At 38.7% G+C, this 1,096,484-nt stretch overlaps 6 protein-coding genes, 2 long non-coding RNA genes and 5 pseudogenes across 18 annotated transcripts; 9 read left to right on the plus strand and 4 right to left on the minus strand.

The window, feature by feature from the left end:
- The first annotated feature begins 7,180 nt into the window (after positions 1 to 7,180).
- On the plus strand, positions 7,181 to 82,919 carry SRP19 (signal recognition particle 19). Of its 5 annotated transcripts, none has more exons than XM_037801041.1 (6): positions 7,181 to 7,555; positions 8,240 to 8,315; positions 10,294 to 10,365; positions 10,471 to 10,582; positions 63,729 to 63,790; positions 82,860 to 82,919. In XM_037801041.1, exons 1-5 carry the CDS (start codon positions 7,515 to 7,517, stop codon positions 63,746 to 63,748), a joined length of 321 nt encoding a protein of 106 aa, XP_037656969.1. In that variant the 5' UTR covers positions 7,181 to 7,514; the 3' UTR covers positions 63,749 to 63,790; positions 82,860 to 82,919. The 5 variants fall into 5 exon arrangements, with proteins under 5 accessions (XP_037656969.1, XP_037656970.1, XP_037656971.1 ...); XM_037801042.1 differs by lacking the exon at positions 82,860 to 82,919 and adding an exon at positions 63,943 to 63,961; XM_037801043.1 differs by lacking the exons at positions 63,729 to 63,790; positions 82,860 to 82,919 and adding an exon at positions 11,974 to 12,271 and having other exon boundaries at positions 7,182 to 7,555.
- REEP5 (receptor accessory protein 5) lies at positions 17,701 to 84,348 on the minus strand. Its single transcript, XM_037801038.1, has 5 exons — positions 84,131 to 84,348; positions 83,300 to 83,393; positions 55,962 to 56,100; positions 37,293 to 37,461; positions 17,701 to 20,220 (listed from the first exon to the last, which is right to left on the minus strand). Exons 1-5 carry the CDS (start codon positions 84,246 to 84,248, stop codon positions 20,171 to 20,173), a joined length of 570 nt encoding a protein of 189 aa, XP_037656966.1. The 5' UTR covers positions 84,249 to 84,348; the 3' UTR covers positions 17,701 to 20,170.
- Positions 75,987 to 77,292, plus strand: LOC119507850 (annotated as a pseudogene).
- A 65,219-nt stretch (positions 84,349 to 149,567) lies between the features above and the next one.
- Positions 149,568 to 234,811, plus strand: DCP2 (decapping mRNA 2). 2 transcript variants are annotated; one of them, XM_037801208.1, is made up of 11 exons: positions 149,568 to 149,792; positions 171,001 to 171,152; positions 176,051 to 176,178; positions 176,606 to 176,704; positions 183,012 to 183,164; positions 183,289 to 183,401; positions 183,505 to 183,612; positions 200,588 to 200,723; positions 213,128 to 213,238; positions 215,158 to 215,209; positions 227,435 to 234,811. In XM_037801208.1, the coding sequence occupies exons 1-11, from the start codon at positions 149,740 to 149,742 to the stop codon at positions 227,596 to 227,598; spliced, it is 1,269 nt and encodes a 422-aa protein (XP_037657136.1). In that variant the 5' UTR covers positions 149,568 to 149,739; the 3' UTR covers positions 227,599 to 234,811. The 2 variants fall into 2 exon arrangements, with proteins under 2 accessions (XP_037657136.1, XP_037657137.1); XM_037801209.1 differs by lacking the exons at positions 171,001 to 171,152; positions 176,051 to 176,178 and having other exon boundaries at positions 149,599 to 149,792.
- LOC119507907 (tetratricopeptide repeat protein 1-like) lies at positions 191,796 to 193,158 on the minus strand. Its single transcript, XM_037801210.1, is given in 1 exon segment — positions 191,796 to 193,158. A coding segment is annotated over 1 exon segment (879 nt). The 5' UTR covers positions 193,131 to 193,158; the 3' UTR covers positions 191,796 to 192,251.
- Positions 234,812 to 238,680: 3,869 nt separating the features above from the next.
- Positions 238,681 to 860,556, minus strand: MCC (MCC regulator of WNT signaling pathway). Of its 4 annotated transcripts, none has more exons than XM_037800700.1 (19): positions 860,202 to 860,556; positions 717,692 to 717,936; positions 629,367 to 629,584; positions 393,151 to 393,264; positions 374,283 to 374,425; positions 352,577 to 352,719; positions 336,496 to 336,659; positions 334,224 to 334,430; positions 317,629 to 317,775; positions 315,928 to 316,017; positions 314,761 to 314,909; positions 310,964 to 311,104; positions 309,204 to 309,307; positions 305,785 to 305,968; positions 295,193 to 295,427; positions 290,933 to 291,139; positions 286,924 to 287,024; positions 245,336 to 245,458; positions 238,681 to 243,970 (listed from the first exon to the last, which is right to left on the minus strand). In XM_037800700.1, exons 1-19 carry the CDS (start codon positions 860,348 to 860,350, stop codon positions 243,790 to 243,792), a joined length of 3,045 nt encoding a protein of 1,014 aa, XP_037656628.1. In that variant the 5' UTR covers positions 860,351 to 860,556; the 3' UTR covers positions 238,681 to 243,789. The 4 variants fall into 4 exon arrangements, with proteins under 4 accessions (XP_037656628.1, XP_037656627.1, XP_037656629.1 ...); XM_037800699.1 differs by having other exon boundaries at positions 629,367 to 629,590; XM_037800701.1 differs by lacking the exons at positions 629,367 to 629,584; positions 717,692 to 717,936; positions 860,202 to 860,556 and adding an exon at positions 568,266 to 568,880.
- LOC119508364 lies at positions 250,526 to 254,978 on the plus strand (annotated as a pseudogene).
- LOC119507557 lies at positions 283,792 to 290,692 on the plus strand. Its single transcript, XR_005211298.1, has 3 exons — positions 283,792 to 283,849; positions 286,432 to 286,572; positions 290,370 to 290,692. It is a non-coding gene; the product is annotated as an uncharacterized LOC119507557 (long non-coding RNA).
- Positions 417,202 to 419,377, plus strand: LOC119507558. The gene is made up of 3 exons (XR_005211299.1): positions 417,202 to 417,263; positions 418,389 to 418,525; positions 419,260 to 419,377. It is a non-coding gene; the product is annotated as an uncharacterized LOC119507558 (long non-coding RNA).
- Positions 455,687 to 459,564, plus strand: LOC119508365 (annotated as a pseudogene).
- On the plus strand, positions 604,499 to 605,311 carry LOC119507555 (annotated as a pseudogene).
- A 34,068-nt stretch (positions 860,557 to 894,624) lies between the features above and the next one.
- On the plus strand, positions 894,625 to 1,007,230 carry YTHDC2 (YTH domain containing 2). 3 transcript variants are annotated; one of them, XM_037800949.1, is made up of 29 exons: positions 894,625 to 895,006; positions 896,277 to 896,367; positions 902,728 to 902,924; positions 904,201 to 904,400; positions 907,502 to 907,668; positions 927,428 to 927,530; positions 928,379 to 928,535; positions 931,740 to 931,847; positions 933,779 to 933,927; positions 934,775 to 934,910; positions 963,069 to 963,195; positions 963,415 to 963,480; positions 966,184 to 966,362; positions 966,614 to 966,710; positions 966,791 to 966,878; positions 966,965 to 967,045; positions 968,977 to 969,059; positions 973,697 to 973,802; positions 975,385 to 975,504; positions 975,879 to 976,151; positions 977,509 to 977,635; positions 978,705 to 978,910; positions 979,263 to 979,458; positions 982,634 to 982,743; positions 986,497 to 986,789; positions 998,297 to 998,474; positions 1,002,613 to 1,002,816; positions 1,003,557 to 1,003,739; positions 1,005,018 to 1,007,230. In XM_037800949.1, the coding sequence occupies exons 1-29, from the start codon at positions 894,820 to 894,822 to the stop codon at positions 1,005,096 to 1,005,098; spliced, it is 4,293 nt and encodes a 1,430-aa protein (XP_037656877.1). In that variant the 5' UTR covers positions 894,625 to 894,819; the 3' UTR covers positions 1,005,099 to 1,007,230. The 3 variants fall into 3 exon arrangements, with proteins under 3 accessions (XP_037656877.1, XP_037656879.1, XP_037656878.1); XM_037800950.1 differs by lacking the exon at positions 902,728 to 902,924 and having other exon boundaries at positions 894,958 to 895,006; positions 1,005,018 to 1,007,229; XM_037800951.1 differs by lacking the exons at positions 998,297 to 998,474; positions 1,002,613 to 1,002,816; positions 1,003,557 to 1,003,739; positions 1,005,018 to 1,007,230 and adding an exon at positions 987,567 to 990,439.
- Positions 987,632 to 989,801, minus strand: LOC119508366 (annotated as a pseudogene).
- Positions 1,007,231 to 1,096,484: the final 89,254 nt, after the last annotated feature.

Raw genomic sequence — 1,096,484 nt, forward strand, 5'->3', positions numbered from 1 at the left:
AGGCTGAGGCTGCTGTTGGGTCACATGAAGCTAAAACCAAGAGAAACCTACCTAGTAAGGGGGTGGGGGGTGAAAGAGAACAGATATGCGAGGGAGGGATAGAGAGCAAGTGAGAGCATTTTGAAGGGAATAGTAATGTTACCTAAGATTTCTGGAACCAGCCAAATTACAAAACTAGCATTTAATTTAGTACTTGTATCATTCAGGATTCTTATAGCTGTTAACAAGACCTTCTCTAAATGACAAGACATTTATTTAAAGAATATTAGATTAGCTCACAGAATCAGCTTGAGGGCAGATTCAACACTCAAATATACCCCAAAACAACACACAAACCATACTGAGACTGCTTCAGTAAAGAACCAGTTGCTACCTCTAAACGCCCAAACACTTGTCACCGTTGTCATAAAAAATGATTACGTGCAGCACTTGCTTCTTCACACCGTTCACTTCTGAATGGAAATCTTGCTTCAGTGGACTTGTTTGCAGAGGCTAGGTTACATGCCTGTGGAGTCAGAAAGCTCACTTTTTTGTTTCTCCATTATGGAGACTGGATTCATAGAACATAAATTCCTCAAATCCACAGGGGTCATTTCAAAATCACTGTGATTTTGAAAGAAACTGTGACGTAAGTCTATGACAGTATTCCAGCTGTCTAAGAAATTAAAATAAATGGAGGATGTATTAAAGAAACAGTTTTGAACAATAAAACGGTTTAACTTTGAATAAATGTGTAAGTAAAATAATGAATCTCAATGTGAATGTCTGAATTAACTCAAAACAGAAAAGATGAGGTGCTTAATAAGTTTAATAATCTTAAATTCCAGATTATTCCAACCCAAACTGGGAAAGAGGACTTAAAAGGGGGGGAAGATATAAAAGGAAGCTACATTTCTAACCTTATGGTGTCAGTATCAATAGATACTAATTTACTTTTTTTTTTTTAATCTTCATTTTATTGAGATATATTCACATACCACGCAGTCATACAAAACAAATCGTATTTTCGATTGTTTACAGTACCATTACATAGTGGTACATTCATCACCCAAATCAATCCCTGACACCTTCATTAGCACACACACACAAATAACAAGACTAATAATTAGAGTGAAAAAGAGCAATTGAAGTAAAAAAGAACACTGGGTACCTTTGTCTGTTTGTTTCCTTCCCCTATTTTTCTACTCATCCATCCATAAACTAGACAAAGTGGAGTGTGGTCCTTATGGCTTTCCCAATCCCATTGTCACCCCTCATAAGCTACATTTTTATACAACTGTCTTCGAGATTCATGGGTTCTGGGTTGTAGTTTGATAGTTTCAGGTATCCACCACCAGCTACCCCAATTCTTTAGAACCTAAAAAGGGTTGTCTAAAGTGTGCATAAGAGTGCCCACCAGAGTGACCTCTCGGCTCCTTTTGGAATCTCTCTGCCACTGAAGCTTATTTCATTTCCTTTCACATCCCCCTTTTGGTCAAGAAGATGTTCTCCGTCCCACGATGCCGGGTCTACATTCCTCCCCGGGAGTCATATTCCACGTTGCCAGGGAGATTCACTCCCCTGGGTGTCTGATCCCACGTAGGGGGGAGGGCAGTGATTTCACCTTTCAAGTTGGCTTAGCCAGAGAGAGAGGGCCACATCTGAGCAACAAAGAGGCAACTAATTTACTTTTAACTTAGAAAAATACAAATTTGATTTTTTAATTTTGTGGCTATGCCAAGTGCTAAAAAGAAATTCAATTTTCCATACAAATCACAATCCAAAAGATAACAACCAAGACTAGTTGAAAAACCTACCAAAGAACAGGGAGGTAAAGGCAGAGGGGGTAGTAGCCACAAAGAAGCATAAAATGACAGAATAATACTAAACAATAACTGTATTAAACACATTATAAATGAACACTTATATCGGGTCAAGTAATAAAGTCCTCCAACTACATGCCATTAATTAAAAACACTTAAAATGATCCCAAAACAACAACAACAAAAAATCCCAAATATATAAAACTAAAAGTACAACCACATTTGCACAAGCAAATGCAAAGAAAGCTGTAATGCCAACGTTAACATCAAACAAACAATCCTGGATAAAGGGCTTCAAACATAATAAGATGAATAAACATCAGTTATGAACCTTTCTTAGATGCCAAATGATACAGCATTAAATGTATGAAAACTGAACTTACAAAGAAAAATTGACCAAAAAACAAACAACAACAAAAACATGGTACTAATGAGACTCTGTCAGTATTTGACAGATGACATAGATAGTCTGTACAAAACAAATAGGTTTAAAAGGTCTGTTTAAGAGGCAAAAATTTGGAATTTTGGGGGCAGGAATGGGGGACTGAGGAGGAGGGATGGGAAATGATAAAATGAAAGAAGAGGCAGCAAAATGGTGAGAGGTTACGGTCCTATATGGAGTAGCATGGGCAGTGAAAACTTTGGTGACATGGGTGCTCCAATGATTTCAGAAACAGATGTTCACTATTTCAGTGGGAACCTGACATTCTTTGCAAAATCTGTTCCAAATATTAATGTATGCACTTATTTTTAATTTTTAGAATCTTTTCTTAACAATTGCAATTACTTCATGATCACGTTATCAACATTTAAATCTAAATGTAAATTAGATCTCAATGCTCACTATGATATTACATGTCTTTCGCATTTTTTCAATTCTTTGTTCATTTAATTAATAGGTTTGTTGGAGTATTTCCTCAAATAATTTTTTTCCAGAAAAGCTAATTTGGGGATATACTTTCTAAATCCTTGCTTGTTTTAAAAATGTTTTATTTTTCCTTCATAAAAAGGATAATTGGCATCACAGTTTTAGTCACAATTCTTTTTCCTGAGAACTCTCAGTTTCTAGCATTTACTGTTGCTAAGAATTTCAAGTACTTGTCTGTTATTTTGTTGTTTTTTTTTTTTTCCATTATAGAGTTTTTATTTCCCAAGTGGATTGTTCTAGTTTGCTAATGCTGCCACAAAGCAAAACACCAGAGATGGATTCGTTTTTATAAAAGGGGGTTTATTTTGTTACACAGTTACAGTCTTAAGGGCATAAAGTATCCAAGGTAGGGCATCAACAATAGGGTACTTTCACTGGAGGATGGCCAATGGTGTCTGGAAAACCTCTATTAGCTGGGAAGGCACGTGGCTGGCATCTGCTCCAAAGTTCTGGGTTCAAAATGACTTTCTGACAGGATGTTCCTCTCTAGGCTGCAGTTCCTCAAAAATGTCACTCTTAGTTGCACTTGGGGTATTTGTCCTCTCTTAACTTCTCCAGAGCAAGAGTCTGCTTTCAATGGCCATCTTCAAACTGTTTCTCATCTGCAGCTCCTGTGCTTTCTTCAAAGTGTCCCTCTTGGCTGTAGCTTCTCTTCAAAACGTCACTCACAGCGGCAGCTGCACTGAGTTCCGTTTGTCAGCTCATTTATATGGCTCCACTGATCAAGGCCCACCCTGAATGGGTGGGGCCATGCCTCCATGGAAATATCTCATTAGAGTTATCACCTACAGTTGGGTGGGGCACATTTCCATGCAAACAACCTAATCCAAACATTCCAACTTAATCCCCACTAGTATGTCTGCTCCACAAGATTGCATCAAAGAACATGGCTTTTTCTGGGGGACATAATACACTCAAACCAGCACATGGATGTTTGTAGGATGTTATTTTTACTCTTGAAATGAAGAAATTTTTACCAGCAGAAGTCCAGCTGTGTGTCTTTCTTTCACAGTCCTGTCTTATAATCCTGGATCTTCAGCTCAGGGAAATGTCATGTGGTCTCTTATTACTGCTGTCCCTTCCGCACTTCCTTTCTCTCCCTCTTTGAAATATCAGAAGCGAAGCCATAATATAAAGAGTTTGGAGTAGATACTGAGTTGAAATCAACCAAATCCACCAAACTGGCCCTCTCCATCAGATACCAGTGGTCTTTGTATTACCTATTGAAGACAGTACTGTCAGTTCTTAATGCACTGTGTTCCTCAAGAAGTGGGAAGAACATCTGCACTCTACTTTGGCATTAAAATATTCTCATAAAAGTACCAAAGCAGTGCTGCTTATGTTCAGATGTTTTAAAGGATTTTTAATGAAACCATTGCATTAAAACAGTTTTTACTTACAGTTTACCTCCACCCCACCCTACTCCATAATACAGAAATGAACCCAACAGTTGCTGGATATGAAACATAGGCAATCCTAGTGGCAAACATTATGTTGTGCTTTGACTCTCCCCGATAGTGAAAACTCTGTCATTAAGTTAGGTTGGTCTGCCTAACTCTTGATTATCATACGAAGAATTCTGTAGAAACTGACTCCTGACCGTATGGTAGCTCATCTTTCCAAAGATGGCATAGTATCTCCCATCCCACATGTTCTTTTGCAGTGTGAGTCTACTGCCCCTCCTTTGAATCTGAGCTGGGCCTGTGACTGCTCTAACCAATAGAATATGGAGGCAGTGACATTCTAAGACTTCCAAAATCAGGCATTAGGAAGGCCTGGCGGCTTCTCCCTTTGTGCTCTGCAGGAAGTCATGTAAGAAGTCCTGAAACCACCATGCTGTCTGGAAACCCAACCTAACTACTTGGAAAGGCCATAACACATGGAGAGAGAGATGCCCAGCCAGCCCTCAGCTGTTCTAGCCACTCCAGCTGAAGCCGAGACATAGGAATGAATGTCAGTTTGCACTTCCTAGATCTAGCAGATGCCACTCAGAGCAGAAACAAACTGTTCCTGCTGAATCTTATGCAAACTGTAGCATTGTGAGCAAATAAATGATTGTTGCCGTTTTAAAGCACTGTTTTAGCATGCCTTTTTACCCAGCAATAGTTAACTGAAACAGGCAGCCATCCCATTAGTTAACCAAATAGGCCCAGGCATGTCTGACTTCCCTGATGGACTCAAACCATCCTGATGGGCTCAGGTTGGGGTGAACTGCTATGCCTAAGATTTGTGAGCAACTTAAGACGCAAGATTGTATTGTTGTTTATATTTGTAGCCCTATCCTCCTCAGAGTATCTGGTCCATGGTAGTTTCTTAATATTTTCTTGTTGGATAGGTTAGAGGCCACCAAGTAATCTGTAGCACAGATATTACCTAATCCACCTTTTCCCCTCATCATTTTTTCTGTCAAAGCTCACAGCTCATTTTACACCTCTAGCAGTCCTCCTCCCCTCCACACACATACATACATCACACCTCTTCTTCAACCCTTTTCCCTCTCCCTATTTCAATTCTTACTTGACTATCTTAGGAAAATTTCTCTTGTCCATTTTGATCTCCTCTTTCCACTTTTGTGTGATGGTTGGGTTCATGTGTCAACTTGGCTAAGTGGCCTAGCTGTCTGGTCAAGCGGGCACTGGCCTGACGATTGCTGTGAGGATATTTGAGGTTGGTTAATAAACCAGCAGGCTGGTTTGTTGGATCGTCAGTCAATTGACTGCAGCTGACTGATGACTCATCAAGGGGCGTGCCTTCCACAATCAGAGAATGCAATTGGCTGGATTTGGTCCAGGTGATCAGTTGAAGGCTTATAAGCGGGACTGTTAGAGAACCTTCACTTCTTCTTCGGCTGCTCAGTGAAGCATTTCCTGGGGAGCTCGCCGAAGTTGCTGGTTCGTTTCCTGAGGAGTTCATCGAGCACATTCGTTGAAAATCCCAGTTCATTTCCTGAGGAGTTCGTCGAAGTTGCCGGTTCGTTTCCTGAGGAGTTCATCAGAGTTGTCAGTTCATTTCCCAAGGAGTTCATCGGACATCTTCCTTGGAGTTGACAGTTTGTTACATCTCTCATTGATTCTGTCTTCCTAGAGAACCCTAACTAATACATTTTGTTAACCTACCCATCAGTGTTAATCAAGGTTGATAGGTTGAATTTAGTTGACACTTCTGTATGAATAAAAAAGATCTGAAAACAAGTGCCATCGATCTCAAAAGCCCTTTCACAATCTTCACAAGTTTCCATGTCCAATCTCATCCTTTAATTTAACCTGCCTTTGCAGAAGCATAAACACATTTTTAAAAATTGTATTTGGTTATTGTTTCTTTAATCACCAGTATGTTAACAGCATTGCTTTTTTTTTTTTTTTTCTTTTGTATTTGTACATTTCAGCAATAGTGTAGAATTAAATCTGAGTTTGGGGACTTACAATAAAATGAAACTCAAAAACATTAGCTCCATCATTCATTCCTTTAGTATGTATGAACCAGGAATTTAACTATCAATTTTTACATTGTCCCTTCTGTCTCCAAATACTCACTTACCATGGCTCCAAGAAACCAACTCCATGGTAAATAGGTTATTGCATGTATTAAGCCTCAGATTAGCTTTGTTCATTTTCCAGGCTTTTCATATATATAATGTTGATTTTTTGAAAAATGTATTTGAATTTTAATAATGCAACTAAAATGTGAAAGCAACATCTGTAAGCAGGCAAACTAAAGGTTGAATTCATTTCATCCCTAAATCTACCTTTATTATCATGAGTTCTTTTACAGGAATCATGTACACTTTAGAAAGCACTAAGATTTATTTATACCAACACCTAATTTGATCAGGTAATAAGAAATTACAAGGAAGACTGAGAAGCAAAAAGTGAAGAATTGGAGAAAAGTCAGTCTCCCAAGCAGACTTCACGCGTATGCTGCACCATCATTAACGTGAATGGGCTAATTTAATTACCTAACCTCACTGAGACTCAGGCTTTTGGGGGCTTTGATAGTTTTTTTTTTTTTTTTTTTCTTCCATTGGTTTGTTATTTCATCTGTAAAAGAGAATCAATACCTATATCATACTGCCCAGTCTTTTTTCAAAGTACCCGGGACATTTAAAGATGTGTAATAATCAGCCACTCTTAAAAAGATAGTGAAGGTATGTTTGGTTGAAAAGTGGAAATGTGATGATCTTCTGCAATCAATCTAAGGTATACAAAAATTTTAGGGTAGAAGTCCTCCAGACATTAAAAAGGTGTGGTCAGATTTTTAACATTTACAAGGCACACTGAAACAGTGCCAATAACTTTGCTGGTTCCACCTTATAAAAATCCATTTTGCCAAGCTGATGTCAAACTGCTGGGCCCTGCATAGGGTAAAAGTTACCCATAAAAGACATTTCCTTTCCTGATGTAACTTCCTGCATTTTCCCTCGGAACTGCGCAGCTTCCAAGCAGGGGAGAGCCGTCGCCCACAGGTGGGGTTACCTAACACTAACCAAACTCCAAGAGGAACCGAGCAGGTGGAACCGTGAAAAATTAACCCCTTTTCAGCTACGGTGCGGGAAATCTTTTCCGTCCACTGACGAGACCCTCTCTACGAGCCACGTCAGAAACCAAATAGCCTGACCCTGATCGACAGCTGCCGGAACAAACCTATATCGAAAAGCTGCGGATGCGGAGACGTCTCGGTAGGCAGGACTTCCGCCGGAAGAGAGGGCGGTCTCAGCCGTCTCTTCAGTGCGGAGTTTCCTTCTTACCTGCCGGGCTTAAGCTGGCTCTTTGCGGATTCGGGTGGAGATGGCTTGCGCCGCCGCGCGGTCCCCTGCGGACCAGGACAGGTGGGTCCTGGGGAGGTGGGTCTTGAGGAAGAAGGACATGCTGCGAGCCCACGGGTGCTGCGCCGCCCACCTGTGAGAACGGCCTTGCCGGTGGAGCTCGGCCCTGGCCCTTGTTCTTCCGCAAGACAAGCAGCGCTGGGCTCTTACCAAGGTCCCTTTAGTTCCAATCTCGGGCAGCGGGTAGGAACTAAACACGGTTCCACTCAGTGTTTCTCTGTGTGTGAGACAAAAGATTTTGGGTCCTCCGTGGGCATGGCATTAAATAACACGGAGTCACTGAGAAATCTGTTATTTTAATATTGTTTGATTACGTTAAGAAAGGCTCGTTTGGATTCTTTAAAGTCTTGAATACAACTAACCGTTTTTTTTTTTAGTAGGAGAGAGCGGGTCCCAGCCTCAGGAACTTAGCTAGTGTATCTTACTGAATAGTTATGGCATTGCTTTGTTGTTACTGTATACATTTTTTAAACGGTTACTTTCTCTAGAAAGTGATGTTAGTTTTTCTATCTAAGGTAGTCAAGTAACATACTTAGTAGGTTAAGTAAAAGCAACTTAAAGAGAAAATGTTAAGGAAATAATAGTACAGGTGTACCAGCAATCGTGATGGTGATGATGATGACTGAATGAATGAGTTTTGGGGAAATACTGCTCTTGTGATACCAGCTGTGCTTTCTTCTGTGGCAGGTTCATTTGTATCTATCCTGCTTATTTAAATAACAAGAAGACCATCGCGGAGGGGAGGCGGATCCCCATAGAAAAGGTGAGGGGAGACTGGCAACCCGATCCCTGAGGAGCGACAGTAGGTTGTTCTGTAGGGACACGGGGCTTCTTTTACTTAACTGTATTTCTTTAGGGCCTGAGAACAGCCCCTAAGAATTGGGGCGCTTTCCTTAATATTGGTGAAGCATAAAAGGCATTAATTCATAGCTGAAGAGATTTTTAAAATGGTTCTTCATGAGCGTGTGTTTGTAAAGAAGTGGAGATCGCCTTAACTTCCCCTTAATAAAGGAAATTAAAATTATGACATTGTACAACATAATGTCTAGAATGCTATTGAGTTTTTAAAAAGTATGTAATAAAAGATTTGAAAAAAAATCAGTCTTGAGTTTTATGTTTATTATTTTTTCACTTTCTTTTTTGAACGGGGTAAAGCTACTTTAAAATTATAGTTTAAAAAGAATATGATATCTGCCTTACACTCTTTGGATTAAGAAAATTTAAATTCTTAGTTGACCTGGTGGCTTAAGTTTAGAAAATGCTTAATGCCAAGTGAAGGATGTTTTTATTTCAAAATTAATGTCATATTCTATTTTTACTTGGTCAGAATAATGCCTGACACTAAGCCACTGTGGCAAAGGCCTCTGGTAGCAAGCTCTCGACAGTTTAGTGAAGGATTGAAATTACAGAGTTGAGGGAGTGAGATAAGTCTACAATTGCTGGATTTCATGTATGTAAATCATAAGTGTGCAGCTTAATTAATTTTCACAAAGTGAGCACACCTGGATAACCAGCACCCACATAAAAAAGAAAATATCCAGATCCCAGGAGATTCCTTCATGTCCCCTCCCACCTACTAGCCCTCCTCATATACACTTACACATACAAAGATAACCACTATCCTGACTTATGATACCAGAGGTTACTTTTAGTTGTTTTTGAACTCTATAAATATAGTTATACACTGTGTACTCTTATATCTGGCTTTTTTCACTGAACTTTATGCTTATGAGATTTATCCATATTTTTTAGTGTAGCTTGTTAATTCTCGTTGCTCTGTAGCAGGATTTCTGAACAGCACTATTGTTAACAGTTTGACCAGAAAATTCTTTGTCATAGAGAGCTGTCCTGTGCATTATAGGATGCTTAACAACATTCTTGACCTCTACCCACTAGATGCCGGTACACTCTGCTCCTGTAGCTATGACAATCAAAAAGGTCTTCATACATTTCCAAATGGCCCTTGTGTGTCAGAATTGCCTGGTTGAAAACCAGTACTCTGTAGCATTGTGTTGTATGGATATACCACAGTCCATTCTACTGTTGATAGATAATTTAGTAATTTCTAGTCTGGGACTAACGTAAGAGTGCTACCATGAACATTCCTAATCTTGTCTTTTGGTGAACGTATTTTTTTTTTTTAATGCTTTATTCCCCCCTATTATTTATTTATTTGTTTTATTTTATTACTCATCTGCCCATATAGTCTATCCAGGGAGTGTCAGTCACAAGGTTTTCACAATCACACAGTCACACCATAAAAGCTATATCATCAAGAATCAAGGCTAGTGCATTACAGTTCAACAGTTTCAGTTTCCTTTTAGCTTGGTGAACGTTTTTTTGCATTTCTGTTGGATATATACCTAGGAGTGGAAATGTAGGGCCATATGGAATGCATATGTTCAGTTTTGTAGATAGTGTTGAACAGTTTTATGAAGGGGTTTAACCAGTAAATATTCATTGAGCATCTCCTGTTTTCTAAGCACCATGCTAAGGGCTGAGGAATATACTGGTGAACAAAACAAAGTCTTTGCCCTATTGAAGTTTACATTCTATTAGAAGGGAGATGGACACACAAGTATGCATTGGTATTATTCCCAGGAATTTTTAAAATTAACAGATGAAGCAACTGTACCTAGTAAAAAAAAAGGAAACCTAAGGTTTTGAAAGGGTTTACGCAACAGTATAGCTGTACCAATCTGAAAGTAAACTGTTTGGTGTTTTTGTTTTTAACTGTTCAGGCTGTTGAAAATCCTACAGCTACAGAGATTCAAGATGTATGTCTGGCAGTTGGACTTAATGCATTTCTTGAGGTATGATGTTCTTTCATCACTTTTTTTCCTAATATCTTTCAGTTAACTTTCTTAAACAAAGCCAATGGTGGTTTTTGTTTTGTCTTGTCTTTTGTTTTTCATTAGAAAAATAAAATGTATTCTAGAGAATGGAATCGAGATGTTCAGTACAGGGGCAGAGTCCGAGTCCAGCTCAAACAGGAAGATGGCAGCCTCTGTCTCGTACAGTTCCCGTCACGTAAGTTTTTTTTAAATAAATGAATAGGTTTGGGAATAGGTCATTCCTGTACCATACAAAAAAAAGTTTCTGCAAACAGTGGTTCTAACTTAATTTAGGTTAAGGACCTCTTTGTGAATGTGATGACACCTACTAATCCTTTCTTTTAAAAAAAAACATTTTGTGAACATTTTATAAACCTCTAAAAGTCCATCATTGCTCCCAGGTTAAGAGTATAAAATAAATCATTAAATAGTCAGGTGTTAGTTACCTTTTCAGATTCTAGAGACCCTTGAAGTTTGCTAATAATTTTTTCTATCATTAATAAACCTAAAAAGTAATATTGAATGAAAAAACAAGTGATGTGCACAGTATACCACTAAGGTAAATGTAAATACAAAGTATTACTGTTGTGTGTTGATAGATGTAAGTAAAATGTGTTGGAAATGAACTAGAAGAATACAACCAGTCTTAAGACAGTAATTTACCTCATAGTGGGCAGGTTTGGGGAGTAGACACTGGGGGTTGATCAGAGAAGACTGTAGCTTTATCTTTAGTGTTTTATTTCTTAAAAAAAAAAAAACAAAAATAACAGAACAAAATTGGACATTGATATCCCGAAGTGTTAATTCTGGTTATTGGGAATATGGGTGTTTGTTTACATGTTATTCTTTACTTTTCTGAATTTTTAATTTCTAAAAAAGATTTTAATTAGAAAAATGGAGCGCTTCACTTAGTTTGTATTGTTTTTCACGCACAGTACCCCCAAATGACAATTTAATTGTTTTTGGTTGAATTAAAATACATTGGCTTTTATTTATCAAAACCTTTTAGGATTGGCAGGTGTTCCTAGAAACTTAGATTCTGACACAGAAGGTGGGAGATAGCATAAAAAAATAAACAGCTGAATACACTATTTCCCAAAAGACAGAAGTGCTTCAATTTGACCAGTAAATAAAAGAGATTTAAAAATTGAGGTTGAAACAATGTTGTTCCCAGTATCCAGTAAGAAAATAGTAAAATGATAAAAAGAGAAGAAAGCAAAAGGCTTGGTGTGTTGGGGTAAAAAGGCAACTATTGGAGCTGGAGGCTTCAGGTGGAAATTGCATAGATCAGGGATGCCTCTGTGCATAAATCATCTGAGCGTATGAGTAAGATCTATTGTAGCGTAATGACACTTGTTTTTGATTATAAGGACAGGGACCATGTGTTTTGACAGCTTAACAGTACAGTGGTTTTCTGACTCTCTGTTTCTAAATAATTATATTTAGATATAGTCCCCTTTGATCTTCAGGTGAAATACTAGGACTAAGACCAAAATTTTTGTTTCAAACTTAGTGTTTCAAATTTTGATTTTGTTCATTTAAATATTTTCAGCATTGTTCTCACTTTCAGTACTTCATTTTCTCCAGCAGAGGCCCCCTCTTGAGCAAGTTATCTTCATAGTCATTTGACTTCTTAATTCCTTCCTGTTTTCTTGATGTGATGGTTTTCTGGACTTTATGATATTGAAGTTAATGACTTTTTAATGTCTTATGTTTCATATTACACACTGAGCCTAACTTCTGGTTCCTAGGTAAGTCAGTAATGTTGTATGCAGCAGAAATGATACCTAAACTAAAAACAAGGACTCAAAAAACAGGAGGTGGTGACCAAAGTCTTCAGCAAGGAGAAGGAAGTAAAAAAGGGAAAGGGAAGAAGAAGAAGTGATTTGGTTATGAGAGCAAGTATGTGGTACTCGTATAGGAGACCTACATGGAGGCTGCCAGTTTGTACCTGAGGGAACAGAAGCTTTTTGTTTGCATCATTTAACTGAACTGTGAACATTTGTGCCTCCCAGCTTCAGCATCAGAGTTGACAATGAAATAAAGAAATCTACATCAGAAGTTTGCATCTATCTTGTATGCAGTATAAAAGAAAAAAATTTTTTGCCTCCCAACACAGAATTTTTGTGGAAGAAAGAAGCATATTTTTAAAAGAACAAAGGACTGTACCATAAGTTACTTGAAATCCTGTATCTGTTTATCCTCTCTGTAAACCAATGTTTCAGATAGATAAGTTGAATAAGTTTTGAACTACATATTTTGTTCACCTTCTAAGTTAATAAAATTTGAAACTGACTTTTGTAGCTTTTGCTTATGAACTAATTAATGCCAGGAGAGGAGAGAATTAAAGAGAATAAAATGGGTAATGGAAGCTTAGACAGTGTGAGCCTAAAACTAGAAGAAAGAGGTTAAATCACTTTTGGGGTCTATGAACAGCCAGTGAGTAGAGCACATTCTTTTAATCTGTTATTGTAATTGAATTGTTTAATTGCTAGTTTGTTAATGTGTGGGAAGTCCTGGATTTTAAGCTTTAGATTTGCTTATTTGGTATGTTTAAGAATATTAATTTCATTGGTGTTCTAAAATTACCTATGCTTCAGCGCTTTGAGGTACACTTACTTCAAGAAATTAAATTGGATTGGTGCTTCTGACTTTATTCCAAAGCACTATTTCTGAAAGTGGTGATTTTTGTGCAAATTTTAAGAGAATCCCTGCACAGCCATGTTTTTGTCTGCTGAGCATTTCCTTTGGAAACTGCCTTCCCTGACTCTGAGTGCTTCTGGAAGGGCTATTAATATCAGGACCACATTTTGACCTCAGGACATGACCCAAGCTAGGGAAGTGTATTATTTCTCAGGATTTTGAATCTGGAGTTAGAAACACAGAAGTACAGATAATGATGGGAGCTAAGATATCTAATGGTCAAGTTTCAGTTGTCCTGATTCGTGTTCTTCCTGAGGTGATTATTTAGCTCTTCCTTGAATTCTGTGAGCTACTTCATAGCCTTCCAGTAAATCCCTTTTTCTTTAAATTTTTTTATTGCTTGTAACCAGACAATCTCAAATGATTCCTAAATAAACAACAGAGTTGCAAAGCTTTAAAATGTGTTACCCTGGGCTGTATGAAGATAATCCTTGTGCAGGGAAAATATTAGGATTTCTATTGGTATTTATTTTTCATGTCCTTTAATGATAGCTGTGTTGTTAAATATTTTATAGTGAACATGATAGTGTAGCACTTTATATTTGACTTACACATAAAGATTGTGGAGCGTGCACAAAACATAATTCTGAGAAGACGCTTTGTGAAAGTGTTATCACTTAGGAATGTGTTTAGTGGTGTCACAGAAAATGAGGGAGTTAAGCAGAAGTTTTTTTTTTTTTTTTACATAATGTGAAGTCCAAAGGTAGGTTATTACAGGTGTTGGTTCACCTACTCAGTGATGTCTTCTTTTGTATCTTTCCACACCACCATCCATAACATGTTTCTAACATACCTGTCGTCTCGTGCTGTAAAGGGGCTGGCACGGACCCAAACATCAAGAGTTCAAGGCAGGAAGAAAGAATATTTATACTAGTCATTTCTGTACTCCCTTTAATAGGAAGGCAAAAGATTTCTCAGAAACCCTCCTAGCAAACTTTTATATTAAGTCTCATTATTGAGAATTGTACATGTCTACCTCTAGCTGCAAGGGAGGGTGGAAAAGAGAATACATAACGTTTTCAACCCTGTTCTAGTTTGCTAAGGCTGCAGAATGCAAAACACCAGAGACAGATTGGCTTTTATAAAAAGGGGGTTTATTTGGCTATACAGTTACAGTCTTAAGGTCACAAAGTGTCCAAGGTAATCGGGTACCTTCACTGGAGGATGGCCAATGGCGTCCGGAAAACCTCTGTTAGCTGGGAAGGCACGTGGCTGGCGTCTGCTCCAAAGTTCTGGTTTCAAAATGGCTTTCCCCCAGGACGTTCCTCTCTAGCAAGCTTGCTCCTCTTCAGAACATCACTCATAGCTGCACTCTGTTTAGTCTCTTTGAGTCAGCATGTTTTATATGGCTCCACTGATCAAGGCCCACCCCCGAATGGGCGGGGCCACACCTCCATGGGAACATCTCATCAAAATTATCATTACCCACAGCTAGGTGGGGCACATTCCAAGCAAATCTCTGCCCCACAAGCCCACAAAGATAATGGCATTTGGGGGACACAATACATTCAAACTGGCACAAACCCTGATAGTGGAGTGAGCCAAGGAAGAAAGCAGTTAAGAATTGACGCTGGGGCAGCCAACTTTAAAAGGTTGCCACAAATGAGACGACTGGAATCTGAAGTGTTTAGTTACAGGGCAATAAGAATTGTCCAAAAAAGCTTAAGGAGCATTGCCAAAACAATGAATTGTTTTCTCATATTTTTGCAATCAGTGTGTTATTTTGGATGTAAGTCCTTTACTAAATATGTTTTGCAACTATTTCCTGCATCTGGCTTGTCTTTTCATTCTGTTTAACAGTGTCTTTTGCAGAGCAGATGTGTTAATTTTAATGAAGTTCAACTTACCAACTTTTTCTTTCATGGATTATGCTTTTGGTTATCTAAAACTCACAGCTAAACCCTGGGTCACGTAGATTTTCTTGTTTTTTTAAGATGTTTTATACTTTTGTTTTACATTTAGGTCTTGGATCTATTTTGAATTAATTTTTGTGAAAGGTGTAAAAATCAGTGTCTAGATTCATTTTTATTGCATGTGGATGTCCAGTTGTTACATCACCATTTCTTTCTCCATTGAATTGCCTTTGCTCTTGCAATCACTACATCATTGAACTTTTCTTCTTTGCCAATTAAGTGAAAAATGGTATGTTTTATAATGATCAATACTGAGCATTTATTCATACGTTGAAATGCCATTTGTATTTATTTCATTGAACTATATTCATGTCCTTTGCCCACTTTTTAAAGACTTTACTATTATCAAAATTATACTTGAACATAATTTAGAGTCTACTAGTTTCAATAGTATTTGTTTTAATTTTAGGTATTAACTTCCCTCTGTGTACTCTGAGGATTTAGTTTTTCTTTCTCCCTTGTTCTCCACCATTTTCTCCTAGCATTCTATTATTATTTCATGGATGCAGTTTTTTTGTTTTGTTTTGTTTTGTTTTTACTTATTTCTCTGAGGGTGACTTACAGTCTTTTGTTTACCAAGTTCTTTTTTTCTCTTTTTTTTCCTGTTTTTATTTTGATCCCTGTCATGTTAAGCAACTTGCCTCAGATTTCTGGTTTTCTCTTTATATCTAAGAGAGAATGACAAGAAAGCCGTTAAGTTCTGAGCATATAAGTAGGGATTGCAAACTGTGAACTTTTTAAAAGGGTATTTGGCTGAGATATTTTGGGAAGAATTTCCAGCTTTACAGATATTTTCTCTTAGACTGGTCAGCTTCCCCAGAAAGGTATCTTCCAGTTTTCAGGAGGATAAAGGCATACCTGTCAACATTTTGGGAGTCTAGTGGGAGACAGCTGGGAAGGGGGTGGGGTGGGGGTGGGAAGCTGGCTCAGTGTTCCATCTATGTATAGTCAGTCAATCCCTGTTTTTAATAGTGTCCCTCACTCAACTCTGTTCCCCACTCCAGAAATTGTTTCCAGAGCATAAACCACCCGTCTTACCTAGAAGGGGATAGAGCCATTTTTCACCAGTCCTCATTTTAGGTCCTCCCAACATTAAGATGTGCTCTTTGCATTTTTTTCTGATATTGAGGATGACTTTATAATGAGATTTCTATTCCCAAAGAGACCAAGTGTGGTAGGCAGAATAAAGTCCTCCCACAAATATGTTCACATTCCTAATCTCTAAAACTTATGAATGGTACCTTACATGGCAAAAGGGGCTTTGCAGATTCAATTAAGTTTAAGATCTGGAGATGGAGAGATTATCCTGGATTATCCAAGTGAGCCCAGTGTAAATAAAAGGGTCCTTTTAAGAAGGAGACTCAGAATCAGAAGATGTGAGGACAAAATCAGAGCCAAAGAATGCAAACAACCTTAATAGCTGGAAAAGGCAAGGAAATGGATTCTCCCCTAAAGCCTCCTGAAGGAACACAACCCTGTCAACCCATTTTGGACTTCTCATCTCCAGAAATGAAAGAGAATTTGTGTTATATCATGCTACTAAATTTTGTAGTGGTTTGTCATAGCAGCAACAGGAAACTAATATACCAGGTGAACTAGGTAAAACAAAGAAATCCTGCAGACCTTAGCCTCATTAGTACTCTACCAGCTGTTCTCAACTTTGGCTACATATTAGAATCAACAGAAGAGCTTTTAAAGAATACCACAGTAGACCAATTAAATCAGAATTTCTGGTAGTAGAGGTAGATAGTCTTTTTAGAAAGAGATTCCCAAGTGAAGTCACATTTGAAAACCTCTGTGTACTAAGTATAAAGATAGCACTCAACCTAACCCAGTGGTTTTATTTCAAAGTATAGTTCAGGACAGTCAACATCACTGGGTAACTTCTTGGAAATGCAAATTTTTCAACTTTGTGCTATGCAGCCAAACAAAATTGTTTTAACAAGCCCTCCCTCCAAGAAATTCTGATGCATGCTAAAGTTTGAGGACCACTGATCTAACCAAAGAAACTCTTTTACCCACTCTTAATTGTTATTCTATGAAGTGTATATTATAAAAGACATTTATAAGCCAGTATTATAGTAAGGAGCCAGAAAATCTTTTAGTTAAGATCACTTTCAAATATTTGTACTTTCCTGCCATGCTAAATAGTATTGTAATATTTGATGGCTAAGGAGCTGAAATTGTACCTGTGTTATTCTAAAAACCATGATTCTAAACATACAGACATAAAGACATAGAAAAGCAGATATAGGAGACTGAGATCACCAAAGCATACCTTCCAGAAGTAGTCATTTAAATAAAATTCTCAAGTTCCTTTCTTATTTTCTTGGTGTCTTCTTAGAAAGTTCAAAATGTTTTAGAGGTACACATAACAAGTGTTACTATATCAAAATAATATATATAGAAAATACACTATCATGTCATATGAGACTTACTTGCATGCAATGCCATATGAAGGTAGAAAGTGGTTTAGATTTTCTTTAGTGCTAATTATTGATAGAAGTTTTTGGTTGACTGTGTTTTCTTTAGGGAAAGTCTTCCTTTGACAGGCACTAACCACCAGGGGAAAATTAACAGGCAGGTGAGGAATAGGGGTCAGTGATTAAAGCCATTCATCTGTACTTACTTAAGATATTGCTTATATGATTCTAGGTTAAAATGGAAAAAAAGCCACAAAATAAAATGAAGAAGCATGTAAATGAGATAAATGAACTTTATTTACATCCATTTCCACTCAATACATGATATCTTCAGGATAGGTGATAACTTATCTAAAAGCTATGCTCATTTTCTTTAGGCTGTGTGCAGAAGAATCCGCAGAGTAGGAGTAGCTTTGTTGATATGATGATTGCAGCTCTCAAGTAAAGGAAGCATTGCTGCAGGAATTCTTTCCATCTTTTTGAAGAATTTAAAATGTTAATTACCAATTTTGTAGCTTCCAAAATACCTGGAAATACCTTTCATATACAAATAAAAGTGTCTTCTGTAGCTGGACACAGGCTAAAAATTAGTTTTTCAATTATTCTAGCCCTGGAAATATTTTATTTGCAGAATCTAACAGAATTGCTCAACTCATAAATTCTGCCTCTAATATGTACACTTCAAATTCCAAAAACAGTAACTTACATTTCTTAAATTTCTTGCAAAAGCACACTGTAAGATAGTTATGCTAATAATGGAGCAAAAATTTTGCATTCAGCATATATTTCTTACTCTAGTAGTTTTTAAACTGATAAAAGCCCATAAGTAGTTAGGAATAGTAGAAACTTTTATGCCTCCCCATTTTGTGTGATTATATGTTCTGTATACTAAAAATTATATATTTTGTATACTAACAATCTGATTATATATTGTGTATGCTAGAAGTTGCTAATTTTCATTCTTCTGCCATCTTACTTATGGGAAAAGGGATTTAAATACTTCTGTAGATGGTACTTTATATTTTAACCTAAGACTTGATTTTCTACCAATACCAAATAATTGTTTGCTTTCTAAAAGTTGTTGTTTTGGGTATTTTTAAGGTAAGTTCAGTAAGATACCCTATAATGACCACTATTTTCCCCGGGAAAAAAGTAAATGTCATGATCCATATTATAATATTTGGGTGATACTCTGTCCTCTTTTTGACATCTTTAATAGTTAAAAACTAATAGTTAAAAACATCATTATAACCTTACCTGATTGTTATCCAAAGAACTAATCATCTTTATTTGTCTTATAAAAATATTTTACTGGCTGGATATTTAATCTCATTAGTTTTGTAATGTTCTTGTTTTAGTCTAGTGTAATTCCAAAGGATCTTAACAGTATGTTGTAAAGCTCCGTTTTTCTGGTCCAGACAAGTTAAGACCTTTGTAAGTTATTTGGGCTATCAAGTTGGAGGCATTAATTTTAACTTTTGTTCTGTAATTAATATAGTTATATGCAACTTATCCAAACAGAAAAAAGATGAAGGCATTTAAAATGGACTTCAAATGATTCTGATTTGGAAAATCTGGTGTTTGACCTTTAAAGGCCAGAGAAAGAAGGTGAAGCCAGTTTGACATGACCACTATTAGCTATAGGTTATACTGTGCTTTCCTTTATTCTCTCATTATTGCTTGTAGAGCTAGATGTCATCATCAGCATGTTGTTGCAAATGATATAAATAAGAACATATTTGTAGTCAGAGCTGGTCAAGTCTTTGGAGGTTCGTTAAACTGGTTTAAAAAATAGTAAGATTGGGAAAGAAACGAAACTAAACCAACATGTTTCTCAGTTTTGAAGGTGTTATCAGGGATGGTTTCCATTTAAACATCTTAAAAACAGACAAAGCTAAAGTTCATAAACAGATTTTTGTAAGGCCACAAGACAGTATTACTAATTCTACAAGGAATTGGGAGCTGTAGATTCTGATGCATGTGTAAATTTCCCCATTCATCAGTAGAATGACTAACAGCTTTACAAAGCTTTCCTGGTACTTAGCTGCTACAATGTTAGGAAAACAACCAGGTCAACCACTATTCAACCTCATTTTTTACTTAACTCTCTTAATCTGAAATATTTTTATTAATTTTCTGAAGTATTATTTAACAGATCACATCAGCACAATGGAACTTTCAGCTTTTAGCCTAAGTTATAAATGGCATGAACAACCTTCCCCTGGCCCCTTTCCCATGAACATTATGCATGTTATATAGTCAGACAATAACATTTCCCTATATATATATAATGCATGAATACATTAAAAACATGTAAGAATTATACAGAATTTTACATTACATAAAGAAGAACCATAAAGAGTATCCTAAATGTAAGTATAGAAAAAATGCATGCAAGAGAGCCCAGTGAAGTACACAGCCTGTGGGATATATAATTTTATTTTAAGTTTATCTTTCCTGCAGGACAGTAACATATGTCTTTCCTAGCTAAAGACAAAATTTTCAAAAAATTTAGATATTGCCCACTGCATTAAATTTAAATTAAAATGCTTCCAAAGTATACAGACAGTAAAAGCAAAACAAACAAAAACACCGCAAACTTAAAACACATTTTCCTTTTTTTAATATATCAAAAATGTTTCCAAGGCAACATTATTAAAATGATCATACCACAGTCCCTAACATAACATCAAGCTCTAACAGAAAGGTATAGAGAGAGCAGAAAGGTTTCATTCAGCCAGTGATTTAGGTGCTCTTCTTTTCTTCACCCAGTAAATTCACGGTAGCTTTTTTGGCTGGTAAGAGGGAAAGAAAATTACATTAAAGTTCTTTGCAACACAGGCTCTGTGCCTAATGTAGCTACTAGATAAAACTTACATGACATGTATGAGAATACACTGAAGTTTGAGGTCATGGCCAAGAGGATTTCCAGGAAGTGGGCAAAGTATCTACTCAGAGCATAAATGCTGAATACTTGAGCAAGGAAATTCTTCAAGTTTACCTAGTTCAGCCCTCTTGTGCCAGTATCTGCCCTCTGTCCTGTTTTAAGCATCAAAAAAAGCAGAGATTCCTAGGCACAGTGTGTTCCAAGAAATTCTTGTGTGTATCTGGTGCTTGCCAATAAGATTTAGCTACAAAACAATTCAATGGCAACTAGGTCATCATATCTGTCCCATGGTGACAAAAGTCAGAGAACCCAGAGATGACAGTGTGTGTATACAAATATTTTATACTCTGTCATCTGTGCTACCGTTTCCTCCTATGATGGGAAGTGAGAGTTTACAAGTCTTCAAGTTGGTGGTTGCATGAAGCAGATATTACTTTCATCAAGAAAATATCTGTACATCTGTGAGATACTAAGCCTTCCTTTTCCTAATTACCAAGTGGCTTGGAATGTGTTCTAAGCACCAGTGTGGCATATGAGATAGAGAGCAGGGGTGTTGTGTAGAAAAGCCTCCAGGACCTCTTTGTATTACAAATAGAATAAATCCAAATAAACCCACTCCAAGATGATACTGATCAGATTGCCATATGCTGAAGAGAAGGAGAAAGTTCTGAAAGCAGCGAGAAATGAATCACCATGTACAAGGCTGGAAGATATTTTCTTGATCAAAGTAATAGCACCTTAAAATAAACTGCAGCTGTTTTTGATAGAGCCCAGCGCCTCAGTGATGAGAGCAAAAGAGTCCCTTCTTGTCTACCAGCTGCCTGACAGCTGCTCTCCCTTTACTCAAGAAATTGCAGCCTCTCTCTTAACTAACCCTTAGTAAAAATTTACTTCCTAGTGATCCAGAAACCTTAAGAAAAGTTTAAATAATGTATCAGCACGTAAGTTCTCCCCAACTTATTTTAATTCTCACAACCTTGTTTAGGAATATATCATATCAAAGTAAAATTGGATTTTAGAGTACTGATATCCAGGATAACCAAGAAGCTAGAAAATGTGGACACACAAGACAACACCACCTCACCAAAGGCTGTGGGTTAGGCTAAGAAAAGAAAGCTCTTAAAAAGAAACTGTGTGAGAAGTGTCAGTCTGAGTCCACTTGGTCCCCCATGAGGGGCTTAGCGAGCCACTGCTAGATGCAAAATCTCAGATCACCAACCAGGACTTTCAGGAAGATGGCAGATTAGGAGAGGCAGAGCAAAATTCTCCTCTGTGAAAAAGACTAGAAAAGGGGCAGAAAGCACTCCAGAACAGGGTTTCCAGGGCAGAGACGTCTACACTACATAGTGGAGACCTAGCTGGAGAGGCAGAGAAAGTGCATTATTAAGGACTGGTGAGTGTGTTCAGCCTGGACCACTGTCAGGGATGGGTGGTTGGAGCCAGCTGACAAGCACAGGAGGGAGCAGCTTTCCACACCCTGTGCACCCTTCTCAGCAGTTGGCTGGGGAGATTACCCTTCATAGCCCCGTGGCCTAGAGCTCTTGTGCCAAGGACTGGCAGCTAGAGCCAGCTGTTAAGTGCAGAGCAAGCAGCTTTTCAAGCCCCATATACCCATCTGAGCAGTTGGTTGGGGAGATAGTCCTTCAGTCTCACACTGAGAGCTCCTGTGTCGAGGCCTGGCGGTGAGAGCCGGCTGCTGAGCACAGAGTGAGCAGTGTTCCAAACCCCATGCACCTATCTCAGCAGTTGGCTGGGGAGATAACCTTTCATAGCCCAGCGGCTAAGAGCACCCATTGAGGGAACTTGAAATTCAGCGGACTTGTGGTGACCGCACTCACTCTTCCTCCATGGAAGCCGGCAGTGTCCACAGCTGAGAGGCACGGGTGCTGCACGAAGCTCCACATGCCCCTCCCCAACTCAAGGGACTTGTGGGCACACAGTGGACAGGGACTGCAGTGCATTTGAGCTAGAAGGTGAGACACATAGCTCTACAGCCCCAGAGTGGTCCACCTGCAGCCCCGGGAATTGCCAGGACCATTGTGACCTGGAGCAGACTCCCTGCAGAACTGCACAGGGCCCGCCCCACTCTGGGCTGGCACTCCCAGGTGCACACAGAAAACTGGTGGACTGATTAGATTTCCAACTGGTTTGGATCCCACCCAGCGCACAAAGTTAGGGGAAAACTGGCTTGAGGGTAAGAAATGTCTCAAGAGCGACATCTTGAGGAAAAGGCAAGTGCGCTCCACCAAGTGGTAGCTCTGCCAAATTATATATAAATGCTCAAATAATCCTGCATTTTCCGAAATAATCTTACCAAGATGAGCAAATGCCCCAAAGCTATCAGAAAATCATAAAGCACCTGAAGAACCAAGATATGGACAAGCCAAACAAGCACATTAAAAAGCCAGAAGAGACACAAAATTTGGAGCAATTAAATAAATACACACAAATCTTCAAAACTTCAATGAGATAGCTAAAGACATAAAGGACATCAAGAAGACCCTAGAAGAGCATAAAGAAGAAGTTGAAAGAGTAAATAAAAAATAGTAATAACAGATTATCAAATGTCAAAGACAGAGAATCCTGAAAGCAACAAGACAAAAGCAATCCATCACATGCAAGGGAAGCTCAATAAGACTGTGTGTGGATTTCTCAGCAGAAACCATGGAGGCGAGAAGGCAGTGGTATGATATATTTAAGATACTGAAGGAAAAAACTGCCAACCAAGAATTCTATATCCAGCAAAACTGTCCTTCATAAATGAGGGAGAGTTTAAAATATTCTCAAAGAGACACTGACAGAGTTTATGAAAAAGATATCTGTTCTACAGGAAATACTAAAGGGAGCACTACAGACAGATAGGAAAGACAGGAGAGAGAGCTTTGGAGCACAATATTGGGTAATGGTAGCACAATAATGTAAGTACCCTGAACAGAGAAGACTGTGAGTATGGTTGAAAGAGGAAGGTTAGGGGCACACAGGACACCAGAATGAAAGATATCTAAAGACTGGGACTGTATAACTTACTGAAACCTAGAGTGGTCAATGATTGTGATTAAATATACAAATATGTTTTTACATGAGGGAGAACAAAAAATGTCAACTTTGCAAGGTGTTAAAAATGGGGCAGTATTGGGGAAAAATACAATCAATGCAAACTAGAGTCTATAGTTAACAGTAACATTGTAATAATATGCTTCCATTAATTGTAACAAAGACAATATACCAAAGCTAAATGTCTATAAGAGGGGGATATAAGAGACGGGTATGGGATACTTGGTGTTGGTTGTGTTGTCTGACTTTTTTATTTTGCTTTATTTTAACTTTATTGTTTCTTTTGTTCATTTTTAGTTGTCATTTTTTTCTTTCTTTTTCTTTTCTTTTTATTTTTTTCGCCTCTTCCTCTTTGTGGAAGAAATGGAAATGTCCTTATACAGATGGTGGTGGTGAATGCATAACTATGTGATTATACAGGGAACCACTGACTGTTTACTTAGGATGGTGTGTGAATAAAACAGAGGGATACAAGTGTTGGAGAAAATGCTGAGAAAGGGATGTACCTAATCACTGTTGGTGGGGAAGTAGAATGATGCAGCCTACCTGGAGGCAGTGTGGTAGTTTCAGAGGAAACTAAGCATGGGGTTGCCATATGGTCCTGCAACTTGGTTATTGTCTATATACATGGAAGAACTGAAAAGAAGGACACAAATGGACATTTGCACAGTGGGGTTTATGATGTCAGTATTCATGATTTGCCATGGATGAAGGTGGCTTAAGGGTACATCAACTGATGAACAGAATGGCGATCTGTGGTGTATACATACAATGGAATACTGAGCTGTTACAAGAAGGAGTGAAGTTGTGAGGTGAATGGACACTGAGGACAGTATGTTGAGTGAAATAAACCAGAAATACAAAGAAAAATATTATAATGTCTCACTAATATGGACTAACTATAAGGTGCAAACCCTGAGAATTGAGTCTCTGAGGGTATAGGTTATCAGGGGAAGGCTTATCGTAAAGGTTCCTAGATTGTAAGCTCTTACAGTAGTTAAATCTATTCCTGAGTTGTAATGGTTATCTCTAAATTCTGAGATGCTGAGCTCTTTGTGTGTAACCTGGTCGGTCCCTGGAACTCTGGGTATCTGTGTGACACCCAAGACTCAGAGCCAAAGTCCAGCAGCTATGAATGTCAGCATTACCACATACAGCAAATGGTAAGGAGTCTGAAAAGAGAGACCAGACTTCAATTAGCGATATGAACAAAACAGACTTGGTTAGGACTAAGATAAATCAGACTAAAGGGTAAAGGACAATAGTGACAGTGTTTTTAAAACTTCAACTTCTGTGTGAGACCAAAAGAAGACATGTTTATTAGGTGCAAAACCTATATTTTTTGTAGCATACTATATAATTTAACTTGTATGGTGAGTTTAACAAAACACCATAATTACACAGAATATTGAATAGGGAGTGAAATCTGATTGGTTTGTACAGGTTAATGTGAAGCCCCAGTACATCCCAGAATAATCTGGGCAGAGAATAAAAATGGATTCGCAAAGCCTCCTTGAGGGACTGGGGGAAAATGTGGAAACATTAAATTTCCCCACATGGGGAATTAATGATATTCTCACAAGCATTGGGGGCTATCAATTTAGAAGGCTGAGCCCTCGATCTTGGGGCTTGCCCTTATGAAGTTTGTTACTGCAAAGGAGAGGCTAAGCCTACTTAAAATTGTGCCCAAGAGTCACCCCCAGAGAACATCTCTTGTTGCTCAAATGTGACTTCTCTCTCTAAGCCAACTTGGCAGGTAAACTCAGTGCCCTCTGCACTGTGTGGGACATGACTCCCAGGGGTGTAAATCTCCCTGGTAACGTGGGACATGACTCACAGGGATGGGCTTGGCCCTAGCATAGTGGGATTGAGAAAGCCTTGGACCAAAGGGGGAAGAGAAATGAAACAAAGTTTCAGTAGCTGAGAGATCTCAAATAGAGTCGAAAGGTCATTCTGGAAGTTATTCTTATGCATTACATAGATATCCTTTTTAGTTTTTAGTGTATTAGAATAGCTAGAAGGAAATACCTGAAACTGTTACACTGCAACCCAGTAGCCTTGATTCTTGAAGACGATTATATAATCATTTAGCTTATACTGCGTAACCGTGTGATTGTGAAAACTTTGTGGCTCCCACTCCCTTTATACAGTGTATGGACAGATGAATAGAAAAATGAGGACAAAAAGGAAATGAATAATAGGGAGGGATGGGGAGTATGGGACCTTTTGGGTGTTTTTTTTTTACTTTAACTTTTATTCTTATTCTTTTTTGTGTGTGGTAATGAAAATGTTCAAAAAGTGATTCTGGTAATGAATGCACAACTATATAATGGTACTGTGAATAATTTATCGCACATCATGGATGATTGTTTGGTATGTGAATATATCTCAATACAATTAAATTTAAAAAAAAATAGCATGGAGGAGGTGGGGCAAGATGGCTGAGTGGTGAGGTGTAGGTTTTAGTTACTCCTCCAGGGCAGTAGGTAGAAAGCCAGGAACTACATGGACCAGACACCACAGAGTAATTTGACTTTGGGCATACTTCATACAACACTCACGAGCGTGTGGAACAGCTGAGATCAGCGAAATCTGTAAGTTCTCACGGCCAGGGGACCTGTGCCCCTCCCTGCCAGTCCCGTGAGAGGAGGAGCCATCTGTGCTTGGAATGAGGAGGGAGAACTACAGTTGTAGCTCTGATTGAAAACTCAGGCCACTGATCAAAACTCCAAACATAGATAGACTGAGACCAGACACCAGAGAATCCAGGAGCAATCAACCCAGTGGGGAGGAGATAGGGCTAGCAAAAACAGCAAAAAATCCCAAAAATAAAAACACACATTTTGGAGTTCTGGTGAACATAAAATGGAGAAGGGCAGGGCTCAAACAGAATCAGTCTCATATGCAAATCCAGAAGGCGAGGCCCCTTGTCTGAGGAGCTGGTTTCTCTGCTTTCTTGATTGTTCCTAAATGGCCGTAATCTCCTTGTCTCTTAGCATTTTAATAGCCCATTAGATCTGCACGGAGGGCCTTTCTTTTTTTCTCTCTCTCTTTCTCTTTTTCTAAAACAATTACTCTAAGAAACCCATTACAGAAAGCCTCAAAGACTTGCAATTTGGGCCCAGGCAAGAGCAGAGCTAAAATAGCTCTGAGAGACAAAGCAATAAGTCTAGTGGCTGAGAAAATTCACTAAACACCACAACTCCCCAAGAAAAGGGGGGCGTCCCCTTACAGCCATCTTCCCAGAGGGCTGGGAACGCTCCTGCCCGGTGCCAGCACCACAGCCCAGAACTGCCCCAAACAACCCAGTGTGACGGGAAGTGTTTCCAACAACATCTGCACACACCACAACATCGGGCATGAGCAAGAGCCTTTCATGCACCTGCAGCTAATTGTCCTGGAGCTGGGAAGGCGGAGCTGTTTGAAAAGAGGGAAATAAATACGCCCCATTCAGCCATCCTTTCAGCAGACTGGAACACCACTACACAGCCGTGTGGCCCAGAACTTCCCTTAGGGGATGGCTCTCACCTGTGATGTAGCAGCGTCTTCCCTCAGCAGAGGCCCTAGGAGGGCACTGCTTGGAAGAGGGACCCACTCACAAGTCCCAGGGACCATATGCCAATACCAAGGAGTTGTGGGTCAGCAGCAGAGACAAACTGTGGCGAGACTGAACTGAAGGATTAGACTATTTTAACAGCTTTATATCTCCAGGATCACCGGGTGATTTGACTATTAAAGCAGCCCTCCCTCCCTAATCGCTCAGACACATGGCCCACATTCAGGGTGGGAAGCACCAACTACACACGCAAACTTGGTGCACCAATTGGACACCACAAGACTCACACCACCCTCACCACAAAGACAAAGTTGGGGAGAACTGGCCTGACGGGAATAGGTGGCTTGTGGACACCACCTGCTGGTTAAAGAAAGTGTACTCCACGAAGCTGTACATCTGACAAATTGGAAATAAGAGTTTGAATCGGTCTACATATCCTAAAAGATCCCTATCAAGTTAAGCAAATGACAAGAGGCCAAAAACAGAAAATTTTAAAGCATATGAAAGAACCAGATGATATGGATAACCCAAACCCAAACACCCAAATCAAAAGATCAGAGGAGACACAGTACTTGGAGCAATTAATTAAAGAACTAAAGACAAACAATGAGAGAATGGCACAGGATATAAAGGACATGAAGAAGACCCTAGAAGAGCATAAAGAAGAAATGCAAGAGTAAATTAAAAAATAGACGATCTTATGGAAATAAAAGAAACTGTCAACCAAATCAAAAAGATTCTGGATACTCATGTTACAAGACTAGAGGAAGCTGAACAGCGAATCAGTGACTGCGAGGATGACAGAACAGAAAATGAAGGAACAAAAGAAAGATGGGGAAAAAATTGAAAATATCGAAATGGACTTCAGGGATATGATAGGTAACATAAAACGTACAAATATAAGACTCATTGGTGTTCCAGAAGGGGAAGAGAAGGGTAAAGGCCTAGGAAGAGTATTCAAAGAAATTCTTGGGGAAAACTTCCCAAATCTTCTAAACAACATAAATACACAAATCATAAATGCCCAGTGAACTCCAAATAAAATAAATCAAAATAAACCTACTCTGAGACATATTCTGATCAGATTGTCAAATACTGAAGAGAAGGAACAAGTTCTGAAACCAGCAAGAGAAAAGCAATTCACCACTTACAAAGGAAATATCATAAGACTAAATAGTGACTACTCAGCAGCCACCATGGAGGTGAGAAGGCAGTGGCATGACATATTTAAAATTCTGAGAGAGAAAAATTGCCAACCAAGAATTCTTTATCTAGCAAAGCTCTCCTTAAAATTTGAGGGAGAGCTTAAATTTTTCACAAACAAACGCTGAGAGAATTTGCTAACAGGAGACCTGCCCTACTGGAGATACTAAAGGGAGCCCTACCAACAGAGAAACAAAGAAAAGAGAGAGAGAGATATGGACAAAGGTTCAGTATTAAAGAGATTCAGTATGGGTACATTAAAGGACATTAAGAGAGAGAGGGAAAAAATGTATCTGACAAACATAAACCAAAGGATAGTGTGGCTGATTAAGAAATGCCTCCACAGTAATAACACTGACTGTAAATGGATTAAACTCCCCAATTAAAAGATATAGATTGGCAGAATGGATAAAAAAAAATGAACCATCAATATATTGCATACAAGAGACTCATCTTAGACACACAGACACAAAGAAATCAAATTGAAAGGATGGAAAAAATATTTCATGGAAGCTACAGCCAAAAGAAAGCAGGAATAGCAATATTAATCTCAGATAAAATAGACTTCAAATACAAGGATGTTAGGAGAGACAAAGAAGGCAACTACATACTAATAAAAGGGGCAATTCAACAAGAAGAAATAACAATCATAAATATTTATGCACCCAATCAAGGTGCCACAAAATACATGAGACAAACACTGGCAAAACTAAAGGAAGCAATTGATGTTTCCACAATAATTGTGGGAGACTTCAACACATCACTCTCTTCTATAGATAGATCAACCAGACAGAAGACCAATAAGGAAATTGAAAACCTAAACAACCTGATAAATGAATTGGATTTAACAGACATATATAGAATATTACATCCCAAATCACCAGGATACACATACTTTTCTAGTGCTCACGGAACTTTCTCCAGAATAGATCATATGCTGGGACATAAAACAAGCCTCAATAAATTTAAAAAAATTGAAATTATTCAAAGCACATTCTCTGGCCACAGTGGAATACAATTAGAAGTCAATAACCATCAGAGACTTAGAAAATTCACAAATACCTGGAGGTTAAACAACATGCTCTTAAACAATCAGTGGGTTAAAGAAGAAATAGCAAGAGAAATTGCTAAATATATAGGGATGAATGAAAATGAGAACACAACATATCAAAACTATGGGATGCAGCAAAAGCAGTACTGAGGGGGAAATTGATGGCACTAAATGCATACATCAAAAAGGAAGAAAGAGCTAAAATCAAAGAACTAATGGATCAACTGAAGAAGCTAGAAAATGAACAGCAAACCAATCCTAAACCAAGTAGAACAAAAGAAATAACAAGGATTAAAGCAGAAATAAATGACAGAGAGAACAAAAAAACAATAGAGAATAAATAACACCAAAAGTTGGTTCTTTGAGATCAACAAGATTGACAAGCCCTAGCTAGACTGACAAAATCAAAAAGAGAGAAGACCCATATAAACAAAACAAAGAATGAGAAAGGTGACATTACTGCGGATCCCCCCAAAATTAAAAAAAGTATAAGAGGATACTATGAACAACTGTATGGCAACAAACTGGATAAAGCAGAGGAAATGGACAATTTCCTGGAAACATATGAACAACCTAGACTGACCAGAAAAGAAATAGAAGTCCTCAACTAACCAATCACAAGCAAAGAGATCCAATCAGTCATCAAAAAGCTTCCCACAAAGAAATGCCCAGGGCCAGATGGCTTCACAGGGGAATTCTACCAAACTTTCCAAAAAGAACCATCTTACTTAAACTCTTTCAAAACATCGAAGAAAATGGAACATTACCTAACACATTTTATGAAGCTAACATCAATCTAATACCAAAACCAAGCAAAGATGCTACGAAAAGGAAAACTACAGACCAATCTCCCTAATGATACAGAGGCAAAAATTCTCAACAAAATACTTGCAAATCAAATCCAAAGACACATTAATAAAATCATATACCATGACCAAGTGGAGTTCATTCCGGTCATGCAAGGATGGTTCAACATAAGAAAATCAACCAATGTAATACAACAATTAACAAATCAAAACAAAAATCAAATAATCACCTCAATAGATGCTGAAAAGGCATTCAACAAAACCCAGCATACTTTTTTGATAAAAACACTTCAAAAGGTGGGAATTGAAGGAAACTTCCTCAATATGATAAGGGGAATATATGAAAAACCCACAGCCAGCATAGTACTCAATGGTGAGACTGAAAGCCTTCCCTCTAAGGTCAGGAACGAGACAAGGATGCCCGCTGTCACCACTATTATTCAACATTGTGCTAGAAGTGCTAGCTAGAACAATCCAACAAAATAAAGACATAAAAGGCATCCAAATCAGAAAGGAAAAAGTAAAACTGTCATTATTTGCAGATGATATGATCTTATATCTGGAAAACCCTGAGAAATCAACGATACAGCTACTAGAGCTAATAAATTTAGCAAAGTAGCAGGATACAAGATTAATGCACATAAGTCAGTAAAGTTTCTATATGCTAGAAATGAACAAACTGAAGAGACACTCAAGAAAAAGATACCATTTTCAATAGCAACTAAAAAAATCAAGTACCTAGGAATAAACTTAACCAAAGATGTAAAAGACCTATACAAAGAAAACTACATAACTCTACTAAAAGAAATAGAAGGGGACCTTAAAAGATGGAAAAATATTCCATATTCATGGATAGGAAGGCTAAATGTCATTAAGATGTCAATTCTACCCAAACTCATCTACAGATTCAATGCAATCCCAATCAAAATTCCAACAACCTACTTTGCAGACTTGGAAAAGCAAGTTATGAAATTTATTTGGAAATGGAAGATGCCTCGAATTGCTAACAACACTCTAAAAAAGAAAAACGAAGTGGGAGGTCTTACACACCCTGACTTTGAAGCTTATTATAAAGCCACAGTAGTCAAAACAGCATGGTACTGGCATAAAGACAGACATATTGATCAATGGAATTAAGAATTCAGAGATAGACCCCCAGATCTACAGTTGACTGATTTTTGATAAGGCCCCCAAATCCACTGAGCTGGGACAGAACAGTCTCTTCAACAAATGGAGCTGGAAGAACTGGATATCCATATCCAAAAGAATGAAACAGGACCCCTACCTCACACCCTACACAAAAATTAAGTCAAAATGGATTAAAGACCTCAACATAAGAGACAATACCATAAAACTCCTAGAAGATAATGTAGGGAAACATCTTCAAGACCTAGTATTAGGAAGTAGCTTCTTAGACTTTATACCTGAAGCACTAGCACAAAAGAAAAAATAGATAAATGAGAACTCTTCAAAATCAAAAGCTTCTATATCCCAAAAGCATTTGTCCAAAAGATGAAGAGGCAGCCAATGCAATGGGAGAAAATATTTGGAAAACATATATCTGATAAGGGGCTGATATCCTACATATATAAAGAAATCCTACAATTCAACAACAGTAATACAAACAGGCCAATTATAAAATGGGCAAAAGATATGAAAAGACATTTTTCTGAAGAGGAATACAAATGGCTAAAATGTTCATCTTCATTAGCAATCAGAGAAATGTAAATCAAGACCACAATGAAATATCATCTCACACCAATAAGATTGGCTGCCATTAAACAAACAGGAAACTACAAATGCTGAAGAGGATGTGGAGAAACCAGAACTCTTATTCCTTGCTGGTGGGACTGTATAATGGTACAGCCACCGTGGAAGACAGTTTGGCAGTTCCTCAGAAAACTAGATGTCAAGTTACCCTACAATCTGGCAGTTTCACTTCTTAGTGTATATGCAGAATATCTGATAGCAGGGACATGAACAGACATTTGCACACCAATGTTCATAGTGGCATTGTTCACAACTGCCAAGAGATGGAAACAATCCAAGTGTCCTTTAACAGATGAGTGGATAAACAAAATGTGGTATATACATATGATGGAATACTATGCAGCAGTAAGAAGGAATGAGATCCTGAAACATATGGTAATATGGATGAACCTTGAAGAAATAATGCTAAGTGAAAGAAGCCAGACACAAAAGAAGAGATATTGTATGTTACCACTAATGTGAACTCCCTGAACAATGTAAAGTCAGTGTCTTATAATGTAGAATAAAGGGGGGACCTAGAGATAGAAGCTACTGAATGGGAATGATAGCCTAATATGTACAGACATGCATATGAGGGTGAACTTAAAGATATGGGAATGGACAGGGGTGATTATGGTTTGTTAATGGGATTAGAAGTATCAGTGCTGCATTGAAGGCAAACATGATCAAAAATGGTTATTTAAAGGCATGTAATCCACAGATTAGCACTACAAGTATAAATGTTTGCATGATATACTTCTAAAGTATAACATCAGTACAAAGAGTTAACAGCAGTGGTATATGGAAAAACCACCCATTACAAATTATAGAATATATTTAATAGGAATATCTTACCAGCATTACAGTAATACTAGGGATGAGTGATTAGTGGTTTATAAGAGCCCTGGATTGTTTTGTGTTATAACTGTTTAAAACTGAGATTGATGGTACTGTGAACAACTGAATGTATGTTTTGCATGACTGCATGGTATGTGAATATATCGCAATAAAAATGAATTTAAAAAAATTGAGATCAATGATGATTGTACAACTAAGTGAAGATAATGCGCGATACTGATTGTTTACCTTGGGCAGAATACATGCTATGTGAAATTAGGAACCCCATACTTAATAAGTCAAGCCCTTCATCTTGAAGCTTGCTCTTGTGAAACTTAAGGCTGAAAAAAGGGAGGCTAAGCCTTCCTATAATTATGCCTAAGAGGCACCTCCAGAGAACCTCTTTTGTTGCTCAGATGTGGCCTTTCTGTCTCTAAGCCCAAATTGAGAAATAAATTCATTAACCTCCCCCCATGTGGCCACATGATTCCCAGGGGAGTGAATCTTCTGGCGATGTGGGACACGACTCCCAAGCCTGAGCCTGGCCCTGGCATCAAGGGATTGAAAATATCTTCTTGACCAAAAGGGGGAAAAGAAAAGTAACAAAATAAAGTTACATGGAGAGATGAGTAGAAAAATGAGGACAAAAAAGTAAGTGAATAATAGGGAGGAATGGGGGGATGGGATGTTTTGGGTGTTCTTTTTTACTTTATTTTTTATTCTTTTTTCTGTGTTATAATAAAAATGTTCAAATATTGATTGTGGTGATGAATGCACAACTATATAATGGTACTGTGAACAACTGATTGTACACTGTGGATGATTTTATGGTAAAAAGGAAAAAATAAGGTTACAGTGGCTAAGAGATTTCAAGCCGAGTTGAGAGGCTATCCTGGAGTTTTCTCTTATGCAAGCTAGAGCTAGATATCCCAAATGGCCACAATATGCCATGCCCTAACCAACAGTAGTCCTGAAATACCTAGGTCCATATCTGAGATTTCCGTAAAAGTTTCACCCATTAGGTTTCTCTCTCAGAAACTTAAATCCACCTGAGTGTTCCTATGCCAGACAAGGCCTAAAACCCAGAGGCAACAGCCTCTTTAAGAACAACAATCAGATGCAGCCCTCTTCCCCATAACGTTGACACCCCTTTTCAATATGAACAATTTAGGGTATACTGAACAATTTAGGGTGGTCTATGCCTAGACATCCCTGAAGATTGAGAAAGTGATTAAATGAGAGGAAGGAGTAGCAACAAACAACATGGGATTTAATAAAGGATTACAAATACTTAATCTTTATATGAATTTTTTTTTAGCTGCTAGGGTATTTGAATAGCTAGAAGGAAATAACTGAAAAGGTGGAACATAACATTCTATACAGCTCTATAGCTATTCATTAAGTTGTATTTTGAAAGTTATCACCTTTCTGTATATTTCAAAATATTTCACAATAAGGAAAGAACTGAAACTGTGGAACTGTAACCTGTAACATTCTTTGAAATTTGTTCTCTGCTTGTTAAATCGTACTTTTAAAGTTACCACTGTTAGGTATATATTTTAAATTTCACAATAAAAAAAAGTATTAAAAAAAAAAGAAGAAACTGCAAAGTAGGAGGATGTGAAAGTTACAAATAAGAAAACATAAACTTATTGACCTGAGCTGTGTGCCCAGAAACAGGGGTCTAGGGGACAGATGCCTGTGAAGGACAAATGGGGAGGACACATCACCACCACTGTGATGTCATTGCTGTTGAAGAACTGTCTTGGTAGAGATTCTCACTTTTCTAGTGGTCAGGTCACCTCTCATCTCCTACATTCGTTACCAAGAAGCTCTAAAAAATCCCCTATTGTATGCCCCTCTCCCAAATTCCTAAAACCCTTACACAGTGCCCTTGGGAATGCAATACTCATCACTAGTAACATCTCTTTTATCCTCATCCATCTCTCCAAATGTTTCCTTTATCTTCTTGCTGTTACAGAAATCTGGCTGTCCCCTGAGAACACTGCTTTCCCTGCGGACCTCTCAAGAGGTGTTTGGTTTTTCCCTCCCATGAGCCTAAATACCACTGGGTCTAGAAGTACCTTAGGTATTGTCTTTGTTCTTCATCGCCACTTTCAGAATCTCAGAATCTCATACCATTAGATTTTATCTCCATTAGCCTTCCTTTTTCCAGTCATCTCTGACCCTTGATCTACTCTACCTCATTTCTTGAAGATTTTAACTTCTAATTTATTGACACTCTCTAACACTACACTTGTCTAGTCCATCCTACCTCAGCTACTCACTCCCCTCATCCTTGTCATTACCAATAACTGCAATACCTCCATAATCTCAATGTCAAACATCCCACTCTCCATCACCTCAAATTTTTGCAGTTCATTCCCTCTATTATCCTGATTCAGGGTCCTTCCACCCCATTTAGTTTTATAATCCATTTATCCTACCACTTTTTCTACTGTTCCTCGCCCTTTAACCCAGCTTAAACTCCATGGTCAAACATTAAAACCATTCCATCGTCCCACTCACACTTCATGGTTCTTACTTAATAAAATAACCTTGACCCAACTCTCTACCTATTCTGCAGCTACACACATGTAGCTGAATGTGACTGGAGAAAAACATAATTTTGTTACCTGGTCTCAATTTAAACTCGTGAACACGAACTGCAAGTGAGCCCTTAATACTACCTGGCAATTACGTGTCAATATTCTGGTCCATTCACTCTCCTACTGTCCTAGATCATGGGCTGACAAACTAAAGCTAAAATATTTCTATCTGGCCTCTTACAGAAAAAGTTTTCCAACCCCCATCCTAGACAACTATTTCATACCTTCTCTTCTTTTCATTACCCCCTTCCCCATCCTTACTCTCAGTTGAAATTCTTCCCTACTTTACTAAGAAATTTGAAGCAATCTGAAAATCACTTCTATAAGCTCCCACCATCATATATACTACCACCTACCAGTCTCTACTCAATAAGCCCTGATTTTTCTCCTGTTAATATAGATAAACTGTTCTGCTCCTATGGCCAATCTCTCTATTTGTATACTAGATCTGATCTCATCACTAAATCCAGTGGTCAGTTCTCAGTCTTTATCTTACTTGACCTGTCTTAGCATGTGACACAATTGAACACTCCTTCTCTTTCACTTGGCAACACAGCTGCCACAAGGATACTACATGCATAGTTTTCTTGCTACCTCACTTGGCCACTTCTTACCGGTCTGCTTTGCTGATCATTTCTCATCTCCCCATTCTCTAAATACTGGAGGCCCCAGGACTCAGTCCTTGGATCCCTATGCTTTTCTGGCTTCTCTTCTTTAACTCCCTTAATGATCTCATCCAGTCTTATGATTAATATACCATCTATAAACTACTGACCTCCCCCAAATTTCTATCTCCAGCTCAGATCTGAATCCTGAACTCTAGTTGCCTACATCCAACTGACTGTTCCATGTGCATATCCAATACATAGCTCAAACTTATATCTAGAACTGAATTCCTTACCTTTCCTTGTAAACATGTACTACCCAGTCTCTACCAGCTTAATGGTAATTCTGTCCTCCCATTTGTTCAGGCTAAAAAGCTTGGCCTCATCCTTAACTTCTCTCTTTCATACTTCACACCTGATCCATAAGCAAACCGTATTGGCTCTTTCTTCAAAGCACATCAAGAATCCATGACTTCATATCCCTTACTGCTACCACTATGAAACAAGCCTCACTGTCACAATCTTTAGCCAGATCATTGTGATAACCTTTTAAATAATCTCCCTGTTTCCTCCCTCTTCAGGCTATTCTTAACACAGTGGCCACACTGATCCTGTTAAAACACAAGACAGATTATGTCGCTCCTCTGTTCAAAATTCTCCAATAGCATCTGTATCTCACTCAGAGTAAAAGCCAATAAGGCATTATGTGATCTGCCTACCAGATTTCTGCCCCTCAGCTTCTAGGATCTTGTCTCCTTCTAGTATCCCTTTAGATCACTCTGTTCCACCTCAGGGCTTTTGTACAAGCAGTCCTTCTATCTGAAGCACTCTTCCCCATGGTTCTTTCCCCAACCACTTTCAAGTCTGCTGTAAGATAGTCCTCTTGTTGAGGATTTTCCAAATTATTTAAAATTGTAACCTTCCCCCCAGGTCCTGGTACTGCCTGTATTTCTACCTGTTTTATTTTCTCTATCATCTGCTAAATATACCATATGACCTACTTTTAATTGTATTTATTGTCTATTTTTCCCTTAACTGATTGCAAGCTTTATGAGGTCAGAGTCTGGTCTGTTTGGTTCACTGGCTCATTCCCAGTGCTATTAAAATGCTTGGCACATATTACGCATCTCAATAAATATTTATTGAATGAATCAATTAGGGGAGCTGAGAAAGCATTCTCTTGGACCTGGAGCAAAGGAAATTTGAATAGTATGTTAAACAGATCAGCCTGAACTGAGTTAAAGAGATTGTACCTGAATATAAATATAGGTGATTCTCTGAAATCTCTGCCCACCACAAAGATTCTAATTTGCTGACTGAATGTTACATTGAGAAAGAAGCATGGAAAAGTAAATGATAACAGTCAAAATTTCTGTGACAAAATCACTAAGTAGCCTTGGCGGTTGGCTGAAGAAAGCTGATAGGACAAGAAGGCCAGGAAGCCTACTCTTTGGGCCCAGTGTATCACGTCTCCTCTGACAGGCTGAACTGAGTTTTCCTTGAGTCTTACCTTCTTTAGTAATGGCATCTGCAGTCTCTTTGGCTTTGTCTTTCAGGTCCTTCACCACACTGTCTACCTGGGACTCGTGCTTCAGGAAGAAAGGACGGATGATGCGCTTGTAGAGCAGTTCGGCCCCATTAGAAGGGCTTGGGGCCATGCACCACAACAGGAAGCCACACTGCACAGAATAAAAGCCAGTGTTACTAACAGGAGGGTAGTAGGCACTGAAAATACACACTGTCCGCCACTACTCTGGGGATGGGCATTGCATCTGGTGTTTCATCCAACGGTATTTTCAGTGTCTTCTGTAGGCGGGCTTTTCTTAGATGGAAAAAATGTGAAAAATAATGAGCTTGTAAGGAAAAGCTGAAAAGGAAAGGCAGAACACACCAGATCCAGCAGCCTAACTACATTCCTAATTAGACTACTTTTTAGTTTATAGCTATAAGAAGCATTTATTATTAGTCTTAAAATCAATTTTAAAAAAAAGCATTGTACTTATTTGCATGTATTAAGCCCTGCACAGTTAAGCCTAAAATCTACGAGGCTTGTTCTCAGGAGGCTTATGTTGGTTTATCTGTCCTGTAATAGAAAAGATATCCTGGCCATTTTTGAATTCTTCCCTTAGTGGAATCTCATTTTTTTGATAGATTTTTAGCCTTCAAGGATCTTTATAGTCAGCTGCTCATCATCTTTTACCTTGAATGCAGATATTACTCCTAACTCTTCTTTATGGATCTCCTTTGCCACTGAAATAAAAAATTGACAAGAATTCTGCCCTAATAACTTAAAAAGCAAGAAATGTCATAATACATTTAAAAAAATTTTACTCTTTATTAAAATAATAAATACTAACTCAACACTTCAAGTCATCTAAGCAGTTTATTCCTCCAGAAGATAGAGAAAAGGGAGATATCCAGAGTGATATGCTCATTTGCCTATAAAACTTAATAAACAACATACTGAATATTTTAGTTTAAAAGAATTCTAACTGTACAGTGTTCCACACAGCCTAGGTGAGTCTATATAAAACACAAGTCACTTCCTGGGATTCCAAATCTATAGTTTTTACAACTTTTTCAGGTAAAAACCTCTCTACTTCTTATGCCCTAAGTTTAACTCTACAGCCTTGGTCTTTGTTATTTCAAACCAAGGAATTTATTCAAATAAATCAAGAAGCTACAATGCCTCTCTAAGAAACAGTCTTTCAAGTTTGCTCTAGAGATGAAAGCTGTTAAGGACCTAACACTAACAGAGATCCTGAGCTTAAAATGCACATATCTGTGCCAAGAAGTTTACTCCATCAGCACCATATTAGCTCTGAGAAACTTGTACAACATTTTGAACTTGTATTACAATCAAAATACAAGGCAAAACCTAGGATCTCAACAGATAATTCTCTGGATTATCTGAACTACTGGACCCTGAAAAAGTAACATTCACATTCAGGAATTAATATTTGTTACAGATGCACAAGAGCAGAGATAAGCTTTTAAAATACATAGGTTATCAGACTGTATCAGAATAAAAAACGTACAGCTATATGTTTCTAATAAGAAATACACCTAAAACAAAATCATTTAGGAACAATTAACATAAAGGGATGGAACCCCAATGCTAACTCCCAAAATAGGTCATGTAATCATTAAACATTAGTAACATAAACATTATATATCAAAAAATAAGTAGAGGGATAAAGAAGGAAAACAGTTTACCGAGGAGATTAAAATTCCTTAACTTAAATATACCAGTATTTGTCAGAGTTCTCCAGAAAACAAAACCAATAGGCTATACATATATAATATATTTTAGAGAGGGAGAGGTAGTTATTACAGGAATTGTCTCATGTGACTGCAGGGATTGGCAAGTCTAAATTCCACAGGGCAGGCTACAAGTTGGGAATTTGATGGTCATGTTGAATTCCCCAGGAGAAGCTGGTTGGCTGAAGTAAGATAGAAGTTCTTCTTTCTCATTACTGAAATCCTCAGTCTCCCTTTAAGGATTCCAACCGAAGGATAAGGAGATTCCTCTCATTGCTGAAGGCAACCTCCTTTATTGATTATAGACATAATTAACCAATACATGCAGTGAACTGACTAATGATTTAAATCCAGGGAATACCCCTCACAGTAACACTGAGGCCAGTAATTGCTTGCCCAAACAATTGGACACCATTACCTAGCCAAGCTGACACATGAAATTAACCTTCACAATACCTTACAGGGTAGCCTTGAAGTATGTAAATTAAAAAGTGAGAAGTATAAAGATAAATGGACAAAATCCACAATTACAATAGATTTTAACACTTCCATCAGAAACTGATCTATCAAACAAACGAGAAATCAGAATACAAAGAAAACAAAATTAAAATTCTTGATCTAAAGATATACACAGCTTTCAATTCTAAGAGTGATTCTAACAGCGATTCCAAGAGTCAGTGTAGTACATAGAAAGAAACTGGGTTCAAATCTTGTTCTGGCAATTTCTAGCCAAGCAAACCTTATTCAAGTTACTGATTCTCTTAAGCCTGTTTCTTCCTCTATAAAATAGCTATTAATTGCAAGTTAAAAATCTATTTCACACAGATTTTGTGAGAATAATAAAATGCATTCAAAGCACTTAGCATAGTAGAGGCTTTGTCACTTTTCCAAGAATCTTGTTTTCTACCAATATCCATGTTACAGTGTCTAATTTATTAACTTTAACTAGGGTAAAATAAAATCCCAGAACTAACATGGATCCTTTTTAAACAAATATTTTGTAACTCTCATTTTACTGTCTGAAATATAATTCAAAGTAATGATATTCTTACACACATAATTACAAAAAAAATCTGTATAGTATCCTATGTGCAATATGAGAAATAAAATGAAAATAATTTATAATAAAACAGTATTTATTTCATTATGTAAATGTTCAAGCAAAACTATGTAGAATCTCTGACTATAACAACTACAAACAAAATTACCTCTATATATTCCCCAAAGAATGAATTTCTGGATTAGAAGGACTACACAGCCTGCATATATGTACATATGCATATATACACAGCCTGCATTCCATATGCAGCACACTCAACCAAAAGCAATTCGTTGCCACAATCTCCAAGTTAGGATTTAAGGCCAGCTCTTTCTTCACCCCTGCATACCCCTGATGTCAGACAGACTCCAAAGCTCATTAACTGAGCTCAATTCCTGGAAATGGGGGGATGTTCAGAATGAGGAAAGCAAAGAAAAGAGAAAAGCATGACAAAGGGTAGGGCAAAGATTCAGAATGCTATCTAGTACTCTCACTACACATGTACACATACATATTTCATAAAACTAACCCAAACCCCAAATTGGCCCTTACAGATACACAAGTTCTGAAGGTCTGAGCACTGAAATGGAGCCAATTCTTTGAGATACTCTCAGTGTGTACAGGTAGTTCCATGTTTACAATGGAAGCATCCCCTGGGCTAGACCAGCAGCAGCTGTCCTAGAAGAGTTACTCAAAGATATTGCCACACATATGCATTAACTCAAAATGGAGAACAACTAAGTGACTGCATTTTCCATGGGCTTTAGCATTTGTTTCCTTTTCTTAGTGCCAGGTTAATTACAGGTACATCCTGCAGACCTCCCTCTGGTTAACATTTCCCCAAGCCTTTTGGTTTTTAATATCCAAACTCCATTCATTTCCCAATGATCGCTTATATAGGAAACACTAATATATATCCAAAACTCAATACAACGTTTTAAACAAAAAGATATGCAGGAAGTCTCAAGTTACATTCTTGATAGAATATCAGAATACCATGTGGACCTTTTGAAGAACATGCAGTGTCAAAGAGAACTTGCCAAGCATTACTGTATACAAAACAATAGTTTCTCACCAACCATGTTAATACTTGGAAAGCAGGAAGTGTGACTTTTAGCATCTAACATCCCAATATGGCATCTGTTACCTATGAAAGTATTTTGCTGCATTTTATTTAATATTTAGGAAATTGGTTGGGTGTTTTATATTTATGTGTAATGCATTTTAATCTTTCCCATTTAAAACAGTAAAAAATAGGTTCCTAGTAGGTATTCTTGCATACAATGTCTGATTTTCAGGAATTATTGATGTAGAGGCAGATGCCATATTATAACCATAGGCCTCAAGATGAAACAGAAATGACTCACTGGATTAAAAATTAACTAATTAAGAGTTGGGGTCTGTTTTTTAATTTAGGGAAGTCAAACTTAATCTAAGGGTCAATTTTCTCTTCCATGGGATTTTTTTTTTTTTTTTTAATCATCATTTTATTGAGATATATTCACATACCACGCAGTCATACAAAACAAATTGTACTTTCGATTGTTTACAGTACCATTACATAGTTGTACATTCATCACCTAAATCAATCCCTGACACCTTCATTAGCACACACACAAAAATAATAAGAATAATAATTAGAGTGAAAAAGAGCAATTGAAGTAAAAAAGAACACTGGGTACCTTTGTCTGTTTGTTTGCTTCCCCTACTTTTCTACACATCCATCCATAAACTAGACAAAGTGGAGTTTGGTCCTTATGGCATTCCCAATCCCACTGTCACCCCTCATAAGCTACATTTTTATACAACTGTCTTCGAGATTCATGGGTTCTGGGTTGTAGTTTAATAGTTTCAGGTATTCACCACCAGCTACCCCAATTCTTTAGAACCTAAAAAAGGTTGTCTAAAGTGTGCGTAAGAGTGCCCACCAGAGTGATCTCTCGGCTCGTTTTGGAATCTCTCTGCCACTGAAGCTTATTTCATTTCCTTTCACATCCCCCTTTTGGTCAAGAAGATGTTCTCCATCCCACGATGCCGGGTCTACATTCCTCCCCGGGAGTCATATTCCACGTTGCCAGGGAGATTCACTTCCCTGGGTGTCTGATCCCACGTAGTGGGGAGGGCAGTGATTTCACCTTTCAAGTTGGCTTAGCCAGAGAGAGAGGGCCACATCTGAGCAACAAAGAGGCATTCAGGAGGAGACTCTTAGGCACAAATACAGGGAGGCCTAGCCTCTCCTTTGCAGCAACCGTCTTCCCAAGGGTAAAACTTATGGTAGAGGGCTCAACCCACCAAACCACCAGTCCCCCACGTTCGCGGTCATGCCAGCAACCACGGAGGCGGGGCAGGCGAACACCCCCGCATTCTCCACAGGCTCCTCAAGGGGGCACTACATCTTTTTTTTTTTTTTTTCCCTTGTTTGTCTTTTTTCTTTTTTTTCTTTTTTTTAACTTTCCCTTCTTTTTTAAATCAACTGTATGAAAAAAAAAGTTAAAAAGAAAACAAACATACAATAAAAGAACATTTCAAAGAGACCATAACAAGGGAGTAAGAAAAAGACAACTAACCTAAGATAACTGCTTAACTTCCAACATGTTCCTACTTTACCCCAAGAAAGTTACATAATATAGCAACATTTCAGTGAACTTGTTCCTACTACATCCATCAGAAATTAACAGACCATAGTCATTTCTGGGCATCCCCAGAACGTTAAATAGCTTATCTGTTCTTCTTGGATTATTGTTCCCCCTTCCTTAATTGCTCTCTACTGCTAGTTCCCCTACATTCTACATTATAAACCATTTGTTTTACATTTTTCAAAGTTCACATTAGTGGTAGCATATAATATTTCTCTTTTTGTGCCTGGCTTATTTCGCTCAGCATTATGTCTTCAAGGTTCATCCATGTTGTCATATGTTTCACCAGATCGTTCCTTCTTACTGCCGCGTAGTATTCCATCGTGTGTATATACCACATTTTATTTATCCACTCATCTGTTGAAGGACATTTGGGTTGTTTCCATCTCTTGGCAATTGTGAATAATGCTGCTATGAACATTGGCGTGCAGATATCTGTTCGTGTCACTGCTTTCCGATCTTCCGGGTATATACCGAGAAGTGCAATCGCTGGATCGAATGGTAGCTCTATATCTAGTTTTCTAAGGAACTGCCAGACTGACTTCCAGAGTGGCTGAACCATTATACAGTCCCACCAACAATGAATAAGAGTTCCAATTTCTCCACATCCCCTCCAGCATTTGTAGTTTCCTGTTTGTTTAATGGCAGCCATTCTAACCGGTGTTAGATGGTATCTCATTGTGGTCTTAATTTGCATCTCTCTAATAGCTAGTGAAGCTGAACATTTTTTCATGTGTTTCTTGGCCATTTGTATTTCCTCTTCAGAGAACTGTCTTTTCATATCTTTTGCCCATTTTATAATTGGGCTGTCTGTACTATTGTCATTGAGTTGTAGGATTTCTTTGTATATGCAAGATATCAGTCTTTTGTCAGATACATGGTTTCCAAAAATTTTTTCCCATTGAGTTGGCTGCCTCTTTACCTTTTTGAGAAATTCCTTTGAGGTGCAGAAACTTCTAAGCTTGAGGAGTTCCCATTTATCTATTTTCTCTTTTGTTGCTTGTGCTTTGGGTGTAAAGTCTAGGAAGTGGCCTCCTAATACAAGGTCTTGAAGATGTTTTCCTACATTATCTTCTAGGAGTTTTATGGTACTTTCTTTTATATTGAGATCTTTGGTCCATTTTGAGTTAATTTTTGTGTAGGGGGTGAGGTAGGGGTCCTCTTTCATTCTTTTGGATATGGATATCCAACTCTCCCAGCCACATTTGTTGAAAAGACCATTATGGCTCAGTTCGGTGACTTTGGGGGCCTTATCAAAGATCAGTCGGCCATAGATCTGAGGGTCTATCTCTGAATTCTCAATTCGATTCCATTGATCTATATGTCTATCTTTGTGCCAGTACCATGCTGTTTTGGCAACTGTGGCTTTATAATAAGCTTCAAAGTCAGGGAGTGTAAGTCCTCCCACTTGGTTTTTCTTTTTTAGAGTGTCTTTAGCAATTCGAGGCATCTTCCCTTTCCAAATAAATTTGATAACTAGCTTTTCCAAGTCTGCAAAGTAGGTTGTTGGAATTTTGATTGGGATTGCATTGAATCTGTAGATGAGTTTGGGTAGAATTGACATCTTAATGACATTTAGCCTTCCTATCCATGAACATGGAGTATTTTTCCATCTTTTAAGGTCCCCTTCTATTTCTTTTAGTAGAGTTATGTAGTTTTCTTTGTATAGGTCTTTTACATCTTTGGTTAAGTTTATTCCTAGGTACTTGATTTTTTTAGTTGCTATTGAAAATGGTATCTTTTTCTTGAGTGTCTCTTCAGTTTGTTCATTTCTAGCATATAGAAACATTACTGACTTATGTGCATTAATCTTGTATCCCGCTACTTTGCTAAATTTGTTTATTAGCTCTAGTAGGTGTATCGTTAATTTCTCAGGGTTTTCTAGATATAAGATCATATCATCTGCAAACAATGACAGTTTTACTTCTTCTTTTCCAATTTGGATGCCTTTTATTTCTTTGTCTTGCCGGATTGCCCTGGCTAGCACTTCCAGCACAATGTTGAATAACAGTGGTGACAGCGGGCATCCTTGTCTTGTTCCTGATCTTAGAGGGAAGGCTTTCAGTCTCTCACCATTGAGTACTATGCTGGCTGTGGGTTTTTCATATATGCTCTTTATCATGTTGAGGAAGTTTCCTTCAATTCCTACCTTTTGAAGTGTTTTTATCAAAAAGGGATGTTGGACCTTTTTTAGGTTCTAAAGAATGGGGGTAGCTGGTGGTGGATACCTGAAACTATTAAACTACAACCCAGAACCCATGAATCTCGAAGACAGTTGTATAAAAATGTAGCTTATGAGGGGTGACAGTGGGATTGGGAATGCCATAAGGACCAAACTCCACTTTGTCTAGTTTATGGATGGATGTGTAGAAAAGTAGGGGGGGCAGACAAACAGACAAGGGTACCTAGTGTTCTTTTTTACTTCAGTTGCTCTTTTTCACTCTGATTGTTGTTCTTGTTATTTTTGTGTGTGTGCTGATGAAGGTGTCAGGGATTGATTTAGGTGATGAATGTACAACTATGTAATGGTACTGTAAACAATCGAAAGTACAATTTGTTTTGTATGACTGCGTGGTATGTGAATATATCTCAATAAAATGATGATTAAAAAAAAAAAAAAAGGGATGTTGGATTTTGTCAAATGCTTTTTCAGCATCTATTGAGATGATCAATTGATTTTTCCCTTTCGAGTTTTTAATGTGTTGTAATACATTGATTGTTTTTCTTATGTTGAACCATCCTTGCATGTCTGGAATGAACCCCACTTGGTCATGGTGTATGATTTTTTTAATGTGTCTTTGGATTCGATTTGCAAGTATTTTGTTGAGGATTTTTGCATCTATATTCATTAGGGAGATTGGCCGGTAGTTTTCCTTTTTTGTAGCATCTTTGCCTGGTTTTGGTATTAGATTGATGTTAGCTTCATAAAATGAGTTAGGTAGTGTTCCATTTTTTTCAATGTTTTGAAAGAGTTTGAGTAAGATTGGTGTCAGTTCTTTCTGGAAAGTTTGGTAGAATTCCCCTGTGAAGCCATCTGGCCCTGGGCATTTATTTGTGGGAAGATTTTTGATGACTGATTGGATCTCTTTGCTTGTGATGGGTTGGTTGAGGTCTTCTATTTCTTCTCTGGTCAGTCTAGGTTGTTCATATGTTTCCAGGAAATTGTCCATTTCTTCTACATTATCCAGTTTGTTGCCATACAGTTGTTCATAATATCCTCTTATAATTTTTTAATCTCTTCAGGATCTGCAGTTATGTCACCTTTTTCATTCATTATTTTGTTTATATGGGTCTTCTCTCTTTTTGATTTTGTCAGTCTAGCTAGGGGCTTGTCAATCTTGTTGATCTTCTCAAAGAACCAACTTTTGGTGATATTTATCCTCTCTATTGTTTTTTTGTTCTCTATGTCATTTATTTCTGCTTTAATCCTTGTTATTTCTTTTCTTGTACTTGGTTTAGGATTGGTTTGCTGTTCATTTTCTAGCTTCTTCAGTTGATCCATTAGTTCTTTGATTTTGGCTCTTTCTTCCTTTTTAATATATGCGTTTAGTGCTATAAATTTCCCCCTTAGCACTGCTTTTGCTGCATCCCATAGGTTTTGGTATGTTGTGTTCTCATTTTCATTCGTCTCTATATATTTAGCAATTTCTCTTGCTATTTCTTCTTTAACCCACTGATTGTTTAGGAGTGTGTTGTTTAACCTCCAGGTATTTGTGAATTTTCTAAGTCTCTGATGGTTATTGACTTCTAATTGTATTCCATTGTGGTCAGAGAATGTGCTTTGAATAATTTCAATCTTTTTAAATTTATTGAGGCTTGTTTTATGTCCCAGCATATGATCTATTCTGGAGAAAGTTCCGTGAGCACTAGAAAAGTATGTGTATCCTGGTGATTTGGGATGTAATGTCCTGTAGATGTCTGTTAAATCTAATTCATTTATCAGATTGTTTAGGTTTTCAATTTCCTTCTTGGTCTTCTGTCTGGTTGATCTATCTATAGGAGAGAGTGATGTGTTGAAGTCTCCCACAATTATTGTGGAAACATCAATTGCTTCCTTTAGTTTTGCCAGTGTTTCTCTCATGTATTTTGTGGCACCTTGATTGGGTGCATAGACATTTACGATTGTTATTTCTTCTTGCTGAATTGCCCCTTTTATTAGTATGTAGTGGCCTTCTTTGTCTCTCAAAACATCCCTGCATTTGAAGTCTATTTTATCTGAGATTAATATTGCTACACCTGCTTTCTTTTGGCTGTAGCTTGCATGAAATATTTTTTCCATCCTTTCACTTTCAGTTTCTTTGTTTCCCTGTGTCTAAGATGAGTCTCTTGTATGCAACATATTGATGGTTCATTTTTTTTGATCCATTCTGCGAATCTATATCTTTTAATTGGGGAGTTTAATCCATTTACATTCAACGTTAAAACCGTGAAGGCATTTCTTGAATCGGCCATCTTATCCTTTGGATTATGTTTGCCATATTTTTCCCTCTCTCTATTAATATCCTTTATTGTACCCATACCGAATCTCTTTAGTACTGAACCTTTCTCCAAGTCTCTCTGTCCTGTCTTTGTTTCTCTGTCTGTAGGGCTTCCTTTAGTATCTCCAGTAGGGCAGGTCTCTTGTTAGCAAATTCTCTCAGCATTTGTTTGTCTGTGAAAAATTTAAGCTCTCCCTCAAATTTGAAGGAGAGCTTTGCTGGATAAAGTATTCTTGGCTGGAAATTCCTCTCACTCAGAATTTTAAATATATCGTGCCACTGCCTTCTCGCTTCCATGGTGGCTGCTGAGTAGTCACTACTTAGTCTTTTGCTGTTTCCTTTGTATGTGGTGAATTGCTTTTCTCTTGCTGCTTTCAGAACTTGCTCCTTCTCTTCTATGTTTGACAGTGTGATCAGTATATGTCTCGGAGTGGGTTTTTTTGGATTTATTCTATTTGGAGTTCGCTGAGCATTTATGATTTGTGTATTTATGTTGTTTAGAAGATTTGGGAAGTTTTCCCCAACAATTTCTTTGAATACTCTTCCTAGACCTTTACCCTTTTCTTCCCCTTCTGGGACACCAATGAGTCTTATATTCGGACGTTTCATATTATCTATCATATCCCTGAGGTCCATTTCGAGTTTTTCAATTTTTTTCCCCATTCTTTCTTTTATGCTTTCATTTTCCATTCTGTCATCTTCCAGGTCACTGATTCGTTGTTCAACTTCCTCTAGTCTTGTACTATGAGTGTCCAGAATCTTTTTAATTTGGTCAACAGTTTCTTTAATTTCCATAAGATCATCCATTTTTTTATTTAGTCTTGCAATGTCTTCTTTATGCTCTTCTAGGGTCTTCTTGATTTCCTTCATATCCCGTACTATGGTCTCATTGTTCATCTTTAGTTCTTTGAGTAGCTGCTCTAGGTGCTGTGTCTCTTCTGGTCTTTTGATTTGGGTGCTTGGGCTTGGGTTATCCATATCGTCTGGTTTTTTCATATGCTTTATAATTTTCTGTTGTTTTTGGCCTCGTGGCATTTGCTGAACTTGATAGGGTTCTTTTAGGGTTTGTAGACCAGTTGAAGTCCTTATCTCTAATTTATCAGATCTACAGCTTCGTGGAGTACACTTTCTCTAACTAACCAGCAGGTGGCGTCCACGAGCCACCTGTTCTCCACAAGCCAGATCTCCCCTGCTTAGCCTTTTTGGTGAGTGGGGGAGTGAGTCTTGTGGGGCCCAATTGGTGTACCAAGCTTGCGTGTGTAGTTGGTGTTGCCTGCCCTGTATGTGGGGTGTGTTTCTGGGCAGTCGGGGAGGGGGGGTGGCCCTAACAATCAAATCTCCCTGATGATCCTAGAGTTTTAAAGCTGCTGCAATAGTCTAATCCTTCAGTTCAGTCCTGCCACAGTTTGTCTCTGCCACTGACCCACAAGTCTTTGGTATTGGCGTATGGCTCCTGAGACTTGCAAGTGGGCCCCTCTTCCAGGCTGTGCACCCCGGGTCCTCTGTTGAGGGATGACTGTGCTATGTCACAGGTGAGTGCCGTCCCCCCAGGGCAGTTCTGGGCTGCTGGGCTGTGTTGGGAGGCTCCCAGTCTGCTCAAATGATGGCTGAATGGGGCTCTGTTAATTCACACTGCTCCCCCTTCCCAGCTCTGGGACATTCAGCTGAGGTTGCAGGGAAGGCTAATGTCCACGCCCAGTTTTGTGGTGTGTGCCTGTTATTTGAAGCACTTCCGTCACACTGGGTTGTCTGGGGCAGCTCTGGGCTATGGGGCTGGCGATGGGCAGGAGTGTTTCCTGTCCACGAGGATGGTGGCTGTGAGCGGACACCCCCCTTTTCTTGGGAAGTTGTGTTGTTTAGTGAATTTTCTCAGCCACTGGATTATTGCCTTTTGTCTCAGAGCTCTCTTAGTTCTGCTCTTGACTTGACGTGCCCAAATTTCAATTCTTTGAAGCTTTCTGTATTGAGCTTCTTAGAGTAATTGTTTTAGAAAAAGCAAAAAGGATTTAAAAAAAAAAAAAAAAAAAACAGGGCCCTCCTCAGAGATCTAATGGGTTATTGAAATGCTAATAGACAAAGCAACCAGGGCCATTAAGGAAAGGTGCACAGGGCAGAGAGATCAGCTTTGCTTCGGGATTTGCATATGCGCCTCAAGGCCTGATCTCTGCCCTTCCCCTTTCTGTGTTCACCAGAACTCCAAAAATCCTCTGCTTTTATTTTGGAGTTTTTCGTGTTGTTTTTTTTCTATGCCTGTCTCCTCTCTGCTGGGCTGGCTGCTCTCAGAGTCTCTGGTGTCTGGTCTCAGTCTATCTATGGTTGGAGTTTGAATCAGTAGAATGAGTTTCCGATAAGAGCAGCCACTGCAATTCTCCCTTCTCCTTCCCGGAGCTGACAGCCCCTCCTCCCCCGGGACTGAGCCTGGCAGGGAGGGGCGCGGGTCCCCTGGCCGCAAAAACTTACAGATTTCGCTGATCTCAGCAGTTCCACGTTTTCATGAGTGTTGTATGAAGTATGCCCAAAGACAGATTGCTCTGTGGTGTCCAGTCCACGCAGTTCCTGGCTTTTTACCTACTTTCCTGGAGGAGTAACTAAAACATACAGCTCACCAGTCTGCCATCTTGCCCCGCCTCTGGCTGTGTCCTCTTATCTCTTCCATGGGATTTTATGAAATTTATAAATTGATCTACTTGAAAAAAGTATATAAATATACAAAACAAGACAGTAGTAGTATCAAGTCATAAAGTTCTTACTGTTGATGAAAATCTCTGAAATACTATCTACCTATGCAGAAACTAACCCTTCAGCAATGCCAACAAGTTGCATATGGAAAGCAGGTTGTGTAATCCCTCTAGTCCAGAAATTCTCAACCTTTTGGAAATATACGGAGGTAGTTTTGTTTGTAGCTGTTAAGGCAAAACTACATATGACCAAAGTCAAGTGTCTACATTTTTGTACTTCTCTGACGTAACTACTTTGTAGACTAGAGTATTAATTTTGTTCTTTCAGGTACCCTCTAGCTATTGTCTTGAGACAGTAAAATAATTACTGCTCTCTTTCTACTGCTCTCTTTAGCTTTCTCCAGTTCTAAAATGAAATAATATTCTTGTATTAAAAATAAAGTTAATTACTGTTCAACTCTCAGGGTGATAGCTGCTAGCTTTTACAACTCCTTCTTCTCTATCTATTCAACTATTCTCTAGCCCAGGAATACCCTGAACTTATTAAAATCACCCACTTACATCTGACCATCCTTTTGATCACGCTTCCCTCAAAGTGCCAACTGATGATACTACCAAGAGCAACCACAAGACCACTCACCTGTAATTCAGACAAACAGTCCCTGCTACTTGAACTGGACTCTTGGTGCTACTTGGCACTGACACTGAACCTTTAAATTACAACAGGAAAGATAGTTCTGTCTGTAATTCTAACGTTGAGGCCATCAGATTTTCTCCCCAAAAGAGGTATTTTCAAGGTAGGGATATGCTTTACATGCAGTTAGTGGACTAACCTGGTCAGAACTGAGAGTTAATGCCAGAAAAAAATATATTTTAACACTCACCTCCTGATACACTGCACTGACTTGATCAGAAACAAGTCTTTGGAAGCCTTTGCAATGTAGCTACAAGAATAGTGATGAACTAAATTTAAAAAGAGACTACCTAGCATGCACAAATCACAGCTAAAATCAGAACATGTGAAGGGGAAGATTTCCCTATCTTTTTGCCTCCTACAAAGATTGAGAAATATGCTGTCAGTGGGTGAAACAGCAGAGGTGACAATCTGGATTAGGACTTAAACCTGCCAGAATTTACTCAACCTTGGGATAAAATTAAACCCTGGAAAATGGCTTTAATGGGGACAAATATGAAGTATAAAGATAATCATGGCAGTATTATTTACAATAGCAAGACAGATGTCCTAAATGTCTGTCAACTGGGGAATGGGTAGATTATTAAAGAACTAAGTGAGATATAGAATCATATATACTAACTGAGATATAGAATCATATATACTATGGTCTAAAGCATACATGTATGGTTAAGACCATACACACACACACATAAATACATTCATACACACAAGTACAAATACATACATATACAATTCTATGTATATTTATATAGAGAGACCAATATATTTGCACATGAAAAAAACTGGAAGACTATCCCAAAATGTTAACAATTGTAGGATTACAAATGTTATTTCTTCCCTATCTAAAACACCTCCCAACAAACACACATGAATGTAAATGTTGAGGGCAGGGATGTTGTTTTATTCACCACAGTGTCCTCAAAACCTAGAACAGAATCTGTCACATAAAGGGACTAAATAAATATTTGCTGAATGATACTACTTTTATAATAGAAGGGGGAAAATGGCTTTTTAGTGTTTTTAAATGTTCCCGGTCAAGGACAGACCTCAGCACGCACGATTCACTGTTTCTATTTCATACATTGTATATTATCTTCTCAACTAACCTTTGAGAGCTAACCATTCCTCTTATTTTTCTCCAATCTTACTGGTGGTTTTAAAAACATGGAAAAACTGCCAACATTATTAATTCTGCAAAAGATAAAATATTAGACATGTCCTTACTTGCAGGTCTGTTTTTCACACTCCTTGTTCTCACTGACCTCCTAATGCCACTCAAGTGCAGACTACTAATAGATGCATAGCTATTTTTCTATTAGGGAAGAAAATTTGTTGCAAAGCAATTTCTTAATGTACTCAAAACCCAAATATAAATGATTCAGTGATTATCTCTTATTTTAGATTCTCTACCTTTTGGGGTCTCTATTAGCAGAAGTAATCAGGAGCAGGCTGGAAGGCAGGATTACATTTCAAGCTTGATCAGGTTTCAGAAGTTTGAGGTCATGTATCAGTGTGAGCAGTTCTACTGACAGGGTATGGTTCACTGAAGGAAGCAAGGAGATTCAAAGGAAAAACCAATTTTTTTTTTTCTGTTAGAGACTACTTATAACATCACTACCATTAATAATGGTAATTATTAAGGCTTCAAAATGACTCAAAGTTTAAAATGTCATGCCCAAATTAAAGACTATAAAATATTTTTATAAATGCTAAATGTCTTTAAATAACAAAAACAAAAACTAAGCAATTTTGAAATCTTTAATGAAATCTCCCCATACACCAATTTTCTTTGTTTGGAAAGAAAAACTTTCAGCAGTTTTATAAGGCATTCTGTGATGATTCATTTGAAATTAAAAGGATATATAATGAGCATGTTTTCATTTCACTTTTTAAATTTTTTTAGCTTCATGTCTTTTTTTTCACCATAAATGGTATCATACTGTATGTAATGTTCTACAGCTTTTTATAATTAATGGATTATACAGAACTTTCAGTATCTATATATATGGATCTATTTCATCTCATGTAACAGTATGGATGTACTATTAATTCATTGAACCATTTACCTATTAATGGGCACTTCAGTTGTTTATAATTTTTAGTTATAACAAAAAATGCTGCAATTAATATCATTATGCATCCCTCTGATATACTTGTGAATATTTCCTTAGGACAGACACTCAGAAGTAGAATTGCTAGGGTATCGTTTTTTAAATTGAAAAGAAACTATTAAAGGGCCCCTTAAAAAGACTATTCAAATTTATATCACAGCCAACATCTGTTTCCTCATACATTCACCAATACCAGATATTATCAATCTTTAAATTATATGTCAATTTTAAAAGTAAAATATGGGATTTAACTGCTTTAATTCACATTTCCCAGTTCACTAGTGAGATATTTACTGACCACTCATTTTTTTATCTTCTGTGAAATGTTTATTCTTTGTCTTTTTACTTGCAGAATTTTTGTATATTCTGGGTATGAATTCCTTGTCTGTTGTAAATGTTGTAAACATATTATCTTAGAATGTCATTATTTTAAATTTATGTTGCCCATTGTCTTACTGAAGTTTAATTTTTAAAAATTTTATTTAGCCAAATTGATCAAATCTTTTTCTTTGTGATGTTTGCATTTTGTCTTGCTTCCATACTTAAAAGTTAAAAAACATTAATCCCTTACACTTATTCTAAAACAGGTTTTGGCATAGAAGTCCTGTCCTTGTGAGGCACTAAGGAAAATAGGTGGATCTAACCATGGGCAGTTACTCCCCACCCTTCCTGCTCAACACCTAGAGCTGTGAATTACAGCCCAGGTGTATATAATTCTAATACTGCTCTGAGGGTGGAGGGTCGCAAAGGGTGAAGCCTCAAGCTGAGGAGCTGTTTGGGGGGTAAAGAGTGATTAAATGTGGCTTTCCTGCTGCCTGGGATTCCTACCTTAGACTCATAGTACCCCCTACCCTGAGCCTGGGACTGGCATGGACTTGAGCAAGGCCTTCTTCCATTCCAATGCCTAACAAAGGAGCTGATATTTCTGGTGGAAAATAGAATCACAGGCCAAAATAATAAGATATTTAAGAGTACAGCCATTTCAAAAGAAAAATAACACAATCAACTACAGATTCTGGCAGGAGAAGATATAATAGAACTAACTGACCAAGAATTTTAAATTGGCTTACTAACAATACTAAAAGATATAAAATAAAATACTAACAATATGAAATAAGAATAAGAAAACACAAAAAAGCCAAACAAAAATGCTAAGTATGAAAAATATAATAGTTGAAACAAAGAACATAACATATGGCATAAATAGCAGATTGGATATAATATAACTGTGATGGTTAAATTCAATTTGGCTAGGGTATGGTGTCTAATGGTTTGGTCCAGTGAGCATTGGTCTGCTTGTTACTGTGACGATATTTCATAGGTGGGTTTGCATCCATAATCAGCTGATTCTATGGTTGATAGCATCTACAATCAGCAAGGGAGACTGCCCTCGGCAATGAGAGGAATCCCTTCATCCGATCAGTTAGAGGTCTTAAAGGCCAGAACCAAGGATTTCAGAGATTAGAAAGAATTTCTGCCTCAACTTAAGTCAGCCAGCTTTCCCTGGAGAATTCAGACTTAATTTCAGCATCACCTTTATTGGAGTTCCAGCTTGCAGCCTGCCTTACAAAATTCAGACTTGCCAGCCCCAACAGTGTATGAGCCCATTTCTCTGGATGTAAGTGACTAATTCAAACTGAGGAAAAAACTTGAAAAGTAAGAAATCAGATCGAGTAAATCATCCAGGAAGAAGGAAAGCATAAATAATAAATATATATTTAAACAAATATAAAATAGATTTTTAATAAATTAAAAAACAAAAAAGCTAAGACCAAAGAAAAAACAAAAAATATACATTCAGAATTACCCAGAATTAAAAGTCAAAATAATAACAAGATGGTGGTTGGGGTGAAAGAGACCAAAGAATGAGGGAGCTTACTGAATTTCTTTGGATATAAATATTTAAAGGAAAGGAAACAGAAATGTAGAAAAAGTAGGACAAAATAAGGGTGCTAGAATTGGGTCTGAATATATGTCACAAAACATTAGTTCCAGGGGAAATAAAAAACTGTGCAAGAAAACTACATGATACTATATGGCCCAACTATGGATAGTACTTAGAAAGTCATAATAATGTAAGCAGATAATATATATCTAAGCAAAATTATTATATAGATACATTAGAAGATGCAGTATGGGAAGGCTGCATGTGTGTGGCAGGGATGAGGGACGCAAGAGAGCCAAATCCTTTCTTCCAGCGGGAATCAAGCGCTAATGCATAAAATAGAAAAATCAAAAGGTGGCTAAACAAACATTTATACAGGTAAATGACAAAAAAATCTGCCATAAATGAAATGAAAATGGTTGCTTTTGAAGAGAGAGATATGGGAAGCAAGGACACAGAATGCTGTTTTTCCTCAAAAATCTTAGGGAACTATTTCAGTCCTTAAACTATGTCATGTGTAACTTTTATAAAAATGAATATTAAAAAGTAAAAAGGGAAAGAAGAAAATCCAGAATTCACAAGGGCTAATGTGAATTAGCCAACTCAAAAGCCTGGCTCTATGACCCTGAGGGATCATTTACATCATATGCAGCTATCTGGAAACAGGGCCTTTTCCATGGAAGACAGTTGAGGAATCAACTGAAGGCAGGGGTAAAGAACCATCGCATCAGTTAAAAGGTATGCACTTTTCATTCCCACTCATCTCTGTTATAAGTCAGGCATTGATAGAGGACCAATTAGGAATGACTTTCATTTCAACTTCCTGCTTCCTTTCCTCACTTGTTGGTAACTAAGGTTAGTACTCTGCCAAATGCCAGGTTTGGCAGGGCTGACCCCTGACTACTGCACCTGCCAAAGTCACAAAATGACTTCCTCAGAGAGATAATGCCACATCTTCTTTCTCCAAACCTATATAAGAAATAAGTATTTTTTTCCTCTGGAAACAATGACTCATGCTCACTACTGTGAATAATCAATGGACTGCCAAAATCTGCATTACTTTACATCAAATGTAGACAACACTGCATGAAGATGGGATATTAGAAAACTAACAGCGATGCTTGTGGTAAGTTACAGTACTTGCATTCTTTATTATCAAACATATCTTGAACAAAATTGCTTAGGTTGTTTCCAAAGTACTATACAAAGGAAGTTAGACATGTCAAATTCTGTCATCTTGTTTACAATGTGAGGCAGAGCCACAGATATTTGACATCCAAGCATTTGTTCCTATCCTTGTGTATAGGTCCTGAGTTGGAGTTTATTTTAGTGGTAGGAGACAAAGCAAATATAGATTTGGAAGGGACAGAGCAGTTCAGGAGAAGCCAATGTACCTTCAGCATGTAGTAGAAGGGGAACCATGACAGGAAGAGGTCAGAGAAGAATTCGGCAATGCTGAACACACCATATACTACCCAGTAGGTCAGCCACTGGGTATCATCTTCTTTGTTGGGACTCTCTATGGCTTTAATTCTGAAAGGCAATGCAAAAGAAAGTTGTAATTTAATAAGATCTCAAAGAAACATTGTCAAATATTATACTTCCACAGTCTGTCCTCCAAAGACCAACTGAAAAACTCGGGCAAATTTTTATGTACCATGTCAATAAATCCAAGAGCACAGCATAAAGACACAAAGCAATGTGCAGATATCAGCACAGGCCGTTCTAACTACTTGCTCCCAGTCTTCTGTTCAAAAAAAACCATCAACAGCTGTCACTGTCCTTGGATCTCCACCCTGGCCAGAGCCTCCACCTAGGCCGTAGGAGGTACCACCGGTGACTGGGAACTAGTACAATTCCTACCCCAAGTGGGCTCCAGCTGCTGGGGATGTATCAGGAGGAATTCTCTCATGGTAACTAGGTTCTTATGAACTTTTAATAATTGAGGTACATCATGGGCAAAAACAACCTTTCATCAACTGATCTAGCGACAATTACCATGGAAATAACTAGAACACTGCCTTTCTCTCTTTCTCAATCATAGGGACTTCTCTCATGACTAGGAACAAAGGAACTTATGGAACATAGGTTGGGCGTTTCCCAATATCCATAACATACTTCATAACAAACAGATGAAAACAAACATAATGGTGTCCATTTAGTTCAGACTGTCATTATGTGATCCTCAGGCTATGGTCTTTCATCCCTTCTTCAGTTAATAACATGACTTTTCTGGCACCAACTACTGCTTAAACAACATTCATTTTGCAAATGGATAGAAATAAAATAATCTTTTCCCTCTGAATCACAGAAATTTCTCCCAGTCATGGGAATCTCCTCATTGTAAACTTGAAATTCTATAGTTTGTTTATCTTATCCTAACATATGTCTAGATATTTCTCATAACTGAACTGGACTGAAACAGTAAACTGAAAGAAATCTAAATCTTGTTTAGCCAGTGACATCGGTTAGCTATTGAAAATTCTATCTGTAAAATTGGATCCACAAAGAGAAAGTCAGGCTGCAGAAATAAGCTCAGTCACTCACTAAGAAAGCCAGAGTTAATTAGAAGCAGCTGTGTGTGTTTTAAGAGACACGAACCAAAGGGGGAAAAGTAATTACTGAATGAGATAACTGCTAATGAATAAGGAAGGAGAAGGAGAGGATGAAGTGATAAGTGAATGCTACTTTGAATTTTAAGACTGGACAAAGATTTTCATTTTAAACACAAGAATCATATAAAATAAATTTAAGAGGTGATTATAAAAATAATGGCTATAACATGCAGATTAGGTCTGTTTTAGCTTCCTCAGATAAAAGGTAGCTAATGTAATAGAAGGCTAAAAGAAAAGTGTAGACAAGCATATTAACCAAAGAACTAACACAGTTCACCCTTTATTCTTGACTTGCTTTTCTCCTATGAGTTTTATTTGGTATAGTATGGTTTATCTATTTATGTTTAAGTGGATCTTTTTTAGTTATTGTTATTATAAAAATTTGTTTCTTAGATATTCATCTTGAGGAAAGGATATACATAGTTCTGTTTCACTTAAGGTCTTAGTTTTGTGGACCAAAGCAGTCCATGACTAAACTACGCCACTTCCAAAGGAAGCACCTCTCAGAAAATGTCTGAGAAAACAAACAGCTTTTTTAGAATATGACATAAAAACCTCAAAATGTGGAGTGATGTTAGCCACACAGTGACATAAGACATCACCTGGAAAAGTCTCCCCTCAGAATCCATTAATAAAAGAACAAATCCCACTTGCTTGGAACTCTGGAGGAGGAGAAAGACTGGAGAAGGACTCTACAAATGCTAAATTGAAGAAAAAGAAAAATAATCTCCTAAGATCAGGTAGGAGATTTCCATCTCAGACCCGCCAGTCCAGACCCCTCCCCTTCACTGGGTCCCATGCAGCTTGGGAATTGCACAGAGGCAGAAGGGCCTGAGTCCCTCTTGTATCGGATGCACACTATTAGAGCCAATCACAAGAGGGACCCAGAGCAGATGACAAGCAGCAGAGGAGTGCTGCATACAAAAGGGCACTTAAGGGAGGCGAGGGAAGAGAGTCCATGACAGAACTATTGGCAAGAGGTGCATGGCAAGAGGTGCACACATCGATCCAGTCTCTGTTTGTGGAAACACTTAACACAAAATGGGCCTTTTTTGATTGACCCTCTGTGCCAGTTTGAAAGTATTATGTCCCCCAGAAAAAGCCATATTCTTTGATGCAATCTTGTGGGGCAGACATAATAGTGGGGATTAAGTTGGAATGTTTGGATTAGGTTGTTTGCATGGAGATGCGCCCCACCCAACTGTAGATGATAACTGATGGGATATTTCCATGGAGGCGTGGCCCCACCCTCTTGATCAGTGGAGCCATATAAACGTGCTGACTCAGGGAGTCTGTGAGTGACGTTTTGAAGAGGAGCAAGCTTGCTAGAGAGGAACGTCCTGGAGGAAGCCATTTTGAAACCAGAACTCTGGAGCAGACGCCAGCCATGTGCCTTCCCAGCTAACAGAGGTTTTCCAGATGCCATTGGCCATCCTCCAGTGAAGGTACCCGATTACTGATGTGTTACCTTGGACACTTTATGGCCTTAAGACTGTAACTGTGTAGCCAATAAACCCCCCTTTTTATAAAAGCCAACCCATCTCTGGTGTTTTGCATCCTGCAGCATTAGCAAACTAGAACACCCACCTTTCTGGATTGACCCCATCCCTCCCTAGAGTGGAATACCCTAACAGAAAAGAAACCAGAGGCAAAAAAGCCTCAGAAAAAAAAAAAAAAAAAGGAGGGGGTTGGGTAGACTGAACAGCTGGTAAAACATACATAACAAGTCCCAGAACTGAGAACTGTAAGGAGAAGGGGCACTGAGTAAGAGAAATACTTTAAACTTATTATAGGAGCTAGAGCTAGGGGGAAATTCTGCACAAAAACAAAAAAGAACAGATCAAGATCACCAGAAAAGAAACAGAAGAAAGGAAGCTTTCTCCTGGAGGTGAAACAATTGCACAAAAAGTGCAATCTTAAAAATTGTACCACATATCCAAGGCAAGAATCTGAAGACCTGAGAAAATCTCAACAGTTACACATGGGCTACTCTAAAGATCCAGAATAAGTTGGATCAAGTGTCAAAGAAGAGCCTTGACACAAAGCTAATCAACAATAAAACCCCAAACCAGTGGGAGAAACAACCTTCAGACTTAGCACATCAAAATAAGCAGATGACCAGAAATTAGCAAAAAATTACAAGCCTTACTAAGAAACAGGAAGATAGGACTCAGTCAAGGGAGCCAATAAAAACTTCAGAGCAACTAATCTAAGAAAACAATGTGTAAGCATAATGCAGAACTTGGAAGTTTAAAAACAGACATAAAAGAAATGATGGGGATGAAAGACACAATAGAAGAGATTAAAAATACACTAGAGGAATACAACAGCAGACTTCAACAGGCAGAAGAAAGAATCAATGAGCTAGAAGATAGGACAATCTAAATCTTACAGAAAGAAGAACAGATGGAGAAAAGAATGGAACAAATTGAGCAGTGTTTCAGGGATCTGAATGACAGCACAAAGTACAAAAACATACATGTCATCAGTGTCCCAGAAAGAGAAGAGAAGGGAAAAAGAGCAGAAAAACTAGTTGAGGAAATAATGGCTGAAAATATCCCAACTCTTATGAAGACATAAATGCCCAAGAAGAGCAATGTACTCCAAACAGAATAAATCCTAATAGACCTACTCTAAGACATATTCTAATCAGAATGTCAGGCGCCAAAGATAAAGAGAAAATTCTGAAAGCAACAAGAGAAAAGCAATTTATCAAATACAAGGGATCCTCAATAAAACTATGCTGATTTCTCATCAGAAATCATGGAGGTGAGAAGGTAGTGATATGATATATTTAAAGTACTGAAACAGAAAAGCTGCCAGTCAAAAATTATTTATCTGGCAAAAGTGTCCTTCAAAATCAGGGAGAGATTAACAAATAAACAGAAACTGAGAGAGCCTGTCACCAAAAGACCTGCCCTATGGAAATTACCAAAGAAAGTTCTGAGGTTGAAAGGAAAAGACAGGAGAGAGTGGCTTGAATTAGTGGGAAGAATGAAGATTTTCAGTAATGGTAACTAAAAGGGTAAAAGCAAAACCAAATAGTACTAGATCCTAAATACACAACTCTACTGTTTAATTCCTATAAGAGTAGGAAAACAATTAAATAAGAAATAGTCATATTTCCTGATAGTGGGCACACAAAATATAAAGAGGTAAGATGAGAGAAAACCAACATAAAGAGGGAAAACAGAGGGATATGGAAACAGAGAACAGGTTTGCTAGTGAAGCTAAGTAGAAGTCTTTTCAAATCAGTAGATTATAGATGTAGCTTGTGTAATACGAACTCCAGAGTAACCACAAAGAAAAATATCTGTAAAATATACAGAAACAGAAATGAGAAAGAGATCAGTCAGATACACTACAAAAGATCAATTATACAGAAAAGGAGGCTCCAATAAAGGAAAAGAGAGAAAAAAAGAAGATAAGACATGTAAAAACCAAGGACAAAAGAGCTAAAGTAAGTACTGCCTTTATACTAATAACACTGAATTCTAATGGATTAAATTCCCCAATCAAAAGACACAGAGTGGCAGAATGGATAAAAAAGCATCAACCAACTATATTTTGTTTACAAGAGACTCACCTTAGACTCAAACACACAATTAGGTTGAAAGTGAAAGGATTAAAAAGGATAATGCATGCAAATACTAACCAAAAAAAAAAAGTGTTGTGGGGTAGCTATACTAATATCAGACAAAACAGACTTTAAGTCAAAAGCTGTTACAAGAGACAAAGGAGACTATACATTAATAAAAGGGTCAATCCACCAAGATGAAATAACAATCATAAATATTTATGCACCTAACCACGATGCCCCAAAATACATGAGGCAACACTGGCAAAACTGAAAGGAGAAATAGGCACCTCTACAAAAATAGTTGGAGATTTGATCACTCATAGTTGGAGATCACACTCATAACTAGATAGAACATATACATAGAAGGTCAATAAGGAAACAAAAAACATCAATAATATGATATGTAAACTAGACCTAATAGATATATATAGAACATTGTACCCCCAAACAGCAGGATATACATTCTTCTCAAGTGCATACAGATCATTCTCCAAGACAGACCACATGTTGGGTTACAAAAAAAGTCTCAATAAATTTAAAAAAACTGAAATTATGCAAAGCATATTCTCTGACCATAATAGAAAGAAGCTGGAAATCAGTAACAGGCAGAGAACTGGAAAAATCCACAAATATATGGAAGTCAAATAACATTCTTAAACTATCAGTGCATCACAGAAGAAATTACAAGGGAAATCAGTAAACATCTTGAGAGAAATGAAAATGACAACAAGACAAAACAAAAATTAAGGGATGCTGTGCCAGTTTGAATGTATTATGTCTCCCCAAATGCCATTATCTTTGATGTAATCTTGTGTGGACAGATGTTATCAGTGTTGATTAGATAGTAATTCTTTGAGTGTTTCTGTGGAGATGCACCCCACCCAGCTGTGGGTGATGACTCTGAATGGATAATTTCCATGGAGGTGTTGGCCCACCCATGTGGGGTGGGTCTGAATTAAATTACTGTAGCAATATATAAGACCAGACAGAAGGAGTAAGCTGCTACAGCCAAGAAGGAAACTGAATTCCCAGAAGCTGAGAGAGGAACTGCAGTTTGATGACAGCCGTTGGAAGCAGACTCTTGCTCTGGAGAAGCTGAGCGAGCACAAATATCCCAAGTGTAACTAAAAGTGACATTTTTGAGAAACTGCAGCCTAGAGAGGAACATCCTGGGAGGAAGCCATTTTGAAACCAGAACTTTGGAGCAGACACCAGCCACGTGCCTTCCCAGCTAACAGAGGTTTTCTGGACACCATTGGCCATCCTCCAGTGAAGGTACCCAATTGTGTGTTACCTTGGACACTTTGTGGCCTTAAGACTGTAACTGTGTAACCAAATAAACCCCCTTTTATAAAAGCTGATCCATCTCTGGTGTTTTGCATTCCAGCAGCATTAGCAAACTAGAACAGATGCAAAGGCAGTCCTGAGAAGGAAATTCATAGCCCTAAAGCCTTACATTAGGAAAAAAAAAAAAAAAGGAGCTAAAATCAAAGGCCTAACTGCACCCCTGGAGGAACTAGAGAAAGAACAGCACACTAACCCCAAAGCAAGGAGAAGGAAAGTAAAAGATTAGAGCAGAAATAAACAAAATAGAGAACTAAAAAATAGAAAGCATTAACAAAACCAAAAGTTTTTCTTTGAAAAGATCAGTAAAATTGACAAACCCTTAGCTACAGTGACAAAAAAAAGAGATGTAAATAAATAAAACCAGAAATGAGAGGGAAGACATTAGAACTGACCCCACAAAAATAAAAAGGACCATAAAAGGATATGAATAACACTATGCCAACAAATTAGACAACCTAGATGTAATAGACAAATTTCCAGAAACACACAACCTATACTAACTCAAGAAGAAACAGAAGATCTCAGCAGATCAATTACAAGTAAAAGACTGAATCAGTCATCAAAAACCTCCTAATAAAGAAAGCTCAGAACCACAGATGAATTCTACCAAACATTCCATGAAGAATTAATACCAATCCTGCTCAAACTCTTTCAAAAATTGAACAGGAGGGAACAGTCCCTAAAACTCATTCTATGAGGCCAACATCACCCAGATACCAAAGCCAGATAAAGACACTACAAGAAAAGAAAATTACGGGCCAATTTCTGTATGAATATAGATGCAAAAATCCTCAACAAAATACTTGCAAATCAAATGCAACAGCACATTAAAAGAATTATACACCATGATCAAGTAGGCTATATCCCTGGTATGCAAGGGCAGTTCAACATAAGAAAATTAACTAATGTAATATACCACATTAAAAAAATGAAGGGGGGAAAAAAACCCACATCATCTCAATTGATGCAGAAAAGGCATTTAACAAAATCCAGCATCCTTTCCTGATAAAACCACTTAGAAAAGTAGGAATAGAAGGTAACTTCCTCAACATGATAAAGGGCATATTTGAAAAACCCACAGCTAACATCGTACTCAATGGGGAAAGACTGAAAGCTTTCCCTTTCTGGAACAAGACAAGTGTGCCAACTGTCACCACTGTTATTCAACATTGTACTGGAAGTCCTAGCCAGAGCAGTTAGACAAAAAAAAAAAAAAAAGAAATAGCAGTCATCCAAATCAGAAAGGAAGAAGCAAAACTTTCACTATTTGCAGATAACATGATCCCATATATAGGAAGTCCAGAAAAATCTACCACAAAGCCACTACAACTAATAAACCAATTCAGCAAAATGGCAGGGTAAAAGGTCAGCATCCAAAAATCAGTAGTGTTTCTGTTGATGCCACATGCATAAGTTTTCCTTCTTTAAAATATACTAGTGGTTTTATATGCTTTACTCTTAAAGAAATGATCTATGCAATGCAGGGGGTCAAATAGTTTCCTGACATGTTAAGGCTCAATTTTAATGTGTCAAATTGCCCTTTTCATAAAGCCAGTGAAGATTAATATTGGGTGGGTAGTTAAAGAATTCAGTTTTATTTATTTTTATCTGTGTTTCAGGGCCATGCATGCATGGGTAAGAAACTGTCAGTGAAAGGGGAATTTATTTGACAATAATCCAGGTAAGTATATTTTTATTTGTATTTTTAGTTACTGCCCCTTAATTATGGAGCAATACTCTTTGTGTTAATTTAAGGTACATTTTTACATTTTCTCTGGATAGAGAGTTTTTTTTTTTCATGCTTGATTAAAGCATTTATTTTTTTCTTTCTAGGCTATGTCTATAAACAGTTACAGGAAACATCAAATTATTTTTGTTTTGTTTAATTTTTTTTTTGGTAGGTTATCCAGGGATGTTTTGGTTATTTGGCATTGTATTAAAATATTTGACATCTAAAATCTTTGGCATTGCAGATGATGTGAATGCATTTTTTGCTTATACTTCAATGACTTCATAAAAAAAATCAAATACTGAACTATTTGAGTTATTAAAATGTGAATGTTTAAACCAAATTCCAGAATGAAGTCTGCCCACTTATTATTTTATCTGTTTACTATAAAATAAAGTAAATGTGACTGGAAAAAAAAATCAGTAGTATTTCTATATACCAGTAATGAGCAACCTGAAGAGGAAATCAAGAAAAAAAATCCCATTTAAAATAGCAACTAAAAGAATCAAATATCTAGGAATAAATTTAATCAAGGATGTAAAGGACATAGAAAACTACAAAACTTTGCTAAAAAAAAAAAATCTAAATAAATGGAAGAACATTCCAGGCTCATGAATTAGAAGACTGAGTATTATTAAGCTGTTAAGTCTACCCAAAATGATTTACAGATTCAATACAATCCCAATCAAAATTCCAACAGCCTATTTTGCAGAAATGGAAAATCCAATTATCAAATTTATTTGGAAGGGTAAGTAGCCCTGAATAGTCAAAACCATCTTGAAAAGAAAGAAATTGGAGGACTCACACTTCCTATCTTTAAAGTTTATTACAAAGTTACAGTGGTCCAAACAGCATGGTACTGGCACAAGGATAGATATAGAGACCAATGGAATCAAATTGAGAGTTCAGAAATAGACCCTCACATCTATGGCCAATTGAATTTTGACAAGGCTGCCAAGTCCACTCAGTAGGTAAAGAATAGTCTCTTCAACAAATGACATCCACGTGCAAAAGAATGAAGGAGGACACCCATCTCACACCATATACAAAAATTAATTCAGAATGGATCACAGACTTAAATATAAGAACCAGGACTATAAAACTAGAAGAAAATGTAGGGAAGCATTCGGGATCTTGTGTTAGGCAATGATTTTTTAAACTTTACACCCAAGGAACAAGCAACATAAGAAAATATAGATAAATGGGACCTTATCAAAATTAAAACCTTTTGTGCATCAAAGGAATTTATCATGAAAGTGAAAAGACAACCTACTCAATAGAAGAAAATATTTGGAAGCCACATTATCTGACAACGGTTTAATATCCAGAATACATACAGAAATCCTACAACTCAACAATAAAAAGACAACCCATTTTTTAAATGGGCAAAAGACTTGAATAGACATTTCACCAAAGAGAATTTACAACTGGCTAAAAAGTAGATGAAAAGATGTTCAACATGACTAGGTATATGGAAAATGCAAATCAAAACCACAATCAGATACCATTTCACAACCAATAGCATGGCTACTATTAAAACAAAAAAACAGAAAATTAAAAGTGTTGGAGAGAATGTGGAGAAATAGGAACACTCATTCATAGCTGGTGGAAATGTAAAATGGTGCAACCACTGGGGAAGAGTTTGGCAGTTCCTCAGGAAGCTAAGTATAGCATTACCATATGACCCAGCAACCCCACTACTAGGTATATACCCAAAATAATTGAAAGCAGGGACTTGAACAGATATTTTCACACTGATGTTCACAGTGGCATTATTCACAATTGCCAAAAGATGGAAGCAATCCAAGAGAACAGATGAATGGATAAACAAAATGCGGTATATATATACAATGGAATATTATTCAGTTGTAAAAAGGAATGATGTTCCAATTCAAGCAACAACACGGATAACTCTAAGACATCATGTTAAGTGAAATAAGCCAGCCACAAAAGGACAAATATTTTATGATCTCACTGATACGAAATTAGAATGAGCAAACTCACAGAGTTATAATCTAGAATATAAATTACCAGAGGCTGGGTTGGGGTTAGGGAATGGGAAGTTAAACTTAATTTGTACAGATTTCCACAACATTGTCAGTATAATTAACAGCACTGAATTATATGTGTGCATGTGGTTAAAAGGAGGAAATATTAGGTTGTATATGGTACTAGAATAAAAATTAAAAGACAAAACATAGGACTGTACAACACAGTGAACCCAACTGTTTGTAAACAAGTGATCATAATAAACAGTACAATTATAATATTCTTTTGGTCAGTTGTAACAAAGGTACCACACTAATGCCAAGTGTTAATAATAGGGGGGCTGGGTATATGAGAACACTGTATTTTTTTACAGGATTTTTCTGTAAACCTTCAATTTCTCTAATTAACAACAACAACAACAAAAAAAAAAAAAAAAAACAAAATGTGATGGGACTATCATTACCTGATCTAGGGTCTTTCAAATCATTTTGACCACAACCCTCAGTAAGCATACTTTCTACATCATATATACACATATAATTATAAGCTAAAATAGACATTTCATGAAACAATTCTAGTATTTTCAATTCTATTCTATTTCATTATTTTAAAAAAGCTGATCAAGACCCACAGTTTGAAAAACAGAAAAACTGCCCTAACAGTTCAAGGTCATTGCTTTGAGGAATAAAAGGGATGGTTAGTTCCCTAATTTAACAACAATAAGGATTCAGAAGTTTTCCATGCCAATACATTGGAACATTAGTAACACTGAAAAGTAGAAACAAAAGAACTCAAAATTGAAGATACACATTGATCACAACTACACAGAAAACCTAGGCACATGAATGAAGATAGGAAAAGACAAAAGAGTTTTTAATATAACCTCTCATATTATTTATTGTTTTTATTTAAAAATCACAATATTCATTTTTAAAAGTGTCCACATGTCATAACATCATAAGATATTTAGAACAAGAAAATACCTAAAAGAGAATCTAGCCCACTCAGTTTACAGGTGAGCAAGCAGAGCCCCCAAGAAGGTGAAGTGCCCCAATCTAGTTATGGTTAGAGAAGACAAGAGCTTAAAGCATTGGTTTCCTGAAGGCTCTTGACTTATGTAGCTTCTGAACACTTCCTTGTCCAGGTGAGTGGACATGGCTGATTCTTCAACAACACAGCATATTAGCTTGTATATACACTGAATCATATTTCAACTCAGTGTATCAGAATAGCGACATAGCAACTTATAGGGCACCACAGGAAATTCAAGAAATTGTAAGATATAGTATTTGCCTTTAGGTCACTGGCAGTCTAGCCAAAATGACAAAGCTAATGAACAGAAAGGAGGTAGGAACATAATGATTATTTAATTTAGTATTTAATAACCCTATGAGATAGGTATTATTATTTTTATTTTTTGAGAGGAAGAAACTAAAGCTGAGAGAAAAGAAATAATATGTGTAGGTGTAGACCTGTTGTGGGTGGGACCTTTTGATTTTGTTATTTCAACTGATATGTGACCCACTCCATTCAAGACAGGTGTGAATCTTCTTACTGGAGTCCTTTTTGAGAGGACAAAAGATGGAAAAAAGCCCAGAGAGCTCAGAGAAGCCCCAGAGAAGCTGCAATGCAAGGACATATCCACAAAAGCTGAAAGAGGAAGCCACTGAAGCCAGAAGCTGAAAGCAATGAACCCATAAGAGAAGGACCAGCAGACGCTGGCCATGTGCCTTCCCATGTGACAGAGGGGTCCCAGATGCCGACAGCCTTTCTTTAGAGAAGGTATCATCCTGTTCATGCTTTAATTTGGACATTTGCATGGCTTAGAACTATAAATTTGTAAGCTAATAAATCCCCACTGTAAAAGTCAACCCATTTCTAGTATATTACATTCCAGCACCTTCTGCAAACCAAAATAGGCACTCAGCTCCAAGTAGCAGAAATTGGATTTTTATCTAAGACTAACTTCAAAGTCTCTGCCTGTTTCACTATTCCATACTGTTTTCCTAATCAGGAGAACAATTCGCCACCAGGTTGGATAGCACTTAGCAAAATATCTTGTATAATGTGGGTATTTAATAAATATTTATTGTATTAATACAAATTAAATAGGTGTTCACAATTTTATGGCTGGAAGGAATTCCACAGAACTAGTCCTATACTGGAGGAAGCCAAGGTTCAGAGAAGTTAAAATGGACAAAAAGCAGAAAAATAAAAGGAAAGGTTATAGTCCCCAAATCCAGATCCCTGAGGATCTTTCCATCTAACCTACTTACTTGGGTGGGGGGGGGGGGGGGGGGGGGGAGACCATGAGAAATGAACAAGAAGGTGCTCTATGAGTTGTTACCCTAGTCCACTGGTACTCAAACCTAGATGATGATCCACATCCATCTAGGGAACTTGTTAAAAATACACATGCGTGCTAATGAAGGTGTCAGGGATTGATATAGGTGATGAATGTACAACTATGTAATGGTACTGTGAACAATCGAATGTACGATTTGTTTTGTATGACTGTGTGGTATGTGAATATATCTCAATAAAATGAAGGAAAAAAAAAAAAGAAAAAAGAAGAAAAAAAATACACATGCTTGTGTTCCTCTTCAGATGTAGAGTTCAGGCTCCCTGGCTGGTAGAGCATAGTCATGTGCTTTTAGAAAGTTGTTCAGGCAATCCTAATGCATAGGCAGGCTTGTGAACCACCGGCCCAAAGTTCCAGTCTCACCACTACCTTCCCATGTCATTTCTGGGAGAGAAAATCCACATGGCCCAATTTGGATCCAATCAGCTGTGGCCAGAGGGGCAAACTACTCCTTTCTAGTAATAAGCTAGAAGACAAGAGAGAAGAGTTGGACATAGAAGGCAAACTGAATAATGTCTCTGCTACAATTAGGATCTGATATGATCTAGAACTCTCACTCGAACATTCTCAAACTTGTAATAGAGTCAAGGTAAAAGTATCTCCTTAAAGCAAAACTGTTCACTAAGAGTTCAAAAACTGCACCTGAGGCATATATTTGTATAGCTGGAATACTGACCTCCCCCAAGTCCTTTCAATCTCTACCTACACCCCAGAGGAGCACTGGAATTATCCAGACAGCAGCTGGCAACAGTTCCAACCAATTTCTACACAGACTGGACCACTGTCTTAAGAGGTGCCCTTTCTTTAGTGCTGCCTCACCCTCGAGTGGCATGTTACTGGGCTGCTCAGACACTGACACTGTCCAGAAAGATATACTTAAAATTATGTAAAGTTAACCCTGGGCACTAGGATGGCAAAATTTTACTTTTTTAAGGTCTTTGCAATGAGAATGTGTCATTTTTTATGACAAAAGGGAGAAAAATATTTATTTGGGAAAAAAAATGGGCCCCAGATTTTCTGTTACAACTTCCTCCCAAAAGACTGGTTAGTTTTCTCTATAGGGTTTTATTAAAAACAGAGCTACCTCCTGAATGCCTCTTTGTTGCTCAGATGTGGCCCTCTCTCTCTGGCTAAGCCAACTTGAAAGATGAAATCACTGCCCTCCCCCCTACGTGGGATCAGACACCCAGGGAAGTGGGTCTCCCTGGCAACGTGGAGTATGACTCCCGGGGAGGAGTGTGGACCCGGCATCGTGGGATGGAGAGCATCTTCTTGACCAAAAGGGGGATGTGAAAGGAAATGAAATAAGCTTCAGTGGCAGAGAGATTCCAAAACGAGCCGAGAGATCACTCTGGTGGGCACTCTTACGCACACTTTAGACAACCTTTTTTAGGTTCGAAAGAATTGGGGTAGCTGGTGGTGGATACCTGAAACTATTAAACTACAACCCAGAACCCATGAATCTCGAAGACAGTTGTATAAAAATGTAGCTTATGAGGGGTGACAGTGGGATTGGGAATGCCATAAGGACCAAACTCCACTTTGTCTAGTTTATGGATGGATGTGTAGAAAAGTAGGGGAAGCAAACAAACAGACAAAGGTACCTAGTGTTCTTTTTTACTTCAATTGCTCTTTTTCACTCTAATTATTATTCTTGTTATTTTTGTGTGTGTGCTAATGAAGGTGTCAGGGATTGATTTAAGTGATGAATGTACAACTATGTAATGGTACTGTAAACAATCGAAAGTACAATTTGTTTTGTATGACTGCGTGGTATGTGAATATATCTCAATAAAATGATGATTAAAAAAAAAAAAAAAAAAACAGAGCTAAAGTGAACATCAGACACACTCATTTAATTTGTCTCTTGAGGAAACAGCTAATTATTTCTAAACAGCTTTAAAGGAGGCAGCAGAGAAAAATGAAGATAAGTGAAGACTGTGGAGGCAGAAGGACCTGTGTTTGAACCCTAAACCTGACTCACACCATTTACTAGCTGCATCACCTTTAACAAGTTCCTTACCTCAGTTTCCTCACTGGAAAAATAGGAAGTAATTTAAATCACAAAGATTAAATGATATTATGTACATAAATAATACAGTACTTGGCACAGGGTGATCTTCCAATAACTAATAGAATGTTTTTATGTCTTTTTTTAGGTATTACAAGTTTACCCTAACTAGCCAATTAATTTTCAAAAACAACAAAAATACATAGCTCTTTCTAGTGCTATAAAATTCAAAACTCCCGTGACAGTAATAACCTGTGATCTCATGAAAGCACAAAATGAATACTACTCACTCATTAAAAAAAAAAAAGGCCTGATAAAAATATTATTTACCAACTGGGCATTCTAGCATACCAGACTTTTTAATTTTATATTACAATCATGCCATTTTGATTGTTTTGGCCAAGAGAGTACATTTGTTCCCATGACTCTGGATACCATATATAATGCTACTAACTTCCAGATGTGTATCTGGCAGCTCATAAATCCAACTGTCTGCTTAACATAGGATTATAATAGTTTTGTTTTTCTTCTTTAAGTAAAAAATGTTTTGCATACTTCCTGGCACATAGTAGGAGTTCAGTAAGTATTCATAGCTGTGCTCACCATCACCATCAGATTTTCACAAAATACTGCTGCTTCAGAAATTCTAGGATAGCAATGGGTCATTGTCCAGCAAAGACTCACTTCATATGTGTAGACACTGACTGTTCATTGCATATCAACTGGCCATTCCTTCCTCTTCTATTCACCAATAGAGCCCTGATTCTGTGTTCACATAGCTGGCAAGGATGCCCTATCTCAGGGAAGCTAGACAATTGACAAATCAAAGTTGGTCTGAATCACTTTTTCTGGTTTGCTAAAGGTGCCAGAATGCAATATACCAGAAATGAGTTGGCTTTTAATAATGGGGATTTATTAAGTTACAAGTTTAGTTCTAAGGCCATGAAAATGTCCAAAATGTTCAAGAAGAAGATACCTTCTTTGAAGAAAGGCTGCTGGCATCCGGGGTTCCTCTGACACATGGGAGGGTACATGGCAACATCTGTTGGTCCTTCTCTCCTGGTTCTGGTTTCAATGGCTGTCTCCAAATGTCTCTGGGCATTTCCCACTCTCACTTTCTGTGGGTCCTTCTTGCTTCTCCTGGGGCATTTTCTTTCTCAGCTTCTTTGAGCTCTCTTGAATTTCATCTGCCTTTTATTCTTTTTATAAAGGACTCCAGCAAGCTGATTAAGACCGGCCTTCAATGGGCTGGGTCACATTTCCATGGAAACAACCTAATCAAAAGGTCTCATCCACAATAGGTCTGCCCCCACATGAATGGATTAAAAGAATATGGCATTTTTGGGGTACATAACAGCTCCAAACCAGCACACCAGTCACGGTAATCCCAGTGTCCTTTGCTGGAACACTAACTTTCCTAGCTCCTCTGTAGTTAGGGGTTGTGCCGGTTTGAATGTATTGTGTCCCCCAAATGCCATTATCTTTGTGGTCTTGTGGGACAGACGTTTTGGTGCTGGTTAGATTTGCTTGGAATGTGCCCCACCCAGCTGTGGGTGGTGACTTTGGTGGGATACTCCCATGGAGGTGTGACCCCACCCATTCAGGGTGGGCCTTGATCAGTGGAGCCATATAAAACATGCTAACTCAAAGAGACTGGACGGAGTGCAGCTGTGAGTGACGTTTTGAAGGAGAGCAAGCTTGCTAGAGAGGAACGTCCTGGGAGAAAGCCATTTTGAAACCAGAACTTTGGAGCAGACGCCAGCCACGTGCCTTCCCAGCTAACAGAGGTTTTCCGGACGCCATTGGCCATCCTCCAGTGAAGGTACCCGATTACTGGTGTGTTACCTTGAACACTTTATGGCCTTAAGACTGTAACTGTATAGCCAAATAAACCCGCTTTTTATAAAAGCCAATCCATCTCTGGTGTTTTGCATTCTGCAGCATTAGCAAACTAAGACAGGGGTGTCCATGTAACAAAGTTCTGGTCAATGAAATCAAGAAGGAAATATTCTGGAAAGCTTCTGGGCAAATTTTCCTCTATTGATACAATAAGAGAGCCTCTTTGCTCTGGGCCTGGATCTCTGGTGCACCAGCCCAAAGTATCAACCCCCAAACTTATTGTATTAGATGATTCAATGTCTTCATTGCTTAACCCACAGTGAATGGCTGCAGTTAACTGAATTTTGATATAAAAGGTATGCAGCAAACAAAAAGGTATGCAGCAACCAAGTTTCCTAAATCAAGCTTAAGTTAGAGCTCTAGAAACTAGTCAGAAATATGTTTGCTGAGGTCTCATCTACCAATTAAATATATCAAAATATCTACACCTAATGCTTACCTGTAAGGGCAGGAAAGAAACAACCCACCACACTATAAAATTATTTCAAACACAAAAACATCCATCTGGGAAAACATCCACTTTTATGTGCTGTTAATTCAGATTCACATTCTTAATAAGCAAAATACACAAAAATGCTTTACTATATGTATATTGTATAACTTATTTATATTTGTTATGGGTTCTTGTCTTCCAGGACAGAGTCCATGCTTACTATGTGTAACATGCAACAGCATTCATAAGTCTAAGCAATTAACAAGTATAATAAATAATGTTACCCATTTTTAATCTAATATTTATTAATGTAAATATCCTAATGTATCAAGAAATTAAAACTAGCAAACAGGAAAAGCAGACATGGGGAAAAGGCCATATTTTCTATGTCTTTGAGATATTTCTGTCACAGTTTCAATTATTGAGATTTTCTTCCATCAGTGATAGTTTCCTTCTACCATTGGAATGGATGGTACAATCGCAAGCCAAATTTTTCATTTACCTAAATAAAACTAAGCAGTTTTGAAAGTACCTTAACTCTTTCTGACTCAAAGATTATTCCTGGTTAATGGGTATTTCAACACCTTCTCTCATGCCAGTAAGTTTTAAAATGTCAATTTCCTACATTAGAATGGAGTATATATGCAGATATTTTACATTTATGAATTATGCATGTATGTCTACAACGAAGGGTATATACAGCATAGATGATAAATCAAAAAACTCACTTAGAAGTTTTGCAAATATTCATTCCAAATGATGTTTTAAAGTTAGTGTCTAACAGGAAATAAGAATGTGGCTTAATTTTCTTTACTTCTCATAATTTTTCTTAAAATAAAAAAATGAAAAAAGGTAAATAAGATTTATTTTCTGTTGGTTCAAACCGAAAACCTGACTGGCTTCGATTTTCTTCACTGAATTCTTAGTGATAGGATGAAATATAATGGCCCAATAGGTGGTCTCCTAGAGAGGAACAGGAGCCCTGTCTGAGTAATCCACTACAGAATATCATTCAAACTAGCTGAATGACATAAAATCAAGTAATAGCTTCTTTTCAAAGCACTGGCTTTACTATTAAAACCAGTGGTATCCATCAATAAAGATTTTAATTTTAACAAGTCAATTACATTACCATTATAAAAGTGCATCAAAAAAAGCAGTTCATTAAAAAAAAAAATACATAAGGATAAAAGCTTTGAAAGAAGTACTGTTGGTAAAGAGCAGAAAGGAATCTGCTTCTGGTCCATCTGTTTTATATTTTATTTCTGATATTTCTGATGTGGCAAATTCATTCAGATGCAAGACATTGTATATACCAAGCACTTACAACACACCTGACACTGCACTTAAGCCCTGGGGCCACAACAGTGATTCTCAAGGAACTAAAGTCAACAGTTAAAAAATAGTTTCACTTCTAACTAACCAATTCATGTAGTGCTTGGGGAGAGGGTCTTATGAAGGAGGATATGGAGTCAGAGTTATGGGAAACTGGAAATCACAATGGAAACATAAGTTAAAAAAAATAAAGAATTAATATTTTAAAAAACCTTAAGTTTATACCCAATATATAGAACTTGTTTACCACTGTACTAAAAAAGGAAACTACAAACCATACCACATATTTGCAATTTAGAAGAACAGAACTTCATTGTGCTTTATTGCCCTTTCAATAATGATGTCTTAAAAAAATAATGATGTCTTAAGCTGCTGATTTAAATTACAGGAAAAAAATGATAAGAGAAACAAAGAAGAGTATGTAGAAAAGTCATTTAAAAGCTCAATATCATACAGTTAGAGAACTATGACCATAATTAAGCATATTTTTCCTGTTTGTATGTTAGTAAAAATAACCCCTCTTTATTAAGCACTCACTGAATGCCGGGCTCTGTGGTAAGTGTTTGACATATCTTATGTCCCCTTTTATATATAAGAAAATTGAGGTTTATAAAAGTTAAGCTATTTAACTAAGGGGTAATAGAGCTAGCAATTGTCAGTTCCACATACATATGCTTCCAGTTACTCACACCAAAAAATCACTTAGGTATATACTACATGTACTGTATGTGGTTCGTAAGTGATGCAGTTACCACAATTCAAACTAGCTGAATGACATAAAATCAAGTAATAGCTTCTTTTCAAAGCACTGGCTTTACTATTAAAACCAGTGGTATCCATCAATAAAGATTTTAATTTTAACAAGTCAATTACATTACCATTATACAAGTGCATCAAAAAAAGCAGTTCATTAAAAAAAAAAACACATAAGGATAAAAGCTTTGAAATTACTGTTGGTAAAGAGCAGAAAGGAATCTGCTTCTGGTCCATCTGTTTTATATTTTATTTCTGATGTGGCAAATTATGGGTAGAGTCCCATTTAATAGCAAATATTCCAAAGTTCAAGGTGGACTCTCCAAAGCTTAAATATGGACCATAATGTTTATGATACTTTTTGTTACAGGAGATACATACTGTTAGTACTTTCTGCAACCCCCATGACTGCTTTTGATTGCATTTATCAGAGACGTAATGTAGGAATTCCTGATAGTTCAAAATGGTTTTCCTTTTATCAGTGCCTCAAATTAGAAGGCAAAATCACACATTTTGAGACATAAACACTAGCTTGTTTCCATACCAATAATTAAAAGATTTTTCTTCTTCATGGAAAAAAGAAAGTAGGAAAAATTACAGGCACTCACTCAGAAAGTTGCATTTGTTTTTCACTGCAGAGTGTGCTGTCAAAACAAAAGAGCCAAAAAGTCTAATGGCCAAGAAAATAGACCATACAATAAAACTAATTTGCATATTTACTGTTTATACCATCCATGCCTAACCCTTTTCCCCAAAAGAGATATGAGAGAGCTAGTGGTAAAATATGCTGCTTAAATTTATAGAAACGGCCTTCTAAGATGGCTGTGTGGGATCAATCAAAAAAAAAAAAAAAAAATCATGTTCTTTTACTCTTTAATATAGTGTTCTCCTATAGTATAAAATGACCAACTTAATGAAATGAATAATACACAATAAATTAAATTCTGTATCTATAAAAGTGCATTTATAAAACACTTCTGACAGAGACTGCATTATAAAGAAAAAAAAAAAGCAGTCATTCAGTGGTCAAGCATTTTTATGTTTAATTACAGTGCCCTTAGCTTCCAAATGTCTACCGTTTTGTTTTATTAATGCAAAACAGAAGATTTGGTCACAGTAAAATATAATGATGTGGAAAGTTGACAGTATGCATCTCAGGGAGTCAGACATCCCCATACCTAGACTTGGCTTTACCCCAACAGTCCTGTGATCCAAGTCAAGTAACTTTAGTTTGTAGCCTTGGTTTCCAAATATGTTAGTTTGTAGCTTTGGTTTCCAAATATGTTAAAGGCTAAAACCCCAACAACTGGATTTATAAGACCCCTTCCAGCAAACATTTTATAACCAAAAACTAAATACTCTTGGGATGGTGGGTGAGTACCGTCCATCTCTGCCGTACTCCTCAGGTCTCCTGGCTGGGGGCACCAGCAGGGAGAACCCCTGGGGGTAGTGCCCCCCTCTTGGGCAGCAGCAACTCATCAGCCCTGCTGCAGGCCGAGGTGCTGGATCTGGACAAGGACAAGGTCAACCTGGAGGTGTTCAGTAAGGATGACTCATTGACGGATATGAATTCTTTCAGCCTGGTGATGCCAACATCCCCTTTATCAATGATAAACCAAATCAAGTTTGTAGATGAGCCAGAGTTGAGGGATCTCTTCATTACAGTTGATGAACCTGAAAGCCATGTTACTACAATAGAAACTTTCATTACTTACAGGATTATTACTAAGACATCTCGTGGAGAATTTGACTCCAGTGAATTTGAAGTTAGGAGACATTACCAAGATTTCCTTTGGTTGAAGGGAAAACACGAAGAAGCACATCCCACTCTGATTATTCTAACACTGCCGAAAAGTTTATAGTGAAAAGAATGGTGGAACACTTTAATGATGACTTCACTGAGACACGCAGGAATGCATTACATAAGTTTTTGAACCAAACTGCCGATCATCCAACTTTAACATTTAATGAAGACTTCAAAGTTTTTCTTACTGCACAAGCTTGGAAACTCTCTTCTCATAAGAAGCAAGGGTCTGGGCTGCTAAGTTGGATGGGGGAAACAGTAAGAGCTGTTGCATCCTCAATGAGAGGACTTAAAAATCGCCCAGAGGAATTCATGGATACAGATAATTTTATTGAAACATTTAGCCAGAAAATAAACTTGATAGGTAAAATATCACAGAATTTACATGAAAGAAAGGGAATATTTTGATGAAATGAAAGAATATGGCCCAATTCATATTCTGTGGTTGGCATCAGAAGAGGATCCAGTAGACAACCTAAAGGTGCTGCCAGCTGCATTGGTAAATGCTGTAAGGCCACTGAAAAACAGGTGTCTGGACTCTCAGAAGCCCTACTTCCTGTTGTACATGAGTATGTGCTTTATAGTGAAATGTTAATGGGTGCTTTGAAAAGAAGAGACCAAATATAAGCAGAACTGGATTCCAAAGTTGAAGCTTTGAACTATAAAAAGGCACATACTGATCTGAAATGGAAAAGTTCTCATATAGATTGTGGTGGTGAAAGCATCATTAAGCCATTATACCAGAAGCTATTGATTGTTCACTCAGGATGGACTGCATGGTGTGCAAATAAAACTGTTTAAAAACTAAACAAAGATACAAGTGCTGGAGAAGATGTGGGAGTGAGATATACCTATTCACTATTGGTGAGGAAGTAGAATGGTCAGGTATATGTTTGGAAGAACTGAAAGCAGGGACATGAATAGACATTTACACGCTGGTGCTTTTGGCAGCAGTATTCACGATTTACAATGAATGGAGGCAGCCTAAGGGTACATCAACGGGTGAACTGAAGGCCGAAATATGGTGTATACATACAACAGAATATTGAGCAGCTGCCAAGAAGGAATGAAATCATAAGGCATGCAACTAGGTGAATGAAACTTGAGGACATTATTTTGAGTGAAATCACCCAGAAACAAAAGGAAAAATATTGTAAGTCCTCACTAATATAAACTTACAATAATGAGCAAATGCTGAGAATTGAATTCGAGAGCATAGGTACCAGGGAATAGAAAGTGGACAGAGATTGGGCAATCGACAATACAGGACTGCAGAGTGTTCAACAAGGCTTAATGTAAAGGTTTGTAGATTGTAAACTCCTATAGCAGTCACATCTACAGTATTCCCAAATTTTGACTGATATTTAAGAGATGTTTATTTGGTACAAAATTTATATTCTCTGGAGCATGCTTATCTAATATAACCCATATGGTCAGTTTATTTAAACAACATGGTTGCATGGAACCTAGAATGGGGAATGAGAGCTTGTTATTCTGTACAGGTTAATATGATACCCCAATGCATCCCAGAGTACTTTGGGCAGAAAATAAAAATGTATTTGCAAAGTCCCCTTGAGGGTCTGGGGAAAAATGTCAAAATATTAAACTTCCTCACCTGGGGAATTCCTGATATTCCCGCAAGCACCAGGGAATCCCAATTTAATAAATCCTTGATCTTGGGGTTTGTCCTTATGAAACTTACTCTTGCAAAGGAGATGCTAAGCCTGCTTATAATTATGCCTAAGAGTCAACCCCAGAGAACCTCTTTTGTTACTCAGATGTGGACTCTTTCTCTCAGCCAACTCTGCAAATAAACTCAATACCTTCCCTCCTACGTGGGATATGACTCCCAGGGATGTAAGTCTCCCTGGCAATGAGGGACAGGACTCCCAGTGATGATCCTGGCCCTGACACTGTGGGACTGAGAATGCTGTCTTGACCAAAAGGGGGAAAATAAATGAAACAAAATAAAGTTTCACTGGCTAAGAGATCTCAGAGTTGAGAGGTCAATCTGGAGTTTATTCTTATGCATTATATAATATACCTTTTTAGTTTCTAGTGTATTAGAATAGCTAGAAGGAAATACCTGAATATGTTGAATGGTAAACCAGTAGAATTGATTCTTGATGATAATCGTATAACTATACACTTTTATCGTGTGACCATGTGATAGTGAAAATCTGGTGATGGGCACTCCCTTTAACCAGTGTATGGGCAGATGAGTAATAAAATAATGACAAAAATATATATAAATAATAGGTGGGCTAAGGGGTATCGGATGGTTTGGGTGTTCTTTTTTTTATTATTATTATTTTGGAGTAATGAAAATGCTTGAAAATTGATTGTGGCAATGAATGCACAACTATATGATGATGTTGTGTGCCACTGATTGTATACTTTGGAAGGATTATTTGGTCTGTGAGTATATCTTAATAAAATTGCATTTAAAAAAACTAAACACATAAAGTTATTTGATAGCTAAGTGGTTAAAAAAATATTAACTCCTAAAGCGATGAAACAGCAATGCAAATTCTCCTGGGACAACCCTCTGTCAATAAAATTCATGGCTCTGTAAATAACATCTGTCAAGTATGGTATCATACATAAAGCTCAAATACCCTCACAACCTAGACAAAGAACAACCTAAACTGACCTTGCCTAGATAAAAGAGGGGGACACATCAAGTTGTAGGCAGCAGTCTACAGTTACCTCTGAAATGTAAATGGATCCAACTAGAGTCTCCTTAACTTGATCACCTGGCCCAAGTATTAGGAAATGCAGGATATATATAGTGGCCACATGACTGAGAGGGACTGAGATAAGCTCCACTCCCAGGACCAAGAAGAGTGAGTACAGTAGACTTAGTCCAGCTCCACTTATTATTTCAATTTCTACAAAAAGTAGTCTCATTAGTGATTTTTGAAATTATTTTTAAACTTCTGATACATTAGTTCATTGTTCCTCAAAGTTAAGTAATTGTTAATGTTATTGATAGCCACTGAATACCTTAAAATGTGACATTTGTATATATATTTGTTTTAAACTATATTGGAGGAGAGTAAGTTGAAAATTGAGTCCTCATTCAAAGTCAATCCTAAAAACGAGAACTCCAGGACAGAAGGGCATGAGGGCAGCTATGACATAGAAAAAGGACTAACAGACCAAATCCCAGGGCCTTCATAAAGAGGAAAAAAGCTCATAAAAGTTCATAGGGGAACACAACAGAGCAGAGTATTAGGAATGAAATCTTCCTCCACAACTGCTTTAGAGCCCAGAAACAGTTATCACTTCTGTGTATATATTTTATATTCTGCAATAAAAAATACAATTTAAAAAAATACTGCCTGGACTGTGAGAAGTCAGGGATTAAAGGCTTCTGCCCACAAAGAGCTCAAAGGGAAGTGATGTACATAGAGAATTAGAGTAACCAGTAGGCCTGCACCCTCACTGAGCACTGGCCAGGCCTGCAGCTGTCTACATGCTCCCACATCCAGCAAGACCTAACCTGAAGCCAGGTACACCTGAGTCCCACTCACTGATTTCCTACGGTGATGACTCAGGAGAAAAACTAGGAAGCCAAATGAGCTTTTCAAAATTTCCTTTCTTTACCCTGCAGTCTCTAGGCCCAATACTGACCTTTACACACCATCTGTGTGCCCCACCCTATGTCAGTTCAAGGAGAGGAAACAGCAAAAGCAAAAGCTGAAAAGTGAAAAAGGAAGGAACCAGCAGTAGTTTGGCAGGAGCTCTGATAAATGCCCCCACAGAGCAGCCAGAGTGACCTGAAAATGTGCACTGTATCATATCACCCCCCATTTAAAACCCATCCAAGGCACTCAGGAAAAATGCAAACTCTCTAAAACTATTGAAAATAAAATGCATGCTACATTCATTGTCCTCCTGCCCTGCCTGATGCCACCAGTACTTCACCAGTACCGCCCTCCCCCGTACCCTCAATCCAGACCTTCCATTGCACCAGTTCCTCCAAGAGGCTAAGTTGTCTCCTGCCTCAAGGCCTCTATTCCCTCTGCCTAGCCCCTTCTCATTTCTCAGGTCTTAACTCAAATAGTATCTCAGATAAATATCTAAATAGGATCTTTCCTGTGATTCTTTACCACAGCTCCCTGTTTATTTCCTTTACAAGACTTATACTGTGTCATTACTTACCTATTTATTGCCTGTTTACCCCAGACTGTTCAAAGAGGATAGACAGCATTCCTGCATTAGTCCCTGCAATATTTAAAGTGCCTAACACAGTTCCTGGCACACGGCTGGCAGCTGATTTTTGCTAAATATATGGGACTTTATTTTTTAAAATTAACTCTGGCTGGGAAGCACAAGAATTACAATAGGCAAGGAGACCACTTGTGATGAGAGTGATAATGGACCATACTTCAGTCAACACTGATTTAAGTGCTACTAATACCACCATATTCAAGGACTTTTCTTTTGTTCTTTTGGATAATTATACTATCACATTGGTTAAGCAACGAACAGACTTGATTAAACTAATACAACATCTATTGCCTGAATTTTTATCTAACTGGGGGGTCTATATGCTTTATATTGTGCACATAATCCCATTTTTCCTTGAACCTCCACCACAAAGCAAAGCTCCTGGTAGGCCTCTAGCCTCTTCCAGGGTCGGCAGGACATTTCTCCCTCCCTCTACCCCCATCTTCAAGTGTAAAAAAACACAGGTTACTACTGCTGCTGCTCTATACCAGTGGCTCTCTATACAAACTGCACATTAGAATCCTTTAAAAATTGAAAAAGACTGAGAAGCCTTTTTAAAAATCCCAAGATTCAAGCCAATCTGTTCAGAACCAATTACATCAGACTCTCTGGGGGTGGGACCCAGGCATCAGTATTTTTTAAAGCTCCCCCAGTAATTCCAATGGGCAGCCAAGGCTGAGAACCACTGTTTAAGAGAAAAGTTCAAACACCCACAGAGACCAACCTCCACCTAATTCCTTTATGATCATAGAATTTTGTTTTTATTTTTTAAATGAAAGAGTTGGATTGACCAAAAGGAAACATCCTATAACTAAATTGCTCAGATATTATTTCCTGAATTTTTCCTTAATCATCAAATTCCATTTGTTAGATTTTTAATCCTTCCCAACCCCTATTAAGGTATTCTGCAAATGTCACTCTGCCTCAAAATATTTAAATAAAAAACAGGGACTAAAATATATATACTTACATACATTGTGCTATCTAAAGAAAAAATTTTTTTCTTGGTGAACAGAACAATTCTAAGATATGTAAAACCTACATATCTGCACTGTTCAGAAATGTGGCCTTCTCTACCATGTCACAGGATTTCTAGTAATAGACAGGAACATTTAGCTTCTTCTAAGTAAAAAGAGTCAATAATACTCAATTGATTATGTAGAAAATGAATAAAAAAGCGAGAACAAACAAATTATAAAGCTAAAATTGGCTGGTTTGAAATTATTTAAAAATATGACTAAAAATAGGCCCTGCTAGAATTAATCCACTTCAGGTCAAGGAGAAGCATATTCTAGTTCTGTCCACATCTTTAGTCACATCCAGTTCCACACACATCTGTATCTACATATCCCACCTAGGGCTAGTTCAATAACTTTCTGTAGCCCACACAAATAATATAATCACACCCACAGAAGCCAACAGAGGAGGTTATGTTTCTCCTAAGATCATGTACCAAATGGCAATTTTCCCACTGAAGTGAAAGGAAAAAAGTTCTTTATGCTATTCATTGTGTTTTAAAATCCATACTCCTTACTAGTTAAATATAATTCAAGCTGCTAAGTAATTACTAAACTGTCACCCAAGATCTATTCTAAATATGAGCAATAACATCTAAAGTACAAACCTGAAAAAAATGCTTTTAAATATTTCTTTTTAAAAGAACTCCTCTTGCAAGTAAAATACACAAACGAAAGGTAAAGAAATGTACTACTACTGGGTTACTTTATCTGTCATCATGGAGAGTGATGTGCAAGCCATTCTGAATAAAAGGTTATGTACAAACTTTCTGTATATACCATATATCAGTAGATTACATTTTACGGAAAACTTCTATTCTTGTATCTTTTTCATTTCTGGTCTGCCTTCAGGATCTTTTGGTATACAATTGAACGATATTTTGGCAGGTATTCTGGAGAGGTAAAAGCTCTTCTCAACTGGAAGACTAAGGATCTCCACTTTCAAAAGCAAGCAGTGTCCTATATTTAGTATGAATTTCTGGAGTACCACTAAGTGTCTATACCAGAGTAATTCAGTACCAGAGTAATACAGTAACTACTACATAGGTAATTTAATTTGAGGACTGTTCAGAACAGAACTTCTTCTAAAACTTGTTTCCTAGTTCTATTCATATATTAAAAATTCTACCTTGACCAGTGACAGATGCAAATGTAATACTGTGTTATCTGTTTTTATCCCTAGGGCTGAGGAAAGTAGCAGAGACCAGCTGGATGAAGGTAAAACACACAGGCTAACTTGAGAAAAGTTGTAGAATAAAAAAATGCTCATTTGCCAGGAGGAATAATTCCTGTTTGAATGAATGAAACAGTTAGGGAGAAGGAAGCAGCTCCCTACACCAACTGCGATCTCAACACCTGTAAAGGCAGGACAACTGAGTTATAACACTTTAACTGTTTGTGCATCCATTGAAAGCTACACTCTCTGGGAGTAGATATGATGAAAAATATCAGGAGATCCACTACCGATTAAGGCTCCAAAGTAAGTAACTTTAAGAAGTTAGTAATACCCTTTGATGCTTTTACTTGTCTACTTGGGAAATAGGATTAGACAATCTTCTACAAGCCCTGAATGGGAAGGGCAGTGAAGAGGAAGAAGGAGCAGTTGCAGGGTGAGCCACTTACGAGATGTAGGCTGGGTAGCCAAATCCTATCAGATTGCAGAGAAGAGAAGCTCCATAACCGAACACCAAGTACAAAGCCACCAGCCCGATGGTACCTGGAGACACAAGGAGAGAAATGGGTCGGGTAGCACCAGAGGAGCTGAAGCCGTGCAGCCCCCGTCCAACCTACGAGGCTTGCGAAGGTTGGGCCTGCGCCTCCGCGGGCTTCCCGTTGGGTCTTGGGGATACCCGGCAGTTTCCACCTTGTGTCCTCCCCAGCCCCCACACACACCACCTCTCCGCCAACCAGCCTCGGACGCCGAGCGCCAAGGAAAGTCGGGGGAGGCCGGAATAACCCCGCCCGCAGGGGGCGCCCGGCTCCGTGCAAGTTCTTTCAGGCCGGGATACCCGCGCCTGCCCGGGCCCACCGCTCCACCCCAGGGGACACCCCCTCCTTCGGGCGGGGTTTCGCGGTACTCCCGCCACCGTCCTCGCCCAAAAGAGGCCCTCGCAGTTCGGCGCTGGACCTGCCCACGGCCACGGCGCTCGGCCGCGAGGACAGACACGTCAGCGCCGCCCTTTGCCACTAGCTTCCCCCACCCCCGCCACTCGGCCTGCGGCCACAGACCAGCGACTCCCCAGCCAGAGCTGCCCACGCAGGGTCTTCGACCCCCTGGCCTTTGCGGGCTGTCAGTTGGGTCCAGAAGGACGCTGCTCGCCCCGTCTGTCACCGACACCGCCTTTCCCAAACCCTCTCCCCGCTTCCCTTGCCAGCAACAATAGCAGCTGGTGGCGGTGCAGCAGCGGCTCTCCGGGGTGAGCAAGCGGCGGCGAACCCCGGCCGGGCACCCACCGAGCGCGATGAAGCTCCTGTTCACGCCGGTCTTGGCCTCGAGCTTGGCCAAGAGGTCGGTCATGCAGTTCTTCTCATGTAGAAACTGGTCGAACCTCTGCCTCATGGCCGCAGACATGGTGGGGACCGTCGCGCCGCGGTCCTAGGGTTGCTGCTACTGCCGGGTGTACGCAGAGCGTGGCTGCGGGCAAGACGCGGCGGCTGCGGCAGCGAAGCGGGAGGGGCAGAGAACGCGAGGCGGCCAGAGCAGCCGCGTTGGGCGCGGCCTTTTTCTCCTCCCCTAGCCCGGCCCGGGCACTCCCCCTCTCTTCCAGCCCGAAGCTCCGCAGCGAGCGCCACACCCTGGACGGCTGCGAGGCGGGGTTCCCGACGGGGCCACTGCTCCACAGCCTATTAAGATCCTTGAGCCATTGCGGGTAAAAAGAGGTGATGGAGAGGGGATGTGAATTATGTCTCTTGTGAGCTCCGTTCTCAAATCCGACTAGCGCAAAAAGCTGGTAGGAAAGAGGAAGGATCGTTGTTTTTCCATCTGCAATTTAGTGGGACTGGTGTGAAGTACCTACATTCATATCTATGCTAAACCTGTTAAATCTATTTAGGTTTAAAGACAATTTAAATCTAAATATCGAAATGTGTGACCATTCTGAAAGAACCCTTTGGAGGCAGGCCTGCTTTTCCCTTCTTTACCAGAACTGGGCATAATTTTTTTTCACCTTCAGGTGACCCTTGAAGAAACCTAACATACCCTGTTCTGGGGTAGACCTTTTCCAACAAACTTGAACCTTTTCATGGTGGGCTGGCATTTGTTTGACGTTTGGTATCCTGGAAATGCTTCCAAACCTGCTCAGAGGAGATAATAGCTTGGGCTCACCTTCAAAGGAAATTACTCTGAAGAAGAGAGGTTCAAAGGTCCAGGCCTTGGAGCAGGGCCTCATTTTGTTTCCTTCAGAATTCCATGCCTACCCTCTTCTTCTAAATCAACACTAGTGTCACCTATTTCTAGGCTCTTACTTTCTCTCACCTGTATTATTTCACTAGACTCCTTTTGGAATTACTCTTTCTGACTCCTGCTACCAGATTAACCTTATCTAAAAGACTATTTTCTCATCATTGCTCAAGCTTCGAAGATTTCCCATTACCTACAGACTAGAGTTCCCAATCCTTACTACAGCATTCAAGATCCTGCATACAAACTGGCCCCCAGCATTCTGTTTTCTACTCTAAACTGCTCTTTCAAATTGACTTCATTACTGTACTGCATTCCACTTCCGCAAAAATTATCTTGCCGACTCATAGCTTCTTCCTTTTATGTTAATTCTCCTTCCTCTTCTTCCCTAGAGCGTCATAATTCAACTCTCAGCTCCCCATCACCACCCAGCCAAATCAGTGAGCAAATTAGACCACATAAAAAATAATAATAGGGTTATTGTGTTAACCTCCCAACTGGGTTGTCCATTTCTGCCTTTCCATCTACAGTTAATTCTCAACAGCAGCCAGAAGATCTTTTTAAAATATGGGTCAAATCATGTTATCTTTCTGCTCTGAACCCTCCAGTGGCTTCCCATCTGTGGAGGAATAAAAGCTGGGTCCTTAAAGTGGCCTACAATGTCATAGATACTGTGGCTTATCCCTCCCTTTTCAAAATTCACTTCCTACTGCTGGCCTCCTTGCTGTGCTTCAGACAAGCTAAGCTCACTCCTGCCTTGGGACTTTCACTTTTGTTCTTTCTCAGTGGTTCTCAACTGGGGCAATCACCACCCCCATCTTCCTCCTCCTACATATAGAAACATTTTTTTAGTTGTCCAACGGGGAAGGAGGTGCTACTGACATCTAGCAGGTAGCAGCCAGGGATGCTGCTAAAAAACACCCTATGTTGGATAAGACAACAAATTATCCCACATCAATGAATTATCTGGTTCCAATTGTTTATAGTTGCTGAAGTTGAGAAACTGCATTCTAAAATGCTTTTACCCCTACATAGCCACTTAACTGTCTGCTTCCACTATGCAAGTTGTTGCTTAAATGACACCTCTATGAGGTCCTCCCTGATCCCAGATTGCAACCGTGAACATTCTCTAGCCCTTTCCTTGCTTTATTTTTTTCCCTAGCACTTACTATTGTCTGATATCCTACATCACTTTTTAAACATTGTTTTACTTTCCTTAATAGATTATGAGCCCTATAAAGGCAGGCATTTTTGCCTATTTTTTTCATTTCTGTATCCCAAACACCTAGAATGCCCAACACATGTTCAATAATTATTTGTTGAATGAATGAATTTCTGGCATGTATTGTGCCACACAATATTCTAAGAGTTTACTAAATCATTTAGTATTCACAATAGCATGAGGAAAACACCATAGTATTATTCTCACTTTAGAGAAGGAAATAAGTCCTAACAATTAATAAACAGAACTAGAATTCAGACCGAGGCTCTTAATGCTATATTTACTGCCTAGCAGAGTAACTGAAGTTTGTGACCAGTTGTGAGTTGGTATAATTTCCTACTGAGTATTTATTCACATGTGGATGTTGGGGTCATGTAATTGAGTACTTAAAATAATAATAATTCACAATTGATAGTTAAAAAAATTTTAAGCCAAGGAGTGAAATCCTTTTATGTTATTCAAATTAACTTAGTTTTTTTTGTTTTTTGTTTTTTTACTTAAACAATCAGACTTTTAATAACGCACAGAGCAAAGCAAAGCTGTGACTTGGAAGCTAGAAAACCCATCAGGAGTGTCACATGAAAAGAAGAATGCAACAAAAAATGTAAGCCTTCTTTACATGAAACCAACAGTATCCCATCGGATTCTTTTTGGACAAAACTGGGTCAGGTTCATGTCCCAATAAGTCAGAGAATGAGACGTCCCTGAGGACTGAGACTATTCATAATTTTTACCAGATAATGAGAGAGCACAAACATTTGTCTTCCCTGAGCATGGAGGAGTGACTGATGTACACTGTGGAAACTTGTGAGGTAGAGAGGTGAGATGGCTTCTACCACAGAACTTAGCGGTGGTATGACTCTGGCACGGGTCCTGGGCACATTAGAATATGCAATGCAGGTTCTGAAGGCTGCTCCCATACCTGGAACTCATGGGGAATCTCCCTATGTGAATGTTCAGGTGCATGAGGTACAACTTAAGTCAACCGGCACTCTTATAATGTATTTCTATTGCTATTATATTGAGCAACTTGATAGCATATCCCCTTCAGATCTAAGGTCCTTCTCCTTTCTGGAATTTCTTGTACTGAATGAGACTGGATCATTGGCTGAAGGCTTTCTCACATTCCCTGTATCATAAAGTCTATCTGCTTGGTGAAGTTGTTGTTGTTCAATTACAGTAAACAAGTAACTGAAGGCTTCCTCACATTCATGAGGACTTTATCTGGAGTGAAATTTTTGGTGCTGAATAAGGGTATAATTTTGGCTAAAAGATTTCCAACATTCACTGCATTGATAAGGTCTTTCTCCAGTGTGAATTCTCTGATGGGGAATGAGGCTAGAGCTTTGTCTAAATGACTTTCCACATTCACCACACTCATAAGGCCTTACTCCAGTGTGAATTCTCTGGTGTTGAATGAGGATGGAGCTTTGGCTAAATAACTTCCCATGTACACCACACTCATAAGGCCTTACTCCAGTGTGGAGTCTCTGGTAATCAACAAGTTTCAATTTGCACCCAAAGGCTTTCTCACATTCACTGCACTTGTAAGGCTTTTCTCCAGTGTGAATTCGGTGGTGCTGAACAAGTTTGTAGTTGAACCTGAAGGCTTTCCCACATTCGCTGTACTCATAAGGCTTTCTCCAGTAAGAAATGTCTTATGCTGAACAAAAGTGTGTTTGTAGCTGAAGGCTTTCCCACATTGACTACAATCATAAAGCCCTTCTCCAGTGTGGACTCTGGTGCTGAACAAGTGTGTGTCTGTGGCTGAAGACTTTTTTGCATTCACCACACATGTAATGCCTTTTTCCACTGTGAAAGGCCTCCATGTGGTTGGTTACCACTGTGTGGCTTTGTCCCTGTAGGCTTGACCTGATTCTGAAGAAGGCCCACATTGGCTGGGAAATCCTTCCCAACCTCCCCACAAGTGAAGGGCTTCCCCCAAGCATGGAATATGTAACTCTTCACAAAGGACGACCTGTCCATGTCCTTGCTGAAGAATTTCTCACCACTGTGCTCCTTCTGGTGTTGGTAAAGATTTGCACTAAATGTTAGGAATTGTTTCCCACATGCCCCACATGTGTACCATTTCTGCCCAGGATGTGTTACTTGGTGCTCAGCCAAGTAAATGCCTTTCATGACAGGAACACACATCTCACAGAGATGAGTCTTCTGGATTGATGGATCTGACTTTGCAGTCCTTACCTGCGGCACTCTTTCCACTGAAACACTCTGCTCAGAAGGTGTTTCCTTATTCTCCTGTCCACACAATAAACTTAGTGAGGTTGTAAGTACAAAGTTCTCCATCATCACATGATGGTAAAGACACCTCTGAGACTCATCAAGGAGGCCCCATTCCTCCCAGGAGAAATACAGGGCCACCTCATCAAAAATTGCACTGCCTTGAGCAGGGCTCATCTCCGCAGTCACCGTTAGAGTCTATGGGCAGAGCGGGTCGTCGAGCGAGGTCATGAGTCAAGCGACCGGGCAGCGGGACCCGGGCACCACCGTCCCCAGACCTGTACTGGTGCGAGTCACCATGGGCCACCAAGCTTCAGACAGTGGTGACAACGACTTGCGCAATAGTAACAATGACTCCTCTTGCGCCGTCTCGGTCCCGTCACACTCGGACACAACTCAGCCTCTGGCAGCCTTTGACAAGGTAAACTGACCCGAACGCAGCCGAAATGACCGCCACTTGGTGGACTCCGAAAGTCCCGCCCAGAAGAGATGTGCACGCAGGTAACGCTCATCCTGGGCCTTCATTGGATCAGTCCCGTTGTCGCTCGGCGCAGCACACCCTGGGTAACGTAGTTCCTGCAGCTCCACTGGCCGGGCGGCCAGAATACGATCAGCACGAACCGTGATGCGCGCTGGGAAATGGCATCTTCTCCCTCCCTAGGGTGGTGGGGTGAGGGCCTTCGGGCCTTTTTAAAGGGGCCGCATTCAAATGTCTGCGGGGTGTTGCCTGGAACTAATCGTCAAAATGTCAAAGACCTTATTTCAGTCTCCACCGAGCTCAGCGTGCTCCCACAGCCCCCAAATAGTCATCCAGAAGCTCCCAAGGTTGCAGACTCACAGAGACATCTCCATGGGGTCGCTTAGACCGTGCCTGGGAGCAAATCAACTTTTTCTCTTCGCTCTGCCGGCGCTCGGATCCTGAAGCCTTCGGACCAACTTGGCAATTTGCTTCACGCCTGAAGTGCTGCCGGGCGCCGCCTGGGTCCCGGCGCAGGAAGCACCAGGCGACAACGTTCCGAGTACCCTCCCCGCTGCAGGAGCCGCTCCCTCCGCCTCCGACCTTCCCGGGGTCGAGAGCCGGTTTTAGCCTGGGTTTTAATCACCAGATTTTATACAGTGTTAACATTTGTACTTCACCGACTATGCATGAAGTATCTGAAAAATACTTTTCATTTGGATTTCTTTTGTATAAATATCGTTCCCTTCCCACTTTTCTTTTGATATAGATCCCAAATTTTTTTCTTTCCTCTGTCATTTGATTTACCTAACCCTGGTGAAATGAGGCAGTAGCGAAACATGGCGGTGAGGAGCACTGTGTTAGGATCACATTGCCTGGGTTAAATCCCAGCTCCACCACTTAGCTGTGTGACTTTAGGAAAGCTGCATAGCTCTCTGTGTCTCTGTTTCTTCATCTGCAAAACGGATAATTATAGTACCTATTTTACGGTTTATCATGATGATTAAATGAGTTACTATTTGTAAAGTTTTTGGAAGACTGCCTGACACAAAATAAGTGTTTGTTAAATTAAGAGAAAAAAATAGCCAGGCACTAAAATTTCAGTACAGAAATATTACATAATTCTTGCCTGTAGGAAATTACAATTAGGTTGGACAAGTGTGGGACCATTAGCTCATGTAAGTCACTACAGACCTCAGACCCTTTCATAGATGACAAAAAAAAAAAAAAATCAGAATATATGAAACATGCCTTGAGTCTCAGACTCTTCCCTCATTCATATTTACTGAGCGCGGTCCTATGTATCAGATACTGCTAGACCTGCGAAACTAGGCAGACCAGGTCTCCCCTGCCTATGAGTCCACAGAGAAGGCTGGAGTGCAGCAGGTTGACTTTGGCAAGTCTTAAGAAGGAAGTCAAACCAATTTGGGATGATGCAAAGAATCCTACTATACTTCCTGCGGTCAAGAGAAGAAAATTCTGCTGGAGACCTGTGATCAGGTACTTTTTCTTTAGTTCTGCACGGAGCGTTTCTTCAAATTAAGATAATTCCTCAACTATTTGAAGTCATAATACACTGTTATTGTAACTCTAGTATGTGTTAGGAAGAAGATGTAGAGCATAAATTATGGGGTAATCTACTTCTTCACACACACACCCACACTAACCTTGCATTTTTAAGGTACTCGGGCTTCCTCTTGAGCAAGGCACCAGTGAGGCAGCCAGCCTTCTCAGTCAGGAGACTCTCAGCCTCTGCTGGAGGAGGCCTATGTGACATGTCTTCCAAATAAAAAGGGGAAAAGACAAAGTAAACAAAACTTGAGATTCAGATTTGCAAGACTGTGGGAGGAAGTAGAGACTGAATATAATTTAAGGAAGAGTATTAAGAGAAATTAAATGTGAAGATTAGCATGCTTCATTGAATATATTTGAATTACATTTTATTTATTTGCCTCATTTGTCTATTCTTAAATTTTTTCTACTGAAAATATGGACAAAGCATTTTATTTCTCCTTTAATCAGCATGAAATTGAATTTTAGAAAATTATTGCTCACAATTGAAAATAAACCAACCAAAATGTCTTTTAGCTTAGCAAAATATTTTTGTTCTGAAATTAAATACCATTTGTCATTACTATTGAACATAAACTTAGAGGTTTTTACCAGGTGTCAAAATGCCCGTTATCTCACCATTTTTTGTACTCTGAGGGCACCTGCACAGGGAACTAAATAATAGAAAATAAGTCATCAAGTGGCTGTTTCACTATGTTCGAGATCAGTTAGTCCAGTTCTGGACAAACCCCGAGATTTGGATTTCATAGTGGGGTGGTACTGTGTTCACTGCCCTGAGGTATGGTTCCAACCACAGAGAACACTCTGGGTTTGCCTGATAGTCTACAGTGTGACATGAATTTTTGCTTTTCTTTCCATGTGGAAAAGAACAGAAGGAGTCGGTTTTGTGCTGCCCTTCCTGCCTAGGCATCAGGGGAATTGAGTTAACTTTAATAGAGAAACTAGCCAGCTTAAAGTGACTTTAAAACAACATAAATTTAGTTCTTTAGTTCTCCACAGACTGTTTCTTCAAATTAAGATAATTCTTCAACTATTTGAAGTCATAATACACTTCTGTTGTAACTCTCTTACGTGTTAGGAAGTTTTGTGGGTCAGAAGTCTGACACAAGTCTCACGGCAAAAAGCAAGATATCAGAAGGGCTACATTTGTTTCTGGAGGTTCGGGGGAGATCTATTTCCTTGTTCATTTGATTGTTGGCAGAATTCAATACCCTGTGGTTGTAGAACTGAGATCCCTATTTCTTTCCTCCTTCTTCACACCAGCAATGGCGAGTCAGTTCCTCTCATCCTTGAAATCTCTTCTTCCATCTCATCTCTTAGACCCATGTGCTTCCACTTCCACTTTTAAGGTCCCATGTGATTAGACTGAGTCCACCAAGATAATCAAGGATGATCTCCCCATCTCATGGTCTGTAACCTTAATCACGTCTGCAAAGTCTTTTTTGCCGTATTAGCACATTCACAGATTCCAGATATTAGGGCATGGGAATCCTTGGGGCTGGGGAGGGAGGCAGATCATTATCCTGTGTACCATACCACTCTTAGACAGTGGATCCATAACCTGTCTTAAGTTCCCTGGGGAAAATGAACACTTTGAAATCAGACATCTGGTGTAGTCGTTTCACTCACCCTGACGCCAGACCAGGATATCACACAGGGTTAAGACACAGGCCCCAGAACAGATGACCTGGCTTTGAGCCCTGACTCCATGTTCACTTGTTATGTGATGTGGAGAAAGTTCTATATCTCCTGAAGTCCCACTTTCCTCAGACTATAAAATGAGAATAATGTTGGTGTCTACCTCATGGGGTTGCTGGAATCAGCGAGACACTCCATGTAAGTACTTCATAGAATGCGTAGCCTCATGAAGTGCTGAAGAAATTTTAGCTAATGCAAAAGACATGTGTAAATGAAGTAGACAGCCACAAAGTTGATGCTTAAAATTCCACCATCATGTCTTATTCCTTTGATTCAAGGATTCAATACCTGTGAAAATCAAAACACTTTAGGAGAAATCACACATTTTTATCCATAATTTGCACTATAGGAGAGAAAGAGGAAAATGAAAATTTATAGTGAGCACTGATTTTGTGTTAGGCAACTTGTGCATATGAAGAAGAATCTGAGAGCATATTTTGGTGGGGTAAGGAGGCACAAAGTATCTGAGGATTAAAGGAGTAGGCTTTCCCTAGTTTAAAATAGTGAGGCAAAATTATTTATTTCTTCGTTTTGTCTGTGACCTTGGTCTAATCTGTGGCCAGGGAAAATGGATTCTCCCAGGCCTGCATATATTGGGTGAGGAACTGACCTAACAAATGACAGGAAAAAGTTAAGCTGTTCTCTGACACACGGCCTGCTGATTTACTCAGCTCTTTATCACAGTAGCCCTCTCTAAATGCTTCCCCCATCTCTACTCATTCTCTTTTAGCCCTTTGTGGATGGATTTTGGCTCTCAGTCCTCCAGCTCTTGGACATCAGTCATACTATGACCACATAGGTTGACCCAAGGACATGCCTCTTCCTTTAAATACATAAATAACTTTTGTTTTATTCTGAGCTCTGCCATACAGTTAGGGGAGAACAACCTGCCATGTAGACTTTTGCTTATTGCCCTAGATAGTCTCTCTAAAATCAATGCTGATGTGAATTTCTAATAGCTAACATTGGGCATTTGGAATAAGATTTTGGGAGGCAGTCTTGATTTTTTTCAAACCCTTGTTTTTCACAACTCTATCAGTTACCAGCATAACAAAAACACCCTGCTGAAAATGAGTATTAGTCTAAAAAATCATGACCTATTGTCTCCAAACATCACAAACCATTGTGTGTGTGTTTTTGTTTTTGTTTTGTTTTTAGCTTACACTATGTGAAAACCTTGTGGCTCATACTCTCTTTATCCAGTGTATGGACAGATGAGTAGAAAGATGGGGACAAAAAGTAAATTAATAATAGGGAGGATGGGAGTGATGGGATGTTTTTGGTGTTCTTTTCTACTTTTATTCTTTTTCTTTTTTATTTAATTTTGAGGTAATGAAAATACTAAAAAATTAATTGTGGTGATGAATGCACAACTATATAGTGGTATTGCAAACAATTGATTGTACACTTTAGATGATTATATGGTATTCCAGTTTGCTAATGCTGCCATTAAGCAAAATACCAGAAATGGATTGGCTTTTATAAAGGGGATTTATTAGGTTAGAAAATCACAGTTCTAAGGCCAGAGAAGAGTCCATACTAAGGCATCAACAAGATGATACTTTCACTGAAGAATGGCTTATGGTGTCTGTCAGCTGGGAAGGCACGTGGCTGGCATCTGCTCATCCTTTGCTCCTGGGTTGTGTTTCAAAATGGCTTTCTCCAAAAATGTCTCTGGGCATCTGTCTTAGCTACTCTCTCTCTCAGCTCCTCTGCGTCCTTGTTTCTTTCTCCCAGGATGTTTCTCTCTAAGCGTCTGGCGGCCCTCTCTTAGCTTCTCTGGGGCAAACTCTAGGCTTCATCTCTTAGTTTAGCATCTCCAAATGTCCTTCTGTCTACATCTCCAAGCATCTCCAAGCATCAGCAAGCATCTGATGTGTTTGCTATTTTAACCAGCTTTATAAAGTTTACAGAAAGCAACAAGTAAGCCTCTGATTTGATACTTCTGATGCTCATTCTTAAGTGAGTAGTTCAAACTTGGAAACACTGATAGTTCTAACTATAACTTCTACTCTTGAAAAGTAGTAATTGAATTTATGTGTAACACATTATGCTAAGTACAGTGGTATGGAGCTGTATGTATCCCAGAAAAAGATGTTCTTAAACTTAATCCATTCCTATGGGTGTGAACCTGTTGTAAGTAGGGAACTTTTGATGTCTTAAGATGTGACCCACCTCAGTCAGGATGGGTCTTAATTGAATTACTGGGGTCTTACGGAATGAAATTCAGACAGACAGGGAGAAAGCCACAGAGGGAACAGCCAGAAGCTGAAATCAATGGAAGGCAGAAGAGAAGGAAAATACCATATGCCTTGCCATGTGACAAGCTAAGGACCAAGAATTGCCAGCAGTCAGCCACAGTCTTCAGGGAGAAAACATTTCTTTGATGATGCTGTGACTGGACATTTTCCTGGCCTCAAAACTATGAACTAATAAATTCCTATTGTTTAAGCTGACTCATTGCATGGCATTTGCTTGAGCAGACAAGGAAACTAAAACACTAAGTATATATCGCATGCATGTGTGTTTATAATCCCACATGCTGGCATATGATATAGATTAAAGGAGGAGTCTCCATTTCTAAATTCTTTGGGAATTGCTTATTTCCTAGTTTTATCTAGGATCTTGGATTAATCTGTGGCCAAGGGAAATGGATCCTCTGGCCTGCACAGCTGTGGGTAAGGAACAACGTCTCCAACGTCTAAGGACCTTTATGCTTAGACGGTTTGATATTGAGGTTACAACTTTTACTTAATGTTAAACAATGCCATAGTTTGGACTAGATGCAAATATACAAAATAAGCCACAAAAAAGGGAACGTGAGTACAAAATTAAGTGGAGAATAGGCCATTTTCTTGATAAACTAACAGAAAAACAACATTGACTCAATTTCAGAGTAATCTTTTGAAAATAAATTACATTTTATAGTTGCCTCAAATAACTTTTTCTAATTTGTATTAATTCAGAGAAAAATAAAGGAAAATATCACCTTGGACTGAAGTTCTGCATCTGTTTGTATAGTGTGATTTCTTTTCGTTTACCTTAGATTGCATCTACACCGAGAGGAAAGTGAAGAGTTAAGCAATTATCTAAGGATTTTACCAGTAAAAATTATATGAATCATTACTTGGGCATTCTCCACCCCTTGAAATCCCTCTCCATTAATATTGGATCTAATTATTTAGATTTAATTTGTTAACAGTTTTATGTTTATTATCAGAAGGCTAGTGAATCACCAGTATTTAATAAATAACATTCATTCATTAAACAGTTATTTACTGTGCTAGGCATTGAAGATACACCAGGAGCAAAGATAGATAAGGTCCAAGGTTTATGGGTTTCATAGTAGATAATAACCATAGTAACATTTAATATTTATCAATGAGGGTTTAAAAGAAACTCTTTAATATCTTAACCTAATATTTACATTCTTCTCATCACTAAAGAGAAAACTGTTTTCAATAAAAAACTTGACTTGTTTAACATCTTATATTTATTCTCTCTTCACCAGTCTCCCTACAGGCTTGCAGCAAATCACTTACAATTCCATCTGTTTTTCTCTCCTCTGTTCCCTAGATCCAACAGGGGGAGGGGGATGACTTCATGGTTGAGTTATCATTTTGCTCCATTATATAATAGATTCATAAAGACTAAATTCACTGTTTCTCTCCTTCATCTCCCAGTCTCCCAGTGGGGTCAATTGTGAAATGGGCAGATGCAAGAGGAGTGGGAGAAAGCTAAATGTTGACCTGACCAACCATCAGAGGAAAATAATCTTTTTTTTATTCTATAGGGAGGTATTTAAAACTGTACAGACATTTTATTATTTTATTTTAATACAAAATGTGTTTAGCAATTGTTTGTCATACCAGTGAACTGACATCTGTTAATGAGATTCTGACATACCATCCCACATGAGTAATTCTGAGGAAGGGAGACCAGAGTAGTGTCCACCCCAAAATAGCTCTGGGACTGCAGCTTTGGGCAGAGCTATCCCTAGGCAAAACTGCATAGCAAGTAGAATCTGTTTATCCATCAACTCTAGAATCCATTCTATACACATCCATATAGTGACTCAGATATGCCAAGCATTATGCTTGAAAATGAACAAGATGCACTCCTTACCCAAAGAAATTTATGTTTAGCTCCCTTCTCCTGACTTTTTTCTAACCCCCTACACACCTCATCCTCATATATCCAGATATTTTATGACTTTGTAAGTTAGAATGATCTACATAAACTATATATTTCCATTTAAAGGGAATTGTGACTACATTTAGGATTTCTGTTTCCAAGTGACATGGAGCTTAACTGTTTGTGATTTTATTGACTTGGATAGTTATTTTTAATAAATTCAGCAGTATCAGAACAAACTGAAGTTGCCAAAAGGTGAAGAAATTAAGAGCCACAATCATTTTGTTGCCATTTTTATTATTTCTATAGTTGGTGAGATTGATTTCCTTTTTGCATCCAGAGAAGTGATCCAAAAATGAAACTTCCAAGGTGAACAAAGGAAGAAAACCTTTCAACAAACCCTTCTGGATACTCTGGCATTCATTTCTGCAAGGAAAAGGGCCTGCCTGGTATGTAGTGTATTAGTCCTGGCTAAACTGGAGAGTTTGCTTAGGTACCTCCACAGCCCCTAATGTGCCCTTTTCTCCTCTGAGGACCAGTACTCTTCTACTCTCACTCTCATTTTCCCTATGAAATATACTTTTGGAAAAGAATCTGAAATGTACTCATATTGAAATGTCACCTCTGCCCCAGGTATTGTGTCTAAATAGGAAACAAATCTTAAGGCAAAGCCAGGGCTAGAATGACCAAGTTTTAAATAAATCCCTATCTCTGCTTAGAGATGTGAATTCATAGCAGTAAAAGACTTTATGCTATAGAATTCTGGCCCTGTGGATATGGGTGCCCTTTTGTGCCCTTGTGGGTGTCTTTCTCTTCTATGTATCTATCTTTGGCCTTGCTTTTTATGCCTCTTTTCTCTCTTCATTTCCCTCCTCTTTTTATTGTAATTGATTATAATAAATTGAAAATATTTGTATTTCTTGACTTTATGAAATAGTTATATTTTCTGTAGAGTTTATATTTAGTGAAACACAGCAGTTACCTCCTCGTAGGTTTTGGGATTAACTATATTTTATATTTCTTTATAGCACTTATCACTAGTTGTTTTTGTATTACATGTTTATTTGTTGATCTGTTTATTATTTGTCTCTTCCAATAGGGTATAAGCTCCCTGACTGCTATATCCCAATTGGGTCCTCTTTTCAGTCCTTTACTTACCCTGCCCCAATCACAATCATTTCCCTTGTCCCTAAAAGCAGCCATATCTTGACTTTTATAGTCATCACTTCCTTGCTTTCTGTGTAATTGTCACCCCAGATGCATCTCTAAACCTGTAGTTTAATTTGCCATTTAGAAATATACATCTTTTAAGTCTCATTTAATGTACACTTTCCCTTCAATCCCCCCAATGCACCCCCACACTTTTCCTTACAATTTCGTTCTGGAAGAATCCGAGTTATTGACTGGGATTATACAGCTTCCCATGTCTGGATTTTGTGTTTGCATTCCATGGTGTAATTTACCCTGTTCTCCTGTCTTTTGTATTTTCTGTAAATTGGCAGTGGGATTATAGGCTTGATCAGATTTGGGTATAGTTTTGGGGCAAGACTAAAAGATATATTAAAAGACGTACTTCAGCAAGAAGAAAAGTAAACCCAGTGTATTAGTTAGGGTTCTCCTTGGAAACAGAATCAATGAGAGATGTCTCTGATTATCAAATTGTAAAAGTGACTCACGCAACTGCGGGAGCGCATGAGTCCAAATTCTGCAGAGCCGTCAATAAGCTGTCAACTCCAAGGAAGACATCCGACGAACTCCTCAGGAAACGAACCAACAACTTTAACGAACTCCTCAGGAAATGAACCGGCAACTTCGACGAGCTCGCCAGGAAATGCTTCACTGAGCAGCCGAAGAAGAAGTGAAGGATCTCTAACCGTCCGGCTTACAAGCCTCCAACTGATCACCCGGACCAAATCCAGCCAATTGCATTCTCTCACTGTGGAAGCACGCCCCTTGATGAGTCATCAGTCAGCTGCAGTCAATTGACTGATGATCCGACAAACCAGCCTGTTGGTTTATTAACCAGCCTCAAATATCGTCACAGCAATCGTCAGGCCAGTGCCTGCTTGACCAGACAGCTAGGCCACCTAGCCAAGTTGACACATGAACCCAACCATCACAGTCCACCCCTTGTCAACTTGGCAGTTGTACACATTACCTAAAACCATACCTTCAAAATGAACGTTACAGCTTATGCCATATGATAAGGGGATAAGACAGAGAAGAAAGCAAAGATATTTGCTTTACAGACAAATACAAACATACAAAACAAGAAGGAAATATTCATGCCATCATAGTCCTCGTTTCTGTAACTGGTCACGTGGCCGTAGTTCATATTTATCACGACCTTCTTCCACTACCCATTCCATGTTTCCTTTACCCTCAGCAAGCACTTCAGCTGGTCGTGGTTCTTTGCCTGGTGGGGTGACCCAAACCTTCATTCCTGAAGTTTCTTGGCCATTGGAAGTCCTGCCTGGATTGGGTTGTTGCAGTTTTCCATTGACTTGAATCTCGGGGCATGGTAGTACTAAGAGACGCCCCAGGGGATCTCCTGTATGCCAGGAAAACTCTTCTTTACTTCCATTGTGTAGTTGCAGTGCTATTTCCCCTTGATAGTCAGGATCAATCACCCCAGCCAGTACAGTAATCCCCTTACTTGCCTGTTGATTCAGAGGCATAAGAAGCCCAAAGTGGCCAGGTGGCAGCCTTAACTTCCAGTTCAATGGGATTATTGTTGTGTTTCCTGGTGGAAGCACTCCTCCTTTTGGAACCAAGACTTGTAGACCAGCAGAGCTTAAACTCGCAGGGACAGGAAGCAAAAATTTCCCTAGTGGATCACTAGGAGTGATAGTGAGTGGTGCTACTCCTGTTTCCACCCCTTGATTCCTGGACCCATGAATCCTGGCTATGGGAGAAACAGCACCATAGAGTGGACGCTGATTCAGAGCATACACAGCCTCCTGGAGAACACTGCCCCAACCCTGGGTATTGCCACCTAGTTGAGTCTTCAATAGGCCATTCCACCGTTCTGTCAACCCAGCTGCTTCTGGATGATGGGGAACATGGTAAGACCACAGAATTCCATGAGCATGTGCCCATCCCCTCACTTCATTTGCTGTGAAGTGGGTTCCTTGGTCCGAAGCAATGCTGTGTGAAATACCATGACGGTGGATGAGGCATTCTGTAAGTCCACGTATCGTAGTTTTGGCAGAAGCATGTTGTGCAGAGAAGGCAAACCCATATCCGGAGTATGTGTCTATTCCAGTAAGAACAAATCGCTGCCCTTTCCTTGATGGAAGTGGTCCGATGTAATCAACCTGCCACCAGGTAGCAGGCTGATCACCTCGGGGAATGGTGCCATACCGGGGAATGAGTGTGGGTCTCTGCTGCTGGCAAATTGGGCACTCAGCAGTGGCTGTGGCCAGGTCAGCCTTGGTGAGTGGAAGTCCATGTTGCTGAGCCCATGCATAACCTCCGTCCCTTCCACCATGACCACTTTGTTCATGACCCCATTGGGCAATGACAGGAGTTGCTGGGGAAAGAGGCTGATTGGTATCCACCAAATGGGTCATTTTATCCACTTGGTTATTAAAACCTTCTTTTGCTGAAGTCACCCTCTGGTGAGCATTCACATGGGACACAAATATCTTCATGTTGTTTGCCCACTCAGAAAGGTCTATCCACATACCCCTTCCCCAGACTTCTTTGTCACCAATCTTCCAATCATGTTCCTTCCAAGTCCCTGACCATCCAGCCAAACCATTAGCAACAGCCCAGGAATCAGTATACAGACGCACCTCTGGCCAGTTCTCCTTCCAAGCAAAGTGAACAACCAGGTGCACTGCTGGAAGTTCTGCCCACTGGGAGGATTTCCTCTCACCACTGTCCTTCAGGGATATCCCAGAAAGGGGCTGCAGTGCTGCAGCTGTCCACTTTCGGGTGGTGCCTGCATATCGTGCAGAACCATCTGTAAACCAGGCCTGAGTCTTCTCTTCCTCAGTCAACTGACTGTAAGGAACTCCCCAAGATGCCATAGCTGTGGGCTGGGAAAGAGAAGGTAAGGTGGAAGGAGTGGGGGCCATGGGCATTTGGGCCACTTCCTCATGTAACTTACTTGTACCTTCAGGACCTGCTCGAGCTCTATCTCGTATATACCATTTCCATTTTATGATGGAGTGCTGCTGTGCACGCCCAACTTTATGGCTTGGTGGGTCAGATAACACCCAGCTCATGATAGGTAACTCAGGTCTCATGGTAACTTGGTGGCCCATGGTTAAGCGTTCTGTCTCTACTAAGGCCCAGTAGCAGGCCAACAGTTGTTTCTCAAATGGAGAGTAGTTATCTGCAGAGAATGGTAAAGCTTTACTCCAAAATCCTAAAGGCCTGCGTTGTGATTCTCCTATAGGAGCCTGCCAAAGGCTCCAAACAGCATCTCTATTTGCCACTGACACTTCCAGCACCATTGGATCAGCTGGATCATATGGTCCAACCGGCAGAGCAGCTTGCACAGCAGCCTGGACCTGTTGCAGAGCCTCATCTTGCTCCGGTCCCCACTCAAAACTAGAAGCTTTTCTAGTCACTCAGTAAATGGGCCGGAGTAGCACACCTAAATGAGGAATATGTTGTCTCCAAAACCCAAAGAGGCCAACTAAGCGTTGTGCCTGTTTTTTGGTTGTAGGAGGGGCCAGATGCAGCAGCTTATCCTTCACCTTAAGAGGAATATCTCGACAGGCCCCACACCACTGAACACCTAGAAATTTTACTGAGGTGGAAGGCCCCTGTATTTTTGTTGGATTTATCTCCCATCCTCTGCCATGCAAATACCTTACCAACAAATCTAGAGTAGTTGCTACTTCTTGCTCACTAGGCCCAATCAACATGATATCATCAATATAATGGACCAGTGTGATGTCTTGTGGGAGGGAGAAATGATCAAGATCCCTGTGGACAATATTATGACATAGGGCTGGAAAGTTGATATAACCCTGAGGTAGCACAGTGAATGTAAACTGCTGGCCTTGCCAGCTGAATGCAAACTGTTTCTGGTGGTCCTTGCTGACAGCAATTGAGAAAAAAGCATTTGCCAGATCAATAGCTGCATACCAGGTACCAGGGGATGTGTTGATTTGCTCAAGCAATGATACCACATCTGGGATAGCAGCTGCAATTGGAGTCACCACCTGGTTAAGCTTACGATAATCCACAGTCATCCTTCAAGACCCATCTGTTTTCTGCACAGGCCAAATAGGAGAGTTGAATGGGGATGTGGTGGGAATCACCACCCCTGCATCCTTCAAGTCCTTAAGAGTGACATTAATCTCTGCAATCCCTCCAGGAATCCGGTATTGCTTCTGGTTCACTACTTTGCTAGGCAGGGGCAGCTCTAGTGGCTTCCACTTGGCCTTTCCCACCATAATAGCCCTCACTCCAGGAGTCAGGGAACCAATGTGAGGATTCTGCCAGTTGCTGAGTATGTCTATTCCAATTATGCATTCCGGCACTGGGGAAATAACCACAGAATGGGTCCAGGGACCCACTGGACCCACTGTGAGACGGACCTGGGCTAAAACTCCATCAATCATCTGACCTCCATAAGCCCCAACTCTGACCAGAGTGACATTTTGGGTCTCCAGGAATTAATGTCACTTCTGACCCAGTGTCTAATAATCCACAAAATATCTGATCATTTCCTCTTCCCCAATGCGCAGTCACCCTAGTAAAAGGCCGTAGGTACCCCTGGAGAAGGCTGGGAGGAAGATTAACAGTATAAATTTTTGGCAGTGTGACAGGGTCCTTCTCCAAGGGTACCCGGCCTTCCCTTCATTCAAGGGGCTCTGGATCTGTAAACTGTCTCAAGTCTGGGAATTGATTAAGGGGCCATGACTCTCTGTTTTTGTAATTCAAGGGAGACTTTTGTTTTCGTGGCCTAGAATTCTTCTGCTTATATAGTTCAAACAAGAATTTAGTCGATTGCCCATCTATTTTACTACTTGGTACTCCATGATCCACTAGCCAATGCCATAAGTCTCTGCAAGTCATATTATTTTGATTGCTGCTTTGAGCCTGTTTTCCATCATGGTAGCCATGCCCACCTTGTCTGTGGCGATTAACTGCAGCCACTTGGCTTCTGCTGACTCAGGACCCGATTATCCCCATTGTGTTTAAGGATTCCAGTTCAGTGACAGCAGTTCCTACAGTAATATCTGACCTACAGAGAAGGGCGACTACAGAGCTCTTCAGGGATGATGGAGCTAGTTTCACGAATTTATTCCTTACAGTCCTGGTAAAAGGTGTGTCCTCTGGACATTCCAGGGCTGTGTGAGCAGGTCTTCCATGATAAATCCACTCTAACTTTCCAATCTCTCTAAGCCTTTGAATCCCCTCCTCCACATTATACCAGGGCAGTTCTGGCATTTCAACCTCTGGTAATGCCGGCCACCTTTTGATCCATGTTTCAGCCAGCCACCCAAACAAACTGTTAACACCCTTTCTAACCCCTCGAGCTACAACATTGAATGTAGAATCTCTGCTTAGTGGGCCCATATCAGTAAATTCAGCCTGATCCAACCTTATATTCCTTCCACCATTATCCCACACTCTCAATATCCATTCCCACACATATTCCCCTGGTTTCTGTCTGTATAAGTTGGAAAACTCATACAGTTCTTTTGGAGTATAGCGTACCTTCTCATGGGTCACACTTTGTACCTCACCCTTTGGGGCTTGTTGGGACTTGAGCTTAGTTATAGGTCTTGAAGCAAAAACTGGTGGTGGGGGTGGGTCATGAAAAGAGTTAGAATTATCTCTCAAGTCATTCACCTCAGGACACTCTGTTGCATTTTCATCTCTTAAAACAGGATTAATCTCTCCAGACAAAAGAGTGAGGGCTGCTTCCTCAGGGGAGGTGATTACAAGATTAGCAGGCATTGAAGGGTTAATCTCCTTAGGTGGGGGTTGGGTGGCAGGCTCCTTAGGGCAGACTGGAGGCAGAGAAGCTGTTTCCCCAGGACAGCCCTCTACAGGTAAATCTAACAATGACCCAGCAGAATCCAGGGTTCCAATGTCCTCACTGTCATTATTATCAATCCATATGTCCCCATCTCAAGTTTCCGGATCCCATTCTTTTCCAATCAATGCCTTTACTTTAACAGCAGACACCCTGAGAGGTTGAGATTTTAGTTTACACTGTAAATGTGCTACTCACACAATAAGAGACTGCGTCTGATTTTCAGAAACCTCCAGTCTGCGGGCATAGGAAATAAGATTTTCTTTCAGGGCACAGATGGAACCCTTTACATCTGTCATACGGCATTCAAGTTTTGAATTTGAAGCCTTTAGCTCATCCCTTTCTCTTACAACTGTATCCAAAGTATCTAAGAGCAGCCAGCCAACATCATTATACCTCTTAATACTGCAAAACTCCATGAAAGTGTCGAAAACACTGTCACCCAGAGCCTCACTTCGTACTAGAGCACAATTAGGAGAATCAAATGGTGCTATTTTGCGTATTTCCTTTGCCAACTCCTGCCATGGACTGTTAGTACCCTCTTGATTATTGGAAATAGAGTCATTAGTGCCTCTGAATCTAATCAGAGTAGAAAACAAATTGTAAAAGCCCATTTTAAGATTCCGTTTCTCAAGAACCACTTCCGGTACCAAGTTGTATTAGTTAGGGTTCTCCTTGGAAACAGAATCAATGAGAGATGTCTCTGATTATCAAATTGTAAAAGTGACTCACGCAACTGCGGGAGCGCATGAGTCCAAATTCTGCAGAGCCGTCAATAAAACTCCAAGGAAGACGTCCGACAAACTCCTCGGGAAACGAACCGACAACTTTGACGAACTCCTCAGGAAATGAACCGGCAATTTCGACGAGCTCGCCAGGAAATGCTTCACTGAGCAGCCGAAGAAGAAGTGAAGGATCTCTAACCGTCCGGCTTACAAGCCTCCAACTGATCACCCGGACCAAATCCAGCCAATTGCATTCTCTCACTGTGGAAGCACGCCCCTTGATGAGTCATCAGTCAGCTGCAGTCAATTGACTGATGATCCGACAAACCAGCCCATTCGTTTATTAACCAGCCTCAAATATCCTCACAGCAATCATCAGGCCAGTGCCCGCTTGACCAGACAGCTAGGCCATCTAGCCAAGTTGACACATGAACCAACCATCACACCCAGGATGGAGAAATGAGGTGCAGCCAAAAATGGCGAGCACAGAAATTGATAAATTAAATTGGTAAATTAACTATTGATTGTAAAAAGTCATTTGAGAGTTAAAAAGCAATATGGGAGTGTATAATAAGTAGTTAAAGCAAGTTAATGGTTGCCTCTTGTTTAGGAGATAGAAAAAATGGATAACTTAAGACTTCATAGAGGGAGAACCTAAGATGGCAGCTAGGAGAGACAGGGCAAAAAAACACCTCCATGAAAAATACTAGATAAAAGCCAGAAAGTGACCTAGAACACCAGTTCCAGCGATGCACCAGCTGGACAAGGTCTGCTAAATCCACAGGGACTGTGCACTTGGTGAAACTGAGAGTCTGGTTTCTGAAATGAGTAAGTAAGCTGCTGAATATCTGGCAGCCACGCTGCAGTGTGGGGAAACTGAGGGTTGGCATTTGGAGGTGGACTAGTTCTTTTTTTAAAAAAAACCCAAAAGCGGCTGCAGATACAGCAGCAAGAACCACACAGTGAAGCGCGGCAGGAATGGGCTGTGTGAACGCCTCAATATCTGGCATGAAATATAGTCTTTCGCGCACCTGCTGCTAATTGACTAGGAGCGAGGAAAGCAGAGGTGAGCCAAAAGGGGAAAATAACCATGCCCCTTGCAGCCATCTTCCCGGCAGGCTGGGAACACTCCTGCCCAGCGCCAGGGCCACAGCCCAGAGCTGCACCAAGAAACCCAGTATGACGGGGGGTGTTTCCAGCGGCATGCACACACCACAGTGTTGGGCGTGGACAAGAGAAGGCAGAGCTGTGTGAAAAGGGGGAAATTGGCACGCCCCATACAGCCACATTTACAGCAGGCTGGGAACGTACCTACACGGCCTGGTGGCCCAGAATGTCCCTTGAGGGGCGTTGTAGCACAACCTTCCCTCAGCAGAGGCCCTAGAAGGGCATGGCTTGGAAGAGGGACCCACTCAGAAATCCCAGGGACCAATACCAAAGACTTGTGGTTCAGTGGCAGAGACAAGCTGTGATGAGACTGAAATGAAGGTATAGACTTTTTTTTTTTTATCTTCATTTTATTGAGATATATTCACATACCACACAGTCATACAAAACAAATCATACTTTCAATTGTTTACAGTACCATTACATAGTTGTACATTCATCACCTAAATCAATCCCTGACACCTTCATTAGCACACACACAAAAATAACAAGAATAATAATTAGAGTGAAAAAGAGCAAATGAAGTAAAAAAGAACACTGGGTACCTTTGTCTGTTTGTTTCCTTCCCCTATTTTTCTACTCATCCATCCATAAACTAGACGAAGTGGAGTGTGGTCCTTATGGCTTTCCCAATCCCATTGTCACCCCTCATAAGCTACATTTTTATACAACTGTCTTTGAGATACATGGGTTCTGGGTTGTAGTTTTATAGTTTCAGGTATCCACCACCAGCTACCCCAATTCTTTAGAACCTAAAAAGGGTTGTCTAAAGTGTGCATAAGAGTGCCCACCAGAGTGACCCCTCGGCTCCTTTTGGAATCTCTCTGCCACTGAAGCTTATTTCATTTCCTTTCACATCCCCCTTTTGGTCAAGAAGATGTTCTCCGTCCCACGATGCCGGGTCTACATTCCTCCCCGGGAGTCATATTCCACATTGCCAGGGAGATTCACTCCCCTGGGTGTCTGATCCCACGTAGGGGGGAGGGCAGTGATTTCAGAAGGTATAGACTTTTGCAACAGCCTTCAATCTCCAGTAACACCTGGGAGGTTTGATTATTAAAGCTGACCCCCCTCCCTAACCTCTCAGACACACGCCCCACATTCAGGGTAGACAGCCAACAACACACCCAAAATTGGTGCACCCATTGGACCCCACAAGAACCAGACCCCCACACACCACAAAAACAAAGTTGGGGAGAACTGACTTGAGGGGAATAGGTGACTCACGGATGCCATCTGCTGGTTAGTTGGAGAAACTATATTCCACCAAGCTGTAGATCTGACAAATTAGAGTTTCATCTTTGAATAATACTACATATCCTAAAAGAACCCTATCAAGTAAAGCAAATGCCAAGAGGCCAAAAACAACAGAAAATTTTAAAGCATATGATAAAACCAGACGATGTGGAGAACCCAAACCCAAACACCCAAGTCAAAAGATCAGAGGAGACACAGTACTTGGAGCAATTAATCAAAGAACTAAAGACAAACAACGAGAGTATAGCACAGGATATAGGGGACATGAAAAAGACCCTAGACAAGCATAAAGAAGAAATTGCAAGAGTAAATTAAAAAATAGATGATCTTATGAAAATAAAAGAAACTATTGACCAAATTAAAAAGATTCTGGATACTCATAGTATAAGATTAGTGGAAGCTGAACAATGAATCAGTGACCTTGAGGACCACAAAATGGAAAATGAAAGAACAAAAGAAAGAATGGGGAAGAAATTGAAAAAATCAAAACGGACCTCAAGGATATGATAGATAAGATAAAACATCCAAATATAAGACTCATTGGTGTCCCACAAGGGGAAGAGAAGGGTAAAGGTCTAGAAAGAGTATTTGAAGAAATTGTTGAGGAAAACTTCCCAAACCTTCTACACAATATAAATACACAAAGCATAAATGCCCAGTGAACTCCAAATAGAATAAATCCAAATAAACCCACTCCAAGACATAGTCTGATCAGACTGTCAAATACTGAAGAGAAGGAGCAAGTTCTGAAAGCAGCAAGAGAAAAGCAATTCACCACATACAAAGGAAACAACATAAGACTAAGTAGTGACTAATCAGCAGCCACCATGGAGGCAAGAAGGCAGTAGCATGACATATTTAAAATCCTGAGAGAGAAAAATTTCCAACCAAGAATACTTTATCCAGCAAAGCTCTCCTTCAAATTTGAGGGAGAGCTTAAATTTTTCACAAACAAATGCTGAGAGATTTTGCTAATAAAAGTCCTGCCCTACTTCAGATACTAAAGAGAGCCCTAGTGACAGAAAAACAAAGAAAGGAGAGAGAGATATGGAGAGGTTCCGTACTAAAGAGATTCAATATTGGTTCAATAAAGGACATTAAGAGAGAGAGGGGAAAAATATATCTGACAAACATAAACCAAAGGATAGGATGGCTGATTCAAGAAATGCCTTCACGATAATAACATTGACTGTAAATGGATTAAACTCCCCAATTAAAAGATACAAATTGGCAGAATGGATCAAAAAACATGAACCATCAATATGTTGCATACAAGAGACTCATCTTAGACACAGGGACACAAAGAAATTGAAAGTGAAAGGATGGAAAAAATATTTCATGCAGGCTACAGCCAAAAGAAAGCAGGAGTAGCAATATTAATCTCAGATAAAATAGACTTTAAATGCAAGGATGTTATGAGAGACAAAGAAGGCCATTACATACTAATAAAAGGGGCAATTCAACAAGAAGAAATAACAATCATAAATGTTTATGCACCCAATCATGTTGCCACAAAATACATGAGACAAACACTGGCAAAACTAAAGGATGCAATGGATGTTTCCACAATAATTGTGGAAGACTTCAACACATCACTCTCTCTTATAGATAGATCAACCAGACAGAAGACCAATAAGGAAACTGAAAACCTAAACAATCTGATAAATGAATTTGATTTAACAGACATATATAGAGCATCACATCCCAATCCACCAGGATACACATTCTTCTCTAGTGATCACTGAACTTTCTACAGAGTAGACCATATGCTGGGCCATAAAACAAGCTGCACTAAATTTAAAAAATTGAAATTATTCAAAGCACATTCTCTGACCACAATGGAATACATTCAGAAGTCAATAACCATCAGAGACTTAGAAAATTCACAAACACCTGGAGGTTAAACAACACACTCCTAAAATAAATGGTTTATAATGTAGAAATGTAGGGGAACTAGCGCTAGAGAGCAATTAATGAAGGGGGAACAATAACCCAAAAAGAACAGATAAGCTATCGTGGGTAAATTTACTTTCTGCGAAGGCCCAGGAATGACGACGGTTTGTTAATTTCTGATGGGTGTGGTAGGAACAAGTTCAGAGAAATGTTGCTATATTAGGTTATTTTCTTGCGGTAGAGTACGAACATGTTGGAGGTAAAGTAGCTATTTTAGGTTGGTTGTCTTTTTCTTACTCCCTTGTTATGGTTTGTATGAAATGTTTTTTTATTGCATATCTTTAAAATAATTTTTTTTATATAGTTAATTTTAAAAAAGAGTTAATTAAGAGTTAATGACAATCAATGCAATATATGATACTGGAGTGGATCTAAGAATGGATGAGGAAAGCTCAAAAGGGGCATAAGGAAAAACTGGAACATAGAATTTAAGCTTCATATCCATATTAATTTTCTTGAATTAACCGCAGTTAAGTTAATGACATAAGTGACTATCCTTGTTCGTAGGAAATGTACATGGAAGTGTTATGAGTTCAAGGAGCATGATATATGCAGCCTGCTCTCAAATGTTCAGAAGATGATAAACGGGTAGATAATTGATAGAAAGATAAAAGATATAGTTGAAAGAAAAGGGGGGAGGGAGGGAAAGAGGAAGGAAGGAAGGAAAGTAGGAAGGAAGGAAGGAAAGAGAAAGAAAGGTACTGCAAAGGTAGCAAAATGTAAAATTGGTAGATATGGATATCTGGGGGTGGAGGGGTGTTGGAGTTCTCTGTATGGGGTTTGTATTGTATTTGCAACTGTCCTATATATTTGAAATTATTTCAAAATAAAAATTAAAAAAAAAAATCCAGCCAAGGCGCATCTGCCTGTCTGCAGGATTCTTTTTTTCTTTTAGAAAATTCCTTTATTATAGTGCAAATAACTTTCAGCAGTGACATAATCATGCAATAACACATTTAGCAATGTTTTACACCATGCTGTAAATAAGAAAGTATTTCTTTGAAAATATGTCATAGGAATGTAATTTCTCTGTTAATGCTGAAAAACACCAGGCTGTTTCTGTCAAGGCAGTAGGGCTTCGTCCCTTTTTGGATTTTTAAAAAAATAAAAATAAAAGGATTTCCATTTAAAAAAAAAAGAAAAAAAAAGACTTCATAGAAAAAAAATGTAGAGATAAGTATGCATGTTAAAAATAGAGATACAAAAAAAGAAAAAGAAAAAAATGGAAATACAGTGCATAGCTTCCAAACCAGCAAAGGAGGAAAAAAGAATATAGAAAACTTTATCAATCCCAAAGAAGAGAAAAAAGAGTAAACTGAAACAAAGAAAAAGGATAGTGTAGAGAAGACATAATTTAAATGGTAAAAAAAAAAAAATCAGGATTACTATGTGAGTTAATTAAAAGAACTCATTTAGTAAAAGATTAAAACCATTCCATATGATTAAAAAGCAGACAAACAAAACTATATCTAATTCAAGTGGCACACATAAAATGAAACCAACCATCCAGAAATTAGAATATAAAAGGAAAAATATGACAATCAAATGCAAATCAAAAGAAAGATGATATAGAAATGTTAATAGCATTGAATGAAACTAGTAGCAAATAAATAAAGAGTAATATATTAAGATAAAAGGAATAATTTACCAAGAAAATATAACAATTATGAACCACAGTTGTGAAATAAGTAAAAGAAAAAAAATTATAGAATTTGTAGGATGATTAACCAAATCATAATCAAGTTGGAAGAGCTTAACACCCATTAATTAATAGATCAAGCTGGTCAAAAAATAATAATAAGCTTGATCGAATTGATAGATATATAGAGAGAACTTTGCCCATAACAAATAGAAAAGAGCTTCCCAAATGGTGGGCCCGAAGATACTGATCCTTGTAACCATGTAGTGGCAGGGCAGGCTCAGGTTGCTGAAGCCTCTGCATTGTGATGGCTCCAGCCGTGTGTCTGAGAGTGCCAGACAATATTAGCATTTCATTTTTGTGCAGTGAAGTTTAGAAGTTTACGACACAGAACTTAGAAACAAAATTCTTAACAATATATTAATAAACTGGAATATTTACCATAATTGACAATTTTAGGTCACACAGGAAGTTTCATCAAATTAAAAAAAATCAAATCAAGTTGACCATGTTCTATCATCACATACTAGAGAATGAACTGTGTACCTCAACTTGGACATGTTCTTGGGCTTGATCCACATTCTGGTGGGTGTGGACCCGTTGTAAATAAGATCTCTTCAAGATGTTACTCCAGTTAAGGTGTGGCCCAACTAAATCAGCTTGAGCTTTAATCCATATTTTACTGTAGCCCTTTATAAACTGAATGAAAGTCAAATAGGGAAAGAAGCCACAGGGAGCAGTCTGAAGTCAATGGAATCAGAAGACAAAGGCAGTGCCACCATGTGCATTGCCATGTGATAGAAAAGCCAAGGACAAGGATTTCTGGCAGCCAGCCCCAGTTTTAATGGAATATCAATGAAATTAATACAAATGCAATACTTGTGAGCAGCAGCTAAACTAATATTCTTTGATGGACTTGTAGCCCAATAAAAAGCGGAGCAAAATGTAAAAATGAGTAAAGCATTTAACTCAAATTAAAACAATAAAAAAAAAGACACTAGAGTAAATCTAAAGAATGTAGAAGGAAGGTGTGCCAGTTTGAATATATTATGTCCCCCAAATGCCATTATCTTTGATGTAATCTTGTGTGGGCAGATTTATCAGTGTTAATTAGATTGTAATTCTTTGAGTGTTTCCATGGAGATGTGCCCCACCCAACTGTAGGTGATGTCTCTGATTGGATAATTTCTATGGAGGTGTTACTCCACCCATTCAGGGTGGGTCTAAATTAAATCACTGGAGCCATAAAAATGAGCTGGCAAACAGAAGGGACTCAGTGCAGCTGTGAGTGACATTTTGAAGAGGAGCTGCAGCCAAGAGGGACACTTCAAAGAATGCACAGAAGCTGAGAGAGTATCTGCATATGAGAGACAGTTTGAAGACGGCCGTTGAAAGCAGACTCTTGCTCCTGAGAAGCTAAGAGAGGATAAATGCCACAAGAGCAACTGAGAGTGACATTTTTGAGAAACTGCAGCCTAGAGAGGAACGTCCTGGGAGAAAGCCATTTTGAACACACAACTTTTGAGCAGATGCCAGCCACATGCCTTCCCAGCTAACAGAGGTTTTCCAGACACCATTGGCCATCCTCCAGTGAAGGTACCCAATTGTTGATGTATGACCTGGGACACTTTATGGCCTTAAGACTGTAACTGGGTAACCAAATAAACCCCTTTTTGTAAAAGCCAATCCATTTCTGGTGTATTGCATTCTGGCAGCATTAGCAAACTAAAACAGAAGGCAATAATAAAGATAAAAACAGAAATTAATGAAATTGAAAACAAAGAAACAATAGAGGGCCATCAAACAGCTTATTCTTTTGAAATGAGTAAGAAAATAAATACAGCTGTAGCAGGACTGCTGTTCCAGTTTGTTAAACCTGCTGTTATGCCAAATACCAGAAATGGATTTATTTTTATAAAGGGGACTTATTAGATTACAAGTTTACAGTTCTAATGCCATGAAAGTGCCAAACTAAGGCATCAATAAGAGTATACCTTCACTGAGAAAAGGCTGATGGTGTCTGTAACAGCTCTGTCAGCTGGGAAGGCATGTGGCTTGCATCTGCTGATCCTTTGCTCCTGGGTTCTGGCTTCAAAATGACCTTCTCTGAAATGTCTCTGGTCTTCTGTCTCTCTTACTTCTCTCTCTCAGCTCTTGTGCATCCTTGCTTGTTCTCCCCAGGCATTTCTAAGCATCTGGGGGGTCCTCTCTTAGCTTCTCTGGGACAAACTCTGGGCTTCATCTCTTAGCAGGTCCAAACAGCTTTCTGTTGGTATCTCCAAATGTCTGGGTCTGTATCAGCCTCTGAACTCTCTTAAGGACTCCAGTAAACTAATCAAGACCTTCCATGAATGGGCAGGCTCACACTTCCATAGAAATAATCTAATCAAAAAGTCTCAGCCACAGTTGGGTAGGTCATATCTCCGTGGAAACAACCTAATCAAAACATCCCACCCATAATAAGTCTGCACCACAAGATTGGATTAAAAGAACATGCCTTTTGTGAGGAACATAATAGATTCAAACCAGCACAACTGCTTTAGACAAAAATGAGAGAAGGCAAAAAATAGAAGTATTAGGGGGAAAACAGAGTCATAATAATACATAAAGTAGAGATTTTCAAAAACATAAGAGAGTACTATAAACAATGTTAAGCCAGATGGTTTCTGGGTGAGTTTTAACAAAGGAATAGAAATTGTTAAAACCATTTTGGAGAGTTATTTGGCAATATCAAAGTTGAAGATATGCATACCAAACAATTCTACTTGTAGGTATATGCCTTAAAGAAATTCTTGTTTATGTACTAGAATAATCCTTTCAGCATCATTTTTGAAACTGGGAAAAATTTGAAGTAACTTAAATGTACATCAACAGGAAAATGGATTTGCTAAAATGAAATTTTAGATAGCAGTTAAAATAAATGACCTAGAGTTACCATATTACCATGTGATAAAGTGCAAGTACATATCGTGAAGAGAAAAAAGGGAGTGTGCAGAATGGTAAGTAGAGTATGATAGCATTTAAAACTTTAAAACATCCAAAACAATAGAAGATATTTTAGTTATTTATGAGTATATATATATATATGTGGTAAAAATAAGGAAAAAATGCTTGGGAATAATATTAACATTTCTAGAATATCTCAAGACATGGAGAGAGATGCTTCCAATGATTTAAAATAAATATGCTTATGGAGTGAGTACTATAGCAGTTAAGCCAACTTACATAACATGGCTAGGCTTATATAAGTGAAGTTTATACAAGTCAAAGGAAATAGTCTTTAGTCACCACAATGACACACATCAGTGTCTGCTATCAGTTTTCAGAATAGCTGCAGTTACATCAACAAGGCAGCAATTTATATTCTTGGGAAAACTGACAAATGGGAACCATATGTTAGTTTAGCTAAGTTGTCCTTCATTTTATTTGTCATTTATAAATACAACCCTAGTTAAGTTAGGTTTGCATGACTTAGAATTAATCAGTCAACGATTGCAACTTTAAGTGTCATTTTTGGCAAAGTAGGAAATTTAAAATAAATATAAGATATATTCCCTATATTCAAGGAACTTAAAAATCTAATTCTAGAGATAAGACAGAGAACAGTATAAAACTGAGTGACTTGTTTGTCATGTGCTACAGGAATTTAGAAAAGGAGATCAGTATGTGCTCTGGTAGCAGTTGGTGCAGTTTCATGAAGAAAGTGAAATCTGATCTGGGTTTTTTAAAGGTAGTAGGATTTACTCTGGTTCAGAGATGGAATTTAAAAGTAAGATCTTTGGGCTGCTCTCTTGTTCCAGATCTGAGGAAGATTCACTTCCATTAACCATTTGCACTGGATTAAAAAAGTAGCTCAATTCATAAAACATTAGTCCAGTGGGAAGTCTTGGAGTTCGATAAATGAGTGTTCAGGCCTTTCCCTGGCCCAACTCTTTAAAGATTGAAAACAATAATGAGAAACAGAAACCATCTCCCTTTCTGTCCTCCTCAAAGCCTGGTGCAACTTACAACAAGAAGCAAAAACCTTATCGATTGCACAATAGTAAATATTGAACAGATACTGAGGTTTAGTGGAAATTATGAAGAGTCAAGTTTCAAAGTCAGGCTTGACATTTACTTTCTCTCTCTCATTTCTTTCTTCCCTTTGTTTTCCTTTCTCTGGTCTCTTGTTGTCATTGACTGACTTCCTCTAGTGACTTATCTTGCACACAGCCTAAAATTTAGATGCACAGTCCCTTTGCTGTAGCAAACCTACTTCTGGGAATTTATATTGTAGATAGTACTCACGTAAGTGTGAAAGATAAATGTATAAAAATCTTTGAAGAAAAAAGCTCAGCAGTCTAAATGTCCATTAATAAGGAAATACTTAGACAAGATATGCTATAACCACTCAGTGGTGTATGTAGTAGACATTACTAGCACTCACCAATATGTCTTGATATCTCATGGGAGAGAGACACTTCCCTGCCCCTTTGAAGTTGCACTCGCCCATGTGTTTGCTTTGGCCCCTGAAATATGAGAAGAAGCATTTGAAGAGCCCAAGTGAGATTCTCCACACTCCTTTTTGCTGAGGCAATTATAGAAACATATGTGGGGATGTAGGGTCAGGAGACAGAAGCAGCCCAGATGGCTGAGCCTCACAGGGAGGACAATAGCCCTACAGAGTCACACAGACCACGGCAGATTTCACATGTACAAGAAATAAACATTTGTGTGTCAAGCCTTCGAGATTTTGGTATTTGCTACCACAGCACAATCTAGTTCATCCTGACTGATACAGTGCACTGTGCAGTCAATAAAAAAATGAGACAGATATATATGTGTTGAAACGGAAAATGTCTAAGACGTCTTAAGGTAGAAAAGCAAGGGACATAGCTATATATATAGGACATAACTATATATACTATTTGTGATTCTTATAAAAGTTATTATGTTGGTTTGGAGCTGTTATGTACCCCAGAAAAGGCCATGTTCTTTTAGTCCATTCTTGTGGGGGCAGACCTACTGTGGGTGGGACCTTTTGGTTTAAATTGAGATGAGACCCAACCAACTCAAGGTGGGTCTTAATCTTTTACTGGAGTCTTTTATGAGAGGATAAAGGACAGAAAAAGACACAGATGTGCAGAGAAATGTGAAATGTCCAGAGAAGCAAGAAAGCTCCATGGAGCTGAGAGAGAGAGAGCCATTGAAATCAGAACCCAGGAGAGAAGGATCAGCAGACGTCTCCATATGCCTTCCCATGTGTTAGAGGAACCATGGATGCTAGCAGCCTTTCTTCAGAGAAGGTATCCTCTTGTTGATGCCTTAATTTAGACATTTTCACATCCTTAGAATTGTAACATGTAACTTAATAAATCCCCATTGTAAAAGCCAATCCATTTTTGGTATGTTGCCTTCTGGCAGCTTTAGCAACCAAAACACATTTTGGTACCAAAGAGTTGGGTGCTGCAATTTGCAAATAACAAAAATGCTGGAACAGCTGTATAAATAGATAAGGAGAAGATTCTGAAAAAATTGTGAGATGCTAGAAAAGGACTAGATTGCTGTGAAGAGGCTGTTGGTAGAAATATGAACACTAAAGTTACTTCCAATGAGGCTGTGCCAGTTTGGGTGTGTTTTGTCCCCCAGAACGCCATTATCTTTGATGCAATCTGTGTGGGCAGATGTATTAGTGTTGATTAGATTGTAATTCTTTGATTGAGTATTTCCATGGAGATGCGACCCACCCAACTGTAGGTGGTAACTCTGACTGGATAATTTCCATAGAGGTGTGGCCCTGCCCAGTCGGCATGGGCATTGATTAGTTTACCAGGGCACTTTATAAGCTCAGACAGAAGGAGCGAGCTTGCTACAACCAAGAGGGACACTTTGAAGAATGCACAGGAGCTGAGAGAGGAATTGCAGTTTACAGAGACATTTTGGAGATGGCCTTTGAAAGCAGACTTTTGCTCCAGAGAAGCTAAGAGAGGACAAATGCCCCAAGACCAACTGAGAGTGACATTTTGGAGAGAAGCTGAAGCCCAGAGAGGAACGTCCTGGGAGAAAGTCATTTTGAACCCAGAACTTGGAGCAGATGCCAGCCACATGCCTTCCCAGCTAACAGATGTTTTCCAGACGCCATTGGCCATCCTCCAGTGAAGGTACCTGATTGTTGATGTGTTACCTTAGACACATTATGGCCTTAAGACTGGAATTGTGTAACCAAATAACCCCCTTTATAAAAGCCAATCCATTTCTGGTATTTTGCAAAAAGGCAGCATTAGCAACTGGAACAGAAGCCTTAGACAGAAATGATGAATATCTTATGGCAAACTGGAAGAAATGTGACCCTTGTTTTAAAGTGGCAGAGAATTTGGCAAAACTGAATCCTGGCATTGGAAGGAAGGTAGAATTTGAAAGCAACAATCTTAGAGGAAATTTCTAAACTAAATGTGGGAAATGCAGCCTGGCGTCTCCTTGCAGCTTATACTAAAATGCAGGAGGAAAGGGATAAGCTGAAAACTTAACTTTTGGGTACAAAGAAACCAGAAATTGATGCTTTGGAAAATTCTGAGTTTCTGAAAAGCAGTAGAGGACAGACACTCTTATACATTACATTTGGGCTATGAATTCAATATAGTCCATTGGGAAAGCAATCTGGCAGTACCAATTAAAATTAAAAATATATGTACCTTTGTTCCAGTAATCTCACTTCTGTTAATCATTTGAAATAAAGGCACTAGTACATAAGAACATGCACACAAAGACTTTATTGCAGCACTTTTGTAAGGACAAAAGACTGAAAACCAAGTGTATGCCCATCAACAGGGAAATGATTGACTAAATTGTGGTATAGGCACATCACAGAATATTTAGCAATAAAGAACATTATATACTCAATGAGTAGATCCTCTATCAACAGACTTGGAGAGATTTCCACTACTAAAAAAAGGAAATGCAGAGAAGTTTATAATTCTCCTTTAAAAGAAAAAAAGCAAGGAGAAAATCCCCATGTATATATGTTTATACAATTAATAGAATATGGAGAAAGGAATGCGAGGATACACACCAGTTTGTTAACATTGCTGGGAGTAGGGGGGTGGAATTAGAGGGAAGCAGAAAAGGAAAGGAAAGCAAGATTGGGATATAATCAGGACAGGGAAGGTAAGCAATAATTAAATCAGTAATTCATCATATGTGTGGCATTTGTTTATAGGGGGCCAATTCTTTCCAAATAAAGCTTTAAATTTGTGAAAACATATATATGTTTTTGTATAGTTTTTATGGTTGTTTTCTAATGATAGGGTTCTGGCAGAATTAGAGTCTAACCTCAATTAGTGTTGTATGCTGTGCCATCCAAGTTTAGCAATGCAAATTCTTTTCTCTGGAAAATTAAATATACAGACTTTAATGTAGGTACTGAAACAAAGCCAAAGCAGTCATTCTTTTGAAATCTGGCAGTCTAACTGCTGGTCATTATTTGTCCTTCTTTCCCAAATAAATACCTCTGAACAAATGACATTCAAAAGCCAGAGGTACACTGTGGATGATTGTAGGGTATGTGAATATATCTCAAAACTGTATTAAAAAAAAAAAAAAGCCAGAGTTAGATAATCTATAAGACCTATAGAAATTGCAAACTCATGGTTCACTTAACCTCACTGTCATGGAAATAATGGTATATACATACTATGTATGGAAATTAACAATCCATTTTGGCATATCAATAATATGATAGCCTAGACTTTTTAAGAATAAAAATTGCATATACTGTTTGTTCGCAGAGTGAATCCTTTCATTGATTTGCTTTCATTGATATTAAAAGTTAGGAAACTTACCACTATATGAGTGATGATGTTTAATTTTTTAACTCTCTTCATGGACATTTGTATTTTTAGTGAGGAAAAAGACTTTAGGACAAAGGAATAATATTTTAATATGGTATTTCCAGTATCAATAAAAATCCTTGGTGGACAGAGAGCCTTCTACCATGCAAATAACTGGAACTAAGAGAAAACAGCCCTGATCCTGTGCATTTGGCTCCCTGCTCTTAAACTAACTCAATTCATTGGTCAACAAAGGCCAGATGTAGACTCCCCAAGGTTGAATAGAACAATTGCCAGCATCGTTTTTGTTCATTTCCAACCTGATCTTTCTTTACCATGTCTCTGACTTGGAAAGGTTAGCTCCTCACCTAACACCAACTTCCACTTCCACTCCCTTTCCGCAAATTCTGTTTCTGCTTAGAACCATCTAGATCTAATGTTTGTACTTGGCCTCTTGTGTGCAGTTTGACCTTCCATTCTCTCAAACAGTTTTGATCTGTACTCATTCCCCTCCCTTAGCAGGGCCCTATATCAACCTTAATTGGGCTGAAGGAAAGTTACATGGGATGTAAAATTGTAAACAAAAAGTTGCTTGAGGAGTATGGAAATGGAATGAGGGCTAATTTGAGTGATTTTAAAGATTAAAGGAACTATCATTACAGATGGTCAAATTGGCTGCTCAGAGTGTCTCCAGTCTATGGGGCTTGGAGAAGTGTCTCAAATCCTGCATCTCAGATCTTTTTCAGTATTCCCCTCCATGATTTGTTGACTTTTTTTTATTTGTAAAAGACATGAATAATGTTCCTCTACTGTCTAATTCAGTTCTTGCCATTTTGACCTAGAGACTGTTCTCTGCAGATGTCATATGTCTTTCATGATGTATCGATTTTATTGTTGTAACCAGAGTGTTCCCACATTCCCCTGGTTTGGGTCGTCCTTGTTTAGTGTCAAATTAGCAGGATCTAAACTCTAAACTCACATTTCCATTCCCAAGGTTGCCTTCTTGCTTTAGGTTGCTGCTCCATTCCTGCCAATAACTTTTTGCTCTCTTATAACTTTGTTTTATGCTGCTTTGCTCTCCAGATAACCATACACTTCAAATGTAGGCATGTACTTCTCACTTGATTCCTCAAAACACAGTAAAACCAGATGGTGTATTAGTCAGGACTCATGGTTCCAGAGTTAGTAACTCAACTCAGACTGGTTTTAAAGAGCAACAACAATAGCACAAGAGAATGTATTGGCTAAGGTAATGAAAAATCCAAGGGATAGATATAGTCCAAGACTCAGCTGGGTGCCAGGGCTCAAACAATATGGTCAGAAATTGATTTTTCTTCATTTGTTGCCCCTGCTTTCCTCTGTTTTGGCTTCATTCTAATAAGTGGTAGCAAAGAAGACACAATAAACTCTAGGCTTACTTTCCTAACATTTTGGCAAGCCCAGCTGAAAGAAGGTATCTCCTTCCCAATAAGGTCAGCAAATATTTTAGGCTTCAGTCATTTGCAGCCTGGCTTGGGTTTTTAGCTTAATCTCTTGAATAATCACCGTGATCAAGGTGACAAAAGCTGTTGGAGATTGGGAGCTACGCTGGAGGGTTTGGGCTGAGGAATCAAAGTGATTCACAACACTTGGATGAAAGGGGGGAGTAATGGCTCCTGATGGAAAAACAGCTTCATATTACCACAGGGAAAATGGATGCTGAGGAGTAAAAGCTGGCAGGTGCCCGCTACTCTTGGATATTACCAAAGAAAATTACTGTGCAAAAAAGGAAGAAAACCTCCACTTTAAATTAGTGCATACGGGACATACTGGCTTCTAGACCGCCTTTGCAGAGGACTGATCTTGCTGTCACTCTCTGTGAGTGTCTGGTGACAGGACATCTTAGAAATAATAAATGATACTTGGGAGAATCCCTGACTTTGAGCCCCTACCCAGGCTACAGGCTCGCAACTCTCCCCACACCCTTTTTTTTTTCTGAAAAGAAAAGGAACTCCTTCTTCTATGCTCCTCCTCCCTATCTCAATTCCACTCAAAAGAAAAATAACATTTTGTATCACTCTGCAGCGCTGTTTTCCTTCCAATTGTTTCAAACTCTTCAGTCTGAAATAGTTTCTGGGCTTTAATTTCATATGATCACAAAGGCCTACTGAAATCTTTTTCCCAAATCAAAAGAGCAATCTCCACCCTCAAATGAGAACCACCTTTGACTCTCGATAAGAAAACTGCCTGTGTCAGTTTGGACTACTGACTGCATGTAGCAGAAAACCTCAATATCATGGCTTAAACAAAATAGAAATTTATATCTCTCTCTCGGTAAAAGAAGTCCAGAGATAAGTACTCTAGGACTGGTTTGGTGGCTCCAAGGTCCTCAGGGTCCACGTTGTCTTCTCCTTTATGTGCTGATGGCCTGTTGCTGGCCACAGGAAAGAGCAAAAAGGGGTAAACAAAGGCCTATTGCTTTCTCTTAGAGACATCGCAGAGGTCTTAGAATACTCTTCTGCTTCTATCTCCTTGGCCACATGTGGTTGCCACATCCAGTCATTTCTAGCTGTGAGAGAGGCTAGGAAATGTGGGCCTTTAATGGAGTCTTTTCAATGAAAGGAGGAGGAGAATGGATGGTGGAGGAGGCAGCTTGCAGTATCTATCATGTTGTTAATAGCTTCCAGCCATCAAGGTGTCTGAAACACATTCATATGAAACATATCATAAATATTTGACACCCAGGCAGATAATTCTGGCCGTAACAAGGCAGCATGAAGTATCCTTGTGGTGATGAAAATGTTCTGTATCTTGACTCGAACAATGTCAGTATCCTGGTTGTGATATTGTACTATGGTTTTGTAAGATGTTACCATCTGGCACACTAGATGTCTTGTATATTAGATGTCTTTTCTTACAGCTGTATATGAATCTGCAATTTTCTCAAAATAAAAAGTTTAATTTTATTAAAAGTCAACAGCATTTTTGTATGTAAATTATATCTCAAAGTGTCTCTTTTTTTAGTCAATTGCATTTTGAATTGGTGCATTCAATGACATATTTAGTATGTAGCTTCAACTATTATCAAACTATTTTCCTGTCAAATACTAACAAAACAATAAGGGGGGAAGTCAGGAGAATTTTCAGTAAGATCTTAATTTTTAAAAGTTTTTATTTTGAAAAAAAATTTTTCTTATAAAAATTTTTAAAAATATACAGAAGAGTGTAATGAAACTCCATGTGCCCCTCACCCAATTTCAATAGTTGTCAGCCTTTAATCATATTTTGTCTACTTGCCTTGCAATGTTTTTCCCTAGCTGGATTATTCTAAAGCAAATCCCAGACATCATATTATTTTACACATAAATAAGGACTATTTTAAAACTGGAGTCTTCCCATGTAAGATGAACAAAGGAGTTAAAAGTCCATAATTCTGATTTAATAAAACGAGCAATTTTCAAACATCATTAAAATTTCTATGTTGTTGATTCCTGGAGACAGGGAAGGGAAGGGATGGATAGAGAAGGGCAATAAAGCAAGGATACATATAGAGGGTGGGAAGCAGAATGTCTCCAGAAGATGTCCATGTCCTAATCCCTGGATCTGTGAATATGTTATATTACATAGAAAAATGAAATTATGGTTGCAATGGGATTTGGATTGCTAATCAGTTGATTTTAAAGTAGGGAGATTATCCTGGATTATTGGGGTGGGCCTGATATAGTCACAAGGGCCAGTAAGAGTGGAAGAGGAAGCAGAAGGAATGAGTCAGAGGGAAGTGACTATGGAAGATTGGAGAGTTGAGATCGGAGAAGGAATTGCCTTTATTTTGTTTTGTTTGAATTGTTTTTTTATTTTTTATTTTTTTATAAATTAAAAAAAGCTATTGCATTTTTAAAAATTAGCTTTAATGTAGTTATTTTAGGTTATTTGGTTTTTCTTTTTCCTTTGTTTGGTTATGGTTTGATAATTTTCTTGGGGTAGGGTGAGGAACATGTTGGAAACAAAGTAGTTATTTTGGGTTATTTGTTTTAATCCTTTGTTTTGTATGAAATGTTGTGTTTTTTTGTTGTTTGTTTTTAAGTTTGTGATAAAGTTAAAAAAAAAAAAAAAGGAATAGATCTGCCACTCCTGGCTTTGCAGATGGAGGAAGGGAACCATAAGCCAAGAAATGTCGGCAGCTTGTTGAAGCTTGAAAAGGCAAGGAAACTCTGTTAGTTTCTCCTTTGGAGCTTCCAGAAGGGAACACAGCCCTGCCAACACCTTGGTTTTAGCCCAGTGAGGCCTGGGTCAGACTTCCTACCTAAGGAACTGTAAGATAATAAATGTGTACTGTCTAAACTATCTGGTTTTTGGTACTTTGCTACAGCAACAACAAAAAAGTGAATGCACTGATTAAGATTGTACCACCATTTTGACAGTGCTGCAATGAGTACAGAGTGGAAAAGAGAAGACTAACTTTGAGGGAGGTTTTATGGTGTGGGGGAAGGGTTTCTTCAGAGAACAGAATCATTTAAGCAGAAAACAATTTAATTTCCCTAACTCCTTAGAAATGGATTCCTATGTATGGCAAAAGCCTCAGTTATACAGTCCTGCATGTGTACTGAAAACATGAGTCAGAATGAAAATAGAGAAAAGGAATGGATACCCTCTACTGGTAGCAAATAAAATACACTTTTAGTGTTTGGAATTCTGGTATCCTTGTATATTCTGGGGACAGTTAGGTCTACCCAGGCCCATTACCGGCAGGGCCTTTGTATTAGTCTGGAAAGAGAGGCATGAAATGTGGATCTGTGAATATTACTATGATGTAGCCATAAACCTAATTATAGGAATGCCATCACAGTGAGCTGAATGCAGCTCTATTCACAATAAGTGAAAAGAGTGGTACTTCTTCATATAAAAGGCCATGCTGGGTTTGTCTGTTTGTTCATTTTGTTGTTTTCAAGAGAATCTCTAATTTTAAAGAATTCCATATGAGGGGTACCATAAGACAAATTGCTTTTCCCAGATAAGATGCTTATAGGATCAGTTAAAGACATAAAAACAAACCAGCCTTAAGCATGCTTACTCAACAGCAAAATTTATTTTAAAATTCAGCACAATAATTAGGGAGAGTTAATAATTTAGTTCCTACAATTTTAGCCAAAAAAAAAAAAATCCTTAATTGGTAACATGGAATTCATAATAGGATAATTCTTAAGAACTGTTATAGAGATATACCTGTGATGGTTAGGCTCATGTGTCAACTTGGCCAGGTGATGGTGTCTGGGTGTCTTGTCAAACAAGCACTGGCCTGCTACTGCAAGGACATTTGTGGCTGGTTAATAAAACAGAAGGCTGGTTTATTAAATCATCAATCAATTGGCTGCAGCTGTGACTGATTACATCAATGAAGGGCATGTCTTCCACAATGAGAGAATGTAATCAGCTGGGTTTAATCCAATCAGTTGAAGACTTTTAAGTGAGATAGATGAAGGACCTTCACTTCTTCTTTGGCTAACCAGCAAAGTGTTTCCTGAGGAGTTCATCGAAGTTGCCATTTCACTGCCTGAGGAGTTCATCAGACATCTTCATTGGAGTTGCCAGTTTGCTGCCTGCCCTACAGAATTTGGACTCGTGCATACCCACAGTTGCGTGAGACACTTATATAAAATCTTATATTTATAGATATCTCTTGTTGATTCTGTTTCCCTAGAGAATCCTAATACAACTTGGTACCAGGAGTGGTTCTTGAGAAACAGAATCTTAAAATGGGCTTTTACAATTAGTTTTCTACTCTGATTAGATTCAAAGGCACTAATGACTCCATTTCCAATAATCAAGATGGCACTGACAGCCCATGGCATGAGTTAACAATGGAGATATGCAAAAATCACTGTTTGATTCTCCTACTCATACTCTTGTACAAAGCAAGTTTCTGGGTGACAGTGTTTTGGATACCTTAATAGAGTTTTGCAGAGTTAAGAGGTAAAATGATGTTGGCTTGTTGCTCTTAGATACGCTGGATAAAGTTATAAGAGAAAGGGATGAGCTTAAGGCTTCAAATTTGAAACTTAAGTGCTGTATGATAGACGTAAAGGTTTCTATGTGTGTTCTGAAAGAAAATCTTATTTCCTGTGGCCTCAGACTTGAGATTTCTGAAAACCAGACTCAGAGTCTCATTGTGCGAGTAGCAGATTTACAACGTAAACTAAAATCTCAACCTCTCAGGGTGTCTGCTGTTAAAGTAAAGGCACTGATTGGAAAAGAATGGAATCCTGAAACTTGGGATGGGGACATATGGATTAATAATAATGGCAGTGAGGACATTGGAACCCTGGATTCTGCTAGGTCTTTGTTAGATATGGCTGTAGTGGTCTGTCCTGAGGAAACAGCTCCCCTACCTCAAGTCTGCCGTGAGGAGAAGCTACCCAGCCTCAAGCCTGCTTTGAGGAAATGGTTTCCCAACATTCAGTCTGCCCTGAGGAGCCTGCCATCCAACCCTCACCTAAAGAGATTAACCCTTCAGTGCCTGCTAATCCTGTAATCACCTCCCCTGAGGAAGCAGCCCTCACTTCTCTGTCTGGAGAGATTAATCCTGTTTCACAAGATGAAACTGCAACAGAATGTCCTGAGATAAATTACATGAGGGATACTTCTAATTCTTTTCATGACCTCCCCCTCCCACCATAAGTCTTTGCTTCAAGACCTATAACTAGACTAAAGTCCCAACAGGCTCCGAAGGGTGAAGTAGAAAGTGTGACCCATGAGGAAGTACGCTATACTCCAAAAGAACTGTATGAGTTTCCAACTTATACAGACAGAAACCAGGAGAACATGTGTGGGAATGGAGATTAAGAGTGTGGGATAATGGTGGAAGGAATATAAAGTTGGATCAGGCTGAATTTACTGATATGGGCCCACTAAGCAGAGCTTCTGCACTCAATGTTGTAGTTTGAGGGGTTAGAAAGGGTGTTAACAGTTTGTTTGGGTGGTTGCCTGAAACATGGATGAAAAGGTGGTTGACATTACCAGAGGTAGAAATGCCAGAACTGCCCTGGTATAATGTAGAGGAAGGGATTCAAAGGCTTAGAGAGATTGGAATGTTAGAGTGGATTTATCATGGAAGACCTACTCACACACCCCTGGAACACCTTTTACCAGGACTGTGAGGAGTAAATTTGTGAGATTAGCTCAGTCATCTCTGAAGAGCTCTGTAGTCGCCCTTCTCTGTAGGCCAGATATTACTGTAGGAACTGCTGTCACTGAGCTGGAATCCTTAAACACAATGGGGATAATTGGATCCCCAGTCGGCAGAAACCACGTGGCAGCAGTTAATCACCAAAGACAAGGTGGGCATGGCTACCATAACAGAAAACAAGTTCAAAGCAGCAGTCAAAATAATCAGACTTGCAGAGACTTATGGTGTTGGCTAGTAGATCATGGAGTAGCTAATAGTAAAATAGATGGGCAGTCTATAAATTCTTGTTTATACTGTACAAGCAGAAGAATTCTAGGTCAAGTGAACAAAAGTCTACCTTGAATTACAAAACCACAGAGTCATAGCCCCGGAATCAATTCCCAGAATTGAGATACTTTACAGATCCAGAGCCTCTTGAATGAGGGGAGGACCAGGTACCCATGGGGAAGGACCCAGTTACACTGCCAAAAATTTATACTGTTAAACTTCCTCCCAGCCTTCCCCAGGGGGACCTACGGCCTTTTACCAGGGCAACTTTGCATTGGAGAAACGGAAATGATCAGATATTTCATGGATTATTAGACACTGGCTCAGAAGTGACAATTCCAGGAGACTCAAAACGCCGCTCTGGCCCACCGGTCAGAGTTGGGGCTTATGGAGGGCAGGTGTTCAATGGAGTTTTAGCCCAGGTCCATCTCACAGTGGGTCCAGTGGGTCCCCAGATCCATTCTGTGGTTAATTCCCCTGTTCCAGAATGCATAATTGGAGTAGACATACTCAGCAACTGGCAGAATCCTCACATTGATTTCCTGACTTGTGGAGTGAGGACTATTATGGTGGGAAAGGCCAAGTGGAAGCCGCTAGAACTGCCTCTGCCTAGCAAAATAGTAAACCAGAAGCAATACCAGATTCCTGGAGGGATTGCAGAGATTAATGCCACTCTTAAAGACTTGAAGATGCAGGGGTGGTGGTTTCCACCACATCCCCATTCAACTCTCCTATTTGGCCTGTTCAGAAAACAGATGAGTCTTGGAGGATGGACAGTGGGTTATTGTAAGCTTAACCAGATGGTGATTCCAATTGCAGCTGCTGTTCTAGATGTGGTATCATTGCTTGAGCAAATCAACATATCCTTTGGTACCTGGTATGTAGCTATTGATCTGGAAAATGCTTTTTTCTCAATAGCTGTTAGTAAAGAGCACCAGAAACAGTTTTCATTCAGCTGGCAAGGTCAGCAGTATACATTCACTGTGCTACCTCAGGGGTTTATCAACTCTCCAGCCCTATGTCATAATGTTGTCCACAGGGATCTTGATCATTTCTCCCTCCCACAAGACATCACACTGGTCCATTATATTGATGATATCATGTTGATTGGACCTAGTGAGCAAGAAGTAGCAACTACTCTAGATTTGTTGGTAAGGTATTTGTGTGGCAGAGGATGGCAGATAAGTCCAACAAAAATACAGGGGCCTCCTACCTCAGTAAAATTTCTTGGTGTCCAGTGGTGTGGACAAGATATCCCTTCTAAGGTAAAGGATAAGCTGTTGCATCTAGCCCCTCCTACAACCAAAAAGAGGCACAACACTTAGTTGGCCTCTTTGGATTTTGGAGACAGCATATTCCTCATTTGAATGTGCTACTTTAGCCCATTTATCGAGTGAGCAGAAAAGCTTCTAGTTTTGAGTGGGGACCAGAACAAGATGAGGCTCTGCAACAGGTCCAGGCTGCTGTGCAAGTTGCTGTGCCACTTGGGCCATATGATCCAGTTGATCCAATGGTCCAGGAAGTGTCAGTGGCAAATAGAGATGCTGTTTGGAGGTTTTGACAGGCTCCTATAGAAGAATCACAACATAGGCCTTTAGGATTTTGGAGTAAAGCCTTACCATCCTCTGCAGATAACTACACTCCATTCAAGAGACAGCTTTGGCCTGCTATTAGGCCTTAGTAGAGACAGAATGCTTAACCACGGGCCACCAAGTTACCATGAGACCTGTGTTACCTATTGTGAAGGTTAGGTTCGTGTGTCAATTTGGCCAGGTGATTGTACCCACGTGTCTGGTCAGGCAAGCACTGGCCTAACCATTACTGCAAGGACATTTGTGGCTGGTTAATAAACCAGAAGGCTGGTTTATTAAATCATCAGTCAATTGGCTGCAGCTGTGACTGATTACATTGACAAAGGGCATGTCTTCCACAATGCGAGAATGTAATCAGCTGGATTTAATCCAATCAGTTGGAGACTTTTAAGCGAGACACTTCTTCTTTGGCTAACCAGTGAAGCATTTCCTGAGGAGTTCATCGAAGTTGCCAGTTTGTTTCCTAAGGAGTTCACTGAGCACGTTCATCGAAGTTGCCAGTTTGCTGCCTGAGGAGTTCACTGAATATCTTCATTGGAGTTGCCAGTTTGCCGCGTGCCCTACGGAATTTGAACTCATGCATACCCACAGTTACGTGAGACACTTTTATAGAATCTTATATTTATAGATATTTCTTGTTGATTCTGTTTCCCTAGAGAACCCTAACTAATACACCTATCATGAGCTGGGTGTTGTCTGACCTGCCAAGCTGTAAAGTTGGGCATGCACAGCAGCACTCCATCATAAAATGGAAATAGTATATATGAGATAGAGCTTGAGTGGGCGCTGAAGGCACAAGTAAATTATGTGAGGAAGTGGCCCAAATGCCCATGGCCCCCTCTCCTTCCACCTTACCTTCTCTTTCCCAGCCCACAGCTATGGCATCTTGGGGAATTCCTTACAGTCAGTTGAGGAAGAGAAAACTCAGGCCTGGTTTGCAGATGGTTTTGCATGATATGCAGGTAACACCTGAAAGTGTACAGCTGCAGCACTGCAGCCCGTTTCTGGGATGTCCCTGAAGACAGTGGTGAGGGAAAATCCTCTCAGTGGGTGGAACTTCAAGCAGTACATCTGCTTGTTCACTTTTCTTGGAAGGAGAACTGGCCAGAGAGAGATGCATTGTACACTGATTCATGGGCTGTTGCTTATGGTTTGGCTGGATTGTCAGGGGCTTGGAAGGAACATGATTGGAAAATTAGTGACAAAGAAGTCTGGGAAGAGGTATGTGGATAGACTTTTTCTGAGTGTACAAAAAACATGAAGATATTTGTGCCCCATATGAATGCTCACCAGAAGAAAGTGATTTTAATAATCAAGTGGATAAGATGACCCATTTGGTGGATACCAATCATCCTCTTTCTCCATTCACTCCTGTCATTGCCCAAAGGGCTCATGAACAAAGTGGTCATGGTGGTAGAGATGGAGGTTATGAATGGACTCAGCAACGTGGACTTCCACTCACCAAGGCTGACCTGGCCACAGCCATTGCTGAGTGCCTAATCTGCCAGCAGCAGAGACCCACACTCAGTCCCCAATATGGTGGCAGGTTGATTACATTGGACCACTTTCATCATGGAAGGGGCAGCGATTTTTTCTCACTGGAGTAGACACATGCTCCAAATATGGGTTTGCCTTCCCTGCACGCAATGCATCTGCCAAAACTAACATCTGTGGACCTACAGAAGCCTTATCCACCATCATGGTATTTCACATAGCATTGCTTCTGATCAAGGAACCCACTTCACAGCAAATAAAGTGAGGGAATGGGCTCATGCTCATGGAATTATCTGGTCTTACCATGTTCCCCATCATCCAGAGGCAGCCGGGTTGATAAAATGATGGAATGGCCTGTTGAAGACTCAATTATGGCACCAACTAGCTGGCCATAACTTGCAGGGATGGGGCAGTGTTCTCCAGGAGGCTGTGTATGTTCTGAATCAATGTCCACTCTATGGTGCTGTTTCTCCCATAGGCAGGATTCATGGGTCCAGGAATCAAGGGGTGGAAACAGGAGTGGCACCACTCACTATCACTCCTAGTGATCCACTAGGTAAATTTTTGCTTCCTGTCCCTGCAAGCTTAGTCTCTGCTGGTCTACAAGTCTTAGTTCCAAAAGGAGGAGTGCTTCCTGCCACCTGGCTACTTTGGACTTTTTTATGCCTCTGAATCAACAGGCAAGTAAGGGGATTACTGTACTGGCTGGGGTGATTGATCCTATCAAGGGGAAATAGCACTGCAACTACACAGTGGAGGTAAAGAAGAGTTTTCCTGGAATACAGGAGATCCCCTAGGGCATCTCTTAGTACTGCCATGCCCTGTGATTAAAGTCAATGGAAAACTGCAAAAACCCAATCCAGGCAGGACTACCAATGGCCAAGAAACTTCAGGAATGAAGGTTTGGGTCACCCCACCAGGCAAAGAACCACGACCAGCTGAAGTGCTTGCTGAAGGTAAAGGGAACATGGAATGGGTAGTGGAAGAAGGTAGTGATAAATATGAACTACAACCACATGATCAGTTACAGAAACAAGGACTATGATGGCATGAATATTTCCTCTTTGTTTTGTTATGAGTATGTTTGTATTTGTCTGTAAAGCAAATATCTTTGTTTTCTTCTCTATCTTATCCCCTTATCATATGACATAAGCTGTATTGTTCATTTTGCAGTATTTAAGTTAAAGGAAATCAATTTTAATAGAGTCAATATCACCCAAGGACTTGCACCCTATTCTGGAGAGATTTAGTGTGTTTCCAGTTGTAGGCAGGACAGTGGAGTATTGTTAGGCAAAATATATGTCTGTTATTGTTCTCTATTTAGAGATAAAGTATGGTTTTAGGTGATGTGTATAACTGCCAAGTTGAAAAGGGGTGGACTGTGATGGTTAGGTTCAAGTGTCAATTTTGACAGGTGATGGTGTCCAGGTATCTGGTCAAACAGGCACTGGCCTAACCATTACTGCAAGGACATTTGTGGCTGGTTAATAAACCAGAAGGCTGGTTTATTAAATCATCAGTCAATTGGCTGCAGCTGTGACTGATTACATCGAAAAAGGGTGTGTCTTCCACAATGAGAGAATATAATCAGCTGGGTTTAATCCAATCAGTTGAAGACTGTTAAGCGAGACAGACAGAGGACCATCACTTCTTCAGTTAACCAGCAAAGAATTTCCTGAGGAGTTCATCGAAGTTGTCAGTTTGCTGCCTGAGGAGTTCATCGAACATCTTCATTGGAATTGCCAGTTTGCTGCCTGCCCTGTGGAATTTGGACTTGTGCATACCCACTGTTGTGTGAGACACTTTTATAAGATCTTATATTTATATATATCTCTTGTTGATTCTGTTTCCCTAGAGAATCTTAACTAATACAATACTACTACTACTAATATATATATATCAGTTATAGATATATAGCAGATAAACATTTCTGATTTTAAAATTCAATAAATTATTTCTAAGAAAATAAAAATCTTAAAAGAATTTAATTTTTCCCTATTTGTCCCTCAGGCAAAAGAACGGTTGTTACTACTAGCTTACAGCTTTGTTTTTTGGATCTGACAAATTCTATTTGCCACCTCTCAACTGCCCTGCTGCATTCTGTGCAAACCCGTGAGAGCATGGAAATTAGACATGACAGGAGGATGAGGAAGGAGAGGGCAAAAGGAAAGAAGCATGTTTCAGAGTTCTAGAGTCTGACTTGTTTTATATATACATTACATTTATATATAATATATTTGTACCTAACATATATTCATATATAATATATTTAAGTATGATTAATATAATATTATATGTATTGTGTATACAGAGAGAAAGAGAATAAGCTCTGTATTAATTAGCACTCTGGTGCTAGCATGAGGCCACCTTTTCTAACAGATTTCTAAGCAGAGCTTCACTCTTTCTTAAGATTTGGCAAGTTATTGCCTTCTCCTTGGCAACCTTAGCACGGATTTGGTAATCACTCATTCATTTGTACGATTTTCAGTTAACTAATGTTGTTAGTGTGCCTGTTATATGAGACTTTCTAAACCCTGGAGATTCAGTACATACGACAGGAAAAATGTTCCTTCTTTCTTTGAACCTACAGTATAGTAAGGGAGAGGGAAAAATTAATTGAAAAAATTTCAAATTGAGGAAGCATAGTACAAAGGAAACAAAGCAATGTGATAGATAATACCAGTAGAGACTGTTGAGATAGAATGGTTAGGGAAGGTTTTTCTGGAAAGGTGGTATTTGAGCAGTATATGAAGGATGAAAGGAGGAAATCATGCATTCTAGGCACAGGGAATGGCATGTGGAAAGAGCTTGCAGTATTTGATGAAGTGCAAGAAGACTAGTGTGGCTAGAGAGTAGTGAGAGGAAGATGAAGATGAGGCATAGGATGAATCTGGAGCATACATAGGTGCCCTGTAAGGTAAGCGCTTTTCTACCATGGCAAGAAAATTGGATTTTACTCTAAGGGTCGTGAATATTTTTTTTTAATCAGCAGATTTTATTGAGATATATTCATGTACCATATATTCCATCCAAAGTATAGATACAATGTTTCATGGCATCAGTTCATTGTGTCATCATCATCATCACACTCAATTTTAGACCATTTACATTCCAAAAAGAAAAATATCAGATACACAAAAAAGAAAACCCCAAACACCCCATATCCCTTATCCCCTCCCTCCATTATTGATCCCTAGTATTGGTGTGGTACACCTGTTACTGTTGATGAAAGAATATTAAGGTATTACTGTTAACTATAGTCTGTAGTTTGCAATAGTAATTTTTCCCCATATACCCCTATATTATTAACTCTTTGTACAAGTGTGGTACATTTGTAGTAGTTCATGCAAGAACTTATTTATATTTGTATTTGTAGTGTTAATCAGTGACATACATGGCTCGAAACAACCCCTTTCAACCAAATTCACCTACAACACAGCACTATTACTTATAATTCCAAAAATGAGCTACCATCACCTCTATCTGTTCCCAAACATTTAAGTTCAACCTCATTAATTCTGTACATTTTAGGTAACTGCTCCCCTTCTTTAGGTTCTGTATATCTCTAGGTACCCTATAATCTATATTTTAAGACTCTGGGTTTACATATTCTAGTTAATTCATATTAGTGAAATCATACAATATCTTTCCTTTTGTGTCTGACATTTCACTCAGCATTACGTCCTCAAGGTTCATTCATGATGTCACATGCTTCAGGACCTCTTTCCTTCTTACTGCTGCATAATATTCCATTGTGTGTATATGCCATATTTTGTTTATCCACTCATTTATTGATGGACACTCATGAAGATTTTTAAGCAGGAGTGTGATATGGCTGGATTTATGTTTTAAGATGATCACGCTTGCTCCTATGTGGAGGATGGGTTAAAATTAGGCAAGAGTAGAAGCCAGGAGACCAGCTAGGAGCCTATTGAATTAGTGCAAGTCAGAGTTAAGGGGGACTGGACTAAGATGAAGGAAGTTGAGGTCGAGAAAAGGGGATTAATCTTAGACAAGAAGATAGAAGGGATAGGACTCGCTAATGGACTGGACATGGTAAGGTAGGAGAAAGAGAGGATTCAAGGTTTACTCTTAAGTTTCTGGTTTGTACCACTGGATGACTAGTAGAATATATCAATTACAGTGATTTGGGCTCAAGTAATAAAGCTTTGGCTTAAAAAAAAATAAATGTTTGGGTTTGTGATAGTTAATTTCATATGTCAACTTGGCTAGTTTATGGCGTCCAGCTCTTTGGTTAAGCAAGTGCTGGCCTGAATGTTACTGTGAAGGTATTTTGTTGATGGATTTGCATCTGAGGCAGTTGATTGCATCTACGTCTGATGTCATCTACAATCAACAAAAGGAGGTTGTCCTCAGCAATGAAGGGAGTCTTCTCATCAATCAGTTGAAGGTCTTAAAAATCAGAACTGAGGATTTCATAAGTCTAAAAAAAGAATTTCTGCCTCTACTTCAACCAGCTAGCTTCTCCCTGGGAATTCAATTTCACCTTCATTGGAGTTTCCAACTTGTGGCATGCTCTATGGAATTCAGATTTGACAATCCCCATGGTCATGTGAGCTGATTCCTATAATAAATCTCCTGATATTTACATATCTATCTATCTATCTATCTATCTATCTATCTATCTATCTATCTATCTTCTGTTCATTCTGTTTTGCTGGAGAACCCTGACTAATACAGAGTTCATATAAGTTCAGAGCTAGGACAGACCTTGGGGTTCACTTATTCCAGGGGTTCTGGCTCCATTTCTTTACAAGTCTTTCAGGTTTTCCTTATTCTATGTGTTAACTGTTTCCTTAGGATGACAGTGAGATGGCTGTAGTAGTTCTAGGCATCATGTCATCCTATCCTGGCAAGACGGAATCCAATGAAAGAAAAGAGATTCTTTTGTCTTAATGTTTTAAGCAAGAGTCCTAAGATTCACTCTGATTGGACTGTGCAGGTGCATACCCATCCAGGGAATGGTTGTGTGATCAGTGAATGTGACAGGGCTCTGGATCTGGTGTTGGACTTAGGCAACTAGAGCCAACCCCTGGAAACAAGAGTGTGGCTAGCTTCCCCAGAAACATATGTGCTGCATGGGAGGAAGCCAAAGAATACACATCTGAATTAGGGTTCTATTAGGAAAGTGTAAGGGGTGAATTCAGGGCTGGCTACATAATTTGTGGGGCTCATTTTCACATTGGGCTCCTTGTTCAAAAAGCAGGTAAAAAGTGCCATTAAAGGTACTGAAATATAAGGGTTTTTCCCCTTTTGTTCCATGGTCTTTCTCTCAATGTGTCATGGTGTTTTCTTTTGATAGTTAATGTCATTCTAAGAAAAGAAAAATTAAAAATTTAAGTGATTACCATGCATTTTACCATTCACCATTTTATTGTGCACTGTCAGTGTTCAATGCAAATATACAAACATTTAACTTGTACATGGAATCACTGAAATTATACAATTCACATTTCGAAGTTTATACATGAATATGTATTTCAGACTTACCGTAACAGTGGAAACCCTCCACAAAACTAAGTCAACTGTTTTTATGTCTCTTCCTGATATGCACAGATTCTAGTAACACATTCTACCTTCAGCTTACTGCTGAATGAGTGAAGATAGAAAGGAAAAGGAATTATGGGTTGTCCTGTCTTTCCCTTTCCTTCTATGTCATCATTTTCAGCACAAGTGGCTAGCTAATACAGGGAAGTAACAGCAAAGAATATAAGGTTCCCTGATTGTTTGTGTTTCTTAAAATGCCATTGCCTTCTTTTTGCATTCAAAGAAAGTTGTTATTCATAGAAAGCAAGACCTTTTATGCCATCAATGATCCCACTTACTCAGTAGTAATTTGTTTATCTTGTTCTCACTTTGAGTCTTCACTGGGTCCACTGGAAATCTGTTCTCACTAGACATAGCAAATGCTACATACAAAGGGGGCAGCAAGGAGAGGGTGAACACACATATTGCACTTATCTCTTCTGCTCAAGTGCACCTCCCATTGTCCCATTCGATTTTGCTTAACAAAACACAAGTTCAAAAATAAAATTATTAAGCATTTCAAGATGGCGACAGCAGAGCATTAAATGAAGTATGGGGCTCTTCTGAGTGTTTTCTGTTTTTTGCATACTCATGAAGCTGGCCCTGGGAGAGGGGTGCTCATAGGTGAATAAAAATGTCCACCACAAGATGCATTTACTGAAAGGTGGAAGACTGATTAGGGAGAATAGTTTGTGTGTAAAAAATTAAGATGCTTTACATTTATTTATTTATTTATTTCTTGCTCATGCAGAATCTGAAGTAAATGTTCCTGGGTAGCTCTTCTCCAAGCAGTAAACTCAGGGACCTGTGCTCCAAGGGCCATTTGCTTCCAGCTGGGATGAGAAGGAAAGAGAGAATGTAAAAATTACATAGGAGCAGTGCTTGGAAGTTGGGTATGTCACTTCTGCTCATCGCACTGACCAAAACTCAGTTATCTGGTTCCACCCAAATGCAAGACAGTGTGAACGCAGGAAGAGAAAATGAGATTGGGCAGTATCTAGTAAGGCTACAATAGAAATAAGGGAGGTTTTTGTTTGTTTTTTGGTAGATGTTACTAAAGCACTTCACATGCTATTGGAAATGATCAGTAGAAGGAGAGAGGGGGTGGGGCAAACAGAGGAACAAATGCTCCTTGAATGTTGACTTGAACCATAAAAACTTTGCAGGGATGTAAAATAGCTTTGGCAGACTTAATTTAACCTCATGCAATTTATTTATTTATTTATTTTTTCCCTATGTTTTGTTTTTTAATTTAATTCTAGTATCATACATGCCATCTAAAATTACCCCTTTAGCCATATTCAAATATATAATTCAGTGTATTAATTACATTCCCAATGTTGTGCTACCATCACCACCGTCCATTACCAAAACTTTTCCATCACCCCAAATAGAAACTCTGTACAATTTAAGCATTATCACCCTCTTCCCTACCCCCATCCAGACCCTGATAAATGGTCTTCCAGTTTCTGACTACATAATTTGCCTATTCTCGTTATTTTATAACAATGAGAACATACAATATTCGTCCTTTTGTATCTGGCTTATTTCACTCAACATGATGTCTTCAAGGTTCATCCGTATTGTCATATGCATCAGAACTCCTTTTCACAGCTGAAGAATATTTCATTGTATGGATATACCACATTTTGCTTATTCATTCATCAGTTGATGGACCCTTGGATTACTTCCATCTTTTGGCAATTGTGAATAATGCCTCTATGAACATTGGTGTGCAAGTATCTGTTTGAGTCCCAGCTTTCAATTCTTTTGGGTATATACCTAGAAGTGGGATTGCTACATCATATCGTAATTCTATACATAACTTTTTGAGGAACAGCCAAAGTCTTCCATAATGGCTGCACAGCCTGAGACCAACAATGAATGACTGTTCCTATTTCTCCACATCCTCTCCACACTTGGTGTGCCCTCCATTTTTTTAAAATAGTAGCCATTCTAGTAGGTGTGAGATGGTATCTCTTTTTGGTCTGATTTGTAAATCCCTAATGATTGAAGATGCTGAGGATCTTTTCATGTACTTTTTGGCCATTTGTATATCTTTGGAGAAACGTCTGTTGAAGTTGTTCACCATTTTATAATTGGGTTGCTTGCTTTTTTGTTGTTGAGTTGTACAATTTCTTTATATATTCTGGATATTAAGCCCTTGTTGGATATAGGGATTCCATATATTTTCCCCCATTTTATGGGCTGTCTTTAGGTTTCATAATTAAGTCATTTGATTCATAAAAGTTTTAAAATTTTGAAGTCTCATTTATCTATTTTTTCTTGTGTTGCTTGTGCTTTGAGTACAAACTCTAAGAAACCATTGCCTAACTCAAGGTCCTGAAGATGCTTCCCTATATTTTCTTCTAGGATTTTTATAGTTTGGGTTCCTATTTTTAGGTCTTTGCTCCATTTGATTTTTGTTATATGGGAAATGAGGTATGGGCCCACCTTCATTCTTTTTTTTTTTTTATCTTCATTTTATTGAGATATATTCACATACCACGCAGTCATACAAAACAAATCGTGCATTTGATTGTTCACAGTACCATTACATAGTTGTACATTCATCACCTAAATCAATCCCTGACACCTTCATTAGCACACACACAAAAATAATAAGAATAATAATTAAAGTGAAAAAGAGCAACTGAAGTAAAAAAGAACACTGGGTACCTTTGTCTGTTTGTTTGTTTGTTTCCTTCCCCTATTTTTCTACTCATCCATCCATAAACTAGACAAAGCGGAGTGTGGTCCTTATGGTTTTCCCGATCCCATTGTCACCCCTCATAAGCTACATTTTTATACAATTGTCTTCGAGATTCATGGATTCTGGGTTGTAGTTTGATAGTTTCAGGTATCCACCAGCTACCCCAATTCTTTAGAACCTAAAGAGGGTTGTCTAAATTGTGCGTAAGAGTGCCCACCAGAGTGACCTCTCGGCTCCTTTTGGAATCTCTTTGCTACTGAAGCTTATTTCATTTCCTTTCACATCCCCCTTTTGGTCAAGAAGATGTTCTCCGTCCCATGATGCCAGGTCTACATTCCTCCCCGGGAGTCATATTCCACATTGCCAGGGAGATTCACTCCCCTGGGTGTCTGATCCCACGTAGGGGGGAGGGCAGTGATTTCACCTTTCAAGTTGGCTTAGCTAGAGAGAGAGGGCCACATGTGAGCAACAAAGAGGCATTCGGGAGGAGGCTCTTAGGCACAATTATAGGGAGGCCTAGCCTCTCCTTTGCAGCAACAGTCTTCCCAAGGGTAAAACCTACGGTAGAGGGCTCAACCCATCAAACCACCAGTTCCCTATGTCTGTGGTCATGTTAGCAACCATTGAGGTGGGGTAGGCCAATACCCCTGCATTCTCCACAGGCTCCTCAAGGGGGCACTACATATTTTTTTCCTTGTTTTTTTCCTTTTTTTTTTTAACCTTTTTTTCCTTTTTAAATCAACTGTATGGAAAAAAAATTAAAAAAAAAAAGAACAACAAAAAAAACATTAACCTCATGCAATTTAAAAGGAAGACAATAAAGAAATTAAGTATTGTTTTAAAAGAATTTAATGACAACTTTGTTGTGCAGATTAAATATTTTATTTGAAAGGAGTTTTAAACTATGTATGCTGTACAGATAGTAATTATTATTATTGAGTTATTCTCCCTAAAGCAGAATTTCTGCTGTGAGTTTAGAAGTGAATTCTGGTCTTGGTTCTGTTACAAACTGTCATTTAATCTTTAAAAGCCTCATTAATCCCTATCTGCCTATCCCACGTAGTTAGAAAGAGTAAATGAGATAACATATTTTAAAACTATAAAAGTTTGGTCAACACAGTAGTTTTAAAATTGTATCAGTATTATAATTTAAGAGCCCTAGCACCTCCCTTTCCGTCAACTCTAATTCCAATTTATCTGCTTCTTTCGAGCCAAAGACTGCTGGGGCTTGTGGATAGTTGGATCTGAATGAGGCCCTGGCTCCTTTGGAGGTCATGGCTCAGAGGTTCTCTGTAAGGGCTGCACCACTATGTGTTGTCCTAGCTCCTGGAAATCTGTACAGAAGGAGGCAGGGGTGGGGTGGGAAGTGGGCAAGAAAGTGACTTGGAAGAAGCTAACTCAACAAACCTCTCTGGACACTCTTGATATGGGAAATTAGTGTAGCACTGTGTGAGTGTTTGGGGATTTCCTGGCCCCTAAATGCCAAAATGGAGTTGTATAGCCACCCCTGAGCTGGGACAATGCAAAGAGATAAGGATCAGGAAGGCTTTCTCCAGGTGCTTCAGCAAGTGACCAGTAACTTGCTTGTTTCTATACAATTGGCCCACGGTGGTAAACACCACTTTGCCTTCCATCATTGTTTCCTACTATTATTTAGATAACTCTAAAAACTAGGCTTGAACTCCAAAGAAAAGAAAATTTAAGAAAAATAACCACTAAGGGGACTCCTAGCTAGAGAAAAGAAGCTCAATCAAAACAGACAGAATGTATATCCAGTAAAATACAACTGCTGAGGGGGCTATGTCCCCTCACCCTTAACACTCCATCCATGCTACCCAGACTTCCTACTGCTAGCACCAGCATTTTTTTTTTTTTTTGCCTCAGGACTTTCTCTGTCCACCAGAGACTACCTTGCTGCCCATGTGGCAGGCTGGGGTGCAGACCTCAGGAACAGCCCTCAACGAATAACTGATGAAAATTGGCATATAAATACTCCATCTTCCTTATCCCTTGAGTGAGGGTGTCGATCCTTGAAGAAACTTTAAGCCCTCAGAGTTCTCTAGCGGGATTAAGCTCCAGTTACCCACAATGTTATTTTCCTTGATAATGAATCCTTTACAGTCTTTCTGCCTTCCTTGACTCACTTTTCTGCTTTGTCTTTCCCAGGATTACCTCCCACACAAACTACTTGCACTCAAATCTTTGTTTCATGGTTTGCTTCTCAGGAAACACAAACTAAGATTGGTATCATCCAGGGGGATTGAATGAAGCAAATGAAATACTGCAGCCTGTGCTCCCCGATTTGGCTACCAGAATACTTTCAGCTGGGCTTTATCCCCCAGGCAGGATTTTCTATTTAGGGTATTTGTCTGGCCAGGAAGAATGACCGAAAGATGCTGATGCCATGTGTTCCCAATCAACAGCCCTCCCACATGCTCTGAGTTTCCAATCAGCTTTTTTAGCACTTGTCTCTTCAGCTTTTTAGTGTCTTATTCTTAAATGTGAGTGGACAGTCAAGAACCACCAGAAATCTTCTCGCGATAGGTGGAGACAAAATTAATAGCAAAAAGCAGCTAAGAGGAAAAAAAGACTATTCAGGGAGGTGAAAAAATTTTAATATTCTCAGAGACAAGAGAAACTATTATATCTATGAAGCAAGAATATGACACTACAAGGAAACATTTGAAGGAAAAAAGAGAACCCAGGAAAAGTAAAAATATTACAGCAGGCATGAAAAATTCTATAGATGACCTGAGGATAAATTTGAGGAATTCTCTGAGGAAGAGCAAAAAGCCAATAGAGTAAAATGGATTGAGATAGGCCTCATATATCATGCTAAGGGAGTTTGGGCTTGATCATATGTTCAGGGAGAGCTGAATAAAACAAAAACAAAACCTGGGCAGTTGCACAGGCTGACAATGGAAGCAGAAGTGCTAGTTAGCCAGCTCTTGCAGTACTGTCAGAGAAATGATGAGCAAATGAAGTAAAGATGGTGGGCATTTGGACAGAAATTAAAAGACAGGAGATTAAATGGTAGAACAGTGTGGGCAGCCAATTCAGCACCCGGCAGTCGGCCTAGTGGCACGGTCCCTGGGCCTTCATTACATGTCGTGGTGACCGTTCCGCAAGGCGGAGCGTCGAGTGGCACCTATGACTCCTGCCTAAAAGGAATTTGTTTCTTATGCTGTTTCTTATATGTTTCTTATATTCATACTGCCTCTTTTTCTCATTTGGTGTCTTTTGGGCTCTGTGGTGGTGGAATGCTCCCACACCTAGCTCCATTAATGAGCCAGCAGCTTACCCTGCATTAGCGTCAGCGTAGTGAAAATGCCTGCTCCTTTCTTAGAAAACAATAGGTCACCCTTTCTGCTCAAAATCCCCCTTCCCAAGCTTTGAAAGAGTTAGCTAGAAGAAATAAAAAGGTAATGATTAACAAACTCTAAAACATGAACACAAAAAATAGTTATAGGTTGCTTGGTACTAAATAATAGGAACTGTTATGCCTGTGCCCAAACACTGTGTCCTGCTACGCTTCAGGGAGTCTGTCCCTGCAAACCCACTGATCATTGGGTAAGAATAAATAATGTCTAAAATTTAGCCAAACTATTCTAGTATTGTATGCCTAAATGCTAGTGTGTATGTTATAGAAAATTATAAAAATAAAGCTCTGATGCTCTGCTTGGTCGGAGATTTCATCTTCCTACTCAGACACAACAAGGTGTCTGTCTCGTTTCTTCGCCGACTCCAGCCCCCCTATCAGGACCCTGACCGTTGCTGAGGGTTAGACCAGCCCTCGGCAGAACAGATTAAACTCAGGACCGGCAAGTGTTGTATGGGGTCCACTGGGTCTGATGTAGGAGAGGAAGGAGGAGAACATATGGATTCGAAGTTTCTCCAAGGATCTTGAATGGATTGAACTCCATTAAGATGAGTAACGAATAAGGAAGAACAAGTTGAAGGATGGTGAGTGTGTAGGGGATTGAATACAGATCACGTGTTCAGGTTCAACATTTTCTAAGATCTCACTGTGTGACAGATATTGGGACAAAGTCCTTGTCTTCATATTTGGGTCAGAGGTAAGCCACTTTAAAATGGTATACTCTCGGGGAGGCGGGGCAAGATGGCAGACTGGTGAGCTGTATGTTTTAGTTGCTCCTCCAGGAAAGTAGGTAGAAAGCCAGGAACTGCGTGGACTGGACACCACAGAGCAATCTGACTTTGGGCATACTTCATACAACACTCATGAAAACGTGGAACTGCTGAGATCAGCGAAATCTAAGCCCAATACAGAAAGCTTCAAAGACTTACTATTTGGGCAGGTCAAGTCAAGAGCAGAACTAGGAGAGCTCTGAGACAAAACGCAATAATCCAGTGGCTGAGAAAATTCACTAAACACCACAACTTCCCAAGAAAAGGGGGGTGTCCGCTCACAGCCATCATCCTGGTGGACAGGAAACACTCCTGCCCATCGCCAGCCCCATAGCCCAGAACTGCCCCAGACAACCCAGTGTGACGGAAGTGCTTCAAATAACAGGCACACACCACAAAACTGGGCGTGGACATTAGCCTTCCCTGCAACCTCAGCTGATTGTCCCAGAGTTGGGAAGGTAGAGCAGTGTGAATTAACAAAGCCCCATTCAGCCATCATTTCAGCAGACTGGGAGCCTCCCTACACAGCCCAGCAGCCCAGAACTGCCCTGGGGGGACGGCACTCACCTGTGACATAGCACAGTCATCCCTCAACAGAGGACCTGGGGTGCACGGCCTGGAAGAGGGGCCCACTTGCAAGTCTCAGGAGCCATACGCCAATACCAAGGACTTGTGGGTCAGTGACAGAGACAAACTGTGGCAGGACTGAACTGAAGGATTAGACTATTGCAGCAGCTTTAAAACTCTAGGATCACCAGGGAGATTTGATTGTTAGGGCCACCCCCCCTCCCTGACTGCCCAGAAACACGCCCCATATACAGGGCAGGCAACACCAACTACACACGCAAGCTTGGTACACCAATCGGACCCCACAAGACTCACTCCCCAACTCACCAAAAAGTCTAAGCAGGGGAGAACTGGCTTGTGGAGAACAGGTGGCTCGTGGACGCCACCTGCTGGTTAGTTAGAGAAAGTGTACTCCACGAAGCTGTAGATCTGAGAAATTAGAGATAAGGACTTCAATTGGTCTACAAATCCTAAAAGAACCATATCAAGTTCAGCAAATGCCACGAGGCCAAAAACAACAGAAAATTATAAAGCATATGAAAAAACCAGACGATATGGATAACCCAAGCCCAAGCACCCAAATCAAAAGACCAGAAGAGACACAGCACCTAGAGCAGCTACTCAAAGAACTAAAGATGAACAATGAGACCACTGTATGGGAGATAAAGGAAATCAAGAAGACCCCAGAAGAGCATAAAGAGGACATTGCAAGACTAAATAAAAAAATGGATGATCTTATGGAAATTAAAGAAACTGTTGACCAAATTAAAAAGATTCTGGACACTCATAGTACAAGACTAGAGGAAGTTGAACAACGAATCAGTGACCTCGAAGATGACAGAATGGAAAATGAAAGCATAAAAGAAAGAATGGGGAAAAAAATTGAAAAAATCGAAATGGACCTCAGGGATATGATAGATAATATGAAACGTCCGAATATAAGACTCATTGGTGTCCCAGAAGGGGAAGAAAAGGGTAAAGGTCTAGGAAGAGAATTCAAAGAAATTGTTGGGGAAAACTTCCCAAATCTTCTAAACAACATAAATACACAAATCATAAATGCTCAGCGAACTCCAAATAGAATAAATCCAAATAAACCCACTCCGAGACATATACTGATCACACTATCAAACACAGAAGAGAAGGAGCAAGTTCTGAAAGCAGCAAGAGAAAAGCAATTCACCACATACAAAGGAAACAGCATAAGACTAAGTAGTGACTACTCAGCAGCCACCATGAAGGCAAGAAGGCAGTGGCACGATATATTTAAAATTCTGAGTGAGAAAAATTTCCAGCCAAGAATACTTTATCCAGCAAAGCTCTCCTTCAAATTTGAAGGAGAGCTTAAATTTTTCACAGACAAACAAATGCTGAGAGAATTTGCTAACAAGAGACCTGCCCTACTGGAGATACTCAAGGGAGCCCTACAGACAGAGAAACAAAGAAAGGACAGAGAGACTTGGAGAAAGGTTCAGTACTAAAGAGATTCGGTATGGGTACAATAAAGGATATTAATAGACAGAGGGGAAAAATATGACAAACATAAACTAAAGGATAAGATGGCTGATTCAAGAAATGCCTTCACGGTTATAACGTTGAATGTAAATGGATTAAACTCCCCAATTAAAAGATATAGATTCGCAGAATGGATCAAAAAAAATGAACCATCAATATGTTGCATAAAAGAGACTCATCTTAGACACAGGGACACAAAGAAACTGAAAGTGAAAGGATGGAAAAAAATATTTCATGCAAGCTACAGCCAAAAGAAAGCAGGTGTAGCAATATTAATCTCAGATAAAATAGACTTCAAATGCAGGGATGTTTTGAGAGACAAAGAAGGCCACTACATACTAATAAAAGGGGCAATTCAGGAAGAAGAAATAACAATCGTAAATATCTATGCACCCAACCAAGGTGCCACAAAATACATGAGAGAAACACTGGCAAAACTAAAGGAGGCAATTGATGTTTCCACAATAATTGTGGGAGACTTCAACACATCACTCTCTCCTATAGATAGATCAACCAGACAGAAGACCAATAAGGAAATTGAAAACCTAAACAATCTGATAAATGAATTAGATTTAACAGACATCTACAGGACATTACATCCCAAATCACCAGGATACACATACTTTTCTAGTGCTCATGGAACTTTCTCCAGAATAGGTCATATGCTGGGACATAAAACAAGCCTCAATAAATTTAAAAAGATTGAAATTATTCAAAGCACATTCTCTGACCACAGTGGAATACAATTAGAAGTCAATAACCATCAGAGACTTAGAAAATTCACAAATACCTGGAGGTTAAACAACACACTCCTAAACAATCAGTGGGTTAAAGAAGAAATAGCAAGAGAAATTGCTAAATATATAGAGACGAATGAAAATGAGAACACAACATACCAAAACCTATGGGATGCAGCAAAAGCAGTGCTAAGGGGGAAATTTATAGCACTAAACGCATATATTAAAAAGGAAGAAAGAGCCAAAATCAAAGAACTAATGGATCAACTGAAGAAGCTAGAAAATGAACAGCAAACCAATCCTAAACCAAATACAAGAAAAGAAATAACAAGGATTAAAGCAGAAATAAATGACATAGAGAACAAAAAAACAATAGAGAGGATAAATATCACCAAAAGTTGGTTCTTTGAGAAGATCAACAAGATTGACAAGCCCCTAGCTAGACTGACAAAATCAAAAAGAGAGAAGACCCATATAAACAAAATAATGAATGAAAAAGGTGACATAACTGCAGATCCTGAAGAAATTAAAAAAATTATAAGAGGATACTATGAACAACTGTATGGCAACAAACTGGATAATGTAGAGGAAATGGACAATTTCCTGGAAACATATGAACAACCTAGACTGACCAGAGAAGAAATAGAAGACCTCAACCAACCCATCACAAGCAAAGAGATCCAATCAGTCATCAAAAATCTTCCCACAAATAAATGCCCAAGACCAGATGGCTTCACAGGGGAATTCTACCAAACTTTCCAGAAATAACTGACACCAATCTTACTCAAACTCTTTCAAAACATTGAAGAAAATGGAACACTACCTAACTCATTTTATGAAGCTAACATCAATCTAATACCAAAACCAGGCAAAGATGTTACAAAAAAGGAAAACTACCGGCCAATCTCCCTAATGAATATAGATGCAAAAATCCTCAACAAAATACTTGCAAATCGAATCCAAAGACACATTAAAAAAATCATACACCATGACCAAGTGGGGTTCATTCCGGGCATGCAAGGATGGTTCAACATAAGAAAATCAATCATTGTATTACAACACATTAACAAGTCAAAAGGGAAAAATCAATTGATCATCTCAATAGATGCTGAAAAAGCATTTGACAAAATCCAACATCCCTTTTTGATAAAAACACTTCAAAAGGTAGGAATTGAAGGAAACTTCCTCAACATGATAAAGAGCATATATGAAAAACCCACAGCCAGCATAGTACTCAATGGTGAGAGACTGAAAGCCTTCCCTCTAAGATCAGGAACAAGACAAGGATGCCCGCTGTCACCACTGTTATTCAACATTGTGCTGGAAGTGCTAGCCAGGGCAATCCGGCAAGACAAAGAAATAAAAGGCATCCAAATTGGAAAAGAAGAAGTAAAACTGTCATTGTTTGCAGATGATATGATCTTATATCTAGAAAACCCTGAGAAATCGACGATACAGCTACTAGAGCTAATAAACAAATTTAGCAAAGTAGCGGGATACAAGGTTAATGCACATAAGTCAGTAATGTTTCTATATGCTAGAAATGAACAAACTGAAGAGACACTCAAGAAAAAGATACCATTTTCAATAGCAACTAAAAAAATCAAGTACCTAGGAATAAATTTAACCAAAGATGTAAAAGACCTATACAAAGAAAACTACATAACTCTACTAAAAGAAATAGAAGGGGACCTTAAAAGATGGAAAAATATTCCATGTTCATGGATAGGAAGGCTAAATGTCATTAAGATGTCAATTCTACCCAAACTCATCTACAGATTCAATGCAATCCCAATCAAAATTCCAACAACCTACTTTGCAGACTTGGAAAAGCTAGTTATCAAATTTATTTGGAAAGGGAAGATGCCTCGAATTGCTAAGGACACTCTAAAAAAGAAAAACAAAGTGGGAGGACTTACACTCCCTGACTTTGAAGCTTATTATAAAGCCACAGTTGCCAAAACAGCATGGTACTGGCACAAATATAGACATATAGATCAATGGAATCGAATTGAGAATTCGGAGATAGACCCTCAGATCTATGGCCGACTGATCTTTGATAAGGCCCCCAAAGTCACCGAACTGAGTCATAATGGTCTTTTCAACAAATGGGGCTGGGAGAGTTGGATATCCATATCTAAAAGAATGAAAGAGGACCCCTACCTCACCCCCTACACAAAAATTAACTCAAAATGGACCAAAGATCTCAATATAAAACAAAGGACCATAAAACTCCTAGAAGATAATGTAGGAAAACATCTTCAAGACCTTGTATTAGGCGGACACTTCCTAGACTTTACACCCAAAGCACAAGCAGCAAAAGACAAAATAGATAAATGGGAACTCCTCAAGCTTAGAAGTTTCTGCACCTCAAAGGAATTTCTCAAAAAGGTAAAGAGGCAGCCAACTCAATGGGAAAAAATTTTTGGAAACCATGTATCTGACAAAAGACTGATATCTTGCGTATATAAAGAAATCCTACAACTCAATGACAATAGTACAGTCGGCCCAATTATAAAATGGGCAAAAGATATGAAAAGACAGTTCTCTGAAGAGGAAATACAAATGGCCAAAAAACACATGAAAAAATGTTCAGCTTCACTAGCTATTAGAGAGATGCAAATTAAGACCACAATGAGATACCATCTAACACCGATTAGAATGGCTGCCATTAAACAAACAGGAAACTACAAATGCTGGAGGGGATGTGGAGAAATTGGGACTCTTATTCACTGTTGGTGGGACTGTATAATGGTTCAGCCACTCTGGAAGTCAGTCTGGCAGTTCCTTAGAAAACTAGATATAGAGTTACCATTCGATCCAGCGATTGCACTTCTCGGTATATATCCGGAAGATCGGAAAGCAGTGACACGAACAGATATCTGCACGCCAATGTTCATAGCAGCATTATTCACAATTGCCAAAAGATGGAAACAACCCAAATGTCCTTCAACAGATGAGTGGATAAATAAAATGTGGTGTATACACACGATGGAATACTACGCGGCAGTAAGAAGGAACGATCTCGTGAAACATATGACAACATGGATGAACCTTGAAGACATAATGCTAAGCGAAATAAGCCAGGCACAAAAAGAGAAATATTATATGCTACCACTAATGTGAACTTTGAAAAATGTAAAACAAATGGCTTATAATGTAGAATGTAGGGGAACTAGCAATAGAGAGCAATTAAGGAAGGGGGAACAATAATCCAAGAAGAACAGATAAGCTATTTAACGTTCTGGGGATGCCCAGGAATGACTATGGTCTGTTAATTTCTGATGGATATAGTAGGAGCAAGTTCACAGAAATGTTGCTATATTAGGTAACTTTCTTGGGGTAAAGTAGGAACATGTTGGAAGTTAAGCAGTTATCTTAGGTTAGTTGTCTTTTTCTTACTCCCTTGTTATGGTCTCTTTGAAATGTTCTTTTATTGTATGTTTGTTTTCTTTTTAACTTTTTTTTCATACAGTTGATTTAAAAAAGAAGGGAAAGTTAAAAAAAAAAAAAAAACAAGGAAAAAAAAAAAAGATGCAGTGCCCCCTTGAGGAGCCTGTGGAGAATGCAGGGGTATTCGCCTACCCCACCTCCATGGTTGCTAACATGACCACAGACATAGGGGACTGGTGGTTTGATGGGTTGAGCCCTCTACCGTAGGTTTTACCCTTGGGAAGACTGTTGCTGCAAAGGAGAGGCTAGGCCTCCCTATGGTTGTGCCTAAGAGCCTCCTCCCGAATGCCTCTTTGTTGATCAGATGTGGCCCTGTCTCTCTAGCTAAGCCAACTTGAAAGGTGAAATCACTGCCCTCCCCCATACGTGGGATCAGACACCCAGGGGAGTGAATCTCCCTGGCAACGTGGAATATGACTCCCAGGGAGGAATGTAGACCTGGCATCGTGGGACGGAGAACATCTTCTTGACCAAAAGGGGGATGTGAAAGGAAATGAAATAAGCTTCAGTGGCAGAGAGGTTCCAAAAGGAGCCGAGAGGTCACTCTGGTGGGCACTCTTACGCACACTTTAGACAACCCTTTTTAGGTTCTAAAGAATTGGGGTAGCTGGTGGTGGATACCTGAAACTATCAAACTACAACCCAGAACCCATGAATCTCGAAGACAGTTGTATAAAAATGTAGCTTATGAGGGGTGACAAGGGGATTGGGAAAGCCATAAGGACCACACTCCACTTTGTCTAGTTTATGGATGGATGAGTAGAAAAATAGGGGAAGGAAACAAACAGACAAAGGTACCCAGTGTTCTTTTTTACTTCAGTTGCTGCTTTTCACTCTAATTATTATTCTTCTTATTCTTGTGTGTGTGCTAATGAAGGTGTCAGGGATTGATTTGGGTGATGAATGTACAACTATGTAATGGTACTGTGAACAATCGAAAGTACGATTTGTTATGTATGACTGTGTGGTATATGAATATATCTCAATAAAATTAATATTAAAAAAAAAAAAAAAAAAAAAAAGACATAATGCTGAGCAAAATAAGCCAGGCACAAAAAGAGAGATATTGTATGTTACCACTAATGTGAATTCTGTAACAAATGTACAATGTTTTATACTGTAGAATGTAGGGGACCTAGAGATACCAATTAGTGGAGGGGGAATGATAATCTAATAAGAACAGATAAACTATGGAGGGTAATCTCAAGGTTATGGGAATGCTCAGGAATGATTATGGTTTGTAAACTTTCTTGGATATAGTAAGATCATGTTGGAAGCAATAGAGTTATTTTAGGTTTTTTTTTTTCTCTTATTCCTTTGTTTTCTTAGGGGTTGTTAATTTTCTTGGGGTATGGTAGGAACATGTTGGAAGCAATGTAGTTATTTTAGATTATTTGTTTTTCTTACTCCTCTGTTTGGACATGGTTTATTAATTTTCTTGGGGTATGGTAGGAACATATTGGAAGCAAAGTAGTTATTTTAGGTTATTTGTTTTCCTTAATCCATTGCTTTGTTTGAAATGTTGTGGGGTTTTTTTGGTTGTTGTTTGCCTGTTTGTTTTTAATTTTTTGATAAACCAAGTTAAAAAATTGAAAAAAAATCAGTAGAAAAATGGGAGTAAAAACTAAATGACAAATAGGGTGGGATGGGGGGATGGTTTGGGTATTCTCTTTTCACTTTTATTTTTTATTCTTATTCTGATTCTTTCTGATGTAAGGAAAATGTTCAGAAATAGATTGTGGTGATGAACGCATAACTATATGATCATACTGTGAACAGTTGATTGTATACCATGGATGACTGTATGGTTTGTGAATATATTTCAATAAAAGTAAATTTAAAAAAAAAAAAAAAAGAAAGTGATCACCACTGTTTAGGAGAAGCTTAAATAAATAAAAGGATATTGACTGAAAAAAAAAATGGTATACTCTCTTCAGGTGTTTGTATGAAAGAAGGCACAGGGTTGTGGAGGCGCCGGTGAGTGTGTGTACACGATACTGAGTGATGGGAATCAGGAACGCACGACTGTGGGGATCCGGCCCTGGGGTGTGCCTGTACGACCTCCTGCTCAGTCACCGAGAGGACGTTCAGACCACGTCAGGGCTCCGGACGTCGGTCTCTGGGTCTATAGGAAAGATCTGAGCCCTCCTGATTTCCTAGTAGAGCAAACAGACGTATGATGCGCCTGCGCTTATCCACCCGGGCGCTCATTAAAGGCGGCGGGAAGTTGGTTTTCCGGGTAGCGACTTAGCTTGAAGACGGATTGGAGACGACGGACCAATAAACAAATGTCTCATTGGCTTAGGGTACGCAGGGTCCTGATTCTCCTGCTTCCCATTGGACCTTTCAAGCAGAGCAGGGGCGTTACTCCAGCGACTCCGCCCCGCTCTTTGGCCCAGCCTCGGGGTCCGGGGTTGAGGGAGCCGGACGGAAGTGAGCGGGTGCCGCCCCCGCCTCTCTGTTCCTCATTGGAGCCGCTGCTGCTGCCGCCGCCGCTACTTGGTCTCCGGCGAGCCGGAGTCTCCGTGCTGTACCCTCGGTCCCCGGCCGCGCGGAGCCGGGATGCACTGCTCCTGCTGTAGGTCCTTATCATGGAGACCAAACGGGTGGAGATTCCTGGCAGCGTCCTGGACGATCTCTGCAGGTAAGACGGCGTCCCGCGCTGACCCGGCCCCGGCTTCCTTTCGTCTCCACCTCTGCCTCGGTTTCCTGTCATATTCGCCGACCCTCACAACCCTCCAGGTCTTCTCCCCGCCACTCTTATCCTGTCCTCGGTTTCGGTGCCGCCGTTACCCGTTTTCTACCGTCCAGCCTTCTCAGACAACACGACCCCTCTTTTTTCGCCACAGCTTCCTTGTTTCTCACGGCAGCCTCCATCCTTACCCGCGGAGCACCCGAATTTCCTCGTTTTCTTAGTTCTCAAGCGTTTTTCGGCTGCCCCCTTCCCCTCCCATTGTTTTTTCTGCCTTTGACTTTTACTGACCGTTTTCTCCTCCTGCCTGCTTCTGATTCTCCGATTCTGTGGAAAGACCCAAGTGTTTTGAGTGTTAGAATCTCGGGAGCCCGGGCCCTCGCAGGGAGCAGTTTTCACATTTTCCCCTTTCCCGGAACCTTGTATTCTTAGACATCCTTGGCATTCTCTGTAAATTTTTACGAAAAAATTAACTGTCTTCTTCGATTCAAGATTTATCATTGGGACGAAAAACTTCTAGAGCTGCTTTTATTTTCATCCCTTAATCATGCTTCTTAAAAGAAATTCTCAAGCACAGGATTTTTAACTCACAATATAGGTTTAGGAGAGAAATTTGCTGCATTCTTCCCTCACTTTAGCTATGATTTCAGATAGCCAAACGCGTGTAAAATGTACTTAAAATATTCCCTTTCCATGAAGTAACAGTTTTCGTGTAATAATACCCTGAGTTGTCGCTGGTCTATGTGGATTGGGAAATAATTTAGATTACTGACGAGTAAAGGCTCTGACAAAAATAACACCAGTTATAGTTGCTGTATTTATGTCCAAAAGTCTAACTTTTTAGTAGTTGTGTCTCACGCTTTTTCTTTTTTTTTCAAATGGGAAAGAACTAATATTTATGGAGTTTATGCCGTGTACCAGGCGCTGGGTTCTTCCTTCACATATCGTTTTATTTAATTCTTAAACAACCCTGTTTGGTAGGTATAATTATTTCCATTTTTATCTGAACAGACTCAGGAGAGGTTTTAATTTACACAAGATCGCATTAATTGTAATTCAGAAAATCCAAGATTTGAAACCTAGGCCTTTTTCTTTTCAGTGCCTGTGCTTTTTCTCCTACACAGGCAAATGTAATAGGAAGTCAAGTCTGATCTTTTAATCTTCACAAAAGAGAAGTACGTGTAGATAAGTTAATGGACTAATTTTGCAACTAAAAAAAATGAATGGCACTGTACTTTTTTGATGTTTAGATACAATTTTGAGAATATGGTAGATTCAGATGAACTGCAAAAAAGTTAAAGGCACTTTCTTAGACATTTTTTAAAATTGAGATATATTCACATAATACACAGTCCTTCAAAGAAGGCACTTATTTTTTATGATCTCAAATTTAGTAAGAAAAAAAAGAATTTGATGTATGTATCTGGTGTGGGCAAATGACTAGAAGAACATGTACCAAAAGTGAGATTGAGATTATCACTTTACTTTTTCCCAGTTTCCAAGATTTTTAAAAGGATGTGCATCTTATGATTAGAAAATATTTAAAGATGTACATTTGGAAAGGCAAAAATAATTATGAATGAATTATTAGGTATTAATTTAGATTTAGAAAAAGGTATGATAATCACACATTTTACAAGGCATTTAAATTTCCTACTGGTGTTGGGTTTAACTTGCATATTACTGTCGATTACATCATTTAAAGAAATATCAGCCATTATGAAGGCACTGATTTTATGTGTGGAACTTATTTATTCACAAAATAATTATATTGTGTTTTGAAGACAATGGATTAAACATTAAAGATACTTGGTTTTCCAATGAGTGTATTTAAGCTATTTTCTTTGCAAATATTTTGGAATAGAATAACTTTTTTTTTCCCCAGGAAAAAAAAAATTTCAGTTGTGTTTTGGCTATAGAAATCAGGATAATGTGTTTATAAATTAGGGCTAGCTACTTGATAAATTAAAATGAAACCAAATAACCACTTCTTAAAACATCAGATTTTAGAAGTAATGCTATTTTCAGGTTAATGCACTAATGTTTATATTTGTTTAAAGACTTTATGTTAATTCAAGCTTTTGATGGTGAGTTTTTTTAAAAAAATTTTGTACTTAAAATTTTTTTATTTTCTATAAAAGTAAAGCTTAAATTAAAATAAAGCTTAAAGGTTTCATTTTTCTGCACTTCTTAACTTCATACTTTATGCACCTCTTGATTGCTGAATTGGTTTAAACTCTTGTTCTTCCTTTATTTGTTTCCCCCAATTCTACCGCATATTTGTATATATAAGAGGTGTTTTGTTTTTATTTTTTGATACTTATGTATTCCTGCTCATCTTGCCTACTCCATTCATTGCCGGTATTGATAAGTTTAGGACAATTGTAAAACTTGAGGTTGATTTTGATGTGAAAATTTAGAGCAAGAGACTCAAATTTTTAAAATGGGACTTTGTAATCATTAAACTGCTTAGTACCTAAGACGTGGAATGTTATTTTTCTAATGGCTCAGTATACAGCATTTCATTTACTGGAATATTGTGCAACCGTTAGAAATTCCTAAGGCAATTAGCAAATAGTAAACTGAAGGAAAATACTTGTTAGAAAAGATTTACACAGTATACCATTGTGTATAATATTTATTTAGTAATATGATGCCTTTTTGTTAAAAGTTTTTAGTAAGTGTGTGTGTATGTTTATGTATTTGTGTAAGCACAGAAAAAGTCTTAAAGAATATTCACCAAATTGCTAACACTGGTTACTTCTAGGTGGAGTGGATTTAGAAGAGAGAAGGGAATTCTTTGACTCCAGTGTTCTAGTGCATACGCTTTGCTTTATAATAAAAAAATTTGCATATGAAAAATAAAGTAAACCTGCAGCATTTTATGGTGATATTTGCCTTTGGTGCAGAATGACTTTTGACTTTAAAAGCCAAATGCAGAAATTTTCAATGCTATTTAAATTAGCTGGTTAAAATATTGGGAAGTGTTTTTAAAGTAAAACCTGAGAACTGCAATTTGGTAAGTTGTTTCTCTTTCAAGAAAATGCTTGAATTTTTAAAAAGCCCCTTTTTAAAAAATTTAGGTGGTAAGACAATTCTGGTATTTAAAGGAGAGAAGTATTTTCTGGAAGCTAATGCTGCTATTTTGGTGATAGCATAGATTAATTAAATAATTTATACTCATTTTCAGCTAGTCATTTTAGTGTTGAATTCTACTGAAGCATTTTTGTACTAATTGCAGTTCTTGTACTAATGTTCTATCTGTGATAACATTGAGAAGATGACATTTATGAGGTGGAGAAATTTTTTCCATAACTAATCATTGTGGAAAACATTTTATTTTAGCTATTACTATACACACACACACACACACACACACACACACACTTTTAAATCTTTAAAATAGATCAAAACATTCACAAACTAAAAGCATTAAATATGTGTAATTTTCAGGTATCCAAATTTCCTTTTTTCTTATAAGCTTCCTTAGAGAAGTCAACTTTTAACTCTTAAAAAACATACTCATGCATATGGCTTAAAAAAAAAATCAAACAGTACAGAAGAGTTTTGTAAATAAAAAGCAACAATGTCTTACCCTATTCCTTTCTATCCCTGCTCTGCTCTTCGGAGGCTACTTTTACCTGTTTTGTGCTGAATTTTTCTGGTGGATACTTCAGTATTTTAAAAACACTCGTGCTCATTTCTTGTTTTATCAACAAACTTGTTTTATCAACAAACAGGATTTAGCTTACCTTGTTAGATAGATATTAGGTGAGGGTTTAATTTACCACACCCACTTTTGCCCTAGTCTTACATCCAATATAGTTGCATCACTATGTTAATTGTTCTCTTGGCTTCCTTTGGCTTTAGTATACTTAAAATTATATTTCTGTTGTATGAATTTACAGATAATATCTCTTGACTCTACTTGATAAGATGAGCCAATTAGTGTGCCATCTTTTCTTCTGTTTCTCTTTCACCCATTCCCTCAGCTTCTATTCTGGTGAACTTAAAAAACATTAAAATTGTTAATATTTATATTCCATTTTTTAATCTTAACAGAGTCTGTACTTTTTTATGATGGTTGATTGCAAAAGTCATATAATTATAGCATTTGTTAGTATAACTATGTATATATTTTTCATTGTAGAGGCAAGTGATGAGTTAGGATTTTATTTCTTTTATATAGGGCCATAGTCACGGTTTCTTTGTAATCTTGAAGGAGGTTGTCCAAACATTCTCTCCTTTCTTACATTCTATAAATCATTTTGATGCCTTCTTTCAGTTTTTTTCTTTTGGGGAAAGAAGCATATGCTTTCTTCACTATTCGTGCATCCTTGTAGCAATTTTTGAAATCCACTTTTTTTGTTGGCTTTCTATTCTAACTGTTTTTTTTGCTTCACATGTAGACTATGTTTCACTTGTATATCTACCACCTCCATGCTCCCACACCCCCAAAGCTTCTAGCTGCCTTTTTTTTTTTCTTTTATCTGTACCTTTTTTATATCCTCAGTTGTACCCTCAATCATACTATCAATCCTATAGAATTCTTTTTTTTTTTTTTCCTGGAGACTGCCCTCTTGGAGACTTCTGTCCTCCTTTCCAGTCTGGACTGATTGCTTCCTAGACTTACTAAATGGCTGGCATACTAATTCCCTCTCACAGTTCTCCCAGGACGTATCCATTTTCTCTCTCTCTCTTTTTTTTTTTTTTTTTTTATTTTGAAATAAATTCAAAGTTATAAGAACAGTTGCAAAAACAATACTAAACCCATACACAGAATTCCATCATACCCTGACCCCCTCCCCCGATAGCTCAATCCACCAACTTTAACGTGCTGTCACATTGCTATTTCTTTCCCTCCTTCCCTGCCTCCCTCCCTATCATCCATCATCTATTGCTCTGTCTTCTGAACATATGAGAGCTAGCTGCACACATCCTTGAACATACAGTATAATTCAGGTATACACTTCCATGAACAAGAACATTCTTTTATGCAATCCCATTAAGTGCAGCTAAGAAGTACAAGAGATTCAACAATGATACGAAGCTTACATTCTGTATTTCCTTTTCCTTATGTCTCAGCTGTGTCCCTTTGAGCCACCTGTCCTCTATCCTCCAATCCCATCCAGGTTCATCCTTGGCATTCAATTGTCATCTATTTAGACTTTTTTTTTTTTTTTTCAATTGTGGAGACATATATACAGCCTAAATCTTCCCATTCCACCCTCTCCCTAGCCTTCCATTAGTGGGGTTAATCACCTTTAGAATGTTGTAATGCTCTTTCCCACCATCCATTACTAGAAATTTCCCTTCACCTCAAACAGCAACCCTACACTCATTTCTTAACTCCCCGTTGCCTCTTCCCCCATTTCTCTTAACCCAAACTCTACTTTTCATCTCTATGGTTATATTCTCTGATAATTTCTTTGTGTTTACTGTGGGGCTTAAAATTAACCTCTTAAATCCATATCAATCTTGTTTTTCTTTGATAACACCTTCACTTCAATAGGACACATAAACTATGTTCCTCTACTACTCCATTCCCCCACCTTTATATAGTTGTCTAATATTACATATTTTACCTTGAGTTCAAAACCACTGATTTGTCCTTAGAGTTTGTGTATTTTATATCATGTAGGAAGTAAATAGTGGAGTTACAGTTCAAAAATTATTGACTTCTATTTGTATTCCATTGTGGTTGGACAATGTGCTTTGAGTATATTCAAATTTTTTTTTTTTTTTAATTAAATTTCTTGAGGCTTGTTTTATGTCCCAGCTTATGGTCCCTTCTGGAGAAAGATCCATGATCACTGGAGAAAAATGAGTGTCCTGGTGCTTTGGGATGTAAGGTACTATATATGTCTGTTAAAATTCTCTGTATCTCTTTCTCCTTTCTTTGTTTCTCTGTTGGTAGGGTTCCCTTTAGAATCTGAAGTAGGGCAGGTCTTTTATTGGCAAAGTCTCTTAGGATTTGTTTGTCTGTGAAAAATTTAAGCTCTCCCTCAAATTTGAAGGAGAGTTTTGCTGGATAAAGTGTTCTTGGTTGGAAATTTTTCTCTCTCAGGATTTTAAATATGTCATGCCACTGCCTTCTCGCCTTCATGGTGGCCACTGAGTAGTCACAACTTAGTCTTATGTTGTTTCCTTTGTATGTGGTGAATTGCTTTTCTCTTGCTGCTTTCAGAACTTGGTCCTTCTCTTCAGTATTTGAGAGTCTGATCAGAATATTTCTTGGAGTGGGTTTATTTGGATTCTATTTGGAGTTCTCTGGGCATTTATGCTTTGTGTGTTTGTATTGTGTATAAGGTTGGGGAAGTTTTCCCCAACAATTTCTTTGAATACTCCTTCTAGACCTTTACCCTTCTCTTCCCTTTCTGGGACACCAATGAGTCTTACGTTTGGATGTTTTATTTTATCTATCATATCCCTGAGATCCTTTTTGATTTTTTTGATTTTTTTCTCCATTCTCTCTTTTGTTCTTCATTTTCTGTTCTGTGGACTTCTAGGACACTCTGATGTTGTTCAGCTTTCTCTAGTCTTGTATTGTGAATATCCAGAGTCTTTTTAATTTGGCCGACAGTTTGTTTTATTTCCATAAGATCTTCTATTTTTTTATTTACTCTTGCAATGTCTTCTTTATGCTCTTCTAGGGTCTTCTTTATGTTGCTTGTATCCTGGGCCATGGTCTTCTTGATGTCCTTTAAATCCTTTGCCATGTTTTCATTCCTCGATTGTAGTTCTTTGATTAATTGTGCGAGGTACTTTGTCTCTTCCAATATCTTGACTGTGTGTTTGGAGTTGGATTCTCCATATCGTCTGGTTTTATCATATGCATTAAGATTTTCTGTTGTTTTTGGCCTCTTGGCATTTGCTTTGCTTGATAGGGTTCTTTCAAGTTGTAAAAAAAAAAAAACCCTATCTAATTTTTCAGAAACACAGTTTCGTGGCATACACTTTCTCTACCCAGCAGATGGCATCTGTGAGTCACCTATAGCCCTCAAGTCAGTTCTCCACCTTGTCCCCGCGGTGTGTGGGGAAACGATTCTTGCGGGGTACAGTTGGAGAACTCAGTTTGGGTGTGTTGCTGGAGCCGTCTACCCTGAATGTGGGGCGTGTGTACGGGTGGCCAGGGAGGAAGGACAGTTTTAATATTCAAATCCCTCAGGTTCCCGGGGATTCAAGGCCGCTGCAAGAGTCTAAGCCTTCATTTCATTTCAGCCCCAGACCCTCTCTCTTGCTGTTCCACAAACCACCAGACTTGGCGTAGCATCCCTGGGTTCTTTGAGCGGGTCCCCCCGCCCAGCCGTGATCCTCCAGGACCCCTGCCGAGGGAATGCCATGCTACGTCACCAGTGCGCGCCGTCCCTCAAGGGAAGCCCCGGGCTGCCAGGCCGTGCCGGGGCACTTTCAGCCTGATGCAAAGATGGCTGAACGGGGCGTCTCCACACCCCCCTCCTTGCACAGTTCCTCCTTCCCAGCTCCGGGACAGCTGGCGGAGCTCTGGGCTGTGGGCACGGCCCCGGGCAGGAGATTATCCAGCCCTCCGGGGAGCCAGCTGCTAGCCGTGGGGTTTCTTTCTGCTTCCGGCTCTCCCCTCCGTTCCCCCGGCCCCAGGGGTATCTGCAGCGGGCTGTCTTCCAGGCCAGACACTGAGAGGCCGGCCCAGCCCCCTCTTGCTGTGTTTTACTGCGTGGTTCCCACTGTCGCAGCTGCAGCCGCTCCTGGATTTCCCTCCCCCCACCTTTTTTTTTTTTAAAAAACTGCCTGTCGGTCTCCAAACGCCAAACCCTGGCTTTCCCAGACCACCGCGTGGCTGCGGGTCTTCTAGCCAGCTTACTCACTCGTTTCAGAATGCAGACTTCCGGTTTCACCAAGTATATGGCCTCTGTGGAACTAGAAGACTCGTCCAGCTGGCGCATCGCTGTAACCGGAATTCTGGGTCACTTTCTGGTTTTTATCTAGTGTTTTTCACGGAGGTGTATTTTTGCCCTGTCTCACCTAGCCGCCATCTTAGTTTTCCCCCCCATTTTCTCTTTAATCTCTTGTTTTATCCTTTCTTGGTTTTCATTCTTGTTTTGCTGGTGTATATTCTAAAGTAATTTCTTTTGAGAAGATCATTAGGAGGTAAACCTTCTGAGTCCTTAATGACTAAAATGTCTTTTTCTCTTCTCACACTTATGCTCCTAGGTGGTCCAGGGTCCTTTGAGTACCAAGGTTCTAGGAGATAGCCTCAATGCTATCTTCCAGGGCTTTTGTTGAATTTATTTTAGTGATGATAGTTTTAATTTCTAAGGGCTCTTATGTTCTGTGTCTTGAAAAAGAAAAAAAGTATAGTTGCTCTGAAAAAGCAAGTAGTCTTTTAAAATTTCTTTGGAGACACTAATTAGTTCCAGCTCCTATCCCCCGCCCAACCCTTATTTTCTTTTCTTTTGATTTCTAAATTATACTTTCTTCAGGGTCAGTTTTTAGTTCATTTAATTTTTTCCTTCTCATGCCCAGGGTTCCCTTAGATGTTGGATAATTCTTGGTTGATTTTTCATAAATATGAGGCAGTAGAGGAGCTTATTTGTTGATAGGCTCTCCTTTTTGGAAACTATAAAGCAGATAGAAAAGTAATATGTAACGTAGCAGACTTCAAAAGATGGAATGAGACTACTGTAGTGTCAGTCTACTCCAGACTGAGAGAATACCGAAAAGTGAATATATGCATCTTGTATACTGAGAAACCTTATCCCTCTTCCCCTACTTAGCTCCCAGGATATGGCGGCTAGGTCTTTACCCTCAAGGTAGAATGGAAGATTCTTCCATAGACAGTGTGACCAGCCCAAGATGAAAGACTGAATGAGACTGGCATTGGAGTTTCCCAAATAAATGGCTCAGCCAAATCACGTTAAATTGTATCTCATAGTTTGACAAGCCTCCTAAGCTTAAATATGAATTTCTAAGAAAGATGAAAGGTAGAGATCAAAACTATTAGAAGAAAGCAACTAGGAAGAATCAGGACTGTGCAGGTAGAAGAAAACTTAAAAAAACAAAAACAAACGAACCCCAAACTTAAATTGATCTCCTTAGAAGTAGATTTTTGCAACCATGAAATAAGAGCAAGGATGCTCTGTAAAAGCATAATTCAAAAAACTGAAAAAAGCTTGTGGAAATTAAAAATATGAAAGCAGAAACAAAAACCTTAATAGAAGAAGTGCAAGATATTAGGAAGTTGCCCAGAAGTTAGAGGGGGTAAAAATCAGAGGTAGTAAATGACAGAGAAAAGACAAAAATGGTAAGAGGAACAGTCCCAAAGGTCAAAAAAAGAGAATGAAGGGGAGGAACTCATTAACAAAATAATTTAAGAAAACTTCAACACTGGTGGATATGAGTTTCCAAGTAGATGTGGTCCATAGAATGGCCAGTGCAGTGAATGAAAAGTAGACACTGAAATATTTGAAAATACTGGCAACAGAAGGAAGGTCCTAGAAGCTATCAGACTGAAAAAACAGGTCATATATGAAGGATTAAGCATCTGAATGGCCTCAGTCTTCTCAACTTCCAAACTGGAAGCTGGAAGAAGGGAGTAATGTCTTCAAAATTCTGAAGGAAAATGATTTCCAACCTAGAATTCTTTACTCAGAGAAGTGTGAGGATAAAGATGTTTTCAGATGTACAGTGTCTTAATATTTCCTTTGTATACTTCCTCTGGAAGGTGTGGGAGTATGTACATCATGAAAACAAGAAAGTAAATCAAGAGAGAGAGGAAGACAGGATACAAGAAACATGAGATTTAATGTAGAATAGGGGTGTAGGGAACCATAGAATACTAATGTAGAGATGACAGGTGTGCACAGGGTGTGGAGAGCAGCTAGTCCAGATTGAAACAGATCAGAAGGCTCTAGGAGAGTTTTCAAGATGAAACTGATGCGTCTGAAAGAACATCTTGAGAAAAAAATAGAAAATTGGTTGAAGGTTGAATTAGTGACAAGCAAAGGAAAAGACAAGACAATTATTAATCACAGGCATAACAGAATTTTTCAGGAAAGCAAAAAGTTACCATGTGGCTTAGTTGTGAATTGTGTGTGAAATCATAATGTAAGACTACTGCTCTGATCTAGTAGTACTTAACTGGAGGTGATTTTGCACTCCTCCACCTAGGGAGCATTTGACTATTTGATGATATCTGGAGACATTTCTGGCTGTCACAACTGAGGGTGGTGGAGGGTACTATTGACGCTGTGTAGGGGCTAGAGATGATGCTGAACATTTTACAATGTATAGAAGGAAAGCATCTCACAGTATATAATTCTCTGCTTTAAAATATCAATAGTGCTGAGGTTGAAAAACTTATTTAACCAAATCTTTAATGTAGTTTTGTTGGGAGAATGGATAGATGATAAAGAAAATGGAATGAGAAAGAGTTAATTCCTCCTCATCTATAGAAGCCAACAGAAAATATCCAAACTAAAAAAATAAGAAGTAGATGTAGAAGGGGCATTTCCCAAATATGGGTTTGTCATTTGACGTGGCCAATAGAAGTCACACTGAACCAGGCTGAGAAGGAAAAGAGGGTTTATTTACACTGGCGGGAGGACGGGGGGGGCGGGGAAGCTTTCCTAAATCACCCTGCCTGAAGTGTTTCTTCAATTGTTTTTTTTTTTTTAATTCAATTTTATTGAGATTGTTCACATACCATACAATTATGCAAATATCCAAAGTGCAAAATCAATTGCCCAGGGTACCATCGTACAGCTTTGCATCAATCACCACAAAATTTTTTCCCCAATTTTTAGAACATTTTTATTACTCCAGAAAAGAAATAAAGACAAAAAAGAAAACTCATTTCCTCCCCTACCCCTAATCATCCCTCCTCCATTATTGACTCATAGTATTGGTATAGTACATTTGTTACTGTTGATGAAAGAATGTTAACATACTGTTAACTGTAGTACATAGTTTGCAATAGGTATATTTTTTCCCTATATACCCCTCTATTATTAGCTTCTAGTTATAATGTCATACATTTGTTCTAGTTCATGAAAGGGATTTCTAATATTTGTACAGTTGATCACGGACATTGTCCACCACAAGATTCACTATTTTTTACATTCCCATCTTTTAACCTTCAACTTTCCTTCTGGTGACATACATGACTCGAAACTTCTCCTTTCCACCACATTCACACACCATTCTGCGCTGTTATTCTCACAATGACGTGCTACTGTCACCTATGTCCACTTCCACACACTTAGGTTCAACCTAATTGAACTTTCTGCTCATAGTAAGCAATGACTCCCCATTGTTTAGCCTCGTTCTATATCCTGTTAACTTATATTTTGTGTCCATGTGTTTTAATATAATTAGTTCATATAAGTGAGACCATGCAATATTTGTCCTTATGTGTCTGACTTATTTCACTCGGTGTAGTGCCCTCAGGGTTTCTTAATTAACCCGTTTTTTTAAAGATGGTTTTGTTCACCCACCATACTTTCTGTCCTAAGTAAACAATTGATGGTTCCCTGTAGAGTTACGTATTTATGTATTCACCACCATCACCACTATCTATATAATGACATCTCCATTTCTTACACAGTGAAGAGGGAAGAGTCAAAGAAGGTAGAGAGACAAAAGAAAAAGAAAAAAACTTGACAGCTAAAAAGCAGTGAAAAGGAAAGATAGAATTAAACTAAAGTAGAATAAAAGAGCCAGACATCATCACCAATGCCAAGGGTCCCATTCCCCTCCCTTATGTCCCCCTCTTATAGGCATTTAGCTTTGGTATATTGCCTTTGTTACATTAAAGGAAGCATAATACAAAGTTTCTGTTAACTATAGTCTCTAGTTTGCATTGATTGCATTTTTTCCCCAGTAACACCTTATTTTTAACACCTTGCAAGGTTGACATTCATTTGTTCTCTTATAAAAACATTTGTACATTTTATCACAATTGTTGAGCACTCTAGGTTTCACTGAGTTATACAGTCCCAGTCTTTATCTTTCTTCTTTCCTTCTGGTGTCCCACATGCTCCTAACCTTCCTCTTTCAACCATACTCACAGTCATCTTTGTTCAGTGTATTTGCATTGCTGTGCTACCATCACCCAAAATTGTGTTCCAAACCTCTCACTCCTGTCTTTTCCTATCTTCCTGTAGTGCTCCCTTTAGTATTTCCTGTAGCACAGGTATCTTGTTCACAAACTCTCTCATTGTCTGTTTATCAGAGAATCTTTTAAGCTCTCCCTCATATTTGAAGGACAGTTTTGCTGGATAGAGGATTCTTGGTTGGCAGTTTTTCTTTTCCAGTATCTTAAATAGATCACCCACTTCCTTCTTGCCTCTAGATTTCTACTGAGAAATCTGCACGTAGTCTTATCAAGCTTCCTATTTATGTGATGGATTGCTTTTCTCTTGCTGCTTTCATGATTCTCTTTGTCTTTGATGTTTGATAATCTGATTATTAAGTGTCTTGGCATGGGTCTATTCAGATTTGTTCTGTTTGGGGTACATTGTGGTTCTTAGATTTGTAATTTTATGTCTTTGATAAGAGATGGGAAATTTTCATTGATTATTTGCTCTATTATTGCTTCTTCCCCTTTTCCCTTTTCTTCTGGGACACCCATGACACGTACATTCATGCAATTCATGTTGTCATTCCGTTCCATGAGAAATTACTCATAGTTTTCCATTTTTACCCCCATCTGTTCTTTTGTGTGTAGGATTTCAGGTGTTCTCCAGTTCCTGAGTATTTTCTTCTGTCTCTTGAAATCTGCTGTAGTATGTCTTCACTGTGTTTTTCATCTCTTGTGTTGTACCTTTCATTTCCATAGATTCTTCCAGTTGTTTTTTCAGACTTTTGATTTCTACCTTATGTTCACCCAGTGTTTTCTTTATAGCCTTCATCTCTTTTGTTATATCTTCCCTGAACTCATTGATTTGATTTTTATTTGATTTAGCATATTTCTTTGAAAATATTTAATAGATTGTTTCATTAAAGTGAAACAGTATCTCAACTGTATCTTGATTGAGGTGTAATTTTGTTCCTTTGACTGGTTCATATCTTCGTTTTTCCTAGTATAGATTGTAGTTTTCTGTTGTCTAGGCATCTGGTTTCCTTGGTTACCCCAGTCAGATTTTCCGAGACCAGAATGGGTTCAGATCTCAGAATGGGGTATATTCAGGGTGTATCTTAGAGGAATGACAGGCTTTCCTGTGAGGTTTCCAGTTGCTGTGCTTTTCCTAACCTGCCCAGCAGGTGGTGCCTGTCAGCCCTTTCCTCCTGACTAGTGTAAGGAGGTGTTGCTGCCTTAGTTTCAGTTTTGGCTGTTTTCTCCCAGGCTCTGAGGTCTGGTTCTGAAGGGAAAGTGGGTAGTAGAGCTGGGCCCCATCTCCTTCCTCTTAGGGAAGATAGACCCCCTAGGGAGTTATTATCTGCATTTGAATAGTCTCTCTGGCTCTGTTATCTCCACACCTATCTGGGTCAGAGAGCTGTGAACTGAAAATGGCTGTGGCTCTGTTTTCTGAGCCCCTCAGGTTGAGAGAGAGAAAAAGGGATAGAAAGCCCCCTTTTAGAGCCAGTACACGGCCCTCCAGTTTCACTCGTTGGCCAGAGGTAACACCAGGTCTTGGTTCCCCCTCCCAGGACAGATGAGTCTTCTGTTTTTTTAAGGTAGGTCGTCACCAAAAGCCTCTGCTTGTTGGGGGTTTGTAGCTTGTATTCAGCAGCCTACATTTGTTAGTTAAAACCCCAGTTGGAGCTCAGCTGAGCTATATTCACTCGCTCCGAGAGTGCTGCTAGTTTCTACCACCGTGAAGTTTTGCAGCTTCGGGCTTTTGGTATGGTTCCGCAGCTTTTACTTACAGATTCTATGCTGTGATTTCAGGCATTCCTCCCAATCCAGGTTGGTGTACAGTGGACAGTCACGGTTGTCCCCCAGCAGTTATTCCAGATTATTTACTAGTTGTTCCTTGTTGTTTATTAGTTGTTCCAGGGGATTGACAAAATTCCACTCCTCTCTATGTCTCCATCTTGCCTCTCCAGTCCCTTTAATTGGTTTTTATGACCATCAGAGACCAAGAGAGTTAATCGTTTAATTAACGTGTAACAAGAGTGATAGGCCAAAGGCTTATATGTATCTGGGAGGTTTGAGGCAATCTCCCGGAAGTGATTCTTTAATTGACTAAACCCATTAAGAACAAAGAGTTAATTATTTCAGTTAACATGTAACAGAGGTTTTGGAGAATCAGTAATTTAGTTATTTTCTATTTCCTTTGGGAACTAGCTGACACCTGTGAAAGGTGCAAACTTTACGTATTGTTGTAGACTTTACATTTACATCTTGCTCTTTTGTGAGACTAAAGGTTTTTCACCCCTTGCCTACTTCTGTTTTAAGATTACATTTAAAAGCTGCTTTAGGTTACATTTTTTTTTTTTCTGGACTAAACACGTCTTTAAAGTTCACACACATACCACAGTGTATCAAATGTGTAGCAGAACAAACAGCAAACTGGAAAGGTGGCAAAGGAAAACTCATATGGAAAACCTCAAGTACAAACCGAGCATCACATGCCCAGGTTAGAAGTAAAAAGAAGGGTTGGCAGAGTATCCCTGAAAAGCTTTCCATTTTAAAAGAGATAAGCATAAATTTGATGGTTCTGTGTCAAGTACATTTAATGTCATGTTATACAAAGCATCACATAATATGGCATCCTTGTCTTTAAGAGAAAACACCACGATGCTTGTTTGAACAGCCATCATCACATGTAAAGTGTGGCAAAAGTCAGAAAATGTGAGTATGAAGTTCTGTACTGGTTTATGCAGCTGTGTTCTGTGGTTCATCCACATTGGTGGCTTCTGGCATGTCTGATGACTGTATGATGTATGTGCAAACAATTCAGGTTCCTTTTTTTTTTAACATTTTATTTTGGAATAAATTCAATGTTACAGGAACAGTTGCAAAAACCATACAAACCCATACACAGAACTCCAGCATTCCCTGACCCTCCCCGATACCCCCTGATCCACAAACTTTAACATGTTGTTCCACCGCTATTTCTTTCCCTCTCTCTCTCCCTCCCTCCCTATCATCCATCATCTATTGCTCTGTCTTCTGAACATGAGAGCAAGCTGCACACTTCCTTGAACAAACAATATAATTCACATACACATTTCCCATGAACAAGAACAATCTTTTATGCAATCCCATTAAGTGCAGCTAAGAAGTTCAAGAAATTCAACATTGATACAAAACTTACATTATATATTTCCTTTTTTTTTTTTCTATTGTCCCAATTGTGTCCCCTTGAGTTTCCTCTCCTCCATCCTCAGATCCCATCCAGGATCATCCTTGGTATTTAATTGCCATTATCTATTTAGACTTTTTTTTTTCCCACTTGTGGAAACATATACACAGCCTAAATCTTCCCATTCCAGCCCCTCCCTAGCATTCCATTAGTGGGATTAATCACATTTAGAATGTTGTAATGCTATCACCTTCCCACCATCCATTGCTAGAAATTTTCCTTCACCTCAAACAGCAACCCTACACTCATTTCTTAACTCCCCATTGCTCCTTCCCCCATTTCTCTTTGATACCAGCTTAACTTCTATAGGGCACATAAACTATGTTCTTATACTCCTCCATTCTCCCACCTTTATATAGTTCTTGTTAAAAATTACATATTTTACATTGAGTTGAAAACCACTGATTTGTCCTTAGAGTTTGTGTATTTTATATCATGTAGGAAGTAAATAGTGGAGTTACAGTTCAAAAAATTACTGACTTCTATTTGTATTCCATTGTGGTTGGAGTATGTGCTTTGAATATATTCAATTTTCTTTTTTCTTCTTAAATTTATTGAGGCTTATTTTATGTCCCAGCCTATGGTCCCTTCTGGAGAAAGATCCATGATACCTAGAGAAAAATGAGTGTCCTGGTGATTTGGGATGTAAGGTTATATGTATGTCTGTTAAAATTCTCTATATCTCTTTCTCATTTCTTTGTTTCTCTGTTGTTAGGGCTCTCTTTATTTTTTATTTTATTTTTTTTTTAATCTTCATTTTATTGAGATATATTCATATACCACTCAGTCATACAAAACAAATCGTTCTTTCGATTGTTCACAGTACCATTACATAGTTGTACATTCATCACCCAAATCAATTAGGGCTCTCTTTAGTATCTGGAGTAGGGCAGGTCTTTTATCGGCAAAGTCTCTCAGGATTTGTTTGTCTGTGAAAAATTTAAGCTCTCCCTCAAATTTGAAGGAGAGTTTTGCTGTGTAAAGTATTCTTGGTTGGAAATTTTTCTCTCTCAGGATTTTAAATATGTCATGCCACTGCCTTCTCGCCTCCATGGTGGCCGCTGAGTAGTCACAACTTAGTCTTATGTTGTTTCCTTTGTATGTGGTGAATTGCTTTTCTCTTGCTGCTTTCAGAACTTGGTCCTTCTCTTCAGTATTTGAGAGTCTGATCAGAATATGTCTTGGAGTGGGTTTATTTGGATTTATTCTATTTGGAGTTCGCTGGGCATTTATGCTTTGTGTGTTTATATTGTGTAGAAGGTTGGGGAAGTTTTCCCCAACAATTTCTTTGACTACTCTTTCTAGACCTTTACCCTTCTTTTCCTCTTCTGGAACACCAAGGAGTCTTAAGTTTGGGTGTTTTATTTTATCTATCGTATCCCTGAGATCCATTTCGATTTTTTCGATTTTTTTCTCTATTCTTTCTTTCGTTTTTTCATTTTCTGTTCTGTGGACTTCTGGGACTGTGAGTCGTTGTTCAACTTCCTCTGATGTTGTATTGTGAATATCCAGAGTCTTTTTAATTTGGCCACCAGTTTATTCCCATAAGATCTTCTATTTTTTTAATTTACTCTTGCAATGTCTTCTTTATGCTCTTCTAGGGTCTTCTTTAGGTCACTTATGTCCTGGGCCATGGTCTTCTTGATGTCCTTCCTTTGCCACGCTTTCATTCCTCGATTGTGGTTCTTTGATTAATTGAGCCAAGTATTGTGTGTCTTCTGATATTTTGATATGGGTGTTTGGATTTGGGTTCTCCGTATAGTCCGGTTTTATCATATGCATTGAGATTTTCTGTTGTTTCCAGCCTCCTGGCATGTGCTTTGCTGGACAGGGCTCTTTCAAGTTGTTAAAAAAAAAAAAAAAAAAAGCCAATCTAATTTTTCAGAAACATAAGTTGGTGGCGTACACTTTCTCTAACTAACCAGCAGGTGGCGTCTGTGAGTCATCTATACCCCTCAAGTCAGTTCTCCCCAACCTTGTTCCTGCGGTGTGTGGGGAAATGATTCTTGTGGGGTTCAGTTGGTAAACTCAGTTTGGGTGTGTTGCTAGAGCTGTCTGCCCTGAATGTGGGGTGTGTGTACGGGTGGCCAGGGAGGAAGGACAGCTTTAGTATTCAAATCCCACAGGTTCCTGGAGATTCAAGGCCGCCGCAAGAGTCTAAGCCTTCATTTCGGATCCGTCCCAGACCCTCTGTCTTGCTGACCCACAAACCACTGGACTTGGCGCAGCGTCCCTGGGTTTTCTGAGCAGGCCCTCTCTCTCAGCTGTGATCTTCCAGGACCTCTGCTGAGGGAATGCTGTGCTACATCCTAATTCTGCGCCGTCCCTCAAGGGCAGCCCTGGGCTGCCGTGCTGTGCTCGGGCGCTCCCAGCCTGACGCAAAAATGGTTGAACGGGGCGTCTCAGCCCCTCCTCTCTTCACACAGTTCCTACTTCCCAGCTCCGGGGCAACTGGCGCAGTTCTGGGCTGTGGGCACGGCCCCAGGCAGGAGTTTATCCAGCCCTCCGGGGATCCAGCTACAAGCCGCGGGGCTTCTCCCTCCCTCCGGCTCTCCCCTGCATGCCCCCGGTCCCGAGGGTATCTGCCATGAGCTATACTCCACGGCCGACACCGAGAGGCCTGTTCAGCTCGCTCCTGTCGTGTTTTGCTGCGTGGTTTCCACCATCGCAACTGCAGCCACTCCTGGGTTTTTTCCCCTTTTTTTTTCCTTTTTAAAAGAACCAGTCTGTCTCCAGCTGCCAATTCCCGGCTTCCCCACACCGCACCGCGGTTGCGGGTCTTCCAGCTGGCCTACTCACTCGTTTCAGAACGCAGACTCCTGGTTTCACCAAGTATACAGCCCCTATGGTACAAGGAGTCCTCATCCAACTGGTGCATAGCTGAAATCAGTACTCTGGGTCACCTTCTGGTTTTTATCTAGTATTTTTCACGGAGATGTTTTTTTGTCCTGTCTCACCTAGCCCCATCTTAGGTTCTCTCCTCAGGTTACATTTTGAAGCTAATTTACAATTTCCTGTTTACTTATAATTTTAAAGTTATGTTTTAAAAGTCACTGTTACGTAGACATTGAGTCGTGGGTAAATTAAATAAAACCAGATAAAAGAAGTGTGCCAGTTTGAATGTATTGTGTCCCCCAAATGCCATTATCTTTGATGTAGTCTTGTGGGGCAGAGGTTTTGGTGCTGATTAGATTTGCTTGGAATGTGCGCCACCCAGCTGTGGGTGATGATTTTGATGAGATATTCCCATGGAGGCATGGCCCCACCCATTCAGGGTGGGATTTGATCAGTGGAGCCATATAAATGAGTTGACTCAAAGAGAAGGAACTCAGTGGAGCTGTGAGTGACGTTTTGAAGAGGAGCAAGCTTGCTAGAGAGGAACGTCCTGGGAGAAAGCCATTTTGAAACCAGAACTTTGCAGCAGACGCCAGCCACATGCCTTCCCAGCTAACAGAGGTTTTCTGGATGCCATTGGCAATCCTCCAGTGAAGCATTAGCAAACTAGAAAAAGAAGGCTACTCTTTGCAGTGCTATTTGGATCTGTCCTGTGGGTGCCACCCAGTGGCCAGCCTGGGATTTGGGCAGTGGTCCGTGTTGTCATTGAGTTCTCAAAGTCTGGTGTGCTGTTTCTAAAACTAACCTAAGCATATTGAATTCTGAGTTGAGCACTAGAATTCATAAACAACACTATGGGGCCATTTCCTGAGCTGCCCCCCCTCTGCTATCTCCCTGGTACTGTCTGGTACTTGGGGCTCACCTTTTCAGTCCTCTGGCCAGGAAGTCACTTTGCTGCACACTTCATATGACTGCCCATCTTGGAACCAAGTGGCTGGAGGACAGAGAGAGGACAAAACCAGTGGAGGTTGGCCCTTTTCTCTTGGGACTACAGTTTTTACAAATGGAGAGAGGTTCTTGGCCTCTGTGAGTCCCCTTTACTGCCATATTTGTTGCCCCCTCTATAACACATGAGATTGCTTGGGGGTTGGGGCATGAGCGAAGAGAAAAAAGAAATAAGGGGGGATTTCCCTTATGTCTCTGTGTGTTTGGAGACCCCTTTAGACCCCTTTCTTGATCCTTGCAGCAAAATTAAAGGTCTCCTTGAGCTGTCTCTATCCCTGCCAATCTCTACTTTCAGGCCAACTCCCCACCCCACCATCCAAGTCAGAGAATACCAAGGGAGGGAAATGATAAATTCAGTTTGAATACTGGTTGTCTTTCCCCAGTGTTTCTGCTGCTATTTGCTTTTTGAAGTCCTCCAATAGGTGTCCTTTGCATTCTGTCTAGGTGTTAGAGCTGCATTTTATGGGAGGGAGGGAGCAGTGTGCTTATTCCATCTTACTAGGAATGGGAACATATGTTAGCATTTAAATGATTATTTGTAATTACCAATGTTTAACTATTAGTATGTGTCATCTTACTAGACTCTGGAAATAAAAAGATGCAAAGATACCATATGTTACCTTTGAATTGATTTAGAAGGGTTTATGGGCAGTTGCAGTAATATTCTGATAATTACTGTAGTGGAATGGGAGTCAGAAAATACAGAAGTCTGTTCAGGGGAGTCTGGTGTATCTACATAGAAGAGGAGTGTTTGTAAGTGTTGAATAATGAATTAGGAATTTACTTCATAGATACGAGAAGAGGTAGATAGATACATAGTATATGAATGGCAACTTCCAAGAAGTTGGCAGTTTTAAGAATTAGCTGTCACTGGGTGTAAAGAACCTCATAGAGTGATAAAAGACGTTGGGCAGGTATTGATCCCGAATACCTTACAGAAGAATTTAGATTTTATATGTTAAATTTTGTTCTTAGTGTATGTGCAATTTAAGCTCCTTTCACCCATAATTTTTCCAAATTGAAATGTAGATTACTATGCATGCATTTGCCCTATCATTTACTTAATCATTCCTCTATTAAAATGTTACATTATTATTGTAATTTAAGGGTTTTTTTTGAAGTTTGATTTGAAACTTGGAAACAGCCCATTTAACACCACAGCTAGTGAATAATGTAAGTGAGCAAACTGGGTAATACTACATTTGATTTTTAAGAAATGTGACTCTTAAAAACTGGTGGATTTTATTTATTTATTTATTTGTCATTCAAACTTTTTTTTAATTCAGTTTTGTTGAGATATATTCACATACCATGGTGTACATCATATAGTTGTGCATTCATCACCCCAATCTATTTTTGAACATTTTCCTTATACCAGAAAGAATCAGAATAAGAATAAAAAATAAAAAAAGAACACCCAAATCATCCCCCCCATCCCACCCTATTTTTCATTTAGTTTTTGTCCCTATTTACCTACTTATCCGTCCATACACTGGATAAAGAGAGTGTGATCCACAAGTTTTTCACAATGACGCTGTCACCCCTTGTAATCTACATTGTCATACAATCGTCTTCAAGAGTCAAAGCTACTGGGTTGGAGTTGGGTAGTTTCAGGTATTTACTTCTAGCTATTCTGATACATTAAAACATAAAAAGTGTTATCTGTATAGTGCATAAGAATGTCCACCAGAGTGACCTCTCAGCTCTGTTTGAAATCTCTCAGCCACTGAAGCTTTATTTTGTTTCGTTTCACATCCCCCTTTTGGTCAAGAAGATGGTCTCAATCCCATGATGCCGGGTCCAGCTTCATCCCCGGGAGTCATATCCTGCGTTGCCAGGGAGATTTACACCCCTGGGAGGCAGGTCATTCAAACTGTTTTTGAAGGTCACTACAAAAAAAAGGTCACCAAAATGCTTATAGGTAGAAAATATAATTGGTTGGCTGCTTAAGGTGACCCACTGTGAATTACATTCACTTAGATGAACTCTGTATGGTTTGTAAATGTGATTTTTGTGTGTTTTGTTTTTGACAGCCGATTTATTTTGCATATTCCCAGCGAGGAAAGAGACAATGCAATCCGAGTGTGTTTTCAGATTGAACTTGCCCATTGGTTTTACTTGGATTTCTACATGCAGAACACACCAGGATTACCTCAGTGTGGGATAAGAGACTTTGCTAAAGCTGATATCCTTTTTATTAGTGAAATGACTGTTTTCAATTCTTGTTAATAAAATATTTTGGCACCAAGTTTCTTTTGCTTGTCTTTGAGATTTACAGTTTATTAGATAAATCATAGTTGATTTCTAAAAAATGTGAAATACAAAGAGCTGCCTCAGTTTAATAGGACCCCTTGAAATGTGCCCTGATGATTAAAATTAATTCAGTTTTCTTTTTTGGGGGGAAATTAAAGCCAGCCTGTTTCTAGAACTGCTTTTTTTTTTTTTTTTTATTTTCCTCTTGCTGTTCCATTTAATCAAATGATCTTTAATCAGGTCAGTATCTTTCTGGGAGAGAAATTCCTTAAGTAATTGCATTCAAAGTAGTATTTATGGCTCTGTGGCAAATACAAAGAAACCCTTACCTTCAAAGAAGTTTCCGCCCATATACAAATAAGATGAATATGATGTCATAATATATAAATTATAAAAGATTTAATTGAATATTAAAGATTATAAGAGCTGTGTCACAAGGCAAAATATTAATGAATAGCTAATGGCCTTGATATTAAATGTTTTTAGAATTTGGAGAAAGGATGAAAAGATTTTAGGCAAAGCTATATTTTTAAGGGAATAGAGGATTTTTTTAGTAGACAGAAGTGGAGAATATGTTTCAGGGGAGGAAAAGGGCATGAAGAAAATTGGAGAGCTGGAACGTGTAAAGGATATCTTGGGAAGTAAATTATTTTAATTTGTATTGAGCAGAGGGTTCTTAAGGAAATAGGAGGTATGAATGGAAAGGCATATACAGGGATATTGTGGGAGTTCTTAAGTATTGAGCCAAGATGCTTTGATTTTCATTCTGTAGGTCACTTTTTAATCACAGATCATGCATTCAAGTGGAATTATTCTCACAAGTTCACTATAGTAAACCAGAGTTGGAGTAGGATTGAGGAATCTATGATACTTTCACACTCAGCTCCAAATCACTTCCCCTGAGCCCTGTGAAAAAAGGAACTCTTAGGACTCTGCAGAGAATGGGTGAAATGCTGTTCTAGACAATGGTTAACCATGGAAAGTTTTTGAGCAAAGGTAAATCATGGTACTCAAGTTCATTTGAAAATGATATTCAAGAAGATTTATTTGGCAGGATAAATTGAACTGTAGGATGGGATTGTTCACAGTACTTGAGATAGAAACAGTAAGGTCTTTAACAAACCCAAATTTGGAACTAGATAGCCTTTGGAGAAAGTGATACCTTAGCCAAGATCTATGTAAGGAAGTGAAAAAAGTTAAATATGACTGGATTGTAAGTAGGGAGATGAAATGATGCTGGAGGACTAGGGGCTAAAGTGTGTAGGGGTCTTGTAGACTATACTTATTAGAACTTTATATAGAGAAATACAAGATATGTTTTTTAAATTAAACTGTTTACTTTGAGAAAAACTTCAATTTTCAGAAAAGTTGAAAGAATCTTACAGTAAACTGCTGTAGTATCCTTCATCTGGATCCACCCATTGTTAATATTTCGCCACATTTGCTTTATTTCTCTTTATAGGGGTGTTTTTTGAAAGACAACTCTGGAATAGTGGGGGTGGTGATCTAGTTAAAGTGCTATTTCACTAGTTTATGAGAGAGATAATAGAAACTTGTGGTAGTATAGAAGAGGTTAAATTTGAAAGACATTTAGGAGGCAAAATTGATGATACCTTTGGATGTCTGAGAAGAGAGAGAAGGAAGAATCAAGTGTGGTACCCAGGTTTCTGGTTTGAGCAGTTGAGTGGACGCGTGTGTCGTTCCATTCATTGGAAAATAAAGGAGGAGAAATTTTGTGGGGAAATGATGGGCTTAGTTATGGACAAGGTAAAGTTCGTTGTACTTGTGCGTGGATTGGAGAGGCTGAATAGTATAAAAGTTAACGTGATTTCTGGAGCCAGATTCCCTGGGTTAGTATCCTTTCTCTTAAATTTAGTAGCTCTGGAACCTTGGGCAAATTTTGGGACTTTTTTATGCCTCTGTTTTCTCTTTCTTAAATTGTGCATAGTCTTGTGATCTTTCTTCTTCAGCAGTACTCAGCAATCTGAGTATAGGCACAGTATTTCTGGGTTTGCTCCAGGGTTGAAGTTTTGCTAGGGACCTGTATATACAGAGAACAATGAGGCAGTAGAGTTGAGGATATTGGCAAGAGATTGGTTAAAGTGATAGGCAGTGGACTTTGGAAAGAAAATAATATGTAGAATAATGGTATAATGGGCATTATTAAAAGAAAGCTATAGAAGGTTATGGCCAAGGTGTTTTGTTTTATTCAAACTGTCAGAATAGCTCTAGTGATGGCAAGGTCCAGAGTGTTGCTGAGAGAATTGTTTCCTTAATGGAAGTGCACATGAAGGACAAGGAAATCAAGGAACGGAGGCTAGAGTTTGAGATGAGTGTCCATGGGGAAATTGATATCATCTAAGTTAATGGTAGGATTTGGGATGGAAATTACACTGTACATTATTTATACTTAAAGCAGGTTTTTAATTTTTTTGTGAAAATGTTTGAATAAAAGACTATGTAAAACCATTGAATTGTTTTTACAAAGAGAATATGTGTAATATAAATGGACACATGCTTAAAATCTAACCAATCTAGTTTCTGTTCTTAGAACTGTAGCCCAGATTCAGGACTTAAAATATTTTGGTTTTGGGGTTGAGGAAATCAGATAGTAGTCAAATAAGAATTATAGTAAAAATTAGAAATGACAGTTGTTCAGTACATGTAGTAGGTTAACAGTTACTCAGTATACGGTGACTTTCTGTTTTTACATCTAATTTCTGTTAATGCATTAAAAAATGTTCTTTTTAAATTCCTACTCCTGTAGTTGAGTTGATTTACCGTTATGTAATGGTAGGTATAATGGAGGATAGAATAGGCAATGGTGAAATTGATGTCATTTAAGATTTGGTATTTGGTTCTGTCACTTGCTTATTATGTGTGGATTTGGGCAGGTTCTTGTTAATTTTAAGTGTGTCCTGAGCTGTCGTTGGTTGATTCAGTCAGCTTAGTTATTTTGTGAGGTCTTGGGCCCACAACAATGGATAAATGAAGTCTGTAAAAAGTTTCTAAACTTAAGTCAGTTGATTTATTTATCTCACTAAACCTTTTTTGTTATTCTTTTTAAAGCAGTTGTTTAATTGGTGGAAAAATGAAATAGCAGATGGTGGTTTCACCCCTTTGTAAAGGCACTGATTGATGCACATGGAAATTATTAGGGACATTGTAGGGAGAAGGAAGAAAAAGAAATGCTGTATAAGCATGCTGCTGCCTGAACAAATGAAGGTTATCTCTGTTCCTGGGGTATTTCTATATCAGTTTCTCTATGGTTAATTTTTTAATGAAAAAATTATCCATTTATTTAAAAATTTATACTTAGATTAAAAATGTTTCTGATGACTTTAAAACAAATAATGGATTTTATTAAACATCTGAAGCCAGACTTTATTGGGATATATACCTTTCAGAATCTTAGCAAGCCCGTATAGAAGTATAGGACTTTAATAGTAAATGTTGCATCCAAACTTATCTTTTTTTCCTCCTCCCAAAATGAAAGAATGGAATAATTATATTGAGATTAACTTCATTCCTGTCTTCTAATTGCATGTTGTCAAAGATGGTTGACTTCTTTGGGCTATTTGAGGGCCACTTTAGTTCTTAATACAAATATAAAACCCAAATGAGCTTTTAAATACCATATTGTAGAACTCATAAAATTCAAGTTAATAACATAAATTTAATGTGATATGTGATTTTTTTTTTTTTTTAACCAAACCTCACTCACAATGTGAGTGTTAATGCTGAATTTCCTCGAAGAGCATTTTGAGTTTGATGTGCCTTGTATACCACTCTTCCAACACCCTTTTCCGCTTCATCTGTGTAACCTTCCTTTCTGTAGCATATTGGGATGTCATTTAGCCCTAATGAATTATTTGCACATTAGATTGCTTCTGTTTTTTAATAGCCCACAGGAATGACATAGTCCTAGTGCCTGTATGATCTCTGAAATCAAGTAGCAGTACTTGATTAAGGTAGTCATCCAGATGATTGAAAGTATGCTCTTATTACATGTTTTTAGATTAACATCAAAATGAAAATGCAGAATATGAAAGTTTTCATAGAGAATTTGAAAATCCTTAAGAATATGTCCTTAGTTCGAGAAACACTATTATAAATTAAAATTTGATAACATATAGTATTAAAAGCCTGAAGCGTAGTTTCAGGGTTTAGATTTTTTTAAAAATTGTTTTACAGTGTCTAATTGGGGAGGGGGGAGAGGCATGACCAGTTACTGACCATATTTTCTTTAATACTTGGATTTGCCTTTCCCTATAATCCTTAGTTAAATCTTCAACTTATTTATTTATTTATTTATTTTTTTAATTTTGAAAGCAGTACATGTACATGGCAAAGAAATTCAAATAGTACAGAAGGGTATGGCTCATCCCTAGTCCTACTTTCAAAGTTTTTTTTTTTTGCTTTTCTGATGGTTTCTACCTCTCACCAATAGATGTATACCATACTTCTGTATCTTGCTATCAGTTTTAATATCTGTTGATTCCCTGATGTGTTGATGAATTCAACTCAGTGGGAAGTGTTTGAGGTGTTCATGTGGTCCTCAATTCATTTGTGTTGACTTAGGGGTCCAGGGCTGTGAGTACTGAAAACTTTTCTTGATACAGTTTTGTGTCCAGGCTAACTGCAGGAGTTGGCAATGACTTGTTCAAGAGAAAACAAATGTTCGGGAAAAACAGGTTTAACTTAAATGTGGTGAATATTTGAGTGATTTCATATAAAATTTACAGTTGATTTAAAATGGGTTTCTTTTTGTGTGTAAGTGCTCAAAAAGCTGTATTAGAGAGAAAGTAGCTTCCTTGACACTATTTATACTCTTCAGTCATTGTCCATTTTTGCTGCCTCAAGGTGAAGATGTGGAAAAGGTTTTGGATGAATGGAAGGAATATAAAATGGGAGTACCAACATATGGTGCAATTATTCTTGATGAGACACTTGAAAATGTGAGTGAAATAAAATAGCAAAAGTTTTTTAGTAAAATGGTGATCAGCTATTTTAAATTTTAGCCTATTAACAAAATACATTATGTAGTGTTCTGAATGGACTTTTAAAAATATACTTAGATTTTAGCACTAAATGCCAAATTTTACATATTTAGTTTGTTTGCATTCTGAATCTTAAGATTTTAGACTTGTTGAAATATGGCTTAATACAAAGAAGTGTTACTTGGTTGTTGAAGAAATATATGGGCAGAAATATATGGGCATTATGCCTTCCCTTATACCAGTAGTAGTATAATCATACTCATGGAAAATATTTAAACCAAGTACAGCATAAAATTATTGATAACAGTTATCTGATGTAAGGAGTATACCACCTTTGATTTTAGAAAAAAGGTAAGTTTTACTTTCATCTCTTCTTGTTTTGTAGGTGCTACTGGTTCAGGGGTACCTAGCAAAATCAGGCTGGGGATTTCCAAAAGGAAAAGTAAATAAAGAAGAAGCTCCTCATGACTGTGCTGCTAGAGAGGTGAGTTATCATTGCAGTTTGAAACATTTGGTTGTTAAGATGTGTTTTTTTTTTTGTTGTTGTTTGTTTTTTAGCCATATAGACTTACTTGTTTGGATTTGCATAGTTTAGAATTTTACATAGATGGAGTCATGCATTGTGTATTCTTTTCCTCTCTAGCCTTTTTTCACTCAGCAGAATTATTTTGAGATTCATCCATATTATCAGTAGTTCATTCTCTTTTATTACTGTGTAGTATTCTTTTGTATGGATGGATTATGATTTGTTTATCCATTCATTTGCTGATGGACATTTGGGTTGTTCCCAGGTTTTGGCATGTAGGTACAAGTCTGTGTGGACATATGCTTTCATGTCTCCTGAATAAATAACCAGGACTGGGAGGGCTAGGTAATGTAGGTGCGTGTTTCAGTTATTTATGACACTGCTGAATTGTTTTTGTAAGTGGCTGTACGTTCCCATCAGCAGTGTGCGAGAGTACCAGTTGCTCCACATTCTCTACTAAAGGATGCCCAAGGTTTCACAGTTAATAAAGTAGCAGAACAGGGATGCCAACTCTGGTGTTCTGGCTCTGGAGACTACGTTCTTTAACCATTACAATTATGCATTCAAAAACTATTTGTATGTGGATGCATGAGTCTTTCTAAACACACATTTGCAAACAGAAGGGATTTGTAATTTTTAAGTATTATTTTGAAATATTTGCCTTTCTGATTTAGATTATTAGTTTTTTTTTTTAGAGTTTTTGTTTTGCTCTGACATTCTGAGGAACCATTATCTTATTTCAGTCAAAAAAGTTCCCTTTGATAATAAGAATTAATCCTAACTTCTAAATTTCTTTTTGATCAAAATAACATAATTTTTTAGTTGATAAAGAAACTTGGCAGAAAAAACTAACCTTTAATTTCTGTTGATTTTGCATCAGAATCTTTAAAAGCAAGTTTTTTTGCTTTTATTCCCGATTTTTAAGTGAGCACCTTTGTCAAACAGAGAGCCAAGTTTTGGGATTAAGGTGGAGTGTTGTCATTTTTGCATTTTTGAGTGGTGATAGTGTTCAACGAGCTGTTCTAGGATTGCAGTATGTTCTTCTGCCACTTGGTGGTACTGCAGTATAACAGAAACATCATTGTTTGAGAGTGGGCAACCACCAGTGTTGAGGCTTAGTTGAAAACACAGATCTTCCATTGGTTATAAAGCTTTATGCTAATGTTTCATTATTCCTTTTTATTTTCAATTATATTAATATATAAGCAGAGTGTTTCAGTTTGCTAAAGCTGCTGGAATGCAATATACCAGAAATAGGTTGGCTTTTACAATGGGGATTTATTAGTTTACAGATTTACAGTCCTAAGACAATGAAAATGTCCCAGTTAAGGCATCAACAGGACAATACTTCCACTGAAGAAAGGCTGATGGCATCTGGGGTTCTGCTGTCACATGGGAAGGCACATGGCCAGCATCTGCTGATCTTTCTTTCCCAGGTTTCTTTGCTTTCAGATTCTGACTCTTTCAGTTTCTGTGGGTCCTTGCTTGCTTCTCCCAGGGCTTTTCTCTCCAAGTTCTCTTGGTATGTCTCTCTGTGAGCTCTTTCAGCTTTTTTGTCTTTTATCCTCATAAAGGACCTCCAGTAAAGGATTAAGACCCACCTTGAATTGGGTGGGTCATATCTCAGTTGAAACAACCTGGTCAAAAGGTCCCACCCTCAATAGGTCTGCACCCATGGGAATGGATTAAAAGAGCATGTCCTTTTCTGGGGTACATAACAGCTTCTGATCAGCACAGAGAGGTTTTGTTTTCTGTTTTCTAACTGCCAATTAGACTTAAGCTGATGTCTTACAGCACCTTCTTTTCTCTTGCTATTAAGTTATGCAGCTTCTCCACTTTCAGCTGCTAACATTTTTATTTGGTTTATTATACCATTCCTACAGTTACCTTAATGTTACTTTTTCACTATATATGGGAATCCAGAGATGTTTTTGTTATACTGAATAGCAAAATTTGGCATCTCCTAAAACATGGCCGTGTATGTGGGCAGAATTGAAAGAAGTGATGGCAAGTAGGCTTCTCAGGGGTAAGGTACAAATAATTGTCAGTAGAAAACTAAAGGCCATCTTGATTAGTAGTTTTCAATCTTTTCTTTGACTTTTTGGTTCACCTGTATTACTTTGGATTACTTCTGAATAGTTTTATTCAGTGAAATAGATTTAGGACAAAGTTGTAAAAATGTGTTTTGGATGTTGTTGAACACATGTTTTAAGATAACCTCCATTCATTTCCTGTTTTCAGTTGTGGAATCGTGTTTGATAACAGCTTTGCTGGTGAAACACCCATCTATCCTTGAAAACCAGCAAATGATAGCTGTGCATTTGTGGTTTCAAGATTTCATATTGTTGTTTGTTTTTTGCCAAAAAACAGTATATTTTATAGTAATGAAGTTGGCTTTGATATGCATTTATATGATTTGACCTTGATAGATTTTGGACTGAATATCTACTGTTAACGTTGATAGAGTTGTTGCTATCTAAAGTACATATCATATTCACATATTGATAGTTGCCCCGTTTTGGTCCTTTTCAGCATTTTTTTCCCCAATCCAAGATCCTAGCCAGGCATATGCATTGCATTTAATGCCTGTCTCTTCAGTCTCCTTTAATCTGAAACAGTTCCTCAGTCTGTCCTCAATACTTATAAAAATTAAACGTGTATTCAGTTAGATTGTATTGGAATACAAGGATAACGTTCTGCCCACAGGGAACTTAGATTATATAATTTACTCTTAGCGTAGTTTTTAATTGTTATACATTGACATTATTAGCTATGTGTACTTCAATTTCTGATAGTAAAAAGAAGGGCATTAAAGAGAGTAGCTATAAAAATAGAATTAAGAACCATATATAAATTATTTCTTAAACATTTTTGTTAAAGCTTAAAGACATAACACTAATCTTAACTGAATAGCTTGTTCATTGTATGCATTTACCTATGAAGCCACCATCCAGATCAAGAGGTAAAACATTGCCAGTCAGTACTCTTTTCCACATTTCCTGGAGGGAACCATTACGCTGATTTCTATCACCATTTATTAATTTTGACGTTTTTGAGCATCATATAAATGGAATCATGAAGTAGATACTCTTTTATGCTTAGCTTCTTATTTTCAGTATGATATCTGAGATATTCATCTGTTGCATGTATCAGTAGTTGGTTCTTTTTTATTGCTCTGTGTAGTATTGCATTGTACAAATAAACTGCAAATTTTTGTCCATTCCCTTTTGCATTGGACTGTTTCCAGTTTTTAGCTAATATAAACAAAGCTGCTGTGAAAATTTTGTGCATATCCTTTGAGGGAAATAAACCCACATTTCTCTAAGGAGAGGAATTGCTGGGTCATAGGTAGGGTTATGTGCATATTACCAACAGTTTTCAAGAGAATGTATCAGTTTACATTCCTACAAGCAGTGTATGAGAGTTCTAGTTGTGCCACATCCTAGCCCACACTTGGAATTAGCAATTAAAATATTTTTAGCTATTCTGTTGGGAATACAGTATCTTAGTATGGTTTTAATTTGCATTTCCCTGAAATCCAATGATATTGAACACCTTATATTCTTATTGGCCATTTGAATATCCTCTTTTATTAAGTACTGAGTCACATGTTACCCATTTTAAAATATCAGGGTTACTTGTTTTTTTGATATGTATAGAAGTTTTTAACGTATTCTAGATATGACTGTATTGTGAATGTCTCCTTTTGACTCTTAATGGTGTCTTTTGATCAAGAGAAACAATTTCACATATCATTTTGTAAACTTTTAAGTAACCCAATATTAATTGTTAGTTATAAATCTAATACTATCTATCCATCAAGATTGATTTACTAATCAAAACATTTTTAAGGTCTGCCTGAAAGAGTAGACTAGACCTGAGTTTCAAATAAGGAAAACCAAAGCATCTGAATGTAGGACTTATTCTGTAGTGACAAAGCTCTAGACAGTATGCATGAGTCATTAAATAATTCAACATGCTTGACTATTACATTACATTGTCTTATATAAGTAAATATTAACATTTTGGGAAGAGGGAAATGATGAAACCTCTGTCACTGAGCCTCAGAATTTTTTCTGGGGAAGTTATGTAGTTTTGGGATATTTGAATGTTAGTGATCTATGTTTAGCTGTGCCACCAAATTTGAGTATAGGGAAACTTTAGGACATGGGGCCTCTTTTTTTCAGTGTCACAAATGTACTCCTGTGTCTAGTCGCTCATTTCCAGAAGTAGTAAACACAAATAATGTCTCCTCTTCCTATATATCACAGAACAGTTTTCAAGTGAGCATATTCATCTAGTTTTTAAAACTAGAAACAAAGGCTTGATATTCTTAAGAGTACATAGAAATGGTGATAGAAGTGACTTAGGTGTTATGGAGAGAAAATAAATTAGAACACATTAATTTAATGCGTTTTTTTTTGTTGTGAACTTTTAACATATATACGTAACAGTGATAACTTTCAAGGTACAATTTAACAAGTAGTTAGAGAACAGACTTCAAAGAATGTCATGGGTCACAGCTCTACAACTTCAACTATTCTCATTATTGTAAAGTGTAACATACATAAAGAAAGGTGTTAACTTTCCATGTACAGCTCATCAGGCAGTTATATAGGTAATTTCAAAATTTGTTATGGGCTACAGTTCTGCAGTTTCAGTTCTTTGCTTATTATGCAATACAGGGTATATATGGAAAGGTGAAGACTTTCAAAGTAGAATTCAGTGAGTAGCTATGGAGCAAATTTCAAAGGATGTTATAGGGTACAGTTCCACCATGTCATTTACCTCCTTCCAACTATTCTGATACCCCAGCATCTAAAAAAAATACTTATATAACATTTCAGTATTCAGATACCTTTGTTAAATCTTATCTTGTTTGTTATTACCCCTTTCTCTCAATCTTTTTCTACATCTTCAGGGGTGTCTAGGCACTAAGCACCCTAACTTGTTCATATTGAAAGTTGGTGTTGACAGTGTGGGGAAGGAGGCTGCATCTGATTGTTTTTCTTAAAGAGGCTCTTGCCTCTGGGTTTTAGGGCTTGTCTGGCATAGGAATACTCTGGTGGATTTAAGTTTCTGAGAGATAAAACTTAGTGAGTGAATCTTTTATAGAATCTCAGGTAGGGACCTAGGTATCTGGGGACTACGTTTGGTACTGTGGCCATTTGGGTTGTCTCCCCAGCCAACTGCAAAGATGGCTGCATGGGGCATGGAACGCTGCCCTTTTCTCCGCTTGTCTGCCTGCTCCAACTGCCAGTCCCTGGCAGGGGGACACTTGGCCGTAGGTCTGTGAAGTGTTATCACCTGAGCCAAGTGCTGAGGAGAGTCCCTGGGGCGTGGAAGGCTGCTGTCCTCCGAGCCCAGAAGCTGGCTCTAACTTTCTGTTCTCCGGCAGTGTTCCAGGCCTAACACTCACCAGTCTTAAACACAGTCTCTTGGTTTCTCCAAGTATGTACTCACTATGGGTGTAGAAATCCCCGCCCAGCCGGTGGAACCCTGGAACTGCTGTTTTGTAGCACTTTCTGTCCTTCATCTAGTGTTTTTCACTGAGGAGGGTTTTGTTCTGTCTCTCCTAATCTGCCATCTTGGAATAGACCAATGACTTTTTATTTTAAACAGAATCTATTAATTAGATTGAGTATGGCTTCTCCGCTTGAAGAGAAAGGTGAAGGTTAGATGCTACATTAATTCCTTAGATTTCTATTCTCTTAGCTTCTTCTCTTCCCTGCACACTTCTCTGCCACTGCCAAACAGCTTTGAGAAGGTCCTGTCAAGGGAGGGTAGTTGTGCAACCGTTAATGCAGTTCAGTAGTTGCCAATTCTTTTTAGTTTACAACTCCCTCCCCCTCCCGCCCTCACCATTTGTGGTTGTAGCTGTACTTCGGGAATTTGTTTATATAAAGGGGTATTAATCACAGTCCAATTTTCACATATTTGAAAAATAGTTGTATTGTGTGTGTACAAGACCTTTCTTGGGCTATAGCTTGGTATACATACAGATTTGTGGACTCTAAAGTAAATCCATATGTTGTCCCCAGTGATATACTTCCCATAGATTGTAACACCGTTGTATTCTAATATCTGCTTTCGTTTACTAGATATGGAGACTTAACCTGGAATCGTCTTTCTCCCTGCCCAGTGTTTTCATGCCCTTTATTGCCTAAATATTTCTGAATTTTTGCCTTTTAAATAAATGAATTTTAATGAACTGGAGGTCTAGCAGTTGAAATTAAAAATCTGTATCCAAATTCATTATTTCTAGGTGTTTGAAGAAACTGGGTTTGATATTAAAGATTATATTTGTAAGGATGATTACATTGAACTTCGTATCAATGACCAGCTTGCTCGTTTGTACATCATTCCAGGAATTCCAAAAGACACAAAATTTAACCCCAAAACCAGGAGAGAAATTCGGGTATGTAATAACTGAAAGTATTTGTAGGTTGCTGGACAATATCTTATTTGAATGAAATAGGAAACTGCTGTTAGAATCTCCTTGATAATAATTAACTAAATGAATTACTTCTTCTGTATTGTAGAACATTGAGTGGTTCTCTATTGAGAAATTGCCCTGTCATAGAAATGATATGACCCCAAAATCCAAACTTGGTTTGGCACCTAACAAATTTTTTATGGCCATTCCATTTATCAGGTATGTTTATATTTCATGAAATATAAAGCTAACCTTCATGATTATGATAATCCGCAGCTTTATTTAGCCAGGTTTTAAAACTGAACCCTTAATGTTTCCATAGACCATTAAAGGACTGGCTTTCTCGAAGATTTGGAGATTCCTCAGACAGTGACAATGGATTTTCCTCAGCTGGTTGCACACCAGCTAAACCCAGTGTGGAAAAATTGAGGTAAAGAATAGCATTCTGATTTTCTGATAGTTTTTTTTTTTTTAATTCATTTTATTGAGATATATTCACATACCATGCAGTCATACAAAACAAATTGTACATTTGATTGTTCACAGTACCATTACATTGTTGTACATTCATTACCAAAATCAATCCCTGACACCCTCATTACCACACACACAAAAATAACCAGACTAATAAAGTGAAAAGGAGCAACTAAAGTAAAAAAGAACACTGGGCGCCCTTGTTTGTCTGTTTGTTTGTTTGTTTCCTTCCCCCACCTTTCCACTCATCCATCCACAAACTAGACAAATGGGAGTGTGATCCCTATGCTCCCCCCCCCAATCCCACTGTCCCCCCTCATAAGCCACATTTTTATACAATTGTCTTCAAGATTCATGGGTTCTGGGTTGTAGTTTGATAGTTTCAGGTATCCACCACCAGCTACCCCAATTCATTAGAACCTAAAAAGGGTTGTCTATATTGTGCGTAAGAGTGCCCACCAGAGTGACCTCTCAGCTTCTTTTGAAATCTCTCTGCCACTGAAGCTTATTTCATTTCCTTTCACATCCCCCTTTTGGTCAAGAAGATGTTCTCCGTCCCACGATGCCGGGTCTACATTCCTCCCCAGGAGTCATATTCTGCGTTGCCAGGGAGATTCACTCCCCTGGGTGTCTGATCTCACGTAGAGGGGAGGGCAGTGATTTCACCTTTCAAGTTGGCTTAGCTAGAGAGAGAGGGCCACATGTGAGCAACAAAGAGGCATTCGGGAGGAGGCTCTTAGGCACAATTATAGGGAGGCCTAACCTCTCCTTTGCAGCAACAGTCTTCCCAAGGGCAAATTCTGTGGTAGAGGGCTCAGTCCATCAAACCACCAGTCCCCTATGTCTGTGGGCATGTTAGCAACCATCGAGGTGGGGCAGGCCAATACCCCTGCATTCTCCACCAGCTCCTCAAGGGGGCTCTGCATATTTTTTTCCTTTTTTTTTTTAACATTTTTTTTTAAATCAACTGTAAGAAAAATTAAAACAAAAAACAAACAAACAAAAAAAAACATACAATAAAATAACATTTCAAAAAGACCATAACAAGGAAGTAAGAAAAAGACAACTAACCTAAGATAACTACTTTACTTCCAACGTTTTCTTACTCTACCCCAAGAAAGTAACCTAATATAGCAACATTTCTGTGAACTTGGTCCTACTATACCCATCAGAAATTAACAGATCGTAGTCATTCCTGGGCATTCCCAGAACATTAAATTTACCCGTGATAACTTATCTGTTCTTGGATTATTGTTACCCCTTCCTTAATTGCTCTCTACCGCTAGTTCCCCTACATTCTACATTATAAACCATTTGTTTTACATTTTTCAAACTGGTAGTTTTTAATACCGTAGCATTTTGCTTCTAAAGTTTGTATAGATATGGGATTCCTTTTTTTAGCTGCTATTTGGTTATTAACAGATAATAGAAGTATGTTTTTAAGGATTTTAATGAGATGAGAAAGGTTAATTGGAGTTGGAAAGGAGCTTCAGGCACATTTTAGAATAATACCCTCAAGAGGGTACCAACGTTTTAGATGAATAGTGAACACTAGGAAAAGAAAAAAAATAAAAAAATCTTCTGTGTTTTAATGTGCTTTTATACTGTTACTTCTCTGTTCTCATATCCTTATTTGAGAGATAATTGGGTTTCTGTGGAGGATTGGATGGAGGAATCCTGGTGTCTATTATTGTGTTGAGGAGATGAAAAGTATCAACATGTAATTTAAGTCTGAATGATACTGCTGTGATGACTTTGACTTGTTTTTTTTTCTTTATTTTCCTTAGCATAGAGTGCATTATAAAGAGTAACATGAGCCACAAAGAACATTTTTTGTTTGGAACTTAATTGTTCCCAAATAACAATTAAAGAGTATGCTTGGATGTACAATCAGTTGTTCACAGTACTGTCATATAATTGTGCATTCATCAACCCAATCCGTTTTTTGAACATTTTCCTTGTACCAGAAAAAGTGAAAATAAGAATAAAAAAATAAAAGTAAAAAAGAACACCCAAATAATCCCCCCCAACACAAATTTAATTTAGTTTTTTGTCCCCATTTTTCTACTCATCCATCCCCCTTTTGGTCAAGAGATTGTTCTCAATCCCATGATGTCAGGTCCAGCAGAATCTGATTCTTTTGCATAAGAATTTGTTCTTCATTTAAAGAGCAAATCTTTATTGAATTTGCTCATCCTGTTGTCTTGGGACCCTTAAATTTTTTTAATGCAGTTTTATTGTGATATATTCACATACCATACAAACCATCTGAATTATATAAACACTGGCTCACAGTATCATCATGTAGTTGTGCATACAACCCCATGATCAATTTTAGAACATTTTCATTACTTCAAAAAAGAAAGAAAAAAGAACACCCAAATCCTCCCACACCCCTTATCCCCCCTATTATTGACCCATAGTATTGGTGTAGTACATTTGTTACTGTTGATGAAAGACTATTAAAATATTACTGTTAACTGTAGTCCATAGGTTGCAATGGTTACATTTTTCCCCATATACTCCTCTATTATTAAATTCCTTGAAATAGTGTTGTCATTTGTTATATATCACGAAAGAACTTGTTTTTGTATTTGTACAGTTAATCCTGGACATTGTCCACCGCAAGATTCACTGTATTGTACATTCTCATGTTTTAACCTGCAGCTTTCCTTCTGGTGACATACATGAGTCTAAACTTCCTCTTTGAACCATACACCTTTGAATGTACACCATTTAGCACTGTTAATTATTCTCACAATAACATGCTACCATCACCTCTGCCCTTTCCAAACGTTTAAGTTCAACCTGGTTAAACATTCTGCATATACTAAGCAACTGCTCCCCATTCTTTAGCCTCATTCTGTATCTTGGTAACCTATATTCTATTTTTTATGTTTATGAGTGTACATATTGTAATTAGTTTGTATCAGTGAGATCAAATAATATTTGTCCTTTTGTGTCTGACTTTATTCAGCACAGTGTCCTCAGGGTTCATCCATGTTGTTGCATGCTTCAGGACTTCTTTCTTACTGCTGAATAAATAGTCCATTTTATGTATATACCACATTTTGTTTATCCATTCATCAGTTGATAGACACCTGGGTTGTTTCTAACTTTTGGCAATGGTGAATAATACTGTTATAAATAATGTGCAAATGTCTGTTCTCGTCCCTGCTTTCAGATCTTCTGGGTATATACCGAGTGGCAGGAATGCTGGGTCGTAAGGCAGCTCTATCTATACTTAGCTCCCTCAGGAACCACCAAGCCATCCTCCACAGTGGCTGTACCATTTTACGTTCCCACCGGCAGTGAATAAGTGTTCAGTTTCTCCACATCCTTTCCAACACTTCTAGTTTCCTGTTTGTTTAATAGCAGCCATTTTAGTAGGTATAAGATGATATCTTACTGAGGTTTTGATTTACATTTCCAAAATAGCTAGTGAAGCTGAGCATCTTTTCATGTACTTTTTAGCCATCTGTGTTTCTTCTTTGGAAAAATTCTATTTATATCTTTTGCCTATTTTTTAATTGGGTTGTTTATCTTTATATTGTTGAGTTGTAGAATTTCTTTATATATTCTGGACATCAAACGCCTATCAGATAATGTGATTTCCAAACACTTTCTCCTAATGAGTCAGTTGCCTTTTCACCCTTTTGACAAAGTCCTTTGAAGCACTGAAGTATTTGATTTTGAGGAGTTCCCATTTATCTACTTTTTCTTTTGTTGCTTGTGCTTTGGGTATAAAGTCTAAGAAACTATCGCTTACACTAGATCTTGGAGATGTTTCCTTACATTTTCTTCTGGGAGTTTTATGGTGCTGGTTCTTACATTTAAGTCATTTATGCATTTTGAGTTAATTTTTGTATAGGGTGTGAGATAAGGGTCCTCCTTCATTCTTTTGGTTATGGATATCCAGTTCTCCCAAAACCATTTGTTGAAGAGACTGTTATGTTGCAGTTGAGTGGGCTTGGGAGCCTTGTCAAAAATCAATTCACCAGAGATCTGTGAGCCTGTTTCTGAACTCTTCTGTTCTATTCCGTTGATCAATAGGTCTATCTTCATGCTAGTACCATGCTATTTTGACCATTGTGGCTTTATAATCTGCTTTAAAGTCAGGAAGCCTGATAAATCCCACTTCATTCTTCTTTTTCAAGATGTTTTTAACTATTTGAGGCCCTCACCCTTCAAAATAAAATTGATAATCAGTTTTTCAATTTCTGCAAAGTAGTCGGTTGGAATTTTGATTGGTATTGCTTTGAATCTTTAGATCAATTTGGGTAGAATTGACATCTCAATGACATTTAGTTGTCCAGTCCATGAACACGGAATGTCTTTCAGATAGTCAGGACTTCTTTGATTTCTTTTGGTAATGTTGTGCAGTTTTCTGTGTATAAGTCCTTTACGTCCTTGGTTAAGTTTATTCCTAGATATTTGATTCTTTTAGTTGCTGTTGTAAATGGAATTTTTTTCTTGATTACCTTCTTAGATAGCTCATTACTCTGTATAGAAACACCATTGATTTTTGCATGTTGACCTTGTATCCTACCACTTCACTGAACTCATTTATTAGCCCAAGTAGCTTTGTTGTCATTTTTTTTTCAGGATTTTCTAAATGTAGTATCTGCAAATAGTGACAGTTTTACTACTTCCTTTCCGATTTTTCTTTTCTTTTTCTTGCCTAATTGTTCTAGTTAGAATTCAGAGCACAATGTTGAATAACAGTGGTGACAGTGGATATCTTTGTCTTGTTCTTGGTCTTAGAGGGAAAGCTTTCAGTCTCTCACCATTGAATAGGATGTTAGCTGAATAGGATGCCCTGTGTCATGTTGAGGAAATTTCCTTCGATTACTACCTTTTGAAGTGTTTTTATCAAAAAAGGGTGCTGAATTTTGCCAGATGCCTTTTTTTTGCATCAGTCAAAATGGTCATGTGGTTTTTCCCTTTTGATTTGTTAATGTGGTATATTGTATTAATTGATTTTCTTGTGTTGAACCAACCACCCTTGTGTGCCTGGGATAAAAGCACTTGGTCACTCTGTATAGTTCTTTTAGTATGCTATTAAATTTGATTTGCAAGTATTTTGTTGAGGATTTTTGCATCTATACTTATTAGAGAGATTGGTCTGAAGTCTTGGTAGTGTCTTTATCTGACTTTGGTATTAGGGTGATGTTGGCTTCATAGAATGAATTTGGTATTTTCCTTCTTCAGTTTTTTGGAAGAGTTTGAGCAGGAATGATAATTTTTTTTTTGGAATGCTTGGTAAAATTTGTCAGTGAAGCCATCCAGTCCCCTGCTTTTCTTTGTTGGTAGGTATTTTTTAAAATGCAGTTTTATTGGGATATATTCATGTAGCATACAGTCATTCAAAGTGTACAATCCATTGTTCATACTATCATCATATAGTTGTGAATTCATCACCACAATCAATTTTTTGAACATTTTCATTACTCCAAAAAATGAAACTAAAAATAAGAATAAAAATAAAAGGAAAAAAGAACATCCAAAACATCTCCCCTCCTTGTTCATTTACTTTTTGTTCCCTTTTTTCTATTCATCTGTCCATATACTAGATAAAGGGAGTGTGAGCCACAGGGTTTTCACAATCACTCAGTCACACTGTATAAGCTATATATTATATGATCATCTTCAAGAATCAAGGATACTGGATTGTATTTCAGTAGTTTCAGGTACTTCCTTCTGGCTATTCTAATACACTAAAAACTAAAAAGGGGTATCTCTATAATGCATAAGAATAACCTTCAGAATGACTTGTGAACCCCATTTGAGGTCTTTGAGCCACTGAAACTGTACTTTGTTTAATTTTCCCCTTTTGGTCAGGAATGCTTTCTCAATCCCACGATGCTGGGTTCAGGTTAATCCCTGGGAGTCATGTCCCATGTTGCCAGGGAGATTTACACCCCTGAGAGTTATTTCCCATGTAGAGGGAGGGCAGTGAGTTTACCTGCCGAGTTGGCTTAGAGAGAGAAAGGCCACATCTGAGCGACAAAAGAGGTTCACTAGGGGTGACTTTTAGGCACAATTATAAATAGGCTTAGCCTTTCCTTTGCAGTAACTACCTTCATAAGGGCAAGCCCCAAGATCGAGGACTTTGCCTACTACAGTGGTAGTTCCCAGTGCTTGCAAGAATATCAGGAATTCCCCAGGTGGGGAGGTGAATGTTTCCACATTTTCCCCCAGTCCCTCAAGAGGGCTTTGCCAGTACTTTTTATTCTCTGCCCAAATTACTCTGGGATGTATTGGGTTCACAGTAACCTGTAAAAACCAACCAGATCTCACCCCCTATTCAAGGTTCCATGTAATTATGGTGTTTGAATAAACTGACCATTCAAATTAACTTATATAGCCTGCTACAGAAAATGTAGATTTTGTACCAAATAAACATCTCTTCCTTTGGTATCACACAGAAGTTGAGATTTTAAAACACAGTCAATGTCATCCTTTTCCCTTTAGTCTTGTTTACCGTAGTTCTACTCAAGTCCATTTTGTTCATATCTCTAATTCAGCTTCTTTAACATTTGTGGTGTGGGGTAATGCTGACATTCATAGCTGCTGAATTCTGGCTCTGAGTTTCACGTGTGACACAGATACCCAAAGTTCCAGGGTCCAACCATGTTGTACACAAAGAACTCAGCATCTCAGAATTTAGAGACAGCTGTTACAACTCATGAATAGATGTGACTGCTGTAAGATCTTACAGTCTAGGAACCTGTTTACCATAAGCCTTTTCAGATTCAATTTTCAGAGTTTGCACATTATAGTTAGTCCATGTTAGTGAGGGTTTATAATGTATGACTTTTTGATTCTGGTTTAATTCACTCAACATATTGTCCTCAAGGTCCATTCATCTAGTTGCATACCTCACAATTTCATATCTTCTTGCTGCTGCTCAGTATTCCATCGTACGTATACATCACAGTTCACCATAAAGCTAGCTCCATCCATTGCAAATTGTGAATTCTGCTGCCATAAACCACAGTATGCATTGTCCACTCATGTTCTTGTTCTCAGTTCTTCCAAGTATATACCCAGTAACCGGTGCAGGATCTTATGGTAACCCCATAGTTAGCTTCCTTTGAACCACCACACTGCCCTCCAGCTGAGCTGTGCCATTCTACCTCCCTACCAAACAGGTAATAGGTACATCCCTGTCTTCCCATTTTCTCCAGCACTTGTATCCCTCTGTTTATTTTTTAAACAGTTTTATTCTCACACCATACAGTCCATCCTAAGTAAACAGTCAATAATTCCCTGTATAATCAAGTAATTATGCATTCACCACCACAATCTATATGAGGACATTTCCTTTTCCTCCCGAAAGAAAGAGGAACAGGAGAAAAAAGATGAAGAATAAAAATTCAAAAGATAGAAGAAAAAAATAATTCAATGAAAAGGTCAGACAACAACACAACCACCAAGAATCCCATATCACTTCCTGATATCCCCCTTAGAGATATTGAGCTTTGGTATATTGCCTTTGTTACAGTTAGTGGAAGCATCTTATAATGTTACTGTTAACTATAGACTCTAGTTTGCATTGATAGTATTTTTCCCCCGCATCCAATTTTCAACAACTTGGATTGTTGACGTTCATTTGTTCTCCTTCTTTTAAAAACATTACTACATTTGTACCTTTAATTATCATTAACCACTCTAGGTTTCGCTAAGTTATACAATCCCAATGTTTGTCTTCTATCTTTCCTTCTGGTGTCATACGTGCCCTTAGCCTTCCTCTTTTAATCATACTCAAACTCATCTTTATTTAGAGTACTTATAATGTCGTGTTATTGTCTCATACCCTTATACAATGCTTTCTATTTCTGGATCTATATAAATAATCCTGTTGAACCTTCTGTACTCCGTCAGCATCAAATGTGCCTGATCAGTAACCTCTTTCTATCCCCTGATAACCAGTATTCTCAACTCTCAAATTTCTTTCATCAGTGTTAATCCATATTTGTGAGACCAGTACCTGTACTGATAGTCTTCATTTCTACATTCTTCTCCAAACCTCTCTCTCCTGTCTTCTCCTATCTGCCTGTAGTGTTCCTTTTTTTTTTTTTCCCATCATCACAGAAAGCTTTTATTACTGTAAGAGGAAACCAGAAAATGCGGAAGGCCCTGCATGGCAGCGTTGGTGGCATGTGTGTTCAGGGAGAGGGGATAGCAGGCGGGAACTCCATAAATCACATCTGGACAATCTCCCGTTCAACAGGTTTGCTCAGTTCAGGAGAGCCTTTGCTGGGCCTGAACACCTGTGAATTGCTCCATGGGTCTGTGCAGCCCAGGGGCTGGCCAAGCAGGCTGCCTTCTGGACGAAAAGGACACACAGCCAGAACCAGGGACTATGGCTACACAGATACCATCTCAAAATGGAAATCAAACCAGGCTTATTACATTAATAAGGACATCTCACCCTGATCATAAAACAAGAGGGAAAGGGGAGCTCTAGGCTCTACTGGATAGCCTTTCTTTTAGATGGGATGCTTTTTAAAATATTGGCAGGGCCTTTCCTCTTGTTAACAGCAAGCGGCACACAATTTCCAAGCCAGCTTTTAAAGCCATTATCTCTTGTTATCTGTTATTGTTTGGATTTTGAACAAAATTGATGGAGTAGGAGCCAGTAGAGGAATCCTGTTTGATCTGGAAATTTTCTGTGGAGAGTCCAAAAGGTCGGAGAACCAAGTTCCCAAGATCTTTTAGTTTACCAAACATCTCTTCCTTTAGTCTTTCATTACGTTCTTCAATTTGCTTAGGTAATCTCATACAAGCTTCTCGTGCTTGATGTACTGAAGGATCTTTTTCTAATATAGATTTATAGTCTTCCAAAGCTTCATCTAGCTTGTCCATTTTCTCGTACAATTCTGCTCTCCTCAACAGTGCCCTGATGTAGCTGGGGTTTAAATGGATTGCTTTGCTGCAGTCACTGATGGCCAACTCTTTCTTGTCCTGTTTCATCCTTGCAGCAGCTCTATTTGAAAACAGAATAGACCTGTCTTTTTGGAAGCAGGATGGGCATGTCTGAAGGGCTCGACTATAAGAACGTTCGGCTTCTATATTATCTCCTTTTTTAAATTGTTCATTTCCTTCTTCCTTTCGTCTAGTGCTCTCTTCTCTTCTTTTCTATTTCTCTTCATCTGGCATGTCCTTTTCCAGTTCTATTTGGTATTCTTCATCTAGTTCAGAGGAATTTGTATCATCATCAGGTTTGTCCTCAACCTTATCCACACCTGCCTCCTCCTCAAATGAATCCCTGCAGTCATGAAAGCACTCCTCTTCTCCCTGGTCCTCCTGGGGTTGGGCCTGAACATCCTTAGGCATCTTGCTCTGAGAATGCTGATCTTTGGGATTAGAAACTGGAGGGCTGACACACTCTGATTCCTGGGGATCTGTAACCTTCAAACCATTGAACAGATCCTCTGAAACCCTGCAGTTCTCTGGCTTCTCCCCCATGCTGAATTCAGCAGGGGAGGTGAAGCTGAAGAGCTTCACAACCTCTAGCGTCTTCCTGTAGTGTTCCTTTTAGTATTTCTTGTAGAGCAGATATCTTGTTCACAAACTCTCTCAGTGTCTGTCTGAAAATATTTTAAACTGTCCCTCATTTTTGTAGGACAGTTTGCCCGATATAGAATTCTTGGTTTCCACTTTTTCTTTTTCAGTATCTTAAATATATCATGCCACTGCCTTCTCCCCTCTGAGGGTTCTATTGAGAAATCTGCACATAGTCTTATCAAGCTTCCTTTGAATGTGATTGGTCGCTTTTCTCTGCTTGTTTCAGAATTTTCTCTTTGTCTTTGATGTTTAATAATCTGATTATTAAGTGTCTTGGACTCAGTCTACTTGAATTTGTTCAGTTTGGGGTACGTTGCGCTTCTTGGATGAGTATTTTTGTCTTTCATAAGAGATAGAAAATGGTCAGTGATTATTTCCTCCATTTTCTTTCTGCCCATTTTCTCTTCTCTTCTTCTGGGACACCCATTACACGTATGTTTGTGCATTCAATTTTGTCATTTAATTCTCTGAGATACTGCTCATATTTTTCCATACTTTTCCCTGTCCTTTTGGGTATAGCATTTCCGACGTCCTCTCCTCTAATTCCTGAGTCTTTTCTTGTGCCACCTCAAATCTGCTGTTGTATGTCTCCATTTTGATTTTCATCTCTTGAATTGTGCCTTTCATTCCCGTAAGTTCTGCCTATTGTTTTTTCAAACTTTTGAGTTCTTACTTATGATTGCCCAATGTCTTCTTGATATCCTTCATCTCTTTTGTCATATCATCCCTCAACTCTTTGCTTTGACTTTTGAATTTAGGTTGATTTAGGTTATTTGTTTGAAGATCTTTAATTAGTTGTTTCATCTTCTGTATCTCATTTGAAGTGTTAGTTTTTCTTTTGGGCCATATCTTTGTTTTTACTAGTGTGATTCATAATTTTTTGTTGTCTGGGCATCTGGTTTCCTTGATTACCCCAATTAAATTTTCCCAGACCAGAAGGGCACAGGACTCAGGAGGAGGCTGTATGCAGGATCAGGTTTCTCTGAGAGTGATATATAGCAGATTGTCAGGCCTTCCTGTGAGCCCTCTAGACTCTACTTTTCCTATCCTGCATCAGGTGGTGCTTGTCATTCCGCAGCTCCCCACCAGAGTAAGGAGGTATGGTACCTTTAATTCTCAATGGACCCTGTCCCAGTCAGGGACTGAGGGTGTCAGAAGTCAAGCTTAAGCTGTTTCTGGTTTTTTTGTTTTGTTTTGTTTTGTTTTTTCCTTTTTTGCCAGTCCCTTGGGTCTGAGTCTTTGAGGCATGGCTGCCACTTGAGTTACCACCCCCCCCCCCTTAGGGAAGATAAGCCATTTAGGGAATTATGTTATACACTTTTGTTTTTCCCTTGACTCTCTATCTTAACTCCACCTTTGCCTGGGTCATTGCTGACAATGGAAGATGCCTGAGGATTTCTCTAAGGAGCTACTTAGAATGAGTAGAGGAAAAAAGGGAGAAAGGAATTCCCCTTCTCAGAGCTAGTCCCCAGCCCTCCCATTCGCCAGGCAAGTACTGGAGTTAGTACCCTTTTCTTGGGACCTTTTTCAGTATTCTGAGCTCAGTGGAATCCAAAAGCTTTTGTTTTTATTTGTTTATGTATTTTTTTTTTTTTTTTATCAGCCCTTCCTACTCTCTGCCAGCAGAAAGCTTCAGGTTCATTTCCTGCTTCTTCTGCGTTTATCTGTGCTCATAGTGTGTATTCAGTAGTCCAGATTAGCTAATTAAACTACAAGTGGAGCTTGGTTGAGCTACGTTCCCTTGTTCCTGGTAGGGACTGCTGCTTTTTCCCACAGGGAAGTTTGGGGAGCCTTTCTTATAGTTCTGTGCTGCGATCTCAGCTGTCTACCCATTCCAGACTGGTGTACGATGTGTGTTCGGTCACAGATGTCCCCATATCAGTTGTTCCAGACTATTTTCTAGTTATTCCTGGCTATTTAATAGTTGCTCTAGGAGACTACCTAAATCCCACACCTCCTTATGCTGCCATCTTGCCCTGCCTCTGTTGGTAGGTTTTTGATGACTGATTCAATCTGTTTAATTGTGATTGGTTTGTTGAGGTCTTTGATTTCTTCTTTTTTAATGTAATTTTATTGAAATGTATTAACGTATCATCCAAAGTGTACAACAGTTGTTCACAGTTTAATCACATAGGTGTGCATTCAACACCACAATCAATTTTTGACCATTTTCTTTACTCTAAGAAATAAAAATGAAAATAAGAATAAAAATAAAAGTAAAAGAGAACATTCAAAGCATCCCATACTCCTTCACCCCCTATTTACTTTTATTAAAAATTTTTTTAACTGAAATGTATTCACATATCATAGTCATCCAAAGTGTAAAACAGTTGTTCATAGTATCATATAGTTGTGCATGCATCCCCACAATCAATTTTTGAACATTTTCATTACTCCAAAAAATAAAAATAAGAATAAAAATAAAAGTAAAAAGAACACCCAAAACATCCCATATCCCCATCCTCCATGTTATTTGTTTACTTTTTGTTCCCACTTTTCTACTCATTTGTCCATATACTGGGTAAAGGGAGTGTGAGCCATAAGGTTTTCACAATCCTATGGTCACATCGTATTGGCTAGATTTATACGATTACTTTTAAGAATCAAGGACACTGGATTGTAGTTCAGAAGGTGCAGATATTTTCTTGTAACTATTCTAATAAACTAAAAACTAAAAAGGGATATCTATATAACACAAAAATTACCTCCAGAATGACCTCTCGACTCCATTTGAAATCTCTCAGCTGCTGAAAGTTTATTTTGTTTAAATTCTCTTTCCCCTTTTGGTCCAGAAGGCTTTCTCAATCCCACAATGCATGGTCCAGGCTCAACCCTGGGAGTCGTGTTCCACATTGCCAGGGAGATATATACTGCCGGGAGTCATGCCCCATATAGAGGGTGGGCAGTGAGTTTACCTACCTTGTTGGCTTAGAGAGGCCACATCTGAGAAACAAAAGAGGCCCTCTGGGAGTGACTCCTAGGCACAATTATGAGTAGGCCAAGCCTCTCCTTTGCAGTAATAAGGTTCATAAGGGCAGTCCCCAAGATCAAGGGCTTGGCTTGCTAAGCTGGTGGTCCCCAGTGCTTGTGAGAATTCATCAGGAATTCCCCAGGTGTGGAAGTTTGATTTCCACATTTTTCCACAGTCCTTCAACGGGGCTTTGCAAATACTTTTTATTCTCTGCCCACATTCTCTGGGTTGTACTGGGGCTTCATGCTAACCTGTACAAATAACAAGGTCTTACTCTCTAGTCAAGGTTCCATGTTAAGTATGGCGTTTGAGTAAACTGACCAAACTAGTTAAATTATATAGTGTGCTACAGCAAATAATAGATTTTGCACCATATAACCATCTCTTCCTTTGATCTCACACAAAGCCAAAATTTTAAAACGTGATTAATATCATCCTCTATCCTTGTAGTCTGATCTACCCCAATCTCAACCAAGTCCATTTTGTTCATGTCTCCAATTGAGGCCTGAAGTCGTTTTCAGCCTCTTTGATAGTTGATTAATGGGGCAATGCCGACACTCACAGCTGCCGAACTCTGGCTCTGAGTCCCAGCTGCCACACGTACACCCAACACTCTAGGGACTGACCATATCACACAGAAATGCTCAGAATCTTAAAATTTACAAATAACTGTTACAACTCATGAATAAATGTGACTACTATAAGAGCTTACAATGTTGTAACCTCTACATAAGCCTTTTCCTTATAACCTCAGATTCAATTCGCAGAGTTTATACATTGTTATTAGTCCATATTTGTGAGGCATTATAACGTTTGTCTTTTCATTTCTGGTGTATTTCACTCAACCTACTGTCCTCATGGTCCATTTACTTCATTGCATACCTCATAACTCATTCCTTCTTGCTGTTCCCTCATGCAAAAACGTTCTTATATTTTGCATTTAATCACATTCATTGACCACTTTAGGTTTCACAAGTTATACAGTTCCAGTCTTTATCTTCTGTCTTTCCTTCTGGTGTCATACAGACCCCTAACCATCCTCTTTCAACTGTATTGACAGTCATCTTTGTTCAGAGTACTTAAAATATTGTGCTACCATCCCATAGTATTGTGCTATACATGTTTAGATCTATACAATCAATCCTCTAGATCATTCTGTACTCCTTCAACATCAAATGCTTGATCTCTACCCTCTTTCTATTTCCTCATATCTTCATTTCTGTACTCTTTTCCAAACTTCTGTCTCCTGTCTTTTCCTATCTATCTGTAGTGCTCCCTTTAGTATTTCCTGTAGAGGAGGTCTCCTGTTCATGAACTCTCTCAGTGTCTGTTTATCTGTAGGTATTTTAAACTCTCCCATTTTTGAAGGACAGTTTTGCTGGATATAGGATTCTTGGTTGGCAGTTTTTTCTTTCAGTATCTTGAATATGCCATACCACTGCCTTCTCACCTCCATGGTTTCTGCTGAGAGGTCTGCACTTAGTCTTATTGAGCGTCTGTTCTCTTTGTCTTTGACATTAGAAAATCTGATAAGTAAGTGTCTTCAAGTAGGTCTATTTGAATCAGTTCTGTTTGGGGTACGCTGTGCTTCTTGGACCTTTAATTTCATGTTTTTCATAAGAGTTGTGAAATTTTCATTGATTATTTCCTCTATTGTTCCTTCTCTTTTCCCATCTCCTTCTGGGACACTAACACGTATATTCATGCACTTCATGTTGTCATTCAGATCCCTGAGTCCCTGCACATATTTTTTCCATTCTTTTCCCTATCTTTTTCCTTTGTATGCAGGATTTCAGATGTCCTTGCTCCATCTTACTGATCCTTTCTTCTGCGTCTCCAAGTCTGCTGTTGTATGTCTCCATTGTGTTTTTCATCTCTTCTGTTGTGCTTTTCATTCTCATAAGTTCTGCCATTTATTTTCTCAAACTTACAGATTCTTCTGTGATCACCTAGTGTCCTCTTTATATTGTTCATCTCTTTCGTCACATTCTCTCTCACCTTGTTGATTTGATTTAAATCATTTGTTTGAACATCTATAATTAGTTGTTGCAACTTTTGAATCTCAGTTGAAATGTTAGTTTTTTCCTTTTATTGGGGCATATCTTCCTGTTTCTTGATGTGGCTCATGAGTTTTTGCTGGTGTCTTGGCCTCTCACTTTCTTGGTTGGTTTATTTACTCTTGAGGTTGTTTTCTCTCCTCTGCCTAAGGTTTTCTTGTTGGTTGACTTTAATCTCTGTCTTTTCCTTTTACTCTCCCTTGCCAGTTTTCAGATTGGCTCTGCCCCCCATTCTTCTCCCCAAAGTCAGGTGCCCACCGTGGCCTGACACAGGGATGGGTGGTTGGCACAGGGTACCACAGCAAGTTCAGTATGTGTGGTAAAACAAATCTGCTGGCTTCCAGTGGGGCTCTATTTTCCATTGGCTAGGAACACTTGGGTTTTTTGGGGGCCCTATTTTAACAGTTGGGTCTTCTCTATTTCTGAGTCCAAACAGGGCCAGGCTTCTGTACAGGTTGTGTAGACCAGCTTCTGTGTTCCCAAGAAAGGGTCCTTGCACTTTCTGGACTGTCCAGCAGATGGCACTGTAAGGGAACTTAATCATCCTCAGAGTCTTCTGGTTCCCTCAAGGGTAGAGGAAGGGCTATCAGACCCAGGGCTGGAAACGCGTCTTTGACCACATTTTCTCAGTGTCTTTCTCTCTTACTGATCTGGGCATTGAAATGTCCTTCCCTGTCCACTGGGTCTTCAAACAGTGGGTGTTTTTCACTGCTGTGAGATTTAAAATCTGTGTCCCTGGTGGTAGGGGTTCCATCTGCTGTTTTTGTGCCTTTCCTACATGGGGTCTGAATGAGAGGGAGGGGAGATGACCGGCTGGTCTTTGACAGAAGATTCCTACCTGATATTTCTTCTGTTTCTTCAATTTGGCATTTGCAGGGTCTTTCTCCAGTGTGTCCTCCTCTGGATTTTCAAACAATTCAGAATTGTCCTTTTTATCATTAAATCCCTGGAGAGGTTTCTCGTAGCTGTTTACGTCACATGTTGAAGACGTCACTTTGTCCTTTGATTTCTTGAGTCAGTGTAGGTTGTTTGTGTGTGTCTAGGAAGTTGTCCATGTCACCTGAATTGTCTTGTTTGTTGGCGTAGAGTTGTTTATGGTAACCTTTTATGATCTTTTTGTATCTTTTGGGTCCCTGGTAGTGTCCCCTCTCGTTTCTGATTTTATTTGCTTGAAGTGTCTCTTTTTGTCTTTGTCAGTCTAGCTAAGGGTTTATTTTATTGGTTGTCTCAAAGAACGAACTTCTGGTTTTGTTGATTATTGTTTTTATTCTCCATTTCATTAATTTCTGCTCTAATCCTTAGTTCTTTCCTTCTGCTTGCTTTGGGATTAGTTTGCTTTTCTTTCTCCAGTTTCTCCAATTGTTTAGATAGGTTGTTGGATTTAGCTCTTCTTTTTTAATGTAGGCATTTAGGGCTATAAATTTCCCCATCAGCACTGCCTTCATGGCATCCCCTAAGTTTTGATATGTTGTATTTTCGTTTTCATTCATTTCAGTATATTTACTAATTTTTCTTGCAAATTCTTCTTTGACCCAGGGATTGTTTAAGAGTGTGCTGTTTAACCTCCATATATTTGTTTTATTTTCTGATTCTCTGTTTGTTACTGATTTACAGCTTCATTCCATTATGATCAGAGAAAGTCCTTTGTATAATTTCAATTATTTTAAATTTAAGACGTTCTGTCCCCTCATGTTCTATCCTACAGAATGATTATGTGCACTTGAGAAGAATGTATATCCTGCTGTTTTTGTGTGCCAATTTCTATATCTGTCTGTTAAGTCCAGTTCATTTACCATATTATTTAGGTTCTCTGTTTCTTTACTGATCTTCTGTTTAGAGATTCTCTCCATTGGACCCTTAATTTTTTTGCTGTAAAAATATAGCCTAATGGACCTGTGTTAGGATCACATGCTATACTTTAAACACCCTAATAAGAATATGAGTTGTCTGTCCCATTTTGAAGGAAAATCCATTTATATTTTTGTTTCTTTCAATTAAAGTCAAAAAGAATTATTTTTTCAGATTTTTAAGAGTGCAGTCACTCATCAGCATGAGGTGTTATGGATGATTTAGAAAAGTTTGGAATTTAAAAGTATAGTTATTAATTCATTCAAAAATATTTATTGTATGTTAGGCAGTCTTCTAGGTCCTGGGGATAAAGAAGTAGACAAAGCAGACAAGAATCCTTGCTCATGTAATTTATATTCCGGTGGGGATAGATAGTAAATGAAGTTAAAATATGTAGTCTAAGACAAATTATCAAAATTTTAGAAGAACCTAGGAGTCAATATTTTCTTAATCTGCTTTTTCTTTTTTAAATCTTGGTATAGTCGAACCAAATTCCGCCACAGTCAGCAGTTATTTCCTGAAGGTTCTCCTGGTGACCACTGGGTAAAGCACAGGCAACAACTGCAGCAAAAGCCATATAATAATCATTCTGAAATATCTGACCTTCTAAAAGCAAAGGTGAGTGATACACATTTAACATTTCTCAGAATTTTAGGTCATTTGACTTTGAAATCTTATCTGAATTGAAGAATTGAAAATTAGTAGTTTTGATAGACTCTGAATGGTTGGTCGAAGCCTCCTTTGTTTCTGACTTGTGATTTGTAACAGTGCTGGGACTCCTTAAGCTTTACAGCATTGTTATAAATTCTGTGTAGAATTAATAGGAATTAACATCAGACTTTGATATTTATGTTACCAGTGGAAAGTTCATCTAAAAACAAAAATCATACTTAAGAAAAATATCTTCCAAATGAAGATAAGTGGGTGTACTGTAAAATGTCAATTTCAGTCTGTTCTTCCTAATATATTTTTAAAATGAAGAATGAAAATAAAAGAATAGTGACACCCACTTAGTAGAATACCTAAACTAAAAAAGATGAATAATAACAAATATTTGTAAGGATGTGAAACAATGTAGAGCTCTTATATATTTTCCTGGGAATATAAATTGGTAAAATTATTTGAGAAAATTGCAGTGTATACTCAAGGTCATAGGAATACTGAATGTTTCAATAATTCCACATATGTACCCAACAGAACTGTGTAGGTTTATCAAAAGACATGTACAGAATTTTTTTAATTAAATTTTTTTGAGATATATTCACATATGATACAGTGTACAATCAGTTGTTCACAGCACCATTATATAGTTGTGCATTCATCACCACAATCAGTTTTTGACAATTTTTGTTACCCACAGAGACAAAAAATTAGAATAAAAGTTAAAAAAGAACACCTAAAATATCCCATACCCCCGTCTCTCCCTATCATTCATTTACTTTTTAAAAAAAATTTTTTTAAAAATTCAGTTTTATTGAGATATATTCACAACCATACAGTCATCCATGGTGTACAATAAACCATACATAGTACTGTCATATAGTTGTGCCTTCATCACGCCAGTCCATTTTTGAACATTTTCTTTACATCAGAAAGAATAAGAATAAAAAACAAAAAAAGAACACCCAAATCATCCCCGCCATCCCACCCCCATATTCATTTAGTCCCTGTCCCCATTTTTCTACTCATCCATCCATACACTGGGTAAAGGGAGTGTGTTCCACAAGGTTTTCAACATGACACTGTCACCCCTTGTAAGGTTATAGTTATATAATCATCTTCAAGAGTCAAGGCCACTGGGTTGGAGCTCGATAGTTTCACGTATTTACTTCTAGCTATTCCAATTCACTAATATCTAGAAAGGGATATCTGTATAGTGCGTAAGAGTGCCCACCAGAGTGACCTCTCGACTCCATTTGAAATCTCTCAGCCATTGAAACTTTATTTTGTTTCATTCTGCTTCCCCCTTTTGGTAAAGAAGATGTTCTCAATCCCACGATGCCAGATCCAGGATCATCCCCAGGAGTCATATCCTGTGTTGCCAGGTAGATTTACATCCCTGGGAGTCAGGTCCCATGTAGCGGGGAGGGGAGTGAATTTGCCTGCTGAGTTGGCCTGGCTAGAGAGGGCCACAGCTGAGCAAAAAAAAGGCACTCAGGGGGAGACTCTTAGGCACAGTTATAAGCAAGTTTAGCCCCTCCTTTGCAGCAACAAGCCCCAGGAGGGCAAACCCCAAGATAAAGGGCTCAGCTTTCCAAACCATCAGTCCTCAGTGTTTATGAGAATATCAACAACAACCCAAGTGAGGAATTCCAACACTTCTGGATTTCCCCCCAGCTTCTCAGGGGGCCCTCCATATATATTTTTATTCTCTGCCCGAATTACTCTGGAATGTGTTGCTATTTCACACTAACCTGTGCAAACCTACCAAATCACACTTCCTGTTCAAAGTTCCATGTAATCATGGTGTTTGAACAAGCTGATTATACAAGATAAAATGTTTAGTGTACTACAGAAAATAGAGATCCTGCTCCAGATAACCATCTCTTCCCTTGGTCTCACATGGAAGTTGAAGTTTATAGCTGCTGGACTGTGGCTCTGTATCTCAGGTGTCACACAGATACCCAAGATTCCAGGGACTGATCAGATTATACACAAAGAATTCAGTATCACAGAATTTGGAAATAACTGTTACAAATCGGAAATAGATGTAACTGGTGTAAGAGCTTACCATCTAGGAAATCTTATAGTAAGCCTCTCTTGATAACCTATGCTCTTGGACTCAATTCTCAGAACTTGCACATTATGGTTTGCCCAAATTATTGACGCATTACAGTGTTTTTGTTTTCATTTCTGGTTTATTTCTCTCAACATAGTGTCCTCAGTGTGCATGCATCTCACAACTTCACTCCTTGTAGCAGCTCAATATTCCATCGTGTGTATACACCACAGTTCGCTGTTCTGTCAGTTGATGTACCCTTAGGCCACCTCCATCCACTGCAAGTCGTGAATAGTGACACCATAAACACCACTGTGCAAATGTCCATTTGTGTCCCTCTTTTCAGTTCTTCCAAGTATATACGCAATAACCAAGTTGCAGGATCATACGGCAACCCCGCGCTTAGCTTCTTGTAGAACCATCACACTACCCTCTAGATGGGCTGTACCACTCTGCTTCCCCACCAATGGTGATTGGGTACCTCCCTTTCTCCACATTTTCTCTGGCACGTGTATCCCTCTGTTTATTTTTTAGATAGTTTTATTCACACACCATACATTCCATCCTGTGTAAACTTTCAGTGGTTCCCTGCGTAATCACATAGTTATGCATTCACCAACACTATCTGTATAAGGACATTTCCATTTCTTTCACAAAGGCCAAAAAAGAAAAAGTAGGAGAAAAAATATGACAACCAGAAAGCAACGAAATAAAAAATAAAATTAAAATGAAATACAATGTCAGGTAACAACACTGACAACAAGAATCCTATACCCCTCTCAAATACCCCAGTCTTATAGACACTTAGCTTTGGTATATTTCCTTTGTTACAGTTAATTAAGCATATTATGATGTTACTGTTAATTCTGATTGTATTTTTGCCCCAGTATCACCCCATTTTAACACTTTGCAGAGTTGACATTCATTCATTCTCTTATGTAACAACATATTTGTACATTTAATCACACTCCTTGACCACTCTAGATTTCACTAAGTTGTATAGTCCTATATAACTGGTGGCCTTCATGCCCCTAACCTTCCTCTTTCATCTGTACTCACAGTCATCGTTGTTCAGTGTAATTACATCATTGTGCTACCATCACAAATATCACCCATCAAACCCTTCTCTCCTGTCTTTTCCCATCTGCCTGTAGTGTTGCCTTTAGTATTTCTTGGAGAGCAGGTATCTTGTTCACAAACTCTCTCGGTGTCTGCTTGAGAATATTTTAAGCTCTCCCTCATTTTTGAAGGACAGTTTTTCTGAATATAGAATTCTTGTTTGGCAATTTTTCTCCTTCAGTATCTTATATATATCATACCATTGCCTTCTCTCCTTCCTGGTTTCTACTGAGAAATCTACACATAGTCTTATCAAGCTTCCTTTGTATGTGATGGATCGCTTTTCTCTTATTTCAGAATTCTGTCTTTCTCTTTGACATTTGATAATCTGATTATTAAGTCTTTTTTTAATTAACTCTTTTTTTAAAAAAATACCTATATCAAACCTATATATAAAAAATACAGTAAAAAAACATTTCAAACAAACCATAACATAACAAGGGAGTTAGAAAAAGAAAACTAATCTAAAATAACTACTTTACTTTCAACATGTTTCTACTCGACTCCAAGAAAATAACCTAATATAGCAACATTTCTGTGAACTTGTTCCTGCCATACCCATCAGAAATTAACAAATCACAGTCATTTCTGGGCATTCCCAGAACGTTAAATTTACCCATGATAGCTTATCTGTTCTTATTGGGTTACCATTCCCCCTCTGTTAATTGGCTCTCTATCGCTAGTTCCCCTGCATTCTACAGTATAAACCATTTATTTTACATTTTTCAATGTTCACATTAGTGGTAGCATATAATATTTCTCTTTTTGTGCCTGGCTTATTTTGCTCAGCATTATGTCTTCAAGGTTCGTCCATGTTGTCGGATGTTTCATGACATCGTTCCTTCTTGCTGCTGTGTAGTATTCAATCATGTATATATACAACATTTTATTTATCTGCTCATCTGTTGAAGGACATTTGGGTTGTTTCCATCTGTTAGCAATTGTGAATAATGCTGCTGTGAACATTGGCGTGCAGATATCTGTTCGTGTCCCTGCTTTCAGATCTTCTGGGTATTTACCAAGAAGTGCAGTTGCTGGATTGAAGGGTCCTCTATATCTCGTTTTCTAAGTAACTGCCAGACTGACTTCCAGAGTGGCTGAACCATTATACAGTCCCACCAACAATGAATACAAGTTCCAATTTCTCCATATCCTCTCCAGCATTTGTAGTTTCCTGTTTGTTTAATGGCAGCCATTCTAATTGGTGTGAGATGGTATGTCGTTGTGTTCTTAATTTACATCTCTCTAATAGCTAGTGAAGCTGAACATTTTTTCATGTGTTTCTTGGTCATTTCTATTTCCTCTTCAGAGAACTGTCTTTTCGTATCTTTTGCCCATTTTATAATTGGGCTGTCTGTACTATTGTCATTGAGTTGTAGGATTTCTTTATATATGCAAGATATCAGTCTTTTGTCAGATACATGGTTTCCAAAATTTTTTTCCCATTGAGTTCGCTGCCTCTTCACCTTTTTGACAAATTCCTTTGAAGTACAGAAACTTCTAAGCTTGAGGAGTTCCCATTTATCTATTTTTTCTTTTGTTGCTTGTGCTTTGGGTGTAAGGTCTAGGAAGTGGCCGCCTAATAAAAGGTCTTGAAGATGTTTCCCTACATTATCTTCTAGGAGTTTTATGGTACTGTCTTTTATATTGAGATCTTTGATCCATTTTGAGTTAATTTTTGTGTAGGGTGTGAGGTAGGGTTCCTCTTTCATTCTATTGGATATCCAGCTCTCCCAGCCCCATTTGTTGACAAGACTGTTAGGTCCCAGTTCAGTGGCTTTGGGGATGTTTTCAAGGATCAGTCCACTGTAGATCTGAGGGTCTATCTCTGAATTCTCAATTCGATTCCATTGATCAATATGTCTGTTTTTGTACCAGTACCATGCTGTTCTGATTACTGGCTTTATAATAAGCTTCAAAGTCAGGGAGTGTAGGTCCTCCCACTTTGTTTGTCTTTTTTAGAGTGTGTTTAGCAATTCAAGGCATCTTCCCATTCCAAATAAATTTGATAACTAGCTTTTGCAAGTCTGCAAAGTAGGTTGTGGAAATTTTGATTGGGATTGCATTGAATCTGTAGATGAGTTTGGGTAGAATTGACATCTTAATGACATTTAGCCTTCCTATCCATGAACATGGAATATTTTTCCATCTTTTAAGGTCCTCTTCTATTTCTTTTAGTAGTGTTACTTAGTTTTCTTTGTATAGGTCTTTACATCTTTGGTTAAGTTTATCCCTAGGTACTTGATTTTTTTAGTTGCTATTGAAAATGGTATCTTTTTCTTGAGTGTCTCTTCACTTTGTTCATTTCTAGCATACAGAAACTTTACTGACTTATGTGCATTAATCTTGTATCCGGCTATTTTGCTAAATTTATTAACTCTAGTAGCTGTATTGTCGATTTCTCAGGGTTTTCCAGATATAAGATCATGTCATCTGCAAATAATGACAGTTTTACTTCTTCCTTTCCAATTTGGATGCCTTTTCTTTCTTTTTCTTGCCAGATTGCCCTGGCTAGCACTTCTAGCACGATGTTGAATAACAGTGGTGACGGTGGGCATCCTTGTCTCATTCCTGATTTTAGAGGGAAGGCTTTCAGTCTCTCACCATTGAGTGCTATGCTGGCTGTGGGTTTTTCATATATGCTCTTTATCATGTTGAGGAAGTTTCCTTCAATTCCTACCTTTTGAAGTGATTTTTATCAAAAAGGGATGTTGGATTTTGTCGAATGCTTTTTCAGCATCTATTGAGATGATCATTTGATTTTTCTCTTTTGATTTGTTAATATGCTGTAATACATTGATTGATTTTCTTATGTTGAACCATCCTTGCATGCCTGGAATGAACCCCACTTGGTCATGGTGTATGATTTTTTAAATGTGTCTTTGGATTTGATTTGCAGGTATTTTGTTGAGAATTTTTGCATCTATATTCATTAGTGAGATTGGCTTGTAGTTTTCCTTTTTTGTGGCATCTTTGCCTGGTTTTGTTATTAGATTGATGTTAGCTTCATAAAATGTGTTAGGTAGTGTTCCATTTTCTTCATTGTTTTGAAAGAGTTTAAGTAAGATCAGTATCGGTCTCTTTGGAAAGTTTGGTAGAATTCCCCTGTGAAGCCATCTGGCCCTGGGCATTTATTTGTGGGAAGCTTTTTGATGACTGATTGGATCTCTTTGCTTGTGATTGGTTGTTTGAGGTCTTCTGTTTCTTCTCTGGTCAGTCTAGGTTGTTCATTTGTTTCCAGGAGATTGTCCATTTCCTCTGCATTATCCAGTTTGTTGGCATACAGTTGTTCATAGTATCCTCTTATAATTTTTTAAATTTCTTCAGGATCCTTAGTAATGTCATCTTTCTCATTCATTATTGTTTGTTTATCTGAGTGTTCTCTCTTTTTGATTTTGTCAGTCTAGCTAGGGGCTTGTCAATCTTGTTGATCTTCTCAAAGAACCAACTTTTGGTGTTATTTATTCTGTTGTTTTTTTTGTTCTCTATGTCATTTATTTCTGCTTTATTCCTTGTTATTTCTTTTTTCTACTTGGTTTAGGATTGGTTTGCTGTTCATTTTCTAGCTTCTTCAGTTGATCCATTAGTTTTTTGATTTTAGCTCTTTCTTCCTTTTTGATGTATGCATTTAGTGCTATCAATTTCCCCCTTAGTACTGCTTTTGCTGCATCCCATAGTTTTGATATGTTGTGTTCTCATTTTCATTCATCTCTATATATTTAGCAATTTCTCTTGCTATTTCTTCTTTAACCCACTGATTGTTTAAGAGCATGTTGTTTAACCTCCAGGTATTTGTGAATTTTCTAAGTCTCTGATGGTTATTGACTTCTAATTATATTCCATTGTGATCATAGAATGTGCTTTGAATAATTTCAACTTTTTTAAATTTATTGAGGCTTGTTTTATGTCCCAGCATATGATCTATTCTGGATAAAGTTCCGTGATCACTAGAGGATGTGTATCCTGGTGATTTGGGATGTAATGGTCTATATATGTCTGTTAAATGAAATTCATTTATCAGATTGTTTAGGTTTTCAGTTTCCTTATTGGTCTTCTGTTTGGTTGATCTCTCTATTGGAGAGAGTGATGTGTTGAAGTCTCCCACAATTATTGTGGAATCATGAATTGCTTCCTTTAGTTTTGCCAGTATTTGTCACTTGTTTTCTGTTGCACTTTGATTGGGTGCATAAACATTTATGATTGTTACTTCTTCTTGTTGAATTGCCCCTTTTATTAGTATGTAGTGGCCTTCTTTGTCTCTCCTAACATCCTTGCATTTAAAGTCTATTTTATCTGAGATTAATATTGCTACTCCTGCTTTCTTTTGGCCGTAGCCTGCATGAAATATTTTTTTCCATCCTTTCACTTTCAGTTTCTTTGTGTCCCTGTGTCTAAGATGAGTCTCTTGTATGCAACATATTGATGGTTCATGCAACATATTGATGGTTCATGTTTTTTAATCCATTCTGCCAATCTATATCTTTTCATTAGGGAGTTTAATCCATTTACATTCAAAGTTATTACTTTGAAGGCATTTATTGAATCAGCCATCCTATCCTTTGGTTTATATTTGTCAGATATATTTTTTCCCTCTCTCTCTTAATGTCGTTTAATGTACCCATACTGAACCTCTTTAGTACTGAACCTTTCTCCATATCTCTCTCTCCTTTCTTTGTTTCTCTTTTGGTGGGTTTCCCTTTAGTTTCTCAATAGGGCAGGTCTCCTGTTAGGAAATTCTCTCAGGATTTGTTTGTGAAAAATTTAAGCTCTCCCTCAGATTTGAAGGAGAGCTTTGCTAGATAAAGAATTCTTGGTTGGCAATTTTCTCTCTCAGAAATTTAAATATTTCGTGCCACTGCCTTCTCACCTCCATGGTGGTTGCTCAGTAGTCACCACTTAGCCTTATGCTGTTTCCTTTGTAAGTGGTGAATTGCTTTTCTCTTGCTGCTTTCAGAACTTGCTCCTTCTCTTCAGTATTTGACAGTCTGATCAGAATATGTCTTGGAGTGGGTTTATTTGGATTTATTCTATTTGTAGTTTCCTGGGTATTTATGATTTGTGTATTTATGGTGTTTAGAAGATTTGAGAAGTTTTCCCCAAGCATTTCTTTGAATACTCTTCCTAGTCCTTTACCCTTCTCTTTCCCATCTGGAACACCAATGAGTCTTATATTTGGATGTTTTATATTATCTGCCATATCCCTGAGGTCCATTTTGATTTTTTCAATTTTTTTCCCCATTTTTTCTTTTGTTCTTTCATTTTCTGTTCTGTCGTCCTCTAGGTCACTGATTCACTGTTCTGCTTCTAGTCTTGTACTATGAGTATCTAGAATCTTTTAATTTGGTCGACAGTTTCTTTTATAAGATCGCCTATTTTTTTTTAATTTACTCTTGCAAGTTCTTTATGCTCTTCTAGGGTCTTCTTCATGTCCTTTATATCCTTTGCCATGTTCTCGTTGTTTGTCTTTAGTTCTTTGATTAATTGCTCCAAGTATTTTGTCTCCTCTGGTCTTTTGATTTGGGTGTTTGGTTTTGGGTTATCCATATTGTCTGGTTTTTTCATATGCTTTAAAATTTTCTGTTGTTTTTGACCTCTTGGCATTTTCTTAACTTGATAGGATTCTTTTAGGATATGTAGGCTGATTCAAAGACTTACCTCCAATTTGTCAGAGCTACAGTTTTGTGTAGTACACTTTCTCTAACCAGCAGGTGGCTTTCTGCGAGCCACCCATTCCCCTCAAGCCAGTTCTCCCGAACTTTTGTCTTTGTGGTGAGTTGGGGTGTGAGTCTTGTGGGGTCCAATTGTGGCACCAGGTTGGCGTGTGTAGTTGGTGCTGTCCACCCTGAATGTGGGGTTTGTGTCTGAGTGGTTAGGGAGGGAGGGCAGCTTTAATAATCATATCTCACTGGTGTTCCTGGAGATTTAAAGCTGTTGCAATAGTCTAATCCTTCAGTTCAGTCTGCTGCAGTTTGTCTCTGCCTCTGACCCAGAAGTCCTTGGTATTGGCGTGTGGTCCGTGGGACTTGCGAGTGGGTGCCTCTTCCAAGCTGTGCCTTCCTAGTTCCCCTGCTGAGGGAAGACTGTCTATTAAGTGTCTTGGCATAGGTCCATTCGGAACTATTCTGCCTTGGGTAAGCTGCGCTTCTTGGATCTGCAATTTTATGTCTTTCATAAGAGATGGGAAATTTTCTGTGATTATTTCCTCCATTATTGTTTCTGTCCCTTTTCCCTCCTCTTCTCTTCCTTGGACACCTATGATACATACATTCATGTGCCTCATGTTGTCATTCAGTTCTCTGAGATGCTGCTCATGTTTTTCCATTCTTTTCCCCATCTGTTCTTTTATATATAGGTTTTCAGATGTCCTATTCTCCAGTTCATGAATCTTTTCTTCTTCATCTTCAAATCCATTGTTGTCTCCATTGTGTTTATCATCTCTTATATTGTGACTTTCATTCCCATATGTTCTGCCAGTTTCTTTTCTAGACTTTCAAGTTCTTCCTTATATTAACCCAGTGTCTTTTTTATATCCTTCATCTCTTTCGCCATATCTTCCCTCGTCCTGTTGATTTTAGTTTTGAATTGATTTAGCATATTTGTTTGAAGATCTTTAGTCGTTTCGACTCCTGTGTCTCAGTTGAGGTTTGTTCATAGGAGTTCAAAGTTTTGTTCCTTTGACTGGTCCATATATTTGTTTTTCCTAATGTGAGTCGTAATTGTTTGTTGTCTTGGCATCTGGTTTCCTTGATTACCCCAATGAAATTTTCCCAGACAGGTGGGCCCAGGTTTCAGGAGGAATATGTAATTAGTATCACATTTCCCCGAGGAGCAGGTTTTCAGACTTTGCTTTGAGGCCCGTAGCATTGGTGCTTTTCCTTTCCTGTCCAGTGATGTGACTTGTAAGCCCGCAGCTTCCCAATGGTGGAAAGAGGTGTGGTCACTTTAATTCTCAGTGGACCCTGTCCTGGCTGGGCCAAGGGTGTCCCAGGGAACCTTAAGGTTTTTTTACGTTTTTTTCCCCCCAGTTCCTGGGGTCTGAATTGTCTGATTGAGGGCAGCCACCTGAGCTGGGCCCAATCTCCCTTTTCTTAGGGAAAATACATCCTTTAGGGAGTTATCTTTTATCCTTGAATTCCTCCTTTGTCTCTCTGACTCTGTTAACTCCACCCTTGCCTGGGTCTGGGCTGACAATTGTAAATGCCTGAGGCTTTCTCTAATGAGCTTTTTAGAATGAGAGGGAAAAAAAAAGAAAAAGAGCAAGAGTCCCCCTTTCAAAGCCAGTTCCCAGCCCCCCAATTTTGCCGTTTACCAGTGTTGGTGCCTGGTTCTCTGTCCTTTTTCTTGGGGGGGGAGGATTCTGAGTATTCTGAGCTCAGCCTCTGTTTTTATTTATTTATGTATTTTTTTTCTTTCGTCCATCCTGCCTCCTCTCTGCCATCAGGAACCTCAAATTCCTTTCTCCTATTTGCTCCAGGTTCATCTGTGCTTGTAGCTTGTATTCAGTAGTCCAAATTTATTAATTAAAACCTCAGTTGGAGCTTGGTTGAGTTACTTGCACCCGCTTCCGCTAACTGGTTTCTTTTTTCCTGAGGGAGGTATTTCACCTCAGCCTGCTGTGCCAGTGGGGGATGGAGGAGGGGTTCTGGCTCCACAGTTTGTGGAGCTTTACTTACAGTTTATTCTGCGATGTCAGCCATTCCACCCATTCCAGACTATTGTACAATGTGTGTCCAGTCACTGATGTCCCTTGACGGTTGTTTCAGACTATATACTAGTTCCTGGCTATTTACTAGTTGCTCTAGAGAACTAACTGAATTCCATATCTCTCTGTGCCATACCCACCTGCTGTACAGAAATTTTCATAGCCATGCTGTTTGTAAAAGCCCCCTAAGACTGGAAACAACCAAAATGTCCACAATAAGTGGAATGGATAAAATTAGTAAGATAATCATATACTGGAATACTACATAGCTCTGAGAATGAATAAACTATTGCTACACACAACATGGAGTTCTCTCACAAACATCATGTCCAGCAAAAGAATCCAATCATAAAAGTTACATGATTCCATTTACAAAAAGTTGAAAACAAAAGCAGAAGTAACCTATAATAATGGAAGTTAGGAACAGGATATGGCCTAAGGGGAACTTCTGTGCTGCTTGTATATGGATGCTCTCAGTCTAAAAAATTCATTGTGGTTTACTTTTTGTGTGTTTTTTCTATAGGTAATATATGAATAAATAGTTTCTTTCTAGACAGGGAAGTAGAATAATTTTTTGTGGCATATAAGATAGCGCGTTTTTGCTGGGTTTGAATTAAAAGGGTGGCGTAACATGAGTTACTGAAAGCCATATTCTCCTCCCATTTTTTATTTTAGGTAGCTTGCTTTCAAGCTCTTTTAGTAGCTGTTAATAATAAAGTTACTGTGGTTATGCTGTTTTAGCAAGTTCTTTTAAATATCTGTGTTTTCAAGATCTCTAAGAACAAATTAACATTTAAAAACTTGTTTTAAATTAAATTGTTAATTTTAAAACAAAATTTCACTCATGTTGAAGTATAAGTAAGATATAAACTAGTGCATGTTTAGATTTAACATCAGATTTTAGGTCTAAATTTTAGTATAATAGTCCATATTTAAAACACTACTCTTCATTATTATTTTGTATAAAAGGGATTGTTCATTTAATAATGTTCATTTGTTTATTAATAACTTAAAGCAGATTTTAGGGTAACAGTTGACCATATCTGCTGCCTACTTCCTGCTCTAAGATCTCTGGCCATTGGGTCTCAGGATTCTCTTCACAGAGAGGTTACCTTGGTTTTCAAACTTGTTCCCCTTTCTCTTTTCTATTCTTTATTTTCTTCTTCATTATTATTATTCATTCCATTTATGCATTAGCAACAAAAACCTGTTAGCACATATGGGAGAAGTTAAGAGGTGTGGAAAGGTTTGTATGGGACACATTATTTTCTATCTCATGACTTTAGAGGAATCTTGTTTTGTAACACACTATCTTTCCATAAAGAAAATATGTTGATATAGTATGGTTCCTAGTTTCACGAAGATGTTTTGGGGCTTTGCTAAACGCTCATTCAACCAGCTAAGCATATTCATAGGATTTTATTCTTTTGTCCTTACATGTACTATAAGTTTACATTTTATTTCTTTTTACTGGAAAAACAGAATCAAAGTATGAGGGGAAATGGCAGAAAACAGTATCAGGACTCACCTAATCAGAAGAAAAGAACAAATGGAGTCCACAATCATCCAGTTAAGCAGCAGAATCCCTTGATGGTAAGTTACAGTTCCCATACTAAGTAGGCATTTCACCGTTTTTAAGAATGAGGAAAAGGCATTGTCACAGCATGTTGGTGTTACTTGCTTTGTACTTGTTTTAGTTGATATCTTGATAGCACTAAATTGTATACTATTTTATATTCACAAACTAAAAATCCCTCTTCAGTCATTCTTAATTATAGGTTTGTAACATTGATTCAATTGCACATCTAATCTTTGCTTTTTATGTGGGTATTTATATGTATAATCAGCCTTCTTTTCTAGAGCAATTCATTGATTATTGTGTCTGTATTATTTTAAATAGAGATTGTGTTATTTTAATGAAGTTAAAAATTTGGGAGAGCTTTGGGTGTATTTTTTTTCCTTCAAGCTGTTAGAGTTTAGAAAATTAGAAATAAAAACAAAGCACTCGTAGCCAACACTGTAGTCATTAGACTAGGCCCGAAGACAAATAACTGGGAATGTTTTGAGATATTTTCTTCTACTCTTTTATTCTGTGCTCCAAAAAAGTGATTTGTAACTACTAGACTTCTTACCCGTTCTGTACATTCTCACATTTGAACGCTCAATTTTGTTATGACAGCTTCACCTATTTCTCATTTCTTTAACAGTAGGTAAAATGGTAATTTCAAATATTTAGCAAATATATTTCCTCTGAATTTCTGGGGTGCTGTTTACTTAACTTTGGGTATAATGACTCTACAGGTGACTACATGTTAAAGATCAATTTACTGTCAAACTAGTTGCCCTTTACTATTATTACATTTCACTCTGGTAAAAGTGTGACAGGAACAAAGGACGCAATTTTTTTAGATGGTCAAAAGAATTTAATAAAATTCAATACCTGTTCCTAACAAAAACTGAAGAGATGTCCCCTTAAAAATGATAGATAATACTGTAAAAATATTATTTACTCCCCATTTGATATATAAATTTAACTCCATACCAATCAAAATCCTCGTTGGTTCTTTGGGTAATTTCACAAATGATACTCAAATTCATTAGAAAAATTTTAATAGGTTAAAATTAAAAACTTTTTTTAATGAAGAAAGTTAAGGATCGTAGACAAATAACACGAACAGTTCATAAGAGAAGAATTAAAAGTTATAAACACATGAAAAATATTACATAAGTGTAATAAAAAAATCAATTAAAATGGGATGTCACTTTTTCCCATGAGACTGCTAGAAGTGAAAAGATAGATAACACATAGTTGAGTATCGTGAGTGTATTGGGAATGCTTAAAAATTGCTAATTAGTACAACCTTTCTAGAGAGCAGTTTTGCTGTACATATATCACAAGGTGGAAAAAAGTACTTGTTGCCTGGTTTTCCTAGAAGAGGAATTTAAAGAATATTCACTCCATTACTCTATATAACAATGAAAAAAATTGTTTCCTAAATATCCGAGAGATAATACTGAAAACAATCATTGTATATCTATGAAATAGAATACCATGTAGTCATTAAAAAGAAATGATGTAGATTTATATTAATGGAAAAGGAATGTTTCATAATATATTAGACTTTAAAAGCAGATTATAGGATAGTAGTATGTATAGTATAATTCCATTTAAAAATTACACAATTATAGAAATATATCCACACATTTTCATAGAAAAGAGCTGAAACGATATACACTGGAATGTTAATACTAATCTCTAGTTTGAGAGATTTAATGAGTAATATTTTCTTTTTTTCTGGTGTTTCTATAATGTACATGTAATCAAGAAATAAAAAGTTCTAGGCTTAATAAATAAAAGATGCAAAAAAATACAGTGAGAATGGAGAGGAGTATAATCCTGATATAACTTTCTTCCTGATGACAAATTTTTTAATCTCCTGATATTTATAATAAGTAAATTTACTAAAGATGATGTGTTTTGTATGTCTGTGTGTGTTTGTGTTTTTAAATAGAAATGTGAAAAAAGACTTCATCCACGAAAACTTCAGGATAATTTTGAAACAGGCAAGTCATTTTCTGACTTTTTAAACTCTGCCTTTTGGGATTTGGTTTGGTTTAGTTTTGGCCCAACTTCAGTTTTAGTGGGAGTGTGTGATGAGCTGTGATATGTAAGCAGGAAGAATTTCACATATTCTATAGAAAGAGTTCATATAAGTGGTCAAGTTCTCTTAATATAAAACTGGTTAAAATGAATATATTTAAAAATGAAGATGAAATTATTTGCCCTGTGAATTTACTATTTCTTTTGTGAATATCAAGTTTTTGTGCTGTCATGAGCATTGACGATAAATAATTGCTTAGGGGTAGAGGGAAGGTAGAACCGAGTATTTTAATGATGAGGAGATCTAATCCTTACATATATATGTAGGGAAGCACAAACTTCAGAAAGGAATCATTTCCCCCCTTGGTAATTTAATGTTGGTCAGCTTTTTAAAGTGGTACTCAATAGTTTTTACTAAAGAAGACACTTGATCTTCTGCAACCTTACGAAAAGTAGGTGTGTGATCTGATTTGAAAAGTAATACTAATGAATATAGAACACTCTGGTCATACTGATTTAATAGATGTCATTTGGAAGTGTAGTAGACTTTTATCTTAGGTGCTGTTTTGAATTGTATGAAATTCTCTGTGGAGTAAACAAGTATTCACCATCTAAATTTAAGGTTTTCATATGGAAGTCTAAGATATGAAAAGCATTAAAATTATATTTCTTGCAATCTTTTCCATGATTTAAGCAAGGTAAAATGATTTTAAAAGAGGCACTTTTCTTTATGAATTTGCTTATTCTGAGTATTTAATATAAGAAGAAGATGCTTTAATCCTACTTTGGAAAGTTAAGGTTAACTGAAGAAGTAGGACCTATCATTAAAGTTTAGTGTAGGGAAGTTATAGGGGTAGAAGTCCTCTTTTTTTGTTTTTTAATTAGAGAAGTTATGGGTGTATCTAAAAGTCATGCATAAAATACAAAATTCCCATATACCACCATATTGTTAACACCTTGCATTACTGCAGTACATTTGTTAAAATTCATGAAAGAACATTTTGATAATTGTACTATTAACTATAGTCCATAGTTTACAATACATTTACTGTTTCTTTTGTATAATTCTGTTTTTTAAAATATTTTTATTTTAGTAACATATATACAACCTAAAGTTTCCCTTTTTAATCACATTCAAATATGTAATTGAATGCTGTTAATTATGTTCACATTGTTATTCTACCATCACTACCATCCATTGACCAAAAAATTATGATCAAACCATATAGACACTCTGTACAGTTTAAGCATTAATTCCCATTCCCTACCACTACCCTGTCCCTGATAACCTATATTCTAGGTCCTGCCTCTGTGAGTTTGCTTATTCTAATTATTTCATGTCAGTGAGGTCCTTTTGTGGCTGTCTTATTTCACTCAAGATGATGTCTTCGAGTTCGATCCATGTTGTCACTTGAACTGGAACTTCATCCTTCTTTACAGCTAAATATTATTCCATTGTATGTATATACCACATTTTATTCATCCATTCATTGGTTGCAGGACTCTTGGGCTGCTTTCATATTTTGGCAATTGTGAATAATGCTGCTATGAACATTGGTGTGCATCTGTTAAAGTCCCTGCTTTCAAAACTTTTGGGTATATACCTAGTAGTGGGATTATGGGATCATATGGTAATTCTATTCTTGCTGAGGAACCATCAAACTGTCTTCCCAGTGGCAACATCAGTTTACATTCCCACCAACAGTGAATGAGTGTTCCTATTTCTCCGCATCCTCTCCAACATTTGTAATTTTCCATTTTTTAAATAGTAACCATTCTAGTGGATGTGAAATGATACCTCATTGAGGTTTTGATTTGCATTTCCCTAACAGCTAGTGATGTTGACCACTTTTTCATTTTTGGCTATTTGTATATCTTTGGTGAAATGTCTGTTCAAGGCTTTTGTCCATTTTTAAAATGTGTTTTTTGTCTTTATTATTGAATTATAAGATTTCCTTATATTCATGGTGTTAAATCATTATCAGATGTGGTTTCCAAATATTTTCTCTTGTTGAGTATGTTGTCTTTTTACTTGCATTATAAAGTCCTTTGATGTACCAAAGTTTTAAATTTTAGTGAGGTCCCTTTTATCTATTTTTTGTTTTGTTGCTTGTGGTTTGGGTGTAAAGTTTAAGAAACCAGTGCCTGACACAAAGTCCTGAAGGTGCTTCCCTCTGTTTTCTTTTAGGAGTTTTATAGTTTTGATTCCCATTTATGTCTGATCGATTTGAGTTGATTTTTTTTTTTTTTAATCTTCATTTTATTGAGATATATTCATATACCACGCAGTCATACAAAACAAATCGTACTTTCGATTGTTCACAGTACCATTACATAGTTGTACATTCATCACCCAAATCAATCCCTGACACCTTCATTAGCACACACACAAGAATAACAAGAATAATAATTAGAGTGAAAAAGAGCAATTGAAGTAAAAAAGAACACTGGGTACCTTTGTCTGTTTGTTTCCTTCCCCTATTTTTCTACTCATCCATCCATAAACTAGACAAAGTGGAGTGTGGTCCTTATGGCTTTCCCAATCCCCTTGTCACCCCTCATAAGCTACATTTTTATACAACTGTCTTCGAGATTCATGGGTTCTGGGTTGTAGTTTGATAGTTTCAGGTATCCACCACCAGCTACCCCAATTCTTTAGAACCTAAAAAGGGTTGTCTAAAGTGTGCGTAAGAGTGCCCACCAGAGTGACCTCTCGGCTTCTTTTGCATTCTCTCTGCTACTGAAGCTTATTTCATTTCCTTTCACATCCCCCTTTTGGTCAAGAAGATGTTCTCCGTCCCACGATGCCAGGTCTGCATTCCTCCCCGGGAGTCATATTCCACGTTGCCAGGGAGATTCACTCCCCTGGGTGTCTGATCCCACGTAGGGGGGAGGGCAGTGATTTCACCTTTCAAGTTGGCTTAGCTAGAGAGACAGGGCCACATCTGAGCAACAAAGAGGCATTCGGGAGGAGGCTCTTAGGCACAACCATAGGGAGGCCTAGCCTCTCCTTTGCAGCAACCGTCTTCCCAAGGGTAAAACCTGTGGTAGAGGGCTCAACCCATCAAACCACCAGTCCCCTATGTCTGTGGTCATGTTAGCAACCATGGAGGTGGGGTAGGCGAATACCCCTGCATTCTCCACAGGCTCCTCAAGGGGGCACTGCATCTTTTTTTTTTTTTCCTTGTTTTTTTTTTTTTTTTTAACTTTCCCTTCTTTTTTAAATCAACTGTATGAAAAAAAAAGTTAAAAAGAAAACAAACATACAATAAAAGAACATTTTAAAGAGACCATAACAAGGGAGTAAGAAAAAGACAACTAACCTAAGACAACTGCTTAACTTCCAACATGTTCCTACTTTACCCCAAGAAAGTTACCTAATATAGCAACATTTCTGTGAACTTGCTCCTACTATATCCATCAGAAATTAACAGACCATAGTCATTCCTGGGCATCCCCAGAACGTTAAATAGCATATCTGTTCTTCTTGGATTACTGTTCCCCCTTCCTCAATTGCTCTCTATTGCTAGTTCCCCTACATTCGACATTATAAACCATTCTTTTTACATTTTTCAAAGTTCACATTAGTGGTAGCATATAATATTTCTCTTTCTGTGCCTGGCTTATTTCGCTTAGCATTATGTCTTCAAGGTTCATCCATGTTGTCATATGTTTCATGAGATCGTTCCTTCTTACTGCCGCGTAGTATTCCATCGTGTGTATATACCACATTTTATTTATCCACTCATCTGTTGAAGGACATTTGGGTTGTTTCCATCTTTTGGCAATTGTGAATAATGCTGCTATGAACATTGGCGTGCAGATATCTGTTCGTGTCACTGCTTTTCGATCTTCCGGGTATATACGGAGAAGTGCAATCGCTGGGTCGAATGGTAACTCTATATCTAGTTTTCTAAGGAACTGCCAGACTGACTTCCAGAGTGGCTGAACCATTATACAGTTCCACCAACAGTGAATAAGAGTTCCAATTTCTCCACATCCCCTCCAGCATTTGTAGTTTCCTGTTTGTTTAATGGCAGCCATTCTAATCGGTGTTAGATGGTATCTCATTGTGGTCTTAATTTGCATCTCTCTAATAGCTAGTGAAGCTGAGCATTTTTTCATGTGTTTCTTGGCCATTTGTATTTCCTCTTCAGAGAACTGTCTTTTCATATCTTTTGCCCATTTTATAATTGGGCCTACTGTACTATTGTCATTGAGTTGTAGGATTTCTTTATATATGCAAGATATCAGTCTTTTGTCAGATACATGGTTTCCAAAAATTTTTTCCCATTGAGTTGGCTGCCTCTTTACCTTTTTGAGAAATTCCTTTGAGGTGCAGAAACTTCTAAGCTTGAGGAGTTCCCATTTATCTATTTTTTCTTTTGTTGCTTGTGCTTTGGGTGTAAAGTCTAGGAAGTGGCCGCCAAATACAAGGTCTTGAAGATGTTTTCCTACATTATCTTCTAGGAGTCTTATGGTACTTTCTTTTATATTGAGATCTTTGGTCCATTTTGAGTTAATTTTTGTGTAGGGGGTGAGGTAGGGGTCCTCTTTCATTCTTTTGGATATGGATATCCAACTCTCCCAGCCCCATTTGTTGAAAAGACCATTATGACTCAGTTCAGTGACTTTGGGGGCCTTATCAAAGATCAGTCGGCCATAGATCTGAGGGTCTATCTCTGAATTCTCAATTCGATTCCATTGATCTATATGTCTGTCTTTGTGCCAGTACCATGCTGTTTTGGCAACTGTGGCTTTATAATAAGCTTCAAAGTCAGGGAGTGTAAGTCCTCCCACTTCGTTTTTCTTTTTTAGAGTGTCTTTAGCAATTCGAGGCATCTTCCCTTTCCAAATAAATTTGATAACTAGCTTTTTCAAGTCTGCAAAGTAGGTTGTTGGAATTTTGATTGGGATTGCATTGAATCTGTAGATGAGTTTGGGTAGAATTGACATCTTAATGACATTTAGTCTTCCTATCCATGAACATGGAATATTTTTCCATCTTTTAAGGTTCCCTTCTATTTCTTTTAGTAGAGTTATGTAGTTTTCTTTGTATAGGTCTTTTACATCTTTGGTTAAGTTTATTCCTAGGTACTTGATTTTTTTAGTTGCTATTGAAAATAGTATCTGTTTCTTGAGTGTCTCTTCAGTTTGTTCATTTCTAGCATATAGAAACATTACTGACTTATGTGCATTAACCTTGTATCCCGCTACTTTGCTAAATTTGTTTATTAGCTCTAGTAGCTGTATCGTCGATTTCTCAGGGTTTTCTAGATATAAGATCATATCATCTGCAAACAATGACAGTTTTACTTCTTCTTTTCCAATTTGGATGCCTTTTATTTCTTTGTCTTGCCGGATTGCCCTGGCTAGCACTTCCAGCACAATGTTGAATAACAGTGGTGACAGCGGGCATCCTTGTCTTGTTCCTGATCTTAGAGGGAAGGCTTTCAGTCTCTCTCCATTGAGTACTATGCTGGCTGTGGGTTTTTCATATATGCTCTTTATCATGTTGAGGAAGTTTCCTTCAATTCCTACCTTTTGAAGTGTTTTTATCAAAAAGGGATGTTGGATTTTGTCAAATGCTTTTTCAGCATCTATTGAGATGATCAATTGATTTTTCCCTTTTGACTTGTTAATGTGTTGTAATACATTGATTGATTTTCTTATGTTGAACCATCCTTGCATGCCTGGAATGAACCCCACTTGGTCATGGTGTATGATTTTTTTAATGTGTCTTTGGATTCGATTTGCAAGTATTTTGTTGAGGATTTTTGCATCTATATTCATTAGGGAGATTGGCCGGTAGTTTTCCTTTTTTGTAACATCTTTGCCTGGTTTTGGTATTAGATTGATGTTAGCTTCATTAAATGAGTTAGGTAGTGTTCCATTTTCTTCAATGTTTTGAAAGAGTTTGAGTAAGATTGGTGTCAGTTCTTTCTGGAAAGTTTGGTAGAATTCCCCTGTGAAGCCATCTGGCCCTGGGCATTTATTTGTGGGAAGATTTTTGATGACTGATTGGATCTCTTTGCTTGTGATGGGTTGGTTGAGGTCTTCTATTTCTTCTCTGGTCAGTCTAGGTTGTTCATATGTTTCCAGGAAATTGTCCATTTCCTCTACATTATCCAGTTTGTTGCCATACAGTTGTTCATAGTATCCTCTTATAATTTTTTTAATTTCTTCAGGATCTGCAGTTATGTCACCTTTTTCATTCATTATTTTGTTTATATGTGTCTTCTCTCTTTTTGATTTTGTCAGTCTAGCTAGGGGCTTGTCAATCTTGTTGATCTTCTCAAAGAACCAACTTTTGGTGATATTTATCCTCTCTATTGTTTTTTTGTTCTCTATGTCATTTATTTCTGCTTTAATCCTTGTTATTTCTTTTCTTGTACTTGGTTTAGGATTGGTTTGCTGTTCATTTTCTAGCTTCTTCAGTTGATCCATTAGTTCTTTGATTTTGGCTCTTTCTTCCTTTTTAATATATGCGTTTAGTGCTATAAATTTCCCCCTTAGCACTGCTTTTGCTGCATCCCATAGGTTTTGGTATGTTGTGTTCTCATTTTCATTCGTCTCTATATATTTAGCAATTTCTCTTGCTATTTCTTCTTTAACCCATTGATTGTTTAGGAGTGTGTTGTTTAACCTCCAGGTATTTGTGAATTTTCTAAGTCTCTGATGGTTATTGACTTCTAATTGTATTCCATTGTGGTCAGAGAATGTGCTTTGAATAATTTCAGTCTTTTTAAATGTATTGAGGCTTGTTTTATGTCCGAGCATATGATCTATTCTGGAGAAAGTTCCATGAGCACTAGAAAAGTATGTGTATCCTGGTGATTTGGGATGTAATGTCCTGTATATGTCTGTTAAATCTAATTCATTTATCAGATTGTTTAGGTTTTCAATTTCCTTATTGGTCTTCTGTCTGGTTGATCTATCTATAGGAGAGAGTGATGTGTTGAAGTCTCCCACAATTATTGTGGAAACATCAATTGCTTCCTTTAGTTTTTCCAGTGTTTCTCTCATGTATTTTGTGGCACCTTGGTTGGGTGCATAGACATTTACGATTGTTATTTCTTCTTGCTGAATTGCCCCTTTTATTAGTACGTAGTGGCCTTCTTTGTCTCTCAAAACATCCCTGCATTTGAAGTCTATTTTATCTGAGATTAATATTGCTACACCTGCTTTCTTTTGGCTGTAGCTTGCATGAAATATTTTTTTCCATCCTTTCACTTTCAGTTTCCTTGTGTCCCTGTGTCTAAGATGAGTCTCTTGTATGCAACATATTGATGGTTCATTTTTTTTGATCCATTCTGCGAATCTATATCTTTTAATTGGGGAGTTTAATCCATTTACATTCAACGTTATAACCGTGAAGGCATTTCTTGAATCAGCCATCTTATCCTTTGGTTTATGTTTGTCATATTTTTCCCCTCTGTCTATTAATATCCTTTATTGTACCCATACCGAATCTCTTTAGTACTGAACCTTTCTCCAAGTCTCTCTGTCCTGTCTTTGTTTCTCTGTCTGTAGGGCTCCCTTTAGTATCTCCAGTAGGGCAGGTCTCTTGTTAGCAAATTCTCTCAGCATTTGTTTGTCTGTGAAAAATTTAAGCTCTCCCTCGAATTTGAAGGAGAGCTTTGCTGGATAAAGTATTCTTGGCTGGAAATTTTTCTCACTCAGAATTTTAAATATATCGTGCCACTGCCTTCTCACCTCCATGGTGGCTGCTGAGTAGTCACTACTTAGTCTTAATGCTGTTTCCTTTGTATGTGGTGAATTGCTTTTCTCTTGCTGCTTTCAGAACTTGCTCCTTCTCTTCTGTGTTTGATAGTGTGATCAGTATATGTCTCGGAGTGGGTTTATTTGGATTTATTCTATTTGGAGTTCGCTGAGCATTTATGATTTGTGTATTTATGTTGTTTAGAAGATTTGGGAAGTTTTCCCCAACAATTTCTTTGAATACTCTTCCTAGACCTTTACCCTTTTCTTCCCCTTCTGGGACACCAATGAGTCTTATATTCGGACGTTTCATATTATCTATCATATCCCTGAGGTCCATTTCGAGTTTTTCAATTTTTTTCCCCATTCTTTCTTTTATGCTTTCATTTTCCATTCTGTCATCTTCCAGGTCACTGATTCGTTGTTCAACTTCCTCTAGTCTTGTACTATGAGTGTCCAGAATCTTTTTAATTTTGTCACCAGTTTCTTTAATTTCCATAAGATCATCCATTTTTTAATTTAGTCTTGCAATGTCTTCTTTATGCTCTTCTAGGGTCTTCTTGATTTCCTTTATCTCCCGTACTATGGTCTCATTGTTCATCTTTAGTTCTTTGAGTAGCTGCTCTAGGTGCTGTGTCTCTTCTGGTCTTTTGATTTGGGTGCTTGGGCTTGGGTTATCCATATCGTCTGGTTTTTTCATATGCTTTATAATTTTCTGTTGTTTTTGGCCTCGTGGCATTTGCTGAACTTGATAGGGTTCTTTTAGGATTTGTAGACCAATTGAAGTCCTTATCTCTAATTTATCAGATCTACAGCTTCGTGGGGTACACTTTCTCTAACTAACCAGCAGGTGGCGTCCACGAACCACCTGTTCTCTACAAGCCAGTTCTCCCCTGCTTAGCCTTTTTGGTGAGTGGGGGAGTGAGTCTTGTGGGGTCCAATTGGTGTACCAAGCTTGTGTGTGTAGTTGGTGTTGCCTGCCCTGTATATGGGGCGTGTTTCTGGGCAGTCAGGGAGGGGGGGGGTGGCTCTAACAATCAGATCTCCCTGGTGATCCTAGAGTTTTAAAGCTGCTGCAATAGTCTAATCCTTCAGTTCAGTCCTGCCACAGTTTGTCTCTGCCACTGACCCACAAGTCCTTGGTATTGGCGTATGGCTCCTGAGACTTGCAAGTGGGCCCCTCTTCCAGGCCGTACACCCCGGGTCCTCTGTTGAGGGATGGCTGTGCTATGTCACAGGTGAGTGCCGTCCCCCAAGGGCAGTTCTGGGCTGCTGGGCTGTGTAGGGAGGCTCCCAGTCTGCTGAAATGATGGCTGAATGGGGCTTTGTTAATTCACACTGCTCTACCTTCCCAACTCTGGGACAATCAGCTGAGGTTGCAGGGAAGGCTAATGTCCACGCCCAGTTTTGTGGTGTGTGCGTGTTATTTGAAGCACTTCCGTCACACTGGGTTGTCTGGGGCAGTTCTGGGCTATGGGGCTGGCGATGGGCAGGAGTGTTTCCTGTCCACCAGGATGGTGGCTGTGAGCGGACACCCCCCTTTTCTTGGGAAGTTGTGGTGTTTAGTGAATTTTCTCAGCCACTGGATTATTGCCTTGGTCTCAGAGCTCTCTTAGTTCTGCTCTTGACTTGATGTGCCCAAATTGCAATTCTTTGAAGCTTTCTGTATTGGGCTTCTTAGAGTAATTGTTTTAGAAAAAGAAAAAAGGATTAAAAAAAAAAAACGGCCCCTCCTCAGAGATCTAATGGGTTATTGAAATGCTAAGAGACAAAGCAACCAGGGCCATTAAGGAAAGGTCCACAGGGCAGAGAGATCAGCTTTTCTTCGGGATTTGCATATGCGCCTCAGGGCCCTTCCCCTTTCTGTGTTCACCAGAACTCCAAAAATCCTCTGCTTTTATTTTGGAGTTTTTCGTGTTGTTTTTTTTCTATGCCTGTCTCCTCTCTGCTGGGCTGGCTGCTCTCAGATTCTCTGGTGTCTGGTCTCAGTCTATCTATGGTTGGAGTTTGAATCAGTAGAATGAGTTTCCAATAAGGGCAGCCACTGCAGTTCTCCCTTCTCCTTCCCGGAGCTGACAGCCCCTCCTCCCCCGGGACTGAGCCTGGCAGGGAGGGGCGCGGGTCCCCTGGCCGCAAAAACTTACAGATTTCGCTGATCTCAGCAGTTCCACATTTTCATGAGTGTTGTATGAAGTATGCCCAAAGTCATATTGCTCTGTGGTGTCCAGTCCACGGAGTTCCTGGCTTTCTACCTACTTTCCTGGAGGAGTAACTAAAACATACAGCTCACCAGTCTGCCATCTTGCCCCGCCTCCTATGAGTTGATTTTTGTATGTGGTGTGAGGTAGGGATCTACCTTCATCCTTCTGCACATGGACATCCTGTTTTCCCAACATTTGTTAAAGAGACTTCTTTCCCAATTGAGTGTACTGGGCACCCTTGTCAAAAATCAGTTGGCCATAAATGTGAGGGTTGATTTCTGAACTCTCAAGTTCAATTCCATTGGTCTATATGTCTGTCTTGTGCTAGTACCATAGTGTTTTGATTACTGTGGCTTTGTAATAAGTTTTAGGTTTAGGAAGTGTGAGTCCTCCAACCTTGTTCTTGTTTTTCAAGATGGCTTTGGCTATTCAGGGCCCCTTACCTTTCCATATAAATTGATGATTGTCTTTTCCATTTCTATAAGGAAGGGTGTTGGAATTTTTATTGGTATTGCGTTGAAGCTGTAAATCACTTTGGGTAAAATTGACATCTTAACATTTCGTCTTCCAATCTCATGAACATATAATGCCCATTTATTTAGGTCTTCTTTGATTTCTTTTAACAATGTCTTGTGTACAAGTCCTTTTACAACCTTTGTTAAATTTCTTCCTAGGTATTTGATTATTTTAATTGCTATTGTAAATGGAATTTTTTCTTGATTTCTTCTTCCGATCATTCATTGCTTGTGTAGAGAGACTACTGATTTTGGGGTGTTGTTCTTGTACCCCACCACTTTGCTGAATTCATTTATTATCTCTAGGAACTTTGTTGTGGATTTTTTGGAATTTTCTGTATCCCTGATCATGTCATCTGCAAATAGGATGCCTGCTTCCAGTTTAGATGACTGTCTTTCTTTCTTTTGCCTATTTGCTCTAGCTAGAATGTCAAGTGCAGTGTTGAAGGACAGTAGTGACAGTGGGCATCTTTTTCATGTTCCTGATCTTGGAGGAAAAACTTAAGTGTTTCACCATTGAGTATGTTAGCTGTGGATTTTTCATATAAGCCCTTTATCGAGTTGAAGAAGTTTCCGTCTATTCCTAGTTCTCTAAATGTTTTTATCAAGAAGAGGTGCTGGGTTTTTGTCACATGCCTTTTCTGTGACAGTTAAGTTGATCATGTGGTTTTTTCCCTTGTTTCTGTTGATGTGGTGTATTACATTAATTGATTTTCTTATGTTGAACCATGCTTGCATACCTGGAATGAGTCTCACTCTATGATGATGTATAGTTCTTTTAATGTGCCATTAGATTTGGTTTGTTAGAATTTTGTTGAGGATTTTGTCATCTGTATTCATAAGGGGTGTTGGTCTGTAGTTTTTTTTTTTTTCTTCTATCTTTATTCTGGTTTTGGTATGAGAGTGATGTTGGCTTCATAGAATGAGTTAGGGAGTGTTCCCTCCTCTTCAGTTTTTTTTGGAAGACTGAGCAGTTCCCGGCAATTCAGTAGTTGTTTTGGTATGTAGACTGATTGCTGGAGTGCCTTACTCTGCCATCTTCCCACTAGAAGTCCTCTTAATAAGATTTTTTGGCCATTTTAGATGATGGGGAAATGATAGACAAATAGTTAACTCTTCAAGTTACAGTAATTAGATTTATTTCACCAACATCTCTTAATAGCCATATACTCTGGAGCATTAAAGAAGGCATGGTGTAACTCAGTATACCCACGTCAGTTGGGTATGATATGAATATGTAAAACTTTGAGTTGTCTTGAGAAAGAAGTGTAAAGATTTTTTTTCACATTCCACATCTACTCTCCTAGTCTGGTCCATGCTCTATTAAAAGTAGTTCAGATAAATTGAAGTTGTGTTGTACCATGTTTTTGTAAATTTGGATTTTTCTTTACATTGATATATTCCCTGAAGATTTGGTAAGCTCCAGATTTATTATTGCTTACATTTTGATTTCTGTCAGGACTCTCCCATTATGGTGGCACGAGATACTCATATAGGAGAAAAACAAACAAGCTCATTTTGAAAGCAAGTAAATGTCAAGGGTCTTAAGGGCTGAAGTTAAGATTTTGAATGTTTGTGTGAAATAAGCAATAGTAGGTGAGAAAATCAGTTGAGCACCATTGTAAGTTCTACTTAGGTTAGATTCAGAGTGTAGGAAGAGAAACATAAACTTGATATAAAAATCAGAGGACGGCATTTGATTTCTTACAAAGTTACTGAGCTTATTTATTTTGTTTTGTTTTTTAAACAGATGCTGTATATGACTTGCCTTGCTCCAGTGAAGACCAGTTGCTAGAACATGCTGATGGACAGTCTGTGGCATGCAATGGACATTGCAAGTTCCCATTTTCATCCAGGGCCTTTTTGAGTTTCAAGTTTGACCATAATGCCATAATGAAAATTTTGGACCTTTGAAAGCAGCAGATGTGTTGTAGCAGTCCCAAGATCAGAGACCTGTTGCATTTGAGTAGGTGTCTCTTTGAGCCTTACCTTTCTCAGGTGTTTTAAAGAAACGCAGGGAGGCAATGATATTTCTGAAGAGATTGTTCTCTGTGCAAAAGAAAGAGTGAAAAGAAACAGAAGTTTGAACTGTAAATGCAATTGTAACCTTTTATACAGATGTACCTTTTCAGTGTTTGGCTAACTAGACTTTTTTTCCTTTTTTTTGAGGGCATTCTTTCTGTGTGATTGTGAATTTTATTTTGTATTTTGATCAAGAAAATAATGCTCAAGTCATCAAGTAGCCAAGTTAATGGGTATGCTCTATCTGCCCATTACAGTGATTGCAATAATAGTTTACTTATATTAAAATTAAGAGAAACTTAAAATGCACAAGTATTAAATGAACTTAAGTGCTGAAATGTCATAGAAGTCAGGATTGTAGGTCATCTGCTTTGGTGGCATTTTGCATATTTCTCTGCTTCTAACCACTTGGCTCGAATCCTCCTCTGCTTGGAGTCTTGTTGAAATGTTTCATTTAGAGCCAGCTTCTACAATATAATGTTCATGTTCAAAATGAACTCTTAGCACTTCATTAAAGGACAAAGTCTACAGCTTGGAAACAGGAATTGGGGCAGGGGAGTGTTGATGCTGTAATTTTGAGTTGTGCTACATGCAGTTAGTAAACCCGTTGAGACTGCTGGGGAGAGGGTAGCAGAGAACCTGGAGGCCAGGACCCACCAACTACTTTGGTCATGTCTTTACCATCCTGCCTCTGATCCTCTAGACTTGTATAATGATTTTGTTCTTGTGAAAATTTCTTCGATATTACAGTTGTGTAAATATATATGTAAAACTGATATTTTTAGATTTTACATTGTGTAGAAACTGATGTTGTATTAGTTTCCATTTGTGGTAGTAGCAAAGACTGTCAAGCTTTTAAAATTGGCATGCCGAAGCCTCTAGATGACGGAGCAGGGGGGGAAAGTACATGCATTTTAACCAAGTAAAAACAAAGTATTTCACTAGGGAGGGTCAAAACTTCAAAGTAATATACATTACTCACTCCTAGGAATGTATCTAGATCCTTCTTGATTCTTAATTCCAAATAGGGGTCATAATGCCCCTTTTAAGAAGGATTTCAGCGATAATTGAGGACAATCACCAAGACTTGAAGCGGGCTTTAGTGTTTTGGCTGCATCTGACCTCATTGAAGGTATTTCTTTGGGGGAAGGGGGATTGTGTGTGTATGTATGTGTGCGCACTTGTCATGTGGGTTTTTAAATCTTTTATAAAGTATGGTATCCAGAAAATACATCTCTGCTTATAAACATTATAGTAGAAATCTTCATTCTGTATAGTAGCCTATTTAATGGGGCTCTGTTTAACCCAGTGGGACTTGAAAAGAAGGCACTGTTGTAAGGAATTCACTTGGTATAACTTTGCTTTTAGCTTTTAAAGGGCTTAATTTTTAAAGAGAAATTCTGTTTATTAATGAAAGTATCGCCCTCTTGGTGCTCAGCTGGAGAATTCACAATTATAGCAGTGCATTTAGAATTAGGTTATCTAGAATCCTGCATCTTTTAATGTGACAAATTTGTGAATCTTTCTGTGACTTCTTTTTAAAAAAACAAAATGCATTTATATGGTTGTATTTGTAAGCTTTAGTGTTGTTCTTTTCAGAAATAGGATTTCTTTGCTTGGGTCTCCTTGAGCCATATTTATAATTGGTCCCAGCATTACATATTTCTGTCAGATTGTTAAGGGGGTGAAAATTTAGTTTTGCCTGGCAGGTGAATCATTTTCTCTCATTTACTAGTATCCACAAACCATTTAATTTTTAGTGTTTGTGTGTTTTCTTTTTAATTGAGTACTTTGGTCAGTCTTTATGGTGCTTAGAGTTAAATTTTTCAGCTCTCAGTACCAGAGCAAAAGAGATTAGTTACCAGAAGTATGGCCTCTACTGGTGTTGAGCCTCTTCAGGAACCAGCTGATTATCTCTTTTCAATTACAGGTAGTTTGACTATGGTTTAATGTTATTGCTATTGTGCTGCTTCATTTAATGCACTGTGGAACAAAATAAGGGTATTGTTGGGATGGGATTACGGTAATTTTAGGCTGTTAGATCTCTTGAGAGTTTGAGATAAAAAATGGTAAAAGATGTGAGTGATGTGAATTAACTATGCAGAATTTGTATAAGTTGGATGTACTTATTTTATGTACATCTGCTGTTCTTATTCTCTCAAACCTGCGTATTAGTTTCTCAGTGTTTACTTTGAGAAAGGCAATGCTTAGCATAGAAACTGCATTTCTCCTTTGAGAAATTTTAGGATGGTTTGAGTAAATCAAGTGATAAAAGTGTGCTGAATAAGCAATAATTTACTTTTACTCTGTGCTGCATTTTAAGAAGCTAGGTGAGAAGTTGTATTTGCTTCATTATGTTTATCTTTGAGAGAGAGAAATAGATCCTTGAATTTGCTTTTTAAATGTTCTCATGTTCGAACCGTATATATTCTAAGGTGCAGTGCACTGTGAATCTTTTATTTTTTTAAATTTTTGTAGGTGCTTTTATGTATAACTTCTATGATTTATAAGATGTTAGATGAATTGTTTTTGTACTTAACCATTGTAATCAAAAACGGATATGGTTTACATGCTTTTCACAAGTTTATGTTAAGAAATAGTAAATGAATGATTTTAGAATTTCATTGCTGCTCGCTTGAGAAATGAGCATTTGGAGAGTTCCAAGAACGGAATAGGACTCTTTTTAGCATGGGTGAAATTTAATTAACGATGTTTGAAAATTAAGTTGCATATTTTTGTTAATATATAAAGGCAAGTCTCCTATGCTGTCAAAGGTATTGTGGTGACTGCTTGCTGCTTTGAGCTTTGGAGATCCTTATTTTTCTATTAAATATCAGTTAGTATAAATAACAAATATTTATAGTAAAATTAATTTCATGATGTAAGATTGGGGCTTGGTACTTTTAAGGCTTTATTAATTTGTGTGTAATGTTAAATAAAAACTCAAATCTGAGTGAATAAAATTCTTCCACCATAGGAATTAAATAAATTCAACATGTTGTTTTCTCTAGAAAAGTTCAGGTTTGCATTAAAAACATTTCATTACCTGTTCCCTCACTTATCTTTGTTTTTGCTCCCCAGCAGTTAACTTGAATAGCAAGGAGCAAAGTCAGTTATAAAAATTAGACTTTTTACCAAGTTCTGTTTTTTACTATGATAAACCTCTCTTGGCTTTTTATCTTTACTTTTGTTCCAGTGGGTCCCCTGCCTGCCGAGAGATTTTGATTGACAGAGAATGTTGTATTCACTTGTTGAAATCTATTGTGTTTCTATATTTCATGAGGCAGTATTTTTGTGGTGTATTAATCATAGTTATAGTAAGATCAGATACATTAACATTTTTGTGATTGAAGACAAATAAATGTTACCTAGTAATTTTGATTTGGATTATTTTCTGGCCTAAGGGAAGGAGTTCATATGTATTGTAATTTTAGATTAATGATAAGCAAGATAAACATTATTTTGTCTGAAGGTATCCTTACTTTAAGTACCTGTCCCTGGTAAACAGGTATTAGCAAAACAATTTTGTTAAACCTTATTCCTGATAGCTTAGAAAAGTCTAGCATTTTATATTTTGTCCTAGGACTTTAAAGGGCACTTGTATAGTTGCCAAAAATTCTGAAAATGAGATTATGATGGGCTTTCTCAGTATCTTTTCCTTTCTGGAATTGAATTGCTGTTGAAGTCTGTACTCTTGTGTTATAAAGATGGCAGATTGTGGATGTGCAGTACAGTCTCTGTCCCATGCTTTCAAAGCAGAGTTCTGACTTGCAATTTCAAAAAATATGATAGGCTATTATAGAACAAAAGTGTCCTAAACGTAAAAGACAGCTATTGTTGCTGGGCCAAGAGAGTATAAGAAATTTTGGAAGGTGTATCAGTTCTTTAGTGCTATATGATGCACTAGGCTAGCAATGTGATCATTGCTTAGCCCAAGCATAGCCTAATGCACATGGCCTTTACCAAGCTTTTTCCAAAACTGGATAAAGTTAATTTTTTCCAAGTATGGTTGCCAAGCAATGCAGTGAATCTCAAGTAATTTTTCTCAGTTTAAAGACCAGTATTTCGGAATCTGGTCCTTCCTGTGATTATCCTTAACAACTGCTATCCTATAGGAAGAAAACCCACACACCCATAGTCAGTTGGGTGTATACGATTAGTTAATTTCATAATGGTAGTTGCACATTTATCCTGAATGGTGAGTAATTCCTTTTCATCTAGTTTCTTTGTGGGCAAGCAGTATTTATTTTTGCAATAGTATTCTGCAGTTAGGAAAAAGAGTAAAGCTAACTGTCCTGCATGGGAGTTGACATGGGGTTGACCTCCACTAGCTGAGTTGTTTGGACTATAACATGAGTACAAAGACGTGTGAAGGAAAAAGCTGTAATGAAGTATGGAAGTTTTGTCTTGAAATGTTAATAATTGAATCTTTAATCTGGGTCTCCAGATTAGTGAAATCTCTGGCAAAGAGATCGTACTTGTCTTGGGTCTCCTGTAGCTGGCAGAAGATTTGGCCTAGCTATGACAGCACCTTGAAAGCAGTGACCTAAAAGGAATGAACCTTGATAAGGTGCTTACATTAGCTGCATAGTGTTGGTCAAGAGGAAATGAATTGAATGCAGAAATCAATTGCCTATGATAATAACCTTGTCCCACATGGACCCTCCGCTTAGTGAACTTAAAGTTAAGTCTTTTAGTTCAGTGAAAGAGTCAGGCCCTGAATTTATATTTGCTGCTTTTTGGTGGGTGGGTCCTTGGAGGTATTTGGGTGTTTTTAGGTTATTTGCCACTGTCTATGAAGTCCTGAATTGGTGTTTTTGGTTTAACTGGCCAGGAAGGAGGCTATTGAATTCCCCTCTCCCCCCAACCCCCCTCCCCCCAATAAGTTTCTTGTCACTTCTGTGGAAGAATTGCTTTTCTCTTTTTATTTGTGCTACATTCCTATGGTGAATCTGCCACTATGGGACTTTGAAAGCAGTGATTCTATGTTTCTCTTCTTGTAAAGGTGATCTCATTTTAGCCCTTGGGCTACAAGCAGATAGAAGGGGTGTGGAGAACTGTGTTCTTTTAAATCTCAGTGCATGTAGCTAACAAAATGCTTTGGGAACAAAGAGCAAACTCCTATGTGGTTCTAGGGTGAAATGGGCAATGTTCTTTTGGTCAGTCTTTGACAGATCTTAAGTAACATTCTTAGGATAGTTGACTTTCTGAAATAGAATGTGACATTTTAATTTAATCCGCTTTTAATTCAAGGAGTCTGAGGTTCTCAGTCTGTAGCTACAAACTATGGTGTGAAACATTTTGGGCACAAATCTACATTGTTACTCATTTCTCAAGCTTTAAGAAATTAGCTAGATCTTTGTAAAATGGTATTTTAGCTTTGCTTTCATGATATTTAGGAATAGGTTATGGCAGCAAGTGAAAGCAAAGGTTCTCAGCTGTGAATGAAATTTAGAAAGGTAACTTTTGCAGCAGTTCAGTTGGTAAGTAGCAGTGGACTTGTATTCTTCATGTACTACACATATGATATGCACTGATGGAAAAGCACAAAAGACAAATCTGTAAGAGTTTTTTTGTGCATTTCACTACTGTCCCAGGGCACTGCTGTCTCTATTGTTCATTTTAGGTTTGTGTTTGGATCTTTCAGAGGTAACCATTTCATTTCAAATGCAAGTGTCCAAAGAACTGAGTCTTTAGTTTTACTTTTTTGATATTTCAATTTAAAGTTAGTGCAGCGGATAGCTAAACTATTTCCATTTTATACATATATTACAAGTTGTTTTTCTTCAGTAACAAATAGGGAAGGAAAATAAAGCCATGAATGATTTAGCTTATATATTTGCTTATAATTGTTTTTGAAGTTTGCTTATTAATACTTTTTATTTTTAAAAATTTCTTTGATAAGTATTGACTCATCCTAGATCTGTGTATAATTCAGACTAATGAAAATTTAAAACAATCTTCTTTCTGAACGAAATCAAATGAAATTATAATCCATGTATTAGTTAATTTAAGTGAAATCACTTACCTGATAAAAATGAGGGCATATTTGGAAAGGGAATAAGAATTCATTTCTTTTTATACCGTGCCTATTTCCAAAACAGGATTTGAAGTGGCTTTTATATTATGCTATGGAGAATAAGTAATGTTCATGGAAGATATGTAGTGTTAAAACACTTCTTGTGGGAGTTTTTAGTCTGAACTCTAAAAAAGATGACATTTATGCTCAGTCATGTTAAGCAAGTTATTTTATTTGGGACTTGCAAAGGTTGGCAGAAAAAATTGATGAAATAGTTTTACTAAATATGATACTCAATTGAGAAAACTGGATTTGAGAGTAAATGTGATAACTGAATAGATTACAGACTGTTTCTTCAGTAATCATTTTTGTTTTGTATGAAATTGACATTTAATTTTTGTCTAAGTTACAGCAGTGTTTTATTACTTTAACTTCTAGGACATTTTAATGCTTGAAGAAAGACTATATAAGTAAACCATGTAAGTGATTCTATAATGAAGTTCTTGGTGCTGTTTTTGGTTTATTGTCAAGCATTTAGAACAAAAAAGAAACCCAGAAATATGTTGGGTTTACCTTGTGTTATAGGAATTGATACCTTTAGAGTAGATTTATTATGTTTCTGGATTTATTAACATTTTGGTCAACAGTAGCTTTGTTTCTTTCTTGTGAGTGTTAATGATAAGGACTAATTTTCACTTATTTATATTGGGAGTGACTATCAAAAATAATAGAGGGTTTCTAGTGATTCATGTTTACGAATTGGAGTTTGCAGGACTACTGCACTTCCAAAGAAGACTAAAAGTGCCAGCTATACTCTTCACTGAGAAAATGAACAAAGTCCTATGTGTTAATGGTTATTATACTATAGCTTTCTGAAAGTTTTGATACAAATAACATCAGTTTAGAAATTAAAAACTTTTTATCTTATAAAATACATTTTGAGTTATGGAAAGTTTCCTTTATATTTTGAAACATTTTTACAGTTGATCTAATATTGGCTTTCTGTAAAGATAATGTGTTAAATTGAGACTATTTGTAATGCAATATCAATAAAGTTTGCTGCTTGGGCAGTTTTAGTTAATCTGATTTCTGCTACTGTTATTTGTTCCAAATATAGGTCCTAGGTTGTTCATATTTTGGATGCCATCTTTTGGACACTGGTCCAAGAAAATGACCAATAAACAAGTATGAGAAAAAAGTATTTTATATAATGGGGTAGAAATTTAAAGATAGTGAGTCTTGGCAAAATTGAAAACAAAGAAGTGGTATGTACTCTATCTCAAAAATTAACCCTTTGGTTGTGGCTTCAGAGCAAGATTATTGAGGAGGGCTTGAGATAAGAGTTAAGTATTAGATTACTGGAGGCCTTATAAAAAGAACAGAGGTCACAGAAGCAGGAAAGGAGAGGATGTTATCCTGTGACACAGAGCCAAGGACCCTCAAAGATTGCTTGCAGCCAGCACCAGGATGCTACTCTTCATGGGGAGAATGCAAGCCTTGCTGATATATTGATTTTGGACGTCTTCTAGTCTCAAAAATCATGAACCAGTAAATTGCCATTGTTTGCCAATCTTTTGTGTGGTATTTGTCATAGCGGCCTGAAAAACTAAAACAGTAATACACCACATAAACAGAATGAAAAGGTAAAAAACACAATGGTCATCTCAATTGATGAAGAAAAGGCATCTGACAAAATCCAGCGCCCCTTCTTGATAAAAACACTCAGAAAATTGGGAATACAAGGAAACTTACTCAGCATGATAAAGGGCACAAATGAAAAACCCACACCTAATGTCATACTCAATGGTGAAACACTGGAAGCTTTCCTTCTACGATCAGGAACAAGCCAGGGATGTCCACTTTCAACCTTGCTATTCAACAGTGTACTTGACATGCTGGCCAGAACAGTTAGGCTAGGAAAAGAAAAGGCATGAAAATTGTAAAGGAAGAAGTAAAGCTTTTCCTATTCACTAATGATATCCTGTATATAGAAAATCCTGAAGAATCTATAAGAAAGCTACTAGAATAAATGAGTCAGCAAAGTGGAGGAGTTCAAGATCAGCACACAAAAATCAGTGGGGGTTCTAGACCACTAGTAATGAACAATCCAAAAAGGAAATCAAGAAGAAAATTCCATTTACCATAGCAACTAAAAGAATCAAATATCTAGGAATAAATTTGAGGACATGAACGACTTGTATACAAAAAACTATAAAACGTTACTGAAAGAAAAGAGTATCTAAATAAATGGAAGGATATACCATGCTCTTGGATTGGAAGTCTTATTGTTAAGATGTCAGTACTACCCAAAGAAATCCACAGCTTTAATGCAATCCCCACAAAAATTCCAACAGCCTTCCTTTCAGAAATGGAAAATCCAATCATTAACGTTATATGGAAGGGCAAGGGGTCCCCTATACTCAAAATCATGTTAACGAAGAAAGTTGGAGGACAATGACAGCCAATAGATGAATGGAATAGAATTGAGAGTTCATGTATAAAACCCACACATCTATGGCCATTTGATTTTTGGCATGGGTGCCAAGTCCATTCAATTGTGAAAGAATCGTCTCTTCAGAATTGGTGCTGGGAAAACTGGATAGCCACGTGAAAAATAATTAAAGTGGAGTCCTACCTCACAAATTCAAAATGTATCAAAGACCTGAATATAAGAGCTAAAACTATAAAATTCCTAGAAGAAAATATTGGAGAATGTCTTCACATTGTATTAGACAATATGTTCTTAGACTACACCAAAAGCATGAGCAAGCAACAAAATAAAAGTAAATTGGTCCTCAACAAAATTAAAATTTTTTGTGCATCAAGACATTATTAAGAAGGTGAAAAGCCAACCTACCAAATGGGAGAAGATATTTGGAAACCATGTATCTAATAAGGGTTTAATATTCAGAATATATAAAGAACTCCTACAACTCAACACAAAGACAGCTCAATTAAAAAATAGGCAAATAATTTTAATAGACATTTCTCCAGAGAAGATATAAAATGATCAACAAGCACATGAAAAGATGCTAAATCATTAGCCCCATTAACAGAAGGCAGATCAAAACCATAGTGAGATACTATCTCACACCCACTGGGATTGCTGTTAATAAGAAAACAGAAGGAAAGTGTTGGTGGGGATGCAGAGAAATAGGAACAGTTTTGAAAATAGTTCGGCAGTTCCTGAAGAAGTTAAAACATAGAACTATCATGTGACCCAGCAATACCACTTCTGGGTATTTACTCAAAAGAACTGAAAACAGGAACTTACACAGATATTTGTACACTAATGTTCATATTACCATTATTCACAGTAGCCAAAAGGTGGAAGCAACCCAAATGTCCATCAGAGGATGAATGGATAAACAAAATGTGCTATATATATGCAATGGAATATTCAACCATAAAAAGGAATGAAGTTTTGAAACATGTTACAACATGGATGAATCTTTAAGACATCACGTTGTAATAAGCCAGGCACAAAAGGATGAATATTGTATGATTGCACTTATATGGAATTGTGCCAGTTTGAATGTATTATGCCCCCCAAGATGCCATTATCTTTGATGCACTCTTGTGTGGGCAGATGTATTAGTGTTGATTAGATTGTAATTCTTTTGAGTTTTTCCATGGAGATGTGACCCACCCACCTGTAGGTGATAACTCTGTTTAGATAATTTCCATGGAGGTGTGGCCCTACCCATTCAGCATGGGCCTTGATTAGTTCACTGGAGCCCTATAAAAGCTCAGACAGGAGTGAGCTTGCTAACAGTCAAGAAGGACACTTTGAAGAATGTACACGAGCTGAGGGGAGCTGCAGCTTCCAGAAAAATTTTGGAGATGGCCTTTGAAAGCAGTCTTTTGCTTCTGAGAAGCTAAGAGAGGACAGATGCCCTAAGAGCAACTAAGAGTGACATTTCTGAGGAGCTGCAGCCTAGAGAGGAACGTCCTGGGAGAAAGCCACTTTGAAAACAGAACTCTGGTGCGGACACCAGCCACGTGCCTTCCCAGAGAACAAGGTTTTCTGGACGCCATTGGCCATCCAGTGAAGGTACCCAGTTGTTTAAGACTTATTTTGGACACTTTATGGCCTTAAGACTGTAACTTTGTAACCAAATAAACTCCCTTTATAAAAGCCGATCCATTTCTGGTGTTTTGTGAAAAGGCAGCATTAGCAAACTGGAACAGGAATAATTAGAATTATGCAAATTCAGAGCTAAAAATAAAATTGCCTGTTACCAGGGGCCAGGGGTGGGGAATGGAGTTAATGTTTATTGGGTACAGAGTTTCTGGGGTGATGGTGTAATGGTTTTGGTAATGGATGGAGGTATTGGTACTATTACATTGTGAATGTAGTTAAAACTACTGACTTGTATATTTAAAAATGGTTAAAATCAGAAACAATGTGTATATATGTTACCTAGAATAATTAAAAAAAAAATTGTGCTAGGACCAGGAACTAGCTGTTATTGGATCACAGGGAAGGAAGAAATACATTCTCCTCCTTTCGAGACCTCAGTTATATAAGAGTAATTTTTACTTAGAGAAAGGAAATAAAAGGACAGTGACTAAGGTATTACAGCACTATCACAAAGTACAAAAGTACTTTGCTTTTTCTAACACTGCAGTAATACCCCTCCTCTAACAAATACGTTGCAGGGTTGCTTGTACTTCCTTGAACTCCTAGTGTTTGGTTTTATTCCTTGTTTCACCAGTTTTTAAAAAGGAGAAAAGATCCCTCCATAGATAACTTAACCATTTATGCCAGTTTGTAAGAAAGCAACCAAATACAAATCGTTGATAAATGAGGTTTCTTTGGTATTCGCTGTTTTGACTTAATATCCCACTTCTAGGCTCTTCTTTGACTAGGGCTCTTGATCTAATTTATATGTAGTTATAAACAAATAGTTTTACAGAAGAACAGCTTTATCCGTTAGCCAACACACTTAAAATACATCATGGCATTAGAAATATTTATTGAGAATATAAGAATGTTTGTAAAATATTATAAATCTCTGTATAAATAAATGAAGATTTTTTAAACAATCCTATATCAAATAACACAAAGTAGCTATTTCACAGCAGCTAAAACTAAAGGCATCTGGAAACATTTAAAGCGTACAAGAATCTTAAAAACTGCAAGGTATAGTACAGTGCTGAGAGGCAGCTTTAAAGTTTGAGACTATCAATACAAACAGTAAAACAATACTAACTAAATGCAAACTTAGTCACATGTGCTTTAATAGTTGACAGTACATTCAAGCAGATTTTTCTGTTAATTCAAGTGGTATAAAAGTAGCACGTTTTCAAAATGTAGGAAACCTAAATCCCATGCAAAGAAAAAAATCTTGACAGTATATTTAAAAACTGATTAGAAATAGAAAAGTTAACTGTCTCATTATATTAAGTTCAAACAAAAGCAGATTATTAGGGGCTTTCATTCACTTTCCAGTTCTACCTCGAGCACTCTAAGTGAATTTATATGAGTTCTACAAAAAGAACATTTTTCCATATGGATTTGATTTGCTAAAAATGCAAAAGTGGATAGTAGAGTGAGAACAACTAAACAATTAGCAGGGTATTTGTGAATGTAGGGGGATTTTGAATATAGCTTTTGTTGTATTCTGCTGATCTTATATTTTAGGTGATTAATGGATGAGTGCTTCGTAGTTAACCTTAGCATGGAAAGTCAAAGTACTACTAGTCAAGGATCTGGTTATCTGGTGACAGTTGCTATTGCTGGGTCAAAGTGATCTATTTATTTTTGTTCTTAGTCACATGTAAAATCTCACTCAGATTCAATGTGATAGAGAATTTATCCAATATAATCAATATATACATTTAACCAAAAATGTAATGGTCATTTGCTTGTGAAACTACACAGGTATTAGCAAAACAAGAATGCATGAACAGCTGCCATTCAACTTGCATCCTTTTTCATTCAATTGTATTTTAACAGCTGCTGCATGTTCTGTGGTAATAGCAAGCCAGCATTTCATGAATTGGTAAGTCTGGTTCTTAACTGATTCACTAAGGCATTTCTCTCTCAGTGAATGCAGATACATTTAATTAGTAACATCAAGTGTATGAAGCAGGAGGTTCTTCAGAAGGCCACAGGTTCAGAGCTAACTTTACTGAGCCTATTTAAACACAAGGTTTCAATTAACTGGAGTAGGATTTTGATAAATTTCAAGAAGAACTGCTTGTTCAGGAAAGGCAAAATTTTTCTTCTGTAACAAGTATTGCTTCTTTTACAAAGCAGTACCCAGAAGTAGAAAGGTGGTGATTTTTATTGTTCCTTGTCAAATATGCTGTTCTGTTGGGTAAGTAGAAAAATAATTGCTGTATGACTTACTCCCAACCCTGGAGTTTGCTGTTATTTGTTTTTAAATAGCATCCTACAAAGCTGTCATCCGCAGAAAAACAAAAATGTTACTATGCAGCATCCCTTTGCCCCTACAGAAAACCTTGGGAAGCCTATAGTTGCACCCTCATTAAGGTTCAAGTGCAGAATTTAAACCAGAGAAATTTATCTCCTTTTGGATGCTAAAAACTTTTCGCTATAGTTCTATTTGTTGCCTCTTGAAGTGGGTGCAGCTGTAAACTTACTGAACATGATTTTTCCACTTTAATTTTATATATAGACTGGATGGGCATACTCTCTATCACTCATTTGCAAATGATTTAAAGCTTAATGAAAAAGGACACTTTGAGAAATCATTAAAAGTTTTGGTGTATTTTGTAGTTATGTCTTTTATCACTTCATTTAGAACATAAGCATGTCAGTATTAACCCAAACTCTTAAGGCCTTTGAATTAAGGTAATTGATAGAATTAAAAAATAATAGCAGGATAATTTTTAAGGTCATCAAAAACACTTTTAGTAGAGAAAAGGCAGCCCTCAAAGGTTTTTAATTCATGCCAGTGAGCTAGTACAGCACCAACTGTGGGGCAGTTTTTTCACTTAAAATAATGTAATCTGTATTCAGCTAGAAACTAGGAAAATAGTTTCAAATTCTTCTCAGAGTAGTAATATCTTTACTGTCTGTTTTACCAATTTTTAAGAAAAAGCCTATACTCTGTTAAGTTTGAGACTGCCTTTGTTTCTAGAGTGAGTATTAAAGCTCTAAATTAGAATTCTCTGGGGTCTCTGTAAAGTACTGCTACAGGCTCAGAGGAAGACTTACTAAAGAGAACATGCATCTAACAGGAGGATTAGCAATTATGTTTAACTGGCGTTAACATTCCAGTTTCAGGCATCATGAACATTAACCTTCAGAAACCTGACATGCCAGCAGATGAGAATGAGTAAAAAACAGTTAATTGCCTCCATTGGCAACAATGAAACATCTAGTATACATCTAGGGCTGGAGCATGAGAGCCAGGGAGGGTGTGATATATCTCAATTGTCTGATTACATAAGATATTTAATCATCATAAATAACTTTTGGTGCAGATCTCAAAGAGGAATCTTACTGCTTACAAGTCCATGGCAACTTTGGTAGCTGGTAGACCCAAAGCAGTGATCGCACTCTAGCTAGGAACACAAGTCTCTTGCCTGTGACTTTTTGAAAACTCAGGTTTGTTTGCCTTAATTCAGTGGAACTGTGAAATGGGGTCCTTTTTTCCAATGCCCATTTCACCAAGAGCCCAAGACTTAACTCTGAACAGAGAAGGTGATTGCCTAAAAGGGGTAACTACTGAGGAAACTGGAACAAAATGATTAAAAATATGAAACTGAAGGTTTTTAAACCTACAAGCTAGAAACAAGTCATTGTTTATACCCCTGAGGGAGTATAATCAGCTCCTGTTCAGAGAAAAATTGAGGGAAAGCAAGGTTATACAAAAAGTTACCCAGGCACCTGAAAATCATTTATCTAATCAATGAGATTAATCAAGTGTCTGGTGGTTCAACTTCAACATGTATTGTTTGTTAGGATTTAAAAGATGCAAGGAAAGGAAATCAACCATTTAATAAATTCTTTTATTCTACACATTTATAAAAGTAACACTTTTGCCTGGGAAATAGTTTTCAGCCAGTCACCACATATTTTAGAGTAGTATATTGAAGTATAAACTCAAAATAAGGCCAGGTAGAATCAGTAATAGTGGGGGCCCAGAATGGAGGAGCTGAGATGTCTCTTGTCTGGAGGAATTACATGACCCTAAAAGTGTGGGTTCTCTGTTTTAACTTGGAGCAAAAATGGTAGCTATAGGTCAGCTAGCAGGATTTTATTCTGGCTTTAACCACATTTTTCAGTGCCTTGTTGGTGAAAAAGAAAACTATCCGTTTTGAAATCTGTTCATTCGATAAAAGCGCTATGAATAGTTCACCACTATGCACATCCCAGTTTGCTCAGGGAAAGACATTTCTTTAGGCAAGCTGTGAAAATGGTGAAAACCATGAGTTCATCTATTATATAGTTTTTTTTTTTTCAGTACTTTTTAGCTACAACATTTTCCATGAGACAAAAGCAAATTTATCCAGAGTAAAAACTGATTTAAAAAATTGCTTACAAGAACCAATTTGACTAAATGATAAATGCAAACAGAAATGGGAGCCAGTGGGCATTTTCACAAAGCACCCAAAAGCTATCAGATGATGCCTCCTCCCCCACCCCCCAAACAGGGCAGCCTCACTGTTGGCCTGAGAAAGAAAGCAGATTGCTTTTGGGATAGAACTGCCCTGCCCTTCCTTGGTGGTGGCTGGATTATCCCTTTCTGTCGTGCAGGAGGCTGAGGAACTCGAATCACACTCTTGAGAACAGACCTTTAGCTCATGGACACAGGTACTTGAATGCACTTGAGTTTGTAGTTAACTGGTGTTTTGAGAGATACCTTTCTCATTGGGGTCTTTGGCCTTTAAAATATAGGGCAGCTGCAGAAAAACAAAGAAGGGAGGGGTGAAACAGGAGTTACACTGAAAAAGGAATAAAGAATTTAAGATGTTAGACCTTCCTGAAAGAATTCAGATACTTTGGTCTTGCCTAACCCTGGCAACATTTTGCTTGAAATTTAACTTGTTTAAGCACCAAATGCAAACCATTACTGTGTCTCTTGGTGGGGAATGGAGGCCTTAGCAACCATCTGCCTACCCCTATGATGAAAGTAGTGAATTCTTGAACTGGGGGTTCAGTAGCAACCTTAAAATAGGTGGACCAGCTTTGTAAAACACTCATTGTTTGATAATGCACAGCCTCTAACTCTTAGAGAAATAGAGATGTGTCCAAAGCTATGTGGATCAGTTTTGATTTCATACAGAGCAGTAATTATGTCTGACTGGGGGGAATAAAGTGCTAAAAAATGCTTCTCTGCTTTTCAACCCCTGCCTCCAATATGAAAGGTAAAGAAAATTTTTATCCTTTCAATACAGAATTGTTCAGACACAACTCTGGGGTTGCCTTACTTCTAACTTGAGTGTCTCTGGATATATAATTGGCACCTGTGTGCCACCTTCCTGTGTGATCTGTAACTCCAAGATAGAGCCTTCTGAGTGACAGCCTGTATTTTGGAGTTGATATGCGGGACTTAAAAACCAAAGCCTTGTTGCAATAAGCAAACCAGCAGTTCTTCTAGATGTTGGACACCCCCCTCCCCCCAGCCATGTGTCATTTTCCTCTAAAGAAGGAAGAAAGGAGAAACTGGATGCAGAAGATAAGCCCACTGTTTACCAAAAAGAAGAATGGAAAATCCTATAAAGCGTATGACTAGGATCCAGTTGATGCACAGCCTCCAGAACTTGAAGAAAAGGTTGCAGAATGAACAAGTGAGTGCTGAGAGCAGAAGCAAGGTACTGCTTGAGCACGGCACACAGTATGCATTTACCACTAAGGGCCTGGGAGGGAACAGGATCCCACCCTGGAAATTGTCCATACAGTGTCAACATGGCAACTCCCCCCAGGGTTAAGACCAAGGCATTCCATTATCCAAGTGCTGATCTGCCTGCCAACCTTCCCTTTATTGGTTTTCCCAACAGGTACTCTGTTCCCTGGGGCCCTCCTCCCCTCAGTGGCCTGCTATAGTTTAGTTTCCACAAGCAGAATTGTAGTGCCTGAAAGCCTATTAAAGTGAAGTTTCATTGGTGTGTGGCCTTGAATTCTCCTCCTCCAGCAGAGCTATTCTTTGCTTGAGCATCCGCACTTGGGTCTCATGTCTCTCCACCATGGCCATCATCTGAGACTCCAACTTCTTCAGTTTGTTCTGATGCTTCTTCTTTGCTTTCTCATAGGCAGCCACTAGGTTGCTGTGTAACAAGGGGGTGAAATTAGAATGAAGATTCATCCTAAGTAGCATCAAGGCACAAGCTGTCCTGTTGCATGAGGTGACCAGGACTAGTAAGTACCACTTTGAAGTAGAGGTCACTCAACTCAGACTCTAGTCAAGAATTTGAAATCACATAGTTAGAAGAGGCATGGTACCAGTGTTTCAACACTCAGGGCCATCCATGTGTTGGTTTAACCATGATTTAGTCAACCCAACTGCTTGAGGCTTGTCACTCCAGCACCTCAGGAGGGGTTTTGAATGGAGTCAAAGCCAACAATCCAAACTAGAGAAACCTAAATACCATAAGCATTACGGTTCTTACCTCTGCATTCCAGATATCTGTTATTTAAATCTAAATAGTAGATCTATTTATTGTTGCATGCAAAAGATGGTCAAGTGTAAGTTACAGGAGAGGAATCCTTAGGCTCTGCACTCTAAATGATTTCACCTATGATGAGGGCAGAGAGGCTCCCTTTCCCCCTTACTGTGACGCCTCTGAACTATCCTTCTGGGAACCCTATGGGGTGAGGGGAGCCATGGCGGTGAGCCCAGCACTAGTTCAGAGTCCCATGTAATGTTACCCTTGTAGCAGCAGCTCCCAAAAGAGTCATCTGAGGAGCAACCCCTGGGGATTCCCAGGACCATTTGAAGGAGTCCATGAAACCTTTTATTTTCAAATTACTTATCTCTGTGAGGCCAGATTTTCTAGATGTATTTTAACCAAAACAACATATTGAATACAGAAGCAGATGTGAGAATTCCCCATCTTCTATTAAGCCAGACATGAAGGAGATTTGCAAAATTGTAAAAATAGTGCCACTCTTCTAATTTGGGGGGTGGGGGTGGAGTTAGGGGGTAGAGGAAATGTTTTTTATTTCCCCCTCCCCCAAAATTCCATTTGTGTTATATGTTGTGAGTTTATTTGTAAATGAATTTAAAAACAAAAATTTGACTCAGTTTTAGCCTCTAATGAATTAAGATGTAATTTAAGTGAACAAAAAGCTCTTTTGAGGATCTCAAATTTTTACGCATATAAAGAAGTCCTGAGACCACAAAGTTTGAAAAAAACAGATTTTAAAATTGCATGACTTCTCAGAACCTTTACTATATGAAAATGTCAAAAGGTGACCACAGTATGCATTTCCCAAATATATAATTTGGACAAAGGGATGCATCTTTTACCCTTGTACTAATGAACACCTTGGGAAGTGCTGTTCTAAGGAAGAACAGACTCTTAAAGAGTTGGTTCCCAGGAGGTATGGAAATGTTTTACCTGGTGCAGGCGAGTATCTAGATGCAGGCATCAGTCAAGACTTTGGAAATCTACTCAGAGGGAGATTGTTACCTGTTGGCCCGTTTTAGGTCATTAACAAACTCTGCTGATTGCTGGTGTCGGATTTCACTGCTCTTGGTGAGTCTTTCCAAGGCGCTCACTAGCTCTTGAACTCTGGCCTTCAACTTCTTTTCTCTATATCAAGGAGAGATGAAGTAAGTCATAAGTAATTTGAGATGATGGTGGGCTGGCTACTTCCCTGGCAGTGGTGGCAGAAAGGAGGGAGACGATTCAGCTTGCCAAGTCAAAAGGCTAGAGTATTCTCCCCTCAGCAGAGCAGGAATACCTACTCACCACCACATTCTCTCAGGCCTTTTCAGCCTGTTTCCTTTAATGATAGTGGTTCTTTAGAGATACTGTATGTGTCATAAGGAACAAGGCAGGAATTTCTCTTTCTAGTCTTCTAGGTGGGGATACTAAACTAATCTGAAGTTCCTTTTTGCTGTCTACGTACTGGATTCTCAGCAATGAGTGCAACCTGACTATAAATCCCTAACTTTCTCTCAGGCTCCATGCCCTTTCCTTCCTTTCCAAGTGTGCTAGGCACCTCCTGAACCATTCAGGGATTTGAGAACGCTTCTGTCATGTCTGGTTTGGGCTACCAGTCTTGGATAAGTCCCTACTCATTGAATTGACCTGACCCTACCTTGCAAAACAAAAGGTAGTTATGAATAGAATTGTTCTTCCCTTCATTTTAAACATCCTTGTTTCCTTTTAAAGTACTTAATTTATATTTGCATGTCTATTTTATTCCCCCCTACTTTAACAGCTTGACGTTTTAAGTTCCATGGACTCTTCATTATGTAACCAGTCCAAGCTAATTGACTTATAGAAGTCAGTTATGGGAGGCTTCTAGTGTCCAGTCAGTTTTCTGCCTTCATCTAATTCCCAGAGGAGCACAAGACCTGGGCAAGGAAACATTAATCAGCACCTTTCCCTGACCATCTGGTTTCATTTCCAAGGTGCCCTCCATCACATGTGCAGAGGGTTACTCTGCATAGTATTACACTCATCCCACTAAGCACAATCTGTAATGATCTGTTTTCTGTACCTGAGCTTCTCAGGCTCCCCACTAGCCCACAGGCTGATTGGTTTGTTTCCCCAGGGCATCCCCACTACCAAGCGCAGTGACTAGGATATAGCTTCTGAGTGATAACGGTGATTAGGAAAGCTTTAGAATAACTCAACTGCTGAAGGTATTAGGATTTATGGAAAGAATTTCTTTAAAAGGAAATCATTTAGAGTGTGAGGAAAATAATTTAGCACTTTTTAAAGGCAACTTGGAAATAACTAGCAAAATAAAAAATGAACACATGCCTTGAGTAAACAACTTGACTTCTAGGAATTTATCTTTCAGAGATAGTAATTCGTATAGGTACCTAAAAATACATGAGATACAATTAGTCCCTGCAGCAGTGGTTACAACAGCTAAGAATGAACAACAATCAGAGAACTGGTTAAATTAATAGAGGAATAACCATACTAGTAAAATGCTCTGCAACCATTTTAAAAAATGAAGATTGACATGGCATGGAAGGGTATCTGGCATAGTTAAATGAAAAGGGCAATTTCTAAGGGCTACAATTTTTTGTGGGGAAAAAACCCCCAAAATCTCAGTGTATATATCTGATAAACTCAAACGATAGATGAGAAGTGCTAAACTCCAAATTCAGCAGTGGTTAACTCATGGGAGGGGATGAGGGAAGGCTTTCATTTTCCATTTTAGAAAAACTTTTAAAAATTACAAAATTGTAAAAATTTCAGACAATGCAAAAGCAAGTAAAGAATCTGAGATAGTGTCAGAGTTTTTATGCTTCCCGTAAGAGGTGCAAATGGGAAGATAACCTCTGGGGGTGGAAAGTTTTCCTTCCTGGCTGCCCAGATGGTTTGTACCCTGATTCTCCCTTCCTGGTCCTTCAAATATCTGATAGCTAATGCAAGAGAAAGTCGAGCTCTCCAAACTGATGAAGAAAGGAATTGTAACACAAAAATCCAGGCATACGGTTAGAGTGAAGGGTGGAGGAGGAAAAATCTTTTAAGGAAGCCTAGCCACCAGCCCAGCTGTCATTTGACTCATTCTTCAGGAAATCCCACTGTGCTTGGGTCCATCCCTAAACCCCAAGCATGAAGGACAAATGGCTGGCAGGAGCCAGGGCATGCTGCAGAGCCTTCATGCAAGTCTTCTATTTGCTGAGGAATGTTTTTCTCCAGGGCTCAGAGGAAGCTGCTCTAACAACCCCCAGGAAATTTATTCAGATATGGTTGCAATTCCTACTAGAAACCCAGAGTGGCAGCATTCTCCACCAGAAGTGAGAATTGTGTCTGGACTGGGCAGCTCCTTTCTTTCCTCCCTCCCTCCCTCCTCAGCCTTCCAAGCAGCCCTCCCCATCTTAGGGAGATTAGGAGAACAGGAAGGAATTTTCCTTCTTTCTGGCTAAAACAAATTCGGATGAGTTATTCTACATTTTGTTGCAGTTTTGCTATTTTATCCTTCTAAAAGTTAATTGTAACTTACTTCCTTGTATGGGGGGGGGGGGACCATGAAGAGAATTTAAAATGTAACCATTAACTCAGTAAGAAATTCGTAATTAAATCTACCCAGAGCAATACCATTTCCCCCACCCCCATCACATCCCCATCCTTACTCCACTTCCTAGACAGGGAGAACATGGAAAACTAGCCTACCCCCAAGACAAAGGGCTTCCTTCCCCAGCACCCAGGCCCTAAGGGATCTTGATGGAGCTTTCAGGACTTGCAGAGTCCAAAAGAGAGAACCCCCAGGAAGGAGGAGCCCTCACCCCAGCTGGTGGGAAGAAGGGGTAGACTAGGGGTGGGGTGGGGGGTTGATTAGCTGCTGCCAGTAGCTAAGAACTTCCCTCGAGAACTCTCCAGAAGGGAGATGGAAGCAAACTACTGGTATAATCCCAGGACAGAACTATGATGCTGATTTATTTAAAGATGAGGCCAAATCTGAAACCTAGACCCAAAATAGGGGTTACTTTACAAACAGTGTTCATTTGAAAGAGGTAGATAACTGCAATAAAGGATTCATGACTCTAGTGTCACTCATCTGTATGCAAACAAAAAACTACTGCCAAGTAACTTCTCTAGGCCTGTGCTGTCCAGTATGGCAGCCACTAGCCACTTGATGGATTCTGAGCACTTGAAATGATGTGGCTGGTTCAAATTGAGATATGCTGTAAGTGCAAAATACACACTCCAACTTGGAGACTATTTAAGAAAAAATTACCTCTGATAATTTTTTAAAATATTGATTACATGCTGAAATGACAGTATTTCAAATTAATTCCCCCTATTTCTTTTTACATTTTTAAATGAGTGTGCCAGTTTGAATGTATTGTGTCCCCCAAACGCCATTATCTTTGATGTAGACTTGTGGGGCAGACGTTTTGGTGCTGATTAGATTTGCTTGGAATGTGCCCCACCCAGATGTGGGTGATGACTCTGATGAGATATTCCCATGGAGGCATGGTCCCACCCATTCAGGGTGGGCCTTGATCAGTGGAGCCATATAAATGAGCTGACTGAAAGAGAAGGAACACGCGGTGCAGCTGTGAGTGACCTTCTGAAGTGAAGCAAGCTTGCTAGAGAGGAACGTCCTTGGAGAAAGCCATTTTGAAACTAGAGCTTTGGAGCAGACGCCAGCCACATGCCTTCCCAGCTAACAGAGGTTTTCCGGACGCCATTGGCCATCCTCCAGTGAAGGTACCCAATTACTGATGTGTTACCTTGGACACTTTATGGCCTTAAGACTGTAACTGTGTAGCCAAATAAACCCCCTTTTTATAAAAGCCAATCCATCTTTGGTGTTTTGCATTCCACAGCATTAGCAAACTAGAACAATGAGCATACTCAAAAATTTAAGTTTACATATATGGCTTGCATTTTTATTGCTATTGGGCAAAACCATTAATGAACACTTGTCTGCACATTTTGATTCAGTAGGTTTGGGTAGAGGCCTAGGAATTGTAGTTTGAGAAGACCCCAGGAAAATATGTACACAAGTATTCACAGCATCACTATTTACAAGAGCCAAAAGGTAAAAACAACTTACGCTGCTTTTTAAAATGTCAATCGATGAATAAACAAAATGAGATTTTCATACAATGGTATATTATTCAGCCATAAAATGGAATGAAGTACTGACACCTACTTCAACATGGATGAAGCTTGAAAACATTATGCAAAGTGAGAGAAGCCAATCACCAAAGACCACATACTACATGGTTCCATTTACAGGAAATATTCAGAGTAGGCAATCTTTAGACAATGAATGTACATTGGTGATTGCCAGGGACAGGGTAGAGGGGGAAATGGAGAGTGACTAGATTATGTAATATTTCTTTGTATGATGGAAAAGTTGTATAACTTTGTGTGGTGTTTACACAACACTGTGTACTAAATGAATTGTACAATTTAAAATGGTTAAAGTGGTGAATTTTATGTTATGTGTATTTTACAACAATAAAAAAAGAGTACAGAGGTGATTCTTATTAGGCAAATTTGGTAAACTCTAGTACGGCAGAAGGGTTCATCTAGGTCTGAGGGATGAGCTTATGTGGTCTCTAAACTCTCTGAATTAAAATTTAAAATTACATGCATTGGTATGTTTTCCAAAAGTCTAAAGCTTTTGTTAGATTCTCAAGGGATGACTTGGAAAAAGCTAAAAACCACAACCTGCTATTTCAGGTCACTTAGAAACCTCAGCTGTTTATGTCCTGTTTCTTCTAGTTTCTAATTAAAATTTGTTTAGCCCTCAGTTAAGCATGAATTCATGTGTAATGGGTAGACAAGATAAGACAAATGAGCACCTTCAAAGTCTCCAAACAGATGAGAAAGTAAGAATGAAATACAACATGTTCCTTTGGCCCACTCAGTAGTAATGCATTCATACAGCACTACTGAGTATGAATGTTCCCATCTGCACATTTCCTTTCTTCCTTGTTTTCTTACTTCTACTGTATAGGCACTCATGAATATAAGCCTATAACATCAAGTTAAAAAAAAAAAAAAAAAAAAAAGGCAAAAATGAGTGGTGTAACCAAGATGGTGGAGTAAGATCCTGGAGTGTCCTCCCACAGATTTAAGCCCAAACTAGCAGAATCATCCTTCTAAGAATTCCAGAAAACAAGGTTACAGTAACTGGGTGAGCACTGAATCAAGAAAACAGTTAACTTAAAAATGGGAGAAAAACCTTATGGCACCCTTGCTGACCCTCCCTCAAGCGCCACCCCCCCCCCCGCCTCAGCTTGGTGCAAGGCCAGTCTGCACTTGCAGTGTGGGTCCCTGGTCCCATTTCTGGAGGAAGCAGAGTAGCCCTTAGGCATGTATTCTGGGTGCATGTATGTATATATTAGCTTGTCTGGTGGCAGCCTGAAGAACTGAACCAGGACACTCATTGCAGGTTTGCCATCCCAGAACTTGCCCAGCATGTGGAAGTGACCCACAGGACAACTGATATGCCATACAAAAGAAAATCACAGCTGCCTGGGGCAAAGGATTACCAGCTTCAATATCTACAATATGACATGCAGGACCCAGAGGAAATATTGTTTCTTTGGGGAAAAGGAGACATTTAGATACATATAAACGGGAATTCCTAAGGCCTTGAAAGGCAATACAAGTGCTCAGAAAAGACCAGGACAACACTATACTTTTGTCTTGAGCTGTTCTTTAGACTAACTGTTACGTTGGCTAAGTTCTGAAGGAGGAGAGCACACCCATGTGCCAATCTGAACAAAGTGGGAAAGGTGCTATCTTTTCATTCATTATTTTTTTCCTCTTTTTTCTGTTAACTCTTGGCAGTCACGGAAATCTCAGTCATAATGCCAGATTGATAAAACTTAAGGAACAGACATGCCAGGGACTAAAATCCAGAAATAACACACTCAAATATTAAAATGTCCAGTGTACAATAAAAGATTATAAGGCATGCAAAGAAAAATCTAGTGATGGTTCATACAAAAGAACAATTTGAAAAAGCATTAGAAACAATGAAGGAGACAGTACTTTGGACATAACAAAGACTTAAAAAAGATTGTCTTGAATATGCCCAAAGGACTAAAGGAAATCAGAAAAACAATAGATGAACAAACAGCAAATTTGAATGAAGAGACAGAAATCGGAAAAAGGAACCAAACAGAAATACTGGCACTGAGGACCACACTAAAATTAAAAAAAAAATTCCTAGAGGGATTTAGTAGCAGATTAGAAATGGCAGAAGAATGAATCAGTAAACATTAACGTAAGACAACTGGGAGGAGGTGTGGAATTTAGTTAGCACCCTAGAGCAACTAGTAAATAGCAAGGAATAACTAGGAAATAGTCTGGAACAACTGTTTAGAGGACATCCATGACTGGACCCAGCATACACCAGTCTGGAATGGGTGAAATGGCTGAGATCTCAGCATAGAACTGTAAGTAAAGCTGTCCAAACTGTGGAGCTGGCACCACTCCCCCACTGGCATGCCAGGCTGAGTGGGAACACTTCCCTGTGGTAAAAAGAAGCAATCTCTGCTGGGAGCAAGGGAAGGTAACTCAACCAATCCCCAAATGCAAGTTTTAATTAACAAATTTTGAATACTGAATACAAGCTATGAGCACAGATAAACCTGGAACAAGCAGGAAAGAAACCCTGAGGTCTCTCCTGGCAGAGAGGAGGCAGGGCTGATGGGAGAAAAAGAATAAAACAGAGGCTTCTGAAGTCAGCTGAACTCAGAATACTGGAAAAGTGCTGTGTCCCAAGAAAAGGGGCACACTGAACTGGTTACCAACTCCGGTCAACTGGCAAAACTGGGAACTGGCTCTGAAAAGCAGACTTCTTTTTTCTTTTTTTCTCTCATTCTAAGTAGTGCATTAGTGAAAGCCTCAGGCATTTTCAGTTATCAGCACTGACCAGGCAAGGGTGAAGTTAAGATACTTAGACAAAGGAAGAAGTCAAGAGAAGGAGATAATTCCCTCAAGGGCTTATCTTCCCTAAGAAAAGAGGGGCAGAGCCCAGCTCAAGTGGCTGCCCTCCCTCACAGAATTCAGACTCCAGGGCCTGGGTGGGGGGGAATACAGCTTAAGCTTGGGTTTTAACTCACCCTTGGCCCCTGGCAGGGACAGGGTCTGCAGAGAATTAAAGGTGCACCTCTTTATGCTCGTGGGGAGCTGCGGGCAGGATAGGAAAAGCACAGACTAGAGGCCTCACAGGAAGGTCTGATAATCTGCTGGGGCTCATCCTCATGGAAACTTAATACTGATTACCCCATCTTCCTGAGACCTGGGCCTGTATGGTCCGGGAAAATCTGGGGTAATCAAGGAAACCAGATGCTTAGACAACAAAAAATTATGATTCACACAAGGAAAAATGAAGATATGGCCCAGTCAAAGGAGCATATGTACACTTGAAGTGAGATACAGGAATTGAAACAACTAATTAAAGATGTTCAAACAAATCTTCTAAGTCAAGTCAACGAGCTGAAGGAAAATGTGGCCAAAGAGATGAAGGATATAAAGAAGACACTGGGTGAACATAAGGAAGAATTTATAAGCTTAAAAAAATAACGGCAGAACTTATGGGAATGAAAGGCACAATAGAGATGAAAAACAGACATAAAACAGATTTGAAAAGGCAAAAGAAAGGATTCATGAACTAGAAGACAAGACATTGGAAATCCTACACACAAAAGAACAGATAGGGAAAAGAATGGAAAAATATGAGCAGGGTCTCAGGGGATTGAAGGATAACATAAAGCACATGAATATACATGTCATGGGTGTCCCAGAAGGAGAAGAGAAGGGAAAGAGGACAGAAAGAAGAATGGAGGAAATAATCACTGAAAATTTCCCATCTCTTATGAAAGACAAAATTACAGATCCAAGAAGCAGTGTACCCCTAACAGAATAGATTAAAATAGACCTACTCCAAGGCACTTAATAATCAGATTATCAAATGTCAAAGACAAAGAGAATTCTGAAAGCAGCAAGAGAAAAGTGATCCATTACATACAAGGGAAGTGTGATAAGACTATATATGGATTTCTCAGTGGAGACCAGGGAGGCGAGAAGGCAGTGGTATGATATATTTAAGATACTGAAAGCGAAAAACTATCAACCAAGAATCCTATATCCAGCAAAACTCCTTCAAGAGGTCGCTGCCAAAGCAGCACAGAGGATGCAGGTGGTCTGCTTCTGAGCCGTATTTGACACCCTTGTCCTCACCAGATATGACATCAAGGCTCTTATTGGGAAAGGCAATTTCAGTAAGGTTGTCAGGATGGAGCAGAAAGCCACCAAGATACCTTTTGCAATAAAAGTGATGAAAACCAGAGAGAGGGAAAGCAGAGAAGCATGTGAGTCTTGCTTAGCGTCTTGAGGCAGGTTAGCCATAGCTACATAGTCCAGCACATGGGGATTTTTGAGGCACATGATCAAGTTTGCATGGTGATGGAGCTGGCCACAGGAGGTGAACTCTTCAATCAACTCATTACTCAGATCCTTTACAGAGCAGGATGCTGTCAGAATCCTCCAGATGGTTGTTGATGGGATCAGGTATTTGCATGCTTTGCAGATAACTCATCAGGACCTAAAGGCTGAAAATCTCTTATACTATCATCCAGGTGCTGAGTTGCAAATTTTAATCACAGATTTTGGGTTGGCAAACTCTGGGAACAAAAGTGACTAGATGATGAGGATGCTCTGTGGGACACTGGAGTACACAGCCCCCCCCCCCCCCCCGCCCCCCCCCAGGTTTTGCTAAGAAGACCTTATACCAGTGCAGTGGACATGGGCTCTTGGTATAATTACATATAGTCTACTCAGTGGATTCCTGCCTTTTGATGATAAAGCCACATAAGACTCTACAGGAAAATTCTGAAAGGCAACTATAATTATATGGGAGAGCAGTGGCCAAGTGTTTCCCAGTTGGTGAAAGACTTTATAAACAAACTACTGATTTTGGACAATAATCATCACATGCCAGCTGACCAGGCCCTGGATCATCCTTGGGTGATCACCATGGCTGCAGAGTCTTCCACAAAGAATCTTCAGAGGGCCATTTCATGGAACCTCATGAGGAAAGCTTCTCCCTACTCACAGTCCCAGATCTGCACTGTCTTCTAAGTCATATTATCCTCACAAATCAAGGGATAGGAGGAACAAGAGAGATGCAGAGGTTGAAGAATCACCACTTTTGTGATGGATGGACTTTAAAATCATTTTATCTATTTTAAGCCAGATTCATTAACTGCATCGACAAGAAGAGATCAATGAGGACCATTTCACCATGATTAAGGCACCCTAGGGCATCCATTAAAGATACAGACTATTTTTTAGAATTTTAGGTTTACAGAAAAATTGGGCAGATAGTGCAGAGAGTTCCCATTTACCTTCAGCCTCCCCACACCATTTTCCCCTATTATTAAAATCTTACATCACATTACTGTGGTGCATTTAAAATTGGTGCTCCAGTATTGGTACATCATGATTATTAACTAAAGTTAATAACTTACACATATCTTTGGATTTTGACAAATACATATCATGCCCTAACAATCCCCTGTGCATCACCTATTCATTGAGATCCCTTGAACCCCCAACCCCTGACAACAACTGATCATTTTTATGTCTCTATAGTTTTTTCTTTTCCAGAATGTCACATAGTTGAAATCATATAGTATGTAGCCTTTTTAGATTTGCTTCTTTCACTTAGCAATATGCATTTAAGGTCCTTTCATGTCTTTCTGTGGCTTTATAGCTCATTTCTTTTTATTGCTGAATAGTATTCCACGGTCTGTTTAGCTATTCACCTTTTGGGGCATTTTGGTTGCTTCCAGTTTAGGCAATTATGAATAAAGCTGCTATAAACATTAAAAAAAAAAAAAACTATCCTTCAAAAATGAGGGCGAGTTTAAAATATTTTCAGACAGACAAAAACTGAGAGTTTGTGATCAAGAGACCTGCTCTACAAGAAATACTAAAGGGAGCAATACAGGCAGGTAGGAAAAGGCAGGAGAGAGAGGATTGGTGAAGAATGTAGAAATGAAGACTATCAGTAAGGGTAAAAAGAGAGAGAGAAGAAAAGAAAAATAAAATATGACATATCCAAAAGACAAAATGGTAGACAGTAGACATTACATTGAGTGAAATTAGCCAGAAACAAAAGGACAGATACTGTATGGTCACATTAATATGAACTAACATTGATGAGCAAACTTTGAGAGCTGAAGTTGAGAACACAGGTTATCAGAAGATAGAGGATAGAGATTCAGCATTTGATGCTGAAGGAGTACAGAATGTTCAATAGGACTGTTCGTATAGATCCAGAAATGGATAGCACAATACTGCATGATGGTAGCACAATACTGTAAGTACTCTGAATATAAATATGAGTACAGTTGAAAGAGGAAGGCTAGGGGCATGTATGATACCAGCATGAAAAATAAGAGATAAAGACTGGGACTGTATAACTTAGCAAAACCTAGAATGGTCAATGATGGTGATTAAATGTACGAAAGAAAGAATTTTTTACATCAGGGAGAACAAATGAATGTCAGTGTTTCAAGGTGTTGAAAATTGGATGGTATAGGGTAAAAATACAATCAATGCAAACTAGAGTCTATAGTTTAACAGTAACATTGTAAGATGCTTCCATTAATTGTTAACAAAGGCAATATGTGAAAGCTAAATGTCTATGAGGGGGACTTAAGGGAGTGGTATGGGATTTTGGTGTTGTTAATTTAGGATGTTAAATTTATACCCAATGGAAACAAAGAAAATATCTGAAAAACATACACAGGAGGAAATGAGAGGTAATTCCAAAGAGCTCATTCTCAAAGGTTAACTAAATTAAAAAAAAAAGGAAGGACTGGAAGAAATGAGAAAAGAGGTCCAAGACTTAATAAAATGAAAGATCAAGAAGGCAGAAGTCCTAAATTGTCAGTAGTTACTTTAAATACAAATGCGTTACAATAAGAACAGATAAGCTATTGTGGGTAAATTTAATGTTCTGGGAATGCCCAGGAATGACTATGGTCTGTTAATTTCTGATGGGTATAGTAGGAACAAGTTCACAGAAATGTTGCTATATTAGGTTACTTTCTTGGGGTAGAGTAGGAACATGTTGGAAGTAAAGTAGTTAGCTTAGGTTAGTTGTCTTTTTCTTACTCCCTTGTTATGGTCTCTTTGAAATGTTATTTTATTGTATGTTTTTTAAAATATTTTATTTTTATTTTTTTTAATTTTTCATACAGTTGATTTAAAAAAAAGTTAAAAAAGAAAAAAAAAGGAAAAAATATGCAGAGCCCCCTTGAGGAGCTGGTGGAGAATGCAGGGGTATTTGCCTGCCCCACCACGATGGTTGCTAACATGCCCATAGACATAGGGGACTGGTGGTTTGATGGGTTGAGCCCTCTACCACAGAATTTGCCCTTGGGAAGACTGTTGCTGCAAAGGACAGGCTAGGCCTCCCTATAATTGTGCCTAAGAGCCTCCACCCGAATGCCTCTTTGTTGCTCAGATGTGGCCCTCTCTCTCTAGCTAAGCCAACTTGGCAGGTGAAATCACTGCCCTCCCCCCTATGTGGGATCAGACACCCAGGGGAGTGAATCTCCCTGGCAATGTGGAATATGACTCCTGGGGAGGAATGTAGACCCAGCATCGTGGGATGGAGAACATCTTCTTGACCAAAAGGGGGATGTGAATGGAAATGAAATAAACTTCAGTGGCAGAGAGATTCCAAAAGGAGCCGAGAGGTCACTCTGGTGGGCACTCTTATGCACAATATAGACAACGCTTTTTAGGTTCTAATGAATTGGGGTAGCTGGTGGTGGATACCTGAAACTATCAAACTACAACCCAGAACCCATGAATCTTGAAGACAATTGTATAAAAATATAGCTTATGAGGGTTGACAATGGGATTGGGAAAACCATAAAGACCACACTCCCCTCTGTCTAGTTTATGGATGGATGAGTAGAAAAATAAGGGAAGGAAACAAACAAACAAACAGACAAAGGCACCCAGTGTTCTTTTTTACTTTAATTGCTCTTTTTCACTTTAATTATTATTCTTGTTATTTTTATGTGTTTGGTAATGAAGGTGTCAGGGATTGATTTTGGTGATGAATGTACAACTGTGTAATGGTACTGTGAACAACTGAATGTACGATTTGTTTTCTATGACTGCGTGTTATGTGAATACGTCTCAATAAAAAAAAATACAAATGGGTTAAAAAGTACAATTAAAAAGGCAGAGATTATCAGAATCGATTAAAAAGAAGCATGACCCAACTATATGCTGTTTACAAGAGACTAAATTCAAAATAAAAGTAGTCTGAAAGTGAAAGGATAGAAAAAAAATATTCCATGCATATAGTATTTAAAAAAATGGCAGAGGTGGCTATATTAATATCAGACAAAATAGACTTTAAGTAAAAAACTGTTAAAAGGGGCAAAGAAGCACACTGTACATTAATAAATGGGTTAATTAATCAAGAATGACAATTATGAACATACACACATGTAACAACAGAGACACAAACTATATGAAGCGACACTGACAGATTTGAAGAGAGAAATAGATGGTTCTACATTAATAATAGGGGGCTTCAATACATTACTTTCAGTAAGGGAAAGAACATCTAGACAGAAGGTCAGTAAGGAAATAGAGGACTTGACCAATAACATAGACCAGTTAGATATAGTAGATATACATAAAACACTTCAGCCAATGGCAGCAGAATACACATCTTCCTCAACTGCACATGGATCATTTTTTAGGATAGAACATACACTAGGCCACAGTACAAGTCTTGATAAATGTAAAAGACTGAAATCATACAAAGTATCTTACCCAACCACAATGGAATAAAGCTAGAAATCAATAACAAAGGGAACAGTGGAAAATAAAAATATATATATATATATATATATCACACAATTCGACAACAAAAAGACAAATAAATTGAAAAGTGGGCAAAAGACTTGAACAGACATTTCCCCAAAGAAGATATACAAATGGCCACGAAGCACATGAAAAGATGTTCAACATCTGTGGTGGTTTAAAGCTGTTATGTTCCACAGAAAAGGCCATGTTCTTTTGATCCATTCCTTTGGGTACAGACTTAATGTAGGTGGGACCTTTTGATTAGGTTGTTTCAATTGAGATGTTACCCAACCCATTCAAGATAGATCTTAGTCCCCTTACCAGAGTCCTTTTTAGAGAATAAAAAACAGAAAAGTCCCCTGGAGGAGCTGAGACAGGAAGCCACTGAAGCCAGAAGCTGAAAGCAACAGAACCTGGTATAGGAGGACCAACAGACACCAGCCATGTGCCTTCCCATTTGACAGAGGTGTCCCAGATGTCAGTAGCCTTTCTTCAGAGAAGGTATAGTCCTGTAAATTTGTAAGCTAATAAATCCTCATTGTAAAAGCCAACTCATTTCCGGTATATTGTCTTCTGGCAGCTTTAGCAGTGGTATGATATATTTAAGGTACTGAGAAAAGACAAACTGTCAACCAAAATTCTTTATCCTTCAAAAATGGAAGTGTAAAAGATTCACAGATAAACAGAAAGAGAGTTCATCAACAAGAGACCAGGCTGAAAGGAAAAGACAGGAGAGAGAGGCTTGGAGTGGTGTGAAGAAATGGAGATTATCAGTAAGGGTAACTAAAAGGATAAAATGAGAGGAAAAAAACAACAAATCAGATACAACATTTATGCCAGTTTGGATATATTATATCCCCCCAAAAGAGCCATTATCTTTTTTTTCAATTAAATTCAGTTTTATTAAAGATACACAATCATCCAGGGTGTACTCACAGCACCACCATACAGCTATGCATTCATCACCCCAATCCATTCTCAAACATTTTCCTTACACCAGAAGGAACAAGAACAAGAATAAAAACCAAAAGTAAAAAAGAATGCCCAAATCATTCCCTCCCATACCACCTCCCCTTCATCTAGTCTTCCCCATTTCTCTAACCATCCATCCACACACCTGACAAAGGGAGTGCAATCCACAAGGCCTCCACAACCCCACTGTCACCCACTGCAAGCCACACTGCCACACAATCGTCCTCAAGAGTCAAGGCTACCTGGCTAGAACCTGACAGCTTCAGGTATCCACCTCTAGCCATCCCAATACACAAAAACCTAAAGAGGGTTATCTATATAGTGCATAAGAATGTCCACCAGAGTGACCTCTCGACTCCATCTGAAATCTCTCAGCCAGTGAAACTTTGTTTCGTTCCATTTCGCATCCCCCTTTTGGTCAAGAAAATGTACTCGATCCCATGAAGCTGGGTCCAGATTCATCCCAGGAGCCATATCCTGCATTGCCAGGTCCCACATAGGGGGGACGGCAGTGAGCTCACCTGCTGAGTTGGCTTAGCTAAAGAGAGAGGGCCACATCTGAGCAACAAAGAGGTACCCAGGGCAAGATTTTTAGGCACAATTATAAGCAGGTTTAGTCTCTCCTTTGCAGTAACTAGCTTCACAAGGGCAAGCCCCAAGATAGAGGGCTCGGCATACAAAACTGTTAGTCCTCAAGGTTTGTGAGAACATCAGCAACAATCCAAGTGAGAAAGTACACCTCCGCACCTTCCCCCATCTACTCAGTGGGAGCCCGAATATATATTTTTATTCTCTGCCCAAATTACTTTAGGATATGTCGCTATTTCACTCCAACTTATGCAAACCCACCACATCTCACTTCCCATTCAAAGCTCCATGCAATCACAGTGTTTGAACAAAGTGATTGTAGAAGTTATATTGTTTAGAAAATATAGATGCTGCACCAAATAAACATCTCTTTGCTTGATCTCACCTGGAAGTTGAAGTTTTAAAACACAGTCAGTCTTGACCTCCACCCTCTGGCCCAATCTGCCCCAGTCCCAACCAGATCTGCATCATCTATATCTCCAACTGAAGTCTGGGCTATCTTGTAGCTTTTTTTTTTTTTTTTTTTTTTTTTTTTGACAGTTGCTGTATGCACAAATACTAATGTTCATATTTGCTGAGCTCTACCTCTGAGGTGTCACACAGATACCCAACCTTCCAGAGACCGACTAGGTCACACACAAAGAGATCAGCATCTCAAGAGTTTGGAGATAGCCATTGCAATTCTGTAACAGCTTACAATCCAGGGACCACTACAATAATTGTTCCCCCAATAAGCTGTGCTCCAACATGCAATTCTGAGTCTGCACATTGTAACCAGTCCATATTGGTGAGGCATTACAGTGTCTGCCTTTGCTTCTGGTGTACTTCACTCAAAATGCTGTCTACAGGATCCATTTATCTCATGTGTCTCATAGCTTCACTCCCTCTCATAGTTGCAAAAGAGCCATGTTCTCTTAACCCAATGTTTTTGGGTGGAAACTTTTGATTGGATGTTTCCATGAAGATGTAACTCATCCAACTTGAGGTAATACCTTTGATTAGATTATTTCCATGGAGGTGTTACCCTGCCCATTCAGTATGGGTCTTAATTAAATCACTGGAGTCCTATAAGAGCACACAGACAGAAGGATCTCAGTGTTGCAGCTGAGAGAGACATTTTGGAGACAGCTGTTGAAAGTAGACTTTTGCTAGCCCAGACTTTGCCTGGGAGAAACTACGAGAACACCCCCAGATGCTTAGAGAGAAACATCCTGGGAAAAAGCCATTTTGAAACCAGAACCCCAGAGTAGATGCCAGCCACATGCCTGACAGAGCTGACAGAGGTTTTCCAGGGGCATTGGCCATTCTTGAATGAAGGTACCCTATTGTTGATGCCTTAGTTTGGACACTTTTATGGCCTCAGGAGTGTAACTTTGTGATCATATAAGCCCCTTCATAAAAGCCAATCCATTTCTGGTATTTTGCATAATGGCAGTGTTAGCAAACTGGAACAACATATAAAAACCAAAGGATAAAATGGCTGAAGTAAGTACTGCCTTTATAGTAATAATGTTGACTATTAATGGATTAAATTCCCCAATTAAGAGGCATAAATGGATAAAAAAGCATGATCCAACTATATGCTGCATACATGAGATTCATCTTAGGCTCAAGGACATAAATAAGTTGAAACTGAAAGGTTGGGAAAAGGTATTACATACAAATAGTAACCAAAAAAGAGGTGGGGTAGCTATACTAATATCAGACAAAATAGACTTGAAATGCACAACTGTTAAAAGATACAAAAAAGGACACTGTATTTTAATAAAAAGGGCAATCCACCAAGAAGAAAAACAATCATAAATATTTATGCACCTAACCAGGATGCCCCAAAATACATGAGGCAAACAGTGAAAAAACTGAAGACAGAATAACAGTTGGAAACTTTAATATACGTACTACTCTCATCAGTAGACAGAACTTCTAGACAGAACATAAGGAAAAGAGGGATCATGAATAATATGATAAATGAGTTATACCTAACAGACATATACAGAGCATTGCACCCTAAAGCACCCTATACCTTCTTCTCAAGTGTGTATGGAGCATTCTCCAGGGTAGACCACATATTGGGTCAAAAACCAAATCTCAATAAATTAAAAAATACTGAAATCATACAAAGCACTTTCTCTGACCATAATGGAATGAAATTGGAAATCAGTAACAGGCAGAGAACTGGAATATTAAAAAATTCTCACTGTTAAACAATCAGTGGGTGAAAAAGAAATTGTAAGAGAAATCAGTAAATATCTTGAGATGAATGACAACAAGGATACAACATATCAAAACTTATGGGATGAAGCGAAGGCAGTGCTGAGAGGGAAATTTATAGCCCTAAACACTTAATTTAAGAAAGAAGAAAGCTAAAATCAAAAGTGCACAGCTAGAGGAGCTAGAAAAAAGAACAGATAACTAAATAAAGCAGAGGGAAAGAAAATAAACTTTAATAAAATTTAATAAAAATATAATAAAATAATAGAAATAATTAACAAACCCAAAAGTTGGTTCTTTGAGAAGATCAATAAAATGGACAAACTTTTAGCTAAACTGACAAAGACCAAAAGGAGAAAAAGCAAATAAATAAAATCAGAAATGAGAGCAGGGACATTACTATTGACCCCACAGAAATAAAAAGATTCATAAAAGAGTAATATGAACAACTGTGTGCCAACAAATCAGACAACTTGGATGAAATAGACAAATTCCTAGAAACACACAAATAAACTACACTGACTCTAGAAGAAACTGAAGACTTCATCAGACCAATTACAAGTAAAGAGATTGAATTGGTCATCAAAAGCCTCCCAACAAAGAAAGCCCAGGACCAAATGGCATCACACGTGAATTCTACCAATCATTCCAAGAAGAATTAATACTTATCCTGCTCAATCTCTTCCAAAAATTAAAGAGGGAACACTCCCTCATTCTAGGAAGCCAACATTACCCTAATACCAAAGCCAGAAAAAATACTACAAGCAAAGAAAATTACAGACCAATTTCTCTTATAAATATAGATGCAAAAATCCTCAAAATACTTTCAAATCAAATCCAACAGCACATTAAAAGAATTATACACCATGATCAAGTGGGTTTTATCCCAAGTGAGCGGGGGGGGGGGGAGTCAATACAGAAAAATGAATTAATGTAATACATTTAAAAAATGAAAGAGAAAAACCACATGATAATCTCAATTGATGCAGTAAAGGCATCTCACAAAATCCAGCATCCTTTCTTGATAAAAACACTTTGAAATATAGGAATAGAAGGAAATTTCCTCAACACGATAAAGGGCATATATGAAAAACTGACAGCTAACATCATACTCAATGGTAAAAAACTGAAAGCTTTCCTTCTAAGATCTGGAACAAGACAAGGATGCTTACTGTCACCACTGTTATTCAACATTGTACTTGAACTTCTGGCCAATGCAGTTGGGCAAGAAAAAGAAATAAAAGGCATCCAAAATCGGAAAGAAAGAAGTAAAACTTTCACTATTTGTAGTTGACATTATCCTATTTATAGAAAGTCCTGAAAAACCTACAACAAAGCTCCTAGAGCTAATAAAGAAGTTCAGCAAAGTGGCAGGATACAAGATCAACAAGCAAAAATCAGTAGTTTTTCTATACACTAGTAATGAGCAATCCGAGAAGGAAATCAAGAAAAAAATTCCATTTACAATAGCAACTAACAGAATCAAATACCTAGGAATAAATTTCATGAAGGATGCAAAGGACTCATACAAAGAAAACTACAAAACAGTGCTGAAAGAAATCAAACGAGACCTAATAAGTGGAAGGACATTCTGTATTCATGGTCTGGAAGACTAAATATCATCAAGATGTCAACTCTACTAAATTGATTTACAGATTCAACACAATCTCAAAGTTCCAACAGCCTGCTTTGCAGAAACGGAAAGGCCAATTGTCAAATTTATTTGGAAGGTTAAATGGCACCAAACAGCCAAGAACATCTTGAAAAAGAACAAAATTGGAAGACTCACACTTCCTGACTTTTATTACATATTTGTGTAGCATATCACAAAGCTATACTGCTCAAAGCAGTATGGCATTGGCATAAGGATAGATGTAGTCACCCATGAAATCAAACTGAAAGTACAAAAATAGACCCTCACAATTATGGCCAACTGATTTTTGACATGGCTTCCAATTCACTCAACTGGGTAAGAATTGTTTCTTCAACAAGTTGTGCTGGGAGAACTGGGTTTCCATAAGCAAAGGAATGAAAGAGAACCCCTAACTCACTCCACATACAAAATTAAGTAAAAATGGATCAAACACCTAAATATAAGAACCAGGACCATACAACTCCTAGAAGAAAATGTAGGGAAGCATCTTGAAAATCTTGTGGTAGGAAATGGTTTCTTAGAGTTTACACCCAAAGCACAAGTAACAAATGAAAAAATAAATAAATGGGAACTCCTCAAAATTAAAGATTTCTGTGCAAAGGACTTCGTCATGAATGAAAAGACAACCTACTCAAGGGGAGAAAATATTTGGAAATCACATAACCCATAAGAGTTTAATATCCAGAAATATAAAGAAATCCTACAACCCAACAATAAAAAGACAAGCAACTCAATTAAAAACTGGGTAAAAGACTTGAATAGACATTTCTCCAAAGCTAATATACACATGGCTAAAAAGCACATGAAAAGATGCTCAACATTCACATTCATCATTGTGATTAGGGAAATGCAAATCAAATCCACAAGGAGATATTATTTCACACCTACTAGAATGGCCATTACTTAAAAAAAACAAACAAACAAACAAACAGAAAACTACAAGTGTTGGAGAGGATGTGAAGCAATAAGAATACTCATTCACTGCTGGTGGGAATATAAAATGGTACAGCTTGCTGAAGAAGACAGTTTGGCAGTTCCTCAGGAAGCTAAGCATAGAATTACCACGATTCAGCAATCCTGCTACTAGAGATTTACCTAGAAGAGTTGGAAGGCAGTGATTGGAACAGAAACTTGCACATCAACGTTCATAGCGGCATTATTCACAATTGCTAAAAAATGGGTGTAACCCAAGTATCCATCAACTGATGAATGGATAAGCAAAATGTGGTAAATATATACAATGGAATATTATTCAGGAATAATGTAAAAAGGAATGAAGTCCTGATGTATACAACAACATGGAAGAACCCTGAGGACATTATGTTGAGTGAAATAAGCCTCACACAGAAGGACAAAGATCATATGGTCTCACTGTTATGAACTAATTAGAATAATCAAACTCAACAAGTTAGAATCTAGAATATAGGCTACCAAAAGATGGACTGGGGTTAGAGAATGGGGAGTTGATGCTTAACTTTTACAGAATTTATCTTTAGGTTGATGGCAAAGGTTTGGAAATGGATGGTCATGATGGTAGTACTTTATTGTGAGTGTAATCGACGGCACAGAACAATAGAGGTGAATGTAGTTAAAAGGGAAAACTTTAGGATGTATATATTACTAGAATAAAAACTAAAAGATAAAACAGGACTGTACAACACAGTGAACCCTATTATAGATTATGGACCTTAGTTAATAGTACAAGTATGAGTGTTATTTCATGAATTATAACAAATGCCCGATGCTAACACAAGGTAGTAATAATATGGTAGTATATGGAAAAATACATCAATGTAAATTACGGATGATGGATAATACTAAGATTTTAATAATTTTTCATCAATTGTGCCAAAGGTAACTACTGTTATAAACAGTACAATTATTTTTAAAATGCCATCAATTGTAACAAATGTTCCACACCAATGCAAGATGTTGCATGATTGTTTTATAAACCCGCAGCTTCTCTAATAAAAAAAAAAAAAAACAATACTGTTTCTATACCCCATTAATAAATAATCTGAAAAGGAAATCAAGGAAACAATTCCATTTGAATAGCCTCTAAAGAATAAATTTAACCAAGGATTTAAAGCATCTGTACATGGAAAACTATGAATTATTGCTGTATGAAATGAAAGAACCTAAAGACGTGGAATAGATCACATGCTCTTGGGTTACAGATCTAATACCATTAAGATGTCAATATTACCCAAAGTGATTTACAGATTCAACACAATACCAATCAACATTTCAACAGCCTTTTGCAGAAAGAGAGAAGCTAATCATAAAATTCATATGGAATGGCAAGGAACCCTGAATAGCCTAAACATTTCTTGACAAAGAAGAACAAAGTTAGAAGACTCACACTTTTAAAATTTTTAAGAAATTTTACATAAGATTTAAAAAACTTATTACAAAGCTGTAGTAATCAAAACAGTGTGGTACTGACACAAGGACAGACATATAGACAAGTGGAATAGTGTTGAGAGTTCAGTATAAACCCACACATTTATGGCCAATTGGTTTTTGATGAAGGTGCCATACCACCCAATGGGGAAAGAACGGTCTCTTCAACAAACAGTGCTGGGAAAACTGGATATCCACATGCAAAAGTATAAAAGTGGAACACCTACCTCACATCTTACAAAAAATTAAAATAGATCAATGACTTAAACACAAGCACTAAAGCTAGAAAACTCTTAGAAGAATACACAGGGAAATTTCTTCAGTACCTTGTATTAGGCAATGGATTCTTAGAGCCACAAAAGAAAAAAAAAATAGACTGGACTTTAACAAATTAAAAAACTTTTTGGCATAAAAGGACATTATTAAGAAAGTAAAAAAACAATCTATAGAATGGGGAAAAGAGTTGGAAACCATGTATTTGATATCTAGAATGCATAAGGAACTGATACAACTGAACAATAAGAGATAAACAGCCCAATTACAAAATAGGTCCAGAACTTTAATAGACATTTCAGCAAAGAAGATATACAAAATGGCCTTTAAGGCTGTGAAAAGATTCTCAAAATCATTAGCCATTAGGGAAGTAAAAATCAAAACCATAATGTGATACCACCTCAAAACCACTAGAATGGGTATTATTTTTAAAAAAAGCAAACAGAAAATTATAAATGCTTGTGAGGATGTGGAGAAATAGGAATCCTTGTATATTGTTGGTTGGAATGTAAAATGGTGCAGTTGCTATGGAAAACAGTTGGTGGTACCTCAGGAAATACAGATTACCATATCACCTAAGAATCCCATTTCTAGTTACATACCGCAGAGTACTGAAAGCAGGGCTTGAACAGATATTGTATAACAATATTCACAGCAACATTATTCACAATAGCCAAAAGATGGCAGCAACCCAAGTGTCCATCAACAGATGAATGGAGTAACAAAATATGGTATATACATTCAATTAACTATTACTTAGCCATAAAAAGGAATGAGGTTGTAATACATGTGAAAACATGGAGGAATCTTGAAGATATCCTTGAATGAAGCCATATATAAAAGGAAGGATATGATTCCATTTATATGAAATAGGTAGGATATGCAAATTCATAGACACAAAGTAGAGCAGGTGGAGGTAGAGGAGGAAGAACAGGGAGTTAATGCACGAATGTCGGTAGTGTCTTTGGGTGATGGAAAATTTTCAGGAATGGATGGTGTTGATGGTAGCAGAACATTGTTAATGTGCTTAATGGCACTGAATTGTATGAGTGGGAGTGGCCAAGATGGGAAATTTTACATTGTATATATTTTACCACTATTTATTAAAAAGACTAAAGAGACAATGATAATTAAGTGCAATACATGATCCTAGACTGGATCTAATAACAGAGAAGTGTCCAAAAATACATTACTGGAATATGGAGTGTATACCAATGCTAAATTCTTTGAACTTGATAACTGCGCTTAATGTGGCTACCCAAGGGAATACCCTTGTTCTTTGGAAATACACCTACAAGTGTTAAATGGTAAAGGAGTGTGATGTATGCCACCTACTTTCAGAGGTTTTGAAGAGAGACAGGTAGACAGCAGAATGATATCACAAATGTGGCAAAATGCTAAAAGTTGGTAAATGTGGATATTTAGGAAGGAGGAGGAAGTTCTCTGTATTATTTTCATAATATATTTGCAAATCTGTAAGTTTCAAAACATTTCAGAATTAAAAGTTTTAAAAAAATCAAGAACAAAAAAGCCAAAAAATATCCAAAGCAATTGTGGATTATAGTATTACTATGAAAACCCAAGTCACCCAAGAATACACCTAGATATCATTGACAGGTCTTTCCAATCATATATTTGGCCCTCTCACCAAAAATGAGTGCTATGCCTGATCACAAAAGATCCTCTGACTCTTATTCTAACCACTGTCAAGGAGGTTTTTTTTTTTTAATCGAAATTTTTACCCAATTACAAGCAGAATATAATGAAAATAAAGGGAATTTCAGAGGGAGTTTCAATGTAATAAAAACCAAGGTGCTACTGAGGCAGTACTTGTCCATGTATCTGAGAAGCCTGGAAATACGGCTTTCTGAGTAATAAGTGAGGAGGCTGTCTTTTCCCTAAAATAAAAAGACAAGCAGCTATACTTTGTGATTAGAGAAAGCCCAAATGAGGAGCTGCAGGAGTCAACAGGGCTAGAGCCCAGTCCTGGTGAGCTGGTGAGTGGGTTTGCAGCTGGGCCAGGAAACCTTTCAGAGGAGCTGTAATCAGACCAAACCACAGGGAGTCACAGCCACATAGCCACAAGGCCTGGAATTTCTCAGTAATTGCTAATTATACTGAATTAGTCATTGAAAGAAATGCCTGCATATGATGTTGTTTCTTCCTCACCTTCATTCCCTCTTTAACCTCAGTCAGGCGTCTGTCTCCACTGAAACTGTTCCCCAAAGTCACCCATGATCTCCATGTTGCCAAATCCAGCGGTCACTTTCTGTCCTCATTTTACTTGACCTATCAGCGTCCTGTGACACAGGGGACCACTCCCTCTTCCTTGACCATCTTTCTCTCTTGGCTTTTATGAGGCCACAGTGCCTGGATTTCATACTATTTCACTGGCTATCACCTCAGTCTTCTTCCCTCTCGACTCCACCTTGAAACAGTGGGAATTGTGGCATTTCTTTTAAGAAAGTCCTCTCTTCAAATGTTTCTCTCCATTGCCATTTACTTTCCTGAAAACTAACCATAGGCTCAAATCTTCCAAATCATTATCTTCAGACCTTCCCTCAGAACTCTGGACTTGTGTATGTGCCATCTCCACTTAATAGACATCTTCAGTTTAACATGTCCAAATCAGAACTCTGGAAATGCCCTCACACATTCTTCCTCCTGACATCAGCCAAGGGTGACACCATTCATGTAGGTGTTCAAACCAATCTTGGAGTGCTTCTTAATGGCCCCCTTTCCTTCATCCTCCACATCTGTTCATGAGCAAACCCTATCGACCACATCTTGCCTTCTTTCCATTTCTGCTACCACTGCCCTTGTTCAAGATGCCACATTTCTCCCCTGGGTAACCAACAGAGCCTCCTAATTGGTTTCTCTGCTTCCACCTTTGCACCCCTCTACTCTGGTTTTCTCAAAGCATCCAGAGTAATTTTTTAGTAAGACAAATTAGATCATATTATTACCCTTTCATATCTTCCACCTGCATTTGGAATAAAGTGTATGGTTTTGCCTTGACCTGACCCTGCCTCGCCAGTCTTTGGGTATTACACTGACCCTTGCTCACTACCCTCCCATCATGCAAGGATCCTATCAGTTCTTAGCACACACCAAACTCTTTCCAACCACAGAACCCTATGCAATCAGCACCCTCTACTTGGGATGCACTTTCTCCACTCTCTGCTCCTTCTCCTCCTTCCCATCTCTCAGCTTAAATGTCATCTCCACAGAGAGGCCTGCTCTGACCACCCCATCTAAACAAATTTCCCAGAGTGATGACATTGCAGTACCTTGTCATTTCCTTCATATTTTTCAATGCAATCTATATTTACTTTAAAAAGTATAAATAAATCCCCAGTTACTATATCACATCACCCTATTTATTTCCTCATAGTAATCATCACTATCTATAACCACTTATTACATTTTTTTTAAAATTTTATTTTGAAATAAATTCAAACTTACAGGACAGTTGCAAAAACATTACAAACCCCACACACAGTACTCCAGCATACCCCAACCCCTCTCCCCTGATACCCCAATCCACCAACTTTAACATCCTGTCACACCACCATTTCTTTCTTTCCCTCCCTCCCTCTCTCCCTATCTATCATCCATCATCTATTGCTCTGTCCTCTGAACATATGAGAGCAAGCTGCACACTTCCTTGAACAAACAATATAATTCACATATACATTTTCCATGAACAAGATCATTCTTTTTTTTTTCTTTTGTCCCAACTGTGTCCCTTTGAGCCTCCTCTCCTCCATCCTCAGATCCCATCCAGGATCATCCCTGGTATTTAATTGTCATTATCTATTTAGACTTTTTTTTTTCCACTTGTGGAAACATATATACAGCCTAAATCTTCCCATTCCAACCCCTCCCTAGCATTCCATTAGTGAGATTAATCACATTTAGAATGTTGCAATGCTATCACCTTCCCAGCATCCATTACTAGAAATTTCCTTTCACCCCAAACAGAAACCCTACACTCATTTCTTAACTCCCCATTGCCCCTTTCCCTATTTCTCGTAACCCATACTCTGCTTTTCATCTCTATGTTTATATTCTCTGATACTTCCTTTGTGTTTACTCTGGGGCTTAAATTTAACCTCTTAAATCTATAACAATCTTGTTTTTCTTTGATCCCAACTTAACTTCAATAGGACACATAAACTCTGTATTCCTATACTCGTCCATTCCCCCACTTTTACGTAGTTTTTGTCAAAAATTACATATTTTACATTGAGTCCCAAACCACTGATTTATCATTACAGTTTATGTATTTTAGATCCTGTAGGAAGTAAATAGTGGAATTACAAATCAAAAATACAGTAGTATTGGTATTTATATTTATCATGTGATCTTTACTGGAAATCTTTATTTCTTTATGTGGTTTCAGTCAATTGTTTAGTGTCCCTTCCTTTCAGCCTGCTCAATTCCCTTTAGCATTTCTTATAGGACTGATCTACTGGTGATGAAGTCCCTCAGCTTCTGATTGCTGGCAATGCTTTCATCTCCCCCTCATTTTTACCCTCCAGTTGTTTGTGAATTTTCTAAGTCTCTGATGGTTATTGACTTCTGTTTGTATTCCACTGTGGTCAGAGAATGCGCTTTGAATAAATTCAATTTTTTTTTTTTTTTTTTTTTTTTTTACTTTATTGAGGCTTGTTTTATGTCCCAGCATATGGTCTATTCTGGAGAAAGACCCATGAACACTATAGAAGAATGTGGGTCCTGGTGATTTGGGATGTAATGTTCTATATATGTCTGTTAAATTTCTCTATATCTCTCTCTCCTTTCTTTGTTTCTCTGTCGGTAGGGCTCCCTTTAGTATCTCAAGTAGGGGAGGTCTTTTATTAGCAAAATCTCTCAGCATTTGTTTGTCTGTGAAAAATTTAAGCTCTCCCTCAAATTTGAAGGAGAGTTTTCCTGGAGAAAGTATTCTTGGTTGGAAATTTTTCTCTCTCAGAATTTTAAATACATCATGCTACTGCCTTCCCGCCTCCATGGTGGCCACTGAGTAGTCACTACTTAGTCTTCTGTTGTTTCCTTTGTATATGGCAAATTGCTTTTCTCTTGCTGCTTTCAGAACTTGCTCCTTCTCTTCAGTATTTGAGAGTCTGATCAGAATATGTCTTGGAGTGGGTTTATTTGGATTTATTCTATTTGGAGTTCACTGGGCATTTATGCGTTGTGTATTTATATTGTGTATAAGGTTGGGGAAGTTTTCCCCAACAATTTCTTTGAATACTCTTTCTAGACCTTTACCCTTCTCTTCCCCTTCTGGGACACCAATGATTCTTAAATTTGGATGTTTTATTTTATCTATCATATCCCTGAGATCCGTTTTGAGTTTTTCAATTTTTTTCCCCATTCTTTCTTTTGTTCTTTCATTTTCCATTCTGTGGTTCTCAAGGAGGCTGAGTCATTGTTCAGCTTCCTCTAATCTTGTATTATGAGTATCCAGAGTCTTTTTAATTTGGCCAACAGTTTCTTTTATTTCCATAAGATCTTCTATTTTTTTATTTAGTCTTGCAATTTCTTCTTTATGCTCTTCTAGGGTCTTCTTTATGTCCTTTATATCCTGTGTCATGCTCTTCTTCATATCCTTTATATCCTATGCCATGCTCTCGTTTGTCCTTACTTCTTTGATTAATTGTGCCAAGTATTGTGTCTCTTCTGATCTTTTGATTTGGGTGTTTGGGTTTGGGTTCTCCATATTGTCTGGTTTTATCATGTTTTAAGATTTTCTGTTGTTTTTGGCCTCTTGGAATTTGCTTTACTCGATAGGGTTCTTTCCGGATATAAAAAATACCGTTCTCTAATTTGTCAGATCTACAGCTTGGTGGCATACACTTTCTCTAACTAACCACCAGATGGCGTCCATGAATCATCTTTTCCCCTCAAGTCAGTTCTCCCCAACTTTGTCTTTGTGGTGTGTGGGGATCTGATTCTTGTGGAGTTCAACTGGTGCAGTAAGTTTGGGTGTGTTGTTGGTGCTGTCCGCCCTGAATGTGGGGTGTGTGTCTGGGTGGTTAGGGAGGCAGGGGAGCTTTAATAATCAAACATCCAAGGTGTTCCCAGAGATTTAAGGCTGTTGCAAGGGTTTAAGCCTTCATTTCAGTCTTGCCACAAAGTGTCTCTGCCGCTGACCCACAAGTTCTTGGTATTGGCGTAGGGTCCCTGGAATTTCCAAGCAGGTCACCATTCTCAGCCATGCTCTTCCAGGACCTCTGCTGAGGGAAGGTTGTGCCATGTCACAAGTGTGCGCCAGCCCTCCAGGGAAGCCCTGGGCTGCTGGGCCGTGTAGGGGCATTCCCAGCCTGTCATTTCAGAATGCAGACTCCTGGTTTCACCAAATGCATGGTCCCTGTGGATTTAGCAGACCTTGTCCGGCTGGTGCATCACTGGAACTGGTGTTCTGGGTCACTTTCTGGCTTTTATCTAGTATTTTTCACAGAGGTGTTTTTTTGCCCTGTCTCACCTAGCTGCCATCTTAGGTTCTCCACTTATTACTTTTTAACATGTCTAGGGTATATCAGCTAGCTCTAGGTGCTTTACATGGATAAGCTCATTTAATTCTCACAACCCCTTGAGGTCAGTACTATTATTCTAACCAGAACCTGAAGTGCAGTTACAGGACTTCCCTATAGCCACTAGCCTGTAGAGCTGGGAATCAAACCCAGGCATATGTTTGCACAGCCAGTGCTCTTAAGCATGTAACCAAAGCATCTTGTGATTCTTAGAGGAGTACAGTAGAGCACAGGATAAGCAAGATCTCTGGTTAAGAGCACGAGCATCTGGAACTAAGGATTACTTATCCCTAGATAATGATGTTCTTCAGGTGTCATGAATGAGTGTGGCTGTATTTTGTCAGGAGTAACAGTGAGATGTTGGTAATAGTCTAACTTTTTTGCCTTGATTTTCCCATGAACATGTTTCTTGTTCAAGAAATGATGTGTAATTTCACAGGCACCACCACTACCTTTGCCCATGGCTGCAGTCTGCTTTGATGCTTTGCCCTCTGTCATTCTGCCTTTATTAGACCCCAGGTTAGCTCTTCTCTCTGAGTTCTTGTGACACTGGGGGAATGACAGAGATGAGAAGTCATCTCAATGACTCAAGCAACACTCACCCCAACCCCTTGGGTGAACATAAACCTTTACCTATGCCCTTCCAGGCCATGGTGCTGGAGCCTGCAGCACACTTTATAGTCTGTTAACATACTGCAGACCCATGTGTATTTATGGAGTTCTAAGCACAACTTCTGTTGCTTGATTGCTGTTATAAATCAGCCAAACACCTTTTAAAATAATGGTCCTACTAATAAAATGGTGATGATTCTCCTAGTTTGCTCACTGGGGTCTACCTCTTTAAAAGGGGACTCAATTCAGTCCCCTTTTTCATTTCAGCCTACAATCTGTATGGCTCAAAAACAGAACTGATACATCGCTGCTGAAATAGGAATCAACCAGTGCCACCTCTGTTTGTTTTTCTCATGGTCCAATGTTGGTTCCTACAAGTTTGGGAAATTTCTACAGCTAGGCAGATAGTTTTGAATCTTGGACATGGATTTTAACTCTGAGGAGGTTTGCTGTGGGCTGCAGATATGTAAAGAGGGTTCAGTACCATAGGGGGCTCAGAGAAGATCAAAGAGGTATGGCAGAGGTGACTGATGGAGCTTCAGGATGGCAAGCATCCGATTGGAGGGGATGAGGACAGGCCCACAGGTGAGGAGAGATGGGGAGAGGGGAAGAGGAAGGAAGGGCATACTCTGAGAGAGATGAGCTGTCCAGAGTGGTTTGATTAGAGATTATGTATAGGAAAAAATTTGAAACAAGTGTCAGGAAGTTAAATTAGGGACCAAGAGATGATGCAAAGACACAAAAGGTGTGTGTGTACGACAACCTGAAAAGAAGGGTGCTTGAAGGTATTTTGGTGGCAGAACAGAAGATGAGACTAAGGGCCAAGTGATCTATCGGGGTGACACTCCAAGCCTGAGTTGTTGAGGGCCAAACTCAGGAGAAGGCACTGCAGATGGAAAGGAACCAGTGGAATCTTGAGGGAAGAAATGATATGATCTGCTGACAAGAGATAGAGAGGGAAGCTTCAAATCTATAATCCTGGATCACGAGAAAAACAGAATTTATTCTGAAGAAGAGGTCAGTTTCAAAGAGTAGGAAGAAACATTAAAACGTTCTGTTTTGGACCTGCTGCATCTGGAGGCTCTAGATGATATCTGGGTGGAGATGTTCACTAGACAGACAGAAATGAGGCTGAGACAACTTAGGGACATTTAGAAGGAACAGTTGAAGTCATGGGAGTTGAAATCATGTACCTGGCTGGATATAAGCCATGATCCCTGCCCAAAGAACTCTCCTTCTGTGGGGGCTGAGGGAGGGGTAGGACCAGGCACATTACAAAACAAGAGCAATGACATGCTCTATGATCAACAGAAAAGAGGAATGTAAAACAACACCGGCAGGGAGCTCAATTCCTCTTGGGCTAGAGAAAGGGAATATTCAGATACACATTATGGACAGGGTGACGCCACACTGATAAGAGTGCTTGGAGCAGGGGCTTGGGTGGGGTGAGGGCAGACGCAGCAACAGTAGTAAAGTTCCAGAGGCACAAAAGGGAGCAAGGAGTCTAGCAGGGCTCAGGGTGGGAGGAGGCATCTGATATGAGGCAAGGGTGGGGAAGGTGGCAGGGGTCAGATCACACACTTGCCAAGGAGTTTAGACACAGACATCGGGGAGCTGCTGGGAGGTTTTAATAATAATGGAGCTGTCAAGCAAATACTAATCTAGGTGCTGCTGTGAAAGGATTTTGTAGCGTAATTAAGATCCCCAAATAGTTGATTTTAAGATAAGGAGATTATCCTGAGTGGACCTGACCTAATTAGGTAAGCCCTTAAAGAGGAGTGGGCTCCAAGTCAACAGTAGTCCTGAAAACCTTAAAGAATACCCAGATCCCTATCTGAGACTCTATAAAAGTTTCACTCAGTAAATTTATTTGTCAGAAACTTAGATCCTTCAGAGAGCTCCTATGCCAGCTAAGTCCCAAAACTCAGGAGGCAATAGCCTCTTCAAGAACATCAACCAGATGCACCCCCTTTTCCCATAATGTTGACACCCATTTTCAACATGAACAAGTTAGGGTGGTCACTGCCTAGACATTCCTGAAGATTGGAACATGATTCAACTAGAGGAAGGGGTAGAAATAGACAAGATGGAATTTAACAAAGGATTACAAATACTGAATCTCTGTTTTTTTCTTAGTTCCTAGGGTATTAGAATAGCTAGAAGGAAAGAACTGAAATGGTGGAACTGCAACACATAGCATCCTTTGCAATTTGTTCTATAGCTACTTGTTAAATTGGAATTTGAAAGCTATACCTTTTTGTATATATGTTATATTTCATAATAAGGAAATAACTGAAACTGAGGATTTGTAACCTATAATATTTCTTGAAATTTGCTAACTGCTTGTTAAATTGCACTTGGAAAGTTATCACTTCCATGTATACACGTTATATTCTACAATAAAAAAATATGATTAAAAAAAAAAAGGACTGGGCTCTTCCTGGAAAGAGATTCAAAGCATGAGATGGGTTTGATGTGAGGGGGGTTCTCTATTGCTGGCTTTGAGGATGGCGGGGCCACATTGCAAGGATGTGAGTGGCCTCCAGATGCTAAGTGAAACTCCTGGCCAATAACCAATGAGAAAACAGGACCTCGTTTCCATAACCCATGGAACGGAATTCTGCCAACAACCCTAGTGAGCCTCCAGATGAGAACGCAGGCCTGCTGACACCGTGACTTCAGTCTTATAAGACCCTGGGTAGTGAACCAGTCATACCCTGCTCACACTTCTGACTCATGGAAACAGTGTACTAATAAATGGGTATTGTTTTAAGGCACTAAGTTTATGAAAGTTTGTTACACAGTGATAGAAAGCTAATATGGGGGTGACCATAAGATTTATAGCTTATAAAGTTACTCCTTGACCTGGAAAGATTTGTCTCTCTTATAATGAATCATTCTCAGGAGCACATTAATGTGCTCCAACAACAACAACAAAAGTTCCCTGATAGTTCTGCTACCTGCACAGCAAAACTTCTTAAAACTTCATTTCTTACTTCTCATAGGTACTAAAATGCAATTGCATAAAAAGTAATGATACATCTATAGTATACAAAGATATAACTTGTAACAAGTATTAAAAAGGGTGGGGAATGGAGGGGTATAGGAACAGTGTATTATATGCTATTGAAGTTAAATTGGCACCAGATATGATTGTTATAGATTTAGGATGTTAAATTTTAATGCCCTGGTAACAACAAAGAAAATAATGAAAATGTATTCAGAAAGAAATGAGAAGAGACTTGATATGATACAATACAAAAAAAAAAAAAAAAAAAAAAAAAAAGAAAAAAGAAAAAAAGAAAAGAAAAGAAAAAGAAAAACCAACAAACCAATATGAAAGTAGGCATTAATGGAAGGATTGAGAGTGAAAAAAAGTATAAGACTTATAAAGAGAAAATAGCAAAATGGCAGAAGAAAGTCCAGCATTAACAGTAGTTATACTTTGAACATAAATGGATTAAACCCTCTAGTCAAAAGACAGAGATTGGCAGAATGGATAAAAAAGCATGACCCAATTATATGTGGTTTACAAGAGACTCATCTTAAATTCAAAGACATATGTAGACTGAAAGTGAAAGGATGGAAAAAAATATACCATGCAAGTAGTAACCAAAAGAGAGTGGCTATACTAATATCAGGTAAATTAGTCTTTAAGTCAAAAGCTGTTACAAAGGACAAAGAAGGTGACTATATACTGATAAAGGAGACAAGGCAACAATTATAAATATATATGTACCTAACAGCAGAGCCCCAAAATACATGAAGCAAATATTGACAGATTTGAAGGGAGAAATTGGGGGCTCTACACTAATAGTAGGAAACGTCAATAAACCACTTTCCATATGTATAGAACATCTAGACAGAAGATCAGTAAGGAAATAGAAGACTTGAATGATTCTCTAAATCAAATAGACCTTACAGACGTTTATAGAACACTTCATCCAACAGAAGCAGAATGCACATTCTTCTAGTGCACATGGATCATTCTTTATGATATATCATATGTTAGGTCACAAACAAATATGAGTAAACTTAAAAATACTGAAATCATACTATGTATCTTCTCCAAACACAACTGAATGAAGCTATAAATCAATAACAGAGGGAGAAATTGTATACTTATAAATATATGAAATTAAACGACATAGTCAAACAATCAGTGGGTTAAAGAAGAAGTAACAAGGGAAATTAGGAAATATCTTGAGGCAAATGAGAATTAAAACACAACATATCAAAACTTATGGGATGCAGCAGTGCTCAGAGGAAAATTTATAGCTTTAAAGGCTTATATAACAAAAGAAGAAAGATCTCAAAGACCTAACTTCAAAACTGGCAGATCTAGAAAAAGAAGAGTAAACTAAACCTAAAGCTAGTAGAAGAAAGGATATGACAAAAATTAGAGCAGAGATAAAGTGGAAATAAATGAAATAGAGAATAAAAAAACAACAGAGAAGCAACAACCAGAAGTTAGTTCTTTGAAAAGGTCAATAAAATTGACAAACTTTTAGCTAGACTGACACAGAAAAAAAAGAGAGAGGACACAAATAAGGAAAATCAGAAATGAAAAGGGGGACATTGCTACCAACCCCACAGAAATAAGAAGGACCATAAGAGGGTACTATAAACACCTGTACACCAACACATTAGATAACCTAGATGAAATGAATAAATTCCTAGAAACACACAAGTTACTTACACTGACTCAAGAAGAAATAGAAGATCTCAACAAATCAATACTAATAAACAATTTGAACCAGTAATCAAAAACCACCCAAAAGGAAAAGCCCTGGATTGACGGTTTCAAAGGTGAACTGTACCGAACATTCTTAGAAGAATTAACACCTATTCTGCTCAAACTCTTCCAAAAAATTGAAGAGGAGGGAACACTACCTAACTCATTCTATGAGGCCAACATCACCCTCATACCAAAGCCAGACAAAGATATGATAAAAAAAGAAAATTACAAATATCCCTTATGAATATAGATGACAAAATCCTTAACAAAATTCTAGCAATATCCTGTATGAGTACAGATGACAATATCCTCAACAAAATTCTAGGAACATGAATTCAACAGCACATTCAAAGATCAAGTGGGATTTATCCCAGGTATGCAAGGGTGGTTCAACATAAGAAAATCAATTAATGAATTACACCACATTAACAAAGAGAAGGAAAAAAGCCACATGATCATCTCAATTAATGCAGAAAAGGAATGTGACAAAATCCAGCACCCTTTCTTTTTTTTTCTTTTTTTCGGCTCTACCTTGGTTTATTTCATCATCCCTCATTCACTTTTTTAAATTCAATTTTATTGAGATATATTCACATACCTACAATCATCTAAAGTATACAATCAATTGTTCACAGTACCATCATACAGTTGCAGCACTTTTCTTGAGCAAAACACTTATAAAACTAAGAATAGAAGGAAACTTCTTCAACATAATAAAGGGCATAAATGAAAAACCCACAGTTAACATCATACTCAATGGTGAAAGACTCAAGGCTTTCCCTCTAAGAACAGAACAAGACAAGGATGCCCACTGTCACCACTGTTATTCAACATTGTACTGGATGTCCTAGCTGGAGCAATTAGGCTGGCAAAAGAAATAAAAGGCATGCAAATTAGAAAGGAAGAAGTAAATTTTTCCCTATTTATAGACGACATGATCCTATATACAGAAAATCCTGAAAAATCCACAACAAAGCTATTAGAGCTAATAAATGAATTCAGCAAAGTGGTGAGGTACATTAACAACACCCCCAAATCAGTAGAGTTTCTATACACAAGCAATGAACAATCGAAGAAGAAAATCAAGAAAAAACTTCTATTTATAATAGCAACCTATTTAACCAAGGTTGTAAAGGACTTGTACACAGAAAACTACAAGACATTGCTAAAAGAAATCAAAGAAGACCTAAATAAATAGAAGGACATTCTGTGTTCATGGAATTGGAAGACCAAATATTGTAAAGATGTCAATTCTACCCAAAGTGACTTATAGATTGAATGCAATTTAATCAAAATTCCAACAACTTTCTCTTCAGACATGGAAAAACTAATCATCAAATTTATATGGAAGGGTAAGGGGCCCCAAATAGCCAAAGCCATCTTTAAAAAGAATGAGGTTGAAGGACTCATACTTCCCAAACTTAAAACTTATTACAAAGCCACAGCAATCAAAACATCATGGTACTGGCACAAGGACAGATACATAGACCAATGAAATGAATTTAGAATTCAGAAATAAACCCTTACATTTATGGCCAACTGATTTTGACAAGGGTGCTAAGTCCACTCAATGGGAAAAGAATAGTCTTTTCAATATATGGTGCTAGGAAAACAGGATGTCCATGTTCAAAAGAATGAAGGTGGACCACTACCACACACCGTATAAAAAGATCAACTCAAAGTGGATCAAAGTCCTAAATATGAGCCAGAACTATAAAACTCCTAGAAGAAAACGTAGACAAGCATCTTCAAGATCTTGTGGTAGGTAATGGTTTCTTAGACTTTACACCCAAACTACAAGCTACAAAAAAAAAAAAAAATAGATAAGTGGGACCTTTTCAATATTAAAAACTTTTGTGCATTAAAGGGCTTTATCATGAGAGTAACATGACCTACATAATGGGAAAAAATATTTGGAAACCACATATCTCATTAAGGGTTTTATATCCAGAGTATAAAAAGAAACCCTACAAGTCAACAATAAAAAGACAAACAACCCAATAAAATATGGGCAAAAGACTTGAATAGACATTTCTCCAAAGAATATATATAAATGGCCAAAAAGCACATGAAGAGATGTTCAACATCATTAGCCATTAAGGAAATGGAAATCAAAACCACAATGTGATACCATTTCATACCACTGGAATGGCCAATATTTAAAAAATGGAAAATTCCAAGTGTTGGAGAGGATGTGAAGAAATAGGAACACTCATTCATTGTTGGTGGGAATGTAAAATGGTGTAGCCACCATGGAAAACAGCTAGGAGGATCCTCAGGAAGTTAAGTGTAGAATTACCATATGACCTGGTAATCCCACTTCTAGCTATATACTCAGATGAACTGAAAGCAGGGACTCGAACAGATATTAGCACACTGATGTTCATAGCAGCATTATTTACAGTTGCAAAAGATGGAAGCAACCCAAGTGTCCATCAATAGGTGAATGGATAAACAAAATGTAGTATATACATACTACTATTAGCCATAAAAGAAATGAAGTTCTGATACATGTGACAACATAGATGAAACTTGAAGGTATCATGTTGACTCAAATGAGCAAGACATAAAAGGACATATTTGCATGATCTCACTGATATGAAATAATCAGAATAAGCAAATTTATAGTCAGAAACTAGAACAGAGGTTACCAGGGACTGGGGCGAGAATAGGGAATGGGGAGTTAATGCTTAAATTGTACAGAGTTTCTATTTGGGGTAATGGAAAAGTTTTGGTTAATGGATGGTTGTGATGGTAGCAGAGCATTGTGACCGTAATTAACAGCTCTGAATTACATCTTTGAATGTCGTTAAAATGGGAAAATTTCAGGTTATATATATGTTAATGGAATAAAAATTAAAAAGTAAAAATCATAGGAGTATACAACACAAGCCATGGACTCTTAATGTAAACTATAGTTATAATATGTAACTACAGTTAATAGTACATAATAGTATATATGTACTGTATGTACATATGTAACATAATGTAACTATAGTTATGTACATAGTACATAATGTAACTACAGTTAATAGAACAATTATAAAAATATTCTTTCAATAATTGTAAAAAATGTAGCACACTAATACAAGGTATTAAGAATAGGGAGCTATATGGAAACTATTTTATGAATGACTTTTCTGTAAATGTACAATTTCACTAGTAAAAAGAAGAAAAAACAAAACAAAACAAAGGAAAACAGTTGTTTTCACTTCTTGCCTCACCTCCTCTTCACCTGTTTCAGTCTTTTTCTCCTTGCTTGAAACACATTCTTGGCTTTTATGGCACCCTTGCTGGTAATGTTTCAAGGTTTTTGTCTCTGTTCTTCCTTCTGCCTAGAATCTTCTTTGCCCAGAGTTTCCTGTGATGGTGCTATTCCCTCAATTCAGATTTTTGCTCACTCGTCACTTCCTCAGTGAGGCCATCCCTGACCAATCCAATACATTCCCCACTATCAGAAATTGTTATCTGTTGACCTGTTTATTTTGAGTCTCTCCTGCTACCCCTAGTAAACTTTATAACTCCTCCAGGGTGTCAAACAGTGCCTTAGCTCTCCTGACTTTTGGGAAACATTGATCACATGATATGGAGGGAGGCTGTTGAGATATCAGTCAAGGAGGTTAGTTAGGAGCCCAGAACAGCTTCAAAGATGATGAGGACTTGATTGGGCAGTAGTGGGGTAGGAATAAGAAGGGGCAGTCACAGAAGAGGAATCGAGACTGAATGAGAGCTAGTAAGAGAATCAGAGAAAATGACCAAGAACCAGGCTAACTTGGATCTTTAGGAGTCACGAAGCATGCAGAGACGGGAAGTATTTTGAGGAGTCAACTATATGAGAAAGAAAGACCTGAGAAACGATAGAGTGAAACACCCTTAGGCAGCCAGTGGTGGCCACAATCTGCAATGAGAGACTACAACAGAAAGACAGAGAGATCAGAGAGCATGGCCTCAGCCTGTGCCCCATCATCCTAAGTCAGATGCATCTCTGCCCTCCCATCTTTGGTCACAAGGGCCAATTTCACTTCAGCTAAAACCACCCCAAGCATCCTGAGTGAGACAGAGACTCACTTTGGCAAGGAAGAAGGATATCATCCTTAAAGAAAGGAAGATGCCAGGGAAGAATGACGAAACAGAAGATATTCTTGGTTCATTAGCAAATGTGACTGATACTGGTAGGCGGTGGTGGCAGAATTGTAGAGGCCTACAGGACTTGGTGAGGGGGTGCACCTTCAGTTGGAGTTTTATTTTGCAACTAATAGACAATTGCATGCAAGCTTTTTAGGAGATGCCAGATTCATCCCTTTTATTATTGCCATCACTAGAGAAGTTTGCCATCTAAAGTATCAAAACTTGCACTACTAAATAAGGTCAGAAGGGGAGACTATCAAGAAAGAGAAAAGGAGAGAAGAGGGAGCGAGAATTCCTAGTGAGAAAATTACATGCAACCAAAGTAAGAATTTTTAAGTAGTCAAAGTTGCTTAAAATGGAAAGAGATGCCTCCTGGAGGTTCCCCCATCGGGAGTAATTTGTACTGTGGTGAAGGCCCATGGGCCAGGGATAATTTTGTCTCTTTGAACTCTTAACACTTGGCTTCATATACCTGCCCCCACCTGCCTGGGCAAGATCACTCCTGATCAGGTCACACCCAGCCACCTTAGACCTGGTGTCTTGTGATCACACGAACCACACAGGGCCCACCTGCCACAGAGACGGCTCCTTATGGGGTTCTGATAGGTAGTCTTCTCTCCAAGCAGTGGAGCGTGGCTTGCTGGTTACTCTTTAGAAAAAGAAAAGGTAGTCTACACATGCCTCTTCCCCCTGATCAGTCAGTACATCCTGTCACTGGAGGGAGCAATTTATTTATTGCCTTTACTTAGCCTTTTCTGGAAGCAATGTGGCACACAGGCAGACATGGTAGCAATAACCTGAAGGGCTCAAGCAGAGCCCCTGTGGCTCTTTGACTAAATGACAGCAGCCTCCTGCTGTAGGAGCAGGGTGGCCAACTTCTGTGGGGAGCTGGGTTGGAGCTGTGTTGGGGCAAGTGAAAGGAGTATGTGAAATCACCTGAGGCAGTGCTACATGCTGCTGCACACCATGCTGAAAGCCTCTTTTCTGTCTATTCTCTGTTTCACAGCACTGAGGCAGCATAACCTCTTAACCAGTATGACATGGGGTCAGCATATGGCTTTGCTTCCCAGGGCTGCACATTTGAGAAAGTGTGCCTCCTCCACACAGCATTTCATTTGCACTCAGCATGTGGTAGATGCACAGTTCTATACCAGGAACACAGAGGTTCTCATTTGACCAGACAAGGGCACATTATGGTGGGTACAGTCTTCAGAAGAACCCACACAAGAGGGCTCAGCTCACATGCATCTTTAGGCAAACTCCCCTGCCAGCACTTGCAGTTTGCAGGGTGATTCGGCAGAGAACTCAGAGGCCTGAGATTTCCCCACTGTCTTGCTGTGTGACCTTGGGAAATCACTCGGCCTTGCTGTGCCAGCACCCCCATCCACTCCCCCAGCTCATACGGAGAGCAGCACCTGCTCCTATCAGCACAAGAGCAGCACAAGAATAGGACAGAGATGAAACTGTCTGCTTCTCTCAGCTGCACTTAGATCCTGAGGGCAGAACCTACAAGCACCCATGTAAGTACAAAAAAAGGTCATTTCCGAAAACTCTTTTTACTAAATGCATTTTTATACTTCACTTCTTTGGTGGAAAGTTCATTCAGTTAAATTTACTAAGACCAAGGGCAAAAGGAGGATCTGAAATGGGGAAGGGTTTTTTGTAATACACAGCTTGCTCAGAAAACAGCAAAAACAAGAAACCTTGGTAACAAAATGCCTCATGTGCAAGACTGGGAACCTGGTCATCCATATGGGATTTTATGGCAACATCGGAGCCAATAAACTACAATAAATGTTCACGGAAGTGGAGGGAATGACAGCAGACCAGATGGGAGTTATATAGTAAGTGTGTGTCTGCATGGAGTCCTGGTTTTGTTCCAAACAGAGAGAGGAAAGTTGGGAAGAAGAAGATATATGAAGGGAGCTGGGGTTAACCCAGCCTGAGGCTGAAGCCTGGCTATCAGGGGAGACGGAGCTGGGGCAGGGCAGTAACCCAGAGCTGGTGATCGAAATGCCACAGCGCCTTCCTTGGGGGTGGTTGGTTCTCCTCAAGAAAGGACCACTGCTCAGCCTCTTCCCCATTCCTTTACCTATAATCTGCTTTTTAAAATCTGGATGTCCAGGCTCACAGCTTTGCCATCCAAAACCACCCCTCTTCAAGGTTGGAAATTTCTGAAAATGTTAGTAAGGTTCTCCCAACCGACCTCAAACATTAGCTTGGTGGTGATTTAATACCTTCAAAAAAGGAGTGAGTTTCCACTTGATTTTTTAAAATGAAAACACCTCCAAACTTCAGCCCTCAAGTGTCTGTATTATACGCCCTTATGAAGTAACTATCCCAGTTTCTAAGCTTTATTTACAGTACCGTTAGGTTATTTCCCCTTTTCCTTTATTCCTGTGGGTTCTTTCTTGACTCCATATAGCTGCGTCTTGATTAGAAATCCATGCTAACTAACTTAAGGCTGGTTACTGGAAATCCATCGTGACTGAAAGAACAAATGAGAGCTCTTTATGTTTAGTCAGCAGAACCTGCATCCTGCTTGTGCCAGAGAGGGCCTCTGAGGTTTGGGGAATTTGAAGAACTTAGGGGCTTAGCTTACAGATACCATATCCAAATAGCTCCCAGCTGGAACCAGGGAGTGGATTCTGATCCCATGTTTCTGGCAGAGTTGAGTCTTTAGAACCTGTTGAGGGGGTTTTCCTGGGTCACATCTCTCCCTGCCCCAAGCAAAACAATTACAATTTAACTACAGAGTCATAGGTGCTGGTAATGTAGAAGCAGAACTATTGTAACTGGGAAGGAAAGACAAAAAGTGGCAGCATGCAAATCAGGAGGGTAGTGACGGTTCCCACAAGGCAGCCTTAGAGCAAACTATAAAATAAACAGCCCCAGGTAGATCAAGATAGAGGACTGACTGTACACTGCAGCCTTTCCCTCCCATCCTAAGTCCCCCAAAATGATGGAAAAGATATTTTTAAAAATCCCTGAACATGTTAGAAAGCAAGGAGTTCTTTCTGTATACCAGAAATGATAAGCAATCATAAAAAATGAAAGGTGGTGGTTTTTTCCCCCCTGAAGAAGGAAACCACAACTCAAAATGCACACAGACGAAAACCACTGCAACAGGAAGAAGAGGATTCAGGGGTGCTCCGGCAAGAAGGGGTTGGCTGTCAGCAACAGGAAGGGGCCAGATGCTCAGGTCAGATAGCAGCCTGGGTGGCTATTATCAGCAAGCAGAACAGAAGGCCTGGAAGACAAACTTCGGAGACAACCTGACTGATGCACATCACAGGGTCTAGCTATGTTTTCTGGGGGATTGGCTGTAATAAGCAGATACAGTACTCTCAGGCATGCTACCCAGGAATTTCAATTACAAGGATGAACACACAAACAAGAACCATCAACTATGTAAGCAAAGCAAACACCAAGAAGGAGTCATAAAACAACTATAAAAGAATTTATATGTGAGGAAACAGAGTTAATACAGCAGACAAAATAAGATTTTAGAATATGTATAATAAATATCCTCAGACAGATACAAGAGGATATTGTATCATTAACAAAGACACTATATATTTGGTAACCAAAATAAAAAAAACCTAACAGATAGGCCAAATATCATAATGGCTATAACTACGGAATAAATTAGCGAGCCGGAAAATTGAACTGAAGAATTCTCTCTGTAACTGTGCCATTCGATACGGTAGTCATTAGCCACGTGTGGCTACTGAGCACTAGATATGTGACTGGACTGAATTGAGATATGCTGTACGTTTAAAACACACACCGCATTTCAAAGACAGTATAAAAAAAGAAGGCAAAATAACTCAATAGTTTTTTTAAGTATAGATGATATGTTAAAATGACAAATTTTGGATATACTGTGTTAAATAAAAATGTGTTATTAAAGTTAACTTCATTTATTTCTTTCTACATTTTTAATGTGGCTCCTAGAAATTTTAAGATTACATATGTGGTTTGCATTGTATTTCTATTGGACAGTGCTGCTTTAGAACATAGTACAAAAAGACAGAGAAAGCAGAAGAATTTAAGACATGGACGACAGTCTAGATGAATCGGTATCTGTTTCTCCTTGTAGGGGGAGAGAAAAAAATGGAAGGGAAGAAACACTTAAATAATAAAGGAAATTTTCCCAGAGTTGAATAAATACGTGAGGACTTTTAATTGAAAAGGTCTACCAACCGTGAAAGAAAGAACTTCCAGTAAAGTAAGAAACAAGGTAAGGAGGCCTGCTTTCATTGTCACTATTTAATACTATTCTGGTTCTAGCCACTGCAACAAACACAACAGAAAAAGGAAATGGAGACAAGATATTCTTTTCTGCAGATGAAATGATTACCTATATACTCTCCCCTCTTGCTCCCTTTTCAAAAGGCCTGGCATACACAGGGATTCTCTGTTTCTGGACTCCAAGGTATGGAGGCAATAGTAGGACCTACTGGCACCTCTTTGTTCCTAGGCAGGTCTATAATGTTCCATGAGGAGTTGACACAAGCAGCTAATAGGATTTAGAACAAAGGCTTCTTTCCTAGAATGAATTACTCATCAAGGCCCTGGAAAGGGTGCTTACCGACGGATGGCATTGGCGAACTCCGCAGCCAGCTCACTCTCGTTGCACGCCGTCTTTAATTCGGCCAGTGATAGAGCTGGGGAGCCAGCGTCACCACACTCCTGAGAAGAACAAAAGCATTTTTGTAAGACCTAAAACTAAGCCCACGAGTACCTCGGAAACTCCTTCCAGTCTGCAGCGGAACACAAGTGACTAGTGCAGCAATGGCAGCAGTATCAGGAGCATGGTAGCACCATTAGAGCCTCCTCTGCAGGGGAAGGTCTGGCAGCAAGCCAGAGGAAGCCCCCTCTGCTCCCAGATATTTATCTTCCCCAGCTGGCCAGTGGGTGACAATGACAGCCATTGTGCTCAGAGCAGTCCTTGTGTGCCAGCCACTGGCCCAAGCGCTCCACAGGTATTAACTCATTTAATTATCACCACTGACCCATTAAGGCAGTACTAAGGAAACTAAGGGATGGAGATTAAATTGCCCAAAGCCACCAGCTAGGAAGTGGTGGAACCAGGGTTCACACCCAGGCCACCTGGCTCCTGATCAGTGCTCTCAACCACTAGGTGAGGCCTCTTGTGATTTGTAAAGACAAGTGAGAGATACACATGCGTATGCTCACCACCCATCCCATTTCTCCTTGGGAGAACCCCATCTACTTTAGATTTGGGAGCTTTAATGGTTTCAGTATAATTGTCCAGAAAATAATTGTCTGGAAAAGAAGTGCACTCCCCACCCATACATTAGCATTAGATGGGACACTAGACAAAATCTAAATCACAACCTGCTCATTTTTACAGGTAAGGTAGCATAAGACCCAGAATGCTGAGCTTCCAGTTCATGCTCTATTCATAAAGCAACGATCATACCTGTTTGAATGCTCTCCTTCCTCTGCATGTAGACAAAGAACACGGCTATACTACATAGTCACGTAGCCAGGCAGAAGGCATCCATCTGATAATTTGCTCAACAGACATTTACTGAGGATCTACTATACCCTAAGCCTGAGAATAAAAAGCTTGCCATCTCTTGCAGGAGACGCAATGTAAACAGTAAATTTTATCATGATATGATGAGTACTATAAAGAGGTATGAACCTAGTGCTAGTAATTTAGGTGGCAGGAGACTCAATTGTCTCCCTCAACCCATCTGACAAAGAAATACCACTATACCCATGGGGGTCCCTCTGGCAACACCTGAACACCCCTTCTCTCCTTCTGCTCCATCTAGCTGTTTCTGTAGACACAGTTCAAAGTCCCACTGCTACAAAGTACCCCAACCATTGGCCCATCGAATCTGTCTAGATCCCCACAGTACCCTCTCTTTTTACGTATCAAATTTCACTTGATGTTAACATTCCTTAAGAATGTGAGCTCCTTAAAGACAGACTGCTTTGTCTCAACCATAGTGCCTTACATTGAACATATTTGGTAATATCTTTTGAATTTAGACAAGAACTATAAGAGCCTAATGCAATTTGGATAAGATTTGGGAACCAGCTGTGTTGGCTGGAGGGAATTTTTAAAAACAAACATCCATCCAATGGAGCAAGAATGGGCGTTCTAGACCCAAATCTGGCCTATCACCTGTTTTGGTACAGCCTGCCAGCTTAGAATGGTTATTTTGTTTTTTTTTGAAGTTGGGAAAAAAATCAAAAGAAGAAAAATACGGTGTGACGTAAAATTTTTTAATTTTTTAATTTTCAAATTTCAGTGTCCATAAATAAAGAGCTATTGGAATACAGCCACACCCACTTCTTTATGTTTTATCGCTGGCTGCTTTTGTACTACAACTCTAAATGGCAGAGTTGAGTGGGCATGGTAAAGCCCATATGGCCGGCAAACCCTAAAACATTTACTATCTGGCCCTTTAAAGAAAGGTTTGCTGGCCCCTGCTTTAGACGACTTTGCTTCATATACTAACACTCTCAAATGAATTGCCAGATGGGAGATTTTATTGAACTAGTAAATGGATCTAATCTTTGAAAGATAAGATAATCAGCTGAGTCTAATTACATTACCTGAGCAACACAAGGTACTTTTCATAACAGCTTCTTACTCATGCACACACACACACACACACACACACACATATATACACACACACATACATATACACACATATAACATCTGGCCTTTCCTGTCAGAGATATTTCTGTACTATGAAGCTGCTCCACAAAACAGCGCTTCCACCAGTCAAAATAAATACTAAGAACCAGGCGGAAATGCTTAGTTCCTGGGCCTTCTGGCAAAAGCATAGTAAATCCATTTCTACCACACCCTAAAAACACACACATGAACACTGGTGTTCTGTCTCAAAGTGACTGCTAACAAATCCAAAAGGTTACAAAAAGATTTTTAAGGTGCTTGTATGGAAGAGAAAACGCCGTCTTCCTAAGCCCAGATGCTATCACATGAAACAGCACGGCACCCCAGCAGCCTGTCTCACGGCGCCCTCACCGTGGTGACCTTTCTGAAGCCCCAACTGGATCAAGCCTTCCCCTGGCTGAAAAGCCCTCAGCAGTTCCTCTCTGTGCTCAGGGTCACGCTGCGGCCTGACCTCGTCAGCTGCCGTGAATCAACCCCCCTCTCCTCCACACACTGTGCCATCGGCCCAGGGCACACCGCCTTCTCTTCCCCGGCCCTCTGCCCACCCTTCTTCAAGACGCCACTCTCCACTGGGTCTCAACTGGGAAGTTCCTACTTTGCAGGAAGCCCTTCCTGAATCTCCAAATCTGGACTTAGGGTTCAGCCTGTGGCCCCCCAGGGCACTAGGGCCTGGCCCTCACCCTCAGGACACTGCATTGTCTGGTTTCTACAATGTCAGCTCCGGGGAGGACGGCTCCTGGCAGGGTGTCTGTGCACGGTCACACTGATTGAACGGATGAATGAGAAGCAGGTGGGTACCACACTGTGCACTCCTTTGACTCCTTAGTAGGTGGGAGTGGGGAAAGAGAAGCTGAGACTATTTGTGAAGGATGCTTCAAAGTTCTCAGCTATTTAGGGAGTGGCAAGTCCCCGCCATGCAGCATCAGCACTGCTCCATTCTCCACAGGCACACAGTTCTACTGGAAACATCCCTGTATTTGTTCCAACCCAACCAAGAGAAGCCACTTATTTGACCAGCAAGTCAACACAAGCCCACAAGCCCCGTGTCTGAGACAAACTGGGGTCAGGAGAAGCTAACATTTATTAAGAACACAAAATACAATGCACAGAATACACTAGTGCCTTGGGGCAAGGAGTAAAATTTTTCAGGGTGCAGAACCTTTTATTTCTCCAGTGCAGTGCCTGGAATAATTCTGAGATACAGGACGATGGGATGAACTTGGATTTTAGAACAAGAGACCTGTGGGCTGCTGAAAGTGTTTGAGTTTACAAGATTATACCACCAGAGAGCCCATCTCTGATGATATACTCTGTGCAATCTAAGGGCTGGTTTTTTCCTCCACTGCCTTCAGGCTGCTTCCTGCTCACTGACGGCTACAAATGTCAAAAGAAGTCAAGGAGACATCACAGATGAGAGGAAAGGAGACTTTTAGCCAGATTTGGGCTATGTCCTGGTTCTGCTGTTACTAGCTGGAAGACCCCTCACTTCTTTTCAGCCTCATTTTCCTGATGTAAAACAGGGATAACGATTCCTTCTCCAGAGCTGTGAGGCTGAAAGGTAATAATGAATCCAATGATTGGTAAAGAAACTGGCACAGTAAGAGTTCAACAAATGCTGGCCATGATACACAAAGTGATTAGGAAAGGAGGTGAGACCTCAGACTATTGCACAATGTTACAGATTCCTCTTTTGACAAGACTGTAATATGTGAAAATGTCTTAACTAATACATAAAGTGATACTGTCTTTAATATGTGAGTTTGATTTATTTGCACTGAACATGCCCCCTTCTAAGAAATCCAGGAATGACCTGCGGTTCCTATGCACAGATGACCGAGGCAGCAGGGCAGTGTGTTGTAGCCAGTGGTTACTGGGCAGGAAACAGGAGTGTCCCCAGTGCCACCTTCAGCCCTACCTTGCCAGCCTTGTCTTTGCTGCCACTGCTGGTGGAGCTGAGGGAACGTGCCCGCTGCTCCTTCTGCTCCTCCACCTCAGACTTCAGGTGCTCGATGTGCACGAGGTAGGCCTGCTCCTGGGCCTCCCGAGTGCTCAGCTTCAGCTCCAGGGCCTTCTTCTCTTTCTCCAGTAGGTAGAGCTGGGCCTTCAGCTCAGCCATCTCCTCCTAGAGCAAGGATCACAGAACACGTGAGGGACCCGCCATCTGAGGGCAGGATTAGAGTGGGAAAGTGGAGGAATGTGGGAACCCCTGGGATAGCAGTAGAGCTATTATTTTCATTTTGAAGTGAGGGATAGATGACTGGGAGCAGACAGAACAGCTGTCTCCACACATCTGAAGGACTGATGTGCAGGCAAGGCCAGGTGCTTTGTCACTCTATGGACTAGAACTAAGATAAATGGGTAGAAGTTACAGGAAGATGACTTGGTTCAATCTAAGGAAACAAACTAGATAACTAGAGTTCCTCCCCCAAAAGAAGACTTGTTGGAAACCAGTCCTCTGGTGTGCAGAGGCTGAGCTTCATCAGTCACAGGCTGTAAAGGAGAGTCACCCATATGAGGAAGGCTGGGTCTGACTAGGTCCCTTCCAATTTCCATTTCATTGCCCATGGCACTAATCCACACAATTAATCCCCCCTTGTCTGCTCTGCAGCTGAGCCGGGCTGGTGGGAGCAACCACAGCAAAATTATCCCCCTGCTCTGGTTGACATCTGAGGGTCAACAGAAACTGAGCCCTTCAGAGACGACTTCTCATCAGATAACTTCTAAAAGTATCTTAGAAAACTCAAATTAGGGTTTTCAGCAGAGAGTAAGAAGTGAATCCAAAGTGGAACAATGCTATCCTCAGATCAGGAGCCAGAAAACAGAGATGACCGCCCAACTGCTGAGCACCTACCATTGTCAAAAATGTTTCACATTTATGTTTCCCGACCTGAGGCAGGTACTGGGAATATCTCCATTTGCAGATGGGAAATGGAGGCATGGAGAGGTAAATCACACTGCCCAGGGTTACCAGGTACAGCATGGAGCCAGGGCTGGAGCCCACACTCGTAATGACTATGATATACAGCCTTCCCTCCCCTTCAAGGATCCAGCTAGTCTAGCTCTTACGTAAAGGGACTCTTCATAAAGCTGGGGCACTACCTTGGGATCGACTCATCAAGGCCACTCCTGAGGTCCCCTGATCTGAGGTAATAAGCTGCAGGCCTGGGGTGCTCTCCTGAACAAGCCAGATGTTTTCACCTGCCAATGGGGACCAGACCTAGAGGGCATATCACCCCCACAGGTGTTCACTCTCACAGCTGATGGCCCAGACATTGTGGAGAAGTGGCTCGGAGACTACTCAAGAGAAGAGGCCACACCTTTCCCAAACATCTGATGTAAAAACCAGAATGAAAGTGTTTCCATTCACAGAAGCCTCCTCACCTTTTGCCATTAGAAGCAAGATTATGAAGGTTCTGGGGGAGTTGCCAACCAAGCTAAAGTGGATGGTCATTCCCAGAGCAAACACATAAATGCAAGCTTGAAAGGAGAAAAGGTAAGTCCATAGGTGGCAGAAATAAAGAGGGAACTCAGCCAGGGCACACAGGCAAGGCAGACACAGAGGGCCACACCTGGACCCTATGATCTGGGATTTTACACCTGTGCCAGGGCACGGGTTTGGCCTCTGTGAGCCAGATAGCTAGAAAAGAGACTCCCACAGGAGCTGGGACTGTTGAAATCCTGCTTAGATGAAGAGGCTGGAAAACTTGCTCTCTGGAGATGTGGCAAGGAAGCTTGCCATCTCTTGGGCTTAGCATGAGGAAAGAAAGAAAAGTCTCTTATGAGGACTCAAAACCTCAGGCTTGTTGCACGTGAGAGTGTGAACCAGGAATCCTAAGCTAGGAGTGTAATAAAAACTTGTCCTAAATCCCTGAAATCCACAGGTCCTCAGCAGATATTAACACAGAACCACCCTAGGGACATCTACAACCCAGAATCCACGGGGACTCTCATAGAATACAATTTCCACTGAAGATGAGCTAGCACATTCTCTTTCTCCCTCCCTCAAACTAACACCCTTTCTCTCTCTCTCTCTCTCACACACACACACACACTCAAAGAGGAAATCAACCATTGGGAAGATGCAACAAAAGTGAAAATTAGCACAAGAACCAGAAAATCAGAATGTGAAAAACTAGAAAATAAATATTTAAAACAACTAAAGAGATAAAGGAATAGAGATCATAATGAAAAGGGGTAGGACACTCAAAAAAGAAGAGCAGATTTGAAAAGGAACCAAGTAGATTGTCTAGAAATGAAAAAGTACTTACTAAAGATCATGTACATGAAAAAAAAATTACAGAACAAAAAACTACAAAATGATGAAATCCAGCTAATTCGTGTGATAATGAATTTGGTGTTGGTGAACACATCCCTAAACACACAGACAGGGACACAGACAAAGAGGATGACACTGAGGTTAATTCTCCAAAAAATTTATAAGGAGCCAAGTGGGAATGCCAGCGACGGCTGCCACTGGATTATGCTCTTATAGGATATCTTCCTCTTAGCTTTTCATAATTTCGACTCTTTCAGAAAATTTCTAAGATGAGCACTTATTTTATTTTTAAATGGCAAAGGGACCATTAGAACTTTTATTCCACCAAAATATCCTTTCCAGACAGAATGACACTGAATTTATTATAAGATGTATTTGCCTGAATGTAAAAAGGAAATCTTTATCTCTGGCCAAAGGAAACACGATGTTTGGAATAAATAATGAAGGGGCAGCCTGTGGTCATGCTGCAAGGTGATGAGGGACTGCAAAGGGGCTCCCGAATGGGGACAAAGTCACCGTGATGATGGATCCCAGGCCCAGCTCATGGGCAACGAGAGGAGGAATCCACCAAGGCTGTGTGAGGATTCCCTGCAGAGAAGCAGAGAGAAGTCAGGATCTGAGATGCTCTGAAACAGCATCTATTACAGCTGCCGAAACTCCTCCCAGGTGCACCTAGATGAGCTAGAGCAGTCACAGAGGGCAGGGACATGCTGGGCAAGTGACCCCGAGTGTGTCAGGGGTGACTGCTGCTGACAGCCCCCCTCCCCTCTCCAGAGGCTAACAAGGGGGTGGTGGGGGGGAGGGTCTGCTCTGCTGCACAGCTCAGACCTCTGTGCATTTTCCTGAGGACAGTACTGGTCCCAACAGGAGAAAGCTACAGAGTCAGGAGTTTTAACTCAGCACGGCCATGACACACTCTGGCTGCTCCACATGCCTCCCTTGACTATGAGCTGCTTTCCATCCCTGAGAGCCCCTCCCTCATGTCTTGGCTCCTGGGGTCCAGGGACACTGCACAGACCAAGGCTGCACAAGTCAGGGCCTCTACTCATGGGACAGGCTTGGGAAGTGGCTCCTTGCCCCACTCGCCCACACCATCAGGGGAACAGCCCTGAGCACATGCCCACCCTTGCCGTGCGTCTGCTGAGATGCACTTGCAGTGACACAGGACCATGCTCGGGGTGGGGGGGGGGGGGGCTGTCTTCTGAGGGAGCAGGACCGACCTGGTGCCCGGCATCCTGGCCAGAGACACCAAAGTGTGTCCTGCTGGAGGAATGGCAGTTTAACCACCTCCAGTGAGGGGTTCCAGCCCTCCAAGAAAGCTCCCCCTGCTCTAGAAATGGAGCAGATAACTCAGCCAGCCAGAGAGCAGCCCAGGATCTCATCAGGAAGCAGTGACATGTGAACGCTAGCAAACCTTCCCTGGGAGGACATTACGGTCCCTGCCGACCGAGCACTGCACTGAGGGGACAGGGTGGCAAGAAACCAGGGCTCTTGGCCTGAGGCTGCAGCTGGCCTCACCCCAAATCTCCTCCAGCCTCAAGTCAACCTCAACTTCTTCAACCCAGGGGACCTGGAAGTAGGAAGCCTTCTTGAGGTGGGGGTCATTTCAGATGGACAGAGGCTCACTGTACCCTCAGAGGCTGTGACACCTGAGGCATCCTCCAGAGCTCGCCTCACCCCTCAAGGAACACACCCAGCCCAAATGACTCCTGGGCACACTGAAACGGTCCCCATCTACAAAGCGGCTCGTTCTCCTCTGGGGGAGAGACGACTGAGCATGGCCGGGGTGGACTTCTCATCATCATCTTGAGGGCTCCCAGGGGGCCATTTTACGTTTCCTCCGGGTGACAGCCTCAGGAGCAGAGCAGCGTGCGTGGGTGGGACCCCAGCTTTAAATACCTTCATGGCCATGAGCTCCTGCATCAGCACGGCGTTTTCGAGATCCAGCCGCTGGCTGTCTCCCCGAGGCTTGACGTCGTAGCTGAGGGGATCGATGTGGATGCTTTCCAGCTCCAACATGGTCAGCTTGACGGCTGCCCTGTCGTTCTTGAGCTGCTGGATATAATCCTTCAGCCTTTGCTCATCTTCTTTAGTGAACTCGGTATCACAGCTACTGGCTGTAGAGCTGGTTGTGCTGAGAAGAAAGAAAAAGAAAAATAATTTGCACTTCTGAGTCATACTAATAGATCTTTTTCCCTCACTCTTTCCCACACCCCTCTCCCCAAAATTTCTAGCTTATAGTAAAAAAAAAAAAAAAAAAAAAGAAAGAAAAAGGAAAAAAAAACACTCTTCATGGCAGAGAAAATTGATAACACCTTTTAGGGAACAAAAGAAGTAAGTATGAAGAATAACAGAAATGTTTATACCCTTTGATACAATGTTGTAGACCTTAGAAGTGAATTCTAAGGAAACAATTCCACAGAAGCAAAAGATTCATATATCAAAAGAAGTTTCATGTAATACGATCTAAAATATAGCTCAGTGAATTATAGTAGGTATCAAAAGGAAGGAAGTTATGGGGTCATTACAATGATAATTATGACAATAGTGGAGATATTTTAAGTGAGGAAACAGGATGAAAAAAAGTATGTGCATAATAATCAAAATAGGTGTATACGGTGGACGGGACTTAAAAAAGGGATATGTTAAGTGGAACATAGCAAGTTGAAGAACAAAATACTTCTGGCACTATCTACAGATGTGTATCCATGTTTGCAACTCACATGTGCACGCACAAGCACATACATGCAGCCCAAACTGCTGGCAGCAGTCCTACGGGGCCGAAGGCTGGAGGATATGGATGGGAGTGAAGGGGAGAGGGGGGGGGTGCTTTGCTCTGATTACTTGAATCTTGTATCATGGAAAATGTGTGTATAAAACTACTACAATAAAAACTTAAAAAGTGGGGTGTCCCTGGGCCTCCCCAGCAATGCTTGCTGCATCATGTTCAGAATACAGTGTTCACCACAGAACTCAGGCGAGTCTGAGGACCCTGGGCTGCCAGGCTTGAGGCGCACCTGGGCTAAACCCAGGGCCCACGAGGCCCCGTGAGGGTTTCTGGGGGACTGAGACCACCCTGAAAGTATGGGCATGATGGGAAGCTGAGACCACTGCTCTCAAGAGGGCTCCAGACTTTAGCAACAGTGGGCAGGTTGCCCCCACCTGCTCAGAACGAGCCCCACTGTCCCCGGTCAGTCCTCAGGGATTCTGAGGCCAGCACTGACCTGCCTGTGCTGGGCCTACTTGATTCATGATTCATGGACTTCATGATTATGGGAATGATGGCAGAAAAACAAGCTGGAGCCCATTTAAGGCTCATCAGAACAACCAAGTTAGCACTATCATCTCTGCTGTTACGGATTTGGAAACTGAGGCTCAGAGGCATTAAGTGGCCACCACCCTCTCATTCTGTAGCCCTGAACTCTCCCCACAGTCTTCCTCCATAGGCTGTCAGCTGCCCCCAGCCCAGGCCTGCCCTCCTCACTTCACACTGGATTAGCAGGGATGGGCCCAAGACACGGACCCAGCAGCTGCAGTCTCCTCCCCGCAGCCTAGGTGTGACCAAGGGCAATTCCACTCTGACACATGGCACATTTCAAGAAGACCAGGCTTCCAGAGAGGGAAAGGGTGAGTGAGCTCCGGGTGGAGCACTGCCGTTCAGCTGGCCGTCCGTATCAGGAAGACATCGTCCTGGGGTCTGGGTGGCCTTCAAGTCCGAGAACTCCTAGGACTGGACGCTCTTTGGGGCTGCCCGTCTCTCCCTCTGCTCCATCAGGACAAGGCACAAAGGGAGTGAATCAACCTGGCCATCACACTCCAGCATGTCAGAGGATTGCCTTCACCTGGGCCCCAAGTATCTTATACGCTCTATAAATTGAGAGGCAGCATGACTCAACATTTCTGTGCCTGTTTCCTCCTCTAGAAGATCCGGGCAATAACAGGACATACCTCATAAGGTCATGGTAAGGACTAAATGAGGGAAAATATAAACTTGAAAACAGCGCCTAGCAAGAGCAAGCACTCAATCAACGTGGCTATCATTCGTTCAGTAAATGTTTGGGTATCTACTATTGGGCCCTCTCTTCTAGGCACTGGAAAAATCCCTGCCATCACAGAACTCTAACAGGGGAGATGAGCAAGTAAAATACACAGTACATCAGATGGTGAGAAGTACTGTGGAGAAAAATAAACCAGGGGAGGAACATGGGCGATGCAAATTAGGCATGGGTTTCTATCATAACCGAGTTGGAGGAAAGGCCTTATTGATAAAGTTACATTTGAATGTACCTGAAGGAGATGAGAAAGGGAGCTTTGGGATATCTGGAGGAAGAGTGACCCAGGCAGGGGACAAGGCAAATGAAGAGGCCCTGAGGCAGTGAACTTGGCTAGTGAGAATGAGACTGTGGTGGACGCTGAGTTATGCAGGGGAGAAAAGTGGGAGACTAGGTCAGAGGGGTGGTGTGCGTGTGTGTGTGTGTGTGTGTGTGTGGATGGGGGTGGGGGGAGCAGGGTGCCAGGTCATGTGTCTTTTTCTCTAGAATTAGAATGGAAACCACTGGAGGGTTCCTAATAGACGAGTGCCATGATCTGCCTTACATTTTAACAGGTTCCCGCTGCCTGCTGTGCTGAGGAGCCACAGGCAGGCAAGGCCAGATGAGGGGAGACCTGTTAGGAGCCACTGCAACAACCCTGGGAGGGAAGGTGGAAGGTTGGATCATGGTGGGAGCACGGACGGTGGTGAGCAGGATAGAAACGATTCGCGTTAGTCATCATTGTTTTCTCAAGCTCTGTTTTGAAGAGGTTGAGGTGGGAGAAGACAAACCCTCCAGACGAACACTTCAGGTGCTGTGTCCTCATGATACAGCCTAGGAGAAGCGTGTGACAGCGAGCATCCCCACAGCAGAGGGCACGGGGGAGCCTGCGGGAGCGGCAGAGGCTGGGGGCCACGTCCCAGGGAGCAAAGTTCCCTCCCTCACGTTCTCCCTTCATCAAAGGGCTGTCTGCTAACGGCTTTGTGATGGGCCTGCCTCCTACAATAACAGAGAAGTAGGACTTGGGAGCTCCCCTGCTCAGACTGTGGAGGCACAGCCATCTAACGCTCCACAGACCAATGAACAACAAAATTAAAGCCAACTCCAGTGGTGCCACTGTTCACAAAGCATTCCACAGGGCTGAGTGGGGACGTGTGCTCATGGGCACTGCGTGTTTAGACAGTGGGTAACTTTATGACCCTAGGCTTTCCTTTCATTAAAAATTATATAGAAAAATTTCAAATACAGAAAAACACAGAGAATAATCAACACCCCATGTACCTACCACCCAGATGACATTTCTGTCCTATTTTCTTTGGTCTCCTTTTTCAATGAAATAAAATTAACCTTCTTGAAGCATCCTTTATTTTCTTCCAATTTAAAAAGAAATTGCAAAATTCAAAGAGCACCAAAAGCTAGATCTCTCTAATTATTCTGCAAGCACCAAAGTGATAATATTTTGGCAGATTTACTATTCTGCAGGATTGGCCAACCCCTGAGGCTCTCGAAGTGTGGAAGTGTGGTCCCTGGGTTTGCAGTATCAGCAGCACCTGGGAACTTGTTAGAAATGCACATTCTCAGCACCCCTCCTCTACCCAGACCTACAGAATCAGAAACCCTGGGGGGTGGGGCTCAGCAATCCGTTTTCCAAAGCACCCTCCAACCCTCCAGGTGATTCTCATGCACGTCCAGGTCTGAGAACTATTGGTCTACCCCTTAGGATAAGTGGGCATTTGATGGTAACCTGCAAGGTAACTGGACTCAGAATTTCTAGGTAGAGGCCACTATGCATCCTGAGTTGCTCCCGTGGATGCTGGCATGACTACGAGCAGGTATTTGAGGTCAGACAGATGTGAGTAAACATTCTTCCTCTGGCCTTTCCTAGCTTTATGGACTAAATTGCCTCATCTTCCTGTGCTGTGGTTCCACATCTGTAAAGTGGGGGTACTGACAGTTCCGACCTTCCCAGGTTGTGGAAAGGATGCAATGGATCCTGAAGCAGGCAGGCCCTGTAGCCACAGGGCACTCGCCTTGGGGGAGGAGAAGGGAGTGGCGGCCATTTTCCTGACAGCTGTTCCCGCGGCCCACGAAACCCAACACAGTCCCAGGGATTGCTCCCTGGGGATGTCAGCCATCTATCAGGGCATCCAGAGAAACTCTCTCCGAGGGAGGAGAAAAGAAACAAGTGCTTGAGTGGACTTGAGAAACCACCTAGAAATGTGTGGGAGAATGTGCACATGGGTGGAGAGGGACCCAGAGGTTCTGAGATGCCCGGAGCCCAGCCCCTGGCTGGTAGGGAAGGCTTTTGTTTCAATCTGTTTGCTCTGGGTATAGTTTTCAGAAAGGGGGAAAAAAAAAAAAAAGAACAAAGACCTCAGTCCACGGATCCTACCCTGCAGGAAGCTCAGAGCAAAATGCTTTTACCCATGGAAAATTTAATTTCTAAATAAGCACCAGGGAACCTCAGACCCACCCGCTTCCCTCTCTCCCTTTTAGGACAGCAGCAGGGAACGGTTCAGGTGAGGTTAATTACAATTCTGCTTTATGCCCTTAATGTCCCACTGCTGAATATGATTATGACAATGGTAAAAAGAGGGGAAGTTACTGGCCTTTACTCTGGCTTGCAGACAAAGGCTGGAGGTCTCCTGAGGGCTTGCTGTCAGCTGCTGGGTGAGGTTAAGTCATCCATTAACTCTCCCCACTTGGAATGCTGGATGATCTCAGTAGTCAAGGGGGAATAAATCACTTTCTGTGTGGGACTATATTATTTCTCCTCTTCAGGGTGGGGGCTGTATGTGCATGTGAGGGGATTGTGGGGCTACCCCCCAAGAATGGTGCAGCTGCACATTTTTGCTTTATGCTCTGGTTTTGCAAGGAGCTAGGCCAAGATGCTTGGGTTTCTCCTTTCCATGATGCTCACATGGTGCTGGGCTGTAGTCTCATCCCTTAATTGCCAGAGGATCCTTCCAAGCACTGCAAACACGTGGCCTGCAGCCAGGGTGGAAACACAGATGTGGGGCCATGGACTGCCCCACTCTCTGCCTGCCCTGTCGGTTGCGTAATGTTTTACTTACACCAGTCACTGGTTTCAAATATTATCTCTTCTGTCCCTCTCCACCATGTCCCATCACCATCCTCAAGTTAAATCTGCATTCTTCTCATTAGAAGAAAAATTCAGTTATCTTCTGCTTCTACAGCTGATCTTGGCTGAAAACTAGAAGAATATTTCATTTCTCCTGACTCAAAAATAAGACATTTTTCCTGAAATTTTTATTGGCATCTGACCTGGCCCCAGTTAAGATCTGATTTCCATTAAGGAGTAGCTCATTTTTTGAAGGAAAGTGCTATGAGGCTAAGTTTCTGTTTTGTTGAGCATTTGGAATTTACTTGGAGGAGGGGGTCAGTTTAGCTGACATCTGGCCACTTAAGCCACTCATAAGTGGTCCCACTCTTCCAAGCAGAAGGCTGGACTTCATCAAATGACTAAATCTTTTACTGTGTGCTGTGGGCCACCTTCTCTTTTTTGACAATGAAAGGGCGCTGTCACAAAGTACTAAAAAAAACCATAACAAAACCCCAAATCTCTTAGATCAATATTCTCTCTAATGGTTATCAGAATTCACCAGGAGGAGAAACTGAGGATAAATGAGGGTAAATTAACTACTAAAATATGAGTACGGGAAAATCTGCTGCCACATAACTAAAGTACTCAAAAACTGCCCGGTTCCAGAAAGCTTCTAAGAACTTAGCTGACACTGGAAGTCGAAATAAGCAAGTAAGATTTTAGGAGACAGATTCCATTCGTGCAGCCATTTTTTAAAGGTGCTATAAAAAAACGGTGTTTGGAAACCTGGCCTCTCTAAAACAAGTATTAATCCATTCCTGATTTTGTTTTTGATAGCACTCCAAGAAAGACACCATCTAGGCCTCACAGCAATACTATTGTTAACACTTTGCCAGGCATTAGAAAAATTAAACCTTATAAATGATTTTCAAAATCATTGATAAGTAAAGAGATGCAAATTGAAATATTAAGGGGCATTTCTGCCTACAGTTTAGCCAAATTGGAAAAAAAATTATACCATCCATTATTGGCATAATACTAATAATTGGATCATGTTTGGAGGGCAATTTGACATTTGAAACAATCATTTTTGAGCAGGCAAATTCTACTCCTTAGTATTGGTCCCACAGAAATTGCACAAAAGTGACAGGTATAGGACAAGGTGCATGGCTACAGCAATGCTATAATATGGGAAACTGGATACAAATGTCCAACAAGAGGAAAGTGGCTAAATAATTACAGTATCACCATCCAACAGAAAACTGCTGCTATTAAAAAGAACAATACATACAGAAAGACGTCTAAGAAGATAATGATAATGTTAAGGCAAATAAGCAAGACAGTCCATATAACAGGATCTTCATTCGGTTAAAAAATAGATGTAGTCACACTTTTATAGCCATCATGCTTCAGTCTGCCGAGCACACACCTTTCCTCTTCTTCTGGGAACTATCCCTTCTCTTTTCCATCCCCAGGATTCCTGTGGGAATTTGCTGTGGCCCCACCCTGCCATGGCTACAGCTGATTAGGATGGGCATCTGAGCCCAGGTGGGCAAGATGCCACCTTCCCCAGGAGTTTTTTACTTGAGACCAGTGAAATCAGCCTGCCTCGTGCACAAATGCAGGCTGTGTGCTGTTTTCTGGCACCTGGAGAAGCCGGCCTGCAGGCAAAGTGTGGAATGAATGCCCTGTGCAGGGCCACCCAAGCCAGATGTAGAACCTGGCCTGGCTTTGCTCAGGTGTCTGGTTCTGCAGCTGCTTAGGCTTTGTAACCCTCTGCCCTCTGGTTATGCAGCTACTGTGTGGGAAACCCTTGTATTCTTCTGATCAGCCTGGTGTTGCAGTTCCTACATGGGATACCCCATACCCATCCAATCAGCCCCCTTTTAGTGTAAGGTATTGAGCACACTTCTCTTATTTGCAACCAAGGGTCTTAACTAATAAAAAAATTAAAAATGCACAGTTATCTCTATGTAAATATACCCCAAATTGTCAGCAGTGTCCTTTCCAGTAAAGGTCCTAGCACGGAGAACTTTTCCTTTGCGTACTACACATTTTGTAATGCTTGGATTTTAACTGAATTTTTCAAATTCTTTTGAAATCAGGAAATCAGGTCTTAAAAAGGGGGGCACAAAATGTATTGCATGTCTCTCTCTAGTTCTCATAGAACCTAAAAGATAAGTAACATTTGAGTGGGTAGACTGATCGCCCACACAGTCATATTGATGAACAGGTCTGAGCTGGACTTTAGAATTTACTAACCCTTCTAAGCATTTATTCCAAGGACTTTGGACAGACTCTGCTGACTCTTGGATAGGAAAAGCACCTCTCTTCTTCAGAGGGTAAGTAAAGATGTCAATTACAGCAGCCCTGGAACTTGTTGCTGGTAGTAGCATAGGCCTGTTCTAATTGCATGGGTGTGTCAATCCATCCATTCTTTCAATGGACTGTCCCCAACTACTTCCTATCCAGTGGAACTTTTTCCTAATCAAGGCTGGCTTAGAGGGTGAGGGCTGGGCTTCCCGGGAGCTCCACCGCCCTCCATTCCCATTTGGGGATTTTACCAGCATGAGTGGTCAGCCAGGTGGTTTCCCAGAAGCTCACCTCAGGGCTGCACTTACTGTTCTCCCACGGCTCACCGTGGTCTCCACCCGACGTTGAGACAAAAGAGACTCACAGCTCCCGTCAGCGTGAGAGCAGACTTGCTGTAGCTTATTCTGCCTTGGCCACATGTTCTTTTATGGATTTAGATTGATTGTGCTCCCACAGACTGAGCTGAAATTGTGATGCTTGAGGCAAATGGTGACTTTAATTAAGAAGTTCTATTTCTACTTCCCAACAATTAGTCCATTTGCCTCTTTGTTTTTGTTGTAGGCACAGTGATAAAACTATTCAGGCAATCAACATTACCTAGTTACCCTGTCCATTAAAACAATTACATTTTCTGATGAGGCGATGGCTATATTTTCAAACATCCCTGGGCTCCTGCCAACAGAGTTATCTGAAGGCTTGGCTATAATTTTTATTCTCTTTATTCCCTCTGCTACTCCTTTCCAAAACCATTAACCCTCCTGTCATCGGGAGCTGCCTGAGAGTAGGCTGAAAGGCATCGGAGGCCCGACACTCAGCATTCCTTTCCTGAGACCTTGCCCGACGGCTGACCAGTACCCTGCTTGGAATTCTTTAGGCCAGATGATCATGGCAGAGTAAAGAACAAACGTTTATTGGGCCACATAAAGCACCAACTCAGAAAGTTCCTTTTCTTTCTTTTTTTCATAAACTTGACATGGCAGAACACCTGAGCTAGAATGGCAAGATTTACAAACAAAATTGCTGCAATTATAATTATGAAAGAGGTCTGACGGTTGGGGCTTTTTTCCTGAATCCATGTGTAACATAAAACAGTCTAGTTGTATGAGGCTCTAAGAATCGCCCCACACGAATGCCCTGCGTGCGGATCTTTTGTTCCTTCTCTGAACTGCTCTGATTTGGGTGGGTGCATGAAAGTGAATTTTTAAAGAGAATTGAGTGGAATCTGAGATAAAGGCCTCTGCGCTTTGACTGGAAGATACATCAGAGACCAAAATTAGTTCAAAGGCCATTCTTTCATGAGATCATCCTTGAAAATAGAGACTCTATGTTGTGAATTCATCTAGACCTGCAGATATATATTACCAAAATTTAAATTTCTCTAACAAAACTGTCTTTAAATCAAGGCTCATCTATACATTGAAGTATTTCTAATATATGTTAAAAACAAACAAACAGGGTCTCTATGAAATAGATGGTGACAAAATGTCTCCACTTCTGACTGACTCCAAATTTGTCTCTGAATTAGATTAAAACAATGAAATCATTCTTGGGGGCGGGGAGGTAGGAGCAAAAGCTCTAGGGGCACAAATCTTATAAACTACTGGAGCAGTACAAATTCCTTGTCAACCTAATTCTAATGTTCACTAATTCAACCGAAAAATGTCACTGACAATGTTAGAACTACATTTCTCTTGTAAATGAATATGGAAATTATAGATTATACACATCTGGAAAAGTCATTAAGAAATGCATCTGCTTTCTGTATTTAAACAGAAGAATCTGGTTTTAAAAATTGCAACCTGTGTTTCAACGAATAAAGCAATTGTTGCTGTAGTCATGAGGAAATAACTCCCTCGTGTCTATGGGCATCCGGCCAAGTGTAATATTGAAAATGTCCCCTTTCCTGTGACACCAGGTCCAGGACAGGTAAATGGATGTGCTGAGGCAGACGGCTGGGCCCTGCCAGCGGGAAGCAGATGCGAACATTAAGTCGCTTTTGGGCACCAAGAGAACACCAGTATATCCTCTTTGCATTTTGAGATTCAATCTGCCCTTATGTGGTTCTGGTCACCTGATCTCAGTTAGACACTGTTTTATAATGTCATGGGAGCCAACATAGTGAAGGAGCAATGCACTCGGTGTTGCAGTCCTGGGTTAGAGTCCCACTCATCTATAACATGTGAACTTAAGCAAGTCAACTTACTCATCTCCGAGGCAAGATTTTCTCACCTGTGAAAATGGGTTAGTTACCCCTCCTATCTTTCATGATTTGAGGATCACTTGAGAATCTCTAACAACGTACTTCTAGATGAGACCTGGCATTTAAAGGGAAGGCATTCATATTTTAGGGCTTCAGGGGCAAAAAATGAAAAGATAACCAGAAAAGACTTCATTCTGATGCTCCTCCCCACCCCAAAGAATCAAATGGCTTCAACAAATTATATTTAGCAAGGTCTTCATTGCCTTCCTCTCCATTTTTTTTCAAAGACTAACTTTAGTTTTCTAGATTCACAGACTGTTAACTCAGGTTCAAGATTTAAGTGTCTATTAAGCACACGCTGTGAATATGACATCACTCGTTGAGGCAAAAGAGATGGGAGAAGATGAGGCTGTTGCCAGAGAAGAGCTTATAAAGAACAGAGGCACATGATGAAGGGCAAGTAGAGTCTGGAAATAGGACATGGTGGTCTGGGCCTTGGGTGTTTAGGGACCACACGTAGTCAGTGGATCTTGGCTATTCCAAATCCTTCCTGGAAACAGGAATTAAAAGACGTGTGAACAGAACAACATGGGAGAAAGAGTACCCAGGGAAGTTTAGGTTCCATTTCTACCACTTTCTTGAGCAAATCACCCCTTCACTCTGGGCTGCAGTTTCCATGTCGACAAAACGAGAAGACCCCCTTTCTAGCTCTCCAATTCTGAGTCTCTGCCTCCTTCTTAGAGTAGGCACAGGTTTGAGGCTGAAAGTTGGCCCTTATCCTAAACTGGGCAAGCCCTGAGAGCCAGATCACTGCACGTGAAGCCAAGTGAACAGATTACATGTGAACACCATGCCCATCTCATGGCGGAAGGCTAGGAATTACCTGGTGTGGCTGTTGGAGGAGAGGCTCTCCCAGGGTTGCACACTGCAGCTGGCTGCTGCAAAGGCTCCCCCGCAGGTGCCGTCCAGCTTCATCAGCAGGGCTCTGGCAGCGTTCTCAGCCATCTTCCGGCAATCGTGAGCTCGCTTGAGCATCTGAGTGATGTTTTCATCCCCTGACTGGTCTCCTACATTGCAGAGAAGCCAACGAGTTAATCAACACAGGTCTGGATAAGGCAGGCGGTGGCGGGTGGGAGAGGGGGAGCTTGGCTAATCAATTCTCAGTTACTTGGGCAGAAGTGGCTCGGTGGAGAGGAAATGGAATTGGACAGCCAGTGAAGAGATCCACGTTCTGGGCTTGGCTCTGTCACTTAGCAACTGCATTTGGGAAGATATTTCTCTGCTCTGGGCTCCACTTTCCTCATCTACAAATGAAGAGGTTGGTCAATGTGCTATTTGAGGTCAGTTCTCAGCTCTATGATTTTCTAATTATCCAGGCTCCTGCCTTCTCCTCCCACTCAGTCACAAGTCTACTGTTTGGCCATTCTTCTGTGTGTTGGCACTTCTTTATGAGTGAGGGCAGGAGAAATGGAGGCAAAACTGTGCCACATCTCCACATGTCTACAGCTTTGGTTAGAGCTGTGTATAGGCAAGAGAGACCAAAAAACAAAACAAAACAAACAAACAAACAAAAACCTGAAAAATGGCCCAAATTAGGAAGCTAGAGTTCTCAAATTCTCTGTAGCAATGCTATCCCTGGTCTTTCTCTCAGCTTAGTGTGGGGTGGCCAACCCAGATGCCTCCAGGAGTCAGGTAATTGGGCTGGGGCAAGACATCAGGGACTGGTGGGCATCAGCACTGAGACAGACAATGAATTCCCTGCCCACAGACGTTCACATCCTTGTGTTCTAAAAAACAGTGCTGGCCAATAAATGACCAGTTTATTACCTCTGCAGCCTAGATCCATGCTTTTTCAAATATTTTCAAGTGAAATCTTATGCCAAAGCTTCATGTACAAAACTGGTAAATGTGAACTGGTTCAAGGGGCAGGGGGGATACACTGAGCTTCCCCACCCTCCAAGCCCATCACAGAGGCCTACAGAAACTCCTTCAGCTTCCCAGGGCACGGTTTGAAAATCACTGGCCTAAATCATCTAGAATGAGTGTAATGAGCGCCTGGGAAGGCACAAGAAACAAAGAAAAAGACCGTAATGGTTGGTACTGTGGGTAAATGTCACCGGTACTTGCTTTGCTGTGCAACAGGATGGCACATTGGGCCAGAGTGACCGGTCAACTGCCAGTGTCAGCAGACAGAAGAGAGAGATTTGGTTAAGAGCTGCTAAAAATTAAGCTGACCCCCGGCTCTATGTGTGTCACAGTCTAAGGTTCCCTGGGCCTCCCTCGTTCATTTCTCTGACAATCTTCATGCCTTTATCTTTCCACAAATAGAGCAGTTTACATCTTACCAAATGATTGCTCTTTGAATTCTGTTCTGAGGTAGGCATGATATTACTGACTAGCCTGTCATATAAAGTATATATACCCCCTACCCAGTAGTAGGTAAATAGGAAGCATTTCATTATTGATTTTTAAACATTTTAAATGCAGATTTATTTAAGTCCTGTCAGCATCTACCAAGCAGCTGTGCTTATTAGGTACAAGCCTAATAAAAGGTACCTCTCAGGAATAGAATGGTTTAGATATTCCTATGATACAAACTGCTTGATTTTTTTAATTGATCATATTCCTTAATACATATATTAAAACACACACACACATACACACAAAACTCTGACAGCAGGCCCAAATCATTTTAAGATCTGTTTCATATGAGGAATAAAGTTTTATGGTTCAGTTAAAAGAGCCAGAAAAAATGAGGTTTCTAATGGAAATGCTGGCAGAGTTTCTCCTTCTGGGCTGGGATGATAATGTTATTTAAACAAAAAAAACAGAGGGAAGATGGCCACCCATATAAATGAAGACCTGCTTTCTTGTTGGGTAACTTGGATATGAAGCAGGAAATTAATAGCCAGGATACTTCCTTTATTTCAGATTTGCTTCAGATTCTCATACATGTCAAGACTGAAAAGGGAAAACCACACCTTTTTCTCCTGTGAATGTTCAGTGTGAAAGTGAGGCCCCAGGCAGGGGGGGAGGAGCTGGCAAGGAGAGGGAGATGCATTTGGGAGGGGCCCTAGTTGTGACCTTTTTATAGGGTGTATCCCGGAAGGACAAGGCCTCAGGGAGGCCCACAGCCCCTGAAGGTGGATGCACAAAGCCCGTCTATGACAGATGGTCACCCTGGATGGGGATACCTGCCCTGCCTGCACTGTCCATCTTTGGCTCCAGAGTGAGCTGGTCACTTCAGCTTTCTGTTTACTTGCCATCACTTCCCCAAAGAAGCTGCTATAGTGTCCAGGACTCAGCAATGAAAGACGGCAACCCTTCTTCCTTTATCTCTTTTCCCTCTCACCCGCTATTTCAATTGCAGTCCTCCTCACATCACTGCAAGGCTCAGGGCTACAATTACTGGTGAAGTTTTAGCAAATGCCGCCATGCAGGATGCCACACTTGTATCTTCTTCAATTATTTACATACCCCTTCCACTTACTAAACACTGAGAGCTAGAAGGGAGCCAGGGCAGACCTTGAGGTACAAATCAGACCAACGGGATACAGGACCACTGTCTTGGAGGAAAGGGAAAGTAAGTGTGTGTGTGTGTGTGTGTGTGTGTGTGTGTGTGTGTGTGTGTGTGTGTGTGTGTGTGTGTGTGTGTGTCAGCAGACACCCCCGGTGTGTGTGTGTGTGTGTGTGTGTGTGTGTGTGTGTGTGTGTGTGTGTCAGCAGACACCCCCGGCTCTACTGCAGGGCTGAGGCTCACCAGGCTAGCATTCTACGAGGCTGACAAGAACAAGAACAGGGTGTAAAACCATTTCCTCTACTCACAAGAAACCCAGGGACAATGTAGCGGGTACTCGTGCTTCATTAACTACCCAAAAGGACAAATGTTGAGAAAAAGCAAAAACAGTAAACAGGAAGACAAAACAAAGGCCTCATGGGCAGCAAAGGGGTCCTCAGCAACCAGCAACTCAGGGAGAGACTTTGGGAAGCCAGCCCCTTTAATCACTAACGTGGGCCTCCTGCTCCATCTGGCACTATCATCAGCCCAGGAGAATACGTCTCCTAAGAGGGGCTGTTTGTTTTAACTTGTCTGTAATTCTGTTTCCACTCCAGTTCTTACCGCATTCAACATAAACAATTTACTCACTCAGTCATGAGGAAAAACGAAAAACACACTTGACAAGCAAATTTCATATTGTCAGGAGATGATCCAGCACCAATGGCTTAGATGGGGGGTAGCAGGGTAAAAAGGCAGGGAAATGAGATGAGGATTAGGGATGGAGGGCCTCGGGTAGCACTCACCAGCAGAGGAGCCCACACCAGCGGCTCGGAACTGCCCCAGGATGAGGTTCTGCTCACTCTCGGCCAGGGCCAGGAGGAGTTCATAGGCTTCTATGCACTGCTCACTGCAACACAAGCACACAGACTCCTCAACCGCAGGGAACAGTGAGCATCTTCCAGTGCCCGTGCCACTTCCTCAGCCGGAGGTGCCTTCCAGCCTCACTATCCGCCTAAGCAAAAGAAACCACCAGTGGACAAAGCTGGTGGCTTGTTCTACAGTTACCTCCTCAACCCGTTCTAAACTTTACACTAGGATACAGAAAAATACAAGAGATGCAATAAAGTTGGGAGAGGCAATGGTGTTGTTGCCCTTTGATGATCAGCTAAAAGGGAAGGTAAAGCATGTGCATAACACCTGCATGGTCCCAAACGAGATGCCCGCAGTAGCAAAATTTTGCCTTTAAGCAAATAACCGATTAGCCACTCTAAGCTGAGCAGAGGAAATGTTGCTTTTGTCAACATTTAGTTGACAGACCATCTGTTTTGTTCTTTTCTTTCATCTTTCAAGGAAAAGCTCTAAGTATTGGCAGCTCCTCCTTTCAAGGGCAGTCCAGTTTTCATATTACACACGCTGGGATAGTTCTTCATTCAAGATGATGCACTGAGGGGAGGGACTGTTTTGATGAAAGGGGACTGTGGGCACAGAACAGCCTGTTTCAAGAGTAATCGCAGAAGGATTCTGTGTTTACTTTGGTGTGCCTGCAAACTAGTATGACTGTTCTCTAGCTTCGGTCTCATATTTTTGGTTTGATTTTGTTTTCTGAGGAGGTAGCAATGTTTCCTAAAACAATACTGAACTTTTTAAAGGATGCCAAGAGTAAGCTATAGACATTACTCTGGGACCTTGGCAATTGTGCCTCAGTGACGACACTAAAAGAATAAATCTATGAAAATAATAAAGCATAGTTTTATGGCTATCAATCAAGCAACATTTAAAAACAGATAAATCCCAAAGCTGATGAGGCTGGAAAAAAAAGTGGTACATTCATACACCACTTGCCCATCAATGAATGAATCACAGTTGTTTAAACTGGCTTGTTTTTATGGAAGAAAACTGGTGGCATGCCTGAAGAGCCATGAAAATATTCATATCCTTTGATCTATAATTTCTGCTCCAGGGATTTTAGCCTGAGGAAAACATTCAAACGAATGAAGGTATTATCTGTATTAAATTATTCACCATAAAATAATAGGATATTTTAAATATCAAAAGTCTGCAAAAGTCTAAATGTCTTTTAGAGAAATGAATAATTAAAATCATACATAAACTTGATGCAATGGATAAATGCAGACAGTTAAGCAAATTGAAAAACTATAACAAACTGAAGAAGAATGCATTAGATTTACAACAATGCAAACTATATATGAATATGAATAAAAGCTTGAAGAAACAACAACAAATTGTTTACAACAAAAATGAATATTTTTAGTGATATTACCTAAAGGAAAAAATATTTACATTGCACAGGCTAATAGAAACATACCCATTTACGGACACCATACTCATTATCTTTATTTTCGTAATGACAACAGGGGTACTGGCTGATTTTCAATATTTATCACACTTTTTGTACCACACTTTTGCTGGTACAATTCCCCAGTTACATCTTCCAAAAGCCTGTTGCCTACTTCTTTGCAGAAGGTTTCTGTGGATGCATCTCTAAATTCAAGTGGCTACAGAAATGTAGCTGTGTGCTCCCCAACCCTGACGGCCTGCCCACCTGTACTGTAAGGCCAGCCGCAGCGCCGTGGCGTTGGATTCGTACTTTCCCACCAGCATACTCATCCTCTCGGCGTTACTTTTGCATTCCTCCAGGGTTATGGTCAGGAGGTCGTTTTGGGATTTGAGGTGTTCAATACGGCTACAAAGGAAGAAAATCATTTTCACGATTTCACACACGGATTTAATTAATTTGGCAATATGTCAAGAGTCTAAAATGCATGTTAGGATGGGGGCTTATGAGATGTCTTAGCAACCATAACTGACACAAAATTATAAAGGAAGCAACTCTAAGTAAAAGAATCACTGGATTCTGCATGAATTAGGAATAAAGAATAAGTCCCCCAGTCACTTCCCACCCAACCAGCCACATGCCTGCTCTGTTTGCCGTATGCCAGAATTCTGTGTGAGGTTCTGAGGAGAAACCCAGTGAAGGTGACAACCACCTGACCTTGAGCCCCCACGAGGATAATGTCTGGTTCACGTCAATAAGCCACTCTCCACTGGGCAAATGAAAAGCAGTGTCATAATAGCTATGTTTGTTGAGCCCTTGCTCAATAATCCTCCCAATAAACCTTTGAAGTAAGTATTATCATCCCTATGCGTCAGATGAGGAAATAGAGACACAGGAAGTTAAATTAAGCTTAGGAAATTTACAAAGTTTAGATTAAGCTGGTCCTGGGATTTGAACCTGGCAGTTTGGCCCCAGATTGTGTATTCTTAACCAATTGCTACAAGAGCAGAAGCAAAAGATGAATCAGTGAGTGAACAAGAAACTGCCCAGAGGGCCTCTCAATGGGAAATGGACTAGGACCTGCAGAGATTGTGTCCAAAGCTTCTCTCAGGTTAGACAGTTTAGTTAGTCTATTTCCCTATTGTGGGTTAAATTATTTCCCCCCATAAGATATTCTCAAGTCCCAACCTCTGGTACCTGTAAACGTGACCTTATTTGGAAATAGTCTTTGCATATGTAACCAAATTAAGATGTGGTCATTCTGGATTAGGGTGGGCCCTAATCCTATGGCCAGTATCTTTATAGGAAAGAGTAAAATCTGGACACAGGAACACAGAGACACACAGGGAGAACACCAAGTGAAGACAGAGCCAGAGACTGCAGAGATGTGCCTACAAGCCAAGGAATGTCGGGGATTGCAGAGAACCAGCAGAAGCTTGGAGGCAGCAACAAGGAGCCTCCCTTGGAGCCTACAGAGAGTTTGGCCCTGCGAAAATCTCGGCTTTGGACTTCTAGCCTCCTGAACCATGAGAGAAAAAAATTCTGTTGTTTTAAACAACCCAGTTTATGGATAATTTGTTACAGCAGGCCTAGGAAACTACTGCCCTCTCCTAACAGAATATAAGCTTCAAGAGAGCTTCCTTTGTATGCCAAATAGCTTAGCACATAGAAGGTGCTTCACATAGACTTACTGAATGGCAAAACACAACTTTGAGTGGGTATGACCCTCCCCATCCCCCACAATCATGAAGCTAAAGGATCTCATTTTTTTAGAATAATAGGCCTCTAACTTTCAGGTAAGTAGTTAAATAGCAGCTATCAGGACATACCGGTAGCTTATTTCTACCACCCCACCCGGTTTTAGCAGCAGCTGTGGCCACACAGAGGACAATGGGCAGGGGTTGGAATTCTGGCTCGCTGTTTAATAGCTCTGGACCCAAGGCAAGAAATGGAACTTTGAGTCTTTGTTTCCTCATTTGCAAAACAGGCCTATCCTAACCTCACAAGTTGAGGATTATGTGGTCTGTCTAGGAGAGCCCTTTGTAAGCTGTTAAACACCAAAATAATGTGAGCTACAGGCACAAATATTTCCCCCTTCTTTGGTCTCTCTTGAGTGCACATAATTGAAGAGAAAGGTTCAGCCACAAAACAGGCTTGTTAAACCCTGGAATCTGTAGGTAGGAGATCCTCACTAAACCAAGGGCCCCCTGAAGGCATTAAAGGAATTCATTAAATTGCGAGGGCATATCTGATTCAATTTTAAGCACTCCTTGGGCAGTGATACTTAAAGGGCTGCTGCTTCTTTATTGCCATAGGTAATCATAGGGCTGTCATTCTTATGTATTTTGGATTTAATAAAAAAACTATTTAATTTTAAGATTTAAAATGACCTGGGTTGCCAATATTCCTTAGTTCTCAAGAACTATATTAAACAGCTTTAAATGAGGGAGGACTAACACGATAATTCAATTTATTCGGGTTTGCCATACACAAGAGGAATGGAATTAAGCAATGGGGAATGGTATCCACATATCTTCCTGGTTAGTTCATAAGACTTTCAAATTCTTACTATATTATCCCATTGAAGATTTGTGGGTCAAGGCAGTCGCATCACATTTTAGCATGATTCAACAGTCCATTCTTCCACTGGGAAACCAATTCTGACTCAGAGTGGTTGTCATGGTTTGGCTCTGGTCCTTCTCCTTTGCTTTTTTATCAACTCCCCATTGCTGGGAAGACATACAAGTCAGTCTTTGCTAAGGGGCAGGAGTGCAAACTCAAAAGTCCTCTATTGTGCAATGTGGGAAGAATCCATAAAATTGGGCATATGGTAAAATCATTCTAAACAGGGGAGTTAGGATAGGATGTAGGGACTAAGGGCTGTGCAAATTTTCAAGGAGTTTAAGTAAAATTAGGCAACCATCAAGAAGAGCAGGGAATTAGGCCAGCTTGCCAAATTCAATGCCTTCGGTCAATCTCGAGAATGTCTAGACCAAAGTAATTGCCTTTGCTGGTTCCTAGTACCTCAAGGTGCCCTCAGGATCTGACTCAACATTCCAGAGCTTCTCTCTGTGGTTTTCTGCAGCACAGGCCTTGCATGCTTGGCAGCCATCTCTGACCTACTTGCCATTCTATTTGGACTGCTCCCAGGACTTGCTACATAATTTCAAGGCCCAGTGCAAAATGAAAAGGTGGGGCACCCCTGGTTCATAAATAATTAAAAATTTAAAACGTGACAGAAGAGCAGTAAAGCAAGTGTGGGGCCCTCCCAAGCACCAGGTCCTGTGTCAGTGTATAGGTCACACACCCAAGAAGCCAGCCCCAAATGCTGCAAGCACCACTCTCATCACTAGGATGTCTGGAAACTCCCAACACCACCAGCAGGACAGCTTCACCTTATGTCACAATACACAAACCAACTTTTATCGAGCTGGTTTGTGTATTGCACCGTATCAATAAAGTGAGCCCATCTGATAAACCAAACCACAGGAAACAAAACCTTTGCAGTAACTGTTTACTAAGCTTTGCTATGACGTTGTCATCTAGTATTCAGAATGAAGGCTCTCACTTAACTAGTAATTCACAAGAAACCCAGTCATGGCCAGACTGAGACCTGTAGGCACAGACAATCCACTGCTGAGTCCCAGGCACATGGTAGCTGGTAAGTAAATGTGTGCTGAGGGTGTGAACGCGCTGAACTCTCGAGAACAGCATCGGACTATCTTAAGGACCCAAGAAAAGGGAAAAGAAGTTTTGACAATACAACTCATTTGCTACATTCATTATATATTACATAAGGCTTTTTATTTATTATTTTATCCTCACAACAACCCTCTCTATGAGGTAGGGCAGGGGTGACTGTTCCCATTTTAGATGCTCAGAAAGGTTAAAAAGATACCTCTAAGCTAAAATGGAGAGAACTGGGACTTGAGTTCAGGTCTTCTCATTGCACATCTGGTGCCCTTCCCACTCTACCGTGAAGATGCAGAACGGAGCAACAGCCAAGAAGCTCAATGCTGCCCTCACCTCCACTCCCCACTCAAATGTATGGGTGCTTCCCTTACCTATTCAGCCGTTCTGTTTCCACCTCAAACTCTCTAATTTTGCTTTCAGAGATGGCAGATCCATGCGAGTAGAGTGTCTGGAAGATCTCCTGGATGTTGGAGCAGTCCTGAAGAGAGTGGGCCAGGTGTTCCGCCACGCTGCTGGATACCTGCACAAGGGAGTGATAATTCCCGTGACAGGGCAAAGCGATTTACAGCCAACATTCCGCAGGAATCAGGCATCGGGAGACGGTGATCCCGATCATCTTTCTTGATTTATATGATCTGATTCTACTGTACGAAGCTAACTATTGCGAAAACAGTACATAACACGGGATCAAGATACAGCTGCATCCCCTAAGTATGTGCTACTGGGCAGCAAGGACAGAGGGGACCATGCTTCCAAAATTGTGGTTGTTGAACAGTCTGGACTCTCCTTTCTCTTCTTCCTTCACTCTGTGCCACCCCAGGCCATTGTCTCTGGTCACTGCAGGCAACGAGAGCAGCTGACGGCTTTATTTCCACAGTTTGGCTCTTGCATGAAATGTGAATGTGTACAATATTTACTCAGAGCAAAATTCTAAGTTAGGGCCTTAAAAGTGCTCTTTAGGATCTCCCTATACTTGAGGATCAAATGGCTGGCTCTCTCAATCCTAAAAAATGTTCCCTAGGGAACTGGAACTACTCTCGTTTCACTAGCCATCAGCTCTTAAAGCCACAAAGGGCTGACAGGCTCCACGAATGAAAATTCTAGTACTCAGCTAGAAGGTTCTGGTCTTTCATAATATTGGGCTACACTTCAAAGGCAGCATTCATCCTCACTGGAGAGCACGTTCCTTTTCAAGAGGGATGTGCAAAAGGTAAACTCTTTCCAAGCTTCATGACTCACTCGGTCTCTGGGGTAGCAGGGTGATATAAAACAGATACTCTAAGACTTTCATCCACATCACCACTAACTGTACTTAAATCATTTCTTTCTGAATAGTTTCAAGTAGAGAAAAAAACTCCCTTAAAGCTGAAGAAGTAATCCACCTTGTGGAAACCACTATTTTAAACTGATCCTTTGGAGGGAAATCAGGTATGATTTATTATTATTAACTAGTTTACTGGAGGTGAACTTTGAAAGTTCATCACGGTCTGTGTAGCTCTTTTGGGGATTTTCTTGCTTTTCCTCTCATGAATACTCACCCCTATGCTACTGATTTCTGAGCCCAGGACTGGCCGATCAGATGATGAGGATTCGGACCTTGTCTTTGAGAGCTTCACCCTTTCAGCAATCTTAAAAAAACAAAACAAAAAATTATCGAAAGAAGACATCATTCTCCAGATATACAATTGAGGCTATGTTTACATTGGCTTACTGTTCAACCATGGCAACTAAACTGATCAGTGTCTCAAAAAGACTCACGTTTAATTTCTGTAACATCTGTTTCTCAACCTCAGCACTATTTATTTTTAATTAAATTCAGTTTTATTGAGATATATTCACATACCACACAATCATCCATGGTATACAATCAACAGTTCACAGTAACATCTTACAGTTGTGCATTCACCACCCTAATCTATTTTTGAACATCCTCCTTACATCAGAAAGAATCAGAATAAGAATAAAAATAAAAGTAAAAAAGAACACCCAAATCATCCTCCCCATCCCACCCTATTTTTCATTTAGTTTTTGTCCCCATTTTTCTACTCATCTATCCATATACTGGATAAAGGGAGTGTGATCCACAAGGTTTTCACAATCACACTGTCACCCCTTGTAATCTACATCATTATACAATTGTCTTCAGGAGTCCAGACTACTGAGTTGGAGTCTGGTAGTTTCAGCTATTTACTTCTAGCTATTCCAACACATTAAAACCTAAAAGGTGTTATCTATGTAGTGTATAAGAATGTCCACCAGAGTGACCTCTCGACTCCATTTGAAATCTCTCAGCCACTGAAAGTTTATTTTGGTGAAGAAGACTTTCTCAATCCCATGATGCCAGGTCCAGATTAATCCCCAGAAGTCATATCCTGCGTTGCCAGGGAGATTCACACCCCTGGGAGTCATGTCCCACGTAAGGGGGAGGGCAGTGAGTTCACCTGCCGAACCTCAGCACTATTGATACCTTGGACCAGATAATTCTTTGTTGGGTGTGCTATCCTGTGCATTATAGGATGTTTAGCAGCATCCCCAGCCTCTACCCACAAGATGCTGTAGCATTTCTGCCCATGTTGTAATTCGTGCCAGCAGTTCCCTGGGGGACAAAATGGGCCCTGGCTGAGAACCACTGATTTAAGCTAATTTACTGAACCTGAGAGTTGAGAACCAACCTTATCATGGAGACTAGTAGGGCTCCCAGGCAAGATGACATGCATAATTTTAACAGTTTTTTTTCTGTGGTAGACTCCACAGATGAGCTTAGGGGCTGTGACAGAGATCAGGTAGAGCTACTTCTCACAGCTGCCATTGCCTGCCCATCATAATCTGTTTTTCTCCTGCCAGCGCTGTCCATCTCGTGACTGGGGAGATCACTGGTTCACCACTCAGGGCCCCCTGCTGGGCTGAACCTTAGTCCTTGAGAGAAACTCTCCAGCCACCCTCAAGTACTTGTAGAGCTTCACAAAACATCTCATGTTCCATAACGACTTGTCAGCTGTGACATTCTCCAGCTGTCTGATTAATGAGAGCCGGTGTCCAGGGTGCAGCCAAGAGACTCAAAACTATTAGTGGGTTATCTCTCCCTGCAGCTCCGGTGTTGGAGCCATGTGCAGGACTCTGGGGAGGCTCCTTGGGGCCGTCTAAGCTAATCACAGGCCAGCACAGCAGGCGTGCTTGGCGGAGGCTGGTGCTTCCAGATAGCAGGAGGTGTTCCCACCCGCCTGCCCACGGGGGCTCACCTTGGCAATGGGGATGTCATTGCTGCTACTGCTGGTGCTCAGCTCCCCAGTGCTGGGGTTAACTGGGCGGTTGGCGGAAGTGAGGCGGCCAGGGCTGGAGGGGCCTGTGGCCTGCACGCTCTGTAGTCGAGTTTGAAGCTCTCGAACCTGAAATAATAACGACTTTAAACAACAGTCGGTGGTTTCCTGGGCTAAGAGCAAAAGAGCCAGAGGAGTGGACGGTGGGGTTTTCATTTACGTTAAGGGATCAACTTCACTGAGAAGCCAAATTGGGTGAGTCCACCTAAGAGTCACATATTAACTAGACCACGATCACCCTTCACAAGTTCAAAGTGAACATGCTATTTGAATCACTGGACGGTTCTAGCAGAGGCGGGATGACCATCTTTGAGAAATGTTTATTCATTCTGCCCCATGTGCCTGTCACTGTGCCAACCACTGCAAACAGAGGACCCAAGATTAAATCTCCACTCTGACGGAACCTGGAGCCCAGGAGGAGAAAGACAAACAGTTTCAACACCTGTGTACACGAGTGCTATAAATCTCTATTTTAGAGTGCTATAGGAAGCAGAAAGGGAGAAGAACGTGTTTCCATCTGAAGTCATATAGAGAAAGCATAACAAAAACAGCAGTACCAGAGCAGAGACTCAAAGGTGAGCGGAGTCACAGCAGATGGGTAGGGGGCTGGCTTTGGTGGTGTATGAGTGAACGAGGACAAAAAACACATCTTGTACAATGGACTCCAGCATCACAATGGCATGCTATATTTGAACAACTGCAATTTACTCAACATGCATGGTTTAAAAGAGATATCTGCATTAGAAGGGAGGTTAGACTAAGGTGCAGGGTCAGGGATGGCACCAATAACTTTCCCCCAAGTGGCCTCAAAATGGGACGGTCCTTGGGAAAGGGGGAAGGAATACGTAAACAGCCCTTCTGTATAGAAAAAGGAACATGGGGCCCTTTGGATTACTTTTAAAACATACTTTTACATGCAGTAGAATTTAAATGCCCAAATTCCACTTCTCTATGGTTATAGTTTGGTGACTTCCAAAGTGAGAAGTGTTCAAAATAAGTGAAGGGAGCTTGTAGAAATGGGTGTCTTCGGCTACCCCGATCAGTTTTATCATCATGATACAATATCTTCCTTAAAAGGGCCAACTAACCACCGTACCCAAGGGCCCCTACAAATGGGTTCCAGACTGTGGGAAGAATTAGCCTGAGGACATCTGAGGCAGGGCTTTCCAAAACTTCAAGACATAACCGAGTGCCTCGGAGGGCCTGTTAGAACACAGATTCTAGGGTCCCACCTCCAGAAAGTCTGATCTAGTGTGTCTGGGGTGGGGCCCAAGAATATGCATATTTGTAAGTCCCCAGCAGATACAGATGCTGCCAGTTAGGGGACCCCACCTTGAGCCACACGGATCTAAGGGAGTCCCAAAGCCACTCAGCACTTTAGTCCCAGAGACAGGGCCAGCGCCAAAAGCTTTTCAGGCAAGGGCAGAAAACAGGCACATGCCCCCACTTCTCTTAAAGCTACTGGAAAGCTTTTCATATCAAATATCTTGGATGTCTCCAACCTGCTAAATTGGGAACCAAAAGTAATTGAAATTTCAATAATTCATCAACATATTAGAAGCCAAAATAGGAAAATTCCCTCAGAGCAAATTGCTTTCAATAGTGAAATGGATAAAAAGTGCCTAATGCTTGGCTGCAGCTTCCAGTAACTTTGACTTGACAGACATATGTGTCGTCTCCATAACATGCCAGGCACAGGCTGACCTCAAAATAGTTCAAAGATGAGAAAACACACATGCCTGTCAAAGCCAAATGGTATTGCTGGTGAGAGATTACAGGACTTATCTTGGAACGGTTCCCAACCATTTTGGTACCTCAGTTATGCTATATGCAAAGGGATGGGGCTCATTTCCCCACGAGGCCAGCTTCTCTTCACCAGGGGAAAGGAAGAGTCTGGAAGAGAAATCCCCTCCCCACTCCCCTCGTGAAGATCATGGATTTCAATTTCTTCTACTCTGAAAGTCTGATGAGGCCCTAAATAATTTATTAGGGTAACAACATAACTGCAAAACCTAAACAGTATATAAATTGTACCCAAAGCAAACAGTGGTCTGTTTATAGCATCCCAATTAGTCCATGTATCTTCCTTTTTCCTTTTTTTAAAAAAATATAAATTGTCCTGGGCAATTTATAAAGTCTTCATAAAAACTACCAAATGCTTGTAACAGATGCTGGTGATGGTAGTACAATATTATGAATATAATTAATACTACTGAATTTACACCTGACAGTTAAAAACAGGAATTTCTGTGGCATACATTTGTTATTACAATAAAATGTTAAAAAAAAAATAACAACAAAACTACTCATGATTTCAATGTGTTTCTTCTACTCACAAAAATAAAACATTTCATTATGGAAACTTTAGGTGATCCCAAAAACTAAAAACAGAAAAAGTTCCTACATTCTTACTATACAGAGACATTGACTTCTCTGTATAGCATGTGTGTGCGCACATGTGTGTATGTACACACGTGCCCCATGTACATACTTAAAAAATAATTTCTAAACCAAATATCCATTTTCTTTTTAAAACCTTTGGACCCAGAGAATATTTTTGAAAACTAAAGGATGACAAACATATTTACTTTGGGCTATGCTTTATTATTCAATGATGACTGTCAGTTAGTGGAAAAAAGTCTGTCTGAAGGGCATGCAGTGAACCTGTCATGGAAAGCAAGAGAGACAGCTGGTTGAGTTAAAAAGTCGTCTTCTCTCGTCTCTGGATTTTGGGTGAATGGGTCTTTAATTATTTTAAGTGAATAAATGCACAGAAATTAAGGCTACAACCAATTTGCTGCTTCAGCTTAGGCAGGGCTTGGGAGAGGGGTAGAGATACAGTTATCAGAGTCCTCACTCTTACTCTCACCCGTCTTTAGTCAAAGATGCTAGAGGAAATATGTTTCTCTCTACAAAATATATTTGGTGTCAAGGGATAGTCAGAAATTATAGCTAACCTAAGGGAGGGATTCGTACTCGTGGGAAAGTCTTTCGTCTCCCTTCACCTTCTTTCTCAATTGGGGTTCCTCATGGAAACAACAGAACACAGAAACTAATTTGAGTGGTCATTTTCTCGTTTCTCCCAGAGTTAGGACACATCTGGATACAAAGGAGAGAAGTTAATCTGTTACATACATTGAAACCCTAACAGAGTATGAAGAAGATACAGTTTTTGTCCTAATTAGGGGCTCACAGTATAGCCAATTGTTGCAATGTGAAACATACTCTGAAAAGAGGGATCAACAAGACAACATGGAAGTGTAGCAGGAGAAACATCACTTCTGCCTTCCCACAGTAGGAACTACTAAAATTCAATCTTGAAGGCTGAGTAGTTGTTCAACAAGCAAATGAAGGGGAAAAAGAAATGGAAAAGCTCATAAGGGTTTCAAGAAGGAAAATGATGCTAAAACACCAGAACGCTGCTTCTCCTGGGTATAATGACTCCCAAAGGGAGAAAAGGGGTCTATAAAAATCATTCAATTAGAGACGAGAATGGTTTGGAGTGAGGAAGAAAAAAACGAGTCAAGAGCTGCACTGACAGTTTAGGACAGGAATGATGAAAGTCCAAACACATTCAAAGAAGAGAGAATAAAGAAGGAAAAATATACTACAGACTGGCAGTGTCCAACAGAACTTACTGCAACAATGGAAATGTTCTATTTCTGAGCTGTCCAATATGGCTACTGGACATTATTGAGTACTTGCAATGTGCTTAGTACAACCAAGGAAGTGAATTTTTAATTGTATTCCATTTTAATTAATTTAAATTCAAATTTAAGTAGTTGTACATGAGTAGTAGCTACTGTAAGCATTTTTGGTGTGGATAATGTTGTCCAGGAAAAGATATGGCAGTGGGAGTTAGGGTGTGTGTGGAAGAGCCTATACATAGCTAGAGCAAGTGAAGAGTCAATGGAGGGCAAGAAAAAGGGGCAAACTTTTCTCTGGGAGGGATGGAAAAGAAGCAAGAATGGGTAGTAAGTAGGGCGAGTTTGCAGACTGGAGAAGGATGGGAAACAAAGGGCTTCCATTTGATGGTTTCTATTTTCTCTAAGAGAAAAGAACTAAGATCCACTGCTAGGAGTGAGATAGAAAACAGAAGATATCAGTGAAAAAGGAAGCTGACCTAGGATTAAAAAAAAAAAAAATTCGTACACAGCAAAGCACTGTGTAATGGAAGACTCAGCTGAACTTTTTTATTCACGATGGTAGACTATATAAATGCATTGTTTTCTTCCACCTGGAGACCCCATTAAAATAATAGTAAAGAATAAAAAGGGATTAAAACCCTAACAGTGAAGAGAATGCAATTGGGGCATTAGCAGAACCAAGATTTGGGCACATTCCTAGAAGGAACACATGCTGATAAAAGAAACAAAATGGAAAAAGACCAATTCTACAATATACACAAGGGGAGGTGGCCAATCCACCTAAGAGAAGGATGGCAGGGTTTAGATTCAGCCTTGGCAAGTACTATGAAGGACAAGAAGCAGCAGTCGGGCTGAAAACGGGGGGAGTACCAGTGTGCATACAGAACAATTGAAAATTTCCAGCACATGATAGCCTCAGCCAAAGTAAACAGGCATTCTTCCTACCAAAAATGCATGGAAATGCTGCAAAAAAATGGAACAATGAAAAAGAAATTCATTGTCAACGTTTTAAAAAAAAGACAGTGAAATCTCCAGGTGCCAAAAATGAGGAGAGAAAGAAAGCTTGGGAGGTATTGCAGGGAGCCACGGGAATGGAGAGGTGGCCCCTCCCATGAGGCTGCCACATAACGCCTGCTCTATCCACCTGGGAAAAGTGGACTGAAAGTGCTGCCCACAGGCTGAGGGAAACCAGGAGGAAGCTCTGAGGCTGGGCAAGGCGTTCAACTTTGAGAAATCAAAATCCCAGAACTGTGACATATTTGTGTGGAGTCCAAATTTATCCAATCTTCTTTGTGGGTCCCTAAACTCACAAATTAACATTGAAAACTGGTCTGGATTTTGCAAGGCTACCCAATGCCTCAGAGATCTAATTTGTAAATCACCCAATATCATTACGAACAGGTGACTTAAGTCTCCAGTGACTGGGAGTTCAGGAGGCCCAATAAAGACAGTGATGAAGCTGTCCCATAGAGACACAACTGCAGAGAGAGGAGGACAAAACAAAAGAGAGACAGTAATCTAAATCAGGAGATAAATTCACCCTAGAAAAAATGAGAATAAAGTAATCAGTAGGCTATATCAAAGTAAATATAGCTAAGATCCTTTAAGAGTTAAAAGGAATAGGAAAAAAAATAAGAAGTCATGAAACAAAAATGGGCAGATATCAAACAAGAACAGGTAGATGAGAAACAGTTACTGTGGTAAATGTAGCCAATGAAACAAATTAATGTACACTAGATAAAATTAAAAAGCAAATTATTGAACTACAGCATAGTACAGAGAAAACTCAGAACACAGTATGGGGAGCTAAAGAGACATAAAATATGCAAGATGGTTATGAGATATAAGCAGTTCCAGAGGAAGAGAACACAGAGAATAACAAAGAAATAACATTTGAAAAAAATATATAGATGAGTTTTCCAGATGGGAGGACAGACATGAGACTTGAGACTGAAGAATCACACCAGGTGCTAAGTAGATGTGGCAGCTTTAAAATATGTCCACAAATTCTTTGATCTTCCCTTCATCAAGAGGCAGAGCTTAATTCCCCTCCTCTTGAGTGTGCCTTACCTGAGAGACATGCTTCTCATGAACAGACTGTGCTGGAAGTGATGCCGTGGGACTTCTGAGGCTAGGTTAGAAAAGGCGAGACCACTTTGCCTGGCTCTCTCTTGGGATGCTCAACCTTAGAATCCAGGCCCTACAACGTGAGGAAGCCTGGAGAGGATGCTCGTGGGAATTCTGGCCAACAGTCCCTCCTAAGGTTCTAGAACACAGCCAGCCTTGACCACCAGATACATGAGTAAAGAAGTCTTCAAGATGATTCTGGCCCCAGCCACCATCTGGCTGCAACCACATCTGACCCCAAGTGAGAACTGCCGGAATAAGCCAAGTCAACTCTAGAACCATGAGGGATAATAATAAATGATTGTTGTTCTATGCCTTTAAGTTTGGGGTGGTTTGTTATATAGCTATAAAAAAATGCATATTTAGACACACTGTAGTGTAAATGTAGGATAAAAAGAATAGAGATCACTTTAAAAGTGATCTAGTGGGGGCGATGGACTCAAGCTCTGATGGCAGGAGTGTTGGTCTGTTTCATACACTACTGTATCATCAATACCTTGAACAGCATCTGAAACAGTGTCACAGTTTCCATAAAATCTATTATAGTTTAAAAAAAAAAAAGAAACCTGTAATCTGGAAATCCAATATCTAACAAGACTATCATCAAGATTGGTGATAAAAATAATGACAGTCTCAGACAAAGATTAAGAATTTTTCACCCATAAATCTTTGAGGAAAGAACTTCCTAAGGATACATACTTTCTAGCAATAAGAAAATTAAACCCAGAAAAAGAATGGGATGAAAGAAACAACAGTGAGTGCAAAAGCTGGCAAGGATGTAGTAGCAGAAGGAACCCTCCATTTCTGCTGTTAAGTGGAAGACTGGTGAGCCATTCTGGAGAGCCGCCCTGCAATACTTGGTCAAAGAAAGAATATGCACCCCCTAACACTCAGCACTCTCACTCCTGGGCACATATCCCAGAGAAATTCTCATACAGGACTGAAGTTGGATTTGAGCAAGCATAGATGCAGCGGAACACTCCTTGTGGAAGTGGGCAGTGGGAGGCAATATGGTTGTCATCCACTGGGCAAGTGGACAAGTAAAATGTTATGGGTGGCTGCTCTAGAAGACCAGAAAGCTGTCAGACACATCAGACTAGATGTATACCCAGCAATGCAGTATGAACAGAACTTAAAATTAGTGTTGATGGGTGTGCCGGTTTGTATATATTATGTCCCCCAGAAAAAGCCATATTCTTTAATGCAATCTTGTAGAGAAACTAAGAGTGACATTTTGAACTGCAACTGAGAGTGACATTTTGAAGAGGAGCTGCAGCTAGGAGAGGACAAAATGCCCCAAGAGCAACATTTTGGAGAACACCATTTTGAAATGCCACCTGGGAGCAAGCAGACGCCAGCCACGTGCCTTCCGAGCTAACAGAGGTTTTCTGGACGCCAATGGCCATCCTTCAGTGAAGGTACCCGACTATTGATGCCTTACCTTGGGCACTTTATGGCCTTCAGACTGTAACTCTGAAACCAAATAAATCCCTTTTATAAAAGCCAATCCATTTCTGGTGTTTTGCATAACAGCAGCATTAGTAAACCATAACAATGGAGAAAAAGTAAAAGAAGTCTAAAGCACAATAATATTTATGAAAATTAAAAATAACTCCCAGAACACTGTGTATCTTATAGGGACACACACAAAATGGGAGAAAGGGAATGGGATAGGAGAGGAATAAATAAATTAAAAGAGGGACACTGCACAGACCAATGATGTGTGCCACTAACTGAGGTATATAATTAGCTTAACCTTCTGTCCCTGAGGGATGAATTAAAATATAAATAAAATAAAGTAAACAAAGGCACGAAAGAATAGGAGCATAAGAGATTATGTGTACCTAGGGAGTGAGATGCTGGCATTGAAAATCTGGTGCTAGCACTGCCAAAGCAAACATCCAGTGGGGTGGGGCCATGGAGGTGGGTTTCTGAAATGTGGGAAATTCACTGAAAATGTGAGGCTAGGGTAGGAATAAGGCAGGTCAGCTATGGGGACACTTCCATCTCCCCACTTCCATCTTGCTGTGTAGGAGCACAGCAAGGCAGCTGAGAAGGGTCAGCTGATGAAGGCGTCTGTGCATGCAGCTCACAGGTGAGTGACAAGCAGGAATGAAAGGTGGCCCTGGAGTCTCGGGGAGCATTAGCAACCTTATGATTAGCACTAAAAGAATGAGTCTCTTCTGCTCATGACATGCAGCAGTGCTCACTGGGTAGTTGTAATTTACGGCAATTAGATTGTAATTCATAATTTCACTGTGTAATGGAGCTGGTTGAGATGATTTCTATACCGTAAAAGGGTGAGAATCACTAGGCTGGAAAAGCTCTACTTAATAAGCTTTAGGCAGTTAGTCCCTACGTAGTGGGGGAAAGCTGCCTCCTGCAAGTCCTGGCTTTGCAGGTATTTTGCAGAGAACTACTCTCCTCCTGGAGATTTCATAAGACTTTTCTTGGAGTCTTCAGATAAATGAGAAATAAGAATTTTTATTTATAGAAAAAAATCTATCCTTATATGTCTCATTCACAAGGTATTTCAGGAAAGTGATATTTTACTGTTAATGTTAATTTTAAGTCGGCTGAAGTAGAAGAGAGATACCACAAAATAGAATAAGGAAAATAATCCAACAGCATTCCCATCTCTCTGCAGATTTGAGAGGTGTGTTATTTTCTCTTTTGTTGTGCAGCCCACTAAAGAACCTGGATCTGATTATGAAAATGACTGCATCAGGGAAAAGGTCAGTGCTTTGGCTGTCTTCCTAATTTCTTAACAGCTTCCATACAAATGGAGTCAGCTACTTTCTTTACATCCAAGAGTTTGCCTTTAAACACTGTGTCCTGCTCATATGAACAGGGATTGAAGTAGGGATGCCAGGAAGGATCAGCAAACACTAGTGTCAACAACTAAAATTGTTACCTCACAATTTCTATGGAGCAAATGTACACAAAGAGTACTGGGAATTGTTTTAGAGTAACTGGGAATTGTTTCCAAAGAAGAGGTGAAAGAATCATAGTTCTGAGTATTCTCTGCCTTGGATCACACTAACTTCCTTGCACTGCAGAGGGCAATGCTCTGTGGGCTCAAATCAAGATAAATGTGGAAGCACAGATAGCCTCTTCTTTCTGAAACAAGTTCATCTTGCCTTCACTTAGTCATGTCTTAGAATGCCAGAAAAGTTCATCTGTGGAACCCAAAGGAATTTGGCACAACATTACTGTGAGAGAGGTTATTTTACTCAAACTTCTTATCTGTGTGGAAACGGGATAAATAGGGAAATGGGTGAGAGTAGAACCAAAAAGGATAAGTACACTACACAAGAGAAAAATGAAAATTGCATCCCATAAGAAGGCTACCAAGTTCCAAATTTCCGTGCTAATAGTTGAAATTAGTGACTTGGGCAAGATTATTACATGTTTGTGGGCCTCAGTTTTCTCATCCACAAAAAGGGTATAATGATAGCACCCATCATATAGGTTTCTAGTGTAGGTTAAATGAGATATGCATAAAGCATTGCCTATTAAAAGTAAATGCTCAAAATATGTCCAATGTTATTATAACTTAGGCCTTGCGTTAGTCCTGCTTTGCCCTCAGAGGTGTCTGTTTTCAGTCTGAAAGGGTGTGTTTAGCCTAACAATGTTCACACTATCAATATTAACAGATCTTAAAATTAAAAAAAAAAAAAAAAAAACTATTCTAAATATCAACCGTCCATCAAGCTTGCGATGGAAAGTGGGTAAAAGCAGTACCCTGGAAAAGTGTCTCTTTTCCTTTACTGGACGAGCACAGTGAATATCAGGAACAAAGCTGTGTGCCCACCCCAAACTTGCATTGGACATGCAGCACAAGCAAGAAATAAGCTATCTTGGTATGCCATGCTGTTGAGATACTGGGGGTTAGTTAGTTACTGTGGTGCATCTATCCTCATCCTGACTAATATACCAGCCATATACAAGAAGATCCACTCAAAGAGCCCAAAACCGAGGTTTGAAGGTGAGCACTGGAACCACTGGAGCCAAAGCCCACTCCTCAGCTCAGCAACCTCCCGGATGGCTGAGTAGGGAGTGGGAGAACTAGTGTTTACACAGGGTTTGTTTTTACAAACCTTTTATGAATCTGAATTTAGCTAATATCTGCATCCTCTTCCTTATCATATTAAAAAACTAGAAGAAATGGAATAAATTCCATAAAGGACAAATGAGAAGACTGCTTGTGTGTGAATATCAAATCCTTAAAGCTGAGAGATACAGATCACACTCTCAATCCATACGTTTTTCCTTGTTCAATTTGAAAAATAAGGAAGAGAACAAAGAAGACGAAAGTGCAAATTACCTACACTTTCACTGCCTATATTTAGCTTCTCTTAATATATTAGCATATTAGCTTCTACTCTACTTCTATGTACATACTTCTACATATTACAAATTAAACAATTAAATTAACATTCATTTAAAAAATATATTAGAACACTACAGAAAAGTTCAAGTACAAAGTTCAACATAACCACTATTATGAGATTGGTTTGTGTTGTTCTGGTATATTTAAAATATTTTTACATATACACATATGTGTATTTATATATGTATGAATGCATATATATGTAAAATTCATAGTAAATATAAAGCACTGATCTGCAGTTCTTGAATTTTTCATATATATACACTGTAGTTAAGAAAAACATCATGGGGTGGGGCGGGGGGGGGTGGGGAGGCAGAATGAGGACGAGTTCTACATGAGACCTACTGCCAAAAGGGCTAAGACAGATGATCTGAAGGCAAACCAGAGATGAATCTTTATTTAACCTTCATAAGGTCACAAAAGTTTCACTTCCAGAAATATCTCCACTGATACTGGGTTTTAGTTAAAAATATCAGAGAGAGCCTAATTTAGCCTAAAACAGGAAACAAGTCAGACAAAGTGAAGGGCTGCCTCAGAGACAGCACACTCTCTGGACAAATCAGTATGACACTGTAAATCTTATTTCCCAGATGCGGTGGGCAGCCTAGTAATAAATATATATTATAAATGAATCAATTAGTAGAAAGAAGTACGTAATAAAATACAGGGTCAACCTTTAAGGTAATTACTCTAAGCGGACCCTTTATATTTCAATTGGTTTAATTTCTATTCCCTTTTTCCAATTCCTTTAAGTATGACCACTAATCAACGAGTGCCTTTGGAGATAATATGGGTAAGTACTGAAGATGTACTAAATTCAGTGTTTAGAACCAGTTAAGTATTTAGAATTGGCACCAACGGAATCAGAACTACTGACTCCGGGGGAAATCTTTGGGTCAGATACCAGGATGTTCTATAAATAGCCCCAGCTGGCAAGTTTATAGATAGTCCCTGACCTATGTATTTCCTGCACTCTTGGGTGAGCACAATAGTACTGGACACCTCCCCCCATGTGACACTATAAAAAAATTTCACTTACTAGGTTTATTCTTCAGAAACTTAAATCCTTCAGAGAGCTCCTATGCCAGCTAAGTCCCAAAACTCAGGAGGCAATAGCCTCTTCAAGAACATCAACCAGATGCACCCCCTTTTCCTATAAAACATTATACTTTTCAACATTAACACCCCTTTTCAACATTAACAGGTTAGGGTGGTCACTGCCTCGACATCCCTGAAGATCAGAAAGTGATTAAACTACAGGAAGGGGTAGCAACAGACAAGGTAGAATTTAACAAAGGATTACAAATACTGAATCTCTAAACAATTTTTTTTCTTAGTTGCTAGGGTATCAGAATAGCTAGAAGGAAAGAACTGAAATGGTGGAACTGTAACCCATAACATTCTTTGAAATTCACTACATAGCTACTTGTTAGATTGTAATTTGAAAGTTATCACCTTTTTTATAGATGCTATATTTCACAATAAGGAAATAACTGAAACTATGGTACTGTAATTCATAACATTTTTGGAAATTTCCTATATAACCACTTGTTAAATTGTACTTTGAACGCTATTACCTTTTTGCATGTATGTTGCATTTCACAATGGGGAAGTGACTGAAACTGTGGAACTGTAACCCATAACATTCTTTGAGATTTTCTCTCTAACTACTTGTTTTTTTTTTTTTTTTAAATCTTCATTTTATTGAGATATATTCACACACCACGCAGTCATACAAAACAAATCGTACTTTCGATTGTTTACAGTACCATTACATAGTGGTACATTCATCACCCAAATCAATCCCTGACACCTTCATTAGCACACACACAAAAATAACAAGAATAATAATTAGAGTGAAAAAGAGCAATTGAAGTAAAAAAGAACACTGGGTACCTTTGTCTGTTTGTTTTCTTCCCCTATTTTTCTCTAACTACTTGTTAAATTGCACTTGGAAAGTTATCCCGTCTATGTATATATGTTATATTCCACAATAAACAGTATGATATAAAACAAAAGAGTAATTGGTTGGGAAAAGAAAGAGACATGCATCTTACAGCTGGTGGAAATACTGCCCTCCCTGTTCCCAGTGAAAATCTTCAGAGAACCAAGTTACTGTAACTAACACAAAGGTTTTTAAAGAGATTTTGAGGGGGAATGGGTAAAGCAGAGATGGTAAACATTCAGGTAAGGGCAACTTTTATTTAGTTCAAAACAATGCGTCTTCTAGTCAGTTGAATTTACTATAGTGATGACCAGAGAGTGTAAGCAGAAGCCAGTTCTCAAGGATGAAAGAAGCTGAGGAGAGGTCGATGGAATCCATTCCCAGCCATGCTGAAAATACCCAGGTGGGGTGCAGGGTTTGAGGAGGGAACCTTATGCCATGAACTTGCAGAATCTTCTGAAGAATTTGGGCAAAATCTCAGAAAGGAACTTGGGTGGGGTGCCAGTTTGAATATGTCCCCCAAAATGCCATTATCTTTGATGTAATCTTGTGTGGCAGACGTATTAGTGTTGATTAGTGCTTCCATGGAGTGTTTCCATGGAGATGTGACTCTCCCAAACCTGACTGAATAATTTCCATGGAGGTGCAGCCCCACCCATTCAGTGTGGGCCTTGATTAGTTTACTGGAGCACCACATAAGCTCAGACAGAAGGAGTGAGCTTGCTACAGCCAAGAGGGACACTTTGAAGAATGCACAGGAGCTGAGAGAGGAGCTGCAGATGACAGACAGTTGAAGACGGCCGCTGAAAGCAGACTCTTGCTCCAGAGAAGCTAAGAGGGGACAAATGCCCCAAGAGCAACATTTTGGAGAACGCCATTCTGAAACACAACCTAGGAGCAAACGGACACCAGCCATGTGCCTTCCAAGCTAACAGGTTTTCCGGACGCCAATGGCCATCCTTCAGTGAAGGCATCCCATTGCTGATGTTTTACCTTGGACACTTTATGGTCTTAAGAGTGTAACTTTGTAACCAAATAAACCCCCTTTACAAAAGCCAATCCATTTTTGGTGTTTTGCAATCTGGCAGCATTGGCAAACTAGAACAGGTGGCTTATTTTTTTTATCAAGTCTATGACTCAATGGGACACAGGTTCGTGTGTCTGTAGCCACATCAAGATGTTTTGCCAAAAAATTTGGGGAAGCAGTCATCATTTTTGCTACATGATAGTTGACCTAAAACAATCCAGGAAAACAATGCAAACAATGTGGAGGAGCCATTGCATGTCCCTCCCTTGAGCGCTCCAGTATGTCTGTGTTCACCCCTCCCTAGCACTTGACCCCCACAACCGCAAGGACCTGTTTACTTGCCTGTCTTCCCAACATCCTGGAAGACAGGGTCTGTGTCCTGTTCATCACTATAACCCCCCTGCCTGGCAGAGGAGATGCCCAATCATTTATGAAATGACTGAATGTAGAAAGAGCAAGTCTTCTTTCCAGTGTAATTAATTCTACCTTGCCTCAATTAAGCCCACTTCTTTAAGTGTGAGGAAATGAGTGATATTATATATATTATACAATAGGCAGAAATAAATGAATATGGCATTTAATAATGAACTGAGACCAATAATAAAAATTGTCTGCCTGTTGTTCCTTAGTTACTGCTCTACAAAGTAGCCCAATCTGCTAACTGAATGCATTAAAGATCTAATTTAATTAAATCTCGAACAGGCAAACCTACTGAGAGCACTTGGTTTAATTACAAGCAGAGGGGCAAGTACCAATTCTATTGATCTGGTCAGTTCAAATTCTAACAATGAATGTGAGCAAAGAAAAACCAATGTGGCCCCAGTTGCTTTTCAGGCAACTTTGATGAACTGTGGATTCAGAGCTCCTATAAACCCAGCAAAGGCAAACTGGCCATGTATCATGCGGTATTCACAGGATGAAAACGAAACCGTACCATAGTCGCTCTGCAGAGCTACACACCACGAAGAACAGAAGACAATGCCAACCACAAAAGACAAATTTCTTCTCAGGGAAATGAAATATATAGGGGGAATGCAGTAAACCGGCATTCCAAATCATCTAGTAAGTCCTATGATATCCACAATTGTCTTGAAATAAAAAGAAATAAATCCATTTCCTAAGTGTGCATACCAATTCCTGAAGATATTTCCAGCTGAGAAACAAACACAAGTTCCTTAACATTTTATTATTTGGAGGTAATTTAAATATAAATTATATAAATTTATATAAAACCATATCAACTGGACAAATTTAATTGCACATACAGTGTATTATGTGTGTATATATAATGATACACATAATAAATGTATATATTATATATAACTACATACAGTCATACATATAGTTATTCTTTCTATATATACATATAAGTATGAATATATATATATTTAGTTATTCAATGGCTATCTCAGAGTTCTTCAGTTAAGAATTTTAAGATAAAAATGAAGACCTGGTGCTAAACTTTTTAGACCACTCATCAGATAACTCTGGATTTGGCTCCAAATAACTACTAACATTTTTTGAGCATATACAATGTGCCAGGCATTGTCTAAGTGCTTTATAAGTATTATGTAATTTTTAAACAATCCTGCCTTGGGTGCCACTATTATCCCCACTTCATGACGGAGTAAAACTAAGGTACAGAGAGGTTGGGCAACCTGTCCAAGTTACACGGTGACTTGGTAGGGCAGGCTGTGACCCCAGTAAGTCTGGCTCCGGAGACCCTGGGACAGGGTCACCACACTATGCTCCCCTCCAGAGTTTGAGAAAACACTGGGAAAGTGGGTAGTTGTCTTTTTATTTTTTGCTAGTCACAATCAAGGATGGTCTTGTGCTTTAGTAACTTACTTTAGAAGAGGAAATTTATTCTATACCACTATATGTAATTACACCTAAGACCAACATTGCCTTCACAAAACATGTACCATCAGAATGCATATGCTGGGAGCAAGCACATCTAATTAGGGCATTAGTCATAATGATCAGGGAGTGTAATCCAGGAAATTATAGGTGGTGTGAGCCTTAGCACTAAGTAAATTTCATTAGGGTGCCCAGATAAAGCCTTTGCTGACTGGGATGATTTATACCTGCTGATGCATAAATGGGTACTGAAAATATGCTATGCACAGAGTTCAGACAAAATGATGTTCAGATATGAGAGGCAGGAGTGCTGGCCCTTCAATTATGACGTTACCCCAAAATGAGGAAGAGAACTGATAACATTCAAAAATAATTTCTTCCATATTTGCACATACCGGTAACTTAAGAAAATTTGCATGTAAATTAAAAACAGAATGATTTACACATGCCAACCTCATTGAACAATGAGATATTTCCAAGGTACTCTTTCAAGGCAAGGAGTAAGGGAAAAGGAGCATTGGGGAAGGATGATGAGATTCACTCAATTTATTTATTTTTTTCTCAAATTCAACTTTACGTGTGTAAAATCACCAGTCAGGTAACAGCTAGAAAGCAAGCTCCTGATATTTCCAAGATCGAGAAAGAGAGTAAAGTAGCTCTAGTAATTCAAAGGGAAGTTCAGAGAGAATTGTTTCTGACTAAAGAGTTCATTGCTCTGCCCCTAACCCAATACAGATCAAATTCTCAACCAAAGAAGTACTAACGGGTTCCTGGGGAGAAAAACTCCATCGTTGGAAAACTGAGAGCTTTAATATTTCTGCCAAACATTTTTATCCTGAAACATCAGCTCCTTGAGTAATGGATGAATTTCCTAAATAAAGTGATTCTCAAACCAGTTCAGGTGGTGAAGCCATTGGTATACAGGGCAGAACACCAGAATTACACACACAAATACACACACACATCTATATACATATATCTATACATATGCACACGTATACACACACACGCGTGTACATATACACATGCATACACATACATGATTATTTTCACATCAGTAAGTTTTCACTAGAAGAGATGGCATTTTACACTAGATTCAGTACAAGCTAGTGCAGGTACTATAAAGTTAAAGAAAATTTTAAAGAAAAAACATAAAAGGGAAAATTCCATATATTTCTTCCAAATTGTAAAATATTATTAGTCTATTTTAAAAGAACATTTTAATTGAGCTTGAGGCAGACATGTGTCCCTGGAGAGTGGTTTGAGAATCACTGCCTTGACATAATTTTATCAAGCACTTAGATTTGAGATTACAGAGAAGCGGGTTTTTAAATCTTACTCCCACACCTCAGCGCTTTCAAACTACTTTCAAGAATGACCTCACAACAAGAAAAGGATGGCAATTCCCAGGACTACCAATGCCACAAAACTCTCGGGGCTGTTCCTGGCTTTGCACTCCAGCTTCCCAAGGTCCCATGCCCAGGAAAGGCCAGGCCACGCTGGCCACGGAGAGCTCACCCTCCTGCGGAGCCGGTCCCGCTCCTCCCGGATGGCGTTCATGGTGGCCTTGGTCCTGTTGAGCTCCTCCTCTTTGCTGCACAGCATGGCGGTCAGGCTCTCGTTCTCTTCCCTTAGGCCAGCCAGCTCCTTCTCCCAGCGGGACCGCTCCTCAGCCAGGCTGGGATACAGATCTCTGCCGAGCACCCCCTCAATCTCCTCAACCGTCTGCAAAACACAGCCATGCAGAAAAACCAAGCGAGTTAGCCATGGAGAAAGCGGAAGGGAGAGAAAACGGCCTAGATGGGTGAAAGTGCCCACGGAGAGGTGGCGTTCAGAACCACTTCAGTTGCCAGCAGTAATCATGATGAGTGATACTCCCCAAATACCCTTCTCCCCGTTTTCAGGTGAGGCTCTGCCGCTTGCCTGGCTCATAGTCTGTGTTACCCAGCAGTCCCCAGAGTAAGAAAAAAGCAGTCCCTTCTTGGTGTTAAGTCTATCTGTGATGCTGTGTGATAACACAAATGATTATCTCCCTCGTTCAAGTTCCAGAGTTGGTAGAAACACATGACCAGACAGCAAGCCAATTAGTAATCTTGATAATGCAATGACATACACGAAGATGCACACTGCATACAAAACCTAACTTGCAGTTTCCTTAATATAGGCCTCCTGTGTCCAAACTTAGCAATAAGTTAGGTCACATCACCATTTCCAGCTATTAGTGTCACATAAGAATTCAGATGGTGTGAAGGAGGAGATTCAGTCCCAAGTTGTGAAAGACAAAAATAAACCTCAGTGACACAGAAAAGAGGAAACTCATTGTAGAGGTTCTAAGACAGCAGGGATTTAATTAATTAATAAGATAGCTATGAACTAAAAGGAGCAGAATCTTACTAGTACATGGAAATAAAAAGTTAAGAAATTTTCATTTAAAACAGAATTAATGCAAAGAAATGTATGAAGTTATAAAAAAAGGAAGCGCTCATTCCACTTGCTTTCAGAAACCATTCATTCACGTTTATTGTCCTTTGGAAAAGGAAGTGTAAGTCAACTGATATTGAAACAGAAGGGAGAATTACTATGTCGAAGTAGAAGGCAGTAAAGAGATGTGAAGAGAAACAGACCTCAAATGCTAAAAACGTAAGGGTTTATCACTCTTGTATGCTCAGGGTGGTTCTCTGGGGAAGGCAGCTGCCCATCTTGCTATCACTTTCCCCATGCTGTGCTCTGCCCTTCCTTTAAATCTGAGACACTGATCCTACTTGCTCTGCTCCAGGACCCCCGTGCCCCTTTCTGGTTGACTGGAGTCCCAGGCCTCCTCTCTCCCTTGGCCCTCGCAATACAGTTGCCGAGGCTAGTAACCAAGTAGATATTAAATTTAAACATACGGCCTGGGAGACTCCAGAGAAAGAAACACCAGTGGTTGTTTCCTCATCCCAAACCACATCAACTACATATTTAAAATTGAGATGAATAAAGATGGAAAACCAGCTGTATTATAAACATGTATCAGTTTACCTTGAGACACTCTTTCATGAAATCCAGGATTCCTGTTGATGATCACTTGGGCCTGGTGTCCTAAGACATGTTTCCAATAACATATCACCTTTTCCCTTTGCTCCTCCCAGACTTTTAAGTTAGGTCGTGTTGAATCACTAAGCTTCAGTGAAGTAATATGAAAATACCAGAAGCCCACAGCAAAAGGACTTGCCTTTCCTATTGTTCTGGATGAATTTGTGTGGATGCAGCAAATTCCTTTCACCTGGTCCTCCTTAAGAAGTAAGACGGAAGCTTGCCGAAGGTGTGGCTGAGCCCTGGCTTCAGTTTACTTGGGACAGATAACTTACTATTTGTGATTTCAGCCCTGGACCTTCCTGCTTATTGGCACCACAAAATTGATAACTCCTGAAATAATATTCTGGAGACCTGAATGCTTTAATTCAACTTTCAAGTTAATAAAACTTATTAAGATGCTATATGATGAGCCACACTAAAATGATGTGGTACGACACTAGTAGTGTAATAGTTTTCAGGTAAATTGTCCTTTTTGCTGCAAAGCCAGTGGTCTTGACTGCTGATTTAACGACCTCTACTGATGTAATTCAGCCCGAAAAAATTTATGGGGCTCCCACTTCTGCATGATGGCTCAAGTTTTAGCATTGCTTTCATAGAAACATTCATCCCTAACATGTTTAAGAAAATACACTTCAGAAGAGAGGGATCTGGCCACCTCTCCCACATAATCCTGAGAAGCCCGACCGAGGTGCAGGGATGTGTCCTCCTGTCCTACCTTAATGGCCAGGTCGCAGTGCTCGCTGGCTGTGGTGAGCTGCTCGATGTGCCTGTCCACCTCGGCCACGGACAGGCTGCAGCTGCTCTTCTTCCTGCCACACACGACATTCTCCAGCCCCGTCAACACCCTCTGCAGTTCCGAGTTGAGGTCACTGCAGTTATCTGTGAGTGAATGGAAACAAAAAGGCATAAGCAGGCAAGTGAGCAACGAAGGCTCTCACCTTGCTGACCATTTGGGACCCATCCAGGTATAGATGGAACTACACAGGAGCTTAACATTTCAAGTTCAAGGCCATCCAGCATAATCGCACAGGTGGCTGGCACTGCCTCTGAGGTTTGGAGCCGTACTTGAAAGCTCTTTATTAGGACTTCAGACCACAGTCATTTTGCAAATGAATTCTCTCATCTTTCACTTGAAGGCAGCCACATCTTGAGCTTTTTGGGAATTCAGATGATTTTGGTCACCTTCTCCTGCTTGGCTATTCCAACAAGTACTGACTCTAGAAAGATTTCTAGCTAAGAAGAGCCTCAAACTTTGCTAAACAAACAAATAAAGCAAAAAGCCCCAGAATGAGTAGAGATGCTAGGTATCTTAAAAAAATAGACACTTTGAAAGAGACTTCCCTCACCTAAAAGAGCTTATAATCAGGACTTTTTTCTGAATAATCAGTCAACATGCCCCATCAATGCAATTTAACCCAAGTTCTTGCATCAGGGGAAAATAAACTGTCCCAACAGATTCTACAGGTTCTCCACACAAATGTTCTGTGACTTTCTAATAATTTGATTCTGACTTAAAACTTGGGGTTACTTTGATTTGCTGGGCACTTGGGGCCTGGTCAGGGAAGGAAAATATTATAATCTTACTGAGGCCTATAGACACTTTGGAAGGTAACTGTTGGAGAAAAAAAAGCAAAACAAAACCCAACCTTAAAGTCAAACACAAATTTCTTAATCGTCTCTTTTGGATTCTGTGTATCACCATACCATTCAATTATTGTAGCAAGTCAGGGGTTTGACTATACATAATCTCTTAAAGTAACATCCTTTTCCTATATCCAGACTGATTCCTGCAGGAAAGAATCTCAATGTCTTCAGTTTCCCTTCTGCTTTTCTCCTTTCCCATCACAGATTCCATCACAGCAATTGTTTTTCATGCTTCTCAATGGAAAACATCAAGAAAACTTTTCGTACTACTTGGAAAAGGATTTCTCAGAATGTTTCAGTCAGCTTCCTGCGGATGTCAGTAACTATAAGTTATCTAAATCTAGGGAGGAGATAAGCTGGAGGCTCTCTCTCCATCCAACACACACAGTCATTCCATCTACCTCTCAAACCTGTTTCTCTCTGCTCTCTCCCATCTCTGTGAATGGCACCACCATCTATCCAGTTACTCAAACCTACTCTGTGAGGCAATCTTGATTCACCCCACATTCCACATTCAATCTGTCTTGTGAATGCAACCTCCAAAACTCATCCCCAAACTGATCTCTTCTCACCATTTCCACTGATACCACCCTGCTTCCACCATCATTTCTTCTTACCTGAGCCACTGTAACAACCCCTATCTCCACTGCCCATCCTGCAGTACGCAAGTAAGCCTCTCCAAAACATAAACAGGATCATATTACTCCCCCAGCCCAAACTGTCTGACGGTTTTCCACTGTCAGTAAAGTCCAGTTTTCTTACCATAGTCTGTAAGACCCTGCATGGTGGAGATAGGTAGTTCTCAACCCAGGCTACATCATGGAATTCCCTGGGGAGCTTTTATAAAATACCAACATCCAGGCTCCACCCCAGACCAATTAGACAGTCTCTGGAGGTGGGGCCTGGGCATTGGAAACATTTTTTTAAGTTCCTCAGATAATTCTAATGTGCAGTGAGGGCGGGCACCACTGAGCTGGCTCTTGCCTCATCTGCCCACCTCCCCCCTCATCCACAAGGCTTTGTTCACACTCCTGGCCTTCACTCCATCCCTGGAACATGCCAGACTCCCTTCTGTCCCGGAGGTTCCTTTTCCTTTGCTGCTTCCCATGACTAGAGTGATTTCCACCCAAATCTTCACTTATTGTTCAGCTTTCAATTTAAATGCCACCTCCTCACCAGGTTCTTCCCTCACCACTCTATCTAACCCATGGGTTTCCATCTCCCCACCTGCCCAATAGCTTTCCCCTTATCTACTTTCTCCATGGCAATGGTCATTATCTGATCTATGTGTTTCTCTCTCCTCTACTGAAGTGTAAGCTCGGAAAGAAAGGACTTTGGTCTTGGCTCACTGTTTAACCTGCACCATAGAATAGCGTTATGTGATCAGAAATTATTTTTTAAATGAACAAGTATAAAAATACATCACTATATCTTTAAGACACAGCAAGAGTGGAAACAGACTCTGTCAAGAGCAACATGCTTTACCTCAGCCTTATGCTGAGCTGCTAACAATTGGGGGACACTCATCACTGTAGAAGGCCCTCTGGCGATGGAGGACAGGTGCCCACCAGAGTTTACAGGCAAAGGGGGCCAGAGTGAGGTGAAGCGCTCCCCAGCAAGCACATACATTGGCAGAACTGTCTCCTGAGCAGCTTTAATTCCAGGATAATGATCAGAGAAGTTTCACTGAATGAACATTTACCTCAAGGTGCAGGGTTTCCTGGCACCCTGAGCTGGAGTGAACACACATTCCTGAATTATTTGCATTATTAAATGATTACATGTGGAATGAGGGAGAAAGAGGCATCTATTCAGTCATTCCATACAAGTTTCCCCAGCACAGCTCCTCCCTGTGGAGGGGCACTCATAGACAGGACTTGGGTGGCAACCAGGCTGTTTCCTGAAGATGCTGGGCTGTAGGAAACAGGAGGGCCAGTATTTTTTTCTACTGAATAAAAAACTGTCCTCAACTCTGAGAGGCTCACAAATATACAAAGCAAATGCCACAGCCCCTGCCAGCAGTTGTCCGCCATCACCTTGAAAAAGTAACCATGGACAGCGTGGGGCGCCAGTATGGAGAGAGGATCAGGATATGAGGACGGTTTATCAATCAACATACAGCCTTCAAACAGCTAATGAGCACCTCCCCTTCCAACCCAGGAGAGTTGTAAATGCTCTCTTTGATCTTAGGAAGCAGAATGTGTAAAAATGCAGGTTGGATGACAAACCTAAGCCACATACTCCAGCCTAGTTTTCCATAGAGCTCTGCTCTGCGGTTTTGCACAAGTAACACTAACGATCAGGTGACACTTGGCTGTCTTTTGCCATCGGTCCCTGTTTGGAACTTACAGGAGAACAAGGTGGCTAGGCCGGCAGAAGCAGATATTGAGGTTTCCAGGCTAAGAACCTCACAAAGCAACAGCCATTCCCTACCATTCACCCGAGCATCAGCACTGCCAGACATGGCAGAGTCTGTGGCATATTCTTTTCAATATATGCTTAAAATAAATTTCAAACTCCTTCCCATGGTTTTCAATGCCCTATACATTTTGGCTCCTGCTAGAAACTGGAGCTTCAACCCCAAAGACTGTGGCAGTTGGAGTCTCTACAAAAGAGAAATATAACCTTAAGGAACCAGAGGAAATGAGATAAGCCAAGACAAGGGAACAAGTGTTTCAGACCATGCAAAAGGTGGCCCATTTAGGTGGCAGTCACAGTAACTTGGGTTCTTGAAACAGGATAAAAATCTATTGGTTTGATCAGCATTCTTGACAGTTTAAAAAGTGCTTTCTCATACACCATTAAACTCTGTCTTGCTACCAGGTAGGCAAGTCTCTCTGCAGAGAGAAAGAGCCCAAGGCTTGAAGAGGTTCAGTTTCTGATCGAAGGCTGCACACAGGTTGGTAGCAGAGCTGGGAGTACAGTGTTGGCTTCTATGTCCAGGGTTATTTTCACCACACCACTCCAACCCAGAACAAGGATCTCTGGGCATACAAGCCAGCTTACTCAAACATGCAAACCTACCCACAGCCATTGTTAACCAAAAGAGAAAATACGTGGACAGAAGTCACAATTAAATGAGGAATATTAACTCCATGTAGACTCCAAAAAGTTAAGGATATATAATGTAATTCCTAATGAAGCCACAAAAAATAATGCAAAGAGGTCTGGACAAAAACATTAGACAAATTAAAATGAAATTCTAAAAAAAAAATTCAATTCACCCAAAAGAAGGAAGAAAGAAGGAACAATACAATAAAAGAGATGGGAAAAATAGAAAATTATAAATTGTAAGACCCCAAGTCAACCATATCATTAATTACATTAAATGTTAATGAACTTCTTATTCCAGAAAGAGAAGATATTGGAATAGATCAAAAAAGCATGACCCACCTATATGTTGCCTATATGTACTTTAAATATAAAAGCATAGACAGGTTGAAAGTTAAAATGCTAGAAAAGATGTACCATGCAAACAGTAAGCCTAAGAAGTACAGAATTGCTATATTAATATCAGATCAAGTAGACTTTAAGACAAAGTAATAGAGATGAAAAGGGACATTTCATTACGATAAAAGGATCAATTCAATCAAAAAGCATAAAAATAATAGCTGTGTATGTACTTAATAACAGCTTCAAAGTACATGAAGCCAAAAAATTAACAGAATTAAAGAGAAAAACAGAAAAATTCACAACCATTGTTGAATTTTAACATTCCTCTCTCAGTAACAGAGAGGAACCAGATTAAAAAAAAAAAAAAACAAAAAACCATCAGTAAGGACATAGAAGATCTGAACGCTATAAAGTACCCTGAACTAGTGACATAAATCTAACACTTCACCCAACATCTGCTGAGTATACATTCTTTTCAAGTGCATTGCAGGTAGATTCACGAAGATAGACCAGATGCTGGGTTATAACCAAGTCTCAAGAAATCTAAGGAAGACTGAAATCTTAGAGTCTGTTTTTAAACATAATGGAATTAATTTATAAACAGTACCAGCAAGATAAAGAGAAAACCTCCAAATATTTGGGAATTAAACAATTAAGAGAGGACAATTCTGGCTTGCTGCAAATGATAGCATCAATAATTAACCAACCTCACTGCCCTCCCCTCTACGTGGGATCAGACACCCAGGGGAGTGAATCTCCCTGGCAACGTGGAATATGACTCCCGGGGAGGAATGCAGACCCAGCATCCTGGGATGGAGAACATCTTCTTGACCAAAAGGGGGAAGTGAAAGGAAATGAAATAAGCTTCAGTGGCAGAGAGATTCCAAAATGAGCTGAGAGGTCACTCTGGTGGGCACTCTTATGCACAATATGTACAACCCTTTTTAGGTTCTAATGAATTGGGGTAGCTGGTGGTGGATACCTGAAACTATCAAACTACAACCCAGAACCCATGAATCTTGAAGACGAGTGTATAAAAATGTAGCTTATGAGGGGTGACAATGGGATTGGGAAAGCCATATGGACCACACTCCCCTTTGTCTAAGTTTATGGATGGATGAGTAGAAAAATGGGGGGAAACAAACAAACAGACAGACAAAGGCACCCAGTGTTCTTTTTTACTTTAATTGCTCTTTTTCACTTTAATTATTATTCTTGTTATTTTTGTGTGTGTGGTAATGAAGGTGTCAGGGATTGATTTTGGTGATGAATGTACAACTTTGTAAGGATACTGTGAACAATCGAATGTACGATTTGTTTTGTATGACTGTGTGGTATATGAATATATCTCAATAAAATGAATACAAAAAAAATTACCAACCCTGGATCAGGAATAATGAAGAACAGTTTCTTCTTTGTTGGGGGGAGGATTTGGGGAGGGAGACAAGGAAAAGCATAAGATGGTGTGTCAGTTGTCTGCAGAAAGACCTACTGGTTTCTAGTTCATACTGGGAAGTAACAGAATAAGATAATATTTCTAAATAATAAAGTTTCTCAGTAACTAAAGAAACAAGAGTGTATTAAGGTACTCTAAAAATAATTGAGTAAAGTGGGAAAATAAAAACAAACTGGCATACATGAAATAGAAAACAGGATAGCCTTCAGAAATGTCAATTCAGAAAGGATTTGAACTGTTTTGGGGGCTGGGGTGGGGAAGGCAGGAGGGCAAGAGAAAGAAGTAAGCAAGCAGAGATATAGGAAATCTCAAAAAATGATGGGAATAACTGTCTCTTTAAAACTCTGGTTTATCTGTCATGGAACATCAATGTCAAGGGTGACCCTGGTATAGATGTGCTTGGTGCACTTCAGGTGATGCTGTACCTCTCGGAAAACAGCTCTGTTCCATATTCATAAGATAAAAGAAGCTGCTTAGAATCAACTACATTCCTCTAATAGTTTATATGGCACCTCTTTCCAAAAAAGAATTAGTAGTAGCTTACAGCAAAGAAACACATTAAATGGAATCAAGGAAAGGCTGAGAGGCTAACAGCTGCTGGAACTGACTATTCCATTTAGCCCTGAGCTTCCTGGCAGGCAGAGCAAAAATGAATTATCTCCTGTCAGAAACGAGAAAGCATTCCAGGTGCACAGGGAAGACAATGTGTTTTTGGCAATAACTGCTAAGAGAATTTAAGTACATAAGACTTAACATGTGGCTTTAAGTGATGTGATTGCCAATCTCCTCAGCCACGGTTTCACACATATGCATACTTCATACGGTTTCTCCTCACAGTAATCTTCAATTAAAATTGAAGCTGTAGACCATTAGCGTACGATATAAAGGGAATTCTGGGAAGGGCTAAGCTAAAGTAATCTTGGCATTCAGCTTTCTAGTTGACTAATTTGCTGTAAAGATGGAACTAAGTACAAAGAAGGATAAATAGAGTGGACATCTCCATTATACCAGAGATGCAATCTAGCCACCTGCAGCCAAAGATGTGTTTTGTTTTCTGGCAGTGCCATGGTATCTGGCACAGGCTTTTTTTGAAAAACAGTTTTTTAATTGTCAACATTAAAAAAGCATTAGAATTCATGGTGACCTTTGTAAAATTAAAAGGTTGAGCAACGCTGGGCCTGGCTTCTCATGAGACAACAATCAGCCGAGGGCCAGCAGCTGTCCCCTTTGGACTCAGCCCACTGCTGCTCTACCCGCTTTGCTTACACCATTCACTGCCGGCCTCTGAGTCCACGGCTCCTGCTTTCACTGTCTTGTCTAAATGTAACTGTTCTCAGACTTCTGGTAAGAGTGGAAAATAGACAGTTCAGGTTATATTTTTCAAATGAGAACCCAGAGCTTTAGGTTTTTATGTTGCTGTTTGAGGGAAGATCCATATCTGATGCAAATTTGGAAAGAAGGTAATAGGACATTTTTGGATATGAAAATTAAGAAGCCTAGCCAGCATTCCTGCTTGGTCAAACACACACTAGCGGGCAAAGCTGGTTTTCTTCTTCTTCCCCCAGAGTTGCACATCATACACTATATCAGATTGCCTGTTTTATTTCTTTTTTTCCTTCTGTAAAAACCCTAATGCAAATAAAAATTTAGAAAAATGGCTCCATGTTAGAACCATTTCCCTGGTCCATCTGATTTTAAGCAAGTCCAACCTTCGCTAGAATGAATCTGCTCCAAAATTTGATTCCAGCTTCAAAAAGTACATACTCCTGGGGCTCAGCATTTGCTTCACAGTTAATAGCTGTTTGCCTAGTTCAGAAATTCCTCATTCCTTCTCTTCTTAATGGCTCTTTTTAAAGTTCAGCTTGGAAATCTCATCCAGGAAGCCTTCCCTGATTTTCCATAGCCTCTTATTTACTTCTTTCTTTGAGGCATCACTTTCCCCATAATTACTTTTTAACTGACATGTCAACCCTATTAAACCCTGTCCAGGGGAGCAGAAACTTTGTTCATTCATCAACGTATTCCCAGAGTCTCACAATGCTTCACAAAAATGCTCAATAAAACCTGGATGAGCTGAAAGTGCAAAAGAAATAAAAGCCTTAATAAGCCAGCTCTTAAAAGTATCAAGCTTTTGTTAGCCCATTCAATCAAGTATTGTCAAATTTAAGACATATCACATGGTATATTACACTCTGGAAAAAAACAAAAACAAGCAAACAAACAAAAGACAGAGAGCTTTCAATTAAGACCCCAAGATGGAAAGTTTCCACTGAAATTAGAAGTATTAACCACACTGATTTTTGCCACCATGCGATGGTAAGAGTGCTGCTGGTTGCAGTCTAAGAGCAGAAAGGACTGTGAGCCTGCTATGAACCTCCCAGAAGCCCTGCCTGTGCGGGCTGTAGCAGGGCAGGCTGTAACCATTGCCCCCACCACCTTCCAAAGGCTGACACATGGCCCCTCAACCTGCATCTCTCTCTTCTGGCCAGGCGCATGCCATGCCTTGTAAAGTAATTCAGAATGGAGGAAAGAGGTAGAAATCCTTTTAGCACAAACAGACTTGCTGCTAAGAGGCATGGTGTTACAGCCCAGAAATATGAACGTTCAGATCTTGTTGCAGCTCTAAGGCTGAAACCAGGGGGGCTGTGGCTTTCTTTTTAGCAGGCCTCTCCCCTCTGCTTGGACCAAGGCCCTCTCTAACCCCATCAAGCCACAAATAAAGACAGAACAAAACAACACAGAAAACAACAGAACAGTCGACCTGTAAGTCTGAGTGCCAAGGAGAAGGCTGAAGGGGAAGAGAGGAAACAAGAGGGTGAACACAGAGGCTGTCCCCTGTGTAACGGACCCCATGGCTGTCCCCTGTGTAACGAACCCCATGGCCTGTGTCTACCTAAGAGGATCTATGAGAACTCTGCTATCGTTTAAGAACATCTCAACATCACCAATAAGAGGCAAACTGACATCATGAACCTCCTGATGTGACAGAGTAGTGGGGGCACACTGTCACTCATGTATATGTTTACAAAATTGTGAACCTTAATCTAATAATGAGAAACCAATCAGACCATTTGGAGTGAGGTACTTTCTGAGACTATTAGCCTGGCCTCCTCAAAAATGTCAGTCATTAAAGACAAAAAAGGTGTGTGTGTGTGCGTGTATGTGTCTGTTTTAGACTAAAGGAGTGTAAAGAAATAAGATAACTAAATATAATGTGTGTGCTTTGAATACATCCTGGATAAAACAAAAGCAACAAAAGGCATTAGTGGGACAATTGGGGAAATTTGAGTATGGAGTGTACTATTAATATTATTGGATCAGTGTTAAATTTCTAGGGTGTGATAGAGATGAGGTGGTCATATAGAAGATCCCTGTTCTTATGAGTTTTATCTGACGTATTTAGAGATGAAACATCACGATGTCTGCAACTTACTTTCAAGTGGCTCAGAAAAAAAGAAAAGTATACATACACATGAAAGACAGAGGGAAGGGAGCAAAACCAAATGAGGCAAAATGTTAACAACTGGTGAATCCATGCAAAGGGTTCAGGGGGGTTCATTTGACCTTTACTGTCAGCGTGATGTTTTCTCAAAATAAAAAGTTTAGGGAAAATGAAATACCATAACATTCTAGACAAGAAGGTCTGACACAGTATGGATATGAGCAGTCTAGACTGAATTCAGGAAGCATTGAGATGTTTGATTTCTCAGCACAGCTACCAGAACAGGAAAGCTCTCCTAAGAACGTGTTGGCCACATCTGGATCATCACCAAGAACACAGACTCAGCAGGGGGAAGTGACAAGACCAGGGAGCCCCCAGCCCTGCCACACCTGGACTCCACAAGGAGGGAAGGTCTCTGCGAGGTTCTCTTCTGAAAGAAAACAAGGCTGCATTTTCAGGACTTCTATTTCAGAAAATTCTTATCAGGCTTAGATTTGTTTTCATTTTTCCTGTTGTCACTTTGGATTTTTGACACAGTTTCCCTAAAGCAGCAAACTTGGTCTTAAATACGGTGAAGATGTAAGAAAGGTAACCTAAAACAAACTGCCACAAAGCTGTCCTCCAGGGGCTCTGAACTGCCCTTGTTACCTTTCTAGGATGATCCCTTTGAGCTGCCACAGGCTTCCCCTCCCCCTGCTGCCAGGTCCTGTAATATCAAAGCTCTGGCTCTAATAATACATAATTGATAGAAGTTCAGATTCACATATAATTAGTTTATTGTCTCTATTGGTTCCTAGTCATCCCAACTGGTACAGCTTTAAAATAAGATAATACTTAGTGTTGCAGAGGATGTGAGGAAACCAGGAGGAGTGTGAACTAGCACAATTTTTGGTATATGGGGGTGGGGGTGGGTGTGGGTGGGGCAATTGGCAGTATGCAAGAAAAGCATTAAAAACCATTTTTTACCTCTAAGAAGCTATCCCAAGGAAACAGGGGCATGTGTAGGGGATGGAACCCAGACCTCGCACTGTGCCTCCATGGTCCCCCACTCCACCCTCCTCCTCCTCCTGGCAGCTCTCAGAGCTTACCCCGGACCACCCTCTTCCCAGCTCCCTGAGCTCCATCCAGCCCGCCTCAGCTCAAGAGCCCCCTTTCAAGAGGGTTGTCTCTAGCCCCGGAGAGAAACCAGAGAGAAATCAGTGTTGCCCACAGCAGGCCCACCATCAGGCTAGTCCCCGCTCTGGGGCTCTCCCTGGGGCAGGCGTAGGAGAGTTTCTCAGCTGCAGAAGAGGAGGAAGATGTGCTTCAGCATCCAAATGTGGTCCACAGAATGTTCCTCACAGAAACAATGTTCATAGTGATGGTTGGGGTCTGAACAACACTAGTAAGAACCCACACTTTATTTACATGGGAGATTAAATAGGCTTTCAGAGGCTGGTCTCACATCTTTATAATGCTGGGTTTAGGGAAAATATGTCATGAGTTTCAAATAACCAAATAAACAAACCAACCTTAGGAATCATGGATTTTTGGAAAATAAAGACTGCTTACATTAGAAAACTGGTTCATGAATCCCAACAATTGAGGGTGTGCATTTTGAATAAATGTTGAAGATCCACACCTTCCCATTTATGTCTTATACCTCAAGTCACTTTTAGGGGTGGAAACATTTTAGAACAGTAGGATTAGAGGGAAATAGTCCAAAGTACTCGTACTGAAGTGGAACAGTAGTCTTTTGTGCTCTCAACCCTTGTTACTCTAAGGAAAGTTCTGGAGTGATTCTAGGTGGACTCCCCAGTCATCTGTGCCCGCCAGCATCTGCAGACAGGTCTTGTTTGACCAGGCTCAGAACACTGGGAGAAAGCACACAGTTGCCTCAGAGAGTGTCCAGTGAATCGATGTTCAAAACTTCAAAGCCTTGCCCTGGGATTGGTTCTCAGGGATGATCAACACGAACTTCTTGGGAGAAATTCAGTTGCCCAATTAATGTAAGTAGAAGAAAAATGGCAACAAAGGGCTTGGCTTGTTACATGGACTAGTCAGGTATTATCTTCAGTCCTTCCAACTTTTCCAATCTGTGGACTGCTTCTCAAAGTTTCAGAATCAGGTTACAAATAATCTAACTCTCTTAAAAAAGTCTTCGCTGGAGAAAAATTGACTACTTAGCTACCTCATTCCTAACAAAAAGCAAGTATTCTCCACATAGATCATCTTGCCTTTTGCAAACACTTCTCTCCACATCAGCAGAAATTGTTTTGGGGAGAGGCAGTGCTGCCCTTCCCTGCCCCAAATCCCCTTTCCCCACACTGAAAGGCTGCTTGACACTTCTAAACGATTTTCCTGAAGCCATTAAGCCTCATCAGCCTTTCAGCCAGAAAAATCTGGCTTTAACGTTAAACATATTTCATTGTCACAGCTGTGCCAAAAAGCCAGGTTTCGTGTGCAAATTCTTCCTTGGTTGTCCTCCAAAAAATACTCATACCGAGAAACGATCACACCAGTAACTCAAGTTATCTTATGCTTTCTTTCAACCCTGAAGGGTATAAGAATTTAGCATTGCTAAATTCCAGAAAAATAAGAATTTCTTACCCCAAACTAGAAGAGATCCCCCACTGCTGTGCAAAGGTCCATCTGATCCAGGATCTTGTTTTACAAATGATTGCTCCAGACAAGCTCTGCTGTTGTATTAACAGAGCTGGGAAAATAGCCTGCTGGAGAGAACACCAAACATGCTCTAACATGCATGATGCCACAAGCCTGTGGTGCACACATCTGTGCTCTGCTCTATTGCAACACCCAGAATAATTTGGTCTGAGAGTGTTGTTTCTAATAGGGAGATCTGCAAAATCTTGTTTAACTACAAACATGCTGCTATTAAGCCAGGTGTTTGTGATCACACAGCTGCTCCCTAAATTCCCCTATCAGCACTAGAGACCTCAAAGGACTGCAATAAGCCCAGCACACCAATGACAGGCATGTTTTACTGTTTAAGCAGAGGAGTGTAAAAGCAAAGCCATCTGCAGAAACATTGACATGCAGAACAAAACAACTTCATAGCTGTGTGATCTTAGAAAAATTACTTAACCTCTCTGAATGTTATCCTGATTTTACAGATGAGGAAATGGGGACCTCCTTCAAGGTTGAAGTTTAAATGTGAAGAAGCATGTAAATGTCCAACACAGAGTGAGTGAGCACAGCATGTTAGCTATTGTATCCAGTCTCTCTTTTAACTGGAACTCTGCCAAATTGAGGAAATAAAAATCCCAAGGCATGACTGATTCCTAACTTGGCTTTGTCCCTTTAATGACCTTTGTTTTTAAATGATTGTGTGATCAGGTTTGAAGGAGAGGTAATCCAATTAATTTTAAGATGCAATGTGACAGAAGCCAGGGCCCCTTCTCCTTTCTACGACCATTGAGGGAAGTCAAATCACGTTCTATGTTGTGGGTTTGCTCCTCCAGCACCTGAGGATGGTGCCTAGGAGCCAGCTAACTGAAGGGGCAGCCTGGCTCGCATGGGTAAGTTTGCTTTTTAATAAAGTGAACAGGCTGGACTTATTCCTGTTATTTTTAAATGGAGATCAGCAAATATACTGCGGCAAACTCTGCATATAGAATCCAGGTCCAGAAAACCTCTGGGCTCCTAATGCAGGTTTGCAAATATAGCAACCATAATGAAACTGCTGCTTTTTAATGATTTCCTATAACGGTGTTTACATATGGAAGCTTTTTCTCCTATTGAAGCAGTTTGGCAGAGGAATAAGAGGCAGACGTCCAGTTTTGATTAGCGAGCACATTGCTGCACTCTGTGCTGAGTCCTAAATGGGCTCCTTGTAGTGTTTGTAGATGGTCTCAGGTCTCCAAGAGGAGCTCCAAGAGTCCACAGTATGTGTGTGGATACAGACTGGGTATATACCCATCTAAGTGTATCCCTGCGTTTCCCAAACTTATTTGATTATGAAACTTTGTTGCTTATGAATCTTATTAACTTCATAAAATACAATCTGAGAGAAATGAATAGAGTGTTCAGCTCAGGGCAACCCTTTGTGAAGTCTGGAAACTTGGTAACTGCTTGAACCTTCCGACTGCTTAAGGCAGGGTTTAGAATCTTGGGGCTGCTAGGGTCAGAGACCTACGATGCTGATATGAACTTAAAATGTAGGACTTGGGCCCAAGGCTGGGGTGCTGGAGGCAGTTATGTGCGCAGTAACAAAAAGCCCAGGGACCGGGTTCAGGTTGGTTTGAGAGGCAGTTTCAGGTTGAAGCCAAGGCCCAGGGCTTGGAGAGGCATCTCCACTCCTCAAAGCATTTCTGTCTGGCATAAAACAGCCTCAATGTACAGCTCCCAGTGACCTTGATGCAGCTAAATCTATCTTGTTTAGCCTCAGCAGCCAACCCTGCTGCTGACCACTTCTTTCTTATTGTAGCCTTCTTTGCCAACTGGCTTCCAGGACATCACTCTCCTTATTTCCTTCCTCCATCTTTGGCTGACTGGTTGGTTGATGGATTCATTTCAATACGTATCTTTGAACACGTAGTATGTGGACACAGAGCCCCGTGGTGGCCTCTGGAGATAAACTTGCAGATAAAACAAACATGCTTCTTGTCTGGTAGAGTTTGGTGGGAAAATAAGTCGAGCAAATAAATACAAGTACACACTTTTAAACTTCAATGTGATATAAGAAGGAAACAAAATAGGACAATGACAGAGCCAACACAGGGACTTGCATAAACTGGCTTACTGAGGAGGTACATTTAACTGATAGTGAAATTAGGAAAGGCGCATCCCTGCCAAGAGACCCTGCTGAGTCTCCTTAACAGCTAGTGATTCCCAAGCCTTCAGCCTCCAGCTCCTTCCACTTCTCAGTCTCTATTCATCAACATCCATGGCTTCAGTTACCATCTACAAACATCCTGACGTCTCCCAATGGTTTTTCTTTAGCCCAGCCTCCTCTCTTGGCTTCATCTGTGTATATCTGACTACCTGTTAAACATCTTCACTCAGATATCGCAAAACCCATGCCCAAATATGACCTAAATAAGACCCATGATCTCTCACCCACTGATCCCCCACTCCCAAATACCAGGAAAGCAAAACAAAACAAAATAAAAAACTAGAGCAAAACAACCTTGTCCTTTTGTCATGCTCCCATTTTGGTGATGGGCCCCATGGTCCATCTGTTTTGCAAACCACACACTTATGGGACCACCCCCCACCTTCTCCCTTACCATCTGTTTCCAGTCCTTCAGCAAATCTTAACAATTTTATACCTTTTCTATATCCTTCTGCTTTTCTACAGCTGAACTGTCACTACTCTAATCCTAGTAACAATTTTATGCACCTAGACTTTTGCAATGGTTTTCTAGTTGGCTTCCCCATTTACCCTTAACCCACTGATCCATTCTCCACACTACAAAGGGTTGATTCGAAATGCAAACCAAAGATTCTCATCCCGTTTCTCCACTATGTAAAATCTTTCAGTAGCTTCTTGTGGTCTTTGGATAAAGGTCAAACTCTCTAACATGGTTAGCAAGACCCTGCGTGATCTGGCCCTGCCTAGCTCTCCAGTCTCCATCTCACCCCTCTCTGCCCTCCAGCCACAATGGCCTTCTCCTACCTCCTCCAATTTGCCATGCATCCCCCACCTCACTGGAAACCCTCCCCTCCTTTACCTGCTTAATTCTGACTCACCCTCCGGCTATCAGGTCAAATGGCACTTCCTTGAAGAAGCCTTCCGGGAACACCAGACTGGACTAATCTCTTTTGATACATTATCCTGGTACTATGCTCACTAATTTTATAGCACTTATATAGGTTTATAATTAAGACATATATGTGTAATATTTTACTAGAGTTTGTTTCCTGAACTAAACTTTAGGTTCTATTAAAACTGCACTATATTTACTCTTCCTTCTCCTGGTTCTTCTTCCATCTCTTCATCTCCCCTACACTTACTTCTTCCATCTCTCCTATACAGAAGCATTGCCCAAGATATGGTGCCCCACCCTCTTTTGACTCCATGCCCTTTCAACCATAGGGATCTCTTAATTCAGAACACTTCAAAGCCATATCCCAAACCCCAATCTCTGTCCAAACATCTGGGTAGGCATTTCCAACCAGACCAGTGGGTTTGCAACATTTTGACTGCAACCCATAGTTAGAACAATATTTTATTTGCCGACCTTGTATATACACACATGCAATAAATGAGTTTGATGAAACAATACTATTTTATTTTTTTCTTATTCAAATCCATTTAAAAATATTTTATTTTTCATATAACTTCAAGACTCACTCATGGGTCATGACCTGCAGTTTAAACACACTATCCTAGATATTTCCACATGGACATTTCTTTACAACTACAGACATGTTTATTTCCCAACTTATTTCTCAACCAAATCTCCTTATTAAGGAGTAGGATCATTTTCTTAGTCACTCAGGATCAACATGTTGGAGTCATTTGGGTTTCCTCTGTCTTACCCAACAGTTCATCAAATCTATAGGTTCTTGCACTGCTATGCATCACTGCCCATTCCATCCTTTCCATTCCCACCACCCTAGTTCAGATTTTACTATAATATGGAGCACTGCAATAGCCTTCTGAACTCGTTCCCTGCAACCAGAATTTTCAACTATGTTGAATCACAAACATATCAGGGCAGAAAGCTAATTCAGCCCTCCAGTTCCATTTTGACCAACAAACCAACAAAATTTCTAAGGGACTGAAAGAGATGTGTGTTCATCCACTCACCAGACTCCTTGAATTACTAATTTTAATTCAGGCTGCCTCACATTTCTAAAATTCCTATTACATCCAGAGGTAAAACTCTGGCACAGTGGTCCTGGAAGCAGACTCACCCATGTCAGCAGTGACCATGGTGGACTGGTTTTCGGGGATGGAGGCAGAGGTCTGGTCTTGGTCTATGCTTCGAGAGTCCTCATTGACCTCATGTTGGCTCTGGCTGAGCTCCGATCGCAGCTCTGAATACTCATCTTCTTCCCTAAAAAAAAAAAAAGGTGAGTCAGCCACCACTCACATCCTTCTAGGGAATATGTCTTTTGAGGACAAGGAGGACATATCCAAGAGAAGACAGATTCCCCCACCCCAGGCCACGTGGACCAGGATTCCTTTCAGGCCAAAAAGATGGTGACATCAATGGTTGGCGTGTGACAGCGGAAGGATGCTTCTGTGTCTTCATACATAGCTGTGGACTGCACAAGATTCATCAGCCTACTTTTCCTGAAGAAATCAAAGTTCTTTACCCCTCAAATTCTGGGGTTGAAAACAAGTGAACAAACGAAAAATCCTAAGACTATTAGCACTGAGGCTCCAGTAAGCAAAAAAAAAAAAAAGCAAGAATCTAGCGAACAGGAATGGCACGCCCCGTCACCCGGGAGAGTCCCACTGGCAGACTTTCTTCTTGGAAGAAGACATGCAGAGATATTGGGTCTGGAGCTACTAGAAAAGCAGAACCTCATCCAGGCAGACCTTGGCAGATCCTTTGAGATGTACATGGATCAGCAATTCTAACAAATGCCACACTTTCTTTCCCTAAAGGAAATGGGTGGGATTAAGGGGTAAGGAAAGAGGAAGGAGGGGAAAAGTGCAAACGGAGAAAATACCACTCAGTGGTCTATTTCCTTCATCTTGCATTTGTTAACAGGAAGCCAACATTTAAATGCAGCCATGTTTCATTTTCACAAGCACATCCACCCCTTCTCTGTCCTTCACGGATCCCTCAAAACTATGGTGTCTGAATTGGACTTTCAGCAAGTCAAGAAAACTTAGAATTGTAGCATGTTCTGCCAGTTTGGATGTATTATGTCCCCCAAAATGCCATGTTTTCTGATTCAATCTTGTGGGGGCAGATGTGTTAGTGTTGATTAGACTGGAATTCTTTGATAGAGTGTTTCCATGGAGATGTGACTCAGTCAACTGTGAGTGAAATGTTTGATTGGATAATTTCCATGGAGGTGTTACCCTGCCCATTCAGGGTGGGTGTTAATTGGATCACTGGATAAAGGAGTTCACAGACAGAAGGACCTCAGAGCAACTGAAAGTGACATTTTGAAGAAGAGCTGCAGCTAAGAGAAGACAGAACATCCCAAGAGCAATATTCTGGAGAATGCCATTTTCAAACACAACCTGGGAGCAAGCAGATGCCAGCCACGTGCCTTCCCAGCTAACAGAGGTTTTTCGGATGCCAATGGCCTTTCTACAGTGAAAGTACCCTGTTGTTGATGTCTTACCTTGGACACTTTATGGCCTTAAAACTGTAACTGTGTAACCAGGTAAACCCCCCTTTATAAAAGCCGAAATGGTATTTTGCATTCTGGCAGCATTAGCAAACTGGAACACAAGTATTTCAAAGCATCACATTCCCCACACCCTACATCATCACCATACATACACACACACTGGACAGTGGGGAAGAAAACAAAATTAATCCCCTTTGAAGCATTTATTTTGCAAGAAAGAAGGAAGACAAAGTTGTCAGGGGATTTAACTGTGGGGTTTGAAGACTACTGGTGTCTGCTCAGTCCCAGGGGAGGGAATCTGTGAAGAAACCTCGGAAGAGAAGAAACCCTCTCAGCCTGGCATTTGTTTTAAGCTGTGAACAACCATGGGGGCAGAATGTCCACAGTCTTGCTTGGGTTTTGGGTAGACCAACATGGTGAGTGGTGATCACTGGGGTTTGAGAAGAAGTAATTGCCATTCTAAGTTAAGGAAATACATCCATAAATCAGAGAAATGTAAGGAACACTCCAGAGTCCTCAAGTAATCAGTAGCTTCCCAGGAGAGGGATTAAGGTGAACCGCTGCTTTCTAAGGTATTTTTAATAAAAGCCATTCAAAAATCTGGGAAGATTTTAAACATACATAACGCCCTTGGCCATGAAAAATATGAATTAGAATGGGAGTGGTGAAGGCATAAAAATATAGGTTAATAATCTGTGAATAAGCTATTTAGTAGACATTTGGAAAAGTCAACAATAATTAGCTTTATGGGGAAAAAAAACAATTAAAAAGTACTCTTTAGAGCTGCCATTTTGGTCGAGAGGGTAATTGTGCAGTGATATATCAGCTCTCCTTTCAATCAGCACTTAAAATTCTAATTTTACTTAATGGGAGATTTTGTGGATGATGAATAAATTACCTTTGTTGCAAGGCCAATGTAATCAGCTGCAGCCTGGCTGAGATAGTTTTACAGTCAGGAAAGCTAGTGATAAATGCTGCTGCTGTTTCTCTGGTGTAAACGGCATTTACAAAACCTTTAGTAGCCACCTGAAACCCTCCTGGCTTGGCAGGTTCCAAAACAGATAGTGCCTGCCAAGTCTCTTGCTTTGTACTGTTATTTCTAGGGATTACTGGGATGACTCTACAAAGGAATGAATAGGAAGGGGTGGGAGAGGAAACACACAGTCAGCACACAGCCTGAAGAAGAACTGTGCCTTACTAGTACTGTCATGAATTGTGGGTTGAATTGTCCTCCAAAAAAGATATATTCAAGTCCTACCCTCTGGTTCCTGTGAATATGACCTTATTTGGAAATAGGGACTTTGCAGATTTAATCAAGTTAAACTAAGGTCATACTGGATTAGGGTGGGTCCTAAAACCAATGTCTGGTGCCTCAAAAGAGAAAGGAGGGGGACATTTGGTCACAGACACAGAAGAGACACACAGGGAAGAAGGCCATGTGACAACAGAAACAGAAATTGAAGCTGTGAGCCAAGGAATGGCAAGGATTGCCGACAAACCACCAGAAGCTAGGAAGAGATTCTTCCACTAGGGTGTTCGGAAGGAACGGGGACCTGCTGACACCTTGATTTTGGATACCTAGCCCCCAGAACTGAGAGAGAATAAATTTCTCTTGTTTTAAGCTATACCCAGTTTGTGGTAATCTGTGATAGTCCTAGGAAACTAACATGTCATCTTCAACAAAAGGATTGCGATGTCATGAAATTCAAACAAGTGATCCCATGCAAAATATTTGAACACCAAAACAAGGAAATAGGAAAGCCATGGCTAGATGGAGTCCACCATCTGGGAGACAAACATGTTCATGACCAACTCTAACCTAAGAAGGAAGCTGTGGGTGTATACACAGAAGGAGCATCTGGGGCTGCTGGTGGGTGGTGACCAGGAAGACATCCTGGAGGAAGCAATACTCAAGGTGAGACTCAGCAAGCAGATTTTGGATAGGTTATGAGGGTGGAAGGGCACATGCAAAGGCTCAGAGTTGTGAACAGGTGGAGCTGGGTGAGTGTAAGTGGTTCAAAATGGCTGAAACCAAACTGGGGTACAGGATGGAAACATGAGGCTGGAGAGACCTTGGGGACCTCACGGCAGGGGCCCTTCCTGCAAAGCGGAAAGACTTAGGATGGATGCTGAAGGTATCTGGAGCCACTGAGGATTTCCCATCTGAAAAACACAGTAAGAGTTGTGGCTGTGGAGAACGGACTTCTGAAACCCCCAAAACAGGTGATTTCAGGATTCCAGGCGAGAAATGACAAAGGCCTAACCTACAGAAGTGATGGTGAATAGGGAGGAAGAGGCAGATTCAAAGTTCTTTCGGAGGCAGAATCCATGGTACCTGGTGGCTAAGTGGAAGTTAGAGAAGGCGAGGAAGGGGTCAGGGATGGCTCCAGGGGTTCCAGAAGAGGGAAGGATCCCTACACTGGAGGATCAGTGTCCTACATTGTGACCAGTGAAGAGCCAGAGGCCTAGAGATGCTGCCCTGACCTGGGGTAAATAGAACGAGGCTGTGACTGCAAAACAGATGGACTTAAGGCCCAGCTCTGGCAGGCCTCTTTGCACAGCCTGCTGCCCCCCAGTGGCCTTGAGCTCACAGCTGTCCATCAAGGGACCATTCCTGAAGCAAGTCTCCAACTGTACATGCAAGAAAACAATAAATATGCTCATTTGTTTGCATAGAAAATACTGCCTGAGTTTCAGAGCCCTCATTACTATAACTACAGCAACTTGGCGAGACTACTCCAGCTCATAACAGAATCATGTACCTATGGAAAGAGGAGCAGTTGGACCCGAGACCCTTACTATGGGCTTCCCACTGGGCCCAGGGAAATGCTACTCTAGTGACTGGCACCTCGTGGCTCTGAATGAACATGACTTGGGCAGAGCGTGCAGACTTGGAGGCATGTCCATCTTGGAGAGATAGAGCATCCTGCCCTCCCTCACTGGATTCTCCTTCCTGCTCCATCCAGCCTTGCAGGAGCTTTGCACAGTTCACCAACCTTCTCTCTGCCTTGGAGGAATACCTGGGAGGACAGGTAGAAACAGAGACCCAGACTCCTCACGGCCATGGAATGTCGGGCTGCAATGCACTGTCACCTTTGCCGCCCCTGGTTTTTCCAGTTAGTGCTGAATACCAAATGGCTTTCACATGGTTTAAAGGAATACATTGTGAAACCCTAGTCTTAATTTCATAACAGGAGCAATTTAAGCACTGGATTAACTACAGCTATGTGTGGTTTGCTTGCAATATAAAAATATTATAAAGTTTGCGTGAACCTATTGTTTCTCCACTAACTTTGGCAAAAATCATGGCATTGCATAACCATATGGTCTCCCGTAGGCATCATTCTGGAAAGGAGGTTGGTACCTGGGAATGGGAAATGACAAAAGCTAATTCTTCCAGGGCACTTTGTAAATCAACATCCAATTTGGGATGACAGCATATGTAGACTGATGCTTGGGGACTTGATCTTTCAGGAGGATTGGCCCATCAGAAGCAATGAAACAAGAAATAAAAAATACTCTACTGGTCCATGGTAGTTTGACAAAGGCATAAATTTTTTCAAAATGTTTGTTGTGGTAACATATGTACAACATAAAACTTCCCATTTTAACCACTTTCAAGTACACAATTCAGTGATGTTAACTGCATCCACAATGTTGTGGTATCACTACCACCATCCATTCCCAAACCTTTTCATCACCCCAAACAGAAACTCTGTACCAATTAAGCATTAACTGGTCCACCACCTATCCTGCCTCTGCTCCTGGTAACACAAATTCTAATTTCTGACTCTATGAATTTGCATAGGCTAATTATTCCTTACAAGTGAGACCATCCAATATTTGTCTTTTTGTGTCTGGCATATTTAACTGAATATGACTTCTTCAAGGTTCATCTATGTTGTAGCATGTGTCAGAACTCCATTCCTTTTGGTGCAAAGGCAAGAATTTGAGGTGTGCCTTCATGGCCTGCTCTGCACAGAAGTGAGTCAGCTATCACCCTGGTGGTGATGGTGTCTGGCCAACCACACGGCACCAGCAGCTCAAAGTGACTTTACTATTTGCTTCCTTATTTTGCGTATGTAGTAACTCTTGTCTAGTGATAACTTATGTCTTTGGCAGGAAAATGCCTCCAAAAAGAACACCAACTGCTAACACAGGAGATGAAGAGAAGGATAAAGTAAACAGGCCCAAGAGATTATTTTGAACCAGAAAAACAGAAGCTTTGATAAACTGATAAATCTGGATGCTATATGGTAGTTTAATATTTAGGGAAATACAAAGTTCTCAGGTATTATCCCTTGGAACATAAAGGATCATCTCAGAGTAGTACAAATATACATTATTGCATTGATTTAGAAGCTTATGTGAAGTGTTTCTCTGTTCCTCTATTTAGAGTTGCTATGATTAATGCTTGCTCCTGGCTTTAAAACAAAAACAAAGCAAACAAAAAAACTGCTCCTATGGAGACAGATATTAGATTGTATATATGCCTATGTAATGACGAGCAATGGCAAAAAATTTGTAGATTGCTCATCTTGGTAAGGATTGAGAGACCATGTAAGCCAGGATGGACACCTTTATTTTATAAAGAGAGCTGAGGCTCCCAGGGGCATGACTAGTTGGTAGCAGAGTCTAATTCCTTTCTAGGTTTAGTACCAATGAAACAACAATCTAATACTGTGACCTAGGGAAAGATGTTTGTTGTTTATTTTTAAAGATTCCTTCTCTTTATTGTCTATGGATGAAATGATCTATTCCGAAAAGGGAAAAGTCAATTAATGCATAATTCTCACAGTGCTTTCCAGATTTTCAAGCTGAAATACTACAAAGTCAGCAGTATTTGACAAAATATCGTATCATTAGCCTATGGCCATATTTACTTTATTAGGGGGTGCATGTTCATGCCTTGTCACTGGATTGGAGTGATTTGTGAAGAAGACCCAGGGTGGACATCTGTCTGTCTGGCATTGGTCAACTGTGGCCAGCCAACCCAACCTATCTGAACTGGTGTTTTTTGTTGAACTACACCCTGTCAATCTTACAATTAAAGGCAGGCTTGCCCTAAAATGGCTGTCATTCTTTTAATGAACAAAATTTTTAGATACAGGGAGGAAAAGTATGCTTTTCAGTTCTCTCCAAGGATCTATAGCAGGAAAGAAGTGATGAGTAGGATCCTGATTCCTTCAGTTCTACTTCTTCTTAATTTTCCATATAGTGCAGAGAAACATCAGGTTCATCTATGAGTCTTTTTGTACAATAACTGAAAAAATGGGATTTTGAAATGCTCTCATATTCATATATACATATATATATATAAAACAATCCATCCTTGTTATCAACTTTGCACCATTTTTAACAAGGTCTAAGATTCAAATTCAAGAACTTTCACATAGTGAATAAGGGTTTAATACACACCACCGAGGAAAACGGGGGAGAAACACATGTTACCTTTCCAGTTTTTACTTTAAAATCATTATATTCTACTTTTTAGGCCATAAATTAATCAGAATAACATGTTTTGCTGGGAGATAAAGAGGTTTTGGTTACTCTGCATTTGAGATGCAGCAACATCACGATGGACAGATGCACCTCACAGGTTGAAATGTGGACCTAAAGATCAGAAGGATCATCAGGCTCACAGGTGCAGGTCTGAACTCTCAGTGCTCATATGATATTACAGTTGAAGGAGACTGTGGATATTATCTCAGCCCCCAAATGAGGGCTGTTTTGCAGATGAGGAGGCTGGGGCATGAAAGGATTAAGTGCTGAACCTGACATCTCACAGCTAGGAGGGGTCGTGCTTTAGGGCTATTGCCATTCAAGGAGAAAGGCTTTGGGAGAGGTCCCAAGGATCAGGGCAGAGGCTGAGGATGGGAAAGAAGAGAAGATCCAGGACCTGCAGGGTCCTAGAGGATCAAGAAGAGCAAATCAGGATGGAAGGAGAATTTAGGGTTAAAGGCCATAGAAAGGGACCAGGAACAAGAAAAGTTCACTGGATTTTTCAGCTAAGAAAGCATTGGTGATTTTCAAGCAAGAGCTTTGGCAAACTGTTAGGGTTAGAGCCAGCTGGCAGTAGGCTAAAGAGCAAACAGAAGTGAAGAGCAAACAGGAAATGAAGCAGAAAACATTGGACAGAGAAAGTTTGATATTGTGAGCATGGCTTATGGGAAAAGAAAATCGCCTTGGGAAACAAAAGATTTCATATTTAATTTCCATAGACATTTTTTTCAGTTCCAAAGCAAGCTACTGATGTACTACTTTTACATTTTCCCCACTCCATGTAATCTCCCCAAGTCAAATGAGCATTAAAAAGTCACTCATAACATAGAGTTAAGTGAAAAAGCACATATTACAAAAGAGTATGTGCTGTATGATCCAATTTCTTTAAAATATTCATAAAATTTTTAGAAGGCCATGTGTAGAAAATATTCAGTGTTTATTCCTGGAAGATGAAATAAGGTAGAGTTCAGTTAGGAAAACAATGGATGTTTCAAGTTTAAGGAATTTAATTTGGTAGTCCTGTGCTTGCCAAACTTTTGGAAGGAATGGAAAAGGGTACGTGGAAGCCCCACGAGCTGTCAGATGTGTCCTCACAGCTGTGGGCTCCTCAGAGCTGCTGGCTGCACACCTGGGCCCAGGGGCTTCACCGGGCAGGGTCTGACCATCAATGCAGGACCTCATGGCCACCAAAGCCTGCCACTGCCACGGACTGAGGGAGACTAGCCCCACCTCCTTTCTGCCTTCCAAATCCTTGAAGTGCATATCATTGGTGGAGCCTAAACTGCATTTAGAACCCAGCTGTTCAGGGTATTCAGAAAACAGTCCCAGGGTCCAGCCCCTTTGATGATGGGGAGAGAAGAACCAGGGGTAGGAACTGTACCAAGTGACAGACAATATCCATCACAGTCCATGTTCTTTGGCTACTCAGCAACTATACACCCCCTCTTACTCATATTAGATTGCCAAATTGCAATAACAATGACACCAAGCTTAAGTAACTATCCCTCATTTAAATGTAAAGGGGCTCATCTTCTCCCTGAAGTGGGAGACTCAATGTCCCATTAGTTATTGTATTCATCCCTAGGTGATCTTCACCTATGTTCTAGGTCCTAACCTAAATGTCAAATTATAAGGTTCACCAACACCAACTCACCTTAAATAAAATTACAGGGGAAAATAAGAGGGACAAAAAAGAAACTGTGTGTGTATGTGCATATATATATATACACATATATACACACACACGTGTGTGTGTATATATTATATATATATATATATATATATATATATATATATATATAATTATAGCACAGTCATCATTTCTGCAACTGGTCACGAGGTTCTAGTCAATATATTTTTTTTCCATGATGAAATCTAGATTTCCTTTATCTTTGGCCAGCACCTCAGCTATAAGAGTTGTTTATCTGGTGAAGTATTCCAAATTTTTTTTTACCGTAGGGCTTTTAGTGGATGACTTGACCTGTATTGAATTACTCTAAACTACCAACTTTTCCACCAGGCAACTTCTAGTAGGGATCTTAAAAGAATCCCGTGATTGCATAAAAGAATGTTCTTGTTTATGGGAATGGTATATGTGAATTATAGTGTTTGTTCAAGGAATTGTGCAGCTTGCTCTCATATTTCAGAAGACAGAGCAATAGATGATGGATGATAGGGAGGGAAAGAAAGAAATGGCGGTGCGACAGCATGTTAAAGTTGGTGGATTGGGGTATCGGGGGAGGGGGATCAGGGTATGCTGTGTATGGGGTTTGTATTGTTTTCACAACTGTTCCTGTAACTTTGGAAAAAAAAAAAAAAAAAAAGAATCCCGTGGACTCCAAACATAGTACTCCTTGCCCCACGTTGTGGTAACAACTCAATTTCCCCTTGATTGTCAGGCTTAATCACTCAAGCCTGTACAGTAATCTCCTTTATTTGTTAGTTTTGTGGCCTGAGGAGATCCAAGTGGTCAAGTGGCAGTCAATGGAACTACTGTTGCATTCCCTGGTGGACACATAGTTCCCTTTGGAACAAAGACCTCTAAACTAGAAGAGGACATAGTTACAAGGATGGGAAGCAACAATTTATTCTTTTATCATATTTTTCATTTTAGAATATGACATATATACATAGAAGTGATAACTTTCCGAATGCAATTTAACAATTAGTTAAAAAGCAGAGCAAATTTCTAAGAATATTATAGGTTATAGTTCTACAGTTTCAGTCATTTCCTTGTGAAATATAATGTATACAAAAAGGTAATATCTTGCAAAGTATGATTTAACAGATACAGAGAAGATTAGCATAACCCCTGTGCAACAATTTATTTTTAAGTGAATTTTCAAGTGTAAGAGTGAGAGGAGTCACTTTTACTTCTGTCTCTTGATCTCTGGATCTCTAACTAAAAGAAAAGCAGTATTACACTGCTGCTATTTGGGAGCATTCTTCACATCTCCAGGGCAACTTCCTAAACTGGAAACATTTCATCCCAGATGGGGCCATAACTAAGTTCACTATGGGATGGAGTCAGGCCAAAGTGCCAATTGTCACCCAACATTCCTAAGTCCCCATTCTGAATGGTAGACCACAGTGATGTGTTGGGTCTCCAGGGACTATAATCAGCTAAGAGCTAGTGTCCAGTAATCACCCCAGAATATGGATATCTCTTTTCCCCACTGCAAGTCATCCTCATAAGTGGCTGCAGTTCTCTTTGGAAGGACTAGAAAGAAGACTTACTGTACCTATTTGAGGCAGGGTTGTACACATCTCTTTAATTCGAGGGGCTCTGGGTCTGGCTCTGCAAATTGGGCCTTAAGGAGACTGCAAAAGAGGCCACGAAACTCCCTTGTGGTGGTAAGTCAAGTCTGTGTTCACCAGACCAGAGCTTTTTTTGTTTATAAAGTAAAACTTCAATAGGCTGCGCATTTGTATCAGTCTGAGAGACTCCACGATCAATTAGCCCCTACCAAAGGTCCCTACAGGTCAAGCCATTTTGATTACTATTCTGGCCCCGATCTGATACAATAAACCAAGACCAAGTGGACAACAGCAGTTAAGTGGTATTAAGGTCCCAGTTTAATGCATCATCTCCTAGTGAACATTCCTGACTCCCTTGGCCTCTGAATTCCTTCTACATTATGCCAGGGAAGTTCCAGTAGTCCTCTGTTGTGTCTAGGTTTCAGTCAGTCAAATTGCTGAAGCTGACATCCAGAATCTCTGGTAGATACAGTCACAGCAATAAATTCATCGTCAATCCAATACTGCATTCCTTCCTTAGACCTTAATTCTCCATATATTCCCCCAAGTTTCTGTGAATATAAATGAACACAATCTTCCAAATCTTTTGGTGTTGTAGCTGTATCTCCCCATGTTGAACTTTCTACTTATCCCCCTGGGCATGCTGGAATATAACTACTTTCAGGCCTAGGGACTGATAAAGAGGAATGGAGATGCCTGACATGCCCTTTCAAGAGGATTTCATCAAGGTTGAATGAGATGGTTAATGAGTGTCCAGACAAGGTAGGACTAGCTCTATCAGACTAGGACAGGGGACTGCTTCTGCTGGAAGGGTAGCTCAGTGGGGTTTGCATCTAGCAATTTAGATTCAACTTATCTACCCAATGTCCCCATTCAAATTCTCAGTTTCTTTTTTTTTTCTGTTTAATCTTAACCTAAGAGATCTAAAATGGCTATGTGTTCAATTTACCCTGGAATTCAAAACCCTGTAGTGTCTGATTATTGGCTATATTAACCCTGTGGCTACAAGAGATGGGAGAATCTTCTAGGCAGCTGGAGAAGGATGCTGGTCCTCTGAGATAAAATTCAAAGCTATGAGCTTGCCTGTTTTCTCAAGTGATTCAGTATTGTTTCAGTGTGGCTATATCTTAGCTTATGTAAACTACTCCCTTATTAATCCTTATGAATGATTTTTCAGCTTCTCTAATAAATTTCTGGCTCAGGTCCAGAAGAAAGGGACAAGAGAGTCTATGAGGTACAACCATGTACCCAACTAGTGTGACAATCATTTCTCTAGACCCTGAATATGCCAGGCCAGTTAGTTTGTCCAAGGCTTCTGGATGCTACTGTACTGAGCCTATCACAGCATCTCAGGACCTAAGGCCAAACCACTCCCTGGACTCCTGGGGGCTGAGGAGATGCCTTAGCCACTAGAGATCAGACAGACCCTTGTTCAGACTTCTGGGAAAGCAGCAGGAGTAGGAGCTCCAGGACTCAGTTCTTTCCTCCAAAACAGCTAGTAAAAAGGCAAGAACTATCTGAAACAACTGTTCTGGGGACTCTGGAGACCAGAAGAATGCTGTACAGCATACAGGTGAGAGGAGGAAGTGGCTGATAACTACTATAAAGCACTGTGAATAGCCCTCTCTGTACAGCTGCTGTGGTACCCACCCCCACTCTCATGGCACGCTGCTTCAGGATCTAGTACCTGGCTAGCTTCTGCTGACAGAAAGGGATATAAAAATCCTCTTCCCCAAGGAAAATGGGAGGGCACGGGTGAGCACTGATCACAGCTTTTGATTTGCGAATATGGATCACCGGGTCCCAGTCCTGAGCTGTTGTTTCAACCTGCCCCCAACAGGGGCCGAGGCAGTGGAGATTTAAAGACCCAGGCCCTCTCAGAGCTGTGGGGAATAGTTTGCAGAAGGATACCATCTGCTGGGCAGGTCAGGAAAGTCCAGCTTCAGGGAACTGTCAAAGAGGCTTTTGGTGTCCATCCTGATTCCCTCCCCAGGACACTTGAAGCTGGTCAATGGCCCCTTTGTGGGTCCCTGGTCTTGTTTTGGCTAGGTAATACTGAGTTGGGAAAATCCTTTCTGGGGAGACCCTTCTCCCAGAATTTGCCCTCCAGCCAAAAGCAGTTAGAGACAATGAAAGGAGTGTAAAAACTATACAGGCAAAACAAAACCAGAACAGATCAAGATTCCCAGAGAAGAAGCAAAGGAAAGGAAGCTTTCTCCTGGGGGTGAAAAAATTGCATAAAAAACGCAATCAGAAAAATTGCACTGCATATCCAGAGCAAAAATCAGGTGAAGAGGAACTGAAAAAATATGATAAGTTAAACATGGGCTACTCTAAAATTCTAGAATAAGTTGAACCAACTGCGAAAGAAGATCCTTAACACAAAGCCAATGAACAATAAAAATCTAGGCAGAGAGAGAAACTGACCTTTGGAATAAACTCATTAAGATAATCAGATTCTTAGACTCAGCAAAAAATTACAACCCATACTAAGAAACAGGAAGATACGGCCCAGTTAAGGGAACAAATTAAAACTTCAGAGGAGACACAGAATTTGGAACAATTAATCAAAGATGTTCAAAAAAATCTAAATCAATTTAAGGAGATGAAAGAAAAATATGGCTAAAGAAATAAAGGATATTAAGAAGACACTGGGTGAACATAAAGAAGAAACTTAAAACATGCAAAGAAAAATAACAGAACTTATGAATACGAAAGGCAAAATAGAAGACATTAAAAACACATTAGAGGCATATCACAGCAGATGTGAACGGGCAGAAGAAAGAATCAGTGAACTAAAAGACAGGACAATTGAAATCTTACAGACAAAGAAAAGAATGGAAAAAATTGAGCAGGGTCTTAAGGATGTGAATGACAACACAAAGTGCACAAACACACCAAAGGAGAAGAAAAGGGAAAAGGGGCAGAAATAATATTTGAGGAAATAGAGAGTTTCCCAACTCTTATGAAAGACATAAATACATATATACCAAACAAGTGTAAAATATTCCAAACAGAATACATCTTAATAGACCTACAATGAGACACAGGCTAATCAGAATGTCAAATGCCAAAGAAGAGAGAATCCTGAAAGCAGCAAGAGAAAAGTGATTCATCAACATATAAGGGATCTGCAATAAGATTAAGTTCCAATTTCTCATAAGAAACCATGGAGGTGAGACGGCAGTGGTATGATATATTTAAGGTACTGAAAGAGAAAAACTGCCAGCCCCAAATTCTTTATCTGGCAAAACTGTCCTTGAAAAGTGAGAGTTTAAAACGTTCACAGATAAACAGAAACTGAGAGAGTTCATCACCAAGAGATCTGCCCTACAAAAAATACTAAAGTGAGTTCTGTAGGATGAAAGGAAAAGACAGGAGAGAGAGACTTGGAGTAGTGTGAAGAAATGAAGATTATCGTCAGTAAGGGTAACTAAAAGAGTAAAAAGAGAGAGAAAAAGATACGACATATAAAAAACAAATGACAACATGACTAAAGTACTGCCTTTACAGTAATAACATTTAATGTTGATGGATTAAACTCCCCAGTCAAAAGACACAGATTAGCAGAATAGATTAAAAAAAAATGATACAACTATATGCTGTTTACAAGGACTCACCTTAGACCCAAAGTCATTATTAGGTAGAAAGTGAAAGGTTAGAAAAAGATATTCCATGCAAGCAGCAACCAAAAAAGAGCTGGAGTACTATACTAATATAGGAGAGAATAGACTTTAAATGCAAAACTGTTATAAGAGACAAAGAAGGACACTATATTTTAATAAAAGGGCAATCCACCAAGAAGAAATAATAATCATAAACATTTATACACCCAACCATGTAGCCCCAAAATACACAAGGCAAACAGTGGAAAAACTGAAGGACAAAATATGTACCAATAATAGTTGGAGACATCAATACATCACTTTTATCACTAGATAGAACATCTAGAAAGAGAACCAATGAGGAAACAGAGATCTTGATTAATATGATAAATGAATTAGACATAACAGACACAGACAGAAGACTGCATCCCACAACAGCAGGATATACCTTCTTCTCAAGTGTGTATGGATCATTCTCCTGGAGAGACCACAAGTTGGATTGCAGAACAAGTCACAATAAATTTAAAAATATTGAAATATGAACAAAATGGAATGAAACCGGAAATCAATAACAGGTAGAGAACTGTAAAATTCACAAACACATGGAAGTTAATACACAATCACTGGGTCAAAAAAGAAATTGCAAGAAAATCAGTAAATATCTTGAGGCAAATGAAAACTAGAACACAACTGATCAAAACTCATGGGATGCAACAAAGACGGTAATGAGAGGGAAATGTATAGCCCTAAAAGCTTACATTAAAAAAAGAAGAGCTAAAATCAAAGACCTAACTTCACACCTGGAGGAACTAGAAAAAGAACTGCTTGCTTTGGGAGTAGTTTGCTGAAGGAAAAAAATAACAAAGATTACAGAAGAAAAAAATGAAATTGAGAATAAATTTTTAAAAAAGCAATAGAGAGAATTAACAAAACCAAAATTTCATTCTTTGAGAAGATCAATAAAATTGACAAACCCTTAGCTAGACTGACAAAGAAAAAGAGAGAAGACGTAAATAAATAAAATCAGAAATGAAAGGAGGATATTACTACTGACCTCACAGAAATAAAAAAAGATCATAAGAGGATACTATGAACAACTGTATACCAACAAATTAGGCAACTTAGATGAAATGGACAAATTCCTGGAAACACATGCACAACCTACACTGACTCTAAAAAATAGAAGACTTCAGCAGAGCAATTACAAGTAAAGAGATTAAGACAGTCATCAAAAACCTCTTGGCTTCAGGCACAAAAAGAGAGATATTGTATGTTACCACTAATGTGAATTCTGTGAAAAATGTACAATGTTGTATACTGTAGAATGTAGGGGACCTAAAGATACCAATTAGTGGAGGGGGAATGATAATCTAGTAAGAACAGATAAACTATGGAGGGTAATCTCAAGGTTATGGGAATGCTCAGGAATGATTATGGTTTGTAAACTTTCTTGGATATAGTAAGATCATGTTGGAAGCAATAGAGTTATTTTAGGTTTTTTTTTCTCTTATTCCTTTGTTTTCTTAGGGGTTGTTAATTTTTCTTGGGGTATGGTAGGAACATGTTGGAAGCAATGTAGTTATTTTAGATTATTTGTTTTTCTTACTCCTCTGTTTGGACATGGTTTATTAATTTTCTTGGGGTATGGTAGGAACATATTGGAAGCAAAGTAGTTATTTTAGGTTATTTGTTTTCCTTAATCCATTGCTTTGTTTGAAATGTTGTGGGTTTTTTTGGTTGTTGTTTTGCCTGTTTGTTTTTAATTTTTGATAAACAAAGTTAAAAATTGAAAAAAATCAGTAGAAAAATGGGAGTAAAAACTAAATGACAAATGGGGTGGGATGGGGGGATGGTTTGGGTATTCTCTTTTCACTTTTATTTTTTATTCTTATTCTGATTCTTTCTGATGTAAGGAAAATGTTCAGAAATAGATTGTGGTGATGAACGCATAACTATATGATCATACTGTGAACAGCTGATTGTATACCATGGATGACTGTATGGTTTGTGAATATATTTCAATAAAACTAAATTAAAAAAACAAAAAAAAACAAAAAAAAAAACCTCTTGGCTTCACACGTGAATTCTATCGATCATTCCAGGAAGAATTAATGCCAGTAGTGCTAAAAATCTTCCTTAAAATTCAAGAGGAGGGAACACTACTTAATTCATTTTATGAGGCCAACATCACCCTAATACCAAAGCCAGATAAAAATACTACAAGAAAATTACAGACCAATTTTTCTTAAGAATATAGATGCAAAAATCATCAGCAAAATACTTTCAAATAGAATGCAACAGCACATTAAAAGAATTATACACCATGATCACATGGGTTCTATCTAAAGTAAGCAAGGGTGGTTTAACACAAGAAAATCAATTAAAATAATATATCACATTGACAAAATGAAGGGGGAAGATCACATAATCATCTCAATTGATGAAGAAAAGGCATTTGACAAAATCTAGCATCCTTTCTTAATAAAAAATTTGAAATACAGTTATAGAAGGAAACTTCCTCAACATGACAAAGGACATATAGGAAAAGTCCACAGCTAACATCATATTCAATGGTGAAAGACTGAAAGCCTTGCTTTAAGATCTGGAACAAGGATGCTCACTGTCACCACTGTTACTCAATATTGCACTAGATTCTAGCCAGAACAGTTAGGCAAGAAAAATAAATAAAAAGCATCCAAATTGGAAAGGAATAAGTAAAACTTTCACTATTTGCAGATCACCTCATCTTAAATACATGGAAATTTCCAAAAATCTACAAAAAAGCTCCTAGAGCTAATAAATGAGTTCAGCAAAATGATGGGATACAGCATCAACACACAAAATAGTAGTGTTTCTATATATAAGTAATGAGCAACCTGTGGAGGAAATCAAGGAAAAAAATCCATTTACAATAGCAACTAAAAGCATCAAATACCTAGGAATAAACTTAACCAAGGATGTAAAGGACTTGTACACAGAAAACTACAAAGTATTGCTAAAACAAATCAAAGGCTTAAAAAATGGATGGTTATTCACAATTATGGATTGGAAGGCTAAATACCATTAAGATGTCAATTCTACCCAAATTGATTTACAGAATCAATGCAATCCCACTAAAAATTCCAACAGTCTACAATGTATTAATAGAAAAGCCAAATTATCAAATTTATTTGGAAGGTAAGGGGTCCTGAATAGCCAAAAACATCTTGAAAAAGAAGAACAAAATTGGAGGACTCATACTTCCGGAGTTTAAAGAGTATTACAAGGCTACAGTGGTCAAAGCAGCATGGCACTGGTATAAGGATAGACGCACTGACCAATGGAATTGAATCGGAAGTACAGAAATAGACCCTCACATCTATGGCCAATTGACAATTGACAAGTCTGCCAAATCTACTCAACTGGGTCAGAATTTTCTCTTCAACATATGGTGCTGGATGAACTGGATATCCATATTGAAAAGAATGAAAGAGGACCCCTGTCTCACACCTTACACAAACCTTAACTCAAAATGGATCAGACCTAAATATAAAAACCAGGACCATAAAACTCCTAGAAGAAAATGTAGGAAAGCATCTTCAAGATCTTGTGGTAAGATGAATGAGCCTTCCTGGCGATGTGGGACATGGATTCCGGGAATGAGCCTAACCCTGACATCGAGAAATTGAGAATGCCTTTTCAACCAAAATGGGGAAAAGAAAGGCAACAAAATAAGGCTTTAGTGGCTAAGAGAATTCAAATAGAGTCAAGAGGTGGTCCTGGAGGTTACGCCTATGCAAGCTTCACCTAGATATTCCAAATGACCACAATATGATAAGCCCAAGTCAACAGTGGCCCCCAAAACCTTAAAGAACACCCAGATACCTATCTGAGACTCTATAAACATTTCACTCACTAAGTCTGTCAGAAACTTAAATCCTTCAGAGTGCTTCTATGCCAGCTAAGCCCCAAAACCCAGAGGCAACAGCCTCTTCAAAAACCTCACCTAGATTTGGCTCATAAAGTTGACACCCCTTTTCAACATGAACAGGTTAGAGTGGTCACTGCCTAGACAGCCCTGAAGATTGGGAAAGTGATTAACCTAGAGGAAGGGGTAGCAACAAGACAAGATGGAATTTAACAAAGGATTATGAACACCGAATATTCATAAAATTTTCTTTTTCTTAGTTGCCAGGGTATTAGAATAGTTAGAAGGAAAGAATTGAAATGGTGGAACCGTAAACCATAACATCCTTTGAAATTTGTTCTATTGTAATTTGAAAGCTATACCTTTTTGTATATATGCTATATTTCACAATAAGGCAATAACTGAAACTGTGGTACTATGACTTACAATAACTTTGGAAATTTCCTATATATCTACTTGTTAAATCATACTTTGAAAAATATTACATTTTTTTAATATATGTTATATTTCATAATAAGCAAATAACTGAAAATGTGGTATTGTAACCTATAACATTCTTTGAAATTTGCTGTTTAACTGCTTGTTGAATTGCACTTGGAAAGTTATCACTTTTATGTATATATGTTATATTCCATAAAAAAATGATAAAAAACGATCTTGTGGTAGGCAATGGTTAATTATACTTCACATCCAAAGCACAAGCAAAAAACAACAAAAAAAAGGTAAATGGGACCTCTTTAGAATTAAAAACATTTGCCTTCAAAGGGCTTTGTCAAGAAAGTGAAAAGGCAAACTACTTAATGGGAGAAAATATTTGGAAACCACATATCCATTAAGAGTTTAATACCCAGAATACATAAAGAAACCCTACAACTCAATGACAAAAAGACAAACAATCCAATTAAAAATGGTCAAAAGACTTGAATAGACATTTCTTCAAAACGGAAGTATAAAAGGCTATGAAACACATGAAAAGATGCTTAACATCATTAGCTATTAGGGAAATGCAAATAAAACAATGAGATATCATTTCACACCTACTAGAATGGCAATGGCCATTAGCAAAAAGCAGAAAACTACAAGTGCTGGTGAGGATGTGGAGAAATACAAAAACTCACTCATTGATGGTGGGCATGTAAAATGGTACAACCACTGTGAAAGACAGTTTGGCAATTCCTCAGGAAGCTAAGTATAGAATTACCATACAATCTGGCAATCCTGCTATTTTGTATATACCCAGAAGAACTAAAAGCAGGGACGTGAACAGGTATTTGCACACCAATGTTCACAGTTGCATTATTCACAATTGCAAAAAGATGGAAGCAACCCAAGTGTCCATTAACCGATGAGTGTATAAACAAAATGGGGTATGTAGATTTGATCCATTACTCAGCTATAAAAAGGAATGATGTTCTGATGCATGTGAGGACACCATGTTGAGTGAAATAAGCCAGACACAAAAGGACAAATATTGTATGATTTCACTGTTATAAATTAATTATAATAAGCAAACTCATAGAGTTAGAATCAAGAATATAGGATATCGGTTACCAGGAGACAGACTGATGTTAGACAATGGGGAGTTTATGCTTAATTTGTACAGATTTTCTATTCAGGCTGATGGTAAATGTTTGGAAATGGATGGTGGTGATGCTAGCACATTATTTTGAGTATAGTCAACAGCACTGAACTGTGTAGGTGAATGTGGTTAAAAGAGTAAACTTTAGGATATATATATATAACTTGGAAAAAAATTATAAGATAAAACAGGACTGTACAACACAATGAACCCTAATATAGATGATGGACTATAGTTAATAGTATAAGAACGTTCTTTCATGAATTATAACAAATGTACGATAGTAATACGAGATTGTACTAATAGGGTGGTATATGGGAAAAATATACCTAATGTAAATAATGGATCATAGAATTATTTCAATAATCGTTCATCAATTGTAACAAAGGTAACTACTGTTTAAAAAAAAAAGTACAATTATTTAAGAAGTGCCATCACCAATTATAACAAATGTTCCATACCAATGCAAGCTGCTGGTGGTGGGGTGGCGCCTGAGAATCCTATATTTTATGCATGATTGTTTTATAAACTCACAACTTCTTTAATAAAAAAAAAAACAACATGGAACTCTACAACACAGAAAGTGAACCTTAATGTTAATTATGGACTTTAGTTAATAATAATGTAGCAATATTGGTTCATGAATTGTAACAAATATACCACACTAATGCAAGATGTTAATAAGAGGGGAAATGGGGGGGGGGTGGCGTGCAGGGGAGACAGAGTATATGGGCACTCTGTCCTAACTGCACAATTTTTCTGTAAATCTAAAACTGCTCTAAAAATAAAATCTATTAAAAAAAAAAAAAGAGAGAGAGACCCTTTTCTCACCGGCCCATGTGGTTGTACTTCTTCTAGCCTTGCAGGGAATCCCATCAAGGTGTGTGTGTGTGTGCACGCGTGCACACACGCACAACCCATTTACATAAGGAAAAGTGACAGGATTTAATGTGACATCTGCAGAGATTTAAGTTTCCTTTACATAAAAGGCACCAATAAATGGTATGGTCAAGAAGCTGGTTGTATTTTAACATGAAGCAGTATGGCCATTATGTTCCATTTAAATGCACTAAAATTGAGTTTTCCAGGTGATGAGCGATGCATTTTTTCCCACAACTCACTTAGCCCATTTGCCTTCAACTTCTAAAGTGTTTAAAAGTGCAACATGTTTTAATGAAAATTACAAATTTGCGTATGTTCTCTGTTGGGCTCCCTTAAATCTGCTATAAAAATTCCCTTGGGCTGAACATTCTTTTCTGCTTATACATTTCTAACCTACAATCACTCTGATGACCAAGATACAATTTAAAAGCCTTGTGGTTCTAAATTGGTATATGAAATTTATTGTGTGGCTCCAGTTCCGTGCAAAGTTTTCCACAATTCTGTCCAGAAAACAGAGGCCTATCACTGCCTTCACCAAGTAGCCCTGTCATTAGTGTTACTCTCAGAGTTGGAACAACATGCCTCCCAAGTTTTTTCTGACCCAGGACTTCTAGGGGTGACGTTGAAAGTAGCTGCCTCTAAAACTGTTTCAGTTGTGGCTTGTGCAAATGTTCAGAAAACAAAGCACCATTTCTCCAGAAAAATAGGTGCCAAACATTTAACTTTCCTCCAGGCTGTTTCAGGAGTTCCACCAGGAAGATAAAAGTTCTCATCTTTGGCTCAGTAAGCTATTTAAAGCAAACCCACCCCTCCACCCCCTGAACAACAGAGAAGACGTACCATCTAAGCACTGTGTGCAAGAGATTGAGAGGACAACTGACTGATAGATACGCAAGGGAGGCAGAAATCCTGCCAGACACTTTTATGGAAAAGAAAATTTAGTAAAGTCAGAGATATTCTGAGTTCTGACCCTACCTCTACCCTCTGTTAAGTGTAACTTCCAGGTGGTCACTTAATATTTTCAAGTCCCAGCTTGGTCCAGTAAAATGGTAGATCCAATCTTGCCTCCTACCTTAGGAATCTAGTTAAGAAGATAAGCCAATGTCTGTAAAGCAATGTGAGGTAAGCTCAAAATATTATTAGATTATCTAGGAGCTTACCTAATGCTTAATTGTAAGCCACACCCACAAATCTCTCCGAATCCCCAAGGGAGGCAGACAGTTTATACACTTAGGACAGAAGTGGTGAAGAAAGAGGTGGTAGGTATGGGTGCTGGTCTCCCAAATGGAGGGTGTTCCATTTATAACCCATTAGGAAAGCATTTCACTCAATATCTGATTCCATTCCCTTATCAGTAGACTGGGGATCACAACTCCCATCCTCTCTACAACACAAGGAAATTTTGAGGATCAAAATCAGAACAGAAAAATGAAAGCAGATGGCTAGCAAAGCAAAGTTAAAGTATGAACTATAAAGTCTGTTACAAATAAAACATCATTATAATTCCACAAGAGGTATGTCAACTCCAGGACCCAGGTTATAGTACCAAGAGGCAGAAGGAAAGCCATGTACCTGATGGTGGTGCCTTGCAAGCGGTCTATCTTCTTATTGAGCTCAGCAATGATGCTGTGGAGTTCCGTGATGCGTTCCTCATACCGAAGCGTCGTTCTCTCCTGGACATCCTCATGCTCTCTCATGAGGTGGGACTGCTCACACTGGATGAGAGAACAGGCAGAAGTGCCAAATGAATTGATGCACCTCTAAGCGAGTGGCTCTAAGTTTTATGGCTTCAACCCATCACAGTGTCAACACTGAGTAGGCCCCAAATAAAACATGCCTGCTTACCTGGCTGGCAATCTCAGGAGAGACATCAACAGCTATGTTTTACAGTGCCTGCGGTGGATACATCTGAGTCTTTGCCTTTCTAGCACCCATTCTTCCTCTGTGAACAGTCTCTCCGGCATTGCATATGGTATTTCTGGGACTATCTACATACCCCATCTTCCCTGAGCCAACAAGTGGCTCAATGTATACCCACCAGATATCTTCTTTACAGAACTTGAATCTTGAGTGGACAGACCTGAGGTTGCATAGAGTTGATTTCACCTGACTGAGTTTCCTGAAGAGACTGTCCCTTAATTCCTGCTATCTGTATCTCTAGAGCTTCTTTCCAAGTTTCTTTATGGCTATTCAGTTTCCCCTTTTACCAGTTCATTCCGTTTCTGTGACGTTTGACAAGTTAGATTTCAACTAATCAAATAATCTTGTGTTATGATACTTTCTTATCTGGTTGGGTTATCCTTGGTCTTAATGCTTTCCAGTCTCCTTTCCTGCCAGAATATATGCTCCTCGAAGGCAGGGGTTTGCATGATTTAGCCCTAGCACTGGCATATGGTGATCTGTAAGGTTATGGAAAAATAAATCACAACATATCAGACTATCACGATGGCTGCTTTGCAGAAATAATGACAAAAGAAGCTGAGGACTAAGAGGCAGCAGATGCTATGAACACATTTTTGTGTACAGTGTAAATCCTAAGGAACCTGTTTATCCTTCTCTTTTTTCCACTCTCCTGAACAACCCTCCACCACCAGTCACTGTGCATCTAACCTCATTTGCATAATAATAAAGGAGTAATGGAACAAGTAGTCCAGCTTATGTCCCTGTCTACTGCATTCAGACTTGATTCATTTCCTGTCCAGCAGAGGAATTTTAATTTCATTTTCAACAAAGATTTCCTAACGCCAAGAGCCATATGTCAGGTTTGGGTGGGTTTAAATTATCAGACTGGAGGCAGGCAGGAAGGGTAAAACTTCTCACTCGCTCCCTGTCAAGTTCAACTCTACCTCCCCAACCCTCAGTCTGCTAGGATCCCAGTGGAATGCCTTAGAAGCTACTGGGCAGGGACAAAACGCATTCAAAGGGAAGCAAAATACTGCACTAACGCTTACTCGTTACTGAAACAGAAGTACTTAGCAAAGAATTCTGATAAATACTGCACCTGTGAACTTGATTCTCATCAACAGTTCGATAAGTATTAATGTTGTAACTGCCTGGGACTGCTCAGAGCTCCAGAAACAAAATCGGAGGCATTCAAGTTGTTGAATGTTATATCACAGACCTTCATGGAATAGTTATTTTTAGAGAAACAGTGATGAGAACTGCCATTACTAGTGACAACCTAAAGCATCAAATGACCTCCACTCAAGGTCAATTACACAGGAAATAAATGGGACCAGGGCAAGGATTAAGGCCAAGTGAAAACCACATCTACAGGGAGGCTTTCTTAAACAGAACTAGATTGTAACAGGCAACAAACAGTCTTTCTATGAATTTACCCATTTTTCATCCACAATCCATCACACTTTAAAAAAGAACATAAGTCCATAAAATTACAGGGTCTCAAAGACAATTTCTGTCAATAAATGAAAAAGCTTTATATTTCTTTGGAAAATAGCAACAGCAGAATACTGCCCACCCCTGTGCCCCACACCCTGTCCACAGAACATCTATGAGCTTTTGCTATTGCTATTCATTCTAATCTTCAATGGTATGTGTATGTGTGCATGTGCATACATACATGTACATAAGGCGTACTCTCAAAAAGGTCACCAATTCCAGGTCTTAAAATAATTATAGAATAATACGTGGTCTCTGGCCTGGACCTTGTCTATACCATGACTTCTTTTTTTACATATTACTGGTTCCTCCTCTTGAGTTTTCCATGTTCAATTCTCTAGGGCTGCAACCAACTCTGAAATGCTTCTCCCTTACCACCTCAATGAGCTCCTCCACTACCTACGCTGAGGAGAAACTGCAAAATCCACTTAAAAATAAATATGCATGTGTTTGTGTAAGAAAAGGTCACATGATCAATTGCTAACCACAAAAACACAACTCTGGGCATCACTGTTGACTGTTATGAGCTGCCCAGAAGGTAAGATCCTGTGGTGCTGCAGAGATACCTGACGATCTATGCCCAGAGAACAAGATTATGATTGTACCACTGCCCCTGGAAAGTCTGCCTAGGGGGTACGTGTATGAACAAGAGATGATTCAGTTAGGTGGAGCAGTGCTTGTAGCTAAAAGGAAAGAAGAGACCAAAGTATATTTGGAACTCAGAGGTCCATTTGGAGAGTAGCAATAAATGAACAAAAAACATTCTCTTGACTGAGGGCATGATATTTGGGCTTAAATTCCTGTATTTTTTCATAAGAATGTTTTTTAAAAATAGTGGACACTATCATTTAATACTTCCATTATCGATACCAGATATTTGTTGATTTCCCATAAAGTAGAAGGTACAGTGTTGGGTACTGAGGGGGATGTGGCAATGACATGTGCTTTGAAGGGAACCATGGTCAAAGTTTCCAAGAGGACTGAAAGAATCCCAGCCTCTTCTCTCCTGGAGAACAAGAAACATGGAGAGAAGAGTGGACGAGGATGAAAGGGGGAGGAGCAAAGAGATGGCAGAATGGTACTTTAGGGATTCTTTCCTAGTGAGAAGAGAATGCTGGAAAATAATTATCGAACCTCAAAACCTAGATCAAAGCATCGCCATAATGAGGAATGGCTGAGAAGACATTTGGTTCATCTATACACATCAACACCCCTCTGAGGTGTCTTATTAAGCACGCTTCACTCATTCTGTGCATTGCACACAGCCAAAGACCCATCAATGCACTGATCTCGAAGCGTAGTGAAAATCCCCTGAGCTTTCTCAAGCTGCAGTGCAGGGAAAAGTGGAGCAAACTCTCACCAGGACAACAGAGTAGGAGGAAACAAGCCATCACCTACAGGGGCCAAAAGAAGCCAATGAAACACTCTTGTTAAACAGTTCCCATTAAAACGCGCAAGGGTTGGCCCCAGGAATGTGGCATTTCAGCACAGGAAAAGTGGAAGGTGAGGTGGGTGGCACCCGAGACAGTCAAAGCCATTCTGGGCACAGTCACTGCCTTCACTGCCCTGGCGTTCTCCCACACACGTAGGAAAGGCCTGGTAAAGGGAGGCCCAATTCTGTTACTAAACTCCAATACTCTTACTGACCAGGTCCTCGCACTACCCCGCGTCTCCGAGAGCTGTGAGAGCATCTTTTAACCTGGCAGGCTGTGTGACTTCCTGCATTCTGTTTCACTAAGATGCAGTCTGGGCCCAGCTCGATACCACACCTCCAGTGAGTCACCTATGAGCACATCCCCTGATAAAGCCTCATTAAGGAAGGGGACACAATGACAACAAACAGTAGAGGCCATATTACTTCCATAATTACTAGATAGCATATGCATAAGCTTTTCAATTTTTAAGTTACAAATTTAAGAATATTATTGTACGGACATTTTTAAAAAGAAATGATAAAAGACTCATCCATTTTCTCATAATCAATAAACACAATCCTTTCTCAAATGGTGTTTATTTCCCTCCAGTACTTTCTTATGTATGTGGGGCTCTGTCAGGACCACCATGTGGAGGTCACATTGCCAAGAGCATCAGCTCCCCTGAGGTGGCCAGCAGGCTGCTTCTCCTCCATCCAAGCACAGGGTGGGATTACACTTCCCCTCCCCCTTGAAGCTAGATACAGCCATGTGACGTGTTTTTGCCAATGAGCTATGAGTGGAAATAAATATGTGTCACTTTAGGCTTTAAGAACCCCTGAATGATTTGCCATACCCCCTTTCCCAGGCAATGGGTACTAGCAGGGTTCCAGGGGTGAAGGTCCATGGTTTGGCAGCCTGGCCGAGCACAGGGTAGACGAAGCCCCTGCCAGCCCCAGCGAAGTCCTAGCATGAGCAAGAAATAAACTTTGAAATTTTAAGCCACTGAAAATTTGGGGTTGTTATCACTGCACATTCTACTGACACCACCATTTTATAGATGTGAAAACAAACTGAGAAAAGTGAAGTGACTGATTTATTGTTACCCAGGGAACAAGCAGAATGAAGACACGCCCCCCCCCACCCCCGCCCTGATTCCCATTCATGCTATCAAGGGGTTAAAGCTGTTGCAACCACAATCTTCTACCTTCTGGTTCTTCCTCTCTAGGCTCCCTAACCTGTGGGCTTATCTCCTCTTAAGGATTTGCCTGAAGATCTCAAGTGGCAGCACAGTGATCCTGTCTTGGTCTTGTACCCTGAGTAAAACTCCAGAAAATGTGAATACAATGCCTTACAATCCCAAAGGAGAACTAGGAAAAACCCAAGCAGTTCTTGCCTCAACCTCCTGGGAACACCAAAATAGAAAAGGGGACACAAGGGGGTATAAAATGAGGGAATTCAAAGCCCCTTCAGCTTCCATCAAGCCTGCTTTAACCACCAAAGTCATTTATTTAGCAACAACTTAATAGCTCAGGGTGCAAGGGTAGCTCCTTCTAACAAAATTTACAGATGAGGGATTACTTTCTTCTCTCTACTGTACAGAAACTCCCCATACAATTTCAGCTGAACAAAATAAGAAATGGTATCAAGCAACATGCTACAGATTTTTTTCTATTGCAGGTAATTGCATCCAGGATCTTCCCTCCTCCCAGTTTAAATTCAGTTTTTGACTGATCTTCCAGTGCAGCAAGGTCAGAAAGCCTGTAGGGCAGTGTCTTGCCTGCCATGAATTTCTGGAGGTCAATATCATTAAGAATCTGGATTTCTTCTGCAACGACACACTTTCAGTTTGAAGGGGAAAAGAAGGATTAAGATTGAATATGATGAAACTGTTTTTCCTGAATTTCATCGGATACTTAATGTGTACACTGAGCTCCTCCTCAAGATCTTAGCTCTCCTATCATGATGATGAAACAAATAAAGTCTATATAAATACTTGTATCTAGCCAAACAAATTAGTGAACTGTCTATATGGAAAAATGTTTAATAAAAAAAAGCAACATCATACAACCACCAAGAACAGAACCCTCCATGCTCGTCTCGGCTTTTGGTGTATCCAGGGAAGAAGCCACAACTCAGCCTTGAGACAGACTGACCTGGGATTGAGTCTTTGTTGGAAAAACCCTGTGCAGTGTGGTGATGTTAAGAAGCTTCAGGGTTTTGTTAATGTTCTTCATTGGGTTTTATCGTACTCCACAGAGGCCACTGATCTTTAAACCATCACATTATTCTCAGCTGTCAAACCGAAGAGAGTTATGAAAGTGATTTCTGAAGAATGCAATGCTGTCATTAATTTGTTAACCCTCTCAACCATCTTGTGAAAGGGGTCAGTCAGTACCACTCCCTTTTTAAGTATGCCAAGAAGTGATGTTACTTTCTCAGGGTCACATGAATTGGTTGCAAGTAATACCACTCATGGTATTTCCATCCTTATTTTAAATCTTTGCCCAGGTTCAAGGGGAAACCAAGCCAGCTAAACAAAGAGGCACCAGCACAAATGGAAATATCATCAAGGAATGAAACAGCTGGAGCAGTTTACCAAAGAAGAGTATAAACAAATAGCAAAGGAATGCGGTGGGGAGAGCAGTGGAACACTAACAATGAAAATGATATGTAATCAATATTTTTAAATATCCCAGGAAAGAAGAGAAAAAAAAAAAACCACTTTCTCCATTACATTTAATGAAAAATGTTAATGTTTCTTCCTGAAGGTCAAGAGGTAGAAAATTCAGGAGACTTGGCTTTCCAAAAATAGAGAGCTTAGAAATAGAAAGCATTCTATATTACTAATGCTAAATGATTACAAAGGGGCTCATAAGCTTATTTGATATATCCCCTTCTGTAGTACTTAAGAAACACAGTAAGATTATTTTAAATAATTGTGGGTACTAAATAAATAGCAGTTATACTGAAAGCATCAAATCAGTCCTCTCTCTATGGTCTTAGCCTGTTTCCCACAGGGTCACTGAAGGTTGATGTAAATACATATATGTGTCTGCACACCTGTTCAGCTAGGAGGGCAGGGATGTCCTAAGCAAATTAACCCGTGTCCCCCAGCCCCTCCCAGAACCCCTGGAGGCCAAGGGCAGCCTTGGCAGCATAAGAGGCAGTACCGGATGTGGTATGGCTGTGGATTCCCACCAAATCTGGACTCAAATCCTAACTTAGTATTTTCCACCTACGAAATCTGGGGCAAGATTTTCAAGTTCTCTAAGCCTCAACTGTCTAATTTGTAAAATGGGAATATTAATAATATCTATCCTCGAGGTCAGATAAGAACTTAGTGAAATAAAGCAAGTGGAATGCTTGCCCTACGGCCTGGCACAAAATACAGCCAAAGAAAGAATCTTATCACTATTAATATAAGTTAATAGTGGTGCTACTAGCAAAATTCACATAGGAAGCTGCAGTGGACAGCCTTTAAGGTGTCCTCTATGAATACTGTGCCTCCTTGTAGTTCTGTCTTTCTGTAATCTCTCCTTGAGTGTGGGTGGGACCTGTGACTTGCTTCTAAATATCAGAATATGGCAAAAGTGATGGGATGTCACTCCTATGATTATGTCACATTATCTATAAGGTGTTGCCTTGCTAACAGACTTACCCTACTTACCCTAGTCTTTCTCTCTATTGCTGGCTTTGAAAAAGCAAGCTGTCATTAAGTCCTACAATCACAAAGAAATGAATTCCGCCAATGACCCGAGTGGACCTTTCCCTAACTGAGCCTCCAGATGAGCACGTAGTCTTGACCAACACCTTGACTGCATCCTTGCAGAGAACCCAGCTAACCTGTACCTGGACTCTCAAACCACAGAAACTGTGTGATAATAAATCTGTGTTGTGGTAATCTGTTGCACAGCAATAGAAAACTAATACAGAACCATTCTGACATCCCCATCATACCAACATGGGGCTCCCTTACTCAGCTCTTCTCACCACTCTTCTCAAAACTACTTCTTCAAGTTGACTTTATGGTCATGTATAATGAATCTTCTTCTATTCAACCTTTTCAGTGCCACCATTAATATTTACTCTACAGATGTTGAGGCTCTTTTTTGGTGATTTCTGATGAACACAACCATCATTTATAATTTGCATTTTAGTTTAATCATAGCTCTGTGTACTATTTAGAGAGCAGATCAAACATAATAAAGCCACAGAGCATAAATTTACACATGAATTTGTTCTTCTAGCATTTTGTAAAGCCTCAAATATATGAATCCTGTACCAAGGTACATAACACAGACAGCATTTCTAAAAAAAAGTCCTATTTTTTTCTTGTATAAATTTCTTCTTTTATAAAAGATAAGAAACTAGCAAGTCTGACATTTCTTTATAGTTCTCTCTTCTGAGCCCCAGTATCTGAACTGGGAAGACAGCCCCAGATATTTATTATAAGAATACAAACAAATGCAAACAAGAGAGAGCCCACTAATGGGGTTACGAAGTAAGCATTGTCATCGGGGCAAAATCAGGTACCGAAAGCTATTACATGAGAATGGCTAGGCCATAAGTCAGTCAAAATGGAGCTGAATCAATCCTTGACTCACAGAGAAAAAGCTTTGGGTGGTTCTAGATTAGAAAACACATCACTTAACACCATTTTATTGTTTCTTTAAAACAAAAAGGATCCCTCTCTCTTTTAAAAACTTATGAAACAAAAAGTATAACAAATGTTTTAAATCACCAGAGCCCACCACTGAAACATTCTGACTTTCAAGATTTTTTTTTTCCTCTCACATTTTCACTACTTTTGAAATCAGAAGGAACATATTTTAAGTAATGTTTTCATCCAGGTAAAAAACTGAAAACTACTGTCATGTACAACATCCTATGTGGAGAAAAGCACACTGGTGGCCTAGACCCTTCTCTAGTGCTATGTTATCCATGTGACCTCAGATAAGCAAGTTAATCTCTTTGGATTTCAGCTCCTTGCCTGCCAAATGAGCAAGCAGGTGACCTCAAGTACAAAGGGTCTTGTCCCCACTCAAACAATCTGTGACTGTGAGATTTTAAAAATACTTTCCACAGGTGGTTCTGGAAAAATGCTGGTGGCAGCCTAGTTTTGAATCTCTCTAAATTCCCATATAAAACTCAACAGAGCAACTACATAGCAAAACCAAAATCTCGGAAGCAAGGTATACCCTTGAACAAAAAATGCAAGCAGGTAAGGACAAACCCATACCCTAAGATTTGAGTGGCATCAATGTGGGCAGAAGCAGAGAGGACAACAAGGCTGATGGACCTTGAAATAAAAACCCCCAAATAACCAATAGGTATTCATGGAAAAGTGAGGAGGTCAATTTGAGAACAGCAGCTAAAACTTGGAGGGTTTTTGTCTGATCCAACAATGAATGAGTACAAGGGGTCCGCAGTAAGATCTGAAGAGGCTAAAGCAGTCTAGTTCCTGTGAACTTTCAAGACTGGTACCAGGGCTCCCTTCCAGGAGGAGAAATTGCTGGAAGTAGGATCAAAATTGAACAGGATAGGATAATCGAGACAATGGGGGAAAAAAAAAAAAAAACAGAAAAAAGTAGGAAAGAGGAGGAGAGCCAGGAAATCAGAGAAAGCAGGCTGTCACATTTTGAACTGAAGACTAAGCTCTATCTTGAACACTGCCTTCTATTTTTCACATAAAAATGAAGAACAAAAAGTATCAAGGTCAAATACCATACAAAATTATATGAAAAAAGAATAAAGAGCAGAATAACATCCCTATAAGCCATGAAAACATGTAAAAAAAAAGTCAACCAAAATAACAGAACAAAACAGACAAAAACCACAACCTACTATTTCAAAATAAAATAAAAGACATTAAGAAATTATATAAGGAGAGGCGGGGCAAGATGGCAGACTGGTGAGCTGTAAGTTTTAGTTACTCCTACAGGAAAGTAGGTAAAAAGCCAGGAACTGCGTGAACTGGACACCACAGAGCAATCTGTCTTTGGGCATACTTCATACAACACTCATGAAAATGTCGAACTGCTGAGATCAGCGAAATCTAAGCCCAAAACAGAAAGCTTCAAAGAATTGCAATTTGGGCACGTCAAGTCAAGAGCAGAACTAAGAGAGCTCTGAGACAAAAGGCAATAATCCAGTGGCTGAGAAAATTCACTAAACACCACAACTTCCCAAGAAAAGGGGGGTGTCCGCTCACAGCCACCATCCTGGTGGACAGGAAACACTCCTGCCCATCGCCAGCCCCATAGCCCAGAGCTGCCCCAGACAACCCAGTGTGACGGAAGTGCTTCAAATAACAGGCACACACCACAAAACTGGGCATGGACATTAGCCTTCCCTGCAACCTCAGCTGAATGTCCCAGAGCTGGGAAGGTGGAGCAGTGTGAATTAACAAAGCCCCATTCAGCCATTATTTGAGCAGACTGGGAGCCTCCCTACACAGCCCAGCAGCCCAGAACTGCCCTGGGGGGACGGCACTCACCTGTGACATAGCACAGTCATCCCTCAACAGAGGACCCGGGGTGCACAGCCTGGAAGAGGGGCCCACTTGCAAGTCTCAGGAGCCATACGCCAATACCAAAGACTTGTGGGTCAGTGGCAGAGACAAACTGTGGCAGGACTGAACTGAAGGATTAGACTATTGCAGCAGCTTTAAAACTCTAGGATCATCAGGGAGATTTGATTGTTAGGGCCACCCCCCCTCCCCGACTGCCCAGAAACACGCCCCACATACAGGGCAGGCAACACCAACTACACACGCAAGCTTGGTACACCAATTGGGCCCCACAAGACTCACTCCCCCACTCACCAAAAAGGCTAAGCAGGGGAGAACTGGCTTGTGGAGAACAGGTGGCTCGTGGACGCCACCTGCTGGTTAGTTAGAGAAAGTGTACTCCACGAAGCTGTAGATCTGATAAATTAGAGATAAGGACTTCAATAGGTCTACAAACCCTAAAAGAACCCTATCAAGTTCAGCAAATGCCACGAGGCCAAAAACAACAGAAAATTATAAAGCATATGAAAAAACCAGACGATATGGATAACCCAAGCCCAAGCACCCAAATCAAAAGACCAGAAGAGACACAGCACCTAGAGCAGCTACTCAAAGAACTAAAGATGAACAATGAGACCATAGTACGGGATATGAAGGAAATCAAGAAGACCCTAGAAAAGCATAAAGAAGACATTGCAAGACTAAATAAAAAAATGGATGATCTTATGGAAATTAAAGAAACTGTTGACCAAATTAAAAAGATTCTGGACACTCATAGTACAAGACTAGAGGAAGTTGAACAACGAATCAGTGACCTGGAAGATGACAGAATGGAAAATGAAAGCATAAAAGAAAGACTGGGAAAAAAAATTGAAAAAATCGAAATGGACCTCAGGGATATGATAGATAATATGAAACGTCCAAATATAAGACTCATTGGTGTCCCAGAAGGGGAAGAAAAGGGTAAAGGTCTAGGAAGAGTATTCAAAGAAATTGTTGGGGAAAACTTCCCAAATCTTCAAAACAACATAAATACACAAATCATAAATGCTCAGTGAACTCCAAATAGAATAAATCCAAATAAACCCACTCCGAGACATATACTGATCACACTGTCAAACACAGAAGAGAAGGAGCAAGTTCTGAAAGCAGCAAGAGAAAAGCAATTCACCACATACAAAGGAAACAGCATAAGACTAAGTAGTGACTACTCAGCAGCCACCATGGAGGCAAGAAGGCAGTGGCACGATATATTTAAAATTCTGAGTGAGAAAAATTTCCAGCCAAGAATACTTTATCCAGCAAAGCTCTCCTTCAAATTTGAGGGACAGCTTATTTTTCACAGACAAACAAATGCTGAGAGAATTTGCTAACAAGAGACCTGCCCTACTGGAGATACTAAAGGGAGCCCTACAGACAGAGAAACAAAGACAGGACAGAGAGACTTGGAGAAAGGTTCAGTACTAAAGAGATTCAGTATGGGTACAATAAAGGATATTAATAGAGAGAGGGAAAAATATGGCAAACATAAACCAAAGGATAAGATGGCCGATTCAAGAAATGCCTTCACGGTTTTAACGTTGAATGTAAATGGACTAAACTCCCCAATTAAAAGATATAGATTCGCAGAATGGATCAGAAAAAATGAACCATCAATATGTTGCATACAAGAGACTCATCTTAGACACAGGGACACAAGGAAACTGAAAGTGAAAGGATGGAAAAAAATATTTCATGGAAGCTACAGCCAAAAGAAAGCAGGTGTAGCAATATTAATCTCAGATAAAATAGACTTCAAATGCAGGGATGTTTTGAGAGACAAAGAAGGCCACTACGTACTAATAAAAGGGGCAATTCAGCAAGAAGAAATAACAATCGTAAATGTCTATGCACCCAATCAAGGTGCCACAAAATACATGAGAGAAACACTGGAAAAACTAAAGGAAGCAATTGATGTTTCCACAATAATTGTGGGAGACTTCAACACATCACTCTCTCCTATAGATAGATCAACCAGACAGAAGACCAAGAAGGAAATTGAAAACCTAAACAATCTGATAAATGAATTAGATTTAACAGACATATACAGGACATTACATCCCAAATCACCAGGATACACATACTTTTCTAGTGCTCATGGAACTTTCTCCAGAATAGATCATATGCTGGGACATAAAACAAGCCTCAATACATTTAAAAAGATTGAAATTATTCAAAGCACATTCTCTGACCACAATGGAATACAATTAGAAGTCAATAACCATCAGAGACTTAGAAAATTCACAAATACCTGGAGGTTAAACAACACACTCCTAAACAATCAGTGGGTTAAAGAAGAAATAGCAAGAGAAATTGCTAAATATATAGAGACGAATGAAAATGAGAACACAACATACCAAAACCTATGGGATGCAGCAAAAGCAGTGCTAAGGGGGAAATTTATAGCACTAAACGCATATATGAAAAAGGAAGAAAGAGCCAAAATCAAAGAACTAATGGATCAACTGAAGAAGCTAGAAAATGAACAGCAAACCAATCCTAAACCAAGTACAAGAAAAGAAATAACAAGGATTAAAGCAGAAATAAATGACATAGAGAACAAAAAAACAATAGAGAGGATAAATATCACCAAAAGTTGGTTCTTTGAGAAGATTGACAAGATTGACAAGCCCCTAGCTAGACTGACAAAATCAAAAAGAGAGAAGACCCATATAAACAAAATAATGAATGAAAAAGGTGACATAACTGCAGATCCTGAAGAAATTAAAAAAATTATAACAGGATATTATGAACAACTGTATGGCAACAAACTGGATAATGTAGAAGAAATGGACAATTTCCTGGAAACATATGAACAACCTAGACTGACCAGAGAAGAAATAGAAGACCTCAACCAACCCATCACAAGCAAAGAGATCCAATCAGTCATCAAAAATCTTCCCACAAATAAATGCCCAGGGCCAGATGGCTTCACAGGGGAATTCTACCAAGCTTTCCAGAAAGAACTGACACCAATCTTACTCAAACTCTTTCAAAACATTGAAAAAAATGGAACACTACCTAACTCATTTTATGAAGCTAACATCAATCTAATACCAAAACCAGGCAAAGATGCTACAAAAAAGGAAAACTACTGGCCAATCTCCCTAATAAATATAGATGCAAAAATCCTCAACAAAATACTTGCAAATCGAATCCAAAGACACATTAAAAAAATCATACACCATGACCAAGTGGGGTTCATTCCAGGCATGCAAGGATGGTTCAACATAAGAAAAACAATCAATGTATTATAACACATTAAAAACTCGAAAGGGAAAAATCAATTGATCATCTCAATAGATGCTGAAAAAGCATTTGACAAAATCCAACATCCCTTTTTGATAAAAACACTTCAAAAGGTAGGAATTGAAGGAAACTTCCTCAACATGATAAAGAGCATCTATGAAAAACCCACAGCCAGCATAGTACTCAATGGTGAGAGACTGAAAGCCTTCCCTCTAAGATCAGGAACAAGACAAGGATGCCCGCTGTCACCACTGTTATTCAACATTGTGCTGGAAGTGCTAGCCAGGGCAATCCGGCAAGACAAAGAAATAAAAGGCATCCAAATTGGAAAAGAACAAGTAAAACTGTCATTGTTTGCAGATGATATGATCTTATATCTAGAAAACCCTGAGAAATCGACGATACAGCTAATAGAGCTAATAAACAAATTTAGCAAAGTAGCGGGATACAAGATTAATGCACATAAGTCAGTAATGTTTCTATATGCTAGAAATGAACAAACTGAAGAGACACTCAAGAAAAAGATACCATTTTCAATAGCAACTAAAAAAATCAAGTACCTAGGAATCAACTTAACCAAAGATGTAAAAGACCTATACAAAGAAAACTACATAACTCTACTAAAAGAAATAGAAGGGGACCTTAAAAGATGGAAAAATATTCCATGTTCATGGATAGGAAGGCTAAATGTCATTAAGATGTCAATTCTACCCAAACTCATCTACAGATTCAATGCAATCCCAATCAAAATTCCAACAACCTACTTTGCAGACTTGGAAAAGCTAGTTATCAAATTTATTTGGAAAGGGAAGATGCCTCGAATTGCTAAGGACACTCTAAAAAAGAAAAACCAAGTGGGAGGACTTACACTCCCTGACTTTGAAGCTTATTATAAAGCCACAGTTGCCAAAACAGCATGGTACTGGCACAAAGATAGACATATAGATCAATGGAATCGAATTGAGAATTCAGACATAGACCCTCAGATCTATGGCCGACTGATCTTTGATAAGGCCCCCAAAGTCACTGAACTGAGCCATAATGGTCTTTTCAACAAATGGGGCTGGGAGAGTTGGATATCCATATCCAAAAGAATGAAAGAGGACCCCTACCTCACCCCCTACACAAAAATTAACTCAAAATGGACCAAAGATCTCAATATAAAACAAAGGACCATAAAACTCCTAGAAGATAATGTAGGAAAACATCTTCAAGACCTTGTATTAGGCGGCCACTTCCTAGACTTTACACCCAAAGCACAAGCAACAAAAGAGAAAATAGATAAATGGGAACTCCTCAAGCTTAGAAGTTTCTGCACCTCAAAGGAATTTCTCAAAAAGGTAAAGAGGCAGCCAACTCAATGGGAAAAAATTTTTGGAAACCATGTATCTGACAAAAGACTGATATCTTGCATATACAAAGAAATCCTACAACTCAATGACAATAGTACAGACAGCCCAATTATGAAATGGGCAAAAGATATGAAAAGACAGTTCTCTGAAGAGGAAATACAAATGGCCAAGAAACACATGAAAAAATGTTCAGCTTCACCAGCTATTAGAGAGATGCAAATTAAGACCACAATGAGATACCATCTAACACCGGTAAGAGTGGCTGACATTAAACAAACAGGAAACTACAAATGCTGGAGGGGATGTGGAGAAATTGGAACTCTTATTCATTGTTGGTGGGACTGTATAATGGTTCAGCCACTCCGGAAGTCAGTCTGGCAGTTCCTTAGAAAACCAGATATAGAGCTACCATTCGATCCAGCGATCGCACTTCTCGGTATATACCCGGAAGATCGGAAAGCAGTGACACGAACAGATATCTGCACGCCAATGTTCATAGCAGCATTATTCACAATTGCCAAGAGATGGAAACAACCCAAATGTCCTTCAACAGATGAGTGGATAAATAAAATGTGGTATATACACACGATGGAATACTACGCGGCAGTAAGAAGGAACGATCTGGTGAAACATATGACAACATGGATGTACCTTGAAGACATAATGCTGAGCGAAATAAGCCAGGCACAAAAAGAGAAATATTATATGCTACCACTAATGTGAACTTTGAAAAATGTAAAACAAATGGTTTATAATGTAGAATGTAGGGGAACTAGCAGTAGAGAGCAATTAAGGAAGGGGGAACAATAATCCAAGAAGAACAGATAAGCTATTTAACGTTCTGGGGATGCCCAGAAATGACTATGGTCTGTTAATTTCTGATGGATATAGTAGGAACAAGTTCACAGAAATGTTGCTATATTATGTAACTTTCTTGGGGTAAAGTAGGAACATGTTGGAAGTTAAGCAGTTATCTTAGGTTAGTTGTCTTTTCCTTACTCCCTTGTTATGGTCTCTTTGAAATGTTCTTTTATTGTATGTTTGTTTTCTTTTTAACTTTTTTTTTCATACAGTTGATTTAAAAAAGAAGGGAAAGTTAAAAAAAAAAAAAAAAAAAAGAAAAACAAGGGAAAAAAAAAAAAAGATGTAGTGCCCCCTTGAGGAGCCTGTGGAGAATGCAGGGGTATTTGTCTACCCCACCTCCATGGTTGCTAACATGACCACAGACATAGGGGACTGGTGGTTTGATGGGTTGAGCCCTCTACCATAAGTTTTACCCTTGGGAAGATGGTTGCTGCAAAGGAGAGGCTAGGCCTCCCTATATTTGTGCCTAAGAGTCTCCTCCTGAATGCCTCTTTGTTGCTCAGATGTGGCCCTCTCTCTCTGGCTAAGCCAACTTGAAAGGTGAAATCACTGCCCTCCCCCCTACGTGGGATCAGACACCCAGGGGAGTGAATCTCCCTGGGAACGTAGAATATGACTCCCGGGGAGGAATGTAGACCTGGCATCATGGGATGGAGAACATCTTCTTGACCAAAAGGGGGATGTGAAAGGAAATGAAATAAGCTTCAGTGGCAGAGAGATTCCAAAAGGAGCCGAGAGATCACTCTGGTGGGCACTCTTACGCACACTTTAGACAACCCTTTTTAGGTTCTAAAGAATTGGGGTAGCTGGTGGTGGATACCTGAAACTATCAAACTACAACCCAGAACCCATGAATCTCGAAGACAGTTGTATAAAAATGTAGCTTATGAGGGGTGACAATGGGATTGGGAAAGCCATAAGGACCAAACTCCACTTTGTCTAGTTTATGGATGGATGTGTAGAAAAGTAGGGGAAGGAAACAAACAGACAAAGGTACCCAGTGTTCTTTTTTACTTCAATTGCTCTTTTTCACTCTAATTATTATTCTTGTTATTTTTGTGTGTGTGCTAATGAAGGTGTCAGGGATTGATATGGGTGATGAATGTACAAGTATGTAATGGTACTGTAAACAATCGAAAGTACAATTTGTTTTGTATGACTGCGTGGTATGTGAATATATCTCAATAAAATGATGATTTAAAAAAAAAAGAAATTATATAAGACTGGAAAAAACATAATTAAGAATTAGGAAACCTCAAAAACGATAGAACACAGAAAAGAATTAGAAACAAAAATTCATTTCACAAGTGGAGACTAAACAAGGAGGCACATAAGAGGGAATAAATACAACATATAATGCTTCAAGAGAAACAGAAGATGGAGAACAGAAAAAATTTATATTAAAAAAAGAAAGAAGTATAAAGGATTTGAGATAAAGTGAAAGATATTGAAGACAGGCAGAGAAGTTCTAACATAAATAATAGCAGTCCTAGAAGACAATCAAAGCAAGGGAACAAAACTAATACTAAACACTATCATCAAAAACAAACAAACAAAAAAACTTCCCTGGAAAAAAAAAAAAAAAAAAAAGATTGGAAACTATAATAAAAAGAATACACAGAAAACCAGAATGACTAAGATCAAGATTTATTCTAGTAAAATTAATAAGCTTTAAAAATAGAAAAATCCTTTGGGCAACTAGTATTAAGCAAGTGTTTTATAAGGAAAAGAAAGTTAGATCATCATCAGGCTTTGACAGCAACACTCTATGCCAGAAGAAAACAAAGCAATGCAATTTAAGAAAAGAAAAAATGGGTCAAGAGTTTTGTATCCAGCAAAAATGCCTTTCAAGTACAAGGGCACATGCTGTCATTAGCATGCAAGAACTTGGAGAAGATTATTCCTATTTGTCCTCCTTGTGGAATGTACTAGAAAATGTACTGCAGACAAAAAAAGAGAGAGAGAGAGACACTGACATAAGAACCAGCAGTGAGCATTAAACACATAGTTACCTGAAAGCTAAAAGGAAGAGAGTTATAAGGGGCAATGGCCAAAAGGTCAGGGAATGTGGGTATAGTACAACTACCAAAAATAGGGGGAATGAGGAGAGCATAATGCAAAAAAATATTTTTAACTCGTCTTAGTAACTATAATAGCTGTGGTAATATTACTGTTGCTATTCTGAGACTATTTGTATATAACATAGGATAAAGTATGTAAGTAATTATGGGATATTCTAATTCTATCATCCTGTATGCCCTTTAGTGCCAGGATTCTCAGTGTGAGAGAAAGGAGATGCAGGTACAATAGAGAAGAAGTTAAGTAAAAACACTCTGTAGTCCTGAATTTGAATTGGAAGTATTAAAATTTATCTTAAATTTTATAAAGAAACAAATAACTTTCTAGCTTTGTCTAACCAAAGCAGCCTAAAAACAATGACCAACCTAGTAGCAATAAGCAAACCTTAGCATCCAGATTGTGGTCTTGAAATACTATTTCCTGCTGTAAGAAACTAGGACATCTTGGAGAATGGCTAATTCCAGGTCTGGTCAAGAAAGATGAGTCTAGAATAACTACTAGGCTCATGTCCAAAGACTAAGGAGCCAACTTGAAAAGGCTCCCGACCAAAAGGCTCACTGACCAAAGACAGGAGAGTCTGACCTTCTACAATGAAAATAATTAAAATGGATTAAACCCAAATATTTTTAAATCCATAATTCACAATAATACATAAAGAAAATAAATGAGCACTATCAGAGAATCACAGGGAATCAATTCATCTTGAAAACTGTTAAATGAATGAAAAGAATCAAGTATTTATTCTGTTTTCCCTCCAGCAACTGTAACTTTGTTTAAACAAATAGTAGATGGCGGGAAATGTCTCTATAAAAGCATTCCAACTAATAACTGAAAAAGAAATGATGGAACTAAAATATCACGATTTTGTAATACTGAATGAATTAATGAACCTAGGCATTGAACAGCAGCAGTTCCCAACATCAGAAAAACAGAGACAACCAGACATTACGTGTCTCCTGGTAAAAGAACAAATACCATCTACAATCTTGCCAAAGGAATTGGACACGAATCTGATTAAGCTTCCGGGTCCAATCACCAATTTGTCAGAAATACAAGAGACAGAAGAACATGTTGAACTACACAATGAGTGCTTGGTCAGCATTATATAGACTGTAGGAAACTCGAAAGGTCAAATGGCCAGAATGTAACAGATAAATAAAAAAGCAAATGAAAAAACTGAGGAAAAACCTACAGACCAAGAAATTTAAAGGAAATACATTTTTTTAAGTGGGCAGGACTAAACTATACTGTCTAGGTATTAAAACTTGAGTGATAAACTATTAAAAAAACACACAAGTAGTACCACTATAAAAGTCAGGGTAGTGGTCACTGTTGGGGGAGGGAAAAGTGTGGAGATTGGGACTGGCACGCAGAGGGGCTTCTGGGATGGATAGCAAAGTTCTATTTTTTGACCTTGGTGGTGAATATGAGAGTACTTGTTCGTTAAGTTTTTTAATTTGTTTTGTAGGAATTTCTATGTCTATATTTTATCTTAAAGTAAAAAGGTTAAGAAAAAAAATTTCAGGATCCCTCACCTGTGCCTTGGCCAATTTCTTTTCCAGAAGGTCCCGTTCCCGTTCTGTTTGCTGCAGACGTTTATTAAGCTCCACTATATCTCCCTTTAGTGATGCCAGGGCTGCCAAATGGAGCTGTGGAAACAGAAAGAGAGGAGCACAAGGTTAAATTGCTTCAGCAAAATCTCATTTCCTTTCCTTCATTCCCTATAATTAGAGTAACTACATAAAAATGTATCATCCAAAATAGAGCAGTTTTGTGAATGAAAATAGATACTATTAATTTCATGGAGCAATGGGCATAAATCAGGTGTGTTTCAGGAAAGTTGGGTTATATGGCCAACTTAAATGTAGCAGGGAGAACACTGGTATGCGTGGGCTGTGGAAACTAATTTTGGATGATAAATCCAGAATAGAGAGCAAAGCTCCTCATTCCAAAGGCTTTCCCTGAGTTACTCAATAAAGATACTAACATTTGGTATGGGGCTGCCTGATTCTCAACATAAAAGATGGTGAAAGGGCAGAACCAAATGAGCTTTCACCTCTGGAAAATATCAAAGTTGAATTGGGCACCCCATATGTTCTGCAATTCATTCACCCAAATTGCTGTGTGTACAATATGCAAGGAGCTTTTAAGAAAAAAAAAACAGGACAGCTCATTTTTAAAGATGTTTTCCTCTTAAAGTGGGGCCACTAATTTTCTTGCCAGCTCTTCCTTCCTCATTGTCTTCCAGGCAGACTGGGGCTGGTCAAGCACATGCTCCTTATGTGCTGGTAGACCCTCTCTCAGGTGCAGAACCAGAACTCTGATAAATTATGCTATGGAAAGACAAACCAAGAATCCATCCAGATACCTTTCCCCAGCCAGCCCTCTCAGGTTAACTGGAGCTAGAAAGACTGATCTTGAACGGATCAACAAGGGGTACCATGCACTTCTAGAATCTCAACCTGTTCAATTCTCAGGTTCTAAACACTGAGCTTGAGCTGCACATACAAACCTACCAAGGTACATAGAAGATGTGCCTAACGTGGGGCTTTTCAGGCTGATAAATAGGACTATCTTTAAGACCCGTTCAAGACATTGACTCCAGAGTGTGATGGTTAAGCTTGTGTGTCACCTTCACCAGGTTATGGTGTCCGGTTGTTTGTTCAAATAAGTACTGGCCTGATTGTTACTGTGATGCTATTTAGTGGATTTAAATCATCAGTAAGTTGACTGTACCTATGGCTGATTACATTTACAATCAACTGAGGAGATTGCCGTCAACAATGAGAAACGTCTCATCTAATCAGGTGAAGGCCTTAAAGGGAGAACTGGTGATTTCAGCAGTCAGAAAGGAGAATTTCCATTTCCACTTCAGCCAGCTTCTCCTGGGGAATTCATCGAAACTCTCACTGGAGTGCTCAGCTTGCAGCCTGTTCTATGGAATTCAGACTTGCCCATCCCCACAATTCCTGTAATAAATCTCATAATATTTACATTATATATATTTACAGTTCTGTTTCCCTAGAGAACCCTGACTAATACACAGAGAAAAATTTGTATACCCTCTTTGCCCTCTGAGTCCCTGCTTCTCATCCATATTCACTGCCAATTCCAGGGCAACACAGACAATTCCCTAGCTGAATTCTACATTAGATTTGGATGAGGGACTAGAATCAGAAAAATCTCTCCTTCTTTATAGGCTTTTTGTAGCTTCTACCGAGAGGGATTCAAAGTAAGGAGTGAGCAAATAAATTTGATCTTTAAAGAAGGACATAGTACAACAGTACACAATTCAACTCTGAAGATTTCAGTTTCTGGGTTAGAAAAATGCTCTTTTCTGCAATCTGTCCCTCCATACTGCATGTTGGCTGATATGCCTTGGGAGTGGGGGTGGTTGGTTGGGGAGAAAGATATATAGGGCAGGCTCTGGGGTTTACAAGCAGGTGTTTGTTAGCCTATAACAGCAGTGAATGTGACTTCATTTAATTGCATTGGTGGCGCAAACCAACAGATCAATACCCGATTTGAAATCAGGAATGCTTGAAATTTAAAAAAGGAAATGTCAGGCAGTCTGGCAGTATTTGCCTTCCTATGCAGGGTTGGGCTGCTCCGAAAAGGTCACTTTGGGTTTCAGACACATTTTGTGTGATGATTTCTCAGCACAAATACCAGTGTATGGTATTTTTGAAAGTGTTTTGATTCAAGTGTGGTGGAAGCAGACACAAATTCACTTCCTTAGGCAGCTGTGTCGCCCACTCAGCCCCTGAGCTGTTAATCTGAGGGTTTTCCTTCAGTGTCAGACACTACGACATGTTATACTATTACGCCAATATACTTTTATGCCGATCTTTACCACCTCACCTCTGGCGAAAAGGATCAAATGCATCAAAAGCTGAAATCTTCCTTAAGAAAAAAAGGAAATGGGAGCAAGGATCGTGGCTGTGTGAGCCTAGCCTTGCTTCCTTCATCAGGCATCCCCCCCCCCTTCTGGGAGAAACGATGGCCTGAAGTGGTTGGGGAAATATGAGGGGGGGGGGTGGAGCTGACAAGAGGTGGCAGTATGCTCTACCACTGATTTCGTGACTAGGACTAGATGGGGAGATACAAAGAGACAGTAGTTATTTCCATCACAGTGCTCTCCGGAGGACTCTAGGATAGGTTACTGTCATGGGGGAGAGAGCCCTAGGACCTCCCTGCATGTGGAGCCGATGCCACCTTCCAGCCTACCAGCTCTCCAGACTGCCAGGAAGATCCATGGGATGTACATTTGGGGCAATTCCCTTCACTTCCCTGGATGGAAGACGTCTATACATGAAAGGAGAAAAGATCCATTGTTCTTAATACTGGGCCACAGATTCCTTTAAGCATCTCATGAATGTGATGGACCCTTTCCCCAGAGAAGAGTATAAACTTGGGGTACATGCATGTTCTCTAATTATGGAGTTCAGAGACTGAACCTTACCCATGAACCCCAAATGAAGAACCACTTGGACTGTATGTCAGCTCTGTGATCCTACACAGGTTTTGTGGACTGTCTCTTGTCTCATAATCATACTTTGAGTGGGAAAAAGGCCCTTGGTATTTGAATTCATCTACCTGCACATTTGCAGGTCAGGATCGGAAACCCAGAAACACTGGTTATTCAAGGTCCAAAGAACAGCTCAGGATGTTACTAATGATCTTTTCTCACTATAGAATGTTGTAACATGACAATAATTTTCAGTTTTTACATGGATGAAAACTTTACTTAAAATATTTTCTTTCTGATTATAAAAGTAATGAAAATGTGCTAGAAAAATCAACTGGAAAGACAGCATTCCAATATTACAGTGGTGGGTACTGGGTAATTTAATACTTTTTTGGGTTGTTTTATAAGGCTTTGTAAAAAGGGAAAGAGGTTATTTTTATATTAAACAATAAAATGGAGTTAAATGAGCGTGTTTTCGGCACATGCAGACCATAGAACAAAAAAAAATGTAAAGGATTATTTTCCTTCCTTGCTACATCTTCTTTCTGGGTTCACCAACTCTTCTGACAGAAGTTTTACCTTAAGAAATGAGGTGGAATAAACATGTTCCTTAATGTTACTAACAATTACTCAGCAGAGGCTACACCTACAGGGAGCTGGAGGTGGAAAGGGAAGAAGTTCACCAACAAGTCCTAAGCCACGTTGCCCAGAATCTGGCTGGGGAAACAGACCATGCCCTTACCACTGGACGGCTGAGGAGGAGAGGAGTTGAGTTCCCACTCCAACAGTGGATGCCATGCACTCCCTGTGAATATTAATTCAGCAACTCTCCTTGTCCCACCTTTTAGCTAACTCAATAATTAAAAGCTGACCAGACATTCCTTCCTTTGGTGTTTCACCCTCTCACATTTGCAGGGCCTGTGGTATCCCTGCAAATCCAAAGCTAAAGTGTTTATGTGTAATGCTACAAGTGGTGTAAGAAGCCTGTACAGTTGTGCCAAGGTGAGCATTAAGAAATAAGAAGTATAGAGGTCTTTACGGGTAAATTTTTAAAAGAGTTATAGTGGGTATAAATTCTGGAAAGATTTACAAAAAGCATAGAAAATGCCAAATATCTATAAATAAGAAAATTGCATTTATACTAATTTTGGCGATCCCTTAACTCATATTCTGGTTTCCAACATGGCCTCTAAGTTGACTCAGAGCTTCACACAAACTATGAAGTACAATTAAGAAGTCATTTTTCTAAACCAAGAGAAAGAAAATATTTGATGTTTGGAATCTGTGCTGGTGTCTTCTCCAACACTCATTTTTCTATACATCCTCAGTCACAGAATCCTGATTTTTAGCTGGTTATACTGCTGTCCAGCTAAAATATCATGGTTCCCAACCTCCCTTGCAGCTGCAGTGAGGTGTAGCCATGCGATTAAATTCTAGTCAATGAGATAGAAGCAGTAGTATTATTCGGGGATTCTAGAAAAATCTTTTTGAGAGAAACTGTGTCCCTTTTCTCTTCCTCCATCCGTGCTGGCTGGTATATTAACGTAATGACTAGAGGTCTAGCAGCCATTTTGTGTCTAAAGATGAGGTCCACACCCCAGGGAGCTGAAAGGCACCCGAGTACCCTAACAACTTTGTGGAACCTAACAGCTTTGGGTTGCCTAACTCCAGACTTGTGTAACAGAAGGGCAAAAAATAGATCTCTGTGTATAAGCCACTATTATTTTGAGATACTGTGGCAAATGAAGCTGATCTGATCCTAACTTATAAAGGGTCAGATAAACTTGGTTTCAAATCTCATTTGTATCACCTGTGGACTGTCTTTGGACAATTTATTTAATCCCTTTGTTACAGGGATGTTGGACAGGCAAAATGAGAAAGCCTCTATAAAGTGACTAGCAGTGTCAGAACCAGATAGGCACTCAGCAAACATGCATTTCCCCTTCCTAGTCATGTTTCATGTCAACACCAACTGAGCATCTTCCCAGACCAAGCCCCATCAAAAGCCCTGAGAGGGACATTCAGATGAGTAAGGCAGTCCTGTCCTGGAGAAGCTTATTGTCTGGTGTACATCATCACAGGACTGAAAGGCCAAAGAGCTGCTTCGCCAGATCCTCATGAAGTCCTACAGCTTATCTGAAGGGAGCTGACTGCCAAAGCTCTTAATTTTCTGTGAAATTTTAACATGAGGCCTAAGTAAGGCAGGATGGGACCTTGAAACTTCCTGTACTAGTTTAGATCTGGTGTACAAAGGATATAAATCCATACATACGTGACATTTCTGGCAATAAAAGGCTCTGATTCCCTAGGCTGTTTTGAACCCTGCTTCACATTCATTTTATGGTGTGTATCCAAAGGGAACTAAAACACCTGGATATTTTGGCTCCAAGATAACAGCCACAATGGTCATTATTTTTGGATGAAATGTTACTGACTAAAATTTCACCGTTCAACTGGCTCACTGAGCCTCTGATGGATAAGGTGTCTGGCCTCCTGGCACCCAGGTGAGAAGTGAGCACTGCCAGTCTGACAACCTCTCCTGTTGGTTTCCCCTGTGCTAAGTGGAGCGATGTCTCTCCTGTTACATACCGGCTACGAGACAAAGGGCTTCGGGCTTTATAAGATGCATCCTGATGACTCTAATGAGCCCCTCTAGCAGCATCACTGTGTACTGTATTCATGGTTATAAGGTGCTTCTCCATTTTGCCACTACTAGCAATAAAAACAATAACAAGCACGTGACTGCACTATCCAGTTTACAAGGCACTCCCCTGTGCATCAACTCACTTGATCTTTACCACAACTCTGTAGCCTCATGGGAAACCTATTATCCCAATTTGCAGACATGGGAATTAAAGATGGGGACAAGCTCTTTTCCCAAGGTACCATAGTTGGTGAGGGGGATACGACACTTGAAACTAGGCTGTAAAACTCTAAACCTATCATTTTTGTTCATCTTTCAGGGACATCATTCTGCTTTTATACTATGAACAGCCCTGTTTTCAAAGAGACCAAGAATTTCTGCAGCCACACCTGAGACAGAGGAATGAGTTCATCCCTTAGAACTTTCATTCAGATACAGGTACCACTGAGCGCCTGATGGTTCCCAGGCCTGAGCCGGTCCTTCCCTGCTTTGTTGGAAGGTGTGCTCATCCAGGACAAACTGTGCTTGTTCTTTCTTTCCCTTCACTTGCTCTGGCTACCTGAGGTGCTGGTGGAAGCCGTACTATTCACTGCCGAGTACCTCTATTTCCTTTCCACAAAGTGGTGGTGGGAACTGCCATTCTGTCCTTTTAAATGAGCCACTTGCCTTCAGATGAAATGTATAATATACAGTGTTTGTTTACCTTTGAGTGATGGCCATGAGTAATGCCAACCTCTGTAACCTAGTGACCTGTTCTACGCATTAAAGGGAAAGAAACAAGTGCAACTAAAGTTTACTGAGCATATATTTTTGGCTGATTCTGTGCTAGGTGCACAGAACCTTTACCTAATCCATCAGCTCCAGAGTCCTGCAGAGGAAAGACAGTGTCCAAACCCCAATGCTATCCCCTGGGAAAATTCTGTTAATTCCAGGCAAATGAGTAGTAATAACAGAAGTAATAATATTAATAGTTAGCATTTGCTGAATATGTAAGGAATGCCAGGCACTGGGATAAGCATGTTCAGTGTAGTATTTTCATTTAATCCTCACCACAATGCTGTAAGATAGGTCTCACTACCTCCTTCTGACAAATAAGGAAACCAAGGCACAGAGAAGGGGTAAGAAATTAGCCCAAGATCATGACACTAATGATTGAAGAGGTATTAACAAAGAAGCACTCCATGACCTTACCTTCTATGCTACATGCCTCACGGGCACTTCCAACTCAACATGCCACCGCTCTCCTTTAGTTTGTGGGATATATGTGCACAGGTAGGCAGGTGGGTGGGAGGATGTGGTAGTGGGAGGTGGGTGGGGACATGGAAAGAAGCAGGGTCAGGATTACCAGGCATAGGTAGCTCTCACGTGATCACAGGAGAGAACAGGGCAAGGTGATGGGGTAAACCCTCTGGTAGTCGTGATAAGATTTGGGGTTGGCAATCAGCTCAGTTCTGTGTGAACCTGGGTGAATCTCTTTGCCTTCCTGTGCTTTTTTTTTTTCTTATCTTTTATGAAAGGATTTGTACCAGATGGTCTCTAAGACACCCCTGGTTTTAAACCTGTAAGAGTGCACACCTGGACTGTGCACCTGGCCATAATTCATCCTGAGTTATGTGCTAGTTGCTTTGCCTTGCCCACTTGTCCCGGAAAGGACCTGATGAAGTTCAACTGGTTTAGAAGCTCTACTATACACAGAACTGATCTGCAAAATTGTTTTCCCTAGAATTTGAAAGAGTACTCAGAATCCACACATATTCTTAGCACTGACAAGAGAACTGATGAACAGCTAGTCCAATTCCCTTGTTGTAATGAAATGAAAGTGAGACCCAGGGAAAACAGGCTTGTCAAACTCAGATTTCCTGGTTCTCTGTCCAGAGGCTTCCTACTGTCCAACCTGGCAGGGAGTGAAGAGGATGTGTATATTCCAGCTCTGCCCTTGAAACTAAGCAGGAGACATCTGCAAATGGAAAAACAGCCTCATTCAGCTTCCTCTCCAAGACTCCCCACTCCCGGGTGCTTTAATTTCGATACATAAAGAACAAGATCTCTGGCAAAAGGGTAGTGTTCCCTGCCAGATGGACAAAATCATGCCTGTTCAGTGGCTTCCAGCGCTGGAACATTCCTATTTACTGCAACGATTCCAGCTAGGGGCACCTGCTGTGTAGTATTTCAAGAAAGGCTGCTCACAGCCTGGAAGCTTAAAACTCATTAAATATCATCCTCAAGACTGCTTTTTGCTGCCATAGATCAACTTGAAAAACAGCTACTTTGGCCTTTTAATATTAACCTGAGAGGCGGGGCAAGATGGCAAACTGGTGAGCTGTATGTTTTAGTTACTCCTCCAGGAAAGTACGTAGAAAGCCAGGAACTGCATGGACTAGACACCACAGAGCAATCTGACTTTGGGCATACTTCATACAACACTCATGAAAATGTGGAACTGCTGAGATCAGCGAAATCTGTAAGTTTTTGTGGCCAGGGGACCCGCACCCCACCCTGCCAGGCTCAGTCCCGTGGGAGGAGGGGCTGTCAGCTCCGGGAAGGAGAAGGGAGAACTGCAGTGGCAGCCCTTATCAGAAACTCATTGTACTGATCCAAACTCCAACCACAGATAGACTGAGACCAGAAACCAGAGAATCTGAGAGCAGCCAGCCCAGCAGAGAGGAGACAGGCATAGAAAAAAACAGCATGAAAAACTCCAAAATAAAAGCAGAGGATTTTTGGAGTTCTGGTGAACACAGAAAGGGGAAGGGCAGAGCGCAGGCCCTGAGGCTCATATGCAAATCCTGAAGAAAAGCTGATCTCTCTGCCCTGTGGACCTTTCCTTAATGGCCCTATTAGCTTTGTCTCTTAGCATTTCAATAACCCATTAGATCTGTGAGAAGGGCCCTATTTTTTTTTTAATCCTTTTTTCCTTTTCTAAAACAATTACTCTAAGAAGCCCAATACAGAAAGCCTCAAAGACTTGCAATTTGGGCAGGTCAAGACAACAGCAGAACTAAGAGAGCTCTGAGACAAAAGGCAATAATCCAGTGGCTGAGAAAATTCACTAAACAACACAACTTCCCAAGAAAAGGGGGGTGTCCGCTCACAGCCATCATCCTGGTGGACAGGAAACACTCCTGCCCATCGCCAGCCCCATAGCCCAGAGCTGCCCCAGACAACCCAGTGTGACGGAAGTGCTTCAAATAACAGGCACACACCACAAAACTGGGCGTGGACATTAGCCTTCCCTGCACCCTCAGCTGGTTGTCCCAGAGTTGGGAAGGTGGAGCAGTGTGAATTAACAAAGCCCCATTCAGCCATCATTTCAGCACACTGGGAGCCTCCCTACACAGCCCAGCAGCCCAGAACCGCCCTGGGGGGACGGAACTCACCTGTGACATAGCACAGTCATCCCTCAACAGAGGACCAGGGGGTGCACAACCTGGAAGAGGGACCCACTCGCAAGTCTCAGGAGCCATACGCCAATACCAAGGACTTGTGGGTCAGTGGCAGAGACAAACGATGGCAGGACTGAACTGAAGGATTAGACTATTGCAGCAGCTTTAAAACTCCAGGATCACCAGGGAGATTTGATTGTTAGAGCCACCTCCCCTCCCTGACCGCCCAGAAACATGCCCCATACACAGGGCGGGCAACACCAACTACACATGCAAGCTTGGTACACCAATTGGACCCCACAAGACTCACTCTCCCACTCACCACAAAGGCAAAGCAGGGGAGAACTGGCTTGTGGAAAACAGGTGGCTCGTGGACGCCACCTGCTGGTTAGTTAGAAAAAGTGTACTCCACGAAGCTGTAGATCTGAGAAATTAGAGATAAGGACTTCAATTGGTCTACAAATCCTAAAAGAAACCTATCAAGTTAAGCAAATGCCAAGAGGCCAAAAACAACAGAAAATTATAAAGCATATGAAAAAAACAGACGATATGGATAACCCAAGCCCAAGCACCCAAATCAAAAGACCAGAAGAGACACAGCACCTAGAGCAGCTACTCAAAGAACTAAAGATGAACAATGAGACCATAGTACGGGAGACAAAGGATATCAAGAAGACCCTAGAAGAGCATAAAGAAGACACTGCAAGACTAAACGAAAAAATACATGCTCTTATGGAAATTAAAGAAACTGCTGACCAAATTAAAAAGATTCTGGACACTCATAGTACAAGACTAGAGGAAGTTGAACAATGAATCAGTGACCTCGAAGATGACAGAATGGAAAATGAAAGCATAAAAGAAAGAATGGGGAAAAAAATTGAAAAAATCAAAATGGACCTCAGGGATATGATAGATAATATAAAACGTCCGAATATAAGACTCATTGGTGTTCCAGAAGGGGAAGAAAAGGGTAAAGGTCTAGGAAGAGAATTCAAAGAAATTGTTGGGGAAAACTTCCCAAATCTTCTAAACAACATAAATACACAAATCATAAATGCTCAGTGAACTCCAAATAGAATAAATCCAAATAAACCCACTCCGAGACATATTCTGATCACACTGTCAAACACAGAAGAGAAGGAGCAAGTTCTGAAAGCAGCAAGAGAAAAGCAATTCACCACATACAAAGGAAACAGCATAAGACTAAGTAGTGACTACTCAGCAGCCACCATGGAGGTGAGAAGGCAGTGGCACGATATATTTAAAATTCTGAGTGAGAAAAATTTCCAGCCAAGAATACTTTATCCAGCAAAGCTCTCCTTCAAATTTGAGGGAGAGCTTAAATTTTTCACAAACAAATGCTGAGAGAATTTGCTAACAAGAGACCTGCCCTACTGGAGATACTAAAGGGAGCCCTACACACAGAGAAACAAAGAAAGGACAGAGAGACTTGGAGAAAGGTTCAGTACTAAAGAGATTCAGTATGGGTACAATAAAGGATATTAATAGACAGAGGGGAAAAATATATATGACAAACATAAACCAAAGGATAAGATGGCTGATTCAAGAAATGCCTTCACGGTTATAACGTTGAATGTAAATGGAATAAACTCCCCAATTAAAAGATATAGATTCGCAGAATGGATCAAAAAAAATGAACCATCAATATGTTGCATACAAGAGACTCATCTTAAACACACGGACACAAAGAAATTGAAAGTGAAAGGATAGGAAAAAATATTTCATGCAAGCTACAGCCAAAAGAAAGCAGGTGTAGCAATATTAACCTCAGATAAAACAGACTTTAAATGCAGGGATGTTTTGAGAGACAAAGAAGGCCACTACATACTAATAAAAGGGGCAATTCAACAAGAAGAAATAACAATCCTAAATGTCTATGCACCCAATCAAGGTGCCACAAAATACATGAGAGAAACACCGGCAAAACTAAAGGAAGCAACTGATGTTTCCACAATAATTGTGGGAGACTTCAACACATCACTCTCTCCTATAGATAGATCAACCAGACAGAAGACCAATAAGGAAATTGAAAACCTAAACAATCTGATAAATTAATTATATTTAACAGACATATACAGAACATTACATCCCAAATCACCAGGATACACATACTTTTCTAGTGCTCATGGAACTTTCTCCAGAACAGATCATAAGCTGGGACATAAAACAAGCCTCAATAAATTTAAAAAGATTGAAATTATTCAAAGCACATTCTCTGACCACAATGGAATACAATTAGAAGTCAATAACCATCAGAGACTTAGAAAATTCACAAATACCTGGAGGTTAAACAACACACTCCTAAACAATCAGTGGGTTAAAGAAGAAATAGCAAGAGAAATTGCTAAATATATAGAGACGAATGAAAATGAGAACACAACATACCAAAACCTATGGGATGCAGCAAAAGCAGTGCTGAGGGGGAAATTTATAGCACTAAATGCATATATTAAAAAGGAAGAAAGAGCCAAAATCAAAGAACTAATGGATCAACTGAAGAAGCTAGAAAATGAACAGCAAACCAATCCTAAACCAAGTACAAGAAAAGAAATAACAAGGATTAAAGCAGAAATAAATGACATAGAGAACACAAAAACAATAGAGAGGATAAATATCACCAGAAGTTGGTTCTCTGAGAAGATCAACAAGATTGACAAGCCCCTAGCTAGACTGACAAAATCAAAAAGAGAGAAGACCCATATGAACAAAATAATGAATGAAAAAGGTGACATAACTGCAGATCCTGAAGAAATTTAAAAAATTATAAGAGGATACTACGAACAACTCTATGGCAACAAACTGGATAATGTAGAGGAAATGGACAATTTCCTGGAAACATATGAACAACCTAGACTGACCAGAGAAGAAATAGAAGACCTCAACCAACCCATCACAAGCAAAGAGATCCAATCAGTCATCAAAAATCTTCCCACAAATAAATGCCCAGGGCCAGATGGCTTCACAGGGGAATTCTACCAAACGTTCCAGAAAGAACTGACACCAATCTTACTCAAACTCTTTCAAAACATTAAAGAAAATGGAACACTACCTAACTCATTTTATGAAGCTAACATCAATCTAATACCAAAACCAGGCAAAGATGCTACAAAAAAGGAAAACTACCGGCCAATCTCCCTAATGAATATAGATGCAAAAATCCTCAACAAAATACTTGCAAATCGAATCCAAAGACACATTAAAAAAATCATACACCATGACCAAGTGGGGTTCATTCCAGGCATGCAAGGATGGTTCAACATAAGAAAATCAATCAATGTATTACAACACATTAAAAATTCGAAAGGGAAAAATCAAATGATCATCTCAATAGATGCTGAAAAAGCATTTGACAAAATCCAACATCCTTTTTTGATAAAAATCACTTCAAAAGGTAGGAATTGAAGGAAACTTCCTCAATATGATAAAGACCATGTATGAAAAACCCACAGCCAACACAGTACTCAATGGTGAGAGACTGAAAGCCTTCCCTCTAAAATCAGGAATGAGACAAGGATGCCCGCTGTCACCACTGTTATTCAACATTGTGCTGGAAGTGCTAGCCAGGGCAATCTGGCAAGAGAAAGAAAGAAAAGGCATCCAAATTGGAAAGGAAGAAGTAAAACTGTCATTATTTGCAGATGACATGATCCTATATCTGGAAAACCCTGAGAAATTGACAATACAGCTACTAGAGTTAATAAATTTAGCAAAATAGCCGGATACAAGATTAATGCACATAAGTCAGTAATGTTTCTATATGCTAGAAATGAACAAACTGAAGAGACACTCAAGAAAAAGATACCATTTTCAATAGCAACTAAAAAAATCAAGTACCTAGGGATAAACTTAACCAAAGATGTAAAAGACCTATACAAAGAAAACTACATAACTCTACTAAAGGAAATAGAAGGGGACCTTAAAAGATGGAAAAATATTCCATGTTCATGGATAGGAAGACTAAATGTCATTAAGATGTCAATTCTACCCAAACTCATCTACAGATTCAATGCAATCCCAATCAAAATTCCAACAACCTACTTTGCAGACTTGGAAAAGCTAGTTATCAAATTTATTTGGAAAGGGAAGATGCCTCGAATTGCCAAAGACACTCTAAAAAAGAAAAACCAAGTGGGAGGACTTACACTCCCTGACTTTGAAGCTTATTATAAAGCCACAGTTGCCAAAACAGCATGGTACTGGCACAAAGATAGACATATAGATCAATGGAATCGAATTGAGAATTCAGAGATAGACCCTCAGATCTATGGCCGACTGATCTTTGATAAGGCCCCCAAAGTCACTGAACTGAGCCATAATGGTCTTTTCAACAAATGGGGCTGGGAGAGTTGGATATCCATATCCAAAAGAATGAAAGAGGACCCCTACCTCACCCCCTACACAAAAATTAACTCAAAATGGACCAAAGATCTCAATATAAAACAAAGGACCATAAAACTCCTAGAAGATAATGTAGGAAAACATCTTCAAGACCTTGTATTAGGCGGCCACTTCCTAGACTTTACACCCAAAGCACAAGCAACAAAAGAGAAAATAGATAAATGGGAACTCCTCAAGCTTAGAAGTTTCTGCACCTCAAAGGAATTTCTCAAAAAGGTAAAGAGGCAGCCAACTCAATGGGAAAAAATTTTTGGAAACCATGTATCTGACAAAAGACTGATATCTTGCATATACAAAGAAATCCTACAACTCAATGACAATAGTACAGACAGCCCAATTATAAAATGGGCAAAAGATATGAAAAGACAGTTCTCTGAAGAGGAAATACAAATGGCCAAGAAACACATGAAAAAATGTTCAGCTTCACCAGCTATTAGAGAGATGCAAATTAAAACCACAATGAGATACCATCTAACACCGGTTAGAATGGCTGCCATTAAACAAACAGGAAACTACAAATGCTGGAGGGGATGTGGAGAAATTGGAACTCTTATTCATTGTTGGTGGGACTGTATAATGGTTCAGCCACTCTGGAAGTCAGTCTGGCAGTTCCTTAGAAAACTAGATATAGAGCTACCATTCGATCCAGCGATCGCACTTCTCGGTATATACCCGGAAGATCGGAAAGCAGTGACACGAACAGCTAACTGCACGCCAATGTTCATAGCAGCATTATTCACAATTGCCAAGAGATGGAAACAACCCAAATGTCCTTCAACAGATGAGTGGATAAATAAAATGTGGTATATACACACGATGGAATACTAGGCGGCAGTAAGAAGGAACGATCTGGTGAAACATATGACAACATGGATGAACCTTGAAGACATAATGCTGAGCGAAATAAGCCAGGCACAAAAAGAGAAATATTGTATGCTACCACTAATGTGAACTTTGAAAAATGTAAAACAAATGGCTTATAATGTAGAATGTAGGGGAACTAGCAGTAGAGAGCAATTAAGGAAGGGGGAACAATAATCCAAGAAGAACAGATAAGCTATTTAACGTTCTGGGGATGCCCAGAAATGACTATAGTCTGTTAATTTCTGATGGATATAGTAGGAACAAGTTCACAGAAATGTTGCTATATTATGTAACTTTCTTGGGGTAAAGTAGGAACATGTTGGAAGTTAAGCAGTTATCTTAGGTTAGTTGTCTTTTTCTTACCCCCTTGTTATGGTCTCTTTGAAATGTTCTTTTATTGTATGTTTGTTTTCTTTTTAACTTTTTTTTTCATACAGTTGATTTAAAAAAGAAGGGAAAGTTAAAAAAAAAAAAAAAAGAAAGAAAAACAAGGAAAAAACAAAAAAGATGTAGTGCCCCCTTGAGGAGCCTGTGGAGAATGCAGGGGTATTCACCTACCCCACCTTCATGGTTGCTAACATGACCACAGACATAGGGGACTGGTGGTTTGATGGGTTGAGCCCTCTACCATAAGTTTTACCCTTGGGAAGACGGTTGCTGCAAAGGAGAGGCTAGGCCTCCCTATATTTGTGCCTAAGAGTGTCCTCCTGAATGCCTCTTTGTTGCTCAGATGTGGCCCTCTCTCTCTGGCTAAGCCAACTTGAAAGGTGAAATCACTGCCCTCCCCCCTACGTGGGATCAGACACCCAGGGGAGTGAATCTCCCTGGCAACGTAGAATATGACTCCCGGGGAGGAATGTAGACCCGGCATTGTGGGATGGAGAACATCTTCTTGACCAAAAGGGGGATGTGAAAGGAAATGAAATAAGCTTCAGTGGCAGAGAGATTCCAAAACGAGCCGAGAGGTCACTCTGGTGGGCACTCTTACGCACACTTTAGACAACCTTTTTTAGGTTCTAAAGAATTGGGGTAGCTGGTGGTGGATACCTGAAACTATTAAACTACAACCCAGAACCCATGAATCTCGAAGACAGTTGTATAAAAATGTAGCTTATGAGGGGTGACAATGGGATTGGGAAAGCCATAAGGACCACACTCCACTTTGTCTAGTTTATGGATGGATGAGTAGAAAAATAGGGGAAGGAAACAAACAGACAAAGGTACCCAGTGTTCTTTTTTACTTCAATTGCTCTTTTTCACTCTAATTATTATTCTTGTTATTTTTGTGTGTGTGCTAATGAAGGTGTCAGGGATTGATTTAGGTGATGAATGTATAACTATGTAATGGTACTGTAAACAATCGAAAGTACGATTTCTTTTGCATGACTGTGTGGTATGTGAATATATATCTCAATAAAATGAAGATAAAAAAAATATTAACCTGATAATTTCATTGAAAGACTCACGAATTACTTTTTTAAACCTCAGATGAAATTCAGTTGTTGAAACAGCATTCTAAGGTCCCTTCAACATGGCAGCACTAGAATATTATCCCCTCAAGAAAAATTCATCCCATCCATTGGTGCCTGACAAAGGTGAGATGACAAAGGGGCACCAGATAACTGTGAAGGCAACCACATCATCATTCCTAGGACTCACTTAGAACAACTCTTCCCTTGCCTCAGATAAGTGGTTGGAGGCACAGCTCTCAAGAAAAGGAGGTGTCCGAGTCTGACCATTCCAGCTTTGAAGCTCACCCTCAACCCCACCCCATGCAAATGTTCCTCCAAAAATAAGTCACCTAGTTTTCACTAGAAATAATATCAGCTGAAGTGTGAGTACTTACTATGTGCTGCCTGTTGCACTAAGCACTTCACATGCATTTCCTCAATTATTCTTCATATAACCCTATGAGCTATTCTTGTGTTGTTTCCTTATGATATAATCCTCAATTTAAAGAGAGAGAAGTTGAGGCTTAGACAGTAACTTGTCAAACTAGTAAGTGGCAGTGCTAGAATGAAAGCCCAGGCCTGTCTAACTCCAAAGCCTGGCTTCATAGAATATCACAGCACTTCTGAGATCTTTGCAGATGCCCAGGGAATTGGTGAGAAGATATGGTCTCAGACAAGGCATGCTTTTTCATAAGGGGAAAAGCAGAATTGCAAAATTAGTGTGGGGGGAAAACGTATAACTCTTTAAAACTTTCAGCATTTTGAGAAATAGAAGACCATGCAGCTGCTATCAAATCCAGGAAGGAATCTCAGAAAAATTAACCCCCCAGCTATTTCCGTATGCTATTAGAGAAAGTTAAAGAGAAAAAAACCCTTAGAAGCATCTATTATGCTAATTAAACATTATATGGGAGGAAAGGTTACTTCAATATATTAAAAAAAACAAAACAAAACAAAAAACTAAATGGTGGAATATTTTATATACAATTATAAAATTTATCATACAATTATAACATTATTATAAATAGGTTACTTAGTATTTTTCTACTAACAGATAAACTCTTACTTTTTATGTAATTTTATTATACAATTTGCATTATTTCATTTTAAAAGGAAACCAAAATAACATGAGTGTATAGGATACTTGGAAAGAAAAACAGGCAAAATAGAGACTGCAATAAACTGGAAGCCCCCACTTAAATTTCAAGGTGGTTTGCATCCTAATGATGCATTATGAAGGAGATAAAGATGTAACAATTAAATCCATCTAATCAGAGGACATGAATATTTTAGTTGCACTAAATACTTATGTGATCCCTGAAGCAGAAACTCCCACAGAGAATTATATAAACAAGAGTGAAAGAGTTCCCTGACAAGGCCTGCATTGTTCACAGATTTTTATATTGATCCAATTTAGCAGGTATTGAATTCCCCATTCCAGAGGAACCAAGTACCTTTAATGGTGAAACAGTCAATAAAGTCCGCCTATCAGGCAAAGAAGCCAAAGTATTTTTATAGCAATGTTGGAGTGCTTTGGAAGGACTCTATTTTTTTACTGGACTGAGGACAGTGTTTTTCTCTGGGAAAATAGCTGAGGATTCTGTGTGTGTGTGTGTGTCTTCACATATACCCATGTACACACACACAGATTTTATACATACATATAACTCAAGGCGCACATGCTTTCAGATTTTTAATTAAAGCACAGAAAACAATAAGCCAAGATGCTGACTACTCAGCTTTTCAATACAATCCTTTATAAATGCATTCCCAACTTTTAAAAGATACTTTTACCATGCATTACTTCATTTAAAGGAAGCTACTTTCAGAATCCTATGACATGCTCCGATTACCGAGAAGGCACAGGCAGTCCCTGGCTTCTCGTTTCTCACTATGGGCCTGCCAACTGATGGGCCTTTTCACTGCTCAGTGGTACATCTAATTTGAAGCACCAGGAAAGGGAAGAGGCGACAGTTTAAATCTGCTCAAATCTCCTCAGTGTTCTCTCCCATCAGGGGCCCTGCTGATTGCTTCAGAGAACAGTGTGTTTAACGAGAAAGAAGGAAAGGTTTTTAAGTCTGCATCTTCTATCCTTTCCAAATCACCCTAACAAACCCAGCCAATACTGTGTGCAACCCAGATCACCTTGTTCCTGGAAAAGGAAGAAAATGGGCGGTAGAGAGGGAGGCAAACGATGAAAAAAACAGTTCACTAGTTAAGGACATAGTTTTGGTTTTGTGACAAAGCCCAAAAGACAAATAAAAACCCCGGACTTTAATATCAGTCCAGCCTTGAGTAAATAAGTTGTTTAGCTCTTCCAAGCCTCAGTTTACTCACCCGCAAAAAGGGAACAATATCTACCAGTATTGTTAGATAGAGTTGTGAGGATTAAGTGTAGTATTGTAGCTTAACTACAATGCCTGGCTGACAGAAAATTAGCCATAATGACCATTATCATCTTGATTAGCATGATCATGCCATGCTTTTTTGCCTGTTAGAAAGTGTCAAGACAAAATTGGGCCTCGGAAGCAGTGGCAGGTTGCTGTCCTATCTCCTTGTTTACACAAGCCCTGATTAAGCAATCAAAATAACTCATCACATTGGGGCCTGGATCCCATTAATCATAGTCATCTGCACTTTGCCTTTCAACATGTGTAATTGAATCAGCTGCTCCCTGCACCCTGGTTGGGCTGGCAGGTAGGCAGACAGACACATTAACCCTAAACAGCCTGGAAACTGGAGGAGACTCACGCCCAGCCTGCAATCCCCCACCCCTTGGCTCCCTATTTTGCTACGTAAGAGGTAGTCAAGAACCAAGTGGGACATATATAGTGACCCCAAAATGAATTTCCATAAAAAATACATCTGAATGGTAGAAAGACAGAAGAATTTACTGTAAGCAGCCAAAGGCACAAAAAGATCTGTTCATAATAGGAAAAAAACAAAAAACAAAAAATCATAAGTATATAAACACAGTAAATTGCATGACATGTATAGAACACTACATTGTCAATAAAATGGAGGAACATGCATAATAATTATCTACGTAATCACGATTTCCTATATCTATGCTTCATCCCCTCAGTTTATTCAGGTTTTTGTCTGTCATCTGTGCATTGCTCCCTATCCCCACTAACACCAAGAACAAGTATTCCTTCTCCCCCATCAGCTCTCTATCCCCTAACCCCTCTTCATTTTTCATAACACTTAAATGTATTACTACCTGACATTATATCATACTGACTCTCCCACCAGACTATGAGTTCCAAGAAGGCAAGCATGTCAAGAAGCTGGGGATACAGCCAGTGAACAAGACGAGTGGTGCCTGGCATACTGTGGAACCTTGTTGAATGGATAAACTTAGAAAATTAGGAAACACAGACAAAAGAATTTACATTATCCCTACCACCACCACCCCAGCTAGAGATAAAATTACAAATATCTGCCAGAAAATTTTCTGTGTAAATATCCTTAAAATAGCTTATGAAACTGTATGTTTAATAAGATTTTTAGCCCAAATATGTACCATGTAATAAAGAAGTCTGGAAAGACATGTACTAAAATGTTAGCAGCATCCTTAGGGTCTCTCTGTATAATGGGGTTATGGGTAATTTACTTTTCTTTGTCTACTGTATATTTTTCTCTTATAATGACATGTATTACTAGTACCAAGATGTTTAAGTGTTTTTGTGGCCCTATATAGAAAGTATCATAGGAGTGCAAATAATTACAATGTGAGGTCCTCACTCCCAACAAGCTCTCAGTGGACTCGGGGAGATAAAACAAGGATTTTCAGAATCTGGGAGTTGGAAGGAGCATTAGATATCCTCTTAGCTGACAGTCCAGCCAATGCCAGAATCTTGTCTACCGTATATCCTGCGAATGGTTACTATGTCTAGGTGATAAATAGCTCAGCAGCTTAGACAGCCATGCCTGTTCAATGTTGGACAACCGCAATGGCAAATTTTACCTTACACAGCGACCCTGAAATTGCCATCTTATGACTTCTCCCCATTGGTCTAGCTCCCTGAGCAGGACAAAACTAACTCTTTTCTCTACTTCAAACTCTCCAAATAATACATTGTGACAATATCAGCCTAAGTTACCAAACCTCCAGAATAGTTCTCCGCCCCCCCAGCTGCTCCCCAGGATGTCAGCATTCCTTTTGATAAGTGATACTCAGGACCGAACGCAACACACCAGATGAGTTCTGGTCAGTGTACTCCCTACCTGCCAGGAGCCCTGTGATCACTTTGCATGGGTTTTCACTGAATTCTCAAAGTAGCCCAACAAGATAGGTGCTATTTTACTTCATTCCCTAGGTAAGGAAACTGAGGCAGTTTTTTTTTTTTTTTCCCAAAAACCTTCAAGCTGAGCTATCACATTTACCATTATCTATCTCACGTACCATGGATGCCCAGGTCACACATTTTTAGACTGCACCACCCGGCATGGGCCAAGGGAGAGAATCTGAGGAGTCAATTGCAGACTTGGATGGTGCCCAGCACTAGATGGTTTACAGCAGCAATGCTCAAACTGGAAACGCCACTGCACAAGAAGGGAGTTGCAGCAAGATCTATGTATTTGCTTTCACAGTGCCCAGTGCTTTAGAAGACGCTCTCTTGCAGGTGAAAGGCAGGGTGAACTTGGGTCCAAATGAGGACTGTCCTACCCACAAAGACCCTGTTCCTACAAGTGAACCAATCACCCACCAAAGTGGGTTTCCCATCCCCAATCTGCCAGCATAAGCCTGACCAGGGCCTTCTGAGTGTTTCCCAATCCCTCGCCAAATCACAAAGATGTCAGAATTGCAGATAAAACCTGCAACACAACGCAAATGAGCTGCAGACAAGAATGAAACCCTGTAGTTTAATTCTAGCTTGACAACATTCCAGCTTCTCTCCTGTAAGGAGTTGCTTCTCCCTTAAAAGTAGCGTCTTCTACTTTGTCTCTAGAAACCACAACGTAATAGTAACTGGGACAGATACAGAACATCTCAGTATTATTCTAATAAACAGAGTCCCCCTTTCCCCCTACCTACAAGGTATAGAAATATTTTATCACATGTGCCTTGCCAGGTTTCTCTCTTATTAATGGACTTTCTTTTTCTCATCTTCTCCATTTCACATGCTAATTTTGAAATTCATTAAGTACAACAGAGGGTAGTTGCAGAGCTCACTGCTTACAGACTGGACAGCTAAGGACAATGTAAGGTCTCCATGGGTGCTTATCTTCACCTTTAGGCTTCCCTTGAAAAAGAAGCAGTAGAAAGAATTGAAGAGGATGCCACACAGGTGGGCTGGTGAAAGAACCGTTCCTTTGGGCACATATGTTTATCAATTGTTTCTGCCCTTCTCTGAATGGAAGGAGCCTCCACTGGGAAGGCACTGTCTTTTAGCCAATAATATGTGGCACCCAATTCATGCATGATTCTGGACCCAGCTGAATGATGGTAAGAGAGAGACACAGTTTGGTTGGTCAGGGGGTAGGGAGCTTTTGGATAATTACAAATAGCTCACGGCCTCCAGAAAGTAAGGTGTTCTTTCATCACACATTTCTGGAAATAGCATTACTTTCTTCTCATCACGTAAGTTCACTTGCAGACTAAATTCCTACTGTACTTATAATTGGGGGCAGGGAGGGTGTGGTGTCTGGGTGCATATTTTTCCAAGCTCATGAAACCCAGACTAATCATTAGTTAAATACATGCCATGGAAAAAAGAGGTAACATACGATCTTTGATTTTCTTGCCACATCTGCCCACCTACCCACAAACTCCTCTCCTCCTACTTCCTTTTAAGCACAGAATTAGAATGCTAACAGAAAAAAAAAAAAAATCCCTAAAGCTGTCTTATTTTGTTTCCTGAAAGCAGAAGATACTGAGCAGAAAAACTAGTAAAGATTCTTAGTGAACATTTCCAACCTAGATAAAAATGTCAAAGAAATGCCTGAAGTCTGGCAGTGACTTGAAATATTGCAGTTTCAACAACAATAAAAACAAAGTTTACCCAAACTATTAAAGTTGAAGCTTCACTGCTAAAGAAGTGTACACATACGTCAATCATTAGGCATGGGGCTAAATAAAGGGGAGAAAAAATTCTTAGCAAAATTTTGCCTGATATTCAGATGCAGTCTCCTTAGAGGTTCAGTGAGTTACCCTGTGAGGTCAAAATTCTGAAATTCTAATTCTGAAAGTGTTGATGATGTTACAGTTTAATGTAAACATCATTCTGAGATGCATAAAACAAGATTATAAGATCCGAAGAGTGTGAGGTAGTCTTTCCATCAATTCCAAACACGGGGCATCATTTATAAAAATATTGAGCTTAGGTCTGGGCTCCCAGAAAAAAATCACAACTCTGAAATGGGAGTATTTAGCTCAGAGACAAGAAGGATAAAGAGCAAATTAGCACTAGCTATTTTGTATGTGTAAGCACTGACTTATACAGCAAGAGATAATAATGGGTTTCAATTTCAGCATGAGGGATTCAGGTTTACTCTTAAAGTCTTTCCTAAAGTGAATCTTGCTATGTCTTACATGATACAGCAATGGCTATGGAATTACTCTCCCGGAAAACCTTTTGAGACAGAAGAGATTCTCATTTCTCTGGGATAATATGGGTGCAGTCCTGCCTGGGAGTTTAGTCCACAGCCCCTTGAAATTCATTCCAGTCTAATGATTCGCTCATTTTATACCAATAGATGTGCTGGTGCCAAAAAGGTGAGTCAACACACAAAGCAATTATGGAGGGCATTTCTTTTTATGTGGCAAAGAAAAACAGAGGTTATTTCAAGGGAAACACATGGACCTCAAAGGAAGCTTCTTTAAAAAAACAAACGAACAAACAAACCACCTGGCAATAACAATTCCTAACAGAACAACATTTATATATAGGAGTGCAGGATTTGCATACTTTGTTCCCTGCTGTGTTGAGGCCAAGAACTGTGGCATTTACATTTTTGCAGGGCCAGAGACTACCCAGAAAATGATTTCAATAGAACTAGAAATTTATTTGAAGTGATTGATATATAAAGGAATAGCTCCCTCTTCCCCAACATAACAGGATAGAGTGGGAGAGGGAAAGAGAACTACCAACTTAAATTTGCAACTGAGCAGATCTAACCTCCTTTTCACCATTTAAAAACAATCTTTTCTGGGGAAGAGAAACCTGATATACAGCTACCAACTTCCTACATTGCTCAAAAATTGCCCATTGTCTCAAGATTTTAAAAATTAAAAATTTAACCTACCTCATTCCAGATGTTAAATTCTTTTGGAAATAGGTTTATGTCCACAAAGAAAAAGTGCAAACATATCAAATCATTTCCTGAGGACACACAACGCCTTTGAGTAGCCTTGTAAAGCAACAAGCCTATGCTGAATTTTCTTTAGTCATTTCACATTCCTAGCGCAATATTAAGCCAAAGGCATGCCACAACAAGTCTATTTGGAACTTAAACACTGTATTGTATATGCTTGCATCAACATGGCAATGAGAGAGACATAATGAATTGATAACTTACATATGGAGTGCTAAATTTTTGCTGAAAATGTGCTCTTTTCCCAGTAAATACCAGATGTTGAGCACCTTCATACCCATTTAGGCCAATGCTTTTCATGATCTGTTGTATGAAAAATATACTTGCATTTCTTTCCCTACTGTATTTTATGGGCAAAATGCAGAAATTCATGTACTTTGAAAAAAAACTTAGTAAGAAAAAAAAGATTAGCTATGCTCCATAAGCTAAAAGACTTTCACAGAAATATGTTAATAGAGTATACAGAATAAATCTATGCTATGAAAGATAATATGAAACAAACCTTACCTATGCAGAGTTCAAATTCCAGAATATGCTATATGCACAAAACTTGCGCGATTCTGAATGTGACTCTCCAAGTTTGAATAGGGGGCACAGGTCACAGCAACCAAGTTTTTCCACTGTGTTAACAGTGTTTTATTAGGACCTATTGGTGGGTGGGGCTGGGGGAACCGGGAATAGGGCAAGCAGATTGGGGGTGGGTAGGAGAGACTGGAGCAGGGGCAACGGACTTACTAACAAGGCTAATTACATGCACTGGATTTTATTCCTTCAAGTCTGTAAAGTGAAGATCCCCCTGAATATTCAGTCTAGACCAATAGCAACAGCTCGAGTAGGTTTGTAGTCAGCACCCACAAATCCACCAATTCTGCAGGCAGCCAGGAGAAGCAATCAATGGATATAAAAACAGTAGGTTGTCTATGCAAACATACCTTTAAGTCAAGCCCTCTGTGCCTCCCTGTTCTCTCCCCACTCCCCACGGCAGCCCCAGAGCTTCCCAAGACCTCCCACATAGGAACTTTGGAACTGCCCTGTCCCATCTGCCCTGGGGAGAGAGGATGAGGAGACACTGATTTGCATTGCTCTCGCTGTGTTATGGGTAAGCTGGAAGGAGGGAATGGGAAAGGAGGAAGGAACTGAATCCAAAAGAGTGTGGGGAGGAGGAAATAGAATGGATATGCAATACACATAGAGGCAGCCATTTATTATTATTATCCTGGGTTGTGGTTATTCTGGGTAAGAAAAACAGAAGGAGAAACGAAAACAAGGAGAAGATAGGAATGAAAGGAATTCACATTGTAGGTTAAAAAATAGGCCCTTTGAAAGACTTGTCCTTGCCCAACTATTCCTGCACTCAACTGTGTGTCAAAGTCTCCATCCTGCACCTTCCCTGTAATGACAACTCCACACCTCCCCACCCAGCACTGCCCAGTACACCAAGGAGCATTCATGTTTAGATAATTGGGTGAAGCTGAGCGTGGACTGGAAACAGCTCAAGGTTGTTCTCGAAAAAGAATTCTCTCATTCAGACCCAGTGAAACTGCTCAGGTGCAGGGCAAGGGGGTTAATGTACAAGTTTGGGAAAACTCTGTGTGTGTCACATTCTGGCCACAGGAAGACAAAAGGGCTGGTTTCTTAAAATGCATCGGCTTGCCTCCTTCCCCATGAGCAGTCACCTTTTGAACTGCTGTGGGATGACCTGGCAGGAAAATCGAAAGCTCTGCTACCAGGCACTCCTGTGTGACTGTTTGTAAGGAACAATCAGAGGGCTGTCTAGAAAACAAAATGCCTCTTTTCTTTAACAGTAGCTATTCAGAAAGCAAGAGGCAATTGAGACACCGGCCAATCAAGCAATTGCTTGGGTGATCCACATAAATGATATTGCTTCTATTCCGCTCCAACTTTTATGCATTGCCCAACTTCACTTTGGTTAAATATTTTCTTCTGGGGATGCCATGTACAGGATAGCTCAGATATAGCTACTATGTTAGCTAGCATTAGATGGATCTACTCCACATTACCTAAACTCCAATGCAAAACGCTTAGGATTTTTAGAAAGAAGCACAAATGGATATTGCATTTTTAGGACAAGATCATTAGCAGGTCTATTCTTTGTGGAAATAATTGATATGGTGGCTTGATTTTTTTTCTTTACAAGTCCTTCTTCTGGAGCTATAAGATGTGACTGTCTTTTTTTTTTTTTTTTCCCCTCCTTTTCCTCAAGGGACTTTATTTATTCCTACCCCATGGATCTCTTAAAGTCATCCCTCTCATGTTGATTGGGCAAGATATGATTTCTCCACCTCTTAGGCAAGAAGCTACATTGCTGAAGATTTCTTATAAACCACAGCCACATGAATGGTGAGAAGCTGGGCCGCTGCTGTGTGGGGGTGTGTTTATGTGTGTGTGTGGGGTGTTGGGTAGTGTGGGTGTGCCAGTAACTAAAGGACTTCAGGGCCAGCTTCTCTCTACCCCCAACCACCTCTGTTTCCTTACATCTGTTCCATGGAAAATAATATTTACTCTACATACTTCCCTGGTATACTGTGGGGGAAGAGGGGAAATATTTATGAAAGCAATGCATGCTACAACCAGTAATAAAATGTTAGTTTTATTGTGAGATTCAGTTCAAGGTACTAATTAATGATTTTTTATACGTAATTCCCCTTATTTGGGTCCTAAAATTCATGCCCTAATATTGCTTCTGTTTATAAAGTTTACAAGAAGTCACGTTACGGAAGGTAGCTTCTTTATTAATGGGGTCAATAGTTACAGCATAAGCAAGTAACGCTGATGTGTTCTGTTCCCACAAAGAAGCCTTAAGGAATACTGATCTTTAAGGTTAAGACTTGAAATCTGAATACGTTTACAGTTGGTAGCCTTGTATGGCTTCTTACCTTGCCAGATCACCAGCAGGATTTTCAAGCTAATAAAGTCTCCTAAAGCGAAATGCTGATGTTCGGCTCCCATATTTGGATTTTTGCATACTGAACTGGGACATCACTGAAGCACTGGGAAAGTGTGACCCTAAAGCTGTGGCATCAAATATGCTTGATGCTGGCCTGTTCTCTTCTAAAGCCATTTCTGTTTCACAGGGGCAATTGACCATGATCTCACTGAACTACAGAAAGTGACCTCCTGTAAGCTCACTCAGATATGTGCCCTCAGCACAAAATGTCTACTAACAACTGTCTACATCTACAAGGAAGTCCCTGAGACAAATTTTGCAGGGCATAACCGCAGCATGGTACAGCAGACACGGCATCATTCTCTTGACTTGAAAGTCTAAAGGAGGAAGCACAGAAAATAGAGCTGTTTCATCATTCTGGTACCAATTAACCTGTGCCTCTGCCCCAAAACATATTAAGCTTCAGCCTGCTAATTAGGAAAAAAAAAAAAAAAAAAAAAGCACAGACAAGCAGAGGTGGAGACCTCCTTATCCAGAGAATGTAATTAGTGGCTTGTGCCCCATACCACTTCACAGGTGGTTACTGGGCAGCCCCCAAGAGCAGAAGCAGCTGAAGGTATTCTCCAAAAATTATGAGACTGTCACACCAGGAATCTGGAACTCATCAGTAATTGCCACTGTTCCAGGAACTCCCACATAAAGTAGGCTCTCCCTTTCCTTCCCTCACAAATGATCTGCCACAGTTCTTGACCAACCATTAGTTGTGCTTTCTCATCTAGAAAAAGTAAAACAGAAAGCTATACAAACACTGGTCAACCGACTTCAGCACTATGGAAGATCTGGTAAAGAAAAAAATTATTTAGGGAAATCATTCTGTCTTTGAACCTGTAGGACATCTTTCTGCAAGTCAAGGAATGGAAGAGAACAGAGACACATACCCATGGACAGTCCCGAGTGAACATAATTCAGCTCAAATAATCCAGGTAGCTAATTTAATATTAGTCAAGTTGCACTTAAAAACAAGACAGGATTCAGAGCCGATTGGCAAAGTTTCTGTTCATGCAACCATAAAGTAATAAAAGCAAGCATCTCAGGTGTCAAAATCACCTCTTTAAAGCTATTAAACAGTTTAGGTAAGATTTTGGAGCTTATTACAGCTATTTTGCTTCTTCAGCAATTCCTTTTCTCTTTCACGCTACATGTGGTCAGCTTCAAGTTGCTACTTTCCATAGCTTCATAGCTGAGAAGGCTTTAATTATATGGTCATGCACATTTCTTTAAGGTCACCTTGTTTGACTAAAAAGAGTTGTGGTGGCAGATACGAGATTTTGTCTTTCCCTAGCCCTTTTAAACTCTGACATCCCAGGACAAACCAGGGCACAAAGAAGAAGACACCACCCAGCCCCCATACCAGCGGCCCCCTTCACTTAACACCATTATCCATGTGCTGATTTAACCAACAACCAATTTTCCTTGTTGTATAATGCTCCAATGAAGGACCTTAGAACATGGTGATGGAAAAGTTTCAGTGATGAATGGGGGTGAAGGTGGCAAAACCTTGTGAAGGTAATTGACACTACTGAACTGTATAATTGAAAGCTGATAAAATGAGAAATTTTAGGTTGTATATGTGTTACCAGAACAAAAATATTAAAAAAACAAAAAAACAGAAAAAAAAAACATAGAACTCCAAAACACAGAGTAAATCCTAATGAAAACTATGGATCATAGTAAATAGTATAATTATTAAAATATTGTTTTATCAATTATAACACAGATACCACACCAATGCAAAATGTTAATGGAGAAAACTGTGTGAGGAGGGGGGAGGAATATGGGAGCTTTGTACTATTTGCATGATTTTTTTGTAAACCCACAATTGCTCAAATTAAAAATGAAAACCTCAGGACAAACTTCTGGAAATGGAACTATCTGGTCAAAGTTTCTGAGTATAATCCACCCTCCCCCCCCAAAAAAAGCCACTGTACTACATACTTCCGCCAGTTGTATTTATTGCATTTTACTCCCAAACATCTAGATATATCATTTGAATTTTTTAAACCAATATGGTTCCAAAATGACTATTAGTCTTCACTTCCTTGATTCTTTTGAGGTTTAACTGTTTTCATAAATTTTTGGACATGTGGATTTATTTTTTAATTGTCTGTTCACGTTCTTTGCCCACTTTGACAAGACGTTGATGTATATTACAGATATGAACCTTTCACTATATATATTGCAAATATTCTTTCCAAGTTGACTCTTTACTTTTTAATTTATATAACATTTTTGACATCTATATGTTTTATATTCTTATGTAGTCTCCATAAATCTTTTCCTTAACAGATTTTTTCTCAGCTTTTTGTTTTGAAAAATCATTCTCCACTTAGTTCAGTTAAGTAGTTACTTATATTTTCTTCATTTTTATTTTTAAATAATGGGATCATTTTTAAAATCTTTGTACAAATCTAATTTTGTTGTTTGCATTTAACATTTGTGCTAGTACCAATGAATAGTTAAACCCTTTCTACTGTACTGAAATACAGAATTTATTATATCACTAAACATTTTTATACTACTTTAATGATGAAATTAAATGTTGCATAGTCTAAAATCTCCTCACTGTTTTTCAAAAATATTTTAGCTATTTATTTATTCTACCAGATAAACTTAAAGTCACTATCAAATTTTTTTTTTTTAATCCCATAGGGCTTTGGATGACAATGACATAAACTTCCACTCTCCCCCAGATCAGTGTAGACATTTCTAACACTGAATCCCATCTAAGAGCACGGACACTTCATTTGTACCTTATAATTTTCTTTGTAAGGGCTCTTCTTAACTAAGACTCAAATTTCTGAACGACAAATACTATGTCCATTTTGCTCCTCAGAATATTCTATTCCCAGCAGCTAAAACCACATAAGCCCACATTGAATTACTGAATAAATGAAATCAAAATGGCCTAGAAAATTTGCTTTGAACATCTTATTTTGTTCTTCTAATCTTACGTAACTAAAACAGCACCACAGCCCTGAATGCACTTGCTGTGTATAAACAGAGTCAGCAAAAGCATCCAGGGTTTTACAGACCACTGCACCCAACTCCAACAAATGGTATATCCGACTATAAAGACAGAAACCTTTCTAAATTACTGCGACAGCAACACAACGGGCAAAAGGATGAGTACAGGGTATTCCTGGGACAAATTAAAATAAACATGTTAGAGATTAATGCTTAAGAACTACAACAACTCTTCTAAAGTGAAGTGCTTTGTATATTGTTGCCATGGAGTGGAAAGGTCAGCAAACTGCTTTAAAAGTCTTAGACCCTTAGGAAAGAGGACAATTCAAGAGCAAGGGCCCTGGGCAGGGGTACATAGAGAGAGAAGGTCAAAAGGATGGCCTGAACCAGTCAGTGGTCCAGACCCATCTTCTTCCCTATAACTTGCTGAACAGACTTGACTAAAAAAAATCAACCTGCTGGTAGAGCCTGGAAGGAATCATGGTGAATAATGCCCAGATTGCTAGGACTGATCGTCTGCACTGTTAATGGCTCACAGAGAATGCCTCTTTTGACCTAACAATTTTACTAGTTTTTAGAATATATCTACAAAGATGTTTACTGTAGCACTGTAATAAAGCTAAACTAAAAATTAAAAACATGGGAATGCCCATCAATGGGGGAATGACTGAATAAATTGGTATATCCACATTTTTTAGTTGACTTGGAGAGAAAACCATGATATATTGGTGAGCTAAAAAAACAGACTCAGATATATATGGTATGATCTCACTTTTATAAAAATGTTTACATGTATAAATATGTGCATTTTATATGAGCATACATGAGTATTGAAGAATGAACATCACTTTATCAACATTGGCTATAGAGGGAAGGGAAGTTTTATGGGGGAAAGGGATTCAGCTGACTTTTTCATGATCTACTTCTATGTTGTTTGACTTGTTACAATGGGTATGCACAGCTTCTGTCTTGAAAGGAAAGGTCAATAAATTATTATTCTTGAAAGTAAATAGGCGTGAGAACAAATTCTGAAAAATGGGTATTAACAATGCAAATGTAAAATTACCTCAGAATTATCAAATGTAGAACAAAAAAAATAATGAACTCCATTAGAACATACTTGAGACTGTCAAGTTTTAATGACTCAAAGCTGGAGAGAGGTGTTACAATTAGTTTTCCTTTGATTTGAGGGACTTATTTTTTCTGCTTATCTCAAGACAGAGCTAATAACCAAAGGGCTTTGAAAGGTCCTAAATGGTTCTCAATACTTGGGTATATGCCAGAAGACGAATTTAATTTAGCTATTCACCGAGTGGCACATTTGACAGAGAAAAATGCAAATTAAATCACTGTAGTTAGTGATTGAATTAGCCACTCAAACTGAAGGGAATGTAGCAGCAGGCAGAGATGATGCTAATGCCGCCACGATTTGACTTTTTTTTTTTAACGTTTTATTTTGAAATGCTTTCAAACTTACAGGACGGCTACAAAAATAATACAAACCCCATACAGAGAACTCCAACCTACCCCTATTCACTCCTAGACACCCAGATCTACCATTTTTAACATTTTGCCACATTTAATGTATCATTCTAGCAATCTATCATCAAATTTATCAATTCATCTATCTACCTATTTATCAATTCATTTTTCTGAACACTTGAGTATAGATTATATACATTATGCTCCTTGAACACTTAATACTATCATGTACATTTCCTAAAGACAAGGACATTCACTTACGGATTCGCCTTATGTGCAGTTATCGAGTTAAAAAATTTAACGCTGACTGACATAAAAGTTAGAGTCCATATTCCAATATTTTTGTATGTCTCAATAATGTCTTTTTGAGCCTTCCCTCCTCTCTCATAAGATCTCATCCAGGATCATGTATTGTCTTTAACTGTCATCAGCTAAAGAATCTTTAGCTGCTCTTTCTTATTTTATCGTGGTGATATTCATACAACAAACTCTCAACCATTCCCAAGCATCCCATTCAGTGAGATTAATCACATTTACTATATTTGGTATCTTCACCACCTTCCCTTACTAAAACGTTATCTTCTCAAACAGAAACCCTACCCACATTTTGCATTAACTCCCTTCCCTCTGCCCTCTGTAATCTAATTTCTGTCTCTTTGAGTTTGCATATTCTTTGATATTTTCTTTGTAGTTACAATGGGGCTTAACTTTAACATCCTAAGTCTGTAACAATCTTGTTGCTTTGATACCAATTTAATTAGTATGCACAAACTATGTTCCTATACCTCTCTATCCCCTGACCTTGATGTAGTTGTCACATAATACTTATTTATACACTATGAGTCCCAAACCACTGATTTCTCATTACATTTTATGCATTTGTCTTTTAGCTCCTATAGGAGTAAAAAAGTGGACTTAACAACCAAAAATACAGTAGTACTAGCTATTGGTCTATATGTTTGTCTTTGTGCCAGTACCATGATGTTTTTATTACTGTAGCTTTTTAATAAGTTTTAAAATCAGGAAGTGTGAGTCCTCCAACTTCATTGTTCTTTTTTAAGATGGCTTTGGCTATTCAGGGTCCCTCACCCTTTCATATAAATTTGAATTCATTTATTAGTTCCAGTAGCTTTGTTGCAGACTTTTCAGGATTTTCTCTATGTAGAATAATGCCATTCGTAAATAGGGTAAGTTTCACTTCTTCCTTTCCAGTTTGGATGCCTTTTCTTTCTTTTTCTTGCCTAATTGCTCTGGTTAGAACTTCCAGTATAAAGCTGAATAACAGTGGTGTCAGTGGGCATCTTTGTCTTGTTCCTGATTTTAGTGGGAAAGCTTTCAGGCTTCCACCACTGAGTTTGATGTTAGCTGTGTTTTTTTCATATATGCACTTTATCATGTTGAGGAAGTTTCCTTCTATTTCTAGTTTTCTAAATATTTTTAGCAAGAAGTGGAATTGGATTTTGTAAAATGCCTTTTCTTCGTCAATTGAGACGATCATGTGGGTTTTTATCTTTTGTTCTGTTAATGTGGTGGGCTACATTTGTTGATTTTCTTAAACTGAACCACCTTTGCAAACCTGTGATATGGTTACTTAGTCTTATTGAGCCTGCCACCGATCAAAAGCAGGGGGTTCTCTGCCCAATGCACTCAAGTGACCCATTCCTGGGACACCGGAATTTCAAAGAGAAATAGTTTATGGCTAAGTGTGAAGCAGGAGATCAGATGTTCTATTAGCCTAAAAATCTGTCTCCCTGAACTGTAGTAACTCTGATAGTTTCATAGTATCAAAAGATGGGCAGGTTTTAGGATAATGAGTACAATGTCTTGAGACAAGTTAGAGCATGTGCAGATTAATTACATGTTTAGTCACAAAACGTTTGTAAGAAAATGATGGTGTTCATATGATAATGGGTGTGATTTTTGGTACTATAATGAGGTATAGGTCACTTATAGGTTAAGCTCACCATGCATGTCAGGTGGTCCAATTTTGGTTAGATCCACCTTCATCTAGTAAGAGAGTTTTAGTTTAGGAATTGGGGAAGGTTAATTCTGGGCTGACTAAAGTTCCTTCATTAATAACATTAAGGGCTGTCTTTTGTGATCATAAGATTCTAAAGCTGAAGAACAGGATAAGGAGTTACAAGTGGACCCAGTCACAAAGTTTTCATAATCACCAGATAAAGATTATGGAGTTAATACAATCATTATCAAAGATCAAGGCAGCTGGGTTACAGTTCAGTAATTTCAGGTATTTCCTTCTGACTATTCTAACATACTAGAAAGTAAGAAGAAATGTACACATAATGATTCAGTAATCATAATCATTTGTTAATCTCTAACTTCTCAGTTACAAGCCTCCCTTGTACATGGCATGTTTCTTCTGTCTTACAGCTTTCAGAATTCTCTCTTTATCTTTGGCATTTGACAGTTTGCTTACAATATGCTGCAGCATGGGTCTATTGGGTTTATCATGTTTGAAGTTAGTTGAGTGTCTTGGATATGTATATTCATATCTTTAGTTAATTTGGGGAAGTTTTCAGCCATTATTTCTTTGACTATTCTCTCTGCCCCCCTTTTCTCCTTCTCCTTTTGAGACTCTCACAATGCGTATATTTGTGTTCTTGATGATGTTCCACAGGTTCCTTGGGCTTTGTTCACTTTTCTTCACTGTTTTCTCTTTCTACTTTTTAGACTGGATAATTTCAATTGTCTTATCTTCAAGTTCAGCGATTCTCTCCTCTGCCAGCCTCTAGGGAATTTTGATTTCTGTTACTGTATGTCTTCAGCTATATTTGTTTCCTCTTCATAATTTGTCTGTTGATGTTCTGTGTTCATTGATTGTTTTCCTTTTTTCCTTTAGTTCTTTATCTAGGTTTTTCCTTTAGTTCTTTATCTAGGTTTTTCCTTTAGTTCTTTAAGCATATTTAGGACCATTTTCTAAAAGTCTTTGTCTGCTAAGTCCCAAGTCTGATCCTCCTCATTGATGGTTTCTAATGCTTAAATTTTCTCCTTTGCCTAGCCCATCACTTCCTGTTTCTTTGTATGTTTTGTAGTCTTTTGTTGAAATTCAGACATTTTGATATTTTGAAGTATTATCACTGCTATTTAGACTCTGAAGCATCTGTTCCTTAAGCTTGTATCCAGCTAGTGTTATGACAGAGCTTTCTTTGAATGCCAGAAGCTAACACTACCACCAAAAAAAAAAAAAAAAAAGGAAGGGAAGAAAATACCTTCCCCAGACCTTGCAGGCTGACCTACGAGAGTGTTCTGCTTTAGGGCTTTCCATACAAAAAGTTTAGAGAATAGCCTGAGTCCAAAGCATAGGGGCCTCCCTGATCCTTTCTGTGCATGTGTCTTACCTGGGCATGTGAATATGGTCCTGGGAATTCTCCATATTTTCAGGGATACTAATGTCCTCTCTTCCCTAGGAAACAGTTTCCTCACAGTCACTCTCACTCCACAGTAGGTTCTACAGCCAGCGGCAATCCCTTGCCCCAGGCAGCAGGACTTGACTGCTCTCCCACAGTGTTCTGCAGGACAGCTTTGTGAGCACCTTCTACCCACAGGGCAGGTTCTGGGACAGTGAGTCCCTCAGGCCACAACCAGACAGATTGGGCCAGATATATATACTCCTGGTACGTGCACAAGGGTTACTCTGCTCCCCCTGGAACTGGGACCAGGGATCTGGACTGGGAGCACTGGCCAGCTCTGAGCCACACTGGTGAGGGGTGGGGAAGGGGCCAGCCAAGGCACCAGGGATCCTAAGGCTTTTAAGTAACCTTTTTCTTGATTCAGCTCTCATTCTGTTACTGCAATCCTTTAACTGTTTTCTGGAGCTTTGAGAAAGATGTTTCTGCCAGTTCTTGCTGGCGTTCAAAGCTTCTGTGGGGGAACAGAGCTCTAAAGCATTTCACTCAGCCATCTTGATCAATGTGAGGTTATCAGAGTTTGAAATCCTTTTTCAACTTGCTCAAGAACATATTTAGGAAGTTGTGTGAGATTTGTATGTGATTGCAGATCTGCTGTGGAGCACCCCAGGGGGTTAATTAAAGATCAGCTACATGATTTTCTTAAAATACACGTCTAAAACTCATTCAAACCTAAGGAAGAGGTAAAATGGTCCCCGGTCAACCATCCTTAGAATATTTTTCATGAATCTTTCCAAATTGTGGGTCATGACTCATGAATGGGTCTTGAAATAAATTTAGTGTTCTGTGATCAGCATGGGTCTAGAGTTAAAAAAAAAAAAAAAAAAAAAAAGTCTGAAAATCACTGCCTTAAATACTCCCTTTTCTCCTGCCCCAGCCCCCACTGGCCCCTAACCCCAACCCCCAAGCAAGCAGGAGAAAAACACTTTCTCTGACATCTGGATAGCCACATTCTGTGCTGATTTTCAAGGAGATAATTTCGCCATTAAAAAAAAAAAAAGTCAAGTTCAAGTATCCATTAGAAAATTCAAGAGAGAATTCTATTTTCTCTACCTCTCAGCAAGGTATTTGTTATGATGAATAAGTGGCTATGCTTTTGAGTTTCTATTGAGAGACAGGTCCTAAATTCCCTTTTCTTGTATATTAAAACACCACATAAGTACAAGGGAGATTACAGCAATCAAGTTATAATGCTGGGATCAGGTTAGACTCCTAAGGATTGTATTAACAGGCCAGCACTAGCGGGTGATGTACTCGGGTCACAGTTCCTCTCTGCAAAAGTTACTTCTTACACCTGTGCCTCCAGGACTTGGGAATCCAAAGACTACCATTGCCATCAGAATTTTCAAGGGAAATGATATTTACTATTTAAGCTCCAGAATGTTCTTCAATGCACGGAAGTAAAACATTGATCTCAAAATCCAGCATCCTTGTTCTCCAGACTTGTGCATCCAGATACTTTGCAGACCCTGTGCCCAGAGAGACACACTGAACATATTCCAAGCCCATCTTGCCTCCTTCTGTTGCATGCCACCCACACCCCACAAACTTACTTTGCTGCCCTGTCGCCCAGTTCGATTACATGAACAAATAAGTACTTCCTGCTTAACAAGTCTCACACTCCCATTTGCCTAAGCCAGAAATGCAGGTATTCTTTATGAATTCTTACTCACCCTGACCCTAACTCTTATCACCAATTTCTGTTTATTTTACCTTCTAAGTTTTTTTTTAGAAACTGTCTACTCCAACCCATGACCACCATCAACATTTTAGCATGGGGTACCACTGCTCTCCAGAATTGCGGCAGGTTTCCCTGCCTCCATCCTTCTCTCCCAACAGTTCTTTAAAGCTGAAGCAAACACTCTAAAGTACAATTCTGACTAGATCATCTCTCTTGCTAAAAGTTGAATGTAAATAAACAACAATCCTTCAATGGCTGCCCTTTGCCCTAAGGTAGAGTCCAAATTCCCCAGCGTGGCCTAAGAAACCCCCCTCCCCCACCCTCAAAACACACACATATACACACAAAATCTGTTTTGGCCAGTATGAGCCACTTGCAGTTCTCTAGACATGCCACACTCCCTATCTTTATCTCTTCCTACATCCTCATCCCACAATGCCACTTAATTCCTACATGTCTACTTCAGGTCCTGGAAAGGCTTCCTGAACCCTACACAACTGGTGGGTGCTGCTTCAATGTGCTCTTGTGGTGCCCTTCGTTTTTCCCATCTCAGCATCTAGCACACTATTTCACCTGCGTGGTCTGTTTTCTTGGGTCTCCTCCATAGGCGTGCAAACATCTTGAGGTTGGGGATTGTGTCTGACTGGTTTACACCACCCAGTGCTGGCCTGTCACACAGTATCAAAGTAGGTGCTCAGTAAATATGTGTTGAAGATTAACACTAATCAGTTCTCCACATAGGGCAATGGAGCTATGCACAAAGCTAAACCAGATTTGGAGGTCATCAGGTGTTTTGCACAATCATACAATATGGACTTTCAGCAATGGTTAGGAAACCATCCCACCAAATTTTTGAAGTGCACAAGGGGAAAACCTAGAGTGAGAGGGTCATGCAATGAGCCCAGTCATGTGATCTGAGGAAAAAAGGGAGTGTTGAAATAAATGATATAATTCTGTTTATGATGTTAAACAATGTCGGCATTAATTATATTTTACTACTAAACCATTAATGGTAAACCATTATCATTAAAACTACTTTCATACACAGAAATTACACCAACAAATCACAACTGTAACAGCTATTAGATTTCTCCAGGATCCTTTCCATTTTTTTAATCCAAACTAAAAAAGAAACAGCTGTAATCATAGCATACATACATTGCTAATTTATTGATATTCTGTATAGGTTCTCCTGTGTTGGTACATAGTCTTCATATTCATGATTCTTATGGCTCAGTAAGTTACATCAAATAAATACATTATAATTTTCTTCATATTTAGTTTCTAATCTTTACTAATAATGCTGTAAGATATATAAAATGATTTCTTTTTTCAAATTAGGGCAGAATTAATTTTTCCCCTTATCTTAGAGGGCTATTTCCTACCTGAAAAAAATAGAAAGAATGCACACTTGGGACACCCTTAAAACCGTGACTAGTGTAAGAATGGAAAAGAGTGGGGCTTGCAACTCAAAACACTTGCCTGGTAAAGAGAGGAATGAGGAAGAAAGGAAGCTGTGAATGGTGATGGAAAAGGTCTGAGAAGGGAAGAGTAGCTGCTGAGATAGGTAAAGTCAAAGCAGGAATTTGGGTAGGCAAGATACAGGTGGAATGTATTCCTGAAAACAAACAGAAAAAGCAATTTGGGGGTTCTGTTGGTTCTTGGAAGTTAACTGAGACTCTACCCTTCAGCTTTCCCTATTTAGAAATGGGACACGCGGTGGTGTCCGGCCCATTGTGCTGTTTCTGAGAGTGCAGCAGCTTTTCCAGCGTGGTGGCAAGGTGTTGAGCTTAAACATAAAAGCCATGACTGGCAGCAGAAGATTCTGACTTACCTCCAACAGCCAGGGAACTAGAAGGCAAAAAGGAAGAGCAAATAAGGGTAGAAAAGGCTACTAGGGCAGAAAACTGATTTATGAGGGATATTTTGGGGAGCATATCAGAAAGAATAATAGAATCTAGAACACTCCCCCACCATGACAAGTGGTCACTCAAAAATACTCTCCTTACCCCCACGTCTGCTCTTGCATGACAGCTAAACTTCTGCCAACAGCCTGACTCCTTCCCAAGTAGGCCTCCTATAATTAAAATTTGACTCAGCAATCATGTAAATAATATTTCTCACACAACTGTCATCTTCTACCTTTCTTGTGCTAACCTCAACAACTTTCCCAAACCACTTCCACTGTCAAAGAATAATAAACATTCCAGATATCTCATTCTTAATTAATATGTTCTGTTTTCTTTTCCTCCTACCCTGGTAGCAGCAAAGGGGAGGTGAAATGTCCCTGCAAACACTGAGCTGTGGTCTCAAGCGACTACAGCCCTATTTCTACCTATTCCATTTATTTTATCAAGAAATCTTATAACAATATTTATACATCCTTTAAGAAGTCAGGTTACTGTTAAGCCTTGAATTCAGCAGAGCTTAAAAATAAGAAGAGGAATAAATGGTAAGTCATTCTTTACTGTTAAAAACACTATACACCTCACATACCATTCCCCATACCCACACTTCTTTCTTGCCTTGTTCAATACCCTACGGAGACCCTTTAAGACCACAGCCTGTGCCTTCAGCAATAACTGACATCCCTGTAAATCCATGTAATGTTCAGAAAATAAATCTAGCACTCTCCATTGCCCATATAGCAACATTAATCTTATGAACAGTACCACGAAATCACCTCCCCTCCCTCCATCTGCTTTAAGTAGGGCAAGTATTTTACTCATGTTAATTGTTCTGACAGATGAGGCTCAACACTGCTCTAATCCATTTGCAGCCTGGCGCTGGGGAACATTTGTCTTCTCAGATGCTGTTAAAGGGAAGCACCCTGGCTGTTAGAACAGGAGAGCTACCTCAGTGCCCTGGCTCGCACTCTAAGTAACTGGCTCTAACTTTCCTTACAGAAAGATTGAAGGGAAATTCTTCCTGAAACTGGTTCAAGGATTTTTGGTTGCCATCGTGGTTGTGTTTTGATCCTTTAGAAATGGTAGACAGAAGGGGGTTTTATTAAACGAAGACAAAATGAATCGATTTCTATTGATTTATTTAAAAAGATCAAGTTAGCATATCTTCTCATTTACTAATTAATAATGTGCAAGTCTCCAAAAGACAAAGGATGCAGTCAATTTCAGAAGAATTTTGCTATAAATTCAAAACCCAATTAGGAACTGTATGCACTTTGCAAGGATACATCACCTAGAGATGATCACATGGGAGAATCAGTGGCAAGGCCTGCCAGCATTAACAAAGAGCATGAGCCTTAGAGATAGGCATACCGGGTTCAAATCCCACCTCATCTCCAACATTTTTAACTTCCATGACCGGCTGCTGTGGGTATTGTAAGTATCAAAAGATTTGGCACATTCAACACCCAGCCTCAGACTGTATCTACCCAAGGCTTTGGGAGTGTTCACTTAAACTACTGTTATGCATTCCTAAGTCTGAATTAACTAAAAATGTAGCTTCATATGATGAGCTAAACATTCCCTCGAGATTTCTACTCTTGACCTGAAGGTGAAGTCAAAGAAGACTTCTATAATGGTCTGACACCCCTCCTCACACCCCATTTTTGGATAGATGTAACTCTTTACACAAGCCTCCCCATAAGCAATATTTATTTACTAAGAAATATGCATGGGCCATAAGAAACATGAGGGGCCACTGAATTCCACGTTCCATCTGTACCCACTGCTCATCCCTCCACATAATTTTCTTTCTTAATCCTTCTGTTATATTTCTATTTCCTTTTCAATTCCACTCTCTGTCGCCTCTGCTTTCAATTGAATAACTGTATACATTTCAAGTTTTCAGTACAGTGTTTCTAGCTCAGAAAACTAATGAAGAAAAATAAATATGGTAAGACTCAGATTTTGGAATATATTGTAGTACAAAACCCCCTTGCAAAACTCACCCATCACCCCATCACAGGTAGATCTACTGATTTTTTCCTCCTTCACTCGACCCCCTGCTTTTAAGCTGGTTCAGGCTACATTGGTGAGAAGAGAGTAGTCAGGAAAATGGATATTCTTCTAGTTGGTGAACTCTATTCTTCAATTTCCAAATAAAAGGGTGGTCCATCATCAACTACTTAATAAATAGTTCTATTACTGATAATGGGAAATGTTTATGCTGTAATGCTATCTTCCTTTCCCAAGAAGAATATACATTTACACATATATCAGGATCTCAACAATATAAAAGAGATCTTTTTTTTTTTTCTCTCTATACAAGGGAAAATTAAAACATTAATGGTAAGTATATCTGGATGGTGGGATTTTAGGTACTTTTTATTTTAGTATTTTTCTGACTTTCCAAATTTTAGATGAGTACGAATTACTTTTCTAATCAGAAAAAGAAATAATAATTTTGTGAAGCCATTTATGTCTGTCCTATCTCCATTCAGCAACCTACTTTGCAAGTCATCATTAACCCTCTTAACAGTTTAATCCGAAATCATCCAGAGTAGCCACCTCTTCGTTTCAAAAAGATGAAGCTTGTACTTGCCAAATTGATTAAATTAGATTAATGCAGCAGTGTCCTACAAAATTACATGCATTTTTTCAAAGCTCTAATTTTTATTTTGAGACCAAATTTCTACATTAAACATGACAGCCATTAAAGATATCTTACATTAAACCACCAGAAACAGATCTACCCAAGGTTACACAACTCCTAAAGATGGATTTTAATGGGAAGCTTTCATCCCCAAGAAGCAGTTGTCCCCAGATCTGCTAACAGACACGCAGGCCTCTTCAAGACAGTATCAGGCAAACTTTAGAGCAACAATATTTGTCCTAACTAGAATTTAGAAATGGAGTCTCATGAGCCACACTTTTACTGGGACTCAAAGGAGTTTGGCTAGGCTGTCCTGTTGTTTATAACCATTGAAGTCAATATTTAAGAAAATAAAAGATAACATATGTAAACTCGGAAACATTCAACTGAAATACCTTGCATCTATAACTTTTAAATGGAACATAAATGAGAGAGAACTCTCAGGAGCTGTCTTAATTTCCCAAGGCTGCTGTAACAGAATACCACAGACTTGTTGGTTTAAACAAAAGGAATTTATTGTCCTACAACTTTGGAGGCTCCAAGTCCAGAATCAAGGTGTCGGCAGGATCATGCCTTCTCTGCAGCCTGCAGTTTCTGTTGGGAGCTCCTGGCAATCTCAGTTTCTGCCTCCACTACATGGCCATCTCTCCTCCATCTCTCTCCTCACCATGTCCCTATTTCCTCTGCTTGAAAGGATTCCAATCATATTGAACTAAGGTCCACCTTGATTCAATTTGTCTTCACCATAACTAGTAACATTTTCAAAGACCCTATTTACAAATGAGTTCCCTTCCACAGGACCAAGGTTAGGACTGGAACATGTCTTTGTTGGGGACATGATTCAATCCATAACAGTAGCCTAAGCTGTATCTCATTGTACATTTGTTGTCAGTCAAGTGGGGTTCAAATCTGACTTTCCCTCCGTGGGCCAAAGTTTTTTCAGCTACAGAATGGGATAACTAATCCTTCAGAGAGGAGGAAGTGAGAAGATGTGTATGGAAGAATGGAAAGAAAAACAGTCTAGAATATGAGACGTTGGGGCAAACCTCAAACCCACAATTGCTCAAGCATTTAACCCAAATGAAGATCATCTGCCTGGATAGTTCCCTTCTTCAAATGTAAAAGCCACAGTTTCAAAGCCAAAGTCACACAAAACAAGATAAAACAGGAAAGACAATAAGAGGTGCTCCTGGTCAACATGCTAAAGGGCTAGTGAGGCTCCTTACCTGTAACTGCAGCCCCTACAGCTATTTCAAGTCCCTCTCCTGCCCTGGCCCTTGTACTAGCTGCCGCACAGATGTGGTGCTCTCCACTGGGCCTGTGCCTGTCAGCTGTGGCTCATCCGTATCACCTGTCCTTTCTTAACCACCTAGCCAGAGGCCCTCCGGCAGTCACAGGGTGGAGGCGCCCCGTGCGTCAGCGTCAGCTCATTGGATTCAGGGGGCAGCGTCTTTGCTGTCTCTATAAGGTAAAAGCCACAGTTCTATTCCTTGCTGGGATTATTCCTTACCTGTAATTTAGTTTCTACATTAGAAGACGGCCAATCCATCATACAGCAACCCTCCCCCCAACTGGGATGCTTTTAAGAAGGTTTTTTTTTATAGGAGAGAAGGGGTTGAACTGCGTTATACCTGTCATACAGAATCTCTTCAGTCAGTCAGTATTTCTTACATAGCTTATGTGAAAGGCTCTCCTTAGCCTTCCATAGTTTAGTACCTGTTTTTCCATTATGGCACTCAAGCCAGAGTCACTGCTCTACTGAGGTTAATTGGCATAGATCCTTTTTCCTTTTTGCTGATTAAGATGGTAAGGGATTCATTCAATAAAAACACATTGGATGCCTAATGTGCACAAGGCATTCTACCAGGTGTGGAAGTAAAAGATTGAATAAGATGATTTCCTACTTTAAAAAGACAAGTCCTTTTTAAAGAACTTTATGTAGCTTCAAAGCTACATAAAGACCCTCACATGAAACATCAAGGAACTTGGTTTCTCCTTTCATTAAACAGCATCTGTTACACTGAATTTTGTCTTTACATGCTGGTCTCTGTACTTGATGTGGAGCTCCTAGATTTAGTGATTTCCAGTTCCTAGCACAATGCTTGTCCTACAGTCATCACTCAACACATGTTTATCCAATGAGGAGTTTACAAGGTGGATCAGAAAAAGGTGCTGTCACAAGAGGCTTCTGATAGGGCCAGAGTGGAAGTCCCCATAAGGTACTGTAGGACAGCTCAAGAAAGCTCAGTTCAGTTCCCACTTGTGGTGACTCAGGCTGGTTTTATTGGAGAGTGGCATTTAAGGTGGTCCTGGAAGAAGGATTTCAATAGATGGAAAGAATGAGAGGTAGTGGGGGTGGGATGAGAGTGTGGGGAGGAGGCTGTGTCCAGGTGAGCAGAACAGTGCAAATGAACACCTCACAGGCTCTGTACCAGCCACGTGGCTTTCAGAGTTTAGGTCTTACCCAGCAGGGACTCTGAACTCTCTGTGGCCCCATCTGCTCCTTATTGCTGTTGATTTAAAAGGTTAGGGCACTGCTCTCATAGACAGAATGCAGGTTGCTTACATTTCTGAGAGAGGGGCTGTGATTCAGATGAGACAAAGGTCTGAAATTTAAGCTGGGTGAGAGTGTATGAAAGGAAGAGATTGAGAGATTTTTCCTTTTTAATAAGCCTCTCTAAATTTCAACTTTTTCCACATATATGACATTTCAAATCAACCTTTTCTCCCTTTAGGTACCATGTCTGAGAAATCTGTCAGGCTACTCTTTAAAATATTCTTTCCTTTCTTATCTCAGAAGAAAGAGGAGTGTAGAATTGGTGTTATGACCCCTGACTGAAACATAATCGCAGTCAGCCACTACTCCCAGGCATCTTCCTCCACAGGAGGAGCCTGGTTAATGCAAGGGCTTTGGTACCAAAACAGCCCACTGGGCGACACTGTGTCATCTGCCCCACGTGATGACACAACCTCAGCTGCGTTAATAGGAATACGGTGTCCAGCCCAGGGAGGGGCCGGAGCCTGACCATATCCAGAGCTGGTCAGACGTCTAGACTAGTGTGCAGATCCCAAAACCATATCATATGAGCACCACGGGGAAACTGGAACCAGTCCTGAGGAATGGGAACTATATGGAGGGAAACCATGACTAGTGAGGAACATTTCTCAGAATTCTCTGTATTCTGTCTGGAAAAAGGGATAAGGTAGGGGGGAGGAGGATAAACAAACAATATCTATTGGATAAAGAACCAATATCTATTTAGCTCCTTCCACATGCCTGTCATTTTCCTTCCTTCTTTTCTACCCCACCCCCATCTTCACAATTCCCAATTCTATTTTTCAATTGTGCAAACATAAGCCTATGGAGGTTAGAGTGACTATCCAAAGCTATCCAATGTCACAAAGCTGGTAACTAAAATGGATGTCAAAACCCATTTCAACCCCCCCTCTAAAACTCATTAAAGGACAGCTGGCACTCAATTTTTAGAGTAATCTTCCAAAGAACTATAGTCTCCTAACATTAGGGTTTTCTCTTATAAGATTGTTTTTTCCACTTATTACTACCATGTATTTTTTGAGATGGATTTGGTTAATATTAATACTTTTGCAGAACATAATGGGATAATCCAGGTTCTTAATCCAAAACTCTGTATCTATTTAAGACTATCTATAAAAACTACAACATTAGCTCCTAATTCTCTGCAACCCACCCACCCCGCAACTTAATTGATTTATCTTAGCTGCTGGGCATAAGTTAATCTTTTTGTTTGGACTGGTTAGAAGCAAGCTTGAAAAAGAATTAGACCAACTTGTAAAACTCTATTTTGCTGATTTGTGGAAGTGCAGCACATGGTTTTCCTCGTCAACAGTTTAGTTTCTATAATCCCATAGGAACAGAGGTCAACAAGGCTAACTTATATTAAAAATATCAAAAGAAGAGATGGGCAAATATATGTCAAGTGAATAAGCCTGAAACTTCAGTACACACAAATCCTGTTTAAAATCTTCAGATTCTACTAACAGATAGTTGTATACTAGATGGCTGACAGCTTCAACTTCACCTCTGCAAGTCAAGAATTATACACTGACATAGACAGGCAATCTCCTCTTTATTTAACAGACAGACTTCTGAGAAAAAGAAAGGAAAAGCAATTTTGAGAACCTCTATCTGTCTCCCTAACTCATATCTTACTTCTTCCACCTTTTAACTGAAAGGAGTGCAAAGGCCCCAGGAGGAGCCCAGTGGAAAGATCTTATGGTAATGCACATTGTAGCTATTACATTAACATTGGTCTAAAAATATGAAATAAACATTAGGCCGAGGAGGGCTGTATGATTTTTATGAGGAGAGGGGGTGCAAAAGGGGTTGAACTCATGCAAGGTGGGATCCTGACTATAGAGGGTGCTCCAGATCAGGTTCAAATCCTCCAGGAAATAAGGGTCAGGAAGGGTTGCTGTATGAATGGGAACAGAGTTACTCTATGCAGTCAACTCTACTCACAAGTAGACATCCTAGAAAGAGTTTCTCTATGAACCTGAAAACAGTAAAGAAAAACAAATGGTTCTGACCAGCTCAAGGAGTCACCCAGGTCCCTGTGCTCGCATTAGTCAACTCATAAGAAGGCATGTTGGGACCACACACAGGGATTATCTTGTTTGAAATTCTAAAATTTCTAGTTACGTGCTTTCCTAATCCATAGGAGACGAGAAACAGCAAATTAAAAGGCCAGAGACAGCCACACAGATATCAACAAGAATTGGCAGCTCACAGAGAAGTAAGAAATAGAATAATTATTTTAAAAAGAAAACATGTTTAAAAACTCAGTCTAGGATCACAGCTCTACAAACCTCGGTTGCTCTTGAGTCATTAACATTCACAAACATGGTAAGATGATTTATTACAACTGTAGGAGAGAAATATGGCTTGGTAGCAGAACATATAAAAGAGATTTAGGAATTCCAGTTCACACCAAGTTCATTGTATATTAAGCCTTTGTGGCTACCAAGAAGCTACGCGGTCTTAGGATGCTGTAGGAGAAGGTCTAGGAGTAGTGTAAAGAATGTGGTAACTCCTTCTTGACACTGGCTAGATTAGTTCATTTCTGAACTCCTTGTTTTGAAAAAGAAGAACAAATAAATGTCTGTGTATCCAGAAGAGAGCCACCACCAGGACCCTGCGGGGATTTATAAATGGGTAATGAGAGAGTTTGTTGTTTGGGGTTTTTATTTTATTTTTTTCTGTTTGCTTTTTTTAAGCAATGGGTAGGGTAGGGTACAGTAGGGTCAAGCAAGGTGATGGTATATAAACCCAAGACTGAAGCAGGGTAGGAGGCCCCTGAGGGAACTTTCAGAAAGAATCCCTGGGGTTCCCCCCGAGTTCACACACCTGGGCTGCAAAGGATCCTCTCACTGCTACTAGAGACCAAATCACCTCTGCTTGGAATCCTCTACATACATGCAAGTGTATATATATCTGTGGCTCTCCCTTGTCTTCAGCTCTGCTTCTCCAACTAGGGGAGTCCAGCATGGGGTAACAAGATGAGTGCTGGCAGCACTTGAACACACAATAAACACGGCTCAGGAGGTTATAAATTGGCAATAGAGATGCATTTTGTTTGGTTTGCACAATCTCCCTCCCGACTCCCTCATTTGAACCTGTTTTAAATATGAGTGAATTTAACGTAAAAATATGTTTCCAGATTTCTTTAAACAACCTAAATTCTGGCAGCCCAGAGGATGCATGAGGCAAAGGACAAAACGAAAACAGGCAGTAGCTTTCACTACGGATTATGAATCAATTTGGAAAGTCAACAGTTTGATTAAAAAAAGAATCATTACAACACATACCCAGCCTGTATAAGTTAGGCTTTTTGCCCCAGCAGAAGGGGTATTCATATTTTACTGGGAGAACCCACCATATACCATTTTAGTGCTAAAATATAATTTAGAGCCTAAGCTGCTTACAAGCATTCAGCAAACTCCCCAACAATCTATAAGTATTGCTTAGTCTAGTAGAAAATGTTGTCATAAAACACACTAACAAAATCAAATGTGCACCCATGGCCAAAACTGAAAAAGCAAATGGACTCTTTCCAAAAGAAGTAAGTGATCATAAATGTAAGCCACACCAGATGTGGCTGCCATATTACTGGAACCCCAGTAACAAACCAAGCTCCTTACAGTTCTGTTGCATACTCAGAGCGAAATGAGGGACAAAGACATAAAAGAGGAATAAACAGATCTGGTGAGCAGCCCTGCTCAAGCGTGATCCCATTATCATTCCAGAGATGGAAAGTAGCACCAAATAAACCAAGCCACAAATGAACCTCTCTGAGTACTGGTGTTTTGAAAAGGGGATGTAAAAGGGGCCATGCATTATTTAGAGTTATGGAGGTGGGGACCTCAGATGGGAATTGAAAGAACAGATATGGCTTATATTAGCACCAGCTTGTCGACATTACAAGCAAGCCTTGTGGTTATTTCTGGACGTCCAGGTTTCCATTATAAATTCATTTCGGCCATGACTGTATGTTGTCAAGCTTCACGAAAACACAAGCCAGCCGAAAAACTTATCTTTTCATTGTTTTAAAAACAATCACCTCCAAAAGGAGGTTAAAAAAGACTAGTTATTCTTGCATCCTCATGAAACAGGTAACCAAGAAACACAGAATCATGTGTTCTGCCACAGGATACCTTTCAATTAAATTTTTTTGTTGTTTCAAGAGACCACCACAATGACTACAAGAGTATGGCTGCAAAATTTATATTATTAAATAAACAAATCTGATTGAGAGGTTGAAGACTTTACGTTTTCATATTCATTAAGTAAGTATAATAGCAGAGAGGAGGAGGAGCAAATCAAGATTGAGAGTACACATGGTTTTCAGGGGCATATGGTACGAAGATGCCAACCAACATTGGACCTGAACGTCACGTGGAAGACACTATACATGCATCATCTCATTTAATCAACAAAGCAGCCCTCCCGAGGTAGGTGCTATTGACTGTTCTCATATTACCTGTGTGAGGTAACTGAGTCTCAGAGGATAAATAATTTGCTTGAGGCCATTCAGCTGGTAGGTGACAGAGCCAGGAATCTAAAGGTCTGCCTGACTCCAAAGCCATACTTTCTTTTACTGAGGAAACTCTCTGCTCAACTAACTATAAAAATAGAGCAAAGAACATTAGAAAACAGTGTTAGGTAATGTAAATGAGAAATGGATGCTAAAGAAGGAAAAGTAAGTGTGAGAAGGGAAATCTTTCTTGTCCCATGGTACAAAGTTGAATTTTGTGCAACAAATTTTCCAGACCCAAAGCCCAGAGACAGCGTCACCTCCAAAGAACCACACGGTCTACCAAGCCCTATAAAAAAACAATCACAGTGCAAAGCATTAAATAGGATCCAGCAGGCTGAAAGAAACATCTGAACAGATTCCATAACACTTCAGACTTGCCCAACGCATCATGTTTCAAACTAGGGTTCACATTCAATGTGTACACTCTGAACCCAGTGACAGACAGCTAGTGCCCTCACTCACTCCAACACTCCTCAGAAGGGGCTGCCATCTCACACTGCCACCCGACAGCCAACTGTCCCCAGGATGAGAGGCTCTCAGTTGTTGCTCAGGCGGAGAGACTCACTGTCGACTACCCCGATTTCACAGTACAGGAAAAAGCAGCTTTGAAGGTTTTAGCCCAATTTTACACCAACACAGAAGAGAATGCTGCTTAAAGGACCAGAGGATTAAAGCAGAGATGGACCACTTTGTTCTGTTAAGAAAATATATCAGGATGGTTGTGAGGCAGGTCAATAATGAGAGTTGACCCTATTAATGAACACACTCCACACGTTTATACGGATGCAGTCTGTTCTCCTGAGAAGTCTGCCTAGAAGGATGGGCAGTCGCCCTCACTGCCACCACTCAAACATCAGCAATCTCACTCTAACTGCTACACCAGCTTCTCAATTAATAAAGAGTACTTTCTGTATTCGTTATCTACCTCAGTCAGATTCAATGCCGACTGCACTTTATTTTTTAAAAATCCACTTTGCTCTTAAAAGATAAAGACTTATGGCTACCAAGAGAAGGCAGCAAGAATGTGCAGCAATCTTGACAAGAAATTTCAAATGAAGAGCTCCCCAAATGTTGTCTGTGTTTTCCCCCTTTAACCTGAATACATTTTTAGCACGCAGAACAATGCAGAACAGTACCATATACTGGCCACGTCAATTTAATAACTGTTAACTTTTAGTCATATTTACTCCCAGATTTTTTTTAAAGGAAATAGAATGTTACCACTATACTTGAAGCCCCTTTTGCACCCATCCGTGATCCCATCCTTGATAGTAAAGTTGGACTTCAGTGAAATGGTTGTCCAACTTAACTATCCATAAACGTATAAAATTGTTTATCTTTCTTTAAATTTTGTATCTAATGACCTCCCAAACATATCCTTCTTCATCTTTTTCTTCCCACCCGATCACCACTCTAAGATTGTCCATGCTGAACTGTGGCATCATCTTATTATGAAAAACCAGTCAGCAATCTTAACGAAGTGTTAATTTTCACTGCTGTACAGTCTTCCACCGTATGATGACTGCACACTTCACCACTTTTCCTACTGCTGAACATCTAGGCTGCCCTTAATCTTTTACTATTATAAACAATGATGTGATGAAGAACTCTCTATCCGCCTCTCAGTGCTCATGAAGGAATGTCTCTCAGGCACACCAGGAGTAGAATAATCTTTGGCTGTCTTCAGTTTTCTAGAAAATTCAAAATGGTGGTACCAATTTACACTCCCACCAGTTTGGGATTGCTCCTCATCCTAATACAAGTCATATGGTTAGAGGTTTTGTTTTTTTTTTGTTGTTGAGGATTTTTCCATCTATATTCATTAGGGAGATTGGCCGGTAGTTTTCCTTTTTTGTAGCATCTTTGCCTGGTTTTGGTATTAGATTGATGTTAGCTTCATAAAATGAGTTAGGTAGTGTTCCATTTTTTTCAATGTTTTGAAAGAGTTTGAGTAAGATTGGTGTCAGTTCTTTCTGGAAAGTTTGGTAGAATTCCCCTGTGAAGCCATCTGGCCCTGGGCATTTATTTGTGGGAAGATTTTTGATGACTGATTGGATCTCTTTGCTTGTGATGGGTTGGTTGAGGTCTTCTATTTCTTCTCTGGTCAGTCTAGGTTGTTCATATGTTTCCAGGAAATTGTCCATTTCTTCTACATTATCCAGTTTGTTGCCATACAGTTGTTTATAATATCCTCTTATAATTTTTTTAATTTCTTCAGGATCTGCAGTTATGTCACCTTTTTCATTCATTATTTTGTTTATATGGGTCTTCTCTCTTTTTGATTTTGTCAGTCTAGCTAGGGGCTTGTCAATCTTGTTGATCTTCTCAAAGAACCAACTTTTGGTGATATTTATCCTCTCTATTGTTTTTTTGTTCTCTATGTCATTTATTTCTGCTTTAATCCTTGTTATTTCTTTTCTTCTACTTGGTTTAGGATTGGTTTGCTGTTCATTTTCTAGCTTCTTCAGTTGATCCATTAGTTCTTTGATTTTGGCTCTTTCTTCCTTTTTAATATATGCGTTTAGTGCTATAAATTTCCCCCTTAGCACTGCTTTTGCTGCATCCCATAGGTTTTGTTATGTTGTATTCTCATTTTCATTCGTCTCTATATATTTAGCAATTTCTCTTGCTATTTCTTCTTTAACCCACTGATTGTTTAGGAGTGTGTTGTTTAACCTCCAGGTATTTGTGAATTTTCTAAGTCTCTGATGGTTATTGACTTCTAGTTGTATTCCATTGTGGTCAGAGAATGTGCTTTGAATAATTTCAATCTTTTTAAATGTATTGAGGCTTGTTTTATGTCCGAGCATATGATCTATTCTGGAGAAAGTTCCATGAGCACTAGAAAAGTATGTGTATCCTGGTGATTTGGGATGTAATGTCCTGTATATGTCTGTTAAATCTAATTCATTTATCAGATTGTTTAGGTTTTCAATTTCCTTATTGGTCTTCTGTCTGGTTGATCTATCTATAGGAGAGAGTGATGTGTTGAAGTCTCCCACAATTATTGTGGAAACATCAATTGCTTCCTTTAGTTTTGCCAGTGTTTCTCTCATGTATTTTGTGGCACCTTGATTGGGTGCATAGACATTTACGATTGTTATTTCTTCTTGCTGAATTGCCCCTTTTATTAGTATGTAGTGGCCTTCTTTGTCTCTCAAAACATCCCTGCATTTGAAGTCTATTTTATCTGAGATTAATATTGCTACACCTGCTTTCTTTTGGCTGTAGCTTGCATGAAATATTTTTTTCCATCCTTTCACTTTCAGTTTCTTTGTGTCCCTGTGTCTAAGATGAGTCTCTTGTATGCAACATATTGATGGTTCATTTTTTTTGATCCATTCTGCGAATCTATATCTTTTAATTGGGGAGTTTAATCCATTTACATTCAACGTTAAAACCGTAAAGGCATTTCTTGAATCGGCCATCTTATCCTTTGGTTTATGTTTGCCATATTTTTCCCTCTCTCTATTAATATCCTTTATTGTACCCATACCGAATCTCTTTAGTACTGAACCTTTCTCCAAGTTTCTGTCCTGTCTTTGTTTCTCTGTCTGTAGGGCTCCCTTGAGTATCTCCAGTAGGGCAGGTCTCTTGTTAGCAAATTCTCTCAGCATTTGTTTGTCTGTGAAAAATTTAAGCTCTCCCTCAAATTTGAAGGAGAGCTTTGCTGGATAAAGTATTCTTGGCTGGAAATTTTTCTCACTCAGATTTTTAAATATATCGTGCCACTGCCTTCTTGCCTCCATGGTGGCTGCTGAGTAGTCACTACTTAGTCTTATGCTGTTTCCTTTGTATGTGGTGAATTGCTTTTCTCTTGCTGCTTTCAGAACTTGCTCCTTCTCTTCTGTGTTTGACAGTGTGATCAGTATATGTCTCGGAGTGGGTTTATTTGGATTTATTCTATTTGGGGTTCGCTGAGCATTTATGATTTGTGTATTTATGTTGTTTAGAAGATTTGGGAAGTTTTCCCCAACAATTTCTTTGAATACTCTTCCTAGACCTTTACCCTTTTCTTCCCCTTCTGGGACACCAATGAGTCTTATATTTGGACGTTTCATATTATCTATCATATCCCTGAGGTCCATTTCGATTTTTTCAATTTTTTTCCCCATTCTTTCTTTTATGCTTTCATTTTCCATTCTGTCATCTTCCAGGTCACTGATTCGTTGTTCAACTTCCTCTAGTCTTGTACTATGAGTGTCCAGAATCTTTTTAATTTGGTCAACAGTTTCTTTAATTTCCATAAGATCATCCATTTTTTTATTTAGTCTTGCAATGTCTTCTTTATGCTCTTCTAGAGTCTTCTTGATTTCCTTCATATCCCGTACTATGGTCTCATTGTTCATCTTTAGTTCTTTGAGTAGCTGCTCTAGATGCTGTGTCTCTTCTGGTCTTTTGATTTGGGTGCTTGGGCTTGGGTTATCCATATCGTCTGGTTTTTTCATATGCTTTATAATTTTCTGTTGTTTTTGGCCTCGTGGCATTTGCTGAACTTGATAGGGTTCTTTTAGGGTTTGTAGACCTATTGGAGTCCTTATCTCTAATTGATCAGATCTACAGCTTCGTGGAGTACACTTTCTCTAACTAACCAGCAGGTGGCGTCCATGAGCCACCTGTTCTCCACAAGCCAGTTCTCCCCTGCTTAGCCTTTTTGGTGAGTGGGGGAGTGAGTCTTGTGGGGCCCAACTGGTGTACCAAGCTTGCGTGTGTAGTTGGTGTTGCCTGCCCTGTATGTGGGGCGTGTTTCTGGGCAGTCGGGGAGGGGGGGTGGCCCTAACAATCAAATCTCCCTGATGATCCTAGAGTTTTAAAGCTGCTGCAATAGTCTAATCCTTCAGTTCAGTCCTACCACAGTTTATCTCTGCCACTGACCCACAAGTCTTTGGTATTGGCGTATGGCTCCTGAGACTTGCAAGTGGGCCCCTCTTCCAGGCTGTGCACCCCGGGTCCTCTGTTGAGGGATGACTGTGCTATGTCACAGGTGCGTGCCGTCCCCCCAGGGCAGTTCTGGGCTGCTGGGCTGTGTAGGGAGGCTCCCAGTCTGCTCAAATGATGGCTGAATGGGGCTTTGTTAATTCACACTGCTCCACCTTCCCAGCTCTGGGACAATCAGCTGAGGTTGCAGGGAAGGCTAATGTCCACGCCCAGTTTTGTGGTGTGTGCCTGTTATTTGAAGCACTTCCGTCACACTGGGTTGTCTGGGGCAGCTCTGGGCTATGGGGCTGGCGATGGGCAGGAGTGTTTCCTGTCCACCAGGATGGTGGCTGTGAGCGGACACCCCCCTTTTCTTGGGAAGTTGTGGTGTTTAGTGAGTTTTCTCAGCCACTGGATTATTGCCTTGGTCTCAGAGCTCTCTTAGTTCTGCTCTTGACTTGATGTGCCCAAATTGCAATTCTTTGAAGTTTTCTGTATTGGGCTTCTTAGAGTAATTGTTTTAGAAAAAGAAAAAAGGATTTAAAAAAAAAAAAAAAGGGCCCTCCTCAGAGATCTAATGGGTTATTGAAATGCTAATAGACAAAGCAACCAGGGCCATTAAGGAAAGGTCCACAGGGCAGAGAGATCAGCTTTTCTTCGGGATTTGCATATGCGCCTCAAGGCCTGAGCTCCGCCCTTCCCCTTTCTGTGTTCACCAGAACTCCAAAAATCCTCTGCTTTTATTTTGGAGTTTTTCGTGTTATTTTTTTTTTTCTATGCTTGTCTCCTCTCTGCTGGGCTGGCAGCTCTCAGATTCTCTGGTGTCTAGTCTCAGTCTATCTATGGTTGGAGTATGGATCAGTAGAATGAGTTTCTGAGAAGGGCTGCCACTGCAGTTCTCCCTTCTCCTTCCCGGAGCTGGCAGCCCCTCCTCCCACGGGACTGAGCCTGGCAGGGAGAGGCGCGGGTCCCCTGGCCGCAAAAACTTACAGATTTCGCTGATCTCAGCAATTCGACATTTTCATGAGTGTTGTATGAAGTATGCCCAAAGACAGATTGCTCTGTGGTGTCCAGTCCACGCAGTTCCTGGCTTTTTACCTACTTTCCTGGAGGAGTAACTAAAACTTACAGCTCACCAGTCTGCCATCTTGCCCCGCCTCCTGTTTTTTTTTTTTAATTCAGTTTTATTGAAACATATTCACATACCATACAGTCATCCATGGTATACAATCAACTGGTCACAGTACTATCATATAGTTACGCATTCATCACCACAATCTATTTCTGAACATTTTCCTTACATCAGAAAGAATCAGAATAAGAATAACAAATAAAAGTGAAAAAAGAACACCCAAACCATCCCCCCCATCCCACCCTATTTGTCATTTAGTTTTTATCCCCATTTTTCTACCCATCCATCCATACACTAGATAAAGGGAGTGTGATCCACAAGGTTTTCACAATCACACTGTCACCCCTTGTAATCTACATTAGTATATAATTATTATATAATTATATTATATAATATTTATATATATTATATAATTATTATATAATCATCTTCAGGAGTCCAGACTACTGGGTTGGAGTTTCGTAGTTTCAGGTGTTTACTTCTAGCTATTCCAATACATTAAAACCTAAGAGGTGTTATCTATATAGTGCATAAGAATGTCCACCAGAGTGACCTCTCGACTCCATTTGAAATCTCTCAGCCACTGAAACTATTTTGTTTCATTTCGCATCCCCCTTTTGGTCAAGAAGATATTCTCAATCCCATGATGCTGGGTCCAGATTCATCCCCGGGAGTCATATCCTGCATTGCCAGGGAGATTTACACCCCTGGGAGTCGGGTCCCACGTAGGGGGGAGGACAGTAAGTTCACATACTGTTCGAGTTTAATTCTTCATAAAACAATGGGTGTGACAATCTTCCTTTAGTACTTCTGCTCACTTTTCAAGGAGGAATGTGAGCTTTTCAGTCTGCTTTGAATCCTGCCTCTGCATCTGTTGTTCATATAATCTTGGTAAAGTTCCTTGGCTTCACTAAACTTCAGGGTTTTCATACATAAAATGCTGGGTATAAAAACAGTATCTTCCTCAGAGCTATTGTTATGATTAAATAAAATAATATACTTAGAGCAAAATAATATTCTTAAAGCACCAGAACAATGTCTGGCATTAACAAGGGATCAATAAATGTTCAGTTGCTTTCATCATCATCGTCATCAAAAAAGCAGTTTCAAAATAAAAACCTGCCCATTAGATGTCAGCCTATTTTACAGGTAGGGAAATTGAGTCTGAGAAGAACAGGACAGACCACCCAGGATCACTCTGACGTGCCAAGGGCAGAGCAAGGACTCAGGTGACTCCAAGCCCCGCAGTCTGTCATCACTATGCTGCACCACCTTAAGTGTCTCTTTAGAGTAATGCCACAATCAGAGAGTAAATCAAAGTGAATGCAAATTGCTTGAGCAAATAGGAGGCTCCACATGCTCACAGTATAGAGTGACCAGGGGCTGGTAGGATCGTCATTCTAAGCTGTGAAAAAGGAAGCACTTTGTTTTCAAAGACAAGGTTGAATGCTACCAAATTAATTTTAAAAGGTAATTTCTTACTTTTCACTGGGCACAATCTTAACTAAATAGCCACCCTTTCGAGGCAGCCCTGTAACCATCACCACCACCACCACCACCACCACACTGTATAATATTCCTCTGGAGGTGACCCGCTGTGGGTTATCAATAGAGACCTGTGGGTTATCAATAAAGACCAAGTTCTACCGATACACTGGCCTGAGGGTCCAGTCATGCCCGTGACAGCCTCAATCCCAGCCTAACCACCTGCAGCTCACCACCCCTCTACTCGGATCTTCAGTTAGCAGCTGATCAGGTGTTAAAGTGCCTATAAGGCCCCAATATTTCCTGCCCAGACAGCTCCTGTAACATCTTGGTCAAATAGTTGCTGTAAAGTGAACTAATGACACAGCTTACAGGTCAGGTGGCAAAATGTGAGAGAACAAATAGTCTGGCTCTCCTTAGCAAAGCTGCTCTAATTCATGATGGCTTTATAAGCCATTTGGTCTCCATATCCATATGGACCTAAACGGACTACAGAGAAGGATGATAAAAACAAATAGAGGTGGCAGATAATTATGTTTCCTAAATCCAGGCCCTTTAGCCTATCAGCAAGGACAACAACACATGGAAAAGGAAGGGCTATAAGAATTCTCCAATGCTAGAAAACTTTAAATGATGCATTCCATAGGACAAGAATGAGCTTGGAACAAAGAGGAGAAATGGTTCTAGATTAAAACCAAGAAAAGCCCCAAATCCAGGGAGGAAAATTTTTCCTGAATCACAGCTAAAGGGTGTTGATTTAGCATAATAATGTAGATCACGTTGGTATTAGCTATCTCTTCTGCTCATAAAACTAAACAAACACACAAAACAACAAAATGTATAGAGTATGGTGGGGTGAACAGCAGGCAAACTTTATATCATATTCACGAGGAGCTGGTACAACAATGACAGAAATATCTCTGTGGTTTGAGATTTACCACATCTAGAGATGCAAAGAGGCTATGCCAAGGAACCCAGGGCAGGAGTGAGAGCAAGTTTGTGAAAACACCCATCTAGGGGACTGCTTCATTCTGAGAGGCAAAGAAAAAAAAATGTCCCTCAAAAATTAGAATGGAAGCTTCTCTTGAAAATGAAACCCAATATCATATCCATCTTTAGGGCCAAGTGAAAGAACTTTGAAGTGGGAAAGGGAGAAGAGGGGGAGGACAGGCAGGATCCTGTTGGGTGGATCTCAGCAAAGGCCTGTAGGGCCCATTCTCTCGAGATTATATGAATAAGGGTTTTCAAGGAGCAGAAATAATTGAATGCAAAAATTACAAACACTCCTTTTGATATTATCCATTACTACACATTTAATTTTCCAAATGTCACTGGACAGAAGATGGAAGGCTGTTTACCTGTCCTTGCTCCTGATTTCTTCCCCTTCAGTCATGACAAATGTCCCAGGATGGAAGGGTAGTCTGTCCCTATGAGCTTCACAGCCGTTCTTGAGACCCTGCTGACATCTCAGGTTTTGAGAATTCTTCACAAGAATTTACCCCATTTCCAATCTGCTGAGCTTCCCAGTCAGCTGTCTAAACCTCTCATTCACGTCAGCTCTGGACTTTGCTTCTGCCATTTGCTTCTCTCTTTCTCTTCAACAAGGGCTCCCCTTGTTTTCCCATCTTTCTCTCTCCGACCCTGGCTGTGCAGAAGCATGGGTGGTCCTGGTGGGATAGAGTTCTCCGGACCACGCTGTGAGGAAATGGGGCCTGAAGCCCATCCTGCCACGACAGCCCTGGATCCGGAGAACACCCAGAAGGCCTGCATGTTGGGCCACATCCCTCCACAGCATGGAGCACAGGAAGGATGGGCAGAGGGGAGAAGATGGGGTGCGAAGGAAATGAAGATGACAACCATGGTGACTCCCTGATTTTACAGGGAAGCAGACAGAGGTCTCTGAGGCAGAGATTTCCTCCTTATTCTTGGCAGCATTTATTCTCGAGCTGCAGCTCTGTGCACATCTAGGAGAACAGAAGGAAGCAAGGTCATGGGGCTGGGGCTAGGGCTGGGCAACGTTTTTGGTTTGGCTTTTCTAAGTTTCTTTATGTGACAGTTAAACTGACACAATTCGTTATGTACAGCAACTAAAAGCAGTGATCTGCTGGTGGGCCACGAGTCCTCATCAAGGTCAAGGGCCGTGACAGCACACATTCCACATTATGTTGGGGCCCAGGGACACAGGCCTGAGTTCTCTGCCCCCACCTCCACCAAGCACCCACCTAGCCGTGAGAATCACCAAAGAGAATACCCAGAGATGTTTTGATAAGGTCAAACTACTAGATCAAGGCTGCCCATCAAAACCACCTCTGAGAAGAGTGGTCTATAAAAGACTTCCAACTCAGAAAAGTACATTCTCCGGGTGAGTTTGTCGTTAATGATGATAAACTGTGAGAGGCAAGGTGCCAGTCTTTCAAAGAATTTTTTCCCCTTCTCCTAAACATTAAATCATATAATCTCGGTAGAAAATTTGTGAATTATGACAAAAAAGCAGAAAAATATCATTTAAAACCGTAAACACTATTCATAATTCAGCACATGTCCTTTGAGTGCACTCATATGTGTGGGTTAAAAAGGGACATGTGTGGACTTTGGGGTCATGTGGACCAAAAAGAACCCTAGCTCTGACAATAACTGTGTGATGTACAGTTTAACAATGTAAGCCTTGGTTTACTTATCTGTAAAATTGAGCTCCTACCCCCTTCTCCTATGATGTGTGAGGACTAAGTGAGGTTATATGCACCAAGCACGCAGCACAGCCCTGTCACAGAAGCCCTTGCTGCAGACATCAGTATGAAAGTTTCTCATTCATTTAGGCTCAGTATTAGCATTAGTTTCCTATTGTTGCTGCAACAAATAACTACAAACTTAGTGGCTTAAAACAGCACATATTTATTAACTCACAGTTCTCAAGGCCGTAAGTCTGAAATGAATTTCACTGGGTTGAAACCGAGGTGTTGGCAGGTACATGCTCCCTCTCAAGGCCTCAGGGGAGACTCCATATCCTTGCTTTTTTCTAGATTCTAGAGCCCACCTGCATTCCTTGGCTCATGGCCCCATCCTCCATCTTCAAGGGCAGCAGCACAGCATCTTCAGGTCCTTCTCTGACTCTGACTCTCTGCTTCCTTCCTCACATCTCCTTCTTCTAACTGATCCTCCTGGATCTCTCTTATGGGGACCCTTGTGATGACACTGGGCCCACTTGAGTAATCCAGGATAATTTTTCTATCTCAAGATCATTAACTTAATCACAATGTGAAGTCCCTTTTACCATGTAAGGTAACATTCACAGGTTCTGGGGATAAGGATGTGGACATTTTTGGATGTGTGTGTTATTATCTAGCCTACATGGTTTCCTTTATATTAAACTATCTGAGGATGCTAACAGAGTTTTCGCAAATATTTTCTCCAGCTGTTCTAAATTCTTTGGCAAAAAAAGTAACATATTTGTTGTCAAATCCTATTGATCTATTCTTTTGTCATTTCTCCCAATAATTTTAAGCCTATGAATTCCTTTCATACACAGTCAGTTAGTATCTGCACATACATGTGCTCGTGTATTTTAATTGTTTTGACTACAAAAAGTCTCACTGTTACAAGTTCAAACAACATAGAGAAATACGTAAAGTAAGGGTGAAATTTGTCCCCCATCTCCAGTTTTGCTCCTCACAGGAAACCATTTCATGGCTTGCAGTCCACTCTTCCAGAGTTCTAAGCTCCTCACTCACACACACATGTACATTTCCACTTATTTATGGGGCCAATTTGTACACCTAAGTTTATAGTCCAACTGGGATTTACTTTAGTGAATGGGATACACCCAGGAATTCCCACTCTAATTTGTTTCTTTCCTAAAGAATTATTAACCTAAGTGCTACTTAGGTAACAATATTTGTTATTTTTCTAAGAAAGTATTTTTTTGTGGGCTATTCCTGTTTTTTTCCACCTACCCACACCTGGGGATCACCGACCAGAGGGTCCCAACTGATGTTTATATGTACCTCTATTCACCTGGTGGCAGCTGCACAAACTGCAGAAATAGCATTAAGGTAAAATTAACCAGCCTCGAGAGGACTAATTTTGTAAGCCCAAGTCCATTAAATGACATAAAAGTCACCTTCCTATTTTTTGACTAGGGAAAACGAAAAATCGTCATATTTGACAAGTGCATGAATCTGCCTTGAATTTTTCCACCAAGAAATCCAGGAACCCAGCAGGCACATATGGTGCTATCTTATCTGTTACCCACTGGGCATCCTCAGGGTCTTACACAAACTTAGCACACCCAGGACATGCCTGAGAAACTTCTGCTGAATGAATGGGGAGTAAAAAGTCTAGCACTACCCCACAGAAGAGAAAATAAAGATGCTATTTGGAAAGCCTCCGGATGCCACATGGCAGCCGAGACATGAACACTCTGCTCACTAGGAAGATATCTGCAATCTTGAATTCCTTCACTGACAATCAATTCTAGATGAATCTCAATGCAGTATAAAAAGTAAATAATATAAACTCAGCCTAAAACTGCTATAAATCGAAGAGAGATGGAACGAGCCTGCAGCTCCCGGGGCAGGCCCCCCTCTTCTGCTTTCAGGAGCAACATCACATCCTTAGGAGCAGGAACGCTCAATTCTGAGTGAAACCAGGTCATCCCAGCTAAGAAGCATCCATACCCATTTCAGATGGGGATTGTGTCATAGGTTTTCCAACTGCAAAGTTGTCCTAAATATATCAGAGCACTTGGTTAAGGGAACGGCAGAGGAAGCCAGTTCCAAGATCACACACAGATCACATCTGGCGTGAGGACAGCTGGTGTGAGGGCTCCTGAGGGTGCCAATCCATGATTACACAGCAGCATTCTTAGCAGAAAGTACCCTGAATGGTTCATCACCATCATCCAGCCCCCAGCACAAAACCACAGATATAGTCTCCCTGCCAAGGCTCATGGAGGGAGGGGGTGGGTGTGTGTGGGTGGGTGGGTGGGGGGTGCCAGCAAATTATACCAACCAGAACTCAATGTATCTAACTTATAGAATTGGACCTGCAATTTCGTCTGGACCAGACACAAGTGACTGTCTGATTCAGTCGGACACAAGTTAGAGCACCCCCAAACACATTTTCCATCTACTTCTATGACAGGCAAGTTAAACTCCTTTCTAAGTGCCACCACACCCCTTTTAACACACTTCAAATTGCATGTGGAATTTATCACCCATCTCTAGGCTCTGGGCCTGAAATTACTGGGACTCTGCCAACCTGACACAAGACAACGGCCTGAGAAAGAAAGGGAATCCTTCCAATATCATGAAGCCCCTTACAAGAAATGGGCTTCAGAAAAGCAGGATGGAGGATGCAGGGGATATCCAGGCTAATATATCAGTAAGCTACTTCTGCCTTTGGGATGTTTGTTGATAACTGAAGAGATTTTCATTTCTAAAACTCCTTTGATCACAATATCCCCTTCTCAAACACCTTCAGCAACTTGCTGCTGCCTACAGTCCAAATGCCACTGGCCTTAAAGGCCCCCACAACCAGCCCTTCCTGTTTTTCTAGCCCTAGCTCCTATGCTCCTCCACACATGAATCAAACTGGTCAAGTCACAGCTGCCTTTTCTTGACCCTACACCGACATCTGTCACACCCTCTTCCAGGCAGCAGGCCATTTTCTACTCCAGCTATTGGAACCCTACCATCCTTAAAGAGCTAGGCCAAACTACCTCATTCATGAGACGCCCATAATCAGCTCAGGCAGAAGCAGGATGCTCTCCTTTCAATTGCTTATTTGCACCCATCCATTTGGTACATACTGTCATCCACGTACAAGAATCGCCCCTCCTACTGATGAGACATACATAAAATAGTCCTGTTTTTAATGTCCATCTCCCCCACCCTTCACCTACCACCTGGCACCAGGTTGCTGAAGTATCAGGAACCCAACTTGGTTGAATGGATGAGTAGTAGGCTCTACTTCCTGGCAATAGGTTCTCACAACACACTAAGAACAAGAGTGCAAACTCCAGTGTCCAGGAGGCCTGACAGGGGAGACAGGAGGGAAGTGAGCTAGCTGAGCAGGAGGGAGCCTGTGGTCCTTGATAAGCTGAAAAGCACCTGCCCTAGTCACCACTGGGCATCACCTTCTTGGCTCCAGCATTCATTGCCAGGTAAGAATGTGAGCCCTGCATTGTCAAATATTATAATTTGTAAGAAAATACAGAAATTTGGATTTTAAAGCGAAATATTTTGATGATTGAGTGCTTATTGCCAATGCTAACAACAACAACAACAAAAAACTGTATGAGTAAACAGAAACATATCTTTGGGTTCCAGTTACAAGATTGAGACCTGTGATCTAGAACCTCCACTGATTTTACTTAGCAATATTTATTTAGGATGCCACATAGCTTGTAATATTAAAAATAAAAGACATAACATTAACTGGGATTTATCCAGGTATTCAAGGGTGTTTCAATATAAGAAAATTCAGTGTAATTTGAATGTAATACACTACATTAACAGAATGAAGGAAAAAAACAGATGATTATCTTAATTGACGCAGAAAAGTCATTTGACAAATTTCCCCCCTCCCCTCATTTTGATAAAAAGACTCAGTAACCAGAAATTGAAGGAAAATTCCTGAACATGATGAAGGGCATATATAAAAAGTCCATAGCTAACACGTACTTAACGGTGAAAAACTGAAAGTTTTTCCTCTAAGATCAGGAACAAGTCAAGGATCCCCACTGTCATCACAGTTATTCAAAATTATACTGGAAGTTCTAGCTAGAGCAATTAGGCCAGAGAAAGAAAGAAAAGGCATCCAAATAGGAAAGGAAGAAGTAAAACTTCACTTACATGCAGGTAACAGGATCCTATATTTTAAAAATCCTGAAAATTCTACAACAGAGCTACTAGAGCTAATAAAGGGATTCAGCAAAGTGGCAGGGTACACGATCAATAAACAAAAATCAGCAGTGTTTCTATAAATTAGCAATGAACAATCTGAAGAGGAAATCAAGAACAAAAATTCCTAGGTACAGCCACACCTCCCCCGGTTCCCCCTCCCCACACCCCCACCCCCACCCTAGCGTACCCACAAGCCTGGCGGCTTGGCACTGCAGGAGCTCTGATCGCCACTGCTGCTGGAGCCAGGATGTCCCGGGGGGCCCAGCAGGCCACTCCACCCCAAGACGGGGTCACTTGGCAGCCACCCTGTTCACAAACAAGACTGGCAAATTGTGCACTGCAAAGAGCAGTGGAAGACTCCAAGCGGCAGGGGGCTCCAGGCTGCAGGTTCACCAGAAGCAGCAGCTGCAGAGGGTCAATGTTGGTGGAGGGCAGGGCTGCCAGGGCTGGAGTAAGGCTCCTGGCTCCCTGAGGTGCACCACACCAAGCTGTATTCCACCGTGCCAGAATGGAGGGATGTGTCTTCAGCCTCAGCTCTGTGTAAACCAAGGACAAAGGGCAAAGCCTGTGAGACAACAGCCACCTAGGATGCCTTGTCCACTGCAGTTGTTGGCGGATAGGGCCCCAGGGCTGCTTCCTCCTGGGCTCCTCCTGAGCAAGCAACAAAACATACTTCATCCAAGAAGGCAGATTCGCTACCATGAGTCAGTCCCCTGGCCCGGATGACATTGACCTCAAGTTGAAGCCTTCAGTAGGAATCTCCCAGCAGATATATTCCCAGGTGATGCCCCTTTCCTCACAGAATGTGATGATTCCTTGCAGCCAAACCCAGGAATATGTGATTAAGCCCAAGTACTTTCCATCCCAGAAGGGGATTTCGGGACTGCAAGCCACTGCACTGAGGTTCGTTCCCTCTAAGATACGGGCAGGATGAAGTCATGGCACCTTTTCAGTTGCCGCATCAAGGTGTTCTTTACTCCTGGCATCTGTAAACTGACCTGCACCAAGGGCAGCTGTTAGAACAGCTGTGAGAAGGGGAGCACGACCACTCTCATTGGTGAGAATGGTCACGCTGCCAAGACCCTGACAGCCACCAACTTCCGAGGGCTGATTTGCCATCTTCCATGTATGAACAGCAGCCAGTGCAGTTCAAGGGACAAATGCCAGTGCCTCCACATTTCACAGGGAAGCTTTTCCGATTCTGGTCCAAGATACCTGTGGCCTAAACTTTATCAGCATTCCCAACAGTCAGGCAAGACACTAGGAACTGTTCATTCTACACATACTTTGCCTCTGACCACCATGACAATGCCAAGAAAGAATCAAAGTGAAATTTCCTCCAAACATAGTAAATACCCATGTGAAGCATCCTTCTGAGGCTCCAGACCAGATACATCAGGTTTTAAGAACTGATGGTCTGACAGGCCAGAAGGTAAAAGAAGCTCAACCAGACCAACCCCAGATCTCTTACCAAGAGCCTCCTACCCAGAAGAGCCAGACAGTACATTCCACACGCTCCCATCAGCAGGTCATTCCTCACATCTATCCCGTGGCTGCTGAGATGCAGCTCGGTCACAGCGTGGCAAAGCGCTCACTGGCCTTTCAAAGCAAGAAGACGGCTGTGGAATTGTGGGTACCTTCTGGGGCTTTAACAAATGCCAGAAATGCCCCAAGAAGCCATCTTATCATGGATATAACCAAATGGCAGAATGTCTGCAAGGTTAGAAGTGGGTCAACAACACTTTTTTTGTCAATATATTAATGAACACCAGCTAGAAGGTATGTACCTAATGGTGAGTGTTTGAATACCATGGGCAGCTATAGAGGTACCTGCAAAATGGGATTTGGGCTGGGTGCTACCTTTCCAAGTTGCATCCCAGATGACCCCATGATCCCTGAGGAGAAAGGGCCCTGCTACCAACTTGTCAGTTCCAGAAGGCAGTGTATGCACCCTCGGTCTGTTCAGCTCACCAAGCAGCTCTGTGGCTGTAGTGTGGGCAAGGCCTGGGGCCTGCACTGTGAGAAATGCCCCCTTCTAGGCACAGCCACAGAAGAGCCAGTGGAGGCTGTGACCTTCCCCTGGGAACATGGGCCAGGAGTGGCGGGGCCAGAAGTGGCAACTGTGCCCTCTGAGAAGGATATAGATTCATTGGATCAAGAGAAAACCAAACTTGAGCCTGGTCAGCCTCAGCTCTCTCTCCAGGCATTTCAAGTATTCACCTGTATCCACAATTTCCAGTAGTGATTGAAAAAACATCACCTCCTATGCCTGTAGAAGTAGCTCCTGAAGCTTCTACATCAAGTGCCAGCCAAGTGACTGCACCTACTCAAATAACTGAAATCAGTGACTGTACTGTGCACCCTGATATTGGTGGAGCAGACATTGCATTAACCTGCTGGTGGGGTATATTGGCATATGCAGTGAGGGTTACAGGTTCAGTGAGCAACAGAGGAAATGTGTTGATATCGATGAACGTGCTCAGGTTCAACACCTCTGCTCTCAGGGACGCTGTGAAAACACCGAAAGTTTCTTGTGCATTTGCTCAGCAGGATTTATGGCCAGTGAGGAAGTTACTAACTGTACAGATGTCGACGATTACCTGTGGCCTGCTGTGTGTAGGGAAGCATACTGTGTCAATATGTGGGGCCCTTTGGTGTGAATACTACAACAGCAGGTACCACATGACCTGGAGAGGCCATTGTGAGGATACTGATGAGTATCCGACTCCAAGTACTTTGTCCAGGTGAGCAGCGCATGAACTCTCCTGGCTCTTACCAACATGCTCCCTACACAGAAGGATTCCAAGGCTTGAATGCACAGTGCCTTGATGTGGACGAGTGCGTGGAGCTGAACGTCTGCTCAAATGGTACTTGTTCCAACCATGAAGGTTCTTACATGTGTTCCTGCCACAAGGGTTATAACCCAACTCTGAACTGCAAGCACTGTAAAGATATTGATGAATGTCAGCAAGGGATCTGTATAAATGGGTGGGTAAAAACACTGAAGGCTCCTTCAGGTGCACCCGTGAGCAAGGGTATCAGCTGTCTGCAGTGAAAGGCCAGTGTGAAGATACTGATGAATGCCAGCATGGTCATCTCTGCACTCATGGAGAGTGCAGGAACACAGAGGGCTCCTTCCAGTGTGTTTGTGACCAGGTTTACAGAGCATCTGCCCTTGGAGACCACTGTGAAGATATCAATGAATGCTTGGAGGACAATGGTATTTGCCAGGGAGGAAACTGCATTAATACTGAAGGGTCTTATGACTGCACTTGTCCTGACGGATTTCTGCTACATGATAGTAAAGGACATCAAGACATTACTGAATGTGAACAACCAGGGCTCTGTGGGTCTCATGGGGAGCGTGCAAACACAGCCAATTCTTTTCATCACTGTGTCTGCAGATGGCTGTACATGTGAAGATATTGATGAATGTGTAAACAACACTGTTAGTGACAGTCACGGGTATTATGACAATACTGCTGGCTCCTTCTGCTGTCTCTGTTATCAGGGCTTTCAAGCCCCAAAGGATGGGCAAGGGTGCATGGATGTGAATGAATGGAAACTGCTTAGAGGAGTGGGTGGTGAAGCCTTCTGTGAAAACGTAGAAGGGTCCTTCTGTGTGTGTGCTTGCAAAAACCAGGGATACAGCCCCATGACTGGGCAGTGCCATTCCCAGGCCTCTGGAGATTTGGATGAAGATCAACCCAGAGAAGAAAAGAAAGAATGCTGCTGTAATCTAAATGATGCCAGTCTGTGATCTGTGCTGGTCTCCAATGTCACCAAACCGGAATGCTGCTATACCTCAGGTGCTGGGTGTGGTGATAACTGCAAGATCTTCCCCTGCCCTGTCTTGGGGACAGCTGAATTCACTGAAATGTGTCCTGAAGGGAAAGCTTTTGTCCCCCCTGGAGAATCCTCTTGCCACTTTGGTGGCCAAAAACTATAAAGATGCAGATTAATGCCTACTCTTTGGACAAGAAATCTGCAAAAATGGGTTCTGTCTGAACACCAGCCTGGGTATGAATGCTACCATGCAAAGGACATATTTTGATCCTGCTAAGTTGCAATGCTTTGATATGGATGAATATCAAGACCCCAACAGTTGTATTGATGGCTAGTGTATTAATATAGAAGGCTCCTATAATTGCTTTTGTATTCATCCAATGGTCCTGGATGCTTCAGAAAAAAGATGTATATGACAAGCTGAATCAAATGAACAAACTGAAGAAACCAATTCTACCAGGATCTGTGCTGGGAACATCTGAGTGATGAGTATGTTTGTAGCCCACTTTTTGTCAGCACGCAGGTGACCTACTAGTGCTGCTGTTTGAACAATGAGGCCTGGGGCATGCAGTGTGCCCTCTGCCCCCTGAAAGATTCAGATGATTATGCCCGGCTGTGTAACATCCCTGTTAGGGGATGCTTTGGTTGACTCTGGTGAGCAGTATGCTTTAGAAGCTGATCCTAACTTCATTCAGGGCCACTTTTTAAATAGCTTCGAAGAGTTTCAGGCTGAGGAATGTGGCATCCTCAATGGATGTGAGAACGGCTGCTGTGTGAGGGTGCAGGAAGGTGTCCCTTGTGATTGTTTTGACGGGTATTACTTGGATATGGCCAAGATGACTTGTGTTGATGTAAACGAATGTGATGAGTTGAACAACCAGATGTCTCTCTGCAAGAATGCCAAATGCATTAACACCAAAGGGTCCTGCAAGTGTTTGTGTCTGCCAGGCAATGTTCCTCCTGATAAGCCAAACTACTGCACCCCAGTAAACACCACCTTGAATTTAGAAAGACATGACTAGGAGTGAAAGAGGATCTACATAACCTAAACCCATATTCTCTTCACTGTGTAAAGGGAAAGGGAGAAATAAATGTATTATACTTGAGACACTGTGCCTGACCCAGAATGTTGGAAATATGGAGCCAGCATGGAGTTGTGCATCCTTAGAAGAGAATGAGAGGATTTAGTATGAGCCTGGCTGGTGTGACAGACCAGATGAACAATTCTCTGAAAAACCAGTATATACGGTCTGTTCACGTGTAAAATTCAGTGGGAAAGAGGTGGAACAGTGCTGTTATTTAAAATAGAAGGTTGTATTATTCTTTTGTGTTGTTTTTACTATTACTTTTAAATGGGGGGGGAAATATTTTATAGATTTTTCATTTTTTAGTTGTGCAGTTCCTTGACTACTGTTTTTTTTTTTTTCAGAATTCTTTAATCTCAAGTGCAAAGTCTTTGATAAAATATTGTTAAACTGCATTACAAAGATTTGTTACACAGGATTATGCTATTTGTGATATGAAGCATTTAAAAAATTCTAATTGTCTGCCCTATGGAGCAGACAGTGATTTTGTTCCAAAAGTTTTATACACATTTGGAGAAATGTACTTTATATTTACAGTGTATTGTTTGGTTTTACTGTCCATTCTTAGCCAAGCTGCTAGTAGGCCTCAACTGGATCCCTTTCCTACACTGAAATGGAAGAACTAATGGAGCTTACATTAGTATAATACTGTATAAAATACACTCAGCAAACTATTGGTTCCCAAAATATTTAACATTGCCTGTTACAACAAAATAAATCACCATTTTTTTAGAAAAAGAAAAAAATTCCATTTACAATGCCAACTAAGAATCAAATATCTAGTAATAAATTTAACCAAGGATGTGAAGGAATGGTACAAGAAAAACTACAAAACACTGCTGAAAGAAATCAAAGAAGACCTGAATATGGAAGGACATTCCATGTTCATGAATTAGAAGATTAAATATTAAGATGTCAATTCTGTCCAAAGCAATGAAAGAGTCAACACAATCCCAGTAAAAATTCCAAGCACCTTTTTGCAGAAATGGAAAAGCCAATCATCAAATTTATATAAAAGGATAAAGGGCCCTGAATAGCCAAACCCATCTTTAAAAGAATGAAGATGGAGGACTCACACTTCCCGATCTTAAAACTTATTACAAAGCTACAGTAATCAAACCAGCATGTTACTGGCACAAGGACAGACATACAAACTAATGGAATCAAATTGAGTGTTCAGATACAGACCTTCACTTCTATGGCCAATTGAGTTTTCACAAAGGTGTCAAGTTTACTCAATGGGAAAAGAACAGTCTCTTCAACAAATGGTTCTGGGTAACCAAGATCTCCTTAGGCAGAAGAATGAAGGATTACTCCTATTACACACCATATACAACAATTAACTCAAAATGGACCACAGACCTAAATATAAGAACCAGAACTAAAAACTCCAGAAGAAAATACAGAGAAGCATCTTCAGAACCTTGCACTGGGCAACTGGTTCTTAGACTTTACAACAAAAGTAGAGCAACAAAAGGAAAAACAGTTGCCTGGGACTACGTCAAAATTAAAAGTTTTTGTGCAAAAGACTTAATCACGAAAGTAAAAAGACAACCTATACAATGGGAGAAAATATTTGAAAACCACATATCTGATAAGGGTTTAATACTCAGAATATTTAAGGAAATCCTACAATTCAATAACAAAAAGAAAAACAACACAATTTAAAAATGGGTAAAAGACATGAATAGACAGTTCTTCAAAGAAGATACATAAAGGCCACAAAAACATGTGAAAAGATGCTCAACAACACTAGGCATTAGGGCAATGCAAATCAAAACCACCATGAGATACCATTTCACACCCATTAGGATGGCACTAATTAAAAACAATGAAAAATAAAAAGTGTTGGAGAGGATATGTAGAAAGAGTAATATTCATTGCTAGTAGAATGCAAAATTGTTTAGCTGCTATGAAAGACAGTCTGGCAGTTCCTCAGGAAGTTAAGTATAGAATTACCATATGATCCAGCAATCCCACTATTAGGTATATACCCCAAAGAATTGAAAGCAGGGGCTCAGACAGGTATTTGCACACTGATGTTCACAGCAGCATTATTCACAATTGTCAAAAGATGGAAACAACCCAAGTGTCCATCAACAGATGAATGAATACACAAAGGTGGTATATACATGGAATACTACTCAGCTTTAAAAAGGAATAAAGTTCTGATACATGTGACAACATGGATGAACCTTAAAGACATTGAATTGCGTGAAATAAGCCATACAGAAAAGGAAAAACATTGGATAATCTCACTTAAATGAAATAATTAGAATAAACAAATTCACAGAGTCAGAAACTAGAATACAGGTTATCAGGGGCTGGGGTGGACGTAGGGGGCAAGAAATGGGAGTTAATGCTTAATTAGTATAGTTTCTATTTGTGTTCATGGAAAAGTGTTCATAATGGTGGTGCTGATGGTAGTATAACACTGTGAATGTAATTAAACCACTGTATTATATACCTGAATGTGGTGAAAAGGTAATGTTAGGTGGCATATACATCACTAGAATAAAAGTTCCACAACAAAAAAAAAAAACCGCAGGACAGTATGGTACAGTACACTGAACCCTAATATAAACTATGGACTATAGTTAATAAAACAATTATAAAATATTCTCTCATCACTGTAACAAAGGTACCACATTAACGCAAAATGTTAATAATGGTGCTGGGTATATGGTAACTGTATTTTCTGCATGATTTTTCTGTAAACCTACAACTTCTCTAATAAAAAAAGGAAAAAAAATCAAGAATGTCTTATAAGCATACCTTAAAGTTAAAAAAAATTACTGACTGGCAAAAGGTATTTTCAACACATAACTGACAAAAGACAAGCTCATATAATGCATATATGAGAATTCATAAATCACTGATAAAAAGGCAAACAACTCAATAGATAAATGAGTAAAAAGAGACATGACAAAGGAGAGGCTAAACTTGCTTATAATTGTGCCTAAGAGTCTGGTCCCTGATGCCTCCTTGTTGCTCAGATGTGGCCTCTTTCTTTAGCTAAGCCAACTTGGCAGGTGAACTCACTGCCCTACCCTCTATGTGGGACCTGACTTCCAGGAGTGTAAATCTCCCTGGCAACAAAGGATATGATTCCTGGGGTTGACCTGGACCCAGTATCATGGGACTGAGAACATCCTCTTGACCAAAAAGGGGATGCAAAATGAAACAAAATAAAGTTTCAATGGTTGAGAGACTTCAAATGGAGTTGAGAGGTCACTCTGATAGGCATTCTTATGCACTATATAGACATCCCTTTCTAGGTTTTAGTGAATTGGAATAGCTAGAAGTAAATACCTGAAACTATCAAAACTCCAACCCAGTAGCCTTGACTCTTCAAGACTATTGCATAACCATGTAGCTTACAAGAGGAGGCAATGTGATGGTGAAAACCTTGTGGAGCACATTCCCTTTACCCAGTGTATGGATGGATGAGTCAAAAAATGGGGACAGGGACTAAATGAAGACTGGGGGGTGGGGGTAGGGGGATGATTTTGGTGTTCTTTATTACTTTTGTTTTTTATTCTTATTTTTATTCTTTCTGGTGTAAAGAAAATGTTCAAAAATGGACTGAGGTGATGAAGGCACAACTATATGATGATACTGTGAACAGCTGATTGTACACCATGGATGACTGCATGGTATGTGAATATATCTCAATAAAACTGAATTTTAAAAAAAGACACGAACACGTATTTGACAAAGACAAAAGTCATATAGCAAATAAACATTAGTGATTATTGAAATACAAACCAAGACTGCAACGAAATACCATTTTATACCCATTCCAATAGCAAACATCAGTAAGTCTCACAATATAAAGCATGACGAGAATGAGGATCAAGAGGATCTTTTATATACTGGCATAACCACTTAGGAAGATAGCTGGATATTGCCTGGTAAAGTTGAAGATTTATATACTCTAAGGCCAGCAATTTACTCCCACATATGCATCTAAGAAAACTCTTACACAAGTGTATCAGGAAAGATGGCAGCATAGAGAGGAGTGGAATTTAATCAGTCCCCTGCAACAACCAATAAACAACAAGGAGCGACTAGTAAATAACTTGGAACAACCGCTGGGGGACAACAATGACTGTCCATACATCGTATACCAACTTGGATTGGGGGGAATGCCTGAGATCGCAGCATGGAATCCGTAAGTAAATGCTGCAGAACCATGAGGAGAGCTCCCTCCCCTCACACACCACTGCAGGCTTTGCTGCAAAACCTCACTGTGGCAGAAACTAGCAGCACTCTCCGAGTGAGTGAATATAGCTCAGCTGAGTTCCAACTGGGGTTTTAATTAACAAATGCAGACTGCTGAATATAAGCTACAAACCCCCAGCAAGCAGGCAGAGGCTTTTAGTGATGACTGACCTTAAAGAACCAGAAGACTCATCTGTCCTGGGAGGGGGAGCCCAGAGGACTGGGTGTTACCTCTGGCTGACAAGTAAAACTGGGGGGCTGTGTACTGGCTCCAAAAGGGGGCTTTTGTCCCTTTTTCTTTCTCTCAACCTGAGGGGCTCAGAAGAAAGAGCCACAGCCATTTTCAATTCCCAGTGCTCTGACCCAGACAGGGGTGGAGATAGCAGTCAGAGAGACTATTCAAATGCAGATGATAACTCCCTAGGGGGTGTATCTTCCCTAAGAGTAAGGAGGTGGGGCCCAGCTTTCCCTTCAGAACCAGATCCCAGAACCTGGGGGAAAACAGCCAAAACAGAAACTAAGGAGGCCATACCTCCTTACACCACTCTGGATGGACAGGTTGACAGGTGCCACCTGCTGGGCAGGTTAGGAAAAGCACAGCAACTGGAAACCTCGCAGGAAAGCCTATCATTCCTTTAAGATACACCCTGAATATAACTCCATTCTGAGACCTGAACTGTTCTGGTCTGGGAAAATCTGATTGGGGTAACCAAGGAAACCAGATGCCTAGACAACAGAAAACTACAATCTATACTAGGAAAAATGAAGATATGGCCCAGTCAAAGGAACAAACTTACACCTCAATCAAGATACAGTTGACATATTGTTTCACTTTAAAGAAACAATTTATTTAAGATTTTCAAAGAAATATGCTAAATCAAATAAAAAACCAAATCCATGAGTTCAGGGAAGATATAACAAAAGAGACAAAGGCTATAAAGAAAACACTGGGCAAACATAAGGTAGAAATCGAAAGTTTGAAAAAACAACTGGCAGAATCTCTGGAAATGAAAGGCACAACACAAGAGATGTATGTATGTGGAGACATACAATGGCAGATCTCAAGAGGCAGAAGAAAACACTCAGGAACTGGAGAACAAGACACCTGAAATCCTACACAAAAAGAACAGATAGGGAAAAGAATGGAAAAATATGAGCAACATCTCAGGGAATTGAACGACAACATGAAATGCATGAATTTGTCTCATGGGTGTCCCAGAAGGAGAAGAGAAGGGAAAAGGGGCAGAAGCAATAATAGAGGAAATAATCAATGAACATTTCCTGTCTCTTATCAAAGACATAAAATTAAGGATCCAAGAAGCGCAGTGTACGCCAAACAGAACAGATCTGAATAGGCCTATGCCAAGACATTTAATAATCAGATTACCAGGTCAAAGATAAAGAAAGAATCCTGAAAGCAGCAAGAGAAAAGCTATCCATCACATACAAAGGAAGCTTATAAGACTACGTGCAGATTTCCCAGTAGAAACCATGGAGGCAAGAAGGAAGTGGTGTGACATATTTAAGATACTGAAAGAAAAAAATTGCCAACCAAGAATCCTATATCCGGCAAAACTGCCCTTCAAATATGAGGGAGAGTTTAAAATATTCTCTGACAAACAGACAATGACAGTTTGTGAAGAAGATACTTGCTCTACAGGAAATACTAAAGGGAGCACTACAGACAGATAGGAAAATACAGGAGTGAGAGGTTTGGAAAACAGTTTTGGGATATAGTAGCACAGCAATGTAAGTACACTGAACAAAGATGACTGTGAATATGGCTGGAAGAGGAAGGTTAGGAGCATGTGGGACACCAGGAAAGAGGAAAGATAAAGACTGGGATTGTAGAACTTGGTGAAACCTAGAGTGCTCAACAATTGTGATAAAATGTACAAATATGTTTTCACAAGAGGGAGAACAAATGAATGTCAATCTTGCAAAGTGTTGGTGGTATTGGGGAAAAAATACAATCAATGCAAAGTCGAGACTATAGTTAACTATAGTTAACAGAAACATTGTATTATGCTTCTTTTAATGTAACAAAGGCAATATACCAAAGCTAAATGCCTATAAGAGGCGGACATAAGAGAGGGGTATAGGGCTGTTGGCATTGTGTTGTTGTCTGACTCTTTTATTCTACTTTAGTTTAATTCTATCTTTCCTTTTGTTGCTTTTTAGCTGTCTTTTTTTTTTTTTTTCTGTTTTTCTTTTTCTTTTGTCTCTATACCTTCTTTGACTCTTCCTCCTTTGCGGAAGAAATGGAGTGGTCCTTATAGAGATAGTGGTGATGGTGGTGAATGCATAAATACATAACTATACAGGAAACCATCGATTGTTTACTTAGGACAGATAGTATGGTGGGTGAATAGAACCATCTTTAAAAAAAACACGGATTGATAAAGAAACCTTGAGGGCACTACATGGAGTGAAACAAGTCAGGCACATAAGGACAAATATTGCATGGTCTCACTGATATGAACTAATTATAATATTTAAACACATAGACATGAAATATAAGTTAACAGAATATAGAATGAGGCCGAACAATGGGGAGCGGTTGCTTATTATGAGCAGAAGGTTCAACTAGGTTGAACCTAAGTGTTTGGAAATGGACAGAGGTGATGGTAGCATGTTACTGTGAGAATAACTAACAGTGCTGAATGGTGTGTGAACTGGGTGGAAAGGGTGAGCTTAGAGTCATGTATGTCACCAGAAGGAAAGTTGGAGGTTAAAAGATGGAAATGTATAAAACAGTAAATCTTGTGGTGGACAATGCCCATGATTAACTGTACAAATATTAGAACTCTCTTTCATGAACTAGAACAAACTATGTACTACACTTATCAGTATATTAACATTCTTTCATCAACAGTAACAAATGTACTATACCAATACTATGAGTCAATGGAGGGTGGGTGGTTAGGGGTAAGGGAGGAATTGAGTTTTCTTTGTTGTCTTTATTTTTTTTCTGGAGTAATGAAAATATTATAAAAATTGGAAAAAATATTAATTATGGTGATGGATGCACAGCTGTGTGATGGTACCATGGGCAACTGATTGTGCACTTTGTATCTTTGGATAATTGTATGGTATGTGAACAATCGCAATAGAATTAAATTTAAAACAAAACAAAACAAAAACAACAAACAGTACATTAAAATTTTTAAAAGAAAGTGTACCAGGAGACATGAACAACAATGTTCGTAGCGGTACTACTTACAATAGTAAAAATCTAGAAATGCCCCAAATAAAAGAGAAAAATAAATTGTTGGTATATTCCCATGAAAGAATATTATAAAACAGTCAAAATAAACAAACCACAGCAGCATGTAGAAAATCTCAGCACATAAGTTTACAAAAGAAAAAAAAAAAAAGTCTTGAGAAACTACATAGAGAATAAATCCATTTGGAAAAGATTAAAAACAATAAAAACTAAACAACCTTTTAGGAATACAGTCGTGACAAAACCATTTCTGATGAAAGGAAGAATACATTTTGCACAAAATTCAGGAAAATGGCTACCCTGAGTCAGCTGTGCAGGACTACATAGGTAAAGGTAAATACTGTCACATTTTATTTCTGTATTGGGGGGGTGGGTTCACAAGTGTTAGTTGTGATTACTGAAATAAAATTGATAAAAGACAGCCATGCCTGGACCAGTAATGTGTTATATGACCTAAGGACTATGATTAATCCAATTCAGTGCATTGGAGGTCCAAAATTAAACAATAAACAAAGCCACAAGGAATACAGAACACTTTAAGGCCCTTCTCATAAAATCTATAATGCATACTGTAGTAAAATAAATAGCCAGTTTTCAAAGCAACGGGTGTATGGTTTATCTAAGGATCCTTGACTTGAAGTTCATGCACCTTGAATAGGATGTGCTGAATTCCCTGAAACTAGATACAAAATTGCATGTACATATTTTTTTCTGGGATTCTTGAAAAGGTTAAGAGTAAATGAATTTGAAGAGCCATTTCAGCAGGCACTGCTTATCATGGACCAAAGAAGAAACTCTCAGGATGGCCTCAGGGTGACTGCAAGCTGTGGGAAACACAGGTGGATGAGATAATTACTCCCCGGTGGTTGCCGACTTCCTGAAGAAAATGGCACCACAGTAGAGACGATGCACAGCCTGCCAAGACTGACCCCTCCTTACCCTCTCCATGTCTCCTAATTTACACAGGAACAAGTAACAGCATTGAAACATGCTGGTCTTTCTGAGGACAGTCCTGAATCCCAAGGGTGTATTTTCCTTACTTCTTCCAGGCAAAGGTCATTGATTTTCAAAGGTAAAAATGGACATATTACAGCAGTATATGCAACGATGCAAAAGAGTACTTTTATTTTTGGTTTTTGGTGCAACGTGTATAAGACACTACAATGATGGCTCCTAATGGGAGAGACGACATCTCATAAGCCTTGCTGAAAAGAAATTTTGCAATGGATAAATTGACAAAACAATCTACTTTTAATGTGAAATTTGGGAGGTGAAAAAAGACACTTAGATAAAACTTAAAGCCTAGCTATAGTGAAGACAATAAATATGATAGGCTACACAGAAGGTGTTGCAAATCAAATAGGAAATAATAAAAGGAGTGGGAAGATCATTATAAATGCATAGACTATGGGTAGAAAACATCATAAACCTGAAATTATGACAGAAAGGCTATCTTATACAAATATAACCTTGGTGGAAGGTATGAGCAATAGGAAGGTATATCTTGTTCAAAGAAGGCCAACTAGAGGAAATGGGAGAGGAGCTCTGTATGTCAAGATAACAACTTTGCAGTGGAACAATGTGTTGCTGTGGGAATATATTATGGACTGCTTGCTTCCACAGACTACCTCCTCATTAGAGCTCAGACTATACAAAGGAGGGTGGTGGCAGGGTTCCTTCCAAAACCAAGATGTTCTGGCTCAACCCAAAAATGTTTTCTCCCTTATTTAACTCCACAAATTCCATTTAGTTAGGCTGGAACTTGGGTTTGTATAGCAGATTGAGCTGACACAGAAAATCCCTTATCCATTTCAAACATACAGAAATGTTGGATAAAACTTAAGAAATTGAGGGGGGAGAAAACCCTACAAATTAGTCATAGCTAACCTCAGAAGTAAGAAACATCCATCTCCAGAAACGAAAAGGAATTTCAAAGATGGAGCAATGAGGGGGTTCAAGCTAGATGGAACCTCAAGGCCATTTATGTGACTCCAGGGATGTCTGTAGACCCTTAGCTGGTGGGGAACTGGCTTTGTGCTCCAAAAAGCCATGAGAGGGAGAGGGCATTTTTCAGGGTAAAACTTTAAATATATTTGCATTTCTTGAAAACACACTTGACACTGGAGTGGAAGAAGGGCAATGTGTGGCTAAGATTCTGCCATGGATAATCAGGAGGTTATTGGGAGTAAGGCAGCTTATTTGAGACCAAACAGTAATTCTTACGCTGAACATCTTACACACTGGGAAAAAAGCTCCCAAAGTATCCCTCTAAAATTAACTTGCCACCACAAATGCTAGGATTGGCAATTAGAAATTACTGGCCCACTGCAATCTAATACCCCAGCCCCTCCATAAATCTAGGGCCCCGAATTTGATGATGCTCTAATCCACAGCTCCTTACCGGTGAGGTGAAGACTCCAAGAATCAACTAACTTTTGTTTCTCCCCTTAGTTATGTGTTTTGCCAAACAAACTTTCTTGAGTTTCAGAGTCAATGCTTTTGACATTCTGAATTTTTGAACTTTTATTAAAGCTTTGAAGAAATGTGTCCCAGAATTTACTTCAATCCTTAATTTTTAGGTACTCCTGAACTTCAAAGTAAGAAATTTAATTATGCAGGACGGTTGGTTTAGTAAAGTGTTCATTAATGCCCAAGACACACATTCTTTTCTCTTTAAAAGGGGAAAGTCTTATTCTGCTAAAAGGACAGCTTGAACCAAGCAAATTTTTACACTCAAGCTAATTGCAACCAGGGGAGCCAGGAATGAAGCAGTTTCCTGTCAGGTCATCCAAGCCACACACCTTCAGGCAGGCTACACTCACTCCAGCCAGGAAAAGGGCAACAGCAGTGAGGCATGAACCCATAATCCCCATTCTCTTCATCTTTCCTCTCATTCCCTCCCAACCCTTACTGGCTGCCAACCCGTCCAAGTAAACAGCCTGAACAGGCTTGCTTTCTTTCTTCCCTGTCCCTGTGCAACCCCTACACCATTGCTCACTGCTCCCTTTAACCAAAGCCACCAAACATCTGCAGTCAGCCTTCCTTGCCGTAGACACCTCTGAACAAATTATAATGAACTGAATTTAGTGTTCAACTTTGCAAAAAGGAAAAAAAAAAAGAGTGTGTGTGTGTGTGTGTCTCAAAAACAACCGCCAGGTCCTAAGTGCACATGGAGCATCAATGGGAAATGATTTTTTACTCTTTCCTTTAAAAAAAGACCCACCTAATCCAAGCAGCCACTTCTTAATTTAAATTTGTATTTCTTGTTGAAAGCTATCTTATTCCTCTTATACCCACTCTTATATCTACTGTTTAAAAAAAAACTGAGGTAATTAACCAAAATCAACTCTCCAGGACTAATACTGTACACTGGGGTAGCTCCATTATTCGGTTTATTTTGAGAGGTTTTATCCAGCCACCACCAAGGGTAGATATAGAGAAGACATACTCATCTTTGTAGTTCCTTTTTAGACATGTTCACTTTTTGTCATTCAGGATATGCCTATAGGACATGTGGAGAGCATACAAAAACATACATGCGAACTCCGTCTGGTGTACAGCACACACACACACACACACACACACACACACACACACACACAGGGTATATTAGATTTCTAAAGCTGGGAACAAAACTTAAGGCAAAGAATACATAATTACCTTCTCTTCTTGGAAGTTAGTCACATTTCACTAGACCTCATGACTTTGCTCAATTTCTCCCTACTCTTTTACCTTTTACTTCCCCACCAGCCCCAATGCAGACAAGTTTCTCACGTTAAAAAAAAAAAAAATTGTAGTAAAATGCATGCACAACAAAATTTTCCATTTTAACTATTTTTAGGTGTACAACTACAAGGCATTAATCACATTCACAATGTTGTGCAACTGTCTCCACCATCCATTTCCAAAACCTTTCATCACGCCAAACAGAAACCATGCACCCATAAAAGTCTGCTACTTTTTTGAGTGGTATAGAAACCTCAAGACTTTTAAAATACATGGCACCTATAAAAGAACTGTGACTTGACATATTCTCAACCCTGTTTTTTCTCACCCACATAGCAATGCCTGTTCACCGCCAAGTTTAAAGGTGACTTTAAATTGTACCCAATTTGGCAAAATAGTATCTGACTGCTGGCTACCAGTAAAAAGTACAATGTTCCCCCTTTTCCTTTCAGAACTTTTGAGCTACCAAATCTTTTGGTGACCACCTGGCTCCGCGTTTGTACAGAGAAGCCCACATTCAGCCCCAGGGGCTGCACACAAGGAAAACAAGAGTTCACGCAATTCAGCTGTGGTCTCTTTCTCTCCCATGATGTGGAACCCACTCACGGCTCTGGCTGGGTTATGTCAGAAGCAGATGGGAACTGTAAGAGAGACCCCAGCTTCTAGGGTTTGCTCATGAAGGTTTGGGCTCCTACCTGGTCATGCACTGTCGTCCTCCTTCCCCCGGCATGGAGTGGAGTCTTAACTAATGGGAGAGGTGTGGGCGTGGCAGCAGCGGAGTTCAGAGGTTTGTCCTGCCACCGCCCATTCAGCAGTCTCTTAATGAACTCAGTGACTCAGCGTCCCCATCCCCCCACAGCCCTCGCATCTCACTCCTCTGGATCGCTGTGATGCCCATGTGACAGCACCACGTCTCCACCGAGACTAATCCCATATCAATAAGAGCTTTCAGCACGACCCAGACCAGATTACTCCGTCTCACAACCACTTTGCTGACCTTCCCGGGAGGCCACAGAATGCTCCCTGAGCACGGACTATTTACAGAAGAGTCGGACACAAGCCGAACGCTTGGTGTGATGATTTTGCTCCTCAAGTTCGTTGCTTTAACAAAACAACTCCGCAACCAATATTCCACCACTCAGCCAGGCGCTGTACCAGCCAACAGCATAAGAAAACTACACTGGATGTTACACAAACACAGATATAAAAATCACCCTTGAGTTCTATAAAATACTACCACATGACAGAGCATCATTATTAGGTCCACCACTCCTAATCACAAAATCAAAAGAATACAGATAAAGGCTGCATGCTACCCGACAGGTTAAAATGAGCTCCCAAACATCAGACTCATGGATTTTGCTACTAGATTTCTTTGCTGTAGATCCAGGACAAGTGAACATGGTATTTTATTTTCAGATTAATTTGAACTCAGCACAACGTATTTTACAGAAATGCTTGAAAATTAAGATTGTTTCTTAATTTTGTCAGTCCATTCTACACTGCTTCTTAACAGAGGTAAATCAAACTTGAGAACCAAACCCCAAGCACAGACCTAACCTCAGCCACTTTCCCATCTTTTCTCCCTGCTGTTTTACCCTGTTTCTAAAGTGGTTGGTACAAGAGAATCCCACAGCCTTCCTGAGCAGACAAGATAAATAAGAGGATTTTAAAGCCTACAAACACTGCCAAGCAGATAACTGGGTGTTTCCAGAGAACTGTTCCGCGCCTGGAGAGACAGTCTTAAGGTTTTGTGAGAACAGTTTGATCAGCATTACGGGTAAGAACAAGAATGCTAAGTCGTATATAAAATCATCACAAAAATTTTTCCAGCACTAAGTCATGATGCCAACCCAAGACATGAAGCTCTTACCACACAAAGTCCCCTTCTTCAGAGTGTGGGTAAAGACTATTTATCCTGAAATGACTTTTAGTTCTAAAACTGTAATGATAGTTATTCATTTAATGGCATTAAAATTTTAAAAATGCACCCAATAAAACATGTACTTTTCATATTAAAAGACTTAATGCTCAGTTTATTTCTCTGAGGAGCTGCCAGAGAACATCACAGAGGAGAAATACTAGGGGAGCAAGAGAGCAAGCCATGGGCTGCACAGCTATGGCTTCCAGGCAAAATAACGTGAGGGAAAAACATGGCTGACAAGAAGCCTCAGGAGAAATTAAGGAAGGGGGGGGGGGGGTCATTCCAAAGTTGCTCACAGTCCCCAAATTCTAATTATCAGAAAGGAGTGTAGTTCTAACTAGTTTCCAATCATAATTCCTTTTGCCATTTGTCAGATATTAGATCTCAAGTTCAGGGAGGATTAATTTGTAGCACTAAATTGCATCCATTTTAAAGCCTTGTATTTACATGTCACCATTGATATAAGCAAACATATAATAATAAAGAAAATATGCAAATACCTAGAAGGAGAAATGGAACCATCCAGTAACTTTCCCCTAAATTCAACACATGACAGGGCAGAACCAAGGAGTTTGGGGCTGGTTTCTGGTTTTACAGAAAAAATGGCAGAGAATTCCATCACCAAAGGTTGCTTCCCTCTTTTGGTTAAGGAGACAAGCAATCCAAATGCCAGTTTTTAGTCTTTTCCTCCTTTCCCTCTCTCCTGATCCCTGTCTGATTAGTATTTTCCTCAATGAGTTCCTATAACATGATAAATTTTATGTTGGCAAGGTTAGAACACTGTCTTCAGCTTTTACAGGAATGACTGAAATGAAACCGATACAGTGAAGACATCAGTACCTTACAGGGAATGTTAGTTTGAGATCCAGAGTAATTAACAGCTACAGTAATTAATGGGCAAAGAGTTGAACTTCTGAGTCTCAATCTCCTCAGCTATTACAAGGGTACTGCCTGACCTGCTTGCTAACTTTACAGGGCCGACCTGGTCCCTGTGAGGTCAGGAATGAGAATGTGGCTGTAAATCACAGAGAAGGTGAATTAAACAGGGCTGAGGAAACGAAGGCTGAGCCCCAGCTCTGCCATGTCCCTTGTGTGCTTCCCTTCCTCGTCTAGACTCAGTTGCCTCAGTGGTAAAATGTGGACAATCATACCTGCTCTACCTACCTGCCAGTGTCAACATGAAGCTAAAACAATGCTCTTGAAAGTAAATGCAACTTAAGATACTATCAGAGAGCACATTTTTTGTAAGGGCTTTCTAGCCAAAGACTATAAATTCTGAAAGTATTAATTGTTTGAAGCTTGAAAGAACATTTTAATATTGCCCCATAAGAAATATCTTACTTGCTTTAAATAAGGAAAATCTAAGAGTTTCGAATCAGTGGATTAGGGATGATGGCGGAAATGGAGAATTCCCCCAAAGATGACTATTGAGTCTAGAGCTAACGATATTAGTAAGGAACCTAAGTTGACACCATGCACAGACTAGCTTTGGAATCCAGCTCGGTTCTATGAAGCACCTGGAGGCACACCCCAGTGATGGGTCCTTCCTGTTGTTTCAGCCTGTGACCGTCTGCTCGGGCCTTGTCAGAGGTTGCCAAGACATGAATTCAGGGGTTAGAAGAACGGGCTTTGGAATCAGACTCGTGTTTGAGACCAGACTCCACTGCTTACTAGTTGTGCAACTCTTTACACCACAGTTTCCCCACTCATGAGATTGCTACAAGGATTAAGTGAGATAACAGTTGTTTAAGCACAGGGCCTGGTTCATGGGAGACATCTGATAAGTATTAGCTTTTTTTTTTTTTTTTTTAATTAACATTAATATAGTGCAGTGAGAGAGACACATAAAGGCTTTTATTGGAGCTGGGTCCAGCAGCACCCACCTTACGTTTGGGAGGCAGCGTTTCTAGAGGAACTGAATCACAGAGAATGGCTCTAATAAAAAGGTTGTTCTTGCAAAAAGATCCTTCATTTTCATCTGTCTGTCCCATGTAGTTATCCAGCACCTACTGTGACCATAACACTTTACAAAATGATTCCCAGCAGGACTCCCTTGTATAGAGGTTTTTCCTAGGGCACTTAAAATATGAGCTCATTTACCAAAGTTATACCCACCCAACTTCTCAGGGTTACACATACTGGGTGAAATGAGGCATAGCTATAGTTCATTCTGATGCTAGCTAGGAAAAACAGCTTAAAAGAAACACAGCTATAAAATAAACCTCAACATAATGACCTTTGGTAACACAATAAAAAATCTTTCCCCTAGTGGCCACAGTAGAGCAGTTTGTTAAATGAGGTCCCTATTCTCAACAGCAAAGGTGGAGCCTGAGATATTTCAGATTTTAATCGTGTTTGACTTCATCTTTCTTTTGAAGGAGAGAATTTACCTGGCCAAATACTTACTCATAGGCAATATTTGCTTAGCCAAGGTAGCATAGATAATAAGCCTGCACTTTCCACTTTGTACTACGATTCCAGCTTCCTCTCTGTGGTAGTTTGGAGCTTGTGTACCCCAGAAAAATATGTTCTTAAACCTAATCCATTCCTGTGGGTGTGACTCCATTGTAAGTAGGACTTTTTGATAAGGTTACTTCAGTTAAGGTATGACCCACCTCAGTCAGGATAGGTCTTACTCCAATTACTGGAGTCCTTTAAAAGTGGAATAAAATTCAGACAGACAGAGAGAAAAAAGCCACAGGAAGCAAGAAGCTGAAGGCCAGCAGAACCTGGAAGAGAAGGGAAAGGCTGCCATGTGCCTTGCTCTGACAGAGGAGTCCAGGATGAAGGATCACCAGCACCAGTCCTTGGGAAGAAAGCATCGCCTTGATGAGGCCTTGATTTGGACTTCTAGCCTCAAAACTGTGAGCCATTAAATTCCCATTGCTTAAGTCGACCCACTGCATGGTATTTGCTTGAGCAGTGAAGCAAACGGAAACATTCTCCATTCTATCTTTCAAGTTGACCTGCTCCTAGTGGTCAGATGAGCTAATATGTATGAAGTAGAGACACAGCGAAAGTGAGCTAGCCTGTGAGCTTTATTTTGAAAAGAGAAAACCTTTTGAGAAGGTACTTGATATCTACCTGTCCATTCTCCCAGGGACAAGACTAACTCCTTTCTACAAACTTCATTAATCTTATACAGAAGGGAAATCACCATCCTTTAAGAACAACCATGAGCTATTTATAGTTAAGTCTCTGGGACAGCTCTCACCTGTCTCAGGCTGCTGTACTGTATTTAAAAAAAAAAAAAGAAAGAAGAAGAAGAAGAAGAAGAAGAAGGACGACCAGTTCTTTGATAATGATGTTAGTAACTTTCTTCAACTAGGAGCTTTGAGCTAGGATAAGATTTTCATTCTCACCCAAAATATGAGGTGAAGAAACTGAACAAATCAAACTTTCTAACTGTAAGAGACAATCCCATTGCCGTGATCCAAGAACATAATACTAAGCTTTTAAGTGTACTAGAAACTAAGGCAGAAAGGAAGTCACAGGAAATTTATCTAACAAGAGCATGATGTAAAAAAGTAAAAACACCTTCATTTCTTAAAAGACTTGGTTCTTTAGAGACATCTCTCACCTGAGGAATTACAGAGGTTCCCACTACATTACCCAATGCCTCAACAGTGTGACCACAGAAATGCAGACATGGATTTCTTAATAATCTGGTATATATGATAACTCACTCTGAACTTCAGGGGCCTAACATTGAGGTCAGATTCTTAAGCAATTCTGTGGGGGGTTAGCAGATGTAGTACATGTCAGTATCCTATGTGGTCTAATTTCATCCAAAGACAGATCCTAAAATACTTCCAAGAATTGAACTGGTACAGACTGCTTCCTAAATCACCTTCCCTAAATATCATCTCTCACAACCAGGATTTTTATAGAAGCTATATATCAAACAGAGCAAGATTATATTCAGTATCAAGGGTCTGAGTTTTCCTGACAGGTTCTTACATTCCAAGATTCACGTTCTAAGCAATTCATTAATTCGCACATACAAAACTCATTCTGATTTTAGGGAATACTTGACATGTTTACCTAAAGTCATAAGAAACAGACTTATTAAAATGCCTAAGAAGTAGAGCTTCAAAAATTATTTTCATTCCCAAAATGATATTGCTCCCAATTGTCATATATCAATGGCTCCCCAATCATTCAAGTTCTGCCTAAGCCACACAACAGAAAATCAGACTGTGCCTGAGGCAATTCCACTGGGTGTCTCCAAATAGACCCCATAAAGACTACAAAGGAAATAGAGAGATGACAGAATGTATACACTTCATGTTAGACCTATCCTGATTTCCTTTAGGCTTTGGGTATATGACTACCTTTATGGCTGCAATATTTGTACTTTAAAGACTTAGCATAGATATTTCTTTTGGGAAGGTGTTTTACATTAAGTTGTCAAGCAAAAAGCAAGTTGTCATTTCTCATTCCACGACACCACTGCACTCAGAACAGTAAAGCAGCTGTTTCAAACTTCAGACTCTAACTCCTGGAGTCAGCTGACCCATTTCCCCCCTTCTTCCATGGCCATTCCCACAGGGAATTATCTACTCCCTGGGACACCACACTTTGGTCAGGCTCCTGTCACATTCATCTTACTTACTCTTCCAAAAAAAAAAAAACCCTCAAATTCAGCAAAGAAGAAAATAAATAAAAGGAATGGCTAACCTCTCTCTCTCTAGCTAAGCCACCTCGGCAGGTGAACTCACTGCCCTCCCCCCTACATGGGATGTGACACCCAGAGGTGTAAATGTCCCTGGCAACACAGGATATGACTCCCAGGGATGAATCTGGACCTGGCATCATGGGATTGATCTTCTTGATCAAAAGGGGGATGTGAAATGAAACGACATAAAGTTTCAGTGGCTGAGAGATTTCAAATGGAGTCAAGAGGTCACTCTGATGGACATTCTTATGCACTATACAGATAACACTTTTTAGGTTTTAATGTACTGAAATAGCTAGAAGTAAATACCTGAAACTATCAAACTCCAAACCAGTAGCCTTGACTCTTGAAGGTGATTGTGTAACAATGTAGCTTACAATGGGTGACAGTGTGATTGTGAAAACCTTGTGGACTGCACTCCCTTTATCCAATGTATGGATGGATGAGTAGAAAAATGGGGACAAAAAAAACTAAATGAAAAATAGGGTGGTGAGGGGGATGATTAGGTGTTCTTTTTTTTTTTTTTTTTTTTTTGAAATAAATTCAAAGTTATAGGAACAGTAGCAAAAACAATACTAACCCCATACACGGAATTCCATCATACCCTGACCCCCTCCCGATAGCTCAATCCACCAACTTTAACATGCTGTCACATCGCTATCTTTCCCTCACTCCCTATCATCCACCATCTCTTGCTCTGTCTTCTGAACATGAGAGCTAGCTGCACACATCCTTGAACATATACTATGATTCACGTATACACTTCCCATGAACAAGAACATTCTTTTATGCATTCCCATTAAGCACGGCTAAGAAGTACAAGAGATTCAACAATGATACAAAGCTTACATTCTATATTTCCTTTTCCTTATGTCTCAACTATGTCCCTTTGAGCCACCTGTCCTCCATCCTCCAATCCCATCCAAGCTCATCCTTGGCATTCAATTGTCATCTATTTAGACTTTTTTTTTTTTTTTTCAATTGTGGAAACAGATATACAGCCTAAATCTTCCCATTCCACCCCCTCCCTAGCCTTCCATTAGTGGGATTAATCACATTTAGAATGTTGTAATGCTCTTTCCCACCATCCATTACTAGAAATTTCCCTTCACCTCAAACAGCAACCCCACACTCATTTCTTAACTCCCCATTGCCCCTTCCCCCATTTCTCTTAACCCAAACTCTACTTTTCATCTCTATGGTTATATTCTCTGATAATTTCTTTGTGTTTACTGTGGGGCTTAAAATTAACCTCTTAAATCCATATCAATCTTGCTTTTCTTTGATACCACCACCACTTCAATAGGACACATAAACTATGTTCCTATACTCCTCCATTCCCCCACCTTTATATAGTTGTCTAAAATTACATATTTTACATTGAGTTCAAAACCACTGATTCGTCATTAGAGTTTGTGTAATTTATATCATGTAGGAAGTAAATAGTGGAGTTACAGTTCAAAAATTATTGACTTCTATTTGTATTCCATTGTGGTTGGACAATGTGCTTTGAGTATATTCAATTTTTTTTTTTTTTAAATTTATTGAGGCTTGTTTTATGTCCCAGCTTATGGTCTCTTCTGGAGAAAGATCTGTGATCACTAGAGAAAAATGAGCGTCCTGGTGATTTGGGATGTAAGGTACTATATATGTCTGTTAAAATTATATCTCTTCCTCCTTTCTTTGTTTCTCTGTTGCTAGGGCTCCCTTTAGTATCTGAAGTAGGGCAGGTTTTTTATTGGCAAAGTCTCTCAGCATTTGTCTGTGAAAAATTTAAGCTCTCCCTCAAATTTGAAGGAGAGTTTTGCTGGATCAAGTATTCTTGGTTGGAAATTTTTCTCTCTCAGAATTTTAAATATGTCATGCCACTGCCTTCTCGCCTCCATGGTGGCCGCTGAATAGTCACAACTTAGTCTTATGCTGTTTCCTTTGTATGTGGTGAATTTCTTTTCTCTTGCTGCTTTCAGAACTTGCTCCTTCTCTTCAGTATTTGAGAGTCTGATCAGAATATGTCTCGAAGTGGGTTTATTTGGATTTATTCTATTTGGAGTTCGCTGGGCATTTATGCTTTGTGTATTTATATTGTGTAGAAGGTTTGGGAAGTTTTCCCCAGCAATTTCTTTGAATACTCTTTCTAGACCTTTACCCTTCTCTTCCCCTTCTGGGACACCAATGAGTCTTAAGTTTGGATGTTTTATTTTATCTATCGTATCCCTGAGATCCATTTTGATTTTTTCAATTTTTTTTCTCCATTCTTTCTTTTGTTCTTTCATTTTCTGTTCTGTGGAGTTCTAGGACACTGAGATGTTGTTCAGCTTCCTCTAGTCTTGTATTGCGAATATCCAGAGTCTTTTTAATTTGGCCAACAGTTTCTTTTATTTCCATAAGATCTTCTATTTTTTTATTTACTCTTGCAATGTCTTCTTTATGCTCTTCTAGGGTCTTCTTTATGTCGCTTATATCCTGGGCCATGGTCTGCTTGATGTCCTTTAAATCCTTTGCCATGTTTTCGTTCCTCAACTGTAGTTCTTTGATTAATTGTGCGAGGTACTGTGTCTCCTCTGATATCTTGATTTGTGTGTTTGGAGTTGGATTCTCCATATCGTCTGGTTTTATCATATGCATTAAGATTTTCTGTTGTTTTTGGCCTCTTGGCATTTGCTTTGCTTGATAGGGTTCTTTCGAGTTGCAAAAAAAAAATACCAATCTAATTTTTCAGAAACACAGTTTGGTGGTGTACACTTTAACTAACCAGCAGATAGCGTCTGTGAGTCACCTATACCCCTCAAGTCAATTCTCAACCTTGTCCCCACAGTGTGTGGGGAAATGATTCTTGTGGGGTTCAGTTGGAGAACTCAGTTTGGGTGTGTTGCTGGAGCCGTCCGCCCTGAATGTGGGGAGTGTGTACGGGTGGCCAGGGAGGAAGGACAGCTTTAATATTCAAATCCCCCAGGTTCCCGGAGATTCAAGGCCGCTGCAAGAGTCTAAGCCTTCATTTCATTTCAGCCCCAGACCCTCTCTCTCAATGTCCCACAAAGCACCGGACTTGGTGTAGTGTCCCTGGGTTCTCCAAGTGGGTCCCCCCGCCCAGCCGCGATCCTCCAGGACCTCTGCCGAGGGAATGCCGTGCTACGTCATCAGTGTGTGCCATCTCTCAAGGGAAGCCCCGGGCCACCGGGCCGTGCAGGGGCGCTTTCAGCCTGATGCAAAGATGGCCGAACGGGGCGTCTCCACACCCCCCTCCTCACAGTTCCTCCTTCCCAGCTCCGGGACAACTGGTGGGGCTCTGGGCTGTGGGCACGGCCCCAGGCAGGAGTTTATCCAGCCCTCCGGGGAGCCAGCTGCTAGCCGCGAGGTTTCTTTCTGCTTCCAGCTCTCCCCTCCATTCCCCCGGCCCCAAGGGTATCTGCAGCGGGCTATCTTCCAGGCCAGATGCTGAGAGGCTGGCCCAGCCCCCTCTTGCTGTGTTTTATTGCGTGGTTCCCACTATCGCAACTGCAGCCGCTCCTGGGCTTTTCCTTTTTTTTTTTTTAAAAGAGCCAGTCGGTCTCCAAATGCCAAACCCTGGCTTCCCCAGACCGCCGCATGGCTGCAGGTCTTCCAGCCAGCTTACTCACTTGTTTCAGAATGCAGACTCCCAGTTTTACCAAGTATACGGCCCCTGTGGAACTAGCAGACCTCGTCCAGCTGGTGCATCGCTGTAACTGGTATTCTTGGTCACTTTCTGGTTTTTATCTAGTGTTTTTCACAGGGGTGTTTTTTTGCCTTGTCTCACCTAGCCGCCATCTTAGTTTCTCCTCAGGTGTTCTTTTTTACTTTTAATTTTTTATTCTTATTTTCACTTTTTCTGTTACAAGGAAAATGTTCAAAAAATAGATTGGGGTGATGAATGTTCAACTATATAATGGTACTATGAACAACTGATTGTACACTTTGGATGACTGCATGGTATGTATATATATCTCAATAAAATTGAATTTATGTTAACAAAAAAGAATGGCTAATGCTTTTATTTAATCTACAAATGGATGACTAGAGTGTTATTCCATTTTTGCATACAGAGATAGTTTTCATGCTTATAGCCATCTCTGTCACCAGTGAAAAGATCTGTAAGATACAGTCTCCATCTGATTTAAAGGACATATGGGTAAGTGTTGTTTTTCACTTTTTATTGTAGCCACCACAACTTGATCTACTCTTGTACATTTGTTAGGCTCCTGTAGCACGTATTTTGACATTGACAGAGGAATAAATTAGAATAAGGAATGTAGTGACAAAGCTGTGGCTGGAAAGAGTGAAGCTTTAAGCCCTCAACAGTGCAATGGGATTATTTTTTGTTTTTTCAGACAAATGACTCTGACCAGGAATTAGAAGCATCTAAACATACCTTTCTATAATCTCCCCATATTCTCTCTTCATCCTCCCCAATTCTCTTAGATATTTATTCAATGTTTTTGATGGGTATAGTTAAGCAAATGCATTTTATTTTATACTTTCATAAAATATGTATTTTTATATTATGTATTTTCATAAAAATGAAGCCTGTATCTTAAAACTTACATTTTAGACAAGAATACAAGGAATAGAAGACTAACACTCACCCCCAACACACACATTAAAAACAATATTCAACTGAGTCAGTATATCTGATAAATGTGTCCCCAGATTCATTGCAGTTGGAATTCAGAAAGGGGTTGGGAATTAGCAAGTTCAAGTGTGACAAGGAATTTGAAGGTGGAATTTGCTGAGGTGAAAGGACAGAAGATGGTTTTTTTTGGGGGGGGCAGGGAACAAGAACCTAGGTACACAGGCAAGGAGAGGGGCCTGATGAGAGTGAACAAAGAAAAACCAGGGTTGAGCCATAGAAAGGTGGCCCCCTAAATGAATGAATCAATTTCTATAAAGAAAGAGTTATAAGAACTGTGGTTTGCTTTAAAATAGTCTAGTGTAGAGGACGGGATAGGGATGGGTGTGTTCATTTTGATCCATATGCCAGGCATCCTGTTCCACCCTCACCAGGAATACATACTCTAGAGTTTTTTGCTAGCGTTTGACAGATGTTAATCAAAGGCATCACTCTGGAGGCATTTACTTCATACCCTTCACCTGTATTTCAACACTAAAAGCTTTGAAAATTAGCAAAATGGAGGTGAGAAACAGGTTCTCACTGGGGAGACTGGTGGTGGTTAAGACAGGTGGACTGGCTAGAAATATGGTACAGGCGGGGACTCGACCTGAGGACGCAGAGGGTAGAAGAATCTGATGAACCCAACCCTATCCTGGGCGATGGCACCCACGGTTCCGTTCTGCAACAATCCTGTGTGCAGCCACTGGCTTGGAGGCTTCTTGTCACTTGGTCCTGATTAGGTTAGCAGAATCCTGTTCCTAGAAATTTCACATTTGCCTCACGTTAACATTTCATGTAAGAGTTGTCAGAGCATCTACAAGTTCAGAGAACAGGCTCAGTAACTGTGTTTTGCCGACTTCCAATTAAGTGTCTGTCTATACAGCAGGATTGGGTAGGAGCACGCTTTCATATCTGCGGAGACAAGTGAGAGGGAAGGAACTATAACCCTCCTCTACCTCTACTATAGCTATTCCCAAACCTCACTTAATTAGAAATGACCAAATTGACTTAGAGGTCAGTTTGCTACATGCGTGAATGAAGGTGTTTTATTTGAAACATACCATAAAAACTTCAATATTTTTAGAAAATGAAAAATGGGAGTAGTTATGTGTAACACATGCCTGAAGAGTAGAAATGATAAATTACGTGGCTTTTCATTAAAATCAGAACCAAATATTAATATAAAAGTCAAGTACCCATAATTTTTTAAACTCATATAATACCTTGGTTTCCCTAATGGATGCCCCTAAGATTGCTTATAGAAAAATTAGATATATGCAGCTTAGTGAAGTACATTTTTTTAAGGTCTAGCAAAAATGCGAAGGGTATGTGATAACTCACAGCCCGTTAGATCTCTCACTTAAGAACACATCAGTAAATAAAATTAGTACTAAATGTACATATATAATCAAATTATTTAAATTCATATATAGATAATGCACACCTACCTGATGCTAAAAGGAAAGAAAAAAATGCTCCCCTTTCTCTGCTCAGCAGCACACTATACATTTCTCTTTTGCTACTCTTGAATCCCTAGGTATTCTGAACATGGACATTTATTGCTGACAGCCACTGTTAGACAGAGCTCTATGACCTGGCTCTGCTCCAGGGAAGGCCGCAGAAAAGGCTTCATAGCATTCTTGGAAAGCATTCAATTGGCACATGTAGCCTGATCTCTTAAAACCAAACAAAGACCACATCGCAGACGGCTTCACTATAATACTAACATTCTTGCTTGTTATGTACACACAACAAAAATGTAAGCCTCTGAATACAGCCAACTTTATTTTACAATACCAAATTCAAATACAAAATCCTCCACCATTCCACAAAACATTCATCACCACCAGCAATCCCATTCCCTCAACTCTCAACCCCTTACCCCAAAGAAATGAGCACCTCCTCCACCCACTGTCTGTTCACCAGTACTTCCTGTATGCCAAGACAGCACTAGACACAGAGAACACAAAAATGAGCACGATCCAGTCCCCACCCACAAGGAGCTCAGGGGGTGACATTTGTGGACTTTCTGGATTGTAAGATTTCTAAACTGTTGTTCCCCCCTCTAACTATTGCTCTTAAAAAAAAAAAAAAAAGGCAGAAACAAAAGCCACCTTATTCCAACTTTTTAATTTGCCTCCTTCCTACTAATGCTTCCCTTTCCTACCCAGTCCAGTTTTCCTTTACCTTTTATTTACTTTAATTGCTTCCATGTTTAATTCCTTCCAAACACATCTTTCTGTGTGAAGTGCTCAGCTACCTTCTTCCTTCTGAAGTGTACTTATTTTTCTTGTATATTAAGATTCTTCTCTGCAAGGCTCGCTTTCCCTTGAAAATTGTCCTTGACCTGTATTTTAAATAACGTAACTAATAACAAGAATTATGACTCAAATTCCTGCTATTTTGTGCTATATGATTGCTGCCCAAATTTGCCAATCTTTCCAGGGATCTCTATAACTTAACCTATAGCTCTATATCTATCTAATCTTCCACTGAGAAGTACAGTCAAGGAACCAGGAAGAAACATAAATGCAATCACAGTCCTTGTGGAGCTTAGTTTAATGGGCTAATAAGATATACCATAAGGTACTAAAATATTAAACATATTAGGAGCACTGGCCTAAGAATTATACAGTGCCTCAGAGGCTTAGAAGGAGGAGATAACAAAATCCGATTTGTAGAAGCTGTGTAAATGTAAAGCATTATGGTCTCACATTATTCATGACTTTCAGTAATGCTCATAACCACCATGACCTTTAAGGCACTTTATAGCATGCAGCATCCTAATAAAAATATTTAGTCATAAAATGAGAACAACAGCTTAACCTGAAGAATGCTCTGGCCGTGAATGATGGACAGGCTAGCTATATGCGATCTGCCCATGGCTTTGACAGCCTCATGCCAAAGCGTATCAGATAAGAGAGAGAAAACAAGCTGAAGCTCTTTTTCAGTAATACATAGAGAGAGGATGGGAACAATAACTGTGCTTACACATTCTGATGCTGCCTTACTAAAATGTAAGGTCAATTTCTAATTCCTGACACGTGCCCTCTTTCATACACACTCACAGTGGACAGCCAACATCCCTTTGTTACCCCTGTCACTCACAATTCTGTAACTCACTTACTAAAAGCTACTTTGTCCGGAAGAGGACTCTCAGCTAATCCGTAAGTCCTTTTGAGTGCTAAAGCATTTCCCTGCAGGGTGCATCATTTATTTTTTTCCTCTACTTCCTAAGTCCTCCTCCTTCCTGTGGCATAAAACACAGCATAAGCGACTCAATCAGCTGAGTCAGAATTACAGAACTGGCATTTTTTTGCAGCGTTGGTGTTTCTCCTGTCTCCCTCCTCCCAACCCAACCGCACATTCTAGGTTTTAAATACAAGGCCACATACAATGGTATGAATGGTACAAAATTTCAAAGCCAAACACTAAGCGGTTCTGACTTCAGCCCTAAAAGCACCCTGGTTTGTGGCCAAGGCCTGACGTGCCCTCTGCTCATTCCCCTGGGCCTGCTTTCAAAGTCTAAAAAGAACTGTGGAGCTGAGGAGCAGCCAGGGCTCTGCTAGGAGGCCATGGCCTGGCAGGAAATACCACCACATGCTTACTCCCCTGCTCCGAGATCTTCTTGGTTACCATATCCACAGAACTCTCTATTTAATCAATTCCCGTAAATTGATTTGCCGTACATGCTCATTTGTCATGATCTTATACGGGGTGCTGTGTATACAAAAGTAATCCTTGAGTAGCTTTGACCTATGACTATGACCAACTTGATAATCTAAAGAATAAATACTTAAAATGCAATTGATGTGTGCTAGAACAGGTGGGCGTGAGATTCCATAGCAAGTTAGGTTTGGTCCTCTGTTCCCCCAGCTTCTTCATCCAACCACCAAAGTGCAGTCGGTTCCACTGCCTAAAATTCTTGTGAATCTCTACTCTTCTCCAGCTCTACCACCACTCATCAGCATCTCCCTGCCCTGGATCATTTTTGTCTGTTTTTCCTGTTTCTAAACTCATCTCTATCCAAGCCATTCTTCACACTGCAGCCAGAGTCATCTTTTTTTAATATGCAATTTTACTGAGATATATTCACATACCATACAATCATCCAAAGTGTACAATCAGTTGTTCACTGCATCACATAGTTGTGCATTCCTCACCACAATCTTTGAACATTTTCATTACTCCCAAAAATAAGAATAAAAATTAAAGTAAAAAAGAACATCCAAAACATCCCATACCTCTCCTCACCCCCTATTGTTCATTCACTTTTTAAAATACAGTTTTATTGAGATATATCACATACCCTATAATCATCCACAGTGTATAATTACAGCACCATCATAGAGTTGTACATTCATCAACAGAAGCAATTTTTGAATCTTTTCCTTACTCCAAAAAGATAAAAATTAAAGCAAAAAAGAACACACAAAACTTTCATCCCCTCCATTTCACCCTATTCTTCACCTAATTTTTGTCCCCATTTTTCCACTCATCCATCCATACACTAAATAAAGGGAGTATGAGCCACAAGGTTTTCATGATCACACAGTTACACCAAGTAAGCTATAAAGTTATACAATCATCTTCAAGAATCAAGGCTACTGGGTTGCAATTCAACAGTTTTAGGTATTTCCCTCTAGCCATTCCAAAACACTAAAAACTAAAACGGGATATCTATATAGCTCATAAGAATACCCTCCAGAGTGACCTCTCAACTCTGTTTGAAATATCTCAGCCACTGAAACTTTGTTTCATTTCTCTTCCCCTTTTTGATCCAAGAAGATTTTCTCCATCCCACCATACTGGGTCCAGGGTCATCCCCAGGAGTCATGACCCACTTTGCCAGGGAGATTCATATCCCTGGGAGTCATGTCCCACATAGGGAAGCGGGCAGTGAGTTCACCTGCCAAGTGGGCTTGGTGGGGGCACATCTGAGCAACGAGATTCTCTGGGGATGACTCTTAGGCACAATTATAATAGGGTTAGCCTCTATTTTGCAGCAACAAGTCTCAAAAGGGAAAGTCCTCAGATTTGCAGGTCAGCCCACCAAATCAGCAGTCCTCAATGTTTACAAGAATATCAGCAATAACCCAGGTGGGGAAGTCCAACATTTCCGCATTTCTCCCCAGTTCCTCAGGGGGCCTCACAAATACACTTTTACTCTCTGCCCAAATCACTCTGGGATGTATCGGGATTTCACCTCAGCCTGTACAGTCTCACCAAATCCCACTTCCCATTCAAAGCAGAGTTATCTTTTGAAGCCCAATTTTGATGCAGTTACCGACTTAAATATCATTGGTCAGGATAAAGTCCAAATTTTAATGCCATCTGCAACTACTTCCTGCCCATTGCCATATCCTACCAGCACCTGGATCAGCCATTCTGAAAAACTTGTAATACCCCCAAATCACCATGCTCAACCCTGCCCCTGGGACTTAGCACACAAATCATTTCCTCCTCTCAGAACACAATTCTCTTTTCTCCCACCCTCCCTTTACGAGGCTGGCCTCTCTCTAAGTTTGGACTCAGGTATTACTTTCCCCAGAAGCCTCTGTGGACTCCCCCAGACAAGGCTAGATGCCTCTGCTCTATGCACCTGCCATAGAACTACCCTGTACTGTAACTACGTGGTAGCTTACCTATCTCTTCTACTAGACTTCAAACAACTTGGGAGGATTAGATTGGAATGTTTACCTTTACATATATTTTTGTTGCCCAACAGAAATGGGTGATTACTTAGTTAATGGAAAGTCTAACTCTCCTTTGAGCTTTCAGTGAAAGTTTTCATAAAGGAAGAGATCATCTTAGTCTTAAGGAATAAAAATTGTTCATCCAAGGTTTGGAAGGGCTTAGTTGTAACATGTCAGGGGGCTGCTGCTCTGGGAAGACTCTCAAATTAAAACAGAAGCCAAGCCCACCCACCCATTAGCCTTGTCCCTCCACATCAATCATGGCTGTCAGAGGCAGTTCCAGTCAGTCTGTCTTCTTCAATATGTGACAAAGCACTTAATTTTGGTACAACAAAAATATCAGTAAATTGAATAACTAAGACTAGTTTATTGGTATAACTGAACTGTGGACAATTGTTTGCCACTGAGACCCCAAAAAACAATCTAGTTGATTTGTTATACTATCATACATGTCCAGAAGAAAGAATAGCTTAAAATGAGATAAAGATGTTTTTACATCAATGGGGTGTTAATAAAAATAATAGTAGTAATAAATAACTGGATACCTTGAGATTTAAGCCTTTCCAAAAGTCTAGTTACATTCAAGAAACATTCTCTCTGTGCCCTTTTAATGAAAGATCAACATTTTCTTCAGCTTCTACACGTCAATACCCCTGGACACTAAGTTCTAGGAAAAAGCTACACTGTGTCTGCTGGGCCTAAAATAGGTAGCCAGCATTATAACTCCTCTGAAACAGAAATAATAAGCTTCCAAAGACTTCAAACAATGTGATGGTTTTGTTTAGTTTTTCTTAATTTATACATAATTTATTTTAAATTTGACTCATACATCAAATCTCTTACGTCACTCCTTTCACTCCTGGAGAGCCTTAGTTACCACCTACGGACAAACAGAAGTCATTATCTATTCATTTGTCAAATACTTATTAAATGCCTACAATATTTTAGGGAGGGACTAGAGTGGCCACACTGTAACCTCTCAAGAGTTGCCACTAATTGCTCTGTTGGTCAATCAGAATTGTTACTTCTCAGTCATACCTTGTTGATAACAAAGCCCTCTCTGCCCTGTATACTATCGGTAAACAAACTAGGTCCCCTGAGACAAATCTGGCCTGTTTTTGTAAATAAAATTTTACTAGAACACAGCCATGCCCATTTACTTACATAGTGTCTAGGGTTGCTTTTCCCACTATAATGGCAGAGTTTAGTAGTTGCATCAGAAACCACATGGCTTGCAAAGCCTATATTTTCTATCTGACCCTTTATAGAAAAAGTGTGGAATCCCTACCCTATACTATACAACTTAGTCTATGGGTTTCCATCTGACCCCTGTGACTGTGCTTTGCTAGGCTCTTCTTATTCTGTTCCTGAATGAATATATCAGCTGGTATTCCCCAGAATTCTGTCAGTTTTCTTCTCATCCTACACATTTTTCCTCCCTCCAAGATGGTTCCCATGGCAGCTGAACATCCCTCCATGAGGGATCTACAGTGTAAGTACCTGAAAGCTAATCTGTCTTCCCCCAACACACTGGGCTCCTCGAGAGTAGGGCCAATGTCTTATAGATATAATTCAGCACAGTGCCAGGTAAACAGCAGACATTCAAAAAATACCAACTATAAGGATGGGAGTTCACAAGGTATTCTTAAATTTTTTCAATAAATATATTTAAAGTTTCTGGAAAAACTTCAGCTTGGTCCCTTGATAAAAAACAATCAAGTCATTAAGTTTTTATTCTTTTGTTTATCAGTTTTGACCTTCTTATTGGTGGCAGGGGCGACAAAGTAGAAACCTTTAACAGGGGATCTCCCATCTAGATAAGGGTTGAAAGGCTGGCTGCCTTTGCCATTTATTAGCTGTATGATTTTCGTTAAGGTGCTCACTCTTGGAGATTTCGTTGCCTCATGTGTAAAACAGATACAATGGGGTAATATGTATACTTCAAGCAGTTGCTTTGAAAATGAGACCATGTATAAAATGTCTAGTACCATGTCAAATAATTTAGTAGGTGCCCCATAAATAGGAGCTATTATTAATTTTATGGGCAAGTTCTACTTTAAAGCTCCAAGTACACTGGCAATGAAAGTGTCTATAATTGTCACATTTAGGTTTTCATAGCAGGAGTCCAGGGTCAGGCGGTGGTTTCATATTTTAAATTATATAACAAGCAACTGGGTCTTACAGGAACAAACAATTATCTGTCAAAATAAAAAAAGCAAACTCTAAAAGGGAAGATTTTCCTTATCCACCACAGGGCTGCATCAGTTAAAAACCATTAATGACGAAAACATCAATTAACTATTCTTAAATTATCTTTTCCAGATATGTTTTACCACAACTGGTTTGTTAGCTATAACACATGCCTTAGAATTCAAGCTGCAAATTTTTTAAGATGAGTCATTTTGGTAATCAAGAGGACAATATTGATCAAGTCAATTTTTAAGTCCTCATGATTATAAAGCTAATGTTTACATGTGTAACTTCATCTTTTTTTAAAAGTAAAGGCCATATTGGGGGTGGAATAGAATGCACTTATATTTTGTATACATCAAAACAAAAAGAGGAAAAACTTCTGATTGAGCAATATGGAAGCGTAAGACACTCCAGCGTGTCATTCCCTGGAAGAATCATTGAACAAGTAGTAAAAACAGGCAAAACCATCTTCCTCTAACTCTGGAAAACAGTTAAAGGGTTCCAGTAAATGGGCGAGTGCCAAATCTAGAATATGCAGCTTTAAAATGGTAGGAGAAGCCTGTGGTGCCTGCTGGCCCCTGTCAGCATGATGTGGAGCTGGCTGGCACATCCTTTGTGGGTGCCTGGCCCTGTTCTGGAGGGAGAAGAGTAATCTGTGTGTGCATACTGGGGTACCTGTTCGCCGCTGCCAGTCTACCAGGTGGCAACCTGAAAGCCTGAACCAGGACTTTCATCACTGTCTTGCCTTCCCAGTGCTGGCTCTGCAGACAGAAGCAGCTTGTAGACGGCTAAAGCAGTGAGGAAACAATAAATCAAAGTGGCCTGGGGCAAAGGATGGGGGGTGGAAGTCTATTTCATAGAGTAGAGGGGACACTCAGATTCCTGTAAATGGGAATTCCTAAGGCCATGAGCTAGCACAAGCCCAAGACAAGACACAGACTCAGGAAAGGACCCTGCACTTCACTTTCACCTTGGGCTGATTTTTGGGTGGGAAGTTGAAACTCTGGAGGAGAGCACCAGCCAAAGGAGAGTCAATTGGCAAAGATGGTGAAAGGCATTTTTTTTTGGTTTTGATTTGTTTTTGTTTTTGTTTTTTGTAGCTCCTGGCACTAAAGGAAATCTTTGTCATATCACTAGCTAGATACAAACTTAAGGAACATAAAGCTCAGGGACTAAATCCCAGACTTAACACTTTAAAATATTACGATGCAATATTTTGCTTCACATTGTACAAGACCAATAAAGAAACAGGAAATGATGGAACCAGATAAAAATTCAGAAACCATCAACAAAGAATACTTTGGACATAATAAAGACTTTCAAAAAATGATCTTCAATATACACAGAGAAATAAGACACAGAGAAAGAACTAAAGGATATCAGGAAAACAATGAATGAACAATACGAGAATCTCATATGAGATTCAATATAAGATAGAAATTTTAAAAAGGAATCAAACAGAAATACTGGAGTTGAAGACCACAATAACTAAAATGAAAAATTCCCAGAGGGTTTCAACAGCAGATTGGAGCAGAAAGAAAAAAGAATCAGTGAACTTAAAGACAAAACAATTTAAATGATTCTGGCTGAGGAGCAGAAACAAAAAAAGAATGAAAAAAGTGAACAGAGTCTAAGAAACCTACTGGTGGGACACCATCAAGTGAAACAATATAAGCATTATGGAGTCCCAGAAGGAAAAGACAGGGTCTGTGATAGTTTGAAGCTATCAAAGTATGTACCCCAGAAAAGATCATGTTCTTAAAGCTAATCCATTCCCATTGGTGTAGACCTACTGTATGTGGGACATTTTGATTAGGTTATTTCAGTTGAAGCATGCCCCAGGTGGATCTTAATCCTTTTATTGGAGCCCTTTATAAAAGATGAAATTCAGAGATGCACACAAAGAAGAGAGAGACAGAAGCTAAGAAAGAGAAACACACAGAAGCTCAAAGAGGAAGCCACTGAAGTCAGAAGCTGGAAGCCAACAAAACCCAGGAAAGACAAGAGAGACAGGGACCAAAGGAATATTCAAAGAAGTAATGGCCGAGAAATTCTCAAACTTAATGAAAGATATGAACATGCACATTCAGGAAGCCCAGCAAAACTGAAACAGGATAATCTCAAAGAGGACCATGCCCAGACACACAGGAATCAAACTGTCGAATGCCAAGGGCAAGGAGAGTTCTGAAACTGAAGAAAAATAAACAAACAAACAAACAAACAAATAAATAAATAAATGTGTTATGTAGACGGGAGCCCAAATAAGATTAAATGCTGATTTCTCATCAGAAACCATGGAGAAAAGATGGCAGTGGGATGAAACATTTAAAGTGCTGAAAGAATTTTATATCTGATGATACTGTCTTTCAAAAATGAGGGGGAGATTAAGACACTCCCAGATAAACAAAAGCTGAGGGAGTTTCTCACCACTACATCTACCTTACAACAATTCTACAGGGAGTTCTTCAGACTGAAAGGAAAGGACATTAGACAGTGAATTGAACGGGCATAAAGAAATCAAGACCTCAGGTAAATATACAGAGAAGGCCTACAATTCAACAATATTAAGACAAATGACCCAATTAAAAATTGGGCAAAAATACAAATAGACATTTCTCCAGAGAAGATACACAAATGGCCGAAAGGCACATGAAAAGATGCTCAACATCATTAGCCACTGGGGAAAGTAAATCAAACCACAATGAAATATCATTTCACACCCACTGGAGTCGCTATTCAAACAATGGAAAATAACAAGTGCTGGCAAGGACATAGAGAAATAGGAACACACACTGATCGTTGGTGGGAATGTAAAATGGTGCAGTTACTGTGGAAAACAGTTTGGCAGTTCTTCAGAAAATTAAGTATAGAATTACCATATGACCAACATTCCTACTTTCAGTTATATTTGCAAAAGAATTGAAAGCAGGGACTCAAACAGATACTTAACCCACATTCATGGTGGCATTATTCACAATTGCCAAGACGTGGAAGCAACCCAAGTGTCCACAACGAATGAATGTATAAACAAATTGTGGTATATACATACAACGGGATTATTATTTGGCCATTAAAAGGAATGAAGTTCGGATACATGCGACAACATGGATGAACCTTGAAGGCATCATGTTGAGTGAAATAAGCCAGATACAAAAGAACAAATATTGTATGAGCCCACTGATATAATCTGAATAAGCAAATTTGTTGACTCAGAAACTAGAATTAGGTTACCAGGGGCCATCGTTGGGTAACAGTTGGTGGTGATGGTAGCACAACATTATGAACATAATTAACACGGAATTACACATTTAAATGTGGTTAAAAGAGGAAATTTTAGGTTGCATATGTTACGAAAATAAAAATTAAAAAAAAACCCACAAGCAACTGAGAGTATCTTCTTGACCAAAAGGGGGATGCAAAATGAGACGAAATAGTTTCAGTGGCTGAGAGATTCCAAATGGAGTCGAGAGGTCACTCTGGTGGACATTCTTATGCACTATATAGATAACACCTCTTAGGCTTTAATGTATTGGAATAGCTAGAAGTAAATACCTGAAACTACCAAACTCCAACCCAGCAGTCTGGACTCCTGTGTAGATTACAAGGGGGTGACAGTGTGATTGTGAAGACCTTGTGGATCACACCCCCTTTATCTAGTGTACGGATGAGTGGAGGAATGGGGATAAAAACTAAAGGACAAATGGGGTGGGATGGGGGGATGATTTGGGTGTTCTTTTTTCACTTTTATTTTTTATTCTTGTTCTGGTTCTTTCTGATGTAAGGAAAATGTTCAGAGATAGACTGTGGTGATGAACGCATAACTATGTTATCATACTGTGGACAGTGGATTGTATATCATGGATGATTGTATGGTGTGTGAATGTATTTCAATAAAACTGAATTAAAAAAAAAAAACCCACAAGGCTGTTCAACACAACAGTGAACCCTAATATAAACTGTAGACTATAGTTAATAGTAAACTTATAATATTGTTTCATCAATCTAACAAAGGTAGCACACTAATGTAAAGTGTTAATAATAGGGAGAACTGAGTGTGTGTGTGTGGGGCGGTCATAGAAGTTCTATTTTCTAAAGATTTTTCTATAAATCTACAACTTCTCTAATAAAACAAATGCTTAAACAAAAAAAAAAAAAAAAAAAAAAAGAGGGAGGTACGCCAATAAATTCACCAAAAGGAAACATACACATCCCATCTGTATTTAAGAACAGTTGGAGGGGCTGGGAATCAAGAAGAAAGAGTGGGGTTTTAAGCTAATTAGGGAGAAAATTCTGTCTTCCATCTATGTCCCCAAATTGAAGCTCTGGTTGCATCATGTGACTATGATAAATGGCCTAGTTCTGTCATTTATCTCTTGGAGTGAAACCTGAGAATTCAGGCAGAGTCCACCCAGCACTGCTCCTGGAAGTGCTATCCTACCCATTCCCAGGGGAGAAGGGAAACATGCAGAGGTCAGACAGAACAGACGTGCACTTGTACACGTGGTTGTGGTTGTGCATATGCATATGTGTGGTTGTGTGTGCATGTGTGTGCATGTGTACACACATCATGCCCACATATTCCTCCTCCTCTTCCAACCAAACACATTTTCAGGGGCTAAGAAAGTGTGAGGTAGATATGCAAAGCAGAATTCTTCAGTATTTACTGCTATTTGAACTACCCACATTGACAAGACCCTGCAAATAGTTTAGTCTAGAAAGGAGCCACACTTTGTAACTCAGCTTTTTGCTCCTGAGAATTGAATAGAAGGGGATTAAGATAGGGTGGGGTGGACAAACCCTCTCCCCAGCTTCTCATACTTACCAACTTAACTGATACTGCCTTATAAACACCTCATCCACAATAAATAACTTTCTAAATACATGTTCGGTTGGTAGATTCATAACCTGTCTTTTATTAATTTGTTCTTTCATATCTCTATCGTTTGTATTTTCCCAAAGATTAGCTGTTATTTTTGCCATGGAACTGAAAGGTTGGGGGTTGGGCAAAGCAGTTTTTCAGGAGCAGAGTTGAATGTCAGACAAGGGCAAAGGGCACCGTGTGATCTGCTGAGTGCCTCTGCTTTCTCCTTATTACCAACATTATCATCCACTCAAATGGGAGGGTAGAAGGTGGGTCAGAATAATCAGTTAATTGCATTAGGGTTTTCCCCCTTCTTTCTTAAAAATCCCACTTGCAACTAATGAGACAATGTTTAAACACAGAAATGAACATAACACTGAACTGTGGATGTAACAAGTAAAAAAAGTTTTTAAAAAATCACTCCCAAATAAATTAGGGAGCTACTTTTTTTTCACATTACAAAGGACTCACTATAGAATTCTTTTAAAATACAAATGTCCTCTCAGAGTTTTTAAATAATTTGTTCAGAAAACTTTGATTTGCCCAGTCTGTTCATAGCTCTTTTGTATAACCAAGAGATATTCCTTAACAAATCAAACACAAAATCCTGTTTTAGATTTTTGTCTACTTTAAAAGATAAAATTGTTAACAATTATCCTTCAAAAGAGAAGGGGAAACATTATAAGAGCAGCTTTTGAAATAATCTAGAACTAAGATTACCCACATTCACCCTCAGCATATTATGCATAACACGCAAGTCACATTTTCTGTTTTGTTAAAGAGTAGGGGTGGAGAATTAAAAATATATCCCTGTGTAAGAGAGAAATGCAGTGAAGAAGCAGTTTTAAAATGTCCTCTGCCTTCTGAAAGTGTTTCCAGGTTTCTGCAAACAGTAAGGTATTTTCTGCCAAACACAGAATAAAATGCTAGAGTAACCTGTTTGTTGCTTTTATCTTTTTTTTTTTTATTATTAATGTTGGGTGCTGAAGATATCATTTGAACAAAGAGTTCTGTTGCCAAAAAGTTTGGAAGCTATTGTTTGGGAGGTGCCGTGCAGTCTCTGTACACAGGAAGGTTTGAGGAAACAACCTTGGCAATGCACTTGGGAGGCCTTTCCATGGGCCCTTGATTCCAGCTATGACTTCTAATAAGAAGTTACTAGCATTAAGAAACATCACTTAAAATTCAGTGATCAATTGTTATGTTTCTAAATATTTTTATTATTATTTTTTTATTTTCAAAATGTCTATTTGAAGAATTGTGATGTTAAAAATTAATATCTCATGACTAGGTAATTTCTCATTTTATAAGAACATATTATTGATAGTCATGTAACTGCTGTTTTAAAATTTTAATAATAAGTCCTAACTGGGGTGGGGGGGGAGGTGGGCTGTGGTGGTGGTGGATATAATGAACTCCCTTATACTCATTTTCTCTACTTTGGTATGTAGCTGGAATTTTCCATAATCAAAAAAAAGTTTTTTAAGTCCCAGCAGGACAGACAGATACTATGTTAGAGGTTACTTCACAACCCTTGACCATAGCCCAGAAGTTCTGGGTCCAATGTGGTTCTCAAAATACCTCCCACTATTGTTTTCCTCTACCATTTTCTGCTTTATAGTAGAATGTAGGATGGAATCTGACCAACCAGCCACAAATAACTGTGCTTGTCACATCCTCCTGAACAATGATCCCAATAAAGCCAACCCACCTTTCTCAAAAATCCTCCCCATTTCATTCTACTTGAAAGCTCTAAAAAATAACAATGTAAGAATCCAAAGACAAGTGACTGAGGTAATTTTCAACAGAAATACAAAGGTACAGTATTAAGCAGAATTAGACTCAGTATAAATAATTTTTACTCAGTGTTTAGTCAGGTTTCCTTAAAATCCTCCTTTTCCTCCTCCTCCCTCTGAATCAGGCAAGAAAACCAACTAGAGTAGCAACGTGACTTGGAGAAAGCATCTGCATTTATAATTAATCAATTAACAGGGAAGCTAATAAAAGTGATAACATTTTAGTTAAAGGCCAATACTACATTGCCAGTCTGGGTTCTAGCCTATTTTGGGTCCCAATTTATTCAACCATCAAAAACTTTGGCCTCCATATTTTACATGTCTAAGGTTCTAACTATCAGAGTTAGAAACCAGCTCTACTTTAGATTTTTTTTCCCCCATCAAGAAACTATTCTTTTAAAGATAAGAAATAAACATTGAAGAGTGAAAAAGGAAAGGTGTACCCAGCCAGCCTTCATTTGAATAAATGAAGCTTAGATTGTAGAAGTTATAGTGGTCTCTCATACACTGTCAGCACACTGCCTACTTTATTTTAAAAAGAAATTCCCTTCAGTAAATAATTATCAAATACCTATTACAAAAGAAGAAGTAAAACTGTCATTCTTTGCAGATGATATGATCTTATATCTGGAAAACCCTGAGAAATCGACGATACAGCTACTAGAGCTAATAAACAAATTTAGCACAGTAGCGGGATACAAGATTAATGCACATAAGTCAGTAATGTTTCTATATGCTAGAAATGAACAAACTGAAGACACACTCAAGAAAAAGATACCATTTTCAATAGCAACTAAAAAAACCAAGTACCTAGGAATAAACTTAACAAAAGATGTAAAAGACCTATACAAAGAAAACTACATAACTCTACTAAAAGAAATAGAAGGGGACCTTAAAAGATGGAAAAATATTCCATGTTCATGGATAGGAAGGCTAAATGTCATTAAGATGTCAATTCTACCCAAACTCATCTACAGATTCAATGCAATCCCAATCAAAACTCCAACAACCTACTTTGCAGACTTGGAAAAGCTAGTTATCAAATTTATTTGGAAAGGGAAGATGCCTCGAATTGCTAAAGACACTCTAAAATAGAAAAACGAAGTGGGAGGACTTACACTCCCTGACTTTGAAGCTTATTATAAAGCCACAGTTGCCAAAACAGCATGGTACTGGCACAAAGATAGACATAGATCAATGGAATCAAATTGAGAACTCGGAGATAAGACTCCCAGATCTATGGCTGACTGATCTTTGGTAAGGCCCCCAAAGTCACTGAACTGAGTCATAATGGTCTTTTCAACAAATGGGGCTGGGAGAGTTGGATATCCATATCCAAAAGAATGAAAGAGGACCCCTACCTCACCCCCTACACAAAAATTAACTCAAAATGGACCAAAGATCTCAATATAAAAGAAAGTACCATAAAATTCCTAGAAGATAATGTAGGAAAACCTCTTCAAGACCTTGTATTAGGCGGCCACTTCCTAGACTTTACACCCAAAGCACAAGCAACAAAAGAAAAATAGATAAATGGGAACTCCTCAAGCTTAGAAGTTTCTGCACCTCAAAGGAATTTCTCAAAAAGGTAAAGAGGCAGCCAACTCAATGGGAAAAAATTTTTGGAAACCCTGTATCTGACAAAAGACTGATATCTTGCATATATAAAGAAATCCTACAACTCAATGACAATAGTACAGACAGCCCAATTACAAAATGGGCAAAAGATATGAAAAGACAGTTCTCTGAAGAGGAAATACAAATGGCCAAGAAACACATGAAAAAATGTTCAGCTTCACTAGCTATTAGAGAGATGCAAATTAAGACCACAATGAGATACCATCTCACACCGATTAGAATGGCTGCCAGGAAACTACAAATGCTGGAGGGGATGTGGAGAAATTGGAACTCTTATTCATTGTTGGTGGGACTGTATAATGGTTCAGCCACTCTGGAAGTCAGTCTGGCAGTTCCTTAGAAAACTAGATATAGAGTTACCATTCGATCCAGCGATCGCACTTCTCGGTATATACCCGGGATCGGAAAGCAGTGACATGAACAGATATCTGCACGCCAATGTTCATAGCAGCATTATTCACAATTGCCAAGAGATGGAAACAACCCAAATGTCCTTCAACAGATGAGTGGATAAATAAAATGTGGTATATACACACGATGGAATACTACGCGGCAGTAAGAAGGAACGATCTGGTGAAACATATGACAACATGGATGAACCTTGAAGACATAATGCTGAGCGAAATAAGCCAGGCACAAAAAGAGAAATATTATATGCTACCACTAATGTGAACTTTGAAAAATGTAAAACAAATGGCTTATAATGTAGAATGTAGGGGAACTAGCAATAGAGAGCAATTAAGGAAGGGGGAACAATAATCCAAGAACAGATAAGCTATTTAACATTCCGGGGATGCCCAGGAATGACTATGGTCTGTTAATTTCTGATGGATATAGTAGGAGCAAGTTCACAGAAATGTTGCTATATTAGGTAACTTTCTTGGGGTAAAGGAGGAACATGTTGGAAGTAAAGCAGTTATCTTAGGTTAGCTGTCTTTTTCTTACTCCCTTGTTATGGTCTCTTTGAAATGTTCTTTTATCGTATGTTTTTTTTTTTAATTTTTTTTTTCATACAGTTGATTTAAAAAAAAAAAAACAAGGAAAAAAAATATGTAGAGCCCCCTTGAGCAGCCTGTGGAGAATGCAGGGGTATTGGCCTACCCCACCTCGATGGTTGCTAACATGACCACAGACATAGGGGACTGGTGGTTTGATGGGTTGAGCCCTCTACCACAGGACTTGCCCTTGGGAAGACTGTTGCTGCAAAGGAGAGGCTAGGCCTCCCTGTAATTGTGCCTAAGAGCCTCCTCCCGAATGCCTCTTTGTTGCTCACATGTGGCCCTCTCTCTAGCTAAGCCAACTTGAAAGGTGAAATCACTGCCCTCCCCCCTACATGGGATCAGACACCCAGGGGAGTGAATCTCCCTGGCAACGTGGACTATGACTCCAGGGGAGGAATGTAGACCTGGCATCGTGGGACGGAGAACATCTTCTTGACCAAAAGGGGGATGTGAAAGGAAATGAAATAAGCTTCAGTGGCAGAGAGATTCCAAAAGGAGCTGAGAGGTCACGCTGATGGGCACTCTTACGCACAATTTAGACAACCCTTTTTAGGTTCTAAAGAATTGGGGTAGCTGGTGGTGGATACCTGAAACTATCAAACTACAACCCAGAACCCATGAATCTCGAAGACAATTGTATAAAAATGTAGCTTATGAGGGGTGACAATGGGATTGGGAAAGCCATAAGGACCACACTCCTCTTTGTCTAGTTTATGGATGGATGAGTAGAAAAATAGGGGAAGGAAACAAACAAACAAAGGTACCCAGTGTTCTTTTTTACTTCAATTGCTCTTTTTCACTTTAATTATTATTCTTGTTATTTTTGTGCATGTGCTAATGAAGGTGTCAGGGATTGATTTAGGTGATGAATGTACAACTATCTAATGGTACCGTGAATAATCGAATGTACGATTTGTTTTGTATGACTGCATGGTATGTGAATATATCTCAATAAAATGAAGATTAAAAAAAAATACCTATTACAAACAAGCATGCATATGTCAGACAATGTACAAAGATCAAAGATCCTGTCTTTTTCTTTTGCAGCTTTGAGGTATAATTGTCATACAAGAAACTGCACATATTTAAGGTATACAACTAGAAACGTTTGACATATAAGTACACGGGTTGTGCTGGTTTGAATCTTTTACACTCCCCACAAAAGCCATGTTCTTTAATGCAATCTTGTGGGGGCAGACTTATTAGTCTTTGGATTGGGGTGGGACCTTTTGATTAGGTTGTTTCCATGGAGATGTGATCATGCCCATTCTGGGTGGGTCTTAATTAGATCACTAGAGTCCTTTCAGAGAGTTCATGGAGAAAAGGTGCTCAGAGAAGCTGAAAGACAATTTGGAGAGACGCTAAGAGCCAACACAGACCCAGAGGCTTGGAGATGCAGACAGACGGACGTTTGGAGATACCAAGCTAAGAGATGAAGCCCGGAGTTTGCCCTGGAGAAGCTAAGAGAGGACTCCCAGATGTTTAGGGAGAAATGCCCCAGGAGAACCAAGCAGAGAGCTGAGAGAAGTTAAGAGTGACGGAAGTCCAGAGACATTTTGGAGAAAGTCATTTTGAAATGCAACCCGGGAGCAAAGGACCAGCAAATGCCAGCCATGTGCCTTCCCAGCTGACAGGAGTGTTCTGGATGCCATAGGCCATTCTTCAGAAAAGGTATCCTCTTGTTGATGCCTTAATTTGGACACTTTTATGGCTTTAGGACTTCAAATTTGTAACCTAATAAATTCCCTTTATAAAAGCCAATCCATTTCTGGTATTTTGCATAACAGCAGCTCTAGCAAACAGGAACAAAGCTTAAACCATCAATACATTCAAGGCATCCAGCACTCCCAAAAGTTTCCTCCTGCCCCTTTGTGATCCCTCCCTCTTGCCCCTTCCTGCTTCCCTCAACCTCAGGCAATCACTGATTTAAGGATGCCCCCTAAGGGCTTGACACCTGAGCCAATAAGAGATTGCAAAGGCACTGAGGGCAGGGACTATCCCACTCATCAATGCAGCTCAGTGCCTGGGGTTCAGCCTGGAGTTTGCCAGGCTAAGTGTGAGGAGGTCAAAATGGGCATTCATGAAAGCCAGGGCCTCACTAATAGGAGCAGAGATACAGGTGTGACAATGGGATGAAAAAGAGGAGCTACCAGCTGTCGGAGCAGCTTTCTGTGACACAGGGAGTACAGGAAGGTGGGGCTGGCGAGGCAGGCAGGAGGCTTATCATAGAAGGATTCATGTGCCTGGACTTGGACATTGAGGGAAGTATCAAACCAGTAGCCCAGGACCCACTGACCCATAAACTTATTCTGCTTGTGAAACATATGAATTACTTAGCAAAGTTTAAAACTCTGGGGCTTCATATAGAAATATGGATTTGGGGGCTTCTCTTAAGGAGATCTGGCTTTCCAAAGCCCACAAATGCCAGACTGGAATAGCATTTGTTCCCCTTGGAGCCCTCCTAATTTGTCAAGGTCCCTACCTAGTTTGGGCACTAAGGAGGGGGTTGTGTTTGTGGAACTGGGTGTTGTTAAATGAAATCACTCTGGTGGCTGTGTGAACCCTTAACAGAAGGCTGGTTGCAGGGGCAGGGTAGGAGATGCAGCAAGCCTGAATTAGGACAGAGGAAGTAGGAATGGAAAGGAGGGAAGGGGAGTTATTTGAGAAAAAAAAAATCCTTTCAGCAGGGAGTAAAGAGTTATTTAATAAATGGTGAGAGAGAAAGAAGAGTCAAGGTTCCTAACCCAGGAAATAGAATGGCAGAGCCACCAACAAGGGTAGAAATTGGTAAATTGGTTTGGGGAAGGGATGGGAGGGCGGAGGGCAGAGGAAGTGAAACAAAGCTTTCTTAGATTTGTTTCAATTACCTGGCTATAGATTTGACATTTCAGAAACAAGTATTTTATTTTCAGTACATCTAGCCTGTACCTGCCCCGCAGCCCCTCCCAAGGCCTCCCTCTGACATACTGGCATTTTCTCCAAGCCTCCAAGCCAAGGACTCCTGAGGCCTTCCTCCATGTGAACCACCAGCTCCTGGCTCCACTGCTGTCCCACAACACTTACTGAGAACTTACTACGTGTCAGGGACTGTTTTAAGTCTTTTATAAACAATAACTCAAGTAATCCTCAGAACAATCTTTGAGATGTACTGTTAATATCTGCATTTTAAAGGTAAGGAAATGACAGAGAGGTCAGACAACTTGCCTAAAGTCAGAGCTAATAAGAGGCAGATATGGATTTTGAGCCTAGACATTCTGACTCTAGACAGAACTTATATTCTTAACAATTTTTCATACTGTTCATGAATAATTTGTAACTCACAGACTCAGAAAACTCAGAATGTAAAGCAACTTTATAGGCTAACAGGTTGATCATGGCTACCCCTTCCCTGATACCATCTAGCCTGATGGTTTCCAGACCTGACTTACTGAACTCTTCTGGAGAATCTTTTACAAGCACAGATAAGAGTGGGAAGCACAGTTCCCACCCATTAGAGACTGAGCTGGAGGACCTGGGAATCCCCACTTTATATAAAACTCCTGCCTACGCCTCGATAGCTCAGACTGGGAACACTGGACCCTTCGTAGTGACCCATTCTCTCTGCACAGGGTACTGGAGGGCTATGCCTGGCCTTCTGCTCTTCAGATAGGGTTCTAAACCATTACATTCAAGTCAAATTCTTTTTCCTCTCCAACCATTGTTAAGTTATCATATATGTCTAATTTTCATTCTTGATCTTCAATTAACTTCATTATATCTTCAAGATCACAATTTTTATAATGGGATATTCTTAAGTGGGGCACACCAGTACAGTATTTTCTTTTTAACTCTTAATTTTTTCTTCCCTATCCTCTCAAAAGGTCTGCTTTTATATAGTGGATGCATGCAAACAATTTTCTTTGTTCCAAGTCCAAATTGCAGAGTTCTAAACTAAAAATGCCTGTTTTCCTTTGAAATATCCTTATCTTTAAGCATTTCCTAATGGTGGCATAACCATTAAATCTTTTAACATCACTGCAGGAAGATCAGAATCCTTTTAAGGTTCCCAGATGTAGTAAATAGAATGTTTTCTTCTGTGTAAATTCCCAAAGTACCACCACTAATCCAAACAACAGCTCTTTAAATGGTAGTAAACAGAGGAAAAAACCTCAACTGAAAGGTCATGAAAAAAACCTTCCTGAAGTACAAACAATGGCATGTGTGGCTGCTGCTAACTCCAAATCTTTTACAGATGCAATGAGATAAATCTTAGTTCACACTCCCTTTCACAGAGCAAAATCAACCAGGAGATATGGAAGTAACTCATTAGGAAATATGTTTCTCAGAGAGTCAATTACATAAATAGGCTGAAAAACTGAACAGAAGTTAGTATATAGGCCATGATCTGAGGTACCGAGATAAGGGATATAGAAGTGGTGGCCAGGCTCCAGAATATTTACACTCAGATTGTAAAGAAAAAAGGAAGAGGTTGAAGAATGAGGATATCCACAGGGGCCAAACAGCAACTGATAAATCTGTATAGTACTTTGACTCCCTGAAGTCTTTATACACATTGCATTATTTGGTGATGACTCTGAGATGGGTATTTGTACACAGAATCAAAGATGTCAAGATCACAAAGCTGGTTATCTGAATTGGAACCTAAACCCACATATGACACTAAACCTTGTATGTTCTTCCCTGTATCCCACAGAACCAACATTATCAATGAATTTCCTTCAAAAACTCTGCCATGGAGATGTTCTTTCACCATGGTAGAGCCTTTCTCTGTTCCAATCCACCGCAGGCAGTTATCATTTAGACCTTACCACCATTTAGAATCCCTCTACCTTTAAGAGCTCAGTGCTGCTTGCCCTTTTCACCAAAACCTCTTGACCACCCTCCCACTCTCCCACCTCCCTCCTACTGAACTTTCTCTGGGTCTCAAGAGTTACCTTCAGGCATTCACTAAATATTGGTGGAATCTGGCCACTCCCTTCGAATACTCACACCCTCCTTAGACCTAAACTCCAGGAAGCACTACAGGATCTCAAGCCCCATGCAGTCCTTCGCCTACTTGATCTTCTAACGCAGGGAACCTGTAACAGGAAACTCCTCCATTCCTGGGTCAACTGATGTGTGCCAGAGAGTCACAGACACAGGCTCATTGGGGGTCCCAAGAAGCAGTGAGAATCACAGACCATCAGAGCTAGAAAGATGACCTCATCTAATGCCTTCACTTTAAAGAAACCAAGATTAAAGAGAAAAAAAAGTTTTATTGAGATCCTTAAAGGGGTAGAAGTGCCAAGATAGGACCAAAAACAATGACTTTGAATTCCTCACAAGGGACTAATGTGACTGGAGAGGCAGGAGCCACGATGGAGGAAAATGAAATGCTCAAATTTTAGTTGTTAGACAACAGAAAACACATGAACATTTCTGCACAGGGATGTAATATAATGAAAAGGTTTAGAGAAGATTGTTCTAGCAGCCATGCAAAGGATGAAATCAGGCTTTTAAAATGATACATTTCATTTTCAAATTAAGTTATATGTGTATGTAAATGCTACAACAGTTGCAATAAACTAAATTTTAGAGCGAAGGTGAGAGTATTATGCCACCATTTTAGAAGAAAAGATGTTACAATTTAAGTACTTTCCATATGTTTTTCACAAACTTTGAATAAAGCTAATTCAACAGATTCTCAAACCAATAGTGAACAGGGTCCCTAAAATATTAAAAATATTTCTCTGGGATGTTAAATTATGGACGGTGTTAAGTTTTTAACTTCTAAGTTTACAATGTTCTTCTTTGCAGAAAGCAGTCTTATAAAACGGTCTTGGCATCAGACTGCCCTGAGTTCAAAATCTCTCTCTGCTCTTAACCAGTTGAGTGAATTTAACTTGGTTACTCTAATGATCTTAATAAAGGTTTGTGCATCTAAAAATGGAGGTTAATTATAACTCACCTTGTGTATTGCTGTAAAAATTAAGTAAGAATGCATATTATTATTTGCTAAGGATAAAGCAATGTAGTTATGTCAGAGATACTTAACAGTAGCAGCAACACCAACCAGAACCAAGTATTGGTTTTTGTTTCACTATTTCAACCAAAGTTGATGACAACTGCTTTCTAAGAGGGACTAATTAAGTAACTTTGCACAGCTTTAGAGCATTATAAAACTTTGGATCAGTAACAAAAATTGCTCATATTCCTCTAGACACATTTTAGCCTCTTGTAGTTCTCTTTGGTTATTATCTCTGGTGCAACCACTTATCTCTAGAGTAATGGTATCAAGATATTATCTCCAGAGAATAAGTTACACACTAGAGATAGTGCACCAAAAAATATAAGCATGCTGAACTCTGTCAGATAATCTGGTGTTAGGTACTATAAGACATGCCAAAAGATTAGAGAAAACAGAACATGAAACTTCACCAAAAGATACCATATATTGTATAGTATATTATAGTATATAACTAAACCTTAGATAGCTCAGACATCCATTTTCTAAATATTTCATTCCAGAAGGGAGTCAGACTTCATGGAGACTCAAGTCATCTATCTGGTGCCTTCCAGCTAGGGAACTTGGTCTACAAATTTTATTTTAGCTCCTGTCCTGTAGCTCTGGTGCTCAGTTCACTTATGTAACTAATCTTTGTACTTTAAGTAAACATAGTTTACAGAATGCCCCCTCCACTTTTTTTCTTTAAAAAAAAAAAAGTTAAATTACATGTTTTATTAGACAGTGGAACATAAGCAAGTCTGGAGGAAATAATGCCACAATAGCTTATAAATGTTTCATAGGCAGGGTCCAAACCTTATACTACATCTGTACAATTAAATGGTTGTAAAGTAGGAGGTGGATGTCCAACATATTTTGCTTCTAATTTGTTTTCTTTGCCCCTATAAGAGCTATTAATTTCCATTACTCCCCACCTGTCATGCAAATCCTGTAGTAAAGAGAATCTGCTCATCAAATTCATCAGCTCAACTTATCAGCTTTAAGTCTGATCTTTCAATCTCAAATCAACAACACATTTTTCTGGTTAAATGCTGCTCCAGTTGAAACAAAACCAAGTAACTGTATTAAGTACAACAGGACTGATGCCAAGCCACTTGCAATCAATTCACAACTCATACCCTTTAGCCCCAGTGAGTCCCGGCTCACTTAGACCCAAGAGACAAAGGAATTTGTCTATTCAAGCACTTGCTGAACAAATGAATTGGTTTGCAGACCTAAGATAATCAAGATCACCTGGGGGAAAACTTCTAAACATTCATTGTAGGTATGGGATCCAATCCAAGAGAGCATGATGCTATAGATCTGGAAGCAATAATAAAAAACAGGACCACACAAAATAAAAATAAACCAAAAATCTTTCCTGGTGACTCTGATGATCAGCTGCATTTGGGAACCACTGCTGAAGGGACAGACTTTGTTAAGCTCTCCCACTCAGGATAGGTATGACTTAAGGACAGAAAGGGTCCAGGTCCACCCATGCCTCAGCCAGAATGACATTTACTGAGTTGCTGGTAGGAAATCAGCTGAACAAGACATCACTTGTTCACTCTGGGAAACCTGAGGCCTCTTCGTTTTCTCCATGAAAATTCTACTATACTATCAGGTCCCTTCAATGTAATACAATTAGGAGGAGATTCCTTTATTCCCTCAAACACAAGACTATACTGAAGAAAATAATGCCTAATGCCTCAATTATTTTCCCCATCAAAATTGGGATACAAAACTCCTCCTAGCCAAATTTGGGACAATGTGAGTATCATAATTAATGACAGTGATTGGTTGTAACACACTGGATATAAAAACATCCTTAATTTATACTGATCCTAAAAGGGATCTTTTTTTAATAAGGGAGAGAGAAGGGAAAGAAGCATGTAAACTAATAAATATAGAAGGAGTGACAGAAAAAGAAAACTGCCATTTTGACAACCACCACAGTAATTGATTCAAACAAGAAATATTAATGGATATTGAAACCATTGGGTGAAAGGTTGCTGGGAAACAGGATGATAACCTAGTCTCAAAGTATCCCCTCAGAGATCTTTGACTACAAAAGTAAGTAAATTTGAAGAAACTTGGTGGACATAATCTCAATCTAATTCAAACTGACATCACCAATAATTAGACAAAATAGCACCATGTGACAAGTGATATGATAGAGTGAGACTCATACCACATCACTTGTGATACATTGCTGCTAAAATATTTTCTTATGATTAGACTCAGGTTAAACAATCAGACAAATCCTAATTGGAGGACATTCTGCCAAACATCTAGCCTAGATTCTTAAAAATGCTGAGTCATGAAGGACAATAAGAGTTGGGGAACTATGTTCTAGATTAAAGGAACCTAAAGAGGCATGGTAACTAAATGCAATTCGTGAAAGTTGATTAGATCCTGGATTAAAACAAAAAGTTTCAAAGGACATTACTGGGACAATTGGGGCAATTTGAATATGGACTGTACATAGACATTAGTATTCTATCAATGTTAAAATTTCTGAAAATAACTGTATCACGGTTGCAGAAGAATGCCCATGTTCTTATATATTTTATATATGCTGAAATATTTAGGTTTGAGGGGTCATGATGTCTATAACTATCCCAAATGATTCAGAAAAAAAAACATAGACATAGAGATAAAAGCAAACGCGGCAAAATGTTACAATTGGTGAAGCTGGACAAAAAGTATATAGGTGTTCATTATACTATACCTGCAGCTTTTCCAAAGGTTTGACATTTTTCAAAACTCTAATATGTACATCAAAGTTTTCTTAATGGAGAGAAAATAAATGGGAATTATCCAGGAGGTTACAGAAAATTACTGACAACCAGTATAACTATTGAAAGTGGTATAAAATAATTTATTCTGGTAAACTCTGCAGAAAAACAAAACAAAGCCACCCAGAGTCCATTCATTCAGTTAAATATTTTTTGAGAAGCTACCATACGCTATCCTGGCCAGGCACACCGCAGTACCTAAAACAAGTTCCTGCGCTTATACAGCTTACATTTTAATTGGGGGGAACAATAAAGAAATAGAGAAATACATGGTAATTCAAATGGTGTTTGGGAATGTAGGAGGTGGGGAGGTGGGGAGGCTGTTATTTTATATAAGGTAACGTTTGACAGGGACCTGATGGAAATACAGGAGCAAGCCAAGTGGGTATCAGGGGAGAGGGAGCTGCAGGCAGAGAGAATGGCCAGCACAAAGTCCTGAGGCAGAAGCTGCTGGCATGCTGGAGGAACAGCAAGAGACCAAGCAACTGGAGCAGGAGAAATTGTAGACAGTGGTAGCAGGGTACAGATCAGATCATATGGGGCCCTATGGTTCACTTTAAGGATTTTTTGGCCTTTATCCTGAGTGAGACGGCAAGTCATTGGAGGGTCTGGGGCAGAGAAATAATACGAACTGACTTACATTTTAAAAAGATCACTCAGCTGCTAATAGTATAGACTGGAAAGGTGCAAGGGTGGATGCAGAGAGATCAGTTACAGAAACACAAAACAAATAAAAACAGGCGATACGGATGCTGGTGACTTGGCCAAAGATGGTAGCAGTAAGGGTGGTAACAAATGTCGGATTCCAGATAGTTTTTGAAGGAAGAGACAATATGATTTGCTTACAGATTGGGTATGGAGTATAAGGAAGAAGAATTAAAAATAAATCCAAGGTTTTTGGCCCAGGCAAATGAAAGGATGGCACTGCCAGTTGTATATATGGGAAAGACTAGAAGAGGTTCAAAGAGTTTGGCTTAATATTTAGTTTGAGATATCTACTGGATATGTGAATAAAGATGATAAAGAGGCAACTGAATATGAGTCTAGAATTAGGAGAGAGGTTTGAGTTGGCCACGTGCATTTAGGAGTCAGTGTTTAGATGGTCTTTATGGCCAGGAGACTAGATGAGAAAAGGTGTGAGGACCAAGCTTTAGGATACTCGAACATGTGGAGGTTGGGAAAGAAAGGAAGAACCAGGAAAGGAGACCAAGAAAAGGTGTCCAATGAGATAAGAGGTGCCAAAAAATAGCAGTGTCCTGGCCATGCCATTACATCGAATGAAATGCCAATTGAAAATTTTTGGAAACTGGAAAAATACTGTTTATTCTTTCAGGAAGTATGAAGCGAAATATGTTGTAAGTATATACTTGATGGTAACTAACAACTAGACACTGCAATTAGATATTTTTCCAAATGACTAATGTAAAATATTAGTGATTTCAACTAACAAAGAAATGCAGGAGTTGGTTTTAAAACAACAACAAAGAAAATTCTCAGATCAGCAAAACTAGTCCTTACGAGGATGATTACAGGCACAACTCAGCTTTTTCTAATGCCCTCTCACAGATCTAGACACAATACTTCAGACAGGTCTTAGTAACTTAGAAAACTATTTTGTAGTTACTAAATATGCAACATTTCTGCTCCACTGAAATTCTTCTCTCTATCTTGTAGTCAAAGGATAAAAGGAGATTGGAGCCTTCACACCACCTCAATAATTTTCAGTTCCCAACTGAGAAGATGTTAAATAGTGGCATTCTAAAAACGGCCATTGTATAGTTGAACTGTCAAATCTTTTTCCCACTAAATGAGGGCAGAGATAGGAGTTAAAAAAAAAAAAAAAAACACACACACACAAAAAAAAGTGTGACTGAATTTAAAGATCTGTTTTCATCATTTGAAAATATCTTCATTAAAAATTCAATTTGAAGACTCCCTTAAGAGAGCTAACACATCAATGTCCTTTAAATAAGACTCTCAGGTAGTGCAATTTGAGACAGCACCATGAGAGAACTCACACCTCATACAAAAACAACACAGAACACCACTGTATTTTCAGAAATTAATCAATCTGACATCAAGAATGTTAAGAGCCTTAATAATCAAATTCTAGATACTGAGAAAAAAATCTTTTAGATATATGCCACATTGCCCATCATATCATTCCTTCTAGTACAGTGAGCTGAAAGCTAGAATACTCTGACATTAACTCCGTTAAAGAAGTCTCGGAGAGAATATTTCACCCAATATTTCAATTCAGCAAAATTATGCCCCGGATCCAAAAACAATTAAAGATCCAGTCCATCCAAAGCAGAATACGTGTTAATGAAGCCTGACCTGGATAAAAGCTTACTCTTCCTCTTCTTTGGAAGCTACAAGTTAGTGTACTAGTTTACACAAAGAAGTACAAATATTTGTTGCAACTAGGAAAGAGCCCTGATGTCCATTTCCAGCTCAGTTATTTTAACCTTATCATGTGACTGCATCTCCGCATTGTGATTTTTCTAAAGTGAAAGCTACAGTTCCATCGACTTTCTCTTTAAGCAGTTGACTGTACCCCTACAGGGAACTGGAGAACAGATCATTATCACTCAATTCTTATTAGCAGGCTTGAATGTACTACTCCCCACCCTTACAAGGAACTGTCAGAATCAGAAATGAGCCCAACACACACTTTTCTCCAGCTAGGCAAATTCCTGGGGTTGCAGAGTTTATATATTGCAGTCAAGTTTTTAAAGTCCTCATTCTGAAAAACAAATCCTATTCTCCAAGACTCTTATCTAATTCCTGAACTGTTTCATCAGGTGGAAAAAGCTCAAGAACTTGACCTTCACATATCAGTGAGAGTCACAGAGAAGACTTTATTATTATTATTATTATTGAGTTCCAAAGTATTAAGAAAGTGTCTGCAACACTTTACCTATTTTAATACTTTTCACTCCTTCAGAGTCTCTCCTCTTCCTCATAAGAAGAGTTTCCCAGTTTTAGAAATTCCCTAATGTCACACTTTCAACTCTTTAGATCAGTTTGGTTTGCAATCTTACATATTGCCAGTAAATCTACCCCACCTAAAAATTCTCTGACAATACACATCCTTAAAAAGAAGTATCCCACTGTTTCAATTTTGAACATTAGATATCCTTAACAAGTTTACTTGAAATGAAGGAGACCTGTTACTTAGCCAGATCACAACACAAATTATTCACATGACCACAGGACATGGGTGATGTTTCACCAATTAGCCATGGCTGTCTCTATGTTCACTTTGTTCTTACAGCCAAATATGCTAATGATCTTGCTCATTAATCCTTTTCCCCTCATATCATCTCTAAAACTGGAATTTTCTCCTAGAAAGGAAATGCTGATAAAATTTTTTGACAGCTATGAAAGTTACATGTAATGCCTCTAAGATAATCATGATTACCAATTTGCCACTGTGTGGGAGAGAAATATGGCCAATGTGCATTGAACTTTGAGACAATAAAGAGTGTCATGGTGTTGTTGATGCTCAATGAGCTGTCATATTTATTTCAAGGCTATTTCACATGGTCAATGTACCTTACAAACTCCAAATCATAGTCTACCTTACTACACTTCAACTCTTTCTCCATGCTAATCTCTACTTTATATTCTATCCAACAATTTATTAACTGGCACTAACTTGATTTCTATTGGACCAATATAACTTTAAATTTAAACAACCCTTCTGTTTTTATATTCACCATTGAGTGGATTCATAAAACTAGGAAATACAATTACCTGGACAGTTTATCACCGCTTCAAGCACAACGATTATACATCATTAACTAGCTTTCACCTTGAAGGAAATTAACACACAAGCAAAAAGAAAATTAATCATTGCTGACATTAAATTTTCTAAACTCCAAAGAAAAAAGGACCAACAGGAGGATATCTGAAACATGAAAGTGACATCCATGAACACTGAAGTAGGGAAACATCATGCCCAGAATCTTTTTCAGATTTGCATTAATAGTCATACTGTATCAAATGGATTAAGCAGAAACTATCCTGGAATAATGAGCTTCCATGGAGGAATGAGAGGTCCATTTAGTTGACTTTTGGGTCAATATTACAGAATGAGGTGCCTAAATGCTAGTTTATAACAGCAAACATTCACAAGCTGAAACATTTGCATCCTTGCCCAACTCCACCAGTTTTCAAGTCTCTCCAAAGGCCCCTTTGTCTCCCTATTCGGGATTCAAATGTCCTAAATGCTCAAAATAGGTGAGATCAGAACACTGTCAGTTTATTTGGTATATTTTTCACATTAGAGTTCAAATTCAGAATAATGCATATTAATACCCAAATATTCAATGTACCAACATTTCAAAACACCTTTAACTCTAATTAAAGGTACTTTGAAAATTGATTAAGCAAGAAAAGATCTATTTGAATGCTAAGAATATAGAGTTGCAAATTAAGTATAATTAATATAACATTTCAACGGGGCTGAACTTTCATACAGATTTTCAAAAACACTCAGATTTCAAGATTTCAAATGGAGTTGAGAGGTCACTCTGGTGGACATTCTTATGCACTATATAGATAACACCTCTTAGGTTTTAGTGTATTGGAATAGCTAGAAGTAAATACCTGAAACTATCATACCCCAACCCAGTAGTCTGGACTTCTGAAGATGATTGTATAACAATGTAGATTATAAGCAGTGACAGTGTGATTGTGAAAACCTTGTGGATCACACCCCCTTTATCTAGTGTATGGATGGATGAGTAGAAAAAATGAGGACAAAAAATAAATGAAAAATAGGGTGGGATGGGGGTGATTTGGATATTCTTTTTTGCTTTTCTTATTCTTAATCTGATTCTTTCTAATGTAAGGAAAATGTTCAAAAATAGATTGGGATGATGAATGCATAACTATATGATGGTACTGTGAACAATTGTTTGTATACCATGGATGATTGTATGGTATGTGAATACATTTCAATAAAACTGAATTTAATTTAAAAAAAAACAAAAAAAAAAACCACTCAGATTCCTTGGTAGGAAAAACAGAGTGTAGAGTGTTCAGACCCGGCTCCACTACCTCGGTCCACCATGAGATCTGGGGGCAGCTTTCTTAACTTCTGTCTTCTCAAATGAAAAATGGAGATAATTAAAGTATCTACCCAGGGGCAGAACCAGGTTTTGAGGGGCTCAAGGCTTATATAGTGTGAGCGGTTCTCTTTTGTGCAAAATTTTGAAAAAACCTATGAGTGGGTTAACTCACAGAGTCTTGGAAGTGGCCATGCACATGAGGAATCTTGAAACTGAAACTTCCTTAGCTCCTGTGTAAATCTACTTGTGTGCCTACCACAGAAGCTTGTTTTAGGGATTAAATTAGATAATACATGTAAAGCACTTAGCAAAACATGAGTGTTCTATAAACTTGACTATCATTAATATTAATGAAACAAAATTATGCAAGAGAGAAAACTGGATGGTATAGGCTCATCCACTTAATCTGAGGCTGTTAGAGCAAAGGAAACAGGCTCCTTTGAAACCAAATTGTTTTAGGACCAGAAGGAATATTTATTTACATGGCAAGTTATATTGGTAAATGTAAGTAATACCATCTGAGTTGCAGGGGCTGAAAATACCCATCTTCAGGGGGGAAAAAAAGTTACAAAAAGGGCTTGTATATTTTCTTGTAAATATCTTAGATAAGTAAAGTTACACCCCAAATGCCTCTCAATGCCTCAGACTAGGATACACTCAAGTTGCGAATTTGAGAAAAGGTGAACAAGCTCACCTATGAATGCAATGAAGTCTCCTTAACTTGCCAGATTCTCCGAAAACTCAGGTGTTTAAAGTCGTGTATTCTAAGGGACAATCTAGTGATTGGGAATAGGAACAAACATCCATTTCTCTGGTATTTATGGTTTTGGGGGTGATGCGGACACCCAGCTAAGGAGAATGTGTATGCATTCTCTTTCGTGTTCTCTCCTCTCTCTCTCTCCCCTCTTCCTTCCTGCCCCCGTGCAGCCAGATGTTAGCATGTCTGCCTCTTTGAGGAAGAGGGACTGAAACATTTAATATTAAATCAACATTTCTATGAGCATTAGATCCAAATCCATCTTAAGTCAACAAGATCTATTTGGCTGCCCCAAATCCCTAGATTACAAATACTATTCCAACTTAACTACTATGAAATTTGGGATCCTAACAGATGACCTAGGATGACTCTGTCAAAACCAGTTCTGCCCATCTGATTATTTCCTGTTCTCAAACAGAAAAGCATTCACAAGATGGGGAGACCTGGGGGGGGGGGGGGCAGAATAGGGAAGAAAAAGAACTTACTCTCTATACCATATATGGTATAGAGAGTAAGTTCTACCACTAACTGCCTCTAAGAGCTGGGGAAATGCTCTGTGCAACTTGTCATTAACATAGATTTTAAACTTAATGTTCCATTCTCACTAGCACCTAAAATAATAACAGTCATTCAATGTTTGTTGCCTGATTTTAGTGGTGCTGACTTACTTTCAGGATCATTGTGATAGTTCATGAAAATGAAATTGCTTAATCATTACTCTGATGACGAACAGACATTGAAATACTTAAAGAAACCTATCATATAATATACTGTCATAATATTGAAAAGTACCTTTAAATAAAGCAGTTATTTTGATCCACGGTCACTTTCAACATTTAGCATACATTACATGAATTTTTCACAAGGATTCATATTATTAGAAGTCTGAAATCTCATAAACAAATCTATATTTGGATAAAATCAAGTATTTTGATCTTGCTAAGAAGAGGAGGGCTCTGAGCGCAACTCTTCAAAAATAACATGCAATTAAGCTTACCAATTTCTTCCTTTGTGAAATGTGACTGGAAACAGCGACTCTGCATTAGATTAGAGAAGAGAAACATACTACAGGACTGTATTATTCTTTAGGAAGTCAGGGCAAGTACCTCTAAACAGGCTTTCTACAAAATCAAAATCCCTGAAGAAAAGGTCTCTTCTCTACCCATAGTTTTCAGTGTTCCTTCAGAATAACAGAAAAACAAAAAAGTATGCTGAGCACAGATATTATATATAGAAAACAACCAGAGTTAAAATGGGACTCTCCTTCCTGCCCATTTCCTCAAGGAAATTCAGTGCCCCACCCAGCGATGCGCATAATACTACACTTCTTCATGGCTTCCGGACACGTAGACTAGAAATAAAACAAAGCTGCTAAAAGCAGTTACAGGTTCCTCACAGAATCATGAACTCTTGGGTTCTAGCAATTCAGCCCAAAGATGGATGAAAGACATATAAAAGTCTTAAGAAAGGAGATAAAAGCAAAGGCTTTATCCAATTAGTCAGAATTCTCAAGCATCCTGCCACAGGATTTAGGTGGTAACCTCAGCCTTTGGCTAACTTCCAGCTGCAAGTAATTACCAACAACACTCCTAAAATGCTTCCTATAAGTTCTGCTTCTCATGGGTGTTCCCAACGGCTTTTCTGGAATTGTTAAAGGTGAGAAGACTCTCTGCTCTACAAGCTGCCCAAGATGAAAGGGGCCATAGAAACTCTAAATTGTTACACAATAAAAATGGACTCCATTAAAAAAAAAAATCAGGAAACAACACAAAATGCTCATCTTTCATTTTTTCACTTCATATTCTGGAATCTTTAAAAGGTATGATTTCTGTACACATTAGAAATGAATCAAAGAGGAATTCTCCTCTAAATAAAAACGTCTCCTTGCTAAATTAGATTCCAATAACCAAACACATACACATACCATACTACTTCCCAAAAGGAATTCCCAAATAAATTTTAAATCTGATTCAGCTGTGCAAGTGGATTATTTTCCTTAGCCACACTTAATGGGAAAAAAGCAAATGATCCTTAGAGAAAAATTATATTGAAATGAAATTTAACACCTGAGAATTTAAAAGTTCCAATTGTACTTAAAGGAATTAAGGGGGAAATACAAAAAAACGGTGACTGTGTATTGCACAGTCTTGCCATTTGAATGGACATGTGTTCAGTGTTAGTTCATGATACAACTACAAGAGGAGATTTAAAGTTTGGAGAAGGATATCTCCACTTGGATGGAAAGAAGTTTCCTTGATCAAGGGCAAGATTTCTCTTGTAGGGAAGAAACTATTTAGGTAAAAAGACTTTCAGTACTTATATTCCTCTAGGAAACAAAATCACTTTGAGGGTTCATCCTTTGACTTCAATATTATATCCAGCTCTGCAGTTCCAACTTTGCAGAAGCAAAAGTTGAACACACAGACATTCTGCCTGATGTACATAATTCTGGTAACCATGAGACTGCTAGGGTCTGCCAGACTTTCAAGGAATTCAACAGACTGAGGCAGCTCTAGTGCACTCCTGCTACCATCTCCTTGGTTTCCTAACCTAAGTCTGCTGGCTTTCCTCATCCTCAGGTCAGGTCATTAGGTGTCACAGGTGTGAATTCTGTGAAAGGGAAGATGCCAGCTGCAAGATTCCCTTTTCAGGCTTCTCTAGTCCACATAGCTAAGCCACGCTCACAAGTGGACACAAGATGGCAGCTCCTGGGTGACGTATACTTGGTCCGGGGTTTTCTGTGGGCAACAACACTGCTGCATTTGCTGCCTATACCAAGGACACGAATCATGTGGAAAGTGAATTTCAACAAATACTAGAAATGCTGGTGGTACACAGCCTGCCAAGCCCTTGGATACACCATATAACGGTTAAGGGTGCATGCTCTTGAATCAGACTCCCACGTTTAAATCTCAGGTGTGTCACTTACCAGTTATGTAACTTTAACCAAGTTACTTAATTTTGACTCATCTGAAAAATAAGATTATCCTCATCTGAAAAATGGGGATAATTATGTCCATGGTCACTGAGGATTGTTGAGGATTAATTAATGGATTTAAAAGTGCATTATGACACCAAGCCTATGGTTGACTGCTACAGTATTGCTTGATTTCATTGTTGGTGCCACCAACTATAAATACTACAATTTTCTAAGTGAAGCACCCTGAGCACCGGCAACAGAATATTAACCTAACACCAAGCTTAGGGCAGAGCAGATGAAAAGCCAGATGACACTCAGAGAAGAGAACGAGGCCCCTCTGAGAGCTGACATCACATGTCCCCTGGAATGGTGCAGAGCGAGGCCCAGAGGCTTGGCCCACCCTTTGTCCCCGCAGGGTTACCGCCTAGGAGAGTGCTTTCCTGGTACTTCCTTTTCCCTTACTCGCCAACTGAATTTATAAGGAAGTTTAAAAAGTAAGAAGTCAAAATGTTCATAATTAAGGAAAAAGAAATTAGACTCTGAAGTTAAGCTGTATTCACATTGACAAATTTAAAAAAATGGGGAAAAAACATGGTAAAGGAGGCTCCAGATATACCAAAATCCCTTAGAGTATTCATTAAATACTTTCTAATTGACTAAACTTGCCTATTTGAAGAAAACTTGGAAATATATATGTCTTGAGGGAATAAATCTTCTAATATACAACTTACTGTTTGCTTCTTAATAGTAACCATAGAATATAGTCTATAAGTTAAATATTTAACTGGTATAAACATACCAATGAGATCACTGAAATGAAAATGTCAACATTTTATTTCTACTTTTTAATGGGTATATTTTTGGCCATAATGCTTAAAAAGCTAACACCACAGAACTCTCTGGATTTCATAATTCAAACATATTTAATGTGATTTAAGTATTTTCATTGAAATCATGTACCATGTGGGGGGAAATAAACAGGCAGGTTCCGTGGAAAGCAACTACCAACTGCTTCTACTGCTCATTTATCTTAATGTGCAAAAATATTTTTATGGAAACAACCCATAACAAAATGGCAAACCAGGAAAACTGGTGCCTCAGGGATTAGGAGGCCATAAAGTTACCTAATCATATTTCTGCAAAGGAAAATCCAAGTAAGGTTCAATTCTGCAGAGGGGTCACTTACATTATAATGATAGCTGTCATCCAAGAAGCCAGGGGGGAGAACACAGACTTCTGGCCTCAAATATGTGAGCAAACAAGGAGGAGCTGTGTTTTAAAGAAAGCATGGGCACACACACAGGCTACAAGAGAGATCGTGTTTGAAAAATAAAACTGAGCTTTCTCACTGATCAGTCCCTGGTACCACTGTAACCTCTGATTGATTCAGAAACCTCCACGGCTCTCACAGAGCCAAGACAGAGGCAGGAGTCTTGATGTGTGTTGGCTGGATGCAAAATACTGCTGGTGAGTTAATTTCTTCTAAGGCAAGAGCAGTGAAAAACAATCAGGCTTGTCTCATGCCTTAAGTATTGGAATTGAATTACTCCTCAGCAACAGCAGAAAAATAATTTCCATGAATACATATGATTTCGGGGGTGGGAGGGAGGGAAAAACTGAAGCAGGACTACAGAGGTGAAGGAAGGAAGTGTGCTTTGTGGATTTTCCCTCCTTCAACAATAATCGAGAGTTCAAATATTTCTGGCTGTTAGATTGATATCAGACAGAAGTCAAGAATGCAGCTATATTTGGCTTCCTACATGGCATAAACAACAATTGCAACCCAGCCCTACAGTCACTTAAATTCAGAAAATGGGCCAGAATTACAAAGCTTGGTGTGTCAGTGCCTATCATACCTATTGACATAAACCTTCTTAAATTAAGCTGATGAACTCTTGGCCCTTTTAAAAACTGCAATAATATTTGCAGGAAAAAAATTTCTCTTTTGAAAACAAAGCAGTTATATTAGAGAAATCTTGAGAAATGAAAAGAAAAAGTCACCTATGAATTCACCCACAACTAACTGTTAAATTTGGTATTTTTCATTGCAATCTTTTTTCCATTTGTCAGTTAAACACAACACATGAGAAACCAAATCCTGAATTTTATTGTCTTCTCAAAAAACTCGCTTCACTAAAGCTATTAAACAAACAAACAAAATCTCAGTACTTTAAACCAAATTTTCTTCAGAGTCTTCAACTTTAAGGGATTTTGTTGTAGTCTTTTTAAATATTCTTATTAATTCAAAAACAAAGGCTGTTAGTGCTAAGAGTTAAAAGGATAGACAAAGAGCCAGGAGATGAGGGCAAAATGTCAACACATCCAGGAACTCAGGCGATTAGCAGCACGTTACCCTCCCCCAGCCCAGTGGGTGCCAGTTTGGCGAGGGCTGCAATTCCATCCTCACCAGTGGTTTGTCTCATGGCAGCAGGAAAAGACTAATAGTCCTCACTCAAAGCTGTGTTTCCAATTTTCATAAAATGGTGTCTACAACCTAACACATTTTCCAGGGAAATAGTATAAGAAAGGAAGGCCATAATTCCAGTTTATTCTGCAAAGTCTATTTAATCCATACAGCTTAAACCAAAGGCCTCAAAGATGAGGTAATTATGATAATTCACCTAAGTGTGAGAAGAAAAGTCATCTTTCAGTAGTGCAGGTATTTAATTTCTAAATATATATATACCAGACATACAAGCTATAAAAAGCTCAAACTTTATTTTTTTAAAAAAATAGAGAAGAGGCCACTAGTTTAAACGATACTACCAGCATTACTCGTGTTACCATAATGATAATAAGATCTCTTTATAAAAATACATCCCATGTTCCAACTGGGACAGCTCTAGGAACAGATCCGTCATAGAAACATCCATTTATAATATGGGGCTCTTTCAGAGATAAATCAGGTGATGGGAGTTTGGGATCCCAGAATGCGAGCTCTGAGAGGAAGCAAGGTTACCTCATTTCTCTAGGAGAACTCTCAAGGAACAGTTCTTAATCTTCTTTAGTTTACTTCTCTCTTAACCAGATGAGTGGAATGGACTTTCTCCTCATACATTTTCAGGGATTTGATTCACGGACCTGCTGAAACTGATTGGTGGATTCCTGGGACCACAGTTCCAGAAAGCAGAATGTGGGTCATCCACAGTGAGAAAGGGCTTTGGCTGTAGAGTCCAGAAGAGGATGGGAACTCAAGGTCAGATACTCCAAAGTGCAGCACGTTTGTGCAGATCCTTCAGTGGGAGGTGGCTTGTATGGATAGAGTCTAAATCTGGCGTCCTTATCCTAGTCAACCATGTCAACCATATATGCTCATTTGTCATATATACATTTCTCATTTGCCAGATTTCTCACAGTGAACAGTTACCTCCTTTCTAGGTTAAATCTATACATGGCAGAGGATAGATTCCTGGTTCTGTGCAAGGTCTTTTCAGTTTCTGATCATTACCTGATCTCCTATTTCCAGTCAATTTAGGTGAGTGATTCTCCACCAAGTCCAGGTTGATCTTTAAGACACAAATCTGATCTGGTCATTCAGCATATCCTTTGTGTCCTCCAGTGGTTCCTTTCCGCCAACTTTTAAAAAATCCAATTCCTGCTCCTTTCTGGTCTCCTGTTCTGCAAATTAAAGTCTTATCGAGTAATTATATTTTCCATCTATGAAGCAGAGGGTGGGAGAAAGTTGTTATTATCTACCTGTTCCTTTTAGGAAAGGGCTTCTCTCCCTTCTATATAGTTGCCATAAGACTACTGACTTAGGATAGACAGTCAGAAGACCCCTCTCCCTGGCTTAGTAACTGGTCTGAGATTGGGCACTTCTTCCCAGAGAGCCCTTCCTGAGTCTTCCTCCCAAGTCTTTCCAAGACTTTCCTGAGGTCAATATGTACAAGCACCATTAGGAGACAGGGAGAAATAGAAGGCCTCAGGATTCAGCCACGGTCAAAGTCACTCCTGGACTTACGAATAATATGAGCCAAGTTTGTGATTGTTTCTTTGTTTGCTTAGATTGATTTGAAATCGTTTTCAAAAGCTTTCAACTGAAATAATCCTAGAATTTAGACCATATTGAGCTGGCCTGCCTATGATAGTTTTATAATCTATGTATTTATTCTATGGGAGTAAATATGTCCAGATCATTCAACTCGATGGGATATAAGTATATCACATGACCCATGTTCTCCACTCTCCGGTTTACATAGCATAAATGCATCCAAGCCACACCCTCCCGTCCTTTAATATGGTTCACCTAATAGATCAGTGAGACTGTTTGCAGTGAGGATACTTTCAATAGAGATTGCTCAGATACCACATTTCCCCTTCTCACAGAGCTGAATGTCAGCTGTAACGGGGCTTCTAGCCCTCTAGCCTATACTCAACGGAGAGCAAACTGGGCGATTTAATTCACACAGTTAAAACACCAGCTGCTGTGGGAAGAGCAGATGGAGGTTTCTATTCGAGCCAACCAGAACCTGTGCTCTAGGAACCAAAGTCTTAGGCCTAGAAGAACTGAGAACCAGAGCATGCCTCCACGCTACACCTTACAGATATGGTAATGACATTTCACAGGGTTTTCAGCTCCTAGGGGCTTGAAAGTCTAGGTTAAAATCTCCAGAGTGACAAGTACATGCTTTTACACAAGCTGCCCTCCCCTTCAGCTGTTTGTGCTGAGAATCACAGAATGTTAACCACAGAAGGGACCTCATAGACGAGATGCTTATTCACAAATGAGGAACCAGATCTTAGGGCAGTAATTTGACTGAGAGCATCACTGAGTTAGGCGTGCGGACACCCATCTCCCAGGCCCTCAACACTGCTCGTGTAGGACACTGTGTAGCCTCTAGCACATAGGCACCAATAAACAGACTTATTCTTTGGTACCCTATAAACTACTCAAATCAGAAACTGAGTAACATTATTAGGTCATTGATAAGTCACCTAGAAATATCTCTAATTTTAGTAGCACTAACAGGGTTCGAGTTATATGACATACTGATATTACTGTATAAAGACTCAACTAACTTCCAGCCTTTCCTCTTAAGCATAATAATAAGCCTCTGGTTAAATAAAACAGATTGGCCATACATTATTCACCTCTCTTTTCTGAAAACCATTAAAATGATGGAAAAGGAAAAAAAAATAAAAGAAATAGATGAGGGCAAGAGAATAGAAGTGAAGATAACAGCAGAGAAGTAATTTCAACCAATTTGGGGAAGACAAAGTAGACAGAGTGAGGCATGATGACTTCAACTCTGCTACAGCCCAAAGAGCCTGCAGAGGAGATATCGACAATAATTTGCCCTCACAGAAACTCAAGGAGGCTCAGATTTGGAGGCATTCACTACCATGGAAGATGGTCGTAAGGCATGAGACTGGAAACTGGGAGAGAAAGTTTATTTAGAAAGAGATTGGACCTTCAGGTCTCATCCTCAACCTTCACAGTTTGAGCAAATGAGGGAATACTCCAAGCTACATAATACTTGATATAATTTCTAGACGTGAAGTGAGAATGTGTTTAACGTGCTCTGAAGTTTAGTCTACATGCTAAGAAACTTTAGAAGCCTCAGCTTAAAAGAGGCTTTATATAACTTTTTAAAATACAACATTTAGCTATTAGGATATCTCTTATGATTGAGAATTTGTTTAGCCTAAAAGATGAACTAGATTCCAAAGAGACAGAAAGAAAATTAGAGCAAATTCACATACATGCTTTCACTAAAGAATTGATTTCACTAAGTAAGCTTACCAAGTTCTACGCTTGGAGGCTGTTAGTAAAGATGGATAAACAATGGGAAGAGATGCCTCTCTAAGGTAATGAGGAAAACAGTATTTCATTTTACTAGTATTCTCCAAACACCAGATCTAGATACTCTTATAAGTACAAAACTTCCCCAAATGTATATGAAGTGAAAATCCACCATGACAACTAATTTATCAAATAAAATTTGAGTTTCCCAATTGTTCTTCACCACTAGCAAGGCAGACTAGTGGTATGCAAAAAATTAATATCAATTAGTCAGAGTGGGCTAAAAAGACACAAACCTATTAGATTAAATCATCTGGGTAGCTCTTGATTCTGTAACGTGCATAAAAGTAACAATTTTTTTTTTCAAGGATGGTCAACCCAAAGACTTTAGAGGGGCAAACCACAGAAACCACTCATGTCCACTCTTTTGTATTCTCCAAGTCATCTGTTTTTTAACTCCAATTCAATTACCATCATCCGATTCAACTAGTCAGAGGGATGGGTGAGCAGAGTAGAAATCAGCCCTTACTGCAATATCTTTGGAGCAACTTAAGAAACTTATCCCAACAAGAAGCATATGATCAGGACAACAGTTGATTCGAAACACAGTTTAAGAAACAAAACTAGTGATAAATGTTGAAACTGTGCTATCACCCCGTAAAAGCTTCATACTTTTATTTCATCCATTATTCATCTCTTTCCCTCAAATGATGGAAAATCCAAAGGAATCTAAACCATAAAAAACTCCTACTGAGACAATTTAAAACACACTCAATCAAGGCAACTGCCACTTTGAAAGGAAAAGAAGTCACCAAGAGTAACGGGCAACAATGTAATCAGCATCTAATGGGATCAGAAAATGTCTGCCTGTCTGGGGTTCACAATGACACCAAGGTCAAGGAGAACAGTGTTACTGAAGAGGTTTTAGAAAAAGATCTTGTTATAAAGCCTTTGAGATAATATCCTAGCCAAAAGTATTTCCCAACAGGAAGATGGAGGACAAAGGAGAATAAAATCTTGCTGGAAAAGACAGACATTTGGATTCAGCTTTAAAAGATATTTTATTAGAAGACAATTTGATAAACAGTGGTAGGAAAAGAAAATTAAGCTAGGATTTCAAGACACTCTCTGACAATTCAGACTCTAGAAGTTTTAGGGTTCCAAAGGAAGTTAAAACATTTACACTTGTTCATTCATAATCAGAGATTTAGTACAATGAAATCTCTGTGTGGAAATACTTTGTAAATTGATAAGTGGGGACTCAAGTATTTCTTCTGAAAGCGATTTCTAGTGAAAAGTAAAGTTTCATCTTGATTTAGAGGAAGAGGGAACAAAAGGGAAGAGCTTATCCCAGTAGAAAAGAGGACAATGATGCTGTACTGTGGAACTTAAGGGAATTCATATCTGTCTTCTAGATTGGTAGGGGTAGGGAAGGGTAAAGGGTAGATTTAATTTTTAGGACAACAGAAAGGCCAAGTGACTGCTTTTTTCGGTAAGTGCCTTCCATTTTCCAGTTCACCTGGGAATCTGGAAGAATGGAAAGAAGAGCTAGCTAATTCTATTTTGGTCCCGGAAGAGGCTGAGTATCAAGTAAATTAATCCTAAGAGGAGATACTGTCTTTTATCTCCAGTTGTCAGCTTTTTATTAATTTCTGAAAGCTGTTTCATCACTTCCTATGACTGTGGTTAAGGAAAAACCCTCTAGTTTATCTTGTGAACTCCCCCTCCATTGTTCCTAAGTTACACAGACTGCTGAAAACCCATTTACTCTCCCCCTTAATCATCATAACAGGGAGGAGGGATGTGTGTGTGGCTGCAAGTCCAATGGTGGGTGTTTCCAAATCCAATCACTGGAGTCACTGGATGATTCTGGAGCAGGACCTGAAAATGGCTTCAGAGGTCATAGACCAGACCCCCTCATATTTAAATATGCAAAAACTGAGGCCCACAGAGATCAGGAGAAGTGCCAGGGTTCTTCGTGACTTCTAGAGCTTTTCTTCACTTGGTCCACTGTTCTGTCCATCATCACTCAGCCCATTCTTTCCTCCTTCTTTTGTCAAATGGTTTGTGGAAAAGGGTCGGTCTTGTTCCTGTTTGCTAATGCTGCCCTTTCACAAAACACCAGAAAAGGATTGGCTTTTATAAAGGGGGTTTATTTGGTTACAAAGTTATAGTCATAAGGCCATAAGGTGTCCAAGATAATCAGGCGTCAACAATGGGGTACCGTCACTGGAGGATGGCCAATGGTAACTGGAAAACCTCTGTTAGCTGGGAAGGCACATGGCTGGTGTCTGCTCCCGAGTTCTGGTTTCAAAATGGCTTTCTCCCAGGATATTCCTCTCTTAGCTTCTCCAGAGCAAAAGTCTGCTTTCCAAGGCCATCTCCAAAATGTCTCTGTAAGCTGCAGCAACTCTCTCAGCTCCTGTGCATTCTTCAAAGTGTCCCTCTTGGCTGTAGTGGGCTCACTCCTTCAGTCTGAGCTTATATAGTGCTCTAATAAACTAATCAAGGCCCACGCCAGATGGACAGGGCCACAACTCCATGGAAATTATCCAGAGTTATCACTACGGTTGGGTGGGTTGCATCTCCATGGAAACATTCAATTAAAGAATTACAATCTAATCAACACTAATACATCTGACCACACAAAATTGCATCAAAGATAATGGCGTTTTGGGGGACATAATACATTCAAACCGGCACAGGTCTGGACACTGGAGATGTAAAGTTTTAAGACATAATCCCTGGCCTGGAGAGTTTACAACTACTGAGGGAAGCAGCACTTCTACATGAAGTCACAAGTGACAAAATGACCAGCAGCAAACCCTACAGGAATTCAGAGGAAGATGCCTTTGCCGAGTGTAGGGGCAACTGAGGAAGGCTTTTTGAAGAGGAAGGGCCTTCGGAGTTGGACTTGAAGGAAAGGTGAAGAAAGAGTAAACAAAAAAAGAGAAGGCCAGAGGAGACCACTCTAAGTGGGGGAGAACAGTGGAAATACAATCCCATCCCCAGCAGACAAAGATAGACATTGGAAAGGCTCAGGATATATTTAAGACAACAGAGAACATGAACAAAGACCCAAAGGAATTGAAAAACTAAAGAAAGCCTTCAAAAACAACATAAGGAATTTTGGACTTTATTTTCCAGACACCTACCAAAGATTTCTGCTGGTAAAGTCTAATAGAAATAGAAGTGACATATATAAGGTAGTGTTTAAGGAGGATAGCTCTGGACGTACAGTAGAAAATGGACTGAAAAGAGACTGGAATAGGAAATTCTGGGAGAAAAGTTTTTCAGCAGTTTAGGTATGAGGTGATAGGGGCTGGTAAACTGAGGAAGGGAGGACAGAAGGAAGCGCATTCTAAAGGAATGGTCAATGAGATCTGGCCACCAACTGGAGGTGGGGCAGGAATCAAAGAAAGCTTCACTTTTTCAGGTATATGGAAGAATGCTATCACCATGACTAGAGAAAGGGATGCCAGGAACCCCCGACGTGGTGGCAGGGATAGCTGATGGCAGGCATAGGTGGTGGTCATGAACGAGGGCATATCTAACAGACAGTTAGAGATCAGGGGCTGAACTAAAGCTTGAGGAAAACACCAGGAAACATTGTGCTGGGAGTCACTCACACAGACATAACAGCCAAACCCTGAGGGTGAATGAGACATGCAAGGAGTCCCAGAACTCAGCCCCATAGTTTAGAGGGCTGGAAGAAACAGGAAATGCAAAGGGAGGGGACAGACAAGGAAATGCCTTAAAGAGGAGGCTAAAAATGAAGAAAGCATATAAGAGAAAAGCTGGAGGAAGCTCCACAACTTAGTAGTATTAAATGCCTATAGAATCAAAGAAAACGAACATAGAGAAAAAATGTTACAGGATTTCAATAACTGCCACCACACAATAAAAGAAACATAGTAGTAGAACTTTCCAAATGTTCTTAGACCCAGTTACAAAACAGACTGTCTCTTCATAAAGCCAGTCTTGCTTCCCATATTGTCTCATAGATGCACTGCATACAATATAGAGTGGAAGATGGTCAATGACGATTCACCAATGTCATAAATTACTCAGAACATTCTGTCATTATCTCAGGGGACAAGAGGCCAACTGATATTCTGATGAGATAGTCACTGAGGAGCACCTTCCCCAAGATTCTCAATCTCTCAAGCAAAGATGATGAGAGTAAGTGACTGCTCAAATGTCAGATATGAGAAATTTGCCTAGAAGATCATCTTGTGAAGATCATCACCCTATGAAGCTCTCCATAGTTTACACAAAAGGAAAAGGAGATTTAGGAAAAAAAAATCTGCTCAAAAGCCACACAGCAGAACAGTGACAGCTGGATTAGCTCCCATTTTTCTTGATTCATCATACCAATTCATCTTGCTATCACAGCACACTGCCTCCATACATCCGTTCTTTTTTTTTTTTTTTAACATGCTAAGGCATGTGCCTTTATTAAAAAAAAAAAAAGTTACTTAATTACCAAGCCTTTTCTGTGATCCTGTGTTCTTGCTATTGGAATCTAACATCAATCACAAAGTTATGTCACACGCTTCCTGAGAAGTGCATGGAACTGTTTATGTAAGCATTGTGGGGAATTCAGATCAAATATTTGGTGACTTGAAAACTGAAGACAAAGACAGCCAGCACTAGAAAACACATATGGCTTTTTCTAATGGGCTGGATTCCAAGTATGTGCAATACTACACCCTCCACTTCCTATGTTCTGATGACTGGAAATCTTGGGGTCAGCCCGAGGTCAACCTATAGGCATAAAGGGAATGCCCTAAGATGGTCTTAAAAAAACATGACCCCCCCAAAAACAGGTAAATGTAAGGCACATCATTCCAATAAACTGTCTCAACTGACAGTGTTCTCTCCAACTGTTACACTGCACAAAGGATTTATACCTTTCCTATTGATTCAAAATGCAGAGATTTTATCCAGAAGGGATAAAATTATGGCACTGCTTCAACAATATAATAAAAACTGCTTTATTCAGCTTCACTTTTGTGCACGTTAACACATCACATATTGTCCAGAGGAAGATAAAGTCATCCAGGCTCTTAGCTTATGATTCTCAGGAGTATTCTAGTTTGGCACAACACTGCCTTTGTGCACGGCGGATGTGCTAACCATATCATCAAAAATATTTACATCAGTCTGGCCAAGCAAAAAGGTATTCTCTTCCATAACATTTCATCAGTACAGCCTGCTTTCTTGTCGTTAAATAAAAAGTTGGTATGACTCAGGTTAGATTTCAACTTTTAGAATTTAAGTTTCCATATTATCTTATTCATTTGTGCTTGGGAAAGAAATACCACAGTAATTTACTAAGAGAAACTTTAAGATGACCACAGCTCCTCTGATAATTTGGAATCTTTCATAGTAGGACCTCTACAGCCACGATGACAAAGACAGGACCATCAGGCCTGGCAGGTAACTAAATGGGTGGCTGGGGCAGCGGTAAGGTCACATACAGATACTGAATGAATGGAAGGGGCTGTGCGCAACTGGAGAAGGCCCAGCCCATCTAGAAGGAGTGGCAGCTACTCAGGCTTAGCCAATGACTAAGTGAGAAAGATCATTCCAGCGTTGCCAGACCTTCTGATTTCTCAAGAACTGTCATGCATTAAAGGTCTCTGTAAACTCTCAATTTTTAAAAATGTTAACTCAAGTTGAAAACAAAACGAAACACTGTTTTGAGCCCAGCAAAATATGCCCATGGGCTAGACTGGGTTGCTGAGTTTCCAGTTTGCTACCTCTCCTCTACAGGAAGCGGGAATAATGCTTATTCAATGGCGACTGTTCATCAAATTACTTTTGATTGTAAATCTCAAGAAACCCTCTGGTGTTCTGAGAGGATGTGTAAAAGGAAGACGAACATGAGCAGAGACAGCAAATTATTAAGGTTTTGTGGACTTAAGGGACATTCAAAGCATTCAGATTCTCTGTAAAGTTATTGGGTTAACGCAAATAAAACCCCACCCTCTGTGCACTACAAAATCAACAAAAGGGCTGTTCTCTTTTCATTGACGCCCTATTCTCCCATTTACCTCAAACAGAAACACCCAGACACGCTTAATATCCTGCCAATACCTAAGCAGTGGCCAGATCCCGTTTATTTCATTCTGGAATTATCTCAAACAAACACCAGGGCCCTTCATTCCCACCCAAGAACCTCAGTGCAGATCCTCTCCCACTGCCTGGATCACTGCAGTCACTTTTGTACCCCCGGACTCCAGTTTTTCTCCCTTCCTACCTTGCTCCAATCCTAGTCCAGTCAATTTACTACTATCCAAAGTGATTTTTTAATGTGCATATACATTTTCTGGAAACATGCAGGAAAGTACTAACAGTGGTTGCTTCTGGGAATGCTATGAGACTGGATTCGAGGAAGGCTCTTTTTTCCTTGCATGTCCTTCTCTATTTTTTTTTACCATGCGAGTATTAATTTCTCAAAAACGGTCATTTTTTTAATATAATACTCCAGGTTTCTAGATTAGGAAGCAAGATATCTCCCCATCCCAGCCCAATGATTTGCAGTATATTAGTGAACTAAAGATTTTTATAAGTGCAATGACAGCATATTGATAAATAAATCACAGCAGATCTTGGGACATTTACAGGTGAAGGCAAGAGTGGTAGTAGAAATAGGCAGGAGCTAAAGTTGGAGAAAGGAGTATCTGACGGTCTGTAAAATGGTGGCCTAGCTTGGTCTCCCTTTCCCCAAGTCACATGGCAGCAGCAGTGTTTTCTCCTGGTCTGAATCAACCATCTATTCTCCAAGAAAAGCAAGTGATCTGCCAGGAAGGATCAGGACTCTTGAGTGAGGGACTGGCACCCCTCAGTGGGGACCTCTTCTCTGGCCTGGCCTTGAGGGAACCTCAACCTGTCAAGCTTGCTCCACCTTTACACACCCTAAAGTGAAACCTGCTCTTTGACATACTATACCCTCCATTTCAGAGCTCACTAGCAGCCCTCCCAATGAAGGAAAAGGCGAGCAGGGACAGCAGATGTGCTTAAGAGCAAAGAACAGTAAGTCAGCTACCTAGCCCTTCATTTATGAATAGCTTATCAAGGATCACAAGATATGAAGAAGAGAAAAAGAAATATGAAACCAACAGAACCAATCTAAAGATAGCAATTCATGAAGCAGAAGAGAATTTTAGGGGGAAAAAATCTGAGTATAGTCAAAGATATTGGAAAATACATACGCAAAACAATAACATTATTATGAAAAGGAAAAGAGCATACTGAAAGTAAAATTCAATTTTTGAAATAATGAATTCAATAGAAGAGCTGAAATAAAAGGGTGTTAAACTCCCAGAAAACTAGGGAAGGAGGGAAGAAAAACAGAAAATTTGACAAGACCATTTAAGAACACCAATCCTAACAACAATCTATTGAATTAACCAAAAAAGGTGAGAGGGAACAGGAGAGGCAGTGGAAAGGAAGCAATGAAAGAAATAATAAATTCCAAGAGATCAAGAACATAAGTCTTCAGACTACAAGAGCCCAGAGCTGCTGAGTGAAATGAATGGAAAGAGACAAATTCTCATGAAATGGCACAGTATCAAGCAGAAAGAAAAGATTCTAAGCTTGCAAAAAAAGTTTCAAACAGAGGCACAAGACTTGAGTAACAATGAATGCTAGAAAAGAGTTCCTTTCAAATACTAACGGAAAATGATTTTGAACGTAGAATCTCATAAATTCCCAACCAGGTATGACAGCAGAGAAGCATAGCCCTCAAGGTATACTTTCCATGCAGTCTTTCGGAAAAACTACTTCAAAATATACTCCAGCAAAATAAAAAGGATATGTAATAAAGATCCAAGATATAATGGAATTAATCCAAGAATAAAAGGAAAAGAAATTTCAGGATGACAGTTGTACATCACGTCTAGAAAGCAGTTAATCCATAATAAAGAAGTCAAAGATTTGTGTAAGAGAAAAATCATATTGTTGAGGGAAAGACACATCTTACTTCTGTTAATGAGAACAGACTATTGGAAAGTCCAGGAAGAACAGGTTGTACAAGCACATGATTCATACATAAAGCAAAAAAGTATGCAATGACACTAAGCAACTGACCAAACACAGAGAATTTGAAGATGTCCAGAACATCTCCCTTCAGTGACCTATACCTAGTTAGTAACGTAGAATTCCATCTTTATGGTCCATTCATATTTTTGAAACCACTTTGAGAGACATATCTGAGCCTCCGAATTCAACCAAGAACAAAAGTGACCATCTCCATGGATTTTCCCAAGATAAGAGTGTAAGAGACACTGTTAGTTGGCCAAGTAAAACTCCACTTCCTATTCCTTTGTCCCCTACCTGCCTCTACTGTATACCTTAAAAGAAGAAGAGTTAATCTTGATTTCCTGTGCTCCTTTGCAACTTGACCACAGTCAGAATCAAGGAAATGGGAGCCAAAGTCCTTGGGAAAGCCTCCTTATGAGTGAAAAGGTAGAGTCTTGCTTTTCCCTTCTCTTTTCTTTCTGCCATCGTGACTGACGGTGAAAGCTACCTATCAAGAATGTTAGGGCAGGAGGGGAGACGATGCCCAGGTCCAAGATGACCCCTATGGGTAACTTTATCAGGCTTGGATGGCCTTCCGTTGGGCTTCTTGTAATAAGAGACAACTAATCCCCTCTTTATTTAATATGCTTATTGGTTTTTTGTTTTTCCTTTTATTTGCTGTACACATTCCTAGTTGAAACAAGAAATAGTTTCCCATTTTGGATAAAACAAGTTTGAGTTGGGTGCCTATCATCTGCAAGAAAGAGAGACCTAACTAATATTCACTCTCTTTGCACTCTGCTCCAGATGGGGGGAAGAAAAAAAGCTACACCATGTCACAGTGTAATGCAAGCACAGTGAAGGGAATAATTTAGATTTTTTAAATTTAGAGATCTGGTAATATTTCAAAATCTACCAAATTGTAAAATTCAAAAAGTACTGTTTGGCCTGATTCAGCCACATTAATATTTATTCACCTGTAAATTCTTAATTATTCATTGAACAATGACACAGACAAGTCAAAGTAATATTCACTGAAGAATCATACAAACAAAAATAATATTTTCTTTGAATGAATTTAAATTTGAAACTGGGTGTGTCTGTTCTGGGAATTCACCACACTCCAAACAAATTAAAGCCAAATGGAAGGTTCTGATTCAAAAGAAACTGGCATGATGTTTAGCTGTGTCAACATTATCTCTTTCAGAGAGTTATACTTGGCTCTCCCCAGTTTCCATGTAAGAGGACAAATAGATAGCACCACCACACTATTTGAATCCAAGTCTTATCCTCATCACAGCAGTGCTTATTTCATTAATTTAACAATATTTAATGAACACCTATATCAGATGCTATGGCAGTATTATAATATGCTAGAAAATAAGAGAATTCTTCTGGTTAATGGGCTTATGTCTTCTGCAGCCAGGAGTGGCCAGGGGTGGGGTGGAAAGTTTGAACAGAGAAGAGTCACCAAGCCAATATACTGTACTGAGTGCAAGGAACGGAAATAAATTAGCTGGTACTCTGGAAATGCAGGGCAGGGTTTTAGAGGGTCATCAGGGAAGGAGCCGTAGAAAAAAAAATTAGGTGTGGTTGGGATGGGTTCGCCAGAGGGAAAAGCAAATACAAAGATCTAGAGGCAAGACACGATATGACATGTTCAAGGAACTTGAAGTTCAAATTCAAAGAACTTGTCTACTTGTACATTTAGGTAGACAGTTGTACCATTTACTGAAATTAAAACTTGGAGGAAGCACATGTTTGAAGAGGAACATGATGAGTTCATTTCTGGACATGTTGAGTTTGAGGTATGTATTAGTCAGGGTTCTCCAGAGAAACAGAACTGACAGGACATATAGTATGTAAATATCAAGATATTTTTTACAGGATTTGGCTGACGCAACCATGGGGATTGGCAAGTTTGAATTCCACAGAGCAGGTCACAAGTTGGGAACTCTGAGGAAGATTTCATTGAATTCCCCAAGAAAAATTGGCTGGCTCAAGTAGAGATAGAAATTCTTCTAAGTTCTGAAATAATCACTTCTCCTTTTAAGGCCTTCAACTGATTGACTGAGACTTCTCTAATTTTGGAGGCAATGTCCTTAATTGATTGGAGGTATGATTAGTGTAATCAGCTATAGATGCAACTAACTGACCAATGATACAAATAAATAACCTCACAGTAACACAATCAGGCCAGTGCTTGCTTGACCAAACCACTGGACACCATGATCTGGCAAAGTTGATACATGAACTTAATCACACAGTGCCTTTGAGATATTCTCACAGGTTTCCAGTAAATGGTCACATAGGTTTAAAACAAGCTGTACAGTCATTGCAGACACTGCTGTCTGCTCCCACAACCTGACAGAGCCACTTGGTGTAGCCTCAGGTCTGAGAAAGGAGCTGCTGTGGCCTTCAAACCTGGTTAACACTAAGTTTTCCTTCATTTCTACATCATATCAGCTTTTAAGGCCTTCAAAAAGGCAAGAAGGACCCCAGACAATGAAATCCAGCTCAGAAAGGAGGAGTAGTCATTCAACAAAATCTGATCAGGGGCAGAGAGTTCAAGTGAGAAAGAGGCTGAAAAGCAGATTTGATAAGAAAGGGTTTGAAGATCCTGGTGAGAGGAGTGGGTTGAGAAGTGATAGAAAAATGAGGACTCACACAGCAGTATAGACAGCCCTTCAGAATAGCTGGCAATAAAGAAACTACCAAGAAGAGGGAGGGAGAAACTATTGGTTGAGATCGCAAGAAGGGAGAGATTTAAGAACGCTTAAGGGCTGTTGGAAAGGAGTCATTAAAGAAGGGATGATGGAGGGAGATGGAGAATAGGAGGAAGTCACAGAGGGAGCAGAAAGGGTGATATCTAGAGCACATATGGAAAAAGGAAATCTCTCCCCTCATAGGAGAGAGGGAGGAAGGGTAGCTGGGTGGTACGAGAGCAGGAACCCTTGGGTCTGGTGATAAGCTGAGGAAGTTACAACTCTGTGGCTCTCTGTAGAGAAGGCCAGGTGTCTGCTGAAATCAAGAGACGTGATTAAGTATGAAGTTTGATGAGAGTAGAACAGATTTCAAATAACTACTGTGAAGAACGGAAAAGAGAGCTGTACAAAGAGCAGGTTGCAAGGGGTCTTGAAATATATATATAAAAGAATTTTAAAACAAGACTATTTTACAAATAGCAAGAGCAATAAACAATACAATTCATGTAACAGTTTCTATGCATTCTGAGTCATGATATAGAATGTTCTTTCTGTGGGTAGCAGTCAAAATATTGGAAAGGCAACAAACTAGGACAAATAGAAGAAATTGTTGAGGAACCCTGAAGACTCAGGTGAAATTGGAAATAGTTTAGTTTGTTGAGGCACTAACCTACATTGTTACATCTGAGCCTCACACCTGGCCTGGGTTAGAGGAGGTAATTTAATTAAAAGGCTCCTGTTAAATGCTGTGACTCAAAGAGAGAATGCAAAAATATAGAAAGTAATATAGCTTATCACTTACTCTGCTTAATTATGCTAATTAAAACTTTTAAAGTAATTTGACAGTAAATTTAGAGGCCCTACAAGTAGAATAAGATCTGTACCACTCTGACCATATGATTATGCTTTGTTATCATTACAATTCTATACTCAGAGATTTTTAATCTATTTAACTTGTAAGTATACAATGAACTCAAAGCAAAAAGGTCAAAAGGTGTTTTATTTTAAAAAACACCCACATTTATGATTCACAACAGCAAAAAGCAAGGCAAAGATACAACAACAACAACAAAAATAAAACCCCACAAAACCCATTATTATTAAATACTCTCTAATTGAAGCCAAATCAATTCTCTCCTAAAAAGGTATTCCTCCACTCCCAAAGGAACAAAAAATAGCAACTCTATAATGGAGAAATGCATTTATTTTCTATTCTCAATCATTTGTGAGATGCTCCATTGTTACAGACGAGCCCCAATTGAAACAGTCAAAAAAATTAACATTGCCATCTTTCTCATTTCAGCCAAATACCAAATACTATTTAGAAATCAATATTTTCCTTCAAATTTAGCCCTGACTTCTAATCCCGTAAATCAGCATAATACATGGGTAAAAATACAGAAAGCTGCCAGGCAATTGACTCCTACTTCCACCACACCTCAAAGCCATTTAATAGACTTATTTTCTAAAGGATAATAAATTAATTGGGAGAGCATTTTGTGTTTTCTAATTCAATTTTATTGAGATACATTCACATGCCATACAATCACCCAAAGTGTACAAGTAATTGTTCACATTACCATCATATAGTTGTGCATTCATCACCCCAATCTATTGTTGAACATTTTCCTTACACCAGAAAGAATAAGAGTAAAAAATATTTTTTTTAAAAATAAAAAAGAATACCCAATCATACCCCCCATTCCACCCTATTATTCATTTAGGTTTTGTCCCCATTTTTCTACTCATCCATCCATACACTGGATAAAGGGAGTATGATACATAAGGCTTTCACAATCACACTGTCACCTCTTGTAAGCTACACTGCTATACAATCGTCTTCAAGAGTCAAGGCTACTGGGTTGCAGTTTGATGGTTCCAGGTACTTGCTTCTAGCTATTCCAATGCATTAAAACATAAAAAGGGTTATCTATATAGTACATAAGAATGTCCACCAGAGTGACCTCTCAACCCCATTTGAAATCTCTCAGCCACTGAAGCTTTATTTTGTTTCATTTTGCATCCCCTTTTTGGTCAAGAAGGTGTTCTCAATTCCTCGAAGCCGGGTCCAGATTCATCCCTGGGAGTCGTATCTTGTGTTGCCAGGGAGATTTCCACCCCGGGAGTCAGGTCCCATGTAGTGAGGAGAGCAGTGAGACCACCTGCCAAGATTGGCTTAGTTAGAGAGAGAGGGCCACATCTGAGCAACAAAGAGGCACTCAGGGGGAGACTCGTAGGCACAATTATAAGCAGGTTTAGCCTCTCCTTGCAGCAACAAGCTTCATAGGGGCCAGCCCCAAGACAGAGGGCTCAGCACATCAAGCCATCAGTCCTCAATGTTTGTGAGAACGTCAGCAACAATCCAGGTGAGGCAGCCCAACACTTGCGCATTTTCCCCTAGCTCCTCAGAGAGGCCCTGAATATATATTTTTATTCTCTGTCCAAATTACTTTGAGATGTGTCGCTATTTCACACTAACCTATGCAAATCTACCAGGTCTAACTTCCTATTAAAAGTTCCACGTGAGCATTTTGTCTTTAATATGCTTCATAAGTCATTTGCAAAGATAGCTGTGAAGTCAAACATGCAGTGAAGTAATCAGCTTAAAATTGGAGGTGGGGGAGGGGGGAAATCTCAAGGATTAAATGGCAAAAACATATATTATTTTCCCCTTTAGGATGATTCTGACTGCTTGGATCATAGGACATGTTAACCTTCATTACAATAAAAGCGAAACTATTCTATATTCGTGATACCATACTAAAGTACCACAGAAAACAATACTTTACTCAGGTAAATAGCTATTTCTAGGAAAAGACAAGCCTCAGTTTAACAAAAACATACAAATAAACTACAAAATAACTCCAGAAAAAAGACAAATAATTTTGTTGATGAACAAACATTATCTTTCAGTATGGTCTAAATTAATTATAAATTCAAGAGTAAGAAGGAGGAATCAACGACATTTAACTCTGTAAAAAACAAACCTTTATGAGTTAGTCGAAACAAGTGGTTTTTTAAACTTTTTGGTCTCAGGATCCCTCTATACTCTTAAATTACTGAGGATATCAAAAGAGCTTTTGTTTCTGGGGGTTATATCACTATTTACCATATTTGAATGTAACTAAGAAATTTTTTAAATGTTTAAAATATTTAAAAACAAAAAACTAATTACATATTAACCTAAATACTTTATGAAAAGTAACCATATTTTCCCAAACAAAAAAATAGTGGGAAGTATGGCATTGTTTTGCATTTTTGCAAATGTCTGCTTTAATAGGAAAGAGCAGATTCTCATGTCTGCTTCTGCATGCAATCTGTTGTACAATCTATGTTTAGATTGAAGTATATGAAGAAAATCTGGCCTCAAACAGATATGTAGTTGGAAAAGGAAGGAGATATTGTGGATATTCTTTTTTAGTACCCCCCTAAATTCAGCAAGTAGTAGTTTTTTAAAAAGTGAATTGCAGTGTGGAATCTGAACTCTTGGAGGAACTCTCTGTACTCTATTACACGGAAATTCAATCGTCCATCTTGGAATTTGAAAAGATCTTTTACCTATGTATGATTTTGGAAAATCTTGGTTCACTGAGTTATGCAGATCTTCCAAACGCTGACATATTTCCTTAGAAAATATCAAAGAATCACGTTCATTAATATCACTACCAATCTTAGCAGAAACATTTGAAGTATAGGAAAGCTGGTAAGTGCCCAGTTGCAAATAAAAGTTTTCCAAAGTTCCAATTTTCACCTGAAAGCTCAGATTTTATCACTGGCAACAAATGTGGTAGATATTTTTGTTGAAGTGATAAGCTCTTCATTTATATCCAAAATAATATCTGCAAGATATCCAAGTTTGAAAAACCATAGTTTGCAAGTGAGTTACTCTTTCAAGTAAAAATGGTGTTCTGTGAAAAAAGCAACTAGTTCAGCTCTCAACTCAATTTCACACGAGTTTTTCCAATGGAAAAGCGACCATTATAATTCAGTATACAGCAGGAATGCTTTATACATTCTTCGGATTTCATCACACAGAATATTAAAAAGTGATGTACTCAAGGATCAAGATTTAATAAAAATAAGTTTTACTGTTTCACAAAGGATATTATATGAAAATGTTTTTGTTTTTGTTTTTTTTTAATTTAAACTGCAAGTATATGGCAGTGAAGTACAGAATGACCACTAATACAATTTGGTACCACTGCTTTGATTTGTCCAGTTGTCAAGCAGTGAAAAATGCAAATAATGCCTCAGTATTATTATGAAAATAGTTTTGACATTTCAGATACCTTGAATGGGTCTTGGGGATCTTCACATCCAGAGGGCACACTGAGTACTTCTGATCTCACATTCATCTAGCACTAAATTTGTATAAATTGGAAAATTAATCATTGCTTTAAAAAAAAAAAAAGCCTTAAGGTTCTTCCCATGTATTGCACAATTAGGAGAAAAAGCATCCAGAACCTCTAACTTTTAAAGCAGAAGGCAATGTTTTTAGAAAGCAATTTGACTTGATTCTTGATATGGATTCGTATCCCTTGACTCTGATTAGACTTCTGTGACTTGATTCTAAGGGAGGACCTATGTGTTCCATGTTAGGCACTAGGGATACAAAAGCAAAGAAGACACTTGCTCTCAAGGATCTTGTAGTGCAGTGCACATAGATGCTCATCTCTAATTTTAATAAATGAAAATTGGATACAACTTCAGTGTTCATTAGTTAATTTAGGACAACACTGATGATTTATGTGGCCATTATACTGTTTCCAAATAATTTAATGGTATGGGAAAAAGTGTATGATATAGTAAGTGAAAAAAGGAACAAAAACTGTGCAAATGGGTATGATATCAGCTACTTTTAAAAGTTTGTGTATCTGTTTGTGAGGTTTTTCTGTAGGAGACAAAATAGCCCGTAAACCAAACCCAAACCCTTTTTTCCTTGAAGAGAAGAATTTTCAGACCCTCAATAATAACAAATATTAACTCTGATAGGAAAGCCTAACAAATATTATCATCTATCTTTAAGTTACATTTAAATGGGAAAAAAACAAAAAAAAAACAAAAAAAAAACTTGCTTTCAACTTAACTGACACAAGTAAAAATGAATTAAATACAAACCCTATTCTATTCCATCCAACATGGAAGAAATGAGGCCCTGTCTTTTGGCACATGAGGAAAAAAGCAGCATGCATTTATGTGTTCTCAAAAGCACTATCTTTTTGAAGTTTTAACAGAACATGTGGGTTTTGTCCAAAATATAAGACATTTTTGCTAATCACTTTCTTTTATTACAAAGTGTTCACACAATGCTCTATAACTCCTGAAAGCTATTTTCAAAGGGGATGCTTGACAACACTAAAAGCTACCTGGTTTAAAAAAAAAAAAAAAAGGAAAAAATTCAAGAATCCGTGTGTCTGTCCACCTACCTGCTAATGAAGACCTGGAAAGACTGATAACCAATAAAGCCTTAACTTTCTCATGTAAGTTCAACACCTTTTTTTAAAAAAAAAAATTAAAACACACGTGCTATACAAAGGGCTTATTTTCCTCAGGTTTTCTGAAACAAATGTACCCTTCTAGGATGCCATATACTTTTGGGGTCCTTAAACCTCTTTATCACATGACTATCTATGTCCATGAATACAAGCTCAACAAACTTACAGCCAAAGTAATGTCAAGTCCATGACTCTAATCACATCACTAAAACTTTCTTCAACTCTCACTCCCACAGAAAGGGGGAAAAGGTTGAGGGAAAACACATCCTTGGCGTAGGTTTTATGAGAAAAGTTACCATTTTTTCTCATCTGATAATTATTTACTTGCATTTACATGTAAGTTACATCTTCGTGATTGCAAACTCTTTAGGACTGAGCTCATCTTTTATGCCTTTATCTTCTCATTGTCTACCAATGTGCCTTTTAAAGGATGATACCAAATACCAGAAGTCATTGTTTCTGAGCACTTTATTTATACATATTTCCTTTATTCCCATAATGACTCTGAAAGATAGAGATGGTTATCCTCTCTTATAGATATAAAGACACTAAAGATAGTTACTAGTTCCCAGTCAGCTTTTAACACGAATATAGGTTAGACACTAAACAAGCAGTTCTCAAACCCATGGTGTACATCAGAATCCCTTGGAGGGCCTGTTAAAACAAATTTCTTGATGGATCCCATCCCCAGATTTTCTTGTTCAGTAGGTCTGGGGTGAGGCTGCGAATGTGCACTTCTAACGAATTCCCAAGTGACGCTGAAGAAGCTGGTCCAGGCACCACACTTTGAGAACTGTTGCTCTAAAGCGGTATTAGCCAACAGTGCCTTGTAGAGGGTTCAGTGCATATCAGAAAGCAAATGAAAGTTTACACAGCCACCAAATTTATTTGGGTTGGGATTCTAGCACATTTTTCAAAAGTCAAGTTGAGAAATACTTTTCTCCTCTTTGTATATTTCTCTACTCTCAACCTATACACTTCAAGAAGACCTAGTCAGGTTTTGGTTTGCCTCATGGTACCATCTCTAAATCTGTAGAACAACAACCATATCTGCCAGAGCAGGGTGGGTAAGACACCACAAGTCTTCCAGTTTTACCTTTTAGCTAAAGAAACTTTTAGTTGAAGAGCATTTTCAAGTTAGAAAAGAATAAACAAAAGAGACAAGCTCCTAACAACCAGTGTGTCTGTGTCTCTTCTAAGCCAATCAACAGTTTAGCGGCATCTGCTGAAGTTAAAGAAGGCAGACAGCTTCCCAATATGACTAGTTAGGGGGAACTGAAGCTAAATCTAAGTGACTATGATGGAGAGGACCCTTAATGGGAATGGAACATAAAAGAGGAGACATCTTCTCAGAACATTAACTCTGGATCAGATACTAACTACCATACCAAAGAATCATAGCTGGGTTACTATTGATTAATCAATAGTGGCCCTGATTCATTGGGACAGCTGAAGAGTTACGCATTTGGTGTAACAAACCTCTCCCTAGTAAGCTACGAAATTGGCACTGTAAAACAGGCCTCTGTGAAATTCTTTAAAGCTCTCCTACTGAGAAGCATACATTTTCAGCAACATTTCATATCTCGGAGTAACAGAACTTTCAAGGACAGGGCAAAAAGATTGCAATAATTTTATTGCAGGGAATCCACTTTGAAAAGTAAAAGCTATAATATAGCTATTACCTAAGGGGGTAATCTCCAGGAGCATCTTAATTTTCCTGAGGTATTCATGGCATGGCAGAAAAACAGTTTGACTCTCACATGCCAGTTCAACACATATCAAGAACACAAACCTCACAACTCAATGCAGCAAAAGCGAAGTAACTGATGGGAGTAAAAAAAGAGAGGGGGACAGAGAAATCAGTGGGATTGTACTTAAAGGGAGGGTGAGAAAAAAAATTAAAGGGGGGTTGAGAAGAACAACCCTGATTAGACTGGAGTCCACACATTGATTCCCACAACTGGACTTTGCCTAAGTCACACATATTATTTGGTCCTTTAAAATTCCTCATTTTACAGAGATGTCCTGGGAATGAAAAGAGGTTCTAGATATTAGTGCTCTTTGTAAACGAAAATTAAGTAATGGTCAAGGATGTGATTTTCAGTATTGAAGCACTTATAAGGTAATGCTCCCTAAAACAGCTTCCTAAAAATAGCACGCTTACTTGGCAAGGATGTGGAGGAACTGGAACCCTCATACACAGCTGGTGGAAATGTAAAATGGTTCGACCACTTTGGAAAATAGTTTGGTAGTTTCTTTTCATATGACCAGCTATTCCATTTCTAGGTGTTTATCCAAGAGAAATGAAAGCATATGTTCCATAAAAAGACCTTTATATGAATGCTAACAGCAGCTTTATTTGTAATAGCCAAAAACTGTAAATAATGCAAATGTCCATCAACAGGTAAATAGATAAAGAAATTGTGGTACATCCTTGCAATGGAATTTACTCAGCAACAAAAAGGAATGAACTGATACATGCAATGTCATGGATAAACCTCAAAATTATTGTGCTGAGTGAAAGAAGCCAGCAAAAAAAAAAAAAAAAAAAAAAAGAACATATTGTATGATTCCATCGATATAAAATTCAGTGAGAAACAAACTGATCTATGGAAATCGAAAGCCAATCAGTGATTGCCTAGGAAAGATAAGGGGAATAGGGAGGAAACTTCTGGAGGTGATAGATATGTTCATTATCCTGATGGTGGTCATGGTTTCTTGGGTGTATACATATATCAATACTTCTCAAATTGTATAACTTACACATGTGTAGTTAATTGTATGTCAATTATACTTCAACAAAAGTTTTTGTTTAAAGCAGCAAACCTAGATCTTTCAACTATTGAGGAAGGGAAGGTGTGAATTTCAGTGGCTGAACTAGAGATCACAAAAGTAAACTCTGTAATTCTAATGCGGGCTTCATGCAAAGCAGTCCAACACATTCCAGGAGACTTGGTTTCCCTATTTAAATGTGGAAACACCTGCCCACCTTGATGCCATGCACACAGAGGACCTCAGTCATGGGTCAAACACTTTAAGAACTGGCCTGGTAATTATTAGCTCCCATTCTAAAACTAGCTCATTTAATTGAAAGTCTTTTCTTTATCTCAGGGGTTAGAACACTAGCCAGCTGGGTTAGAGAGTACCTTTAGGGTTAATGAAGAGGTTAAAATATTCAGGACTCACACTCAATTAAAGCTGTTCTCACCCACCTCAGCTATCAGAAAAGCAAATGGTCCCTTTGCTTTGATGTGATGCTCTAGGGTCTGAGAACTGTGGCCTGGAGCCAAATCCACCCCACCATGTATTTCTGTATGGCCCACAACCTAAGAACGGTTTTTAACATTTTTAAATGGTTAAAAACAAAAATCAAAGAAAGAATACTCATGACATGTAAAAATTATATGTACATGGCATGTAAATCCATAAAGTTTTATTGGCATATATATTTACACAATTCATTTACATAATGTCTGATTGCTTCTCCCCTACAAGAGCAGAGGCAAGCAGTTACAACAGAGACCATAACCTACAAAGCTTAAAATAATTAACTGAACTTTAATAGAAAAAGTTTGTCCACCCCTCTCTGCTCTAGGCCCTTAATTTGTCTAACGTGGTGTAAAGGGAGTAGGAAAAGAAGTTTCAGGTTTTGAGGTTCACTTTTAAAGCAATAAGCTAAAACATTATTCTGAAAACACTATTTCCATTAATAAAATAATGGAATAGTAAGAATTCAAAGTTCTGTGGGAAAGGACATTTCACAATTGGAATTATTATTCTCAGATTTTTTTTTTAAGTCTATGTATAATCCAGGCCTGGCAAGTGATACTATATTTCAGGGACAGGTGCACAATCAGCATCCTGTCCTCATAGAGAATATTGAATATGAGAGAAATGGATGTGGGGACTGGGAGAAGACAGATGGGCACAGCTCTGTGCGTCTTTATTAGCTATTATCAGCATTCCTTTGCCTTTTTACAATAACTCAATCAACACATTACCCCTGACCCAAAAGGCCACAGGTCCCAGTTAGCTTCTGGGAATCACTGTACCAGCTATACTGCTCATCTGCTTTGAGGGGACAGCTCTTGCTGACGTCACCACCATCTTTACAAAGAGGCAGACAGCGGCCAGGGCAGGGAGCACCACAGAAACCCAGCCTTGGATTTATACAGCCCCCTGCCCACCGAGAAAGCCTCTCCTTAGGCAGTGAAGCACGGAGAAGCAAAAGGCCAGGCAAATAACCCGGTAGTCAGAAGAATCGCCACGGTTTGCTGCAGGGACTTTGGGCAAGAGCCCACAAAGGTCTACTGATAAGTTATGTAGAATCTACAACTTCAGGGATTGAACCCAGGATCTCACAGGGTCCAGCCAAAACAGAACCTGGCAGAATCAATGAAAATATTTCCATAATTATAACCTTAAGACTAAGTCCTTCAGGCCTCTGAGTATTTTGAGACTCTTAGAAAATTAATGACGAGAGAGAGAGAGAGTTGTACTGAAAAAAGCAGCACAGTGATCCCACCTCAATCTAGTCTCTTTAGCAAATGCTACTTCTAGTTCACAGCATGGCTATGATATCACAGGACGTGCCTGCCTTTCATGTCTGCATTCAGTGAAAGGGCCACATTTTCAGTAACTCAACCCCCTACTTAGATCCTGCACTCCATCTACTAATAGGTCCTCATAGCAACCCTAAAAATCTCAGGCTTCTTTTAGCTACTATAGTCGTTAGGGAACCTACGGTTGCAAATCCCCAAAACCACTCAAGACAGCTGAAGCAAAACAGTGAACTAACTCCCTTTTCATTTGTGTTAAGTCCACAGGGGACCTCCGGGCTACACACAGGAACTTGGGCACGTCTCTTGATTTTGCTCTTCTCTGCACATCTCCTTCATTCTTTGACTGCAGACCAACTTCTGTTTCACTGTTCACAAGCCACCCAGAGTTTACATCTTCCCTGTTTCAGAGACAATCCGACTAGGAGTGGAATCATATACCCGTTTCCAAATGCCCAAGAGACAGGTCAAGTTTACAGGTCCCAGAGTAACAGTGTCAACAGAGCACAGAACAGTTTCCAGAAAATGAGGAGGGGGAGACCTAGATGCAACACTAAGTATCTATTCTGTGTACCGTCATATAGGTGGAGGAATAAGCTCTATAAATTTAAGCAGACACACTATAAATCTCCTTTCAAAGACAAGTCTCATAAGTATGGAAACGATAACAGTATGGGAATGCTCAGGCATTTGATTCCAACTTTTACTAAAACCCTAGATCTCCTGCCAAACTCCAGGAAACACTATTTTGTGTTGTTGTTTTTTAATGGTTTCTCTTTGCTTTGACACCTGAAAAATATCTACAATTTTTAGGTCCAGCTCAGGTCAACCTCCATATTTCTTTTTGCTTGTTTTCCATTCCCACTCCACCTTCTCAAAACACACACAGACACACACACACACACACACACCAACCACCACCCCTCCCAAAAAAACCTACACAGGAAAAAACTTCAGGCTAGATGTTTCACTCTCCCAAAGTGTTACCCAGCAACGATCAATTATACCATTTACAAATGTGTTACACAACATAGCATGGCTTCTCACACATGTACCCTGAGTCAGTCATTGGGAAATTTCCACTGTCTTACATCTGGCTTTATTGTATTTATTTGGGGGAGGAGCGGACGTAAGATGGGATAGCACCCCCTTATATTTAAAGGGCACCTCAACCCTTACAAAGTCTTTTTGCACACCTCTTCTCATATGAAGTAATCTTCAACATCTCAGCAAGGGAACTAAGTAAACTCTACAGATGAACAATATAAGATGCAAAGGGATGAGGCATCAAGTTCAAGCCAACACATTAGGGGGTGGAATCAAGCCAGGAATCCAGGTCACATTTCAAGCTGTGAGACTTTATTGTTTTGTTTCATTTTGTTTTTTAAATAAGAGCCTAAGTTACTGACCAGTTAGCAAGTGGCCTTGGGCCAATAATAAATTGGGTCAGGCAATCCTGCACAGACATGACTTGGCCAACAGTTAGCTAATTAAGAGAAGTCAGCAATGACTGTATTATTAAACCATTTCAGCAGAACAGGTTTAGCGCTCCTCTGTATCCTAGGGCTCTTGTAGCTCCTTCTCTCCTACCCTCCTACCCTCCCCTTTCTCCGGAATTTAGCCCTCTGCTCACCTTTCTTTAAGGAGACTCGTACCAGCTCTAATGGACTCAAAACACTGACTCAACAAGGATCACTTTTCAAGAGACCCTTCAGGCTGGCAATTCACACTTGTGTTGCCATCAACCCAAATGTAATTATGTCTAAATTTTATCCCCTTACTCCTAAAACTTATCTTCTCTTCAGCAAACTATGCCAAAAACCCTCTAAGTTGATATTAAATAAATAAAGCTCCATATATGTTATCTGATCTTCACAATAATTTGGAAGGTCATAGAGTGGCAGCATCATTCCCAATGAACATGTGAGGCATCTAAAGCAGGACAGTCAACCTCTTACTTCAGTCAACTTATTTCTCTCAGGGCACTATCCCCAACTACCTGCCCCCAAATCAAACCCGGTTTCATACTTAGACCTGTTGCGACATGATAAACCCTGAAAACATTAAGCTAAGTGAAAGAAGCCAGTCACAAAAGGCAACATATTATATGATTTTTAGAATAGGTAAACCCATAGAAACAGAAGTAGATTAGTGGTTGCCTAGGACTGGGGCAAGGCAGACAACTACTAATAGGTACAGGGTTTCTTTCGGAGATGATGAAAATATTCCAAAATTAGATTGTGGTGATGGTTGCACAATCCTGTAAATATACTAAAACCCATTGAATTGTACATGTTAAATGGATGATTTATTTGGTATGTGAATTATATCTCCAAAAAGCTGTTAAAGGATCATTTCTATATTTGTATGTACTGTCTTATAAATAGATTATGTATGCTGAAACAGAACTGGTCTTGAAGTAGTATGAAATAGGGTAAAATGAATGAAGTAAAACCCAGCTACACTTTCAACTCCTCTGCATCCCCCTCCTTCACAGTATCTTTACCCACCAATTATGTCGCTGTTGTTATCCAACCATGTTTCCATCTTAATCCAAGCCTAATCTTTGCAAACTTGGGTTGCCAAAACAACTCCTTAACTCTTCCTCCTCACTACCACATCTCTAGTCTTTTCCCCATCCAAACAACACTACCAAAGATGTCAACGTTCATCTTCCCCTAAGGACCATTTTCCTATACCACTTCTGTATTCAAACTCTACAGGGGTTTCTTGTAAGTAGCCAATAATGTTAGTGCTTAATTTAGCAAGATTAAGGAGATCCTCACAACTCCAGCTGGACCCTACCTTTTCCCACTTCATCTAGAGGCCCTTCAGTCATGCCTGTCTTCTCGCGCATGCTCTCTCTCTCTCACCACCACCACCAGAAATCCCTCCTTCCTGTTTATATGAAGTCCTTCGGGATGTGCTACCTTCATTGACTTCCCTTGACCATTCCAGACAATAATGCTGTTTCTCTAAACACCTAACATTAATGTTCTATGTGATTCACTTGATACTTAATTAACAGAAGACAATTGTGTGTCCTGTCTCCCCATAAGGGTTAAAAAGCAGCTAAGCAGCTAGTCCACATTACATCTTCTGGGTCCTCCTTCCTTCCATTAGGCCTAGCATACTGTTATATGCCAAGTGTTGCTCTATTTTTTGGTCATTAAAGATCACGAGCTCCTTGGGATAACAGTTCACCAATTTAATATTTAATATAGGACCCCAGAAGCTGTTGGAAAACAAAGTTTTTAGTTTGGGAAGTGGATATTTTTTTTAATCCCCCATTAATCAATTTTTGGTTATCTGGGAACTAGTTTTAACTGGCTTCTAGAATGGTTACAAACACTGGATTTAAGGAAAGACATACAGATCAGCATGGAGAAGCTAAAGATTTTAACTAATGATCTCCCAGTTGGTTAGTGCTCAACAGAAGGTAAGAATGCAGCGAACAAGCAAAAGGTACCAATGGGACAAAAGTAGAATGGCAACAAAAATTAGAAATAGTGAAGGTAGCAGTTGAAATAGAAGGACTATTGGGTAGGTGAGCATTTGGCAGAGGAGACAAGGAGGAAGAAACAAAAGACAGACCAGCTTTGCAACCTGGAGGGAGACAAGGCATAATGATTCTCTGCTTATAAAACCAGCAGGCAAGTTCCCTTTCTTGGCGTCAGGGCCCTGCCACCTCTCCAGGTGGGGACTGGGCACTTTGACTCCAACAAGCTCTACAGCAGGGAACCAGAGGCAAAGGAACTCTTTAAGCTTTTTCTAAGAAAACCTAAATGATAGAGAATGCTTACGTGATTAAACTCATTTCTCTTGAATTTAGCTACTGCAATACTATACCAAAAACCACTTCCTTCACATCCCTAGAATGTTTTTTTCCACATTGAAATCAAAACAAATTATTAAAGTGTATGTGCTTTCGAAATCTGATTAATGCTATTCAGGGACTCCCACAAACTGTTTGCCATTTATTACACTTGCTAATTAGAAGCTTTAAGGTCTTTATCTTTCCCAACCTACAGTCAAACGCTCAGGATGGAGCTTAGCTAAAAGCAGGACTCCTAGCTAATACTGTTAATGAGTTGAGCACTGCCAAAATGTCAATGGTTTTTATTTGGTCAAAAAGGGCCTAATTTATCTAGTTCAGCTGCCCTCGGTAATTTTCATGAAAATGTCAGAGCAGTAATCAGGAGAAACGCATGGCAATAAAGATGATTACTAGAGGAGAGCAAAGAATACCCCATTGATGGACTGCTTTTGTTTTTCTTTCACCAGTGCAAGATTTAGTTCAGAGGTAAGGCAGCAGTGTATGCCGAGTTCAGTACCAAAAGGTAACATATTTTGTCTAAAGTTTAATTATAATTTTAAAATTTTGAAACATATACAAGAAGCTGCAAATTTCCCAAAAGAAAGAAGAGAGCATGAGAATATGTTTCAGGGGAGAAATGGACAGAGCTGAGCTATTTAATTGGGGATGCAAAATAAGAAAAGCAGATCTGAAAGAGCCAAATCTAGGTTGCTCTTCTCTCTTTTGCACTAGAAAAATTTGCTTACAATTTATTCAAGGCAAAATAAAAATAAAGATGCCTTCTTTGCCATTTTCAACTTAACCTTTCTTAAATAAGCATAAATAGTAACAGACGTTAATAGTTCTAAGCATTAGTAGTGGATAATGCGGCTGTTCACCTTTAGGTCGTTGCTGCCAGGATGTCTGAACATGGTGGGCATTCACTTAGGCAAACTGCAACAGAATGCAGGGACAGGGCCTGTGCCCGTGTGCTGTTTTAGGAGCTGGATTCAGCCTTTCACGGATAGAATTCCAAAATTTACCATGGGCACACATCAAATGCATTCAAATCATTATGAAAAAGAATTATAGAGAATAAAAGGATAAAGAAAACAAAGCACTCAACCTAGTCCCCAAGGGCAGATCTCCTAAGAATTAAAAATTCCAGGCTCCCCAAATATCAATATATGTCCTCATTGTCCCAATTATCCCACCCCTCCCTGACCCCCTATGTCCCCACATAATAGGACATAGAATGCTTCATGTTTTCTGATGTAAGGCCCATTTTAACTTTTCAGTTTATTAGATGAAGCAAAGACTAAGGTCCCTGATTAGAAAGTTGAGAAAGGGAAATTCTGATAACAAATTCCATGAGTCCTGAGCTAACTCCCTAATTCTATGCATGTAACCTGCTGCATAACTCTTTGTCTTTGCTCTTTAAGGAAAGGGGCCATAATACTACCAACAGAAGTGTTAAGAAAAGTCTTTGACAGAAGGATAACTATTTCTTTAACTTTTAAATTTCCCTGACAAAAATAAATAAATATACAAATAAAAAGTTGACAAATGTGGGCTTAATTCAATCTCTGCTTAAGGAAAATTAACAGTTTGCTAAGCCAGGATAAAAATATTTGTTTCCAGTTAATTTTCTATCAATTAACTTAGCTTAACTAAACAAGTTAACCAAGTCCCCGATGGCAGCATTGCTAATTAAAATTAGACCCTTAAATGATCAAGTATATTCACTTAAAGGAAATGGAAGGAAATATTTTTATCAAAAAGGCCTATTGTTTACATTTCCAAGCACAGAATCATAAGGATGCAATGCAGCTGACTAGGGGCTGTGGGTACCTATGGCCGTAAGCAATGTCTCGCTTCTCCTTGACTCAGTTTCTCCGTCATTAACACTGGCACAGTCGTTAGTTATAGTTTCTGTAAACTAACTACCCAGAACACTGAATTCACAAGTCATCATGTGCTAAGCACTGTGTACACAGTGATAGTCCCCCGGTTCAAGCCTTAAACAGCAGGCAAAATCCACAGACAAAGACAAACAACCTAGTACAAAGAATTAAAAAAAAAAAAAAAAAAAGAAGATTTCTTATGATCAGTTCATAGCCTTGCTTTGGTAAAGAATTTCCTAGTGTGAAGGTAGAAACAAAACTTGGTATCAACATCAGAAATAGGGTGACCAACCCATCCCACTAGGCATAGGACTATTGTGGATTTTATCACTTAAATTCCTAGATAAACCCAGATGGTTGCTTACTTTAACAGAAACCCAAAAGAGTAAGAATATTTGCATTATCAAAGATGACTGATCAATCTAATAAATACAGCTACTTTAAACTCAGTTCTCTGCATTAAGAATTGGAACCTGATTAGCTTTAGCTTATGTGTATTTTAACTTTTTCTTGTTTTGATTTGTTTTTTTTCCAGTTGCATCAAAGGGAAAAAATAAGTATGTCTTTAGTTATCTGATGTTCTGCCACTGACTGTGTGTCTTTGGGCTTCTCCACCTCAAGTTTCTCATTGTGGCTGGCGCACAGTAAGCACTCAAATATCAGTGAGCATTATCATCTCTATTTGGTACTGTAAGCCTTGTGGTAAAGCTAGTTTTGTTCTGCTGGGGATTTTTAAGTACCACTATCATTCATATAAATACTGTGGATTTTTTTAAAATCTCATAAAAGCCTACAAGTACAATCAAGAATTAAGGTACTGCCTTAATTCTTTCACTTTTCCCTGCCAGATCTGCATAAAAAATAAAGAAGGAATTTCATTTTGTTCTTCAACTTAACATTGGGCTCTATCACATTCATTTTAAGTACAACCAAGCAACAGAAAACTCTTTTTAACAACAAAGTATCATTATTTCTTCCTCAGCAATTTCTAATTACCAGGATATACCTGTCCATGTTAGGGTACGTTCCCTTTTCCAACAGCTAACCTAGAAATAGGAATAAGCTCATCAGAATTCTAGCAACACCAGTAGCAAAACATAATTAGCTCCTTGGAATTTATGAGCCTATTCTTTCAACAAAATACAGTAATTATTCTTTTTTAAATGAATATGATAATGCATGGATGGCAAGGAAACACTTCAGTGAATGAATTATGGGACATTACCCTCCTATCACATCTAAGTTCCTTTTACTTTGTTGTCCTTCATTCATTTGAATTTTCAATCTCAAGCTAATAAAATCACTGACACTCAAGTGGGTAGGCAGCACAGAATCACAAAGATGTAATAAGGTTGACCAGGTGGCTGCTGATTCTTGGGGCTGCCAGCAATGGGGATTGCACAACAGAGCAAGGACTAGTTTTAAAAAGTTTACTATTTTTGTCACCAATGCGAAAATATTAATGAATTCAGGAGAGAGAACAATTTGTCCCATGTTGATAGAAAGGAAAATAAAAGAACCTCTTACTCTCCCATATTGATCAGAATGGTACCTGAGAGCAACACTGGGCACTTTTGGAGTGGAAAGAGAAAAGCATTTCCTCCAAAGCAGGACACTGATTCATCACCAATTACTGAATCAATGCCTAGTTCCTAGTGAACAGTAAGAATGCTATGAATATGTGTCCTTTCCCCCTTCTGGCAAAGTTCCATAATCAGCTACAGCACATTACATAAGGGGATGAAGATTTCTGACTTGCTCAGGGTTTCCGAGCTGCCCAAAGGGAAAGTGCCGTTTATGAGCAAGGAAATCTCACAGAAGTTTATATAAAGCTGGGGTTCAGAGAGTCGAAGCTTTATTCTGATTCATGCCTTCAACATGCAGGGTCTTTCTCAACTGGGTCTTAATGTTCTGGTATTATTTTAGGTATTACAGAGGGACAGCAGAAGAATACATAAAGTACCAGACACTCCCAGCCCCTGAAGGTAGGGAAAAGTTAAGCATAGGAAACAAGACAAGGCCTCATTTTAAAGCAATCACGTCTGCATGTAGAGACTCAATGCATTAGCGGTTTTAAAACTTTTATTGTGTTAACATATATATAACAAAAAATTTCTCACCAGTTTTAAGTGTACAATTTGGTGGTATTAATTACATTCAGGATGTTGTGCTACCATCACCACCGTCCATTACCAAATTGCAATAGGATTTTTACAAAAGAGGGGTTGGGCATAGGCAAATGGTATTAAGCAGGGCTCAAGCTGGCCAAATAAGGGTGTATGCAGGATTAAATTGCATTAAGCAAAGAAATACAAACAACGCTATGCAAATGGTCATTGGTACTAAAGATCAAGAATCTCTTCATCTAAAATAAAAATGCTGGGTGATGGAAAAAAGCAGTGAATAAGAGCAAGGCAGAATAGGTTAAAAAGCCCTTCCAAAGCATGAAATATGCTCTGTTTCCTGCTTCCCTTAATCCTCCCAGGCCTACCCACCATGCTATACTTCCAATTCCATTCCCAACTATGGTCTGCTCTTAAGATTTATCTGTAGGCTTTAAATACAGAGGAAGAGAGAAAAGAAGGTCTTACTTCTGCACAGATAAATGCTGCCTTCTCCAGCACACACAAAATGCTGGACATTGTACACTCAAATCACCACATGAAAAGGATGGAGAAACGCCTGGAAGGTCACCAGAAGTCCCACATAGGGGATTTGCTTCAGTCCTGCTCTCAGGTACCACCTATTCCCTCTGAAAGCCTCCCTGCCTAGGGAGTAGTAGTAGAGTGGAGCACAAATCAGATTCTGGGCATTAAAAACAACTCATTTTCTTTCTCTACTTTGCTACTGATGGTGCAACTCTTAGCCAACCAACACCCTCCTAGGAAAGGGGGAAACCAATAGGAAATCATGTGTACTAAGATGGAATAATTTCATTTTCACTAAATATACTTTGAAGGTTAACAAAAACAAGTTTCTAGAGTGCTAGTCTGGCCTCATTTCCAACCAATCGATCAAGTATCTTGTAAAATCATTTGATGGGGCTAATACTTGGAGTCACCAAGTATAAATGCTTTCCTCATTCAAGTTCCCACAACCAACTCCATCTTCATAACACTCATTTCTGAATAAATTTTATACCTTATGCTTGAGAAAATATGTTTGCATTGAATGACATTTCAGGGTAGGAAACCTCCCTGCATCATGTCTAGATTCCCAGCTTGGCTTTCAGTTTGACAGAGAAGAGGGAGCAGAAGAAAACAAGGTCAGCTTGCAGATGGTTTTCCTCCCCAAACTCATGGCCCCTCCCCTCATTTCCTGAAAACAGCCGAGACCTAAGAAGGTCCTAGCAACCAAAGCCAGTTGGTCATCCAGGGTGGGCCATTAGATTAATGAGCTCCTTTAAAGAAAAGAAAATCCCTGAAGCTACAAGCAGGCCTTCCTCCGCTCTGCTACAAAAATAGTTACTCTAATTCCAAGAGCTAAATTGATTACATGGCACTGTTTGCCAAGCCAGTGGGTTAAAAATTGCTCTGGATTAGCATTTAGGTCATATGAATTTTAAACAAAAATTAAATAAAGCTGTAGACTGTACTTAGCAAAATAGTTCAACCTGAGGAATTTCCAAGTAATAATTTAGTTGTTATTTATAGGAAGTCACCATTAAAATAGAGACACATTGGCAATTCATAATGGTAATACCCTTTGGCCAAAGAATAAAATTCAGTAGGCCCTATGATTAAAAAGCACTCTGCTGTGCTCTATAGGGTTTAAGCTGCCTACGTTTGATTCTGTCACAAAAGCCTTTGCTCCAATGGATTAATACTAGAACAGGTAAATATCAACATTATATGTAAGAATGTAGCAATACTTTATCAGATGTTCAAGTGAAATATCCTTTTTTTAAAAAGCATCATTCTAAAATTGGTTTCATTTTTGGTGGTTAAAAAGACAAATAGTCGGGCTAACTCAGCCCACCACCTCTCCATCCGCACCAATTACATGCTCATGGCCACAGTGACCCAGTTCCACTGGCTCCAAATGGTAACCAGGGTAGGGACTGCACAGCAGCTGTGCACGCTCCCCAGCTTGCAGCTCAGCCTTCCTTACCCCTCTGTCCTCCTTCCCTGGCTGGATTCTGACACCCTGCAGCACTCCATGAATTTAAAGGAATTCTTAAACAAGCAACAGGCAGAAGACTAAGTAAGCAGGCCTGGGTGAACAACAGATGGTCCCAATTTATTATAGCCTGTGTGTTTGGTTTTTTTAAACTAACCTTTTTAGTCCCCAGATTATTTTACAAAGATCACCCCAGGGCCTCATGGTACCCTTGTTTTTCCTTCTATAACATCAGATACCAAACCTGCACAATACGCTGCTCAACTTTCTGACTTACACACTTATACACACACATATACACTGACCCTCTCCTCTTGATATAAGAAAACACAAAGATATCTGGGTGCATTACTTATACGTATTTATTACATAAATCTTTACAAGAAAAAATTTATTTGAACCAAACTTGAAATATATTCATTCACTAATCATATATTATGGTAGATAAGATGGACTATTATAGTTATCAAAAATCAATTTTTTGAAGAGAATAAATCAAGGGAAAACTAAGAGAAAAAGCAGGATAACATACTCTTAGTACAGTAAACTATAGTATAGTTAAACAAACCCAACTATGACTTTAAATAAATATTAATAACTAAGACAATACCAAAATATTTCCTAAGTGTAGTTACAAGATTTTATTTACCCATTTATTTTCCAAATTTTCTATGAAGATGCATTACTTTTATCATCATACCCATGTACCCTTTACTAGTTACCCTGCTCTCTCTTTTAAGGAGTTAAAAGTAAAAATGGCCATGTGATGTGTTTAACCAATCAGATTTTTCTTTAAAAATTAAAGAACTTCATCTTAAAAAGCACAACCTGTTTCAGCTATAACAGCAGATTGTGAATCATAAACATGTATGTGTATTTTATATATATATATTTTTTTTTTCTGGAAGATGGAGACTATAGTCCTTTGACCTGTATATTTGCCTACACAGCATTTGGTTGCTTCATATTACTTCTTGTTAGATATAGGCATCTACTGTGGCGAGGTAGGAACAGACTACAGGACAAGATTAGTCATCAACCCATTCTGTAGAAACAGCTGTGAAGACCAAAGATTCCCAACTCCTGACCTTTCTCTGGGCATTATTATTCAACAGTCTACTGCACATTTCCACTTATATGACCACAGGCATCTCAAACCCAGCAAGCCCAAATCCAGACCCATCACTCCCCACCAAATGGATTCTCCTATGAGGTCCCTAATTTCAACCGCCAGCCCTATCCACCCAGAAACCTGGGCATCTCTCCTTCCCTATATCCTATCTGCCCACCCACTTACTCCTGGGTCCTAAGGACGCCAGCTCTAAAGGTCATGACTACATGGTCTGAGAAGGCAGTGAGCAAGCACTGTGTAAACATCAGGGACTACTGGAATCAGACCCAAGTTTAAACCTGGCCCTACCACCTACTAGATATGTGACCTTAAGCAAGACACTTGACCCTCCCTGAGCATCCATTCTCTCACTGCTAACTGCTGGTAAAGGAAGGACCTGCCTCATGGGACTGTGGCAAGGATTAAATTAAGGTCTTGCTCTCAAAAGTGAATGCTACAGGCTAGGCACTATGCATTAGGCTAATGATCAATGGTGAATACCAGCTAGTCTGGTGGGGAATGCCAAATCCATAGGCCTTTAGAGTGTGTTAAATACTAGGACACAGAAATGCCCAATGCTATGGGAGCAGAAGAGAGGGGTGGACCCCAGACCAGGGTGGGAAAGTCTGGAGAGGTTTTCCAGGGCCACTAACTTCTGAACTGTGTTCAACAGGATGAGTAGGAGCTGCATGAGCAAAGGTGAGGATACGGAGAGTGTAGTGTACCAACAGAAGAACAGTCAACAGACAGTTGGGCTCCTTATAGGTATTGGGAGTTGAATTTGGCTGGAGGATAGAATATAAGGGTGAGAATGGTGAGAGATATAGCTGGAGAGGTCAACAGGGGATAAACAGGTTGTGTACCTTGAAATGATGGGTTTTAAGCAGGGGAATGACAAGAAAAAAATTAATGCAAAGTGTCTGTAAAGTGCCTTCATTTTTACCATTCTATATTCTGGTTTGTGCTGTCAAGAAATTTATAAACTAATGCCTTTTTTCATAACTTAAGCTTGCTTTTTCCTACTAATTTTTAGCATGTTAGTTTAAAATATTTTTAAAAAGCAATTTTTAAAATTTCGTCAGTTTACTTGGTGAATAAGGGGGACATATAAAGGAGAAAGGCCATTGGTCTTTAGCAGGGCAATCACTGATAGAATAACAATGAAAATGTTAATATCTCATCTAACTCATAAATCTCAGAACACTCCACATAACTGATCCTACTAACTTCCCAATTCCAATTGCTAGTTAAGTAGCATTTATAAGGTACTGCATCAACCTTATAATTTCATGGCATACTACGCGTCAATCTTCCTATCCAGCCCACATAAGCACGAGTGGTTCAGAGTACTCCGAGTCACCCAAAGCACCATGAGCTGACTGCTTTGATGAAAACTTAATTATATCACTGAGGAATATTACAGTGTCACATTTTGAATGAAATCCAACCAGACCTCAATGGAATCCTTTATTAGCTTCATACAGTAACCTATGAATATGGATATTTAAAAAAAAACTAAATTAGAGAAATGAATTTAAATATCATTCCCACCAGATTAAGAATCATTCACCCAAAAAAAGCAATTAACATATTTCTGTCACTTGCAAATTAACACTAAAGTTTATTTGCAAGGACTTCCCTAACTTGTAAGAAAGGATGTCGTTTTGCATATAGGGCATCATTATATATAGAATTACCCCTTACCCCCAATTCTCAAATCACATATTCATTTCTAATTTGGAAAGAAACCTTGATAAGGCTAGAAGCATTAGGTTACCATTTTCATGAATTCTAATAATCTTACTTTAGATTATTCAGAGACTGTCAATGGTCAATATTCATTTAACAATTGTAATTTCTAGTGGGATGCTTTTGATGATCAGAATTATTGAGCATCATTAAACAACCAGGGTTTTGTTGTACTGAAGGCAACATGTTTTTAAAGGTAGAGCTAGGCTTAGTTATGGATAAAGGGAATATTTTGCAAGAGGAAAGAGAACTAATTTTGCACCTGATTCCTTCACTTGAAGTATTTGAACAAAATATTAGCAATCCTTCACATTTATCATTTCTAACAAAATCTGCAATAATTCCAACTTCTGGAGCTATTACCACCATCCCAAGATCAGAACCTGCTTCCAGTGAGCATCTACTCTTTCTCTTTTCCCAAGAGAGAACACCCAGAGCCAGGCTTAGACATTCCTATGAGACTCAGCTGGAACAAAAACTCTCCAGCCTGTTTTACAGGGGTGGCTCCTCGGGCTCAGTTTGCCTTCAGAAACAGAGAAGAGGTGTAGCCAGGATCTAATTTCAGCAAGAGGGAACCTAGGGGTGGAGGTCTGTCTCACAACACTGGTTGGGGTAAAAGTTGTTGCCCTTTGTGAACCTTTTCAACCTCTTCTTGTTCTATTTTCCTTTTACTTAGTTCCATCATTTTTAACTATCATGTGTCTTGTCAATCACACTGCAAGAATATTCTCTGAGGAGAAAGCATTTCTCTGGCCACTGGCCACCCCACCGGGTAAGCATCTAAGACTGAGAGAGGCATAAATAAATTGTATTAGAGTGCACAAAGTGGTAAGTCAGAGGAGTAAGTACTGTCACCTCTCATGGGATACTTAGCACTAACTGCGAGCTGAGAAAGGCCTCCTTTAGAGAAGATGACATGTTGTTGAGCTGGAAGGTGAGCCAGGGCCTCCCATGCAGAAAGGACGACCACAGCAAGAACAAGGGCCAGCATGAGTTTTTATTTGAGCGGGAAGGTGAGAAGACAAGGAGACTACTGACTATAAGAAGTTTTGGTATTACACAAAACCTGTACTTCTCCTTTTTATGCAGGATATTCAGATTGATCTGGGTTGCAGTTATATATTTGTGAGGCAACAGCTTAGAGATGGTAGTTTAAAGCCATGGGAATGGGTAACATCACTGCAGGAGAAAGTCCATGAAGACAAGCCAGAGATGGAAGTTCAAGGGGCCCAAAGCGCCACAACCAAAATGTGACAGTGTTAAAACCTACTGCTAGGATCTATAGATTCCTATCAGTTTTCTTCCTACTGCCCTAAAGTAATATCCTTTTCAGCAAATGACCAAACTGTGTTAACAACTTCAAAATGCTGGAGGGAACATGGGAACATTCTACCACTTTCTCCCTCTGATCATTAGTCAAATCCTCAGTAAAGTACCAGAGGCTTATAACAACAAACTCTCAAATGAAAAAAAGCTGTAAATAGAAACAGAGATGGTCTTCATTATTGAGGGACACATCCAAAGTCCTCTCAAACCTATTCGCCAATGTCTCCCTCTCACCCACTGCAGATGAACACATGAACACGGTCTGTTTCTCTGCAAAGCTTCCTTATTTTGGATATGGGCCTTCCCTCTTTCCCTCTCCCATGTTATGCCACCAACCAGGATGGCAGGCCATAGGTCCATTCCTGGGCACTCAAGGGACTAAAGACACTCTAGCTAGGGACATAGAACAAAATGAATAAAAACTTGAAAGCACTCACCATTGCCACCTGTCCGCTCATTAACATTCTGGCTCCGTGGATCCACAAAACAGTATTTTCTAATATGTGCTAATCTTTGGATAAACATTTTCCCAAGTAATGAGCTTTTGGCATCAAGGTCCAGAGAGAAAAACATCAACAGGCCATCAGACCCTCAGGATTCACTGGATATTAAATTTGTGAGATATTTGACAATTAAAAGCTTCTATTAATTATTTCAGTGCTCACTTACAACCACTGCTACTAATGCTTATATTTATCAAGTGCTTCTCTTCTACTTGGCACCTTCACTGTAGCAAGTAAGCAATTTAATAAAACTAAAATAATAATAATAAGCAATTTAATAATACTAAAATAATAATACTAGCAGTAGCCATAGCTAATTAACTGCATATTTTCAGGCACTGTGATAAGCACCACACGGGTTATGTCTCTGATCTTCTCAATACTTGTCTGGGGCAGATACTCGTGATCACCACTTTTAACGGGGAATGTGCAACCCACAGAAGTAACTTCCTGAGATCACCTAGCTAGGATGTGACAGTGCCATGACTTTACCATGACATGGTTTTACAAAGAATCCATGGTGATGAATCACATGACTTGACCCATGGGGGAAGCTGGTCAAGAGACTGGCCAAGGAACGGTCACCCTTCCTGGATATTAGGCATCCTATCCTGATGCCCGTACATCATCACTGCCAGCGGGGGCACGTGCATGCCAAATAAGAAAGATGCCCCATCTTTGATACTCAGGGAATTAAAAGGTTTGAAGGCAGCTTTATCAACATTGGACACTTTCTTCAGCACTAATGACGTGTGTCCAGACAGCATTTCCATAAGCAGCTCAGAAGCCCAAACTGAGAAAGTCTTTGGAAGTCTATCAATCATACTAAAAGGCATACTGCTTTCTGCCCTCTGTTTACCTCAGAAGATATTAAAAAAGAGGATCCCAAATTTGAGTTGAAATCTACCCCTTCCAAATTGGAAGTGAAATTCCCTATCCCCACCCCCACCCTGGCCTAAGGTCCAAGTTACCTACTTTTCCCCCCAACTCACTATAAATGCCCATTAATAAACAGCCCAGGAACAGCTGCCTCTGGACTATCTCATTCCCACAGTGCTCCTATATAACGCATACTCGCATCGAAACACTTAATCATAAGTTCTCCCAATCAGGCATGAAAATAAATTAGATTTTGGTTTAACCAGGATTAGACTTGCAGCACCAAGAAATAAAGTACCAGTTATCTAATCTAACAGGCCAGCTTTAGACTTCCTGGCTACTCTCCACAGGCCCCTCTTGCTAAAGCCCCTTCTTAAAACTCCTCCTTAAATACTGTGAAATCGCAGCATGATGGTAGAAAAATGTAACTCTTCCAATGCCATGGACATAACTCATAACTCTGTGCCTGCCTCCCACAGCTAGGGATCATCTTGTCTTTCAATAAATAGAGCTGCTGGTTTTCAACCTGTGAAACATACTGTGGCCCCAAAAACACTTGAGAAAGTTACTTGTCCTGGGCACCAAGGACGAGCTTCCTGAGCTTGGGTGGAGCCCATCTGTTTTCCTTGGATAAGCAGTTCACTCTCAGACTTCATCTAACACCCACTGTCACCCAGTCTGGAAATGCCAAGGGGATAGTGCTGTGCAAAGCCCCAAACGCAGAGGAAACCAGATGTGGAAAACAACAGCGTTCATCAAGTCATCCACCATCAACACACAGTAGCCGGCAAGCCAGCCCCAAAATAGTATGCAACTGCTCTTTTGGATTTTTATACCTGCTAGTCCCCAACAATCTCTGACAGTAAAAACCCATTGGGTAAAAACAACTGTGATACATCCAAAAATCATATTTAGAGTTAACAATAAACTCTTCCAATTATTTTAATAGCATGATTAGTGGTAATGTCAACGCAGACAAGAATTACTGAAGAAGTGGACTTTCTCCTTCTAAAATAATTACTTGAATATTACAAAACACATGTTACATACATTTTAATGTTCAACAAATATCTTGTGATATAGAAACAGAGCAAGTTGAGGCAAAAGAGGAAAAAAATATCCCTGGGAGTTTAAAAAAAAAAAAAAAAGAAATCCGGGTTCTACATTTAATTTCTCCCTTTAGCTAGCCTTATCCAGGCCTTGGTTTCCTCATCAGTCAAGTAAAAGGTTTGAAAAAGATAAACCTCAAATTAAAGATAAGTTTAATGGTACTATCCAAGAGAAACATCCCCTCGTTCTGATTTCGTGCTTACCAGGCAAACTTCTGGTCATTATCTGAAAGCCAGGTAGCTTTTCAGTAGGAAAAAAGTGTCAGTATTCTAGTCTCCTTGGAGCTATATTTGTTATAAATCAATAAACTGACATTAAGGTTCATAAAAATAAAGTCAGTGATTCTAAATATTTGAAGGAAATTGGTCAAATTGACAGTGAAAAGTAGAGTCCGGTTTTCCTAATTCAGAACCAACCTACGTTATACACCATCAGCATCCATCAACACAGAACCATCAATTGAGGGAAAAGCAATTTTCAAATCATTCTTGGCCAGTATTCATGCCATTCACTTCTTTAAACCATCCCTTTTAAGGGAAAATGAACTCAAATATAGATTTTTATGGAATATAACAATTATTTCTGATTATGGAAAACAAGGAAACAATTAGAAAGTCTGGGAATGTACATAGGCTATAAAGGAATGAGTGAAGCAATAGGGTAAGCATTTGGTTACTGATGAATCCGTCCTCTTCTGAAAATACTTTCTTTAACTGGTTCTTAAGACATGACCTTGGTTTTCCTCCTCCTACACCGGCCACTCTGCAGTAGTATTTGCTAGTTTCTTTTTCCCACATCTTCCCCAGCCCCCACTGTCCCACAATAAATATATATATATATATGGAAAGGATTTTTTTAAAATCAATTCAAACATATATTCAAAACTCTCCACAGGAGTCCTGATTCTTTTCCATGGCCTCTGGGGTCCTTGGTTATCCGGCCAGCACTCTTCACTCAGACCTCTTTTCCTTCCACAGTCTCCTCGCTCACTGCTCCAGCCATATCCCCTCCTTGCTACTCCTTAAACACAGCAAGCAAGCCCTTGGCTCTCGATTCACAGGTTACCTGAGAGAGCACTTTCCTGATTATAAAAGCATCTCTCCCTCCTTCATTCCCTCTGCATTTTTTCTCTATAGCACATATCACTACTGGTGTCTTTGTGTCTTTTCTGACTCTCATTAGAATAGAGGTGCCACTGGAAAAGGAACTTTGTCAGTTTTGTCTGTTGGCTGTATCCCCAGACCCAGGAATAGCACCTGGCATACAGAAGTCACAAAATATTTGTTGACTGAATAAACAAATGGGGGAATAGTTAGTAAGTTACAGTAATAATGACTGAACTAAATTCCCTTAGACATGTCCTTTAACCAAAACAGAAAAGTAGTCGATCCAACACATCTGTCACACCAAAATGGCAACTGGGATTTAGTCCAAACAAGCAACTTTGAAGCTTGTTGATGCCCAACTATGGCTACGTGATCAGTTTACTCTGTCCCTGCCTTCAAAGATCTCATGGTCACTCCAGGGAGACAGACTTATACATGAATAATTACAGTAAGTGTTTTGAACACAGATGAGGGAGGGAAAAACTGACCTGGAGAGACCGTGAGGGGTTAGGGTAGAGGACAAGAAGGAGTCAAAAATGTGCTGTATATTCTATGGGCAAGTTCACACAAATGCAGAAGAAAACAGGGGCAAGCAATTACTCCCACTCTTTCCATTCAACCAACCAGAGGACTCCTCTGCTTTTCTAATTGCAAGCCAATCTTTTTCCATGTTGGCATTCTTCCTTTGACTACTGATTCAATATTACTCACAAATCTAGCCAGAGTTGTTAACTGACATGCGTGCACACACACTGAGGTTTTGTGAAGCTTTCTGGTCTCGAGTAATCAAACACTACAGCCTTTGGTGTAAGATACATTTCTATCTCTTGCTCCATATGTTCCCTGCCATGTGTTCCAAGCACTGATCTAACCTTATGATGGGATCTGCCTCAAAATAACCCACCAACCATGAATCAAGTAGCTTTCACCACACAATTTTTCCAGCCCAGTAGGCTTTTATTGTTTATTTACAAAGTTAACAAACCCTCACCTACAGCTTTTTGAACTCCAAGTAGAAAAAATAGCTGCTAATTCTGGATTTTTTTTTTCCTAAACTTTCTCAAGGTTTAACCTGTTTGCTAAGTTTAAGAATATCCTGAAAGATTTGCATATACAAAGTGCCTTACAATCTCCTTCACTCGTTGTGATAATGCAAACCCTCAGAAAGGTATCCTTTTCCCCCTATGTACTAATTTTGGCTGTTTCTGTTCAGCAAGAGACAAAGGATATTTGCTAGAATGTGGTCCCAGTAAATATTTACTCTATAAATTAAACTCCTGTTTATCTGTGTGAACCACTATATTCTCTGCTTGTTTGTTTCAAGAGAAAAAGATTCCACTGCTAGGAATCTGGGAAGGTATGGTTGGGGGTGTTTCTAAGAAAACAATTGCTTATGATTTATCTCTGCCATGACATTCCCTTGCTTATATAAATAGTCCACATCCTAACTAATATCTATCAATTTTCTGAGTCCTCTTTGGTTTGTCTGATACTGTAACCTTGCCAACACAAAGCCCTCACCCAAAATCCAGGGATTAAAAAAAATTATCTTGGTTTTCTGAAATTTTATTTCTTGGATCAACAACTTCTTGTGTTTGCCATAAATGCACGTTTTTTTTTTCAATTGCAGTCTTGCTTTAAAGAAAGCCTTCCACATGTCCTGCATTGTGTTAACTAGCTTCAGGCAATTAGAAAAAAAAAACACGCTTGAATTTATTTCCTGAGTATCACCACACATTCCCTACTCTAAATGGGTGCCCCTATCACTCAAAGTTTCAGTTCCTCAAATCTATGTAACTGTCCCTTTTGGTGCTTAAGATGAAAACATCTTGGGATTAATAAAAAAGCTTCCAAATTGGACAAAATAATTCTGCAGAATCAAGGTTTTCTTGTTGCTGTCGCACATCTCATCTCTTCCTCTCTCCACCTTCAGGTCTGATGGTTCCTGATCACCTCCCTGGTCTTCTGACCATCCTCCTCCTCTTGTATTATATTTCCTCCTTTTTCTTGGTATTTAGACCACCACCTGGTAGCCCCAGGAACCATCTCTGTGGCTTATGTACTTCTCCTTGCCCGCCGAGTGTGACTCCCAGCCTCACTGCCGCGTTCAGGAAGGGCTTTCTCACACCCAGTTGCCAACCAGCCTAGGCCGCGACTTCATTGGGTTCCCGGCCTCCTTCACCAGCCTCAGCACTCTGCAGTTCCTCAGTGATGTAGCTAACTGTAACAGGAGCCTCCAGCCCTTCTGGCAGCGGGGGGTGGGAGAGAGAGACCTATTTGTGACTGTGACAGACGAAGCCTTATTACTCTTGTCATTCTGGCACCCCAGACCCAGTAGCACCAATCTCTCAGATGCCTCTGTGTGCCAGGGGTGGCAGGGGCTAGGGACGAGTCTGTGAGGCAGAGGGATGGTTGGTGAGCCCTGATCCCTCTTACAGTAAAGCCCTCCACTGGATGAGGGTCACCTTATTCCGTGGTTAACTCCGCTTTTAGGACCCTGGATAGCCGGTGCCTAGAGTTCCTTAGCCACTTGGAGGTGACAGAGTAATCAGATCCCTTTATTCTAATCACAGTGATCTCATTTTCATCAAAAACACACACCTGGGTATTGCACCAAGATTACAATACAAATCAAGTTAAATGGACTTATTAAATTGGATATTCCCTCCTAGAAACAAGTGATCAAAAGCTAAGAGCGGTAACAGAAACTAACAAAAGGAAACAGTGTACAAATGGTGGAGCACCGAACTGGAATCCAGCTCCACCCTTTACAGTTTGCGAAACCTTGGTCAATTATTTCACTTCTGTATCCCTCAATTTCTGCACCTGTAACAGAGGAATAGCAGAACAGATCTCACAGGTTTTCTTGATAATTAAGCATTAATTATAATTGAACGCTTAGGAAATGTGAGCTGTTAACAAACCACTTAACAAACCACTCATCCCTTTGAATCTGAGCTGAGCATAGAATTGTTTTGACCAACATAACACACAGAAGTGAGCTTGTGCCAGTTTTCAGTCCTACATTTTGAGAGAACTGGCAGCTTCCACTTTCTCTGTCTTGGAACCCAGCAGCCATGCTGAGAGGAAGCCCAAGCACACATGGGCTAGCCCATGTGGAAGAGAATTGAGATATCTCCTGGTCACAGCCAGTACCAGCTTGCCAGCCATTTGATTAAGCCATCTTGGAAATGAATTCTCTAGTCCCAGTCACAGACACAAGTCTTCCCCACTGAGCTTTGTCCAAATTGCAAAATCATGAGCAAATAAGACTGCTGTTATTTTACGCCCCTAAGTTTGGGGGAAGTTTGTTATATATCCAAAGATAACCCCCCCCCCCAAAATCCTCAAACTAAGCATTTAACATCAGTTCTTTAAATTCTATATTTATCAAAAGAGAAGGGGATAGACGAGGAGTTACAGCAGTGAACATAATATATACTGACACTGATCTTCTGTACTTACTGTCTGTGGCCAAGGCAGACATCAAATAAGTCATTATAATAAAGTGGACTATGTTAAAACAAAGAACTATAAAGAAGAACAAAGGGGTGTGGGAATATTAGGCCCCTTCCAACTCTATTTTATAATTTGATACTGAAGAAGAACATTTGAGAAATGGCCACATGGGGATAGTCACACAAGATAATATATCTAGAGAGCAATTTTATTCCACACAATTCTACTTCTAATTAGAGTATCAATGAAGAGGTGAGGTTTCTGGAGTTACTCAACAAGCAAATGCTGAAAATTTGTAGAGTTGCTTCTATAGTCCAGATTTAGGAGTAGAAAGATCTGATGAAAGAAGCTTTGAATAAAGAGATAAGAGAGAATGAAAGGGAAGTGTGGTTCCAGGGACAACCAGGGTTTCAAAGCAAATAGTGACTAGAGAGTTTTACCAGTTCATTGTTTAAATAATATTAAAAAGTCAAAGAATAGAAGTTGAATGCTTTGGAAAGAATGATTCTTTGAATAAGAAAAGAACACTTTTCATACACAGAGGTTTTTAATGATTTGCCAGGAAAGAAAATATTTTCCTACATAAATATGAGTAGCTGTCCATCAGACAAACAGATCCAGGAGACAGCTCTTCCACAAGGAAGAGTAAATGCAAGTCTTTCCCTGATACTGCCACACCTTAAGACATCTTCCTCCCAAATCTGAATTCTTCTAAGAGCCAAGAGATGTGACTATGATAATGAAACAAGGTACTGGCCCCACAAGTTCCACAGAGACAATCAGAGCTAACTGCTGACTGAAAACCTATGAGCATGAGGAAGGAGATGTAAGAGCCTTTCCTTGACAATTTCTATGGGAATTTAACCTAATGCTGCTGGAAGTGTGGCTACTCAGCTTCTTCATCAGGGGGAAGGAAGATGAAAGTCAAACATTGACTTTTCTAAGTACTTTTGACTTGGCTGATACTGAAGTCCTTCTTTAACCTCACATTAAAAAAAGAAAAATTTCTTCTGATCAGGACAGCTAATAGCCAAGAAAAACAAATAGCCAATTCATGCTCCTCAAATTTTCCTTTTGCATTTCTGTTGCTAATGCTAAAGAATACTTTGCTTTAAAGTGTTCAGACTTGATATAAGCCATTTGTGGTCAAGGATAAAATAAAAATGTGTTCATAAGTAGGGGCAATTTTTACTATATTCTGTAACCAACTCACAGGATCTTAAACGGCTATTGTTCAAATTAGAGACACAAAAGGAACACATTCATGAATTTCCTGTTTTTCATCTGAAAGTTCTCACACATACAAAACTCTTTATACCCAACACTCAGCTCTATGTCTTCTAATTTTACATCCTTCACACCCAAACACCTCTGCCGTTCTGGCATCCAAGCATTCCCAGACCACTATGGGCAGAGGCCAACACCTCAATGGTTAACTAAAACTTGCTTTCACCAGTGGGATCAGCTGATTACAACTAGAAATTGATTAAAGACACTGCACCTTGCAAGGATGTCTCGTCAAAGAGTCAATGACTGCCATGGCTAGGGGGCCCCTGAAGAGGTAAGCTCACAAGTCAACACCAAGGAGAGAGGCACCTTGTTTATGACACTCAGAACAATGCTGGGTCCTTTCAGAGCTCTTCCTGGCCCCCAAATGCCTAGTGAACATCAAGCTGAATCTGACCCCATGCCGACTTCCAGACATAATTCAGGCTCCTGGGCAATAAGACATATGGCACTAAAGGGGCCACGGAGGGTTTTTATTACTTCTGCTTCCAGGTGAAGAGGAGGAGTCAATCATTAAAAGAAGGTGGCAACTTTATAAGATATGAAAACAAAACCAGTGTTTAAAAAGCAAGGGAAATATTAAGTGAAAAGAAGAAACTTTCCTTTACACAAATTTACCTATTTTGAGAAATGCAAATGAACTGACATTGATATTTCGATATTACAGAAACAATAAATGCTATCACTATTGCCCATGATAAACAGAACTAAGATTTAGAGTCCATAAGGTGTAAATTCCCTCCTTTGCCTTACAAATTCTCTTTACACATATCTTAATTTAGATTATTTCATATAGTGCTCAAATATTATTGTTTCAACTAATACAGGGACCACAAAACATCCGGAACTCTAACTTGGCCACAAGTTTTCTAGGGCGTAATTTAGGAGTGGACTCAGCCAAAAATGGAGTTTTACCTAGCACCTGAATTTCACAGATACTCTTGGCTCCTCTAATGCACTTACCGACTGAGCCAGTGCTATGAAAGTCAACCCAGACCTCCTCTTTGTCCATTCAGTGTTCTGGCCACCCTGCTAAATCTGTGATTCATTTTAAAACAAAGGGAACTGAACGGCACGCTTCAGGTGACTGAAGATTAAGGTAAAGCTGCAACAATGAGAGAAAACAACATGACAGGCCACGCAAAGACCCTCTGTAAAAACCCTTTAGTTTTTGGTTTTTAAGTGACACTAGAAGAGAAGTCAAAGGCTTCTTTTTCAATAGTGTTTAGTTAGGGAGCCAGGATCCTGGATTTTATTTTAGATTTGAGACTGCTCCTGGCATATAAAGTTGGCAATAATCCTTGGGTCCTGTATCTCCTCCCCCATCTCCCATTTTTAAATTAAACTCTCACTCTTATTAGCATCTCCTGAGTCTTCCCATCATAGAAGGGACCACAAGGATTAGGAAATGCCTCTACCTCATTCCACCAAACACCGCACAATGCTATTCCAAAACAGAGTAGGAACAACACAGCAGACTTGACACTTTGGGCGCTGGGCAGGGGCCAACTGCACTCACTGTTGGATTCCAGCCACAGACTTTCTGGGGCCCACTCTCCCCCCGCCTTTCACATTCCACCCCTTCCCCCCCAAGGAGGTCTCCATCCTTTCATTTTCCCTACACCATCAGTAATCTGACATCACCATTATCTGCCTTCTGACTGTTTTCACACTAGACTCCTTTTCTCATTTCAACCATACTCAAGAAGCACAGACTATTTATTCTACTTTTGACCCCAGAAATGGCTCAGAGACGGTGCTAAGAGGGAAAACCATAGCCATCAAGCCTCCTGCTTTAGACACCAGAAGGAGAGACTTCCTCATCTCTTGAGCATCCAATTCTGGAGGTTTCCCATTACCACTTTGCAGGTATTCAAAACATTAGGGGATATGCCCTAAAGTCATTAAAAAAAGAAAGAAATGGTGGCTTTAAGTATCTTACTACTCACTTGTTTGCATACTGTTTGATGTCGCTTTAATTTCAAAGCTGGTCTTCTGCTCTCAAGTTGATGTGTTACAGTAAGAGCCCAGGAATTGCAAATGCACTAGCCTCAAAGACTCGGGAATCGGGTCCCGGGCAGGAAATAAAGTTCTGAGCGGCTTTGATGTGATTCTTTGCTACCCGCCTCCCCAGCGGGGGTCATTCAGCTCGGCAGAGGGAGAGACCACCTTGCATGAACCAAACGCATCACACGGTGGGACCAAAGTGGTAGATTTAATAATCCAATCCGCTCCTCCCGCCCCCATCAAATTAGTTACCATCAGTTTAAGCTCAGCCGGGATCCCAGTGTATTTTACCTACTTGGAAAAGGAATGTTGCATTTAAATTGGGGGAAGGGGTGGGATCCTGACCACAGAGAGTAAAACGCCTCGGCGGCGTAGCGAGAGCTTATTTCTTTTTCAAACCATTCATTTCAGACTAAAATGTCAAGCCAGTTCAGGTCATTTCCTGAGTAGTACTGCAAGTTAAAACAAGATCCAGAAAAATCTATTAATCTTTAACTCCGCTGGCTCTAGACTGGGAGCGCGACGGGGGGTGGGGGTATGAAGGGGGTGGGGGTGCAGGCTAGAGGGGGTATGTGGAAAAACAAATGCCCGAGAACCCTGAGCTCCCCACCTCAGCTGTTTCTTACCTCGCTCAGCTCCGCCGAGTCGTTTCCATATTTCATGGCAACTCCAGAATTCATGACTGCACTTTTCAGAGCCGGGCTCTTCCTACTCCAGGTCTCGGAGCTGCGGAGTTGGGCTTAACAGGCTCGATAGCCACTGCGTGGTCCCTTCTCGCACATTTTAATCTAGACTGCCATTTTCACCCAGGACAGTTGTAAAGCCCAAATGAAGGATGCAGGCACTCCTAAAAGGAGCCAGGACGAGCTCGCGTTTCACGGACGAGCCATTGCTGCAAGAGGCTCGGTGGCGTGGCGCGCACTCAGCTGCTGCAGCCGCAGAGCAGACGCCGGGAACCTTCTGCGCGCTCCGACAGCCAGGTCGCGAAGCAATGCCACCCTCAGCGCTCCTAGCCAGTCCTACGGTGCCTCGCCTTCCCCCATTACGGGGCTGGAGGGCGCTTCCTAGCAGGATCCGGCACCCTAGAGGCTTCGGTGAGCTGCAGAAGAAATCACCGCGGCAAGGAGAGGGAAATCGGCGTCTCAGGTTCCCGGGGAAGGAAAGCTAGAGAGAGACGCAGCAAAGCTGCACTCCACGCAGAAGTTTCCCCTTTGAATCGTCTGGAGTTGTAAGTGGTTTCTGATTGAACACAGCTGTCTAGCTGCAGGCTACAGGGTGCGCGGAGGAGGCGGGGCCAGAAAGAGAAAAGAAAAAAAAAAAAAAAGGAAGGGAGAGGCCGAGCAAGCAGGGAAGACGGTGCTGTGCAAGCAGGCATCCTTCCAGCTCACTGCAATAGTAATTACAGGACCCAAATCCAGAAGGAAAAGAAGAAACAGGAAAAGCCACTTGAGTAATCGTGCAGGAAAATTTTTTTTTGAACTTCACTCATAGGAGCCACTTTCCATGATTTAATAAGGTCACACCAAACCTGAACACTGCACATTCAAGCAGCACTGTGCACTTCTCACGGTACATTAAGATTTTACAAGAGTGCGGGGTGCTCATTTTCCCTGATCAGTCTAAAGTCAATACTGAAGGTATAAACTCACTGTCCAAACTCCTCTCCGCTGGGGCAGAGTACATTTTCTTTCATGCCCCATTGCTTGAAAGAGGTAAGATAGGCTCATCTTTTCCATCCTCCCAACACCTACACCTTCCTTAAAAATCTTACTGCCCCTCTGAGCAGAGCTGGATTTATATTTCTGGAGTTTGGGGTGTGAATCAAGAAAGATTCAAAGGGCTGCTTTATCCAGTCAATGCCTGGAATCAGAGCTCCCCTCCAGCCTAGAGTTTCTCTGAGGTAAAAACATCCGGAATCTTTGGGGATGGGGAGGGGAAGGCTGGGATTTTTATTTTCTTCATAAAGTTTAAAGACCAACTGAACTTGACAAGCACTGAAATGTTCTGATCCTTTAAAAAAGCAGGTCTGCGGGATTGTTTAAGAGTCTCTTTCTACACAATGGGAACAAAATGTCTGCAGACCCAATGACAGACCTTGGCATTTCCTGAAGCCTTCTAGGAAAAAGCCATTGTGTTGTTACTTTTGAAGGTATTATTTTTAAAATCAAATGGACTGTTTATTTTGCTCCTTAACAGATGCAAATAGCTTGAACAGTTGTATATATGTTTTCACCCATCCCTTCCTGTTGAATTCATTCATTGCCTGATGTAAGCAATGCAGGGATGAAGACAAGTTTGCTGCTCTTTCTGGAGGGTTGGGTCCCAAGTTCTGAGGCACTGCCAGACTAGATTACATTGGGAGAAGCTCTTCTGCATGGGGAGGGGTTGGAAAACCACACTTTTTAATTTATTTATTCATTAAATACCCATTGAGAATTGTGTGCTAGGAGCTGGAGATGGCAGAAAAGACTATAAAAATATAATGATGTCTCAGGCACTGGCCCTGCTGATAAGATGTTTATAGTCTTGTAAAACATGAACAAAAATGACAACTCTAGATAGAAAATGATACCATAAGAGCAGTTCTAATGAAGATCTATTACAGATAAGAAGAGGGAAAAAATGACTTTTGCTGAACAGGGTTGGAGGAGAAGATTTAGAAGAGGCAACATGTTGCTCAGATGTGGCCCTCTCTCTCTGGCTAAGCCAACTTGAAAGGTGAAATCACTGCCCTCCCCCCTACGTGGGATCAGACACCCAGGGGAGTGAATCTCCTTGGCAACGTGGAATATGACTCCCGGGGAGGAATGTAGACCTGGCATCGTGGGACGGAGAACATCTTCTTGACCAAAAGGGGGATGTGAAAGGAAATGAAATAAGCTTCAGTGGCAGAGAGATTCCAAAAGGAGCCGAGAGGTCACTCTGGTGGGCACTCTTACGCACACTTTAGACAACCCTTTTTAGGTTCCAAAGAATTGGGGTAGCTGGTGGTGGATACCTGAAACTATCAAACTACAACCCAGAACCCATGAACCTCGAAGACAGTTGTATAAAAATGTAGCTTATGAGGGGTGACAATGGGATTGGGAAAGCCATAAGGACCACACTCCACTTTGTCTAGTTTATGGATGGATGAGTAGAAAAATAGGGGAAGGAAACAAACAGACAAAGGTACCCAGTGTTCTTTTTTACTTCAATTGTTCTTTTTCACTCTAATTATTATTCTTCAAGCTGGCAGCAGCAGATGTGGTAAATTGAAAATGGGAAATAAACATGCCAATTGGACTATCACAACAGTCCAGCAAGAGGTTAAAAGATTCTACACAATTGCTTCTGTCCATGGACAGAAGGGGGCAGATATAAGTAATTCTACAGAAAACAAGTAGACAGAAACTGTGGTGGAAAGAGGGAAATTTAAAAATGATTTAAAATGATTTAAAAATCTAAAGCCTGGTTGATTGGGATTACGGCAGTGTTCTCAACAAAAACAGGGATTACAGAGAAGAAATAGGTCTAGGAGGATACTAAATTTGAGTTTGTCATGGCATCTGGATATTCAAGTAGAAATGTTCAGCAGGAAGCTTGAAATGGAGCTATAAATCCTTCTGAGGTTTGGGTTCATGAATTTAAGGTAAGCCACTGGCTCATCATGGCTTTCTCCATCCCAGTTCAGCTGCATGAATATAGGTTTGGAGTGGTTAGTGAGTAGGATTGAGTAAGATGAAGTGAATTAGGGACAAGAGAATTGAGATTTAGTAGAATATATAAGGCTAAGAAGATTCTGTTATCCAGAAAATCATCTATGTTGATTGCCTTCTTTTGTATAGAAAACCATTACTTTACACTTTCAGTTAAAAAAATTATAGTCCATCAGAAAAAATATTTTAGAGCCAAATTATTTAATTTTCAGATGTATGTGTTTTAGGTTTTTATCAGACGCAAAATGCAAATTTTGCTTATCGTGTGTGATACATATTAGAATCTTGAATGAATGAGTTTAATTTAAACCTTCGGAGTACACTGAATGAATAAGCTGATGTAATTTGGAAAATCGTGTTTAAATAAGAGAAGAATATTTTTAATATTAAACTATATTAATGTATTAAAGAGGAAGAATTAATTTTACTCTTTAAAAACTGTGGATGAAGTTATGATGTCTATGTATTCCTTTGAACAGTTCGCTGTCAAGGGTGCTTTGAAACTGATTAAAATGAATCTGACCCAAAATATAAATTATTCATTTCAAAAAAAAAAAAAAAAAAAAAAAAATGGAGCTATAGAGATAAGTCAGGGTTGGGGTTGAAGAAAAAGATGTAGATGGAGGTTTGGGGTTATCCCTGTTAGAATAAGAAAACTGTGAAATCAGATAAGGTTGCTAAAATAGAGAGGACTGAAGAAAAGAGAAGTGGTCTAAGCACGTTATCTTAAGGAAGCTCTTTTTTTAATGAGTGGGTGGTGATGGTGGTAAGGGAAGATAAAAGAATAAAAGAGAACTAGTGGGAAGGCCAGTTAGAGAAGTAGGAAGATAACTAAGGAGAACACTGTGTCCAGGAGTCTAATGGAGATGATATCAAGGCAGAAGGGGTGGCATCAATATTATATGCTACAGAAGGGGAGAGGCACCTGAACACTGATAAAAGATCACTTCAAAGACATTAAAGTCTTTCAAAGATCAATTTCTATAAGGCTGTAGACATGGAGGGCAGATTAACAAAAGAAATGATGAGGAACTGGGGGCAGTGATCATGCACTACTCTTTCTGTAAATTTGATGGTGACAGGAAATCAGATGAGCAGTTCTCTTGGAGTAGGTGAGCAATGTTGAGTGGAGGGCAGAATGGGCGTATTTGGAGGCTGGGACTCAGGAAAACCCTGGTGATACAGAGAAAGAAGGGGAATGGAGCAAAGTTCCAGAAAAGAAAGGAAAGGCAGAGGCCAAGGACAAACACATGAGATTAGCTTTGGAGTAGGCTTGGAGGGGAGGTGGATTCTAATACTCCTTCCTTGGAGACCAGGGACAGTTGGGAGAGCTGGAGAATTTATAGACTAGGAAAGAGAAGACTTCAGAGATAGATAATAACTAACAGCACTAATTCCAAGACATAATTTATAAATCATCAGATTGTGATTCAAAAAAAAAGGAAGACCATAGAATTGTCTGTCAATGCAAAAGAAATATAGTAGTCATGATCCTCACCCTTAATATTGTTCAAGCATAGACTAAGGGGTGGTTGGACACACCAAAAGTTACTGGTATGTAAAGAATAGGGCTTTTTGCATTGAGGGAGGAGTCCAAATTAGTTTTCTCCCAATCTAAGATTCCAGAAATGAAGAGTGTTTGCTATAATTTAAATGTCTTATAATCTTTTTTTTTTTCACCTGGTCAGGATTCAGGTCTGGAAATCTCTCTGCTATCAAAGAAACTAAAATATTCCTGTAGACAAGAATGCGACTGGGCCAATATCCTGAGAACATCAGAAATGCAAGGAGCACCTCCACATGTCATCTCACCACACTGGAAGAGAATTAAGGCCCATATAAATTTCCAATATAAGAGGCCTAAAGATTAGAGCTCTCCATAGTTTCCCGACTTTGTAACTATGTATGGCTATAACTCCTTTTATGTTGTGGCTACCTCATCATGATCACTTCAGATCCCTGACTTGGCAGGGATTAAGCTCCTATTGAGAGATGTGGGCAGGAGGTGGCAGAGGAATTTATCAAGTCATATCAGGGAACAGGTCTGGGATAAAGAGAAAAACTGACTGGGCAATAAATAGCCTGGTGCCTGGATTCCTTTCATTTCTGGGCCCTGTCTTCCTTAGAGGCTAATCTCTTTTCATCTGGTCTCTGGGAGAAGAGGAGGCAGCAGCAGTCCTGGGAAGAGTTTCTGAGTAAGCAGAAGCTGTTGTTTGCATGAGTGGATGAGTCTTGCACCATTTCCACGCTGTAGGCACACCAGCATTGCCTTTCTGCATCAGAACCAGCCTGGCCTTTCTATGTATATCTGCTGTCATCAGTGAATCTCTACTTGGTAGGGATTCTATTCTGGGTCTTGGCTGTAACCCTCTACTGGTAATGAACATCAGGTTAATTGAAGTCATCTTGGGAAAAAGCCTTGAACCTCCAGGATTAATGAAATTGATTGAGACTTTGGGACTGGCTGAACTTAGCCCTTCTTTTCTACCCCTGGAGCATCCAAGCCACCTATGCCTCCTACAGCAGTCTGCTGTGCTGAGTCAGGCCGGTCCCCCTCCAGCCCGCTCAAGGACCCAAAGTCCAAAATGAGCTCCTTCTCCCTTGACTTGCTTAAGCAAAATGAAACTCTGATGCCTTAGATTTTTTTAAATTAGTTTTATTGAGATATATTCACATACCATACAATCATCCATGGTGTATAATCAACTGTTCACAGTTCCATCATACAGTTGTGCATTCATCACCACAATCAATTTTTGAACATTTTCCTTAGTTCAGAAAGAATGAAAATAAGAGTAAAACATAAAAGTAAAAAAGAACGCCCAAATCATTCCACCACCACCACCCCCATCCCACCCTATTTTTCAACTCATCCATCCATACCCTGGATAAAGGGAGTGTGAGCCACAAGGTTTTCACAATGACACCATCACACCATGTAAGCTACATAGCTATACAATTGTCTTCAAGAATCAAGGCCACTGGGTTGCAGGTCAACAGTTTCAGGTATTTCCTTCTAGCTATTCCAATACACAAAAACATAAAAAGTGATAACTATATAGCATGTAAGAATGCCCTCCAGAATGAACTCTCAACTCCACTTGAGATCTCTCAGCCACTGAAACTTTATTTTGTTTCATTTCACTTCCCCCTTTTGGTCAAGAAGATTTTCTCAATCCCACAATGCCGGGTCCAGTCTCATCTCCAGGAGTCATGTCCTGCATTGCCAGGGAGATTTACACCCCTGGGAGTCACGTCCCAGTAGGGGGGAGGGCAGTGAGTTCACCTGCTGAGTGGCTTAGAGAGAGAGGCCACATCTGAGCAATAAAGAGGTTCTCTGGGAGACACTCTTAGGCACAATTATAAGCAGGTGCCTTAGATTTTAAGAAGAAAGTCTGTTAAACTAATTCACACAAAGGTGAGAAAAGTCATACTCTTTACATACTTGCCAAAAGTATTTATATTATGAAATGAGGATGCTTTGAAATAATTCTTAAATTGGTGGGATTTCCCTCAGTAGAAAATGGCTTTTGAGGGGAAAGGGAGATTTCAGAACCCTGTGGAGATGCAGGGAGTCCCAATCTTTTAAGTCCTTGAGGGTCAAAAAGTCAGGGAATCCTCAAAAGTATACAGGCAAAAGAAGTTGCTGTCCTAAATTTATAACACTACCCTATTCCCCCACCCCCATGACTCCAGAAATGCTCTCTCTGTCCCATCTCCTGTGAATCACCAGGCCAGCTTTTCCCTCAGGTCCTGGGCCAGGCCCAGTCCTAGATTGGGAGCCTCCGGTCTGCCCCATCACAGACATCATTTTCTCCAGGTGCTACATTTGAAGAAGTTCAGGAAATATCACACTGGATCATCTTCGTCCCTGGTCTCTGTGTCCTCAGAAAACAGAAATTGAAAACCTGGAAGGAATCCTACACGTACTTAGCTCATTCCTGCAACCCACTTATATAGGTGAGTATATGTAGGGTCACCAAGTTTAAGTGATGTTCATTCAAAAAAAAAGAAAAGAACCCATTGTGTTCCAGACATATTGTCCTGGGCCCTGGTTTCAGTAGTGAATGGGACAGAAAAGATCCCTACCTTCACAGAGCTGCCCTACCTTCCACACTTGGTGGAAAATGATTAATAAACAAAGAAGATACTTAATGTTTGTGATAGGTGCTTTCAAGAAACAAACAGGAGCTATGATGAAGAGCAGGCTCCTGAAATGAAGTAGCTAGAGAAGGCTTCAATGAGGAGAAAGCATTTCATTATGAAGTTCAAGAAGGAGCCAACTAGACAGAGTGGAGAAGGATGATTTAGGCACAGGGACCAAAGTCTAATATCAAGGGCTTGGCCTTTTCAATAAATTGGAAGATGGGCAGTGTGATGGAACATGATGAAAATGATGGTGGAAGAGCCGTGGCCAGCAAGGTGTGTAGACCATATTAAAGCACATAGATTTCATTCCGTGTACACAGGGAAGCCACAGGAGGATTTAAAGCAGGGAAAGGACATAATTCAAATTATATTTTAAACAGATAAATTTGTTCTTACACAAATTTTATCACTTCATAACCTAAAAGTAGGTTAAAGACAATTTCACCTTTATAGAAGTATTCCTGCTAGTAAATGATGAAGAAATGATAAAATTAGAGTACCATTATTTTGCAATCCCTAATGAATAAATAAATTTAGGTATTGAGCACAGTGACTGCTAACATCACAAAAAGAGAGATGTGTCTTCTGATGGAAGAGAGACGTGTCTTCTGATGGAAGACGTGTCTTCTGATGGAAGAATATAATACCACCTATGAAGTGGTCTTAGCAGTTTTTAACATGAAAGAACATGTTATTTAAGTCAGAAGGATGTAATCAGCAAAATCCAGACTGTAACTCTACAAGACAAGCAATCTAGTTTCTTCAACAAACAAATTGCAAGGGAGAAAAAAGCAAACAATAGATCAATGGAGGGAGAACCCTATAGATTAAAAGAGACTCAAAGGACACACCCACCAATTGTAATATGTGGACATTATTAGGATCTTGATTCAAACTAACTATAAAAAATTACTACATCAATGAGACTCAGAAATATAAACACTTGTTGGATATTTGATGCAGTTAAGAAATTTGATGCAGTTAAGAAATTTGATGCAGTTAAGAAATTTTTTACATATATTGATGGTAGTGTGGTTACATTTTTAAAAAAGAGTCTCTTATCTTTTAGAGATACATATTGTAGTATTTAGTGGTTAAATGATTTGATGTCTAGGATTTATGTCAAAATAATGGAAAAGGTGGGGAAATAGATGAGGTTATTGATGAAACAAGACTGGTGTGGGTTGATAACAATTGAAGCAGATGACTGATGCATGGGAGTTCATGCTACTCTTTCTGCCCTCTTGTGTATGTTTGAAAATCTTCATAATAAACAAGTTAAACAATGGATTGTAGTGTCATTAAAGCAGATCAAGGAAACCTATTAAAGGCCATTGCAGTAATCCAGGTAAATGGATGCTTGTGGCTTGGAAGTCAGTGAAATCAATGAAGATAGTGAAAATGGATGGATTTGATATATATTTTTGATATAAAAACTGACAGGACTCAGTAGATTATTGGATGCAGGTAAACAATAAAAGGGAACAACTGGATATGCATGAGCAACCAGATGTGGGGAAAGACTGGGTTTGGGGGAATAAAAAAATCCATTTTGGACACACTAAGTTTGGGATTCCTATCTGACATCTAAGGGAATGTTAAAGGAGACGGATACATGAGTCTTGGGTTCGGAGAAGAGTCAAGGCTAAAGATATGGATTTGGGTCAAGCAGGGGGCGGGGCAAGATGGCAGACTGGTGAGCTGTATGTTTTAGTTACTCCTCCAGGAAAGTAGGTAAAAAGCCAGGAACTGCGTGGACTGGACACCACAGAGCAATCTGTCTTTGGGCATACTTCATACAACACTCATGAAAACGTGGAACTGCTGAGATCAGCGAAATCTGTAAGTTTTTGCGGCCAGGGGACCCGCGCCCCTCCCTGCCAGGCTCAGTCCCGGGGGAGGAGGGGCTGTCAGCTCCAGGAAGGAGAAGGGAGAATTGCAGTGGCTGCTCTTATCGGAAACTCATTCTACTGATTCAAACTCCAACCATAGATAGACTGAGGCCAGACACCAGAGACTCTGAGAGCAGCCAGCCCAGCAGAGAGGAGACAGGCATAGAAAAAAAACAACACGAAAAACTCCAAAATAAAAGCAGAGGATTTTTGGAGTTCTGGTGAACACAGAAAGGGGAAGGGCGGAGATCAGGCCTTGAGGCGCATATGCAAATCCCGAAGCAAGGCTGATCTCTCTGCCCTGTGCACCTTTCCTTAATGGCCCTGGTTGCTTTGTCTATTAGCATTTCAATAACCCATTAGATCTCTGAGGAGGGCCGTTTTGTTTTTTTTTTTTTTTTTTTTTTAAATCCTTTTTGCTTTTTCTAAAACAATTACTCTAAGAAGCTCAATACAGAAAGCTTCAAAGAATTGAAATTTGGGCACGTCAAGTCAAGAGCAGAACTAAGAGAGCTCTGAGACAAAAGGCAATAATCCAGTGGCTAAGAAAATTCACTAAACAACACAACTTCCCAAGAAAAGGGGGGTGTCCGCTCACAGCCACCATCCTGGTGGACAGGAAACACTCCTGCCCATCGCCAGCCCCATAGCCCAGAGCTGCCCCAGACAACCCAGTGTGACGGAAGTGCTTCAAATAACAGGCACACACCACAAAACTGGGCGTGGACATTAGCCTTCCCTGCAACCTCAGCTGAATGTCCCAGAGCTGGGAAGGGGGAGCAGTGTGAATTAACAGAGCCCCATTCAGCCATCATTTGAGCAGACTGGGAGCCTCCCAACACAGCCCAGCAGCCCAGAACTGCCCTGGGGGGACGGCACTCACCTGTGACATAGCACAGTCATCCCTCAACAGAGGACCCGGGGTGCACGGCCTGGAAGAGGGGCCCACTTGCAAGTCTCAGGAGCCATACGCCAATACCAAAGTCTTGTGGGTCAGTGGCAGAGACAAACTGTGGCAGGACTGAACTGAAGGATTAGACTATTGCAGTAGCTTTAAAACTCTAGGATCATCAGGGAGATTTGATTGTTAGGGCCACCCCCCCTCCCCGACTGCCCAGAAACACGCCCCACATACAGGGCAGGCAACACCAACTACACACGCAAGCTTGGGACACCAATTGGGCCCCACAAGACTCACTCCCCCACTCACCAAAAAGGCTAAGCAGGGGAGATCTGGCTTGTGGAGAACAGGTGGCTCGTGGACACCACCTGCTGGTTAGTTAGAGAAAGTGTACTCCACGAAGCTGTAGATCTGATAAATTAGAGATAAGGACTTCAACTGGTCTACAAACCCTAAAGGAACCCTATCAAGGTCAGCAAATGCCACGAGGCCAAAAACAACAGAAAATTATAAAGCATATGAAAAAACCAGACGATATGGATAACCCAAGCCCAAGCACCCAAATCAAAAGACCAGAAGAGACACACCTAGAGCAGCTACTCAAAGAACTAAAGATGAACAATGAGACCCTAGTACGGGATATGAAGGAAATCAAGAAGACCCTAGAAGAGCATAAAGAAGACATTGCAAGACTAAATAAAAAAATGGATGATCTTATGGAAATTAAAGAAACTGTTGACCAAATTAAAAAGATTCTGGACACTCATAGTACAAGACTAGAGGAAGTTGAACAACGAATCAGTGACCTGGAAGATGACAGAATGGAAAATGAAAGCATAAAAGAAAGAATGGGGAAAAAAATTGAAAAACTCGAAATGGACCTCAGGGATATGATAGATAATATGAAACGTCCAAATATAAGACTCATTGGTGTCCCAGAAGGGGAAGAAAAGGGTAAAGGTCTAGGAAGAGTATTCAAAGAAATTGTTGGGGAAAACTTCCCAAATCTTCTAAACAACATAAATACACAAATCATAAATGCTCAGCGAACTCCAAATAGAATAAATCCAAAAAAACCCACTCCGAGACATATACTGATCACACTGTCAAACATAGAAGAGAAGGAGCAAGTTCTGAAAGCAGCAAGAGAAAAGCAATTCACCACATACAAAGGAAACAGCATAAGACTAAGTAGTGACTACTCAGCAGCCACCATGGAGGCGAGAAGGCAGTGGCACGATATATTTAAAATTCTGAGTGAGAGGAATTTCCAGCCAAGAATACTTTACCCAGCAAAGCTCTCCTTCAAATTTGAGGGAGAGCTTAAATTTTTCACAGACAAAGAAATGCTGAGAGAATTTGCTAACAAGAGACCTGCCCTACTGGAGATACTAAAGGGAGCCCTACAGACAGAGAAACAAAGACAGGACAGAGAGACTTGGAGAAAGGTTCAGTACTAAAGAGATTCGGTATGGGTACAATAAAGGATATTAATAGAGAGAGGGAAAAATATGGCAAACATAATCCAAAGGATAAGATGGCCGATTCAAGAAATGCCTTCACGGTTTTAACGTTGAATGTAAATGGATTAAACTCCCCAATTAAAAGATATAGATTCGCAGAATGGATCAAAAAAAATGAACCATCAATATGTTGCATACAAGAGACTCATCTTAGACACAGGGACACAAAGAAACTGAAAGTGAAAGGATGGAAAAAAATATTTCATGCAAGCTACAGCCAAAAGAAAGCAGGTGTAGCAATATTAATCTCAGATAAAATAGACTTCAAATGCAGGGATGTTTTGAGAGACAAAGAAGGCCACTACATACTAATAAAAGGGGCAATTCAGCAAGAAGAAATAACAATCGTAAATGTCTATGCACCCAATCAAGGTGCCACAAAATACATGAGAGAAACATTGGCAAAACTAAAGGAAGCAATTGATGTTTCCACAATAATTGTGGGAGACTTCAACACATCACTCTCTCCTATAGATAGATCAACCAGACAGAAGACCAATAAGGAAATTGAAAACCTAAACAATCTGATAAATGAATTAGATTTAACAGACATCTACAGGACATTACATCCCAAATCACCAGGATACACATACTTTTCTAGTGCTCACGGAACTTTCTCCAGAATAGATCATATGCTGGGACATAAAACAAGCCTCAATAAATTTAAAAAGATTGAAATTATTCAAAGCACATTCTCTGACCACAATGGAATACAATTAGAAGTCAATAACCATCAGAGACTTAGAAAATTCACAAATACCTGGAGGTTAAACAACACACTCCTAAACAATCAGTGGGTTAAAGAAGAAATAGCAAGAGAAATTGCTAAATATATAGAGACGAATGAAAATGAGAACACAACATACCAAAACCTATGGGATGCAGCAAAAGCAGTGCTAAGGGGGAAATTTATAGCACTAAACGCATATATTAAAAAGGAAGAAAGAGCCAAAATCAAAGAACTAATGGATCAACTGAAGAAGCTAGAAAATGAACAGCAAACCAATCCTAAACCAAGTACAAGAAAAGAAATAACAAGGATTAAAGCAGAAATAAATGACATAGAGAACAAAAAAAACAATAGAAAGGATAAATATCACCAAAAGTTGGTTCTTTGAGAAGATCAACAAGATTGACAAGCCCCTAGCTAGACTGACAAAATCAAAAAGAGAGAAGACCCATATAAACAAAATAATGAATGAAAAAGGTGACATAACTGCAGATCCTGAAGAAATTAAAAAAATTATAAGAGGATATTATGAACAACTGTATGGCAACAAACTGGATAATGTAGAAGAAATGGACAATTTTCTGGAAACATATGAACAACCTAGACTGACCAGAGAAGAAATAGAAGACCTCAACCAACCCATCACAAGCAAAGAGATCCAATCAGTCATCAAAAATCTTCCCACAAATAAATGCCCAGGGCCAGATGGCTTCACAGGGGAATTCTACCAAACTTTCCAGAAAGAACTGACACCAATCTTACTTAAACTCTTTCAAAACATTGAAAAAAATGGAACACTACCTAACTCATTTTATGAAGCTAACATCAATCTAATACCAAAACCAGGCAAAGATGCTACAAAAAAGGAAAACTACCGGCCAATCTCCCTAATGAATATAGATGCAAAAATCCTCAACAAAATACTTGCAAATCGAATCCAAAGACACATTAAAAAAATCATACACCATGACCAAGTGGGGTTCATTCCAGGCATGCAAGGATGGTTCAACATAAGAAAAACAATCAATGTATTACAACACATTAAAAACTCAAAAGGGAAAAATCAATTGATCATCTCAATAGATGCTGAAAAAGCATTTGACAAAATCCAACATCCCTTTTTGATAAAAACACTTCAAAAGGTAGGAATTGAAGGAAACTTCCTCAACATGATAAAGAGCATATATGAAAAACCCACAGCCAGCATAGTACTCAATGGTGAGAGACTGAAAGCCTTCCCTCTAAAATCAGGAACAAGACAAGGATGCCCGCTGTCACCACTGTTATTCAACATTGTGCTGGAAGTGCTAGCCAGGGCAATCCGGCAAGACAAAGAAATAAAAGGCATCCAAATTGGAAAAGAAGAAGTAAAACTGTCATTGTTTGCAGATGATATGATCTTACATCTAGAAAACCCTGAGAAATCAACGATACACCTACTAGAGCTAATAAACAAATTTAGCAAAGTAGCGGGATACAAGATTAATGCACATAAGTCAGTAATGTTTCTATATGCTAGAAATGAACAAACTGAAGAGACACTCAAGAAAAAGATACCATTTTCAATAGCAACTAAAAAAATCAAGTACCTAGGAATCAACTTAACCAAAGATGTAAAAGACCTATACAAAGAAAACTACATAACTCTACTAAAAGAAATAGAAGGGGACCTTAAAGATGGAAAAATATTCCATGTTCATGGATAGGAAGGCTAAATGTCATTAAGATGTCAATTCTACCCAAACTCATCTACAGATTCAATGCAATCCCAATCAAAATTCCAACAACCTACTTTGCAGACTTGGAAAAGCTAGTTATCAAATTTATTTGGAAAGGGAAGATGCCTCGAATTGCTAAAGACACTCTAAAAAAGAAAAACGAAGTGGGAGGACTTACACTCCCTGACTTTGAAGCTTATTATAAAGCCACAGTTGCCAAAACAGCATGGTACTGGCACAAAGATAGACATATAGATCAATGGAATCGAATTGAGAATTCAGAGATAGACCCTCAGATCTATGGCCGACTGATCTTTGATAAGGCCCCCAAAGTCACCGAACTGAGCCATAATGGTCTTTTCAACAAATGGGGCTGGGAGAGTTGGATATCCATATCCAAAAGAATGAAAGAGGACCCCTACCTCACCCCCTACACAAAAATTAACTCAAAATGGACCAAAGATCTCAATATAAAAGAAAGTACCATAAAACTCCTAGAAGATAATGTAGGAAAACATCTTCAAGACCTTGTATTAGGAGGCCACTTCCTAGACTTTACACCCAAAGCACAAGCAACAAAAGAGAAAATAGATAAATGGGAACTCCTCAAGCTTAGAAGTTTCTGCACCTCAAAGGAATTTCTCAAAAAGGTAAAGAGGCAGCCAACTCAATGGGAAAAAATTTTTGGAAACCATGTATCTGACAAAAGACTGATATCTTGCATATACAAAGAAATCCTACAACTCAATGACAATAGTACAGACAGCCCAATTATAAAATGGGCAAAAGATATGAAAAGACAGTTCTCTGAAGAGGAAATACAAATGGCCAAGAAACACATGAAAAAATGTTCAGCTTCACTAGCTATTAGAGAGATGCAAATTAAGACCACAATGAGATACCATCTAACACCGGTTAGAATGGCTGCCATTAAACAAACAGGAAACTACAAATGCTGGAGGGGATGTGGAGAAATTGGAACTCTTATTCATTGTTGGTGGGACTGTATAATGGTTCAGCCACTCTGGAAGTCAGTCTGGCAGTTCCTTAGAAAACTAGATATAGAGCTACCATTCGATCCAGCGATTGCACTTCTCGGTATATACCCGGAAGATCGGAAAGCAGTGACACGAACAGATATCTGCACGCCAATGTTCATAGCAGCATTATTCACAATTGCCAAGAGATGGAAACAACCCAAATGTCCTTCAACAGATGAGTGGATAAATAAAATGTGGTATATACACACGATGGAATACTACGCGGCAGTAAGAAGGAACGATCTGGTGAAACATATGACAACATGGATGAACCTTGAAGACATAATGCTGAGCGAAATAAGCCAGGCACAAAAAGAGAAATATTATATGCTACCACTAATGTGAACTTTGAAAAATGTAAAACAAATGGTTTATAATGTAGAATGTAGGGGAACTAGCAGTAGAGAGCAATTAAGGAAGGGGGAACAATAATCCAAGAAGAACAGATAAGCTATTTAACGTTCTGGGGATGCCCAGAAATGACTATGGTCTGTTAATTTCTGATGGATGTAGTAGGAACAAGTTCACTGAAATGTTGCTGTATTAGGTAACTTTCTTGGGGTAAAGTAGGAACATGTTGGAAGTTAAGCAGTTATCTTAGGTTAGTTGTCTTTTTCTTACTCCCTTGCTATGGTCTCTTTGAAATGTTCTTTTATTGTATGTTTGTTTTCTTTTTAACTTTTTTTTTCATACAGTTGATTTGAAAAAAGAAGGGAAAGTTAAAAAAAAAAAAAAAAAGAAAAAAGACAAACAAGGGAAAAAAAAAAAAAAAAAAAGATGTAGTGCCCCCTTGAGGAGCCTGTGGAGAATGCAGGGGTATTCGCCTACCCCACCTCCATGGTTGCTAACATGACCACAGACATAGGGGACTGGTGGTTTGATGGGTTGAGCCCTCTACCATAAGTTTTACCCTTGGGAAGACGGTTGCTGCAAAGGAGAGGCTAGGCCTCCCTGTATTTGTGCCTAAGAGTCTCCTCCTGAATGCCTCTTTGTTGCTCAGATGTGGCCCTCTCTCTCTGGCTAAGCCAACTTGAAAGGTGAAATCACTGCCCTCCCCCCTACGTGGGATCAGACACCCAGGGAAGTGAATCTCCCTGGCAACGTGGAATATGACTCCCGGGGAGGAATGTAGACCCGGCATCATGGGATGGAGAACATCTTCTTGACCAAAAGGGGGATGTGAAAGGAAATGAAATAAGCTTCAGTGGCAGAGAGATTTCAAAACGAGCTGAGAGATCACTCTGGTGGGCACTCTTACGCACACTTTAGACAACCTTTTTTAGGTTCTAAAGAATTGGGGTAGGTGGTGGTGGATACCTGAAACTATTAAACTACAACCCAGAACCCATGAATCTCGAAGACAGTTGTATAAAAATGTAGCTTATGGGGGGTGACAGTGGGATTGGGAATGCCATAAGGACCAAACTCCACTTTGTCTAGTTTATGGATGGATGTGTAGAAAAGTAGGGGAAGCAAACAAACAGACAAAGGTACCTAGTGTTCTTTTTTACTTCAATTGCTCTTTTTCACTCTAATTATTATTCTTGTTATTTTTGTGTGTGTGCTAATGAAGGTGTCAGGGATTGATTTAGGTGATGAATGTACAACTATGTAATGGTACTGTAAACAATCGAAAGTACAATTTGTTTTGTATGACTGCGTGGTATGTGAATATATCTCAATAAAATGATGATAAAAAAAATAAAGATATGGATTTGGAATTCATCAGAATGTAGATTATAGTTGATGCTGAAAGTCTTAAGAACACATGGGGTCACCTAGGGAAAGAGTACAAAGAAAGAAACAGTCCAAGGACTGATCGCCGAGATGCTCTGATATTTCCAAGTTGTGGAAGGGAAGAGAATGCAGCAAGGAAGATCAAGAAAGATAGTCCAATGAAGAAGAGAAAAACTGAAGATTGTGAGGTCAGAGATACCAAAAGAGACAAGTGTTTCAGAAGGAGAGTGGCAGCCTGTGTAGATTGCTGCTAAAAGTCCAATAAAGTTGACAACAAAGGATTGTCTTTTGATTTTGGTGATTACTGGTGACCCTGCGAGGAACACTTTCATTAAGTGGTAGCGATGGATAGAAGCTAGATTAGTGTTGATGGAATAGTGATTGCTAGAAGGTGGAAAAGTTGACAGAGCACGTGTGACGGTAACTTTTGAGAAGTATATTACCCAAAGCTCCACTACTAATGAACTACAGAATGAGATTTTGAACTAAGTCCTCACTTCTGCTTCTGAGTTTTACTCTCTTCACTATGCCCCTTCAGTCAGGTTATCTTGCCGTGCCTTGGCTGAGATTAGAGAATCTGAGTTGTTAGCATAGCTGACCCCTCCCTAAAATGATAACTGAAGTCTGTTCTGTCATGGCTGGGTCTTCACTTTATCATTTATGAAGTTTCCACACTGCTTTAGACCCAGTGATTAACTGTTGTGAAATAGATGGAATGTAGTAGATAATTTGGTTTGTCTATGTTTAAAATTTGCTAAGGAAAGAAATAGTTGAAAATTATTTTCAGATTAAATCTCACACATAGAACAAACAAAATCCCATCTTCTCTGACTGCAAATATAACTCAAGCAAAGAAATTACCCCTGTGGTGTTTGTCTGTCTCATTAATTACATCCATGGATTGCCTCATACCCAGCCTCAGCATTTTAGTAACCATTTGGCATCAACACCCCTGACATTATCAGTGGGGAATTCCTATTTCAGATTCGTTACCTCATGCAAACACCATGCGATGCTTCTAAAACATCTTTGCTGTAGGATGAGATATTTTGGGGTCCAAAACTAAGTATTTATGTCATCTTGTTTTAACTATTCAGACTATCTTTCAAAGATTTTATTCATTTATTCTCCAAATTTCTTTAAACCGTATCAAATTATCTATGGAAAGGAGAAATAATCAGTAGAGACCAAGGATTTTGAAACCCAAGAAAGTTAAAAAATATTCTTTAAGTGCTCCTGGAAGTACCTGCATATGGTCAATCTCCTGGAGACGAAAAAGGAAGAAAAAATTAAATGGAAGTATGAAAATAGATCTAGTAAAAGTTGGAGAATATGTTTAAATTAAATGAATTCCAAGTGCCTGCCACAGTTATTTCTGGAGCTCTTTGGGAAGCTGAAACAGCACCATTCCATTACTCTTTTGGGTACAAAATGCTGCCAATAGCTGCCCAGAAGGAACAGAGAAATAATTAGGTAATATAATGTCTCATATACCTAATGGCAGAGGAGGCAATTAACCTGGCATCATACCAAGCTAAGGGGTGAAGAAGGAAGGTGTGGATTGAATAGTGACTAGGAGGTGAAAGACTGGGGAAAGCCCATCTTCCTGGCCTTTGAATCCATGAAGTGCCATAGGATGTACTGTTATGGTGGGATTTCCTACAAGGACACACAAGGAGTGAGTTCTTGGGTGTCTTGACAATTCAACTTCTCTCTCCCAGACATCCTTGGTTGTTTTGCACAATTTCCATGAGAGTGCTAACTCCCTTCAAACAAATGTCCTTAAATCGGCATCTCCAGCCATGGTCTTCACTTGTGCTCCAGTTGATATTTTTTATGTGACTACCAGGCACTTTCACTAAGTCTTTCCATCACTGTAAAGTAATGTCTAAAATGGAACTTGTCACTCTCCACAAATTTCAGCTTACAAATTTCTGTAAATGGACTCATCAGTTTCCAGTCTAAAAACTTCAGAGTATTTTCAGTTCCCTCCTCTTTCATCTGCTCTTCCAGTCTTTTAGCCCTTTCTTCTCCACTTGCTCTTCCACTTCCACATTTATTGCCAGCACCATCTTCCAGGCCTTGTCTTCTTTTATTTTGGTAACTATAACTTGCCAATATGACTCAACTCCAAATTCTCTTCATACCCTAGCCCAGCTATTTTTCTCCAAAATACAGCTTTCTATCATGTCATTCTACAAGTCAAACTTTTAAAAATATCGTTTTATAAGCTTTATTGAGATATAATTCATGTATCAAAAATTCACCCTTTTAAAATGTACAATTCCATGGTTTTTAGTATATTCACAGAGTTGTATTACTGTCCTCATTAGTTAATTTTAGAACATTTTCATCTACCCCAAAAGAAACCTACATTCATTAGCAGTCACTCCCCATTCATTCCTACCTTCAACCCTTGGCAACCTATTTTGTGTCACTATGAATGTGCCTATTCTGGACATTTAATATAAATGGAACTAAACAATATATGGTGTTTTGAGTCTGGCTTCTCTCACTTAGCATAATGTTTTCAAGATTCATCGATGTTCATCATCCATGATGAGGCATAATATTTTAAGGTTCATAATTTATGAAGATTTTCTCCTGTTTTCTTCTAAGAATTTATGGTTTTTAGTTCTAAATTTAGGTCTATGAGCCATTTTGAGTTAAATTTTTTATATGGTGTGAGGTAAGGGTCCAACTTCATTCTTTTGCATGTGGCTTTCCAGTCCCACCACAATTTTTCAAAAAGATTACTCTTTCACCCTTGAATGATCAATGACCATGGCACCCTTGTTGGAAATCAACTGACCATTAATCCACGAGCTTATTTCTGGATTCTCAATTCTTCCAATCCATGAACATGGGATGTGTTTCCATTTATTTAGGTCTTCTTTAAATCCTTTCAATGATGCTTTAGATGTTTTATAGTTTTTAGTATATAAGTCTTGCACTCCTTTTTTTAAAACTTATTCCTAAGTATTTTATTCTTTATGAATACATCATAAATGTAAGTGTTCCCTTAATTTCATTTTTGGATTGGCCTGTATGTCCTTAGGCAAGTACACTACATTTTTCATTATTATAGCTTTTTAGTATGTTTTTGAAACCAGGAATGTAAATCCTCCAACTATATATTTTTTTAAAATAAGAGGATTTGTGGGAGTTTATTAGTCTTAGAACTAACCAGGCTTCAAAGTACTTGGCTTATTTTCCCAGTTGTCAGGAACACAACTATTTGAAAGCACCATCGGCTTCCTGGTGGCTCTTCAGAACTTGTAATGTGAAAGCCTATGGCATGTGAGAAAGCTTGCACATACCTTTGTCCAAACTAATGAAAATTACTCTAATTTTCCCTAATATCTAAAATATTGAGATTTTTGCCTTTTTAAATACATTTTAGATTTAACCCTTTTCATTTGAAATTATTTTTCAAACACCTTTTACTACTGGCACCAATGATAGAAAGGAAATGTATCACATGGGGAATAAGAGCTAACCCTGAATTGCAAATAGCTGTTATTTGGGAGAATTCGGATATTTGAAGAACAAGAAAAAAGCTTGCATGTACCTTGTTCTTCAAATATCCAAATATCTAACCTCTTACATTTCTTATGGTAGGAACCTCCTTAAAAGTGAACATTTCTCTAGATTCTTGAGACAACAGCACGAATTTAATACCTTTTCATATTCAGTCCTTCCTTCATTTAAGAAATATTTATTTATCTCCCACTATCCGTAAAGCCTCTTCCCAGGTACAAGGGATATAATGGTGAATAAAAAGAGACACACCATTGTTGCCTTCAATTGCTCTTACTATCACATTGTCATAGAATGCAAAGATGACCCTAGTTTTTCATCGTTCCCTGTAAACATGCAGTGTTTGTAGACAACTTTGCAGTGCCTTCCCACTATGATTCCAGATTTTGCCATGTAACTTACTCTGGCCAACAGAATAAGGCAATGTGAGCATATAAGAGATAGAGCTGACCTAGACTGGGAGTGGGGTGAACAAGGAAAACTTCTTTAAAGAAGTAATATGTAAGCTAAGATCCAAAGGATGTATGGAAATTAACTAGGTGAAGAATGGAGGAGTGAGTTGCTCAGGTCACAGGAATAACTTGTGAAAAGGCCCTGTAGGGAAGGAGCAGAGATGCTGAATTACTATAAGAAGGCTGGTAGGGCTGGAACATGGAGATGAAGGGGAGAGTGGGGAAAAATGCAGCCTTGTAGATTATGTGAAGAGTTTGAGACTTGATCTAAAGAACAGTGAGAACTACTGCATAGTTTCAAAATGGTAATGACTGTTATTCCTCTCACATGTTTACCCTGCTGTGGAATGGGTAGGAGTTTTTCACATAAATGTCTTGAAATTTGACCTTGGGTTTCATGAGCTAGCTCTAAAACAAGCATATTCATTCATCCATTTATTCAATGAACATTTATTAAGAGGCTCCAATTTGGAAGGAATAAATGATTCAGAGATTGAATGAATGAATGAGACTGAGCCAAGAAATCTGATACGCTCTGGAGAGACACAATGAAAGGACTCCTGCCTTGAAATGCTGACAGTTTTTAGGGGAGGTAGACATGAGAGAGAGACAGCATTGTTAATTGCAGAAAGCCATGAACAGTGTGTTTGAAAGTGTAGAGAAGGCCCATCTTATGGGCTCAAGGAAATTATGGCTTCTATTCTGGCCTGAGAGTCCTGTGTCTGTCATATTTGACACTGGTGGTTGAGTTGGCAGCCATGTTGAAGACATAATGGAAATGGGAGGCAAATAAGAGGAAGATCATCTAAAGCATCTTGCAAGAAGGAAGTCCATTTCCTAATTCAGAAGTCACAGTTCAGTATCAGCATTCAGCTATTTTCTTGGATTCCCGAGTACTTGAAAAGGGTAACTTTTACCCCAACTCCAAATTCAGCAATCTTTGAAGAGAGAGTTGTAAACACTTGCATAGGGCTTAAGAACCTTCTTAAGCAACTTAAAAGTGAGACCATTCAATGTTGGCATTGGCCTAATTAGGTAAATTCAATGTTCTCAATGATAATTGTGATAGTCTCTAGATATGGGATGCTCTTTGTGCACCATTTAATGGAAATCATAGAGTCTAAAATGTATTGCAACGATAATCCATAATTCTGAACAGATATTCTAGATTCTCTATCAAAATAATGGAGTAAAGTCAGAAGACTATGGCCTTCATTTTTACCTTTAATTGACCTTTTACAAAATAATAGGCAAATAAAATCCCATTTTCTCAATTATGTACTGACTCAGGAGTGAAGGGTAGGTAAGTGTAACCCTCTGCTTTAGAGATTTTTATGGTGATTCCATTCTCCTTCAGGTCCTGAAAAGTTATTAAAAGGAGGAGCAGGTAAGCAAATTTCACCTGAGAGAATTGTTATCATTCATCTCCACACAGCTCTCAACCAGATTTTCAATGGTTGTTGAGTGTGCATGTGATTTGGACCAAGAAAGAGTCTCATTGGGACCCTGAACTCTCCATGTTTGGCCCTGCTGGGCTGTAATGCTCACTTTGGCGAGTCAGAAGTTCCAGCAGGACTGGCCTTAGTGCTCTTCCAAAAATTTTGCTAATTTACCTGGACTTTGATTCTCATATTCTCCTGGTTTGTAGAGTTAATCTGCCAACAAGCTTTGTCTCCATCAACAAATAAGAAAATATTTTATGAGAAGCTGCATTATAAATTCTTTTCAATATTTGCATCCTTTAAAATAAAGTTGGTGATCCTTACTATAGACTGAGGTTTTTTTAAGATGAAGATTAGAAAATGTTTAAATTATAAATCCCAAATTCAGTTTTGCTGCTCTTGTCCCTATATCCTCTTATCACTGCTAGGAAATCCCCGAATTCCTAACATATGTATGTCAGTCCCCAAAAGTACTGTCTCTTTTTATTGTTAGAGCTTATATATTTTTTCATGTACTAAATGTATTCGTTATGTATCTAGTTGGTGCTCAATAAACTATAGCATTAGGTTGAGCCATATGAAATTGCCATTTGTATAGAACAAAAATTGTTCAGATTATTACTAAGTTTGGTTGTACAAAGCTAATTTAGAAAGTCAAGTTTGAATTATGTTGCAAAAGTAATCTAATAACATCCAGAGGAATTAAATGATCTCCACTCACTCTGAAAAAAAAAAAAAAAAAAAGACAGCAAAAGGTTGGGATGTTTGGATCATTTCTCCTTGTAAAGTGCCCAGGAACTCGCTGGTACAAAGTAGACCCTAAAGTGATGTTGGTTTCACTAAGTAGGAGAATCTACCTAGCATTAGTCATCTTCACAATCAAAAGAATATACACATAACTTGATAATATTGTTTAAAATCCTTTGCATTACTAACTCATGTATTGAATCAAAAAGTAATGGCAAATAACAAGAAAAAGGGAAAAATAAGTTTATAGGCCTCATCTGCAAGCAAAACCAACTACCAATGTCTTGATGGAAATGAAATCTTGTAAGGGTTGAGTATTCTCCTACAGCTCATTTGTATTTCTGTCATGATCCAATAAGTTCTAAGAGCAAGAGAAACTACATTTCATATAACCCCCATGAGACCTGGCACATCTAATCTGCAATCTCCACTTTTAATTTATATCTGAAAAATGAATGAATGAGCAACTACAGGAATATAAAAGCCAGGGTCATATAAACACAATGCATAATTCTATTACACCTGATGCCCAGCTCTGAACAAATAAACTCCATTATATGTGCTGGCTTTGTATCAAAAGGGTAAACCAAACAGCTCTCCCATCCCCTGGCAGGCATGCAAAGTCTGTCAAATAACACAGATTTCAGCCCAACCCACTGATTTGATCCTATATATATATTTCTAAAACCAAATTTTCTTTTTAATAACATCCATTTTTAATTTAAGCAAAGCAAAATGGAAATAACACTGGAACAGATGCAAAAGGATGGTGAAAACGTCTTCTTGGACAAAGCTATTTCAATGAAAGCTTTAAAATACTGATTCCATCTCAGTATTCAGCCACCCAAATTAGATTCACTTCACTGGCTGTCTTCATCAGATTTCACAAAACTGGGGACTAACCAAAAGAAATAAAAGGTGAGGCTTTTCCTTAAAGCAGGATGCTAGATTTTGAGCACAATATTCAGATTAAATGAAGGAATTTGATTAAACATACAATTCAAGATAATGATGAACTGAATGCTGGAACTCAGCTGCCTGACACACTTTAGCATATGAATTGAATTTTCTGTTAGCTAGCCCACTTAAAAAAATATATTCAAACATTTTCCTTCAGAGAATTAGCCATATGTAGAATTAACAGACTCTAGGGTCTACAAGGGGCTTGGCTGGCAATTTCTGAGTTTGCTGGAAAAGTTAGCTTATTGCATTATATTAAATGGACACTGGTAGATTTATTTGAGCATATGACACTGTAACGGGCATGCGTTTTTAATCCAATGTGCCATCATTGAAATATATACAGGTGTACAAGCAGTTGTTTTCATGAATGATAATATCCAAAAGGGATGTTTATGGCCAGATGCTAAAGAAGGTACTTCCAATAAGGACACGAGTGCATGTGGCAGTGATAGGGAAAGAGCTGTCATGATGTATGACATGGATTTTCCTAAGTACATTCACAACTCTGTAGTGAACTGTTTTCTATAAAACCTTCATTCCACAAATAGAATTTAAAAAATAGGATTGAAGCATATGGCATGTAAATTGTGATGCAATCCACATGTCTTCAACAACCCAATGTGGATGGGCTAATGATGATGCAAATGGGAAAGGTATACTATTGAGTTGGCTATCTCAGAACACCCAGATGGCCCTGCAATTCCAGAAATGTTTTGTGAATATCAAGTGGAAAAATATGAACAGGATATAACTTCAGCCTTCATACTCACAGATTTACAGACTTAAGATTTTATATAGCTTAAATATCAGAAGATGAATAGTGAAACCTAAGTACTTTACAAATCAAACAAGAAGGAAAAAGGTAGCAAATCAATTATAAGGAGGTGGAGGCCAGATGACTTCTAATTATTGATACTGCACTGTGTGGGTAGGCGAATCAAATTTTTTAAAGAATTAAGTATAACTGAGTAAGTTTATGAAGAATTTAGTTAGCTGAGGAGGAGCTGCATTTTGAGTACATTCATTTTGTAAAACACTATTCTATGCACTTTAGATGCATGGTGTGGTGGTTTGGAACTGTATGTACCCCAGAATATCATGTTCTTAAAGCTAATCCATTCCTGTGGGTGTGAACCCAATGTAAGTAGAATCTTTTGATGTGGCTACTTCAGTTAAGGTATGACTCACCTCATTCAGGATGGTACTTAATCCTATTACTAGAGTCCTTTAGAAACAGAATGAATACACACAGAGAGAGAAAGCCACGGAAGCAAGAAGCTGAAAGCAATGAAACCTCTAAAAAGAAGGAAGAGACCAGTAGAGGCCGCCATGTGTCTTGCCACGTGGCAGAGGAGCCAAGGATCACCTGTAGCTGGTCTTCAGGAGGAAAGTATCACCTTGATGATACCTTGATTTGGACATCCTCACAACCTTAAACTGTAAGCTAATAAATTCCCATTGTTTAAAGCCAACCCATTTCATGGTATCTGCTTTAAGCAGCCTAGGAAACTAAACCACATGGCGTCACTCTAATTGCTATTTTGAGATAAAGACAACTAAAACCCAGAGAGTTTAATTTCCCCAAAGTCACAAAGCTACTAAGTGCCTGGATGGAGATGTGAATTTGAAATCTATCTTATTTCAAAGACTGTTTTTTTCTATACAAGTGTTTATCAAGGCAGTCTTCCATGAATCACCTTTACAGATTTTGCCATAGATATGTACTTTCAGTATTATAATATACTTAATATTTATTTTTAAATGTATACATTTATACTTTAGAATATTTATTTAAAATTGAAATTTTGTAATACCATTATTAATGGAAAATAATCATCAGTTGCCATAAAGCAGAAGGCAATTGTAAAAATAAATTAAATTCTGCCTAAATACTATTACTTACCTAAAGCTCTGAACTTGGGCCTGCCCTATGAGGGTAAAGAGGGAGTTGAGAGTTAGAGAGGTTTTAAGACCTTCTTGCATCCAAATGAGGCTTTTCTCTTGATGCAAACAGAAGGTCTGAAAGAGAACTAAAAAGGGAATTCTCTCCCTGTCATGTGATACAGTCTTATTTGGTGCTGTGTGGGTGTACCACCTTACATGATCATGTCTACAGTCCATGGCACGCTGGCTACACTTTGGGAAAACGTGCACCATTTACTGAGCATTTTTTGTCCGTTAGAGCAAGGGAATATAGAAAGGAATAGATCAGATCTCATCAATTGTTTTCAAATCAAAATTTAACTTGAAGGAACTTGGCTCTATCCTTACATGTATGACTCAGTTAAATTTTGTATGTAACAAATCGGGGGTCAAACTCAAAATCAAGCATAGGCCTACATTCTTACAACACACTAATGTCCACTAGCCTTCAAGCATGCTGGCTCTAGGAACTACTGAATATTGTTTGCCATGCTCTTTGGTTAAACTATGGCAGAGGATCATCCTGCATACTGCACGTATCACCAGGCCCCACCCTCTTAAAAAATTCACCTTGAAGTCAGGCTAGAAGTTCATAGTTCCATTCTTACTCTACTGCAGGGCAATCCTGACAAAGAGTAGCCACTCGATGCCCCAAAGTGATTTCTCAGCGTCATTTTGTCTCGGGCTTCTCCTTACTTCTACAAAACAAACAAACAAACAAAAAAAAAAAAAACACACAAAAAACCAGCCAACCAAACAACAACAAAAAACAGAATGACATCACAACCATTAGCACACCAAGCCAACTCCATGTATCAAACAGAATGACCAAAAGATATTTCTACATCTTTATTTCAAAGGTACCTTGTTTCCTTATCTTCTGTAGTTTGACTCACTAGCATGCTCAACAATGCTTATAAATGTTCTGCAAAAATTCAAATGGTACCTAGATACTTCTGTATTTTATATGTATTTGTCTTCCCAGAAAAACCCACATTCACATGCATGCATGCAAACCTACCATGTAGTATATATATTATATTATAGTATATCTAGTAGTTTGTCTTATAAAGCTGAATTTCAGTAGCAGAGAGAACAGTGTATCCTGAGAGGGAAATACATAGGAATGAAAGAAATGCAAATTCAGAGTCATGCCAGGAAGCAGATTTTCAAATGGTGATGAAATAGTAAATGAGACAAGACTAAGAGCGTGCATTAGTGTCACTGGAAAAAACAATTTAAGTGTCACTCTGGGAAGAACTGAGGATTAAGAGACAAGGAAGCCTGATAACCTACAAGCCCTCTAGTTGTTACAAATATTTGTATTTCTGAAGAAATACATGTTTATTTTAGAATTAGGAAAGCATCCTGCTTACATCTTAAATTTTTCTGCAGCCAAAAACTAACTTAATTATTAACAGAGCTCCCTGGCCAAACTAGGTGGTTCCTTCACATACTATGCTCCCCTCTTTTCAGTCCCAAGGTCTAGCCCAAAAATGTGGTTGAATGGAAACCACACTGGGTAAGTTAGTATATATGTGAGGACTTGAGGACTTGCTCTTAAATGTAAGGTAATTTGCCCAGATTTTGAGAACGTGAGGAGAGAGAGAGTTGACTTGAATGCTAATTATTTCACCTCTCTAGGAGTGTCAGTATAGTTCTAATGATACTTTCTTAAATATTTTTAATATCCTACACTTTCTTGGGTTGACATTATTTATAAACAGCTCTAGAAAATTATACTGCTCTAATTTTCTAAAGCTAAATTTTTATGGAAAAGGAAAAGCACATGGGGAATAGGGAGTTAATGTTTAATTGAAACAGAGTTTCTATTTGGGGTAATGGAAAAGTTTTGGTACTGGATAGTGGCAATGGAGGCACAACTTTATGAATGTAATTAACACCACTGAATTGTATATTTGAAAGTGGAAAAAATGGGAAATTTTAGGTTGTTACCAGAAAAAAAGAACCCACCATAGATCTGTACAATATAAAGAGTGAACCCTATTGTAAACTATGGACTATAGTTAATAGCATAATTATAATAGCACTGTTTCATCAACTGTAACAAAGGTACAACACTAATGCAAAATGTTAGTAAGAGGGACAACTGTGTGAGTGTGAGGCGGGTTATGAGAACTCTGTACTTTCTGCATGATTTTTCTGTAAACTGACAACTGTTCTGATTAAAACAAAGGAAAAGCGCAGGCATGAAATAATATTTCTTCATACACTCATGCCTTAGTAATCATATTGCTCTGTTTTTGTGAAATTTCCTAGAACAATTGAAAAGTCTAAAAAGAAAAGCAAGAAAAAAGAAACAAGAATGATAAGCAATTCCCATTTTATTGAAATCAGAAAGTATAGAACTTCTGTTTTTAATGTGAAATTTAGAAACAACACTAAAATTTATCCCTCCCATAGCCTACCTGAAAAACCAAAGTGTCTTTGTAAAAGAAACAAATACGAAAACAGTTTTCAAAAACCAATAGGGAAAACCACTACAGTTAGGGTCATTTCATTTTAATGACTTTGACCCCAATTTCAAACCTTGTTTTTTGGAAATGGAAGCAACCGGTTCTTTACCTTTTGCTAATGTGAAGAAGAAAAGCTGTCGGGCAACATTAAGCCTAAATCAGAGCTCAGCTTTCTGGATTTGAGAGGAACTACACCAGGCAAGTACAGCGGCCACAGTAGGAAAATCCCAAGAAGGATGGTGATGTTACCTGGTTAACACTTAACATGTATAAAAACATCTTCTCAATCAGAGGTTATAAGATACTACCTTTTCTTTTATTCCTGAATTTAACTCAGGAAAAACAAAACCTCCATTTTTCTGAAGTTCAAAAAGCTTCCTTATATGCAGAGACATGGGTTAAACACTAAAGAGGAGTGTGTCTCAAACTGTAATGTGTATATGGATCACCTGAGAATTGTTAAAATGCACAATTTTGATTCACTAGGTTTGGGGTGGTGCCCAGGAATGGCATCTCCAACAAGCTCTCAGGTGATGTGGATGCTACTGGTCCATGGGCCACACTTCAGTGCAAGGATAAAGAGCCCACACACTTGTAGCTTACCTAAATTTACCATCTAGCGGGGAAAGCATACAAGTAAACATGTTATCTTACTTTTACTTTAATTCTTTTCTAACTACCGTTTATTCAATATGGTTGTAATAAATTTTGATTTTAATTATTTCTGCATTAAAAATTATTTTCCTGAATAGAATGAGAAATTTAATTATATAAAATGACCCTATAGAAAGAGATACAATTAACAAATCTGTAATGAACAGTATAACTTTAAAAAGAGAATCAAGGAAATCAATTATGAGAAAACAAAAATTGTACATTACAAGTTTCCTGACTGAAATAAATGAAAATGTTTCATTAAATAAAGAGGAAATCAACTTTCATTACACCCATCCAATTAGTTATTCAGTTAATGTTTCTTGGATGAAATCAACATTTACCATCAATACTCACCCAATTTATACCTCCTATTTTAAACAATTGACTGATTTATTCATTCAGTAAATATTTATTGAGCAACAAAAATGTGTTAGGCTGCTTAATTGGTACAGAGCATTTTGGGAATGATAGAAAAGTTTTGGTAATGGTTGGAGATTGATGGTAGCACAATGTTGTAAATGTAATTAACATCACTGAGTTGTACACTTGAAAGTGGTTAAAATGGGACATTTTAGGGTGTATGTAGGTTACTAGAATAAAAATTTATAAAGAAAAACCATAGAACTATACAACAGATAGAGTGAATCCCCTGTGTAAACTTTGGATTACAGTTAATAGTATAATTATAATACTATTGTTCATCAATTGTAAAAAAGGTACCACACTAATGCAACATACTAATAATAGGGAAAACTATGTGTGTGGGGAGGGTATGAGAATGCTATATTTTCCGCATGATTTTTCTATAAACCTATAACTGCTTCAATAAAAAAAATTTTTTTTAAAGAATAAATATGAATGACCTTTTGAAGATAAAAAATGTGTTAGGCATTGGGATGGATTCAGAGGATACAGAGTAAATGAATGGGAAGAAACAAACAATGAGCAAGTAAACAATTAACCAGGAATAATAGTTAGAAGTGTGGTAGAAGATGTGGAGCCAGCCTCCAAAATAGCCCCCAATGATCCTCACCTGGTATCTTCACCGTTAGCAGAAGACTAACACGATCCTCTCTGTTTTAAATCTCACTTTGACTGCAGTATGGGGAAGGAATAGTCATGCCTGTTATGGTGGCTTGGAGTTATGTACCCCAGAAAAACATGCTCTTAATCTTAATCCATTCCTGTAGGTGTGAACCAACTGTAAATAGGATCTTTTGATGAAGTTGGGCCACAATTAAGGTGTGGCCCAACTGAATCAGGATGGGTCTTAATCCTATTACTGGAGGCCTTATAGAGAAGACCACAGACAGTGAAGTCACAGGAGTGGACAGAAGCTGGAAGTCAGTGGAATCCAGAAGAGAAAGAAGATGCCACCATGTGCACTGCCTTTGATGGAAAAGCCAAGGAACCCCAAAGATTGCCAGAAGATACCGATTAGCCTCTGAAACCGTGAGCTAATAAATTCCTATTGTTAAGTCAACCCATTGTATGGTATTTGTTTTAGCAGCCAGGACACTAAAACACCTGTCCTGCTATCTACTCTTCAGTTATTCAGAGGCTCAGATAAGAATGATCAGGAAAGTAGTTTGAAAGTATTAGAAATTAAACAAATATAATAATAATAATTATTATTATTGGTGGTGGTGGTACATCAGACTCAGGCCTGGTAGGTCCTCTGAAGTATTAAGGAAGAAGCAAATGGAAAGCAGAGAGCAACAGGGATATTTGCTGGTTTCTGCAGGGGAGACCAGGCTTCTTTCTGAGGCAATTTCTAAACCTCATCAAACTCAATTCCAAACATAGGAAGGAGTTACCAGTTATTATGCCTAAAATGTTGAAGTGGAACAAGAACAGATTTATAATACTAATATCTACTTTACTGATATGGGTGTGGCTTTTAAAAATATTAACTTCAATTTTTTATTATACAGATTGTGTTTATAGAAAAATTCTTATTTATTATGCAAGTACACTGTACATTGCAGTTGTTCTTGTATCCTCTTTTCATTGTATTTTTTTATTTTATTCTATCTTTTTTTATTCATTTTTTTTCTTCTCTTCCTCTTTCATTGAGGAAGAAATGAAAATGTCCTCATATAGATTATGGTGGTAAATGTGTAACTATGTGATTATACCAGGAATCATTGATTGTTTACTTAGGATGGATTGTATGGTGTTTGAATAAAACTGTTTAAAAAATAAAAAGAGGGATACAAGTGTTGGAGAAAATGTGGAGAGAGGGATGTACCCATTCACTGTTGGTGGGAAGTAGAATGGTGCAGCCCATCTGGAGGGCAGGGTGGTGGTTCCACAGGAAGCTAAGTATGGGGTTGCCATATGGTCCTGCAACCCTGTTATTGGTTGTATACTTGGAGGAATTGAAAGCGGGGACACGTGGACATTTGCACACTGGTGTTTGTGGCGGCAGTATTCAGTTTGCAATGGATGGAGGTGGCCTAAGGGTGCATTGACTGATAAACCTAATGTGAACTGTGGTGTATGCATACAATGGAATACTGAGCGGCAGCAAGAAGGAATGAAGTTGTGAGATATGCAACTAGGTGAATGGAAGTTGAGGACAGTAGGTTGAGTGAAATAAGCCAGAAATGAAAAGACAAACATTATAACCCCTAACTCATAGGGAATAACAGTAATGTACAAGCTCTGAGAATTGAATCTGGAAGCATGGGTTATCAGGGGAAGGCTTATGTAAAGGTCTCCAGACTGTAAGCTCTTACAGCAGTCAAAACTATTCATGAATTACAACAGTTATTTTTAAATTCTGATTTGCTGAGCTGTCTGTGTGTGACCTGGTCGGTTCCTGGAGCTTCAGGTGTCTGTGCGGCATCTGGGACTTGGAGCCAGAATTTGGCAGCTGTGAGTTTGGCATTGCCCCATGCAGCAACTGTTAAAGAGGCTGAAAAAGAAATCAGACTTCAATTGGAGATATGAACAAAATGGACTTGGTTGAAATTGGGGTAAATCAGACTAAAAGGTAGAGGATGATATTAACTGTGTTTTAAAACTTTGACTTCTGTGTGGGACCAAAGGAAAAGAAATCTCTTTGGTGCAAAATCTATATTTTCTGTAGTATACTATATAATTTAGCTTGTATGTTTAGTTTATTCAAACACCATAATTACAAGGAACCTTGAATAGGGAGTGAGATCTGGTTAGTTTGTACAGGTTAGTGTGAAGCCCCGATACATCCCAGAGTAATCTGGGCAGATAATAAAAAGTATTTGCAAAGCCCCCTTGAAGGACTGTGGAAAAATGTGGAAATCTTAAACTTCCCCAGCTGGAGAATTCCTGATATTCTCGCAAGCACTGGGGACTACCCGTTTAATAGGCCAAGCCCTCGATCTTGGGGCTTGCCCTTATGAAGCTTGTTGCTGCAAAGGAGAGGCTAAGCCTACTTATATTTATGCCTAAGAATCACCCCCAGAGAACCTCTTTTGTTGCTCAGATGTGGCCTCTCTCTCTAAGCCAACTCGGCAGGTAAACTCACTGCTCTCACCTCTATGTGGGACCTGACTCCCAGGGGTGTGACTCTCCCTGGCAACGTGGGACATGACTCCTGGGGATGAGTCTGGATCTGGCTTCATAGGATTGAGAAAGCCACCTTGACCAAAAGGGGGAAGAGAAATGAAACAAAATAAAGTTTCAGTAACTGAGAGATTTCAAATAGAGTCAAGAGGTCATTCTGGAGGTAATTCTTATGCATTATACAGATATCCCCTTTTAGTTTTTAGTTTAGTAGACTAGCTGGAAGGAAATATCTGGAACTGTTGCACTGCAATCCAGTATCCTTGATTCTTAAAGACGATCATATAGCTATATAGCTTATATGGTGTGACCATGTGATTGTGAAAACCTTATGACTTGCACTCCCTTTACCCAGTATATGGACAAATCAGTAGAAAAATGGGGACAAAAAGTAAATGAATAATAGTGGGGGAGAAGGGGTATGGGATGTTTTGGGTGTTCTTTTTTACTTTTATTTTTATTCTTTTTATTTTTTGGAGTAATGAAAATGTTCAAAAATTGATTGTGGTGATGGATGCACAACTATATGATGATATTGTGAACAATTGCTGTAAACTTTGGATAATTGTATGGTATGTGAATATATTTCAATAAAATTGCATTAAAAAGAGAGAACAGCTTCAAGATTAACATTTTTATCATGTTGGTGAGTATTCTCCAGTATCCCCATGCATATATACAATATATACAGATAAAAACTAAGATTTCTAAAAGTTTTTTTCTTTCTCTATTCTAAAAACCATGAATGCTTATGTTAGGTAATTTGAAAAATACAGAAAAAGTACAAAGAAGAAAATAAATGGCATCTATGATAATACTTTTATCTCTTTCAATCTCTTACAATCTAAAGGCAGCTAGCAATCCTTTCAAGTCTGACCTGCCATTTTATAAATACTTATTTCCTTAATTTCAGCCTACCTCCTTACCACATTAGAAAAGGAAAATAAAAGTTGAGGACTGCTCACTACTCAGAGGATTTTTTGAAATCATTTTTCTGTTGAGATAACTCAGCTGGGGAGAAGGGAAGGGAAAAGATGTGTTTTATGATGATATTGGGAAAGAATTGTCAGTGCTTTTTCCTTACCAAAATCTTCATCCACAACTCCTTTTGTAATATTTTATGGGGACAGCACTTGCAGAGATTGATAAAATTTTAGTAATTCACACAGTAAGAATGCTCAAACTGAATTTTCACCCTCAACATGAAACCTGTCTGGAAAAGCATATTAAATTCTGGTTGTTTAAATTACCAAAGTTTTCCTCAATATATTTCTACTAACCTAAATCCTACTTTTTTTAATATATATTCATTTTATTGAGATATATTCACATACCACGCAGTCATACAAAACAAATCGTACATTCGATTGTTCACAGTACCATTACATAGTTGTATATTCATCACCAAAATCAATCCCTGACACCTTCATTACCACACACACAAAAATAACAAGAATAATAATTAAAGTGAAAAAGAGCAATTAAAGTAAAAAAGAACACTGGGTGCCTTTGTCTGTTTGTTTGTGTTTCCTTCCCCCATTTTTCTACTCATCCATCCATAAACTAGACAAAGGGGAGTGTGGTCCTTATGACTCTCCCAATCCCATTGTCACCCCTCATAAGCTACATTTTTCTACAATCGTCTTCAAGATTCATGGGTTCTGGGTTGTAGTTTGATAGTTTCAGGTATCTACTGCCAGCTACCCCAATTCATTAGAACCTAAAAAGGGTTGTCCATATTATGCGTAAGAGTGCCCACCAGAATGACCTCTCGGCTCCTTTTGGAATCTCTCTGCCACTGAAGCTTATTTCATTTCCTTTAATTTCCCCCTTTTGGTCAAGATGTTCTCCATCCCACGATGCCAGGTCTACATTCCTCCCCGGGAGTCATATTCCACATTGCCAGGGAGATTCACTCCCCTGGGTGTCTGATCCCATGTAGGGGGGAGGGCAGTGATTTCACCTGCCAAGTTGGCTTAGCTAGAGAGAGAGGGCCACATCTGAGCAACAAAGAGGCATTCGGGAGGAGGTTCTTAGGCACAATTATAGGGAGGCCTAGCTTCTCCTTTGCAGCAACAGTCTTCCCAAGGGCAAATCCTGTGGTAGAGGGCTCAACCCATCAAAGCACCAGTCCCCTACGTCTGTGAGCACATTAGCAACCATCGAGGTGGGGCAGGCCAATACCCCTGCATTCTCTATCAGCTCCTCAAAGGGGCTCTGCATATTTTTTTCCTTTTTTTTTTTTTTTCTAAATCCTACTTTGAAACCAGAATTCTTCCTCACATGGATGTTAGTAATTCTTATTTCCAGATGGCTCCTTGGACTTCCCTGCAAAGTGTTTTATTGCTATCTTAGGCAATTGCCCAGAATCATAAGCACTGAGAGCCCAGAGAAACTTAAATCTCAGTGAGAATCTTGAATATTTTATTGAACAACTAAAAGCCATTTACTTAATGGAAAGTATTACAATGCATGATGCCTGATGCCATTCCAATCAAGATTTAATTCATTTGAAGGCAGACTTTCAAGAGTGTAAACCTGTATTTTGTTTATAAAAGAGCCACTCAGTTAAATTTCACAGAAATTTTAAACCAGGAATCCACAGCCAGCCCTGATATGGTTTCACCCCATGGATACTTGAGTTACATTCTTTTGATTCATTGGAAACATTTTTAGCCAACAAGGTCTAACAGAGACATGATCTTAATGTACCTGAATTCTGGAACACTGTGGTGAAACCTGAGAATCTGGATTGCATTGTGCAAAGGTAACTTGAGGGCTCTGGGTGTGTGTTGGTGGGAGGAGCAATCAGCACAAATGTGAATTAGGGTTTCATGTACACCTTTGGTTGTAAATTGGATATTTTGTCTAGATTAAAGCCATTAGGGGCCACAAGTAGAAAATGTGTTTGAATGTGATATGGTTTTAAGTTTCCCACATCTAACTATGAATCAAAACTAAGTACAAAAATAATATGGGGCACACAGAAGAATCTAGACAGAACTAGGACTGTCCTATTCGTACTGGTTAAAGATATCTCTGTTTCCATAAAGGGAGGTAAGGACACATAATAGAAATCACAGTGTATAATTTATGTATAGTTTTGGTGATATATTGAGTTTCTAATAAATTTTGTGTGGTACTCACTACAGAGTATGGAGTCAGTCATTCTCAACACTCTTTTTGTCATTTTCACAAATTCCTGTGCTCATCAGCCCTTTCAAGTATTGTTAAACATAAGATGCCTGAACTGGGATGAGTTATATCAGACTATTTAGATTCAAGATTCTGTAATTGGTCCCTCCTTTTAGAATTCTGCCTTTATAATTAGGCCTTCTTCTATAACGAAATATATTTTTTTTGAAAGAAATAGTTTGATAAGCCACTTGGGGTGGAAGCATAAGGTCTGAAGGACATGTTTAGTAACCAAAGATGGTTTCTAAACCATGACACATAAGATTAGGGGAAGAATTTGCATCCCTCCAAAAAAGGAAAAGGAAATAGAGACAAATAAGTGAACAAGGGCACTGCCTGGGAGAAGGGTGTAGAACGTAGAGAGAAAAACCTCAGACCTGGGACTGAGGAGCATTTCCAGAGGACAGTGTGCTTAAAAAGAAGAGGATTTAGGGGCCCGAGAGAGGCTGAGAAACTGGTTCCTGCTGCTGCCGCTTCCTTTCCAGCCTGTTCTGCGTTGCTTCTGCAGGCCCCGTCTCGGCTGATGATCCATGGCTTCCAGAGCAGCCACCAGGACTGCTCCTTTGGGCCCTGGAAGTTGACGGCCACCAAGACCCACATCATGAAGTCAGCAGATGTGGAGAAGTGAGCTGATGAATTGCAAATGCCATCTCTCCCTGTAATGACGTTTGGAAACAATGCTCTAAGAATCCAACATGCCTCTGGCTTTGGGATTGAGTTCAGTGCTGCAGATGCCTTGAGATGTGTAAACAACTACCAAGGAAAGCTCAAAGTAGCCTGTGCTGAAGAGTGGAGGGAAAGCAGGATGGCAGGTGAACACTCCAAAGATGTTATTAAACCATACGACTGGACTTGTACAACAGACTATAAGGGAACATTCCTTGGAGAATCACTTAAGTTAAAGGTTGTACCTACAACAGATCATATAGACGCAGAGAAACTGAAAGCCAGAAAACAGAATAAGTTTTTTTGAATAAGTTCCCCTGTTTGAGGATGAACTTCATGATCAAGGAGTTTCAAACCTGAGTATAAAATTAGAGTAATGTCTTCTAGCTTTTTCCTGCTATTATGGTTTTTCTTGAGAATTGATGGGGTGCTTATCAGGATGAATGGCATGAGACTTTACCATAAGGCCAGTAAGACCTATATGTTACAAGAATATATATCACGACAGAGCAAAATTGTTAATTTAATGCATGTTTCACCTTCCCTCTTCATGGAACCTAATGAAATATCTCAGTATTTACCAATAAAGGAGGCCATTTGTGAGAAGCTGATATTTCCATAAAGAATCGATCCTAACCCTGCAGACTCACAAGAAAGTACACTTGTGGAATAGAATGTGATACAAACTATACTCACCATGGAATCTGACTGGAGAACTTGGCTGTTAATAGTGGGATATTTTTATTATTAGAATCAATTGCCTTGTTTATGTATAGATTTTCTGTAGCCTTAAAAGAAAAATAATAAAAGATTGCTGCAGGCAGGTACCACTCAACTAATTGCTATTTGTACTGTATCGTCAAATTCATATCTCAGATTTATAGTTTCTGGAATTAAATTTGGTTTTCTAAATTGTCATAAAGCGGTACCTCAGCAGTAGTGATATGTGTCTGTCTCAATCAGCAGTGGGCAGACTCTGCTTCCATCATGAAACAGTATCTTCTACCACGAGGAAGTTAATTTAAATCCCTGAATCACACTTCCTTGTGACTGTCATAGGATTTCCTGATCGTGCATGTTGACTGAGATGCTGGTTGCTCACTTCCTGATGTGTTTTGTACTTCTGGAGAGCTGCAACTTGCCACCCAGAAAGTTGGTCTCATACTTCAGTGATTATCACCCACAATTTTTTAATGCTTCCTCCTCTAAATTTAAATTTAATTGGCTTTTGAAGACTAAAGATACCAAAAACTTTTGGAGAACTTAAGCTTTTTTTGTCCATGGAAACACATGAACATGATTTCCCACCTGGTAGGATGTCAGAGCTGCAGAGCTGTCTTTCCTTCATCTTTAGGTGCTGCTTCTTATATTTCGTTGCTCTTGTACTGACATTTTTCTGTATTCCCACCTTCCATGAAACCTCAGAGTGAATAAATCCCTTAAATTTGGTACTGGTCCTAAAAGGTTGGAAGGGCTAATAGGAATTGTTTTTTTTAGGAAATAATTACATCAGTGCCTAAAACAACCTGATTGATTTTCTGCTTAGGAAGTAGGTATGTGTGGGGGCATATTTTAAAATATAAAAGCTAGTTTTTTTATTTTAATATTCACCTTTCTAAGATTATAGGGATCTAGTAAAAAGTAATTAATTAGTACAGGACCCAGATATATACTACAGAAAGTACAAAACATAAATTTAAAATCCACTTAGCTATTTTGATGATGACCCTTTAAACATTTTATATCCTTTTCTGCCTTTCTATGTGGTCTTCAAAAAGTGAACAGTGGTTATAAGGCACTAAGTAAAGGGTAGGGGAAAAAAAAATCACCCTTTTTTTCTGGTTGGAAATAACTTGTTAATATTTCCACTTGATGGATAAATCATTAAATATGAATATTTAAATGAAAGTATTGGCAAAGCTCTTTAGGTTTTACCTTGAAGATAAATTTTTAGTGAAACACATATACTTGGATATTCATCACTGCCCAAACTAGTATATTATGAGCCAAACTAGCAGGATGTATGTGATCAGCTAAATTAGCCAAATTTTATCATAAATGGTTTTGGTATTTATCTGCCTTCTTCTGCATCACCTTCAAGGTATAGAAAATCAGGGTTTTGTTGGCTTTAAGAACATACGTGGCATGGTCACCATATATTAAATATACCTATATTTTCTCTTAGGACAGGAAAGTGTATATATTGTACTTAGTGTTCTGCATTTTATTTGCCATGAATATTTGAATAGAGACAGAACACTCTTTATTCATAAATTATAAAAAATGAAAACCTGTAAGAATTAGTTGGAGTTTCTGTCCTACATCATATCTTTTGTGTGTATATATATATATATATATATATATATATATATATATAATTTTTTTAAGCTTGTTGATTGAAATGTCATAGCTCCTGAGTCAGTCTTAGAGAATCCATTCTTAAAAACTGTAGACAAAAGAACTGATCTTTTTCCTAGAGGGTGGGATGTAGGTAGGGTGAGTGTGCTTCTGAAAACTTTATTAGTATATTATTGTGGAGAATACAACAAAACTTTTATTTGCCTATTGTAGATATGACATTTATATATGTTATAAGTATTTTAATTTATTTGTTCCAAGTGACTTTTTGTAAGAGAATAAAAATAAGGAAAAAATAAAGAGGAGGATTTGGAGGGGAGAGGAAGAGGGGATTTATATGTGATATAAATCTTGTCTTCCATGTCTTTGTCACTTACTAAAATCCATATTGCTCACCAATTTTTTTGTGATCAAGATTCTTCACTGAGTTCCATATGTGGGTTGCAATGGGATGAAAACAGAGTAAATAGAAACAGACACTGAGACCAAAGGACAAAGGGGTGGTTGACATTTGGGTTGTCATTACTATTATTATTTAAAATGAAATATATTATACTGACATCTGTAAACACAGAATAAAATCTAACTAACAAATGATTTTTCTGAATAGAAGTCTAATTGACACTATACTTCATAGTTCTCCTAATCCTTTCCTGCCTTTGTACCTGGCAATGTTTACTTCTTCTTGAACTTATGTGAATGCCAGTCTTAGAAATAATTAATGCCTTACCCCTTCCCTGAGAGAAAGAAATAGTGCAGTAATTGATAGTGGGAAGAGGAGTGGGGAGGCGGCAGGCTGGAAAGAGGGGCTGGCCATCTGTCGGTAAAAGGTGATGACACAGTTCAGGCCCTTGCATCAATGTCAGACACATTATAAACAATAAATGTGAACAAACATCGCTGCTAGTAACAGTAGGGGCACATAGGCCCTTCTGCGGGCTTAGGCCAATAGGGAAGGTTTTGTCCTCAACTGTGGCTCAAGGACCATTACTTCAGGGGCTCGAGGGAGACGGTGCAGAAGGGATTACTCCTCTACCCCCGAAACAATCTACTGATGACAAGTTGAGGGGTCCACCTCTCTCTCTGCTAACTCTTTTCCTCTCCACCTTAAGTCTAGCTGAAGAACGCCTGTGGCATTTCTGGCTATTAGATTAGGTCTCCGTGTTCCAAATGCATCTTTGACAGATGCCTCTAACTGCATTGAAGTGGCAGATGCATTCCTCTCAGCATTTAATGCTAATCCACCCTGTCTCTAGGCACAAATAACTCCACAGCCAAGTCTGGAGGCCCCAACATAAACCCATCAGGGGTTTTAATTACTCTCCAGTGACAATGTTTTACAAAATCAGGGAAATGAAAACACCATCAGTGAATTTGTGCCTGATGGCCCAGGCTATCCCAGGGCAGTCAGGGTATTATCTCTGTCCTCTGAAGAAACTAGTTAAGGAAACCACATTCAGTCCAGGGTGTGTGAGACAGCACTGAGCCTGTTAGGGCTGGTCAGGAGAGGGGGATGACGTCCTGACGGCATTCTGTCAGCATCCCTTCTTCCTTGGGAGGCATGTAGATGAGCTAAAACTGTGGAGTCAGACAAACATGGGTTCAGATTTCAGCCCACTACATTCTCATTGTGTCATTTTAGGCAGCCTGTAGTCCTCAATTTCCTCTCTGTATATTGGGATCATAACTGTACATATGACATGAGATTTTTGTGGGGATTGAGCAACATAATCTATGCAAAGCACTTAACACATCATGTCATATATTGTAAATGTTCAGTAAACATTAGCAACACCAAGAGAAAACAGAGGGGGTCTCTGTCTTGGTGTGGCAGAAGAACAGGCTGCTACAATGTCCAGATGTCCTTCCTCCCACCCAGGCCTGTGGTTAGGTGGATGGTGGAATATCTGAAGAAGAGCATCTTATCTTCTACCTGTGCCTAAGAGAAAACATAGCTAACAAACTATTTTTTTTTTTTTTACAAATATAAAGGAAAACAACTTCTATAGTTCTCACAAATTAAAATAACAAATACCTACAAGTTCACATAAGCTAGTTTCTGAGAGTCATTCCTTTCAAAGAAACAGTCCAAAACCAAAAGTAATTAAAAATAAATCAAATCCTTTATTTCGGTTCCTCAGAGTCCATCACAGGCAGGTCAGTGAATAACCGACTGACACACTTCTTAATGTCTCTTCCTTTCCTCTTGAAATCCACTACGTTTTTTCTTTGCACTGGAACTTTTCTACTTTCTTTTTGATACTCCAGAACACCCTGCAGACACTTTGTCTGGTGGTCTTACTGTCTCTCCATCCACTCACTTCCAGCCCCACACTTTTATAATATAGATCAGCTTAGCCTTGCTTCAAGCAAGCAGGACTCTCTCTTACTTAAGAGGGGGAAGGAAAGGGAAAACCAAGTGGGTTGAAACATGACTCTCTTTAGTGATCATAGGCAAGGGAAGGCAGCTCTGAAGTCTCATATAGATGGTTTTTGCCTCTACACATATAAACCACAGGAATACCTCAGTGCACCTTTCTTCTCCCACAGTCTTAATTCATGACTTTATTCACAGAATACAAATAAACAAAGATAGGCAAAACTTTAACCCCAAATTAGGAATATATATTTCTTCTCTCCCCTTTGCCTTTTCTTTAAAAGAGAAAAAGCTATGAAATGTTAATAATAACTCTGCTGTTAAAGCTGACTTCCACTGAGATGTCATTGGAAGAAGGATGGAAGAGAAACTATAAGGAATGATAGGCAGAGTGCTGCCAAGCAAATGATCTGTTTTCATAAAATACTTCAAACATAAATGGCATTGCATTTTGTGGAGGAGACTCTTCTTCCCCTCCCCTACACCAAAAGGAAAGGCAGAGAAATACAAAGGAGTAATTATCAGGTATCTAGATATGGGGCTACTGCCCTCTAGTGTGCACTTTAAAATTTGCAAAACTCCTTTACTCTGGTAAATCACAGATCTTTCCCCAAACACGGGAAAAACAAAAACAAAAACAAACAAAAAAGACCCAGCATAAAATATAAACCTCAGTTGAACTAGCCAACAGAATCATATGAAAAATAATGTATATTACTAAGACAGTGTGATGTGGTAGCCTCCCACAACCTTGCTATCTGATGCTGCCAACACTCTTATCAGGCCCTAAAAATGGATTAGTGTTTCAGTCCAACAGGTTCCCAAAAGGGCAAGAGAGACAGTAAAAATATTTAATAACTGCTGCAGCCCAGGCATCGGCCAACCAGAACAGATGCCTGAGAGATGCCAGCTGGCAGCAATGCAAGAGCAAGGCCTGGGGGACCCTGCAGGGCCAGCATTAACCCCTTACCTGCCGAATTGTGGGGAGACTGATGGTTTCCTGGGAGAGAGGGGTAGGTAAGTCAGGAGGGTAGAGGCCTGGTACATTATATCATCTGTACTTGGGCATTCTAGCTGAACATTAGCTCTGCAAAACAGACTACAGGACATAACAGCAACAACCCAGTACCAATCAGCAGAGGAGAAGAGAGAACCAGGGTCCAATAGCAAAGCTCCCAAGGAGAGGAGACAGGGGTCCCACATTTGCTCCTAGCAGCTGTTTCTTCTCCTGCCAATGATCAGGCACATCCCTCAATCCGGGTCAGGAAATGCACCCTCTAGTCTCAGTTCTTCTACTTCTTTCTATGAAACCTTAAGTGAATCTTTTATCTTTTAGACTGGTCTTCTATTTCCTCATTTTGTAAATGGAGGGGTTAGGAAAAGTTGTTTTTAAGGACTCTTTAGGAGAAATTTTTTTCTTTATGACCTAGTATTTCTAAAAGAATTCTACATATGAGTCAATGTAATTTTTTTGTAGTAATAAAAATATTTATTGTAATTTACATGAACAGTGAGTGGGGCTGTAATACCCATTATTTCAGGATATAATAAATGCATAAACTGACAGTTGTGTCTGAAAATAGGGCACTATGATTTTCATAAGGATTGTTATATTTAATAAGAGGCCAAATAAACTGATTTAAGATTAGTTATTTCCCAGTTTTGCACAACAGTCGGTATTTCCATTATTGTATTAATTAGATTCATATGTCCATGATCCTGAATACACTGGGGGGCAAGGGGAACAGTGATAAAGCTATCATTAAATTAAAGCTTTTCCAAAATTGTAGCTTTTTAAAATATAAGAGGTTCTTTTCTGTTTTTTGCCAATGCTTACAATTAATTGAATTTTAGTGGCTTTATAATAATACAGAAAAATACCAGTGTTCGATGACAATAGCACTAAACCTGAATTATAAAGCTAAAGAATCAATGTTTTATTGCTAGTCTGCTAGTAACATTACATAAATGAATGTTTTGAAAAATAAGCACAAAAAGAAAAGAAAAGAAAAGAATAAAATCAGAAGCATAATTCAGGAACAACAATTTAATAAAATGTGTCCAAAACATTGGCAAAGTTTCATACAAATTCTTATTTAATAACACATTTTCTATTTAACCACGTCAAGTACCAGCAGGTTGTATTTAGGGGATAACCATATAAAAAATTCCTGTTGCAGCAATAACTGATTACGTTATCTTTGACTGTATACCTATAATCATTTGTTTCACAATTCCCAAATAAGCTAATAAGGAAGCTCTTTAACTATGTTATAAAATTTTAATTTGTTACATGCCAATAGTAGAGATTCAAGAATTATATGTTAGAATTCACTAAACTAAAAGTCAAAATAGTCGTACCAATAACACTGCATCATGAATAGTTCAACCACATTTCAAGGCATCCTTAACTGTAGAGACCAAAATGTTAAGTCTGGAATGTTTGGTAGGCATAGACTGCAATAAAATAATAAATTCTACAAATTTCTATTTTATGTAAAAACTCAAATTAAGGATTGTGCATGAACGTTTGTCATGAAAATGTGGGACTTCTTGGCACAATCTGTGTATTTGCATGGTACAACAGAAGTGACTAAGAAATTGGAGAAAATAAACTTTAATGAGATTCTCTTTCCAATGATGAGGCTTCTCCTCTGAGTCTACTGGACAGCCCCTCTCTGTGTTATCAGCCAGAACCACTCTGACTGTGTTGATCTGCAGAAGTAGCACTAGATGCAGGTGGTGACTTTTTTTTCTCCTTCAAGTCTGTGATAATAACGGTCAGATCTCCAACAGTAACTTCCAAATGCTGAGCACTACTCCAATCCACATTTTCAATCTTGGCCTGGTTTTCTTATGACTGTTCTTTTTGCTAGCTGTCTCCTTTTCACTTTTTTTTTCCTACTTCATCTTTTTTCTCTTTCTTTGACTATGCAGGGGGCACAAACTGCTGAGTAACTTGCTGTGCAAACCAACTGGGAGACAGGTTGAGGTGTCTTTTAGGAACAGAGTGTCCTTTAGACTCTGGTGAGATGCCCAGAGCCTCTTCAGTTTCAATCCGAATGACAACGCTTCTCTGACTCCTCCTCAAGTAATGTTTCAACCACTGAAAACTAGATCCACAGGAGCCAGTAAAAAAAATGTCAGGGTGGTCCTCAAGCCTCTTTTAAACTAGGCCCACTTCTCTGTCCTGGGCCAACTTCCCTGTGTACTGTATTCATTCTTCCAGGTGCCAGGTATTCAGCCTGTTTCTTCTCTTCTGAGCTGCCACCACCTACTCAATTTCCTCTGACCCCAAGACTGGCTGTGGAGTAGGACCCAACTCCTTCCTGTCCCCGGTTGAGGTGCCCTTCTCTGCATTGCACATCATGCACTTCCAGGCTTCCGCACTGTTCCAGAAGGTACAGACGCTACAATCCCAGTGACCCTCACAGAGGACGGCTTTGGCTGCTACTTCAGCTTGTAGGATACAACTCAAACACAATGGGGCGTGGGGTCACCAGCTCTGCAGCAACCAGCGTCCCAATTCTGCAACCCCCAGCCCTGCTCGGACGGTAAGGGGAGGGGTCAATATAACTTTTTTTTTTTTTTTAATCTCATTTATTTAGATATATTCACATACCACAGCAGTCATACAAAACAAATCGTACTTTCGATTGTTTACAGTACCATTACATAGTGTACATTCATCACCCAAATCAATCCCTGCACCTTCATTAGCACACACACAAAAATAACAAGAATAATAATTAGAGTGAAAAAGAGCAATTGAAGTAAAAAGAACACTGGGTACCTTTGTCTGTTTGTTCCTTCCCCTATTTTTCTACTCATCCATCCATAAACTAGACAAAGTGGAGTGTGGTCCTTATGGCCTTCCCAATCCATTGTCACCCTCATAAGCTACATTTTTATACAACTGTCTTCGAGATTCATGGGTTCTGGGTTGTAGTTTTGATAGTTTCAGGTATCCACCACCAGCTACCCCAATTCTTTAGAACCTAAAAAGGGTTGTTCTAAAGTGTGCATAAGAGTGCCCACCAGAGTGACCTCTCGGCTCCTTTTGGAATCTCTCTGCCACTGAAGCTTATTTCATTTCCTTTCACATCCCCCTTTTGGTCAAGAAGATGTTCTCAGTCCACGATGCGGGTCTACATTCCTCCCCGGGAGTCGTATTCCACGTTGCCAGGGAGATTCACTCCCCTGGGTGTCTGATCCCACGTAGGGGGGAGGGCAGTGATTTCACCTTTCAAGTTGGCTTAGCCAGAGAGAGAGGGCCACATCTGAGCAACAAAGAGGCATTCGGAGGAGGCTCTTAGGCACAACCATAGGGAGGGCCTAGCCTCTCCTTTGCAGCAACCGTCTTCCCAAGGGTAAAACCTGTTGTAGAGGGCTCAACCCATTCAAACCACCAGTCCCTATGTCTGTGGTCATGTTAGCAACCATGAGGTGGGGTAGGCGAATACCCCTGCATTCTCACAGGCTCCTCAAAGGGGCACTACATCTTTTTTTTTTTCCTTGTTTTCTTTTTTTTTTTTTTTTTTTTTAACTTTCCTTCTTTTTTTAAATCAATGTATGAAAAAAAAGTTAAAAAGAAAACAACATACAATAAAGAACATTTCAAGGAGACCATAACAAGGGAGTAAGAAAAGACAACTAACCTAAGATTAACTGCTTAACTTCCCAACATGTTCCTACTTACCCCAAGAAGTTACCTAATACAGCAACATTTCTGTGACTACTGCCTCCTACTATATCCATCAGAAATTAACAGACCATAGTCATTCCTGGGCAATCCCAGAATGTTAAATAGCTTATCTGTTCTTCTTGGATTATTGTTCCTCCTCTCCTTAATTGCTCTCTACTGCTAGTTCCCCTACATTCTACATTATAAACCATTTGTTTTACATTTTCAAAGTTCACATTAGTGGTAGCATATAATATTTCTCTTTTTGTGCCTGGCTTATTTCGCTCAGCATTATGTCTTCAAGGTTCATCCATGTTGTCATATGTTTCACCAGATCATTCCTTCTTACTGCCGCGTAGTATTCCATCGTGTGTATATACCACATTTTATTTATCCACTCATCTGTTGAAGGACATTTGGGTTGTTTCCATCTCTTGGCAATTGTGAATAATGCTGCTATGAACATTGGCGTGCAGATATCTGTTCGTGTCACTGCTTTCTGATCTTCCGGGTATATACCGAGAAGTGCAATCGCTGGATCGAATGGTACTCTATATCTAGTTTTCTAAGGAACTGCCAGACTGACTTCCAGAGTGGCTGAACCATTATACAGTCCCACCAACAATGAATAAGAGTTCCAATTTCTCCACATCCCTCCAGCATTTGTAGTTTCCTGTTTGTTTAATGGCAGCCATTCTAACCGGTGTTAGATGGTATCTCATTGTGGTCTTAATTTGCATCTCTCTAATAGCTAGTGAAGCTGAACATTTTTTCATGTGTTTCTTGGCCATTTGTATTTCCTCTTCAGAGAACTGTCTTTTCATATCTTTTGCCCATTTTATAATTGGGCGTCTGTACTACTGTCATTGAGTTGTAGGATTTCTTTATATATGCAAGATATCAGTCTTTTGTCAGATACATGGTTTCCAAAAATTTTTCCCATTGAGTTGGCTGCCTCTTTACCTTTTTGAGAAATTCCTTTGAGGTGCAGAAACTTCTAAGCTTGAGGAGTTCCCATTTATCTATTTTCTCTTTTGTTGCTTGTGCTTTGGGTGTAAAGTCTAGGAAGTGGCCGCCTAATACAAGGTCTTGAAGATGTTTTCCTACATTATCTTCTAGGAGTTTTATGGTCCTTTGTTTTATATTGAGATCTTTGGTCCATTTTGAGTTAATTTTTGTGTAGGGGGTGAGGTAGGGGTTCTCTTTCATTCTTTTGGATATGGCTATCCAACTCTCCCAGCCCCATTTGTTGAAAAGACCATTATGACTCAGTTCAGTGACTTTGGGGGCCTTATCAAAGATCAGTCGGCCATAGATGTGAGGGTCTATCTCTGAATTCTCAATTCGATTCCATTGATCTATATGTCTATCTTTGTGCCAGTACCATGCTGTTTTGGCAACTGTGGCTTTATAATAAGCTTCAAAGTCAGGGAGTGTAAGTCCTCCCACTTCGTTTTTCTTTTTTAGAGTGTCTTTAGCAATTCGAGGCATCTTCCCTTTCCAAATAAATTTGATGACTAGCTTTTCCAAGTCTGCAAAGTAGGTTGTTGGAATTTTGATTGGGATTGCATTGAATCTGTAGATGAGTTTGGGTAGAATGACATCTTAATGACATTTAGTCTTCCTATCCATGAACATGGAATATTTTTCCATTTTTTAAGGTCCCCTTTATTTTTTTTAGTAGAGTTATGTAGTTTCTTTGTATAGGTCTTTTACATCTTTGGTTAAGTTTATTCCTAGGTACTTGATTTTTTTAGTTGCTATTGAAAATGGTATCTTTTTCTTGAGTGTCTCTTCAGTTTGTTCATTTCTAGCATATAGAAACATTACTGACTTATGTGCATTAACCTTGTATCCCGCTACTTTGCTAAATTTGTTTATTAGCTCTAGTAGCTGTATCGTCGATTTCTCAGGTTTTCTAGATGTAAGATCATATCATCTGCAAACAATGACTTTTACTTCTTCTTTCCAATTTGGATGCCTTTTATTTCTTTGTCTTGCCGGATTGCCCTGGCTAGCACTTCCAGCACAATGTTGAATAACAGTGGTGACAGCGGGCATCCTTGTCTTGTTCCTGATCTTAGAGGGAAGGCTTTCAGTCTCTCACCATTGAGTACTATGCTGGCTGTGGGTTTTTCATATATGCTCTTTATCATGTTGAGGAAGTTTCCTTCAATTCCTACCTTTTGAAGTGTTTTTATCAAAAAGGGATGTTGGATTTTGTCAAATGCTTTTTCAGCATCTATTGAGATGATCAATTAATTTTTCCCTTTTGACTTGTTAATGTGTTGTAATACATTGATTGATTTTCTTATGTTGAACCATCCTTGCATGCCTGGAATAAACCCCACTTGGTCATGGTGTATGATTTTTTTAATGTGTCTTTGGATTCGATTTGCAAGTATTTGTTGAGGATTTTTGCATCTATATTCATTAGGGAGATTGGCCGGTAGTTTTCCTTTTTGTAGCATCTTTGCCTGGTTTTGGTATTAGATTGATGTTAGCTTCATAAAATGAGTTAGGTAGTGTTCCATTTTCTTCAATGTTTTGAAAGAGTTTGAGTAAGATTGGTGTCAGTTCTTTCTGGAAAGTTTGGTAGAATTCCCCTGTGAAGCCATCTGGCCCTGGGCATTTATTTGTGGGAAGATTTTTGATGACTGATTGGATCTCTTTGCTTGTGATGGGTTGCTTGAGGTCTTCTATTTCTTCTCTGGTCAGTCTAGGTTGTTTATATGTTTCCAGGAAATTGTCCATTTCCTCTACATTATCCAGTTTGTTGCCATACAGTTGTTCATACTATCCTCTTATAATTTTTTTAATTTCTTCAGGATCTGCAGTTATGTCACCTTTTTCATTCATTATTTTGTTTATATGGGTCTTCTCTCTTTTTGATTTTGTCAGTCTAGCTAGGGGCTTGTCAATCTTGTTGATCTTCTCAAAGAACCAACTTTTGGTGATATTTATCCTCTCTATTGTTTTTTTGTTCTGTATGTCATTTATTTCTGCTTTAATCCTTGTTATTTCTTTTCTTGTACTTGGTTTAGGATTGGTTTGCTGTTCATTTTCTAGCTTCTTCAGTTGATCCATTAGTTCTTTGATTTTGGCTCTTTCTTCCTTTTTAATATATGCATTTAGTGCTATAAATTTCCCCCTTAGCACTGCTTTTGCTGCATCCCATAGGTTTTGGTATGTTGTGTTCTCATTTTCATTCGTCTCTATATTTAGCAATTTCTCTTGCTATTTCTTCTTTAACCCACTGATTGTTTAGGAGTGTGTTGTTTAACCTCCAGGTATTTGTGAATTTTCTAAGTCTCTGATGGTTATTGACTTCTAATTGTATTCCATTGTGGTCAGAGAATGTGCTTTGAATAATTTCAATCTTTTTAAATTTATTGAGGCTTGTTTTATGTCCCAGCATATGATCTATTCTGGAGAAAGTTCCATGAGCACTAGAAAAGTTTGTGTATCCTGGTGATTTGGGATGTAATGTTCTGTATATGTCTGTTAAATCTAATTCATTTATCAGATTGTTTAGGTTTTCAATTTCCTTATTGGTCTTCTGTCTGGTTGATCTATCTATAGGAGAGAGTGATGTGTTGAAGTCTCCCACAATTATTGTGGAAACATCAATTGCTTCCTTTAGTTTTGCCAGTGTTTCTCTCATGTATTTTGTGGCACCTTGGTTGGGTGCATAGACATTTATGATTGTTATTTCTTCTTGCTGAATTGCCCCTTTTATTAGTATGTAGTGACCTTCTTTGTCTCTCAAAACATCCCTGCATTTGAAGTCTATTTTATCTGAGATTAATATTGCTACACCTGCTTTCTTTTGGCTGTAGCTTGCATGAAATATTTTTTTCCATCCTTTCACTTTCAGTTTCTTTGTGTCCCTGTGTCTAAGATGAGTCTCTTGTATGCAACATATTGATGGTTCATTTTTTTTGATCCATTCTGCGAATCTATATCTTTTAATTGGGGAGTTTAATCCATTTACATTCAACGTTATAACCGTGAAGGCATTTCTTGAATCAGCCATCTTATCCTTTGGTTTATGTTTGTCATATTTTTCCCCTCTGTCTATTAATATCCTTTATTGTACCCATACCGAATCTCTTTAGTACTGAACCTTTCTCCAAGTCTCTCTGTCCTTTCTTTGTTTCTCTGTCTGTAGGGCTCCCTTGAGTATCTCCAGTAGGGCAGGTCTCTTGTTAGCAAATTCTCTCAGCATTTGTTTGTCTGTGAAAAATTTAAGCTCTCCCTCAAATTTGAAGGAGAGCTTTGCTGGATAAAGTATTCTTGGCTGGAAATTTTTCTCACTCAGAATTTTAAATATATCGTGCCACTGCCTTCTCGCCTCCATGGTGGCTGCTGAGTAGTCACTACTTAGTCTTCTGCTGTTTCCTTTGTATGTGGTGAATTGCTTTTCTCTTGCTGCTTTCAGAACTTGCTCCTTCTCTTCTGTGTTTGACAGTGTGATCAGTATGTCTCGGAGTGGGTTTATTTGTATTTATTCTATTTGGGGTTCGCTGAGCATTTATGATTTGTGTATTTATGTTGTTTAGAAGATTTGGGAAGTTTTCCCCAACAATTTCTTTGAATACTCTTCCTAGACCTTTACCCTTTTCTTCCCCTTCTGGGACACCAATGAGTCTTATATTTGGACGTTTCATATTATCTATCATATCCCTGAGGTCCATTTCGATTTTTTCAATTTTTTCCCCATTCTTTCTTTTATGCTTTCATTTTCCATTCTGTCATCTTCGAGGTCACTGATTCGTTGTTCAACTTCCTCTAGTCTTGTACTATGAGTGTCCAGAATCTTTTTAATTTGGTCAACAGTTTCTTTAATTTCCATAAGATCATCCATTTTTTTATTTAGTCTTGCAATGTCTTCTTTATGCTCTTCTACGGTCTTCTTGATTTCCTTTGTCTCCCGTACTATGGTCTCATTGTTCATCTTTAGTTCTTTGAGTAGCTGCTCTAGGTGCTGTGTCTCTTCTGGTCTTTTGATTTGGGTGCTTGGGCTTGGGTTATCCATATCGTCTGGTTTTTTCATATGCTTTATAATTTTCTGTTGTTTTTGGCCTCGTGACATTTGCTGAACTTGATAGGGTTCTTTTAGGATTTGTAGACCAATTGAAGTCCTTATCTCTAATTTATCAGATCTACAGCTTTGTGGAGTACACTTTCTCTAACTAACCAGCAGGTGGCGTCCACGAGCCACCTGTTGTCCACAAGCCAGTTCTCCCCTGCTTAGCCTTTTTGGTGAGTGGGGGAGTGAGTCTTGTGGGGTCCAATTGGTGTACCAAGCTTGCGTGTGTAGTTGGTGTTGCCTGCCCTGTATATGGGGCATGTTTCTGGGCAGTCAGGGAGGGGGGGGGTGGCTCTAACAATCAAATCTCCCTGGTGATCCTAGAGTTTTAAAGCTGCTGCAATAGTCTAATCCTTCAGTTCAGTCCTGCCACAGTTTGTCTCTGCCACTGACCCACAAGTCCTTGGTATTGGCGTATGGCTCCTTAGACTTGCAAGTGGGCCCCTCTTCCAGGCCGTGCACCCCGGGTCCTCTGTTGAGGGATGACTGTGCTATGTCACAGGTGAGTGCCATCCCCCTAGGGCAGTTCTGGGCTGCTGGGCTGTGTAGGGAGGCTCCCAGTCTGCTGAAATGATGGCTGAATGGGGCTTTGTTAATTCACACTGCTCTACCTTGCCAACTCTGGGACAATCAGCTGAGGTTGCAGGAAAGGCTAATGTCCACACCCAGTTTTGTGGTGTGTGCCTGTTATTTGAAGCTCTTCCGTCACACTGGGTTGTCTGGGGCAGCTCTGGGCTATGGGGCTGGCGATGGGCAGGAGTGTTTCCTGTCCACCAGGATGGTGGCTGTGAGCGGACACCCCCCTTTTCTTGGGAAGTTGTGGTGTTTAGTGAATTTTCTCAGCCACTGGATTATTGCGTTTTGTCTCAGAGCTCTCCTAGTTCTGCTCTTGACTTGACCTGCCCAAATTGCAGGTCTTTGAAGCTTTCTGTATTGGGCTTCTTAGAGTAATTGTTTTAGAAAAAGAAAAAAGGATTAAAAAAAAAAAAAAAAACGGGCCCTCCTCAGAGATCTAATGGGTTATTGAAATGCTAAGAGACAAAGCAACCAGGGCCATTAAGGAAAGGTCCACAGGGCAGAGAGATCAGCTTTTCTTCGGGATTTGCATATGCGCCTCAGGGCCTGAGCTCGGGCCTGAGCTCTGCCCTTCCCCCTTCTATGTTCACCAGAGCTCCAACAATCCTCCGCTTTTATTTTGGAGTTTTTCGTGTTGTTTTTTTTCTATGCCTGTCTCCTCTCTGCTGGGCTGGCTGCTCTCAGATTCTCTGGTGTCTGGTCTCCGTCTATCTATGGTTGGAGTTTGGATCAGCAGAATGAGTTTCCGATAAGGGCTGCCACTGCAGTTCTCCCTTCTCCTTCCCGGAGCTGACAGCCCCTCCCACGGGACTGAGCCTGGCAGGGAGGGGCGCGGGTCCCCTGGCCGCAAAAACTTACAGATTTCGCTGATCTCAGCAGTTCCACGTTTTCATGAGTGTTGTATGAAGTATACCCAAAGTCAGATTGCTCTGTGGTGTCCAGTCCACGCAGTTCCTGGCTTTCTACCTACTTTCCTGGAGGAGTAACTAAAGCATACAGCTCACCAGTCTGCCATCTTGCCCCGCCTCTCCAATATAACTTTTAATGAAAACATCTTAAGACAGCCCCTAGCCCAGTAAATATCTTGAAATCTCCTTAACAGATCTCATGTCTTCAGAATTTAAGTTTCTACTTCCAAATTCTACCCTAAATTTATCTACTTGTAAATAATTCTCAAGATTTGTTTCTGATAATTAGATGGGGCAAACAGCTATCCTTTCTTGAGCACCTACCTGCACCAGGCATTTTATTTTATATGCATCATCTCATGTAATTCTTATGACAACCATATAGGAAAGGTATTATTATTCCTATTTTATGAGAACACAGAGGCTAAGAGAGGTATATGACTTGTCCAAAGTCACACAGTAATGAACATAGCATGTGTTGCTAAAGTCCACATATTAGTTACTCTGCTAGAGAATCTCATCCATGTCAAAGTTCCCATCAGTTAGTGGAGAAATGTGAAAAACAAGAACAATTGTGAATTTTTCCAAGAAGTTAAATTTATTTATCTAAAGATACCACCTACATTTGGTGATAAAGAAATACTTGAACACCAATATTCATAACAGCATTATTCATAATAGCCAAAAGGTGGATACAACCCAAGTGCCCATTGACATGGATAAAAAAAATGTGATATATACATACAAATAAATATTATTCAACCATTAAAAGGGATGAGGTTTTGATACATGCCACAACATGGATGAAATGTGAAAACAAGGTAAGGGAAATAAAAGGACAAATATTGTATGATTCCACTTATATTAAATATTAAGAATAAAGAAATTCATACCAATAGAAAGTAGATTAGAGGTTACAGGTGCTGGAGTGAGGGGGCCTGGGGAATTATTATTTAATGCGTAAAGAGTTTCTGTATTAGTGATAAAAAGTTGGGGTGATAGATACTGATGACAGTAGTCAACTCTGTAAATGTAATTAAGGACACTGAATTGAATACTTAAAAATGGTTAAAATGGCAAATTTTATTTTTTATATATGTTAACACAACTTTTAAAACAGCCCTTTCTTTTACAAAATGGTAGTGATAGGAAGTAAATTGGCTTTTGATTTTTGATAACATAAAACATTGGCAAGTCTCAATCTTTTCAAATGTTACTGGTCCATGAAATTGCGATTTCTGGGAGCCACTGCTCTCTAGAGACAATAGTATGAACATTTCTTGTGCAGGTACATTGTTCATTCCCAAGATTAAAAGCTTCTGAAGGGTGGAGTGCCTGCTTTTTGTATGTCTTATTGATGATAAGTTGTTGATAAGGAGAGTCATATTATCAGTCCACAATCTTAGTACATAAAGAGGAGGATTACTCTAGCCACAATATAAACTAGACATTATTTCCATTTGTGACAGAGAGACAGAGGAAACATAAGCTAAGAGCAGTAGGGAAAATGTAAAAGTAAGCTCAAACTCGGCTAAATAAGAACAGAGAATCTCTTCAGAAAAAAAGCAATAACTTAAACCACAGATCCTAAGTTTGCATATTTTGTACAAATTACTAACAGCAGTAATAGTAAAAGTAACAATTCTTTAAGAGCATCCTCGGTTTCACAAATAAATAAGAAAGACCTTTGTTAAATTCTAAAGCTCTTCCCAAGAAGGATATTGTAATCTCAACAGAATGTCAGAACTTAATCTCAAATTTATGATTGCAAAGCATTTTAGAGATTAAAAAGTACTTGTGAAGACTTTTAAAACTCAGTATTTATGAAGAATTAGAATACACCACAAAAAAATCATCTCTGTACAATTATGAAAATCGCCCAAACAGCAAATAAATATTCAAAGAATTAATTCTTCCTCTCTTATGCTTTATTATTATTTTTGGCAACTGCTGCATGCTTCAATGCCATGTGCTCAACAAAAGTGCCAATTAAAATGACTGTTTTGTATGTGCATCCATATTCTCCTTTATGCTGGCCAGGGGACGAACTAAGGTGTCTTGGCAGAGCTTGAGGCTACCAGTTCCAAGATTCCCTGGAGATGCAATGAATTCCTTTGGACACAGAGAATTTACCAGACTCTCTTTATTTTTCTTTCTATTCCTTTATCAGAAGTACGAGATTTAGGACCTTAGTAAGAGACATGGGGAATACGGCAATGTTGGGGGGGGGGTGGTTCTCATAGGAGGGAGGTAAGCGTGGAGGTGGTGGTGGTAGTGATGGTGAGGATGGAAGACAAAAGAAATGAAGGGATCTAGAAGTCTTAAAAAAGAAACTAGAAAGGGAAAGAGAATAAAAGACTGGTTCTAGTCTAATTAAAATGACTGGGGGTAACCTCTACTGACATAAGTGCCTGTCTAGTTCTCTATTTTCACTAGCAGTAAACGGCAAACAAAAAAGAGAATGGAGTGTCAAAGTATAATTAAAAAAAAAAGGAAAAACTTAACTCCCATGTAAATATAGAGTGAAATATAGAGTGAATAAGTCCTTTTCAAAGATTTAATTCATTGAGGAACCCAGCAAGTTAATAAAACTGATTCAAAGAATGATAGAAGAAACTGGTAAATCTATTGTCAATGGAAAAAAAAGAATGCTGGAATAAGATCTCATAGTTAGTTATAAAACTGGTTACTGTCTTACCAGGGCAATAGAATGTAACATTTAGGGTTATCTTTTCTGCCTGACAAAAATAATTTATATCTCTACCAGATAAAAATCATTGATAATTTACCAATCTACTGTAAATTAACATGCAAGTTTACAGAGTCAAGACTCTAAATATTAGTAAATAGTAAGCCAAACAAAGCAACATTCCCCGGAGGGTCAGATGACCCACAGAGGCTCTAATATGACTATGAAAGGGCATCCAATACTCTTTTTGCTTTATTTCCAATTTTTTGATAACTTTTCTTAAGAGTTTTCAAACTTCTGGATTCTGAAATAGCAAGATAGAGAAAAATAGAAATTATGTCTCATTGGGTAGCAAATCTGGATAACAGTGACATATAATAAGGATGGTAGTAGCTGAAAAGCATAAAAAAACCTCAGTATCCCATAGTTGGATTAAAGAAAACCCAAAGCCAGTGTGAGACACGAGAAGTTGATCAGGTGATTAAATAAAATACAGACCCCTATATATTTATTTCACCACTACTAGACATAATTCCTTAGTTATTCACGTACGTTTTAAAGATCCTTTTGTATTGGCTGAAATGTGCAGATTTGAAGTGTCCCCAAAGAAATATAACTAGGAATGTTGCACCAAATAAAGTTCAGTTAATTATTAATTATATTAATAACTATACTCATATGACATATCAGCATGATAATAGATAGTTTTAATTTGACTTCTGATACCCAGACATTATAACCAGCCTAAAGGAAAAAAGCTGCTTGGATTTTCTGATAATTGCTGGACAAACAGATTAGCAAAACTTACCATGTCATTTCATAAATTTACTTTTTTGTATTTGCACAACTCATAACTGTCTTTTTTCTCCCTTTAAAAATTGAAATGGCTTGTGCAAAAAAAACTTTAAGCACAAATTGAAATCTTAAAATGGGCAAAGTTGAAACCAAATTGTCCAAAGGACTCTAAAGGAAGAGAGATTGAGCAGCAGGGTGCAAAATGCAGACATATTATCATCATCTGCAGAGAAATGAAACAGGCTGCTTCCAATATCATGATTTGAAACGTTAGGGAAAAATGCATATAAAACAGTGCACTTCCCCAAAGATAGCTGGTATTTTAGACAACTAACAACACAAATATTTTCTTTCTATAGAACCAATTTAATTAATTGATTGACTGATTAATTTCATCTATCTATCTATCTATCTATCTACCTATCTATCTAAATTCAGTCTCAATCATTTGGAAGTGACAATTCAAGGTTCTGAAAATTTTTTTATCAACCCACTTTTTTCCTGGACTAGACTATATTCTAGACCCTCCCCCCTTCCGTCTTTCTCAATAATCCAATATTTTATTTGTACTGTCCCAATTCCCTGAAAATGTAAAGGGTGACAAACATGCTCTGCACAGAAGTTTCTTGTTCTTTGCTTCTGAAAAACGCCAGAGGAGGGAGCTAGCAGAACAAGCAGCCTTGCTCTGACTACAAAGCCAGGACATAATCTGTTGACCTGGTATTACCAGGTTGAAACCTGCTAATCTCAAATTTGACAAGTCACTGCAATGATCATAGCATTTTAAAACTGCAAAAGGAGAGATGAAAAATTCCCTAATATTAAAAGCAATTCAGGGATATGTAAGAAATAGGTGAATTCCTTTTTAAATGAGGGAAGATGAATAGACAAATGATGACTTACTTTTCACTAACTTTCTCTACTGGTTCAAATATTTTCTATATTGTGCATGATACTTCTAGAGCATAATTAATTTTAATTGACACCAATTTCCTAATTAATAATTTTATTAAAAATTAATAAAGTTAATAGTGCATTTTAAAAAAACAAACAGCATTGCTGAAAGAATCTATCTAGAAGTTGATATTTTGTTCAGGAATTTATCAGTCTGTATCTAAAAAAAAGAAAACTTCAGTTATTTTTTATGTTTCAGAATACTTAAATATATCACTACTAAGAATCCATAACATTACAATGTATACTTGTAATCTTCCCTGGTAATACAAATCTTTGTAAAAAAGAGAATCCATCAGAGAACAGCTTCTACTGCAGGTCACTCACCGCATCAGGGTTGGTAAGAGAAAAAAGTGGGTTCCAGTTTGTCCCTTAGGTCTCAGTTTGTCCTCATGGGTTCCGGTTTGTCCTTCCTCCCATTTACAGCCAGGCTTTCCTTCTTAACTGTTGGTCAGATAGACCTATAGCAACTTAGATTCAACACTAAATGCAGAAGTAGCAGCCTGTATAGACTGCTCCACCAGCTTTCATATTGGTGTAAAGTCCAACCCCTATAATAAATCTCTTATTCTACATCACCTGTTGCCATTCTGCCTCTCAGATAAAATCTGAGAAGCTCCTATGTACAGCAAGTTTCTATGTACAACATCATCTTGTTGCTTTTCCACTTTGAACAGTATGTTAAATCTCAAAGCCACAGTATCTACTATCTTAGAGGTAAAGAAAATAGGTATTTGGTGGTAGGAGAAAATTAAGGGATGTTTAAAAGGGGGAAGAGCTTGTTTAAGAAGCTCCTAGAGGATTCTTTTTTTTTTTTGTCTTTTTTTTCCCAGAAGATTCTTAATGCTATAAATGCCTGTGCCGGTTATCAGTGAATTGCCTCTCACCTCCAAATCCACCTTTCTTTGCCCTGCTTTGTGGTACTGGAGCAGGACCCTGCAAACACTTCTTTTTCAATAGAGGGTGCTGGAGGAATGCTGGTCAAGGAAAGGAATTCTCTTCCTGGTTCTGTTGTGGTCTTTCCTATTAGCTTTTGTAGTGGGTGGAGGCCAGCAGCAGACAGGGCACCCAGTGGCCTCATCCCTAGTGAGTTTCAGTGACATCCTTACAAGGGACTTCTCAGTGGGTTTTGCCACCACACCAGTGGACAGCTTCCCAGTGAATTCCTCTGGCAATATCATGGGAGCCTGCTTAGTTATGTTCAGTGAGTCTCAAAGATGCCCCAGCAGGTAACATCCCAGTGAACTGGGCTGAGACTCCAGAGGTGGTTTCCTGCTTGCCAGCCCTGGCCTGAAGCATCTCAGGGAAATGCTCTGCCATTCGGAGGGCCGCAGTCACACCTTTTGCTACCAGGTCTGCATCTCAGCCCTGGGCAGGGAGACTGCCCCTTTCCTTAGGCATTCTGCCTCAGCACTAGAGGTGGTGGCTGTTCACTATATGTGCTATTCCTGTATTCTTTAGAGTTCTCTTTACCCCTTAGTAGGTAATTCACTGCTATTAGCTACCAATTATTTATATTAAAATTTCCCTGGGTGAATTACTGTGTGCTTTCCTTCTCCTGATTGGACACTGACTGATAAAATGCCTTTTGCTCTCAGTAATTATAAAAACAAAACAAAACCAGAATTTAATTTTTATCAGTTCAGGACTTTGTTTTAGAAGACACATAAATTACTTTAATATGATTATATAAGTAAAGGGATTGCCCAAGTGTACACTTTAGAGAGGCTGTTTATTTTCTCGGGCTACCTATAAAGGGTATTTCTCACACAGAGTTCCATGAGCCTGTGTGAGCAGACCCTAAGTCAGCTATTACTATGAGACAAACTACCCAAGCACAGGGGTTAAAACAACAAGCCTTTATTATTTCTCACTTGTCTGACAGAAGGACTCCAAAGTCACATGATAAATGATGAGGATATAGGAAGGAGTGAAGAACTGGGGCCGAAAATGAACTCTACCATAGGTTCCAAGGATATCATCAAGGGTCTGCGAGTTCAACCAATATTTTTAACTTGTATATTTTCAATTCTGTGAGAAGTAAAATGAATAATATAATCACAGCATAAGACTTCAATGCTTGCACTTGCATTTATGGTCTAATTCTCACCAAGGAATCACCTGAGGCGAGTGTGTACAACTTTAAAGTTTGTTTGTTTTGAGAATGTACTTTTGTCCTTATTCAATGTATTCTAATGAATAGCTGCCATCAATTATTTATTTGTGTTTTTCATAAGCTTTTTATAGACATATACATACAGAAAAGTATGCAAATTATAAGTGTGTAGTACATGAATTTTTACGAAGTTAACACTCCTGTGTGATCTGGGTGTTCAGCACATAAGGGAGTGTTTCCCAAACTAGCTTCTGCAGAGACATTCTCAGGCAGAGTTCCATTACTTCTAAAGCTTATCGAATAATGCACAAAGAGTATAAATGGATCTGGTGTATATGAAAACTCTCTGTGCCTTACTCCTCCCAACAACTATCACAGAGAATCTGGTTGTGGGAAACCCAGGGGCTGAGCTGGCCTCTGACCAGGAGAGACAGTAGAACAGAAGGAAATTCAGGAAGTTTCTGGAGATGTGAAGAACCTAGGAACCACAGAGAGGTAGGAAACAGACAACACCTGCAGTTTTCAACTGCAGGCTTACTGCAGAACACTAATGGGCCATGAATTCTGAACCATAACTCTTCAAAGCAGCTGCCACCAAATTTTGGTCAATGGGTAACATTGATTTTTGTTGTAATCCATACTGTTTTTGCAATGTCTGGCTTGGAAAAGGCTCAGCTGATGTAATACAGAGGAAGGACCAACCTGCAGCAAGTTAGAGGTAACAGACATAGCGTAAGCCCAGACCCATGTCAGAGAAAGTTGACATATTTACTGATACTTGCCTAGTCTCCTGAGCATGTAGGAGGGCAAGATTAGGTAGTTAACAGTTCTATTCAAACTATACCAGAATGTCCTAAGGATAATCAAGTGGCAGTGCAATGGATGCTTTTACAGACTTTGCAGTGATTGTGTGTGTATACGTGTGTTTAATAAACTTTTAATTTTAGAACAGTTTTAGGTTTACAGAAAATTTGCTGATAGAATTCTCATACACCCCACAGCCACTTTCCCCTATTATGAGCATCTTACATTAGTATGTGGATTTGTCACAATTAATGAACCAATATTGATACACTATTATTAACTGAAGTCCATAATTTATTCAAGTTGCCTTAGTTTTTACCCAATGTCTTTTTTCTGTCCCAGGATCCCTTCCAGGATCCCACGTTACGTTTATTCATCATGTCTTCCTAGGCTCCTCTTGGATGTGACAGTTTCTGAGATTCCTTTTGTTTTTAATGACCTTGACAGTGCGGAGGGGTATTGGTTAGATATTTTGTAGCATGCCCTTCAATAGAGATTTGTCTGATGATTGTGTTTAAATTATTGCTGACATATTTAGAATTGTTAGTTCCTTCAAGGATGTCAGACTAGAAAGTGTGCCTCAAACACAAGGAGTTTGAAAACCACTGGTCTACATTATAGCAGACTGTAAATATATATAAGTGAAGGTTTTTAAGATGCTTATTTCACCAATAAACTTCAGTTTTAAAAAGCAAGGTAGGTTTTTGGACCATTTCCATAATGGCTGGACAGCAATATCAATTTATAAACCTGTCTGCATTTCACCCAAAATGACCCAGTTCATCAGCCATCCACTCTTGTTCCACAACTATAACTTAAAAGGGAAGACAAAATCTTTTTACCCAAAGGCCACCAAGGTAATGATCCTTGAGTCAAGGGGAAGGTTAAACTAAGCATAATGAAATTCTAAGTTTTTCAATAGTTTTCAACAGAAAAGATTTTAAAAGTATAAGCAGAAACAGTAATCAAACTTTCAATGAAATATTTTCCTTTCTTTTTTTTTTTCAAACCGGTAAAGTCAAATTGAGAAGCAGAAAGAAGTATATCCTATTAATTTGTAATGTTTGATACCAGAGCAATATTGTAATTAAGGAAAAGCTTTTGTAGATATTATAGTAATTTAATCTTTACAAGTTACAAACTTAATCAAAATGCCATTTAGGAGTCCACCTGACTGTAATGATGAAAGTGAAGTCCCTAATTGTGATAGCAACTTTGGGGCACTTAACATTATTAGCATTGCTGGGAATGGGTACAGGGTTTAGCTCAATAAAAAAGACAATACTTAACATGTCCCCTGGAGCCTTAAATTAAAATACTGGTATTGGAATACAGACAGGCCTCAAGTCATGTTCCATGAATCAAAAGTACTCACCGTATTGGCCAGCTCTAGACAGCTTCGTCCTACAGAGTTGCCAAAGTGTGGAGACTGTGTGAGCAGTTTGTGGAGAGCAGCCTGCTGACGCAGAGAGCTTCCGCTATACTCGAGCAGCTTCTGCAGGGCCAGCGCTGACTGGCTCTGCAAGTCCGGGCTCTGGAGGTCCCTGGCACCTGAGTCGTATTCCCAGCTCTCCCTGGCCGCGAATAAGGCACCTAGGTCCAGGAGAGGCAGGGAAAATAAAAAGACGTTTCCTTCATTTGCCTGTGGGTGGCCAATAGGCAGTAATTTGGAACATCCTAACTCTCCCATGTGCCAGCACGTCAGAACACATATGGCACCCAGGCTGCATGTTAAACATTTTCCCTCTCAAATTGACACATGGGGAGCTTGGAGATAAAAGCAATTTTAGGCAATGCATTCAGAAATAACTGTCCAATGAATATATGCCCCCAAAGCTGAAATATTTAGGAAAAAAGCACAGGAGAACAAAGAAAAGGGACTCCAGATCAGAGCAACATCTGTCTGTTTTACCCAGGATAACTGGGGTATTAACCTTCTTATTGGTGATCCATTTTCCCAAATGAGGAAGAAAGCAGCAAGTGAGAGACAGAAAGTTAGGTATGGCACTTGATCATGATTTTCTAATATTGCTATAATCTTACCTGGAGACAGCTAGAAGAAGTTAGACTATTTTTTAGTAAGGTGTGGCCATGTGACTGAGTTCTGAGCAATAGAATGCCAACAGAAGTGACAATCATCACATCTGGGCTTGGTTCATAAAACCCCTAGTGTGTGATTCATCTAGACCATTGCCTTCTGGCTCGGTTTAGATGGTCCTTGCACCCTGGAAGCCATGTGTTAAAGAGGATAGAGCACAAGATGGAAGGAGCCTGGATCCTTGAATCACCTCTTGCAGGTGAGCCGCTTGCTGGTCCCAAACATCTTGTTTGACTTCATGTGATTAGGAAAGAAAGTTCTATTGGTTGTGTTTGATTCACCATATATTTTTGGTTTGTTAGAGCAGCTAGTATTACCTTAACTACTACAGCAGATTAGAACTTAATAAAATAATAAAAGGTGCTGATAATTATAATACAAGGAGAAAGTACAATGAAGAAGTAGACCTAGAGGAGGGTTACCTAAACCATCCTGGAGAGGGATGGGGATATTCAGGGAAAGCCTACAGGAGGAGAAAGTGGGTGGCTTCAGTTGTCACCCTTGCCAGGGAAATTAGATTTGGGGTAAAGCCTGCTTCCTCATGTAGCTCACTTCTGAAGAGAAGCCCCTATGGGTATGTCAAAGTAGTGGAGCCTTAGCTGCAATGAGGCTGCAAAAATTTGTTTCCTGGCTTCTACTTTGGGTGAGGCAGGACTTGTAAGAAATTCCCTAAATATAGGAAAAGTTTTCAAAAGATTCTGGACACCCAGAAAACATGACAAAGGTCTACACACAGGGACCCTGCTATGGGCTGGGGATACAGCAGTGAGCATGATAAATACAGTCCCTGTCTGTAGAGTTTTCATTCTGATGGTTCTTTAATACACAACTTTTAATGAGCAAAAAAGGAACTCACTAAAAGGATTAAATTTATACTATGAAATGAGAAGATACACAGATTATAAGCTGAGGATAACTATATGTAGCAAACAATAAATTATGTACAGTAGGATGCTGATATGAATGTCCAGTCTTCTCATATTAGGTATTGATGACTTTAACAATGTGATTAGGAAAACCGTCTTTGTTCTAAACCACTTTGGATGTTTTCCCTATTGTTAATGCTTTGCTGATCCTCTTCAGTGAGTGTAACCCAATGGTCTTTCCATAAATGTTGCTGTAAAGCTGGATCACATTTCTTTGCATCAAAGTAGACAGTTCTGTCACTATGTTTGCAGTTACTCAAAGTTCATTTTAAAGTTGATGTCTGTCAGCTGTATTTCAAGGGAGGTTTTCCTTTCTTTCAACATACACTGCACAATGCCTTCCTTCCCTCCCTCTGCCCCTCTGAATGCTCTATGTTATCTGGCACTCTGCCCCACATTCTTGGTCATGGCCCCAGGTGCATGTGGCAAGAAGATTGACTGAGATCAGAGTTGAAAAATGGATCCCCCATGCTGGGTTGAATCATGATGGCCTTATACCTCATATATAAGACAAATACTTTAGGGTTGGGTCCTTGTTTTTTGTTTGCCAGAGTATGCCTAGTACTCTGCACACTGCCTACAAAATGCCAGGCATGTAATAGACACATACTGAATGGATTACTGAATTATTCATAGTTTTAGTAGCCCAGGGATTCACTTTTAACATGGAAAAGCAACATGGAAATTACTTTTAAAAACCAAAATAAATTATACAGTTAAACTTTTTTGTTATGATACAAGGAGCTTCATTTTCAAAAAATAACATACAACAGTACTGGGATAAGACAGTCCAAGAAAACGTCATTTGAAATTTATGATGCTGTATTAAAAGACCCAAACCCAGTTTCTGGCAGAGTTCTATAATTGGGTTAGCCAAGGTTCACATTAATCAGCAAGATGAAAAGGCCCTTGCACTATCACCATAACAATTTTTTCTGAAGTGATACTGAGGAACTAAAATCTTCTGCTGGGGAGCCAAGACAATCATATAAGCATCCATATAAATAGATTATAAAAAGGGGTGTGAAATTTTTTTTAATACAGTAGACTATTCCCATTACCCACTTAATCAGCCTAAAATTTCCCCTCTAACCACACTCAAATATGTATTTCAGTGGTGATAATTACATTACAATGTTGTGTAACATTACCACCATCCATTACCAAAACTTTTCCATCACTCCAAACAGCAACTCTATACTAAGTGAGCATTAACTACCTGTTTTGGTTTGCTAAAGCCGCCGGAATGCAATATACCATGGCTTTTAATGATGGGGATTTATGGAGTTACAAGTTACAATTCTAAGGCTGTGAAAATGTCCAAATTAAGGCATCAACAAAAGGATGTCTTCACTGAAGAAAGGCTGCTGGCATCCAGGGTTCCTCTGTCAGATAGCAAGGCACATGGCCAGCGTCTGCTGGTCCTTCACTCCTGGGTTTCGTTGCTTTCAGCTTCTGATTTCAGTGGCTTTCTTTCTGAGCATCTGTGGGTTCTCTCTTACCATCTCTGGGGTGTTTTTCTCTCTAAGCTCTCTTCCAAATGTCTCTACATTTTATACTCTCATAAAGGCCTACTTTGACTGGGCCTCAATTGAAACAACCTAACCAAAACATCCAACCCACAATAGGTCTCCCCACACAGGGATGAACTAAAAGAACACGGCATTTTCTGGGGTACATCACAGCTTCAAACCAGCACACTACCCATTCCCTTCCCACACCCCAGCCCCTAGTAAACTGTATTCTAGTTTCTATCTCTATGAATTTGCTTATTCTAATTATTTCATATAAGTGAGATCATACAATATTTGTCTTTTTGTGTCTGGCTTATTTCACTCAACATATTGTCCTTAAGGTCCTTTCAACTAGTTGCAAACTTCAGAACTTCATTCCTTCTTGCCACCCTTTAATATTCCATTGTATGTATACACCACAGTTCACCATTCCATTTATCAGTTGATGTACCCTTAGGCCACCTCCATCCATTGAAATTCGTGAATACTGCCGCAATAAGCACCAATGTGCACATGTCCGTTAGTTTTCCTGTTCTCATTTCATCTAACTATACCCAATAGCAGGGTTGCAGGACCATATGGCAACCCCATACTTAGCTTCCCATGGAACCACCACACTGCCCTCCAGATGGGCTGCACCATTCTACTTCCCCACCAATAGTGAATAGGTACATCCCTCTCTCCATATTTTTTCCAGCTTGTGTATCCCTATGCTTATTTTTATTTTTTTTTATTTTATTTTTTTTTAAATTCAGTTTTATTGAAATATATTCACAAACCATACAGTCATCCATGGTATACAATCAACTGTTCACAGTATGATCATATAGTTATGCGTTCATCACCACAATCTATTTCTGAACATTTTCCTTACATCAGAAAGAATCAGAATAAGAATAAAAAATAAAAGTGAAAAGAGAATACCCAAACCATCCCCCCATCCCACCCTATTTGTCATTTAGTTTTTACTCCCATTTTTCTGCTGATTTTTTTTCAATTTTTTAACTTTGTTTATCAAAAAATTAAAAACAAACAGGCAAACAACAACCAAAAAAACCCCACAACATTTCAAACAACCTATGCTTATTTTTAAAACAGTTTTATTCACACACCATACAATCCATCCAAAGTAAACAATGAATGATTCCTGATATAATCACATAGTTATGCATTTACCACCACAATATATATGAGGACATTTCCATTTCTTCCATGAAGAAAAAGGAAGAGGAAAAAAAGAATAAAAAAATTAAAAGATAGAAGAAAAATACAAATACAATACAATACAATGAAAAGGTCAGAAAACAACAATAATACCAAGCATTCTAACCACTCCCTTATGTCTCCCTCTTATAGACATTTAGCTTTGGTATATTGCCTTTGTTACAATTAATGGAAGCTTATTACAATGTTACTGTTAACTATAGGCTCTAGTTTGCATTGATTGTATTTTTTTCCTCCTATACCACCAATATCAACACCTTGCAATGTTGACATTCATTTGTTCTCCCTCATGTAAAAACATTCTTATATTTGTATGTTTAATCACCATCACTGACCACTCTAGGTTTCACTAAGTTATACAATCCCAATTTTTGTCTTCTATCTTTCTTTCTGGTGTCATACACGCCCCTAGCCTTCCTCTTTCAACTGTACTCACAATCATCTTTCTTCAGAGTACTTAACAATATTGTGCTACCATCACACAGTATTGTGCTATCTATTTCTGGATCTATACAATCCATCCTGTTGAACATTCTGTACTCCTCCAGCATCAAATGCCCGATCTCTACCCTCATTCTGTCTCCTATAACCTGTGTTCTCAATTTTAACTCTCAAAGTTCACTCATTAATGTTAGATCATATTAGTGCAACCATACAGTATTTGCCCTTTAATTTCTGGGTAATTTCACTGAACATAATGTCTATGGTCCACCATTTCATCTTTTGTATTTATGTAATTTCGTATTTTATTTTTTTCTCTCTCTCTTCTAACCCTTACTGATAGTCTTCATTTCTACACTCTTCTCTAAACCTCTCTCTTTTGTTTTTTCCTATCTTCCTCTAGTGCTCCTTTTAGTATTTATTGTAGAGCAGGTATCTTGTTCACAAACTCTCTCAGGGTCTATTGGTCTGAAAATATTTTAAAATCTCCCTCATTTTTGAAGGACAGTTTTGCCGGATATAGTATTCTTGGTTGGCAGTTTTTCTCTTTCAGTATCTTAAATATATCCTACCACTTCCTTCTCACCGCCATGGTTTCTACTGAGAAATCTGTACATAGTCTTATCGAGCTTTCCTGTATGTAATGGATCACTTTTCTCTTGCTGCTTTCAGAATTCTTTGTCTTTGACATTTGATAATCCAATTATTAAGTGTCTTGGAATAGATCTATTCAGATCTATTCTGTTTGGAGACACTGCAGTTCTTGGATCTGTAATTTTATGCTTTCCCAAGAGATGGGAAATTTTCAGTGATTATTTCCTCCATTGTTCTTTATGCCCCCTTCCCTTCCCTTCTCCTTTTGGGACACCCATGACATGTATATTGTGCACTACATGTTGTCATTCAGTTCCCTGAGACACTGGTTGTATTTTTCCAGTCTTTTCCCTGTATGTTCTTTTGTGTGTAGGATTTCAGATATCCTGTCCTCTAGTTTATGAATCCTTTCTTCTGCCTCTTCAAATCTCCTGTTGTATGTCTCCATTGTGTTTTTCATCTCATCTATTGTGCCTTTCATTCCTATGAGTTCTGCCAATTGTTTTTTCAAATTGTCAAGTTCTTCCTTATGTTTGCTCAATATCTTCTTTAATCCTTCATCCTTTTGCCATATCTTCCCTCAAATCTTTGAATTGGTTTTTGAATTGATTTACCATATTTGTTTGAACGTCTTTAATTTGTTGTCTCAACTCCTGTATCTCATTTGAAGTGTAAGTTTGTTCCTTTGACTGAGACATATCTTCATGTTTCCTAGTGTGACTTGTAAATTTTTGTTGTCTAGGCATCTGGTTTCCTTGATTAACCCAAACAGATTTTCCCAGACCAGATAGGCCCAGGTCTCAGGAGGAAGATATAATCAGTATCAAGTTTCCCTGAGGATGAGACCCAGCAGGTTGTCAGACTTTCCTGTGAGACCTCTAGACTCTGCGCTTTTTCTGTCCTGCCAAGCAGATGGTGCTTAACCCACAGCTCCCTACTGGCATAAAGAGGTGCAGTGCCTTTAATTCTCAGCAGATTCTGTCCTGGACAGAGGGTGAGGTAAAAGCCAAGCTTAAGCTGTTTCTGTCTTTGTTTCTTCACCAGGCCCTGGGGTCTGAATTCTCTGAGGGTGGGCTGCCACTTGAACTGGGTCCTGCCCCCCACTTTTCCTGGGGAAGATACACCCTTTAGGGAATTATCTACTTCAATTGACTTCTTCCTTTGTCTCTCTGACTCTCTTAATTCCACCCTTGTCTGAGTCAGCACTGACAACTGAAAATGCCTGAGGCTTTGTCTAATGAGCTACTTAAAATGAGAGAAAAAAAAAAAAAAGAAAAAAAGAAAGAAGTCTCCTTTTCAGAGCCAGTCCCCAGCCCTTCAGTTTCGCGTAAAGAGCCAGAGTGGTACCTGGTTCTATGTACCCCTCTTCTTGGCACACAGTCCTTTTCCAATATTCTGAGCTCAGCTGACTCCAAAAGCCTCTGTTTTTATTTACCATTATATATATATATATATATTTTTTTTCCATCAGCCCTGCCTCCTCTCTGCTGGGAGAGACCTCAGGTTTCCTTTCCTGCATGCTTGGGGTTTATCTGTGCTTGCAGCTTGTATTCAGTAGTCCAAATTTGTTAATTAAAACCACAATTGGAGCTTGGTTGAACTACCTTCTCTTGCTTCCAGCAAACACTGCTTCTTTTTCCCACAGGGGAACGTTCCAACTCGGCCTGCCATGCCATTGGGGAGGGGTGCCATTTCTGCAGTTTGGGGGCTTTAGTTATAGTTCAATGCTGTGATCTCAGCTTTTTCACCCATTCCAGACTGCTGTACGATGTGTTTTCATCACGGATGTCCCTCAAACAGTTGTTCCATACTATTTGCTAGTTGTTCCTGGCTGTTTACTAGCTGCTCAAGGGGACTAAGTAAATTCCACACCTCCTTATGCTGCCATCTTGCCCCACCTCTCTTCTCTTTGATCCATTTTGAATTGTTTCACAAATGGTGTGGGATAGGGGTCCACCTTCATTCTTTTTCATATGGAGAGGCAGTTTCCACTGTATTATTCATTAAAAAGACTATTGTTTCCCCACTGAGTGGACTTGGAACCTTTGTCAAAGATCAGCAGGTAATAAATGTGAAGGCTATTTCTGAACTCTCAGTTCTATTCCATTGGTCTATATGCCTGCTCTTGTGCCAGTACCATGCTGTTTGGATTACTATAGCATTGCAAAATGTTTTAAAATCAGGAAGTGTGAGTCCTCCAACTTCATTCTTTCTCAAGATGGTTTTGGTTATTTGGGGTCCCTTACCCTTCCATATTCATTTGATGACTGGCTTTTCCATTTCTGCAAGAAAGAGGCTGTTGGAATTTTTATTTGGATTTCACTGAATATGTAAATCACTTTGGGTAGAATTGACATCTCAAAAATACTTGGTCTTCCAATCCATGAATGTGGAATTTTTTCCATTTATTTAGGTCTTCTTTGTAGTTTTCCTTGTACAAGTCCTTTACATCTTTGGTTAAATGTATTCCTACATATTTGATTCTTTATTTGTTATCGTAAATGGAATTTTTTTCTTAATTTCCTCCTCATATTGCTCATCACCAGTGCATAGAAACACGACTGATTTTTGGGTGTTGATTTGTACCCTGCCACTTTTTTTTCCCCAGGATTTTCTGTTTATAGGGTCATGACATCTGCAAATGGGGAAAGTTTTACTTCTTCCTTTCTAATTTGGATGACTTTTATTTCTTTTTCTTGCCTAATTGATCTGGCTAGAACTTCCAGTACAATGTTCAAAAACAGTGGTGACAGTGGGCATCTTTGTTTTTTCCTCATCTTTGAGTATGATGTTAGTATGGGCTTTTACATATATACCCCTTATCATGTTAAGGAAATTTACTTCTATGTTTAGTTTTCTAAGTGTTTTTTTAATAAGAAAAGGTGCTTGGTTTTGTCAAATGCCTTTTATATGTCAACTGAAATGTTCATGGCTTTTCCCCTTTCTTTACATTAATGTGGTGTATTATATTAATTAATTTTCTTATGTTGAAACATCCTCGCATACCAGGGATAAATTCCATTTGATCATGCTATATAGTCCTTTTAATGTGCTGTTGGATTCAGTGTGCTAGAATCTTGTTGAGGACTTCTGCATCTATATTCGTAGGAATATTGGTCTGTAATTTTCTTTTCTGTGATACCTTTATCTGGCTTTGGTATTAGGGTGATGTTGCCTCAAAGAAAGAGTAAGGTAGTTGTTCCGGTTTGCCAATGCTGCTGTTATGCAAAATATCAGAAATGGATTAGCTTTTATAAAGGGGGTTTATTTGGCTACAAGTTTACAGTTCTATGGTCATAAAAGTGTCCAAACTGATGCATCAAGAGGATACCTTAACTGAAGGATGGCCAATGGCATCCGGAAAAACTATGTTAGCTGGGAAGGTATGTGACTGGCATCTGCTGATTCCAGGTTGTGTTTCAGCTTCTCTCTCAGCTCCTGCATCCTTAGCTAAGCATCTCCAAATGTCCTTCTGTCCACAACTCCTTAGCACCTCTGAGCATCTCCATCAGCTCCCAAGCGTCTCTCCAAAAGTCTCTCTCAGCTGCTCTTGGGGTGTTTTGTCCTCTCTTAGCTTCTCTGGATCAAACTCTAGGCTTTCATTTCAAAAGCATCAGCAAGCATTTCTAAGCATCGGCATCAGCACTGTCTGGGCCTGGAACTCTCTTAAGTAGTCCAGTGAACTAATCAAAACCTACACTGAATGGGTGGGTCAAGTCTCCATGGAAACTTCAATCAAGAGGTCAAATGTTGGTGGTTCGTATGTTTCTAGGAATTTGTCCATTTTATCTAAGTAATCTAATTTGTTGGTATACAGTTGTTCATTGTATCCTTTTATAATTCTCTTTATTTCAAGGGACTGACAGTAATGCCCCTCATTTTATTTCCAATTTAGTTATTTGGATCTTCTCTTTTTCTTTTTCTGCCTAGCATAATATTTGTCAATTTTACTTATCTTTTTATAGATCCAACTTTTATTTTCATTGAATCTCTCTATTGCTTTTTTATTCTTTATTTCACTGATCTGCACTCAATCTTTGTTATTTCTTTCTTCTGCTTGCTTCAGGTTTAGTATGTTCTATACACATGGGCATTACTCTGCTCTCTCCAGGACAGGACAAGGGACCCACTATAGGAGTGTAGGCAAGCACCACATAGTACTGTAGAGAGGTGGAGTAAGAGCTAGCAAGGCACCACAAGCTTCTCCTACCCTTTTAAAAGCTGTGTTTTCTTGCTAACTTGATTTACCAGTTACTGCAGCCCCCTAACTGTTTTCTTGAGGTTTGAGGATGATGGCTGTGAAGTTTTGCTAGTTGTTCAAAGATTCTGTGGGTAACAGCACCCTGAAACATCCTATGCCATCATCTTGGCTGACTGGAAGTTCTCTCTCTTTTTGTTTTGACATCCACAAAATTTAAGTATAGTCTATTCCAGCCCCAACATAACCTTTACCTTTAAAGGAAGATTTAGTTACACAGGTATGAAATTACACAAGTTACATATTTATACCTTATGAGTCCAAACGCATTGATTTATCATTATATTTTATGCATTTGCCTTTTAGATCCTGTAGGAAGTAAAAAGTGGATTTACTAACCAAAATACAATATTACTGGCATTTCTATTTACTTCATGCATTACTCTTACTGTAGATCTTTATTTCTTCATACATCTTCAATCTATTGTTTACTGTCTTTCCTTTCTACTTGCAGAACTCACTTTAGCATTTCTTGTAAGTCTAGTCCAGTGGTAACGAAATCCCTCAACTTTTGTTTATCTCAGAATGTCTTAATCTCTCCATCATTTTTGAAAGAGAGTTTTGTCAATATAGAATTCTTGGTTTTAAGGTTTGTGCTTTCATTACTTTAAATATGTCATCCCTCTGCCTTCTTGCATCCATCATTTCTGAGGAGAAATTGGCATTTAGTCTTATTGAGGCTTCCTTGTACAGGGCATGTTGCTTCTCTCTTATGGCTTTCATAACTCTCTCTTTATCTTTGACATTCAATAGTTTGATTATAATATGTTGTGGAATGGGTTTATTTGGGTTTATCCTGTTTGGAGTTTTCTGAGCATCTTGGATGTGTATATTCATGTCTTTCATGAAATGTGGGCAGTTTTCAGCCATTATTTCTTTGAATATTTTCTCTGCTCTTTTTCCTCTTTATTCTCCTGAGATTCTCACAATGCATGTATTGGTATGCTTAATGGAGTCCCACAGGTTCTTCAGGCTCTGTTCACTTTTCTTCATTTTTTCTTCTTTCTGCTCCTTGTACTGGATAATTTCAATAGTCTTATATTTGAGCTCAGTAATTCTTTCTTTTCCTATCTCCCGTCTCCCATTGAATCCCTCTAGGGAATTTTTAATTTCTGTTTGTGGTCTTCAGCTCTATTTGGTTCCTTTTCATAATTTCCATCTCTCTATTGATATTCTCTTTATTTTCATCTATCATTTTCATGATTTCTCTAGTTCTTTGTCCATAACAGTTCCTTGAGCATATCTATTACCATTTTTAAAAGTCTTTGTCTGGTATGTCCCAGGTCTAATCCTCCTCATGAATGGTTTCTTATGCTTTTATCTTCTCATTTGACTGTGCCAGTGTTTCCTGTTTCTTTGAATATTTTGTAATCTTTTGTTGAAATCTGAGTATTTGATATTTTAATGTGTTATTGCTGGATTTAGACTCTGAGGCATCTGTTGCTTAAACTATAATCCATTCCAGTGTTATGAAGGAGTTAGGCCAGAAGCTAACCAAAAAGGAAGAGGGAAAAAGAAAGCATCTTTCAAAGTCTTTGTAGATTGACCTATGTGAGTGCTCTTCCTCAGCGTGTATTCATGCAATGAGTTTAGAGAACAGCTCCAGGCCAAAGTGCAGGAGCCTCTCTGATTCTTTCTGTGCATGTGTTTTGTCTTGGGTATATACTTGTGGACCTAGGAATTCCCCCATTTCCATGGTTCCAAATGTACCCCCTTTTCTAGGAAACTGTTTCCTCATAGTCCCAGACATTGCACTGTATGTCCTATAGTCAGCTGCACTGTATGTTCCCAGGTAGCCACTTAATTGCTCTCCCAATGTTCCGTAGGGAAGCTCTGTGAGCTGCTGTCTACTTGTAGGGCAAGTTCTGGTACAAAAAGTCACTCAGGGCACTACCAGACAGCTTGGGCCAGACATAGAAGCTCCCAGAATGTGCATGATGGTTACTCTGCTCCTTCTGGAATGGTGGCCAGTGATCTGCACTATGAGCATGGGCTAGTTCTGTGCCAAGAAGGTTAGGGGTGGGGGAAGCTTGGAAGAGGTGCTAGCCAGGGCACCACAAGATTCTACCACTTTAAGTAGACTTCCTCTTGATTCGGTGCTCACCCAGTTATTGGAATCCTTTAACTGTTTTCTGGAGCTTTGGGAAAGATGTTTCTGCCAGTTCTTGCTTGTTCTTCTAAGCTTCTGTTGGCAGATGGACCCCTGAAGCTTCAAACTCTGTCATCTTAATGGAGCAGGGCTCCTCTCACTTATATTAAATTTGTGGTGAGAAGTGAGGAAGGAGCTCCTTTATTCTCTCCAGACTCTATTCATGCATTAACACAAATGCTATTTGCCAAATATTCAAATTATTCTTCATCAAAATAAATTCTGTAAATCTGCCATCTGGTTACAATTTCTCAAGTTCTTTTTAATGTTAGTCATTAAATAGAACTGTAAGTGAAAGAAATATTCAGAATACAATTTTAATAAGATTTGGGATTTGTTTGCTGTCTGCATATTGGGTCAATGGTCTTATGAACTTTCTTGCAACACATTTCTTCATATAAAAATCTGCTCACTTCAAGATGGTGAAAACACATAGCTGTGCTTTGTTTTTCTTAGCACAGACACCCTAACTGTTCTTCTGTCCCATAGTTCACTAGGTTCCAGCCAGGCTGACCTTCTTTCAGCATCTCTAACATTAGAAGTACTTTTGAGACCCAGGCTTTCCACATGCTATTCCTGTGCTCAAAATTCCCTTCCCCAAATTCTTTGACTGGCTCAGGTCTCTGCCTTCCTAAATTCCCAAACAAATGACAAAAGCTTTGTTATGAGTTGTCATAGCACTCTTGTCACACTCACCAAAGGAAGCAGGGAAGCCTGGTGGTCATGAGCACCAGCTTTGACTTTAGGTTTTCTGTGTTTGAGTCCCAGCTGTGCCCTTAGCAACTATTTGATCTTGGACAAGCTGATTTGTCAGAAGATGGAAGGAACCCATGTCTCAATCAACAGATGAATAAACAAAATCTAGTATATACATACAATGGAATATTATTCAGTTGTAAAACAGAATGAAGTTCTGATACATGCAACAACATGGATAAACCTTGAAGACAGCATGTTGAGTGAAATAAGCCAGACACAAAAGGATAAATAGTGTATGATCTCACAGATATGAAGGAATTGGAATATGCAAATTCATAGTGTCAGAAACTATAATACAGGCTACCAGGGACCAGGGTGGGGATAGGGAAGGAGGAGTATGATGGTTTGGGGCTGTACATACCCCAGAAAAGATCATGTTCTTTTAATTCCTGGGGTGTAGACCTACTGTAGATGAGACTTTTGATTAGGTTATTTCAATTGAGATGTGACTCACCTCATTCAAGGTGGGTCTTAATCCTCTTACTGGAATTCTTTTTAGGATGATAAATACAGAGAAAAGCCCCACAGAAGCCAAGAGACAGAGGCTAAAAGAGAGAAACATGCAGAAGCTCAGAGAGGAAGCCACTGAAGCCAGAAGCTGGCAGCAACAAAACCTGGGAGAGAAGGTCCAGTAGACATCGCCATGTACCTTGTTATCTGACAGAGGAGCCCAAGCTCGCCAATAGCTGGTATTCAAAGAGAAGGTATCATCCTGTTGATGCCTTAATTTGGACATTTTCATGGCCTTAGGACTGTGTTTCGGTTTACTGAAACTGCTGGAATGCAATATACCGGAAATGGGTTGGCTTTTTCAATGGGGATTTATTAACTTATAATTTACAGTTCTTAGGCCATGAAAATGTCCCAATTAAGGCATCAACAGGATGATACCTGGACTCTGAAGAAAGGCAACTGGCATCTGGGACACCTCTGTCACATGAGAAGGCACATGGCTGGTATCCACTGATCCTTCGCTCCCAGGTTTTGTTGCCTTCAGCTCTGGTTCCAGTGGCTTCCTCTGTGGGTCCTGTCTTAGCATCTCTTGGGCTTTCTCTCTAAGCGCTCTCTCAGTGTTTCTCTCTAAGCTCTCTGGGCTTTTTCTGTGTCCTTTATCCTCATAAAGGACTCCAGTAAAGGATTAAGATTCACCTTGAATGGGGTGGGTCACATCTCAATTCAAACAACCTAATCAAAAGGTCCCACCTACAATAGGTCTACACCCACAGGGATGGATTAAAAGAACATGGCTTTGTCTGGGATATGTAACAACTTCAAACCAACACTGACTGTAAACTTGTAAGTTCATATATCCCCATTGTTAAAATCCAGTCCATTTCTGGTATATTGCATTTCATCAGTTTAGCAAAATAAAACAGGGCATTAATTCTTAATTGGTGTAGAATTTCTGTTTGGGGTGTTGGAAAGGTTTTGGTAATGGATGGTGGTGATGGTAGTACAAAATTGAGAATGTGGTTGACACCACTAATATTTGAATGTGGTCAAAAGGGGAAATTTTAGGTTGTATGTATGTTACTGTAATAAAAATTTTAAAAACATTGCCTAATAGTAACCAAACATTAAGTGGTACCACAGATATTCATGAGCATTTAAAATCTCCTAAGCCCCTTAAATATTCTATCTGTCCTAGACAGTCACTGCTAGAACTTTTAACACTGGTCAATCTACACATGATTAGTGTCACTGCTGTCCACACTGGTCACTCAATGAAGAGCATGAGGCACTTTAGTTATGTTGTAATATTTTTTACTGACCATATGAAGAAATCACCTGACACAGTCATGTGTAGAAGATTGTTTTCTACAATAACCAAAATGAACAAGTGTGAAATTCTTTAGTCATTTTTCCCCCTCAGGAATTGTGTGAAGAAATACTCTCTTCACGTAACTGATAAAGGTCACTCTGAGGCACTTACTCCTTTACAAGCTTACCATTACTCTAATGTCCTTTGAGAGATAAAATCTGCAGTTTGCTAATATTGGTCAGGGTAAACTAGATTGGTCTGCCATAACAAAAAGCCTTCCAAGTTGGTGGTTTAACAAAATCAAAGGTTTTTTTTTTTTTTTTTTTAATCATTTTATTGAGATATATTCACATACCACGCAGTCATACAAAACAAATCGCACTTTCCATTGTTCACAGTACCATTACATAGTCGTACATTCATCACCTAAATCAATCCCTGACACCTTCCTTAGCACACACACAAAAATAACAAGAATAATAATTAGAGTGAAAAAGAGCAATTGAAGTAAAAAAGAACACTGGGTACCTTTGTCTGTTTGTTTCCTTCCCCTATTTTTCTACTCATCCATCCATAAACTAGACAAAGTGGAGTGTGGTCCTTATGGCTTTCCCAATCCCATTGTCACCCCTCATAAGCTACATTTTTATACAATCGTCTTCAAGATTCATGGGTTCTGGGTTGTAGTTTGATAGTTTCAGGTATCCACCACCAGCTACCCCAATTCTTTAGAACCTAAAAAGGGTTGTCTAAATTGTGCGTAAGAGTGCCCACCAGAGTGACCTCTCGGCTCCTTTTGGAATCTCTCTGCCACTGAAGCTTATTTCATTTCCTTTCACATCCCCCTTTTGGTCAAGAAGATGTTCTCCATCCCACGATGCCAGGTCTACATTCCTCCCTGGGAGTCATATTCCACGTTGCCAGGGAGATTCACTCCCCTGGGTGTCTGATCCCACATAGGGGGGAGGGCAGTGATTTCACCTTTCAAGTTGGTTTAGCCAGAGAGAGAGGGCCACATCTGAGCAACAAAGAGGCATTCGGGAGGAGGCTCTTAGGCACAACCATAGGGAGGCCTAGCCTCTCCTTGAAAATCAAAGGTTTATCTCCTTTTCTTACTACATACAGTTTGAGGATCAGCAGAGGGATCTGCACATGGCAATCAGATGCTGAGCCAGCAGGAAGAGAATGTTCTAGAGGGTATCACAGTGGCAATTAAATGCTCTGGCACAGAAGGGACTCACGTGGCTCCCAGTTCACTGGCCAGATCTAGTCACATGGCCTGACCCAACCATGAGGTTATCCAGGCCAGGCAATGTTTCCATGTGCCCAGAGTGGGAAACCAGAAATATTTGCTGAACACAGAAGGAAATGTCAAGAGTTTAAATTTGATTGGATTTTCATATTCTCTCAAATATGATTTTTTATTGCATTATGATTAACCACATACCCTGTACATTCTTACTATTCAACATCCAGCATTCATTGCCAGATATTGCCCTTGGTTTTTCAAAGAAAGAATGTGGCAATAGCACTGTGGTTCTACTATAAAAAAATATTTAGGCAAAAAGTCTTTTCTATCTGAATACAACACTCTGAGAAATTTTCTGTAACTATCCTAGTCCTTTGTCAAATTTTGTTAATTTTCACAAACTGAGAAAGGAAGTTTGAATGAAACACAAGTAAGTTAACTTCTACCAAATATTTTTTCTTCCTTCCCATGTGAAATGATGTTATAAATTAACCTCAGGGACACATGAACAGGCAAGTTTTGTGGAAACTAAACTCTTATTGTAAAATCATTTTGGAAGATGGTGGCTAGGTGAGACAGGGCAAAAAAATACTCTGTGAAAAATACTAGATAAAAACCAGAAAGTGACCCAGAACACCACTTCCAGCAATGTACCAGCCAGACAAGGTCTGCTAAATCCACAGGGAACGTGCTTTTGGTGAAACCAGGAGCCTGCATTCTGAAACGAGTGAGTGAGTCAGCTGAAAGTCCTGTGGCTGCACTGCAGTGTGGGGAAACGGTGGGCTGAGGTTTGGAGATGGACTATTTTTTATTTAAAAAAAAGCCTGGGAGTGGCTGCAGATACGATGGGGAGAGCCGCACAGTGAAGCATGGCGGGAGCAGGCTGGACTAACGCCTCGCTGTCTGGCGTGAAGGATACCCCTTCCCACACCTGCTGCTGATTGTCTCGAGACCAGAGGAGCAGAGGGGAGCCAAAAGGAGAAAAAAAAAAAACGCATTCCTTGCAGCCATCTCCCCAGCGGGTGGGGGAGGCTCCTGCCCAGGGTCAGACCCACAAACCAGAGCTGCGCCAAGAAACTCAGTGTGATGGGGAATCTTTCCCACAGCACTGCACATAAGCCAGAGTATCGGCTGATGGACAGTGGCCTTTAATACACCCACGGCTGATTGTCCTGGAGCTTGGAGGGCGGAGCTATGTGAAAAGGGGGAAGTTAACGCTTCCCATTCAACCGTCTTTGAAGCAGGCTGGGAGCACCCCTGCACAGCCCAGCGACCCAGGGCTTCCCTGGCGGGCCAGCGCACACTAGTGACGTAGTGCGGCCCTTCCTCAGCAGAGGTCCTGGAAGAGCACAGCTGGGAAGGGAGAACTGCTCAGAAATCCCAGGGACCCTACGCGAATACCAAGGACTTGTGGGTCAGCGGCAGAGACAATCAGTGGAAAGACTGAAATGAAGGCTTAGGCTCCTGCAACAGCCTTAAATCTCTGGGAACACCTGGGAGGTTTGATTATTAAAGCTGCCCTGCCTGCCTAACCACCCAGACACATGCCCCACAGTCAGGGTGGACAGCACCAGCAACACACCAAAACTTGGTGCACCAACTGGACCCCACAAGAATCAGACCCCCATATACCACAAAGGCAAAGTGGGGGAGAACTGACTTGAGGGGAATAGGTGACTCACGGATGCCATCTGCTGGTTAGTTAGAGAAAGCGTATGCCACTAAGCTGCAGTTCTGTCAAATTAGGGATCAAGTAAAGCAAATGCCAAGTTGCCAAAAACAACAGAAAATCTTAAGGCATATGATAAACCCAGACGATATGGAGATCCCAAACCAAAACACCCAAATCAAAAGATCAGAAGACACACAATACTTGGCACAATTAATCAAAGAATTACAGACAGGCAACAAGAGCATGGCTCAGGATATAAAGGACATAAAGAAGAACATGGCTTAGGATATAAAGGACATAAAGAAGACCCTAGAAGAGCATAAAGAAGAATTTGCAAGAGTAAATTAAAAAATAGAAGATCTTATGGAAATAAAAGAAACTGTTGGCCAAATTAAAAAGACTCTGGATACTCATAACACAAGATTAGAGGAAGCTGAACAACAACTCAGCCTCCTTGAGGACCACAGAACAGAAAATGAAAGAACAAAAGAAAGAAAGGGGAAAAAAACTGAAAAAATTAAAAAGGATCTCAGTGATATGACAGATAAAACAAAACATCCAAATTTAAGACTCATTGGTGTCCCAGAAGGGGAAGAGAAGGGTAAAGGTCTGGGAAGAGAAGGGTAAAGGTCTAGAAAGAGTATTCAAAGAAATTGTTGGGGAAAACTTCCCCAACCTTCTACACAATATAAACACACAAAGCATAAATGCCCAGCAAACTCCAAATAGAATAAATCAAATAAACCCACTCCAAGACATATTCTGATCAGACTCTCAAATACTGAAGAGAAGGACCAAGTTCTGAAAGCAGCAAGAGAAAAGCAATTCACCACATACAAAGGAAACAACATAAGACTAAGTAGTGACTACTCAGTGGCCACCATGGAGGTGAGAAGGCAGTGGCATGACATATTTAAAATTCTGAGAGAGAAAAATTTCCAACCAAGAATACTTTATCCAGCAAAACTCTCCTTCAAATTTGAGGGAGAGCTTAAATTTTTCATAGACAAACAAATGCTGAGAGATTTTGCTAATAAAAGACCTACTCTACTTCAGATTCTAAAGGGAGCCCTACCGACAGAGAAAAAAGCTGAGGGACTTCACCACCAGTAGATCAGTCCTATAAGAAATGATAAAGGGAGTTGAGCAGGCTGAAAGGAAGGGACACTAAACAATTGACTGAAACTACATGAAGAAATAAAGGATACCACTAAAGATCACATGGTAAATATAAATGCCAATACTACTGTATTTTTGATTTGTAACTCACTATTTACTTCCTACAGGATCTAAAATACATAAACAGTAATGATAAATCAGTGGTTTTGGACTCAAGGTAAAATATGTAATTTTTGACAAGAACTACATAAAAGTGGGGGAATGAGGGAGTATAGGAACATAGCTTATGTGTCATATTGAGTTAAGTTGGTATCAAAGAAAAACATGCTTGTTATAGATTTAAGATATTAAAATTTAAGGCCCATGGTAAACACAAAGAAAGTATCAGAGAATATGACCATAGAGATGAAAAGTAGAGTAGGGGTTCCGAGAAGTGGGGGAAGGGGCAATGTGGAGTTAAGAAATTAGTGTAGGGTTTCTGTTTGGGGTGAAGGGAAACTTCTAGAAAGGGATGGTGGGAAGGTGATAGCATTGCAACATTCTAAATGTGATTAATCCCAGTAATGGAATGCTAGGGAAGGGGTGAAATGGGAAGATTTAGGCTGTATATATGTTTCCACAATTGAAAAAAAAAAAAAAGAAAAGTCTAAATAGATGACAATTAAATGCCAAGGATGATCCTGGATGGGATCTGAAGATGGAGGAGAGGAAGCTCAAAGGGACACAGGTGGGACATAAGGGAAAAAAAAAAAAGGAAATATAGAATGTGAGCTTTGTATCAAGGTTGAATTTCTTGAACTTCTTATCTGCGTTTAATGGGATACATAAAAGAATGTTCTTGTTCATGGGAAATGTTTATGTGAATCATATTGTTTTCTCAAGGATGTGTGCAGCTTGCTCTCATATGTTCAGAAGACAGAGCAATAGATGATGGATGATAGGGAGGGAGAGAGGGAGGGAAAGAAACAAAGAAATGGTGGTGTGACAGGATGTTAAAGGTGGTGGATGGGGTATTGGGGGAGGGGTACTGGGGTATGCTGGAGTTCTGTGTATGGGGTTTGTACTGTTTTTGCAACTGTTCCTGTAAGTTTGAATTTATCTCAAAATAAAATTTCTTATAAAAAATCATATTGTAAAAAAGAAAATAAATATATGAATACATATATTTATATATATATGTATATATATTTATATATATATATATAGATTTGTACACACACACAAACACACACACACTCTTCCAGCTTTCACATTAAAGGTAGAAGAAGAACATAATATGTTAAAAAATCAGTGACACTGTCAGGAAAAATGCCATATTTACATTCTACCTGTACTTCCATAATCAAAAGATAAATGCTTATCAACTTCACCTTAGTTAAAGCAGCCAGAAAAATATCAGGTAGGTTAGTCAAAGGAAATGCTACAGAAGCAGCAACTTCAGGAGGTGCCAATGAAACTCCTTTACCAAAGGCCAGAGAATCCTCATTCAGGTATGCGAGTTTCCTTCTTTCACCATTATTTCCACTATCTTTTAAAATTGTAATTTAACCTCTCTTTTATCCTGAGGTCTCATATGTTACCTCCTAAAGAGCTGCAACGATTGTCTAACAGAGGAATAATAGTCAATCTCCCTTGTGCAGGTGAATGCATACTCTTCTCTTACTATTGAAGGCTCCCCAATTAAACTTTGCTATGAAGGGAGATGAAATTCACTTGCAGTGATAAGGAGGTAGCCACTGAGCAGTCTCCAGATCAGTCAGAAAAGTTGACTACACTGCATCCCTTTTTTTTTTTAAATTCATTTTATTGAGATATATTCACATACCATGCAGTCATACAAAACAAATCGTACATTCGATTGTTCACAGTACCATTACATTACATAGTTGTGCATTCATCACCAAAATCAATCCCTGACACCTTCATTACCAGACATACAAAAATAACAAGAATAATAACTAAAGTGAAAAAGAGCAATTAAAGTAAAAAAGAACACTGGGTGCCTTTGTTTGTTTGTTTGTTTGTTTTCTTCCCCCATTTTTCTACTCATCCATCCATAAACTAGACAAAGGGAAGTGTGGTCCATATGGCTTTCCCAATCACATTGTCACCCCTCATAAGCTACATTTTTATACAATTGTCTTCAAGATTCATGGGTTCTGGGTTGTAGTTTGATAGTTTCAGGTATCTACCACCAGCTACCCCAATTCATTAGAACCTAAAAAGGGTTGTCTATATTGTACGTAAGAGTGTCCACCAGAGTGACCTCTCGGCTCCTTTTGGAATCTCTCTGCCACTGTAGCTTATTTCATTTCCTTTCACCTCCCCCTTTTGGTCAAGAAGATGTTCTCCATCCCACAATGCTGTGTCTACATTCCTCCTCGGGAGTCATATTCCACGTTGCCACGGAGATTCACTCCCCTGGGTGTCTGATCCCACATAGTAGGGAGGGCAATGATACTGCATTCCTTTTGAGTACTAAAGGTCAAAGCCCTCCCTGAGTCTAGAGGTCTCTGCACATGTAAACTCAAAGGAGAATGTCATTTCTGTCACTGCAACTTCTACGGGGTGCTCTGAAGTAAGAGCTAAGGGAAGGTGTATTCTTTTTTTTTTTTTTTTTTCTAACTGGAATATTTAGTGTTTGAAGGTAGCAGAGTACAGATTTTAAATGCTTCTCATATTAGAAAGCACAGGAAAAAGTGGCAGTTTGAAATATTATAAAATATATCACTGGGAAAACTCTGCTCTCAGAGAGAATGCTGGAACAGAACTTCTACTAGTCACTGAGATGCTGGCTCTGCTGGGTACTTGGCAGCTACCTGCAAGTACCTTAATCCCATCTTCAAATGCCACCCAGGTTAGGCTCCAAGGTCTGCAATTACTGTGCTTACTCATGAAAGGCACCATGCCATCTTCCCAGAGGGCAGAGATTCCTGGAACAATAAGGCAAGCCTAAGCATTTGGAACACCTAAAATTCACCCTAAATATCATAACAATAACCTTGACAGGTAACATCTATTTAAAGCCCACAAGCAGCTGCACACTGTTCTAAGCATTTTGCATATATTATCTCATTTGGCCCTAACCACATCCTATGAATAGATACAATTATGTTTCCCATTTTCAGAAGAGGACAATTTACCTTCTTCCAGCTTAATTTTGTAGACATCCTTGTTTGCGCGGAATAGTAGTAAAGAGCTGGGGCTTGGTATTCAGATTGCTTTGGGTCAAATCAAGGGTCACCATTAATTGCTATTTGACATCAAGCAAGTAATTTAACATAAGCTTTAGTTTCCAAATCTTTAAAATGGGGATAATAACATGTACTTCATGGGGGTGTTGTGAGGATTAAATAAGATTAAAATATGCAGAGCATCTACAACAATCCCTGGTTTATGTGGTAAACTGATCAACAAATGTTAGCAATTATCTGATCACACCTCAAAATTCTATTTCTTTGGAATCCATTTAGACAACAGGGAGCAAATATCTCGGAGAAATGTTTATTTTAGCCCAGTCTCTGAAAATTACCTGTTACAGTTTTTAATTCTTCGAAAACACCACCTTTGGCATCTAACCAGTGCCTAAAATTTCATCCAATAATTTCGTACTTAATATTAACATTATCATAAAGTCTCCTTGGCCTTCCCTTAATTCTAAAGGACAACCAGACTTCCCAAAACTTGAGGCCAGCACTATGGCGACATCTACCTGCACGGCCCAGCAGCAGCAGGGCAGCCTAGAAGCAGAGCAGGCATGATTCATTCATCGGATCTGCACTTTCTCCACTGCAGCCACCTGTTTTCTACCTCCAGGCCCTTCTCCATCCTTTATTTGAACACTGGAGCCTCTCATCACTTCAAAGGCAGATGATAATGCAGAGTGTTTGGGGCATCCCTAGATCTGTATGAATAGTTTCTTATGATATTGTCTGTGTTCAGTGGTTATTTCCCTTCAGTTATGTGGATTTGTTGAGAGAACCTTGCCCTGGTGGCAAGAGAGAAATATTCCCTTCAAAACACCGGAAGAATTAAACTTTCTGAATTTAGAACTACCACACAGACAAAAAGATGCATGGGAGAATTTGAACAAATTGGCTGCCGACAGGTGTCAGCTTTTCCTGTCACAGCACATTTACTGTTTCTAGACAATACTGACATCAACTGAAGCAGCAGTAAATTGTTTAGTCCACAACAGAAACACCATGTGAGTCCTTTGTCATTTATGAATGTCAATGTGTGGTATGAAATTCAGGAGCCCTATCCCCAGGAGGGCTTCTGGCTTCCTCAGGCACAAATTACATGGCAAAACACAGGCCAATTGTCTTAACATCTGTGACTGCGGTCAAAGAAGAATTGGGCAAGCAAGGATAGATAAATAGAGACTGCCTGTCTTCCTGGGAAAAAAATAAAACCCAAAAGCAATTCAAAGTACATGCCCCACTTAGGGGAGATAAATATGACCTCCCAGACAGTAAAAGTTGGTTCTCTGGCCTTTGGCTATCTTCAGGAAATATGCCTCTTAAGTGTCCTATTTTGAATCTGTGTCACAGGTGTCTGATCTAGGGACAATGTCCTGGATTTCAATTTTTAACATTGGGTATAGACTGGAAGATGTATTTTGAAATCCACCCCCAGCCCAGACTGTTGATAGGTGACAAGAAAGAAAGAAAGAAGAAAATGCATTTTCTTACTGAAGTGTGCTTATCAACACCAGCATCGTTAGTGGATATTTCTCAGTATCTCACTGTGCACAAGTAAGTTCGACAATCCTTGATGTATTTAAGCACAGGCCTGAGGGCACTTAATGAGAATGTTTTAGAGACAACCAAAGGGGCAGCTGGAATAGCCTGTATGTTTCTTTTCCAATTTGAAATCCTATTCTTCTGCTCTTCACCAAATTTAATATAAAGGCAAAGTGTCTGCCCTTCGGCAGCTAATAATTTAGTTATGAAAGCACAGATGAATCAAGCATCTTTAACAATTAAAAATATTTGGCAGTTTTTTTATCTTGGCTTGTCTAAACTATACGAACATAAGCAAGAGGGTTGATTTAGGGCTAAAGAATTAAAAGGAGAGTTCAGGGAAAGTCTGCCAAAAGGAAAAGGCCTTAGAGCAAACAAGTGTTAACTGAACCAGTTAGAATGTAGTCATTTAGGCCCAAAGAGGCTGTCTTGGGGGTGGGGATAATGCCTAGAGCATAGAAGCATTATAAAATTTTTTTTAAAAAGATTTTTCTCTCTTGGTTAAAAGCCAGAAACCATATTTCGGATCAATTTATCTTTCTTTTATAAGGCATATTAATGGGCCATGTATAGTCACTAATTTTTAAATACCATAAATTGTAGATTGTGAATGGAGATGATGCTAATCGGGGCCTGCTCTCCAGGCAGAGAAGCATCACACTCATCCTTTGATTGGAATACCCACTCGGCTCATTGTACTTCTTGGCTGAAAAGCAGCCTTGTCAAAATGGAAAATGCTGGTGCGTGTAGGGGAGAGATACATAAACAAGAACACAAAAATGACTGATGCTAGCTTCTTAGCAAAAAAATAGAATTTTATCCTTTATTTCTCAAGTGTTCTTTTTTTTTTATCTTCATTTTATTGAGATATATTCACATACCAAGCAGTCATACAAAACAAATTGTACTTTCGATTGTTTACAGTACCATTAGATAGTTGTACATTCATCACCTAAATCAATCCCTGACACCTTCATTAGCACACACACAAAAATAACAAGAATAATAATTAGAGTGAAAAAGAGCAATTGAAGTAAAAAAGAACACTGGGTACCTTTGTCTGTTTGTTTCCTTCCCCTATTTTTCTACTCATCCATCCATAAACTAGACAAAGCGGAGTGTGGTCCTTATGGCTTTCCCAATCCCATTGTCACCCCTCATAAGCTACATTTTTATACAATTGTCTTCGAGATTCATGGGTTCTGGGTTGTAGTTTGATAGTTTCAGGTATCCACCACCAGCTACCCCAATTCTTTAGAACCTAAAAAGGGTTGTCTAAATTGTGCGTAAGAGTGCCCACCAGAGTGACCTCTCGGCTCCCTTTGGAATCTCTCTGCCACTGAAGCTTATTTCATTTCCTTTCACATCCCCCTTTTGGTCAAGAAGATGTTCTCTGTCCCACGATGCCGGGTCTACATTCCTCCCTGGGAGTCATATTCCACGTTGCCAGGGAGATTCACTCCCCTGGGTGTCTGATCCCACGTAGGGGGGAGGGCAGTGATTTCACCTTTCAAGTTGGCTTAGCCAGAGAGAGAGGGCCACATCTGAGCAACAAAGAGGCATTCGGGAGGAGGCTCTTAGGCACAACCATAGGGAGGCCTAGCCTCTCCTTTGCAGCAACCGTCTTCCCAAGGGTAAAACCTATGGTAGAGGGCTCAACCCATCAAACCACCAGTCCCCTATGTCTGTGGTCATGTTAGCAACCATGGAGGTGGGGTAGGCCAATACCCCTGCATTCTCCACAGGCTCCTCAAAGGGGCACTACATCTTTTTTTTTCCTTGTTTTTCTTTTTTCTTTTTTAACTTTCCCTTCTTTTTTAAATCAACTGTATGAAAAAAAAGTTAAAAAGAAAACAAACATACAATAAAAGAACATTTCAAGGAGACCATAACAAGGGAGTAAGAAAAAGACAACTAACCTAAGATAACTGCTTAACTTCCAACATGTTCCTACTTTACCCCAAGAAAGTTACCTAATATAGCAACATTTCTGTGAACTTGTTCCTACTACATCCATCAGCAATTAACAGACCATAGTCATTCCTGGGCATTCCCAGAACATTAAATAGCTTATCTGTTCTTCTTGGATTATTGTTCCCCCTTCCTTAATTGCTCTCTATTGCTAGTTCCCCTACATTCTACATTATAAACCATTTGTTTTACATTTTTCAAAGTTCACATTAGTGGTAGCATATAATATTTCTCTTTCTGTGCCTGGCTTATTTCACTCAGCATTATGTCTTCAAGGTTCATCCATGTTGTCATATGTTTCACGAGATCGTTCCTTCTTACTGCCGCGTAGTATTCCATCGTGTGTATATACCACATTTTATTTATCCACTCATCTGTTGAAGGACATTTGGGTTGTTTCCATCTCTTGGCAATTGTGAATAATGCTGCTATGAACATTGGCGTGCAGATATCTGTTCGTGTCACTGCTTTCCGACCTTCCGGGTATATACCGAGAAGTGCAATCGCTGGATCGAATGGTAACTCTATATCTAGTTTTCTAAGGAACTGCCAGACTGACTTCCAGAGTGGCTGAACCATTATACAGTCCCACCAACAATGAATAAGAGTTCCAATTTCTCCACATCCCCTCCAGCATTTGTAGTTTCCTGTTTGTTTAATGGCAGCCATTCTAACCGGTGTTAGATGGTATCTCATTGTGGTCTTAATTTGCATCTCTCTAATAGCTAGTGAAGCTGAACATTTTTTCATGTGTTTCTTGGCCATTTGTATTTCCTCTTCAGAGAACTGTCTTTTCATATCTTTTGCCCATTTTATAATTGGGCTGTCTGTACTACTGTCATTGAGTTGTAGGATTTCTTTATATATGCAAGATATCAGTCTTTTGTCAGATACATGGTTTCCAAAAATTTTTTCCCATTGAGTTGGCTGCCTCTTTACCTTTTTGAGAAATTCCTTTGAGGTGCAGAAACTTCTAAGCTTGAGGAGTTCCCATTTATCTATTTTCTCTTTTGTTGCTTGTGCTTTGGGTGTAAAGTCTAGGAAGTGGCCGCCTAATACAAGGTCTTGAAGATGTTTTCCTACATTATCTTCTAGGAGTTTTATGGTCCTTTGTTTTATATTGAGATCTTTGGTCCATTTTGAGTTAATTTTTGTGTAGGGGGTGAGGTAGGGGTCCTCTTTCATTCTTTTGGATATGGATATCCAACTCTCCCAGCCCCATTTGTTGAAAAGACCATTATGACTCAGTTCAGTGACTTTGGGGGCCTTATCAAAGATCAGTCGGCCATAGATGTGAGGGTCTATCTCTGAATTCTCAATTCGATTCCATTGATCTATATGTCTATCTTTGTGCCAGTACCATGCTGTTTTGGCAACTGTGGCTTTATAATAAGCTTCAAAGTCAGGGAGTGTAAGTCCTCCCACTTGGTTTTTCTTTTTTAGAGTGTCTTTAGCAATTCGAGGCATCTTCCCTTTCCAAATAAATTTGATAACTAGCTTTTCCAAGTCTGCAAAGTAGGTTGTTGGAATTTTGATTGGGATTGCATTGAATCTGTAGATGAGTTTGGGTAGAATTGACATCTTAATGACATTTAGCCTTCCTATCCATGAACATGGAATATTTTTCCATCTTTTAAGGTCCCCTTCTATTTCTTTTAGTAGAGTTATGTAGTTTTCTTTGTATAGGTCTTTTACATCTTTGGTTAAGTTTATTCCTAGGTACTTGATTTTTTTAGTTGCTATTGAAAATGGTATCTTTTTCTTGAGTGTCTCTTCAGTTTGTTCATTTCTAGCATATAGAAACATTACTGACTTATGTGCATTAATCTTGTATCCCGCTACTTTGCTAAATTTGTTTATTAGCTCTAGTAACTGTATCGTCGATTTCTCAGGGTTTTCTAGATATAAGATCATATCATCTGCAAACAATGACAGTTTTACTTCTTCTTTTCCAATTTGGATGCCTTTTATTTCTTTGTCTTGCCGGACTGCCCTGGCTAGCACTTCCAGCACAATGCTGAATAACAGTGGTGACAGCGGGCATCCTTGTCTTGTTCCTGATCTTACAGGGAAGGCTTTCAGTCTCTCACCATTGAGTACTATGCTGGCTGTGGGTTTTTCATATATGCCTCAAGTGTTCTTAAACTTAATTTTTTATTTAACTGCTCTTATTGTGGTGGATTACATTGATTTTCTAATGTTAGACCAAGCTTGCATTCCAGAGACAAACCCAACCTTGTTAAAAAATCTATTTTGCTTCTATATTAGTGACTTGTTTAGGATTTTTGTTATCTGTGTTCATAAGTAAAATTGGTCTATACTTTTTCCTTTTTCACACTGTTCTTGCCATGTTTTTGTTTTAAGGCTATGTACAAGTCAGTGTGAGACTGTAATTATTTGTTCTTTGAATGTTACGTAGACCTTGAAGGTGAAGCTGTCTGACTCTGGAGTTTTCCTTGTGGGAATATTTTTTAAATTACTGTTTTAATTTCATTCATAATTATAGAAATACTCAGATTTTCTATTTCTTAATGAATCAGTTTTGGTAGGTTATATAGTTTTTGAAATTTGACTATTTCTTCTAAATTTGTTAATGTATTGGCAGAAATCTGTTCATGTTTTTTTTTTTTTAGTTCATGTCTGCAGCATCTGTAGGGATGGTCCCTTTTCACTACTAACAGTGGTTATAATAAATGCCAACCTGGCCACTTAGGTTGCCAATAATGTAGACGTGGCCAGATGACACAATCTTGACTCAGTTGCTACATTTCCAAAGCAGAGGCACCTGGATGCCCTACTCCTGCTATGTAGGTTTCATTCCTACATAGCACATGACCCTTATAAAATTATATAGAGAAAGCCCTGGGGACCTCATAGAGCTAAAGATAAAGAAAAACACATGCTCTATTTCCTCTTTGAACTCTCTCCTGGTTTCCTCTTGACAACTTTTGAACTATGAAATTCCCATCAAGGCAGCTAACCCAGATAGCCAGTGAAGTCCCTAGTTACATTTCACCAATACAAAATAAAGCCTACCTGCCCTAAACCCACCCATAGAAGACAAACCCTTGTCCTATCAATAGGAGTCAACCTAACTTCCTTTTTATGTCTACAAAAATCATTTGCCATCCCTAGAAGCTCAAAGCTACTTCTAGTCTTGCAAGTGATCTGGCTTCCTTTGCTGCAGCAAAACTTCAGTGTCCTGGATAAAATGCTGTAATCTGCAAACTTGACTCTGATTTGTAATTTGACAACCCTCAGCTAGCCCAGAGCGTGCCTAATTGGCAAATGCAGATATCGCTGGACAATGAGCAATACCCAGAGGCTTTGCTTTCCTAATATGTGGAAAAGAGACAATTTATAGTCCTTTGGTTTCTCCTCCCCCAAACCTCAACTTGGAGAATCCATGCTGGATCGGGTTGCCTGTTATACCATAAACTTTTCCACTTAGCGATCAATCGCTGTTCTCCAAGGTCTTTACTTTTCTTCTTTAACAGTTATTTGTGCTTTCTCTTCTTTATTACTTTAGCACTGTTGTCAGGAACTTACCAATTTCATAAATGCTTTCAAAGAACAATATTTTGCCTTTGTTATGTCTCTATATTGTGTGCTTGTTTTCTATTTCATTAAACTTAAAAAAAAATTTTTAGTTTGAAATAATTTCAAACTTACAGAACTCCTGCAAAAAGAATACAAAACCAATACAGAGAACAGCAATATACCCCCTACCCAGATTTACCAACTTTTAACTTTTTGCCACATTTGTTATATGATTCCCTATATATCTACTTACCTACCTACCTACATATTTACCTACCTATCATAAGTTTATCTATCTAATCTATCTATATCATCTGTCTATTTTCTAAACATTTGAGAGTAGACTTCATACATGGTTCTCCTCAAACACTTAATATTTCCATGTATATTTCCAAAGAACAACGAGATTCATTTGTGTAACCTCATTAAAACAGTATCAAGTTCAAGAAATTTAAAATTGTTATAAAGCTTATGGTCTATATTCCATTTTTTTTTCAATTGTCCAATCTGTTGGGCATTTTCTCCTTCATTATTAGATCTAGTCCAGGGTCATGTATTGCATTTAATTGTCATTGTATCTTTAGTCTCTATTTTTAATTGTGAAAAAAACTGTTTATATACTATAAAATTTCCCATTTCAACCACTCCCAAGCATACAATTCAGTGGGATTAATCACTTTCACAATGTTGTGCTACTATCACTACCATCTGCTACCAAAATTTTTCCATCACCTCAAACTGAAAACTTACACTCATTATGCATTAAATTCCCATTTCTTCTCTCCCCCATAACCTGTACTCTACTTTCTGTCTCTATGAATTTGCATATTCTAATTATTTCATATAAGTGGAATCATACCTTTGTCCTTTTGTGTCTGATTTATTTCACTTAACATGAAGTCTTCAAGGTTCATCCATGTTGTCACATGTATTAGATGTTCATTCCTTTTTCTGGCAGAATATATTCCACTGTATGTATATATCATATTTTGTTTATCCATTCATCTGTTGATTGACATTAGGGTTTGGCTATTGTGAATAGTGCTGTTATGAACATCAGTGTACAACTATCTGTGCAAATTGTTTTCATTTCTCTTGGGTAAATACCTAGAAGTGGGATTGCTGGTATATGGTAGTTCTATGTTTAACTTTCTGAAGAAATACCAAACTGTTTTCCATGGTGGCTTCGCTATTTTACATTCTGATCTATAATGTACTAGGGCTCCTATTTCTCTGCATCCATGCCAGTACTTGTTATTTTCCATTTTTAAAATAAGAACCATTCTGTAGTTGTGAGATGGTATCTCATTGTGGCTTTAATTTGCATTTCCCTAATGCTATTATGTTGAGTATCTTTTCATGTGCTTATTGGTCATTGTATAGCTTCTTTGGGAAAATATCTATTCAAACCTTTTGCCCATTTTTAAATTGGTTGTTTGTCTTTTTGTTGTTGAGATGTAGGAGTTCCTTTTCTATTTTGGATATTAAACCTTTATCAGCTATATGGTTTCCAAATATTTTCTCTCATTCTATTGGTTGTCTTTTCACTTTCTTAATAACATCCTTTGATGCACAAAAGTTTTTATATTTTGTTGAAGTCTAGTTTATCTACGTTTTCTTTTGTTGCTTGAGTTTTCAGAGTAAAATCTAAAGATCCAGTGCTTAATCCAAGGTCCTGAAGATATTTCCCTATGTTTTCTTTGAAAAGTTTTATAGTTTTAGCTTTTATATTTAGGTTGTTGATCCATTTTGAGTTAATTTTTGTAGATGGTATGAGGTAGGGGATTTCATTACTAATTGTTCTTATTTTTATTATATCCTTTCTTCTTCATTTGTATTTATTTTGCTATTCTCTTTCTAAACTCTTGGAATGGATGCTCAACTCAGCCCTTTTTTCTTTTCTAATATATGCATTTAAATATATCAAATTTTCTCTACATACTGCTTATATTGTATCTAAATTTGCAATTTTTATAATCTTTCAATTCAAATTATTTTTGAATTTACATTATAATTTCTTCTTTGACCCATGGGGTGTTTAAGAATATATTTCTTAATTTTCAATCATGTAGAGTTTTTCTACTATTTATAATGTCATTGCATTGTATTCAGAAAACATGGTCTTTTTTTATTTCAATCATTTTCACTTTCTTAAGACTTCTTTTATGGCCTGTATAATACAGTTGAAAACAAAGTATACCTTGCAGTTGTGGGTGGAGTGAGCTTTATATATCCATTTTGTCAAGCTTATTAATTGAGTTGTTCAAATCTTGTAGATTCTTACTCATTATTTGGGTCTGCTTGTTTTTTTAATTAATGCAAAATATGCTAAAATCTTTCTTAATGATTGTGGATTGGTATATTTCTCTTGTTGGTATCAATTTCTGATATCCTTTGTAAATAACCATTGGCAGACTTTAAAATCCATTCTTACCATCTATACCTTTGTTACTGTACTATTTAATCTATTTACATTTATTGAGGTACTAATTCAAGGATTAATTTCTTCAATCTCATTTCGTTTTTCCCGTATGTGTACATGTTCTATGTTTCTTTTTCTTTTCTTGGCTTCTAAACTATTTTTCTTATTCCATTATTTATTTCTATGGGTTTTAAACAATTTCTTTCTATTTTTAGTAATTGCCTTAGAAATTGTAACATGCATCCTTAACTTACCAAAATCTAAAGATTATCAAAATAAAGGCTTTTCACAACTGGAACTCTCTATTTATCCCACAAAAATTTATATGCGACTATTTTTGTGTATTTTATATCCTCTTTTTAAAATCCCAAGACAAAGTTATTGTTTTATACAGATATTTAATTCATGTTTACCTACATATTTACCATTTTCTTTACCCTCTTTCTTTCTTATAACTCAGAACTTCTCTCTGTTACTACTCTCCTTTTGCTTGAAATACACCCTTCAGAATTTCTTTTAATGAAGTTCTTCTGACAGCAAACTCTCTAGGTTTATGTCTGTCTTTCTCTTTATTCCACCCTAGTTCTTGAAAGATGCTTTTGTTGGGTATGGTGTGTTAGGTTTGCAGTTATTTTCTCTCAGCATATAGAAGATAGAGGAACATCATCATTCTGGTTCTAGATCTCTTGTACTTGGCCTGACTTGCTTTTCTTTCTGAAAGTTTGAAGAATCTTTTCTTTGTTCCAGTGTCATGAAATTTCACAATGATGTGTTCAATAGTCATCTATTATGCTAGGATACTGGGTAGGCCCTTTCAAGAAATTCAAGTCCTTCAAATTGGAGGACATTTTCACAGACCATTTGGTTGATGATTTCTTCTCCTTCTGTTTCCTTTGTTTCTTCTTTCTAGAATGCCTATTATTTGAATGTTGTACTTCCTGCAACAGCCCTCTAATTCTCTTACCTTTTACCTCCTTTATTCTACTTCCGTGTCTTTTTGCTCCTCTTTCAAGAAGACTCTTTTACCATTATTTACCATTCTCTTTGAGTTTATCATTTATGCTATATTTTCTCAATGCTTTTAAAAGATATTTCATTTTATCTTGTTTTATTTTTATGGATAAAATGTTTTCTCCCATTTTTTTTTTTAATTAGAGATATTTGGAGTGTTCTCCCTGCAGAGTCTCTGTTCTCTTTAAGTTAACTTTTCTATCTGTTTTGGTTTCTACTTTCCCTTTTAAAGGAATTCCCCAGTTGCCTCTGCTCCTTGGTTGTTTACTTTTATGGACCATATAACTTATTCCAGCTCTAAAATCTCAGTTAATCATTCTCAACACTAAGGTGCCTGATGGGGCCCACACAAAATTGCAAGAGAAAAAGTGTGTTATTTATAAGTCCTACATCCCCCTTCCTTCTCTCAAGTTTCTTCCACAACTCTAATTCTCCCTCAACCTGTCTCTGTCCTTCAGGATCTTTCCCTGTCTCTTTCTTTGTTAGAACCAGTTCTAGAGAACCATTTAATCATTTCATTAACACAAAGTGTGTGAATGACTTAGAAGGTTAAATATGTTCTCTGGTATTTGGCTTTTTAAAAATGAAGATAATGCATTTCTTGGGGACAAACCAAAGGAACAAATTCTGACAGTGTAATTTAGTCAAGATCAAGCAAATCATCAGAAAGGTATATGAAATTAGGCAATTTCCTTAATAAAAACAAAGCTCTCATTCTACAAGATTGGCAATGGAGAGAGAAACTCCACAATGGAAGATGTAGCAGAACTTCACAGTTCCAACCATTGTTCTCCACAATTCAGCCACATTTCCCTTTAGCAGTTTTCCTTAATTATCCTTGCAACCACTCCCAGGCCATGAAGAGGCATTTGGCTCAAGCAAGGACATCCAGTTCTTCCTTAATACCCAAGAGCAATAATGAACACAGTGGCAGCATTTATATAAGATTGTATGAACTTCTTAGGGATGTCTAAAGATAAATTAACATAGAAATGGCATAAAATAGATAATATAGCATACCAGAGCTGCCTTGTTTTTTTGTGGGTACCATCCTATCCTAGTTCCCTCTCCAGACTATAATAGGGGTATTGTCCTAGTTCCCAGCATTCTGGAGCATAAGCCAGAATAGTCTGATTCCTCTTATTCTAAAAGCAAGAGATCAAGTCCTAGAGGGAAGCCATCTCCTGCTGTGCTGACTTAAGGCTTTTCCTCTGTCAGAGGCTGCAAATTGGAGGCCTATGGACTGTATCCAGTACAGATACATTGTTAGTCTTCTCTACTTAATTATTTCTTAAAAATTTAGTTACAAACATTTATATTTGTGAATGATCACATTAAAAAAAAATTTCCAGTATTGAAATACACACACAAGCTCTGACAACACTTGGCCCCACTGGCACATGGCAAGATTTGGCTGGAGTGGAGTTTCGGCTGCCCCTTTTCAATTGGCTTTATGTTCTCCAGTTTGCTTCATGTGGTGAGTTCCATTCATTTATGTGTTCTTCCTGCCCTCAGGAAGCATTTGCAAGCCTTGCTTTTGAGTTGCAGTTCTGTGTCTGTGGATGTCAACTTCCCCAGGTGATAGACTTTGGGAAAAAACATCAGCAATCTTCCCCTTCAGGGGAGACCCCACCTATCTCAGGGCTGTGGCCTTGTATAACTAGGTATATCACAGTGTAGTTCCAATATTCATATAAGAGATGAATATCTTAAAAAGGAGTGGTTTCGTTATAAGGAAGGTTTTTGCAGACAAGAGCTAGTACTATCCTGTAGCACATTTGGAGATGGAGGACATCTAAGTACTACATTCACATATACACTGCCAGGTGAAAACATTAATTTTTACATCCATGAAAGTTTGGGTCTAATTACTACTATTCAAATGAGAAACTGCATGTGAAAAATCTTTGAAATATAATATAAACTAAGCAAAAAGAAAAGAGAAAGCTGTAAATGGTAGAACATAAAAGCATTTTGAGTGCCTCAAGTTCAGGCACAAAGCAACTGAAACAGAATGAAAATAAATGGACTCTTTAGAAATTTTCACACCAAACCTCTACATATAAATTCTTAACAAGAAAAAAAAGAACTATCTTGGACACCCAAATTCTTAGTTTTTGTTAATAGAGCAAAAGAAAAAGAGGAAAGAAAACAAGCAGTGTGAATTAGGAGAAAGACAATTGAACTGGGAGCCAGGAAACTTACATTCTATTTCTAGCCATGCTAACAACTGTCTCTGGAAGAGAGAAATATTACTTAACCCGCTTGGGTCTCAATTTCCTCATCTAGCATATCTAGAGGGTTAAACTAGATGATATTTAACAGACTCTCTGGGTTATAATCTTATAATTCAAGGGCAAGATTTTACCAAAGTACTCTACATCTTAAGCCAGATAAATCAAAGAAAGCATTATAAACACCAAGAGAGAAATCTGAGATGCTATCTTTTTAACCTTAAAACTTATCTAGAACTGATCAATATGCATCCATAAAATTAGATAAACACACAAGGTGCCAAATTAAATTCTGCTTCAGCTAGAAGCAAAAATATTTTTCTTGTAGATAGTAAACTTAAATGGATCAACTGGAAACCATGTAAAACTCTTCCAGAACAACTGTACAGATTTAACTGATTGAAGCCATCATTTGCTAATGCCCTTTCATTTCTGTTCTCCAACAAGCTTGCATCAGTCTTACAAGAGAGAAAACAGGGAGCAAAATAAGCCTTCCTGAGACTTTTGTGATTATAACGTTGAATGACAGATTCTCTACAATGAACAATGGACAATGGAATAGTCCAGCCAAACTAAACACTCTCTGTGAGCAGACCGAGCATTTATCTCAGCCAAGTAATCATTTATCTCAGCCAAGTAATCATTTTTATTCCATGAAAAATATCTAAAATCATGCCAAGTTATATCACTGCCACTGAAATTGGAATGGCTTCAGCATCTCATAAAAGCAGTGACACTTAATCAATTGTTTCAGTTAAATCATGCTGGAGAGGGAAAATAGATGAACGATTTTATTGTGTTATGTAGGTTCAAAAGGTATGATCAACACAGGTAATCACTGACACACTTCATGCTAGGATTGCCACCTGAGATAGGCACACCTGGATCCCCATGAAGTTGTTGGCTTTTGCTGACTAAAATGAAGTGATTAATGACAGTAGGAAAAGGGGAAAATGATATTTTCAAAAGAAGCAGTACCAAATAGCTTGAAACACATTAATAAAAGTAAAAATCAGAAACTAAGTAAGGAACATGTTTGCATTATTGAGACATCATTTTAAAAAGAATTTAGACCACCACAGAACGATGTATTGAGTTACAAGAATTACGAAAAAAAAACAAAAAAACAAAAAAACTAAAATCTTAACGTCTCAAGAAACACCCAAGAATCCAGTGATCTTATTTATATGTGCTTGCATAGAATTTTTTTTTAAAAAATTCACTATATTTGTTTCTTCTTACATATTCCTTTACTTTTCCTTCTGTTTGTAGTAAATGCAGAAAACAGAGATGATATCCAGTGTGCCACAAATAGAGTTTAACATTGTAAGTGCAGAATTCCAAGTTCACGCTAAGAATAGTTAGCTAAAGACAAAGAACTAAAATTCAAATACACTCAACATTCTGACACATAAATACATAAAACTGAATTTTTATTATTTTCACTGTCTTAGATGATGTCAAACTCATTTTTTTATCTTTGGTTTTATTAGCTGTTTTGCACTTAACATTTTAATTTGTGTGTTCAACTATTTAAGAACACACAATACCTCAAATAACCAATGAGGACATGACTTGGTAGGACGAAGGGAGACATTTTAGTTTCCTATCCTATTCGCTTGTTCAGAAGATCTCTTGGCCTCTCTCCACTGCATATAACATGACTTCTCAGGCTGACCCTAAACAGATTTTCTCTTCATTTTAGTGCCTCGCATTTGCCCTGCGTTAGGAAAAAAGGAAAATGTTTTGATTTAATGAATGCTGCTGATCTGTAGGCTACTGAATCTGTGAAATACAAGTGTCTTATCATGTTAGATTCTTATTTACGTTTATAATATGAAATCAAGATTTGCCACATATAAGCTTTTGCTGGATAATCAAGATTTTCCCACGTTAATACATTTACACTGCAAAATTGCTTCCTTGCATATTCTGAATTGGGACTTCGGTCCCCCTTTTTTTTTTTTTAAATCAAAGCCATTGTAATTGGCAGTCTGGAAAATTCTTTGCTGGTGTTTAGGCAGCCTTAGAACCTCTTCACCCCTGATGCTGATGCATCAGCTCTGTCACTGCCTGGTCCCAAAGCAGTTGTCAGCTCAAATGCCAGGAACCCAAAAAACACAAACATAGAAGAGAAATAAGCTTCCAGGTTTATGCTTTCAAAAGGATCCTTTAATATACAGCCTTGTTTTTTTTTTTTAATACCAAAGTACTCCAAAGGCAGAGGAGAGTCAAAGAAGTCAGAAGGACAGATAGAATTACTTCTAAGCCAGAGACTTCTTTAAGTCTCATATTTTATCTTGAAAATTCATTTGAATTTTGAATTCTGCTCTACAATATATCAGCATTTACTTTAATTAAAAAAAATTTTTTTTAATATACCAAGTTATTTAACTTTTCCTCCAAATAATCAAGTGACTTGAGGCTTGCGAGGAAGCACCAGTTTGTCTTGTGGCTTTTAGTAACCCCGAACTCCATCCCCAATGCTTTGTATTCCCCAGATATTCTCATAACACGGTATGAGGCACAGGGACATTTGATTTAATTAGAGGCTAATTACTTTCTAATGAACTCTTCTCCTGGCTGTATTTTCTTATATGTACATCTATTTCTTTCCAGTTCCACTTGATCAGCTTGGACTTTATTTCTTCCAAAAGTCTTCCCTGGCTTCTCTGCCCAACAATGATCCTCCCCTTTTCCCTCCTTTAGCACGTCTTCTGTGTCTCACACATTTTTCACTTCATAATATATGTATAATCTTCTATTATTTATTTATATCTTGTATTTTGATTCATAATCATTCATAAACTTTCTAAGGGAACTTCTATGGGTAACAATTATCAACTTACTACATAACCCATTACCAAACTTAGTAGCTCAAAATAGTGGTGGTCTATCACTTCTCATGATTCTGGGGGTGAACAATTGGGGCTGGGCTCAGCTGGGTGGTTCCTTGGCTTGTCTCTCCTGGGATACTCAGGTGACTGCACTCATCTGGTAATTTGACTGGGCCTGGCGGATCCAAGGTGTCTTCACTTACATGCCTGAGGCCTTAGTGCTGGCCTGCATCTGGGCTTCATGTGTGGCCTCTCATCATTTGCTAGTCTAGCCCAGGCTTCCTTACCTGGTGGCAGCCGTGTTCCAAGAGGCAAAGGAGGAAGCTGCAAGGCAGTTTGAGGCCTTGGCTCCAGAACTTGCACAGTCTCACACTTGCCATTCTATTGGTCAAACCACAAGACCACCTGGATTCAAGGGGTAGGGATCAGACACCAGCTCTTGATTGGAGGAGCTGCAAAATATTGTGGCTCTGCTTTTTAATCAACCACACCATAACTTCTACTTCTTTTGTCAATTTAGAAGTGAGTATTATAGTAAAGGCTCTTATTAGATTCTGGCTGAAATGAACTCAATATTCTGGTGCCTTTATTCCATCCAGCTTGGAACTATAGCCTCAGGATAAGAAAAAATTTGAGTAAAAAAATAATAATCTTGACAAGATTGATCTATAACTCATTACTCAACTAATTCTCCTTTTAAAAATTGCCAAGATCCAAACACAATGTCCTGTTTCAAAGGAATAGCCCTACCTCAAAGAAACAGGTCCATGCTTTGAAGACTGACAACAAATCATCAAATAGTTTCTGTAATTGGAACTAGGTATTATGAGTACCAAAAATTTTTGTTCATTGATTGATTAATTCACTGCTCAAACATTTATCCAGTTGTTGCTATGTGTCAGGCACTGTGCTATTTGATGTATAATCCAGTAGAGAAGGCATACATACAAATGGATAACTGTAGCACAGTGTAGTTCAGAATGACAATGACGAGTATATGCACAGGATATAATGGAAACAAAAAAAACATAAAATATAATGCCTATCCACCGTGGGACGGAGAACATCTTCTTGACCAAAAGGGGGATGTGAAAGGAAATGAAATAAGCTTCAGTGGCAGAGAGATTCCAAAAGGAGCCGAGAGGTCACTCTGGTGGGCACTCTTATGCACACTTTAGACAACCCTTTTTAGGTTCTAAAGAATTGGGGTAGCTAGTGGTGGATACCTGAAACTATCAAACTACAACCCAGAACCCATGAATCTCGAAGACAGTTGTATAAAAATGTAGCTTATGAGGGGTGACAATGGGATTGGGAAAGCCATAAGGACCAAACACCACTTTGTCTAGTTTATGGATGGATGTGTAGAAAAGTAGGGGAAGGAAACAAACAGACAAAGGTACCCAGTGTTCTTTTTTACTTCAATTGCTCTTTTTCACTCTAATTATTATTCTTGTTATTTTTGTGTGTGTGCTAATGAAGGTGTCAGGGATTGATTTAGGTGATGAATGTACAACTATGTAATGGTACTGTAAACAATCGAAAGTACAATTTGTTTTGTATGACTGCGTGGTATGTGAATATATCTCAATAAAATGATTAAAAAAAAAATATAATGCCTATCAATATATTAAAAAAACTTACAATCTGATTATGTGACAAGACACACTCGAAAATCCTAGTTGCTATAAATATATACACAAACATATTAGTATTGTGTAGTTATTAAAGCCTTTTGAGAATTGAGAGAGTACTATATAAAGAAAAAAAAGGAGGCAAGATTTATATCATAGGACCATTTGGAAGACATTTGTTATTTTTGCCTGCTCAGCATCCACTCATCCTAAGGTGACAGCACCTTGATTCCACCCCCTCTTTCCCAACCCTTGGTCAATGTAATGTGGACAGAGACAATGGTCCCCAAATTTATGGGCTGAACATGTGATCCAAGCCTGGTCACTCAGATCACTGCATTCTTCTGACCAGAGTGAACTGTTCAGGGATAGAAGAGTTAGTGACACCAATTTCTAGAACTGTTGCAAAGAGAAAATTGCTCTTTTCCCTTGTGGTTACTCAACAGAATGGAGTTGTCAGAGACCACAAACGGAATGTGAGAATAAAGCCAACCTTGAAGGTAAGGGCTGAAACACAAAGGGAGAGACACTGATGACTTTAGAGCCTCTGGATCCATCCAGGCAGGTCTAACCCTCTGGACTTTTCCAATAAATACAGTCTCTCTCTCTCCTCCTCCTCCTCCCTGCCCCCACCTGCTGCCTTTGAAACATCTGAGTTGGGAGTCTGCACTTGTCATCAGAAAGTTCTAATATAGTACAGAGGGAACTAAAATGAAATAGGTTTGAGGGGATGCGTAGGGATCATCAAGAGGTCAGCAGTTTTGAAGCTAAGGGTTCATGTAGAGAAACAATGGGAGAGGCGGGGCAAGATGGCAGTCTGGTGAGCTGTATGTTTTAGTTACTCCTCCAGGAAAGTAGGTAGAAAGCCAGGAACTGCGTGGACTGGACACCACAGAGCAATCTGTCTTTGGGCATACTTCATACAACACTCATGAAAATGTCAAACTGCTGAGATCAGCGAAATCTGTAAGTTTTTGCGGCCAGGGGACCCGCGACCCTCCCTGCCAGGCTCAGTCCCGTGGGAGGAGGGGCTGTCAGCTCCGGGAAGGAGAAGGGAGAACTGCAGTGGCAGCCCTTATCGGAAACTCATTCTACTGATCCAAATTCCAACCATAGATAGACTGAGACCAGACACCAGAGAATCTGAGAGCAGCCAGCCCAGTAGAGAGGAGACAGGCATAGAAAAAAAAAAAACAACACGAAAAACTCCAAAATAAAAACAGAGGATTTTTGGAGTTCTGGTGAACATAGAAAGGGGAAGGGCGGCGCTCAGGCCTTGAGGCGCATATGCAAATCCTGAAGAAAAGCTGATCTCTCTGCCCTGTGGACCTTTCCTTAATGGCCCTGGTTGCTTTGTCTATTAGCATTTCAATAACCCATTAGATCTCTGAGGAGGGCCCGTTTTTTTTTTTTTTTTAATCCTTTTTTCTTTTTCTAAAACAATTACTCTAAGAAGCCCAATACAGAAAGCTTCAAAGACTTTCAATTTGGGCACGTCAAGTCAAGAGCAGAACTAAGAGAGCTCTGAGACAAAAGGCAATAATCCAGTGGCTGAGAAAATTCACTAAACACCACAACTTCCCAAGAAAAGGGGGGTGTCCGCTCACAGCCACCATCCTGGTGGACAGGAAACACTCCTGCCCGTCGCCAGCCCCATAGCCCAGAGCTGCCCCAGACAACCCAGTGTGACGGAAGTGCTTCAAATAACAGGCACACACCACAAAACTGGGCGTGGACATTAGCCTTTCCTGCAACCTCAGCTGATTGTCCCAGAGTTGGGAAGGTGGAGCAGTGTGAATTAACAAAGCTCCACTCAGCCATTATTTGAGCAGACTGGGAGCCTCCCTACACAACCCAGCAGCCCAGAACTGCCCTGGGGGGACGGCACTCACCTGTGATATAGCACAGTCATCCCTCAACAGAGGACCCGGGGTGCACAGCCTGGAAGAGGGGCCCACTTGCAAGTCTCAGGAGCCATACACCAATACCAAAGACTTGTGGGTCAGTGGCAGAGACAAACTGTGGCAGGACTGAACTGAAGGATTAGAGTATTGCAGCAGCTTTAAAACTCTAGGATCACCAGGGAGATTTGATTGTTAGGGCCACCCCCCCTCCCCGACTGCCCAGAAACACGCCCCACATACAGGGCAGGCAACACCAACTACACACGCAAGCTTGGTACACCAATTGGACCCCACAAGACTCACTCCCCCACTCACCAAAAAGGCTAAGCAGGGGAGAACTGGCTTGTGGAGAACAGGTGGCTCGTGGACGCCACCTGCTGGTTAGTTAGAGAAAGTGTACTCCACGAAGCTGTAGATCTGATAAATTAGAGATAAGGACTTCAATAGGTCTACAAACCCTAAAAGAACCCTATCAAGTTCAGCAAATGCCACAAGGCCAAAAACAACAGAAAATTATAAAGCATATGAAAAAACCAGACGATATGGATAACCCAAGCCCAAGCACCCAAATCAAAAGACCAGAACAGACACAGCACCTAGAGCAGCTACTCAAAGAACTAAAGATGAACAATGAGACCATAGTACGGGATATAAAGGAAATCAAGAAGACTCTAGAAGAGCATAAAGAAGACATTGCAAGACTAAATAAAAAAATGGATGATCTTATGGAAATTAAAGAAACTGTTGACCAAATTAAAAAGACTCTGGAAACTCATAGTACAAGACTAGAGGAAGTTGAACAACGAATCAGTGACCTGGAAGATGACAGAATGGAAAATGAAAGCATAAAAGAAAGAATGGGGAAAAAAATTGAAAAAATCGAAATGGACCTCAGGGATATGATAGATCATATGAAACGTCCGAATATAAGACTCATTGGTGTCCCAGAAGGGGAAGAAAAGGGTAAAGGTCTAGGAAGAGTATTCAAAGAAATTATTGGGGAAAACTTCCCAAATCTTCTAAACAACATAAATACACAAATCATAAATGCTCAGCGAACTCCAAATAGAATAAATCCAAATAAACCCACTCCGAGACATATACTGATCAAACTGTCAAACACAGACAAGAAGGAGCAAGTTCTGAAAGCAGCAAGAGAAAAGCAATTCACCACATACAAAGGAAACAGCAGAAGACTAAGTAGTGACCTACTCAGCAGCCACCATGGAGGCAAGAAGGCAGTGGCATGATATATTTAAAATTCTGAGTGAGAAAAATTTCCAGCCAAGAATACTTTATCCAGCAAAGCTCTCCTTCAAATTTGAGGGAGAGCTTAAATTTTTCACAGACAAACAAATGCTGAGAGAATTTGCTAACAAGAGACCTGCCCTACTGGAGATACTAAAGGGAGCCCTACAGACAGAGAAACAAAGACAGGACAGAGAGACTTGGAGAAAGGTTCAGTACTAAAGAGATTCGGTATGGGTACAATAAAGGATATTAATAGAGAGAGGGAAAAATATGGCAAACATAAACCAAAGGATAAGATGGCCGATTCAAGAAATGCCTTCACGGTTATAACGTTGAATGTAAATGGATTAAACTCCCCAAATAAAAGATATAGACTCGCAGAATGGATCAAAAAAAATGAACCATCAATATGTTGCATACAAGAGACTCATCTTAGACACAGGGACACAAAGAAACTGAAAGTGAAAGGATGGAAAAAAAATATTTCATGCAAGCTACAGCCAAAAGAAAGCAGGTGTAGCAATATTAATCTCAGATAAAATAGACTTCAAATGCAGGGATGTTTTGAGAGACAAAGAAGGCCACTACATACTAATAAAAGGGGCAATTCAGCAAGAAGAAATAACAATCGTAAATGTCTATGCACCCAATCAAGGTGCCACAAAATACATGAGAGAAACACTGGAAAAACTAAAGGAAGCAATTGATGTTTCCACAATAATTGTGGGAGACTTCAACACATCACTCTCTCCTATAGACAGATCAGCCAGACAGAAGACCAATAAGGAAATTGAAAACCTAAACAATCTGATAAATGAATTAGATTTAACAGACATATACAGGACATTACATCCCAAATCACCAGGATACACATACTTTTCTAGTGCTCACGGAACTTTCTCCAGAATAGATCATATGCTGGGACATAAAACAAGCCTCAATAAATTTAAAAAGATTGAAATTATTCAAAGCACATTCTCTGACCACAATGGAATACAATTAGAAGTCAATAACCATCAGAGACTTAGAAAATTCAAATACCTGGAGGTTAAACAACACACTCCTAAACAATCAGTGGGTTAAAGAAGAAATAGCAAGAGAAATTGCTAAATATATATAGAGACGAATGAAAATGAGAACACAACATACCAAAACCTATGGGATGCAGCAAAAGCAGTGCTGAGGGGGAAATATATAGCACTAAATGCATATATTAAAAAGGAAGAAAGAGCCAAAATCAAAGAACTAATTCATCAACTGAAGAAGCTAGAAAATGAACAGCAAACCAATCCTAAACCAATTACAAGAAAAGAAATAGCAAGGATTAAAGCAGAAATAAATGACATAGAGAACAAAAAAACAATAGAGAGGATAAATATCACCAAAAGTTGGTTCTTTGAGAAGATCAACAAGATTGACAAGCCCCTAGCTAGACTGACAAAATCAAAAAGAGAGAAGACCCATATAAACAAAATAATGAATGAAAAAGGTGACATAACTGCAGATCCTGAAGAAATTAAAAAAATTATAAGAGGATATTATGAACAACTGTATGGCAACAAACTGGACAATGTAGAAGAAATGGACAATTTCCTGGAAACATATGAACAACCTAGACTGACCAGAGAAGAAATAGAAGACCTCAACCAACCCATCACAAGCAAAGAGATCCAATCAGTCATCAAAAATCTTCCCACAAATAAATGCCCAGGGCCAGATGGCTTCACAGGGGAATTCTACCAAACTTTCCAGAAAGAACTGACACCAATCTTACTCAAACTCTTTCAAAACATTGAAGAAAAGGGAACACTACCTAACTCATTTTATGAAGCTAACATCAATCTAATACCAAAACCAGGCAAAGATGCTACAAAAAAGGAAAACTACCGGCCAATCTCCCTAATGAATATAGATGCAAAAATCCTCAAAAAAATACTTGCAAATCGAATCCAAAGACACATTAAAAAAATCATACACCATGACCAAGTGGGGTTCATTCCAGGCATGCAAGGATGGTTCAACATAAGAAAATCAATCAATGTATTACAACACATTAACAAGTCAAAAGGGAAAAATCAATTTATCATCTCGATAGATGCTGAAAAAGCATTTGACAAAATCCAACATCCCTTTTTGATAAAAACACTTCAAAAGGTAGGAATTGAAGGAAACTTCCTCAACATGATAAAGAGCATATATGAAAAACCCACAGCCAGCATAGTACTCAATGGTGAGAGACTGAAAGCCTTCCCTCTAAGATCAGGAAAAAGACAAGGATGCCCGCTGTCACCACTGTTATTCAACATTGTGCTGGAAGTGCTAGCCGGGGCAATCCAGCAAGACAAAGAAATAAAAGGCATCCAAATTGGAAAAGAAGAAGTAAAACTGTCATTGTTTGCAGATGATATGATCTTATATCTAGAAAACCTGGAGAAATCGACGATACAGCTACTAGAGCTAATAAACAAATTTAGCAAAGTAGCGGGATACAAGATTAATGCACATAAGTCAGTAATGTTTCTATATGCTAGAAATGAACAAACTGAAGAGACACTCAAGAAAAAGATACCATTTTCAATAGCAACTAAAAAAATCAAGTACCTAGGAATAAACTTAACCAAAGACGTAAAAGACCTATACAAAGAAAACTACATAACTCTACTAAAAGAAATAGAAGGGGACCTTAAAAGATGGAAAAATATTCCATGTTCATGGATAGGAAGGCTAAATGTCATTAAGATGTCAATTCTACCCAAACTCATCTACAGATTCAATGCAATCCCAATCAAAATTCCAACAACCTACTTTGCAGACTTGGAAAAGCTAGTTATCAAATTTATTTGGAAAGGGAAGATGCCTCGAATTGCTAAAGACACTCTAAAAAAGAAAAACCAAGTGGGAGGACTTACACTCCCTGACTTTGAAGCTTATTATAAAGCCACAGTTGCCAAAACAGCATGGTACTGGCACAAAGATAGACATATAGATCAATGGAATCGAATTGAGAATTCAGAGATAGACCCTCAGATCTATGGCCGACTGATCTTTGATAAGGCCCCCAAAGTCACTGAACTGAGCCATAATGGTCTTTTCAACAAATGGGGCTGGGAGAGTTGGATATCCATATCCAAAAGAATGAAAGAGAACCCCTACCTCACCCCCTACACAAAAATTAACTCAAAATGGACAAAGATCTCAATATAAAACAAAGGACCATAAAACTCCTAGAAGATAATGTAGGAAAACATCTTCAAGACCTTGTATTAGGCGGCCACTTCCTAGACTTTACACCCAAAGCACAAGCAACAAAAGAGAAAATAGATAAATGGGAACTCCTCAAGCTTAGAAGTTTCTGCACCTCAAAGGAATTTCTCAAAAAGGTAAAGAGGGCTCACGAGGATTGCTGGCAGCCGGCGCCAGAATGTTTCGGACTTTGGAGAGAAAGCCTTGCCTTGCTGACACCTCAACTTTGGACTTCTCTTAGCTTCAAAACTGAGGGAGACAGAATTATCAGGACCAGACAAGAGAAAGTCAGAACAAAAAATTCTGCATCTGTCCTGCTTCAGGCCAGTACCAGCCCAAACAAGGGCAAGGAACATGGTGATAATTTCTTGAGAGCTGAGAGGCGGGGCAAGATGGCAGACTGGTGAGCTGTATGTTTTAGTTACTCCTCCAGGAAAGTAGGTAAAAAGCCAGGAACTGCGTGGACTGGACACCACAGAGCAATCTGTCTTTGGGCATACTTCATACAACACTCATGAAAATGTGGAACTGCTGAGATCAGCGAAATCTCAAATGCCACGAGGCCAAAAACAACAGAAAATTATAAAGCATATGAAAAAACCAGACGATATGGATAACCCAAGCCCAAGCACCCAAATCAAAAGACCAGAAGAGACACAGCACCTAGAGCAGCTACTCAAAGAACTAAAGATGAACAATGAGACCATAGTACGGGATATGAAGGAAATCAAGAAGACCCTAGAAGAGCATAAAGAAGACATTGCAAGACTAAATAAAAAAATGGATGATCTTATGGAAATTAAAGAAACTGTTGACCAAATTAAAAAGATTCTGGACACTCATAGTACAAGACTAGAGGAAGTTGAACAACGAATCAGTGACCTGGAAGATGACAGAATGGAAAATGAAAGCATAAAAGAAAGAATGGGGAAAAAAATTGAAAAACTCGAAATGGACCTCAGGGATATGATAGATAATATGAAACGTCCAAATATAAGACTCATTGGTGTCCCAGAAGGGGAAGAAAAGGGTAAAGGTCTAGGAAGAGTATTCAAAGAAATTGTTGGGGAAAACTTCCCAAATCTTCTAAACAACATAAATACACAAATCATAAATGCTCAGCGAACCCCAAATAGAATAAATCCAAATAAACCCACTCCGAGACATATACTGATCACACTGTCAAACATAGAAGAGAAGGAGCAAGTTCTGAAAGCAGCAAGAGAAAAGCAATTCACCACATACAAAGGAAACAGCATAAGACTAAGTAGTGACTACTCAGCAGCCACCATGGAGGCAAGAAGGCAGTGGCACGATATATTTAAAATTCTGAGTGAGAGGAATTTCCAGCCAAGAATACTTTATCCAGCAAAGCTCTCCTTCAAATTTGAGGGAGAGCTTAAATTTTTCACAGACAAAGAAATGCTGAGAGAATTTGCTAACAAGAGTCCTGCCCTACTGGAGATACTAAAGGGAGCCCTACAGACAGAGAAACAAAGACAGGACAGAGAGACTTGGAGAAAGGTTCAGTACTAAAGAGATTCGGTATGGGTACAATAAAGGATATTAATGGAGAGAGGGAAAAATATGGCAAACATAATCCAAAGGATAAGATGGCCGATTCAAGAAATGCCTTCACGGTTTTAACGTTGAATGTAAATGGATTAAACTCCCCAATTAAAAGATATAGATTCGCAGAATGGATCAAAAAAAATGAACCATCAATATGTTGCATACAAGAGACTCATCTTAGACACAGGGACACAAAGAAACTGAAAGTGAAAGGATGGAAAAAAATATTTCATGCAAGCTACAGCCAAAAGAAAGCAGGTGTAGCAATATTAATCTCAGATAAAATAGACTTCAAATGCAGGGATGTTTTGAGAGACAAAGAAGGCCACTACATACTAATAAAAGGGGCAATTCAGCAAGAAGAAATAACAATCGTAAATGTCTATGCACCCAATCAAGGTGCCACAAAATACATGAGAGAAACATTGGCAAAACTAAAGGAAGCAATTGATGTTTCCACAATAATTGTGGGAGACTTCAACACATCACTCTCTCCTATAGATAGATCAACCAGACAGAAGACCAATAAGGAAATTGAAAACCTAAACAATCTGATAAATGAATTAGATTTAACAGACATCTACAGGACATTACATCCCAAATCACCAGGATACACATACTTTTCTAGTGCTCACGGAACTTTCTCCAGAATAGATCATATGCTGGGACATAAAACAAGCCTCAATAAATTTAAAAAGATTGAAATTATTCAAAGCACATTCTCTGACCACAATGGAATACAATTAGAAGTCAATAACCATCAGAGACTTAGAAAATTCACGAATACCTGGAGGTTAAACAACACACTCCTAAACAATCAGTGGGTTAAAGAAGAAATAGCAAGAGAAATTGCTAAATATATAGAGATGAATGAAAATGAGAACACAACATACCAAAACCTATGGGATGCAGCAAAAGCAGTGCTAAGGGGGAAATTTATAGCACTAAACGCATATATTAAAAAGGAAGAAAGAGCCAAAATCAAAGAACTAATGGATCAACTGAAGAAGCTAGAAAATGAACAGCAAACCAATCCTAAACCAAGTACAAGAAAAGAAATAACAAGGATTAAAGCAGAAATAAATGACATAGAGAACAAAAAAACAATAGAAAGGATAAATATCACCAAAAGTTGGTTCTTTGAGAAGATCAACAAGATTGACAAGCCCCTAGCTAGACTGACAAAATCAAAAAGAGAGAAGACCCATATAAACAAAATAATGAATGAAAAAGGTGACATAACTGCAGATCCTGAAGAAATTAAAAAAATTATAAGAGGATATTATGAACAACTGTATGGCAACAAACTGGATAATGTAGAAGAAATGGACAATTTCCTGGAAACATATGAACAACCTAGACTGACCAGAGAAGAAATAGAAGACCTCAACCAACCCATCACAAGCAAAGAGATCCAATCAGTCATCAAAAATCTTCCCACAAATAAATGCCCAGGGCCAGATGGCTTCACAGGGGAATTCTACCAAACTTTCCAGAAAGAACTGACACCAATCTTACTCAAACTCTTTCAAAACATTGAAAAAAATGGAACACTACCTAACTCATTTTATGAAGCTAACATCAATCTAATACCAAAACCAGGCAAAGATGCTACAAAAAAGGAAAACTACCGGCCAATCTCCCTAATGAATATAGATGCAAAAATCCTCAACAAAATACTTGCAAATCGAATCCAAAGACACATTAAAAAAATCATACACCATGACCAAGTGGGGTTCATTCCAGGCATGCAAGGATGGTTCAACATAAGAAAAACAATCAATGTATTACAACACATTAAAAACTCGAAAGTGAAAAATCAATTGATCATCTCAATAGATGCTGAAAAAGCATTTGACAAAATCCAACATCCCTTTTTGATAAAAACACTTCAAAAGGTAGGAATTGAAGGAAACTTCCTCAACATGATAAAGAGCATATATGAAAAACCCACAGCCAGCATAGTACTCAATGGTGAGAGACTGAAAGCCTTCCTTCTAAGATCAGGAACAAGACAAGGATGCCCGCTGTCACCACTGTTATTCAACATTGTGCTGGAAGTGCTAGCCAGGGCAATCCGGCAAGACAAAGAAGTAAAAGGCATCCAAATTGGAAAAGAAGAAGTAAAACTGTCATTGTTTGCAGATGATATGATCTTATATCTAGAAAACCCTGAGAAATCAACGATACACCTACTAGAGCTAATAAACAAATTTAGCAAAGTAGCGGGATACAAGATTAATGCACATAAGTCAGTAATGTTTCTATATGCTAGAAATGAACAAACTGAAGAGACACTCAAGAAAAAGATACCATTTTCAATAGCAACTAAAAAAATCAAGTACCTAGGAATCAACTTAACCAAAGATGTAAAAGACCTATACAAAGAAAACTACATAACTCTATTAAAAGAAATAGAAGGGGACCTTAAAAGATGGAAAAATATTCCATGTTCATGGATAGGAAGGCTAAATGTCATTAAGATGTCAATTCTACCCAAACTCATCTACAGATTCAATGCAATCCCAATCAAAATTCCAACAACCTACTTTGCAGACTTGGAAAAGCTAGTTATCAAATTTATTTGGAAAGGGAAGATGCCTCGAATTGCTAAAGACACTCTAAAAAAGAAAACGAAGTGGGAGGACTTACACTCCCTGACTTTGAAGCTTATTATAAAGCCACAGTTGCCAAAACAGCATGGTACTGGCACAAAGATAGACATATAGATCAATGGAATCGAATTGAGAATTCAGAGATAGACCCTCAGATCTATGGCCGACTGATCTTTGATAAGGCCCCCAAAGTCACCGAACTGAGCCATAATGGTCTTTTCAACAAATGGGGCTGGGAGAGTTGGATATCCATATCCAAAAGAATGAAAGAGGACCCCTACCTCACCCCCTACACAAAAATTAACTCAAAATGGACCAAAGATCTCAATATAAAAGAAAGTACCATAAAACTCCTAGAAGATAATGTAGGAAAACATCTTCAAGACCTTGTATTAGGAGGCCACTTCCTAGACTTTACACCCAAAGCACAAGCAACAAAAGAGAAAATAGATAAATGGGAACTCCTCAAGCTTAGAAGTTTCTGCACCTCAAAGGAATTTCTCAAAAAGGTAAAGAGGCAGCCAACTCAATGGGAAAAAATTTTTGGAAACCATGTATCTGACAAAAGACTGATATCTTGCATATACAAAGAAATCCTACAACTCAATGACAATAGTACAGACAGCCCAATTATAAAATGGGCAAAAGATATGAAAAGACAGTTCTCTGAAGAGGAAATACAAATGGCCAAGAAACACATGAAAAAATGTTCAGCTTCACTAGCTATTAGAGAGATGCAAATTAAGACCACAATGAGATACCATCTAACACCGGTTAGAATGGCTGCCATTAAACAAACAGGAAACTACAAATGCTGGAGGGGATGTGGAGAAATTGGAACTCTTATTCATTGTTGGTGGGACTGTATAATGGTTCAGCCACTCTGGAAGTCAGTATGGCAGTTCCTTAGAAAACTAGATATAGAGCTACCATTCGATCCAGCGATTGCACTTCTCGGTATATACCCGGAAGGTCGGAAAGCAGTGACACGAACAGATATCTGCACGCCAATGTTCATAGCAGCATTATTCACAATTGCCAAGAGATGGAAACAACCCAAATGTCCTTCAACAGATGAGTGGATAAATAAAATGTGGTATATACACACGATGGAATACTACGCGGCAGTAAGAAGGAACGATCTGGTGAAACATATGACAACATGGATGAACCTTGAAGACATAATGCTGAGCGAAATAAGCCAGGCACAAAAAGAGAAATATTATATGCTACCACTAATGTGAACTTTGAAAAATGTAAAACAAATGGTTTATAATGTAGAATGTAGGGGAACTAGCAGTAGAGAGCAATTAAGGAAGGGGGAACAATAATCCAAGAAGAACAGATAAGCTATTTAACGTTCTGGGGATGCCCAGAAATGACTATGGTCTGTTAATTTCTGATGGATGTAGTAGGAACAAGTTCACTGAAATGTTGGTATATTATGTAACTTTCTTAGGGTAAAGTAGGAACATGTTGGAAGTTAAGCAGTTATCTTAGGTTAGTTGTCTTTTTCTTACTCCCTTGTTATGGTCTCTTTGAAATGTTCTTTTATTGTATGTTTGTTTTCTTTTTAACTTTTTTTTTTCATACAGTTGATTTAAAAAGAAGGGAAAGTTAAAAAAAAAAAAAAAAAGAAAAAAGACAAACAGGGAAAAAAAAAAAAAAAAAGATGTATTGCCCCCTTGAGGAGCCTGTGGAGAATGCAGGGGTATTCGCCTACCCCACCTCCATGGTTGCTAACATGACCACAGACATAGGGGACTGGTGGTTTGATGGGTTGAGCCCTCTACCATAAGTTTTACCCTTGGGAAGACGGTTGCTGCAAAGGAGAGGCTAGGCCTCCCTGTATTTGTGCCTAAGAGTCTCCTCCTGAATGCCTCTTTGTTGCTCAGATGTGGCCCTCTCTCTCTGGCTAAGCCAACTTGAAAGGTGAAATCACTGCCCTCCCCCCTACGTGGGATCAGACACCCAGGGAAGTGAATCTCCCTGGCAACGTGGAATATGACTCCCGGGGAGGAATGTAGACCCGGCATCGTGGGACGGAGAACATCTTCTTGACCAAAAGGGGGATATGAAAGGAAATGAAATAAGCTTCAGTGGCAGAGAGATTCCAAAACGAGCCGAGAGATCACTCTGGTGGGCACTCTTACGCACACTTTAGACAACCTTTTTTAGGTTCTAAAGAATTGGGGTAGCTGGTGGTGGATACCTGAAACTATTAAACTACAACCCAGAACCCATGAATCTCAAAGACAGTTGTATAAAAATGTAGCTTATGAGGGGTGACAGTGGGATTGGGAATGCCATAAGGACCAAACTCCACTTTGTCTAGTTTATGGATGGATGTGTAGAAAAGTAGGGGAAGCAAACAAACAGACAAAGGTACCCAGTGTTCTTTTTTACTTCAATTGCTCTTTTTCACTCTAATTATTATTCTTCTTATTTTTGTGTGTGTGCTAATGAAGGTGTCAGGGATTGATTTAGGTGATGAATGTACAACTATGTAATGGTACTGTAAACAATCGAAAGTACAATTTGTTTTGTATGACTGCGTGGTATGTGAATATATCTCAATAAAATGATGATTAAAAAAAAAAATATAAATCAAGCCTTGCACCCTGGAATAAATCCCGTTTGGTCATGATGTATAATTATATCTATGTATTGTTGAATTCTATTTGCTAATATTTTGTTAAGGATTTTTGCATCTTTATTCATGAGGGATATTGGTCTGTAGTTTTATTTATTTATTTATTTATTTTTGTGCTGTCTTTCTCTGGTTTTGCTGTCAAGTTCCTTCCTCTTCTATTTTCTGGAAGAGGTTTTATGGAGTTGCTGTTAATATTTTAAAATTCGGCAAAATCTCCATTGAAATCATTTAATATATTTAATAGTATTGGGCTATTCTGGTTTTCTGTTTCTTACTGGCTAAGTTGTAGTGGTAGTTTTTTGTTGTTTTTTTGTTTATTTTTGAGGAAGTGTTCCATTTTGACGAGGTTGTCAATATTATGTGTAGAGTTATGGAGTTTGTTGTATGAATGTGTGTATGTTGTAGAGTTGTTCATAGTATTCTCTTATTATCCTTTTGATGTTTGCAGGGAATGTGGAATCTCTGTTTCATTACGGGTATTAGTAATTTATGCATACTCTATTTTTATCAGTCTTGCTAGAGGTTTGTTGATTTTATGAACTTTTTCAAAGAATCGACTCTTTGTCACATTGATTTTCTCTATTGTTTTTCTGTTTCAATTTCATTGATTTCTGCTCTTTTCTTTATCATTTCCTTTATTTTGCTTGGTTGGCTTTATTTTGCTCTTCTTTTTCTAGGTTTTTGATTTAGTAGCTTAGACTATTCATTTGAGATTTTCCCTCATTTCTAATGTATGATTTATTGCTATAAGTGTTCTTTTCAGCATTGCTTTAGTTTAATAATTATCAAAGTGGATAGAAGTTTCCAATTATTTTTGTTGAACTGTCCATTTCTCCCTTCAGCAGTTCTTTTTTTTTTTTCCTTCATATCTTTTGGAGCTCTGTTGTTAGGTATTCATGTGCTTCCCAGGGCATGGGGGTTGGGAGTGGAGAAGGTATAGAAAGTGACTGCCAGTGGGTACTAGGTTTCTTTTTAGGGTGATGAAAATGTTCTGGAATTAGATTGTGGTGATGGTTGCACACATTGTGAATGTAGTAAAAGTCACAGAATTATACATTTTTATATGGTTAAAATAGTGAGTTTTATGTTATATGTATTTTACCTTAATAAAAAATCAGGAGAAGTTTGCTCTAGATAGAATTCAGCATCCTAGGTGGCTGAAAAGGAAAAGAGTCTGCAAGCTTATATGGGAAGATTTATGGGCCCAGCTTGTGGTGTTTCACTCATATGCCATTGTTTAGAGCACACAGTTATATGGCCATACCTCACTGCAAGGGATGCTGGGATATGTGGTTTAGCTGTGTGCCAGGAACCAAGGAAATGGATTTTTTTTTTCTTTTTGAGAAGCCAGCACTCTCTGCATACTATGCAAATAGAACCTGTGGGAGTGGGTCAGGAATCTGATACATAAACAAATTTCCCAGGTTATACGTGGGCCCACTAATGTTTGGTAGCCATTATTCTGGCCATCCAGGACCCACATTTCATTCTGTGCCATTCTGCTTGCAGGTTCTTGGAGTCATTAGGAAAGTAAGGCATAGAAAGAAGTCAGGATTATAAAAGGAATTTTTAGGGGAAAGAAGTTTAACTCTAATTGAAATGCTAACATTCACAAGTTTGAACGTGTAGGGGATTACTACACCAAACCAAGAATGTGAAAGAAAAAAGTAAACCATTTCTTATTGAATCACAAAAGGGTGCAAGAGAAAGAATTAAAATTGTAGTAGTTAAGGATTAGTCCAGAGGTACACAATAGCACTTTAAACCCATATTTTTTCTTTTAATGAATATTTGTTTTAATATGAACAGAACAGTTACAGTAATTTTTAATGAGTGGTTTTTTGGAGGGCAAGCAAAATTGAACAGAAATACACACTATTTCTCTTGTTTTACTATGCCTTTAGTCAAAATACACCTGTTAATGTGATACATCCCAAAGTACTTTGGGCAGAGAATAACAATGGATTTGCAAAGTCCCCTGAGAGGCTAGAGAAAAATGAAAAAATATTAAAGTTTCCCACCTGGGAAATTCCTGACATTCTCACAAGCATTGGGGACTACCAGTTTAGAAGGCTGAGCCCTCGATCTTGGGCTAGCATTTCTGAAGCTTGTTACTGCAAAGGAAAGGCTAGGCCCACTTATAATTGTACCTAAGAGTCACCCCCAGAGAACCTCTTTTGTTGCTCAGATGTGGCCTCTCTCCCCAATGCAGCAAGTAAACTCTCTGCATTCCCCTCTATGTGGAACATGACTCCCAGGGGTGTAAATCTTCCTGGCAATGTGGGACATGACTCCTGGGGATGAGTCCAGACCTGGCATCATGGGATTCAGAAAGCCTTCCTGACCAAAACGGGGAAGAGAAATGTTGCAAAATAAATTTTCAGTGACTGAGAGATTACAAATGGAATCGAGAGATCATTCTGGAGGTTATTCTTATAGTTATATAGATATCCGTTTTTAGTTTTTAGTGTAGTGGAATAGCTGAAACTGTTGAACTGCACCCCAGTAGCCTTAATTTTTGAAGATGATTGCATAACTATGTAGTTTACATGGTGTGACTGTGTGATTGTGAAAACCTTGTGGATCACTCTCCCTTTATCCAGTGTGTGGACAGATGAGTAGAAGGGAACAAAAATTAATAATGGGGTGGGGGGGAGATGGGATATTTTGGGATATTCTTTTTTACTTGTATTTTTATTCTTATTTTTTAATTTTTTTGAGTAATAAAAATGTTCAAAAATTAAAAATATATATATATATATCTGTTAAAATTAAAATTCATAACTCAGTCAAAAAAAAAAAAAAAAAAAAAAAAAAGGTAAAGAGGCAGCCAACTCAATGGGAAAAAATTTTTGGAAACCATGGATCTGACAAAAGACTGTTATCTTGCATATACAAAGAAATCCTACAACTCAATGACAATAGTACAGACAGCCCAATTATAAAATGGGCAAAAGATATGAAAAGACAGTTCTCTGAAGAAGAAATACAAATGGCCAAGAAACACATGAAAAAATGTTCAGCTTCACTAGCTATTAGAGAGATGCAAATTAAGACCACAATGAGATACCATCTAACACCGGTTAGAATGGCTGCCATTAAACAAACAGGAAACTACAAATGCTGGAGGGGATGTGGAGAAATTGGAACTCTTATTCATTGTTGGTGGGACTGTATACTGGTTCAGCCACTCTGGAAGTCAGTCTGGCAGTTCCTTAGAAAACTAGATATAGAGCTACCATTCGATCCAGCGATTGCACTTCTCGGTATATACCCGGAAGGTCGGAAAGCAGTGACATGAACAGATATCTGCACGCCAATGTTCATAGCAGCATTATTCACAATTGCCAAGAGATGGAAACAACCCAAATGTCCTTCAACAGATGAGTGGATAAATAAAATGTGGTATATACACACGATGGAATACTACGCGGCAGTAAGAAGGAACGATCTCGTGAAACATATGACAACATGGATGAACCTTGAAGACAGAATGCTGAGCGAAATAAGCCAGGCACACAAAGAGAAATATTATATGCTACCACTAATGTGAACTTTGAAAAATGTAAAACAAATGGTTTATAATGTAGAATGTAGGGGAACTAGCAGTAGAGAGCAATTAAGGAAGAAGGAACAATAATCCAAGAAGAACAGATAAGCTATTTAACGTTCTGGGGATGCCGAGAAATGACTATTGTCTGTTAAATTCTGATGGATATAGTAGGAACAAGTTCACAGAAATGTTGCTATATTATGTAACTTTCTTGGGGTAAAGTAGGAACATGTTGGAAGTTAAGCAGTTATCTTAGGTTAGTTGTCTTTTTCTTACTCCCTTGTTATGGTCTCTTTGAAATGTTCTTTTATTGTATGTTTGTTTTCTTTTTAACTTTTTTTTTCATACAGTTGATTTAAAAAAGGGAAAGTGAAAAAAAAAAAAAGAAAGAAAAACAAGGAAAAAAAAAAAAGATGTAGTGCCCCCTTGAGTAGCCTGTGGAGAGTGCAGGGGTATTCGCCTAACCCACCTCCATGGTTGCTAACATGACCACAGACATAGGGGACTGGTGGTTTGATGGGTTGAGCCCTCTACCACAGGTTTTACCCTTGGGAAGACGGTTGCTGCAAAGGAGAGGCTAGGCCTCCCTATATTTGTGCCCAAGAGTCTCCTCCTGAATGCCTCTTTGTTGCTCAGATGTGGCCCTCTCTCTCTGGCTAAGCCAACTTGAAAGGTGAAATCACTGCCCTCCCCCCTATGTGGGATCAGACACCCAGGGGAGTGAATCTCCCTGGCAAGTAGAATATGACACCTGGGAGGAATGTAGACCCGGCATCGTGGGACGGAGAACATCTTCTTGACCAAAAGGGGGATGTGAAAGGAAATGAAATAAGCTTCAGTGGCAGAGAGATTCCAAAACGAGCCGAGAGGTCACTCTGGAGGGCACTCTTACGCACACTTTAGACAACCCTTTTTAGGTTCTAAAGAATTGGGGTAGCTGGTGGTGAATACCTGAAACTATCAAACTACAACCCAGAACCCATGAATCTCGAAGACAGTTGTATAAAAATGTAGCTTATGAGGGGTGACAATGGGATTGGGAAAGCCATAAGGACCACACTCCACTTTGTCTAGTTTATGGATGGATGAGTAGAAAAATAGGGGAAGGAAACAAACAGACAAAGGTACCCAGTGTTCTTTTTTTACTTCAATTGCTCTTTTTCACTCTAATTATTATTCTTGTTATTTTTGTGTGTGTGCTAATGAAGGTGTCAGGGATTGATTTAGGTGATGAATGTACAACTATGTAATGGTAGTGTAAACAATCGAAAGTACGATTTGTTTTGTATGACTGCGTGGTATGTGAATATATCTCAATAAAATGATTAAAAAAAAAAAGAAAAAAAAAAAGAGTAACAATGGGAAACAAAATGGGATAAGGTAGGATGAGCCCATTGGATGGTAAGGCATCTTGGCAACAAAATATTTTAAAGATGACATAGCAGATGTCTATTAAGTAGGCAAAAGAGAATCACTGCATTGAACCATGAATAAAAATTAGAAATATTTGGATGCCATAGCAGTATCAACTTGAATCAGCAGCTAGCTGGTAGAAAGAACAGATAGGAGGAAATTGCAGTAATTCAGAGGACAGGGAAGGAGGACCCAGATTCGGACCACTGACATGCCTATCAGAGAAACATTTACAGCAGAATCAGTGGGGATTAGGGACTGCTCAAAGATAGCAAGGACAATGGTTAACAAAGGAGATGAAAGTGGACTAAGTTAATCAAAAAAGAACTCATTAAGTCTACCTAAACTAAATCTAAAGAACAGTCAATGTACAGACAGTTGCTTGACATAGCATTCTCAGTATGCAACTAAAGAATATAAAATGGTACCTAATACTTTCATACTTTAGAAGCCTGTTCTAACTCCCAATTAAAGAGTAGAATAAATTAAATAAATATATTCTCTATTCTATGACATAGGGCTTAGAGTATGTAAAAAACAATCCCCGAAACCTTCAACTGGGATGCAACCTATTGTAACTTTAATCTGGTTTTATGCTAATTGTGCAGTATTTTTAAAGGTGAATCACTCTTATGAGTGATTTTATTTAAATGGCTCTGGGTTAATTATTAATTTCTGACCCAGACTCCATAAGGTAATTCAAAAATTTTCTTAATTCACCAGCCAGAACCCTTCATGGTAGGGCGCATCTAATTGGATTGGAAAAATGCCTTCTTGTCTCACTCAAATAACCTGCTAAGAAAAAAGTTAGGAAAAACATTTAAATTTAAGCACGGAAAAAACTCTATAATATTTAAGAGTAGCATTCATTCTGGAAAATAGGGATTGTAAGAACTAGACAGGTTTTGTATAAATTATTTATGGTTTAAATTTTTTTAAAGCAAGAAACCAAACTAAAATTCAGGAGTCTACTTATTTGTTTATTTAAATCTGCCAAGGAATCAGGATATCTCCTTACATTTCCTCCCTCAGGCTTGTGGGGCTTGGAGTCTTTCCTGTCTAAACTGTATGTTCTTTGATCTAACTTTTTCCTTTGAGTCCCTGTTAAGGAAAAGTCTTTTGGGGCTAGTTCCTTCAAGGAACTACAGTATATGCTCCCTATGGACCACAGGGGTATTATCAGGGCAGTAATGAAGGTCGAAACATCAGCTGGGAACAGATCCCAAGGAAAGGCCAATAAAGAGTCTTTGAAGATACACGTTATTGGAAACTGCCCAGTGCTCTAATCTTAGCATAAATTAATTTTGGGTTGTATTAATTAGCAAGTTTTAATATTTGCTGTCTTAAACAGTGTTTTAAAACCATGGGGATTTGACTCAAATAAGTTATTGGGCTCTCTGAGACCTGACCAAAGGAAGAAAAAACAAGTGCCCCAAAGATCTGAAGAGCACAGATGGGTAACAGCCTTCTTAGATTTGAGGGGCTGAATCAATTCTTCTCAGGCAGTTTTGTTTTGTGAGCATTTCAATGGTCATCACCCGGAAGCATGAACTCTTTTACATAATTCACACATTTGTCATGAGTATATGGAAATTATATGCAAAGTTTACAGGTTGCTGAAATAAAAAAAAAAAAAAAAACTTTATATAAAAGGGCCTAATGAAGGTGTCAGGGATTGATTTAGGTGATGAATGTACAACTATGTAATGGTACTGTAAACAATCGAAAGTATGATTTGTTTTGTATGACTGCATGGTATGTGACTATATCTCAATAAAATGAAGATAAAAAAAAAAAACAAAAAACAAAAAAAACCCACACAGGCCCAGACATTTGCTGACACTTGCTGACACTTGGATATGCTTGGAGATGGACATTTGGAGATGTTAAGATAAGAGATGGAGCCCAGAGTTTGCCCTGGGATATGCTAAGGAAGGACCCCCCCAGGCACTTAGAGAAAACATCCTGGGAGAAAGAACCAAGAATGCACAAGAGCTGAGAGTAGATCTGAGAGAGGAGCTGAAACACAACCTGGAATTAGCAGATGAAAGCCACATGCCTTCAGAGCTAACAGATTTTCTGGATGCCATCGGTCATCCTTCACTGAAGTATCATCTTGTTGCTGCCTTAGTTTGGACACTTTTAAGGCCTTAGAACTTTAAATTTGTAACCAAATAAACCCCCTTTATAAAAGCCTATTCATTTCTGGTATGTTGCATAATGGCAGCATTAGCAAACCAGAACAATGCCTTTAATGCAATATTCTGTGTGATGGCTTCTGGAAGTGCAGGTGCTCCAGCTCCCTTCTGGGGCAGAGGACAAGGAAGGTGACCAATGTTCTGGAATTTGAAAGTATTGATGATTGCACAACTTTGTGGGTATACTAGAAACCCCATATTTGTACACTTTAACAGGGTGAATTTTATGGTATGTAAATTATATCTCAATTAATGAACAGAATAGACTCAGCATGTTATACATTTTGATGCATATTTTGAAATTTTAGGTTTTAGTGAGTAAATGTGTTACTTCAATTTGATGACCAAGAAAGAAGCATAGCTCAAATGTAAATGTAAAAATATTTATTCTGGGTCTATAAAAATATTGTGATTATGTAAGTGGAGTCTGAAACATCCTGCTACCGTATTTTCTTGTGCTTAGTGAAAACAAATAAATGATTCTTTTGCAATAAAAAAAAAAAAAAAAAAAAAAAGGCATGTTTAAATAAAGGCTCTGTCAGAATTGCTAATGGATACCAAGTGTGAGGATTTTTTTTTTAAACTCCAGAGTCTTCCCTAGTCATAAAAAAGGCACAATTTAAAAATGAACAGTACAAATAACAATACTAGGTTATTTCTTTTAGGAAATTAGACAGCAGACACAAAACCTCGCAACTGGTTTGGTATAATGTGCCTTGTCACTTTGCTGCCAAAGGAAGAGGATTTCTCTACAGGAATCATCCTCTTATCCATCCTCCTAATACTGAGGCCCATGTGCCTACAGTTTCTCTGCACAGGGCCTTTGGATGGCTGTGCTCTTTTAGTTTACATTTTGGTCATCAAGACAGTTTTTCTAAGTAAGAGTTGCAGGAAACTCAAAGAATCCTCTTTCAATAACTACTTAGTGTTGTCCACCTCTTTCTAGTTTGGGACCTAGAATAAGTTACTTCTCTGAGTCTGTTTCCTTTCTCCTCTATATAAGGAATATTGTATTCTTAACTTGGAAGATAGCATAATGATTATAGAAAATGATAATTATTATAACTTCTACTACTTATTGAAAGCTTACTGTGATCAGGCACTGTGTAAAAACTCTCACGTGATATCTCATCAAATCCTTCTAGCTACTCTATACTGCATGTATTACTATCCTATCTTTAGAAATAAGAAAATTGAAGCTCAGAATAATCAGGAACCTAGCCCAAGTCACATGCCAACTCAGTGGTGAACCTGGGATTAATCTTTCCAGCACATAATGCAGGTAAAGTACCCAGCAAACTACCTGGTGCATAGTAAATACTAGTAATTTAAAATCATCTTTATTACTGCTATTGCTATAACTATTAAATTATATAACTGGTGCCTAAAAGACAAAAAAATTTAAAAATATGATTTCTAAGATTTTTTTAAAGCTTTATTCACACACTATACAAGCCATACAAAGTATATAATCAATGGCTCTTGTTATAATCACAGAGTTGTGCATTCATCACCACAATTAATTTGAGAACATTTTCCTTGCTCCATAAAGAAATATCCCATATCCCTTAAACCTTCCTATTATTGGCACTTAGCACTGGTATGGTACCTTTGTTACAAATGATGGAAGAATATTATAATATTGTTAATTATAGTCCATAGTTTGCATTAGCTGTATTTTTTCCCATATACCACCCTATTATTAGCACCTTGTAGCAGTGATATACATTTGTTCTAGTTCATGGAAGAACACTCATATTTCTACGATTAGCCACATTCTTGTCCACAGTAAGGTTCACTATGTTCTACTGTTCCATATTGTAACCTCTAGCTTTCCTTCTAGTGACATACATGACCCTAAACTTCCCCTTTCAACAACAATCACACCCACAATTCAGTGCTGTTAATTACACTCATGATAATGTGCTACAATCACCTCTATCCATTTCCATTTACAATCAACCTTATTAAAAATTCTGCACAAATTATCAGCTCCACATTCTCTACCATCATTCTATCTCCTTGTAACCTATATTCTAGATATTAATTCCATGAGTTTGCTCATTATAATTAGTTTATATTAGTCAGATCATACAGTATTCGACCAGTTCAATCTCTTTACTTGTGATTGGTTTGCCCAGGCTTTCTATTTCTTTTAAAGTCATGTTCATGTATTTCAAAGAACTTGTACATTTCATCAAAGTTGTCTCATAATATGCTGGCTCATGGTTGTTCATATTATCCTCTTACAATTTTTTTTTATTTCTGTGGGGAGAGTAGTAATGTCCCTCTTCTCATTTCTGATTTTATTTATTTGCATCTTCTCTCTTTTTCTCTTTGTCAGTCTAGCTAAGGTTTGTCAATTTTATTGATTTTCTCAAAGAACCAACTTTTGGTTTTGTTGATTCTATTATCTTTTATTCTCAATTTCATTTATTTCTGCTCTAATCTTTATTTATTTTTCTTCTGCTTGCTTTGGTTTTCTTTTTGTAATTCTTTTTGTAGTTCCTCTAAGTGTGCAGCTAGGTCTTCAGTTTTAGCTCTTCTTTTTTAATGTAGATGTTTAGGGCTATAAATTTCCCTCTCAGCCCTGCCTTCACCGCATTCCAGAAGTTTTGCTATGTTATGTTCTCATTTTATTTGTCAAGAGTTATTTACTGATTTCTCTTCCAATTTCTTCTTTAAGCCAAGATTGTTTAAGAGCATGTTGTTTAACCTCCATGTATTTGTGAATTTTCCAGTTCTCTGCCTGTTATTGATTTCCAGGTTCATTCCTTTATGATCAGAGAAAGTGCTTTGTATAGTTTAGATCTTTTTAAAATTACTGAGACCTGTTTTGTGACCCAACATGTGGTCTAAGAAGATTTTAAATATATATAAAAATACATTATGGCCTAATGTGTGTTTCAGTAAAGACTGCAAGGCCTAAGATAAACTTTGCAAATAAAATTTCATGGTTAAATAAGTTTTGGAAATGCTGTATATTTTATTCTGCTCCTTGAGATTCAAAGGAAACATCAACATATTAAAGGCTCCGAAAAATCTACAGAAAAGAAAACGAATAGTCTAGATCAAGCCAAAGTTTTCAAATATATTTCACAAAGGAATCCTTTCTTCACATGATACTTAGGACCATCCCTTGAAGTCAGTATTCTGTGGAAAACACTTGAGAAAAATGAATGTATTGAAATTCCTCTTTAATGTTGAGCCTGTGTGTTTTGATGAGTTTCCTTTTTTTTTTTTGGCAACTCAACTTGCTGCTGTGGATGGGCTGTGAAATATCAGGGCTGACAATAAAGGCTTTCTGACATTTAACTGTTAAGCTTAAAATTTTTGTAGGCCTTTCTCACAGCAGTACAACATTGTTTCTACTTCTCTCCATCTTCTGGTCACAGGAAAAATCCTAACCCTTTCTTGAAATTCAGCTCACAGTATTTCTTAACTCTCCTTATAGACCTTATTTTTTTATACCATTCAATGGCTTCTAAAGTTTTGTTGAACTCTAATATAAACCTTACTGCTATAACTTTTCACATGCTTATAATTCCACAAATAAATTGTAAGTTCGTTAATGTCTAGAATCATGCATTGCATTGCACTATGCGTATCCCTAAAAGAGCATGAACACAGTGCATGACACATTCATTCATTCATTCTTTAATCCATTCAACAAATATGCATTGAGCATCTACCAAGTGCTAGACCCTAAATGCTGGGGTATAACAGTAAACAAGACAAACAAGGTCATCAGCACCCTAATGGAGTTTATTCTACAGGAAGAGATAGATAAATAAGTGATGAAGTAAGTACATAATATAATATCAGATAAGGACCAGTGGTATGAAGTAATAAGGGCATCTGAAAGCGTGAATGAGAGGAGGTTACTTTAGCTTGGGTATTCAGGTAAGGCCTCTCTGAAGAGGGAAAATTTATGCTGAAACCTGAATAACAGCAAAGAGTCAGCCATGCAATGAAAAGACAGGGAAAAAAGTGTTTAGGCCAGAGGCAAAGGCCCGAGGAAAGGCCGGGAAATGCCCGGAGGAAGGCTGAATTTGCAAAGATAGAGGAATAGCAGAAAAGCCAGTGTGGCTGCAGCAGACAGTAAGCAGGGGGAATCATACAGGGGAAGAAGAGCCAAAAACAGATGACTGAGAAAGGAAAATCAGGAGAATAAGGTGTCAAGAAATTCAACAAGAGGCTGAAATGCTGCTAGAATGAAGGAGTGGTCAGCTGAGTTGAAAGCATAAGACCTAGATAGGATAGAAAAGGAACCACTGGATTGGCCAACATGGAGGAAACAAGAACAGTTTCAGTGGAGTGGTGAGGACTAAAGATGGATGAGAACGGGTTGAGAGAAGAATGAGAGATGGGGACTGTGCCGGTTTGAATGCATTTTGTACCCCAAACGCCATTATCTTTGATGTAGTCTTGTGGGACAGACTTTTGGTGCTGATTAGATTTGCTTGGAATGTGCCCCACCCAGCTGTGGGTGGTGACTCTGGTGGGATACTCCCATGGAGGCATGGCCCCACCCATTCGGGGTGGGCCTTGATCAGTGGAGCCATATAAATGAGCTGGCTCAAGGAGAGGAAAACAGAGTGCAGCTGTGAGTGACATTTTGAAGAGGAGCAAGCTTGCTAGAGAGGAGCGTCCTGGGAGAAAGCCATTTTGAAACCAGAACTTTGGAGCAGACGCCAGCCACGTGCCTTCCCAGCTAAAAGAGGTTTTCCGGACGCCATCGGCCATCCTCCAGTGAAGGTACCCGATTACTGATGTGTTACCTTGGACACTTCATAGCCTTAAGACTGTAACTGTGTAGCCAAATAAACCCCCTTTTTATAAAAGCCAATCCATCTCTGGTGTTTTGCATTCTGCAGCATTAGCAAACTAGAACAGGGACTTAGAAGCAGTCATTGCAGTCTACGTAAGGAATTTTTCTCTGAAGAGGAGGGAAAAATTGTGACAGCAGTTGGAAGAGACACAGAGACAAGACAGGACTTCCCCCCAACAGGGACTGAATCATGTTCAGGTCTTACTCTGTGGTTCTGTGGGTATGAACCCATTTTGAAAATAGGACTTTTGAAGATGCTATTATTAAAATGTGGTCTCATTTGTGAATAGTGTCTTTGAAGATTCTATTTTGGATGAGGCCAAACTGAAATAGGGGGAGTCTTTTCTTTATCTGTATTACAGTAGGCCTTTAAACAGGAAATTCAGATGCAGTCCAAGAAGCCAGAAGACATAGAAACCGAAAGCCAGAAGAAGTAGAAACCAGAAGTCAGAGAAAGCCACAGGAGGAGACCAGGTGACACGAGCCAAGGAATCCCAACGATTGTGGTAAGCCAGCACCAGAGTACTACAGACTTCAGGGAGAAAGCACGGTCTGTTGAAGCCTGGGTGTGGGAGCTCTAGTCTCAAAGTCATGAGACAATAATTTCTCATGGTTTCAAACAACCCATTGTGTGGTATTTATCACAGCAGCTCTGGCAAACAAAGACCCCCCCCCCCCATCCTAAGAAGGGAGATACTGGAGCTTATCTGTACAGACTCAGGAGTGACTAATTATGTAGAAAAGAGAGGAGCTGATTGAACACATAAGTGTTTGCTTATTTTAATTATTATAGATTTTTAAATGAGCTTGAGTCACATTAGACTGAAAAGAACGTTGTTTTCCAATATACAAGTTGTTTTTGTGACAACCCCCAGGACTTAAAACTGGGTGGTGATAATAATCATAATATTAGTTTAATATGTATTTAGTAATTATGCACCAGGCATTGTTTCATGAGCCTTACAAACATATTAGCTCCTTTATTTTTCTGAATAACCCAACAGAGTAGGTACGATAACAGTCCTCATTTTACATTTGAGGAAACTGAGGCACAGAGAGGTTAAGTAACTTGTCTAGTATCACGTAGGTAGTAAGCAATAGAACCAGGATTCACATGCAAATAATCTGACTCTGAAACCCCAACTACCAGGATAATCTGTTAAGAGATTTCACATCTATTGGCACTTCCTAAGTTCATGACATGCTTTATGATTCATCTCTTCTTAGTTACCTGCCCTTTCTCCAACATGATAGGGTTACATAAAAGGTTCAATGGAAATTGCTTTTCAACCTTTCTCTAGTTGCAGTAATCTTACCAGACAGTCAAACCATTAAATGTGAACAGGAATCATATTTTCTCTGTTTTAGAATATTTATAAACATATTATACATTAAAATATTTTTTGACAGTTAAACAATACAGTTTTCTTCCACATAAATATTCCTTCTATATACACATTTGATTCACATTTATATATCATTTTAATGGTTGTATGATATTCAAATGTTGGGATGTACCACAGTTTACTTAATTCTTTAAATACACATGCTTATATATAAGAATATATTATTCTTAATAACAAGCTACTGCCTAACAAAAATAATACCACTCATTCCTTAATTTAATAAATATTTACTGTGTCCATTTTGTGTCACGCAACCATTAAAAATCATGCTTTCTAACACTATTTATAAACAAGGGGAAAATGCTCACACAAAAATGCAAAGGAAAAATTTGCAGGATACAAAATTAAAAGTGAATTATGCAAGCAAAGTAGTAAAACAAATACAATCACACACTCAAACACAGAAGGAAGAGAGAGAGAGAGAAGAGAAGAGAGAGAGAGAAACCGGAAGTAAGTAATATACACAATATAAGCAATAGTTATAATTTCTGAGTGGTAGATTAAGGATGATTTTTTATTTTCTTCTGCTTGCCCTTCTTATTTTCTCATTTTTTACATAAACATAATTACATAATCAGAAAAAATGTTATTTCAAAAATTAAGTATTTCTGCCATTTTATGCCAAGAGCATCTGCATTACCGACATCTGATTTGAAGCTTAAAGTGGAATCCATTAAGGCAGTAAGGCCAAGGGGAATGTGAACATTTTTATCATTGCAATTATTCAATAATAATGCTCCAAATTATCCCACTGCCAGAAGCATTATTCAGGATGTATATGTGTGTGTTGGGGGGAACACTACATAATTATCCATGTTAATTAGTACTATATATAACAAATGATGGACAATTAACATGGAGCTTTACTTCTTATTACTAGATCTACCTAGCAGAGAAAGAAACAGAAAGAGGGACTCAGGAGGACATTTTCAAGGGAAAAAAAATGTTAAGTATAGACACTTTCTTTTTCAGGATACACTTTAAGGTGCCTCTTTTTCTTTCCTTTTAGATTTTGTGAAAATTTCAGACACTAAAAAAATGTATAGTAAACCCTGTGTTCCCATCAACCAGCTTCAATAGTTATCCACATTTTAAAGGACTTTCTTTCCAACTGCTTATCCTGCACCAGTAAGAAAATAACAATATTTATGAAGAGTAAAGCTTGTCTTTATAGAAAAAAATTAACTGGAAAAAAAGAAATGCTTTTTAAAATACGTCACCTGATGGAATTGCATACGCTTTGAAGTTCTCAAATAGTTTCTAAAGCCTGCTGATATAGTTACCACCTTTCCCATCCATTTGCCCTCCTCTCTAATCTCTAAAAGCTACAACTATTTGAATGCATTATATGCTTGCAAAATGGAATAACAAAAATAAAGAAAAAATAGTAAAATAAAGCAAGCAAACAGTAAACTGGGAAATGCAAAGCCATAGGACAAAACCGGGGGAAATGGTGAGCACTCACCCAAGGGAAGTGTGGCCAAGAAAAGAGCCCCCAGACAAGCTGCCCAGGCAGGGAAGGCCGCTTCATTTTATAGAGATCATGAAGCAGGGCAAGTGGAACACTCTCAAACTGTCACCTGCTCTGTAACTACCCAAACTGTGTCACTGCTTGTGGGCCAGGAAGCAATTCTATCCCTCAGCTTCTTTTTACAGGAGTTGTCTGACTCCATAGAAAGCTCTACTTCCTCCTTCTAATTTCTCTAATGAGTTGCATGCGGCACCTTGTAAAATCCTGAAAGGAAATCTTCCATTTTCATCTGCACCCAGTTGATTCATGATCTCGGCCACAGAACTTTCCATATTCAGTTGGCGACAGACCATCAACAAGTCATTTCTATAAATGGAATTAAACAAAATATACTTATTAGGAGATATATTTGATTTAGAGAAATGGTTAATGAAAAAAAAGAATGCATTTCTTTAAAATATCCACACATAGTAATCTTATTTCCAATTTTGTCATTGCTTCTAGAAAAGTGGTAAATATACAAAATCTGTTTCATCTGGGTTATTCTAGACAAGAACTCCATTATTCTTTGGAAGTGAGGCAACTACTAATCCTTTTGTTCTTCTTTTCCTTCCTGCTTCCACGCCCTTTCCTCCCTCTTTTTTCTTTTGAAATTGATGGAATACCTGTAGTGTGTAGCACTATAATTTCACTATAAAATAAGTTATAGAAACATAGAAAAGACATTGTTTCTCCTCTTGGCAGAGTTTAAAATCCAGTCAAGTTGTAAAAGAAAAACAAAGATTTTAACAAGCTGTTTTCAGGTTTCTGGACCAAACAGCCAACTTTAGAAATTCTTTAAAATGTTATTTAAATAAACTTTCTTGTACTTCTTGATTTACTTTGAACATTTTTCATCTTTCCATCAGCAATTAGTAAGCTCTGAGTCTCAGACTGGAAGTCAAAATCACAATTTTTCTCTGGGACTAGACATGTAATGTAAATGTGTTACAAAAGTGGGTGTATCTGAGACAAGAGGGTTGGTGTGTCCTTTCCACTGGTGGAGTCTGCGGCTGGACTGGGGAAGAATATCCAGCCTAAAGGCTCTAAAATTAAGAAAAGGAAAACAAGAACAACACTATGCTGGTCATGAAAATGTACATGGAGGCCCTCAATTTGAGCCCTGAGATACATGCTTTGTTCTTTTTTTTCTAAACAAACTCCTTTGGAAAACATTTTGTTCACACTGCTTTGACTATAAGTCTCAAAACTTAACAGAAAGCTCAAAACTTAACAGAATTTAAGAGCTGGAAGAGACATTAGAAACTAGTCCATGTTTGCAAGACTAATTAGTGCTTTTGCCTCAACAAATCACCAAAGTTCAATCACCTTTAGAACAGCAATTTGATATTTACTGATATCTGAAACCTAACCATGAAAAGTAAGACTGACTCTTCTGTTCCAGTCGCCCTTCACAAATCCCTTCTCATGGCTAATGCTAATATGATCTCCTCAGGCTTCCTGGGCCCAAAGAATTGCAGTAATTTTTAATATCTTCTCAGTCACTCCACCTTACCCCTAAGTAACCCTTCCCCCAAGTTTTCTTTCCCTAGTTCCTAGTGTCCAACTCATCATCAAATTTCTGTTGGTCCTGTCCCTAAAACACTTTTGTTTTTATTCAATATTGTGTTTTTCAATAGGCAAAACATTCTTCAAAATCTTTCTCAATTTATGCCAGGCCTGTTAAGCTAACCTCCTTATCAGATCACCCTGCTTCTACATGTCATCCTATTTTCATGTTTTATAAAAAATTTTTACACACAGCCACATGGTTTTATTTTATCTTGTTATATGTGTATGTCTCTGTATATATGCTCATTATTTATGCATATGTATCTACATATATTTGTAAGGTGGATGGATGGGTGGATGACTAAATATACACATGGCAGTGGGGTGGTAGATTAAATTGTTAGTCCTAATTTTAATTCTCCTAGAGTAGTGTTCTACATCCATACCCTTGCCTAGGTCTCTAGACCAAAGACACTCATGGTAGGTGTGTCCTTCTCTACCCCTTAACTTCAAGCTTGACAATTAACTTGCGGAGGCCACTGGGATGTTAGTGGGATGGGTTTACACAGTTGGGCTCACCCCTTTCCACTTCTGCCATCTTCCTGAGAAGAACATACCATGGTAGCTATTGCCCTTCTAGCCTGGGCCCCAGACTGAGCCACCCAGCCAACTTGCAGACCTGTGGCCTGATGCAGAGCTGCTCCAGCTGACTCAAAGGTGCGCGATCAAGAATAAATTCTCATTGTTTATGCCACAGAAATTTTTTTGATTGTTACTCAGCAACAGCTGATCGATACACTGGAATAACATTTTTTGAAATGCATTCATATGCTTATCTTTTTTGCCCTTGTTTGTTTACAACCTGCGTAACATTCTACTGGATGATTAGGATTGTTAAAGCAGGAATGCAAGCAGAGTCAATGTTCAGATTTTATGTTCTAAAATAATAATTTTTTAAAGATTTTTAAGCAGTAGTTTTAAAAATTAGGCTCAGTGGGAAATAAAGAGGTTTTCTAAACTCCAGAAGTTCACATAATAAATGTTAACATTATTAATTTCTGGATGGTAAGAATATGGTGTTTTCGTTTTCTTATTTTTGTTCATCTATATTTCTTAACTGTCCACAATGTATTATACTACTTTTATAAATCACTATGTCATTTTTTAGGTTTTAAAAATGAGGATAATAATAGTACCTATCTCATAGATTGTTTTCTGAAGATAAATAAGATACTGTATGTAAAGCACTTAACATAGGTTCCTGGTACGTATTAAGTACTCAATAAATAGTAGTCCTTTTTATGATTATTTTATAATTATTGATCATAGCTTTTTCACAATGCCCCAGTTTCCTGATTATGTGTTTAGAAGTAAGCATGAACTGCTCAAGGGAAAAGGATGCTTGTTGAACTGAACTGACCCCTCATTAAGTGGAACAGTCTGTTTGCAGAGACCCACCCCCTCCCTGCCAGTGGCCCACTTAAGTACACTGGGCATCCTGCTGAGAAACCCAGCTCTCTGCAGACTTGAGAAGCCCCATTCCTCAAAGAGCAGCTCAAAGAAGGATCCATGGTCTAGAAATGCCAACTCAGAGGAGAATGTATAACACTGCTTTTTTATTTTAAAAATGTGGGCCATTGACAGGCTAATAAAACATAAAAAAAAATTGTACTCTACTAAATTAAGTCAGATTACAACCTTTAAATAAAAGTGCTAGTTTTAAAAACTAAATTAAAGCTAAGTTCTTTTATTTCCTCTATTTAAAAATGTTTTTTATTGTGGTAACACAAAAATTTCCTATTTTAACTACTTTCATGTGTACAATTCAGTGTTATTAATTATTCATAATATGCTACCAAAACCACCCTTTCAGTTTAGAAATACATAACTAAAAAAATAATAAACATGCTTGCAGGGGAAGTACTATTATCCTTATGTTACAGAGTAAGATATAAATGCTGAAAGAGTCAGAAGTAATACGTGACAGAGCCAGGAATCTAAACCAAATCAGTCTGATTCCAAAACTCTTGTCTTTTCCATTCTGCCAGCATCTTGAGATGTCAAAGATACCTTACTTTTGCCATGTGAACACAATTATGAATAGCATTAATATGAGCAAATTGATTGTTAAAGATTATTAATTTATAATACTTTTATATTAAAACAGAAAGACCACACACATCTATATTTGTGTTATTCTTCTTTAAGTATGGATGAAAATATGAAGTTATATTTTTTGTCAATATGATGAGAAAGTAAACTTGAAAGAAAAAAAATCCAAAAATTCTCCTTTACATATCAAGGGTTAAGTCTAGAGAAATTGGATCACAGGGTTTTTCTACAGGCCATTGTGCTAACTTGCTAGAAATGGCCCTCAGTGAATCACACACCCTCTGACCATGCCCCTTTGTCATGTGTCCTCGCCATTCTTCCCATCAATTGTTGGAGGATATTTCCCTTCCCTGGGATCTGGACTGGCCTTGTGACTTGGTCTTGGCCAACGGAATGCGGCAGAAATAACATTCTAGGATTTCTGAACCCAGCCCTTTAGGTAAGCAAGTCTAGGCTATTCTGCTGGAAAGAGACCTCAGTTTACATGTGTGTGCAGAAGACCAGAGATTACTACATGTCCTGATAACAGTACGGGGAAAGGATGTTCTGAGCATCAGGAGATGTTACAAGAGATCATGACTGGAGGTCAATGTCTGGAGGCACTTAAGCAGTAGATGCCTGCAAGATGACTAAACGGCCAAGCTGGTTTGGTTCCACCTGCAAGTAAAACTGGAGAGCTGAGGGATGAACCTACACCAATCACCACAGTGGAAACCAGTGAGGATCCAGAGGACAGCATGTGCGCCAGAGGCTGTTTTCACGTAAACTTCTTATTGCCTCTGTAAGGCATCTTGGTAAAGTGGGAGGAGGTGGGGCTGGAGGCCTACTTAACTTGGAGGGGAAAAGCAGGCTTAGTAGCAGAGTTTAAACACTGAATTCACCCAAAGAGGCCAATTAAGCCTTAGAGAATTTTTAAGTGGAAGGAATAACATTAATTACCTGACAAATTTAAATTTCCCTGTTGCCCACCATTTCTTTCCTTTCCTTGCCCCACATTAGTGTTACTATGGCTCCAAACCAAGAAAGGAAACTTTAAAGAAAATAAATGTTTTCTGTTATTGTTGCGCTATCAGCTCTACTCTATACCAGTCAGAGGCTTTGTTTCTTTTAAAACATGGCTTCAAAAGTTTCTTCCCTGACTGCTTCTTCCCTACTAGTGGGGTATGAGGGGTAGTACTGGACGTCGTGCTCTGACAGAGCATCAGATTGGGGCCCCAGGACTGCCACCTGCACATGGGTGACTTAACCTTTGCCAGCTTTACCCTCCTCATTCATAAACCAGAGTTAGCAGTTAAATGTGAAAAGGCTTTGCAATCTGCATAGCAATATATATTCTCCATTCATGCTTGGTGCCTCAGACTTTTAATACACTTGACTGTGATTACCCCCTCTTGCTCCATTAAGTATTTCCCTTTCTCCTGAATCATTTCCATCAGTACACAAAAATGCTATAACATCCTAAAAAGGCAAAACAAAAACAACCTAACCTTCCCTTGACCCTGCAATCCCCTTCAGCCATAATCCCATTTTTCTGTTTTCTTTGTATTTCTACATTTGTGTTTCCTTTGTATTTCAACTCCTTGAAACAGCTGTCCATATTTGATGTCTCCACTTCTTTATCTCCTACTCCCCCTTGACCCAATCTACTCCATCTTTTGTCTCCATCGCTTCTTGGAAACAACTTCTGTCAAGATGACCAACTTTCCCATTGTCAAATACAGAGGTCATTTCTCTTAATTGCAGTTCCTTCTTGGTCTCTTTTCCTGACCTCTAAATAAGGAGGGATCCAGAAATCTGTCCTTGGACCTCATCTCTTCTCCTTTAGGTAATCTTATTCTGTTCCACGAATTTAAATCCATAAATAGACTGATGATCCCAAGGTATAACTTCTGCTCAAAGAATCTCAGCAAGACTGAAGTCACCAATTGCTTAGTGACATCTCTACTTGGATGTCTGCTAGATATCTCAAACTTGACAAGTCCCAAACTGACCTTTGGATTTCCTCTTTTTCGAAACCACTTGTCCTCTGATCTTCTTCCTCATCTCAGCAAATAACATCAATGTTCTCCCAGCTCAAGTCCAAAACCTTAATATCTTCTTTGGCTCTTCCTTTCTCTTACACTCATTCCATCTATCAGTAGATACTACTGGCTCTCCTTTCAAAACACACCACATAGATGACCATTTCTCAGTATTTTCAATGATTACTGCAGTGCCACTCTGATCAGTCACCTGCACTACTGTAAAGTCAACCACCTGACGTCCCGGCTTCCACTCTCACACCTTTACAGGTCATCCCCCACCATAGCCAGACAGATTATTAAACACTGGAGATGTGGACATTTTTCTATATGGAACTTCCAATGGTTTCCCTTAATTTTAGCATTAAATTCAAAGTTCTACCCAAATTATGTGGCCCTGTTTCATTCCTTGACCTTGTTTCTTACCATTTTTTCCCGCACTCACTCTTGTCCAGCTCACTTGATGGTCCCACTATTCCTCAAACATGCCAAGCTTATTTCTGCCTCTGGGATTTTGTATTTGCTGTTCCCTCAGCCTGAAATGCTCTTCCCTCAGATATGCGTATGTATTGTTTCCTCATTTCTTTCGAGGTCTCAGCTCAAACGTAACCTCCTCAGAGAGGCCTTTCCTGATCACTTTACCTAAAATGAACTTCTGTGTTATCTCATGCTGCTTGATTTCTTTTAAATTCAGCTTTATTGAGATACATTCATATATCATACAATCATCCATTGTGTACAATCAGCTGTTCACTGTACCAACATACAGTTGTGCATTCATCACCCCAATCCTTGACATCTTCCCTACACCAGAAAGAATAAAAATAAGAATAAAAAATAAAAGTAAAAAGAACACCCAAACCATCCCCCCCCATCCCACACTATTTTTCATTTAGTTTTTGTCCCCCTTTTTCTACTTGCCCATCCATATACTGGATAAATGGAGCATGATCATGCTGCTTGATTTTTTATTTTTTTTATGCAATTTTATTGAGATAGAGTCACATAACATACAATCATTCAAAGTGTACAATCTGTTGTTCACAGTATTGTCATATAGTTGTCCTTTCATCACCACAAACTTTGAACATTTTCATTACTCCAAAAAATAAAATAAAAATTAAAATAAAAAAAGAACATCCAAAACATTCCATTCTCCTCCTCCCCTCATTGTTCATTTACTTTTTAAAAAAATACAGTTTATTTGAGATATATTCACACACCCTACAGTCATACACAGTGTACAATCAGTTATTCACAGCACCATCATACAGTTGTGCATTCATCACCAGAATCAATTTTTGATCCTTTTCCTTACTCCAAAATAAAAATAAAAGCAAAAAAGAACACTCACATCTTCCCATCCCCTCCATCCCACCCTATTCTTCACCTAATTTTTGTCCCCATTTTCCCACTCATCTGTACATACACTGGATAAAGGGAGTATGAGCCAGAGCACTTACTGATAACTTATTTGATATTTTTATGTTTGTTAGCTGCCTGCTGTGAGGCTTCATGAGGCCAGGACCTTTGTTTATTTCATGACTGTATCTCTAGAGCTTAGAAACATATGAGGTACACATTAGGCTATCATAAGGATTTGTTGACAGCTGAAATGAAGAATGAAAGAAGGTCCAGTTTGAATCCTTCCAATGCTGTCCTGTTCTGCTAGCCCACTGAAGTCTACCATGGTCCCATCCTTCCAATAACTCTTAGCACCTGCACAATTCTTTCGGTGACTATGCTCAGCTTTGTGACAACTTTTGGATTGTTGTACTAAAATTTTGTTTCTCTCTTGTTTTATTTTCACACATTCAAGTCTTATCCTCCTAACCTGATCACAGGCTCCTAGAAGCCAGTGTTTGCCCCACATTAATCTCCTTTGAGATCTGCGCAGCACCGATCACATCATCTTGTACACAGCAGATCTTCATCACACTTATTTGATAGATTGATTCATAAACCCTCTTTGGAGTCTCCTCTTTATCTGATATTCTCCCACATAATCTCTCTTAGTTTGTCCCATGGAATGCAGCACATGGAGTGCTTACTAAGTATAAATGCTCAGTGGACATCATAAAAACAGAAACAATAACAAAACTGTAGCCTAAGTGATAGAATAGTTTAACAGTTTCTCTGTCTTAGGCAGGGAAAATTTCTTGGAGGAGGAGATACTATGCTGGAATTGTCCAAAAATAAGATAGTATACTGGAGAACGATTTCAGTAGCAATAACATCACCACATAAGGTTCATGTCTTAAAAAAATATTTTATATACAGTTATTGACAAAAACATACACTCATTGTAGAAAATGAAAAGAAGCAAAAAGAAGGAAATACAAACTGCTTGTAATCCCACTACCTAGCAATAACCACTGAATATTTGGGTGAATATTCTCCAAGTCATTATTGTTACAAGTGCTCTACATACCTTATTTTCAGAGTACATCACCACGAGTCAAATGGATTCCAGTTTATGCTAAAGAAACTGGCCAAGTCATGTAATAGTTAGTTCTGTAGAGACATTAATCACTAGGCAGCAAACTTAAGTATGACTGAAGATAGATGCTTCTAATTCAAAACTACATGGTTCCACAAGGCTAAGCATTTGTTTTCCGTATATAAAAGAACTTTTTCTCTTGTCTACTCTTCTTCCTTTAACTTATAAAGATATTCAGTAGGAAGTGAAAATTTAACGGAGCTATTCATCATTCAAGGAAATTCACAGCCTGACATCAAATGGATAATGGGAAAGACGTCTCTCAGGCTCAGGGACAGAGAAAAATGAGATCCTTTCCCACAGTGATACTAAACCCTAAATCCAGGTGGAATGAGGGCTATGTTAAAGCAATCATAACTTTGAGTAATAGGTCACATGCTTCTGTTGAAAATTCTCAAGTAACAGAGACCTTTGGATCTCATACGTACTCCAGAAAGAGTTGTACTCCAGAAAGAGTTGCTCATGAAAGAACTACAGAAAAAGCCGGAAAGCTGTTCTCTCCTTAATTGCTCAATTTGAATTACAAAAAATGTAATTTAGAAGACTCTAAATTCAATTCCACAAATATTCAAAGTATGAAAAAATCATAAATAGGTCATAAGAAACAGATTTCTTAACTCCAGTTGGTAATTTTTGAGTTTAGCTATTGAACAGAGCAAATGCACTTGCCTTTCATCAATGCCTCACAGTAAAATTACTAAAGTGAAGTACAAAATAAATAAAAAGCAAACAAACCGATAGTTAACATAAAAGGAGAAGAGGTTATCAAAGTATGAGAGATTTCAACAAATTTCAGAAAGATAGAAAAGAGATGGGAGCATACTGATGGATGATACAGGCACTAAAAATCTTTGCCTAGAATGTACAACAATGGAGGGGCAGAGCTGATAGCAGCTAGGTTGCTGCTTGGAAATGCTGAAGTTCTAGGTTTGGAGTCAGCTAGTTTGATGGATAGTGAGAACGAGGAATGGGACTGAAAGCAGTGGGACTTTTCTTACCTTTCATAGCATGAAAAAGAGATTGTTCAAAGCTGAGTAATCAGCATATACAGGTGTAAGCAAATTAGTCAGTATATGGAAGAAATGATCAGGAGAACTAAAAGCACATTTTGGTAAAAAGAGATTGCCTCTGGGGAGTGGGCCTGGATTGGAGAGTGAGGTGGGCAGGAGACATGTATTTTGTCATAAGCTCTTTGGTCCCGTTTTATTTATGATTTTTTTTTTATCATGTGCATGAATTGTTTTGATAAAAGTAATATTTTCAAATTAAAAAAACCCAGATAGGTACTTATTTTAGTCTTAGATAGAAAAGATTGGTATTTAAATATATAAACAATTCCTACATTACAATTAGAAAAATATGACAACCCAACAGGAAAATGGGCAAAAGATATGAACAGTCTAAGAAAAGAAAACTTGAATGGGCAAAAGATGCGTAAAGATTCTCAACCTCAAAAAAAAGGAAAATCCAAACTAAAACAATATCTACCAGATTCACAAAAATGTTAGTCTGACAATATCAAGTGTTGACAAGGAAGCAGAAACTTACATATAGTGTTGGTGGAAGAAAAATTGGTACTACCTCTTTAGCGAGGACTTTGGCAATATCGAAAAAGAATAGAGATAAGCATACCCTTCAACCCAGAAATTCAATTTTTAGTTATATATGCTAAAGAAACAAGTAAATGGGCACAAGGATAAGTGCACAATCTGTGTAAAAGCAAAGAACTGTAAACAGCTTAATATTAATAATCCTATGAATAATTATAGCTAATATGTATCAGATGCTTATTGTGCCAGGCTCTGGACTAGTGCTTTAAATATATTAATTAATTTAATATTCAGAGCCACACTATGAGGTTGTTACTATTATAATCTCTATTTCACAAATGAGGAAATGGGGGAACAGAGGTGTGAAGTAACTAGTTCAGATGCCTATCAACAGAGAATGAAAATATAAGTTGGTGTGGAATCAAGAAATGAAATAATATAGAACAGAGTTTTTGAAGAAATAGATCTATGATGTATCATCAAAGATAAATTTCAAAAACATCAGCGAGTAAAAAAATCAAGTTGAACAACAGCATGAACAATATGGCAGAGTACTTATCCAAAGTTTAAAAATATACGAAATAACACTAAATTGTATATGGATTTATGCATAAGCAATAACTAAAAACAAGGTCGAAGCATACACATTAATTGGGAAGTGGTGAGGTAGGGAGGGTGTCTTAGTTTCCTAATGCTGCAGAATGCAAAACACCAGAGACGGATTGGCTTTTTAAAAAGGGGGTTTATTTGGCTACACAGTTACAGTCTTAAGGCCATAAAGTGTCCAAGGTAAACATCAGTAATCAGGTACCTTCACTGGAGGATGGCAAATGGCGTCCAAAAAACCTCTGTTAGCTGGGAAGGCACGTGGCTGGCGTCTGCTCCAAAGTCTGGTTTCAAAATGGCTTTCTCCCAGGACGTTCCTCTCTAGCAAGCTTGCTCCTCTTCAAAACGTCACTCACAGCTGCACTCCATCCTCTGAGTCAGCACGTTTATATGGCTCCACTGATCAAGGCCCACCCTCAATGGGTGGGGCCATGCCTCCACAGAAATATCCCATCAGTTATCGTCCAGAGTTGGGTGGGGCGCATCTCCATGCAAACAACCCAATCCAAACATTCCAACTTAATCCCCACTATTATGTCTGCCCCACAAGACTTCATCAAAGAATATGGCTTTTTCTGGGGGACATAATACATTCAAACTGGCACAGAAGGGAATAGGATTGAGGAAGGGTATAAAGGGGTTTAATATGCATTTTTAAGGTCCTATTTTAAAAAATTACATGCAAATATAACACAAGGTTAACATCTCTTAAATCTGTGTAGTGGGTACATGTGTATTCATTATATATACTCTAACTTTAAATATTTAAAAATATTTCTTATTAAAAAAAAATCTGACACAAAAGTCAAATCACACAAAAGAAATTTGATCTGAGGTTATGTTTGGGGGGTAAAACTTTTAAAATGAATAAAGACATTCATATCAGTAAACATTTATAGAACACTGTGCAGTAAAGGATTAACCTTGCCAAAGAAAGGTTTGGCCTTTTGCCTTTGACCTCTGGGAGGTAACCTCTCTAATAACAGTATGTTTGTTTACCTGGGGGCCTTGGACTACACCAGGTAGTCTATGCTAACAACGTGATTTATGGTGGGAGACTTGGGTCACATAGCATCAGCTCAACTTCTGTAAGGGCTGGAGACTAAAGTCGGACATGCAGGCCATCAGCCATGTCTATGTACCTACTCCCAATAGAAACTCTGGACACCAAGACTTGGGCGAACTTTCCTGGTTGGAAATACTTCATGCATATTGTCACATATAGGTGCTGGGGGAAATCAGTGCTGCCAGCACAGCTCCCCTGGGAAAGGGTAACTGACATCTCCATGCCTGTTCTCTCCTGACCCTACCCCATGTGCCTTTTTCCCCATTGCTGATTTTAAGCTGTGTACTTTTACTGTTATAAACTAGGATCTTGAAGATAATAGCTCTTCTTAGTTCTGTGAGTTCTTTTAGTGAATTTGTGAACCCGAGTGTAATCTTGGGGACCTTGTGAATTTGCAGACATGTTTCTCGGATTTAATAAAATTAAATGATCCTAAATGTCATTTTGGAGACTTGGTTCAGCTTTACAGACAACAGAGAATCTGATTACTTTCTGGTCTGACTTTCTAGAAGCATAATACTCATTGTTAAATGATGGTCCAACCTCTCAAATATTTTAAAGATGACATAGCAGATGTCTATTAAGTAGGCAAAAGAGAATCACTGCATTGAACCATGAATAAAATTAGAAATATTTGGATGCCATAGCAGCATCAACTTGAATCAGCAGCTAGCTGGTAGAAAGAACAGATAGGAGGAAATTGCAGTAATTCAGAGGACAGGGAAGGAGGACCCAGATTCGGACCACTGACATGCCTATCAGAGAAACATTTACAGCAGAATCAGTGGGGATTAGGGACTGCTCAAAGATAGCAAGGACAATGGTTAACAAAGGAGATGAAAGTGGACTAAGTTAATCAAAAAAGAACTCATTAAGTCTACCTAAACTAAATCTAAAGAACAGTCAATGTACAGACAGTTGCTTGACATAGCATTCTCAGTATGCAACTAAAGAATATAAAATGGTACCTAATACTTTCATACTTTAGAAGCCTGTTCTAACTCCCAATTAAAGAGTAGAATAAATTAATAAATTATTCTCTATTCTATGACATAGGGCTTAGAGTATGTAAAAAACAATCCCCGAAACCTTCAACTGGGATGCAACCTATTGTAACTTTAATCTGGTTTTATGCTAATTGTGCAGTATTTTTAAAGGTGAATCACTCTTATGAGTGATTTTATTTAAATGGCTCTGGGTTAATTATTAATTTCTGACCCAGACTCCATAAGGTAATTCAAAAATTTTCTTAATTCACCAGCCAGAACCCTTCATGGTAGGGCGCATCTAATTGGATTGGAAAAATGCCTTCTTGTCTCACTCAAATAACCTGCTAAGAAAAAAGTTAGGAAAAACATTTAAATTTAAGCACGGAAAAAACTCTATAATATTTAAGAGTAGCATTCATTCTGGAAAATAGGGATTGTAAGAACTAGACAGGTTTTGTATAAATTATTTATGGTTTTAATTTTTTTAAAGCAAGAAACCAAACTAAAATTCAGGAGTCTACTTATTTGTTTATTTAAATCTGCCAAGGAATCAGGATATCTCCTTACATTTCCTCCCTCAGGCTTGTGGGGCTTGGAGTCTTTCCTGTCTAAACTGTATGTTCTTTGATCTAACTTTTTCCTTTGAGTCCCTGTTAAGGAAAAGTCTTTTGGGGCTAGTTCCTTCAAGGAACTACAGTATATGCTCCCTATGGACCACAGGGGTATTATCAGGGCAGTAATGAAGGTCGAAACATCAGCTGGGAACAGATCCCAAGGAAAGGCCAATAAAGAGTCTTTGAAGATACACGTTATTGGAAACTGCCCAGTGCTCTAATCTTAGCATAAATTAATTTTGGGTTGTATTAATTAGCAAGTTTTAATATTTGCTGTCTTAAACAGTGTTTTAAAACCATGGGGATTTGACTCAAATAAGTTATTGGGCTCTCTGAGACCTGACCAAAGGAAGAAAAAACAAGTGCCCCAAAGATCTGAAGAGCACAGATGGGTACAGCCTTCTTAGATTTGAGGGGCTGAATCATTCTTCTCAGGCAGTTTTGTTTTGTGAGCATTTCAATGGTCATCACCCGGAAGCATGAACTCTTTTACATAATTCACACATTTGTCATGAGTATATGGAAATTATATGCAAAGTTTACAGGTTGCTGAAATAAAAAAAAAAAAAAAAAAAACTTTATATAAAAGGGCCTAATGGGTGTCAGGGATTGATTTAGGTGATGAATGTACAACTATGTAATGGTACTGTAAACAATCGAAAGTATGATTTGTTTTGTATGACTGCATGGTATGTGACTATATCTCAATAAAATGAAGATAAAAAAAAAAACAAAAAAAAAAAAAAACCCACACAGGCCCAGACATTTGCTGACACTTGCTGACACTTGGATATGCTTGGAGATGGACATTTGGAGATGTTAAGATAAGAGATGGAGCCCAGAGTTTGCCCTGGGATATGCTAAGGAAGGACCCCCCCAGGCACTTAGAGAAAACATCCTGGGAGAAAGAACCAAGAATGCACAAGAGCTGAGAGTAGATCTGAGAGAGGAGCTGAAACACAACCTGGAATTAGCAGATGAAAGCCACATGCCTTCAGAGAACAGATTTTCTGGATGCCATCGGTCATCCTTCACTGAAGTATCATCTTGTTGCTGCCTTAGTTTGGACACTTTTAAGGCCTTAGAACTTTAAATTTGTAACCAAATAAACCCCCTTTATAAAAGCCTATTCATTTCTGGTATGTTGCATAATGGCAGCATTAGCAAACCAGAACAATGCCTTTAATGCAATATTCTGTGTGATGGCTTCTGGAAGTGCAGGTGCTCCAGCTCCCTTCTGGGGCAGAGGACAAGGAAGGTGACCAATGTTCTGGAATTTGAAAGTATTGATGATTGCACAACTTTGTGGGTATACTAGAAACCCCATATTTGTACACTTTAACAGGGTGAATTATTTATGGTATGTAAATTATATCTCAATTAATGAACAGAATAGACTCAGCATGTTATACATTTTGATGCATATTTGAAATTTTAGGTTTTAGTGAGTAAATGTGTTACTCAATTTGATGACCAAGAAAGAAGCATAGCTCAAATGTAAATGTAAAAATATTTATTCTGGGTCTATAAAAATATTGTGATTATGTAAGTGGAGTCTGAAACATCCTGCTACCGTATTTTCTTGTGCTTAGTGAAAACAAATAAATGATTCTTTGCAAGAAAAAAAAAAAAAAAAAAAAGGCATGTTTAAATAAAGGCTGTCAGAATTGCTAATGGATACCAAGTGTGAGGATTTTTTTTTTAAACTCCAGGTCTTCCCTAGTCATAAAAAAGGCACAATTTAAAAATGAACAGTACAAAATAACAATACTAGGTTATTTCTTTTAGGAAATTAGACAGCAGACAAAACCTCGCAACTGGTTTGGTATAATGTGCCTTGTCACTTTGCTGCCAAAGGAAGAGGATTTCTCTACAGGAATCATCCTCTTATCCATCCTCCTAATACTGAGGCCCATGTGCCTACAGTTTCTCTGCACAGGGCCTTTGGATGGCTGTGCTCTTTTAGTTTACATTTTGGTCATCAAGACAGTTTTTCTAAGTAAGAGTTGCAGGAAACTCAAAGAATCCTTTTCAATAACTACTTAGTGTTGTCCACCTCTTTCTAGTTTGGGACCTAGAATAGTTACTTCTCTGAGTCTGTTTCCTTTCTCCTCTATATAAGGAATATTGTATTCTTAACTTGGAAGATAGCATAATGATTATAGAAAATGATAATTATTATAACTTCTACTACTTATTGAAAGCTTACTGTGATCAGGCACTGTGTAAAAACTCTCACGTGATATCTCATCAAATCCTTCTAGCTACTCTATACTGCATGTATTACTATCCTATCTTTAGAAATAAGAAAATTGAAGCTCAGAATAATCAGGAACCTAGCCCAAGTCACATGCCAACTCAGTGGTGAACCTGGGATTAATCTTTCCAGCACATAATGCAGGTAAAGTACCCAGCAAACTACCTGGTGCATAGTAAATACTAGTAATTTAAAATCATCTTTATTACTGCTATTGCTATAACTATTAAATTATATAACTGGTGCCTAAAAGAAAAAAAATTTAAAAATATGATTTCTAAGATTTTTTAAAGCTTTATTCACACACTATACAAGCCATACAAAGTATATAATCAATGGCTCTTGTTATAATCACAGAGTTGTGCATTCATCACCACAATTAATTTGAGAACATTTTCCTTGCTCCATAAAGAAATATCCCATATCCCTTAAACCTTCCTATTATTGGCACTTAGCACTGGTATGGTACCTTTGTTACAAATGATGGGAAGAATTTATAATATTGTTAATTATAGTCCATAGTTTGCATTAGCTGTATTTTTCCCATATACCACCCTATTATTAGCACCTTGTAGCAGTGATATACATTGTTCTAGTTCATGGAAGAAGAACACTCATATTTCTACGATTAGCCACATTCTTGTCCACAGTAAGGTTCACTATGTTCTACTGTTCCATATTGTAACCTCTAGCTTTCCTTCTAGTGACATACATGACCCTAAACTTCCCCTTTCAACAACAATCACACCCACAATTCAGTGCTGTTAATTACACTCATGATAATGTGCTACAATCACCTCTATCCATTTCCATTTACAATCAACCTTATTAAAAATTCTGCACAAATTATCAGCTCCACATTCTCTACCATCATTCTATCTCCTTGTAACCTATATTCTAGATATTAATTCCATGAGTTTGCTCATTATAATTAGTTTATATTAGTCAGATCATACAGTATTCGACCAGTTCAATCTCTTACTTGTGATTGGTTTGCCCAGGCTTTCTATTTCTTTAAAGTCATGTTCATGTATTTCAAAGAACTTGTACATTTCATCAAAGTTGCTCATAATATGCTGGCTCATGGTTGTTCATATTATCCTCTTACAATTTTTTTTATTTCTGGGGGAGAGTAGTAATGTCTTCTCATTTCTGATTTTATTTATTTGCATCTTCTCTCTTTTCTCTTTGTCAGTCTAGCTAAGGTTTGTCAATTTTATTGATTTTCTCAAAGAACCAACTTTTGGTTTTGTTGATTCTATTATCTTTTATTCTCAGTTTCATTTATTTCTGCTCTAATCTTTATTTATTTTTCTTCTGCTTGCTTTGGTTTTCTTTTTGTAATTCTTTTTGTAGTTCCTCTAAGTGTGCAGCTAGGTCTTCAGTTTTAGCTCTTCTTTTTTAATGTAGATGTTTAGGGCTATAAATTTCCCTCTCAGCCCTGCCTTCACCTGCATTCCAGAAGTTTTGCTATGTTATGTTCTCATTTTATTTGTCAAGAGTTATTTACTGATTTCTCTTCCAATTTCTTCTTTAAGCCAAGATTGTTTAAGAGCATGTTGTTTAACCTCCATGTATTTGTGAATTTTCCAGTTCTCTGCCTGTTATTGATTTCCAGGTTCATTCCTTTATGATCAGAGAAAGTGCTTTGTATAGTTTAGATCTTTTTAAAATTATTGAGACCTGTTTTGTGACCCAACATGTGGTCTAAGAAGATTTTAAATATATATAAAAATACATTATGGCCTAATGTGTGTTTCAGTAAAGACTGCAAGGCCTAAGATAAACTTTGTAAATAAAATTTCATGGTTAAATAAGTTTTGGAAATGCTGTATATTTTATTCTGCTCCTTGAGATTCAAAGGAAACATCAACATATTAAAGGCTCCGAGAAATCTACAGAAAAGAAAACGAATAGTCTAGATCAAGCCAAAGTTTTCAAATATATTTGACAAAGGAATCCTTTCTTCACATGATACTTAGGACCATCCCTTGAAGTCAGTATTCTGTGGAAAACACTTGAGAAAAATGAATGTATTGAAATTCCTCTTTAATGTTGAGCCTGTGTGTTTTGATGAGTTTCCTTTTTTTTTTTTTTTTTTGGCAACTCAACTCGCTGCTGTGGATGGGCTGTGAAATATCAGGGCTGACAATAAAGGCTTTCTGACATTTAACTGTTAAGCTTAAAATTTTTGTAGGCCTTTCTCACAGCAGTACAACATTTCTTTCTACTTCTCTCCATCTTCTGGTCACAGGAAAAATCCTAACCCTTTCTTGAAATTCAGCTCATAGTATTTCTTAACTCTCCTTATAGACCTTATTTTTTTATACCATTCAATGGCTTCTAAAGTTTTGTTGAACTCTAATATAAACCTTACTGCTATAACTTTTCACATGCTTATAATTCCACAAATAAATTGTAAGTTCGTTAGTGTCTAGAATCATGCATTGCATTGCACTATGCATATCCCTAAAAGAGCATGAACACAGTGCATGACACATTCATTCATTCATTCTTTAATCCATTCAACAAATATGCATTGAGCATCTACCAAGTGCTAGACCCTAAGTGCTGGGGTATAACAGTAAACAAGACAAACAAGGTCATCAGCACCCTAATGGAGATTATTCTACTGGAGGAGATAGATAAATAAGTGATGAAGTAAGTACATAATATAATATCAGATAAGGACCAGTGGTATGAATTAATAAGGGCATCTGAAAGCGTGAATGAGAGGAGGTTACTTTAGCTTGGGTATTCAGGTAAGGCCTCTCTGAAGAGGGAAAATTTATGCTGAAACCTGAATAACAGCAAAGAGTCAGCCATGCAATGAGAAGACGGGGAAAAAAGTGTTTAGGCCAGAGGCAAAGGCCCGAGGAAAGGCCAGGAAATGCCCGGAGGAAGGCTGAATTTGCCAAGATAGAGGAATAGCAGAAAAGCCAGTGTGGCTGCAGCAGACAATAAGCAGGGGGAATCATACAGGGGAAGAAGAGCCAAAAACAGATGACTGAGAAAGGAAAATCAGGAGAATAAGGTGTCAAGAAATTCAACAAGAGACTGAAATGCTGCTAGAATGAAGGAGTGCTCAGCTGAGTTGAAAGCATAAGACCTAGATGAGGATAGAAAAGGAACCACTGGATTGGCCAACATGGAGGAAACAAGAACAGTTTCAGTGGAGTGGTGAGGATTGAAGATGGATAAGAACGGGTTGAGAGAAGAATGAGAGATGGGGACTTACAAGCAGTCATTGCAGACAGTCTACGTAAGGAATTTGTCTCTGAAGAGGAGGGGAAAAATTGTGGCAGCAGTTGGAAGAGACACAGAGACAAGACAGGACTTCCCCCCAACAGGGACTGAATCATGTTCAGGTCTTACTCTGTGGTTCTGTGGGTACGAACCCATTTGAAAATAGGACTTTTGAAGATGCTATTATTAAAATGTGGTCTCATTTGTGAATAGCGTCTTTGAAGATTCTATTTTGGATGAGGCCAAACTGAAATAGGGGGAGTTTTTTCTTTATCTGTATTACAGTAGGCCTTTAAACAGGAAATTCAGATGCAGTCCAAGAAGCCAGAAGACATAGAAACTGAAAGCCAGAAGAAGTAGAAACCAGAAGTCAGAGAAAGCCACAGGAGGAGACCAGGTGACACGAGCCAAGGAAGTCCCAACGATTGTGGTAAGCCAGCACCAGAGTACTACAGACTTCAGGGAGAAAGCACGGTCTGTTGACGCCTGGGTGTGGGACCTCTAGTCTCAAAGTCATGAGACAATAATTTCTCATGGTTTCAAACAACCCATTGTGTGGTATTTACTCACAGCAGCTCTGGCAAACAAAGACTCCCCCCCCCCCATCCTAAGAAGGGAGATACTGGAGCTTATCTGTACAGACTCAGGAGTGACTAATTATGTAGAAAGAGAGGAGCTGATTGAACACATAAGTGTTTGCTTATTTTAATTATTATAGATTTTTAAATGAGCTTGAGTCACATTAGACTGAATAGAACGTTGTTTTCCAATATACAAGTTGTTTTTGTGACAACCCCCAGGACTTAAAACTGGGTGGTAATACTAATCATAATATTAGTTTAATATGTATTTAGTAATTATGCACCAGGCATGTTTCATGAGCCTTACAAACATATAGCTCCTTATTTTTCTGAATAACCACCAGAGTAGGTACGATAACAGTCCTCATTTTACATTTGCGGGAAATGAGGCACAGAGAGTTAAGTAACTTGTCTAGTATCACGTAGGTAGTAAGCAATAGAACCAGGATTCACATGCAAATAATCTGACTCTGAAACACCCAACATACCAGGATAATCTGTTAAGAGATTTCACATCTATTGGCACTTCCTAAGTTCATGACATGCTTTATGATTCATCTCTTCTTAGTTACCTGCCCTTTCTCCAACATGATAGGGTTACATAAAAGGTCAATGGAAATGCTTTTCAACCTTTCTCTAGTTGCAGTCATCTTACCAGACAGTTCAACCATTAAATGTGAAACAGGAATCATATTTTCTCTGTTTTAGAATATTTATAAACATATTATACATTAAAATATTTTTTGACAGTTAAACAATACAGTTTTCTTCCACATAAATATTCCTTCTATATACACATTTGATTCACATTTATATATCATTTTAATGGTTGTATGATATTCAAATGTTGGGATGTACCACAGTTTACTTAATTCTTTAAATACACATGCTTATATATAAGAATATATTATTCTTAATAACAAGCTACTGCCTAACAAAAATAATACCACTCATTCCTTAATTTAATAAATATTTACTGTGTCCATTTTGTGTCACGCAACCATTAAAAATCATGCTTTCTAACACTATTTATAAACAAGGGGAAAATGCTCACACAAAAATGCAAAGGAAAAATTTGCAGGATACAAAATTAAAAGTGAATTATGCAAGCAAAGTAGTAAAAACAAATAAATCACACACTCAAACACAGAAGGAAGAGAGAGAGAGAGAAAGAGAGAGAGAGAAACCGGAAGTAAATATACACAATATAAGCAATAGTTATAATTTCTGAGTGGTAAGATTAAGGATGATTTTTATTTTCTTCTGCTTGCCCTTCTTATTTTCTCATTTTTTACAATAAACATATATTACATTAATCAGAAAAAATGTTATTTCAAAAATTAAGTATTTCTGCATTTTATGCCAAGAGCATCTGCATTACCAGACATCTGATTTGAAGCTAAAGTGGAATCCATTAAGGCAGTAAGGCCAAGGGGAATGTGAACATTTTTATCATTGCAATTATTCAATAATAATGCTCCAAATTATCCCACTGCCAGAAGCATTATTCAGGATGTATATGTGTGTGTTGGGGGAACACTACATAATTATCCATGTTAATTAGTACTATATATAACAAATGATGGACAATTAACATGGAGCTTTACTTCTTATTACTAGATCTACCTAGCAGAGAAAGAAACAGAAAGAGGGACTCAGGAGACATTTTCAAGGGAAAAAAAAATGTTAAGTATAGACACTTTCTTTTTCAGGATACACTTTAAGGTGCCTCTTTTTCTTTCCTTTTAGATTTTGTGAAAAATTTCAGACACTAAAAAAAATGTATAGTAAACCCTGTGTTCCCATCAACCAGCTTCAATAGTTATCCACATTTTAAAGGACTTTCTTTCCAACTGCTTATCCTGCACCAGTAAGAAATAACAATATTTATGAAGAGTAAAGCTGTCTTTATAGAAAAAAATTAACTGGAAAAAAAGAAATGCTTTTTAAAATACGTCACCCGATGGAATTGCATTAAGCTTTGAAGTTCTCAAATAGTTTCTAAAGCCTGCTGATATAGTTACCACCTTTCCCATCCATTTGCCCTTCCTCTCTAATCTCTAAAAGCTACAACTATTTGAATGCATTATTATGCTTGCAAAATGGAATAACAAAAATAAAGAAAAAATAGTAAAAATAAAGCAAGCAAACAGTAAACTGGGAAATGCAAAGCCATAGGACAAAACCGGGGGAAATGGTGAGCACTCACCCAAGGGAAGTGTGGCCAAGAAAAGAGCCCCCAGACAAGCTGCCCAGGCAGGGAAGGCCGCTTCATTTTATAGAGATCATGAAGCAGGGCAAGTGGAACACTCTCAAACTGTCACCTGCTCGTACCTACCCAAACTGTTGTCACTGCTTGTGGGCCAGGAAGCAATTCTATCCCTCAGCTTCTTTTTACAGGAGTTGTCTGACTCCATAGAAAGCTCTACTTCCTCCTTCTTAATTTCTCTAATGAGTTGCATGCGGCACCTTGTAAAATCCTGAAAGGAAATCTTCCCATTTTCATCTGCACCCAGTTGATTCATGATCTCGGCCACAGAACTTTCCATATTCAGTTGGCGACAGACCATCAACAAGTCATTTCTATAAATGGAATTAAACAAAATATACTTTATTAGGAGATATATTTGATTTAGAGAAATGGTTAATGAAAAAAAAGAATGCATTTCTTTAAAATATCCACACATAGTAATCTTATTTCCAATTTTGTCATTGCTTCTAGAAAAGTGGTAAATATACAAAAATCTGTTTCATCTGGGTTATTCTAGACAAGAACTCCATTATTCTTTGGAAGTGAGGCAACTATTAATCCTTTGTTCTTCTTTCCTTCCTGCTTCCACGCCCTTTCCTCCCTCTTTTTTCTTTTGAAATTGATGGAATACCTGTAGTGTGTAGCACTATAATTTCACTATAAAATAAGGTTATAGAACATAGAAAAGACATTGTTTCTCCTCTTGGCAGAGTTTAAAATCCAGTCAAGTTGTAAAAGAAAAACAAAGATTTTAACAAGCTGTTTTCAGGTTTCTGGACCAACAGCCAACTTTAGAAATTCTTTAAAATGTTATTTAAATAAACTTTCTTGTACTTCTTGATTTACTTTGAACATTTTTCATCTTTCCATCAGCAATTAGTAAGCTCTGAGTCTCAGACTAGAAGTCAAAATCACAATTTTTCTCTGGGACTAGACATGTAATGTAAATGTGTTACAAAAGTGGATGTATCTGAGACAAGAGGGTTGGTGTGTCCTTTCCACTGGTGGAGTCTGCGGCTGGACTGGGGAAGAATATCCAGCCTAAAGGCTCTAAAATTAAGAAAAGGAAAACAAGAATAACACTATGCTGGTCATGAAAATGTATATGGAGGCCCTCAATTTGAGCCCTGAGATACATGCTTTGTTCTTTTTTTTCTAAACAAACTCCTTTGGAATACATTTTGTTCACACTGCTTTGACTATAAGTCTCAAAACTTAACAGAAAGCTCAAAACTTAACAGAATTTAAGAGCTGGAAGAGACATTAGAAACTAGTCCATGATTGTAAGACTAATTAGTGCTTTTGCCTCAACAAATCACCAAAGTTCAATCACCTTTAGAACAGCAATTTGATATTTACTGATATCTGAAACCTAACCATGAAAAGTAAGACTGACTCTTCTGTTCCAGTCACCCTTCACAAATCCCTTCTCATGGCTAATGCTAATATGATCTCCTCAAGCTTCCTGGGCTCAAAGAATTGCAGTAATTTTTAATATCTTCACAGTCACTCCACCTTACCCCTAAGTAACCCTTCCCCCAAGTTTTCTTTCCCTAGTTCCTAGTGTCCAACTCATCATCAAATTTCTGTTGGTCTTGTCCCTAAAACACTTTTGTTTTTATTCAATACTGTGTTTTTCAACAGGCAAAACATTCTTCAAAATCTTTCTCAATTTATGCCAGGCCTGTTAAGCTAACCTCCTTATCAGATCACCCTGCTTCTACATGTCATCCTATTTTCATGTTTTATAAAAAATTTTTACACACAGCCACATGGTTTTATTTTATCTTGTTGTATGTGTATGTCTCTGTATATATGCTCATTATTTATGCATATGTATCTACATATATTTGTAAGGTGGATGGATGGGTAGATGACTAAATATACCCATGGCAGTGGGGTGGTAGATTAAATTGTTAGTCCTAATTTTTAATTCTCCTAGAGTAGTGTTCTACATCCATACCCTTGCCTAGGTCTCTAGACCAAAGACACTCACGGTAGGTGTGTCCTTCTCTACCCCTTAACTTCAAGCTTGACAATTAACTTGCGGAGGCCACTGGGATGTTAGTGGGATGGGTTTACACAGTTGGGCTCACCCCTTTCCACTTCTGCCATCTTCCTGAGAAGAACGTACCATGGTAGCTATTGCCCTTCTAGCCTGGGCCCCAGACTGAGCCACCCAGCCAACCTGCAGACCTGTGGCCTGATGCAGAGCTGCTCCAGCTGACTCAAAGGTGCGCGATCAAGAATAAATTCTCATTGTTTATGCCACAGAAATTTTTTTGATTGTTACCCAGCAACAGCTGATTGATACACTGGAATAACATTTTTTGAAATGCATTCATATGCTTATCTTTTTTGCCCTTGTTTGTTTACAACCTGCGTAACATTCTACTGGATGATTAGGATTGTTAAAGCAGGAATGCAAGCAGAGTCAATGTTCAGATTTTATGTTCTAAAATAATAATTTTTTAAAGATTTTTAAGCAGTAGTTTTAAAAATTAGGCTCAGTGGGAAATAAAGAGGTTTTCTAAACTCCAGAAGTTCACATAATAAATGTTAACATTATTAATTTCTGGATGGTAAGAATATGGTGTTTTCATTTTCTTATTTTTGTTCATCTATATTTCTTAACTGTCCACAATGTATTATACTACTTTTATAAATCACTATGTCATTTTTTAGGTTTTAAAAATGAGGATAATAATAGTACCTATCTCATAGAGTTGTTCTGAAGATAAATAAGATACTGTATGTAAAGCACTTAACATAGGTTCCTGGTACGTATTAAGTACTCAATAAATAGTAGTCCTTTTTATGATTATTTTATAATTATTGATCATAGCTTTTTCACAATGCCCCAGTTTCCTGATTATGTGTTTAGAAGTAAGCATGAACTGCTCAAGGGAAAAGGATGCTTGTTGAACTGAACTGACGCCCTCATTAAGTGGAACAGTCTGTTTGCAGAGACCCACCCCAACTCCCTGCCAGTGGCCCACTTAAGTACACTGGGCATCCTGCTGAGAAACCCAGCTCTCTACAGACTTGAGAAGCCCCATTCCTCAAAGAGCAGCTCAAAGAAGGATCCATGGTCTAGAAATGCCAACTCAGAGGAGAATGTATAACACTGCTTTTTTATTTTAAAAATGTGGGCCATTGACAGGCTAATATAAAACATAAAAAAAAAATTGTACTCTACTAAATTAAGTCAGATTACAACCTTTAAATAAAAGTGCTAGTTTTAAAAACTAAATTAAAGCTAAGTTCTTTTATTTCCTCTGTATTTAAAAATGTTTTTTATTGTGGTAACACAAAAATTTCCTATTTTAACTACTTTCATGTGTACAATTCAGTGTTATTAATTATTCATAATATTATGCTACCAAAACTACCCTTTCAGTTTAGAAATACATAACTAAAAATAATAATAAACATGCTTGCAGGGGAAGTACTATTATCCTTATGTTACAGAGTAAGATATAAATGCTGAAAGAGTCAGAAGTAATACGTGACAGAGCCAGGAATCTAAATCAAATCAGTCTGATTCCAAAACTCTTGTCTTTTCCATTCTGCCAGCATCTTGAGATGTCAAAGATACCTTACTTTTGCCATGTGAACACAATTATGAATAGCATTAATATGAGCAAATTGATTGTTAAAGATTATTAATTTATAATACTTTTATATTAAAACAGAAAGACCACACACATCTATATTTGTGTTATTCTTCTTTAAGTATGGATGAAAATATGAAGTTATATTTTTTGTCAATATGATGAGAAAATAAACTTGAAAGAAAAAAAATCCAAAAATTCTCCTTTACATATCAAGGGTTAAGTCTAGAGAAATTGGATCACAGGGTTTTTCTACAGGCCATTGTGCTAACTTGCTAGAAATGGCCCTCAGTGAATCACACCACCCTCTGACCATGCCCCTTTGTCATGTGTCCTCGCCATTCTTCCCATCAATTGTTGGAGGATATTTCCCTTCCCTGGGATCTGGACTGGCCTTGTGACTTGGTCTTGGCCAACGGAATGCGGCAGAAATAACATTCTAGGATTTCTGAACCCAGCCCTTTAGGTAAGCAAGTCTAGGCTATTCTGCTGGAAAGAGACCTCAGTTTACACGTGTGTGCAGAAGACCTAGAGATTACTACATGTCCTGATAACAGTACGGGGAAAGGATGTTCTGAGCATCAGGAGATGTTACAAGAGATCACGACTGGAGGTAAATGTCTGGAGGCACTTAAGCAGTAGATGCCTGCAAGATGACTAAACGGCCAAGCTGGTTTGGTTCCACCTGCAAGTAAAACTGCAGAGAGCTGAGGGATGAACCTACACCAATCACCACAGTGGAAACCAGTGAGGATCCAGAGGACAGCATGTGCGCCAGAGGCTGTTTTCACGTAAACTTCTTATTGCCTCTGTAAGGCATCTTGGTAAAGTGGGAGGAGGTGGGGCTGGAGGCCTACTTAACTCCTTGGAGGGGAAAAGCAGGCTTAGTAGCAGAGTTTAAACACTGAATTCACCCAAAGAGGCCGATTAAGCCTTAGAGAATCTTTAAGTGGAAGAAATAACATTAACTTCACCTGACAAATTTAAATTTCCCTGTTGCCCACCATTTCTTTCCTTTCCTTGCCCCACATTAGTGTTACTATGGCTCCAAACCAAGAAAGGAAACTTTAAAGAAAATAAATGTTTTCTGTTATTGTTGTGCTATCAGCTCTCCTCTATACCAATCAGAGGCTTTGTTTCTTTTAAAACATGGCTTCAAAAGTTTCTTCCCTGACTGCTTCTTCCCTACTAGTGGGGTATGAGGGGTAGTACTGGACGTCGTGCTCTGACAGAGGATCAGATTGGGGCCCCAGGACTGCCACCTGCACATGGGTGACTTAATCTTTGCCAGCTTTACCCTCCTCATTCATAAACCAGAGTTAGCAGTTAAATGTGAAAAGGCTTTGCAATCTGCATAGCAATATATATATATTCTCCATTCGTGCTCGGTGCCTCAGACTTTTAATACACTTGACTGTGATTACCCCCTCTTGCTCCATTAAGTATTTCCCTTTCTCCTGAATCATTTCCATCAGTACACAAAAATGCTATAACATCCTAAAAAGGCAAAACAAAAACAACCTAACCTTCCCTTGACCCTGCAATCCCCTTCAGCCATCATCCCATTTTTCTGTTTTCTTTGTATTTCTACATTTGTGTTTCCTTTGTATTTCAACTCCTTGAAACAGCTGTCCATATTTGATGTCTCCACTTCTTTATCTCCTACTCCCCCTTGACCCAATCTACTCCATCTTTTGTCTCCATCGCTTCTTGGAAACAACTTCTGTCAAGATGACCAACTTTCCCATTGTCAAATACAGAGGTCATTTCTCTTAATTGCAGTTCCTTCTTGGTCTCTTTTCCTGACCTCTAAATAAGGAGGGATCCAGAAATCTGTCCTTGGACCTCATCTCTTCTCCTTTAGGTAATCTTATTCTGTTCCACGAATTTAAATCCATAAATAGACTGATGATCCCAAGGTATAACTTCTGCTCAAAGAATCTCAGCAAGACTGAAGTCACCAATTGCTTAGTGACATCTCTACTTGGATGTCTGCTAGATATCTCAAACTTGACAAGTCCCAAACTGACCTTTGGATTTCCTCTTTTTCGAAACCACTTGTCCTCTGATCTTCTTCCTCATCTCAGCAAATAACATCAATGTTCTCCCAGCTCAAGTCCAAAACCTTAATATCTTCTTTGGCTCTTCCTTTCTCTTACACTCATTCCATCTATCAGTAGATACTACTGGCTCTCCTTTCAAAACACACCACATAGATGACCATTTCTCAGTATTTTCAATGATTACTGCAGTGCCACTCTGATCAGTCACTTGCACTACTGTAAAGTCAACCACCTGACGTCCTGGCTTCCACTCTCACACCTTTACAGGTCATCCCCCACCATAGCCAGACAGATTATTAAACACTGGAGATGTGGACATTTTTCTATATGGAACTTCCAATGGTTTCCCTTAATTTTAGCATTAAATTCAAAGTTCTACCCAAATTATGTGGCCCTGTTTCATTCCTTGACCTTGTTTCTTACCATTTTTTCCCGCACTCACTCTTGTCCAGCTCACTTGATGGTCCCACTATTCCTCAAACATGCCAAGCTTATTTCTGCCTCTGGGATTTTGTATTTGCTGTTCCCTCAGCCTGAAATGCTCTTCCCTCAGATATGCGTATGTATTGTTTCCTCATTTCTTTCGAGGTCTCAGCTCAAACGTAACCTCCTCAGAGAGGCCTTTCCTGATCACTTTACCTAAAATGAACTTCTGTGTTATCTCATGCTGCTTGATTTCTTTTAAATTCAGCTTTATTGAGATACATTCATATATCATACAATCATCCATTGTGTACAATCAGCTGTTCACTGTACCATCATACAGTTGTGCATTCATCACCCCAATCCTTGACATCTTCCCTACACCAGAAAGAATAAAAATAAGAATAAAAAATAAAAGTAAAAAAGAACACCCAAACCATCCCCCCCCATCCCACACTATTTTTCATTTAGTTTTTTCCCCCTTTTTCTACTTGCCCATCCATATACTGGATAAATGGAGCATGATCATGCTGCTTGATTTTTTATTTTTTTTATGCAATTTTATTGAGATAGAGTCACATGACATACAATCATTCAAAGTGTACAATCAGTTGTTCACAGTATTGTCATATAGTTGTCCTTTCATCACCACAAACTTTGAACATTTTCATTATTCCAAAAAATAAAATAAAAATTAAAATAAAAAAAGAACATCCAAAACATTCCATTCTCCTCCTCGCCCCATTGTTCATTTACTTTTTAAAAAAATACAGTTTATTTGAGATATATTCACACACCCTACAGTCATACACAGTGTACAATCAGTTATTCACAGCACCATCATACAGTTGTGCATTCATCACCAGAATCAATTTTTGATCCTTTTCCTTACTCCAAAATAAAAATAAAAGCAAAAAAGAACACTCACATCTTCCCATCCCCTCCATCCCACCCTATTCTTCACCTAATTTTTGTCCCCATTTTCCCACTCATCTGTACATACACTGGATAAAGGGAGTATGAGCCAGAGCACTTACTGATAACTTATTTGATATTTTTATGTTTGTTAGCTGCCTGCTCGTGAGGCTTCATGAGGCCAGGACCTTTGTTTATTTCATGATTGTATCTCTAGAGCTTAGAAACATATGAGGTACATATTAGGCTATCATAAGGATTTGTTGACAGCTGAAATGAAGAATGAAAGAAGGTCCAGTTTGAATCCTTCCAATGCTGTCCTGTTCTGCTAGCCCACTGAAGTCTACCGTGGTCCCATCCTTCCAATAACTCTTAGCACCTGCACAATTCTTTCGGTGACTATGCTCAGCTTTGTGACAACTTTTGGATTGTTGTACTAAAATTTTGTTTCTCTCTTGTTTTATTTTCACACATTCAAGTCTTATCCTCCTAACCTGATCACAGGCTCCTAGAAGCCAGTGTTTGCCCCACATTAATCTGCTTTGAGAACTGAGCAGCACCCATCACATCATCTTGTACACAGCAGATCTTCATCACACTTATTTGATAGATTGATTCATAAACCCTCTTTGGAGTCTCCTCTTTATCTGATATTCTCCCACATATATCTCTCTTAGTTTTGTGCCATGGAATGCAGCACATGGAGTGCTTACTAAGTATAAATGCTCAGTGGACATCATAAAAACAGAAACAATAACAAAACTGTAGCCTAAGTGATAGAATAGTTTAACAGTTTCTCTGTCTTAGGCAGGGAAAATTTCTTGGAGGAGGAGATACTATGCTGGAATTGTCCAAAAATAAGATAGTATACTGGAGAACGATTTCAGTAGCAATAACATCACCACATAAGATTCATGTCTTAAAAAAATATTTTATATACAGTTATTGACAAAAACATACACTCATTGTAGAAAATGAAAAGAAGCAAAAAGAAGGAAATACAAACTGCTTGTAATCCCACTACCTAGCAATAACCACTGAATATTTGGGTGAATATTCTCCAAGTCATTATTGTTACAAGTGCTCTACATACCTTATTTTCAGAGTACATCACCACGAGTCAAATGGATTCCAGTTTATGCTAAAGAAACTGGCCAAGTCATGTAATAGTTAGTTCTGTAGAGAGCATTAATCACTAGGCAGAAAACTAAAGTATGACTGAAGATAGATGCTTCTAATTCAAAATTACATGGTTCCACAAGGCTAAGCATTTGTTTTCCGTATATAAAAGAACTTTTTTTCTCTTGTCTACTCTTCTTCCTTTAACTTATAAAGATATTCAGTAGGAAGTGAAAATTTAACGGAGCTATTCATCATTCAAGGAAATTCACAGCCTGACATCAAATGGATAATGGGAAAGACGTCTCTCAGGCTCAGGGACAGAGAAAAATGAGATCCTTTCCCACAGTGATACTAAACCCTAAATCCAGGTGGAATGAGGGCTATGTTAAAGCAATCATAACTTTGAGTAATAGGTCACATGCTTCTGTTGAAAATTCTCAAGTAACAGAGACCTTTGGATCTCATACGTACTCCAGAAAGAGTTGCTCATGAAAGAACTACAGAAAAAGCCGGAAAGCTGTTCTCTCCTTAACTGCTCAATTTGAATTACAAAAAATGTAATTTAGAAGACTCTAAATTCAATTCCACAAATATTCAAAGTATGAAAAAATCATAAATAGGTCATAAGAAACAGATTTCTTAACTCCAGTTGGTAATTTTTGAGTTTAGCTATTGAACAGAGCAAATGCACTTGCCTTTCATCAATGCCTCACAGTAAAATTACTAAAGTGAAGTACAAAATAAATAAAAAGCAAACAAACCGATAGTTAACATAAAAGGAGAAGAGGTTATCAAAGTATGAGAGATTTCAACAAATTTCAGAAAGATAGAAAAGAGATGGGAGCATACTGATGGATGATACAGGCACTAAAAATCTTTACCTAGAATATACAATGGAGGGGCAGAGCTGATAGCAGCTAGGTTGCTGCTTGGAAATGCTGAAGTTCTGGGTTTGGAGTCAGCTAGTTTGATGGATAGTGAGAATGAGGAATGGGACTGAAAGCAGTGGGACTTTTCTTACCTTTCATAGCATGACAAAAAGAGATTGTTCAAAGCTGAGTAATCAGCATATACAGGTGTAAGCAAATTAGTCAGTATATGGAAGAAATGATCAGGAGAACTAAAAGCACATTTTGGTAAAAAGAGATTGCCTCTGGGGAGTGGGCCTGGATTGGAGAGTGAGGTGGGCAGGAGACATGTATTTTGTCATAAGCTCTTTGGTCCCGTTTTATTTATGATTTTTTTTTTATCATGTGCATGAATTGTTTTGATAAAAGTAATATTTTCAAATTTAAAAAACCCAGATAGGTACTTATTTTAGTCTTAGATAGAAAAGATTGGTATTTAAATATATAAACAATTCCTACATTACAATTAGAAAAATATGACAACCCAACAGGAAAATGGGCAAAAGATATGAACAGTGTAAGAAAAGAAAACTTGAATGGGCAATAAAGATGCGTAAAGATTCTCAACCTCACACAAAAAAAGGAAAATCCAAACTAAAACAATATCTACCAGATTCACAAAAATGTTAGTCGACAATATCAAGTGTTGACAAGGAAGCAGAAATTTACATATAGTGTTGGTGGAAGAAAAATTGGTACTGCCTCTTTAGCGAGGACTTTGGCAATATCGAAAAAGAATAGAGATAAGCATACCCTTCAACCCAGAAATTCAATTTTTAGTTATATATGCTAAAGAAACAAGTAAATGGGCACAAGGATAAGTGCACAATCTGTGTAAAAGCAAAGAACTGTAAACAGCTTAATATTAATAATCCTATGAATAATTATAGCTAATATGTATCAGATGCTTATTGTGCCAGGCTCTGGACTAGTGCTTTAAATATATTAATTAATTTAATATTCAGAGCCACACTATGAGGTTGTTACTATTATAATCTCTATTTCACAAATGAGGAAATGGGGGAACAGAGGTGTGAAGTAACTAGTCCAGATGCCTATCAACAGAGAATGAAAATATAACTTGGTGTGGAATCAAGAAATGAAATAATATAGAACACAGTTTTTGAAGAAATAGATCTATGATGTATCATCAAAGATAAATTTCAAAAACATCAGCGAGTAAAAAAAATCAAGTTGAACAACAGCATGAACAATATGGCAGTACTTATCCAAAGTTTAAAAATATACAAAATAACACTAAATTGTATATAGATTTATGCATAAGCAATAATTAAAAACAAGGTCAGGAAGCATACACATTAATTGGAAAGTGGTGAGGTAGGGAGGGTGTCTTAGTTTCCTAATGCTGCAGAATGCAAAACACCAGAGATGGATTGGCTTTTATAAAAAGGGGGTTTATTTGGCTACACAGTTACAGTCTTAAGGCCATAAAGTGTCCAAGGTAACACATCAGTAATCAGGTACCTTCACTGGAGGATGGCAAATGGCGTCCAAAAAACCTCTGTTAGCTGGGAAGGCATGTGGCTGGCGTCTGCTCCAAAGTGCTGGTTTCAAAATGGCTTCTCCCAGGACATTCCTCTCTAGCAAGCTTGCTCCTCTTCAAAATGTCACTCACAGCTGCACTCCATCGCTGAGTCAGCACGTTTATATGGCTCCACTGATCAAGGCCCACCCTCAATGGGTGGGGCCATGCCTCCACAGAAATATCCCATCAGTTATCGTCCAGAGTTGGGTGGGGCGCATCTCCATGCAAACAACCCAATCCAAATATTCCAACTTAATCCCCACTATTATGTCTGCCCCACAAGACTTCATCAAAGAATATGGCTTTTTCTGGGGGACATAATACATTCAAACTGGCACAGAAGGGAATAGGATTGAGGAAGGGTATAAAGGGGTTTAATATGCATTTTTAAGATCCTATTTTAAAAAATTACATGCAAATATAACACAAGGTTAACATCTCTTAAATCTGTATAGTGGGTACATGTGTATTCATTATATATACTCTAACTTTCAATATTTAAAAATATTTCTTATTAAAAAAAAATCTGACACAAAAAGTCAAATCACACAAAAGAAATTTGATCTGAGGTTATGTTTGGGGGGTAAAACTTTTAAAATGAATAAAGACATTCATATCAGCAAACATTTATAGAACACTGTGCAGTAAAGGATTAACCTTGCCCAAAGAAAGGTTTGGCCTTTTGCCTTTGACCTCTGGGAGGTAACCTCTCTAATAACAGTATGTTTGTTTACCTGGGGGCCTTGGACTACACCAGGTAGTCTATGCTAACAATGTGATTTATGGTGGGAGACTTGGGTCACATAGCATCAGCTCAAGTTCTGGAAGGGCTGGAGACTAAAGTCGGACATGCAGGCCATCAGCCATGTCTATGTACCTACTCCCAATAGAAACTCTGGACACCAAGACTTGGGCGAACTTTCCTGGTTGGAAATACTTCATGCATATTGTCACATATAGGTGCTGGGGGAAATCAGTGCTGCCAGCACAGCTCCCCTGGGAAAGGGCAACTGAAATCTCCATGCCTGTTCTCTCCTGACCCTACCCCATGTGCCTTTTTCCCCATTGCTGATTTTAAGCTGTGTACTTTTACTGTTATAAACTAGGATCTTGACGATAATAGCTTTTCTTAGTTCTGTGAGTTCTTTTAGTGAATTTGTGAACCCGAGTGTAATCTTGGGGACCTTGTGAATTTGCAGACATGTTTCTCGGATTTAATAAAATTAAATGATCCTAAATGTCATTTTGGAGACTTGGTTCAGCTTTACAGACAACAGAGAATCTGATTACTTTCTGGTATGACTTTCTAGAAGCATAATTACTCATTGTTAAATGATGGTCCAACCTCTCAAAACAGATTTCCAAACATCCCTTTAGAAAGGTGTGCCAATTTATAGTCCTACCTGCTGTGTGGGCTGTTCACACTTCAGCTGAGTTTCTGCATACAGTAGTCTAATTTACCATCTCTATTTCTGTACATTCTTTTGTGCAAAGGCATTCATACCACATAATTCCAGAGACATTTCTTTCCTTCACAGCAGTGCTTAACACTGCTGATTTCTGTCTTCTCCTTCAAACCCCTTCTTCCTTTAGCTGTGTAACAGCCCTATCATCTGGTTTCTCTCCACTTCTATATGACAGCCTATATGACAGATTCTTGCTCCTTAAATATCATGTTACCCAAGGTCTTGTCCTTGGCTCTCTGTTTTTATTTGCTTCATTAGACTCTCTATAGATGATCTAATCTAATTTTATTGCCTTAAATACCACTTATATTCAGTTGACTCCAAGATTTCCATCTCTAGTTAAGTACAAATCCATTTTCCACTGGATAGTATTGCACTCAAAGTCCTAAATTGAACTCTTGTACGTTTCTCCAACATTTACTCCTATCTAGATAAATTACACCATCCAATCACCCATACCATAAATCTGGAAGTTATCTAAGAAGTGTCCTTCTCATTTATCACCACAAGCAATCAGTCATCAAGAACTAGAGATTCTATATTGCTAAGAGCTATCCTATCCATTCCATCCTGGTCATCCCAGCTGCCATCAACGTTTTCCACCTCATTTACTGCCATGGCCTCCTAATGAGTCTCCCCGTTTCCAACTGGCAGCCAACAAATTCTATCTGTTACTCTTCCTTGCTTAAAATCCTTTACTTGTTCCTCAAGACTTTCAGTTTCATACCCAAGGCCCATCAAAATATGGCTTGGACCTATCTCTGGCCTCATGTGCTTTCTGGCCCTGCTGAATTTCTTTCTGTTACCATAAGAGTTACTGCTGTTTGACATGCCTCTGCTTTGAACATGTCCGTTCCTCTGCCTAGAACATCCTTTACTTTCCCTTTCTCCAAACTCCAGCCCATGCTTCAAAACTCAGCTTGAACAATGTCTCCTTTAGAAATCCTCCCCATGTATCTCACATAACCCACAGTCTAATTTCACTCCTCTTTTGGTGTTTTTGAGGTACCTGTGCTGACTTCCGTCACCTTTCCCATCCTTACAGTAATTACTGATTTATTTTCTCCCTCTTCTGCTAGACCAAGGGTTGGAAACTATGGCCGGCAGCCAAATCTAGAATGACTGCCTGTTTTTGTAAATCAAGTTTATTGAAACACAGTCATGCCCATTAGGTTAAATATTGTCTATGAATGTTTTTGCGTTACAGTGGCAGTTGAGTAGTTGTGACAGAGATCATATGGCCCTCAAAACCAAAATTGTTTACTATCTGACCCTTTAAGAAAAAGTTTGTCAACTCCTTTATTAGACTGTAAATTCCTCAAGAATAGTGTCCATTCTTTGTTCATCTTTGAATCCCTAACACCTGGTATATAGTAGGTGTTAAATAAATTTTTATTAAATAAATGAATGAGTGAAGAAAATGCTGGATTTGAGGTAAAAGGGGTAGAGAAAGAACTTAAACAACAAGAATCTTTAGTCCTGTTTCTCCTTTGCTTCTTGCACATCCCAATTCATAACCAAAAATCAAAACAGGTTGATATCATTAATTTTTTAAACATCTTCTAGTATATACGCTAGGCTCTATACCATTCCAACAGTGACCTAAACATCCGTACCAGTGGTGCTACCCTCTGGCTGCGCATCACAATCACCTAATGATTAAAAAATATTGATGCTTATGCCTGATGGTCAAAAAACTAAATCAGAATGGGGGAGGTGGGCCAATGTCTGTATTTGTTAAAAAGTTCCCAGAGAGATTCAGAGAAGAATTCTGTTCTATAGCAACAGTCCTACGGAATGAGTGCTCTGAGGCACCTTGAAAATCTTAGTGATCAAAAAACAAAGACTTTAATGTGGTACTTTATGTACTTGCAAGATAAAAGGAAGAAACCCAGAAGGTCTGTTTCAAAAACAGAAAGGATTCCACTAAAATTTAGACTCCATGAAGATGGAGAATTTTGTCTGTATTATTCACTGTTGTATTCGTGATACCAAGAATGGCACCTGGCATTTATAGTAGGTAAATCAATAAATACATGATGAATGTATGAGTAATTTCTTCATTTGCTCCTCATTAATCAGAAGCCCCTGATTCCAAATATTCCAACCTAAATTTTATATATGAACAAGGCAAATTGGAAAATATAGTTTTCAGCTAATCAACAGATAACTTTCTTTAGGAGAATAAACATTTATGTTCTACAGTTCAAAGTGGTGTTTTGATGTGAAGAAGGGAAAGCAAAGAGACTGCTATGGATAAATGCACCCTGCCCCCTTTTAAAATCAGTCTTTACGAAAAAGAAATGTCAGTTGTAATCTGAAAACAGATGGGATGAGGATATGAAAAGCCATGAAGGAAAAGGAAAATTAATTGGTGACATTACCTAAGCAAACTCAAAGGCTCTATAACACGCATCCAAAGGAATTAACTGAAATTATATTGGACCCTCCCATTCTGGTTTTAATACGTTCACCAAAGTCTGCCAAAGTAATTAATGTCCTAGACTGGCTCGAAATTGAGCCTATGTATTCATTTTCTTCTCTCTCACCCTTCCCCAAACTCTCTTTGTCAAAACAAACTCTTAGAAATGATGAAGCTGTTGGTCTAATTCTCACATCTGACAACATTCTTTCAGTTGTGGTACTACTTGAAAATAATACGAAAAAATAGGGAAGATGAAACAAAAAGTCAAGATTGGAAAATAGAAAAGAACATTTTACATAGTCTAATTGATATTATAAAGATTTCCTTCTTGAAATTTCACACCTAATGGAATATTGTATATAAACTTTTTGCAAAGCCAGAATTTCTAATGACCAACTTCCTTAATATGATCTAATTTATTTTGAGAACTATTTTAATCCTTGTGAATTGATATTTATAGTCTAGAAATGCACTAACCAATATGATAACCAGTAGCCACATGTGGCTATTTATGCTTATATTTAAATTTATTAAAATTAAATACAATTAAAAATTCAATTTCTCAACTGCACTAGCTCAATGGCCATGTGCCTAGTGGTTACTACACTGGGTTGTAATAACAGATCATCATCACAGAAAGTTCAATTGGACAGCACTGGGAAAACAAAAGAGAGTAAAATATCTTCAAATAGCTTCAGGCAATAGTTCTATCTACAAAGGAAATTGTTTAAAATGTCAGTTATTACTTCTAGGTAAAGAAGGAATTACAAATCTGGAGTCGTGTTTTCCCAAGCATAGAAAAACCTTCGTTTCATAAATTTGTTTGTTTTCTTTGCAGCTGGGTTTCTAATCTTGGATTCACTCCTATTTGTAGGACACATATAAAACTACTCACTTCATGATTAAGGAAATCTGATCAGATTCAAATTCATGTCAAAACACTACCAACTGGTGAAAGATTTCTCAGGTCAAGCGGTATGTCTGTTCTTAGGGGACACATCCGTTTTAACTTCTTAGATATTACTTATTGCAAAATTAATTTTTCTGATGTTTCACCTGAACTTCCTTAGTGTTCATTCAAATAATAAATAGACAAGAATGGTCACTGACTTGGTGGTTTCCCCCTCTTCATGAATGAAGATGAGTGAAATATCAGGAGTGACTAAAAGCCAACATTCAAGAAGATAGCATCTGTGAACATGTAAAGTATTTTATTTTTAAAGAGGTTTTTTATTCTATAATTATTTTACATGTGATTGTTTCCTAATAATTTTATTCTTCATTCTTTTGGCAATCACTGGATTTGGCCTTTCTTATCAACATTATAGTGAAAGAAAATATTTTTAAAGTGTTTTCTCCTTGGATTATTATTTTTTTTTAAATCAATAAATTAGCATTGTATATGAAGCAAGATTCAGCCTATCTTCACAAAAATTTGTAAAAAGTTCTCAAAAGGAATCTTTCAAAAGCCATTCCTGGGGGAAAATACTCATTCAAAGCAACTATGTTTTAGAGGCTGTGCTAGGTGCTTTAGACACATTATTTCATTTAATTTACGAAATAACTTTAAGAAATACACCTCCATTTTGCAGGATCTATCAGTTCCTTGTAAGAGGGAACTTGTCCCTAGTTCCTGGCACTGTACTTGATACATAGCAGGTACTTAAACAGGTTGGTGGATGAATGAATGACCAAAGGGCACCTCTTTTGTAACCTCAGTGACAGACATAAAACCTTGCAGAGGCACTCAGTAAGTATTAATTGAGTAACTATATCAGCAATAGTGGCCAGTATGACAAATGGATTAGTGATTCTCAATATATAAATGTCTCTCAAAAAATTCCACACCAGGAATATGGCTAAGCAATTGACCCCAGATCCAAAAACTATGTAAGATAGTCACATATGAAAATATGGAAAGCCAGGATACTTGGAAAAGGGCTAATAGATAATAAGTTCTGCAGCAATGAATGAAAAAATTTGGGATGTGGACCACTTTAATAAAAAAAAATTCCTTCTATGTATATCTTAACCACACTTCCAGAATAGTTATCCTTTCGGATCCTTTTAGTTTGTACTTTTATGGGAAAATTATAGCACACACATAGCACCATTATTTTAAAGAGACATTTGCACCCAAATATTTTTCATCATAGCAAGAACATCTATATTACAACATGTATCTAATATATAAAAGATTCACAACCTGCTGTGAATGATAAACTTGTAATTATATTCAATTTTTCCATTGTAGCTAAAAGTGGAAACAGAAGATAAAGCAAAGTTTTCTATCAAGTACTATTCAATTGAATAATCAAGATAAGAAATTTTTTATGCCAGGCTCCAAATGTGTCCTTCACCCCTGGTCCCTTAAAATGGAAGTAGCCCCATCCATAGTCTGCCACAAGGAGTCATGGGCCCAGCCACCCAGAAGCCTTCCTCCCCACCCATCCTTTACAATCTTCTTCCCTTGGTCTTATTCTCTCCAGCACCTAACACCTCTCCCAGTGTTACTTGCTTCACAAGTCATTTGGGCCTGTGAATCTGACCTACTAACCTCTAATCTGCTCACACACAATCAGGCAGAACAGGAGAGGTTCCCAAAGTTTATTCTGGTTCTTTGGGTCCTATATTGACCCGGACAGCAATTCAAACCTTTCCCTGAGGCCGACACTGTGACGCTTGCAAAGTCCCCAAACTTTATTATTTATGTAGCCTCCATCAGCATTTTTAAAATTCAGTTTTATTGAGATATATTCACATACCTACAATCATCCACAATGTACCATCAATTGTTTACAATACAATCATATAGTTGTGCATTATCACCAGAATCAATTTCTGAACATTTTTTTACTCCAAAAAATAAATAAACAAGAATAAAAATACAAGTAAAGAACACCCAAAACATCAGATCCCCCCATCCACCATTATTTATTCAATTTTTTTCCCCCATTTTTCTACTCATCTGTCCATACACTGTATAAGGGGAGTAGAAGCCACAAGGTTTTCATAAGCACACAGTCACACCATGTAAGCTACATAGTTATATAATTGTCTTCAAAAATCAAGGCTACTGGATTATAGTTCAACAGTTTCAGGTATTTCCTTCTAGCTATTCCAATACACTAAAAACTAAAAACAGATATCTATATAACACATAAGAATAACCTCCAGAGTGAAATCTCTCAGCCACTGAAACTTTATTTTGTTTCATTTCTCTTCCCCCTTTAGTACAAGAATACTTTCTCAATCCCACAATGCTAGGTCCAGGTTCATCCCTGGGAGTCATGTCCCACATAGAGGGCAGGGCAATGAGTTTACCTGCAGAGTCAGCTTAGAGAGAGAGAGGTCACATCTGAGCAACAAAAGAAGTTCTCTGGGGGTGACTCTTATGCACAGTTATAAGTAGGCTTAGCCTCTCATTTGCAGTAACAAACTTCATAAGGGCAAGCCCCAAGATCAAGGGTTCAGCCTTCTAAAATAGTAGTTCCTAAGATTTGTGAGATTATCAGTAATTCCCAGGTGGGGAAGTTTATTTCAGCATTTCCACCCAGCCCACTAGCATTTAAAACAATCAGCACACAGAGAACTTTTTCTGAGTGCAAAGCCATTGTTTTAAAATTCTTCTAAATATCTTCCAAAATACTTTAGTTTTAGAAAATGGCACTAAGGAAAAAATAATATGGAGGGAAATGCTATTTAGACTTTTCTTTGAAGGGTAGAAATGCAATGTTCTTTTCATGTATAATATTCTCTCTTATTCCACTCACTGTCTCAGATTCTAATTAAAATGTCATAATATGAAAAGCAGATGAAGTCTTGTAATCTGATCACAGAAGATTTAATCCCAGTATATGTTGCAGCCTCATGTAAGAAATGTTGGCATTGTGCTTCATTTCCTCCAGTATGACAAATGGGAATATCACTTGTCAAGCCCAAGCAATGACTTTTATACACTACATCTGCCTTTCAATCTAGAGAGTCTAATAAATATGAGGAATTTATTAGATCATTTTTTGAAATCTAATCTGTCATGGACCAATATTTTTTGTAAAATAAAATAAAATGAATTATCAGAAAAAAATTCTGAAGAAGACATACAAAATACAAGCTCTTTTTTTAGAATTAGGTTCAACTCTGTCAAATTCTTATATAAGTTTCTAAACACTTACTTCCCATAGTTCTACTTACCTCATTGCAGACCATAGGAAAAGCACAGGTCTGTGGACCACTCCTTGATTAGCACTGATCTAGAAGTCATGAATGCAGCTAAAACAATTTCTTACTCCATATATCAGGGACCAATGTGGTTTACCTTTGTATATGATTCTAAGGAAAGTAAGTGTACACTGTAATAAAATTTAAGACTATGTTTAGTATTAATGGACACTGTATTGGGGGAAATAATGCATGGAAATGCCATCATGGTTTACATAAATAATGATTTAAGTTAGAGTTAAATCCTTGGGAAAAAACATCCCTCAACTAACCATAATATCATATAATTAAGTGAACACTGTGAGCTAGGTACTCTACATAACAGAACAAAAAAGGCTCTTTATACGTTTAGAAGTTTGGAATGCAAACTGTATAACATAGATTATAGAATAATAAGCACAGGAAGGGAGCTATATAAACACAAAAATCAAATGGAGCCCTGTGCATTGATCTGCAGTGCTGAGGGAGAGATGGTGAAGTTATAATGGGATTAATAAAAATCTGTTTGGGTAAGAAGGAGAAGAGGAAATGAAGGGGAGAAACAAGAGGAGGGAAGGAAGCAGCAGAGGGCTGCAAACCCAGCAAATGGGGAGCAAGCAGTGAGCCAGACCCCAGTGAGAATGTCATGTTCCAAATAGCAGAGTGGCTCTGGTGATAACATGAGAGCTAAGACACCGTCATCGCTTTAAATTTGAAGGTCAAAACTCGTTTGTTTCTTAATTTGATAGTGGGAAGATGTCCCCTCCTATGTTGATTTTTAAATCAAGAGACCTAAACTAACCTACCTAATGCCTCTGCATTGCCAAAATTAGGGTTTCTGAAACATCAGCACCTGTTGAAATCTCCTTGTCTGAGAGGAAACATGTACAGAAACAAGGCTATTTCACATCGAGCCTGTAAGCAATGCCCTCAAATGGCTGTAAAAGAATACAGTGGTAAGGAGTGTTGGAAAGTGAGTTCTGATAACAGACAGGAAGTCATCAGCCTAACACAAGTGAGCCCAGCGGCTCTGGACTGTGGCCAAACAGAAAAGAAACAACCTTCTGTGACAAAGGACAGGTCTAGTATTTAAAGTACATGTCTCTCTCATGCCCTGCTGGTGTGAGTATAATTTGTCACATCTACTGCAGTTTGGCAGTATTTATCAAAATAGAAAATTCACATACCCAGTAATTCCATTTCTAGAAATACATCCTACAGATATGCTGATGTATGCAAAATGACGACTGTATGGGGTTCTTCAGTGCAGCATTGTTTGTATTAGCGAAAGATTGGAAATAATCTAAATACCTGCCTTTGGGGGTCTAGTTAAATAAATTGTGGTCCATCCATAAAATGCAATGAATATTAACCAGTCTTTAAAAAGAAAGAGGCAGCTTTATATAATGGTGGTACAATCTCCAAAATAGGTCAGGTTAAAAAAAGTCAGGTGCCGATCAGTGAATATGATATATACTATAAGTATATAAGAAGTAGAATGTGTGTCCATACACACTTGGATGTGCACACACTACCCTGGAAGAGTACTAAGAAACCGTTACCAGGGACTGCCTCTGGAGAGGGGACTGTGGAGGACAGGCAGGGATGGAAACTTACTCTGTTATCTATCTTTTTTTGGGCACATTTTGAATTTTTATTCACATGCATGTGTAATGTATTTTTTTAAAAGTTGCAAACCAGCTGTAAAGTGGGAGTCAGAATCCTAGTACCTAAAGAGCAGTGTCAGATTGTTTTCATTCCCCAAACTTTGTAAAGATAAAAAAATGCTCAAAATCTTCTGGGCAAGGTGATTGTGGAAAAAAATGTCATACAAACTATGTCATTGTTTTTGCAAAACAAAAAAATTATAAATAATATCATTATTTCCAGTATTTAGCATATGGCTATATGACTATATTATATTTTATTTTGAACCTCACTATGTGATCTTAGTATAGGACATTAATCAATTTTTCCTGCTGTTTCAGAAAATCAAGAAGCTCTCCATGGTCCATTCCTCTTCTAAATAATTATGTCTCAAAAGCTAGACAATTTAACAGCGAATTACTCCAAATCGGTGTCTAAATTAAAAGTGCACAGATTCATCTTAGAAATTATAACCAGGAAAAAACATTTACACTTGCTAAAAGTTTTTTTGCCTACAGTTTCTACTGTGCGATTTGTTCACCATGAAAAATTACAGTGAAGTAAAATACAAACAGTACTTTCTAAGTTAATTACAGACAAATCTTCCCTGCAATTTACATCTTAAAATCCAGCTCTATGCTGTTTTATTTCCCTGCAACTGAAGGCAAAGAGTTGCTAGATTAAAATCACATTGCATCTGGATATCTGATTTTAGTAGAATATCAAGGTAGTCACAAGTTCACTTATACATTGGAAAGAAGCTTTTAGTCCTTTTGGAGAGTTTTCTAAAATTACCCAAATCAGACACCTTCTGGGACATAATAAACTCTTACCTGTATACATGTATTGCAGATCTTCCTCAGGCTGAAATCTGTCATAGTCCTCTAGCCTCTCCTTGACCACCAATACAAAGTTATTTCTCTACAATCTCGTTTGCATCCACATTTGTACCCAACAATGAAAGCATAATTAGTCTAAATACAGCTGGCCATCCATTCAGAATAATGTTTGAAAAATAATTTCCACTTAGAGAAAAGCAAATAAGAAACAAATTAAGAAGTAAAGATACACATAGGTTAAGTTTGAGGCCATGCATCTTACATAGAAAATGGAGTGTCGCTGATATCCCAGTGGGTTCAAGAAGGCCCACAGAAAGAGAATCCCAGTGAGATTTGTCTGTGTCCATGAGAAAAGCTTTCAAAGATGGGAGCAAGTGCCATCATTATGTCTGCCTTAAAGGTTATACACTTTGAGCCTTGCCCATCTGGTAAGAGGGGAAAGAACCAGCTTGTCTTGACAATGTACAATGTGCCTGGCAGAGAGTTAAGTGCTTTATAGCTGCTGTTTGTCTTATTTAATATTCAGAACAATCCTACAAAGTAAGTATTATTATTCCCAGAAAATTCAAGCTGCTAATGCCAAGCCAAATAGCAGTAGAATTAGAAAATTTAACTTGGATACAACTGGCTCCTAAAATCTATATTCTTTCCACTGTAATAAAATAAGCAATAGAACATAAATGTCAATTATAGCAGAATAACTATGTTAAGTAAAGTTAAGTAAGTAACTATTCATACTCTTAGTGAAACAATATCTAAATATAAATATGGAGATCCCAGGCAACATAAGAAATGCTTATAATAAACTAAGAAAAAAAGGCAGAATACAAAATATATCAACAACAATTACATTTCCCAAATAAGTTAATATAATTATCATTTATTTAACATTTACTTTGTTCAATAATAAACCTGCAAGGAGATATTATTACACCCTTTTTACAGACAAGGAAACTAAGGGTCATATGGATTGACTGAAGTGTACAAAGTTGCACATAGCTATAAAGCAGCTGAGCTGAGATTTAGACCAAAATCCACCTGATATCAAAGGACTCACAGGAAATGTTAAAAAATGAAAATAGCTTAAGGAAAGCTGAGTGGTAAGTGTATTATGGCAGTGGGTAGTGTAGAAAGCATTTTTTAGACTCAGATAGGTTAGAATCCACCTTTGCTATTTTCTACATGTGTGACTTTTATTGTTACTGAACCTCTCTCAGTGTTTTTGACCTCATCTGCAAAAAATGGGGCCAGCATTTTTCCATGAGGAAATATCTGAGGAAATGTTAAGCTCAGTGCCTCCTCCAGTAGGCACTTCATATATCTGGCATCTTTCCTTTACTCACTCCTAAGCATCTCATACAGGCTAAAGAATTTTAGAGTTGCAAGTGATCTTTGCATTCAGCTGGTTAAACTTCCTCATTTTACAGATTAGGAATCTGAGGCCCAGAGTTTGAAGTTAGTGGCTAGTCAGTGGGAGAGCTAAGACTAGAGCTTGGGTCTCCTAAATCCCAGTCCAGTGCTCTTTCGCCTTTAAGAGCTTAGGCAATGGGGGCAAGACGGTCGCACAGGGAGGTATGAAATTTAGTTAGTCCTCTACAGCAAGTTAGTAAATAGCCAGGAACAACTAGTAACTAGTCTGGAATGACTGTTGGGGGGACATCCATGATCTGACACACATTATACACCAGACTGGAATGGGTGGAATGGCTGAGATTGCAGCATAGACCTGTAAGTAAAGTTCCTCAAACTGCAGAGCTGGAGCCCCTCCTGCACTGGCATGGCAGGCTGAGTTGGAGCACTTCTACAAAAAAGAAGCATTCTACTAGGAGCAAGAGAAAGTAACTCAACCCAGCAGTTTTAATAAAAAATTTGTACTACTGAATACAAGTTACGAGCACAGACAAAACCCAGAACAAGTAGGAAAGGAAGGAACCCTGAGGTCTTTCCTGGTAGAGAGGTGGCAGGACTGATGGAAAAGAATAATAATGAATAAATAAAAAGAGAGGCTTTTGCACACAGCTGAGCTCAGAATACTGGAAAATGGCTTGTCCCAAGAAAAGGGACACATAGAACTGGGTACCAACTCTGGCTGACTCATGAAACTGGGGGGCGAGGGACTGGCTCTGAAAAGGGGATTTCTGTCTTGTTTCTTTTCTTTTCTTCTTATTCTAAGCAGTTCATTAGAGAAAGCCTCAGGCATTTTCAATTGTCAGTGCTGACCCAGGCAAGGGTGAAGTTAAGAGAATCAGATAGACAAAGGAAGAAGTCAAGTGTAGGAGATAATTCCCTAACAGTTATATCTTCCCTAAGAAAAGGGCAGAGTGTGGCCCAGCTCAACTGGCTGCCCTCGCTCATAGAATTCAGACCCCAGGAACTGGGGAAAAAAACAAAACAAAACAGAAACAGCTTAAGCTTGGCTTCTACCTCACCCTCTGTCTGGGACAGTCTGCTGAGAATTAAAGGCACTGCAGCTCTTTATGCTGGTGGGGAGCTGAGAGCTGACAAGCACCACCTGCTGGGCAGGACAGGAAGAGCACAAGGTCTAGAGGCCTTACAGGAAAGTCTGACAACCTGCTGGGGCTCATCCTCAGGGAAACTTGATACTAATTACACCCTTGTCCTGAGACCTGGGCCCATCTGATCTGGGAAAAACTGATTGGGGTAATCAAGGAAACCAGATGCCTAGACAATAAAAAAATTATGAGCCACACTAGGAAAAATGAAGATATGGCCCAGTCAAAGGAACAAACTTACACTTTAAGTGAGATGCAGGAGTTGAAACAACTAATTAAAGGTGTTCAAATAAATCTTCTAAAATCAAATCAATGAGCTAAAGGAAAATGTTGCAAAAGAGAGGAAGGATATAAAGAAGACACTGAGTGATCATAAAGAAGAATTTATAAGTTTGAAAAAACAAATAGCAGAACTTATGGGAATGAAAGTCACAACAGAAGAGATGAAAAACACAATGGAGACATACAACAGCAGATTTGAAGAGAAAGAAGAAAGGATTTGTGAACTGCAGGAAAGACCATCTGAAATCCTACACACAAAAGAACAGAAAGAGAAAAGAATGGAAAAATATGAGCAGCATCTCAGGGAACTGAATGACAACAGGAAGCACATGAATATACCTGTCACGGGTGTCCCAGAAAGAGAAGAGAAGGGAAAGGGGGCAGAAATAATAATGCAGGAGATAATCACTGAAAATTTCCCATTTCTTATGAAAAACATAAAATTTCAGATCCAAGAAGTGCAGCATACTCCAAACAGACTATATCTGAATAGACCTACTTCATGACACTTAATATTCAGATTATCAACGGAAAGCAGCAAGAGAAAAGCGATCCATCACATACAAGGAAAGCTCGATAAGACTATGCGTGGATTTCTCAGTAGAAACCATGGAGGTGAGAAGGCAGTGGTATGGTATATTTAAGATACTGAAAGAGAAAAACTGCCAACCAAGAATCCTATATCTGGCAAAACTGTCCTTCAAAAATGAGGGAGAGTTTAAAATATTCTTAGACAGACATACAGACACTGAGAGAGTCTGTGAACAAGATACCTCCTCTACAAGAAATACTACAGGGAACACTACTGGCAGATAGGAAAAGACAGGAGAGAGAGGTTTGAAGAAGAATGTAGAAATGAAGACTAACAGTAAGGGTAAAAAGAAAGAGAGAGAGAAAATAGAATAAGATATGATATATAAAATCCAAAAGACAAAATGGTACATAATAGACATTACATTGAGTGAAATTAGCCAGAAACAAAAAGGACAAATACCGTATGGTCTCAAGAACATGAACTAATATTAATGAGTGAACCCTGAAAGTTAACGTTGAGAACTGGATCATTAGGAGATAGAAAGAGGGTAGAGAACTGGCATCTGATGCTGAAAGAGTAGAGAAAGTTCAACAGGGTTGATTGTATATATCCAGAAACAGATAGCACAACACTGTGTGATGGTAGCACAATATTGTAACTCTGAACAAAGATGAGTGTAAATATGGGTGAAAGAGGAGGGCTAGAGGAATGTATGATACCAGAAAGAAAGACAGAGGATAAAGAATGGGACTGTACGACTTAGTGAAGCCTAGAGGGTCAATGACGGTGATTAAGTGTACTAATATAAGAATGTTTTCACATGAGGGAGAACAAATGAATGTCAACATTGCAAGGTGTTGAAAACTGGATGGTATAGGGGAAAAAATACAATCAATGCAAACAACAGCCTATAGTTAACAGTAACATGGTATTGTTTTTGTTGTATGACTTTTTATTTTATTTTATTTTATTTTATTTTCCAGATTATTTACTAGTTTTTCCTGGCTATTTATGTGACTATCAAGAATAAGTATGCCACACGTGGAATATGACTCCCAGGGAAGAATCTAGACCCGGCATCGTGGGATGGAGAACATCTTCTTGACCAAAAGGGGGATGTGAAAGGAAATGAAATAAGCTTCAGTGGCAGAGAGATTCCAAAAGGAGCCGAGAGGTCACTCTGGTGGGCACTCTTACACACAATATAGACAACCCTTTTTAGGGTTGGAATAGCTAGCAGTAAATACCTGAATTGGAATAGCTAGCAGTAAATACCTGAAACTATCAAACTACAACCCAGAAGTCATGAATCTTGAAGACAATTGTATAAAAATGTAGCTTATGAGGGGTGACAATGTGATTGGGAAAGCCATATGGACCACATTCCCCTTTGTCTAGTTTATGGATGGAAGAGTAGAAAAATGGAAGAAGAAAAAAAAAAGGCACCTAGTGTTCTTTTTTACTTTAATTGTTCTTTTTCACTTTAATTTTTATTCTTATTATTTTTGTGTGTGTGGTAATGAAAATGTCAAAAATTAATTTTGGTGATGAATGCACAACTATATAATGGTACTGTAAACAACTGAATGTATGCTTTGTTTTGTATGACTGCATGGTATGTGAATATATCTCAATAAAAATGAATTAAAAAAAAAAGAATAAGTATGCCACATCTAACCATACTAAGATCAGCACTTAAGCACAGCTGAATTCTGCAATAGTTCAAGATCTAGCCAAGGCCATTGCAAAAATGTAACTTGTGAATTTTAGTTGATCTATTTTAATATTTTCAAAATAAAATTGGCACTATGTGCTGCCTGTAAATATGATATGTTTACTTAGTTCTACTAAAGTTTGTGGCCCTTTTTACTTTTTGTAGCTTTTATATGATCACTTCCTACTCTAAGGTAACCTAAAAGTTGTCTTAAAGGTATAGTAGGAATATAAAAAAAATAAGCTGCTTTCTGTTTACCTGGAGACTCAGTAATATACATGATTGTTGCCTACGTATTTTACTTGGTTTTTGTTTTATGTACCTGGCTTTTACTTTATTAATGTGGATTTAAGGCATTTAAGACTTTCACTTCCATAGGGCATATTGCATGTAATTAAGCTGAGTCATCTTAGAGAATCTGCTACTTGGTTCTTCAAAGTAAAAAACTAATCTCACCTCTAGTTCCCGTTTTCTGTTTCTGCTGCTTGTTGCTGCCATAATTTTAAATCATCCACTTTTAACACTGTTTCTTCAGTTACCAACTTTAGCAGTCTTTTCACTTTGAAAAAAAATAAGATCTTTATATTTGAAACCCAGTTTTCATTTTGTTTTTATTGGTTAAGAAAATAAAACAATGCTCAAAAAATACAAAGGTATATAAAGCTTTTTATGTTTCTCAATACTATGAACCTCAATACTATAGATATGGGATATACCTTTCATGTCTTATATAAACATAAACATGCACATTAATTGTTTGGGTGATTTCAAAAATAGGATTGTTCTATATACATGATTTTTCCCTTTAATATATATAGGACTATCTATATTTGGGCATTATATCGCATTGTATGGATACACTATAATATATTCAACTACTCCCCTGTTGTCATTCAGATTCCTTTTTCCTTTGCCCCTGTAGACATTGGTGTTTAAATATTGCACATCATACTTTTCTTATGTATACTGGATAACCAAAACAGTATGTACATTTTAAGTTCTGAAAGGTACTGTCAAATGACTTCCCAACATCATGAACAATGTTCAAAAATGCCTTTTCCCTGAATCCTTGCCAGCCCTGGAGGTAATCAATCTCTTCAAAATCTGTGAATTGAACTGGCAAAAAATACTCTATCTCATTGTTTGTTATTTTTAATTTACACTTCCGTTGGCTAGTTGGATAAATTTTTGTTGATTGACAAAAAAAAAACACAAATTATTAATGGGATATATAACAAGGTAGCTATACATGTAGTGATATGGAAAAATTTCCAAGAATAACTGTCAAGTGAAAAAAGCAATATATGGAACAGTGTGCATAGTATGCACATATGCACGTATATAAATGTATATATGTGTATATATATCTATATATACATGAACAACCCCAGAAGAAGCCCACAGGAAACAGGTACTGGGAGTCACTTCTGGAGAAGGAGAATGGAGTATTCAGAAAACAGCATCAGAGGAGAAAAACATACAGTAGTTTTTACTGTCTATAAATTTGTATCCTGGAATTCTGTACCATGTGCATATATTACCTGTTCAATAATAATTAAATAAATAATAATAAATATACATCATTTGAATTTACATTTTTTTTGACAACTAGAGGTTAAACAGATTTTCATATGCCTATTGGCCATTGGTATTTCTTATTTTGTGAATTGTCTCCTTATGCTCTCGCCTAACATATATTGTTCCAAGATCCTAGAAGAGTTTTAAAATCTATGAGCATTTTTTGGAAAACATATACTTCATAAAGAGAGCTCCTTGTTACTCACTATGCTGCCAGAGGCCGTGTTTTAATTTAGGGAAATGCAGTTACGGTTTATACCGTTGTTGCCTAAGACAGCCATAATTTCCCTTTGCACCAGCTCAGCAAGGAAGGTCCACTGAAGCAGAAAACAGTTTTCACATTTGAAAAGTCACAACCAACAATTCTTGGTTAGAGAGAATGTTCATCTAGGGGCAGCAAAAACCAATGATCATTAGCGTACATTTTTCTAGGTTTATGCATATATGTAAGGAATAGCATTAAAATGACTTGTTAAAGTGAAAATAAGAAATAATCTTCCAAATATCACTTACAAGTAAATTAGACTTAAATATTACAGAACCTAAACCATGCTGATTTTGTAGTCATTTTTCCCCTTATGTATTTTTTTCAGCATAGAATTTGAAACTACATGTTGGTTTTCCCTAAGGCCTTTTTTTTCACAGTGTACAATCAGTTGTTCACAGTACCCTTAAATAGTTGTGAATTCATCACCACAGTCAAGTTTTGAACATTTTCATTACTCCAAAAAAAAATAAATAAATAAAAATAAATAAATAAAAATAAGAATAAAAATAAAAGTAAAAAAGAGCACCTAAAGCATTCCATCCCCCCCCATCCCACCCTAGTTTTCATTTAATTTTTGTCCCCATTTTTCTACTCATCTGTCCATACACTAGATAAAGGGCCTATGAGCCACAAGGTTTTCATAATCACACAGTAACACTGTGTAAGCTACATAGTTATACAATCGTCTTCAAGAATCAAGGCTAATGGTTTGCCATTCAACAGTTTCAGGTATTTCCTTCTAGCTATTCCAATACACTAAAGACTAAAAAGGGATATCTATATAGTGCATAAGAATGCCCACCAGAGTGACTTCTCAATGCCATTTGAAATCTCTCAGCCACTGAAATGTTATTTTTTTATTTTATTTTTATTTTTATTTGATATAAATTCAAAGTTATAGGAACAGTTGCAAAAACAATACTAACCCTATACACAGAATTCCATCATACCCTGACCCCCCTCCCCCGATAGCCCAATCCACCAACTTTAACATGCTGTCACATTGCTATTTCTTTCCCTCCCTCCCTATCTATCATCCATCATCTACTGCTCTGTCTTCTGAACATATGAGAGCTAGCTGCACACACCCTTGAACAAACACTATAATTCACATATACACTTCCCATGAATAAGAACATTCTTTTATGCAACCCCATTAAGCGCAGCTAAGAAGTACAAGAGATTCAACAATGATACAAAGCTTACATTCTATATTTCCTTTTCCTTATGTCTCAACTGTGTCCCTTTGAGCCTCCTGTCCTCCATCCTCCAATCCCATCCAGGCTCATCCTTGGCATTCAATTGTCATCTATTTAGACTGTCTTTTTTTTTTTTCAATTGTGGAAACATATATACAGCCTAAATCGTCCCATTCCACCCCCTCCCTATCCCTCCATTAGTGGGATTAATCACATTTAAAATGTTGTAATGCTCTTTCCCACCATCCATTACTAGAAATTTCCCTTCACCTCAAACAGCAACCCCACACTCATTTCTTAACTCCCCATTGCCCCTTCCCCCATTTCTCGTAACCCATACTCCACTTTTCATTTCTATGGTTATATTCTCTGATAATTTCTTTGTGTTTACTGTGGGGCTTAAAATTAACCTCTTAAATGCGTAAGAATCTTGTTTTTCTTTGATACCACCTTCATTTCAATAGGACACATAAACTATGTTCCTATACTCCTCCATTCCCCTACCTTTATATAGTTGTCTAAAATTACATATTTTACATTGAGTTCAAAACCACTGATTCGTCATTAGAGTTTGTGTATTTTATATCGGGTAGGAAGTAAATAGTGGAGTTATAGTTCAAAAATTATTGACTTCTATTTGTATTCCATTGTGGTTGGAGATTGTGCTTTGAGTATATTCAATTTTTTAATTATTTTTTAATTATTTTTTTATTTACTGAGGCTTGTTTTATGTCCCAGCTTATGGTCCCTTCTGGAGAAAGATCTGTGATCACTAGAGAAAAATGTGTGTCCTGGTGATTTTGGATGTAAGGTACTATATATGTCTGTTAAAATTCTCTATGTCTCTTTCTCCTTTCTTTGTTTCTCTGTTGGTAGGGCTCCCTTTAGAATCTGAAGTAGGGCAGGTCTTTTTTTGGCAAAGTCTCTCAGCATTTGTTTGTCTGTGAAAAATTGAAGCTCTCCCTCAAATCTGAAGGAGAGTTTTGCTGGATAAAGTATTCTTGGTTGGAAATTTTTCTCTCTCAGAATTTTAAATATGTCATGCCACTGCCTTCTCGCCTCCATGGTGGCCGCTGAGTAGTCACAACTTAGTCTTATGTTGTTTCCTTTGTATGTGGTGAATTGCTTTTCTCTTGCTGCTTTCAGAACTTGCTCCTTCTCTTCAGTATTTGACAGTCTGATCAGAATATGTCTCGGAGTGGGTTTATTTGGATTTATTCTATTGGAGTTTGCTGGGCATTTATGCTTTGTGTATTTATATTATGTAGAAGGTTGGGGAAGTTTTCCCCAACAATTTCTTTGAATACTCTTTCTAGACCTTTACCCTTCTCTTCCCCTTCTGGGACACCAATGAGTCTTAAGTTTGGACGTTTTATTTTATCTATCGTATCCCTGAGATCCATTTCAATTTTTTCATTTTTTTCTCCATTCTTTCTTTTGTTCTTTCATTTTCTGTTCTGTGGATTTCTAGGACACTGAGATGTTGTTCAGCTTCCTCTAGTCTTGTATTGTGAATATCCAGAGTCTTTTTAATTTGGCCAACAGTTTCTTTTATTTCCATAAGATCTTCTATTTTTTTATTTACTCTTGCAATGTCTTCTCTATGCTCTTCTAGGGTCTTCTTTATGTCGCTTATATCCTGGGCCATGGTCTTCTTGATGTCCTTTAAATCCTTTGCCATGTTTTCATTCCTCGATTGTAGTTCTTTGATTAATTTTGCAGGTTATAGTGTATCTCCTGATATTTTGATTTGTGTGTTTGGAGTTGGATTCTCCATATCGTCTGGTTTTATCATATGCATTAAGATTTTCTGTTGTTTTTGGCCTCTTGGCATTTGCTTTGCTTGATAGGGTTCTTTCAAGTTGTAAAAAAGAAGATACCAATCTAATTTTTCAGAAACACTGTTTGGTGACGTACACTTTCTCTAACTAACCAGCAGATGGCATCTGTGAGTCACGTATACCCCTCAAGTCAGTTCTCAACCTTGTTCCTGTGGTGTGTGGGGAAATGATTCTTGTTGAGTTCAGTTGGAGAACTCAGATTGGGTGTGTTGCTGCAGCTGTCTGCCCTGAATGTGGGGTGTGTGTACAGGTGGCCAGGGAGGAAGGGCACCTTTAATATGCAAATCCCCCAGGTTCCCAGAGATCCAAGGCCACCACAAGAGTCTAAGCCTTCATTTCATTTCAGCCCCAGACCCTCTCTCTCGCTGTTCCACAAACCACCGGACTTGGTAGTGTCCCTGGGTTCTCCGAGCAAGTCCCCCCTCCCAGCCACGATCCTCCAGGAGCTCTGCTGAAGGAATGCCGTGTTACGTCACAAGTGCGCAAAGTCCCTCAAGGGAAGACCCGGGCCGCTGGACCGTGCAGCGGCACTCTCTGCCTGATGCAAAGATGGTCAAACAGGGCATCTCAACCCCCTCCTTCTCACACAGTTCCTCCTTCCCAGCTCCGGGACAACTGACGGGGCTCTGGGCTGTGCGCACGGCCCTGGGCAGGAGTTTATCCAGCCCTCTGGGGAGCCAGCTGTGAGCTGCAGGGTTTGTTTCAGCTTCCGGCTCTCCCCTCCATTCCCCCAGCCCTGAGGGTATCTGCAGCGACTATCCTTCAGGCCAGACACTGAGAGACCGGCCCAGCCCCCTCTTGCTGTGTTTTACTGCGTGGTTCCCACTCCCACAACTGCAGCTGCTCCTGGGTTTTTCCCTATATACATATATATTTTTTAAAGAGCCAGTTGGTCTCCAAACGCCAAGCCCTGGCTTTCCCTCACTGCCGTGCGGCTGCAGGTCTTCCAGGCAGCTTACTCACTTGTTTCAGAATGCAGACTCCCGGTTTCACCAAGTATACAGCCCCTGTGATACTAGCAGACCTTGTCCAGCTGGCACATCGCTGTAACCGGTATTCTGGGTCACTTTCTGGTTTTTATCTAGTGTTTTTCACGGAGGTGTTTTTTTGCCCTGTCTCACCTAGCCGCCATCTTAGTTTCTCCTCTGAAACTTTATTTTGTTTCATTTTGCTTCCCAGTTTTGGTCAAGAACAGTTGCTCAATCCCATGATGCCAGGTCCAGGTTCATCCCTGGGAGTCATGTCCCACATTGCCAGGGAGATTTACATCCCTGGAAGTCACATCCCTGGGCAGTGAGTTCACCTGCTGAGTGGACTTAGAGAGAGAAAGGCCACATCTGAGCAACAAAGAGGTTCTCTGGAGAAGACTCTCAGGTACAATTATAGGTAGGCTTAGTCTAAGGCCTTTTTTGTTTTGTTTTGTTTTGTTTTCCCCCTCTATTTAATATAGGCTTTAGATATGATCTCAGTTTTCAAATGCAGTAGGGAAAAACTAGAATCTAAAGGTCCACACTCGAATAGATACATGTTCACCCTTGTAAGGAGTAGGAAGCCTGCATAGCAGCACATTTCCACTAACGTGGTACCCTTCAGTCATGTGAAATTTTTTCACTGATTTAAGACATGGTCAGGTCAAGTGAACATAGGATTAAAAGTATCCATCTCAGGATAGCACAATACTGTGTGATGGTAATTCAATATTTTAAGTACACTGAACAAAGATGTCTATGATTAAAGTTGAGAGAGGAAGGATAGGGGCAAGTATGACACCAGGAGGAAAGACAGACAATAAATATTGGGACTGTATAATTTAGTGAAATCTAGAGTGGCCAGTGACAGTGACTAAATGTACAAGTATAAAAATGTTTTTACATGTGGGAGAACAAATGAATGCCAACTTTGCAAGGTGTTGAAAAAGGGATGGTACTGGGGAAAAAAATATAATCAATGCAAACTGGAGTCTGTGGTAAACAGTAACATTGCAATATGCTTCCATTAAAATTAACAAAGGCACATGCCTTCCCAGCTAACAGAGGTGTTCTGGACACCATCAGACTTTCTTCAGTGAAGTTCTAGTCTTGTTGATACCTTATTTTGGACACTTTATGGCCTTAGAACTGTAAATTTGTAATCTAATAAATCCCCTTTATATAAAAAAAAAAGTAACAAAGGCAATATACCAAAGCTAAATGTCTATGAGAGGGGGATATAGGGAGGGGTATGGGATTCCTGGTGGTGGTCTTGTTGTCTGACCTTATTATTGTATTGTATTGTGTTTTTATTTTTTCTATATTTTTTATTATTCTTTTCAAAAATTTTTAAATTTTTAATATTTTTTAATATCTATTTTTTGGAGTAATGAAAAGATCAAGTGCTGATTGTGGTGATGAATGCACAATCATATGATGATACTGTGAACAATTGATTGTACATTATGGATGATTGCATGTATGTGAATATATCTCTAAAAAATTACAGGGAAAAAATAAACAGAGGGTACAAGCGCTGGAGAAAACTTGGAAAGAGGGATGTAACTATTCACTGTTGGTGGGGAAGTAGAATGGTACAGCCCATCTGGAGGACAGTGTGGTGGTTCCACAGGAAGCTAAGTATGTGGGTGCCATAAGGTCCTCCAACTTCATTATTGGATATATGCTTGGAAGATCTGAGAGCAGGGGCGTGAATGGACATTTGCACACTGGTGTTTGTGGTGGCAGTATTCATGATTTGCAATGGATGGAGGTGGCCTAAGGGTATGTTGACTGATGAAAAGGATGCTGAACTGTAGTATATGCATACAAGAGAATATTGAGCACTGCAAGAAGGAATGAAGCTGTGAGACAGGCAACTAGGTAAATGGATCTTGAGGACAGCATTTTGAAAATGACAAACATTATAATGCTTCACTAATATGGACTAACTATAATGTGTAAAGACTGAGAATTGAATCTTAGAGCACTGGTTATCAGGGGAAGGCTTATTGTAAAGGTCCCTAGATTGTAAGTTCTTATGGCAGTGCAGTCACATCTATTCCTGAGTTGTAGTGGTTATCTTTAAATTCTGAGATGCTGAGCCCTTTGTGTATAACCTGGTTGGTCCCTGGATCTTGGATATCTGTGTGACACCTGAGACTCAGAGCTAGAGTTTGCCAGTTATGAATGTCAGTCTCTTATGGCAACTGTTAAAAAAGCTGAAAAAGAGTTCAGATTTCAATTAGAGATATGAATGAAATGGATCTGGTTAGAACTAAGGCAAATTAGGCCAAAAGGTAAAGGACAATATTGACTCTGTTTTTAAACTTGAACTTCTGTGTAAGAACAAGGGGAGGGATGTTTATTTGGTACATGTTCTAGTTTGCTAATGCTGCCAGAATGCAAAACACCAGAAATGGATTGGCTTTTATAAAAGGGGGTTTATTTGGTTACACAGTTACAGTCTTAAGGCCATAAATTGTCCAGTGTAACATATCAACAATCAGGTACCTTCACTGGAGGATGGCTAATGGCGTACGGAAAACCTGTTAGCTGGGAAGGCATGTGGCTGCGTCCGCTCCAAGTTCTGGTTTCAAAATGGCTTTCTCCCAGGACATTTCTCTCTAGGCTGCAGTTCCTCAAAAATGTCACTCTTACTTGCTCTTGGGGCGTTTGTCCTCTCTTAGCTTCTCCAGAGCAAAAGTCTGCTTTCAAAGACCATCTCCAAAATGTCTGTGTAAGCTGAAACTCCTCTCTCAGTTCCAGTGCATTCTTCAGTGTCCCTCTTGGCTGTAGCTCCTCTTCAAAATGTCACTCTCAGCCACACTGAGTTCCTTTTATTTGTCAGCTCATTTATATGGCTCCAGTGATTTAATTTAGATCCACCCTGAATGGGTGGGGTAACACCTCCATGGAAATTATCCACATCTCCTTGGAAACACTCAAAGAACAACAATCTAATCAATACTGATATGTCTGCCCACACAAGATTACATCAAAGATAATGGCGTTTTGGGGGACACGATATATTCAAACCAGCACAGTGCAAGATCTGTATTTTCTGTAGCATACTAACTAATTTAACTTGTATGGCCAATTTATTCAAACACCATAATTACATGGAACTTTGAATAGGATGTGAGATCTGGTAGAATTGTACAGGATCATGTGAAATCCTGATATATCCCAAAGTAATTTGGGCAGAAAATAAAAAGGTATTTGCAGGGCCCCGCTGAGGAACCGGGGAAAATGTGGAAATATTAAACTTCCTCACCTGGATTATTACTGATGTTCTTGCAAGCATTAAGGACTACTAATTTGGTAGACCAAGCCCTCAATCTTGGGGCTTGTCCTTATGAAGCCTGTTACTGCAAAGGAGATGCTAAGAGAGAGAAATCCATAGGAAACAAGAAGCTAAAGGTCAATGGAACCTGGAAGATAATGGGAGAGGCCAAAAGAAGGTGCCATGTGGATTGCCATATTTCAGAAAAAGCCAAGACCATGGATCACAAGCAGCCACCCCAGAATGCCCACCTTTGGTGAAAAAGCATTGCATTGATGAAACCTTGATTTGTACTTTTTCCTAGCCTCAAAACCATGATCTAATTAATTCCCGTTGTTCAAGCCAACCCATTGCATGGTATCTGCTTGAGGAACCAAGAAAACTAAAACACCCACTTACCAAAACATTCTTTACTATCAACAGATATCCTAGATTGGTGAGCAGGAATTCAGAACAAACATTATATTTGTGTCCTCCAGCATATATTTTCCTAGGGCAGCCTAGAGAAGTAGCAGGAAGCCAGTTCTTCTGCCCCAAGCTGGGCCTGATCAATAAGACAATGAAAATCCATTACCAATCTCAGTCATGCCTCAGTTTCCAAGACTGAAATGCCTTGAAGAATGGCAGCTTCCTTATGAGATTTTTAGGTATATAATTATGTCTCCCACAAAAGTTTTGTTCATGTCTCAATCCTTTGTCCTGTGGGTGTACCCACCTGGAAACAGGACTTTGAAGATGTTACTAGTTAAGACATGCCCAAGGTGAGGAAGGGTGGGCTTTTAATCCAATATCACTGAAGTCCTTATAAGCAAAGGAAATTGGACACAGAAAGAGAAGCCACAGAGAGTATCCAGAAGCTGGAAGTCAAGAGAAACCAAAGATAAAGGAGAAGATGCTGTCATGTGCATTGCCATGTGACAGAAAAGCCAAGGACCAGAGTCATGTGTAGCCATACCAGAATTACATTGTATTTGCATGAAAGCATAGCCTTGCTAATGCCAGATTTTAGACTTCTAATTTCAAAAAAAAAAAAAAAAAGAGAGGCTAAGCCTACTTAGAGTCTCTCCCAGAGAACCTCTTTTGTTTCTCAGATGTGGCCTTTCTCTCTAAGCCCACTTGGCAGGTAAACCCACCGCCCTCCCCCACCATGTGGGACATTACTCCCAGCAGTGTAAATCTCCCTGCAATGTGGGGCATGACTCCCTGGGATGAGCCTGGACCTGGCATCGTGGGATTGACAAATCTTCTCAACCAAAAGGCAGAAGCAAAATGAAACAAAATAAAGTTTCAGTGGCTGAGAGATTTCAAATGGAGTTGAGAGGTCACTCTGGAGGGCATTCTTATGCGCTATATAGATATCCCTTTCTAGTCTTTAGTGTATTGGAATAGCTAGAAGGAAATACTTGAAAGTGTCAAACTGCAAACAGTAGACTTGATTCTTGAAGATGATTATATAACTATGTAGCTTAACATGGTGTGACTATGTGATTGCAAAAACCGTGTGGTTCACACTCTCTTTATCCAGTGTATGGACAGATGAGTAGAAAAATGAGGACAAAAATTAAATGAAAATAGGGTGGGATAGGGGAAGGAATGTTTTGGGTGTTCTTTTATACTTTTATTTTTATTCTTATTCTTATCTTTTTTTTTTGGAGCAATGAAAATGTTTAGAAATTGATTGTGGTGCTGAATGCACAACTATATGATAGTACTGTGAACAACTGATTATACACTTTGGATGACTGTATGGTATGTGAATATATCTCAATAAAACTGAATTAAAAAAAAATAAGCAGTGTGCTGGGAAACTGGCCAGACGAGGGAACCCCTGATTTGAAACATTTGTCAATTTCCATGGCAAATGGGTCATCACGGTTTACCAGCCTCAAAATTCTTGAATAAACACACACACACAGTCTTCACCTATTAAGATTTTTCATTACTGTGGTACTATGACAAAAGAGCCATTCAAAATGCCAGGTAGAGCAATGAATTTCAAGGTGCAAAAAGTTCGTTGACATAGATTCCACATTGCAGCTAACCTTTTAGAAATCTGAGAGTTTTAGTGTAGTATCTAAAAGGCTATTAAAACATTTCTTCCCCTTCCAACTACATATCTGTCTGGGGTAAGAATTTCTTTATAAACTTTAACCAAACAACGTATCACAACAGAGTGAATGCAAAAGCAAATATGAGAATCCAGCTTTCTTCTGATATACCAGATGTTAAAAGGATTTGAAAAAAATGTAAAATAATGCCACTCTTCCCATCAAGTTGCCTTTATTTTGGAAAGTATTGTAATTTAAATAAAACTATGTTTCCTATTAAAAAAAAGTATCCATCTCAAAAGTTTATTGTGAAGATTAAATGAAATAATGTATTTAAAGCTCTTAGTATGGTACCTGGCAAATGGAAATCACCTAAATTGTGATGACATCACTGTTATCATCATCGTCATCGTTGTCATCCTCCTCCTCCTCTTCCTTTTCAACATCATCAAGAAGAAGATGAACACAAGAAAGTAGCTATTTATGAAGGTGAAAACAGACCAGAAAAAGAACTCACACATTAATCTATATACCACAATTTGGGATATTTTAGAACCATTAAATAAATATTTCATGACAAGTTCTGGCCAAACAAAACAAAACCAAAACAGTTATTTTGCATGCTATATCAAGGGTTATCTCACTGCAGAGTTTGGATGCATCACTTTCTCTTCACCTCTCTCATAGGACATCACAATGGCACAGCCAACCAGAGAGGGATGCCTGTTTGTAGAACTTAACAATGAAGGACATAAGGCTAAATGACTAATAGAAACAAATTCATCAGAAAACAGTTTTCCATATACTCAAGAAGTTAAATTTAGAATCACCATGACTCAAGGTTGGGGATTGAATCATGCCCCCCACAAAAGACAATGTTCAAGTCTTGACCTGCATCCCTGTGTGTGTGTTAACCCATTTGTGAACGGGACCTTTGAAGGTGCTATTATTAGTTATGATGTGGATTCATTTGTGAATAGGATCTTCTAAGATCCTGTTTAGATGAGGCTGAATTGAACTGGGGTGGGCTTTACTCCAGATGACTGGAGTCCTTGTAAGGAAAAGGAAATTCAGAGGCAGTCAGTCAGAGAAACCACAAGAGACCAAGAGACAGATTGTCAAGATATGGCAGATACGCAAGCCAAGGAATTACAAGGATTGTGGCAAACAGCACCGGAATACTAAAGAGTCAGGGAGAAAGCATGACCTGTTGAGACCTTGAGTTTGAACTTCCAGCTTCCAAAACTGTGAGAAAATAAATTCCTATTGTTAAAGCCAACCCATTGTGTGGCATTTTTCATAGTAGCCCTGACAAATTAAGACATCAAACAATTCCCCTCCTAGGTATATACCAAGAGAACTGAAAACATATGTTCACAAAACTCATACATGAATGAATGTTCATAGAAACATTATTCACAATAGCCAAAAAGTGCAAACAACGTAAATGTCCACCAATGGATGAATGGAAAACAAAATATGTACTATTATGCAGCCATAAAAGGGAATTGAAGTACTGATACATGCTGCAACACGGATGAATTTTGAAAACATAATGCTAAGTGAAAGAAGCCAGACACAAAAGGCCACATATTCTATGATTGGATTTATATGAAATGTCCGGAATAGGCAAATCCATCAAAACAGAAAGTAGATTAGTGGTTGCTAGGGCCTGGAGGTAGGGCAGAATGGGGAGTGACTGCTACTGGCTATGAGGTTTATTTGGGGGATGATAAAAATGTTTTGGAATTGGATAGTAGTGATAGTAGCCCAACTTTGTGAATATACTATAAATGATTGAATTGTACAATTTAAAAGGATGACTTCTATAATTATGAGAATTCTATCTCAATAAAAAATAAAATAAGCTATGGAAACTATATTAAACTATATTAAGCTATGGAAACTATATTAATAGTAATATAGAAAGTTTTTCTTTTTAAATATGACTATGAAAAGGAAGTTATAAAGGGAGGATAAGAAAAACTAATATTCAGTGAGCATTTCCTACAGATTAGGCATTGTGCTGGCTGCTGAACCTCAAGGGGCTCAGTCTAGAGGTTTCCAGGAGATGGGAGGAAGCAGGAATTGGGAGTATTGCTAATAGGTATGGGGTTTCTTTTGGGGGGGGGGAGGTGATAGAAATATTCTAGAATCAGATAGTGGTAATGCTTATATAACATAGTAAAATATTAAAAACCACTGAATTGTACAATTTAGGGTACTGAATTGTATGTTATGTGAATTACACGTATATCAAGTAAAAAAGAGAAACAGAGTCATTGATTATGCCAAAGATTACCCATATTTGAGATTAGGTTATGTAATTTAGAAGAGTGATTTTATGTGGTCCACGGAAGAAAGAGGCAGATGCAACAACAAAAGCAAAAACAAATTAGACATAAACTAATCACAGTTAAAAAAGAGATCAGAAAAGCAGAAGAAATCTGATAGCACTACTTGTAATTACTCTGTTACATGAGGAGTATAATAAACAACTCAAAAAAATTTTTGCTTTCTATCCCTTGAGCAACTTTTATCAAGTCTTCACTTTACTTCAAAGGATAATACTTCAAGCAAGCATCATCTCTGTGAAATAAATTTTAATATATAAATCTGAGAGCAATTCTTCCCTTCAAAGATGTTACACTATAGGGTCCCAAAACGAATTTAGAACAAAAACTAAGAATTACTTTGAGGGCAGGTGCACCTTCCACTATACTCCAATATGCTTGTGAATATGAGGGAGAGTTATTCTATTTTTCATATATAAGCTGCAGGGGTCTTTTTCCAGGGGTCTCTAGAATTGGATAGGTAGTGAATTCTATTAACCTATTGTTTTGTTTGTTTGTTTGTTTGTTTTACAACAAAGGCAACTGTCAGGCAGGGCAGCAACACAACTATTTTTCTCTTCTTACACTGATTTTCTCTTCTCTTAACTGCCTTTCCAGGGATATATTAGCCAATTAACTCTTTTGCTCTTTGGAATCAACTGATTCTATGGACTAAAGTTAAATCTAACTTATTTAAATCTTCTAAAAATGCTTACTGACTTTATATTATAGATCAGTAATTTGAATTTTACAACTAGTAAAATTCTGCAAAGAATTTTAAATATTATAATTTTTTCCTAGAATAGTTCTTTCATCAAGTTTCCCTAGAACTATTGCTCAGGGAGACACAACTCTTTATTTCCACAACAGTATTAACTGGACAGAGAAATAGCATATTACATAAACCTATCATCTCTTTTTCACCCATATTAAGCATTTCCTAGATAGTCTCATTCTAACATTGTATAAACAAATTTTTATCTCTGTTGACTATAGAAGCTTCAGATTTTCAAGTTCACCTGGGTCGGATCCTCTGCCACATACTATAGGAAGAGCCAGATGGTTTTTCTGACTCTGGTCTGCTCTACCAGTCTTCATTTCATTTTCTTCAAGGGGTTGCTGAATAAACATCCATGTAGCCAACACATATCTTTGGATCTAGCTACTCACTCCTTCCCCATTGCCTTTACCAATTAATTCCTATTTTTACTCAATTCCACACTCCATGAAGCTTTGGGTCCTTGACACCATGACTTGCTGGTTCGTTCTGCATTTCCCAAAGGTTCGTGGGTTACTTTCCACTTCTAATGCTAGTGACAATACAAGTAATGATTACAGGGTTGCTTGATCTAAATTTTGCTACTTTCTCAGCTTTTACTTAGGTGTTTCAAGGCTTCAGAAGGGGCAGAATATAAATAAGATAATCCCTAAAAATAGCAATAAAATTTTTGTTAATTTTAGGCAGTGGTGTGCTGGTGAATGTTTAACAATTGGCTCTCTGGAGAGAAAAAGTCCTGATTTGGCAATTTTGCTGATTTCCATGGTATAAATATCCCACCAAGGCCAATTTCAAACTACTGACAAGATGCCACTGAATGTGGATTTGGGAACAAATGTGCAGAAGCATGATATGATATTTCTACCAAACAGGTACAACAGACATAATGAACCTCAAGAGCATAGATAATAATGAAATGTAGTAAAATAATTAGGATGTGATGAGTTTTGAGTATTTATTACATTTGTTGTTAACACAATTTAATTATAAGTTTGTGTGATTTAATTTTTTTAAAATTTTATTGAGATTGTTCACATACTATTACAATCATCCAAAGATCCAAAGGGCACAATCAGCTTCCCACGGGTACCATCATATAGCTGTGCATTCATCGCTACAATTAATTTTTTTTTCCAATTTTTAGAACATTTTCATTACTCCAGAAAAGACATAAAGACAAAAAGGAAAACCTGAATCCTCCCATACCCCTAACCACCCCCCACTCCATTACTGACTCATAGTATTGGTATAGTACATTTGTTACTGTTGATGAAAGAATGTTAAAATACTACTAACTGTAGTACATAGTTTGTGATAGGTATATTTTTTTACCCTATATACCCCTCTGTTATTAACTTCTAGTTATACTGTCATACACTTGTTCTAGTTCATGAAAGGGATTTCTAATATTTGTACAGTTAATCATGGACATTGTCCACCACAAGACTCACTGTTTTATGCATTCCCATATTTTAACCTCCAACTTTCCTTCTGGTGACACACATGGCTCTAAGCTTCCCCTTTCCATCACATTCACTCACCATTCAGCACTCTTAGGTATTCTCACAGTAATGTGCTACTGTCACCTCTCTCCATTTCCAAACACTCAAGTTCAACTTAGTTAAACATTCTGCTCATAATAAGCAACTGCTCCCCATTCTTTAGCCTTGTTCTATATCCTGGTAACTTATATTTCATGTCTATGAGTTTACATGTTATAATTAGTTCATATCAGTGAGATCATACAATATTTGTCCTAATGTATCTGACTTATTTCACTCAATATAGTGCCCTCAAGGTTTCTTCATTAACCCATTTTTTTTTTAAGACAGTTTTGTTCACCCACCATACGTTCTGTCCTGAATAAACAATTGATGGTTCCCTGTAAAATCATGTATTTATGCATTGACCACCATCACCACTATCTATATAAGGACATCTCCATTTCTTCCACAAAGAAGGAGGAAGAGTCAAAGAAGACAGAGAAACAAAAGAAAAAGAAAAAGAAAGAAACAAAAAAATGACAACTAAAAAGCAACAAAATGAAAGATAGCATTAAACTAAAGTAGAATAAAGAGTCAGACAACATCACCAATGCCTAGTCCCATATCCCCCACCACTTATGTACCCCTCTTATAGGCATTTAGCTTTGGTATATTGCCTTTGTTACATTAAAGGAAGCATAATACCATGTTTCTGTTGACTACAGTTTCTAGTTTGCATTGATTGTTTTTTTCCTCCAATACCACCCCATTTTTAACACCTTGCAAGGTTGACATTCATTTGTTCTCCCTCATGTAAAAACCTATTTGCACATTTTATCACAATTGTTGAGCACTCTAGGTTTCACTGAGTTATACAGTCCCAGTCTTTATCTTTCATCTTTCCTCTTTCCTTTTGGTGTTCCGCATGCCCCCTCAACCATACTCACAGTCATCTTTTTCAGTGTACTTACATTGCTGTGCTACCATCACCCAAAATTGTTTTTCAAACTTCTCACTCCTGTCCTTTCCTATCTGTCTGTAGTGGTCCCTTTAGTATTTCCTGTAGAGCAGGTATCTTGTTCACAAACTCTCTCATTGTCTGTTTATCAGAGAATATTTTAAACTCTCCCTCATATTTGAAGGACAGTTTTGCTGGATATAGGGCTCTTGGTTGATGGTTTTTCTCTTTCAGTATCTTAAATATATCATATCACTTCCTTCTTGCCTCCATGGTTTCTACTGAGAAATCCTCACATAGTCTTATTAAGCTTCCTTTGTAAGTGATGGATAGCTTTTCTCTTGCTGCTTTCAGGATTCTCTCTTTGTCTTTTATATCTGATAATCTGATTATGAAGTGTCTTGGCCTAAGTCTATTCAGATCTATTCTGTTTGGGGTATGTTGCACTTCTTCAGTCTGTAATTTTATGTCTTTCATAAGAGATGGTGTTCCAGTTTGCTAATGCTGCCATTTTGCAAAACACCAGAAATGGATTGGCTTTTATAAAGGGGGTTTATTTTGTTACAAAGTTATAGTCTTGAGGCCATTTAGTGTCCACGATAAGGCATCAACAGTAGGGTACCTTCACTGGAGAAAGACCATTGGCATCCAGGAAAACTCTGTTAGCTGGTGTGCCGGTTTGAATGTATTATGTCCCCAAAAACGCTATTATCTTTGATGTAATCTTGTGTGGGCATAAATATCAGTGTTGATTAGATTGTAATTCTTTGAGTGTTTCCCTGGAGATGCGCCCCACCTAACCGTGGGTGATGATTCTGATTGGATAATTTCCATGGAGGTGTTACCCCACCCATTCAGGGTGGGTCTAAATTAAATCACTGGAGCCACATAAATGAGCTGACAAACAGAAGGAACTCAGTGTGGCTGAGAGTGACATTTTGAAGAGGAGCTAGAGCCAAGAGGGACACTTTGAAGAACACACAGAAGCTGACAGAGTAGCTGCAGATCAGAGACAGTTTGAAGATGGCCGTTGAAAGCAGACTTTTGTTCTGGAGAAGCTACAAAAGGACAAATGCCCCAAGAGCAACTAAGAGTGATATTTTTGAGGAGCTGAAGCCTAGAGAGGAACATCCTGGGAGAAAGCCATTTTTGAAACCAGAACTTGGAGCAGACACCGGCCACGTGCCTTCCAGGTAACAGGTTTTCCGGATGCCATTGGCCATCTTCCAGTGAAGGTACCCGATTGTTGATGCGTTACCTTGGACACTTTATGGTCTTAAGACTGTAACTGTGTAAACAAATAACCCCCCTTTTATAAAAGCCAATCCATTTCTGGTGTTTTGCATTCTAGCAGCATTAGCAAACTAGAAAAGCTGGGAAGGTACATGGCTGATGTCTGCTTGCTCATAGGTTGCATTTCAAAATGGTGTTCTCCAAAATGTTGCTCTTGGGACATTTTGTTCTCTCTTAGCTGCAGCTCTCTACACTTCTCTGGGCAAACTCTGGGCTAGTACCTCCAAAGCATCAGCAAAACTCTGCCTTAAATGGCCATCTTCAAAATGTCTCTGTAAGTTGCTCTCCAAAATGTCACTCACAGCTGCTCTGAGCTCCTTCTGTTTGTCCGCTCTTTTATATGGCTCCAGTGATTTAATTCAGACCCACCCTGAATGGGTGGGTAACAGCTCCATGGAAATTATCCAATCAAAAGTCTCACCCACAGTTGATTGAGTCACATCTCCATGGAAACACTCAATCAGAGGGGTCTAACATAATCAACACTAATATGTCTGTCCCCACATGACTGCATTAAAGATAATGGCATTTGGGGGAATATAATACATTCAAACCAGCACAGATGGGAAGTTTTCATTGATTATTTCCTCTATTATTGCTTCTGCCCCTTTTCCCTTCTATTCTCCTTCTGGGACACCCATGACATGTACATTCATGCACTTCATGTTGTCATTCAATTCCCTGAGATGTTGCTCATATTTTCCCATTCTTTTCCCTATCTGTTCTTTTGTGTGTAGGATTTCAGGTGCCTTGTTCTCCAGTTCCTGAGTGTTTTCTTCTGCCTCTTGAGATCTGCTGTTGTATGTCTCCATTTGTGTCTTTCATCTCGTGTTGAGCCTTTCATTTCCATAGATTCTGTCAGTAGTTTTTTCAAACTTTCAATTTCTACCTTATGTTCACTCAGTGTTTTCTTTATGTCCTTCATCTCTTTTGTCATATCTTCCCTGAACTCACTGATTTGGTTTTTTATTTGATTTAGCATATTTCTTTGAAAGTCTTTAATTGATTGTTTCACTAAAGTGAAACAATATCGCAACTGTATCTCAATTGAGGTGTAAGTTTACTCCTTTGACTGGGCCATATCTTTGTTTTTCCTATTGTAATTTGTAGTTTTCTGTTGTCTAGGTATCTGGTTTACTTGGTTACCCCAATCAGATTTTCCAGGACCAGAATGGGTTCAGGTCTTAGAATGGGGTAATATTCAGGGTATATCTTAGAAGAATGACAGGCTTTCCTGTGAGGCCTCTAGCCATTGTGCTTTTCCTAAGCTTCCCAGCAGGTGGCACCTGTCAGCCTGTATCTCCAGACTGGTATAAGGAGGTGTGGCCCCTTTTGTTTCTGTTTTGGCTGTTTTCCCCTGAGGTCTGGGGTCTGATTTCTGAAGGGAAGCCTGGCCCTAGAGCTGGGCCCCACCTCCCTCCTCTTAGGGAAGATACACTCCCTAGGAAATTATCTTCTGCATTTGAATTGGTGTTTCTGTTATCTCCACCCCTATCTGAGTCAGAGCACAGAAATCTGAAAGTGGCTGAGGCTCTCTCCACTGAATCACTTAGGCTGATTCACCCATCAGTCAGGGACAGCCTCTGGTCTTTCTGGCTCTTTAAGGTCAGTCATCCCTAAAAGCCTCTGTCTGCTTGTTAGGGGTTTTGTCTATGTTTGTAGCTTGTATTCAGCAGTCCACATTTGTTAATTAAAACCACAGTTGGAGCTGAGCTGAGCTATACTCGCTGGTTCTGGGAATGCTTCTTTCTCCTACAGCGAGGGCTTACAGCTCAGCCTGCTGTGTGGGAAGGGGACTCCTGGTGTGTTTCCACAGTTTTACTTACAGATTTTATGCTGCAATCTTAGCCATTCCACCTAATCCAAGTTGGTATATTATGTGTGGACAGTCACGGTTGTCCCCCAGCAGTTGTTCCACATTATTTGCTAGCTGTTCCTGGCTTAGTTGTTCCAGTTGACTAACTAAATTCCACTCCTCTCTATGCCACCATCTTGCCCCTCCTGTGTGATTTAATTTTTAATAATGGCTATGTGTAACAGTGGCTTGCAAAATATCTGAAAATTTAGCAGATAACTTCACAAGCCTGTATGAGCCAGCTCTAGCATGCTGTTGATTACAGCATATGAGAAAGACCTCTACATTACCACCAGTATATTGTAGTGGGGTAGGTTGAATTATGTACCTCAATTTAGACATGTTTTTAATCTTAATCAGTATCACTGTAGGTGTTAATTTTAGTTAAGGTGTGGCCCAAATGAATGAGAGTGGATCTTAATGTGTATTACTGGCCAGAGGGAGAAGGAGGAAGTCAGCTGGGACCTGGAAGAGAAAAGAGAGGACATCGCCATTTGATGGGAAAGCCAAAGAACCTCAAGGATTGCTGGCAAGCGTGCACCAGAATGCCACAGTCTTTAGGGAGAAAGCAAGTCTTGTTGATATCTAGATGCTGGATTTCTTCTAGCCTCAAAAGTTTGAGCCAAGAAATTTTATTGTTTAAGCCAAACCATTGTGTGGTATTTGTCATAGCAGCCTACCAAACTAAAACATGTGACATGGTCAGCATGGCCCAGCTTGTTGCAGAGGGCCTGGGTGATTTGAGGAGGCTTGGGGACTAGACTTAGATGAGCACAGTGGGGATGTATAAGGGTGGAAGAAGCAAATCTAGCTGGAATTTCTAGAAAAAATCTGACATGTTATTGTGGAGAAGTAGTTATCAGTGGGTCCCATATAAAATGACTATGATAACAAATACTAAGTGGTGATGGAATATACTTATTTACCTTTCTTGTCTTCCTTTAATTCCTCCTGAAAACACCCTAAAATAAAGGGAATAAAAAAAGGCCTAAAACTATAAAGACCAAGGGGTGACATCACCAGGATGGCAGAGTGAGACACTCCAGGGTTCCATTCTCCCACTGAAGCCCTAAACAACAAGCAAAAACTGACAGAATCACCTTTTTCAGAGTTCTGGAAAACAGTTAAATGGTTGTTTAACATGGAGAAGGCCAAATCAAGAAAAAGGCAACTTAAAAACCATAAGAAAACTGTGTGGTGCCTTTGCTGGTCCTTCTCTCACCTATTCCTTGGCTTGGTGTGGACCTGGCCTGTGCTCTCAGTGTAGGTCCCTGGTCCCAGATAAAGGTGAGAACAGTAACCCTTGTGCATATATTAGGGTGCATACATGTCTGAGTCAATTTGTATGGTGGCATCCTGAAGAACTGAAACAGGATATTTGTTGCAGGCTTCACCAACCCAGAACTTGCCTTGCATGTAGAGGTGGCAGGGCAACCAGAAAGCTGTAGAAAAAAAATAACAGTTGACTGGCATAAAGATTTGCTAGCTATGGGACACACGGTTTATCACTCAGGAGGAGGGGTAAACACTATTTCCTAGGGAAAAAATGACATTCAGATCCATGTAAATGAATGAATTCTTAGGACTACAGGACTACAGGAGCAGGCCCAGGATAGGCCAGTGAGGATGCTATGCCTTTGCATTTTTATTAGGTAAGCTAAGTCTTGAAGCTAGAGTACTCACACAGGCCAATATGCAAAGAAAGGGAAAGGAGTTTTCTTTCTTTTTCATTTTTTTTGTTAGCTCCTGGGATTCACGAAAATCTCTTATTAACACTGGCTAGATATGAGCTTAAAGAACAGACCCCTCAGAGTCTACATTCCAGAGATAACACATATATATATATATATATAAATGTCCAGGGTACAACAAAAGATTACAAGACATACAAAGAAAAAGGAAACTATCATGAAAATGAGCGAAATAAAAAATTAGTCCATCAATAAGGAAGAATAGACCTGGGACTCACCAGAAAAAGACTTTTTAAAAAAATGTCCTAAATATGCTGAGAAAGCTAAATGAAAACACAGACAAAGAAGTAAAGGAAATCAGGAAAATGACAGACAAGTAAAACGAGAATATCAATAAAGAGACAGAAATCACAAAAAGGAACCAAACAGAGTTGAAGCCCACAATAACAGAATTAACAATTCCCTATAGGGTTTATTTTGGTGTGCTAGCCTGCCAAAAATGCAATATACCAGAGATGGGGTGGCTTTTAACAATGTGAATTTATCAGTTTACAAGCTTACAGTTCTGAGGCCATGAAAATATCCAAATGAAGGCATCATCAAGATACCTTCTTCCTGAAGACTGGCTACCAGCAATTCTGGACTCCTTTGTCAGATGGCAAGGCACATAGTAGCACCTGCTGGTCTCTCCCTTCTCTTCTGGGTTTTGTTGCTTCCAGCTTCCAGCTGTAGTGGCTTCCTCTCTGTTTCTGTGTCTTTCTCTCTCAGCTTCTGTGTCTTCTCCCTGTGTCTTTCTCTGAATTTCATCCTCTTATTAAGGACCCAAGTAAGAGGATTAAGACCCACCCTGAATAAAATGGATCACATCTTAACTTAAGATCCTACTCACCAAAGATCATCTTACAATGGTCCACACCCACAGGAATGGATTAATTTTAAGAGCATAATTTTCTGGGATCCATAAAGCCTCCAGCCCATCACATGGCTCAATAGCAGGCTGGAATTGGAAGAAGAAAGAAATGGTGAATTTAAGATAACAGGATTAAAGTTGTTCGTCTAAAGAGCAGAAAGAAAAAAGAATGAAGAAGCATGTACAGAGCCTGAGAGACCTGTGGGATACCATTAAGCATACCAACATATGTATTATGGCAGCCCCAGAAGGAAAACAAAGAGAAATAGGGATAGAAAGAATACTCAAAGAAATAAAAGCTGAAAAATTCCCAAGTTTAACAAAAGATATGAATATACACATTGAAGAAGCTCAATAAGCTCCAACCGCATAAACCCAAATAGATCCACACTGATACATACTATATCCAAAACTACAAAATTCCGAGTAGAAAACATAGGGCAATATATTCAGGACCTTGGATTAGCTAATGGATTCTTAGATTTTACAACAAAAGCATGAGCAACAAAAGAAAAAAATATACAAATTGGACTTCCCCAAAACTAAAACCTTTTGAATATCAAAGGATAAAATTAACAACATGAAAAGGCAACCAAAAGAATGAAAGAAAATATTTGAAAACCACATATTTGATAAGGGTTTAATATCCAGAATAGATAAAAACTCCTACAATGCAACAACAAAAAGACAATCAACCCAAATTAAAAACAGACACAGGACTTGAATAAACATTTCTCCAAAGAAGATATACAAATGGCCAAGAAGCTCAACAGCATTAGTCGTTAGGGAAATGCAAATCAAAACCACCGTGAGATACCATCTTATAACTACCAGAATGACTATGATTTTAAAATTGGAAAATAACTACTGCTGGAGAGGATGGGGAGAAATAGGAACCCTAGTACATTGTTGGTGGGCATATAAAACGCTGCAGCCAGAGTGTAAAACTGTTTTGAGACTCCTCAAAGAGTTAAGCATAATTGGTGGATCTGGGTACCTGAGGGGTGGAGGGGTGGAAGATATTCTGGAGATCTTTGTGTCTGTTTGTATTATTTTTGCAACAGTCCTGTAAGTTTGAAATTATTTCAAAATAAAAAACCTGAAGAAAAAAAGTTAAACATAGAACTGTATTATGACCCAGCAATCTAGGTATATACCCCAAAATGAAAAACAGGTCTCAAGCATATATTTGTACTCCAATGTTCATAGCAGCATTAACAACAATAGCAAAAATGCGGAAGCAACCCAAATGTCCATCAACAGATGAATGGATAAATAAAATGGATATTTATATACAACGGAATATTAATCCACTGAAAAAACGAATGAAGTTATGATACATGCTATGACATGGATGAACCTTGAAAACATCACACTGAGTGAGAGAAGTCCGACACAAAAGGATAGATATTGTATGATTCCACTTACATGAAAAAACTAGAATATACAAATTCATAGAGACACAAAGTGGTGTACATGTTATTGGAGGAAGGAATAGGGGAAGTAGGGAATTAATGCATAATGGGTTTAGGGTTTCTCTTTTGGGTGATGGAAAAGTTTTTGTAATGGATGGTGGTGAGGGTAGCACAACATTGTAATGTGATTAATCCCACTAAATTATATGCTTAGGAGTGGTTGAGATGGGAATGTTCAAAAGGACATTATTGGGACAACTGAAAAAATTAGAATATAGATTGTATGTTTAAATCTGGGTATCTGGGTAGAAGGAATATTGGAGTTCTCTGCATTCTTTTTCCATTATTTTACAGCTGTATTTGGAGTTTGAAATTATTTAAATATAAAAGTAGAAAATCAATAATAACCAGGAGAATAGAAGAGAAGATTAGAACCCCTAAATTTCATAAGCAGCAAGGCAGATGGATGAGTAGAATCATTAGAAAAAGCCAGAGGGAAGTAGGACCTTGGACAGGCCCAGAAACAGTAGAGTCAGGGGGTACAGGTAAAGTTCAAAACAGTGCAATTAACTGAAGCTCTGTATAAGAAGCTAATAGGCCCTATTTCCCTTCCCAAACTCGGAACAGCCATGTGACTATTTCTTCACAACTCAAGTAGAAAACTAGAGGTTTATTCCCTACAGAGTTTGAACCTAGATTAATTCTGAATTCAGGACACCAGGCCTAATGTTATCCTGAAATTGGATGAATAAATGAATGTCCATATGGTGGCTGGGAAATACGTACCTCAGGAAAACATGTTCTTAAATTTAATTCATTCCTGTGGGCACGATTCCATTTAAGTAGGACATTTTGATGAGTTTACTTCCATTAACATGTGACCCAGCCCAATCAGGATAGGTCTTAATCCTATTACTGGAGTGGAGTCCTTTATAAGTAGAATGAAATTCAGACATACAGAGAGAAAGAAAGCCAGAAGCTAAAGATCAAGAACCCAGAAAAGAACAGAGAGGCCAGGAGAGGCTGTCATGTGTATTGCCATGTGACAAAAGGAGCCAAGGACCAAGAATCACCAGCAGCCAGCACCAGAATACCAGTCTTTGGGAAGAAATCATTGCCTTGATGTTGCTTGGATTTGGACTTCCTTTTAGCCTCAAAAATTGTGAGCAAATAAATTCCCATTGCTTAATCTGACTCATTTCATAGCATTTGCTTGGGCAGCCCAGGAAACTAAAATAATCCACATGTTACAAAGTAAGACCTTTTTCCTCTACTCAGCTCTGATAACCTGGACAACTAGCTTTACACCACCCAGGAAGGACAATGAAAGATTTCCTCTGGGGACACTGCCTGGAGAAAAAAGAATATATCTCTATATACGGAGAACTCAGGGAAGGGAAGGAAATTACAATGAAATAGCCCTCTCAGTGAAACCCATCAACCAAAAAGTCCTCCCCTACACACACACACACAATCAGCTTTGTCACACCTCATGATTACATATGAGGAGACAACCAAAAGCTACTAGCTACTAGATATTTGAAGAAGGCATCTAACAAAAAGAGAGAGAGACAAAACAAACAAGCAAACAAACAAAAAAAGAATTCAAAGGAAACAGAAATAATTTTGGAACAGAAGAAATCTCCCAAAAAACTACCATGGAACTCCTTAGAGAATTAAACACTGACATAACAGCCACAAAACAAGAATAGGAAGCCATAAAAAAGAAAAATCAGAGAATAACAACAACATAAAAACACTCATAGAAATTAAAGATATGGCAGTGAAACTAAAATTTTAATATAAGAACTGGAAAGTAAGGTTGAGAAAACTCCCAGAAATAGAACAACAATAAGAGTAAAAAACAAAGAACTAGAAAACATGAAAGGAAAAGTAAAAAAAATTTGATAAAATTCTAAAAAGAATATTTAACATCCAAATTACAGGAGTTCCAGAAAGAATGACAAAAAAGATAGAGGCTAGGAACTATTAAGACATAATTTAAGAAAATTTCCTAGAACTGAAGGATTTCCGTAAGAGAGGTCTTCCATAGGAGAGGTCTCACGAAGGAAACAGCATAATAGACAGAAATAAAAAGGACATGCATTCATGTTAAGGCACATCAACATGAAATTTTAGAATACAGGCAAAGAGAATTCTAAAACTTTACAGCAGAGAATAAGAAAAATAACAACAGGTCTCATACAAAGGATTGGGAATCTTAATGCTACTCACGTTTTCCATGGGAATACTGGATGCTAGAAGACACTGGAAAAATCACTTCAAAATACTGAAAGAAAATAATTTCCAACCTCAAATTCTATGCTCAAACTATTAATCAAATGAAAGGGCAGAATTAAGAAAGTTCTCAAAACATTTAGCTGTCCTGCCCACTCTCACAGATGCTTCTAGAGAAGGGTCTCCAACAAAAGGAGGGTGTTCACAAGAAAGAAATTTGGTGTATTTGGTTTGGCTTCATATAACCAATAATGAAGTAACAGTGGGATAAACAAGAAATGAGTTTATTTTTTCTCTTATGTATCAATATGTCTGAATATTGATCTAACAAAAAATTATGATTGGAATGATGAGAAAAAGGGAAGTGGGTGTGTATTTGGGGATAGTGAGAGAGCTAAAGCCACATATTCACTGGTAGAAAATCAATACATAATATCAAAATTGAAGAAAGATGAAGAAATAGAGCAATATAAAGAAGTAATTACAAATTATGGCAGCAAACATGAGAAGAGACAGCTAAAAGTATTACATAGAAAAGAATAGGAAGTAGTGAGCAGGGATAGAAGGGTGCCGTTTTTCATTACGAACCCTGAGTATCTATTTGACTTTTTAAAACCATTTATAACTTTGATCAAACATGGAGGGATGGTGAAGGGGGCAGCGATGGGTTTCATGGGAGCGAGCAATGGTCTGAAGCCCAGTCAATCAGGAACCATTAATCATTGGGAGTCTGTCAGCAGAGCGCAGAACGCCAGCCACCAGGCAGAAGCTCAATGATAGGGTTCACCTCCCTGGAGGGCTGCAAATGAGAACAAGACAGGTCAGCTCCTCAAGGAACTGGAGAGCTGGTAGGTTTCCAAGGCAGGGAGTCAGACCCAGGAAACAAGACAATGTGGGGACATGCGTATCAGAACAAAGCTGCCTGGCAGCCAATGTGAGCAGATGCTGAGACCCAAAGTACTTGGGATTTACTTTGAACTCTCTCTTGCCTGAGTTAGGGACCAGGATCAGGCAGAGCCTGACCGATGAAGGCAACAAGGGAAATAAAACTAGAAACCTGGGGACCTGTCAAGCACTAAGTCAACATGACTACTAAATCTGAGACATGCAATTTGTTCCTTACTGAATGCAATGTATAGCCCCTCAAAATTGACCCCCAGCACTTGTTAAATTGTGCTATATCCATATAATGAAATAATACATCCATATTATATCCACATAATGAAATAATATGCAGCCATATCTTTGGAAAGCTTTTCTTTCTTGATATAGGTGCCACCATATCCTACTTCCTGTTTCCAGCTTCACACCTATAGCATAGTACCTGGAAATGCAGCAACACCTGAGTAGGAAGAGATATTTTCATAATGTCTTGCAACAAGACATTGAGGCAACAAGTAGGAGGACAAGTCCTATATTCTAAGGATGGCAGAGCATAAAGAGGAAAGAAAAAAAAAGGTTCATTGAAGGCATTGTTGAACTATCTGTCCCCAGATTCTTGATGCCTGAAATAAATGTAACTAAACACTTTCCTAAGTGATGTGCCTTCCAATGTGATGGGATGGATTTGATTGGAAACCACAACTTCTAGTCTGTTTAATATTGCAGAAACTCAAAATTCACACCTCCATATCCATTGGGAGTGGAAAATGAGTTCAGTACTCTCCACCAGGACTCCTATTTAGAGTAATTGAGTAATTTAGAGTAATTTCCACAAACAAAATCCACAAAACTCAACCTCAAATAAAATTGTCTTTGAGGACACTGGAGAACTCAGTGTGCATACGTGATCACATATGACCTTATTACATCCTAATTGATACTTTTTTCCTCTCCTTTGTTGTGTAGATGGGAAAACTGAAGGACACGGCTTCCCCAGGTCCAAGAAAGGTGTTAGGATAATGAATTATGAAACATATTTATCATCCTGAAAAGTTTGGTAAAAATAATTTTGAACATAATGCAGTAAGAACATTTACAACTAATTTTAAAAATCTTAGCCAATTTAAATTAATCACTTACTTTGAAAAAGCTCTAATAAGAAATTTGTGTCATTTCACTAATACGCAACTAAAACAATTAAAAACATTTCCCAAATGCTTATGTGGACCACTGCTGACTCAAGCTGCTGTTGTTTGGGAGTTGACTGTAAAGTTCCCACTGATTTCTCTACATGGGAGAAACATATTGTTGACAATTGTAAGAAAATCAAGTTATTCAACTTAATGGATCAGTATGGGAAACAAAACTCAGTTTGCTAAGCAGAATATTTTGCTGTGCTTGTGTTTCCCCTGATCTAAATTTGCTAGCTTTGAATGCTGCTTTTAAACTAACACACACAAATGGCATTTAATATGGCCTACTTTATTCACTAAAACAAAGTGAAGATCATCATGCAGTCACTTTGAAAGGTAGTCTGGGCTTTCCGATTTAATTAATCCATTACACTTAAGCTCCTAGTATTTTACTCTCTAAAGTTCTGCAAACATAAACACCATACAAATATGTTTTGAATTATTAAATTCAAGGACTTGGTGCCTAATAAAATTCTCAGCAGGAATATTGTTATTAAATGAGTTCATTAAACCTAATCACACTAATTAACCATCAAGTATTGAGAAACACTTAATTGGAAGACCATATTCCATATTCAAAACCCTTTTGCTAATTCTAGCAAATGAACATAAACATTCTCAGGGAAAGAAAAATCCAGGAAGGTTACAGAAACCACAAGGACCTCTATGGAAACTGGCAAATCAGCTTCTTCAAAAGAAATGTCCAGGCTTGTCTGAAATATGTTCCTCATCACACCATTTATCAGTAATTTTCAGTTAAGGGTTCAACTGGTTCTAGCTCCTCCCTCCCTTATGCCTGTAATGACATGACTGGAAATATTGTTTGTTTGTTTGTTTGTTTGTTTGTTTATATAAAGGGGGTTTATTTGGTTACAAAGTTACAGTCTTGAGGCCATAAAATGTCCAAGGTAGGGCATCAACACAGAGGGTACCTTCACTGAAGGATGGCCGATGGCATCCAAAAACGTCTGTTAGCTGGAAAGGCATGTGGCTGGTGTCTGCTCTGGAGTTCTGGTTTCAAAATGGCTTTCTCCCAGGATGTTCCTCTCTAGGCTGCAACTTCTCTCCAAAATGTCACTCTTAGTTGCTCTTGGGGCATTTGTCCTCTCTTAGCTTGTCCAGAGCAAAAGTCTGCTTTCAAAGACCATCTCCAAAATGTTGCTCTGTAAGCTGCAGCTCCTCTGTCAGCTCCTGTGAGTTCTTCAAAGTGTCCCTCTTGGCTGTAGCAAGCTCGCTCCTTCTATCTGAGCTTATATAGTGCTCCAGTATATTAATCAAGGCCCACGCTGAATGGGCAGGGCCACACCTCCATGGAAATTATCCAATCAGAGTTATCACCTACAGTTGGGTGGGTCGCATCTCCATGGAAACACTCAAACAAAGAATTACAATCTACTCAACACTAATAGTCTGCCCACACAAGACTGCATCAAAGATAATGGCATTTAGGGGAACATAATACATTCAAACTGGCACATGGCTTTATCACATAGTTCAATATCTGGTAGAGTGAGTCTCCTTGTATCACTCTTCTTTTTCTCCTAGACTTTTCTGGCTACTTTTACTTTCTCCTGTTTCTTCCCCTCAAAAAGATTCTGTTGTTTTTACTGGGAATGCATTAAAATTATAGATTAGCTTAGGGAGAAGAGATATCTTTATGACGATGAGTTTTCCAGTCAAAGAACAGGGCATGAATTATCATTTGTTCTCACTTTTTTTGTTTCTTTCAGCAGTCTTTTAAAGTCTTATTCATATATATGTGTACATTTCTTGTTGGGTTTATTCCTATTTTATCTTTTGGGTAGTTATTAAGGTTGTTTCTTGCATCGTATCTTCTAACTTTTTTTTCTTGGTATCAACTGATTTTAAACTATTCCCACACCAAGAGCTCAAGAAGTCAGCAAAACATTTACTGAGAAGGACCACAGATATGAGGTCATCAAGTTCTTATAGGCACTGGGCAAAACGAGCGGGACGCTCAGGTTCCCCCTGCAGCCGGCTGAAGGCAGGGAATGTGCTCCAGGGGAGGAACCCGCTGCACTCGGGTCCCAGTAGGGCCACCAGCAGCACCTGGTGCTGGAACCGCTCGGTTGGCTGCTCCTCGTAGCTGCTGCTCTTCAGCCAAAACCCGTGGCTTCGGAAGGCCACCAGCAGCAGCGGGATGTACGTGAGCATGGAGAATGTATGTGAGCACAGGGCGGCCTTGAAGGAGAGCCCCGCGCGGTAGCGGCACTGGGCGGGGTGAGAGAAGAGCTCGCGGAGTGCCATGAACGCCGCGTGGGCCGAGCCTGTGTATTTTATTTCTGAAATTAATAACTAGTCTTAGCTAGCCACAGCCAGCATTTTCAGAGGGCCCCTAAATACAAGATCTTCAGCCTCCAGCACAAGGTTGATCTTTTAACCACAAGAAAAAAAAATGACTCCCAAGTAGAGGAATGTCAACAGATTTTAATACATAACTATGGCTCCTTGGCTCTCTTCCTTTATCCCCCGTAATGGATGCTGTGATGCAACACCAGACCTCCTTTTAAAAATAAGGCATGTGTTACCCCCTGTTGCCAGGAGTGTTGGCTGCTGAAGGTGTAAGAATGAGTCTTTCTGGGAATTACCATCAATGGAAGAGAACCACCTTGCTCAGGGGCAGCCCATATCCAATGACTGATTGATGTGAGAGTTCAAAGGCCTGACTTTCTTGCCTCACTTCTGGATGACGCTGAAGGGCTATTTCACTTCGAAAACTTCCCACAAGATCAGCTGAGATCTTTTGTAACTGTATGACAGTTGAAACTCTCCATCCGCCCAATCCTACTTCCTTTACTCCCTCACAAGGGTCGATTCCAAGAGCACTCCCCAGCAAATCTACAAACAAATGTCTGTTTCAGAGTTGTTTCCCAGGGAATCTGACCTAAAACACGCCTATTTGAAGAGCCCAACCTCAAGGAACATTTAAGGGAAACCCTACACACATAGTTTGGCTTTCTGTAAAGAAGCAAGTTAATTCCAAACTCCGTTGAATTTTTGAGATTGTTTTTCATTCTTCACATTTAAGTAGATATTAAATAAAATTAGGTTAGGTCCCCCAATAGAAGAAATGTCTTTGAAGCCCCTAGGTTCACTTGTCTTAAAATAACAAGATGATAGCAGGCTGAATTGCTTCCTACTCTAGCTAATGACCTAGATTTATTAAGGTAATTATCCTGGGTCAGAACTTATTGTATCTCTAATCACATTATAGTCAAGTAACCCAGTATCCATCAGCTCTACTGCACTGAAGTAATGGGAGGAAAACCCTCTAGGTACACTTTTTTTTTTTGAGTTGCGTGAGGGGATATGTAATGTAAGTAAACTATCGCACTGTTCATTATTTCTTACTAATGCACTACTTGTTTTCGTCTTTAGCACCCCCTTCTCTCCTTTTCTCCAACTTTTTTATATCACTCAGTGTCAGTACCCTTGACACAAGGGTGGTATGCACTTTTATTTTCATACCCTGCCTAAACCAGCTCATTTTGTTTGGTTCAGGGCTTTAGAGGCAGGTGGGTGATGGCCTGAAACCTATTTAGAGTGATTCTAAAGGAGTTCCATGTAGTGAGGAGCCCACAGAATTTGGAGCTCAGTCTACTGAGAGCCAAATTAGCAAACATATAAACAAATGAATGAACAAAGAAAACGGCAGAGTAAATGAGATCAGTTACCTACAGAAGAAATATATTCCACGAGATAATCCTGTGGTTAGGGAAAAACTAAAACCCAATCAAAGCCACATCCTTGTATACTTAAGCCTGAAATGCAATCACAACAGACATTGATCTAAGCAACTGCTGGTGAGATCATTGTTCACAGATGCAGGAAGTCATCAGGATTATCTGACAGATTCCCCTTCCTCTGGATCCAAGCAACCTTCTGATTAGAACTTGGCTGCCTGTGTCTATTCCCCACTTGAGAGCGAGAGAGTATGTGATACTCTGTTAATAGACGGTCCCATCGTACTTAAATAGTTACTTTTCCAACACCAAATTAGAAAAATGGCATTCCAGAAGGCTTATCATGTTAATATATGTTTTGTTAACATATATTAGCCCACTGAGCCAGGTCACTCCTGGGGGAATAATAAAATCTAGTTCCAGGATCTGCATTTCTGACACTGTACTCTGGGTCATGAAGTCCCCATTAAGGTATGTCACTGAGTAAGATTCTGCCTGTGGGGACAGTTGACCTCCAAAGTTATTTTAGGGGACACGTTAAAGGGGAGCCTTGATGCCAATTTTAAGATGGGTGTCTATTCTCTATGCAACAAGGATTCAGCCTTACTAGGGGCTAGCATGAGCATAATCCTATGTTAAGAAGATGAACTTTAACATCTACGTTAAGAAGATAAACTTGAGAGTGTCTAAAGGGCAGACTGGAAACTAAAGAGAGTAGCAAGGAAAGATAGTGAGCAGGCTACTGCAGTTGCTCAGGATGAGGATTTAAAACAATCTAGTGGAATTAGAAACGACACGAGCAGCATTGAAAATGAAGCCTTGACAGGAGTAAGAAAGAACATTTTGGGGTCTGATTGACTGTGAAAAACAGAGAAATGAGAAGAAGCTGGTACAGAGGTTGGATGTTGTCCTCTGTTTAGAGGGTGGTTGAGATTGAAGAGACAGCGGGTGGAATTAATCATCAGATATGTTTGAGGGGCTTGTGCTCCAGAGAGAAGTTGGGTTACAGGAATAAGCTTCAGAGTTGATGTATGGTTTATACTTAAAATTATGGAAATGAATATGAATACTGAGGAAAATATGGAAAAAGGAAAGTACAGAGATCAAGAGTTATGGAAAGCTAAAATGGGTTTGGTAGGAAGAGAAATAGTCTGAGGAAGAAAGGAGCCAGTGCTTACAGGAAAAAAAAGGGGAAACTGAAGGGCCTTAAAAGAGGCCACTCAGGTCTTAGTAGAGTAGAAGTAAGAGGAAGGAAGGGAGGAAGGGAAGGGTAGGTGGTGAAAGGGTTTGGGAAGGCTGTCCAGGGGATTATGACAGGGAGTTGAGAAGAGGTGAAAAGGAGGTTGACTAAACACCGGTAGCTGTACATGATTGGCAAAGGGCTCTCTGGGGCACTAGGAAGCAGAGATGCTGTTGAGGAACACCCACCTGGGCACTGACTGATTTCTTCCCCATTCCCAGCAACACATGTCATGAATCTATACCTTGAGACAACAGTGTGGTTGTTAAGGATGTGGGCTCCAGAGCTGAAGGGCCTGGGTTTTAAGCTCAGCTCTGCTACTTATTTATCATGGGACCTGAAGATAGTTACTTAAACTGTCCTTTCCTCAATTTCCTATCCATAAAATGGAAATAACAATAAGATCTCTACCATAGGGTTATGAGACCTAAACACATTAATATATAGTGTACTTTAGGTTTGTACTATTATTATCCTGATTTTTGAGGAGGAAACTGAGACTCATAGAGGTTAATTAATTTGCCTAAGATCATGAATCCAGTCAAATCCAGTCTCTATAAATCAAAAGTTCATGCTCTTTACCATTATGTTATCTTGCTCCAGCTATTAACTGATTAATAGGCAAATTACATATTACATTAGCATTTAAATAAAATGAATTTGGAGAAATGAAAACAAACCCTTCTCCTTAAAAAGTTCTCTGTGTGATGGGAGTTATTAGATTTAATATCAAATACAAGGAGAAGGATCAAAAATACAGAAGAGTTAAAAATGGAAAAAAAATTTCCCAGTGCTCTTTTTCACATATTACCCATATGGAGTTTGAACTGGAAAGAGATGAATGAGATAAAATAAAAATTGAATAAACTGAGGCTGTCAGCTTTGATTCCTTCTTTCCTTTCCTATTTTCTCCAATCTTGGTGCTATTCCTGGGACTCTAAAATAATACTGAAAGAAGAACATATGGAGTAAAAGATTTTCAGCCCTTCTTTCAGCTTAATGCTTTAAAATTATTTTTCAAGACTTCTTTAGAAGTTTATCTATATTAGTGTCTACAATGACAAACATCCCAATGTTGGTTTCTCCTAGGAATATAACAGCTAAAATTTTTTTTCTGGGTCCCAAAGCTGTTTTCTCCATGGAGTTATCTTACACAGGGAGAGATAAGCAGAGGCAAAGGCAGGAAAGAGTAAGAGAAGACAGCTTCTTGCAAAATGGGTTTTCTCATCTGTGTCGCCTAGCTAACCTCAGCACAGAGCCTCACACACAGTGATGCACTGAGTAAACACTGGCTGAATTGACCAACTGTGACAGAATGAGAGAGGGAAAAAAACAATTTTCCTTTATTGCTCCCTTATCCCTTTTGTGTTCTGTGTAGTCCAAGGATTGGAAGACAATGAGGTGTAAGGTATTCACTCAGAATGATAAATAATTACCTTGGGATTATGTAGGAACATTACACCTAAATTCCTAAATTGACAGGGTCATTGAATATTTGCATTTCACAAAAATCTGGGCAACAGATAATACACATACACATGCACGCACATGCACACATATATACATATCAAACATTTGGAAATAAAGCAGAAATACTGCTGCACTCAGATATCTGTTTTTGCTCAAAATCCTTCTAAAATCAAATCTCTAGTCACCCCTTCCCCTTTTACCCTCCCTTGATTCTTCAGATGCTTTACATACAAAGAGCTCCTTGTCTACTTTCCAGGTAATTGAGCTATTCTAGACTGCTGACAAACTTATTTTATTATTGATTTGGTTGTTCTTGGGTAAAGAGTAAGTGGATAAGTACATTCTGTGAAGAGGATTTTGGTTTGGGGACTGAGGGGCAGGAAGCTCCTATCTTTTGTGGCTTCACATCTCATGTCAGTTTCCTCAGTGATATATTTGATTCTTTTTGAGAACCACCCCACAGGTAGGTGAAGGTGTCCTAAAATTGACCCCAAAGCTGTTAGCATCATGAGTTTATAAGACAATATGACTGAGCAAGCAGAACTCAAAAGATCTGGGAAGGAGATTAAAATAGTTTTCTATGTGGAATACAGAAGAGGAGCTCTGACTTCTGATCCTAGGACTTTGGCCAACTCATTTTGCAGCCTGAAGCAAGCAACTGGTGCTCCTTGCCCCTTAGTTTCTTTATCTGTAGAAAAGAGGGTTTTAACTGGAAATCCTTGAGGTTCTTCACGCTCTTTTTTTTTTTTTTCAATTCTGTTTTATTGAGATATATTCACATACCCTACAATCATCCACAGTGTACAATCAATTTGTACTGGTTGGATATATTATGCCCCCTGCAAAAGTCTTGATCTTTTAACCCAATCTTGTTCGGTGGAATCTCTTGATTGAGTGTTTCCATGGAGATGTGACTCACCCAACTGTGGGTGATACCTTTGATTAAATTATTGCCATGGAGGTGTGGACCCTGCCCACTCAGGGTGGGTCTTGATTGTTCACTGGCTTACTTAAGAGAACTCAAGAGCCAACACAGACGCTGATGCTTGGAGATGCAGACAGAAGTATGTTTGGAGATGCTAAGCTAAAAGAAGAAACCCAGATTTTGCTTCAGAGAAGCTAAGAGAGGAACCCCCGATGGTTAGAAAGAAACGCCCTGGGAGAAAGAAGTAAGGATGCAGAGGAGCTGAGAGAGAGAAGCAAAGACAGTTGCCCAGAGACATTTCGGAGAAAGCCATTTTGAAACACAACCCAGGAGCAAAGGACGAATGGACACCAGTCATGTACCTTCCCAGCTGACAGAGGTGTTCTGGATGCCATTGGCTGTTCTTCAGTGAAGGTATCATCTTGTTGATGCCTTAGTTTGGACACCTTAATGGCCTTAGAACTGTAAATCTATAACCTAATAAACCCCATTTATAAAAGCCAATCCATTTCTGGCATTTTGCTTAACAGCAGCATTAGCAAACCAGAAGACAGTACCATCATATAGCTGTGCATTCATCACCAAAATCAATTTTTGAACATTTTCATTACCTATCCCAAATAAAAATAAAAATACAAGTAAAGAAGAACACTCCAAACATCCCTTACCCTCATACCCCCTATTATTCATTTAATATTTTGCTCCCGTTTTTCTATTCATCTGTCCATAAAGGGAGTGTGAGCCACAAAGTTTTCACAATCAGAGTAACACTGTGTAAAGCTACATAGTTATACAATCATCTTCACAAATCAAGGGTACTGGGTTGAAGTTCAACAGTCTCAGTATTTCCTTCTAGTTATTTCAATACACTAAAGTTTAAAAAGGGATATCTATATAGTGCATAAGAATAACCTCCAGAATGACCTCTCAACTCCATTTGAAATATCTCCACCACTGAAACTCTATTTTGTTTCATTTCTCTTTCCCCTTTTGGTCAAGAAGACTTTCTCAATCCTACAATCCAGGCTCATCCTTGGGAGTCATGTCCCACACTGCCAGGGAGATTTACACCCCTGAGAGTCATGTACCATGTAGGGAGGAGGGCAGTGAGTTTACCTGAAGTGTTGGCTTAGAGAGAGAGGCCACATCTGAGCAACGAAAGAGGTTCTCTGAGGTTACTCTTAGGCACAGTTATAAGTAGGCTTAGCTTCTCTTCATAGTAACAAGCTTCATAAGGGCAAGTCCCAAGATTGAGGGCTTGGCCTACCAAATTGGTAGTCCCCTATACTTGTGAGAATATCAGGAATTCCTCAGATAGGGAAGTTTCATATTTCCACATTTTTTCCCCAGTCCCTCAGAGGAGCTTTGCAAATACATTTTTTATACTCTGCCCAAATTACTTTGGGTTGTATTGGGGTTTCACCTGAACCTGTACAAACCAACCAGATCTCACTCCCTATTCCAAGTTCCATGTAATATGGTGTTTGAATAAACTAACAATTCATGTTAAATTATTTAGTGTGCTACAGAAAACATAGAATTTGCACCAAATAAGCATCTCTTCCTTTGGTCTCACAGAGAAGTTGAAGTTTTAAAACACAGTCAATATTGTCCTTTACCCTTTAGTCTGATTTGTCTTAGTCCTTATCAGATTCGCTTCATTCATATCTCTAATTGAAGTCTGAACTACTTTTCAGCTTTTTAAACAGTTGCTGTATGGGGTAATTCTGACATTCATAGCTCCAAACTCTAGCTCTGAGTCTTAGGTGTCACACAGATAATCAAAGGTCCAGGGACCAACCACGTTATACACAAAGAGCTCAGCATCTCAGAGTTTAGACATAACCATTACCACTCAGAAATAGATGTGACTGCTGTAAGAGCTTACAATCTAGGGACCTTTACAATAAGCCTTCCCCAAATAACCTGTGCTCTAAGATTCAATTCTCAGAGTTTGCACATTAAGTTAGGCCATATTAGTGAGGCGCTATAATGTTTGTCTTTTTGTTTCTGGCTTATTTCACTGAAAGTGTTGTCCTCAGGGTCCATTCACCTCATTGCATGCCTCACAACTTCATTCCTTCTTGCATTCTCTCAATATTCTATTGTATGCATACACCACAGTTCACCATTCAGTTCATCAGTCGATGAACCCTTAGGCCACATCCATCCATTGCGAATCGTGAATACTGCTGCCATAAACACCAGTGTGCAAATGTCCAATTGTATCCCTGCTCTCAGTTCTTCAAAGTACACACCCAATAATTAGGTTGCAGGATCTTATGGCAACCCCATACTTAGCTTCCTGTGGAACCACAATACTGCCCTCCAGATGTGGAAATATGAAACTTTCTACTTTCCCACATAGTGAATAGGTATATCTCCCTCACCATGTTTCCTCCAGCACTTGTATCTCTCTGTTTATTTTTTTCCCTGCAATTTTATAGAGATATATTCACATACCATACAATTACCATGGTGTACAATCAGTTGTTCACAGTATCATCATATAGTTGTGCATTCATCACCGCAATCATCCCTTGAACATATTCATTACTCCAAATCAAATTAAAATAAGAATAATAAAAAAGATTAAAGAAAAAACTTAAAAAATACACTAAAAAGGTCAGACAACACCATCACCACCACCACTAAGAGTCCCATATCACTCACTTATATCCCCCATCTTTTAGACATTTAGCTTTGGTATATTGCCTTTTTACAATTAGTGGAAGCATCTTACAATGTCACTGTTAACTATAGACTCTAGTTTTCATTGATTATATCCCCCCCTCCAATACCATCCCATTTTCGACACCTTGCAAAGTTAACATACATTTATTCTTCCACATGTAAAAACATGTTTATATTTGTACATTTAATCAATGTCATTGACCACTCTAGGTTTCACTAAGTTAATACACTACCAGTCTTTATCTTCTATCTTTCCTTCCATTGTCATACATGTCCCTGGCCTTCCTCTTTCAACTTTACTCACAGTCATCTTTGTTCAGTGTACTTACAATATTGTGCTACCTTTACACAGTATTGTGCTATCCATTTCTGGATCTATACAATCAATCCTGTTGAACATTATATGCTCCTTCAGCATCTAATGCATGTTCTCTACCCTCTTTCTATCTCCTGATAACCTGTGTTCTCAGCTTTAAATCTCAAAATTTGCTCATTAATGTTAGTTCATATTAGTGAGACCATACACTATTTTTCCTTTTGTTTCTGGCTAATTTTGCTCAATCTAACATCCTCAAGGTTCATCCATGTTGCTATATGCTCTGTGACCTTATTCTGTCTTATAGCTGCATAATATTCCATCGTATGTATATACCACAGTTTGTTTATCCATTCATCCATTGACAGACATTTGGGCTATTTCCATCTCTTGGCAATCGTGAATAATGCCACTGTAAACATTGGTTTACAAATGTTTGTTCATGTCATAGCTTTCAGTTCCTCTGAGTATATACCCAGTAATGTAATTGCTGGATCAGATGGCAATTCTATACTTAGCTTTCTGAGGAACTACCACACTGCCTTTCAGAGTGGCTGCACCATTTTACATTCCCACGAACAGTGAAGAAGTGTGCCTCTTACTCCACATCCTCTCCAACACTTGTAATTTTCTGTTTTTTTTATAATTGACATTCTAGTAGGTGTGAGATGATATCTCATTGTGGTTTTGATTTGTATTTCCCTAATAGCCAGTGAAGTTGAGCATCTTTTCATATGCTTTTGAACCATTAGTATTTCCTCTTTAGAAAAGTGTCTGTCCATGTCTTTTGCCCATTTTTCAACTGGGTTGTTTGTCTTTTTGTTGTCCAGTTGTAGAATCTTTTTATATAGTCTGGATATTAAACCCTTACCTGATATGCATTTTCCAAATATTGTCTCCCGTTGCATAGGCTGCCTTTTCACTCTTCTCACAAAGTCCTTTGATGTACAAAAGTGTTTTATTTTGAGATCTCATTTAGCTATTCCTTCTTTCTTTGCTCATGCATCCTCTTTCATTCTTTTGGATATGGATATCCAGTTCTCCAAACACCATTTATTGAAGAGGCTGCTCTGTCCCAGTTGCATTGGCTTGACAGCTTTATCAAAGATCAATTGTCCGCAGATGAGAGGTTCTATTTCTGAATGCTCAATTTGATTCCAATGGTGAGTATATCTATCTTTATGCCAGTACCATGCTGTTTTGACCACTGTAGCTTTGTAATATGCTTTAAAGTCAGATAGTGTGAGACCTCTCACTTCATTCCTCTTTCTCAAGATATTTTTGGCTATTTGGAGCACCCTACCCTTCCAAATAAATTTGGTTATTGGTTTTCCTATTTCTGCAAAGTAAGTAGTTGGGGTTTTAATTGGTATTGCATTGAATTCTATAAATAAGTTTAGGTAGAACTGATATCTTAACTATATTTGGTCTTCTAAACCATGAACATGGTATGTTGTTCCATTGTTTTAAGGTCCTGTTTGATTTCTTTTAGCAATTTCTTGTAGTTTTCTGTGTATAGGTCTTTTGTGGCCTTGGTTGAGTTTATTCCTAAATACTTGATTATTTCATTGCTATTGTAAATGGATTTTTTTTTTCTTGATTTCATCCTCATGTTGTTCCTTACTGGATTTTTACATGTTGATCTTGTACCCTGCCACTTTGCTGTATTCATTCATTAGCTCTAGTAGCTTTGCTGTAGATTTTCTGGATTTTCTACATGTAGGATCATATCATCTGCAAATAGTGAAAGTTTTACTTCTTCCTCTCCAATTTGGATGACTTTTATCTCTTTTTCTGACTAATTGCTCTAGCTACAACTTCCAGCACAATGTTGAATAACAGTGGTGAAAGTGGGCATCTTTGTCTTGTTCCTGATCTTAGAGGGAAAGCTTTCAGTGTTTCCCCATTGAGTATGATGTTAGCTGTGGATTTTTCATATATTGCCTTTATCACATTGAGAAAGTTCCCTTCTATTCCTATCCTTTTGAGTGTTTTCATCCAGAAAGGATGTTGAATTTTGTCATATGCCTTTTCTGCATCAATGGAGATGATCATGTGGTTTTTCTGCTTTGATTTATTGATATGGTATATTACATTATTTGATTTTCTTGTGTTGAACCAGCCTTGCATATCTGGAATAAATCCCACTTGGTCATGGTGTATAATCATTTTAATGTGCTGCTGGATTTGATTTGTGAGTATTTTGTTGAGGATTTTTGCATCTATATTCATTAAAGAAATTGGTCTATAATTTTATCTTTATGTAGCATCTTTGTCTCACTTTGGTATTAGGGTGATGTTGGATTCATAGAATAAGTAAGGTATTTTTCCCTCCTCTTCAATTTTTTTGAAGAGTTTGAGCAGGATTGGTACTAATTCTTGAATTCACACGTGAAGCCATCTGGTCCTGGACTTTTCTTTTTTGGGAGCTTTTTGATGAATGACTCAATCTCTTTACTTGTGATTGGTTTCTTGAGGTTGTCTATTTCTTCTCAAGTCAATGTTGGTTGTTCATGCTTGTCTAGAAAGTTGTTCATTTTGTCTAAGTTGTCTAGTTTATTAGCATACAGTTTCTCATAGTATCCTCTCATCATCTCTGTTATTTCTGCGGCATCAGTAGAAATAAAATAGAAATACAATCAGTCCCGTTTCTGATTTTATTTATTTGCATCTGCTCTCTCTCTTTCTCTTTTATTGTTGGCCTAGCTAAGGGTCCATCGATTTTATTGATTTTCTCAAAGAACCAACTTCTTGTTTTATTGATTCTCTCTATTGTTTTCATGTTCTCAATTTCATTTATTTCTTCTCTAATCTTTGTTATTTCTTTCCTTCTGTTTGCTTTGGGGTTAGTTTGCTGTTCTTTCTCTAGTTCCTCCAGGTGAACAGTTAATTCCTTGATTTTTGGTCTTTCTACTCTTTTAATATAGGCATTTAGGGCAATAAATTTCCCTCTCAGCACCACCTTTGCTGCATCCCATAAGTTTTGGTATGTTGTGTTTTCTTTATCATTTGCCTCAAGATATTTACCAATTTCTCTTGTAATTTCTTCCTTTACCCACTGTTTAAGAGTATGTTGTTCAGCCTCTCTATATTTGTGAATTTTCTGACCTTCTGCCTGTTATTGATTTCCAACTTCATTTCATTATGATCTGAGAATGTGTTTTGTATAATATTGATATTTTTAAATTTGTTGAGACTTGCTTTGTGACCCAACATGTGGTCTATTCTAGAGAATGATCCATGAGCACTTGAGAAAAGCATGTATCCTGCTGTTGTGGGGTGTAGTATTCTACAGATGTTTGTCAAGTCTGGTTCATTTATTGTCCAATTCAACATCTCTGTTTCCTTATTGATCCTCTGTCTAGATGTTCTATCCATTGATGAGACCAGTGTATTGAAGTCTCCAACTATTATTATAGAGGTATCTACTTTTTCCTTCAGTGTTGTCAGTGTTTGCCTCATGTACTTTGGGGCACTCTGGCTCAGTGCATAAATATTTATGATTGTTTTGTCTTCTTGATGAATTGTCCCTTTTATTAATATATAATGTCCTTCTTTGTCTCTTTTTATTGTGTTACATTTGAAGTCTAATTTCTCTGATATTAATATAGCTAACCCTGCTCTTTTCTGGTTGTTGTTTGCATGAAATATCTTCTTCCAACCTTTCACTTTCAACTTACTTTTGTCCTTATGTCTAAAGCAACTCTTTTGTAGGCAGCAGACAGATGGATCCTGTTTTTTAATCCATTCTGCCAGTCCATGTCTTTTTACTGGGGAGTTTAATCCAGTAACATTTAGTGTTATTACTATAAGGGCAGTACTTTCTTCTACCATTTTGTGTTTTGGATTTTATATATCTTATTTTTTCTCTCTCTCCTTTTACCCTTCCTGGTAGTCTTCATTTTTACACTTTTCTCCCAAACTCTCACTCTGGTCTTTTCTTATCAGCCTGTAGCACTCCCTTTAGTATTTCTTGTAGAGCAGGTTTCTTATTCACAAACTTTCTCAGTGTCTCTTTGAAAATATTTTAATCTCTCCCTCATTTTTGAAGGACTGTTTTGCTGGATATAAAACTCTTTGTTGGCAGTTTTTCTCTTTTAGTATCTTAAATACTTCATGCCACTTCCTTCTTGCCTCCATGGTTTCTGCAGAGAAGTCTGTACATAGTCTTATTGAGCTTCCTTTGTATGCCATGGATCCCATTTCTCTTGCTGCTTTAAGAATTCTCTCTTTGTCTTTGGCATTGGAAAAAGACCAGTGTCTTGGAGTTTGTCCATTTGGATCTATTCTGCTTGGGGTACACCGCACTTCTTGAATCTGTAATTTTATATCTTTCTTAAGAGTTGAGAAATTTTCATTGATTATCTTTTCTATTATTTCTTCTTCCCCTTTTCCCTTTTCTTCTCCTTCTGGGACACCCATAACATGCATATTCATGTGCTTCATGTTGTCATTCAGTTCCTTAAGACATTGCTTGTATTTTTCCATTCTTTTCCCTATCTGTTCTTTTGTGTGTATGATTTTAGATGTCTTGTCTTCTAGGTCACTGACCCTTTCTCCTGCCTCTTCAAATCCACTGTTGTATGTCTCCAATGTGTTTTTCTTCTATTATGCCTTTCATTCCCATAAATTCTGCAATTTGTTTTTTAAAGCTTACAAATCCTTCTTTATGGTCACCCAGTTTCTTCGTTATATCCTTCATCTCTTTTGCCACATTTTCCTTCAGCTCATTGATTTGATTTAGAGTTGTTTGAACATCTTTAATTAGTTGTTTCAACTACTGTATCTCAGTTGAGGTGTTAGTTTGTTCCTTTGGCTGGTCCACATTTACATGTTTCTTAGTATGACTTGTGATTTTTAGCTGTCTAGGTGTCTGATTTTCTTGATTAGTTTCTTCTGGAGCTCACTTTCACTCTTTTACCTAGGGTGTTCTTGTTGGTTGGCGTTGTCACTATCTGTTCTTTGGCATTCAATTCAATTTATTCTAGACCTCTAACATTGCTCTTGTTTAGTTCTTGCACTGCCTCTATATAACCTTTTAATCTGGGTCTCCCAGATATGATTGAACCCAATCAGATTTTCCAGTCCAGACCGGTACAGGTCTCAGGAGGATGGTGTATTCTGTTTCAAGTTTCTCTTAAAATGAGACCCTGCAGGTAGTCAGACTCTCCTGTGAAGCCTCTAGATTCTGTGCTTTTCCTATCCTGTCATGCAGGGATTGGGCTGGGTGCTGCCCCCTCTTTTCTTGGAGAAGTTATGCCCTTTAGGGAGTTATCTACCCCAACAGACTCATTGCTTTGTCTCTCAGACCTATCTTAGCTCCAACTTTGGCTGTGTCCAGCTGCCAACTGAAAATATCTGAGGCTTTCTCTACTGAGCTACTTAGAATAGTTTTAAAAAAAGAAAAAAAAAAAAAAGAAATCCCTTTCCAGAGCCTTTCCCAGCCCCCAAATTTCAACAGTCAAGAGCCAGAGCTGGTACCTGGCTCCGTGAACCCCCCTTCTTGGGGCACAGCTCCTTTCCAGCACTCCGCTCTCAGCCAGCTGTAAAAGCCTCCATCTTTATTCTTTTTTATTTTATTTCATTTTATTTTTTTCTGTCAGCCCCACCTCCTCTCTGCCCAGATTAAAGCCACAGTTTTAGCTTTGCCTAACTATTTTCCCTTGCTCCCATTAGAGATTATTTAAAGATATGCATTTTAGGGAATTGTGTCCTTCACCTGACTAGTTACTCTCAGACAACTTTAATTCTGCCCTTTCCTGGAGCAGTGCTGAAACCTGAGAGTTCCAGCAATTCTAATGGGCTATTGAAAAGTGAAAGAAAGGAAGGAAGGAAGGAAGGAAGGAAGGAAGGAAGGAAGGAAGGAAAGAAAGAAGGAAAGAAGGAAAGAAGAAAAGAAAAGAGGGAAGAATGAATCAGAGAGAAAGAAAAGAAAAACCCTTTTCAAAGCTGGACCCCAGCTGCCAGGTTTGCCAAGAGCCGGAGTTGGTACCCATTTCTATGTGCCCCCTTTTCTTAGGGTCCAGCCCTTTTCCAGTATTCTGAGCTCCTGGTCCAAAGTCTCTGTTTTTTTTTCATTGTTGTTGTAGTCCCACCTCCTCTCTGCTGGGCCAACACTTCCTGGTTCTTTTTGTGTTTGCTCTTGATTTATCTGTGCTCAGAGCTTCTATTCAGCAGCTCAAAGTTTTTCAATTAATTCTGCAACTGGAGCCTGGTTGAGCCCCTTCCAGCAGAGATTGTTTCTTTTTCCCTTTGGTAACCAGCTCCAAGACAGTGTACCATGATTCTGGGGAGGGCCGCCAGCCCCCTGGCTGGGGAAACTTATGATCCTTTGCTGCAATCTCAGCTGTTCCACCCATTCCAGACTGTTGTATGATGTGTGTCCAGTCACAGATGTCCCCCAACAGTTGTTCCAGACAGTTTCTGGCTATTTACCATCTGCTCTAGAGGAGTAGCTAAATTCTACAGCTCATCACCCCACCATCTTGCCCTGCAATCTTTCATACTGTTAATATTTTATGATTCTATATCTAAAGAGATTTGCTTGCAAGAGTTCCATCTGCTACATGGTGAGGCTCAAAAGCTAAGGCAGCTTAAGAATATCAGATATGGAGCAGAGAAATCCAGTGCTACCTCTTATTAGCACTGTGACTTTTGGCAAATATCTTATTTGCTCTGAATATTATCTGTAAAATGGGGATGCACCTCATTATAGTTATTGTGAGGATTAAATATGATTATTCCTGGCATGTTATCTCTTATTATTATTATTCTGGGATTGCATTATGTCATAGTGGTTTAAAGCAGAGACAATCTACTACATTCACAAGTTACCATGCAAAATGCCATTCAGTATAATATAGATCTACCTTAGAATATTTCAGAAGGAACCCTGTTATGGTAGATTGAGTTATATACCCACAGTTGGGTGGGTCACATCACCATGGAAGCAACCCAAACAAAAGATCCCACTCACAATAAGTCTGCATCCACCAGAGTGAATCAAAAGAACATATTCTTTCCTGAGGTTCACAACAAACTGGCACAGTGGGCTTTGAACTGTTTTATGTCATTTATCCCCCAAAATATCCCTATGAAGGGAGTAGTAATGAAGATGGGGAAATTGAGGTTCAAAACATTTAAGTAACTCATCCAAGGTTAAAGCTAGTAAACAGCAGAGTTGCTTAACAATGACACAATGCAGTCTCTCAAAAACAATCTCTGTTAATAACCACAAATCAGTATTTCAGATATAGCCCAGGTACTTCAACTCTCTTCAACCACAAAGACTGGGAAGCCTTCTTTGTTTCTCTGTATCCAAAAATCAGGTTCCAGACACCAGATCCAGAAAGGCATAGACATAGTTATAATTTCTAGTAACTGGTCCACCTCTCCCCTCCTTTCCAACTCTGATGGAAACTTTTTCCCTGAAAGTTTGCAGCTATATGTGTACATTATGATTGACTATAATTTCTGCAGCTGAATTTAGAGCTGGAAGAGGTCTTAGAAATCATGTAGTACAACCACCTCCTTTGACAGATGAGGAATACCACATGTTCAGTATGAAAACGTTTTGACATTCTCATATAGTTGGCTCATTCCACAAGGGTTTTTAAAAAAGATATATCTCTTAAAAAAACACAAAAACAAAACTTGAGATACTATTAAATTGGCTAGAATTCAAATAAACATATCCTCCCCACATTTTCTCTCTAGGTCTGCTCTCACTCTTGGAGACTGACGATGCTACCTCTGAGATTGTTCAACACACAGAGCCTTTGTGTTCATGCCAAAAGTCCAGCAGTGTCTGGAACCTTCACAGGGCAGCCCACCAAGGGAGAGCATTTTGAGATAGAGGTCCAGCTGCCTCATTGCTGGGCAGTCACTGGAAGAGAGCCAAGAAAGAGTTGTGCCTTTGCTGACCTTCTTCAGGAGTCCTGTGGGGCTAGAATTTGACCATTATTTGGGGAGATGTGGAGAGGGGTTGAAAAAAGGAAATAGGAGAGAAGGAAGGAAAATGAGAACTACCTTAAAAACAATAGAATTGGAATGTGTATTTACCACCACTGCAAATAGAATATGGAACACATATTACACCTTACAATAGGATGTTTCTGTCCTTTGCTTACTTTCGGCTTCCAAACCTTTCATTATGCTGAGATTTGAGGCTCTTTTTCAAGAGACATAGTGCCCAAGGGGTGGGTAGTGCTGCACTCTAGTTGGGTCAGTCTTGCCTCTCTTTTCTTCTTTCTGATGAATAACATTTGAAGAAAGAACATATGTGGAAGAGCTACGAGTCTGGTAAGGAGACATAAATTGTGAAAATTTCATGATCCCAGACACAACTGGCTTCACATCAGAAAAATCTTTCCAGGGTAAACATTTTATTTAAATATTAAATGTATGTAAAGCCAGACATAAGAATACTGTCTAAATAGCAAAGAAAGGCAGCAATGTTGAAGGGAAATTAATAAATGCTTCCCCAGGGTGACAGACCCTATAGAAAGAGAGTTATAGGGCCAAAGAAACCTGCAGTCTTGTATCATTCAGATTTGATACACTGCTGTTAGCTGTGATGCATTCAGATCCCAGTTTTGTTTTGTTTTAAACCTGAGTCTTTCTTTGTATTGCTAGTGGGAATAAGCACCATTTTTTTTTTAATTCAATTTTATTGAGTTATATTCACATACCATGCAGTCATACAAAGTGTACATTCAATTGTTCACAGTACCATTATATAGTTGTGCATTCATCACCAAAATTAATTTTTGAACATTTTCATTACCACACACACAAAAATAATACGAATAAAAATTAAAGTGAAAAAGAACAATGAAAATAAAAAAGAACACTGGGTGCCTTTTTTTTTTTTGCCCCCATTTTTCTACTTATCCATCCCTGACTGAGTTTTTTTTTTTTTTTTTTAATCATCATTTTATTGAGATATATTCACATACCACGCAGTCATACAAAACAAATTGTACTTTCGATTGTTTACAGTACCATTACATAGTTGTACATTCATCACCTAAATCAATCCCTGACACCTTCATTAGCACACACACAAAAATAACAAGAATAATAATTAGAGTGAAAAAGAGCAATTGAAGTAAAAAAGAACACTAGGTACCTTTGTCTGTTTGTTTGCTTCCCCTACTTTTCTACACATCCATCCATAAACTAGACAAAGTGGAGTTTGGTCCTTATGGCATTCCCAATCCCACTGTCACCCCTCATAAGCTACATTTTTATACAACTGTCTTCGAGATTCATGGGTTCTGGGTTGTAGTTTAATAGTTTCAGGTATCCACCACCAGCTACCCCAATTCTTTAGAACCTAAAAAAGGTTGTCTAAAGTGTGCGTAAGAGTGCCCACCAGAGTGATCTCTCGGCTCGTTTTGGAATCTCTCTGCCACTGAAGCTTATTTCATTTCCTTTCACATCCCCCTTTTGGTCAAGAAGATGTTCTCCATCCCACGATGCCGGGTCTACATTCCTCCCCGGGAGTCATATTCCACGTTGCCAGGGAGATTCACTTCCCTGGGTGTCTGATCCCACGTAGGGGGGAGGGCAGTGATTTCACCTTTCAAGTTGGCTTAGCCAGAGAGAGAGGGCCACATCTGAGCAACAAAGAGGCATTCAGGAGGAGACTCTTAGGCACAAATACAGGGAGGCCTAGCCTCTCCTTTGCAGCAACCGTCTTCCCAAGGGTAAAACTTATGGTAGAGGGCTCAACCCATCAAACCACCAGTCCCCTATGTCTGTGGTCATGTTAGCAACCATGGAGGTGGGGTAGGCGAATACCCCTGCATTCTCCACAGGCTCCTCAAGGGGGCACTACATCTTTTTTTTTTTTTTCCTTGTTTGTCTTTTTTCTTTTTTTTCTTTTTTTTTTTTTAACTTTCCCTTCTTTTTTCAAATCAACTGTATGAAAAAAAAAGTTAAAAAGAAAACAAACATACAATAAAAGAACATTTCAAAGAGACCATAGCAAGGGAGTAAGAAAAAGACAACTAACTTAAGATAACTGCTTAACTTCCAACATGTTCCTACTTTACCCCAAGAAAGTTACATAATATAGCAACATTTCAGTGAACTTGTTCCTACTACATCCATCAGAAATTAACAGACCATAGTCATTTCTGGGCATCCCCAGAACGTTAAATAGCTTATCTGTTCTTCTTGGATTATTGTTCCCTCTTCCTTAATTGCTCTCTACTGCTAGTTCCCCTACATTCTACATTATAAACCATTTGTTTTACATTTTTCAAAGTTCACATTAGTGGTAGCATATAATATTTCTCTTTTTGTGCCTGGCTTATTTCGCTCAGCATTATGTCTTCAAGGTTCATCCATGTTGTCATATGTTTCACCAGATCGTTCCTTCTTACTGCCGCATAGTATTCCATCGTGTGTATATACCACATTTTATTTATCCACTCATCTGTTGAAGGACATTTGGGTTGTTTCCATCTCTTGGCAATTGTGAATAATGCTGCTATGAACATTGGCGTGCAGATATCTGTTCGTGTCACTGCTTTCCGATCTTCCGGGTATATACCGAGAAGTGCAATCGCTGGATCGAATGGTAGCTCTATATCTAGTTTTCTAAGGAACTGTCAGACTGACTTCCAGAGTGGCTGAACCATTATACAGTCCCACCAACAATGAATAAGAGTTCCAATTTCTCCACATCCCCTCCAGCATTTGTAGTTTCCTGTTTGTTTAATGGCAGCCATTCTAACCGGTGTTAGATGGTATCTCATTGTGGTCTTAATTTGCATCTCTCTAATAGCTAGTGAAGCTGAACATTTTTTCATGTGTTTCTTGGCCATTTGTATTTCCTCTTCAGAGAACTGTCTTTTCATATCTTTTGCCCATTTTATAATTGGGCTGTCTGTACTATTGTCATTGAGTTGTAGGATTTCTTTGTATATGCAAGATATCAGTCTTTTGTCAGATACATGGTTTCCAAAAATTTTTTCCCATTGAGTTGGCTGCCTCTTTACCTTATTGAGAAATTCCTTTGAGGTGCAGAAACTTCTAAGCTTGAGGAGTTCCCATTTATCTATTTTCTCTTTTGTTGCTTGTGCTTTGGGTGTAAAGTCTAGGAAGTGGCCTCCTAATACAAGGTCTTGAAGATGTTTTCCTACATTATCTTCTAGGAGTTTTATGGTACTTTCTTTTATATTGAGATCTTTGGTCCATTTTGAGTTAATTTTTGTGTAGGGGGTGAGGTAGGGGTCCTCTTTCATTCTTTTGGATATGGACATCCAACTCTCCCAGCCCCATTTGTTGAAAAGACCATTATGGCTCAGTTCGGTGACTTTGGGGGCCTTATCAAAGATCAGTCGGCCATAGATCTGAGGGTCTATCTCTGAATTCTCAATTCGATTCCACTGATCTATATGTCTATCTTTGTGCCAGTACCATGCTGTTTTGGCAACTGTGGCTTTATAATAAGCTTCAAAGTCAGGGAGTGTAAGTCCTCCCACTTCGTTTTTCTTTTTTAGAGTGTCTTTAGCAATTCGAGGCATCTTCCCTTTCCAAATAAATTTGATAACTAGCTTTTCCAAGTCTGCAAAGTAGGTTGTTGGAATTTTGATTGGGATTGCATTGAATCTGTAGATGAGTTTGGGTAGAACTGACATCTTAATGACATTTAGCCTTCCTATCCATGAACATGGAATATTTTTCCATCTTTTAAGGTCCCCTTCTATTTCTTTTAGTAGAGTTATGTAGTTTTCTTTGTATAGGTCTTTTACATCTTTGGTTAAGTTGATTCCTAGGTACTTGATTTTTTTAGTTGCTATTGAAAATGGTATCTTTTTCTTGAGTGTCTCTTCAGTTTGTTCATTTCTAGCATATAGAAACATTACTGACTTATGTGCATTAATCTTGTATCCCGCTACTTTGCTAAAGTTGTTTATTAGCTCTAGTAGCTGTATCGTCGATTTCTGCAGGTTTTCTAGATATAAGATCATATCATCTGCAAACAATGACAGTTTTACTTCTTCTTTTCCAATTTGGATGCCTTTTATTTCTTTGTCTTGCCGGATTGCCCTGGCTAGCACTTCCAGCACAATGTTGAATAACAGTGGTGACAGCGGGCATCCTTGTCTTGTTCCTGATCTTAGAGGGAAGGCTTTCAGTCTCTCACCATTGAGTACTATGCTGGCTGTGGGTTTTTCATATATGCTCTTTATCATGTTGAGGAAGTTTCCTTCAATTCCTACCTTTTGAAGTGTTTTTATCAAAAAGGGATGTTGGATTTTGTCAAATGCTTTTTCAGCATCTATTGAGATGATCAATTGATTTTTCCCTTTCGAGTTTTTAATGTGTTGTAATACATTGATTGTTTTTCTTATGTTGAACCATCCTTGCATGCCTGGAATGAACCCCACTTGGTCATGGTGTATGATTTTTTTAATGTGTCTTTGGATTCGATTTGCAAGTATTTTGTTGAGGATTTTTGCATCTATATTCATTAGGGAGATTGGCCGGTAGTTTTCCTTTTTTGTAGCATCTTTGCCTGGTTTTGGTATTAGATTGATGTTAGCTTCATAAAATGAGTTAGGTAGTGTTCCATTTTTTTCAATGTTTTGAAAGAGTTTGAGTAAGATTGGTGTCAGTTCTTTCTGGAAAGTTTGGTAGAATTCCCCTGTGAAGCCATCTGGCCCTGGGCATTTATTTGTGGGAAGATTTTTGATGACTGATTAGATCTCTTTGCTTGTGATGGGTTGGTTGAGGTCTTCTATTTCTTCTCTGGTCAGTCTAGGTTGTTCATATGTTTCCAGGAAATTGTCCATTTCTTCTACATTATCCAGTTTGTTGCCATACAGTTGTTCATAATATCCTCTTATAATTTTTTTAATTTCTTCAGGATCTGCAGTTATGTCACCTTTTTCATTCATTATTTTGTTTATATGGGTCTTCTCTCTTTTTGATTTTGTCAGTCTAGCTAGGGGCTTGTCAATCTTGTTGATCTTCTCAAAGAACCAACTTTTGGTGATATTTATCCTCTCTATTGTATTTTGTGGCACCTTGATTGGGTGCATAGACATTTACGATTGTTATTTCTTCTTGCTGAATTGCCCCTTTTATTAGTATGTGGTGGCCTTCTTTGTCTCTCAAAACATCCCTGCATTTGAAGTCTATTTTATCTGAGATTAATATTGCTACACCTGCTTTCTTTTGGCTGTAGCTCGCATGAAATATTTTTTTCCATCCTTTCACTTTCAGTTTCTTTGTGTCCCTGTGTCTAAGATGAGTCTCTTGTATGCAACATATTGATGGTTCATTTTTTTTGATCCATTCTGCGAATCTATATCTTTTAATTGGGGAGTTTAATCCATTTACATTCAACGTTAAAACCGTGAAGGCATTTCTTGAATCGGCCATCTTATCCTTTGGATTATGTTTGCCATATTTTTCCCTCTCTCTATTAATATCCTTTATTGTACCCATACCGAATCTCTTTAGTACTGAACCTTTCTCCAAGTCTCTCTGTCCTGTCTTTGTTTCTCTGTCTGTAGGGCTCCCTTTAGTATCTCCAGTAGGGCAGGTCTCTTGTTAGCAAATTCTCTCAGCATTTCTTTGTCTGTGAAAAATTTAAGCTCTCCCTCAAATTTGAAGGAGAGCTTTGCTGGATAAAGTATTCTTGGCTGGAAATTCCTCTCACTCAGAATTTTAAATATATCATGCCACTGCCTTCTCGCCTCCATGGTGGCTGCTGAGTAGTCACTACTTAGTCTTATGCTGTTTCCTTTGTATGTGGTGAATTGCTTTTCTCTTGCTGCTTTCAGAACTTGCTCCTTCTCTTCTATGTTTGACAGTGTGATCAGTATATGTCTCGGAGTGGGTTTTTTTGGATTTATTCTATTTGGAGTTCGCTGAGCATTTATGATTTGTGTATTTATGTTGTTTAGAAGATTTGGGAAGTTTTCCCCAACAATTTCTTTGAATACTCTTCCTAGACCTTTACCCTTTTCTTCCCCTTCTGGGACACCAATGAGTCTTATATTTGGACGTTTCATATTATCTATCATATCCCTGAGGTCCATTTCGAGTTTTTCAATTTTTTTCCCCATTCTTTCTTTTATGCTTTCATTTTCCATTCTGTCATCTTCCAGGTCACTGATTCGTTGTTCAACTTCCTCTAGTCTTGTACTATGAGTGTCCAGAATCTTTTTAATTTGGTCAACAGTTTCTTTAATTTCCATAAGATCATCCATTTTTTTATTTAGTCTTGCAATGTCTTCTTTATGCTCTTCTAGGGTCTTCTTGATTTCCTTCATATCCCGCACTATGGTCTCATTGTTCATCTTTAGTTCTTTGAGTAGCTGCTCTAGGTGCTGTGTCTCTTCTGGTCTTTTGATTTGGGTGCTTGGGCTTGGGTTATCCATATCGTCTGGTTTTTTCATATGCTTTATAATTTTCTGTTGTTTTTGGCCTCGTGGCATTTGCTGAACTTGATAGGGTTCTTTTAGGGTTTGTAGACCAGTTGAAGTCCTTATCTCTAATTTATCAGATCTACAGCTTCGTGGAGTACACTTTCTCTAACTAACCAGCAGGTGGCATCCACGAGCCACCTGTTCTCCACAAGCCAGATCTCCCCTGCTTAGCCTTTTTGGTGAGTGGGGGAGTGAGTCTTGTGGGGCCCAATTGGTGTACCAAGCTTGCGTGTGTAGTTGGTGTTGCCTGCCCTGTATGTGGGGCGTGTTTCTGGGCAGTCGGGGAGGGGGGGTGGCCCTAACAATCAAATCTCCCTGATGATCCTAGAGTTTTAAAGCTACTGCAATAGTCTAATCCTTCAGTTCAGTCCTGCCACAGTTTGTCTCTGCCACTGACCCACAAGTCTTTGGTATTGGCGTATGGCTCCTGAGACTTGCAAGTGGGCCCCTCTTCCAGGCTGTGCACCCCGGGTCCTCTGTTGAGGGATGACTGTGCTATGTCACAGGTGAGTGCCGTCCCCCCAGGGCAGTTCTGGGCTGCTGGGCTGTGTAGGGAGGCTCCCAGTCTGCTCAAATGATGGCTGAATGGGGCTCTGTTAATTCACACTGCTCCCCCTTCCCAGCTCTGGGACATTCAGCTGAGGTTGCAGGGAAGGCTAATGTCCACGCCCAGTTTTGTGGTGTGTGCCTGTTATTTGAAGCACTTCCGTCACACTGGGTTGTCTGGGGCAGCTCTGGGCTATGGGGCTGGCGATGGGCAGGAGTGTTTCCTGTCCACCAGGATGGTGGCTATGAGCGGACACCCCCCTTTTCTTGGGAAGTTGTGTTGTTTAGTGAATTTTCTCAGCCACTGGATTATTACCTTTTGTCTCAGAGCTCTCTTAGTTCTGCTCTTGACTTGACGTGCCCAAATTTCAATTCTTTGAAGCTTTCTGTATTGAGCTTCTTAGAGTAATTGTTTTAGAAAAAGCAAAAAGGATTTAAAAAAAAAAACGGCCCTCCTCAGAGATCTAATGGGTTATTGAAATGCTAATAGACAAAGCAACCAGGGCCATTAAGGAAAGGTGCACAGGGCAGAGAGATCAGCCTTGCTTCGGGATTTGCATATGCGCCTCAAGGCCTGATCTCCGCCCTTCCCCTTTCTGTGTTCACCAGAACTCCAAAAATCCTCTGCTTTTATTTTGGAGTTTTTCGTGTTGTTTTTTTTCTATGCCTGTCTCCTCTCTGCTGGGCTGGCTGCTCTCAGAGTCTCTGGTGTCTGGTCTCAGTCTATCTATGGTTGGAGTTTGAATCAGTAGAATGAGTTTCCGATAAGAGCAGCCACTGCAATTCTCCCTTCTCCTTCCTGGAGCTGACAGCCCCTCCTCCCCCGGGACTGAGCCTGGCAGGGAGGGGCGCGGGTCCCCTGGCCGCAAAAACTTACAGATTTCGCTGATCTCAGCAGTTCCACGTTTTCATGAGTGTTGTATGAAGTATGCCCAAAGACAGATTGCTCTGTGGTGTCCAGTCCACGCAGTTCCTGGCTTTTTACCTACTTTCCTGGAGGAGTAACTAAAACATACAGCTCACCAGTCTGCCATCTTGCCCCGCCTCTCCCATTTTTTGTACATTAAGGGTTTTCTTCTTTAATTTTTTTGGCATTATAAAACTGTCATCCTAAAAATAAAGTACTGTAAACTTCTTAGATTTCAAAGCTAATGGGAAAGAAGGTGACTAAAAGCAAGGAGTGATGATTAAAAGGAATTTCCAAAACAACTACACAAATAAAGGCATAACATTTCATTGAGCTTATTAATCTTGTCTTTGACTTATTCTTCTCTAATGAAGACTTGAATTATAGATTCAATTTTTGATTCATCTATTTGGAGTACTATATATTGCATGTAACAAGTAACAGTTAACACTGTTTGTGGGGTGTCCTGATTCACTATTAATGTTCACATAGTCATCAGTGCCTGCCCAATCTCTAATGGTAAACAGGAAAATCCTATGGAAAGCCAGTTCCCTTTGTAACTGAGAATGAAATAGCACAAATGGCTCATGAACTAATCAATTATGTCATTACTCTCAGGTCAGGGCAGACCCTTACTGGAATCCAATTTGATATTCTTCAGTACCAGGGATTTAAGTGAGAGAAATACAGCCAATTTGACAACTTAGAGAAAAGGACCTAGGAGGAAGGCCAAAAGAAACAATTGTTTAACCTGGAAGACACAAGGCTGAAAAATGTTCTAGTAAATGTCTTCCTGTATATGCGAAAAGCAGAAAAGATGGCTGGAACAAGGAAGAAAGAACAAGAATAAAATGAAACCAAATAGTGATGTAAAGGATTCATCAATGTAACTGTAACTGAGAAAGTGGCCTTTCATTCATTCATTCATTCATTCACTCAATAGTATGCACTAAGCATGTCCTCTTGGCAAGAAACTGGTTGTTGCTGCCTCAGCAAAGCCCAGACCACTTTCATGTGATGATTTCTATGAGGTCTCATGTGCAGATAAAGGGACAAACGGGGAATCAGTTAACTGTGATTCCTTTCTTTATTGAGGAAAATGAAGAAGGGTGGAGTGAAACACAAAAGAGCAATGTTTAAACTTGGAGCAGTCTTTAAGTAGGTTCTCATGTGAAACTGCCCTTGAGCTATGGCTGCTAAGCTACGGGACAGTCTACAGGTGGGTTTGGGAGGTGGAGGAGGACAATAGCCAGGAACTTATCTCTTTGATAACATTTGTTTGAATTGATCCTAGCCATATCTTCAAATCACAACAAATAATGATTTTAAAAGTGTTGCTGGATTAGAAAGTTTTTATTTTTAGTCCTGTCTGGAACAAAGAAAAGAACACCTTTTTTTTTTTTTTGGATGGGGAGAACTGGGTGTTCTCACATTAGGACTCTATAGTAGGATTTGGAGTATGACTTTTCTATTTCAAAATTCTTACTTTTCCCTTTATAAAAGGAACACATGTTCATTATGTATAACAAAAAATAAACCAGCAATATTTTAGTGAATTTTTTTAATATATAATTTTACGGGCATTGGAAGGGTCTCTCCCCATATACACCCTTCCCCAAGTCTTTAAGAATGAAATTCCTTTATTAGATTCTTTTCTTGAGTTAGAGCAGAAGTTGAGAGTTAAAATCAAATAATGATTTGAAAGAATTAGAATAAGCAAACTTATAGAGTCAGAATCTAGAATACAGGTTACCATGGACAGGGTGGAGATAGGGAACAGGAAGTTAAGTCTTAAAATATTCCTATTTGGAATGATGGAAATGTTTCGGCAATGGATGGGGGTGATGGTAGTACAATATTGTAAACGCAATTAATGGCACTGAAATATATATCTGAGTATGATTAAAAGGGGAAATATTGGATTATGTATATGGTAACAGAATAAAATTTAAAAAAACCCATGGAATTACACTACACAGTGAACCCTAAGTTAAACTATGGACTTTAATTAATAGTACAATTATAAAAATATGCTACCATCAACTGAAACAAATGTTCCACAGCAACACAAAGTGTTGGTGTTGGGGTGGTATATGGGAATCCTGTTTTTTATGCATGACTGTTCTGTAAACTTAGAAATTCTCTAATAAAGAAAAAAAAAATCAAATAATGGATTGGGGAGAAATAACATTAAATGCTACCTTGTTATTACTTTCTTTCCTTGAATTAATTTATTAATTTAAGCCCAGAGAACTGCCTCTAGTAACCCGAAAGCCTGCAGAGGGGTGCAAGCTGCTGAAGAGTCTCTGGGAGGAGGCCAAAGGCAAACTCCACTAGCAGCTATGGAGTTAGCTGTGGGCTTGGCCCCAGTGACAGCTTAAGACAGTTCTTTCGGCAAATATAATTGTCTTTGACTGATACGGTGTCCCCAAACCTGGCAGCATCATGAACAGAAATGTGGGTGAACCCCAGGAGATAAAGCATTTTGGCAAGGGCCATTTGCTTATCATGCCCCTCATGGAGAACCAGCATGTTTTTGAAGCAATTTAACAGATATTCTCACAGCATATGCTACATTAAGAAGTGCTTGTACAGTAGTTCAGAATTTCCATTACCCTCTCTAGAACTAATTTTTTTATTTCTTTTCATAAGCATTTTTAAAGCATATTCCCATTAAACTGCCTCTTCCATAGGAAACTTGTACACTCATGCCTGAGAAAATGTTGGTCTCTAGAGGTAGATCTTCTGTAATGCAACATCAGCATCTTTGGTTGAGTCTACAGAAAGCAAATTCTTGAAATACTTTTACAAAAGCTTACCTTTCTATTCTGGAAGAGGACTCTTAATTTCCATTCTTCTTATTAAAATATATTAACAGAAGGGCTTTGTAGGTTATAATTCCTTCTTTCTAAAGACAGCCTCTACCTTCCTTGGCTTGTCTCCTTTTTCCTTCATTCCTTCTCTGACCCACATCCCCTCTGCTTCTTTTATTCTCATGCATCTTTCCATTTCCACAATTGTGGGGAATTGGATTTTTCTTTCCTACCCATGACCTAAGCCAGCACATCACCATACATTTTGACTCAGTTAAGTAGAGTTCAGTAAATAAAATTTATGTGGTTTTCAGCTCCATTCTTAAAAGCAGAGGAGAGAATATACTCCATGTTGAAACCCTTTTATTTATATGATACGCATAAAATAATTTACAGGAGAGCCTCTTCTCAACCAAACATTGAAACATTTTTATATTTGTAAATAAACACAAGTATGTGTACATGTGTGTGTGTATATATATGTGTGTGTGTGTATATATATATACATATATATATATATATATATATATATAATTGTTAAAAAAAAAAGGTAAAATAGTGAAAAATAACACTAAGAAAAATGTTTTAAATATCCCAAGTGAGGTTGTTCTTTACATGTATGCCCTCTGTAAGGGCCTTCCTTCTTTCTCTACTATATTAAAAGATCCTAAGGTAAAGTAAGTTATTCTTTAGGAGGAGATGAAGAGAGAATAACAGTCCAACAACTAGCATTTTAAATTCAATTTACAGTTTACACAGAAAATTTACTCATATTCTCTTACTGGTTACCATGACAACTTGTGAAGGAGGTATCATTTGTATCATTCCCATTTTACAGATAAGGAAAATTGAGGCTTGGAGCAGTTACATCACTTGCCCAAGTCACATACCAAGCATTTCAGTTATCTACTGCTGTGTAACAAACCATTCCAAAATGTAGTGGCTTAAAAATTAATTTATAATTTCTCATGATTCTCTGATTGATTCTGTGGGTTGGCTTAGTCAGCTGGGCAATTCTGCTCCAAATGGTGTTAACTGGGAGCTTTACTGGGACTGGAAAATCACTCTCATGGTTGGCTATAGGTGCTGCTGTTGATTGGGGTGCCTCTGTGCTCCTTTGCATGGCCCTTCATCCTCCAAGTCCTCTTTCCTCAAGGCCTCTTCAGCAGGATAGCCCAGACTTCTTTACAGGACCGCTAACTTCCAAGAAGGCAAAAACAGAAACTGCCAGCTCTCTTAAGCCTAGGATAGGAAGTCACACAGCATCACTTTCACGCATTCTATTAGTCAAAGCAAGCCACAGGGCAAGCTAGATTCAATCTCTTGATGGAGAAGCCACATGCATGTACAGGAATGGGAAGAATTGCAAGCAGCCATATTTAGACAAGCTAGCACACCAAAGGGATATTGTTGGAACCCAGAAAAATAAGTGAATGCCACTATTCTACTAATTCTTTAATGTTCAAATCTAGGATTATGGTGTCAGCACAAACACACACACAGATGCAGGGAATTAGTTCCCATTTGCTCTTAGGTGGTATTGGCATCGTTGCAACTTTGATTTTATTTCTCTTTTATTGGAATGCAGAAATGAACCTGGGCCCATACATAAATGTTTGTTCATTTGACTTAATAATCTGCAAAATGGTAATGTTCTCAAAAAGAGCTTTAAGAATAGGGTGAAGAGGAGATAAAGAATACTCAAGGGAGTACTGATCTCCCAAGCAGGGGCTGAACAATGGGTACTTGCTAATGAATAGCAATGGCACAGAGCCACCAGGCAGTGGAAATCATGGAAGTCTGTTTACATGACTCACTGTCTTACTGAAGTTCTCAGCTTGAAGGCACCTTTAGTGGTCATCCAGTTAAAAGTCTCTCTTTAGATAGATACATTGTTACATCTGATATTCTTTTAAGTATGAAACTCCTCAAAGTGCCTAATTCACTTAAAACATCTATTCCTCCAAACCCCCAATATGCACACAAATAACACACAAGTGCGGCACACACACATACACACACACACTTCCACCACTAAAAACTGCTTGTAGGACAGCTATTTTAAATGAATGAAAATTATCTTTGAGACTTTTTTCAGTTTTTCACAAATCTCTTGCAGTAACCAAAGCCCCATGCAGTGTCACAGTCAAGGCGGTCATCACACGTGCTTCACAAGCAGTCACCAGGCAGCCTGGGCTGCGACAAATCCACTTGCCCACAAAGGGTGGAAGTGACAATTCCCTCTCTGGTTTTTGAAAAATCAGTGAAATATATTTCACTCCTCTGCAAAAGCAGGCCTGGTTTACAAGGGGCTTCACAGCTACCCTCCAACTGTATAATTTGTCTCCACAGTTAAAATGGACGTGATAAGAAGAAAGTCACAGAAGAGTAGATCCTGGGATGAGGATGCAGGGACTAAGTTCAGGGAGGGGGCAGCAGAAATCCTGTTTGGCATTTAGTAATTGAGGTTTAGTTTAAAATTTATTAATACTTTAAAAAGGATTAAAGTAATAAATGTACATTAAGGAATATTTGGAAAAAATGCCCCCAAAATCATTTATATTCCTTCCTATTAAAAGAGGATTGCTTTGCTTGTTTTTGTTTTACTAAAATTCAGTAAATTTTGTAGAGGAATCAAGAGCCTAAGGCAAATGGGTGGTTTCCTTGATAAAGTGTCACTCTTCTAATTAGATATCAGTCATAATTAAAACTCTAAGTAAGACTAATTGGGTTACCAACTTTAAATATTTTAACCATGTCAGCTGACTTGAAAGAGATAATCATCAACTAAAATCATGCTAACAAGACCATATAAATGCAAAAGATGTTTCTACGTCATCAAAATTAATTTGAGGTAGTTAATATTTGCTCTGTAAGAGGGATAAATTTAAAGAATTCTATTATATATAAAATTATCAGTTGAAAAATCTGGTGTATATGGGGGGATAAATTAGCATATATTATACATTTTGGTAGTTCTTTCAGTATTTTTGTCCATACGATTAAACAGAATATGTCAGAAAACTTAATCTGGGAGAGAATATAATATATGTACACATAGACATAGTAATAAACTGAGTAATATTAAATAAAAAGCAACTGAAACAAATTACACACATACACACTCAGATGTCACTGTCATCTTTTGCTATGGGTCTATGACCTTCAGGGTAAAATTCAAGCTCTTTTTACCTGACATCACACATCTCATGTTGCACTCTCTCCCCACCTGTCTGCCACATCCTCCCAATCTGCTGTGGATCCAGGTCTACATGGCCTCTTGCAATCCCCAGAAGCACTGCCCAACTGTAAGAATTTGCTTATTCTAATTATTTCATATCACTGAGATCATACAGGATTGTCCTTTTGTGTCTTATTTCACTCAACATGATGTTTTCAAGGTTCATCCATGTTAGTCACATATATCAGAACTTCATTCTTTTTCATTGTATTCCATTGTATGTATATACCACATTTTGTTCATCCATTCATACACTTTGGTTGCTTCTATAGATCTTTTGGTAATTGTAAATAATGCCACTATGAACACTGGTGGGCAAACATCTGTTTAAGTCCCTGTCTTCAGTTCTTTTGTGTATATACTTAGATGTGAGATTGCTGGGTCATATGGTAATTCTATACTTAGCTTCGTGAGGAACTGCCTAACTGTTTTCCACAGGGGCTGCACATATTACAATCCCACCAGTGATGAATGAATGTTCCTATTTCTCCACATCTTCTCTAACACTTGTAATGTTTTGTTTTTTAATTGTAGCCATTCAAGTGGGTGTGAAATGATATCTCATTGTGGTTTTGATTTGTATTTCCCTAATAGCTAGTGATGTTGAGTATCTTTTTCACATGCTTTTTAGCTGTTTGTATATCCTTTTTGGAGAAATGTCTATTCAAGTCTTTTGCCAATTTTTAAATTGGATTGTTTGTCTTTTTTATTGCCAAGTTGTAGGATTTCTTTATATATTCTGGATATTAACCCTTTATTGGATATATGATTTCCAAAATTTTTCCCCTGTTGAGTAGGTTGTCTCTTTACTTTCATGACAAAGTCCTTTTAGGCACAAATTTTTAATTTTGAGGAGGTCCTGTTTATCTATTTTTTATTTAGTTGCTTGTGCTTTTGGGTGTAAAGTCTAAGAAACCACTCCCTAATACAAGATCCTAAATATGCTTCCCTACATTTTCTTCTAGGAGCTTGATAGTCATGGCTCTAGTTTTATAGTCATAGCTCTTATATTAATGTCTTTGATCCATTTTGAGTTAATTTTTGTATATAGTGCCAGAAAGGGTTCTGCTTTCATTCTTTTGGAGAAGCATATCCAGTTCTCCCAGCACCATTTATTGAAGAGGCTATTCTTTCCCAATTGTATGGACTTGGCAGCCTTGTCAAAAATCAATTGGCCATAGCTGTAAGGGTCTATTTCTGAACTCTCAATTCAATTCCACTGGTCAATATATCTATCCCTGTGACAGTATCATGCTGTTTTGACCACTGTAGTTTTGTAATATGCTTCAAAGTCAGGAAGTATGAACCCTCCAACTTCGTTCATCTTTTCCAAGATGTTTTTGGCTACTCAGGGCCCCTTATCCTACCGAATAAGTTTGATAATTGACTTTTCATTTCTGTTGGAATTTTGATTGGAATTGTGTTGCATCTGCACATCATTTTGGATACAATTGAAATCTTAAGGATATTTAGTCTTCCAATCCATGAACACAGAATGTCCTTCCATTTTATTTAGTGCTTTGATTTCTTTTAGAAATGTTTTGTAGTTTTCTGTGTACAAGTCCTTTACATCCTTGGTTAAATTTATTCCTAGATATTTAATTCTTTTAGCTGCTATTGTAAATGGAATTTTTAAAATTGATTTCCTCCTCACCATGCTCATTACTAGTGTATAGAAACACTACTGATTTTTATGTGTTGATCTTGTAGCCCATCACATTGCTGAATTTCTTTTATTAGCTTCAGTAGTGTTGTCAATTTTTCGGGACTTTCTATACATAGGATCATGTCATCTGCAAATAGTGAAAGTTTTACTTCTTCCGTTCCAATTTGGAAGCCTTTTATTTCTTTTTCTTGCCTAACTGCTCTGGCTAGAACTTCCAGTACTATGTTGAATAATAGTGGTGATTGTGGGCATTCTTGTTTTGTTCCTGATCTTAGAAGGAAAGCTTTCAGTCTTTCACCATTGAGTATGATGTTATTCTGGGTTTTTCATGTATGTCCTTTATCATGTTAAGGAAGTTTTCTTCTATTCCTATTTTTCCCAAGTGTTTTTATCAAGAAAGGATGCTAAATTTTGTCAAATGCCTTTTCTGTATCAATTGAGATGATCATGTGGTTTTCCCCCTTCCTTTTGTTGATGTGATATATTACATTAATTGATTTTTTATGTTGAACTACCCTTGAATACCTGGGATAAAACTCACTTGATCATAGTGTATAATTCTTTTGATGTGCTGTTGGATTCAATTTGCAAGTATTTTGTTGAGGATTTTTGCATCTATAGTCATTAGTGAGATTGGTCTGTAATTTTCTTTGCTTGTAGTATCTCTCTCTGGCTTTGGTATTGGGGTGATGTTGGCTTCATTGTATGAGTTAGGTAGTGTCCCCTGGTCTTCAATTTTTTGGAAGGGTTTGAGCAGGATTGGTATTAATTCTTCTTGGAATAATTGGTAGAATTCACTTTTGAAGCCCTCGGGTCCTGGGCTTTTCTTTGTTGGGAGGTTTTTATTTTTTTTTTTTTCCTCAATTTTATTGAGATATATACACACAACACAAACCTTCCAAATCATACACTTAGTAGCTCACAGTATCATCACATAGTTGTGCATACATCCTCATATTCAATTTTAGAACATTTTCATTGCTCCAGAACAGAAAGAAGAATAAAAAGTAAAACCCAAATTCTCCCATACCCCTTTTCCCCCTCATTGATGACCCATGGTATTGGTGTAGTAAATTTGTTACCATTGATGAAAGAATATTAAAATATTACTGTGAAGTATAATTGATAGTATGCAATAGCTATACTTCCCCCATATATCTCTCTCTTTTTTTTACATTTGTAGTAGATCATGCATGAACTTGTTTATATTTGTAATGTTAATTGTTCACATGCATGACTTTAAACAACCACTTTCAATCAAATTCACCTACAATATGGCACTGTTACTTATAATCCCAATAACAATCTACCACTATCTCTATCCATTCCCAAACATTTAAGTTCAACCTCATTAACAATTCTGTACATATTAGGTAACTGCTCCTCCTTCTCTAGCTTCTATCTATCTCTAGGTACCCCATATTCTACATTTTAAGACTCTGAGTTTACATGTTCTAGTTAGTTCATATTAGTGAAATCACACAATATCTGTCCTTTTGTGTCTGGCTTATTTCCCTCAGTATTATGTCTTCTAGGTTCATCCATGTTGTTGCATGCTTCAGGACCTCATTCCTTCTTACTGATGAATAATATTCCATTGTATGTATATATCACATTTTGTTTATCCACTCTTCTGTTGACAGACACTTGGATTGTTTCTATCTTTTGGTAATTGTAAACAATGCAGCTATGAACATCAGTGTGCAAATGTCTGTTCGTGTCCCTGCTTTCAGATCTTCTGGGTATACACCAAGTAGTGGAACTGCTGGATCATCAGGCAACTCAGTATTTAGTTTCCTGAGAAACTGCCAAATGGTCTTCCATGGTGGCTGTACAATTTTACATTCCTACTAGCAGTTAATAAGTGTTCCTATTTCTTGTTGGTTTTTGATGACTAATTCAATCTCATTATTTGTAATTTGTTTTTTGAGATCTATTTCTTATAGAGTCAGTGCAGGCTGTTCAGATGTTTCTAGAAATTCATCCATTTCATCTAGGTTGTCTAATTTGTTGGCATACAGTTGTTCGTAGTATCCTCTCATGATCCTTTTTACTTCTGTGGGGTCAATAGTAATGTCCTCCCTCTCATTTCTGATTTTATTTATTCGTGTCATCTCTCATTTTTTGTTTGTCAGTCTAGCTAAGAGTATCAATTTTATTGATCTTTTCAAAGAGCCAACATTTGGTTTATTCCCTCTATTGTATTTTTACTCTCAATTTCCTTTATTTCTGCTCTAACTCGAATCTTTTTCTTTCCTTTTACTTGCTTTGTGGTTAATTTGCTGTTCTTTTTCTATTTTCTCTAGGTGTGCAGTTAGGTCTTTGATTTCAGATCCTTCTAATTCTTAACGCAGGTGTTTAGGGCTATAAGTTTCCCTCTCAGCACTGCCTTTGCTGTATCTCATAAGTTTTCATATGTTGTTTTCTCATTTTCATTTATCTTAAGATATTTGCTGATTTCCTTTGCAATTCCTCTTTGAACCATTGATTGTTTAAGAGAATGCTATTTAACTGCATATATTTGTGATTTTCCAGTTCTCTGGCTGTTATTTATTTCCAGCATCTTTCCATTATGGTCAGAGAAGATGCTTTGCGTGATTTCAATCTTTCTAAATTTATTCAGGCTTGTTTCGTGACCCAAAATGTGGTCTATTCTGGAGAATTGATCTATAGCACTTGAGAAGAATATATATCATACTGTCTTGGGGTGCAATGTTCAGTATATGTCTGTTAGGTAAGGTTAATTTATTGTATTATTCAAATTGTCTGCTTCCTTACTGATCTGTCATCTAGATGTTCTATCAATGAGAGTGGTGTATTGAAGTCTCCAACTATTATCATAGAAATGTCTATTTCTCTCTTTAGTTTTGCCATTGTTTGTCTTATGTATTTGGGGGCATTGTGGTTAGGTGCATAAATGTTTATTATTATTTCTTCTTGTTATATTTGCCCTTTCATTAATATTTAGTGTCTGTTTTGTTTCTTGTAACAGCTTTTGACTCAAAGTCTATATTGTCTGATATTAGTATAGCTATCCCAGCTGTTTTTTGGTTACTATGTGTGTGGATATCTTTTTCCAACCTTTCACTTTCAAACTATTTGTGTCATTGGGTCTAAGGTGAGTGTCTTGTAAACAACATATAGTTGGATCATGCTGTTTTATCCATTCTGCCAATCTGTGTCTTTGGTTTTGGGAGATTAAGCCATTAACATTCAGTGTTATTTCTGTATTTAAAGTCCATACTTACTTCAGTTTTTGTCCTTTGCTTTACATAGGTCTTATCTTTTTTTGCCTCTCTTTTCCTTCATTGCAGTCAGTCTCCTTTCTGCATAGTTGGTCTTTTGTGATGTATCTGACCCTTTTCTCTTTTTTGTTTCTGTATATTTTTAAAATACTTTTTTTTTGTGCTTACTCTGGGGTTTATATTACACAACCTACATCTATAATCTACCAATTTGAAAAGATACCAACATAGCTTCAACAGCAAACATATTCACAGCTCCTATATCCTGCTGCTTCCCATCTCTATGTTGTTTTTGTCCCATTTTACCTCTTTATATTTTGCATGTCTGTTATCAGGAAATATGCCTTTATCTTGTTCAATAACATTTTGATTCTTATATGAATTAATGAGTAGAGTTGTCTATCGAGGATACAGTACTATTGTATCCTTACTAAGAATCTTCATTTCTTCACACTACTCTAAGCTATTCTCTCCTGTCTTTTCAACCTGTAGAACTCCCTGTAGTAATTCTTGTATGGAAGGTCTCTTAATGCACTCTTTTGGTTTCTTTCTATCTATGAATACTTTAAATTCTCCCTCATTTTTTTTTTTTGCATTTTATACTTTATTTTTTTTTTACATTTATTATTATGAAATATAATATATATACAGAAAGGTTATAGCTTTCAAAGTACAATTTAACAAGTAGTTAAAGAGCAAATTCAAAGAGTGTTATGGGTTATAGAGCCACCATTTCAGTTATTTCCTTATTGTAAAATAAAACATATATACAGAAATGTGATAATTTTCAAAGTACAATTTAAAGAGTAGCTATAGAGCAAAACTCAAAGAATGTTATAGGTTACAGTTCCACCATTTCAGTTATTTCCTTCTAGCTATTCTAATACCCTAGTACCTAAAAAGAGTATTTAAAGATTCAGTATTTGTAATCCTTTGTTAAATCCTATCTTGTCAGTTGTTATGCCTTCCTCTCATTTAATCACTTTCTCACTATTCAGGGATGTCTAGACAGTTACCACCCTAACTGTTCATATTGAAAAGGGGTGTTGACATTATGGGGAAGGAGGCTGAATCTGACTGATGTTCTTGAAGAGGCTGTTGCCTCTGGGTTTGGGGACTTATCTGGCATTGGAACACTCTGGAGGATTTAAGTTTCTGAAAAAGTAAACCTAATGAGTGAAACTTTTAGAGTCTCAGATAGGTACCTAGATATTTTGGGACTACTGTTGGTTAGGGCTTGGCATACTGTGGACATTTGGGATATCTAGCTGGAATTTGCATAAGAGTAACCACCAGGATAGCCTCTCAACTCTATGTGAAATGTGTTAGCCACTGAAACCTTATTTCATTACCTTTCTTTTTTCCCTCTTGGTCAAGAAGGCATTCTTATTCTCTGGATGCCAGGGCCAGGATCATTCCTGGGAATCATGTCCTATGTTGCCTAGAAGACTCGCTCCCCTGGGAGTCATGGCCCACATAGAGTGGATGGTAATGAATTTATTTGCAGAAATGGGCTTAGAGAGAGAAAGGCTACATCTGAGCAACAAAAGAGGTTCTCTGGAGGTGCCTCTTAGGCACAATTATAGGTAGGCTTAGCCTCCCTTTTACAGCCACATCACCCTCATTTTTGAAGGACAGTTTTGCTAGATAAAGAATTCTTTGCTGGCAGTTTTTCCCTTTCAGTAAATTAAATGTATCACACCACTGCCTCCTCACCTCTATGGTTTCTGATGAGAAATTGGCTGTTAGTCTTATTGAGAATTCCTTGTATATGATGAATAGCTTTTCTCTTGCTGCTTTCAGAATTCTCTCTTTATCTTTGGCATTTGACATCTTGATTAGATGTGTCTTGGAGTAGTTCTATTAGGGTTTATTATGTTTGGAGTACTTTGTGCTTCTTGGATGTGTATATTTATGTCTTTCATCAGAGTTAGGAAGTTTTAAGCCATTATTTCATCAATTATTCTTTGTGACCCTTTTCCCTTCTCTTCTCCTTCTGGGACACCCAGACATGTATGTCTGTTCACTTCATGCTGTCACTCAAGTCCCTGAGACACTGTACAATTTTTTCTCTTCTTTTCTCTATTTTTTCTGTCTTTATGATTTCAATTGTCCTGTCTTCTAGCTCGCCGATTCTTTCTTCTGCCTATTCAAATCTGCTGTTATATGTCTCTAGTGTATTTTTAAACTCTATGATTGTTTGTTTCATCTTTGTAATTTCTGTTATATTTCTTTTTATAATTTCAAATTCTTCATTATGGTCACACATTGCCTTCTTAATATCCTTTCTCTTTATTATATTTTATTTCATCTCCTTGAATTGATTTAAGAAATTTGTTTGAACATCTTTGACACTAATCAAAGATTAGTATGTCCCAAATTCTGAGTCTTCTCTGAGGTTTAACTTGTTCCCTTGACTGAGCCATATCTTCCTGTTTCTTAATATTGCTTGTGATTTTTTGCTGTCTAGGCATCTGATGCTCTTGATGGCTTAACTCCAAAGGTCCATTTCTCCCTCTTGTGTAGGGTTTTATTGTTGATCTGCTTTGTGTTAATTCTATTCTTTTATGCTTGGTGTAACTTATTCTAGATCTTCAGAATAGCCCAGGTTTAACTGTTCAGATTTTCTCAGCTCTTCTTCATCTGATTCTTACCCTGGATATGCAGTGTAGCTTTTAAGATTGCCCTTTTCTGCACACTTGTTTCACCTCCAGGATAGAGCTTCCTTTGCTCTGCTCTTTATATAGGAATCTTGGTCTACTCTTTTTGTTTTTGTGTAGACTTTTATCTCAAGCTCTTATGATTTGTTTCAACTCTTTCCCTCACTCAGTGTCCATTTTCCTTACAATTTTCAGTTCTTTGACCCATCCAATCTTACAACAGTTCAGTTTAAACCCCCCTCCCTTTTTCTTTTCTCTGTGAGGCTTTCCTGCCTCCAGTTTCTTTCCCATTAGGATATCCTGCCCTGGGGAACAAGATGGGGTAAAGCCAGAGGGTGGATTATTTCAGAAAAGTCTGTTTTGCCTTTAGTTGGTCCAGCTGATTGAAATTAGTTTGTTCACAACAGTTCTTATCAGCCTTTCTATGGTAGCCTATTTTATTCACCCCTTGAGGGTCCTTTTATATGTAGCATTCCTCAGCTGCTGGTGTTCCTTCCTGGGTATCTGCAGACTTAGGTCCCTGTGCCTGGATATGTGTGGAATTCTAACTTGCTGCTGTGATTTGGTCTATAGTCCCTGTCCACAGCAGGAGGGACTCAAGGCTGTGCTGCCCCTATATGACTTCTGAGCCATGTGGGACTGAGTGAGGGGAAGGGGAAATGGAAACTGATCAGTTTAGGTCCAGAATGGACTTCTACCTGAGAATTTTCTATTTTTTTGATTCAGCATCTGTGGAGTCATTCTCCAGTCTCTACTGTGCTCAAGAGTTCAAAGCACATGGACTTTGTCCTTTTATTTGCTAAATCCTGGGGGAGGTTTTGGCAAGGGATGTTTATGTCACCATGTTCATGACATCTGTAGGATGCCTTTTTTACTTTCACAAATTCCTGCAACGCAAAAAAAGTTTTAAATTTTGATGATGCTCCATTTATCTATTTTTTTCATTTGTTGATTACGCTTTTGATGTAAAGTCTAAAAATCCATCACCTAACACAAGGTCCTGAAGGTGTTCCCTATGCATTCTTCTAGGAATTTTATAGTTTTGGTTCTTATATGTAGGTGTTTGATTATGAGTTGATTTTTGTATATAGTGTGAAGTAGGGAGTCCACCTTCATTCTTTCACCTACAGACATCCAGTTTTCCCAACATGAATTGTTGAAAAGGGTATTCTTATCTCATTAAGCGGATTTGGTACCCTTGTCAAAAATCAATTGAACATATATGTGTGGATTTATTTCTGAAATCTCAATTTCATTCCATTGGTCTATAATTGTGTCCGTGTTCCAGGACCATGTTGTTTTCATTACTGTAGCTCTGTAATAAGTTTTAAGATTGGGGACTGTGAGCCCTCCAATGCATTCTTCTTTTTCAAGATGGTTTTAGCTATTCAGGGCCTCTTGCTCTTCATATAAATTTGATGATTGGCACTTCCATTTCTGCAAAAAAGGCAACTGGAATTTTGATTGGGATTGCATTGAATCTAGATTTCTTTACTATTGACATCTTAATGATATTAAGTCTTCCAAAACATGAGCATGGAATATTATTCCATTTATTGAGGACTTCTTGAGTATTTTTCAGCAATGTTTTGTAGATTTCGGTGTATATGTGTCTGTAGTAGTTTGCAGGCTTCATGGACCCCAGAAAAGTAGGTTTTTCAGTTAACCCATTCCTGCAGGTGTAGACCTGTTGTAGGTGGGACCAATTGAGATGTGGCCCACCTCATTCAAGGTGTTTCTTAATCCTCTTACTAGAGTCCTTTAAAAAAGGAAAAAACACATACATAAGCTAAAAGAAATTGAGAGAAACACTCAGAGAAGTTTAGAGAAAAAGCCACAGATGGAGAAGCCAGAAGCTGAAGCAATGAAACCTGGGAGAGAAGGACCAGCAGATGTAACCATGGGCCTTTTTATCTACAGAGGCACCTAAGCTCACCAGTAACTGGTCTTCAGAGAAGGAATTGTCTGTGGATGCCTTAATTGGAATATTTTCAGCTAATAAATTCCTATTGTTAAAAGCCAGTCCATTTCTGGTATATTGCATTTGGTCAGCTTTAGCAATCCAAAACAAAGTCCTTTATATCTTCAGCTAAATTTATACCTAGATATTTGATTCTTTCAGTTACTATTGTAAATGATTTTTTTTTCTTGAGTCCCTCTTCAGATTGTTCATTACTAGTGTATAGAAACATTACCTATTTTTTGCTTGTTGGTCTTGTACCTTACCACTTTGCTGAATTCACCTATTAGATCTAGTAGCTTTGTAGTGGATTTTTCAGGATTTTCTAAATATGCAATCATGTCATGTATAAAAAGAGGAAGTTTAACTTCTTTCTTTCAAATTTGAATGCCTTTTATTTCTTTGCCTTGCCTAATTGCTCTGGCTAGAACTTCCAGTATAATACTGAATAACAGTGGTGACAATGGGCATCCTTGTTCCTCATCTTAGAGGAAAAACTTTCAGTCTTTCACCATTGTGTAGAATGTTAGCCATGGGTTCTTCATATTTTCCTTTTATCAAGTTTAAAAAGTAGTTTTCTGAGTGTTGTTATCAAAAAGAGGTGCTGGATTTTGTCAAATGCCTTTTCTGCATCAAGGTGATCATGTGGTTTCTTTTCCTTTGTTCTGTTAATGAGTGTATTACATTAATCGATTTCCTTATGTTGAACCATCTATGCATACCTGGGATAAATCCCACTTGAACATGGTGTATAATTTTTCCAAAGTGCTGTTGGATTCAGATTGTTAGTATTTTTTGAGAATTTTGGCCTCTATATTCATAATGGTTATTGGTCTGAAGGGTTAGGTCCTCTCCTGAGCCTGCATATTGTTGGGCTTAGCTTGCTTGTAGCCTTAGGAATCCCCCCATTTACAGGAATCCCAGTGTCCCCTCCAGCCCCACACCCACCTGCTTTATTATATGAATTAAAGCAGATAATCTTTTGCTCCAGGCCACTTTGACCTAATTGTTTCTTGCACTGCTTTAGTTGTCCACAAGTGGCTTCTGCCTGCAGGGAAGCTCTGAGAGGACAAGCCCAAGACACATTTTCTAGTTCAGTCCTTCAGGCTACTACCCAGTAGCTTAGCCCAGAAATACAGGCACCAGTATACACAGAGTGGTTACTCTCTTCCCTCTGGAACCCATGATGGAGCTCAGGTAGGTTCTACACTGAGCTGCGGGGAGGGGGGGAATGGGCTAGCAAGAGTGACACAAGAGTCTACTACCATTCTTTTTACAATCAATTGTTTACAGTACCATCATATAGCTGTGTATTAATCACCACAATCAATTTGTGAACATTTTCGTTACTCCAAAATAAAAATAAAAAAAATAAAAATAAAAGTAAAAAAGAACAACCCAAATATCCCATTCCCCCATTCTCCCTATTATTCATTAAATTTTTGTCCCCATTTTTCTACTCATCTCTCCATAAACTGGATAAATGGAGTGTGACCCATGAGATTTTCACAATCACATGTCACACAATGAAGCTATATAGTTATACAATCATCTTCAAGAATCAAGGCTACCAGGTTGTAGTTCAACAGTTTCAGGTATTTCCTTCTAGCTATTCCAATACATGAAAAACTATATATATATATATATATACACACACACACACACACACACACACACACACACACATATATATATATATATATCTCATATACGAATAACCTCTAGAATGACATTTCAACTCCATTTGAAATCTCTCAGCCACAGAAACTATTTTGTTTAATTTCTCTTCTCCCTTTTGGTCAGGATGACTTTACCAGTCCCATAATGCTGGGTTCATGCTTATTCCCAGGAGTCATGTCCCACATTTCCAGGGAGATTTACACCCCTGGAAGTCACGTAGGGGACACAGCAGTGAGTTTACCTGCTGAGTTGGCTTAGAAAGAGAGACCACATCTGAGCAACAAAAATGGTTCTCTGGGGGTGACTCTTAGGCATAATTATAAGCAGGCTCAGCCTATCCTTTGCAGTAACAAGCCTCACAAGGGCAAATCCCAAGAATGAGGGCACAGTCCTCCAAATTGGCAGTTCCCAGTGCCTGTGAGAATTTCATCAATTCTCCAGGTGAGAAAGCTTAATTTTCCATATTTTTCCTTAGTCCTTCAATTGGGCTTTGCAAATAATTTTTTTCTCTGCCCAAATTACTCTGGGATGTAGCAGAGCTTCACACTCACTGTATAAACCAGCTAGATCTCAGTCCCTATTCAAAGTTCCATGTAATTATGGTATTTGAATAAACTGACCATACAACTTAAATTATATAGTGTGCTACAGAAAATATAGATTTTGCACCAAATAATTATCTCTTCCTTTTGTCTCACACAGAATTTGAAGTTTTAAAACACTGTCAATATTGTCCTTTAGCCTTTAGTCTGATTTACCTTATTCCTAACCAAGCCCATTTTGCTCATATCTCTTACTGAAGTCTGAATTCTTTTTCAGCCTCTTTAACATTTGCTCTATGGGGTAATGCTGACATTCACAGCTGCTGAACTCTGGCTCTGAGTCTGAGGTATCATACAGATACCCAATATTCCAGGGACTGACCAGGTTATACACAAACAGCTTGGCATTTCACAATTTAGAAATAACCATTACAACTCAAGAAGAGATGTAACTGCTGTAAAAGCTTACAATCTAGTAATCTTTACCATAAGCCTTCCCCTGATAACCTATGCTCTCAGATTTAACTCAGTTTGCAAATTATAATTAGTCCATATTAATGAGGTGTTATAATGTTTGTCTTTTCACTTCTAGTTTATTTCACTCAGCATACTGTCTTCAAGGTCTATTCACTTAGTTGTATAGCTCACAAATTCATTCCTTGTTGGAGCTGCTAAATATTCCATTGTATGTATACACCACAGTTCAACATTCCATTCATTAGTCAGTGTACCCTTAGGCCAACTCCATCCATTGTGAATTGTGAATACTGCCACCATAAACACCAGTATGCAAATGTCCATTCATGTCCCTCTTTTTAGTTCTTCCAAGTATATACCCAATAACTGAGTTGCAGGAACATATGGCAATCCCATGCTTAGCTTCCTGTGGAACCACCACACTGCCCTCCAGATGGGCTGCACCATTCTACTTCCCCATCAATGGTGATTAAGTAATCCCTTTCTCCCTCATTTGTATCCCTGTTTATTTTTAGACAGTTTTATTTACACACCATATATTACATCCTAAGTAAACAATCAATACTGCACCAGTTTGAATGTATTATGTCCCCCCAAACACCATTGTCTTTGATGCAGTATTGTGGGGTAGATGTTTTGGTGCTGATTAGATTGGAATCCTTTGAGTGTTTCCATGGAGATGTGACCCACCCAACTGTAGGTGATAACTCTGATGAGATAATTTCCAGGGAGGTGTGGCCCCACCCATTCAGCGTGGGCCTTGATTGCTGGAACAGTATACAAGCTCAGACAGAAGGAGTGAGCTTGCCACAGCCAAGAGGGACACTTTGAAGAACACACTGGAACTGAGAGAGGAGCTTCAGTTTACAGAGACATTTCGGAGGTGGCCTTTGAAAACAGACTTTTGCTCTGGAGAAGCTAAGAGAGGACAAATGCCCCAAGAGCAACTAAGAGTGACATTTTTGAGGAGCTGAAGCCTAGAGAGGAACATCCTGGGAGAAAGCCATTTTGAAACCAGAACTCTGGAGCAGATGCCAGCCACATGCCTTCCCAGATAACAGAGGTTTTCCAGACACCATTGGCCATCCTCCAGTGAAGGTACCTGATTGCTGATATGTTACCTTGGACACTTTATGGCCTTAAGACTGTAACTGTGTAACCAAATAAACCCCCTTTTATAAAAGCCAATCCTTCTCTGGTGTTTTGCGTTCTGGCAGCATTAGCAAACTAGAACAAATGGTTTCCTGTATAATCACATAGTTATGCATTCACCACCACTATCTATATATGGACATTTCCATTTCTTCCAAAAAGAAAGAAGAAGAGACAAAAAAGTAAAAAGAAAAGAGAAAAAGAAAGAAAGTAAACAACTAAAATGCAACAAAAGAAAAAATAAAATAAAAATAAAATACAATAAAAAAGTCAGATAACAACACCAATGCCAAGAAATCATACCCCTTGTTTATATCCCCCTCTTATAGACATTTAGCCTTGGTATATTGCCTTTGTTATATATAATGGAAGCAAATTACAATGTTACTGTTGACTATAGACTCTAGTTTGCACTGATTGTATTTTTCCCCCCAGTACCACCCCATTTTAACAGCTTGCAAAGCTGACATTCATTTTTTCCTCCTCATGTAAAAACATATTTGTACATTTAATCACAATCATTGACCACACTAGGTTTCATTAAGTTATAAGTCCCAGTCTTTATCTTCTGTCTTTCCTTCTGGTGTAACACATGCCCCTAGTCTTCCTCTTTCAACCTTACTCACAGTCATCTTTGTTCAGTGTACTTACGTTATTGTGCTACCATCACCGAATATTGTGCTCCAAACCTCTCTCTTGTCTTTTCCTATCTGTAGTACTCCCTTCAGTATTTCCTGTATAGCAGATATCTTATTCAAAAACTCTCAGTGTCTGTCTGAGAATATTTTAACTTTCCCTCATTTTTGAAAGAGTTTTGTCAGATATATAATTCTTGATTGGCAGTTTTTCTTTTTCAGTATCTTAAATATATCATACCATTGCCTTCTTGCCTCCATAGTTTCTACTGAGAAATCTGCACATGGTCTTATTGAGCTTCCCTCATATGTGATGGATCGCTTTCCTCTTGCTGCTTTCAGAAATCTCTCTTTGTCTTTGATCTTTGATAATCTGATTATTAAGTGTCTTGGCATAGGTCTATTTGGATCTACTCTGTTTGGGGTATGTGCACTTCTTGGATCTATAATTTTAAGTCTTTCATTAAGAGATGAGGAATTTATTATTTATTATTTCCTCCATTATTGTTTCTGCTCCTTTTCCCTTTTCTTCTCCTTCTGGGATACCCATGACACGTACATTCATGTGCTTCATGTTGTCATTCAATTCCCTGAGCTGCTACTCATATTTTTCCATTCTTTTCCTTATATGTTCTTTTGTGTATATGATTTCAGATGTCCTGTCCTCCAGTTCATGAATCTTTTCTTCTACCTCTTCATATCTGCTGTTGTATGTCTCCATTGTGTTTTTCATCTCTTGTATTGTGCCTTTCATTCCCGTAAGCTCTGCCAATTGTTTTTTCAAATTTTCAAGTTCTTCCTTATGTTCGTCCAATGTCTTCTTTATATCCTTCATCTCTTTTGCCATATCTTCCTGCAACTCATTGATTTGATTTTTGAATTGATTTAGGAGATTTGTTTGATTAATAATCAGTTGTTTCAATTCCTGTATCTCAGTTGAAGTGTAAGTTTGTTCCTTTGACTGGGCCGTACTTCATTTTTCCTAGTATGACTTGTTATTTTTTGTTGTCTAGGCATCTGGTTTCCTTGACTACCCCAATCAGATTTTCCCAGATGGATGGACCCAGGTCTCAAGAGGAGACTGTGTTCAGTATCAGGTTTCCCTGAGGGTAAGACCTAGCTGATTGTCAGACTTTCCTGTGAGGTCTCTAGACTCTGTGCTTTTCCTATTCTGTCCAGCAGGTGGTGCTTGTCAGCCCACAGCTCTCCACTGGTGTAAAAAGGTGTGGTCCCTTTAATTCTCAGCAGACCCTTTCCTGGCCAGAGGCCAAGGGTGTTAGAAGCAAAGCTTGAGTTGTTTCTAGTTTTTTTTTTCTTCTTCATTTCCCCCCCATTACCTGGGATCTGAATTCTCTGAGGGAGGGCAGCTACTTGTCCCCATTTTCTTAGGGAAGATACACCCTTTAGGGAGTTACTTTCTACACTGGAATTCCTCCTTTGTCTCTCTGACTCTGTTAACTCCACCCTTGTCTGGGTCAAGGCTGACAACTGAAAATGCCTGAGGCTCTCTCTAATGAGCTACTTAGAATGAGAGAGAGAAAAAAAAATAAAAATGACAAAAGACCCTTTTCAGAACCAGTCCCCAGCCCCCCAGTTTCTCTGATTGGCTAGTATTGGTACTGGTTCTCTGTGCCCCTTTTCTTGGGACACAGCCATTTTCCATTATTCTGAGCTCAGCTGTCTCCAAAAGCCTCTGTTTTTATTTATTTATGTATTTTTGTTCCCGTCAGCCCTACCTCCTCTCTGCCGGGAGGAACCTCAGGTTACTTTCCTGCTTGCTCCGGGTTTATCTGTGCTTATAGCTTGTATTCAGTGGTCCAAATTTGATAATTAAAACTGAAGTTGGAGCTTGGTTGAGTTACTTTCCCTTGTTCCAGGTAACCTGCTTCTTTTTTCCACAGGGAAGTGTTTCAGCTCAGCCTGCCATGCTGGTGGGGAAGGGGTGCCAGCTCCGCAGTTTGGGGAGTTTTACTTACAGTTTATGGTGTGATCTCAGCTGTTCCACCCATTCCTGACTGGTGTATGATGTGTGTCCAGACATAGATGTCTCCCAAAGTTGTTCCAGACTATTTACTAATTACTCCTGGTTATTTACTAGTTGCTCTAGAGGACTAACTAAATTCCATACTTCTCTATGCTGCCATCTTGCCCTGCCTCTCTCCTACTATTTTAAAAGCTGTGTTTTCTTGTTTCAGTACCCACCTAGGTGTGGCATCCCTTTAAATATTTTCCAGAGTTTTAAGGAAAGTGGCTCTGCCGGTTTTTGCTAGTTGCTGAAATATCTGTGGATAAATGGTACCTTGGAACATCTTAAGCCACTGTCATGCCCCTCCTGTTATAAACTAGCATTTGATGCCTCAATACAGAGCTATATTCTTTTCTTTTTTTTAAAGGTTTAAATTGTGTGACATATACTTAAATAATGTACAATAATTAAAATGACAATTAAAATTAACCTACAACCCAATTTACAGATTATGAAACCTCACTCTTAACCTTTGAGCACACCACCCTAGGGTAAGCTAAAACTAAGTTATTTATGGCCTGGCTACATAGGCTGTTACAATGGTTTTGAATACCAGCCTCTTTGGTGGGGCCCAGGAGATCACATAGCTATGGCATCAGGCAACCTAAACCAGGGAAAATTAAGTCCTTTTATGACATCAAGGGAAATATGAAGTGGGGAGGAGAGGAAATCATACTGCTTCTAAGATGTAAACATGATGCAATTTGAGGTATAAATGAATGAAGGCTCCACAGGTAAAACTGTAACAGTGTATAAGATCAGAACAGACTGGTGTGTGCTGCATGTAAAGGCCAGCATAACAATAGCAAGGGGCTATTTATTCACCTGAGCTGCCCCAGCAATTAGAAGGAATTAGAAAGGAAGGCTTAAGGATTTATACCCAAAGTGAATACCCTGGCCCTTGATTAGTAATGTATAGTGTGGTTGTCAGTGGATAAAACACAAAGGGGCCTGGCTTGTTTAATAAGATCTCATTTCCTGGACCTCCAGCATGTGAACTGCCCACAGAATCACCTACTCACCTAGATCAAAGGTTCACAAGATGAAAGCAGAGCTAACTTTGTGGGAGAGTTATCGATTAATGGACCCTCATTCTGAGATCAAACATCCCCAACCCTGTCAGATGCCAGCATTTCCCAGACACCTTGCTCAAGAAATAGGGCAAGCTGACAGGTCCAACCAGGACCAGGGCTGGATGCTTTAAATAGGGGATGGAAAACATGAATTTTCTGGGAAGGAGTGAGAGTGTGTATATGTTATTCTCTGATTGGTGCAGAAGGTACAATCCTGATTTGAAGGGCCTATTGGAGCAGAAGTAGCCAGTAATTGTGTGCTAACTCAGAAAGCTGTGTAAGTGATGGCTGATTTAAAACTCAAAGGGCAGACAATTGCTTTAGATGAAACTGAAAAACTCAGACCAAAAGAGAATCTCAGAATCACTATGGAAACCCCGCCCCTCACCTTCATTGTATTCAGTGGGTACATCTATGTAAAGAAAGGGAAAGTGCAGGGAAGTGAGTTGTAAACTTCTGCTCCAATTACATGTTATTCAGGGAAAGCTAGGAAAAGGCAAAGTAACTAAAGCAGTAAAGTTGCCTAGGAGAGTCCCTTTAATGGAGACACATATGGTTTTTACACCTAAACTATTAAAAAATTTAAAGAAAAAAAATTTCCAAGTGTTTGTAGTTGTTTTCAGCCTTTGGTTGGTAGGCTTTGGAAATATTTTATATGAAGGACACTGTGGTCATGCTTGTCTATCTTTCCCCCAGAAGTCCTAGCAAACTGTGGAGGCAGGTTAGGGATAAACCTGAGTGCCTTTCACATAGTACCTGTCAGTGTGGTGCCCTCAACAGAACAGGCAAGGGAACTTTCTGTTTGGATGCGACCATTTATCTTTTTTCTTTTCAACCGATGTTTGGATTAGTATCTCTCTTCCTGTGAATTTTCTCATCAGTGCTCCTTCTTCTACTGCTTCTCTTTCCTCCAACACATATACAACACACACTGCATCAGGAGCTCACTTCAGGATGATTCTGGAACTAACTTCCCACAATAAGGATAATTACTTCTCGCCATTCAAAGCTGTGGGAGGACTATGTGAGCCTGCAGATTGCTCAGGGCTCCTCCAACAGCCTCTCACTATATATTTGTACACTGCACCCACTGAGCTGCAAAAGAGAATCATTTTTAAGCCCCTTCTAAATGCAGCTCTTCACCTCTGAGCAGAATTTCTGAGATAGATGTAGTTTGCTATCTTGTATTTGGCTCTTGCAACTCAAATTGTGGTTCATGGACCTGCAGTATGTATGTATATCACCTGGGAGAGTCTTAGAAATACAGAATCTCAGGTCTTACACCAGAAGTGCAGAGTCAGAATCTGCAATTTAACAATATCCTCAAATAATATATATTGCACAGCAAAGTCTGAGAAATTCTGGTTTATCGCACTTTAACAGATTTACTTTAAGAAATATTTACAGTAATTACCATAAGCCAAGCACTCTTAAAAACACATTTTTCAAATAGTAACTCATTTAATCCTCATAACAGCCTGATTTATAATCATATAATATATAGATATTATTATACCCCCATTTTACAGATGAAGAAATCGAGACATGAAGGTGTTAAATACTTGCCTAAAGTCACACAGCTAATATGTAATGGAGTCACAATTAGGACCCAGGCAATATGGCTCCAGAATCCATTCTATATGCTACAACTCTAAGCTGCCTGCTTCTTGGAGATGTACAAGAAATAATCAGAATAGAACTTAAGGTATGGATGCTTTGCACCAGAAAAAAATACCCATAGGTGTTTAAAACAACAACAACAATTCCGGATGTTACAGACTATAGTAGAATGCCCAGAGAGATCTTCTCTTTCAAAAAGACTGTTAGTCAGGAAGGGCAGCAAGAAGTTTTCTAACTCCCGTTAGATAATCAGGCAGCCAAGATAAGCAGGAGTGGCAGCTTATTAAATAGAGAGCATATCACTAAAACAAAACAAAACAAAACAAAACTCATCACACTTCAGTAACACATTTTAAAATATTTTAGAAATGAAGGTCACTCTGAATTGTAAAGTAAGTAGGTTTAATCCATATGTCTGATAATTTCACACCATAACTGCTTAAACAAAGCATCAGAAACATAGGGGAATACAAGATTTTAAAATGACACTTTTCTTGATTTATTTGTCAAAGTCAGGTCAAAATCCTTTAACACTAGTCGCAGGTCACCTGCAGAGCTGAGCCTCTGGCCTTCTGGAAATGCCCATGTGGTGATGTGACTCCTGCCGACCCAACCAAGCAATTGCTTTCTACTTGCCTTTTTGGGCCTTGCCTCCTTTTAAAACACTCTCCAGCTCTAATTTCAAATTTGCCCACAGACTTGGGTTTTCTAAGATGCCTGTTTCAAAGTCCCCAAGGCTCAACAGAAATACTGGGAATAGCACCTCAAGCTGCAATATTTTCCAGAAGCCTCTAGAAAGTGGATTTCACCCCAGTCAAAATACCATCTTTAACACATTTTGGAAATGTCATTATAGCACTGAATAGCCATCAGCCCAGAATCTGTGCATTCCCTCAATTCTGAGTCCAGGTGGCAAGCACAAAAGACAGGGCAGTTAAATCAGGTCTTGAAAAAGCAAGAAAACCCCCCACAGCAATTTCTTTTCTAGCAACTGCAGAAAAACATAGAAACTCCCTAAAAGAGTACTTTTTATGTTTATGGAAATAAATTTCTCCTGCAAATGAAAATATACCTATGTGCCAATTATGGGAAAAAAAGCTGTTTGTTGAATTAATTCTAAGAAGCAAAGAGACTCCACTGATTCTATCTACAAATATTTATTGAGCCCTGACAGTGTGCCCGGCTACCGGACTATGCTTTGGGATTCAATGATGAACGAAGCCAGACATAGTCCCTGCTTTCATGGATGGAGATCATGGTTCATTGGGCCAGACAGACATTAATCAAAATTCCCACAAATGAACATATACTTATAAACTGAGATAAGTGCTTTGAAGGGTGGTATCAGGGAAGGCTGAAAAAGTGACCCTTGGACTGAGTTCAGAAGGTTGCAAATAGTTGGATCTATCTAGCTAATGGAAGCTGCATGAGAGCTGAGAGAAGAGATCATGGGAGAAACTGAAATTGAAAGAAGACTAGGGTGGTTGGTGTGCAGAGAGCCAGGAGGAGAGAATACAAGGTGAGGCAGGAGAGGAAGAAGGATGTTGAAACATGTGAGGCCTTTGTTGGCCAAGTTAAGGATTTTTATTCACTTAGTCTTCTAAGCAGAAGTGATATGAGCAGATTGACACTTCAAAAAGACCTCTCTGGCTCTCTGACAACAGAGTGTAGGATGGATTAGAGGGGGGGGTCAAAGGGATTGCAGGGAAATCAGTGAGGAGATCTGCAGTACTTCCGGTGAGATAATTTGAGTGACAACAATGGAGATGGAAAGAACTAGATGATTTGAAAGATTTAGAAAGCAAAATAATAGGACTTGGTGATGAAATCAGTTTGGGAGTTCATAGAAATGGGGTGACAAGGATGATGCCAAGATTTCTTCTGGGCTAGGGTAAGTGGGTATCCAGTGGTCATATTCACTGAGAAGAGAAAAACTGGAAGATTAGATTTTGAGGGGAAAGATCATAAGTCCGATATTGGACTTGTAGAGTTTCAGATGCTTTTGAAACATCTGGCGGAGATATTTTAAAGGCTATTGAGTTAATTGGTTGTGCAGATCTCAGGATCTCATTCCCCAGAAGAGAATGAGCTGGACATTCATTATAGGAGTCACTGGCATATAAAAAGATAACTGAAGCTAAAGTGGTAAATATGATCATCTAAAGAGAACATATGAAGTTAAAAAGAGGAGTGGGAAAAATTTGATGCTTTGAGAAATCCTAACACTTGATAACTAAGTAGAAGAGATGAATCTACAAATGTGGGAGAAAAGCAAGGCAACCACAAGGTCATGGGAGCCAAGAAAAAAGGGTGTTTTGAAAGGTAAGCAATGGTGAATGCAATCAGTTGCTGAGAGGTAATACAATGCAAGGACTGAAAATACCCATTTTATTTCCCGACAAGAAGGTTACTAGTGACCTTAGCACTGTTTCAATGGAGGGATAACATGGAGCGATGAAAGTGACAGTTGCCAAAATTGACTGAGTTGAGGAGTTTACAAGAATTAAGAAAATGGAGAAAGTGAAGTGTAGGTAATACAAGAGAATCGACAACAAAACTCTCAGTCTTAAAGCCAAAGTCCTTAAAATAATCTACAAAGCTATAAAATCTGCCTCTGTCCTTCTTTCAATTTCTACAATGCTTCCCTCTCTCATTCCAACCACACTGGCCTTCTTATTCTTCTTTGTATGCACCAAGCACACTCTCATGGCTTCTGCACTTGCGATTCCTTCTGTTAGGACCCTTCTTCCCCCAGATAAAGAAATGGCTACTCCCTCAACTCTGCAGTTCTTTGTTCAAAAATTATTTTTTTTCTGTGGAAATTTACTCTAACTACCCCATTTAATGTTACCATTAAGCGCCCATACCTGCCCTCCCTGTAACCTTCCCTGCTTTATTTGGTAGTTCTCACCAACTGAGGGACCATATTTTCTGTTTGTATTTATTATTTGTCTTATCCCCAAAAGAATTTAAGTTTCTTGAGGGTACAGAATTTTGTCTACTTTTTCAATGCTATATTCCCAATGCCTAGAAAAGTGTCTAGCTTATAGTAAGTACTCATGTACTGAACTAATGAAATATTTGAACAAATAAAGTATATCACTTTCATATATAGCATCGGTAAGGAATAAGAAAGAAAGAGGTTAAAAAAGATCCACTTGTGATAGCAACAAAGATGGGGGAAAGACAAAACAAAATGAAAAATGAAGAGTAAATGAACTATATGAAGAAAACCACTGAGTGACATAAAAAAGAATTGAATAAATGTAGGACCATATAATCCCTCTTAAGAAAAAAAACTGGTATATGAAGATACCAATTCTATCTAAATTAATTTAGAAATGTATCACAATTACAATTAAAATTCAATGCATTTTCTAAAGTTTCCTCAGGAGAAAAAAAAATGCCTGAATATAGCCAAGATTTTTTTTTTTTTATGAGTTGGTGTTCTAGTTTGCTAATGCTGCAGAATGCAAAACACCAGAGATGGATAGGCTTTTATAAAACGGGGGTTTATTTCACTACATAGTTACAGTCTTAAGGCCACAAAGCATCCAAGGTAACACCTCAGCAACTGGGTACCTTCACCGGAGGATGGCCAATGGCGTCTGGAAAACCTCTGTTAGCTGGGAAGGCAGCTGGCGTCTGCTCCAAAGCTCCGGCCTCAAAACAGCTTTCTCCCAGGACGTTCCTCTCTAGCAAGCTTGCTCCTCTTCAAAACATCACTCCCAGCTGCACTCAGTTCCCTCTCCCTGAGTCAGCTCATTTATATAGCTCCACCGATCAAGGCCCACCCTGAATGGGTGGGGCCATGACTCCATGGGAACATCTCATCAGAATCATTACCCACAGCTGGGTGGGGCACATTCCAAGCAAATCCAACCATAACCAAAATGTCTGCCCCACAAAACTACAAAGACAATGGCATTTGGGGGACAGAATACATTCACAGTTGGGGAGGAAGACAATGAGGGAAGACAATGCAGATGAAACATTAAACCATAATATAAAGCAACAGTATTGATATAAGAACTGATAAACCAATAAAAGAAAAAAGAAAATGAAGGACCCATAATCAGATGCAAATATATATATATGCATTGAAAATTAGTACATTATAAAGAAACTTTCAAATCAGCAGGGAAAGGATGGATTCATCAAATGGAGTTGGGACAACTGGGTAACACTTGGTAAAAATTATGTTTTCTAATTCTGTTTCTAAATAATTCATATATAAATATTCCAGAGAGATTAGATATTTATTTATAAAAATGAACCCATAAAATAGCTATAATAAAACAAGGTTAATACGTTATCTACTGAGTTCAGAATATAGAGACTTAGCATGTGCAAAAGTAAAACAAAAATAGAGAAAAAAGACTTAGAGTGACAGATTTGGCTAAATAAAAATTTAAAACATATTTTACAAAAGATATCACCAACAAATTTAAAAGGAATGCAAAAATTTGGGGAAAATATTTGCAACCTGACTAAAGATTAATGTTGCTAATATACACAGACTTCTTACAAATCAAAAAGACAAACCCAAATTTCCTAATAGAAAAAATAAACAAATAGAAAATTCTCAAATTAGAAATACAGGCTATCAGTCAATCAATCAATCAATCAATCAGAAAGATGTCACGTTCACTGGAAATAAATACAAAATAAGACTATGTGATACCATTATTCAGATGTCAGACAGAAGAAGGTTGCAAGAGTTTGTTCCAGCTTGCTAGAGCTGCTGTTATGCAAAATACCAGAAATGGATTGGCTTTTAAAAAGGGTCCTTGCTTATTTATCCCAGGGCATTTCTCTCTCAGGTCTCTGAGCTTTCACTGTCTTTTATCCTCTTCACAAAGAACTCCAGTAAAGGATTAAGACCCACCATGAATGGGCATGGGTCACATTTCAATTGAAATAGCCTAACCAAAAGGTCCCAACCACAATAGGTCTGCCTCCACAAGAATGGATTAAGGGAACATCGTCTTTTCTGGGGTACATAACAGATTCAAACTACCACACACATATAAGAATATTTACCAAAGTATTGTTTATAAAAGTAATAATGTATCATAGGCAACCTTCTAACATGGCTCCCAGTGATCCTTGCCTTCTGGTATTCACACCCTTGTGCAGTGCCTTCCCCTTGAGTGCAGCTGGACCTAGTAACTTGCTTTAAAATGCAGAATACAGAAAGTATTCTAGTATAATATACCAAGTTGCTTCCAAAAACATGACCAGAAGAACATGGAGAACTTTTGCAGAAATCTACAGAAAACTTTTTCCAGAGGTTCATCAGTCTGAATCATATCTTTCGCCATTCCAAACCCAACTCTTGTAAGAGATTAGGATTACCCTTAGATCAATCATGCTTATCTTGCATTTAGAACTGGGATCCTGTGACACATGGATTTCATGTAGGAGGAGTAGCTGCCTGAACAAAATTAGAGATCTGTTGGGAAGAAGAAAAGTGAGGATGGATGGTATGTGGGCAACAAAAATGTGCATTACAGCATATCTTTGTGTGTGTTTGTGTGTGTGCTTAGTATTCCTATGTCTGGGTTGATAAGAGTAAAATGATTTTATTGTCTTTATATTTTTCCTTACTGAATGAATTTTTTACAGTAAGGCTTAGGGCCTATGAACTCCAATGTATTTAAACATAATCTCCTTTTTGTGAGCCATTAACATGAGTTCTATCTTGGTCCAGGTTTGCTAGAAAGTAGAGCCTGAGAAAAAGCTTATATGCATATAGTTTATTGAGGGTGCAATCCCAGTGTGATGGTTTGAATGTATTATGTCCCCCAAAATGCCATTATCTTTGATGTAATTTTGTATGGGCAGATGTATCAGTGTTGATTAGATTGTATTTCTTTGAGTGTCTCCATGGAGATGAACCCCACCCAACTGTGGGTGGTGACTCTGACTGGATAATTTCCATGGAGGTGTTACCCCACCCATTCAGGGTGGGTCTAAATTAAGTCACTGGAGCCATATAAATGAGCTGACAAACAGAAGGAACTCAGTGCAGCTGAGAGTGACATTTTGAAGAGGAGCTACAGCCAAGAGGGACACTTTGAAGAATGCACTGGAACTGAGAGAGGAGCTGCAGATGAGAGAGAGTTTGAAGATGGCTGTTGAAAGCAGACTCTTGCTCTGGAGAAGCTAAGAGAGGAAAAATGCCCCAAGAGCAACTAAGAGTGACATTTTTGAGGAACTGCAGCCTAGAGAGGAACATCCTGGGAGAAAGCCATTTTGAAACTAGAACTTTGGAGCAGACACCAGCCACATGCCTTCCCAGCCAACAGAGGTTTTCTGGACATTGCTGGCCATCCTCCAGTGAAGGTACCCGATTGCTGATGTGTTACCTTGGACACTTTATGGCCTTAAGACTGTAACTGTGTAACCAAATAAACCCCCTTTTATAAAAGCCAATCCATCTCTGGTGTTTTGCATTCCAGCAGCATTAGCAAACTAGAACACCCAGGGAAGCAAGACTGATGGCAAAAGACAAGTGAGGAAAGATAGAAGGGCTATTGGACTATTAATACACCTGGATTCATCAGTGTTAGTTCAAAAGCAAACACCAAATGGCCGCCCAAAATTGATTAATTTAAATAAAATCCTGAGCTAGTATCTACAATCCATAAAATCAAAGTATTTAAGTCCTGAAAGTGATGTTAAAATTATTTTACAGAAGAAGAAAATGGCTAAAGAGATTTGTGTGACTTGCATAAAGTTGCATGACTACTTGGTAGGAGGGGTACTGGATCTCTCTGTCACATTGGAATTTTAGATTAAGTAAAATACATACAACATATACTTCCCAATAAAAATTCCTCAGCTTCTAAATTGGACAAACACTTGATAAATATTTTTCTAAAAATGTTAGTGTTTGAAATTACCATTAAAATGATGAACAATTTCATTTGCTTGATTGCTATTTAGGGTAAGTTTCTATTAAGTGTAGAGCACCGAGTTACAAAGACAAAAGACAAGAAAAGCGTGGTCTCTGCCTGGATCATGGGGAGAAAAGGACAGTGAGAATATTGTCAAATGTGAGCAGTGCTAGCCCAGAAGTGTGTGCAAAGTACCAAGGCATCAGGAAAGTGTCCAGAGAGGAAGAGCTGCATGTGAATTGAATCTAGAAAAAATGAGAAGTTCCCAGGCAGACAAGAGGGAGAGGGGAATGGAAGGAAGGCGCTGCATGTGCAAAGCATGGGTGTTAGGAATAGCCTGGCATGTTGGATGCTGGAGTGTGAGAGCAGGGCAGCAAGAGAGAATGCTGGAGAGGGATAAAGGTACCATGACCAATGGGAAGGGCCTCAAACTAAACATCCCTAGGAGTCAGAACTTAACTGTAAGGAACGGACAACTGTTGAAGGATTTTAAGAGCTTCATGTTCAGTTTCATGTTACAGAAAAAACAACTTTGGGTGTGTGTAAAGGGATCAAGACTGCAGGGTAGGACACTAGGATAGGACACTAGGTCAGTAATTCTGGTTACAGATGAAGGACCTTAGGAAACCAAGAAGAGAAGGGGGATAAAAGGCACTGACTTCATATTTTGCCTACAATAAATATAAAACTGCTAATATATTTCTTAGAAGAGTAAATACTTCCCCGATACTAATTCTTATAGTGATGTTATACTGTTTATTACTGTGAAATAAACTCAGGTTAAGTTTCTACATTACATAAGATTGTACAGTCTTTTCCTAAAAGCATTAACATCTGATGTAGGATATTCTTTTAAGCTTGTTATTTCTCAGAGAGAAGTTCCAAATTTTTGCATGTAAAATTCAACTTTGAAAAAATTAGTAACTTGTGACATTTAAAGGAAATGCAGCCAAATCTTTAAGGAAAATGCCCTCCCCCTCAAAGGCCATCAATTTTCTCACTTCCTTCGTTTACACCACAAATTTGGGCATGGTGACCTTTTAAACAATAGACAACAGGTGTCCTAACCAATGGCACTTGTCATATTGTTGAATAGATACCTAATTAACACAAACATTAAGTTAAAACCATTCTGTTGAAAAACAAGAATTTTCTACAATGCTGATGTGAATGTTTAAAAAATTAAACACAAAGCTCATCTATTTAGAATTTTCCAAGCAACAATTTCACAACAAAATGTTCAACTGAGGGCTACAGTTAAACTCAGTAAAAACTGTCATCTCAGACAGATACATTTAATGCATATTGGTCAATCTGGAAATGTATTCATTTATATTTTCACTTCATTAGATGATAGGGACCCAAATATATGAAAAATAAATAGGTCCTGAGAGACTTCCTGCCTGCCTATCTTTTTTCTCCCACCAGTTACAGTCATCAATAATTAAAGGCATGAATTCAGTAATTACTCATTTACACATTTAAACTGACATTGTGAAATGACAATTAGAAGCTGACAATTAACTGTTCTCTAAGGAAATGCCCTTTCTCTATATGGCTTCCACTCTGGGCACTAATACTCAAAAAGATTTCCAATTTAAGGAACAACAGAGAGACACTCTAGCTGAGGCCCCAATGTAACTTTATTTGGAATGCAAATGGCTCACCTCCTGTACAAAAAATTTAAATGCCATTCCTACTGATACTACGAACCAAGTTCTAAAATGAAAAGTCATACCACCATAGATCTCAGGTATACTGAACAGTAAAGAATGTTAAGGCTTTAAGGAAAAATAAGTTTTCTTGTGTTAACTGGACAACATGAAGAGTAGAAAAGGCCCCCAACTAGGACTCCTAAAGTATTCCTTTCCCTTACAAGCTATGCTATCTTTGAGTTAATGCATGAACTAACTCATTGTAAACTATAAGGACTTTTAGAAACATAAGCCACTATTGCTTTAGACTTTCACTAATAAGCTGACTAAAAAGAAAAAGACTGTAAAAAAAGATGCGGGCAATAGAAAATATGAAACAACCTGAAAAATCAGTTACTAGAACTTCACATGAGACCAAATTGGTTCAATGCAATCTTCATCAAAATTCTGGGTGCACTTATTTCAGAATTGATAGGCTGATCCTAAAATTTATATGGAAATGCAAGGGACCAAGAATAGCCAAAACAATCTTGAAAAATAAGAACAAAATTGGACAAAATTCAACATTATCAAAACTAAAAACTTTAGTGCATCAAAGGACATTATCAAACAAGTGAAAAGACAATCTACAGAATGGCAAAAATATTTGCAAATCATGTATCTTATAAGGCTCTAGTTTCCAAAAAGAATATAAAAAGAACTGCTAAAACTCAACAACTATAAAGAAAAGTGAACCAATTTAAAAATGGGCAAAGGACTTGAATAGACATTTCTCCAAAGAATATATGGAACTTCCTGGAAGACGGCAGATTAGAAGAGGCAGAGCAAACTTCTCCTCCATGAAAAAAAATTAGATAAAGGGCAGAAAGCACCCCAGAGCAGTTGGTTCCAGGGTGTGACTGGCTGGATAGGGACCTCTACAACACATAGAGGAGACTTGGATGAAAAAGCAGAGAAATTGCATCTGAAAGTACAGGGTGAGTTTATTCAATTGGGACCACCACCAGGGGCTGGTGGCTTAAGCAAGCCCCCAAGTGCAGGGATGGACAGGCTATCCACTGCCCATGTACCCATCACAGCAGTTGGCTGAGGAGATAACTCTTCACAGTCCTGTGGCTGGGAGCTCCTGTGAGCGAACTCAGGATTCAGCAGACTTGTGGAGACCACACTTACTTTTTCTCCACGGAAGCCCACAGTGTGCACAGGTGAGAGGTGGGGAGAGGCAGGGCACTGCAGAGAAGATTCAGGAACCCCTCCCCAACCCTGGAGGCTGGTGGGTGCAAGGTGGACAGGGACAGTGGTGCATTTAAACTGGAGGGTTAGAACTGCAACCCCACAGCCCCAGAGTGGCCCAATTGGAGCCCCAGGAACTGCCGGACCCACTGTGACTTTGAACAGACTCCCTGCCAAACAGCACAAGGCTGCCCTCCACCCACAGGGCTGGCAGTCTGCAGTGCACACAGAGAACTGGTAAGCTGATTGGATTTCTACCTGCTTTGGACCCCACAGGGCACAAAGGCAAAGTTGGGAGAAAGCTGACTTGAGGGTAAGAGGTGGCTGAGGAGCACCATCTGCTGGGAAGACAGGGAATGTGTACTCCAGCAGGCTGTAGCTCTGCCAAATTATAGATAAATGTTCAAACAATCCTCCATTTCCCAAAATAGTCTAATCAAGATAACAAATGCTCCAAAGCCAACAGAAAATCATAAAGCACATGAAGGCCTGAATAGATATGGACAAACCAAATGACCAAATTAAAAAGCCAGAGGAGACACAGAATATGGAGCAATTAATCTAACAAGTATATACAAATCTCCACAACAACTTCAATGGGTTGACTAAAGACATAAAAGACATCAAGAAGACTTTAGAAGAGCTTAAAGAAGAATTTTAAAGAGTAAATAAAAAATAGCAGATCTTATGGAAATAAAAGGTACTGCAGATCAAATTAAAAATATACTAGAGACACATAACAGCAGATTGGAAGAGGCAGAGGAAAGAATAAGTGAATTAGAGGATATAAACTGAATGCAAATGAACAAATGGTGGAATAAAATAAAAAAAATTTGAAATGGATCTCAGGGAAATGAAGGACAACATGTAGTCCACAAATATAAGAATCACTGATGTCCCAGAAGGAGAAGATCAGAATAAAGGACTAGGAAGAGTATTTGAGGACATAGCTGGGAAAACTCCCCAACCCTTATAAATTACATAAATATTCAAATCAAAGAAGCCCAATGAACACCAAACAAATAAATCCAAGTAGACACACTCAGAGACATATACTAATCAGATTTTCAAATGCTGAAAAGGAGAAAGTCCTGAAAGCAGCAAGAGAGAAGTGATTCACCACATAAAAGGGAAATCACCTAAGACTAAGTACTGACTACTCAGTGGGCACCACAGAGGTAAGAAGGCAGTGGTACGACATATTTAAGATACTAAAAGAGAAAAATTGCCAGCAAAGAATTCTTTATCCAATAAAGCTCTCCTTCAAAAGTGAGGGAGAGTTTAAAATCTTCACAGATAAGCAAATGCTGAGAGAATGTGTTAACAAGAGAGCTGTCCCGCAAGAGATACTAAAGAAAGCTCTACCAGCTGAGAAAAAAAGAAATGAGAAAGAGGTCTGGAGAAGGGCACAGAACTGAAGAGTATTAGCAAGGGTAACTTAAAGAATAAAAAAAAGAGAGAAGGGGAAAAATTAGACCTGACAACTAAAAGCCAAAGAATAAGATGGCTGGTTCAAGAACTGCCTTCACAGTAATAACTTTGAATGTGAATGGATTAAACTCCCAATTAAAACATACAGATTGGCAGAGTGGATTAAAGAGTATGACCCATCAATATGCTGTTTACAAAAGACTCATCTTAGACCCAGTGACACAAAGAGAGTGAAAGTGAAAGGATGGAAAAAATATTCCATGCAAGCTGCAACCAAAAGAAAGCAGCAGTAGCTACACTAATATCAGACAAAATAGTCTTTAAATGCAAAGATGTCATAAGAGACAAAGAAGGACACTATATATGAATAAAAGGGACAATTCACCAAGAAGAAATAACAAACATAAATGTTTATGCACCCAATCAAGGAGCTCCAAAGTATATGAAACAAACATTGGCTAAACTGAAAGGAGCAATAAACATTTCAAAATAACAGTGAGAGACTTCAATACACCACTCTCTTCTACGGATAGAACAACTAGACAGAGGACCAATAAGGAAATTGAGAACCGAAACAATCTGACAAATGGATTGGACTTAACAGACATATATAGCTCATTACATCCCAAATTACCAGTATATACATTCTTCTCTAGGGTTCATGGAATGTTCTCCAGGATAGATCATATTATGGGGCACAAAACAAGTCTCAATAAATTTAAACAGATTGGAATTAATCAAAGCAAATTCTCTGACCATAAAGGAATACAACTAGAAATCAATAACTACCAAAGAACCAGATCTTTCACAAATATATGAAGGTTAAACAACACACTCCTAAGCAACCAATGGATCAAAGAAGAAACTGAAAGAGAAATCAGTAAATACCTACAGACAAATGAAAATGAGAACACAACATATCAAAAACTATGAGAAGCAGTGAAGGCGGTGCTGAGAGAAAAATTTATAGCTCTAAATGCATACGTGAAAAAGCAAGAAAGAGCTAAAACTAAAGACCTAACTGAACAACTGAAGAGGCTAGAGAATGATCAGCAAACTAACTCTAAAGCAAGTAGAAGAAAAGAAATAACAAAGATTAAAGCAGAAATAAATGACCTGGTGAACAAAAAACAATAGAGAGAATAAATAAAACCAAAAGTTGGCTCTTGGAGAAGATCAACAAGATTGACAAACCCTTAGCCAGACTGACAAAGTCAAAAAGAGAGAAGACCCAAATAAACAAAATCAGTAATGAGAGGGGGGTCATAACTATGGATCCTGAAGAAATTTAAAAAAAAAATCATAAGAGGGTACTATGAACAACTGTATGCCAACAAACTAGACAACATGGAGAAAATGGACACTTTCCTGGATACACATGAATAACATAGACTGACCCAAGATGACATAGAAGACCTCAACAAACTAATTACAAGTAAAGAGATCCAATCAGTCATCAAAAATGTCTCTACAAATAAAAGCCCAGAGTCAGATGGCTTCACAGTAGAATTTTACCAACTTTCCAAAAAGAACTGACACCACTCCTGCTCAAAATCTTTCAAAAAATTGAAGAAAAAGGAACACTGCCTAATTCACTTTATGAAGCTAATATCACTCTAATACTGAAACCAGATAAAGATACTACAAGAAAGGAAAACTACAGGCCAATCTCCCTAATGAATATAGATGCAAAAATTCTCAACAAAATACTTGCAAATTGATTCTAAAGGCACATTTAAAGAATTAAACACCACAACCAATTGGGGTTCATTCCTGGCATGCAAGGGTGTTTCAACATAAGAAAACCAATCAATGTAATACAGCACATTAACAAATTGAAAGGGAAAAAGCAAATGATAATCTTGATAGATGCTGAAAAAGCATTCAACAAAATTCAGTATCCCTTTTTGATTAAAAAAAAAAACAAAACTTCAAAACATAGGAATTGAAGGAAACTTCCCCAATATAATAAAGGTCATATATGAAAATCGCACAGCCAGCATAGTATGGTGAGATACTGGAAGCCTTCCCTGTAAGATTGGGAATGAGAAAGAATGCTCAATCTCACCACTATTTTTCAGCATTGTGCTAGAAGTTCTAGCCAGAGCAATCCAGCAAGACAGAGAAATAAAATGCATCCAAATTGGGAAGGAAGAACAAAACTGTCATTATTTGCAGATGATATGATCCTGTATTTGGAAAATCCTGAAAAATTAATTACAAAGCTATTTGAGCTAACAAAGAAATTCAGTAAAGTGGTGAGATACAAGATTAATGTGCAAATGTCAGTAATGTTCCTATACACTAGAAATAACCTAACTGAAGAGACACTCAGGAAAAAAATTCCATTCACAATAGCAACTAAAAAAATCAAGTACTAAGGAATAAACTTAACCAAGGACATAAAAGACCTCCACACAGAAAATTACACAACTTTACTAAAAGAAGTCGAAGGAGACCTAAATAGGTGGAAAAATACTCCATGCTCATGGATAGGAAGGCTAAACATCATTAAGATGTCAGTTCTACCCAAACTAATCTACAGATTCAATGCAATTCCAATCAAAATTCCAACAACCTACATTGCAGACTTGGAAAAGCTAGTTATCAAATTTATTTGGAAGGGAAAGGGGACTTGAATTGCCAAAAACATTCTAAAAAAGAAGAAAAAAGTGGGAGGACTTACACTTCCTGACTTTAAAGCCTACTATAAAGCCACAGTGGTCAAAACAGCATGGTATTGGCACAAAGACAGACATCTTGATCAATGGAATCAAATTGAGAGGTTAGAAACAGACTCCTAGATCTACAGTCAACTTACTTTTGATAAGGCCCACAAATCCATGAGCTGGGACAGAGTAGTCTCTTTAACAAATGGGGCTGGGAGAACTGGATATGCATATCCAAAAGAATGAAAGAGGACCCCTACTTCACACCCTGTAAAAATTTAACTCAAAGTAGATCAAAGACCTCAGTAAAAGAGTACCATAAAACTCCTAGAAAATAGTATAGGGAAACATCTTCAAGACCTAATTATAGGAGATAGCTTCTTAGACCTTACACCCCAAACACAATCAACAAAAGAAAAAATAGCTTCTGTGCCTCAAAGGACTCTGTCAAAACGGTGAAGAGGCAGCCAACTCAATGGGAGAAAATATTTGGAAACCATATATCTGATAAGAGATTGATATTCAGCAAAGATAAAGAAATCCTACAACTCAATGACAATAGTACAAACAGCCCAATTATAAAATGGGCAAAAGATATGAAAAGTCATTTTTCCAAAGAGGAAATACAAATGGCTAAAAAAACACATGAAAAAATGTTCTTATTTACTAGCTATTAGGGAAATGCAAATCAAAACCACAATGAGATATATCATCTCACACCAATAAGAATGGTTGCCATTATACAAACAGGAATCTACAAATGCTGGAGTGGATGTGGAGAAATTGGAACTCTTATTCATTGCTGGTGGGAATGTATAATGCTACAGCCACTGTGGAAGACAATTTTGAGTTTCCTTAGAAAACTAGATATCGAGTTATCCTACGATCCAGTAATTCCACTTCTTGGTATATATCCAGAAAATCTGAAAGCAGTGACATGAACAGACATTTGTATAACAATGTTCACAGCAGCATTGTTCACAGTTGTCAAGAGATGGAAACAATCCAAGTGTCCTTTAAATAGAGGCATGGATAAACAAAATGTAGTATACATACAATGGAATACTATGCAGCAGAAGGAAGGAATGAGGTCCTGAAACATATGACAACATGAATGAACCTTGAAGGCATAATGCTTAGTGAAATAAAAGGAGAGATATTGTATATTATCACTAATGTGAACTCCTAAACAATGTAAAATCAGTGTCTTATAATGTAGAATATAGGTGACCTAGAGATAGACAAAAGCTAGTGAAGGGAGAATGATAACCTAATATGTACAGACATGTTAATGAGGGTGAACTTAAAAGTGTGGGAATGACAGTGGTGATGATTGTTCATTAATGGCATTAAAGTATCAGTGCCATATTGAAGGCGAAAATGATTTAAAGTCATTGTTTAAAGGTATGTATTCCACAGATTAGAACTGCAAATATAAATAAGTGCTTGCATGATATACTTCTAAGGTATGACACTGGTACAAAGAGTTAACATGGAGTAGTATATGGGAAAAAACTACCCATTGCCTATGATAGTCTATATTTAATAGGAATACCTTACCAGTACCACACTAATACTAGGGATAAATAATTAGGGGCTAAGAGCTTTGAAGTGTTTTGTATTATGATTGTTTAAAGTCAATAGTGATGATGATTGTACAACTTAGTGAAGAAAATGCGAGATAGTGATTGTTTATCTTGGACAGAATATATGCTATGCAAAATTAGGAACACCCAACTTAATAAGTCAAGCTCTCAATCTTGAGGCTTGTTCTTGTGAAACTTATGGCTGTAAAAGGGATGCTAAGCCTACCTATAATTATGCCTAAGTGGCACCTCCAGAGAACCTCTTTTGTTGCTCAGATGTGGCCTTTCTCTCTCTAAGCCTAACTCTGCAAATGAATTCATTAACATCCCCTTTCATGGGACATGACTCCCAGGGGAATGAAGCTCCCTGGTGATGTGGGACACAACTCCCAGGAACAAGCCTGGCCATGACATTGAGGGCCTGAAAATGTCTTCTTGACCAAAAGGGGGAAAATAAAGGTAACAAAACAAGGTTTCAGTGGCTAAGAGATTTGAAATAGAGTTGAGAGGCTGTCCTGGAGGTTACTCCTATGCAAGCTCCAGCTAGATATTCCAAATGGCCACAGTATGCCAAGTGCTAATAAACAGTAGTCCTGAAATACCTGGGTCCCTATCTGGGACTCTATAAAAAATGCCCTCTCTAAGTTTATTTTCAGAAACTTAAATCCTCCAAGTTTTCCTATGCCATGTAAGTCCCAAAACCCAGAGGCAATAGCCTCTCCAAGAACATCAACCAGATCCAGCTAGATATTCCAAATGCCCACAGTATGTCAAGCTCTAACCAACAGTAGTCCTGAAAATACTAAAGAAAACCGAGATCCCTATCCAAGACCATATAAAAGTTTCATTTACTAAGTTTACTTTTCAGAAACTTAAATCCCCCAGAGTGTTTCGAAGCCAGATATGTCCCAAAATCCAGAGGCAAAAGCTCCTTCAAGAACATCAACCAGATGCAGTCCCCTTCCCCATAAGGTCAACACCCCTTTTCAATAAGTTAGGGTGGTCACTGCCTAGACATCCCTGAAGATCGAGAAGTGATTAAACAAGAGGAATGGATAGCAACAGACAAGAAAGCATTTAACAAAGGATTATGAATACTGAATCTTTATATAAATTTCTTTTTAGATGCTAGGGTATTAGAATAGCTAGAAGGAAATAACTGAAATGGTGGAACTATAACCCATAATGTTCTTTGAAATTTGCTCTCCAATTACTCATTAAATCGTACTTTGAAAGTTATCACTTTTCTGTATATATATTTCACAATAAAAATTGTAAAAAAAAAAAAGAATAAATGGAAATGAACAATAAGCACATGAAAAGATGCTCAACATCATTAGCCATTAGGGAAATGCAAATCAAAACCAAAATGAGATACCACTTCACAGCACTAGGATATCTATTATTAAAAGAAAAGAAAAGAACAATTATTGGCCAAGACACAGAGAACTAGTAATGCTTGCATATTGCTGATGGGAACATAAAATTATGCAGGCACTAAGGAAAACAGTTTGGCAGTTCCTCAGAAAGTTGAACATAAAATTAATTTATGACCCAGCAATTCCACTCCAAGGTATATACCCAAAAGATTTGAAAATAGGGACTCAAACAGATACTTGCACATTGACGTTCATAGCAGCAGTTTTCACAATAGCCAAAAGATGGAAACAATCCAAGTGTCAGTTGACAGATGCATGGATGAATGAAATGTGTACACACATACAATGGAATATTATTCAGTTGTAAAAAAGGAACAAAGTTCTGATACGTGTGACAATGTGGATGAACCTTGAAGATATCATAATGAGTGAATTAAGCCAGACACAAAAGGACAAATATTGTATGATTACACTTAAATGTAATCCATATAATAAGCAGATACAGACAGAAAGTAGATTACAGATTATCAGGGGGTGGGAATAGGAGGAAGGGCAATATTGCTTAATGGTTACAGAGTTTCAGTTTGGTGGGATGAAAAAGTTTTGGTAATGGATGGTAGTGTTGGTAGTACAATGTTGTGAACATAGTATCACTGACGTGTATGCATAAAAGTGGTCAAAGTGGGAAATTTTGTGTTGTATTTATGTTATCACAATAAATATATTTTTAAAAAATGGATTAAAGACCTAAATGTAAGACTTAAAACCAGAAAACTCTTAGAAAAAAATCATAGGAGTAAATCTTTGTGACCTTGGGTTAGCAAAGCCTTTTTAGATATGAAACTAGAAGATCACATATTGTATGAGTCCCTTTATATGAATATACATAATAGGGGGAAGAAACCTTGCTTAGGGCTGGAGAGGTTGAGGGGAAATGGAGGAAGACTGCTAAAGGGTGTGGGGTTTCTTCTGAGTTGATGAAAATGTTCTAAAATTGATTGTGATGATGGTTGCACAACTCTATGAATACACTTAAAGACACTGAATTATACATTTCAAATGAATGAATTGTATGGCATGTGAATTATATCTCCATAAAGCTGTTAAAAATAATAATTTAAAGAAATGTATGTGAAAAGCAGCTTCAAGTAGTGGTCAAAATCCTCATTTGAGAAGTGGGGACATGAGTTTAAGTTTAGGTGGAATCTTATGTGAATACCATTTCTCTGAGCCTTGTTTTCTGAGCCTTTAAATTGTGTTCAATAATAGTTCCATTCTCAAAGGGGCCACTATGAGCATTAAATGAGATCATGTACACAAAGTGCATGCTTATCACAGGACCATGCACCGAGTAAGCACTTAATAATGTTAGCCATTTAAAAAAAACATATATGGGCCTAGACTGTAGGTAGTAGTTTAAAAACAGAAAGGTTGGTTGGGGTGTCACTGTAAATGTTAAAATAAGATTATTCATGGGAAAAATTAGTAAACAGCATGTTTCTAATGGGCAGGCTCACTTTGGGACACTCAGTTAAAAGTGAAAGCAGGACTCCACTTTAAGTAATGATAGAATTACAGAGACCAGATTTACTCTCCCATCTAAAACCACTGAAAAACCAGACAAAATATATGAAACAATTATTTCCAAAAATTAGACAACAGGCAGTGAGGACTATGTTCCCTAAGTAAAGACAAACTAGTAAGGCAAGCCCTATAATTATATCAACTTACTGGCCAGAGGCAGTCTACAGGCCACAGAACAGGAGAGGAAATCCAAACAGCACCAAGTGGTTTCACTGAGAGTTGAGGTTATAGAGAATGAAGTTCAAAGAAGCCAAGGTGGATAGAATGTTTGGTGCAGTATACTGAAGCAGAGGGAACTGCTCCTGACACCTCTCAGAATAAAGGCTGCTCTGGTTACACCTAACAAAGCTTAAAGGCAAGCCTCCAAAGTATCCAAACTCAATGCACACCAGAACAAAGTAAAGGTAAACAACAAACATCAGCACCAAATAGTTAAAATGTTTGGTATCCAATAAAAAATACCAGGCATGTGAATCAGCAGAAATATGTCTTATAACAAGGAGAAAACTCAATCAATAGAAACAGATCCAGAAATGACAGAGATGGTAGAATTAGCAGACAAAGATATTAAAATAGCTATGATAAATATGCTCTATATGTTCAAATGGAACTATCATAGGTGAAAAATACAATATCTCAAATATGAATGGGATTAATAGTAACTTAGATACTGTAGAAGAAAAGATCAGTGAACATGAAGATACAGAAATAGAAACTATCCAAAATGAAGCATGGAAAGACAAGAGATGGGAAAAAAATAATAGAGCATCAGTGAGAGGTGGGCTTATATCAAGCAATCTAATACACATATAATTGGAGTCCCAGTAAGAAAGAAGAGACAGAGATGAAAAGATGTTTGATGAAGTAATGGCTGAAAATTTTCCAAATTTCATACAACTTTAAATCTACAGTCCCAAGAAGTTCAACAAACCTCAAGCAGGAGAAAGTATAGATGAGAATTTCATCATCCTAGTGTAAATCAGATTGTTATTCCTGATAACATGACTAGATAACTGTAACCCCTCAATGCTTGCATAGGCATAAAAGTCCTAGTTACTGTTTAAAAACCTTCTATTGTCACCTTCTGGTGAGATCAGGAGTACCAACATCAATATTTGCAGAAAGACTGTCAACAGCTTAGAAGAAAATCCTATAGAAAATAGTGGAGTCCTGTGTAGTAAGGAATTTTGCCTCCAAAAAGAGGTCTAGTCTTTATCCCTACTCCTGGGGTAACCTCTAAATCCTTGGAATATCCCAAGCAATAGGAGTTTCTTTGTTATTCCTGCTGGACCCCTGGACCATACCTGATAGTGTAGGCTAAGATAGTTCAGGCCACTAGGATAGTCTTATAGACCAACCATGTGATTAGAGGGTTAGGGCTTTGAGCCATGTCATATCAGCCCTGAGCTCCAGGGTAATGGAGGGGGATTGAGTTTAACCACATGGACATTGATTTAATCAATCATGCATATACAATGAAACCCAATAAAAGCTCTAAACACCAAAGTTTGAAGTTTGGATGAGTTTCCTTGATTGGTAATAGACATAATGAAGCAGAAGGTTGATAGGTCCTGACTCAATAGGGAGAGGAACAGGGGCTTTGCATTTAGTAACCTCCCAGACTTCACCCTAAGCACCTTATATGGATAAGACCCTCTTACTTGTATCCTTTTTGCTGTAATAAAACTGTAATCATAAATATAACACTTTCCTGAGTTCTGTGAATTGTTCTATCAAATTATCAAACCTGACAGGGTGGTGAGAACACCCTAATTTGTAGCCAGTTGATCAGAAGGGTTGGTGGTTTGGGAATGTTTGAACTTGCAACTAGTGTATGAAGTAAGGGCACTTGCCTTTAACCTGTGGCATCTGACCTAACTCCAGGTGGTTAGAGTAAGAGTTGTATTGCAATAGATGTCAGAACTTATAGCAAGCTCCTTTTCAAGAAATACTTGCATCCCTGAATATTTTGATGCCACAGAGCTTGGTATTAAATAGTAAAACACAACAGCAACACTTGTAATTGAAAAGTGATTTAGAAAGCTTGGACTTTATGAAGAAGTTTTAGGATTATTTTACACAATTTATTTTGCCTATTTTCATTTTTTATGTATGCACATAAGTGAAATATGAGAAAAATCTGGCTAAATAAGTTTAAAGGAGTCCTTTCATTAAAAACAAAAGTTGTAAGAACCATTTTATTATAGTTTAATTGGTACATGAAATAATTGTGCATCCCAATCTATGAAAGTCCAAAGCAAAAAACAGAAACAACCTAAATGTGCAAAAATAGGGGGATAAATAAATAATGGAATATTATAATCATTAAAAAGCACATTTCCCAATTTTTTAATGCTTTGAGATATAATCACATACCATAAAATTCACCCATTTAAATGTTTTTAGTATATTCACAGAGTTGTGCAGCCATCACCACAATCAATTTTAGAGTATTTTCATCTCAAGAAGAAATCCCACATCCCTTAGCTATCATCCTCTAATCCCCCAGCACTCCCATCCCAAGCAACCACTAATTTACTTTTTGTCTTAACATATTTGACCATTCTGGAAGTTTCATATAAATTGAATCATCCATTATGTGTTTTTGTGTATATGTGAGGGGCTTCTTTCACTTAGCGTGTTGTTTTCAAGGTTCATCCATGTTGTAGCATGTATCAGTACTTCAACTCTTTTTATGGCTGAATGACATTCCATTTTATGGATATAATAAATTTCTTTACCCATTCATCAGTTGGTGAACATTTAGATTGTTTACATCTTTTGGTTATTGCAAATAATGCTGCTATGAATATTTATTTGTTTACAAGTTTTGGGTTGGACATATATTTTCATTTCTCCTGCATTGATACTTAAAAGTCCAGAGGAACTGCTAAACTGTTATCCACAGAGTCTGCACCATTTCCATTATTACCAACAATGTATGAGAGTTACAATTTCTCTACATCCTTGTAAACATGTTATCATATGCTTCTTTTTTTTTTATCATAACCATCCAAGTGTGTGTGAAATGGCACCTCATTGCAGTTTTCATGTGCATTTCCCTGATGACTAGTGATGTCAAACATTGTTTCATATGCTTATTGGCCTTTGTATATCTTCCTTGGAGAAATGTCTATCCAGAATCTTTATCTATTTTTAAATTGGATTATTTTCTTATTATTGAATTGTGTTTCTTTTTAATATAATTTAGATACAAGTCCCTTATCCAGTGTGTGATTTGCAATTTTTTTTCCCATTCTTTGGATTGTCATTTCACTTTCTTGATAGTGTCCTTTGAAGCACCAAAGTTTTTAATTTTGGTGAAGTCTAATTATCTAATTTTTTTCTAGCTTGTGCTTTTGATGTCATCTCTAAGAATCCATTGCCAAATCTAAGATTAAAAAGATTTACTCCTATATATTCTTTTAAACATTTTATGGTTTTGGATCTTATATTTAGGTCTTTTATCCACTTGAATTAATTTTTTGATACGGTGTGAGGTAAGAGTTCAACTTCATTTTTTACATGTGGCTATCTAGTTGTCCCAGCACCATTTGCTGAAAAGACTATTCTTTTCCCACTGTCTTGACATGCTTGTTGAAAATAAATAAATGCAAGGGTTTATTTCTTTACTCTTGTCTTAGTTTGCCAGGCTGCTATGACAAATAATACACAATGGGTTGTCTTAAGCAACAGGAATTTATTGGCTCATGGTTTTGAGGCTAGAAGTCCAAAATCAAGATATCAGCAAGACTTGCTTTCTCCCTGAAGATTGTAGATTTTGATGCTGGTTGCCAGTAATCCTTGGGGTTTCCTGGCTTTCCTGTCACATGGCAATGTCCTTTCCTTTCCTGCTTCTATGGCTTCTAAGTTCTCTTTCAAAGGCCTCCAGTATTCTGGATTAAGGTCCACCCAGCTTCAGCTGGCTCTGTCTTAATAAAAAAATAATATATTCACAAAGTCCTATTTATAATGGGTTACATCCACAAAGACATGGATTAAGATTAAGAACATGTACGTGTTGGGGTATATAGTTTAACCTATCACAACTCTCAATTTTATTCCATCAATCTATATGTCTATTTTTATATCATCACCACAGTCTTGATTACTATAGCTTTGTAGTAAGTTTCAAAATCAGACAGTATGAGTCTTCCAACTTTGTTCTTTTCAAGATTGTTTTGAAACCCTTTTCTGGGTCCCTTGAGTTTCTATATGAATTCTAGGATTGGCTTTTCAAGTTCTGCCAATAAAAATGGCAGCTGGATTCTGACTGGGATTGCATTGGATATGTAGATCAATTTGGAGAGTATTGTTATCTTAACAATATTAAGCTTTCCAATCCATGAATGTGGGATGCCTTTCCATTTATTCAATCAGTTTTAACATACTAGAGGAGTGGTAAGATGCAAATATATCACCAGAAAGATAGAACAATGATATTCTTCTGTTTGTAGGATTTTGGATGATTTTATTTTTATACATTTCTCAATTTTCCAAATTTTCAACAAGAATATCTTTTATAAAACCAGAAATAAGTTATTTTAAAGGAAAATATTAGTTAATAAAATATACTACATGCAAAATATTTAGTAAACATGGAATATGCTTGGGAATCAAAATGCTTCAAAGACATTTTTCAATATACCGGAAAAGTGTATTCAACAGATTAACCAGAATTTACTGATTTTTGTGCTACATGGCAGATACTGTGCTAGGTCCTTAGTATACTATTTGAAGAAAACAGACATGATTCCTCCTCTCATGGAGGAGGTATCTAGTGGGAGAGTGATAATGAATGGGAAATAAAGTTGCAAATTGAATTCAGGTTATCATGGGATTTTTATTACACTTCTTGGTTATTACTTGCCTACTCAATATCCATTCCCTGTTCTTATTTAGTAACAGAACTCAGATTTTGTTTAGAAGGCAATATGCTCAGTAGAAGTACATGCTTCCTCAGACTTTTCTGCCAGTAGCCATGGTTAGATGCTAGTTAAGGGATTTGGGAAAGCTTTGCTTTAATGACATAGCCATCACTCATTCCATCTTCCTTCTAGTTCTTTCTCCCTAGAACATGGAGATGAGGCTGGACATAGAGCAATCATCTTAGCACCATGAGATAACCATTAGAATGAATGCTTTATGCAAAGAATGGTGATGCAGTAAGATGGAAAGAACTTGGATGTTAATGCCACAGTAGAGCTGCTGCCCCAATCTGGACAGTCCACTTCTAGATTTCCACTAGGTGAGAAAAGTCAAGCCTTATTTGACTGTGGTTAGTTTTCTATCATAGACAGCTAACTGAAATCCTAATACAGCAGCCTACCATGAGCATGAATTCAATATTCTTCAAAAAATCTGAGATTTTTAGGGTTTTAATGTCAAGTAAAACTCATGTTTAAAAAAAGAGAAAATTCACAATACTCCAAACCCACTACACAATGCTAAGTAAAGGCCATTAAACAGGACCAGCACAAAGGAGTGAATTGAACAGGGAATCACTGTTCCCTGACAATGAGATTACCCTCGCTGAAGTTCTCCTTACGGAAATTCTGGCAGAGAGAAAAATAATGTCTAGGGCAACCCTATCCACAGTTAAAGTTATGACTTAGAGTCCATTACTATACATAACTTTTTTTAAAATTCAGTTTTATTGAGATATATTCACATATCATACAATCATCCGTGGTGTACAATCAACTGTTCACAGTACCTTCATATAGTTGTGCATTCATCACCCCAATCTATTTTTTGAACATTTGCCTTATACCAGAAAAAGTAAAAATAAGAATAAAAAATAAAAGTAAAAAAGAACACCCAAATCATCCCCTCCCTCCTGCCCTATTTTTCATTTAGTTTTTGTCCCCCTTTTTCTACTCATCCATCCATACACACACTGGCTAAAAGGAGTGTGATCACAAGGTTTTCACAATCACACTGTCACCCCTTGTAAGCAACACTGTCATAAAATCATCTTCAAGAATCAAGGCAACTGGGTTGGAGTTTGATAGTTTCAGGTATTTACTTCTAGCTATTCCAGTACGTTAAAACCTAATGTAGTGCCTAAAAGCGCCCACCCGCGTGACCTCTCGACTTCATTTGAAATCTCTCAGCCACTGAAATGTCATTTTGTTTCATTTCGCATCACCCTTTTGGTCAAGAAGATGTTCTCAATCCCACAATGTCAGGTCCAGATTCATCCTTGGGAGTCATTCTGCATTGCCAGAGAGATTTACACCCCTGGGAGTCAGGTCCCATGCAGGGGGAGGGCAGTGAGTTCACCTGTCAAATGTGGTTAGCTGGAGAGAGACAGCCACATCTGAGCAACAAAGAGGTACTCAGGGGGACACTCACAGGCACAATTATAAGCAGGTTTAGCCTCTCCTTTGCAGTAATGAGCTTCATAAGGGCAAGCCCCAAGATACAGGGCTCGGTATACCAAACCACCAGTCCTCAATGTTTGTGAGAACATCAGCAACAATCCAGGTGAGGAAGTCCAACCCTTCCACATTTTCTCCCGGCTCCTCAAGGGGGCCCTGCATATACACTTTTATTCTCTGCCCAAATTACTTTGGGATGTGTTGTTATTTCACACTAACCTGTACAAACTACCAGGTCTCACTTTCTATTCAAAGTTCCATGTAATTATGGTATTTGAACAAACCGTACAAGTTAACTTGTTTAGGAAATATAGATCCTGCACCAAATAAACACCTCTTCCCTTGGTCTCAGATGGAAGTTTAAGTTTTTTGTTTTTTGTTTTTTACATGAAAAGACTTTTTAAATTCATATATTTTTTAAATTTTTTGTTGTTTTTAATTTTTTAAATGCAGTTTTATTGTGATGTATTCACAAACCATGCCATCCAGCTGAGGTATACCATCACTGGCTCACAATGTCAACACCAGGTTGTGCATACATCCACATGATCAATTTTAAAACATTTTAATTACTCCAGAAAAGAAATGAAAATAAAAAAGAAATCCGAAATCCTCCTATACTATTTATCATCCCACCCTATCCCCCCTATTATTTACACATAATATTGGTATGGTACATTTATTACCCTTGATGAAAGATTATTAAATATTGATTGCTGTTATCTATAGTCCATACTTTGTAATAGGCAGTATTTTTCCCCTATTCTCCTCTATTATTTTTTTTTATTTTGAAATAAATTCAAAGTTATAGGAACAGTTGCAAAAACAATACTAACCCCATACAAAGAATTCCAACCTACCCTGAACCCCTCCCCCGAAAGCTCAATCCACCAACCTTAACATGCTGTCACATCGCTATTTCTTTCCCTCCCTCCCTCCCTCCCTATCATCCATCATCTATTGCTCTGTCTTCTGAACATATGAGAGCTAGCTGCACACATCCCTGAACATACACTATAATTCACGTATATACTTCCCATGAACAAGAACATTCTTTTATGCAATCCCATTAAGCGCAGCTAAGAAGTACAAGAGGTTCAACAATGATACAAAGCTTACATTCTGTATTTCCTTTACCTTATGTTTCAACTGTGTCCTTTTGAGCCATCTGTCCTCTATCTTCCAATTCCATCCAAGTTCATCCTTGGCATTCAATCATCTATTTAGACTGTCTTTTTTTTTTTTCAGTTGTGGGAACACATATACAGCCTAAATCTTCCCATTCCACCCCCTCCCTAGCCTTCCATTAGTGGGATTAATCACATTTAGAATGTTGTAATGCTCTTTCCCACCATCCATTACTAGAAATTTCCCTTCACCTCAAACAGCAACTCCACACTCATTTCTTAACTCCCCATTGCACCTTCCCCCATTTCTCTTAACCCAAACTCTACATTTCATCTCTATGGTTATGTTCTCTGATAGTTTCTTTGTGTTTGCTGTGGGGGTTAAAATTAGCCTCTTAAATCCATATCAATCTTGTTTTTCTTTGATACCACCTCCACTTCACTAGGACACATAAACTATGTTCCTATACTCCTCCATTCCCCTACCTTTATATAGTTGTCTAAAATTACATATTTTACATTGAGTTCAAAACCACTGATTTGTCATTAGGGTTTGTGTAATTTATATCATGTAGGAAGTAAATAGTGGAGTTACAGTTCAAAAATTATTGACTTCTATCTGTATTCTATTGTGGTTGGATAATGTGCTTTGAGTATATTAAATTTTTTTTTTTTTAAATCTCTTGAGGCTTGTTTTATGTCCCAGCTTATGGTCCCTTCTGGAGAAAGATCCATGATCACTAGAGAAAAATGAGTGTCTTGGTGCTTTGGGATGTAAGGTACTATATATTTCTGTTAAAATTCTCTATATCTCTTTCTTCTTTCTGTTGTTTCTCTGTTGGTAGGGTTCCCTTTAGAATCTGAAGTAGGGCAGGTCTTTTATTGGCAAAGTCTCTCAGGATTTGTTTGCCTATGAAAAATTTAAGCTCTCCCTCAAATTTGACGGAGAGTTTTGCTGGATAAAGTATTCTTGGTTGAAAATTTTTCTCTCTCAGAATTTTAAATATGTCATGCAACTGCCTTCTCACCTCCATATTGGCTGGTGAGTAGTCACAACTTAGTCTTATGTTGTTTCCTTTGTATGTGATGAATTGCTTTTCTCTTGCTGCTTTCAGAACTTGGTCCTTCTCTTCAGTATTTGAGAGTCTGATCAGAATATGTCTTGGAGTGAGTTTATTTGGATTTATTCTATTTGGATTTCACTGGGCATTTATGCCTTGTGTATTTATATTGTGTAGAAGGTTGGGGAAGTTTTCCCCAACAATTTCTTTGAATACTCTTTCTAGACCTTTACCCTTCTCTTCCTCTTCTGGGACACCAAGGAGTCTTAAGTTTGGACTTTTTATTTTATTTATCGTATCCCTGAGATCCATTTCGATTTTTTCAATTTTTTTCTCCATTCTTTCTTTTGTTGTTTCATTTTCTGTTCTGTGGGCTTCTAGGACATGGAGATGTTGTTCAGCTTCCTCTAGTCTGTATTGTGAATATCCAGTCTTTTTAATTTGGCCAACAGTTTCTTTTATTTCCATAAGATCTTCTATTTTTTTATTTACTCTTGCAATGTCTTCTTTATGCTCTTCTAGGGTCTTCTTTATGTAGCTTATATCCTGGGCCATGGTCTTCTTGATGTCCTTTAAATCCTTTGCCATGTTTTTGTTCCTTGATTGTATTTCTTTGGTTAACTCTGCGAGGAACTTTGTTTCTTTTGATAACTTGATTTGTGTGTTTGGAGTTGGATTCTCCATATCGTCTGGTTTTATCATATGCATTGAGATTTTCTGTTGTTTTTGGCCTCTTGGCATTTGCTCTGCTCAACAGGGTTCTTTTAATTTGTAAAAAAAAAAAAACCTATCTAATTTTTCAGAAACACTGTTTGGTGACATACACTTTCTCTAACTAACCAGCAGATGGCATCTGTGAGTCACCTATACCTCTCAAGTCAGTTCTCCACCTTGTCCCCGCAGTGAGTGGGGAAATGATTCTTGTGGGGTCCAGCTGGAGAACTCAGCCTGGGTGTGTTGCTGGAGCTGTCCGCCCTGAATGCAGGGCGCTTGCACAGGTGGTCAGGGAGGAAGGACAGCCTCAATATTCAAATCCCCCCAGTTCCCAGAGATTCAAGGCCACCGCAAGAGTCCAAGACTTCATTTCATTTCAGCCCCAGCCCCTCTCTCTCGCTTCCCACAAACCACCGGACTTGGCATAGTGTCTCTGGGATCTCCGAGCGGGTCCCCCCACCCAGCCGCACTCCTCCAGGACCTCTGCTGAGGTAATGCTGCGCTACGTCATCAGTGCGCGCCGTCCCTCAAGGGAAGCCCTGGGCCGCAGGGCCGAGCCGGCTCGCTTTCAGCCTTATGCAAAAATGGCTGACCAGGGCGTCTCCACACCCCCCTCCTCACACAGTTGCTCCTTCCCAGCTCTGGGACAACTGGCGGGGCTCTGGGCTGTGGGCACGGCCCCAGGAAGGAGTTTATCCAGCCCTCCTGGGAGCAAGCTGCTAGCCGCAGGGATTCTTTCGGCTTCTGGCTCTCCACTCCGTTCCCCCGGCCCCAGGGATATCTGCAGCGGGCTATCTTCCAGGCCAGACACCGAGAGGCTGGCCCAGACCCCTCTTGCTGTGTTTTACTGCGTGGTTCCCACGATCGCACCTGCAGCAGCTCCTGGGCCCCCCCCCCCCGCCCTTTTTTTTTATTAAAAGAGCCCGTTGGTCTCCAGATGCCAAACCCTGGCTTCCCTGGATCACCATGCGGCTGTGGGACTTCCAGCCAGCTTATTCACTGGTTTCAGAATGCAGACTCCCAGTTTCACCAAGTATACAGCCCCTGGGAACTAGCAGATCTCGTCCAGCTGGCACATCGCTGAAACCGGTATTCTGGGTCACTCTCTGGTCCTTATCTAGTGTTTTCCATGGAGGTGTTCCTTAGCCCTGTCTCACCTAGCCGCCATCTTGGTTTCTCCAGAAGTTTAAGTTTTTAAACATAGTCAGTGTGCTGGTTTGAATGTATTATGTCCCCCAGAAAAAGCCATATTCTTTGATGTAATCTTGTGTGGGCAGACCTATCAGTGTTAATTAGATTGTAATTCTTTGAGTGTTTCCACGGCGATGTGCCCCACCCAAATGTGAGTGATGACTCTGATTGGATAATTTCCATGGAGGTGCTGGCCCACCCATTGGGTGGGTCTGAATTAAATTACTGGTGCACTATATAAGATCAGACAGGAGGAGTGAGCTTGCTACAGCCAAGAGGGACACTTTGAAGAACGCACCAGAACTGAGAGAGGAGCTTCAGCTTATGGAGACATTTTGAAGATGGACGTTGAAAGCAGACTCTTGCTCCGGAGAAGCTGAGAGAAGACAAATAACCCAAGTGCAACTAAGAGTGATGTTTCTGAGGAACTGCAGCCTAGAGAGGAACGTCCTGGGAGAAAGCCATTTTGAAACTAGAACTTTGGAGCAGATGCCAGCCACGTGCCTTCCCAGCTAACAGAGGTTTTCCGGACACCATTGGCCATCCTCCATTGAAGGTACCCGATTGCCGATGTGTTACCTTGGACACTTTATGGCCTTAGGACTGTAACTGTGTAACCATATAAACCCCCTTTTATAAAAGCCAATCCATCTCTGGTATTTTGCATTCTGGCAACATTAGCAAACTAGAACAGATTTTGGTACCAAAGAAGTGGGGTGCTTTTGCTGCTGAGTTTGCAAATACCAAACATGTTGGAACAGCTTTTTAAATGGATAAGGGGAAGATTCTGGAAGAATTGTGAGGAGCTCAATAAAAAAGGCCTAAACTGCTTTGAAGAGACTATTTGTGGAAATATGACTCTAAAGATACTTCTGATGAGGCCTTGAACAGAAATGATGAATGTGTTCTTGCTAACTGGAAGAAAGGCAATACTTGTTTTCAAGTGGCAGAGAATGTGTCAAAACTGAGTCCTGGTGTCAGATGGAAGGAAGAATTTGAAAGCGACAACCTGGAATACTTAGCTGAGGAGATCTCCAGACTACGTGTGGAGGATGTACCCTGGGTTCTCCTTGCAGCTTATAGTAAAATGCGAGCAGAGAGAGATAAACTTAGAACTGAACTCTTGGTTCAAAGAAACCAGAAGCTGATGGCTTGGAAAAATACAGGCTTCCAGGGAGTGGAATCCCAGAAGCTACAGCCCAATCTGAGGATGTAACCAAACATGGAACCCAGCCGCCATTTCAGTACAAGCCAAGATTGGAAAAGGAGTTAAGCAGAAAGGATTTGTGGGAAGTCCTATTGTCTGATGGCTTTGACCCCTGTGTGCTTCACCCAAAGCCAAGAGAATTTTTGCAAGATCTTTACAGACAGAGCCGTTGCCAGTCTGGACTGGAGGAGACAGACAAGGAACAAATTGAAGGAAAAATTTCTTTAAAGACAGAGCCATGGAGGTTGAGGTCTGGAGTCAAGAGGCCTTGGGCTGGGAGAGCGGAGTGGCCCACACACATGGAAAGGGTGAGTCTGCCCCTGGGTTGAGGGGGAGCCTTCCACTTCGATGCTCCAGAAGAGTTTTGCCACCCCAGGCCCCAAAGAGGGTGGAGCATATTCCCAGGGAACTGGGGAGAGCCTGGCTGCCACACTACTGCTCTGAAGGGGTTGAGTGTGTGCCCCGGAGATGGAAGACAGTCTGGGTCCTGCCCCAATGTTTGAGGAGGGTGGAGCCAAGAAGGTGGTCTCCCCAATGTGTGGATATGTTGGAGAACTCACCGCAGCATTTGGAGAGGAAAGGGCTGCTGAAAAGGGCCTTAGGAAGGGATAGACTCCCGCTCTCTCAAGCCCCAACATCACAGACTTTGAAGTCTAATGGAGTTTGTCCTGTGGGTTTTAGTAACTGTTTTGGTCCTGTTTACTGTGATTTCCTTACTCTTTCTCCTTATGGCAATGGGAATGTTTATCCTATGAATGTCCCTCCTTTGTATATTGGAAGTACATTACTTGTTCTAAGTTCACAGATCCACGGCTAAAGGAAAATTATGCCTGAGTACTGACCACGCCTATAACTGATTTTGATGGGATCTTGTACTTAACTATTGTTACTGAAATGATTTAAGTTTTTGTGATATTGTGATGGGATGAATGTATTTTGTATTTGGAAAGAACATGTTTTTCTGGGGTCCAGGGGGTGGAATGTGCTGGTTTGAATGTATTATGTCCCCCAGAAAAAGCCATATTCTTTGATGTAATCTTGTGTGGGCAGTCCTATCAGTGTTAATTAGATTGTAATTCTTTGAGTGTTTCCATGGAGATGTGCCCCACCCAACTATGAGTGATGGCTCTGGATAATTTCCATGGAGGTGTTGGCCTGCCCATTGGGTGGGTCTGAATTAAGTTACTGGTGCACTATATAAGATCAGACAGAAGGAGTGAGCTTGCTACAGCCAAGAGGGACACTTTGAAAAATGCACCAGAACTGAGAGAGGAGCTTCAGCTTATGTAGACATTTTGAAGATGGACGTTGAAAGCAGACTCTTGCTCCGGAGAAGCTGAGAGAGGACAAATATCCCAAGTGCAATTAAGAGTGACATTTTTGAGGAACTGCAGCCTAGGGAGGAACGTTCTGGGAGAAAGCCATTTTGAAACTAGAACTTTGGAGCTGACGCTAGCCACATGCCTTCCCAGCTAACAGAGGTTTTCCGGACACCATTGGCCATCCTCCAGTGAAGGTACCCGATTGCTGATGTGTTATTTTGGACACTTTATGGCCTTAAGACTGTAACTGTGTAACCAAATAAACCCCCTTTTATAAAAGCCAATCCATCTCTGGTGTTTTGCATTCCGGCAGCATTAGCAAACTAGAACAGTCAGTATCATCCTTTACCCTTTGGCCTGATTTTCCCTAGTCCTAACTAGATCTGCTTCATTTGTATCTCTAATTGAAGTCTGGACTCTTTTTCAGTTTTTAAAACACTGCTGCACATAACTTTTGATTTTCAAGCAGACACATTAAAGTGATATGGTTCAAGGTGTGTTAACAGTTTTTTTCCACTTTGCACAAGCCATTTTCCACTCTAATCTGAAAACTTTTTTTACCAGCACATTACACACAATGCCTCACTCTCCCCAGCAAAGTCACTGCATTTTACTTACAGAATTTACTACCCTCCAGGGTAGGTATACCCCCCACCCAAAATAATATGAGGTTTTATATAGAAGGTGTAGTTCAGATAAAGCAACATATTAACAGGCCAGATGAGAGGAAGAACAGAATTCTGCTAGTTTTCTTTCTGCACTCTTGCCCATGTGAAATTAAATTCTTTTTGCACTCTAACTTGTAGAATGCAGGTTGCTTTTATTATTGCAAATAGGAAAATAACAACAGCAAAAACTCTGAACTATGTAACAACAGTTTTTTATCCCAGAAACAAAATAGGGAAAGACTTCCAGATAAAAATCTACATGGAGGGACTTCCTGGAAGATGGTCACACTGAGAGGAGTGGAAGTTAGTTAGTCCCCCTGGAGCAACTAATAAACAACTAGGACAACTAGTAAATAATCTGGAATAACTGCTGGGGGACAAAAGTGACTGTCCACACATCATACACCAACTTGCATTGGGAGGAATGCCAGAGATCGCAGCATAAAATCTGTAAGTAAAGACTGCGGACTGAACCAGGAGCCCTCTCCCCCAATGGCAGCCCGAACTGCCAAGCCTCACTGTGATAGAGAGCAGCACTCTCTGAACAAGTGAATATACCTCAGTCCAGCTCCAACTGGGGTTTTGATTAACAAATGTGGACTGCTCAATACAAGCTACGAATCCCCAACAAGGAGACAGAGGCTTTTAGTGACGACTGACCTTAAAGAGACAGCGGACTTCTCTGTGCCAGGAAGGGGAGCCCAGAGGACCGGGTGCTATCTCTGGCCAGTGGGTGAAGCTGGGGGTACTGTGGACTAGCCCTGAAGGGGGACTTTCTGTTCCTTTTTCTCTCTCTCAACCTGGATGGCTCAGTGGAGAAAGCCGCAGCCATTTTCAGTTTGCAGTGCTCTGACCCAGACAAGGGTGGAGATAGCAGACTCAGAGAGACAAAGGACTTATTTAGATGCAAATGAAAACTCCCTAGGGGGTATATCTTCCCTAAGAGGTAAGAGGTGGTGCCCAGCCCTACTACAGGCCTCCCATTCAGAACTAGACCCCAGAGCCTGGGGGAATACAACCAAAACAGAAACTAAGGACTAAGGGGGCCACACCTCCCTAAACCAGTCAGGAGCTACAGGCTGACAGGTGCCACCTGCTGGGCAAATTAAGAAAGGCACAGAGGCTTGAGGCCTCACAGGGTGTGTCAATCTTCTAAGACACACCCTCATGGAATCCTGATACTGAATATTGTCCCCTTCTGAGATCTGAGCCCATTCTGGTCTTGGAATACCTGATTTGGGTAACCAAGGAAATCAGATGCCTACAGAACAGAAAACTACAATGTATACTAAGCAAAATGAAGTTATGGCCCAGTCAAAGGAACAAACTTACACTTCAATTCAGATACAGGAATTGAAACAACCAATGATAAATCAATTCAAAAAGTTTAGGGAAGATATGCCAAAAGAGATGAAGTGTATAATGAAAACACTGGGCGTACATAAGGTAGGAATAGAAAGTTTGAAAAAACAACTGGCAGAATCTATGGAAATGAAAGGCACAACACAAGAGACACATGGAGACATACAACAGCAGATCTCAAGAGGCAGAGGAAAGCACTCAGGAACTGGAGAACAAGACGCCTGAAATCCTACACATAAAAGAACAGATAGGGAAAAGAATGGAAAAATATGAGCAATGTCTCAGGGGACTGAATGATGACATGAAATGCATGAATGTATGTGTCATGGGTGTCCAAGAAGGAGAAGAGAAGGGAAAGGGGGCAGAAGCAATAATAGAAGAAATAATCCATGAAAATTTCCCATCTCTTATGAAAGACATAAAATTACGGATCCAAGAAGTGCAGTGTACCCCGAACAGAATAGATCTGAATAGGCCTATGCCAAGACACTTAATAATCAGATTATCAAACGTCAAAGATAAAGAGAGAATCCTGAAAGCAGCAAGAGAAAAGTGATTCATCACATACAGAGGATGGCTGATAAGACTATGTGAGGATTTCTCAATAGAAACCATGGAGGCAAGAAGGAAGTGGGATGATATATTTAAGATACTGAAAGAGAAAAACCACCAACCAAGAATCCGGTATCAGGCAAAACTTTCTTTCAAATATGAGGGAGAGTTCAAAATATTCTCTCACAAACAGACAATGACAGTTTGTGAACAAGATACTGCTCTACAAGAAACACTAAAGGGAGCACTGCAGACAGAAAGGAAAAGACAGGAGTAAGAGGTTTGGAACACAATTTTTGGGAGATAGTAGCACAGCAATGTAAGTACACTGAACAAAGATGACTGTGAGTATGGTTGAAAGAAGGAAGGTTAGGAGCATGTAGGACAGCAGAACTAAAGAGGAAAGATAAAGACTGGGACTGTATAACTCAGTGAAACCTAGGGTGCTCAACAATTGTGATAAAATGTACAAATATGTTTTTACATGGGGGAGAACAAATGAATGTCAACCTTGCAAGGTGTTAAAAATAGGGTGGTATTGGGGGAAAAATAGAATCTAGAGGCTTTAATTAACAGAAACATTGCATTATGCTTCCTTTAATGTAACAAGGGCAATATACTAAAGCTAAATGCCTATAAGAGGGGGGACATAAGGGAGGGGTATGGGACTCTTGGCATTGGTGATGTTGTCTGACTCTCTATTCTACTTTAGTTTAATACTATGATTCCTTTTGTTGCTTCCTAGCTGTCATGTTTTTTTTTTTCCTCTTTCTTTTTTCTTTTTCTTTTGTCTGTCTACCTTCTTTGACTCTTCCTTCTTCTCTGAAATGGAGATGTCCTTACATAGATAGTGGTGAGGGTGGTGAATAAATAAATATGTGACTATACAGGGAACCATTGATTGTTTATTTAGGATGGAATGTATGGGGTGTGAACAAAACCGTCTTAAAAAAATGGGTTGATAAAGAAACCTCGAGGATACTATATTGAGTGATAAGTCAGACACATAAGGACTTATAATTAGTTCATATCAGTGTAGGGTCTCACTGATATGAACTAATTATAATATGCAAACTCATAGACATGAAATATAAGTTACCAGGATATAGAATGAGGCTAAATAATGTGGAGCAATTGCTTATTCTGAGCAGAATGTTCAACTATGTTGAACTTAAGTGTTTGATAATGGACAGAGCTGATGGTAGCACATTGTAAGAATAATTAACAGTGCTGAATGGTGTGTGAATATAGTGGAAAAGGGAAGCTCAGAGTCACATATGTCACCAGAAGGTAAGTTGCAGTTTAAAAGATGGGAATGTGTAAAACAGTGAATCCTGTGGTGGGCAATGTCTGTGATTAACTGTACAAATATTAAAAATCCTTTTCATGAACTAGAACAAGTGTATGACACTATAACTAGAAGTTAATAATAGAAGGGCATATAGGGAGAAAAGTATACCTATTGCAAACTATATACTACAATTAGTAGTATTTTAACATTCTTTCATCAACAGTAACAAATGTACCATACCAATACTATGAGTCAATAATGGAGGGGGCATGGTTAAGGGTATGGGAGGATTTGAGTTTCCTTTTTTTTTTTTTTTTTTGTCTTTATTTCTTTTCTGGAGTAATGAAAATGTTCTAAAACTTCAAAAAAAATAATTATGGTGATGGATGCACAGCTGTATAATGGTAACTCATTGTATACACTTTGGATCTTTGGATAACTGTATGGAATGTGAACCATCTCAATTTTTAAAAAATAATAAAAAAATTTTAAAAATCTATATGGAATCAAGTAGAATTACATTTTTTCCATTTCAAAACAGAATTACTCCATAAAGCTTTCTGATATCATCTGAATGTTTCCCAAAGAAACTTTAGAAAAGTAATAAAATTCAGCTAAGAGTTTATAATTCTGTCAACTCCCAAATAAATGATTGCTTTTCTAATCAAAATTCTTCATGTTAAAATACCAGTTTCAGAAATCTTTTTTAAAAAATTAAGGGGAAAATTCTCCCCACTTTTTTTCTTTAGGGAGACTAGGAGAATCACCTGGAAGCAGCCCTAATTTTCAGAAAGAATCCTTAGCATCTTCAAGACAAAAGCTTTAAAGAAATATTAATACACAATTTAGGCTGCCTACTTTACTGAAGGCAATTCAAATTTCGGCATGTACTAAGTCTTCAGCGCCTTGTGCCAACTTTTCATAGAAGAATACAGTAAATTATTACTATTGCCTTCAGACTCTGATAAATGACTTAAAAATTTTAGGTAGTAGTAATTGTTTTGACCAAGCCCTACAAGATCCCGTGGCATACGGCCGCAACACCGCCCCTGTAAGGGACAGTATGCCCCTGGCTCAGAGGCCGGGGGAAGTACCTGCCGAGGCTCTCCTGGTGAACCCGCGGAGCCCAGGTAAGGAGTAGGGTCTATATTCCAAACTTGCCTCCATACCCTCAGTTTGCGCCCTGGGCGCCTATTCCCTTCAGGCTAGTGTGTTTAAATGAGTACCGGGTGGCAAACTATGCTCATTCTTGGGCTCTGAAGTTAGGAATGCAGGAACTCTGCGGCACACGAAAGTTCTTAACAGTTTGTTCTCACGCAAGACCCTGTCACTGAGAGCGCATTTCTCTCGCAGTTCCACCCTGGGGTGCCCACGGGGCAGCCTCACAGATCGCTGCGCGGTACCACAGCATCTTGGAGCCAAGGTTGCCGGGCAGCCCCTCCTACCTGAGGCAGGCGGCCAAAACGCATTTCCCCACAGACTGGCGCCGGGGGGGGGTGGCACAGAGACCCATTCGACCCCACCCTCAGAAAACACAGGAGGACTCTCATCCTAAAGAGATGTCTCCCAACGCCCAAAGACAACGCTAGGAAAAGTTGGACAAACTGGCACTTCAGAACCAACTGGCAGAAGCGCCCCTTGACCTCGGGCCGAGCCTGGGACGCCCTTGCAGAATCGCAGCCAACTTTTCCCGCGAGCTTTTGAGCAACTTGCGGGAAGTTGGGGAGAGGGGACAGAGAAGGGGTCAAGGGCAGAGCGGAGGAACTGGTCTGGCCCCGGCGCGTTTTCCGTGCCTCCCAGCGTACCTGCTGATGTAGCCGTCCCCGTCCCCGTCGCACGTCTGGAAGAGGCTCCGCAGCCTCTCCTCCTCGCCAGTGCTTGACGTGTCGCTGCTACTGCTACCGCCACCGCCACCGCCGCCGCCGCTGGCGCTCCCTGTCGCTGCCGCCATCATGCGCCGGCTCCCGGCTGGGGAGGAGAACGCGCGGCAGGAGGAGAATCCGTGAGGCGCAAAAGCTCCTCACAGCTCCGAACCTGCCTGACAACGGAGCATGCTCAGTGCCGCCGGCGCTCCGGGAGGGGGATTCCACCTCTCCAGGTTTTGCCCGCACTGGGAAGATGGGCGCTTCGCAATCGCCCGAGCAGGCACCTTAGGGGAGAGGTAGGAAAGGAAGGTACCTCAAGCAGCCAGGGAGCCAAGGGTGGCGACGGTGACGCGAAGGAAGGTAGAGAACACGGAAGGCACCCGGGAGGGTGTAATCACTGGCATCCGGCCACGACGCGGGCCTGTGACACTTGCGTACGCTTCAGGCAGAAGCGAGTGTTCCCACTAAAGAACTCCTCTGATCGCCAGAAGTCGTGGATTCCTTTTCCAGGAAAAAAGATAAACACTCCCCCTTTGCAAACTCAGAGCGGTGCTCGTGATCCCACTTTCCAGGACTGCGCTGGAGTCCATACCCAGACCCTTAAATAAGATCAGGAATGACTGGTCTTTTTGTTCATTTTTTAACACCTGTTAAGAATCTAACTCCGTTAGCCACGACAAGGCTTCCACTCTTTATTGGGGAGATATGTGCTCCTGTGTGGCATTGTTCATGTTGGGTCCATTTCGGAAATGGTTCACTTTCAGGACCTGGCATCACAAGAATTTCCCCAACAGCTTTAATAACAAGAGTGAACAAAATAGATGGTCTCGTTTGATCTACACAACAGACATAGTAGATGGCTCCATTATTTTCAACCCTAAGAGGTAGGAGGTAGGTAACTACCTCATAGAATTATGTCACAGATAAAATAAGATAGTATATATGTACTTAAGACAATGCCTGGCACCTACTATGTGCTCAATAAATGTCAGCTCTCATTATCTTCAGTTTACAGAGAAGAAAACTGAGGCACAGAGGCTTGCCCAAGGTCCCAGGAGTGTGTCAGGACAGAAGCAAGCATAGGCAGTCTAGCTCCAGAGCAGGAGACCTTCAACACAACGGTATTCTTCTACCATAGCAGAAGGGGAATCACAATGAACCAATTTGTGGTTTAGTGAATGACTCATTATTCTGTCTCAGGCTTTCTGCCAGAGGTCTATGAAGTCCTGTGTGGTTGTAAAACATGTTGGCAGTTTCTTTGGGAAACTTCTCATCAAGAGGTGAAGCCTCTTGCCTCGGCTTGAACTTGTGTGGGCTTTTGTGACTGCCTTGACTTCTGAGACTAGATTTAAAAAGGCAATACAGCTTCCACCTGGCTCTCTCTCTTGGGACACTCACCACTGATGCCTTGAGCTGCCATGAAAGAAGTTTGGCCACCCTGACACTGCCATGCTGGAGAAACCACTTGCAGAGACCACATAAAGACAGAAAGAGAAGTCCAATAGCCCCAGCTCTTCCAACCTCCAGATGTTTGAGCCATCCCAGCCCAGGTGCCAGATATGAATGAGTGAGTGAGCCCTTATGAGACTAGCCCTAGCCATTGCAACCACATGAGAGAGCCTGAGCAAAAACCGCCTACCTGAGCCTACCCCAACCCCCAGAGCTATGATGACAGTGATAAAATGATTGTTGCTGTTTTAAGCTGCCAAGTTTTGGGATGATTTGCTATGCAGCAATAGATTACCAGAACAAGTCTATATGTCTTGGGACTGTGCCAGGTCAGAAGAAAAGTGTCTCTGCCCTTTCCTCTCCTCCCGCTCTCTCCACTCATTCTTACTTTAGTTCTTTTAAGTTCAGTGAGTTCCCAGTATTTTAGGGCACTTTATAATGATACAATGAACAGGATGTCATCTAAAAAAATTATGTAAATGTGCCCAAATAATATTTGCTTAAAAGACATTACTAATAACACAAATATTTCTGTCTACGATAGGTCAAGGACCAAAACCCAAGCTAAAAAAAAAGTATAAAAATTTTCAAATCTTTATTTTTCTAATTTTTCACTGAATAAAACTTTGATTACTGTCTGACAATACAGCCAGACAGGAGTTATTGCTCTCAAACCCTCCTAGAAAATTGATGGTTTGGGAAAAAAAAAAACAAAAATTACTTTTCTAAATACAATATGTATGGAGGTTTGTAAGCCCAAAGAATTTTCCAGGATTTGAGTGGATCTCTGCCACATTCCATATATACAGAAAGTGAAGGGTAAATGTCAACCAATTATATTTCAAAGCAAAAAATGTTTTTATCTTGAGAGAATATATACACAACAGTTCTGGAGGTTTAAATCTAAATCATTTGAATTATATCTGAACACACACAAAAAGTGGATCTTGACAAATTTCCTAAACAACATTTGCTCATGCTTGGGTAACACTTAAATGGCTGAACAGATTAGGTTCAACCTTTCAGAAAAGAATTTGCTTCTGACCTGATATGAAGCATGTGAAATTTCAGCTGAAAAAGGTTAGAAAGTTGGGGAGAAGTTTGTAAGACATTGAAAATAGAGATATCACATGAATATAAAGATGATAAATGTAAAGTAGGTGCTTTGAATGAGAGCATTAACCATGGCCATAAATCTAACAGAACTGGTTATCTCATAATTTCAACGGTTTTATGTATTTATCTGAGACAAGTACATGGCTCAACATTTTTATCCTTATCCAGTTTTTTTCTTCTCCGATTCATCTTGGTTATAATAACACTTCATATTTATGCAGTACATTTAAAAATATACTGTCACATTACAAGATACACTGTCCTATATGTTTATTTTTTTTAATTTTTTATTGAGAATGTTCACATACTATATAACTATCCAAAGATCCAAAGTGTACAGTCAGTTGCCAATGGTGCCATCATACGGCTGTGCGTCTACCACAATTAATTTTTTTTCAATTTTTAGAACACTTTCATTACTCCAGAAAAGAAATAAAGACAAAAAAAGGGAAACTCCAATCCTTCCATACCCCTAACCACCCCCCCCTCCTTATTGATTCATACTTTTGGTATAGTACATTTGTTTCTGCTGATGAAAGAATGTTAAAATACTACTAACTGTAGTATATAGTTTGCAATAGGTATATATTTTTTTCCTATATGCCCTTCTGTTATTACCTTCTAGTTATAGTATCATACATTTGTTCTAGTTCATGAGAGAGATTTCTAATATTTGTACAGTTAATCACAGACATTGTCCACCACAAGATTTACTGTTTTATACATTCCCGTCTTTTAACCTCCAGCTTTCCTTCTGGTGACATATGTGACTCTGAGCTTACCCTTTCCACCACATTCACACACCATTCAGCACTGTTTGTTACTCTCAGAACATGCTACCATCACCTCTGTCCATTTCCAAACATTTAAGTTCACCCTTGTTGAACATTCTACTCGTAATAAGCAACCCTCCCCATTCTTTAGCATCCTTCTGTATCCTGGTAACTTATATTTCATGTCTATGAGTTTACATATTGTAATTAGTTCATATCAGTGAGACCCTGCAATATTTGTTGTTATGTATCTGACTTATTTCACTCAACGTAGTGCCCTCAAGTTTTCTTCATCAATCCATTTTTTTAAGACAGTTTTGTTCACGAACCATACATTCCATCCTAAGTAAACAATTGATGGTCCCCTGTATAGTCATGTATTTATGTATTCAGCACCATTGCAACTATCTATACAAGGACATCTCCATTTCTTCCACAAAGAAGGAGAAAGAGTCAAAGAAGGTAGAGAGACAAAAGAAAAAGAAAAAAGAGAGAGAGACAAAAAAATGACAGCTAGAAAGCAACAAAAGGAAAGATAGCATTAAACTGAAGTAGAATAAGGAGTCAGATGACATCACCAATGCCAGGAGTCCCATATCCTTCCCCTACCTGCCCCCCCCATACGCATTTAGCTTTGGTATATTGCCTTTGTTATATTAAAGGAAGCATAATACAATGTTTCTGTTAATTAAAACCTCTAGTTTGCATTGATTGTGTTTTTCCCCCAATCCCACCCTATTTTTTTAAATATTCATTTTATTGAGATATATTCACATACCATGCAGTCACACAAAACAAATCGTACATTTGATTGTTCACAGTACCATTACATAGTTGTACATTCATCACCAAAATCAATCCCCGACACCCTCATTACCGCACACACAAAAATAACCAGAATAATAATTAAAGTGAAAAAGAGCAACTAAAGTAAAAAAGAACACTGGGCACCCTTGTCTGTTTGTTTGTTTGTTTGTTTCCTTCCCCTACCTTTCCACTCATCCATCCACAAACTAGACAAAGGGGAGTGTGATCCCCATGGCCCCCCCAATCCCACTGTCCCCCCTCATAAGCCACATTTTTATACAATTGTCTTCAAGATTCATGTGTTCTGGGTTGTAGTTTGATAGTTTCAGGTATCCACCACCAGCTACCCCAATTCATTAGAACCTAAACCACCCTATTTTTAACACCTTGCAACGTTGACATTCATTTGTTTTCCCTCATGTAAAAACATATCTGTACCTTTTATTACAATCGTTGAACACCCTAGGTCTCACTGAGTTATACAGTTCCAGTCTTTATCTTTTGTCTTTTGTTTGTCTTTTGGTGTCCCACAGGCTCCTAACCTTCCTCTTTCAACGATACTCACAGTCGTCTTTGCTCAGTGTACTTACATTGCTGTGCTACTATCTCCCACAATTGTTTTCCAAGCCTCCCACTCCTGTCTTTTTCTTTCTGTCTGTAGTGCTCCCTTTAGTATTTTTCTGTAGAGCAGGTATCTTGTTCACAAATTCTCTCATTGTCTGTTTTAAGCTCTCCCTCATATTTTTTTTTAATCATCATTTTATTGAGATATATTCACATACCACACAGTCATACATAACAAATCGTACTTTCGATTGTTTACAGTACCACTACATAGCTGTACATTCACCACCCAAATCAATCCCCGACACCTTCACTAGCACACACACAAAAATAACAAGAATAATAATTAGAGTGAAAAAGAGCAAACGAAGCAAAAAAGAACACCGGGCACCTTTGTCTGTTTGTTTCCTTCCCCCATTTTTCTACCCATCCATCCACAAACTAGACAAAGTGGAGTGTGGTCCCCATGGCCCTCCCAACCCCACCGCCACCCCTCATAAGCCACACTTCTACACAACTGTCCTCGAGATTCATGGGCCCTGGGCCGTAGCCCGATAGTCCCAGGCATCCACCACCAGCTACCCCAATTCTCCAGAACCCAAAAAGGGTTGTCTAAAGTGTGCGTAAGAGTGCCCTCCAGAGCGACCCCTCGGCTCGTTTTGGAATCTCTCTGCCACTGAAGCCCACTCCATCTCCTTCCACATCCCCCCTCCGGTCAAGAAGACGTTCTCCGTCCCACGATGCCGGGCCTACATTCCTCCCCGGGAGTCATATTCTACGTTGCCAGGGAGATTCACTCCCCTGGGTGTCTGATCCCACGTAGGGGGGAGGGCAGTGATTTCACCTTTCAAGTTGGCTTAGCCAGAGAGAGAGGGCCACATCCGAGCAACAAAGGGGCACCCAGGAGGAGACTCCTAGGCACAAATATAGGGAGGCCTAGCCTCTCCCCTGCAGCAACCGTCCCCCCAAGGGTAAAACCTATGGTAGAGGGCTCAACCCATCAAACCACCAGTCCCCCATGTCTGTGGTCATGTTAGCAACCATGGAGGCGGGTTAGGCGAACACCCCTGCACTCTACACAGGCTCCTCAAGGGGGCACTACATCTTTTTTTTTTCCTTGTTTTTCTTTCTTTTTTTTTTTTTTTTAACTTTCCCTTCTTTTTTAAATCAACTGTATGAAAAACAAAGTTAAAAAGAAAACAAACATACAATAAAAGAACATTTCAAAGAGACCATAACAAGGGAGTAAGAAAAAGACAACTAACCTAAGATAACTGCTTAACTTCCAACACGTTCCCACTCCACCCCAAGAAAGTTACATAATATAGCAACATTTCTGTGAACTTGCCCCCACCACATCCATCAGAACCCAACAGACCATAGTCATTTCCGGGCATCCCCAGAACGTTAAATAGCTTATCTGTTCTTCTTGGATTATTGTTCCCCCTTCCTTAATTGCTCTCTACTGCTAGTTCCCCTACATTCTACATTATAAACCATTTGTTTTACATTTTTCAAAGTTCACATTAGTGGTAGCATATAATATTTCTCTTTGTGCCTGGCTTATTTCGCTCAGCATTATGTCTTCAGGTTCATCCATGTTGTCATATGTTTCACGAGATCGTTCCTTCTTACTGCCACGTAGTATTCCATCGTGTGTATATACCACATTTTATTTATCCACTCATCTGTTGAAGGACAGTTGGGTTGTTTCCATCTCTTGGCAATTGTGAATAATGCTGCTATGAACATTGGCGTGCAGATATCTGTTCGTGTCACTGCTTTCCGATCTTCCGGGTATATACCGAGAAGTGCAAATCGCTGGATCGAATGGTAGCTCTATATCTAGGTTTTCTAAGGAACCTGCCAGACTGACTTCCAGAGTGGCTGAACCATTATACAGTCCCACCAACAGTGAATAAGAGTTCCAATTTCTCCACATCCCCTCCAGCAATTTGTAGTTTCCTGTTTGTTTAATGGCAGCCATTCTAACCGGTGTTAGATGGTATCTCATTGTGGTCTTAATTTGCATCTCTCTAATACTAGTGAAGCTGAACATTTTTCATGTGTTTCTTGGCCATTTGTATTTCCCTCTTCAGAGAACTGTCTTTTCATATCTTTTGCCCATTTATAATTGGGCTGTCTGTACTATTGTCATTGAGTTGTAGGATTTCTTGTATATGCAAGATATCAGTCCTTTTGTCAGATACATGGTTTCCAAAAATTTTTTCCCATTGAGTTGGCTGCCTCTTATTACCTTTTTGAGAAATTCCTTTGAGGTGCAGAAACTTCTAAGCTTGAGGAGTTCCCATTTATCTATTTTCTCTTTTGTTGCTTGTGCTTTGGGTGTAAAGTCTAGGAAGTGGCCGCCTATACAAGGTCTTGAAGATGTGTTTCCTACATTATCTTCTAGGAGTTTATGGTACTTTCTTTTATATTGAGATCTTTGGGTCCATTTTGAGTTAACTTTGTGTAGGGTGTGAGGTAGGGGTCCCTCTTTCATTCTTTTGGCTATGGATATCCAACTCTCCAGCCCCATTTGTTGAAAAGACCATTATGGCTCAGTTCAGTGACTTTGGGGGCCTTATCAAAGATCAGTCGGCCATAGATTCTGAGGGTCTATCTCTGAATTCTCAATTCGATTCCATTGATCTATATGTCTATCTTTGTGCCAGTACCATGCTGTTTTGGCAACTGTGGCTTTATAATAAGCTTCAAAGTCAGGGAGTGTAAGTCCTCCCACTTCGTTTTTCTGTTTTAGAGTTTCTTTAGCAATTCGAGGCATCTTCCCTTTCCAAATAAATTTGATAACTAGCTTTTCCAAGTCTGCAAAGTAGGTTGTTGGAATTTTGATTGGGATTGCATTGAATCTGTAGATGAGTTTGGGTAGAATTGACATCTTAATGACATTTAGCCTTCCTATCCATGAACATGGAATATTTTCCATCTTTTAAGGTCCCCTTCTATTTCTTTTAGTAGAGTTATGTAGTTTTCTTTGTATAGGTCTTTTACATCTTTGGTTAAGTTTATTCCTAGGTACTTGATTTTTTTAGTGCTATTGGAAAATGGTATCTTTTTCTGAGTGTCTCTTCAGTTTGTTCATTTCTAGCATATAGAAAACATTACTGACTTATGTGCATTAATCTTGTATCCTGCTACTTTGCTAAATTTGTTTATTAGCTCTAGTAGCTGTATCGTCGATTCTCAGGGTTTTTCTAGATATAAGATCATATCATCTGCAAACATGACAGTTTTACTTCTTCTTTTCCAATTTGGATGCCTTTTATTTCTTTGTCTTGCCGGATTGCCCTGGCTAGCACTTCCAGCACAATGTTGAATAACAGTGGTGACAGCGGGCATCCTTGTCTTGTTCCTGATCTTAGAGGGAAGGCTTCAGTCTCTCACCATTGAGTACTATGCTGGCTGTGGGTTTTTCATATATGCTCTTTATCATGTTGAGGAAGTTTCCTTCAATTCCTACCTTTTGAAGTGTTTTTATCAAAAACGGATGTTGGATTTTGTCAAATGCTTTTTCAGCATCTATTGAGATGATCAATTGATTTTTTCCTTTCGAGTTTTTAATGTGTTGTAATACATTGATTGTTTTTCTTATGTTGAACCATCCTTGCATGCCTGGAATGAACCCCACTTGGTCATCGTGTATGATTTTTTTAATGTGTCTTTGGATTCGATTTGCAAGTATTTTGTTGAGGATTTTTGCATCTATATTCATTAGGGAGATTGGCCGGTAGTTTTCCTTTTTTGTAGCATCTTTGCCTGGTTTTGGTATTAGATTGATGTTAGCTTCATAAAATGAGTTAGGTAGTGTTCCATTTTCTTCAATGTTTTGAAAGAGTTTGAGTAAGATTGGTGTCAGTTCTTTCTGGAAAGTTTGGTAGAATTCCCCTGTGAAGCCATCTGGCCCTGGGCATTTATTTGTGGGAAGATTTTTGATGACTGATTGGATCTCTTTGCTTGTGATGGGTTGGTTGAGGTCTTCTGTTTCTTCTCTGGTCAGTCTAGGTTGTTCATATGTTTCCAGGAAATTGTCCATTTCTTCTGCATTGTCCAGTTTGTTGCCATACAGTTGTTCATAATATCCTCTTATAATTTTTTTAATTTCTTCAGGATCTGCAGTTATGTCACCTTTTTCATTCATTATTTTGTTTATATGGGTCTTCTCTCTTTTTGATTTTGTCAGTCTAGCTAGGGGCTTGTCAATCTTGTTGATCTTCTCAAAGAACCAACTTTTGGTGATATTTATCCTCTCTATTGTTTTTTTTGTTCTCTATGTCATTTATTTCTGCTTTAATCCTTGTTATTTCTTTTCTTGTACTTGGTTTAGGATTGGTTTGCTGTTCATTTTCTAGCTTCTTCAGTTGATCCATTAGTTCTTTGATTTTGGCTCTTTCTTCCTTTTTAATATATGCGTTTAGTGCTATAAATTTTCCCCTTAGCACTGCTTTGCTGCATCCCATAGATTTTGGTATGTTGTGTTCTCATTTTCATTCGTCTCTATATATTTAGCAATTTCTCTTGCTATTTCTTCTTTAACCCACTGATTGTTTAGGAGTGTGTTGTTTAACCTCCAGGTATTTGTGAATTTTCTAAGTCTCTGATGGTTATTGACTTCTAATTGTATTCCACTGTGGTCAGAGAATGTTCTTTGAATAATTTCAATCTTTTTAAATTTATTGAGGCTTGTCTTATGTCCCAGCATATGATCTATTGTGGAGAAAGTTCCGTGAGCACTAGAAAAGTATGTGTATCCTGGTGATTTGGGATGTAATGTCCTGTATATGTCTGTTAAATCTAATTCATTTATCAGATTGTTTAGGTTTTCAATTTCCTTATTGGTCTTCTGTCTGGTTGATCTATCTATAGGAGAGAGTGATGTGTTGAAGTCTCCCACAATTATTGTGGAAACATCAATTGCTTCCTTTAGTTTTGCCAGTGTTTCTCTCATGTATTTTGTGGCACCTTGATTGGGTGCATAGACATTTACGATTGTTATTTCTTCTTGCTGAATTGCCCCTTTTATTAGTATGTGGTGGCCTTCTTTGTCTCTCAAAACATCCCTGCATTTGAAGTCTATTTTATCTGAGATTAATATTGCTACACCTGCTTTCTTTTGGCTATAGCTTGCATGAAATATTTTTTTCCATCCTTTCACTTTCAATTTCTTTGTGTCCCTGTGTCTAAGATGATTCTCTTGTATGCAACATATTGATGGTTCATTTTTTTTGATCCATTCTGCGAATCTATATCTTTTAATTGGGGAGTTTAATCCATTTACATTCAACGTTATAACCGTGAAGGCATTTCTTGAATCGGCCATCTTTTCCTTTGGTTTATGTTTGCCATATTTTTCCCTCTCTCTATTAATATCCTTTATTGTACCCATACCGAATCTCTTTAGTACTGAACCTTTCTCCATGTCTCTCTGTCCTGTCTTTGTTTCTCTGTCTGTAGGGCTCCCTTTAGTATCTCCAGTAGGGCAGGTCTCTTGTTAGCAAATTCTCTCAGCATTTCTTTGTCTGTGAAAAATTTAAGCTCTCCCTCAAATTTGAAGGAGAGCTTTGCTGGATAAAGTATTCTTGGCTGGAAATTTTTCTCACTCAGAATTTTAAATATATCGTGCCACTGCCTTCTCACCTCCATGGTGGCTGCTGAGTAGTCACTACTTAGTCTTCTGCTGTTTCCTTTGTATGTGGTGAATTGCTTTTCTCTTGCTGCTTTCAGAACTTGCTCCTTCTCTTCTGTGTTTGACAGTGTGATCACTATATGTCTCGGAGTGGGTTTATTTGGATTTATTCTATTTGGAGTTCGCTGAGCATTTATGATTTGTGTATATATGTTGTTTAGAAGATTTGGGAAGTTTTCCCCAACAATTTCTTTGAATACTCTTCCTAGACCTTTACCCTTTTCTTCCCCTTCTGGGACACCAATGAGTCTTAAATTTGGACGTTTCATATTATCTATCATATCCCTGAGGTCCATTTCAATTTTTTCAATTTTTTTCCCCATTCTTTCTTTTATGCTTTCATTTTCCATTCTGTCATCTTCCAGGTCACTGATTCGTTGTTCAACTTCCTCTAGTCTTGTACTATGAGTGTCCAGAATCTTTTTAATTTGGTCAACAGTTTCTTTAATTTCCATAAGATCATCCATTTTTTTATTTAGTCTTGCAATGTCTTCTTTATGCTCTTCTAGAGTCTTCTTGATTTCCTTTATATCCTGTACTATGGTCTCATTGTTCATATTTAGTTCTTTGAGTAGCTGCTCTAGGTGCTGTGTCTCTTCTGGTCTTTTGATTTGGGTGCTTGGGCTTGGGTTATCCATATCGTCTGGTTTTTTCATATGCTTTATAATTTTCTGTTGTTTTTGGCCTCGTGGCATTTGCTGAACTTGATAGGGTTCTTCTAGGGTTTGTAGACCAATTGAAGTCCTTATCTCTAATTTATCAGATCTACAGCTTCGTGGACTACACTTTCTCTTACTAACCAGCAGGTGGCGTCCACGAGCCTCCTGTTCTCCACAAGCCAGTTCTCCCCTGCTTAGCCTTTTTGGTGAGTGGGGGAGTGAGTCTTGTGGGGCCCAATTGGTGTACCAAGCTTGCGTGTGTAGTTGGTGTTGCCTGCCCTGTATGTGGGGCGTGTTTCTGGGCAGTCGGGGAGGGGGGGTGGCCCTAACAATCAAATCTCCCTGGTGATCCTAGAGTTTTAAAGCTGCTGCAATAGTCTAATCCTTCAGTTCAGTCCTGCCACAGTTTGTCTCTGCCACTGACCCACAAGTCCTTGGTATTGGCTTATGGCTCCTGAGACTTGCAAGTGGGCCCCTCTTCCAGGCTGTGCACCCCGGGTCCTCTGTTGAGGGATGACTGTGCTATGTCACAGGTGAGTGCCGTCCCCCCAGGGCAGTTCTGGGCTGCTGGGCTGTGTAGGGAGGCTCCCAGTCTGCTCAAATGATGGCTGAATGGGGCTCTGTTAATTCACACTGCTCCCCCTTCCCAGCTCTGGGACATTCAGCTGAGGTTGCAGGGAAGGCTAATGTCCACGCCCAGTTTTGTGGTGTGTGCCTGTTATTTGAAGCACTTCCGTCACACTGGGTTGTCTGGGGCAGCTCTGGGCTATGGGGCTGGCGATGGGCAGGAGTGTTTCCTGTCCACCAGGATGGTGGCTGTGAGCGGACACCCCCCTTTTCTTGGGAAGTTGTGGTGTTTAGTGAATTTTCTCAGCCACTGGATTATTGCCTTTTGTCTCAGAGCTCTCTTAGTTCTGCTCTTGACTTGATGTGCCCAAATTGCAAGTCTTTGAAGTTTTCTGTATTGGGCTTCTTAGAGTAATTGTTTTAGAAAAAGAAAAAAGGATTTAAAAAAAAAAAAAAAAAAAAAAGGGCCCTCCTCAGAGATATAATGGGTTATTGAAATGCTAATAGACAAAGCAACCAGGGCCATTAAGGAAAGGTCCACAGGGCAGAGAGATCAGCTTTTCTTCGGGATTTGCATATGCGCCTCAAGGCCTGAGCTCCACCCTTCCCCTTTCTGTGTTCACCAGAACTCCAAAAATCCTCTGCTTTTATTTTGGAGTTTTTCGTGTTGTTTTTTTTTTTTTTCTATGCCTGTCTCCTCTCTGCTGGGCTGGCTGCTCTCAGATTCTCTGGTGTCTGGTCTCAGTCTATCTATGGTTGGAGTTTGGATCAGTAGAATGAGTTTCCGATAAGGGCTGCCACTGCAGTTCTCCCTTCTCCTTCCCGGAGCTGACAGCTCCTCCTCCCCCGGGACTGAGCCTGGCAGGGAGGGGCGCGGGTCCCCTGGCCGCAAAAACTTACAGATTTCGCTGATCTCAGCAGTTTGACATTTTCATGAGTGTTGTATGAAGTATGCCCAAAGACAGATTGCTCTGTAGTGTCCAGTCCACGCAGTTCCTGGCTTTCTACCTACTTTGCTGGAGGAGTAACTAAAACATACAGCTCACCAGTCTGCCATCTTGCCCCGCCAACTCTCCCTCATATTTGAAGGACAGTTTTGCCAGATATAGAATTCTTGGTTGGTGGTTTTTCTCTTTCAGTTCACCCCACTTCCTTCTTGCCTCCATGGTTTCTGTTGAGAAATCTGCACATAGTCTTATCAAGCTTCCTTTTCATATGATGGATTGCTTTTCTCTTGCTGCTTTCAGGATTCTCTCTTTGTCTTTGATGTTTGATAATCTGATTGTTAAGTGTCTTGGCATAGGCCTGTTCAGATCTATTCTGTTTGTGATACGCTGCACTTCTTGGATCCGTAATTTTATGTCTTTCATAAGAGATGGGAAATTTTTGTGGATTATTTCCTCTATTATTGCTTCTGCCCCCTTTCCCTTCTCTTCTCCTTCTGGGACACCAATGACCCTTACATTCCTGCATTTCATTTTGTCCTTAAATTCCCAGAGATATTGCTCATATTTTTCCATTCTTTTCTCTATTTCTTCTTTTGTGTTCAGGATTTCAGGTATGTTGTTCTCCAGTTCCTGAGTGTTTTCTTCTGTCTCTTGAGATCTGCTATTGTATGTCTGCATTGTGTCTTTCATCTCTTGTGTTGTGCCCTTCATTTCCATAGATTCTGCCAGTTGTTTTTTTTCGAACTTTCTATTTCTACCTTATGTAAGAACAGTGTTTTCATTATATGCGTCATCTCTTTTGCCATATATTCCCTAAACTTTTTGAATTGATTTAGCATTGGTTGTTTCAATTCCTGTATCTCAGTTGAAGTATAAGTTTGTTCCTTTGACTGGGTCATAACTTTGTTTGTAGTTTTCTGTTGTCTAGGCATCTGATTTCCTTGGTTACCCCAATCAGGTATTCCCAGACCAGAATGGGCTCAGGTCTCAGAAGGAGGCAATAGTATCACATCTCCCTGAGGGTGTGTCTTAGAAGATTGATACACCCTGTGAGGCCTCAAGTCACTGTGCTTTTCTGCCCAGCAAGTGGTGCCTGTCAGCTTGTATCTCCAGACTGGTGTAAGGAGGTGTGGCCCATTGCTGTTTTCCCCCAGGCTCTGGGGTCTGGTTCTGAACAGAAGGTGGGTAGTAGAGCTTGGCACCAACTTCTTCCTCTTAGGGAGAATACACTCAGTAGGGAGAGGTCATTTATATTTGAACAGTCTCTCTGCTTGTGCTATCTCCACCCTTGTCTGAGTCAGAGCACTGAGAACTGAAAATGGCTGAAGCTTTCTCCACGGAGCTGAAAAAGGGACAGAAGCCCCCTTTACAGCCAGTCCATGGCCACCCTCCAGCTTTCCAAGGTCAGTCATCACCAAATCCTCTGTCTGCTTGTTGGGGATTTGTACCTTGTATTGAACAGTCTACATTTGTTAATTAAAACCCCAGTTGGAGCTCAGCTGAGCTATATTCACTTGCTCAGAGAGTGCTGCTCTCTAGCACCGTGAGGCTTTGCAGTTCGGGCCATGGGGGGAGGGGGCTCCCAGCTTGGATCTGCAGTTTTCACTTACAGATTTTATGCTGTGATCTCGGGCATTCCTCCCAATTCAAGTTGGTGTATGATGAATGGACAGTAATGTTTTTCCCCCTGCAGTTATTGCAGATTATTTACTAGTTGTTCCTTGTTGTTTATTAGTTGTTCCAGGGGGACAAACTAGTTTCCAGTCCTCCCTATGCTGCGATCTTCTTCCTGTCCTATATATTTAGTTACCAGTTAAAACAAGAACAACTGCAGTACTGCAGTACAAACAAAACAGCTTGATTCCCTGAAACACCTATCATCCAAGTGCGTTGTACTGAGGCAGTTGGTAAATGTTTTTTGCAATTATTGATGTTGGTGGTGATGGTTGTGGTAATGAAGCAGAAGAAGATGATGAGTTAATAAAGTTCAAATGGTATATTGGCATTTGCCCTTCTACATTCTCAGTTTACCTGAACTATTTTTTTGTTTTGTTTTTTGTTTTTTTCTTTTAGTTATATTGTAGAGTTGGAGTGAAGACCTCTGTGGCACCCTCTGCCCACTTTTCTCTCTAGGGTATTTTTATGATCCTTGCTCAGTCCCCACATCCCTGAACAAGCCTCCCTTCACCACCCCAGTTCATATCGGTATGTCAGAGATCTTGGCCTAAAGCTCACATTTTGAGTACAGAATCTTATAGTCTATTGCTGATTTTTCCCCAAGTATCAATTATTTACTATTAAATGAGGTTGTAAATTCCTGAGGGAAAATAGTGAGGTAGAGTTGAGAGAGCTGGACTTTTATTAAGCCCTTATCACAAATCAGTAATTGTGTTTAAATTACATTACCTTACTGAATGCTATCCAAAGGAGGTAGATGTTTATTATTCCTATTTATGCAGTGGTAGTGGAATCCAAAAAGGTTCAGTAATGTGCCCAAATAAACGAAGTGGAATTGAACTGAAATCTACCTGACAAGCACATGTTCTTTGCATTACTTCACATTATCTTAATATCAGGGCCAGTGCTATTTAATAGGTATTATATTTTTCAATAATGCTGAAAAGCAGGTAACAATGATAAACTTTGTATTTATATCTTTATGATTCTGAGAAGTCATCGTGAGCTTTTCTAATGTCACAGGATGGGGTCTCTGAGAAGCAGCCTTTAAGACAGCATATAATGTAAAGGATGCTTCCAAGGGAGTGTCTTTAGCATCAACACGAGTGGAAGGAGGCAAACATGATGCAGAATTGGACAGAAGAAGAAGCGATGCTGTCATGCAGGCTCAAGAGAAGCCTTGGCTGATCTCGTGGGGAACACTGGAGTTCAAATGGCCTGTATTCATTTCCTATTGCTCCTGCAACGAATTACCACAAATTTAGTGGCTTAAAACAACACAAATTTATTGTCTTAGAGTTCTGGAGTCTGGAATGGGTCTCAATGGGCTTGCCAACATCCAGGTGTTGGCAGGGATAGCGTTTCTTCTGGATGCTCTAGGGGAGCCTTTTGCCTTTTCTTCTAGCTTTTTCCATTTTTTAGAGGCTTCCTGCATTCTTTGACTTATGGTCCCTTCCTCCATCTTCAAAGTCAATTGCGTAGTATCTCCAAATCATTCTCTGACTCTGATCTCTTCTGCCTCTCTCTTACACTTTAAAGGATGCTTGTGATTACGCTGGGACCACTCAGATAATCCAGGATAATCTTCTTATCTAAGGTCAGCTGATTAGCAACCTTAATTCTATCTGCCACCTTAATTCCTTCTTGCCATGTAATGTAACATATTCGTAGGTTTCAGGGAATAGGATGTAGACATCTTTGACACATGAACCTAGGCATACAGGGGCCATTATTCTACCTACTATGTGGCCCACCAGATATTCCTGTGATTAACTGAAATGACTGGGCTTTTACACTTCTACCTCAATCACTGGATATGGAATGACCCAGGAAGCTTGTAACCTTTGGTGAAGTCTAGAGGGAATGATAGCTGAAGGTTATTTTCTAATAGCACTCCTAGCTGCTGGAGCACCAAAACCTCTCTTAAAGGAAGAATTGGGCATTGCATCTCTTTGTTCATTGAGCAGTTTGGATCCATTTCTTCATACATGTTTGGGGAGCAACCCCTCTGGAGTTCTCCTGGACCCAGAATTCTCTTTCTGAGAGAATCTTAGAAGAGGAAGTTTAGTGGGATAAATTTCAATCACCACCACTGCTGCAGGTCTTGGTGACCCAATTAATATTCAATATGTAGTGAGTTTGAATTTGAGGAATAACATAAAAGCTCTTTACTAGGGGGTGATACTTTGACAGGTTTGTAATGGGAGGACAGGCCCTCACAGAAGGAAATTTTCCAGAGCCCAGTAGCACAGGGGAACCACAAGAGGGGAAGGAGAGCAAGAAGAAAGCTCCCAAACTCCTGGGAGAGAGAAGAAAGGAGGGGAGGAGTTGCTTACCTATGTAGGCAATTGCACAGAAATCAGTACAACAGGGAGCTTCTGGGCCAGAGAGCTCCAAGAGGTTGAAGGAACATGGAGTGTTATAAGTACAGGGTCTTATCTTATCAATTGAGACCAGTTTTGCAGGGTATGCAAAACAGTTTAACTTTAAATGGCTGAAATTTCTTATTTGGGCTCTTTTAAAAACACCTAGGTGGGTAAGAATTTGAGTGTGGTGCCAGTGGGTTTTTCTAATGGACCCAGGCTGATGTAAAGAAGTAAAAATGCACAGAGGCACTAGAAAGGTCATCTTTAACTCATTTATGTAACACATTGTCTCCCTCCTCCACTAACCAGTCTAGGCTCCTGTTACCCTAAAGAGCTGGCCTAGATTGCTTACCTGGTGACATACCCATACCCTCATCTCTGATGAGGCTGAGATTACTAGCCTTGTTAATTTAATTGTTACACTTGGACATGGAAATATCAAGAGGTGCCCAAATAAATCACCTGGGTATTAAAACATATTCTTTCCTGTCCCTATTTTGTAACTGTAGCCCTACCTCCTCCTAATGATCAGAGTCAAATACTCTGGTCAAGATGGTGACTTCTCTTCTTGCCTGCTGATATCTGGACATAAAGAATCTGAAGTGCAGGTTATAGTTTAATAAGACTCTTGTATCCCTTAGTGGAGGTGTCCCTCCTTAGTGGAGGTGTCCCCACTTTGGAGATTAGGACCTCTAACACTGCCAGAGTGTTAGGGACAGGAGGCACAATTTCTCAAATGGGTCATGAGGTATCAATTTAAGTGTGGTCATTCCTACTTTTACCCCTTGAGTCCCAGACTCATGCATTTTTCCTGTAGGGTCACAATACCATATGAAAGTCTTTAATGTAAGTTATATTCTGTGTCCTGGAGGATGGTTAACCCTCATAATTTATCACCTTCAAGCTGGCATCAAGCTGTTCTCCCTCTCTTTCCAACAGCTTCTTCTCTGTGCAGTATGTAATATGACCAGTGGATCCATGGTCATGAGCCTACACTTGCACTTCCTGTGTTATAATGTGAGTTCCCTGATTTGATATATTACATAGGATTCCATGAGAATAGATCAAACACTTCATAACCTCTTGGACAGTGATGCTGGCTGAAGTCCTATAGGTAGGGAAAGCTAACCCATGCCTGGAATATGTGCTATTTCTGTAAACATGAACCACTGGCCCTTCCAGAGTGGAAAAGATGCAATGTAGTCAACTTTCCACTGAGGAACTAGTTGGTTTCCTCAAGGAATGATGCCATATTGGGGACCCGGAATTAGTTGTTACTGACAGGTTTGGCACTTGGCAGCAGTAGCAGGTACATCAGCTTTGTTAAGTGGGTGCCCATATTGTTGGACCCATGTATAGCCTCCATTTCTGTCACCAAGGCTATTTCATTCATATGCCCATTGTGCTGGCATTAGGGTGGTTGATGACAGGGGTTGGCTCGTATCATCTGGCCAAGTCATTCTGTCTTTACAGTTGTTTAGTGCCTCTTCTGTGATGGATGTTTTTTGGTGGGCTTTAATATGTAATAGAAAGGTCTTCACCCTTTGTATCCACTCCCATATGTCCATTCATATGCCATTACCTAGACCTCCTTGTCCCTGTTCTTACAGTCTTTCTCCTTTCTATGCCCCTGACTAGTAGGATAGGCCATTTTCCACACTTATGAGTCTATATATTCTAACTGTTGGCCGTTTTTCTGTATACAAGGTGGATGACTACCTGCAGCTCTGTCCATTGGGAGGATTTTCCTTTGATACATGTTTAGTTCTCTGGGAAGCAGACAGAGAGATAGAATTTGGTGTGCAGGATACTTCTTAAAAAGTATCCTGGTGATCAACACTTGTGGAAAGGAAGGAAAGGTAACAGAATTGGGCAGAGGGAGAAGTTAAGCTATATGTTGATATGATGGCAAGCTTAGTTGATCTAATAGGGAGATCTGGAGCCAAAATGGTCTTTCAGACACGTCTTGTGTTGGCTGACCATAGCTTGGCTTTTACATCTCCACCTTAGTCAGTCATTGGAGGTAGGCTTCTCTGAGAAGTTTGTGATTCTGATCAATGAGGTCCTTGAGGGTGCTAAATCAAAGACAGCTGATGGCTGCCTGCTGAAAGCACTCCGAGTAGCTGGGGCAACGAGTCCTTTCTTGAAGAGAAATTGGGTGAAATGTCTTTATGTCCACACAGAATCAGGTAACCTGAGTTAAAATCTGTCAATGCCAATGACTTCCTGTGTGACCTTGGACAAATTACTTAACCTTTCTGAGTTTCAGTTTCCTAATCTATAAAATGGGGTTTATAGTATTACTTACTTCATAGAGATAGTGTGAAAATTCTAGTAGATAATGCTAAGAAAGCAAAGTGTTTGGCTCATTGGGAAGAGCCCAGTGAAACTCAGCTATTATTGTTTTTATTATAAAACTGGGTCAAGCTGTACAAAATGATCTTTCCAGGGCCTTTATTTAGGACAGCAGATATCATCAGACCCTCTCTTTTTAAATGTTTTCTGTTCTTCTTTCTGGATTGCCTATACAGTATTTAAATTCAAATCTTTGGGGAAGGGGTTGGTGTTTTCTTTGTATACCCAGTGCTCCCTATACTCAAAGGACTTGGATTTCTTCTTGCAACTAAACTGTCTGGCAAACACAATAGGGAATGCTTGGGGTGGATTGAGTGTGTGCATGCCTGTTCATCATCATCATTTTCTCATTACCTCAGATGATGACTCACCCTCTAGCCACCTACTCAGCTGTGGTGGTTGGGCTGTCTGTGGAGAGGAGCCTTTCACCTGGCAGGAGCTCAATATCAGTTGACCTTAAATAATCTCTAGCTAAATATATTTTGTAAGAAGCCTAGGTTTCCTGGATTTAAGCTGAGCAACCATACTCTGCCAGGGATCAGACTGGCTTCCAGTGAGGTAAATGGTGAGGCCATGAGTCCTAGAGAGAAGAGCTCCAAACCAACATCATATGCAAAGCCCTCAGGGTAGTTGTTTTCAAACTGCAGTTGGGACAGATCATTGTGTTGTAAAATCATCTTAGTGGGTGGTGCCCAGCCTTTTTTTTTTTTTTTTTTAATGAACTAGAGTATCATAAAGTAGAAAATAAAATAATTGAATCTAGTTCACATGGTAAGCTTAGATATAATTTCATAAAACCTTTTCATTTATGTATATATGTTTTTGTGAGATACACTATAAAAAGTATATACTTGTTTGCATATCTGGCTGAAATATACTGCCTTAGGGGAATATGTTTTTAGCAACAACAATTACCCTGGCACTCTTAGGCCAGAAGCCTTACTTTTCTTTCCTTTTTTCAATCAGGAATGGCTTGAGGCATTTCTTTTATTCCTTTCCATTTCATTCACCTTTGATTATCATACTTGGTGTGATCAGGGAAGAATGTAATTTATTTCTGTTCTTCCTAGTCCCCTTCTCATTTCCCGGTGGTGCTTAATGGTGACCTAGAAGGCTAACCTCTTCCATTTTTTTCTTCCAACAGGCAAAGCAATTGGGAGGGAGTCAGGCTGCTGGGTTCTGGGGAGAGGGTTGGAGCAGGCTTTTTATTTGAGATAGGTGGAGCCAATGAAGAAATTGATGGAAATCTCATTTGGATCAGCAAATCTAAGGAGCTGGGCAGAAACCTGGAGCCAATGTACAGAGGCAAACAGGGTCAGAAATGAAAGAGGGAGGGAGGGCTGATCTAGCAATATTGGAATGGGAGGAGGGGAGGAGAGAGAAGGAATTCCCAAAGTAAGGAACACCCACGGACATCACCTCATGATTTGAAAATGAGAAAAGCTAAAAACAAATGAACTATTTTTTAGCTATTCATTTTCATATTTAAAATGTTCTTAAGAGAAGATGATAGTGGTGTGGATTACATGGGTATAACCACTTCAAAATTACACAGCTAAAAATTATGCACTTCAATGTATACATTTTCCCTCAAAAATGCATTGTAAAAAACAATAGCATTGAATAAGGTTGGAACATGTGTAGAGGTACACGTGGATCAGGAATGGCATATTGTTGAAGCAAGGTAATGTACCCATGGGGATCAATTTTTGTTTTGTTTGTCTTTGAAATTTTCCACAATAAAAACTTCAAAAATCCCCAAATACACTTTATTGCTCTTCCTTGTTATTAATCCAAACAAGGGCTGCTATTACCTTTTTCTCCATAACCAACAATCAACATGGAAACAGTGAGTAGGCCACACTGTTTCCACATTTTTGGCTGCTCCCAACAGCCAACTCCTGAAGCTGCGATAAGCCACGCTTTCTAGGAGAGGCATATCTACCACAGCTGAATTGGGCAAAAAGAAGGAATCCAAGAAACAAGGACAGTGGCTTTGTACCTGAATATTTATTAAATACTTCATTTCTCCATAGATTCCAGAGGTGTCTCTAATGTCAGAAACCTTCTCAGGAGTAAAGGAGGCAATAAGATTGGTACCTACGTAGATGTCTGAAGTTGGGAATTATGGAGAAGAGAGAAGGTGAGGTGGCAACAGCTGGGAATTCAACACATGGTTTGCTTTAACAGCAAGTCACAGACTAATCATTGAGACCCAACACTGCATAGAACTTGTAAAACTGCTTGCTCAAGTCTAAGCAATTAAAGGCTTGCTGGTGAGGAAATGGTCCCCTCATCCACCTCCTCACTAACAGGTCCAGAGTGAGGGTGTGCTGTCAGAGACTGCTGTTGATGTCTGATGACATGAATCAGAATTGGAACATTGATATGAACTGGTGTAGTAAAGAGGTAATCTAATCTTTCATCTTTGTGTAATGGTATGGTATTGGGCAATCCATTCAGCCAAGCTATGCTTTCATTTCCTCATCTATAAAATTATCGGATTGTATTTCAAAGTTCCCTCTACTTCTAAAAGTCTGTGGTTTATTTGCCACAGTTAAAGTTTTAGTCACCCGTTATATTGGAGAATTATCAGTAAGGCAGAACTGTCCTCTGCTCATGTTTTACCTAATTTTCAACAAAGGTTAGCCTCACAAGTAGATAGAGTAGTGACCATTTCTATGTTGTAATTTAGGGCATAATGAGATGAAGCCCCAGGTTTGCAAACTCTTCACTGGCTATAGCATTTCCTGAAATCATACCACAGAGAATTATTTCTTTGCATTTTGGAGGTACTTCTTTAAGGCTCCCTTATTAAATGGAAATATCCCCAGGAGGCTTTGGGAAGACTACTCAGTCCTTAGGACTGATTAAAAACTTTGTGTAAATAGTCTAATCATAGGTCCTGTGGGCAGGAGGGGAGGAAGGGGCTGAAGGCAAAGTACAAAGGCACTGACATGACTCCAGGGCCCTGCTCTGACCCCTCTATCCTGAGATATGGAGCAGAGGTTAGAGGAAAGGAAAGATAAAGGGATTAAAGTTAGGTGATAGTTTCAGGAGACTCCAGTCAGTTGAGGTACACATGCTTTCAGCACACTATACTGAAGTCTCTTACATCTCCTTTTAACCACGTGGCCCCTTTCCTTTTCATTGTTAGCTATGAGTCAGTTTGTCAAATTAAGTGTGAAAGAAATGGCCTCAAAACATTTGGCAATGGGGTATTCTTAAACATCCTTCCTCCCCCAGAGATTACTAAACTGGCTTTTTTTCTGGTGTTGGTTCTGAAGTTGACTACTTCTGGATGATCCATTCAAACAAGGTGGTTGCATTTCCTAAAGGAAGGCTTCTCCCTTAACCCATCCCCCATGTTCTAGTTTGCTAATGCTGCGGAATGCAAAACACCAGAGATGGATTGGCTTTTATAAAAAGGGGGTTTATTTGGCTATACAGTTACAGTCTTAAGGCCATAAAGTGTCCAAGGTAACACATCAGTAATCAGGTACCTTCACTGGAGGATGGCAAATGGCATCTGGAAAACCTCTGTTAGCTGGGAAGGCACGTGGCTGGCGTCTGCTCCAAAGTTCTGGTTTCAAAATGGCTTTCTCCCAGGACATTCCTCTCTAGCAAGCTTGCTCCTCTTCAAAACGTCACTCACAGCTGCACTGAGTTCCATCTCTTTGATTCAGCACGTTTATATGGCTCCACTGATCAAGGCCCACCCTGAATGGGTGGGACCATGCCTCCATGGAAATATCCCATCAGTTATCATCTACAAGTTGGGTGGGATGCATCTCCATGCAAACAACCTAATTCAAACATTCCAACTTAATCCCCACTATTCTGTCTGCTCCACAAGATTGCATCAAAGAATATGGCAGGTTTACTGACTTGATACATGTTGGGGCTGGAAAGACTCTTAATGTTTTTCTCTTAATTATTGATATTTTCAAACATGCTCTAAAGGAAAGAGTACAAAGAATATCCATAAACCTGCCCCCCAGATTCAATTATTGCCAGGGTTTTGAAGGAAAAACATTAAAGAAAAATATCAATGAGAGACAAAGCATTATATTTACTAGTAATTAGTATGCCATGGGGAAAATAAACTCACTATTTTGTGTGGTGTAAATTTAAAGTCAAGCTAGAAAAATGTGCCTAATCCTTCTCAACTACAAACAAGGGTATATTATACATATACATTAAAGATGAGACTTTTCAATAAAGTGGTATTACTAAATGTTCAGTGATAAACCCTGGTGTTTTCAGTAGGCTTTTTAATTTATTTATCTTCTCTTTGCTGTTTGTGTGGGGTGTCCCAGGAGAGGGCTCTATGAATAGTCCCTCCTTCTTCATTTTTGACTCCTTCTTAACATTCTCCTAAGGGAGAAACCTGGGGCATTCATTCTTCCCATTCTGCTGCTTTCTGTCATGGACTCCCACTTTAGTCTTGTTATGATCACAGATAAATCCTTAAAAGTGTCATCATTTCTACTCTTGATTTTTACAGCCTACTCTTGACTGGCATCCTAACAGCATGATTTCCTTATCGTTCTTCAAGGACACATGCCAGCTGTCATATTTATATCACTCCTTCAAAACATTGGCTTCACTTTCCAGTAAGGTAAATTTCCTCTGTTATCAGGCCATAGACTAGATCACATTGATCACCTAGTGCCACCGCTTTCTTTCTTGTTCCCTTCAACCTGCCTCTTCATTCTCCCTTTGATTGTTTTTCAGGGTGTGACCTAGTACCTTCTCTTGTATACCACCCCCTTCTTTAGAAAATTCTTCCCTGCGAGCTTCTCCTAACTGTCTTTTTGAAATCGCATTTCCTTAAAAAAAAAGAAACATGACAAGTTGCCTGGAAGAGATGGTGTTCCTCCTCTCCTCAGTCATCCTCATCGTGAGATAACATAAGTTACACAATGTATTTACTGACATACATTTTGGGGCTGGGTTTTAATGTTTGGGAGATGGTTTAAGGGTGTTCCAAGTGTTATTGAGGCACATTCTTTATAAATACCCATTTAAATTTTAAACACTAAGATCTCACAAATCATATCTATTTAATTTTTTTCTGGATGGGTGCTGAATATATTGAGTTTGATGTTTTGCCTAATGTTTGGTATACACTATGATGACATGATAGTGGGTAAGAAAAAGAGGAAGAATACAAACTATATGATAGCATATTCCAGAATGATTCTACTTTTATGATTTTTAAATATGAGCCCTGCCTCACATGAACCAAATTGTTCTTATCTCAATGTTTACTATAATTATTACTGTTATTACAATAGTTTACAGAAGTTGTATGTTAAAATTAATGATATTTAAGATCCAGGACCAAATGCAAAAGATAGCTTTCTAGTACCGCCTTGTGGCTAACCTATTTATACATAGTTTAAACCCATTACTATGTGGGTAGATGGATACATGTAAGAGTTTAGCAAAATATGCTCCTTTCAAGAGAGACATATATACGTACATGTATATCATTAAATATATATTATACACAAACACACATAATTCTCAAATGATAGAGCTGGAAGAAACTCTAAATTACTTAAATCACAGGTAGTGATAACAAATTTCATTCCACAGATTCAAATGTGCAGATTTAACTTCTATGTAATTAACTTAATCTCAGTTAATTCACGAGGTTCTCTAGTCCTTTCCCCAAGCTTGCTTCTAAGTTTTAGGTACTTATGCAGTGTCAAGGCATCAGAAAATTTGGGAAGGGGTTTCTGATCCTTGGTCATCAAGCAACACAGGTCACTGCTGAGTTATTCATTGCTTACTCCCAACAGCAAGACTCCCTCTGGTCTGGTGTATCCATGCCAATTCAGGATCCCTCTTGGCCACCAGAAATACTTACTGCTCTATACCACAATGAATCCCACTTGCCTAGATACACCACACCACTACCATTCTTTCCTGGGCTGCCTCTGGGGCTCCACCTGGGAAAGGAGCACAGGTCATTCTGTTCTATGACCTCCCAAACCATCCAGAGTTTTTGCTTTGTTCTCCCCTAGGGAGTTGGGGAACAGGACTCAGGTTTCTTTTTAGTGACTAACTGGCATATAAGTACATCATTTCTTCCTTTCCCAAACCTGAAAAGTATTACCTAATCTTAGTAGTGGAAAGTCTGACCATAATTTTATGTTTTACTCCCAAATCTATCATCCTTTGTTATTTCTGATTCTCCCAGAGCCTAGGCTTTTGAAACTCAAAATCCAAAAGGGGTTCTTTTTGCCTCTATTTTCTGAGAACATGTTTGTAGTAGATCTGTTTGGTGCCAAAAAGTGTTGGCTGAAAACTCAAAGCTACCACCTTCTCCAAAGAATTGTCCTTTGCCAAAAGGACACCATCTCATTTGGAAGGCAACTCCCAACCTCAGTCAATGATCAAGTGACAGGGGACACAAAAGGCCAGCCCCGTTCCTTGATCTTGGGCCACCTCTATGGTGCAATTTATGCTCCAGAACTTCTCTGTGAAATCAGACTAAAGCTGGTATCTATCTGAGAGACTATTCTTGCTTAACTTTTCCCCTGCCCTAATCCTTCTTCCTACATGCTCCTCCTGAGAGCACTTCTGCAGCACGTCACTTGAACAAGAGTCTCTGTCTCAGGCATTGCTTCCAGGGAACCGAAAGTGACCTAAGACAAAATTCCTTTCCTGAGACAATGCACCCTAAATGATCAAACTGAAGAAGGATAAGGGTGGAGGGGTGGCAAAGTAGGGGTGGTTAGGGGGCAAAAGGTAGAAAGAAATATCAGTAACAGCAACAATAAAATCATAGTGGTTATATTTTAAGAACATGTTACTCCACCAGACTAATTTTATAGATGAGAATAGAGTCACCTAGAGCATATTTCCTGACCATGTTGCTATTTCACAAGTGGTTTACAAGTATATCAAGATATTGATGCTCCCAATCTTTGGAACAGCTTGGTAGGACCTGGGGCAACCTGGTCTCCCAGTCCAGTCACTTCTGACCAGGATCAGACTTATCTCTATCCTAATACATTAGCCAGCATAAGCTGTTTGTAACAGTTATTTACTGCTGTGTAACAAGCCTAACCTAAAACTTAGTGACTTAAAATAACATTTATTTTATTTGCTTACATATTCTGTGAGTCAACCATTTGGGCTGTGTTCAGATAGGAGATTCTTCTGCTGATCTTACAGGTCACTTAGTCATCTGGCAGCTAGTCTGAGGCTAGACTTTTCAATATGGCCTTTCTAATATGTCTAACAATTGGTGCTACTTGATTGCTGGGCCCTATGTTTCCAGCAGGCTAGCTCAAGCATCTTTACTTGGTGGAAGAAGAGTTCCCAGCAGCATGAGAGGTTAAGTGCTTATACACAAGTGCTTTTCAGGCCTCTGATAGTGTCATATTTGCTGAGGCTCCAATAGCTAAAACAAGTTATATAGCCAAGACCCAAGTCAGTGTGGGAGGGAGCTAGACAAGGGTGTGAATACAGGAGATTTGATTTTCATCAGGGGCCATTTTTTATAACAGTCTACTATATTGTTATAACAAATGCATCCAAAAATCTCAGTGGATTGGACTTTCCCCTTCTTTAGCTAGGTCATTTAGGGTCCATTGTCTCAGGAAAGGGATACTGTCTTAGGTCAGTCCAAGGAGTATTTCTTACCCATGTTTGAGTCCAATGTAGGTTGGGAGGGGACTCTTTTTACTACTATAATCATTCAGGGAACTGAGGCTTTTTCCATCTAGTGGTTCTTCCATTGTCTGAGACTTTCTAGCAGATCAAGGAAAGCAGAGAATGGAGGACTCACAGGAGGTTTTAGAAGCCAGACCTGGAAGTGGTGCATATCAGTTTCATCCACATTCCAATGACCAGAACTCAGTCAAATGGCCCCACCTAACTGCAGTGGGATTGGGAATTACCATAACACTCAGGAAGAAGAGAAGAAACATATTTGTTGGTCAGCATTAGTATTCTTTGCCATAGGTCACACATCTAGTCACCAAATATCATTTGCTCCCTTCTTCCTACTCATAGAATACACATATACATCTTTCCTGAGACCCCCAAAGTCCTATCCAGTCACTGCTTCCAGGATCTGTGATGGACACACAGTCCTATCCTTTAGGTCCAGATGTATCAACCTCATGGTCAGGTGACATATGTACATACTACAAAGACTGCTCCCACCCATCTTATCTATATAAAGTAATGGAGCTGGACTAGGATAACTGCATTAAAAGCTCCCATTTAGAAAAGGGAGGAATGCAAGACATTCAGCAGTTACTGACTGATCTGTAGTGATTGTGGAACCCCCATGAATAGACATTGTGATGGTCCCCTATATTGGGATGGGAGAAGTTTGTTGTTTCCATCTTCTCTCTGCTCATTGGGAGGGACATCCTTGTCCATTTTTCTTTATGTTCCATGGATCCATCCTCTGTAGGTTCTTCCTTGTCCATCATCCTCCTTAACCAGATCAAGAGTGGGTATTGGGAAGGATGTCCTCCTTGGGGTTGCACAACTTTTAAGGTCTGCTTCCTGATGGAACAAACTTGGAGTTTTGGTGACAAGGGTTATTTCACCACACACTCAATCATCAAAAGCTTTTTTCAGTCTGACTCAAGGATTTTTTGGAAATATAATTCCCTCACAAACTTTGTAGACTTCCAACTTATTTATTTCCAGCCAGTTTTATGTACCAGAACCACACTCAAGGTTCTTACTTAAACATAATTCTCTGGCCTAATTTAGGTCTTTGCTTCCTCATTCCTATGTCTCTTTTTTTTCCTACTTCATGACAGCTAATGTGAGGCTATCTGAAACAGTAAGTGAGAAGACCACACCTTTTATCTGATTTTTTTCTATAGGGTTGAGTCATTTACTCATTGAGATTGAGAAGTCTTATTGGGTGCTTGCTCCTCAAAGTCTGTAAAAATCTCGTCTTTAATGTTCAAAGTCTTTCCAAATTTAAAAGGCTCTGAATTTCTAGACTGTCTATTCCCTTTCATTTATGCTTGTAAACCAGGAAAATTCTTTCCTTAGCTCATCTCTTTCATGTAATAACTTACATAAAAAATTGCAAAAATAGTACAGAGTTCCCATATACCATCACCCAGCTTCTCCTAATGTAAACATCTTACACAAACATAATACAGTAACTGAAATCAAGAAATTAACCTACCTTATTCTAATTTTGCTGATTTTCCCATTAAGGTCTATTTTCTGGTTCATCCTTGATGCATGTAGTTTTTGTTTCTTCTTACTGTCCTCCAATCTGTGAAAATTCCCCAATCTGTCTTTGTTTTTCATGACCTTGACAATTATGAATAGCATTGGCCAGTTATTTTGCAGACTGTTTCTTGGTTTGGATTTGTTTGATGTTTTCTCACAATTAGACTGTGGTTTTGCATCTTTGACAAGAATATTACAAAAGTGGCGTGCATCACGTCAGGAGGTAAATGATGTTGATGTATCTTATCACTAGTGAGGTTAACTTCGATAACTTGGTTAAAGTGGTGCCTATTAGGTTTCTCCACTGTAAAGTTACTGTGTTTCCTTTTATAGTAATGAATATCTTATAGAGAAATAGTCTCAGTCTATGCAAATATTATGTTTCTTATCATATTTTGCCCACTAATTTTAGCATCTGTTCTGGTTTGCTAATGCTGCTTGTTACGCAAAATACCAGAAATGGATTGGCTTTTATAAAGGGGGTTTATTTGGTTACAAAGTTACAGTCTTAAGGCCATAAAAGTGTCCAAGCTATGGCATCAACAAGTATACCTTCACCGAAGGAAGGCCAATGGCGTCCGGAAAATGTCTGTTAGCTGGGAAGCCATGTGGCTGGTGTCTGCTGATCCCGGGTTATGTTCCAGCTCCTCTCTTAGCTCCTGTATATCTTGAAAATGTTGCTCTTGGGGCATTTGTCCTCTCAGCTTCTCTGGAGCAAAACTCTGCTTTCAAAGGCCGTCTCCAAAATGTCTCTGTAAGCTGCAGCTCCTCTCTCAGCTCCTGTGTGTTCTTCAAAGTGTCCTTCTTGGCTGTAGCAAGCTCACTCCTTCTGTCTGAGTTTATATAGTGCTCTAGTAAACTAATCAAGGCCCACACTGAATGGGCAGGGCCACACCTCCATGGAAATTATATAATCCGAGTTATCACCTATGGTTGGGTGGGTCGCGTCTCCATGGAAACACTCAGTCAAGGAATTACAATTTAATCAACACTAATACTTTGCCCACACAAGAGTGCATCAAAGATAATGGTGTTTTGGGGGACATAATACATACAAACTGGCACAGCATCTATCAATGATTTTTGCCTGCAATGATTATGACTGTATTGTTTCCTAATGATGATTTTCTGTTTTCATCATTTCTTCTACATTTATTAATTAGAATCCTTTTGTATGGAAGAGCTTTCTCCCCCATTTATTTATTTATTTAATTCTTTATTAATCATGGTTACTTATTTTATTATATAGGTTATAATCTAATACTATCATTATTTATTTGTTACTCAAATTGTGCCAGCTTTGGCCCTTAGGAGCTCCTTGATGCTCTTGCAGCAAGCCCCCTTCCATTTCTGAGCACTTCCTGACTTTCTGACACCTCAAGATATTCCAGGCTCGTCTTGTCTGTGTCCTGCGTCAGCCATGGAATCAACTGTTTCTCTAGGAAGCCCTGGTTTTTTTTTTATTGGAGAATGGTATTTAGAAACTAAGATCTGGGTCTGAGGCATACTTATTGATATTGGGGTGTCATTGCCTCTAGGCCCTCTCAGTATGTTTACTTGCACATACATACACATCTAATTTTATATTTCTATATCTATCTGTTTATACATATCTACATATATTAAAAGTCATGCATTTATGCTGATACCTCCAATTCCAATCCAATACCACAGGGCTCATTCCAGGCTTTCCCCGTTTTCTTATTTCTAATTCCTTTCTACAAAAGTGAGAAACCTAGCTAACATTGTCCACAGTATATTTTCTTATTTGTTCAATCCAAGTATACACATAAGACGGTTTCAGAATTGCTAACTTATTCCTCTGAGAAAACTAAATTTACTATCTAGAGAACAATATTTGTATACAGTTCTTTTTACTGCTCTTTTTGTCTTTAACCTTATGGTACAGAGTTAAAATATCAATTTCCCAAGTTATTTAGGTTCAATCTAAGTTTGATTGTATTAGTCATTTGTAATATAGTTAGGCTCATTTGTTACTATTTACAGATAAATATTGGGCTTCCCCCAAATCCTGGAGGACTTTATAATTTATTTGTTTTGAGGGGGTATTTTAAACATTACCATGGTTGTTAAGGGTCAAAGCTATATAAAAAAGTATACTCAGAGAAGCATCACTCCCCTTTTATCCTAAAGCATCACATCCCCCAATACATTGTCATCACCTCCTTCTTTCCAACTCATTCTTCCCACCCACTCCTCGTAGGTAACCAAACTCATTAGCTTCTGGTTTATCCTTCCTATATTTCTTTTGCACAAATGAACTGTATGTATGTATGTATGAATGTGTATACACACACACACACACACACACACATTCTTAACTCTTCTTGCTTTCTTAAATGAACGGTAGCTTCCTATAAATATTCCTTTGTAGTTTGCTTTTGTCACTTAAAAATATGTCAGCTCATAGAGATCTTCTTCATTCCTTTTTTTCTTAACTTTTAATTTTTCAGTCATTGCATATTCACATGGAATTGTAAGAAATAATACAGAGAGATCCTGTATACCTTTCACTCAGTTTCCAGGAATGTTAACATCTATGGTACAATATCACAACCAGGAAATTGATATTGATACAATCCATGGACCATATTCTGATTTCACTAGTTTTACATGCACTCTTTTGTGTATATGCTAGTGTGTCCGTGGGTGTATTCTATTTAGTTCTATGCAACTTTATCACATGTGTAGATTTATGTGGGCACCACCACATCAAGATACAGAATAGTTCTATCACAAGGTTCTCTTGTGCTACCCTTTTATAGCCATAGCCACCTCTGTCTCTCCCCTACTCCAACTCCTAGCAACTGCTAATCCACTCTTCATCTCTATAATTTTGCTTTTTTAAGAATGTTGTGTAAATGGAGTCATACTGTATGTAATATTTTGATATTGGCTTTTTCAATCATCATAATTTCCTTGAGATCTTACACATTGTTGCCTGTATCAGTAGTTTGTTCTTATTGCTGAGTAGTATTCCATGGTATGGATATACCATTGTTTGTTAACCCATTCACCCATTGAAGGACATTTGGATTGTTCCCATTTTTTAGGTACTACAAATAAAAGTGCTATAAATATTTGCATAGCAAATGCTCAAGAGTACAGAGTACAATGTTTGGATCATATGGTAAGGGTATATTTAGTTTTGTGGAAAAAAAAATGCCATATTCTTTTCCAGAGTGGCTATACCATATTACATTCTCACCAGCACTGAGTGACCCAGTTAATTCACAAATGACAGCATTTGGCATTACCACTATTTTAAATTTTAGCCATTTTGTTAAGTGTGTAGTGTTATTTCATTCTGGTTTTAATTTCCTCTCCCCTAATGGCTAATAATGTTGAAAATCTTTTTATATGCTAATTTGCCATCCCTTATTACTTGATATGAGAACTCCTCTAGGTGAACATCTGCTTCAGGAAAGACCAGGCTTCCCATGGTAATTCTATATCTCCTTGTGAGTGATTGGTATAGAGTTTGGCATGTTCTGGCGAAGAGACATGAAGAATGTTTACTGCAGGACTTCTGGGAAAAATTTTCTCTCTCTTAAAAAGGAACACCGGAGAAGGAACACAATTTTCCTGTTGTGTTCACACACTTGGTGCTGTGCGATGATGTGATCACTTGGGGCTGCCAACAAGAGGAGGTGTGGTGGACACTCTAAGAATGACAGAGTGGTAAACTGGAAAGATCCTGGGTCATTGAGGGCATTGGTGTACTGTTGAAATCCTCAAAAAACCCTTCTTTAGGCTTCTCGTTATATGAGATGATGAACATCCTTATTTTGGGGCTGATTTTGCTTGGCTTTTCTGTTACCTAAAGCCAAAAACATCCTAATTAGTACTGCATGCTAAGGATAAGCTGGAACTTTACTAAGCACTTTATCTGCATAAAGGTAATTTAATCTAATTTAACTCCCATAATAACCCTGGGATGTAGGTGTTTTTATCCTACACATTTCACGAGTGGGGAAATTGAATTAAAACCTTAGGTCTGTCTGATACTAAAGATAGCTTGAAACAATTTATAAATATTCTGTGGTTTCCCTATCTTCAAATTTTCTCTATTTTCAAATTTTCTCCAAAACACATGTAAAAAAAGTTCCATATCATTGCTAGGCACTAGGGATACAAACATTTAGACATTTATCCAACGAGTAAGGAAAGAAGGCAGGAAATAATATTCAGTGAGTGCTAGGTACTTAACATCTAGTATGTCATATTCAAAACAATTCTAGGAGGTAAATGTTAAATATACTCATCAATACAAGACAAAACTGAATTTCAGAGAGTCTAAGTAAGTAGCTCAAGCCATAAAGCTAAGAAATGATGGAGCCAATAAATGGAGGAACTCAGATGTGATGGAGTAAGAACTGAAAATAATGTGTGTAACCCCGTAAAAAATATTTTCAGTTTTATCACAACATATTTGGTGCATCCAAATATCATCTACTTTTGTTTTGTAGATGAATGAAGCTGGGCTTCATGATCAGCTGGGGTTTGCTTCCATCCCTACTCCAGTAATCACCAACAGGATGGCTTTCAGTCATTTAACCTCATTTAGCCTCAGCTGCCTCATTTGTATCGGGGTAATATAACTACTTCATATAGTTTTGTTAGGATTAGGGAAAATAAAGACAATGCTCCTGGGAACTTAATAAATGGCAGGTTATTATTACACAGTTAAGGAAATTTGGATACACAGAGATCAAGGTAGTAGTAAATATTCACACAATTCATTGGTGACCATGGCAGGGCCAGAACATATGACCTATTTCTGCTTGTCCAGAATAATTTGTAGTAGTTGTAGCCAATCAGAGATTAGGCACTCAAAGATTATGAAGAAAGTTTTCTGAGGGCAGATATGACCAATCCTAATTCCAGATTATAAAATATGGCCTACAAATAAATATTTATTGCGTACTTATGCAATTCTAGGTGCTGATGAAACAGTGACAAACAAGATTAACAAGGTCCCTGCACTTAAGGAGTTTATAATCTAGCGGGAAGAGAAAAAATATTGAAACCGTTAAATGATAAGAGATTGATGTGAGAGAGCCTGTCTAGGTAAGGAATAGGATCCTACTTTAGATGATGAGAAACAGACATCCATGTAAAGTTCTAGGATGAAGATTTTCCTGTGCAGGAGGAAATTATTTAAGTAGAAAGACCTGTGATGGTAAAGTGCTTGGGGTGTTCAAGGAACAGAAACAAATTATTGTATCTGAGCATTTTAAGTGAAAATAAGAGAGGTAGGGGATGTGATCATGGAGGTAGGCTAGGGCCAGATTATATAGGTCTTGCAGGTCATAGTAAGGAATTCAGGGTTTGTTCTAGTAGCAATAGGGAGCCATTGGAGGCCTTTGTGTAGGGGTGTGATCCTATATGGCATGTATTTTTTTAAAGATAACTCTGGTTGCTCTTTGAAGAGTGGATCATAGGAAGCCCAAAGTGGAAGCCGTTGGAGTGGCTAGGATTAGGCTTTTGTTAGTGGGACTGCATACAAGCAAATGGAAGTTCACATAAACTCCCCGAATCACCCAAACTAAAGGGCCCCACCTCCCCATTCCATTTCATCATACAGCATTTATTACTATCATTTAGTTATTTACTTGTTTATTGTCTGCCACTCCTGTTTAGGATTGCCATATGAAATACAGATGCCCAGTTAAATTTGAATTCCAGATACACAACAAATACATTTTTAGTGTATGAATGTGCCAAACATTGTATGGGAAATACATAAAAAGTATTCCTTGTTTATAAGAAATTCAAATTAACCGGACATCCTGTATTGTTACTGGCTAAATGTGGCAACCCAACGCCCAAGGGAATATATAACTCCATGAGAGCAGGGATCTTCTCTGTCTTGATCCCCAATATATATCTTGGGCCTAGCAAAGTGCTGCGCACATAGTACAAGCTCATACATGCGTTACTGAAAGAGTTAATAACGGATTAAACGAACTAATAACGGACAAAAAAATGAACTACAGTCCCTGAGTGGAGAGGACCGCCAGCATCAGTTTGATGCGCCAAGGCCGCGAGGCTAGGGGCAGCCAACGCGCTGAGGTCACGTGCGCCGGCGGTCCTGCTGACGTCATCACGCCCGCGCTCCCGGTCTTCCCCGGGCTTCCGCGGTGCCGGCACTTCTTCAGCTGTGCGAACTGGGGATTTTGTGGTGTCCTCGGCCCTGCCCAGGCTGTCTGCGAAGCCGTCCGGGCCCGGCAGTGGCCCCCGAGTCCCACTGTCCCTATCGCTTGCCGCCAGCAAGCAGGCCAGAGCCGCTCCCTCGCGGGGACAAAGTCTCCTCAGGGCCATGTCCAGGCCGAGCAGCGTCTCCCCGCGGCCCCCGGCTCCTGGCGGCGGCGGAGGGACTGGCCCTTCACAGTGTGGCCCTGGGGGTGGCGGCCGGGCCAAGGGGCTGAAAGACATTCGTATCGATGAGGAGGTGAAGATTGCAGTCAATATCGCCCTGGAGCGCTTCCGATACGGGGACCAGAGAGGTGAGGTTCCTGACAGGGACCCCGCCGGCTGGCGTCTCCCGAACCCGGACCCACGGAGTGAGCCGGCTGCTCCTCCGGCCTCAGAGCAGGGAGGATGGATCTGGGCCGTCCACCCGGACCCACCCGAGTGAGCCGGTGACCTCCCAGCCCCTCCGAGACTAGGGCCTGGACCGCCGTTGTTAGCCTTCTTGTGGGATGTGAAGAACGCTCATTGTCCTGTGGATCTGTAAGGTTTAGAGGTACTTTCTCAGAAGGTGGAAAGGCCAGCTTGCTACCCATACCGGAGGCAGTCCCCTAAGGGAGAAGCCTTTGGGGAGCCTTGGGCAGCTAAGCCACCGTTTTTTGGTATTGGTATCCCCCACCCTTCTTTCTTTTTTCCTTTTTTTTTTTTGTTAAATAAAAGCGGGTTATAACCTTAACTGAGGTTCATTTAGAAGAACAAAAGGAATTCAGACGTAAATAAATGCTCTGGCAATATGTAGAGCTTTGTTCAAATCTTAGAAGCATTTTGCTGTTAGTAATTACACTTACAAAAATTCAACTTGTTTTGGCATATGAAGCATCTTCCGCAGTTCTTAAAGATTAGAGAGCTACTTGACTGGGGTCACATAATACACAATGCAGCAGACCTGAGGTTATTTGTACACCATACATGTAGTGTGCCTTGATTTGCTGGCTTAAATAGGGGACTCCTTACTCTGAAATCTTACTGTCCAAAACAGAATGGACAGAATGATTCTGAACTTACCTTAAAGAAGGATGAAACCTCAGCAATATATGACAACAAAATGATCAGGCTGAAATAGGGAAACATGACTTATATAAAATTTCAATAGCAAAGAAAATGGAGTTTCATGTTGAATATTTATAAATGCTTGAACTTAACTCATCGTTGAGGGAAATAAGATATTTTGTTAATGAAGCCTATTTAGAATAGTAAAGTATGCCCATCAGCATTATACTAAGCCAAGATTCCAGTACAGCTGAGAGGAGAGATCGTTGGTGGATGTCAGAGTCCTTTATAACATTTAGGTTTAATGTGTGGATGTCTTTTTATTAATATCAGAATTCTGGTAGCCATTCAGTAGTTACTGAATTAATATCTACCTATCCATGAATTTCATGAGAGTAAATGTGATTGTATGTGTATATGATTTTGTTTTACATGTGTGTATGTATTGAAGCATCTTGGAAGAAAATTCACCGTTCAGAAATGGTATTGACTACTTTGTGTGTGTGTGTGTGTGTTTTTTTTTTTTTTCCCATGTAGAAATGGAATTTCCTTCTTCTTTGACCAGTACTGAAAGAGCTTTTATTCATCGATTGAGTCAGTCTCTTGGTTTGGTCTCTAAAAGTAAAGGGTAAGCGAATAGCTTTTCTTACTTAAGAAAAACATATTTACAAAAAAAGGAAATGTTTCTGACTACATTTCAATAGTTATTACTTTAGATTCACATTCTTAATTATATTGTATGTAGATAAACTCATTTAAGTCTGTACCTAATTCAGCTCTCTCTTCTTCCTCCTATCCTCCTTTCTAGCTCTTTTTTTCCTAAGGGCAAAAAAATAAAAATAAAAAAAAAGACGGTAGAATTTTAAATGTAAGAAAAAATAGTTTAAAAATTGTAGTTTCTTGCTTGAGAAAACGATTATTTTCCCTTTTGATAGAAACTAAAATCTCTCCTTTTTAAAGAATGGTTGAACAAAAGATTACAATTATTTACAGAATTTATTTCTTTTAATGTTACTGAATGTAATGGTAAGCTTTAGAACATGTCTGTTGTTTTCTTTTCTACCGAATCAAGAGTCCGATGATTAGAAATAAAGTGCAATAGAAGTAAACAAATTTTTTTTTTTTTTTTTTTTTTTTTTTGGTGTCACTGATTCGTGTGGGAAAAAAGTCATTTGAGCCATCCAAATGTAAGAACTCTAAAATTCTGTGGGGTTATTTCATTTTGGGAATAGGGATGATTGATAGGATTGATATAGAGCAGATTTCTCAGTTTTGCACTATTGACATTTTAGACTGTATATTCTTTATTTTTGGGGGTGTCCTGTGCATTGTAGGATGTTTTGCAGCATATCTGGCCTCTACCCAACAGATGGCAGTAACACCCCCATGCCCAATTGTGACAACCTAAAATGCCTCCAGACATTTCCAGATGTCCCCTGGGGGGCAGAATTGCCCTCTAATAAGAACCATTGATATGGAGGGAAAAAAAGAGAACATTTCAGCTTACAGGTTTTTAGGTTAAGTAAATGGAAAATAAAACTTCAGGTAAATATGTTATTTTGTATGTGCACACACACATATAAATATAACTTACACAGGAATGAGTAGGAAGCTCCTAAGATGAAAGGAGCTGATGTGGGAATGAATGCCTTGTATATGAATGCTCATGACAGGGATACATTACTTACCGAGACATGGGATTTTCTTAGGTGAATGTGTGTTTTGAGCATCCTAGGGCTAGTGCTGGATCATTAGTAGGTTCCTGAGCCTACCTATATTATAGTCCACTATGCAGGTTAAATACTGCACTTGAAAACAAAAATCTAGCACATAGCCACAATCCTTTATCCAAAAATCTGGACCGTAAATGTTTTGAGATTCAGATTTTAGGAAGATATTATGGCATATTTACCATGTATTAAGCAGTACCCCTAATAAAGTATGTACCTTTAATCACATTTCTGGTGGAAAATGTATGAATATTCACACTGAGAGGTAAAGACTATTAAGTATCCTAATGCCAGTTTATCAGGTTTTGTTGCCAAATGAGGTTGCTGTAAACTTAAAAAAAAATCCTTCATTTTCAGAGCTTTTTGCTTTTCAGAAGTGCAGATAAGAGGTGGGCATGCACTAGAAAACACCTGTTACAAATGTACAGTTTTGTAGTTACATCATTTCTGTTGTAAATGGATTTTGAGTTCTGAACAGGTGAATTAGAAATGACCATTAGAAATGACTCTTGGAAAAGCAGTTCATTTTAGAATGGACTACTTCTATTTCTGTTAAGTATCATGATCATTTAAGGGATGATCTGAAATGGAGAAACCTCTGGGGAAGGGGAGAGCAAGAAAGAAGTAATCAGGACCAAGAACGAGGGATGAGGAAACATTGAAGAGAAGAGCCAGAGAGAGAGGGAAAAGGAAAGAGATGCTAATGCAAGCAAGGGAACCCAAAATTTTACCTCCTCAGTTTATTTTTCTTCACCTAAGGTCACTGGTCTAAGAGCACACTTCTCTCAGTCTTTGGGTTGTACATGATCAAAACAAAAATCCCTTTCCTAATCTTTTTAGTCCAGGTTAGAGAAAAAGGAATTTACAAATAAACTTTGTTTAAAAACTTTTGGAATTACAAAATAAACATGAAGGCAGGTTTTCCAAGTACAGGTTTCTTAACTTGTTATTGCTAAAGTCTCTGCTTAATACGTACCCAAGTGCTGTACCAACTTGACAGACGTCTCGGCCCTATAAGAAACCTGCCTTTTTCAGATTTGGATTACTGTCTCTCTTACCTCCTGGTTGGAAGGTTGCATACTACAACACCACTCTCCCATCATCTTTAGAGGATTTAAAGTGATGAACTCTAGGCAGTGAATTTTTGGACAGCCATTAAAAAACAAAAACCCTACAGTGTCTAATAATAATAACAATAGCTAATATTTATTAAGTACTCTTGTGCAACAGGCATTGTGTCAGATGCTTTAAATTGACTATCACTTAATCCTTACACCTAGTTTATGAAGTAGGTTCTATTAACATCTGGTGCCTATGTAACAGGTGAGACAATTAAAGCTTAGAAAGATTAAGTAATTCTCCCACAGCTAGCAAGTGTCAGAGCCAAAATTTGAACAGTTATGTTTGGTTAATTAGTTTTTGATTTTCATATTAAGTTCATAATGATATACTGGGTGCTGTGAGGGATAACAGAAATTCTTAGATGGGGCTCATCTCCAAGTTGCTTATCATCCATTAAGGCCACAAAAAGGAGCAAATTTATCACAACCAGAGTGACCATGACATGAAAGCAACTTTATTCAGTTTACTGAAAAAATATAGCTAACTGGTGGTTTGTTAGTTTCTAGGTAATCATTAAAAACTACAAATTAGTATGGGCAAACTTAAATAAATTTGTAATGTTATATTACAGTATTGGAGAGGAAATGGTTTGGTGCTACATTGTTGCATCTGTCTGCCTAACAGAAGTTTAAGTTAAGCGGATATGAAATTTAAGTACTTACTTGGCATCAAATGAATGTCTCTTCCTTTTTAGAGACTTTAGCTCCTTGGTGGCTATGAGCTTTTTTAAGTAGTCATTTACGATTTTGGCTCTTGAGTTGATCTTTTAAATGGTTCTCATATTTGGAAAGTGGAGAATAGTGAGGCATGTGGTTGTATTTGAGTTAAATGTTCAGTTACATTCTATGTAAATTAATATATTGATTAATATTAAAATTACATCAAACTTGATTAGTGTTGGAAACAAGCATTATACAAAAAATGCTTACCCGGTTCTGGAGGAGAAAAGAATTTATTTACGATCTTGCAAGAAAGGACCCACAGCCAAAAACGTGGTAGGCTGGTGCGCTAGAGGAAGAGAATGGCGATCTTTAAATCTCCTACTTCTAATGCGCGAGTCCCTCCCGTTTCCCCATTGACTGGGTACTACAGAGGTTACAGCCTATCCGAGAGAACTAACTAATTTATCTTTGAGATTTTAATTTGTACAGCCTATTCAAGAGAGCCAACTAGCTTATTATTGAGATTTTTGAACTGATCAGCCTATCCGAGAGAGTTTAGTTTAAAATTTTTTTTTGCTGGGAGTTCCTGCCTCTGATTTTACCTCATATCTCTTTACATTCCAGTAACCATGGTTACTTTTCCATATAAGGAGCTAGCATAGATTTTCTTTCTTCCCTTTACCATAGGGCTTGTTTAAGCTGGTTCTGCCTCCATTTTCCTTATTCCATGCTGTCTCTATGTGAAAACTAAACTTATCCCTTTCTTACAATTAGTTATATCATTTTTCTTTAAATGGAAGTCATTGAAATTCCAAAATTTCCTTATAGCATGCATTGATTATTTTTACCCTTTGAGTATTAGAAATTATGATTTTCTTATCTGTGGTTTTAGTACATTTACTTTTAAACTTAAAAATTGCATATGGGGTTTGCATTTTATTATTTTAAAAAATACTTGGGAAATTCACTTATCTAGCAACTTTTCCACATCATGCAGCTAGTTTCTAGTTTATTTTGCTTTGTAAAAGGGCTCTTAGAGTTTTCATCAGAGCGTAGTGTCGGTTTCCTTGGAATGAAAATGTAATGAATAGATCTCAGTGTGTTAGTTTACATAGTAGGACAACTCTCTACTGTATTGCATGTTTCATTCCTCACAATAATGAGGTGAATATTTTACTTAAGTTTTCACTAATCATTTAACTGATTATCATATTCATAAACATGAATTATATGATTGATTATCATATAATCATATTATCTGATAATCATATAACATGATATATCAGTGTCACTGTGGTGCTGAATGTGATAGGAATGAATACCAATAGCCACAAGTAGAGTCTTACTATAACATAGAAACTCCTGTCAAGTTGAGGTTACCTGTCTGCCGCACAAACTGATTTAAGTAAATTTTAATTGATAATAGTTAAGTACTTACACCTGTTTAACGTGTTTATTTTTATACATAAGTGCTATATGATTATTGGGCAACCTATGTTAGAAAGGTTTTATTCTGACCCCATTACTTTACATGTAAGCTTGTTCAGGAGCTATGTTTTACTCAAACTTTGTAGTCCCAGCTTCTGGCATAGTACCTAGCATACACTATGTGCTTAATTAATGGTTGATGAAGGATTGAATGAATGAATTAAAGAAAGTAAGTTAAAGGTTAAATACAGCAAAACCTTTCTTAGTGACTTTTAAGAAAATTAGAACATCTCGGAGCTGATAGAAATAGTAGAGTTTTTTTTTTTAACCTGTATACAATGCCATGGAAGTAAAATGATTTTATTTTCAACCATATGGTTAGCTAGATGAAAGATTATTACTAGCTGACCCTAAGCCTCCTGACTCCTGCTCTAATAATCATTTCAGCACATTTTCCTGCCTTCTGTAGTTAAAATTTTATGATATAAAAGGCCCAGAATGGAATGAATGATTGAGTCTATATAGACTGTATTGAAAAGTTTGAGTAAGGTCAGTGGGAAAAGAACTCATAGAAAACATCTCTCTAATGCAGTAATTTTGATGATACCATAAATATAATTAAAATGTCTACATCAGGTTAAATTTTATTTGTTTCATCCTCATGGCATCATTTAAACAACACGAAGCACTTCTTAAGGAGATGACACCATTACAAGTTTACAATTCACTGAAGTATTCAATAAGGAATTTCCAGAAATTAAAAATCTCGGTAACTTAAAGGCCTCACTTAGAAAAGTTAGACAGCTAAAACTTTCTAGGTTAATTCCAAGTTTAATATTCTTACAGTGAAGATATTGAAAAATTTAAAATCTAATGAAAATTAGATATATAAAATTATATATGTAGTTTTCTTTGTATTGTGGCTGTGTTGCTCATTTCTATAATACGATCGTGACATTAACAAATGGTAAAGTTTATGAAATGTTTTGGATAACTTGTTTCTAAAATATAAGAAATTGTATTTTTTCCGATTAATTTTAATAATAGTTTTCATTTATTTAGGGTTTACTCTTTAACAGATATTGCACTTTACATGCCTTATCTCATTTAATCACATGAATCGTTTTTTGAGGTAGATATTATCATCATCTGATGCTCAGGGCCATTAAATATTTTGCTTATGGTCCCTCAGGTAATAAGTGGTAGAGCTAGGATCAAAGCCAGGTCTGTATGTTTTCAATGCCTCATCTCCTAATCACTATCACACTTCTAGATTATAGATGTGTATTACTAAATCAGTCAAAACACATTTGAGAAATTCCTATATGTATAACATTATAAATAGCATTCTTGAGCTATAAAAGTCATAAAAGTTGTGATCAGTTGTGGACCAATTGAAGAAAGAAATATGTCTGCATCATATAAGTTGAGAGCAATTAGAAATCATTACCTTAAAATTGAAAGCTAGAGCCAAAAGCTTTGAAAAAGTTTTTTTTTTCTTTTTTTAATATGCATCTGAAAATAATTATCAGGAATGGTGATCTGTTCTCTTTTTGGTAACCACTAAACTTGGCTCTTTCAACAGGGTTTCATGGAAGTGTGACATTACCAGCATACACTGGAAACATTCAGGGGGCATATTAGTCTGGACAGTGAACCGTAGCTTTTCATTACCATTTCTAGGTTCTTCTGTTCAGATTGCTTTTCTCCCTCTGTATGCTTCCTAGCATATCATTAACTGGTGATGTTTCATCTACCATGAAACCTGCTGAAGACAAATTTTAGCACATATGGGTAAGTAAGCCTTTTTGTTAATTAAAAATAGGATTTGCAACATTTCCAAATTTTAACTGAATATGGTCTTGTTACCACTTGAGCACCAAACCCCTTTTTACTGATTTTTTGGGGGAACTTTCAACATCCTATCCCAAAGAATTTTGATTTTTTTTTAATGTTTTGCTTGAGACATGTTTTCTAAGTAGGCATACATCATATGTGAACCAGTTGAATATTTATAGTAAATAAATGATTTTTATTAATATTCAGAAAGGGAGCAAATAGATACCTAACTGTGAAGAAGAAAGATGGATCAGAAACAGCTCATGCAATGATGACCTGTAATTTGACTCATAATACAAAACATGCTGTTAGGAGCCTAATTCAAAGATTTCCTGTCACCAATAAAGAGCGTACTGAACTTCTGCCTAAAACAGAAAGAGGAAATGTGTTTGCAGTTGAAGCTGGTATGTATTTTGTGGGAAGCTTCATTGTTTATCCTGTTATTTGATGACTGTTCTTCCTTTATAGATTTATTTTAAAAACTAAGATGAAATAAGACATTGAATAAAGTTTGTTAGAAATGATTAAGAGTCATGAAAATTTTGGGATGAAATTTAGTGTTGAGGCATGTTGTGGAGTTGAACCAAAGTTTCTTTTTAACGTGGTGGTGTAATAGCTGTCATTTTTTGAGCACTTATTGTGTGCTAGGCAGTATACTTCACAATTTTTATAGGTTCTTATAGCAACCCTTGCAAGGTAAGAATTTTCCCTATTTCACAGGTGAAGAAATTGGAGCTCAGAGAAGTTAAATAATTTGTTCAAGGCCACTCAACCAGCCAGTAAGCTGCAAAGCTGGGATTTGACTCCAAAACCTGGATTTCTCTGTTACACTGCCATGACACACTAGTGAGATTTTGAGTTGAGGCTTTAGCTTCTGGTAAGAGAAGGGACAGTCTTTAGTACATTATCTTGCTCAAAGGTAGATAAATAATATATTTAGGTTATAAAATGAAAATGGAACTTTACAATTTGGAAAAATAATGTCCTTAATGAGAAAGTTATTTTATTACTTACAGTGACTAAATTTGCATAATTGCAACAGTCAGTTGGAGTAGGTCTGCAGAATGTAGAAAACACATGATCACAGTCATCAAAGAACTTAGGTTTTAAATATTCACTCAAAAAATCATTTTGAGCTTTTTGAAGAATATATACCATCATCCTTTTTTTTTTTTTTTTTTAATCCTTGCCTGCTTAGTTAAATGTGGATGTGGGCTAAAATGCTCAATAAGGAAATCTGTAAAGGATTTATAGTTATACATATTATTCTGTTTGAGCACATAATCTTAAATGCATAGCTTTTTCGTTTTTTATAATGTTTTCGTATTGTACGTAATAGGTTTCACAAGAATAATGCATATTGCGTTTCCTACTGTCATTTTAATGGTATATGAATGATTGATTTTTGTGCATTTTTAAACATTATGTTCTAGAAATACTTTAAGAAATTTACGTTCTAATTGATGCTGCAATTTGTAATGTGTGTTCTGAGAATATCCCAGTATTGGTTTACAAAAGTTAAGGCAGTGCTTTCTAACTTTATGTGGGCTGAGTAGAGAAGAAACACTTGAAAGGAATTACATAAGCCTTAATCTGAAAAAATTAGAAGTTACTTACCTGTTTTTAACACTTTTTTCAATGTTGATCATAAATTTTTTGTTCTTTTATTCATTTTTGAAGAAAACCGGGAAATGAGCAAGACCAGTGGGCGACTCAACAATGGCATACCTCAGATTCCAGTAAAAAGAGGAGAATCTGAATTTGATTCTTTTAGGCAATCTCTGCCGGTGTTTGAGAAACAAGAAGAAATTGTTAAAATAATTAAGGAAAATAAAGTCGTTTTGATTGTGGGAGAAACTGGATCTGGAAAAACCACACAGGTTTGTTTCTTTTCTTTGTTTATATAACAAGAAAAAATTTATACCATTTTTTAGTTATGTATCAAATTTACACCACATGTATTTTAACAACAGAAAAAAATTTCTGGTTATTCTTCTAATAGTTATTTCAGAAATAAATTAATACTGGGAGTACATTTTGAGAATTTGCAGAAAGGAAATGTTTTAAATTATTTATTTTTAAACAAGTGTGTTAGGCCTTCATTTCAACAGAATATAGGAGGTGATTTGGTGTCATGGAATGACTTTGGACTTTGTTTCAAATCCCAGTTTACTCACTTATGGGATGTGAAGTTTTAAGCTAGTTTGGTAACCTCTGTTAACCAGAGTCCTCATTTATAAAATTAGACTAATAATTGCTACTTTTCATGTTGAGATTTAAAGACTATGTATGTGTGTGTGTATATATATATATATGTATATCATACTTAGCATAGTGTTTTGCACATAGCAACTACACTGAAACAATATTGATAACAAATATTATCAATGGAATGGAATAAGTATGACAAGTTTCACTTGGATTTTAGAATCAAAAAGACTTAAACATGAAGTTTCACTTATAGGGTGACAGGAAGTAAGCATGGCATGATGATGCGACCTTTTTTAGCATGTTAAAATAGCAATATTATTTAGCTTTTGATGGAGGTTCACATATAGAGGTTCAGCCAGTGTAGTTGTAAATTTTCTTCTTTTCCTTTATGGACAAATAAAACTGCTTTTCATAGTTGGCCTAAGATTTTCTGTGGTTGTATTGGTTGGCTTATAATAAACTTAGTCAGCAGATAAGGCAAGATGGTAGAAGAGGTTGAGTTATTTACTTGTAGGACTTAACCATTTTCACAGAAGTTTAACTCTTACCCTTAAAACTTGAGTGTGTAAAACTTATAATTAAAAGTACAATAAAATTTTTATCTGAAAACAGTATTTGATTTTTCTTCAGCATGAACCCTTTTATGACTAAGTGAAATTTCATAATCACTCCAAAGAATCTATTCAAATGTCTTAGATTGTTATAATTACTTTAGTATTGGAGTAAGTTTTTCTACCAGGTCTTAATTGTAACAATTTAATAACATTTAAAATCTGTTCTGGTTTGCTAATGCTGCCGTTATGCAAAATACCAGAAATGGATTGGCTTTTATAAATGGGCTTTATTTAGTTACCAATCTACAGTTCTAAGGCCATAAAAGTATCTAAACTAAGACATCAACAAGAAGATACCTTCACTGAAGGAAGACCAGTGGCGTCTGGAACACCTCTGTCAGCTGGGAGGGCATGTGGCTGGCTTCTGCTGGTCCTTTGCTCCAGGGTTGCGTTTCAAAGTGCTTTCTCCAAAATGTCTCTGGGCTTCTGTCTCTCTTAGCTTCTTTCAGCTCTCTGCTTGGTTCTCCTGGGGAATTTTCTCTCTAGGCCTCTGGGAGTTCTCTCTTAACTTCTCTGGGGCAAACTCTGGGCTTCATCTCTTATCATCTCTAAACATCCTTCTGTCTGCTACTCCCTGTGTCTCCAAGCATTTGGGTCTGTATCAGCTCTTAGCTTCTCCTGGTGGCAAACTCTGGATTACATGTCTTAGTTTTTCTCTAAAATGTCTCTCAGCTTCTCTGAGTTTCCTCTGTCAGTGAGTTCTCTTAAAGGACTCCAGTAAACTAATCAAGACCCACACTGAATGGGCAGGTTCACACCTCCATGGAAATAATATAATCAGAGTTCCCACCCACTTGGGTGGGTCACATCTCCATGTAAATAACCTAATCAAAAGGTCCCACCCAAAAAGATTGGATGTAAAAGATCATGGCGCTTCTGGGCTCCATAGCAGCTTCAAATCAGCACAGCAGCATAATATTCCTCTTCACTGTCTACTCTTTTTAAACATGTCTTGGCTGTTCTTGTGCATTTATGCTTCTGAATGAACTACTTAAGTTTTTAGAAAAATTCTAGAGACTAAGAAATGTATGAAAAGATGTCCTCTCTCACTTCTAGTTAAAGAAATGAAAGTAATGATATTTTTCAACTGTCAGATTGGCAGAAATTAAAAAAAAAATGCTGATACCCAGTATTAGTGTGGGTGTTGGAAAAATAGCACTTTCTGCTTTGCTGATAGGAGTAGAAATTGCTTTGGAGAGCAATTTGATAATTTTTCTATTTAAATTAAAATGCTTTTCTATGCAATTTCACTGTTAATTTATAGTATATATATATTTGCAAAATTATTCGAAAATAGATGTTCACTGCAACACTGTTTATAACAGCAATATTAATAATAACGAATCTAAAATCTGAAAATTACTTAAATGTGTAGTCAGCTTTGTTAAATTATAGCACATCCATAAAGTGGAATATGCAGCCATTAAAATGCATTAGATGGATCTGATATGTTAAGTGAAAACTGAAAATTACAAGCATTCAGTATAGTAATCACTGCTGTGTGAGTAAAAAGCATATAGGTACACAAATATATTGAATCATGTAAGCATTTTTTCCCTGAAAGAGTTCATAAGAAATTTAACAGTAGTTACTTTTATGGAGAAGACTATGGGTAGTGTTGGAGGGGGAAGACTTTTATTTATTTTCTTTCTTAGCTGTTTGAATTTTATTCACAGAAAAGTGTCTAGAATCCTGGGATTATGGGACGTTTTTGTTTTCCTTATGTTTTTTACTACTTTAAAAATCCCCATGTAATTTTGATTGGCATTTCACTATATAGAATAATTTGGGGAAAATTGTCATTTTTACAATATTGAGTATTCCCATTCAGGAATATGACACATTTCTTTATTTATTAGGGCCTTCTCTTATGTTTTTCAGCAGCAATTTATAGTCTTTTTCATATAAGTCTTAAATATTTCTTGCTAAATCTGTTTTTAGATATTTTTGTCTTAGTTTCTATTTTGAACAAAATATTTAAAAATTACATTTTCTAGCTGATTATTTCCAGTTACATGAAGGGTGTTGGTTCTTTATGATTCTTTATTTTATATTTAATTATAGAACTTTTATAGTTCTAATGGTTTTCAGTAAATTCACTTGAATTTTCTAGGTATATAATCAAGTCATCTTATACTTTAAAACTTTTGTTTCAGATTCCTCAGTTCCTTTTAGATGATTGTTTCAAAAATGGTATCCCTTGCCGTATATTTTGTACTCAACCAAGACGATTAGCAGCTATTGCAGTGGCTGAAAGAGTTGCTGCAGAGAGAAGAGAAAGGATTGGTCAAACAATTGGGTATCAGATCCGATTGGAAAGCAGGTAAAGACAATCCTCCTGTAGCCTGTCTTTTATCATACTTATAAAAGACTAAATGTTTACATTTCACTAAAATTAAGGAATGTGTTATTTGAAAAGTTAGATGACCATTTTGTTCCATGTAAGTGTGTATTAGGATATAAAGATCAAGTCTAAACTCAGTGAGGTTTTGATAAATATTGTTTGAAAGTAGGATAAAGCATAAGGGAAGAGAAATTGACTGTTTTTCAGTTTTTAAAAAATGGGTTCTAAGTTTATAAGGTTTAATAACATTTAACAGAAGATATATAGTATGGATGCCTAGAATGACGTCTGATCTGTTACCGATTTGAATTTGCAATAGGTGAACTGAATGGAGAACTGGCCAGCACTATTAGTTGAATATTTGAATATTCAGGGAAATGGTTAAGAGCTTGAGCTGTAGTTACAAATCCTATATCATACTTTCATGATCAAGTACAAGTTAGTTCAATTCTTTCAACCTCAGTTTCTTCATCTATAAAATGAGGCTAAGAAAAGCATCTACAGCATTCAATAAATGTTAGTGACTGAAATTATTATTATTAGTAGTAACTAGAAATACCTTCTTGACAAGTAATATACTCTTTCTTTGGGCTCTCAATAGGTTGGATATACCATTGAGAGTCTCATTATTGGAAGTCCTTTGATGCGCAAAAGTTTTCAAAAAGCTTATCTCATTTACAGAGGACTTTCTTTCCCCAAGCAAAAAGTGCTTAGGGTCCTTTTTTTTAAATTAGAGAAGTTGTAGGTTTATAGAAAGATCATTCATAAGATACAGATTTCCCATACACCACCGTATTATTAACACCTTGTATTATGTGGTATGTTTGTTACAATTCATGAAAGAACATTTTAATAACTGTACTGTTGACTATAGTCCGTTGTTTACATTAGCGTATACTGTTGTACAGTCATTTTTTTTTTTTGAAATTTTTATTCTAGTAACATAAATAGAGCCTAAAAGTTCCCCCTTTTAACTACATCCAAATATGTAATTTAGTGCCATTAATTACGGTCGTAATGTTATGCTCCCATTACCACCATCCATTACCAAAATTTTACAATCAACCCAGACAAACTCTACAATTTAAGCATTAATTCCTCATTTGCTGCCTTAGTGCAATATAGTAACCTATATTCTAGATTCTGACTCTATGAGTTTGTTTATTCTAATCATTTCATATTAGTGAGGTCATACAATATTTGTCCTTTAGTGTCTGGCTTATTTCACTCAATGTGTTCAAGGTTCATCCATGTTGTCACATGTATCAGAGCTTCATTCCTTTTTAGAGCTGAGTAGTATTCCATTGTGTGTATATACCACATTTTATTTACACATTCATCAGTTGATGGGCACTTTGCATCCTTCTTTTAGCAATTGTGAACAATACTGCTGTGAACATTGGTGTGCAAATGTCTGTTTGAGTTCCTGCTTTCAAATCTTTTGAATATATACCTAGAAATGGGATTGCTGAATAATGTTATTTCTATACTTAACCTTTTGAGGAACCACAAAACTGTCTTCCACAATGGCTGCACCATTTTACATTGCCACCAGCAATGACGAGTGTTCCTCTTTCTGTGCGTCCTAATACTTGACATTTTCTGTTTTTTTTTTTTTAATAGTAGCTATTTTAGTAGGTATGAAATGGTATCTCATTTCGTTTTTGATTTATATTTATTATGTATCTTTTCATGTGCTTTTTGGCCATGCATGTGTGTCTTTTGTAGAGAAATATCAATTCAGGTCTTTTGCCCAGTTTTTAAATAGGTTGTTTGTCTTATTGTTGGGTTGAAGAATTTCTTTATATATTCTGGATATTAAACACTTATCAGGATAAATGGTTTCCAAATATTTTCTTCCATTGTGTAGGTTATTTTATTTTCATGATAAAGTCCTTTGAGACACAGAAAGTTTTTAATTTTGATGAGGTCCCATTTATCTTTTTTTTCTTTTGTTGCTTGTGCTTGTTTTTGCATAGGGACATCCAGTTTTTCCAGCATCATTTATTAAAGACACTGTGTTTTTCCCCCATTGAGTAGATTTAGCACCCTTGTCAAAAATCACTTGGCCATAAATATTTGAGTTGATTTCTGAACTCTCGATTCAATTCCAGTGGTCTATGTGTCTGTCCTTCTAGGAGTACTATGATGTTTTGATTACTGTGACTTTGTAATAAGTTTTAAGATCAGAAAGTGTTAACCCTCCAGCTTCATTCTTCTTTATCAAGATGCACTTGGCTGGTCAGGGCCTTTTACCCTTCTGTATAAATTTGATGATTGGTTTTTTGATTTCTGTATAGAAGGTTGTTGGAGTTTTGATTGGGATTGTGTTGAATCTGTAAATTGCTTTGGGTAGAACTGACATCTTAGCAGTATTTAGCCTTACAATCAATGAATATGGAATGTCTTTCCATTTGTTAGGTTATCTTTGATTTTTTTTAGCAATGTCTTGTAGTTTTTTGCATACAAGTTCTTTACAACCTTGGTTAGAATTATTACTAGATATTTGATTATTTTATATCCTATTGTAAATGATTTTTTTTCTTAATTTCTTCTTCAGATTGTTTATTACTAGTATATACAAGCACTACTGATTTTTGTGTGTTGATCTTGTACTCTGCCACTTTGCTGAAACCATTTATTAGGTCCTGTAGCCTTTTTCAGGATTTTCTGTATATAGGATCATGTCATCTGCAAATAGGGGAAGTTTATCTTCTTCCTTTCCAATTGGTATGCCTTTTATTTCTTTCTCTTGCCCAATTGTTCTATCTAGAACTTCCAGTAAAATGTTGGATAACTGTGGTGACGGGGCATCCTTGGCTTGTTCCAGATCTTAGAGTGAAAGCTGTCAGTTTTTCACCATTGAGTATGATGTTAGCTGTGGGTATTTCATAGATTCCCTTTATCATGTTGAGGGACTTTCCTTCTATTCCAAGCTTTCTACGTGTTTTTATTGAGAAGAGGTGCTGGATTTTATTAAATGCCCTTTCTGTGTCAATTCAAATGATCATGTTTCTTTTACCTTCTTTCACTTAATGGTGTGTATTACATTTAACTAATTTTCTATGTTGAACCATCCTCACATACCTGGGATAAATCCTAGTCGATCATGGTGTATAATTGTTTTGATGTGCTATTGGATTCACTGTGCTCGTATTTTATTGAGGATTTTTGCATCTGTATTCAGAGGGGATATTGATCTGTAGATTTCTTGTGATATCTTTATCTGGCTATGCTATAAGGCTGATGTTGGTCTCATAGAATGAGTTAGGGAGTGTTGGCTTCTCTTCAATTTTTTGGAAGATTTTGAGCAGGATAGGTGTTAATTCTTCTTGGAATGTTTGATGGAATTCACCTGTGAAGTCATCTGCTCCTGAGCTTTTCTTTGTAGGGAGGTTTTGTTTTTGTTTTTGTTTTTTTAAGTTTTACTGAGATTGTTCACATACCATACAATCATCCAGAGATCCAAAGTGCAAAATCAGTTACCCATAGTGCTGTCATACAGCTGTGTATCCATCACCACAATTAATTTTTTTTTCAATTTTTAGAACATTTTCATTATTCCAGAAAAGAAAGACAAAAAAGAAAACTCAAATCCTCCTGTACCGCTAACGACCCCCTCTCCATTATTGAATAATAGTAGTGGTATAGTACATTTTTATTGTTAATGAAAGAATGTTAAATACTACTAACTGTAGTAAATAGTTTGCAATAGATATATTTTTTCCCTATATACCCCTCTATTATTAACTTCTAGTTATAGTGGCATACATTTGTTCTAGTTCGAAAGAGATTTCTAATATTTGTTTAATTAATTATGGACATTGTCCACCAGAAGTTTCACTGTTTTATTCATTCCCATATTTTAACCTCCAACTTTCCTTCTGGTGACATAGTGACTCTAAGCTTCCCCTTTCTACCAATTCACATACCATTCAGCACTGTTAGTTATTCTCACAATAACGTGCTACTGCACCTCTGTCCATTTCCAAACACTTCAGTTCAACCTAGTTGAACATTCTGCTCATAATAAGCAACTGCTCCCCATTCTTTAGCCTCATTCTATATCCTGGTAACTTCTATTGCATGTCTATGAGTTTACATATTATAATTAGTTCATTTCAGTGAGATCCTGCAATATTTGTCCTTATCTGTTGGACTTATTTCGCTCAATGTAGTGCCCTCAAGCTTTCTTCATCAGCCCATTTTTTTTAAGATGGTTTTGGTCACCCACCATACATTCCATCTGAAGTAAACAATCAGTGGTTCCCTGTATAATCACGTATTTATGCATTCACCACTATTCTAGTTTGCTAATGCTGCCAGAATGCGAAACACCAGAAATGGATGGGGTTTTATAAAGGGGGTTTATTTGGTTACACAGTTACAGTCTTAAGGCCATAAAGTGTCCAAGGTAAGTCATCAACAGACGGGTACCTTCACTGGAGGATGATCAATGGTGTCTCGAAAACCCCTGTTAGCTGAGAAGGCACATGGCCAGTGTCTGCTCCAAGTTCTGGTTTCAAAATGGCTATCTCCCAGGACGTTCCTCTCTAGGCTGCAGTTCCTCAAAAATGCCACTCTTAGTTGCACTTGGGATATTTGTCCTCTCTCAGCTTCTCTGGAGCAAGTCTGCTTTCAGCGGCCATCTTCAAACTGTCTCTCATCTGCAGCTCCTGTGCTTTCTTCAAAGTGTCCCTCTTGGCTGTAGCTCCTCTTCAAAAGTTCACTCACAGCTGCACTGAGGTCCCCCTGCCCGTCAGCTCATGTATATGGCTCCAGTGACTCAACTTAGACCCACCCCGAATGGGTGGAGCAACACCTCCATGGAAATTATCCAGTCAGAGTCATCACCCACAGTTGGGTGGGGCACATCTCCATGGAAACACTCAAAGAATCACAATCTAATCAAAACTGATACATCTGCCCCCACAAGATTACATCAAAGATAATGGCATTTGGGGGACATAATATATTCAAACCAGCCAACCACCATCACCACTATCTGTATAAGGACATCTGCATTTTTTTCCACAAAAAAGGAGGAAGAGTAAAAGAAGGTAGAGAGAAGAAAAATAAAAATAAAATGACAGCTAAAAAGCAACAAAAGGAAAAATAGAATTAAACTAAAGTAGAATAAAAGTCAGACAACATCACCAATGCCAAGAGTCTCATACCCCTCCCATATGTCCCCCTCTTATAGGCATTTAGCTTTGGTATATTGCCTTTGTTACATTAAAGGAAGCATAATACCATGTTTCTGTTAACTATGGTCTCTAGTTTGCATTGATTGTGTTTTTTCCCCCAATACCACCTCATTTTTAATAACTTGCAAGGTTGACATTCATTTGTTTTCCCTCATGTAAAACATATTTGTACATTTTATCACAATTGTTGAGCATTCTAGGTTTCACTGAGTTATACAGCCCCAGTCTTTATCTTTCCTCTTTCGTTCTGGTGTCCCACATTCTCCTAACCTTCCTCTTTCAACCATACTCACAGTCATCTTTGTTCAGTGTACTTACATTGCTGTGCTACTGTCACCCAAGACTGTTCCAAACCTCTCACTTCTGTCTTTTCCTATCTGTCTGTAGTTCTCCCTTTAGTATTTCCTGTAGAGCAGGTATCTTTTCACAAACTCTGTCATTGTCTGTTTGTCAGAGAATATTTTAAACTCTCCCTCATATTTAAAGGACAGTTTTGTTGGATATAGGATTCTTGGTTGCTGATTCTTCTCTTTCAGTATCTTAACTATATCACACCACTTCCTTCTTGCCTCCATGGTTTCTACTGAGAAACCACAGATAGTCTTATCAAGCTTCCTTTATATGTGATGGATCACTTTTTTCTTGCTGCTTTCAGGATTCTCTCTTTGTCTTTGACATTTCATAATCTGATTATTAAGTGTCTTGGTTTAGGTCTATTCAGATCTGTTCTGTTTGGGGTACACTGCGCTTCTTGGATCTGTAATTTTATGTCTTTTGTAACAGATGGGAAGTTTTCATTGATTATTTCCTCTTTCATTGATTATTGCCCCCTTTCCCTTCTCTTCTCCTTCTGGGACACCCATGACACGTACATTGGTGTGCTTCATGTTGTCATTCAATTCCCTGAGATGTTGCTCACATTTTTCATTCTTTCTCCTATTTGTTCTTTTGTGTGTAGGATTTCAGGTGTCTTGTTCTCCAGTTCCTGAGGGTTTTCTTCTGCTTCTTGAGATCTGCTGTTGTATGTCTCCATTTTGTTTTTCTTCTCGTGTTGTGCCTTTCATTTCCATCGACTCTGCCAGTTGTTTTTTCAAACGTTCAATTTCTACCTTATGTTCACCCAGTGTTTTCTTTATATCCTTCATCTCTTTTGCCATATCTTCCTTGAACTTGTTGATTTTGGTTTGAGTTGATTTAGCATATTCCTTTGAAAAATATTTAATTGATTGTTTCATTAAAGTGAAACAATATCTCAACTGTATCTTAATTGAGGTGTAAGTTTGTTCCTTTGACTGGGCCATATCTTCATTTTCCCTATTGTAATTTGTAGTTTTCTGTTGTCTAGACATCTGGTTTCCTTGGTTACCTCAGTCAGATTTTCCCAGATCAGAATGGGTTCAGTTCTCAGAATGGCGTTATATGCAGTTTGGAGTTTCCCTGAGGGTGTATCTTAGAAGAATGACACACTTTCCTATGTGACCTCTAGCTGCTGTACTTTTCCTAACCTGCGCAGCAGGTGGCACCTGTCAGCCTTTTGCTCCCGACTGCTGTAAGGAGGTGTCGCTTCTTTAGTTTCTGTTTTGGCTGTTTTCTCCCAGGCTTTGGGGTCTGAGTTCTGAAGGAAAGGCTAGCACTAGAGCTGGGCCCCACCTCCTTCCTCTTGGGGAAGATACATCCCCTAGGGAATTATCTTCTGTATTTGAATTGCTCCTTTGTTTCTCTGACTCTGTTCCCTGTCTGGGTCAGAGTGCTGTAAACTGAAAATGGCTGAGGCTCTCTCCACTGAGCCACTCAGGTTGAGGGAGAGAAAAAGAGAGAGAAAGCCCCCTTTCAGAGGAAGTGCATGGCCCCCCAGTTTTGCCTGTTGGTCAGAGAGAGCACCTGGTCTTCTGGGCTCCCTTTCCCAGGGCACAGGAGTTGTCTGTTTCTTTAAGGTCATTCGTTACTAAAAGCCTCTTTCTGCTTGTTAGGGGTTTGTCTGTGTTTGTAGCTTGTGTTCAGCAGTCCATGTTTGTTAATTAAAACTCCCGTTGGAGCTGGTCTGAACTATATTTGCTTTCTCTGGGAATGCTGCTTTCTCCAGGAATGCTGCTTTCTCCTCCAGCAAGGTCGTGTAGCTCAGCCTGCTATGGGGCGAGGGGTCTCCCAGTGCAGTTCTGCAGTTTTTACTTAAAGATTTTGTGCTGCAGTCTCAGCCATTCCACCCAATCCAGGTTGATGTTCAGTGTGTGGACAGTCATGGTTGTCCCCTAGCAGTTGTTCCAGATTATTTACTAGTTGTTCCTGGTTGTTTATTAGTTTCTCCAGGGGACTAACCAAATTCCATTCGTCTCTATGATGCCATCTTGCCCCTCCTTTGTAGGGAGGTTTTTGATTATTCATTCAGTCTCTTTACTAGATATTGGTTTGTTGATATCTTCTGTTCCTTCTTGAGTCAGTGTATGTAGTTTGTGTGTTTCTCAGAATTTGTCCATTTCATCTGGGTTATACAATTTGTTGGCATATAGTTCATAATATCCTCTTATAGTTTTTTTGTTTCTGTGGGTTTAGTCGTAATGTCCCTTTTTCAGATCTGATTTTAGTTATTTGTGTCCTCTTTCTTTTTTTCTCTGTGAGTCTACCTAAAGGTTTGTTGATTTTATTGATCTTTTCTAAAGAACCAACTTTTTATTTTATTGATTATCTTATTTTTTTATTTCTCTATCCCATTTGTCTCTGCTCTAATCTTTGTTATTTCCTTGCTTACGCTTGCTTTGGATTTAGTTTGTTCTTTTTCTAGATTCTCTAGTTTTGAGTAAGGTCTCTAATTTGAGATCTTTTTTCTTTTTTAATGTCATCATTTAGGGCTATAAATTTCCTTCTCAGCACTGCCTTTTCATCATCCCATAAGTTGTGGGATGTTGTTTTTTTGTTTTCATTTGCCTCAAGATATTTCCTAATTTCCTTTGTGATTTCTTTTTTGACCCATAGGTTGTTTAGTAGTATATTGTTTAATTTCCATTTATTTGTGAATTTTGTATTTCTCCCTCTGTTATTGATTTCTGGCTTCATTCCGTTGTGGAGCAAAATGGTCATTGTATGATTTCGATGTTTTTGAATTTCTTGAGATTTGTTTTGTGACCTAACATATGAAGTATCCTGGAGACTGATCCATGTGCCGTAGAGAAGACTGTGTATTCTGCTGCTGTGGGTGAAGTGTTCTATATATGTATGTTAGGTCTAGTATCATTCAGATCTGTTTCCTTACTGATTTTCTCTCTAAATGTATCCAATATTGAAAGTGGTATATTGAAATCTCCTTCTATTAATGTAGCCTTGTTAATTCCCCTTCAAATATATATTTTGGCACTCTGCTGTTAGATGCATATATTGTTATGTTTTCTTGTTGGATTGATCCTGTATCTCCATATAGTGTCCCAGTTGTCCCTCATAATTTTTATAATTATACTGTTAACTATAGTCCTTTGTTTAACTTTCGGGTTCATTGTTTGTGTAGCATAGTTCCATGGATTTTTTTTTTAAATTTTAATTCTGTCACCGAATGTACAATCTAACACTCCCCCTTCTAAATCACATTTAGATATATATTACAGTGCTGTTAATTATGTTCACAGTGTTGTGCTACCATCACCACCATCCAGTATTAAAACATTTCCATCATTCCAAATAGGAACCCTGTACATTTTAAGCCTTAACTTCCATTCTCTAGTCCCACCCAATCTGCTGGTAACCTGTATTCTAGATTCTGACTGTATGACTTTGCTTATTTTAATTATTTCAAATCGGTGAGACCATACATTTGTCCTTTTGAGTATGCCTTATGTTACTCAATACAGTGTCTTCAAGGTTCATTTATGTTTTCACATGTATCAGGACTTCATTCCTTTTCACAGCTGAATAATATTTCATTGTATGCATATATCACATTTTACTGATTTATTCATTGGTTAAGGGACACTTGGGTTGCTTCCATCTTTTTGGCAACTGTAAGTAATGTCATTTTGAACATCGATATGCAAATATCTGTTCAAGTTCTTGCTTTCACTTTTTTTGAGTACACACCTAGTAAGGGATTGCTAGGTCATATGGTAATTCCATACTTAGTTTTTTGAGGAACTGCCAACTATCTTCCATAGTGGCTGCACCATTTTACATTCCGCTAGCAATGAAAGAATGATCCTATTTCCCTGCATCCTCTCTGACACTTGTTATTTTCCATTAAAAAAAAAAAACTAGTAGCCATTGTAATGGGTTTTGGTATCTCATTTGGTTTTGATTTGCATTTCCCTGATGTGTAATGATGTTGAGCATCTTTTCATGTGCATTCTGGCCATATGAAATGTCTATTGAAGTCTTTGCCCACTTTTTAATTGGGTTGTTTGTCTTTTTATTGTTAATTTGGAGAATTTCTTTATATATTCTTGATATTAAAGCTTTATCAGATATGTGGTTTCCAAATATTTTCTCCCATTGTGGAGGTTGTCATTTTACCTTCATGATAAAGTCCTTTGAGGCACAAAAGTTTTAATTTTGATGAGGTCCCATTCACCTATTTTTTCTTTTGTTGCTTGTTCTTTGAGTGGAAAGTCTAAGGAGCTTGGAAATGCAAAGTCCTGCAGATGCTTCCCTACATTTTCATCTAGGAGTTTGATAGCTCTGGCTCTCATATGTAGGTCTTTGATCCATTTTCAGTTCATTTTTTTTTTTAATTTTAATTTTTCTTGAGATTGTTCACATACCATACAATTACCCAAAGATCCAAAGCATACAATCAGTTGCCCCCGGTACCCTCATACAGCTGTGCAACCATCACCACAATTAATTTTTGTTCAATTTTTAGAACCTTTTCATTACTCCAGACAAGAAATAAAAACAAAGAAGCGAAAAAAGAAAAAAAAGAAAAAAAAGGAAACTCAAATCCTCCCATACCCCTAACCACCCCCCCCCATTGTTGACTTGTAGTATTGGTATAGTACATTTTTACTGTTTATGGAAGAATGTTAAAATACTACTGACAGTAGTATATAGTTTGCAATAGGTATATATTTTTTCTCTATATGTCCCTCTATTATTTTTTCTTTTTTTTCATTTTTATTGAGATTGTTCAGATACCATACAATTATCCAAAGATCCAAAGTGTACAATCACTTGCCCCTGGGTACCCTCATACCGCTGTGCATCCATCACACTTAATTTTTGTTCAATTTTTAGAAACTTTTCATTACTCCAGACAAGAAATAAAGTGAAAGATGAAAAAAAAAAAAAAAGGAAACTCTAAACCTCCCCTATCCCTAACCAAACCCCCTCAATTGTTGACTCCTAGTATTGATATAGTACGTTTGTTACTGTTTATGAAAAAATGTTGAAATACTACTAACTGTAGTATATAGTTTGTAATAGGTATATCGTTCTTCCCTATATGCCCCTCTATTATTAACTTCTAATTGTATCGTCATACATTTGTTCTGGTTCATGAAGTGATTTCTAGTATTTGTACAGTTGATCATGGACATTGCCCACCATAGGATTCAGTTTTATACATTTCCATCTTTTGACCTCCAGCTTTCCTTCTGGTGACATATATGACTCTGAGCTTCCCCTTTCCACCTCATTCACACACCATTCGGCACTGTTAGTTATTCTCACATCTTGCTACCAACACCCCTGTTCATTTCCAAACATTTAAGTTCATCCTAATTGAACATTCTGCTTATATTAAGCAAGAGCATCTACATTTCTTCCACAAGGCAGGAGGGAGAGTCAAAGAAGGTAGAGAGGCAAAAGAAAGAGGAAACAAAAAAATGACAGCTAGGAAGTAGCAAAAGGAAAAATAACCTTAAATCAAAGTAGAATAAAGAATCAGACAACACCACCAATGTCAAGTGTCTAACATGCCTCCCCTATCCCCCCCTCTTATCTGCATTCACCTTGGTATATCACCTTTGTTACATTAAAGGAAGCATAATACAATGATTCTATTAGTTACAGTCTCTAGTTTATGCTGATTGCATCCCTCCCCCAATGCCTCCCCATTTTTAACACCTTGCAAGGTTGACATTTGCTTGTTCTCCCTCGTAAAAGAACATATTTGTACATTTTATCACAATTGTTGAATACTCTAGATTTCGCCAAGTTACACAGTCCCAGTTGTTATCTTTCCTCCTTTCTTGTGGTGTCTCACATGCTCCCCATCTTCCTCTCTCAACCGTATTCATAGTTACCTTTGTTCAGTGTACTTACATTGTTGTGCTACCATCTCCCAAAATTGTGTTCCAAACCACACACTCCTGTCTTCTATCACCCTGTAGTGCTCCCTTTAGTATTTCCTGTAGGGCAGGTGTCTTGTTCACAAAGCCTCTCATTGTCTGTTTGTCAGAAAATATTTTGAGCTCTCCCTCATATTTGAAGGACAGCTTTGCTGGATACAGGATTCTTGGTTGGTGGTTTTTCTCTTTCAGTATCTTAAATATATCACACCACTTCCTTCTTGCCTCCATGGTTTCTGCTGAGAGATCCGCACAAAGTCTTATTAAGCTTCCTTTGTATGTAATGGATCGCTTTTCTCTTGCTGCTTTCAGGATTCTCTCTTTGTCTTTGACATTTGATAATCTGATTATTAAGTGTCTTGGCGTAGGCCTATTCAGATCTCTTCTGTTTGGAGTATGCTGCACTTCTTGGATCTGTAATTTTATGTCTTTCATAAGAGATGGGAAATTTTCATTAATTATTTCCTCTATTATTGCTTCTGCCCCCTTTCTCTTCTCTTCTCCTTCTGGGACACCAATGATACGTACATTACTGTACTTTGTTTCATCCTTGATTTCCCGGAGACGTTGCTCATATTTTTTCATTCTTTTCTCCATCTGCTCCTTTGCGTGTAGGCTTTCAGGTATTTTGTTCTCCAGTTCCTGAGTGTTTTCTTCTGCCTCTTGAGATCTGCTGTTGTATGATTCCATTGTGTCTTTCATCTCTTGTGTTGTGCCTTTCATTTCCATGGATTCTACTAGTAGGTTTTTTGAACTTTTGATTTCTGCCGTATACATGTCCAGTGCTTCCTTTACAGCCTCTATCTCTTTTGCAATATCTTCTCTAAACTTTTTGAATTGATTTAGCATTAGTTGTTTAAATTCCTGTATCTCTGTTGAAGTGTACGTTTGTTCCTTTGACTGGGCCATAACTTTGTTTTTCTTAGTGTAGGTTGTAATTTTCTGTTGTCTAGGCATGGTTTCCTTGGTTATCCAAATCAGGTTTTCCCAGACCAGAACAGGCTCAGGTCCCAGAGGGAAGAAATATTCAGTATCTGGTTTCCCTGCGGGTGTGTCTTAGAAAATTCCTCCACCCTTTGATGCCTCAGGTCACTGTGCTTTTCTGCCCAGCAGGTGGCGCCTGTTAGCCTCTAATTCTTGACTGGTGTGAGGAGGTATGGCTGTGTTCCCCCAGGCTCTGGGGTCTGGTTCTGAATGGAAAGGGCCCCACCCCTTTCCTCCTAGAGAAGACAGACCCCTCAGGTGGAGGTCATTAGCATTTCAATGGTCTCGCTCCCTGCTTGTGGTGTCTCCACCCTTCCCAGAGTCACAGCCCTGTAAACTGAAAATGGCTGGGGCTTTCTCCACTGAGCCAAAAAAGAAACAGATAGTCCCCTTCATACCCAGTCCAAGGCAACCCTCTGGCTCTCCCAGGTCAGTCGTCACCCAAAGCCTCTGTCTGTTTTTTGGGGCTGCGTTCCTATAGTGAGCAGTTCACACTCGCTACTTAAAACCCCAATTGGAGCTCAGCTGAGCTATATTCGCTTGCTGGAAGAGAGCTTCTCTGTGGCACCACGTGGCTCTGCAGCTCGGGCTATGGGGGAGGGGGTCTCCCGACCTGGTTCCGCAGGTTTTACTTACAGATTTTATGCTGTGTTCTCGGGCATTCCTCCCAATTCAGGTTGGTGTATGATGAATGGATGGTCTCGTTTGTCCCCCCGCAGTTATTCTGGATTATTTACTAGTTGTTTCTGGTTTTTTGTAGTTGTTCCAGGGGGACTACTTAGCTTCCACTCCTCTCTATGCCGCCATCTTGCCCGAGTCCGTCCCTCTATTATTAACTTCTAGTTGTGTTGTCTTACATTTGTTCTGGTTTATGGAAGAGATTTCTAATATTTGTACAGTTAATCAACCCATTTTTTTTTAAAGATGGTTTTGTTTATGTGCCATACATTCCATCCTAAGTAAACAATCGATGGTTCCCTGTAAAGTCACATTTATGTGTTCACCCTCACCACTATCTACATAAGGGCATCTACATTTCTTCCACAAAGCAGGAGAAAGCGTCAAAGAAGGTAGAGAGGCAAAGGAAAAAGAAAAAAGAAAGAGGAAAAAAAAATACACAAAAAAACATGACAGCTAGGAAGCAGCAAAAGGAAAGATAACCTTAAATCAAAGTAGAATAAAGAGTTAGACAACACCACCAATGTCAAGTGCCTCACACCTCTCCCCTATCCCCCCTTCTTATCTGCATTTACCTTGGTATATCGCCTTTGTTACATTAAAGGGAGCATGATACAATGATTCTGTTAATTATAATCTCTAGTTTACATTGATTGCATCCCTCCCCCAATACCTCCCCATTTTTAACACCTTGCAAGGTTGACATTTGCTTGTTCTCCCTCGTGAGAGAACATATTTGTACATTTTATCACAATTGTTGAGCACTCTAGGTTTCACTGAGTTACACAGTTCCAGTCTTCATCTTTCTTCCGGTGTCCCACATGCTCCCAACCCTCCTCTCTCAACCATATTCATAGTTATTTTTGCTGTGCTACCATCTCCCAAAATTGTGTTCCAAACCTCTCACTCTTGTCTTCTCCTTTCACTCTGTAGTGCTCTCTTTAGTATTTCCTGTAGGGCTGGTGTCTTGTTCACAAAGTCTTTCATTGTCTGTCTGTCGGAAAATATTTTGAGCTCTCCCTCATATTTGAAGGACAGTTTTGCTGGATATAGGATTCTTGGTTGGCGGTTTTTCTCTTTCAGTATCTTAAATACTTCCTTCTTGCCTCCATGGTTTCTGCTGAGAGATCCGCAGATAGTCTTATTAATCTTCCTTTGTATGTGATGGATCGCTTTTCTCTTGCTGCTTTCAGAATTCTCTCTGTCTTTGACAATTGATAATCTGATTATTAAGTGTCTTGTTGTAGGCCTATTCAGATCTATTCTGTTTGGAGTACGCTGTACTTCTTCGATCTGTAATTTTATGTCTTTTCATAAGAGATGGGAAATTTCCATTGATTATTTCCTCTATTATTGCTTCTGCCCCTTTTCCCTTCTCTTCTCCTTCTGGGACACCAGTGGTATGTGTATTCTTATATTTCGTTTCATCCTTAAGTTCCCAGAGACGTTGCTCATATTTTTCCATTCTTTTCTCCATCTGCTCCTTTGCATGTAGGCTTTCAGATGTTTTGTTCTCCAGTTCCTGAGTGTTTTCTTCTGCCTCTTGAGATCTGCTGTTGTATGTTTCCATTGTGTCTTTCACCTCTTGTGTTGTTCCTTTCATTTCCATAGAGTCTGCCAGTTGTTTTCTTGAACTTTCGATTTCTGCCGTATGTATGCTGTGTTTTCTTTATAGCCTTTATCTCTTTTGCCATATCTTCTCTAAACTTTTTGAATTGATTTAGCATTAGTTGTTTAAATTCCTGTATCTCAGTTAAAGTGTAAGTTTGTTCTTTGACTGGGCTATAACTTTGTTTTTCTTAGTTTAGGTTGTAGTTTTCTTTTGTCTAGGCATCTGACCTCCCATGCAGCCCCAATCAGGTTTTCCCAGACGAAGACAAGCTCAGGTCACAGAAGGAGGAACTACTCAGTATCTGGTTTCCCTGATGGTGCATCTTAGAGGATTGACACACCCTGTGCTTTTCTGCCCAGCAGGTGGCGCCTATCAGCCTGTCAGGGGCTGGTGTAGGTGGGTGTGGCCCATAGCTCTTGTCCCGCAGGCTCTGGGGTCTGGTTCTGAATGTAAGGCTGGTAGTAGAGCTGGGCCCCTCCTTTTTCCTTTTGGGAAACTATGCCCCCCTAGAGAGAGGTCATTTGCATATAAATAGATTCTTTGTTTCTCTGACTTTGCTACCTCCACCCTTGCTGGGTCAGAGTACTGCGATTTTAAAATGGCTGAGGCTTTCTTTACTGCAAAGCACTGTGAGCTGAAAACTGCTGAGGCTTTCTCCACCAAGCCGTCCAGGTTGACAGAGAGAGAAAGGGACAGAAAGCTCCCAGATTCACCTGTCAGCCAGAGTTAGCACCTGATCCTCTGGGCTCCCCGTCCTGAGATAGCTATGTCCCCTGACTCTCCTAAGTTCAGTCATCACCAAAATCCTCTGTCTGCTTGTTGGAGATTTGTAGTCTGTATTGAGCGGTTAATGTTAAAACCCCAGTTGGAGCTGGGCTGAGGTACACTCGCTTGTTCAGAGAGTTCTGCTTTCTAGCACCACGAGGCTTCCTTGAGGGAGGGGCTCTAGGTGTGGTTCTGCAGTTTTTACTTACAGATTTTATGCTGCAATCTCGGGCATTCCTCCCAATTCAGGTTGGTATATGATGAGTGGACAGTTGTCTCCCTGCAGTTATTCCTGGTTATTTACTAATTTTTCTATCATTTATGAATTGTTCCAGGGGGAGTAACTAGCTTCCATTCCTTTCTATGCCACCGTCTTAGCTTCTCCTCCATTTTCAGTTCATTTTTGTATAAGGTGTGAGGTAGGGATCTTCCTTTTTTTTGCAAATGGAGATCCAGTTTTCCAAGCATCATTTGTTGAAGAGACTATTCTCTCCCAATTGATAGGTATTTGCCTCTTTGTCAAAAATCAGTTAGCCATAAATGTGAGGGTTGATATCTGAACTCTCAGTTAAATTCCTTTGGTCTGTATGTTTGTACTTGTGCCAGTACCAAGCTGTTTTGATTACTGTGGCCTTGTAATAAATTTTAAGATAAGGAAGTATGAGTCCTCCAACTTCATTCTTCCTTTTCAAGAAGGCTTTAGCTATTCAGGGCTCCTTTCCCTTCCATATAAATCTCATGATTGATATTTCCATTCTGCAAAGAATGTTGTTGGAGTTTTGACTGGGATTGTGTCAAATCTATAAATTGCTTTAGGTAGGAGCTACATCTTCCAATTCATTAACATAGAAGAGCCTTCCATTTATTTAGGTGTTCTTTGCTTTCTTTTAGCAATTTTATGTAATTTTCTGCATCAAGTCATTTACATTCTTGGTTTGATTTATTCCTAGATATCTGATTCTTTTATATCCTATTGTGAATGGATTTTTTTTCCTTCAATTTGTTTACGCTTCTTTGATTTACTGTCTAGTGTCCTTTCAGTCTGAAGAATTTCCTTTAGCATTGCTTGTAGGGCAGGACTAATGTTGACAGATTCCCTCAGCTTTGTTTATCTGGCAATGTCTTAATCTCCTTCAGTTTGTAATGAAAGCCTTGCAGGGTGTGAAACTCTTGGTTGACAATTGTTTTTTTCCCAGCACTTTAAAAATTCTGTACCCCTGCCTTCTCTGCTTTCACGGTTTCTGATGAGAAATTGCACTCAATTTTTTTGAGATTTCATTGTACATAACTTGTTGCTTTTCTCTTGCAGCTTTAAGAACTCTTTCCTTATCTTTGGCATTGGACAATTTGATTACTGTGTGCCTGGGACGGTTCTGTTTGAATTTATCCTGTTTTGGGATTCCCTGAGCTTCTTGAATGTGCATGTTCATGTCTTTCATTAAGTTTTGGAAGTTTTCTGCCATTGTTTGTTTGAATATTCCTTATGCCCCTTTCTCTCTTTTTCTTCTGTGATGCCCATAATGCATATATTGGTATGCTTGGTGGTGTTCCACAGGTCTCTTAGATTTTTTTCCCTTGCAATTTTATTAAGATATAGTCAAATACCATACAGTCATCCAAAGTGTACAATTAGTTCACGGTGTCATCATATAGTTGTGCATTTATCACCACAATCAATTTTTGAACATTTTCATTACTCAAAAAAAGTAATAAAAATAAAAATAAGAATAAAAATAAAAGTAAAAAAAGAACATCCAAAATAACCCATCCTTCCATGTCCCCCCCCATTATTCATTTACTTTTTTGTCCCCATTTTTCTACTCACTTTTAGACTTTTTTTTCTTTTTTATACTTTTATCTTTTTGTTCCTCAGCCTGAATCATTTCAGTTTGTCTTACCTTCAAGTTCACTGTTTCTTTCTTCTGCCACCTCTAGTCTGCTATTGAAACTGTCTAGGGAATTTTTCATTTTAGTTATTGTGTTCTTCAACTCCATTATTTCTCTGGAGAGATTCCCATATTGTTCATTCGTTGTTTTCCTCATATCCTTTAGTTATTTTTCTGCATTTTCCTTTATCTCCTTGAGCATATTGAGGATTATTATTCAAAATTCTCTGTACGCTAAGTCCAAAGTCTGGTCCTCTTCTTGGATTTTTATCTTGTTCCTTTGGTGGACCTTTATTTTCATTTTTTTTTTTTTTTATTTTTGGTAGGTCTTGTAATCTTTTATTTCAGGTTGTACATTTTAATTAACTCCGGAATTTAGTCCCTGACCTTTCCTTTTAGTATGTATCCAGTTTATGCTATGAAAGTTTTCTTGAACGCTTGTAGCCAAGTGAAACAAACAATCCAAGGTATAAAGTACCTTTCACTGTCTTTGCAGATTGGCTCTCCTTTGGCTGGTGGTTTCCTTCAGAATTTACAACTCCTATCAGAAAGATAATCTCAAGGCAAATGGAATGTGTAGGGTCCCCTTTGTCTTATCTGAGCCTGCTTGAAGCTGGAGTCCGGGAGACTGCTTCTTTTCCTGGGCCCCAGGAATTCCTCGTTTACAGTCCAAAGGATTTTTAGTGAATGCTCCCATTCCCTTTAGATAAGACCTCTTCATTCTAGTGGGTTCTCTTTTGATTGATTTAATTCAGGTAGTCCTTTTCCCTGGTCTGTTTCAACCTGGTTGTTTCTCATACTGCCCCATCTGTCTTTAAGCTGCTTTTCTGCCCTTAGGACAAACTCTGGGAGGGTGAGCCTAAGATATGTTCCCTAGCTCTGTTTCTCAGACTTCCACCTGATAGATTGACACTGATATACTTGCACCCCAGTATGCACACAAGGGCCACTCTGCTCCCTTTGGAACAGGTCCAGGGACATCCAGTGTGAGTGCAAGCTAGCTCTACCCTGTGCTACGGAGTAGTTGGGAGAGGGGCCATTAAGGGCTCCAGGAGCTTCTTTTACATCTTTTGAAGCTGTATTTTCTTAATTCAGCACTTGCCCAGTTAATGTGGCCTTTTAGCTGTTTTCTTTCATTTTGAAAAAGGTTATTGTCTTTAAGATTCCTCTACTGCCTTTGCCCCAGGGGTGTTGGAACAGTGGCCCTGGTCACAGTGGGCCCTCAGCAATATGAAGTAGCTGTTCAAAGATAGAGATCTAGAATCATACTACACCTTCTTGAAGTTTGGAGGACTAGTTCTTTTTGTCCTGCCCTGGCACTAGCAAGCTGAGTCAGGAGACAGAGCTCTGGTCCTCACTTCTGCTAGCCATGAGGCTGGGGTAAGGAAAATGGTAGCTGCTCCCTGGAAGGTGAAACTCTCTGGTCTTTATCACAATTTATCAGCCTCTTTCTCCCACTCTTCCCTTGATGCTTCACAATATTCCACTAGATTCCAAAGTTTCATAGTGGTTGATTCAGATAGTTCCTGCCAGTTCAATAGTTGTTTTGATGGAGGGACTGATTCCTGGAGCTTCCTACTCTGCTCTCTCCCCAAATCCTCTTTAATGCCTTTTACTATTTAAATCTCCTTAGGTTTTTTTTTTTTGGCAAAATACATCACTTAATTGATAAAAGGCTAATAGTAATAACAAATTTATGAGATTTTTCAGGCATAAACAGTCAGTTCTCATTATTTGCAGTAGTAATGATCTGTAAAGACACTATAAACACTGAATTAATACTTCAGATGCTTCTGTGGGAAATACAGGGTTAGATTCCTGTGAATCTGGTCATAATACTTTTGTCAACTGATCAGTAAATAACCTTGTTTAAAGTGTATTTCTTTTTAAAGGCACCTTAACGTATATTGTTGATTCATTAACATTGAACTCACAGCCAGCAGCACAACATGCCACGAAAAGGATGCTGGTTTATAATATGAGAACTGAAGCAGGAAGTCAGAGCATTGCCTTGTTTTAGCTCAGCTGGGAATATGCACGTTAGGTGACTCAAATTTTTTGCCACCTTGCATGTGTCTGCAAGTGACCATGAAAGTTCCACAAGCATTGATTTTGGGGTTACAAATAAATTTTAGTAAGTAGATGAATTCACAATTCTGCAATCCCATGAATAATGAAGATGACTGTATTTCACGTAACTTTGCTAATAAACCATACACACCAGTATACTATTATATAAGTAACATTTATTAAAGTACATGCAAGCCCAGCATTTAATGTGATTCATATTTTGATTACTTGAAAGATTTGTAATTGCACTTTATTTTTTTTTTTTAAAAGGGTTTCTCCAAAGACACTTCTGACATTTTGCACTAATGGGGTATTGCTTCGCACATTGATGGCAGGAGATAGTACATTGTCAACAGTGACACATGTTATTGTGGTAAGAGTATTGCTGAATTTGCCATCATATTTCTTATTTAAGGCATGATTAAAGTTTAAAAAAAATTACATTTTTATAATAGAATGTAAATGAGAACTAATTTATTCTTTGAATAGGCTATTATAATGAGGATATTTTCTCTGTAATTATTAGAAATAAGTATTTTATTAAAATTAAAATTTTCTTACAATCAGATTTTATGGGGGGAAATAAAATAAGTAGGTAGTTTTTTAAAATGTGCTTTTACTCTACGAAAATGGTGAAAGTTTTCTTTTGTCTCTATATAGTCATCTCTTCCCCCTTTAATATCATGTATTTCCTAGTCTTGGGGCTATGGTTTATAGTCATTTAACTCATGGTTAAGCTGATAAATTAACTGACTGCTGATGAAATAAGTAGATGAATTACACTGTATTAAAGAATTTCTCTGCTTTTATCCAGTTTCTGTCAGAAAAAAGAATTAGATTGTTTGATAAGCTTGCAGAAAGCAGGTGGTGGAAACTTAATAGTTCTCTGTTTGGCATTCAAACCAAAGTATGACCAGAAGCATACTTAAATAGATTTTTTATGTATTAAAACTACATTAAACGAGACACCACTAATATAAATTTATTGTTGCATAGTTTTATGTTTTGTGGGTGATAAAAGGGTAGTACTTTGTTATCAACAGTAGTTTATTAATGTCTGGTTATTTCTGAATTGTGCGTAATACAAAATTTTCACTGATATTGATTGGCTTTGTCCACATTTGATTTGAATGTATGTAAAATTCAGCAGCGCCATCATTTTAAAGACTTAGTCATCCATAATGTTTAACTGTCCCACGGTTTTATTTTTGTTTCCTGCAGGATGAAGTCCATGAAAGAGATCGATTTAGTGATTTTTTACTTACAAAGTTAAGAGATTTGCTGCAAAAGCACCCAACTTTGAAACTGATTCTTTCTAGTGCTGCATTGGATGTAAATCTCTTTATAAGATATTTTGGAAGTTGTCCAGTGATATATAGTAAGTTAAATTATCATATTTCTTGTAGGATTTTATGAAAGAATATTTTTAGATGTGATTATGCTTGTTCTAGCATGAACTGAGTAATGTTCAGAAGTAGAGGGCATATGTTTCTTTTTTCTCTGCTTTATTAGTCATCTCTATATTTTCAACCTCTCCTTTTCCACCTACAGCTCTTTGGTATGGTGAAGTAAGTCCAAGTCTCTAGTCTTGAAGTGTGCTTTACTTTGATCCTGTATTTCTGTTTCAGTTCTGTGCTGTGGCTTCTCTTTATTACTAGACTGCTTAGAAAAACAGTCTACACTCCCATGTTTGCTTCCCATTTACTTCTGAATATGCTGCCAATTAACATTTGCTCTTGTTCTTTAACGAAAACTGTATTGACCACTAATCTTTAAAAATTTTTTTAATTGATTAAATTCCTCTTCATAAATTGCAAATCTTGTATGTGTTTATTTACCTTAATGAAATAATACAAAGGTACATGTAGAAAAGTTCATAATAGCCTTTAACTTTTTATTCCATGTTCTACTTTCCTGAAATTACTGATGTTAAAAACCTGGTGTAACGTTCCTTACCTTGCCCATGCTCATACAAACACATGAATATATATACATATGTAGGGTTTTTAAAAAATTGGTTTTACAAAAATTGGCACTTATCTTGTATGTTATTTTGCAGTTTGCTTTATGTCATAGACAGTCCTTCAGTTAAATAGCTCTAGATTTAGTTCGTAGTTTTAAACAGCTGCTTTAGGATTTTGTAATATGGATGTGCCATGCTTTATGTCATCGTTCCTTTATATTTGGTCATTCAGGTTGGTTCTGTATCTTGCCCTCCTCAGTATAAACAATGTTATAATGAACATCTTTGTATGTTTATCCTTACATATGAATCCTCTTAATTCTAGGGATAGATTCTGGAAAGTGAGGTTGTTGAGTAAGAGTGTATCTATTTTTAATACCTTTACCATTTTACTGAAACAGTTCACATTTCTGCAGTTTATGGGGCATTTATTTGTATATTCATAACAGCATTGTTTTGACACTGATACAATGTCCAGCCTAATTAGGTTTCAGGCAAAAATCTTACTTAACTTTTCTGGAGTGTTTCTCATGGCCCCCTTTTTTTTTGTGAAATGATAGTAACCTATAGCCCGATATGACATCCCTGTTCCCTGAGTCTAATTCCACATTATGGCCTGCATTTTTTTCATCTCCTTTGTGGGCTTCTTTTCTTTTGCATGGTGCGTAACTGTTGGTAGCTTCTAGGATTATTACCTTGTCTCCCTAGAGGCTCTTGATCATGCCCTTGACTTCTGCATTTTCTTTTATGCTGATGACTTTCAAATCTTCATTTCCATTTCAGACTGTTCTCCAGAGTTTTGAACTTAGATTCAAAACTGCTGTTACCAGCAGCTCACTTCCAATATGCCCCATAATACTTAAATGTTTTCTGCAAAAACCTTCTCTTCTTCTGTTGCCCGTCTTGGTTAATTATATCACTATTGACCTAGTCACCTAAGTTACAAACCTTCTTAACTTTCTATAATATTCTTGGGTGATCAGCATATAAAATCTGAAATTGACAGCACTTCTTGGCACCTCACGCTTGATGTGTCTAAAACCAAACAGGACATCCACCAGCCAACTTGTTCCTCTTTTAGCATTCCTTTTCACCATAGAAATGACATCATTATCCATCTAGTTTTGCAAGCCACACATCCAAGGACTGTAGTTGGCACTTTCTTCTTTGTCATTTCTCCATATCCAATGTAATTCTGAGTTTTGTGGTTTTTATCTCCTAACTCTAAAATCTGCTTAATTTCCATTTTCACTATGACCACTCTCATTCAGGCTTTTGTCATCTTTTTCCTGTGCCACTGTAATAGCTTCTACCTAGTCTGTCCTCATCTACTTTGCTCTCTTGTAAATCCATTTTCCACACTGCAGATAGAGTTGTCTTTTCTGAAGTGTAATTCTGATTATGTCAAAAACTCCTGAGCTTAAAACTGTGAATGACCTTTTTCTCAGGAAAAAGATCTAAATCCTTAATAAGACTTGTCTGTTTCTATTGCCTTATCTTGAAGTACAATCCTCTGTATACTTTCCTACACCCACCATGTTCCAGTTTTATTGACTTTTTAATTTCTTGGAAACATCATACTCCTTCCCACCATAGGGGCTGTGCATATGCTGTGTTTTCTGCATTGCCTACTCTTTCGTTTCCTGTTTTACCCTCTTTTCTTAGTCTTCATTTTCTCAGTGAGGATGCTTTTCTTTACCCAGTCAGATCTCCCTATTATATGCTGTCATGGTGTCTTTTTTTTTTTAAATTCAATTTTATTGTGATGTATTCACAAACCATACAGTCTTCCTCAATGTACAATCAGTTCACAGTACCATTATATAATTGTGCATTCATCACCACAATTTTTGAACATTTTCATTACCATACACAAAAAAGAGAATAAGCATAAAAATTCAAGTGAAAAAGAACACCCAAACATCCCATACCCCTCCATCCCTCCCTATTGTTCATTTACTTTTTTGTCCTCATTTTTCTGTTAATCTGTCTATACTCTGGATAAAGGGAGAGGGAGCCACAAAGTTTTCACAATCACATGGTAATGCAGTGTAAGCTATATAGTCATCTTCAAGGATCAAGGCTATTGGGTTGCAGTTCAGTGGTTTCAGGTATTTCTAGTTATTCCAATACACTAAAAACTAAAAAGGAATATCTGTATAATGCATAGGAATAACCTCCAGAATGACCTCTCAATTCTATTTGAAATTGTCATGGTGTCTTGAACTTCTCTCTCATAGACTTTTCAGCATTATGTTTATATTTATATTGTGGATTATTGGATTAATGTCCCTCCCTTGCTAGCTTGCAGGCTTCAAGAGGGCAGGAGGTAGCTCTGTTTCTGTTTACCATTTGTATTCTTACTGCTTAGCATGATGCAAACACATATGAGGATAGTAAACACTAAAAAAAAAAAAAACAAAAAACAAAAAACCGAGAATGAACTTGTCCAAAATAAAGATCAAAGTTATATTTATAGGACAATGTCATGAGGGTCACTCGAACTATGAAATTGCTTTTGGAGTTTACAGTCAGGCTCATTAACTTTGGATTCTCAAGTTTCTATTGAGTTGTCTCAAAGATGCAAATTGACTTTTTAAAAAATTTCTTATTAATTAGTACAGGGAAGACCATTTGAAGTAAAAGAAATGTTTCTGGAAGACATTTTAAGAACTACTGGATACACAAACAAAGAAATGTTAAAGTACAAAAAAGAAAAGCAGCGAGGTATGCTTTTTATAAAATAAATTAATATTGATATTGACTTTTTGAATATTCTAGTCTTATACTATGGAGGTAGAAGGACACTTGAAATTGTTTTTCTCTTGTATATCATTGTTTACATTATATTAGGATATTGTCCCAAGTGCACCTTTTGATGAGTTCTGCATTCTGTTTTATGTCTATAAGTTATAATCTGTGGGGAAGAACTGAAAGTGGATGCCAGTGTTGAGGCTAAGTGTGTCTGTGTATGAAGATTTAACCACCATTATCAGGAGACAGAAGATTATGTGCTGACTGCTCACAGCATATTTCACTAGACCAGAGTTGGTAGTAGGTGGTGGTGAAAGAGTAGCCTCTGAGGAATAATAGGCCTATCTTTGATACAAATGTCAAGGTTTCCAAATGTTGATTTTGTTATGAGATTGCATCTATACTTTGAATTTAGTATTACTTTCCTATTAATGCATCTTTTATAATGACATACTCTATTTCAGCTTATGCATTAGAGTTTAGATTCCTTTTGCTTACTTTTAACTACATTATTCATGTTAGAAGATTCAGCTTCAAGCTTTGATTGTTTCATTTATTCTATAGGAAACCTGGACAAATAACTTTTTTGGGTCTTGGATTCACCACTTGAAAAATGTAATTAATTAGCAGTGCCTATTTTATAGGGCAGGACTGAATCACTTATGTAAATTATAAAACTCCTAGATCTTGAACCTTTTTTTTTCCAATTCAGTTTTATTGAGATATACTCAGATATCCTACAGTCATCCACAGTGTACAATCAGTTGGTCACGGTACCATCATATAGTTGTGCATTCATGACCAAAATCAATTTTTGAGCATTTTTATTACTCCAAAAAAAAAAAGGTACAAGTAAAGAACACCCAAAACATCCCATCCTCCACATCCTCCCTGTTATTCATTTAATTTTTGTTCCCATTTTTCTACTTATCTGTCCATATACTGGATAAAGGGAGTGTGAGCCGCAAGGTTTTCACAATCACACAGTCACACCATGTAAGCTACATAGTTTTACAATTGTCTTCAAGAATCAAGGCTACTGGGTTGCAGGTCAACAGTTTCAGGTATTCCCTTCTAGCTATTCCATTATACTAAAGACTAAAAAGGGATATCTATATAACACATAAGAATAACCTGCAGAATGCCCTCTTGACTCCATTTGAAATCTCTCAAAACAAAAAACTTTATTTTGTTTCATTTCTCTTCCCCCTTTTGGTCAAGAAAACTTTCTCAATGCCACATCCAGACTCATCCCTGAAAATCATGTCCCATATTGCCAGGGAGATTTATACCCCTGGGATTCATGTCTCACTTAGTGGGGAGGGCAGTGAGTTTACCTGCCAAGTGGGCTTAGAGAGAGAGAGAGGCCACATCTGAGCAACAAAAGAGGTTCTCTGGGGGTAACTGTTAGGTACAATTATAAGTAGGCTTAGCCTCTCCTTTGCAGTAACAAGCTTCATAAGGGGAAGCCCTGAGATCAAGGGCTTGGCCTTCCTGAAGCTTTTGAAGATGAAAATTGCATATTACTTGTATGTCAAACAACCAGTATGATGGTAGGAGTTCAATAAGTAGTTTTCTATAAAGTCCTCTGTGAACATTAGTCATTGTTTACAAAATATTTATAATATGGCTATAAATATTCTTTAAATTACAGAATTACTTAGAAGTCAACTTCTTATTAATAGATGAATAGATGAAGTTTTTAGGTGGTTTCCTGTGTCATTATGGGTGAGCATGATACATTTGATTGAATGCTCCTAATTAGTGTATTTAAAAAACGGTAACTTCAAAATAAGGTCATCTTTTAATTGCCATCAGATTTAATTATTTTTTTTAAAACAAAGGATGCATTTAAGAAAGCCAAGAATTTATCTCCTTAATTCTTTCTTTGGTAATTGATTTAGAAGAAAAACAACAAACCACACTTACAGAATGGTACTCAGCTCAAGAGAATACTTTCAAGTCTGAGTCTCAGAGGCAGAGAACTGTTACAAGTGTAACAGAAGAATATGATTTATTGGATGATGGTGGTGATGCTGTCTTCAGTCAGTTGGTAAGAACTTGATGGTTTCGCACTGATACTTTGAGTGAAAACTGTAATTTAGAGAACAGTTTATGAGATTATAATTTTGTGCTGCATAGTTAAACGGTTTTCTGTTTATTTTAGACTACTACACTTTTTTTTTTTTTTTTCAGAACAACTTTCTAGACACTTTTTAGGAAAAGAACCTGATTTTGAGCAGGAAAAGATATAGATATGTTTATAATTTTCTACTAGTTTAAAGTTAATGCATCTGGATGAACTATTTATGAGTTTTTAGAAATACTTCTAAACAATATTTTAAATATTGCTTAAAATACTAAACAATATTTAAAAATTTTACTTAGAATTGGGCAGACCCATTTGATTCAGTGAACAGCATTTTGACCTTATAAATTGGTGGTTCTTAAGCCTGGCTGCAGTTAGCATCTCCTGAGGAGCTTTTAAAGCACTGTAGAATCTGGCTTCTCACCATCAGAGATTAAGATATATTTACTCTGGTTTAGGACTTGGTATCAGGGTTAAAAAAAATCTCCAGGTGATAATGCGCTCTCTGATGTAAAGTTGGTAGAGAGAACCACTGGTGTATAGGTATATTTAGCAACATTCTTTCAGAAACACAATTATTTAATATTGTGACTGTATTATACAGTCCTTTCTTGACAAGCTCATTCATAAAATATGAATGTAAGAAATAAAGAGATAGTATTGTGAGTGATAATGTTTGTGATGAAACCATGTCATATAATCTTCTATAATATAATAAGGTTAGTACTTGTGGTCATTGTGGCCTTATCATATTCTTTGCAAGCAAATGTTAAGCTACTAGGTAATGTGTAATCTTTGCTTTTTTTAAAAGACAGAAAAAGATGTGAATTGCCTTGAACCATGGTTAATAAAGGAAATGGATGCTTGTCTTTCTGATATATGGCTACATAAAGATGTTGATGCCTTTGCTCAGGTCTTTCACCTTATTTTAACTGAAAATGTTAGTGGTAAGTTTATTTTTTAAAAGTTTTTATTACTCTTGCAGTTATTTGTGGTGGAAATGTAGGTTAATTTAAAATATAAATACTACATTTTTTTTTCACAACCCATAAATTGTTCTTTTGAGTACATATTTTATTTCAAATGCAAGATTTTCCTGTTAGCATAGTAGAGTATAAATACCATGCAACATCGGGGATTCTTAACTTAGTGTCTCCAGAATAGTTTCATGAAGTCTGTTACTCCATGACAATTATATACAAAAGTGCCATTGTGTATGTGTTGCATGTGCACATATGCTTTGTCCTCCCAACCCCCTTTCTGGAGGGGATTTCCCTTTGGATTCTCCAAGAGATTTGTGACTTCAAAAAAGGGAGAAAAAAATTACATTTTTTCCTCTACATTATTCATTAAGTAAATGAAAATATTAGTGTTATCTTTAGTTATCTGGACTCAGATTTTTGTTTGTTGATTATGGTGGATATTGACAATCAGAGTGTATTTCAGAACCCCAAAGGCAGCTAGGCAAAAGGCAAAATGAAAGCTCATAGGAGGTCAGTACTGGAAAGGATTTAAATATCAGGTAGTATATCCCCTTATCTAAACCTCTCAGCATTATTTGACATACTTGATCACTCCCATCTTTAAACATTTTCTTCAATTCACTTCTGATGTTCTGTTCTTTGTTAATTTTCTTCTCATCTCATTAGTTGCAATATTTTGGTTTCCTTGGCAGGATATTGCTCTTTCTCCTGGTGTCTAAATATGGTATGCCCCAGGTTTCAATTCTTAGACCTTCCTTCTGTCTACAGTTACTCCCTAGGTTGTCTCATTTAGTCATGGTTTTAAATATCTATTTGAAAAGACTCTTTGTTCTGTATCTCCAGTGCTGACCTCGCCCTTAACTTTCACACATCTAATACTTGACATCTCCATTTGGATTTCCATTTGGTAAAAAAGCTGGATATGCACAGAACAACTTTTGATTCCATCCCCACATACCTCACTTTCAACCTGCTCTTTCTTAGTGGTCCCCTCTTCAGTAAATGGCACTACCATTTACCTAGTTCTTCAGGCAGCAAAATATTAAGTCATTCTTGACTTTGCTTTCACACCCCACATTCTATTCATTAGCAAATCCTATTGGCTTTCCTTTCTAAATAAATCCTGAATCTGATCACATCTCTCTTCCCCTACTGTTACCATCCTAATGCAAGCCAAATTTCTCTCCTGGAGTATTGCAGTAGCCTACTAACTGCTTCTATTTTTGTGTTATTGCAGTCTCTTCTCCACAGGACAATCAGACCAATTCTTTCAAAAAGGAAATTGGATCATGCTGTTTCTCTGCTCTCGACCATCTTATGCTTTCTCATTATACTTTGAGTCAGAATTTAAGTTCTTTTCATGATTTGGTCCCTGGCTGCCTTTCTGATCACATTTTCTACCATTTTCCTCCTTGTCACTGTGCTTTAGCCACATGTGTCTCCTTGGTGTTTCTGATATATGCTAGCACATTCCTATTTTTGGGCCTTTGTTTTTATTCTTTTCCTAAGCCTGGAATGTTGTCCTGACAGATAATCATGTGGCTCATAGCCTTGTTTCAGTTTGGTCTCTCCTTAGATATTGCCTTCACAGAGGTCTTTTCTGATCACCTTATTAAAATTGCAAACTTTTCTTGCTCTTTCTCCTTGCTTTACCTTATTATACTTTCTCTTACTTTCATTAACTAATATTGTGTTTTTTTATTCTTATTACCACCCATTTCACCCCTTAGAATGTAAACTACATGAGGACAGAAACCTTGTCTCTTTTACTCATCTCTGTATCTCCAGAGGTTTATAGTAAGTCTCAATAAATATTTTTTATATAAATAAATAATGATATAACTTTTAAACACCCCTGCAAAATGATAATGTATTTGAACAGGTTTAGTGAGTTTTGTAGGTGGTGAGTTTTTGGATTTAAATTTTGATTGTTAATTCTTTTAATATTTTGATGTGCAATCTACCTATATAGCTTCTACCTTTTTCTGCTTCTGGAGTGATACTGAAGAGATTTAGTGTCTATTTATGCCTGACAGACCTTCACGTATATTAAGATAATTATTGTCTCGGGGACTTAGTTGCATTTTGGGACTCTTCTCCAAGGTGATGACTTGAAGCAGTAATTCTTACATAGTGAGTACAGATTGTAATCACTTGTAGACCTCTTTGAAATTTTTTATTATTTTAATTAAAAAATTTTCATTAGAGAAGTTACAATTTTACAGAAAAGTCATGCAGAAAGTATAGGGTTCCAATATGTTCTCCTTCCCATACACATTATTATATTATATTAAATAACACTTTGATTTATTAACTTACTTTCATTACAATTGATGAAACAATGTTATAATTATAATTTTAACTAGACTCTACAGTTTACATTAGGGTTCACTGTTGCACAGTTCTATTGTTTTTATAAAACTTTTAGTTTGGTAAAATATGTATAACATAAAATTTCCCAATTTTAACCACATTCAAATATACAGGTCAGTGGGTAATTACATTCACAATTTTGTGCTACCATCACTACCATCAATTACCAAAACTTTTCCATTACCTCAAACAGAAACTCTGTACCAATTAAGTCTTAATGCCCCATTCCCTATCCTGCTCTCCCCGGCCTCTGGTAACCTGTATTTTAGTTTGTGACCTTATGAATTTGCATATTCTAATTATTTCATATACGTGAGATCGTACAATCTTTGTCCTTTTGTGTCTGTTTTTTTTCACTCTACATGATGTCTTCAAGTTGTAGCATGCGTGAAAACTTCATTCTTTTTTATGGTCAAATGATATTCCATTGTATGTATATACCACATTTTGATTGTCCATTCATCTGTTGATAGACAATTCGGTTATTTCCACCTTTTGGCTATTGTGAATAATGCACTTATGAACTTCAGTGTGCAGATAGCTATTCTAGTTCCTGCTTTCAGTTCTTTTTGGTGTATATCTAGAAGTGAGATTCCCAGGACATATGGTAATTCTATATTTCACATTCGGAGGAATCTATTTCCACACGGACTGCATAATATTGTATTCCCACAAACAAGGACTGAGTGTTCCTGTTTCTCCCCATCCTGTCCAAAACTTGTTTTCCATTGTTTTTTCCAAATGCAATTTCACTGAGAGATATTCACACACCATATAATCCATCCAAAGTATACAATCAATGACATACAGTATCATCATGTAGTTGTGTTCTATATATGTTTATTAGGTCTAATAGGTTAAGTGTGTTAAGGCCTCTGTTTCCTTACTGAGCTTCTGCCTAGGTGTTCTATCAATTATTGAAAGTGGTATATCAAGTTCTCCAACTTTTATTGTATCTATTTCTCTCTTCAGTTCTGTCAAATTTTGCTTCATATATATTGGGGCTCTATTGTGATGTACATATGTTTGTACTCATTATATTGTCTTACTAGATTGATTCTCTTACCAATATATTTTACCCATCATTGTATCTCATAATCTTTTTTGACTCAAAGTCTGTATTTCTGAGAATAATAGAGCCACTCTGGTTCTCTTTTGATTGTATAGCATATCATTTTCCATCCTTTTACTTTCAGCTTCTTTGTATCTTTGTACCTACACTAAGTCTCTTTTTCATCCAGTCTGCCAGTCTCTCTGCCTTTTTAAGGTAATAGCAGAGAAGAAAGAATTTACTTCTGCTGTTTGGCTATTTGTTTTCTTTATATCTTGTATGGCTTTTGTTGCTCAATTACTCCATTACTCCCTTTCTTGTATTTAGCTGCTGTTTCAGTTTGCTAAAGCCAGCTGGTAATGCAAAATACCAGAAATGGAGCTTTTATAAAGGGGATTATTGGGTTATAAAGTTATAGTCTTAAGGCCATAAAGTGTCCAAGATAAGGCATCAACAATGGGTACCTTTACTGAAGGATGACTGATGGCATCCAGAAAACCTCTGTTAGCTGGGAAGGCATGTGGCTGGCATCTGCTTGCTCCCAGGTTGCGTTTCAAAATGGCGTTCTTCAAAATGTCAGTGTTAGCTTCATAGTGTCTCTTTAAGCTGCAGCAGCACTAAGCTCTTTCTGTCTGAGCTTTTATAGGGTTCTGGTAAACTAATCAAGACCCACACTGAATGGGCAGGGCCACACCTCCATGGAAATAATCTAATCAAAGGTATTACCCACAGTTGGGTGGGTCACATCTCCATGGAAACAGTCTAATCCAAAGATTGCAACCTAATCAACACTAACCTGCCCCCACAAGATTGCATTAAAGAACATGGTGTTTTGGGGGACATAATTCATCTAAACTGGCAAATGGGAGAAATGAAAAGTATCAAGAGGAGACCACACACAAAAAAATTTTACTGCCTCTTGAAGAATCCTATGCCACTTTTCCCTGGGTGTAAGAAATTGGAACAATGGCTGCCCTCAGACCTGGCCCCCCTTGATCTGAAGTAGCTGATCGAAAGCAGTGATCAGTGGTCTGACCACACTCCATCACTTGAACTTGAACTTGAAGAAAAGACAATTGAAATCACCCAGGCTGAGGAGCAGAAAGAAGAAAGAAAGAAGTGAACAGAGCCTGAGGATCCTATGTGACAGAATCAAGCATACCAATATACGCACTGTGGGAATCCCAGAGGGAAAAGAAAGAGAGAAAGGAGCCCAGGTTGTAGTCCCTACAACTGACTGCCATGTGGTCAGTGGATGTGATGATAACAGCTGCTGCTCAGAGGATGAAACTCAACATTTTTCCTGCAATATACCAGCCTCTTCCTGTAGCTCTTTTCTGGATGCTCACAGGGTTCCACAGATTCCAGAGTTCTAAAATAGTTGATTAAGATACTTTCTTCCAGACCAATTCCTGGAGCTCCCTAGAATGCCATATCTGACCTCCCTCATTTTGGAAAGACAGTTCCAAAATCTTAGTTGCCTATTTTTTGCTTTCATTGCTTTAAATATGTCTTCCCACTGCCTTCCTGCCTCCATGATTACATGGAGGTGTACTTAATCTTATTGAGACTTCCTTGTACTTGACACATTACTTATCTCTTGCAGCGTTCAGCTGTCTCTCTTTATCTTTGTCATTTGACAAAGCTGTAACATTGTAACATGGTACAATGTGGGTTTGTTTGTATTTATCCTATTTAGAGATCATTGAGCATTTTGGCTGTATATATTCTTGTCTTTTTTTAAATTTGGGAAGTTTTCAGCTATAATTTTTTTAATAGGCTCTCTACTCCTTTCTCTCTTTCTTTTCCCTCTGGGATTCCCATAGTGCATATATTGGTATGCTTGATTGTGTCCCATAGGTTCCTCAGGCTCTGTTCACTTCTTTCTTTCTTCTTTCTGCTCTTCAGCTTGGGTGATTTCAATTGTCTTTTCTTCAAGTTCATTAATTCTTTCTTCTTCCAGCTCCAATCTGCTGTTCAACCCCTCTAGAGAATTTTAAATTTCTGTTACTGTGGTCTTCAGCTCTGTTTGGTTTCTTTTTATAGTTTCCATCTCTCTTGATATTCCTTTTTTGTTCATCTGCCGTTTTCCTGATTTCCTTTAGTTCTTTCCCGTGTTTTCCCTTAGCTTTTTGAGCATATTTATGGCCATTTTAAAATGTTTTTTTTAATGAAATATCTCAGGTCTGTTCCTCTTCATTGATGATTTCCAAATATTTTAAGCTTCTTCTTTGTGTGGGCCATCACTTCTCTGTTTCTTTGTATGTTTTGTACTCTTTTGTTGAAATCTGGAAATTTTAATTTTTTAATGCGTTATTGCTGGAAGTTAGACTCTGAGGTGTTATGTATTTTAGCTTCTATCCAGCTTGTGTTATGACAGAGCTTTCCTTGAATGACAGGAGGTAAAAACAACAGCAGCAGCAACAACAACAGCAAAACAAAAAAGAGGGAAAAAAAGAAAACACCTTTTCTAGTTTTTGCAGCTTGACCTGTGCTATTGTTCTCTTTCAGAGTGTATCCATAAAAGAGTTTAGAGAATAATTCCAGGTCAAAATGTAGTGTCTCCCTGATCCTTTCTGTGTGTGTGTCTTGTCTTAGGCATGCATTTTTGGCCCTAGGAATTCCCGCTTTTACTCGGATATGAATGTTGCCTCTTCCCTTGGAAACAGTTTCCTCATGGTCCCAAGCACTGCACTGTCAGCCAGCAATCCTTTGCCCAAGGAGCCACCTGAGTGTTCTCCCACAGTTTTCTGTAGGAGAGCACTGTGAGCCACCTTCTACATGCAGGGCAAGTTCTGGTACACTGAGTCCCTAACCACCACCAGACTGATTGGGCCAGGCATACATGCTCCCAGTATGTGTATGAAGGTTACCCTTCTCCCACTTGGACCAGCGACATGCATTGGGAATGTGAGCCAGCTCTGTGCCAAGCCAGTGAGGATGTAGGAGTGGGAGCAGACATTCTTACCTTGTTCCTGATCTTACAAGGAAAGATTTCAGTCTTTCACCATTGAGTGTGATATTAGCTGTGGGTTTTTTCGTATATGTTCTTTATCATATTGGGGAAGTTTTCTTCTATTCCTAGTTTTCTGACTATTTTTATCAAGACAGGGTCCTGGATTTTGTCAAATGCCTTTTCTGTGTCAATTGAGGTATACCGGTTTGTATATATCATGTCCCCCAGAAAAAGCCATGTTCTTTGATGCAGTCTTGTGGGGGCAGACATATTAGTGTTAAGTTGGACCATTTGGATTAGGTTGTTTCCATGGAGATGCACCCCACGCAACTGTGGGTGATAACTCTGATTGGATAATTTCCATGGAGTTGTGGCCCCGCTCATTCAGCGTGAGCCTTGATTAGTTTACTAGAGCACTGTGTAGGCTCAGACAGGAGTGACCTTGCTACAGCCAAGAGGGACACTTTGAAGAATGCAAAGGAGCTGAGATAGGAGCTGTAGCTTACAGAGACATTTTGGAGATGGCTTTGAAAAAGCAGACTTTTGCTCCAGAGAAGCTAAGAGATGACAGATGCCCAAGAGCAACTAAGAGTGACATTTTTGAGGAGCTGAAGCCTAGGGAGGCACTTCCTGGGAGAAAGCCATTTTGAAACCAGAAATCCGGAGCAGACACCAGCCACATGCCTGGTCAGCTAACAGAGGTTTTCTGGATGCCATTGGCCATCCTTCAGTGAAGGTACACTGTTGTTGGACACTTTATGGCCTTAGGACTGTAACTGTGTAACCAAATAAACCCCCTTTTATAAAAGCCAATCCATTTCTGGTGTTTTGCATTCTGGCAGCATCAGCAAACTAGAACATGAGGTGAACGTGTTTTTTTCCCCTTCATTCTGTTTTTGCGGTGTATTGTGTGAATTGATTTTCTTATGTTGAACCACTTCCACATACCTGGGATATGGATCATGGTGTATGAAGTCTTCCATTTCCTTAGTTATCTTCTGTTGAGATATTTTTTGCATTATTGAAAGTGGTGTATTGAAGTCTTCTACTATTAAGATAGAACTGTCTATTTCTTCCTTCTTATCTGTCAATGTTTCCTTCATGTATTTTGGGATCTTTGAAAGATGTTTTCACTGGATATAAAATTCTTGGTTGGCAATTATTTTCTTTCAAAATTTTAGTATTTAGTCACACTGCCTTCTTGCCTCTATGGTTTCTGATGAGAATTGCACTTAATTTTATTGTGGCTCCCTTGGATATAACATGTTGCTTTTCTCTTGCAGCTTTCAGAACTCAGTCTTTGTCCTTGGCATTTCACAGTTTGATTACTATGTGTTTGGGTGTGGTTTTCTTCTGGTTTATCCTGTTTGAGGTTTGTTGGGATTGTTGAATGTGTGCATTTGTGTCTTTTGTTAACTTAGAGAAATTTTCTGCCATGTTTTCTCTGAATATTCATTTCGCCCCTTTCTATCTTTCTTCTCCTTCTAGGTCTCCCATAATGCATATATTGGTATGCTTGATGGGGTCACAGACATCTTTTAAGTACTATTTACTTTTTTCCTTTCTTTTTCCTTTCTGCTTCTTATTCAGAATCATTTTAATTGTGTTATTTTTGAGTTCACTGATTATTTCTTCTGCCAGCTCTGAATCTGCTGTTGAAACCCTCCAGTGAATTTTTGTTCATTTACTGTGGTTTTTGTCTCCAGTATTTCTGTTTGGTTCCATTAAAAAATTTCTCTTTATCACTATTCTAATGTTGTTTACCATTGTTTTCCTGACATCCTTTAGTTCTTTCACTGTTGTTTTAATTTCCTGGGCTACTGAAGCAAATACCATGAAATGGGTCTACTTTAGCACTGGGGATTTACTGGCTTATGGTTTGAGGTTGGGAGAAAGGCCAGATGAAGGCATAATCAAGGCAATGCTTTCCTCCTGAAGAACGGTGTTCTGGGACTGGCTGCTGGTGATCCTTGGCTGCTCTGTTCCAGGTTCTGTTTCAGCTCTTTTTTTCTTCCTATGGCTTTCTCTCTCTCATGTCTGAATTCATTCTGCTTATAAAGGACTCCAGTAATAGGATTTAGACCCATCCTGATTGGGCTGGAACACACACACCTTTACTGAGATAACCTCATCTAAAGGTCCTACTTAAAATGGGTTCACACCCAGAGGAGTGGATTAAATTTAAGAATATGTTTTCCTGGGGTACATAGATCTTCAAACCATATTGTTTTCCTCTATCTCTTTGAGTATAGAGATAAAGGAAAATTAAAAGATCAATTTTTAAAAATCTTTGTCTGGTATGTCCAAAGTCTGTTTTTTTGATGGGTTCTCAAGTGTTATCTTTTTTTTTTTTCCTTTTTTTTTTTTAATTGAGATTGTTCAAATACCACACAACTATCCAGAGACCCAAAGTGTACAATCAGTTGCCCACGGCACCACCATACAGCTGTGCATCCATCAACACAATTATTGTTTTTTCGATTTTTAGAACATTTTCACTTCTCCAGAAAAGAAACAAAGACAAAAAAAAGGAAACTCACATCCTCCCATACCCCTAACCATGCCCCACCTCCATTATTGATTCATAGTTTTGGTATAGTACATTTGTTACTGTTGTTGAAAGAATGTTAAAATACTACTAACTGTAGTATATAGTTTGCCATAGGTATGTATTTTTCCCTATATGCCTCTCTATTGTTAACCTCTAGTTATAGTGACATACATTTGTTCTAGTTCATGAGAGAGATTTCTAATACTTGTATAGTTAATCACTGACATTATCCACCACAAGATTCACTGTTTTATACATTCCCACCTTTTAACCTCCAACTTTCCTTCTGGTGACATGCGTGACTCTGAGCTTACCATTTCTACCACCTTCACACACCTTTTAGCACTGTTAGTTATTATCAGTACATGCTACCATCACCCCTGTCCATTTCCAAATAGTTAAGTACACCCTAGTTGAACATTCTGCTCATAATAAGCAACTGCTCCCCATTCTTTAGCCTCATTCTATATCCTGGTAACTTATATTTCATGTCTGTGAGTTTACATATTATGATTAGTTCATACAGTGAGACCCTGCAATATTTGCCTTTATGTGTCCGTCTTATTTAACTCAATATAGTGCCCTCACAGTTTCTTCATCAACCCATTTCTGTTAAGATGGTTTTGTTCAAACACTATACATTCCATCCTAAGTAAACAATCGTTGGTTCCCCGTATAGTCATGTATTTATGTATTGAGCACCATTGCCACTCTCTGTATAAGGACATTTCTTCCACAAAGATGGAGGAAGAGTCAAAGAAGGCAGAGAGGCAAAAGAAAAAGACAAGAGAAAGAGAGAAAAACAAACAAACAAAAAACTTGACAGCTAGAAGGTGACAAAAGGAAAGATAGCATTAACCTAAAGTAGAATAAAGAGTCAGACAACATCACCAATGCCAGGAGTCCCATACCCTTCCCCTATTCCCCACCCCCCCAGATGCATTTAGCTTTGGTGTGTTGCTTTTGTTACGTCAAAGGAAGCATAATACAATGTTTCTGTTAATTCTAGCCTCTAGTTTCCATTGATTGTATTTTCCCCCCAATCCCACCCTATTTTTAACACCTTGCAATGTTGATATTCTTTTGTTCTACCTCATGTAAAAACATATTTGTACCTTTTATTGCAATCGTTGAACACCCTAGGATTCCCTGAGTTACACAGTCCCAGTCTTTACCATTCATCTTTTGTTCTGGTGTCCCACATGATCCCAGCCTTCCTCTTTCAACCATATTCATAGTCATCTTTGTTCAGTGTACTTACATTGCTGTGCTACTATCTCCCAAAATTGTTTTCCAAACCTCTCACTCCTGTCTTTTCTTTTCTGTTTGCAGTGTTTCCTTTAGTGTTTCCTGTAGAGCAGGTTTCTTGTTCACAAATTTGGTCATTGTCTGTTTGTCAGAGAATATTTTAAGCTTTCCCGCATATCTGAAGGATAGTTTTGTTGGATATAGGATTCTTGGTTGGTGATTTTTCTCTTTCAGTATCTTAAATATATCATCCCACTTCCTTGTTGCCTCTATGGTTTCTACTGAAAAATCCACACATAGTCTTATCAAGCTTCCTTTGCATGTGATAGATCGTTTCTCTCTTGCTGCTTTCAGGATTCTCTCTTTATCTTTGATGTTTGATAATCAGATTATTAAGTGTCTTGGCGTAGGCCTACTCAGATCTATTCTGTTTGGGGTATGCTGCACTTCTTGGATCTGTAATTTCATGTCTTTCATAAGGGATGGGAAATTTCCATTGATTATTTCCTCTTTTATTGCTTCTGTCCCTTTTCCCTTCTCTTCTCCTTCTGGGACACCAATGACATGTAAATTCTTGCTTTTCGTTTTTTTTTTTTTTTTTTAATCATCATTTTATTGAGATATATTCACATACCACGCAGTCATACAAAACAAATTGTACTTTCGATTGTTTACAGTACCATTACATAGTTGTACATTCATCACCTAAATCAATCCCTGACACCTTCATTAGCACACACACAAAAATAACAAGAATAATAATTAGAGTGAAAAAGAGCAATTGAAGTAAAAAAGAACACTGGGTACCTTTGTCTGTTTGTTTGCTTCCCCTACTTTTCTACACATCCATCCATAAACTAGACAAAGTGGAGTTTGGTCCTTATGGCTTTCCCAATCCCATTGTCACCCCTCATAAGATACATTTTTATACAATTGTCTTCGAGATTCATGGGTTCTGGGTTGTAGTTTGATAGTTCCAGGTATCCACCACCAGCTACCCCAATTCTTTAGAACCTAAAAAGGGTTGTCTAAAGTGTGCGTAAGAGTGCCCACCAGAGTGATCTCCCGGCTCGTTTTGGAATCTCTCTGCCACTGAAGCTTATTTCATTTCCTTTCACATCCCCCTTTTGGTCAAGAAGATGTTCTCTGTCCCACGATGCCGTGTCTACATTCCTCCCCGGGAGTCATATTCCACGTTGCCAGGGAGATTCACTCCCCTGGGTGTCTGATCCCACGTAGGGGGGAGGGCAGTGATTTCACCTTTCAAGTTGGCTTAGCCAGAGAGAGAGGGCCACATCTGAGCAACAAAGAGGCATTCAGGAGGAGACTCTTAGGCACAAATACAGGGAGGCCTAGCCTCTCCTTTGTAGCAACCGTCTTCCCAAGGGTAAAACTTATGGTAGAGGGCTCAACCCATCAAACCACCAGTCCCCTATGTCTGTGGTCATGTTAGCAACCATGGAGGTGGGGTAGGCAAATACCCCTGCATTCTCCACAGGCTCCTCAAGGGGGCACTACATCTTTTTTTTTTTTTTTTTCCTTGTTTGTCTTTTTTCTTTCTTTTTTTTTTTTTTTTAACTTTCCCTTCTTTTTTAAATCAACTGTATGAAAAAAAAAGTTAAAAAGAAAACACACATACAATAAAAGAACATTTCAAAGAGACCATAACAAGGGAGTAAGAAAAAGACAACTAACCTAAGATAACTGCTTAACTTCCAACATGTTCCTACTTTACCCCAAGAAAGTTACATAATATAGCAACATTTCAGTGAACTTGTTCCTACTACATCCATCAGAAATTAACAGACCATAGTCATTTCTGGGCATCCCCAGAACGTTAAGTAGCTTATCTGTTCTTCTTGGATTATTGTTCCCCCTTCCTTAATTGCTCTCTATTGCTAGTTCCCCTACATTCTACATTATAAACCATTTGTTTTACATTTTTCAAAGTTCACATTAGTGGTAGCATATAATATTTCTCTTTCTGTGCCTGGCTTATTTCGCTCAGCATTATGTCTTCAAGGTTCATCCATGTTGTCATATGTTTCACGAGATCGTTCCTTCTTACTGCCGCGTAGTATTCCATCGTGTGTATATACCACATTTTATTTATCCACTCATCTGTTGAAGGACATTTGGGTTGTTTCCATCTCTTGGCAATTGTGAATAATGCTGCTATGAACATTGGAGTGCAGATATCTGTTCGTGTCACTGCTTTCCGATCTTCCAGGTATATACCGAGAAGTGCAATCGCTGGATCGAATGGTAACTCTATATCTAGTTTTCTAAGGAACTGCCAGACTGACTTCCAGAGTGGCTGAACCATTATACAGTCCCACCAACAAAGAATAAGAGTTCCAATTTCTCCACATCCCCTCCAGCATTTGTAGTTTCCTGTTTGTTTAATGGCAGCCATTCTAACCGGTGTTAGATGGTATCTCATTGTGGTCTTAATTTGCATCTCTCTAATAGCTAGTGAAGCTGAACATTTTTTCATGTGTTTCTTGGCCATTTGTATTTCCTCTTCAGAGAACTGTCTTTTCATATCTTTTGCCCATTTTATAATTGGGCTGTCTGTACTATTGTCATTGAGTTGTAGGATTTCTTTGTATATGCAAGATATCAGTCTTTTGTCAGATACATGGTTTCCAAAAATTTTTTCCCATTGAGTTGGCTGCCTCTTTACCTTTTTGAGAAATTCCTTTGAGGTGCAGAAACTTCTAAGCTTAAGGAGTTCCCATTTATCTATTTTCTCTTTTGTTGCTTGTGCTTTGGGTGTAAAGTCTAGGAAGTGGCCTCCTAATACAAGGTCTTGAAGATGTTTTCCTACATTATCTTCTAGGAGTTTTATGGTACTTTCTTTTATATTGAGATCTTTGGTCCATTTTGAGTTAATTTTTGTGTAGGGGGTGAGGTAGGGGTCCTCTTTCATTCTTTTGGATATGGATATCCAACTCTCCCAGCCCCATTTGTTGAAAAGACCATTATGGCTCAGTTCGGTGACTTTGGGGGCCTTATCAAAGATCAGTCGGCCATAGATCTGAGGGTCTATCTCTGAATTCTCAATTCGATTCCATTGATCTATATGTCTATCTTTGTGCCAGTACCATGCTGTTTTGGCAACTGTGGCTTTATAATAAGCTTCAAAGTCAGGGAGTGTAAGTCCTCCCACTTCGTTTTTCTTTTTTAGAGTGTCTTTAGCAATTCGAGGCATCTTCCCTTTCCAAATAAATTTGATAACTAGCTTTTCCAAGTCTGCAAAGTAGGTTGTTGGAATTTTGATTGGGATTGCATTGAATCTGTAGATGAGTTTGGGTAGAATTGACATCTTAATGACATTTAGCCTTCCTATCCATGTACATGGAATATTTTTCCATCTTTTAAGGTCCCCTTCTATTTCTTTTAGTAGAGTTATGTAGTTTTCTTTGTATAGGTCTTTTACATCTTTGGTTAAGTTTATTCCTAGGTACTTGATTTTTTTAGTTGCTATTGAAAATGGTATCTTTTTCTTGAGTGTCTCTTCAGTTTGTTCATTTCTAGCATATAGAAACATTACTGACTTATGTGCATTAATCTTGTATCCTGCTACTTTGCTAAATTTGTTTATTAGCTCTAGTAGGTGTATCGTCGATTTCTCAGGGTTTTCTAGATATAAGATCATATCATCTGCAAACAATGACAGTTTTACTTCTTCTTTTCCAATTTGGATGCCTTTTATTTCTTTGTCTTGCCGGATTGCCCTGGCTAGCACTTCCAGCACAATGTTGAATAACAGTGGTGACAGCGGGCATCCTTGTCTTGTTCCTGATCTTAGAGGGAAGGCTTTCAGTCTCTCACCATTGAGTACTATGCTGGCTGTGGGTTTTTCATATATGCTCTTTATCATGTTGAGGAAGTTTCCTTCAATTCCTACCTTTTGAAGTGTTTTTATCAAAAACGGATGTTGGATTTTGTCAAATGCTTTTTCAGCATCTATTGAGATGATCAATTGATTTTTCCCTTTCGAGTTTTTAATGTGTTCTAATACATTGATTGATTTTCTTATGTTGAACCATCCTTGCATGCCTGGAATGAACCCCACTTGGTCATGGTGTATGATTTTTTTAATGCGTCTTTGGATTCGATTTGCAAGTATTTTGTTGAGGATTTTTGCATCTATATTCATTAGGGAGATTGGCCGGTAGTTTTCCTTTTTTGTAGCATCTTTGCCTGGTTTTGGTATTAGATTGATGTTAGCTTCATAAAATGAGTTAGGTAGTGTTCCATTTTCTTCAATGTTTTGAAAGAGTTTGAGTAAGATTGGTGTCAGTTCTTTCTGGAAAGTTTGGTAGAATTCCCCTGTGAAGCCATCTGGCCCTGGGCATTTATTTGTGGGAAGATTTTTGATGACTGATTGGATCTCTTTGCTTGTGATGGGTTGGTTGAGGTCTTCTATTTCTTCTCTGGTCAGTCTAGGTTGTTCATATGTTTCCAGGAAATTGTCCATTTCCTCTACATTATCCAGTTTGTTGCCATACAGTTGTTCATAGTATCCTCTTATAATTTTTTTAATTTCTTCAGGATCTGCAGTTATGTCACCTTTTTCATTCATTATTTTGTTTATATGGGTCTTCTCTCTTTTTGATTTTGTCAGTCTAGCTAGGGGCTTGTCAATCTTGTTGATCTTCTCAAAGAACCAACTTTTGGTGATATTTATCCTCTATTGTTTTTTTGTTCTCTATGTCATTTATTTCTGCTTTAATCCTTGTTATTTCTTTTCTTCTACTTGGTTTAGGATTGGTTTGCTGTTCATTTTCTAGCTTCTTCAGTTGATCCATTAGTTCTTTAATTTTGGCTCTTTCTTCCTTTTTCATATATGCGTTTAGTGCTATAAATTTCCCCCTTAGCAATGCTTTTGCTGCATCCCATAGGTTTTGGTATGTTGTGTTCTCATTTTCATTTGTCTCTATATATTTAGCAATTTCTCTTGCTATTTCTTCGTTAACCCACTGATTGTTTAGGAGTGTGTTGTTTAACCTCCAGGTATTTGTGAATTTTCTAAGTCTCTGATGGTTATTGACTTCTAATTGTATTCCATTGTGGTCAGAGAATGTGCTTTGAATAATTTCAATCTTTTTAAATTTATTGAGGCTTGTTTTATGTCCCAGCATATGATCTATTCTGGAGAAAGTTCCGTGAGCACTAGAAAAGTAGGTGTATCCTGGTGATTTGGGATGTAATGTCCTGTAGATGTCTGTTAAATCTAATTCATTTATCAGATTGTTTAGGTTTTCAATTTCCTTATTGGTCTTCTGTCTGGTTGATCTATCTATAGGAGAGAGTGATGTGTTGAAGTCTCCCACAATTATTGTGGAAACATCAATTGCTTCCTTTAGTTTTGCCAATGTTTCTCTCATGTATTTTGTGGCACCTTGATTGGGTGCATAGACATTTACGATTGTTATTTCTTCTTGCTGAATTGCCCCTTTTATTAGTATGTAGTGGCCTTCTTTGTCTCTCAAAACATCCCTGCATTTGAAGTCTATTTTATCTGAGATTAATATTGCTACACCTGCTTTCTTTTGGCTGTAGCTTGCATGAAATATTTTTTTCCATCCTTTCACTTTCAGTTTCTTTGTGTCCCTGTGTCTAAGATGAGTCTCTTGTATGCAACATATTGATGGTTCATTTTTTTTGATCCATTCTGCAAATCTATATCTTTTAATTGGGGAGTTTAATCCATTTACATTCAACGTTAAAACCGTGAAGGCATTTCTTGAATCGGCCATCTTATCCTTTGGATTATGTTTGCCATATTTTTCCCTCTCTCTATTAATATCCTTTATTGTACCCATACCGAATCTCTTTAGTACTGAACCTTTCTCCAGGTCTCTCTGTCCTGTCTTTGTTTCTCTGTCTGTAGGGCTCCCTTTAGTATCTCCAGTAGGGCAGGTCTCTTGTTAGCAAATTCTCTCAGCATTTCTTTGTCTGTGAAAAATTTAAGCTCTCCCTCAAATTTGAAGGAGAGCTTTGCTGGATAAAGTATTCTTGGCTGGAAATTCCTCTCACTCAGAATTTTAAATATATCGTGCCACTGCCTTCTTGCCTCCATGGTGGCTGCTGAGTAGTCACTACTTAGTCTTATGCTGTTTCCTTTGTATGTGGTGAATTGCTTTTCTCTTGCTGCTTTCAGAACTTGCTCCTTCTCTTCAATGTTTGACAGTGTGATCAGTATTATGTCTCGGAGTGGGTTTTTTTGGATTTATTCTATTTGGAGTTCGCTGAGCATTTATGATTTATGTATTTATGTTGTTTAGAAGATTTGGGAAGTTTTCCCCAACAATTTCTTTGAATACTCTTCCTAGACCTTTACCCTTTTCTTCCCCTTCTGGGACACCAATGAGTCTTATATTCGGACGTTTCATATTATCTATCATATCCCTGAGGTCCATTTCGAGTTTTTCAATTTTTTTCCCCATTCTTTCTTTTATGCTTTCATTTTCCATTCTGTCATCTTCCAGGTCACTGATTCGTTGTTCAACTTCCTCTAGTCTTGTACTATGAGTGTCCAGAATCTTTTTAATTTGGTCAACAGTTTCTTTAATTTCCATAAGATCATCCATTTTTTTATTTAGTCTTGCAATGTCTTCTTTATGCTCTTCTAGGGTCTTCTTGATTTCCTTCATATCCCGTACTAGGGTCTCATTGTTCATCTTTAGTTCTTTGAGTAGCTGCTCTAGGTGGTGTGTCTCTTCTGGTCTTTTGATTTGGGTGCTTGGGCTTGGGTTATCCATATCGTCTGGTTTTTTCATATGCTTTATAATTTTCTGTTGTTTTTGGCCTCGTGGCATTTGCTGAACTTGATAGGGTTCTTTTAGGGTTTGTAGACCAGTTGAAGTCCTTATCTCTAATTTATCAGATCTACAGCTTCGTGGAGTACACTTTCTCTAACTAACCAGCAGGTGGCGTCCACAAGCCACCTGTTCTCCACAAGCCAGATCTCCCCTGGTTAGCCTTTTTGGTGAGTGGGGGAGTGAGTCTTTGGGGCCCAATTGGTGTACCAAGCTTGCGTGTGTAGTTGGTGTTGCCTGCCCTGTATGTGGGGCGTGTTTCTGGGCAGTCGGGGAGGGGTGGTGGCCCTAACAATCAAATCTCCCTGATGATCCTAGAGTTTTAAAGCTGCTGCAATAGTCTAATCCTTCAGTTCAGTCCTGCCACAGTTTGTCTCTGCCACTGACCCACAAGTCTTTGGTATTGGCGTATGGCTCCTGAGACTTGCAAGTGGGCCCCTCTTCCAGACTGTGCACCCCGGGTCCTCTGTTGAGGGATGACTGTGCTATGTCACAGGTGAGTGCCGTCCCCTCAGGGCAGTTCTGGGCTGCTGGGCTGTGTTGGGAGGCTCCCAGTCTGCTCAAATGATGGCTGAATGGGGCTCTGTTAATTCACACTGCTCCCCCTTCCCAGCTCTGGGACATTCAGCTGAGGTTGCAGGGAAGGCTAATGTCCACGCCCAGTTTTGTGGTGTGTGCCTGTTATTTGAAGCACTTCCGTCACACTGGGTTGTCTGGGGCAGCTCTGGGCTATGGGGCTGGCGATGGGCAGGAGTGTTTCCTGTCCACCAGGATGGTGGCTGTGAGCGGACACCCCTCTTTTCTTGGGAAGTTGTGTTGTTTAGTGAATTTTCTCAGCCACTGGATTTTTGCCTTTTGTCTCAGAGCTCTCTTAGTTCTGCTCTTGACTTGACGTGCCCAAATTTCAATTCTTTGAAGCTTTCTGTATTGAGCTTCTTAGAGTAATTGTTTTAGAAAAAGCAAAAAGGATTTAAACAAAAAAAAAAAAACAAAACAAACAAACAAACAAAAAAAAGCGGCCCTCCTCAGAGATCTAATGGGTTATTGAAATGCTAATAGACAAAGCAACCAGGGCCATTAAGGAAAGGTGCACAGGGCAGAGAGATCAGCTTTGCTTCGGGATTTGCATATGCGCCTCAAGGCCTGATCTCCGCCCTTCCCCTTTCTGTGTTCACCAGAACTCCAAAAATCCTCTGCTTTTATTTTGGAGTTTTTCGTGTTGTTTTTTTTTTCTATGCCTGTCTCCTCTCTGCTGGGCTGGCTGCTCTCAGAGTCTCTGGTGTCTGGTCTCAGTCTATCTATGGTTGGAGTTTGAATCAGTAGAATGCGTTTCCGATAAGAGCAGCCACTGCAATTCTCCCTTCTCCTTCCTGGAGCTGACAGCCCCTCCTCCCCCGGGACTGAGCCTGGCAGGGAGGGGCGCGGGTCCCCTGGCCGCAAAAACTTACAGATTTCGCTGATCTCAGCAGTTCCACGTTTTCATGAGTGTTGTATGAAGTATGCCCAAAGTCAGATTGCTCTGTGGTGTCCAGTCCACGCAGTTCCTGGCTTTTTACCTACTTTCCTGAAGGAGTAACTAAAACATACAGCTCACCAGTCTGCCATCTTGCCCCGCCTCCCCTCGTTTTGTCTTTAAGTTCCCAGAGACGTTGCTCATATTTTTCCTTCTTTTCTCTATCTGTTTTTTTGTGTGTAGACTTTCAGGTGCCTTGTTCTCCAGTTCCTGAGTGTTTTCTTCTGCCTCTTGAGATCTGCTGTTGTATGTTTCCATTGTCTTTCATCTCTTGTGTTGTGCCTTTCATTTCCATAGATTCTGCCAGTTGGTTTTTTGAACTTTCAATTTCTACCTTAAGTACATCCTGTGTTTTCATTGTACGGTTTAGCTCTTTTGCCATATCTTCCTGAAACTTTTTGAATTGACTTATTATTCGTTGTTTCAATTCCTGCATCACAGTTGAAGTGCAAGTTTGTTCCCCTGACCGTTCATAACCTTATTTTTCTTGGCATAGGTTGTAGTTTTCTGTTGTCTAGGCATGGTTTCCTTAGTTACCCCAGTCAGGCCTCCCCAGTCCAGAATGGGCTAAGGTCCCAGAAGGAAGAAAGATTCAGTATACGGTTTCCCTGAGGAAAATTGGTACACCCTCTGATGCCTCTGGTCACTGTGCGTTTCTGCCCAGCAGGTGTCACCTGTTAGCCTATAATTCTTGACTGGTGTAAGGAGGTGTGGCTCTTTTTCCCCAAGGTCTAAATGAAACGCAGGTAGTAGAGCTGGGTCCCACCCCTTTCCTGTTAGAGAAGATAGACCCCCTAGGGGGAAGTCATTAGCATTTCAGTGGTCTCTCTCTGCCTGTGGTATACCCTTGTCTGGGTCACAGAACTGGGAACTGAAAATGGCTGAGGCTTTCTCCACTGAGTCAAAAAAGGAACAGAGCTAGTCCGAGGTGACCTCCGGTTCTCCAAGGTCAGTTGTCACCCAAAGCCTCTGTCTACTTGTTGGGGATTTGTACCTCGTAGTGAGCAGTTCGCACTCACTAGTTAAAACCCCAGTTGGCGCTCAGCTGAGTGATATTCGCTTGCTGGGAGAAAGCTGCTCTCTGGCACCACGAGGCTTTGTAGCTCGGGCTGTGGGGGAGGGGTCTCCCGATTTGGATCCACAGTTTTTACTTACAGATTTTATGTTGTGATCTCAGGCATTCCTCCCAATTCAGGTTGGTGTATGATGAGTGGAGGGTCACGTTTGTCCCCCTGCAGTTATTCCAGATTGTTTACTAGTTGTTTCTGGTTTTTTTCAGTTGTTCCAGGGGGACTACTTAGCTCCCACTCCTCTCTATGCTGCCATCTTAGAGAGGGCCTGTAGTTGGAGATTTTAACTGTTTCAAGATTACAGTTCTGAGGCCTTGAAAATGTCCAAATCAAGACATCATCAAGATGCTACTTCCTCCTGAAGACCAGCTGCCAACAATCCCGGACTCCTCTGTCACATAGCAAGGCACATGGTGGCATCTGGTCTCTCCCTCCTCTTATGGGTTTTGTCACTTTCAGCTTCTTGCTTCTGTGGCTTTCTCTCCTCAAATGTTATCTTTTTCCTTTTGATGGCCATCATTTCTTGTATCTTTGTTTGTATTCATATCTTTTGCTGCATACTGTATATTTTAAGGGGTTAACTCTTGGGTTTAGTCCCAGTGTGCTCTGTTCCTTAAGTTTGTATCCAGCTAGTTATATGACAGAGATTTCCTTGAGTGTCAGGAGCTAAGAAAAACGAGTCAGTGTCTTGTCCTAGGCCTGTGGTTGGTGCCTTAGGAATTCCCGTTTATGGGAGTCAGAATGCCCCCTGTATTCCCTGTGATAGTGACTTCTCCCTCTTCCAGGTGCTTTATTGTATGTCTTAAAGCTGGTGATCCTTTGCTCCAGGCTACTTTGATTTAATTGTTTCTTACACTGCTTTAGCTGTCCACAAGCTGCTTCTGTCTGCAGTTTGTGAAGATGAGCCAGAGACAAGTGTCGTGGTTCAGTCTTTCACACTGCCTGCCAATAGATTGGAATCAACATACAGCCACCTTTTTATGTGCATAGGTGTTACTCTGCTTCCTCTCGAACAGGGCCAGAAACACACAGTGAGTGCATAGTCTGGCACCACACTGCCAGGGAGGGAGTGAGGGATGGGCCAGAAAAGATGCCATGAGCTTTTTCTACCAGATCCACATTGTGTGTTTTTGATTCGACATTCATCTGGTTAATGCAACTGTTTTCTGGAGTTTTGAGGAAAATGGCTCTACTAGTTTTTCTAGTTGCCCAAAGATTTCATGATGGAATGCTAATCTGGAGCATTTTACACAGCCATCTTGGTCCATGAGTTTGTAGTTGTAGATCTTTTTAAATATGCATATGCCTGGACATCCCATACATACAGAATATGAATCTAGGAATAAGACCAAAAACAAACAAACAAGAAAATCTGAGGTAATTCTCTAGTACGACCATTCCCCAATTAAGAACCACTGTTCTATTTCAATAATGGATACCATGTTTTAGCGTGTTATTGAGAAATGAGGATAATTGGATATGTATGGAAAATTAAATTTTTCCTTTTATATGTGCCTTAAAGTATACCACTGAACTTTTTTTACAGTGGTAAATGTTTTCTGAAGTTATCAATTTTATAATGTAAACAGATTAGTGCTAAATATGGTATATTGAATTGTATGTCAAATATATTCAGCAGACCCTTAATTATTTTTTTCATGGAGGAATTTTGATGGAAGTAAATTCTCTCTCAGTGTTACTTTCATTAAATATTGTATTAGCCAAGGTTCTCTGGGGAGACAGAAGAGACAGGATATATATATACACACACACACACACATATGTAATATATATGTAATGTGTATGTGTGTGTGTGTATAATGTAAATATTAGCAGAGTTTTTTAATAGGAATTGACTTACCTGGCTGTGGGAATGGGCATGTCCAAATTCCATATAGCAGTCCACAAGCTGGGAACTCTGAGGAAGGTTTTTGATGAATTCCCCAGGACAAGCTGCCTAGCTGAAGTAGAGATGGAAATTCTCCCTTCTCACTGCTGAAATCATCACTTCTCTTTTTAAAACCCTTTAACGGATTAGATGAGACTTCTCTCATTGTTGAAGGCAGTCTCCTCAATTAATTGTAGAGGTAATCAGCCATAGATGCAAACAACTCACTGATGATTTAAGTCCATGACATATCCTCACAGTAACAATCAGGCAGTTCTTGCATGACCAAACAACTGGACAAAATAACCTGGCCAAGTTTAGGACAGCACTCACTCTTGAATTTGATATCCTGTAACTTAAATACTACAACATGAAGCTAATATAACTAATGTATATATACAAACATACTCATAATAAAACATGGAAGAAATTTTCATAACCATTACTGTCCTCATTTCTATAACTGTCATGTGGTCGTAGCTTTATTTATAACTACCTTATTCCACATTCCCTTTACCATCGCCAAGCACCTCAGTTGGCTGTGGTTCTTTGCCTGGTGGCATGATCCAAACCTTCATTCCTGAAGTTTCTGGGCCAAGGGTAGTCCTGGCTGGATTGGGTTGTTGCAGTTTTCCATTGACTGTAATCGCAGAGCATGGTAGTACTAAGACACATCCTACGGGATCTCCTGTATTCCAGGTAAATTCTTCTTTACCTCCGTTGTGTAGTTCCAGTCCTGTTTCCCTTTGACAGGATCAGTCACCGCAGCCAGTATGGTAATTCCCCTTCTTTGCCTGTTGAACATACATTTAGATATTATGAAAAAAACCTTTGTAAAATAGAATTCTACTCAAAGGCAGTTTTCGAAAGGCAGTAGTATGGTACAAGCCAGAATTTTACTTCTGCCTTTGATTCTTTATTAAAAATTATTTTTTCAAAGAACTATGATGAGCAATTTTTTAATAAGGAGCAAATAGCGAAATAATTTGCTTTTTCATTTGATTCTTAATTTTGAAGGCTTTTATTCCAATAATCATGAGTAAAAATCAGCAGACATTTTTTCTGTATATAAGTTTATTATAGTTATATAACTTAATTTTACAAAGATAAATTGTTTCACATGAAACTTGCTCTACAGGGTAACAATACAATAATTTACGCAGCTACTTGTCAGGTCAGGTTAAATAATTGAGGATTTTATGGGAGGGTTTTGCGTCATGAAATTACATGGATCATAAAGCAGGAATGACAGGCCTTCCTTATTTTTGTCATTCGGTGTGTGAAAAGTTTTCTTCCATGCATAGTGTGTTAATTTTCTATGTGCTTATTTGTTAAGTGATTTTAATTCATATGAATTGAACTAGAAGCAAGGGGGTAAATGTGTGAAGTTAGCCAGGTTAGCATTTATAACTCTAATGCTCAAATTTATTCTAGTTGAGGTTAAGGATATGATGGTATTAAATACTTTTTCTTAAAAAAAAAGGAGGAGCCCAGTGTGGCCATGTAGCAGTCTTAACTTCCAGTTCAGTAGAATCATTGTGTCTCCTAGTGGAAACTTCTCCTTTTAGAACTAAGACCTGTAGACCAGCAGAGCTTAAGATTGCAAGGACCGGAAGCAAAAATTTTCCTAGTGGATCACTAGGGGTGATAGTGATGGGTGCCACTCCCATTTCCATCCCTTGATTCCTGGACCGGTGAATCCTGGCTATGGGAGAAACTGCACCATAGAGTGATGCTGATTTAGAGCATGCACTGCCTCCTGGTGAACACTGCCCCAGTCCTATAAGGTATGGAGTCTTCAAAAGGCTGTTCCATCATTCTGTCAATCCAGCTGTTTCAGGATGATGGGGAACATGGTAAGACCAGTGAATTCCATGAACATGTGCCCATTCCTACATTTGCTGTAAAGTGGTTTCCTTGACCAGAAGCAGTGCAGTGTGGAATATCGTGATGGTGGATAAGATATTCTGTAAGTCATGGATGGTAGTTTTGGCAGAAGCATTGGGTGCAGAGAAGGCAAACCCATATTCAGAGTATGTGTCCATTCCACTTAGAACAAAATGCTTCCCCTTCCATAATAGTTGTGGTGGCAGGCTGATCACCTTGGGGAATGGTGCCGTTTTGGGGATTAAGTGTTAGTCTGTGCTGCTGGCAGATTGGCCACACAGCAGTGGCTGTAGCCAGGTCATCCTTGGTGAGTAGAAGCTCATGCATAACCTCCATCCCTACCACCATCGTCACTTTGTTCATGAGCCCATTGGGCAATCATAGGAGTGGCTGAGGAAGGTGGCCAACTGATATCCACATAATAAGTCATCTTATCCACTTGATTACTAAAATCTTCCTCTGCTAAAGTCACCCTGTGGTGAGCATTCACATGGGACATAAATATCTTCATGTTTTTTGCCCACTCAGAAAGGCCTATCCATATACCTCTTCCCCAGATGTCTTTGTTACCAATTTTTCAATCATGTTCCTTCCGAGTGTTTGACCATCCAGCCAGACTATTGGATGCAGCCCATAAATCAGTGTATACATGTACTTCCAGCCATTTCTCCTTCCAAGCAAAATGCAGAACCAAGTACACTGCTCAAAGTTCTGCTCACTGGGAGGATTTCCATTCACCACTGTCCTTCAGGGATGTCCCCAAAACAGGCTGCCGTGCTGCAGCTGTCCAATTTTGGGTGGTACTGTATATTGTGCAGAACTGTCTGTAAACCAGGCCTGAGTTTTCTTTTCCTCAGACAACTGACTATAAGGAACTCCCCAAGAGGCCATAGCTGTGGGCTGGGGAAGAGAAGGTAATCAGTATGTTTATTTCAATTATGCATTCTGGAATTGGGGAAATAACCACAGGATGGGCCCAAAGACTTAGTAGATCCTACTGCAAAACAGACCTGAGCTAATACTTCATTGATCATCTGACCTCCATAAATCCCTACTCTGATTGGTGGACCACAGGGATGATTTTTGTCTCCTGGAATTAGTGTCACTTCTGAGCAGGTATCTTATAATCCCCAAAATGTCTAATCATTTTCTTTTCTCCATTGTACAGTTACCTTGGTAAAAGGCTGTAGGTCTCTCTGGGAAGGCTGGGAGGAAGATTAGTGTATAAATTTTTGGCAGTGTAGCAGGATCCTTCCACAAGTGGACGTGGCCTTCCCTTCTGTGTCAGTTTGGATGTATTATGTCCCCCAAAATGCCATGTTCTTTGATGCAATCTTGTGGGGGCAGACAATTATTATTAGTGTTAAATTAGGTTGGAATTCTTTGATTGAGTGTTTCCATGGAGATGTGACTCAGTCAATTGTGGATGAGACCTTTGATTAGATAATTTCCATGGAGGTGTTATGCCACCCATTCAGGGTGGGTCTTAATTGAATCACCGGAGTCCTATAAAAAGTTCACAGACAGAAGGAGGTGCTGCAGCCATGAGAGACACTTTGAAGATCGCACAGGAGCTGCGAGTGGTGCTGGAACACAACCTGGGATCAGCAGACGCTAGCCTCATGCCTTCCCAGCTAACAGGTTTTCCGGATACCATTGGCCTTCCTTCAGTGAAGGTATACTGTGTGTTGATGCCTTCATTTGGACATTTTCGTGACCTTCAGACTGTAACTTTATAACCAAATAAACCCCCTTTATAAAAGCCAATCCATTTCTTGTATTTTGCATAACGGCAGCATTAGCAAACTGGAACACCTTCATTCTGGGATTGTGAACTGTCTCAAGTCTGGGAATTAATTAAGGGGCCATTTCTCTCTGACTTTTGTTCACTTGACATAGAACTTTTGTTCACTTGACACAGAACTCTTCTGCTTATACTAATCAAGTAAGAATTTAGTAGACTGCCCATCTGTTTTACATCTCAGTACCCCATGATGTACTAGCCAATGCCATAGGTGTGTGCAAGACAGACTATTTTGGTTTTTGCTTTGAGTCTGTTTCCATTATGGTAGCCATGCCCACTTTGCCTTTGTCGATTAAGTCCCACCACTTGGCTTCTGCTAACCCAGGAACAGATCATCCCCAATGTGTTTAAGGATCCAAGTTTAGTGACAGCAGTTCCCACAGTGTTATTTGACCTATGGAGAATAGCAACCACAGAGTTCTTCTGGAATGATGGAGTTAGTCTCAGAAATTTATTCCTCACAGACTTGGTGAAAGGTGTGTCCTCTGGACATTCCTGTAGTGGGTGAGCAGGTTTTACATGGTAAATCAACTCTAACATTCCAATCTCTCTAAGCCTTTGGATCCTCTCATGTACATTATACCTGGTCACTTCTAGCATTTCAACTTCAGGCAGTGTAGGCCACCTTTTGGTGCATGCTTCAGCCAACCATATGAAATAACTGTTACAGCCTTTTCTAACCCCTTGAGCTTTAACACTGTATCCAGTATCTCTGCTTAGTGGGCCCATATCAATAAATTCAGCCTGATCCAACTTTGTGTTCCTCTCACCATTACCCCATATCCTTAACCTCCAGTCCCACACATATTCCCCTGAATTCTGTCTATATATATTGGAAAAATCATGCAGTTCTTTTGGATTGTAGCGTACTTCCTCATGGGTCACATTTTGTACCTCGCTTTTTAGGGCTTGTTGGCATTTCAGTGTAGTTTATAGATCTGGAAGAAAAGAGGGGTGGTGGGTGTGGGTCATGAGAAGAATGAGAAATGTCTTGCAAGGCAACTACTTCAGAGCCTTCCATTGCGGTTTCATCTGGTGAAATAGGATTAATCTCTTCAAACAGTTATGAGCCCTGTTTCCTCAGGGGAGGTGGTTACAGGTTTATCAGTCACAGCAGGGTTAATCCCTTCAGGTGAAGGTTGGATGTCTGATTTCTCAGGTTAGGTTGGCTGTCTGGAGGCTGATTGCTCAGGGCCCATAAAAGGTGGGGTAGCTGTTTCCTCAAGGCTGATTGGGGATTGGGTGGCTGATTGTTCAGGGCAGACCATACAGGTTTGTATGGCAATGACTCAGCAGAATCTAGGGTTTCATTGTCCCCACCCTTATTACTTTCGGCCCATATGTCCCCATTCCAATTTTCAGGATCCTATTCCTTTTCCATCAGTGCCCTCACTTTAACAGCAGACACCCTGCAAGGTTAGAAATTCAGCTTATATTGTAATTTATCCACTCACACAGTGAGACTCTGGATCTGTTTTTCAGAAATCTCAGACTGTGGCTTCACAAAATAAGATTTTCTTTCAAGGCACACATAGAAGCTTTCATGTCCTTTATACAGTGCTTAAGGGGGGAATTTGAAGACTTGAGCTCATCTGTTTATTTTACAACTGTATCCAGTGTATTTAGGAACAACCAGCCAACATCTTTATACTTTTTGATTCCACAAAACTCTGGTAAGGTGTCAAAAACACTGTCATCCGACCCTTGCCTCTTATAAGCATTTGAGTAGCCATATCCGGTAGTGATATTTTGCATATCTCTTGCCAGTTCATGCTATGGACTATCATTGCCATCTTGATTGTTGAAAATAGAGTCATTAGTACTTTTGAATCTAATCAGCTAGAGAACCGATTCCAGAAATCCTGGAACCAACTCAGAAATTTCATCCTTAAGATTCTGCTTCTCAAGAACTATTCCTGATACCAAAATCTGTATTAGTTCTCTAAAACAGAACTGGCTGGAGGTGTGTGTGTGTGTGTGTGTGTGTGTGTGTATGTGTGTGTGTGTGTGTGTGTGTGCGTGTTATGTAAATATGAGATGTTTTATAGGAATTGGTTCATGTGACTGTGGGGATGGGCAAGTCCAAGTTCTGTAGGGTAGAACATGAGCTGGGACATTTGATGAAGGTTTTTGATGCATTTCCCGGGACAAGCTGCCTTGCTGAAGCAGAGATCAAAATTCTCCCTTCCTATTGCTGAAATCCTCACTTCTCCTTTTGAAGCCTTCAGGTGATTGCATGAGACTTCTCTCATTGTTGAAGACAATGATTGTGGGTGTAATCAGCCATAGATGCAGTCAACTTACTGATGATTTAAGTCCATGAAATACCCTCACAGTAACAGTCAGACCAGTGCTTGCTTGACCAAACAACTGGATGCCATAACCTGGCCAGGATGACACATGAACTTAACCGTTGCAAAATAGTAGCTGTTCATGATGGGGAAGAAAAGTAAAACAAAAGAGCAATAAAAAATTGTGTTGACATTTGCAACCAAAGATTTCTTAGTCAAACTTTTAAGCATTCATTACTAGTTACTGATAAAAATAAACTTTTTAACTTTTTGATTCTTCTTTGATTGCATGCCGTCATTTGGTGATCAAGGAAATATGTACATTTAGGAAGGTTATTTAAGGTTTCTGCAAGTTAGTAGCCTTCCTTTTCTGTTGTAATTATCTCTGAGAGTTTAAAACAATTTAACAACTGTCTTTCCTTTTCCTTTCTTTAGCTGACAGTGTCTATTCCATCCTATTTATTCTAAGATCATATCAGTAACATATTTCTCTGCATAATCCGAGTTAGTGGTGATATAATGCTGTTATCATGTTGTTATGTGAAGGGGCAATTCCCAGTTTGATTCTCTGGAAACTCAATTTTTCCATTTATAAAAAAACTAAAATGGTTTTAAATAATTTGGGAACTTAACAGTTTGATTTTCTTTTCTTTCTTTTAGTTGATTACAGACACAGTGAAACCAGTGCATCAGCCCTAATGGTTGCTGCAGGACGAGGTTTCTCAAGTCAAGTAGAACAATTAATTAGCATGGGAGCCAATGTCCATAGTAAAGCATCAAATGGCTGGTAATTTATTTTAAACTGCATTCATTCTTTGTATATTTTTCTATAGCTAAATGTAACTTTTTTGATTTCTTATGTTTATCTTTATATTACTAGCTACTGTTTAATAATTGCTTATACATCTGGACTTTAATGGGGGTACAAATAATTTTGAGTGACTAGTTTTACAGTTTTAAGAAGATTATTTCTCTGTCTTAATTTGATGTTTTTAAATTTTGATAGGATGGCTTTAGATTGGGCTAAACACTTTGGGCAGACTGAAATTGTGGATCTTCTAGAATCTTACAGGTAAAACTTTATTCTGTATTTTATTAATCCTACCTCCTTTTAAAAAGCAGACCTATGTGTATCATAGACTATGATGAATGTAGGCTATTAGTCTGTTATCTAGAGATCATAACTTTTTAATTTTCAGGAATTTTTTTGTGAGATATTTAAATTGTTGATAAGATTTAATGTGTCATAATATTTACCTGATTTTTTTATTTTGAAAAATCAGAAGGGAGATTTCCAGTTAAACATGGTAGAATGCGTATGTTTATCTCTACATTTTCCTAAAAACCTCACTAAAATGACAGTGAAGGTGTAAATTGACCAAGTCAAAGAAAATGGATGAGGAGGACAATGATAGCTGATGGAAGATGTTAGTGAATGTTTGGAAAATTGATAGCTAATGATTAGAGGTAATTGACCTAGCAGAGCTAAGAAAACTAAAATCTGAGTGCTCAAAGTGTGGAATGTCAATTAGAAATAAACTTACTTTAGCTTTGGAATGCTGAGAGGCTCATTCAACTCCCTTGGAAGGAAGCAGTGAAAGAAAGGGCTGACTGTTTAGAAAGGGCTGAACATTTAGAACTCCGGATACCCTTCTCCCCTGCTACCAGATGATATCCTTTCTCCACCTTGACAGGAAGTCATAGAAGCTTTGGACTTGGGGTTTACCAGGAATAATGGGAGAGTAGGTGTGAGGTATCAAACAAAAAAAGGAACTTAAGTGGTCGTCTACAGATTGAAAGTTGTGATATCATCTACTCTTTTCCTACTGTCCCTTGTCACCTTTTCCTGTTTGGAGTTTATATTACTTGGCAGAAAACTTGAGAATTCTTTCCTGGAAAAATAGACCAGGCCTAGAGAAAAGATTTAGAAATACAGAACGTTGGGTGTTCCTTGAATGAAAAAACCATCTTTAAACCAGGTAACTCAACAACGCCACCTATGCACATGGAGTTTCTTGGTGCTCTACACTTTAAAAATGAACAAACAGCTAAGGATTGATCACCAGGCTTTCAAGAGGTAAAAACACAAGTCGGTCAAACAAATCAAAATAAACAATAATAGCAACAACAACAAAAAAACTCAGAATTTAGATGAAATAATGAATCAATGACCAGAAGAAAACTTCAAACAAAACAGTGCTGTTATAGAAGACATCTCATTCATGAAACAAAAACAATGTGCTATAAAAAAGGAACAGAACCCAAGCTTTTGCTCAAATTTCATCTTCATGAGAAATTTACCCTATTTATTGCAATCTAACTCCCTGCACTGTTGACTTCCCTTAATCTGCCCTACATTTTCTTTTCTCCATAGAACCTACCACCTTCTGATACACTGTATAATTTACTTATGTACTGTATTTATTGGTTGTTGTCTGTCTTTTCCCACACTAGAATTTAGTGAACTTCTTGTTTACTGTGTTTTAAAGAACAGAGATTGGGTATATAGTAGATGTTCAGTAACTTTTGAATGAATGGAAGAGCAGGAGATCTTAGGAATTTAAAATATGATATCCAAAAATTAAAAAAAAAAAAAAATTCAGAAGAGTTTCAAGATAAAGTTGTATAAAAAAAGACTTTAATTTAGAATTACTGATTAGTAGTCATATTAGGTTGGTAACTACGCAAGTTTTTTTTTAAATGTAAGAATATTCATCAGAGTATTATTTGTAATATTGAACAGAGACAAGCTATCAAGAAAGAAAATATGAATGCTAACCAAATATTTGTGTTTACAGTTCATGTACTATACAATTCACCCATTTAAGTGTACAATTCAGTGGGTTTTGATATATTCATAAAGTTGTGTAATACTCCCACAGTCAATTTTAGAACATTTTCATCACCCCAAAAAGAAACCTGCTCCCATTAGTAGTCACTCCCCATTTTCCCCCTAACCCTCCTACCCTTGGCAACCGTTAATTTACTTTTTCTCTATAAATATTTTTGCCTATTCAAGACTTTTTGTATAAATTGAATCATATGATATGTAGTCTTTTGTGATTGGTTTCTTTTACTTAGCATAATGTTTTCAAGGTCCATGCACTCCTGTAGCATCTATAAGTACTTATCCTTTTTATGGCTCAATATTCCATTGTGTGGATATACCACCTTTGTTTACTCATTCATCACAGTTGATGGGCATTTGAGTTGTTTTCATTTTTTGGCTCTAATGAATAATGTCACTGTCGACATTTGTGTACAGGTTTTTGCATGGGTATGTTTTGATTTCTCTTGTATATATACTTAGGAGTGGAATTGCTAGAGCTTATGGAAACTCAATTTTTAACATTTTGAGGAACTGCCAAATTGTTTTCCAAAGTAACTGCACCATTTCGCATTCTCACCAGCAATGTATGAGGATTCCAACTTCTCTGCATTCTCGCCAACACTTGTTATTGTCTGTCTTTAAGTTACTGCCATCCTATTGGGTGTCAAGTGGTATGCCATTATGGTTTTGATTTGTGTTTCTCTAATGGCTAATGATGTTGAGCTTATTGGTCATTTGTGTATCTTCTTTGGAGACATGCCTTTAGATTTTGGTTTTCTTTTAAAGCATTTATTGCCAAATTTTACTTTGAAAAATCTGCTTCAAACCAAAGCATGAGCTATATTATAGTTATCACATTAAGAATCATATACCCTCCTTATGGTGTGTTGGAAATTTGAAGAAGTACATATGGGAATCATTGACCTGATCTTTTTTTTTTTAAAGTGCTTCATTGGAATTTGGAAATCTAGATGAAAGTTCTTTGGTTCAAACAAATGGAAGTGACCTCAGTGCAGAAGACAGAGAACTCTTGAAAGCTTACCATCATACTTTTGATGATGAAAAAGTAGACTTGGATTTGATCATGCATCTTCTGTACAATATCTGCCATGGTTGTGATGCTGGTAAATAAGCATTGTCTATAAGAACTGGAACAAAAATGTACATTTTTATTTTAAAATTAATATTTATTGTGTAAAATTTTCACATAATTCCATTGATAGTAATGCCTGAATAATCTCAAAGGTATAATCTCATAGGTATTATTGTTTAGCAGTACTTGAAAACATGATTAGCTCTTTGTAACAATAAAGTTCAGTTGATTGGTTCTGATTTTAAAATGAGATTTAAGATTAAAAATTAATTATCTCCCAAGGTGCAATATTAATTTTCCTACCTGGATATGATGAAATTGTTGGATTGAGGGATCGCATCCTGTTTGATGACAAGCGGTTTGCTGAAAATACACATAGGTAAAAGCTAAAGCTTTATATTTGTTACTTTAAATAATGGACAGATGCTATAGTATATTTTCTCTGTAAATTGTCCACAGATATCAGGTCTTTATGCTTCATTCAAATGTGCAAACGTCTGATCAAAAGAAGGTATTAAAAAATCCACCTGCAGGTGTTCGAAAAATAGTAAGCTTCGTAAAATCTTCTTTTTCTATTTTTATTTGTTATTGGTTCTGTTTTCATATTAACTATAAAATAACATCATATTGCAGATCCTTTCCACCAATATTGCTGAAACCAGCATCACAGTCAATGATGTTGTTTTTGTTATCGATTCTGGTAAGGTGAAAGAGGTAGGTTTGTATAAATTTTATTTTTCCTTAAATGAAAGTTACATGCCATTACAATAAAAGCTTTCACATGCAGAATTGACTCTAATGGAAAAAATTCTGGTTCTGGATTAATTAACATAGTAGTAAATGTTGATTTCATTAAAATAAAACTTTAGCTTTAATAGGAAAAAAATGGAGCATTTGGCTAGTTATAGTGAAAATTTTGCCACATAGTATGGAAGTTGATTACATATTTTGTATGTTTTCCTTCTACTTGTGGGCATGGACCCTGTCTCTCTTGTTCACTGTTTTTATCTTCAATGTCCTACATATGTAGGTGTTCAAAAGATATTTGGTTCAGGAGAACCATGGCTGAAAAAAGCAAACAAACACATAAATCAGGGTTTTACTAACTACAGCCAGCGATGCCAAATCTTGCCTGTTTTTGTAAATAAAGTTTTAGTGGAACACAGCCATGCCCACTGTTTTACCATTTTTCTATGGTTGCCTTCACACTACAGTGGCAAATTTGAGTAGTTGCAACAGAGATCCTGTGTGCTGCAAAGCCTAAAACATTTATTATCTGACCGTTTACAAAAAAAGTTTGTCAACTCCTGATATAAACAAAAGGTAGCAATTCTCAATGCTCTGAACTTTTAGTAGATCCTTATACTGAAAGAATGTAAATGATAGAAGTAGTTGATTCTTCAATGGAAGCAATATTTATCCATTGGAAAGCAAGTTACATGTGTTCTAGTCAATAGAAATGATTATTTTTAATGCAAAAAAATGTTAATTGCTTTATATTGTTTTCAGTATAATTTTAGGAATATTTTTTGTAAGGTAAAATTTTTTATAAAATTCGGACATGTTCATTATAGTTGGGCATACTGTAAAGGAGGGATAAATTTATCACTAAAAATCTGAATTGTGAAACAATGAAAAATCAGGTTTTATTGCTCTAAAATTATCTAAAGCTGATGAAGTGGATTTTGAATAAATATTTTAGGAGTTAATTTCTAACTTATTTATTTATAAAGTACACCATGGTTTAAGCCATCGTGGTAGTGTCAGAAAGTTTGTACTTAACAAAGTTGACAAGTGTGACACTTTACTGAAATCTAAATAAGCATCTATTTAAAAATTCTATGATTATACTATTATGAGAACACTCTAAAAATTTTGTCTGCAATTATTTGTTTTAATTTTTAAATTAATTTTATTTTTCAAATAAAAAAAATTTCCAAACAAAACAAAGTATTATTTTGTGAAAGGAAAAATAAAGTCACTGAATGATTAAAGTATATATCCTAGTTGAGAATGCATAAAAAATAGTTCTCTACAGTAAATTTTCATTTTAGCTTCTTTGAGAAAGCTTGGGGTAGTCATCATTCCTTTTTACTTTTTCCTTGTAACATTCTATATAGACTAAATTAGTAGCTCAGTAGGAGGTAAAATGGAAGGGGTTGAGAATTCTTTACTTTGGGATAGGGCTAATTTAGTGATGATTATTATTCTTATCCCTCTGGATCAACTCCCTGAATAGTATTTCAAAATATTTCTTTCTCTGATTACTCCTTTCCCCCTAAAATGATGTAAATCCAATAGAAAAATGTAATCAAGAGAACAAATCAGTGCTCTTCAATCTTGATATCTTAAGAGAACTGACTGCCACTATCCAGTTTTAGCAGAGAGTAACAAAATAGCTCAGGAAGGCACAGAATAGAGAAATTTTATAGGTCTTCTGAGTTTAGTTTTTATTCTTTTGCCTTAGAATATCTGTAAGCAGAGAAATCTGGAGTTTTAAAAAATTGTAATTTTTTTATAATTATGTAGTCAGTAGGGGCTATGAATTAAACTTGGCATGTTAAAATACATTGATAAAGTTTCATACTATTTCATCTTAAGTAATTTTTTATGTTTTTAACACAAAGATGATTTAAATATTACAGAAGTCATTTGATGCACTGAATTCTGTTACAATGTTAAAAATGGTGTGGATTTCCAAAGCTAGTGCCATACAACGAAAAGGAAGGTAATGTATACTTAATAGACATTCATTCAGTTGCCTATAAATGGTAACATTTTCATATGTATTACATATTTAACATATATTCCACATTCTATAAAATGTTTAAATGTGCATGTTAATCTTAATTTTCATATGGTTTTTACAGAGCAAACCATTTTAATAATTTTTTAAAAGGCAATTTAGGTTACATTAAGGTTAAAAACTTTTGCCCGGCATAATCCATATCCAGAAGGCTAGGAAGCGTAATAAACAAAAATAAAAGCAAAAATTCTAAATACTTGCAAGAGAGGACAAAGTGCTAATTACTTAATTTTACAAAAAAATTCTTTAATATCAGTTAAATAAAGAACAGTAATCAATTAAAATGGATAAAGGGAATAAACAGGTAGTTTACCAAAGTAAGGAATGTGCTTGGCCTTTTAATGCATCAGCCTCACATATACCAAAAGAAATACAGATTAAAGTAATGATGTACTATTTGTTTATCAGGTTAGCATTGATGAAAATGTTTACTAATATACACAACACAGTTGGCAAGAGCATGTACCAGTAGGCTCTCATATTTTGCTGATGGGAATGTAAATTGTTGTGACTTCCTCAGAGGGCAATTTGAAACTGTTTATCCAAATTTACTTTTTTTATTTATCATATTTTTTTATCCTAGAGTATAACATATATACATAAAAGTGATAACTTTCCAACTGCAACTTAACAAGTAGTTAGAGAGCAAATTTCAAAGAAAATTATAGGTTACAATTCCACAGTTACAGTTATATCCTTATTATGAAGTATAACATATATACAAAAAGGTAATATCTTTCAAAGTATGATTAACAAGTAGATGTAATAGGAAATTATCAGTTATTATGAGTGTAGTACCATAGTTTCAGTTATTTCCTTATTGTGAAATATAACATATTTACAAAAAGATATAGCTTTCAAATTACAATTTAACTGGTAGCTAGAACAAATTTCAAAGGATGCTATGGGTTACAGTTCCACCATTTCAGTTCTTTCCTTCTAACTGTTTAATGCCCTAGCAACTAAGAAAAAGAAAATTATATAAAGATGCAGTATTCATAATCCTTTGTTAAATTCCATCTTGTCTGTTGCTACCCCTTCCTCTAGTTTAATCACTTTCCTTATTTTCAGGAATGTCTAGGCAGTGACCTCCCTAACCTGTTCATGTTGAAAAGGGGTGTCAACTTTATGAGCAAAGGGAACACATCCAGTTGATGTTCTTGAAGAGGCTATTGCCTCTGGGTTTTGGGACTTAGCTGGCATAGGAGCACTCTGAAGTTTAAACTTAGTGAGTGAAACTTTTATGGAGTCTCATAGGGATCCAGGTATTCTTTAAGGTTTTGGGGACTACTGTTGACCTAGGTTTATCTCATTTGGCATATCTAGGTGAAGCTTGCATAGGAGTAACCTCCAGGACAACCTCTTGACTCATTTGAATTCTCTTAGCCACCAAAACCTTATTTTGTTGCCTTTCTTTCCCCCCTTTTGGTCAAAAAGGCATTCTTAATCCCTTGATGCCAGGATCAGGTTCATTTCTGGAATTCATGGCCCATGTCACCAGGAAGGCTCATTCATCTTGGGGGTCCTGTCCCACATTGGAGGAGGGTGATGAATTTATTTGCAGAGTTAGGCTTAGAGACAGAATGTCCACATTTGAGTAACAAAAGAGGTTCTCTGGAGGTGTCTCCTAGGCATAATTACAGGTGGGCTCAGCCTCCTCTTTATAGCCGTAAGTTTCACCCGAGCAAACCTCAATATTGAGGGCCTTACTTACAAAGTAGGGGGTTCCTAAGTTGACATAGCATATGTTATATCCACGATAATCCATCCATATCTCACACTGTCATCACTCAGTTGTACAATCCTCATCACTCCATTTTGAACACAATTCTCATGACTCAAAACATCTTACAGTTCTTGTCATCACCCAATTATTTGTCCCTAGTGTTTTTGTAATACTAGTATGGTATTTTATTAATTATAGTCTCTAGTATGCGCTGTGTAGATTTTTCCCATGTACTCTTCTGTTGTCAACTCTCTGTGCCAGTGTCATACCTTAGAAGTATATCATGCAACAAATCTACTCTTACTGTGGATTCTACTTCTCATAATTTATCATGAGTATACTTGTACACATATGCAAAGGTGTATGTTTAAGAATGTTCTTTGCAGCATTGTTTGTAATATTAAAACTCTGGAAATAGTATAGTGTCCATTAATAGGGAAGTGGTTAAATGATTGTTAAGAGTCACCCAAAGGCATACTATATAACTATTAAAAGGAAAGATATAGTGGAATGAATTTTCAGGATATGTTGTTAATTTTAAAAAGTAAGTTGTAAAACATGTGTCTGGTATTCTTTTGTGTTAAAAATGTTTGCATATATGTATGTATGTATGTTTGTATATATATATTTAGATATACATTCATAGAAAAGTCTGGGAGAAACTGAAGAAATAGTTAAGGGTGGTTGACTCTGAGAAGAAGGATTTGGGGGTCACTTGGAAGAAGGAGATTTAGTTTTCATTTTGTTCTTTTTTGTAGTTTATTAATTTTTTTTATGTGATTACATTACTTTTTCATTATAAAAAGGCAAAATTAAAAATTTAAGTATAATTATTCATAATAATCAATAGATTATTTGGACTAACTTCTCTTACATTTTAGCTAGCAGAAAAACATCAAATACTGACTTTAAAAGAATGCCTTGTACTAAAGACTATGAATACATTATTTCCATCCTTTGTAACTTCGTAAAATATCCATGAGTTCTTTGTTGTTATAGTTATTGTATTATTTGTCCTCTTATGACAAGGTGTGGCTTGACACATTGAGCTGGACTTAAAATATACTGTTAATAGTGTATTATAGTGGATAAAGGTCATAAATTGTAGAAATTTTTGTCATTTTTTCAACAAATATTCATGAAATCCTTTACAAGTGTTAGGGATGCAGTGATGAATAAACTGTAGTATGATTGCTGAATTTTGAGGTGTGGAGAATGTTACAGTCCAATAAATTAAGCAATTTTAATACTGGATTTTTGGTGCTACAACTGGGTATTTTATTTCTGGAGGGTTTAAGATAGAATCTGAGGCAATTATGACTAAAGAAGAGTATAGTGGTAAAGCATTTCTGGCATAGGCAGAGCATACACAAAGTCCTAAAGGCAGGAGAGAGCAAGAAAGTATTTTGACTGGAGTTTAATTTAGAAGAGAATAGTGGAAAATGAGCTGAAGGAAGTAAGTAGGGACCATTTTGAGTTTTTTCTCTTTTTTTCATAATAAACCAGGGGATGTCATGATTATAATATAAAGTATTCTTTGAGCTTTTTGGATAATGTGTGGTGAGAGGCAGACCCAGTGAGAGGCTCTTTCATTAATAATAGAGAGAGATGAGATTGGCCAGGATTATTATAGTGGCAGTAGAAATAAAAAGAAGTAGGTAATCAATTTGAGAGATATTAGGGGAGAGGTAATATGATTGATGGTATGTTGGAGGTGTGGGTAAACAATAGGGTGGAATCAAGGATGTTTCCAGGTTTTTGTCTTGGAAAATTTTGTGAGTGATAGTGCCATTGTCAGATAGTGTGGGAGGAACAGTTACATTGAAAAGAAGAATTAACTTTTGGTTCTGTTGAATTTGAGTTGGCTGTGGAAAATCCAGGTGGAATTGTCCAAGAGACTTCTGAAGTATAGGCCTGGAGTTAGGATAAAAAGATCTAGGTAGACAGAAATTGAAGTCGGGGGAATAATTAAGATCACCTCAAAAGAGAAGGTAGAGTAAGAAGAGCAGAAGTCTAAGGTATAACTTCAGAGAAATATCAACATGTAAGGACTGGTCAAAGATAGAAATCCTTCAAAGGAGGCTGAATTGATAGGAAAGCTAAAGGCTACACTGTATGGTAATTCAGGGGAAAAATGTATTTAATGAAGGAAGCAATGGTTCAACAATATCGGATTTTGTAGCTCTTATCACATTGTATTATAGATATGGTGGCCTCTCTTTTAATTCTGTGCTCCTTGAGGACAGAGATATTTCTGTATCTCCAACACTTAATATATTCAGCCTCACTGTTAGATGATATGGTGATGCTAGGTGTATTTAAAAGAGACTGCTTTTCCTCAAAATACTCTTATGCTACTTGCCAGCAAATTATAAAAGTCTCTATGATGATGATTGGGTATGTGGAACCCAATATACACTGCAGTGTGTATCTGCAGTGTATATTGCCTAATCTCTACACCTCTAATCAGTGGTCCCAAGCATGGTGCTTGATTGTAAGTTCAGTAAAATTGATAGAATTTAAATCGCTAGATCTTTATGCTTTGTTTTTTTATTCACTTACTATTGTATGTTATTTCTTATGATTTTTACCATAACCCTAGAATGGATTTCAGGTAGATGTCATTCATGAATCCCATTTTGTAAGTGAATAATTGAGTCCCAGACAAGTTAAGTGTCTTCTCAAAGATTTCATAGTGGATAAGCATCAGAGTAAGCATTCAAACTCAGATGGTTCTTGGTTCATTGTTCTATCTCCTAAACCGCATTGCTTTTACAGTTTCTTTATATATTATAGCCTTTGTATGATCTTACTTTTGTCTTTTATTTCTAAGGGCGGGGAGATGTAGACCTGGAATCTGTTTTCGCCTATTCAGTAGACTCCGATTCCAGAATATGTTGGAATTTCAGACTCCAGAACTTTTGAGAATGCCATTACAGGTAGAAATTTATATAACTCTAAAAGACTCTTCTTTTTTGGGTGGGGGAGGAGAGGGACCATTTCAACTTAGACTGATTGGACGTTTTAAAAATCAGTTTATAGAACAAAATTATGAAACGTGTGCTTTGGAGGATTGTTATGTATATAACAAGGATTTTTTTTCTGTATAAGAAAATATAATTCATATGCCTTCGAACTTTTTAAGTATTATGTGAGTGCATTTAAATTATAATGCAGTTTACACATATATTGTATTTTATGTGCAACATTTAGGAGTCTATTTAGCACATTGTATTTCCCTTTAAATTTTCTGTAAGGATTAGAAAGCAAATTATTTAACACCCAACAGATAATACCAGAATCTCTATTCTGGTGCAGATTACCTTGGTGGTTTTGGAATTGAGTTCACTAAGATTTCCTAACCTTTATTAATTGTTTTCCTTTAGGTTTTGGACTTCATGGGACAGTCTAACATTGTGTAGTTTCTAGGGAAAGCTATAAGAAGTACTTTAAGTTGATTCTTCAGTGTGCTGAAGTGGATGTTGGCTTCTAAGTCTTTAAAGTCACACTGGATCATGGTTTTGGCATCCATGTACCTATATGACCTCCTCCTCCCCAGTGCCTGTGTGCTATGTGTATTCATCTTAGGATAAAATCTAAAGTCCTAACAAGAGCCTAAATGACCCTCTTGCCCGTCTCCAGCTTTCTTGTCATTTCTCCTTTCTCTGCTCACACCAATATTTTTAGTGTCTCAAGCGTATCTTGCTTTCTTCTGCTTCAGGACCTTCACCTGTGCTATCTCCTCTCTCTAGAATTCTCCCCCATCTTCCTTTTATTATTAACTCCTACTCAAGCTTTACATCTTAGCTTAAGTTTCACTTCCTCAGGAAGACTGTCTTTGACTTCCTGTGGCCTTCCTCTTCTGTTCTTGCCTGAACTTGGTTATCAAATCTGTTGCTTTACCTCTTATATAGCTCCCTGTATCTTTCATAGTACTTATCACAATTGTAATTACATTATATATTTACAGTTAATTATATAATTAATTGTTTAATGTGTGTTTTTCACACTACAAGGTCAACTCCATGAGGGCAGACACTTGTCTGCTTGTTCTCTTTTTTCTTCAGCTTGCTGCATGGTGCCTTTCACCTAGAAAACACTTAAATATTTGTTGAAATAATAAGATTCTAAAACATATTATAAAGGAAAAAAATATTTATTTTAGAGTAATTTTAAAAATTACCTACTTCTATTGAGACTAAGTAGTATTTTTGTGAAAATTGCTGGTCTTAGTGTTTTTGGACAATGACTCAGATGTAAGAACTATGTGAAGAGACATTGGCAGTGGGAGTGGCAGTAATCTTGATATGAGATAAAGAAGGTCTTTATTAAGGACTGGAACCAAGGGGGAAGTATGAAACCATCTTCCTAGACATTTTTCTCCTCACTGTTTGTTTGTTCTAAATACAGACTCTACTAGTCTATGTTTTGGAAATATGGTATCCATGATTTCTTTAAAAATAAAAGTCAATAATATGTACTCTATAATTTTTAAAAATTATTTGCTGCTTTGATTTGCAGGAACTTTGTTTACATACCAAGCTGCTAGCCCCAATTAATTGTCCCATTGCTGATTTCCTTATGAAAGCTCCTGAACCTCCACCAGCTTTAATTGTAAGAAATGCTGTACAGATGCTTAAGGTTGGTGCCTTAATAGTTTTATTTTACCTGACTTTAGTTTACTTGAAAAATAGTGACTTATGTCCAAATTTCAAGGCACACTTGAAAGTTAAAAGAAATGAGAGTAAATCTTAGTTAATTTTATACTTAGAAAAATTATCTTAAATGATGATTTAGTTTGAACAGTAATACTCTGGTGGTAATTATAGTGAAATGGTAGGCATAGAGTTCTGCATAAATATTATGCCACAAAAGATATGACAACAAAAGAACATTTATATTTATATTTATATTTATATTTATATTTATATATTTCTTGTGGATTTTTAAGTATGTTGTTTGGTTATACATAGTTTTGGGTCATTTCAAATTATATTCTTTTTCCTTTTATTTAGACGATAGATGCAATGGATGCATGGGAAGATCTGACTGAACTTGGGTATCATTTGGCTGACTTGCCAGTAGAACCACATCTTGGTAAAATGGTCCTGTGTGCTGTTGTTTTAAAGTGTCTGGATCCCATCCTTACTATTGCTTGTACACTAGCCTATCGAGATCCTTTTGTACTGCCTACCCAGGCCTCTCAAAAACGTGCAGCTATGCTTTGTAGGAAACGTTTCTCTGCAGGAACTTTCAGTGACCATATGGCACTTCTCAGGGCATTCCAGGTACTGTTATTACTGTCATTTTATTTTTGAAAATTTTACTAGTTAATACTTTTTGGGGCAAGCATTGCAATTAAAAAGATAGAGATGGTTCTATTAATTTTATTTCATTGTTAAGTCACATTTTATTAATAGTTCAGAAAAATACCTTTGTGCTGTTGATATGTTAAAATTATTAGTTTTCCTCTGCTTTGCTCTTTTTCATTTCCTCAGTTGTATCCTTGTGGAGTGTGTGTGCACTTGCATGTTTAAAATACTGAGTTCCTTATCTTTAAATCATGTCTTGGACAAGGAATGATCTAAATTTTTAGGTAAGAATTATTGTATGTTATACAGAGTGAATGGAACCAAAGCTTGGAGTAAATTTCCTTGAATTTAACATCTATTTATTAATATTTTAGAATACATTTTTTTCTTGAATACTCAAGACACCATCTAAAGATTTCATTTTTTAAAGCAAAATTGAAAAAATCACTTAAAACCTTTTCAGACAGTAGAAGTCAGAAATTGAGTAAAGATACAAATGGGATAGTGAGACTCTGAGGAAGGGAAATTAAATGTAATTGAGAGATTTAGACATGCAGAAGAATGTGGTATTTCTTGAAAAGTTAGGCATCTTATTTGTCCGTACATTTTCTTGAATTTAGGCTGTTTCTGCCCAGATTTTAAAAATTTTACTTTATTTATGCAGAAAGAACTCTTTTTCAGGTATGCAGGATTTTTCTAATACATATATAATTAAAAAAATAAGTCGCAAGCTCTTTTGCAAGCATCATTAAACAATGAATACCAGGTATTATAGTGTATCCTTTGAATGAAAATAATTGGAGAGCTATTTGGAATAGAATCTTGATTTATACTTTGCTTTTCCTCAGCTACTTCAGAGTCATAAAGGATAAATTACTGCTTTGGTCTTTTCAGTTACACTCTAAAGCAAGAATACTCATTTTCTAAGGGAAGGTTTTTAACACTGCATTGATGGTTTCAAGAAAGCCCACTTTACATTCTCAGTCAAATTAGAAGATTGATAGAATTATTTTTGGAGGACCAGAGGGCTAGGTATTATGATGGCTTAGTTGAAAACCTCCTACACTTTTGTGGAATAAAATTAGGAGAAGCAACAGAAAAGGTGAATACTTTTACATAAACAGTCATTGGGATTTTATGATCTCAATGGCTTTATTAGCATTTTAGCATAAATTAATGATAAATCTTATTTGATCAAGTCTTAGATTTTATAGAATAATTAGAGTAAGAATTGGTCTTGAGTGGTTAGTGAAGTCGATTTGAGTTACTTTGTTGTCTCACTAAGTAGAAATTGGTAAATGTATCTTGTTATATAAGTATTCTGTTTTTATAGGCATGGCAGAAAGCACGAAGTGATGGGTGGGAGAGAGCCTTTTGTGAAAAGAATTTTCTTTCACAAGCTACCCTGGAAATAATCATAGGCATGCGAGCTCAGTTGCTCGGTCACCTTAGAGCCTCAGGTAAATTTTCCCACAAAGAATGTATTTAAACCACTTAGAATGACCTGCCTATATCCCATACTATCTCCAGTGTTAACTGATGTTATATTACTTTTAGGACATTAACACATTATTGTATATCTTAGATTTGTGAAATGCTTTGCACACTTCTACATGACCTTAACTTTTTTTTTATTTAAAAAAAAAAAAGATGTTGCAGAAGCTGTAGTTGAGAAGAAGTACATGAATAGAACCTATATCCTTTTGATGCTGTTGACAGTGAGCAGTTTGTAATATATTTGCTGGTAAAGATCAATTTAGATCTTGTAGTCATTGTATTTTCTTTCACCACTATTAATGAACATTTATCTAGATCTATGAAATAGAAATTGTAAAAATTTAAGTAGATTGATATGAATTCAAATCTTTGTATTTTGGAATATAAAACAACTGGTATCACTTGAAGATGTGCACACACATACATATAAAGAGGATGCCAGGGTTGCTGTTTCCCTTTATAATTGTTTCTTTGAATTTCTTTTTTGAGTGGCATAGTACATTGAAGTAATATTCAGAAATAGTCAGAAAACAGTCAGAAAATAGCATGGAATCCAAATTAGCTGAAATGCCATGATATTTAAGGAATGAACCAGAGGATTTAGAGTCGTCTTGAATATGGAGAAATATGAGGACTTTGAAATTTAAGCAAGAATAGTCTGTATTTACTTGACTGCAACTTCAGAAATAGTCTGTCATATCTAAAATATTATGTATACCAGTCAGAAGAATGGTTTGGGTTTTCAGCTATGAATTGAATTGCGTAGGAAGAATATTATTGAGAGAAGTTTTAGTCATTAAAAAGTCCTGATGTCCCCAATGAATCTTCTGCTTTAGCCTGAGTGAACCTAAACTTTCTTAAAAACCATTGGTTCTACATTTTAAACTTCCCAGTGAACATTCTGTTAACTGTTGTGGAATCTGAATATCTTTAAACTTATATGAGTTATACAATTTTTTGTAAAAACATGCACATATTTAACAATATCTTTTGCACAGTAGAGAAAGTTGGTTTGGTTTTTCCCCTCTTTAGGTTTTGTTAGAGCACGAGGTGGTGGTGACATTCGAGATGTTAACACAAACTCCGAGAACTGGGCTGTGGTTAAAGCTGCATTGGTGGCGGGCATGTATCCTAATTTAGTCCATGTGGACAGAGAGAATGTAGTATTGACAGGGCCTAAGGAGAAAAAAGTACGGTTTCATCCCACTTCAGTACTCAGTCAGCCTCAATATAAAAAGGTAAAATATTTTTAATGCTCTTAGGCCCTGAGGTGAAATTAATCTAATTTAAATAGTTGAAGATCAGTGAAAAATACTCCAAATACCTGCTTCCTTTTAAGAATTAGTTATTTATATATGCCTAATAAATATTGGAATAAATTTTTGATTGAGTCTTGGAATTGGAAGAGGTAATATGTTAAGTAATGAAGATTTTTGTTTGAACTACATGAAAAATGACTTGCTTTAATTTTTCCTTGGGTATTAATGAAATATTATTTCATTCTTCCTCTATTTCATTGACGAATTTTTTAGATTTAAAAAGTATACCCAGTGATTTAGATTAATAATTTTAAATTTATTTTCCTCATAGATCCCACCAGCCAGTGGTCAAGCTGCAGCAATTCAGGCACTGCCCACAGATTGGCTTATTTATGATGAAATGACAAGAGCCCATAGAATAGCTAATATCAGATGTTGTTCGGCAGTGACACCTGTCACCGTATTGGTATTCTGTGGACCAGCTAGGCTGGCAAGTAATGCTCTTCAGGAACCTTTGTCCTTTAGAGGTAACATATTATGAAAGAAATAAAATTCTATTTGGAATGAAAGACTTTTTTATTAATAAACCAAACAAATTGTGAAATATAAAAAAAATTATGTCATAGTTGCTCACTTTTTATATATTAGGACTGATTGATAAATACTAAGGTATACCTTTATTCTTGAAATTGATTTCTAAGGTAACTTAATATTGATTGGTGCAGAAGTTTGCTTTTTTTCTGTTTACTTGTATTTAAATAATAGTGTAACATCAATAGAGATAATTTAAGGAAAATAGTAACATTCACTTATAATCCCCATTAACCTTATTCAGACACTTTTTAATATTACATATATATTTTTACATACTTTTAATTATTTCACCCATATTGTTATTTTATAAATTCTGCTATTTTCATTGTACTGAATATCAGAAACATTTTTTAATCTTTCATATTAATAGCTGCAAAATAGTCTGTCACATTGAAGTGCATAATGCATTTAAACTGTTCCTTTACGGTTGAACACTTGAATGTTTCCAATTTTTTGCTCTTCAGTGATTCAAGAAATATTTATTGGGCACCTACTATATGTCAGGTACTGTGTTAGGCATTGAAGATGTAACAGAAATAAGACAAGGTGTTTCTGTTCTCATGGAATTTACACGGTAGTGGGGATAGACTGACAAAGTATACACATACTCTATGCATGGTGCTGTGAAGGAAATAAGAACGGGCTACCTTATTCCTGCCAAAAGAAATAATTTTCCATGCATCTGTTCATATTCCCTTTCAGCTGAAACTATTGTTTATTTCATTCTTTGTCCATTTCCTTATTTGGATTTTAATGTTTTTCTTAAAAAATTGAATGAGAGCTTTATGATCTTAAAGGTATTAGCCCCTTTCCTGTCTTACTCAGTGCAGTCTATTATCCTTTTCAGTTTTACATATTTTGAGTTCTGTGTTTTGATTAGTGTCTATTCACCTTGAATCCTTTCCTACGCTGTTCATTTTTAAAGCTGAGGAAGTTTCATTCCTCCATTGATAAGTAAGCTAAGTATTCTGTTTCTATATTTTTCATTTTCTATAATTTGATTTTTAAAATAAATATTTTTAAATGGTTTTCTAAGCCGTGATGAGTTGATTTCTGGTTTAAATTGTAAATTTTTTTTTCTTTGCGAAATGCTTTCTCCTCATCTGCACCATTTATTAAATAAACCCTATGTATCCTTTTTTAGAAAGCTTATATGATTTTATATTAAATTTGGAATCTTTTTCTATAATTTCTGTCTGCTCTGTTTCTTTTAAATTTCTACCTTTATATTGTACCATTTTGTTTAATATTGTTTATTAGTAAGTTCTAATTACCACATAGTGGAGAATCTACCTGTAACTTTTTGCTCCTTTTCCATTATTATGCTGTCCTCTGATTATCTTCTCTTTTTTTATAGTGAATATTTAGTAGTCATCTTGTTGTAAACCTTTCCACAACCAACAAATCTTTTGTGACTTTAATTGTGTTTGCTTCCAGGAAATTTATTATATTCTTCTATTTAATCATACCTTTTATTAAATTTAGCAGTACAGCTTTTTTGGTTATTTTTATAAAGATTAAGCATGTTTCTTAAGGTTTTTTGTTATTGTTGAATTTTTATGGTGAATGGATTCTCTGTGTAATTTTCCCGCTATTGATCTTGTTTGTAGAAGCACTATTACAGACATTAGTATATTCTGTTTACTATTACTTTTCTGAATTCTTAAACCTCTAGATTTTTTATTTCTTAAATTATACTACCTTTAGGTGGTAATATTTTAGTTTATTTGTTATCAGAAATTTATACCTTTTATTTCATTTTATTCAGAAACTGTATTAATGGCCCATTTTGTTGTTGAATTAAAAGGTTTAATTTCTAAAGCTGTGTACCAGTGAATATAATATTAATTTTAGTTTTAGTAAGTGTACTTTTTTTTATTAAAGGAGAATTCTGCTTTTATATTTTTAAACATAAATTGTGAATTTATTAAATAACTTTTGAGCATTTTTTGATATAATCAGAATTTGTTTAGCCTATTCATGTGGTACATCGGTGTTGTTATGGAACTACCCTTTTGTTCCAAGAAAACCTTCCTAGGCTAAGGATTTATTGTATTGCCAGATATTTTGCTAGCATTTTTAAAAAATAAACACTATCAAATATTTGAATTTTATGTTCACCATGAGACTGACCAATCAGGTTTCTATGTATCTATGTGCTCATACATCTGCTCAGGCATATTTTTATCAGATTTTGGAATTGGGTTCAGATTTGTCTCGAAGAAATTGGTCATTATTTGATCCCTTGAAGGTTTGAAAGACTTGGTGATCTGGATTTCTTCATTGATATTTTTAAAGGATGTCTTTACTTTCTTAATTTGATACTAGTTTGATTGGGTTTGTTCTAAAATTCTTTTAGAATTTTTTTTTATTTTGTAGAAAAGAATACATTTCTTTGAAGTGTTCAGATTTATTCTGTAATTATGCATACTATATCTTTTTTTTTAGCTTAAACCACATGTTAATTTTTATAATCTTATTTTCACTTCTGATTCTTTAGATAGATCTGTGCTTTTTCCCTCTTTAGTAAATTTACTGTGAGGTTGCCCATTTATTAGTCTTTTTAAAGAACTGGATTATAGTTTTAGCTACTATTTTCATTGTCTTTTCTAATTTATCAATTTTTTCTTTACTATTTTTTCTTCTATTTTCCTTTGAGTTTTATGCTGTGTTTCTAAGATTTACTTAGATGTGTAGTTTATTTTTTTTTTTTTTTAAATGAAACCTAAGAATTTGAATGGCTATTGTTCTGACCACATTCTGGTCTTGATACATGCTGTTTTCATATCTTCTTAAAATTATGTTCTTAATTTTCTTCTTTATCCAGTTATTTAAAGATTGTGTTTTAAGTTTTAAGTTCTTGGTTATTTTGGTTTTGTCTTATTGCATGGTGATTAGAAATTGTAGTCTTTAAAATATCTTTATTTTTCTCCTTTTAATTATTAAGATTTAGTTTATGATCTTTTGGGTTTGGAGAACTCCCCTCACAAATTGTAGTATATCAGGAGGATTTGTGAAAACATGTAGTAGTTATTTGGCTTACCTGTTTGTTGTCATATAAAATGGTAAAGGTGAGACTTGTTTTTCTTTCAATATGTGTTTGAACAGCGGATGGTATTCCTGATGACAGTAGTGATAGTGAAATGGAGGATAGAACTACTGCTAATTTGGCTGCTTTGAAACTTGATGACTGGCTCAATTTCAAACTGGATCCAGAGGTAAATTGCTTTTTAGTAGTATAATACCTTTTTTCATTCAGTTACTATGAATTGATAGTATGATAAAAATTTTATCTCCAATATTGAGCCCTTAGTATTAGAGAATACAGCTTGCTTTTCAGTTTTCATATGGCTCACTCTGCTGTATTTGGCTCTATTCTGGTAGCGGACTTGAAAAATGTAGATGTGGCTCAGTATTTAAGCATGGTAATATGTGAGTATTTTTGTATATATAAGAAAATACTGAGTATTGGTGTCCTAGTTTGGTAATGCTGCAGAATGCAAAACACCGGAGATGGATAGGCTTTTATAAAACGGGGGTTTATTTTGCTACACAGTTACAGTCTTAAGGCCACAAAACGTCCAAGGTAACACATCAGCAATCGGGTACCTTCGCCGGAGGATGGCCAGTGGTGTCCGGAAAACCTCTGCTAGCTAGGAAGGCAGCTGGCGTCTGCTCCAAAACTCTGGCCTCAAAATGGCTTTCTCCCAGGACGTTCCTCTCTAGCAAGCTTGCTCCTCTTCAAAACATCACTCCCAGCTGCACTCCCTTTCCTCCCCCGATTCAGCTCATTTATATAGCTCCACCGATCAAGGCCCACCCTGAATGGGCGGGGCGACACCTCCATGGGAACATCTCATCAGAATCATCTCCCACAGCTGGGTGGGGCACATTCCAAGCAAATCCCACCATCACCAAAACGCCTGCCCCACAAAACTACAAAGATAATGGCATTTGGGGGACACAATACATTCAAACCGGCACATTCCACCCCTTGGACCCCAAAATGACATCATCTTTCCAAATGCAAAATACATTCATTCCACAATAACATCACAGAAACTTACATCATCTCAGTAACAATAGTAAAGTACAGAATCCCATCAAAATCAATTATAGGCATGGCCAGTCCTAAGGCATAATTTTCCTTTAGCTGTGGATTTTTGAACTTAGAACAAGTTATATGCTTCCAATATACAAAGGAGAGACATTCATAGGATAAACATTTCCATTGCCATAAGGAGAAACAGTAAGGAAAACAGGGTTAACAGGAGCAAAACAGTTCCTAAAACCCGCAGGACAAACTCCATTAGATTTCAAAGTCTGAGAGTCATTAACAGAACAACGTTGCATCCTTGGGGCTTGAGAGATTGGGAGCCTAACCCTTCCCAAGGGCCTTTTTGGCAGCTGTTTCTTCTCCAAATGCTTGGGTGAGTGCTCCAACATATCCACACATTGGGGAGATCACCTTCTTGGCCCCACCCTCCTCAAACATTGGGGCAGCTCCCGGATTCCCTTCCATCTCTGGGGCACACGCTCTACCCCTTCAGAACAGTGTGGTGGCAGCCAGGCTCTCCCCAATTCCCTGGGAATGTGCTCCACCCTCTTTGGGACCTGAGGTGGCAAAACTCTTCCAGAGCATCGAGGTGGAATGCCCACCCTCGACCTCTGGGGCAAACTCACCCTTTCCATGCATGTGGGCTGCTCCGCTCTCCCAGCCCGAGACCTCTTGACTCCAGACCTCAATCTCCATGGCTCTGTATTTGAAGAGATTTTTCCTTTAATTTTTTCCTTGTCTGTCTCCTCCAGTCCAGACTGGCAATGGCTCTGTCTATAAAGATCTCGCAAAAATTCTGTTGGCTTTGCATGAAGCATGCAGGGGTCAAAGCCATCAGACAAGAGGACTTTCCACAAATCCTTTCTGCTTAACTCCTTTTCCAATCTTGGCTTGTACTGAAATGACGGCTGGGTTCCATGTTTGGTTACATCCCCATGTTGGGCTGTAGCTTCTGGGATTCCACCCCCTGGAAGCTTGTAACTTTCCAAGCCATCAACTTCTGGTTTCTTTGAACCCAAGAGTTCAGTTCTAAGTTTCTCTCTCTCTGCTCGCATTTTACTATAAGCTGCAAGGAGAAGCCAGGGTACGTCCTCCACACGTAGTCTGGAGATCTCCTCAGCTAAATATTCCAGGTTGTTGCTTTCAAATTCTTCCTTCTGTCTGACACCAGGACTCAATTTTGCCAAATTCTCTGCCACTTTAAAACAAGGATCACCTTTCTTCCAGTTTGCAACAACACATTCATCATTTCTGCTCAAGTCCACATCAGAAGTATCTTTAGAGTCCATATTTCCATAAACAGTCTTTTAAAAGCAGTTTTGGCCTTTTCTATCAAGCTCCTCACAATTCTTCCAGAATCTTCCCCTTATCCATTTGAAAAGCCGTTCCAACATGTTTGGTATTTGCAAACTCAGCAGCAAAAGCACCCCACTTCCGGTACCAAAATCTGTCCTAGTTTGCTAATGCTGCAGAATGCAAAACACCAGAGATGGATAGGCTTTTATAAAACAGGGGTGTATTTCACTACACAGTTACAGTCTTAAGGCCACAAAACGTCCAAGGTAACACATCAGCAATCGGGTACCTTCATCGGAGGATGACCAGTGACGTCTGGAAAACCTCTGCTAGCTAGGAAGGCAGCTGGCGTCTGCTCCAAAACTCTGGCCTCAAGACAGCTTTCTCCCAGGACATTCCTCTCTAGCAAGCTTGCTCCTCTTTGAAACATCACTTCCAGCTGCACTCCCTTTCCTCCCCCGATTCAGCTCATTTATATAGCTCCACCGATCAAGGCCCACCCTGAATGGGCGGGGCCACACCTCCATGGGAACATCTCATCAGAATCATCTCCCACAGCTGGGTGGGGCACATTCCAAGCAAATCCCACCATCACCAAAACGCCTGCCCCACAAAACTACAAAGATAATGGCATTTGGGGGACACAATACATTCAAACCGGCACAATTGGATATGCAAGAACTCCCTTTATTTTCTATAACTCTGAGAGAAAGATATAATTCATTCTGTTTTCTCTTTTCATGTGCCTTTGAATTGGGATGGAAGGATGTTTCTTTTTAAAGAAAAATTTTTCTTACAAAACCTTCTCTTAATTTCATTTACACTTTAAAAGATTCTATATCCATTTTTTGACAACCAAGCTATCAGTAGTCAACATTAGCTAATTTTACTTTTTTTTTTTTAAACCATGCATTCATTTGTTCATTCTACTGCATCAGCCCTTCACTTCACAGAAACTGTTATTTCCAGGGTCAACAGTGCCCTCCATGTTGTCAGAGCCAATCTGCTATCCTTGATAAATTTGACCCGTCTCTAATACTTTCCTCTTACTTGAAATTCTCTCCTCTTCATTCTTTTTCCTTTCCGATCATTCCTTCTTAGCTTCTTTTACTGAGTTCTTTATATGCATTGTGCCTTAAATGTCAGATGTTCCCCAGTATTCTGTGCTTTACTCTGCTCTTTTCACTCTCTTTGCACAGTCCCTGGGAACCTTACCTCTATGTGTAGAATTAATTACCATTTATCCACTGACAACTTTCAAGTCTACCTGTATCTCTAGCTCAGACCTTTCTCTTGAGCTTTAAGACCTATGACTCTAGCTGCCTTCTGGACATTTGGATGTTCTACAGTCACTCAAATACAGTAGTAATAGAACTAAATGTGTTTTCCTTTATCTTGCTGCTACTGTCTCTATCATTATACTACTTCATTCAATTTTTTATCTCCAGTGCTTAGCATGTGGTAGATAGAAATTTATTTCATTCATTCAATAAAAAGAATGAATTAGTAGCCAGTTTAGAAAAGTTGCAAACCTTAACTAATGAACAAATAGGTGTTTTGCATGTGTGATACACATTTTGTTTGTATCTGTTCTAACTGTGGAAACTATTTATTGCAGGCAGCCAGTTTATTGCTGCAGCTCAGACAGAAGTGGCATAGCTTATTTTTACGCCGAATGAGAGCTCCATCTAAACCTTGGTCTCAAGTTGATGAAGCTACTATAAGAGCAATTATTGCTGTCTTAAGCACTGAAGAACAATCTGCAGGTTTACAGCAACCATCAGGAATTGGCCAAAGGCCAAGGCCTATGTCTTCAGAAGAACTTCCTTTGACATCATCTTGGAGGTCAAATAATAGTAGAAAAAGTTCAGCAGATACTGAGTTTTCTGATGAGACTACTACTGCAGAAAGGTAAACATATATTTTTTCAAAATGAGATCTAGTTTCTCCAGGAAAATGAATTATTTATAAAAGAATCATCTGCTTTTATAATATTAAAATTACTTTCTTATTACCTAAGATCATTAAAAGATTACAATAAGATGGGTAGAGTGCTTTTTTACTTTTAAGATATAATTCTTGTACATATTAAGATGTCCTTTGGACAATGGTATCTGTCAGTTACTTAATTAAGAAATTCCTTGTCAGGAAAAACTCAAAATGTTTAATTTCAGAATTCACATTATTTTAAATCTTTTAAAACAATAGTCTTCCAAAAAATTGTGTATTTTAATTGATATATGTCAAATGACATCTTTCCTAGATACCCTGTAATGAGAAGTACTGGCTATGGCCATTTGAAGGAACAACTTCCCTACAAATGTTACCTAGATACTAATATCACTGGATAGCATTCCTACTTAAAAAGTACTTCATTCATTCATTCATTCATTCACTGACACATTGAATGCCTGTTTTATAGGTGTGGGGAATACAGCAGTATACATAATAGACAAAGTCTCTTCTTTCAGAGGGTTTACATTTTATTGAGGGGAGACATACATGCTAGCATTCTGATGCTAGTTTTGGCAATATCGGTAGAAAGACTCTGTAGTGAGAATATGAGTTCATAGTTTAAAAAACTGGGAATAGAAAAAATGAAAACATAGAAGATTGTGTGGTGCTTTCTGTTTTTCACATAATCATCATGGAGTTTTTAGTGTTTTCTTTTTTTTTTTTTTTTTTCAGAATCACAAAAAATTTATCTACAAAGATGCCAAAATAGAAAAAGAGAGCTTCACAATCCAGCTTTACTAGATTACCAAACATTCCTTTACCCATGTATTATTTCTGTACCTTTGAAACATTTGAAAAATACTTTTCTGTGAACTTCTAGGCCAATAGGGAATGAGCACCTTTAAATACATTACAGTTATTTTTAGTAGAATTTGGCATCCGTCTTCCATTAACAGTTACTGAATGTTTCAAATGGACCTTAAAAGAAGGCTGCCACTTTTCATCTCTTGAGCCTCTTCAAGGTTCTGAATGCTCTGTATCAATCTATCTTTTGAAGTTCCTATCTTTAGAATTGTTTCTCTGTCCATTTAGCAATATGTCTGGAGATGAGGATGTAGCACGTAAGTGATACCCATCTTAAGGATCCTTTTTGTGGATTTGGCTTCATTCGTTCTTTATCCACCTCCTCCTGAAGTTATAATGCTAATAACCTGTCCTGTTCTTCTTCTTTATATCTCTCAAAAAGCAGATGCTCCAACTCTTTCAGCTTTTGGGTAAAGTTGATTTCTCTTTCCTTTTGGTCTGAGGAAGCTTTGGGAAATATTTTTCTTCTTTTTGAAGAAAAGCATGAATCCCTAAAAGCTTCTAAAGAAGATTCCTTGGTTTTTCTTTTGGAAAGATCATTAATGATCAGTAGGCTAGTCTCTTCATTTTTTGTCTCAACTGTGTTGTCCCCAGTTATCTGTGTCATACCAGATATACTGCACCCAATTGCTGTTTTACCACAAGACCTAACTGCAGCTTCTATAGAGTAGGGAACTCTGATTTTAGGTCCCTCATGATTTACAACACGTTACTCTTCATCATGATTGCTTGCTCTTATTTTGTCTTCTCCTTCAAGGCATAGGCATTCTGTACCATAGGCACTTAATTGAGGCATAGGTGATTTTATTAAAAACTTTGCACCTTGTTCTGTGAAGAAAGTGCTGGCATATCTTGAATTTCTGTGTCTTGCCACATAGGGCTCTTCACATTACTACTGTCAATTTCCTTAGACATGGAGTTTTTCCTGCTGTCTTGTACAATTTCAGACTGTGACGCTGATCCAAATTGAGATTTAGGTGACAAATACCTCCTCATGGGTCACACTTTGTACCTCACCTTATGGAGCCTGTTGGGACTTCAGTCTAGTTATAGGTTTCTGAATATCTCCGGTGTTTCTTTGTTTGTTCTTATTTTTCTTTTGTGACTTGGTTGTGGTGGAATCAGATTTTCTGGAATTCAAGGAAGAAGCCAAGATATTTTCTTTATAGAAATTGTTAACATTAATGCTTAGTTTTCTTGCCAGTTCTTCATTACTTTTCAATTGTTCTTCTATCATTGCCTTTTTTCTTCTGTTTTCCTCTTCGTCGTCCTCTGCCAATGAACTTTGTATGTATTCTTCACTGGCTTTGTTTTCTTCTTCCTCATTGGCTCCTCACTCTGCTTCCACCTTGCTTATCTTTTCTTCATATTCTCTTCTCAGTTCCCCAGGTTTACTTAACAGATGAACTGACTGATAGTCATCAACTCTGAAACTTTTATCATAATCCACTTAAACTCTATTTAATATTGCTTTCTTGCAGTAGGTGTTCTTCCTAGGCAGCCAGGATTCATTAAAGTAAATTTATCTTAGTAGGTTTTATTTTATTCTATTCAGTACAGAGACATCCCACATTCCCAGTGCAGATCCTGGACTGTCCTGGAGGGAGCAGAGTAACCCTTGTGCACATACTGGGAGCATATATGTCTGGTCAGTCTGCCTGGTGGTGGTCTGAGGGACTCACCGTCCCAGAGTTTGTCCTGCTTGTAGAAGGTGGTTTACAAAATCTCTTATAGAACACTGTGGGAAAGCAGTCTAGTGGCTGCTTGGGGCAGGGGATTGTTGGTTGTAGTCACATAGTGCAGTGTCTGGGACTGTGAGGAACCCTGATGCTCTAAGTTTGCATTCTTTTGGGTAGTGTTTCTGAATTATCTTCCACAGTTCCATATTGACTAGAGAATTTCTTTGGTTATGATACTCGGTCCACGAAGAGACCCGGTGGCGACAGAAGGGACAGCACAAATTTGCCTTTTCAACAGTGGATTGGAAGTGTGGATTACAAAGCTGTGTGGTTACCAGGGAGGGTTATGACTTGATTAGGTTTCCACACAGATCCAGCACTGGCATTCCGACAACGAAGGGATGGGGTCTTTAGGTACAGCCATTTTAATATGCTAATGAGGCCTATTCGATAACAGCATTGGGTGGGGATGCTCCCCTTAGCTTGGGAAGCTAAGCCTAAGGCAGCCAAGGCACAAAGCCACAGGGCCACTGCTGCAGGAAGAACGCTGCTTCTGCCAGGATGCCTGGCTCTTGGTAGAGTATAGCTTCCCTTTTTGCCTTTGTGGGGGCAGCCTGTAAGCTCCCGTGTTCCTAGTGTTTTCTTTTGATCAGATGTTTGCATATTTGAATGAAGTATAAAGCATTTGAATGAAGTTAAGACTTCAGTTAAAGAGGAATAATACATACTGATCTCCAAGTTCTTTAGATACATTTAGGAATCATCCAACTATTTGCCAAGAAAATCTCATAATGTGTATGCCTGAACCTTTGTCTCAGTGTAGAACTGCTGTGTGAAAGGAGAAGAGGAAAAAAATGTTTTCTGCTTAAACACTCCCAACTTTTTGAAAAAATTGTTCCAAAATTTTGTTTAAACATTGTTTGCATAGAAAGTGGGAATACATTTCCATAGAAACTGTTCTGGGGTAGTGCTATTTCTAGACCAGGCTATAAAAAAACTATTAGATCCATAATAAGACTGTCCCCATGTGTGTGTTTATATAAATGCGCGCATGTGTGTGTGTGTATTTATATATATATATATATATAAAATTTTTAAAATAAAGCTTCCTTTTTTCCTTTATAAAAGTAATATATGCTCTATGTTCAGAAGACAGAGCAATAGATGATGGATGATAGGGAGGGAGGGAGGGAAAGAAAGAAAGAAATGATGGTGTGACAGGATGTTAAAAGTGGTGGATCGGGGTATCGGGGGAGGGGGGTCGGGGTATGCTGGAGTTGTATGTATGGGGTTTGTACTGTTTTTGCAACTGTTCCTGTAAGTTTGAATTTATCTCAAAATAAAATTTCTTATTAAAAAAAAAGAGAATGGGTAAGATTTGAAGAGGTCGAGGAGGTGGGTGAGCAGGCCTCTGAGGGCTTGGACCACCTAGAGAAAGCCCTAGAATCATGCTGACAATATGGGGTAGTGGGGAGGGGGGTGTTGTTAAGGTAATGGATTGATTATTTTCCACATGGAGCTGCTGGTGTATAATAGAATTGGGTATTACTTCCATGAATCAATACTGTAGCAGATGCAAGTGCATCCTCAGAAATGTATCCCTACACCCCCAGCTGGCCTGTCAGTCACCTCCTTTTCTTTGGAAACCTGCCGCAGAGTGGGCACTGAACCGCACTGTGCGTTCCTCAGCCTCCTGCTGCTGCTCCCTTTGATGCAGCCTGGCTCTCTTGCTCATCAAACGCCAGGCTCAGCTTGATCAAATATGACAACCTCCAATGCTGGGGTCAGAGGAGGTGCTATGTGCATGCTGAGTCATGGCCCCACTAAGCTGGGGTCTTGAGGGTTCTCAGAGTGGGCTCTGGGCCTGATCTCTTCGCCACATCTGTAATAGGGATGGGGAGGGTCAGCCTCTAATATTGCTGGTGAAATGAGACTGGATTTGCATGATTTCAGAACCAGGTTGGGGTGAGGGCAAAACTAACGTGTGCAGGCTGTGAATGCACTGAGAGTGGGGAGAGCGGTGGGGGGATGGACTCTGCAGGTGCCTGCCCAGGGTGCACCCCAGAGAAGGCTGTGAGGCCAGGAAATTGGATCTCCAGGCCCTCACCTCCCTCCTTTGCACCCCATTTCTATGCTACTTCGGGTGCTGAAACAGGCCAAGGATGCCTGTGGGGTGACTTCCTGTCCCCTTACACGAGCACTCTTTCTTATCTCCCCTAGGGACATCCATCAGCCCGAGCTAGAGCAGTCAGTCATGTGTGAGGAAATTCTGGGGGTAGTATGTGTCCTGGTTGGCAAGTTTCATAGACATCACCTGGCCACGTAATTCGGCATGTTAGTTACACTTTGGATCCTGAATATATTATAAAATCATTTTCTCCATGTGTGATCCCAGCATTGACCTTTTTTGTTTCCCTACAAATTACAGCCGGCATTCTTCATTTTCTTACCAGCTGAATAGTAGGATATAGAATTTTTAACAGTTTTATTCATACATCATACAATACATCCTAAGTGTACAATCAGTGGCTCTTGGTACGATCACATAGCTATGCATTCACTGCCACAGTCAATGTGAGAATATTCTCATTTCTTCTGAAGAAAAAATCCCATATCCCTTATATCCCCCTATTACTGACATTTAGCTTTGGTATAGTGCCTTTGTTACCATTAATGAAAGAATATTACAATGTTACTGTTAACTGTAAACCTTAGTTTACATTAATTGTATTTTTTCCCATATAATACTCTGTTATTAACACTTGTAATAGTGATGTATGTTTCTTCTAGTTCATGTAAGAACTCCCTTATATTTATACAATTAAACACCGTCATTGTCCACTCTGGGTTTCACTTAGTTATACAATCCCAGTTTTTATCGCCCAGCTTTCCTTCTGGTGACATACACAACTCTAGCCTTCCTCTTTTCAACCGTAGTCACACTCTGCTTTGTTAATTACACTTACAGTATTTTGCTACCATCACATAGTCTGCTATTCATTTCTAAACCTTTACAATGAACTTACTGAACTTTCAGTAGTCCTTAATCATCCATCGATTGCTTAATTTCTGCCCACTTTCTATGTCCTTGTTACCTATGCTCTCGAATTTAATTCTCAGAGTTTGCTCATTATAGTTAGTTTTTATTAATGAGACCATACAATATTTGTCCTTTTGTTTCTGGCTTATTTCACTCAACATAATATCCTCAGGCTTCATTCACCTTCTTGCCTACCTCATGAGTTCACTCCTTTCTGCAGCCACACACTATTCCATTGTATGTAAACAATCCAGTTTGCCCTTCTCCTCATCAATAGATGGACCCTTGGGCTACCTCCGGGATATAGAATTTTGTTCCCTTTATAGTTTTGTTGGTATGTATATATAAGGCCTAGTGTTCAAATAGCTTGGTGAAGAATAGAATATGGATTTCTAGGGAAATTTATTTCTAAAGGGAGTAGTTACAATCTTTGTGGAATTACTTCTTGGGAAAAAGGTTTTTATAGTTAGAGTTTTTGCCCTAGATTATAATTTAGGTAGGAAGGTTTATGGGTCCCCTTTGTTTCTATGAAATTTTCAGGGGATCCCAATTTGAGAAAGATAAAAGCTAGAATAGAGCTCAGAACCCTGTCAAAAGATCTATTTGAAAACCGTGCAATTAAGTATTTATTTCTGTTGACAATATCATTTTTGTCTTAGTAAGATTTTACCCTCATTAACTTCTGTCACCTAATTTTCAGGTCAGTTAGACACCAGGGTGAGAATGATGGATTTTAAAGATTGTAACGAGGTAATTCATTGGAACTCATTTTGGTGGGAAGAAATCAGAACAAAGCTGAGAAGTTACGTTTTTACATTTCTTACCAAGTTTTTGTTAAGGATTCATATGTGCATGCATAATATATTTAATTGTTAAAATAAATAGGCTTTCCTTTTTTGTTTTATTTGTGAAAGAATCATGGATCTAAGGTACTTATTGCAAGAGAAGCAAATTGTGGGGGTAAACTGTTTCAACTTGTTTTGAAGGCAGAGTAATTATAATTGCAAGTCTATGGAAGTTTATGAATTATTGAAGACATATATTTTTGTTTTAAATTTATTTATTATAAATATTTTCAAAAACAAAAAATAAATGATATATCATAATGAATTCCATGTCCCGAATTCAACAGTTACCAATAATTTCACCTACCTGCTTTATCTGTCAACATTTTCTTTTTTCTTTCTTCCTTTCTTTCTTTGCTTACCTATTTCAAAGTATATTCTGTACTTTATATCATTTTACTTTTCAGTATTTAAATATGCATCTCATAAAAACAAGCATTTTCCCACATTACCCTAATCTAGTTATCAATCCCAGTAAAATTATCATTTCCCTAGTTGTTTCAGAGTTTTGATTTATATGAATCCTCATCCAGGGAAGACTCATGGAATCTGTTTGGGTGTCATATTTCTTTCTTTTTATTAGAGAAATTGTAGGTTTACAGAAAGATCATGCATAAAATACAGAGATCCCATATACTATCCTATTTGCTTGTCATGTTTCTCGAGTCTCTTGGAATCTAGAACAATTCCTTCTGCAACTTCTTTTGAAGAAAGTAGATCAGTGATACTGTAAGATGTTCCACATTCTAGATTTTTCTCTGTTTTCTCCTGGCATCATTTCTTTTATTTCTTCTTATACCCTATTATATTTCATGTAAAATGTTAGCTCTCAAAGCTTGATTAGATCCAAAGTTATGGCAATAATATTTTTTAAAAAAATTTTTATTGAGATGTTCAGATACCGTACAATTATCCAAAGATCCAAAGTGTACAATCAGTTGCCCCTGGTACCCGCATACAGCTGTGCATCCATCACCACACTTAATTTTTGTTCAATTTTTAGAATCTTTTCATTACTCCAGACAAGAAATAAAGTGAAAGATGAAAAAAAAAACAAAAAAAAACACGGAAATTCGAATCCTCCCATATCCCTATCCAACCCCCCTCAGTTGTAGACTCGTAGTGTTGGTATAGCACATTTGTTACTGTTTATGAAAGAATGTTTGAAATACTACTAACTGTAGTATGTAGTTTGCAATAGGTATATATTTCTTCCCTATATGCCCCTCTGTTATTAACTTCTAATTGTATTGTCATGTATTTGTTCTGGTTCATGGAAGAGATTTCTAATATTTGTACAGTTAATCATGGACATTGCCCACCATAGGATTCAGTTTTATACATTCCCATCTTTTGACCTCCAACTTTCCTTCTGGTGACATATATGACTCTGAGCTTCCCCTTTTCACCTCATTCACACATCGTTTGGCTCTGTAGTTATTCTCACATCTTGCTACTGACACCTCTGTTCATTTCCAAACATTTAAGTTCATCCTAGTTGAACATTCTGCTCATATTAAGCAACTGCTCCCCATTCTTAAGCCTCGTCCTATATCTTGGTACCTTACATTTCATATCTATGAGTTTACATATTATAATTAGTTCCTATCAGTGAGACCCTGCAATATTTGTCCTTGTATGTCTGGCTTATTTCAGTCAGTATATTGCCCTCGAGGTTTTGTCATAACCCATTTTTTTTTTTTTTTTTAAGATGGTTTTGTTCACACACCATACATTCCATCCTAAGTAAACAATTGATGGTTCTCTGTATGGTCACATATTTATGTGTTCACCACCTTCACCACTATCTATATAAGGACATCTACATTTCTTCCACAAGGCAGGAGGAACAGTCAAAGAAGGTAGAGAGGCAAAGAAAGAGGAAAAAAAAAATGACAGCTAGGAAGCAGCAAAAGAAAAAGTAACCTTAAATCAAAGTAGAGTAAAGAGTTAGACAACACCACCAATGTCAAGTGTCTAACATGCCTCCCCTATCCCTCCCTCTTTCTGCATTTACCTTGGTATATCGCCTTTGTTACATTAAAGGAAACATAATACAGTGATTCTGTTAGTTATAGTCTCTAGTTTACATTGATTGCATCCCTCCCCCAATGCCTCCCCATTTTTAACACCTTGTAAGGTTGACATTTGCTTGTTCTCCCTCGTAAAAGAACATGTTTGTACATTTTATCACAATTGTTGAACACTCTAGATTTCACAAAGTTACACAGTCCCAGTCTTTATCTTTCCTTCTTTCTTCTGGCGTCTCACATGCTCCCAACCTTCCTCTCTCAACCGTATTCATAGTTGTCTTTGTTCAGTGTACTTACATTGCTGTGCTACCATCTCCCAAAATTGTGTTCCAAACCACACACTCCTGTCTTCTCCTGTCACTCTGTAGTGCTCCCTTTAGTATTTCCTGTAGGGCGGGTGTCTTGTTCACAAAGCCTCTCATTGTCTGTTTGTCAGAAAATATTTTGAGCTGTCCCTCATATCTGAAGGACAGTTTTGCTGGATATAGGATTCTTGGTTGGTGGTTTTTCTCTTTCAGTATCTTAAATATTATCACGCCACTTCCTTCTTGCCTCCATGGTTTCTGCTGAGAGAATCGCACATTTATTAAGCTTCCTTTGTATGTGATGGATTGCTTTTTTCTTTCTGCTTTCAGGATTCTCTCTTTGTCTTTGACATTTGATAACCTGATTATTAAGTGTCTTGGCATAGGCCTCTTCAGATTTATTCTGTTGGGAATTCACTGCGCTTCTTGGATCTGTAATTTTATGTCTTTCAGAAGAAATGGGAAATTTTCATTGATTATTTCCTCTATTATTGCCTCTGCCTCTTTTCCCTTCTCTTCTCCTTCTGGGATACCAGTGATACGTACATTCTTCTACTTTGTTTCATCTTTAAGTTCCCGGAGACGTTGCTTATATTTTTTCATTCTTTTCTCCATCTGCTCCTTTGGGTGTAGGCTTTCAGGTGTTTTGTTCTCCAGTTCCTGAGTGTTTTCTTCTGCCTCTTGAGATCTGCTGTTGTGTGTTTCCATTGTGTCTTTCGTCTCTTGTGTTGTGCCTTTCATTTCCATAGATTTTGCTAGTTGTTTTTTTGAACTTTTGATTTCTGCCTTATGTATGCCCAATATTTTCTTTACATCCTCTATCTCTTTTGCCAAATCTTCTCTAAAGTTTTTGAATTGATTGAGCATTATTTGTTTCAATTCCTGTTTCTCAGTTGAAGTGTACATTTGTTCCTCTGACTGGGCCATAACTTTGTTTTTCTTAGTGTAGGTTGTAGTTTTCTGTTGCCTAGGCATCTGTCCTCCTAGGCCACCCCAATCAGGTTTTCCCAGACGAGAACAGGCTCAGGTCCCAGAAGGAGGAAATATTCAGTATCTGGTTTCCCTGATGGCTTTTCTTAGAGGATTGACACACCTGTGCTTTTCTGCCCAGCAGGTACACCTGTCAACCTGTCACCGGCAGGTGTGAGAGGGTGTGGCCTGTGGCTCTCCTCCCCCAGGCTTTGGGGTCTGGATCCGGAAAGACAGGCAGTAGAGCTGGGCCCCTCCCTTTCCTCTTGGGAAGCTCTGTCCCCTCCAGAGAGGTCATCTGTGTAATCGATAAGTTCTTTGTTTCTCTGACTCTACTGGTCAAAGTGTTGCAATTTTAAAATGGCTGAGGCTTTCTTTACTGCAAAGCGCTGCAGGCTGAAAATGGCTGAGGCTTTGTCCACAGAGGGAAAGGGACAGAAAGCTCCACATTCACCTATCAGCCAGAGATAGCACCCGATCCTCTGGGCTCCCCGTCCTGAGACAGATATGTCCCCTGACTCTCCCAAGGTCAGTTGTCACCAAAAGCCTCTGTCTGCTTGTTGGGGATTCGCTGTCTGTGTTGAGCAATTAACATTAAAACCCCAGTTGGAGCTGGGTTGAGAGAGTGCTGCTCTCTAGCACCACGAGGCTTCCGTGAGGGAGGGGCTCTCAGCTCTTGGCTCTCAGTGCGGGTCCGCAGTTCTTACTTACAGATTTTATGCTGCAGTCTCGGGCATTCCTCCCAATTCAGGTTGGTGGATGATGAATGGACAGTCATGATTGTCTCCCCACAGTTATTCCAGGTTCTTTAGTAGTTTTTTGGTCATTTATGAATTGTTCCAGCGGGGAGACTAACAGTCTTCCACTCCTCTCTATGCTGCCATCTTAGCTCCTCTCTGGCAATAATATTTTATAAGTGGTCCTGTGAACTTTACATTGTAACACATCTGGAAGTACTTAATGTCTGGTTGCCCCACCAAAGACTCATATGTTTTAAGAAATTATAAAATCCCTGAGTGCCATGTTTGTTGCCTTTATTCATAGCATTTGATAATAGAAGAATCTTAGTGTTTATCTAGTATAGTCCCTCCATTTAACAGATAACAGATAAGGAAGTTGATGCTGAGTTAAGTGACGTGACTTGCTGGTGATCCCACGTCTAGTTAGTTGTAAATTTATAAAGACCTAGAACTCTCTAGTCCAGTATTCTTTCCATTTTACCACACTGTTATTTTTAGTATGCTTTTAATATCTATTTTAATTGGCTCTCAGATATTATATGAAAATGGAACGAAGGTGAGTAGGTGATATTCTAGTAAGGGTCATTAGCATAGATATACTTAAATAAGTTTATAATATTAACATTAAATATCAGTATAAAATTTTATAATTGGTAAATATTTCTCCTATACCATCTTATATAAAAGAGGTTAGGAATTTTGTAAAGGAAACACATGGGTATTTATTAATCTTAAGTTATAAAAACTTAATAACATTTCTGATTTTTGTAGATTTTTTTAAAACATATTTAAACCTGTTGTTCTGTGGAAGTGTACCCAAATAGTCCAAATATTTTTTAACTTCTAAATGTAATAGAAGTATGAAATTCCCTTTGTGAAAACTGTTCCATAAATCATAATGTAATTGGAATTCTGGATTGAAATGACATGTGCTTTGTGTTATAAACTTACGTATAACTAATCTTTGCTTCCCCCTTTCCACCGAAGAGTATTGATGAAATCTCCGTCTCCTGCATTACACCCACCTCAGAAGTACAAAGATAGAGGAATTTTACATCCAAAACGAAGCACTGATGACCGATCTGATCAATCTTCTGTGAAATCTACAGACAGTAGTAGTTACCCAAGTCCTTGTGCTAGCCCTTCTCCTCCACCCTCAGGAAAGGTAGAGTATCTAAAAGTAGATGAATGTAGTGAGGAACAGATTTGTGGCACATCTGATCTTACATATTCAAACAAATTTACAAAAGAGTTCTATTTTTGAGTTACTAATTTGTGGCCTGTGTTCTAAATATAAATCAAAACTGACAAACTTGACACATCTTGAGTAAATTTTTCAGTTTTTCCTGCTCACCAAATATTTCCAGTTATTACTTTCTCAGGTATTTAAAATAGGAACATATCATTCACTAATGGCAAGTTGTACCTAGGTGGTTCATTATTTCTTTCTACATCTTTATAACCTTTTTTGTTAACACAAACAACCAAAAGATTATCTTAATTTTAAATTAGTTTTGGTTTATAATTTCAGAATTGAAAACACTAGTTTCTTTCAATTGTTAATTGATTTCTGCAATTCAGTGGTTATATTTAAAAACGCAAGGCAAGTTGGGGTTAGGAAGATGTGCTAGTTTGGAGCTATTATTGACTCCAGAAAGCCCTGTTCATTTTATTCCAATCTTGTGCAGTGGGGTCTTTGATTAGATTATTTCCATGGAGATGTGATCCCACCCATTTAGGGTGGGTTTTAATTAGATCGCTGGAGTCCTTAAGAGTGCTGAGAGCCCACACAGACTCAGATGCTTGGAGATGCAGGCAGAAACATGTTGAGGAATTGAGAACTAAATATCTTGTTGTAAATTTCTGATATGAATGATTTCAAAAGTTTAGAATGTGTTTACTTTTACTTTCTTGTGCTGTTAGTACCTGTGTGACTATTTGATTACTGGTTGTTTATCTACATGTTGTGATTTGGTGAAAATGTCTGCCTTAAACACTCTTGTTAGATAAGAGAAAAAAAAGTTTTTTTGTGGATTTGCATTCTTAGGTTATGGTTTTCTCCTTTTTTTTAGTTTGTTTATTTTTAAACATCTTTATTAAGATATAATTTACACACAATAAAATTCACCAATTTAAACTGTGATTCAGTGAATTTTGACAAGTGTACACAATCATTTATCACTACCACGTCAGGTATGGAACATTTTGACACCCCTGGCAGCCACTGATCTTCAGTCTATCCCTGGAGTTTTGCCTTTTCTAGAATTTCCTGTAAATGAATTCATGTATGAATGTAGTTTTTTTTATGACTGTTTTACTTCACTAATAATGCTTTTGATATTCATCTGTATTTGTTGAGTGTATCATTAGCTTATTACTTTTTTACTGCTGAGTAATATTCCATTGCATGGATATACCACAATTTGTCTGTCCATTCAGCACTTGATGGACATTTAAATTGTTTCCAGTTTTTGGGAATCATGAATAAAGCTGCTGTAAACATTTGAGTACAAGTCTTTGCATGGAAATGTATTTTTTTTCCCTTGGATAAATATTGAGGAGTAGGATTGTTGCGTTATGAGGTGAGTGTATGCTTTTATAAGAAACAACCCAACTATTTTCCAAAAGACTGTACTATTTTGCATTCCCTCCAACAATCGATAACATTTCCAATTGGTCCATATCCTCCATAATACTTGGTATGGTTTTTTAAATTTTAGCCATTCTAGTAGGTATACGGTGATAGCCCATTGTGGTTTTAATTTGCATTTCCCTGTTGACTAATGATGTTGAGCTTGAGAATCCTTTCACCTGCTTATTTATATATCTTCTTTGGTGAAGTGCCTGTTAAAGGTTTTTGTCCATTTTTTTTTTTTTATTGGTTGTCTTTTATTGAGTTGTGTTCCCTGTATGTTCTGGATATAAGCCTTAATTATGTATGTTTTGTAAATTTTTTCTAATGGTTTGTGGCTTGTCTATTCATTTTCTTAACAATGTCTCTTGAAGAGGAAGTATTTTTAATTTTGATGAAGTCCATTGATCAGTGTTTTCTATTATGGCTCATATTTTTTTGTTTCCTAAGAAATCTTTGCCTAACCCAAGATCACAAAAATTTTCTCCTTTGTTTCCTTCTAGAAGTTTTGTATTCGGAGCTCTTACATTTACATATATGATCTATTTTGAGTTAATTGTTTGTGGTGTGAGGTGTGGGTCAAATTTCATCTTTTGACTTATGACTATGCGATTTTTCCAGAACAACTTGTTAAAAAGATTATTCTCTTCCCATTGAATTACCTTGGCACCCTTGTCAAAAGTCAGTTGACCACATGTGTGTGGTCTATTTATTAGACTCTATTCTGTTTCATGGATAGTATATTTCTCCTTTTGGCTTTAGAAGAAGTCTTGAAATCAGTTCATGCCTGTCCTCCAACTTTCTTCTTCAAAATCATTTTGGCTATTCTTGGTCCTTTGCACTTTCATATAAATTTTAGAATCAGCTTGTCAATTTTTATAGAAAACTGATTTGGTATTTTGAGTGGGATTGCATTGAATCTATAGATCAATTTGGAGAAAGTCGACAATTAACAATTTTTAGTCTTCAATTCATGACAATGGTGTATTTCTCTATTTATTTAGATATTCTTTACTCTTTAGTGATGTTTTGTATATTTCAGAGTACAGATATTGCACTTTTTTTGTTAAATTTATCCCTTAAGTATTTCATATTTTTGATGCTCAGTTTTATAAACTTTCAATTTCCAATTATTCATTGCTAGTATGTAGAAATATATTTGATTGTTTTGTATATTAGTCTTGAATCCCATGACCTTACTTTACCTCACTTATTAATTCTGGTAGCTTTATTTTTACATTTCTCAGGATGTTCTACATGTATAATCATGTTATCTATTAATAAAGATAGTTTTACTGCTTTTTCTTTTCAATCTGGTTGCTCTTTATTTTTCTTGCCTTATTTTACTGGTTAAAGCTTCCAGTAAAGTTTCAAATAATGTTGAAAGTGGACAAATTTGCCTTGATCCTAAGTCTGCAACTTGGTGTTTTTCCATAGATCACTAGTGCTCTCTTCATGTTTTCGAGTCATTTTTCTCACTTTCTTCATTTTTTTTGTTTCTATTGCTATGTTTCTGTTTACTGCTGTTTTCATTTGTAGTATCTAATCTGCTGCTGCTTATCTCTTCTAGTGTATTTTCACATCAAAATTTTCATCTGTAGATATTCCCTTTGAGTCTTTGAAAATATTTTCCATTTTTCTTCTCATCATGCTCATGTTTTCCGCTACTTTCTTAAACATGGTGAACATATTTATAATAGCTGTCTTAACATTCTTGTCTCCTGGTTCCATCATTTTTGTCATTTCTGAGTCTGTATCTATTGATTACATTTTCTCCTGTATGGGTCATATTTTCCTTTTTCTTTGCATTCCTCATAATTTTGTTTGCTAGATTTTTGTTGCATTCCTTTAAATAGTATTAGACTTTGTTCTGGTACGGTTTGGAAACAGTTTAATTCTTTCAAGGTTTGCTTTTAAGCAGTGTTAGGGTTGATCCACAGAAGTGTTTGGGGGATAATTTATTCCAAATGCCAAGGCATGACCCTTCTGTGGCCCATTGCTCTAAGATTGATTCATTTTGGCTGGGGATATTATGAAATATTCAAAGCCAGTTGTGAGTTCTGGGAATTGTTTTGTCTGTTGCTTTCCTTTGGATTTTCCTTGGCCTCAAGGAATTTTTCCTCATTTTGTACAGGTTAGTACTCAGCCCAAAATTTGTGGGACCCCTCTGTAGTTTCCTGGAGCTCTCTTTTTGTAGAACTCCCTTCTATATAGTATACTGTCATACATATTCTAGCCACTTTGACCTCTGAACTGTAATCTCTCTGTCTATAACTCATTGAGGTCATTGGACTCTGTGTTCCCTTTCCCTGCACTAATACTTGGAAACTGTCTCTAGGAGTAAGCTGGAGCAATTTTCATTTTCTGTTTTCAGATTATGAAAGTTTATTATAATCTTTTCTAAAAGTATATCTGGAGTATAAAAATTGGTAATCCAAGATCCTTTCTTGATAAGAGTTTTTGAATACTCTGAAATGAGTACTTAGCTTTGGCTCTTTAACCTCATTTTGATTGAGCCTTGTATAGTTTTCAGGCATAATGGGGCTATTTGCATTTGTTGAATGTTTGGTAAAATATTTTGGTTTATATATTTAGAAAGATGTTATATAATGGGGCCTATTGATTTTAAAAGGTCAAATTACCTCTCAAAAACTTATGCATTGTTTTATAGGGCTCAAAATCTCCTTCACCAAGACCAAACATGCCTATTCGATACTTTATAATAAAGAGTAGCAATTTGAGAAACCTTGAGATTTCTCAACAGAAGGGTATCTGGTCTACAACCCCTAGTAATGAGCGGAAGCTAAATCGAGCCTTTTGGGAAAGCAGCATGGTTTACTTGGTCTTTTCTGTTCAAGGATCTGGACATTTCCAGGTGAGCCATTCTGAGACAGTAAAATGCGGTTGTTTTGGCTGCAGATTAGACCATAGAAATAAAAACCTGGCTTTTTATTGCATCAGAATGCAAGAATGCATCTTGCTTGACTGAGAATGAGGAATATATTGTACAACTTCTGGGGAATGACAGAACTGTCTTCCCTTTGTTTTTGCCTTGTCTTACCAGAGCCTCTCCAGATAAACAACTTCTCCTTCTGCAGACAACTTTAGATTTACTAATTCTCGGGTAGATTGAGTGAGAAACTTTGACCTTTGGTAAAGTGTTTATTAAACAGGCTAAGGAAGTTAATCTTCAAAATAAAAAAATAAGTGTGTTTCTTAATTCATCTTGATTTAATATATAATGAATTTATTATTTGATATTTATTACTATAATTTTCAGAAATAAAAGTTTAGAAGTTAGATTGTATTCATTTATCATAGAATTAATGTGGACTTAGAGCTGTTACTGCATTATTTAGAAAATATCTGTTAATTATTTGAACCTTTTAGAAGGAAATTGGTCTTTCCTCTAAAATTTGCAAATATTATTAGCTGGATCTTTTAATACAAATACATTTAGTAAGTAGCTTTTTTTATTTTGTTTTGTTAGATATATATTATTTTTATAGTACAGTTTTATCATAAAACAAAAACTCAGAGCATTACCAGATACATTGACTTCAGACAGTTTAATATCTTTCTCACCTCCATCTTTTCCCCCTATTTTACAAACAGGGATTTTCTAGGATGTCTTCTGAGATAGGAAGGGAGAAGAGCCAGGATTGGGGCTCAGCTGGACTAGGAGGAGTGTTTAAGGTGGAGTGGATACGAAAAGAAAGTCTTCCATTTCAGTTTGCACACCATTTGCTTAATCCTTGGAATGACAACAAGAAAGTCCAAATAAGCAGAGATGGGCAGGTATACAGCAACATTTTAATTTTTTTTCTTTCACTTAAATTGTTTCATTTTGCTGTTAGTAATTTGAGGAGCAAGTTGTATGTTTCTTATGCACATGGGAAGTGATTTAGATTTGTAAAAGAGCTGGTAAAAACTGTCTTGCAAATGTATCTGACAGAGCCCATTGCCTTTTTTTTTTTTCTAATATTTTGTAAATTTGGTTTCTCTTTTTCATTGCATGTATAAAATCTTTGCTAAGCCACTGCATGGAGGTGTTTGTCTTATTGGACTAATCCTATGATCAACGCTGAGCTCAATTGTGAAATAATTTGACTAAAGTCTCAAGACAAAAAGAATAAATTATTTATAGCTTTAACTGATATGTAAAGTAAATAGCAAACTTTTTAGACTCAACTGGCTTATTTTAGTTTTATTATGTTTTGTTTTGCCTTTGTGATGCTGTTGACACGCATTTTAAATGAGGTAAGGTGATGGGAATTAATATAGACAAAATACTGCGCTATTTGCTATTTTATATAATTTAATTTAATCCTTATGCATAAAATGAGTTATTAGCCCAATTTTATATAAGAGAAAATAGGCTCCCAGAGAATAGTCTTGCTAAGATCACATAGCTAATAATTGGTTTGAACCATTAAGACTTGTGAAAAATTACCATGTGAATAATTTCCTGCTTCTTTTTAAGTGTCTGTCAGAGGTTTCATGCCATAAGAGAATTTTACATTTTATTCAATTGTACAAGAATGTTTTATTCTTTTATCCTATAATATAATGATTTTGAAATAAGTCTAATTTAATAATTTCTAAGATAAGAATGTGAAGTCACCTAAGATAGTTTCTTGGGGAAAAACAAACAAACAAACAAAAAAACCCCACAAAACCAAACACCTAATATGCTTGGTTTCAAAAAAGGTAACCTTTGAAGTCCAAGCTGAGTACCTTTACCAAATCTCCGTTAAAAATAAGTCCATTCTGTTCAGATAGAAGAGATTCTAGAAGGATTGCATGGGGAATCACACACCATTTTGTTAAACAAATACTTAAGATATTTGCAGGGTAGCACTGCAATCTTAAATCTCAATTGTCAGCTCCATAAACCTTAACACATAGAATTAGAATTAGAACAATGAAAATCACATGATTTTAGCATGCCCTAGTAGAAAAATGAAATTTAAAGTGATTTACTTGAATTTTTATTAGTAAAGGTTTGGATGATTAGGAAAAAAGCCATTTTAATTTAATTCCTTTTATGTTTATTTTGACTTTTGATTTATCTAGGAACTAGAACCTCAGGTTGGTGAACAGTTGCTCCAGTTATGGGAACGCCTTCCATTGGGAGAAAAAACCACAACTGATTGACACTCAGGTTATAGCACATTTGACTTTGAGTAATTTCTGATCATTAAAATTTCAGATTGTTCATTTTTTTTTTTTTTTTTTAACCTGTCTGGAACTCTTAGCTGCTGAAGAACATCATGCCTATTTATAACCAATGAATGCTCTGACTTCTAAAAACTGAGATGGGGTTGTGTGTTATGAATGGGCTTTACTAAGTTGGAGCTTTGCTTCAGAACTGTCATCTGTCTTAATATAAAAGAGAAAAGGATCATTTTAATTTTTATAGTGATCATAGGAAGTGATCACATAGTGTTCGTTAATTTATGTTTATAATGAATGAAATCTAGTAGTTTTAATATTTGACAGAACAGCAGTTACTTTAAACATATAATTTGAAGTGAGACGTTTATTTAAAACACTGATTTATGACTCTTATTGATGATTTTTTAATGCAAAGTAATATGTTTTCTTTTAAGAAAGGCCTGAACTATATCACCACATCTGAGCCCTGTTTTGAAAGAGTCAACTCTTAAGAGTTATTTAAAAAAAAACAAACCAAATTCTGAAATTGTTATTTTTGAAGATAGCATATGCAGATTAAGGGCTATTTATCCTGCCATTTTGAATCTGAGATACAATGAGGATAAAAGAAGGAATGTTTTGTTTTGTTTTTTTCAGTGATTATGAAATGCAGTAAAATCTGAAGAAAGGCAGAGTTCCTCCCTGTGTTTGATCAGATCAAATTAAGTGCTCTGTTTTATTCCTGGTCCTTCTTCATTAACCTCTTGTGTACCAAACCCCTTCCTTTCTCCCACCTTACAACCTTCACACATTGTTTATTTAAATACAGTAATTGTGACCTTTTTGTTTTGGCTAGTGGAACTGGATTTAGGCAAGGTAAAAATGTAAACAAGTTTAGGTAAGTTTAAAAAATTGATCAACAGCAGAGATAGTTCGTTACCTTATGTCTTCCAAAGGTAAAGCCTGCAAGCAGCATGATTCTAAATGTTGCCTTCTGCATTTTTTTCAATACTTTTTCTCCTGCTTCATGTTTTTAGATATGATTTCTCTATTTTGCATTTATGATTTAATAAATGGGGGATAATTTTTTAAAAACCTGTGCTAGTACCAACTCTGTGATTTCTTTGCTATCTCGGAAGTATTTGGTTTGTTCTCTTTATCACCATTGTCTATAAAGAATAAAGCTTCCTTAAAGACTTTTTGAAGGGCACAGTAGAGGTACAAGGAAAATAAAAGAAATGTCTTTTGTTGCTGAACTCTAAACAGAATAGGTTTAATAGTACTTCTCATGATGCATTTGGGTCATTGTTTAAAAACAAATATGAATTATCTTAAAAAATAAAAACAAAACTCAAAGTCCTCTAGTTCTGTATTTGAGAACAAAGAAGTGAAAAGTCGTAGGTCAGCATAAAATCTGAGAACCCTTCTTTCACTGGGAAAGCTTTATATTTGGCATATTAGTTTAGAATGTCAGCTGTGATTTTTGCCTGTTTTTTGTAGTTATTGATTTTTTCATTTTTTACTTTGAGACATACCTGTAAATTGAGCCTGTGTGAATTATGTTCCCCTATGTAACTTATATTTTCCTAACAATGTATACATTTCCTTTAGATACATACTTAGTAGTTCACAGTGTTCTAAATTGGGGAATAAGGATTTAAAAAAAACAAAATTTGTTTTAATTCCCCTCTGTTTTCTAATAACTAGCCTTGTATGTAAATAATGAGTTTGTTGATATTTAAAGTGTATACAATTTGAATGTAATACAAATGCTGTTTTTGGAAGAGATGAACTTTAAATATACTTATTAAATGAAATTCTATTAAATATTCAGACCTTGTTATTTCTGATACTATATTATAGGACTATGGTAACAGTGATTTGGACCCCTGAGATACCATTGTATTTCAAACACCCTGAAGATTACTAAATTGATATAGTAGGTGATGGTTTCATATCAATCCCCCCCCCAAAAAAATTGCCTTATTACTTGAAGAAGATGACAAAAATCTGAAGATATGTTTAATGTAAAATCTTTGGGATATTAATAAAATATACAGAAGTAGGAAATTTAAACTATTATGTTAAAATATTTCACTATATTATAAAGAGTACCTTGTGCTTAATAAATGTTATTTTTCCAAGTGTATATTTATGTATTTCTTGTCTAAGCACCCAGTAGAAAATGATTTATAGTACAATATCTTGGTAGTTAACCCTGCTTTATCTGAAGTATTTGTTTCTATTCTGTCAGCTAGTTCATTTTTAGTTTCTTTTAGCTATCTAGTGATCCCTTCAGAAAAAAATGGAACACCTACTCTTTTATAAATAGTACTCAAGTATGTTTTGTAGAAAGTAGTAGTCCTGTCAGTATTTGGATTCCACCAGCTGTTCATCTTCCGGAGAATTTTAATATTTATTTCCACTGATTCACTGGAAGCAGTTCATTGTCTTTTATTTACAATGAATATTTATTGAGTATTATTTACAGTGGTATTCTAAGATATGGCAGGTACAGTTTTTGATTTCCATGAGTACCTTATAGACCTCTGGGTAACAATTTATTGGTATAGTATAAGTACCTTAAAGTTAATGTAGGCCAAGTCCTAAGGTGTTCAAGAGGAAGACAATCATTGGTAACTTTGTGGTAGAGTTGTATTTGAGGATGCCTTTAGAATGGATAAAATCTTTAAAAGGTTTGTGGCAGAAAGCTAAATCAATAACAAAAAGTATGGAAAGGACAAGGCATATTTGGAAAAGTGGTCCATTTTGGTTACATGGCAAGCTTTTGTATAAGAGTTTTACAAAGCAAAATATAGTGTTTGTTCATAAGAAAGGCTAGGGAATGATAATTGAAGACAATGGCTCTTGAATTTTGGTATACGTTTGGGGTAGTTGTTAAAAGTACTTCCTTAGCCCATCAAAGATCTGCCTGTTTAGCAGATATGAACACACACAAAAATAAGTACTTAGTATTATCTGCCTAATAGTGTCCAACACATAGTAGGCATTCACATATTGTAGGTCCCTAAAATTTATTCATTCATTTACTCAGTAAGTGTTCACTACCTACTATATCCCAGGCACTATTCTAGACGGCAGTGGACAAATCCCTGCCCTCATTGAGCTTATATTATAGTGGAATGTGTCCTGAGATTATCTTGAATCCCCTCATAATATGCAGGAAGTATACTATGTGTACAGTGATCAGAGGACTGCCAGCCCTATTGGAATAAGGATGTGAAGATAAAGAGGCCCAAACTGGTATGTTTGGTAGTCATCAATACTGAGATGATTTTAGAAATATAATTTTTTGGTGTTTAGGAGTATTGTTCACATCTCTTTTTCTTTACTAAGTTCAAAGCCAGTTAAGAAATAGGATAAAGTACAAAGAGATCAAAATACTGGCTTTATTGCTAATAAAGTTGAAGTGGAGATCATTGCTCAGACCTATGGCCACACAGACTTTCTAATACGAACTGTCCCTCCTCCATTGACCTAAATCCTATGTTCATAGGCCTCATCTACAGGAGTAGACCACACAATTTTAGAGGAAAAAAACATTTGCATCTTGAGGCTAAGCCACTCCGAAAAGAGAGAATCCAGAAAGAGTGATGTTATGTGAAAGAAGGGGGAACACACTCCGTCCTCAGTGTCCATGCAAAAAGAAAGTTTTATTCTACTTATTTCTACAGGTCTTTATAGCATACAAGGTAGTCTCCTACGTGACTGTTCTCAGGTATTTCACGGAGGATACATTTTTTTCTAAAGCCATGAGGTGTATTTACATATCTTTAGTCTTAAGGGACAATTTCTTTGGGGGCTAGACAGGAAACAGCAGGGGCAGGGGGCAGGAGGCAGGAGACAGGAGCACGGAAGGAGCCCAGCAAGAGCTCAGAGGCTATTCCCTCATCTAAATTGCAGTCTGCTTTCAGACTTGCAAGGCTTTTGGCCTTTCCCTAGCTCCAGTGTCCGCCTTCAGACATCTGTAGCTTTGGGAAGGCCCTGCTCTATAGTTTGTTAAGCCAGGGGGCCTTCCGTGTCTCAACAATGTTAAGCATACTCGGTCCTTTTGAGATCAGCAATTGAGTTTGTCATTCCTCCCAGAGGGAATGAAGCAAGTGTTCTTTTCATGACTTCTGCAAGGGCAGGTGTTCTCAAGCAGGAACTCTGCAGTGGGAGAGGATGTATTTCTCAGGAAATAAAAGACAAACAGGCAGAAACAATTGTTGGTGATGTAGGAAGAAACCAGAATAACTAGTCCCAAGGACAAGCTGTCTGATGGGGTTGATTCAGTTTGGCATGCTGCAGCACTGGATTTGTGAAGATGTTCCAATTGAGAAGACAGATCTGTAGATTTTAGTTATTTTGGATATTAGGCTGGAGGGTCTTCTGGTGACACTGTGCTAAGGCTGCCTATTAAGGGCTATTTTTAATTTTAAAGCATATTTAATGAGTGTTCAAAGATTACATCTGTTCCTTCAGAGATGGCTGGAAGAACAGGCTTCTGAGAAAGGCAAGAACTTACTAGGTATTTTATTTGGGAAGTAGAGACTGAGCATGCTCAGCGTAACCCTTCCTAGATTCTCCATCTGTGTACTTTTTCTTTAAGCAACTGACACTTTCTTTGGCAGAAATGCATATTCTAAATTAAAATGAAGTTGGTAGGAAACACTTTAAATATTAATAACCTTAACTTAAAATTTTTTTGATGAAATCATAAAATCAAGGCTTTGAGCACAATACACTGATGGAGATAGGCTTTTGCAGATATTTTTCTTAGTTTTTTTTTCCTGTCTAATATATATTTCTAAACACATAGATCTACATGTGAAATTAAGTGAAGATAAATGTTTTACATGGACATTGAAATGCATCAATGTTTAATAAATATTTTAAAATCTTCAGATTTCAATTTGATAGTCAAGAATGGTTTTTAGGCTATGCCAAATAGTCTAAGTAATTTAATGCACATTATGATGCAAGACATCCCCTGGAAAAGTCTCCCTTTAGAATCAGCTAATAAAAGGACAATTCCCACTTGCTTGGATCTCTGGAGTATGATAGAAATGACTGGAGAAGGATTCCACAAATGCTGAATGAAACAACAAAATCAGGTTGGAGATTTGCATCCCAGACTCACTAGTCTGGAGCTACCTTCCCTCTTTTTGGTCCCACACAGCTTAGGTGTCTCATGAGGCATCATGGCCCAAGTCACTCCATCTGTGAATGCAGACCATAGAGCCACTCACAGCAGCAATTAAGAACCAAACACATAACCATGCACAAGGACCCAAGTATACAGAGACAGGGTAGAACACAGGTGGCTAAGGAGTGCCTACAAAAGTGCCCCCAGGGTAAAGAGACCACAGCAGAACTGTTAGCAAGGGGTGTGCACTCTTAATCTAGTCTCTGTTTGCTGGACCACCTAAATGCAGTCCTTTCAGGATTAACCCCATCTGACTCTTTGGGGAAGAAAGTGGAGGCAGAAAAGTGTTATGGAAAAAAGGGGGTGGGAGGGCTGTACTGCTGTAAAACAAACAGGATGGATCCCAGAACTGAAAAGTGCAGTGAAAAGGGAACACAGAGAGGGGAAGAATTTAAACAAAGCATCAGAGCCAAGGAGAAAATTCTGCACAAAAACAAACAGAACAGATCAAGATTCCCAGAGAAGGAACAGAAGAAAGGAAGATGAAACAATTGCATACAAAAATGGCAGTCATAAAAATTGTACCACATATCTAGGGCAAGAATCACATTAAGAAGAGCTGAGAAAATCTGAACAGTTAAACATGGGCTACTGTAAAGGTTCAGAATAAGTTGGATTAAACATCAAAGAAGAACCTTAACACAAAGCCACAAGAGGGAGAAACCATCAGAGTTAGCACATCAAAATAATCAGATGCCCAGACATCAGCAAAAAATTACAAGCCATAGTAAGGAGCAGGAAGATATGGCTTAGGGAAAAAAAGCTTCAAAAGAAGATGGGATTTGGAACAGCTAATCAAGTTCAAACTAATCTCCTAAATCAAAGAAATGAAAGAAAAGATGGATATAAATAAATTAATTGTGGATATAGAGCTAGAGGATATTAAGAAAATCCACTTGGTTGGTCTACGGCTGAGTCTCAGAAAGCCAAGCCCCCCCCCCCCAGCGGAGGCTGAACGTAACAAATTATGAAGATGAAAGGCACACTAATGGAGATTAAAAATACACTACAGGCATACAACAGCAGATTTGAATAGGCCGAAGAAATAATTAGCAAACTGGAAGAGACCAATCAAAATCATAAAATCAGTAGGACAGAGAAAAGAAAAAATTGAGCAGTGTTTCAGGGATTTAACTGACAGCATGAAGCATATAAACATACATATCATGATTGTCCCAGAATGATAAGAGAAAGGAAAAGGGACAGAAAGAATATTTGTGGAAACAATGGGTGAAAATTTCCCAACTCTTATGAAAGACATAAACATGATCTAGAAGTGTAATGTACTCCAAATAAGATAAACCGTAATAGATCTACCCCAAGACATATGCTAATCAGAATATCAAATGTGCTAAAAAAGAGTTCTGAAAGCAACAAGAGTGATTTGTCACACACAAGGGATTCTCAATAAGGCTAAGTGCCGATTTCTCACCAGAAACCATAGAGGCAACAAGGCAGTGATTTGATATATTTAAGGTACTGAGAGGGGAAAACTGTGAGTCAAAAATTTTATCCAGCAAAACTGTCCTCAAACATGAGGGAGAGTTTAAAATATTCACAGATAAACAGAAACAGAGAGAGTTCAACAACAAAAAGACCTGCCCTACAAGAATTACTAAAGGGAGTTTTTCAGGTTGAAAGAAAAAGACAGGAGAGAGTGGCTTGAAGTAGTATGAAGAAGTGAAGATCTTCACTAAAGGTAACTAAATGGGTAAAGGCAAAACCCAATAGTACTGTATCCTCAATATATACCTCTACTCTTTAATTCCTGTAAGAGTCAAAACACAGTTGACCATGAAAAAGTCATCTTTCCTGATAATGGGCACACAAAATATAAAGAGGGGATATGGGACGAAAACAACATAGAGGGGAACAGAAAGATATGAGAGCAGAGGATACGTTTGCTATCAAAGCTATTTAGTATTTTTTCAAATTATAAGGTTATAGATTTATAGTTTTAGGTTGTGTAACACAAACCCCATGGTTACCACAAGGAAAGAATTTTTAAAATATACAGAAATAAAACTCAGAAAGGGGTCAGACAGATACATCACAAAAGATCAACTATACAAAAACAGAAGGATGCAATAAAGGAAAACAGAGACCAAAAGTATGACATAAAAACCAAAAGACAAAATGGCTGATGTATGTGAACTGCCACTACAGTAATTCGCTGAATGTTAATGGACTAATCTCCTAGATCAAAAAACACAGCTTGGAAGAATGGATAAAAAAGCATCCAGGGGATTGGCTTCTGGGGAAGATGGGACTAGGGAGATACAGGACACACTCCTCCTACAAAAACAGCTACTGGACAGGCAGAAACTGAATGGTTCTGAGGCTCTGGAGACCAGGACAATAATGTATGTCATTCAGGAAAGGGTGGGACAGGAAGACTGAGAAGCTACAGCAAAAACTGTAAGTGAATTGCACCTGTGGCAGTGGCCAGTGCTCACCCTTGAGGCTTGCCTCAGAAATAGTCAGTGGCTGGCTGCCACAGATAGGGGCATGGAGGTTTTTCTCCTTGGGAATAGGGCAGAGGGGACACAGTTGAGTGCTCAGTGTGATTTCTGATTGGTGAATTTAGACTTTTGGGTTCTGGCTATGATCCTGGTTTTGGCCTGCCTGGAATAGGCATCTCTGCAGGCATTGTTTCAACATCACCTGGTGGAGGCTAAAAATATATACTTCCTTCTTAGGGCTGCGAAGAAAGGTTTGTTGAAGAGTGTCATCTCATTGGTAGGTCAGGAAAGTGCAACTTAGTGGAGGCAAAGGGAGAAAAAGCCTTTTGGCATCTTTCCTGACCCTCTCTCCAGAGCCCTTTGGAACTGGTCTGTGCGTCCCCTGTGGGTGTCCTGGGCCCTATTTTTGTTTGTTTGCTTTTTTATGTTTTTTCAAAGTACGATTTAACAAGTAGAGAATGTTAATTCCTTATTGTGAGATATAACATACAGAAATGTGATAACTTTCAAAGTATAATTTAACAAGTAGCTATAGGGCAAAGTACAAAGCATGTTATATATTACAGTTCCACCATGTCAGTTATTTCCTTCTAGGTATTCTAGTACCCTAAAAACTAACATATATATTATATATATATATAATAATATATTTTTTATATATATAAATATTCAGTATTCGTAACCCTCTGTTAAATCCTATCTCATGGGTTGCTACCTCTCTCTCTATCATTTGACCACTGTCTCAATTTTCGGGGATAACTGGGCAGTGACCAGCCTAACTTGTTTCTATTGAAAAGGGGTGTCAACATTATGGGGAAGGGGGATGCACCTGGTTGATGTTCTTGGAGAGGCTGTTGCCTTTGGGTTTTGGGACTTGTATTTAGGAACACTCTGGGTCATTTAAGTTTCTGAAAAGTAAATGTAGTGAGTGAAACTTTATAATAGAGTCTCAGGAACCTAAGTATTTTTTAGTATTTTCAGGATTACTGTTGATTAGGGCTTCACATACTGTGGCATTTGGAATATCTACTTGGAGATTGCATAAGAGTAATCTCCAGGATAGCTTCTTGACTCTATTTGAAATCTCTTAGCCACTGAAACCTTATTTTGTTACCTTTCTTTTCCCCCTTTTGGTCTAAAAGGCATTCTCAATCCCTCGATGCCAGGGCCGGCTCATTCCTGGGAGTCATGCCCCACATCGCCTGGTCCTGTTTTAATCAAACATAGTCAATTCTAAAGATCTAGAATAAGTTGAAACAAGTGTCAAAGAACACCTTAACACAAAGCCAAATCAACAATAAAATCCAAGGCAAGAGACAGAAACTCACCATCAGAGTAAACTCATCAAGATAATCTGATGGCTAGACATCAACAAAAAAATTGCAAGCCATACTAAGAAACAGGAAGATACGGCTTAGTCAAAGGAAAAACTTAAAAAGTAAGAAGAGACACAGAATTTGGAACAACTAACGATGTTCAAACAAATCTCCTAAATCAATTCAAGGATATGAAGGAAAATATAACTAAAGAGATAAAAGATATTAAGAAGACACTGGGTGAGCATAAAGAAGAATTTGAAAGGAAACAAAAATAACAGGTTCTAATGAATTGGGGTAGCTGGTGGTGCATACCTGAAACTATCAAACTACAACCCAGAACCCATGAATCTCGAAGACAATTGTATAAAAATGTGGCTTATGAGGAGGGAAAGTGGGATTGGGGGGGCCATGGGGGTCACATTCCCCTTTGTCTAGTTTGTGGATGGATGAGTAGAAAGGTGGGTGAAGGAAACAAACAAACAAACAGACAGACAAGGGCGCCCAGTGTTCTCTTTTACTTTAGTTGCTCTTTTTCACTTTAATTATTATTTTGGTTATTTTTGTGTGTGTGGTAATGAGGGTGTTGGGGATTGATTTTGGTGATGAATGTACAACTATGTAATGGTACTGTGAATAATCGAATGTATGATTTGTTTTGTATGACTGCGTGGTATGTGACTATATCTCAATAAAATGAATATTAAAAAAATGAAAAAAAAGACACTGGGTGAGCATAAAGAAGAACTTGAAAGGAAACAAAAATAACAGGATTTATGGGAATAAATGACACAATAGAGGTTAAAAATACACCAGAGGGGGTGGGGCAAGATGGTGGAGTGGTGAGGTGTGGGTTTTAGTTACTCCTCTGGGGTGGTTGATAGAAAGCCAGGAACTGCATGGACTGGACACCACAGAGGAATTTGAGTTTGGACATGCTTCATACAACACTCACAGATGTGTGGAGCAGCTGAGATAGGTGAAATCTGTGAGTTCTCATAGCCAGGGGGCCTGCACTCCTCCCTGCCAGTCACAGTCCCGAGGGAGGAGGGGCCGTCTGTGCTGGGAACCAGGAGGGAGAACTGCAGTTGCAGCTCTGAGTGACAATCTCAGACTCCTGAACAAAAACTCCAACCATAGATAGACTGAGATCAGACACTGGAGAATCAGGGGAGAGGAAATAGGGCTAGCAAAAACAGCAAAACAAAACAAAACAAAACAAAAACACACACCAACCCCCCCCCCCAAAAAAAAACAAAAACAAAACACAAAAATAAAAGTGAGAACTTTTTGGAGTTTGGGTGAACGTAATGTCGGAAATAAAGTGGTACCTGTAAGGGAATAAACGCTCTCTCGGTTCTGGAGGAGAAAAGAATTTATTTACGATCTTGCAAGATGGGGCGTCCAGCCAAACACGCGGAAGGCTGGCGCGCCAGAGGAAGAGAATGGCGATGTTTAAATCTCCTACTCCTAATTCGCAAGTCCCTCCCCTGTTTCCCCATTGACTGGGTACTACAGAGGTTACAGCCTATCCGAGAACACTAACTAATTCATCTTTTGAGATTTTAATTTGTACAGCCAATCCCAGAGAGCCAACTAGCTCATTATTGAGATTTTGAACTGATTAGCCAATGCCCCCCCCCCAAATTTTTATTTTTTTTGCTGTGAGTTCCCGCCTCTGATACTACCTCATGTCTCTTTACATCAGGCAGATTCTCTCTTCTCTTTGTCTGGGGCTTGTTTAAACTGGTTTTGCCTCCATTTCCCTTATTCCATGCTGTCTCTATGTGAAAACGAAACTTATTCCTTTCTTACAGATTCCCTCCTCTTTTTTTTTAAACACTTTTAGTTTTCACATTTTAGATTCTCAAATTTGCTAAGGGCTTTTTTTACATTCCTCATCATAGGGATCTTTCTTATTTTTGATTCTAGTGGTTTTGATGGCTTTTTGAACTAGCCTTTGAGCACACGGGATTATGTAGCACCCAGCTGTTATAAACATTTTGGCTGGAATGATAAGGAAAATTAAAATAGATGTTGCAATTCCTTTCCATTTCTCGAACCAATTTTCCAACCATTCTATGAGTGGGTTGTTAATGCTAGAATTCTTTTCTAGTTTCTGAAATAAGGCTGTTAAGCCTTGTAGGGCTTTGGTGATAGTTCCATTAGGTGCAGTATTATTGGGGATGAATGTGTGACAATTTCCCCCAACTATAGCACAGACGCCTCCTTTTTCAGCTAGCATCATGTCTAGGGCCATTCTGTTTTCCCATGCCATTCGGCTAGTGGCATCTAACTGTTCTGCTATTTTTTTTAATGACATTCCTGGTATAGTTGATAAATTTTAGCTGATGATTGACATTTTTATTGATGGTGACCCACCAGAATAAGGATGATTTAAATTCTGCAGCTAATTGATTTCTAGCTTTAAACTCATTAGGAACTTTCTGGGGAACCCCTATACTATCTACAAACATTTTTTTATTGAAGGAACTAGGTACACTTTGTACATTTTTCTTTTCTACTTTGCCTTGGGTTGGTACTTTATTACTTTCAAATGCCAGGGTAAATGAGATAGCCAATTGAACCAGAGCACAGGTTCCTCCCCACCTTTCAGGTAGTGTTGGCCAGAGGATGCCCTTCCCACAGTACCACCAGAGGTCTGCTCAGGATATAGTTAGGCTGGAGAAGTTGCCAGTACTATCCTTGCTCACATTCCACACCTGTGTACACAAAGCCATGGTACCAAGATTCTGGAGCCCTTCTTCCCATCTGGAGAGACAGGCAGAGTGGTTTCCGGGACCAAGGTGAGACGCTGGTATGGCTTTGACACTTCCCTCCTGGACTGGAGGGAAAAGGGAGGACAACGTACTACAACTTTCACCAGGAGTAGCATTTTGAAAGAGGAGTGTTATACATTTAAACTCCCTTTCATGCTTTTTCATCCCCAAGGGGAAGGGCATAATCTGAACAGTGGGTTGTTTGGTTGCACAAGCAAACAGTTACTGCTGTTTAGACTCTGGGTGGTATGTTTGCCCCATTCTACCCAGGCATTTGTATTTCCATAACCTGTCTCTATTTCTGTGGTTTGCTTTAAGTCTTTGGCCTTAAGTATTCTAATTACCTTGGGGTCAATTTGTACTGGAGAGTTAAATTCCAGCCAAGTTTCCCTTAATGGTTTTTCCTCCAACCTGGGTTAAGACCCATCCCTCATACTGTGTGGTCCACCAAGCAGTGTTCCAAGGATAACAGGGGTTAGGTGTCTCATAAGTTATACTCTCAAATGTTCGCCCCCCAACAATCTTGCTTTCTATTTGAACAGTCTGCTTACATAAATGCTTATATTCCTTTCTCAGTTGTTGCTGATGTTTTAGATTTTTACAGCTCATTACTTGACAAACATCAAATTGTACAGTTTGAGACTTTAAGCCTTTGACTACACTTATAACCAGCTTAGCAGAACCTGTTACTCCTTGAATATAGAACATTATGATCAGCATAAGCAATTTCATCATTAAGCTATACACAGAGCACAATGCAAACATAGGGTTTAATCCAGCCCTTTCTCCCTTCTAATATGTTCCTTTAACTGTTGCCTATTTAAAGTGATCCTTAGGGGATCTGAGGTAGGAGTCACTTTCCAGGATTCAGGTTGAGTTGCTGGATACTTATCGTCTGGTTCAGGCACCGGTCCCTTCACTCGTGTGTAATGAGTCCAGCCTCTTTCTGCCATTCGGACTGCCGTCTTAGTTGTCAGCAAGACTTGATAGGGTCCTTCCCAGATCGGTTGAAGTTTGGATTCTTTCCATGACTGGATCAGAACCCAGCTGCCAGGCTGATGTCAATGGGCAGCAAATTCAAGAGGCAGGGTCTGAGCCAGCAGTCCACGGTGCCTGAGAGATGATAAAGTAGAAGACAAGGCCAGTATATAATTCTTAAGAAAAAGATCTTTTGTGTCTAGGGAGGGGAGCTCTCCAGTCCTCCTGGGGAAAGGCAAACCAAAAACCAAAGGCCTACACCTTGTAATTGCCTAAGTACTAAATTACACATGGCTTGCACCCCTCTAATGACTCCCCTAGTGTAAAACTGCTAATACCTGCTTTAGGTACAGACACTCCTGAAGTCATGTGCATGAAGAGCAGCAAGAACTTACCAACATTTCAGGCTAGAACAATTAGACTAAAGGACAACAATAATTTACAATAACCTAAGATTAATGAACACAAAAAGGCTTACCACTCTTAAATGCTAAATTAAAATTCAGTTTTTAGTACACCTAGTTTAGTGATGCTTGAATATACGTGATTCACATATATGCATACCTTGAACATACACACAAGTTTTGCTGTTAGATGAGTAAAAACCCACTCTCCAGGGAGAGGAGGACAAGCCTTGGTGTGTAGTATTTGACAATATATGTGGTGTATTTATTCCTATTAGACTTAATGTTAAGATAGCAACCTGGCATTACCAAATGGAGACCTGGGAAGAGATATGAACCATTCACTGTTCTAAGTTTGTTTAATTCAGCTTTAGTGAACCTTAAACCCTTTTATAGGAACATTTACTTGCACTTTGAGTATGGACCTTTTGCTTTTGCCCAAAATATATCAGAAAAATTATTCTGCTTTTTACAAGAATACACAGTCTCATATATCTGGAATACAGACACATATAACTTATATACACACTCATAACCATACGAAACAGACATACATTCCCATTTACAAGCATGTATAGCCAATACACTACTGTTACACATACATAGAAAACTTTTACACAGTTTTTCTCACCTTTTTTTTTTTTATTTTTCACACTATTGTGAAACTGCACACAATTGCCCAGCTTTAGAGTACACACAAACTAGTATACGCTATAAAGACACAAAGAAATAGCTTCAGTTTACTATAGATGAGTACACAGGAAATTTTTGCCAAGCTTTAAATTACACACTGACAAACTTTCACAGTTTGAAAGACTCCTACGTAATTGTATTACATACAAATACAACTATCCCACATTCCTGTGTAAACATACAACTTAAACTCCCATTAGATTCATGAAGTTTTAACTCTCAGAATGCATCCAAATACAGTCCTAAAAAATGTGCATATAACTTTCTATATACCCTGATACACACATTAAGGGACTTTAAATGTAGCTTCCACATGCCTTAGACTTAATTACACAGCACACTAAAATATGTAAATGTATTTATTAATACCTGTTTAGCCCCACATAAGTATATGAATAGAGAATCACACAAACCCCATGCTACAAATTTCCTTCCTCCTTTTTTTTTTTTTTAAACTGCTCCAATTACTTCTCTATCTCACTTTTGTCTGTTTCCTCCCTGGCTTGTTGATTCTCTGAATATTTCCTCTAATGGCTTATTCAGCCATTCATCGATTTTTGGATCTTCTCTGAATATTAGGCTAAAATTCCTTTATATAACTGACCTTTTAAAGTCTGAGTTATTAACAGAATGACATTGTATTCTTGGGGCTTGAGGGAGTGGGAGTCCAACCCTTTTTAGAGGCTTTTGTGGCAGCCCTTTTCTTTTCAAAGTCTGGGGTGATGTTGGGGAGATTACCTTTTTGGCCCCACCCTTCTTAAACATCGGGGTGCCACCCAGACTCTGCCTCTTCGGGGTAAAGGCTCTGCCTTCTCTGAACAGTGGCAGCCAGGGTTTTCACATTCCCCTGGGAATGTGCTCCACCCTCTGGGTCCTGAGGCGGCAAAACTTTTCTAGAGCATTGAGGCGGAAGGCCCACCCTCAACCCCCAGGGCAAACTCACCCTTTTCATGCATGTGGGCCACTCCACTCTCCCAGCCTGAGACCACTTGACTTCAGACCTCAACTTTCATCATTCTTTGGGGATATGGGTACAGCCAATTTTATTTTAGGTGGATGCAGTCTCTCTCTTTCTCTCATAGCCGCCCTCTTTCCCATTTCCCTTTCTTCTCCCAAGAAAGGGATATTTACATAAACCAGAGTTTAAGAATCAAGTTAATTGTTATTCAGCTAGCCTTGCTAGGCTTTTTATTAATGATTCTTACCTTTCTTTCTTTAAGAGCCTTTAGAAACAGAAACTTTTGGAAATCTCTCCATTTTTTTTTTTTTTTCTTAACTTTTGGTGGGTTGTAATTACTGGAGCAGTCAGCATTAACTGGCTCTCCAATTGCCTGGGGGCATAGACTGCTTCCACCAAAACCCCAGGCTTTAATGGTTCCCGCCCCAGTGGGGGAGGGGAAACCATAAGGTGGGGGAATGCTTATCCCAGGTTTTAGTTTCTTTTTTCCCTGCAGCCACCACATGGCACAGTTCAATTCTGCCTTGGAAAAAGGTTTATTTTTATTAACATGACACACGAGGTCAGCACAAAGCCAACTCTTATCTGCCTTATATTTTGGCCAGAATATATTTGGCAGCAAAATGACTTTTTTTTTTTTTTTTTTTTGTCTAAACATAACAATAATATTTGATCATTTTCTTTTACCCTTTCCCTTGGTCCAATTACTTTTAGCCCAATGTTTTAACATGTTTCCCAATGGATTATTTAGAGGAATGTTCCCCGGGGACCCTAAAGGTACCCCCTTCCCTTTATTCCCAGCCGGCTGACTGCCTCTATTCCCCATTCTGAGTCTTGCCTGAGCATCTTTCCCTTAGGATCAGCTCTAGGCTCATCAGAATGTCCCCATTCTGAGTCTTGTTTGGGCATCTTTCCCTCAGGATCAGCCCCAGACTTTCAGAATGCTTTAACCACCAAGGTAATATAATATTTCTTTCCTTACCTTGGTCCGTGCACGGAGTTGCCTGGTTAACCAGAGGCAGGCCTTTTCTTTTTCCCCCTTTTCTCATCCACAACCGGCAGATCCAAGCATCTGGTCTCGGGCCCTTTAGCTGCCGGAGATGGGCCCCCAATGGCGGAGTCCGAGACCGCTCAATCAGCGGGGCACGCCTTCCCTTTGTCCACCTCGGGGGTCCCCCTCCGAAGCTTTGGATCCCGGACGAGCCCCCAAGTTGTCGGAAATAAAGTGGTACCTGTAAGGGAATAAACGCTCTCTCAGTTCTGGAGGAGAAAAGAATTTATTTACGATCTTGCAAGATGGGGCGTCCAGCCAAACACGCGGAAGGCTGGCGCGCCAGAGGAAGAGAATGGCGATGTTTAAATCTCCTACTCCTAATTCGCAAGTCCCTCCCCTGTTTCCCCATTGACTGGGTACTACAGAGGTTACAGCCTATCCGAGAACACTAACTAATTCATCTTTTGAGATTTTAATTTGTACAGCCAATCCCAGAGAGCCAACTAGCTCATTATTGAGATTTTGAACTGATTAGCCAATGCCCCCCCCCAAATTTTTATTTTTTTGCTGTGAGTTCCCGCCTCTGATACTACCTCATGTCTCTTTACATCAGGCAGATTCTCTCTTCTCTTTGTCTGGGGCTTGTTTAAACTGGTTTTGCCTCCATTTCCCTTATTCCATGCTGTCTCTATGTGAAAACGAAACTTATTCCTTTCTTACAGTAATATGGAGAAAGGCAGGGCTCAAACAGAATCAGGCACATTATGTAAATCCAGGGGACTAGAACCCTTGTCTGAAAAGCTGATTTCTCTGCTTTCTTGATTGTTCCTTAATCACCCTCAACTCCTTGTCTTTTAGCATTTCAGTAGCCCATTAGATCTGCAAGGACTATAAATAGCCCATACTGGGTCCTTCTTTTTCTTTTCTTTTCTTTTTCTTTTTTTTTTTTTTTAATCTTTTTCTCTTTCTTTAAAAATAATTATTCTAAGACGCCCATTACAGAAAGCCTCAAAGACTTGCAATTTGGGCCCAGGCAAGAGCAGAGCTAAGATAGCTCTGACAGATAAAGCAATAAGTCTAGTGGTGGAGAAAATTCACTGAACACCATAACTTCCCAAGAAAAGGGGGGTGTGGCCCAGCTCCAGTGGTAGCCCTCCTTTTGGAAACTCAGACCACAGGGGCTGGAATTCAGAAACCAGCTTCATTCACCCACACCCTCGACAGAGTCAGGGTCATGGGGAGAACTAAAGGTTCCACACCTCCTTACACTGGTGGGGGAACTGCAGGCTGGCAAGTGCCACCTGCTGGACAGCATAGGGAAGCATAGAGTCTAAAGGCTCATTCTTAAGGAAACTCCATATCCTCCTGAGACCTGGGCCTCTCTGGACTGGGAAAACCTGACCGGGGTTGACCATATCTGAGGAGACCATCACACAAAAGGGCTACATAGAGGCAGGGCAAGAAACAGAAAAACAAGAGGTGAAAAACTCTGATCTACTAAACAGACTCTAAGTTAAAGGTCTAGAATAAGCTGAACTGAAAACCAGAGGTTAGAGAACAAAGCCAACCAACAAGAAAACCCTAGGTAGAAGAGTGAAAACAAGCTCCAGAATAAACTAATCAAGAAAGTCAGATGCTTAGACAGCTTAAGACAAAAGGCCATACTAGGAAACATGAAAATATGGACCAGCCAAAGGAAAAACTAGATACAGGATTTGAAGCAATTATTGCTAAATCAATTCAGCGAACTGAAGGAAGAACTAATTGGAGATGTTCAAACAAAGCTAAATCAATTTAAAAATCAAGTCAATGAAAAGAGGGAAGACATAGCAAAAGAGATGAAGGCTATAAGGAGGACACTGAATGACATAAGGAAGAATTCATAAACTTGAAAAAACGAATGCCAGAATTTATGGGAATGAAGGGCATAATGGAGGAGATGAAAAAGAAAATGAGGGATACAACAGTAGATTTGAAATGGCAGAAGAAAGGATCAGTGAATTGGAAGACCAGACATCTGAATTCACACACACAAAAGAACAGATGGTGAAAAGAATGGAAAAATAGGAGGAGGGTCTTAGGGAGCTGAGTGACAACATGAAATGCACAAATATATGTTATGGGTGTTCCAGAGGGAGAAGAGAGGGAAAAGGAGCAGAAAGAATAGTGGAAGAAATAATCACTGAAAATTTCCCAACTCTTATGAAAGACAGAAAATTAAAGATTCAAGAAGTACAGTGCACCACAAACAGAATAGTCCCCAATAGACCTACTCCAAGACACATACTGATCAGATTGTCCAATGTCAAAGACAAACACAGAATTCTGAAAGCAGCAAGAGAAAAGCAATCCATCACATACAAGGGAAGATCAATAAGACTATGTACAGATTTCTCTGCAGAAACAATGGAGGCCAGAAGACAGTGGTATGATATATTTAAGATACTGAAAGAGAAGAACTGCCAACCAAGAATTCTATATCCGGCAAAACTGTCCTTCAAAAATGAGGGAGATTAAAATATTTTCAGACAAAGAGACACTGAGAGAGTTTGTGAATAAGAGACCGGCGCTACAAGAAATACCAAAGGGAGTGCTACAGGCTTATAGTAAAATACAGGCAAAAGAGGTTTGGAGAAGAGTGTAGAAATGAAGAGTATCAGGAGGGGTAAAAAAAAAAAAGAGGAAAAAATAAGACATGACATATAAAATCCAAAAGACAAAATAATAGAGGAAAGTCCTGCTCTTACAGTGATAACACTAAATGTTAATGGATTAAACTCCCAAATAAAAAGACACAGGCAGGCAGAATGGATTAAAAAGCAGTACCCATCTATATGCTATTTACAAGAAACTCACTTTAGACATAAGGACAAAAATAGGCTGAAAGGGAAAGGTTGGAAAAATATATGTCATGCAAACAGCAACCAGAAAAAAGTGGGAGTAGCTATATTAATATCAAAGTAGACTGCAAAAGTAAAACAAAAGAGAAAAAGAAGTACACTATATATTAATAAAAGGGTCAATTCATCATGAAAACATAACAATCATAAATATTCATGCACCAAGCCCGAGTGCCCCAAAATTCGTAAGGCAAACACTGAGAACACACTGAAAGGAGAAGTAGATAACTCCACAATAATAGTTGGAGACTTGAATACACCCACTGTCATTAATGGATAGAACATCTAGACAGATGATCAACAAGGAAATGGAGATGTTGAATTGTATGATAAATGAACTAGACTTGACAGAAATTATAGAACACTACACCCCACAACAGCAAAATACACATTTTTCTGAAGTGTGCATGTAACATTCTCTAGGATAGACCACATGTTGGGTCACAAAGCAAGTCTCAACAAATTTAAAAATATTGGTATTATAAAAAACACTATTTAGATCATAACAGAATGAAGTTGGAAATAAATAACAGGCAGAAGATTGTAAAATTCACAAATATATGGAGACTAAACAACACATTCTTAGAAAACCAGTAGGTAAAGAAAGAAATTACAAGAGAAATTAGTAAATACCTTGAGGCAAATGACAATGAAAACACAACATATCAAAACTTATGGGATGCAGCAAAGGTGGTGCTGAGAGGGAAATTTACTGCTCTACATGCCTATATTAAAAGAGAAGAGAGAGCAAAAATTGAGGAATTAACTGTCCACCTGGAAGAACTAGAGATAGAACAGCAAACTAACCCCAAAGCAAATGAAGGATAGAAATAACAAAGATTAGAGCAGAAATAAACTAAACTGAGAACAGGAAAACAATAGAGAGAATCAACAAAAAACAAAAGCTGGTTCTTCAAGAAAATCAACCAAATTGACAGACCCCTAGCTGTGCTAACAACAACAACAACAACAGCAATAGCACCGATAGAAGTAAATGCAATCAGAAATGGGAAAGGAAACATAACTACTGACCCTGCAGAAATAAAGGAGATAGTGAGAAGATACTATGAGCAACTATACGCTAATAAACTGGACAACTTACACAAAATGGACAATTTCCTAGAAAAGCATAAACAACTAACATTGACCCAAGAAGAAATAGATGACCTCAACAAAACAATCACAAGTAAAGAGATTGAGTGTCATCAAAAAGCTCCCCAAGAAGAAAAGCCCAGGATCAGATGGCTTCACATGTGAATTCTACCAAGCATGCAAGACAGAATTAATACCAATCCTGCTCAAACTCTTCAAAAAAATTGAAGAGGAGGGAAAGTTACCCAACTCATTATATCAAGCCAACATCACCATAATACCAAAATAGAGAAAGATACTACAAAAAAAGAAAATTGTAGACCAATCTCTTTAGTGAATATAGATGCAAAAATCCTCAACAAAATACTCGCAAATCGAATCCAGCAGCACATTAAATGAATTATACACCACGACCAAATGAGGTTTATTCCAGGTATGCAAGGCTGGTTTGACACAAGAAAATCAATTAATGTAATCACCACATCAACAAATCAAAGCAGAAGAACCACATGATCATCTCGATCAATGCAGAAAAGGCATTTGACAAAATTCAACATGCTTTTTTGATGAAAACACTTCAAAGGATAGGAATAGAAGGGAATTTTCTCAATATGATAAAGGCAATATATGAAAAACACACAGCTAACATTGTACTCATTTGGGAGAGATTGAAAGCTTTCCCTCTAAGCTCAGGAACAAGACAGGGATGCCCACTGTTCTAGTTTGCTAATGCTGCGGAATGCAAAACACCAGAGATGGATTGGCTTTTATAAAAAGGGGGTTTATTTGGCTACACAGTTACAGTCTTAAGGCCATAAAGTGTCCAAGGTAACACATCAGTAATCAGGTACCTTCGCTGGAGGATGGCCAATGGCGTCCAGAAAACCTCTGTTAGCTGGGAAGGCACATGTCTGGCGTCTGCTCCAAAGTTTTGGTTTCAAAATGGCTTTCTCCCAGGACGTTCCTCTCTAGCAAGCTTGCTCCTCTTCAAAATGTCACTCACAGCTGCACTCCGTTCCATCTCTGAGTCAGCACATTTATATGGCTCCACTGATCAAGGTCCAGCCTCAATGGGTGGGGCCACGCCTCCATGGAAATATCCCATCAGTTATCATCTACCGTTGGGTGGGGTGCATCTCCATGCAAACAACCTAATCTAAACGTTCCAACTTAATCCCCACTATTATGTCTGCCTCACAAGATTGCATCAAAGAATATGGCTTTTTCTGGGGGGCATAATACATTCAAACCAGCACACCCACTATCACTATTGTTATTCAACATTGCTGGAAGTTCTAGCTAGAGCAATTAGGCAAGAAAAAAAAATAAAATGCATCCAGATTGGAGAGGAAGAAGTAAAACTTTCACTGTTTACAGATGACATGTTTCTATATGTAGAAAATGCAGAAAAATCTACATCAAACCTATTAGAGCTAATCAATGAATACAGCAAAGTGGAGGCTACAAGATCAACACACAAAAATCTGTAGTGTTCTTACACACAAGTAATGTGCAACAAAAGGAATAAATAAAAAAATTCCATTTACAATAGCAACCAAAAGAATCAAGTATTTAAGAATAAACTTAACAAAGACCACAAAAGACCTATTTAAACAAACCTACAAGAAACTGCTAAAAGAAATCAAACAGGACCTTGAAAAGTGGAAGAACATGCTGTGTTCATGGATTGGAAGACTAAATATAATTAAGATGTCAACTCTACCTAAACTGATTTATAGATTCAATGCAATACAAATTTAAATCCCAACAACTTACTTTGCAGAAATAGAAAAAACAATAACCAAATTTATCTGTAAGGGCAAGGTGCCCCAAATAGCCAAAGATATCTTGAAAAAGAGGAACAAAGTGGGAGGTCTCACACTACCTGACTTAGAAGCATATTATAAAGCATACAGTGCTCAAAACAGCATGGTACTGGTTTAAGGACAGAGATACCAACCAAAGGAATCAAACTGAGTGTTCAAAAATACACTCACATCTATGGACAATTGATCTTTGATAAGGCAGTCAAACTAAAGGGGACAGAGCAGCCTCTTCAATAAATGCTGTTTGGAGAACTGGATATTCATTTCCAAAAGAATGAAAGAGGACCCCTATGTCACACTTTATACAAAAATTAACTCCAGTTGGATCAAAGACTGAAACATGAGCACTAAGACCATAAGACTCTTAGAGAAAACCTGGGGCAATATTTTAAAAGATCTTGTGATAGGAGGTGGTTTCCTAGACCTTACACCCATAGTGTGAGCAACCAAAGAACAAATAGACAAATGGGAACTCCTCAAAATCAAACACTTCTGTACATCAAAGGATTTTGTTACAAAATAAAAAGGCAGCCGACACAATAGGAGACAATATTTGGAAACCACATATCAGATAAGGGTTTAATATCCTGAATATATAAAGGGATCCTACAACTCAGCAACAGAAAGACAGCCCAATTAAAAAATGGGTGAAATACATGGACAGACACTTTTCTGAAGCAGAAATACAAATAGCTCAAAAACATATGAAAAAATGCTCAACTTCACTGGCTATTAGGGAAATTCAAATCAAAATCAGAATGAGATATCATCTCACACCTACCAGAATGGCCGTTATCCAAAAAACAGAAAATTACAAGTGCTAGAGGGGATGTGGAAAAAGCGGTACACTTACTTATTATTGGTCGGAAGGTACAATTGTGCAACCACTCTGGAAGACAGTGTACTGGTTCCTCAGAAAGCGAAGTATAGATTTGTCATATGACCCAGCTGTGATGGTTAGGTTCATGTATCAACTTGGCCAGGTGATAGTACCCAGCTGTCTGGTCAAGCAAGCACTGGCCTAACAATTGCTGTGAGGACATTTGTGGCTGGGTAATAAACCAACAGGCTGGTTTAGTAAATCATCAGTCAATTGACTGCATCTGTGACTGATGACTCACCAAAGGGCATGTCTTCCACAATGAGAGAATGCAATTGGCTGGATTTAATCCAATTAATCAGTTGAAGACTTATAAGCAAGACAGGACCTTCACTTCTTCGACTGCGCAGCGAAGCATTTCCTGAGTTCGTCGAAGTTGCCAGTTCATTTCCTGAGGAGTTCATCGAACATGTTCATTGAAGATCCCAGTTCATTTCCTGAGGAGTTCGTCGAAGTTGCCGGTTCATTTCCTGAGGAGTTCATCGGACATCTTCCTTGGAGTTGACAGTTTGCTGACTGCTCTACAGAATTTGGACTCGTGCATACCCACAGTTGTGTGAGTCACTTTTACAGTTTGATAGTCAGAGACACCTCTCATTGATTCTGTTTCCCTAGAGAACCCTAACTAGTACAACTTGGTACCAGGAGTGGTTCTTGAGAAACAGAATCTTAAAATGGGCTTTTACAATTTGTTTTCTACTCTGATTAGATTCAGAGGCACTAATGACTCTATTTCCAATAATCAAGAGGGCACTGACAGTCCATGGCATGAGTTGGCAAAGGAGATATGCAAAATCGCACCATTTGATTCTCCTAATCATACTCTAGTATGAAGCAAGGATCTGGGTGACAGTGTTTTCAACACCTTCACAGAGTTTTGCAGAATTAAGAGGTATAATGATATTGGCTGGCTGCTCTTAGATACTTTGGATAAAGTTGTAAGAGAAAGGGATGAGCTAAAGGCTTCAAATTCAAAACTTAAATGCCGTATGACAGATGTGAAGGTTTCTATGTGTGCCCTGAAAGAAAATCTTATTTCCTGTGCCCGCAGACTGGAAGTTTCTGAAAACTAGATGCAGACTCTCATTGTGCGAGTAGCAGATTTACAATGTAAACCCAAATCTCAACCTCTCAGGGTGTCTGCTGTTAAAGTAAAGGCATTGATTAGAAAAGAATGGGATCCAGAAACTTGGAATGGGGACATATGGATGGATAATAATGACAGTGAGGACATTGGAATCCTGGATTCTGCTGAGTCATTGTTAGATTTACCTGTAGAGGGCTGTCCTGAGGAAACAGTTTCCCCACCTCCAGTCTGCCCTAAGGAGCCTGCCATCCAACCCCAACCTAAGGAGATTAACCCTTCAGTGCCTGCTAATCCTGTAATCACCTCCCCTGAGGAAGCAGCCCTCACTCCTCTGTCTGGAGAGATTAATCCTGTTTTAAGAGATGAAAATGCAACAGAATGTCCTGAGGTAAATGGCTTGAGGGATGATTCTAACTCTTTTCATGACCCACCCCCACCACCAGTTTTTGCTTCAAGACCTATAACTAGGCTAAAGTCCCAACAGGTCCCAAAGGGTGAGATACAAAGTGTGACCCATGAGGAAGTACGCTATACTCCAAAGGAACTGTATGAGTCTTCCAACTTATACAGACAGAAACCAGGGGAATATGTGTGGGAATGGATATTAAGGGTGTGGGATAGTGGTGGAAGGAATATAAGGTTGGATCAGGCTGAATTTACTGATATGGGTCCAGGAATCAAGGGGTGGAAACAGGAGTGGCACCACTCACTATCACTCCTAGTGATCCACTAGGTAAATTTTTGCTTCCTGTCCCTGCAAGCTTAAGCTCTGCTGGTCTACAGGTATTGGTTCCAAAAGGAGGAGTGCTTCCACCAGGAAACACAACAATAATCCTGTTGAACTGGAAGTTAAGACTGCCACCTGGCCACTTTGGGCTTCTTATGCCTCTGAATCAACAGGCAAGGAGGGGGATTACTGTACTGGCTGGGGTGATTGATCCTGACTATCAAGGGGAAATAGCACTGCAACTACACAATGGAAGTAAAGAAGAGTTTTCCTGTAATACAGGAGATCCCCTAGGGTGTCTCTTAGTACTACCATGCCCTGTGATTAAAGTCAATGGAAAACTGCAACAGCCCAATCCAGGCAGGACTACCAATGGCCAAGAAACTTCAGGAATGAAGGTTTGGGTCACCCCACCAGGCAAAGAACCACGGCCAGCTGAAGTGCTTGCTGAGGGTAAAGGGAACATGGAATGGGTAGTGGAAGAAGGTAGTGATAAATATGAACTACGGCCACGTGACCAGTTACAGAAATGAGGACTATGATAACATGAATATTTCCTCCTCATTTTGTTATGATTATGTTTGTATTTCTCTGTAAAGCAAATATCTTTGCTTTCTTCTCTGTCTTATCCCCTTATCATATGGCATAAGCTGTAATGTTCATTTTGCTGTATTTAAGCTAAAGGAAATCAATTTTAAGAGCTAATGTCACCCAAGGACTTGCACCCTATTCTGGAGAGATTTAGTATGTTTCTAGATGTATGCTGCACAGTGGAGTATTGTTAGGCAAAATATATGTCTGTTATTGTTATCTACTTAAAGATAAAGTATGGTTTTAGGTGGTGTGTATAACTGCCAAGTTGACAAACGGTGGACTGTGATGGTTAGGTTCATGTGTCACCTTGGCCAGGTGATAGTACCCAGCTGCTGGTCAAGGAAACGCTGGCCTAACAATTGCTGTGAGAATGTTTGAGGCTGGTTAATAAACCAACAGTCTGGTTTATTAAATCATTAGTCAACTGACTGCAGCTGTGACTGATGACTCACCAAAGGGCATGCCTTCCACAATGAGAGAATGCAATTGGCTGGATTTAATCCAATTAATCAGTTGAAGACTTATAAGCAAGACAGATAGAGGGCCTTCACTTCTTCTTCGGCTGCCCAGTGAAGCATTTCCTGAGGAGTTTGTTGAAGTTGCTGGTTCATTTCCTGAGGAGTTCATCGAACACGTTCGTCGAAGATCCCTGTTCATTTCCTGAGGAGTTCATGGGACATCTTCCTTGGAGTTGACAGTTTGCTGACTGCTGTACAGAATTTGGACTCGTGCATACCCACAGTTGCGTGAGTCACTTTTACGATTTGATATTCAGAGACACCTCTCATTGATTCTGTTTCCCTAGAGAACCCTAACTAATACAGGGCTCATTATGAGGTGTGTACTTGGAAGATCTGAAAGCAGAGACATGAATGGACATTTGCACCCTGGTGTTCGTGGAGGCAGTGTTCATGATTTGCAATGGATGGAGGTGGCCTAAGGTTACACCGACTGAGGAACGGAGTGGTGAGCTGTGGTGTATGCATACAATGCAATATTGAGCAACTATGAGGAGTGAAACTGTGAGACACACCACAAGGTGAATGGATCCTGTAGATAGCATTTTGAGTGAACTATGCCAGAAACCAAGGCAGACACTATAATGCCTGATAAATATGGACTAACTACAATGTGTAAGCTCAGAATTGAATCTTAGAGCACAGCCTAACAGGGAAAGACTTATAATTGTGTCTTAGAGTCTCCCTGAGTGCCTCTTTGTTACTCAGATGTGGCCCTCTCTGTCTAGCTAAGCCACCTCAGTGAGTGAGCTCACTGCCTTCCCCCCACATGGGACATGACTCCCAGGGGCATAAATCTCCCTGGCAACATGGGATATGACTCTCGGGGATGAATGAGGACCCAGCAACATGGGATTGAGAGCATCTTCTTGACCAAAAGGGGGATGCAAAATGAAATGAAATGAAGCGTCAGTGGCTGAGAGATTTCAAATGGGTTCGAGAGGTCACTTTGGTGGATGGTCTTACACACTATATAGATAACCTATTTTAGGTTTTAATGCATTGAAATAGCTAGAAGTAAATACCTGAAGTTATTAAACTCCAACTCAGTAGCCTTGACTCTTGAAGATGACTGTATAACAGTGTAGCTTACAATGCCTGACAGTGTGATTGTGAAAACCTTGTGGATCACACTGCCTTTATCTAGTGTATGGATGGATGAGTAGAAGAATGGGGAAAAAGACTGAATGAAAAATAGGGTAGGATGGGGGGATGATTTGGGTGTTCTTTTTACTTTTATTTCTTACTCTTATTCTTTCTGGTGTAAGGAAAGTGGTCAAAAATAGATTGGGGTGATGAAGGCTTAACTATATGATAGTACTATGAACAGTTGATTGTACACCATAGATGATTGTATGGCATGTGAATATATCTCAATAAAACTGTATTTAATTAAAGTAAATCAACAATGGGGGAAGGAGGGGAATGTAATGTTTTGGATATTGTTTTTTATTTTATTTTTTATTTTATCTTTTGGAGTAATCAAAGTGTTCAAAGATTGATTGGGTGATGAATGCACAACTATATGATGATACTGTGAACAACTGATTGTACACTTTGAAGGACTGTATTTTTTGTGAATGTATCTCAATAAAATTGCATTTAAAAATATTGTAGAGGTATAGAACAGCAGATTTGAACAGGCAGAAGAAAGGATCTGCAGATTAGAAGGCAGGAATCTGAAATTTTACAGACAGAAGAACACAGAGAAAAGAATGGAAAAGAGCAGAGTCTCAGGGAATTGAATGTCAGCATGAAGTGGACAAACACATGTCATGCATGTCCCAGAAGAAGAAGATGAGAATGGAAAAAGGGCAGAAAAGAATGTTTAAAGAAATAATGACTATTTCTCATGAAAGACTTGAGTATACATATCCAAGAAGCATAGTGAACTCCAAACAATAAATCCTAAAAGACCTACTCCAAGACACATACCAATCAGATTGTCAAATGTGAAAGATAAAGAGAATTCTGTAGCAGAAGGAGAAAGACTCATCACATAGAAGGGACACTCAAGAAGACTTAAGTGCAAATTTCTAATCAGAAACTTGGAGGCAGAAAGGCACTGGTATGATACATTTAAGATACTGAAAGAGAAAAACTGCTAGCCAAGAATTCTTTATCTAGCAAAACTTTCCTTCAAAAATGAAGGAGAGTGTAAAATATTCACACATAAAAAGAAACGGAATTCATCAACAAGAGACATATTAAGGGAGTTCTTCAGGCTGAAAGGAAAAGACAGGAGAGAGGCTTGTAGTAGTGTGAAGAAATGAAGATTATCAGTAAAGGTAACTAAAAGGGTAAAAATAGAGACAATAAAGATATGAGATAAAAAAGCCAAAGGATGAAATGATTTAAGAACTGCCTTTACATTAATAACAATAAATGTGGGTGGATTAAACTCCCTTATCAAAAGACACAGATTGGCAATTGGATAAAAAAATATGATCCATCTATATTCTAAAAGAGATTCACCTTAGACCCAAGGATACAAATAGGTTGGTTGTAAGAATATGGTTAGAAAAAGATATTCCATGGAAACAACAACCAAAAAAGAGCTGGGGTAACTATACCTATATCAGAGAAAATAGACTTTAAATACAAACTGTTATAAAAGACAAATAGGAGCACTATATATTAATAAAAGGGGCAATTCTCCAAGAAGAAATAACACTCATAAATATTTATTCACCTAACAAAAGTTGCAAAAACATGAGATAAATGCTGGCAAAACTGAAGGGAGAAATAGATGTTTTCTACAATAATTGTTGGAGACTTCAATAAAAGAACCACTCTCACCAGTAGATAGAACACCTGGGCAGAGGATCAATAAGGAAAGAGAGAGAACTTGAATAATGAGGTAAATAAACTAGACTTAACAGACTATACAGAACATTGCACCCTAAAATAGCAGAATATACATTCTTATCAGGACTCATGGCTTATTCTCCAGTAGAGAACACATGTTGGGCTGCAAAACAGGTCTTAGTACTTTTAGATTGAAATTATACAAAGCTCTTTCTCTGCTCATAATGGAATGAAGCTGAAAGTCACTAACAAGTTGAGAACTGGAAAATTCATATATATACAGAAGCTAAACAACACACTCCTAAACAATTAGTGGGTCAGAGAAGAAATTGCAAGAGAAATCAGTAAATATCTTGAGACAAATGAAAATAAGACCATAATATATCAAAACTTAAAGGATGCAGCAAAGACAATACTGAAAGGGAAATTCATAGCTCTAACCACCTACATTAAAAAAGAAAAAAGAGCTAAAATCAAAGAACTAACTAAATAACTGGTGAAACTAGAAAAAGAACAGGAAACTAATTCCAAAGCAAGCAGAAGGAAAGAAATGATGATTAGAGTTCAAGAGGATACTATGAACAACTGTATGCCAAGAAATTAGGCAACTTAGATGAAATGTACAATTTCCTAGAAACACATGAACAACCTACACTGACTCTAGAAGAAACAGAAGACCTAACAAACCAATCACAAGTAAAGAGATTGAATCAGTTATCAAAAGCCTCCCAACAAAGAAAAGCCCAGGACCAGATGGCTTCATAGGGGAATTTTACCAATCATTCTAAGAAGGATTAATACCAATTCTCCTCAAACTCTTTCATAAAATTGAGGAGGAGGGAACAGTACCTAACTCATTCTATGAAACTAAAATCACCTTAATAGCAAGGCCAGATAAACATACAAGAAAAGAAAATTACTGGCAAATCTCTCTAATGAATATAGGTGCAAAAATCCTCAACAAAATACCTGCAATTGGAATCCAACAGAACATCAAAATACTCATACACCATGATCAAGTTGGTTTCATCCCAGATATGCAAGGATGGGTCAACACAAGCAAATCAATTAATGTAATACATGATACTAATAAATCAAAGAGGAAAAACCACATAATCATCTCAATTGATGCAGAAAAGGCATCTGACAAAATCTAGCATCCTTTCTTGATAAAAACACTTTGACAGGTAGGAATAGAAAGAAGCTTCCACAACATGAAAAAGGGCATATGTGAAAAATCCAGAGCTAACATCCTACCCAGTTGTGAAAGATTGAAAGCTTTCCCTCTAAGATTGGGAACAAGACTAGGATGACCCCTGTTTTACCATTATTATTCAGTATTGTACTAGAAGTTCTATCTAGGGCACTTCGGCAAGAAAAAGAAATAAAAGGCATCCAAATTGGAAAGGAAGAAGTAAAGCTTTAACTATTTTCAGATGACATGGCTCTACAATTTAGAAAGTATTGAAAAATCTACAAAAAACTAGTAGAGCTAATAAACAAGTTTAGCAAAGTGGCAGGATACAAGACTAACATGCAAAAGTCAGTAGTGTTTCTATACACTAGTAATGAGCAATCTGAGGAGAAAAATCAAGAAAACCTTTCCATTTACAACAGCAACTTAAAGAATCAAATATCTAGGAATAAATTTAAGCAAGGATGTAAAGGACCTGTACCCAGAAAACTATGAAACATTGCTAAAAGAAATCACAGAATAGCTAAGTGAATGGAAGAGCATTGTGTTCATGAACTACAAGATCAAATATAGTTAAGATGTGAATTCCACCCAAATTGATTTACAGATTCAGTGCAATCCCAATCTAAATACCAACAGTCTACTTTGCAGAAATGGAAAAGCCAATTATCAAATTTATTTGGAAGGTTAGAGGGCCCTGAATAGCCAGAGACCGATTGAAAAGGAAGAACAAAGGGGAAGGACCCACACTTTCTGACTTTAAGGCGTATTACAAAGCTACAGTAGTCAAAACATAATGACACTGGCATAAGGATAGACATTGATCAATGGAATAGAATTGAGAGTTCAGAAAGAGACCCTCATATCTATGGTCAATTGATTTTTGACAAGGCTGCCAAATCCACTCAACCAGGACAGAACAGTCTCTTCAAGAAATGGTGCTGGGAGAACTGGATATCCATATGTAAAAGAATGAGAGGACCCCTATCTCATCCCATATACAAAAATTAACTCAAAATTATCAAAGACCTAATTATAAGAACCAGGATTATAAAACTCCTAGAAGAAAATGTAGGGAAGCATCTTCAGGATCTTGTTTTAGGCAGTGGTTTCTTAGACTTTACATCCAAAGAACAAGCAACAAAAGAAAAAAGAGATAAAGGGGACTTCATCAAAATAAAAACTTTTGTGCATTAAAGGATTTTATCATGAAATTAAAATGACAACCTACACAATGGGTGAAAATATTTGGAAACCACATATCCAGTAAGAGTTTAGCCTACAATATATATAAAGAAATCCTACAACTCAACAATAAAAAGACAAACAACCCAAAATAAAAATGAGCAAAAGACTCTCATGGGCATTTCTCCAAAGGCAATGTACAAATGGCTATAAAGCACATGAAAAGATGCTTGACATCATTAGCTATTAGGGAAATTCAAATCAAAACCACAATGAGATACCATTTCACACCCAGTACAATGGCTACTATTTAAAAAATGGAAAATTACAAGTGTTGTACAGGTTGTAGAGAAATAAGAACACTCATTCATTGCTGGTAGGAATTTAAAATGGTGCCCCTGCTGTGGAAAGCAGTTCGGCAGTTCCTCAGAAAGCTAAGTATAGAATCAACATGTGACCCAGCAATCCCACTACTAGGTATATACCCAAAAGAATTGAAAGAAGGGACTCAAACAGATATTTGCACATTGATGTTCATAGCAGCATTGTTCACAATTGCCCAAATATGGAAGCAATCCTAGTGTCCATCAACTGATGAATGGATTAAAAAAATGCCATGTCTACATAAATGGAATATTATTCAGCCATTTAAAGGATTGAAGTCCTGATGCTTGTGACAATGTGGATGAACTCTTGAAGGCATCATGTTTAGTGAAATAAGACAGACACAAGAGGACAAATATTATATGATATTACTGATATGAAATGATTAGAATAAGCAAATTCATAGTCAGAATCTAGAATATAGTTTACCTGGGTGTGCTGGTTTGAATGTATTATGTCCCCCAGAAAAAGCCATATTCTTTGATGCAGTTTTGTGGGGCAGACGTTTTGGTGCTGGTTAGATTTGCATGGAAATGCGCCCCACCCAACGGTAGGTGATATCTCTGATGAGATATTTCCAGGGAGGCCTGGCCCCACCCATTCAGGGTGGGCCTTGATGAGTGGAGCCATATAAATGAGCTGATGGGCAGAGGGAACTCAGTGCAGCTGTGAGAGACATTTTGAAGAGGAGCTACAGCCAAGAGGTACAGTTTGAAGAAAGCACAGGAGCTGCAGATGAGAGACAGTTTGAAAACGGCTGTTGAAAGCAGACTCTTGCTCCAGAGAAGCTGAGAGAGGACGAATATCCCAAGTGCAGCTAAGAGTGACATTTTTGAGGAACTGCAGCCTAGAGAGGAACGTTCTGGGAGAAAGCCATTTTGAAACCAGAACTTTGGAGCAGACACCAGCCACGTGCCTTCCCAGCTAACAGAGGTTTTCCAGACACAATTGGCCATCCTCCAGTGAAGGTATCTGATTGCTGATGTGTTACCTTGGACACTTTATGGCCTTATGACTGTGACAGTGTAACCAAATAAATCCCCTTTATAAAAGCCAGTCCATTTCTGGAGTTTTGCATTCCAGCAGCATTAGCAAACTAGAACACTGGGTCTGGGTTGGGGATAGAGAATGAGGAGTTAATGCTTAATTGGTACAGAATTTTTATTTGGCTTGATTATAAAGTTGTATTGAATGGTGGTAGTGGTAACAGAACATCGTGAATATAATTAACAGCACTGTATTATATATGTGAATGTGGTTAAAAGGGGAAATTTTTAGGTCATATATAGATTACCAGAATAAAAATTAAAGGAAAAATATTTTGTAGAGTTAACTTTATCAATGTATTTGATACCTTTAAATAAATACCTTTAAATAAGTGCAGAAAGTTCTCATTTAGTTAATTGAAAAAACTGAAATTAATTTTATTAATCCAAATGAGACATCAAGCCTAGAATAGTATAAATATATACATACCTACCTGTGCATAAATGTTTGTGCATATGGACACAATGAAAAAGGAAAAGGGTAATTAGTGGTGGGAATAGGCCTTGGGAGTTGATGTCCATGGTAACAGAAAAGAGAGAATGCCATATAGTCCAGTCCATCATGGTCATTCAGTATTAGAGACAGGTTTCTAATTTAGTATACTTTAAAAGTTTTCTAGAGTTATCTGTGCAGAATCTTTTGGTTAGTATATGAAACATTCTTTTTATTTTAATTAGCTTTCAGACACAAGAACTCACCATTCACTCATATGAAAATACAGATGTTTAGGAAATGAAATTATCTTCTGTTAGGGATTATATGAGTGAATGGATGAATAGAGAAAACTTTTTAATCAATCAATATATTTTTGGGAGATGGATTGTTTTAAACTGGACCTATTTTGACTGGGCAGTTTAATCTAATTTGGTAGGCATAATGAAAAGCCCACAAAATTGTGCACAAATTGCTCAGCAAATTCTCAAGACAGCATTTCCTTATTTTCTATCATTCTGAAAGATATTTAATGGCAAAACAATTACCATATGATTAAATTATGGGGCAATCACAGAGGCTTAGAAAAACATAGGTTCTTCATCTCCCCCAGGCCCTACCTTCTCACTCCTAAAACATGGTCAATTTGCTGTTTGAATGATGATGTATATTATTTAAATTATCTTCATGTCTGTTGCAAACAGGTTGGGTCTAATAATGTGGGTTAATTTAATTTATGTTTATTCTCCAGTTTTTGATTTCTCATACCAAATATCAATGCAAGAAAAAAAAAAGTGGTCAAGCATACTTTTGCCAAAAATATATAGTTTGTGCCTTACAAATGCTATGTATTAAATACAAGGCTACTTGGAAAAGGCAGATGAATGGAATATATTGGGATATAGGAAACTTCCAGTTCCAGATCCCTCCATGTTTGCTTGACACAAAAATTTATTCTCTTTGTTCTAATATTGAACATTGTACTGTGGTCTCTTGAAAAGCAAAATATATGTATTTATTAGCTGTTGGGAATTGAATCATGTCCCCCACAAAATGCATGTTCAGGTCTCAATCCCTGTTCTATAGGTGTGAACCCATTCATAAATAGGACCCTTGAAGATGTTATTTGTTAAGGTGTGCCCAAACTGAATGAGGATGGGCCTTAATCCAACATGACTGAAGTCCATATAAGCAAAGGAAATTGGACTCAGGAAAAAAAGAAATGATGGAGAGCAGCCTGAAGCTGACAGTCAACAGAACCCAGAAGAGAACAAAAAATGCTGCCATAGTAATTGCCATGTGACAGAAAAACCAAGGAACCCAAAATTGCTGGCCAGTCAGAATTTACTGACCCCAGGAGAAAATAAGTCTCTAAAACAGTGAACCAATAAATTCCTATTGTTAAGCCAATCCATTTTATGGTTCATTTTAGCAGCTAGGAAACTAATACATTAGCCAAGAGCTTAACTGGAGATTATTTGGATTTGGGGGATGGGGTGGGTCTATCCTGTGAGAATAGTGCTATCTACATATGTGTTTATATACCAACTTTGAATGCAAAATAGTACTATTAATGATAATTTCTGTTTGGGCAGTGGGAAGGGTCAGAGGATCCTGTGATTGAAGAGTCTGTTTTTGTTTCACAATATGTATACTAAAGACTGATGTTCAACTGGTGCTGATGTCAGAGTTCATTGCTATTTCCACTTTCTTTGACTTCAAGGTAGACAGAATGCTTCTTAAATCAAGAACTCTCTTCATATTTTTATATATTAGTTTGTCAGTTGCAGTTATTTTTCAGATTTCAGATTCTTCAGGTGCTTCAGAGCTGATCTTCAGTGAGCTTATATATCTCCCACCCCCTACCCTCAACTCCTATTTATTTGTTTGAAATCCCTGAGCAGCCATCCACCTTCTGTTCTCTGTCAGGACACTGTACATTATGGTAACATGCCGTTGTATCCACTGAACAACCAAGCTCCACTCTACCAATTACTACATATGATCTATTTCAACACAGAAATCAGAGTGATCCTTTTAAAACATTAAATCAGTTCATATTATAGGCTTTGCTCAAAATTCTGCAAAGGATCCCCATTTCACTCAAAGTAAAGCCAAAGTCCTTACAATGGCATAAATGCCTTACATGATTTAGTCCCCCATTAAATCTCTGATCTTCTCCCCTATATGCTCTTCCTGTACTCATTCCATGCTTGCCTCATTGGCCTCCTCATATTCTTTGAACATACAAGGCATCTTCCAGCCCTAGGGACTAGCTTTATCTGTTCACTCTGCCACTCTTCTCACAGAATATCTGTTTGGCCAACTAGTTGTTATCATTTAGCATTAGGTTTGTCATAAAGTTTTTAAAATTATTTAACTCTTAAAATTGACACAGTGAAATTGATTTGGGGGGGTTGTATAGTTCTACAATTTTAAACACATGTACAGATTTATGTAACATTCCCTACAATCAGGATACAGTTGCATCACCCTAAAAAACTCCATCATGCTATCCCTTGGTAAACACCCTCCACCCACCTACCAATCACTGATCTTCTGTCATTCTTGTTTTGTCTTTTTGAGAATGTCATGTAAATAGAATCATATAGTATGTTACGTTTTGAGACTGACCTCTTTCATTCAGGAAAATCCCTTTGAGATTCACCCAAGTTGTTGCATGTATCAATAGTTCACTTCTTTTTATTTCTGAGTAGTATTCCATTACATAGAATGTAGCACAATTTTTTAGCCACCCACCTGTTGAAGGGCATTTAGATTGTTTCCAGATTTTGGTGACTATTAATAGAACAGCTAGCAAAGAAGAGGCTAGGCCTCCCTATGGTTGTGTCTAAGAGCCTCCTCCCGAGTGCCTCTTTGTTACTCAGATGTGGCCCTCTCTTTCTAGCTAGGCCAACTTGGCAGGTGAAATCACTGCCCTCCCCCCTACATGGGATCTGACACCCAGGGGAGTGAATCCCCCTGGCAATGTGGAATATGACTCCTGGGGAGGAATCTAGACCCAGCATCCTGGGATGGAGAGCATCTTCTTGACCAAAAGGGGGATGTGAAAGGAAATGAAATAAGCTTCAGTGGCAGAGAGATTCCAAAAGGGGCCGAGAGGTCACTGTGGTGGGCACTCTTATGCACAACAGAGTCAATCTTTTTAGGTTCTATTGAATTGGAATGGCTAGCAGTAAATATCTGAAACTATCAAGCTACAACCCAGAACCCATGAATCTTAAAGACGATTGTATAAAGATGTGGCTTATGAGGGGCGACAATGTGATTGGGAAAGCCATATGGACCACACTCTCCTTTGTCTCATTTATGGATGGATGAGTAGAAAAATGGGGGAAGAAAAAAAAAAGGCACCCAGTATTCTTTTTTACTTTAATTGTTCTTTTTTTACTTTAATTTTTATTCATGTTATTTTTGTGTGTGTGGTAATGAAAATGTCAAAAATTAATTTTGGTGATGAATGCACAACTATGTAATGGTACTGTGAAAAACTGAATGTACACTTTGTATGCATGGTATATGAATATATCTCAATAAATATGAATTAAAAAAATAGAACAGCTAAACATTTGTGTGTAAGTTTTATATTTCTTGAGTAAATACCTGGTACTGGGATTGCTGGAACATATAGTAAGTGTTTAATTTTATAAAAAACTGCCAAACTATTTTCAAAGTTGTCTGTACCATTTTGCATTCTCACCAGCGATGTATGAGAGTTGCTCCACATCCTTGACAACACTTAGTATTGTCAGTATTTTTTTTATTTTAACCATTCTATTAGATGTGCAGTAGTATCTCATCATGGTTTTAATTTGCACTTCCTCAGTGGCTGCTGATGTTGAACATTTTACATGTACTTAATTGCCACCCATATGTCCTTTTTGGTGAAGTCTGAAAGTCTTTACCATTTTTAAATTAAGTTGCTTGTTTTCTTACTACTGAATTTTGAGTGTTCTTTAGATATTCTGGATACAGGTCCTTTGTCAGATATGTGATTTGCAAATATTTTTTCTCTAGTTATAGTTTGTCTTTTTATTCCCTTAACAATGTTTTTCATAAGCAAATGTTTTTACTTTTGATGAGCTGCAGTTTATCAAATTTTTCTTTTATGGTATGTGATTTTGGTGTTAAGTCTATGGACTCTTTGCCTAAGGCCAGCCATGACAGTTTGTTTCCTGTGTTTCCTTCTAAAGTTTTATAGTTTTATGTTTTACATTTAGATTAATGAACCACTTTGAGCTATTTTTTTGTATAAGGTGTGAGATTTACATTGAGTTTCACTTTTTTAAACATGGATATCTCATTGTTCCAATTTCATTACTGAAAACTAATCTTTCTCTGTTGAATTACTTTTGCATCTTTGTCAGAAAACTCAGTTGGCCATATTTGTTTGGGTCTATTTCTGGACTCTGTATTGTTTCATCCATCTATGTGCTTTAACCTTTCCTAATACTGCAGTCTTGATTATTGTAGTTTTAGAATAATTTTAAAAATTGGGTAGTAAGGAATTCTACTTCCAAGCAAGATAAAGTAACATGGATCTGATTTACTCTCTTGCCTGAATGACATTAAAAATAATAAGACAAAATACATGAAACAACAGTTTTCAAGATACTGGACATTGGACAGAAAAGTACAGTAAATCCCTGAGATACAGGAAACAAGCAAGGTGATTGCCCAAGCTTATACTGCCTTGAAAGAGTTTCCAGGCCATGGCACAATAAGGAAGAAATGAAGCAAAACCTAGTATGCTCCCTGATTTGAGGAGACAGAGCTGAGAGTAGAGAAACCAAACTGGAGTTCACAGAACTCTCCCAGAGAGGGGAGAACTACATAGAGAGAGCACCCCATAGATCCTCAAAGTTCACCTCAGGTATCCAGCAGAGTGCCTATCAGTGCATTCATGTGAAAAGCTACCTGAGGTCAGGGAAAGAATTATCCAAAATGATTAAAAGGAAACATGCCTAGTACTTAAAAAGGACCAGGAATAGTATCTGTCCCATAGCTGGGCTGAAAAAACTCATAATTTGCAGGGCTTCAGATAGACTACTCAGGAAGGTCTTGCCTCAGTAGTAGGAAATAATTAATTAGAGATCGAACACTTCCCCAGACCCACCTAACAAGTTGTAAAGCAAATCCAAAAAGGACCAAACTGTTTCCAAGTAACCTAACTGCAACTTAGAACAAAGCTCAAGATTTACAGAAATATAAAAATATTCATCTCCCCAAACAAGGTAAAATTCACAGTCAGGCATCCATTTAAATATTTCTAGGCATGCAGAAAAGCAAGAAGATATGGCCCATAATGAGTAGAAAAATCAATTGACCTATCAAAACTGACTCAAAACTGACAGAGATGTTAGAATCACCAGAAAAGACCTTTAAACAATTATTATAACAATACTACATATATTCATAATGTGATATATGAAAAAAGACCCAAATCAAGCTTCTACTAATGAAAATGACAATGTCTGAGATGAAAAATTCACAGGTTATGATTAATGGGAGACTGGATGTTGTAGAAGAAAAGATTACTGAAATTCTAGGCTTAGCCAGCAACAAAACTATGCATAATGAAAAAGAGAGACAAGAGAATTGAAAAAAAATTGAACAGAACATTAGTAAACTCAAGCTGTGGGAGAACTTCAAGTGGCCTAATATACATATAATTGGAGCCCTGAAGGCGAGGAGAGAAGTGGGAAAGAAAAAATAATTGAAGAAATAATGGCTGAAAACTTCCCAAACTTAATGAAAACTACAAATCCACAGATTCAAGAATTTTAATAAACTCCAACCCAAGAAACATGAAGAGAGCTACATTAAGGCACACCATCAACTTGCTCAAAACCAGTGAGAAAAACATAATTTTCGAAGCCAGAGAAAAAAGATATTCACAGAGGTAACACAGATAAGGATGATATCAGATCTCCCATTGGAATCAATGTGAGCATGAAGACAGCAGAGCAACACCTTTAAAGTATTGAAATAAATGTGTTAGCAATGGTATAGCCCTATATCTATTAAATAAAACTGAATAAAGATGTTTCAGAGATACAAAGCAAAAATAATTCAACACCAACAGACCCACACCATAAAAATGTTAAAGGGCATCCTCCAGGCAGAAAGAAAATGATGCCAGATGGAAATCTAGATCTACAGAAAGAACTGAAGACCATCAAAATATGGTAGCCACATGGGTAAATGTATAAGATTTTAAAAATTATTTAAAGCTCTTTAAAAGATATTTGTTTAAATAAATAATAACACTGTATTGTGAGATTTATAGCATATGTAAAAGTAAAATGCTTGTCAACAGTAGCACAAAGGCCAGGAAAGGGGAAATAGAAGGATACTATTAAAAGATTTCTATTCATACATGAAGTGGCATAATATCACTTGAAAGTAGATTGTGATATGTTAAAGTACTTAGTGTAAATTCTGAAGCAATTACTAACATGAAGCATTGCTAGTAAGCCAACAAAGGAGTTAAAATTATAAAAAATGCAAAGGGAGGCAGAAAAGTGGAAAAGGGGAACAAAGAACAAATGTGACAAACAGAAGACAAAGAGCAAAATGTAGACTCGAATCTCACCAAATCAATAATCACATTAGCTGTGCATGATCTAAAAATCCCAATGAAAGAGGAGAGATTGGATAAAAAATCAAGACTGAATTATATGCAGCCTACAAGAAAGTCACTTTAAATACACAAATAGATTAAAATTTTTTGAAAAAGAAAGCTAGAATAACTATATTAAAATCAAAGTAGAATTCAAATCCAAGAATATATCTGGGGGTAAGAAAGTTCATTTACTAATGATAAACTGTAAATCAACAGGTTATAATAATAATAAATGCTTACACACTATTGAAAGAGCTTTGTAATACCTGAAGCAAAAACTGATGGAACTGCTAGGAGGAATAGATAAATTCAAAGATTTTAGTCATAGATTTGAGTACTTTTTCTCAATAACTGATAAAACAAGTAAGCAGATAATAAGTTAGGATATAGTAGGTTTGAAGAACACTATCAACCAACTTAAACAGATTAACCTTTACAGAACACTCCACCTGACAGCAGTAGGATACACATTCTTTTCATGTGCGTATAGAACATTTATCTTGATAGTCCACATTCTAGACCTAAAACCAGTCTCATTAAATTTAAAGAATCCAAGTCATGCAAAGTGTGTTCTATGACCACAATGGAATTAAATTAGAAATCAACATCCTTTTACTAATTTAGCTAGAAAAAGCAATGTTTTCCCATTAGTTTCCTCATAAGTGCCAGGATTGCATGGAATCTGTCACTGGATCAGTTAGTCATGTGCTTATCTCTGTACCAGTCTTGGTGCTGGTTGGCCAAGTCTATGTCGAATGCTCACCCGAAAAATATGGATCAATAGTAGAGGATAAGTGGTTCCCCAAAGAAGTATCAAAGTAGTATTATCAGAATAAGAATTCTGGAAAAATTATTAGATATCCATTAACGAAAATCTACTAGAACTAATTAGCAAGTTTAACAAGGCTTCAATATATAAAATCAATATACAAAATCAGTTATATTTCTACCTAATAGCAATAAACAACTGGAAATTGAAGTAAAAAATAATACCACTTACCATAACAGAAAATATGAAATACCTGGGAATAAGTCTGACGAAGATGTGAAAGACATGTACATTGAAAAGAAGGTACAAAATATTGCTGAGAAAAAATAAAGAAGACCTAAAAAAGGAAAAGATTTACTGTGTTCATGGGTTGGAGGACTCAATATTGTTTAAGACATCAATTTTCCTTAAATTTATAGATTCTGTAAGTTACATCTATAGATCTATATAGATCTCTAGATTCAATACAATCCAAATCAAAAGCCTGGAAGTCTTTTATTTTATTTTCTTTCTTTTTTTTTTTTTTTGTAGACATTTAAAAACTGGTTCTAAAATAATAAGGAAATGCAAAAGATTTACAATAGCCAAAAAACCTCTGAAAAAGAACTACTTTGGAGGCCTAACACTTCCTGATTTCAAGACATGAAGCTACAGTAAACGAAATAGTTTGATATTGGTATAAAGATAGACAAACAGATAAATGGAACATAGTGAGGATTTCAGAAATGAACCCAACATCTATGGACAACTGATTTTTGAGAAAGGTAAAAACAAAGGGGATTTTAAAATTTGGTGGGGGAAATCTAGCTTTTTCAACAAATGATGATGGAGCAATTGGCTATCCATATGCAAGATAATGAACTTAGATCTATCCTCATATCATATACAAAAATTAACTCCAAATGAGTCACAGACCTAAATGTGAGAGCTAAAACTATAGAAAAAAAAGATAGAAAAATTTTCTTCCCATGGTTTAGGCAAAGATTTCTTAGATATAACATGGAAAGCTTTAGCCATAGAAGAACAAATGGATACATTGACTTCATCAAAATTTGAAACTTATGCTCTTTAAAACATTGTTAAGAGAATGAAAAGTCAAGCCACAGACAGGGAGAAAAATTGCAAAGAATATTTCTGATAAAGGACTTGTATCCACAATAAATAAGCTCAACAATAAGAAATCAAACAATGCAGTAAAAAAAAAAAAAGGGAAATAATTTGAACAGACATCCCACCAAAGAAGATAAACAGATGACGAGCGCATGAAAAGATGTTCAAGATCATTAGCCTTTAGGTAAATGCTAATTAGAAGCACAATGAGATATCGCTAAATGGCTATTAGAATTACTAAAATGAAAAAGATTGATCATGCCAAATATTGGCAAGGATGTGGAGGAACTAGAATTCTTACACACTGCTGGTGGGAATGTAAAATAGTACAGTCACTTTGGGAAATGGTGTGGCATTTTCCTTAAAAGTTAAGCATGTATCTACCATTTCCACTTCTGATTCTTCATGTAGATTTTTCCTCATTGTTTCTTCATATTTCATTATAGTAATTATCATATTGTTTTGTAATTGGTTGTTTTCATGTCTGCCTCTTTCTGCTGTGTCCCTACACTATAAACTCCTTGAAGATGGGGAAAGACTCTTTCAGCTTTATATACTAGGCACAGTGCCTAGTAGGCATTTAGCAAATATTTGTTAAAGAAATTACTAAAAGAATATTTGTTAAAGAAAATAGCAATAAGAAAAATTCATTATTAAATTCCACTTTCCAGAATCATGAATGCTATTCTTTTTTCACATTTATTGTCATTTCATTTCATCTCCATATTTAAAATGAATTTTACCTAGTGTCTCTTATTGTATAGTACAATCTTTTATTTATTTATTTTTTTTACTTAACATTATATTATAGCATTTCCTCCATGCTACAGCAGACTTCTGATTCATTCATTGTAATGTGTATGTAAAATTCAATCAATTTCATTTGTTATAATGAAATTTGTAATTTCATTTATTGTTTCCCTATTGTTGATATGTATGTATTTTTTTTTCCTTTTTGCCTATTGTGATAGTATAATTGCAAAAAATTCTGCTTCTAAATTATTTCATTTTGACAGATACCCAGGAATGGTTTTACTAGTTGGAAGGGTATGAGCAATTATACCACATTATTTTAAAGTACACTTAGCTACAAGTTGAGTTTATAGTTCCTTAATCAGCATGATTTGGGATATGGAAATTGTCTTAACTATACCCAGGTAAGTGTTTTTTTAACTCATTTTTTAAATCATGGAAATTATCTTTTAAAAAACAGGGGCTAAAATAAGCCAGATACAAAAGGACAAATATTGTATAATCTTATATAAAATTTTTGTTTAATTCATAAAGTTAGAATCTAGAATATAGGTTATCAGGGGCTGGGTTGGGGGTAGAAGATGAGGAATTAATGCTTAATTTGTACAGAATTTCTATTCAGGTTGATTATAAAGTTTTGGCATTGGATGGTGGTGATGGTAGCAGATTATTGTGAGTGTAACAGCACTGAATTATATATGTGAATGTGGTTAAAAGAGGAAATTTTAGGTTATATATATGTTACTAGAATAAAAATTAAAAGAATATGAAAAAACAGAGGCCATTCTTTTGGATGTAAAAAGACTATTTTCAATATTAGTGGTTCTTTTATATTACAATAATTTAAATTTGTTTTCAAGACAATTCTACAGTTAGAATTTATTTTTTTGAAGAATGATTTTCATGGACTTAATTCATCTTGGGGGACCATCACAAACTCTCATGTGAGTATGTAAATGCACTCTTGTTTCTGTCTTCTTACAAAAAGAATTTAGGATTGCACTGAATTAATTCTAGAATGAAATGTAGGGGAAAATAATAAAACAAGAAATGTCTTCCTGGTTGGGCTGGGTGGGGGTGTTAAACAGTGAAATGTAGGTGCCAGAAGAGAGAAGGGCACCTATAAGACTGGGTTATACTGTTGTAATGTATTGTCAATATTTTAGTCATCTTTAGAGAAGATGTCATTTCTGGAAATTTTAATTGATTTTGGTCTTTTGTTTTAATGTGCTATTAAGCTATTGATAAAATATGTTGCATTGAATAAGAGTTACCATTCTGGTCATCAATAAGAATTTGGTGTCTGTATCAATCAAAAACTTTGATGCCACTTGATTGTAAGTAACAGGTTCTGATTGAAGCAGAAAAGGAGTTTGTTGTAAGGATTTCAAGTAGTTTACAGAACTGATAGGATTGGATAACCAGATATGGAACTGGGCAGGGCTGTGGGTGGAGGGAATTAGAGCCAAGGAAAAGTCAGGCAGCTTTGCTGCCACTGGAGATTGCCATTGCTAGACTTTTGTTTCTTTCTTCAACAATTTCTCAGCCTCCACTGTATCTTTGTTGTACCATGTCAAGAATCAAAATCTGGTCAGAGCAAATGACTGGTCAAGCAGGTGCCCTTCCTGCCTTTTCTGCCATGGAAAGTGGAACCCTGCCTCCCATCAGCCCTAATACAATGAAGTGTCCCCACATAGGAGAGGATTTTCACTATGGATAGATTAAAAAAGAAAAAAGAAAAAAGAAAAAAGCAGAAGTTCTTAAAACTGGCTCAAGGATATGATTGGGGAGATATCAGTGAAATTGTATGCAGAATTTTGGTGCATTGTGCCTTTTGAATTTGGGGGGCATGTAGGTGCATCCCTAACTTTCATTAGGTTCTCTAAAGCTTCTACAAACTACAGAAGGTTAAGAAGTACTACCTGGACATTTCTACATAATTACTTTTTCCTTGTATTTTAAACTGTCTGTATATGTCTCTAGTATTACTACCTTTTGTCCACTAGGTGGTGCTGTTGTATAGCTTTTCATACATCAATCACAAGGTTTACTGCTACAAATTGCAAAAGCTCAGTGGTTTAAATCGTATGTTGCCAGGATGATTTTAGGGATGGAAGGGTTTTTAGAAACTGCACAGTTCAATCTCCTTGTTCCATAGATGGGGACTCTGATGCCCAGAAGTTTAAGGTTGAGCTTTGACTGGATCCAGGCCTTTTGAAGTCAAAAAGATGCCCTGAGGGGAAGGAACACCTGGGGACAGAGGTCTCCTCCACAACCCTAACACACTGTAAGGATTTGCCTCTGACTAGCTGAGAGATGGGGAGGTGGGGGGGTGCGGGGGGTGGGGAAGCCTGGTTGTGCACCAGTGTCCTTTGGCCCTGAGACACATATATTTCAACTACTATTAAGACTTAAAATCCGGTCCTACTCTCCTGATCCTGGTAATGCCAGAATGGCTACTATTACAAAGGGAGTTTGTACAGAAAATTCTTCCTTCTGACATAATACTCCCTCCCCCCTTCTCTGCCTGCTTTAGACATATCTTACAGTTAGGTGCATTATGTTATTTTTAGAGCTAATGGTAACCCTATAAAAGTTATGTATATGGAGTACTGATAACACATAAGAGGCATGCCATGAAAATTAGTATTTGGATTCCCCAGACCTGAAGAAAAGAGAAAGGCCCAAGTCAAATGTGGGGACCATTCTGGGGAATTGGGTAAACAGATTCTCACAACCAGTGAGTCTTTTTTTTATGAAGCCAAGTTCTGTAGCATCCCTTGTGTATAGACCACTCAACCAAGACACAAAGGAGGAGCCATGGAATGTACTCAGAACCCACCTCTCTGGAGGATAATCCTTACCAATTTCTCCCTTCTCTCCTGTTTTCAAAGATAGGCTGCTGTTTTTCCCTTCAGTTCCCTGTTTTGTTTTGTTTTTTGTTGCCCAGTTCCTTTTGACTTGGGTGATATCCTCAGCCATACCCTAACCAAAAATGAGAATCCAAATGCGCACTGTTGACACTTCATTTCACCAAAGTTCATAATACTGAATTAATAAAGTGATCTTTAAAAATAACCTTTTAATTTCACTGATAAACAGACATAGCTATATCTGAAACTCAATGTCATGTCTGTTAAATTGCAGCGAAGGTCACCATAATGGATAGCTTTTGTTCATCTCTACAGATCCACTCTCCTTTGGGCTCCAGGATGCTGCCCTTTATGCCCTCTGACTTCTTGTTGCATTTGGCCAATGGGAGGTACCAGCAAGAAATGGAAATGTGAAAGGAAAGAGAGTTGGGGAATTTATTACCCTATTTATCTCTCTCTCAGATTTCACCGGGCAGGTTAGCCATGTCTGCAAACTCTGCCGAAGGCCACAGCTCCCTTCAGCAGTCCTCTCTGGTTACTAGTAACTTTTTGTTCTGTCCTTGTGCTTCATCAGGCCTAGGGGTGGTAGTAGCTTCCTGCTGTTGTTCAGAGTGGGGTGCTTTGTGTTCCCTTAACTTTCCCCTTTACCCTGCCTCCTCCTTTGTAAACAGACTCTTCATTAAAATCTCTTCACTCTTTCCATCTGTTTTCATCCAGAACCATGATCCATTCAACCAGAAACTTCACTGAATTTCTATAATATGAGATTCTTTATACATCTCTTTATGATGCTGGATTTATGTGTGAATTTTCAAATTGGAACATTAATGATCAAATTTTATTAGATTTAAGTTGAAAGCATTTCCTGAGTGTCAGGCATAACATCAGGCACTTCAAATTGCTCATCTTATTTAATTCTCATCATAATCCTCTGGGTTGAATTGTGGGTTTTATAGTTGAAAGATTTTAAGCATGATAGTTGAGCATTGACATTTTTATTGTGCATGTATTTATAAAACACTATCATAAAATTCTACTTTTCGCTGCTAGCACAGTTTCTGTGATAAAGCCTGTGATATATTACCCATTAACCCTTTAAAAAGGAAGTACTTATTCCTCAGATTCTGTGTGCATTGCCAGCAGATAACCTCCAGCTATCAGGCCTTTGTGGGTATTGCCTTAGCTGAAGGGAACTGCCTTGTCCAAGTCATTTCACCTACCAGGAGTGGCCACATTCAATGACTGATTGATATTTGGGGTTTAAAGGCCCAATCCTCTTGCTTCAACCTGGGACAACTCCAAAGTTTCATCCTAGCTACAAGACTTTCTGCTGGGATGGCTGCATCATGGCTCATCTTCTCTCTCTGCCCAAGTTGGCTTTCATTACTTCCCCTTTTCAGATGTTTTTAATAAGAGGCCTTCAGCATGCTAACTTCCTTCTAAGAATCTGCTCCCTGGAGAACCCAATCTGTGACATTTGGTGCAAGAAGAGAGCCAAGAAAGCAGATGCTGGGATAAGATATTGGATCTGGATCACCTAACCCCCAGAATTCTCTTAACCTTTGAGCCTGCAATTAAGGGCTCAAAATTGACGATTAGTTACACACTTGTTTGAAGACTATGCAGAGTCCTCATACCCACCAGGCAACATGTATCTCCTTCAGATACTTCCCCTTCTGATCACTAGATTAAGTCACAGTGTAGACCGTTAGGTACAGATGGGGCAGATAAAGTAAGAAAGGGATGATACCCGAAAGGAGCAGCAGGACTTAGCAGGAACTGGAGAGAACAAAGGGGAGTAGATTTTGAGGATGCTTGACTAGTGAAGGTGGAAATAAGGTTGGATTATGGAGAGTTTATTAATCTGGGAATAGTCTCTTGAGATAAAGGATATAAAATCTTGGCATGGAAAAAGAAGCATGGGAAAAACAAAGACCTACACTAAGTAAGGAAGAAATGCCAGAATTGCTGTAATGGATAATAGATGAAGGAATTAAAATCTAGTAATGTACAGAGCTTCTGATGGATAAGTTCATGTGTCAATCTGGCTAGGTTCTGCTGTCCAGTTGTTAGGTAAATCAAGCACTGGCCTGATTGTTACTGTGAAGGTATTTCATGGACTTAATTAATTAGATAGTTGATTGTATCTATGGCTTATTGCATCTACAGTCAACAAAGGAGATTGCCTTCAGCAATGAGTGAAGACTTATCCAATCAGTTGAAGGCCTTAAAGGGGCAACTGATGATTTCAGCAGTCAGAAAGAAGAATTTCTGTATCTACTTCAGCCAGCCAACTTTTCCTGGGGAGTTCATTGAAACTTTCTTCAGTGTTCCCAACTTGTGGCCTGCCCAATGAATTTAGACTTACCAATTCCCAAGTTTGTGTGAGCCAATTCCTATATATGTCCTGTTCTGTTTCTGGAGAACCCTGACTGGAACTCATACCCAACTCATTCTGAATTTACAATCCATTTCCTTACCACTTTGCTACTATGTGAAAAGTTACTTTAATGTTGGCAGAGTAGTTACTTATGATTTTGTTGAGGATGGGATCATCTGGGTGACTATTTGAGGACAGAATTTCAACAATTGGATTTCATCTCCATTTACTGAGTACACCTTTGTTCAAAGCACCATATTTGGACTTTGGGGAGATAAAAATATAAGTAGGACAAAGTTCCTACCTTTTCAGAGCCATCAGTTAAGTTGGAGTGTTAAGACTCATTATTTTTATTATTATTAAAAATAATTTATTTGCTGAATAACTGAAACATCTAGAGGTGGTGCTCACTCCAGGCACAATTGTATCCACATATTCAAATGATATCATCATGACTCAGGCTCTCTTAAACTCTTGGCTAAACTCTCTTGGTTTGACTCTCCAAATTTGGTGGGAATCATGGTCACTTATAGCTTTAGACCTGCATTGACCTTATGGTCGATGATCCCATGGAAAAGAGCTCTCCTCTGTCTCGTGTTCATAAATCAGATCTCATGGAGATATTCTGATGGACCCTGCTTGAATCACATGGCCACCTGGCACATCCATTGTGGACTGGATGATAGGGAACAATGCTTGACCTGACTTAGGTCATGAATTCTGCAGCCAGTGAACAGGCAGAGCATTGTGATATGTATTCAACAGAACCACAAAGGGAGGGTGGGGAGTTTAAAGAAAGGGATGATGGCCAGTAAAACATCAGATGGCCTGTGTAGTTGTAGATGTCCTAGTTACTAAAAACCTTATTATGGCCTATAAATCTCTGCTTGATCTGGTCCCTATCTTTCTATCTTCTTCTCCTTCTACTCTTATCCTTGAGCACTGTAGACAATACAAACCTTGCTGTTCCTTAAATATGCCAAGCATTTAATTCTTATCTCAGACACTTTGTACTGTTTTTCTCTCTACTTGGGAGGCTCTCCCCCTAATTCTGCCATGGTTTTCTTTCTGACTACATTTAAGTCTCTGCTCAGATGTTACTTTCTTGGAGAGAGTTCTTCCCTGACCTGCAACTAGGGCCACTATATTCATCCTCTTACTCCTTATCTAGCTTGATTTTTCCCATAGCATCAACTTGCACTTGAAATTAAATTATTTTTGTTTGTACTTTGTATAATCCACTAAAATATGAGCTCCACAGGCCCCCTTCATGCACTTACTAAACCCATAATCCTTAGAATAGTGCTTAGTATGTAGTAGGTGTTGGATAAATAATTAGATTGAATGAATACATAAAAGACACAGGACAGAATATGGTGGATGCTAAAATAGAGATGCAAAATGGGGAAAGGTTAATTTTGACTGGAGAAAGCAATGATGAAAACTTCATGGAGGAGAAAACACTTGAATGTCCAGATTGAAGGATGGATAAGATTGAAAGGCAGAAATGGAAAAGAACATGTAAAGTGATTTTTCTCAGTAAAAGCATTTTTTTTGGGAAGAATATAGGAGTGAGTAGTTTATTGTGACTGAAGTTAAGGGTAGTCTGGTGACTCAGGCCAAGTGGTTTGGGGATTAGTTCATACTGAGGTCTAGGTTCAGTTGATAAGTTGCATCCTGCTGTGGAGTTCATACTCTGATGAAGTGTTGCTGCTGATCTTTGAATTATCCCTTACAGGATAGCGTGCAAACTATTCATTTGTGGCTTCCGGTCATAGTTCAAACTAATTTACCTACCTATTCACAGCACCATCTAATTGCAACTTATCTATGGCATGTGCAGGTTAAACAGTTACTCTCCCTGTTATTGATGTGTATTTACACATCATGTGTATGTGAGAAGATAAGACTTGATTACTCTCATTAAGCCATTGGATGATAAGGGAGTGAGTGATGTGATGTCTCAAGCTTGTGTGAGAGATTCACATTTTGAACAAAGCTTCAGTAAATACTGTCACAATGAGTATCAGAAGAAGCTTTTGATGTTTGTTTTTTTGGTACCTTCTTTTTGACAGTCAATAGGGTATAGCTCAGCCTGTTTACATATTCAAATTAGAGAAGTTTGTGGAAAGATGGTAGAAGAGTATATTTGCCTTATTTCTCTCCATGAAACCTACACAAATGAACAAAAAGAATCAAAGCTAGATGGAAAAATATATTATAGTAAAACTAGGAAAAAGTTAAATCCCATGTCAAGACTAAAGAATATCTTCTAGATATAAGATATTTTGAACCAGATTAAAATGGAATATTCAGAGCTGACTCCTGTATCTGCTGATATTTGGAAAGGACAGATTTCAAATGTAAATTAGTGGGTTAAAAGACCTGATGAAATAAGGATTTAAGCCTGTGGGTAGGTCAAAGAAAAATGACCTTGACTGAGACACATTTCAACTCCAAAGAATGGCAATGAAGGTGATATTGAGAAAGGGACCATGTACCTCCCAGAGACTTTAGTGTTTATGACCTATTTGCAGGCTAGGATAACTTTCAGAATGGCTGGGATAGTAAGAGAGTACCCTCACAGGATATGTTTTCTCAACAGAGGATTAATCATCTTTGTGGGAAAAGGATTCATATTAAAGATGCTGGTTGCTTATTCCTAGCTCACTCCACATCCACTCCTACACATGAAAACTGACCAGAGACTAAAGGATTAAAATTGATGTAAAAATCCCAAATAAAATATTAGCAAATGGAAACTCAACAGAATATTAAAAACAAATACCTTATGACCAAGTGGAGTTTATTCCAGGCATGCAAGGATAATTCAACAATAGGGAAAAAAGCAATAGCAGAAGTTAAATGAGACCACAGTAAACAATATGACATTCTATAAAACAACTGGTTCTGCTTCTTCAAAAGTCAAAGTCAATGCTATGGAAGAAATAGGGGAGACTGTTCTAGATCAACAGAGACTGAGGAGACATAACAACCAACAAAATGCATGACACTTAATTAAGCTCTCATTTGAGAAAAAAATATATTAAATATAACTTCTACATGATTGCAGAAATTGAATATAGATGAACACCAATAGGAAATTATTTTTTTAAGGTATGCTAATAGTAATGTGGTTATGTAGGAGAATGTGGCATGTTGAAGTATCTAGGGGTGAAATGTTATGAGGTCTGCATCTTACTTTCAAATTGTTCACATGTACACCAAACAAATAAAAAGATGTGAAGCAAGCATGGCAAATTGTTATAAATTGTTGAATCTAGGTGGTGGGCATATGAGTGTTCACTGTAATATTCTTTCCAATTTTGTGTATGTTAGAAATTTTACTGTAATTTAAAAACACGGGAAAAAGATGACATTTTGTGAGAAGATTTGAAACAATTGAAGAAAAAAATGCAAGAAATCAAATGAGAGATGCTATGACAACAGAGAGAAATGAAGAGAGAGCAGAGCTGATGCAAGAAAATGAGCAAATGAATGAGAACTACATAGTAGTGGCACACACAAAAAAATTGATACAGTCGGAAAAAAGGCCCAGGGCATGAGATATAATTAGAGAAATTACAGTGGTTGAAGGCAAAAAGAGATGAGAGGAATTAAAGAAAAGATGATAATAGTCAGAAAGAAGGCAGGCTACAAAGATGAAACATACACAACTGGTATTCCTGAAGAAGATAAATTATATTGTGGGAGCTTCCTACCAACTCAATTCTTTCAGGGTGTATAATATTTAAACCTAAATTTAAGATCTCAGGTTACCCAAATTTATGTAAAAATAGGGGAGACTAGGTTTCTATGGAAAGTGCCCCCCCCCCAAAAAAAAAACAAACCCAGAAAAACTCTGCAGAGGAAAATGGAGTTGTGGTAGATATAGTCTAAAGCAAGCAGTCTCGACAATAAAATAATCAAAAAAGAAAGTAACTGAAAATGTGACACTATTTGTGTCTGCTATGGCACTATTATGTGACTATTTTGCCTTGGGAAATGTCTGATCCTGGTTTGGACATACAGAAATAGGAAGAAAGGAAAAATTCTGAAGCCATTTGCTAGCATGTGTAGTATACTCCAATTTTGTTTGATTATTTTCCCCTGAGGTTAATGTTAGATCATTGTGGCATTAGATCTTGCAACTAAACACTTTTTTAAAAATAAGTGGCAGAAAGAATTAGCGAGGCAGATTTGGAGTTTTCTGAAGACTTTTGTGGATTAGGTAATTTCTGTTTTCTATATCCTGAGAGGATCAAGAGCTGACTGAAGGTGAAGTTCACATTGAAAATATCTGTCAGTGGGTGATTTCTCTTTTAACCTCTAGGATTTCTAATGTACACTGGTTCCTAATCGTTCCTCACTGTTAACAGTTTGCTAATACTGCTATTACGCAAAATACCAGAAATGGATTGGCTTTTATAAAGGGGGTTTGTTCAGTTACAAAGCTACAGTCCTAAGGCCATAAAAGTGTCCAAACTAAGGCATGAACAAGATGATACCTTCACTGCAGAATGGCAAATGGCATCTGGAACTCCTCTGTCAGCTGGGAAGGCATGTGGTTGGCGTCTGGTCCCGGGTTGTGGTTTCAGCTCCTCTTTCCCAGCTCCTGTGTGTCCTTGCTTCTTTTTCCCAGTGTGTTTCTCTCTAAGCATCTGGGGGTCCTCTCTTAGTTTCTCCAGGGCAAACTCTGGGCTAGCATCTGAAAGCGTCAGCAAGCATCTGTTTTCAATGGCCATCTCCAAAATGTCTCTTCCAGCTCCTCTGAGCTCTTTCTGTCTGTGAGTTCTTACAGGACTCCAGTGATTTAATTATGACCCACCAAGACTGGGCGGGGTCCATATCTCCATGAAAATAATTTATTCAAAAAGATTAATTAATCTGCTCCCACAAGATTGCATTAAAGAATATGGCTTTTTCTGGGGGACGTAATATATACAAATCAGCACACTCACCATTATTTTCTATAGAGGTCCAGTAATCTAAAGGCAAGATATTAATTTCTGGCTCTGCTATTTGCTTAGTGGTGTGACTTGGGGCAAATTCCTTAATGTGCTCAGGTTTTGCCTTTGTAAAATGCAGATAATATGCACTCCATAATGTTGTTGTGAGGATTAAACAAAATATCATGGAAATCTCCTGGTTCAAGGTCTGGGCCAGAGAAGGGGCTCCAATGAAGGCTATTGTTTCCTATTCAATGTTAAGAGCTCATAAGTAATGAAATATTATAATGCTCACTTCACTGAAAGATTTTATCCCTCCTAGGTAGTAGCCCACCCATGGCATCTGTTATGTTACTCTATATTCTTAAAATTAGCATAGCATAGCATTCTGCAGGACGTTTTATGGATGGAAATAATTAAAATTTTTATTTTTGGTTCAAATAATGGCCTCTGAGCTTACGGAAGTCTCCTAATTCATTGGCAATGAGTTTATAAACTCTGTTGGATCTACAGCTGTGAACCTACAATACACATCTTCTGGGCATTTTCAACAGATTTTTACTTTGTGGTAATTAACTAATTAATAATTGGTGCTAAGAGAATTTAATATATCATGAAAGGAGAAACAGAAACAGCAAAAAAGAAATGCATATTTTAATAAGGGACATGCTATTAGAACTAAAAGCTTGAAGCTCGACCTTGGCTAACATACTTGCACATTGGGTTGATTACTTTCTGCTCCCCCATCTACTCCTGCCCCTGTGATGGTAAAATGATTGTCCTTCATTTAAACAGTGTTCACTGATGCTATAGAAATTATCATGCTTTATTAAAATAGTGGTATGATGGGAATTCTTGAATTATTAATGAGTAGTGCTTAAGCATTAAATTTATACAGAACTATGTTTGCAGCCTTTTAAGGAAAAGTGATGGACATATTGTCTTTGCACAACTGTTTTTTGTAGAAAGTCACATTTTTCCACATAAGTTCTCCCCTTTAGTAAGAAATATCTGTGTATTATGTCTTCATCATTTTCTATAAGTTACCCAACCTACTTGACCTGGTCTCTGTTTATCTGTCCAGGCTTATCTGACCATAGGTCTTCACTTACTGCGCTATCTTAAAATTCTTCAGCTATGATGTGCTCCTCCCTACTGCAGGGCTTCCCTTTGTTTCATTATTCAAACAGAGCAAAAGTAACTTCCGGAAAGCCTTCCTGGGTACTTAAGGCTTGGTCAAATTCCCATTATATGCTTTCATTGCAACAGATGCTTTTTCCTTGAACATTTGTCACACAATTGCATTATGTGATGATTTGTTCAATATCTCTCTGTGCAGTACCCTGTCCTGTAGGTGCACCATTGTGCATGGTGCCTGGCACATTGTAGCCTTTTCCCTTCTTATTACAATGATTCTTTACCTTTATTCATTGATCTTTTTCTATATGTCATCTCCAGGATTGGATTGGCAGAGAAATTCAGAACCTGTGGTAACTAGCTGTTTTGTCAATTACAAGGAATTCCCTATTTCCATTCTCTATAGTTTTCACAATTAAAATTTTATTGGCTTTAGTATACTCCATCTTATTGATGTGCTACAATGTGAGACATTCCCTAAGCCGGTGAAAAGTAAGCTTTAGGAATTATACTTAGGTGGTAAAATTATAGGAAAAGCAATGGAGCAATGGAGTAGTTACTGTAAAAATCAGGATAGAAATTAACTTTGCAAAGAGGGAAGGGATTGCAGTTGGGAAGGGACATTGGGGAGGGGGTTGCTTCTGAAGTGCAGCATATTTTCTGTTTTATGACATGGGTAGTGATCAAGACCAGCTACATAATTTGTGGAGCACACTGCAAAATAAAAACATGGGTGCCCTTGTTTAAAAATTATTAAAAATGTTGATGTAGTGACAGCAGAACATTAAACCAAGCTCAATATGTGACCTTATGTGACTATAAGATGCATGTCTATGAAGTTGGCCCTGGTGGTGATTGTGTGAGTATTCACTTTATAATAATTTGTTAGGTTAGATATTTATACATTTTCCTTTGTTTCTTATTTTAAAGATTGAATTTTAAAATCAAAGATTGATTTTAAAAATTGAATAAAAGAGAACTTAAAATATGACCAAATAATGAATTAGATTTCTACATGATCTTTGAGTAACTCCCACTGATCAGGAAGAGATAGAGGGATAGAAAATTTAAATGAAAAGTCAAGAGGTATGGAGAGTAGAGTAGAAGGAACAGTCTCAACATCTGTTTAATAATAGGAGGCCACAAAATTGAGGAAAAAAAAATAAGCAGATAAGAGTAAATATTTAAAGAAATCATAACCAAGAATTTTCCAGAATGAGAGAAATTAGAAAGAATTCATAGATTATGAAATAGGAAAGATAAGAAGAAATCTATACCTGAATATCCTATAGTGAAATTTAAGAACAACTAAGAACCAGAGAAAATTCTAAAAGCATCTGGAAAGAAAGAATAGGTCACCCACAAAGAAACAAGAATAAAATTAATACCAAATTGTAAAGATACAATTAATTAGTATCTTTAAAGTGTTGAAGGAATAAAACTTAGAATAAAAAATTTTATATTCAACTAAACCAGTGGTTCTCAAACTTTTTGATCTCAGAAATCCTTTTCTATCTTAAAAATTATCAAGGACCCTAAAGAGGTTTTGTTTATGTGCATTATGTTTCTTGATATTTAACATGTTAGAAATTAAAACTGAGAAAATTAAAAAGTAACTTGCATTACTCCATTTAGAAATAATTTCTGATTATATTTTTAACGTAACTAGCACACTTTTATGAAAAATAACTATATTTTCTAAAACAAAAAACAATTAGTGAGAGGAACGGCATTGTTCTACCTTTCAGCAACTCTCTTTACTATCTGACTTAAGAGAAGATATTAGATTCTCAGATCTGATTCTGCATTCAGTATGTTGTTATATCTGCTGTAATATAGCCCCTGGAAAATTTCCATTCTACACTCAAGAAATAATGAGAGCAAAAAAGGCAAATGACATTTTAATGTCATTATGAAAATAATTTTTATCTGGTGAATCCCCTGAAAGTGTCTCAGGGACATCTAAATTTCTCTGGACATGGCTTTGAAAACTGCTGAGCTTGATTTTCATTTAAATGTGAAAGCAAAATAAAGATATTTTCAGGTATATGAGGTATCAGAAGGATAAATACACAAAAGATCTCTTTAGAAACACTCATGGAGAAACAATTCCTGTAAGAAAAGAAAACAAACCCAGGAAGATGCAATAAGATATGAGTTGTGAAATAGAATGAATTGAGTGAATTGAGCTCAGTACAATTTATTTGTGTTTAAAATAGCAAGGAGCCCCCCCCCCCATTACTTATATCTGTATTAATTCAGAATTAAAATTCCCTACAATCCTAACATGGTGTAAGGAGTAGGATGCGGGTGGTGAGGGGCACATTAAAGATCTTGTCTTATTGAGAGGAAATATGAATTATATGGGAAGTTTAAAAAATGACTTACAATAAGCTTAACCATCAGAATGGCTTTTAAAAAAGGTAACAATTAGGAGACTAAAAGAATGTATAAATTTTATGTAAGGAGAAGAAAATTTATTTTCTCTAATGGAAGGAAGGAAAGGAAACAAAAGGAACCTAAAGGATGCATGATAAATAGAAAACAGAAGTAAGATAGCAGAAATAAGCCCTAGTGTAACACTTATTGCAACAGATTTAATTAAGCTCACCAAACAAAGGAAAGAGATTTTCTTAGTGGACTTAAAAAATTGAGCCTCAAAAATTTTTTTTCTTGCAGAGACATGCTTGAAATAAAGAGAGAGAGTTTGAAAATTATAGATGGAAGATATTTGTAAAACAAATAGGAACCATAAAAAAGTTGAGGTACCATCAGAGAATTCAAGGTGAAAAACCCCATAAGAGACAAAAAGGATGTTATACACTAGTAAAAGAAAAATACAGATATAAATATAATGATCATAAACATATTTGTTTTTAGATATAGTGGCAAGTATAAAAACCAATAGGTAATAGAACTACACAAGAAATACTAAAGGAAAATAAATGGATATTAGACGGAACTTGAATTCACGTGAAGAATTAAAGATCACTGATAAAGATAATACACAGGGAAATATAAAAGACGGTATAAATGTATTTTTTGTAACCCTTTCTTTTTTAAAAGAAGGGGGTGCCTGAGGAAGTAGACAGAAAGTTCGAGGAATGGGATCCAACATAAGTGGAGGGGTTATCCTTACAAAGGCAAGCAGAGAAAGAGGAGAGGATAGGTGTTTGTAGGTGTAGGAGCAGAATTGTGAGGGAGTTCCAGCATGGATTCTTTTTTACTGTGAAGCAGATGGTAAAAGTAATTTGCCGAGGGGCGGGTGTTGGTGGGGTTGGAGGTTTGAGTTGAATGTAGAAGGTGGGTCTTATATGATGTTAAATGTTCTCTCATGTTTTTCATTGCATTGCCTTTTCAATAAAAAATACATTCAAGAAAAATACTAGGGAAAAGAAAAGCAAATTTATATCTTACAGAAAGGTCAATTGAGCTTGAATAAAGACACAGCTCAGTTCTCTTTCCCTTTGCCAGGAAATGCTCCTGACTGCATGTTCTTTAACAGGCATACCTCTGTTGTTGCCATCGATTTTCCCCCCTCCATCCAGAGCCCTGTCATTGGGCATTTTCTCCATGGGCCGGTAGAGGAGGAGGAAGGATAGGCAGGGCAGACTTTGATGCATGAGGAAAGACCCCATAATATTAGTGAAAATATATGCTTTATGGAAGGGGCATTTTACTTTGCTGCCAGATCGGGCAGAGTTGGTAGTAAAACAACTTGGAGGTAGCCAAATTAGCTTCTGATCACTCCGCAAAATGATTTTGAAGACAGAAATGACAATTTTGGGGTAAAGAAAGATGCCTTAGTCCTGGGAAATGAGTCTTCTTTTGGTAAGAGAAAAAGAAGTTCTGGATAGATCTTGCACAAATGATGGCTTCAGCGCAGTCTCTCTTTTCAATGCTATCTCTCTCTTCATTGCCTGCACATTCTCTAGGATAGTCTAGAGGCCTCTGACATAGGATGTGGCATACCCTTAACATGAAGCTTTATTTCAACCAAAAGATAAAATCAGGAGGCAAAAGCAAGCCAGCGAAATAAACCACTTCATCTGTTTTATTTATTTTTTATTTTATTTTATTTTATTTTATTTATTTATTTATTTATTTTTTAATCTTCATTTTATTGAGATATATTCACATACCACGCAGTCATACAAAACAAATCGTACTTTCGATTGTTTTCAGTACCATTACATAGTGGTACATTCATCACCCAAATCAATCCCTGACACCTTCATTAGCACACACACAAAAATAACAAGAATAATAATTAGAGTGAAAAAGAGCAATTGAAGTAAAAAAGAACACTGGGTACCTTTGTCTGTTTGTTTCCTTCCCCTATTTTTCTACTCATCCATCCATAGACTAGACAAAGTGGAGTGTGGTCCTTATGGCTTTCCCAATCCCATTGTCACCCCTCATAAGCTACATTTTTATACAACTGTCTTCGAGATTCATGGGTTCTGGGTTGTAGTTTGATAGTTTCAGGTATCCACCACCAGCTACCCCAATTCTTTAGAACCTAAAAAAGGGTTGTCTAAAGTGTGCATAAGAGTGCCCACCAGAGTGACCTCTCGGCTCCTTTTGGAATCTCTCTGCCACTGAAGCTTATTTCATTTCCTTTCACATCCCCCTTTTGGTCAAGAAGATGTTCTCCGTCCCACAATGCCAGGTCTACATTCCTCCCCGGGAGTCGTATTCCACGTTGCCAGGGAGATTCACTCCCCTGGGTGTCTGATCCCACGTAGGGGGGAGGGCAGTGATTTCACCTTTCAAGTTGGCTTAGCTAGAGAGACAGGACCACATCTGAGCAACAAAGAGGCATTCGGGAGGAGGCTCTTAGGCACAACCATAGGGAGGCCTAGCCTCTCCTTTGCAGCAACTGTCTTCCCAAGGGTAAAACCTGTGGTAGAGGGCTCAACCCATCAAACCACCAGTCCCCTATGTCTGTGGTCATGTTAGCAACCATGGAGGTGGGGTAGGCGAATACCCCTGCAATCTCCACAGGCTCCTCAAGGGGGCACTGCATCTTTTTTCCCTTGTTTTTCTTTTTCTTTTTTTTTTTTTTTTTAACTTTCCCTTCTTTTTTAAATCAACTGTATGAAAAAAAAGTTAAAAAGAAAACAAACATACAATAAAAGAACATTTCAAAGAGACCATAACAAGGGAGTAAGAAAAAGACAACTAACCTAAGATAACTGCTTAACTTCCAACATGTTCCTACTTTACCCCAAGAAAGTTACCTAATATAGCAACATTTCTGTGAACTTGCTCCTACTATATCCATCAGAAATTAACAGACCATAGTCATTCCTGGGCATCCCCAGAACGTTAAATAGCTTATCTGTTCTTCTTGGATTATTGTTCCCCCTTCCTTAATTGCTCTCTATTGCTAGTTCCCCTACATTCTACATTATAAACCATTTGTTTTACATTTTTCAAAGTTCACATTAGTGGTAGCATATAATATTTCTCTTTGTGTGCCTGGCTTATTTCGCTCAGCATTATGTCTTCAAGGTTCATCCATGTTGTCATATGTTTCACGAGATCGTTCCTTCTTACTGCCGTGTAGTATTCCATCGTGTGTATATACCACATTTTATTTATCCACTCATCTGTTGAAGGACATTTGGGTTGTTTCCATCTCTTGGCAATTGTGAATAATGCTGCTATGAACATTGGAGTGCAGATATCTGTTTGTGTCACTGCTTTCCGATCTTCCGGGTATATACCGAGAAGTGCAATCGCTGGATCGAATGGTAGCTCTATATCTAGTTTTCTAAGGAACTGCCAGACTGACTTCCAGAGTGGCTGAACCATTATACAGTCCCACCAACAATGAATAAGAGTTCCAATTTCTCCACATCCCCTCCAGCATTTGTAGTTTCCTGTTTGTTTAATGGCAGCCATTCTAACCGGTGTTAGATGGTATCTCATTGTGGTCTTAATTTGCATCTCTCTAATAGCTAGTGAAGCTGAACATTTTTTCATGTGTTTCTTGGCCATTTGTATTTCCTCTTCAGAGAACTGTCTTTTCATATCTTTTGCCCATTTTATAATTGGGCTGTCTGTACTATTGTCATTGAGTTGTAGGATTTCTTTGTATATGCAAGATATCAGTCTTTTGTCAGATACATGGTTTCCAAAAATTTTTTCCCATTGAGTTGGCTGCCTCTTTACCTTTTTGAGAAATTCCTTTGAGGTGCAGAAACTTCTAAGCTTGAGGAGTTCCCATTTATCTATTTTCTCTTTTGTTGCTTGTGCTTTGGGTGTAAAGTCTAGGAAGTGGCCGCCTAATACAAGGTCTTGAAGATGTTTTCCTACATTATCTTCTAGGAGTTTTATGGTACTTTCTTTTATATTGAGATCTTTGGTCCATTTTGAGTTAATTTTTGTGTAGGGGGTGAGGTAGGAGTCCTCTTTCATTCTTTTGGATATGGATATCCAACTCTCCCAGCCCCATTTGTTGAAAAGACCATTATGACTCAGTTCAGTGACTTTGGGGGCCTTATCAAAGATCAGTCGGCCATAGATCTGAGGGTCTATCTCCGAATTCTCAATTCGATTCCATTGATCTATATGTCTATCTTTGTGCCAGTACCATGCTGTTTTGGCAACTGTGGCTTTATAATAAGCTTCAAAGTCAGGGAGTGTAAGTCCTCCCACTTCGTTTTTCTTTTTTAGCGTGTCTTTAGCAATTCGAGGCATCTTCCCTTTCCAAATAAATTTGATAACTAGCTTTTCCAAGTCTGCAAAGTAGGTTGTTGGAATTTTGATTGGGATTGCATTGAATCTGTAGATGAGTTTGGGTAGAATTGACATCTTAATGACATTTAGTCTTCCTATCCATGAACATGGAATATTTTTCCATCTTTTAAGGTCCCCTTCTATTTCTTTTAGTAGAGTTATGTAGTTTTCTTTGTATAGGTCTTTTACATCTTTGGTTAAGTTTATTCCTAGGTACTTGATTTTTTTAGTTGCTATTGAAAATGGTATCTTTTTCTTGAGTGTCTCTTCAGTTTGTTCATTTCTAGCATATAGAAACATTACTGACTTATGTGCATTAATCTTGTATCCCGCTACTTTGCTAAATGTGTTGATTAGCTCTAGTAGCTGTATCGTTGATTTCTCAGGGTTTTCTAGATATAAGATCATATCATCTGCAAACAATGACAGTTTTACTTCTTCTTTTCCAATTTGGATGCCTTTTATTTCTTTGTCTTGCCAGATTGCCCTGGCTAGCACTTCCAGCACAATGTTGAATAACAGTGGTGACAGCGGGCATCCTTGTCTTGTTCCTGATCTTAGAGGGAAGGCTTTCAGTCTCTCACCATTGAGTGCTATGCTGGCTGTGGGTTTTTCATATATGCTCTTTATCATGTTGAGGAAGTTTCCTTCAATTCTTACCTTTTGAAGTGTTTTTATCAAAAAGGGATGTTGGATTTTGTCAAATGCTTTTTCAGCATCTATTGAGATGATCAATTGATTTTTCCCTTTTGAGTTTTTAATGTGTTGTAATACATTGATTGATTTTCTTATGTTGAACCATCCTTGCATGCCTGGAATGAACCCCACTTGGTCATGGTGTATGATTTTTTTAATGCGTCTTTGGATTCGATTTGCAAGTATTTTGTTGAGGATTTTTGCATCTATATTCATTAGGGAGATTGGCCGGTAGTTTTCCTTTTTTGTAGCATCTTTGCCTGGTTTTGGTATTAGATTGATGTTAGCTTCATAAAATGAGTTAGGTAGTGTTCCATTTTCTTCAATGTTTTGAAAGAGTTTGAGTAAGATTGGTGTCAGTTCTTTCTGGAAAGTTTGGTAGAATTCCCCTGTGAAGCCATCTGGCCCTGGGCATTTATTTGTGGGAAGATTTTTGATGACTGATTGGATCTCTTTGCTTGTGATGGGTTGGTTGAGGTCTTCTATTTCTTCTCTGGTCAGTCTAGGTTGTTCATATGTTTCCAGGAAATTGTCCATTTCCTCTACATTATCCAGTTTGTTGCCATACAGTTGTTCATAGTATCCTCTTATAATTTTTTTAATTTCTTCAGGATCTGCAGTTATGTCACCTTTTTCATTCATTATTTTGTTTATATGGGTCTTCTCTCTTTTTGATTTTGTCAGTCTAGCTAGGGGCTTGTCAATCTTGTTGATCTTCTCAAAGAACCAACTTTTGGTGATATTTATCCTCTATTGTTTTTTTGTTCTCTATGTCATTTATTTCTGCTTTAATCCTTGTTATTTCTTTTCTTCTACTTGGTTTAGGATTGGTTTGCTGTTCATTTTCTAGCTTCTTCAGTTGATCCATTAGTTCTTTAATTTTGGCTCTTTCTTCCTTTTTCATATATGCGTTTAGTGCTATAAATTTCCCCCTTAGCACTGCTTTTGCTGCATCCCATAGGTTTTGGTATGTTGTGTTCTCATTTTCATTTGTCTCTATATATTTAGCAATTTCTCTTGCTATTTCTTCGTTAACCCACTGATTGTTTAGGAGTGTGTTGTTTAACCTCCAGGTATTTGTGAATTTTCTAAGTCTCTGATGGTTATTGACTTCTAATTGTATTCCATTGTGGTCAGAGAATGTGCTTTGAATAATTTCAATCTTTTTAAATTTATTGAGGCTTGTTTTATGTCCCAGCATATGATCTATTCTGGAGAAAGTTCCATGAGCACTAGAAAAGTATGTGTATCCTGGTGATTTGGGATGTAATGTCCTGTATATGTCTGTTAAATCTAATTCATTTATCAGATTGTTTAGGTTTTCAATTTCCTTATTGGTCTTCTGTCTGGTTGATCTATCTATAGGAGAGAATGATGTGTTGAAGTCTCCCACAATTATTGTGGAAACATCAATTGCTTCCTTTAGTTTTGCCAGTGTTTCTCTCATGTATTTTGTGGCACCTTGATTGGGTGCATAGACATTTACGATTGTTATTTCTTCTTGCTGAATTGCCCCTTTTATTAGTACGTAGTGGCCTTCTTAGTCTCTCAAAACATCCCTGCATTTGAAGTCTATTTTATCTGAGATTAATATTGCTATACCTGCTTTCTTTTGGCTGTAGCTTGAATGAAATATTTTTGTCCATCCTTTCACTTTCAGTTTCTTTGTGTCCCTGTGTCTAAGATGAGTCTCTTGTATGCAACACATTGATGGTTCATTTTTTTTTGATCCACTCTGCAAATCTATATCTTTTAATTGGGGAGTTTAATCCATTTACATTCAACGTTATAACCGTGAAGGCATTTCTTGAATCAGCCATCTTATCCTTTGGTTTATGTTTGTCATATTTTTCCCCTCTGTCTATTAATATCCTGTATTGTACCCATACCGAGTCTCTTTAGTACTGAACCTTTCTCCAAGTCTCTCTGTCCTTTCTTTGTTTCTCTGTGTGTAGGGCTCCCTTTAGTATCTCCAGTAGGGCAGGTCTCTTGTTAGCAAATTCTCTCAGCATTTCTTTGTCTGTGAAAAATTTAAGCTCTCCCTCAAATTTGAAGGAGAGCTTTGCTGGATAAAGTATTCTTGGCTGGAAATTTTTCTCACTCAGAATTTTAAATATATCGTGCCACTGCCTTCTCACCTCCATGGTGGCTGCTGAGTAGTCACTACTTAGTCTTGTGCTGTTTCCTTTGTATGTGGTGAATTGCTTTTCTCTTGCTGCTTTCAGAACTTGCTCCTTCTCTTCTGTGTTTGACAGTGTGATCAGTATGTCTCGGAGTGGGTTTATTTGTATTTATTCTATTTGGGGTTCGCTGAGCATTTATGATTTGTGTATTTATGTTGTTTAGAAGATTTGGGAAGTTTTCCCCAACAATTTCTTTGAATACTCTTCCTAGACCTTTACCCTTTTCTTCCCCTTCTGGGACACCAATGAGTCTTACATTTGGACGTTTCATATTATCTATCATATCCCTGAGGTCCATTTCAATTTTTTCAATTTTTTTCCCCATTCTTTCTTTTATGCTTTCATTTTTCATTCTGTCATCTTCCAGATCACTGATTCATTGTACAACTTCCTCTAGTCTTGTACTATGAGTGTCCAGAATCTTTTTAATTTGGTCGACAGTTTCTGTAATTTCCATAAGATCATCCATTTTTTTTATTTAGTCTTACAATGTCTTCTTTATGCTCTTCTAGGCTCTTCTTGATTTCCTTTGTCTCCCGTACTATGGTCTCATTGTTCATCTTTAGTTCTTTGAGTAGCTGCTCTAGATGCTGTGTCTCTTCTGGTCTTTTGATTTGGGTGCTTGGGCTTGGGTTATCCATATCGTCTGGTTTTTTCATATGCTTTATAATTTTCTGTTGTTTTTGGCCTCGTGGCATTTGCTGAACTTGATAGGGTTCTTTTAGGATTTGTAGACCAATTGAAGTCCTTATCTCTAATTTATCAGATCTACAGCTTCGTGGAGTACACTTTCTCTAACTAACCAGCAGGTGGTGTCCACGAGCCACCTGTTCTCCACAAGCCAGTTCTCCCCTGCTTAGCCTTTTTGGTGAGTGGGGGAGTGAGTCTTGTGGGGTCCAATTGGTGTACCAAGCTTGCGTGTGTAGTTGGTGTTGCCTGCCCTGTATATGGGGCGTGTTTCTGGGCAGTCAGGGAGGGGGGGTGGCTCTAACAATCAAATCTCCCTGGTGATCCTAGAGTTTTAAAGCTGCTGCAATAGTCTAATACTTCAGTTCAGTCCTGCCACAGTTTGTCTCTGCCACTGACCCACAAGTCCTTGGTGTTGGCGTATGGCTCCTGAGACTTGCAAGTGGGCCCCTCTTCCAGGCCGTGCACCCCGGGTCCTCTGTTGAGGGATGACTGTGCTATGTCACAGGTGAGTGCCGTCCCCCCAGGGCAGTTCTGGGCTGCTGGGCTGTGTAGGGAGGCTCCCAGTCTGCTGAAATGATGGCTGAATGGGGCTTTGTTAATTCACACTGCTCTACCTTCCCAACTCTGGGACAATCAGCTGAGGTTGCAGGGAAGGCTAATGTCCACGCCCAGTTTTGTGGTGTGTGCCTGTTATTTGAAGCACTTCCGTCACACTGGGTTGTCTGGGGCAGTTCTGGGCTATGGGGCTGGCGATGGGCAGGAGTGTTTCCTGTCCACCAGGATGATGGCTGTGAGCGGACACCCCCCTTTTCTTGGGAAGTTGTGGTGTTTAGTGAATTTTCTCAGCCACTGGATTATTGTCTTTTGTCTCAGAGCTCTCCTAGTTCTGCTCTTGACTTGACCTGCCCAAATTGAAAGTCTTTGAAGCTTTCTCTATTGGGCTTCTTAGAGTAATTGTTTTAGAAAAAGAAAAAAGGATTAAAAAAAAAAAAAAAAAAGGGCCCTCCTCAGAGATCTAATGGGTTATTGAAATGCTAAGAGACAAAGCAACCAGGGCCATTAAGGAAAGGTCCACAGGGCAGAGAGATCAGCTTTTCTTCGGGATTTGCACATGCGCCTCAGGGCCTGAGCTTGGGCCTGATCTCTGCCCTTCCCCTTTCTATGTTCACCAGAACTCCAAAAATCCTCCGCTTTTATTTTGGAGTTTTTCGTGTTGTTTTTTTTCTATGCCTGTCTCCTCTCTGCTGGGCTGACTGCTCTCAGATTCTCTGGTGTCTGGTCTCCGTCTATCTATGGTTGGAGTTTGGATCAGCAGAATGTGTTTCCGATAAGGGCTGCCACTGCAGTTCTCCCTTCTTCTTCCTGGAGCTGACAGCCCCTCCTCCCACGGGACTGAGCCTGGCAGGGAGGGGCGCGGGTCCCCTGGCCGCAAAAACTTACAGATTTCGCTGATCTCAGCAGTTCCACGTTTTCATGAGTGTTGTATGAAGTATGCCCAAAGTCAGATTGCTCTGTGGTGTCCAGTCCACGTAGTTCCTGGCTTTCTACCTACTTTCCTGGAGGAGTAACTAAAACATACAGCTCACCAGTCTGCCATCTTGCCCCACCTCCCTCATCTGTTTTAAAGCATAAATATGAGCCCCAGAGTGGGGTAGAATCTAGGACAACAGTGTTTTTGAAAATAGGATTAAGAAAAATAAATAATGCTGAAATATACTGTAAATTTCAATTTATTGTGATATAGAATGAAGCCTGTTTCAAAGCAAAAAAAAAAAAAAAAGGAACTCTCAGACAGTTGAGGGGAACATAAGAAGTATGCCATTAAGCTGAGCAAGTTGTGAGTAAGGAGAAATCCAACATCTTGTTTGGGAAGTTTTTTCAATTAGGACTCATGGAACTAAACCCTATCAATTAATGATTAGTCTTTTGAAAGATTAAGCAAGTGCCTTGGTCTGAGAATTTGCTTTCACGTGGGGTTGCACTAAGATTGCAAATGATACTAAAGGCTGCTCTTGGATGAAAGGAGCTCGCAGTTCTTTCCCTACATCAGTAATATCAATTGCTTCCATAGGTCTACTGTGCTCTTCAGGACTTTTAATTCTGTTATGGATAGGACTGGGGAGAGAGGAAGAGTGCATTCATATTATTTTTTACATCCTGTTGTCCAGTGTTAGACTTGTCCTGATTCTGATGGACGACAATCTTTTGGCATTTAGAAGAGAGAGTTAGCTGAATTCCTTGAACTTACTTCCTTATGCTGGGAAGTATGCACACTTTCCTTCTCTCATCTTGGAGTTAACGTCTATTTGGGACTGATCCATACTTTTGGGCTGGGACACATAGAAGCAGACAAAGCAACAAATAGACAAACAAATTGACTTCTCTCAGCAATTCTAAAGTACAGAAAAGTGCTTTATGACTGGTTTAATAAAAGAAGTTATTACTGTTTTTCATGTTCAGTCAAGTGCTGACATTGTCCCAAGCACTGAGCTAGATGATTGCACATATATTGTTTCATTTCATTCTTAGCATCATTATTTCCTCACAGTTCCAACGGAAATTAAGTGATAACTGCAAACCATTTGCGGGTGAAATTGCTGCCAAATGCTTAGAGGAAATGCAGAGCCTTAATTAATGGCTTGAGTTTGAACTGAACCAATCCCAAATGCTTTCTTATTCCAGTCTGGATTTTGTTGCTTTTGCCTCTTTCCTTGGCTCTCCCACAGAAAGTCTCAGGTCTGAGAACTTGTCAGTTTGAACACCGAGACAATACAGACACATTTGAAATGTACAAACTCAGCGAGGATGCCGGGACTGACCTACCGTTGTAAAAAAATCCTTTTATTACATTGAGTCAGCTTAAAAGTTTGCATCCTGTGACTCCTTTTTGGAAATTTACCAGCTGCTTTAAAACCCCTAAGACAGAATAGAGTGTGTGGATGCATACAGTGAGACTTGATGACAGGTGGAAAAGGGTATCTCTCAGGCTTAAATTTGAGTCAGCCATCTAGGGATGTTGACAGAGAGGCCATTATGCAGACTATGCATGTGGGACTGTCTGGGTGACTGAACCTTCATATATGTTTCTAATCACATTGCAGTTTCAGATAGAAAGCACTTTCTAAACTCACCACGCCATAGGGATAATACTTACCGCCTCAGTTTTTAACCCTTCCTGGGACTAAATTATATGGAAATGAATTTGAGCTCAGGGATAATATGATACTTCAAAGTCAGGTTCCTTGTCAAAGCCTAGAGGCATTTATGTGTAATCAAGAAGTTAGGATTTAGGGGATGATTATGATTACTGAATCATTATATTTAAATTCTTTCTTTACTTTCTGGTATATTAGAGTAGACAGAGGGAAATACCTGAAATTTCTGAACTGTAATCCAGCTGGCTTGATCTCTGAAAATGATTGGATAGCCTTTATCTTGTGCTTGTAATTGTAAAAACCTTATGACTGACCCTCACTTGTTCTCATTTTATCTGGTTTTTCACTTTAAAGTCTTATGATCACTAAAGACAGCCACTAATGTTTATTAATGAAGGGCCTTGAGTCAGCCCAGAGCTAACCCACACCAATTCCAAAGCTATCTTCATAAAGGAAGCTGGATCTAAGCAAAGTGGGCCTGCCTGACATGCACAATAGCTTAAATTTTAACCTACAAGTGACCTATACATTGTAGTATATACATTGTAATACTAAAAATCACTGCCATCACCATATTAAGGCTGCCACTTTCTTACAGGTGTTCTGTGACTAAGAATATCATTATTCTGTGCATGCTCAGTAATTGGATCACCTCTAATCACATCGTCTAGAACTATAAGGCTCATTATCCTAAAGCTTGCCATCCTTTGATACTACAGAACCCTCAGAGTTTCTGCAGTTTGGGGAGACAGATTTTTAGGCTGTTAAGCTGTCTGATTTGCTTTGTACCTAGCAATAAACTCTCTCTCTTTGAAAACCTGGTGTCTCAGGAATTGGTCATTTGAGCACATTGGGCAGAGAACCCTGGTATTTGATTGATGTTGTATGTAGTCTAGCTGGCAAAGTCAGGAGGTAAAGAGAGAACAAGAGGATCCTTCTGACTTTTATGTCATGATTTCTGCTTCCGTTTCTTATCCCTCAATAGCGAGGTTAGCTTGGGAGGTCCAGAGTCTCCCCACTTCCCACTGTAAAATTTCCAATTTGTTCTAAATAATTGATGACTGTCTAGGGTGAAACCATCTGACTGTTAAGATGTTTTGTTAGGGAGCAAATTGCTTTTTGAGTTCAGCTGGCACCAAGAGGAGGTGGAATAGTGGTTGTCATCATATGGGGACAAACAGGGAGCACCATGTGTGTAAGAAGATGGGAGGCAAGGCAGGTGGAGAGAGATGCTTTGAAAGATACAATTAGGGCCTCTAGGTTCTCCACACCCTCCTCCTCTCCATAATGAGGACACTGCTACCCATGTGTGTGGTTGACAAACATTACCCCTTAGGATTACTCCAAAGCAGAGGAAGAGGTTTACAACTGGTGGAGGCGACTTGTTGGATTGGTACTTTAAAAGGAAAATCCTCAGTAGCAAAAAGCACATGTAGGAGCATGGTAAGGAACTTTTTTTTTGTCTTTATTTTATTACTCATCTGCCCATACACTGGATAAAGGGAGTGCCAGTCACAAGGTTTTCACAATCACACAGTCATACGATAAAAGCTATATAGTTATACAAGCATCAACAAGAATCAAGTCTACTGGATTACAGTTCAACAGATTCAGGTATTTCCTTCTAGCTATTCTAATACACTAGAAACTAAAGAGGAATATATATATAATGCATAAGAGTAACCTCCAGAATGATCTCTCATCTTTATCTGAAATCTCTTTGCCACTGAAACTTCATTCTTTTCCCCCTTTTGGTCAAGGAGGTATTCTCAGTCACATGATGTCAGGGCCAGGCTCATCCCTGGGAGTCATGTCCCACACTGTGTTGCCAGGGAGACTTACAACCCTGGCAGTCATGTCCCACGTAGCAGGGAGGGCAGCGAGTCCACCTGCCGAGTTGGCTTAAGAGAGAGGCCACAGCTGAGCAACAAAAGAGGTTCTCTGGGAGTGACTCTTGGGCATAATTATGAGTAGGCTTAGCTTCTCCTTTGCCAGAATAAGTTTCATAAGGGCAAGCCCCAGGATTGAAGGCTTGACTTACAATTGGGAGTCCCTATTGCTTGCAAGAATGTCAAGTGGGGAAGTTTAATATTTCCACATTTCCCCTCAGTCCCTCAAGGGGACTTTGCAAATACTTTTTTAGTTTCTGCCCAAAATACTCTGGGGTATATCAGGGTGTTACATTGAACTGTATAGAATAACAAGATCTCATTCTCTATTCTGGGTTCCATGTAATTATGTTGTTTAAATAAACTGACCATACAGGTTAAATTAGACAGTGTGCTACAGAGAATATAAATTTTGTAACAAATAAACATCTTTTAAATAACTGTTAAAACTCAGGAATGGATGTGACTGCTGTAAGAGGGTACAATCTAGGAACCTGTACAATAAGCCTTATTAAATATTCTGCACTTCTGCATCATCAGTTGCCCAATCTCTGCCCACGTTCTATCCTCTGATTTCCGAGTGGGTCCCCCCTCTCAGCCATGTTCTTCCAGGACCTCTGCCTAGGGAAGGCCGTGCCACGTCACAAGTGTGCACCGGCCCACCAGGGAAGCCCTGGTCCACCAGGCCGTGCAGGGGCGCTCCCAGCCCACTGCAAAGAAGGCTGAATGGGGCGTGTTAATCTCCCTCTCCTTGCACGGCTCTGCCTTCCCAGCTCCGGGACAACCAGCTGGATATAAAAAATACCGATCTCTAATTTGTCAGATCTATAGCTTGGTGGCATACACTTTCTCTAACTAACCAGCAGATGGTGTCAGTGAGTCTCCTGTTCCCCTCAAGTCAGTTCTCCCCAACTTTGTCTTTGTGGTGCGTGGGGATCTGATTTTTGTAGGGTTCAATTGGTGCACTAAGTTTGGGTGTGTTGTTGGTGCTGTCGCCCTGAATGTGGGGCATGTGTCTGGGTGGTTAGGGAGGCAGGGGAGCTTTAATAATCAAACCTCCCAGGTGTTCCTGGAGGTTTAAGGCTGTTGCAAGAGTCTAAGCCTTCATTTCAGTCTTGCCATAGATTGTCTCTGCCGCTGACCGACAAGTCCCCAGCATTTGCGTAGGGTCCCTGGGATTTCCAAGCAGGTGCCCCCTCTCAGCCATGCTCTTCCAGGACCTCTGCCGAGGGAAGGCTGTGCCACGTCACAAGTGCGCACCGGCCCGCCAAGGAAGCCCTGGGCCACCAGGCCGTGTAGGGGCGCTCCCAGCCCGCTGCAAAGATGGCTGAATGGGGTGTGTTAATCTCCCCTCCTCGCACAGCTCCGCCTTCCCAGCTCCAGGACAACCAGCTGCGGGTGCACCAAAGGCCACTGTCCACAGTCAATATTGTGGCGTGTGTGCAGTGCTGTGGAACAAACTCCCCATTGCACTGGGTTTCTCGGCGCGGCTCTGGGCAGGAGTGTCCCCCACCTGGGGGAGATGGCTGCAAGGGACGCAGTTTCTTTCTCCTTTTGGCACCCTCCTACCCCACTGGCCCTGAGACAATCAGCAGCGGGCTATCCTCCATGCCAGACACTGAGACATTGGCACAGCCCATTCCTGCCATGCTTCACTGTGTGGTTCTCACCATCTTAACTGCAGCCACTCCTGGGTTTTTTTTGTTTGTTTGTTTCTTTTTTAAAGGAGCTAGTCTGTCTCCAAACGCCAACCCATGGTTTCCCCACACCGCAGCACGGCTGCTAGATTTTCATCCAGGTCACTCACTTGTTTCAGAATGCAGACTCCCGGTTTCACCAAGTGCATGGTCCCTGTGGATTTAGCAGACCTTGTCTGGCTGGTGCATCACTGGAACTGGTGTTCTGGGTCACTTTCTGGCTTTTGTCTAGTATTTTTCATGGAGGTGTTTTTTTGCCCTGTCTCACCTAGCCACCATCTTAGGTTCCATCTCTCAGTACATTTTTTTTTTTTATTGGTAATTCTTCTATTTTGCACTTTGAACATCAGTAGTATTTTTTTCTTTTTCATTTTTATTGAGATTGTTCGGATACCATACAATTATCCAAAGATCCAAAGTGTACAATCACTTGCCCCTGGGTACCCTCATACAGCTGTGCATCCATCACACTTAATTTTTGTTCAATTTTTAGAAACTTTTCATTACTCCAGACAAGAAATAAAGTGAAAGATGAAAAAAGAAAAAAACAAAAGGAAACTCTAATCCTCCCCATCCTTAACCAACCCCCCTCAATTGTTGACTCGTAGTATTGGTATAGTACATTTGTTACTGTTTATGAAAAAATGTTGAAATACTACTAACTGTAGTATATAGTTTGTAATAGGTATATAGTTCTTCCCTATATGCCCCTCTATTATTAACTTCTAATTGTATTGTCATACATTTGTTCTGGTTCATGGAAGCGATTTCTAGTATTTGTACAGTTGATCATGGACGTTGCCCACCATAGGATTCGGTTTTATACATTCCTATCTTTTGACCTCCAACTTTCCTTCTGCTGACATATATGACTCTGAGCTTCCCCTTTCCACCTCATTCACACACCATTTGGCGTTGTTAGTTATTCTCACATCTTGCTACCAACACCCCTGTTCATTTCCAAACATTTAAGTTCATCCTAATTGAACATTCTGCTCATACTAAGCAACTACTCCCCATTCTTAAGCCTCGTCCTATATCTTGGTACCTTATGTTTCATGTCTATGAGTTTACATATTATAATTAGTTCCTATCAGTGAGACCCTGCAATAATTGTCCTTATGTGTCTGGCTTATTTCACTCAGTATATTGCCCTCGAGGTTTTGTCATCAACCCATTTTTTTTTTTTAATATGGTTTTGTTCACTCACCATACATTCCGTCCCAAGTAAATAATCAATGGTTCTCTGCATGGTCATACATTTATGTGTTCACCACCTTCACCACTATCTATATAAGGGCATCTACATTTCTTCCACAAGGCAGGAGGGAGAGTCAAGGAAGGTAGAGAGGCAAAAAAAAAGAGGAAAAAAAATGACAGCTAGGAAGCAGCAAAAGGAAAAATAACCTTAAATCAAAGTAGAATAAAGAATCAGACAATACCACCAATGTCAAGTGTCTAACATGCCTCCCCTATCCCCCCGTCTTATCTGCGTTTACCTTGGTATATCACCTTTGTTACATTAAAGGAAGCATAATACAATGATTCTATTAGTTACAGTCTCTAGTTTATGCTGATTGCATCCCTCCCCCAATGCCTCCCCATTTTCAACACCTTGCAAGGTTGACATTTGCTTGTTCTCCCTTGTAAAAGAACATATTTGTACATTTTATCACAATTGTTGAATACTCTAGATTTCACTGAGTTACACAGTCCCAGTCTTTATCTTTCCTCCTTTCTTGTGGTGTCTCACATGCTCCCCACCTTCCTCTCTCAACCGTATTCATAGTTACCTTTGTTCAGTGTACTTACATTGTTGTGCTACCATATCCCAAAATTGTGTTCCAAACCACGCACTCCTGTCTTCTATCACCCTGTAGTGCTCCCTTTAGTATTTCCTGTAGGGCAGGTGTCTTGTTCACAAAGTCTCTCATTGTCTGTTTGTCAGAAAATATTTTGAGCTTTCCCTCATATTTAAAGGACAGCTTTGCTGGATATAGGATTCTTGGTTGGCAGTTTTTCGAAATCTTTCAGTGTCTTAAATATATCGCACCACTTCCTTCTTGCCTCCATGGTTCCTGCTGAGAGATCCTCACATAGTCTTATTAAGCTTCCCTTGTATGTAATGGATCGCTTTTCTCTTGCTGCTTTCAGGATTCTCTCTTTGTCTTTGACATTTGATAATCTGATTATTAAGTGTCTTGGAGTAGGCCTATTCATATCTCTTCTGTTTGGAGTATGCTGTACTTCTTGGATCTGTAATTTTATGTCTTTCATAAGACATGGGAAATTTTCATTAATTATTTCCTCTATTATTGCTTCTGCCCCCTTTCCCTTCCCTTCTCCTTCTGGGACACCAATGATACGTACATTATTGTACTTTGTTTCATCCTTGATTTCCCGGAGTTGTTGCTCATATTTTTTCATTCTTTTCTCCATCTGCTCCTTTGTGTGTAGGCTTTCAGGTGTTTTGTTCTCCAGTTCCTGAGTGTTTTCTTCTGCCTGTTGAGATCTGCTGTTGTATGATTCCATTGTGTCTTTCATCTCTTGTATTGTGCCTTTCATTTCCATAGATTCCACTAGTAGGTTTTTTGAACTTTTGATTTCTGCCGTATATATGCCCAGTGTTTCCTTTACAGCTTCTATCTCTTTTGCAATATCTTCTCTAAACTTTTGGAATTGATTTAGCATTAGTTGTTTAAATTTCTGTATCTCAGTTGAAGTGTACGTTTGTTCCTTTGACTGGGCCATAACTCTGTTTTTCTTAGTGTAGGTTGTAATTTTCTGTTGTCTAGGCATGGTTTCCTTGGTTATCCAAATCAGGTTTTCCCAGACCAGAACAGGCTCAGGTCCCAGAGGGAAGAAATATTCAGTATCTGGTTTCCCTGCAGGTGTGTCTTAGAAAATTGCTCCACCCTTTGATGCCTCAGGTCACTGTGCTTTTCTGCCCAGCAGGTGATGCCTGTTAGCCTATAATTCTTGACTGGTGTGAGGAGGTATGGCCGTGTTCCCCTAGGCTCTGGGGTCTGGTTCTGAATGGAAAGGGCCCCACCCCTTTCCTCCTAGAGACGACAGACCCCCCAGGTGGAGGTCATTAGCATTTCAATGGTCTCACTCTCTGCTTGTGCTGTCTCCACACTTCCCCAAGTCACAGCCCTGGAAACTGAAAATGACTGGGGCTTTCTCCACTGAGCCAAAAAAGAAACAGATAGTCCCCTTCAGACCCAGTCCAAGGTGACCCTCCTGCTCTCCAAGGTCAGTCCTCACCCAAAGCCTCTGTCTGTTTTTTGGGGATTTGTACCTGTAGTGAGCAGTTCACACTCGCTACTTAAAACCCCAGTTGGAGCTTAGCTGAGCTATATTCACTTGCTGGGAGAGAGCTTCTCTCTGGCACCAGGAGGCTTTGCAGCTCGGGCTATGGGGGACAGGGTCTTGCGAGTTAGATCCGCAGGTTTTACTTACAGATTTTATGCTGTGTTCTCGGGCATTCCTCCCAATTCAGGTTGGTGTATGATGAGTGGATGGTCTCGTTTGTCCCCCTGCAGTTATTCTGGATATTTGCTAGTTGTTTCTGGTTTTTTATAGTTGTTCCAGGGGGACTACTTAGCTTCCACTCCTCTCTATGCCGCCATCTTGCCCTGCCTCTCTCAGTACATTTTTAAGTAGGAATTTATTTGTAGTAAATCCACCTCTTTCAAATACATGTCTCCTTTAGTTATTTTATGAAAGGAAATGAGGAAAATGATGTTTTACTTTTACAATGTATACTCATCTTTAAAATGAAACTGAAAGTGACCTGGAAAATGAAATCGATTATTTAAAAAAATGCAGAAGACACTGTTCTTTCTACCATAGTAAAGACAGATGATTTCTTAAAATGGATGCTTACTCTCTCTCACTGTGAAATCCACAACCCTCTCTCAAGTTTTAAAGTTTAGAGATTGTTGTTTTGGGCCAAATTTCTTAGCAAGCTGTATGTAGCCCAGAAAAACATGTTCTTAAATTTAATCCATTTCTGTATGTGTGAAACCATTGTAAGTAAGGCTTTTTGATGAGGCTACTTCAGTTAAGAAGGTATGGCCCACCTTAATTGGGATGGGTCTTAATCATATTACCAGAGTCCTTTATAAGTGGAGTAAAATTCAGACACAGAGAGAGAAAGCTACAGAGGGTGCCAGCAAAAGGCTGGACAACGATGGAACCTGGAGATCAGGAGATGGTGCCATGTGCTTTGCCATGTGATAGAGGAGTCAAGAATTGCTGGCAGCCAGCCCCAGAATACCACAGTCTTCAGGGAGAAAGCATCATGTTGATGATGCCTTGATTTGGACTTTTTTAAGCATCAAAACCATAAGCTAATGAATTCCCATTGTTTAAGCTAATGCATTTCACAGTATTTGCTTGAACAGCCTAGGAAACTAAAACAGCTTCCATCCTTTTCTGAGGCTTGGTTAAGTACAGCACCTAAAATAGATGTTCTGGTCCTTACTTTTCATTGGACAATTAAGGTAATAAGTTCCTTGCCATTCATGCATGTCAAATGACTACTAACAGTCTTTAATTGAAAGGCTGCATACTCAGTATACTTTCTGGGGAAGAATGAACTCAAAACCAAAAAAATGTATGTGTTGGGAGACAATCCTCCAAGTGTCTCTTGTGTTTCTGCATATCTTGCCAGCAGAAGCACTGAGTGACTTTGTTTTGGGCTATCTTTTAATTTTTTTTTTTATAGCAAAAAATCCGTGGAAGATATAATGTCTCTCTACAGATCAAAGGGGAATTTTACTTACAGTCTTGGAAGATAGAGATAGTGTCTCACTCTTTTGCAAAGGGATGCATGCTTACTACCCATTATCAAAGGTTGTGCAGGTGTCAATTGGCTCTCTGTGCATTGCCCTGTGGGAACTGGGGTGCAGGGAACTAGCATGAGAAAATATGAATACTCTGGCACTTGCACTGAGTAATCAAGTATTTTCACTCTGACCCCGGAGTTTTGTGTTTTCTGTCAGCATCCATAAACTGTGGCAGTCTGAGTCTGTAAAAGGAGTGGATGGTCAAAGGAAATTTGGGGTGCAGTTACCAAAATCAAAAGAAATGGAAGCTTGGCAAACAACTACGAGATATCTGCTACCATGACAAATACTTTTATATTTTTACTCCTCTCCTTCTTCTGATTGTCTCACTTAGCAGCTCTCCTTGTTCAAATTCAGTCTTCACTCAAGCCCCAGTGAATCTCTCCAGCCTAGGGGCATTGAAGCTCTTGGTATCTCATTCCCAGAAAAATGTGTTGCATAATGTAGGTACGCAAATATTTGCTGTTGATGATTTTGATCTGCATCAGGCCTCTTGTGTCCTCTGGCTATAAGCTCTTGGAGGACAGGGAGTTTTATATCTGAGATTTATTAAAGCCTTTAGCAAATATTAAACTATCATGTAAAAAGAATCATAATAACCTAGTAAAATATGTATTAAAATTAGCTATGTTGATAAACAGCTAGTTACTGGTATTGTATTGTGGAAAAAAATCACTCTGAGTAATACAAAATGGTTACAGTTTAAAAATCCTTCTTTTGGTAAATATTTGTTGTGCTATACTCCTTTCTAGACTTTTGGATCATGTGATAAGTTTGGGCTGCATTCTTGCTAAGAACTTTAAGATTCTGTTTGAGAAGAAATGCACACTGGGAAGTAATTTTACCTAAAACATTTGACTGGAATGTTGGCAAATTTGATTACAAATAATGAGAATGGTTAGATTTCAATATCTAAGAGATAGTTTAACTACATGTGTGGCTCAAGGTGAACTCCTCTTTATATAAAGAGAAAACTAGGCATCTTCCTGAATGTAGTGTATTTGGACCAATGCTATAATCTGAGATTCTCTACAAGATAATTTACCTCATTTGAAAACGTTTCAAACCATCTCTCTTGAAACATAAGTAATATGAATGTCTCTTTTCTCTATTTGTATCAAGAGTCCTTCAAAACGCCACCTCTTCTTTTTGTTCTTTGGGGTTAATATTTTATAGACCTTAAAGCTTTAAATGTTTAATCATTCCTTTTCAAGCCATTCTTTGAAAATGATATGTAATTCCAATGGGTATAAAGCCTTACTCAAAGGAATTAAATCCAAAGCATTTTGTCTTTGCCTTTGGCAGGGATATGTATACTTAGGCAAGGACTGGCAAATTTGTGGATCCCTGGGGTGAGAGCAGCTCCTGAATTCTCATAAGGATGATCAAATGGAAGAAGTAACCACATATTCTTTGTTTTCTTTTTAAAAATGACTTCATTTTAATGAGAGAAGCAAGTGAAAGGTATGAGTTTAATAAATCAAACAGAAAAAGTAAACCCATAGTTGTGAATTTGAAAATAAGTAAAAATATGCAGAAACAAAGAAATGCTATTAAAATAGTGGCTCCCCTCACTCTGCACCTCTCTTTGCTCCTGAGAAGATGACAGTGTAGCTGGCCAAGTTGGTGCTGTTATATGTCTAGGTAACATTTGTTGAATACCCATTGCAGAAGTTTTCAGAAAACTTGTAACTGATCAAAATATTTCAGATAATTGGAGCATTAACAGTGGTGCTGTTTCTGACTGGAATGTAGGCCGCTCACCAGATTCAAGAGCTGTAAGCTGCCTAAGAAATCATGACATTAGAACAAGCCCATAAAGCAAGACAGGTTACCAAAGAAGACTGCCACATTTGGTTATATACTATGTATGGAAGAAAGCAATCTGAGAGATTTGAATAGAAAAGGTAGTGAAGTTTAAAAATGGCAGAGCAAAAATTGAACTACTTGGGAGCTATGACCCGCAAAAAAAACTTATTATTGAAGACCCTATTACGTGAACGACTCCGACTTTGAGACTGTGTACCAGCAGTGTGTTAGGTGCTGCAAAGCATTTTTGGGAAAGTGACAGTAAAACTGCATTTATTCATTGCTGAAGGCCATCAATGATTAATGTCTTTACATTGATCTTTTTTTCAGTCAGTGTGTTAAAAGTGTAATGTTTCATAGCTCAAGGCCACAACTTTTTTTTCAATTGACTTATTGTTTCTTATCTTAAAAAATAATTGTAGATGGAAGTCAATGTTGTGTTTGGCAGAAGAATTAATAAAAATCTTTGATTCAGACAGTTTATGGAGTACATTAAATGTTAAACAAGTTGTACCTCTTATCTTGCTCCAATTAGAAAAATAGTGGAACAAATAAAATAGTAGAATCACGAAATATAATCTTTTGTGTGTGTTTTGTGACAACCATTTCTTTCCAAAGTTTAGCATTAAGATACTAATCCAGTGATGGCTACTATTCTAATATGCTTAATTATGATCTTAATAGGTAGTTAAAACATCATTTACAGGCCCAAGCCAATATCGGAACCCACTGAGACTTTTAAATAATCTAACTCTTTATTAAGTTGGTATGTATAACTTGGTGGACAAATGTCCTGTATTCACCCATACTACCTCTCTTTTTACCCCAGGGCCTTTTATTGAATTAGATACCCCTAGTCATAGGAGTTCGCAATCTTGACTGGAAGTATTTTGACTCACACATACCCAGAGTACACACTTGTATGTTAGATGGACAGGAAAGAGAATGATTTATGGAATGAATCATGAGCATTATTCTTAATTTTTGTTTATCTAGTTTATTTCATGAGGAAGTCAGCTTTTTGCTCTCATTTGGACCACTTTGCCTTTGAAAATTTAATTATATCCAGAAAGGGCACTGTATGCTGTTTCATCTTATGCTCACTTTGACAAATGTGTCTGTTTTATATGCACATGTAATTCAAATGTCAAATGTTGCATATTGGCTTAGCTGGGAAAAAATAGTTCAGAAACCTGGAAAAAGAGAATTGCACTACGTTGAAGTCCTTAAATAATATGTTAAGTGTTCCTTTATCAGTTTTTCATTTACAGGAGAATATAGGTAATTTCTGTGTACTTTGAAATAACTGTAATTTCAAATTCATTTGGATATATATCAGAAAATGTTCTCAAAATAAACTGGAAAGTGTAAAAATACAATTGAGATTAAAAAAACAAACAAACATCGAAAAACAGTGGTTCCCAAATTTTATTGCACCATGGAATCACTGGGGAAATCTCAGGAACACACTAATGCCTGATTCCCACTCTTGGACATTGCAATTTTTTATTTTATTTTTTATTTTTATTTTTTTAGAGTTTGTGTGTTTTATTTCATGTAGGAAGTAAATAGTGGAGTTACAGTTCAAAAATTATTGACTTCTATTTGTATTCCAATGTAGTCAGAGAATGTGCTTTGAATATGTTCAATTGTTTTTTTTGCTTTGTTTTGTTTTGTTTTTAATTTATTGAGGCTTGTTTTATGTCCCAGCGTATGGTCCATTCTGGAGAAAGATCCGTGATCACTAATGAAAAATGATTGTCCTGGTGATTTGGGATGTAAGGTTCTATATATGTCTGTTAAAATTCTCTGTATCTCTTTCTCCTTTCTTTGATTCTCTGTCAGTAGGGCTCCCTTTAGAATTTGAAGTAGGGCAGGTCTTTTATTGGCAAAGTCTCTCAGCATTTGTTTGTGAAAAATTTAAGCTCTCCCTCAAATTTGAAGGATAGTTTTGCTGGATAAAGTATTCTTGGCTGGAAGTTTTTCTCTCTCAGAATTTTAAATATGTCATGCCACTGCCTTCTCACCTCCATGGTGGCCGCTGAGTAGTCACAACTTAGTCTTATGTTGTTTCCTTTGTGTGTGGTGAATTGCTTTTCTCTTGTTGCTTTCAGAAGTTGCTCCTTCTCTTCAGTATTTGATAGTCTGATTAGAATATGTCTGGGAGTGGGTTTATTTGGATTTATTCTCTTTGGAGTTCGCTGGCCATTTATGCTTTGTGTATTTATATTGTGTAGAAGGTTTGGGAAGTTTTCCCCAACAGTTTCTTTGAACACTCTTTCTAGACCTTTACCCTTCTCTTCCCCTTCTGGGATTCCAATGAGTCTTAAATTTGGATGTTTTATTTTATCTATTGTATCCCTGAGATCCTTTACAATTTTTTTTTATTTTTTTTTCTGTTCTTTCTTTTGTTCTTTCATTTTCTGTTCTGTGGATCTCTAGGAGACTGAGTCGTTGTTCAGCTTCTTCTAATCTTGTATTATGAGTATCTGGAGTCTTTTTAATTTGGCCAAAAATTTCTTTTATTTCCATAAGATCTTCTATTTTTTTATTTAATCTTGCAATTTCTTCTTTATGCTGTTCTAGGGTCTTCTTTATGTTCCTTTTATCCTGTTCCATGTCTTCTTCATGTCTTTTATATCCTGTGCCATGTTTTCATTCCTCGATTGTGATTGTTTGATTAATTGTGCCAAGTACTGTGTGTCTTCTGATATTTTGATTTGGGTGTTTGGGATCGGGTTCTCCATATCATCTGGTTTTATCATATGCATTAAGATTTTCTGTTGTTTTTGGCCTCTTGGCATTTGCTTTGCTTGGTAGGGTTAGATTTCGCTGATCTCAGCAGTTCCACGTTTTCATGAGTGTTGTATGAAGTATGCCCAAAATCAGATTGCTCTGTGGTGTCCAGTCCACACAGTTCCTGGCTTTCTGCCTACTTCCCTGGAGGAGTAACTAAAACATACCCTCACCAATCCACCATCTTGCCCCGCTCCTGGACATTGCAATTTAATTGCAATGGGGTGTGACCTGGGCATTAGGAGTTTAAAAAGGTTCCAGGGTGATTCTAAGGTGTAAGCAGACTTTGGGAGCCACCATGTCAAAAAATGTTTCCATAGGAAGACCCTTCATGGTCCTCTGACAATTTTTTCAGGAAATTAGTTACCTAATATTGCTGTAGCAGCAGAATGGATGTTAATGTGGAGGATAAAACTGATAAATACTAGTTTACCACAAATTCATCATATCCACAGGCCAGCTTTGTGATTCCTTTTTGTAGGGAGTTGGGTTACAGTAATGGCTTTACAAACTACTGTTTGCTAAAGCCAAACCTCCTCTGCCTCATATATCCTTTATCTTTATAATCATTTAAGACCTTTTCTGTTGTTACCAAAAAAATCCAACTGGCCTTTCTCAAACTGGTAAATAAATGATAGGGAGATACCTATGGAATGCTCAGTGATTGTATTAGGGGATCAAACAATGTAAATGGGATAGAGTTTCATTCTATCTGTCAGCTCTGCCCTCACCCCACTTGGGCCTCATTCTTAAACAAACATGCTCTTTTGGGGGCAAGACAGCAGTAGTTCCAGATTTTACTTCCCCTCAGCGTCAACAGCTTCTGTCCCAGAAGTATCAGCAAATATCTCCTTGCACTGCATTGGCAGTGTTTTAGTCTCCTAGGCTGCTTAAGCAAATACCATGTGTTCTGGTTTGCTAATGCTGCCTTTTGGCAAAATACCAGACATGGATTGGCTTTTATAAAGGGGGTTTATTTGGTTACAAAGTTACAGTCCTAAGGCCATTAAGTGTTCAAGGTAAGGCATTGACACTAGGGTACCTTTACTGGAGAAAGGCCATTGGCATCTGGAAAACCTCTCTTAGCTGGGAAGGCACATGGCTGGCATCTGCTTGCTCCCAGGTGGCGTTCCAAAACGGCATTCTCCAAAATGTCAGTGTCAGCTTCCAATGGCCATCCTCAAAATGTGTCTCTCAGCTGCAGCTTCTCTCCAAAACGTCACTCTCGGTTGCTCTCAGATCCTTCTATCTGTGAACTCCTTTATACAACTCCAGTGATCCAATTAATACCCACCCTGAATGGGCTGGGCCACATTTCCATGGAAACATTCAATCAAGAGGTCACACCCTAATCAAAAGTGTCACTCACACATCTCCATGGAAACACTCAATCAGAAGTTTCCAACTGAATCAACACTAATACGTGTGCCCCCACAAGATTGCATTAAAGAATATGGCTTTTGGCGGGACATAATATATCCAAACTAGCACACCATGAACTGGGTTGGCTTAAACAATGGGAATTTATTAGCTTACAATTTTGAGGCTAAAAGAAAGTCCAAATCGAGACATTATTTTCTCCCCAAAGACTGGCATTCTGGGGCTGACTACCAGCAATCTATGGCAATTCTGTCACATGGCAAGGCACATAAGTGTCTTCTGGTCTCTCCCTTCTCTTCCAGGTTCTGTCAATGTCAGCCTCTTCTGGCACCCTCCTTAGCTTTCTCTCTCTTTCTCTGAATTTTACTTTGCTTATAAAGGACCCCAGTAATAGGATTAAGACCCATTGTGATTAAGGTGGGTCATACCTTAACTGAAGTAGTCTCACCTAAAGGTAATACTTACAGTGGTTTCACACACATAGGAATGGATTAAATTTAAGAACATGTTTTTCTGGGGCACATACAGCTTCAAACCTCCATAGGTGGTAACAGGGTCAGATGCTAATCCCTGATAACTGCAATACCAATTATTGATTGGTTTACACAAGGGCAAAGGGTGCATGTATCTAGATACACACTAATGTCCCTGAATATTTGATTCTATCTCAAAGCTAAATTTTCATGATTTTGGATTCCCATTCATTGTAATTTGTTCTTATAGAAAAATACCTGCATTTTAGTCTTGCAGGTCATAATCAGTTAGTATTCAAAACGGTCTCTTGTGAATGTTTTCTTTTTGCTATGGACTCTTCCCTTGGCTGCCTGTCCTGCGCTGAATGAAATCTGTCTCTGTATGATGATTAGTTAGAAGTTTTGACAAGGCAGAATGGTTACATCTGAACCACCACACTGGGGAACGTGTAGCTTGGTGTCTTAGAAGGGGACATTTCCTGTAGAACTTTCTTGTATAATGAACAATCTGCAACTAAAATCTGTTAACCTCTTGTTAAAAATGACATTGATGTAAGGGCACCTTTTGTTCAGGGTAGTGATCACTGAAATAAAATCTCATTTTTTTGGGAATTTGGCCAGGAGGGCCCAGGTCAATAGTCTTTTGCTAGAATTTGGGATTATGTAAGATTTTTTTTCTTCTGAATTTGATGTTTAACATTATTTTCATTAATAATGTTTATCATAATTTATATCATTGTATTTTATACAAAATTGTGTTTTATAGAACAATGTTTAGTACTATTTACATGCTTTTAAGCTTCACATAAATGGTATATGCTTCTCAACATTTCGTTTCTGAGATTTATCCATGTTCATCAGTGTAGCTGTGGTTCCTTCATTTTCATTGTTTCATTCATTGTCACTGGAATACTACAGCATATATTATGTTTCATTTTCCGTTTTTCTGTTTATAGAAATTTAAGTTGTTTTCAATTTTGTTGAATTACAGCTTTTGCTGCAGAAACATTCTGGTTCCTGTCTACCTCATTGGCCACCCATATGAGAGTGTCTCCATGGTATGTACTTCAGAATGGAATTGCTAGGTTAAAAAGTATAGTCTTTTAACATTTACTAGATATTGTCAAGTTGTTCTCCAAAGTGGTGGTACCATTTTAGATTCCTAATGGCTGTGAAGTCTTTTTTCTCAACACTTGGTATTGTCAGGCTTTTTATTTTCTTGCAGCCTAATGGGTATGATTTGAAATCTTTCTGTGATTTTAGTTTTTTTCTCCAATTTCTAGAGAGGTTGCCAGAGGCTTGTATATTTTGTTAACCTTTAAAAACCACTTTTGTATTTGTTGATCCTCTATTTTCCCTTGGTTTTCTATTTCATTAATTTTGACTGTAGTCTTTATTATTTCCTTCTTTTAACTTTTTTTGTGTTTACTCTGCTTTTCTTTTTGTAATTTCAATGGGCTGTTTCAGTATAGCATGCTTGTTAAAAGCATGGGCTTTTCTAGGGTTCAAATTCTTATTCTCCATTTCCTAGATATATTATTTTAGGAAAGTTACTTTCTATATGCTCAATTTCCTTATCTGTAAAAAGGAGGGAAATTATAATAGTACTTCCTTAGGGGGCTGTTATGACAATTAAATGAGTAATGAATGTAAAACACTTGAAAAAGTGCCTGGCGCAGAGTAAGTTTTCAGTAAATATTAGCAATTTTGCTCTTAATCTGAATATTTAGCTCATTAATGTGGGTCTTTCTTATACTCTATTATGGCTGTAAATCTCTTACCAAGTGCCACTCTAGCTGCATCCTATAGCTTATATAGTTTAGTAAGGCTGTGTGTGTGTGTGTGTGTGTGTGTGTGTGTGTGTACGTACACACACATTTCATTATTCAGTTCTAGGTGTTTCTAACTTTCAATGAGATTTATTTTTTAATCCAGGAGTTATTTAAATATATATTTCAAATTTTAAAAATCTTTATTGTTTTTTGTATGTGCTGTCACTATTTTGTTATTGGTTTCTAACTTAATTTCATGGTCATCAAAGAATGTCATCTATCTAATATTGATCATTTAAATTATTGAGATCTGCATTCTGAATTTGTATGTGGTCCATTTTTTGATAAATGTTCTACGTGTGGAGAAGAATGCTTATTTTCAATTTTGGATGTAGGGTTTAAATTTGTTTATGTGTTCAAATATTCTGTTTCCTCACCAGTTTTGTGTGTGTGCATGTGTGTGTGTGTATCTGTTTGAGCTAGCATTTACTGAGAGGGGTTTGTCAAAATCTCCACATTGATTATGGTTATATTAGTTTCTCCTTATAATTGTCAACTTTGAGGTATATTTTTCATAGCTATGTCAATAGATATGTACACATTTAGAATTGTTACAGCATCCTTTTCTCACTATGAAGTGACTCTTTATCCCTAGTGAAACTTTTTTGCTTTCAGCTTTATTTTGCCTAATATAATAAAACAAAACTTGCTTTCTTTTAGTTTTTATTGGTATTTCTTTTTCCAGACTTTTAATTTCAGCCTTTCTGTATTATTATGTTTTAAGGGTGTGTTGTACAAGGTAGGGAAGGGTGAATTCCAAAGATAACACCGTTTTGGTAAAGAGGCTTTAGTGGGGAAACTCACATCCCAAGGGTCAGCAAGAAAAAAGCACCCCTCATGATTCTTCCAGCATTCCTTAGAGAGGTGAGCTGGGGCATCTACTGCTGGACTGTGGGAACTGCAGCTGAATTCTAGCAGAGGGACTTCAGCCTCTGTTATTCCTGCTTTCTTATAGGGCAAGAATGAATAGAATTTGGGTGACAGACAGTCTGGGTTTAAGTGCAGGCAGTTTACAGGAATCAGTTGTTCAGATATCCAGTTGTCTCAAAAATGTCATATATGTATGACCATGTGATCTTTTGGAATTTGCCCTTTCCTGCCTTGCTTTGTGTGTTTGTGTGATTGTGTGAGTGTGTGTGTGTAAAATTTGTTTAAAAGGATCCAGAAAAGGTTCACACATTGTGATTGGTTGATCTGTTTCTTAAGCTGCTTTTAGTCTGTAGATTTCCCCTCCACTCTTCCTCCCTACTGTCAGTTAAAGAAGATGGATTATTTATTCTCTAGACTTTTCATGGTCAGGACTTGTCATTTAACATCCTCTGTATTTCCTGTAAATTGGTATTGGGATCTTGAGTCTTGATCAGATTCAGAACCAGATTTTATTTGAAGTTGGGGCAAAGTAGTTTGCTTTTCTGTCAGGAAACACCCAATATCTGGTTGTCTCTCTTTTTGAGACATTAGCAGTCTTTGGTAGGTAATGCCTACTGCTATTAATTCATCAGTGTTTTTCAAAACAGTGATGTTCCGATTTTATCATAATCTTTGAATTTAATCTACTAAAGTAATACATATACATAATTTAAAAGGATAAAAAGTACAACGCTACATAACAAGAAGTAATACTTTTCTGTCCTTTTCCAAAGTTGCACTCTCCAGAGGCAGCTAATTTAGTCTTTTCTATCTATTTATTTGGATGTTTCCTCCATAACCCTAGATAATATGCTATTATGACCTTTTCTTTTTTTTTTTTTTTTTTCATTTTGAACAATATCTCCTACTGTGGAACTTAAAGATTCAGCTCTTTTATTTTCCCCCATTTACCCCACTTTTCCTATTTTTATTCTCCAAATAATAATATTATATATATATATATATATATATATATATATATATATATATATATTTATTAACATTTTGGTTGGTTTATTTTGCATATCTTTTCTGTGAATTTTTAACATACTTGAGGTCATATTATATATTCAATTTTTAAAATGCAATTTTACTGAGATATATTCACATATCATATAGTCATCCAAAGTGTACAATCATTTGTTCACAGTTCTGCATTCATACCACAATCAATTTTGGAACATTTTCATTACTCCAAAAATTAAAAATAAAAAGAATAAAAATAAAAATAAAGGTAAAAAAGAACACCCAAAACATCTCATACCCTCTACCCCCATTACTGATTTACATTTTGTCCCCATTTTTCTATTCATCTGTCTATACACTGGATATAGGGAGTGTGAGCCACAAGGTTCACGATCACACAGTCATACCATATAAGCTATATAGTTATATGATGGTCTTCAGGAATCAAGGATACTAGATTGCAGTTCAACAGTTACAAATATTTCCTCCTAGCTATTCTAATACATGAAAAACTAAGAAGAGATATCTACATAATGCATAAGAATAACCTCCAGAATGACCTCTTGAGACCATTTGAAATCTCTCAGCCACTGAAACTTTATTTGGTTTCATAACTCTTCCCCCTTTTGGTACAGAAGTCCTTCTCAATCCTATGATGCTGGGTCCAGGCTCACCCCTGAGAGTCAAATGCCATGTTGCCAGTGAGATATACATCCATGGGAGTCATGTCCCATATAGTGGGGAAGGCAGTGAGTTTACCTGCATAGTCAGCTTAGAGAGAGAGGCCACATCTGAGCAACGAAAGAGTTCCCTAGAGGTGACACTTAGGCACAATTGTAAGTAGACTTAGCTTCTCCTTTGCAGTAACAAGCTTCATAAGGGCAAGCCCCAAGATTGAGGGCTTGGCCTACTAAATTGGTAGTCTCCAATGCTTGCAAGAATATCAGTAATTCCCCAGGTAGAGAAGTTTAATATTTCCACATTTTTTCTCAGGTCCCTTAAGGGGGCTGTTCCAGTTTGCATGCTGCCTTTTTGCAAAACACCAGAAATGCATCAGCTTTTTTTTTTAATGCAATTTTATTGAGTCATAATCACACAATGTACATTCAAAGTGTACAATCAGTTGTTCACACATATCATCATATAGTTTGTGCTTTCAGCACCATAATCAAACTTCAAACATTTTCTTTAATGCTTACTTTTAAGAGAGAGACAATTGCATAAAGCCCCTGGCCTGGTGTCTGGCCCTTACTTTGTGCTCTGTTGATGCCCCACCTCCCATGGCTCTACCTTTCAAGCAACAGTCCTCTCATCACCCCTATCACCCCACCTTATAGATGATGGTGCTGAGGCTCAGTTGCACAGCTTGCCCAGAGTTACACAACAGAGAAGAGGCTGAGCCAAGGTGCAAATTCAGGTCTCGCAGACTCCAAAGACTGACTCTTTGTACCACCACTCCTCTGTCTGCAAGCCTTCTGACTCTTTTGGCTTCTTTCCTGACACACTCACACGCTTCATTCTGTTTAACCTAGTCCCAAATGCACTGCATGACTTAGTCCCTTCTCTCACCTGAACTGCAGGCATTAGGCTAACAGTACCATTACAGAAAGTTTTGGAAATAAAAATTTTTTTTTCCATATTGTCCGCTACTCCAACCCAATGATTTTCATATTTATAAATTCCCTCCCAAGCTTTTCCTATGCATAAACATTCTTTATATGTTGCTATGTTGCATTCTTGCTCTTTGTCCAACCTGGCTTTCTGCTTTCTCACTTAATATTAAAGTATTTTTTTCTGTCTCTCTCTTTTTCTCCTCCCACCCCACCTCTCTTTAGTATTAGAGAAGTTGCAGGTTCCTGTACTTTTTAGTGGTTGCTCACTATTCCTTTGACTAGTAGAAGGAAATACATCAAATTGTTAGCAGTAGTTGTGTTATGGTAGTGCAATTATGGAATATTTTTCTTTCCCTCATCTTTAGATTTCTTGCATTGATTTTTTTAACGTTTTATTTTGAAACACTTTCAGACTTTCAGGACAGTAACAAAAATAATACAAGCCCATGCAGAGAACTCCAATATACACCAATCCCTCCCCCAGATATCCAGTTCTACCAGTTTTAACATTTTGTTACATTTGCTGTATCATTTTATCATCCATCCATCTATCCATCTATGTATCAATCCATTTTCTGAACAGTTGCATGTATTTTGTATACATCATTCTCCATGAGCTCTTAATACAGCCATGTGCATTTCCTAAGAACAAGGATGTTCACTTATGTAACCAGTTTTTTCATATGTCCCTTGCTAGATCCTATCCAGGATGATGTATTGCATTTTATTGTTCTTTTCTCTTTAGTTGCTCTTTTTTTAAAAAAATTTTAGGAACATATATACAATATTAATTTTTCCCATCTCTGTCACTCCATAGCATACCATTCAGTGGGATTAATCACATATTACAGTATCCTCACCACCTTCCATCTCCCCAAACAGAAACCATACACGTTATGCATCAATTCCCCATTGCCCCTGCTGCCCACCCCTGGTAACCTGGACTCTAATTTCTGTCCCTATGAGCTTGCATATACTCTAGTATTTTTTCTGTAGTTATCATGATGCTTACATTTAGCATACTAAATCTATGACAATCTCTTTTTCTTGACACCAACTTAACTTCAATACTATATACAAACTATATTCCTGTCCCCCTCCATCCCCTCACCTTTATGTAGTTCTTGTCACAAATTACATTTTATACATGAGTCCAAAATCATTGATTTATCATTACATTTTGGACATGTGCCTTTTAGATCTGGTAGGAAGTAAAACGTGGAATTAAAAACCAAAATTCAGTGGTACTGGCGTTTATATTTACCCATGTCATTACCCTCACTGGAGATCTTTATTTCTCCATGCTGCTTCAATCTATTGTCTGTTGTCCTTTCCTTCCAAATTGCAGATCTCCCTTTAGCCTCTCTTGTAGGATCAGTCTAGCAGTGACAAACTCCGTCAGTTTTTGTTTGTCTGGGAATGTCTTAATCGCTCCCTCATTACTGAAAGACAGTTTTGCTGGGTATAGAATTCTGGTTGGCAATTTTTGGCCACTTTAAATATACCCTCCCTCTGCCTTCTTGCCTCCATGGTTTCTGATGAGAAATCACATCTTGGTATCTGATGTATTTAATTCTTGAGACATATTGAAGCCCCACAGCATGGATTGGCTTGTTTTCATTTGCACCCTCCTTTACAAATTCTAAAATTTCAGGTTTTTCCACTCTGGTAAGTCAGTGTGATGGTTTAAAAACATATCTGCAAATACTTTGACACTTCTATTGAAAGGTGGGGGTTTATGTTCTCTCTCCTTGAATCTGGGCCAAACTTAGTAACTGGTCAATAGAATGCAGTGAAAATGATGCTAAGTGGGTTCTGAGACTATATCATCAAAGTTGATACAGTTTCTGCCTGATTATCTTGGGACATTTACCTTTGGATCCCTGAGTTGCTATGTAAGAAATCCAAGACTTCCATGCTCTGAGGAAGCCCAGACCATATAAAAGGCCACATGTAGATTTTCCAGTTGACAGCCCAAGCTGAGGTATCAGCTAATAGTCAACTAACTGTCAGAAATGTAAGTGACAATGCCATCTGATGACTCCATCTCCCAGTCATTGAATCACCCCCAGCTTTTGAATCTTTCCAGCTGAGGCTATTGCATTGTAGAGCAGTGACAAATTGTCCTACCATATCCTTTTCAAATCCCCAACTTGAAGAATCTGTGAGCCTAAAAAATAATTGTTTTAAGTTAGTGCATTTTGGAGTATTTTGTTACAGAGCCACAGATAATCAGGGCAGCCAATGACCACTCATTCCTCTATTCTCCATATTCTAGAATTTTCTTGTCATTGCTCATCTGATGTATTCTTCTGTTATCTTGGTCTTTTTGACTTTTTTTGTATGTTTAACTTCTTTATTTTAGGGACTTCAATAGGCAGTGGAGCAAAATACATGTTCAATTTATAATATTTCAATGGATGACTTTTCCAAGTGTCTTTTATCCCATTGAAATACACTTCAAGATTATCTTCATTGTAAATGTAGCATGGCTTTAAATTAGCATCTCTGTGAGTGCATGTACCTCTGTACAAATGAAATATATTTCTTATTTGACTTCTGTGGGGAAAAGTTTGAAGAACAATTACTACTACTTGAAAACAGTATGCTTATTGTCGAACACACCCTTGATAGTTCTCTAAAGCTGATGTGCTGTAGATAAACATGTCTTTTCCCACACCCTGTTTCTCTAGTTAGAACTTGGGGATGGAATATTCTTGAGTTGTTGTACAAATGGTTTTCAGAAATGCTTAAAACCTCCAAAAGGGAATAACTTTCTCTGTGGTTCTTTACCCCTGACAGATAACAAAGGGTTCAAATAAAATAAAACAAAATAAAATAAAATCAAACCAAATCATATCAGATCAATGGAGCTTTGTTGAGCTCTTTAGGCAGGGTGATGTGTGAGAGTGCATGGAGGAAAAGAGGATCCCAAAGAGTGCCTGGAGGAAATTAGTCTGGAACTACCTGCTGCCCATCCAGGTAAGATTGGGCTGATGGGGTTAATGCATCCAGATTTGATCATGTTTCTTTTTCCCTATTTAGGAAGACGTAAACACCCAAATGGACTCTATAAACTGAAATATTTAACCTGTTCCAGCCAGTAACCAAGGCACTTCTTTTCTTTATTCCATCAAAGTTTTGCTTTTCTCCAGGACCATTGAGTATATTACCAAAGAACCAGCACTTCCATGTTAAAATAATAATAACACCTCAGCACAAACTAATTCAAAGTGTGAATGGAGAAATCTCATGGAAGAAGATGAGTGAGAATTATAAAAGCAGCCCAGATCGTTACTCTCGTAGGATTCTAGCTTTCCTCTTTGAAGTGCCACCGTTCTATATATGAGGACCTTCTGCCACGAATGTCTTCCTGTGACCCCTGCCTTGTCAGCAACGTAACTACCTAGTCAGTCCTTCTAACTCAAACCAAAAACCACTTTCTCTGTGAAGTCCTCTCACATCCTTTACCCCTTTCTTGGCAAAATCAGTTACTTTCATTATTGATGGATATGGATTTTTAAGACCCTATGTATAGAAAAATGTAACTTTATTTTTTAAAACTGAATTAAATATTTAACTTGAATTCCATTCAGTTAGTTATGCATTTCCACATCATTTTATAGTGATCTTGCGTTCAAGTTCTGGGGAAGTCACCAACACCCACAAGAAAGGAGCATCTTATCCTTGATTGTCATTGGTCCACAGTGGCATCTGGCTGTCTTAGTCACACTGACTCATTTCTGCCTGTCTCCAACACTGGATTATATCCTTGCTGACATCCATGAAACATGGGCATTCACTAATGGAGTCAGGTACAAGTCCCATAAGGTATTCCCTGTTCTATTCAATTTCACTGTGTTAGTTTGAAGCTATTATGTACCCCAGAAAAGGCCATATTCTTGTAATCCATTCCTATGGGTGCAGACCTATTGTGGTAGGACCTTTTGATGAGGTTATTTCAATTGAGATGTGACACATCTCATTCAAGGTGGGTCTCAATCCCCTTACTGGAGTCCTTTATAAGAGGATAAAGGACACACACACAAAAAGGCCAGAAAGCACAGAAAAACCCCAGAGAAGTTGAGAGACAAGGACACACCCACAGAAACTGAAAGAGGAAGCCACTGAAACTAGAAGCTGAAAGCAATAAAATCCAGGAGAGGAGGATCAGCAGATACCAGCTGTGCCTTCCCATGTGACAGGGGTGTACCAGATGCCAGCAGCCTGTCTTCAGAGTACAGGTATTGTTCTGTTGATGCTTGAATTGGACATTTTCATGGCCTAAAAATTGTCAACTGTAAGTTAATAAATCCCCTTGTAAAGGCCAACCCATTTCTGGTATATTGTTTTCCAGCAGCTTTAGCAAAGGGAAATATTCACTGACCTTCAGGCTTATTTGGGTCTTTGGGTTTTATCTACCTACACTGAGCCTTGGTAGGATCAGGTCAAGGGAAACTTTTTGATGTGCTTCCAAGCCATGTGGGGTTATGCGAACTCAGTGGAGCTGTCCCATGCTGCCTCTGTCTAGTCACCATGTCTGCTCCACCATTGCAGGGTGTGGGAGAATTCTAGGACCTCATTTAGGAATCCAGTTTCAAATTTCCTCTGC

The sequence above is a fragment of the Choloepus didactylus genome, chromosome 13 (genome assembly GCF_015220235.1).
Source record: "Choloepus didactylus isolate mChoDid1 chromosome 13, mChoDid1.pri, whole genome shotgun sequence".
Lineage (NCBI taxonomy): Eukaryota > Metazoa > Chordata > Mammalia > Pilosa > Megalonychidae > Choloepus > Choloepus didactylus.

What these genes read in the sequence shown, in the direction of transcription:
- SRP19 (XM_037801040.1), top strand. Translation starts at nt 7,515, where the DNA reads ATGGCTTGCGCCGCCGCGCGGTCCCCTGCGGACCAGGACAG. An exon ending in TCCCCTGCGGACCAGGACAG is followed by an intron (nt 7,556 to 8,239) that starts GTGGGTCCTGGG and finishes CTTCTGTGGCAG; the next exon opens with GTTCATTTGTATCTATCCTG. An exon ending in TCTCGTACAGTTCCCGTCAC is followed by an intron (nt 10,583 to 12,137) that starts GTAAGTTTTTTT and finishes TCTGGTTCCTAG; the next exon opens with GTAAGTCAGTAATGTTGTAT.
- REEP5 (XM_037801038.1), bottom strand. Translation starts at nt 84,248, where the DNA reads ATGTCTGCGGCCATGAGGCAGAGGTTCGACCAGTTTCTACATGAGAAG. An exon ending in CCTTCTACTACATGCTGAAG is followed by an intron (nt 37,462 to 55,961) that starts GTACATTGGCTT and finishes TATTCTGTGCAG; the next exon opens with TGTGGCTTCCTGTTGTGGTG. An exon ending in AGATGCCATTACTAAAGAAG is followed by an intron (nt 20,221 to 37,292) that starts GTAAGACTCAAG and finishes CCCTCTTACCAG; the next exon opens with CCAAAAAAGCTACCGTGAAT.
- DCP2 (XM_037801208.1), top strand. Translation starts at nt 149,740, where the DNA reads ATGGAGACCAAACGGGTGGAGATTCCTGGCAGCGTCCTGGACGATCTC. An exon ending in TTGATGAGACACTTGAAAAT is followed by an intron (nt 176,179 to 176,605) that starts GTGAGTGAAATA and finishes CTTGTTTTGTAG; the next exon opens with GTGCTACTGGTTCAGGGGTA. An exon ending in ATGACTGTGCTGCTAGAGAG is followed by an intron (nt 176,705 to 183,011) that starts GTGAGTTATCAT and finishes CATTATTTCTAG; the next exon opens with GTGTTTGAAGAAACTGGGTT.
- MCC (XM_037800699.1), bottom strand. Translation starts at nt 860,350, where the DNA reads ATGATGGCGGCAGCGACAGGGAGCGCCAGCGGCGGCGGCGGTGGCGGT. An exon ending in CATGGTCACTGCTGACATGG is followed by an intron (nt 336,660 to 352,576) that starts GTGAGTCTGCTT and finishes ATTCACTCACAG; the next exon opens with ATAACTGCAGTGACCTCAAC. An exon ending in AGGAGCTCATGGCCATGAAG is followed by an intron (nt 291,140 to 295,192) that starts GTATTTAAAGCT and finishes TCCTTGCTCTAG; the next exon opens with GAGGAGATGGCTGAGCTGAA.
- YTHDC2 (XM_037800949.1), top strand. Translation starts at nt 894,820, where the DNA reads ATGTCCAGGCCGAGCAGCGTCTCCCCGCGGCCCCCGGCTCCTGGCGGC. An exon ending in ATTCTGGTAAGGTGAAAGAG is followed by an intron (nt 967,046 to 968,976) that starts GTAGGTTTGTAT and finishes TAAATATTACAG; the next exon opens with AAGTCATTTGATGCACTGAA. An exon ending in GGAACCTTTGTCCTTTAGAG is followed by an intron (nt 979,459 to 982,633) that starts GTAACATATTAT and finishes GTGTTTGAACAG; the next exon opens with CGGATGGTATTCCTGATGAC.